We start from the raw sequence: 1,051,670 nt of genomic DNA, 5'->3' as shown, positions 1-1,051,670 counted from the left end.
AACCTAACCTAACCTAACCTAACCTAACCTAACCTAACCTAACCTAACCTAACCTAACCTAACCTAACCTAACCTAACCTAACCTAACCTAACCTAACCTAACCTAACCTAACCTAACCTAACCTAACCTAACCTAACCTAACCTAACCTAACCTAACCTAACCTAACCTAACCTAACCTAACCTAACCTAACCTAACCTAACCTAACCTAACCTAACCTAACCTAACCTAACCTAACCTAACCTAACCTAACCTAACCTAACCTAACCTAACCTAACCTAACCTAACCTAACCTAACCTAACCTAACCTAACCTAACCTAACCTAACCTAACCTAACCTAACCTAACCTAACCTAACCTAACCTAACCTAACCTAACCTAACCTAACCTAACCTAACCTAACCTAACCTAACCTAACCTAACCTAACCTAACCTAACCTAACCTAACCTAACCTAACCTAACCTAACCTAACCTAACCTAACCTAACCTAACCTAACCTAACCTAACCTAACCTAACCTAACCTAACCTAACCTAACCTAACCTAACCTAACCTAACCTAACCTAACCTAACCTAACCTAACCTAACCTAACCTAACCTAACCTAACCTAACCTAACCTAACCTAACCTAACCTAACCTAACCTAACCTAACCTAACCTAACCTAACCTAACCTAACCTAACCTAACCTAACCTAACCTAACCTAACCTAACCTAACCTAACCTAACCTAACCTAACCTAACCTAACCTAACCTAACCTAACCTAACCTAACCTAACCTAACCTAACCTAACCTAACCTAACCTAACCTAACCTAACCTAACCTAACCTAACCTAACCTAACCTAACCTAACCTAACCTAACCTAACCTAACCTAACCTAACCTAACCTAACCTAACCTAACCTAACCTAACCTAACCTAACCTAACCTAACCTAACCTAACCTAACCTAACCTAACCTAACCTAACCTAACCTAACCTAACCTAACCTAACCTAACCTAACCTAACCTAACCTAACCTAACCTAACCTAACCTAACCTAACCTAACCTAACCTAACCTAACCTAACCTAACCTAACCTAACCTAACCTAACCTAACCTAACCTAACCTAACCTAACCTAACCTAACCTAACCTAACCTAACCTAACCTAACCTAACCTAACCTAACCTAACCTAACCTAACCTAACCTAACCTAACCTAACCTAACCTAACCTAACCTAACCTAACCTAACCTAACCTAACCTAACCTAACCTAACCTAACCTAACCTAACCTAACCTAACCTAACCTAACCTAACCTAACCTAACCTAACCTAACCTAACCTAACCTAACCTAACCTAACCTAACCTAACCTAACCTAACCTAACCTAACCTAACCTAACCTAACCTAACCTAACCTAACCTAACCTAACCTAACCTAACCTAACCTAACCTAACCTAACCTAACCTAACCTAACCTAACCTAACCTAACCTAACCTAACCTAACCTAACCTAACCTAACCTAACCTAACCTAACCTAACCTAACCTAACCTAACCTAACCTAACCTAACCTAACCTAACCTAACCTAACCTAACCTAACCTAACCTAACCTAACCTAACCTAACCTAACCTAACCTAACCTAACCTAACCTAACCTAACCTAACCTAACCTAACCTAACCTAACCTAACCTAACCTAACCTAACCTAACCTAACCTAACCTAACCTAACCTAACCTAACCTAACCTAACCTAACCTAACCTAACCTAACCTAACCTAACCTAACCTAACCTAACCTAACCTAACCTAACCTAACCTAACCTAACCTAACCTAACCTAACCTAACCTAACCTAACCTAACCTAACCTAACCTAACCTAACCTAACCTAACCTAACCTAACCTAACCTAACCTAACCTAACCTAACCTAACCTAACCTAACCTAACCTAACCTAACCTAACCTAACCTAACCTAACCTAACCTAACCTAACCTAACCTAACCTAACCTAACCTAACCTAACCTAACCTAACCTAACCTAACCTAACCTAACCTAACCTAACCTAACCTAACCTAACCTAACCTAACCTAACCTAACCTAACCTAACCTAACCTAACCTAACCTAACCTAACCTAACCTAACCTAACCTAACCTAACCTAACCTAACCTAACCTAACCTAACCTAACCTAACCTAACCTAACCTAACCTAACCTAACCTAACCTAACCTAACCTAACCTAACCTAACCTAACCTAACCTAACCTAACCTAACCTAACCTAACCTAACCTAACCTAACCTAACCTAACCTAACCTAACCTAACCTAACCTAACCTAACCTAACCTAACCTAACCTAACCTAACCTAACCTAACCTAACCTAACCTAACCTAACCTAACCTAACCTAACCTAACCTAACCTAACCTAACCTAACCTAACCTAACCTAACCTAACCTAACCTAACCTAACCTAACCTAACCTAACCTAACCTAACCTAACCTAACCTAACCTAACCTAACCTAACCTAACCTAACCTAACCTAACCTAACCTAACCTAACCTAACCTAACCTAACCTAACCTAACCTAACCTAACCTAACCTAACCTAACCTAACCTAACCTAACCTAACCTAACCTAACCTAACCTAACCTAACCTAACCTAACCTAACCTAACCTAACCTAACCTAACCTAACCTAACCTAACCTAACCTAACCTAACCTAACCTAACCTAACCTAACCTAACCTAACCTAACCTAACCTAACCTAACCTAACCTAACCTAACCTAACCTAACCTAACCTAACCTAACCTAACCTAACCTAACCTAACCTAACCTAACCTAACCTAACCTAACCTAACCTAACCTAACCTAACCTAACCTAACCTAACCTAACCTAACCTAACCTAACCTAACCTAACCTAACCTAACCTAACCTAACCTAACCTAACCTAACCTAACCTAACCTAACCTAACCTAACCTAACCTAACCTAACCTAACCTAACCTAACCTAACCTAACCTAACCTAACCTAACCTAACCTAACCTAACCTAACCTAACCTAACCTAACCTAACCTAACCTAACCTAACCTAACCTAACCTAACCTAACCTAACCTAACCTAACCTAACCTAACCTAACCTAACCTAACCTAACCTAACCTAACCTAACCTAACCTAACCTAACCTAACCTAACCTAACCTAACCTAACCTAACCTAACCTAACCTAACCTAACCTAACCTAACCTAACCTAACCTAACCTAACCTAACCTAACCTAACCTAACCTAACCTAACCTAACCTAACCTAACCTAACCTAACCTAACCTAACCTAACCTAACCTAACCTAACCTAACCTAACCTAACCTAACCTAACCTAACCTAACCTAACCTAACCTAACCTAACCTAACCTAACCTAACCTAACCTAACCTAACCTAACCTAACCTAACCTAACCTAACCTAACCTAACCTAACCTAACCTAACCTAACCTAACCTAACCTAACCTAACCTAACCTAACCTAACCTAACCTAACCTAACCTAACCTAACCTAACCTAACCTAACCTAACCTAACCTAACCTAACCTAACCTAACCTAACCTAACCTAACCTAACCTAACCTAACCTAACCTAACCTAACCTAACCTAACCTAACCTAACCTAACCTAACCTAACCTAACCTAACCTAACCTAACCTAACCTAACCTAACCTAACCTAACCTAACCTAACCTAACCTAACCTAACCTAACCTAACCTAACCTAACCTAACCTAACCTAACCTAACCTAACCTAACCTAACCTAACCTAACCTAACCTAACCTAACCTAACCTAACCTAACCTAACCTAACCTAACCTAACCTAACCTAACCTAACCTAACCTAACCTAACCTAACCTAACCTAACCTAACCTAACCTAACCTAACCTAACCTAACCTAACCTAACCTAACCTAACCTAACCTAACCTAACCTAACCTAACCTAACCTAACCTAACCTAACCTAACCTAACCTAACCTAACCTAACCTAACCTAACCTAACCTAACCTAACCTAACCTAACCTAACCTAACCTAACCTAACCTAACCTAACCTAACCTAACCTAACCTAACCTAACCTAACCTAACCTAACCTAACCTAACCTAACCTAACCTAACCTAACCTAACCTAACCTAACCTAACCTAACCTAACCTAACCTAACCTAACCTAACCTAACCTAACCTAACCTAACCTAACCTAACCTAACCTAACCTAACCTAACCTAACCTAACCTAACCTAACCTAACCTAACCTAACCTAACCTAACCTAACCTAACCTAACCTAACCTAACCTAACCTAACCTAACCTAACCTAACCTAACCTAACCTAACCTAACCTAACCTAACCTAACCTAACCTAACCTAACCTAACCTAACCTAACCTAACCTAACCTAACCTAACCTAACCTAACCTAACCTAACCTAACCTAACCTAACCTAACCTAACCTAACCTAACCTAACCTAACCTAACCTAACCTAACCTAACCTAACCTAACCTAACCTAACCTAACCTAACCTAACCTAACCTAACCTAACCTAACCTAACCTAACCTAACCTAACCTAACCTAACCTAACCTAACCTAACCTAACCTAACCTAACCTAACCTAACCTAACCTAACCTAACCTAACCTAACCTAACCTAACCTAACCTAACCTAACCTAACCTAACCTAACCTAACCTAACCTAACCTAACCTAACCTAACCTAACCTAACCTAACCTAACCTAACCTAACCTAACCTAACCTAACCTAACCTAACCTAACCTAACCTAACCTAACCTAACCTAACCTAACCTAACCTAACCTAACCTAACCTAACCTAACCTAACCTAACCTAACCTAACCTAACCTAACCTAACCTAACCTAACCTAACCTAACCTAACCTAACCTAACCTAACCTAACCTAACCTAACCTAACCTAACCTAACCTAACCTAACCTAACCTAACCTAACCTAACCTAACCTAACCTAACCTAACCTAACCTAACCTAACCTAACCTAACCTAACCTAACCTAACCTAACCTAACCTAACCTAACCTAACCTAACCTAACCTAACCTAACCTAACCTAACCTAACCTAACCTAACCTAACCTAACCTAACCTAACCTAACCTAACCTAACCTAACCTAACCTAACCTAACCTAACCTAACCTAACCTAACCTAACCTAACCTAACCTAACCTAACCTAACCTAACCTAACCTAACCTAACCTAACCTAACCTAACCTAACCTAACCTAACCTAACCTAACCTAACCTAACCTAACCTAACCTAACCTAACCTAACCTAACCTAACCTAACCTAACCTAACCTAACCTAACCTAACCTAACCTAACCTAACCTAACCTAACCTAACCTAACCTAACCTAACCTAACCTAACCTAACCTAACCTAACCTAACCTAACCTAACCTAACCTAACCTAACCTAACCTAACCTAACCTAACCTAACCTAACCTAACCTACCTAACCTAACCTAACCTAACCTAACCTAACCTAACCTAACCTAACCTAACCTAACCTAACCTAACCTAACCTAACCTAACCTAACCTAACCTAACCTAACCTAACCTAACCTAACCTAACCTAACCTAACCTAACCTAACCTAACCTAACCTAACCTAACCTAACCTAACCTAACCTAACCTAACCTAACCTAACCTAACCTAACCTAACCTAACCTAACCTAACCTAACCTAACCTAACCTAACCTAACCTAACCTAACCTAACCTAACCTAACCTAACCTAACCTAACCTAACCTAACCTAACCTAACCTAACCTAACCTAACCTAACCTAACCTAACCTAACCTAACCTAACCTAACCTAACCTAACCTAACCTAACCTAACCTAACCTAACCTAACCTAACCTAACCTAACCTAACCTAACCTAACCTAACCCCAATCCAACCCTAACCCCAACCCTAACCCTAACCCTAACCCTAACCCCAACCCTAACCCTAACCTAACCTAACCTAACCTAACCTAACCTAACCTAACCTAACCCCAATCCAACCCTAACCCCAACCCTAACCCTAACCCTAACCCCAACCCTAACCCTAACCCTAACCCTAACCCTAACCCTAACCCTAACCTAACCTAACCTAACCCTAACCCTAACCCTAACCCCAACCCTAACCCTAACCCTAACCCTAACCCTAACCCTAACCCTAACCCTAACCCTAACCCTAACCTAACCCTAACCCTAACCCTAACCCTAACCCCAACCCTAACCCTAACCCTAACCCTAACCCTAACCCTAACCTAACCCTAACCCTAACCTAACCCTAACCCTAACCCTAACCCTAACCCTAACCCTAACCCTAACCCTAACCCTAACCCTAACCCTAACCCTAACCTAACCCTAACCCTAACCCTAACCCTAACCCTAACCCTAACCCTAACCCTAACCCTAACCTAACCCTAACCCTAACCCTAACCCTAACCCTAACCCTAACCCTAACCCTAACCTAACCTAACCCTAACCCTAACCTAACCTAACCTAACCTAACCTAACCTCACCTCACCTCACCTCACCTCACCTCACCTAACCTCGCCTCACCTAACCTAACCTCACCTCACCTCACCTCACCTCACCTCACCTCACCTAACCTCGCCTCACCTAACCTAACCTCACCTAACCTAACCTGACCTGACCTGTTAACGATTGATTCTTCACCGTGTCGTAATCCGGTATCTGCTAAGTTCTAAACTTTGAATTTGACTCTGATGTCCTTTTAAATTTGGTACAAGTTTCTCTAGTTTATTGTTATGGGGTAGCACATGGTAGAGACTTGTGAAGAACGTATGTCCTTGTGTGTGCTATGTGTGGAATAGTGTGGTTTTACCTCTCGATCTATTTGGGGTGTTTAGAGAAAAGGTTGTGTTCAAGATGTCAGTTGTAACCTTCATTTTGGGGGAAATATTATCGTTATTGTGAGATTCGTTCAGTTCTTTTAAAAATTAAATGGGATTTACTTTGAATTGTATGGTTTGTGATGTATTTTGACTGAATACGTGTCTCCTCCTGAAATCTTTTATGGAACCTAGCCCTATTGCCTTCCCACTTATCCTTTCGTTGCTGTGGTGTGTGTTTTGGTCTATTTCCTTTACTCTTGTGATGTTTTCCATTGTACTTGGTGAGATCCATACAGTGTGTACTTGTATGTAAAGCTATTTAAAATATTGTGGGGCTTAATTTAATTAGCTAAGCTGTGAAGGCTAAGACATACGTAGTTGTTGATTAATTACTCAGTGTATATTTTTATAACCTTCTCTCTCAGCCTTGATACCAACCAAAGCTAACTCCATGCTGATACGGTGTATAATTTCTAATTTCTCTCTGCGTTTGGTGTTTGAATCACCCTTTTACTATTAGAATGCACTTTCATAAGGTAATGCCCGTGTAACTTAAACTGTGTTCTAATGTATTGAAGTTTAATGAACCTCTTGCTATATATCATTATGTATTTACTTCTTGAGACCGTTTAGTTCAAGCTTATGACATCATGTATTTTTTTCATTTAATTTAATCATGACTAGACAAGTATTTTTGTTTCGTTATTTAATTTCTTACATTTTCTTGACCCTTCTCTTCTTATGTTAAGATTTACCTAATCTTTTCTTTAGGGCATACTGAGCGAATACATTGGGTTTTGTTTTGGTACTTCATTGTGTTGTAGTTGAAATCTTGGTCATGGTCAATAATATATGGCTGAAAGTCTTGAAAACATTGACGTTGGGTCTCAAGAAAGGTTTAAAAATATATATAGTCTGTACTGTATTCGTAGTTTTGGGTATTTAAATTTTGATCTGTCGGTTTATGGGACACTTAATTTACTAACATACCTTACTAATCTAATCTAGTTTATATCATTGTATTAAAAACTTCTCGTTCCCTTCTGTAACGTTTTCTTGAAAATGTTGGTATCAGTTCTGGAAACGTTGTTTAAAGAAATGGAGATGCAGGAAAACTTATTGATCTGAAGTATTATGGGACCGAATACTTGTGTGGATTTGGGTTCTGCTGTTCGTTGTACTCTTGTTACAGTTTGAGAAATGCTTCGCTGTTGGATTCGAGTGACTGGTGCTATAAACTGTTACGATTGCTGCCAGTCATGCTGTATTCTACACCTGTAAGGCTCATTATGAGGGACGCACTGGCTGTCCTTCTCATAGTAATACCTTAGCCCAAACAGAAGAGGATCTATGGATGGAGACCATTGGAACTGTCCACGGTTGCAACAGTTACGTCGAAGGTTATTGGTGTTAGGCATGTGTCATGTCTGTAACTTTATGGTTAAATGTAGTTCATTTGGGTACGCTATGTATCCTTTAACTTACTCGGGTTGACGTGTCAAGAGGCGCGGGTCATAACATTTGAGATATATGAATATTGTGTAACCAGCTGACCTTTTTTTTTACTTCGGGGGGGCCGCGAAGACCGCTCCCCCCCCCCCCCCCCCGCGTGACCAACGACTCAATCTACATGGCCTCCGACATGCTATTATTTCTAAGAAGAAGAAAGAGATAGCAGGGAAGAGTGGGAAGTGATACAAGGAGTATCTGCCGGTTTCCGAGTCAGACTCGCTACCACGGCAAAGTATGTGTTGGCTGGATAGTGTTAAGGTATGGTATTGAAGGGTCAGGGAAAAACCACATAGGCAGAAAGAAGAAAGAGCCTACATGTAAAACCTGACAACTTGTGATAGCACATGCAAGGATGTGGGCTGGAAAAAGACCAGAGCTTGTGTTAGTTAGGAACAGGTAACTAATTCCTCGCCATTCCATCGCCTGGGGATCAGTCCGTCTGGGCACTGCTGGGACTAGCGCGGTCCTTGCCGGCTGCGGAGCCATGCGTCGAGTACCACTAGGGCCTGTCGCACGGCTCCACCTCCTTGGGGTACCTCGTACCCAGTCTCCGATCCCGGAGAATGAGGCCAAGCCCGCCGAGACGGGGGCCTCCTGGAATGGGGTGGGTCATGGCGCCGGGCCTCCCTCCTCTCTGCCCGCGCCATGGCCCTGTAGACTGGGCCACTGCGGTGGGAGGCCGGGTGGCCCCCCGCGCAATTGGCGCACACCGGCGCCTCCTTAAGAGTTGCGCAGGCCGTGTAGTGGTGATCACCACCACAGCGGTTGCACTTCACTTGGAGTCCACAGCTAACTTGACGGTGGCCCCACCTCAGACAGCGGAAACACTGCAAGAGCTGCTGAGGGGGACGTTTTACTCTCACCTGAATGCCGCTACCCGCTGAGGTCCTCTCCTGATTGGCTCCTCGGTTGACTGCTGTCCTGGGAGCAGTCTTGGGTTGCGGCTGGGCGGCCCTCTCCTGGTGGGCCGGCGTCGCCTTCTGTTTCGTGGTCCGGCGTCGTCTTCTTCTTCTTCTTCTACCCGGCGTGTCTTCTCGGCAGGGGAAGAGGTCTCGTCCTGGTGACGCTCCTCCCGGCCTGGTGACCCCAGGGTAGCTGATGGCTCCGCTGCGTCGCCGTCTTCTTCCTTCTCCTGGCTGGCGGCGGCGGCGTCGGTCGGTGCTAACGCTTGACTGCGTTCCCTGTCCTGTGGGGCGCACATCGAGGTCTGCAGCTCGATAGACGTGCTGGCAGGCTGGGCCTGGACAACAGCCTCAGAACGCCAGGGGGCGTCCTCCTCCACTGAAGTCGCACAGTCGCGGCGCCATAGGGCGTCATGCCCCACCTCCGTTGTGGCGTCGCTGGTCGCCGGCTGGGTGGCCAGGACTAGGTCGGTGTTAACAGCCCTATTCCTTAGCCTCCTCGGCGTCTCCCTGGTCTCCGTCGCGGCCCTGACTGCGCCGGCGTTCATCCCTGGCACTCCGTCCCTCCCTGGTAGACGGATGACCTGGAACAGAGAAGAAAGCTCCCTCTCTGCGTCGCGCATCCGCTCCTGGTCGTGATGCCGGATAATGAGGCCTCCTGGTAGGAAGCTCTCGACGGCCATGGTTGTCGAGATGATCCTGCCTCCTCGGCGAGGGCGCCGCATTCTGTCCAGGACGAGGCCCCGTTCAGAAGTTACAGGGCGCCTCCTGTAACAAACTCTGAAAGAGAAAGAGCGAGCACTGAGAAGTGCTCAGCTCAGACAAATGCTCTTCCGAAGTCGTACTAATAAGTACAGCTGCCTGGTTAGCACTAGAAGTACTGAGCGCCTGGCAAGGAGAGAGAGAGCGCAGCGAGAGGCACGTACGTCCTTTCACTTCGGCAGTCACCTCGTCCTTTAACCAGCTGACCGTTCATATCGCTGTAAAGGAGGGCATAATCGCCTATTCATAATGTGTCATATGAGATTTAAATGCCCTATGTTGGCCAAGGATTAATTGCGCTGGAGATTGCACCACAGAATAATAATAATTGACAAGCCCGTGGTAGGCTGTAGCGATGTATTGTTGAATTGGTAATAGTATACATACGTTGGAAAGTAGCCCATGCATAGTAATGAGGGCAAGAAGAAGTCCAGATTCTTGGAGCTGCGGAGAGAGCGAAAGACTTCTGCAGTTTGTTTTTGTTCACCAGCTGGAAGCTATTTTAGCGACAGAAGAATGGCCGACACTTGTCACGTGCCTGTAGTAAGGGTAGAGGGAGTAGTATGACGTCACAACACAGGATCGCAGAAGAGAAATGCTTGTGAATGTCTGTTAAAAATGTGTAGAGAGACCAACGACCTTCTGTCACAGTACAAGTTGCGATTATATTCCCATTTGTAAATATTATCTCTATGCGACTTGCCCCAAATTATATGTTTATTGGACGATATATTAGAATTTCGGATATTTTCTCTCCTATGTTTGTGTCTTGCTCTTAGTAGGTCTTGTGGTCGATGCCTCATCGGAGCAATGTAATTTCGTACGTTATGTCTTATCAGTTAGGAGGTTCTGAGTTCTGTGGCATAGAGCTGTTTAGAGAGGAAAAGGGGGAAACTACTAGACTTGCATTTTATGCTGATGCACGTTTAAATATTCCGTTACTTATACTATTGTTGATGCTTGTTACAGCACGGACGTCATGTGAAGGTGTTTCCGCGACCCAATGTAGGATGGTTATCAACGGCTCCATGTTTAAAAGTCCCATGTATTATACTTCAGATTTTACTTATATAGACTTGTAAATCTTGATCTGATTGTAATAAATAATATTGTAAAAATTAGAATGCAGCTAAACTTTTTGTTATTTTGTTAAAATTGATCTTACTTTGCACTTTTGGTATCCTATTTATTTAATTATATTTATGCCCTGTTCTTTACCCACTATCTCTGATTCATGTTCTCCAGTGCTGCTGAGAGTGGATACGCATCGCAAGGTAAGCTATGTGTCACGAACATTCACTTGTGTGGATGTATTAGTCACTATGACGCACTTGGTTCGATCTCGGCGTTTGCCTGATAGGAACCAAGTCGTTATAGGGCACATAGTTTCATGGCACCGAGCAACGTGTGGCCTGACAAATTCCATAAACAGGGTCACAGGAACTTAGTTCGATGCTCGTATATTTTGGAGCCATAGTATGTTGGCGCTGGCCAAGTTTGGAGCCCTTTTTTCCCTTAAATATTGTTATAGATCGTAACTTATGTCGGTAAACGCAGGACCTGATATTTCTGTAAATAATGGTTGTGCAAGTGTTGATTGCAGACATATGTTATGAACAGCTGCATTCAATCATGTGTAGTACAGGAATACCAAAATTGGTCTTTGATCTGTACGGTTAGCTTCGCGATATATTATGTGAATCCAGTAGAAGTTTGGCATGATTACATGACTTCCTATTCGCAGAAGTATTTATTGTATTATATGTCCTTTAGGTCTCACAGTTAGGATGTGAATATAGCAGTTGGTGTTGTTTAGCGCTCATGTGCTGATTTGTTGATTACTGTGGAGCATAGGACGGTATTCTGATTTTGTGAGCGGTTACTTAACTTGTAGGATGCTCTGTGAATATGTATGTAGTCCATTGGTTTTCTTTGTTGTATGTTCGAGTTGATATCTCTTTGCTTTATGTCGTTTGTTGGAGAATTATATGCTTGTACTTCTGATGTTTTATATATTATTGTTGTGCGGAGAGTATTTCGAGTTAGAAAAATGTGAGTTTGCATAGGTGTAGGCTGTTGGAAGCTGTACATTTTCGGCAATTAGGAGCATTTATTGCTAAATTATAGTCAGATGAAATTCATAGAAATTGACTATAAATCGGTGACATGCGGAACGGCTCTTCGCCGGACTGTATGAGTATTCAGTGCATTATGTCGGTCGACATTGGAGAAGTGCTGCGGCACATAAGTGAACAATTAGGGGAACTGTTCAAAGAGCAGGCAGCGATAAACACGGAACAATTAAGGGAACAATTCAAGGAATTCGAAGAACGCATGACGGGGACGTTAGACGAACTGTATAAGGAATGGGAGGAACGGTTGGCGGAACAGTTTGATAAGTATAATGAACGTGTGGCGGAACTGTCTGCTAACCGTGGCAAAAATTTAACTGGTCTCAAGGAAGAAGTGCGTAGTGTGTAGGAACAATTTAGTGATTAAGGAAGATAAACTATCCAATGAATTGACGGAACAGGTAGTCCACACTGAGACACACGGGTCATATCAGTCCGATGAGCTGAGCGAACACACTGGCGTTCGTTTGGAACAATTAACCTCAGGTAATCAGATTATACAGAGAGCACAAGAAGAAACTATAGATATACAGGGAAACTCGAAGATTACCTCAGTTTCAGAAAATGTGGCGGAGGACGTGACAGGAAATGAAGTTAGGACAGATGCGAGCAAGGACGCTGGGAAAACAGGAGAAGAAGCTCGTCTGCAGGAAGAAGACTGGGATATTCTAAGGAATCGCAGTATGCATAGACAAGGCAATGTGGCACAAGATTTGGCAGATGAGGGTGACTTGAAGTGGAGCCAGGTGACGTGTGGACACATTGAACTCATAATGTTTCAGACGAAGGAAGAGAGTCGAGATGTTTTAAGCAATGGTCCGACATGACAATGCATACAACAAATACACAATCATAATAATATCGAGTGCCATGGTTCTTACGCAAAATAAAGAACATACGACATGCAACCTATTAACAACCTAACTGAGTTCGAGTCCTGGGCATAGACACTACATATATGACAATTTCCTACAATATTTAGATGTTGGCTTACGGCCAACCTTTCTCGTGTCAAGTGGCATCTATGACAGCATGCTTATTACAATTGGAAAGCTCTGACCTGTGATGGTGATCATTACGGAACGGCTCTTCTGTGGACAGCCTGATTTACTGCATCATGATGTGCTTAGATGGTGATAGCACACATAAGTTGGTAGCGGGAGACATCCTGGCTGGCGGTTGCATTTCCAGCAGCTTCTCTGGTGGTTGAATGGTCACAACTTCGGTATCGGGTTGAGTAGATGTGCTGGATGGTATTGGGTCGACTCCTAATGCCGTGACGACGCCTTGTCCGCTTCAGCTCCGGTTGCTTTCTCCCCCAACACAAATGAGCAGTATCTCGTTCCGGAATGATGTAGGGAAAACTGTAAAGAAATGTCCATTACACACTGTCCGTAGTTTGATGACCGTTTCCTCTACCACCGTATCTACTGTGGTCGGTTAATCAAGTCACTTTCAGAGTGTAGACCTGCTCCTCAAATTGTTCATCTCTCGAGACACAATAGCAGTTTCATTTGATACTTTTCACACTGACTGAACTTTCTAACCCAATCAATAACCTGAGCCTACACTAACATGTATCATTCGTTTGGTACAATTTGAACCTCAAGTAATGTGAAGCTACTAGCCAAACAGCATTATAATTAGCAGCATATATTTTCTCAAGGCAACAGATCAGCGTTTGTAATTTCAATTGTACAGCTTAATTATCCATGTCAGTTACTTACTTTCCCAAGGCATGTGTGAACTTGGCGTACGCAGCTCGAAGATAAAGACGCTCTTCTGTATGCCGACTTGTAGCGTGATGACCTCGTTCTGGCAGCAGTACAGTCGATGAATGAGACTGACGCACTTGGCGGCCGTGTATATATAATCATGCTTGCGTGCGCGTCATCAAGCTTCACTGTAGGAGGCCTATTAACGGGCGCGCGCGAATGGAATTTTCTACCGCGCGAAGAGTGATAAGTATCTCACTTAACGTATGCATTTATAATTGCAGCCGTGTCGCATATCAAAATTTACGGGAAAATATGCAGGTTGCAATTTTCCTGTCAGATCCAGTGCATCTCGTATGAAGCTGGAGATATTAAATTAACTTCCTCTTCCCGTCAAGCTACAATCACCCCGCGAGATTCGTGCAGAGATTAGCATCCAGAGCCACTTATGACGAAGCTTCGCTTGGGTAATAAATTCCCTTTATGAGTCTCTAGATTTTTCTTCACACTTCTGATGCTATGTTCCCACGAGGAACACTCAATCTCTTATCCTCTTACATAATAAAATGCTATACAAAGGGCTTGCATGGTGGTCTCATACAATTCCAATACATTAGGCTAAATTCCATATTACTTGACCATGAAAGTTTTGTGATTTTTTGTCCTCGCAATGGTCATAGTTGTTGTGGCTGTAATGATGGTGGAGCCCTGATTAATGCTTGGTAAATATTAAGCGAATTACTTCGCGGAAAGAAGGGACCAACATAAATCCGTGATGATTGTTTTCCTTTTATGAGATTTAAATGTGATAGAATTCATTCAAGTGGTGAGCACGTCGTAATTTATTCTTCATCTCAATGTTTGAGGTATGTCGTTCTCGATGACTTACGATTCTAGCTTCGATTAAGCTGAAGGACAAACGGATGTATCCCTTCAATTCTTTATTATTTAATTTTCATTGGTGGCTTCGTTTTATTTTATTTCTTTCCGATATGTTTATATAAATAATGCCTCATTTATATTTTTATTGGAATTTCATTACATTTATTTAGTTACTTCCTTGTCATGCATTATTAATGAGGGCCATCTTCAGTTCGGGGCCGTTATCTGCCTTATCCTGATCGGGATCCACGCCCTCGAACCTCCCGTCGTGTTTTATGTATTCCGTCATGTATCATTAGCGAGGGAGGGGTATGGTACAAGTCTTTGAAGACGAATACTTTCTCGTGATTATGGCGTGAGGCAGGAACAGGTCTTAGTTCGGCCATTACATTCCTTATGTGATTTAAAAGATCAGAAGGGTCAACTGGATTAGAAGAACTGGGCGAATAAGTAACCATGTCTCCAGGGAGGCGTAGAGGCTCCCCAAAAACTAATTCGGCGGGGGAAGCTTTCCGATCTTCCTTTAGAACCGCACGCATGCCAAGTATCACTAGGGGTAAGGCTTTAATCCATGTTGAACTGTGACACATCAGCGAAGCTTTTAACTGTCTATGAAGACGCTCCACCATACCGTTAACGGATGGGTGGTAACTGGTTGTACGGATTTTCGTTGCACCAAATTGTGTCATAAATCTGCGAAACAGTGTAGACTCGAATTGTCTTCCTTGGTCAGTAGTTATACAAGTAGGGAGACCAAATCGGGAGATCCAACCACTTATTAGGGTATCGGCTGTTTCTTCGGCAGTAATGCTGCGCATGGGCCATGCCTCTGGCCAGCGAGTAAATCTGTCAACAGCAGTGAGGAGGTAATTATAGCATTCACAGGCAGGCAGTGGGCCAACAATATCCAAGTGAATGTGACTGAAACGGCCTGTGGGTGCTCCGAAATTCCGCAAAGGAGATATATTATGCCTCGTCACTTTATTGCGTTGACACAGCAAATAAGCACGAGTTCAGGCACGAGTGTCTTTCTGAATAGATGGCCAAACAAATCTATCTGAGACTAGACGAGAGGTGGCTCGAATGCCTGGGTGGCTTAAGTTGTGGAGCTTGTCAAAGAACTTGCGTCGAAAAGGAAGTGTTAGGAACGGACGGGGTTTTCCTGTTGATGTATCGCATATAATGGTAGTCTTGGTGCCCGGGAGGGTTACTTTTTCTAATGTCAGCGACGTACCACCATGCAATAAGGTTTTGAGCTCGCCATCGTCCGCTTGGGATTGAGCCAGCACAGCGTAGTCATCTTCTAGTGAGATGGCTTCAACACGAGACATTGTATCAGCGACAACGTTATCTGCTCCCTTTATATGCTGAATATCAGTTGTGAACTGGGATATGAAGGACAGCTGATTAAGTTGGGCCGGGGGTAGTTTTTTTCTGCGTTGAGAAAATGCATAAAGCAGAGCCTTGTGGTCCGTATATATGGTGCAGTGTTGTGCTTCCAGTATATAGCGGAAATGCTGGACAGCCTCGTACACAGCTAACAGTTCCCTGTAATAGGCCAGCCATGTAGTTTGACGCGCTGAAAGCTTCTTACTGAAAAATACTAGGGGCTGCCAATGGTGTCCAACTTTCTGTTGCAAACATGCTCCAACTTGAGTATTTGATGCATCGGTAAAGAGACCTAGAGGCGCATCTGGCAATGGGTGACCGAGTTGAGTGGTTTGCGCTAGGCTTTCTTTGCATTCGTGGAAAGCACGTTGCAATTCCGGAGTCCAGGCGACAGGTTTAGAACCCTTAAGTTTAGAATTGGCTAGGACATTCACCAACGGCGCCTGCAATTCAGCCGCATGTGGTAGGAAACGTCTGTAGAAGTTGACCATGCCCAGGAACCGGCGGAGGTCCTGGACAGTCTTCAGTAGAGGGTATTCCAGAAGAGACTGGATTCTCCCTGGTGGAGGTTTTGTACCGTCCTTTGATAGCCGATAGCCCAAGAAGGTTACCTCACTTGCACCTAACACGCACTTGGATGGATTTACAACATAATCAGCTAATCTCTGGAAAAGTACGCTGAGATGGTGCATATGATCTTCAGCTTCCCGTGAAAACACCAAGATATCGTCAATATACGGGAAACATAGTTTAGATCCCTAGTGACCTCATCCATAAAACGCTGGAAGGTTTGTCCAGCATTTCGTAACCCAAATGTCATAGAGGGAAATTCAAACAACCAAAAGGTGTTGTTATGGCTGTTTTGCAAATGTCACTGGGGTGAACTGGGATCTGTTGGTAAGCCTTGATAAGGTCAAACGTACTGAAAATTGTTGACCCAGCCATATTATGGCAAAAATCTCCTATGTGTCGTACCGGGTAACGGTCGGGTATTGTCCTTGCGTTCAGTGCCCGGTAATCGCCACATGGACGCCATGAGTTGTCCCGCTTAGGTGCAAGGTGCAAGGGTGAGGACCAGGGACTATTAGAAGGTCTCGCTGTACCACAACTTACCATGTCCTCAAATTCTTTCTTCGCTATCTGCAATTTTTGAGGTCCTAGACGACGAGGTCGACAAGAGACCGGTGGGCCTTCGGTTGTCCTAATGTGATGTACAGTATTTATTTAATATCACGTTGGTTCCCAGGTGGGCGAGTAATGGACTGAAACTCAGCGAGCAACATGCTGAAAGGTGAGTCGGTGGATAATGCAGCAGTCTTTACGCTGGCCTGTTCGATAGAGGCTACAGATGCCTTAATGCGTAGGCCGGTGGTGCAGTCGAGGAGGCATCTGTCACGGCAGTCAGGGAGTAAGTTATAGTAAGCCAGAAAATCAGAACCAATGATGGCTGTGCAAACATCAGCAATGACAAATTGCCAGCGAAAGTCACGACGTAAACCAAGGTTGAGGTTCATAGGAAGGCTACCATATGTCCTGATTGTACTACCGTTTGCAGCGCTCAGCTCATACCCAGAAGGTTTATAAGTGCTTCCCAGAAGCTTACGCGGGAAACAGCAAAGGCCAGATCCGGTGTTAATCAAAAATTTTGCTTTGGTATTCGGCGGCGGCCCAATGTAGAACAGACAGTTGCCGTCTTCATTGGCTGTTCGTTCCGTTTTCCGCCTACCAGGAACAGGGACTAGTACATTTTACAGCTTTATCTTGGAACTTTTTGTGGTACCAACAAAGCCGGATCTGTGGCGGTCACGGCTTTTAGATGTCCTCTTACTGTGACTCCTGTCTCGGGACTGGTTACGGGCCAGGGCATCGACTTTACGTGTCAATTCCTCCATCTGGGCAGCTAAAGTGCTCGGCGTAGCTGTAGCATGTACGGCTAAGTGGCTATATGGTGGTTTGACAGTAGGTGAAAGTTCCAAGATCTTGTCTGCGAGCTCTGCTATATCAGCTAGAGGCATTAACTGGGCCACTAATATAGCCTGCAGGTGCTGTGGTAGTCGACGCATGAAAAGTTGTTTTAATATACTTTCGTCATGAAGTGAGCTACCGGCTAATGACTTTAAATGACGTAAAAACTGTGATGTTTCTTATCACAGAGTTCTTCGTCACCAAAAAGTTGGCGAACTCGTTGCTCTTCCGATACGGAAAGGCGACGGACTAGCTCAGATTTTAGATTTTCGTAACGTCCTGTGGCAGGGGTTTAATGACAATGTCTTCTACCTCGGCTATGACCTTGGTGTCAAGCTGTGAAATTACATTATCAAATTTAGTCTGGTCAGCCGTGATGCCTGCGAGCCTGAATTGAGTCTCAACCTGAGCGAACCAAACAGTTGGTCTGTCATACCAAAATGGTGGTAGCTTTGCAGAGATTTTGGCAACTTGGCCAACATTGCTAAATATAGCACGGTACCAGCATACTCACGCTCCTGGAGCCGGGGTAGTAATGCTTCGTTCTGCTCTTGCAAAGGTTTCGTCAAAGCAAGAAATTGTTGAAGTTGGTTCTGTAAGTTGTTATTTTGTTTCTCTAACGCTTTTAATCGATCCTACGCCATAATCAAGATGGGTGCACAACACAGAGGTAAAGAGAAAAAGAATTTTGAAGATACTGGACAAGATGACAAAGAAATAGTCAGAGGTACGATGTGTGGTTGTGTTGTGAAGATGTGTGAGGATGAGCAACACAAGCACAAATTTACAAATAACTTGAAACAATCTTATAAGTTAGATGGAAACTAAACATTATGCAGGAAGGCCTAGCAAATGATCGAGATTCACAAACATATAAACTATAAGTTGACAAAATCTTGCATATATTACACATTGATTTTGGTTATATATGAAAATATTAAGTATAAACTCTGGGTTCCACTGTCCATTTTAAGTCTTGAGGAATGTCCATGTAATACATTTGTATCTCATACCTGTAATGTAACAACTTAGAAACAACTAAAAGGTACGATTATGATTTATATATATATAATAAAAGTACAACAATTCAGTCAGTTGTAATGCATGAGTAAGTTGGCTCTGCCTCCTGTCCCAGCTTGCGACTGCTCCAGAGCCTTTTTTTTTAATACGGGGGGCCCCCGTAGCCCGCTCCCCCGCCGTGACCATCGACTCAATCTACATGGCCTCCGACATGCTATTAATTTCTAAGTAGAAAAGAGATAGCTGGGTAGAGTGGGAAGTGATACAAGGAGTATCTGCCTGTTTCCATGTCAGACACGTTACCAGGCGAGATTGTGTTAGGTATATGGTGTTGAAGTATGGTATTGAAGGGTCAGGGAAAAACCACATAGGCAGAAAGAAGAAAGAGCCTACATGTAAAACCTGACTTCTTTTGATAGCACATGCAAGGATGTGGGCTGGAGATAGACCAGAGGTTGTGTTAGTTAGGATTATGTGTCATGCAAACATAACCATTTCCTTGCCATTTTCTGTTATTGAGGGGATCAGTCCTTCTTGTCACTGCCTGGTGCGGCTCGGGTCTGGTAGCGTCTGGGCTCTGGGCCACAGGTTCGTCCCATTGCCCAGCAGCCAGCAGTCCCTGGTGCAAAGTCTCCTTTTGGAGAGGGGGGAATAAAGCCAAGCCTTACGTAATGCAAGGGGCTATCTTCTTCCGCCTGTCGATGTCCCTCTATGCGGTGTTATTGGAACACACTTGTCTCTGCAACAATTTGTACATATATACATTTAAAATTTAAAAAACTTTAGAGTGCGGGCCGCTCTCCTCCGCTCTCGTGTCCTGTGAAACAAGTACATCGTAAATTAAATGATATTATCAGGGGTGGGTTATCTGTCCACTCCCTTGTCGCTGGCTGGGGGCGGGGGTGGATTGGGTCGTCCCTTATTAAGGCTGAGTTGCCTTCGTCTTGATGTATTTCTTATCTCAATCCTCCCTCGCTTGATTACCGGTGGTGGCTAGGTCTGTAACATAACATAACAAAAACATAACATAGCATAGCAAATAATATTAGTATAGCTTAATCTAGGATATAGGTGATCAGGTATGTACATATATACAGGTGCTGCAGTGTGGTGTGTGGGCGTAGTGTTAAGTGGAGCGGCGTAGTGGGTAGGTGTCAGCTTAGGAGCGAGGGCGGCTTTGGCCCCCCGGCCTCCCAACCCTGTGGCTGAACAGAATGTGTTTCGGGGTGGGGTATTTTGTGTATAGGTCGACGTCATAGCGTCCGATTCCACTAACAAGTGGGTTGACCTTACTACCCCATGACTTCTTGTACATTCGGAGTGTTTGCTTTCGAATGTGTTGCCTTATCGAGCTGACTTTCGCAATGGAGCGAAGTTGGCGTATTGGCGTGTCGTACGGAAGTCTAGCCGCTGCTCGAATGCATTTGTTTTGTATTAGCTCCAGCTTATCCAGATTTGTCTTAGCAGTGTAGCCCCAGGCGGGGGCTGCGTACGTTATTATTGGCCTAATTAGGGCCTTGTACATGTTGATTGCTACTCTCTTGTTAATACTGGATCTTTTGTTCAGTATGGGATAGAGCTGTGACAGTCGTGCGTGTGTTTTCCGCTGGATCTCTTTAATGTGATATAGCATGGTTAGTTTTCTATCTAGGACTACACCTAGATATTTAACCTTGTCGTGCCATGCTATATCTCGATTGAACAGTTTGAGCGGTTTTATATTGGCTGGCATGTGTGTGCGTCTGTTCTTCCTCGTGAACATTACAGCTTGGCATTTGTCTACATTGACCTTGATACGCCATTTGGTTAGCCAGGGCTCGAGGGTTCGCAGTGCTACTTGTAGTCTCTTTCGGGTGCATGCTAGTTGAAAGTGTTGTACTGTGATAGCAGTGTCGTCCGCGTAGAGGTGCGTGGTAGTGAGTTCCGCTGTCGGCATGTCGTTCGTAAATAGAATGAACAGGATTGGTCCTATTAGTGACCCTTGGGCTACGCCCGCCCTGATCGGTCGCGTGCTTGACAGTGTGTTATGAACGTCTACTTGGAACTCTCGGCCTTCCAGGTATGATTTAATTAATCTTATGTACCCTGGGTGGAATTCGAGGTCTATTAATTTCGCTAATAGGCCTTCGTGCCAAACTTTATCGAATGCCTTCTGGATATCAAGGAATACCGTGCCTGTGTCCCTCCGCTTGTTTAGTCCGATGGTCGCTTGTTCTAGGACCCGGGTAAGCAGTTGCGGGGCGGAGTGGCCGTTCCTGAAACCGAATTGTTCGTTTCGAATGATTCCTCTTTCCTTGATATGTGCTATTAGCCTTTTCAGCAGTATTTTCTCGAATACTTTGCTGAGGGCGTCCAGGAGACTGATGGGCCTGTAGTTATTAGGGTTAGATTTGTCCTTGCCTGGTTTGCCAAATACAAGGATTCTCGCCTTTTTCCATTGTTCTGGATAATACTGCAATTGGAACATTGCGTTGTATATTTTAGTGAGTAGTGCGAGGACTTTCGGAGTTAGCTTTTTTTAAAATTATGTTCTGTATCTCGTCTGGGCCGGGTGCCTTCTTCGGGTTAAGGTGGTCTATTATCCACTTAATTTCGTGGATATTAGTCTTCTTAACCTCGGGCTTAGGTGCGTTTGCTAGGAATTCCGCTACCTTGGCCTCTGTTTGCCTAATGAAGGCGGGGTCTGACGGTTCGTCATTGGGCGAAAAGGCCTCTTCCAGTGAGTCGGCTATCACCTCGGCTTTATCTTGGTTTTCGTATACTGGTCCGTTAGGTCCCTTAATTGTTGGGATCACGTGTGGTTCTCGCGTGAAATATCTCGCTAAGTTCCACACCGGTCTGGTATTAGTGTCAAACGTACTCAGTTTGTTATTCCAGATCTGAGACCTATACTCCACTATTCCGGTTTCGATTTCGACCCTGAGTTCATTTTTGCGTATCCGGTCTTCATCGCGGTGGTACCGGGCCCAGTTGCGCTTGTGTCTGTTGCGCTGTCGTATTAGATCTTTAATGTGGGCCGGTAATTCAATGTTAGTGTTTTGTCTCGGTTTGTGAACCGGGATACTCGCAGTTGCGGCTGCCTGGATCGCATTTATGAGTGTTTTTAGGGATTCATCCGTTTGGGCTGGGTTTACTATTTGTATGTCCTCAGTCCCCTGTAGGAGTGTATCGAGTTTTCTTTCAAATTTACCCCATTTGGCTGCTTTATAGTTGAGTCGGCGCTTGGGGTTATTCTCATATTCCTCCGGGTTCGCTTCCAGTGTAAATATTACTGGTTGATGCCTCGACCCTAGGTCGTTAATGACCTTTATGGTCTTTGAGGAATATTTCGCAGTAGGGCTATGTCTAGAATATCATCGACCTGTTCGTTTGGCGCTAGGAACGTGGGTTCGCTGGGGGCTGTTACCACATAGTCCTGGGATAGCATGTGGTTATACAACCTTGTGCCGTCTGGGTTAGGTTTCAGGCATCCCCAGCTGGCGTGTTTCGAGTTTAGGTCGCCTCCTAGTATCGTGTTTCGATTTAGCCTTAATACCGATTCTATGTCTTGTGTGTTTAGATGTTTAGGTCTGGAGTATGCCGATACGACATTAACGAGTGTTCCTCGCACTGGCATGGCAATTCCGCATGCCTCCAGCTCGACCAGTTCTGGTAAGTCAATTTCCATATGTTTAATGTCCTTCCTTACCAGAACTGCCACTCCTCCGACTTTGTTTGCCTTGTCGCTACGGTGTATTTTATAGCCTCTTATGGTGAACTTCTTCCCCGGTGGGAGGAAGGTTTCAGTTAGCAGGGCTACGTGTATGGTGTTCGCGGCTAGGAATGCTTCGAGTTCATATTTCCTAGACCTGACGCCCTGGCAGTTCCATATTAGAACTCGAAGCTCCTGCGTGTTATTATTATTATTATTATTATCTTCGTTGGGTTCTTCAGCCATCCGGGGTTAGGAGTTCGGAGATTGCATTAGCCAGGTCCCTTAGCCAGGGGTAGGGGAGCATGTTGGCCATCATAACACCAGTGGTTATGGCTACCGAGAGGTTCAGGTTCGGAAAGAAGGTTTTCAGGATTTCTTCTATCCTTTCCCTGAACGCCTTCACTGCCATGTTCCCCGCTGGCTGTTGCGCTTGTAGCTGTGTAGTTGGTGAGATTGGTGTGGTGAGAGGGGGGGCGAGGGGGGTGGTGGTGCGGATGCCGGTTGACTATCGGCAGGTTCTCTGCGGGGGGTGGAGCTGGCTTGGGGCGGGCCCTCTAGCAGCTCGGGAGGTGCTGGCGTGGACTTAACCTGCCTTTGTTTATTTTCGTGGGGCTGGGCCTTCCTGTTATTGTTGTTGTTTGAGGTCTTAGTTCGGACGGTGGTGGAGGCTGGTTGGACTGAGGGCCCGGGGTTGTGTTTACCTACCGTCCGTACGGGCTTGAAATTTAAAATGCCTCCGCCTGATGGGCGCTGGTTGTCTGAAGGACCTAGTTTTCGGCCCTTTGTGCCTGACGGGCCTGCGGGACCTGAAGGGTCCTTTTTACCTGAGGGGCCTAGGTTCTTTTTGCGTGAAGCGCCTGAGCCTGAAGGGCCTGCTTGGGCCTTAGGGTTGCCACGCTTGTTACCCCTTGGTCCTTTGCCTTGATGGGCGGCTTCGTAGTCCTTGCGGCTAGGACAGTCTTTAAAATTGGCCGCGTGTTTTCCCCCGCAGTTAGCGCACTTGGAGTACGCGGGGTCGTTGCCGTGGGGGCAGTCGCGGGACAAGTGGGAGGCGGCGCATCTGCGGCATCTGGGCTCCAGTCGGCACGCCGCCCCTGGATGACCATGCCTCTGACACACTCCACATTGGGGGCCAGTGGCTGGGGGGCGGTATGGCTCGACCGACACCAGCATGTTCGCGAGCATCCGCATTTTCCGCAGATTGTCCGCGTCTGGGGTGTCCGCCACGGCAACTAGGAATAGGTTGCCCTTGGCTGGCCTATTCCCTGCTCTCATCCGCACAACGGAGAATGCGGGGATATCCTGAGCCTTCAAGGCTAGCTGGATTTCGTCCGCATTGCTTCCGTTAATGGGGGTCCTCACTACGAACCGCCTCATAGTGCTATTGGGCAATACTCTTACGAAGTTAATATTTAGCCGTCTTAGCACCTCGATAGCGGTTTCATAGCTCTCAAAGCTCGTCATATGTAGCCGGATCGCTTCATGTGCGTCTACTCTCGGCCTGGAGAAATAATATTTTCTCTCTTCATGCGGCAGCTTTTTGAGGAGCTCCATTTCAAGTGTCTTCGTGTCTTTGGTGTATACCGTAAGAGGTGGGGGGGTTGACCCCTTACGGGTGACCTGTTTCTTTTGTTGTGGTGGTGGAGGTGAGCTCTGACGAGTCTGCCTCTTGTGTGTGGAGTGCTGGGGTTGGGTTGAGCCGATAGATGTTTCGGTGCTACTATCGACTCGGGTACTTGGCTTATTTCTCCCACCTGCCTGGGCCTTGCGGCTCGGGGGCTGGGTTACTTTCCCTTTCCCTTTCCCCTTCCCCCTCTTCCTCCCCTTTGCCTCCCTGAAGCCGTCACCCTGGTTTCCCCGCTGGGTGGCTGGGACCTCGGGTTCGGTCACCCCGTGCTGGCTGGGTCTCTCTCCCTCGGAGCTCTCAGATTCGGCCTCCTGGGATGCGCCTGTAAGGTCGATCACCAGTGAGGCCTCGTCATACTCCGAGTCCGAGTTTCCCGCTCGCCCGGGTGGGGGTTGTACTTTAATTGGCGCCATTCGCCGAGTCCGCTTCTTCATCCTCCTCCCTCCCTTGTGCGCTGATGCCTCTGCGCTCAGGTTGGCGGAACTGGGTCCCGCTTTCCCGGCGTCCGGCTGGCTGACCACTGGGTTGGGTGTGAGGGTTCGGTTCTTGTTAGGGGGAGAGGTAGCCTCCAGTTTGTGTTGGTGTTGCTCCACAGTCACTGCCTCAGCGGAGGCATGTGACTGTTCCTTCCCGTGCTCGGGTTCCGGCACTTCGGGGCCTAGCTCCGGTTCCCGTTCAACCGAGCACAACGTCACGCACCCCAGCTCAGCTTCCAGGCTTCGCCTGCTCTTATTTCGGGGTTCAGCCCTGCGGCTGGCCGACCGAGTGGGGAGCGGCTGCACTGGTATGTGCGAGCTGGCCTGTACTGACGGGGTGGTTATTGGAGATGTCGTGGTGGTGGTGGTAGTGATGGTGGAGGTGGTGCACGCATAGTTGCGCATAGCTTGCCCCGTCAGGTAAACGTTTCCCGTCAGGTTTATTAGCTGAGAGTCAGGGGTAAAGTCTGCTCTCAGCTCCTGCACTTTTCGTTCCCTGCTCTCGGAGCACGCTAGGCGCTGAGTCATCCCCAGCTGTCGCTCGGCCGGGTCATTGACCGGAGCGAGGGCCGGTAGCGTGACGCTATGCGCGCTGGTAGTGTTGAACCCTAAGGACGTGTTCAATACATTGCTACTGAAAAATAATATATTGCCCGTGGGGGTTATTGGCGGGGGGCAGCGCTGTGAGAACTGCGATTTGCCCTCCGCTGATGAACTGTCGGCCGTAGAGTGAGAGCGCTGTGAGAACAGCACTTCGTTCACAACCGGCGAAATGACGCCCGCTGTTTGGGTAGAGTGCTGTGATAACAGCTGCTCCGCCTTAGCGGCCATCTCTGGACGTTCTCGGCGATCGATGAGTGTCTGTGTGGTCCCAGGCTCATCGACAAATTGCTCTTTCGAAAGATTGCTCTTTTGGAAAGAATGAACCTGGTCCCGTGTGTGTAGATGTGGGGAAGAGCTAATGCGAACTAGTGAACGCGGGGTGATCCGACACGAACGGGCCCCTGGCTCACGGCAATCCCTGACTAACCCTAGGCACCGAGAGGCGGTAGCCGGTTGGGGCGAGTGTGTGTCTATCTCGAAGTTCTTGACGGTCTCGATGTGGGGCGAGTAGTCTGCTCCAGAGCCATCTCCCCCTCGCCTTATATAGCCGATTGGCCGGGCGCGTGTAGGGGGAGACAGCACTGGCGCAGCCGCGCTGGGGCAAGAGGCTATAGAGCCGTGGAACCCCTGAGGGCTGGTTCCACCGTGCTGTCTTTATTTATTTATAAAATACAGTAAAAAGACGACAAACATTATACATAATTATCACCCAAAGGGTAAAAGCTAAAATGAAAAACACAATAAAGGCACTAATACAGGCTGCTTCACCTAGGGAACTTTGCGTTGTCCTGACAATTTCCGGGGACTGCGCTGACTCGGAGGACGTCCGCGCGCTGGTTGAGGCCGGCGTTTGGGAAGCCGGTGATGTGGTGAAGCTCGGTCGCTGGAGGTCGGTGATGGGATTGGACTCCGTCGGGCCCGGGGGATCCAGCCCGGTGGCGGAGTGATGGTCGCCTTGTCTACTGTTGAGGTGCTGCTGGTGCTGCCGCTGCTGCTGTCCCTCGTCCTCTTCCGCCCCGTCCGCCGCGGCCCCTCCCCCTGGTTGCTGTGGCGCGACTGACCGGTAACCTCGGAAGAGGTTGGAACTGGAAGCCCTGTGGTAGGAGTGCCACTTCGTCTCCGGTGGCCTGGTCGAGTTGTATTGCTGCTTGCCAACCGCGGGAGGGGGCTTTGTGTACTTTGTAAATTCATGATACAGTAGTGGACATGTTTTCATATCGTGGTTTAAGATAATCCAGGCAATTGCAGGAGAATGCATGCACACAGATTTTGCACTTATCGCAGAGCAACTGACAACAGTTCTCTAACAATTTTCTCTCAACATGGTACATGCCCACTTTCCCTTCATATTCATTTTCATGAATTATTTCTTCCTGCATTGTCAATGCAGTTTCATGCCTAATTTCTGTATTCTATCAAATTCCTTATCTCGCAATAACTGTAAGGGAGCATGTATACTCTTATCAAGTACTTTAATACGCACACCTCCCAATTATTCATAATTTATGGTTCTGTGAACTCTTTATAGATGCATGTTTATGCTTATATCACAAGATATTCTGAAGCATTTTACCAACTTCTGTGGAATACTTCTATAATATCTTTCAAAATACAAACAAGAGTTTTTGGTCTCGGACCTTGAGCATATTCTTCACAAAAACAAAGTGCCCATGAAAACTCCTTTTCATGAGGAAGGGACTGAAGAATCTTCAAGGAAGTCATGACCTTTTCTCGTTTTTGAGCATTTTTAATTTTGGAGGAATTCTCAGTCTATGCTTTAAACACATGCCATAAACATAACAATCTCTAACCTGGCTCTACCATGATACTATTCCATGCCATGTAATACGTTTCAGTTTTGTCACTCATAAAGAATTTTGTACATAGAGAACCAGTACTTTCCTTCATTTTAATGAAGAATGATTTATAAGTATAACAGACTCTTCGATTAGAAAACATGAAAATACAGGGAAATCGTTGTTGTTGTCATCTAATACTAATACAGTTGTTAGTTCAAAGTCATAACCATTTAGGCTATGTGTTCCATCTATACAGATGGCATTCATTGAACATTTTCTTAGCATATGCTTCTGTGATTCATTCATAAGCACAATGCAAAAGTCATTCCATGACAGCTCATGTGATTCATCCCGCTGTTTTTTCGTAAAAATCACAGGATTTTGTTCCCCAAGCTTCAGTGATTCCTACACAAAAATATCAACACTACAGGAATCGTTTACATGACGCTGCCCTGAAAGAATATTTAAATTGAACTCTTTTCTTACATTGTGCAGGTCGATTCTTGTCACAAGGTCAGATCTCTTCACTTCAGAGCCAACATTTTCCCGAACAGAATTTAGCATCGATTTGGCAGGCAAATCTAAACTCATCTGACCTACTAAACACTCTCTCTACCTTTTTAATTTGGAGATGTTTTATTTACTTCCCATGGCCATAATGAGTAACCAAAAACACTAAATTTGTTTTCCCCCACTGTCACTTTGCAATGGCTGGTGCAACCTGCATTGATCTTTGGAGATCCCTGTGATTTAGAAGCTCTCTGCCTTGGTGCTCTACATTCATAAGAATTTCCTGAGCGATTGCAGTCATAGTAAATAATTTTGGAACCATCAGTTCTTCTTCTTCTTCTTCTTCTTCTTCTTCTTGTCCTGCGATAATACTGTGAGTTGTTTTCCCATTGCTTCTGTCTCATCCACTCTTCAAAATTTGAAAAAGAAAGAGTTTCAATAACTATCACGTATCTGCAAGCTCATTAATTTTGCGTTACAAAATCATCTGGAATGGTTTGTGGTGTAGGTTACAGTAGTCACGTCCTAGTTCTTGAACTATGGGCAATGACTGAGTGGCCTAGTAAGTGCTTCTGAGAGTCAGGATACTAGTTTCTATAGAAAAGGAGTGGACATCTCGGACATATTTTGAGTCATGGGTCCACTTACGCTCAAGTGGCTAGGAGTATACAATCCACCGGTGGTCCCTAATCCGTTAGAGAAGAAATTATCACCGGGAATATATTTAAGTAGGGTAGCATCCTGCTTCACAGAATATTTACCTAGAGCGCCGAGAACATTTTAAGCAAGCATCAGACCTGTGGGTGTAACAGACTCCCACTTCCATTTAACAGGTGAAGGACTCCTTGGAAACAACATTGCTTAAGAAGTGGAATTCTATGGAGAGCTATCGATTTCAATAGGGCTTATGGAAGAGAGAAAATAGAACTGGCTGATTCAGCAAAAAGGATGTATCTGTATGGTTTATGAATTAATAATATTATGGTAAGTGTAGATAATGATAATGATTTAGTAAATTATATAGGGTTCTTAATAGGTGTTAAAAAGGAAACGGCAGAGTGTGGGTTTAAGACTTTTCCGCAGGAATAGTATTGCGTGCAACTTAGATTCTCTTAGGCATGTAAATGAGCAAATCATGTGGGTAGATTTAGCAGTTGGAGGATGTTATGACCATACGCGAATTACATTTTAATTAAGCATGAACATATTGCTTACAAAAATACTTGTATTGAAATTGTTTCATGATACACCTGAATAATCAATCTCAATACATCTGAATAATCAAACTCAACAGATGGGGAGAGTAAGAATAAAACAGTCTCTATATAAATGCTGTAGTCGGCATGCTCGCATTCTGCTGGGATATAAGTCTCCCACGCTTATTTTGAAGAAGAGAATTTGGTGATCATTTAAGTAACATAGTCATTAAGATAGTCTTTATTTGGTCGGCAGGTTAGGTTTGGGGGTGGAGGTGGAGGTCCGTTTTCATCTGCCTCGAGTCTTCGATTTCGCATGTCTTCTTCTTCTTCTTCCTCAAGTCCTCGATATATCCCAGGGATTGTTTCATTCTTCCTGTCAGTGTAGAAAAAAGGTTGTTTATATTCAGGATGTTCTTCTTGTTGACTTGGGGCACGTTTCTGATCAGTGAATGTTGCACCAGTCGGTAGCGTCCTTTGAGCTGGTACGAGTACACGACAAGGTAAATAAATACATAAAGATGAAATTAATCACTGGGCACATACCCCACACGAACATAATTACCAAAGTAAAGAAAGCTTACCTTTAATAACAAGGAGTTGCCGCGGATACTTAGAATTAAACTGGTACAGTATGCCCCACCAGCTAGGTAACCCGTGCCAACCCGGCTGATCGGCAGTAAAATCTGCACTACACAGGACAAAGGTCCAGTGCAAGAGAAACAAACTGGAAGCGTCACATGCACTACACACCCATAAAAAATGAAAAGAACATAGAAACGAAGTAAACTTACCTCCAGGTGGTAGAAAGCAACAACAAACGGGTGGATCAAGCTAACAAACTGACAGTGTGTCAAATAATTGTAGAGCAAAAAGCAAGACAAATCTTTCTTTTTTAGAAAAATAAATATAATTCATGAAACTCAAAGAAAATATAAAAGAACGAATTACAGGTCATCCTCGCAGTTAGTTTTACCAAGACAAAATTAGGTACCAGAAACTAAATAAAATCAGGTTGAAACAGAATAAGAATAAAGAGGTCATTAACATAACATCAAATTAGATTAAATTAAAGTAGCCTGAACTCAGCAAATCCACAGGAAAACTCCAATTAAATTCAAATTGAAAACCAAAGGTAAATTAACGGAAACATTATTTAGAAACCGCCGGTCGGTAAGAAATTAATTAAAGGAATAAAATGGTACCTTCAAGTAGAACATAAAACCTTAAATTACCGAAATTAAATCACAAACCGCCGGTCGGCAATAAATGATTTAAAAGAAAGAAATATTACAATCATATCTTCAGTTTACCTTCGCAACAAAACTCAAAATCCTTTTTCTTAACAGAGGAAATATTTCATGATTTAGGAAAATGACACTTTGTAAGAAATAGAATATACCAACTTTTACTACTTCTCCGATATACTTTGAGAGATGGATACTCTCTTTCCGATTTACATCAGTTATAGGGTAACCAAAATACAGTGGGAGGTCCAGCACAGGTTATCAAGTGCTTCTAGTTAAATTTTCAAAGGGAAAGGAAAACCACCACAACAAATCCCAACAGGAAAGGGAATGAGCGTAAATGAGGGCTGAAAGAAACAATCGCACTCAACACGGTTTCATAAAATTACAGAACAATGATACGACAGGGCTGTCACCCTATATAAAAATTATCACCACCATCACTTTACACCATCCTGAGGAGGTTTATTTCTTGCACCATATTGGGCGACCTATCATTTGCTCCGGCTATTTTCCCCTCAACCATCCATCACTTCTACAGATCATTAAATGGATGAATGCATATAATAAAAATGATGCTAAGTGTCGGTAGCTATGCTCGCTTCTAATATTCTTTATATAAACAGTAACCGCATCATAGATTTTAAGCGATATCGTAATCTTCATTTTTCCTATCACATTTATTGATATGATAATCCTTAAATTGCCACGCGACACCTCTCAGGGATAATTGAATTGCTTATGCGAACCATACTATATTTACGTGAGATCAACTGAGACACCACATTTCCTTTTTAATAAATTACCATCGATACCATTCATCATCCAGAATCAATATCAAGTTTTCCAAGTCCAATCATTCGAAGAAAAGAAAGAAAATAAGTAAAATATTTTTTAAATGAACAATTTCAAAATTATTTATATCATAATGATATTAGCCTATCTCCTAAAATAATAACATCTAAATTGGATAATCTATAATTTATTTCATGATTCTAGAATCATAAAAGAAAATCTGATAATATTTATCAATATCAATTATCTTCCTCCTCTCCAAAAAATAATAAATTTAATTTAATCTATCTTCGATCTGATTCAACTATTCTTCTTGCATCCATTATGCGCATCACAAAAATAAAAGATTAATTCTCTTAATTACATACATTGAAAGTACATATTCTAAATGTTGAAAACGTAGTATAACATTTTTGGGTTAAAAATAAATCTAAGTCCCTAAGCCTTATTAAACTTCATAATAATTATGCATAATCTGAGTCCATCAGTACTTGTTTCTTTCTTTTTTTAAAAAATTGCTTATTTTCATCATTATCAAATTGATATTCTGTCACTATCATGCGTTTCTTCTGATGTTATAACGTTAGCAATCGCAAGTAAGTTCCAAACATATATCAGCTCAAAACAGCTATTTCAAATATATATCGTTCACTAAATGAGAAATATTGGTCACCTTGACCATGTCATTTGGTTAAAATATTCAAATAACACCTTAAAATTAACTGTAGATATCGTGTAAAGAATAACTGTACTCGTAGTTCAAATAAAAATTATACCTAACATGATTTATGGTTTTATCAATATCCAATCAGATATCAAAAATTCCGTAGGAATGCATTTGGTAACCTATTTTATGTAATTCTGGTAGAGATTTAAATTATGGAATTGTTCTATGAATTAAATACATTCTCGACACCAAACTTCAAATAATATTCAGTTCAACGTTGATATATTATCTATGAAGACAACAAGTTTCCCTTCTTTTATTTCTTACTTTGATATTTAGTATGAAGACAGTTTACGGTAACCCATATACGAAATCTGCGATGTATTTCATTGTATTCGTGTACCACTAACCCAATATATCTCGCATTACCATACTAATATCTTGCCGCATATGTCAAACATCACCATTGGCCAGTAATACACCGTATTTACCGCCAAAATTAACCATAAGCAAACCTATCTCTCCATTTACCAATATTAATTACCATAATATATCATTATTCATTCCCACAAACATATCTCAGCGAATAATTATTCGTAAATCCACATCAACATGCCACTCAAATCATAACTTCCCTACGTAAACATTTATCATTTCCAACACGACGGCAAATCATCTTAACATCTCATTAATGTACTGCAACGGTACTCTTTTGGGTTAGATTTCATATCTAATACACATAAACACGTTATCCTGAAAATGAAACACATATATAAACCAAACAAGTTAATATTTACTCACATGTCATCGCGTCGTAACAGCAACCAGATATTAGTTACTCAGAAATCAATTATCTTCTTTAAAAATATTAAATTAGGAATACGTCTCTTTATATACGATGTTTCAATCCCATGATGGTTGAAAATCACATTCTAAATCTCTCCTTGTTCAATTATAAACATTCCTATATTATGACATTGATTGTAAACTCTGGAAGAAATACCTATTCCCATAAGAATAAGTCAACAAGGACAATCTCATTGCGAAGATGGTATCGTCTGAGATTTTACCACGAAGAACTACGTAAAAACAACATACCAATTGAATACTATATTTACTGCATATTAATTTCAAGATAATAAAGTAATTCTTTGGAACTTATCTTGCGATCACTGACGTTAGACGACTGGCTTTGGCTTCGATGTTGTCATCTTAGGACTGCGTAGATCGTCTCCATCCTCCGTTACGTCACCATCAGCTTGTAGTTTTGGGACCCGGGATAGTAGAAACAGCTGGGCGGTTTTCGTCGGAAAGTCGGCTCCATCTCCGATTTAGCCTCTCATGTTGTAGCCGTCAGTCATATGTGAAAGAAACATTTCCAAATTTGGAATTAATTTCAAGTCCATACTCTTGAGAATGAGAATCTAGTTTATATGTCTGATTCAGGTTATTAAGACAGTAATTCAATGTTAATTCCTTGCGGCAATTTAACAGGTAAAATCATCAAGTTAGCTTTCTAAAAATTTCGTTTTTCCAGCTAATCAACCTATAATGCGTTAAACTCGACTTGATTTCTCGTAACGGCCTTCGGTCTACCCTCCGACTACTGTTCGGATATTTTTCAACTTGCTCTGATTTCCCGTCACGATATTTCTTCAAATATAGGTGTGATTCAAATATTTCTTCGCTTTGCAGGTTCTTCAGCCCGTAATAACTGCAATATCTCCATTCTTCTTTATGCGAGGATTATTTTTTTCTCGTGGATAAATTTACGTAGTTTTGCGTAACAGATTTTTTTATTGTTCACCTACTTCTTTTTTAACAATTTTAAAAACCTTCTATGATTTTATCACGGCCGCATGGATCCTTTATAACTTTCCGTCTCACTCCGCGATCTAGGCATACTTATTTCGCCAAATAAACATCTTTGCCGTCACGTGCATGGCCTCCTTGATTTTATACGTTCGTATTATATATATTCTGAAATCACGGCCTATTTCACTTAATATATGCGTTCTTTTCAGATGTATGGCCCAATTACGTAATCTTGCGAGCTCATTACCGTGCATGGCAAAGTTTTAATGTCCTAAGACAACATTTATTCCATTATCAGGACGATGAAAACGGTACATTTATCCTCCTGCCATAGACAAATAAATATGCTGCTCGCAGTATATTTATTTCAATTTTTGTTGTTCTAAACTGATGTAGCTTTTCATCGGCCTGACTTCGTTCATTCGTATCATATGTTTTAGATTTTAGTTAGTACTCTATTCTTGATCTTCTTTATAATATGGTTTGATGTTTGATGCGTTGTATACGTCTTGATATGTTCCATCTAAATTTTCTATCATATAGGCGTTGTTCCCAAAAACCTTCTTTAATAAATATGGACCATCATATAAATGAACGAATTTGGCGAATATCCGCTCTGAAATATTAGAGATTGGTACTTTCTTTATCATTACCAGGTCATCAACCCGGAATGGTTGGTGGAACTTCTTGTTTCGGACTCTTCTTCGTCGTTTGTTTGCCTCTTCTTTTAACTTGGCACTTACTATTTGATTAATCTCCTCGCAACTAGGTTTTGGTTCTTCGTCTTTTCCTATGATTTCATCCCATGGCCGAGCTGGTCGTTCGTTCAAATGTACGAGTCTCGGTATATGGCCCGTTGATTCATGGACAGTATTGTTCATACATGCCTCGATTATTTTTATTACTTCAATCCATTTCCAATGACTTTGGGAGCAATATATCCTACAATATTTAGAGATCTCTCGCATGCAGCGCTCCACTGGATTGGCTGACGGATGTCTTACTGAACAATATATATGTTTGGTTCCTAAAATTTGCATTGCGTCCTGGAATCCACCCGATGTAAACTGTGTTCCTCTATCAGTCAAGATTTTTTTCGGTTTTCCCATCTGATGTATAACGTTTTTGTTTATAGCTCTCAATATTTGCTTTGTTGTTGCCCTCTGTATAGGCTGTAAGACCGTGAATTTTGGGAAGATGTCCATTGTAACAACTATGTATCTATTCCCTTTAACAGCCGTTGGTAATCTCCCATATATATCTGTTACAAAGATCTCACGAGGAGCTGTTGGTATTATTGCAATTGGTTCTTGCTTGGTCAGGAAAGGGCTATATTTTGTCCTTTGGCATGTATCACAGGTCTTGATCACATCTCTAATAGTTTGTCTCATTCCTGTCCATGTAAATCTTTCCATTATCGTCCTCACCACCTTTTCTATTCCCCCACGTACAATTATTCTATGGGAGTGCCAAATTATCCCTTTCTGCAAAGATCTGGGTACTACTATTTTGGTCCTTTTCAAATCCTTGCCGACATATTGCTTCAATATTCCATGTTCCGTTGTATATTTATCATCTCTATTACTTTCCCTCTTGCCACCAAAATTACTTTGTTCAATCCTTGTTATTTCTAGCATGAATTTCTCATCTGCTCTTTGCCACGCCGATATATCCCTTAGTTTTCTAAAAATTCTTCGTCTTGTCTTACTAATTCAATTTGATTTATAGTTTCTTCTTTTGCCACAGGATTTCTGCTTAATGCATCAGCGAGGACATTGTCTTTCCCACTACAATGCTCAATTTTGATATTAAACTGTTGGGCGAATAAAATCCATCGTGTAACTCTTTCACTTAGCATCGCTGCCTTAAGACCGAATTCCAAAGCTTTATGGTCCGTACGGATGGTAACTGGGAACCCATATACAATCTTTTTCCACTGTTGCAGAGCATAAATAATTGCTAGCAGCTCCTGCTCAATTGTTGTATAATTTATTTCATGGCTGCGTAACCTGCAGCTTGCAAATGCCAAGTATACTCGATCTCATCATTTTCTGGTGCCTCTTGGTATAAATATGCACCTATACCGACATTTGATGCACCCGTTTGTATGATAAATTCTCTAGTATAATCCGGATATCCTAACTTGATACTATTTGCCATTAATCTTTTCATTGCCAGGAAAGCTTCTTCCGTTCGACTATTCCATTTCCACTTGTTCAATTTTAATAAATCCTGCAATGGCGCTGCGATTTTTGTATATCCTTTACAGTGATTTGCAAAGAACTGGGTCATCCCCAAAAATTGTCTAACTTGCTTTATTCGCGTTGGCTTAGGAAAGTCGCAAATTGCTTGAATTTTAACTGGATTAGGTTTCACCCCATTTCCGTCAATCACATATCCGACAAATAATATTTCATCTTGACAAAATTTTGATTTGGCCAGGTTAATTTTGAATCCTGTAGTTTCCAAATTATCTAATAATTGCTTCAGCTTACTACAATGTTCGTCAAATGTCTCTGTTGCAAAAATCATGTCGTCCACATAACATGTCACATACTCTTTCACGTCAGGTAGCAAGTTCCTGTCTAATGCCCTTATTAATACTGCACAACTGTTCTTTAATCCAAAGGGCAACCTCCAATAAGCATATGTTTGGTTGTCAAACATAAATCCCGTTAGAAGTCTAGATTTTTCTTCTAAAAGTATATGATGAAACGAAGATGTAAAGTCTAAACTTGACAAATACTTCTTGCCCTTAAATTTCTTTATTATCTCCTTAATTTTTGGAACCTGGTTATACTCTGGTATTAATTTTTCATTTAGCTTTCTACAATCGAGGCAAATTCTTAGTTTTCCGTTACTTTTCTTTACAATGACTAATGGATTCAAATAAGGTGTAGTAGTCTTTATGATTATACCATCAGCTACCATCTCTTGGATGATCTTTCTCACTTCCTGGAAATAATTTTCAGGTATGTCATATAACCTTCCTTTGTATGGTGTCCAGTCATTTACGATGATTTTATATTGAAAATTCGGAATCTTTCCCGGTTTATCTTTAAATATTCCTGAATACTTTTCTATAATCGAATATAATTTCTGTTTCTCTTTAGGACCCAACTTCGTTTCTGCGATCCTTCTCCAAATGTCTGAATCTTCTTTTTCTTCATCTTTTGTCAAGATCTTCTCCAAGCTATGTATAATTTCTTCCATTTCCTCAGTCTCATTTAACGGTATTTCCTCTTCCATTAACTTTTGAGTCTCAATAGCTTCAAATTTCATATGCTCCGTGTCTTCTGCTTTTCCCTCTAACTTATTCCTTTCCTTGGTTATCTTTCCATTATCCTTAACGATTGGGAATCTTACTTCCTGATTTTTCAGGTCTATTATCATCTCCGTTGTTATTATAAAATCCACCCCAAGAATTACATTGTACTTGATTTTGTTCATAATTATGAATGGGTGCTCAAATATAAATCTACCAATCCTGACATTTAAATAAGTTTGTATTTTACATTCAACAGATTTATCTGGTATAATCCCTATTTTCATTTGTGCAACTGGTATAATTGGCAATTTTCCTTCCTGATTTACCTCCACAAATAACGCTTTTGATATAACACTTATACTCGCCCCTGAATCAATCAAACAATGTGTTTTCAGGCCATTTATTCGTGCGGTAATAATGGGTAAGTACGATTTATTTTCTTTGTTAATTTCTTGCGACTCATCTAGTAAATCATCCGGATCGATATCCCAAGCCTCAATTTGTAGTACATACCAACTTTTAATTTTTTACCCAATTTTCCAAAATAATATCTCTCTTGTTCTCTACATCGAAATTGGCGGGTTTTTTAACTCTGGGAATCTGTTTGATACGCTTGAGCTTCTGGATTCAGTTTTTGCCCTTCTCTGTCTTTTCTTTTATATTCCTGTAGCTCTAGACTCTCGGCTCCCTCTATGTCTCCATTGATGTCTCGATCCCTGATCGCTTCTTCCCATCTTTTCTTTTCTCTAGTTTCTTTTCTCAATTCCTGAATATAGTGTCTGTTCCTATTTTCCCTATTATTGTACCTGTTCATCGGTGCTCCATGATACATTGGCCTCCGTCTGTAACTTTCTCTTTCTCTCTCATTTCTAAATCGGCTAGGCGGTCAATGATATGGCAAAAATCGTCTCTCTTCATTCTGCCTTCCACCATCATGCCCATTTTGCCTGCATCTGCATCGGTTTCGATCACTTGTCCTCTCCTCATCATCATTAATTTCTCTTTTCCTTGAGCTTCTATCATTTTCTCTTTTCTCGGATACCGATTTCTTCTGAGTGTTTTCCAAATTTATTACGTTCACTTCTTCTTGATTGTTTGTGTTCCTATGGATTCTTGCTGCCGGATGACTCGACGTCATATCCAACTGCCTCAAAATGCTTTCCATTTCGATTGCGGAAGTCACATTTGCAGCAGCTAATAATCTTTGAGTTTCCGGAGGAAATTGCTTTTGTATTGTCTTTATCGCCTCTAATTCGCTGGGTGCGGAATCTAGATCCTGGAACCTATGGAACTGGTACGAAATGTAGTCACTATATCTCGTTGGTCCTACTGACGAATATCTTTTCGAATACAACTCCAATCTAAGGTTTTGTTGAATCTCAGGATTCCAAAATCGTTTGAGAAATGCGACCTTGAACTCATCGTAATCGTGGAAAGTATACTTGAATGCCTGATACCACAAATTCGGATTTGCATCTAAGTGTTTTTCTACTATCCTAAGTTTCTTTTCGTCAGGTATTCTATTCTCTTTAAAATATTCCTCCATTTCTCGCAAGAACCTCTTTGGTGACATTGCCGCAGTATTGCTAAAATTTTTGGGCCTGTCATCGTACGTTTTTACAATATTTATAATGACTGGGCTTCCATTTCCAATATTTCCAACTATAACGTCCTTAATGCTCTGATCGGTTTCGCCCGAAATTGTCGGTGTTCCTTCCCTGTCATTTATATTTATATCTACGATACTCTGTTCATTCAACTGTTTTGGCATTACAAGTTTTGTTGTTTGAATTTCACCTCTAATATTCTGAATTTCTTTCTTCATCTCATCGATTCCCTGCTCCGTTCTAATTATTCTTTTCTCCGTTTCATTTTTGTTCTTCTTCATCTCTTCATTTATAATTTTCATCTCATCTCCAATATGGTCACGTGCTAATATAAAATTATCTCCCAGCATTTTATTTGCTGTTATTACGTTCTCATTTATGTCTTTTAACTTCTGTTCATACTGATTCCATTTTTCTTGGGAATCTACCCTCATCGACTCCATAATTTCCGTTAGCTTCTTAATTCCATCCTCTTTCAATTCCTGGATATAATTTATATTTTCTGCTAATTCTCCTCTAATTTTATTCATGTCATTATGGATCTCTTTGTTTTATCCTCCATCTTTTCCATCATTTCAGTTCGGAGTTCGCTTATCCCGGTTTTCATCTGAGAAACTTCTTCTTCAATTTTGCCAATTCCTGCTCTAATCATCTCCTCTTGCCTCTTCTACATTTTTCTCATTTCCTCCATCTGGCGTCGTTGCCTTTCTTCTTGTTTTATTTGGTATTCCTCTTGTTTCTGATTACACTCTTCTTGTTTTTCTTTCATTTTTTCATTCCCTCCATCTGGTTTTTCTGGTTTTTCTCCATGTTTCTTATTTCCTCCATCATTTCTTGCTGTTTTTCTTCTTGTTTCTTTTGATACTCTTCTTGTTTCTTCATCATTTCTTTTAACATTTCTATTATTCCCTTCTGTTCTTCTTTCGTTATACTTAACTCCTCGGTTATCTTGTTCACCTGCTCATGATTCTGTTTCCGTTCTCCTTTTGCCTTCTCTACATCCTCTATTATTCTATTTATCTCCTCATCCTGTCCTTGTAATTTGTCTCCCTGCTCCTTCTGATATTCCTCAAATTGTAAACGAAGCTGGTTCAAACTCGTCATATTTGCATTTACTATTATCCAACCCTCTTAAAATTCCAATTTCTCTAAATTTATGACTTAAATTCACTAAAAACTATATCAATTGCTCAATCAATATGGAAACCGACTATCCGACTTCCCCCGCTAATCAGCCATCCTACCATCCCAGTCATATAAAACATGGAAAATCAGCATTTTTTACATTACTACCCTATTACCTATTCTTATCTTGACATAATACAATATAATGATTGAAAACAACATTATACATTATCTTAACCAATTAATTATTTAGTTATTATTGCAATCTATTTTAATAATTTTTATCCATCTCTTCTTCCGCTTTTCTTCCACAGCCCTGAATTGTTTATCTATCTCTCAACTTCTTCTTTCCTTCTTGGTATTTTCTGTAAATATCCGATCTCAAATAATCATCTATTCTTCGCCTTATCTCTGGTTATTATCTTTCTCAGCCATCCTTCTTCATTATTTTCTAAAATACTCCCACATCGAGTATCCTCAATTATGTTCCAACGGTGAATGCCAATTCAACGTTTGGGCTAAGGCATCTTCAATCTTACTTTACTGCTGGGCATCAATTTACTGTGTCCTACAATTATCCTGTCACTGCCCCTGAGTGTCCTCAGTCTAAATGTTATGACAACTTAATGTACACCACTTTAAGAATCCTCAGTTTTGTTTCACGATGAATCGATTTTTTAACATCTCATCATTTTTTGAACGTTCCCGCGGTATCTTCCCCTTTTGCACCACGTATGAACACCAATTTTAAATTGTACGCCCATTAATTATCTTGTCATTGGACTAGGTATCCTCAGTTTTTGCTCCAACGTTTGGCGTTATTTTATTTTTAATATGTGCGCCAGATTGGGTATCCTCAGTTTTGCTTCACATTGCGGCGTCATTTTTAAATGCGCGCCAAGAGTTATTTTGTAATTAGTCTGGGTGTCCTCAGATTTGTCCCGAAGTTGGGCGCCATTTTTAATATGCACCATCCTGAGGGGGTTTCTTTCTTGCACCATATTGGGCGACCTATCATTTGCTCCGGCTATTTTCCCCTCAACCATCCATCACTTCTACAGATCATTAAATGGATGAATGCATATAATAAAAATGATGCTAAGTGTCGGTAGCTATGCTCGCTTCTAATATTCTTTATATAAACAGTAACCGCATCATAGATTTTAAGCGATATCGTAATCTTCATTTTTCCTATCACATTTATTGATATGATAATCCTTAAATTGCCACGCGACACCTCTCAGGGATAATTGAATTGCTTATGCGAACCATACTATTTTTACGTGAGATCAACTGAGACACCACATTTCCTTTTTAATAAATTACCATCGATACCATTCATCATCCAGAATCAATATCAAGTTTTCCAAGTCCAATCATTCGAAGAAAAGAAAGAAAATAAGTAAAATATTTTTAAATGAACAAATTCAAAATTATTTATATCATAATGATATTAGCCTATCTCCTAAAATAATAACATCTAAATTGGATAATCTATAATTTATTTCATGATTCTAGAATTATAAAAGAAAATCTGATAATATTTATCAATATCAATTATCTTCCTCCTCTCCAAAAAATAATAAATTTAATTTAATCTATCTTCGATCTGATTCAACTATTCTTCTTGCATCCATTAGGCGCATCACAAAAATAAAAGATTAATTCTCTTAATTACATACATTGAAAGTACATATTCTAAATGTTGAAAACGTAGTATAACATTTTTGGGTTAAAATAAATCTAAATCCCTAAGCTTTATTAAACATCATAATAAATATGCATAATCTGAGTCCATCGGTTCTTGTTTCTTTCTTTTTTTAAAAAAAATTGCTTATTTTCATCATTATCAAATTGATATTCTGTCACTATCATGCGTTTCTTCTGATGTTATAATGTTAGCAATCGCAAGTAAGTTCCAAATATATATCAGCTCAAAACAGCTATTTCAAATATATATCGTTCACTAAATGAGAAATATTGGTCACCTTGACCATGTCATTTGGTTAAAATATTCAAATAACACCTTAAAATTAAATGTAGGTATCGTGTAAAGAATAATTATACTAGTAGTTCAAATAAAAATTATACCTAACATGATTTATGGTTTTATCAATATCCAATCAGATATCAAAAATTCCGTAGGAATGCATTTGGTAACCTATTTTATGTAATTCTGGTAGAGATTTAAATTATGGAATTGTTCTATGAATTAAATACATTCTCGACACCAAACTCCAAATAATATTCAGTTCAACGTTGATATATTATCTATGATGACAACAAGTTTCCCTTCTTTTATTTCTTACTTTGATATTTAATATGAAGACAGTTTACGGTAACCCATATACGAAATCTGCGATGTATTTCATTGTATTCGTGTACCACTAACCCAATATATCTCGCATTACCATACTAATATCTTGCCGCATATGTCAAACATCACCATTGGCCAGTAATACACCGTATTTACCGCCAAAATTAACCATAAGCATATCTATCTCTCCATTTACCAATATTAATTACCATAATATATCATTATTCATTCCCACAAACATATCTCAGCGAATAATTATTCGTAAATCCACATCAACATGCCACTCAAATCATAACTTCCCTACGTAAACATTTATCATTTCCAACACGACGGCAAATCATCTTAACATCTCATTAATGTACTGCAACGGTACTCTTTTGGGTTAGATTTCATATCTAATACACATAAACACGTTATCCTGAAAATGAAACACATATATAAACCAAACAAGTTAATATTTACTCACATGTCATCGCGTCGTAACAGCAACCAGATATTAGTTACTCAGAAATCAACTATCTTCTTTAAAAATATTAAATTAGGAATACGTCTCTTTGTATACGATGTTTCAATCCCATAATGGTTGAAAATCACATTCTAAATCTCTCCTTGTTCAATTATAAACATTCCTATATTATGACATTGATTGTAAACTCTGGAAGAAATACCTATTCCCATAATAATAAGTCAACAAGGACAATCTCATTGCGAAGATGGTATCGTCTGAGATTTTACCACGAAGAACTACGTAAAAACAACATACCAATTGAATACTATATTTACTGCATATTAATTTCAAGATAATAAAGTAATTCTTTGGAACTTATCTTGCGATCACTGACGTTAGACGACTGGCTTTGGCTTCGATGTTGTCATCTTAGGACTGCGTAGATCGTCTCCATCCTCCGTTACGTCACCATCAGCTTGTAGTTTTGGGACCCGGGATAGTAGAAATAGCTGGGCGGTTTTCGTCGGAAAGTCGGCTCCATCTCCGATTTAGCCTCTCATGTTGTCGCCGTCAGTCATATGTGAAAGAAACATTTCCAAATTGGGAATTAATTTCACGTCCATACTCTTGAGAATGAGAATCTAGTTTATATGTCTGATTCAGGTTATTAAGACAGTAATTCAATGTTAATTCCTTGCGGCAATTTAACAGGTAAAATCATGAAGTTAGCTTTCTAAGAATTTCTTTTGTCCAGCTAATCAACCTATAATGCGTTAAACTCGACTTGATTTCTCGTAACGGCCTTCGGTCTACCCTCCGACTACTGTTCGGATATTTTTCAACTTGCTCTGATTTCCCGTCACGATATTTCTTCAAATATAGGTGTGATTCAAATATTTCTTCGCTTTGCAGGTTCTTCAGCCCGTAATAACTGCAATATCTCCATTCTTCTTTATGCGAGGATTACTTTTTTCTCGTGGATAAATTTACGTAGTTTTGCGTAACAGATTTTTTTATTGTTCACCTACTTCTTCTTTTTAACAATTTTAAAAACCTTCTATTATTTTATCACGGCCGCATGGATCCTTTATAACTTTCCGTCTCACTCCGCGATCTAGGCATACTTATTTCGCCAAATAAACATCTTTGCCGTCACGTGCATGGCCTCCTTGATTTTATACGTTCGTATTATATATATATTCTGAAATCACGGCCTATTTCACGTAATATATGCGTTCTTTTCAGATGTATGGCCCAATTACGTAATCTTCGCGATCTCATTACCGTGCATGGCAAAGTTTTAATGTCGTATGACAACCTTTATTCCATTATCAGGACGATGTTTGTTTCTTTCAAAAAGCAATTATCATCACCAAGGGAACCATAATTAATTGTTAAACCAGGGGAGAACCAATCCCGTTAGTGGACCAACAATGGTAAGAAAAATGGAGGAAAAAGCAACAAACCATCCCTGGATACACGTAAAAACCAAAAATATACTATATTAAATTAAAGGCATAAGAAAGAATTTAGATCAACCGGCATCGCATAAATAATCCTTACTGGAACTCCCATGTATTACCCCACTTTTAAAGCACAGATTATTTCAAAGCAGCAGTCACATCATTACCTGGTAATAATAATAATAATAATAATAATAATAATAATAATAATAATAATAATAATAATAATAATAATAATAATAATAATAATAATCCCATTTCTTACCTTTCTTTACAATTTCGCCTAGTAACATTTAAATTCCATATCGTGAAAGATTACACACTAGGTGCACAAATAAACCAAATTAATACATTTTCAACCCGTTTGTTTGTTTGTTTGTTTGTTTGTTTGTTTGTTTGTTTGTTTGTTTCTTTCTTTCTTTCTTTCTTTCTTTGTTTGTTTGAAAAGGTACTTCAAATTTTACCTAACAATGGTCCACATAATTTTACGGCACACATCACTTATTTTGGTGTTTAAAGGGTTTCTTCGAAGATATCACAGAAGCAGTTCACCCCCGATGAAAATACCAATGTAAATAAGGAAGTTAACTAACAGTTTGGTTGCTCCAGCAATAGAAAGTTTTAACACTGTCAAGCCATGTTTTGCTTACCAGACGAAGATCACATTTTCAGGTAAATAATAAATCTTACACCGCGAGGATGAAAGTAGAATCTTCTGAGGGTGTGGAGCACAACCCTACATCATTTAAAACTACTATCCAAATTCCATGCCGCTACTCCAATACATAACTTGAAGACTGATACACCAACGTCTTCTTTCCATGTTGGGAAGACAGCGAATGCAGGGCTTCGCTTCCCTCTCACACTGGAGTCGAAAATTTCCAAAATGGCCGACTCAAGCGTTTTGATTTGCTGGAGCATGACTAAGAGGAAAGGCGGCAAATAGTTCCCACAGTAGCCGTAAGATAGCAGTAACAATCAGAGCTTACATGCCCTCGCAGAATTAAACATCCAAAACTGTTAGGACACCGTTTAAGCTGTAGGAAAATAAGTATACTGATTTCTATGCAGTAACAGGATATCCCAAAACGTAGATGGAGCGGAGACTAATACTGCACCCTTTAGTCGGTAGAGATGCGGAACATCTTCTTCTATCTTGCCTCAGCTGCTGTAAATAAATAAAAATACTCACCGCATTTTTGAGATTCTGTCTCAGGTGTGCTCAGTCCTTGGTCGCCTGGAGGGTGCCGCTGAGGGATTGCCTAGCTATAGGTTGCTATATGACTACTCACTAAATAACTGTCATGACACAGACTGAATTTAAATAAAATAAATTTTATAACCAAATGCGTAAAATCAATAATCCTGGATCAGGTTTTGACCAACAGTTGAATGTCCAAATTTATATATCTGCAAATTCACCATCGTAGATAACCACAATTAATTGTAATTAACATAAAAAATATTAATTAATTAATTGATTAATTAAATAACTAATAAAATAATTAGGATAAATTTATCCATTATAAATCTTAGTATAATTGTCTGATCATATTTCATCGTCAAGTACTCAAATTGGTTGAATTAAGTATTTATACCACAATGATCTCCAGTACAATCACCTGTTTTATTATAACACGAATTAAGTTGTGTGTGTCTGAATTAGAAAATCACACTATAGCAAACAAAGAACTTACGATGTTATTATCAATTTAAACCAACCTTTTATAACATTTAGAACATTCCATCATTTTCTTTTTGGGAGCATAATCTCCACATTCTACATAAATTATTTGACATTTAAATCTCCTCATTTAAATACAGAGGATCGATGCAATCTTTAACATAAATCACTGTGTAACGTGATGTAATTCGACTCAATAAGTCTGCAAATATAATTGTTGACTCTGGATATTACTGAACTTCAATTAAACCAAGTTTTACTTTTAAATAACACTCAAAATACGTAAACTCTCATTTGACAAAATTATTTCTTTCATAACATTCTCATGACTATTAAACATCAATATCATCGTATTATTTACTGTTGAAATACAATTTAGTAACCAAATTAATCGTTCAGTAATTTCTACAAATTTTGGTTGTGCGATGTTATGTGAGCGTATAATCAAATCTACCACTTCATGTACTTATTTTACGTGAGCTACTGTTCTATTTACAGTTAAATGAACACATTAATTATCACACAAATAGGCTTAGAACTACGGAAAATAGCTATATTACATCGTAGTCACAGAGGAATTACCTAATTCTACTCATAACATGATTAAAATATACCCGTCAGGGTTGAATGCTCTCTAACGCACGAATTGATGTCATATTTACACTATTTATATAACAATTATTCATTCACGCCTTTAGCCGTATATAAATCAAACATAATATTATTTAGATTGCATCATTATGGATAATATATTTTCCTACTCAGAGTCCAGTAATTCCAAATCTCTGATTAAGGATATCGTTCTACCATGACCATATTAGCTTCTCATGGCTTCCCTAATTTTATTCATTAATATATATACCGAGGAAGAATTTAGAGTAAAATAATTCAAAATCAGGTGGCGATAAAAATTAAGGAAAATGTGATAAAACACTGACTCACATCAAAAAATTACCAGAATACTCATTGTAATACGATCTTGGCATGTTAAGTGGGATTTTTGGCTATTCTCATGAGTCATTCACAATGGGTCAATCTGCTATGCTTACATATAATTTTTTAGTATAAGATGGTATGTCATGTTGCCTTCTCATGCATTCATCGTGATAATCGCCATTTTAATGCACTTCAGTTTCATTGCTAGACTGGTCCTCCCGCTCACTTTCATTCCTCGGCTCCTCATGCCCGGCACATATTTCCAACATCGCGATACGAGCTTTCACAGCTTGAATATCATCTCATTTATTTAGCCCCAACGGCTTGTTCATTCATCCTCAGCTCCCCGGCTGATAATATATCAATAACTTCTCATATTTTGAGATAATTGCCTGTAGTGCATATTCAATCATCGCATAATATTAACCTCTATTGTCGTGTGAGCATAATGACATAACATCCTTTCTTACTGGGTACAAATTCCCCATTATCGAAATATTCAATGATTATCTCCCAATTTAATGCCCCTACCACATCACAACAATATTAAATTATTCCCCAAAATCTATTATGATCAGTTGACAAATAAAATCGATTTTCACCTGTCCATATATTCGTTATTCAGGCGAACTGTATATGAAACTATTATAAATTATTTCAAAATAACCATGAATAAAATAAATTTACACTCCATTAAAATTCTGTCATGTGACTAAGCGAATCGAACCGTCATAATTTGCAATCTTACAAAAAATAACAATGATCCCTGATATCGTTTAAATGTAGGCCTATTCATTTAAAGAAATCAATCGAAATTGATAACAACAATGGAAGAAATATTAATAATAATAATAATAAGAATAAAATAAATGAAATTGAACACATCATGCGTGAATAAATCATCGTTATTAAATCTCCTCTGTGCTACACCCTGGGATGAAAATACAATACTTCACATCTAATTGGTAGCTCACGTAACTAACTAATTAAGTAGTACATTCCATGTTAGAGTCATATATCTGATTGGAATTTACTCACATGTTGCAATGAAGCTTCGCCCGCCATCGGGCGCCCGTCGAGTTGGAATTAGAACATGATCGTATAGATACTATACATCTTCACAAAATCGATGTATCCCTCCATGGTATTTGTTACACTATGCACGTGCATTTAATATTCTTGCTGCCTTAATTCTAACGCAATGACACTTAAAGATATATACACAAAATGAAGACAATTATTATACACTATTTCTCTTTTCACGGCACACGCGGACTTGGAGCTTTCTACGAGCTAATTATGTGCGCGCTGGGCTCGCTTCTCCTCAGTGAAAGTACTTCCCCGCACCTGGACTGACATCTCCGAGCTCCTTAAATCCCCTTACGACTTTCTTGCCCTTGTAGTGGTGTTAATGACCTGTTTGTAGTGGAATTACTCATCCATAGTCTCTCCCTTTACCTGGTATTTATGAATGAATCAAAATAGAAGTACTTCCAGGACAGCCTGTCTTTCATTGAAGGAAGTTCATTCGGTCACCCATGTAATGTTAAAATGTTACTAAGTGTTCTGGATCGCAAATATCAAGTGTGAATAGCTTATTTTCACCAAATTTTAGTATAAGGTTCTCGATGTAATAATGTAGTAAAGTGTACTGTAATGTCTTTCAGTAAACCTATAATTTCCTCAGGAGTTTAACTGTTAGCAGATATCTTACATTGTTCAAGTCAGAGAATTTAGATTACACGTCTAAACTTCAGAACTGTTGACGAACGAGTGATCTTCTTGTCCGACGGCTTGTGCCTCTTTTGGTGCGTCTGCGGAGTAATACTAACTGATTTCGGGAGCGACTTTTAATTCATGCATCCCTATCTGTAATTTCATTATTGTCCTAATTTATAAATACACTCCCGGTGGTTCCATTAATACACTGTGATCACTGAATTTATCACACAAATTCAAATAATTTAGATGGCTTCGGTGGGAATATTTCTTCAGTCGTACTACTGCATGTAAGACGGTAATGGCGCGAATATTTCTTCACTCTCGTTCACAGACACGTTTTCACTTAATTCAATATTTGCTGCATATTAACACGACATACCTCACTCACTCTTTACGATACACAAATTGAAGTGTTACTGCCGTCGAAAAGTTATTAATTACTGTCAGTTTCTGTCAAACGACTGAATATTCAAGAGCGCTCCATTCGAAATATTTCAAATACAGGTTTCTGATTGGTTAAGAGGGTTTAAGCGGGAGACGTTGGACTGTTCCCATTTCAATTTTGAGGGGTGGCTGGTAGGTGTTTTCTGTCTTACAAACAGCGGAAAAGTACATCGGGATGACCTGAATTCCTAGGTAGCTACGCGTCCTCTCGCTGTATTGTTCGGAGGTAATTACTTTATTGGGGGCAACAAAACGTGACTTAGAGAGGCTTCAGCAGCTTAAGCTTCTATTGTGTGTGGTCTTGCTTCCTGTAGTATTGTGAGAAACAGAGTTTCCACTGTGTGGAAATATTCCACCTATGATATTGATTACAATTTATTAATATAATGCAATTAAGCTCAATTCCATGGGTGCAATACGAAACCTCGGTTTGAGCCTCCCCCCTTTAAGGGTTTCATATTTTCATTCGTCAACCTTAGACGTAGTCCAGTGTATGAAATTAAGCTAGATTTAGAAGTTTTCAGTCCACAACAAATTAAAGTCACTGGTACCGAGTCCAACTACAGATATCCATAGCATGCAGAAGTCTTTGTCATACAGTTACATTTCCTACCATCACTGCGCACTAGAAAAACATATTTAGAACTTCACTCCCGCTTTTTGTGTCATTTATTCAGACAAGGAAGAGGTAGTTACCGCTCTCGGACCGACCGTGATTCCACCTCTGAAGCTCGTCTTCGACCACCGCCGTCCCCTAGGAAGTGCAACAACTTATAGCAAAGCCAGGGATAGGGGTGGCTAGCGGGCCTCGCCCCCACCCTTGACCTCTCCTGGATAAACCAGCCTGTTGAAATCAGCAATACGCTAGATTGTGTGACTCGGTTATTCATAAGTGCGCTATGCCATGCGGAATTGAATATGTTCGGCGGATCTGCAGTAATTAATTAATAAGATCGGAGGGGAAATGGGGAATCCCCAAAGGCATCTGGCTTCACCCGCCGCGTCAGTACGCCAAGTTGGTTACGTAAGCTGTTTTTAAGCGCCTTTACCTTGGAGAATCTCTTCTACTATAACTCCTGATTTTAAATTTTTGCCAATATTCTTTCTACCGCTCTGACGGATACATTTTTGTTAACCAAGCCTTATTTACGCCGAAAATATATTAAAATTGGCCCGATCGCTTTGGCATCGCTGTACGCTAGCATTTGTTTTCAATATGGAGTCGCTAAAATAGTGTTCTTCTGCTGCTTCTTCTATAACGTTTGCCTAGTTCGGGGGTTCTTTAAGCGACCCATTGGGTGTGTAAGGCGCCGCACTGGCGGGCGTCCTATTGCACAACCTGATGCTTCTCCCAACATCCACACAAAGAAATCTTGCTGCCTGCTTCCTTACCAAGCGTATAACTTAAAATAATTATCAATTGTGACGATACGGTCACACTACATAACATCAAAAACCACAATAACTTTCAGAAACATGTGTCAGCCCTTCAGGGTTTAAAAGATTACACAATCTTCAACAACATGCTAAGAAGTCATCATGCGACCTTAAATTTACAGCCAAATAACACATCGGTACCGAAATAACATCACCAGATACAGGCCCAGCACCAATCCGGTCTCGGCTAAAGAAGTAGAATTCTCAGGTTAAGGACCTTTCTTTGACAACACAGCACTACAACAACAGGTAGATATGGTAGGATACACTAGACACTACAACAACACACAACTCGAGTAGAGCGGCACAGAACAGGAAATTAAACCAAATATTTGAAATAAGGAACCTGGCGAATAAAGCTTCCAGCGGAGCACAGAACTGCATGTTTAACGTGAGACCAAAAAACAATAATGGAAAAGATCCTCTCAACAGTTATCAACAAATGAGTACGAAAATCATTAAGGTAGGACGAACTACAGACGAACAATTATCAAGAACAACTTACAACTCCCAAAGAAATGGGTATAGTTGAGATCAGGGCACTAGAAGAATTAGCAATAGAGGAGCACCTATTACCAACAGCCAGACAGTGGAGAACCAGAAAGACTCAAGTCCATGCACAAGGAAAACAGGTTACCACTCCCAACACTGATCGACAGAGCTCCCTCACAACTAATAACTGCCGCCAAAGATTTGACATAGAGAAGGCCTCACTAACAATTAGTAAGGTTTTCTCAAGCTTACACCAATTAATAAAATGATATTACAATGCGAAGAATATCCTGCGATGAGTGCACTATTGCCCTACTACCAGCACTAGTGAGCAATCATACAGTAGAAATGAAACCAACAGCCTCAGACAGGAGAACGGGGATGAAAATAGAGATAACAATAAAGCACAACATCTAGAAAGGGTGCATAACATAACAGAGCATTCTCAAATCATGATCAACTTCGATAACTTCAAATTATGCGGTTTTATAATTTTCTAGGAAGAACAGACCAGGGTCGTAGACAAACCAAACAACCATAGGATGGTAAGAAGAAATAGAACCTTGCAGGGCGCGGAAAGGTAGCACAGGCTGAACAAATTTAACCAACAAAATTTAAATCAATACGGGTGGATTGAATAGTAATTCACAGTACACCAAACTTCACATGCCAAATCCGCTTCAGCACGAAATGTCAGCAAGAGACCATTTACAGGGTAATTTTTCACACTTATCAAAGGAAAAGCTCGCGCAGAAAACGATCATAAGCCGTCATCATAAGCCAGGGAGTCAATACAGACATTTCAAATCAGAAAATATTACATGTTTTCTCTCAATCTTAGGACAACCATCACACCATGTTTTCCTAAGCGAAACCTTTTTAACAAGAATAATTACATTACACACTACATATGAATTAACCATAGTTAGCTCACTAAAAGGTAGGCACATTTTGAAGCAGTACACCACATCCTACCCAAGGTTGCACCAACACCTAAATATTTTTTAAAGGGAAACTGCACCTTATCCAGTTTAGATCTGAGACAGATGAACTCGCCTAATTCTCTTAGCGAGGGGATCACTAACTAACACAGATACAGGGGACAAGAACTGCAAAATGGTACAAGGTTCTTGATACCTACTGTAGGAGCCAGTTTAGCGGTAAATTTATTGATAGCTTTACTAATTGGGTTACATTTGATGAAGACTCGGTCTCCAACCTTCAACCTTGTTGATTTTCTACCTTTCTTGTACCGTTTCTTAGCCTTCTCGTACGATACAGACAAATTTCTCCTCGCTTCATCCCAAATTTTCTGAAGATCATTGGGTTTGGACAGGTCAGGAAGAAGGTCATCAATACCAAGTAGGTTGGACATGGGTGAATTCTATAAGATTACATTTTTGTCTTAATCAAATACAGAAGAAACAAAAGTTTCTAAAATAAAATTAGTATACAGTGCACTTTAAAAGAGAAAGTAGTACACTACATTGAATAAAAGAAACAGTGAGTGAAATGTTTATTTAGTTTGAAATTCTATAAGATCACATTTTTTCTTAATCAAATACAGAAGAGTTTCTAAAATAAAATGATTAAAAGTAAAAACAGAAGAAACAAAAGCTTCTCCTCCTATTACTTAATAATCACCTACAGAGTAAATTACATTATCTTTTACATACGGAAGGGTAAACTGATGAGGAAGTAAAGGAGGTGCTCACAAAAAATGCAAACCTACTATGCAAGATAGCTATACATTAGTTATACTTCTTTTCTCTGCAAGACTGTAATGTCCAAATGGTAATGTATTAATTTTGTTATCTGTGATGTACCTTTTGTCATCATTAGCTGTGAGTGCTAGTTTGTACTGGAGAACCGTGAACACAGAATGAGAAGTGGAAGTGATGCACACTTGTAGTTTAGTCACTCGCTCACCTTCGTACAGACAACGTCTATACTGATCAACTGTAAGGTGATCAACAACATTTTTGACACCCTTAGCTTTACGTGTTGGTTTCTCTTTTTCACACAACTTAATAGCATACATCTTTGGTCGCAAAGCTACAAATTCTTCAACAATACTTCCACCGATTTCATCCTTCATTAAACCTATTTCACCAGAATTTTTTCTTTCAATTTGGAAAGGATTATTTTCATCATAATTTTCTGTGTCAAACAAACCTGAATTTTCCTTCACAAACTCGTATATATCAAATGAAGAATTGTATATCAAACTATCGGTGTCAGTGTATAGTAGTTGTGAGTTTGAATCAGTGTTTCTCAAAATAACGTTGTAGTGAAAATCGTTCATTTTCATTTTTGACAAATCTAAAATTGTAGCACCGAGGTAAACCGGTTGATTGTGAAGAATCTGAAGTTTCTTCATTTCGATAATCATACACTGATCGTCTACTATAACACGACTTTTGAAGTTTGTTCTTGAGGTCAACGTACGTGCACCAGAACGACCCTCCCACAATGTGACCCATCTGACGTCGCGCAGCTTCCTTCGTTCATTAATGAACGACCAAAATTGCGTTATTCATTAATTTATAGAAACTCTTCTCGAACTCATTTTTTGCTAACTTTCGTTTCTCTGTGTTCAAATCAATGTAGCATTTTAACCATGCGCTCTGATTAAACTGAATCTCTCTGTAAATGCAAGCTACTTTCATACCTAATTCTACACACTGTTTTAACAGCCTATAATGAAGAACATACCGTTTCTTGTTGTAAAGAGTGCACATTAGTTTTGTAGATTTTTCAGGGCACAACGGATAATCGGCATGTTTATCAAGAAGTTCTTGAGGTTAGATTAAATCAACCTCCACCATAATCCCAACATCTGATTCATCTCCTACATACATAATGTCTAAATTCTCGACGTTCTCTACCCATTGAAAGTCGCCCGTTGGAAGAAACTGTTGCATAGCGAATCCATACAAATTGTTCACGTCAAAGTACATTATGTATGATTCCGGTTTGGACTCATCGTATGTTAACATGTACGTGTTATTTGCTACTGCATGCCGCGTAACGCATTGTACATTACCACCGCGTATGGAGCGTTCGAAGAACTGCAGCATGTCGACATCTTGAAGTAATTCTAGCTGGACAGCTGTTATTTTTTCATAGCACTCCATGCCATAGATGGTACCGTGTAGAAATGAGCGGCATCAATACCATATGCCTCTTTTCCACTCAATCTAAAGTTTTCAAATACATCGGCTAAGAGTAAAGTATTGATTTTCAAGTAAAGATCAGAACATTCACCCAACGATTTACAGTTAAACTTATTTCAAATAAGGTGAGCAAACGCGTAGTTTTCTTCCGAAACAGTTTCACCCTTTAAAGAGCTAAAGAATGAACTCCTTGGCGGTAAACTAGTGTCGTCTAACACCTTCATACTAGTAATATATTCGTATGGAAATATCCCTTTCCGAGAAGCGAGTTTAAACTGTAAATCATCGGTGAAATACCATCTCGTTACAAGCTTTGACTCATCACTAAGTAATACTGCCATTTTGTCCAGCGAAAAAGGAATGAAGTTGTAAGTGTTTTTAAATCTTAGTTCAACACATTGTCTTTGGTTATAATGTACGAAGTTTGAAAATCTTTCGTATCGCTCCGTGTTCACTGGTAACAGTTTAATGTTCGCTCTGAGATTTTTCACAACATCCCCTCCCTTCCTATGCAGTTCTCTAATTATAAAATGACAATCATAGGCTGTAAAATTATGGAATGCTACCGGCAAGATAGAAATTTTACTATACTGTAAGTTACACGATTGATGTGCTGATCCCCTGTAGACACCCGTTAAATGACAATGATCGCGAACTTTAATTTCATTATCTGCGATTTCCTTCTCACATATATGACATAATGTATACGAGAGAAATTTACTTTCTTGCTCAACAGTCAATGGTAACATCGGTTTCGTTTCAAAATAGTAGGGCGCAAGCTTGTCTACTAAGTTATACGTCTCATCTACGAACCATTTAACACAATCACTACCTCGATAGAGTTTGAAAGAGCACAAATCTCTGTCAAAACTACAGTGTAAATAATATGCTACGCTGTATGGCACATGTTCGTGAACTGGAGTTGAATGCGACGTGTTATCATTTGGAAAACAAGTAGACACATGTTTCAGTATGCATTCTGTGTCAGCATACACAATAAAAGGCACTGTCTCTTTAACCTTATACTCTGCAAAGTACACTAGCCATCCCCTATGCGAAGGCATTATACTTTTTGTTTGTTGCTAGTTGCTTTACGTCGCACCGACACAGATAGGTCTTATGGCGACGATGGGAGAGGAAGGGCCTAGGAGTTGGAAGGAAGCGGCCGTGGCCTTAATTAAGGTACAGCCCCAGCATTTGCCTGGTGTGAAAATGGAAAACCACGGAAAACCATCTTCAGGGCTGCCGACCGTGGGGCTCGAACCCACGGTCTCCCGGATGCAAGCTCACAGCCGCGCGCCTCTACGCGCACGGCCAACTCGCCCGGTCATTATACTTTTGCCCACCGGAAATTGTATACAGTCATTACTGTGCAAAGCTAATTTTTCCTCATTTTGGAAGTAAGACAAACAACGTCTGCAAATATAAATTCTATTCCGGTTCTTCGTAAGAGATGAGCGCACAAGACGTGGAAGATTTTTAATTAAACAGAAGTGATACTTCTCACTGTCGCCAATCTGAAGCATTAGAAGATCAACTTTCTTTTTGCACGTTTTATGTGAAATGTACAAAGGTACAAGAGTAAACTCTTTTTTGTCATCTTTCTGTCCTATGCACACCCAGTTGTTCTCGTCATACTGCGCTCCGAATACATTAACGGAGATTTCGTTTTGTTCTTCAAATTTTCTCATGTATCTCATTTCCATCGGGATTGGTATGTCTTTTAAATTTAGAATTAAATTATAATGTGTATATGAAGAAATGCGATCTACATGATGTTTAGCTGGAAATAAGCCAGCAAATACACTCCACGCAAAGCAACCATCCCGTGTGTTCTGCAGATTAATAACTGCTTTCTTGTTTCTAATTGCTGTAGGCAACGTTAAACTAGTTGGCGACTTGCCTACGTGAAAACCTACATTTTTATTAATGTTTATCCGCAATTCGCGAATTCGTAGCAGAGACCAAACCGAATCACGAGCCTCGAACTCTGATATTTTTTTTCAGAATCGGTTTAGTTACATGCTCGTTGTACCATTCTCTTAAATTAGTACCTTCGGTAATTTCAGCATTCTTTGAATGAAAATATTTGTTATCGATTTTATCGTGAGGAACATGTTGTGTGCAGAGAATGGTATTTACTTTCAATGCTTGTGTGATAAGTGTTTTCTTCTCATATTTATTAAACCACACGTAAGATTTATCTAGGAACTCTTCGGGAAGTAAGAAATCGTTGTTAACATTTACCACCGCTAGTGTGTACACTCTGCGCCGAAAAGCTTCCTCGATTTGTTTACACTGGAAAACAGACAAATCTTCTATCTGAAAAGTTAGCCCACTAACAGTGCGAGCGTGAAAATTAATTTCTAACATCCGATTACGCTTTTCCTCTAGCTCGTTAAGATTTTCAATCAGCTCGAACTGAGCTTCTTCTCGCTCCTCGCTAGGTTCGAACCGATATGAAATTAGTATTGATCCATTTACCTCCCTCATAAACTCACGAATGCGTTCAAACGCTCTATAAAAATGAGCTTGCATTCTTCCCTCATGTTCATCTGTCTGTAAATTAATGTCTAATTTTCTACGTTTGCTCGAAGGAAACTCCATGACTAAAAAAAATTAAGTCCTGGTGCTAAATTTTTCTGCGTTCTCAAGACAAGTCCAGCAGTTGCTGTAGCAACGATTTATCAAGAATGTACAATCCGTCATCACACAGTATAACCAACGAGCTAGCTCACTCCCTACGACATCGAGTGAACAGTGAACAGCTTCGCTTGGAAACTCATCCTGAAGCTTCCCTAACAATGTATTCCGGTAATAGGAAATTTTATTCGATTCTTGTGAAGAAAAGGAAAATTCAATCTTGTAAATTTCTTCGAATGTATTATACCCAACAAATAGTAAAAAATGTTCATTACCTGAAAATTCACTCAAAAGATATCGCACTACAGCAGCTGTCACCTCCTGCTGGCTTTCATATGCTTTACTCAGGTTCGTCACACATACTGTAAAATTAAAAAGTGCACACCCTCTGTTCCATAGTTCAATACAATTAGCACTCACTTCTTGTTGTTGTTGTTGTGCGCTCAGTTGTCCCGCTTCATCTTCAACAGGCTGTGCAGTAGCGACCAGTTCCTCCTCTCGATGTGCTTGTAGACGTCGACTCTGTATGCTTGGATATGGTTGATGTTCAGTTCCTGGTTTTATCTCAACTTTCTTCCACTTCATCATAGCAACACCACGGACCTGAAAAGAAGCAGCACATACTGTTTTCAATTAGCAAATCAATTATACAAATATGGTGAAAAAAGTTACATATAAGAACAAAAATACTATCTGCATACTTACTTAGTTAAAATAAGTGTCGTAACTGTTGGCATTCTACGGTAGGAAGCACACTTGATGGTAGCCCCTCTCCATGCCTTTGTACATAATTTTCAAGTTGTTTTTAATGAATTTATTTCTTCTATTTCTTCTGCTGAAAGTTTTGCGAATTGCGCCGGCAGGAAAACACTCACGGTCTCCTCATCTTCCCCTTCTATATCAACGATTATTTTCCTTCCGAAACGTGTTTCCACCGCTCTCAGCGCTTTAACCTTAAATGGATGGTTAATTTGCAACTCGCTTAGTTTTCTGTTATGAAATTGTGCTGCATTTGCAATTTTGTTTAATTTCTTTAGCATATCCATTCTGTTGAAACTGCTATGTCTTTTACAATTAACAAACTAAATAAACTTACACTTACTGAAGAGGAAAGAAAAGTAGTAGTAGTAGTAGTAGTAGTAGTAGTAGTAGTAGTAGTAGTAGTACTAGTAGTAGTAGTAGTAGTCGTTCTCTTCCAACTAGATGATAATTTTCATGTCGTGCTCTGCTCCTTAAATACTCCCTGCCACCACCTTCACGCCTCACCAGTAGGCTGGACTTGTTGCTGGTTCACCTTCACTCGAAATTACAACCTACCATAAACATCCTGTTCACCTTTCGTGATGGAGATAACCTTCAACAAGCTACAAAGCAGATCTTGCCTAGTCCCTGTACCACTCCTTAGTGTTTTCCCCTCACCCACAGTAAGGGAGGAGAGAGGGTACATTTTTACATAAACGAACATTCTGTTCAGCTTTCACCAGCAAGTGACCTTTTAAAGCAAATCCATTTGCCACATAGCCACTGTTCCTCGCCCACAACAGTAACCTTTCAGGAAATTAATTACCTCTTACATAAAGACCTCTGAATGTGTTGTTCTCATTCCATATGTGGTTGAGCCCCTTAGCCAGTGAAAGCCACTCCAGCAAGTGACCTTTTAAAGCAAATCCAGTCACAGCACCTTGCCCACACCTTTCAAGAAATAATTACCTCTTATATAAAGACCTCCGGGTATGTGTAGTTAATATTCCACACGCGCCTTGGCAAGTGAGAGGCACCCTCAGGGAGGGAAGCGCCTCGCGCGCGCGCAGAGGCAGCGGCTGGTCTAGACTCCTCATGGTCCAGTCTCCACATTTTGTATCTACTGTTAAATTTAATATATTGGGATATTGCTCGGTAAGGTTATGGTTCTTTAATATGGAAGTATGATATGTACCTATATATTTCTCGGAACTTACGGTATATTTAATTCAGATTCAATACTTAAAAATGAATGTACAGTAAAAGATCATTGCTGCTCCTTGAAGAAAATGCAGTTTATTTTCAAAATGAAGGAATATGTGGCTTATCTGTGTTTATCTTTGTATTATTTACAGATACTTGTTGGGGACCTGTGGTCACTGTCACAACCTACAGTATCGAGGGTGGTGGCCAAAATATCACGTATTCCTGCATTACACATAGGCCACCACATAAAGATGCCAAGCACACAGCAAGAGAAAGCAGCCAACCGCTTACTTTTTGAGGAAATAGCCAGAGGTCACAATCCCAACAACTCTTTCATTCCTGGAGTGGAGGGTGTTATTGACTGCACTCATATCCGTTTGTGCCACACGAAATTCGGGGCCCATGCAGAAGCGTTCCGAAACCGAAAACGATATTTTTCCTTGAACGTACAGGTATCTTCTGAGCTATAACGTGTTATTTGATCTATCTATAAAGCTATGTCCAACAAATATTTACTCTTGTTCTTTTTTTATTATTTAGGTTGTTTCTAGGCCCAAAGGCGAATTTCTAGGTATTGTGTCGAGCTGGGCTGGAAGTAAGCATGACAGCAGAATATTTCAGAGTTCGCGGCCATATACGCGTTATGTTCGAGGAGAATTCACTGGTTGTCTGCTAGGGGACTCAGGATATGCCTGCCAGAGAATTCTGCTTACTTTATTGAATCCTGTCACTCCAGCTGAACACAGGTAGTGTGTTTTAAGTTAATTACGTTTTCTTACGCAAGATTTATATTACATCCTATTATTTATACGAAACTAGTAAAATGCTTTTCATTCTATAGGTACAACAGGGGCCACAAAAGAACAAGAAATGTGGTGGAGAGACTGTTTGGGGTATGCAAGAAGCGGTTTCCTTGTCTCGCGGTTGGCTTGAGAAACAAGGTGGAGAATATCCCAAATAATGCAGTGCTTCACAATTTGAGCCTCGAAATAAATGATCACTTACCAGAAGAGGATCCTGATGTGGCTGTTCCCCTTTACTACCCTGTACCTGTTGGACCACCTGTACAGCAACCAGGAGGTTTGGCCTTCAGGAGAGAACTGATAAACAGAGTGTTCACAAGACTCGGTGATGATGTGTAAATCAGTACTGGTAACAAGATCAGACATCAGAAATAGCTTTCACTCTCATTTCAACAAGCCAGAGAAAAACAAAAATAATCCCCCTCGTACAGACTGTCTGAAACCAGTTCTGGCTCGTGTCACCTCCCTCGATCGACAAATAAATCAATAATATCTGTTCTGACCACGTCACAGCTAGTATTAAATAGAGCTTGGATCCAGGAATTCTATACAAATATCACGTAATAACCAAATATTTACACACGTTAAATAGCCAGTCGTAGTTCATAAGATTTTCCCATGGTAAAAATTCTACTCATATAATATGATAGAATTGTGATGGAATTGTAACAAATAGCTACGTTATGATTTTACTGAGGTAAAATAATACGGAAATATTTACTTACTGTACATATTGGGTGTTTCACTCATGCTGTGCTGATATGGCGGTTTCCAATTATACCTCATATCGGATGATTTTGTTGATGATTTGCGGCATGGCATTCCCCTTAAGCTCCTCCTCTATTGATATGACTGCTTCGTGTCCGTGCAGAGGTGTGGTGTTTGTTAATTATTTGGTCCCAGTGTTATCCCCAATGTTTGTTGGTTATGGGTTAAAGGAGAAACTTATTTATTTATTTATTTATTTATTTATTTATTTATTTATTTATTTATTTATTTATTTATTTATTTATTTATTTATTTATTTATTTATTTATTTATTTATTTATTTATTTATTTATTTATTTATTTATTTATTTATTTATTTTGTCTTATTTTATTTTACATTAACATCTTGTCCCATCCGTAACACATTTTGAAAATCCTCGAAAGTATATAGATTATTAAAAGCTTTTAACTAAATCTTCATTTACATCTGAAACATAGCTGGTATGTATGGGCACTTCAAGGCAGAAACAGGTTCCAGGAAAGACATTCCAGGGATCATTAATGACGAAGGGGAGTGTGTATGCGAGGACTTACAGAAGTATTCAGTCAGCTGTATGTAAAGACTGTTGGTTACAAGGAAAATGTGCACATCATATAAAGGAGGTTTCTAATAATAACAAAGTAATGGAATTTACCTACGATAACAAAGACATTACAGGAAAATCACAATATGGAGATAAAGTTGGAATTCAAGAAGACAAATTTAGGAAAATATTCGTTTATAGACCCTATAGGAAGAGGAGTTAGGTATTGGAATAATTTACCAAGGGATATGTTCAATACTTTTCCAAATTCTTTGCAACTATTTAAGGAAAGCCTTGCCGTCGCCACTGCTGCTGTGTTTGTGGTTGTTGGAGTTGGTGTCGGTACTTCGGCAGAGATTCCAGATGACCCAGCAGTTTCGGTAGACACGCCCTCATAATTAACTGTTGTGCTAGGTGCACCCTCTACTTCTTCTGAGTAAACCACTGTAATGTAAATCAAACATAAATTAAATACATTGCGCAAAATTGTCATACAGTAAATTATTTGGCCTTAACAATAACGTTCGTATGTTACCTTAATGTAAATTTGACAAGCGTGTAGTTGCTTTAATAAAATAACATTCTATTTTCAACGTTGTATCTGATTGCTGCATTTACAGTATCTTTTGCTATATTTTATCAAGGACTCTCTTTTTTAATACTGTTTCATTCTGTTTTTCAGAATTACAATAGAGATAAAATACGGAATACTATAGGTACCTTACCTTGTAATTCACTAATCGTCATGTCGGAATCCACTGCTCCCGGAACTTGCATCATTAAATGTGGTGTTAGTTGGGCAACAGTAGGATCAATGCTCTCGACATTTACTGCAGGACCACCCCCTGTGGCCCTCATAGACTGAAGTGCTTTGGTCAGAAAATCCCTGTGATGGCATTTCATATTTGCCCATAGCTTCCGCAATTGTTTGGCATCTCGCTAAAATAAATTATAACCAAATTAGTGCTAGGTATAATCCTTATATAATCTTCGCTTTTGTAATAGTATTTTTAACATTATAAGAATATTAATTACATTTTCTACAGTATGTATTGAGGAATTGAATTCTTCAGCAATACTTAACCAAGCATCTTCCTTTTGCTTAGAAGATACCGCGTCCGTCTTCTTATCTATATATATAAAATAAGAGTTTTGTCTGTACATTGCTTAGAATTTGAAAAGAATGGTATTTCTGTATCGATCATGTCCACAGTAACAAGAAAATGCAGTTTTTACTTTTCCGTAATGTCTGTCTGTCTGTCTGTCTGTCTGTCTGTCTGTCTGTCTGTCTGTCTGTCTGTCTGTATGTATGTATGTATGTACACGCATCACGAGAAAACGGCTGAAGAGAATTTAATAAAAACTGGTATGTAGAGTCGGGGTTGAGCCGCTACAATCTAGGCTATAAATTATTTTATTCACGCTGAGTGAAATGGTAGTTTAGAGGAACGCCTAAAATTCAATTCTCAAATATTTATATTATTAGTGGTATATCGATAAATACTACATAACTAAAGTTATATAGAATTAAATTTCTGATATTTACGTCTTATGCATTTTTAACGTACCGGCTATGATAACACAGATATTCATGAATTTGGATTTTTGTTGCTAAGTCCATATCAACGCCGACCCCCGACAAAATGGGTAAACATAATTTAATGAAAATGCGTATATAGAGGCGGGGAATAAGAAATTACAGCTTAAGCTATAAACAATGTTATTCACCTTGGGTGAAATGGTAGTTTAGGGGAAGGCACCAAAAATTTAATTTTTAAATACCTATTTTCTTGGTCCTATGGAAAAGTACTACATAAAAAAGTTATAGAGAATATAATTTCCGATCATTTATGTTTTATTCAGTTTTACCGTACCGACTATGATAAGAGTGGTATTTCAGAACCGGAAGACAATTAATAATGTGAAGGCCTACAATATCGAAAGCGCGTAACATAGATCAACAATAACATTACACTGACCGTTGTTTGTTGTGATATTCTTTGTCTCTTATGCTTGCATTCAACTCCGATTGATGGGATTACTGCTGCGTGCCGAGTATAACAGCCTAAGTGAATATTGGCGGGAAATAGCTTAGGAGTTAGATAACTTTCCTCTTTAGCATGCCAATTCTCTGGTTCATAGATTTTCTGGTACTGCTGGTACGTAACACACTGGTTCATCATAGTATGCCAGCTATTCGATACCTACTCTGACGCGCTGTTTTGAATGAGCAGTGTGCGCAGTTAAGTCAGAGGCTCAGTTAGTAGTAGTATGAACTGGTCTGGAATTACAATTTAGCCCTATTCCAAATTATACTACCACAATTCACTAAATAACTCAAAAATTCAACCCTGAAAAGAGCCGTTTCTTAGGAAAATCTTCTTCTTCTTCACTTTCATTAAATCTACATTAATTTTATTCCAAATTAGCAGCGAAGATGTGGTTTCTTCTCTGGCTTGGCCTCCACGTCAGATAGTTATTTCCCCCGCCAGTGTTGTGAATTGAGATTTTCCAACTCATCGGGTACTCCCAGGAAACAGATAAGTAAACGGGCATAGTTTGAAGGATGACTCGCGCATTCAACTGTTGTGTTGATGGCTTTGCTATTTCTCATACTATAAAGTTCGACTTAATTGTGCATAGCGTCTGCAAATAAGTAACGCTTTATAAAGTCTAGCTTAACAAAGTAGAACTTGACCTACGACTATGAATACGAGAAACGTTTAAGTCGACTTCACGAATAAGTACAGCTTTGTTAAGTCGTTCTTATTAGAGAAATAAGTCGCCGACTATGAATACCGGCCTAAGGCTACTTAGGCACGGTAGCCATGTTTATGATGTCATAGTTCACAGTCAATTTGTTGAAGGTCACCATCATTAAACAATGACATCACAAGCAAACATCTGGCATTTAAATTTGCGTAAAAGCACAAACACGCCATGGATTACAGCAGAAAATGATTACTTCACATCACAGACGACTAAGTTTACCACAGAAATCGCAATGTACCTTTTAAAGGACTTGGTCATGGAGGATAAAAGAAGTACAGGGAGACCAGCATAATGATGTATAGACTAATTTTCTAATGACTGAAAGTTAAGATGTACCTATGGAACTAAACATGGTCACAGAACTAGTTATAAATAGAGGATTGTAGAAGTGTATAGTAAGTTCACGGAGGTTTGCAGACTGAACGCTGAACAGTCTATAATGAAGATGTATGTAAATAAACTAGTGCATTGCACCATTGTGCAAATTTAAATCGCTAATGGATAGTAATTATTTTAAACGATAAATGAATAACATAATCTGAGAGAGTAAAAGAAATATTGAATATTTAAGTGGCATAGGGTATGTAGGGAAAGAAATATCTTACCTTGGAAGGAATCAAATACCAATCTTGCTTAGAGCTATGAATTTGACGTTGTTCCTCAAGGTGTGTTATTAAATCTACTTTGAAATGGAAGCTTGCAGTACACAGTGATTCCAAACAGCGATTCATTAGCGTAAAGCATACTTCCTCCTTCTATCCACGGACTAATTGCGTATGTCTCCCAATATTTTTAGAATTAATACTCATACCCTGCCAGAAAAAAATTAGTACACCTGGAAAGACGACGTCGATTTTGATCCGACGACGGCAGATGCCACCTGGGGGATAGTAGATGTACTGATAATGGTTTCAACGTCGTCCGCGAACAGACAGCGTATTGACACAGTTGCCAGGCCGCCATCTGCGTGTACCCTTTAACAGGGAATGTTTACAGCCATAATGCTCAGTGTGATGTAAACGTGTGAAGCAAACAGGCGCCATGCCACGGAGACGCACTCGTGCTTCCTACAGCCTACTGAGCCAGATGGGTCAAATTGTGGCCTTCCGAGTGGCAGAATTGTCCTTTCGGGGAATTGCCACACAACTCTGACGTGCTGCGTCAGTTGTGTAACGATGCTGGTTGCAATGGTCACGTGAACATTCTCATACCCATAGACGAGGTTCTGAATCTTCAAGCAGCACAGACGCCCCCATGATCGTCGTATTCTAACGGCAGCAGTGGTAGATCATAGAGCTAACACAGTACAGATAAGAGGATTTGTGAACACACAAGTGTCAAGACGAACGGTTGCCAATCAGTTACTAGCAGTGGGACTACGGACACGCACACCTCCAGCCCGTTTTCCACTCACGCCACAGCATCGATGTGCACGGCTCGACTGGTGCCGTCAGTAGATCACTTTAAAGATGGAATGGCTGGCCGTGGTCTTCAGCGATGAAAGCAGATTCTGCCTGCATGCAAGTGACGGCCGTTTGTGCGTACGACGTATACCTGGCGATCACTGTCTCGTAGAGTGCATTCGTCCAAGACACACTGGTCCCACGCCAGGCCTTCTGGTCTGGGGTACGATAAGCTACAACACTCATTCACCTTTAGTGTTTGTGGAGAGAACGCTGACCAACGCTCGGTATATGCAGAATCAATCAATCAATCAATCAATCAATCAATCAATCAATCAATCAATCAATCAATCAATCAATCAATCAATCAATCAATCAATCAATCAATATATCAATAAATCAATAAATCAATAAATCAATCAATCAGTACTATTCTGCATTTAGGGCAGTCGCCCAGGTGGCAGATTCCCTATCTGTTGCTTTCCTAGCCTTTTCATAAACGATTTCAGATAAATTGGAAATTAATTGAACGTCTCTCTTGGTAAGTTATTCCAAACATTAACTCCCCTTCCTATAAATGAATATTTGCCCCAGTGTGTCCTCTTGAATTCCAAATTTATCTTCATATTGTGATCTTTCCTACTTTTATAAACGCCACTCAAAATTATTCGTCTACTAATGTCATTCCACACCATCTCTCCGCTGACAGCTCGGAACATACCACTTAGTCGAGCAGCTCTTCTTCTTTCTCTCAATTCTTCCCAACCCAAACTTTGCAACATTTTTGTAACGCTACTCTTTTGTCGGAAATCACCCAGAACAAATCGAGCTGCTTTTCTTTGGATTTTCTCCAGTTCTTGAATCAGGTAATCCTGGTGAGGGTCCCATACACTGGAACCATACTCTAGTTGGGGTTCAACCAGAGATTTATACGCACTCTCCTTTACATTCTTACTACAACCCCTAAACACCCTCAGAACCATGTGCAGAGATCTGTACCCTTTATTTAAAATCCTATTTATGTGATTACCCCAATGAAGATCTTTCCTTATATTAACACCTAGATACTTACAATGATCCCCAAAAGGAACTTTAACCCCATCAACGCAGTAATTAAAACTGAGAGGACTTTTCCTATTTGTGAATCTCACAATCTGACTTTTAACGCCGTTTATCAACATACCATTGCCTGCTGTCCATCTCACAACATTTTCGAGATCACGTTGCAGTTGCTCACAATCTTGTAACTTATTTATCACTCTATAGAGAATAACATCATCCGTAAAAAGCCTTACCTCCGATTCCACTTCTTTACATATATCATTTATATATATATAAGAAAACATAAAGGTCCGATAATACTGCGTTGAGGAATTCCCCTCTTAATTATTACAGGGTCAGATAAAGCTTCACCTACTCTACTTCTATGAGATCTATTTTCTAGAAATATAGCAACCCATTCAGTCTCTTTTGTCTTGTCCAGTTGCATTCATTTTTGCCAGTAGTCTCCCATGATCCACCCTATCAAATGCTTTAGACAGGTCAATCGCGATACAGTCCATTTGACCTCCAGAATCCAAGATATCTGCTATATCTTGCTGGAATCCTACAAGTTGAACTTCAGTGGAATAACCTTTCCTAAAACCGAACTGCCTTCTATCGAACCAGTTATTAATTTCACAAACATGTCTAATATAATCAGAAAGAATGCCTTCCCAAAGCTTACATACAATGCATGTCAAACTTACTGGCCTGTAATTTTCAGCTTTATGTCTATCACCATTTCCTTTATAAACAGGGGCTACAATAGCAACTATACACTCATCTGGTATAGCACCTCCGACCAAACAATAATCAAATAAATACTTCAGATATGGTAGGGCCTACTATATCCCAACCCATTGTCTTCAGTATATCCCCAGAAATCTGATCAATTCCCGCCGCTTTTCTAGTTTTCAACTTTTGTATCTTATTGTAAATGTCATTGTTATCATATGTAAATTTTATTACTTCCTTGGCCTAAGTCTCCTCCTCTATCTCAACATTATCCTTGTAACCAACAATCTTTACATACTGCTGACTGAATACTTCTGCCTTTTGAAGATCCTCACACACACACTCCCCTTATTCATTAATTATTCTTGGAATGTCCTTCTTGGAACCTGTTTCTGCCTTAAAATACCTATACATACCCTTCCATTTTTCACTAAAATTTGTATGACTGCCAATTATGCTTGCCATCATGTTATCCTTAGCTGCCTTCTTTGCTAGATTCAATTTTCTAGTAAGTTCCTTCAGTTTCCCCTTACTTCCACAGCCATTTCTAACTCTATTTCTTTCCAGTCTGCACTTCCTTCTTAGTCTCTTAATTTCTCTATTATAATAAGGTGGGTCTTTACCATTCCTTACCACCCTTAAAGGTACAAACCTGTTTTTGCATTCCTCAACAATTTCTTTAAACCCATCCCAGAGTCTGTTTAGATTTTTATTTACCGTTTTCCACCGATCATATTTACTTTATAGGAACTGTCTCATGCTGCTTTATCAGCCATATGGTACTGCCTAGTAGTCCTACTTTTAAGACCTTCCTTTCTATCAGATTTATTTTTAGCTACCACAAAAACAGCTTTATGATCACAAAACCATCTATTACTTCAGTTTCCCTATAGGACTCGTCTGGTTTTATCAGCACGACATCCAGGATATTTTTCCCTCTGGTTGGTTCCATCACTTTCTGATTCAGCTGTCCTTCCCATATTAACTTATTTGCCATTTGCTGGTCATGCTTCCTGTCGTTCGCATTTCCTTCCCAATGGACATCTCTCAAATTCAGATCTCCCTCTACAATCACATTTCTTTCCATGCCGTTTCCCACATAGCTAACTAACCTATCAAATAATTCCGAATCCGCGTCAGTGCTACCCATTCCCGATCTGTACACTCCAAATATATCAAGTTGCCTATTATCTTTAGAAATGAGCCTTACACCTAGAATTTCATGTGTCTCATCTTTAACTTTTTCGTAGCTTACAAATTCTTCTTTCACCAGAATGAACACTCCCTCTCCCACCCTTCCTATCCTATCTCTACGATACACACTCCAGTGCCGTGAGAAAATTTCTGCATCCATTATATCATTTCTCAGCCATGATTCAACTCCTATTACAATATCTGGTAAATATATATCTATTAAATTACTTAATTCTATTCCCTTCTTTACAATACTTCTACAGTTCAACACTAACAATTTTATGTCATCCCTACTTGATTTCCAGTTCCCAGTTCCCTTATCACCGCTCCCTAGGCCATCCCGTTTCCCTGAATGTACCTCCCTATTACCCTTCCAAACAAATTTCCTAACTTATACGTACCACTGCGGTTTAAATGAAGGCCATCCGAGCGCAGATCCCTATCTCTTACCCACCCATCAGGATCTAGAAATTTCACTCCCAGTTTCCCACATACCCACTCCATAGTCTCATTTAAATCCTCAATCACCCTCCAGCCAGTATCCCTTCTACACAGTATTCCACTAATAACAATCTCCGCTTTCTTAAACTTCACTCGTGCTGCATTTGCCAGATCCCACACATCTCCAACTATATTGGTACTTATATCAGCTTGCCTTACGTTGTTGGTACCAACGTGAAACACTACCACCTTCTCCTTTCCCTCCTCCCTCTCTTCTACTTTCCTCAACATCTGCCTCAACCTAATTCCTGGATAACACTCTACCCTGGTACCCTTTCCTCCACACACTTTCCCCACGTGTCTAACGATGAAATCCCCCATGACCAGGGCCTCAACCCTACCCACCTCATTTGATCCCCTCCCCTCCTGGTCAGCCCTATCTTTCCTGATAGCTGCAGAAGCTACTTCCTCCTCCCTTTTCTCCTTCCCATGACCCTGTTCCACCTGTCTTTTCCTATCCTCTACTCTACATTTTCCTTTCCTACCTTCTCCCTTCCTCCTACTTCCACACATCTCAGCAACGGTTCCCTGTCCCTCATCTTCCCTCTGTTGTTCTACCTGGAGTGACTCGTACCGATTTCGCACAGACACTTGTCCTGAATTCTGATCCTGAATAGAGCCCTTAGCCTCCAATCTCCTTCCCCTTAGAACATTAGACCACCTGTCTTCTACAACTCCTCCCTTTCCTTCCCCTCCCTCTTGTACACCTACTGTAACCTGTACATTGTTTGAGGGAGTCCTATCTTCCTTCCTGTCTTCTGTGAGAATCCTAATTATCTCCCTCAAACTTTCCAACTCCTCCCTCATACCCCTCAATGCCTCACCACACCCACAATAAGTACACTCGCGCTCCTTAGCCATTCTTTACGGGGGGAAAATTTTAAATTAAAAAATAAAATAACTTATTTGCAAAAAAAATGAACGGAGGGATATATTGTCTGGGATAGTACACAACAATAAGGTAATTAATATACGACTACACTACAATACTACTTAGTCGTGCTCTATTTTTTTATCCTACAACCCTTAACAGGATAAAAACTGCTGTTAATTACTGAATACACAAGAACTACACAATTCCAAACTGCAATTAAGCCTATCCTAATCACAACAACGGCATTTTAGTACGAGTTTCTACGGATACCTCTACTACACCAGTACTACACAAATATTTTACAATAATAAAATAAGCACACTAAATTCTAATAAGATATTACTCGTATACTACTGTACAGTACATTACACTACAGTAATTTTTAAACTACTTTCAGACGTATCCTAATTACGATACCGGTACCGTATGTCACTACTAAGCACAAACAGAAATTAAATTTGCAAGAACTACTGTACTCAAAGATTACCAACGAAGCTAAATGCTTAGACAAATTATTATTAGTGTACCGGGCGGTACACCTCCACGCTGCTAATTCAAACATTGCGCCAGTGATACTCCTCTACTGGAGAAAGCCTGAACTTTAACAATCATATTAATTCTAAGGTTTCTCAGAAGATGTCTCTACTGTAAATTTTGAAGTGTTCTGATCTATGCCTGTTTCGATTGGTATTTGTTTGCTCTGTAGTGAGAAGTGTGAACATTCTCTTCTAGATAGCACTACGTAAGAACTACAATTGTGCACCCTAGTGCGAAGTGAAGGAACTTTTTTTGAATAAATTTGGTATTCATAAGTGTGTTCTTTGTTAAATTTCTTTCAGTCATTGTTTGGGTTGGCAGTATAACCCTTCTCTTTCCACCAGTTTTGAATTTGGCCAATGAGAAATTTCTGTAATTTATTTTCCACCAATCCTAGGTGTCTTCTTCAGTTTTGACTTGTAATCTTTAGCCGACCAATAAAATTTTGTGGGCGGGTTGTAATCATTCATGAAACGTCTCGAATTTTCCGCGAGGGTATATAAACTGCTGATTTTTAGGTCTCGGGGCCACTTCAGTAACATCTCTCCTAGTGTGATTATGTAGCAGGGGGCGGGAAGCGCCTCTTTCTTCGGGCAGCAGTTTATCTTAAGGTAATGGCCTTTAATAACTTCATTTCTGACTAGTTCAGCAGTTTAACCCTCGGGGCAGGTTCGAAACTTTTCTCATGTAACCTATCTTTAAAATGTAATAGACACTTGGTAAAACTTCGTCTCTTTAACTATAAATTGGGATAGAGAGTGCTAAACCCTCTCGAGCTCCCACTCCTATTGTTTTGAGGTGACTTTGTTTTCACAACCGTTTCTTCCTTTAATATGTACACTGACTGACAGAGCAAATGCAACACCAAGAAGGAGTGGTTAGAACTTTATGCCAATTGCAGGGTAGACTGGCGTCACTGAGGTATGCTCATGATGTGAAATGCGCCGCTGTGCTGCGCACGTAGCGAACGATAAATGGGACACGGCGTTGGCGAATGGCCCACTTCGTACCGTGATTTCTCAGCCGACAGTCATTGTAGAACGTGTTGTCGTGTGCCACAGGACACGTGTATAGCTAAGAATGCCAGGCCGCCGTCAACGGAGGCATTTCCAGCAGACAGACGACTTTACGAGGGGTATGGTGATCGGGCTGAGAAGGGCAGGTTGGTCCCTTCGTCAAATCGCAGCCGATACCCATAGGGATGTGTCCACGGTGCAGCGCCTGTGGCGAAGATGGTTGGCGCAGGGACATGTGGCACGTGCGAGGGGTCCAGGCGCAGTCCTAGTGACGTAAGTACGCGAGGATCGGCACATCCGCCGCCAACCGGTGGCAGCCCCGCACGCCACGTCAACCGCCATTCTTCAGCATGTGCAAGACACCCTGGCTGTTCCAATATCGACCAGAACAATTTCCCGTCGATTGGTTGAAGGAGGCCTGCACTCCCGGCGTCCGCTCAGAAGACTACGATTGACTCCACAGCATAGACGTGCACGCCTGGCATGGTGCCGGGCTAGAGCGACTTGGATGAGGGAATGGCGGAACATCGTGTTCTCCGATGAGTCACGCTTCTGTTCTGTCAGTGATAGTCACCGCAGACGAGTGTGGTGTCGGCGTGGAGAAAAGTCAAATCCGGCAGTAACTGTGGAGCGCCCTACCGCTAGACAACGCGGCATCATGGTTTGGGGCGCTATTGCGTATGATTCCACGTCACCTCTAGTGAGTATTCAAGGCACGTTAAATGCCCACCGCTACGTGCAGCATGTGCTGCGGCCGGTGGCACTCCCGTACCTTCAGGGGCTGCCCAATGCTCTGTTTCAGCAGGATAATGCCCGCCCACATACTGCTCGCATCTCCCAACAGGCTCTACGAGGTGTACAGATGCTTCCGTGACCAGCGTACTCTCCGGATCTCTCACCAATCGAACACGTGTGGGATCTCATTGGACGCCGTTTGCAAACTCTGCCCCAGCCTCGTACGGACGACCAACTGTGGCAAATGGTTGACAGAGAATGGAGAACCATCCCCCAGGACACCATCCGCACTCTTATTGACTCTGTACCTCGACGTGTTTCTGCGTGCATCGCCGCTCGCGGTGGTCCTACATCCTACTGAGTCGATGCCGTGCACATTGTGTAACCTGCATATCGGTTTGAAATAAACATCAATTATTCGTCCGTGCCGTCTCTGTTTTTCCCCCAACTTTCATCCCTTTCGAACCACTCCTTCTTGGTGTTGCATTTGCTCTGTCAGTCAGTGTAATTAAGTCTTCTTATACAAGTCACCTCTTTAGTATGGGATTAGCCCTTGTGTATGCGGCCTAGTGCCAAGTAGGTTTTAAAGGAGTATTAGGAGTGCAAGTTACGCCTCCAGTCAAGTTGGTATTTTGGGCCATGTAATTAACCTGCTTCTTTACTGAATAGGCCCAGTAGGTTGGGTATTTATTACCCCTGTTCTTGGTATGCCTTGAGGGCAGTTTGAAGTATAGTTTATTGTGGCCTTTGACGGGCTTGAATCTTGAGAGAGGGTTGGTTTTTCCTTAAATTTGGTTTCTATGTGCCTCGAGGAGGCTTAATATGGTAATCAGGAGCCAATGCTCCTTGGCATGATTGGGATTTTCTGCTCCTTTGTCTGAACTTGGTATATAGGTAAAGTTGGGCTTATAGCTCAAGGTTCGTGAGTGTCGGGCTCGAAGCCCAAATTTTGTAATGAACTAAAATTGTACTTTCTTAATTTGTTGATCTGCTACTTAGTACCTGTTATATTCTGTTATTTATTTATATTGAAAAGAAAATATAACCTTTGTTAAAGTTTTAAATTAACTTTAATTTCGTAAGTTGATACCTATTCCACCCAGCACCTTCTTTCACCTCTGCTGTTCCACAGATACCTCGGAACAATTAGTATTACGGTCTAATAGATACACACAAAAGATAACGCGAATATAGCAGGCAAGATACGGCACTATCTAAATGTGCTATATCTATACTACAATGTATCTGCACTACACTACACTGCGTTTGGTTAAATGCTTGAGTATCGAAAGGATTGTCGTACACGAAAAAAACCCACGAATATAACTGGAAAGATACTATCTAATATTGTTGTAAGACCCGTTCTTTTGCCATTCTTGCAACAAGAAGGTGATGTACACATGTATGAAGGATGAGTTCTCCACCTAATCGATACTTTATTTTACATAGTGTCAATATAATTTGCATAAAGTACAGTACCGGTTTCGACCTGTAAATAGATCATCTTCAGCTGTTGATGAACCTGCTTAATAGCGACTGTACAGAATAAATACTACTAGAATTAAAATTAATCATCCTTCATACTTGTGTACTTGAACTGTCAATACTGACTATGAAACTAATAGGTTATAGTAGGAAGGTGATGTGTTGTTCCAACAGGATAATGGTTGCCCAAACTCTGTGCGTGAAATCCAACGTGCTCTGCAAGATGTGCAGAATCTTCCCTGGCCAGCACGATCTCCGGGCTTGTCTCCCATCGAGCACGTGTGGGATATGACGGGACGACAATTGACACGTGTGACTTGTCAACACACAACTCTTGCAGAACTACATGAACAGATCGAACAGGCGTGGAATAATGTATCCCAAGACAGTATTCGCCATCTGTATGGTCGAACGGATGCCATGATAAGAGCCTGCATTGCCGCCGAACGACAAGACACCACGTACTAATATGGGTGTTTCAGCATGGATCGAAATCTGGTACCTCAGTACCGCTTGAGCTATAGCTCTGTACATGTAATCATTTCATGTACTCTGTACGTACCGTTTCAACACTAAATCTTGAGTGAATTGGGAAACTCTAAGAGGGTGTACTTTTTTTCGGCAGTATATTACACTGACAGCAAAAGATCTGATAAGTCGACAAAGTCCATACATAATCCAAGAGTGTACCAAAAGTCAAGGTTAGTTAAACGTAATAATGGATCAAGTGAAACACATCGAGCAAATTGATTACGGTAATTGTTATTAATTAAAAGACCAGAGAACAGTAAATCGTGCAAACTTCATCCAGAATCCAAGACGATGTACCAAAAACCAAGCAGAGTTGAACGAAATAATAGTAGAAAGCTCAGAATAATAACTGTAAATCGAGAATTTCATCCAGAATCCAAGACAATTTTTAACGTAATAATAGTAACGTAATAATACATCAAGTGAAACACATCGGACGCACAGAATGCTAATAAAAGTGGCAGTTTAGCGCTCAAAGCTTTAAAGTACGTCGCTCTAAAAATGCAAATCATCGACGCTTGCCGCCAAACGCTAGGAAGTAGAAGGGAGCAAAAATCCAAATTCGCTAGGAAGTAGTACGCGATAGAAATTCAAATCTCCGGCTATTACTGCCATTCTAATAATTTAGTTGAATGGTGACAGATGGTACATTAAAACACACCCTTAGCGCTCGCACGGCTATTTATGAAACCGAGACTCCTTACCGCTCCTTACAAGCATTCTCTGTGCTTAAAGGTTTGAGGCCCGCTCCCACCTAGTGTTCTGTTCTGTTCTGTTCGTGAAGTTGATTTGGGCTCGTTATTTCACCCAGACACAATACTGTATTATATTTGTACTAGTTCTACACGCGCACACAATTTCAATAAAGTAGTACACCAATGCAGTTTACAATGTTTTCTGAGTACGAAGTACTTGAAGATTGAGGGAAGTAGACCATGCAGCGGACTCACAAAAGGGGTTCAAAGCACTTGCAGTAGTTCAGGAAAAGACGTATCACCTAGACAACTGAGAGTGAGGAAATACGTATACAAGACCAGGAGATATAGGAAAAGCACAGGGACACAAGGTATACTAATTTTCACGCTGGAGTGGCCGTCTCAGTGACTTCTACAAAACATACACACCGGGCCAACATATAAGGGATAAGCAGGAGAGGGCAGTGGAACGACGGAGGGGTGGATATATGTGAGAGTGTAGGACTTTGGACAGATGGAAAGAAATATCTGAGCAACGTATATGGGGGATGTAGAGAGCGCAAAGTGTCAGTGAAATCGTAAACAAAAGATGAAGGGGGGCGACAGTGTGTTGATATGAACATCAATGAAAATGTACACGCGATCGGTGGAGGGGGAGATGAGAATAAACGGTAGCTATGTGTCTTGGTTGAAGAGGAGGCGTTAGGGAGGGCGGGAGGCAAATGAGAATACGATGAAATATGTAAGTAGTGTCAATGTATTGTGGGAAAGTGGGGTTAGAGTTGTAAATTAGAGTGATCTAAGAACTGATTTAAGATACGTATGATTGTGGGAGAGGGCTTGTATACGAGACATGCAATTGACGAGGGGAGTGGATAATTGTATTGTATTAAGCTGGAGTACAGGCATCGGCGAGGGGAGTTGTACAATGGGCATTGAAAAAAGAGATGATTGATATCAGAATCTACAGATCCACAATGACATGGGGGATGCGGTTGTAAGCGAAATCGAAATTTATAGAGAGGTGTAAGGGAATGATTAAAGCGAAGACGTATGATATTGATGATATGACGACGAGTGTAGGTGGCGTGTTGATACCAGAAAGTAGTAGGTAGTATGGGTTGGAGACTATGATAGAATTTTCCCTTCTGACATGCAGATGTTGTCCATGTGTTTTGCCATATTTGTCGTTGTTGTGATTTGAGGATAGATATGAAATCTGTGGCTGGAACAGAAAATGTAGCTGGGGTTGTAGATAAGAGGGAAGCCTCTTTCGCTAAGCGATCGGCTCGTTCATTGCCTGGTATGTTCTTATGTGCAGGTATCCAAATGAGGGTTATTTGGACACCTAATTGGTGTAAATTGAAGAGGATGTGTTTGACATTATAAACATACCAGTTCAGCGTAAACTTGTTAGATTTTAGTGTTTGGAGCACGGAGAGGGAGTCAGTGAATATATTAGCAGATTGTATGGATGAATGTTTGATGTACAGTAATGTTTGTCGTATGACAAGGAGTTCAGCCGAAAAAATAGAAAAGTGGGACGATAAGTGAAACAATTCAGCATACTGAGTCTGTTCGTAATAAAATGCAGCGCCGACACCACAAGAATTTTTGGATCCATCAGTATAAAAATTGAGACAGACATTAGTGGATGAAATGCGAACTTTTCTAGAATGTAAAGGAAAAAATGAAAGCCGGTAAGGGAGCATAGCAAAAGAAGATTCTTTAGAATGAATAATAGTAGGAGTATATTGAATCACGTCGTATGCCACAGAATAGTATGGTAGCACAAGACTACGAATAATAGTAGATTTAAAAGGGGAGACAGACTCAAATGCCCAAATTAAGGCAGGGGCTCGGTAAGGATGTGTGATAGGTGTTGAGAATGATTGAGCGTGTAATTGTATTTTGGGTAGAAGGTTATTGGAGAGCACTAGAAGTCGTTTGAGGAGATACTTAGATGCTAGAAATCTGCGTCGAAGGAGAAGAGGAGGGTCACCAGTTTCAACTAATAAGGCATTAGTAGGTGTGGTAGACAACGCACCAAAACAAACTCGTAGTGCTTGATTTTGAATTGTGTTGAGGGACTGAAGGGCAGATGGTGATGCAAGATCAATTATATGTGCACAGTAGTCGAAACGAGCACGGATGGTGGAGCAGTAGACTAATTTTGCGGTAGCAGGATCAACTCCCCACGAACGACGTGTAATGGCTTTTAGGAGGTTAATACACGTGGCAGTAAAGTTGCGTAGGTGTTGTATATGTTGGGAAAATTGTAATTTACGGTCAAGGATAATGCCAAGATATTTATGGTGCGAACGTATGGGGATTTCGTAAGTATCGAACAGTAAAGGCTCGGAGTTGTAAACCCGCTTGGTAGCAAAGATTACTGCAGAGCATTTATCGGGTGATAACGAGAACCCATGAATGTGTAACCAGGACTGAACTTGAATGAGCAGCCGTGTTATGCATTTGCGAGCAACATCTACGTCTTTATGGGAAAAGTAGAGAACTATGTCGTCGGCATACATAAGAATTCGGGCAGATTGGAGGGCAAGGTGCTTGAGGCCGGATAAATATAAAGCAAACAGTATTCCACTGAAGATATCACCTTGAGGGACGCCGACAGTAGCTTGACGAGGGGATGGCGTAGTGAGAGGAGGTTTGAAGATTAGAGTGCGAGACGTTAACAGATGATATAGAAGAGTTATGAAAGTGGTTGGGATGCCTTTCTGTGATAACACATCCCATAACATATTCAGAGGGACGGAATCAAAGGCACCTCGTATATCGAGGAAGACAGCAATAGTGTGTTCTTTTCGAGATTTAGCTAATAAGATGTCTATTATAAGCATATTGATCGCATCCTGAGCATTTTGACCTTTACAGTAAGCATACTGATACTTGGGAAGGAGGGAATAATATTCTAAGTACCAGAGAAACCTTTGGAGCAGGAGTTTAAGAAATAGTTTGCGTATACAAGGTGGCAAAATTATTCCCCTAATATTGCGAGGGGAGGTCATTGGACGTCGAGGCTTTGGAACCGGGACTAGGAAAAAAGTGTTCCACTCGGGAGGAGGAGTCGTAGTATGTAACACAAAATTAAAGTACTGAACAAGCACTTGTAGGGCTTTGGTCGGCAACTGTTGTAACATAGCATAAGAGATATAATCAGGACCGGGAGTGGATGATTTGCAGGAGTTAAGAACGGACGTGAGCTCAGGGAGAGTGATGGGACGAGAAAGGACTGAACACTGACGAGTGGAAGCAGAGATAGCTGGAGTATAAGGTGGAAGTGCATGATCTGGAGTGAGGGACCTTAGAAAGTCATTCAGAATAGTTGGCGGGATTTGAGGGCGTGGGACGTGAGTGGAAGCCCGGGTGAGAGCACGGATAGCATTCCATAATTGAGATGCAGAAATATGGTTATGGAAAGAGGATGTAAAAGTTTTCCAGGCCTGTCGTCGTTTTTGATTGAATACACGTCTGATATGAGCAATATGATGTTTGAGGTGAAAGTAGTGTGAAGGGATTAGAGTTTTACGATAAATTTTGAAGAGTCTCTTGCGTTTAAGGATTAATTGGTGACATTCACTGTCCCACCACTTTAATTTAGAGGCACCAGTTGTCATGGAGTTTGATGGTGGTGTAAAAGGATGGTATAGGTCCAGATACTGTGTTATTATTTTGAGCAGTGAGTGATAGGATAATTCTGTTACCGGGAAGGTCTCCAATTGGGTTACCATGTGGGAGTTAAAGCACGAAGCATTGAACTGTTTCATGGAACGTAGCGGAGCGATGTAATGGTCGTTAAGGGGTTTTTTAGTAATATACCCGTGGCCATAAGTAATGAGGATAGGAAAGTGATCACTTGTATGAGTGTCACTGAGTAGCCGCCACGTGGTTATAGAGGCAATAGAGTTGCGGCAAAGTGATAGATCGACTGCACTAGGCAACGAACCAGGAGGAGTGAGCCTGGTAGGGGACCATCGTTCAGAAGCAAGAGATTATGTTGAGTTACAGCATGTAAGGACTGTGTGCCTTTGGAGGTGTTGAGCGGGGCTCCCCACTGAGTATGATGAATATTGACATCTCCCAAAAACAACAGTTGGGTATCAGGTGGAAACTGATTAAAAATTTGAACCATTGGGCAAAAGAGATGTAGTTATCAGGGGGATTATACAAGTTTATAACATATGTGTTCTGATATATAAGACCTAGGGAATAGGTATTTGGTATTATGTATTGTAGATGTAATGGAGTGTACGATAACGAAGTATGTATCATAAGTGCGACACCATCAAATCCTGGTCCGTCATGGCGTTCGATAGAATATCCTGGAAAATAAAAGTTAGTTGTATGAGAAAACCAAGTTTCTTGCAAAGCGACTATATGAGGAGATGTTTCGTGCATGAGAATTTTGAATTCGTATTGTTTATTTTGTAGGCTCCTAGCATTCCATTGAAGGATGCGTACTACCATTATTAAAGATAAGGTGTAAACTTTCTCGAAGTTGACTAATAACTGGTAAGATATTGGGGTGATCTCCAATTAGTTAAGTAAGCTGCATGAGAAGATTGAGAACACACTGTTGAACATGTTCTCTCTGTGGGAGTGTAGTACCCGTTTGGGGATGCTGTGCGGGTTGCAGAGGCATTGACGGGCTCGATGTTGAGGGAGTTGGCTGACTGGGTTGAATGGGGTATTGATAACTCAGAGATTGAGAGGGGCGAGAAGATGTAGTGGATTGCACTAGCTGGAGATACCCAGCTCTATCATATCCGGGAGAAGGTTTAGGTGGCAAATCCTTAACAATCACTTGTGTGAATTTGCGTTTGCGAGGGGCGTCTGGTATTGGAGAAGGATGTTGAGAGGGTAGGGGAGGAAATTGTTGAATGTTATTATACTCAGAATAAGTAGGTGGAAATAGTCGAGCAGAAGCTTCTGAGAAGGAGATGTTATCAGTGCACATGAATTTTTTGATTTCCACTTGCTTCTGATGAACAGCACAATCGGATGAACCCGTTTCGTGTTCCCGATTGCAATGGACACATAATTTGACATTAGCAAGGCAGTCTGAGGTAGGATGATTCAAACCACAGTTGCGACAGCGAAAGTTAGTGGACTGGCAATTGCGTATGGTGTGTTCATAACGCTGGCATTTGGAACAAATAATGGGGTAAAATGTAAAGGGATTGACTTCTAACATTACATGATAGATTGAAACATATTTGGGCAACGTTGTGGAGCAAAAAAAAAAAAAAAAATCTTTACGGAGCCGGTAGGCAGATATATTGCCTGACCATCTTGGAGGGATTTACGGGGTAGGCGATGAACAGAATGAACTTTGACGTCACTCTGAAGTAAAGTAAGAATATCGGATTCAGTTAGATCTTTCTCAACACCGCGTATAATACCTACGCGGAAGATATTGGAGTGAGGAATAAAGGCATGCAACTTGTGTGTATCAAGGAACTTATTCTGCAAAAAGTCATTAGCATGATTAGGAGAGTGAAAGTTTACCTGAATCCTGTTACGGCCTTTATACTGGATGGATTTAACAGGAAAGTTCCTTTCATGGAGTAAACGCCCTATAGCCATAGGGTGTAGGTTGCCAATGTTATTACCTTGTTTGGATGAAAAAAAAAAAACAAGATATGGTCCTGGGTGGTTTAATGGGTATAAATTACATGCACTAGTATTAGGAGGTTGAGCAGAAAGGGGAGGGTTAGTATTGCATTGGGTCGAAGTTTGCAACGAAGGGGTAGGAGTAGAGCTATCATTCACGTTTGTATCCATTTTCACTTTTTCTTCCCGTTCAACATTACTATTTGACGCGGGATGAAAGTCCCGAGTACCTCCACTATCAGAACTCATGCTACCACTTCACAATCACACGCAAGCTAGCACTCGAACGCAGGAGTAAGTTCTAGAACCTTCAGACACCGAACACGAAACCTCGAACACAACGAACCGTACAGTACGATGTCGCGGACGAGACTACTCCCACCTAGTGGAATGGAATGGAATCGAACCGAACCGAATAGATTTTTTTTTTTTTTATGCATGGAGGCTAGGAATCCAGCTGGCCGAATGTTGGACTCTTATACGCTACTCCTGTATTTTGTCTATACTGCTTACTCGTCTGTATGCGGTCCATGACGTATGTGCTAATTATTAAATTGGTTTTGTAAATTCATCAAATGAAATAACTACTGATTTTTATTTTATTTTTATATTTATATACTTTTTATATTTTTATTTTATTTTCCTCATTTCGAGGATAGAGGATGGTTGCCCAGTTGTACATCCTCGTAAAACAGTAATCCAACCACTCCACTACCTCATTTCAAGGATTTCGTCGTTCAATATAATGACGTTTATCACTTTCTCCACCATAACGTGTGATATTATTCTACCATTTCTGAACAAGCAGGCAATGCATTAAGGGCTCTCCAAAGACTCACACTCGTGACGTCATGCAGTTTGCGATTGTGGGTTGTGGAGTTTGATAACTACCTGAAGGTATACACGCATTTAAGACAAATGTAAAGTGGATTTTTTGTTGTTCTTGGACGTATTGAAAATGGCCCACGTGCTGAGGGAAACAAAACTTAATTCGTAGTTGACATCATAATTTGATATTCGTGTGTGAGTAAATATTAGGCTGTCTTGTGATTGCTGTCTAATCATCCAAGTGATCGACGGAAAAGAGAAAAATGTCAAATTTGATGGACTTGTCACAGCGCTGCGGATCAGTAGATTGTCATCAAGATTGGAAATTTGTCTGAATTTTGAAGTGGCACGAAAATAATATGGAAATGTTTTTTAAGATATGACTGATCGTGAGTTAATCTTGATGAATATTGCATTTATTTCTGTGTAATAGACTGTGTAGTGCTCAAAAAATACACCTTTGAGATTTTTTCTTCCACGTTTTATTCATTGGTTGGTGTGGATAAGATATTCTCACATGCTCCACATGTTTGTTTAAGCATGACAAGAAGTAGGAAGGACGTTTCTCTAATTGCACAATTCTTGTAGGTCTATGTCTTCTAATGCATTGCAGTTTCTGGGCAATTCAAGTAGGTACTGGGTACCTAGTAGTGGGTATTGATTTGTGTACAGACAGCTTTAGTACATATACATATGAAAGATTGAAGTGATTCTTTCTATTTTATTTTGAAGAATTTTTCACTTCTTGGAAACTATTTTAGAAGAGACTAGATAAACAACTGACAGGGAATCTGTCACCCGGGCGACTGCCCTAAATTCGGACCATTGGTAATGATTGATTGATTGATTGATTGGTGGTTCCCACTGGGATGATGTTGTGGTACTTCCGATTCATTGAGTGTGGTGCATGACTCTATCATATTTGAAAAGTGCAAAATAGCACAATGGAAGGTGGTTGTTAATTTGGTAGATAGAATGGGGAACTACTTTGCACTGGGAAAAGGATGGCTGTAGAGTATGTAAGAATTGAGTGAGAAGAACAGATGAGTCCTATATATGGGAATCTATTCATTCTTGAAATAAAGTTTAGGTTTTTTTTTTTTTTGGTGTGGATTCTGCCTAAAACTGGTGGTCCTCTGGCTGCAACATTCCCATAAAGTAATAGCGGTATAACTCCCGAGAAGGCTCGCCAAGATAAGTAACATAGTAATCATGGCTGACGGTGGGCGAATGGACTCTGCCATTGGTTGAAGATTACGCCAATGAAATGTTGTTCCCATAATTAAGACAGCGAAAAGTTATGACCAACTTGCGCAGGATAAAGAGACCTTAGAGAATGAGGCAATGTAAAAGAATAAGCAAATGAAGTAAATAAGAATAACAATATCTCGCTGTCTTGAATTATGGGAGTGACGTTTCATAGGGCAAATCTTCAGGCAATCGTAGAGTCCATTCGTGCCACCGCCAGCCGTGATTATATATGAACACCAAAGAGAAATAAGAACAAGTTGAAATAGCTCAGACGTAGCATAGAATGCGCCACTTATGCTTTAATATGAATAGGAAATAGAGGCCTAAAGCCGCGCGACTTATGGTTGAATATTAATAAAAATTAGAAGCCTAAAGCAGCTTCGCGCCTTCTAACGTTTGCTTCTTGACAGACCAGTCGCTTTGTAAATAGAGATTAGAAGACGCTTCTAATGTTTGCTTGTTCACAGACCAATGGTTTTATCACTAGCCGGACCTAACGTACCCAGACCAATCGCTTTGTCATTATCCGTGTAGTAACTGCAGATCTGAACACTGTAAAGCATATATTCCCCCATTTACGTTTTAATAAGAAATAGAGGCCTAAAGCCACTTCGCAGCTTCTAATGTTTGCTTCTTCACAGACCAATAGTTTTGTTACTAATCGGACCGAACGAATCCAGACAATCGCGTTGTCACTAGGCATGCAATAATTACGGATCTGAACAATGTAAAGCTTATATTACGGCACTTATGATTTAATATTAATAAGAAATAGGGGCTTAAAGCCGCTTCGCGGCTTCTAACCTTTGCTTGTTCAGAGACCAATAGCTTTGAATAATGACATGTTTAAATGGTTCAGAGGTAGCGGTACATACTGGTCCAGGGAAAAGAAATGCTGGAAAATTATTTCATACACGCACATAAAGAAGGATATGGAAAAAAGGAACATTTATACCGACACTGAATGTATCGGTACCTTCATTGAGATAACCAGCTGCCGGAAAGAGATTGTGAACTCTGTTAGGTATACAGCGACATCCATTTTCAACAGTAACATGTTGATTACCATAGCAACGAAAAGAAACATTGCGTGCAATCTGTGCCCTCCCCTTCATCGCCCAAGTTGATACGTGGAAGAACTAAGTTTAGTTGTTGGTACGTCATACTAGAAACTAATTTAAGTTGGTAGCATGAACTAATTGAACTGACTTACATCCTGAATGACTAAACAGCTTGTCAACCTTTACGGGAGTTGTACCATAATAGGTTTCTCTTTGTCTTATTGCTTACATGGGAATATTTTGGTCAGACATTGTTGATAGTAGCAGCCTTGAGTTCTTATTATTAATTAAATGCAGTACCAGTGTAGGCTATATAAAGTGCCGGGATATAATTCCGAGAGAGGTACCAGTGTTAGTCTCTAAAATTCCTACACATGGTAATGTTTGTTTTCAAACATTTAGAGTTTTACAATGTTAAAGTTTATATTTATAATTGTATTTTTAATCCCACTGTGTTTGTTTATTAATTATTGGTGAGTGGTTCAATCTAATATATTTCATAACTTTTATTTTTTTGGGGAGGTTGCATTTTATCTGGAGATTTTAGTAACCTACATTATTATTTTGGATGTGATATTTTATTTTATCTTATGGACTTATTTTGCTAAGTTTTTGAATTTGTGCATTGATGATCATGGCGAGAGAGTTGATGCACTTCTGTACTCAGCGGGCAGAATTAGTAAGGAGAACCGTCATATAAAAATGATGTGCAATGATATCTTAAGTAGTAAAGAGGAGATATTCCTCCTTTATGCTTGCCAGAGACTCACCAGCGCACCCCTCAAAGTATTCTTGCTTATATAGAAGAATTAAAACTGAGACTGTAAATCAGCTGAATGAAATTATGTGCTTTGTGTCTATTGGCTGGCCAAGTTTTGTATTTCTCAGATAGAGCTCACATCATGTGAAAGTACAGGGCTGCCCTATTTGGAGAAGTAGAGAACTGGCAGTTTGAAAGTTGCTCAGTGCTTTTGTCACTAGCCGTACTTAACCAGTTCAGACCAATGGTTATGTCATTAGCCAGACCTAACTAATCCTGACCAATGGTGGTGTCAAGCAGAATACCAGAGGCCTAAGGGCTGCTTTATGCCTCAAACCTGGATGCTTACACCCTCAGACACCATTTGGTTGCCTCCAGTCCAATGGTTTTGTCACTAGCGAGACCTAACAAATCCTCACCAACAGTTTTGTCACACCTTGGATCTAATCAATCCATCCCAGTGGTCTTGTCACTCCCCGGACCTAACGAATCACTAACAATGCAGATGTAGCCAAACCTGCCGAGTTTTATGTGTTGTTGCCCAGGCCGTACCACGTTGGATCTCCAACCTAACTCTTGCCTGCTGGGTACCCTCTGCTTGACAAGGAAGGGGGGTATTAAATAAAATTGTAATCCCTGTTTGTAACCCTATTACTGCATGTTAATGTTGCAGTTTGAATAATCACCTTTATTTGCAAATGTGCGTGCATATTAATGGTATAATTGAATCTCTTATTGAACTCAATTTGCGCACAGATATGTGCTTCTGTTAAATGTGTGCAATTGTTCTGATAAATGTGGATGAAGTTGAGAGACTTTCCACTGTAAAATATAGCCTAAAAACATTCTTGGAGAAGCATTTTTATCGAGTGAGTTGGCTACACGGTTTGGTTCACATACCTGTTAGCTTACATTTGGGATAGTGTAGGTTTGTCAGCAGCCCTGAAGAAGATTGTTTTCCATGATTTCCTGTTTTCATGCCAGGGAAATGCTGGGTTTTTACCATGATTAAAGCGAGGTTGGTTTCCTTCTCACTTCTAAACCTTTCCTATCATCGCCGTAAGACGTATCTGTGTCAGTGTGATGTAAAACGGATAGTAAAGAAAAAAAGCCAAGAGGCATCTAATTCCTGATTTCAGGACTTTGTATAAATTCAGTATGCACAACATTAGTTTTATAGCATCATAAGGATTTAATATGTTACAAATCTTAAGTGTAGAGGAGAGATGTGTTCAGTCCGACAGCCAAGAACCCATTACAAGATATTAGAATCATTCCGTATTGACGGTTTTCACTTTACAATGGCGAAAAATGAAAGTATCCTCCAAATCAATACATCATATATTCCATCATTAGACGGAGTAAACAAGATCAGACATGTTTCGGCTCGTTTGAGCCATCTTCAGTGAAAAAAAATAGGGGGGGTTGGAATAATTTACATAATATGAGTTGAAAAAATGCTAAAAAACATAATGAAAGCGCAAATGAAAAAACAAACAAAAGAGAGCCTATACGGAAACAAAATTAGCACAAATATACAATATTTACATCAATATGCAGAGCAAAAAACAACTTATTGTGACAAAATTCAGTGAAACAGGTGTTAATTTGAAATAATAATAGATCTATTATTATAAGGCTTGAGGGCTGCTTCGCGGCTTCTGACTTGGTGGCTTACGCCCCCAGATCCCTTTTGCTTGGTCCAGACCAATGGCTTTGTCACTAACTGGACCTAACGAATCCAGACCAATGGCTTTGTCAGTAGCCGGACCTAATGCAACCGGACCAATAGCTTTGTCACTAGCCGGACCTAACATATCCAGACCAATGACTTTGTCACCGTACAAGATTTGTAAATTCAAAAGTAGTGCTGCTAGTTCTTTAGATGAACAGTTGGCAGCCCTGTCCACCACATGGTTACGACCATCACGAGAAGTGAGCGAGAGGCAAACAAATGACAGTGCAATCGCACCTAGATGCGTGTACTGAAAAATTGTTGTAGTTACTGAACTTTTGCCCAGGAATTAATCGTAAATGATTACATGTTACATAATTGGACAACATAAGTTTCTTACGGAAACCTCATTCGGCCGCAATATATTCTTTATAAGTTTTTTTTTTCAATATAAATCTCATAAATTAGAATGAAGCGTGGGGAATTTTCATTGCAAGTTAATTATTTACATAGCCTACATACATTATCATTATAGACTGTTATGCCTTTCAGCGTTCAGTCTGCAAGCCTCTGTGAACTTACTAAACGTTGCCACAATCCTCGATTCGCAACTAGTGTTGTGGCCTCATTTAGTTCTATACCTCTTATCTTTAAATCGTTAGAAACTGAGTCTAACCATCGTCGTCTTGGTCTACCTTTACTTCTCTTACCCTCTATAACAGAGTTCGTTATTCTCCTAGGTAACCTATCCTCCTCCATTCGCCTCACATGACCCCACCACCGAAGCCGGTTTATGCGTACAGCTTCATCCAATGAGTTCATTCTTAAATTAGCCTTTATCTCCTCATTCTGAGTACCCTCCTGCCATTGTTCCCACCTGTTTGTACCAGCAATCATTCTTGCTACTTTCATGTCTGTTACTTCTAACTTATAAATAAGATATCCTGAGTCCACCCAGCTTTCGCTCCCGTAAAGCAAAGTTGGTCTGAAAACAGACCGATGTAAAGATAGTTTCGTCTGGGAGCTGGCTTCCTTCTTACAGAATACTGTTGATCGCAACTGCGAGCTAACTGCATTAGCTTTACTACACCTTGATTCAATCTCTCTCACTATATTACCATCCTGGGAGAACACACAACCAAAATACTTGAAATTATCGACCTGTTCTAGCTTTGTATCACCAATCTGACATTCATTTCTGTTGAATTTCTTACCTACTGATATCAATTTATTCTTCGAGAGGCTAATTTTCATACCATACTCATTGCACCTATTTTCAAGTTGCAAGATATTAGACTGCAGCCTTTCGACACAATCTACCATTAAGACCAAGTCGTCAGCATAGGCCAGACTGCTTACTACATTTCCACCTAACTGCATCCCTCTCTGCTATTTTATACCTTTCAGCAGATGTTTCATGTAAACTATGAACAGCAAAGGTGAAAGATTACAGCCTTGTCCAACCCCTGTAAGTACCCTGAACCAAGAACTCCTCCTACCATTATTAATTATTTAATACGTAATTTACACAGTGTTACGTTAGCGTGCAATTTGGGGTTGCTGACGAAGTCCATATTGCACAAAGCTATCTAGGCCAGTGAAATCAAACATGATTGAATAGATTGGCAACTGGCATTTCCCTTCCAGTTATCCTAAAGTCCATTCCTATCATTGGCATTGTGCAGACAGTCCTTAATTTTCATGAAATTCTCCTTCAACATGTCATAGACTGCATCACACACAATATGAATTACTTTTGATATGAAGATTTGGGGACATGTATTACTCGCACACCTTTTAGTGATAGATGGACACCCTAGTGCTGAATCGGTCGACCTCGGCAATCTTGGTGATTCATATTGGCAACCTTTGAAACACAAACTATGAATCGCTTATGCATCGCTGTGCGACATCTGGCATACACTTTACGTACTAGTACAGTTGTTGTTTACACAGCAAAGCCAAACTATAGAATGCATGCTAGGAACAAGATTCGCATCGAGAAATGTTATATAATGTGTGTGTGTGACACAGTTGTTGGTTTAAGATAATAAAGGTTTAGAAAATTCATATCAATCGATCATATTATCGATTCAATTCAGATTTAATTTCCATTCAGTTGGCAGTATTGCCAGAACCGGGAGAGCTCCCTCCTTACTAAAAAATGTGCGAGTAATAAAAAAAAGTTGTTACCATTCGAAAATTGGTTCCTGAAGTTGGATCAATAATGGTGTAATCCCTAACTTTGCTTTTAGTGGCAGTGCATGTAATAATTGGTCTCATTCAAAACTTGGTTCCTGAATTTGCATACTAAACCTGCTGCAATCCTCATTACTGGACAGAACATAGATAACGGCAGTGGAGTAACTTACACAGTGCAGTGATCTTGTCTCATATTCTAGAACATTCATATTACGAGATTCTGCACTTTGCATCAGTACTTTCCTGGAAATTTCCAGTTACATATTAAAGCCATTCTTTCTCCTGTAGTCATTCAGATAAATCAGTGTGGTGATAGTGGTGATTATTATTGTTTTAAGAGGGAGTACAAATCTTAACATTAATTAGAGGGAAGTATGGAAGAGGACTGATCCTGAGCCATAGCTAAGGGGAGGGTCACAAAGGAGATGAAAAGAATAGACACCCTAGGGCTCACAGTCCTAATACCATTGGGGTTGGAAAAGAAGGTTGAGTTTATAATGTACCAGTATCTTATCTGTGTTGTGATTCAGAAAATTATCAGTGTAGTTAGATTTTAATATGAAAGTAATCGAGGAGATGAGGGAAGCGCTCGAAGCCAGAGACAAGGCAATATCAGATATCAGGGAACAGCTCGAAACTAAGACCGATGCTCTCGAACAATATAAGCGGCGGCAATCCCTGTGTGTGTTCGGGGTGCGGGAATCGAGTGGCGAGGACACGGACAAAATTGTCATCGAGCTAGCTGACAGTATTGGAGTACATTTAACGCATGAGGACATAGATAGAAGTAACAGGGTAGGCAAGATGAGTACAGATAAGCCGTGTCCGATAATAGTGAAGTTCGTGTCGTACCGCAAACGGAACAAACTATTCAAATCTAAAAAGAAACTGAAAGGAACGGGCGAAACAATTAGAGAAGACCTCATGTCAATCAGGTTGAAACTGTTGCAAGAAGCGATCACTAGATTTTCTGTGTCCAATTGTTGGACAATAGACAGTACAATTATTGTGAAACACAATGGTGTGAAATATCGTGTGTCGACCCGAGCGGAATTGGACAGGATTAAATAAACCGACAGACTGAAACTAACATGACACTACACATTTTACAGTTTTAACTAACTTAGACTCTAGACTTTTAATTACTAGACTATAATTACTATTCAAACTAATACTTTTAGATTTTATCTTCATTAGATTTACATATAATAACTAGGCAAGATAGTGTACAGGTTGGCAACTCAAAGTGAGAGTGCTGAACATGCTTCAATTTTCGGCAAGTTTCGGTTTGCAAGTAATCAGCTTCATTTTCAGTATCAAAATCTAATCACAGAGAGTTACAATAATCAAAAATCTTCCACCTTTTTATTTGCCTTTTAGCAAATTTTTATTTGTAAACAGTACATGTTTCGTTCTCACTTGGGAACATCTTCAGCTGTTGTTAAGCTTAGTTGAATCGCTAAGTTTTTGAACACGTTATTTGCAAGTACATTGATTCTCTTAAAGACTACTAGAATACAAATTAAATTAAAATGATGTTAAAACAATGTGGGGGTTAATGGGTTAATGAAATGAGACTGGATGATTACATAGTTGGTCAGCTTAAAAAAGGAGTGAAAGAAATAATATTCAACAACAATTTGAACAGTGTCATGAAGTCAATCATTTTTAAGACCTTTTAACCGGAAGACAGACATTTTTAATGTAACAAAGTGAAACTTTTAACAACTATTCCAATGAATATATATAGTTTTTAAGCTGACCAACTATGTAATCATCCAGTCTCATTTCATTAACCCCCACATTGTTTTAACATCATTTTAATTTAATTTGTATTCTAGTAGTCTTTAAGAGATTCAATGTACTTGGAAATAACGTGTTCAAAAACTTAGCGATTCACCTAAGCTTAACAACAACTGAAGATGTTCCCAAGTGAGAACGAAACATGTACTGTTTACAAATATAAATTTGCTAAAAGCAAATAAAAAGTATCAAAAAGGTGGAAGATTTTCAATTATTGTAACACTCTGTGAAGCTTACTGGTGGTCAGCTGAGCGGAATCTCCGCTCCCATACCTACACAGCCCCCTAATACTAATCCCCTTACAAATGCTTTTAACAACTTTCCAAATTCCTTACAGGTAGTACATGCTAACGTTCAGTCTAATTCCTCACTTCCACAAACTCCGTAACATAATTGCTAATGTCAACCCTCACGTCATGAACGGGGAAACCTGGATGAAACCTTGGTTGTCAGAACTTAGGGATGATAATGGATAAAAACCTTAGTTGGAACGATCACGTAACAGGTATATGTCAGCGAGTGTTTTATTCCTTACATTCCCTTAAAAAACTCAGATTTACTCCCCCAAAATGTAAGAAAACTGCTTGTCCAAAGTATGGTAGTACCAATATTCGACTACTGTGACATAGTAGGCTATACAGTAACCTGAACGCCTCACTTTCCATCAAGCTCCAAAAGGCACATAACGCATGCGTTCGATTTATTTCAGATGTACCAAGATTTAGCCATATTTCTCCCGCATTTGGTAGGGTTTCATGGCTATGCTTAAGAGAGCAACGAAATTTACACACTGTTTCCCTGTTACATTGTGTACTGAACCTTAACACACCTGAATACCTTGCCACACAATTCCATTACCTAGTATCACCGTCTAGTATTCCTACCAGATCATCATCCACCACACTACTAAGCATTCCCATTCACCGCTCAACTGGCTACAGTAGATCATTTATAGTCACCGCTAGCCGAATTTGGAATTCCCTACCTGCTGAAATTAGGAGCGTGTCAAACCACCTCCGCTTTAAGAAACTCTGTCAAACCTGGTTCATCATCATCAGTTTTCCAGTCCAGTTGCCCGGGTGTGGTTTACGAGCACTCTCCACTTCTGTCTGTCCATGTACCACTCTTCTCTCAAGACGACATCCCAGCTGATTCCTCTTGTTCCTATGTCCTCTTTCACTTGGTCCAGCCACCTCTTCCTAGGTCTTCCTAACGGTCGTTTTCTGGCCACGACTGTGTGTAGCCATTGTTTTGCTGTCCTTCCATCGTCCATTCGTTTGACATGGCCAAACCATTTCAAACGGGCCCTTGTCACTTTTTCATTCAGGGATGGGTACACACCAGCTTGCTCCCTTATTCTTTCATTCCTTACGCTGTCCCTTTTTGTCTTCTGTACCATAGTTCGTAGGAACTTCATTTCTGCGGCTTGTAGGTTGCTGTCCACTTGTTGGGTTGTTGTGCAGGTTTCTAGGCCATATGTTATTATGGGGGTGAAGTATGATTGGAATAGAATCTGCTTTGATCTTAAGGGAACTTGTTCGTTCCAGAAGAGGTTCCGAACTTGATGGTAAAACTGAGCTGATTTTTGAATGCGGTTGTTAATCTCATGCTGTATTCTGTTATCACTTGAAATGATGCACCCAAGATATTTATATTGGTCTACTGTTTCCAGTTGTGTACCTTCCAGCATTATTTTTCCTTTCTTCTTCTGCCTGTTGACAGACATAGTAACAGTTTTCGATTTATTTATTGTTAATCCGTGTGCTTTCAAATGTTCATTCCAGGTGTTCAGCCTCTCTTGGACTTCCTTCTCTGTATTTCCCCAAATTACTACATCATCTGCAAATGCATTGATGTCCATATTGTTCTTCTGCTTAATTTCTTTCATGACTTCATCCATGACAGTGATAAAAAGTAATGGTGAAAGGGTACTGCCTTGTTGCACTCCTTTAGTAGTTTGGAACCAATCAGAATTACCGTTTCCTATCTGTACGCAACTGCAGCAATCTTCGTAAAGCATTTTAACTTTCTGGATAAGCCCTTTGGGTACATTCTTCTTTCTTAAACATTCCCATATAGTCTTCCTTGGAACACTATCAAATGCTTTTTCGAGATCCAAAAACACTAGTGTTAAGTCTTTGCCCTTCTCCCAATGCTTTTCTAACAGTATTCTAAGTGCAAATATGAGATCGGTAGTTGGTGTTCTCTGAATCCATATTGTTCTTCCTGTAGTTGTGGTTCTATTATTTTCCTTAGCCTTTTTTCAAGTATTTTCTCAAATATTTTCAAACCATGAGACAATAAAGTGATCCCTCTATAATTGCTACATTTCTTCCGGCTTCCTTTTTTGAAGAGAGGTATTATTATTCCCTTTTTCCAATCATCTGGGACTTTCCTATCCTTCCATATTGCATTAATTACTCTATGAAGCCACTGTATTCCTATTGCACCAGTTGCTTTGAATATATCTGCACTGACTTCATCAAATCCTGTAGATCTTTCTTTGGGCATACTATTAAGGGCCGTCTCTACTTCCTTCCATGTTGGCGGACTCTCTTGGTCAGGCTCATCATTGCAGCTTAAACTGACCTGCGTGGTTACATCATTGGAGTCTTTCCCAGTACTGTTGTATAAATTATCAAAATAGGATTTCATGATCTTCCTTATTTCTGTCTCATCCCTAACTATGTTACCATCTGGTTCCTCTATTGCTATTATGTATTCATTGTCTCTTCTTATATTTCGTATTGTTCGGTAAAGTAGTTTAGAATTAGCTTTGCTGTCTTGCTCTAGTTTATCTGTGAAATCAGTCCAAGCTTTCTGTTTTCGGCCACAATTTTCTTTACTTGTCAAACCTGGTTAATAAATAATAATAATAATAATAATTATTCATAACATAGTAGAATTTGATCATAGCTAAGTTATTAGGTTAATTAAAACATTTAATTGATACCTTAAGATATTAAACTGTAGATAATTTAGTGTATATTTAACTCTTCATGTAGGTGTATGTATGGCCGGACAGAATAGCAGGCTTCATAGCCTGAGTCCCGCCATATAAAACAAGACAATAAATAAATAAAATAAATAAATAAATAAATAAATAAATATTCTTTGTGAGAATTTCTAATTGAAGTATGGATCATTAAAGTGAACTATTAAGAGCTCTGTCCTTGTACTTATTTTGGCTTGTTACTTTGTCCAAATATTGTCAGATGCATTTTTTTAGTTTACTTCTATTATCATACTTATTTAGTCACCTGATGTATCTTACAAAATTATTTTATACGATTTTGAAAGAAGTTCAACCGTCAATATGGATCTAACATGAGATTCATAGTCTGAAATCAGCTGACATTATAATTTTGCATATAATAATATACAAAGCATGTAAAGTAGGATGTTGATAAACGGTTTTAAAAATCAGGTTGTGAGTTTCACAAATAGGAAAAGTCCTCTCAGTTGTAATTACTGTGTTGATGGGGTGAAAGTTCCTTTTGGGGATCATTGTAAGTATCTAGGTGTTAATATAAGGAAAGATCTTCATTGGGGTAATCACATAAATGGCATTGTAAATAAAGGGTACAGATCTCTGCACATGGTTCTGAGGGTGTTTAGGGGTTGTAGTAAGGATGTAAAGGAGAGTGCATATAAGTCTCTGGTAAGACCCCAACTAGAATATGGTTCCAGTGTATGGGACCCTCATCAGGATTACCTGATTCAAGAACTGGAAAAAATCGAAAGAAAAGCAGCTCGATTTGTTCTGGGTGATTTCCGACAAAAGAGTAGCGTTACAAAAATGTTGCAAAGTTTGGGTTGGGAAGAATCGAGAAAAAGAAGAAGAGCTGCTCGACTAAGTGGTATGTTCCGAGCTGTCAGCGGAGAGATGGCGTGGAATGACATTAGTAGACGAATAAGTTTGAATGGTGGTTATAAAAGTAGGAAAGATCACAATATGAAGATAAAGTTGGAATTCAAGAGGACAAACTGGGGCAAATATTCATTTATAGGAAGGGGAGTTAAGGATTGGAATAACTTACCAAGGGAGATGTTCAATAAATTTCCAGTTTCTTTGAAATCATTTAGGAAAAGGCTAGGAAAGCAACAGATAGGGAATCTGCCACCTGGACGACTGCCCTAAATGCAGATCAGTATTGATTGATTGATTGATTGATTGATTGATTGATTGATTGATTGATCTAGGGTTCAAAACACACACAACAGTATGTGAAGTCAAATCAAAATCTCTTTATTTGTAAATGAGGTGTCTACCTCGGTGGCAAATGGTACACTAAAATACATTATTGTCAAGCACTAAATATTAAATTAACAAGAATAAATTTTTCCTATAATACAATATTATACAATTTACACTAACAATTTTTTCTATTAAACACACAGCTCATCCTTAATAAATTTATATTGTTTACAAAATTCTACTTATAATATCTCCTGTACAACTTACAAATATAGTCAACTGATATACAGTATGTGGAAATACTTCAAATGATACTATACAACTGGTATAAGATTAAAATTTACATTGCATTTATTTACTGTTTTTTTTTTAACCCATTCTGGAACCTAAGTAGCATAACGACCTGCTGTGTCTTAACCAGAGCCCCTTTTGCCACCACTTTTCAGAGTTTCTGAAGGGCCTTCACAGCTACCGTAGAGGTCCCAGGGCCCTCGGAAGTCCCCACTGTACTTCACCCCTACAGGCAGTCCCCTACTTTGGCTCTCCAAACTTCTTAGACCAGGGGATGGAATTAATTTATTCACACACATTTTTTATTTACATTAACCTGCACTGGTCGAATGCCCTCGAACATTTCATTTATTTTCTCTGTTGCTGTTTATTCTCTTCTTGAATATCTGTACAGATTTTGGAAAAGGATCAAACACTACCCCTGGTAAACTGTTCCACTTCTTCACACCCTTCCCAGTGAATGAAAATTTACCCCAATCGCTTCTGTGGTCAGTCCTGCCGATATAATTATTTTCCAACTAAAGCTTCTCATGGATATCTCCCCATGCTTCTCCTGTATAGGCTCTATATAATCCTATAAGTCTAGTTTTCTCCCTTCTCTTACTTTAAGTTTCCCACCCAAGTTCCTTTAACATTTTTGATACACTACTCTTTCTCCTGAAATCCCCTGTTACAAATCTTGCTGCTTTCCTCTGCACACTATCTATTTCTTTTATTCGGTATTCTTGGTGAGGGTCCCAAACACTGTTTGCATATTCCAATAATGGACGAACCATACTTAAGTAACTTTTCTCTTTTAATTCTTTGTTGCATCCTTTAAGTAGCCTCATTATGACATGTAACGATCTGTATGCTTTCCCAACAATATCATCAACATGACCCTTCCAGTGCAAATTACTTTCAAATCTCACACCTAAGTGTTTGCACTTGCCATCTTTTGGGATAACTACCTCATCCAAAGTATATTCAAATTCAGTTTTAAAGCTCATGTTTATAAATGTTGTAACAGTTGATTTGCCCCCATTAACCTTCATATTATTCCCTTCAACCCATTGTTGGATACTCTCAAGGTCCCTTTGTTATTCTGAACAATCCTCAGTGTTATTTATTTCCCTATAAACTATTATGTCATCTGCATACAATCTTATTTTTGATGTTATATTGTTCCCTAAATCATTTACGTATATTAAGAAAAGTAACGGACCGATTATACTGCCCTGTGCAATTCCCTTCCAGACTTTCTCTTCCTGTGATATATTATTTCCTACTTTGACTTTCTGAACCCTTGAATTTAGAAATGTTTTTATCCAACGTGTAACCCTTACGTCCAATCCTATTCCCTCCAATTTCTTTAATAATATTCCATGTTCCACTCTATCAAAGGCTTTGGAAAGATCTATGGCTATGCAATCTAACTGACCTCCTGAATCCAATTGATCTGATACGTCCTGCTGAAATCCCACCAGTTGTGCCTCACAAGAAAATTTCTTTCTAAATCCATACTGGCTGCTCATGAACCAATTTTTATCATCACATATCCCTCTGATGTACTTTGATATTAAACTCTCCAGTATTTTACAAACTATACTCGTCAGGCTGATTGGTCTGTAGTTCTCTGGTTTTCTTTTATCGCCCTTTCCTTTATAAATTGGTATTATAGATTCCTTCCATTCCTTTGGTATTACACTATTATTTATGACATAATCAAAGAGAAATTTTAAATAAGGCACTATGTACCACCCCATTGTCTTTAACACCTCCCCAGTAATTTGTTCACTTCCTGCGGCTTTTCCTTGCTGAAGCAGTTGGATTTCTCTGAAAATATCTTCTTTTGTGAATGAGAAGCTTCTTGTTTCTCTCTGTCTCTCTCCCTCTCTATCTTCTGTTTCGATTTCCAACTCCTGACAATAGTCTACTGAATCTCTGAATTCCCTGCTAAATAGGTTTGCTTTTTCAGTAACTGTTAAATAGTGTTCACCCCCTTCTCCCACCATTGTAGGAATTTGGATTTCTTTTCCTTTTTGATTCCTGATATATGAATACATTTTCCTTTTGTGGTCATTACCCTCTTGAAGTATGCCATTCATATAATTCTCTTTTGCTTCCTTGTTCACTCTATTCAGTTCCCTCATTAGCTGTTTTCTAGTTTCTCTACTCCCCTGACCCTCTTTGATTTTCCTGTTTACTATTCTACATTTTCTTTTTAATTTTCTTATTTCCCTTGTATAATAAACAGGGTCTGAAGTCATTTTACCCTTCTTACCAGGTACAAATCTCTTCTCTCCTTCCCAAATGATTCCGTTAAATTTAGCCCAAAGTGTATTCACACTCCCTTCACTTATCCAACAACTGAATTGTGATTTAAGGAAAGTCCCCAATTCATCAACTTTAGTTTTTCGGTACAGTTTCTTGTCTTGTGTGACCCTCTTATTAAGCCTTTTTGGTACCAGTCCCACATCCATTATTACAACCTTATGGTCACCTATTCCTTCAATTACCTGAGTTTTATCAACAATTTCCCATGGTTTAACCAAGAATACATCTAGTAAGTTTTTGAGACGAGTCGGTTCTTGTACTACCTGTGTAAATCCTCCCTCCCAAATTAACTTATTTGCCAGTTTCTGTTCATGGGCTTCACTTGCAGCTCCATTCCATTCAACTTCAGGCAAGTTTAGATCTCCCCCAATTATTACCATATCAGTATTATTATTTTTATGAGTATAATCTATTATTTTCTCAAATATTTCCATGTCTCTTTCCTCTCTTCCAGGCCTGTATGTTTCTATAATTGCCACCTCCTTCATATTATGACAAACTAATTTTATCCCTAATATTCCATCCCTTTCATCAGTAAACCATTCATGTGAACAATAAGTTTCCTTCACCAGAATAAACACCCCCTCCCTTTTTATATCCTCGGTCTCTACGATAGACTGTGTACCCTTCTGGAAATACTTCTCTATTACCCACCCCTTCTCTCAACCATGATTCCACTCCTATCACCACATCAGTCTCATAAGATTCCATCAATGTACCGAATTTTAATTGTTTATTTACTACACTCTGACAGTTTACCAAGAGCAATCTCAGACCCCCTTCCTCCCTAAAACTTGACTGTTGCAATTGGGTAACTTGATATTCGTTACTTTTCTGAGTTTCATTTTCTAGTTGACTGAGCCAGCTTGAAGTACCGCTGGCTCTTTCTACTAGTTATCCTGGTCAGAATTATAACTCAAGGAAGTTGCCTTTTTTACAGTACATATCTTAAGATTAATAAAATCTAGAACAATATTTGCTATCTTGCTTTGTGTAACAGTGTGTCTCGAAACTGCTGCTATCCATTACCTGTGTATTACGAAAATGTTTACAAATTTTAACCATATCTGTATTAACTTTGTCCACTTCAATGTTCACACACGAGTCTCTAATCAAATCATGCCTCTGGGGCACGTTCACTACAAAGATGTTAGTGTGAGTCAGCTTACCTAGTTTATATTTAAGTTGAGAAATGACATTCTTATAGCGTCGTTGTGAGCTACGTCGTTCGTCCTGCCGATGATCACTACTGTATCACGACTTCCGAGATTTCTTGCTGCCTGTTCATTGTTTTCCAATACCTTCTTGATTGGGGCTCCAGGATAGATGACGGCTGATGCTGCAATATCTTCATTGTTCATTTTCTCCGCAATTCCCCTCGCCTGGCTATCACCAAATATAAGAATGTTCGACACTTTCGCCGGTGCACTGTGTGGGATTTTAGGCCTAACTTTGCCGCTTCTCATAACGGATTTTGCGCTAGACTGCTTCCCATATGGATAAGTCCTTGCGTATCGCTTACTTCCCTCAGGGCTGAAAATCTATTTTTGGTGTCAATTACGAAGTTTTCCTGTAACTGTACACTTTTTCTCCTAGAATCTGAAGCAACTTGACACCATGCGCTAGAATTCACGGAGCCACCTGTGTTCTGAGTATTTACTGGTACCGGTACTTTTGATTCCAGTAAACGTACCTTCTCCTTTAAAATCTCATTCTCCACTTTTAATGCTTCTAAATCCTGTTGCAATAAAGAGAGAATTACAAGTAAATTATCATTACCTCCATCCTCCAAGGAATGAGACGCCAGCAATTCGTTGTCCGTTGTAGACCTAGGTTTGTTACCGCTATTCAAATTGCTCTTGCCACAGCTCACACAGGTCCAATTATCTTCATTCTTAGCGAAACCAGCACTGCATATACACTCAATGGTACCAAATTAAACACTTTTCACACTGGATACCATTCTTCACTCGCTTCTTATTTACACCACACTTATTCCCGATTATTTTGCAAGAGAACTGGGAGCTATCTTCACTTACATCCTTCGCTGACGCCATCATGAAATTAACATGTCTGTTTGTTAACACCATTTTCCAAAAATGAACACGGTGCCATGCTACCCAATACTCACTACATACAGTTACGTGTGGAATGTCTGTCATTTGTTTATTTCTTGCAGAGGACGTAGTTGGGTGGTCGACTATGCTGCCAACCTGTTTACTTAGGAACTAAGATCATTTTTGCAGCTGAAATAATTTATCATTCTGGCTAGTGACAAAACCATTGGAATGTGGCCAAGCAAACAAGGGCAATAACAGCGCTATTTCGCCTAGGGCAGTAGTAGAGCAGTCTATGTGGGCGAGTGCAGTGCGTTTGTTTTGGCACGTTCCCACGAATATTTTCTGTTCTGTATTCCACGTTGTTTCCTTTACGCATATTCTATTTATTTGTGCTTTTATTCTGCCAGGGTTGGTATCGCAATGTAATTATCAGCGTTGATGTCAATAATGTCGCATTCTTTTCACGTTGGCCAGTAGGATTGCAAGTAGCTACTTTAGCAGTGGACAACGGCGGGTGCTGCTCTTTAATAGCTTATAAAAGGAAATGTACTTCTGGGGGCAGAAAGGTGGGTTCCTAGACATCACAACAAACACATCTCTCCTCTGTAAGGCATTCCAAGTAAGATTTGCTTAATTTCGACTACCTTATAACGTTACAAGCGTTGGGTAGCATGCTGTCTACTTTTGCCACTTTTTCTGCCTTTATCAACAAAATAATGAGAAGAACTGCATTTGAATCCTTTGTAGTCACCGTAACACTGGAACTGGCATAGTTGCAACTCAGATGTCGTCTTTTCCTTCATGAAATTCACTGTTGGATTCATGATCACCGATTATCACAATATCCAGGTCAGCATCTGAATCGTGAAATTCATCATCGTATAACATTTCAATCAATCAGTCACTACTGATCTGCATTTAGGGCAGTCGCCCAGGTGACAGATTCCCTATTTGTTGTTTCCTAGCCTTCTCTTAAATGATTGCAAAGAAAGTGGAAATTTATTGAAAATCTTCCTTGGTAAGTTATTCCAATCCCTAACTCCCCTTTCTATAAACTAATGTTTACCCCAGTTTGTCCTCTTGAATTCCAGCTTTGTCTTCATATTGTGATCTTTCCTACTCGTAAAGACATCACTCAGACTTATTCGTCTACTGATGTCGTTCCACTCCATCTCTCCACCGACAGCTCGGAACATACCACTTACAAGTTATTATCCTCTTGATTTTTCCATATTGAATGTTATTATACAAGAATAACAAAGGTATTTTTATTGGTCCACCTATTCAATACTATCCACTGTTATGTGGGTACATTTATAAACATAAAGCTAAAACTAGTATACAAAGTCATGAAAATATGACAACACTAAATTAAAACTGTGATAACATATTAACTATCTCAACATCAGTCTAAAACCATGCATCTGAAACTAAAACTAGGTCTTCATCTTTCTAGAACATGTGAAACTTGTATATTCTCGAATATGTAATTCCAAGATAGTCTCAAAAGATCTTGCCCAAAGTTAAAGTTTGTGAAATCAAACTGAAAAAATTTGTACAAGAATATAAATTTTGAGAGAGTTGTGAAATACGTAGTTGGTGCTTCGTAAATAATAGAACGGGTGAGTATGCAAAGCTGGAATTACTGCTGAGAATGTCATAAAGGCGAACTGTAGATGACAATGTCTCTAATGACAAACTTTGCATACTCAGACAGTTGTTAATCTATTATGTTATCACAGTTTTAATTTAGTGTTGTCCATATTTTAATGACTTTGTATACTAGTTTTAGCTTTACAATGGTAATTATCCAGTTTCTTGTTTCATATTACTATTTAATATTTAAGTTTAACATTTTAAGATTGACTAAAGGCTGAAGATGCCCTCTAGAAAGGGCGAAACATGTACTGTCAAGCTCTATAGCTGTTTATAAATGTAACCACATAACAGCGAATAGTATTGAATAGGTGGACCAATAAAAATACCTTTGTTATCCTTGTACATACCACTTAGTCGAGCAGCAGTTCTTGTTTTAGCGACGTGCTTCCTTTAGTTTTATGTTACTGTATTTGATTTCGTCAAATGTCAATATGTATTATAATACTTGATTTCAACATATTTTTGTATTTTTAGTTAGCGTGAAAGCTTCTTTCTTCACTTTGTGTTGTAGGACATATATTGTATTGTAGATGTTGACACTTGATGTGTGCTATTCGGCAGCACGTCGAGCACAGTGCTCGACTTTCATATACCGTATTTTATGGTCAATTCAGTCTTAGCATAAACTATAAGCTTTGTGTATATATTGACGAAGTCCCGCACTAAACACCGGACAACTACCTGATTTCAACATAAGTGTTCATATTACTTCAAGAAATTCATACTATTATACCACCGGTAGACGAACACAGCTGATCATATAACATAGTCGCATATACAACATGCCGCAAGAATTAATCTGTACTTCAAAATGTTTTATTCATCTAGCCATAAGTTTTAATGTGGAACAGTGTACTTTTCACAGTTCAAGAATATTGTATATTCAACATATATATCACCTGTGCACATAATAGTAGTGCAGAGTTTTAACTCTCATACCGATTAACATAGACGAAGATAAGACGAAAAACATTTGATAACGTTTTTATCCATACTATGTGACACCTTTATAATTTAAAAAAAAGTATTTTAACATACATCATTCATGTACATACAGTAATGTTAACTTTTTAATTATTATATCAGTTATTGTAGACGATTATTTAAACTAGATCAATTGTAATGACTATGTTTTCACCCATATCATGTGACATTCTTATTGTGATGTTTTAATTGTATGTTATGATTGTCAGCTGAGGATGACCTTCACAAGGTCGAAACCGGTACTGTAGAACAATAATATATAAATATATGTATTGATTAGGTGGAAGCATCAAATCTTCATATTTACTTAATCCCATAATTGCTCAGTACTGCTAAAATCTTTTCCTTTGAATCCCATAATCGCTCTGTACTGCTAAAATCTTTGGTAATCTGTCATATGCCTTCTCTAGATCTGTGTAGCAGGACTTGAGGGAAATAAAATATCTCTTGTGGACCAAACACACACCCCCTATGGGTGGGGGAGGCAGACGAATTCACCCATGGTATCCCCTGCCTGTTGAAAGAGGCGACCAAAGGAAAGTCCCTGTGGTTAGTCCACTTATGTGAGGAGCGCCATAGGTTTGCGTTGCTTGCAAATAGTGTCGCAATGTGCGAAACACCATAGGTCTGTGTTACATGTGCGCATTACACTACCTGTAAATAGTACCATAATGTGTGGAATACCGCGAGTCTTCGCTACTTTTGATTAGTACCGGAACATTACACATAGCATGGTTCTACTTTCCTAGCTATAAATACCATTATGAGGGGCTGATGACCTGGATTTTGGACCCATTTTGACTATAAGCATAATCGATTCAGATCGTGCTATAGAAGCTATCCTATAGTCATTAATACTATTGTTTTGTGCCAGCTTCTGTGCATGTGAGGCACTTTGGGTCAGATCCATTGATCGTTTTAAATTCACATCCATCCATTCATGCTTCGTCCTTATGCTTTGAATTCTGGTCAGTCGAGGATTTTGGACTTTTAAGTTGTCGTTTCATTTCGTCTCATTTTGTACCATTAGGGGCCGATGACCTTGATGTTAGGCCCCTTTAAACAACAAACATCAATCATCAGTCTCTAGATGTATAAAAATTAACTATTACTGTTCCTCTCACAGCATTTTTCAGTTACTTGGTACATACTGAAAATTTGGTCTGAAACCACACTAGGGTAGTTTACATCCAACTTTCAACCACTGATCCTTTCCAAAACACCAGTGAACACCTGGCCTGGTGTACTGATCAATGAAATACCTCGATAGTTCCAATCCATCCTATACCCTTGCTTATAGATAGGTGCAATTACTGCTTTCATCCTCAAGAACATCCCATGATAATTTATTAATCTATGAAGCCATTTCATCCTTGATTTCCCTCTACATTTTACCATTTTAGGTCTAAATTCCGTCTATTCCTGCTCCTTTGACATTGTAGCTTAAATACCATCCTTTCCACTTCTTTGAGTGTAATGTTACTGCCATCATTGTTCTTCTCTCCATGAACAAGATTGTGCATGACTTCCCACAAATATTTCCTTTTACATTAAGAATATTTTCAAAATATTCCTTCCATCTGTCCAGTGATTCCTTGTGTTTTACAATGAGCTCATCTGATTTGCCCAAAACACTGTTTATTTCCTTTTTCCCTTCTTTTACTATTGTTTTCCTGCTTCTTGACCAGACCTTTCCAAGTTAATACTGAAATCTTGCCTTGACCACTGTTTCGATTCTACTATGCTTAGCTTTGCTCCCTTTCTTTCATCCACATACAGTATCCTATCTCCATCAGATTTGGTTTGGAGCCATTTTGATCTGCCTTCTTTTTAATTTTACATAATCATTCTACCAAGTTATTTACTTTTATTCACCTTTACACACAATTTTCCTAGGTATTGCCTTGCTGTTTGTATACAGCATCCCTGTATGCCACCCATTCTCTTTCTCTGTCATGAACCTGGGGACTGTCCATTTTTTGGAATGTTTCACTTACTGCTGTATGATTTCCTCATTCTCACGATTCTCTACCCTTATTCGTCTGCAGACAGATTTCACTTTCTCTATCCTAGGCCTAGAGATACTTTTCATTTTTACAGTAGGCCTGTGTGAAGGTGACGTCCCATCCCATAGTAATCTTCTCCAGAAGATCAGCTTTGACTAATTTCAATTCAGTAAAATATCCTGAATAATAAATTTTAATCTTATACCAGTTGTACAGTATCATTCGAAGTAATTCCACATACTGTGTATCAGATGACTATATTTGTAAGTAGTACAGGAGATATTATAAGTAGAATTTTGTAAACAATGTAAATTTATTAAGGATGAGCTGTGTGTTTAATATAAAAAATTGTTGGCGTAAATTATATAATATTGTATTATAGGAAAATTTTCTTCTCTTGTTAATTTAATATTTAGTGCTTGACAATAATGTATTTTAGTGTACCATTTGCCACCGAGGTAGACACCTCATTTGCAAATAAAAAGATTTTGATTTGATTTTGAATTGCGTTGTATTGACTAAACGTTACCGAAGTGACAAGCGAGCATGTGGTTTTTAGTGTGTAGCACTCCAGTATTAGTTCAAGTCCCATCTGTACATAGCTTTTTATTAATTTTGAGGAACATACAATACTGTGCACTCGTCCTTGTTTTTTAGTGACATGCAAATACTGTGTATGAAGCTTTTCTAAGCATGATCAGCTTTTAAGTTCAGTGTAATACATGTTCTTGTGTCATCATTTACAGAAATATTTTTGTGTTGTTCTCAGGTACCATGGTTTTCATATTCACTTAGTCACTACATGCCATCAAGGTATCTGCATTTCAGATTTATAAGATCAAATTGAGAATGTCTGAAGCAGCATCTCCTGGTTTCTATCAGTTAAGTGTAACAAGTAAGTACTTAAATAGAATTATAATTTTGTCTGTTCACTTCAAACTTTTGCCTCATACTTTGTGGAATTAGGTATACAAAAATTGAAAGTAAGTTCAGTTTTTATCAGTTTCTTTGTTACAAAATCACAGGAGAAGAACCTTAACAGTATTTCTGGGAACTTTATATTAAAGTTCAAGGATATAGGCCAATTATGTTATTTGATTAGTATACAGTGGTGTAGTTTGGTCTGGCCGGTCCATTCCACTACTGTAACAGAGTAGACCATACAGCAAGTTAGCCATGCGGTTACAGGTGCGCAACTGAGAACTAGCATTCGGGAGATAGTGGGTTCGAACTTCACTGTCGGCAACCCTGAAGATGGTTTTCCGTGGTTTCCCATTTTCACACCAGGCTGTACCTTATTAAGACCATGGCAACTTGTTTCCCAGTCCTAGTCTGTTCTATCTCATTGTCGCCATAAGACCTGTCTGTGTTATGGAGACAAAACCAATAATAAAAATATGTTGATGTACTACCAACTACATAAATAGAATTATAATTTTGTCTGTACACTTCAAATTTTTGCTTCATAGTTTGAAGGAAGCTTGTCCTTGATCCATTTCTTTTTTCTAATGATTGTTTTTACAAGACTGTAAAAGAGCCCATGTTCTCTCAGAAACAATTGAACCTGTGTATAATATTTGTTTCGGTATCCACAGTGTTTGTATGTAGAGGAGACGTTGTACAACATGGAATTTGTTCTGCCCATCTGACCACTTCCGCAGCTATCTTGGACACTACCACTGATCCACAGAGGGCATTAACAATGACATTGCATAGTAGCTGAATATTTTCTATTTTATTGTAATTATCACAAACAAGACATAACGGAGTAGTTTGAACTTCGGTGTTCATAATCATGAAACGCTAGTGCTTAGCACTTTGTTGCTGTGTAGTGCCATACAGGTTTGTGAAATTGTGCAGAAACGAGTGCTCAGACACGATTCCAGACACCGCTCGCGCACAACACAACGTGTGAGTCAAGCTAAACATTTAAACTCTGATGCAATTGTGCTGACAATAATGAAGACTTACCATTTAAATAAACAGGTCAATTACATCCTGCTACCGTATGAGACAGTAAACTGTACTACCTGCGACTGTCTGGCTGAGGGTTGGGTGGCTGTTCCAAACCTCACAAACTAAGGGAGAACCAATGGCTATGGGCAGAGGACTTCACCTTTAGGGGGCTTGTTGAAGCCATTGTGTAGGAAATGACACACAAATTTAACTGGAAGCTGCTGCCTTGCAGATGTGGCAGAGGACTGCTAAAGGATAAGGGAGATAACCCTGACAGAAAATCTTCTCTAACGTTAGGCCTAGCAAGTCAGTTGGAGAGTAATTGGAATTGCTTTGAACACTTATACGAGCCTTGGATCACAAACAAAGAACTTGGAGTAGACAACAGCACCTGCAGACCCACTCCAGGTATGATGGCTTACAGCCTGATGATAGGCCAAGCCTTGCGATTGTGCAACAACCCCAGGGAAGAAGACACGCTCGAATAGGAACAATCAATGTACTGAGTTTTACTGGAAAATGTGAAGAGTTAGTGGATAACATGGAGAGAAGGTAAATATCAGTCCTAGGACTGAGTGAAACTAAATGGAAAGGTAAAGGGAAGAAAGAGTTGAAGAAAAACTATACCCTCTACTGGAATGGTAACAACAGAGACATGACAAATGGAGTAGTATTGATATTGTCTAAAGAGTTAGATGGTACTACAGAGATCCAGTACATCAATGAGAGGATTATAAAGGATACAGTTCACCTTGGGAAAGAGAAGCTGACACTGGTGCAAGTGTATGCCCCTCAGACAGGTTGCAATCAAGATTAAAAGAACACGTTTCTCGAAGACCTAGAAGAGATCATCAGTGAAGAAAGGGCAATCATCATCGGGGACCTCAATGCACAGCTCAGCTGAGAAGGTGATGGGACCACATGGCTATGGGAGAAGGAATTCAGAAGGTGAACATCTCCTAGACTTCTGCATAAGAAACAGTTTGGTAGTAAAAAACAGTTGGTTCAACAAAAGAGTCAGTCACAAGATTACTCGTTACATCTGGGATGGAAAGAGCAAGACGGCCATCCACTATGTCATTACAGATAAAGAAAGAAGTAGACTTGTGACTGATGTCAAGGTGATTCTAAGTGAGAACCTCAATAGTGACCACCATTTATTACTAGCAGATCTGAAAGATATTAATGTACCAAAGATTACAACCAGGAAATTACCTAAGTTTAAGGTGTGGGAACTGCAACAGATTGGAAAAAGGACAGACTATCAGGACCGTATAAGAGGACAACTGCCTACGGAAGAAGTGGAGGTTGGTGAGGTAGAGTGGACAAGATTTAAAAACACCTTGATGAAAGAAGCAATAGAGGTTTGTGAGAAGACAAGTGCGAGAGTAAGGAAAAAAGACACCCTGGTGGAATGAGAGAGTAAGATCCTCAATAAAGGAAAGGAGCATGGCTTAGAAAGAATGAGATAGAGAGAAATCCAAGACAGAACAGGTAAGGGATGACGGGAAGATCAGATACCTTGAGCAAGTTTTCCAACCCAAAAAAATTGAGAGTTAAAAGATGGTTCATGTTTGTGGGTTACTGTAGTCACGTCCTAGTTCGTGAAACATGGGCAACGGCTGAGTGGCCTAGTAAGTGGTCCTTAGAGTCGGGATACCAGTTGCTATGGAATGGGAGTGGGCATCTCTGACATATTCTGAGTTATGGCCCTCCTTGTGCTCAGGCGGCTAGGACTATACAATTCACCGGTGGTCCATAACCCGATAGAGGAGAGATCCTCACTTGGATTATGTGCAAGTAGGGTAGCATCCTGCTTCATGAATTTACCGAGCTCAGAACATTTTAAGCAAGCCTCGGACCTATGGAAGTAATGGAGTCCCACTCCCATTTGACAGGCGAGGGACTCCTCGGAAACAACTTGGCGAACAAAATGGAATTCTATGGGAGCTATCAATATTAATGGGGCGTATGGGAGAAAGAAGGTAGAACTGGCTGAGTCAGCAAAGAGGATGCATCTGGATGTGCTAGGAGTAAGTGATATTCGGGTAAGGGAAGATAATGAGGAAGAGATAAGAGATTATAAAGCGTGCTTGACGGGTGTTAGAAAGGGAAGGGCAGAGTCTGGGGTAGGGCTCTTTATCAGGAATACCATTGCACGCAACATAGTTTATGTTAGGCACGTAAATGAGTAAATGATGTGGATAGATTTGTCAGTTGGAGGAATTAGGACTAGAATTGTGTCCGTGTATTCACCATGTGAGGGTGCAGATGAGGATGAAGTTGACAAGTTTTATGAAGCATTGAGTGACATCGTGGTCAGGGTCAACAGCAAGGATAGAATAGTGCTAATGGGCGATTTCAGTGTGAGAATTGGGAATAGAACTGAAGGATACGAAAAGGTGATTGGTAAATGTGGGGAAGATATGGAAGCTAATGGGAATGGGAAGCGTTTGCTGGACTTCTGTGCTAGTATGGGTTTAGCTGTTATGAATACATTCTTCAAGCATAAGGCTATTCACCGCTACACATGGGAGGCTAGGGGTACCAGATCCATAATAGACTATATCTTAACAGACTTTGAATTCAGGAAATCTGTTAGGAATGTACGAGTTTTTTGCGGATTTTTCGATGATACAGACCACTAAGTATCTGTAGGCCTAGGGTAGAGGAATTGAAATCTATCTGCAAACGAATAAGGGTAGAAAATCTCCAGGACGAGGAAATTAAACAGAAGTACATGGATATGATTAGTGAGAAGTTTCGAACTGTAGACAGTAAGCAGGTTCAGGATATAGAAAGTGAATGGGTGGCATACAGGGATGCTGTAGTAGAAACAGCAAGGGAATGCCTAGGAACAAGTGTGTGTAAAGACAGGAAAAGGCGAACATCTTGGTGGAATGATGAAGTGAGAGCAGCCTGTAAACGTAAAAAGAAGGCTTATCATAAATGGCTCCAAACAAGGGCCGAGGCAGGCGGGGATTTGTACGTAGATGAAAGAAACAGAGCAAAAGAAATAGTTGTTGAATCCAAAAAGAAGTCATGGGAAGATTTGGTAATAACCTGGAAAGGGTAGGTCAAGCAGCAGGAGAAACCTTTCTGGACAGTAATAAAGAATCTTAGGGAGGGAAAAAGGAAATGAACAGTGTTTTGAGTAATTCAGGTGAACTCATAATAGATCCCAGGGAATCACTCGAGAGGTGGAGGGAATATTTTGAACATCTTCTCAATGTAAAAGGAAATCATCCTGGTAGTGTTGCAAACAGCCAAGCTCATGGGGAGGAGGAAAATGATGTTGGTGAAATTATGCTTGAGGAAGTGGAAAGGATGGTAAATAAACTCCATTGTCATAAGGCAGCAGGAATAGATGAAATTAGACCTGAATTGGTGAAGTATAGTGGGAAGGCAGGGATGAAATAGCTTCATAGAGTAGTACAATTAGCATGCAGTGTTGGTAAGGTACCTTCAGATTGGACAAAAGCAGTAATTGCACCTATCTATAAGCAAGGGAACAGGAAGGTATCTCATTGATTAGTATACCAGGCAAAGTATTCACTGGCATCTTGGAAGGGAGTGTGCAATCAGTCGTTGAGAGGAGGTTGGATGAAAATCAGAGTGGTTTCAGACCACAGAGAGGCTGTCAGGATCAGATTTTTCAGTATGCACCAGGTAATTGAAAAATGCTACGAGAGAAATAGGCAGTTGTGTTTATGTTTCGTAGATCTAGAGAAAGCATATGACAGGGACCGAGGGGAAAAAATGTTCACTATACTGGGGGACTATATAATTAAAGGTAGATTATTAAAATCAATCAAAGGCATTTATGTTGACAATTGGGCTTCAGTGAGAATTGATGGTAGAATGAGTTCTTGGTTCAGGGTACTTACAAGGGTTCGACAAGGCTGTAATCTTTCACCTTTGCTGTTCGTAGTTTACATGGATCATCTGCTGAAAAGTATAAAAGTATAAAAAGACACCAGCAGTGCCAATGCACTATGAGAGCTATGTCTCATTTCCAAAAATAGATGCCTGCCTGGCCATCAAATGATGTGGATGTTGATTCCCATAGGTGGAAATGTAGTAAGCAGTTTGGCCTATGCTGACGACTTGGTCTTAATGGCAGACTGTGCCGAAAGCCTGCAGTCTAATATCTTGGAATTTGAAAATAGGTGCAATGAGTATGGTATGAAAATTAGCCTTTCGAAGACTAAATTGATGTCAGTAGGTAAGAAATTCAACAGAATTGAATGTCAGATTGGTGATACAAAGCTAGAACAGGTCGATAATTTCAAGTATTTAGGTTGTGTGTTTCCCCAGGATAGTAATATAGTGAGTGAGATTGAATCAAGGTGTAGTAAAGCTAATGCAGTGAGTTCGCAGTTGCGATCAGCAGTATTCTGTAAGAAGGAAGCCAGCTTCCAGACAAAACTATCTTTACATCGGTCTGTTTTCAGACCAACTTTGCTTTACAGGAGCGAAAGTTGGGTGGACTCAGGATATCTTATTCATAAGTTAGAAGTAGCAGACATGAAAGTAGCATGAATGATTGCTGGTACAAACAGGTGGGAACAATGGCAGGAGGGTACTCGGAATGAGGAGATAAAGACTAATTTGGGAATGATCTCGATGGATGAAGCTGTATGCATAAACCGGCTTCGGTGGTGGGGTCATGTGAGGCAACTGGAGGAGGATAGGTTACCTAGGAGAATAATGGACTCTGCTATGGAGGGTAAGAGAAGTAGAGGGAGACCAAGACGACGATGGTTAGACTCGGTTTCTAACGATTTAAAGATAAGAGGTATAGAAATAAATGAGGCCACAATACTAGTTAATACCAATATAATGGTCCGTTATTGGACATTACAAATTTTCCAGCTAACTCATTCCTGGTTTGCCTGCGTTTCGCCCTCGTGTGCTAAGTTAGGCTCATCAGTTGGGACTTAGCACACCACCCAAGACGCAAGGCTAGTGCATACCATGGAGGCCACTGCATAGGCTATTTGAAGCCACCAGCAGTGCCAATGCACTATGAGAGCTATGTCTCATTTCCAAAAATAGATGCCTGCCTGGCCATCAAATGATGTGGATGTTGATTCCCATAGGGAACCTAAAATATTTGTCCTGAATGAGTAAATTTATAATACCAATATAATGGTCCGTTATTGGACATTACAAATTTTCCAGCTAACTCATTCCTGGTTTGCCTGCGTTTCGCCCTCGTGTGCTAAGTTATGCTCATCAGTTGGGACTTAGCACACCACCCAAGACGCAAGGCACACGAGGGCGAAACGCAGGCAAACCAGGAATGAGTTAGCTGGAAAATTTGTAATGTCCAATAACGGACCATTATATTGGTATTATAAATTTACTCATTCAGGACAAATATTTTAGGTTCCCTATGGGAATCAACATCCACATCATTTGATGGCCAGGCAGGCATCTATTTTTGGAAATGAGACATAGCTCTCATAGTGCATTGGCACTGCTGGTGGCTTCAAATAGCCTATGCAGTGGCCTCCATGGTATGCACTAGCCTTGCGTCTTGGGTGGTGTGCTAAGTCCCAACTGATGAGCCTAACTTAGCACACGAGGGCGAAACGCAGGCAAACCAGGAATGAGTTAGCTGGAAAATTTGTAATGTCCAATAACGGACCATTATATTGGTATTATAAATTTACTCATTCAGGACAAATATTTTAGGTTCCCTATGGGAATCAACATCCACATCACAACACTAGTTGCAAATCGAGGATTGTGGCGACGTTTGGTAAATTCTCAGAGGCTTGCAGACTGAACGCTGAAAGGCATAACAGTCTATAATGATTATGTATGTATGTATGTATGTATGTATGTATGTATGTATGTATGTATGTATGTATGTATGTTAAAAGAGTAGTAGAAGAGAAGATAAAGTGCTGGGAGAAATTTACTGAAAAACTGAAGGAAGACAGCAGAGGCATAATGAAACTATTGTTCAGAGTGATCAAAAACAAAAGGAATTCAGTTGAAACCATCAAAGCAATTGAGGATCCTAATGGAAACCTGGCCAGGAAAGAAGACATCAGAGAGGTTCTGAGGAATCATTTTGATAACCTGTTGAACAGGACAGAGAACAAAAGTACCAGCTGTTGAAACCTGCACAGAGGTACCTCCCATTACATGGACAGAAACAGAAGCAGCCCTTAAGAAGATGCCACAAGGGAAATCCCCATGAATCGAAGTCAGCACAGACATAATTAAAGCAGCAGGAGTCCAGGGTTTACAGTGGCTACACAGAGTGCTCAATGCAGTTTGGAAAGATGGCAAGATACCTACCGATTGAAGCAAGGATATCATTATCCCCCTGTTTAAGAAAGGAAATTGCTCCAACTCAAGGGGAATAACACTCCTTTCTCATGGGCTTAAGGTTCTTGAGAAAATCTTAGAGAGCAGATTGAGATTCAGGCCTAACAGGTCCACAACAGACCTGATCTTCAGTGTCCGTATGTTATTGGGAAAAGGTAAAGATCTGTTTATGGTTTTCCTTCAGAAGGCATATGACTGCATTGCAAGAGAGAAGATATGGGAATGCCTGAGTAAAAGGAATGTGCCAGAGGGACTGGTGAGGAAAGTTCAGATGCTGTATAAGAACTGTACCAACTGTGTGTGATTGGGTGACGGACATTCATCCTGGTTCAAGACCGAAAGTGGAGTCCAGCAAGGCAGTGCACTATCCCCATTATTGTTTATCACCATCATGGATGACATAATGAAGAACATCAAGAAAACCTCTGAACTAAATGCAATGGCCTTTGCTGATGATGTTATGATCTGGGGAGAAAACTGAGGAACAAGTACAGTCAAGACTCAATGAATGGAAATTTAAGTTCAATCTCAAGATAAGCAAACTCAAAACAGAAGTGATGGCAATAAACAGAGAGGGACGACCAGTGAACATCATGCTAGGAAACCATCCACTAGAAAGTGTGGAAAGCTTTACATACCTCGGCAGTGTTATATCTCGAGATACACTAGCCACAAAGGAGGTGGCAAGTAGATTGCAAAAGAGTTCTCACTCTTACCAGCAAGTATGAACACTTCTCTGGGATCCCAAAGTACCAACAAAATCAAAGCTGGTGATGTTCAATCAGTACTTCATACCAATCTTAACCTATGGTATTGAAACCTGCACTATCACTAAGAAAGACTCATCAAGTTTGCAGGCATCTGAGATGAAGTTCCTTAGGTCCAGAATTCAAAAAACCAAACTGGACAAGTTGAGAAATGATGTGGTGAGGAAGGAGGCTGGGATTGTTAGATCGGATCAACATGGCCAGACTGAGGTGGTTGGGCATGGAATGTGGATGGACCCAACAAGGTGGAGTGACATGTGGCAGGGAAATGGATGGTGGGAAGACCAAGAACCCACTGGATGGACATCATAAAGATGGACATTGCAGATTAGAGAAGGACACTGGAGGACGTCATTAACAACAGAACATCTCAATAAGACGGAATGGAAGAGGCTCACCAGCAGTACCTGGGGAAACTGGAACTGTAAAATGATGATTACATTTTAATTTTGAGCATCCAATGACTCCAATACGCATTAATATTATGTAACTAAAACATATGTGGGTCATGTTAGCCGGTCGGTCTGTAAAATCAGCACGGCGGTGAACCTATTAGGAAGGTCCTAGAGAAAACACTTGCTGCCATACCCTTATGGGCCCAGAATCTCTTCTCTTCCCACTTGCACGTTTTCAAATTTCCCATTATAATTATTTCCTTGTCTTCTGTGTATTTCTCCATTTCTTGAAGGAATTGTTCTTTATATATGGAGGATAAAGAAAGTACCTGATGTTTGGTGTAGAGGTGTAATAAGAAAGGTGACAGGAAGGTATGTGTAGCAAAGGCTTTTCAGTCTATCAAACACATAGCAAATACAATGTAAATTAAAACACTAAAAGCATATCTGTAAAACACACACTAACATACAGATATGCTTTTAGTGTTTTAATTTACATTGTATTTGCTATGTGTTTGATAGACTGAAAAGCCTTTGCTACATTTAACTAAGTCAACACTGGAAAACATGGCTTCATTTTTAACAAACAAAGGAAGGTATGTGACAATTTTCGAGGAATTACACTGTTGATACAAGTGGCCAAGATATTGGAGAGAATAGTAGAAAGGAGGGTGAAGGGTGGAAAGAAATTCAAAAGAAGAGAGTATAGATTCGGACAGGGCAAGTCAGCAATACACCGTATACTGTATTTTCTCCCATAATTAACACCCTTGCATAATTTACTCATCCCAGTATTTTCAGGTTCAAAGTGGAGAAAAGAAATATATACATACTGTATTTGACGCACCCACTTCTTCGAACATCCATCACGCAGCTCCGGATGCATTTCAAAATAAAGATGTCAACTACTTAGGTAGCAGACTTCCTGTTGCAAAACCGGGCATTCCAAATAATGGACAACGTGCTGTTATCAGCCACCGGTAGGAATTACCACTGCACTAGTTCAGTGAGAGAATCAGTGCAGAAGTGAGTCATGCTCTATCCCACTCTGGTACAAACGTATTTTAAGAGTGTTTCGGGGACGGCACATGCATTTTCTGTGATCTCAGAATTGGTTTTTAGTCCACAGTGAGCAAGAATTTGAGTAATAAACTTGCGGTGATCGGTTACTTCGAAACATACGGAAGGCAGCGGGCCACAAGTATTCGGTGTCTGAATGCAATAGGCGCTACCGCGGTTACAGAGAAGTGCACTTCAAGCGACCAACAAGTCTCGCGAAGCATTTCACAGACCAAACAGTGACAAGTTTCCGAAAGTAGAGGAAGGTCTGCTTAAATATATGTTTTCGTTTTGCAACGTTGGATATGTCATTTCTCATGATATGCTGTATTTTAAAGGATGAGTAATAGCCGTTGCATGTGTCTCGGATTTGAAGGTTAGCCAAGGCTTGATAAATTTATGAAGAGAAATGGACTTTCTCTTCGACGAAGAAAAATATAACATTTGTGTCCAGGTTCTGCCTAGTCAATACAATTCAGAAATTATTATTATTTAAACTATCATTTACTTATATACACACTTACATACAAACACAAGTACATGTTTTGAGAAAACAAATTCTCTTCTTTAGCTTGTTAGTAAAATCACATGTATCAAAGGCCTTATTTATAATGAACTATGTGCCACCAGATTGCAGACAAAATGACAAAACACATTGTTAGAAAAAACGTACATGAAAACCCTTTCATATTACATCCCAAGTCTATGAAATGTCTGCGTATCAATGACCTTATTTAAAATTAACTATATGCCAACAGTTTGTGGACAAAATGACAGTACAACAATGTTAAAAATTACGATATGAGAGAATCTTTCATTTTATGTACTGAATCTATGAAATATCTGTACATGATATATTAAAATACACCTGGTTGACTGTTGATCCATTGTATTTAAATGTGGCATTATTATGGTCTTTCATAGTTCCACAGTTTGGGTGTCGAGATAGTCTGCTATCATTACAATATCTTAACGGAAAGTAAATCTGTTAAAATGTAGATCAATCATACCAGGTTAAAATGGACTTTTTCATTTGTCTGGAAGAAAAAAGAAAAGAAATAAAATATAATGGTATTAAAAGCAAACATGACGGCCTGAGAAACCAACGTTGAAATAGAAAATATCTATCAATCAATACTGATCTGCATTTAGGGCAGTCGCCCTGGTGGCAGATTCCCTATCTGTTGTTTTCCTAGCCTTTTCTTAAATTATTTCAAGGAAATTGGCAATTTATTGAACATTTCCCTTGGTAAGTTATTCCACTCCCTAACTCCCCTTCCTATAAATGAATATTTGCCCCAATTTGTCCTCTTGAATTCCAACTTTATCTTCATATTATGATCTTCCCTACTCTTAAAGACGCCACTCAAACTTATTCGTCATACCACTTATTGAGCAGCTCGTCTTCTTTCTCCCAATTCTTCCCAGCCCAAACTTTGCAACTTTGCTACTCTTTTGTCGGAAATCACCCAGAATAAATCGAGCTGCTTTTCTTTGGATTTTTTCGAGTTCTTGAATCAGGTATCCTGGTGAGGGTCCCATTCACTGGAACCATACTCTAGTTGGGGTCTTACCAGAGACTTATATGCCCACTCCTTTACATCCTTAATACAACCCCTAAACACCCTCATAACTATGTGCAGAGATCTGTACCCTTTATTTACAGTACCATTTATGTGATTATCCCAATTAAGATCTTTCCTTATATTAACACCTAGATACTTACAATGATCCCCGAAAGGAACTTTCGCCGGGCTGAGTGGTTCAGTCGGTTGAGGCGCTGGCCTTCTGACCTCAACATGGCAGGTTCGATCCTGGCTCAGTCCGGTGGTATTTGAAGGTGCTCAAATACGTCAGCCTCGTGTCAGTAGATTTATTGGCACGTAAAAACTCCTGCGGGACAAAATTCCGGCACCTCGGCGTCTCCGAAAACCGTGAAAGAGTAGTTAGTGGGACGTAAAGCAAATAGCATTATTATAAAAGGAACTTTCACCCCATCAACGCAGCAATTAAAACTGAGAGGACTTTTCCTATTTATGAAACTCGCAACCTGACTTTTAACCCTGTTTATCAACATACCATTGCCTGCTGTCCATCTCACAACATTATCTTACATAACATGCAGAGATCTTGTGGGTGTGTGGGCACTATGAGTTCAAGCAGCACACTGACTAGCTAAGGTATATGTTTTTGGCTATGATTCGTGGATGACACTTTTGTGGTTATTGACAAAAATATTACTAATAGCAATGAAGTTTTAGAGAGTTTAAATAAAATTGACCCTAATGTAAAATTCACTAAGGAAGACGAAGTTAAACAGTCCTTAAATTTTCTAGTCGAGGAGGTCCTTAAGCTTGCTCAAAGATATTTTGGGTGGACATGAATAAGCCTGTTCCAGAAGTAGTAAACTTGGACATACTCGTAGTTTTCCTGTAACGTGTATTATTTTGAAGTCCTGGTCTTCGTAGTCTATTTTGTAGAACAGAACATTGGGTGAATCCTTTCTTGTTTAGATGATTTTGAGGGAATTCCAATTCACTTTCTGGCCATCTTCGTTGACTGTGAAATTCTTATCCATATTCTTCACCAGTTGTTTAAAATCTTTAATGTCCTTCATCGCAAGCTATCTTTGAATGTAGGGCTTACCTTCATTTTTAGCTAACTGTATCAGAGGCACCCACTGCGTTGGTGTATAAATTGGCGCTGATTTCAAACTCCATGCTTTCTGCTTCTCGATTGTAGAATGTATACTATCTCCTTCGTTCTGTGTATGTCCAGTTATCAAATATTTAAGGGTAATTTGTGGAATACTAAGGGTCTGTACAGCAAAGACGTACAAAGATGCTATAAATTTATTCTTATTTTGTCCACTAACATTATCTGAATAAAATACAACACATTGATTCTGGCAATGTTCTTTTAGAAAAGTCAAAACACAAGTTCCATTTGCATTGACTCCACGATTAGCTACTGATTCGTTCCAAAAGAAACAGTACCCTTCCTTTTTTCCGATATCATAAACAGTAAAATTATAACAATTCAACTTTCTCTTATAGTACAAAACTGAATTATCACCACATGGTGCTTGAAGGACTGCCTGTAAATCAAAGAATGATACAGTCAGTGACCCTTCTTTGGCAAGAACACTTTCTTTGGACGTCTCTAATTAGAAGTTTGTTTCTGCAGTGATCTTTATACAATGCTCGTGTCTGTTCCTTTTCATCACTGGCATTTTTGTAAATTTCACAGAGCACATACTGATCTTTCTTTGTCACAAAAACAGAAAGATTGAAGTCTGTATTGAAAATTTCCCTGTATAAACTGAGCTTGACGGACGGCTGTTTGTCGCCAGCCTCCATTCAATTTCAGTCCAATGCAGGTAGCTATGTAAATTGCAGTCCAGCGGTATCTTGCACCAGATAAGCAGATGGGTGAGACACCATCCAGTCAGACTGTCTCCATTAGGACGTTCATCACAGGATTGTGGTGCTGAACGGTAGCGCCCAAGGCACAGAGTGCGCCTCCCAACTTGGCACTTCAGGTTGCTGTCAGAAGAAGCTGGTCACTGGAGCCACTGTAACATAAACAAACCGCAGCAGACAGGGGGATATATGAGGTAAAAGTATGCAGCTGGGTTCAAAGATCTTACGTAGAATCACCCAATGGGTGGCTTAATGAGTATGCAGTAGGCACTCTCCCTCGCACACCAGGGATATTAGGGCACTAGCCCCGGGGTAAGCACTGCTATCTATAATTCATTTGACAAGATTACAGTGGTGTGGAAGGAAACTATAGGAGTTTACCCTAAACCTGAAAGTAAGGGGAATAAATTCCAAGGAGTGACCCTAACAAAACCTACCTAACTTATAATACTAAATCCATTACACAAGATGATCCCTAATGTATTTACTTACACAATTACTTACAACTAACTTACAACAAAACTTATTATTACCTTATAACTAAAACCTTATAAATACCTTACAATAAACTTACCATTGTCTTATAACTAAATACTGTACTTACAAATAACTTGCAACTACATCTACGAGGTCACCAACAGTGGTATTTACCCTTCCCTACCAGACTTAAGGTACCTTGACCTGGGAGAGATGGACTCTGCTGATCCTTTTCCTTTCGGGATCGCTCACCAATAATGTTACCGGGGTAAAGAACTTTAAAGATGGTGCAGGGACCTCGAAATCTGGAGGCCAACTTACTGATAACATGGTCCGCAGCACTACTGACGGGATGCGTTTTAATAAACACCTGGTCACCCACAGAGTGCTCGTGCGGTCTTTGGCCGTGGTTGTAATTATGCTGGACCTTAGCGTAATAAACCTTCAAGTTCTTTCGTGCACGGTGCCAATTAGCTTGGATCTTTTCTGGGCTGGCGGGCAGAAGATCATTAATTGACCATAGGTTAGATAGAGGAGAATTTGGGGTAAAAGCCAACATTAACGAAGCAGGGGTTTGCTTGTGGCCTTCATGGACAGTAGTGTTGAATGCAAACGACAACCAATTTAGCAAGGAATTCCACTTGGAGTGGTCTGAGGAGTGATAAGCGATGAGGGCAGGTCGCAGGTTACGATTCACTCTCTCAGCATAATTTGGCTTTGAGTAATATGGGGTAGTGGTTACATGAGCAATGGATAGATCAAAATAGAAATTCCGGAACTGGACAGAAGTAAAGGCTCTTGCGTTATCACTTACCAAGTATTGACAGGGTCCAAATGAAGCAAATATCTGTTTCAAGCACGAGATGGTGGTGTTGGTGTTAGCCATCCGAGTGGGGAACAGCCACGTAAAACGTGAAAAGGCATCAACACACACAATTATGAAACAATAACCATTCCGAGATCTCGGGAAGGGCCCGATATAGTCTATGAATAGTCTTTCCATTGGGCGAGAAGCTTGCTCGGAAGACAAGAGACCTAGACGAGTATTCGGGGCGGGTTTACTGATGTTACAAGTCTTACAGGACTTGACAAGGGTATGAATCTCACTATCCATGGATTTCCAAATGAAGTGGTTACGAATCTTCTCTCTCGTTTTGAAAACGCCCAGATGACCGCTCACTGGGGATTCATGAAAATATTTGAAGAGAGCCGGGACCAGGTTAGTTGGGACTACAATTTTGGGGTCTCTGCGACCGCGAGCAGGACAACACAGGACACCATTCTTAAGGATGTAGGGCTTAACATGCTCACCGGATTTAATCCTGTTGATAATAGCTTTTAACTCAGCATCGTCCTCTTGATGTTTGGTTATATCCTTGAAAAGGAAGGGAGAGTCGGTGAGAACTACATTAACTAAAGCTGATACTTGTTCGGGAGATGGGTCTGCCGGCTCTGATTGAGGGTCAGAGCTGCCTGGATAGAACATCCTACTGAAGCCATCAGCCACAACGTTTTCCGTGCCACGAATGTGGCGGGCTTAAAATTGAAAGGCTGAGATGCGCACTGCCCAACGTGCTAGGCGACCGGTCCTTCGCGGCTTGGCCAGTACCCAACTCAACGCCTGATTATCACTTTCCAGATCGAAATGAAGATGTTCCAGGTACATTCTGAAGCGTTCTAACGAGAAGCCAACAGCTAAGGCTTCCAACTCATAAATGGAATAATTTTGCTCAGCAGGATTCAGGGCACGTGAAGCATAAAAAATAGGACAACGCCTTTCTTGAAATTCCTGAAGAAGAACACCGGATATGCCTGAGGAAGAAGCGTCAGTCTGAAGGATGAAGCGTTTAGAAATGTCTGGCATAGCCAGTACAGGAGCGTTACATAAGGCAGATTTCAAGTCCATGAAGGCTTCGCATTGGGCATCACCCCATACAAATTTGGCATCCTTTCTTCTCAAGCCATTTAATGGGGCTGCACGTTCAGCAAAATTGGGAATGAATTTGCGAAAAAGACTAACCATACCAATGAATCTGGCTGCAGCCTTGACATCCTTTGGAGGGGGAAAATTCTGGATGGCGGCTTTACGAGACTTATTGATTGAGATACCCCTCTCCGACACAATATGTCCCAAGAAGGACATCTGGGGTTGTGCGAAGGAAACCTTGGATGCCATGAGGGTTAGACCTGTGTTATGGAGTCTTTCAACCACTTCGTTGAGATGGAGTAGGTGTTCCTCGAAAGTTTCACTAAAAATTACGAGATCATCAAGGCAATTATAAACGAACTTGAACTTAATGTCCGATAAGAGATAATCTAGTAACCGTGTAAGGACAGCCGCTCCAGTCGCCAAGCCAAAAGGGACACGCTCAAATTCATATAGGTTCCAATCTGTCGCAAATGCTGTGAGATGCTTGGATTCTTCGGCTGGAAGTATCTGGTAATAGGCCTGATTTAAATTGAAGGTGGTGAAAATTTTTGCATTAGCGAACCAAGAGAAACAAGAGTGCAAATCAGGAAGTGGGACAGATTGGAGGACTACTGTACGGTTCAACATCCGATAGTCAACTACAGGCCGATAACCACCTTGCGGTTTAGGGACCAAAAACATGGGAGAAGAATAGCCTGATTTTGATGGGCGTATCACTCCGTCAGCGAGCATTTGATCAATGATAGCCTTCAGGGTTTTCATTTTGTGGAGGTGTCAACCGATACGGAGGAGAGCGAACAGGTATGTTATCCGTAACTTCAATTTTGTATTCTAAGACATTGGTGACACCTAACCCGTCGGTGAAGACTTCAGGGAACTTATCGCAGAGTTTCCTAAGTTGATTGGCCTGCTCTTCGGGTAAGTCATTAAAATCAAAAGCCTTGGGTTCATCAGAATCTTCACGAACAGCGTTAACGTGACAAGGCAGAATAGGGGAGCGATCACACAGCTGAAAGTTTCTTGCACAAAATTTAAAATGGAATTTGTTGAACTGGAGGTCCATAATCATGCCTGTTTTAACAATAAAATTGGCACCCAATATGAATTGGCAGGAAAAATCCTTTGCCACTAGTAGTGGCATTTTCCAGGTGAAATCACGGACTCTAATCTTGACCTCTAGTGATCCAACAATGTTCAACGAATTAGAATTAGCAGTATGGCAGGTTAAGGACACAGGTTGTAATGTAGGTAACTTACAAACAGTTTTCATAGAATCATACCAGGTCTCACTCATCAAGCTGACACTACTCCCAGAGTCTAGTAACGCACAGACAGGTTCATTATTTACCTCTATGCATGAATACGGTAGTTTACAAGAAGGTATGGCAGAAATCCTACAAGACTGCAAGAAATGAACACCAGAGTAAGACTGGTTGCAATCATTAGCCTCAAAATTAAGTAAAACATCCAAGGTACAGTCATGATCGACAAGACAAGAAGCCATGCTTTGGGGTTTACCATCAGAACTGGCGGTTACTCATCTAGCGCTACTATGGCCTGGGGGTCCAGAGCCAGAAGTGTTACGTGGGCACTGCCTAGAGAAGTGCCTAGTTGGTCCACAGTTACGGCAAGAAGAATTGGTGGAAGAGCCTCTACCCATGGCAGGTTTTGCATTGCCTAATGCCCCGGCCTTGGGACAATCTCGCTTGAGATGAGCCGTGGAGCCACAACTGAAGCACGAACGAGGATCACGCGAGTTGGAAGCAGGTGACGGGGTGGCTTTAGAATCCTGAGGAGAGGGCATGCTTATAGGAGGTGGGGCTAATGCAAGGCGTAACTGGTCAGCATATCGAATGCCTTCAGCAGACACTGAAATTGCTTCCAACTGGGCGAACGTTGCTGGTCGGGGTGAAAGAGCCAGATATGATCTACAGTTCGGGGCGAGACCTTCAATTATGTTGGCAACCATCTGGGCCTCTGAATAGTGGAGCCGGAAAATCTTAGCTTGGAGCTTAATATCTTGAACATATTCAGATAATGACTCGTTGAGATGTTGTACTCTGAAATAGTGCTTCTGCACTAATGCAGACAAGGCACGAGCAGGAATGAAATATTCAAGCACATGGGCATGAAATTGATCTACTGACCATCTTTCAGAAATGGCCCTGACAATATGCTCAGAAAGAGCCCGAGAGACATGCGTTTATAGAATTTGAAATACGTTGTCGTTACTGAGATTATGCACTATTGCCTGATCCTTGAACTCAGTTAGGAAGCGAAGGAAGGAAATAACTTCATCAACGGAGTTAGCTGAAAATTTAGAGACTCCCATAAAGAGAGTGGTCAACGGGTGAGGCAGATTGGAGAAAATCTGAGGAAAAACGGGTGTAGGGGTGCTTGGGAAGGCTTAGAATAATCCGGAGGGTTTACTGAGGCCTCATACCTTTGATTCGGGTGCCCTTGTGAAAAGGACGGAGTTCAGATTAGGTTAGGAACCAAAAGAATTGTTTTATGATCTTATACAATCTTAGATTAATGATAGTTTGGCTGATGATGCTCACGAAAAGGAGCGAAACATGTACCATATAAACATCATAAATCATAATAAATATGTAAGTTTGTAATATATTTTTATTGTATTGAAAAGGTGGCAATTGGCAAAACCAAAGGAATTGTATCACATACCACTTAAATGTAACAAAGGTTTTTCAGTCTGTCAAACACACAGCAAATACAATGTAAATTAAAACACTATAAACATATCTGTAAAACACACACTAACAAAGTCAACACAGGAAAACATGGCTTAGGTTGCAGTTTCTGAAATAATCAACCGTGATCCTTAATTTTCGAAATATTGTTTACAAATGGACTTAACAAATGAATTCCGAACAAATTCAGCCATGCAGAAGGTACCGACACATAACTTGTAAAATTTCAACTTACATGTTCTGTAAGACACACAGCTTAAACGATCTTTGATAATAGTTTCCTCCAAGTTCAATGATTCAAACAAAAGTATACATCTAGTTACAAACCCAGTAGTACAAGGCAATTTAATAGGTAAGAAGAAAAGTAATATGCTATTACAATTTACAGTGAAGTCAATGTGCTTTTCAAAAGTCTGGCGTACATGAAATGACACGGAACTACTAGAGGCAAAATCCCAAGATAAATATATAAATATATAACAGTAGCCTGCAAAAAAAACCTTTTTTTTTTTTTGTGCAGTAAAAATGAAAACAGGTGGGTTTTATGAATTTCTTAACGCAGAATTCGAGAAGATTAGTTTTGGCATATCACGTCTGGTTTAGTGGCAATTTTACAAAATATTATTTTGTTCTTACGTAAAATTTTTGATACTTAGTATTGATTAAATTTGATGTATTAATATAAATTTCAGCTTGCAAAACTTAATCATATTTTGGATACTTTGAACACACAAATGCTGCTTTGTAAGCAAGTAGATGGTTTGTATTACACTTTTTAATATATATTGAAATTCATGAAACTGAAGCATAAAACGCCTATTTAGTTTCGGCTGTACAGTTGCTTTTAAATTAATATAACCATACCTTGAATAAAAATTACATGGTTAATCATACATAGTTTTGTTACTTACATTAAATGCAGGTTAGATTCACACCTCCATCTTTTCCTGTTTTCCGTGGAATTTCCGGGTTTTTTAAGTTCTTGAATGATCTCTAGAAGGGTCGTCTCGTGCAATCGACCAGCAGTAATCGGCCATCATATTCACATCCCAACGTCCCTGATAGCATCGTTCTGTAACTTTGAGATCCTGGTGAAACCTTTCACCTTGTTCTTCACTGACAGTTCCTAAATTTGGAGGGAAATAATCCAGATGCGAAGCTAAGAAATGAAGCTCAAGGTTCATATTACAACTGAGTTCCTTAAACTTTACCAACATTTTCCTTACAATTTCTTTGTATTGAGGGTCCTTAATGTTGCCAAGGAATTTAGTCACTATATCTTTGAATGCGTTCCATGCCTCTTTCTCAATTTTGCTCATCGTGTCTGTGAAATTTTTATCCTTCATCAGTTTATAATCTGTGGTCCATCAAATACCCTTCTTTGATTTTTTCAACTGATAATGGGGAAAATTTAGTGGATAAATATTGGAAGCATAGGCTACTTTTATCTAATGCCTTAACATACAGTTTCATCAATCCTAATTTGATGTGCAAGGGTTGAAGTAGAATTTTTTCACGCTCAATAAGACTTACATTCAAGAAATTTTTGGATCCTGGTTGTAGTTGTTTCCTTTCTGGCCAATTCACTGTATCCCAATGTTTATACCGTGCCCTCCTCTCCCATTCGCATAGGATGCAGGGAAATTTTGTATAGCCGTTTTGTTGTCCCAGCAATAATCCAGTGATCTTCAAAACACCGCAAATTTGCCACCCATGCTCATGATATGTACATTTTTCAAGCACCAACTTTAAGGTCTCGTATGTTTCAGACATTTTTGTGGAGTGTGCAAGTGGACGGATGCCAGAACATTTGTATTATGAAGCAAAACAGCCTCTAAACTTATTTTGGAAGAGTCAATAAAAACACGCCAGTTACTAGGATCATACTCTTTCTCTCCCAATAGACGTAGAAGATTTGAAACATCCGTACAAAATACAAGTTCATCTTCTGAGTATAATATTTTCGGACTGTTATCTTTGAAAGGAAACTGCTTTATCAGTCCATCATAAATATTTCATAAGGGCTGGGGCTTTTAACACGTCTGTTTATTCAAGTGGTATAAGATGAAAGACAAACTCTCAACTGTCTTGTTTTCAATCCTACATACCTCGCGGTCTATTGCGTATCTGGGGGAGTTTTTAATTAATTTACCAGGAAACTCCAGACTACAAAATGAAAATTTAGACAAAATAAACTTATAATAAAATGCAAACAATAACAAATCAAATCACATAATTGTTTTCTAAAAATAGTTGCACGAGAACATCTCTCAACATTACACCTTACGAATTCATGCAGATACTAAAAAACCGAATTGCGTCAAAAATAGACGTGATAGGAAAAACATAGCATCATTTTCGGAATTAGGGCAGCGATTTCCATAAGAATTACATATTTTCTATTTTACCGTAAAATCATGTTGGCTAGTGTAATACTACAATTTACATGTTTAGTGAGACGAGGAACGGGGAATGCCTCGAAAACAAACAGGCAAGCCCAGCTGAAAAGCTAAGGCATCAGAAATAATTGAGTGGCGTACCTAGGTGAGGTTAGGGCAGACTCCTATATGCAAAAGCAAGCGAACATTACAGGAAATTTAAGGTGGAACGGAAATCGAGTGCTTACCCCGAAATGGCCCATCCCGGTAGCGAGGCGTCGCTGACGGCATCAAAACTTCAGACGGTCAAGAGATCGAAGACTGACAGACAGACCACTCACAGACTACAAAAAGCTGCCTCGTTCTCCTTAAAAAGGAAACCCTGGCCTTGGAGTAGCCAATCAGAATGCAGGGGCCCGCCTATCGCCACCCAGATTCACCAATCACAACTCTTACTTCCGTCGCGATGTTAAAATACTTTCTCGAATACGTACGATCGCGAATCTTCCATTTCCAGAATAGTCAGAAAATACTTTGTAGAATACATAAGCAAAAAAAGGCAACACACCCTGCTCAAAAATTCGTATGACAACTTTCAGGACAGTTCCAGTAAATACAGAAATGAAATCTACTATTTACAAATAACATATGTTACCAAATATTACACTGTACAGGTTAGGTCGTTACATGGAATACAGATAAAACATATCACCACACTTCAGATCATACAGTAAGTACTACTTAACAAGGTTTACAAATAAAATTTCCTATAAAGACATTCCACTTCCAATACATTCTACACCTGTGACATCTTCCTCCCCCCGAAAGTCGAGCCATGTTCGACCATTAACATAATTTTACTGGGGAGAAAGCGATAAATTTATAAAACGTTCTCGCCCAGTATAGATAGTAAAGATACATGACCCTAACAATCGTGATTTCTTTCTCGAAGTTGACTTTCTAACAATAAACAAACAAAACTGTTACTACACCAAAGGTCCTTTTAGTAGCCTGGAGTTTACGGTTTACCAATAATTTTCAAAAATAATAAAGGTTTTCATAGATCCACCTATTCAATAAATATCACACAAAAATCCACATGGATAGTCACAATACACTTCACAACGCCTTCTGAACCTTTTACAGTTGCTTTGACTGTTTCTACTCTGTCCACCAAATGATGTACTCATTCCTTCTACCCATTGTTAGTCATCCAGAACCATCTAGCTTTCTAGTCAGTGTTCAAGGCCTCCTTAGTCAAGTTATGGACTAAGTATTTTGCACCACATTTCACACCAGTCACAGCACAGCTAGGCCACAGGTTCTTGTTGATGATGCGGATGCCGACACGGCTGTTTGTCGCCAGCCTCCATTCAATTTCAGTCCAACCCAGGTAGCTATGTAAATTGCAGTCCAGCGGTATCTTGCACCAGATAAGCAGATGGGTGAGACACCGTCCAGTCAGACTGCCTCCATTAGGACGTTCATCACAGGATTGTGGTGCCGGACGGTAGCGCCCAAGGCACAGAGTGCGCCTCCCAACTTGGCACTTCAGGTTGCTGTCAGAAGAAGCTGGTCACTGGAGCCACTGTAACATAAACAAACCACAGCAGACAGGGGGATATATGAGGTAAAAGTATGCTGCTGGGTTCAAAGATCTTGCGTAGAATCACCCAATGGGTGGCTTAATGAGTATGCAGTAGGCACTCTCCCTCGCACACCAGGGATATTAGGGCACTAGCCCTGGGGTAAGCACTGCTATCTATAATCCATTGGACAAGATTACGGTGGTGTGGTAGGAAACTATAGGAGTTAACCCTAAACCTGAAAGTAAGGGGAATAAATTCCAAGGAGTGACCCTAACAAAACCTACCTAACTTATAATACTAAATCCATTACACAAGATGCTCCCTAATGTATTTACCTACACATTTACTTACAACTAACTTACAAAAAAACTTATTATTACCTTATAACTAAAACATTATAAATACCTTACAATAAGCTTATCATTATCTTATAACTAAACTCTTACAAATAGCTTACAACCAAATCTACATGGTCACCAACAATGGTATTTACCATTGCCCTCAGGCAACATACAACTTTTCACCTGTATAAATGGATACAGATTGTGGACAGAGGTATTTTTCCGGCACATCTTTAACTGTACAGTCATTTAAAGACATATACCAGTGATGCCTTGTTTTTTTTTTACATAACATAAGACAAAACAGCCCTACAACCAAAGGTACTCCTTCCACCCCGTCAGCATCCACGCGTACCAACTACCGTTTATTTTCCGTGGGCCCTCCCCATCACATTACCACAGGCTTCAGGAGTACCTCTGGCTCAGCCTCAAAGACGTTACCGACCTACGGTCGTGCAAGTATACTTGCGCCCTGCAATACGTACCCATGGCCAGTAGGCAGTAATGTTCGGTCTTTGAATGTTAAAAGCTTAGCGTGAAATCGTGAAAAATCGTATATATACCCCGTTATGGCAATCCACATCACATACGAGTGTTAAGCTATTAGCCCCAGTTAAGAATTGCTGGTAAATCTAAACCTGAAAGTATGGGGAATAAATTCCAAGGAGTGACCCTAACAAAACCTACCTAACTTATAATACTAAATCCATTACACAAGATGATCCCTAATGTATTTACCTACACAATTACTTACAACTAACTTACAACAAAACTTATTATTACCTTATAACTAAAACCTTATAAATACCTGACAATAAGCTTATCATTATCTTATAACTAAACTCTTACAAAGAGCTTACAACCAAATCTACATGGTCACCAACAATGGTATTTACCCCTCCCTACCTGACTTAAGGTACCTTGACCTGGAAGAGGTGGACTCTGCTGATCCTTTTCCTTTCGGAATCGCACACCAATAATGTCACCGGGGTAAGGAACTTTAAGATGGTGCAGGGACCTCTAAATGTGGGGGCCAACTTACTGATAACATGGTCCGCAGCACTACTGACGGGGTGCATTTTAATAAACACCTGGTCACCCACAGACAGATCGTGCGGTCTTCGCCCATGGTTGTAATTTTTTTTTATTTATTTATTTATTTATTTATTTATTTATTTATTTATTTATTTATTTATTTATTTATTTATTTATTGACTTGTGGCGTGGCTCAGGCTATGAAGCCTGCTGTTATGCCAAACCATCTCATATGTACTAATTACGCTGGACCTTAGCATAATAAACCTTCACGTTCTTTCTTGCACGGTGCCAATTAGTTCGGATCGTTTCTGGGCTGGCACCGTCGGACAGACAATCATTAATTCACCACAGATTATATAGAGGAGAATTTGGGGTAAAAGCCAACATTAACGAAGCAGGGGTTTGCTTGTGGCTTTCATGGACAGCAGTGTTAAATGCAAACGACAACCAGTTTAGTGAGGAATCCCACTTGGAGTGGTCTGAGGAGAGATAAGCGATGAGTGCAGATCGCAGGTTACAATTCACTCTCTCAGCATAATTTGGCTTCGGGTAATATGGGGTAGTGGTTACATGAGCAATGGATAGATCAAAACAGAAATTCCAGAACTGGACAGAAGTAAAGGTTCTTGCGTTATCACTTACCAAAAATTGACAGGGTCCAAATGAAGTGAATATCTGTTTCAGGCACGAGATGGCGTTGTTGGTGTTAGCCATACGAGTGGGGAACAACCACGTAAAAACGCGAAAAGGTGTCAAAACACACAAGTATGAAACGATGACCATTCCAAGATCTCGGGAAAGGACCGATATAGTCTACGAACAGTCTCTCCATTGGGCGAGAAGCTTGCTCGGAAGACAAGAGACCTAGATGAGTATTCGGGGCAGGTTTACCTATGTTACAAATCTTACAGGACTTGACAAGGGTATGGATCTCACTATCCATGGATTTCCAAATTAAGTGGTTACGAATTTTCTCTCTCATTTTGAAAACGCCCAGATGACTGCCCACTGGGGATTCATGAAAATATTTGAAGAGAGCCGGGACCAGGTTAGTTGGGACTACAATTTTGGGGTCTCTGCGACCGCGAGCAGGACAACACAGGACACCATTCTTAAGGATGTAGGGCTTAACATGCTCACCGGATTTAATCCTGTTGATAATAGCTTTTAACTCAGCATCGTCCTCTTGATGTTTGGTTATATCCTTGAAAAGGAAGGGAGAGTCAGTAAGAAGTACATTGACTAAAGCTGATACTTGTTTGGGAGAGGGGTCTGCAGGCTCTGATTGAGGGTCAGAGCTGCCTGGAAAGAACATCCTACTAAGGCCATCAACCACTACATTTTCCATGCCATGGATGTGGCGGGCTTCAAATTGGAAGGCTGAGTTGCGCACTGCCCAGTGTGATAGACGACCGGTCTTTCGCGGCTTAGCCAGTACCCAACTCAACGCCTGTTTATCAGTTTCCAGATCAAAAGGAAGATGTTCCAGGTACATTCTGAAGCGTTCTAAAGAGAAGGCAACAGCTTAGGCTTTCAACTCATAAATGGAATAATTTTGCTCAGCAGGATTCAGGGCAGGCGAAGCATAAGAAATAGGACGACGCCCTTCTTGAAATTCCTGAAGAAGAACACCGGAAATGCCCGAGGAAGAGGCGTCGGTCTGAAAGATGAAGCGTTTAGAAAAGTCTGGCATAAGCAGTACCGGAGCATTATGTAAGGCAGATTTCAAGTCCATGAAGGCTTCGCGTTGGGCATCACCCCACACAAATTTGGCATCCTTTCTTCTCAAGGCATTTAATGGGGTTGCACGTTCAGCAAAATTGGGAATGAATTTGCGAAAAATATTAACCTTGCCAATGAATCTGGCTACAGCCTTGACGTCGTTTGGAGTGGGAAAATTCTGGATGGCGGCAGTACGAGACTGATCGATTGAGACACCCCTCCCCGAGACAATATGGCCTAAGGACATCTGGAGTTGTACTAAGGAAACCTTGGTGGCCTTGAGGGTTAGACCTGCTTTACGCAGTCTTTCAAGCACTTCGTTGAGTTGGAGAAGGTGTTCCTCTAAGGTTTCACTAAAGATCACCAAATCGTCATAGTAATTATAAACGAACTTGAACTTCATGTCAGATAAAACATAATCCAACAACCAAGTAAGGACAGCCGCTCCAGTCGCCAAGTCAAATGGGACGCACTCAAATTCATATAGGTTCCAATCTGTCGCAAATGCTCTGAGATGCTTGGATTTTTCAGCAGGATGTATCTGGTAATAGGCCTGATTTAAATCGAAGGTGGTGAAAATTTTTGCATTAGCGAACCAAGAAAAACAAGAGTGCAAATCAGGAAGTGGGACAGATTGGAGGACTACTTTACAGTTCAATATCCAATAGTCAAATACAGGCCGATAACCACCTCGCGGCTTAGGGACCAGAAACATGGGAGAATAGGCTGACTTGGATGGGCGTATCACTCCGTCAGCGAGCATTTGATCAATAATAGCCTTCAGGGCTTTCATTTTGCGAGGTGACAACAGATATGGAGGAGAGGGAACAGGTATGTTATCCGTAACTTCAATTTTGTATTCTAATACATTGGTGAAACCTAACCTGACGGTAAAGACATCAGGGAACTTATCGCTGAGTTTCCTAAGTTGATTGGCCTGCTCTTCGGGTAAGTTATTAAAATCAAAAGCCTTGGGTTCATCAGAATCTCCAGGAACAGCGTTAACGTGACAAGGCAGAATAGGGGAGCGATCACACAGCTGAAAGGTTCTCGCACAAAATTTAAAATGGTATCTGTTGAACTGCAGGTCCAAAATCATGCCTTTTTTAACAATAAAATTGGCACCCAATATGAATTGGCAGGATAAATCTTTTGCCACTAGTAGTGGCATTTTCCAGGTGAAATCACGGACTCTAATCTTGACCATTAGTGATCCTACAATGTTCAATGAATTGGAATTAGCAGTATGGCAGGTTAAGGACATGGGTTCTAATGTAGGTAACTTGCAAACAGTTTTCATAGAATCGTACCAGGTCTCAGTCATCAGCTGACTCTACTCCCAGAGTCTAGTTATGCACAGACAGGTTCGTTATTTACCTCTATGCGTAAATACGGTAGTTTACAAGAAGATATGGCAGAAATCCTACAAGACTGCATGAAATGAACACCAGAGTCAGGCTGGGGGAAATCATTAGCTTCAAAATTAAGTAAATCATCCAAGGTACAGTCATGATTGACAAGACAAGAAACCATGCTTTGGGGTTTACTATTAGAACTGGCGGTTAGTCATGTCGAACTACTACTGCCTGGGGGTCCAGAGCCAGAGGTGTTACATGGGCACTGCTTAGAGAAGTGCCTAGTTGCTCATAGGAGGTGGGGCTAATGCAAGACGTAACTGGTCAGCATATCGAATGCCTTCAGCAGACACTGTAACGGCTTCCAACTGGGCGAATGTTGCTGGTCGGGGTGAAAGAGCCAGATATGATCTATAGTTCGGGGCGAGACCTTCAATTATGTTGGCAACCATCTGGGCCTCTGAATAGTGGAGCCAGAAAATTTTAGCTTGGAGCTTAATATCTTGAACATATTCAGATAATGACTCGTTGAGATGATGTACTCTGAAATAGTGCTTCTGCACTAATGCAGACAAGGCACGAGCAGGAATGAAATATTCAAGCACATGGGCATGAAATTGATCTACTGACCATCTTTCGGAAATGGCCCTGACAATAAGCTCTGAAAGAGCTCCAGATACATGCGGGTATAGAATTTGAAATACGTGGTGGAAACTGAGATTATACACTATTGCCTGATCCTTGAACTCAGTTAGGAACTAAAGGAAGGAAATAACCTCATCAACGGAGTTAGCTGAAAATGTAGCGACTCCCTTGAACACAGTGGTCAACGGGTGAGGCAGATTAGAGAAAATCGGGGGGAAAACAGGTGTAGGGGGTGCCTGGGAAAGCTTAGACTGGTCCAGGAGGGTTACTGAGGCATCGTACCTTTGATTCGGATGCCCTTGTGAAAAGGATGCAGTACAGGTTAGGTTAGGTCTAACGTTAGCCTGCATTGTTACGGGCGCAGACAACCTCATTTGTGAAAGGTTCTCACAAATCTGAGAGACCATCAGTTCAAACACCAGTTGTTAGGGGTTACGCAACCTAAAAAAGCACTTGATACTGGTTGCGCTAAGACAGGTGGGTGGTTTTGCACCATTGCATCAGAACCGGGCTGATTAACAATAGAGGGCAGACACTGAGCCACAAGAGAATTAGCAGTTACCACAGGAAAATTTGTACGGGTACCAACATGCAAAGGGGATAGATCATTTGAATGACTTACAGGTGTCCTAGTTCCAGACAACAAAACAGAAGATCGCAGGGCAGCATTAGTCACCTCAGACTCCTGAATAACACCAGCACTAGCTGTTAGATTGCACACTTGAGCAGCAACAGATGCATCACCAGAGTTAACACTTTCATACCCTTCAGATGGGATAGACACTTGAACTTCAGAAACTGTGTTATTTAACTTATTACCTTCAAGCAAACGTCTGATTCTGTCGAAAATTCTCGAAAACTGTAGTAGTAAGGCTTGACATTCCTGCGGCTCAACTTGCGGCAATTTGAGAGACAACAAATCCTTAATTCTGTCCAGGTAATGTAGTAACTGCCCCTTAACCCGCGCTAATTGTCCATGCGAGGGCTTAGAAGCACCAAAGGACACAAGAATGGCATTAAATTTCAGCTAACTTATCTTTAACCACGGCCAAGGACTCGCGCAACTCGTCCATAGTTAACTCAGGTATGGTTATAGGTAAGTTAAGAGACTGTTTCAACAGGTTAGTGTCATCTCTGACAATGCCTGGTGAATTAATTTTTCGTATACGAATTTCATAAACGAGTTCTGCTTCTCAAATGGAAAGCAATAGGAACAGCACAAACCATCCTGACAGGTAGAAACAAGATTTCAAGTGATACACAAGTCACAACTTTTACGGTGTTTTAGGTTAGGTATGATCATGGTTCACTTTTCTTCGTCTGCAACCTAGCACTTCCTTCTGCTACCAAAATGTAACCATTACTTCAGTGGCTACACTAAACACAGAAAGGGAGGAAAGAAAGTGCAATTACACAGTACCAAAAACCACTACACACTCAGTGAAACATCAGCTGAAACTACGCGGATCTCCCCCGACAAAAACATTAGCAAATATCAGTAGGGCCAACTAGATTACAATAAACCAGGAAGGTGGGAAGGAGCTGGGAACCTACCAAGGGCATGGAGATGGCTTAGGTTGCAGTTTCCAAAATAATCAACCGTGATCCTTAATTTTCGAAATGTTATTTACAAATGGACTTTACATATGAATTCCGAACAAATTCAGCCATGCAGAAGGTACCGACACATAACTTGTCAAATGTCAACTTAGATGTTCTGTGAGACGCACACATCTTAAACGTTCTTTGATAATAGTTTCCTTCAAGTTCAAAGATTCAAACAAAAGTATACATCTAGTTACAAACCCAGTAGTACAAGGCAATTTAGTAGGTAAGAAGAAAAGTAATATGCTATTACAATTTACAGTGAAGTCAACGTGCTTTTTAAAACTCTGGCGTACATCAAGTGACACGGAACTACTAGAAGCAAAACCCCAAGGTAAATATATAATCCTACAATTTACATGTTTAGCGAAACAAGGGACGGGGAATGCCTCGAAAACAAACAGGCAAGCCCAGCTGAAAAGCTAAGGCATCAGAAATAATTGAGTGGCGAATCTAGGTGAGGTTAGGGCAGACTCCTATATGCAAAAGCAAGCGAACATTACAGGAAATTTAAGGTGGAACGGAAATCAAGAGTGCTTACCCCTAAATGGCCCATCTCGGTAGTGAGGCGTCACTGGCGGCATCAAAACTTCAGACGGTCAAGAGATCGAAGACTGACAGACAGACCGCTCACAGACCACAGTCAGACCACGAAAAGCTGCCTCGTCCCCTTAAAAAGGAAACCCTGGCCTTGGAGTAGCCAATGAGAATGCAGGGGCCCGCCTATCGCCACCCAGATTCACCAATCACAACTCTTACTTCAGTCGCGATGTTAAAATACTTTCTCGGATACGTACAATCGCGAGAATCAACCAACTCAAACTCAATTGGACCAATTTATATCCAAATTCAATCATGTTATTTTTGGTTACAATCAAGATTAACTTATATCATGGGACATGTATTAAATTAATGATTAAGGTGATATTTAAACCACCATTTATGGCAATGTTTTAAATAATTTTCAAGATACTTAAATATTCATTTGAAGATTTATTGTTTTTGATTGAGTCAATGATAGACAGTACGAAATTTCACATCGACTAACGATTAAATATTTGTAAATGCAATTGTAATTACGGACATATTGTCATTTTAAAGGCCATTGTTTAGATATGTCATAGTTGTTACTAACGACCGCCATTCTTCTCGTGTTATCTTCAGCAATGTCCATTCTGTCCTCCTACAGTAGCACATCTTATGTAAATAAACCAGCCATCCTGTTTTTAAGTTTATTATTTGATAATTAGAAATCCTCCACATTCCTTCATAATAATTATTACCATTGCACGAGACGTTTGTCTGTCTCAGGTATATTTTATACTTTTACAATTATTTTAACATTGTGGTGAAACTGTAGTGAGAACCTTCTCATGAGTTAGGAATCTTATGGGTTGCTGGAGCTAAGCGAACTACAAAAATAAACATAAATGATACAATATGATAATAATATGATGATATGCGATATGATTAATACGAATATGCACCCAACCTACATATGAGATATCTATTATGACATCCAACCTAACGATCAAAATTTCAAAATTGTGTTCAATAGGATTGAGGTTCAGTCAATCACTACTGATCTGCATTTAGGGCAGTCACACAGGAGGCAGATTCCCTATCTGTTGTGTTCCTAGCCTTTTCTTAAATGATCGCAAAGAAATTGAAAATTTATTGAACATTTCCCGTGGTAAGTTATTCCAATACCTAACTCCCTTTCCTATAAACAAATATTTGCCCCAATTTGTCCTCTTGAATTCCAACTTTATCTTTCCTACTTTTAAAGACACCACTCAAACTTATTCATCTACTGATGTCCTTCCACGCCATCTCTCCACTGACAGCTCCGAACATACCACTTAATCGAGCAGCTTGTCTCCTTTCTCCCAAGTTTTCCCAGCCCAAACTTTGCAACATTTTTGTAACGCTACTCTTTTGTCAGAAATCACCCAGCACAAATCGACCTGCTTTCCTTTGGATTTTTTCCATTTCTTGAATCAGGTAATCCTGGTGAGGGTCCCATACTCTGGAACCATACTCTAGTTGGGGTCTTACCAGAGACTTATATGCCCTCTCCTTTACATCCTTACTACAACCCCTAAACACCCTCATAACCATGTGCAGAGATCTGTACCCTTTATTTACAATCCCATTTATGTGATTACCCCAATGAAGATCTTTCCTTATACTAACACCCAGATACTTACAATTACCCCAAAAGGAACTTTCACCCCAGCAATGCAGTAATTAAAACTGAGAGGACTTTTCCTATTTGTGAAACTCACAACCTGACGTTTAACCCCGTTTATCAACATACCATTGCCTACTGTCCATCTCACATCAAAATCAAATCAAAATCTCTTTATTTGCAAATGAGGTGTCTACCTCGGTGGCAAATTGTACACAAAAAGACATTATTGTCAAGCACTAAATATTAAATTAACAAGAGACTATAATACAATAACATTTACGCTAACAATTTTTTCTATTAAACACACAGCTCATCCTTAATAAATTTATATTGTTTACAAAATTCTACTTATATCTCCTGTACTACTTACAAATATAGTCAACTGATATACAGTATGAGGAATTACATCAAATGATACTATACAACTGGTATAAGATTAATATTTGCATTGCATTTTTTTTTTTAACCCATTCTGGAACCTAAGTAGCATAACAACCTGCTGCGTCTTAACCAGAGCCCCTTTTGCCACCACTTTTCAGAGTTCCTGAAGGGCCTTCACAGCTACCGTTGAGGTCCCAGGGCCCTCGAAGTCCCCACTGTACTTCACCCCTACAGGCAGTCCCCTACTTTGGCTGTCCAAACTCATTAGACCAGGGAATGGAATTAATTTATTTACACACATTTTTTTTATTTACAATAACCTACACTGGTCGAATGCCCTCTAACACTTCATTTATTTTCTCTGTTGCTGTTTATTCTCTTTTTGAATATCTATACAGATTTTGAAAAAGGATCAAACACAACCCCTGTTAAACTGTTCCACTCTTTCACACCCTTCCCAGTGAATGAAAATTTACCCCAATCGCTTCTGGTAAAATTCCTTCTAATTTTATATTTGTGGTCAGTCCTGCCGATATAATTATTTTCCAACTAAAGCCTCTCACGGATATCTCCCCATGCTTCTTCTCTTGTATAGGCTCTATATAATCCTATAAGTCTAGTTTTCTCCCTTCTCTTACTTAAAGTTTCCCACCCAAGTTCCTTTAACATTTCTGATACACTACTCTTTCTCCTGAAATCCCCTGTTACAAATCTTGCTGCTTTCTCTGCACACTATCTATTTCTTTTATTCGGTATTCTTGGTGAGGGTCCCAAACACTGTTTGCATATTCCAATAATGGACGAACCATACTCAAGTAACTTTTTTCTCTTAATTCTTTGTTGCATCCTTTAAGTAGCCTCATTATGACATGTAACGATTTGTATGCTTTCCCAACAATATCATCAACATGACCCTTCCAGTGCAAATTACTTTCAAATCTCACACCTAAGTATTTGCACTTGCCATCTTTTGGGATAACTACCTCGTCCAAAGTATATTCAAATTCAGTTTTAAAGCTCCTGTTTGTAAAAGTTGTAACAGTTGATTTGCCTCCATTAACCTTCAGATTATTTCTTCAACCCATTGTTGGAATCTTTCAAGGTCCCTTTGTAATTCTGAACAATCCTCAATGTTGTTTATTTCCCTATAAACTATTATGTCATCTGCATACAATCTTATTTTTGATGTTATATTGTTCCCTAAATAATTTGCGTATATTAAGAAAAGTAACGGACCGATTATACTACCCTGTGCAATTCCCTTCCAAACTTTCTCTTCCTGAGATACATTATTTCCTACTTTGACTTTCTGAACCCTTGAATTTAGAAATGTTTTTATCCAATGTGTAACCCTTATGTCCAATCCTATTCCCTCCAATTTCTTTAATAATATTCCATGTTCCACTCTATCGAAGGCTTTGGAAACATGTATGGCTATGCAATCTAACTGACCTCCTGAATCCAATTGATCTGATATGTCCTGCTGAAATCCCACCAGTTGTGCCTCACAAGAAAATTTCTTTCTAAATCCATACTGGCTCCTCATGAACCAATTTTTATCATCACATATCTCTCTGATGTACTTTGATATTAAACTCTCCAGTATTTTACAAACTATACTGGTCAGGCTGAGTGGTCTGTAGTTCTCTGGTTTCCTTTTATCACCCTTTCCTTTATAAATTGGTATTATTATAGATTCCTTCCATTCCTTTGGTATTACACTATTATTGATGACATAGTCAAAGAGAAATTTTAAATAAGGCACTATGTACCACCCCATTGTCTTTAATACTTCCCCAGTAATTTGATCACTTCCTGCTGCTTTTCCTTGCTGAAGCAGTTGGATTTCTCTGAAAATATCTTCATTTGTGAATGAGAAGCTTCTTGTTTCCCTCTGTGTCTCTCCCTCTCTATCTTCTGTTTCGGTTTCCAACTCCTGACAATCATCTACTGAATCTCTGAATTCGCTACTAAATAGGTTTGCTTTCTCAGTATCTGTTAAATAGAGTTCAGTATCGAGGTCATTTTGCTGTTGCTCACAATCTTAAAACTTATTTATTACTCTATAGAGAATAACATCACCTGCAGAAAGCCTTACCTCTGATTCCACTCCTTTACTCACATCATTTATATATTGTACCCGCTCAAAGCCTGAGTCCCAACCAGCATTTATCTCAGGGAGTGTTACGGTCCGAATCTATCGCAACTCGTAAACAAACAAAAATAAATAAATATTTTGAGATATAAGATCTCAAACTAAATGTAAGGGCGCCATCCAATCAGTACTACAGGGTTGAACGGGACACTCTAATCTTTAACTTTAAGGCTCGTCATAAAACACACAAATTATATATATATATATATATTCAGATCAAAGGGAAATTATGAAGGCTCCGTCCTAGGAATGGGACGGATATTTAAACGGTCACCAAGGGTTTACTATTCTACAAGAACAAGAACCTGGAACTGTTTCCTTGCAACTGCTAAAGGAGCATTTCATTTAAGTAAACAAATGAAATTTTACACACAATCAAAATCTGTTGACCCTTGATTTGCCGGTAATTTGGCAAATTATTCCTGAAAATGATTACATAATATTTGTCACTTTTGACCACCCTTCCATTTTGGTGGTAGAACCGTTGATATCTGAAGGTATCAGATTTACCTTCGTTAACACCATGACCATATTTGATCATGGACCAAATACCTGTTGGCTAAGTAGGCGCGATCACATGGACCATGTTATCGCCTCCACTTTGATTGAGATGAGACCAACCCGGGAAACTACAAACTCTCCCCGGGTTCCTAACCAAGATATGCTAATCGTTAGTTGAAGGAATACGACAAAGGGACTCTAACCTAATGGTCCAGATGTAGGGATTTGCCTTCATTTTACACATATTAACTTAACTTATTATTTACAACCAATTGACATTATTACGTTAATTCGCCAGCTGACTTCCCTAGTATCATCCATCATCATCATCCGAAATAATAAGAAAGATAAGTAAAATAAAAAATATTTTATTAAATATTATTATTATTATTATTATTATTATTATTATTATTATTATTATGTTTTGTGGAGATCATGATTATCGTAACCCGTAATCATCCTCGGAATAATATTTCAATTTTTTGCGATTTTTATTTTCATCTGAAATAAATAAAAGTAGCTTCTTTGATTATTCTTCTTCTCCTTCCTCAAATATTCTCATTATTATTATTATTATTATTATTAGTTAAAAATCTCAAATTTTTCATTTCAACTCCCAACATCATTATTATGTCCAAATTTAAAAAAAAAGTAAATTCTTCTTCAAAAAAAAAGGAGTTTTTTTAAAATATTTGTTATTATTAATTTGAAAAAAATTTAATTTCGCCTGTTACACGGTAGTCCACTCTTAATATGTTTAACGCATAACCCCTTTTACAATTCCGATTTATTTTGGCACTAATCAATCCAGATATGATTTACTTGGAATATTATTATTATTATTATTATTATTATTGTTAATTTTAAAAAAAATAATTTCGCCTGTTACACGGTAGTCCACTCTTAATATGTTTAACGCATAACCCCTTTTACAATTCCGATTTATTTTGGCACTAATCAATCCAGATATGATTTACTTGGAATATTATTATTATTATTTCGAGAATCTTTATTTTTATTCCCCATCTTTATAATTTAGTCACATACGTTCTCTCCCAAACAGAAATCACCAAGATCCGAATTCACATCGGTCGGGACATAATAGTGTTCGAATCCGCAACCTTATTTTCGTACTGCCGTTAATTCATGGAGACCATATGCTCCTAAGACAATTCTCAAATCCCATAACACCTCGCAGTTGGGCAAATACCTCCAATCTCTGCAAGTGTTAAATTATTCCTTCCTTTTCCATTTTGAAGTCCATTTATCCATTGGAACTCTTCGAAACATTTTCACAAATTAACCCTCGGTGTGTGGACTCTATTCTGCCACTCAATACACCGGTATATAAATACAACCTCTATGTGGGCCTTAAGATCCATCTATTTTTTCATCAACATCAGTACAATTCACTTTCATTTCGGGCCGGATTTCTGTCCCACAAACTCCAAATCTCAACTTTTAGCTCAAATCACTCTGGGCTTCAAACATAGCGTGACCATATTATCAAAATGCCTATCTCGTTTCTACCACATATTTATGATTATTATGGAGTCCAAAAACGTTAAATCAACAATTAGTGTTAAAACCGGATTCACTGCCCAAATTATAATTATTCACGGCACATGTGATCTCCACATTTAAATTACTTTAATTTGCAATCATTCTATCCAACTAGGCCCGTGCCTTTATTCTCAAAGATTATTATCAAACACGCCTTTACACATTACCAAATTCTATTGTACTACTTCGACACTTGTACAGATTATTATTATTTTGTCCACTGGCGAACTTCGCGATATTTACAAACAAATCAATGGACTTCATTCCGTCCCATAACAATTTAAATCACTTGGCAATCCTACCTCTGGATTATCTTAACAACATGCCTTAATATCTATACAAGTTCCGATAACGGAAAAACACTTTGGAAGCACTTCTAAATGAATATTAACATTATCTTTACGTGAAACGTGCTCCATATCATAGCAAACAACTCAAGCACTTGAATGAACAACTCAACCCTACTATACTCTATTTAATAATCAAAATTATGATGAGTGCTCGATCTAATCTACATATTAATTTGTCCCTTTGTCTATCTACTTTGAATTTATACGAGCCGAAAACGGCTCGTTTCACAATCAAGTTACCATGATAAATTAATATGATTTCCTCCCCCTAACGATAGCAATCTATAAATATGTTAAAAGGTACTCAACTCTGCCATTGTAGTCTGCTAAAACCAGACGAGAAGCCATAGCCCCTCCGGTTTTTAGCAGTGGATTCCACTGGTATTCATGCCAGCTTGAAGAATTAATCCTTGACCCTTTTCAACTTTACACATTTTGAATAAAAACAAATTAACTGTTGCACTTTGGAATAATTTCCACCCTAAATTCTATTCACAAATTTTCCACTCTCGGCCTTGTATCTAGCCCACTTAATGTAGATATACATTCTTCATTCCTTTCCCGGACACTAGGAACATGGGATACCTCGGGTTTCCCTTTACAACGGCCCGTGCGCGCACTTGAATTTCCCGTCTCACGTTCGTGTAGCTGACCAGGTATCAGTTTAGAATGGACTGTTTACTAGGTGACATAAACACTCGTGACCGTTCTCATGTAACGCACTTCCTAATCGGTTGGTAGAATCTTACACTCTGTAAGTTATACTTTACTGAGTCCTGTCTATTTGAAACACTTCATACTAGTAGACTGCTCAAGACTGTAATATGAGCTACATCACGTCATGAATCACTGTACTATGTAACAATATAATACTTCGAACCCTACTCCACGAGTCAGTACACACTCGCACCCCTGGCGTAGTCACGGCTCGAACGCTTTGTCAAAAGTAGTTACGCACCACTGGCGTGGTGACCGCCCGAACACTTTGTCAGAAGTACTTACGCACCACTGGCGTGGTGACCGCTCGAACACAATATCAGAAGTACTTCTAGTCCTTGTCTACGACCTCATATTTATACTTGTATCCCCTCTCTTCCGAGTTCAACGGAGGTCATCTTGGGACGCACAGTCCCGATATCTTCATACGACCCTTTGCGGTTTGGCCCGTGGCTTTAATATATGATCCAATGATGTAATTATGTTCTCAAATGCTCTATACCAATTCTCAACTATTATCGTTCGCTGGTAATGGATATATTCGCGAATTTAGCTGCCGTATCCCGGCTCGGGGTTTCGCGCTCTTTTGTGGCTTCCTTTGCCTTCAGCCAATCAGCGAATAGCGTCCATGAATTCTCAGAATTACACCATGCAATCTCCCGCAATTATTAACTTCATATGAGTTTTATGGTATAGTAAGGCTCCTAAATTCCACTTTATTCTGAATCGATATTTCACTTCTTTCTATCAGTTTAATCCACGGAGTTAGCCTCGCTAGTGCTTCTTACAATACGAAGTTGTCGCCTTGCTTTGGTCAAGTGAATTTTTCCATTGGTCCACCTTAACCACGTGACCGGGAAGGCTCATATTTTTTTCTTCCAGTGCCAACCCCACGTTCAACTCTCGCTAGTTACCTGGAGATACCCCTACGTCATTTCTCAGAAATTTGCACTCGGCTCTCTGCGCTGTTGCTACTACCAAGACTGCCCGGGGCTAGGAAAACTTTGGCAACAAGTGATCCTCTCTCTTTCCTCGTTGTTACAATTTCTGAGAAACCTAATTCTGTCACTCATTGTGTTTGTTAATCTCACTGGAGACAGCAGTCTGTGGTATGGTGAAACCTGCCCTCTCGGCCTGGCCTGTTCTTACTGTATATACAGTAAGATACTATTTATTCTGACAATGAAATATATATTCCTCAATAATTCATCATAATTACAATTGCATGACGCTTATCACACCCCCACCAGGGTGCAATATATATAAGAAAACGTAAAGGTCCGATAATACTGCCTTAAGGAATTCCCCCTTAATTATTACAGGGTCAGATAAAGCTTCACCTACTCTAATTCTGTGAGATCTGTTTTCTAGGAATATAGCAACCCATTCAGTCACTCTTTTGTCTAGTCCGATTGCACTCATTTTTGCCAGTAGTCTCCCATGATCCACCCTATCAAATGCTTTAGACATGTCAATCGTGATACAGTCCATTTCACCTGAATCCAAGATATCTGCTATATCTTGCTGGAATCCTACAAGTTGGGCTTTAGTGGAATAATCTTTCCTAAAACCAAACTGCCTTCTATCGAACCAGTTATGAATTTCTCAGACATGTCTAGTATAATCAGAAAGAATGCCTTCCCAAAGCTTACATACAATGCATGTCTAACTTACTGGCCTGTAATTTTCAGCTTTATATCTATCACCCTTTCCTTAATACACAGGGGCTACTATAGCAACTCTCCATTCATTCATTCATTCATTCATTCATTCATTCATTCATTCAGTCATTCATTCATTCATTCATTCATTCTTTCATTCATTCAACCAAACAATAATCAAATAAGTATTTCAGATATGGTACTATATCCCAGCCCATTGCCTTTAGTATATCCCCAGAAATCTTATCAATTCCAGCTGCTTTTCTAGTTTTCAACTTTTGTATCTTACTGTAAATGTCATTGTTATCATAGGTAAATTTTAATACTTCTTTAGTATACTCACCTCCCCTATCTGGACATTATCCTTGTAACCAACAATCTTTACATACTGCTGACTGAATACTTCTGCCTTTTGAAGATCCTCACATTCACACTCTCCTTGTTCATTAATGATTCCTGGAATGTCCTTCTTTGAACCTGTTTCTGATTTTGATGTAATTATGATTCATGATGTACATATCTGTTGTTTGTAATGGATTTATGATGAAGCCGTAGGATGAACAGTATTGACAGCGCATATTACAAATATTGTAACAGTTAGGCCCCATATATTTTCACCATGCTTAATTTACTTGTACACAATACGTCCCATTTCGTCACCCAACTGTGGGGCTGGACTCATATGTCCCACCAGGCATTCCCTTGCTGTTTCTACTACAGCATCCCTGTATGTCACCCATTCTCTTTCAGTATCCTGAACCTGCTTACTGTCCACTGTTCAGAACTTCTCACTAATTATATCCATGTACTTCTAATTTCCTCGTCCTGGAGATTTTCTACCCTTATTCGTTTGCAGACAGATTTCACTTTCTCTATCCTGGGCCTAGAGATACTTAGTTCACTACAAATCAGATAGTGGTGTGTATTCATTGAAAAATCCCTGAAAAACCCATACATTCCTAACAGATTTCCTGAAGCGGTCCTGATATAGTCTATTATGGATATGTTACCCCTACCCTCCCATGTGTAGTGGTGAATAGCCTTATGCTTAAAGAATGTATTTGTAACTGTTAAACCCATACTAGCACAGAAGTCCAGCATAAGCTTCCCATTCCTATTAACTTCCATATCTTCCCCACATTTACCAATCACCCTTTCGTATCCTTTTGTATCCTTCAGTTCTATTTCCAACTCTCACATTGATATCGCCCATTAGCACTATCCTATCCTTGCTGTTGACCCTGACTACGATGTCACTCAATGCTTCATAAAACTTGTCAACTTCATCCTCATCTGCACCTTCACATGGTGAATACTCTGAGACAGTTCTCATCCTAATTCCTCTGACTGCCAAATCTACCCACATTCTTTTTAACACCCTTCAAGTAGACATTATAATCTTTCTCGTTATCTCCCCTTACCTGAATATCATTTGCTTCTAGCACATCCTGATGCATCCTCTTTGCTGACTCAGCCAGTTCTACTTTCTTTCATCCATAAGCCCCATTAATATTGATAGCTCCCTATCAAATTCCATTTCATTTGCCAGTTTGTTTCTAAGGAGTCAAATGGGTGGGGGATTCGTTACTCACATAGGTCAAAGGCTTGCTTAAAATGTTCTGAGTTTGCTAAATTCTTGAAGCAGGATGCTACCCTACTTACCGAGCTCGATAGCTGAAGTCGCTTAAGTGCGGCCAGTATCCAGTATTCGGGAGATAGTAGATTCGAACCCCACTGTCGGCAGCCCTGAAAATGGTTTTCCGTGGTTTCCCATTTTCACACCAGGCAAATGCTGGGGCTGTACCTTAATTAAGGCCACGGCCGCTTCCTTCCCACTCCTAGCCCTTTCCTGTCCCATCGTCATCGCCATAAGACCTATCTGTGTCGGTGCGACGTAAAGCAACTAGCAAAAAATAGCTACCCTACTTACACATAGATCAAGTGAGGATCTCTCCTCTTAACGGGTTAGGGTCCACCGGTGGAATGTATATTCCTAGCCGCCTGAGCTCATATAGGGCCATGACTCGAATATGTGTGGGATGCCACTCCCATTCTGTAGCAACTCTCAGGACCACTTACTAGGCCACTCAACCGTTGCCCATGGTTCACGAACTACGATGTGACTACAGTAACCCACACCATGAACCTTGCAGCTTAAAATATATTGCACACATTAAAAAATAGTCAGATTCAAGATATTTTGTTCCTTTCATAAGACATGCAATTAAAAAAAAAAAATTCAGAATAAGCTGGTTTTCTGCTTCACCATAATCGTCATCACCACCATCATCATCATTTTCCAACTCCAGTTTCCCGGGTGTGGGGGTCCAAGCTCTTGCCATCTCCTCCTGTCCGCATATTTCTTCTGTTCCAGGACACCCTTCACATCTGATTTTACTGTGTTCACGCTGCGTTTCCTGGCCTTTCAATTAGTCTTTTTCCTCGGTGGTCTGGCAGGTCTCTCTCTCTCTCTCTTCATTCTTCTCATAATGTGCTCATACCACTGAAGTGTATGCTACTTTATTACACTAGTAAAGGGGACCTTAATGCCAGCTACCCTCCTGTTTACTTCATTCCTGATTTTGTAGTTCTAATGAATCTCATTTTTGGTGCCTGAATTCTGCTGTAGTCATTGTTTAGTGAGTACATGCCTCTAAACCAGAAGTGCTCACGCCAGGCATTTCATCCTGTAGTTACACAGCACTGTAAGCGGGCAGACGGGCAGGCATGCAGTGAGCGTATGCTTTTCAGCCAGTGGCGACATGGTTACATCACAGACCACAAAGGTTGGTCAAAGTTCTCCCAGTCACTCTCGATCACTGTGGTGATCCCACAGGCAGACTTGGAGGCAGAAAATACTGAAAGAAAGAGGGCAGAAATCCACATCAATTTCAATTTATATTGCAAGGAATAAGTTATGTTTTTCGCAGTTTGTGTTTTTTGACCAGATACAAAAAACCTATAACCTCAAACATTTTTGTACTGTACGTAATGAATTACAGTTTTTGCTATTATATTTTAAATTTTCTGATAAAACTCTCAAACAATCTAACCATGCTTACGGGGAATAACATCAGTTAGGTTATTTATTTGAAGGCATACTGTACTAATGTTGGGATATACCGGGCTGTTTGGCCGTGCTGTTAGAGGCACACTGCTGTGAGCTTGCATCTGGGAGATAGTGGGTTCGAATCCCACTGTCGGCAGCCCTGAAGATGGTTTTCTGTGGTTTCCCATTTTCACACCAGATAAATGCTGGGGCTGTACCGTAAGGACACAACCGCTTCCTTCCAACTCCTAGCCCTTCCGTATCCCATTGTCACTATAAAACCTATCTGTGTCAGTGCGACGTAAAGCCACTAGCAAAAAAAAAGAAAAAGTGTTGAGGTATTCAATTAATTTTACTGAATGATTCATTTGATTCCATTTACGTTACTGAATCAATAGAGTGATCTGATTCATGGCACATTAGTCAACCATATCTATTGCATCTTTGGTATATCAGTACTTTCTTATGAAGTTACAGTACAAAAATTACTTACCGATTAATAATAATAATAATAATAATAATAATAATAATAATAATAATAATAATAATAATGACGACGACGACAACAACAATAAAAAAATTACATAACTGAAATTTTATACACTAACTTAATGGTTTTGCACACTTCTCTGAAAGTCACAGCACTATTATATATACTGAAATAGATGTAAAAATACCTCTATTCATAATAAGTAGCCTATATATTAAATATAAATCGAATAAGTTGCTTTACGTTGCACTAACACGGATAAGTCTTATGGCAACGATAGGATAGGAAAGGGCCATGAGTGGGAGGGAAGCGACCATGGCCTTAATATAGGGTACAACAGCAGCATATGCCTAGTGTGAAAATCAGAAACCACGGAAAGCCATCTTAATGGCTGCCGACGGTAGGATTCAAACCCACCATCCCTTGAATTCAAGCTCATAGCTTTGCGATCCTAACCGTGCGGCTAACTTGCTCAGTCATCTTTGAAAATGTCTTGTTCTATCAGCAGAGGATTTTTTAAATCATCATGTTTCGTATAGGCTACCCGAGGTGTACAGTAGCTCACTGCTTTTCTGATTAAACATCATTTTATTTAAGCTTTTGTGTCAGTCGGCTCACTCACTCACTGTCAACATACACCGGTGATCTCGTGATTCGATTTTTGAAGTATTGTGCAGTGATGCGACATAAGAACTGAGAATACTGAGTGGTTCTTCCCAATATAAAATAGAAAATTTCTAGTGGCCATGAACATGACTCATAGTCATAAGGTAGGCTAGACAGCTGAGTTGAATTAATTGTCGAAAATCAACTAAGTTATAAAAATACTGATTCATTAAACTTGGCACTGGTGTAGAATATATTGGAAGTGGAAAGTGTTTATTGAAGATTTTATTTGTAAATCTTATTAAGTAGTACTTACTGTATGATCTAAACTGTGGTGGTAAAATATTTTATTTGTATTCCGTGTAACTACCTAACCTGTACAGTGTAAATAGTTTGGTAACATATGGTATTTGTAACAACTAGATTTCATTTCTATATTTACTGGAACTATCCAGAATGTTGTAACTTGAATTTTTGAACCGGGTGTATTGGACTTTGTTAGTTATGTATTCTAGAAAGTATGTTCTGACTGTTCTGGAAATGGAAGATTTGCGATCGTGCGTATTTGAGAAAATTATTTAAAGTTCGCGACTGAAGTAGGAGTTGTGATTGGGGAATCTGGGTGGCGATAGGCGGGCTCCTGCATTCTGATTGGCTACTCCAAGGCCAGGGTTTCCCTTTTAAAGAGAGCGAGGCAGCATTTCGCTGTCTGTCTTCTATCTCTTGACTGTCCGAAGTTTTGACGTCGTCTCGCGACGGGGATGGGCCACTTTGGGGTAAGCACTCTTGGTTTCTGTTCCACCTTACATTTCATCTAATGCTCGCTTGCTTTTTCATATAGGAGTTTGCTCTAACGTCACCCAGACTCGCCACTCAATTATTTTGGATGCCTTCGCTTTTCAGCTAGGCTTGCCTGTTTGTTTCACTAAACATGTAAATTGTAGTTTTATGTATTTACCTTGGGGTTTTGCGTTTAGTAGTTCCTTGTCACTTGATGTGTTCAATTATGTTGTTCAGATATTTTGAAAGGCACGTTATAACTTCACTCTAAATTGTATTGTACGACTTGGGTTGTAATGAGATGTATGGTATTTGCTAGACTCTTTGAACTTATAGAAGCTATTGTCAAGGAACATCCACTTTGTATGTCTCGAGGAACATGTAATTTGTAGTTCATAAGTTCGGTATGACTGAAATTGTTCAGAATTCGCTTCTAAAGTCCTTTGTAAATAATATTTTGGTAAATAATATATTTTGAAAATCAAGGATCAGGGTTGATTTTCTGGAATCTGCAACCTAATAAGCCATCTCCATGCCCTTGGTAGGTTCCCAGCACCTTTCACGCTCCTGAGTTTTTATCGTCAAGTTGCCCTTACTGATATTTACCCATGTTGTTATCGGCGGAGTTCTGCGTAGTTCTCAGCTGTTTTCTTGTGTGTGTAGTGTCTTAGGTACCGTGTAATTGCACTTACTTTCCTCCCTTGACTGTGTTTGTTGTAGCCGCTGAAGTAACGTTTACAAAACTAATAAATAGATTAATCTTAGCCTACCCATTCAGTAGGTAGGTACTTTGGAGTGATGTTTGGACTACGTTTTTAACACTCCTAGTAAGAAGAAGAAGAAGAAGAAGATAGTGACTGCAAGTGGGTATTGTTCTAAAATGAGCTGAGAGGGCGAGTCCATTATAGCCATTATAACATATGATTCTTTCAGTGTGCAGTGGCTCTGTATGTCTTGCTGCAGCAGAATTTTACGAAGGAAAAAGATTTATTGTGCCCTCCTATTCAGTACCTATATATCCATCTTTAGATGGAGAAATTCAGTCAGACATGTTTCGGCTCATTTTAGAGCTATCTTCAGTGAACATGTTAAAAGCTAGATAATCAAAATTAAAAGAATGTTATGAAAAAACACAATGAAAAAGAATATATAAAAAATGTGCAATATGATGTTGATAAAATATAAGATTGTAGGGAGGTTGAAACAGAAAGACTTCCAGCTCAAGACTTGATGTCTCCACAAGGACGCACACGAAATGCTGTCAGTTGGTACACTTATTTATTTCACCTTAACTTCACAGAAATACACACATAACTTAATCAGCTGCTGTCACTAGCAAAATACATGTATCACCAAAGGTGTCATTTTAACAATTGCCTACCACAGCACATGGAGGTTACTACAACCTTAAAACACAGTTAAAACAGTTGACCGCTGTCTGCTACAGCATGTCGGTTGAACACAACATGATGTCACAAATATATTCCTGTTAAACCATCACTCTACTAAACAATAACTTGTCTACCGTCAAGATCGCCTTCTTATATAGGTCGCCGGCCAGCTTCTAGACAGATACGTTACAACAAATGCCTATGGAAATTTCTAAATTCCCGTAGATGGGAATTATATATTTTTCACCCTTAGAGCATGTCAAAAACATATCAGATGTAAGGCTTTTCAGGCGTTTGCTCTATTAACCAGCGTTTTGTCTTAGGTCTGACACTAGACTCGTCAGAGTGGGATGTGTCAGACCCTACCCACAGACGCTGGGTGTATGCAGGTGAGCTTATCAGAAGCCTATATATGAGGCACAGTCTGATAACTAGTGTCAGACCTAAGACAAAACGCTGGTTAATAGAGCAAACGCCTGAAAAGCCTTACATCTGATATGTTTTTGACATGCTCTGTTGGTGAAAAATATCTAATTCCCTCTATGGGAATTTAGAATTTCCATTCGGAATTGCTAGGCGGGCAATAATTCCACTGTGGATATTTATCTCCCGTATACAGTTATCAGACTGTGCCTCATATATAGGCTTTTGATAAGCTCACCTGCATACACCCAGCGTCTGTGGGTAGGGTCTGACACATCCCACTCTGACGAGTCTAGTGTCAGACCTAAGACGAAACGCTGGTTAATAGAGCAAACACCTGAAAAGCCTTACATCTGATATGTTTTTAACAAATACCTTCTCGAAAATTCTCGAGTACCTGACAGCATGGTTATAATGTACAAAATATTCTACCATCATCTCGTCTGATCTAGTGCCATTCAGGATGTTACAGTGTGTTTCACAATTCTGTAGTGGATTACAAATCATATATACAGGTAATAATAAATTATATACAGGTTTTTACATTAATTGAAATCATATAAATGTGTATATACATTACATGTTTCATGACATAACCTCACAAACACTGCAATCATAAACTACGTAAATATTAATAATAATAATAATATATATATATATATATTCGTTTACGGCCATTAGAGACCACGTTAGATAACAATTACATGTTTCTGGAAGCCTTCCTCACAGCCCAGAACTTCAGCATCCTCTCTCTGGCAGCCTGTCTTCTTTCGTCCGTCCACCCACGGTTAAGTTTTGGTTCGTCATGGAATCCCTGAAATCTGTCGATCACTGACCTAAACTTTGTTCGGTTTGAGATGTCTTCCGAATTTAGTCCCACCTGTCTGAGATCCTTTCTCACCTCCCTGAACCATTTGTCCGACACTTTAGGTCTGCTGTCTAGTATTGTGAAAATCCTTTTCGTTAGTCTCTTCTCATCCATTCTAAATAAATGCCCATAGAATTTAAGTCTCCGTTTTCTCATGCACTCAGTTAGCCTTTCATTGTCTCGGTAAAGTTCTTCCCTTCCTCGCAGCCTATACTGTCCATCCACAATCTTTGGACCCATTATTTTGCGAAGGATCTTTCTTTCAAATTTCTCAGCTTCTCTCAGTCCCGCTTTTCCTGTCATTTGGAGGCACTCACTAGCATACAGACATTCCGTTTTAATCACTGTATTGTAGTGCCTTAGTTTAGCTCGTCTGGAGATGGTTTTCTTCTTGTATATAGGATATGTCCTACGAAAAGCGGCAGCCATTTTCTCCCGTCTGGTGTTGTTTGCTTCTCTTTCATTTGTTTTCAATTGCACTATTTCACCCAAATACTTAAAGCTATCAACTCTTTCTATTTTACCGTGTTCTGTCTTCAGGTACCGAGGGGCTGTTTTGATGTTTGTTATATATTTAGTTTTTTCGAAAGAAATCTGTAGTCCTGCTTTTTCTGCTTGTAGTTTTAGTACATTCAGCTGTTCTATTGCTGTGTCAGTATTCCTAGATAGCAGCGCAACGTCATCAGCAAAGGCAAGGCAATTAATCATGACACCACTTTTTGACCCTCCAATGTATACTTGGTTAAGTAATCCTTTTCTGTCCAGTTCTTTTTCCCACTCCCGGATAATCTTCTCCAACACACAGTTGAAAAGAATTGGTGACAATCCATCACCCTGCCTGACTCCTGTTTTAATTTCGAACTGCTTGGAGTTCTCTCCCATGAACTTAACTTTCGAATGTGTCCCAGTTAAAGTCTGCTTAATAATTGCTGTTGTTTTGGCGTCAATTCCAAATTCCACTAATATATTGAATAGCACTTCCCTGTCGACTGAATCATACGCCTTTTTGAAGTCTACAAAAACGACTACCAGATCCTTTGAGAGATGATTCTCTAGTACACGTTTCAGACTCCAGATTTGATCAACGCACGATCTTCCCTTCCTAAATCCCGCTTGATACTCGCCTAGTTGATGATCCACTTGTTCCACAAGTCTCCTCTGTAGTGCTTTAGAGAGTGTCTTATAAGTTACAGATGTGATGGAAATGCCGCGGTAGTTGTTAGGATCTGCTCTATCACCTTTTTTGTGTAGAGGATGAATGATAGCATTTTTCCAATCTTCAGGGATTACCTCCATTTCCCATATTTTTTCCATTTCTCGCCTTAAAATTGTTATTGCGATTTCTCCACCACTTTTCAGCATCTCTGCTGTGACAGAGTCTTCCCCTGCAGCTTTGTTGTTCTTTAAGTCTGTAATTATTTCACGGAGTTCTTTTTCGTCAGGGGGTATTGAGTTTTCATTCCGTTGTTTTGGATCCTCTTTTGGCCATTTATTTTTAGGTTTTTCACAGTTCAACAATTTCTCAAAATATGTAGCTAATATCTCACAATTTTCATTCTTATTCACTGCCAATTTTCCATCTTCCCTTCGAAATCCCATGGTAGATGGTTGATATCCATGTATGTGCTCTTTAAAGGTCCTATAAAAGATTCTAGTATTGTTCTTCTTAAATTCTGTGTCAATACTTCGAATTTCTTCAGATATTTGATTCCTTTTGGCTTGCCGGAGGATCTTTGCTGTCTGTTTGCGTACCTCCTTGTATGTCTCAAATTTATCTTCTGTTTTATCTGCGTACCATGCTTTATAGGCTGCAGCTCTCCTATCAATTGCTACATCACAGTCTGTAGTCCACCATCGGTGTCTGCGAGTTCGTCGCAGTGGTGCAACATCCTTAGCTATATTAGCCATATTCTCTCGAATATCCTCACAAGTCTCCATTTTCTTCTCCCGCATACGTCTTTGAAAGTCGTTTCTGTTTTCTTGAAGTTTTTCATGGTTTACTTTTATTGACGCATTCGGAGAGAGTCTCTTCTTGTTTAGCGGTAACGGCTTGAATTTTATGCGGGTGAAGAAGTGATCAGAGTCAAGATTGGCTCCTTTCCGTACTACCACATTCATAATTTCTTTAGTGTTTCTCCTTGAAATTGCAACATGGTCCAGTTGATATTCACCTAGGTCTTTCCGTGGAGCGCACCACGTTTTCTTTTTCCTTGGCAGTCTTTTGAAGTACGTGGACATTAATTTAAGATCGAATGTCTCACATAAGTCAATAAGTCTCTTCCCATTCGTATTTGTTCTGGTGTGAGCTGGATAACCACCTACTATTTTTCGGAACTGACGTTCTTTCCCAACCTGCGCGTTGAAGTCACCCATCAGAATTTTGACATGATTGCTTGGCGTCTTTAGCAATTCATTCTCCAATTGATCCCAGAATATTTTCACCTTATCAGGATTGTTTCTGTTGTCATCATTTATGGGGGCGTGTGCATTGAATAGTGTGTATCTCTTGTTTGCACATTTCAGTGTTAGAGTGGAGAGTCTATCAGAAGGAGAAGAGAAGTCCGTTACGGAGTCAATAACCCTATTGTTTACACAAAATGCTGTGCCAAGTTGCTGCAGATTTCTTCCAATTTTTCGTCCAGGTTTACCCTTAAAGATTCTATAATTTTCTGAATCAAACGTATTAATATCAGTAAAACGCGTCTCTTGCACTGCTAGTATTAGAATATTCTGATTTTCCATTTCATCCAAAGTCCGTTTTAATTTCCCCGTCCTAAGTAGAGTCTGTATGTTGATAGTTCCAAAATAGTGATGTTTCTTTGTCCTTAGATTTTGTTTTAGGTTAGTCGTGTTTGTCGTTAGTACGTCATCAGTCTGGCTACCAGATGGCTCCGACTCCATCTTGCATGTTGGTACAAGCTCCCCAGAATCCGAAGGCTTGTTTGCGCCGCCTGGTGCGACGGTGGATTTCCATTGCTGGGTACCACCTGGGGTAGTTTTCCTTGAAAGTGTTTCCATCATGCATAATGTTACCTCATGGTAATGCTTAATAATAATAATAATAATAACAACAATAATAATAATTGTTAAATAATAATAATTATTTGAGCTCAATACTTGCATTATTTACCCATGGATGAGAAAATATTGTTTTCAAGTTATATCAGTTTGTCACACTTGTGTCAGACTGTTTTAACGATCAACATTTCACAGTTTTTTAACTTTCATCATGCTTTCTAAAAAACGTTTTACCTAACTAACGTACTATTTTGTGTGTCTCCTATGTTTTTAATACAGTATACATGTCTTACTGAGGATGATCCAATGCCGGCTTGAAACATGTCTATTTATGTGTGAACTTCATCTTAATTGGACATAAAAAATATATAGTATTGACTAGGATGATTAAAATATTTTTTGTACAATTTGTGAAAAATGCAGTAGTTAATGTCTAATTTTTTTCCAGTTGAATGCGCACATTTACGAAGTGGTGGCAGTTTCTTGAAACCTAATCCATATGTGGAGCTGTCTGTGGATGACAAAGCTCCCAGGAAAACAGAAGTAGTCAAGTGTACATATCAACCAAAATGGAACGAAGAATTTACAGTGTAAGTATCTTTATCACTCAGCCATTCATTGTCAACTAATAAAATCTATAGCTTTCAGACTATACATCCTGCGTCAGCAACTAATAGTTCTCTGAATGTTCCTAGGGACCTTATGCTTTGTCCGATTTACTTGACTGTCTTACATTATCGGTAGCGACTTGCCTCAGCCTTGCAATGGTGATAGACTCTATAAGCTCTTCTCTTAGACAGTTGTTTTTCTCGTGATGTACGTAGATATCTTAGCTCAGTGCAAAGTTTTTCCAAGGCTCTTCTGGCTGCCTGCCTGTTAGCTTCTTCGTTTTCCCTCAAGTGAAATTTTAACCACTAGAACTCGTTTGGTAAAACAATGATAACTCCTAAAACATTTGTGCAAATTGAGATAATTTATTTTGATAAGAATTTTGTGATGAATCTCAAAATATTATTTCTGATTTAAAGTTTGATGTTTTTATTGCAAACTGTAACATGCCACTTATAGAAGGCTACCTTTTACAGTTACTTGTACCATCACAGACCTTTTTTAGAGCTTTATAGGCTGAACAATTCTTCCAAGAAAGGACTTGGATAGCATTTTTTCTCTTTGACTTCCTTGACTAGAATAAACACTGCTTGGTTCCCGGTTGTTGTAGTTTAATACGTCTAAGCCTTCCTCGATAAATGCTGTATACAAGTGTGGAAACTGCATCCAAATCTATAAACATGATACTGTGTAGTAATTTGGGCTTATGCTATGTCAAGAAAATCAGGTGAACCTGAAGAATCGCATCATGATGATTGTAATTAGGAATTAAAATGTTACTATTTTTGTCGTATGTCGCCTGGCGCAGGTCTTTCTATTTGACAGCCTTGTGCTTATGTGGATATAGGATAATGATGAGGTAGGCAGTGTGCTCATATAGCCTATGCTCATCACCATCACTCCACATGAACAATGGGGATAGTTTTGGCATGCAATGTACACCACCCTGCCAGCCAAAATTCTGATGCTGACATTTTTGTGATGGATTTGTAGGCCAGAGCAATGAAATCTGTCTCACCCATGGCTGTGCAGATATGGCAGCTGCTGAGTAACAACATTCAGGGCGTTACTCATAGGGTCAGCACTTTCTGGCCCAGTGAGGAAAGCAGTGGCAAACCACCTCACTCCTCATCTTGCCTAGTATGCCTCGTTTTGGCGCTGCCATCGGTTTTTCCCTATAACCACATAAACTTTGATTGCGCTATTTGAGGTTCCAACTGGCCTCTTGGCTAATAACACAGGTCTGCAAACAGGAATTTTTGGTCAGCTGTTTTGGTTTAGTTAACTGATTCTTATGTTTTGTGGTGCAATGAATCCAGGAATAACAACCATTTTGTCCGCGGACATCAGGTTTTCGAACAAACGGGTGGTCAGCGTTTTAAAAATGAACTCTTAATGCAAATATTTTATTTTATTTACATAAGAAGTTAACTTATTTGAGCACATGACTACAGAATCAACATCACACTCAGATTTACTTTTGAAATTGCCCTTTTTTAAATGCAAACTTCTTTTTGAGCTTTTCCTCATGTATCAATCAATCAATCAATCAATCAATACTGATCTGCATTTAGGGCAGTTGCCCAGGTGGCAGATTCCCTATCTGTTGTTTTCCTAGCCTTTTCTTAAATGATTTCAAAGAAATTGGAAATTTATTGAACATTTCCCTTGGTAAGTTATTCCAATCCCTAACTCCCCTTCCTATAAATGAATATTTGCCCCAGTTTGTCCTCTTGAATTCCAACTTTATCTTCATATTGTGATCTTTCCTACTTTTAAAGATGCCTCTCAAATTTATTCGTCTAGTAATGTCATTCCATGCCATATCTCCGCTGACAGCTCGGAACATACCACTTAAATACAAAGTATGTTACAAGTGTTATTTTTAATATCCACCTATTCAGTACAGAGAGATCTAGTAAATTAGGAATTAAATCTTATCATAAAAAGTTACACGGGGCATGTTTTGCCCATATTAGGGGCGTCATCAGCCTCAGACTCAAACCTGTAAGGTGAATAATCAGGATCCTGATTGTTCTTGCGAATCGTAAAAAGAGGATATCATTGTAGGTGTTCGTCTAACATATAAAATTATTAGAATGTCCTTGGTTAAAATCGTAGTATGAAGCTGCATGTCACAAGATTACACTTTCAGGAGCACTGAGTCAACGAACTCAAAACCTGTTGAGGGTAGAGCAATAAACAGCTCCATCTTTATAATGAAATGGAAATTTGTTTCCTTGAATACTCTTATTGGAGGATAAGAAAAGGTAAAGCTGATAGATTGTTAAAGATGTTAATTTTGTATGTTAAGGCAAGACAACAGTCTTCTTAAGTAGCTGTTCAGCTGTGTATAGTCTTATTTAACTGGCTTGAAGGAGTGAAAGTCAAATGTGTTAAGATAAGTCTTCTTAAGTAGTTGTGGGAGCAAAGAAAGTTATTCGGCTGTATATAGCCGTATTTATCTTGCTTGAAGGAGCGAAAGTCGAAGGTATTTGACATTGATTAGAGCTTTTTGGTGTGAAGTCTGTAACAAGAGAAGAGTGAATGCTTAGGAAAGGTATTTTTGAAGTGAATATGGGTTTAAAAAATAAAAATGGAGAATGTATAAGCACTTACCCTTTCATCAGTAAAGATGTAAATCAGTTATGGAAAGGCTAGTTGAAGAAAACAACTTTATGTGTGTGTTAATTTATTTTTTTGACTGTTATGGTATTAATCAGTTGCTATGGTAGTGTTGAATGACTGACACTTCTGCTTCTAGAATTGTATCGATGTAAGATTGGCAGAGGAGCATGTGGTGGAGGGGACGGGGTAGGCGGGGCATTAAGTTTGTGTTTTTGGTTGCAAGAGATTTGCGTGGTCGGACAGGGAGGGAGTCTTGTTTAGTTGCGGGAGATTTGCGGGGACGGACATGAAAGGAGTCATTAAAGTAAAAATTAGTGGAGGTTCTAGAAGATGTTTGTGGCCGTTGGTGAGCAGGAATCAGTGAAGCAACAGAAGTTCTTATTATGTATGTAATGTTATGTAAATTTTATCTTGTCATCATTTTGGATAAACAAAAACATTTAAAGAACTGAAGTGTTTATGTAAAGTAAATTATTGTGTGAAGCTCTCTTATTTAAAAATTATTACATATTTAGGCATATGAAGAAATAGACTATGAAGAAGATTTATGTTCTGTTACATTTCCTGATTTAAATTGTATTATTTTGTTAACTATGGAAAGGGATGTGAAAATTTTATACATGACTTGTGAGGCAGGGTGTGCCACGTGTAAGTGGCCTTTCCTGTCGTTTTGTAATATCCGCGAAGATGCAAATTCTGCAGAAAGCATAATTCTAAAATATCATTGTCATTGGTCAAAAGTACAAGTGTTTTTATTGATCAGTATATTAGGATTTTAATAGGTGAATGTGGCAAACTGGAGTGTTGCTATTGGTCATTTGTTGTCACTCTATTTCCTGTTTGTGGCTCCTCGCGTGTGCGAGTCACTTTGTCCGCGTCTTTGAATTTGGATCACTATAGCCGGCGGGCGTGTTTAGCGCCCGTCCCACAATGGGTCGTCGAGCGCCAAAGGTAAGCGCATTTGTGCCTTATGATATTTAATGCAGTCTTATGTTTTGGACTATTCTCACTTAATGTAAATTCAGTAATTATATAGAATTTCATCTCGCGTGCCGGAGTTTCCTCTAGTTTTCCACATTTTCCAAAATAGAGCATTTATATGACTTAGCATTTATGCTAGTCCGCAACTTTGTTTTATGAGGCAGACCTTCTTTTCTAACTCTAGTTGTAATTGTAGTTACTGTAACACTTTCTTGAATTGTGTAATTAATTTTGTTTCGTTCGAGGTTGCCTCCTTTCATTCTGTAAATTCTGAAACTCTTATGTCAAAGTTTGTTCGTGATCGAAGACCTTAATTGTTACACTTACACATCCTTTGTTTTGTATCTCAAGTATGTTAATCCGCAGTTCATTTATTTATTCATTTATGATTGTACGTTCATTTCCTTAATAATTATTTGTCTGTTGGGTGTATTGTAAGTCTTTTCTCCCCCATAACGTCATACGTTCCATGTACCTCATAAGGGCTTCCCGCACGTTCCACTATCCTTTTTTTTAGTTGTCATTTTTAGGCTTGTAAGTGTTCCCTATATTTGATGTAATTTTGCGTATCGTAGGATACTCGTCACTTTTCCATGTTCTGATGTCAATACTCCGCCACTGCGTTATTTACTATTTCCTTAGTCATATTATTAAGTATTATATTATTTACTACTGGTTTTACATTATTATTATTATTATTATTATTATTATTATTATTATTATTATTATTATTATTGTTACGGAGATTTCCGTGGTAGGCGGAGGTGAAAGAAGGTGCGGGCTGGAATAGGTCTCGACTACAAAATTAAAGTTAATTTAAAACTTTAACAAAGGTTATATTTTCTTTTAAAAATCAACCAATAACAAAGTATAACAGGTACCAAGTAGCAGATCAACAAATTAAGAAATTACAAATTACAGTTGATTACAAGATTTGGGCATCGAGCCCCACAATCACAATCCTTGAGCTATTAGCCCAACTTTACCAAGGTACAAAATTGAACAAAGGGGCAGAAAACCCCATCATGCCAAGGAGCACTTGCTCCAAATTACAATGTTAAGCCTCCAAGAGGCACACAGAAATCAAATTTAGGAAAGAGCAGACCCGCTCTCAAAGTTCAAGCCTATCAAAGGCCACAACGAATTTCACTTCTATCTGCCCTCAAGGCACACAAAGAAACAGGGGTATTTAATACCCAACCTACAGGGCCTTCGCAATGAAAATAAAATATCAGGTTAAGTTACTGGCCCAAAGTACAGAGAGAACTGGAGGCGTGAACTTGCACTCCAAATACACTTTTTTAAACCCAAATGGCTCTAGGCTGATACACAGGGGCTAATCCCAAGCTATGGAGGTGACCCGTATGAGAAAACTTTAATACATTAAGGAAGCGTAGAAACGGTTATGAAAACGTAGTCACCTCAATTTCAAAATGAAGGGGAGCTTGAGAGGGGAAAGCACTCTCTATCCCTGCTTTACAGTTAAAGAGATTTGTAGTTTTTACATAGACAGAAGAGGAATTTACATTTTAAAAGTGGTAGGTTACATATTAAAGGTTTCGAACCTTCCCCAAGAGTTAAACAGCTGAGCTAGCAAGAAATAAAGATGTTAAAAGGCCATTACCTTGTTGAAGATCTGCTGACTGAAGAACGAGGCGCTTCCTGCCCCCTGCTACATATTCACACACTGAGTTAGATGTTATACTAGTGGCCCGGAGACAAGAAAATCAGCAGTTTTTATACCCTCGTGGAAAATTCGAGACCTTTCAAGAATGAGTAGACACACCCCCTCAGCTTTATTGGAGAGCTTAGAGCTACATATCCATATCGAAGAAGACATACATGATTGGCTGAGAATTAATTAAAGAAATTTGGGATTGGCTAAGTTCAAACCTGGCGGCAGGAAGGATTAATATTGCAAACCCAAAGATAACAGAACAAAATATAGTAAAGACAAAACTTATGAATAAAAAATTTCTCCAGGAAAGTTCATTCCTTCGCACCAGAGTGCATAATCGTAGTTTTTATGTAGAGACATCTGGTAGAGAACGTCCACACTTCTTGATCAATGACAAACAAAAACTCTTCAAAATTCACACAGCCATCTTCTGAGAAACTGTTGAGTTAATACAGTTTTTTAAAGTTCAGGCTTTCTCCTGTAGAGGAGTTTCGATTGGCACAATATCTGAACTAGCGGCGTGGAGGTGTACCTCTCGGTACAATTATTATTATTATTATTATTATTATTATTATTATTATTATTATTATTATTATGTATAACTGTAATTGTCCCGACAACGGTTACATTTGGTAGCAGAGCGTGGTTATGGAAAAGATAAAAGGCTTGCAATGATCATTCTCGGCTAACTTTTCTAAAATTAATTTTAAATCTTTTAAGTTTGAATATAGGCCTAGGTTGTAAGTGTTCCGTGTGTGTTCTTAATTTCCGCTTTTTGTTTTTCATGATTCTTGCGCGAGTTTTACGCACCACGTGTTTTCGTTACGCGATGTGCAGTTTTGTGTTGTGTTTCATCTTTTAATTAATTAATGGTTGGAGGAAATGGTGCGTCACTATTTGTAACAAGTTTCTTTTGGTTTCGTTAATTTCAATAAATTTTCCTGTGTGGCAAGATTTCGCTTGACCACGTGTTTTGTAGTCTGCTGTGTTCGCTTTCTGAAAGTCTTCTTTGATAAATTTCAATATGTTTATGTCTAGTTTTCTTCCATTTGTGTTCCGATTGTAAAATTTGTGTAATTTCCGGTTGTTTTAAACTACGTCGTGATATCGTGCTAAGTATGTCTCGATACTGTATTTGGTACTGTACTCCCGTGTTTGAATTCATGTTTATCTCTTGAACAGCAGAAGTGTCTTGAAAACAGCTGAGCGTTTGACCCACTGCGAAGTGTACACACCCTACATCCTTAGTTATCGCATGTCCGTTCTCCTTGTTTTCCTTCTAGACCACGTAAATTGTAGCGTGAATTGTCAGTGATCATTGTGTTCTGGTTAAATTTTAGCACGGAGTTTCCTTAGTTTTTCTGTAATTTCTGTTTTGGTAAATTTTCGGCAACAATTTTGAGGGTATGTTGTGAATTTTCGTCTATTTCTTCGAGTGTTTTTCTATTCATAAATCTCGTGTTTCTGCAAATTATTTTCTAAATTTTGTTTCTTGTCACCTTGTAGTATTTTATTTGGCGGTATTCCACGTGTGTGATCTTCTAAAGTAATGTTTACGTCATGTTTTCGCTCGGTATGTGCTTAAATTTCCAGTCATGTTGTGGTGTTTGTGGTCATTTGCTGGATCTGGGTTCGTTTCCAAGTAGGTATGGGACTATTTTGGTGATTGTTTCCCAACTAGCTGCTAATTTCAAAAGTTTCCTAGTTTGTTTGGAGCTTTTCCATCATGTAAGTGTCTGTTTCCTTGTCTTGTATAATTATTAACCCGTGTGTTCCTATACTTGTTAGGATGGGTCTACATTTGACTGTGATAGTCTTGTAGGGTGAGTCGTGCTCACCATATTATTAGACGAGCATCAAGGCTGAGGCTCATTATGAGCAGATTTGACGGGTTACGGATCTGCACTTGTGCTCGTGACATTTTGGAAATCTAGTGTATTTTTTTTTTTTTTTTTTTTTTTTGCTATTAGGTGCCTAGATGGAGAATGATGTCCATTGTGATTATAAGAGTGATTACTAGGAAGATTTTCTGCAAATGTTCATTTTGGTGTTCTTATGCTGAGCTATAAATTGTTGTTAAATTCATAGTAGGTCTGCAGGTTGTCATGATTTTCCTTTGTTATTTTAAATTTGTCACTAGTGAAATTTTGAAGGTATCGTGATTTAGCTAAGCCACTCAGTTAATTTTTCTGGTTGTTTTGTCTTGTTCGATTTTATTGCTGTTAAAAATTTCTTTCATTATGGGTTTGTGTCTTCTAAATTTATGTACTCAATTTGTAGAAGTATGGGATTCTCTAGACTGAGTATGGTTCTAAATTTGTAGCTGTGCTGTATCTGTCCTATGATTTTCACATATAATTGTGTGTTTGTCTTGGGTGCCTTGGGTAGGCATAAGTGTGTGTGTGTGTGTTTTTTTTTTAGACTTAGAGCTTAAGGTGCTGAGAGGCTGTTCCTCTCGTGGGAGTATGATATTGGCCCTAAGAGTCTCATTGTCGTGTGATAAGTTCAAGTGTACTTGAGGTCATGTAGTATCTTTTTTCTATTGTGAGTACTTCTTGATGTGTCATCGCACGGGTGTTTATGTGTATGTGTACTGTGTTCTTGTGATGTGAGATGGAGCCGGTATTGAGGTCGTCCGTGCCTTTTACCATTCATTGGTTATGCTGATTCAGTGATTGTCGCACTTGTTTTGGTGGTTTGATGTTGCCTGTGTGCATGTCGGAGGACAGATAAGCTTGGTAGTCTTGTGTGTCGTGTGGTTATCTGGTAATCTCTGGTATGAAGGTTGTACTTGTACCTTTTTATTGATTATATCAGTGAGTTGGATGTCTGCATGTGCACTCTTGCATTGATTTAGTTTTTCATTTTTGAGTTCCTGTCGGTAAAGTAATGTGATTTTGATTTGATATTCCTGGCTTAATTGTGCCTTGATTTGACTGGTGTGACACGTAATACGTAATGCGAGTTTATCAATGCAAAAATTTTATGAGTACATGACATGGTAAATGAATAGTGACTTACTAACCTCGCTTCATTGAAGGTGGTTGCAAGCTAACGTAATTTAGTATTTGTTTCTTTGTTTTGTGTTCCCTTGCAACCTTTTAAATTCTTCCTTTTATTTGGTTGTTTTCTTAAGGTGGGGTAATTAAGAATGCACACCGTAACAAATTTATTTAGTTATAAGCAAATTTTCTTTTAAAAAAAATATGGCTGGCTGGCTGGCAATTTCCTGGATCTTATAGTTAAATTAAGAACATTAGTTGTAATTAGGAGGGTCCTTTGTGACCATATTAGATAGATTTTAATGTTATGTATTTTGGGGTAAGATTTAGATCTTCATTTAGGTGTATAACTTGGGATTATCTGTAAAAATTTTGGGGACTAGAGTAAACTCCGGCAAATTTTCTTTTAGTCTTTGAATTTTCCTTTTGAAATTTTAAATAGCGCTTGCCTAGGAGGCTGGGGAATCCCTGTGTTACTGTGGGAGAAAACTTCCATAAAAAGTCTCATGGAGTCACCAGTTTGGTGCTCATGATTTAGTTAGGTTAAGAAGAAAAATACAAAATCCACCCTTCAGCCGTTCATAATTTTAAAAACTCTTATGGATGGTCAGACGATGGCGTTTCCGATGTCTTCTGTTTTCTGCTGCCGATTGGTTTCTGTTGCAGTACCCGCGATACCATGGTCTTTCTTCAAATGGTGATGCCTGTTTGGAGGCTATTATGTGCCTGTTGACCACTAAGATCCGACGATGGAGTGGGCTGGTGTTCTTACGAGTGGCAGTTAGCATTCTAGCACCACATTCCCTGCCTGTTACAAGTCAGTTCACGGCTCGAGTGAGCTGAAAAGAAGCTTTACCGGTGACCTCAGTGGGACTGAACGTGTGTGGAGGTCGTGGGCATTGGCTACGGGGTAGGCGGAGTATTAAGTTTGTGTTTTTGGTTGCAAGAGATTTGCGTGGTCGGACAGGGAGGGAGTCTTGTTGAGTTGCGGGAGATTTGCGGGGGCGGACATGAAGGGAATCATTAAAGTAAAAATTAGTGGAGGTTCTAGATGATGATAATGTAAGATTTTTAAGAATGTTGTTATGTTTTGAATTTAGAATTTGTAATAATTTGGGTAAACTTTTGTATAATGGATTCTTGACTTCAATTAAATCATTACGGTTTAGATCTTTTTCAATAGTTTTGGTCCAAAAATATATAGATTTTTTTAAGTTCATTCATCAACTTTCCTTTGTCTACTCTTTTAATAATTGTGAGGTCTTGTTCTATCGTTGTGAAGTGATGTCCTGTTTCTTTCATATGGGAGCTCATAGCTGAACATTTGTTATGCTTATTGCCATTATAGTGTTCTAAGTACCTAGTTTGAAACCTCCGGCCTGTTTGACCATTATAAGAGACGTTGCATTGCGTGCAGGTGAGCCTGTATATGCCTGAGCCTGAGTAAATGGTTTAGCTTGAATTGACTGTGTTGTGATTTTTTAAAAAAATTTTGGTGAGTGTTTGTTGTCTTAAAAGCTATCCTGGTATTTTTGTTTTTTATTGGGTTCAAGACCTGGTGAAAATTTGGATTGCTGTAGGGGAAGGTAACAAATTTGGATTTTTTGAGTTTGTCAGGGATGAGGTTTGTTGTTAATTTGAATTTGATCTTATTTATTAAACAGTTAATCATTTCAGGTTTATATCCATTGATTTATGCTAAATCCTTTATATAATTTAGTTCTGTTACAAGGTTCTTGGGTGTTAGAGGGATTTTTATAGCTCTGTAAATTAAACTGTGAAAAGCGGCCAATTTATGGGAATTACAATGTAAAGAAGTATTTTGGATTGTTAGTGGGATGTAAGTAGGTTTTCTGTAAATTTGAAAATCGAAGTTGCCATTAATGTGAGTTACTGTGAGATCTAGGAAATTTAACCCTCTTAGTGCCAGCTCCCTTACTGCTGTGGTTGCTAAGAATGCCAGAGAGAAAATGCCTATTATGCAGCACCGAAGATAAAAGCATATCCTATCCTTGCTTTTCAAGATATCTCATTGTAGTTTACGTTTTCTTGTAGCTAAGTGATCCCTCTCTTCACTCATTATATTAACATCACGAAAATAATTCATACTTCCGAGCAAACAAATTAAATTTGTTCACACAATTTTTGAAAAATTTTAAAATTCAAATTTGGATCTCAGTACATCCTAGTCTTTTGATCGTACTCACATAAACTTGGTATTCCTGTGCACACTGATGCATTATTTACTAGTTTGTAAACTATCAGTGTTTTAAGAATAATAGTTCTTGTAAAAATGGATTAAAATACTGAATGGTCTAGCATCAGGAGGAGGTGCACATTTAGGGCCGGGCGTCTCAAGGAATGCAGGAGAGGGCTAAAGTTGCACGTTGTGATCGGACTGAATTTTACGGAAATCGGGAATCTGGTCATCATCGTCATTACTGTCTCCGTCAATTCCACATTATTCCCGTCACTATCATTACCGTCTTCATTGGAAATTTCATGCATCACTGTCATACGAGTAAGTCGGATAATATAACCACTATCGTCATCGTTTGAAACGTTACCGGCATTATTATTACTCGCAGTATCATCTGAATCATCGCCTGACTCTATATAATCAGTATCATCAGTCAATTAATCAATATATTGTACCAAGTTGTCATCAATTTCAAACACAATACGGGAACTAGTCGCCATTATTACGAACACACGGTCTACAGGTACGCGCCAAACAGCTGAAATAGAAAAAATCATAACATCAACACAACATGTCGCACGGAGATTCTGGTGGTAGATTTAGAAGTTCTGTAGTATCTATTACAGAGTGATTCCCTCTGGAGCTGCCATCTGTCAGATATGTGCAAACTATTACGACTTACATAGAGAGCTGCAACACAGAGCGCGATCGCGCTCCTGGCACTTTTCGCTAGGCTACAGAGTAGCGCAATCGCGCTACCCGGCACTCTAAGAGTTAAGGATGCATTGACTTCATCTTCCTTGGTAAATTTAACATTTTGTTCTAGGTTGTTTAAATAATTTAAAATATCGGTACTGTTATTGAGATCTTTATTGATTACAAATGTGTCATCTACATACCGAAGCCATAAGCTAAGGCCTTTTTTATTTATTTATTATTTAATGATGTTTGAAGGAATCCAAATAGATGTCGGCTAAGATGCCTGATAAGGGATTACCTATAGCTAGGCCATCTTGGTGGTAAATTTTACCATTAAAAGTGAAATAGTTGTTTTTTAGCATAAAGTTTGGGATTTTTATGACGTCTTCTAATTCAAGTTTGCTTCTTCAAGATTTACTTCTTAATTTACTAGATCTCTTTGTATTGAATAGGTGGATATTAAAAATAACACTTGTAACATACTTTGTATTTACGTACATTTCAAAACGGACCTAACATGAGAATTATAATGTGTAACATACCACTTAGTCGAGCAGCTTGTCTTTTTTCTCCCAGTTCTTCCCAGCCCAAACTTTGCAACATTTTTGTAACGCTACTCTTTTGTCGGAAATCACCCAGAACAAATCAAACTGCTTTTCTTTGGATTTTTTCCAGTTCTTGAATCAAGTAATCCTGGTGAGGGTCCCATACACTGGGACCATACTCTAGTTGGGGTCTCACCAGAGATTTATATGCCCTCTCCTTTAAATTCTTACTACAACCCCTAAACACCCTCATAACCATGTGCAGAGATCTGTACCCTTTATTTACAATCCCATTTAATGATTACCCCAATGAAGATCTTTCCTTATATTAACACCTGGATACTTACAATGAGCCTCAAAAGGAACTTTCACCCCATCAATGCAGTAATTAAAACTGAGAGGACTTTTCCTATTTGTGAAACTCACAACCTGATTTTTAACCCCGTTTATCAACATACCATTGCCTGCTGTCCATCTCACAACATTATCGAGGTCACGTTGCAGTTGCTCACAATCTTGTACAGTAAATTATTTTACTCTATAGAGAACATCATCATCCGCAAAAAGCCTTACCTCTGATTCCACTTGTTTACTCATATTATTTGTAAAGAGCATCCAACCTTAAATTGCAGTACAGCGTAGATGGAACACGCTGTTGCAAAATCAACTCGTGAAGATCGCGCTCGAGTGTGACTCAAACAGGGCGTCACAGTTCCACATTTTTTGTTTATAATTTTGTAATCCTAAGTTCATTCATTCATAAATTGATATTTGTTGGATGGTAAAATAAATACAACATACCTTAATCACTGTCGTTGCTCTCAGACAATGGACGTACACCTTCTGTCATTTCTGCAAGGTCTGATGTTTCCGCTTTGGATGAACCAGGTTTGGGAGATGAACTTGAGGATGATCCGGACAATGAAGAAAGTCTTACTAAAAACTGTTCATCGTCATCGTCCTGTAATTTGTCTGCTTTCCACAAATCTCTTTCATTTTTCTTTACTTTTTTCACGTAATTTTCTCAATTGTCCACCGTAATGTTCTTATCCGCAGCAGTTATTAAATTTTCCCTATCATTTTTCTTGAATGGTGTGTTATGATACCAGATGTAGTTTTTCACCTGGAACCACACCATCTCAATAGGGTTTAACTCTCAGTGATAAGATGGGAGACATAGAATCTGCCGACCTGCCTCTTTTGCCATTTCATCTATTCTCTGCTTATCATACAGAGCCCTATTCTGAGAAGCGATGTGCAACAATTCTCACTTGAGCATCCCGTCCTCAAAAGACATTTGCTTTTTACGTAACCAATGTACGATGTCATCTTTTCGCCAAGAAGCCACTGGCAAAGATTCCAACTTACGAGAATGATATGCGGCATTATCCAGCACGATCACAGCACCTTCGGGAGTGTTCGGCAACAGTTGTTCCAAAAACCACTTCTCATAAATTTCACCAGTCATTTCCTCGTGGGCGTCCGCCGTGTTTTCATGGCATAAAAATGTTAGTTCAGCATTTGGAACAAAACCATATACATTACCCACATGGACTAAGGCGAATCGCGGTCCTTGGCTTTTTGGTGGCCTAAGTCCCAAACTCACCCCTTAACCCTCGAGCCAGTAGCTGACGATAGATCGGCAGGTGTGCGCCTATCTCAACCGCCGCTGACAATAGATCGTCAGGTCAACTTTACCAGTAAATACAGCTAGAATAAGTTGTGAATATTTCCGTTAGATGGCAGCATTCACCAGGCATGTTTTCTCCTTGGAATGTGTAATTTTTTGTTGTTAAATACATCCATTTATGTGCAATATCTTTGAAACAAATGAAGGTGGCATTTCGCACAACAGCTTTGAAACACGTGTTGATTTTGTTGTGACTTACTTTCATTGTTTACTGTGTGGTATGCACAAACGATGGCTCATTTTCGGATTTAAATGATGAAGATATTGTAATAAAATTAAATGCATCTGTAAATTCAAGGCCTACTGCAGCAGAATGGATGTGTTGTGCCACCTGAGATAGGTTATGAACGCCCACCGATTAGAGCTCTCTCAACTACCGTACTTTTCATTGAATAATTCCTGAAGTATTAACACTATTCACTTAAACGTTGCATGCCTATCATCAGAATGAATTTCTCTACAAAATGTATATTTTAAAAAGTTTATGAATATGTGATTTGTCATTTATATTCAATGTGTAAGTAAAAAATATTTTTTTGAATTTTTGAGGGGAATTTAAAGGGGCGGAAAATAAAAAAATATTACATTGAGGGCGAATGCAAACCACTTTTCGCATTGTCCTGTTCATGCTGAATGTTATGGTATATTATATGTGCATAATCTGTGAATAATACATCTGTTAGAGTGACATACATCAGGTACTGCAAATGTGTAGTGCACACCCACCTGTTAGAGCTATTCCAATAACCGGTTCGAGGGTTAAGTGGCGGCCTGCCGTGCACTTTTCACTGTCGTATCCTTCCATTCTTTTGTAACTGTCTGCCCAGTATTTACCCACGATTCATCTGTGTAAATTATAGCTTTATTTTGTGCCCTCAGATGTTTTATCTCCCTGATATCTTTGCCTCCAATTAATAATATCATTGGTTTCAATGAAAGCTGCTTTATTACCCCATCTTAAATAACGGAAGCCTGTATCATGTAAGAAGTGATACAACGTAGTTTTGGAAAATCGTGGCAAAGAATCTTCTCCATTTACCCGACTCAAAACACGTTCAATGTCAGTGGTATGTTAGCAAATAAGAGAGTGAACCACCCAACGCACTCCACTTTGCACAATTTCATCATATTTAATTTTCCTTGCATTTTTCTGGGTGTTTTTTTTTTTTTTTTTTTTTTTTTTGCGGGAGTTTGTAAAGGACCATGTGTATGTTGCTTCCTTATAGCATAGATTGTTCTTTCAGAACATCCTGTAGCTTTAGCTGTTTCACTGACTGCGCTAGTCACATTCATAGTCTTAAAAAATAATCCAGGACATTCATTATGATATTGTGTTCTTTTCCCCTGAGTTTACCTACAGAACATTTCTTTTTAGTTTGACGATCCATTGTACATCCTTCTGCACTTTTTCTTCAAACTAAGAACCCCCCACACGACCACAAACTCACAACTACACAGACTACACATACACAACAAATACAATCCACTTGTCCTCAAGAACTATACATTTATGACTGACCTTTATTTTAATCAATCTTATATTACTGGCTAAATAAACACCACTGCACTCAGCTGTCAGTATATTTAAAAGCTCACTGTTTGGGAGATCATTACTGGCCAGCCAGCTGAGTCACTCATGAATGGTAAACAAACGAGATGTTCTCCCTGTCATAAATTAAGAGATAACAGTTAAGGATTTGAGGTATGGTTTAAAAATAACTTCCATATCCAAAGACTGTTTGCTTCGCTTTAACCATGCCATGATCCTTCTGCAGTTTTTCTTCGAACTAAGATCCCCACGCACGAGCACGAACTCGTGAACCTCATAAACGAAATATACTTGCCCTCAAGAATTGTACATATGTCACTGATATGTATTTAATCACTATTATACATGCTACTGACAAAATGAGCACTGCACTGCATACGACTGTCTGGAAATGTTGTAAGCGCATGGTTGGGAGATCACTACCGGTACTTTAGACAGCCAGCTGAGTCACGCGCAAAACCAAAATTCAAGGAGACATTCTTCCTGTCACAAATTAAGAACTAAGCAAGATAAGAATTCGGGATTGTTTTAAAAATAACTTCCATATCTGAAGTCCATTTGCTTCACTTTGACCCCCCATGCAAATTCAATAGGAAAGACGCTGGCCAGCAACTGACTTTTTCGTGCCTGCACATAAAAATCCCTGATCATGACTGAAAATAAATGCATATACTGCATTTTGTCATCATTTAAATTTAAAAATAAACTTATCTACATCGAGCTGAAATGTTTCTTTACAAGCAGTGAAAAAATTAGGAAAATAATGAATATAAAGTAGGAGTTATGACATGAGTTCTATGCAATGAAGATTTTGCATTTGGCATAACTTTCCATTATATTACCATTTTCACACAAATTTTTTTTTTTTTACTTTTTTTTTTTTTTGTTAAGGGCATCAAATGCGCCTTGAAATTCTGTACATAACACGATATTCACTTATCTTAACCGATAACAGTCTGATTTACGGATATTTGGCAAACCCGCTTCATTAGAGTAGGACAGCGCAAACCGCAAAACAATGGGAGAAGGAAAGAGACGGAATCATCCCATTACTGCTGTACTGCATTTTAAGGTTGGAACGGGTCTTTATTTATGCTCGACAGGGACTTTCTCGCTCGACCTTGGCCGCCAGAGACAGTTCAGTTACCGGCTACCACGCGTGGATATGTACGGTAGAATATGGTGCTTTAAAGTAGATCACAAATACCAATTTTTAGGTCTGTAATATCTTCAGGTTCTGAAATATAAGTAGCCTCATTAAAAGCATTCAACCCATTTTTCACCCTTTTACACCCTTCCTATTGGGATTTTCTGAAAACAAAAAAAATATTCTTTATTTTTAAAGGAGGTTCTAAATACCAATTTTTACATCTATAATCTTTAAAAGTTTTGAGATATAGATACACTCATCTTAAAATTTCACCCCCCCCCCCCCCATTATTTGGATTTTCCAAAAACAAAAAATACGTGTTTCTTTATTCCTAAAGGAGATCCCAAACACCAATTTTCAGGTCTGTAATTTTTTCAGTTTCTGAGATATAAGTATCCTCATTAAAGGCATTCAACCCCTTTTCCACCCCTTGTCACCCCTCCTATTGGGATTTTCCGAAAACAAAAAAAATACATGTTTCTTAATTTTTAATGAAGATCCTAAATACCAATTTTTACATCTGTAAACTTTAAACGTTTTGAGATATAGATGCACTCATTTTAAAAATTCCACCGCTTTTTCCCCCTCCCATTAATTGGTTTTTCCAAAAACAAAAAAATATGTGTTTCTTTATTTTTAAAAGAGATCAAAAGTACCAATTTTCAGGTCTGTAATATCTTCAGTTTCTGAGATATAAGAACCGGAATCCTGATTAAAGGCATTCTACCAATTTTTCACCCTTTTTCACCCCTCCTATTTGGATTTTCTGAAAACAAAAAAATACGTGTTTCCTTATTTTTAATGAAGATTCTAAATACCAAGTTTTACATCTGTAAACTTTTAAAGTTTTGAGATATATATACACTCATTTTAAAATTTCACCCCCCTTTTCATCCCCTTAGCGACGGAATATCCAAAAATCCTCTCTTAGCGAGCACCTACATCTTAATATGAATATATCCTCAAAATTTCATTTCTTTATGTCCAGTAGTTTTGGCTCGGCGATGATGAATCAGTCAGTCAGTCAGTCAGTCAGTCAGTCAGGACAAGCTATTTTATATATATAGATTATTTGTCAGCATGGTTCCCAAATACTCAAAACTTCGTACATTCTCAAAATTATGGCCGTTTATTGTCAGATTATCTTGACTTCTTCTGCCCTCTATAACAGTCACATGCATATACTTAGATTTACTGTCATTCACCTCCAATCCCATCCGTTTTCCTGCTTCCTCCATTTCAAGAAACATTTCCTTCAAATATCTATCATTCCTGGCCATTAACACTACATTATCTGCATATGCACAAATTTGTTTAGATTTATATACAATATTTCCTGTATCCATTATTTTTTCAAGGACTTGGTTAATTGCCAGATTAAACAAAGTAGCTGAGAGTGCATCACCTTGTCTGACTCCTGTGTTAAGAGCAAACTCATTTCCAATTCTTCCATCCACCATCACCTTTGCCCTTACTTCTCCAAAAGTGATTCTGAACATCCTAATCAGTTTCTGTGGTATTCCTATTGTCTCCATGTATTCATATAGCTTATCCTTGTATATACTGTCAAATGCTTGTCTAAAATCTACAAACAACATATGTAGATCTATATTATGCTCATAGCATTTTTCCATCGTTTGATGTACCACGAATATTTTATCTATTGTGCTCCTATTTCGCCTGAAGCCACACTGTACTTCAATCTTTCTTCAGCATATGGAGTCAGATATTGTAATAGGATATTGGAAAATACTTTATAGATGATATTCAGTAGTGTGATTCCCCTATAATTAGTGCATTCATATTTATTTCCCTTCTTATATATTGGAAAAATTATTCCTGTATTCCACTCATCAGGTATCCGTTCTTCCTCCCAAATCTTAATAATCAGTTCATGTATCTCTCCTAGCATTTCTTTGCTACTATTTTTAATCAGTTCACTTGTTATTCCGTCTTCTCCTGCTGCTTTATGGTTATTTAATTTTGCAATAGCATTTTCTACATCTTTCAATGTGGGGGCATTTATCCATTGTTCTGGTCCATTCTGCTCCATATGCCGTTCACTTTCTTCCACATCTTCTCTTTCCTTGTTAAGGAGCTCTCGGAAATATTCGGTCCATCTTTCACTTATTTCCTCTTCATTCTGTAATAGCTTACCTTCTTTATTCTTACAGCCATTCAATCTTGGCTTATACCCTTTCCTGAAATAATTAATTTCATTATAGAATTCCTTTGTCCTCTTCTGTAACCTTTGTGTCTCTATACTCTCTAGTTTCTTCTTAATCATCTCTCTTTTCTTCTTCTTACAGATGTTATTAGCTTCACGTCTGCTTTTCTCGTAATTTTCCCTATTTGACCTTGTATCTCTCTGTAACATTTTTGCTCTTGCTGCATTCTTCTTTCCAATCGCTTCCTCACACTCCATATCAAACCAAATATTTCTTTTCTTTTTGGCTATACCCAGTGTTTCTTGTGCCGCATTTTGTATGCACTTTTGAACTTTTGCCCACCTTTCCTCTATTCCAGAAACTTGTCCAATCGTCTGTAAAGTATTATTCATTTTTGACTGGAATTCTTGTTTTCCTTCTGGTTGTTGTAGTTTTTCCAAATTCCATTTCTTTCTTTCCGTAGGTTGTCTCCTCTGTCCTATTGCCAATTTTTGCCTCACTATTGCTTTTACTAAATAATGATCAGAATCACAGTTTGGCCCTCTGCATGTCCTTACGTCAATAATCGATGCTGCATGCCTCGTCACTAGTACATGATCTATTTGATTCACCACATTATTTCCTGGCATCTTCCACGTTCCTTTATGTATTTTCTTATGACCAAAACAGGTGCTTTTAATTATAAGACCACTCGTAGTTGCAAACTGTCCCAAGTAAAAACCATTCTCATTTGATTCTTCATGTAGTGTATATTTCCCGGCTGTTGGTCTCATACACTCTTCCTTTCCCACTTTGGCATTCAAATCTCCTAAAATAATAGTCATGTCATATCTTGGTCCCTCTTCAACGGTTTGTACTAACTCATCATAAAATTGTTCCTTCCTTTCCTCATCCGCATCTTCAATTGGTGCATGTGCTGATATAACAGTTATGTTCCTAAACTTCCCCTTAATACGAAGCTTACATATTCTATCTGAGATCAGTTCAAATCCTATTACACTCTTCTTCAATTTCCCATGTACTATAAATCCCGTACAGAACTGTCCTGTTCTTTCTTCCGGCCCACTGTAATAGAGGTTATAATCTTTCTTTTCAATACATCCTTGCCCTTTCCATCTTATTTCCTGAATCACTACTAAGTCGTATCCAAATCTTTCATTTACAGTTTCTTGCATTTTTCCCGGTTTCAACATTGTTCTTACATTCCATGTCGCCATGTTTATATCCGCTTTCCTTACTCGTGTCCTTTTCCTAAGCTTTTGTCATCTTCGATTTCCATTCGGTTTTCTCGTAGAAGTCTTCTGAACAGTGCTTTTTTTACAAGGTGAGGCCGTTAACCCCACACTCAACCCTATCCACTGGCTGGGGACATTGATTTTGGAGCATCCTACTCCTAGACAGGTTGTCTTCACCACGACTAAGGAGTCCCGTCTACCCCGTCTTACGTCCTCAACTAATTAACCCCAGTGAGGATAGGTTGCCTCATCCGCCTTTTCCACCATTCCGAAGGTCTCCTTCTCTGCTGGATCCGCCGTTAAGGTCTTCACCCGTAATCCTGGGCAAGGGTTCCACGTTATACCCCGTGGGACTGGGTCCCCACCTGAACTTAGCCATCCTTTTACACCGGCCTGCTGGAGTAGAGGATGCCCACCCCCGCAACGTGGATGCGCCAGGCAGGAGTTACTCAAGTGGAGAATAGGGAAGGTGGCCCTATCTCCCTTGAGTCGGGTTAATGGTTGTGTATGGTACCACAACCAAAGGCATTATTATTATTATTATTATTATTATTATTATTATTATTATTATTATTATTATTATTATTATTATTATTATTATTATTGATGTTCTGGACCCTGCAGCTACATGCAAGACCGCTACTTGGCGATAAATTACATCTGCTGCCATTGTCATTGCTGACAACGTGACCAGCACCATCGCCGCGCGTAGGCAAGTGCACGAGATTTCTGGCGACACGAATGATATACTTCCGTTATTATAGAGGTGAACAATTGCATGGTCAATTTCATTCCTATCGTTTATTTCAAATGTGTTTAAATTTTTATTTATATACCAGGGGAATCTACTGTATTCTAACTTTATGTTCTCCAAAGGAAAAGATGGCTCATGAAAACAAACCCAGGAAAGATAAAAATGATCAATTTGTGATCACAATAAGTACATTCTGAACAATAAAATCAATTGGTCTCAACTCCTTTTTCACCCTACCGTCGTTAAGTTGATTTACCACCCACCCCCCCTTTAAAAAAAGAAGGCATGTTTCTTTATGTTTAAAGGAGATTCCAAATGTCAATGTTCACGTCTGTTACATTCAGTTCTGAGATATAAGTATCCCCATAAAAGGAATTCATTTTTCTCACTTCCTTTCACACTACCTCCCCCCGCCCACCTTAAGTGAATTTTTCTCCAAAAGAACTTGTTTGCTTAATGATAAAGGATCTTCTAAAAACCCGTTATCACGACTCAGTTTTTGAGATATGTGTCCTCAGAACGGAACTCAACTCCTTTTCATCCCCGCCCCCCAAGATGATTTCCCCCCAAAAATGCTTTTTTCTTTGTTTTTGAAGGAGATCCAAATACCGATTTTCACGTCTGTAACAACTTAGTTTTTATTAAATGTAAGTATCCTCATACAATTAATTCAGTTTTTTTTTTTTTTTTTTTTTTTTTTTTTTTTCAATTCCTTCACCTCCCCCCACTTCATTGAATTTTCCAAGAATATGTGTGTCTTTAATTTTAAAGCAGATTCCAAATAGCAATTTTCATGTCTGCATTTGTTTTTGAGATAATGGTATCCTCATATAAATAATAAAACTAATTTTTCAATTCACCTCCCCCCATTTAGGTGGATTTCCTAAAAAAAAAATTTAAAAAATATTTCTTTATTTTTCAAGGAGATTCCAAATACCAAATTTCACGTCTGTAACATCTTCAGCTTTTGAGATATCAGTATCCCAATTAAAATAATCCAATCCCATTTTCTTCAATTTTACCCCTCCACCGAAGCGGTTTTTCAGAAAACAAAAAATACATGTTTCTTTATTTTTAGTAAAGAAAAAATACTCTTGGGTAACATGTTGAGTTTTTGAGATATACTGTAGAAATGCTCATTTTAAAATTTAACCCCCTTTTTAGTTCCCCTTAAGTGGAGTTTCCGAAAACAAATCGCCTATGTTTCTTTACTTCAAACAGGAGATAACAAATACCAATTTTTACATCTGTAACATTTTACGTTTCTGAGATGTACTATATATATAATCTTTCTAAAAATTCAGCCCAATTTGTCACTCCTGTTTAACCCCCATTAACTGGATTTTTCAAAAACAAAAACTAAAAATACTTGTTTCTTTATTTTCAAAGGATATCCCAAGTACCAATTTTCAGGTCTGTAATATCTCCTCTTTCTGAGATATAAGTATCCTCATTTAAGGCATTTAACACCTTTTTCACCCTATTTCACCCCTCTTATTGGGATTTTCCAAAAGCAAAAAAGTATGTGCTTCTTTTTAAAGTGGATTGTAAATAAACAATTTTTACAACTGTAAAGTTTAAAAGTTTTGAGATATAGATACTCATTTTAAAAATTCACCCCCTCTTCATCCTCCCCCCGCCCATTAATTGGATTTTCCAAAAAACAAAAAAAATATGTTTTTCTTTATTTTGAAAGGATATCCCAAATATAATATCTTCAGTTTCTGAGATATAAGTATCCTCATTAAAGGCATTCAACTCATTTTTCACCCTTTTTCACCCTTCCTATTGGGATTTTCCGAAAACAAAAAATACGTGTTTCCTTATCTTTAAAGGAGATTCTAAATACCAATTTTTACATCTGTAAACTTTAAAATTTTTGAGATATAGATACACTCATTTTAAAATTTCACTCCCTTAGTGATGAAATATCCAAAAATCCTCTCTTAGCGAGCACCTACATTGTTCTATAAATGTATCCTCAAAATTTCATTTCATTATGTCCAGTAGTTTTGGCTCGGCGATGATGAATCAGTCAGTCAGTCAGTCAGTCAGTCAGTCAGTCAGGACATCTTCTTTTATATATATAGATATACATTTTCGCAACCGAAACAATTACAGACTGGATCACTAAGCTATTCACAGAGTTCAGCCGGCATTTGAAAGCACAGTGCCGGACATTGAATATGTTGCGCTGATCTTCAGGAGCTAGCAATATGCTTCAATCAAGCGATTCGTCTTCGACTTGTACACAATTCTTGAGAGTGAAACAGTGGGCCTTAGAACATGGCTTTCGGTTTTCCACCACAAAGTCCTCTGTTGTCCACTTTTGTCGGCTCCATACTCTTCACCCACAACCTGAGCTTTATTTAGGCAATGTCGTTCTTCCAGTTGTTGACACTTACAGATTTCTTGGGCTCCTTTTCAATAGCAAATTATCGTGGGAGCCACACGTGAGGCAGTTAAAAGTGCAATGCACTAAGAAGCTGAATATCATGAAGTTTCTTGGCAGCACTATTGGGGTGCTGACCACACAATGCCTCTACGATTCTATAGGGCACATATTTTATCCCGGCTAGACTATGGCAGTGCAGCATATGGCTCAGCAAGACCAAGCGTCCTTGCGAAACTGAACAGCATCTACCACAGCAGGGTTAGGTTGGCGACGGGAGCTTTTCGTACAAGCCCCATTGCCAGCCTGCTCGCTGAGTCTGGTGTGCCGCCTTTACGCCTGAAACGCCAGCAGTTCCTACTTTCGTATGCTGCAAATTTGCGACAGATGCCACTTCATCCAAGCTATCCTTGCGTGTTCAACAATGGCAACCGTTTGCTGTACGCTGCTTGTCCTCGAGCAACGCAGCCAGTTGGAATATGCTGGGATAGCAGTTACAGATTGTTTCACGTACCTTCGGTTCCTTGCCTTGTCAGACAACCCAGTGGGGTACCTCTGTGGGTAGTACGATGACCTTAAATAATCCTGGATCTGCACACTGGCCCGAAGGAAAACCCAGACCCTTCGATTTATCGGAGGCTCTCCCTATCCGTAGTTGGCCACTATCCAGGTTCAGTCGCAGTCTGCACAGATGGTTCAAGGACAGAAACGAAGGTGGGCTGTGCATTCATTGTCGACAGTGATAGGTTTCTTTTTTCTCTCCCGGAAATTGTAGTGTGTACACAGCAGAGCTCTATGCCATCTGTGAAACTCTGCAGTACGCACTGTCCAATGAGCGCCGACACTTACTTCTTTGTACCGACTTCTTGATGAGCTCGCTACAGTCTATTGATACTCGTTTCCCTCAGCACCTTCTGGTGCAGCGGATCCAGGACCTGCTGACCGGGTGTTCGGATGCCGGCACCAGAATCACGTTTATATGGCTCCCAAGCCACATGGGTGTAGAGGGAAATGAATTAGCAGATAAAGCTGCTAAGAAAGAGGCAGTTACACTGCCCCTGTTGCCTTTCAAGGTTCCAGCAAGTGATATTCGCACTCAGCTGAGACATCTGGTTATGTCCCATTGGGAGATGGAGTGGCATGCCATTCCACTTCCAAATTAGCTGAGACCGATAAAAGGAACAATAAAGGTATGGAGGACTTCCCTTCGGGCTTCGCGGAGGAAAGCAGTGGTATTATGTCTTCTTCGGATCGGCCACGGTATCCTGACTCACTCCCATCTATTGAAAGGAGAACCCCATTCGGTGTGTACTTGCGGCGATCATCTGACCGTGGTACACGTCGTTACGGAGTGTGTGGACCTCGTCAATCTGCGGCATAGTCTTAACCTCCCGAGTACAATCTCCCTTATCTTGCGAGATGACTAGCAGTCAGCAGACCTCATCATCCACTTTATGAGGGATAGTGGTATGTTTTATCGTGTGTAATGATGTCCTTTGTGCTACTGTATTTGTGTCAATTACGCTTTTATCCTATTGACTTCATTTTAGTTTGTGTTGCATAATATAATGTGTTATTTTAACGTCTAACGTAAATTATGTATATATATCTGTACTACCAGGCTATGCCTTATTCCTTGGTCCCTGTATTTTCTCTTATTTTATTAGAAAATAAGCCATTGTGAATTAGATCCACTGATTGTTTTAATCTCATACTCATTTTTCTTCATCACCATTTCTTTAACCCTAGTCAGTGGATACTTTTTAAAATTTTAACTTCATATATCATGTCTTCCATCTCGTTCCATTAGGGGCAGATGACCTGCGATGTTAGGCCCCTTAAAACAACAAGCATCATTATCATCATCAGTTTTCAGCTTTATGTCTATCACCCTTTCCTTTATACACAGGGGCTACTATAGCAACTCTTCATTCATTTGGTATAGCTGCTTCGACCAAACATAATCAAATAAGAACTTAGATATAGTACTATATCCCATTGTCTTTAGAATATCCCCAGAAATCTTATCAATTCCAGCTGCTTTTCTAGTTTTCAACTTTTGTATCTTATTGTAAACTAGCTGATGTACCCGTGCTTCGCTCCGGGATTCTCAGAAAGACTGACTTGGTGGTTTTCCTAACTGAATTCAACATAGGTCATTACAAAAACGTCAGTAGGAATGTAGCGATTGAAAGCAATGTTATCATATAAAATACTCGATCAAATGAAAAACCGCACACTTTCTCACTTTCAACGAACAGTACTACGGTGCCGATCTAAGAGTCCAAAGTTCCAGAGCTGGAATAACCAGGTCGCAGACTGCCGTGAACACTCCTCTGTCATTATTCCATTAAATATGCACACTACTCATTCCAATCAGTGCCTCAGAGTAGGGATTGAATAGCTCGAATGCTATGATGAACCAGTGTGTTACGTACCAGTAATATCAGAAAATGTATGAACCAGAGGAATGGCATGCTAAAGAAGAAAGTTATCTTACTTCCCAGCTACTTCCCGCCAATATACAGGCAGGCTGTTACAGTCGGTACGACCAGGCGAGTTGCCCGTGTGGTTAGGGGCGCGCAGCTGTGAGCTTGCATCCGGGAGATAGTGGATTCGAACCCCACAGCCGGCAACTCTGAAGATGGTATTCCGTGGTTTCCCATTTTCACACCAGTCACACCAGGCTGTACCTTAGAGCCAAGGCCGCTTCCTTCACACCACTGTTCATTTCCTATCCCATCGTCGCAATAAGACCTACCTGTGTCGGTGCGACGTCAAGCAAATTAAAAAAACCTTGGTACGCTGCAGTAATCCTATCTATCGGGGATGAGAGGAAACAGAAGACAAAAAGCACATCACAACAAACAATGGTCAATGTAATGTTATTGTTGATAAAGTTTATGAGCTTTCTATATTGCAGGCCTTCACATTAGTTTTCTTTCGACTCTGTGATATTAGGGTGTCCTACAAAATTATTGATATCATAGACTGTAGTTCCTTATTCTCAGACTTTACATACCGATTTTCACTAAATTCTGTTTACCCATTTTCTCGTGACTCGGCGCTGATATGGACCTAGTAACAAAAATCCAAATTCATGAATATCTCTGATTGTATGAGGTACAGTAACAATGTATAAGACATAAGTGATCGGAAGTTTAATAACTTCTTACATAACTACTACGAACTTACGACATAACTAAAGTTATGTTAGTTATGTAGTATTTATCGTTACGACCACTAATAACATAAATAACTTATTTATTGAGAATTACATTTCAGGATTTCCCCTAAACTACCATTTCACTCAACGTGAATAAAATAATTTGTAGCCTAGATTGCAGTGGTTCATCACCCGACATTACATGCCGATTTTCATTAAATTCTCTTCAGTCCTTTTCTATAGATGCGTGTACAGACAGACAGACAGACATTACGGAAAAGTAAAGAAATGCATTTCCTTGTTACTGTGGACATGACAGATACAGAAATATCATTCATTTCAAATGCTGAGCAATGCACAGGCAAGACACTTATTTTATATATAGATTACATTTCCGGCCTTGCCCTAAACTACCATTTGACTCAGTTAGAATAACATTATTGATAGCCTAGATTATAGCGACCTATTCCCCGACTTCTCATACCAATTTTCGTGAAGATACGACCACTAATAAATTAAATATTTGACAATTAAATTTTAGGCCTTCCCCTAAACTACCATTTTTCTCAGCGTGTATAGCCTATATTGTAGCAAATTATTTCCCATCCTTGTCTAGCGATTTTCGTTAAGACACGACCGCTAATAACATAAATATTTGAGAATTAAATTTCAGGCCTTCCCCTAAACTACCATTTCACTCAGCGTGATTAAAATAATTTGTAGCCTAGATTGTAGCGGTTCATCACCCGACTTTACATTCCGATTTTCATTAAATTCTCTTGAGCCGTTTTCTCGTGATGCGTGTACATACATACATACATACAGACAGACAGACAGACAGAAATTACGGAAAAGTAAAAAATGCATTTCCTTGTTACTGTGGACATGACCGATACAGAAATACCATTATTTTCAAATTCTGAGCAATGTACAGACAAAACTCTTATTTTATATATATAGATAGATAGATAGATTACATTTCCGGCCTTGCCCTAAACTACCATTTGACTCAGTTAGAATAACATTATTGATAGCCTAGATTATAGCGACCTATTCCCCGACTTCTCATACCAATTTTCGTGAAGATACGACCACTAATAAATTAAATATTTGACAATTAAATTTTAGGCCTTCCCCTAAACTACCATTTTTCTCAGCGTGTATAGCCTATATTGTAGCGACATATTTCCCATCCTTGTCTAGCGATTTTTGTTAAGACACGACCGCTAATAACATAAATATTTGAGAATTAAATTTCAGGCCTTCCCCTAAACTACCATTTCACTCAGCGTGATTAAAATAATTTGTAGCCTAGATTGTAGCGGTTCATCACCCAACTTTACATTCCGATTTTCATTAAATTCTCTTGAGCCGTTTTCTCGTGATGCGTGTACATACAGACAGACAGACAGACAGACAGACAGAAATTACGGAAAAGTAAAAAATGCATTTCCTTGTTACTGTGGACATGATCGATACAGAAATACCATTATTTTCAAATTCTGAGCAATGTACAGACAAAACTCTTATTTTATATATATAGATAGATGTCATTGTTATCATATGTAAATTTTAATACTTCTTTGGCATTATTCTCCTTCTCTATCTGGACATACTGCTGACTGAATACTTCCGCCTTTTCAATCAATCAATACTGATCTGCATTTAGAGCAGTCGCCCAAGTGGCACATTCCCTATCTGTTGTTTTCCTAGCCTTTTCCTAAATGATTTAAAAGAAATTGGAAATGTATTGAACATCTCCCTTGGTAAGTTATTCCAATCCCAACTCCCCTTCCTATAAATGAATATTTGCCCCAGTTTGTCCTCTTGAATTCCAACTTTATCTTCATATTGTGATCTTTCCTACTTTTATAAACGCCACTCAAACTTATTCGTCTACTGTCACATACACACTCCCCTTGTTCAATAATTATTCCTGGAATGTCCTTCTTGGAATCTGTTTCTGCCTTAAAATACCTATACATACCCTTCCATTTTTAACTAAAATTTGTATGACTGCCAATTATGCTGCCCTTCATGTTATCCTTAGCTGCCTTCTTTGCTAGATTCAATTTCCTAGTAGTAATAATAATAATAATAATAATAATAATAATAATACTAATCGTATGGCCTCAGCTACCATGTGCAGACATTTCAATTTGACGCCATCTGGCTGTCTGCTCGTCAATTTCGACGTTCCATTTTACTCTAGGCCCACTAGATGGCAGACCGAGTAAACTGGAACTCTCTTGGGTGTCTATGGCTGAGTTTAATGAATTTTGTCAGGTAAACACCAAATGTGTCACCAGAGATCTTTTACATGCCGACATTGTACGACATGGAGTATCAAATGGACTTTTTCCCGCCCTTCACAAATCCAACCACTTCTGCCGGTTTTGAACTCGCTATCTTGGGATTCGTTGGCCGACAATCTACCACTGATCCACAGAGGCAGCTAATTTCCTATTAAGTTCCTTCAATTTCTCCTTACTTCCACAGCCATTTCTAACTCTATTTCTTTCCAATCTGCACCTCCTCCTTAGTCTCTTGATTTCTCTATTGTAATAAGGTTAGTCTTTACCATTCCTTACCACCTTTAAAGGTACAAACCTGTTTTCACATTCCTCAACAATTGCCTTAAACCCATCCCAGAGTCTGTTTACATTTTTATTTACTGTTTTCCACCGATCATAGTTACTTTTGAAAAAGTGCCTTATGCATGCTTTATCAGCCAGATGGTACTGCCTAATAGTCCTACTTTTAAGACCTTCCTTTCTATCACATTTAAAAATCAGTCACTACTGATCTGCATTTAGGGCAGTTGCCCAGGTGGCAGATTCCCTAGCTGTTGTTTTCCTAGCCTTTTCTTAAATGATAGCAAAGAAATTGGAAAATTATTGAACATTTCCCTTGGTAAGTTATTCTAATCCCTAACTCCCCTTCCTATAAACGAGTATTTGCCCCAATTTGTTCTCTTGGATTTCAACTTTATCTTCATATTGTGATCTTTCCTACTTTTAAAGATCTCTGCACATACTTTACTTTTAATTACGACAAAAACAGCTTCATGATCACTGATACGATATATTACTTTGGTTTCTCTATAGAACTGATCTGGTTTTACCAGCACCACATCCAGGATATTTTTCCCTCTAGTTGGTTCCATCACTTTCTGAATCAGCTGTCCTTCCCATATTAACTTATTTGCCATTTGTTAGTCATGCTTCCAATTGTACACCAAAATACCTAGGTGTAACATTAGACAGATCACTGACTTACCGAAGTCACATAGAAAAAACAGCCACCAAACTTAAGACTCGGAATAACCTGCTGAGCAAGTTAGCTGGAACTTCATGGGGAGCTGACGCCAATACTTTGCGAACTACCGCCTGGCCATGGTGTATTCTACAGCTGAGTATTGTGCCGGAATATGGTTAAATAGCTCTCACTGCAATCTAATTGATATCCAACATCGCCAGGCTATGCGTAGGATGTTAGGAAAAACTTAAAACGGTCCACCTTTTCAATACAAAAATGTTTTATTTATTTATAACATGTATTTGCACTTGGAACTAGTTTCGACACTGTGTTTGCGTCATCATCGGCCAAAATGTGGGAAATAGGCAAGATGTAGGCATTTATATTACACAAGGCGTTACATTAAACAATATACATCTTATAAGGAGATAAAGACAGGGACGAATATAGAAACAAGTGAATCGTTGAGAAAACAAAAGTTATACATATTAAAAATAACCTTAACCACATATCTTGCAGTGCGAAAGTGTTCTTCTTGAATGATTCCTGAATATAAAAACACACGCGCACACATTTCTGGAGAGCCAGCAGGCAGGACAAAGTAAAGTGTTTTCCTAACATCCTTTCTCAGTTCAATACGGACAAAATGAAATTCCTATGTTTAAATGAGGCTATGCATATTGTATCCGGCACGCTGTATTCAACTCCAGTGCAATGGTTACCTGTCCTTTGCAACATCTCTCCCCCTCATATAAGGAGACAACAAGCACTTAATAGCTTATGGTGCAGAATAGTGAAGAATGAGGCCCTTCCTATACATCAGGATATAAAGCAGCACACTACAACTAGGCTGAAATCAAGAAAACCAGCGTGGAAGACAGCTTTGGACCTCTCATGTCTTCGGTTCAATCGCAGGAATGCCTGGAGAGAAGAGTGGAGGATGTCATCACCCAGTGGCTTATGTGATTTCTCCGACCTCAGCATGAAAGTGACTGGTTTTAATCTGCCCCGTGCTGTTTGGTCAAGCCTGAACAGGATCTGATGTTGTGTCGGTAGGACTGGCGCAGCCTTACATCTGTGGGGATGGGTAGATTCTCCCTGCTGTGACTGTGGTGCTCAAGTGCAGTCTATCAAGCACATAGTTCAAGAGTGCCCCCTACGTGCATTTCCTGGCTCTGTGGAGGAATTTTTTGAAGTAACACCAGAAGTGATTACATGGATAAAAAATTTGGACATCAAAATATAAAAGTGAAGTCCTGATGCTGTCACCAACTTGTATATTTGTATATTTTGTATTATGTTTGTATATTTTGATTGTCATGTACACATCATTTAAAGATAAAAAATTCATTGTTCCGTATTGAAATTATTGATGTTAAAAATTAAATAATTGAAAAGGAGGTTCAACCTATTCAATACTTAAAAGAAAGAAATGCAGTAATCACATTCCTATTTAAATGGGACCGGTTTCGACCTTAGTCCAGGTCATCATCAGCCGTAAAAACATGTACAATGTTTATGAATATTGGAGGTCAGTTTCACACTCTGATAGGCACAAAGACACGACACCACATTCTGTCATGCACAAAGTCACAACACTATCAACTAATATACGAAGATCAAAAATAACTTGAAGTCGCAGACGAATAGATTTGTAGTAGAAAGCCGCCAGCTCCTGGTGATCAGCGCGGCGCATTCAAGGTCATGCGCTGCGGTCGAACGCCAAAGTAGAGTGGAGAATGTTTTGAAGGTCCAGAATTTGTCACGGTTGCGGGAAGTTAAGTACGTATATAAAAATATACGACGCAAATCAGTATAATTGAATGAGTACTTGTACTCCTGCTAAGTTCTTGGAAAACAGTTGACTTGAAAAAACAATTGTAGAGAGAAGAAAAAATGTAGTAAAAAGCGCAATATCGGAAAACAAATGAAAACTTATATGCACAGTGCGCTATTTTTTAAATGAAAAATTTTTAGGTTATGATTGAAGTAGTCGAAGTTGGCGCAAGACAAGAGTTAAAATTTGAAAGAGGAGAACCGAAATGAAGGTCGTGGGTTTTTTTTTTTAATAGAGAAGGAAGAATAAATTAAACGAGGAAGAGTGATAGTGAAATAAGAGAAAGAATAAAAGAAATTGAAGTTAGATGGTAATGAGGAAGGATAAGATAGGGAAATGAAGGAGGGGTAGGGGTAGTTTAGGGTGGGTTATTGGAGGTAGAAAATGTGGGTGGGAACTATGTAAGGCATGGAAAATAGAATTGGGGTTTTGGAATTTGGAATTTTTGAGAAGAAGAATTAGGAAGTCAAAAAGGATATTGGGTTTTTCAGAGATGTCGTTTAAATTGAAATTAGGGTTGAAGTACTGGTCAAGGTGGATAAAGCAATTTTCAGTAATGTTTAAGAGGGGGCCTTTGTTAATGATTTTAAGTATATTTATGTCATTGTCAATACTGGTGAAACTATGCTTGGAGTCTTGTATGTGCTGTCCTATGGCAGAGAATCTGTTGTATTTAATGGCGTTGACATGTTCAGAGTACCTGATATTGAAGTTGCGGCCAGTTTGTCCGACGTAGGAGGAATTGCAGTTGTTGCATTTAAATCTGTATACACCAGATTTAGAAAAAGCATTAGACTTATTTAGAGATTTAGAGTTGTGTAAGATATCAAGACTTCTGTTGTTAGTTCTAAAAGAAATTTTCATATTATGTTTTTTAAAAATATTAGTTATTTTATAAGCATCCTGAGTGAAAGTGAAGGTGGAAAAAGCAGTTGGTTTAATTGTGTCTTTAGATAAAGTGGTTTTTGGACGGTGTTTGAATTTGTTGATGATGCGGTTAATGAAGGAGTTGTTAAAGCCATTAAATTTAGCAATGTTGCGGATGGTGTTTAATTCATTATTTAAATCTTTTTTGGACATAGGGGTGTTGAAAGCACGAAAAATTAAGCTGTTATAAGTAGCACGTTTATGAGCTTGGGGGTGCGAAGAATCTTGTCTTATTGTAGTTGCTGTTTGGGTTGGTTTTCTGAAAATTTTGTAAGATAAAGAAGAAGGATGACACATTAGTAATATTAAACGAGGAATCAACCAACGCAGCCTCTACACTTCTTCATCTCAACAACTTAGACTCTAACATTAAATTCACCCTCGAATCAGAACACAACCAAACTCTTAATTTTCTAGACCTAACTATTACTAGACATCCTTCTTTTTTATCTTACAAAATTTTCAGAAAACCAACCCAAACAGCAACTACAATAAGACAAGATTCTTCGCACCCCCAAGCTCATAAACGTGCTACTTATAACAGCTTAATTTTTCGTGCTTTCAACACCCCTATGTCCAAAAAAGATTTAAATAATGAATTAAACACCATCCGCAACATTGCTAAATTTAATGGCTTTAACAACTCCTTCATTAACCGCATCATCAACAAATTCAAACACCGTCCAAAAACCACTTTATCTAAAGACACAATTAAACCAACTGCTTTTTCCACCTTCACTTTCACTCAGGATGCTTATAAAATAACTAATATTTTTAAAAAACATAATATGAAAATTTCTTTTAGAACTAACAATAGAAGTCTTGATATCTTACACAACTCTAAATCTCTAAATAAGTCCAATGCTTTTTCTAAATCTGGTGTATACAGATTTAAATGCAACAACTGCAATTCCTCCTATGTCGGACAAACTGGCCGCAACTTCAATATCAGGTACTCTGAACATGTCAACGCCATTAAATACAACAGATTCTCTGCCATAGGACAGCACATACAAGACTCCAAGCATAGTTTCACCAGTATTGACAATGACATAAATATACTTAAAATCATTAACAAAGGCCCCCTCTTAAACATTACTGAAAATTGCTTTATCCACCTTGACCAGTACTTCAACCCTAATTTCAATTTAAACGACATCTCTGAAAAACCCAATATCCTTTTTGACTTCCTAATTCTTCTTCTCAAAAATTCCAAATTCCAAAACCCCAATTCTATTTTCCATGCCTTACATAGTTCCCACCCACATTTTCTACCTCCAATAACCCACCCTAAACTACCCCTACCCCTCCTTCATTTCCCTATCTTATCCTTCCTCATTACCATCTAACTTCAATTTCTTTTATTCTTTCTCTTATTTCACTATCACTCTTCCTCGTTTAATTTATTCTTCCTTCTCTATTAAAAAAAAAACCCACGACCTTCATTTCGGTTCTCCTCTTTCAAATTTTAACTCTTGTCTTGCGCCAACTTCGACTACTTCAATCATAACCTAAAAATTTTTCATTTAAAAAATAGCGCACTGTGCATATAAGTTTTCATTTGTTTTCCGATATTGCGCTTTTTACTACATTTTTCTTCTCTCTACAATTGTTTTTTCAAGTCAACTGTTTTCCAAGAACTTAGCAGGAGTACAAGTACTCATTCAATTATACTGATTTGCGTCGTATATTTTTATATACGTACTTAACTTCTCGCAACCGTGACAAATTCTGGACCTTCAAAACATTCTCCACTCTACTTTGGCGTTCGACCGCAGCGCATGACCTTGAATGTGCCGCGCTGATCACCAGGAGCTGGCGGCTTTCTACTACAAATCTATTCGTCTGCGACTTCAAGTTATTTTTGATCTTCGTATATTAGTTGATAGTGTTGTGACTTTGTGCATGACAGAATGTGGTGTCGTGTCTTTGTGCCTATCAGAGTGTGAAACTGACCTCCAATATTCATAAACATTGTACATGTTTTTACGGCTGATGATGACCTGGACTAAGGTCGAAACCGGTCCCATTTAAATAGGAATGTGATTACTGCATTTCTTTCTTTTAAGTATTGAATAGGTTGAACCTCCTTTTCAATTCTTTAATTTTTAACATGTACACATCATACGCTAATAATAATAATCTACGATACACACTCCAGTTCCGTGAGAAAATTTCTGCATCCATTATATTTCTCAGCCATGATTCAACTCCTGTTACAATATCTGGTAAATATATATCTATTAACTTAATTCTATTCCTTTCTTTACAGTACTTCTGCAGTTCAACACTAACATTTTTATGTCATCCCTACTTGATTTCCAGTTCCGTGTTCTCTTCTGGAAGATCCTTGCACAGCATCCAGCAGTAGTGAACCATCATCGTAACACTCCATTTCCCTTGATACCTTCTTTCCATTTCTTTTTATTTTTGATGGAAACTTTCTCCCTACTCTTCACTCACTGCTACCAAATTTTCAGGAAAATAGTCAAGGTGTGAGTTTATAAAATGGACTTTTAAGCTCATAGAAGAACCAAGCTTTTGGAATGCTTTCAACATTGTTTCTACCATTTCCCTGTAATTTGGGTCCTTTTTGTTTCCCCAAGAAGATTTTTATGACTACAGTAAAGGCAGCCATGCTATTTTTTTTTTTTTTTTTTTTTAATTGGATTCATTGAACTGATGAAGTCTTTGTCAGATTCGATATCTGGGCCAACAGAGAGAGAGAGAGAGCAGAAAATTGAAACAAAATCCTCTGTTCTAATATGCTATTGAATTCACATTCTTGCTACCAAAATTCAGCAACTGGTCATTATTGACTTTCCCAAACAAAAAAGTGAAATTTAGTGATTTCCAGCTACCTGATTGACCAAGTTACATTTCAATAGTGAAAAAACCTGTCATCCCAGAAGGAAACGGTGGTCATTTTCAAATTTGGCACATCCAAAACCATAACAATCAGATAAAATTATGAAAACAGCTTTTTGGTTGCAGACCTGTGTAATCTAACCTGATGGACACAGCTCTCTTACATACCTTTTTAATCATAATTTGTTTTCTTTCTTTCCTACTCTTGTAAACCATGCAGGTCCGGGAAAAAAGGCATCTGGATCTGGATCCAGATTGGAGTCTGCCATTTGAAGATCCCTGCTATGGATATTTAATCCAAAAATGGAATATTATTTCCTACTTCCCGCAACCCAGGTTTGAAACAAAGTAAACATAACCTTCTGTGTAACCTGCAAAATGTAATCTATTGAACACCAACAGAACTACTCAATCATCATCATCAACGTCCCACCTTAAATAAATATCACTAATCTTAATTACTACCAACACACACTAAAACACTAATATTTATTGCACTAAATGGATCACATGCACAACTAGTCAACGTTTAAAGGTATTAACTACTTGATCACTACGGTAAGACATAGAATGTCCACCAGCACGTCTTATCTGCCACAGTAACATACACGGCAGATACCGCCCACCCTTCTCGGAGAGTGTATCTTATGAAGGCTGTACCAGATTAGGAACGAATGCACTTCACACTACATAAGATGCAGTCACATAAACACATACTCATAATGATAATCACTTTCGAGGCAACGAATTAACCAAGGCTGATCCTCATAAATAAATGAAGATCTCAGACCGCCTGTCATCACAGCCAATGGACTGGTATTAGGTGCGTGGTCAGCAGAACACACACAAAACATATTCCTGTTGGCACACTGTTCTAGAAAGATTATCTATGGTACTGACTGTGTAATGTAACTGAATTGTTCTTCCACATTGACTACTGATATTAACTGTTCTGTGTCAGTTTGTAGCTTATTATTGACAAGTTGTTTTAGTGTGTATTTTTAAAATAAGTGTTACTACCGAGACATGTGGTTCTTTGTTGTAGGTTGGTAACTCCCTACTCGCAGCTTCATTTTCGTTTGCTGGATCATAGTGCATTCCGTAAAGATGGTATCCTTGGAGAGAAAAGACTAAGCCTCTATGAGGTCCTCACTCATTACAACGGCAAGTGTGAGAATCTAGAACTCACCCTGGACTTAATGAGCGAGAGCAAACATGACAGCCAGCCTGTGAAGGTTTGTGAGCTCATCACTCTCCTTAACGGCATGAAGATCGAGATGAGTGCATTCCCTCCTCGACAGCCTCAAATGGACGGTCAGCCGAGAGTGACACCTTTAGGTAAGTATTTTATTGTGGCATACAACAAAGATTTACAAATAATAAAATCATATTTACTCGGGAGATAATGGGTTCAAAGACCACTGTTGGCAACCTTCCCATTTTCATACAAGTCAAATGCCGGGGCTGTACCTTAATTAAGGCCGTGGTCACACAAATGTGATAGTGCTGGTTTGTAACATTAATTATTTTCATTTTGGATGGCTATGGATAAACCGTGTTCCGCCTACAAAATAACCTAGTTCTAAGTGTAACTAATAACTCAGACATTCAGTAAACCAATCCCATGGTCAAATCACTGGTAAGGAAGCAGTTTATTGTAAAGAGAGTCACCACATTTAGCATAAAGCCTGATTTTGATTTTAGATTTATACTAAAATATCAAGTCAGTTGTTATTTTGAAGCGACAGAAACTAGTGTATTTCATGACCTACCACTTCTGCATACTGAATGAAGTGTGAAACTTTTTCCAGGTGGATTCTGCTTTTGATAACCATCCTCTTTGCCTCTTTTGTAAAAAGGAGTTTCTCTTGAGCAGGGAATCTCTCAACACTAGCAGTCTGAAGAAACATGTCAACTCAGTTCATAAAATTGTTTTTACTGAACAAGAACATCCCAACAAACAAAATTTGAAAGAGTTAAGTATAACAAATAAAGAACCTGTACTAGTTTGTTCCGTTCTGAACTCCTTGTTGTCACAATCATTAGTAGGTACTCAAATACCAGCCAGCCTACTTTCACATGTTTTCTGGATGGTAAATCCAAATTTAAACCGGGAGATAATCGATCAGAAGTAATTACCAGGAAAATAGCTTCCATGATATGCAAAGACAGCCAGGTATTTAGCATTGTAGAAGATAAAGGATTTAAGTAGTTGATTCAGCACCTTCCCTACTCTTAACCCTAGAATCAGCAACCGTCAATGAATCCCATTTCTGTAGAGACAGAGTCTGTTTTTCTACGTATTTTTATTTGTTCATTTAGTAGCACTATCCTCCTAACAGATTGTGTGACATGTCTTGTGATCCTAGAAGCTTACAGATACTTCTTAGTCATTTTCATCATACAATCAATCTCCTTGTATATGTTTCCTTGGAAACAAATGAGCAACTTGCTACTACAAGAACAAAAACATTGTGTAATGGTACTGTACTCGTTATCTCTACTGCTTTTATTTTGAGGCTGTAATTATATGTATTGGTGAGTTAAGAGTGTCGCCTTGTTGTTGTTATTTCCGTCTACAATACTGTATTTTCATTTTAGTTAGCTTGTGCTGTATATAGCATAGCAGCTGTAATAACATTTATTATAACAAGTTCATGCACCCATGCAGGTTATAGGCCTAAAATGGCTCATTCAAACAAATATTATTGCATAGACTTGGAACTTTCACACATACTATGTATATATAAGTACATCATTTTATATATCTTGGGTTTTGTGTTTTCATGTTTCATCTTGTATTTTACATTGTTAGAATTTTGATATTACTCATGAAAAAATAATTCCACCATTTTCAAGTCTCAATTTATTTTTTCTTATCAAGTCTTACATAGGCGTTAATGTTACCAACTGAATCTGTGGCATATTAGCTTTCCAACTATATGCAACAGTATTTTGGAACATCGTTCACAATGGGATGAAAATAAGAATCCACTTGGTAGGTAAATATCACACAAAATATCTGTCGGTACAGAATTTAACATTGCCTGTTCTAGTGTTAAAGTACATCTTCCGAGGGCTGTATCAAGAAATAAAAATCAGAGAAAAAGATGAGCTCAGAAATGCGGTAGCATACCTGTTATGACAGATTTATGGACAACAGCAACTGACGACTACTTACATTCAACATTAAAAACTTCATATCTGGTCCGTATTGAAAGGAGATTACATACAATAAAGGGAAATTTGATTGATCCACCTTTTTTTAAATACATAATATGTTGTTAATATAATCACAACATTTTTATTCAGTATCGGTTTTGGTGTCTATGGATACCATCACCAGCTGAAACAGGTTTTTCTTTGCCTGCAATATGATCCACTTCTTTCAGTACCTCATAAATGACGGCTTCGTTTTATGAGTTGATGTTACAACCCACCATCTAACCTACTTATGTTACTTTATTATCAGTACTCTGTGGAAGGACTGCATCCTATGTCAGTTTTTAGATGTCCGTTTTTTATTTTCACCTGGTGTTTAGCAGTGCTACGCTTGAGACCTTTTAACCATTACAAAGTGATCAAGTCTTTAAACATTTGTTAATATCTTCTCTTTCATTTTATACTTCGACCAACAAGCACATAACTTGTTTATATTCTTTTAAGCATTGTATCTTTACTTCATCCTGATAATGTAACTTATTACTAAGCGTCTATTATATGTACTACATACTTTAATATCTTTGTTCACGCAACCTGTTTCGGCTGATGATGGTGTCCATAGACACCAAAACTAGTACTGAATAAAAATGTTGTGATTATATTAACAACATATTATGTATTGAGAAAAGGTGGATCAATCAAATTTCCCTTTATTGTATGTTGACTACATATATACTACCATTCAATCAGTCATTACTGATCTGCATTTAGGGCAGTCACCCAGGTGGCAGATTCCCAACTTTATCTTAATATTGTAATCTTTCCTACTTTTGAAGACTCCACTCAAACTTATTCGTCTAATGATTTCATTCATGCCATCTCTCCTCTGACACCTCGGAACATACCACTTAGTGTTGATAAACTTAACCATAATACGGAATACCAATATAAGTGGTCCGTTATTGGACATTATAAGTTTTCCAGCTTACTCATTCCTGGTTGCCAGCGTTTTGCCCCAATGTGCTAGTTTGGCTCGTCAGTTGGTAAAAGCACATCCACCAAGACGCATGCCTAGTGCATACGGTGGAGGCCACTGCGTAGGCTACTTGGAGCCACTCGCAGTGCCATTTCGCTGTGACAGACTTTGTGTCATTACCAGAAATTGATGCCTGCCTGGCCATCAGATGATATAGATGTTGATTCCCATAGGGAACCTGAAAAATTTGTCCCAAATTAGTAAATTTATAATACCAATATAAATGGTCCGTTATTGGACATTATAAATTTTCCAGCTAACTCATTCCTGGTTGCCAGCATTTTGCACCAGTGTGCTAAGTTGGGCTCATCAGTTGGTCATAGACAAGTGTATTGACAAGGTGGATCCAACATAAACCATTTTAAATAGTTTCTTTAATAGATTTACATACCACTTACTCGAGCAGCTCGTCTCCTTTCTTCCAAGTCTTCCCAGCCGAAACTTTGCAATATTTTTGTAACGCTACTCTTTTGTCGGAAATCACACAGAACAAATTGAGCTGCTTTTCTTTGGATTTTTTCCAGTTCTTGAATCAAGTAATCCTGGTGAAGGTCCCATATTCTGAAACCATACTCTAATTGGGGTCTTTCAAGAGACTTATATGCCCTCTCCTTTACATCCTTACTACAATGCCTAAATACCCTCATTATCATGTGTAACGATTACCTTTTATTTACAGTCCCATCTTTATGTGATTACCCCAATGAAGATCTTTCCTTATATTAACACCTAGGTACTTACAGTGATCCCCATAAGGAACTTTCACCCCATCAATGCAGTAATTAACACTGAGAGGACTCTTCCTATTTATGAAACTCACAACCTTACTTTTAACCCTGTTACCGTCATATATTGCCTATTGTCCATCTCACAACATTATTAGAGTCATTTATCGGTTTCTCATAATCGCGTAACTAATTTATTACTCTATACAGAATAAAGTCTTCTGCAAAAGGCCTGATCTGTGATTCCACTTCATTGCTCATATCATTTATGTATATAAGAAAACATAAAGGTCCAATAATACTGCCTTGAGGAAATCCCCTCTTAATTATTACAGGGTCAGATGAAGCTTCGTCTGCTCTAATTCTCTGAGATCTATTTTCTTGAAATATAGCCACCCATTCAGTCACTCTTGTGTCTAATCCATTTGCACTCATTTTTGCCAGTAGTCTCCCATGAACTACCCTATCAAATGCATTAGATAGGTCAGTTGCGGTACAATCCATTTGACCTCCTGAATCCAAGATATCTGCTATATCTTACTGGAATCCTACAACTTCAGTGGAATAACCTTTCCTAAACCCAAACTGCCTTCTATCGAACCAGTTACTAATTTTGCAAACTTGTCTAATATAATCAGAAAGAATGCTTTCCGAAAGCTTACATGCTATGCATGTCAAACTGACTGGCCTGTAATTTTCAGCTTTATGTCTATCACCCTTTCCTTTATACACAGGGGCTAGTATAGCAACTCCCCATTCATTTTTTTTTTATAGCTCCTTCGACCAAACAATAATCAAATAAGTACTTCAGATATGGTACTATATCCCAACCAATTGCCTTTAGTATATCCCAGAAATCTTATCAATTTCAGCCGCTTTTCTAGTTTTCAACTTTTGTATCTTATTGTAAATGTCGTTATCATACGTAAGTTTTAATACTTCTTTAGTATTAGTCATCTCCCCTATCTGGACATTATCCTTGTGACCAACAATCTTTACATACTGCTGACTGAATACTTCTGCCTTTTGAAGATCCTTGCATACACACTCCCCTTGTTCATTAATGATTCCTGGAATTTCCTTCTTGGAATCTGTTTCTGCCTTAAAGTACCTATACATACCCTTCATTTTTCACTAAATTTTGTACTGCCAATTATGCTTGCCGTCATGTTATCCTTAGCTGACTTCTTTGCCAGATTCAGTTTTCTAGAAATTTCTTTAAATATCTCCTTACTTCAGAGCCATTCCTAGCTCTATTTCTTTCCAATCTGCATCTTAGTCTCTTTACTTCTCTGTTATAATATAGTGGATCTTTACCATTTGTTACCACTTTGAAAGTTAGAAACCTGTTTTCACATTTCTCAACAATTGCTTTAAACCCATCCCAGAGTTTGTTTACTTTTTTATTTACCATTTTCCACTGATTTGATTAATTACTTTTAAAAAACTTCCTCATGCCTGTTTTATCAGTAGGGCTCGGGAGTTCATGTATTTGCATGTTTTTTTTTTTTTTAGGGGTTAAGACTGTATGCTTGTGCATTATGTGCATGAATTATGGAATTTTCAGTCATTTGAACATGCTTTTATGGTGCTTATAACTGCATATTTTTGTGATTTTGATAAATGCATCATATTTTAATATTTCAGAACCTATATGGCATATTTTAATCAGTTTAATGTTTTTTACAGTATTTTTTATCAGCATTTTTCATCTGGTTGATGTTGGCAGTAATGTTGCTTGTGATGACGCTACTTGTCACGTGGTGAGGAGTTATGTCATGCAGTGAATCCCCCGTTTCATCATCTACCCGCACATTTTGTGCTTAGCTGTCGACTGGCTGTCCATTGAGTCTAACAGTGTTGTGAACTGGTTGGGATCAAACTATGTTTCGTGTATAAGGTGTCTGTTAAGAAGTTCCTTAAATGCCGAAAATAAGTGCAACATGTTATAAATCTCATATTATGTTCCGTATTGAAATGTACTTAAAATCAAATAATAATCATCATTATCATCATCATCATCATTTCCCTTTATCCATCTGTAGCCGGGTAGGGGCAAATATGGTTCCTCTCCACTTTCTTCGGTCTTTCCACCACTCCTCCTCCAACACTGTGTCCCAGTCCAAGTTTCTTTCTATAATGCTGCTTTGGATGGTATCCTTCCATCTCAATCGTGGTCGTCCACGGCCTCTCCTTCCTTGGATTTGCATTTCCATCACCTTTTTTGGCATTCTTTCGTCGCTCATTCGCTTTATGTGCCCAAACCATCTTAGTCGGCTCTTCTCTATTCTATCATTCATTTTTTCCACTCCAATTTCTTCCCGGATTTTCTCATTCCTTATTTTGTCTCATCTACTCTTCTGTATCATACTCCTCAAGAATTTGATTTCCGCTGCCTGTATTAGATTAAAAATTCCACCTGTTCAATACATAAGTGTTTTTTATTTAAATTTAATATATAGTTATTAAGATATTACATACAGGGACATGTTTCACCCATGTTGAGGGCATCAACTTACTACCACTAAGAGTGACTTTTATTCCTAATTTATTAAGCTATTATAAGCTACTTTTGCCATCTCCAGAATAAGGCACCATATTTTACCAAATTTTAATTCAGCGCAGCAATTTTACGTATTATTTTAAACTTCTAACTAACAACTTGTTACCACATTTTAAAAAACAAGACATTCGCAAAAATCTATACAAATTGTACCTCTTACTTAAGTATAAAAACGATCAGGATCCTGATCTATCTTTCTTTTAGGTTTGAGATTTTTAGGCTGATGATGCCCTCAACATGGGTGAAACATGTCCCTGTATGTAATATCTTAAGAACTATATCTTAAATTTAAATAAAAAACACTTATGTATTGAACAGGTGGAATTTTTAATCTAATATTATTATTTGATAATAAGTGCAACTTCGAGTTGTAGATTAACTAATTTACAGAAGGAGTTTTCAGGTGACTTAATATCTGTAGATGATAGGGTACTGTTCTGTGGAGCGTGTGAGAAAACTATAGGGAATGAGAAAAGATTTCAAATACAGTAGAAGTCCGTTATAGCGAGAATTCATAACAGTGAAAACTTTACTTGCTATATCGGATTGTCATTATATCCGATTTTTGTATGAAATGATGATGTAGATGTTGATTCCCATAGGGAACTTAAAATATTTCTCCTGAATGAGTAAATTTATAACATAGCTCTCATTCAAAATGGCGACTAGTGTGATGAGTGAGTAATTTTCGCTCTGTAAACATCCTACTCGATTCGCATAATAAGTTGCAGAAAGCGTTTAATCTGTGCATAGTTGTGGAACATAAATTGACAAGCGTCAGTTCTACACTCCCGTCATGGCTTTGAAAGAAGCAACTAGGAAAATAACTGAATTTGAAGAAGTGATGAAGGACTTTCAAGCTCGCTTGGACTCCGCTGTAAGTGCTGCCAACCCTCCGACTGTACTTCAAACGCTGGACGGCGAATTCCAGGCATTCAAGTCGCAAGTAACAACTGCAATTGGTGACCTGAAGAAACAACTAAGCGCGATAGAGGATAAAATTCAGAAACAGGATGAGGCATTAGATGAGGCAGAGCAATATAGTCGCCGAAATTGCCTACTGCTACACGGCGTCCCGGAAGAACCGTCTGAAGATGTATATAATAAGTCTTTGGATATAATAAAAACTAAATTTTCGATTGAGCTCTCAATGAGTGATGTTGACCGCTGTCACCGGCTGGGGCGCCGAAGCCGGACATCTGCACAAGTGGTTGCGCAAGGAAATCGCCCGATTATAATTAAATTCCTGTGCTATCATGATCGTGATCGTGTGTGGCGAGCCAAGCGTGCACTGAAGGGGACTGGACTTCTTATCACAGAGTCCCTCACAAGTGTGAGGAAAAGTATATTAAATCGTGCTAGGGACTTTTGGGGACCAAGAAACTGTTGGACTCAGGACGGGAGAATATGTGTTTTGAAAGATAACACAAAGTTTCAAATATGCACGATTGCGCAACTAAATGCCTTAGCTGTGTAGGATGAACGAGTGGACTGTTAAATTTTATTATGTGTGTTTTCAGTAGTTTACGTTTATGTGGGAGTGAGTGTGTGTATGTAATAGTCAGTGGATGTATTCAGTGCTGTTCTCAGGTAAGCTCATCTTATTTCATGTACCTACTATTAGTTTTCCTGTTATGTTGGTAGACGAATCTATCCCTTGTGTCAATGACCCGCATTCCTCGCCTCCCCTCTTAACCCTTTACTGCATACTGTTGCCCTCAGGCAACATACAACTTTTCACCTGTATAAATGGAAATAGATTGTGGACAGAGGTAGTTTTACGGCACACCTTCAACTGTACAGTCATTTAAAGACATATACCAGTGATGCCTTGTTTTTTTTAGATAACATAAGACAAAACAGCCCTACAACCAAAGGTACTCCTTCCACCCCGTCAGCATCCACGCGTACCAACCACCGTTTATTTTCCGTGGGCCCTCCCCATCACATTACCACAGGCTTCAGGAGTACCTCTGGCTCAACCTCAAAGACATTACCGACCTACGGTCGTGCAAGTATACTTGCGCCCTGCAATACGTACCCATGGCCAGTAGGCAGTAATGTTCGGTCTTTGAATGTTAAAAGCTTAGCGTGAAATTGTGAAAAATCGTATATATACCCCGTTATGGCAATCCACATCACATACGAGTGTTAAGCTATTAGCCCTAGTTAATAATTGCTGGTAGATCTAAAACACTGAACGTAAGTTGAACATTGAAGCTGGAAATTTTCTTCACCAAACGAAAACGAAAAATAATTCATGCAATAAAGGGTTAACTCAACCCTCACCCCTCCCATACTCTGAAGCAACGGGATCCATTCTGAGGCGACAGCTGATGAATCGCCCGAGAGCTCTCTCGTGTTGTCACCTAAATTCACTATCCATTGCAGCTCACCTAGAAGAACTACAGGCAATTTTCGAAAATAATAAGGTGCATTGTATTGGCATATCAGAAAGCTGGTTACGTGGAGATTTACCGTCATGTGCTGTAAATCTCGACGGATACTCGCTCTTACGACATGACCGTACTGACAGACGAGGTGGTGGAGTAGCCTTTTACTACAGGAATGATTTAAAATGCAAGATTATCTGCACCTCAGACCCAAGCCTTCCCCTGCGACCTGAGTATATGTTTGTTGAACTCGACTGTAATAAGAAAATATTAATAGGAATTGTATATAAGCCACCTAATATTAGACAAATGGGGGAATTCGAAGCAGCTTTAACTGATCTTATCTCGGTCTACGAAGATGTCATAGTCATGGGGGATTTTAATACTGACTTGTTAAAACAAACTAGTGAATCGGATAAGTTGTGTCACATATTCCATGCTCTGAACATGGAAATCCTACCACTTAACGCTACGAATCATGTCTACTACCCTGACCACTCGACTCACACTTTAATTGACCTTATAATTTCAAATCAACCCCAGAAAGTCGTTAAGCACGGACAGATCCCAGCTCCTGGGATTTCAACTCACGACTTATTGTACTTATGTTACTCTATCAGAGGACCGAAGTATAAAGCACGCTACGTTATTTTAAGAGACATAAAACATATTGAATTAGATGACCTACGTAATGACGCATATAACTTACCGTGGGATGACATATGTAATTTTCATGACATTGACTCAAAAGTCAACAGATTCAACTCATTAGTGCTGAACTTGTATGACAAACATGCTCCGCAGAGGCAGGTAAGATTTACCCGCCCCCCTTCTCCCTGGCTGGCGACCGAGATAAGATCTGTTATGGCCAGCCGTGACCGTTGGTACAGACAATTCAGACGAACACGTGACAAAGATGACTTTGAGCAATACAGGATACTTAGAAACAAAGTTAAACAGCTAATTAGAAACAGTAAATGCCGCTACTTTCAACAGTTAGCGAGAAATAATAATTTAAACCAAACCTGGAAGAAGTTACGATCTCTGGGCATAGGCAAAGCCGTAGAAGAGCACATTCCCACCATATCTCTAGATACCTTAAATGATTACTTTTCTCAGCCTAAAGTCGGACCAGTTCCATTACCAGCTAATCCCACAAACTTAGCACGCTCTTCCGAGTGCGACCAGTTCTCTTTCCACACCGTTAGCGCAAATGATGTTAAACGTGTGCTGTACTCTATCACTTCCGATGCGACAGGTAATGACGGTATCTCTATAAAATTAATTAAAAACATCATCGGGGCTGTACTACCAATACTGACTCACATATTCAACTACTGCCTGACCAATGGAGTATTCCCTAACGTTTGGAAAGATGCACTAATAAGGCCTATCCCGAAAAACAATACCTTGGATTCTCCATCAGATTACCGCCCTGTGTCCATCCTGCCACCCCTCGCAAAAGCACTCGAACGTCTGATTCATGCACAAATCACTGTATACCTGACCCAAAATTCCTTCCTTGACCCTTTTCAATCCGGCTTTAAAAAAGGACATAGTACCGCGACAGCATTACTGCGAGTTACGGACGACATCAGACAAGCGATAGACCAACGATATGTGACTGTAGCAACACTACTAGACCTAAGCAGCGCCTTTGACACAGTTAGCCCTGGGTTACTATTGCTGAAACTCCGTAGTCTCAACTTTAATATGACATCTCTTAAATTTTTTAGCTCCTACCTCACTGACCGTCGGCAACGAGTATCAGTAGGAACAATGTACTCAGGATGGCACAACAAATCCATAGGTGTCCCGCAGGGGTCGGTTTTGGGCCCACTTTTATTTGTTGTTAGTGTGAACGACATAGGGGACGCATTGAAATATAGCAAGTACCATATCTATGCAGATGATCTTCAGATTTATTATCACTCATATCCACAAGACATAGATGTAGCCATTGACAGAGTAAATTTTGACTTACGACGACTGAATGACTATGCAAAAAATAACAGCTTGTTAATAAATCCTAACAAAACTCAGGCTATTATATTTGGTACCAAAATAAACCTCAACTTGTTAAAAAGTAGACATGTACCCCCAATTATTTTAAATAACATTGTCGTGCCCTATTGTACGTCAGTAAGAAACTTAGGTGTTATAATGACTGAGACCCTCAACTGGACTGAACAAGTGACAAATACATGCCGTAAAGTGCAGAAATCCCTTTTTCCTATCAAACGCTACTCTACTATATTTCCAAAAAATCTTAAAATACAACTGGTAAAATCCCTAATCTTACCAATTCTAGACTACTGCGACACTGTACTTACGGACATATCTCAAGACAGTAACAAGATGCTTGAACGGAGTTTGAACACCTGTATTCGATTCATATTTAAGCTGCGATATGGTTCTCACATTTCACCTTATTACAGGGAGTTGTCATGGCTTCGTGTTCATGAGCATCGCAGTCTCCACATGTTGTCTCTTCTGCATGGAGTTCTAAACACAGGTGTACCGAATTATCTCTCTTCAAAATTTAATTACCTCTCCTCCTATCATAACCACGATACACGATCTGGCTCCTGTTTAACAATATCTCTCAGTCACTCCAGGACCTACAACCGCTCCTTTGTAGTCACTGCCGCGAGGCTGTGGAATACCCTACCTGCTACCATTAGGGATTTGCGTTCTCGTAGGAGATTTAAGATGGATTGCCGAAATCACTTTCTGAATACCTCTAGCTGACTTTTCGATGTGTGTAGTGTGAATGAGTGCGTGAATGAGCATATATTCATAATAATTAAAAATATATTTGCCAGTTATAGGTCTTTTTTTCTGTGTTTCCGTCTCTTATTATCACTAGTGTTTTATATTTATTATCATGTACACTTAGATTGTAGTGTTGTACATTCTATAATAGTTTTTTATTACAATCTCCAAATTTTCTATTAGTACCATATTATTTTAAAAGATCTGTTGCATTTAAATATTATATGTACGTTAATCATTTTAAATATTGTGGTTAAGTGTAAGAGAGGGCCTTGAGCCCTAACTTCGCCACGAATAAAGACGAATTACTTACTTACTTACTTACTTACTTACTTACTCATAGTGCATTGGCACTGCTGGTGGCTTCAAGTAGCCTATGCAATGGCCTCCACGGTATGCACTAGCCTTGCGTCCTGGGAGGTGTGCTAAGTCCCAACTGACGAGCCCAACTTAGCACACGAGGGCGAAACGCAGGCAACCAAGAATGAGTTAGCTGGAAAATTTATAATGTCCAATAACGGACCATTATATTGGTATTATTTTGTATGAAAGTCGGAAAAAACTCCCATACACATTAAAACGGCAATCAGTTTGTTCAAAACTTGCGTTTCTGCAGATGATATCCACGCTACGGCTTACTTGTTTGTTATTTTTCGAAATCCGATGGTGCGTGAAAGTGTATGTTTAATTTCATTCTGAAAAAATATAGTACTGTATATCTACAAATCCAAGACGTACCGCACTTTTTCCTTCAAAAAATTTAAATCAGGCTCAAAAAGTACTTTGAAAATTCCTCAGAATGCCTTTGGTTACACTTAGTAGGCCTATGCATTATAAGACTATTTTTAGACACCGAACATTGGCTTTCATCATGCCGTATCTTTTTTGCGGCTCCACAATTATTCTTTATTTCCACAAGTAAAAACTTAAAATTGGCATCATAATACCAAAGAGAACCCGTTGAAAATTTGCTGGCAATACCTATTCCTTGCGTCTCTACAATACGACGATCCATCAGGAAATTATTCATGCTGTCTATAAAACTGTTACTTTTACTCAGCGTTAGATATAACCGGCTACCACTACATGCACATCTCTCTTGCCGGTTTCAGCCAAATTCAGTGGCTAGCGATGTATAGGCCTAATCGCAGATGTTGAAAGTCAACGAACGAGTTTATTGCGCCACAGTACGGCCATTCCGCCCTTGCGTTTTTTGTTCACATACCTCACAATTTCATCTTTGATTTCTTTAAAGAGTTCTTGCTGTGGACCACTGAATGCATTTTTTTGTACAATACGCCTTTTTTAGCTCTTTGCCTTTACGATAACGCCAAATGTTGGCATTTTCTTGCGGCTGCACAGTTATTCCACATTTCTGACTGTTTAACAACCATTAACTGAAAATTGGCGTCATAAACAGACGAGAAACCGTTGAAAATTTGCCGGCAATACATGTCCCATGTATTTACAATACGACCAGCCATCACGAAAATATTCCTGGTGTCAATAAAACTGAATTTTACTAAGCGACAAATACAATAGACGCTTTATAAATCGGCCACTGAGTAGCGGGCCTTTCTAAGAATTCAAAGGTTCGCATGTTTTGATGCCATTCTGCAGTTTTGAGAAACGTTTTTGTAGAGGCTAATAGAACGTCATTCTCTCTTCACTATTTCCCGAGATCCAGTGATGTTACACACAGGCACTGTACAACCGGTTGTCGCAGCTAGCGATGTATAATAAAGAGATGGTCGTTTGTTGTCGCGAGTTTTGTGTGTGTGTGCACGTGCGGGGTTGAAAAGAAGTAGCTTGGTTAGCACGGTAGTTGCCAGTGGTATCCATTAACTTACTGTTAGGCTGTGAATGCAAGACAACCCTTGAGTTTTCGCATGAGATTCTGAGAGAAAAAAAAAAAGTCTTGAATTTGGAGAAATTCGGTTATCACTCCAGAGGTTTCTGTGGCAAACACTTCAGGTTTCTTCCCCAAACGGCATCACCTGACCTAACCGTATATGTACGATGCTAGTGGCTTTACGTCGCACTGACACAGATAGGTCTTATGGCGACGATGGGATGGGAAAGGCCTAGGAGTTGGGAGGAAGCGGCCGTGGCCTTAATTAAGGTAGAGCCCCAGCATTTGCCTGGTGTGAAAATGTGAAACCGTGGAAAACCATCTTCAGGGCTGCCGACAGTGGGATTCGAACCTACTATCTCCTGGATGCAAGCTCACAGCCGCACGCCCCTAACCGCACGACCAACTCGCCCGGTATATGTATCATGAAAACATATTTGGAATGAATGTAGAGAAATGATAACCTCCTCGCTAAAAATTTACATGTAAATAGCTTTTCCGAAATTTAACTAGATGTGAGATGATATGAACGATCCTCTGAAATCAGTGATGTACTCTATCATATCTTGAGGTGTATGACATTCTTACTTTATTTCTGTATATAACATTAAGAGATCGTTTACTTCAGTCTTTATTTTTAGCGAGTTAACAACTGCTGTCGGCTACCTTATTTATGCATTTATTAAGAAAACGTGTTGTCCTCTTTCATTTTTAATTTTTTCTTAGAACAGCAGTCGACGGGTATTACTAATCGACTCCAACATCGCCTTCGAAAGTTGACGAGAGAGCTTGCAAATGCACATAGTGAGAAAGCTATACCATACCGAAGATGATCAATCACATTTTGTGGCAAACGTTTCAGTTTTCTTATTCAAACAGTTTCACCTATCCTAACTTAATCGTACTATACATATGATGAAAGCACACTTGAAGCGCCAGTAGAGAAGTGATAACCTTCTCGCTATAAATTTTCCTAATAGCTTTTCCGTAATTTAACCACACGTGAGATAATATAAACTATCCTCTGAAATCAATTATGCACTCTGCCATATCTTGAGGTGTATCCCATTCTTACTTAATTGCAGTATTTAGCCTTAAAATTAAGCGGTCGTTTAGTCAGCCTTTACTTATCGGACACGTTATTTATGCATTTATTACGAAAATATGTTATCTTTTCATTTTGAATTTTCTTTATGGAACAGCAGTCGACGGGTATTACTCATCTACTCCGACATCGCCTTTGAATGTCGACGAAAGAACTCGCTAGCGGACATAGTGAGGAAACAATACCGAAGATAATCAATCGCATGCAATATGATCGTCGGGGTGCATAAATATCTGTAACGGAAAAATCGCATTCGCTTAATCGCTCATAATAATGGATGCGTCAGTGATAGGGCTCTCGCTGTAACCAAAGGACGATACACAGTTTAATATAGGAATTTTGAAGAGACAGAAAGAAATTGTCGCTATAACGGAGTTCTTGTTATATGCCGTACTCGATATAGCGGACATCTACTGTAGTTCAACACATAAACACAGCAAAACATAAGGAGAATTTAACTAGCAAACTCGCAAATAAAGATCTTGTTCAAAAACAACTATTAGAGTGTTTAGGAAGTAGGATTAGTGAATTTTCTTATGACTTGTGCCAAGCATTTTTAGCTGCTGATATTTCCTTGTATAAAATTAATAACCCCACATTAAAACATTTTCTTGCCAAATACACTCGACAGCATTTGCCTGAAGCAAGGTCATTGCGTAAGACTTGCGTAGGACGTTGTTACAATAATGTATTGTCAAATTTACAAATTGAATCAGCGGATCAGTTTGTGTGATTGTCTATTAATGAAACCACTGATTGTGAGGGCCGATTTATTGCTAATGTAATAGTGGGCGCCTTAAATAAGGAACAAAAGACGATACCATAATTTCTTAATGTGTGTGAATTGCCACAAACAATGTAACTGTAACGCAGTTTGTGATGGACTCGTTGAAATTATTATGGCCTACTGGAATCAAATACGACCGGCTACTTTTATTTGTTACCGATGTAGGTACTTATGTGATAAAATCAGGACAAACTCTGAAAGGCATTTTTCCTAACTTAATTCATACAACTTGTTTTTTGGCATATGATTTTAATTGCATTGCTGAGACAATATGCAATTCTTTCCCATTGGTAGATTGATTTGTGGCCTATTCAGAGAAAATTTTTGCTAAATCTCCTTCAAGAGTCAAGTTGTTAGGACCAACAGCACCTAGTATCCCACTTCCTCCTGCACCAGTGGATGCAGCTTTGTATTATGCTCAGCACATAGTATTCAAAGAGGTTGTTAATTCATTGGACTCAAATGAAGCTGCATCACTACAAACAGTGCAAAATATTCTGTCACGCATTGAGTTAGAAAAGAATATTGTTTTTATGAATGCCCATTTTTCTTTTTTGTCAACCTCCATAACGTCGCTTGAAGCTGTAGGATCTCCCTTAAAGGAGATGCTTACTGTTTTTGAAAAAACGATGTCCAAACTAAATTCTGTTCCTGGTAGTATGGGACAAAAAGTGAAAGAAAAAATAAATTATGTAACTTCAAAAAATCCTAGTTATAAACAGTTGTGCCTTATTCAAGACATTACCAATATAAATGGTCTCTATGGAATCAACATCTATATTTGAGACATCTCGAAGGAAAACCATCTGATGATAAAGATGTCGATTCCCATAGGAAACCTGAAATATTTGTTCCCAATGAGTAAATTTGTAATAATAATAATAATAATAACAACAGCAGCAACAACAACACAGTTAGAGCCCTGCGCGGATGTATGAAATAATATCCGCATGTGCTCCGCATTTGCACTTCCTTCATCTGCGAAATAGTTATCTGCAGATAATTTAAATATTTAACTACAGTATATTATATCCAAGGTATTGAAATGGATATATCTGTCAACAATTAATACAATAGCTCTGATGCCTGGCAACAGAACCCCTACATTCACATGTTTATGAGTGATTTTCTCTTGCGACAGCTACCAAACCAGTTAGGCTTAGGTCAGATTTACGGCTTTTTGGTTTGAAGACTTTATATATCACTATTCTCCCATACCAGTGTCAAGGGTCGCCTAACCACAAGCAAAAATAAGAGTATTTCTGAGTGAAAAACAATAAACGTCATTATTTAGGAATTATCCGCACTGCCATACAGTTTGTATCCGCGAAGACGCTGAATTTGCAGAAATCCGCGGATACCCGCATCCGTGCAGGGCTCTAACCACAGTATGTACTAGCCATGCGTCTTGATGGGTGTGCTATTTACCAACTGATAAGCCCGACTAAGCACACTGGGGTGAAACGCTGACAACCAGGTGAGTTAGCTGGAAAATTGATAATGTCCAATAACGGACCAACTATATTGGTTTTGGAAAATAGTCTGTCACACCAAAAGACTTGCCTCTTTCTGTGGAGCAGTTATTATCATTTAAATATGCCCCAATAACATCTTGTGATGTGGAAAGGAGTTTTTCACGTTACAAAAGTGTTTGGAAGATAGGAAACTTAAAAGGGTCCACCTTTTCAATACAATAAATGTTATAGTTTATTTACAACATATATTTACACTTGGAACTAGTTTTGACGCTGTTTGGCGTCACCTTCAGCCAAAATGTGGGAAATAGGCTAGCATGTAGACATTTATATTACACAAGGTATTACATCAGTGTGAATAAATGAGGGAACATGAAGATGCAAAGTACAATGTCAGTTTCAAAGTGGTCATGAAGGGTGAGTCAAAATTGTATAAACATGAGATAACATAATCACTTAAACAATAAACATATAAACATTTAAACTGTAACAAAACCATGCGGAAGTACGAGATGATTGATATTGGAGATTCAAATGATTTCAGACACTCTTCCATTGAATGTTGCCTGCCGCGAGTGTAGTACAAAACATCGGTTATATTTCAGTAAACACAATCTTCTCAAAAATGCACATAACATTATAAAATATTTGGGTTAAGATGAAATTTGGCAGTGAGGGATTGAAATCACTTTTTCAATAAGCGTCAATTCAAAAAACAGCTGTGAAGGGTTAGACAAGAATTGCACAAGCGTGAGTTTGGACTTGATAAATGCAAAAAACACATGAAACACACTCGAAAATGTAGGTTCGTGATGGATTTGGCACAAAAGGTCTGCGTTTAATCATTCATTGAATGGCACCGGTGCGAGTGTAGTTCAAATGTGAGGTTTTGCGAAGACAACAGACGATGTGTTTCAGTTGAACATTTGTGCAAACTGATAGTTGTGAACTGCAATTAATCACTCAGCATTGACAGCGCGGACCATCTCTGCTTCAACCTCCAAGGAATAAATGTAAGTTTATTATTATCAATACTAACCTGACTTGTCTTCTGCCATTTTTTCATTTTAATAGTGAATATTTATTGGCATATTTTCAAGTTTTTAAGAGCATATTTCTTGGTTTTCTAGGGCATTAGCTTCTGAGCCTTATTTGTCATACCCATTTTCAAGGAGGGGAATAGAAAAGAGTTTAAGAACTGTTGGGGAGTCACATTGATGTGCCACTGTGCAAAGGTGTTTGAGAAGATTCTGGAGAATAGAATCAGAAAGAGGGTGGAGGAAAAATTAAGAGCAGTACAGTTTCAGATCAGGAAGGTCCACAGTAGACCTTATATTTGCAGTAAGGCAACTACAAGAGCGTCATTATGAATGGGGTAAGGATCTTGTGATGGCCTTCCTGAACTTTGAGAAAGCTTAGACTGTGTGTGTAGAAACAAGATATGGGAAGCCGTACAGAGAAAAATTGTCAATGAACAGACCTAGAAAGAGTGAAGGAGATGTACAATGGGAGTGTCAGTTGTGCGAAAATAGGACAGAGAACCAGGCTGGTTTGAGCAAAAAGGTGGATTAAAACAGGGAAGTGCTCTGTCACCTTTGCTCTTCGTAGTAACAATGGACGAGATAATGACAAAGTGGCAAGGAAAATTAGAGAAAGAAAAATAAAAGTGATGATGTTTGCAGATGACCTGTTAGTCTGGGGAGAAAAGGAAAAGGATATCCAGGAACAGTTAGATGCTTGGGTAGATGATGTGGAACAATATGGAATGAAATTTAATGCCCAAAAGAGCGAGATAGTGATCACAACGAGAAAGGAGAGACCTACGAGGGGCATAATGCTTGGAGGGGAACAGCTTAGGAAGGTAGAGAGTTTCAAGTGCTTAGGAAGTATCATAGAGGAAAGTGGAAGAAATGATAAGGAAATAATCGAGTGTGGAAGACAAGCAGATGAGCATTCCTGAAAAGTGTCAGAAACCTGGTTTCGAGCAAGGATCCCTCAGAGAAACAAAAGGGTGATATACAGCATGTACTACATACCTATGCTGACGTATGCAACTGAGACTTGGGTAATGAGGCAGAGACCCGTGAATAGAATACAGGCAAGTGAAATGAAATTTCTGAGAAGCAGGATAGGAGTGACAAGTTGGGATAAAATGAGAAATGAGAAGGTTCAAGATAAGAGCCACTACAAATAGGATAGAAGCATCTAGACTTAGATGGTATGGACACATGAAGAGAATGACAGAGGAAAGGATACCGAGGAGGATGCACGAAATGGAGATAACAGGTAAACGGCCAAGAGGAAGACCCAGAGACAGGTGGATAAAAGGAGTGGAAGAGTGTGTACAGAGAAGAGGAGAGGACTGGGCAAGAGTGACTAGGAAGAAGTGGTGGGAAGACAAGAGGAGATGGAGAGGCTTATGTTCCAAGCAGACACGGCCAACAGCTGGAAAGTGCAGATGATGATGGTACCGCCTAATAGTCCTACTGTTAAGACCTTCCTTTCTATCATATTTATTTTTTACTACTACAAAAACAGCTTTGTGATCACTAACACCATATATTACTTAGGTTTCTCTATAGAGCTCATCAGGTTTTACCAGCACCACGTCGAGAATATTCTTCCTTCTAGTTGGTTCTGTCACTTTCTGAATCAGTTATCGTTCCCATATTAACTTATTTGCCATTTGTTGGTCATGCTTCCTGTCATTCGCATTACGTTCCGAATTGACATTTGGTAAATTGAGGTCACCCGCTACAGTCACGTTCCTTTCCATATAGTTTCCCACATAGCTGAATGTGTTATCAAATAATTCCGAATCAGTGTCTGCGCTATCCTTTCCCAGTCTGTACACTCGCAAGGCATCAAGTTGCCTATTATTTTTAGTGAGCCTTACACCTAGAATTTTATGTTTGTCATCTTTAACTTTTTCATAGCTTATAAATTCTTCTCTCACCAGAATGAATACTCCCCCTCCTATCTCTGTGATACACACTCCAGTTCCTAGAGATAATTTCTCCACCGGGCGAGTTGGCCGTATGGTTAGAGGCGCGCAACTGTGAGCTTGCATCCAGGAGATAGTGGGTTCGAGCCCCACTGTCGGCATCCCTGAAGATGGTTTTCCATGGTTTTCCATTTTTACACCAGGCAAATGCTGGGGCTGTACCTTAATTAAGGCCATGGCCACTTCCTTCCCACTCCTTTCCTATCATTTCTCACCCATGATTCAACTCTTATTACAATATCTGGTAAGTATATATCTATTAAATTACTTAATTCTATTCCTTTCTATACAACACTTCTACATTCCAACAGTAACATTTTTATGTTATCCCTACTTGACTTCCAGATCCTTGAAGCCTGATCACCGCTCCCTAGACCACCCTGTTTCCCTGAATGTACCTCCCTATAACCCTTGTAAACAAATTTCCTAACTTATATGTACCACTGCGGTTCAAGTGAAGGCCATCTGAGTGCAGATCCCTATCTCCTACCCTTCCATTAGGATCTAGAAATGTCACCCCCAGTTTCCCACATACCCACTTCATTGTTGCATTTAAATCCCCAATCACCTTCCAGTTAGTATCTCTCCTACACAGTATTCCACTGACAACAATCTCCACTTCCTTAAACTTCACCCTTGCTGCATTTACCAGATCACTATGTTGGTACTTGTACATACCTGCTTGCCTTACGTTGTTGGTACCAACGTGAAAAACTACCAGCTTCTCCTTCACCTCCTCCTTCTCTTTTAATTTCCTCAACATCTGCCTTAACCTAATTCTGGGACGACATTCTACCCTGGTTCCCTTTCCTCCACACACTTTCTTCACATGTCTAGCAGTGGAATCCCCCATGACCAGAGCCTCAACCCTACCCACCTCATTTGATCCACTCCCCTCCTGGTCAGTCCTTTCTTTCCTGATAGCTGCACAAGCTACTTCCTCCTCCTTTTCTCCTTCCTATGATCCTGTTACACCTGTCTTTTCCTATCCTCTACGTTTCCTTTTCCTACCTTTCCGTTTTCTCCTACTTCTACACTTCTCAGCAATAGTTCCCTGTTCCTCTTCTCCCCTCTGTTGTTCTACCTGCAGTGACTCGTATCGATTCCTCGCAGACACCTGTCCTGAATTCTGATCTTGAATAGAGCCCTTTGCCTGCAATCTCCTTCCCTGTTCGCTTCACTTTATAGACCAGGACTACGAACTTTAGCACATGAGGTACCATTTGAAGAAGTGAGACACACAGGTGAAAATATTCCACATTTCTTGAAGAAGACATTAGAAACTTGGGATTTAATAGCTGATATAGTGGCTATGATTCATGACAACAGTTGTAATATAGCAAGTGCCGTGACTTTGGAAAAATTTTCCTCAATTGCCATGTGTAGCTCATACACTATGGCTTGTTCTGAAAAAGGAACTTCTTTGTGATCGAATTCTACTTTTCACTTGTCACAGGTGTAAAATATATTGGAAGTGGAAAGTGTTTATAGAAGATTTTATTTGTAAACCTTGTTAAGTAGTACTTACTGTATGACCTGAAGTGTGGTGATAAAATATTTTATTTGCATTCCATGTACAGTAACTACCTAACCTGTACAGTGTAAATAGTTTGGTAACATATGGTATTTGTAACTAGATTTCAATTCTGTATTTACTGGAACTATCCAGAATGTTGTAACTTGATTTTTTGAACAGGGTGTATTGGACTTTGTTAGTTATGTATTCTAGAAAGTATGTTCTGACTGTTCTGGAAATGGAAGATTCGCGATCGTGCGTATTTGAGAAAATTATTTAAAGTTCGCGACTGAAGTATGAGTTGTGATTGGTGAATCTGGGTGGCGATAGGCGGGCTCCTGCATTCTGATTGGCTACTCCAAGGCCAAGATTTCCCTTTTAATGAGAGCAAGGCAGCATTTCGCTGGCTGGCTGGCTTGCTGGCTGTCCGTCTTCTCTCTTGACTGTCCAAAGTTTTGACGTCGTCTCACTACCGGGATGGACCACTTTGGGGTAAGCACTCTCGATTTCTGTTCCACCTTAAATTTCATTTAATGTTCGCTTGCTTTTTCATATAGAAGTTTGCTCTAACCTCACCCAGACTCGCCACTCAATTATTTCGGATGCCTTAGCTTTTCAGCTGGGCTTGCCTGTTTGTTTCCGAGGCATTCCCCTTTCCTTGTTTCACTAAACATGTAAATTGTAGTTTTATGTATTTACCTTGTGGTTTTGCCTCTAGTAGTTCCATGTCACTTGACGTGTTCAATAGGGAACATGCATGATCCGGGGTTTTAATTAAAAATATGCTAATCTGATTCAAAATTTCATGCAGAATTCAAAAATGTGATCAGAATGTACAAATAATAACTCCAAACGTGATAAAAATCTACGAAAATGTCACGTCACGCAAGCACGCGATCTCATTGGTCTGACGTCATCGTACAGGTTGACTGAATTAGCAGACGAAATAACACATAGTGTGCTGTGAGAAGCAGGATACACTTCGCGTATTTCTACTTTACGTTAGTGTCTAGTATGGTTAAATTCGAGGTCTATACATTGGATAATAATCTGAGTGGTATATTTTAGACTTAAAATGAATCCTGCGCAGACAGTGAGGCAGAAAACTTATAAATGGTGTAGAGTTCCGATGTGCAATAGCACATCGCATACCATACCAAACAAATTGTTTATAAATGTTCCAAAGACACAAACTAGGAAGAAATGGATTTTGGCGAGCCGGAGAAATGCTGGTGATATATCGGAAAAGTCTACAGTTTATTTTTTTGAATATTTTAACGTAAGATGAATTTGTTTGAATTTTCAAATCACTTTTCCATGTCAGCTGTTCTAGTGGTAAAACTTTAAATTTTAATGTATGATGTTTTATTTAAATGCTTCAATTACATCTTGGAATATGAAAGTAAAAAACAGTGCATTAAATAATGCTGATTATTAAAGTATTCTCCAAACCTAACCTATGTTTTGGGTGATCCATGTCAAGATAATAAATCAAAGGGGTTATGAACCATTTTGACAGCTCTAATTCTACCAATATATCTTGGCATGGGACAGTTATGTCTGTCTTTATTGAAGAGCTTAATTGGTAAAGAAATTTAGGCTATATCTAAATACTCTACAATGTAACAAAGAATAGGCGTGTACATTATGAAAGGAAACAACGTGAATTTAACAAATGTATAACTCTACACAAAACCAATGCTTGTCTGTTGGGGTCTTATAAGTTAACAATGCTCAATTATAATAATTATCATAATATTAATGAAATAAATAACATAATTGCACACAGGTGAAAATAGTGATGTAGGTGTTTAAAATATTATCCAACTTAGCCTAAGTTTTAGGTTATACAAGCCAAGTCAATAAACCGAAGGGTAAAAATACCGCGCGAGTTGGCCGTGCGGTTAGGAGCGCGCAGCTGTGAGCTCGCATCCGGGAGATAGTGGGTTTTGAACCCCACTGCCGGCATCCCTGAAGATGGTTTTCCGTGGTTTCCCATTTTCACACCGGGCAAATGCTGAGGCTGTACCTAAGGCCACGGCCGCTTTGTTCCCATTCCTAGGCCTTTCCTGTCCCATCGTTGCCATAAGACCTATACGTGACGGTGTGACGTAAAGCAAACAGAAAAAAAAAAAGTAAAAGTCACAGCACCCAAAGACATTCCTGTATTGAGCGACTAAAATGTCACCAGGACACTTTTCTTTCCTGATATGCTCAGCTTGTTAAAAGCCAAATGTAATTTATGTTACTGGCTTCACGCCCCGCTAACTACTTCTACGATTTTCGGAGACGCCGATGTGCAGGAATTTAGTCCTGCAGGAGTTCTTTTACGTGCCAGTAAATCTACCGACACGAGGCTGACGTATTTGAGCACCTTCAGTACCACCGGACTGAACCAAGTTGGGGTCAGAAGGCCAGCACCTCAACAGTCTGAACCACTCAGCCCGACTTGTGAAAACTAGATGAAGTCATATTTATCTTTATCATGTTTAACTTTTTCCCTCCACAAAGATATTTAATTCTCTTTCATGGGCCCCGGAAGTGGGTAGGCCAGTTGTCCCAACCATAAATATATATTTTTTGGGGAATGATAGATTATAGCCCTATAGTACTATGATCTTTCTTTCTTTCCTTCTTTCTTTCTTAATCAGTTTATCCTTCAAGGTTGGTTTTCTCTCGGACTCAGCGAGGGATTTCACCTTTACCACTTCAAGGGCAGTGTCCTGGAACGTTGAGACTTTGAGTATGGTGATGAAACTGGTGAGGAGGGCCATTACCTCGCTCAGGCGGCCTCACCTGTTATGCTCAACAGGGGCCTTGTTGGAGGATGGGAGGATCGGAAGGGATAGACAAGGAAGAGGGAAGGAAACGGCCGTGGCCTTAGGTGCCTGGAGGAGAAGTAGGAAAATACAAAAAACCACTTCGAGGATGGCTGAGGTGGGATTCGAAACCCTTCTACTCAGTTGACCTCCCGAGGCTGAGTAGACCCCGTTCCAGTCCTCGTACTATTTGTTTTCAACTTTCATGGCAGAGCCGGGAATCGAAACCGGGCCTCCGGGAGTGGCACACATTAACCACTACACCACAGAAGCGGACTAGTACTATAATGCTACCTATATGTTTATGTTAGTGCTGAAATCCGATTTCTTACTTTACTAATGCTGAAAGACCGAAAATGTAATGTTATTCTTTAATAGGGGAATCAGTCTAGAAGGAAATTTTGAAAGTGATGTGATATCTATCAAGGTTCGTTGTCATCCTAATACTATGGGTTACAGTACATTGCACGAATATAAAAGACGCCACTTACAAACTTGCTTGTTATCCGCGAATTTCTGCGGCCACAAAAATCACTATTTTTCAAGAATGATGACATCTACACATGGTAGATTGTCTGACTGTGCAGTTTCGAACCTTTCTTCTGTCATTTCGAAGTTACTCGCGATCATGAATAATAAACAATCGGCTTTTAGCAACGGCTGATGCACAACGGCTGGTAGAGCTCCATGCGGTACTGGATCGTGACGTCACAGCGCGCCGCTTACGTCAGAGGCCGTTTCACTCGCCTTGCGGAAAGGTACTATTAAACATTTTTTTAATGGTAGAAAACAAGGCAACATACCGCAATGTAATACGTTTACGTACTATTTCATTGGTGTACTTTTCAAAAAAAATATTTTTGAAAATTATGCATGTTCCCAATTATGTTGTTCAGATATTTTGAAAGGTACATTTAACTTTACTCTAAATTGTATTGTACGACTTGGGTTGTAATTAGAGGTATGGTATTTTCTTGACTCTTTGAACTTATAGAAGCTATTGTCAAGGAACGTGTAATTTTTGTGTCTCAAAGAACATGTAATTTGTTGTTCACATGTTCGGTATGACTGAAATTATTCGGAACTCATTTGTAAAGTCCTTTGTCAATGAACATTGAATTTTCACGACCGCATTGTAATCGTAACCGACTTTCAACCTATTAGGTCGTGTTACGTACATTTAGTACGTGTTGAAGAGATGTTAAGTACAGAACAGAAATGGCCAACCGGACACCAGTGGGATCCGAACCCACAACCTCCCGGGAGGTTAACATCTCTTCAACACGTACTAATTGTACGTAACACGACCGAATAGGTTGAAAGTCGGTTTCGATTCCTTTGTAAATAATATTTTGGTAAATAATATATTTGAAAATTAAGGATCAGGGTTGATTTTCCAGAATCTGCAAGCTAAGCTATCTCCATGCACTTGGTAGGTTCCCAGCTCCTTTCACGTTCCTGGATTTTTATCGTCAAGTTGCCCCTACTGATATTTACCAGTGTTGTTATCGGCGGAGTTCCGCGTAGTTCATCAGCTGTTTTCTTGTGTGTGTAGTGTCTTAGGTACCATGTAATTGCACTTACTTTCCTCCCTTGACTGTGTTTGTTGTAGCCGCTGAAATAACAGTTATATCAATTGAAAAAAAAAAAACTTCTAGAACAGATGAGAACCAATGTATTCTTATCTGCTGGTACCCTTCCAAAACATTGATTTATTGATCAGTACATTAAGCATTTTTGATCAAGCAACAATTGCCCTAAGTTGTTCTACGGCGACAATGTCCGAGACAATCCCCATTGTGAACAGTGTCATATCTCATCTTCAGAATTCATCACACTGTGAATCAGTAAGACAGTCTATTGCTGTCTGCAGTTAATTTGCAGTACAGTGATGAAGAAAACGAAATATATTCCAATGCAGTGGTGTTGCCCTCCCCTTCCCCCCTGCTTTAAAGGATAATTTTTCAGAGTTCTCAGTGCTCTTGCTGCCGCTACAGACAAACTGCTTGATTTTTTATGTGTAACTTGTAACCATAACTGCATACAACAGTATGTTTTAATTTACATTCATACAGATATTGAAATCTATATACAGTGGAACCTTGATGCATCGTTCCCGTATCCATCGTTCAATTTATTCGTTCCCAGCCCCCCCCTCTATTGTTCCTCGAACTATCGTTTTATTACATCAATCATTAAAAAGTATTTGTCCTCGGCCACAATTTTCCCGCATGGATCGATCGTACGTAAGAAAGTTATACGTGAAAGTTATTTGAATGTAAAGAGACAACTGAATACTCTAACCACCGCCGTCTAATCTCTATATACTGCCTGCTCTGTGCCGCGAGAATCGCGTTTACAGCGACATTGCAGATGGCAGCACTTACCGCACCCAGAGCACATGTTGGTTAAATGAGAGTTGGTCCGTATTATCAATATAAAATAAAAAATACCGAGCTCGATAGCTGCAGTCGCTTAAGTGCGGCCAGTATCCAGTATTCGGGAGATAGTAAGTTCGAACCCCACTGTCGGCAGCCCTGAAAAAGGTTTTCTGTGGTTTCCCATTTTCACACCAGGCAAATGCTGGGGCTGTACCTTAATTAAGGCCACGGCCGCTTCCTTCCCTTTCCTAGCCCTTCCCCGTCCCATCGTTGCCATAAGACCTATCTGTGTCGGTGCAACATAAAGCAACTTGCAAAAAAAAAAAAAAAAAAAAAAAAAATGAAAAATAATCCTTAACATGTTACTAATTGAGAAGATAATGCACATACAGAAACTAACCTTTTACATTTGAGCTTGTCTTAAGATATAGAAACGTAAAATATATAAAATTTTGTTTTATGTCGCACCGACACAGATAGGTGTTATTGCATATAAAATTTTACCAGTTACAGTAGATGTATTAGGGTCATCCCATGCTGCAAGGTACATACAAATTTCAGAATTTTCTCGACACGAGTAACGAAGCATCTTTTCCGTCCTTTTCTTACTGTTATTTGCCAGCAGTGGATGCAAAAAAATTCTATCACTATTTCGCTGACCCTTTGTTCATGAGCAGTTTTCAGGATACATTTTATAGCACATAATGCAGTGCGTGCATTTGTCATGTCATTAAATCCACCACCCACCCTTACTGAACTAAATAAGAGCTTCTATTGCGTCTACAGAAAATTAACTAATGAGAACATAACTGATTTTTTAACAGATAAGACACACATTCAACTATAGATTTCACAGTTAGCGAGGCAGTGCCTGCTGTTTCATTAGTCAGAGACTTCAGTTTTTTCACGTTTTGATTTCAACCGAATTATTTTAACGTACTCGATGAAATCATCATTCAACCATTGTACGTATTTTATCTGCTGGTGAATAGAAATGGACACAGTCTGGATTGTTTTGCCGAAAGGCCTTACAGTAATCATTTCTGAACTAAACGGGATAGATCGGAGACTTCTAAGCCTTTAACGAGGAAGTAGGCAGTAGGACTAGAGAACTTCTTTGAAAGTCGGATTACAAGAAAACACAACAGATTCGCGAGAGCAGGAGATTTTACAATATCTGTGCCACATACACCTTCAACATTGACCACGCAAACGAACTTGTCACTGGTTCGGTTGCAGAGGAGCCGTACCTAATTAGCCATTTAATCAGCGATCACTGTTACTCCTATCAGTTGGTGTGAGAGTTTTACATTCAGCTCTAAGTCTTTCCTTCACTAATTGGGAAAACCTGACAAATTCCATCAACATTTTCCATTTAGGTTAGCTGTCCAGAGTACTTTGTGATGGAGCTGACACTAGACCAGGAGTCCTGCCATATTCCTTAACCGTTTGGGATACTATTCTCCACGCCACATAGTACCACTTGATTTGTTCTGACTGCCCAGAATTTGTCTTGCGAAAATTATGGATTTCATTTGGCTGCTTCCTTTACTTTAATCAAAAGATCAATTTCTGGGTTGTCTTCGAATTGTCTCTGTTGTCTTTTAAATTCATTACGGTTTGTCATCAGCTGTTATCACAGTCTCAGAATTCTAGATCAAAGCCTCTAATGTCTGATTTTAGGATCACTGCAGTCATTCTTACTCGTTGGAATATTGACTTGGATTGATACTCAAATGAATTTTGTACTCGTCATCCAATGTTTTTCCTGTGGTTGAAGAGCTTGTTTCATCGCAGATTTTTTCGAAGAAATATCTTGTCGGTGTTTGGTTTTTCGTGGAGCTCTTTTTCTGGTTTGAAGGTAATGGGGATAATTCGAATACTGACGAGGCACGCTCTCTGGCCTCAATATATTTTTCTTTTAGTTTTATCTTTTATCTCCATCTCTAAAATTCAGGACACAAAAACGAGAATAATCGGATGGAATCCATTGATTACCCTTGGTTGATCCTTGCCTTGATATAGCGTTAAGCCAATTTTCCAAAAGTTCTTTACTTGGGGGGATAACAGGAATCCTCACACCTGAAGAATTTGGATTTCCTGCTTTGATATACAGAGAGGAACACAACAATTAATCATTTTACAACCAGACACACGCACACAAATGTTCGATGCAAACGCATTTAAACAAAATAATGTGGGTACGGAGATAAGTTGGGTGCGTTAGCTTGCGCACCTAGCGGAGGTTCGTGACACTAAGAGCTCACGCCGAGAAGCATGTTAATCTCATAGCATAGAGCAGACAGTATATAGGATTGAGACGGCAGTGACTCTAACATATAATAACGGCAACCAGTTATGGAAGAATGTACGAGTGATTACGAGTAGCTAGTCTTGAGCAAGGATCTGCTATGCGCAGGTTATTCACGCCCAACCTCACTACGAGTCTGCTGGCGCCAGCGCTTCTCCTCGATGCATTAACTGGCCCCTAGAAGTATTCTTATTTACAAGAATTAAAACGGAGGCACTGTAAAACTCAAATTTGCCACCATTTTCTGTGTTGCTATTGGCTGGCTTGGGCTGCCAGCTTCATTGAAAAACAGAAAATCGCACAGTTTAAAATAGTTACGGCTTGCACTAGGTAGATTTTAATTAGTCACAGGGTTATTAATTGCGTCATACCTAGCGATGTGTGTGGGATGCTAGAGGCCTGTGACCACTTTGTTGCCCTCTGCCCCTTGTTACAAGCCGAGCCTAAGCAATAATCTTTCCACTAGCCTGATCTTGAAACTAATTCCTAAGTTGGCAGCATCGCTTAGCCCGCTGTGACATCGTCCAAGGCGCGCCATGTTGCATTTCTGACTCCTATGACATCATCCGAGCCGCGCCATGTGGGTCTCTAACCCATCGTTCGCGTAGGGTCTACAGAATCTTTATGGAAATACAGGTTATCACAGTAATATCCACGTATATCATTAATAAGAGAACTGACCTTGAAGTTCTTCCCGTTACTACGAGATGTAAGGAAAAGTGAAATGAAACGCGTATATCATGATTGCAATATTTTGATACCGTAGGAAGAAATGCGATGGAATGTCACACTGAATTAGTGGAAGCCCTTGGGAATAATGCCCTACCATACTGTACATTAGCACGGTGGGTAGGAAAGTTTCAGCGAGGATGTGTGTCAACCAGTGATGAGCAACATTCGGGACAACCTGTCAGTGTGCACACCGACATGGCATGTGCCGTCATCGAGCAGCTCCTGGATGAAGACAGGACGATGGATCCTACTGGACTTAGACAGGGCAAGTGGCATTGAGAAACGCACCGTCCACAGGATATTGCGTAATGAGCTGCAACCACGCAAAATCGCATCACGGTGGGTACCGCGTGCACTGACGGAAGTTCAAAGGTGGGTGCGCTATGCAATATGCTCCGACCACCTTGCATACTGGCAACAGGATAGCGATCAATTGTCACGAATAATCGCCATCAATGAATTTTGGGCCAGGGTATACGAACCAGAACTGAAACATCAGTCCGTGGAGTGGCGACATGCTGGATCACCTAGGAGGCAGAAGGTCCGCGAGAATCCTTCCCCAGTCAAATTGATGGTGATCATCTCGTATGACATCAGGGGTATCATTGTTTGCCACTTTGTTCCACATGGCAGAACAGTGACCGCACAGTACTACAGGGACTTCCTGGTGCGACAAGTACGACGTGGCGTTCGGGAGAAACTTCCGGATCTTGTGGACAGTGCAATAATCCTGCACGACAATGCAAAACCACATAAAGCAGAGTATGTAGGGCAGCTACTGTGACGTTGGGGATGGGAAGAATTGGAGGAGACACTGTACTCTCCCGACATTTCGCCCTGTGACTTTGATCTCATTCGAAAGATTAAGGAACCACTACATGGTAGGCGGTTTGCAACACGAGAAGGCATTACTAATGCTGTACACCATCAGGTGACCTGATTCACACATGGTGCGCCAAATGCTGAGGCAGATGGTAGTCAGTGCCTCCCACAACGTTGGCAGCGTGTGGTGTTAGTAGCAGGGGACTACTTTGAGGGTCTTTAGACCCAGGTTTGTCATGTCAACTTTATGTGTACTGTGTTGTCATTCTTTTGCACTGGGAAGGTCATATTCCCCTGTATACTACCGTAATTAATTAGTGTGTTACAATATTTCAGTGCTATTCATTGTCCACACATGTAGTTAACACCTTATCCTTTCATCTGTATATGTCACATTTTCCAACCAGACTGGTATCTTCAAGAAAAAAAAAAGTTTCCATGACTTTTGCCCCAACCCTCGTATTTCCCGGATGAACCGTGCAGAAATTTCAATCCCATCCCATCATGCGTTTTTCAGCAAACTGTATCTCACGAAAGGATGGCTACGGCATACGGATCTTGGTGTTAACATCCCGACATTGCGATAATTAGAGGAAGTACTGTACTGGAAAAGCAATCGGCGGCGAACTTACACAAGGGACCATCTTAGCATCGCATTCGGATCGTATTGTTTAGAGAATCCTCAGAAATCACAAAGCAGAGATTGCCCACAACAATTGGAAGGAGACAGAGCGCAATTCAACAGCTCTACTTGAAGACGGGACGAATTTAGTCAAATGTTTGTAGTTGCAAAACGTCTACATTATGTTTATGGTTATATATATTTAACTTTTTTCGATTGTATCGCCAAACAGGTTTTCGGCACTTCCCTCAGTGTTGTATAGTCATTAGGCTTGCAAGCAGTAATCAGAACTGCTCCTTCTTAACAAAAAATTTGGCAGTTTAATATAATCGTACCAGGCAACTTGGTCATGCGGTTAGAGGCGCGCGGCTGTGAGCTCACATCCAGGAAATAGTGGGTTTGAATCCCACTGTCGGCAGCCCTGAAGAGGGTTTTCCATGGTTTCCTATTTTCACACCAGGCACATGCTGAGGCTGTACCTTAATTAAGGCCACGGCTGCATCCTTCCAACTCCTAGGCCTTTCCTATCCCATCGTCGCCATAAGACCTATCTGTATCAGTGCGACGTAAAGCCATTAGCTAAATATATATATAAAATCACATATGATTGTTATAGAGACCAGAACAGATGTTGCACCTAACATACATAAAGCTATAGGAGGTTTTGGGATTGCCTGTTACTGTTTTGGTCCTAATATAAGACTGGGAATTTCACGTTTTTGTGTTAAAATGTTATTTGCGCACATTACATTTTAAAAGTTTATATCATTTCGCACTCGTACCGACTTGTTCAGCAAGCGCGCTTTCCAACTGAGCTCATGGTCACGAATAACCGTAATATCTGAAGATTTTATGATATTCTTTCTCTTTTCAATTTGATTGTGATTAGTGATAGGCAGAATTGAATATAATGCATTCGAGAACGTTTGAGAATCAATACTTACAATTGAAACCATATTCTTCAGTTCAACATAACCTTTAAAAGTCGATGTAGGCTTAATTTACACAGTACAAGATTTCCATAAACTGACTACGGACACTATACCGCTGACCAAATTATAATGGAAGATTAAAAAGGGATTTCGCTATCATGTTGGGCGCTTTTGTATCTAATGTGATTTATTTTATTAGATGAGAGAATTAAAAACTACTTGTAGTGGATTGTTGTTTGGCTTGGTGTTACCAGTATTAGAATTTTCGAAGTGTTTGGCTGAACAAAGTTGCTGAACTGAAAGAAGTTTTCACGTAAAAATGAAGTTTCCCAGTAAAACTGAATGTAAAGCTTTCAGATTTTTATGTCATGTACCGGTAATTAATGTTTGAAGCTGGCCCCGCAGTCTAGCTTGCTGCCTTACACCCGGAAGGGCCCGGGTCATTTCCTGGGCAGGTCGGGCATTTTTACCTGGATATAAGGACTGGTTCCAGGTTAACTCAGCCTACATGATTACCTTTAATTGTGGAGCTATCTAATGGTGAGATGGCAACCCCACTCCAGAGAGCCACGATTAACAGCCAAGAGGATTCGTTTCAGTGACCATGTGTCACCTCGTAATCTGCTGGCCTTTGGGCTGAGCAGCGGTTGCTTGGAAGGTGAAAGGCCCATTGGGGCTGTAGTTTGGTTTGGTTAGGTTTAGAAGTGTTAATGAGATTATAATTATACACATTTTATTTTTGTGGTGTTTAGTCAAATTGTTGGTTTATTCGTTCCCAGATTTTCAGTTTTCCCTTGTTGTACGTTGTTTTGCCATGGTCCTTCCAAAAACGGAGAATCGAGGTTCCACTTTATCTCAACTTAACATGTTACAGAAGTGAAAATGAGTATTTTTAATCTTTTTAAACATAAAGAAACGTTTATTTTTGTCTCTGGAAAAAAGCACTTGAGGGGTAAAAAAGACTGAAAAGGGGGTTGAATTATTTTTATTGGGATACTGATATCTCAAAAACTGAAGATGTTACAGATGTGAGAATTGGGTATTTGGAATCTCCTTTAAAAATAAACAAACACGCATTTGGGGGGGAAAATCAAGTTTGCAGGGGGGTTAAAGGAGTTCAATTCCTTCTATGAGGAGACGAATATCTCAGAAACTGAAGATGTTAAAATTGTGAATATTGGTATTTGGCAACTCCTTTATAAATAAACTCTTTCTCGGTGGATCAACTTTAGAGTGGGGGCTGATAAAGGGGTTGAATTATTTTTATGGTTCATGTTTGTGGGTTACTGTAGTCACGTTCTAGTTCATGAACCATGGGCAACGGCTGAGTGGCCTAGTAAGTGGTCCTGAGATTCAGGATACCAGTTGCTACGGAATGGGAGTGGGCATCTCGGACATATTCTGAGTCGTGGCCCTCCTTGTGCTCAGGCGGCTAGGACTATACAATTCACCGGTGGTCCATAACCCGTTAGAGGAGAGATCCTCACTTGGACCATGTGCAAGTAGGCCAGCATCCTGCTTCGTGAATTTACCGAGCTCAGAACACTAAGCAAGCCTTGGACCTATGGGAGTAATGGAGTCCCACTCCCATTTGACAGGCGAGGGACTCCTTGGAAACAACTTGGCGAACAAAATGGAATTCGATGGGGAGCTATCAGTATTAATGGGGCTTATGGAAGAAAGAAGGTAGAACTGGCTGAGTCAGCAAAGAGGATGCATCTGGATGTGCTAGGAGTAAGTGATATTCGGGTAAGGGGAGATAATGAGGAAGAGATAGGAGATTATAAGGTGTACTTGACGGGTGTTAGAAAGGGAAGGGCAGAGTCTGGGGTAGGGCTCTTTATCAGGAATACCATTGCACGCAGCTTAGTTTCTCTTAGGCACGTAAATGAGCGAATGATGTGGGTAGATTTGTCAGTGGGAGGAATTAAGACAAGAATTGCGTCCATGTATTCACCATGTGAGGGTGCAGATGAGGATGAAGTTGACAAGTTTTATGAAGCATTGAGTGACTTCGTGGTCAGGGTCAACAGCAAGGATAGAATAGTGCTAATGGGCGATTTCAATGCGAGAGTTGGGAATAGAACTGAAGGATACGAAAGGGTGATTGGTAAATGTGGGGAAGATACGGAAGCTAATGGGAATGGGAAGCGTTTGCTGGACTTTTGTGCTAGTATGGGTTTAGCTGTTACGAATACATTCTTCAAGCATAAGGCTATTCACCACTACACATGGGAGGCTAGGGGTACCAGATCCATAATAGAATATATCTTAACAGACTTTGAATTCAGGAAATCTGTTAGGAATGTAAGAGTTTTTCGGGGATTTTTCGATGATACAGACCACTATCTGATCTGTAGTGAACTAAGTATCTCTAGGCCTAGGGTAGAGAAAGTGAAATCTGTCTGCAAACGAATAAGGGTAGAAAATCTCCAGGACGAGGAAATTAGACAGAAGTACATGGATATGATTAGTGAGAAGTTTCGAACAGTAGACAGTAAGCAGGTTCAGGATATAGAAAGTGAATGGGTGGCATACAGGGATGCTGTAGTAGAAACAGCAAGGGAATGCCTAGGAACAACTGTGTGTAAAGATGGGAAAAGGCGAACATCTTGGTGGAATGATGAAGTGAGAGCGGCCTGTAAACGTAAAAAGAAGGCTTATCAGAAATGGCTCCAAACAAGGGCCGAGGCAGACAGGGATTGGTACGTATATGAAAGAAACAGAGCGAAACAAATATTTGTTGAATCCAAAAAGAAGTCATGGGAAGATTTTGGTAATAACCTGGAAAGGCTAGGTCAAGCAGCAGGGAAACCTTTCTGGACAGTAATAAAATATCATAGGTAGGGAGGGAAAAAGGAAATGAAATGTGTTTTGAGTAATTCAGGTGAACTCATAATAGACCCCAGGGAATCACTCGAGAGGTGGAGGGAATATTTTGAACATCTTCTCAATGTAAAAGTAAATCATCATGGTGTTGCAAACAGCCAAGCTCATGGGGAGGAGGAAAATGGTGTTGGTGAAATTATGCTTGAGGAAGTGGAAAGGATAGTAAATAAACTCCATTGTCATAAGGCAGCAGGAATAGATGAAATTAGATCTGAAATGGTGAAGTATAGTGGGAACGCAGGGATGAAATGGCTTCATAGAGTAGTAAAATTAGCGTGGAGTGTTGGTAAGGTACCTTCAGATTGGACAAAAGCAGTAATTGCATCTATCTACAAGCAAGGAAACAGGAAGGATTGCAACAACTATCGAGGTATCTCATTGATTAGTATACCAGGCAAAGTATTCACTGGCATCTTGGAAGGGAGGGTGCGATCAGTCGTTGAGAGGAAGTTGGATGAAAACCAGTGTGGTTTCAGACCACAGAGAGGCTGTCAGGATCAGATTTTCAGTATGCGCCAGGTAATTGAAAAATGCTACGAGAGGAATAGGCAGTTGTGTTTATGTTTCGTAGATCTAGAGAAAGCATACGACAGGGTACCGAGGGAAAAGATGTTCGCCATGCTGGGGGACTATGGAATTAAGGTAGATTATTAAAATCAATCAAAGGCATTTATGTTGACAATTGGGCTTCAGTGAGAATTGATGGTAGAATGAGTTCTTGCTTCAGGGTACTTACAGGAGTTAGACAAGGCTGTAATCTTTCACCTTTGCTGTTCATAGTTTACATGGATCATCTGCTGAAAGGTATAAAATGGCAGGGAGGGATTCAGTTAGGTGAAAATGTAGTAAGCAGTTTGGCCTATGCTGACGACTTGGTCTTAATGGCAGACTGTGCCGAAAGCCTGCAGTCTAATATCTTGGAACTTGAAAAGACGTGCAATGAGTATGGTATGAAAATTAGCCTCTCGAAGACTAAATTGATGTCATTAGGTAAGAAATTCAACAGAATTGAATGTCAGATTGGTGATACAAAGCTAGAACAGGTCGATAATTTAAAGTATTTAGGTTGTGTGTTCTCCCAGGATGGTAATATAGTAAGTGAGATTGAATCAAGATGTAGTAAAGCTAATGCAGTGAGCTCGCAGTTGCGATCAGCAGTATTCTGTAAGAAGGAAGTCAGCTCCGAGACAAAACCATCTTTACATCAGTCTGTTTTCAGACCAACTTTGCTTTACGGGAGCAAAAGCTGGGTGGACTCAGGATATCTTATTCATAAGTTAGAAGTAACAGACATGAAAGTAGCAAGAATGATTGCTGGTACAAACAGGTGGGAACAATGGCAGGAGGATACTCGAAATGAGGAGATAAAGGGTAATTTAGGAATGAACTCGATGGATGAAGCTGTACGCATAAACCGGCTTCGGTGGTGGGGTCATGTGAGACGAATGGAGGAGGATAGGTTACCTAGGAGAATAATGGACTCTGTTATGGAGGGTAAGAGGAGTAGAGGGAGACCAACACGACGATGGTTAGACTCGGTTTCTAACGATTTAAAGATAAGAGGTATAGAACTAAATTTGGCCACAGCACTAGTTGCAAATCGAGGATTGTGGTGACGTTTAGTAAATTAAAAATAGGAGAGGATTTCCACCAATCAATACTTATTTATTGTATATATTAAACTACAGGACCGGTTTCGACCTCATATTCAAGGTCATCTTCAGCTGAACCATACATACATATTTATATAATGAAGCTTTGATTAAGATTGTGGTGTTGAAGGAATGCCATATGATGATGATGTACATTTAGTTACATACAAATGGGGCACGTCTTAGCATGAACTGGCGTGTATGTCATTCTGTACAATATTGCAACTGTATGTCTAAAATGTTGAAGGTCTTAAAACTAGTGTATAAAACACGTCTTTTCCTAAACTAACTTATATATATGTACAAGATAAAAACAATATATAAAAACACTTCATGCATATGAACATTCGTTCTTGCTTGGTGGTCAATACATCGACTAACTTCCGTATTTAAGTCTTATTCACAGTTGTACACTTCAGCTGCTATTCTTGGAGTTTGTAAAATTGCATTGATAAAAGTTTTGTCTTCCTGTGCGTATGTGAGATAAAACACTTTCAATTTTAAAAAGGTTGCCAAATGTATGGATGAAATTCAAGTAAAATATGTTCAGCTCTGCTGTGTGTGTTGCCCCTTTTTATTAGAACCAATTCATGTTGTCTTTTTGGCGTCCGTAAATTTGGATGACGTTGGTTTCAAAGTAGTGGCTCCTTTCCCATTGTAGCTGTACAATGATGTTATGTTTATCTGTGGAAGATAAGATTGAGTTATAAGTGATATTGTGTGGAGGAATGTCTAAGGGTTATGTGTGTGAATTGGAATATGTACTTACTGTTGTTGGTGTAGCTGAGTTGTGTTTGACATGCGAGCTTGTAATGTACTACTTCGTGTTCTTCTTGGGCTTATACTAGCTGCTGTGAGGGGAAGGGAAGGAGGGGTAGGGAGAGTTGTTGTTGTGGGGGTAGGGATGGAGCTGGGTGTGTTGTTTGGTGTTTTTCTGTTGCTTGTTGCGTTCTGTTTATCGATTAAGTTAAGGTAAGGGTTTTTTAGGGCGGGGATAACTGTATTGAAGATGATGTTAGTTTTTTCTGTGATTTCATTTATGTTGTAATTTGGATTGGTGTACTGATCTAGAGTGATGTAAAATTCTTCTGTTATGTTGAGCAGGGGGCCTTTGGGGTTTATGTTTAGGATTTGCATATCGTTATCGATGTTTGTAAAACTGTGTTTATAGTCTGCGACATGTTGTCCTATTGAGGAAAAATGATTGTGTTTCACTGTGTTTATGTGTTCGTTATATCGGGTTAGGAAGTTTCTACCGGTACGTCCAATGTAGCTGGTCTCGCAGTTATTACATTTGATACGGTATACCCCTGAGTGGTTGTATTTGTTGTTGCTGTTGATTGTCCTGACATTGTGTATGATGTTGGTACTATTGTGTGTAGTTCTGAATGGTATTCTTAGGTTATGTTTTTTTTAAATGTTAGTTATGGGGTATATGTGTACATTATTGAAAGTAAATAGTGCATAGTCTTTCTTGGGTTCGTTTACTTTTGTTAGTTTGGTTTTGGGTTGGGATTTTATTTTGTGAATGATTTTGTTAACCATTTCTTTCTTGAATCCATTGTTTTTAGCTATGTCATGAATTAATTGTAATTCTTTGTTTAGATCTTCTTTTGTTAACGGTATATTGAATGCTCTGTGTATCATGCTATAGTAGGCTGCTCTTTTGTGTATGTTGGGGTGAACGGAATCCATTTTAATTGTATTTGAGGTATGCATGGGGTTTCTGTATATTCTGTAAGAAAGGTGGTCATCATGTCTAGTTGTCGTTATGTCTAGGTAGTTCAGTTTGTGATTGTTTTCGGATTCCATGGTAAATTTTATATGGGAATCTGTTGTATTGTGTTTATCTAATATATCAGTTTCATTTGTGGACCTATTGTCGAGGATGATAAAGATATCATCAACAAATCTACACCAAAAAAAATATATGGTCTATTTTGTTGATGAATGTGTGCTCTATATAGTCTATGTAAATTTCGGCAATTATACCATAAGCGGGAGATCCCATTGGTAAACCCTGTTGCTGATAGATAGTATCATGGAATTTAAAGTAGTTGTTACTAATGGCAAAATTAAGTAATTTAATGAACTCTTCTATTTCCAAAGTGCTTAGATTGCTATGACTTTTTAGGTTAGATTCAATGATTTCTATTGTTCGTTTTGTGGGAATGTTTGGGTACATGTTTATTATGTCAAATGATGCGAGTTTGTGATATGGTTCAATCTTTAATCCTTTTGTCCTATTACAAAATTCTATTGAGTTCTGTACTGTTTTATTAGCTAAGAATACGTAGTGCTTTTTGAGAAATCGTTGAATAAATTGCGAAAGTTTATAGGTTGGGCTTGCTCTGTAGTTAATAATAGGTCTCATTGGAATATGTTCTTTGTGTGTTTTGGTATAAGCTTTAGCAGTAGGTATTTGAGGATTCATTGCTATAAGTTTAGAGGATTCTACTTCTGTTAAAAGAAAGTGTGTATTTTTTAATAAGGTTTTGAGGTTCCTTTGTATGTTATTGGTCGGGTCTTTACGTTTGATGAGGAAAGTGTTATCTTGAAAACATTCTTTGGTTTTCAGTATGTATTGGTCTTTGTCGATAATAACTGTGGTATTGCCCTTATCGGCTTTCGTTATTAGTAGATTATTCTGTTTTATCTTATCTTTGAGTTTGTTTATGTGTACTTTATTGGTTGATTTATTATTTTGGGAGTTACTGTGAATTTTGTCAATATATTGTGGGAGCCTTTTTTTAATATCATATCTGACTTCGTCTCGTAGCTCATGTGGGATTTTCTGTATGGCGTTTTCTATTTCGGTGATAGTAGTTGTAATGTTCTGGAAAGTTGATGTGTTACCCCAATTGTGCTTGGGTCCCTTGCTCAAGATAACAGTTTCCATTTCGTTAAAAGACGTATTTGTGAGATTTTTTACGGGTGGGTGGAATTTGTGTTCAGTGATTTCATTGGGAAAGGTAGGAGAGTTCGTGTTCGGAGTTTCGGTTTTTGGGTTTGATTTGGATGGTTGTTTAAGTGCTTCTAACTTCTTATTTAGTGTATTCTGTTTTTTGGTGGCTAAGTTCCTGATTTTTTCTGTCGTGATCTGCTGAAAATTATCTCAATAGCTATGTGGTAACTCGTTAGATGCCTTTAAATGTATTCGGTATAGTTCGTTGTTAAGATGTTGTTTTTTACGGTATAAAAACTTTATTTCTTCTTTCAGCCAGATTTTGTTTGTTCTTTTTTGCGTATTATGAGTTTGTTTGGTGTGCCTGTGTTTATTGTTATATTTTCTCAGGAATTTCGGTGTTAGGTCATTTTTTAGACATTCCTTCAGAAAAACAATGCTCTTAATTGCATTCGTTAGTTTGATCTTTAAGTTTCGAAATCTATATGCGTTCCATTTTGCCTGGTTGGCTACGATATCGTAATCTATAATCTTCATTTCCGTATTGACAATTGCACAATTAAAAATAGGAGAGCATTTCCACCAATCAATACTTATTTATTGTATATATTAAACTACAGGACCGGTTTTGACCTCATATTCAAGGTCATCTTCAGCTGAACCATACATACATATTTATATAATGAAGCTTTGATTAAGATTGTGGTGTTGAAGGAATGCCATATGATGATGATGTACATTTAGTTACATACAAATGGGGCACGTCTTAGCATGAACTGGCGTGTATGTCATTCTGTACAATATTGCAACTGTATGTCTAAAATGTTGAAGGTCTTAAAACTAGTGTATAAAACATGTCTTTTCCTAAACTAACTTATATATATATATGTACAAGATAAAAACAATATATAAAAACACTTCATGCATATGAACATTCGTTCTTGCTTGGTGGTCAATACATCGACTAACTTCCGTATTTAAGTCTTATTCACAGTTGTACACTTCAGCTGCTATTCTTGGAGTTTGTAAAATTGCATTGATAAAAGTTTTGTCTTCCTGTGCGTATGTGAGATAAAACACTTTCAATTTTAAAAAAGTTGCCAAATGTATGGATGAAATTCAAGTAAAATATGTTCAGCTCTGCTGTGTGTGTTGCCCCTTTTTATTAGAACCAATTCATGTTGTCTTTTTGGCATCCGTAAATTTGGATGACATTCGTTTCAAAGTAGTGGCTCCTTTCCCATTGTAGCTGTGCAATGATGTTATGTTTATCTGTGGAAGATAAGATTGAGTTATAAGTGATATTGTGTGGAGGAATGTCTAAGGGTTATGTGTGTGAATTGGAATATGTACTTACTGTTGTTGGTGTAGCTGAGTTGTGTTTGACATGCGAGCTTGTAATGTACTACTTCGTGTTCTTCTTGGGCTTATACTAGCTGCTGTGAGGGGAAGGGAAGGAGGGGTAGGGAGAGTTGTTGTTGTGGGGGTAGGGATGGAGCTGGGTGTGTTGTTTGGTGTTTTTCTGTTGCTTGTTGCGTTCTGTTTATCGATTAAGTTAAGGTAAGGGTTTTTTAGGGCGGGGATAACTGTATTGAAGATGATGATAGTTTTTTCTGTGATTTCATTTATGTTGTAATTTGGATTGGTGTACTGATCTAGAGTGATGTAAAATTCTTCTGTTATGTTGAGCAGGGGGCCTTTGGGGTTTATGTTTAGGATTTGCATATCGTTATCGATGTTTGTAAAACTGTGTTTATAGTCTGCGACATGTTGTCCTATTGAGGAAAAATGATTGTGTTTCACTGCGTTTATGTGTTCGTTATATCGGGTTAGGAAGTTTCTACCGGTACGTCCGATATAGCTGGTCTCGCAGTTATTACATTTGATACGGTATACCCCTGAGTGGTTGTATTTGTTGTTGCTGTTGATTGTCCTGACATTGTGTATGATGTTGGTACTATTGTGTGTAGTTCTGAATGCTATTCTTAGGTTATGTTTTTTTTAAAAACAATGGATTCAGGAAAGAAATGGTTAACAAAATCATTCACAAAATAAAATCCCAACCCAAAACCAAACTAACAAAAGTAAACGAACCCAAGAAAGACTATGCACTATTTACTTTCAATAATGTACACATATACCCCATAACTAACATTTTTAAAAAACATAACCTAAGAATAGCATTCAGAACTACACACAATAGTACCAACATCATACACAATATCAGGACAATCAACAGCAACAACAAATACAACCACTCAGGGGTATACCGTATCAAATGTAATAACTGCGAGACCAGCTATATCGGACGTACCGGTAGAAACTTCCTAACCCGATATAACGAACACATAAACACAGTGAAACACAATCATTTTTCCTCAATAGGACAACATGTCGAAGACTATAAACACAGCTTTACAAACATTGATAACGATATGCAAATCCTAAACATAAACCCCAAACGCCCCCTGCTCAACATAACAGAAGAATTTTACATCACTCTAGATCAGTACACCAATCCAAATTACAACATAAATGAAATCACAGAAAAAACTAACATCATCTTCAATACAGTTATCCCCGCCCTAAAAAACCCTTACCTTAACTTAATCGATAAACAGAACGCAACAAGCAACAGAAAAACACCAAACAACACACCCAGCTCCATCCCTACCCCCACAACAACAACTCTCCCTACCCCTCCTTCCCTTCCCCTCACAGCAGCTAGTATAAGCCCAAGAAGAACACGAAGTAGTACATTACAAGCTCGCATGTCAAACACAACTCAGCTACACCAACAACAGTAAGTACATATTCCAATTCACACACATAACCCTTAGACATTCCTCCACACAATATCACTTATAACTCAATCTTATCTTCCACAGATAAACATAACATCATTGCACAGCTACAAATGGGAAAGGAGCCACTACTTTGAAACCAATGTCATCCAAATTTACGGACGCCAAAAAGACAACATGAATTGCTTCTTATAAAAAGGGGCAACACACACAGCAGAGCTGAACATATTTTACTTAAATTTCATTCATACATTTGGCAATTTTTTAAAAATTGAAAGTGTTTTATCTCACATACGCACAGGAAGACAAAACTTTTATCAATGCAATTTTACAAACTCTAAGAATAGCAGCTGAAGTGTACAACTGTGAATAAGACTTAAATACGGAAGTTAGTCGATGTATTGACCACCAAGCAAGAACGATTGTTCATATGCATGAAGTGTTTTTATATATTGTTTTTATCTGTACATATATATAAGTTAGTTTAGGAAAAGACGTGTTTTATACACTAGTTTTAAGACCTTCAACATTTTAGACATACAGTTGCAATATTGTACAGAATGACATACACGCCAGTTCATGCTAAGACGTGCCCCATTTGTATGTAACTAAATGTACATCATCATCATATGGCATTCCTTCAACACCACAATCTTAATCAAAGCTTCATTATATAAATATGTATGTATGGTTCAGCTGAAGATGACCTTGAATACGAGGTCAAAACCGGTCCTGTAGTTTAATATATACAATAAATAAGTATTGATTGGTGGAAATGCTCTCCTATTTTTAATTGTGCAATTTTCAATATGGAAATGAAGATTATAGATTACGTTTAGTAAATTCTCAGAGGCTTGCAGACTGAACGCTGAAAGGCATAACAGTCTATAATGATAATGTATGTATGTATGTATGTATGTACTTATATCTCAAAAACTGAAGATGTTACAGATGTGGAAATAGGTATTTGGAATCTGTTTTAAAAATAGATGCTTGTTTTTACAGTTCTATGTTGCATGGACATCTTAGCCCCAAAAGGCAATAACACAAACAAACGTGGTTTACTAAGAGTTTCTGGGATAAATGAAGCTCAGTTTTTCGGTGGTTTTTTAATACTTTAAGGAATTTCAGATAATGTCTTTGTACAGTCCTGAGAAATGATTACTTTTATCAAATTACAACATCCACGCGAGCAACGCCGGGCGGGGGGGGGACTGGTAGTCTTAACATACAAATGCATATTTAATTAATGATGATGTATTCACATATTTGTAACCAAAATCGACTTTCAACCTATTTGGTCGTGTTGCGTACATTTAGTACATGTTTAAGAGATTTTTATTATTTTATTGTAACCTTTACTACAGTCGTTACACAAAAACAAAGCACTAAACACAATAAGGGGGGAAGTAAGAGCAGCTACACAATGTCAGAAAACACTACGCACTCAGCGAAACATCAGCTGGACTACGCGATTCTGTGCCAACAACATAATACGTAAATATCAGTAGGGCCAACTAGTGGACAATAAACCAGGAAGGTGGAATGAACTATGACCTACTGAGGGCATGGACATGGCTTAGGTTGCAGTTTCCGAAATAATTCGCCGTGATCCTTAAATTTGAAAAATATTATCTACAAGTGAAATTTTACAAATACATTCTGAAACAAAATCCACCAACTTACAACTTACGAACTAGAAGCTCCATGATCCACATATCTTAGAGGTTCTTTGATAATTGCTTCACTACAAGTTTCAAACTTCAAACCAACTATACATCTAGTTACAAATCCAGTTGTACAATGCAATTTAGTAGGTTAAAAGCAACGTAAAAAGCAATTACAATTTACAGTGAAGTGAACGTACTCTCCTAAACTCTAGCGTGCATCAAGTGACACTGAACTACTAGAGGCAACCCCCAAGGTAAATATATTAAATTAAAACCTACATATTTAGTGAAATAAAAAATGGGAATGCCTCGAAAACAAACAGGCAAGCCCAGCTGAAAAGCTGAGGCGTCATAAATAATTAATTTGGCGAATCTAGGTTAGGCTAGGGCAGACTCCGATACGAAATAGCAACCGAACATTACGGAAATTTTAGCCGGAATGGAATTCAAGAGCGCTTACCCGAAGGTGGCCCATCCCGGTAGCGAAGCGTCGCACACGACGTAAAACTTCAGACAGACCAAGACAGACTAAGGCAGACCAGGCCAAGACAAGACCAACCAAGTCCGAATTGTCACGAACGCAGCTTTGCTCTCTATATATAGGTAAACTCTGGCCTTGGAGTAGCCAATCAGAATGCACGAGCCCGCCCATCCCCACCTAGTTTCACCAATCACAATTCCTACTTCCAGTCGTGAATTTTAACTAAACTTCTCGAATACGCACGTTCGTGAATCTTCTATTTCCAGAATAGTTAGAAAATGCCTTCTAGAACACATAACCTACAAAAGGCAACACATCCTTTTCAAAAATTCATGTAACTTTCTGGATACTTCCATTAAGTACAGAACTGAAATCTACTTTTTACAAATACATGTTACAAATATTACACTGTACACGTTAGGCCATTTCTAATAAAACATGACCACACTTTACAAATAAAGGCTTCAATAAACATTTTCCACTTCCACTACATTGTTCACCTGTGACAATTATTTTATTTCAAGACTGAAAGCATCGAGTATCGACTAAAACTGTTACTGGTTTAGTAGTGTGACTGTACAAAATATAGTCTCAATTGAAATTATTAGAAAATATCAACAATGCCAGTGCAATCTAAAAGTCTCTGTGAGGATATGTACAGGTTTCATTATAGTGCCTACTGAACCTCCACGCTCATTCTGCAGTGCTCGTAGAGCTGTTGTACAGGTGGTTATGATTATTGTTTTCAGGGGAAGTACACCCAGCCAACCATCTCCTCTTCACTCTAATCAAGAGAGAGAAAAAAGGAGATCCAACCATTCAAAAAAGTACCGTGAATGGCTTGAAAATAAAATACTTTTATTTGTTCTCAAGTTGTCAACAAATGGGAGCTGTTACTATAGTTAATTATGTTAAGGTCTGTCTGCACCCTCCAAATATCCTTTAGAATTTGCTTACGACATGGGCAAAATGTTTTGGTGGTATGGTTATTATTCATGTCATATCAGCCAACTTTGGGCCATGTCATTTCTACTGGCTACTTCTGGCTTAACTTCCTCATGCATTCTCGGTGTCATTCTTTCTTCTCCTGCATCCGTGCCTTTCCTGTTATTAATTTTGGATTGTCTCGGAAACCCTGGAACGCTTGAAGTTTCTTCTTAAATGGGACACTCTCCTGGATGTCAGTGTGTGATTCCCACTTCAAGGTCTCTATCCACCTCAGTGAACCAAGCTCGTTTGATTTTCATTTGCTGAAAGAAAGTAATAATGCAGTTGGTTATTATTATTATTATTATTATTATTATTATTATTATTATTATTATTATTATTATTATTATTATTATTATTATTATTATTATTATATTTATTATTGAAGACTTACTCGTTTGATTATTTGAAATTGTCTTAAAATTATTTAAATTTCAAAAAGTTTTTCCTTGTCAAACTTGGGCAATTGTGTTGTCCGACTCCTTGGCTGAATGGTCAGCATACTGCCCTTCGGTTCAGAGGGTTCTGGGTTCAAACCCTGGCTGGTTTGTGTATTTTAATCACTTCTGATTAATTTATCTGGCTCGGGGACTCTTCCATATGGGGTTGATGTCAGCAAGGGCATCCAGCCATAAGACAGGGCCAAATCCACATTTGTGACACAGTTCGCACCCGCAGCCCCATACGTGTGGGAAACATGGTGGAAGGAGGAGGAAAAAGAAGAATTGGGCAATCCTGTGCATATTTTAAATGATGTAATCGATAAGAACAGGGCCATCCAGTCATTGCGCGGGCGCGTTCGGGGAGCACTGAGCAGTCAGACTAGTGCTCCTTCCGCTACCACCACTACAGTGTGGCAGCGAGGAGACCTGAGACTGACAGACGATGTTCAGACAGCGCTGTCTAGATAAGTACGTACCATCGTGCGGCCGACGGCTTGTTGTGGATTTCTTGAAATCATACTGATAAGGTCGTTTTGCTATAACAAATACACCGCATATACAAATCGAAAGGTACTCTGATGTATGGAATATGCAGGAAATGAAATCAAGTGTTAAGTAAAGAAGAATGTAATTTATTCAAAACTGAAATTTGAATATATCTGACAGGAAAATTCAGCAGAATTTTACCAATATGAACAGATAGTACGAATCTTGAGTGACTTTTGCTCAGTCGTTTTTACGAGCTTTTAGTTTTGGAGCAAACAATCTTCTCCAAACTGGGTATAGTATTTCCGGACACAGCTATTCTTAAACAGTTGCACAAGTTTCTATCGCTCATCGTTGCATGATGTTTACTTTTAGTAAGCTTAAGAACCGAAAAGAAACACTCACAAATGTACGTTGAGCCAAACATTAACAGAACGTTACATGCAAGTTTATACAAAAGGTGGTATTCTTCTTGCGGAAAGCCGCTGTAAAATTCTTCTAAACTTCGTGACCTTAGAAAGTGGTCTTTATGACAAACATCGCACTGCAGTTCAATCAACTCTGATTGAAATAGCTGTGCAGCACTGTCTGCAGTAAGAGAAAATGATTGAACAAATACATCTAATATTGCTTGGACTTCTGATAATTCTGAAATTCTCAACTCTTCTTGTAATCGGTGAATTAAGTACTCATCAAACTCGACACCTTCTTTCACTGTTTCAAGCAATGGAAAATATCCGGTGTTCCTTGCACGCTACTGGTTTTCTCACTAATTCAATTTTCCTTTGAACGCTTGAATTTTTTTTCTCCACCAATTCTCAGATATTGTGCTTTTCACCCTGAAGCGAAGTGTTAAAAGTTCAGTATTCAGATGGGCAGTAATGTCACTTAAAAATGCTAAGTCCGCCACCCACTTAGGATCACGTAAAAGAACTTTGAGCCACCCTTTCATGTCACAAAAGATATCAATTTCACTCTGCAAGTAAAAAACACGATGAAGCATCTTCTCCTTGTTCAGCCGTCTTTCTTCTGCATTGTATGGGATATTCGGATACTCCTCTTCGATGTCATCAAGAACTCTTTGAATTGACGGTGCGCGAGTCCATGGGAGCGAAGAAGATTTACCAAGTAACTAATCTCATTTTGGTCCGTATTGAAGATACAATAAGTAAAACACTTTCAAGATTAAAATTACTGTGTCGACCTTTTCAGTACAAATATATTTTTTATTGATTAAATTCTACATGAATTAAAAACACCAGTTAGGGACATGTTTCACCCTAGTTATGGGCATCTTCAGCTTAATACTAAATCTTAAGGTCAAGAACTAAAACTATAAACATCGGAACTTAATAGTAAACTTAACTTAATACTAAATACAATGGTCTTATGCTTTTTATATAGTTGTACAATATGTACATTAACTTTGCCAGAATTTATGAACAATGAATAAATTTATTTTATAATGACTAGACAGCCAAATTGTAGATTGGATTGATCACAGCGTGAATTGGGGTTTCTCAAATTGTATTGACTAGAGATTTATCACAGCGTGAGTTGGTGTTTCTTATATTGTTATGGTCGCCTGAGTCTTAAGAATTGTTGCAAAACCGGAACCTTGGTTGAAGTCATTCATGTTAGGGTATGAATCAGTTTGAATATTCCTTTAGAAAGAAACATGGTTATGTATTAAGGTTGAAGCATGTTGGAAACTATTGTTGATCGGATAAAATTTTGGAATATTACTATACCCTACAGGGCACATTAATACTGCAGGATGATACCTACCTGCTCTTCTGTTCTTGCATACGGGCACCAGCTCAGCTACCGTCGGCAGAAATGGTCGATAATTTGGGTTCTTATGACGAGAGGATCATGGGGAACTCATATACTACATTAAACTACGAAATGAGGAACACTTTCGCTGTGATCAAAATTTTGAGCATAAGTTTGTATTCACAACACAAGTTAATTACAAGGATTGCACCTGTAGTGCCAAAATAAGTGTGCCGAAGGCTCACATCTACAAATTGAAAAGGAAACAAAGCAAATACAATCTGGAGGATGACGTTATGCTGAAATTTGTCGATCTGTGAACCAAGAGGAAAAAAAACCGGATGTGTTCTCCCACATGGAAACTGCATCCCTATGTCTGCGACATAAAATGATATAATGGTAGAATTAAGGATACCTGCAGAGATTACCGCTATGATGAAAGTTTCCTCCCATACCGGGATATTTATATACACAAAAATTAGCAGCACAATATGTAAATGAAAATAAACTAAGATAACCTACTCTAGCGCCCTCAATTACATATTTACACGGACGTGAGCCCACGTCCACCAGGCAGAAACATGTGCCAACAGGGCAATCATACCAGTAGCATAGTGCAAATCACCGTAGTAGAATACACAACCCTAAGAACGCGAATCCAACAAGAAAGGAAATACAAGGTAAAATGGATAAAAATAAATGACGCACAGTTTTGCAAAAAAAAAAAAAAACTCCCTGCCAAAGGAGAATGACCGACCTCCAGAGCAATTTAAAAATGGCCGTGCTCACCCCAATACGGAGCAGGCGAACATTGACCTGAAGTCGGGTCTGGAGCCCCCTTCCACAACAAAAAAAAAACTTGTAAACAAACTCCCGCTAGACGTCTTACCCTACATTCTTTCACAAAGGGACTTTCAAGCTTCTACACATAGCAGCCAATGGCATAAAATAAGTGAGGAAAAACACATCTCACATCACGCTCCTGACTTCAATTAACCACCCACTCGTGTCACAGTCGAATCACATGAAGTGTTCTACAATTCAGTCATATCAAACCATCACCGCCAATATGCGGCGCGACAACAGTAACCTTGGGAGTCAGAGGTTCAAACCCCACGTTTGGCAGAGTAGCACAGAGTCGAATAGCGTTAAAACCTGCGCCTCCGCTATAGTTTACGCCCGTCTAACACACGTAAGTAGAGCCCCTTAACTAAATAAATATCATCAGCCTGCATACCTTACACAACTCAGGTATATCTGCCCTTCCCCTGGAATATAATGGGAATTACATATATTGCCAAATCCTACACGTAAAATGTGTTTCACGACCGACCCCAAAGGAAAATATCCGGTCTATAGTACGCAAACAAATATGTATCACAAGGCACACTACGTCTTGCCGCGATAACAAATATTATCTCATTGTCCGCTTTATATAAAGATACAAGAAAACAAATCTAACTACTCTTACCCTTAGATATATCAAACAATCTTAATATGCAGCCTGATGGGCCACCATCAAATCCTATATGAATATTTACACGTTTAATTCTACTATCTCTGCGTGATACCTTAACTCTACCATATGTCTAATAATTCATTGGTCCACTTATCTTAATTAATCTCCTCGTCTCTCCCTCCGGGTAGGCTAACATGATTTAGCCCATCATGATAGATGTCTCAGCCAGGTTCGATTCTTGGAGTCCATTCTTCCTGCCCCGCTGGTCCATAGTGCCGCCTTCTTCTTGAGGGATGCCTCGTTCAAAGTGGCGTCTTCGAAGCCACGTTCTGAAGTTCTAGCCGCTCACTCCCCTCGGAATACCTCGACTTCTTACTATAATGAAAGATTCACTTTAACCACTACGCCACATTCTGGACATTTACTTAGGTTGAGCTAGCACACAGCGCTAACACTTTGCAATGCACACTCCTCGTCCTCCCTTCACACATAGCTGCATACTCGCTAACTTGTGTACTGTACCACAAACTATTTTCTGCTCTAGAAACTACCCACTCAGTTATTGTTTTTATGCCCGCTTAATTTGGATTCAACAGTCTATCAGAGAATAAATATAGACCTCCTCAGCCTATTGTCCACACTTCCTCGGCACCTCGGGAGCTTCGCCCCTACCGCTATTTATTCGAGTCTGCAAGTACAGCTTTCTATTGTTACTGATAGCATTAGGCACACGCGATCTCATTGATAGGTATCTGAATATAGCGCCACTTACAGATCCACACCTGTCTCCGTAAGTCTCCTATCCACTGGATCAAAGTTATCGCACTGTAATAATTAATCGCACTGTAATAATTACACACTGTCTTTGTTCTGAACAAAGGGTTTCTGGAGCAATCTAAGCAGACGTGCGACGCAGGCCGGCAGCAAGATGATAGTCAACTGGATGATCTCCCCCCATATCACTTAGCTTTTATATGGGGCAGCACCCCAAAGGACGCCAGGGGAAGTCCCGAGAAACAACTTGAGTCTGGAATGTGGCCACTACAGAGCTTCCCACGGTGGTTCTGCTTGGAATATATTTATTGATCTAATCATATTTTAATAAACCTAGAGGTATCTACCGCTTCGTAAAATTCTAGTAACCATTTCCATCTTTTTATTTTCTTGAAAAACCTTCAATTACGGGAATTACGGCTCAATTTCTGTAATGTGGTGGGCCTGTCTGCTCCCGCTAAAAATCTCTGTTAAGATGGCAGGTCTCTCCCCCAGACAAAATCCCATCTCTCTTTCTCTCTTCCTCACATCTTCTTTCTTCGTCACACATGACCACGCCTTGCCTCGGGAAATCACCTTCTCGATTCCCGCGCTCTATATAGCATCACGCCCTCACAAACGGCGTCCTACTGAAAATTTTTTTTTTCTGCTTTAAATATCCATACTTGCGGTCAGATATAATGGTACATTTGCCTCCCTACACGCCAAACAAAAATATGAAAAAATCTTATTTTTTTGTATTTTTCTTTGCATCTGGTATTTAACGCTCGCGTGGCCTTTTCTTTCATTCCGAGCCATCCTGTGGTTCTTCCGGAACTTGCTCCAGTAGTTCCTCACGCTCCTTCCTCATTTCATAATAGGCATCCAATAAAGCCAAGAATTTTCTATGATTCCCCGAACATTCATTGCACTCCACAGCAGCCCTTCCTATTATTGCGCTGCTCTGCGGCGAAACCTCTTCTACCTTTCCTATATTTAGGGATACTTCATTCGGATTGTAGTCAAGTGTTTCACTTTCATCGTCGTGCGTCTCCGGTACTTCATCTGCGCCTGCCACGTCTTCTTCTTCTTCTTCATCTTCTACTCCATCGTCCTCTTCTCCCTCCATCTCTTCATTCTTGATGTTGTCCTCGATTGGCATTTGTCCTCTGGGAACATAAATTTTAAGATTGGCTGCATTGAATACCTTCTCAGTCCTACCGTCCAAGCTTCGTACCCTGTATGCATTGTTATCATAGCACTGAACTATACGATAAGGTCCCACATATAGTTCGGCAAACTTGTGATAAAATCTAGCTGACGGTTGACTGGGAGCAGGGCGACGAATGAGCACTAATTCATTCACTCGTAATGGGCGGTGGAAACGCCTCTTTCTGGTTCGCCTCATTCTACGTTCTGCCTGCGCCCTCAGCTGTTCGGCCGCCCTCCTCACACACATCTCTTGTGACATTCTTGTGTCGGTGGGGCACGGAATAACACTTTGCCACGGGCGACAGGGGTAGACGTTTTGATGTAAAACTGAAGGAATTTGTGACGTGGATTCGTGTCGTGTTGAATTGATGGACTCGGTGATGATAGGTATCACACTTAACCACTTATAATGTTCTCGCGGACAGTAGATACGACAGTACTTAGCGATCTCTCGCATTATTCTTTCACTCGGGTTTGCTTCAGGATGCCGTATGCTGGATAGCACGTGTTTGATTCCCAGGCGTTCCAGTTCCCTTTTAAAGGCCTCAGACGTAAACTGCGCCCCGTGGTCCGATAATAAATTCTAAGGTTTTCCCATGGACGGGATGATCTTGTTTTTCAACTGATTTAGCGCCGTCCGGGTATTCGCCTTCCGTACTGGACACAGTGTTACATATTTACTGAACACATCCATGTATACCAATATGTATTTCAAGCCTCTGCTCGCTGCGGGAATTGGCCCATACCAATCTATTGCGAAAAGTTTTCTTGGCTCTGTAGGGAGTAACGGTTTCGGTTTTTGCTTTAATAGGTAGGGGTTTGGTTTCACCCGCTGGCATATATCGCATGTCTTAAGTAACTGCTGAACCATCGTTCTCAACCTAGGCCACACGAAAGTTTCTTGTAGCGTCGCAGTAACCTTATCAATACCGGCATGTCCTGTGGCATGATGTGTAAGCCAAATTAGTCCTGTCTGTAAATTAGAAGGTACCATTATCCGTAACCGGGTGTGTTCTTCGTCCACAAATTTGTGTAACATTCCATTAAGGAAATGGTAGGACGCAGCCTTTTTCTCTGCCTCACTGTATTCTGGGGTTCCTTGTTGCAGTTCTTTCTTAAAATACTTCACCATGAGACTAGTGGCAGGGTCTTCTAATTGCTCATGCCCTATGTTTCGCAGCTGGTCTAAGACTTCCTGATCCTCCTGTCCCAGTGTTGTCAAGTTTATTGAGACTTCTTCTGGATTCGGATTACGGCTCAACGCATCTGCCAGTACATCCATTTTCCCCGGGCAGTGCTCAAAGGTTAAGTCAAATTGCTGGACATAAAGCGCCCATCTAGTAACGCGCCCACTCGCTAGATTTGTCTTTAATACAAACGTGAGAGCCTTATGGTCTGTTCGGATTGTGACAGGAAAACCATAAACATATTTCCTCCAATAATTCAGAGCAGTGACTATTGACAACATCTCCAACTCTGTCGTGGTGTACTTCATTTCATGAGACCGTAATTTTCGGCTCATGAAGGAGAGATACGTTATTGGGTTATCTTTCTCTGGGGTTTCTTGATATAGTACAGCACCTATCCCCACTTCTGATGCATCTGTCTGTATTACGAACTTGCAAGTGTAATCGGGATATCCTAACTTCACAGACTTTGCCAGCAGTCGTTTAGTATTCTGAAATGCTTGTTCATGTATCTTATCCCACTTCCAATGATTATTTACTTTCAATAGGTTTTGTAGTGGAGCGACCGTTTCCGTGTAACCTGGACAATGATTCGCGAAAAAGAGACATAAACCCAGGAACTGTCTAATATGCTTCACACGACTAGGTGTGGGAAAATTCTGTATCGCGGCTATCTTCGTAGGGTTAGGCCTTACACCTGTTCCATCCACTACATGGCCCAAGAATAAAACGCTCCTCTGACAGAAATGAGACTTCTCGAAGTTTATCTTAAAGTTGCTCTTATTGAGGTCTTCCAGTAACATGTCTACCTTCGTTAAGTGCTCATCCAGGGTCTTTGAACCTATTATTAAATCATCCACATATTTGAGAGTAAACGCCTTTACTTCCGGGCTTAGGTTCGCTTCCAGAGCACGGATAAGAGCAGAATTTGAGGTTTTCACCCCGAATGGAAGCCGATTAAAGCGATACGTCTGGTTATCGAACATGAAGCCTGTCAGCATGCTTGTTGCAGGGTCTAAGACGATATGGAAGAACGAAGAGGTCAAATCGAACGTACTAAAGTACTCCATATCACCGAATTTTGTCAATAAGTCCTTGATGGCCGGGGCACACTCATATTCGGGCACTAAGCGGCCATTTAATACACGCGCATCCAAGCACAAACGGATCGAACCGTTGGCCTTAGGAACCGTACAGATGGGGTTCAGGAACGGCGTGGCCGCCTTTGATATTATGCCGTTTCTCTCCATGTCCTCTATTATACCTTTGACTTGGGAAAAGAATTTTTCCGGTATGGGATATGGTTTCTGCTTATATGGTTCCCAATTTGTTACGTTCAAACGGTATTGAAAGTTAGGAATTCTTCCTGGCTTCGAACCAAAAACTGTCGCATGCCGCTCCAAGATATCTTGTAATCTCTTCTTGTCTTCCTCCCCAATTTTAGCTTCCGCGATTTTCTGTGGCTTTATCGCCTCGAAATTTTCTCTCTCTGCTTCGTCCTCTAAGTGGGCTACCATAATCTCACATTTCTGAAAAATCCCTTTATAATCCTCGAATTCGAACGCTGGCCTGTCCTCATATTCCCTCATGTTCCCGTCTTCTGCTGCAGTTAGCCAGATTCTTTCCTCCTGGTGGTAATCCTCATTCTGATTCAGCTTAACTTCTTCGGGTATCGGACTTAAGTGTAATCTAATAACGTTGTTACCCATGTCAATATTTGCCTGATGTTCACGAAGAAAATCTGCTCCTAAGATCATGTTATACTCCATTTTCGTGAGCACTACGCACGGGTGAGATATGACTGACCTGCCTATTTCAATGTCCACTAAGACTTGCTCCTTGCATACAGTTGTCTTATCTGGTACGATCCCTCTGACTTTCAATTTAGCGATAGGAATGGAAGGAACTCGTGTTCTAGTCTTTATTTCTGACAGCAACACTTGAGAAATAACGCTGATTGACGTGCCTGTGTCTACCAGGATACGTGTCTTTAAACCATGTATACGTGCATATATTATTGGTAATTCTTTAACCGTCTTGACATCAATTTTAATATGGTCGTCTAATAAGTCCTCAGGCCTTATTACCCAACTGTCTACTGTCACCGTCATCCATCCTTCTTCACTGCCCTCCCCTTCAGGGTTTAGGCTATCTCCATTTGTGGACCTTGTAGTTTTTTTTTAGCTCCCGCACTCCCCCGGCTATACTCAGGCGCGTGAGGGTTCAAGTTACACCCTCGGTTCTCGGTAATGTGTTGCTGCAGTTCCAGACTTTGTGCACCACACTGCATTGGATTCGCCTGCTGGATGGCATTCCTCCAATTCTCTGAATTATTACGTTCTTGTTCTAACTTATTCACATACTGCCTATGTTCTCTCTCATGTTCCGATTCACAAGGTCTGTAATCATTTCTGTGCTGTTGGTAGTCCCGCCTTCGATTCTGGTTCCAGTTGGAGTAAGGTTTTCTCGCCACGTTCCTCCCCTCGTACCGTGGGCGATATTGTCTACCTGGCGGTCCAGGGTTATGACCTTCCGGCGAAACCTCTCTCCTTTCTTTGTAATTTCTATACCTTTGCTGGTTATTCCTATACCAGGGTCCTCCATTCGATCCCCTTTGTTGCCGGTTTTGTCCTTCCTCTCTCATCCATCTTGATGTCTGGGTACCCGAGTCCTGAATTTCTTGCCGGCTATTTCTTCCCTGTGGGTGTTCTCCTGGCATCACCTCCAGCGTGTTTATCGCTTCAGTATGCCAAATACGAGGCTGATTCTGTACCGAAGTTTGATCTAATTGCCTTAAAATCGTTTCAACTTCACTAGCCGTATTGACGTTGGCGGCAATCAAAATTCTTTGCACCTCGACGGTAGCTGTTTCATGATGGTCGTAATAACTTCTTTCTCTGGAGGTGGGTGGTCTAGTTCCCGCATTTTAATTAGCTGTGAAATGAAAAAATCGTTAAAGCGCGTGGGCAGCGTGCTAGCATATTGTCTAGCATATAGCTCCAGCCTTAAATTCTGTTGGACCGAGAGGCTCCAATATCTCCTGAGAAAGGCTTCCTTAAAGTCCTCATAAGACTGGAAGGTGTTCTTGAAAGCAGTCATCCACTGAGACACAGTCCCTCCTAAAAACCTCTCTACTGTTCTAAGTCTTTTCTCCTTAGGTATCCGACAATCTTCCATATACTCTTCAATCTCCCTGAGAAATGAACGGGGAGTGCATTCGCCATTAGCTAAGAACTTCTTAGGTTTGTCCTCATTTGATCTCACTATATTATACACGGGAATGATATTACCATTCTCCGGCATTGAGCTCCGTGTCATTGGCTTCTGTATGTTTAAAGACTCGTTAACCGCCGCTGGCTCACTTAAGGGATTGCCCTCTACCTTAATTTCTACCGGCACCTTTATTTCGTTTGATGACGTCAGCACCCCTTCTCCTTTTCCTCCCTGAAACTCATAAGAATTTTTCTGTTCTAGTTGCTGCTTCATTTGTCCTACTTGAAGTTCTAAACCTGACATTCGGGCAGTCATTTTCGTCTCGGTTTGTTCTACTTGAGCTTCAAGACTAATCATTTTTGCCTTCGTCTTTTCTTCAATTCGTTCCATCCTGTCAGCTACCTTCTCATTTACTGCTCCTATCCTAGAATCCATCTTCTTTTCCAACAATACCAGGCCAGAGCTAGTTTCATCTATCTCCCTCTTTATTTCATCTATGTCCACAGTGTATGCCTTCAACTTCTTCTCTATCAGAACTTCATTGTTAAGGGTCCTTTCCTCTAGCGTCCCTACTACTTCTTTCAACGTGGTAATTTGTTCTCCTGTTTCCTTCTCCATGTTTGACACCTGCCTCCTCAATTCCTCTGTGGTTTCCAGGCAGCAAATGCGCACGCTTTCTATTTTCTCATCTAATTCCCCGAGCCGCGTCTGCGTCTGCTGATTGTCCGCCATTAACCGGTCTAATTTAGCATTCGTGTGCTCTTCTAAAGCCGTTAATTGTTCTTTAGTACGGGCTTCTAGTCCTATTAACTGCTCCTCAGTTTTATTTATCTGCTTTTCACTTACGTCAATAACCTGTGATTTTATCGCAGCTACCTGAGTCTCTAACTCGACTTTCTGCTCCTCAATTTTACTCATCTGTTTTTCACTTACATCATTAACCTGTGATTTTATCGCAGCTATCTGAGTTGTTAACTCCACCTTCTGCTCTTCCCTGACTTCAGCGATCTGCGCTTTGACTTGTCCTAACTCCTCCATCAATAACTCCCGAAAACTTTCAAATGTCAGCGACATATTATTACAATGAGAATACGCCAACCCGTCAAGAGAGACTTAGAGGTCTTACCCGCACACCGTCATCACCCTAGATTTCATTAAATTTCTACCTATCCACTTATGCTCTGTCTGATCATCTATGAACCACAAATGTCAGAAATTTTGACAAAAATGACATAACACACTATAGTTTAAATCTACATAACAGTGTGTTGCATAGCAATGGTTAATTACCAGATCACATTCCTGAAAGACATCATCCTCACCATGATTACGAAATATAAGACAGAATATCGACACCAAGACATGTACGATGTTCACTGTTAAAATAACGCACTAAACTTTGAACAGATTCAATGCCAAACTACTGGCTTCTCTGTTTCAGTTCCTCATTTATCAAAGAAAACTCCTAACTAATAATCCACCTTCATTCAGACACGTTTTTGTATCCTATCTTGGATATTCATAGCGTCTGCATCTATACTCACGTCACACACAATTAAAGGCAAATTACTACATTATGGTGGATATTATTATCCTTCCCCATGGACACTCTCGCCACGCGCTATTGGGCGACATTATTATATATACCCTACAGGGCACATTAATACTGCAGGATGATACCTACCTGCTCTTCTGTTCTTGCATACGGGCACCAGCTCAGCTACCGTCGGCAGAAATGGTCGATAATTTGGGTTCTTATGACGAGAGGATCATGGGGAACTCATATACTACATTAAACTACGAAATGAGGAACACTTTCGCTGTGATCAAAATTTTGAGCATAAGTTTGTATTCACAACACAAGTTAATTACAAGGATTGCACCTGTAGTGCCAAAATAAGTGCGCCGAAGGCTCACATCTACAAATTAAAAAGGAAACAAAGCAAATACAATCTGGAGGATGACGTTATGCTGAAATTTGTCGATCTGTGAACCAAGAGAAAAAAAAACCGGATGTGTTCTCCCACATGGAAACTGCATCCCTATGTCTGCGACATAAAATGATATAATGGTAGAATTAAGGATACCTGCAGAGATTACCGCTATGATGAAAGTTTCCTCCCATACCGGGATATTTATATACACAAAAATTAGCAGCACAATATGTAAATGAAAATAAACTAAGATAACCTACTCTAGCGCCCTCAATTACATATTTACACGGACGTGAGCCCACGTCCACCAGGCAGAAACATGTGCCAACAGGGCAATCATACCAGTAGCATAGTGCAAGATCACCGTAGTAGAATACACAACCCTAAGAACGCGAATCCAACAAGAAAGGAAATACAAGGTAAAATGGATAAAAATAAATGACGCACAGTTTTGCAAAAAAAAAAACTCCCTGCCAAAGGAGAATGACCGACCTCCAGAGCAATTTAAAAATGGCCGAGCTCACCCCAATACGGAGCAGGCGAACATTGACCTGAAGTCGGGTCTGGAGCCCCCTTCCACAACAAAAAAAAAACTTGTAAACAAACTCCCGCTAGACGTCTTACCCTACATTCTTTCACAAAGGGACTTTCAAGCTTCTACACATAGCAGCCAATGGCATAAAATAAGTGAGGAAAAACACATCTCACATCACGCTCCTGACTTCAATTAACCACCCACTCGTGTCGCAGTCGAATCACATGAAGTGTTCTACAATTCAGTCATATCAAACCATCACCGCCAATATGCGGCGCGACAACAGTAACCTTGGGAGTCAGAGGTTCAAACCCCACGTTTGGCAGAGTAGCACAGAGTCGAATAGCGTTAAAACCTGCGCCTCCGCTATAGTTTACGCCCGTCTAACACACGTAAGTAGAGCCCCTTAACTAAATAAATATCATCAGCCTGCATACCTTACACAACTCAGGTATATCTGCCCTTCCCCTGGAATATAATGGGAATTACATATATTGCCAAATCCTACACGTAAAATGTATTTCACGACCGACCCCAAAGGAAAATATCCTGTCTATAGTACGCAAACAAATATGTATCACAAGGCACACTACGTCTTGCCGCGATAACAAATATTATCTCATTGTCCGCTTTATATAAAGATACAAGAAAACAAATCTAACTACTCTTACCCTTAGATATATCAAACAATCTTAATATGCAGCCTGATGGGCCACCATCAAATCCTATATGAATATTTACACGTTTAATTCTACTATCTCTGCGTGATACCTTAACTCTACCATATGTCTAATAATTCATTGGTCCACTTATCTTAATTAATCTCTTCGTCTCTCCCTCCGGGTAGGCTAACATGATTTAGCCCATCATGATAGATGTCTCAGCCAGGTTCGATTCTTGGAGTCCATTCTTCCTGCCCCGCTGGTCCATAGTGCCGCCTTCTTCTTGAGGGATGCCTCGTTCAAAGTGGCGTCTTCGAAGCCACGTTCTGAAGTTCTAGCCGCTCACTCCCCTCGGAATACCTCGACTTCTTACTATAATGAAAGATTCACTTTAACCACAACGCCACATTCTGGACATTTACTTAGGTTGAGCTAGCACACAGCGCTAACACTTTGCAATGCACACTCCTCGTCCTCCCTTCACACATAGCTGCATACTCGCTAACTTGTGTACTGTACCACAAACTATTTTCTGCTCTAGAAACTACCCACTCAGTTATTGTTTTTATGCCCGCTTAATTTGGATTCAACAGTCTATCAGAGAATAAATATAGACCTCCTCAGCCTATTGTCCACACTTCCTCGGCACCTCGGGAGCTTCGCCCCTACCGCTATTTATTCGAGTCTGCAAGTACAGCTTTCTATTGTTACTGATAGCATTAGGCACACGCGATCTCATTGATAGGTATCTGAATATAGCGCCACTTACAGATCCACACCTGTCTCCGTAAGTCTCCTATCCACTGGATCAAAGTTATCGCACTGTAATAATTAATCGCATTGTAATAATTACACACTGTCTTTGTTCTGAACAAAGGGTTTCTGGAGCAATCTAAGCAGACGTGCGACGCAGGCCGGCAGCAAGATGATAGTCAACTGGATGATCTCCCCCCATATCACTTAGCTTTTATATGGGGCAGCACCCCAAAGGACGCCAGGGGAAGTCCCGAGAAACAACTTGAGTCTGGAATGTGGCCACTACAGAGCTTCCCACGGTGGTTCTGCTTGGAATATATTTATTGATCTAATCATATTTTAATAAACCTAGAGGTATCTACCGCTTCGTAAAATTCTAGTAACCATTTCCATCTTTTTATTTTCTTGAAAAACCTTCAATTACGGGAATTACGGCTCAATTTCCGTAATGTGGTGGGCCTGTCTGCTCCCGCTAAAAATCTCTGTTAAGATGGCAGGTCTCTCCCCCAGACAAAATCCCATCTCTCTTTCTCTCTTCCTCACATCTTCTTTCTTCGTCACACATGACCACGCCTTGCCTCGGGAAATCACCTTCTCGATTCCCGCGCTCTATATAGCATCACGCCCTCACAAACGGCGTCCTACTGAAATTTTTTTTTTTCTGCTTTAAATATCCATACTTGCGGTCAGATATAATGGTACATTACGTCACTCTTGTTGATTAACTTCCCATTGGTGCATTGTTCAACCTTGGGAGGAATATGAGTTGTCTGTAACTGGATAAGAGAAAAAACGGGGAATTAGAATGATGAATGTGGAACCCAGTATGATTATAATTGAAGAGTGAGTGTTTATCACATGAACTTACTTGTCTTGTCAACGTTAGCTGGGACCAGTTGTTCCGGTTGTGTCTGAACGACTAAGCTTGCTACTCCTAGTGTAGTATTGATGCTCTAACGGAGGGGTGGAGCGTGGAGGGGAAGGGGGAGTGAGTTTCAAATCGTGCGTCCGTGTTGCTTGAGAGGTGTTACTCGAATTAGATTGGGCGGGCCTGGTATTTGGCGTGGCTATTGGAGTGCATGCATTCTGTGATTTAAACATACTGGGAAATTTATTTTGATTTACGGCCTGGATTAACCTCGGAGTTGTCTCATATAACGGATTTTTGTTATCATTGACATCATTGAGATTATTATTTTTATTATAAGTTTTTCCAAATAAATGTACAAGTTCTCAGTTTCGTTCAATAATTTCCCTTTGCCTAGGCTTTTAACGATCGTCAAATCGTTCTCTATTGAGGTGAACTTATGGCCTGTTTCAGTCATATGCTGGCTCATGGCCGAGTACTTGTTATGCTTGGAAGCATTGTAATGTTCCAGCTACCTTGTGTAAAAGCTCCTCCCTGTTTGTCCAAAATATGTGAACTCACATTGGGCACATTTTAACCTATAAACACCAGATCCTAAGTAAATATTATTATTATTATTATTATTATTATTATTATTATTATTATTATTATTATTATTATTATTATTATCATCATCATCATGATAATTCGCTGGGGCCATCAAGGACCACGTTAAGTCTTGTTGCATTTGACACTGAACTTGGCCTTCTTTAGAGCCCAAATTTCCCTCATTCTTTGTGAGTGGGCCTGCTTACGCTCCTCTGTCCAAGGGGCACCGTGTCTTCTCTTCGGTTGCTCGTCTCGGTTTAGCCCGTTCGTCAATATTTTCTTGCGGAAGAGATCTCTGTTAAGGGCGTCTTCAGCTGAGATGTAGCATTTGCAGGTCTTCTTTGGTATTTCTAAACCAGGGAATTGTGGTTTTGGGGTTTGAATCAAAAAAGTGAAAGATTTCTTTAGTTAACTTTCTTCCGTCCATTCTTTTCAGATGACCGTAAAATCGTGCCCGTCTTTATCTGATTGTGTTGGTAATTTTCTCTATTTTGCTGTTGGATCTCTTTTGATGGATTCCATTTCTGTACTTTGATCCCAAGATTCCTCTCACAATTTTGCGTTCTATTTTCTCCAGTTCTTCAAGGAGTCCTTTGTTGGCATTTAGAGACAGGGTTTCGGCTGCATATAGAACTACTGGCTTCATAACTGTTTCATAGTGACGTATCTTGGTGTTTTGGAAAAGGCATTTTTTTGTGGTAGATTGTGCGGGATGTTTGGTAGGCTATTTCCAGTTTGTGTACTCGCTCCTGAAGTGCTTCCTTGTCCAGTCCATTTTTCATGATGATCTCACCCAGGTATTTGAATTTGTCTACTCGGGTGATGTCCCCGTATTTTGTATGGAGTTTTGGTGGAGCCTCTTTGATGTTAGTCATTACTTCTCAAATGATATCTGCAAACCAGTTTGTTCGGCAATTTCCTTTAAAATTTCAACTTGAGCTCTAGCGGTTTCTATGTCGTTTGAGAGAACAGCAATATCATCGGCAAATGCTAAGCAGTCTGTTGCGATCACCTTGGATTTGGTTCCTATTCTCAATGGACTGTAGTTGGTTTCCTGTAATCTCACCCGCCAGGTTCTGATGATCTTTTCAAGAACACAGTTGAAGAGTATCGGGGATAGCCCATCACCTTGTCGGACTCCTGTTTTGATGTCAAAGGAATGCGAGAGACATCCGTGCAACTTCACCTTGGATTTTGTATTGGTCAGGGTGGCTCTAATTAGTACCAGCAGTTTCAAATCAACTCAAATTCATTTAAGATGTTTAGCAGGACTTCCCGGTCAATGGAGTCGTACGCTTTCTTAAAGTCCACAAAGACAGACACATACTGCTTGGACCTTAGTGTACAATATATGATGATCGTTTTGAGATTTTGGATCTGTTCAGCTGTTGAGCGACCTTTTCTGCACCCTCCTTGGTATTCATCTATTTGATGTTCGACTTGTGCTTCCTAACGCTCCAGGATGGCAAGTGATAGAATTTTGTAAGTCACGGGTAGCAAAGATATTCCTCTGTAGTTGTTGATGTTCTTCATGCTGCTTTTTTTGTGTAATGGATGGATCAAAGCTATTTTCCAATCTTCGGGTAGGGTCTCCTTGTTCCAAATTTCTTCTCTTTGCTTTTGCAAGATATCAAGTGATTCCTCTGGGGCATATTTCCATAGTTCTGCTACTACTGAGTCTTCCCACGGCGCTTTGTTATTTTTGAGACGGGCAATGTGGTGCTTTATTTCATCTCTGTCGGGTGGTCTGGAATCTGGGTACCTGAGTAAGGGTTCCTTGGTCTCAATGGCGCTTTGCGGTTTAGAGCAATTAAGTAAATTCTTGAAGTAATCTGCCAGAATGTTGCAATTTTCTTCATTTGATGTCGCCAGTGTGGCGTCCTCTCGCTCAAAGCATAGAGATGGTGGTTTATAGCTAGTGAGTTTGCGTTTGAAGGCTCTGTAGTACTCTCTGCTTTCATTCTTCCTAAAGTTTTGTTCTATCTTTTCAATGAGAGATTTTTCGTATTTACGTTTCTCAGTTCTGAACACCCTAGCTGCTTGGGCACATTGGGTTTTGTAGGTTTCCCAATCATTTTCTGATTTCGTAGAGTAGTACTGTTTCCACGCATTGAGTCTTTCTTGGAGGACTGATTCGCAGGTACCATTCCACCAGGCATGCTTTTTGCTTCTCTTGATTTCTGCAACGTCTTTGGCGGCCTCAACAAGGAGACTTTTGGCGTGTTAAAGTCACAGTCATTTGGTCTAGCCTTCTCCTGGAACTCCTCGACCCTTTGCCGAAGTTTATCATTGTCGAAGCGTGTGATCTGTTTGGTTGTCTTCCTTGTGTTTGCGGGAATTGGTTTGAATTGATAAGAGACATATAATGATCTGAGGCCACATTGATGCCTTTCTTTACCTTGACATTCATAATCTCAGGGCTGTTTCTCCTGGAGATTGCAACATGATCAATTTGGAACTCTCCGAGTATTGGACGGGAGAACGCCAAGTCATTTGCTTTCTGGGTAGATAGCGAAAGTGGGTCGACATGACCTGCAGGTTGTGATTTTCACAAATGGACACCAGTCTTTTGCCGTTGGGATTGGTTCTTTTGTGAGCAGGGTAATTTCCTATAAATTTCTTGTACTTCTGTTCACGACCTAGTTGGGCATTGAAGTCACCCAAAAGAAGCTTGACATGGTGTTTGGGGATTTTGTTTAATTTTTCATCCAGTAGGTCCCAGAAATTATCAACTTTGTCTGGATCAGACTTGTTCTTATCGTTTGTAGGAGCATGTGCGTTAACTAGGGCGTAGGTTTTGTTCACGCATTTAATTGTGAGTATAGACAATCTGTCATTCACAGGTTCGAAATTTGCAACCGATTTAAAGACCTTGGTTCTAACAGCAAACGCGGTTCCAAGCATCACAGCTCCATTGAGGATTCCTCTTTGCGCTTTGCTCTTGAAAAATCGGTAGCCTTCGGATTCAAAAATCTCTTCATCTGGGTACCTTGTTTCCTGTAGGGTCATTATGGATATCTGATTTTCATGAAGAGCTTTGGTGAGGGTTTTCAGGTTGCCAGTTTGTGTAAGTGAATTTATGTTGAAAGTTGCTAGAAAGGTTTTAGATTTTGGCCTGAGTTTTTGACTCTTCGGGGTACACCGAGACGCTCCGACTCGTCTCTTGCATGATGTCGAGTCTCCCCCAGAATCCGAACGAGACTCGTGCGCCGTGGCGTTCACGACGAGGGATTTATCCGAAGATTTACCCCCTGGGGTATGTTTCTTGAAATGTTGTGCCATCATGCTTTTTGACTTGACTTGACTTTGCTTTGGACGGGTACCCATCCTTTTACAACTCGGGTTGTTAGCCCTAGAGGTTGCCTCAAGATGTTTTCTGGCTTCTGGTCATTTACCAGTCTTCGCCGTAACCCTGGCAAGGGACCAGTTTTTTTTCACGGTGGTATTTTATTTCCCTACTACCCTCTGACTCTGCTGGCGGCAGAGCCAGCAAGCTTCCCCAATTCCAATGGGAGGCGCCCGATGGAGGTAACCGGTAAATCCCCACACGGGATTATTATTATTATTATTATTATTATTCTTCCTTCGTTATGCCCATTCATAGAGCGCGTTTGAACTTGATAGTTGGTTTGATGGTTTGTGCCTTCTTATCCTCCCAAAATCTCTTCATGAATGCACTGTGTTGCATCTTGCGTTCTGTCGACCACTTCCTACCAGTTGTCTTTTTTGGTTTCTCCCTAAATTTATGATTAGCTACTTTGGTTCTAAAAGCTCCACGATTTTCCATGATGTCGTCTGTAATATTTATTTCTTGGAGGTCCGCCTTAGTTTCTTCTAGCCATTTTATTTTGACCTTCTTTGAGTTGATTACTTTGAATAATCTTTTAGTTAGTCTGTCGCTGTTCATTCTGTAGATATGGCCATAGAAATTAAGGCGCCTTTTCCGTACAGCATCAGTAAACCTGTCGGTGAAGGAGTAGAGGTCCGCTGTTTTCCTCTTAATCCACATTCCATTTTCTCTCGTAGGACCATAAATTTTCCTGAGAATTTTCCGCTCCTGCTTTTCAATTTCTGTAATTTTAGAGTGACCACCTAAGCATATGGTTTCTGAGGCATATAAAGCTTCGGGCAATACAACTGTCTTGTAGTGTCGTAATTTTGCATTACGCGATATGACTCTTTTGTTGTAGTAATTCCACGTCAGTCTGTATGCCTTATGTAGTTTGGTGTTTCTTTCTACATTGGCACTACTGTCTAATCCTGATGGTAGTATAATTTCTCCAAGGTATTTGAAGGAGGGCACCTGTGAAATTGTGCCGTTTTCCATCTCTAGCGGAGTTCTTTTGCTATTTTGACGTAGATTTTCCATGTACTTGGTTTTCTCGTAGGATATCTGGAGGCCTGCCTTTGATGCTATATTGTGTAGTCTCTGTATGGCATACCTTGTTTCATCCTTGGTCTTAGTAATGATTGCGAGATCATCAGCAAATGCTAAACATTTCACATTGACCTTGCTTCCCAAATTTCCGATGTTCACACCCTTGATATCCTTTTCTCACTCTCTAATAACTTTGTCTAGAACTAAGTTAAACAGAATAGGGGAGATGCTGTCACCTTGACGAACGCCCGTACATATTTCAAAAGGCTCAGAGATTTCTCCAAGGAATTTCACTTTAGAGGTCGTACTTGTGAGGGTCTGCTGGATAAGTGCTCTGGTCTTCTTGTCCACTCTGAGTTCTTCTAGGGTATCAAATACTGTCTGTCTGTCCACAGAGTCATACGCCTTCTTAAAATCCACAAAGGTGACGATCGTGCTGGCACTTCGGCGAATCCTTAATATCGTCTTCAAGTTCCATATTTGTTCTGCACATGATCGACCTTTCCTGAAACCCGCTTGGTACTCGCCAATCAGATGATCTGTCTGTTTTTCTAACCGGTTCAAGAGAGCTTTGGAAAGGATTTTGTATGCGATTGGCAGTAGAGATATGCCTCTATAGTTGTTTGGATCTGCCTTGTCACCTTTCTTGTGCAATGGGTGTATTAATGCACACTTCCAATCCTGTGGAATCATTTCCGTTTCCCATATTTCTACTAGGATTGCATGAATTTTGCTTACAAGATCATCTCCAAGTTTACACATCTCCGCAGTGATGCCGTCCTCTCCAGGAGCTTTATTATTTTTAAGCGATCGTATAATCTCTGCTGTTTCCTGTATTGTCGGTGGCTGTGAATCGGGGTTGGGCATGGGCTTTTCAAAGTTCAGTCTTTCCTTTGGAGGATCACAATTGAGGAGGTCTCGGAAGTAGTCAGCTAGAATAGTGCAGTTCTCTTTGGTGTTCGTTTCTAATGTTCCATTTGCTCGATGGAAACATAAAGATGGTGGTTGATAGCTAGATAAATTCTCACGGAAGGTCTTGTAGAAATTCCTGGAGTTGTTTCTAAGGAAATCTTGTTCGATTTCCATGAGTCTATTTTTGTCATAGGCTCGTTTCTCCCTGCGGATTATTTTTGAGGAGATTTTCTGAACTTTTAGGAAGGTCTCCCATCTCTTAGTTGTTTGATGTCCATTCCACTGATTCCATGCTTTCATCCGTTCACCAATGGCTTTATCACAGGTCGTGTTCCACCACCTATGTTTGCGTTTCCTTGGAGGCTGCCCTAATTTCATGGCTGATGTCTGAAGTGTTTTACGAAGGCCTGGCCAGTCCTTGGGGTCCTGCTCTCGTATGTCTTGTAGAAAGGTCGTGGCGTTCTGTCGAAGACATTCTGGATCAACTCTTAGAGATCTTTTGTGTTTAGGTCTGCATCTGTTGGGTTGGAATCTCACTTTGATTTGTGTTAGGTAGTGGTCCGAGTCGACAAATCCCTTCCGTACTCTAACATTTTGGATCTCACACATATTCTTTCTGGAGATTGCGACGTGATCGATCTGGAATTCGCCCAATAATGGGTTTGGTGATTTCCACGTTTTCTTCTTATGTGGGGGTCTCGCAAAATGCGTAGACATTAGTTTTAAGACAAATGTTTTACAGAAGTCTATAAGACGTTCTCTATTCTTGTTCGTTCTCCAATGTGCCGAGTGATGACCAACAATCCATTTGTGTTTCCTCTCTCTGCCAACCTGTGCATTAAAATCACCTACTAAGATTTTCACGTGGTGCTTTGGAATCTTGCTAGTGGTTTCTTCTAAGAGTTCCCAGAAGGCTTCCACTTTCTTTGGGTTTTTCTTATTGTCAGTGTTTGTGGGAGCGTGGGCATTGACCAAGGAGTAAGCTTTATTGCCAGATTTCACAGTAAGTACTGAGATTCTTTCAGATGGGGATGTAAAGTCAAGTACAGAACTGATGATAGTTTTTCATACTGCAAAAGCTGTTCCAAGTTGTGTTAAGTTCCCATGGATTCTTATGGCAGGTTTACCCTTAAATATCCTGTACTCTTCAGAGTCAAAATGGTTTTCATCCTGGTAGCGCGTTTCCTGGAGTGCTATGATTTGAATATCGAACTTATCCAGGGTGTCCGTTAGCTGTTTAAGCTTGCCTGTTTTCAGTAGGGTGTTGACATTAATTGTACCTAAGAAGGTCTTTTTCTTGGGACGAAGAGATTTTGAGAAGCTCCGACTCTTCTCTGCATGATGCTCCCGATCCCCCAGAATCCGATGATCGGGAGAAACCGGACTAGGTGTGTCCAGAGCCTGGGGTAGTTGCTGTGATAACGTGTTATCCATCATGCCAATGTTGCAAGTTGAAGATACATGCAGGGGGTGATCATACTGGTATGATCACAAGGTTACAACTCGATGGTTAAGATCGAGAGGTGCCTCTTGGTGTCTTCCGGCTAAATTATCATTTACGATTACTTAGGAGTCCGTGGTTAGAACTTCGGTTGTAAGCCGAAGAGCCAGTTCTTCCGCTCTCTCAGCCGTTGGGAAATATCCTCTTCCGCCGTCGAGACCGTTGACTGCAGTCCTTTTTGCCTCAGTTGATCCGCGGGTGCTTATTTGGCTTGGCCTTATTCACACCTGTCCTGCATATCTACAGGAGCATCCCCTATCAGCCATATGGGACGCGCCGTGTCGGGGTTGAGGCCCCCCACCCCAGTGTCTTCCGGGGAGTTATGTCTAGCGCTTACTCAATTCGGTGCCAGACCCCCACGAAAGCTGGCTGGGCACGGTATTATTATTATTATTATTATTATTATTATTATTATTATTATTATTATTATTATTATTATTATTATTGACTCTGTTGTGGTTGAGGAATATGTTCTGATTATTATTTATTGTCCTGAGGCTATATTGACGCTGTGTTTAAAAAAAAAATATTAGTGATATGATGGATAGCCGGGCTATTATACGTAAATGTGGAGTAACTGTTGATTATTGGTTTCTCTGGGACTAGGTTGGAAGATAGCTTAATTTTGATCTTATTAACAGATTGATTACATTTACCTTAAAGCCATTGAACCGAGCTAACTGTCTTATGTAATTCAGCTCTCTGTTTCCAAACTTTTTGGCGAAAGAGGAATTTTTAGTGCCCTATATATTTGACTATGATAGGCAGCTAGTTTTTGGGTCTTAGGATATAAGGACGAATCTTAAATAGTTATGGGTGAATGAGTAGGTTTCCTAAAAATTTGAAATTCAAAAGTGATATTCATGCGTGTAATTGTTAAATCTAAAAAATTTGAAGTATTATTGACCTCATCTTCTTTGGTGAATTTGACTTTAGGATCTATTTCGTTCAGTGAAAGTAATATATCGTGACTGTCGATAATGTCCTTATTGATGATCACGAAAGTATCATCAACAAACTTTAGCCACAAACTAATGCCCTTTATTTGTGAAATTTTTGTATGTTCTATATGGTCCATGTAAATATTTGCTACAATGCCAGATAGAGGGTCTCCCATAGCTAGGCCTTTCTGCTGATAATATTTACCATTAAAGGAGAAGTAATTATTGTTTAGAACAAAATTCAGTATCTTCATGAATTCCTCAATTTCCATTTTACTAAGGCCGCTGTGTTTATTGATGTTGTCATGGATAATTTTAATGGTTTCCTTAGTAGGAATGCTTGGAAACATGTTTGTGACATAGAAAGAACATAAAATATGGTTGGGTTGCAGTTCAAATTTCTTCAATATTTCGCAGAAATTAATTGAACTTCCATTTAAAAAGTACCGTAGTTAAAGAGATTACACGGTAATAGTTAACAGTCATTGTACTGTTATTGATTATTGTTGCTCCTCATATTAAAATATTGCATTGTTGGCTACAGTCGTGAACAAAGGGAGTAGTCAAGTAAATATAAATACAAATCAGCTGACCTTGTATTCCAATCAATTGTACTTCTGAGTAGGTAGTTAAAGTATCCGTAATTTATATTTTGCTCCCTCGATATTTCAGTATTAATGAGCGGTTAGCTAATAATAATAATAAAGTTCATATATCCCAGTAATTGCAGTTCAAGTCCCTGAAGTAGTAGGAGTAGTTTTGATACAAATATTTGAGAAATTATTGTAGACAACCTAGTATTTTTCAGTAGGCCTAATTAAGGACACTTTTATTCTCCGTCCTGTGGAGTAGGGAAAGTAATAGTAATCCACCAGCTGTAATAATCACATAACCACATTTCAGTAGAATTGTAGTGAAGATAAGGTATAAGATATTAGATAGTATCTAGCCAGTTATATTCGTGTTTATCTTCGTGTACAGCAATCCTTTCGCTACTTTAGCATTTAAATAAACTCAGTGTAGTCTACCGGTAGTGTAGATACATTGTAGTATAGATACAGTACATTTAGATAGTGCCGTATCTTGCCTGCTATATTTCATGTGTATTAGACCGTAATACTAATAATAATTTGTCTAAGCATTTAGCTTCGTTGGTAATCATTGAGTACAGTAGTTCATGCAAATTTCATTTCTGTTTGTGCTTAGTAGTGACATATGGTACCGGTATTGCAATTAGGATATGTCTGAAACTAGTTTAAAAATTACTGTAGTACTGTACAGTAGTATACGAGTAATATCCTATTAGAATTTAGTGTGCTTATTTCATTATTGTAAAATATTTGTGTAGTACTGGTGTAGTAGAGGTATCCGTAGAAACTCGTGCTAAAATACTGTTGTTGTAATTAGGATAGGCTTAATTGCAGTTTGGAATTGTGTAGTTCTTGTGTATTACTTTCGATATTCAGTAATTAACAGCAGTTTTTATCCTGTTAGGGGTTGTAGGATAAAAAATAGAGCACAACTAAGTAGTATTGTAGTGTAGTCATATATTAATTACCTCATTGTGTGATCTTTGAGTACTATCCCAGACAATATATCCCTCCGTTCAATTATTTTTTGCAAATAAGTTATTTTATTTTTAATTTCATTTTTTCCGTAAAGAATGGCTAAGGAGCGCGAGTGTACGAACTGTGGGTGTGGCGAGGCATTGAGGGGTATGAGGGAGGAGTTAGAAAGTTTTAGGGAGATAATTAGGATTCTCACAGAAGATAGGAAGGAAAATAGGACTCCCTCAAACAATGTACAGGTTACAGTAGGTGTACAAGAGGGAGGGGAAGGAAAGGGGGGAGTTGTAGAAGACAGGTGGTCTAATGTTCTAAGGGGAAGGAGATTGCAGGCTAAGGGCTCTATTCAGTATCAGAATTCAGGACAGGTGTCTGTGCGAAATCGGTACGAGTCACTCCAGGTAGAACAACAGAGGGAAGATCAGGGACAGGGAACTGTTGCTGAGATGTGTGGAAGTAGGAGGAAGGGAAAAGGTAGGAAAAGGAAATGTAGAGTAGAGGATAGGAAAAGACAGGTGGAACAGGGTCTTGGGAAGGAGAAAAGGAAGGAGGAAGTAGCTTCTGCAGCTATCAGGAAAGATAGGGCTGACCAGGAGGGGAGGGGATCAAATGAGGTGGGTAGGGTTGAGGCTCTGGTCATGGGGGATTCCATCATTAGACACGTGGGGAAAGTGTGTGGAGGAAAGGGAATCAGGGTAGAATGTTATCCAGGAATTAGGCTGAAGCAGATATTGAGGAAAGTAGAAGAGAGGGAGGAGGGGAAGGAGAAGGTGGTAGTGTTTCACGTTGGTACCAACAATGTAAGGCAAGCTGATATAAGTACCAACATAGTTGGAGATGTGCGGGATCTGGTAAATGCAACACGGGTGAAGTTTAAGAAAGCAGAGATTGTTATTAGTGGAATACTGTATAGGTGAGATACTGACTGGAGGGTGATTGGGAATTTAAATGAGATTATGGAGTGGGTATGTGGGAAACTGGGAGTGAAATTTCTAGATCCTAATGGGTGGGTAGGAGATAGGGATCTGCGCTCAAATGGCCTTCATTTAAACCACAGTGGTACGTATAAGTTAGGGAATTTGTTTGGAAGGGTAATAGGGAGGTACATTCAGGGAAACGGGATGGCCTAGGGAGTGATGATAAGGGAACAGGGGACTGGAAATCAAGTAGGGATGACATAAAATTGTTAGTGTTGAACTGTAGAAGTATTGTAAAGAAAGGAATAGAATTAAGTAATTTAATAGATATATATTTACCAGATTTTGTAATAGGAGTTGAATCATGGCTGAGAAATGATATAATGGATGCAGAAATTTTCTCACCGCACTGGAGTGTGTATCGTAGAGATAGGTTAGGAATGGTGGGAGAGAGGAGTGTTCATTCTGATGAAAGAAGAATTTGTAAGCTACGAAAAAGTTAAAGATGAGATGCATGAAATTCTAGGTGTAAGGCTCATTTCTAAAGATAATAGGCAACTTGATATATTTGGAATGTACAGATCGGTAAAGGGTAGCACTGATGCTGATTCGGATTTATTTGATAGGATAATCAGCTATGTGGGAAACGACACGGAAAGAAATGTGATTGTAGCGGGAGATCTGAATTTGCCAGATGTCAATTGGGAAGGAAATGCGAACAACAGGAAGCATGACCAAAAAATGGCAAATAAGTTGATATGGGAAGGACAGCTGATTCAGAAAGTGATGGAACCAACCAGAGGGAAAAATATCCGGGATGTTGTGCTGATAAAACCAGATGAGCTCTATAGGGAAACTGAAGTAATAGATGGTACTAGTGATCATGAAGCTGTTTTTGTGGTAGTTAAAAAAAAAAAATGCGATAGAAAGAAAGGTCTTAAAAGTAGGACTATTAGGCAGTACCATATGGCTGATAAAGCAGGCATGAGGCAGTTTCTAAAAAGTAACTATGATCGGTGGAAAACTGTAAATAAAAATGTAAACAGACTCTGGGATGGGTTTAAAGAAATTGTTGAGGAATGCGAAAGCAGGTTTCTACCTTTAAGTGTGGTAAGGAATGGTAAAGACACACCTTATTATAATAGAGAAATAAGGAGACTAAGAAGGGGGTGCAGACTGGAAAGAAATAGAGTTAGAAATGGCTGTGGAAGTAAGGAGAAATTGAAGGAACTTACTAGAAAATTGAATCTAGCAAAGAAGGCAGCTAAGGATAACATGATGGCAAGCATAATTGGCATTGATACAAATTTTAGTGAAAAATGGAAGGGTAAGTATAGGTATTTTAAGGCAGAAACAGGTTCCAAGAAGGACATTCCAGGAATAATTAATGAACAAGGGGAGTGTGTATGTGAGGATTTTCAAAAGGCAGAAACATTCAGTCAGCAGTATGTAAAGATTGTTGTTTACAAGGATAATGTCGAGATAGAGGAGGAGACTAAGGCCAAAGAAGTAATAAAATTTACATATGATAACAATGACATTTACAGTAAGATACAAAACTAGAAAAGCGGCTTGAATTGATCAGATTTTTGGGGACAAACTAAAGACAATGGGTTGGGATATAGTACCATATCTGAAGTACTTATTTGATTATTGTTTGGTCGGAGGTGCTATACCAGATGAATGGAGAGTTGCTATTGTAGCCCCTGTGTATAAAGGAAAGGGTGATAGACATAAAGCTGAAAATTACAGGCCAGTAAGTTTGACATGCATTGTATGTAAGCTTTGGGAAGGCATTCTTTCTGATTATATTAGACATGTTTGTGAAATTAATAACTGGTTCGATAGAAGGCAGTTCGGTTTTAGGAGAGGTTATTCCACTGAAGCTCAACTTGTAGGATTCCAGCAAGATATAGCAGATATCTTGGATTTTGGAGGTCAAATGGACTGTATCGCGATTGACCTGTCTAAAGCATTTGATAGGGTGGATCATGGGAGACTACTGGCAAAAATGAGTGCAATTGGACTAGACAAAAGAGTGACCGAATGGATTGGTATATTTCTAGAAAATAGGTCTCAGAGAATTAGAGTAGGTGAAGCTTTATCTGACCCTGTAATAATTAAGAGGGGAATTCCTCAAGGCAGTATTATCGGACCTTTATGTTTTCTTATATATATAAATGATATATGTAAAGGAGTGAAATAGGAGGTAAGGCTTTTTGCGGATGATGTTATTCTCTATAGAGTGTGATAAAGAAGTTACAAGATTGTGAGCAACTGCAACGTGACCTCGAAAATGTTGTGAGATGGACAGCAGGCAATGGTATGTTGATAAACGGGGTTAAAAGTCAGGTTGTGAGTTTCACAAATAGGAAAAGTCCTCTCAGTTTTAATTACTGCGTTGATGGGGTGAAAGTTCCTTTTGGGGATCATTGTAGGTAGGTATCTGGGTGTTAATATACGGAAAGATCTTCACTGGGGTAATCACATAAATGGGATTGTAAATAAACGGTACAGATCTCTGCACATGGTTATGAGGGTGTTAAGGGGTTGTAGTAAGGATGTAAAGGAGAGGGCATATAAGTCTCTGGTAAGACCCCAACTAGAGTATGGTTCCAGTGTATGGGACCCTCACCAGGATTACCTGATTCAAGAACTGGAAAAAATCCAAAGAAAAGCAGCTCAATTTGTTCTGGGTGAATTCCGACAAAAGAGTAGCATTACAAAAATGTTGCAAAGTTTGGGTTGGGAAGAATTGAGAGAAAGAAGAAGAGCTGCTCGACTAAGGGCCTGTACTACGACAGCCAGATAAAAGTGCGGTATAAATTTATTTGGCAGTTTGGACATTTATCTGGAAGTTTGGTTGAAACCGCGTACTACGACTTTCGTTTATATGCAATCTGGGAAAATATTCTCGATTATAGCTATGCCGAAGTTGGAGAGGCTGTTAACGCTATTATCTGGGACTTAGCTCTTATCGGGGACGCTGCTGTAAAGAATCAAGATGGATACTCATGAAGATGAATCTACATCTGCATGATGCTGTGCGAAATTAAGTTGTTACAATGTAATTTATGTATAGATTTATAAAGTATGTCATGCTTCCTGTCCAGCTATCACAGAATTCTTAAAAATTTCCCAAGCTGTTGCTACTGAGCATATCAGTAGTACACAAGCAGTCAACCGCAAGCTTCGTGAGTAGCCGTGGTCGTTAGGGCATCAAAGTTTGCTGTTAAGCAGTTTTTCGTGCGTTCGAGTCTCAATAGTCCAACATTTTTTTACCTTATAAATGGTAGTCTGTGGGGTACTAGAGGTTATAGTACACATTTCCTAATCATTAAAATGTGTGTCAAAAGCGTGGGTTCTATTCCAAATCATTCCGTGACGCACATATGGGGTTAAAGGTATACGATGTTGTTCATGGCGATTCGTCCGTCTAATGAGGATGTTAAGGAGGTTATATTTCTTACTTCATAACAACTTGCTACAAAATTATTTACGCTAAAGTGAGATAAATGCTTGCCAGCTTGCCAGTTACTATTCTCACATTGTATTGAAAAGAAAGAAACTAACTACTTATTCAATGAGCAAACAGTAAATTGAATTAATAATAAAATTAATGATCCCACGCTGCATCAGTGGGATTAATTACGAATAAAAACTTTATCGTAACGCGCAACCTCGTAAATAGTACTAGACAAAAAAGATACATAACCTGAATCTTAACTTTTGCGTCCAGGTTACATTTTCAGTCTTTTTATTTTCTATAACATTTTCAGTTTCGTTATACAGTTAATTAATTTTAACATTTCTTCGTATGTGTATATTTCAGTCCTAATTCTGTTTTTGACCTGGACTTCCACATTATAGCTTAATAAGAGTCTGATATTGGATTCTAGTAATACAATTTCAAAAGGAATAGAGCTAAACAAACGAAAACACCAGGGAACACGTATACCACCGTGCTAAATTTCACTATATTTTCAGTAACCTTATTACCAACCCAATAAAAATGTTACTATATCTTCCGCATTACAATCCCGCCGTTAAAATCCGTTGGTAGTACGCAAGAAAATATTTAACTTCCAGTTTGCAAAACTGCAGCCTACGTATCTGGCTGTTTATCTGACAGTCGTAGTACAGGCCCTAAGTGGTATGTTACACGTTATAATTCTCATGTTAGGTCCGTATTGAAATGTACGTAAATACAAAGTATGTTACAAGTGTTAATATTTTTATATCCACCTATTCAGTACAAAGAGATCTTTTTAGAAATTAAATATTATTATAAAATGTTAAGGGACATGTTTCGCCCATATTAAGGGCATCATCAGCCTCAAACTCAAACCTGTATGGTGAAAAATCAGGATCCTGATTGCTCTTACAAGTCATAAAAAGATGATATCATTGTAGGTGTCTGTCCAAACATACAAATTGTTAGAATGTCCTTGGCTAAAATTGCAGTATCAAGCTGCATGTCAAAAGTTCACACGATTATTCTTTCTGGAGCGTTGTAAAACTTGTTGGGGGTAGAGCAATAAACAGCTCAGTCTTTATAATGAAACAGAAATGTGCCTCCTTGAATACTCCTGTTCGAGGATAAGAAAAAGCAAAGCTGATAAACTGTCACAGATGTCAATTTCGTATGTTGTGAAAAGACAACAGCCTTCTTAAGTGGCTGTTCAGCTGCCTATAGTCTTTTTAACTGGCTGAAGGAGTGAAAGTCGAATGCGTTATGATAAGATAACTGTCTTCCTTAAGTAATTGTGGGAGCACAACCAACAACACATCAACTTAACGCTCCGCCTACCCCCTCCCCTTCACCACACCCTCCTCCGCCAATCTCACATCGATACAATACTAGAAGCACAAGTGTCAGGCATTCAAACGCTACCATAGCAACTGCATAACAGTCAAAGAAAATAAATGAACCTACACATAACGTTGTTTTTCTTCAACTAACCTTTCCATAACTAATTTACATCTTTACAGACGAAGGGTAAGTGTTTTATACATTTTCCATGTTTTACATTTTTAAACCCACATCTCTTCAAAAATACCTTCCTAAGCATTCACTCTCCTCTTGTTACAGACTTCACACCAAAGAGCTCCAACAGCGTCGATAAACCTTCGACTTTCGCTCCTTCAAACAAGATAAATACATCTATAGACAACCGAATGCTTTTTTCTTGCTCCCACAATTTGAATTTGAATGAAGCAGATTATGGCACAATTGGAGTTTGAAATCCTTGGGACTAGTGTGAGGTGTCCGCTAGTGTTAGCTGCGTAAAGTAAACTGCAAACTCCAATTGTGCCATAATCTGCTTCATTCATCTATGGATTGCCTGAACTCTCCCTTATTCAAGATCACAGTTACTCCTTAGTGAGTTCATCATTGATGTTCTACATTGTATACGTTTTTAATTTTATGCTAGCGCGTGAATGTGGACTAGTTCAACTTGTATTTCCTTCTGGCATTGTGATTCTCTCTCCTACGGAATTTGCAATTACCGGTGATCACGTCATATCATCCTTGGTTACATCGTCATGCGCCTTTTGACTGGTTCTATTTGACTCGTACTGTTCAATTAACTCTAATTCAACTTTTGTTTTCGCACAATTGTAAGAACTCCAACGTCAATAATTAATCCACGCTTCACACATTGACGTATAATTTGTCTACAATATCTATTTTTGTTTTTTACTTTAACAACCCCATGATTGTTTTTAACTCCACAGACTGCCATCGTTCAATGTATTTCACCATAAATTCTTGCTGTTGATCTGTACATACTGTTACTAATTAAGTCTAATGTTATCATATTACTTTTTATTACGACATTGTTATTCTTTTAACAATTATAATCACTTAAGTTCAGGGCCCTGACCTTACTCTTTGTACTATCGGCTGATGATGTTCGCAATGCCGAACGAAACATGTTCCGTTATTTAAGCCATTTTTTAAGACACCTCATGATTATTTTATAATTCAATGAGTGTATTATATTGTACTGAGTAGGTGGTTGTTAATAAAATAATTTTATAATTTTAATAATAATCACTAGACAATTGCGTAGAACCGAGCTTCCGCTGCAGCGATACATACAGTGAACCATGGTACACTGAAAGAATTGTATGCTATAATGGACTCTCGAGCTCAGCTCATTTCAAAATAATACCCATTTGCATTCACTGTCCTCTTCTTACAGGGAGGTTTAAATAATAGATGGATTTATTTGCAGTGTTAAAAAGGAAGTCGGAACATAATTCTGAAGTAACTAGTAAGTAGGTAGGCTATTAGGTTATACTATTTATTAGTTTAATGAATCTTAGTTGTATTTAGTTGACATTTGACAATTATATTCGAATCTAGCCTGCCCTATGACTATGAGTCATGCTAATGACCACTCAAAAGTACCTGTTTTATATTGGGAAGAACAGCTCAATATTCTCTCAAGTTCACATGTCGCATCGTTGCACAAGACTTCAATCATATGTGGACAGACGCAATAACTTACCAACAGTATGTTGAATCAGAAAACCAGCGGGCTACTGTGCATCGCGGGTAGCCTGTACAAAATATGACGATTTTAAAAAAATCCCCAGCTGATAGAAAAATACATATTTTCAAAAATGACTGAGCAAGTTGTCGTGCGGTTAGTATCGCGTAGCTATGCGCTTGCATTCGGGGGATGGTGGGTTCGAATCCCACCGTCGGCAGCCGTTAAGATGGTTTTCTGTAGTTTCCCCATTTTCACACCAGGAAATGCTGGGACTGTACCTTAATTCAGACCATGGCTGCTACCTTTCTAATCCTAACCTTTCCCACCCTGTGTCTCTAAAAATCTTCGATGTATTAGAGTGACTAGCATTTTTTTCTAAGAAGGGAGTTCATAGTATGAAGACCAGATGGCAGCTGTGAGCACTGAATGCTGTTGCTGCTGTCTTACCTGCACATACTACACAGATGCAGTAGGAGCGGTGACTAATGTGCCGTGAATCGGATCACTGTATCGATTTAGTAACGTGAATGGAATCAAATGAATCGATTCAGTAAAATGAATCGAATGTCCCATCACTAGTAAATACAGCTTAGTATTGAATAGGTGGAAAACTCTCTTGTGCATTATTTATATGTTATCTCAGTTCAATATGAACCAACAAGAAGAAGTTCATAACCCTTGTTTCTTAGGTTTGTCTGTTTTTGTCAATCTGGTTTTGGGTTGAGATTTGATTTTGTGAATAGTTGTATGGACCATTTCTTTCTTGTATCCATTATTTTTAGCTATTTCGTGGATTAGTTGTATTTCCTTTTTTAATTCTTCTTTTGTTAACGGTATATTAAAGGCTCTATAAATCATACTGTAATAAGGTGCTTTTTTATGTGTATTGGGATGGATGGAATCTATTTAAATTGTGTTTGAAGTATGTGTAGGTTTTCGGTATATTTTATAGGATAAGTGGTTTTCATGTCTGGTTATTGTTATGTCCAAATAGTTTAAAGTGCGGTTGTTTTCAGTTTCTTTAGTAAATTTTATGTAGGTGTGTATTGTATTAAGTTTGTCCAATATGATGTTTTCATCAGTGGATCTATTATCGATGATGACGAAGATATCGTCAACAAATCTGCACCAAAAGAATATATTGTCTATTTTGCTGATTGGTGTGTATTCTAAATAGTCTATGTAAATTTCGTCCAGTTTGCCAGAAGCAGGAGATCTCATTGGTAGGTCCTGTTGTTGGTAGATTGTGTCGTGGAATTTCAAATAGTTATTATTAGTGGCGAATTCAGGTAACTTCATAAATTCTTCAATTTCTAAAGTGCTCAGGTTACTGTGGTATATCTTTAGATCAGTCCGCCAATCCCAATTACAATATAAATGAAATCACAGAAAAAACTAATATTATTTTCAATAAAGCCATCCCCGCCCTAAAGAATGATTACCTCAAAATAATAAATAAACAGAACATAGCACGTGCCATAGAACTGTCGAACGACACATCCAGCTCTACCCCTACCCCCACAACAGCATCTCGCCGTACCCCTCAGCCCACTCCCCTCGCAGCAGCAGACACAAGCCCAAGGTGAACGTGAAGTAGTACATGGCAAGCTCTCAGATCAAACGTAACCCAGCCACAACAACAGCAGTAAGTACACATTCACATCAGCACACATATACATGCATTCCTTCAGCTTATAACTCTCCACTTACACTTTATTTTATCTTTCACAGACAACTATAACGCCAGCACACAAATATAGATGAGGAAGGAGCCACCACAATAGTCTAACATCAAGCAAAATACACAAATGACCAAGACCATATCATCTGCTTCCAACTTCACTCACAGCAGAACTGCACATACTTACCACTGTCTATACAGTCGGATTTGTTAACAACAAAAGCATTTTATCACATATACACATGAAGACATCGTTTAAGTAAATCATAAGACTTCTTAAGAGACCTACAACATTGCCTACGATCGCAAGCACCAAATTATGTACAACTATGGACTCTAAAATGGGAATGAAGATATACGCAACACACACACATTCAAATCCATGAAGTTGTGGTGTTCCTAACTCGCTGACTTATTTTACAAACCTTATAAAACTGCATTTAACTTGAAAAATCTGAATATCTGCATTTAACATGAAAATTATTAAAATTAACATTCATTAAATAAAATACACACTCGTTGGACCTTGTACTCACACTTACTTGTTACCTGCTTACTTACACATACGTTATTTGAAGGGCGCCAGCTGCCACTCATTGCAGCAATAATAGAATGAGACTCTTGACTGTCTCTAGGGTGTGGGGTAATAAGCTTACTTTTGACAACATACCATATAAGTTCTGGGAAAAGGAGATTGGCGTTCGGTTTCCCCATTAATTTTGAGGTTAAGATATTTTACTGTCAATGAAATGAAACTATGAATTCGTTTGATAGAACAATATATATTCTTTAAATAATATATCAAAAAATAGTGAGTCTTGTTGCGATAAAACAGATGAGAATATGAAATTATGACATTGCAACTGAAAGAAACTAGGCATGAATTTGAATTCTTCTTGACCGGACATTTAACAATTTATACGAAATATTTCCCTCACTGATTCACTTGACTGTACCTTCAACACTTTTAGTGTAATTACGACGTAATCCATTGCTCTGGTGTTTACTGTAGATGTGTCACACCTAACTTGGTGATACATCCTTGTGACTGCTTCTTCTCCATATCATCTGACTTCTTTGTGTCAATATGGTATTACCTCTTGGCAGGTCCAGGGTTGCCCTCTCTGACTCCATGGTAAGCCCTTGCGTCCGTGTCTTCAACTGAGTGAGCGACCAACCTTGGGCCTCACTCTCTCAATGACCAATAATTAATGGCTCACTGAGTCCTCTCCATCTCTCGTTCACACTTGTTGACTGACCGACTGAGGCCTCTTGATCTAGTAGACTTCTTCACTGTACTGCATCCGTATAACTAATGACTGACGCTACAATATGCACCCACCTTTTATAGACCTTGGTTGACACAGCTACGTAATCTCCAGAAATAACAATGACATACTCCCACCTACGCGACAGATATTACGTACTGTGACCGTTCGTGGACGCCGTGGTTTGTAGATAACCATGAACTATCAAATTATTTGCCGACTAGTATTCAGAAGGTTCGCATGATACTCCACTCAGGGCATGTCCCTTCGAAGAGTATTCGGTCACATTCAGATAACGACGACTGAGCTATAGATACTGCCAATCATAAAATGTAAATTCTACACTAAGGCAAAGTTTTCAAATAAATCGCAACAGAAATTGGAAGGATCACATTTTAATAAAAAAAAAAGAAAAAAAAAAAAAATCAATTGATTGAATATGAACAACTGAAATGAACAACGTAAAATAAATCATATGCATTCATTAACATTAAATAAGGACCGAGTCCATCTTGCATTGTCCATCATAAACCGGAAATAATTATTTAACACAAATTCACAGAAATGTAGAATCTTATGGATATACCAAAGTCTATCGGGTCATATTATGTCATTCACTCGCCGTCGCAAATGTTAATTGTACCTGTCTACTCCGCCTTGCCTTTCATAGTTATCATTGTTCCTATCTGACTAACTAAATATCGGTTAACTTGAACCCCCCCAACAGATTTCAGCATTTATAAATGATCACACATGGCAACACAATACACATAAATGAGTAAAATGCACGTCGTTTCCACCCATCGAGCTGCTGGGCTGCACCTGAAATGAATCTTTATCTACTGGCATGAAAATATAAGTTGGTGCCGTCTGGACTGCGTCGAGGTCTGCCTTCACCATCAGCTGAAATGCTACTACAGCATGAATCTACTATAAGCATCTACTACATGTACATCGATCGCAATAGGTGACTCTGATCTTAAACATAACTATCCCTGAATTGCATTTTAAGACCCTAATCGTGCGCATATTCCAACATTTCATTACTTGCAACTACGAATCTTAATTTATTAATTCATGTACTTGATGACTCTCTTCAATACCAATGCCTAACGCTGGACTAGCTTGTCAATCATCTCACAAAATATGCGGCGGAAATTCTATTAACAACACCATTAACAACTTAACACGTCTCGAAACTCAATATAATTCGACACGCAAACCATAAAAATCAACCTAAATTATCTCGTGTCCGCCACGCTTTATGACGACCCTACGCTCGTCATCTCATTGTATACCGCACAAAATCATCACATCCTAACTGCACAAGCAAAATTAAGGAAGAGTCTTATTAACATTATACATGAACATTACCTAATACACCTTAATGAACATCCATATCACATCATGGAATTATACCAAGATCACGCACCAATATTTCACACACACTGTCACACTGCAACTTACCTGTAGTAAATGATATTATTTTTGTTTCACAGCGATAAATAATACGGACACAACGCAGTAAAACGTCTCATCCACGGTAATTGACGGCATACAATATTTACCCACGTATGATCAATCGCAACCCGACAAATACAACCGAAAATCTGTTAGATCGTTCAAGTTAACACCCCCTTGTCACCTACGTGACATTGACAAAAGGACTAACGCTACTAAAGCATTCTAGGAAAGCAAAGATAGACAAGTACAATAACTTATCTGGCTTCTTCATGGTAATTCCGCAGCGGTTTAATCATCATTTTTGTAATTCCGTCCATTCCGGCAGAGGCCTGAGTCCGCCAGGGCACTATCTTGGTTTAGCACTTCATGTTGTTCATTTACATTCCCTGGTCAGATAGTGATTTAACATCTCCGGCCGCCACCTGAAACTTGTACAATATAATTAGGAATACAATTTCACACTAATTGTATCTTCACTATTCCAGTTTGATACTGGCCTGAGGAAACATATAATTCGAGGTTTGCAAATGATTTTGGCTATTATATAACTTATATCTGGGCTTATTCTTTATGTTTATCAATTACAGAACCAGATCTTTAAGCTTGCTTCAATTATCTTCCTTCATACAGTAATCAGTAAGTAAAACACGAACTCCTTCCATTATTATTTACAATAATAATAAGTTGCTTTCCATAAGCAGAGAAATCCTATGCTAGCTATACATGTGTTTTTGACATTTGAGGAACTGAATAACAACTCTAACCTTCATCATAGAAGTTGCTAAAGGAAAACACACACTATTGTTCTTCTTCTTACTATGAAACACGTTAGCACGGGCCCATTAGATGATTTGCCATATGAAGTTTCATGCTAATCCATGGCCCCCTTTACAACTTCAAACTAGATATCATGTCTAGCCACATTCTTCTCAGCTGATGCTGACATTGTACTGAGCTCTCGCTTGTAGATAAAGCTGATCTTGACGTAATTCGACATATACCACGGGGTCTTGAGTTCGATCCACCGGCTCTCATCCATTATGTCTATTCTACACTTACGAGTTGTATCGGTTCTTTTATAAATATGCGCGTAAGCCGCACATTGACACATTACACCTTTTTCCAAGTCATTGATACACATTTAATTTCACTTATGACTTTCAATGACCGGCCGACATATTGCTACAGGTCATTGAAAGGTCATATTCCCCCTCTACTTGGAGAAGAAATTTCGAACATGGGGAGAAATTTCTTATTATATCAGTCTTTGACTGGCTAAATCCTTCCTTTCTTAAAATATCAATACTTCCAAGCCTCATTTCCGAACAACTCGTGCTTATCACTCAGATCAAAACCCGTGTATTTCTTCGCTACGTCTCATCATTCATCTTCAGAAGTATGCATTGGTATCAGCTTTATGAACATCTACTTCCTCGCTCGTGAGATCGTTTCCACTCAAGGTATCGTCTGTTATATCGTCCTCAAAAACGAGATTGGCTTCTTCATCATCATCAGTAACAGGGAAATAATATTGTCTTAAATTTGCTGAATTGAATATTGACATATTTCTAGAATTCAAGCTCTGAATCTTATAAGCATTATTGCCCAGATCCTCTATAACCTTAAACGGACCAATATACAATGGAGCGAACTTTGAAAAGAACCTTGCTTTAGGGTCAGAAGAAACAGGTTTCTTAATCAACACATAAGTCCCAACTTCTAGCGGTTTCCGGAAGTTTCTGTATCTCATTTTCTTCGTTCTCTTCTCCGCCTGTTTCACCATGCATAGCCGCGCTCGTCGAACATTTTCTCCAGCCTGGGGTAATTCATCCATGGGTCTCTTAATAATCTCATTCCAAGGACGTTGAGGATAACGGTTCAGATGCAAAACGCTGGGGATATTATCAATCGATTCATGCCAAGTGTCATTAATACATTCCGCGATTGTTGGTAGAAACGTCGCCCATGCCCAATGACGTTCCGGACAGAAAATTCGGCAGTACTTTGCAATCTCGCGCATAATCCTCTCGGCGGCATTCGATTCCGGATGCCTGATTGAGCTATCTGTGCTGTATATTCAATCTTCCAATGGCTTCGGAAAACTCCTTTGAAGTAAATTGGGTTCCGTGACCAGTAATTATGCACCTTGGTTTTCCCATTTCGGGTATAATCTGCCTTTCTAAAGCCCTGATGATAGTCTTCGAATTAGCCTTCCTAATTGGTTGCAACGATACGAACTTTGACATCAGATCTAAAGTTACCAAAATGAACCGATTTCCTCGCATACTAACAGGTAACATTCCATACAAATCCATTGCGAAGATTTCCCGGGGACTTTCAGGTATTATAGGAATTGGCTGTTGGTAGAGCAAGGTCGAACTATGTTTCACGCGTTGACAAATGTCGCATGTTTTAATGATCTTTCTAACCGATCTTCTCAAACCAACCCACGTGAACGTCTCACTAATTGTTGCTGTTAATTTATCGACTCCTCCATGGGCAATCATGCGGTGGATATACCATATTAACTTGCATCTTAATTTCCGTGGAACGACCACTCTTAACTTCTTCTTTTCTTTATCTATAAATTTATACAGCAAGTTATCAGCATAAACATACTCATCCATTGGTGTATTTGCTCCCTGATTGTCTGGCGTGTTGTCGACCCTTTGACACTGTTCGATCAATAATCTTAAACATCTGTCATCCATCTGCAGTTCAGATAGGTGTTTCAATTCTTGCAGGCACTCTTCGTCCTCAGTTGTCATCTCTATCGCGTTTACTTCTCGTGCGTCTTCCGGAGGAGTTCTGTTAATAATACCTTTGAAATAATACTAATACTGGCGCCTGTATCCAACAACGAGTAAATTTTAATACCTAATATTGTGACCCATATGACCGGAAGTCCTCTTTTAATTTCAGATTCGCCCAATTGGCGGTCTTCCAACAACTCTTCGGGTTCAAATTCCCAAGATTCTATGTTTCCAATCACCCCTTTACGTTGCTCATTCAGTTGCTGCTTGAAATCTATCTTATTCTCCTTAAATTCTAATTTGGCGGGTTTTTTTTTCACCCCATTCCTCTCGTGGGAGTTATCATCAAATGAGGTTGCATTAGGATTGAGCATCCGGTCTGCAGCATCCTTTCTTTGTTGCCGCTGATACTCGAGACTCGACGCACCAATGCAATCTGCGTTCATCTCTTGACTCCTTATCGCTTCTTCCCAACGTTTAGTCTCTTGTTGGCGTTTTAATTCTTCTACATATTTCCTCTTTTCTTGGTCAACGTCTCCTTCTCGATTTTCACTTCTATATCCTATCCTTCCTTGACTTCTATTCCTCCGGTACGGCCATCTATCTCGTTGGTAACCCCAACGTGTTCCTCTTCTAAACCGTGGATATCTTCCATTACCATTCTGACATGATGTCCATCTCCGATCGCGTTGGTTGTCTTCTGAATTATCATGTCTCTCCTGCTTCTCTCTCCTCATGCAGTAGCATTGATTATTCCCCCGACATTCATTTTCCTGTTCCACTGTTGTTGCGACGTTTACCACTGGATCTACATGCCTTATTATTCTATTTCCGACTTGCGTGTTTGTGCTGTCAAGCTGCCTCAAAATTGCCTCTGCTTGCATCGCGGACTGTACGTTCGCTGTTGTCATCAACCGTTGAACATCAGATGGAAATTGTTTAATTATGGCTCGCACCATTTCGAGTTCCGTTGGGGGTGAATCAAGCTCTTTCAAACGGTGAAACTGCATGGTAAAATAGTCCGAGAAACAACTCGGTCCGCTGAGAGAATATTTTTTTGAATACAGCTCCAATCTGACATTTTGTTGAACGTCAATTCCCCCAAAACGTTCTAAGAACGCGCTCTTAAATCCGGCGTAGTCTTCAAAAATGTACCTGAACGCTTTGTACCATATCAGTGGTGCTCCGTCCAAATGTCGTTCCACTGCCTTTAATTGCCTCTCCGGCATTATTTTTGCCTCGCGGAAATACTCTTCGATTTCTCGAATGAACCCTCGAGGAGTCATCCCCGACTTTATATTTCCGGTGAACTTTTTTGGTCTATCTTCGTTTGTGCGTATTATATTTATTATTTGGGTTCCGTTCGCCGTATGCGCAACACTATTCTCACTACTGTCAGTGTTATATACCGGTATTTCAAACTGATAGTCTAGCTCAGTTTTCCTTTCATTATCGACCGATGACTGTTTCTCCAAAGTCGTCAACACAAGTTTCTTGGTTGTTTCAGAATCAATCCTCATATTCTGGATGTTCTTCTGTACATTTTCCAACTCTTCACTTAATTTCTTTATCTGCTGATCCGTTTGGGTCCTGTTTCTATCTGTCTCATCAATAATGGACTGAAATTTACTATTAATGTGTTCTTTCGCCGTATCCATCTCCTCATGAACTCCTCTATTGATTTCTTCAATATTTTCAGTCACTTTCCTAAACTTATCGTCCCAACTAGTATCCGATTCGATAATTTTCCCTTGCATAATAATTACTTCTTGTTTTAATTCATTAATATCACGGTCAACTTGTGTTTGAATATCGTTCACGTTGACCTTCAATTCAGCTTGAAGTTCGGTGAACCTCTCGTTAATCTCTTTTCTATTCTCATTTATTGCTACTGTCACCTCACTTCTCAAGCTTTTCATGTCCTCCTGTATGTCCGCCTGTATTTCGGCTATTCGCGACCCTAGTGCTGATATTTCTTCCTGCATCACCCTTGAGTTCTGCATGACTAATTCTGAAACAACACGCTGATTCTCTTTAATCTCTCTACTGGTCTCCTCCTGCCTTTCTCGTATTTCTCTTCGCATCTCATTTGCCACTGCTTCCTGTGACTCTCTAACCTCCTTTCGCATTTCAATAGCTGCAATTTCCTGTGACTCTCTAATTTCTTTTCGCATTTCGCTCGCCGACATTTCCTGCGATTCTCTAATTTCTTTTAATGCGACTCCCTGCGACTCTCTAATTTCTTTCCGCATTTCATTAACGGTCGTTTCCTGGGATTCCTGCACTTTCGTCAATCTACCCGCTAACTCTTCTAGCAGTAACTTTACTTGCGGTAATGACGCCATTACTAATAACACTGATATTCAAGCAGTAAATGTCTTTATCCTACGTTCCTCAAATATCACCTAACCTATCACTATTGCTTTAGCAGCCACAAAATTCACTGATTAAGCCCTGACGAACCCAAGCTCATACCGAAATGACCGAATAATTACCATACTCACATGAATGAACGAATAATCTGACCCTGATTAATTTATCCTTCCAACTTCCCATTGCCAAACTAAGTCTTTACCATCATCGCTCCGTTGCCTACTATACGCATCATCATCGAGCGGACAAAATACATCATTATTTTCGTTCAATGCCTCGCGATTGACAATCAAAATATATTAACCTGCTCACTCGTCAATACTCAGCCCAACGGTGGGCGACCAAAAACACTAATTCACTATGTGACCGTTCGTGGACGCCGTGGTTTGTAGATAACCATGAACTATCAAATTATTTGCCGACTAGTATTCAGAAGGTTCGCATGATACTCCACTCAGGGCATGTCCCTTCGAAGAGTATTCGGTCACATTCAGATAACGACGACTGAGCTATAGATACTGCCAATCATAAAATGTAAATTCTACACTAAGGCAAAGTTTTCAAATAAATCGCAACAGAAATTGGAAGGATCACATTTTAATAAAAAAAAAGAAAAAAAATAAAATCAATTGATTGAATATGAACAACTGAAATGAACAACGTAAAATAAATCATATGCATTCATTAACATTAAATAAGGACCGAGTCCATCTTGCATTGTCCATCATAAACCGGAAATAATTATTTAACACAAATTCACAGAAATGTAGAATCTTATGGATATACCAAAGTCTATCGGGTCATATTATGTCATTCACTCGCCGTCGCAAATGTTAATTGTACCTGTCTACTCCGCCTTGCCTTTCATAGTTATCATTGTTCCTATCTGACTAACTAAATATCGGTTAACTTGAACCCCCCCAACAGATTTCAGCATTTATAAATGATCACACATGGCAACACAATACACATAAATGAGTAAAATGCACGTCGTTTCCACCCATCGAGCTGCTGGGCTGCACCTGAAATGAATCTTTATCTACTGGCATGAAAATATAAGTTGGTGCCGTCTGGACTGCGTCGAGGTCTGCCTTCACCATCAGCTGAAATGCTACTACAGCATGAATCTACTATAAGCATCTACTACATGTACATCGATCGCAATAGGTGACTCTGATCTTAAACATAACTATCCCTGAATTGCATTTTAAGACCCTAATCGTGCGCATATTCCAACATTTCATTACTTGCAACTACGAATCTTAATTTATTAATTCATGTACTTGATGACTCTCTTCAATACCAATGCCTAACGCTGGACTAGCTTGTCAATCATCTCACAAAATATGCGGCGGAAATTCTATTAACAACACCATTAACAACTTAACACGTCTCGAAACTCAATATAATTCGACACGCAAACCATAAAAATCAACCTAAATTATCTCGTGTCCGCCACGCTTTATGACGACCCTACGCTCGTCATCTCATTGTATACCGCACAAAATCATCACATCCTAACTGCACAAGCAAAATTAAGGAAGAGTCTTATTAACATTATACATGAACATTACCTAATACACCTTAATGAACATCCATATCACATCATGGAATTATACCAAGATCACGCACCAATATTTCACACACACTGTCACACTGCAACTTACCTGTAGTAAATGATATTATTTTTGTTTCACAGCGATAAATAATACGGACACAACGCAGTAAAACGTCTCATCCACGGTAATTGACGGCATACAATATTTACCCACGTATGATCAATCGCAACCCGACAAATACAACCGAAAATCTGTTAGATCGTTCAAGTTAACACCCCCTTGTCACCTACGTGACATTGACAAAAGGACTAACGCTACTAAAGCATTCTAGGAAAGCAAAGATAGACAAGTACAATAACTTATCTGGCTTCTTCATGGTAATTCCGCAGCGGTTTAATCATCATTTTTGTAATTCCGTCCATTCCGGCAGAGGCCTGAGTCCGCCAGGGCACTATCTTGGTTTAGCACTTCATGTTGTTCATTTACATTCCCTGGTCAGATAGTGATTTAACATCTCCGGCCGCCACCTGAAACTTGTACAATATAATTAGGAATACAATTTCACACTAATTGTATCTTCACTATTCCAGTTTGATACTGGCCTGAGGAAACACATAATTCGAGGTTTGCAAATGATTTTGGCTATTATATAACTTATATCTGGGCTTATTCTTTATGTTTATCAATTACAGAACCAGATCTTTAAGCTTGCTTCAATTATCTTCCTTCATACAGTAATCAGTAAGTAAAACACGAACTCCTTCCATTATTATTTACAATAATAATAAGTTGCTTTCCATGAGCAGAGAAATCCTATGCTAGCTATACATGTGTTTTTGACATTTGAGGAACTGAATAACAACTCTAACCTTCATCATAGAAGTTGCTAAAGGAAAACACACACTATTGTTCTTCTTCTTACTATGAAACACGTTAGCACGGGCCCATTAGATGATTTGCCATATGAAGTTTCCTGCTAATCCATGGCCCCCTTTACAACTTCAAACTAGATATCATGTCTAGCCACATTCTTCTCAGCTGATGCTGACATTGTACTGAGCTCTCGCTTGTAGATAAAGCTGATCTTGACGTAATTCGACATATACCACGGGGTCTTGAGTTCGATCCACCGGCTCTCATCCATTATGTCTATTCTACACTTACGAGTTGTATCGGTTCTTTTATAAATATGCGCGTAAGCCGCACATTGACACGTTACACCTTTTTCCAAGTCATTGATACACATTTCATTTCACTTATGACTTTCAATGACCGGCCGACATATTGCTACAGGTCATTGAAAGGTCATAGTACAGTGGTGAAATAGCCCCGGAGCGGCCGACTCTCTGAGCGCATATTCTAAATAAATACGATGACGTAGCCATGGAGTGGCGATGACTTGGCAAAATCGCCAGTGGTATAGCAATATAACAACGTCACTTCCAATCTCTGATATATACAACAATTCTCACTGTACAGGTATTGAGTGTTATTCTACACATACGTATATACTGTATGCATACATCTAAGTACAATCTTGCAAGCAACAGGCAATTGCAAAATCGAATTGAATAAGACTGATAATTACAATAATAGTAATAATATCACAGATAACATAATAATAATACTGACATAATAATAATAATAATAATAATAATAATAATAATAATAATAATAATAATAATAATAATAAAAAATAAAATTACAGATATCATCTTGTAACGGGATTTGAACCGTTACAAAGTGTTTTATACTTTTTATTTTAATGTATTTTAATATGTTCTGTATATTTTAGTGTGTTTATTGTATTTGTACATACAACTTAAATTTAAGCTTAGGATAGATTTTACAGTCAAGTTTCTAGTCCTGAAGGAGATAGCCTTATACCCATGCACCTGAAAGTCTAATTCATAACACATAACCAATTCACTCTTAACATGCCCAATTTGGACACACTGAGATACAGTGTTTCTTTGCGGCATCTCCCTTTAGACAGGGTAATGTCAATTATTGCTTGATATATATGTAAAGGTCTAATTATGTTCCGCTGATGATGACCAATTAGGGCTGAAAGCGGTACTGTAAGCTAATTCTTACAATAAACAGTATTGATAGGGTGGAAATCCTTTATCTGTACATGTAATTCTTAATTCTTCTATTGGATGAAATTAGTACAGTCCAATCTTAAAAACCAAAGTTGCTACCAGTTTCTCGGTAATTACGTATGTGATGGAAAGGATAGGACCATATTTTATGATCCTCTTAATACAATTTAAGAATTTGAAAACAGAATGTCAATATCTTTTATGGATCAGAAGACATTTGGGGTGGACAAATTAGCTGTATATATACTGTATTAGGAATATTATTTAAGAGAAACTGAGGCTGAATTTTTTTTTTCCATCTATTTGGTTGTTTGTTAAGAAACAGTAGTTTTGCTGTGAGATGATGAATCTACATGTGCATTAAGTATAATACTTTGCATTGAAATTGTAATAATTATAATTAGGTTTGGTTAGAGTTCGTCTTGAATAAATTAGTGTTTATAGAACATATTTGACTTCTAATGGTTCAGCAACTGTTCTAGTCTTAAGATAAGCCATTAAAATAAAGATTTAGCTTGTTATGTAGATTAGTTGTCTCTTTTAAAATGTATTTTTATTTATACTTCTTGTGGTAATTTACACTTATAAGTAATTGAATTAGAGATACCTAGATAGTAGCCTGTACCGCCCACTTTCAACTGGATAATGGTGTCCAATTTGTTGGCTGAATGGTCAGCGTACTGGCCTTCGGTTCAGAGGGTCCCGGGTTCAATTCCCGGCCGGGTCGGGGATTTTAACCTTAATTGGTTAATTCCAATGGCACGGGGGCTGGGTGTATGTGTTGTCTTAATCATCATTTCATCCTCATCACGACACTCAGGTCGCCTACAGGTGTCAAACAGAAAGACCTGCACCTGGCGAGCCGAACCCGTCCTGGGATATCCCGGCATTAAAAGCCATACGACATTACATTACCGGATAATGGTGGCGATGCTACTTGATATACATTCCACAACTCTCCAGAAGCTTTTGGGGGACATGCTTGTCCATGACAACTGCACAGCCTCCCATAATGCACTGAGATTGGTCGAAATTGAGTCCAGGACGTGCACATTCCTCTCAAGAGTATCCTAGTGGTGCTCAATAGAATTGAGGCTTGATAACCCTGGGAGCGAGGCAAGTGTCCTTGTGTCCATGGAGTTTTCATCGAGTAAACTGCCCACAGTTCAGGAGTGATGGGCCGGTGCATCGTCTTTCTTGTAGGAACTGGACTCCTTCGGGGTAAGAGGCAAACGAATGATCTGTATTGTTCACCAGGGAGGGATGTTGGCAGGTGAATAGTCCCCATACGAGGATGTCATCACCACCTGGCTGAACTCTACCCTACTGGTAAGAGGGCTCCTTTGCCTCATATGCGTGGGGACACATTTATACCCTGTCATCGGTGTCTACCAACTGGTAGCTTGACTCGTATGTCCACGTGACCTTTTACCATGCTTTGAGAATCCTTTGCCCATGTGAATGTTTGTGACTTGTGACCTACGATTACCAGGATGTTCAAGATTGAATTAACAAGTGATCGGATGCACTGCGGCCCAACTGTCTGCTCTTACTGTCCAAGCTAGCCCAGTGCGACCCCTGCCATCAACACATACACCCTGACTGTTACACTGTCGGCAGTACACTCTTAACGCGTGATGTGGAAAGCCCTGTGCTTGCACGTCTTCGGAAATCAAATGGCCTAAACTAAAAAATCTGTCTGCGACAAGATGTGCTGAGATGTCGTGTCTGACCCATCCTCAGCTGTTATTCACACAGCTAGTACGAAGCCTGTACGATTACGTTCATGGGACTGACCACAGCGTCTGCAGCTATCTCAAATTCAGTTGCTTATCAGTGTATGAAAGAACATTCTTTGAAGTTGAAGGTAATGTATCTGTTACAGGACAAGCCAACAGCGATACTGTGCAGAACCGCAGCATTTTAAATGGTGGTGTACGGGCGCGTATGAGGCTACATGGGACCGAAAATACTGCTCCAGCTGCTCCTCGGAACAGCACGCATTTGTCCGGTGGCCCTTCGACAGGTACCAGCCTGCCCCCGCTCTGTCTTCCCTCTCGTTCATCCATCTCTCGGTATCCCTCAGAGTCATCTCTATCTTTACCCCACATTGCATCTACCAACGCTCTTTCTCCCCCAAGCCCTGGCAGAGAAGCACCTAGGACCCGCACCCTTCCTCCTATAGGTAGATATACTTTCAGCAGTTCACATTGTGCCTCATAGTTGTAGAATTTTTTTACTCCATTGTTCCCACAGGGTCAGTGTTTATTGATAAATTAATCCTAGTTTTATATTGTGGAAATAACTCAGTGAATATCAAAATCTTATTGGATAAATTGATGACTAAGACCAGCCTAATCAATACCTGTATTACTTGTGATGAGTTACAATTGGTTATTACATGTTTCAAGCTGTCCTCAGCTGACAGTGGTAAAGAATAATCATTCTCTTATAAAATATAAGACCTACATAATAATATACATTTAAAATTTATGAACCTCCATGAGGATCCTGAAAATTAATGTCTGTTGAAAAAAGTGGAATGTCATGTTAAAATCAATGCACAATAAAATAATATACCTTCTTAAGAATTCCTAAAATTTATGTCTTAAAAAAAAATGTCATGTTAAAACATTGCACATAAATTTGGTGATGAGTGTGTGAATCCTGTTGTATCATAAGCACTTGTTAGATTAATTAACTTTACGAGAGTTGTGTGCATTTCCATTTGGTTTAAGAATGTGTGTTGTTTAATGGAATAGGGCTAAAACATATTAAAACTGTTACGGAAATATTGTCGTCTGCAGAGGTGTAAGAAGGTGAGAGCGTGAATGGACAGAGAAAAGATGAAAGCATAATTTAAAACACTAAATTTTATTTGTTTCCTTTCTTTTTCTTTTCTCAGTTTAAAGTTTGATAGATAATCTGAGTGAACAACAACAAATAACAGTTAAATGGAATAATGACTTCAAGTCAGTAATCAGTTACAAAGAAGATGATTTTCGATAAAATAGTTTACAAATGAATGAGCATGGTAGCTCTAAAGGTATATCATTTCAAAGAGCATTTTTGCTCCACTCAATTTCACTTTAGGAGACTGAGCTCCAAAATTTACAACAGTCCAGCCTCTCAAAGGCGCAAGTTTCTTACCCGAATTTTACACTAGGTAGCTTCAAAAACAGTATTTACTGTCATTTCTGCTCGACAGCCTGATCCACACTTGTCTATAAATAACTAGAATTTAAACAAGAGGAATAAGTGCCCATTCTAAATGGCCTGAATGTACAAAGAAAAAAATTTAAGAAAATCGGCCGTGAACAAAATGTTAGGAGGCGAAAAGACTTGCACTCCTTTTGAAATACACTTATGGGCTTATGGCCTGAAGTTACTGAGGCTAAGCCTATACTACATAGGGTGACTAGATGGCTAAACATTAAGTTCCAAAATGGTTTGAAGAATTTAGAGTTTTATAAAATCATAGCAAGTTCAGTGGGAATTAATGGAGGGTGAACACTCTTTATTCTGTAAGTTACATATTTCCCAGCAGGGATTTGAATAGAGTTCTTAGACTTGCCTGAAAATTTACATTTGAAAAGTGATATTAAACTTTAGAAATTTAAAGGTGAATTTAACTTCAGAAATTTACATTAAGAAAGAATTTTTGAAACCTTCCCCTCAAATTAACGTTTTGGAGCTATCGCGTATTTAAAAGATGTCTTTATTACCTTGAGCTGGTGGGCCTTCCGATGACGGGCAAGGCTGCCCGTGCCTCCATTCACACCGTATGCCCTCAAAGACTGGAGCGACGAAGATGACTAAATGACCCACAAGCGTCCAACTTATATGGCAACTGAGGGGGAAGATTCCTGAACTCTCTTGACCTAGGGAGAATGCCCGTACACACCATACAAAAATTTCTGGTTGGTTCATAACTTAAGGAAGAAGGAAGCAGTAGTAGTGCTGACACCCTCAACACGTAAAAAAACTATCTACTAACACTTAAGATTTACCAATATAGAAAATACAAAATTCTGTCCTCCTGCCAGAGGTGGCACATAAGTTCATAGTAGAGACCTAACCTCTTCAGATACACAATTTCAGGTTCATACCACAGATGGCCTTCTAGAAGGGGCGCAGTTCAAATGAACGGAGGTACCTCCAGTACAAAAACATTAATGCCTCTTGATGAAGAGAAAGTCCTGTTTGAAAACACTGTGCATTGTTGGATGTGAAGAGCATATTCAATTTTAAAAAAGAACATATGCTGTAGTTGATTGGATCTTTCAAATATATTTGGCACATGGGTCAGGGACTGTAAAGTGTATATCCGTAAGTTCCAGGAGGGTCCTTCGAGGTTAGTGGCAAACCCTGAAGTTCGCATGAACTTGCTCACTTCAGCTGATCTGGAAACGAGATAAACTTTCCTATGTTGTACCCGCTTTAATTCCAAACTTAATTTTTGTCCTTACATAACCAAACCTGGATCCTGAAAACAAATTTCTTAAAGTAGACGAATTTAAATGTGAAACCCTAAATAATTATATTAAAGATAGAGTTTTAGAAAGTAGATCATGTGAATTGAAAGGCCTACACATAAATGCACAAAGCATAAAAAATAAATTTGATGATATCCAAATTATCTTAGATCAGATTAAAGAAGTAGATATTCTTGCAATCTCCAAAAATTGGTTAACCAACAAACTAACCCACGCTTTTGAAACAAAAAACTACACTTCTCATCATGTGGTAAGAGAGCAGATAGGTGGGGGTGTTTCGCTTTATGTTTCAAACAAATGGAAAAGCAATGTCATAAATGAAATAAATAAATCTCATAGCATACTGCAAGTCATACAAAAGGAAATCAAAGATATGAAATCATTACCATCTATAACCCACAGGAAAGTAACTTGCCAAGTTTTATGTTTGATCCAGAAAATATCCTAAATAGTAGTTCAGGGCATACTTCAATAATACTTGGAGATACAAATATAGACTTGCTTTCAACCTCCAGAAACAGAACTTTGTATGACAATTTAATAACTTACGACTATATAACATGTAATAACAAATACCCAACTAGAGTAACGAAAATAACCTCCACATTAATTGATCACATACTTGTCACAAATAGTAGTAAAAAATGTCATGTATTCAATATAACAAATAACTTAAGTGATCACTACCTAGTGGTATGTGAAATTTCTAGTGAAAAATCAGTTCCAGTAGTACCAATAATCAAAGATAGTCGTAAGCAATTTGTAAATTACAACAAATTAAATCAGTATATCCTACAAAATAAATTTAACTGCGAGGAAATGGATATAAACACTTGTTATAATAAATTTATTGAGTATATTAGCACAGGAATTGAAACCAGCTCAATTTCAATAAAAAGAAAGAACCTGAAAGATATTCCCCTAAAACCTTGGGTTACCCAAGAATTACTAACACGGATTCACATCAAAGACTCACTGTTTTCAAAAACTAAAGTTAAAAAACCCCTCTGCAGAAGTAATTGAAGAATACAGAAGAATCAGTAATAAAATAACCAAATTGAAAAGAGAGTTACAAAACAGGTATTATGAACACAGATTACAGAATTGCAAACACCAAAAAGAAACATGGTATGTAGTCAATGAAGTGTTAAATAGGAAGCTTGGACGTAAACATGAAATCAGCCATCTGGTGGTAAATGATGTCAGCATTACAAACACAGAGGACATATGCAATAATCTAAATGAACTATACGTTAACATAGCTGAAAATATAAGAAAAGGTCTTCCTGAAGATGAGCAAGTTCATGGCAGCACAACAGCTGAAAGTCAAACTAATAGTATTTTCATGTCTCCAACTGAAGAATGTGAAGTGCTCAAAATTATCACTTCTCTAAAAAATAAAAGTAATTTAACAGAAGATAAAATAACCAATGTCATGTTAAAAACCTGTGTTGAAAGTTTAGTGCAATATATTGTGGAAATTATTAACCGTTTAATTCTCAGTGGAGAAATACCCCAATTACTCAGATGTGCCAGAATTGTACCTATCTTTAAATCAGGAGATAACACAGATCCATCCAATTACAGGCCAATTAGTATATTATCTGCAATTGGAAAACTCATAGAAATGGTAGTAAAAATTAGATTGGTAAATTTTCTGTGTAAAACTAATTACTTTTCCAATAATCAATATGGGTTTCTCCCAAATAGAGGAACTGATATTGCTGTATTAGATGTTCAAAAGACCTTAGATGAAAATAAATTAGGAGCAGGGCTACTCATAGATCTTAAAGCATTTGACCTGGTTGACCACAAAATACTTCTGAACAAGTTAAAATTAGCAGGAATTAGGGGTTTAGCACACAAATGGTTCCAAAATTATTTATCAAACCGAACACAATAATCGATTATTAATGATACTAAAAGTTCTAAGTAGCAAACAAAAACGGGAGTACCGCAGGGCTCAGTACTAGGTCCTATTCTATTTTTTATTTATATTAATGACATACAATCTTTAACACTAAAGGGCAAATGTAAGGTATTTGCCGATGATTTCTTAATAACTTACAAAGGACTATGTGAAACGCAAATTATGGAAGATATAAATTGTGACTTGAACAAGTTATCGGGCTGGGCTTTATCTCAAAAAATGATCATAAATGTAACTAAAACAAAATACTTAATCTTTCATAAAACAGCCCATAAGATCACAGCGGCTAACACTGTTACCCTAAAGGACCAAGTAATAGAGCGAGTCAACTCAGCTAGGATGATAGGAAAACTTAAAACGGTCCACCTTTTCAATACAAAAATGTTATAGTTTATTTGTACAAATACATGTTATAAATAAACTATAACATTTTTGTATTGAAAAGGTGGACCGTTTTAAGTTTTCCTATCATCCTTTCTCAGTTCAATACGGACAAAAATGAAATTCCTAGGTTTAAATCAACTCAGCTAAGCGTCTTGGTATTAGACTCAACACGTTCCTGGAAAAGCCATATTGATTATGTAATCAGCAAAATTACCCCTTTGATAGGAATAATGCACAGATTAAGATACAGTAATTTTTCTCATCAACAGTTGAAGTGTATATATTATGCAATGATCCACCCACATCTAACATACACAAGCTTTATTTGGGGAAGATGTAGGAAAGATTACATTAATAATCTGGAAATCCTACAAAAAAAAAAGCCATCTTATGTATGGATTCCCCTTCCTCAAACTGTCACATGAAGTTTTTTCAGAGTCAAATATTCTGCCATTCCATAAACAAATCGCATTTTCATCAGCAGTCTTTATGTATAAGCTAGACAGGAAATTAACCCATTCTACTGTTTACTTCTCCCATTTTAGTGAAATTCATGGATATGAAACTAGAGGATCATTAACGATATATCCCTCTCACTCTAATTCAGTAAAGTATGGAGTGAAAGGCATAGAATCATCAATGTTTAGGGAAAATGTGTTGCCTCCTGTTATAAAGAACTCTAAATCGGTTATATGTTTTAAGAAAAACCTGAAGGAATATTACTCTTTTACAGATATTTTTAAATAATCTCTATATAACTTGCTTTAATTAATACAATAATATATATATTGTCCATATTTAATATATTACAGCCATACAATATCTGAATATACTTCTGAAAAACTATGATCCTAACATGTAAAAAAAAAAGTCTTAGTTATCCAAAAATGTACTTGTCACTTTACAGAAAAAGCTATTGTATATGAAATGTAATTATTGTGTCGCCTTAAGAAAAGTATATACTGTATTGTCCCTGTCACGAGGCCGCGGCTCGTGGGTCCTTTTGTCACCAATAAATAATAATAATAATAATAATAATAATAATTTATATATTTACAGAGTTTACGCCCACATTGGAGCACTTAAATCAGACTACAACAAATTTGTCTTCCTTTTCTTCTCCCAAAAAGTCTTGAGTCTGGTTGACCTGGCTGCCCTCTCCGCATCTGTTATAACATATTGTTTCCTCTGTACAGTGGTCAGAGGAAGCCTGATGCATTTATTCTTCAAAATACTTTTCTCGCCTCTGTTTTCTATGATTCACAATTAGATTATCAAGGAAGGTTCAACCTTTTCAATACAAAACGTGTTGTATAAGATGTTCACAACATATTATTTATTATATTATTAGAACCGGTTTCGACGCTTATTGCGTCATCATCAGCTACAAAAATCACAAATGGACAAAGTACATATCGTAAAAATTGCATTAATAACTCTTGCATGGCTGAATACAAATGATGGACTGCTTTTCTCCTTAAAAGCTAGAAGAAAATAAGTAAAATATGATGATGTGATGTGACACATAAAAGCGTAGTAGTTTGATGGGTAAGTATTGTGCATAAAATTGATCTGATGCTTTGAACATAAAAGTCTGAATGTAATAATAAAACGATGTAGTAAAAACAATGTAGTAAAATTGTCCACTCTTCTGTTGTTCAATTAAGACATAAGTCCAGGCCCGATGTTATATGAGGTTAGCAATACCAACAAAAAGAATTTTGTCGAGGCCGGGACACCTGATGTAGAGCGATTGAATAAGGTTGATCTTCAAATTAGTCTCAGCCCAACAAGGGTGGTGAACCTTAAAAGAAAAGAAAGAAAAACTAAGTTAGTGAAATGGGAGTCTAAATGGAGTCGTGGCCAAGGATGATAGGATATGAGACTCACCTTGTTCAATAGAGTAAAATAATATATTATTATTGGTCCACCTTTTCAATACAAAATGAAAATTACATAGGGACTAGTTTCGACCTAGTAATAGGTCATCATCAGCCTGAAGTATATTAAAGCGTAAATATCGAAGAAAACATAAACAATGTAAACACATGTACAGTCTTTTTAAAGGTACATACCATGTGGGAAGTTGAGTAGAGATATATTAAAAATAATAACTCTTCCAATTGACGAAGCACTGAGCGGAAGTTATGTAAAGTTCGGTGCTTCGTCAATTGGAAGAGTTATTATTTTTAATATATCTCTACTCAACTTCCCACATGGTATGTACCTTTACAAAGACTGTACTTGTGTTTACATTGTTTATGTTTTCTTCGATATTTACGCTTTAATTTACTTCAGGCTGATGATGACCTATTACTAGGTCGAAACTAGTCCCTATGTAATTTTCATTTTGTATTGAAAAGGTGGACCAATAATAATATATTATTTTACTCTATTGTAATCACAGTTCAATACGGATCTATCATTATGAAACTTATTTCTTTTAATCACCTTGTTCAGCGTGCTGTGTGTGTAGAGTGAGAAGAGTTGTGGACAAGTGAGATGTGTGTGACTGAGTAGCGAAGGTAGAGTGAGTGCGGTGGAAAGGGAGGGGGAAGGGAAGAGGAGAGGGGTAGGGAGGCGGAGTTTAAGGCGGGTCAGGAGGGCAGAGTGGTAGTGGTGTGGGACGTAACAGAGTGCTGTGGAGAGCGTGAAAGATCGATTTTCCTCCCGTGGTTTTTATACCTCTAAAGACTTTGATTAGGAAGTCGAAAAGGATATTAGATTTTTCTGAGATTTCGTTATGATTTAAGTTAGGGTTAAAAAATTGGTCTAGGTGAATGAAACAGTTCTCCGTGACGTCGAGTAAAGGGCCTTTGTTTATGTTTTTGAGAATTTCTAAGTCTTGTTCTATGGTAGTAAAATTATGCTTTAAGTCATGTATGTGTTGGCCTATTGCAGAAAATCTATTATATCTGATGGCATTGACGTGTTCTAAGTATCTAACTTTGAAGCTACGCCCGGTCTGTCCGATGTATGAGGAAAAACAGTTATTGCATTGAAAACGGTAAACACCTGACTTTGCGTAAATGTCGGATCTGTTAATTGATTTGGAATTGTGAACTATATCTATGTTTCTATTGCTGGTTCTGTACGAAATTCTAATATTATGTTTCTTGAAAACGTTTGTTACACTGTGTATGTTTTCGTTAAAAGTGAAGGTGGCGAATAGGGCAGGGTTAGGTCTTTCTTTGGTTAATGTTGTCTTTAGTCTATGTTTACATTTGTTAATGATGCGTTCTATGAATGAGGTGTTATAACCGTTGAATTTAGCAGTGGCAAAAATGGTGTTCAATTCCTTCTTTAGGTTTTCATTGGATAACGGTATTTTTAGTGCACGGTCTACCATACTATAGTAAGTGGCGCATTTATGTGCGTGTGGGTGTGTTGAGTCTCTTCTGATAGTAGTCGTTGTTTGGGTTGGTTTTCTGTAGATATTGTATTCTAAAGAAGAAGGAAGTCTCTTAATTGTAAGATCTAAAAAATTGATCGAATTATTGGACTCAGATTCTAATGTGAATTTTATATTAGAATCTATCTTGTGTAAGTTATTAAGGGTGGTAGCTGCATTAACCGTTCTGTCATCTAGAATAACCAGAGTATCATCGACATATCTAGACCAGAAGTGTATATTTGAAAAAATGTTATTGGTATTAATTGCAGTGTCTTCTAGGAATTCTATGTAAATTTCAGCCAAAATTCCTGAGGCTGGCGACCCCATAGCCAGTCCATCTTGTTGGTAAATGCATTTGTCAAATGCGAAATAATTGTTATGTATTATGAGTTTTAGGACCTGCATGAAATCTTGGATCTCTAGTTTACTTAGCCCACTATATGTTTTTAGGTTTTTTTGTATTATGGGAAGGAGTTTTTTGGTGTTGATACTGGGATACATGTTATTAATATCGAATGAGTGTAAAGTGTGAAATGGTTGTATTTCAAATTTATTCAGTTTTTCGATTAGTTCGATGGTGTTTTTTACGGATTTTTTCGACTGAAATTTATAGTTTTTACTAAGAAATTCTTGTATGAATTGGGCCAATTTATATAATGGGCTAGGTCTATAGTTGATGATGGGGCGTATGGGCACGCTGGTCTTATGGATTTTGGGGAGAGCTTTAGCGGTAGGTAGGCCGGGGTTCATATTAATTAATCTCGTTTTTTCTTGTTCTGTAAAAAGGAATGATGTGTTTTTTAAAGTTTGTTTTAGGAGACGTTGGATTTGCTGTGTCGGATCTTTTTTGACTATGGAGAAGGAACCATTATTGAAAAAACTTTTTGTTTTTTCGATATAATCGTTTTTATCCATGATGACCGTTGTATTGCCCTTATCGGCTTTTGTGATGATAAGGTTATGAACTTTAGTTTTCTTCGCGAGTTTTGTAATGTGCTCTCGTTCTGCGAAGGTTTTTTTATTTGAACTAATATTAGTGGGAGTTGTTTTGTTTTTTAGGTTATTGATTTTGTTTAAAGTTCGTTTGACATCCAATCTAACCTCGTCTTGTGCGTCTAAAGGCATTTTATTTATGGCTGTTTCGGATTCTATGACTAGTGTGGTAGCGATATTAACTTTATTTGGATTAGGCCAATTGTGTTTTGGTCCTTTTTCGAGGATCTCGTTTTCCTTGTCTGAAAGTGTTATTTTTGTTAAGTTAGCTACTGGGGGATGGAAATGTTCTATTAAAGACTCTAAGTAACAGGTACTCGATTCATTAGGAATTATTGTAGTTGGACTATTTAGCTTTGCGTTATTTTTAAGGTTATTAAGTTTCTTCTCATGTGTTGCTTGTTTTTGTTCAAGTATATTGAACAGTTTATCCACAGTTTTAGTTTGGAATATATCCCATTGAGCTTTGGAAAGTAAATGTGCTGTCTCAAGGTGCGTCTCATATAGTCTGTTATTTAAGAAGGATTTTTTCTTGTATAAGAATCTTATTTCATTCTTAAGCCAGATTTTATTTACCTTGGCTTGGGTTTTTGAGTGTTGAGGAGATTTTCATTGTATTTTTTTCGAGTTTTAAGAAAGTTCGGAGTTAAATTGTATAATAAACATTGTTTTAAGAAACGAATGTCCTTGCCCAGTTTTGCGATCTTTATTCTTAGGCCCCTGTATTGATGGGCTTTATATTTTGCTTGGTTAGCTTTGTCATTATAGGTTAAAAACTTCGGGCCTGGACTTATGTGTCTTAATTGAACAACAGAAGAGTGGACAATTTTACTACATTGTTTTTACTACATCGTTTTATTATTACATTCAGACTTTTATGTTCAAAGCATCAGATCAATTTTATGCACAATACTTACCCATCAAACTACTACGCTTTTTTGTGTCACATCACATCATCATATTTTACTTATTTTCTTCTAGCTTTTAAGGAGAAAAGCAGTCCATCATTTGTATTCAGCCATGCAAGAGTTATTAATGCAATTTTTATGATATGAACTTTGTCCATTTGTGATTTTTGTAGTTGATGATGACGCAATAAGCGTCGAAACCGGTTCTAATAATATAATAAATAATATGTTGTGAACATCTTATACAACACGTTTTGTATTGAAAAGGTTGAACCTTCCTTGATAATCTAATTGTGAATCTCAGTTCAATATGGGAAAATGAAGTTTTTAACCTATTATATCTGTTTTCTATGGTTTGCATGGTAATATTCAACTCCTCCAAATCACTTTGGACTTCTTTAAACCAATAATAATAATAATAATAATAATAAATAGAAGTGAACATGTCAAAATTGAGATGTTGAGAAATGTAGATATAATCAAATCAAATCAAAATCTCTTTATTTGCAAATGAGGTGTCTACCTCGGTGGCAAATGGTACACTAAAATACATTATTGTCAAGCACTAAATATTAAATTAACAAGAGAAGAAATTTTTTCCTATAATACAATATTATACAATTTATGCTAACAATGTTTTCTATTAAACACACAGCTCATCCTTAATAACTTTATATTGTTTGCAAAATTCTAATTATAATATCTCCTGTACTACTTACAAATATAGTCAACTGATATACAGTATGTGGAATTGCTTCAAATGATACTATAAAACTGGTATAACATTAATATTTACATTGCATTTATTTATTTACTTTTTTTTTTTTAACCGTTCTGGATCCTAAGTAGCATAACGACCTGCTGCGTCTTAACCAGAGCCCCTTTTGCCACCACTTTTCAGAGTTCCTGAAGGGCCTTCACAGCTACCGTAGCGGTCCCAGGGCCCTCGAAGTCCCCACTGTACTTCACCCCTACAGGCAGTCCCCTACTTTGGCTGTCCAAACTCCTTAGACCAGGGGATGGAATCAATTTATTCACACACATTTTTTTATTTACAATAACCTGCACCGGTCGAATGCCCTCTAACACTTCATTTATTTTCTCTGTTGCTGTTTATTCTCTTCTTGAATATCTGTACAGATTTTGGAAAAGGATCAAACACTACCCCTGGTAAACTGTTCCACTCCTTCACACCCTTCCCAATGAATGAAAATTTACCCCAATCGCTTCTGCTAAAATTCCTTCTAATTTTATATTTGTGGTCAGTCCTGCCGATATAATTATTTTCCAACTGAAGCCTCTCACGGATATCTCCCCATGCTTCTTCTCCTCTATAGGCTCTATATAATCCTGTAAGTCTAGTTTTCTCCCTTCTCTTACTTAAAGTTTCCCACCCAAGTTCCTTTAACATTTCTGATACACTACTCTTTCTCCTGAAATCCCCTGTTACAAATCTTGCTGCTTTCCTCTGCACACTATCTATTTCTTTTATTAGGTATTCTTGGTGAGGATCCCAAACACTGCTTGCATATTCCAATAATGGACGAACCATACTCAAGTAACTTTTTTCTTTTAATTCTTTGTTGCATCCTTTAAGTAGCCTCATTATGACATGTAATGATCTGTATGCTTTCCCAACAATGTCATCAATATGACCCTTCCAGTGCAAATTACTTTCAAATCTCACACCTAAGTATTTGCACTTGCCATCTTTTGGGATAACTACCTCATCCAAAGTATATTCAAATTCAGTTTTAAAGCTCCTGTTTGTAAAAGTTGTAACAGTTGATTTGCCTCCATTAACCTTCATATTATTTTCTTCAACCCATTGTTGGATACTTTCAAGGTCCCTTTGTAATTCTGAACAATCCTCAATGTTGTTTATTTCTCTATAAACAATTATGTCATCTGCATACAATCTTATTTTTGATGTTATATTGTTCCCTAAATCATTTGCGTATATTAAGAAAAGTAACGGACCGATTATACTACCCTGTGCAATTCCCTTCCAAACTTTCTCTTCCTGCGATACATTATTTCCTACTTTGACTTTCTGAACCCTTGAATTTAGAAATGCTTTTATCCAACGTGTAACCCTTACGTCCAATCCTATTCCCTCCAATTTCTTTAATAATATTCCATGTTCCACTCTATCAAAGGCTTTGGAAAGATCTATGGCTATGCAATCTAACTGACCTCCTGAATCCAACTGATCTGATATGTCCTGCTGAAATCCCACCAGTTGTGCCTCACAAGAAAATTTCTTTCTAAATCCATACTGGCTCCTCATGAACCAATTTTTATCATCACATATCCCTCTGATGTACTTCGATATTAAACTCTCCAGAATTTTACCAACTATACTGGTCAGGCTGATTGGTCTGTAGTTCTCTGGTTTCCTCTTATCACCCTTTCCTTTATAAATTGGTATTATTATAGATTCCTTCCATTCCTTTGGTATTACACTATTATTTATGACATAGTCAAAGAGAAATTTTAAATAAGGCACTATGTACCACCCCATTGTCTTTAAAACCTCCCCAGTAATTTGATCACTTCCTGCAGCTTTTCCTTGCTGAAGCAGTTGGATTTCTCTGAAAATATCTTCGTTTGTGAATGAGAAGCTTCTTGTTTCCCTCTGTCTCTCTCCCTCTCTATCTTCTGTTTCGGTTTCCAACTCTTGACAATCATCTACTGAATCTCTAAATTCCCTACTAAATAGGTTTGCTTTCTCAGTATCTGTTAAATAGTGTTCACCCCCTTCTCCCACCATTGTAGGAATTTGGACTCCTTTTCCTTTTTGATTCCTGATATATGAATACAGCTTTTTCCATTTCCCTTTGTGGTCATTACCCTCTTGAAGTATGCCATTCATATAATTCTCTTTTGCTTCCTTTTTCACTCTATTCAGTTCCCTCATTAGCTGTTTTCTAGTTTCTGTACTCTCCCTACCCTCTTTGATTTTCCTGTTTACTATTCTACATTTTCTTTTTAATTTTCTTATTTCCCTTGTATAATAAACAGGGTCTGAGGTCATTTTACCCTTCTTAACAGGTACAAATCTCTTCTCTCCTTCCCAAATAATTCCTTTAAATTTAGCCCAAAGTGTATCCACATTACTCCCTTCACTTATCCAACAACTGAATTGTGATTTAAGGTAAGTCCCAAATTCATCAACTTTAGTTTTTCTGTACAATTTCTTGTCTTGTGTAACCCTCTTATTAAGCCTTTTTGGTACGAGTCCTACATCCATTATTACAGCCTTATGGTCTCCTATTCCTTCAATTACCTCAGTTTTATCAACAATTTCCCATGGTTTAACCAAGAATACATCTAGCAAGTTATTGAGACGAGTCGGTTCTTGTACTACTTGTGTAAATCCTCCCTCCCAAATTAACTTATTTGCCAGTTTCTGTTCATGGGCTTCACTTGAAGCTCCTTTCCATTCAACTTCAGGCAAATTTAGATCTCCCCCAATTATTACTATATCATTATTATTGTTTTTATGAGTATAATCTATTATTTTTTCAAAGATTTCAATGTCTCTTTCCTCTCTTCCAGGCCTGTATGTTCCTATAATTTCCACCTCCTTCATATTATCACAAACTAATTTTATCCCTAATATTTCATCCCTTTCATCGGTAAACCATTCATGTGAACAGTAAGTTTCCTTCACCAGAATAAACACCCCCCCTCCCTTTTTATCTCCTCGGTCTCTACGATAGACTGTGTACCCTTCTGGAAATACTTCTCTATTACCCACCCCTTCTTTCAACCACGATTCCACTCCTATCACCACATCAGTCTCATAAGATTCCATCAATGTACCGAATTTTAATTGTTTATTTACTACACTTTGACAGTTTACCAAGAGCAATCTCAGACCCCCTTCCTCCCTAAAACTTGACTGTTGCAATTGGGTAACTTGAAATTCCTTACTATCCTGAGTTTCTTTTTCTAGTTGACTGAGCCAGCTTGAAGTACAGCTGGCTCTTTCTACTAGTTTTCCTGGTCAGTATTATAACTCAAGGGAGTTGCCTGTTTTACAGTACATATCTTAAGATTAATAAAATCTAGAACAATATTTGCTATCTTTCGTTTACCTGAATTGTTTAGATGGAGGCCATGTTTTGTATAACAGTATCTCTCAAAACTGCTGCATTCAATAACCTGAGTATTTGGAAAATGTTTACAAATTTTAACAATATCTGTATTGACCTTGTCCACTTCAATGTTCACACACGAGTCTCTACTCAAATCATGCCTGTGGGGCACGTTCACTACAAAAAACGTTAGTGTGGGTCAGCTTCCCTAGTGTATGTTTAAGTTGTGATCTTACATTCTTGGCGTCGTCGCGAGCTACGTCGTTCGTCCCACCGATGATAAGCACTGCATCGCCGCTCCCCAAGTTCCTAGTTGCTGCTTCTACGTTTTCCAGAACACTGCTGATAGAAGCTCCCGGATATATTTCTCCGGTTGCTGCTATATTCTCGTCGTTAATCACTCCCGCAATTCCCCTTCCTTGGCTATCACCAAACACAGCTACCTTCGCTGATTTAGGCCTAACTGGGTCTTGAATCTGAATTCTAGGCCTAAATTTTAAACTCGGCACGGCAACGGATCGCGATGATTTGGTTTCACGCGCGCGATCACTTTCTTCCAGGATTAAATTATTTAGGGCAGAAAACCTATTTCTAATGTTTATTTCCGGAAATTCAGTTGTAGATTTCTTCTTAGCCGGCCATCCACGAACTACTTGACACCACGTGCTCGAGTTTGTTACTTGTATCGGTATATCACTCGAAGAATGGTCAGTCCCAAATTCTAGCGATCGCAGTCTTTCTTTTAATTCTTGATTTTCAACTTTAAGAGTCTCATTGTCCTTTTTTAGAATGTTTATAATTTCTAATGCACTTTTATATTCCTCATCGACTGTTTTCGGTGCTTCGTCAACGCCGTCCCCAACAACAACATTCCGAACACACTGCTCACAAATCCAGTCAACATTTTCATTAGTTTTTACGTCTCTAGGGCAATTTCCGCACTTATAATGCCACCATCGATCACATGAATCACACAACATTCCATTTTTCACTAATTTTCGACATTTTCCGCACTTTTCGTTACATTTTACGGTCAATTTACTCGGAGAATAAAACACTACGTCGTCATTACCGGGCGCCATTTTGAAAAAAAAAGTATACTGTGTTGACTTAAAAAAACAGATTCTTGACTTGGATGATATATGTTTATGGAAGACGAACTGGATACTTTTCTATCTTCTGATGTTCTGTCAGTACAGCCCATATTGTTAAAACAGGTTTTGAAAGCAGAAGCACATCTGAAAGATGTAAAAGGTCTGAGAGCAAGAATAATTATAGATACTAGAGAATTTTACTTTAACGTGTTGAATGCCAAGCAACCCCACATACTGTTGTTGTTGTTGTTGTTGTTGTTATTGTTATTGTTATTATTTTTATTGTTATTATGATTGTTATTATTATTATTATTATTATTATTATTATTATTATTATTATTATTATTATTATTATTATTATTATTTACAACTTTCTTTACGTTGCCCGGTGTGAAAATGGAAAACCATGGAGAACCATCTTCAGAGTTACTGACAGTGCAGATGTAAGCTCACAGCTGCACGCCCCTAATCGCACGGCCAACTCGTCCAGTATTATTATTATTACTATTATTATGCGTGAATAGTCCCTTTCAGAACGCACAAAGCTTTCTTTATGATTTTGTTTGCGGAGGATCCAGGAGTTAGGTAGTGTTCTGTCATCAGACAATACCATATGTCAAGAGATTAGTAACAGAATACAGAAAGCTTCCAAATTCTATCATGCTGTACGTCAAATACTTTGGGATGAAACATTTCCGTTAGTTTCCAAGATGAGCTTGTACAGAATATATCTATTACCTATATTGACATATGGCCTGGAAGCAGCAACACTTACTGGACCAACGAAGAGTCGTCTTCAGGCAACAGAAATGAAGTTCCTCCTTTCTTGTCTACAAAAAGCAAAAATGGATAAAATAAGGAATATGGATATCCGACAACAGCTTGGATTGGAAAGAAGCTTGCTGGAGACTCTAGAAGTGAAGAGATTGTAATGGTATGGTCACATGAAAAGAATGAACCCTCACAGGACTCCTCAAACATACGAGGGGCGTTTGAAAAGTCTGTGCAAAAATAAAAACTACTTACGTGTTTGGCGTAAACTTTTTTATTTTTTGACATAGGCTCCTTTTAGGTTTATACACTTCGTCCAACGATGTTCTAGTTTGTTGATCCGTTCCAAATAATAGGATTTGTCCAAGTCTGCAAAATATCCATTAGTGTTTGCAATCACCTCCTCGTTTGAATAAAATCTTTGTCCCGCCAGCCATTTCTTCAAATTGGGGAACAAATAGTAGTCCGAGGGAGCCAAGTCTGGAGAATAGGGGGGATGTGAAACGAGTTGGAATCCTATTTCCATTAATTTTGCGACCACAACTGCTGAGGTGTGTGCTGTTGCGTTGTGATGGAAAAGGACTATCTTGTGGGCCAATCGCAGGCGTTTCTCTTGCAGCTCTGTTTTCAAACGGTCCAATAATGATGAATAATATGCACCTGTAATAGTTTTACCCTTTTCCAGATACTCGATGTTTTTTTTGCAGATTCCCCCTTGGTAACCCCATTGTTTAGATTGCTGTTTGGTCTCAGGAGTATAGTAATGTATCCATGTTTCATCCACAGTGACGAAACGACGCTTAAAGTCCTCCAGATCCTTCTGGAACAGCTGCAAAACCATCCTTGCAACACTTCATACGATTCCGTTTTTGGTCACGAGTGAGCAGTCGCGGCACCCATCTTGCGGATAGCTTTCTCATGTCCAAATATTTATGCAAAATATTATGCTTCTGTCATCCGTCATCATATCATGGATTTGATCAATGATTTCTGGATTCGTAACCTCACAGGCCGTCCAGAGCGTTCAGCGTCACTTGTGCCCATATGGCCAGTCCGAAAGTTTTGAAACCACTTATAAACTGTTCTAATCGAAGGTGCAGAGTCATCATAATGTTTATCAAACTTCTCTTTAGTCTCCTGAGGCGTTTTGCCTTTCATAAAGTGATGTTTATTCACCACATGAAATTCTTTTTCGTCCATTTCTTGAAAATTACTCGACTTCCTTGATTCACACGAATGCGAAACACAAAGAAATAGACCAATATGGCTGAAACTTGGTGTGCATTCATTCAAGAGATGCTACTAACTAAACATGACCTCGATTCACGCCGGTGGTGCCATCTCTCGGACTTTGCACAGATTTTGCAAACCACCTTCGTACTTTGACCACAATGTTCCTGGGAAGAGACCAAGAGGAAGACCTCGTGATGTTTGGCAAAAACAGATAATGAAGGACCTTGAAATTAGAAATATGAACTGGTGTCTCATATATGAGCGGCATCTGTGGATGGATAGAACAAACTGGAGGAGGCTCGTACACAACCACACCCGGCTTGCTGGAGCGAAGAAATGATGATGATGATGATGAGGAGGAGGATCCAGGATGCTTTCATCTGTTGACTAAAGATCCTCCTCCTTTCTTCCTTGCACTTGGTACCTGCTATTCATTCTCTGTAATAACTTCCCACTTCAAAATCAAAATCTCTTTATTTGCAAATGAGGTGTCTACCTCGGTGGCAAATGGTACACTAAAATACATTATTGTCAAGCACTAAATATTAAATTAACAAGAGAAGAAAATTTGCCCATAATACAATATTATACAATTTACGCTAACAATGTTTTCTATTAAACACACAGCTCATCCTTAATAAATTTATACTGTTTACAAAATTCTACTTATAATATCTCCTGTACTACTTACAAATATAGTCAACTGATATACAGTATGTGGAATTACTTCAAATGATACTATACAACTGATATAAGATTAATATTTACATTGCATTTATTTATTTACTTTTTTTTTTTTTTTTTACCCATTCTGGATCCTAAGTAGCATAATGACCTGCTGCGTCTTAACCAGAGCCCCTTTTGCCACCACTTTTCAGAGTTCCTGAAGGGCCTTCACAGCTACCGTAGCGGTCCCAGGGCCCTCGAAGTCCCCACTGTACTTCACCCCTACAGGCAGTCCCCTACTTTGGCTGTCCAAACTCCTTAGACCAGGGGATGGAATTAATTTATTCTCACACATTTTTTATTTATATTAACCTGCACTGGTCGAATGCCCTCTAACATTTAATTTATTTTCTCTGTTGCTGTTTATTCTCTTCTTGAATATCTGTACAGATATTGGAAAAGGATCAAACACTACCCCTGGTAAACTGTTCCACTCCTTCACACCCTTCCCAATGAATGAAAATTTACCCCAATCGCTTCTGCTAAAATTCCTTCTAATTTTATATTTGTGGTCAGTCCTGCCGATATAATTATTTTCCAACTGAAGCCTCTCATGGATATCTCCCCATGCTTCTTCTCCTGTATAGGCTCTATATAATCCTATAAGTCTAGTTTTCTCCCTTCTCTTACTTAAAGTTTCCCACCCAAGTTCCTTTAACATTTCTGATACACTACTCTTTCTCCTGAAATCCCCTGTTACAAATCTTGCTGCTTTCCTCTGCACACTATCTATTTCTTTTATTAGGTATTCTTGGTGAGGATCCCAAACACTGTTTGCATATTCCAATAATGGACGAACCATACTCAAGTAACTTTTTTCTTTTAATTCTTTGTTGCATCCTTTACGTAGCCTCATTATGACATGTAACGATCTGTATGCTTTCCCAACAATGTCATCAATATGACCCTTCCAGTGCAAATTACTTTCAAATCTCACACCTAAGTATTTGCACTTGCCATCTTTTGGGATAACTACCTCATCCAAAGTATATTCAAATTCAGTTTTAAAGCTCCTGTTTGTAAAAGTTGTAAAACCGGGCGAGTTGGCCGTGCGTGTAGAGGCGCGCGGCTGTGAGCTTGCATCCGGGAGATAGTAGGTTCGAATCCCACTATCGGCAGCCCTGAAAATGGTTTTCCGTGGTTTCCCATTTTCACACCAGGCAAATGCTGGGGCTATACCTTAATTAAGGCCACGGCCGCTTCCTTCCAACTCCTAGGCCTTTCCTATCCCATCGTCGCCGTAAGACCTATCTGTGTCGGTGCGACGTAAAGCCCCTAGCAAAAAAAAAAAAAGTTGTAACAGTTGATTTGCCTCCATTAACCTTCATGTTATTTTCTTCAACCCATTGTTGGATACTTTCAAGGTCCCTTTGTAATTCTGAACAATCCTCAATGTTGTTTATTTCCCTATAAACAATTATGTCATCTGCATACAATCTTATTTTCGATGTTATATTGTTCCCTAAATCATTTGCGTATATTAAGAAAAGTAACAGACCGATTATACTACCCTGTGCAATTCCCTTCCAAACTTTCTCTTCCTGAGATACATTATTTCCTACTTTGACTTTCTGAACCCTTGAATTTAGAAATGCTTTTACCCAACGTGTAACCCTTATGTCCAATCCTATTCCCTCCAATTTCTTTAATAATATTCCATGTTCCACTCTATCAAAGGCTTTGGAAAGATCTATGGCTATGCAATCTAACTGACCTCCTGAATCCAACTGATCTGATATGTCCTGCTGAAATCCCACCAGTTGTGCCTCACAAGAAAATTTCTTTCTAAATCCATACTGGCTCCTCATGAACCAATTTTTATCATCACATATCCTTCTGATGTACTTTGCTATTAAACTCTCCAGTATTTTACAAACTATACTGGTCAGGCTGATTGGCCTGTTGTTCTCTGGTTTCCTTTTATCACCCTTTCTTTTATAAATTAGTATTATTATAGATTCCTTCCATTCTTTTGGTATTACACTATTATTTATGACATAGTCAAGGAGAAATTTTAAATAAGGCACTATGTACCCCCCCATTGTCTTTAATACCTCCCCAGTAATTTGATCACTTCCTGCTGCTTTTCCTTGCTGAAGCAGTAGGATTTCTCTGAAAATATCTTCATTTGTGAGTGAGAAGCTTCTTGTTTCCCTCTGTCTCTCTCCCTCTCTATCTTCTGTTTCGGTTTCCAACTCTTGATAATCATCTACTGAATCTCTAAATTCCCTACTAAATAGGTTTGCTTTCTCAGTATCTGTTAAATAGTGTTCACCCCCTTCTCCCACCATTGTAGGAATTTGGATTCCTTTTCCTTTTTGATTCCTGATATATGAATACATCTTTTTCCACCCTCTTGAAGTATGCCATTCATATATTTCTCTTTTGCTTCCTTTTTCACTCTGTTCAGTTCCCTCATTAGCTGTTTTCTAGTTTCTCTACTCTCCCTACCCTCTTTGATTTTTCTGTTTACTATTCTACATTTTCTTTTTAATTTTCTTATTTCCCTTGTATAATAAACAGGGTCTGAGGTCATTTTACCCTTCTTAACAGGTACAAATCTCTTCTCTCCTTCCCAAATGATTCTTTTAAATTTAGCCCAAAGTGTATCCATTTGTCAGTTTTCTTTCTATATATATTTCGCTTCAAAATTTCTTCAGGTTGAATTTGTGCATTCTTCATGTCCGCTTTTGTTTGTTGCATCCAACGGAAATTCTTCAGTTTATCAGCTCTTTCATGAACTTGGTGGGTTAGTCTAGTTTCTGGAAGCCTCTTATGTCCATAATATTTTAGCCTTCTTTTCCTGAGGTCTGCTGCAATATTAGATCATTTTTCTGTGAATTTCCGGGTTTGGTCGCAGTACCCTCGTTCCGTGTGTCTTGGTCCTAAAATTTTCCTCATAATTTTTCCTATTAAAAGTCAAACATGATTCGTGAGCGTCCAGTATTATTACATACATACATACATACATACATACATACATACATTATCATCATAGACTGTTATGCATTTCAGCGTTCAGTCTGCAAGCCTCTGTGAATTTACTAAACGTCGCCACAATCCTCGATTTGCCGCTAGTGTTGTGGCCAAATTTAGTTCTATACCCCTTATCTTTAAATCGTTAGAAACAGAGTCTAACCATTGTCGTTTTGGTCCCCCTCTACTTCTCTTACCCTCCTTAGCAGAGTCCATTATTCTCCTAGGTAACCTATCCTTCTCCATTCGCCTCACATGACCTCACCACCGAGCCGGTTTATGCGTACAGCTTCGTCCTTGGAGTTCATTCCTAAATTAGCCTTTATCTCCTCATTCTGAGTACCCTGCTGCCATTGTTCCCACCTGTTTGTACCAGCAATCATTCTTGCTACTTTCATATCTGTTACTTCTAACTTACGAATAAGATATCCCTCGTCCACCCAGCTTTCGCTCCCGTAAAGCAAAGTTGGTCTGAAAACAGACCAATGTAAAGACAGTTTCGTCTGGGAGCTGACTTCCTTCTAACAGAATACTGATGATCGCAACTGCGAGCTCACTGCATTAGCTTTACTACATCTTGATTCAATCTCACTTACTATATTACCATCCTGGGAGAACACACAACCTGAATACTTGAAATTATCGACCTGTTCTAGCTTTGTATCACCAATCTGAGATTCAATTCTGGTGAATTTCTTACCTACTGACATCAGTTTAGTCTTTGAGAGGCTAATTTTCATACCATACTCATTGCACTTATTTTCATGTTCCAAGATATTAGACTGCAGGCTTTCGGCACAATCTGCCATTAAGACCAAGTCGTCAGCATAGGCCAAACTGCTTACTACATTTCCACCTAACTGAATCCCTCCCTGCCATTTTATACCTTTCAGCAGATGATCCATGTAAACTACGAACAGCAAAGGTGAAAGATTACAGCCTTGTCTAACCCCTGTAAGTACCCTGAACCAAGAAGTCATTCTACCATCAATTCTCACTGAAGCCCAATTGTCAACATAAATGCCTTCGATTGATTTTAGTAATCTACCTTCAATTCCATAGTCCCCCAGTATAGTGAACATCTTTTCCCTCGGTACCCTGTCATATGCTTTCTCTAGATCTCAGAAACATAAACACAACTGCCTATTCCTCTCGTAGCATTTTTCAATTACCTGGTGCATACTGAAAATCTGATGCTGACAGCCTCTCTGTGGTCTGAAACCACACTGGATTTCATCCGAAACCGCACTGGATTTCATCCAACTTCCTCTCAACAACTGATCACACCCTCCCTTCCAAGATGCCAGTGAATACTTTGCCTGGTATACTAATCAATGAGATACCTCGATAGTTGTTGCAATCCTTCCTGTTCCCTTGCTTATAGATAGGTGCAATTACTGATTTTGTCCAATCTGAAGGTACCTTACCAACACTCCATGCTAATTTTACTACTCTATGAAGCCATTTCATCCCTGCGTTCCTGCTATACTTCACAATTTCAGGTCTAATTTCATCTATACCTGCTGCCTTATGACAATGGAGTTTATTTACCATCCTTTCCACTTCCTCAAGCATAATTTCATCAACATCATTTTCCTCCTCCCCATGAGCTTGGCTGTTTGAAACACCACCAGTATGATTTCCTTTTACATCGAGAAGATGTTCAAAATATTCCCTCCACCTCTCCAGTGATTCCCTGGGATCTATTATGAGTTCTGTATTACTCAAAACACTGTTCATTTCCATTTACCCTCCCTTCCTAAGATTTTTTATTACTGTCCAGAAAGGTTTCCCTGCTGCTTGACCTAGCCTTTCCAGGTTATTACCAAAATCTTCCCATGACTTCTTTTTGGATTCAACAACTATTTGTTTCGTTCTGTTTCTTTCATCTACGTACAAATCCCTGTCTGTCTCGGCCCTTGTTTGGAGCCATTTCTGATAAGCCTTCTTTTTACATTTACAGGCTGCTCTCACTTCATCATTCCACCAAGATGTTCTCCTTTTCCCATCTTTACACACAGTTGTTCCTAGGCATTCCCTTGCTGTTTCTACTACAGCATCCCTGTATGCCACCCATTCACTTTCTATATCCTGAACCTGCTTACTGTCTACTGTTCGAAACTTCTCACTAATCATATCCATGTACTTCTGTCTAATTTCCTCGTCCTGGAGATTTTGTACCCTTATTCGTTTTCAGACAGATTTCACTTTCTCTACCCTAGGCCTAGAGATACTTAGTTCACTACAGATCAGATAGTGGTCTGTATCATCGAAAAATCCGCGAAAAACTCTTACATTCTAAACAGATTTCCTGAATTCAAAGTCTGTTAAGATATAGTCTATTATGGATCTGGTACCCCTAGCCTCCCATGTGTAGCGGTGAATAGCCTTATGCTTGAAGAATGTATTCGAACAGCTAAACCCATACTAGCACAGAAGTCCAGCAAACGCTTCCCATTCCCATTAGCTTCCATATCTTCCCCACATTTACCAATCACCCTTTCGTATCCTTCAGTTCTATTCCCAACTCTCGCATTGAAATCACCCATTAGCACTATTCTATCCTCGCTGTTGACCCTGACCACGATGTCACTCAATGCTTCATAAAACTTGTCAACTTCATCCTCTTCTGCACCCTCACATGGTGAATACACGGACACAATTCTAGTCCTAATTCCTCCAACTGACAAATCTTCGCTCATTTACGTGCCTAACAGAAACTATGTTGCGTGCAATGGTATTCCTGATAAAGAGCCCTAACCCAGGCTCTGCTCTTCCCTTTCTAACACCCGTCAAGTACACTTTATAATCTCCTATCTCTTCCTCGTTACCTCCCCTTACCTGAATATCACTTACTCCTAGCACTTCCAGATGCATCCTCTTTGCTGACTCAGCCAGTTCCACCTTCTTTCTTCCATAAGCCCCATTTTATTGATAGCTCCCCATCGAATACCATTTTTTTCGCCAAGTTGTTTCCATGAAGTCCCTCGCCTGTCAAATGCGAGTGGGATTCCATTACCCCATAGGTCCGAGGCTTGCTTAAAATGTTCTGAGCTCAGTAAATTCATGAAGCAGGATGCTACCCTACTTGCACATAGTCCATGTGAGGATTTCTCCTCTGACGGGTTATGGACCACCGGTGAATTGTATAGTCCTAGCCGCCTGAGCACAAAGGGAGCCATGACTCAGAATATGTCCAAGATGCCCACTCCCATTCCATAGCAACTGGTATCCCGACTCTCAGGACCACTTACTAGGCCCTCAGCCGTTGCCCATGGTTCACGAACTAGGACATGACTACAGTAACCCACAAACATGAACCTTTCCAGTATTATTATTATTAACAAATTAACAAATAATCCAGTATTATTATTATTATTAACAAATACATCGCAGTTGGGAAATATCCCAGTGGCAGTGGTCACTTACAGTACAGTACTGTGATAATAAAGTAAAGTTAAAACATACTTACCCAATAACAACAACAACATCAACAACAAGAGTACTACATTTTTTTTTTTTTTTTTGCTATGGGCTTTACGTCGCACCGACACAGATAGGTCTTATGGCGACGATGGGATAGGAAAGGCCTAGGAGTTGGAAGGAAGCGGCCGTGGCCTTAATTAAGGTACAGCCCCAGCATTTGCCTGGTGTGAAAATGGGAAACCACGGAAAACCATCTTCAGGGCTGCCGATAGTGGGATTCGAACCTACTATCTCCCGGATGCAAGCTCACAGCCGCACGCCTCTACGCGCACGGCCAACTCGCCCGGTAGTACTACATTTAACGTTAAGAATTTCATTCTTCGGGTTCCGTATTTAATCAAGATTCACAATAAAGAAATAAAAAGATAAGATCCACCTTTTCAGTACTATATATTACGTGAAAATTTCTACATTTCTGTTAAATCAACACGTTTATGAACTTTTGTACTGGTTTCGACAAAACTATGTCATCATCAGCCTAAGATAAATTATACAAAGACAATAAAATACATTGATCATGACTCTTACAGTAATATCACAACTTGCTTTATAAGATCCTTCTTTCAAGCACCATTTCAACAAGAACCTCAGCTATTTTACTGTGTTCAGCCCACTTCTTAATACGATATAAACTAACATATAAGGGTACAAGCCGATACAAAGAACTTTCCAATGAACACTTTGCTTGTCAATATCAACCTGCAGTGATATGTAAACTTAATTCATCTATTTAGGTACATCGGAAATTGTACTAAAATTCTTCATCTGTTAAGTCCAAGTTGAAGCCCCATTAGAATATTATTTACATTCTATTGTGAATATACTCATGTGGAACAACTTATGACTAAGTGTTTGTTTACTTCTTTTAGCATGTTAAACATGGCTATAAAGCCTCCTTAAAAATGATCCGGACTGTTCAACAGATAAAAATACGACAGATCAAAAGCTGATAATTATATTTTACTACAAATATATAGCATAGAAACCGAAATTTTCTTTTAAGAGGTCATTCTTTTTAATTATAAATACTAGTGTACACCTTATATTATTATACTATACTATTATATTAATGGCTATCAGCTTATATATGTAAATACTATTTTAGTTTTAACACGTATATTTTCTAAATTACTATTGTGATATTACTATAAGAGTCATGGTCAATGTATTTTATTGTCTTTGTATAATTTATCCTAGGCTAATAATGACATATAGTTTTGTTAGGCCAGACTGCTTACTACATTTCCACCTAACTGAATTCCTCCCTGCCATTTTATACCTTTCAGCAGATGATCCATGTAAACTACAAACAGCAAAGGTGAAAGATTGCAGCCTTGTCTAACCCCTGTAAGTACCCTGAACCAAGAACTCATTCTACCATCAATTCTCAATGAAGCCCAATTGTCAACATAAATGCCTTCGATTGCTTTTAATAATCTGCCTATAATTCCATAGTCCCCCAGTATGGCGAACATCTTTTCCCTCGGTACGCTGTCATATCCTTTTTTTAGATCTACGAAACTTAAACACCACTGCCTATTCCTCTCGTAGCATTTTTCAATTACCTGGCGCATACTGAAAATCTGATCCTGACAGCCTCTCTGTGGTCTGAAACCACACTGGTTTTCATCCAACTTCCTCTCAGCAACTGATCGCACCCTCCCTTCCAAGATGCCAGTGAATACTTTGCCTGGTATACTAATCAGTGAGATACCTCGATAGTTGTTGCAATCCTTCCTGTTCCCTTGCTTATAGATAGGTGCAATTACTGCTTTTGTCCAATCTGAAGGTACCTTACCAACACTCCATGCTAATTTTACTACTCTATGAAGCCATTTCATCCCTGCGTTCCCACTATACTTCAACATTTCAGGTCTAATTTCATCTATTCCTGCTGCCTTTTGACAATGGAGTTTATTTACCATCCTTTCCACTTCCTTATGCATAATTTCACCAACATAATTTTCCTCCTCGCCATGAGCTTGGCTGTTCACAACACCACCAGGATGATTTCCTTTTACATTGAGAAGATGTTCAAAATATTCCCTCCACCTCTCCAGTGATTCCCTGGGATCTGTTATGAGTTCACCTGAATTACTCAAAACACTGTTCATTTCCTTTTTCCCTCCCTTCCTAAGATTCTTTATTACTGTCCAGAAAGGTTTCCTAAAGTAAAGTTAAAACCATAATTGCCCAACTACTGCTGCTGCTGCTGCTGCTGCTACTACTACTACTACTACTACTACTACTACTACTACTACTACTACTACTGCTACTACAAGAGTACAACAAGCAATTCCATCAAAAGAGAATATTACAAGAAATACTACTAGTTTAACATTCTGATTCCAGAATGATTGTATACAATTTGGGTACGTGAGAGCACTATATTTCTTGACCTTCATATACTCTTATGGAGTTATAAGTTTGTTTGAAATCAAGAACTGTGCAAACCCAGTTGGGTGTGCAGTAAGTGTTGATAATCTTAACCATAATAGATATTTGTATTTGTTCCTGTATTAACTTGTTTAAAGCTATTAAAAAATAATTTAAATATCAACACCTCAATTTTGAGATGTTCTCTTATTTGAGGGATTTAATCAACTAAGGCATGCGTTCTTTTTTAAAAAATTGAATATGCCCTTCACATCCAACTATACACAGTGTGTTAAGACAGGACGTTCTCCTCATCAAAAGGCATTAATTTTTTAATATTTTAATATGGTTTAGCCCCATTCCATTAAACAATTTAAAATATTTAAAATAATTTTTAATAGAGTGTGTGTTTTGAAACTGTATAAAGCCTCTTCCTGCCATCTATTGACTGTTTTAAGTAAGTGTATAGTCCACCTTTCATTCGTCAATGCCTGTTTAGACACAACCCCGTATGGGTACATCAGGAGTGCTTTGTAAGTTGATAGTCATTACCTGTTTCACGGGTTGTTTATGTAAATGTGCAGTGTTGTCAATTTTCTTTTGTGTGTGTTAGTGTCTTTAAATCTCCATGAGTAAATTGAGCAGTAAAAGACCTAGTGCATATTATCTGGATGATTTATTGAACAAGCCGAACAATGATCATATCGATGAAGAATGTTGTTACTGTGAGTTTGAATGGTTTTCTGTGGTTTTCCATTTTTACATCAGGCTTTACCTTATTTAAGGCCAGGGCACTTCCAACTCCTAGCCCTTCCCTGTCCCATCATCACCATGAGACCTTTCTGTGTCGGTTCGACATAAACCAAATTGTAAAAACTAATTTAAAAATCAACACCTCAATTTTGAGATGTTCGCTTCTATTTGAAGAATTTAATCAACTAAGGCTTTTCTAAAATTTAATATGCTCTTCACATCCAACGATGCACAGTGTTTTCAGGCAGGACGTTCTCTTCATCTAGAGGCATTAAGATTTGCAGTATTTTAATATGTTTTAGCCCCGTTCCATTAAACAACACACATTTTTTAACTTCAAACTACATGAAAATGCACACCTCCCTTTATGTTAATTAATCTAACAATGCAACAAAGGATTCATACTCTCATCACCATATTTATGTGTGGTGTTTTAACGTGACATTCTCATTTAACACATTCACTGCCAGGCATTCTGAGGTGATTTAAATGCCCTGTGCAAGACCTTTCTAAGGGAGGTGAACTGGTTCGACATAGTTACAAATAAAAGTGCATATCAAGAAAAGTAGCACACATAATAGCATGAAAATTTCAGTTAACCTTCAGTAATGTTTAAAATGACCTGAAAGTGATTTCTAGGCATAACTTCATGAATATTGGAGTAGCAAACATGTTTGTTGTCCAATACATTTCTACCTTAGGCTTTTTAATGATACCAATCAACATCCAGGCTCCTAAAAAAAATTCTCATCGCATCCAGAGTAACAGGCCTTCAGTTATCATACATGCAGTATTTAGTAAATGGTCTTGCTACTGTGCTCAAAAATTGTTCCGCGTATTGCTTAGTTTCTAACCTATGCAACTGGATTGCGCGCTACAACAAAACGAGAGGAAAGTAGAATACAGGCAGCGGAGATGAAATTCCTAAGAGGTATCGAGGGCAAGACCAGAAAGGATAGAATAAAAATGAAGAGATACGGAAAAGGGCAGGAATCTTGAAACTTCAAGACAGGATAGAAACAACAAAGCTAAAGTGGTATGGGCATATGATGAGAATGGGAGAAGAGTGTGCCAAAAAAAGCTTTTTCAGAGAAGTTGACAGGAAAGACCATGAGGAAGACCCCGAAAGAGGTGAACGGATTCAGTGTGGGAGTGCATAGAGAAGAGGGGAGGAAAACCAGAAGATGTACTTTAAAAAGAAAAGAGTGGTGGAGAGATAGGCAGCGATAGAGGTCCTTGATTCACAACCCGACCCGGGAAGCTGAAAACAGGAAATGATGATGATGATGATCACTTAGTTTCTGTTACGAGAAATGACAGATGTGCCGGCGTGAAAAACAACATAAAGTCTGCCATGCAAGATTCATCACTAAGTAATTTATTCATACCTGCGTTCTTCGAGTAATTGGGCATGTGTCCAGGTTAATCGGTGTCTGACCAGCCATCTGGATCAACACCAGATATATCTTCCGAAAATAAATCATTAATATTGCTGGACCTACCTCATCAGGTTCGACATTCGCGACTTCATCAGATGAGTCGCTATCACTTTCCTGTACACAAGGCACTAAACGATTTTCCAACTTACAATCAGCACACACTTCTTCTATCATACCTTGTATATCTTTTTCCTGCAAGTAATCTGCATTTTTGTACTATTTACAGGCCATTTTAGAAGAGCGCAAAGACACTGAGAACAAATGTGCGGTTACTCAACAAGTGAAGATAGCACGTGTTTGGATTCAACAGGAAGTTACTTTTCTAAGGAATGTGGTTCGCATGTTTATCGATCGATACATTGACCCTTCATTTTGATTCTGTAAAAGTTAGACTGCATTTGGGTGACATCAGTAGGAGCTACAATCAACTATTTGAACATATGCACTTAAACGTCAATTGACGTGTTTGGCACTGCTGGTTCGCTAGTTTTAAAACTTCCATCGGCATGCTTGGCGCTGAGTGAGTTAAGGTAGGTAATCAGGAAGTGCAAAAATGGCCAAAATGCATTTATTTACTTTTTTGGCTTAAAAAATATCTGTATTCCTTTACGAACAATTTGATATGTCAAACGTAGCAAAATGATTTTTTTATCTTATTCAAAAAAAGCTTTGAATGTATAGGTAGAAGGTGCCACACCCACTTTCAACTTGACTATCAGTTTTCGTATAAAGGATGGATATCCACTTCACTATCATTGTCCGAAGGGGCTGACTCATGGTGTCATGGTATAAGTACCAAAAAATCTGTAACAGTTGGTAGAACCTACAGACATCAGCATGCCTTACCACTGCCAATAATGGAAGGTAAAAAACAAATTTATCAAGACCTCAGGGAACCCTCTCTTCTGGGGGGGAAAAAAAATGTGTTCATGGAAAACCGCAGAATGTAAATGAAAGTCTGAACAACTGTATCTGGGTATTCAGACACTTAGGATAGGTGCACATGATGCTGTGCTGACATTTAATTTTGGTGTTGTATCAAGAGTTAAAGTCTTAAAAACAACGAGAATATTACCTGTAAGTAACTGTAATAAGGCTCTTCACTCCATTGACATTGCTCAGATATTCTATGCCAGTCATGCAACTGAGGCCGTGATAAAGGAATCTGGGATAGAAGAAAGATTGCAGAAGAAGAAAAAAGAGGGAGATGAGGATGGTCAGGAGAATTATTGCCAGATTTCCCACAAAAAAAATATTTTGAATCTAAATGTACCATTTTCTCCGGACTGGTTGCACCAATCTTAATGAATTTTTTTTACAAATACAATCTAGTCTATGATAATGCCTGGGAATTATAATCATTTAACTAGTCATTATTTTCAGAACTGTATGAAATTACACACTGCAAAAAGCTAGAAAAAATTTACAAAATGTTTAAAAAAATTCTTATTACTGGAGTAGGGTAGACAATTTATTGTAGTTACCAGAAATTAGCAACAATTGATGAACTTATAATAGAAAATTCATTTTAATTCATCAATTGGTAATGAGAAAAAGGTACAAATATATGTCGAAAATTTTTTCAATGTATTCCCCCATAAAAATATCCACAAAAACTTTTGTGTTCAACTTGTGATAACAAAAGTGAAAGATACCTTATACTAAGGATTCCTAAACATCTCCAGAAAATATCAAGAAATTACCTTGAAAACTTCAGAAAGATATAAGAGGAAAGGGTGAATGGTTGCATTTTATGACGATTCGTACTTTCTGGTTACCTTAAGACATTAATTTTAAGAATTCCTAAGAAGGGTGAATTGTTGTAATGTGCATTGATTTTAACATGATATTCCACTTTTTTTCATGAAGTTCATAAGTTTTTAAGGTATGTTTGTATGTATGTCTTTTAGTTTTTAAGTGAATAATTATTCTTTACCATTGTTTGTCAGCTGATAATAGCTTAAAACAAGCTGAAACATGTAACTCATCATGAATAATATAAGTGTTCATTAGGTTAACAAAGTATTTTGTAATTGATAACTTCAGTAAGAATCACAATGAAATTTGTAACGATTAAATTGATGAAGCTGATTTTTTTTTTTTTTTTTTTTTTTTTTTCTGTCAGTCTGGCCATTTTGTATCTGATCTATTCTTCTATGGCTGTACAGTTCATTGTAAACCTTGGTCTCTTTAACAATCTTCCACCATTTATCTCAATCCAACACTGAAGCTTTTCAATTTCTATATCCCTTTTCCTGAAGATCTTCAATGACTCCATCCCTCCATCCATCTTGTTCTTGGTAGACCTCATCCTCTCTGTTGGGCTGGATTTACATTTAATATCCTTTTAAGTACTTCTGTATCACTTATCCGTGTTACGTGGCCGGTCCACCTCAGTCTGGCTAATTTCACTATTTTTCTAATAGGTGGATATTTATAAATGGTGTACAATTCATGATTGTTCCTTCTCCTCCATGTTCCTCTTTCATAGATTATGCCGGTGATTCTTCAAAGTATCTTTCATCCAAGCATCCAGCTATTCTTGTATCTTGCTGTTAACGGCCAAGTTTCCGAGGCATATGTAGTGTTTTGTCAATGGTTAATTTGGTGGTACGAGTCGAGAGCCTTGAGGAGAGAAGTCGTGTTGGAGCAAAATGGGCTCTGTTGGTTACTATTAATCTCTGTTTAATTTCATAGCAGATATCATTTGAGCAATTGTTACTAGCCCAAGTCAAGGCTTGGAATTAGAGGCCTCGCCCACACATGCTAGAGAGGCATCCATGGTTCCTCCACATGGGTGATACGGTGGTTCAGGTGAAGTGGGGCTGGTGATAAAGTGAAGGCTCACTGCGGGGTGCTGGAACCAACACATCACTTTGCTCTACGTAGCCTGTACGAGCCGCGGGTTGGGAAAGGGGCGATCCCAACCTAGGGGGAAAGTTATGGCTGTGAACTCAGTCATGTTAATGCCAAGTGGAGACCACGTGAGTAGCCCTACTGAAGGGGGAACAAACCTGGCTAGGTTCAGACCAGGGGCGGACCGCTGGATGGACAACTGAGGGGCGTGGTCTCTGCTACGGAGAGCCTGCATGCCTCACCACGGATGGTGAGAACGACACTCGGGACCGTAGAAGGGGCAAAAACCCTATGATTGAAATATGGATGCTTATAAAGAATCAATTTCAAAAATTTTGACATCAAGGGAAGCCAAGGAAGCTCCAGTAGAGCAGATCCGTGAGCAAGCCCAAGATGAAAAAATGGGTGCAGAAGTGCCAATTGGACAGGCTGTCGCCGACTCAAAACAAGAAATGGCAACAGAAGCTCCAGTAGAGCAGACAACTGTCAGAATCAATCGGCACAATACCAAACTTCTAACACAACTGTGTGTTAAGGTTGCAATCTCCATGTGCAGTGATTGGAATTTTTTTAAATGGCGGCTTTGTGATGTGTTTTGTTTGTGATACTGTGCTGAAGATTATGTGTGTGTTCAATGTGTAAATAGATGTGAATAAAATAATTGTACCAACTGACAGCATCTCATGTGCGTCTTTGTGGATACGTTAACTGGCGACCGCGACACAATTATTAGAATCTATTGGACCCAAAAACGAAGAATGACCAGAGGACGCTGGTGATGTTTAACCAGTTAATTTCTTTGGCTAAAAACATCGAGGCCCAGTTTGGAAAACCCGATGGGAACATCGAGAACAAGTTTGGAAAACTCAAGGAGAAAATCGGGGCCCAGTTCAAGACTGGATTGACGTCAGAAGAGGGATCTGAATACCCGATCGCTGGACTTTGTGGGCAAGCGATGGAAGTATGACGCAGCCCGCAGTCATGTTCGACCTGCAAGGAAGCTGTGGGAGAGTTCAGCGGGCGCGGCAGTGTCCACCAACCGAGAGCCGATTACAGAGTCCAATTGCGGGAGAGGACTCAGCACACCGATAGAACGCCACGGGTATTCGACGCTGAGGCCGAACAACCAGATGACGCAATGGTGAATGGGCCGCACCCGTATGACACCAAGAGCGAGGTGCTCGATAGCCGCATTAAGCTCCACGGCACCGTGAAATGTCCAGGGAGGATGTTCAGCGTGGAGCAGAACTATGGGGAGACTCAGACGTCCCAGGAGATGGAGGCAGCGATGGCAATGACACAGCCAGTGAGGTGATGGAGAACCAATGGAGTCCAAACCGACAACCACCAAACGAGGGTGCCACCTGACAGAACACAAAGCTACAGACGAGGGGAAAGCCAGCGGAGCTTCGAATGCCATGCGAGGACCTGTGGATCACCATCACCAGGAACGAAGACATCGTCGACCGGACCCACCATGGAAAGGTGGTGGTCACCGATGGAACCGCCGGGCTGCGGACTGTGGACTTTGACAGCGCCAACAGGAGGGCTGTGTGACTGAGGTAGTCCGTTTGTAGTTAAATGGTGAGGACCAAGAGAGTGTAACAAAGTGTGGACATTGTTTCAAGTTATAGGGGGGATATTGACACAAGGGTAATAAACAGATATAACTTGAAAACCATATTCTCTCACCCATGGGTAACTAATATGCTAATATCGAGCTCGAATTATTATTATTATTATTATTATTATTATTATTATTATTATTATTATTATTATTACTATTATTATTACTACTACTACTTGTGTGTATGGCTATGAAGTGATGTACATCCATTAGGTATTATTATTATTTACGTACCGTAGTTGAATGATTGTATTCTGTGTGAGGTTATGTCATGAAAGTATTAGCGTTATTATTATTTGTGTAGTCAAATGATTGTATTGTGTGTGAGCTTATCTCATGAAACCTGTGCTTTATATAGACATGTATACCAGTTCAATTAATGTTATAACCTGTATACAATTCATTCTTACTCGTATATATAATTTGTAATCCATAATTGTGAAACACTCACTAACTTCCAGAATGGTAATATGCATTAGAATGATTGAGAATATTCTCTACATTATAATCTATGTATTAGGCACTCTAGAATTTTCAAGAAGATATTTTTTTGTAACTTATCTTTTTGGAAGCCTGGCCAGGATGTATATAAGGAGACTATCTTGATGGTGACTGAGAGTTATTGGTTGACGAATAATTGTTCAGTCGAGTTATGGTGTAGCAAGGTTATACTTGTGACCACGTGTTGTGACATGCTTTTAAGCAGTGAACTGTTTCAACCAAAGAGAATGGGTTTCAACTGTGTGTTAAGGTTGCAATCTCCATGTGCAGCGATTGGTACTTTCTTAAATGGCGGCTTTGTGATGTGAGTGTTTTGTTTGCGATACAGTGATGGTTATGTGTGTGTTTAATTTGTGAACAGATGTGAATAAAATAATTGTACCAACTGACAGCATCTCGTGTGCGTCTTTGTGGATACGTTAAAACTTCGGCATTTACAGCAAGAAATGAGAGTAAAATTAAGGCCAGTGAGATAACATTCCTGAGGAGTTTGGTAGGGAAGACTAGGAGGGACTGAGTAAGAAATGTTGGGGTTAGAAAAGAAATAGGGGTAGAAAAACTGGGTGGTAGGATGGGGAAGATTTTTTTTTTTTTTTTTGCTAGGGGCTTTACGTCGCACCAAGAATAAATTGAGATGGTTTGGACATGTTATAAGGATATGAGGATGAAGGAGGGAGGAATACCAAAACATGTGTTGGAGGCTAAACTAGAAGGAAAGAGGGCAAGGTGGATGTACTCTGTCAAGTACAGTATAAGAATACAGTTACAGAAGAGGAGTGGTGGAAGGAGAGGCTACAAACTGACCTGGCAGGAACTAGAAAAGGGGAAATGATGATGATGAATAGCTGAGGTGTGCTCCGTGCTATGCATTGTTTAATTAGTATACAGTGACATAGCAGTATTATGATATAGATGTTGATTCCCATAGGGAATCTGAAATATCTGAGTAAATTTATAATACCAATATAAATGGTCCGTTATTGGACATTATAAATTTTCCAGCTAACTCATTCCTGGTTGCCAGCGTTTCGCCCTCGTGTGCCAGGTTGGGCTCATCAGTTGGTACCTAGCACACCTACCAAGACACGGGCTAGTGCATACTGTGGAGGCCACTGTGTAGGCTACTTGGAGTCACCAAGACCAAGTGGGAATCAACATCTATATCATCTGATAGCCAAGCAGGCATCAATTATTGGTGGAGAGACAGTCTCTCATAGTGCATTGGCACTGCCGGTGGCTCCAAGTAGCCTACGCAGTGGCCTTCACGGTATGCACTAGCCAGCGTCTTGGTAGGTGCGCTAGGTACCAATTGATGAGCCCAACCTAGCACAGGAGGGCGAAGTGCTGGCAACCAGGAATGAGTTGGCTGGAAAACTTATAATGTCCAATAACAAACCATTTATATTGGTATTATAGCAGTATTAACCCTACAAAGATGTAATTTTGTATATTACTGTAGTAGTGGATTTTCTCTGAAAAATTATATATTGTCACCCACATCCTACGTCAATAGTGTTTATAATCAGATTTAGTTTTTATTGATTTTTCCTTAAAAAGTAATGATAAAATTGCTGTGGTATGCAGCTAAGTACTAGTATCTCTTCTTGTATATTGGGTTCATTTTTATTCCCAGTATTTTCATTTTAGGCCCCAACAATGGATCAATACATCAATAGTAACAACAATGCCAACTATTGGACTAGGCAAAAGTGTGGCTAAATTTCTAGAAAAGAGAACTGGAAGATTTAGAGCAGGTGAAGCATTATTTGACCCGGTAATGGGGGGTCCTGAAAAGCAGTATTATTGGACCTTTGTGTTTTCATTTATAAACTAACTGTAGTAACAATCACTTAACGCTTTGGCTGCCACCTGACGTGCATGTATATGATCCAGTATTTTTTGTCTTTACTAGTCAGCACAGCGATGAGGTTCGTGACCTGACTTGGTGATCTGGATAAATAAAGACGCCTGTGGCGTTATTTGCCGACATTTTTGCCTTGACTTGTTGTATTTAAACACTACCATACTTAGTTCTACAGCTGTTAACATCCCGCAGGTAAAAGGAGCATAAACATGTATCATATTATTCATGTTATGTTTCTGCAGTTCGCCATATGCCCGGCCCCGCAGTGAGCATGTCAAGGCCTAATGTGAACCAACCCCAAGCTTCAGTCGCACACATCCCTAACTGAACCACCCTTCAACCCTACACTGCGTTTTCTCTTTGTCCATTAAATGTTCACATAGAGCATCACAGATGTATGAAAGATGTACTGAAGTTCAGTACATTTTAAAAAAATGAGCTTCTGTACGTGAACATCAATTCACCAAGAGCTTATTGTAAAGTAGAAGGGGAAAATGTTGAATTGTTAAAATCTCATATTTTGAGGAGAGTTCCTCCATGAGAGTTCACAACGAAAGTAAGAAAAATATGAAGCCTTGTGTTCTGCAGCTGTCCAGAAATACTTTTTTAGTTCACACAGCATTTGACCGATTACAGTATATTAAATTAGAGATGAAGTTCTGCACACTTATATATGACTAAACTGACACAAAAGTTCTACATATTTTAATGTAACTTCTAAATTGTGGGGTTTCTAAAACACATGTTAAAAATTTTCATTTGTAATTAATTTTTAATTAATCAGTGAAGTAGTCAGTACTTATAAAACATAAAAATTCTAGAATTTTGTATAGGTGTGAAAGTATTTAATATGTGGCAAAAATTTCAAAGCAATAGGATGTGCACCTATGCAGTTAACTTTAATTAATTGGAATCAGTAAACCTTTGTCTTCACAGTAGAGTTTGTGCATTTCTGTAATATTGTGACAGATAAACTGAGAAATGGTATTGTTGTTTCAGGATGACTTTACTGTGTGCTTATAGTTATTCGTCTATCACCATGATTAAACGAATCTATGAAACTATCTAATTGCCATATATCCCTTCAGTAATTATAATAATATGTGTAATTATCATATTTAATTTTTTTGGAAAATGTATGCTTCACACAATATTACAGTGACGTATCGTTGATATTATGCTTGGATTGTGCTGTTTTAGGTACCTCTTATTCTTTTCCGAACTTTTTTGATGATGGAATAATGTTCTTCTGAATCTGCAGTCACAGTCATTTTGATATTCATCATAACACTTGACTGTGATTACTTATGATTTCCAAATCTTTCTGTATTAAACTCAGTCTTTGTTGGATGTAGATGAACAATGATCTTATTACCTGGGTAACTTTGGCAAACTCATTTGGTTCTCTAAATTTGATTTCTCTTCCTTCTCTATGTTTGAATTTTGTTCGACTTCAAAATATAGGGGTTGAAATGAGCTGTCAATCATGTATGTGTATTCGTCATGCTGGTTAAATCGTGCAGTAATGTGTTCTAGGAGTGTACCTTTGACAAATGGTAAATGTAGAGAATAAAAAGCTATGGACAGTAAGTGCATATGTTCGTTATATGATTTACACATTTCATAAATGGAGATGTAAATCTTCTAGAAAGTCATAGGTAATCAAATTTCAGTCTATGAGGTAATTTTGTGGGGAAATAAGAGAGCAGCACATGTGTTTATCTGACCATTTTCATAGTCTTGTTTCTGGTAAACCTGTTGCTACTCAACAAGAAAATAATGGTGTGACTTTATTGTAAACAATGAACATAGTATAACTTGTTGAGCTAACTGGAGCTAGATATTCATTTTTGTTCAGAAAATCTCTTAACCATCTTGCACTAAGAGGTTATGGCGAGAAGCATCAGTGATTGTATTTATCTGTTTGTCATTTATGGGGCTGTTAGATGGCAATAGAGGATCATGACTGTAACATAGAGTATTAGTTTACATTTTACTCAGCAGATTGATCCACTAGTCCTGCAAAAAAAAAAACAAAAAAAAAAAAAAAACGTTCAACTATGAAATTTGTTGACTGTGAATGTTTGTTTTGGTGGTGGTTCAAAGTGTTTTTTGCTTGGTTCTGTGGTTCCTTATGTTTACACTAATTTGGTTTTGTTATAAGTTTAGAATTTATTTTCTTTAGTTTATATTTTGTGTACTTGCTGTTTTTTCGTAAATCATAGTTGGGTATATCTTATTCGTGCTTTTGCTTGTGTTAAGTTTGAGTGTGTCACTGGCTGGGCCAAGTTCATTGCTGAATAATCTTGAAATGCTGGAATATTTAGATGCTTTAGACAGCAATAGTGACTCGGTTGCTGAAAGTGATTCCAATTATTTCGGAAGTAATTACCACAAAGAGGGGTAAAACCAACTAATTTTCAGTGTTCATTGTTAAAAAAATATATGAATATGAATTTTTAAAAATTTCAAATGCAAGGTAAAACTGATCACCCACACATCACTGAATAATGGTTTCTCTCTCTTTATTTCTAAATCCACTCAGTTCTTATCCTAATTTAAAGGATGGTTGCCTAGTTGTACTTCCTCTTAAAACACTAATCACCTCCACTGCTGCCACATACCTCTTTGGCACCAATTAATAAAATTTGGAGTTTTTAAACTTCTTTTCTAAGAGAAAATATTTTCTCTCTCTTTTCTTCAGTATGATATTGCTTACAAAGCTGGTACAGTTTTAGACATCTAAAATACCCCGTGTGGATGGGGGACGCAGACAAAGAATTCACCCATGGTATATCCTGCCTGTTATAAGAGGCAATTAGAAAGAACAACCAAGGGCTGATTATATTAGAACGATTACTAACCCCTGCGAGTGGGGGACGCACATGCAGAATCCTCCCACGGTATCCCCTGCCCGTTGTAAGAGGCGGCTAAAAGGGGCGACCTAGGCGCGGACATGGATTGCGGTTCGATATCATGTGTTGGACCTCCTGTGGATGGGAGGGGTTGAATACATTCACAAGTAATCCTTGCCTGTCTTAGAAGGCGACTAAAAGGGTCATGTGGCCATGGTCCCCTCTTTATTTTTTATTGCTTTTTTAAAATTAGTTGTAGACAGATTCCAAACTTTTGATATGCAGTCATGCTGCTCGGGGATGAGCCTCTTACGTGTGCGTTTACGCCCTAAAGCCCGTGCAGTAACCACCAAGAAAGCAGCTGGTGGGAGCGTCATGTACCCTTGCAGTAGTATCCGCCTGACAACACAGGTCTCCGCACAGCCAAATACCAGGACATATTATTTTTTATTTTTTTCGCTGTACTTAGTGCTCTGTATATGCTATGGGGTACGTGCTATTGTGGGCTACTGTAGGAATGGAGTCCGAGTGCTCATTGCCTCAGTCACCCCGTATTAGGCTTCGTCCAACATCGGACCCCAGGCAGTACCGGCTATGACCAGGCGGTATTGCCTTTGCAGCTTGGTCGGCTACAGAGATCCCTGATCGGAGTGGGTGGCATTCAGGAAGGATGATTTTTGGGCATGGCTTCGAAACGTCATCGACCTGCCTAAGGTGGTCCCCCACCGAAGTCTTTAACTTTTGCTTCCCTGAGAGATTCAACTCCCTGGGAACATGCGCAGTTTGAAGGAATGGGATCCAGCTTCCCTACGTTTCTGGTTGCTGCCAGAACTGATGGGCACAATTTTAAGCTGGTAAAATCTATCCTGTTTAGTAGACACATTGAAGGCGTCTACGGCAAACTTGAGGATCTCAAAAAAATGAGCAACGGTAGTTTGCTTTTGAAGACTCGTACAGCACTGCAAGCCGATCAGTTGCTTTAGTGCCACCACTTTGGCAAAATACCTGTCAAAGTGGTGGAGCACAAATCCTTGAATCTGGTTTGCGGAGTCATCTTTCACCGCAATCCTATCTTGAACACTGACGAAGAGTTGATGGAAGACATGAAGAACCGTGGCGTGACACACGTCCGGCGCATTACGTGCAAGGTCAGCATTGAAGACGTTGCCACTGGTGCCTTCATTCTCTCTTTCAAGTTGTCGGTGTTGCCAGTCAGAGTCAAGGTAACAACTTATCGTTGCGATATGAGGCTGTACATCCCGCCTTGTATGCGATGCTATCAATGCCAAAGATTTAGACATACGGTATCTTGTTGTTTGAATCAGTCTGTGTGATACATGTGGAAGAGTGGCTCACGGCGCGGAGGAGTGCACAACATTACAAGTACTAAATCTCATTGTAGACCGTATTGGACTTCAGATTATGAACATTAAAATTAAAATAATAATTTACACCACCTTTCCAATACTTATCTTTCCTTATATTTAGGATATAAACATTACAACTGGTGTTGTAAGTTGGGACATGTTTCGCTTAACTGTCATAAGCATCATCAGCCGAAATAAATCTTAGCCTAAATTTAGGTCAGGGCCACGAACCTAGTGTGCACAACTGCGTACAGGTGAGCTAACTGCTCTGGTATTCATTCTCCTTGGGATTGGAACTGTCCGACATATCTGAGTGAGAAGAAGATCCAGGAAGCATGCTGTAAGTTTAATTCCATGAATAAACCTGCCAGTACACTAGACTACAACATGATAGCTCAGAGTCTTCCAGGTTTGTCTTTCACGACATCGTTACCCGTTTAAAGATAAAAATTTCATTGTTCCGTATTGAAATTATTGATTTTAAAAATTAAATAATTGAAAAGGAGGTTCAACCTGTTCAATACTTAAAAGAAAGAAATGCAGTAATCACATTCCTATTTAAATGGGACCGGTTTCGACCTTAGTCCAGGTCATCATCAGCCGTAAAAACATGTACAATGTTTATGAATATTGGAGGTCGGTTTCACACTCTGATAGGCACAAAGACACGACACCACATTCTGTCATGCACAAAGTCACAACACTATCAAATAATATACGAAGGTCAAAAATAACTTGAAGTCGCAGACGAATAGATTTGTAGTAGAAAGCCGCCAGCTCCTGGTGATCAGCGCGTTGATCGCTGTGCCCAAGGCAACGCTTGCTCCTGAGAGCAAAGTCACAAAGAGTAAAAGCTCGAAGGGGGAGCCACCCAAACCTTCGACCACAAAGAAGTCTGTGCCGGTTGATAGTCTTAAGCCGGCACAGTAGGGGAGTGGCTAAAGTCATTTCCCCCCCCGCGTTAGAGGTCGGTGAAAGCTGTGCCCAGGGTTGGGAAATTATCTCCCAGCCCATCTAAACTCGAAAAGAAGGGGAAATCATGCTTTCCACCCAGAGGGTATGAGTTTGTGCCAGCAGGTATGCCAGTTCTAAAGCCTTGCTCTCACCTCGTAGGTGAACTTCCTGCCCCCGGAAAGCATCGCAGTTCTGGTCGTCAACCCCGCTGTCTGTCGATGACGGGATGGACGTCAAGCTGTCATCTACATACGGATGTAGAGGTTGATATTGATAGTGTTTAAGTTTAAGAGCATCTCGTTGCTCATGACCTAACACACTTTTTATAGTCCACACTATGGCACTGTTACAGTGGAATTGTAACAGTTATGACAGGCATCTTGCTGAGCTGCGTCAGCTCATTAGTGAGTACGCGGCGAATATAGTCTGTATTCAGGAGAGCAAACTTAAAACCAGATCATCATACAGTCTTGAGAAATTTCAGACTATACTCGATAGAACGATATTATGCTCACCAGGCGTCTCATGGAGTGGGTATTTTTGTTCGTTCTGATACCTATAGCGAAAAGGTTCCTTTAAGGACTCCACTGGAAGCAGTTGCAGTGCAGGTACCACTGCCTGTCATAGCAACAGTGTGTAACATTTATTTTCCACTAGGCCAGTCTCTTAACATAAATGATGTCGCTGATCTTATAGATCAGTTTCCACCTCTCTTCCTCTTATTTGGCGATTTTAACGCCCATCACCCCATATGGGGCTCTGAGATTCCTTGCCCCAGGGGAGGAGAGCTGGAAACATTAGTAACAGAGCTGGATTTATGTATTTTGAACACCACAAACCTACTATGCTGGCGTAGCAGGGGAAGAGGTGATACTCCCACGTGGCACGTCCCTAGTGGTGGTTAGGGGTGTCCTAACCGGCTTGCCAGCGGACTTGAGGGAAATAAAATACCTCTCGTGGACCGAACACACAACCGCCTGTGGGTGGGGGGCGCAGACGAAGAATACACCCACGGTATCCCCTCCCTGCCATAAGAGGCTACTAAAAGGGGCGACCAAGGGATGATTGTATTAGAACCATGAAACTACTTGTGACAGTACCACCACGCGGGAAACACCATGGGTCGCTTTTACTTGCGCGTAGTACCGCTATGTTAGGTACGAAATAGGTTTGTGATTAGTAGCACGCAGGAGCACCATGTGCTCAGGCTTTTACAGTACCTGTGATTAGTACCACTTTAGGAGCGACACCATGGTTCTGGATTGCCTATGATTAGTTACCCACTACATAAGAAACACCACAGGATAGTTCGAGTTCCTGTGGCTAGTACACTTGTGTGATGAAAACCATAGTTTAGTGTTGCCTGTAAATAGCACCGCAATGTGCGAAACACCATAGGACTGTATTACATGTGAGAATTTCATTACCTGTGAGTAGTAAGTACCATAATGTGTGGAATACCGCGAATCTACACTACTTTTGATTAGTACTGCACCATGACAAATTCTGTGGTTCTACTTTCCTACCTATAAGTACCATTATGAGGGGCCAATGACCTGGATTTTGGACCCCTTTAGACTGTAAGCATCATCAGTTCAGTATTGTGCTATAGAAGCAGTCCCTTGGCCAGTAATACTATTGTTTTCTGTGAGTTTCTGTGACTGAGGCATTGCAAGTCGGCTCCACTGATTGTTTTAAATTCATATCCATCCATTCATTCTTCATCCTCACGTTTTGAATTCTTGTCAGTGGAGGATTTTGGACTTTAATTTTGTCATTGCATTTCGTCTCATTGCGTACCATTAGGAGCTGATGACCTAGATGTTAGGCCCCTTTAAACAACAAGCATCATCATGTATTTTCAACACAGGGGAACCAACTCACTTTAGTGTAGGTTATGGTACATATTCTCGCATAGACTTAAGTCTATGCAGCCGAACATTGGTTCTGTTGTTTCGGTGGAATACACACGATGATCTCTGTGAGAGTGACCATTTTCCCATCATTCTTACTTTGTTGAAACAAAAATCTGAGGCTCCTTCTCGATGGATTCTTAACCTCTTCAGTGGCACGCCCAAGAAATTCTCGGGTGGCACACGCTTGCCCATAACGTTACCGCCCAAGAAATTCTCGTTTAGCTGCTGTGTTCACTTCACGATTGCCCAATAATTTCTTGGGTACATCCCCTTCCCCGACATTACCTTAGAGGGGCCTAACCTCAGAGTATTATAGTTTTAAGGCTAGCTGCCCTTCTCGATATACACCCTTCCCGACACCATCTTGGAGGGGGCCTAAGAGGTCAGGTCATTGCATTATGTCTCCATCTGTCTCTTTAGAAAATGTTTTCCAGCATTCTCAACAGATAGCAGGAGGCTTTCCAGCTGTACTGTATTCGTGAAGTCTCTGGCCTAAAATACGCTGTATCTTCTCTACTTGATATATACAACCTCTGCCCAGCTGACGAGGTAAACAGAAATGACGAGGATGAAACGGAAGAGATGTTTGTCTGAAAGCAAAATAAGAAACTCCATCAAAGATGAATCTCTAAGTGACATAAGTATTTCTGATAGTAGTGATAATGGTAGTGATTCTTCGGATGATGACCTTAGTATTTCTAGTGAAAGTGAAGAAGATATTACCTCGGAACCTAAGGTGATGTTAGGAGATGTTGAATATACATTTGTGTGGAAAAAGTGTAACCTTGGGATAGTGTGCTACCTAATATAATTCCATTTATGGGAATTCCTGGTGTGAGGGTTGGATTATTACCAGAGGTGAGTACAATTGACTATTTTGAACTGTTTTTAACGGATGAAGTTGTAAAATTGACAGAAACCAAAAAAAATTTGTATGCTTAAAGTGCATTGAAAAACTTGTAAAAATAAATCTTCGCATGCAAGGGCACAATTTTGGAAAGAAAGAAACTTATGAAATTCAGCAGTTTATTGTGTTGGTGTTGTTGATGGGAATAATACAAAAGCCTGAAATAAAAATGTATTGCTCTCAGGACAGTATTCTCAAAACACCAAAATTTTATGAAACCATGTCACAGACCTACTGTAAAAAAAAGTGTAAATAGAGTGTAAAGGAAGTTTTTATGAACTTTGAACAATATATGAATGTGTTCCCTTAATAATTGTTACTCAGTCTTTGCTTCGTAAAAGTAAATAATTTCCTCCGAAAAAACTCACTTTTCTGGCACAGGAGGTCTGCCAGAACCTGCCACTGAAGGGGTTAAACATGCTGATTGGCCAAAGTACACATCACTATCTGTCTTTAACGACGATACCAGGCGGACCGTCAGCGAGTAAATAACTTACATCTCACAAGTTATTCTTGCTGCTGCTTAAGAGTCCATTTCCTCCTTCTCAGGGACTCCTCACTGAAAAAATGTTCCTTCATGGAACGCCGAAATTGTACCAGCTATCAAGGAACGCTGCCACGCTTATCATCGTTATCATAGGCAGCCTACTGTGGTCAACTTGAACATTGAAAAAACTCTGCACATTCTCCAAAGTAAGAAGCTTCGTGGGAGAGATGTGTCATCTATGACATCACATACTCCATTCCCTCAAGAATTAAGAATCATTTTGCCATTGACCATATACAATGAAATAGGCTTCGTTAACTGATAATAATTTAGTACTTAATATTACTAGGGCTAAATGAACATACACCTTTTATTAAAATATTATTATTATTATTATTATTATTATTATTATTATTATTATTATTATTATTATTATTATTATTATTATTATTATTATTATTATTAGGCATTTCTAAGAATTCAGCAGTATTATAAAATGTATTTTCTGTTAACCAATCATACATTTTTCTTTCAAAATTACTTAAATAAGTGAACTGTGCAGAATATGGTAATTTATTAAATAATCTTAAACAACTGATTTTATGTGAGTGAGCAGTTTTCGACAGCCTGTGAATTGGGATGTCGATGTCTGCTTTGCCCCGAGTGTCATGAAGGTGAATGTTTTCTCTAGTACTGAATTCATTTATGTTGTTTTTAAAATATGTCAGAGATATTTAAATATACAAATTTATAATTGTCAGTATTTTAAGCTTAATGAAGAGAGGTCGACAATGGTCAATTGCACCAGGCCTACACATTGTTTGGACAACCTTTTTCTGTATTGGAAGAATATTACATGCATAAAAAGAATGCCCTCATAATAACAGTCCATAATATGTCCTTCTTTGAACCTGTTTCTGCCGTAAAGTACCTATACATACATAATTTATGTGTGACTGGAAGAGACCAAAATATGCCATCCTTAGGTGGTCACTGCTAACTAAATCCCTCAATTTCCATATCAAACAGGCCACTCGTGATATTTTTTTACAAACATGATCAATGTGTGTTTCCCGGTTCAATTTGGCATCAATATGAAATCCCAAAAGTTTGACTGACTGACTATCAATATCTTTGGATAATCCTAGTGTGAGAAATTGAGTTTTATCCTGATTGCACAACAGCCTATTGGATGAAATCCAATGCATGGCAGTTACAAGAGCTTTCTGCTGATGCAAACCTGAGATGCTCTGGCGTTTTGTAATTGTCGTATCGTCCGCATACGATATTAGAGCATGACATTTGACATTTTTTGGTAAATCATTGACTGCCAGAATGAATAAAAACGGACTGACGACAGAGCCCTGTGGCACACCAGTTGTAACTTTTTTCAAAGTGAAATACCTATTTTTAATTGAGACTGTTACCTCTATTACAGTGGTAACACAAAACAAGGCACAAACACAGTAAAGGGGGAAGGTAAGAACAACTACACAATATCAGAAATCACTACACACTTGGAAAAACATTAGCTGGCATTACGCGGATCTCCAACAAAAACATGTACGTAAATATCAGTAGGGCCAACTAGTGGACAACAAACCAGGAAGGTGGAAAAGGCTGGGAACCTACCAAAGGCATAGACATGGCTTAGATTGCGGATTCCGAAATATATCGCCGTGATCCTTAGATTTGAAAAATATTATTTACAAAAGAATTTTACAAATACATTCCAAATACAATTCCAAGTTACGAACTATAAGTTCTGTGATATACATAGCTTAGAGGTTCTTTGATAATACTTTTGTAGCAGTGTAAATTCAAATTTCAAATCAACTATACAGCTAGTTACCAATGCAGTTGTACAATGCAGTTTACAGTGAAGTGAAACAGGTTCTCCAAAATCCAGCGTACCTCAAGTGATACAGAACTACCAGAGGCAAACCCCAAGGGAAATAATATTAAACTACAATCTACCTATATTTTAGTGAAACAAGAAATGGGAATGCCTCGGAAACGAACAGGTAAGCCCAGCTGAAAAACTAAGGCGACATAAGTAACTAATAAGGCGAATCTAGGCGAGGTTAGGGCCGACTCCTGTATGAAAAGCAAATCGGAACATTACGGAAATTTTAGCAAGAACGGAATTCAAGAGTGCTTACCCAAGGAGTGCCATCCCAGAAACCGGGCGACGTCAACCAGATAGGCTGCTCACAGACAGATAGACCAAGACCGACAGAATTCAGAATACTGAATTAATTCGGACACTGCCTCGCTCTCTATATATAGGAAACTCCGGCCTTGGAGCAGCCAATCAGCGTGCAAGAGTTCCCTATCGCCACCTAGACTCACCAATCACAACCCTACTTTCGGTCGCGAACTTCGACTAACATTCTAGAATACGCCTGATCGCGAATGTCGTATTTCCAGAACAGTCAGAAATATTTTCTAGAATACATTACCCACAAAACAATACACCCTGTTCCATAATTCATGTAACTTTCTGGATCCTTCCAAGAAATATAGAACAGAATTCTGCTATTTACAAATGCACGTCACCAATCTTACACAGTACAGGTTAGGTCATTACATTATATCATGCTTTACAAATAACAGTACAGGTTAGGTCATAATAAATAAAACATCATATTGTACTTCACAAATAAAGTCTTAAAAAGAACACTTTCCACTTGCACTACATAGTTCACTTGTGACAGAGACTAACTGATACTTGTTAAAGTATGACTTAATTATGTTCAGTGAGGGATACTCGGCACCATATGTCTCAAGCTTTGCAAGTAAAATTTCATGATTAATACAATCAAAAGCTTTACTTAGATCACATAACACCAAAGAGATGGCCTGCTTGTTTTGAAAAGCTGTTAATATCTGATTAACATTTTCAAGAACTGCAGTAGAAGTACATTTACCTTGTTGAAACCCAAATTGACTGTCAGATAGGAGATTGTAAGTTTCAAAATAGTTGCTAAGTTGACTGTACGAAAGTGATTCAAATATTTTAGAAATTTTTGGAACAATTGAGACTGTACGATAGTTCTGAAGAAATTCTTTGTCCCCACTTTTAAATACTAGAATAACTTTAGAAATTTTAAGTAGATCAGGAAAAACTTCAAACTCTAAACACTAGTTTGATAATTTTAAGCTAACTTTAATTACTTCATCAGATGTAATTTCAACCCAATGGAAAGTGTTTCGGCAGGGAGGATGATTGTGAAGAAAGTCACTTGCAGCTGTCCCTGTTGCCTTAATTTTATCTCCAATTTCTTTTACAGAGTTTAAGAAATAATTATTCAGTTCTTCTGAATCGAGAAATGTGTCCTGAGTACGAGTAGGGATGTTTTGTTGTACTATAACATTCCATGCTGCCTTGCATTTGTTGGGTGCATTCTCAATAGTTTTTTTCACAAGCTAAAGTTTTGGCATGGATAAGTTTTCTTTTATATAACTTTATATATTGCTTTATACACGCCATTCTGCTCGGTTCCTCCTTGACAAGAGTTTTTATAAATTCTATACAGCAAAAGCATTCTTTATCTATACTGAGTCAATTCATTAGTATACCAGTTCAACTTCTTGCTTTTAAGTACCATTACGACTAACTTTTACCAGTGGTGAACATAAATGCCACAATTCAACCAATTTATCTAAACAGTTTCTAAATACAGTTTCAATATCATTTTCTCCCATTTGAAATTCAAATACAAAGCCCCAGTTAATTTGTTTCAGATTTTCAGTAAATATGTTAATATAATCATCACGCTGACTTCTTACCCACATCAGAACAGGTTCGTGATTGTAAATTATGTCAGGCTGGTTAAGATATAATGATATAAACAAGGGGTCATGATCTGCATAACCCCCACCAACAAGTCTATGTTAATGCAAATCTCTTGAAGAATTTGCAATATTATTATCCAGGCATGCATTATTACTTGTAGGTAGCTTGTTTGTGCAAGTTAAATTTAGAGTTTTTAGTAAATTCAGAAAATTTCTAGAAATCTGCCCATCTGAATATGCCATCTCTATATTAAAATCCCCACAAACAGCAACTTTGGCCTTAAACTTCAAAATTTTTCCACTACTAATTCAAAATTCTTAAGAAATACATAAGCATCGGCATTTGGAGAGCTGTACAAACTTACATTCTGATCATCCAGCTTCACACAACTAAATTATCCCTCTAATTCCACACAATATTGACTTTAAATCAATCTTTACAAATTTAAAACACACTCTAACTAAAATCCCAGCTCCCCCATTTTTCTTTTTACTCCTACAAAATATATCTGCAACAGTATATCCACAGGGCACAAAATATTCTGCTTGATTTTCCTTAGTGAGCATAGTCTACTATATCTCCTTCATGTCTTCAACCAAATCTGGATAGAGGGTGAGTTTCCGTCTCAGTGGCGAGAGGACGTAGTCATTCCAGTCCTCAAGCCTAACAAAAATCCTAAGTATGCAGGAAGTTACAGACGTATTTGTCTTACAAACTGCCTGTGTAAGCTCTTTGAGAGGATGGTAAATTGCAGACTTGCATGGTTTCTGGAGAAACAAGGACTCTTGTCTGAATACCAGTGTGGTTTTCGAGCCACACGCTCGACCACTGACCACTTGGTACACCTGGAGAGCTCTATCCAGGATGCGTTTCTCCGCAAACAGCATTTGGTAGCTGTTTTCTTAGACTTAGAAAAAGCCTATGACACCACATGGCAATATGGTATCCTTTCAGTCCTGCATCAATGGAGATTCCAAGGTCACTTGCCGGTATTTATTTCGTACTTTTTGTCCCTCCATCTATTCCATCTCTGAGTAGGGAGGGCATATTCACAATACCACGTTCAAGAAAATGGCATCCCACGAGGACCGCTTCTTAGTGTCACTCTGTTCGCGATTGCCATAAATGGTATTCCAGTTAACCAATGAAAAAGGTTCCACCTGATCGATACTTTCCTTTTTTATTATTTAGCCTTCGGCTAAATTTTTGTCATTAAAACTTACAGTACATGTTTCGATTGCTTAGCAATCATCATCAGCTGTTTCACATAATGCTTAGGTAAAAAGCATAAAACACTGCTACTACACAAGGTCGAGGACAGCTGAGATAGATACAAACTCGTAAACATCGGAACAAGAACAAATTGGACAGGGTTACAGGTCGCACACCAAACATCCCAACTTAACGATTTCCGAATAGAATTTGTATAACCGAACAATTGGATAGGGGTCGTACTCCAAACTATCCAACTTAACGAAACCTGAATAATTCGACCAACAATAAACATAATCTTCTCCACTGGACAGTAACGAGATACAAACAAGAAAGGCCTAGCAAAAGAAGGAACATTATACAACCAAGACAAGTTTGCAAGAGCATCATGCTAAAAACCGTTGAATTTAATAAATAACCAGTGCAGTGACATAGAATGAAACCAAAGACTTTTTAATTCAAAAAATAGTTTTTTAATTTGTATAAGTTTTTAATCTTTAACTAACAACTGCCCCCCCCCCCTCCCCCACCACCTAATTGTTCCTTACTAACATAATTTTTAATCTTAATTATGGAATTGTTTTATGCTATTTTTTTCCTAAGCATTATGTGAAACATCTGATGATGATTGCTAAGCAATCGAAACATGTTCTGTAAGTTTTAATGACAAAAATTTAGCCGAAGGCTAAATAATAAAAAAGGAAAGCATCGACCAGGTGGAACCTTTTTCATTAGTTAACTTGATTACAATATCGATACGGAATGAAGTGGATAGTATGTAATATAAACGGTATTGTCGCTGCTGCTGGTTCAGCAGTAATACTGTCGCTATATGTGGACGATTTTGCTTTGTACTATAGCTCGCGTAATATGGCAGTCGCAGAGCGACAATTACGACGAATTGTTCAGAGAGTGGAGCAGTGGATCTTAAGAACATGGCCTTCGGTTTTCCTATTACACGTTATAAGTCTCATTATGATAGCCGTATTGGAGTACAGAATGTAAAAGTTTCAAACAAATTTATTTAAAAACCACCATTCCAATATTTTAAAATCTCTTAAGTCTAAGATTAAAATACTACATACATGTTAAAATGGGACATGTTTTGCTTAGGCTTTGTAAGCATCTTCAGCCATACTTAATCTAAAGCTAAGTCAGGGCCCTGAACTGGATTTCTCATTAAAGTATAATAATACAAGATAAAACAGTCATAAAATCTAGTTTGTGGAAAAAGCAATACTTAAATGCAAATAAAATTAAATAATGAACTTGTCATAGTATTATATGTACATGGAATGAATACTAGTGTTCATATAAAAAAGTACACGTTAGTTCCAAAAAACTGAAGAGCCTTTCCAACATCCATGTGTTTTGACGTCTATGAATACCTTGAAAAATGATGTAACTTATTAGAATATACAACAGCAAACTCAAGAAGCCAGCATTCAACTGATAATTCTTCTTTATAACATCTTTTAGTGCACACTGGACTTTTAATGCTATACGGCGCACTGAACTTTATTCATAAATAAACAACATAACTTCCGCTCAGTTCTTCGTCAATTGGAAGAGTTATTATTTTTAATATATTGCTGCTCAATATCCCACATGGTATGTACTTTTAAAAAGACTGTACTTTTGTTTACATTGTTTATTTTTTCTTCGATATTTACGCTTTAATTTACTTCAGGCTGATGATGACCTATTACTAGGTCGAAACTAGTCCCTATGTAATTTAAACTATTTACATTTTGTATTGAAAAGGTGGACCCAAAATAATATATTAATTTACTCTATTGTACACGTTAGTTATTCGTAGAACGGGACAGTCATAATGATCTGATATACATTTGGATAGTACAGATTGTTTGACATTAAAAAAGTCAAAAAATAAATCTTTGAGCGTTGTTGACTGAGAATCAGGTACGTAGAATACAGCAGAGTTGTTGACTCCAAGTGGTTGCGTAATAAGGTCAAAAAATTCACAATTAAGTATTTATTTATTTATTTTCCACCTAGTCGATACAATGATTGCTTAAGGCAACTTTTAATGGTCAAAAGTGGTACATGTTTCGTATATTTTCTCTTGAGTTATTTGTTTGTTTTAATCTTGTCAATCTTATGTTAATTTTAAGGACACTTCATCTAAAGCATTACTTTGTCAATTTTATATATTTTTCATCTAAACAGTGTTATGTGGCTGAAGATGTTGATAATATACGAAACATGTACCACTTTTGACCATTAAAAGTTGCCTTAAGCAATCATTGTATCGACTAGGTGGAAAATAAATAAATAAATACTTAATTGTGAATCTATTGAAGTGCGATACGGACCATGAAGCTGATTTTATGTAATAAGGTCAAAAGGCGCTTGAAGCATCAGTATAGAAGTGTTGTGTCTCCTTCTAGAATAATCTTTGTAATAGATTGTAGTCGCGAGCTGTCTAGCATAAATTCAACAAATAGGGTGTTCAATAAAGCCTTATATGTGGGAGAATTCGCAATGTAGCGCGTGTTGAAAACTGAAATGTGTAAGAAAATAAATGTAAGTTTTGAAGCATAGAGAACATTCTATTAATGAGTGGAAGTTTAACAACGCTTACCCCTAGTGTTTACAGAGAGGTGATTAGTCTTGTTGGTTGTTTGAGACGATCTGGCAGTTGTTATGAGACGTCTCGATATACCGGTCGCGTTTCAAATATTTCAAATATTTCAAAGGGCTACCGATAGTGGGATTCGAACCTACTATCTCCCGGATGCAAGCTCTCAGCCGCGTGCTCTACGCGCACGACCAACTTGCCCGGTCATTTAAGGTTTATTAGCACTGGTATTATTACTCAAAATTATTAAATCCACAAAAATTATTATTATTATTATTATTATTATTATTATTATTATTATTATTATTATTATTATTATTATTATTATTATTATTATTTTGACCACTATGATTTATCACCATCCTAACATTATTATTATTATTATTATTATTATTATTATTATTATTATTATTATTATTATTATTATTATTATTATTATCAGTTTCACATCATTAGTTATATTCCTCTTTAACACATTTATCATCATTCCTTCATTTAACACTGTCCAACTTTAGATCTGCAATACTTATTATCATCATGATTATCAGCACTCGTCATTCTAAACCATCACACGCTACGATCATTTATGTGGAATCTTAACCCCTTTTCATCTTTGGGTCCATAGTCTTTCAAACGACTCTCTGCGCAGTCCATTTATTTCGTACGTACTATCATCGGTTCGAATCCTGCCCTCTACGTAATTCAATTTTACTCTGTTACATTGCCCGTATTTATACACTCATTTTCTCTGTGTATATCATTAATGTCATACATTTCTTCGTATCACATTATCTTTCAACACAGCTTCATTATACGGTAAGTGTCCCCATACGGAATTTATCTCTCTTTATATCTGAACATCATTTTATTCAATTATTAATCACAGAGTTTTCAAGTGACTTATTTCTCATCAACGACATCGTACATACGACATATTTATATTCTGACTGCATGATCTTTACTACATCTCTCTTCATATCTGATTTACTTCTGAGGTCACTTTCCACAAATAATCACAACAGCCTGAAATTATTTTTGCCGAAATTCGATAATCATGATCACGTACTTAATAGTCCTACGTGGTCCGGCTAATACTTGCAAATTAAATATCTGACATAAATTGGACTGTAATTTAAACAACACACTTATTAGCATTTAAGGTTTTTTTTTTTTTTTTTTTTTGCTAGGGGGCTTTACGTCGCACCGACACAGATAGGTCTTATGGCGACGATGGGATAGGTAAGGCCTAGGAGTTGGAAGGAAGCGGCCGTGGCCTTAATTAAGGTACAGCCCCAGCATTTGCCTGGTGTGAAAATGGGAAACCACGGAAAACCATTTTCAGGGCTACCGATAGTGGGATTCGAACCTACTATCTCCCGGATGCAAGCTCTCAGCCGCGTGCTCTACGCGCACGGCCAACTTGCCCGGTCATTTCAGGTTTATTAGCACTGGTATTATTACTCATAATTATTAATTCACAAATTTTAATTATCACATATTTTAATTCCGAATGACAAACTATTCTGTCATCAACGATTCCCGATTATCTTAACATTTTATCCATTCAAACTTTAATGTTGCTCACTGTTCATATTGAAAGATGATATCTCATGAATTATTATTATTATTATTATTATTATTATTATTATTATTATTATTATTATTATTATTATTAGTTCGTGACATTCCCTACAAGTTTTGTCAACATTAATAAAAAGTTTTAACACGAGGGAAAATGCTGGCATCGCACGTGGCTGGATTTTCCATAACAGTATCATACAAATCGTTGTCAATTGACTGACATAAAAAGCAAATTCTCGGTCAGTTTGAACATTAAACACAAAATCAAATGTCGAAAGAAAACTTGACTAGATTAATATTTTAATCCATGCATGACTTAAATCTCTACCCTACACCTACGGAATTACATGTACAACAAATTAAATACTTTATAGGACCCATCATTTACAATACAACAATTTAATTCCGTCCGTGTATACTAAATTTAGAATGGACTCGGGATGCGATCCATTTTGTTACATGAAGTAACCCAGTCAAAAATAAAATTGTTTCCCTTCCCAGTCATGGTAACATCTCCAAATAAATTTACATATCAGTACTCATCTGTAGTTGAAATCCTTGGCAGGCTTTCCGGACGAGAGGCCCATTTGGCCCCTTTTCCAGCTTACGCTCCCATAATGGCTGGCTTCATATTACCTTTATATTTTATTCCACAGTGTTCCGCCATTATAACACTGATTTAATAATTATAACATATTAACACTGACACACTGAAATTAAATTTTACCATATAATACCACAACGGTACCATAGACCCAATTTTATCTATGTACACTATTTTATCTTCGTCCTTTTCCCGCACAAAGGACTAGACACAACACGACGGAGTGTCGATGAAATCGCCCGGCGCGTTCGCGGTCTCCGACACAGCACGTCCAAATTAATATCAAGTCGCACTCTTGATGTGTTCATTATTATGGTGTTTTTATTTCAGCTACCTACAATACAGGCTCAATTAGTAAGATTTTCATTTACTGTCCGTCACACAGTTTGGTACACCTACTTTCACTGTTACTTTAAAAGAAGCTTTTTTATCACTCTTTGCTACTATTACATCTTTACTTGAATTCACAATCTACAACTCGTAGGCTCAGATCGTAGCATGATCTGGCGTGATCTAACTTTACTCGGCCCACGGGTGACTGGAACACAACATCGCCCGAGCTCTGAATACAGTACGTAAGTGCGGTTGTAAGTACCTGCGGTCATCCCTAAAAATGAGTTTAACGCGTAACATGAGTTAGTCCGTACAAAATGAGATAGTGAATGTTCCTTCCACTCGTATTTATTGATGGAGGACCTTACTGGTGGATTAGCTGACGTCATGCCTTGGAGAGGGGGGGTGGGGGGTGGATTTCTCGAATCGGCACTCACAGTCGGAACTGGAAGTTATAATTGATACCAACTTAATCCCCTCATCTGGAACATACATCGGGTTTAATATGATCTCCTAATGATGGCAGATTTCTGAGATATGAACAGATATCGCTCCACGATAAATCGCGGGTTTCGTAGCGTCTCTCATGGCGTGGTCATCTTTCGGCCAATAGCATTTGAGATGCCCTGTTTCCAGGAAATTCAGCCTTCAATTTATTTAATTTGGAGCTTATTATTTATTATTCTTCTACACATGACATCTAAAAATTTCCTTAATTTGATTCATATAATTGCAATAATTGATTTACCTTCGAAAATAATTGACACTTTATTTCATATCTTTCAAGATGGCACTCCTGGCTGGCTAAATGAATTTTGTGATTGGACTAGAACAAGCGGTTCATTTGAATTTTCCTTTGTAACAACTGGACTGCAAATGCCCTGAGGCTTTGGTCATTCCCATTCTGCAATTCCGAGAATACGAGACATCACGGAAAGTTTCTGCTTGACACAAATATATCTTTGCAGCGCTAATGCTGCAACTATTTCATTGTTCATGGCTCACCTTTCTCTTCTTGTACGAAACATATTTGTGTACATTCGTATCTCCTGGTTGGTAAATTAATAGGCCCCCTACCGAGAATAGCACTCTAGCCATTGTGACAGGCTTAATCCTCACGGCTCCGCTATGTTGTGTACTCAGCTCATATTTCCACATTACGTAGGTCTGAATATTGTCAACCAATTTTCTTCATTTCAATACGCGTACCATATTCTGTATAGGATATTGAATCATGATTAAATTAAGATCCCTATCACTCGGGTTCAATAAGTTAAACACAGTTAACCATTCATATTAAAAATAACTTGTCCTTGACAAGATGAAAGGTCAAAATATCTAAAGTCTTTGGTTTTTTCTTCATTGGCCGGTTCATGTTTGTGGGTTACTGTAGTCACGTCCTAGTTCGTGAACCATGGGTAACGGCTGAGTGGTCCCAAGAGTCGGGATACCAGTTGCTATGGAACGGGAGTGGGCATCTCGGACATATTCTGAGTCATGACCCTCCTTGTGCTCAGGCGGCTAGGACTACACAATTCACCGTTGGTCCATAACCCGTTAGAGGAGAGATCCTCATGTACAAGGAGGGTAGTATCCTGCTTCATGAATTTACTGAGCTCAGAACATTTTAAGCAAGCCTTGGACCTATGGGAGTAACGGAGTCCCACTCACATTTGACAGGCGAGGGACTCCTTGGAAACAACTTGGCAAACAAAATGGAATTCAATGGGGAGCTATCAATATTAATGGGGCTTATGGAAGAAAGAAAGTAGAACTGGCTGAGTCAGCAAAGAGGATGCATCTGGATGTGCTAGGAGTAAGTGATATTCGGGTAAGGGGAGATAACTAGGAAGAGATAGGAGATTATAAAGTGTACTTGACGGATGTTAGAAAGGGAAGGGCAGAGTCTGGGGTAGGGCTCTTTATCAGGAATACCATTGCACGCAACATAGTTTATGTTAGGCACGTAAATGAGCAAATGATGTGGGTAGATTTGTCAGTTGGAGGAATTAGGACTAGAATTGTGTCCATGTATTCACCATGTAAGGGTGCAGATGAGGATGAAGTTGACAAGTTTTATAAAGAATTGAGTGACATTGTGTTCAGGGTCAACAACGAGGATAGAATAGTGCTAATAGGCGATTTCAGTGCGAGAGTTGGGAATAAAACTGAAGGATATGAAAGGGTGATTGGTAAATGTGGGGAAGATATGGAAGCTAATGGGAATGGGAAGCCTTTGCTGGACTTCTGTGCTAGTATGGGTTTAGCTGTTACGAATACATTCTTCAAGCATAAGGCTATTCATCGCTATACATGGGAGGCTAGGGGTACCAGATCGATAATAGACTATATCTTAACAGACTTCAAATTTAGGAAATCTGTTAGGAATATACGAGTTTTCCGCAGATTTTTCGATGATACAGACCACTATCTGTTCTGTAGTGAATTAAGTATCTCTAGGCCTAGGGTAGAGAAAGTGAAATCTGTCTGCAAACGAATAAGGGTGGAAAATCTCCAGGACGAGGAAATTAGACAGAAGTACATGGATATGATTAATGAGAAGTTTTGAACAGTAGACAGTAAGCAGATTCAGCATATAGAAAGTGAATGGGTAGCACACAGTGATGCTGTAGTAGAAACAGCAAGGGAATGCCTAGGAACAGCTGTGTGTAAAGATGGATAAAGGCGAACATCTTGGTGTAATGATGAAGTGAAAGCAGCTAATAAACGTAAAAAGAAGGCTTATCAGAAATGGCTCCAAACAAGGGCCGAGGCAGACAGGGATTTGTACATAGATGAAAGAAACAGAGCAAAACAAATAGTTGTTGAATCCAAAAAGAGGTCATGGGAAGATTTTGGTAATAACCTGGAAAGGCTAGGTCAAACCGCAGGGAAACCTTTCTGGACAGTAATAAAGAATCTCAGTAAGGGAGGGAAAAAGGAAATGAACAGTGTTTTGAGTAATTCAGGTGAAGTCATAATTGATCCCAGGGAATCACTGGACAGGTGGAGGGAATATTTTGAACATCTTCTCAGTGTAAAAGGAAATCATCATGGTGGTGTTGCAAATAGCCAAGCTCATGAGGAGGAGGAAAATGATGTTGGTGAAATTATACTTGAGGAAGTGGAAAGGATGGTAAACTCCATTGTAATAAGGCAGCAGGAATAGGTGAAATTAGACCTGAAACGGTGAAGTATAGTGGGACGAAATGGCTTCATAGAGTAGTAAAATTAGTATGGAGTGTTGGTAAGGTACCTTCAGATTGGACCAAAGCAGTAATTGCACCTATCTATAAGCAAGGAACAGGAAGGATTGCAACAGCTATCAAGGTATCTCATTGATTAGTATACCAGGCAAAGTATTCACTGGCATCTTGGAAGGGAGTGTGCGATCAGTCGTTGAGAGGAAGTTGGATGAAAGCCAGTGTGGTTTCAGACCACAGAGAGGCTGTCAGGATCAGATTTTCAGTATGCACCAGGTAATTGAAAAATGCTACGAGAGGAATAGGCAGTTGTGTTTATGTTTCATAGATCTATTGAAAGCATATGACAGGGTACCTAGGGAAAAGATGTTCACTATACTGGGGGATTATGGAATTAAAAGTAGATTATTAAATTCAATCGAAGGCATTTATGTTGACAATTGGGCTTCAGTGAGAATTGATGGTAGAATGACTTCTTGGTTCAGGGTACTTACAGGGGTTAGACAAGGCTGTAATCTTTCACCTTTGCTGTTCGTAGTTTACATGGATCATCTGCTGAAAGGTATAAAATGGCAGGGAAGGATTCAGTAAAGTGGAAATGTAGTAAGCAGTCTGGCCTATGCTGACGACTTGGTCCTAATGGCAGACTGTGCCGAAAAACTGCAGTGTAATATCTTGGAACTTGAAACTAGGTGCAATGAGTATGGTATGAAAATTAGCCTCTCGAAGACTAAATTGATGTTGCTAGGTAAGAAATTCACCAGAATTGAATCTCAGATTGGTGATACAAAGCTAGAACAGGTCGATAATTTCAAGTATTCAGGTTGTGTGTTCTCCCAGGATGGTAATATAGTAAGTGAGATTGAATCAAGTTGTCGTAAAGCTAATGCATTAAGCTCGCAGTTGCGATCAGCAGTATTCTGTAAGAAGGAAGTCGGCTCCGAGACTAAACTATCTTTAGATCGGTCTATTTTCAAACCAACTTTGCTTTATGGGAGCGAAAGCTGGGTGAACTCAGGATATCTTATTCATATGTTAGAAGTAACAGACATGTAAGTAGCAAGAATGATTGCTGGTACAAACAGGTGGGAACAATGGCAGGAAGGTACTCAGAATGAGGAGAGAAAAGCTAATTTAGGAATGAACTTGATGGATGAAGCTGTACGCATAAACCGGTTTTGGTGGTGGGGTCATGTGAGGCCAATGGAGGAGGAGAATAATGGAATCTGCTATGGAGGGTAGGAGAAGTAGAGGTAGACCAAGAAGACAATGGTTAGACTCAGTTTCTAACAATTTGAAGATATGAGGTATAGAACTAAATGAGGCCACAACACTAGTTGCAAATCGAGGAATGTGGCGATGTTTAGTAAATTCAGAGGCTTGCAGACTGAACGCTGAAAGGCATAAGTCTATAATGATAATGTATGTATGTATGTATGTATGTATGTATGTATGTATGTATGTATGTATGTATGTATGTCATTGTTTGACGTCTCTTGATGTGAAAGACAAAGGGATCTTAAAGTTTCTGGATAAATAAATTATGCAGCAATGTACAACTGTGCACATTTTTGTGACGTTAAACACTTGATATGAATGAAAAGGGAGAATTTTCTTGTCCATTTCATCATTGCCATCAGTTTCTGACAAACTCTTTGATGTTTTTTAGCACCGCCTCTATCTCAACTTCCAGACCAATGGCCGTGTAACTGCACTGATATTACCATAATTACCCTGTTTGAGAGTTTGTTGTAGCACATCAGTATTTTTGTTTATTATGGCTCCTTTGTCAGGGTGTGAGACAAACTTGCCTTTACTGTATTCAGTGATGCCCCTTTCTTTGCTTCTGCTGTCCAAATTACGGAGACAGACTCCGCCAGTTCGGTGGCAGAGGCCTATTGGCCGAGTTATACTGGAAGTATTTGGAGGGAACCATGCAAGCTGTATTGCTGGATGGCATGTAGCATTGTCTAGAAATAGAATGATGTTGCTTCATTCTCGACTTAAATGACACCAGTGACACCAACCATGCATTGTCCATGCCCTCTTACTGGATCTCCAATCAACAGGTAGACTCTTTAAATAAATGTTTATTGAAGCATTGGGGTTTTGCTGCTCTTCCTATAACTAATGACGTTTCAAGCTTCCCAGAAAGAAAACCTCATAAAAAATTGTCAACCTCTCTTTGGAAAGTTTCTCTTCTTTACATCTTTCCCCTTTTAGAGATAATGTTTTGCTACGTAGTGCTCAGAAAAATAGTCTGGTTTCATCACCATTAGCTATGTTTTGGATTTCATAGCCTTTAATTAGAGTCCAATCTGCCTTTGTTTCTTCAGTGATGTCTCCAGCCTCTCCGCAGACCACCCCCTCTAGGGCCACCATGACCTTGATGTCCGTTTTGGGACTTGTGTTTTGTGCTTGTTGATCCCAAGGGCTGTGCCAACTCAGGGTTACCCATGCTCGATTGGCCTTGACGTTATAATAGAAGTGGAAAATGGTACGTTCATTCGCCACCAGGTGGTCCCCAGGATGTGGCAATGCTAACGTTCGAAGCGGAAGCTGACCGAACCATCGCAATCAGTGTAAGCGATTTACATACTGTGTTTGCGTAACGCATGACATTGGCAGGTGTATGACATAGACACAAGCCTGGAATGAAACATCTGGTGACGAGGATCGTACGAATTTGGAAAACACTGAGACGAAATAATAATAGTGAAGGGACCGGGAAGAGAACTACCAAGTTATAAATCTCATTGTAAAACCGTATTGGATTTCAGAATAAGAAGTTATTATATTAATAAAACCACCTTTCCAATACACAATATGCCGTGTATTGGAAATGTGGTTTTATTAATATAATAACTTCTTAAGGGAACTACCTACATAAATTCTTAATGGCTGGCAACCAGGTATTACTTCATTGATAGCTGGTGTCCCTGTTGAAATTGTTAGGATTTCTACGTATTTCCACAGCTTCCCTTTCAATCCTGGACCTGTAGTGTCTAGTGGGTAAGAGCTCGAGCATCTTGGAACATGACATCATGACCTGATGATAGAGCGTGCTCAGCTATGGCCGATTTGTCTGGTTGGTTGAGACAAATATTACGTTCATGTTCTTTGATACGGGTACCAATGGACCGGCATGTTTGGCCGATGTATATCTTACCGCAAGTACAGGGAATTTCGTATACCCCAGGATGTAAAAGTGGGGACAATTTGTCCTTGGTTTTGCTCAGACTGAGAGCAATTTTAGTGGCGGTGCCAAACACGGTTCTTATATTGTGTTTGCGGAGGACCTTGGCAATTCGATCTGTGGTGTTGTGAATGTAAGGCAAGTAGGCAGTTCCCTTCACTTCTTCCTTGTGTGAGCTTTGCTTGGTTGTTTCTCTGGGATGTAGGGCTCTATGAATCTGCAAATCGCTGTAACCATTACCCTTGAACATGACTTTGAGCATGTCCGTCTCCACCTGGATATGTGATGGCTCACAGATTCGTCTTGCCCTCTTGGCGAGTGATACAAATTCTTATAATTTTGTTAATTACCACGAGTGCCGTGAGAATGCCTTGTTTTTGTGAGAATCTGCATGAAGGTAGCAATTCGTGAAAACTGGACGGCTCCCTAGGACACACTGTCTACCGTAAGCCTACCCACACAAATTGCTGTCTTCATGCAGATTCTCACCACCATCCAGCACAAAAACAAGGCATTCTCACGACACTCACCAAGAGGGCGAGACGAATCTGTGAGCCATCACATATCCAGGTGGAGATGGACATGCTCAGTCGCGTTCAAGGGTAATGGTTACAGCGATTTGCAGATTCATAGAGCCCTACATCCCAGAGAAACAACCAAGCAAAGCTCACACAAGGAAGAAGTGAAGGGAACTGCCTACTTGCCTTACATTCACAACACCACAGATCGAATTGCCAAGGTCCTCCGCAAACACAATATAAGAACCGTGTTTGGCACCACCACTAAAATTGCTCTCAGTCTGAGCAAAACCAAGGACAAATTGTCCCCACTTTTACATCCTGGGGTATACGAAATTCCCTGTACTTGAGGTAAGGTATACATCGGCCAAACATGCCGGTCCATTGGTATCCGTATCAAAGAACATGAACGTAATATTCATCTCAACCAACCAGACAAATTGGCCATAGCTGAGCACGCTCTTACCCACACTAGACACTACAGGTCCAGGATTATATGGGAAGCTGTGAATACACGTAGAAATCCTAACAATTTCAACAGGTAATCAATTAAGTAATACCTGGTTGCCAGCCATTAAGAATTTACGTAGGTAGTTCCCTTCCCGGTCCCTTCACTATTGTTATTTCGTCTCGGTGTTTTCCAAATTCGTACATTCCTCGTCGCTAGATGTTTCATTCCAGGCTTGTGTCTGTGCCATACACCTGCCAATGTCATGGGTTACGCAAACACATTATGTGAATCACTTAGACTGATTGTGATGGTTCGGTCAGCTTCCGCTTCCAACTCTAGCATTGCCACGTCCTGGGGACCACCTGGGGCCTATTCCACAAAAGTATGGTCTTGTACATTACAAGTTACTAGTGTGGGTTCTTGTAATGTATAGAGTTGTACATTTCTGTTCCACAAAAGATTGATAGTCTCTTGTATATTACCAGTGAATTGTTACAAGTTTTACAAGTGACGACATATCAATAAACATACTACGTCATAGCATGAATCAGCTGTTTATCTTCGTATTCCATTCGTTGAATTAGGTTATGCTTGCCTCATTTATCGTAATATCGTATTTTACTGTAACTTATGCAGCAAAGATTGAAAGAATTAATATTCCTGTGAATTTTTTAATGCTACGATGTTATTTTTCAGTTTATTTCTTTGATGATAGGAAATTACTCCGTTATTATCACCCATTCTGTTCTTCCGCGATCCTCGCGTATGTTCTACGAGAGTCTAACATACCTACCTTGGTCTGTCATTAGGAATCAGATGCCGCTAATACCGATATTCGGCCGCCAAACTTAATTGTTACGAAATTGCAAACTCTGCATGAATTGTTAAAATGATGTCAAGAGAAACAAAGTTATTCATTTTGAAGGAAATAGAAGGTAGGAAAGATATTTGTTTCGGTGGATTCAGCGAGAGTCTGAAAAAACAAGACAAAATAAATGGTTGGATGGAAATATTTGACTTGGGAAAAGCTCATGGAGCTTTTGAGGGGAAAAGTTGGACGTATGTAAGAGATATTCTGCTCATTAATGATTCCAGGAATGTCCTTCTTGGAATATGTTTTTTTCAGTATTTTCAGGCCAACAAACAATTTGAGGAAATTTTATATCATTTATTGCAGCTACCACAGACCGAAGATTTTGCCATCCCAAGCCAATGTAATGTTGTTAGTAAATGTTGTTTAGCAGAGAGAGATTTATTTCTGTTCGTAGGATATTTTAAGCTATAGCCAATATCTATCAAAAGTTCTTCCACTTGTACTGTGCTTAACCTAAAACGTTCATTTTATTCAAATACAGTGTTAAACTGGAAGTTTATTCTTTCCCTGTACAGACGATAGTTTTCATTTTCATCACCATCACTATCACTACTGCTAGACCACATATTTATCAAAATGTATCCAAAATAAGCGTATTTAAATAGCACTAGTACATTTATATATTATTGTCCTTTCACTGGTAGAGAATTCTTCTCAATTCGCTAGTAAGTTACAAGTACTAGTACTTTTGTGGAACACGCCTATAAAAATTCACTAGTAATTTGTAAGTATGGAGTAGTAAAGTACAACTGTAGAGAATTCTTTTGTGGAACAGAAACTCTGGTATTTGTACAAGTTACTAGAGAATTTACTTGTAATGTACAAGACCATACTTTTGTGGAACAGGCCCCTGGTGACTAATGAACGTACCATTTTCCACTTCTATTATAACGTTCCAAATTTAAAGTGTCATTCTTTAAGAAGCCTTTCTCATGGACAGTCAAGATTTCTTCTGAGAACGTAGGACACGGTTCTCTGCGAAACGTTTAGAATTTCACCTTATTTTCTTGACACGGCATAAGCCCAAAAGCCTATACAGTATCATGTCTTTATGTAAAGTATTGACCATGCGGGAAAGTATTTTATAGAAATTTAACTTAACAGGTGTTATTTATTTATTTATTTATTCATTCATTCATTCATTCATTCATTCATTCATTCATTCATTCATTTCAAGTGTCTTGTTAAATGAGAAAGTAAATGTAAATTTAGACACAAAGAAACATGTTATTTCTTTTTCGATGGAAAATGAGGATGTAAGTCTCCAAAGCAGAGTAGATTTAAAATTTTAGCGTATAGTGACTTTAATAGATTTTATTCTTTTATGATTTGAAAAACTCTATTTTAAAGTCTGTAATAAATGACATAGTAAGTAAGTAAGTAAGAGTGGAAACATAAGGAAATATTTCAACAATTTCAAAATTGGTATATAATTGTTCTGTTGATAAGTACATATGTACTAATGTACCAAGTCCAAAATTTATTGATGTTTTGGCACCGCTGAAGAAGAGAGTAGTTAGCTCTCGAAACATGTACGGTAATTAAGTATAATAAAATATGTAAAGTTTTGACAAGGCAGGAAAGTGTTCTATAGAAATTTACTCTGTGATAGTGACCACTTTCCGATAATTCTATCTATCTTGAATCAAAGACAGTCCGAAATACCCAAGCGCTGGTTACTTTGGCTGGCAAATTGGCCAGAAGTTTCCAAACGCGCGGTGATGGCCAATGATATGCTGGAGTCTATTGACAACCATGTTTCTTTCATTACTACTGGAATTTTGGCTGCTGCGGAGAAAACAATTCCTTCCTCGTCCGGTATTCGTCGCCAGAAACAGGTCCGACAGTAGACGGACAAAATTGCAGCAGCCATACGTGATTGCCGACGGGATTTTAAGCATTATCGTCGGAATCATACGATGCCCAGTCGTATCGCATTTAAGCATCTGTGCACGAAGGCCTTTTTTTTTCTTTTTTTTCTCGAGAATGTAAGAAAGCTACATGGAAAAAGTATTTACTTTCCATGAGCACATACTCCGTCATCACAAGTGTGGAAAAACTCCACCATATTGTAGGAGTACAGAATGTACCCTCAGTCCCCGGTATGTCCATTAATGGAGATATTGTTACGATTCCTTCAGTCATTGCAGACCCCATGCTTAAGCATTTGAGTGACAGATGTCTCAAGGATATCCTCACCCCATTCAACAAAATATGGAGGGAGGGAGTGTTTCTATCTCAGTGGCGTGAGGGAATTGTGATACCAATTCCCAAGCCAGGTAAGGATCCAAAACTCCTGGATAGTTATAGGCCAGAATGCCTTACAGATGGCCTTTGAAAGCTATTTGAAAGGATGGTTAACCGGCATCTTGTGTGGGCCATGGAAAAGGAAGGTCTCTTGTCCAACTACCTGTGTGGTTTCCACTTTCATCAGTCTGCCACTGATTATCTGGTCAGACTGGAGAGTGCCATCCAGGAGGCTTTTCTCCGGAAGGAACACCTAGTCGCCGTGTTTTTTGACCTGGAGAAAGCTTACGATACTACCTGGCAATATGGAATTCTCTCCACACTACACCAGTAGAGATTTCAGGGAAATTTGCCAACATTTTTTAAAAACTTCATGTCCTTCTGGCTCTTTTGAGTCCAAGTAGGGAATGCTTTTTCTCAATATTACATACAGGAAAATGGGGTCCCTGAGGGATCGGTACTGAGTGTCACGCTGTTCGCAATCGCTATGAATGGCATAGTTGCTGCTGCTGGGTCCGGAGTCATTCCATCGCTGTATGTAGATGATTTAGCTCTACATTAGAGCTCCAGAAGGGTGGCGTTTGCTCAGAGACAGCTACACCAAGTTATTAACAGAATCGACAGATGGGCCCTGTAACATGGTATTTGATTTTCAGCAGCGAAAACCACAGTTGTACACTTCTGTTGACATCGGCTTGTGCATCCTGAACCAGAGCTCTGCTTGCGAAACAGTGTCATACCAGTGGTAGACACCTGCAGATTCCTGGGTCTCCATTTTGATAAGAGACTAACATGGCAGCCCCACATCCGTCAGTTAAAGGTTGCCTGCATGAAGAGACTTAACATTACAAGATATTAGAATCATTCCGTATTGACGGTTTTCACTTTACAAAGGAAAAATTAAATGTATCCTCCTACCTACATGCTTACGTTTCTCAGCAGCACATCATGGGGGAGCTGACCGTGCGGTGCTGCTACATTTTTATACAGCAACGGTCCTCTCCCGAATTGACTATGGAAGTGTGGCTTATGGCTCAGCATCAAGATCAACGCTGAGCCTTTTAGACAGTATTCACCATAGTGGAGTTAGGCTGGCAACGGGCGCTTTCCTTACTAGTCCTATCCCCAGCCTGCTCGCTGAAGAGCGAGTTCCATCTTTATGAATGAGGAAGTAGCAGTTACTGCTCATGTGTGCTGCCAAAATTCATGAAATGCTGCTACATCTAAGCTATCAGTGTATATTTAATACCCAATACCACCAGAGGTACCAAGACCGGTCGATTGCCATGCGGCCGGTTGGGTTTCAAATTGATAGCTTGTGTCCTGATTTAAATATAGAAATCGGTGGTTGCCTCGAACAAACTCTTAGCAAAGTACCTCCATAGTTAGTTCGGCGACCAGATATATGCCTAGATCTATTCCGTGGACCCAAGGTGAACACGGATTCCTCTATTCAACAGAAGTATTTCCAGGACTTCGTTCACCAATATCCGGCCGGGAAACATAACGGATAGGTCTAAAATCAGAGAAAATGTTGTTTGCTCTTTCATCACCAATGATATGAGCTTGGAAGATCTCGCTTCCTAGCATATGTGGCGTGTATACTGCGGAGCTTTACGCCATCTTAGACGCTCTGCAGTTTGCATTGGGTATCAGAAGAAACCACTTTCTTATGTGTACTGACTCGTTAAGCTCTCTGCAGTCCATTGAAACCTGTTTCTCGCAACACCCATTGGTACAGCAGATTGATGACCCTCTAGCCAGGTTAACCTGGAATCGCCCAGTGTGCCATAAATGGCACGGCAAACTACACCGTCTTCTTGGACTCTTATTATTGAAACTGCGTGCACTGTATTGTTTACTATGGTATTGTCGTGTTCAGAGAAATCTTGCCGAACATCTTATGTAGTTTATTTTAGTATATCGTGCTCATTGGTACGATACAGCAACATAAAAAAGGAAGTCTTGTTTTCACGAGTGCCAGTAATGTCTGCACGTTTGAAGTAAGTAATTCCTGCTTTACTTCTATAGTTATTTATATGGACCCAGTTGTGCTATATTTTTCTCTAAGGTCCTTATATGTATGAGGATTAGGTAAGATATGTCTTGGTGATGATAGGCGTCCTTTCATTTGAAGTAGAAGTTTGGTGGTACTTATGTGGCACGCTGGGCGGAAGTGCTGTCTTTCTGTCCGGCACAACTCGGCGTATAATTGTTATCGTTCCGATGTTCCTTTCCGTTCATTTCATTTTTCTTTATCAACCTAGCAACGCATAATAGTGTAGGCAGTAAATTATATGTTTTAATTTAACAATTTTTAATCACACAGAGTAAATATTTCACATAAAATTGACAGTACATTGCGGTTTTCTTGTTGTAATGTATCTTTTATGCAGTTATTCATCCTGTCTTTTCGTATGCTTCACATTTATGGGTTCATACATTTTTCTAAGAGAATTTCATTGCATAGAAGTACTCGACGTGTTGGAAAATTATGAACTTTCCAATGTAGAAAAGGTATTCATGGAGCCTCCAGATACTGCAGTTTTGTCGGTTGATGACAGCGGGGATGAAACTAGAGGTGGCTTCGCCGATAATTTACCTGGTAGCCAGCTTCAGCGAATGCAGGAAAAAGTGGTGGTGGGCAATATTTGCCTGGCTTGGCGGTGTGGGAATGCATAATGCATGGCAGCTGAAACACATGTCTCTAGAATGCATTTCTCACCTTGATTTTTGGCGAGCAATTGTCCAAGACTTATCTTACATGCTAAAAGCTGCTCCCTTGTTCAGCAGATCTCATTGTTTTGGACATAATGCAGTACAGGAAATTTGGTACAATGGAATGCATTACTGGCTTTCTATAATTCCAGGAGCAAAGAGAAAATTGCCGTGCTAGGCCTAGAACCCAGTGTACCAAGTGCAATGGAGGTTTATGTGTAGACTGTTTTACTTATCATCGCACAAAGGTAATAAATAGTCTGTACTTGCCTTTCAGAACATCGCCGTTAGTGTAGTGCTCACATAAACATGTGACTTTTCTCTGTACATACCGCTGCTATAATTCCTTATACAGGCTGATTGTCTCAAGATGTAATAAGTGATATGGGTAGCTTGTGATATTTTAGCATTATTATTTAAAGTATAAGTTCATTTACTCATACAATTAACAACTTGGGTCATTTACAACCTGAATAAAATCATCCCTGGCACCAAAAATCAAACATCTAGGTATTTTTAATAGTTCTGGAACATAATTTTTGTAATATATGCAAATATTGAAGAAACATTTGTATACTGATGATTTACAAAAGAAAGTGTTGGATAAAAGCATATCTGTAAGCCAAATGCGGAATAACATCCAAATTCCCGTATTGAAACAAAAGACAGCACTACCGCCCAGCGTGCCATATATAGCACGAGCTTTTTCTCGGAAGTTACATGTCGAATAAATAAAATTAAAGCATTTCTGGGATCTTCATATGCACATTATCCAACGCTAAAAGTTGCAAATGATTCTCAAAAATTAAAATCTTGGGCGGATCCAGGTTAAGTGATGCTGGCACCAGAATTACTTTCGCGTGGCTTCGAAGCCACGTTGGGATTGCTGGGAATGAACTTGCAGATCAAATGAAATCAAAATCAAAATCTCTTTATTTGCAAATGAGGTGTCTACCTCGGTGGCAAATGGTACACTAAAATACATTATTGTCAAGCATTAAATTTTAAATTAACAAGAGAAGAAGAAAATTTTTCTAGAATACAGTAATATACAATTTACGCCAACAATTTTTTCTATTAAACAAACAGATCATCCTTAATATTGTGTTTACAAATATCTACTATACTTACAATCATAGTCAACTCATATACAGTATGTGGAATTACTTCAAATAATACTGTGCAACTTGTATAAGATTAAAATTTACATTTCATTTATTTCCTTTTTTTTTTTTACCCATTTTGGAACTTATGTAGCATAACGATCTGCTGCGTCTTAACCAGAGCCCCTTTTGCCACCACTTTTCAGAGTTTCTGAAGGGTCTTCACAGCTACCGTAGTGGTCCCAGGGCCCCCGAAGTCCTTACTGTACTTCACCCCTACAGGCAGTCCCCTACTTTGGCTGTCCAAACTCCTTAGACCAGGGGATGGAATTAATTTTTTCACACACATTTTTTATTTACAATAGCCTGCACTGGTCAAATGCCCTCTAACATTTCATTTATTTTCTCTGTTGCTGTTTATTCTCTTCTTGAATATCTGTACAGATATCGGAAAAGGATCAAACACTACCCCTGGTAAACTGTTCCACTCTTTCACGCCCTTCCCAATGAATGAAAATTTACCCCAATCGCTTCTGCTAAAATTCCTTCTAATTTTATACTTTTGGTCAGTTCTGCTGATATAATTATTTTCCAACTGAAGCCTCTCACGGTTATCTCCCCATGCTTCTTCTCCTGTATAGGCTCTATATAATCCTATAAGTCTAGTTTTCTCCCTTCTCTTACTTTAAGATTCCCACCCAACTTCCTCTAACATTTCTGATTCACTACTTTTTCTCCTGAAAACCCCTGTTACAAATCTTGCTGCTTTCCTCTGCACACTATCTATTTCTTTTATTAGGTATTCTTGGTGAGGACCCCAAACACTGTTTGCGTATTCCAATAATGGACGAACCATTCTTAAGTAACTTTTTTCTTTTAATTCTTTGTTGCATCCTTTAAGTAGCCTCATTATGACATGTAACGATCTGTATGCTTTCCCAACAATGTCATCAACATGACCCTTCCAGTGCAAATCAAATCTCACTCCTAAGTGTTTGCACTTGCCATCTTTTGGGATAACTACCTCATCCAAAGTATATTCAAATTCAGTTTTAAAGCTCCTGTTTGTAAATGTTGTAACAGTTGATTTGCCTCCATTAACCTTCATATTATTTTCTTCAACCCATTGTTGGATACTCTCAAGGTCCCTTTGTAATTCTGAACAATCCTCAATGTTATTTATTTCCCTATAATCAATTGAAATCATTTAGGAAAAGGCTAGGAAAGCAACAGATAGGGAATCTGCCACCTGGGTGACTGCCCTAAATGCAGATCAGGATTGATTGATTGATTGATTGATTGATTGATTGATTGATTGATTGATTGATTGATTGATTGATTGATTGATTGATTGTCATGTGCATACAATCTTATTTTTGATGTTATATTGTTCCCTAAATCATTTGCGTATATTAAGAAAAGTAACGGACCGATTATACTACCCTGTGCAATTCCCTTCCAAACTTTCTCTTCCTGTGATATATTATTTCCTATTTTGACTTTCTGAACCCTTGAATTTAGAAATGTTCTTATCCAACATATAAACCTTATGTCCAATTCTATTCCCTCCTGTTTCTTTAATAATATTCCTTGTTCCACTCTATCAAATGCTTTGTAAAGATTTATGGCTATGCAATCTAACTGGCCTCTTGAATCCAACTGATCTGATGTGTCCTGCTGAAATCCCCCCAGTTGTGCCTCACAAGAAAATTTCTTTCTAAATCCATACTGGCTCCTCATGAACCAATTTTTATCATCACATATCCCTCTGATGTATTTTGCTATTAAGCTCTCCAGTATTTTACCCTTTTCTTTATAAATTGGTATTGTTATAGATTCCTTCCATTCTTTTGGTATTACACTATTATTTATGACATAGTCAGAGAGAAATTTTAAATAAGGCACTATGTACCACCCCATTGTCTTTAATACCTCCCCAGTAATTTGATCACTTCCTGCTGCTTTTCCTTGCTGAAGCAGTTGGATTTCTCTGAAAATATCTTCATTTGTGAATGAGAAGCTTCTTGTTTCCCTCTGTGTCTCCCCCTCTCTATCCTCTGTTACTGTTTCCAACTCCTGACAATCTTCTACTGAATCTCTGAATTCCCTACTAAATAGATTTGCTTTCTCAGTATCTGTTAAATAGTGTTCACCCCCCTCTCCCACCATTGTAGGAATTTGGATTCCTTTTCCTTTTTGATTCCTAATATATGACTACAGCCTTTTCCATTTCCCTTTGTAGTCATTAGCCTCTTGAAGTATGCCATTCATATAATTCTCTTTTGCTTTCTTTTTACTCTGTTCAGTTCCCTCATTAGCTGTTTTCTACTTTCTCTGTTCTCCCTATCCTCTTTGATTTTCCTGTTTACTATTCTACATTTTCTTTTTAATTTTCTTATTTCCCTTGTATAATAAACAGGGTCTCAGTCATTTTACCCTTCTTAACAGGTACAAATCTCTTCTCTCCATTCAACTTCCGGCAAGTTTAGATCTCCCCCAGTTATTACCATATCATTATTATTGTTTTTATGAGTATAATCTATTATTTTCTCAAATATTTCCATGTCTCTTTCCTCTCTTCCAGGCCTATATGTTCCTATAATTCCCACCTTCTTCATATTATCACAGACTAATTTTATCCCTCCTTCCCAAATGATTCCTTTAAATTTAGCCCAAAGTGTATCCACATTAGTCCCTTCACTTATCCAACAACTGAAATGTGATTTAAGGTAAGTCCCAAATTCATCAACTTTAGTTTTTCTGTATAATTTCTTGTCTTGTGTGACCCTCTTATTAAGCATTTTTGATACGAGTCCTACATCCATTATTAAGGTTTAACCAAGAATACATCTAGCAAGTTATTGAGACGAGCGGTTCTTGTACTACTTGTGTAAATCCTCCCTCCCAAATTATTTGCCAGTTTCTGTTCATGGGCTTCACTTGCAGCTCCATTCCATTAAACTTCAGGCAAGTTTAGATCTCCCCCAGTTATTACCATATCATTATTAGTGTTTTTATGAGTATAATCTATTATTTTCTCAAATATTTCCATGTCTCTTTCCTCTCTTCCAGGCCTGTATGTTCCTATAATTCCCACCTTCTTCATATTATCACAAACTAATTTTATCCCTAATATTTCGCCCCTTTCATCGGTAAACCATTCATGTGAACAATAAGTTTCCTTCACCAGAATTTAAAAAAAACTCTCTCTCCCAAATTAACTCATTTCTGGCAGACTACTTCGCATAACTCCTCTATTGTGAACCACCGTCTTAGAAATTCGACTAGAGTCGCAAGGAACCAAACTCAGGCTCGAACCCTCCGGCTATGGACAAAGTCACAAGAATCATCATGACCTTAAAGAACAACAAAGCACGTGGAGAAGACGGGATTATTGCAGAACTTTGGAAATATGCTGACAACAGAGCGATCGTTGAACTGACTAGAATCCTACACAATATCTGGGAAGAAGAGACGCTGCCAGATGGATAGACATCAGCGTTAATACACCCTCTTCACAAAAAAGGAGACAAGGTAGACGTCAAAGTCAATTACAAGGGAATATTGCTACTACCAGAGACATATAAGATCTTTTCAAAGGCACTGCTAGATAGATCAGAAAAACAATTGGAACTGCATATTGGTGAGTATCAAGGAGGTTTTAGAAAGGGCAGGTCATGTGCAGAACATATCCTGAACCTGAAGTTGATCACAGCATACCAGAAACAGGGGAACAAGAAATTCGTACTCGCATTTGGGAACTTCAAGAAGGCCTACAATTTGGTAGATAGAGAAACACTGATCTGTATCCTAGAAGAAATGGTTCTAGATAGGAAGATCAGGGGGATATTATCAGAATCCTTAAAGATTAAAACGGGTGTCAGACAGGAAGATGGGCTTTCTCCCCTTCTATTCAACTGTGTTCTTGACAAGGTCATTAGAGTGTGGCGCAAGACAATGCAAGGAATAGGTGGTATTCGAATGGGATATAAGAATAGAGGGACTAGTCGACTGCCTAGCCTTTGCGGATGACATTGTGATTCTGTCAGCGTCAATAGAGGAAGCACAGAACCGGATTGCCCAGCTCCAGGAACAAGCAAGGCAGGCTTACGGATCTCCTTCGAGAAGACACAGTAGGCCTACATGACCAACATCGAAACAGCACCCAGAGGGATGACAGTGGAGGGAGGGAGGTAGGGAGGATTCGGAAAGTAGAGAATTTTAAGTACCTGGGAGAGTGGATAGATAACAACCTGTCAGAGAAAGAGGCACTGATATCGAGAATCAACAAAATGAACTTGGCATGTTAGCTAAGTATGAACACCTATAACAAGATGATGATCTCAATCAATGCAAAACTCAGATATTACCAGACAGTGATCCGTCCAGAAGCCTTATATGCAGCTGAATTGGTCAAGAAGTTAGAACTGGTGGAGTGAAAAATTCTGAGGAAGATACTGGGAGCCCAAAGAACAGAGGATGTCATACAGAAAGAAAGTAAACAAAGAACAGTAACACAAGATAGAAAAGATGTCAGACACCATCCAGAAATGGAGAGCCATGTTCTTTGGACACATATGCAGAATGGACTCGGGAAGACTGACCAACCAGATAGTAGGGTTTTTTGAGACCAGGAAAACTGTGGTACGCTGGCATCAAGAAGTGAAGAAAGACCTCACAGAAATGGGAACACAAGGATTGGAAATAAGTAACAGGGAAACTTACAAGTCGAAAATAAAGAACACAAAGAGTTTCCAAGAAAAAGTTAATTTGCAGACCCAAACACCATGGACGGGAGAGAGAAGAAGGTTGCAGAGTGAAAGAATGAAGGATTACTGGGCGCAGATCAAAGCCCAGAAGCAGCTGAAATTGAATTAACATGGTCCACAGTTGGCCAAAACGAAAGAAAGAAAGAAAGAAAGAAAGAAAGAAAGAAAGAAAGAAGAAAATGTTCAAAATTATTTCCCTACTACTTCTGTTATGTATAATTTTTTTGACAGGATTAATAACAGAAATTTTTGAAAATTAATTCAAACACCTTCCTTTAATCATTATCGCCAGCTGTTACTTGTTTCCATGTACAGTAAAGCCTACCTATAGCGGAACCTTTATGAACCGGAAAACTGTCAATATCGGAAAATTTTGCTGGTTCCGTGAATTATGGTTTAATATTAATGCAAGTTTACCTGTATGTAGCGGAACCTGTCTGACACGGAAACAAGAAGAAATTTTATGACTGTGATGGGGAAAAAAAATGTGTAACTTCCTGTCCTAACCCTATTCAGTACATGTATATATGGCCAAGAAATGAATTCAGACTGCCTGGTTGAGGCTTGGTAGATCATATCTACTCAAAGTGTTCTTGAATGTTTTGTTAAAGTCCCGAGTGTTATTTTTTAAAAAATTCTGTTCGATCTGAATCACGCGTTCCTTTTCATTCTTTCTCTTCAGATTCCTGATGGTCTTGGATGTTCTTTTCCTTGTTTCCTGGATATCTTTAACTACTCTTTTTCATGCAAATATTGGTATGGTAACAGTTATATTATGATTTAAATCTTTTATGATGATATAAACTTTAGATTTCTCTTGGTATTTAATGGTAATTATGTCGCCACACCGAGATGAACTTCAAACAGCAATCATCCACCTGTCAAAATGGTCTAAAGAAAATAATTTAGAAATTAATGAACAGAAAACAGTAGTCATGGTTTTTATAAGGGGAGGAATGCGAGCAGCAACAGACATACTCAGTTACGAAGGCTCACCTCTAAGAATTGTAAATATGTCCATATATCTTGGAAAGACTCTCCAGACAACTGGGGCTACATTTACAGCTCACATTCTGGTAGCAATAATAATAGTAATAAACGACATAGATAATCTTAGTCAACTATCGATCAAAACACCCTTGAAACTTTTCCGTATAAAAATTACACCAATTGTGACCTACGGCATTGAAATCATATGGAATTTCCTGAAAAGGAAAGACCTAAGAGAGAGAAAAAGGGTGAAAGCAATATTCCTCAAAAGAGTGCTGTGTGTATCTAAAAACACACCCTCAAGACTTGTATATGAACTGACTCAAGAACTTTTCTTCATTGAGGACTTACGACATACTATGACTCTACAATCTATAAAGGAATATCAAGACCTGTGACATGAATTAAAATCAAAGAAGACAGAAATTTGGAGTGATTGTTGTATAACAAATGCAATGACAACAGACAATTGGTGCTAAAGTTGCTTCGATCTCAGGCATACAGTGACTCGTGCATTGGTCCATGGTTTCCATCGTAAAGCTTGTGTTGTACATAGTTTTCACAAACCAAACCATGATTGTGTGTGCTGACGATGTGAACAATTTTGTGGTCATTACCATGCCCTGGAGTGCCTGAAGATGCAAAGCTCTGTAGCAATAAGTTTATATTCTTACACATTGTGTGCTTTTCCATTTAATAAATTCTCTTGGTATTAACTTATTTTTAAACAATAATTGGTGGAATGCACTGAAACAGCCGTGGATGGTGTCAGAATCTTGGACATTCAAATGTGTGGTCCATTAATGAAAGGGACCCTGTAGTCTCTGCTAAAGGAGCTTGTATCTTGTGTATATCACAAAAGTAATTTAATATAATAGAATCCACCTTTTCAATACATAACTGTTACACATAGGTTATGTTACAACATTTTAATTATAACGGTACTGGTTTCAACACGTATACAATGTCATCATCAGCCATATATAAAACCAAGCAAGTGAATAGATTTGCATATAGCAACAAGACACACAGACTAGATAAAATTTGTAAAATGTCACATTGAAATGAAATGAAATGGCGTATGGCTTTTAGTGCCGGGAGTGTTCGAGGACAAATGTCACGTTTAAAATAGTTCATGTAAAATGTCTAGAGATGCGTACGTGTTAGCGGCGTATTAGTCTTGTACATGAGCTGAGGCACTTTCTGTGAATTTTTGCTTTCATGTGATAAAAAAAAAAAAATTGTGAATAAAACGTGTTCACAAATAGTTTTTATCATATCAAAGCAAAAATTCACAGAAAGTGCCTCACCTCATGAACAAGACTAATACACCGCCAACGCATAGCTATCTCTAGACATTTTACATGAACTATTTTAAATGTGACATTTTACGAACTTTATCTAGTCTGTGTTTCTTGTTGCTATATGCAAATCTATTCACTTGCTTGGTTTTATATATGGATGATGATGACATTGTATACGTGTCGAAATCGGTACCATTATAATTAAAATGTTCTAACATAACCTATGTGCAACAGTTATGTATTGAAAAGGTGGATTCTATTAAATTAAATTACTTTTGTGATTCTCGGTACAATACGGAATGGCCATGAAGTTTAGAACTTCTTGTGTATATAGCATACCCATTGCTATAGGTTTTGCTAGGAGTGGGAAACAAGAGTGCATGGTTCTAGATGCTCAAGAACTTATCGAAATTGTGCAGAGGAGGCTAATTGCAAACAATACTTTATCTGTTCTTTGAAGAATTTCTAAACTGGATTTTGTTCTATTTCATTCTTTTCTTGGAAATAAGCAATTATGTAAATATTAACAACGAAGATCTGTTATACGGTTCTCTGGAGGCAAGGAATTTTAAGAAAGATGTTCTTTTACAACAGATTAAACGAAAATATGATGCTTTAAAATGGCTCGAGTCACTTCAAGAGAGAAATGTTTACAACACATTGTGATTCACATATGCATGCCTCGTCTCGAGAGAGTTTATGAGCTACTGGTCTCCAGACTCTTTAGCGAGAAGAATTCCCATCTCTGTACCTGTCATTTTATTGTTATTTGGTTGACCAGGACTGATATAGCATTATTGAATTGGTTTGTACTGACCAGGATTATTTATTGTATTCAGTATGGACATCTCTCTGTTTAGATAATTGATCTTAATAGTGCCTGTTTCAATCTTGAGCTGGGACTGTTTAATGCAGATGATCCCTGTCTCATTTAATAGACAACAGCTAGTGTCAATATAATGTAATGGTTTGCAACACAATGTAAATGTACAATACATTTTCATGATTGACTATGATATCTTGAGAAATCTTCATACTTGATGTGTGAGATTTGTCATTGACCTTGTACCCCTGTTCATCTTTTTATTTCCTTTCTGTTGCTTCCTATTCCCTCACCATTCACCTGTATATTTAGCCTTTGCGTGTGTTCTTTTCTTCCTTCCTCCCTTGATGTTTTTATTATTTTTAACTGTGTACAAGTTCTGTAGTATACAAAGTGGAATAATTGGGCCTTTTTGACTTGATTCAGAATATATTTTTTATTTTGTAGTGTGAAACCTATTCTCTGTATATTCCTGTAATTATCATTTGATATTAATGGTTAGGTCTGTGTTATTACAGCTCCCATGCTGTCGCCGTCTCTGACAGGCATGACTGGGACTTCAAGTGGAAGTGGTCTTGTTCAGGCAGCTACTCCTTCTGTATCAGCATCATCTCCCATGGTAAATGGGACTGCAGCCCCTCCTCCCACCAACCTTCAAAGTCCGCCGGATGCGGGACACCCGCGGAACCAATCTTCAAATGCAGCGGAGGATCCCCTTCCAGCTGGGTTAGTTATGTCATTTTACCTGTTCAACAAAAGACTGCCATTCTCTGATCAGACGCTAGTCCCAGTAGGATGGTATACAACGTCTAATCACTAGATTCATGGATTCATTTGCAGTCCTTTTTCTGGTGTTCATATGGAGTGAGGGCACATGATATTACCAATTGTGGTTCGTCCCTCAGATGGGGACGTTTACGTTGAAGTTATTCAAGAAGAGTAGGCAACTCTGGGTTTCACCCTCACTACATCATTATTATCATGCAGGTTACATATCAACTTGTACAGCCATATGCTACATAAAAACTGAATCAAAAACACGTCAACTAACTTGAATTTTTTAGTAGATTAACAAAGTCACTTGCTAAGCTGTTGATTAACCCGATTAATGCTACACCTGCCTACAGACGGGCTGATGTGGCTGGTCCAGCACTGCTACGCCAGTCTGTAGACGGTGCATGAGAACTTTAATTTTTTTAGTTTTCCGGTTCACTCTCAAGTGCCGATTCGATCTCTTGCATGTTCTGCCATCTGTTGGGCATTACATAGAACTAATTGATCACAGCTTATTGCTTCAGGAAGTAACTTACAGAGCTTCTTGTATGTGTCTGTAGAGCTCTTCTGTGATGTAAACAAGCATAGTGGAACAACAAGCTAGTTGCTCCCGCAACAACGGTATTTGGGATCAAGGAATCTCTCAGTTATTAACCCCAGCAGAAAGTGATGATGAAGATGATGAATTTAATGAATTCTTAAGCAATTTTGAAAGTAAGAGTGATATAGAGAGTGCTGAAAATATTGTAAGTGAGAAAGAAACAGAGCCTCCTTCTAAATGAAACAGTGAGACCAAAAGCTATTTGATCACTATTTTCATGGCTGATAAAGGATTTCCTGGCATCAGAACTAACTTATCAGGCCGCGGTGTCATAATCTTGACTCCACCATTCTTACATGACGGGAGATTAACAGCTGAGAAAGTTGAGAGTACTTACAATATTGCGAGTGTTAGAATTCACGTCTATTCAAAGAATCAAAATCTATATATATAAAATAAGAGTTTTGTCTGTACATTGCTCAGAATTTGAAAATAATAGTATTTCTATATCAGTCATGTCCACAGTGACAAGGAAATGCACTTTTTTCTTTTCCGTAATTTCTGTCTGTATGTATGTACATCCATCACTAGAAAACGGCTTAAGAGAATTTAATGAGAATCGGTATGCGAAGTCGGGGAATAAGTCGCTACAATCTAAGCCATAAATAATTTTATTCACACTAATAGAAATGGTAGTTTAGTGGAAGGCCTAAAATTTAATTTTCAAATAATTTATGTTATTAGTGGTCCTATCTTAATAAACATTGGTATGCGAAGTCAGGGAATAAGTCGCTACAATCTAGGCTATAGATAATTTTATTCACGCTGAGCGAAATCATAGTTTAGGGGAAGGCTTAAAATTTAATTCTTAAATATTTAAGTTATTAGTGGTCCTATCTCATTGAAAACTGGTATACAAAGTCGGATAATGAGTCGCTATGATCTAGGCTACAAATCATTTTATTCACCATAAATGAAATGGTAGTTTAGGGGAAGGCTTAAAATTTAATTCTCAAATATTTATATTATTAGTGGTCGTATCGATAAATACTACATAACCAAAGTTATACAGAATTAAACATCCGACCATTTATGTCATACATTTTTATCGTACCGGCTATGATAACATAGATATTCATGAATTTGCATTTTGATTGCTAAGTCCATATCGACACCAAGCCACGAGAAAATGGGTTAACAGGTTTTAATGAAAATCAGTATATACAGTCTGGGAATAAGAAACTACAGTCTAAGATATAAACAATTTTATTCACCCGGGAAGAAATTGTAGTTTAGGGAAAGGTGCGTAAAATTATATTTTTAAATACTATGTATTTGGTCCTATCGAAAAGTACTACATAAAAGTTACAGAGAATGCAATTTCCAATCCTTTGTGTCTTATTCAGTTTTACCGTACCAACTATGATAAGAGCGGTATTTCTGAGTTGGAAGAAAACTAAATGTGAAGGCCTACAATATCGAAAGCGCATAACATTGATCAACAATAACATTACATTGACCATTGTTTGTTGCAATGTTATTTGTCTCTTATGCTGCCTCTCGACTCTGACAGATGGGATTACTGCTGTGTACCAAGTATAATAGCCTGACTGAATTAATGAACGTAAGTTTTCGTGGCTCATTGTATTAACACAAAGAAGTAAATGAGCTGGATTAAAGCCACTATATATATATTTATTAATAATAAAGCCAAGCTTTCTGCCAAATTACATTGGCCTTCATCAGGGCATGTGAAGTTTTGCCTCCGACAGTGAGCAAAGAAATTATCTGAAGGAACATTGGAAGTCATGCCCGTACCATCCACGGCCTACCCTACTAACTGGACTCAAGGATCGTGGCGCTGTGCTGTGGTGGTTGGGAGGGAAGTTACTGATGCACCCCCCTCTGTCGACAGTTTGAGTGCGTCCCGCTGTGCCATGGTGGTGTTATGCATCTACTGTATTTATGCAGTAAAGGTCTCCATGTATTTGATAACTTGAAGCCGTCTTTCCTGTTGATGTTATTTGGGCGCAGCTCTATCTCTATGGCTTCCCTCACAAGACGAGCATAGAAGTCTTTTACAGGCACGATGACCTTCGCCTGGTCAATACAATGAGCCACGAAAACTTACGTTCATTAATTAGTAACCTCTATGGAGAGGATATGTACTTGAAGGTTAGAAAGTTCGGTGAATTGAGAAAGAAAATATCTAAGTCAATCACCAGACTAGCCTTCGTGAAGAGATGCCGTGACAGTGACATGATGCCCTCATGGATCAAGATTAAACATCATATGAAAACAACTGGAGCCAAGAAGATTCTGGCGGAAGCCAGCAGACGTTTGCTGCGAAATCAAATTCAACAAACTAGGAGGGATTTGGATAAGTACAATAAAATTACACTCAGTTTATTCATGGAGATTAGCATTAACTTTCAAACTGAACATTGGGCCTTGATAGACAGGATAACGTATGAGCAGGCCAAACGTGTAAAAGAGTATAGTAGAGACAATCAAGAAAGGAAATTTCAGAAAATGGTCCAACGCAAACCACTGGAATGAGATTATAACAAGGTCATAGTAAATCTGTCTGATAAAGTGCTGAACCAGAACTCAATATCAGTGCTAAAGAAAGGTTTTAACTTCGCTGTAGCACCAAGAAGAATCCCAGTAGAGAAGATTGTCTGTGGGGTAGTGTGTGCCATCAGAGATTTACCGTTAAATAAGGCGGAAGAAATTCATCAAGATGTATCTTACGTGCTTAGAAAAGCGAAGCCACCACGTCAAAACCTGACCAAAGGTGAACTTGAAGAAGCTAATGTGTTTCACAAAGACAAGAGTATAATTGTAATTCCAGCTGACAAAGGTAATGTTTCAGTCATCATGAATACAACTGATTACGAAACAAAAATGAACAACCTACTGGAAGAAGAAACGTATAAGAAAGTTAGGAATCCCACTAAGAAAATTAATACACAAGTCACTCGACTAGTGAAGAGCTCAACACTTCCAGAACATTTGCAGAAGTCCTTACTAAATTCAGACCCGGTACCTCCAGTCATTTATGGCCTCCCAAAAGTACACAAGGATGGCGTGCCACTAAGACCAATCGTGAGTGCCATTGGTTCTGCGACCCATGAGTTAGCCCGCTATATTTCATCACTGCTACAGCCAGAAACAGGGAAGACAGAACATCACATTAAAGATTCGAAACTTTTCTTGCAGAAGTTACGTGAACTACGGGTGGACGAAGGTGACATCCTGGTAAGCTTTGATGTTACGTCACTTTTCACTAATATACCTGTAGAAGAAACACTTGCTTACATCGGAGAATACCTGTCTGAGGACTTGACCAATCTGGCAGCAGTTTGTTTAAAATCCACTTCTACTACAAAGGGGATTATTACGAACAGGCAGAAGGAGCAGCAATGGGTTCACCTTTGTCACCAGTGGCTGCTAATATTTTTATGGAACACTTTGAGTCTACTGCATTAACAACAGCACCATTGAAACCTAAGTGCTTCTATCATTACGTGGATGACACATTTTCGGTCTGGCCACATGGAAGGGAAACTTTAAATTAATTTTTAGAGCACCTAAATTCCATTAACAGTAAGATCAAGTTCACAATGGAAGTAGAAAATGAAGGCAAATTACCTTTTCTTGATGTGTTAGTATACAAGAAGAACGATGGTACACTAGGCCATGCAATGTACAAGAAACCTACACATTCTGAAAGATACCTTCATAAGTCTTCACATCACCACCCCTCCCAAAAAGCAGCTCTCCTTCGAATGTTATATACTAGGGTGAATAATGTTGCAGACGATGATAACCACTCAAGTGCAATGAGAGAACTGACAACATCCATGAAGAAAAAACGGCTATACATCTGGAGACATAACACGAGCTGTGAAGATCAAGGAGCCTAACTTGAATAGCACCAACCAGGACTACAGCAAAAAGAAAAAAGTATTCCTTCCTTACGTGGCAGGTATAACTGACAGAATAGGGCGCATTCTTAAGAAGTACAATATAATTCCAGTTTTCACCGCAGACCGGAAGCTCAAATTCCTGTTTCGACCAGTCAAAGGGAAGCCACGTCTTGAAACACCGGGCGTATAAAAATTCCATGTGGTTGTGGTTGTTCATATGTTGGCATGACAAAAAGGCTTGTTAGAACCAGGGTGAAAGAGCACATCAGATCAGTAAAGAATGTCGCTCTTTCATCCTCCACGGAGAACGCTATAAGCCAGTCTGCCATAGCAGAACATTTCTACAGTACAGACCATGAAATCCTCTTTGACCAGGCGAAGGTCATCGCGCCTGTAAAAGATTTCTATGCTCGTCTTGTGAGGGAAGCCATAGAGATAGAGCTGCGCCCAAATAACATCAACAGGGAAGACGGCTTCGAGTTATCAAATACATGGAGACCTGTACTGCAGAAATACAGTAGATGCATAACACCACCATGGCACAGCGGAACGCACTCAAACTGTTGACAGAGGGCGGTGCATCAGTAACTTCCCTCCCAACCACCACAGCACAGCGCCACGATCCTTGAGTACAGTTAGTGGGGGTAGGCTGTGGATAGTACGGGCATGACTTCCATGTTCCTTCAGATAATTTCTTTGCTCACTGTCGGAGGCAAAACTTCACATGCCCTGATGAAGGCCAATGTAATTTGGCAGAAAGCTTAGCTTTATTATTAATAAATATATATATAGTGGCTTTAATCCAGTTCATTTACTTCTTTGAGCCTGACTGAATATTGACGGGAAATAGCCGGGGAGTTAGAAAACTTTCTTCTTTAGCATGCAATTCCTCTGGTTCATACAATTTCTGATACAGCTGGTACATAACACACTGGTTCTTCATATTATTCCAGTTATTCGATCCCTATTCTGATGCGCTGTTTTTAATGAGCAGTGTACATACTTAAGGCAGAAGCTGATGTAGTAGTGGTAGTATGGCCTGGTGTAGAATGACAATTTAGGCGTATTCCGAATTATAGCAGCACAATTCACTAAATGACTCAAAATTCAACTGAGAAAAGAGCCATTTCTTAAGAAAAGCTTCTTCATCTTCACTTTTATTCAATTCTGCATTCATTTTATTCCAAATTATCAGTGAAGAGGGGGTTTCTCCTCTGGCTTGGAGGAAAAATTTGCCTCCAAGCCAGATAGATTTTCCGCCACCAGTATAGTGAATTGATATTTTCCTACTCATCGGGTACTCCTAAGAAACAGATTAGTAAAAGGGCATAGTTTATGCCCTGGGAGTCTCCATTTTTCGACCCTCTCCCCGCCGAAAAAAGACGAAGAGTGTTCACAAATCACGGCTGTCTGCGGCTTGGTCATTCCAGCTCTGGAACTTTGGACTGTTAGATCGGCAGTGTAGTCCTGTTCTTTAAAAGTGAGAAACTATGTGGTGTTTCATTTGATCGCGTATTTCATATGAAAGCATTGCTTTTAATCGCGCCATTCCTACTGACGTCATTGTAATGTATATTCATTTCAGTTCTGAAAACCACTAAGACAGTCTAAGAATGTAAAAAGGCAGGTGGAGAGTGAGTGTCTACCATTATAACTAAACTCTCCGACCCGATTGTGATTGATGGTATGCAAGTGGGTCTACCATTACAGTGAAAATTCCCTCACTCAGTCTTCGTATGAGAAAAGATGATTACATACAATTTTAAAAAATTATTTGTTTAATGTCAACCTAGTCAATACTTACAATTACCACTATTGTGGTTAAATGATCATAAATAATTGAAAAATCGTGAACATGTTTCGCCCTTCTTAACGGGCATCATCAGCACTATGAACAACTTTAAAAATAATAGTTACATTTAAGACTGTTTTACAATAATCAATCATATAAGATTGCAATAAAATGTGACATTAAAAGTTGTTTTTGATACCATTATTAAAAAGTTATAAGTAAATCTTATAAACAACAAGTTAAAACAATTGTAGGTCAATCTCATAATCTAGTCTAAAAAATATATATGTTAATGTTGGTGGGAAGATTGTCAAATGGCATTCGTCTGAAATTGAAATGGATCCATTTTCTTTAACATTTGGTGAAGGTCAATTACAATAAATAATTCTTCGCTACATCCTGGAACACAAAAACAGACATCTTTTTACAGCCTAATATATCGAGCCTTGAGAATCCCCTTATCTCCCACGAAATTTGAGAACTGAATTGAATTACATAAGAAACCTTGCAGTAACCAATGGATACAAAATTGAAATGATAAACCGTCTGATATATAAGATAAAAAACAAACTGTCCACTAACCTCAAACCGGATAAACCTAGCAAAAATAAATATGCCGTTTTCACTTATAATAGCCCAATGATCCACCAAATTACCAATAATTTCAACAAACATAATGTAAACATAGCTTACAGAACAACCAATACTATGCAGAGCATATTTTTTAATTATAATAAAATACTTGCTCTTTTACCTGAATAAACAATCAAAGACTGACAGACTTCAGAAAATTGAAAGGAGGATTGGAAGAACCTGCATCAACAAAAAATACCAGAAAGATGGACAGCGGCGGTTAATACCTAACAAAGTCGTGTACAAAGAGCTAGAACCCATTACAGATACTATGCGTAAGAGGAGACTGGGATTCCTTGGACATATCCTGAGGGTGCAGGACTCGAGACTTCTGAAACAACTACTACAACACAATCTCGTCTCAAAAAATACCACAACAGGATGTAAATGGATCAGAGAAGTAAGAGAGGATCTGAAGGAAATAGGCCTTACAACAGAAGACACCACAAATAAGATAAAATTCAATACAAAACTCAAGAATACAAACCTCCACTTTACCCTTACACAAAACAAACCAACAACACGCACATTTTCAACTGAGGAAAGGGCACGAAGATCGGAGCGTCTGAAGAAGTACTGAGAGGACCGCAAAGCCCGAACAATCCCTTCAACGAGACCTGAATGACGGACTGACTAAAGTGATCCTATGTGGTCATAAAAGAAGAAGAAGAAGAAAATAAATAATAATAATAATAATAATAATAATAACAGCAAATATCAGAATTCAGGAGTTTATAGGTTGACTTGTTCACAGTGTGGTTATTCATACGTTGGTCAAACTGGGCGAAGTTTTATTACAAGGTATTTGGAACATTTCAGTGCCGAAAAACATAACAAATATTCCGCTATGAGTACACACATGAAGGAAACAGGCCACCATTTTACCACAATAGAAAAAGGTCTAACAATAATAAAGAATACTAACAAGGGAAAACTGCTAAACGAATTTGAAAATATCTATATTTATTTGGACAAAACGTTTAATAATGATTATAACCTTAATGACAACACGGAAATTAAGAGTCCTTTGTACATATTAATACCTAAATTGTTGAAAACAGTTATCCCAAATCAAAAGAGAATCCCGCATATTTTAAAAATTACCAATACATCAACTCCAAACACGCCCCCAGATACTATACCTATAATTCCCCCTCCGAATAATCCCCCTCTGAATAATCCCCCTCCCATATCGACACCAGTATGTACCAATCCGCCCAGTTCTTCCCTCCCTCAACTCGTCCCCCTCCCTCCGCCACACCCATACAATACACGTAATAGAAACGCCAGTCAGATTACTGCTAGCAACAGAACAAGTTAGACACACTACGGCATTCGAGTAAGTACGCATTTTTACGTAACCCATAACCGTATACAACCACAACTGTTATTTTTGCACATACACTAAATGCATTTTTAAATATTTTTCTTTACAGTCTATCCAACATTCTAATCATTGAAAATTTACACAACAGAGGGGATACTACAATTATATTGATAAATATCTTCAATCCAGTGCATTGTCGTGAATTTACGACGTGTATTTTTAATTCAACGTATTCTTATTCGACTGGTTACATAACAAATTCAACTCAAGAAGAATTACCATGATCATCCCTGACCTAATCTTCCACTACATGATTAATTAGAGCCCTTGTTTTATATATATTTTGTTCTTCGAATTTCTACTTGCTGATGAATACAGCTTAATATGGACCTTCACCAAATGTTAAAGAAAATGGATCCATTTCAATTTCAGACGAATGCCGTTTGACAATCTTCCTACCAACATTAACATATATATTTTTTAGACTAGATTATGAGATTGACCTACAATTGTTTTAACTTGTTGTTTATAAGATTTACTTATAACTTTTTAATAATGGTATCAAAAACAACTTTTAATGTCACATTTTATTGCAATCTTATATGATTGATTATTGTAAGACAGTCTTAAATGTAACTATTATTTTTAAAGTTGTTCATAGTGCTGATGATGCCCGTTAAGAAGGGCGAAACATGTTCACGATTTTTCAATTATTTATGATCATTTAACCACAATAGTGGTAATTGTAAGTATTGACTAGGTTGACATTAAACAAATATTTTTTAAAAATTATATGTAATCACTGTCGTCAATACGGACCAAATACGAGATTAATGACTTGTAAACTAAGTGAGAAAAGATGTTCGGGGACTTCCCGGTCGCGTTCCTAGGGTAATGTTAAGAGCTATGCAATTTAATACAATCTTACTCACAACGTGTACACTAGAATTTCGTATGCAATGCAGAATTCTGTCGCACGGGTACATCAGCTAGTATACAATATACAGTTGAACCTGCTTTATACGCAACTCCATTCTGCGTAATTCGTATTTGTACATAATTTCCTTTAGGTCCCAACAAAATGAAATTTAAAAGTGTGTTAATTAAACCTTATTTATACTTAATCCGTCTATACGTAATTTGCTGTTATAAGTATTAAGTTTCACTGAAATATAACTGAGTTTTGCTTAATTGTAATGAGCAGGTGCTTTTTTAAAAGAAACTACTGTATTTATGAAGTTTCCTCTTTGTCGGCATAAGCGGAAGTAGAGTGGTCTGGTTTCGGTGCTGAAACAGTACAAAACATTTCGCCGAGTGACATGGTTGACCCTTACTTACTGGTGGCTTAACAAAGGCCAACCGAGAGTGTCCCCTTCACTCTCTATCTTGCTCCTCCTCTACCTTTGTCGTTTTTTACCTTCACAGTGCCGCCAAAGATTAAGATACATTACAAGCAAAGTGGGCGGATGGATGACTTTCCTCCACCAGACTTTTAAGTAACTGTGACAGACTCTGGTAGCCAAGTAGTGTTAGATGACAACCCCAAAATCATTGATTTTTTTTTAAAACTTTTGTGCCAGTGGAATTCATGCAGATGATTGTTGATGAAACAAACCAGTATCACAAACAACTGGTGGAAAACATTGAGCTGTCACCACATTCCAGGTGTAGAAAGTATTTTAAAATAGCAGCTTATGTACTTGTAAGTAATTACATGCATTATTTGCCTCTTTACTTTGTATAAAGATGATGTACGCGTGGGCACAATAAGTGTAATTTTATTTCCTCTCAAAATAATGTTGAAAATAAGCGTAGGATTTACCACTCACTTTTATATTTATAAAGAACCAACATTTATAAACATTTTAAGCTAATCACCCCACTGCGTAGGTCAGACACGAAATTATTCACCTATTTTTACATCATCAGAGCTGCAGTAGGCCTACACTATAGAGGCGACATTTCTTAACTACCAAACACAATGACTTTTACGAATGTTTGCGCGGTTCATATGGACAAAACTATTCACAAATTTATGCGATGTCATCGGAGCTGCAGTAAGGCTTGTACCCGCTTCGAAGCGGAATCGTTGTTCTTCTCTGATGAATTATGTTGGGAGATCTTGTATGTGAAATTTATTTTTTTTCTTTTCTTTGTCCCAAAAAGCCTGGGGAGTCTAATACACGAGTAAATACGGTACTTAACCATGCATTGTCTAGTTATAGGTTTAGGGCATCATCACACAGTAAAGCCTTCATTTTCTTGAACTTGGTGACAGCCAGGATGTTAGTTATGAACTATTGTCGCGGCCACCAAATTAGGTGGGTGAGGAAAACTGAGCTGTCGACAGATATGGGAACGGCAAAGCGACAGATGGTCGAGAGTTGCTTACCTCCGAGCACGGATTGGCAACGCTGATTGTGCAGTGCTGTCTAGTTGAAGCCCATCCGCTCCAGGCCACCCTGTCATGCAGCTGTTGAGCTCGCATCATAAGTGCAGTTAAAATGGATAGTGAATATGAATTGATTTGAGCTCAAGTCAAGAGGGAAGTGGCAGAGAGGACCAAGACATTCAAAATAAAGGACGTAGAAAAATTCACATCAGAAGCCATCGACCGTGTGACTGCTGCAGATTGGGAAAAGTGCTTCAATTGCGCAGAAAATCTTCAAACAGACGATTGGGCCAAGGAAATAGTAAGGGACGAAAGAATGGAGCCATTCATCATCAGTGTAAATGACGACTCGACAGATAGTGAGATGTACACTATAAATTGAGGATAATTATATCCACCTTTTCAATACAAATACAATGTGACGTCATTAACTCATCACGAATTTTTTACCTTTCAAAAAATTGGGAAGAAAACACAATTACCGTAAAGACCAGCCTACTATCAATCATTAGCATGTATGTTCAACCACATATGTCAACAGAGGACACAATCGAAAGAATAACAGAGGCCTTGTCACAAACGCAAACAGATGATAGTGTAATCTTCGCAGGCGACCTAAATGCAAGAATAGACAAACCAACCGTCAGAACAGAATTGATTAAAGAGGCTCTGGAAGAAGCCGGCCATGTCCTTGTTAACAGTCCCTACATGAAAACGTACATAGCCTCGAATGGAAGCAGCGCCATAGATTTAGTCTTTTACAGAGGTGCAGACATTAAAATATTCAGTCAGAAAGCATTATGGACTTCAGCCATAGCTCCGATTAGGAAACATATACCAATCTCGACAGTCTTTGAAATTACTCATAAAGATCAATTGCCAATACAACCAAGTAAGAAAATATCCAGGAAATTAGATCCAGAGAAACTAAGACATATCGGAGATGAGATAGATAAAGCAAGGCTATCAGTTCAACGACATGAACTAACTGAAGCAGTGGAAATGTGTACAAGAACCCTTCAATCATGCCAAAGTCACACGAAAGTAAGATGATCACAACCATGGTTCAATAAAGACTGTTACAATGAACGGAAAAAGACCCTCCTGGCACTACATCGAGCGAAGAACACATCGAACCCGAGTCACCTGGCCCAATACGCCGAACAAAGAAGGAAATATAAATCACTAATCAAGAAAACAAGAACGGAGTACATTGAGGAAGACTCCAGGAGACGTGCTGCAAACGCCCAAAATGACCCATTCCTAGTGCTTAGGAAACCAAAAACTTCAGTAACAAATAATATCTCAATGGAGTCATGGGAAAACCATTTCAAAAGCATTCTCAACCTCAAACACCGATCAACAGCTTTTGTATTAACTCCAGTAACAATGACGGGAAATCATATCCCCATAACGAGGCAGGAAATATATAATACAATAACAGCAGCAAAAAATGGAAAGGCCCCCGGCCCAGACAGCATTTGCACAGAACACCTGAAAGACTCTCTACCTGTCATGCTAGACTACTGGGTAGAACTATTCAACACATGCATGCACACTGGGGAAATTCCAGAGCAATGGAGATTGTCAACAATCAAAATGATATTTAATAAAGGAGAAACTGACAATCCTAATTCATATCGAGGTATAGCCCTCGAAAATAGATCATTCAAAATCTTCATGAAAATCTTAACAACCAGGCTTGCAGAAGAAATAGACTCCCAGATACCAGAAAATCAATTCGGCTTCCGAAAGGGAAGAAGCACACTACATGCCGTAAAATATCTAATAGAACAGGTCCAAGATATATTGAGGCATCCAGGAAAGAAATATTTTGTAGTCTTCGTAGACTATCATAAGGCCTTTGACCTTGTTGATAGAGCAACACTCATCCGGAAACTCAATTACCTAATAGGAGCTACACATCCGATAGCAATCATAATCTCGAATATCCTCAAATATAACTATGTCCAAATATCAGACAACATAACCCTATCCAAAAACGTAACCCAAACAAACGGAGTCCTACAAGGCGACCCAATCAGCCCAATTTTATTCAACATCATGACAGCAGACATCACAGAAATAATCACAGATACCTCAGCATTGCTTATAGTTTACGCAGATGATATGGCAATAGGCTCAGAAAACATAGAAGAGCTCCAAGAGGTCCTCAATAGGCTCACATCATGGGCAGAAAGAAACGGTTTGCAAAGAAACCACAACAAAACTAAACAAATGACCTTTAGGAAAGGAGGAAAACATGCACCTAAAAATACAATAACCATGCACAACAAACCTCTGGAAGTAGTGCCAAAATTCAAGTACCTTGGAGTCACCCTCCAAACTACTCTAACATCCTACAATATCCACGTCAAAGAAAAAGCAGCCGCAGCAATAAAAGCCATCTACAACATTCAACAACCTCAACAAATATCATTGGGTACAGCAATGCTACTGTTCAGGACAGCCATATCACCAATAGCAACCTATGGGATTAGCATCACCTGGGAAAAACTCGCACTCAGCGACCTGATGACAATAGAAAAAGTCAAGGCTCGATATCTCAAGAGAATACTAGGCATTGGGAAGTCAGCCCCTTCAAGGTTAACGTATGTTCTAACCAAGGAGGACTACTTCATTGACGATATCAAAACACAGTTTTGTCTACCAAACACCAAGCCCTACGAGAATGCACGCCAAATTTTAAACGAGAAAAGGAATGCTATTTGGTCCGACTTCTATTCCACGGACGCTATAATGACGGAAGAATGGAAGCAAGCAAATTGCGAGCTACGGCATGTAATTACACATTACGCCACTCATGGATTTCACCACAGATTCTGCCAAACCAAAAACTTCCACCAGCCGAACGAAGACTGTATATGTAACCTGTGCAACGATCATTGTGAAAGATACCATGCACAAAACTGCAAAATGAGGACAACCTCAATAATAAGAATGGCATTAGCATAGTTGACCATCTGTATAAAAACTGTTTTTGCACATTGTGCGCTTTTCATTTAATAATAATAATAAAAAATTGGGACCGGTTTCGGCATTATTTGTATGCCATCATCAGCCATAGGAAACTTTGTGACAAGGCTTAAGTACAATATTAACATGACATACAACATAAATATATATAAAAATTGACCATATTCTTACATAACTATTAAACATTTTTGGTGTACTCCTTAATACTCAAGATTAAAATTGGTAGCATATTATATGCAACATATTATTGCCTTATTACTTCTATACAATTTTTGACTAAAGTTAAAGCTTTTGTCAAGTTCTTTGAATATTACAAAATGCTGATTTAGCATCCAGTTTAAAAAAAAAAAAAAATTCAATCTTAGAAAAATTTTTATAACTACTAGGCGTTTAAAGGCAAGTGTGGATTTTGGTCAAAAATACCTAAAACTGACATGTATTAAAATGAGTTCACCTATTATCAAATTAGAAACAGTAACCTATTTGTACTAGGTGTAGAGATATGTTACAGTATGTCTTTGATAACTCAATGTCTTGCGTTAATGCAGTTTGATTATTTAACAACAAATGAAGTAAAATGATAAGTTTGGCTGATATTATTTTAGGTTTTAAAACATTATTTGTCCATTATAGAGGTCCCCTGCAGTAAAGATTTTTAGTGAGCAAGTAGTCTGTTATCTGCCTTTCCAGTAGACAGTTCCTCTCTGGCTTTATTCTCGACAACGTAGTGCTTGGGGTCCGTCGTGGATCGAGATAATTCTAGAACCTCAAAGACTTTGAATGTAATGCTCCAAGAAATTCCTGTTCACCAGTCCACTCCTATTAAGTCGATCTATATTTTAAGAACACTAGCAAAGACGGAACTTTATGTATATGAATATTGCTCAACAACATTATATAATGAAATAAGAATTTCATTCTATTCAAACCCCAAAACAGAGTGAACCTGTAATCAATTCTAAAAGGAACTGTTTTGCTCACTAAAAATCTTTACTGCAAGGGACCTCTATAATGTACAAATAATGTTTTAAACTCTAAAATAATATCAGCCGAACTTATCATTTTACTTCATTTGTTGTTAAATAACCAAACTGCATTAATACAAGACATTGAGTTACCAAAGACTTATACTGTAACATATCTCTACACCTAGTACAAATAGGTTACTGTTTCTAATTTGATAATAGGTGAACTCATTTTAATACATGTCAATTGCTTTAAACGCCTAGTAGTTATAAAAAAATTTCAAAGATTGAAAAAAAAGTTTTTTTAACTGGATGCTAAATCAGCATTTTGTAATATTTAAAGAACTTGACAAAAGCTTTAACTTTAGTCAAAAATTGTATAGAAGTAATAAGTCATAATATGTTGCATATAATATGCTACCAATTTTAATCTTAAGTTTTAAGGAGTACACCAAAAATGTTTAGTAGTTATGTAAGAATATGGTCAATTTTTATATATATTTATGTTGTATGTCATGTTAATATTGTACTTAAACCTTGTCACAAAGTTTCCTATGGCTGATGATGGCATACAAATAATGCCGAAACCGGTCCCAATTTTTTGAAAGGTAATAAATTCGTGATGTGTTAATGACGTCACATTGTATTTGTATTGACGAGGTGGACATAATTATCCTCAATTTATAGTGTAAATCTAGATTCAATACGGACCAAAGTGAAGTTCTTAACTTTAAATAGATAGTGAGATGTGTGATGACAGTGACTAAGAAATCTTAGACTGCCTTGAAGCTAGAAACTGATTTTTAATTCATTGTAAATTAATGTGAACCTATTCTTTAAAGTAGTTCTTTTTCCATATTACTCAGTAGAATATACAGTATTCAAATATTTAAAGTTATAATGTAATAAAACTGATACGGATTAATATGTAATCCGAAAGTATTTACGGCATTCTGCAGCCTTTGATGGCGCGCGCGCGCCCCAAACTGCCTCAGCCAGCGATATTTACATGATCGCTTTCCAGGACATTTTCCAGGAAAACTACAAAACTCACAGAAATATGTTTCAGATAAAAAATATAAGTCAGGCATTTTTTTACATTTTTCCCGCAGACAAAATTTTATTGGCTGAAGAAATAAAAACTTGGCCGCTTACTGAAATTTTCAATACATGATTCTACGGATTTAAATTTACTTGTTCAAGATTTTATTTTTAATAGTTATTTGAAGTGGTTTATATGGAAAATAGTTATACCACTGAAATCTTTTCTGAAGCTTCTAGTATAATTTGTTTTGAAACATTGTATGAAGTAACATCAGGAGCAAGAGAGAGAACAACTTGCCTCGCGCACCCAAATGATGTGTTCAGTTAGACATTTCTTCGCCAGTTGCTACATGACCTTGGCAACAGCGTAATTCCTCTGACCCGCCTAATTTGGTAGCCGCGACAATAGGCTATTTATTATTTGATTAGTATATGGCAAAGTAGCAATTAAGTGGGTCAAACAGTATTCTTCATTGTCATATGAGTTCTGGTGTTTGTCATGATTGTTTTTATAATGTGCAAAAGCCACTTTAACAGTAACATTGCACTGTTTATTGTTAGTTGAAGATGTGCTCTGTCGCTCATCTCAGATAGGTGGCACTAGCCCGTCAGTGACACACAATGTCGCAACTGTGATAACAGGTATAACTTGAAAACAGTATTCTCTCACCCATGGGTAACTAATGCACATATCGAGCTCGAATTATTAGGGTTATTATTTTACGATGATTGTTTGTTTGTTTGTTTGTTTATTTATTTATTTATTTATTTATTTATTTATTTATTTATTTATTTATTTATTTTCTGGCTGCCCTTTCTTCATCAGATATGACATATTGTTTGTGTTGTACAGTTTTTAATGACAATCTTATTTGTTTGTTATTGAGAATCCTTTTTTCTTTATTTTCAATTTGCTTCATTGTAATATTCAGCTCTTCTAAATCATTCTGAACTTCTTTAAACCAGTTATTTTTTGTTTTACTTTTCCAAAAGTAATTAAATAGTTGTTTTATCCTATTATCATTTAATCTAGAAAGATGAGAGAAAAATACAATTCTTCTTTTTCTCATCGTATCTATTATAGATTCACTTTCCCTATAAACCACTGCATTAGGCAGTAATCTCCATTGTCCATCCACCTGATGTTTTTTTATTAATGATTGTTCTGAGTATCCTTCTGTCAACCTTTTGCAGTGTATCAGTTGTTGCTTTGGTGTTCAATTTAAATAGTGTTTCACAAGCATAAGTCGCTTCAGGTTTAATGACAGAACAGTAATGTTGAAGTTTAGCATTTATTAAAAGAGATTTTTTTCTTGTACGTTGGCCATGTAATTTGTTGTGCTTTCTTTTAACTTAAATGTTCTGCTTTGTATTGATAATTTTTCATTGGAGTTCCAAGTTATAATTTCACCAAGAAATTTCAACTTATTCACAATTTTAATTTGTTTGTACAATCAATACTGATCTGCATTTAGGGCAGTCGCCCAGGTGGCAGATTCCCTATCTGTTGCTTTCCTAGCCTTTTCCTAAATGATTTCAAAGAAATTGGAAATTTATTGAACATCTCCCTTGGTAAGTTATTCCAATCCCTAACTCCCCTTCCTATAAATGAATATTTGCCCCAGTTTGTCCTCTTGAATTCCAACTTTATCTTCATATTGTGATCTTTCCTACTTTTATAAGCGCCATTCAAACTTATTCGTCTGCTAATGTCATTCCACGCCAACTCTCCGCTGACAGCTCAGAACGTACCACTTAGTCGAGCAGCTCTTCTTCTTTCTCTCAATTCTTCCCAACCCAAACATTGCAACATTTATGTAACGCTACTCTTTTGTCGGAAATCACTCAGAACAAATCGAGCTGCTTTTCTTTGGATTTTTCCAGTTCTTGAATCAGGTAATCCTGGTGAGGGTCCCATACACTGGAACCATACTCTAGTTGGGGTCTTACCAGAGACTTATATGCACTCTCCTTTAGATCATTAATACAATCCCTAAACACCCTCATTACCATGTGCAGAGATCGGTACCCTTTATTTACAATCCCATTTATGGGATTACCCCAATGAAGATCTTTCCTTATATTAACACCTAGATACTTACAATGATCCCCAAAAGGAACTTTCACCCCATCTACGCAGTAATTAAAACTGAGAGGGCTTTTCCTATTTGTGAAACTCACAACCTGACTTTTAACCCCGTTTATCAACATACCATTGCCTGCTGTCCATCTCACAATTTCGAGGTCACGTTGCAGTTGCTCACAATCTTGTAACTTATTTATCACTCTATAGAGAATAACATCATCCGCAAAAATCCTTACCTCCAATTCCACTCCTTTACTCATATCATTTATACAAATAAGAAAACATAAAGGTCTGATAACACTGCCCTGAGGAACTCCCCACTCAACTATTACAGGGTCAGACAAAGCTTCACCTACTCTAACTCTCTGAGATCTATTTTCTAGAAATATAGCAACCCATTCAGTCGCTCTTTTGTCTAGTCCAATTGCACTCATTTTTGCCAGTAGTCTCCCATGATCCACCCTATCAAATGCTTTAGACAGGTCAATCGCGATACAGTCCATTTGACCTCCAGAATCCAAGATATCTGCTATATCTTGCTGGAATCCTACAAGTTGAGCTTCAGTGGAATAACCTTTCCTAAAACCGAATTGCCTTCTATCGAACCAGTTAATAATTTCACAAACATGTCTAATATAATCAGAAAGAATGCCTTCCCAAAGCTTACATACAATGCATGTCAAACTGGCCTGTAATTTTCAGCTTTATGTCTATCACCCTTTCCTTTATACACAGGGGCAACTATAGCAACTCTCCATTCATCTGGTATAGCTCCTCCGACCAAACAATAATCAAATAAGTACTTCAGATATGGTACTATATCCCAACCCATTGTCTTTAGTTTGTCCCCAAAAATCTGATCAATTCAAGCCGCTTTTCTAGTTTTGTATCTTACTGTAAATGTCATTGTTATCATATGTAAATTTTATTACTTCTTTGGCCTTAGTCTCCTCCTCTATCTCGACATTATCCTTGTAACCAACAATCTTTACATACTGCTGACTGAATACTTCTGCCTTTTGAAGATCCTCACATACACACTCCCCTTGTTCATTAATTATTCCTGGAATGTCCTTCTTGGAACCTGTTTCTGCCTTAAAATACCTATAGATACCCTTCCATTTTTCACTAAAATTTGTATGACTGCCAATTATGCTTTCCATCATGTTACCCTTGGCTGCCTTCTTTGCTTGATTCAATTTCCTAGTAAGTTCCTTCAATTTCTCCGTACTTCCACAGCCATTTCTAACTCTATTTCTTTCCAGTCTTCACCTCCTTCTTCTTAGTCTCTTTATTTCTCTATTATAATAAGGTGGGTCTTTACCATTCCTTACCACCCTTAAAAGTACAAACCTGTTTTCGCATTTCTCAACAATTTCTGTAAACCCATCCCAGAGTCTGTTTACATTTTTATTTACCGTTTTCCACCGATCATAGTTACTTTTTAGAAACTGCCTCATGCCTGCTTTATCAGCCATATGGTACTGCCTAACAGTCCTACTTTTAAGACCTTCCTTTCTATCACATTTATTTTTAACTACCACAAAAACAGCTTCATGATCACTAATACCATCTATTCAGTTTCCCTATAGAGCTCATCTGGTTTTATCAGCACCATATCCAGGATATTTTTCCCTCTGGTTGGTTCCGTCACTTTCTGAATCAGCTGTCCTTCCCATATTAACTTATTTGCCATTTGTTGGTCATGCTTCCTGTCGTTCGCATTTCCTTCCCAATTTACATCCGGCAAATTCAGTTCTGAACATTAAAACAAGAATAATAGTTAACACCGCCTTTCCAATACTTATCTTTCCTATATTTAGGAAATTAACATTACAACAGGCGTTGTAAGATGGGACATGTTTCGCTTAACAGTCGTAAGCATCATCAGTAAGTAATAGTATTGTAATTTACGTAATTGAACGATCGAATTGTGTGTGAGGTTATGTCATGAACATGTGTTGTACATAGACATTGATATCAGTTCTGTTAATGTAAATACCTGTAAAATATTATTATAATCTATTCTTACCTCCATATATATAAAAATTGTAACCCATAATTGTGACACACACTGTAACTTCCAGAATGGTATAGACACTAGAACATTTGACAATATTCTATACATTGTAATCTATGTATTGGACACCCTGGAATATTCAAAACGGTAGTTTATTTTTTTGTAACGTACCTTTCTGGAAGATTGGCCAGCATATATATAAAGACAATCTTGACAGTGAACTGAGTGAAAGTTGTTGGACGAGTTGTGGTTTGGAGGTTATTGGAAGACAGTTATTGTTTAGTAACATGTGGCTGACATGCCGATTCAGGCAATCTCCATGTTGAATTGATCAGTGCTCATCTGTTTTCAGCTGTGTTTCAAAGTGTAACCTCTGTGGTATTCGGTGTCAGTTGTCAACTGTTTAAAGATGGCAGCTTTGTTGATATCCTACAAGTGAAGTGGTTTTGTTTTGTGATACAGTGATTAAGGTTATGTGTGTATTCATTTGTGAATATATGTAAATAAAAATATTGTACCAACTGACAGCATCTCGTGTGCGTCTGTGTGGATATGTTAACTGGCAACCGTGACAGGACTGTTGAATCTATTGGACTCGAAAATTAAGAACAACCAGAGGACTGTGGTGATGCTTAAACAGTTAACTTCCTTCATTCAGGCCCAGTTTGGAAAACTCGAGGAGAACATTGGGGCCCAGTTGAGAAAACTCCTGAAGAATATCGGGGCCCAGTTGGGAAAACTCCTGGAGAAAATCAGGGCCCAGTTCAAGACCGTATCGACGTCAGAAGAGGGAACCAAATACCCGATCGTTGGACTTCGTGGACAGGAGATGGAAGTACGACGCAGCCCGCAGTCATGCAAAAAAGTTGTGGGAGAGTTCGGCAGGCACGGCGATGTCCACCATCCGGGAGCCGACTCCTGAGTCCAACTACGGGCGGGGGCGCAGCGCGGCAATCGCGTGCCGTGGGTATTCGACGCCAAGATGAACAACCAGACGAAGCGATGAATGGGTCGTACCAGCATGAAACCAAGAGCAAGGTGCTCGACAGCCACAGTAAGCTCCACAGCACTGTGAACTGTCCAGGGAGGATGTTCAGCGTGGAGCAGAACCATGGGGAGGCCCAGACAATATCCCAGGAGATGGAGACAGCGATGGCAAGGGGACAGCCAGTGGGGCCGTCTCTACGAGATGAAGAACCTTTGGGGTCCGAACCGACAACCGCCAAACGAGGGTGCCACCTGACAGAACACCAAGGTACGAACGAGGGGAAAGCCAGCGGAGCTTCGAATGCCGCGTGATGACCTGTGGATTGTTGAGGGTCGATGTTCCCTCATATTGTATACTCTATGGTTGAGGCATTTACTCACTGAGAATGTATAGACTCCTTGGATCAGCTGTGTACCTATATTAATATGTGTCAGTAGTAGGAGGCACCAGTTGCAGTAGTAGATGTACAGTTGTTGAATATGTATACAGTTGGATATGTGAACAGTTGGATGGTACTCATGCATGAGTTACGACGTAGTAAGCTTTGTACTAGAAGACTGAACGTGTACAGAGATGTTGGGATGTTGAATAAACCATTCTTTTAACTAACATGTGGTATCGTGGTTATGTTACTCCTCGCATAGCCCGATAGTTAGTTCACCTACAAGATTATGGGCCCAGAGATCCAGTTCGACATTCTGCTCCATGTGTTCCAGAGGGTTCCAGAAGATCGACAGAGCTTCAAGGTTCCAGAAAGTTCCAGTGAGTTGTTTTTTCAGTGTGCTTGCATAAATAGTGAATGAAGGCTATCCAGTGACAATGGCGATTAATGAAATGTATCACTTTCAGCAGTTTTCGGGCTCAGATTTTGGGAACTGGTCATTTAGGATGCAGAATGTATTACATCAAACTCAAGTGTTAGAAGCGATTGAAGTTGCTGATTTTGCTATGAAACCCAAAAATACCAGTAAGGAAGCAAGAGCTCAGACGTTACTCGTTGCTGCTGTAAGTGATAGTCATCTCAATTTTCTGAAACAGCATAATTCAGCTTATGCTATGTTCAGGAGTTTAGAAGATAATTTTAAAGGTAAAGGGGCAAAAAGTCATTTATGTTTGAGGAGACTTTTGAATGAAACTACATATGATGGTATGGCAGAACATATTGTGAAATTGGAGGACTATTTCTCACAATTGAAGGACACTTATAGTGAGTTATCTAAGGATGACAAAACTAATTATTTGTGTAAACCCCCCCTGCCTTTTTACAGAAGAGAGCACATAATACAAGGTACATATAAAACAGGTAATGATTTAATAATCCAAAATAACAAACCTGAAAGAATGTCATCCGATGATACACTCGGAAAAACATCTTGAATTTCAACAACACATGGCAATGCAGGATAACCAACATGACAACTAGAGAAAGGATGTATGGAAAGCAGGCTGGGAAACCCTACAGAGAACGAGATCTTATATGACGTTGTAGGGAAAGAAACGTGAGAGCATTATCCCCTTAGTCTAATTTACTCAACATATAGAATTTAAACAAGGTATAAAGAACACAAAGCAAAAGGATAACATCATCAATTAAAAACTTAAATCGAACCACGAGGTTCCTATCAGTATTTCTTCAGAAAAGTGAATATTTACACAAAATTACCATTACATATAAATAAGTGAGCATAATTTCGATGTTGAAATTTACAATGAAAATTTAACGGGGAATAGGACATAATTACAAACATCATACAAGTCAAGTTGAAAAATGTTACAAGGAAAGGAAACAACGGAAATTAAATTTAGCGCAGAGGCCTATAGAGGGGCAGTCCTCTCCTAATACACATCAGTTAGGGACGCATAACTCAACAGGTGTGCACCAAATTGACGCGGAATTACTGGAGGCAACTCGGAAAAAAAAATTAAAGTTTACATTTACACAAAAGGTTAATAAAAGGAATTGCCTCCAAAACAAAGGATATGCCTAACTGACGAATTAAGGCATTACAAAATCAAAAAGGTGAAAACCAGGGTCTAAGGTAAACTCCGAACAAATGAATTTACATTTTAATTTAACACTTGAGAAAAGAAAACATGCTTACCCCGGGATGGTTGGAGCCGGTGAGCGGACCACCTAACAAGGTGTGTCCAATCGTTAAGACGTATGAATACCAAAGACGCTGAACAGAGCCTTGCTCCTGCTGAGGAGCCAAAAGGCCGGAAATTGGGAAATACTCAAACAGCCAGTCAGGGAAGCTACCTATGATTCGACCCGAAGTTTCACCAATACAAATTAATATTATTTTCTCCAATGGCATTACAGCACCATATATGGTAATGTGGGAAATTTATTCTAGAGGTTTTTATTGCGAAACTCCGCGACTTTGTGATCGAAGCCTCCACGTGGCAACTACAGGGTGATACAAAAAATGTGTTACAACAAACATACTACTGGAGATCTCCAACATCAATGTCTTCCAACACTCATAAAGATTACTAAATATCAAAAATTCAGTCTTTCCTATAAGTCCTGAAATTTCTTTAAATACACAAATTTTCACCAGAAATAAAACACACAAAATTGTACATAAATTTACAGCAACAAAAAAAAAAATATTCAATTGACTTCTTCAAAAATCTCAGTTCCTTATTTTCTTTCAATGACTGTTTCATGACAAATCCAGAATTAAATGATTGCACCGATTCTATCAACTCACCACTGGCGACAGTTTGTTAGTTTCAATGCCTCGTAGTTATGATTCAGTGGTGACAGCTCTAGAAACTCAACCAGTCTTAACATTAGATTTTGTGAAAAATCATCTGTTAGGAGAAGAAGAAAAACAAAAGAAACTTCAAAATTCTGTTACCAGGAGTGATCACGTTTTTTTGTGCTTTCGATGTAGAAAACCAGGTCATAAACAATATCAGTGTAAAGAACATTCCAATTCTTCATCTAGAAGCTTCTACAGAGGAAGAGGAAAGTTCACTCCAGACAGAGGAAGAGGATCTTCAAGGTCAAGAGGACATGGTCGAGTATAGTCTCGTACTCCAGTTTTCACAAACCATGGAAATACTTCATGGAAAATGGACAGGAGGGGAAATAATTTCAACACTGAAGAAGATGGCAAAGTGTCATTTTATGCAGAAGATGAAAATTAAGTTCAAAGTGAAAGTGAGTCAGGGAAAAATTTAAATTCATGTAACTCTGATAACATTGTGTGTAATGTAGAGAAAAATAAGCAAGGTAATACTGAGAGTGATCTTGTTTATCAGCACTACATCCAGGATATTTTTCCCTCTGGTTGGTTCCGTCACTTTCTGAATCAGCTGTCCTTCCCATATTAACTTATTTGCCATTTGTTGGTATGTATGTATGAAATGTATGAAAATGGGACAATTGTTTCTTGTACTATTAAAAATGTATATTATGTACCAGAACTCAGAAAAAATCTATTGTCAGTGTCAAAGTTGGAGCAGGTTGGCTGCAAGGTGATATTTCATAGGAGTAGTGTCAAAGCATTCTTGAATAATAGATTAATACTTTCAGGGCAGAAAGATGGTTCGCTGTACACTGTTAAGATGAAAGTTGAAAAATCTAATGCTAGCTATTGTAATTCTTTGAAGAATTGTAAACCCAACAAAGAATTAGAGTTATGGCACAGAAGGTAAGGTTACTTGAATTACAAAGGTATAAGTACTTTAGCAAGGAAAGAGTTAGTTAATGGATTAAGTAACATACAAGATGTTAGATTTGAAAATTATGGTTGTGAAAATTGCATTTTTGAAAAGATGACTAGACAACCATTTGGTGGTAAAAGAGAAAAGTCTAGTAAGCCCTGAGAGCTTGTTCATACTGGTGTGTGTGGTCCAATTAAACCTTTAACATGGGATGGATATGAATACTTTGTAACATTTACTGATGACTTCACACATTTTACTGCAGTATATCTATTGAGAAATAAGCAGTTAAGTATATGACAAATTTGTTGAATATTATAATGCAACATATCATTTCTCTAAAAGAAAAATATAAAACTTAGAGCAGACAATGGTGGTGAATATATTATTAATAATATGAAATGTTTTTGCAGAAGTAAGGGTATAAAGCTAGAATATACTGCTCCATACAATCCAGAAATGAATCCAGTGTCAGAAAGAATGAATAGAACCTTAATGGAATAGGCTAGAACTTTATTGATTGAATCTGATTTACCCAAAGAAATGTGGGGAGAAGCTATTTATTTTTCAACTTATTTAACAAATAGAAATCCAACTAATGCTTTCATGGCCCGTACTTATAGACTTATAGCCCAAAAGCCTATACAGAATCATGTGTCTAGAAGTCCAACTGTTTCTTGTAACAAAACTCCTAGCAAACTGTGGGAAGGTAGAAAACCCTTAGTTTTTGGTAGTATTGCTTTTAAGCATGTGCCTAGATAGTTCAGAAGAAAACTAGACCCAAACAGTGAAAAGCTAGTTATGGTAGGCTATGCTCCAGCAGGAAGTTGGAGATTGTGGGATGCTAAAAAGAGAAAGATTGTTCTAGGTTGCAATGTGTTTTTTGATGAACATAAATTAGGGAACAAGAATGTAGTAACTGTATCAGTCCAGTCTCAACCTCAAAATGTTCGATCAGTTAAAGTCAAGTTGAAGATAATGCAGGGAATTCAGATCAAATTGTACAAGGGAAAAGAATTAGGGGAAAACCAGTGTGGCATGATGATGTCATAGATGTGGATAAGGTGGTTGAAGAAGCAGAAGAAGAGATGCTTTTTGCATTATTTGTTCACTCAGAGGTTGATGTTAACGTAGCCACATAGACGCACACAAGATGCTGCCAGTTGGTACAATACTTTTATTTACATATTAACAATTTTATACACACATAACCTTAATCACCGTATCACAAAACAAATCCATTTCACTTGTAGGATATCAACAAAGCCGCCATCTTTAAACAGATGACAACTGACAATGAATACTACAGAGGTTACACTTTGAAACACAGATAAGACAGATGAGTACCGATCAATTCAACATGGAAACTGCCTGGCCCAGCATGTCAGCCATGTGCTACTAAACAATAACTCTCTTCCAACAACTGTCCAAACCACAACTATCTTTTACCATCAAGATTGTCCCCTTACATATATGTGTCTGGCCAGACTTCTAGTCTGCTACATTACAAAAAATATCTTCATGAAAATTCTACAGTAGAGTGCATGAATACACAGAATACAATGTACAGAATATTCTCCACTGTTCTCATGCCTATACCATTCTGGAAGTTACAGGGTGTCTCAGAAATATGGATTACAATTTATATATACATGTGAGAATAAATTATAATATTAATTTACAGGTATTTACATTAACAGAACTGATATCAATGTCTATGTACAATATTTGTTCCATGACATAACCTCACACATAATACGATCGTTCAACTACATAAATAGTAAGGACACTAATACTAAATGGATGTACACTTCATAGCTATACATACAAATAATAATAATAATTATTATTATTATTTATTTACTTACTTATTTACTCGTGTCAGAAGCATACTTAATCATACAGTTAAAATAAAGTGATAATAGACTATTTACAAAACTTACAAAAAATGGACAAACAAAGGAAAAATTGGCCAAATTTACTATACATCTAGATGGTGTTTTTCCAAAACTGAGCCACACCTGTGGCATTGTCTTCAGCAAGCTTTAAATCTTGCTCTGAACATGAAAATGGACAGAGAGGACATTTATACATGTGGATTACTGTTTGTTCTTCACCGCAGTCGCACTTGCTGTCCTCTGATGTGAAGCCCCATAACTTAAGTGAGGACTTAACCCTGCTGACACCCGTTCTTAATCGGTTGAGGGACCTCCAAACACTCCAGTCTTCATTGTAACCAGCCAGAAGATGTTCACGCGGCTCCATCCATTCTTACTGGTTAGATTTCCACAAGGAAAGTCTTGCCTTATCTGGTGGTATCTACATTAGTTACCCATGTGTGCGACAACATTGTTTTCAAGTTACCGTATTTCACGGCATAATCGTCGCACTTTTTATACCAAAATTTTCGAAAAAAATTGTAGGGTGCGACCATTATACGATGAATATTTAATACCAGTATTTGTATTACTCAAAAAATGTATTTATAACTAAATTGTATTTGATAGAAATTTAAGATGCACGTAATACTCGCGTTTATACATCAAAATAATTACAATAGTCTAAAACAAAATTCATAATTTTTCGCAACAATTCGGTGAACGATTTTCCAACCTGAAAATAAAAATGAACGTATTAAGTTAATTTGTCATTAATTTGAGTATTAAAGTTAAAATATTACACTTGCAAAAAATTATCGCTTTGTTGTGAAATGCGGACTTACCGGTACGCAATTTATTCCAAATCTTCGGTGTCGCTATCGCAGGTTTCACTATCTGATGCGCCGTCCTCGCCTCTGTTAATACCAGTATCAGATTCTTCGTCTCCCTGCCACACTGCGTCATCTTCGGAACCGTCTAGTGCATTCGAAATCCCAGTCCTTTTGAAGCTCTTGGAGACTAGTTCAGGTGGTATAAGATCCCAACTCTTCTTCACCCACGAGCATAACAAGTCCAAGGGTGGACGCCTGATATTTCCGGCGGGCGTCAATTGCTGATCGCCGCTCATCATCCACTCGTTGTAAAATCGACGTAAGTGGTCTTTAAAGGGTTTATTAACACATACGTCTAGTGGCTGCAAAGCAGATGTTAGGCCACCAGGAATGACTATCTGTCGTGTCTTATTTGTAGTGAGAATTTGCTTCACTTCGTTCACGAGATGACCTCGGAAACTATCTAAAACAAGCAGAGCTGGTTGTTTTAGTAGTGCACCAGGTCTTCTATTCCACACAGTTTTAACCCAGTCCAGCATGAGTTCTACGTCCATCCAACCCTTTGGTTGCACTCGTACATGAATTCCACGGGGAAACTGTATATTCTTAGGCATCGTTTTCCTCTTGAAAATGATGTAAGGCGGCAACTTTCTCCCGTCAGCTGTAATGGCTAGCATTGCCGTGCATCGCAACTTCTCACTACCGCTGGTTTTCATTAATACACTCCGTGATCCTTTTAGCGCAATAGTGCTGTTGCGAGGCATATCAAAAAAGATTGGAGTCTGATCGGCATTACCGATTTGAGAAAGCAAGTACGAAGTTTCCTTGCGCAAACGTATGACAAATCGGTGAAAATTTACAATCTTGTCCGTGTAATCAGCAGGCAACTTTTGGCTTAGTGTTGTTCTCCTTCGCACTGACAGATTGTGTCGTCGCATGAACCCCTTAATCCACCCACGAGTCGCCTTAAACTGAGTTACCGGTATGTTGTGTTTGCGCGCTACCTCCTGTCCCTTAATTTGTAACATTTCATATGATACACTGCAGCCATTGTTACGTATTTCACTGACGTACCTAAACACTTCTTCGTCAATTATAGGAAACTTCCCTGTTTTAGGACCTCTAAACGCGCGTCTAGAAGGGTTTGTGCTTTTTAGCTTGTTTTTTACTTTCCGCCAGTCACGCACCAACTTTTCACTCACAGAAAATTTTCTTTCTGCAGCTCTGTTCCCGTGCTGTTCAGCGAAGGCAATTACGCTTAGCTTGAAGCCCGCAGAATAGTTTCTATATTTACCCATAATCGCTTATAAATGCTTCACACGTTAATGTTTTGCGATATAAATGACTTTCCGTAATTGTTCACTATTAAAACAAATTATTTCTGCAAACACCCAAAACACAAATTAAAAACTTGAATTCTCACGCACACATGTCTACAGTAAGCACGTAAATCTGAAACAAATAAATGCATCTGTGATCTGTCCATTCCAGAGCAGCCAATACTGTTAGGCAGCAAGGAAGCATGCAACAATTTATCAGTTTAGCTCATTGGTTGCGACACACTACTGCGCTTGCGCAAAGCTTGCAAACCGGAGCTCTAGCTAGCGCGGTGTAGATCTACTGTATAGTTGACTGTATTCCGAAACGTCAGTAACAAACATTAATTTTTTTCAATTTCTTTTAAACATACGGTAATTAGGTTAATATTTCTTCCCAGTTATTGATGATTTTACATTACAAGACTGACGAGTTTATAAAATAAAACTTTAATAGCATTGGCTAATAATTATCTTGACTGCTTGGATAAAAGTTTTCATCCCATGCCCGGACACGTATGACGTAGTAGTAGGTAAGATAAGAGTCTAGCGATGACAACTGAGACATCGTAAATAATTCGGCTGAATAATTCCGTGGAAATCTGCGTTATCGTCTTGGATTTCACTTCGTGCGCAATAACACAGGAGCCGGCCCCATGGTGTAGGGGTAGCGTGCTTGCCTCTTACACGGAGGCCTCGGGTTCAATTCACGGCCGGGTCAGGGAATTTTACCTGTATCTGAGGGCTGGTTCGAGGTCCATTCAACCTACCTAGCCAGTATTTCCTGGCGACGTTGCCGATAAGCGATAACTTACAGCCTTACGTATTTCAAATGGGAACTCATATGTAGGTGGTGAATAAATAGTACACTGTCTCGCGACCACGTTGTCAAACTGCCGATAGTCTACCGGTAAGCCATGCGTCGTACATATACTGGTATTATTTATTTATACGTTGTGCAACATGTCGCAAACGTGACTGTGTTGCCAAATTGCCCGTAAACCATACACGTATTTAAACTGCGCATTCATGTGCAACTTACGTTGCAGTTCCATTTACCTTTTAACCAGATTAGTGAACAAAATTTGGACGTGCGACGATTATGTAATTAAAGGTTTAAAGTCCGATTTTTGTATTGAAAATAAAGGATGCGACGATTACGCGGTGGCGACGATTATGCCGTGAAATACGGTATACCTGTTATCTCACTTGCATCAATATCCCCCTATAACTTGAGACAATTTCCATACTTGGTCACACTCGTCGACGCTGCCTTGGATGTAGGTTGTATCTTCTTAATTCCTCGATGTCGCTGGCTGTGCTCTCCTCCTCCTCTTGACCAGCATGTGCCGTGTCAGGGGTCAGAGTTGCCTCTCCTCAGGCTTATTCTGTATGCACAGCGGTTGGGTGACTCGCTGCTACTCCAATGCGTGGACCTTGACAGGAGGGTTGGTCTTCAGTAAGACCCCATGACCCAACTCCTCCCGATATTCGCCGTGAAGTGGCAGCCAAGAAAGAAAAGAGAAAGGTGTTGACATCAGAAGCCCACCCTTTGTTTGGATATGAGCCACCACACCAGCGGCTTAAGTCTAGGAAAAGCTTCTTGAGAGTAACCAAAACACTTGCAGGAACAGCGCAGCAAGCAAGAATTCAAGAATGGTGCGTCAGGAGTCAACATACGAGGATCAGTCAATGGATGACCCCAAAAGAGGAACTCCCTCCTGGCCATGTCACAGATTGGGTGAATTGGAGAGCACTGAACAGACTGCGCTCTGGTGTTACGCGGTGCAGGGTAAACCAGAAGAAATGGAGTTTTGAAGTGGACAGTACCTTGTGTGTATGTGGAGAAGAGCAGACCACAGCCCATTTGCTGCAATGCAGTTCATGCCCATTCAGCTGCACAACAGAAGACCTGGTTAAAGCGAAGCCCAATGCACTTGATGTTGCAAGGTTTTGGGCTCACGTAGTTTAATGTGGCTCTTCGCCATTGGAGTATTTATATTATGTTTTATGTTTTTCCTTATCTTTAAAATTCAGCTTATGTATGCTTCTGATACGATATAAATAAATAACCCAGCTGTTTATCTACCTCGTTGGGACCAACCCACTTAGGTGCGTGACCTGCATGAAACCCTCCAATCTTATTACTGACTGGCGATTACTTCGCAGTACTTGTTGGCCTGGTAGGAAGATCTGCATCTCTTCAACATCACCTTTGTCCTCACTATTTAACCACATACAGGCTATCTCACTCACACAGCCCTCCTGTTGGCGCTGTTAAAGTCCACAGTTTGCAGCCTGGTAGTTCCATTGGGGACCACGACCTTCCCATGGTGGGTCCGCTGGGTCCTGTCGACGTTGTCTTCATTCCTGGTGATGTTGATCCGCAGGTCCTCGCGTGGCATTCGAAACTCCGTTGGCTTTCCCCTCATTCATACCCTAGTGTTCTGTCAGGTGGCACCCTCGTTTGGTGGTTGTCGGTTCGGACCACATTGGTTCTTCGTCTCGTAGAGGGGGTCCCACTGGCTGTGTCGTTGCCATCACTGCCTCCATTTTCTAGGACATCATCTGAGCCTCCCCATGGTTCTGCTCCACCCTGATCATCCTCCCTGGATAATTCACAGTGCCGTGGAGCTTACTGCGGCTGTCGAGCGCCTTGCTCTTGGTTTCATGCTGGTACGGCCCATTCACGGTCGTGTCGTCTGGTTGTTCGGTCTCAGCGTCGAACACCCGCAGCGCTCTATCAACATGCTGCGCCCCCTCCCGCAGCCAGACTCGGCAGTCAGCTCCCGGCTGGTGGACATCGCCGCGCCCGCCGAACTCTCCTACAGCTTCTTCGCAGGTCAAACATGACTGTGGGCTCCATCATACTTCCATCTCCTGTCCAGTGATCAGGCATTCGGCTCCCTCTTCCGACGTCAGTCCGGTCTTGAACTGGGCCCCGATTTCTCCTCGAGTTTTCCCATCTGGGCCCCGATGTCCTTAGTCTGGGCCTGAATGAAAACTATTTGAGCATCACCACGGTCCTCTGGTTCTTTGTTTTCGAGTCCAATAGATTCCTGTCCACGGTCACCAGTTAACATAGCCACACAGATGTACACGAAATGCTGTCAGTTGGTACAATACTTTTGTTTACATATTCACAAATTAATACACACGTAATCTTAATCACAGTATCACAAAACAAAAACACTTCACTTGTAGGATGTCAACAAAACTGCCATCTGTAAATAGTTGACAACTGACCCCGAATACCACAGAGGTTACACTTTGAAACACAGATAAAACAGATGACTACCGATCAATTCAACATGGAGACTGCCTGGCTCAGCATGTCAGCCACGTTCTACTAAACAATAACTCTCTTCCTACAACTGTCCAAACCATAACTAACTTTTACCGTCAAGATCGTCCCCTTATATATGTTTCTGGCCAGACTTCTAGTCTGCTACATTACAAAAAATATCTTCATGAAAATTCTACAATAGAGTGCATGAATACACAGAATACAATGTACAGAATATTCTCCACTGTTCTCATGCCTATACCATTCTGGAAGTTACAGTGTGTGTCACAATTATGGATTACAATTTATATGTACAGGTAAGAATAAATTATAATATTAATTTACAGGTATTTACATTAACTGAACTGATATCAATGCCCATGTACAGCATATGTTCCATGACATAACCTCACACATAATACGATCATTCAGCTATGTAAATAGTAAGAACACTAATACTAAATGAATGTATACTTCATAGATATACATACTAGTAGTAGTAATAATAATAATAATAATAATAATAATAATAATAATAATAATAATAATAATAATAATAATAATAATAATAACAAGAATAGCCCGTGTGGGGATTTACCGGTTACCTCCATCAGGCGCGTCCCATTGGAATTGGGGAAGCTCGCTGGCTCTGCCACCAGCAGAGTCAGAGGATAATAGGGAAATAAAATACCACTGTGAAAAAAAAAAACTGGTCCCTTGCCAGGGTTACGGCGAAGACTGGTATATGACCAGGATTCAGAAAACATCTTGAGGCAACCTCTAGGGCTAACAACCCGAGTTGTAAAAGGATGGGTACCCGTCCAAAGCAAAGTCAAGTCAAAAAGCATGATGGCACAACATTTCAAGACACATACCCCAGGGGGTAAATCTTCGGATAAATCCCTCGTCGTGAACACCACGGCGCACGAGTCTCGTTCGGATTCTGGGGGAGACTCGACATCATGCAAGAGACGAGTCGGAGCGTCTCGTGTACCCCGAAGAGTCAAAAACTCAGGCCCAAATCTAAAACCTTTCTAGCAACTTTCAACATAAATTCACTTACACAAACTGGCAAGCTGAAAACCCTCACCAAAGCTCTTCACAAAAATCAGATATCCATAATGGCCCTACAGGAAACAAGGTACCCAGATGAAGAGATTTTTGAATCCGAAGGCTACCGATTTTTCAAGAGCAAAGCACAAAGAGGAATCCTCAATGGAGCTGTTATGCTTGGAACCGCGTTTGCTGTTAGAACCAAGATCCTTAAATCGGTTGCAAATTTTGAACCTGTGAATGACAGATTGTCTATACTCACAATTAAATGCGCGAGCAAAACCTAAGCCCTAGTTAACGCACATGCTCCTACAAACGATAAGAACAAGTCTGATCCAGACGAAGTTAATAATTTCTGAGACCTACTGGATGAAAAATTAAACAAAATCCCCAAACACCATGTCAAGCTTCTTTTGGGTGACTTCAATGCCCAACTAGGTCGTGAACAGAAGTACAAGAAAGTTATAGGAAATTACCCTGCTCACAAAAGAACCAATCCCAACGGCAAAAGACTGGTGTCCATTTGCGAAAATCACAACCTGCAGGTCATGTCGACCCACTTTCGCCATCTACCCAGAAAGCAAATGACTTGGCGTTCTCCCGTCCAAGCTCTCGGAGAGTTCCAAATTGATCATGTTGCAATCTCCAGGAGAAACAGCCCTGAGATTATGCATGTCAAGGTAAAGAAAGGCATCAATGTGGCCTCAGATCATTATATGTCTCTTATCAAATTCAAACCAATTCCCGCAAACACAAGGAAGACAACCAAACAGATTATACGCTTCGACAATGATAAACTTCGGCAAAGGGTTAAGGAGTTCCAGGAGAAGGCTAGACCAAATGACTGTGACTTTAACAACGCCAAAAGTCTCCTTGTTGAGGCCGCCAAAGACGTTGCAGAAATCAAGAGAAGCAAAAAGCATGCCTGGTGGAATAGTACCTTCGAATCAGTCCTCCAAGAAAGACTCAATGCGTGGAAACAGTACTACTCTATGAAATCAGAAAATGATTTGGAAACCTACAAAACCCAACGTGCCCAAGCAGCTAGGGTGTTCAGAACTGAGAAACGTAAATACGAAAAATCTCTCATTGAAAAGATAGAACAAAACTTTAGGAAAAATGAAAGCAGAGAGTACTACAGAGGCTTCAAACGCAAACTCACTGGCTATAAACCACCATCTCTATGCTTTGAGCGAAAGGACGGCACACTGGCGGCGTCAAATGAAGAAAATTGCAGCATTCTGGCAGATTACTTCAAGAATTTACTTAATTGCTCTAAACCGCAAAGCGCCATTGAGACCAAGGAACCCTTACTCAGGTACCCAGATTCCAGACCACCCTACAGAGATGAAATCAAGCGCCACATTGCCCGTCTCAAAAATAACAAAGCTCCGGGGGAAGACTCAGTAGTAGCAGAACTATGGAAATATGCCCCAGAGGAATCGCTTGATATCTTGCAAAAGCAAATAGAAGAAATTTGGAACAAGGAGACCCTACCCAAAGATTGGAAAATAGCTTTGATCCATCCATTACACAAAAAAGGCAGCATGAAGAACATCAACAACTACAGAGGAATATCTTTGCTACCCGTGACTTACAAAATTCTATCACTTGCTATCCTGGAGCGTTTGGAAGCACAAGTCGAACATCAAATAGGTGAATACCAAGGAGGGTTCAGAAAAGGTCGCTCAACAGCTGAACAGATCCAAAATCTCAAAGCGATCATCAGATATTGTACGCTAAGGTCCAAGCAGTATGTGTCTGTCTTTGTGGACTTTAAGAAAGCGTACTACTCCATTGACCGGGAAGTCCTGCTAAACATCTTAAATGAATTTGGAGTTGATTTGAAACTGCTGGCATTAATTAGAGCCACCCTGACCGATACAAAATCCATGGTGAAGTTCCACGAATGTCTCTCACATTCCTTTGACATCAAAACAGGAGTGCGACAGGGTGATGGGCTATCCCCGATACTCTTCAACTGTGTTCTTGAAAAGATCATCAGAACCTGGCGGGTGAGATTACAGGAAATCAACTACAGTCCATTGAGAATAGGAACCAAATCCAAGGGGATCGCAACAGACTGCTTAGCATTTGCCGATGATATTGCTGTTCTCTCAAACGACATAGAAACCGCTAGAGCTCAAGTTGAAATTTTAAAGGAAATTGATGAACAAACTGGTTTTCAGATATCGTTTGAGAAAACAGAAGTAATGATGAACATCAAAGAGGCTCCACCAAAACTCCATACAAAATACGGAGACATCACCCGAGTAGACAAATTCAAATACCTGGGTGAGATCATCATGAAAAATGAACTGGGCAAAGAAGCACTTCAGGAGCGAGTACGCAAACTGGAAATAGCCTACCAAACATCCTGCACAATCTACAAAAAAAAATGCCTTTCCCAAAACACCAAGATACGTCACTATGAAACAGTTCTGAAGCCAGTGGTTCTATATGCAGCCGAAACCCTGTCTCTAAATGCCAACAAAGGACTCCTTGAAGAACTGGAGAAAAGAGAACGCAAAATTGTGAGAAGAATCTTGGGATCAAAGTGCAGAAATGGAATCCATCAAAAGAGATCCAACAAGGAAGTCTACAGCAAAATAGAGAAAATTACCGACACAGTCAGAAAAAGACGGGCACGATTTTACGGGCATCTGAAAAGAATGGACGGAAGAAAGTTAACTAAGGAAATTTTTCACTTTTTTGATTCAAACCCCAAAACCACAATTCCCTGGTTTAGAAATACCAAAGAAGACCTGCAAATGCTACATATCTCAGCTGAGGACGCCCTTAACAGAGATCTCTTCCGCAAGAAAATATTGACGAACGGGCTAAACCGAGATGAGCAACCGAAGAGAAGACACGGTGCCCCTTGGACAGAGGAGCGTAAGCAGGCCCACTCACAAAGAATGAGGGAAATTTGGGCTCTAGAGAAGGCCAAGTTCAGTGTCAAATGCAAAAAGACTTAACCTGGTCCTTGATGACCCCAGCGAATTATATATATATATATATATAACAAGAATAATAATATTAGAGCTCAATATCTACATTAATTACCCATGGGTGGGAGAATATTGCTTTCAAGTTATACCTGTTATTGCACTTTCGTCAATGTCCCATCAAGTTACAGTGATGTTAAGTTTTGTAGCGATAGATTACAATGGGAAAGGGTCTTGAGGAAGAGCTACATTCATTTGAAGAAAATGATACATGGGTAGAAGTAAAGAAACCAAGTGATGAAATTGTCATAGATACTAAGTCTGTATTTGCTAAGAAAGAAGTAGGCAATTCCATAGTGTACAAAGCAAGATTAGTTGCACATGGTTTATTACAGAGTAACATAATGAGGATACTTATTCACCTGTTGCAAAATTAAAAACTTGAGAATATTGTTATCAGTGTCTGTTCAAAATAATTTGGAAATTCATCAGATGGATGTAAAAAGTGCTTCTTGTATGGAGAGATTTTTAAAAAAATGCCTTTTTGAAACCCTCACCAGGTGTGGAAGTTCAGTCTGGTTCTGTACTCAAATTGAAAAAGGTCACTATGTGGAGTCTGTAAATCAACAAAATATTGGTATGGAAATATTAGGGAGAAAAAGGAAGAGTATGGGTTTTATAGGTCAGAGAATGATTATTGTTTATACATCAAAAATAAATTGTATGTGTTGGTTTATGTGGACGATTTGTTAATTTTTTGTAATGATTTGGCAGAAATTAACAAACTGAAAAACTTCTTAAGCCTGAACTTTAAGATGAAGGATTTAGGATCCAATAAACTTAAATACCTAGGTATGTTCATTGAACAAAGTTAACAACTGTCTGTACATTGATCAAACAAGCTATTTGACGAGTGTCTTGCACAGTTTTGATATGTTTAAGTGTAGATCAGTAAGAACACCTATGGACAATAATTTCAGAATCAGTGAAGATTGTGTAAATACTCCTGGTAAGGAAAAATTATGTAGATCATGTATTGGTTCAGTGATGTATGCAACAAATGGTTTAAGACCTGAGGTAGCTTTTGCAATGTCCTATCTTAGTAGATTTCAAAACAAGCGATCTCATGAGCTATGGTTAGCTCTAAAAAGTGAGCTATGGTTAGCTCTAAAAAGAGTAATTAGATATGTAACCAAACTTTGAACATAACACTGAAGTATTGTAAATCAAACAACTGTGATGTTATTATTATTATTATTATTATTATTATTATTATTATTATTATTATTATTATTATTATTATTATTATTATTATTATTATTACAACTTCCCCCATGCGGAGGCTGCCACAAGGACAAAGTATGTCGACTACACAGTATTTTGTCTTCTAAGTTACTGTTGACTTTGCTAGTGTGCCAGGTAGAAGATTCCCCACTGGTTATGCAGATGCAGACTTTGCTGGAGACTTTGATCGTAAGTCAACTTCAGGATGTGTATTTAAGGTGTTTAATAACACGGAAGTATGGAAATGTAAGAAGCAAAGTGTTGTGGCATTAAGCACTGCAGAAGCAGAATTAATCTCATTGTGTCAAGCTACCAAAAAGGCAATGTTCTTGAAAAAAGTGTTGGTAGACTTAAATATTGATACAGGGTGTATAACAATATTTGAAGACAATCTGAGTACAATAAAGGTTGTAAATAATCCAGATCAGAGGCGAATGAAACACATAGACATTAAGTATAACTTTGTAAAACATCAAGTTGAAAAGATACATGTACATATAGAATATATTGAAACAGACAAGCAACTAGCCGATATGTTAACTAAGCCCGTAAACTATGTAATTCTTGACAATTGTATCAAAGGTCTTGGTTTGGTAAACTGTTAAGATATTGAGATATTAAGGTTATGTAAAAATGTAAATATGAGTTTAACATTGAGGGGGGGGGGGGGGGATTTTGAGGGTCAATTTTCCCTCATATTGTATACTCTTTGGTGGAGGCATTTACTCACCAGTTGCGGTAGTAGAGATCCAGTAGTAGATGTACAGTTGTTGAATGTGTATACAGTTGGATATGTGAACAGTTGGATGGTACTTGGACATGAGTTCAAAATCAAATCAAAATCTTTTTATTTGCAAATAAGGTGTCTACCTCAGTGGCAAATGGTACACTAAAATACATTATTGTCAAGCACTAAATATTAAATTAACAAGAGAAGACCGGGCGAGTTGGCCGTGCGTGTAGAGGCGCACGGCTGTGAGCTTGCATCCGGGAGATAGTAGGTTCGAATCCCACTATCGGCAGCCCTGAAGATGGTTTTCCGTGGTTTCCCATTTTCACACCAGGCAAATGCTGGGGCTGTACCTTAATTAAGGCCACGGCCGCTTCCTTCCAACTCCTAGGCCTTTCCTATCCCTTCGTCGCCATAAGACCTATCTGTGTCGTAAAGCAACTAGCAAAAAAAAAAAAAAAAAAAAAAAACAAGAGAAGAAAATTTTCCTATAATACAATATTATATTGTTTACAAAATTCTACTTATAATTTACAAATATAGTCAACTGATATACAGTATGTGGAATTACTTCAAATGATGCTATACAATTTGTATAAGATTAAACTTTACATTGCATTTATTTACTTTTTTTTTTTTTTAACCCATTCTGGAACCTAAGTAGCATAACGACCTGCTGCGTCTTAACCAGAGCCCCTTTTGCCACCACTTTTCAGAGTTCCTGAAGGGCCTTCACAGCTACCGTAGCAGTCCCAGGGCCCTCTAATTCCCCACTGTACTTCACCCCTACAGGCAGTCCCCTACTTTGGCTGTCCAAACTCCTTAGACAAGGGGATGGAATTAATTTATTCACACACATTTTTTTATTTACAATCTGCACTGGTCGAATGCCCTCTAACACTTCATTTATTTTCTCTGTTGCTGTTTATTCTCTTCTTGAATATCTGTACAGATTTTGGAAAAGGATCAAACACTACCTTTGGTAAACAGTTCCACTCCTTCACACCCTTCCCAATGAATGAAAATTTACCCCAATCGCTTCTGCTAAAATTCCTTCTAATTTTATATTTATGGTCTGTCCTGCCGATATAATTATTTTCCAATTGAAGCCTCTCACGGATATCTCTCCCCTTGCTTCTTCTCTTGTATAGGCTCTATATAATCCTATAAGTCTAGTTTTCTCCCTTCTCTTACTTAAAGTTTCCCACCCAAGTTCCTTTAACATTTTTGATACACTACTCTTTCTCCCGAAATCACCTGTTACAAATCTTGCTGCTTTCCTCTGCACACTATCAATTTCTTTTATTAGGTATTCTTGGTGAGGATCCCAAACACTCTTTGCATATTCCAATAATGGACAAACGATACTTAAGTATCGACGTAGTAAGCTGTGTACTAGAAGACTGAATGTGTACAGAGATGTTGGGATGTTGAATAAACCATTCTTTTAACTAACATGTGGTATCGTGGTTACGTTACTCCTTGCATAGCCCGATAGTTAGTTCACCTACATGGATCACCATCACCAGGAACGAAGACACTGTCGACCGGACCCAGCAGACCCACCATTGGAAGGTGGTGGTCCCCAATGGAACCGCCGGGCTGCGAACTGTGTATGAAAATAAAATAAGGAACTACATCGAAGATGGATCTCTAAGTGACATTAGTATTTCTGATAATAGTGATAGTGATTTATATTGATTCTTTGGATGATGACTTTCTTAGTATTTCTAGTGAAAGTGAAGAAGATATTTTGTCAGGAGCTACAGTGATGGTAGCAGATGTTCAACATACATTTGTGTGGAAAAAGTGTAACCCTGGGGATAGTGTGCACACTAATATAATTCTATTTACGGGAAATCCTGGTGTTACCAGAGGCGAGTGCTATTGACTGTTTTGAACTGTTTCTAACAGATTAAGTTGTAAATTTAGTAGTGACCAAAACAAGTTTATTATGCTAAAAGTGCATTGAAAAACTTGCAAATAAATCTCTGCATACAAGGGCAGAGGTTTGAAAAGAAACAAACTCTTATGAAATTCGGCAGTTAATTGCATTAGTGTTGTTGGTGGGAGTAATACAAAAGCCTGAAATAAGAATGTATTGGTCACAGGACAGTATTCTCTATGCACCAATATTTTATGAAACCATGTCACAGGCTTACTGGATAAAGAAGTGTAAATAGAGTGTAAGGTTAAATTTTATTAACCTTGAATAATATATGAATGTGTTCCCTTAATAATTGATACTCATTCCTTGCTTCCTAAAATATATAATTTCCTCCAATAAAACCTCACCTTTCTGGTACAGGAGGTCTGCCAGAACCTGCCAATGAAGGGGTTAACATTAACACTACACTGTCTGTTGTTAGTTGAAAATGTGCTTTGTCGCTCACCTTAGGTAGGTGGCACTAGCCCGTCAATGATACGTACACAAGAGCTAGGATGTTAGTTGTGAACTAGGCAATGTATTAACTGATTAGTATATGGCAGAGTAGCTATTAAGTGGGCCAAACAGTATTCTTCACTTGTCATATGAGTTCTGGTGTTTATAGTCATGATTGTTTTTACAATGTGTGAAAGCCTCTTTAACAGTAACACTGCACTGTCTGTTGTTAGTTGAAGATGTGCTCTGTCGCTCGTCTTAGGTAGGTGGCACTCGCCTGTCAGTGACACGTACACAACAGCTAGGATGTTAGTTGTGAACTAGGCTATATATTATTTGGTTTGTATATGGCGGAGTAGCAGTTAAGTTGTCCAAACAGTATTCTACACTTGCCATATGAGTTCTGGTATCATGATTGTTTATATAATGTGCAAAAGCCTTTTTAACAATAACACTACACCGTCTGTTGTAAGTTGAAGATGTGCTCTGACGCTCATCTTAGGTAGGTGGCACTAACCTGTCAATGGGAGTTACACAACAGCGAGGATGTTATAGGATAAATTGTATTAACATCGATCAAAACATAAAAGGGAGTCAAATACACAAATATGTAAGAATATCTGGCTCAATTGATTTCTGTTAAACAAGGAATGAGTTAATGGCTTGTTCATGTTTAGTTATTTGAAGACAATTTTCTTACTGCGATAATTAGATCGTTGCAAATTAGAATGAACGATAAGAAGTATTTTTTGAATTTGGTCCACATATTTTGGATTGATGAGTATTTTTCATTTACATAAGTTACACTTCTTGAAAGGATGGCATTTCCAGATGACAGGAGACACTTACAGGACCTGTGAGCCGTTCTACTATCCTCATTCCAGAAATTTACGCGGTGGAAGAAACACTGTTCTATGCTGTTTTAACAGTGGAGGATAAGTAGGGTAATTTTTTACAAAGCTAAGTTTCTAAAGAACAAACCTAATGCAGTCATCTATGGTAGAAACTCTTGGTAATGGGAACAGCAGAATTTGGTTATAATGACATCCAGCAGACCTGAAAAATTTCTGTCGTAACAGAGATTTCTGCTATCAGTCAAGTAAGGTGGAAAGTAATATAGAAACATTTTGGGTGCTATAGACTACTGAAGTTACACCTGACTACTGACACACAGTCTACAGATAATCCTATTGTATTGTTGCCAAGCTTTGCATTACACGTATAAGCATGCACAAAGTACAGATCATAGCATTTTTGAGATGTCTGCAACAACTCGTACTTGTTTTCTATTAACTGTGACTCGCAAACGCTGATTGACTGTAATTTTTTTTTTAAATTGGGAAGCTAAATGGAGCCAATCGGTATTCATAGTGTGTAAAGACAACTGAAGTTTCCCTTCTGGCATCCAAAATTACGTTCCTCAACATTGCAGGTATTCCTTTATGTATATATATTGAACCCTTTTGGTCCATATTGAGGGATACCTACCTTTCTTATCTATCAGCAAAGTCATGAGATCTGTCTCTTGGGTCGTATCGGGTCCTTCGTCACTTGCTGAGGTGAAGGTAGGGTTCAGTAATTCTAATCTATCTGCTTGAATGAAAGGTCTGTTTAAAAGATTTTTATTTATTCAGGAAATTTTGAAGCATTCTGATATGTCAACAGTATCATAGAAGTCAATTGTGTCCACTGAACACCACAATCATTTTTACATAAAGGTCAGAACACTGGTGTGAGACTTTGACGTAACTGCCTGATGGGCTTCTTACTAGAAACCATTGTCTCAATTATTAATTATTTAAGAAAGGAAAGTGAGGAAATCCTTAAATTCGGCTTCCATGTGAGACCACATGTACCATCATAGTGATTCGTTATGGTCCAACCCTCGTAACACCAACTCTGGACTCTGGGTATAATTAAGGCCGTCCAATCGGTGTGTGCCACACAGTGGTTATACAACATGGACCCTTAATTGAATCGATGTGACCTGCGTCTATGTCATGGACTGACATCTAAACTTCTAAGTTACTTTAAAGTCATTGTGGATGATGACCGCAAGGAAAATGATGCTACAGTAGCATATGGCCCTAATCTGAGTCACTGAGGTTAATGACCCCCTGACCATCCAAGTTTCTAGGCTGAAGGCTAAACACAATTAAGTTACATCGGTTGATGACCAAAGTTTCCACTTTACTATCCCCAGCACATTCACTGCTTAATCAGTCAGAGTTCAATAATTACAACAATAGCAATGCTCACAAACTTTGTGGCAGTAAAATCAATTTCCTTCGGATATGTCCCCTTAATCATTACTTTACCATTTAAATATTCCCCAGAAAACAAACTAAGATTTCCAGAATGCATCTCCAAGTTATTCGCTTGATTAAAGTTATTTCAAAATACAGTTTCACTGAATTTAATAATTAAATAAATTTAAATGATTTAACAAAATGTTAAAGAACAACAATTTCTATCTCTGCAGACTCTGATTTCTTCACAAATTCCTATGCAGCTGTGATGTAAATTCAATCACGTGATGTTTATCTGGCTGGAAAAGAATTGTTACATATTTCATGTCCAGTTATATATCTTGCCTCATGATCTCACACTTTAAATCTAATCTAATCCTAGCCATTATTAACACTTGGATATCCTAATAATCTACGTACAAACCAAACAACTCGCCATATAATTACGATGTCATATCTTGTCATACCATTTACAAATTTTGCGCACCCCTCACAGACAAACCATAATCACAACCATCGCTCTATATTTTGGACAACCCTGAATTTGGTTACTCTGTTCCTTATACTCGAAGTTCGTGGTTTCAAATGTTCATTATGTCCCCAATTAAACAAATTCACAGTATTCCACAATACACAGGTTATTACCAGCTATGAATTTCAACGAAATTCAACTTTTAAAGTTCTCCCCGGCCGAGAATACAATCTCAATTCCACGTGTGTCCCGTTATCTTACGGTGAAACCCTCTCCGCTGAGGCCTCTCGTCCCCAAGTTCGCTTGGCAGTAACATGAAACACCTGGTTTGTTCTACTTGACTGGCTTCTCAAAATGCTCCCTTTTAAACTCTGCCGACATAATTAAACAAATACGATATTCTAACCAACAAAATGCACAGATTATGCTTCAAGATGCCCACAATAAATATACGCGTCGCAAATTAATACCGCCATGGATTTCTATATATTTCTTTCCATTCCCAACATTATAAAATATTCCTCGGGCTTCCATGTCCCGGCTTCAATGACAGGTCTAACCTGATTCACAAATCTCATTTCGACTCACACGACAACCAACCTCAGTTCCCTACTCACAACTATCACCAACAAAAGAACTGGAATAAAATCCTTACTAGAAATCTCGACGTCTAATATCGCACAATGCATTAATCATGAATAACTTCGCATAACATGATATCATATTTTTAATAACTTGATTTTTACGAAAAAAATGACTGAAACATTCTACTAGATCTTTTTATTGTCAGTCATACACAGTTTAAAATGGGCCTAGAAAAACGTTTCACTCCGTGACCAAATTCATCACACTAGACTCTCACCCGACAGCGCGCTTCCACTCGATTGAAAATGAGTAACCATGGATTTCTAAATTATTTACGTCAAAATTACAGACAGAAAAATTTTACGTCGAATGAACATCTTAATTTGACATCACAAAATATAGGCAGTACACCCACATGGGAATGGCGATCTACATTGGACATGATATCACTTTGAAACCCTATTCAATAACTTTTTTACAACATTATACGGCACTCGCAAGACTTCAAAATTTTATCCAAGTGGAAAATAAAACAAATGACTCTTTTAGTCGTATTCTCACATTTACAAAACTTAATAGGGGTGAGCACTGCGTCGTATATCCCCATTCAAATACACTTTTAGAGATCATGAAACAAGATATAATAGGTAGTAAGATGGAAAGTCACCTACCTCATGTAGTCACACCATTGTTCGTCATAGGGCTCACCTGCGACCCTGGCATTTTATTTAGCCATTTTTACATTCATGGCTTTACAGATCATTATTATATTGCTTCAAGTTTCCTGGAATAAAGCATATAAAAGAAAGAAATACCCTTCATTTGTTTGCTGAGCGCACACGATGGACTATAATTACTTCCGCACACGAATTACTTTATCACATTAGAATTTATTCAGTACTTTGACCGTCCTATCTGGTACAATTATTTCACTCAAGAAAACTATCTCCTCATGGAGTCAAGACCCCAGCCACAATGGCTAAAATCTGCAGTTGAATTCAGTCTACTTTTGTTGTTTGATTTCGCAGAGCAGCTCAACAGTTTTTCGTCCGCTTTGTATCACAAATGCCGGAGAAGGGGACTTCGTCATGGCGTCCCTTCATATTTATAGCAGTTACCCCCTCTCTTTGGGCATCTCCCTTTGTCGCCAAGAAAATTTCTATAAATTTTCTGATTTAACTACACTGTAATTACAAGAGTTTTGAAAGTGACTACATACTTGCTACATTTCTGGCGGTAGTGTTCATGGACATTTAAAATTTATACGGGTTCGATTTGTGGGATAATTGACCTCCTTTGATAGGCACTAAATTTTTTTTACTTGGCTTGGGTCACGCCATGTACACGCACTTTGAAATAGTTTGCAAAACTGACTTAAGATTCTTCCGCCGTTAACACGTGCGGCTGACGTCACGTATCCCAGAGCGTGGGACCAAAGGTAATCACCCCCTCGTCACGTGTCAAATCCATGCTATCAAGAATCCAACTTTTAATTTACTTGTCAATTTATGCATAATGTTCTTAGGGCACAAAGGTCATGGGTTCAATATTTCTTTCTTTCTTTCTTTCTTTCTTTCTTTCTTTCTTTCTTTCTTTCAGGTGTGATCCTGTTGTGTTACAGGGTTTCTTAATGGTGATACTGAACTACATATTGACCATGCTGCAAAAGGATACAATGCCAAAAATTCTCTGTTTTCTAACCCATTTCTTGTACTACTCTCATTAACAGGGCCAAGATTTTTATGACCTAATAAATGCTGGAAAATGACCTAAAAATCTTCAAAAATGTCTTAAAATGAAAGTATATTAAATATGTGCATTATTCACATTACCTTTAACTCGCTATGGAGTAAATACAATTAATAAGTGTCATCAAATAATAATACTAATAGTAGGCACAGAAACTACTAAGAGAATAATTTTTTAAATACAGTTCTTACAAGCAAAGTAACCGAGCGTCTATATATCACAATTATTGGGATATTATAATTCACTAATATTCTGTATACCACTTGTTTATCGTTCAATGGTATCTGCTGCTCCTTTCAATTCGCTTATTGCTCAGAGAGGTATCTACCTACAAAGAAGGTAGTCTTGCCGAATTGTGATCCTTCAATGGATAGCGTTAGACACATTCAAAGCTGAGGTTTACAGAAGTAAAGGATTGTGTTTAATTTGTAAAAAACAATAATTATTTCTCTCAAATGGTCTCGGGCCCATAAAGGCATAAAAAGGGCGGCAAAGAAAATGGTCTGTGTAAGTAACAAGAAGCTCCAGCTGATAGAAATTAGCAGTAGTGTAATTGTTGATTGTGGACCCTAAGAATATTGTAGGAAAGGTCGTCGATTTCAGGAATGGAGTGTATCGAGTTGGTACCACTTTGGGAATTATTAAAAACTGGTTGCCACGCCACGAAATACAGTATTCGGCTGCACTGAACTTGGGTACTATGTATTACACATACCTATTTCTTTAAAAGAGGCGATATCAAAGCAGTCATCATTCGGAGGACAAGGTTTTCAAAAGTGTTGCTGTAAACCTGCTAAAAATCAGTGCTGAACAAATCGATTGCTTGTTTCAAAAATAATATCCAGTGCAACTCAAAATGCCATGTCAGTTTAACATGTGTTAATAAGTACAGTAAAACCTCATTAAGACTTTTTTGCAGGGGTCAACAAAAATGAACGTGTTACGTGAGAAAACATACTACTGAATATACGAATAAAAACTATCCAACGAGGATATGGAAACGTTAGATACTATTTTTACTGACATGAAGGCATTAAATGTCTTGCATCCGCGGGGGCTCGGTGAAAACTAGTGATGGACAACGCTCTCGCTCGAGACTCTCGAGACTGACGTCGCAGATCTTGAGACTCTCGCGAGAATCTCGAGACTGATCCTCCTGTAGTGCAAGCTGTGCGACTTACCAGTAAGTACGACTGTAAACTTGATAGTATATCGTTCTCATATGAAAACGTGTGAGCCAATACATTTTGTCAAAAGCCTGGAAAAGTACTGCATGTTCAGCTGTGAACCCCTTAATACCATTAATACCCCAGTGATAACCGAATGTCAATATCTTAAACTGTTCACGGCTCATTTGAGGTGGACATCTTAGCTGAATAACCCTACATAATTTGTGAATAACTGTATATAGGATGTACACCTACTTGGATACAGGAGGCGTGCATTATTCAAACTGGAGATGGGGAAGGTGTGGTTTGCTACGTATGCAACCCCCATTACACGAGTGGAACGTGTAATCTAAAATGCCCGACTTTGCTCCAATTCTTTCAGCAGGGGTGATGGGCAACGCTCTCGAGACGGATTCTCGTGTGTTGCGAGCTTTGCGACGCGACGTCCCAGTACTACAAGTGTAAGCTTGGTAGTTATCATTAGCAGTTCTAATATGGAAACGTGTGTGATGATAAGTTTTGTCAAAAGCCTAGGAAAGCACTGCATGTTGATCTATGAGCTTATTAATACCAATAATGAAAGTGAAGACAGAATGCCAGTGTCTTAAACTGTTCACGAGTTATTTTAGATGGACTTCTTAGCTGAATAACCCTGTAATTTGTTAATAACTGTTACGAATTAGGATGTAAACCTACCTGGATGCCTCACAATCGTTGTCTGCAGGGTAGCTTCTTGTGATTCAGACCGGGCCGGAGGTGTTCTGTGACTATTCCTCTTCATTTATATTATGTGTTTTTAAGTGTCGGATCATCCCAGAAGTATTTCTGCCGATGTATTTTATTTCTTTTGAATAAACAACACAGCGGGCTGTGCTATGTGGCATCTCTTCAAAATAACCGATATCCACTACTTACGTTGCATTTCGTACATAGTCTTCAAGTTGTCGCGTACAACTAGTACAATTTCACATTGCACCATCATATATCGAAGTACCTAATTATGCCGGGAATATTCTATAACATTGTAACATTGTAAAGAATTACATCCTTCGTCACCAAAATATCGGTAAACAGAAGCAGTGGTCATATGTTATTGAATGTGGGGTCTGATAACGATGTACACCTATCTGTCGAAAGAATTCGAACAAACTGAAGCACTTTAGATTACACATTCCACTCATAAGTAATGGTGGTTGCATACACAGCAAGGCGCATCTTGCCTCGTCTCGAGTTTGAATAATGCACGCCTCTAGTATCCAGGTTTGTGTACCTGCCAGTGCATACAGTGCCAGAATGCCTATCCTTTATAATTATGTTATACTGCGTCAAAATAGAACTCGGTTAAAATGAACGCCCTAGTTGCTTGTTGACACGTATTTACGAAATGGAGAAGGCCCGTGGTTGGCTATTCGCATACTCGGCACAAACAACATTCAGCTCCAACTACCTGTAGGCTTACGACACACTGCTCGCCACACAATGCGGGGACAACGCTCTCGAGATCTCTCGAAATTTCTCGCGAGAAACAGTGCTTGCGCTAGTCTCGAGAAATCTCGAGACCTAGTCTCAGACTGCCCATCACTAGTGAAAACTATATCTACCATTTCTCAAGATGAGAGGAAAGTATTAAAAGGTGTAAAAACACTAGAGAACAAATATGACAACCTTTTCTGCTGTGGCTTATAAAATAAAAAGTGCACTGAAAAAACGGTGTGAAAAGCCCCAAACAACAAATATAAAATCATATGCCTGGGGTCCAATAAAAATATCCAAGTATTATTGCAGATCACACACTTTCTAAAACAAATGTTAGTAGAAACCTTTTATGTTGGAGCGGTGGGTTATAAAACTTTCGTAATCACACTACTGTGGCAACAGCTCTTACCCGAGTTGTAAATCACGTTTGTTTCACAAGGAATGGCAAATAACATTTTCAGGGCTAGGTTAAATGTAAACGTACTCGTAAGTGGTAATAGCGAAAATTCATGATGCGATATGTTCCTAATCCTGATATAGGCTACCGTATCACACGACAAACTTTTGCTACACTTCACTGTACCACTCAACACACAATAAATTTCTATCTTCTGAATGGAATGCGAAATACAAGCACAAATAGACTCACTGTGTTATTCAGCAATCTTGCTGCTAACCAGGAAGCAAAATTGAACATTCTTGAGGCTAACAACTTGCTCTCCAAACGTGCAACTTATCCTGTGAAGTTCAGGAATTTAAGGCCTTTTTCCGTAATCACATAACTGTGGCGACGGATCCTACCCGAATTGGAAATTGCGTTTGTTTCACAAGGACAAATAAATTTTTCAGGGATAGGAAATATGTGATCATACTAAGCAGTAATAGCAAAAATTCGTGATGCGATAAATGAGGTATTTTTATATAGATTTAATATGATGAGAATCAGGACTTCGAATTTACAACATGCTAAGCGGGAAAACGTGTTAATGAGGAATACACTAACGAGGTTTCACTGTAGTCTTTCAGAAAATAATTCCTCAATTCACTATTAGTACTATAAATGTCTGTAACTGCTAAGGATTACACAGCATCAAAATAGTAAAAGTAGTAATAATAATAAACATAATAAAGAAAAATTAAACTTCATGAGATTTGATAAAGTTAAATAAAACATTCACACACATGATAAAGACTGCATGAACAACATCAAAATATAAATACCAGGTTAACCAACATGACAACTTTAAAAAGCAAGGAGATGGGAAGCAGGGTGGGAACCCATACGAGGTCCTTGAAAGGTAGTTCTTTGTGAGGAAAACGAGATTAACGGTGATCCTTTTCTGAACACTCAAATTTACTGATAAAGGTACAAACAAATTCAAAATAGCATATTACAATGTATGTGCTAACACACAAACATTACGAAAAACATTTCTACCTAGGTTTTTCTAGAAACAGTATTTACAGTTATTGAATTATAGACAATGGCAGGGTATTTACATTTAAAAAAATAAAATCAACATTAAAATAACCTGAAAATAAGGAAGGGTCCTTTTTGAAACATTTGCAATGACAGAAAGCAGCAAAATAAAATTTAACACAGAGGTCAGTTCATTTGCAGCCTTTCCTAAAACTCTTCAGTAAAAGGCGCATATTTTCAAACTGGCATATGTTAAATTGCTACAGAATTACTGGAGGCATCCCCAAGGAAAAACACATTACATACTACTTGAGAGACGTGAAAACAAAGCGACATTTACATCAGATTAGAATGTTCAAATCAAGAAAAGGGATTACGTCCTAAAACAAAGGGGGTATGATTAGCTGCAAGGGCTAAGTCATTTGAAGTTAAAATTTGGTGAATGGAAGATTCCTCAGACAAACTCCAGCGCACAAAATATTTAAATTGAGAATTTACATGCAATGAGTTGTTGGGAGGAAGTTGGATGAAAACCAGTGTGTTTCGGACCACACAGGATCAGATTTTCAGTATGTGCCATGTAATTGAAAGTACTACGAGAGGAATAGGCAGTTGTGTTTATGTTTCGTAGATCTAGAGAAGGCATATGACAGCGTACCTAGGGAAAAGATATTTGCCATACTGGGGGACTATGGAATTAAAGGTAGATTATTAAAATCAATCAAAGGCATTTATGTTGAAAATTGGGCTTCAATGAGAATTTATGGTAGAATGAGTTCTTGGTTCAGGGTACTTACAGGGGTTAGACAAGGCTGTAATCTTTCACCTTTGCTGTTCGTAGTTTACATGGATCATCTGCTGAAAGGTATAAACTGGCAGGGAGGGATTCAGTTAGGTGGAAATGTAGTAAGCAGCCTGGCCTATACTGACGACTTGGTCTTAAGGGTAGATTGTGCCGAAAACCTGCAGTCTAATATCTTGCAACTTGAAAATGGGTGCAATGAGTATGGTATAAATATTAACCTTTTGAAGACTAAATTGATATCAGTAGGTAAGAAATTCAAGAGAATTGAATGTCACATTGGTGATACAAAGCTAAAATAGGTAGATAATTTCAAGTATTTAGGATGTGTGTTCTCCCAGGATTTAAAGTTAAAAACTTCATGATTGTTCCGTATTGAATAGAGAAATAAGAAGATGTACAATATTATAGGGAAGGATCCACCTTTCAATACTCCGTAGTAAAAAGTAGTTACAACCTGTTGAAACCGGTCCCAATAAACAGGTTGTAACTACTTTTTACTACGGAGTATTGAAAGGTGGATCCTTCCCTATAATATTGTACATCTTCTTATTTCTCCCAGGATGGTATTATAGTAAGTGAGATTGAATCAACGTATAGTAAAGCTAATGCAGTGAGCTCGCAATTGCGATCAGCAGTATTCTGTAAGAAGGAAATCAGCTCCCAGACGAAACTATCTTTAAATCGGTCTGTTTTCAGACCAACTTTGCTTTACGGGAGCGAAAGCTGGGTGGACTCAGGATATCTTATTCATAAGTTAGAAGTAACAGAAATGAAAGTAGCAAGAATGATTGCTGGTACAAACAGGTGGGAACAATGGCAAGAGGGTACTTGGAATCGGGAGATAAAGGCTAATTTAGGAATGAACTCGATGGATGGAGCTCTACGCATAAACCGGCGTCTGTTGTGGGGTCATGTGAGGCGAATGGAGGAGGTTACCTAGGAGAATAATGGACTCTGTTATGGAGGGTAGGAGAAGTAGAGGGAGACCAAGACAACGATGGTTAGACTCAGTTTCCAACGATTTAAAGATAAGAGGTATAGAACTAAATTAGGCCACAGCATTAGTTGCAAATAGAGGATTGTGGCGATGTTTAGTAAATTCACAGAGGCTTGCAGACTGAACGCTGAAAGGCATAACAGTTTATAATGATAATGTATGTATGTAATGTAATGTATGTATGTATGTATGTATGTATGTATGTATGTATGTATGTATGTATGTATGTATGTATGTATTTACATTTAAAAGATAAAATCCAAAACATGAACCAAACAGTGCTCACCTCGAGGGCTATTAGTTCCATCACAGGACAGTTGGAGGAGACCTCTGCTCCCTTCACTGGTCACAAATCAAAGATAACAGAAGCAAGCTTGGCGCTGGTCAAGTCTCCAGAAGCCGGAAGTGGGGCAATGAAGAGATAAGCAATTAGCGCACAGAATTACCCTCGTGGCTCTTATATCCACCAATATGAAACTCCATTATTTTAGCCAGTCAGGGATCTGAAATTTTTGATGAGGAAAGATCTTTACGACTTCCAGGAACTTCCTTTGTGATGCAACAGGAAATCACGTGAAGCATCTTACCAACACAGGCATGTGCAGCTACACCCTGCCACAGAAGTTATTACCTTTCTGATTACACTGTTATTTACATTATGAAATTTTACGGAATAACCATATTACTTTAGTGGAGTTGCAGAATAATTCAATAACCCTAAATATCTTCACATTCCCAAATTTAAGGCACTGTTCTTGACGTACAGAAAATAAAGTAAGACAAATTTTACAGTGTAAAACAATTTTCCAGAAGTTCTTCTTCTTGGTCGTCATTCAAAATTATGTGTTTTAAATATCACACACCAGTCAGTTTTTTTAAGGCAAAACAAATTAACATATTTTACAAAATCAAACAGAACAAAATCAAAATGAAAACGATGACTCTTGTCCTTCTGTAACATAATGTAACGTCTCTTCTTCAGTTCTTCGGAAATAAAATAAAGTTCTACACAACATGTTTCAAAATACCTTTTAAACAGAGCTGCTTTAACACTGTAACAATATCTTTTTAGAACCTTGTGCCAGAGTACTGTTCTTCATTCAAATTGTGTTATATTCAACTTCTTTTTCATGTGTAACGTGTTTCAAAATATGTGATGATTGTTGAATGGTTGACGTGACCCTTAATTAATAAGAATGTAATATTCTGGATTAGTTTTTATAGAAGCCTATCGTTTGGTACTCATTTTGTTGTTTTAATTTGATTTTTCTTAACTAAGTTATTTACTGAATATTTTACAAAACCTGTAAAAGGGATACAAGAAGTTAACAAGTGAAATTAGTTGTTCATCATATTATTAAATTGTTGCAGTGCCCGTGACTTGTTATGTATGGAATTTAAGTCTGACTTATTAACTTTCTTTGCATACAACGTTTGATGTATCATTGGAGACATGAACAAAGAGTGGCATTAAACAATTTCAGTGGTCTTAAATTTCAGAACAGAATAAGTAAATATATCATATGAATGCTTCTCTGTAGACAATGTTTGTTATATTATTTTCTGCCATATAGATGTATTGTCTTTTGGGTGATCCAACTCGAGATGAAATTATGTATACTTTAAGGTTAAGTCAATATTCCACCTTTACAATACTAAAAGTTTATTGTTTAATTATTTAAACAACATTATTTAAAATATGACAGGACATGTTTTGTCTAACATGTTTTGTCTAGCTAAGAAGATATCGGCTTTTGAAGATTCCATGAAAGACTTTCAAGATCGCCTAGACTCAGCAGTCAGTGCCGCCAACCCACCGAACGTGCTCCAAGCGCTTGGCGGCGAGTTCCAGGCATTCAAGAAACAGGCCAACGAAGACATCTCTAAACTTAAAGGGGAGTTGAAGGCTCTGGAAAATCGGCTTCAGACACAAGATGACGTTTTGGATGAGGCCGAACAGTACAGTCGCCGGAACTGCCTTTTATTACATGGTGTGCCGGAACAGCCGTCCGAGGACGTTTACATAAAAATGCTAGAGACACTAAAAAATAAACTATCAATAGAACTTTCAATTCTGGATGTGGATCGCTGCCACAGGCTGGGCCGCCGTAATCGAACGTCTGCTGAGGTGGTCTCACATGGAAATCGACCGATCATTATCAAGTTCCTTCGATACCATGATCGTGATCGTGTGTGGCGCGCGAAGCGAGCTTTGAAGGGCAGTGGACTCATGCTAACTGAGTCTCTCACAAGTGTGAGAAAAAACATCCTTAATAAGGCAAGAGATTTATGGGGAATGCAGAAATGCTGGACTCAAGATGGGCGCATTTGTGTTTTACGGGAAGATGGAAGTAAAATTCAAATATGCACGATGGCTCAATTAAAAAATGTTGCAGGGAGTAGGTTGAACATATGAACTTAGTGAAAGAAATTATGTGTATACTAATTAGTTTTTATTTGTGTGTGTTGTGTGTGTGTGTGTAAGTGTGCTTGTGAAAGTCAGTGGATCTACTTGCCAAGCTGCTCGGGTAAGCTCATTTTACCTCTTGTTTAATTGTATGTCCTACTGCTTGGTTTCAAATGTTCGTTGACCAGTACAACGGTAATACCATTGACCTGCATTCCTCTCCTCAGCCCTCACCCCCTTCTCTTTTGTCCCTACCACCTTCAACAGGACTTGTGTTGCAAGAGCAGCTCAGTAGCCACCCGCGATCGTTACATTGTTGCCACCTAAATGGCCAGTCATTATTAGCTCATATGGAGGAGGTACAGGCTATTTTTGAAGTAAACAATGTACATATTGGAATCAGTGAAAGCTGGATGCGTACAGACATGCCGTCATCGGCAGCAAACCTTGACAGATACTCAATATTACGCCATGACCGCACTGACAAAATAGGTGGTGGGCTTCTACTTTATTACAGAAATGACCTGAAATGTAAGATAATTTCCACTTCTGACCCAAGACTTACACTATGACCAGAATTTATGTTTGTAGAATTAAGACTGCCATAAAAAGATATTAATAGGGATTGTATACAAGCCACCTAAAATAAGACAGACTGATGATTTTGAAGAGGCATTAGCAAATCTTATATCGGCATATGATGACATTATAATCATGGGTGATTTTAACACTGACCTTTTAAAGCAGACTAGTGAAGCGAATAACCTACTGAATTTATTTCTCGCCACAAACATGACTGTTCTACCCCTCAACGCTACTAATCACGTTCATTACTCTGACCACACAAGTCATACCTTAATTGGCCTTCTTGTGACAAATCAACCTCAGAAAGTAATTAAACACGGACAGATGCCTGCTCCTGGCATTTCTTCACATGACCTATTGTACGTGTGTTATTCTACTCGAATACCTAAGTACAAACCACGCTACATTACAATACGAGACTTACGACATATGGACCGGAATAAACTGCGCCACGATGCATATAACTTGCCTTGGGACAGTATACGTAATTTTCAGAACATAAACTCTAAAGTAAACAAATTCAATTCAATGGTAGTGGAAATATTTGATAAGCACGCACCAAAGAAACAGGTAAGAATCACTCGCCATTCATCCGGGTGGCTAACGGCCGAGATAAGATCTGCTATGGCCAGTCGTGACAAACTGTACAGACAATACAAACTGACGCATGACACAGATGATTTTGACCGGTACAGGATTCTGAGAAACAGGACAAAGCAACTAATTAGGAACTCTAAATATAAATACTTTCAGAAACTGATGAACACTAACAGCCCGAGACAAAAATGGAGTAAATTACGTACGTTAGGTATAGGTAAAACCGTAGAACAACATGTACCAAGCATATCACTAGAGGCTTTAAATGATTATTTCGCACGGCCAAGAATAGCCTCTACCTCCTTCCCTAAAAGTTCACTACCCTTGTTTCAACAGCATTCTGTGCATGAGCAATTCTCTTTTAGAAATATCACTTCGAATGAAGTTAAAGGTGCTATATACTCTATTACATCTAATGCCACAGGTAATGATGACATTCCTATATCGCTGATTAAAGATATCTTGGGAGCTGCTCTGCCAATACTAACACATATATTTAACTACTGCCTGACAAACGGAGTGTTCCCAGATGTTTGGAAAGATGCACTAATTAGACCCATCCCGAAGAGCTCCAAGTTAGATTCTCCTTCAGATTATCGTCCAGTATCCATCCTACCACCCCTATCCAAGGTACTTGAACGCCTAGTTCACACACAAGTTACTGAATACCTTACCAAGCATTCCCTCCTCAATCCCTTCCAATCCGGCTTCAGGAAAGGACATAGCACTGCGACAGCTTTACTACGAGTGACAGATGATGTTAGACGTGCAATGGACCAACGGGACGTGACTGTACTGACATTATTAGACCTCAGTAGTGCCTTTGACACTGTCAACCCTCAGTTACTACTGCACAAACTTCGAGAACTAAATTTTAATAGTGTGTCGCTTCGGTTCTTTTCCTCTTACCTTGAAAATCGCCGGCAACGTGTGACAGTGGGAAATATGACTTCAGGGTGGCAAAGTAAGACCCTCGGTGTCCCTCAGGGGTCGGTCCTGGGACCACTGTTATTTATCATCCAAATTAATGATATATCGAAAGCTCTTAAATTCTGCAAAGTGCAAGTGTACGCAGATGATGTACAAATTTACTGTCATTCAAAACCGAGTAATATTGATACTGCAATTACTAAAATAAATACCGACCTAAAACATCTTAGTGACTATGCAAATGAAAACAGTTTACTAATAAACCTGAATAAAACTCAAGTTATTATTATTGGTACCAGTAAAAACCTATATTCCCTTAAGCAACGGGACATCTCTCCAATAATTTTAAACAATGAAATCATACCCTACTCTACTTCAGTGACTAACTTAGGAATTATTATGACTGAGACCCTAAATTGGACTCAACAGGTGATAAGCACATGTAATAAAGTACACAAATGCTTATATCCTCTGAAGCGATTCTGCAATGCATTCTCGGTTCGACTTAAAGTACAACTAATTCACTCTCTTATACTACCTATACTTGACTATTGTGACACTGTGTTGACTGAAATTACCTGCGACAGTAACAAGAAACTCGACCGGAGCCTCAGTAGCTGCGTAAGATATATATTTAATGTGCGATATGATGCTCACATATCACCATATTATAAGGAATTGTCATGGCTTCGAGTGCACCAGCGCCGTGAATTTCACATGTTATCACTTCTGCACAAAATACTTTCTACTAATACTCCCAACTATCTTTCTTCACCTTTTTCTTACCTCTCTTCATATCATGACCACAATACTAGATCTGGCTCCTCTCTTACCATACCTGTAAACCGCACTGCTGCTTACAACTGCTCCTTTATAATCTCTGCGTCCAGGGCATGGAATTTGCTACCTGTGAACATTAGGGACAATCCCTCTCATCGCAAATTTAAAGTGGCGTGCCGCGAGTATTTGTTGAGTAGATCCTGCTGACTTGCTGGATAATTGTTGAGTGAATGAAAGAATGAATGGGATGAATGAACGGATTATTACAGTGGATTTTACTTTGTGTATTTTAAAATTAAGGATTCTTTTGTTGTCATTTTCAATATTATTACTATTGTTTTTGCTATTAATATTATTTGTTTTATTTGTATTTGTAAGTACTGTATAAGTTATGTACATGTATACTCATCTAGTGGTTAAGTGTAAGAGAGGGCCTTGAGCCCTAACTTCGCCACCAATAAAGGCATTATCTATCTATCTATCTATCTATATATCTAACTTGTAGACATCATCAGCTGTAAAATATTCAAGAAAAAGCACAAAAAAGACAAGGCTCTTATATCCACCAATAAGAAACTCCATTATTTTAGCCAGTCAAGGATCCAAAATTAATTATGAGGAAAGATCTTTACGACTCGGGAGACTTGAAGTTTCACGACCCAATTGTAAATCTTTCAGATACCCAACTTAGCGCTTCAGATATCGACATCTTGAAGAAGGGCCCTAAATTTAATTGGCCTACTGTCTTTAAATTGAAAGATGCCGTTGCCATTACCGCTGAAACTGAAAGTGCTATACAAAAATTGCCAATTGACAATCGAACAGAAATTAGACTCAATATTCGTAAAAATCTTTCTAATTGAAGTTAACAAATCTACAGCTCCCTTATTTCCTAAAAAAAAAGCCATTGACTTGTTTAAACAAAAAATAAATGAGAATGATCTGATAGTCACAAAAGCAGATAAAGGCAATGCCGCAGTTAACATGAACAAAGAAACTTATGTGCAAAAAACCGAAACTTTCTTTTCCGATAATTCATTTAAACTGATGAAAAAAGATCCTACTAGCAACATTCAAAAGAGCTTAAAACAATTATTAAAACAAACGTCCTTTATTTTAACTGAATATGAATCTCAGAAACTTATTAATATGAATCCTAGTATTCCCACAGCCAAAGCATTGCCAAAAGTCCACAAAACAGATATCCCCATAAGACCCATAGTCAACTATAGGAACAGTCCGACTTACAAAACTTCTAAATTTATCTACAACTTCTTGAAGAAATACTACAAGTTTGAAAATCCCAGTTCTATTAAGAATTCCATAGAATTTTGTAATTTGACTAAAAACCTAGAGTTGCAACCACAACTAAAAATGTACTCCTTTGACATAAAAAACATGTATTCTAATATACCGGTCAAAAAAACTTTAAAGATCATCAAGGACAATTTTCTAAAACACAGAAAATTAAGCATACAACAAATAGAAGAATTCTTAAATATTTTAGAATTTGTAACCTCCAATAATTATTTTCAAAATCAAATCAAATCAAAATCTCTTTATTTGCAAATGAGGTGTCTACCTCGGTGGCAAATGGTACTCTAAAATACATTATTGTCAAGCACTAAATATTAAATTAACAAGAGAAGAACATTTTTCCTAAAATACAATATTATACAATTTACGCTAACAATGTTTTCTATTAAACACACAGCTCGTCCTTAATAAATTTATATTGTTTACAAAATTCTACTTATAATATCTCCTGTACTACTTACATATATAGTCAACTGATATACAGTATGTGGAATTACTTCAAATGATACTATACAACTGGTATAAGATTAATATTTACATTGCATTTATTTATTTACTTTTTTTTTTTTACCCGTTCTGGATCCTAAGTAGCATAACGACCAGCTGCGTCTTAACCAGAGCCCCTTTTGCCACCACTTTTCAGAGTTCCTGAAGGGCCTTCACAGCTACCGTAGCGGTCCCAGGGCCCTCGAAGTCCCCACTGTACTTCACCCCTACAGCCAGTCCCCTACTTTGGCTGTCCAAACTCCTTAGACCAGGGGATGGAATTAATTTCTTCTCACACATTTTTTAAAATTTACAATAACATGCACTGGTCGAATGCCCTCTAACCCTTCATTTATTTTCTCTGTTGCTGTTTATTCTCTTCTTGAATATCTGTACAGATTTTGGAAAAGGATCAAACACTACCCCTGGTAAACTGTTCCACTCCTTCACACCCTTCCCAATGAATGAAAATTTACCCCAATCGCTTCTGCTAAAATTCCTTCTAATTTTATATTTGTGGTCAGTCCTGCCGATATAATTATTTTCCAACTGAAGCCTCTCACGGATATCTCCCCATGCTTCTTCTCCTGTATAGGCTCTATATAATCCTATAAGTCTAGTTTTCTCCCTTCTCTTACTTAAAGTTTCCCACCCAAGTTCCTTTAACATTTCTGATACACTACTCTTTCTCCTGAAATCCCCTGTTACAAATCTTGCTGCTTTCCTCTGCACACTATCTATTTCTTTTATTAGGTATTCATGGTGAGGATCCCAAACACTGTTTGCATATTCCAATAATGGACGAACCATACCCAAGTAACTTTTTTCTTTTAATTCTTTGTTGCATCCTGTAAGTAGCCTCATTATGACATGTAATGATCTGTATGCTTTCCCAACAATGTCATCAATATGATCCTTCCAGTGCAAATTACTTTCAAATCTCACACCTAAGTATTTGCACTTGCCATCTTTTGGGATAACTACCTCATCCAAAGTATATTCAAATTCAGTTTTAAAGCTCCTGTTTGTAAAAGTTGTAACAGTTGATTTGCCTCCATTAACCTTCATATTATTTTCTTCAACCCATTGTTGGATACTTTCAAGGTCCCTTTGCAATTCTGAACAATCCTCAATGTTATTTATTTCTCTATAAACAATTATGTCATCTGCATACAATCTTATTTTTGATGTTATATTGTTCCCTAAATCATTTGCGTATATTAAGAAAAGTAACGGACCGATTATACTACCCTGTGCAATTCCCTTCCAAACTTTCTCTTCCTGAGATACATTATTTCCTACTTTGACTTTCTGAACCCTTGAATTTAGAAATGCTTTTATCCAACGTGTAACCCTTACGTCCAATCCTATTCAATCCAATTTCTTTAATAATATTCCATGTTCCACTCTATCAAAGGCTTTGGAAAGATCTATGGCTATGCAATCTAACTGACCTCCTGAATCCAACTGATCTGATATGTCCTGCTGAAATCCCACCAGTTGTGCCTCACAAGAAAATTTCTTTCTAAATCCATACTGGCTCCTCATGAACCAATTTTTATCATCACATATCCCTCTGATGTACTTCGATATTAAACTCTCCAGAATTTTACAAACTATACTGGTCAGGCTGATTGGTCTGTAGTTCTCTGGTTTCCTTTTATCACCCTTTCCTTTATAAATTGGTATTATTATAGATTCCTTCCATTCCTTTGGTATTACACTATTATTTATGACATAGTCAAAGAGAAATTTTAAATAAGGCACTATGTACCACCCCATTGTCTTTAATACCTCCCCAGTAATTTGATCACTTCCTGCTGCTTTTCCTTGCTGAAGCAGTTGGATTTCTCTGAAAATATCTTCGTTTGTGAATGAGAAGCTTCTTGTTTCCCTCTGTCTCTCTCCCTCTCTATCTTCTGTTTCGGTTTCCAACTCTTGACAATCATCTACTGAATCTCGAAATTCCCTACTAAATAGGTTTGCTTTCTCAGTATCTGTTAAATAGTGTTCACCCCCTTCTCCCACCATTGTAGGAATTTGGATTCCTTTTCCTTTTTGATTCCTGATATATGAATACAGCTTTTTCCATTTCCCTTTGTGGTCATTACCCTCTTGAAGTATGCCATTCATATAATTCTCTTTTGCTTCCTTTTTCACTCTATTCAGTTCCCTCATTAGCTGTTTTCTAGTTTTTCTACTCTCCCTACCCTCTTTGATTTTCCTGTTTACTATTCTACATTTTCTTTTTAATTTTCTTATTTCCCTTGTATAATAAACAGGGTCTGAGGTCATTTTACCCTTCTTAACAGGTACAAATCTCTTCTCTCCTTCCCAAATAATTCCTTTAAATTTAGCCCAAAGTGTATCCACGTTACTCCCTTCACTTATCCAACAACTGAATTGTGATTTAAGGTAAGTCCCAAATTCATCAACTTTAGTTTTTCTGTACAATTTCTTGTCTTGTGTAACCCTCTTATTAAGCCTTTTTGGTACGAGTCCTACATCCATTATTACAGCCTTATGGTCTCCTATTCCTTCAATTACCTCAGTTTTATCAACAATTTCCCATGGTTTAACCAAGAATACATCTAGTAAGTTATTGAGACGAGTCGGTTCTTGTACTACTTGTGTAAATCCTCCCTTCCAAATTAACTTATTTGCCAGTTTCTGTTCATGGGCTTCACTTGCAGCTCCTTTCCATTCAACTTCAGGCAAATTTAGATCTCCCCCAATTATTACCATATCATTATTATTGTTTTTACGAGTATAATCTGTTATTTTTTCAAAGATTTCCATGTCTCTTTCCTCTCTTCCAGGCCTGTATGTTCCTATAATTCCCACCTCCTTCATATTATCACAAACTAATTTTATCCCTAATATTTCATCCCTTTCATCGGTAAACCATTCATGTGAACAGTAAGTTTCCTTCACCAGAATAAACACACCCCCTCCCTTTTTATCTCCTCGGTCTCTACGATAGACTGTGTACCCTTCTGGAAATACTTCTCTATTACCCACCCCTTCTTTCAACCACGATTCCACTCCTATCACCACATCAGTCTCATAAGATTCCATCAATGTACCGAATTTTAATTGTTTATTTACTACACTTTGACATTTTACCAAGAGCAATCTCAGACCCCCTTCCTCCCTAAAACTTGACTGTTGCAATTGGGTAACTTGAAATTCCTTACTATCCTGAGTTTCTTTTTCTAGTTGACTGAGCCAGCTTGAAGTACAGCTGGCTCTTTCTACTAGTTTTCCTGGTCAGTATTATAACTCAAGGGAGTTGCCTGTTTTACAGTACATATCTTAAGATTAATAAAATCTAGAACAATATTTGCTATCTTTCGTTTACCTGAATTGTTTAGATGGAGGCCATGTTTTGTATAACAGTATCTCTCAAAACTGCTGCATTCTATAACCTGAGTATTCCGAAAATGTTTACAAATTTTAACAATATCTGTATTGACCTTGTCCACTTCAATGTTCACACACGAGTCTCTACTCAAATCATGCCTGTGGGGCACGTTCACTACAAAAACGTTAGTGTGGGTCAGCTTCCCTAGTGTATGTTTAAGTTGTGATCTTACATTCTTGGCGTCGTCGCAAGCTACGTCGTTCGTCCCACCGATGATAAGCACTGCATCGCCGCTCCCGAAGTTCCTAGTTGTTGCTTCTACGTTTTCCACAACACTGCTGATAGAAGCTCCTGGATATATTTCTCCGGTTGCTGCTATATTCTCGTCGTTAATCACTCCCGCAATTCCCCTTCCTTGGCTATCACCAAACACAGCTACCTTCGCTGATTTAGGCCTAATTGGGTCTTGAGTCTGAATTCTAGGCCTAAATTTTAAACTCGGCACGGCAACGGATCGCGATGATTTGGTTTCACGCGCGCGATCACTTTCTTCCAGGATTAAATTATTTAGGGCAGAAAACCTATTTCTAATGTTTATTTCCGGAAATTCAGTTGTAGATTTCTTCTTAGCCGGCCATCCACGAACTACTTGACACCACGTGCTCGAGTTTGTTACTTGTACCGGTATATCACTCGAAGAATGGTCAGTCCCAAATTCTAGCGATCGCAGTCTTTCTTTTAATTCTTGATTTTCAACTTTAAGAGTCTCATTGTCCTTTTTTAGAATGTTTATAATTTCTAATGCACTTTTATATTCCTCATCGACTGTTTTCGGTGCTTCGTCAACGCCGTCCCCAACAACAACATTCCGAACACACTGCTCACAAATCCAGTCAACATTTTCATTAGTTTTTACGTCTCTAGGGCAATTTCCGCACTTATAATGCCACCATCGATCACATGAATCACACAACATTCCATTTTTCACTAATTTTCGACATTTTCCGCACTTTTCGTCACATTTTACGGTTAATTTACTCGGAGAATAAAACACTACGTCGTCATTACCGGGCGCCATTTTGAAAATGGAAAAAATTTACAAGCAGGACAATCTTCCTATGGGAAATAAGGGATGAATTATAACTATTATAGCAACAATGAATGGTAGAACAAAATGGAAGGTAGTGAAAAAGTAATTAAAATAGATTTAGTTGATAAAGATTAGTAACAATTTTGAAATTTCAGAAATTTTGAAAATTTCTAATATGGCAGAATAGTGCGTAGAAAGTTTTATTCTTGCTTAATTGTTTACTTTTTATATGTTTTACATGTGAATTTTTGTGATTATAGATTTAACCCCAGCTTCAGGAATAATGGCAGAAATTTATTTAGACCATTCGGAAAATTCCAAAATTCACAGTAAAATTGAAGGTATTGTATTCTGGACGCGCTATGTCGAAGATATATTTGCCATAATAGATCATAACATCTCCAACGGTGACATTGTTCTCGAACAGTTAAATGCGGTCGATCCCTGGATCAAGTTTACTCCCGAAGTTGCAGTTAATAATTCTTTAAACTTCTTAGATATCACTATCAACAGCTCCAATAAATTCTCTTACACTATTTTCAGGAAGCCCACCCAAACTGTTAATACCATTCGGCAAGATTCAATACATCCGGAATCTCAAAAAAGAGCAACCTCTTGTAGTTTGATCCATAGAGCCTTCCATGTCCCTTTATCTTATGCAGATCGTAAAAAAGAACTTGACTACATTAACTTAATAGCGAGGAAAAACTGTTTTAGTAAGCATTTCATTGACAGGATAGTTAACAAAATTGTCAACAAACCCAGTTCAACCCTTCTTAGAGAAACAAAAAGAAAAACAGACAACAATGCCTCTTTAACCTATACCAATAATATTTACAAAATCGCCAACATTTTTAAGAAGCATAAGGTCAACATTGCCTTTAAAACAGTTAACAATAACATTAATCTCTTTTACAACCATCATAAAATCAACAACACTATGAACAAATACAATAAATCGGGTGTATATAAGTTGAATTGCAATCAGTGTTCCTCAAGCTATATTGGGCAAACTGGGAGAGGCTTTTTGATCAGATATAAGGAACATGTCAACGCCGCTAAACATAGAAGATACTCTGCCATGAGCACTCATATGACAGAGTCCAATCATTTCTTCACTTCCATAGAACAGGACCTAAAATTTCTTTATTTTCATAATAAGGACAGTTTACTCAACGTTTTAGAAAACATTTATATCAACATAGATCAAAAACGCAACCCCACTCTTAATTTGAATGAGATTTCTGAAACTACGAACGTAATTTTTGAGGCATTGCTCAACAGTTCCTATTTCGACAAACATTCAAACAAGCTTCCACGTGATTGCTCCCCGCCTATTGATTCCAACCTTCCCCTAATTTCCTCTCACTCCAGCTCCCATCACACACGACCTCCATAGTTCGTCTTCAGTCAGCCACAATCATCCATGCTAAGCTAATTACTCTTAAGAGGCAAGATCGCAAGTTTCAATAATTACAGTAGTCCTTATTCTTATTCTAGGGCCATCCACTGTATTTACACATACGTCATACGATCAGATATTCCACCTAATTTTTAATAAGAAATGTCAACTTTGCACCAATTAGACGATCTTTATATCATCTCACTGGATTCCCTACACATGCTCGTTGATTGTCTTTTTTCTACTAGAAATAACATTGTGCACCTAATTATCAGCTTTTACCGACGGACCTGAATACTGCATGTCAACAGCACCCTCAAGAAGAATTTTAATACCAAGTTTTAGTGTATCATCTCATGTGTATAATTTTAAGTTTGTTCATCAACAACTTTTGAATGTTTGTGCTCGGAACAATCTGGAACAGCCTCACTATTTTAATTGACGTATTCGGCAACCCGATTTATTTCAATGTGTTATTCTGTCCTTGTCATTTTTGTGCTTTTTCTTGAATATTTTACGGCTGATGATGTCTACAAGTTAGACGAAACATGTCCGGTCATATTTTAAATAATGTTGTTTAAATAATTAAACAATAAACTTTTGGTATTGTAAAGGTGGAATATTGAAACTTAACCTTAAAGTATACGTACGACAATACGGACTTTACAATGAAATTTATTTTATGTAATGAAATTATGTATCGCTTAGATTGTAGTGCCTCATTCCCCATCTTAACATACTGATTTTCATTAAATTCTCTTCAGTCATCACTCCCTCTTGTCTTATTCTTCAAGAGTTAATTCCTTTACGATTTTTCTCATTTTCATAATCATCTTCATAGTTTTCCTTGTCGATATGGAGCGATGACCATGTTTTTTTTACACCTTAAAACAATCATGACGAAAACCATTGCCAGTGAATATGACTTAACCATATTTCCATGTTAGCAATGCTCGGCGTTGATATGGACTAAGCAACAGAAGTCTGAATTCATGAATTCTATTATCATAGTCAGTACGGTAAAACTGTATAAGACATAAATGATCAGAAATTGTTTTCTCTATAACTTTTGTTATATAATACTGCCCCCATTATTGCCTGGCTAAGCCCAGCCAGTAAGCGAGAGATCCCGAGGTGGACCGTTCGTTCCTGGCTTTCCGTTTTCTAGAGGGATTTAAGGGTAAAGGGGTTGACGTCCAAACAAAATTAAATAAATTTTTAAAACACAACACTCTTACACTTATTAACACAAGCATTTATAACATAAAACATCCTTGCTGGATTTCTTTTACAGCAAACTTTCATAATATCTCATTCTCCGGTAGCATTTTCTAACCAAATGTACTTCTCGTCCTCCAGCATTACTGGTCTGGAATGGAAATTAACAAACAAAATTAGGCTTCTACTGCCTTTAAAAATTAAAGTATTTAACTGAAAGTGTCCAAAGACTTCAATAAAGGTTTGTACAAAATTAATAGACAGCTGTCTCGCTTATTATTCCACAGAAAAATTTGCTAAAGGCTCCATGAATTTTTATTAATCTCAACACGTGGCCAATGTTGAATTCTGATGAATCTCAGTCGTTAAAATGTATCCCACTCATCAATAACACCAGTAGAAGCTTTAGTGAAAATCAAAATTAATTCCAAAATTTTATAATTAATTAATTATTATTATTGTTGTTAATAATCTCTAACCTTGTCTGTGTAATATTTTTCTTTATCATCACATGATTGTGTTTTCCAACTAGTGTGTCTCACTAAATAATTCTCATGGCAATTATAATTCACATTTTTAAATAATTATTCTTTAATTAATTATTATTACTCATTATCACAGAATCCAAGTTGATTATGCCATTTGTGAACATTCTATTCTTACATTTGCATAGCATTCAAAATTTCAAATTAATTTGAAAATATTTCAGAATTTAAATATATTGGAAAATTTCTTATCCACGTGTGAGTTAATTGGAAATTAATTTACAAATCGCTTGCCTTTGCGGAAAAATAACAAGACGATCTTTCCCTTAAATCTTAATAAACAGCAATTAAAATCCTAGTCTAGTCTTACTTGACACTAATCTTACTAAACTTTTCTTTAAGGTGCGCTACATAAATCCTCATGGTGGCAAACAACGTTGAACACAATCTGTGCCGTTGCCATAAATGCATGACCAGATTAAATCACATTGAACAATCAAAAGACATGGAAAATATTCATATTTACAATACACACACACACCACATTCACACAAGGTAACACGTACTTTTTATATACATTATTTACAGCGAATCCTGCCCTTATAAATTTATTCTTTATTTTTAAGCATGGTCACATCGATAGTCTACAGAGGATAAACTCGTGTAAGAAAATACTCTTTCTCCAATAGTGGCTAGTGATCGAAATTCATGATATCACTTGGATTGAAATATTCCACAAGCAACGATGGAGATTCATCTAACCTTCCGAAAATGTATTTGAAGATTCCAATAAGATTCCATAATCATCACCATCACATGGGTTACGAGTCGCAACTATCGCGTTCGTGAGCCTCAATAGCATTATTATTACTCCATATTCGTGAAATATATACACAACATGTGCTCCACTTATAGTAAATTATTGTGCTCCCAAAGACACAACAACAAGTCATTCATCAATAATAAATTTTCCAGTTAATAAGTTACTCAGTTAACATCCCGCAGGATAGCCATATTCCAGGCACATCATGAACTGAGCACATTAAATCTCACATATAAAGAATCTAAGATAAGTTATAGCTCACGACCGTTTAATTCCATTTTAACCCGATCTTTACTTGATTTTATTATTATTCAAATGATTATTATATCTATCAATCCTCTTGAAATATAGTGAAATTAGATTACTCAATCCTAAAGAATACAAGTGATCTTAAAATGACACTAGGTTCGATCCTATCTTACAAATTTTGTACATGACTCCAATCCAGATTAATTCCAATATCACAGGCAAATAAATAATGTTTATCGCGTGGTCAGTGATTTTTAGATATATCTAACTCATATGCATGGGAACTCACTCAAAGACAAACTACACATCTAATCTAATAGGTTCCAAATTTCAGTCACACACATGTAACTTGACTACCATGACACCTCAAGAAATGGAAAATGAAATACTTCTATCTACAACAAGAACTGATAGATCTACGATTTAGAGAAGAAAGATCTTCTAGTTTTACAAAGATGAGAAAGAAAATAAACTTTAAATGGTACTCAAGTTTTAGATGAGGTTCGATCCCAGGTTGCAGTCAGTCATTCCGGCATTTCCCCAGTCAGTCACCTTCTCTGTCCAGAAGCGCCTCACATACTTAGAAGATCATGGAGACACGGCAGTAGACGTCCCACGATGAGATTAAGATGCACGTTGTAGAGGAGTAATCCATCTTGATGTACGCAGCAATCACTGGGATGAATGAAATCACGTTCCAGAAGTGTAGGCTGTAACTGAGACTACAAATGTTAAGATATGCTCACACACGCAGAATTACTGAATGTTCTCCTGGATAAATACACTTAACTTAGATCTCCTATGTTGGAATTCACTCCATAAGAGTTGTTGATAACTTCACTAAATTCGGCAGAACGGATGTCTCCTTCCACGTGGTTACGATGAACAGCAAACCAGAAGACCGTAGATCAGAGTAGCGCAGAGTAGACCAGAGTAGAGTAGAGAAGAGAATGATTTACTTTGAACATGGCGTTTTATAGCCTGGACTCGGGAGGTGTGTATTTTTTGAAGACGATCATTGATTCACGGGGTCTCTTATAATTGGCTACGACTGTTCTCGAAGCTGGCTCACAGTCAAGGTCGTCCGTGCGTGGCAGGCTAGAAACACAGGCTCGTCACGTGATCTACCTTGCATTTAGTCGAACGTGGATCAATACATCGCCCCTCTGAATGACAAAAAACAAGTTTGGAGCTCGCTAACTGCTTCCCAAATGACAAATACAGCTCCTGGTGAACAATAAAACTTTCAATGTTAACTTGTCGTAAATGTTCTAAAGATTGCCAAATTTGAAGGGGACAGTACTTTCCGTCAGGACCAATACCGATTTTTTTGCATGTCATCCCCTCCCCGGAGAGTATGTTGTATGTGTAGCAAGTTTGCTTGAGAGCTATGCTTGAGCGTACACACATACATCCATAACCTTGGGTCATATTGGACATTCCAACTGGGGTTGAACCATGACTTAAGCGGCATCCAGATTGTTACAGTTCCTTTTGGGGACCTTGAAAACCATGGATTCAACATTAATATCTTGCCCTCACCGACTTTTTTTGTTTTTCAGATAGTAAATCGTATGTGTACCATGTTTGGTTGAGAGGTATGCTGGAACATTCATACTTACATCCATAATCTCGATCATTTTAGACATATTCTTTTCCTCCCCTTCTCACTGCCATGCCAATGGGGCTGATCTTGGACTTAAATTGTATCTGTACTGTGACTATTCACCTTAGTGACTCCAAAAACTATGGATTCTACATGAAGATAGGTTGTTTTCTATTATTTTTATACTTCACCCCCTTTTCATCCCTGCCCAAAGGAACCCTATGAGTGCCTTACACAACAGTATACTTTTTCCAGATAGTAAGTCATATGTGTACCAGTTTTGGTTAGCAGCTATGCCCAAACGTACATATAATCTTGCTGCTGTAGAATCCTGGAGCTGATATTGCCATGGTTTCGGCAGTTCATTTCTTTATCCGATTCCTAGAGCAGGGGTAGTGTGGTGCCAATATCTCCATAACAGTTGGTTTTAGTGCCTTAAAACATGGTTTTCGGGCCCATAGGTCTTACTGATACCACTGAAAACTGTTACATATACATCTTGATCAGTTTTTTAACCCCAATTTATACTTAAATGACATATCAGAGAAATCCAACATCCTCTTTGACATTCCCATTATGGTTTTCAGAAACATCAAGTTTTCAAGTCAGGGCTCGATCTTTCATGCCATACACAATAAATACCTCCTCGCGCTATTTGCCCCCACCACATCGCCCCCTCCACGATCCATCTTAAATACCTTCCCCTCATCCCTATCCCCTACTTCCCTCTCCTCTTCCCCCTACTCCTGCCTTAGCTCCTTCCTTGCTTCCACACATACTTCGATTCTCAGTTCCTCTCCATACATCAAGCTTCAAGGCAAGCAGAACAAGATGAGCCTCATATCATAGTAAGTCCTTCTTCTGTCTTTCTTTTCTCCTTTGTCTTGCCTTTTTACATCTTTTGCATACTTATGTAGGGCTCCTTCTTTCTTTAGGCTTCATGCTCCTCATCAGACCGAGAAACCTTGGTCCTATACAATATCAAAAGGACCTTCGTGCATATATATTTCCACCTCTTGATGTGCCGGAACAACAAAGGCTCAGAAGTCTCTGCTAAACAACAACACTATACAGTTCCTTCTCTCCTTTGAGACATATATTACAATAAGACAATCATCAATATTTTAATATGTTATTCAATTTTTTAACTTTAAAAAACTCAGCATTAGAATGAGTGACTTTAATCTTCACATCAAGATTAATCATTAACCCATTACAACTAGAAGTTTCATGTTTTTAAACTGTGTTGCCTATTTTTTATCTAGAACTTTTTTTAAGTGGAATACTATATATATATATGTAGCCCGCCTGGTGGCCATGATCGTTAAGGCGCTGAAGTCTAAAACGGTCTAACACCGAGGTTAGCCGGTTCGAGTCCCGTTGGTCGAAAAAATTTTCACCATCAGAATGTTGGCCGGCAGGGTAGGGGAGGTGGTGGTATACAATTTCTAATCACTAGATTGCGTCCCAGAAGCCTGGATTAAATTCCAAACCTCTCCGCAGTGCTCATATGGAGTGAGGGCATATGACGCTGTTGATGGTGATTCGTCCGTCGGATGGGGACGTTAAGCCTTGAGCAGACCCCTTGGTGCTATTCGACAGGAGTAGGCTATGTGCCGGCACCGGGTTTCACCCTCTCCCTACTATCATATATCACGTCATTCATTTCATCTCCCATTAACTCCTCTGATGAGGTTGACGTCAGGAAGGGCATCCGGTCATAAAAAAACCGCCACGACAAATTCATCTCACCTCATACCCGACCCCGTAGGGAAACGGGACAAGGGTTGGACAAACAAACAAACAAACAAACTATATATATATATGTTCTTGTACCATGTGTATGGTTTTTTTTGTCGGCTTTTTTTTTTTCTCGCTTTATCAGATTGGCTGATGATGACACTATGAATGTGTTGAAACAGGTACTGTAATAAATATGTTGTGACATAATTTTGCACAACAGAATTGTATTGTATTGTATTGAAAAGTTAGAACCTTTAAACTTAATATATTTCATTGTGATTCTCAGTTCAGTACGGAACAATCATAAAGTTTTTTAACTTTGATTGTTATATGTCGTGAGAAATATTTTCCCTCATTTGTCTTTTCTGTACCTATAATCTGTAAGCGAGTGAAACTACGGTGGAAATTCCACTAAACTTGAATTTTGTGGTAGTAAAATACTTGCTAAATTTTGTTCATTCAGTTTAGGTTAGGCTTTTCAAGTTAAGAAACAAAAAGTTAGCCCCAGTATATTTCTGTGAAAACCAGGACTGTACTATTGTTTAAAATCTGCTGTAGCTTAAGCTATGATTGTGTCGTCACTGCCGTGAATATCAGTTTGGAAATATTGTGTAGTTGAATATATTCTTATTCAAGTCGGTTACAAGTTCTTTAATACCCAAATTGTCTTATTTATTTATTTTATTTTATATTTTATTTTATTCATCAAATTCCCACTGGTATGCCCTATGTGTGGCTGACTGATTTCATTATCTAGTAGTATCTATCCAAATTCCCACTGATATGCCCTTTGTGTGGCTGACTAATTTCATTATCCAGTAGTTTGTAAGAAAAATACCTGTTGGTGTAACTTGGACTGCATCTTAACCGACAATAACAAAGCAATAATGGTGCCTAACTTGATCAAACAAGGGCAACGAACTACTGCAAGTTGCAACTCCTACTGTGCTATCTGTTGGCAAATGCCTAAAGCTCCCACACATCATGCAGTCAAAACTCCAAGACCTCCCGCGTCTTCCGACAGGTAAAGGAAACATTTCGGCATATTGCTCTTGAAATAATGGACAACAGATAATCATGGGTTTTATATGACACCCTTTATTATTTAAAGATGAACAACTGAAGGCTGTGTTGACAGTACATTCCAGTGTGAAAATGTTTGCTTCTTATCCGTAGAATGTTTTTATGCATACTACCTGAAGCTGCAGAATTGTTTCATGCACGTTATGCATGCTTACGTCTTAAAGCCTCAGTGAAGTAATGTGCTGAGAATTGCTTCTTACACAGTACATGTGCAGAATATATCCTGAAGCCACAGTCCAGTGCAGAATTGCTTCTTACACATTACACATGCTGCCTGTAGTATGACGGTAGGTGGTATAAGCCGAGGGGCAAACGATGCTACTACCTACAATACCATCTTGACAACATTAAAACTTTACAAGCTAGAACAAAATAAAGTTAGACTTACATAGGTCTGTACCACATATGGAGGTCAACAGACTGTGAAGAAACAGGTCTTTGATCTGTCATGTGGATCACAAAATTACATTAAGTATTTCCATTACAAGTTATAAATCTCATTTTCCAACCGTATTGGAGTTCAAAGTATCAAATTATTATAATTAATGAACCACCTTTCCAATACACAAAATCCTTATATTTAGGATGAAACCATTTAATCACAAATTGGACATGTTTCACTCAACTTTGTGAGCATCATCAGCAATAGTTAACATAAATCATTGGTGGGTCAGGGCCCTGATCCTGGTGTATATCACAAAAGAATGTCTAATATACATTGATAAAAATATATAAATTTAACACTTTAAAAATAATCAATAAGATTATTTATGTCTATTAAAACAAAAATATTAATCATTCAAATTGTTTAAAATGTAAAACGGAATGGATGGCTTAAATGTTAAAAATAGTATATGGTAATTAGATGTTCTTACAAATTGTTGTCCAACATATCTACGCTCGATTATATTGGACTGTTTATGATAAAATCAGTTTTTCATATCAGGGTGAGTTCTTATTATAGACTATGTTGCTGTTTTTTAAGAATAAACATGATGAGAAACGCTAAAATCGCACATGATGGTTGAAAAACGAGTTCACTGGTGGTAAAATGTCGTCTAGATCGGCGTAATTTAGCCTTTATGGGACTCCTTGCGTTGTAATTTCTGCCATTATTTTATGCATCATGTGCAATTTTAGCGTTTCTCATCATGTTTATTCTTAAAAAACAGCAGCATAGTCTATAATAAGAACTCACCCTGATATGAAAAACTGATTTTATCATAAACAGTCCAATATAATCGAGCGTAGATATGTTGGACAACGATTTTTAAGAACATCTAATTACCATATACTATTTTTAACATTTAAGCCATCCATTCCGTTTTACATTTTAAACAATTTGAATGATTAATATTTTTGTTTTAATAGACATAAATAATCTTATTGATTATTTTTAAAGTGTTAAATTTATATATTTTTATCAATGTATATTAGACATTCTTTTGTGATGTACACCAGGATCAGGGCCCTGACCCACCAATGATTTATGTTAACTATTGCTGATGATGCTCACAAAGTTGAGTGAAACATGTCCAATTTGTGATTAAATGGTTTCATCCTAAATATAAGGATTTTGTGTATTGGAAAGGTGGTTCATTAATTATAATAATTTGATATTAAGTATTTCCACATTCATCAGCATATTTCATTCAGATTTTTGTTGTTGTTTTGAGTTAATGTTGGCAGTAGTCCTGAAATAAACTCTGTGATAGATAAGTTCCCACACAATTTATCACTATAGAACCTTGTTCTTGACTAAGTACTGTCTTATGTGTTTCTTTAAAGGTGGGAGATGCGGTATGACATGTACGGAAGGCGCTATTATGTGGACCATAACACTCGTAGTACATCGTGGGAGCGACCTCAGCCTTTGCCACCTGGCTGGGAGATCCGTAGAGATCCTCGTGGTCGGATCTATTATGTGGATCACAATACGCGAACTACAACGTGGCAGAGGCCTAACTCGGAGAGGTTGCAACACTACCAACACTGGCAAGGCGAGCGGGCCCATGTTGTGCAACAAGGAAACCAGAGGTTCCTCTACCCTCAGGTTAGTGTCTGTACTTTCTTTATTGTGCAATATCATCAGCTTTATTTTTTAAATTCTTTAATAGGAACATTAAAACCCCTGTTGCGTAGTTCTATGTTGCTTGATCTGACTTAACTAGTGTACATAAGATGTTTTTCAGCATGCTTTTGTGTGAATTGCTGCTTAGTTTTGATATTGTGCTTTAAATAGGGTTTGTTTTTTTATCTTCAGTCTAGAAAGTTAGTTGAGTTTCTGAACAACGATATTTGCAGTGTATCAACTACAAAAGAATTGTTGTTCCTGTGAGTCTAATTATCATCTGAGCAAGGAACCTAACTTGGCAAGATGATGGTAAATACTGTATGTAAGGACTTTTATGTGAATTGATAGAGTGGGCTTTGAATGGGAACAGGAAGGTGGCCACACATTCATGGTGTTGGTACGGTGGAAATTGGGCACAGTTTACATTGAAGCTGGATGAAATGCAGTGGTGATGCTACCAGGAAAGTTGTGCCGGGTATATTCAGATGGTTGTGTTCATAACCTTTGCTCTTAGAGATTCTGAAGTTGGGCATCACCTAGGAGAGCATCAGGCCTTAACATTAGATAACTGCTCCTTTTATCCATTCTCTTGTCTTGCCATCTCCTTGTCCCTTTACCTCACAACGGTGTCTATTCTATCCTCCACTGATGAATTCTGCAACCTGTGCACGAGTGCTTGGCGCTCTTCATCTGTTTATATATATATATATATATATTGCTGCTGATAACTTAGGCTTGCAGGACTTGACGTCAGATCGAGCTGCTCCAACTGTGTGTTGCATGCTCCCAGTGCTTAGGGAAACAGAACAACGAATATGGTGTACAAAGGGGCATTAGATAACTACCCGTCCTTCTTAGGTATTCAGGAACAAGGTCAAAATCAGAAGTATCCTTTGCGTGACTTGGGATTTCAGGCTATATCCTTGCAGCTGAATTGGTCCAATATTTTTGTGCCTATCCGAAACAAACAAATCTCCTGCTGGTGCTAGCACATTGCCCATTGGTTTCATTCTGTGCATTTCATTGGAGAGCACTTCATTTCTTCAGTCATTTTTATGAAACTAAAACAACAGTGATTGTGAATCTTTCCTCTATATACTTAGAAAGTTAGACATATTACATCAATTTTGAGGTATTATATTTATAGTTTTATATCAGAAGTTTAAAATTTTCCTCTTTAGTTAGTTACAAGAAAATGTGAACAGTAGTTAAAACTTTGTGTTCAGACTGTACAATCTGCACAGCCAGATACCTCGTGCTCCGAATTACGAACATAGGCAGATCTCATTTCTTAATAAAGATACAGACCTAATAAATAGCCCATGAGATTTGAATATTTAGGTAACTATGGCTTCAACAAGTCTCTTACAACAAAATTCAGTACATGTATTAAGATGGAGTTACTTCACCCAAACATGTTTCTGCTTATCTTGAGCCATCTGCAGTGGGTTATCGATAAAATTACAATGAACAGTACACTTAAAATATCACAATAAAATGCAATATGAGTTTCTAAAAACAGACTCTTTTTGATGTTGTCATGGTTCATGTTAAAACAAATAATGTTGTGGGGTGTTATACAAAAACATCATTTATGAAATGTAATACACCACGAACCTGCTACGCAGGCGTAGCAGGGGGAGAGGTGATACTCCCACGTGGCGCGTCCCAGGTGGCGGATAGGGGGGTCCTAACCAGCTTGCCGGCAGACTTGAGGGAAATAAAATACCTCTCGCGGACCAAACACACTACCCCCTGCGGGTGGGAGACGCACATGTAGAATACACCCGCGGTATCCCCTGCGTGTCGTAAGAGGCGACTAAAAGGGGCGACCAAGGGCTGACTGAATTCGAACCATGAAACTAATTTTGAATTGTACCATCACGCGGGGAACACCATAGGTTGCCTGTACTTGCGAGTAGTACCACTAAATTCAGTACGAAATAGGTTTGTGATTAGTAGCAGTAAAAGCCTGGCCTGGTGGATTCCAGTACCCGTGCGTCATACCCATGTGTGCAACACCGCGGGTCTGGGCGTAGCCTGTGAGTTGTACCACTATATGAGCAGCACCGTGGGTCTGTGTTGCCTGTGTTTAGTACCCACTATGTGAGGAACACCACGGGAATACCGGCGCCCGTGTTTAGTACACCTAGGTGGGGAACCTTCTCAGTTTGGGTTGGCTCTGAGTTGGGCCATTGTGTGAGACACACCATAGGTCTGCGTAACTTGTACGTATTGCAATACTTGTGAGTAGTACCATCTTTTGTGGAACACCGTGAGTCTTCGCTACTTCTGATTAATACCCCAACATGACACATACCATGGTTCTATTTTACTCGCGACATGTACCATTCTGTGGGGCCTTAGACGTGGATTTTGCACCCCCTTTAGACACCAAACATCATTGTGCTTTGTAAGTGGTTCCTTGGTCGGTAATAATGTTATTTTCGATCTGTATTGAGTCCGATCCACTGGTTTTTGTTTGTTTGTTTTGTGTTTTGTTGAGTTCCTGTCCCTCCATTCATTCTTCATGCCATATTTTATTTTTATTTTGGTCAGTGGATGCCTTTGCAATTTTTGTTCTTTCATTTCGTACCATTAGGAGCCGATGACCTTCGATGTTAGGCCCCTTTAAAAAAAAAAAATGTAATATGAGCTCTAAAACAGTGTGTTTTGATGTTGTCACGGTTTGATGTAGTTGTTGAAACATATAAATGTTGTGAGGTGGGGAAAAGCAAATTTTCAAAGTCCTTGCCAAACGTGATGTAAATTGGCGGCAAACAGCTGTGGATGGACAGGATGAACTGGAAGAAGCTCGTAAACACCCGCACCCGGCTTGCTGTAGTGGAAAATCGATGATGGGCCTCTTGTCTAAAAATTCTAAAATTACATTTTAGTGTCTAACATCAAATTGGAATGTTCATCTTCAATATGTGAACAGTTGGCATGTTGATTCATTGGGCTACGTGTATTGGTAAGAATAGGCCATCGTGTGATGTGATAGTCACCAGTCCTATTTTCGAAGCTGTTTGCGTGCAGCTGCTTTTTGAAGTGACTGAGCATGCAGAGCCAAGTGAAAGGTGAGCTGTCAATCAGGTTTATTGCCTTCGAGCTGGACACCTACTGTAGGAGGATAGAGACTTTCTAAATATGCACTAATTAGGGAACTGTTGCCATTCATTCTCAAATATCATTGTGTAGTGTAATTGGTTCCTCATAAATTGGATTGATGACACAGTGTTTCATTCATAACAGCGTGTGTATGTCACATTAAGGAAGGAGTTAATTATTTGAACTATTCTAGAGTTAGAATTAATTATTTGAACTATTCTAGAGTTAGAATAACCCCATCTCATATTTATTTTTTTCTGCTACATTTGGTCACTATGGTACTGAATATAATTTGTTTTCCAGCATACAGCAGCCACAACCAGCTCTGTACCAGAACAAGAAGAGGATTCGTTAGGTGCACTTCCAGCTGGTTGGGAGAAGAGAGTTCAACCAGATGGCAGAGTTTACTTTGTTAATCACAAGAACAGAACCACTCAGTGGGAAGATCCTAGGACTCAAGGGTGAGTTATCTGGCTCATGTATATGAACATTCCAGAGTGATTGACAAAATATCTCAGACAGCAACTTATGTGCTTGAACATGATTTGGTTCATTGTTAACTTCCAACAAACACAATATATTTATTCTGCTAACTCAATCACTCACACCAAATTTTTCTACTATGGTAAGTAATAACTAGAGCCCGGAATTTCATGCAATATCAAATCTCAAAATATGCATGCATTCATGCACTATAATATGGCAAAACATGCACAATAAACTGGAAAATATGCACTATCAAAATTCAGTTCCTTTTGAAACACTGTACAATGACTACCGTAATTTCTCCAAATTGTCTTGATTTAAACTTATTCGTTAATCTTTCTGCATATTCTTAAACACAGAAAGTGATCTTTCTACGTCACAAGACAAAAGAGTGACTGAATGGGTTGCTCTGTTTCTAGAAAATATAACTCAGAGAATTAGAGTAGGTGAAGCTTTATCTGACCCTGTAAAAATTAAGAGGGGAATTCCTCTAGGCAGTATTATTGGACCTTTATGTTTTCTTATATATATCAATGATATGTGTAAAGATGTTGAATCAGAGATAAGGCTTTTCGCAGATGATGTTATTCTGTAGAGAGTAATAAATAAGTTACAAGATTGTGAGCAACTGCAAAATGACCTCGATAATGTTGTGAGATGGACAGTAGGCAATGGTATGATGATACGGAGATAAAAGTCAGGTTGTGAGTTTCACAAATAGGAAAAGTCCTCTCAGTTTTAATTACTGCGTTGATGGGTTGAAAGTTCCTTTTGGGGATCATTGTAAGTATCTAGGTGTTAATATAAAGAAAGATCTTCACTGGGGTAATCACATAAATGGAATTGTAAATAAAGGGTACATCTCTGCACATGGTTATGGGAGTATTTAGGGGTTGTAGTAAGGATGTAAAGGAGAGAGCATATTTGTCTCTGGTGAGACCCCAACTAGAGTATGGTTCCAGTGTATGGGACCCTTACCAGGATTACTTGATTCAGGAACTGGAAAAAATCCAAAGAAAAGCAGCTCGATTTGTTCTGGGCGATTTCCGACAAAAGAGTAGCGTTACAAAAATGATGCAAAGTTTGGGCTGGGAAGACTTGGGAGAAAGGAGACGAGCTGCTCACGTAAGTGGTATGTGATTGGAATAATAACAATAAGTTAATTTATTAATTTCACCACCTAATCAATACAATAAGTCTTGTCTTAGTTGATTTACTTTGGCATATTAACTAAAATGGTGCAAATAATTGCTGGTCACTTGACCATCTTTCATCATTATTTTATTCTACATTATTTTTTATTAAATACGATTTTTATCGTCATTTTCGTTGTGACCGGTGGTCAGCCAACATAATTTTTTAGCAATCCTATCACTTGTTCATAACAGACTGTTGCTTTGTTCGTTTTAATTATAATAGAAGCTTTCTAATGTCAATATCACTACTACTTTCACCAATTGTATATTTCCTCACTCGTAATATCTTTAAAACCAACTTCATTACAAGTCTTTTACCATATGTTAATTTTAGTTCAAGTCTCTCCAAGGTTCTTTAAAAATTCGTTGTTTTTTTTTTTCATGTATATGTAAATCAGGTGCCTGATTCTATTTTAAGGTTACGATAATGGCGCATGATGCCTAAATACAAGGCAAAACATGTACCATTTTAGTTAACATGCCAAAGTAAATCAACTAAGACGAGACTTATTGTATTGATTAGGTGGTGAAATTAATAAATTAACTTATTGTTACTATTCCAATCAAATATCATCATTACGGATCAAGAATTATATTTATCACATGTAATAAGTGGTATGTTCTGAGCTGTCAGTGGACAGATGGCGTGGGAGGACATCAGTAGACGAATAAGTTTGGATGGTGTCTTTAAAAGTAGGAAAGATCACAATATGAAGATAAAGTTGGAATTCAGGAGGACAAATTGGGGCAAATATTAATTTATAGGAAGGGGAGTTAGGGTCTGGAATAACTTACCAAGGGAGATGTTCAATAAATTTCCAATTTCATTGCAATCATTTAAGAAAAGGCTAGGAAAACAACAGGTAGGGCAGTCACCCAGGTGGCAGATTCCCTAAATGCAGATCAGTAGTGAGTGGTAGTGATTGATTGAATAACCATTCCTTTTCCCTGCATGTTTGGATGTTTTAGCCTTTTCAAGAGAAAATTCATGCATAAAGTATATTTTGAAAATTCTGGATTTAATAGCGAACATTTGGACGTTTAATATTGCATAATATGACTTTTCTTCTGACTTTGGCACATATATAATGTTAACTTGGCATGATAATGCCTTTTATGGAATGTTGGTATGTAGAACTTGGGACGATTTTTCCACGTTATACAGGTTGTCTATTACTGAGGGATGGAGATAATGTATTCCTGGCATCCTATGTTACAACCAAAGTTAGTACATATGGTAGAGGTCCTATAATCCAATTAAAGTAGCACTTTCTTATCTGTTGCTTCAGTAAACATTGATGTAAGCCGGAAGTCCCCACGTCGATCTCTGTAATTCTTAGGAATAAGGTGTCCCAGTTATACACTGCTATAAATTGATCCTTAAATTGTGCATTACTCATTGATGGCTCATTTGTTCGTCTATGTTAGACGAACATAACAGAACTTGTATCACACTTTTGTGACACCGCGTTAATGACGTAGCAGCTTACAAACTTTGGTTCTGCACCGAACCCTCTTCCATTGTTTTCCTGGGATTTCGTACCCGAAACTTTAACTCATCACACATCGTTGTTATCGCAGCAGTCAATCGTTACCAGTTATTGAGGACATTCAAAAGTGTCTGCAATCATCGCATGGAGAAGTAGCTGCGGCAGCTAGAGATGGGTCGAATAAAGTGATCCGTTCACATCCTGACTATGAATTCGTCAAACTTATATAAGACACGTTGTGGTGAAAATGTAAAAGACATAGAATTTCACCTCGCTTTGCCTCAAATGTCTTCATTTAAGTATGCTCCTGGCCCTTCTTGTGATGTAGAAAGATCACTTTCTGTGTTTAAAAATATGCAGAAAGATTAACAAATAAATTTAAATCAAGACAATTTGGAGAAATTACGGTAGTCATTGTACAGTGTTTCAAAAGGAACGGAATTTTGGTAGTGCATATTTTCCAGTTTATTGTGCATGTTGTGCCATATGTTAGTGCATGAATGCATGCATATTTTGAGATTTGATATTGCATGAAATTCCGGACTCTAGTCATTACTTACCATAGTAGAAAAATTTGGTGTGAGTGATCGAGTTAGCAGAATAAATATATTGTATTTGTTGGAAGTTCGCAAGTTTATTCAACAAAATCATTGAACTTAAAAATGCCAGCTGAATGGATGTATAGCACAACAGTTCCAATTTGTAAATAGAAAGGCAGCCCAGCTGAATGTTCTACTTACTGCCCGATACACCTCCTCTCACATACTATGAAGATTTTCAAACGTGTCATTGAAAGCAGGTTAAGGGAAATTGTCATGCTCCTATCTGGATTGCTGCTTCTTTTTCTCAGTCCTCAGTTCTTATCACTCAGACTGATTTTTGTAAAGATTGTAGGTAATCCTTCTTCTTTGTAACTGATCACCTTTAGAATCTCAAATAACTTGGCCAAACAACATTATCGAATGCCTTTTCGAGATCTACGAATGCCATGTACCGTCAAACAGGGCGATTCGGACACAGAGGTTATTTCGGACAGTATGGTAGATTTGCCATATTTTGTCGCATAGCAACGAGCCGCCGGTGCTTTGCACATCTGCGCGAGTTTTAGCTTGACCTTGAGGTTATGTTTCCCGCGTTCTATGCTTTTTATTACGAATCGACTTCATACTTTGGAAATTTTCCTGTGGACACTGGCATTGTTGAAAGTTCATGCATTAACATTAAGTGGATACTTTAGATTGTCGTGGCCGGAATGCATTATAATTATGGTTCTTAGTGAGATCAACTGACTGAAGTGTTTATAAACGATTACTGTGGACTTTTGGTGTGATTTAGTAAAAAATAGTGTTTTACGCACATTTTACTGAAAATTGAACGCAGTCTGGGTGATTTCGGACAATGCCTAGAAATCATTAGAGGCAGAAAGAATCTGCTTCGAGGTGTAATTACGAACCAAAATTATTAGAAAAAGCCATACGTGATATTAAAAAAAATGGCAAGTTGTCTTATAGGAAAATATTTGATTTCTATGGTGTGCCTTGGTCCACCCTACAAAAAGTGCGGAATGTACATCCAGAAAATGGGAAGACAACCAATGCTAACTGAGGAAGAAGGAAATGCTCAAGGAAGCTCGTCACCCTCTGGCCATGCTCCAACCCAACACAACCTGCTACTTCCCGCTGCCGCAAATAAAATATTCTTCCTGGGAAGTCTATTTTTGGCCGTGACTTCCACCGAGATGAAAGCAGGAAGCCGTGCAGAAACAAGTGATGGCGCTGGCAGCAGCAGTGAAAATGAATGCGACAAAGCACACTATGAATGTAATGACGTTCTGGTGTTGCAAGAAGAGGCTTTCCTTGTTGCAGATTATAAATACAAGTTGAGGAACAAAGAGCATACAGGCAGTGTTTTGGCCTGGCCTGAAATATTCGTTCAAGGGATGTGGATGTCAAATAGTTGTGCCCATATAAAAACAGCAAAAAAGTGTTTGTGTTACCTAACATCCCTGCTGAGGATGCAATAGCTAAAGAACAAAGTTTGAAAATACTTCCAGTCCAAGTTGAGAAGAGAGGAATGTTTATTTTCAAAGAAAACTTATTTTAGATTTATAGGCCGTGGCAACTACATTGTATCAACCTTTTCTTGCTCTGAGATTTGTATCATTCGTAAGAAAAATTATTAAGATTTCTCAGTAGGACCTCTGTGCAGTTTCGAACTGTTTATATTTCAATTTAGACCGGAAAACTTTGCATTTACCTTTGTCAGAAAATAAAGATCGATCAGTAACACATTCCATTTATCATTACAATGATATTAACCAGCTAGTCATATTTTGGACCCCTCAGCACATTTTAAATATCACAAAAATATATCAAAAAGAATGAAGAATTGAAATAAAGGACTATTTAAGTCCAAAATCACCTAATACGCTTTGAAACTTCGGACAGTGGTTTAAAATGCATGTGTGTCCGAAATCACCCCGAAATACGGGGTGAATTCGGACACTACTGTTTGTTTTCTCAGGAAAACCTGTGTTGACGTATATTGTTTGTTTGTAGGGTATTGCATTAATTGGATATATTCCTTATTATTAGGATGATAAACAATACAATTTAAGATTCCCTTCGTGAGTTAAGACGAAAATAACCTCAAAACCGTCCAAAATCACCCCGTTTGGCGGTACATGAGCTTATCCTTCTTAATTCGATCCTCTAAGTTCAGACATAGTCAGTATTGCTTCACAAATTCGTACATTTCTTCTGCAGCCAAACTGATCTTCTTCCAACTTGGCTTTAACTTGTCTTGTCTCTATAACGGTGTTAAATGGGAGAGTTAGCCATGGATTAGGGTCGTGTAATTGTGAGATTACAATCACAAAATTGTGGGTTCCACTGTTTTCAGCCCTGAAGATGGTTTTCCAGTGGTTTCCCATGTTCACAAGAGGCAAATGAAAGGGCTGTACCTTAATTAAGGTTATACCCCACCCCTTTCACATACTCCATCACCAAAATCTCTTGAAGTGTGACGTTACAGCATGAGCAAATACCTTATTTATTCATGTATTAGACCCCTATTTTTCCCACTTTTACAGCCAAGAAAAGTAAAGGGGGATCTGATATGTGATAACCTAATATTTTGTGCAATGAACATATGACTTCTAGGCTATAATGTGCTACACTATTCTTTAACAAACTTATGAATGTATTTGAGTTATACTGGCTACTTTTTTTGGAAGGTAGTATTTCTAAATGTAAAAAAACAATAAATGATGAACACAACTTTTAGGCCTACATATAAAATAAATATAATCAGTTTAATTACTCATATCACGTCATTCATTTCATCTCATTATTTCCTCTGATGAGTTTGACGCCAGGAAGGGAATACAATCGTAAAAACTTGCTACGAAAATTCCTCTCGCTTCATACTCGACCCTGTAGAGAAGAGATACGGGTATCGTATTATACAATATTGATACAAAAGAACTTAATGACCAGTCATTTGTCGCTGTCAGTTGAGCAGTAGGCCTACCACACAGTAAACCTGAGTAAATCTGATCACTGCTTTCATTTGAATTATCGTCTTGCGCCACCATCTTCACTGTCATCACGACGGCTGTGTGTCGAGAGCACTAAGATCCCGTCTTTCTAAAACTTTAATGCATAGTGACTCGAAGCATTCTTTAAGTATATTTCATGCTTGTTCTCTACATTTATCACATCAGGATTTACCTAAACAGCTGTAATGAGATAAGAGAGGTTTAGGTTAGTTATGCGTATCAAGTGCCCGGATAGAGCCAAAAGTTCCACGATGGAAAAAATAAAAATAAATAACAAGAAAGTTTGCCGCATTTATGGATATTTGCAGCTGTGGCAGTAATGCGTTTTATTATCATAATGTTTAATTTTGTATGTTCGTTGTCTCCATTTTTTTATGAACGCATAAGCTAGTATGTTTTGTTTGGCATCTCCGAAAATTGTTAAAAGTAAGTGGGGACATAAAATCAATATTATTATTATTATTATTTGTTAGGTACGTTGGCGAGTAAAATCATTGTTATGATTGGATTGCTTTTATCACATTTTAAACTTACTTTTCTCCTAAAATACCTATATTGGCCCAAGTTACGAGATAGTAAACAATCACTTTGTTAATGATCTTGCTTGCTATATTAATAGCAACAACCATGAATATTGCTGAACTAAAGTAAACTCGTTTCCTCATCCCGAGGTGGTGCAGCTCATTGTTAGACACATCCCCAGTGGAGGAGAGGTACATTTACCAGTTGTACCGCATATCAGTCTTCCTGCCACTCGTAAATCTCTGGCAGTACAGTACCGGGAATCTAACTCAGACTCCCGAGAACAGCAGCTAAGTGTGCTAACTATTACGCTGGCGGACATTCTTAACTACAAAACACAGACATATAGCATGACTGATGCTTACTTGCATTGCACAGGTCGGACACATGTGATGTTTTTAAAAAACGCAATGAGGAAATAAAATAAAATATTAGATTTTTCAGAAATCTCATTTAAATTAAGGTTTGGTTTAAAATACTGTTCCAGGTGTATATAGCAACACTCCCTGACATCCAGCAAACTTCCTTTTCCTAAGTTCTCCAAGACCTCAATGTCCTGTTCTATAGATGTAAATTTATGCTTTAGATCGTGCGTATGCTAGCTTACCGCGGAAGTTTCTTCTGAACTTCAGCTTGTCTCTCCCCATAAAAGCACATCATCAGTACAATTCAAAATGTTAACGTATGAGTTAAAACATTGTTAAAATATAAGTTGAGACAAGTTTTGCCTCTTCTTTTGGGGCATCCTCAGTTAATAACAAAACCTCAATTTTACCAGGTAGCTGGTTAAAAATTATTCTAATATATGTTGCAAAATGACGTATGTTAAAGCAAAATTTACAGTTCATCACAAACAATGTTTCCAAATTAATTAAAAACTCTAATATGGTAATGAATACTTGTACAAAAATTCACTTGAAGAAAGTAGGTGCCATGTGATTAAAGATAACAGCATTGATGGCTTGAAGACGTAGTCGATGTTTGATATGGATGAAGATTTACATGTTAATACAAAATGGTAGAGAGGGTAAAAAACAAATGCGGTGTTAAGTACGAAATGGTGAGGAAAAGCATTCCAATACTGTGCCAATATCGTAATATTTGACTTTGGCGCATTTTACTCTATACAATCTATGTAAGATTAGTCAACATGTTCTAAAGTTTGTTTGAACTTAATGAATGGAACAGCACATATAAAAATTTTGGACTGAAGATGAGCAAAATAAAGACAGTGGAAATGACCATTGTTCGTAGTTAATGTCTAGCCCAGAAAAATGTTACATTCACGTTACATTTCAACAGATTACTTGTAGTTGGACTAATCTATTGTACGTCGAAACTGTGTGAGTTTGCTTAAGTAACATTAGACCATCCCTCGCCGTTGTGCACTTTCTTGATTAATGGTGTAATTTGACGTGAAGGGAGCGATAATATCTATTGCTACAAATTGGATACTATGTTGATAAATGGAATTGATGTCTTAAAGAGGACTGTTGAATAGTTATTAACTTCTTCATTTGACTGACAAATTTATATTGATTGTAAGCTTCTGTTGTTGAGGAATATTGTTGATGGTTAATGGTTGAATGGGGGCTGTCGAACTCTGGTACGATATCTTGTCAGTGTTAAGTTCTGAAATGAAGTAGAAAACCATAATTAATTTGTTTATGAAAGAATGAAAGATAATTGGATGAGGTTTTTTGCCTAAGTGTTGCAGGATATGTGATGTTAGCGCTTACCTTTAATGTTGCTGGGCTGTTGGCTTGTTGCGTGGGAAGTTTTAGGAACACTAACGTTTTGCTCCTTGAGTTACATCTTGGTGGAGGGGAGTGAACCGAAGAAGGCGGAGTTACTCGCTTATGATTGGCGCATGGGAGGGAGTCGTATGCGTTGGGAGGGGAAGGAGGGCGTGATATGTTTGTTGACTTGGTAGGGGTATTTTTGACATTGTTTCAAAGATTTTAAAGAATTTTTTGTCTTGGAGATTTGTCTTATTGAACAAAATTACGATTTGGTCATATAAAGGGCTTTTGTTGTCGATTGGGTCATTTAAGTTTTTATTTACATTGTACTTTTGGTCCAAGAAAATGTATAAATTCTCGAACTCAGTCATGACTCTGCCTTTTTTATTCAATTAAATTAAGAAACTTCATTGTTTGTCCATATTGAACCAAGATTACAACTTTTATTATAATTTGCGTCCACCTTATTCAATGCAGAAAAATTGTTCCGTAGATTTAATTACAACATATATTTCAGTCGGTACTAGTTTCGACGCCTCTCTGCGTCATCACCTGATAGAAGTTTGTAGAAAAATTGACAATCATATAAGTTTATCAACATCGAATTGATCACAGTTTAAAACCATATTAACAACATGAAACTGTGTTAAAAATATACTGTCTCTAATTTCATATTTTCTACAAGTCCAAAACTTGCGAGTCTTATGCCATAAACTGGTAAAAACATATGCAAACCGGTTTGCTCACCTATGATATAAAGTGGATTTAAAAGAACAACAAATTAAAATAGAATAGTCTTGAAACACTATGTGCTGAATTTATCGCACTTCTTGAAACTAGACATAGTATCGTAGTAGAAATAATTCAATAAAAACTACAGTGTCCTTTTAATGGAACAATCCTAATGAGGTGGAAACGAGCAACAAGTCCTTTGAGATGTTATCAAGAACAACGTTCCCAGTTCAATGCAGACCTGTAATAATAAGAATGTACCTGATAAACTATCACTTCACCGAAGAGACAAGATATAAAATTGCGTCATATAGCATAATTGTTTTTACGTGACTCACCTCAAAAGATCGCTGTCCATGCGAAGCACAGTGAAGCACAGCAAGCAGTGTTATGATAAAAATCAAGTGTCCAAGGTTGGTTGGGATTGAAGAGGAGAAGTAGGGGAAAGTGGGAGGAGCAACTGAGGAACGGCAATTTGCTGGAGCTCTGGAGGGCATGGTCATAAGAAGCAGTTAGCAAAGCTATTACGCATAATATGAAACACTGAACTATTGACCGGGACAAATACGTTTTTAAAAAACCCAAGAAATTTAAAATGTGATAAAAGCAATCCAATCAAATAGAATATTAGATTTTTCAGAAATCACATTTAAATTAAGGTTTGGATTAAAATACTGTTCCAATGTATATAGCAACACTCCCGTAACATCCAACAAGCGTCCTTTTCCTAAGTTCTCCAAGACCTCAATGTCCTGTTCTACAGATGTAAATTTATGCTTTAGATCGTGCATATGCTGGCCTACTGCGGAAAACCTGTTATATTTTATGGCATTAGTATTTTCTGCATATATCTAATTTTAAAGTTTCGTAAAGTCTTTACATTTAAATCTATACACACCGAATTTGGCATATGGGTTCGATCTATTGACTGAGGCTGAATTATGCAATACAACTGTATTATTATTATTATTATTATCAATACAAAATGAAACCCTGACATTATGCTTCTTTAAAATATTAGTAAACATATATATATGTCCTTAGACAAACCTAATCAAAGGGCATTCGCAGTATTTACTTATAAGTAGGGACCTGAAAAAATCGCATTTGCGATAAATGCAAATTTTTTAATCTTGTACTGAATCCAAGCCTACAGTAATTCTAATGTGGAATAAAATCATTTTTGCGCATAAATGGAAGTGCGACAAAATGCAAATTGTGATCCAAAATGCGAAATTAGTATGAATATGCTATTTTGGTGCAGATTCTGCGAAAATGTGCTATTTTATTGGCAAAAACAACATATTTCGGCAAAATCCTCAGAAATACTCAAAATATGATACATAAATCTTTCGACTGTTCCGATCGATGAAGAAAAGTAGCCGATCGATTGCTGCTTGCTGACTTTAATCGATATTTACAATGGGAATAGCAAGGAGAATAAGATTTGTATTGATTATTATCGAAATGTAAATCGAGTGTCACAGTAATAACGAGATAGACACAGCGTTGATTTCCTGTTGTTCAAAATTATTTATTCATTTATTTAGTGTATGACATTAACAATAAAAACACACAGTCGCAAATTAAATATACAATACATTATGTAGATTACAATTTCATATTCAAGCTCTGCAAATAGTCTATACAAGAAGGATTTGGGTCAAGAAAGTTTTTTGGGTTACCCTGATAAACACTCAGGGGGCACTGTTCCACTGTATGACGAACTGTTTGCTTAGGAGCACCGCATCTACATTCCGGGGAGGGAAGTTTGCCTCATTTATAGAGGAAGTCAGCGCACTTTCCATGGCCTGTCCAGATACGATTGAAACTAGTGAAGAGTAGAAAGTCGAGCGACCGTTTAGGTTATGGGGCGCACGACAAAAACTGCGCACGAAAGGGCTCAGCAATATTCAAAGGATGGTTTATATGCCACAGATTCAGCGACAGCGTTTTGCAATTATTGTAATTGCCCAGTTGGGTGGAAAAAAAATAGCATTGTGAAACATGTTAAATCTGAAAAACACGTGGGTAAGCAACGCGATAACGAACGACAAAAAAATGTCCAGAGATAACTTCTCGAAACGCACAGTTGAAGTATCTGCCAACGCAAATATACCTCTAGAAAAGCTGGAAAGCAAAGAGCTAAGAGCCTGGATTACTGAGTTTTCAAATGAAGTGCTGCCATGTGTGAGAACTTTACATGAAGTATATTTACCGGGTAAGTTTCGATTTCATTGATCGGGTACGGTTTAGGTATTACGACATCGAAACCACGCGCAAAATTGAAGGATATCAAATTTGGGTACGATTTCCATATTGAATTATCTTACCCGTACCCAATTGTTCCAGTAATTTTAAATTATTTTGTTATTATTTGAGGTCTTCCTTCCTTTCTAGAAGTTGCATCTGACCACCAGAAAAGAACACCAGAGGCTCTAGTGGAGAAGAACAACAAAATACTCTGTGATGAAACCACGGGTAGAATGGGCCGTTGTGTTTTTATCATAATATTCCAAGGCCCAGCCGGATCGAAAAGAGAGCTGCACGTTGTTTCTGTGAACTATCTTCATGCAGGAAGTGCTACAAACTGCTCTCGTGCTGTTTTAGAAGCTCTGCGCAGTTATAGTGTACCATATGATGCAGTTAAAGCGTTTGTTAGTGATAGTGCCCCGTACATGACCCGGTGTTATGAAACATTAAGTGTGATCATAGGGGATCACTTAATGCATGTATAAGTGATGGGCACATAAGATCAGCTTGGTTGGTAATAGTTGGGTCGCAGTGATGGCAGATTTAAATCATGTGGTTGCGATGGTAAAGTCTGCATTTTTGAACACAAGAAAGCGAAAATATAATTATTTACAATTCTTAACATCAAAGTATGGTGCTTCAAAGGAAGCAAAGCTTTTTCCTGCACCTGTCATAACCCAATGGAATAGCTGGTTTCAGGCTTTCTTCTATGTGAGTGCTTACTTTACTGATGTTGGTACATTTTTCAAGATGTCCGACTTGTAAGACACCAACAACTGTGGTATTAAGTACCTGACTGTTCTGAGTGACCGAGAAGTGAATAGGCTTCACTCCCACATGGTTTTTGTCACAGATCATGCAGCTGGATTGGTTGACCTCCTTACTGAACTTGAAAGGTCTCTGTATCCTACCTTCCATCTCCATTACCCAAAACTGTATAACCTTGCCGCCAGTTTTACCTTAATTTGTGAGGGCAATTTATCTGCAGCAACTAATGATGCATTGATTAAGCTCACTCTTCTACAGCAGGCTGCATGTAGAGACACATTTTTCAAAGCTGCTCATTCTTCACAGTGCAAGCTAGCCACATTAACAGCTAAAAACCCCAACCATAAGCATTCCGTGTCAATTTCTCAAGCTTTGTATCCTAAAAATATAATTTTGAATAACACTGATAAATTAGATGAGCTTGAGATTGTTTGGAGTAACAGATCTCTCACGAAACGATATCTGGTCTGGTTACTGTTCTCTGAAACATGCAATTCAAACCCAGATGAAAGAAAGTGAAAAATGTGATATCATGCTTGCATTAACTGCAGTTCAGACAGAGTTCAGCATATTTGCTAAATACTGTCTTGAGTTGTTGTGGACGTCAATGAACATTGTAGATAGCGAGCGCGTGTTGTCTCATTACAACACAGTGGTTGCATACAGACAGTCCAATTTGAAAAAAGTATTGCCGAAGTACTGACAATGCTTTCGTTTGAACAATGAATTTGTATTGTATGTGAACCAAAGACAATAATTGCACTTCAAAAACTTGGAATCGTTAAAATTAATAATAAATAATAATAAAAAATTAATAATAAATAAAATAAATAAAATTTAACTTTGTAAATAGATGCTAATTTTTCAGGTCTTTACTTACAAGTATACACAATAACACGAGTGACCTATTTGATATGGAAATTGAGGGATTTAGTTAGCAGTGACTACCTAACGATGGCATATTTTGGTCTCTTCCATTCACACATTACTTATGGACTGTTATTATGGGGGTATTCTTCTTATGTATATAATATTCTTCTAATACAGAAAAAGGTTGTTCGAACAATGTGTAGGGCTGCTGCAATTGACCATTGTCGACCTCTCTTCATTCAGCTTAAAATACTGACAATTATAAATTTGTATATTTATATATCTTTGACATATGTTAAAAACAACATAAATGAATTCAGTATTAGGGAAAACATTCACCTTCATGATACTCGGGGCAAAGCAGCATTGACATCCCAATTCACAGGCTGTCAAAAACTGCTCACTCACATAAAATCAGTTGTTTAAGATTATTTAATAAATTACCACATTCTGCACAGTCCACTCCTTTAAGTAATTTTAAAAGAAAAATGTATGATTGGTTAATAGAAAATCCATTTTCTATTCTCTGAATTCTTAGAAATGCATAATGTTAGTATCAAGTTTTAATAAATGGTGTATGTTCATGTAGCCGTAGTAATATTAAGTACTAAATTATTATCAGTTGACGAAGCCTATTTCATTGTATATGGTCAATGGCAAATAAAGATTTTTGATTCTTGCTCTTGCTGTCGTGCTGGTACGGCCCATTCACCGTCGCGTCATCTAGTTGTTTGGTCTCGGCGTCGAACACCCCCGGCGTTCCCTCGGCGCGCTGTGCCCCCTCCTGCAGCCAGACTCAGCAGTCGGTTCCCGGCTGGGCCTCGATTTTCTCCTTGAGTTTTCCGAACTGGGCCCCGATGTCGTCCTCGAGTTTTCCGAACTGGGCCCAGATGTCCTCCACGAGTTTTCCAAACTGGGCCTCGATGTTTTTCTCGAATTCTCCAAACTGGGCTTCGTTGTTCTTCTCGAGTTTTCCGAGTTGAATAGATTCAATAAAATCCTGTCACGGTCACCAGTTAACATATCCACAAAGACACACAAAATGCTGTCAGTTGGTACAATACTTTTACTTACATATATTCACAAAGTAATACACATATAATCTTAATCACCATGTAACAAAACAAAAACACTTCATTGTAGGATGCCAACAAAGCCGCCATCTTTAAACAGTTGACAATTGACACCGAATACCACAGAGGTTACACTTTGAAACACAGCTGAAAACAGATGACTACCGATCAATTTAACATGGAGAATGCTTGGCTCGGCATGTCAGCCACGTGCTACAATAACTCTCTTCCAATAACTTTCAAACCACAACTAACTATAAACTAACTTCACTGTCAAGATAGTCCCTTTGTATATATCCTGGCCAGGTTTCCAGAAAGATACATTACAAAAAAAACACCTTTATGAATATTCTAGAGTGTGTGATACATCGGTCATAATATACAGAATAATCTCAATTGTTCTAGCGCCTATACCATTCTGAAAGTTACAGTGTGTTTCACGAATATGGATTACAATTTATACAGGTAAGAATAAATTAATTTACAGGTATTTACATTAACTGAACTCATAAGTACAACACTTGTTTAATGATATCCCTTACAAGCAGCGCGATCATAACGTTGTAACCATACGAATGTGCGATCCCCTAATTTTTAGGTTAGGAAATTTTCGTAATATAGTTCGTAATGTTGAAGTCATGTAAATCATGTAATTTTGTTTATTTATATGTAAAAACATAAGATGTTTTTGGTAGTTGCTTTACAACGCACCGACACAGATAGGTCTTATGGCGACAATGGGACAGGGAAGGGCTGGGAGTGGGAAGGAAGCGGCCGTGGCCTTAATTAAGGTACAGTCCCAGCATTTGCCTGGTGTAAAAATGGGAAACCACGCAAAACCATCTTCAGGGCTGCCGACAGTGGGGTTCGAACCTACTATCTCCCGAATCCTGGATACTGGCCACACTTTAGCGACTGCAGCTATCGAGCTCGGTAAAACATAAGATTAGAAGAAGAATTTGTAGTAGGGAATTTTGTATATATATATATATATATATGTAACTTTAATTTGTGTAAGTGTCTGCACATGGCATGGCAGTGTAGGTTGCTCAAGACGGTTAAAGTCAGTTGAAAGTGTTGCAACAAAGTGGCTTGGAAACCCGGGGTATGACAGGTAGTATAGGCTGAAGATTGGAGTGGATCAGTGTGGATATACGTGAGTGGACGTTCTATGTCACATCAGACACTCGATAGCCAATACGAGGGCTTTGTTTTAAGCGAGATTGGGTTGACTGAGTGACGCGTCAAGAAGTGCCTATGAGAGCGTTGCTACCAGTTAACTTTTCGGGACGCTATAACCACGTATAGCAAGCCTACATAAGTATGTACACGTGTGCGGCAAGTCGTTCTGATTCTAATTCTGATTCTGTGTTTTCTCATTCGGACCGGTATGTGGGAGCTACATATTTTGCGCAGTTTCCTATGCGACCTTCTATTGTTCGTGAGTATCTTTTACGGAGTGAACATGGTATAATCACAGATGCTAACGAGTTTCCGGCTTTGCGGTGGACATTCTGTAAAAGACGTTACTAAGTGTTTGATACTCAAACTCTGTCTAATAATTAGGCCTATACTACAATTCTTCTGTAAGATAATGTACAGTGGATGTGGTGATGCATACGGAATCTACATCATAATTGTATGCCCTCGCAGACCAATTTTGTAGAGCTTGAACAGCTCTACATTTCTTGAGAAAGGAATTCATCGTCGGCCGAGCATGCAGTTTCAGTTGGAGAAACGTGAGGTGTCACACTTAACCTGTGCGGCAATCGGGAAGGATTCAAGAAGTCGATGAAGAAGTGTGTAAATAAGGTTAGGGATGCTCTTCATAAAGAAGGTTGCATCCATCCGTAGAGAAAGTCGTCGTACTTTTCTTTACCAGATTAGGATTTTCTTCGGTAACAGTAGAGTGCAGTGGGACTCTTACCTGAAGTTATGTTAAATGTATATAGTGAAAATAGTTTTTTGGTGATTAGTAGATGTTTGTAATTTACCTTTGTAAGCGGCAAACACGAGTTGGTCCCGTTAAGTGATGTTTTTTTGTTTGTTTTTTTTTATGGCAAACACAAGTAGGTCTTCTCAAGTAATGATTTTGTTGGTCGTAGTTGTTAGTAATTTGCCTTTGTAAATGGCAAACACAACTTGGTCTCGTCAAGTGATTTTTTTTTTTTTTGTTGTTGTTGGTGGTAGTTGTTTGTAATTTGCCTTTTGTAAACGGCGAACAGAAGTTGGTCTCATGAAGTGGTGATTATTTGTTATATATTTTTATTTATTTTGGGAGTAAAGTCATGGAATGAAACTTGCAGTAAATCTTTTATCAGTAGAGTATGGATGAACCTGGCATGTTACCCAAATTTAATTTAAGGGGTTAAACAGCAACAGGTAAGGTTATAAAGTAAGTCTGGAGCTTTGTCACCCTGATGACCGTAGCCTTGGGAGAGGGAGTTGCTCGTTGCTCTACAGAATTAATTATTCCTGCAATTGTTTTGCAGGTGGCGCCCATTCTTGTTATTTTCACTTATTTTAGTCACCTTTTATTCATTCGATAATTTCAATAACTTGCAGTAGTTACAATTGGCACCGCCAACGTGAGGCAGAATGATATCCAGACTTGCTATATGACCTTAATAGGCACATTTGGTCCAGTGTTTTAGTGAGCTGTCAGGAGTTACGTATCGGTGTTGTCATGTTGTGAGTTCACTATTTTATCTGTGGAATATGAATAATAGTAAGAGTATTAGTAGTGTAATGAATTTGAGAAGGAGAAAAGTGCATAAAGGAAGTATGTCGGTTAATGATGAGGAGAGCAGCTTTGACACAAGCACACAAAGTTTGATGAAAGTAGTTTTCAGAGTGATAATATGTCTATGGAAAAAGTGTATGGAATTGTAATGGGGGGTGCAGGGGTAGGTAGTGAGCAAAATCAAAGTAACGTGGGGGGTAATAATGAGTTTATGAAGTTTGTATTGGAGCAGTTGGCCAAATTGATTGATCAAGGGAATAATTTGAGTAGTCAAATTAGTAATCAGGGGAAGGAATTAAGTGATAAAATTAGTAATGTAGGGGACGAGGTAAGTAATTTAATTGATAAGCATTGCACGGCAGCTAATGATTGGGCTAGTAGTGTGGAGAAAGCAATTGATAATGTAGGGAGGGAAGGTGATGATGTGAGAGATTTTGGGGGCAAGGGGTGTGAAGAAAAGGAGGATGATTTGTCGGAGGACCTACTATGTGCTAAAATTGATGGTGATAACACTGTGGTAATTGATACTCTTTGGGAAGTTGCAGAAATTGAAAAGGAAGTTGTTGTGAAGGTGATGAAGATTATTTTGTGGAGGAGGAGTCTTTGAGGAAGACATATCATGTTGTAGATGTTAGTGTAAGTGAGGAGATTAATGTTACGTTGAGAATTGTTTCAGAGTAGTAATGATTGTGAGATTAATGAAACTTCCGTTAAGAGGGTTGAGAGCAACAGTGTTGATGGCATGAATGATGTGCGAGTGGGAACAACGATGAAAGATTGAAAGGAATTGTGGGAGAATTTAGTAGTAATGGTGGGGATCTTGAGGTCAGTGATAGTAATGATTTCAGGTAGAGAGAGATTGTGAATGAAGGAAAATGTGAGGAGGGTTGTGTGAATGAGATTGAGGTGATTGAAGCTGGTATGTCCGATAAGGCTGAGTGGATGAAAACTGTCGATGCTGTGGATGTAGGTCTTCGTGAAGTGGAGGTTAGGTCACATTTTGTGCATAATGAGATTCATAAGGGGAGTTGTGAATATTATGGGGATTCAGGAGTAATTGTGTTGGAAAGATTTTTGGTATTTGGAGAAAGTTCAAGGAAAGTGAGAGTGACAATGTGTATGAGAGAACAGGAAGTCGATTGAAACGTATGTTGAGTGGAATATCTGATGCTGAAATTAGTACGAATGATTTCAATGAAGTGTTGAAGAGTATTGATGCAAGATGTGCGACTGTGGTGTGTTTTCAGAACAGGAGGGATGTTTTGATTGTGAAATGTATATGTGTTCCGAATGAAAGTCTGTGTAAGTTGTGTGTGAAAGAATGGGAAGAGAGTTTTTATGTGAGATTGGCAACTATGGTAGATCTATCCTCAGCAGAAGTGGTATCTTCAAAGGTGATCGAATTAGCAAAGCAGTATTTAAGGAAGGCAGCTGATAGGAGGATGATGCAACAGGGGAGGCATCATGGAGATAGTTTTGAAGTAGGGGAGGAGGTGTTACTAAAGGTTCCACACATTTCATCTGCAGACAATAAGGAAATTCATAAGTTTTTTTTAATTGTGTCGGGGACCATATGCAATAGGTAAGAAAGTTGGCAAGTGTGCTTATCACCTGTTGAATAACAAAGGTGACATGATTGATACACACAATATTCACAATCTTAAGAGCTATGTAAGGTGAAGTATTTTAAGTTGAGATGTTCTGTGTATGTTAAGAAGAATGTGTGAATTTTCTTTAAATCTTAAGTGAATTTGACAGACTGTGTAGACTTCTGTACTGAAAAGACTGTGATTTGCTCAGATGTATTGCATATGAATCTTCACAAATCAAGGGGAGGTATTGCAACCGTACGAATGTGCGATCCCCAAATTTTTAGGTTAGGAAATTTTCATAATATAGTTCGTAATATTGAAGTCATGTAAATCATGTAATTTTGTTTATTTTGGGAGTAAAGTCATGGAATGAAACTTGCAGTAAATCTTTTATCAGTAGAGTATGGATGAACCTGGCATGTTACCCAAATTTAATTTAAGGGGTTAAACAGCAACAGGTAAGGTTATAAAGTAAGTCTGGAGCTTCGTCAGCCTGATGACCGTCGCCTTGGGAGAGGGAGTTGCTCGTTGCTCTACAGAATTAATTATTCGTACAATTGTTTTGCGGTTGGCGCCCATTCTTGTTATTTACACTTATTTTAGTCACCGTTTATTCATTCGATAATTTCATTATCTTGCAGTAGTTAAAACGTCTGTACATATAACTTAACTAAGTGAATAATACTAAATGGATGTAACACTTCCCTGCTATACGTACAATAATAATAATCGTAAAATAATAATAATAATAATAATAATAATAATAATAATAATAATAATAATTGTAAAATAATTATTAGAGCTCGATATCTACATTAGTTACCCATGGGTAAGAGAATATTGTTTTCAAGTTTTACCTGTTACCGCACTTGTGTCAGCACAAATAGGTGAATAGTTTAGTGTCTGACCCACGCATTGCAAGCATGCATCAGTCATGCTATAAGTCCGTGTTTTGTAGTTAAGAATGTCCACCAGCGTAATGATCAGCACAATTAGCTGCTGTTCTTGGGAGCCTGAGAGTTTGATTCTTGCTACCGTAATGCCAGAGATGTACAAATGACAGAAAGGTTGATATGCTGTAAAAATGATGCATCCAACTCCCCTCCATTGGGGCTTGTCTAAAAAGAGCTGCAACACATCGGGATGAGGAAACAAGTTTCCGTTATTTGAGAAATGTTAATGATTGTTGCTATTAATATAGCAGGTGAGATCATTAACAAAGAAATCATTTAATATCTTGTAACTCAGGTCAATATAGGTATTCTTTGGAGAGAGGTAAGTTTAAAACATAATAAAAACGATCCAGTCATAATGAATGTTTTACTCGCCAACGTACCTAACAAATAATAATAAAAATAATATTATGTCCCCACTTACTTTTAACAATTTTTGGAGACACCAAACGAAACGTACTATGCGTTAGTAAGGGAAAAAAAATTGGAGACAACGAATGTACGAAATTAAACATTATGATAATAAAACGCATTACCGCTACGGCTGTAGATATTCATAATGTGTCAAACTTCCCTGTTATTTATTTTTATTCTTTCCATCGTGGAACTTCTAACAATATCCGGGCACTTGATACACATACCTAACATAAACAATGCGGCTTCTCTTATCTCATTTACAGCTGTTTAGGTAAATCCTGATGTGATGAATGTAGAGCACAAGCATGAAATACATTTGAAAATAAGGGTCTGGCTTTCAACAGCTGCAGTTATCCAAAAAATGCTTCGAGTCGCTATGTATTACATTCGGAGGTACTACTTGTAACATACGCTAGTTATCAAATGGTGGTTTAGTACGCTTTCTATTGCACGGCTTTATTCGGAAGGAGTGGCTTGTGCTACACATACACCAACTGGGAATATAAGAGATTATCTTCAGAAACCATATGGAAATAGATTCTCACCGTTTGGAATCTGTATTTGGGAACAAAATTATTTTTAAAAGTTTTAGAAAGACTGGATCTCGAAAGCTCTCGATGCATAGCTGACGAGATGGCAGTGAAGATGACATCATTTGGAAAGTTGACATGCCAGTAGTAGGGAAGTTGGGGGGCACAAGACGATAATTCAAAAGAAAGCAGTGATTAGGTTTACTCAGGTTTACTGTGTGGTAGGCCTACTGCTCAACTGACAGAGACAAATAACTGGCCATTAAGTTCTTTTGTATCAGTATTGCATAATATGTTACGTTTATCCCTTTTCTCTATGAGATCGAGCAGGAAATGAGATGAATCTTCATAGCAAGTTTTTACGAGCATATGCCCTTTCTGACGTCAACCTAATCAGACGAATAAATGAGATGAAACAAATGATGTGATATGAGTATTTAAAACTGACTATATTTTCTTTATATTTAGGCCTAAAAGTCGTGTTCACCATTTGTCTTTTTACATTTAGAAATACTGCCTTCCAATGAAAACAGCCAGTATAATTCAAATACACTGATAAGTTTGTTAAAGAATAATGTAGAATGTTTACATGTAAAATTTATAGCCAAAATTTGAGGGTTCTAGTACGCAAGGAAATATGGTATAGGTAAATAATAAAGTGATTTAGGGCCGGTTCTACCATCTGCTGGTAAAGTGGCTGGCAGCTGCCCGGGAGGTAAACTACCTGGAGGTGTAAATCGGCTGGTACTTTGGCTTGCGTCCAACCACCTCCGCGCAAGCGCTAGGTAGCTACCCGGAGCTAGACACCGATATACGAAGTTGGCTAGACTGATTTTCAGCGATTTCTCGCTTTCGAGTGTGGTGCTATCTATTTAAAGATAAAAATTTCAGTGTTCCGTATTGAAATTATTGATGTTAAAAATTAAATAACTGGAAAGGAGGTTCAACCTATTCAATACTCAAAGGAAAGAAACGTAGCAATCACATTTCTATTTAAATGGGACCGGTTTCGACCTTAGTCTAGGTCATCATCAGCCATAAAAACATATAAAATGTTTATGAATGTTGGAGGTCAGTTCCACACTCTGTTAGGCACAAAGACACGACACCACTTTCTGTCCTGCATAAAGTCACAACACTACTAATCAACATACGAAGATCAAAAAGGCTTGAATTCGCAGACGAACAGATCTGTAGTAGAAAGCCGCCAGCTCCCGGTGACCAGCGCGGCACACTCAAGGTCACGCGCTGCGGCCAAACACCAAAGTAGAGTGGAGAACGTTTCGAAGGTCCAGAACCTGTCACGGCTGCGGGAAGCCAATTACGTATATAAAAATATACGACGCCAATTAGTACAACTGAATGAGCACCCGTACTCCAGATAAGTTCTTGGTAAACAGTTGACTTGAAAAAACAATTGTAGAGAGAAGAAAAAAATGTAGTAAAAAGCGCAATATTGGAAAACAAATGAAAACTTATATGCACAGTGCGCTATTTTTTAAGAAGAAAAAATTTTTTTAGGTTATGATTGAAGTAGTCGAAGTTGGCGCAAGACAAAAATTTGAAAGAGGAGAAAAAATTTGAAAGAGGAGAATAAATTTTAATTTATTCTCCTCTTTCAAATTTTTGTCTTGCGCCAACTTCGACTACTTCAATCATAACCTAAAAAAATTTTTTTCTTCTTAAAAAATAGCGCACTGTGCATATAAGTTTTCATTTGTTTTCCAATATTGCGCTTTTTACTACATTTTTTTCTTCTCTCTACAATTGTTTTTTCAAGTCAACTGTTTACCAAGAACGTATCTGGAGTACGGGTGCTCATTCAGTTGTACTAATTGGCGTCGTATATTTTTATATACGTAATTGGCTTCCCGCAGCCGTGACAGGTTCTGGACCTTCGAAACGTTCTCCACTCTACTTTGGTGTTTGGCCGCAGCGCGTGACCTTGAGTGTGCCGCGCTGGTCACCGGGAGCTGGCGGCTTTCTACTACAGATCTGTTCGTCTGCGAATTCAAGCCTTTTTGATCTTCGTATGTTGATTAGTAGTGTTGTGACTTTATGCAGGACAGAAAGTGGTGTCGTGTCTTTGTGCCTAACAGAGTGTGGAACTGACCTCCAACATTCATAAACATTTTATATGTTTTTATGGCTGATGATGACCTAGACTAAGGTCGAAACCGGTCCCATTTAAATAGAAATGTGATTGCTACGTTTCTTTCCTTTGAGTATTGAATAGGTTGAACCTCCTTTCCAGTTATTGTGGTGCTATCTATCATCAGATGCATGAAACCCATTTCGATTGTCTTATTTTCCTGTGCTTGCGTCTGCTGATTATCACCAAAAAGCCTAATAAGGGGAGTCTTAAGAGTTATGGACAACGATTCATGTCAAGCTTTCGTGATTTTAATCTATGATCTTCAATATCAATACCTAATTGGGATTAAAATCTCAAGATTACATTTTCTTACGCCAGTTATAACCTGTCATGCAAGGCAGCGTTTTTGAAAGGTATTCTCGTAGTAGACTGGTCAAGTCGCTCGCTCCGTAATAGAAGGTACGCAGGTTTTCATCGTATTTCTAATTTACATTTTAAAGTGTATTTTCGTTCCCTGCCGTAGTTCTTAAGTCTCTTTTACGCGCTTCCATATACGTATATACACACACATCTTCTTTACGGACTCATTGCCTTTGAGCATTCTATCTGCAGGCTTCTGTGAATTGATTAAGTATCTCCGCGATGCTCTATTTGCAACTAGTTCTGTGACCTCGTTTAGTTCCAGATGTTTCCATTTATTGATAAAGCATTTCATTTTAATTTTTAACTTTATGAAGATAAAGTTGGATGGTACTGTAAATGTAAAGAACTAATCGGGATAAATATCCATTTATAGGAAGAGGAATTCGGGAATGGAATAATTTCCAATTTCTTCGAAATAATTTACAAGCCTATGTAAACAACTAATAGGGAATCTGCTACCTGGGCGACAGTCCTATGTGCTATTAATCATAACATCACTTGCTATAGGTAGCATACATATAAAGCAATTTTCCTAGTAGACATAATATTGTGATAAGAACGTATGAAAAGAGGCATACAGATTAACACAACGCTAATAATGGAAATAAAAAAGATTCGTCATAATAAAGACTCGAACCTGCACACTTAGTATTACGAAGCGAACGTGTTAACGATTACGCTACGAAAACGCTTTGGTTAGGTAGGATACATACAGTAATATATATCTCGTGTCCGAAAACTGAAAAAGTAGAAAATTAAAGCCCATTTCAAATGATTTCCAAATAGATTTTGATTTTACATCCTTTTAGAGTTTCTTTACGAAAGCTTGACGTATAAAATGTGTTCCCTGCACTACCGATGCGAGAGGCTGGTGTGACCGTTGCAACTAAAGGGAAGCATTAATGTTCAAAATCCTGCAATACAATATCGATCACTGTTACATTATACTGTTTTTTTCAGTATACTAAGCTAATTTGAGTTTCATATCACCAGAAATACAGCTAATAATGTTCAGCTCTCAGAACTTGCCCGACAGGTAAAGTCTTATCGGGCCCTCGAAGTGGCCGAGAAATTACGCGCCGGGTAACAACGATTTATGCTGCCGATAGCGCTACCTGGGAGTGGTCGGACGGAAACATCCTTTTACGTGGAGGGCAAATTACGCGCTACTTTACCAGTAGGTGGTAAAACCGGCCCTTAGTAAACAAATTTGAACTGATTAGGAAGATCTAAACCCGTATCACAGTTGTCGTTTTATATGCATAGCTGAACATTCAAAAAGTTATTTCCCACCTGCACTGGCTTGTGCAGCAGTTGTCTTGACGTGCTTCGCAGCTGAGCTTAAGTTCACGAATAAATCAGGGTTTCTCGAGTTTCAATGATTTTCTTTTCAATAAATTTTGTGGTTTGTGATTGGTGACTGACAGAATTGAATATAATGCATTTGAGAATTGTACTTGCTTTCAAAACCATAGAAAAATGAGCTCAATAGTTGCAGTCGCTTGAGTGCAGCCAGTATCCAATATTCGGGAGACGGTGGGTTTGAACCCCACTGTCGTCAGCCCTGAAGACGGTATTCCATTTTTTCCCATTTTCAACCAGGCAAATGATGGGGCTGTACCTTAACTAAGGCCATGGCCGCTTCCTTCCTATTCCTAGGCCTTTCCTATCCCAATGTCGCCATAAGACCTATCTGTGTTGGTGCGACGTAAAACAAATAGCAGAAAACCATAGAAATAGAAAGGATTTTGCCATAATATATCAGATCATCATCATCTTCTTTCTCCAATTTTGGCCTACTTTGGACCACGGGAAACAACTAGTTTACTGGTTTTTCTTCTCGTCTCCTTCAGGAATTTTTTCACCCTCGACTGTTGTGTTCTTTTTTATTAGATCAGAGACTAAAGAACTACTTGTGATCGATAAGTACTTGGCTTGGTACGGTTTAATAGCATACTTTTCGACGAACTTGGCTGGTCAATGTTACTTACCTGAATGAAGTTTTCAGGGGAAAGTGTCGTAGCTTCTGTGATAAAACTGAATTTGAAGTAACAAAATTTTTAACTCAAGTAATTTATTTTTATAAGATTACAATTATACTTATTTCATTATTATAATGTTCAGCCTAATTGTATATGGTTCTAATTTGTTCTCAGATTCTCCGTTTTCCTGTACTGTATGTTTCTTTTTTTTGGGGTCCCTCCAAAAATGGAAAATTGAGTTCCCGCTGTACTGCCATTCTGCAAGTCAGAGTGTGGAATACTAGAATTTTAAATCATTGTGGTAGGTTAGAGAATCTGAACAAGGAAATGGATAGACTTAAGTTAGATTTAGTTGGTATAAGAGAAGTACAATGACTGGAAGACCAGGATAGTTGGTCAGGCAACTATAGGATTATCTACAAAAATCAAATGAGGAAATGAAGGAGTTGGTTTAATTGTGAATGAGAAAATAGGGCAATGAGTAAACTATGACCAGCATAATGAATACCAGAGCCCACCACAATAGCACATGCCTCCTAGTTCAGCAGATTAACACATTGCAGACCGGCTGCCCTTCACCCAATGCACAGTCCTGTTCCCGGCCACTTTCTAACTACCTCCAAGCTGGAGTGCATGCATTTATATAAACTGTTAGAACTTAACTAGCTTGTGAAGGACTACTGTGTTTTTTTTTCTGGTGGCCTTCCTGAATAGTTGTTGAAATGCAGGTAGGTAAGTATTTGTTGAAATATATTTCGACTCATAGTTTTCGGAAATATGGGCTTTTCTATTACTTTCTATACTTTTCAAGTATATTTCATGCTTGTTCTCTACATTTATCACATCAGGATTTACCTAAACAGCTGTAAATGAGATAAGAGAGGCCGCATTGTTTAGGTTAGGTATGTGTATCAAGTGCACAGATAGTGCCAAAAGTTCCGCGACGGAAAGAATAAAAATAAATAACAAGAAAGTTTGCCGCATTTATGGAAGCCTGCAGCTGTGGCAGTAATGTGTTTTATTATCATAATGTTTAATTTTGTACGTTCATTGTCTCCATTTTTTTATTGATTCATAAGCGAGGTGTTCGACAGCCGCGATAAGCTCCATGACACGGTGAATGGCCCAGGAAGGATGTTCAGCGTGGAGTAGAGCTATGGGGAGGCTCAGACGATGTCCTAGGAGATGGAAGCAGCGATGGCAACGACACAGCCAGTGGGACCCCCTCTAGGTGACAGTGAAACAATGGGGTCCGAACCGACAACCACCAACGAGGGTGCTACCTGACACAACACCAAGGTACGAACGAGGGGAAAGCTATGAGCTTCGAATGCCACGCGAGGACCTGCAGGTACACATCACCAGGAACGAAGACACCGTCGACCGGACCCACTATGGGAAGGTGGGGGTCCCCGATGGAACCACCGGGCTGCGAACCGTGGACTTCAACAGTGCCAACAGGAGAGCTGTGTGAGTGAGGTAGCCTGTGTATGGTTAAATAGTGAGGACAAAGTCAAAGAGTGTGACAGTGTGTGGAAATTGTTTCCAGTTATAGGGGGGATATTGATGCAATTGCGATATCAGGTATAACTTGAAAACAGTATTCTCTCACCCATGGGTAACTAACACAAATATCAAGCTCAAATAGTAATTATTATTATTATTATTATTATTATTATTATTATTATTATTATTATTATTATTATTATTATTATTATTATTATCATGTATGGTTTTGAAGTGTTACATCATGTTAGTATTTGTATTATTATTACGATCCAATCGTGTTATGTGTGATCTTATGTCATTAAGAATTAGTGTTATAATTATTTACGTTGTCGAATGATCGTATTGTGTGCGAGGTTATGAAACGTGTTGTACGTAGAGATTGATATCAGTCCCGTTAATGTAAATACCTGTAAATTAATATAATTTATTCTTACCTGTATATATAAATTGTAATCCATAATTGAGGAGCATTGTTTCAAAATGCATTAAATGCAGTGGAGGTTAGAATATGTTTTGACGCGGTTTCCCCCCAATTAGGATATGCTCTTTAACGCTCTTGAGTTAGATCGGGTCATTTCGTATTCTTTCCCATAGGAATTCAGTGCTAAAAACATGATTCAGAACAAATCGTATTAAGTGCACCACGGCGAACGGTTCAAAACGTGTTATGTCACAATAATGTTTCCCATCCTGCATTTATCCCGCTCCTTTGTTGGCTATTCCTGCCATTTTTATATCGTACTTGACAGTGTGGTATTGCTTGCATACCCGTTCACTTTAGATCACCATGGAGGGCTACTTACCCGTAGGAGAGCGTTTGAAAGGAAGTACAAAGCGAATAAGGGTTGCAATTCTGAGGCAAGGAAAAAGTTGATATAATTGCACAGTTAGAATTAAAGAAGGTTCAACCTATTCAATACAAAGTGTATTGTACAAGGTGTTCACAACATGTTATTTATTATTACTAGTATCGGTTTCCACGCTTAATGGCGTCATCATCAGCTAGAAATCACAAAGTGGGCAGGGTACATAACATAAAATTGTATACATGATACTTGCATTGCAAAGTACAAATGATTGACAGTTTTTACATTAAGAGCTAGATGAATAATGAGTAAAATATGATGGCATAATATAACGCATGAAATCTAACTCGAGATCCAGGATTTCATGCAGGTCCTAAAACTAGTGATTCACAACATCTATTTCACATTTGACAAATGTATATACCAACAAGATGGACTGGCTATGGGGTCGCCGGCCTCAGGAATTTTGGCGGGGATATACATAGATTCCCTAGAATACACGGCAATTAATAACAATAATATCTTCTCAAACATACTTTTCTGGTCCAGATATGTCGATGACACTCTGGTTATTCTAGATGACAGAACGGTAAATGCAGCTACCACCCTCAACAATTTAAAAAATATAGATTCTAATATAAAATTTACATTGGAGTCTGAGTCCAATAACTCAATAAATTTTTTAGACCTTACAATTAAGAGACTGCCTTTTTCACTAGAATATAATATCTACAGAAAACCAACACAAACAGCGACAACTATCAGAAGAGACTCCACACTCCCATACACACATAAGTGTGCCACTTTCTACAGTATGGTAGACCGAGCATTAAAAATACAGTTATCTAAGGAAAATCTAAAGAAAGAACTGAATACCATACGTGCTATCGCTAAATATAATGGATATAATTCCTCATTCATAGAACGCATATCAACAAATGTAAACACAGACTAAAGTCAAGATTAACCAAAGAAAGACCTAACTCCGCCCTTTACGCCACCTTCACTTTCAATGAAAACATACACAGTGTAACTAACATCTTCAAGAAACATAATATTAAAATTTCGTACAGAACCAACAATAGAAATATAGAAATAGTGCACAATTCCAAGTCAGTAAACAAATCCGACATTCACGCAAAGTCAGGTGTTTATTGTTTCAAATGCAATAACTGTTTTTCCTCATACATCGGACAGACCGGAAGAAGTTTCAAAGTTAGATACCTAGAACATGTCAATGCCATTAAGTATAATAGGTTTTCTGCAATAGGCCAACACATACATGACTCAAAGCATAATTTCACTACCATAGAACAAGACCTAGAAATTCTCAAGAACATAAACAAAGGCCCTGTACTCGATGTTACGGAAAACTGTTTTATTCATTTAGACCAATTTTTTTAATCCTAATCTAAACCTCAATGAAATTTCAGAAAAACCTAATATTCTTTTCGACTTCCTAATCAAAGTCTTTAGAGGCATCAAATCCACGGAGAAGAAATCGATCTTTTACGCTCTGCACAACACTCTCCTATGTCGCACACTACCACCACTCCATTCCCCTGACCCGCCTTAAACTCCGCCTTCCCATCCCTTCCAATCCCCTCCTCTCTCCTTCCCCCCTCTCCTTTTCCTGCCCCTCCCATCTCTCCTCCACTCACACTCAACTTACTCATATTCATCTCACTCGTCCACAACCCTTCTCACAACACACAACCAGCACGCTGAACAAGGTGAGTCCCATATTCCATCACATTCGGCCGCGAACCCATCTTTACCTATCCATTTCATTAACTTAGTTTTTCTTCCTTTTAAGCTTCATCACCTATGTTTAGCTGAGACGACCTCAAATTTCAACCTTATTCAACCACTCAACGTCGGGCGTACCGGCCTTAAACAAATATTTGATGGTCTTGCCAACCACATACAACACTGGACCTGGACTTATTGATAACAACAGAAGAGTGGACAATTTTACTGCATCGTTTTATTATTATACTAAGACTTTTACTCTCATTCATCAGACCAATTTTATTGTACAATACCTACCTACCTCATTAGACTATAACGCCATATGCGTTATATTATGCCATCATATTTTACTCATTATTCATCTAGCTGTTAATGTAAAAACTGTCAATCATTTGTACTTTGCAATGCATTATCATGTATACAATTTTATGTTATGTACCCTGGCCACTTTGTGATTTCTAGCTGATGATGACGCCATTAAGTGTCGAAACCGGTACTAGTAATAATAAATAACATGTTGTGAACACCTTGTACAACACACTTTGTATTGAATAGGTTGAACCTCCTTTAATTCTAATTGTGAATCTCAGTTCAATACGGGAAAATGGAAGTTCTTAACTTATAATAATTGCACAGTACAACTGAACTTACAAGAACGGAATACAGCTTATGGGTGTAGCTATACTAGTCGTTTATTCTTCTTTTGTATGCGAATACTGGTGATCAAGCAAAAGTGGTCTGCTCAAAATTCTTTCAGAAATTTTTCGGGATAAGCCAAACCAGGATTAATAATATATCCAAAGCTGTTAAAAATGGTGAAGGTGTTCGAGAGAAGAGAGGCAGGAATAGGAAGAGTGCTCCTTTGTTGCAAAGAAAGAAAAGGTGTTTGCGTTTAATTCTCAGTTATTAGGAAGGGAATGGCATTACAACAGGAATAAAAGTCAGAGCTTTATCTACCAGCAGAGTTAAACATAAACAGATTCCACAAAATGTTTAATGCAAGTGTTTCTGCGGACCTAAAAGTGAAAAAAGTGGTTCTTCCAGAATATTTTCCATACGCAGTTCAACATTGGGTTTGGGACACCATCCACGGATGTTTGTATTTACTGCGCTCGAGTGCTCTTTCAGATTAAATCTGAAAAGGGTGTTAAAAAAAAACGTTTACTAGCTGATTTGGGAGCACATAAAATTCGCTTACAGGCTTTTCACAAACTTATGAGGGAACGACCTGCTGACACAATGTCCTTCTGCTTTGATTTGCAACAGGTACAACCATTGCCTAAATAATCAATTGGCAAAGTGTTCTATTCGCCCCAAATATCATTTTATTACACACTGTGTGTTACTGATGTCAGTATTCAGAATTCAGAATTTTATGTATGTAATGAGACTGAGGCTGGAAGAGGGCCAAACGAGGCATCATCATCTGTTACTTCGTTTTTAGATGAGGTACATTTCGATAAATCGATCACCTGTATCAGGCTGTTCGAGACAGATGTGGAGGCCAAAACAAGAACATGCATGTTATCCATGCTCTAGTTTACTGGCTACAAACCAAAGCACCTGTTTCCATGATTGTTGTCATCCTTCCTGTCAGAGGACATTCCTTTTTACCCGCAGACAGGGTTTTTGGTGTTGTAGAAAAGTTTCTTTGTAAGTGCTCTAACATCGTTACTCCCAAGGAATACCGAGAGATCTATTAGTCTGTGGGGACTGTAAAACATCTAGGAAATGAATGGGTTATAAGGGACTACAAGGTCCTCACCAAGCATTTTAAGAAATTGGATGGGATAAAAGAAATGAAGAAGGTGATTCTGAAGAAAAGCGAGAAAAGTGGTCAGAACCACGTTACAGTAAAGATGGAACCGACGTACAGGTTTGATGACCCCTCAGAGCGATTCGTAACCCTTCTGAAACGAGGCATAAGATTGGGCCAGGTACATGAATCTCTCATAATCAATACACCGAGAGCATTTATCTGACGCTAAAAACTGGATGTCGAGAACCTGCTGAAAGCCAGATTTGGAGACAACTGGAAGGCGTTCGATAGTTTCAATTTAATGTTTCAGCACTAAACATTGGTTCAACGCCAGATACTGGTAAGCCGGCTCATGATGACAACTGTGACTGTTTGCATGAGGAAGAAGGATTACTTACAAGACTGTAAACATCCATATAGTATTAACAATGTATTAATAATAACTTAATTTACTGTACATGATGCGCTGTAGCTAACAATAAAGTCAATAAAAATCTTTGGAATCAAATGAACGTTTCAAACTGTATTATGTGAATAAAAGGTTTATCAAAGCGTATTTTGTTCATGAATTGGTTCAAAACATATTAAGTGAAATGTTATCATTAGAATGATGCCTTCATATACTGGGAAATGATTTGAATCATAACTGATTCTGGAACATAACCGCAATACCTAGATTTTGTCGTTTAGAATTTTGACATATCTTATTTGGTTAGAAAGTAAAATTTTTTTTAACTTCCTGTAAAATTATAATCTGTGCACTTGATTTGATATGATGCTCCTCAATTGTGAAACACACTGTAACTTCCAGAATGGTATAGGCGCTAGAACAATTGGGAATATTCTGTACAATTGCGCACTTGAGAATATTGAAAAAGTAGGGTTTTTGTAACGTATCTTTCTGGAAGCCAGGCACATATATAGAAAGAAATGGTCGTGACAGTGAAGTGAGTTACTGAAGTTAGTCCTTGGTAGTTGTTGGAAGAGAGTTGTTGGTTTGACATGCCGTAAAACGTAGTATCTATATTTAAGTGACATACTTGTACGCAGTCAACTGTTTTATTTGTGTTCCAAGACTGTAACCTCTATGTGCTGTATTGGCAGTTGTTTTTAATAATGGCAAGTTTGTTGATAGTTACATAAAATAAATTTCATTGTAAAGTCTGTATTGTCGTACATATACTTTAAGGTTAAGTTTCAATATTCCACCTTTACAATACCATAAGTTTATTGTTTACTTATTTAAACAACATTATTAAATAATACAGGACATGTTTCGTCTAACTTGTAGACATCATCAGCCGTAAGATATTCAAGAAAAAGCTTTAAAAAGGACAAGGACAGAACAAACACAATAAAATAAATTGGTTGTCGAACACGTCAATCAAAATAGCGAGGATGTTCCAGATTGTTCCAAGTACAAACATTCAAATCCTGTTGATGAAAAAAACTTAAATTCACACACATGAGAACGATATAGTAAAGCTTGTTGTTAAAATTCTTCTTGAGTGTGCCATTGATATGCAGCAATCAGGTGTGTCGACAAAAGCTGATAATGAAGTGTACACTTTACTATACTTTACTATATCGTTCTCATGTGTGTGAATTTAAGTTTTTTTCATCAACAGAATTTGAATGTTTGTACTTGGAACAATCTGGAACATCCTCGCTATTTTGATTGACGTGTTCGACAACCGATTTATTTTATTATGTTTGTTCTGTCTTTGTCCTTTTTAAAGCTTTTTCTTGAATATCTTACGGCTGATGATGTCTACAAGTTAGACTAAACATGTCCCGTATTATTTAATAATGTTGTTTAAATAAGTAAACAATAAACTTATGGTTTTGTAAAGGTGGAATATTGAAACTTAACCTTAAAGTTTGTTGATAGTCTCGAAGGTTTATATGTGTATTAATTTGTGAATATCTGTAAATAAAAGTATTGTACCAACTGACAGCATCTCGTGTGCATCTTTGCGGATACGTTAATGTGACGTCATCAGAGCTGCAGTAGGCCCTTGCTACGGAGACAAACATTTCTTAACTACAAAACAGAGGTACGCATTACTTTGACGCGCGTTCTCATTGAATGGGTCATACGGACAAAACTATTCATAAATTTGTGTGATGTCATTGGGCTTGTACCCGCTTCGAAGCAGAATCGTTGTTCTTCTCTGGGGAATTACGTTGGGGCCTTGTATGCGAGATTTACTTTTTTCCTTTTCTTTGTCTCGAAAAGCCAGGAGGGGGATGGTCTAATACACGAGGTGGGTCTAATGCACAAGTACGTACGGTGTGTGTGTGTGTGGGGGGGGGGGAGAGACTATTTCCGATCCAAGCTGAAGTCATCATCAGCCTTATGAGTTAACCTAGAAATGAAATCGTTGTAGTACATAATAAGATGTATTTACATTCTGATGTTTAGTGTTGGCCAACTTTGAACATGCTAGCATATCTAACATATAGTAATACAAAACACAATGGTGAATTATAAGTTGTGTTTAGCTGTGAAATATGGAGTGGAAATATACATTGGTAATGTGTACAATTATGAATGCTATTTGACAGTTATGCAAAGTTTGGGCTGGGAAGATTTGGGGGAAAGGAGATGAGCTGCTCGATTAAATGGTATGTAAAAAACATATCAGATGTAAGGCTTTTCAGGCGTTTGTTCTATTAACCAGCGTTTCATCTTAGGTCTGACACGACTCGTCAGAATGGGATGTGTCGCACCCTACCCACTGACGCTGGGTGTATACAGGTGATTTTTTTTTTTTACGGGGGAGCCCCCGTAGCCCGCTCCCCCGCCATGACCATCGACTCAATGTACATGGCCTCCGACATGCTATTAATTTCTAAGAAGAAAATAGATAGCTGGGTAGAGTGGGAAGTGATACAAGGAGTATCTGCCAGTTTCCGAGTCAGACTCGCTACCATGGCAAAGTTTGTGTTGGTTGGATAGTGTTAAGGTGTGGTATTGAAGGGTCAGGTAAAAACCACATAGGCAGAAAGAAGAAAGAGCCTACATGTAAAACCTGACATCTTGTGATAGCACATGCAAGGATGTGGGCTGGAAAAAGACCAGAGGTTGTGTTAGTTAGGAACAGGTAACATGCACGAAACAAAAACCCGTTCCTCGCCATTCCATCGCCTGGGAATCAGTCCGTCTGGGCACTGCTGGGACTAGCGCGGTCCTTGCCAGCTGTGGAGCCATGCGACTCAATGCATTTATTGTATAAGTTTGTCCGTGTAGGCAGTAGGAGATGAGCAGTGTCTTTTATGTACTCACTGTATATGTCTGATAACTGCATACGGGAGATAAAACTCCACAATGGAATTATTGCCTACCTAGCAATTCTGAATGGAAATTCTAATTTCCCAAGGAGGGAATTAGATATTTTTCCACCAATAGAGCACTTTAAAAAAAAAAGATCAGTTGTAAGGTTTTTTAGGCTTTTGCTCTATTAACCAGCGTTTTGTCTTAGGTCTGACACTAGACTCATCAGAGTGGGATGTGTCAGACCCTACCCACTGATGCTGGGTGTATGCAGGTGAGCTTATCAGAAGCCTATATATGAGGCACAGTCTGAAAACTACATGTGGGAGATAAATCTCGACAATGGAATTATTGCCCACCTAGCAATTCCAAATGGAAAATTCTAAATTCCCATGGAGGGAATTAGATATTTTTCACCAATAGAACATGTCAAAAACATATCAGATGTAAGGCTTTTCAGGCGTTTGCTCTATTAACCAGCGTTTCATTGTAGGTCTGACACTAGACTCGTCAAAGTGGTATGTGGCAGACCCTACCCACTGACGCTGGGTGCATGCAGGTGAGCTTATCAGAAGCCTATATATGAGGCACAGTCTGATAACTGCATACGGGAGATAAATCTCCACAATGGAATTATTGCCTGCCTAGCAATTCCGAATGAAAAATTCTAAATTCCCATGGAGGGAATTAGATATTTTTCACCAATAGAGCAAATTTTCCATTTTCCACTCGGAATTGCTAGGCGGGCAATAATTCCATTGTGGAGATTTATCTCCCGTATGCAGTTATCAGACTGTGCCTCATATATAGGCTTCTGATAAGCTCACCTGCATACACCCAGTGTCGGTGGGTAGGGTCTGACACATCCCACTCTGACGAGTCTAGTGTCAGACCTAAGACGAAACGCTGGTTAATAGAACAAATGCCTGAAAAGCCTTACATCTGATATGTTTTTGACATGATCTATTGGTGAAAAATATCTAATTCCCTCCATGGGAATTTAGAATTTCCATTCTAAATGGTATGTTCCGAGCTGTCAGAGGAGAGATGGCGTGGGAGGACATCAGTAGACGAATAAGTTTGAGTGGTGTCTTTAAAGGTAGGAAAGATCACAATATGAAGATAAAGTTGGAATTCAAGAGGACAAATTGGGGCAAATATTCGTTTTTAGGAAGGGGAGTTAGGGATTGGAATAACTTATCAAGGGAAATGTTCAATAATTTTCCAATTTCTTTGCAATCATTTAAGAAAAGGCTAGGAAAACAACAGATAGGGAATCTGCCACCTGGGCGACTGCCCTAAATGCAGATCAGTAGTGATTGATTGATTTGATTATCTACTTTGATATAAGATGACTGTGGTTTTTATGAGATCATTTTAATATAAAAACCTAAACATAAAATTCCCATGTTATGTTTGGACCAATATGGTGATATCCCACAACCACCCATGGCTTTAACCCATTGCCATGCAATTGTTTTCCTTGAAAAATGTACCTTGGAATGCGATTTTTTTTTACACATGATGTTATGGATGCTAAAATGGTTACAATAGCATACTGCATCAAACTGACAACATTTTGGGTTACAGTTTAACTTCCTACAATTAATTGAAGTCTTTTAAGGTGTGGTACACCTCCACGTGGAGGGCAACTTTTCATTTGTTGCACTCGAAGTAAGATTCCTGAATTCCATGCTCAAAACAGACTGTAGATCTCCTTAATGGGGCTGATTTACTTGCTGTAGGAGCCATCTTCTCAGGAAAATAACCCCAGTGCTTTCCCTGTAGTCTCACTGGTGTGCTATCTGAGATGAATATCCTCTAGTGGCGTAATCAGGAACGGTGACATCTTTCAGAATTTGCTCTGCAATGCCGACTCAGAATAATGAGAAACTCATTCTCTCTTTTTCCTCTTGCTCAGCATGTCATGTATGTAGCTAGAAATCTGCAATGTCTCATCCAGCAAGTAGAAGTAGAATTTCTTGTACCCTTTTACATACCTGCATTGCCTTTCAGAACATTACTGGACAAATTCCAGTTCCAGTTGTTCGATTTGGTGAGGTTGTCTTCATCCTCAGTATCGTTTTCATGAGCGGAGTCACAATTTTCAGACGCACTATCATCAGATAATTCTGAGTTATCATCACCACTGTCAAGAAGAAATTGCAGAAGTCTTTCCTGCTCCTCCTCACGATGTTTACACATTTCATTTCATTTCATGAATAAGATGACCAACTTTAGAAGAAAAATATACATTGATGAAATGGCCTTTGGATAATAACATTGGTATGTAAACATGCTAGCACTATCCAGGAACATAATTCTAAAGTATATCATCACAGTCAAAAGAAATCAATGGTCAGACAGACGTATTTCTGACTTGAGTACATAGTGACAGTTGTACCTGTCATTGCCTGTTGATGAATGCGGAACTCTTGACAGTTGTACTTGCCACTGTAGTGGAATGGGTTAAAGGTGCAGCATCTTTTCAGGTCACGAAAACACAATTGTATATAATGCTGGATGGCACTAGAAGATTAAGTGAATCATTGAAAACTGCAGCAACTGTGAATGGTTCCCTTTAGGTAACACATCAGAATGAGTGCAGAGAAACTACATTTTGTAAAGACTTTGTCCTACTTACTCAGAAGTGAGCCATGACCAATGACAGCTGTAAAAATATCACAAGTCATGAGACATGAGAAATCTTCCAAGCTTATTGCCAACTCTCAAGACTTGATTTCTGTCTGAAAGCCCATTAACTAGTGCCCTGAGAGCAGTACCAGAAACCTGCTCGGTGATACAATCGTAAAACGTCTGTCGGAAATTAATATCTAAACCTGGACAAAACTTAGATTATGAACATATGATTAAACTCGTTCCATCAAGTAGAGCTGTCAGAAAATGCTTTGTTGCCTTCCAATTGTTATGGCCACTCGGCTTTACAACTTCTGTGGTTTTCCCTACAATACCAGGCAAATGCAATGCGATGATTATCCTTCAAGCAAATTCACTGCCAATGTCTTTTCCAGTATTTGCTTTAATTACAAGGAAAACAACTATAATTAACTATAATGGTCCACCTATTCAATACATTTTTACTGTGTAAATATTACATCTGTCTTATAAATGTCCAATAACGGACCATTATATTGGTATTATAAATTTACTCATTCAGGACAAATATTTTAGGTTCCCTATGGGAATCAACATCTACATTATTTGATGGCCAGGCAGGCATCAATTTTTGGAAATGAGACATAGCTCTCATAGTGCATTGGCACTGCTGGTGGCTTCAAGTAGCCTATGCAGTGGCCTCCACGGTATGCACTAGCCTTGCGTCTTGGGTGGTGTGCTAAGTCCCAACTGACGAGCCTAGCTTAGCACACGAGGGCGAAACGCAGGCAACCAAGAATGAGTTAGCTGGAAAATTTATAATGTCCAATAACGGACCATTATATTGGTATTATAAATTTACTCATTCAGGACAAATATTTTAGGTTCCCTATGGGAATCAACATCTACATTATTACCTGGGAATCCTTTGTCGGCTAATATAACATCCCCTTCACTCAAAAGATTTAGGAAGCCTGAATTGTTAACAATAAAAATATCACTAGTTCTTCCACCGTAACACGGGGAAACAAAAACAATAGTTCCGTTTGGGGCCACAGCTAATAAAAATTTAAATGTATAACATGACTTTTACGAAGAATACATGTAACATCTCTCATCTATTCTTGCTAGTGTTTCTGATTTCATTTCTGTGCAATCTATTATAACTCGTGCGTCAGGATAAAATGTTTTAAAAGCGCAAGGCAAAGTATTTTGCACGGATAGTTTGCTAGGCTAGAAAATAAAATTATAAGTGCGTTTCTTGACTACTACGCACAGCAGTAGTCTGATGTACATCAAATATGGCTGCCAAGGCAGCAAAGGTTATACCCAATTTAATTTTCATTAAAAAGGGTAAACATCGTTATTACATATTGTACCAGGAAAAGTTCTTGGGTAAAGGGCATGAGTAGGACCTCAGGGAGTGGAACTTAGTTTTGGAGCCGATACAGAGTAGGATAGACTCGCAAAGCGAATTGTTAGCTCTACTACAGTGGTAACACCAAACAAGGCACAAACAGAGTTAAAAGGGGAAGGTAAGAGTACAATACACAATATAAGAAAACACTACACACTCGGAAAAACAGTAGCTAGCATTACGCGGATCTCCAACAAAACATGTATGTAAACATCAGTAGGGCCAACTAGTGAACAACAAACCGGGAAGATGAAAAGGGCTGGAACCTACCAAAGGCATAGACATGGCTTAGATAGCGGATTCCGAAATAAATGGCCGTGATCCTTAGATTCGAAGAATATTATTTACCAAATAATTTTACAAATACATTTCACCATACAATTCCGAGTTGCGAGCTATAAGTTCAGTGATGTACATAGCTTATTTCGTAGCAGTGTAAATTCAAATCTCAAATCAACTATACATCTATTTACCAATGTAGTTGTACAATGCAATATACAGTGATGTGAAAAAAAGGTTATCCAAAACTTAGTGTACCTAAGGTGATACAGAACTACCAGAGGCAAACCCCAAGGGAAATAATATTAAACTACACTCTACATATTTTAGTGAAACAAGAAATGGGAATGCCTCGGAAACGAACAGGTAAGCCTAGCTGAAAAACTAAAGCGTCTTAAGTAACTAATTTGGTGAATCTAGGCGAGGTTAGGGCAGAGTCCTGTATGAAGAGCATATCGGAACATTACCGAAATTTTAGCAGGAACGGAATTCAAGAGTGCTTACCCAAGGAGAGTGCCATCCCGGAAGCCGAGGGACGTCAACCAGATAGGCTTCTCGCAGACTGATAAACCGAGACCGACAGAATTCAGGATACAGAATTCCTTCTAACACTGCCTCGCTCAATATATATAGGAATTTCCGGCCTTGGAGGCAGCCAATCAGCGTGCCCGAGTTCCCTATCGCCACCTAGACTCACCAATCACAACCTTACTTTCGATCGCGAACTTTGACAAACATTCTAGAATACGCCTGATCGCGAATGTTGTATTTCCAGAACAGTCAGAAATATTTTCTAGAATACATTACAAACAAAGTAACACAGCCTGTACAAAAGTTATGTAACTTTCTGGATCTTTCCTGGAACTATAGAACAGAATTCTACTATTAACAAATGCCTATGTTACCATATTATACAGTACAGGTTAGGTCATTAAATTATCTTATGCTCTACAAATAACAGTACAGGTTAGGTCATAATAAATAAAACATTATATAGTACTTCGCCAATAAAGTCTTTAAAAAAATTACATTCCACTCACGCTACATAGTTTACTTGTAACACGAATAATAGATGGTTAAAATTTTTTTTTTTAAACAATTTATTGATTCTTCATCCTGCAATATGATTATTGGACTCAAATCTGGCATTGAAATTAAAAATTTAAACGTAATCTTCTTGAATACTGTTCATGAAAATTAAATGAATGTCACTGATTCCAAAGTCTTTCATATGTGAGAATACGAGGTATTAGATTTCCACCTAAAGTCTTGTAATTGCAAATTGACATGAGAATTTAAATTTCTGTTGAAAGTTTTTCAGTTTTTCAGTTTGTAAACCTTAATGTATAGCACACTTGAAAAGCCTAAAGTTCTTCTATGAGATATGAAAATTAAATTTGAAAATTAAATTAATCACAAAAGATGAACTTCTGAGAAATTATGAGAACTCTGAAATATTTGTTCACACGAGGCACTGAAGTTTCCACTGTTCAGAATTAATGAGAAAATTTTAGTCAGTTTGTTACTACTCACTTAATGAAAGAAATGTTGCTACAAATGTTGAAGACCGAGCTCGATAGCTGCAGTCGCTTAAGTGCGGCCAGTATCCAGTATTCGGGAGATAGTAGGTTCGAACCCCACTATCGACAGCCCTGAGGATGGTTTTCCGTGGTTTCCCATTTTCACACCAGGCGAATGCTGGGGCTGTACCTTAATTAAGGCCACGGCCGCCTCCTTCCCACTCCTAGCTCTTTCCTGTCCCATCGTCGCCATAAGACCTATCTGTGTCGGTGCGACGTAAAGCAACTAGCCACAAATGTTGAAGGACGGATGTCTGGAATGTTCCATGGAGAATCAGGATCGGCGATGTTCCACGAACACACCATGTTGACATCCCTCGATGAGGTGATGATTGCTGGAACTGGATCGTGTAGAATTGCAGCTCGTTAAGGTGATTTTTCGCACACGGAAAATTCACTTAGTGCGAGTAGTTATCACTGACACTGTCATTTACTGTCGAACACGGTTTATGGCGTAATTGAACTTTAAGACGTTAAATGAATAATCACAGTCCTTTCTGTATGAAATACTATTTAAAGTCGTTACTAAGAACGTCCATAATTACACAGTTCACACTTGAAAAAGGCAAATCACAGTCTATAATCACAGTCTTTGAACACGGTCATTAAGTCGCTAAGGATTATTTTCTGATTATCTGGTTATTATAACGTCATATTACCTCAGAAAAAGTTCTAAGTATTCACCCAGTTTACTATTGTAAGTCGTATACTAATATGGCATGAACACTACGTGAATAAATAAATTTAAAAAAAAAACAGTTCAGTGCTCGAAAAGAAATGAGTCCTGGTAATTCTACACATTAGTTTCTGTTCATTGTAGAAGTTCAATATTATGTAAAGTAAACTAAGCCCACACGTAATGATATACTCTGTGAACGTTAAATATTTGGTATTTGCACTTCAATAACTTCACTCGTATTATATTGTCAAATGTCTTTAGAATTAGACCGTAGACACGATATACTAAATAATTTTGTCGGCGATATAACTTCGTATTCCGGAAACGCGGCGGCAAGTACTTTCACCGTGACTGCGCGGACATACTGTATGAGGGTCGGTCTCCCCTCTGTCTCACTCACACACACATCTGTGTACTCGTCCTTGTACTGCTCTGCTCTGCTCTGCTTGTTCGCCTTGACATATATACCGGCGCTGGGAGGGGTGGTTCTCTTGGTCATGTGACCGTGAGTGCATAATCTTCTTAGACTTTAAATTATTGTAACTCAACAACCATGGGATGGATTAACTTTTATGACGTCCGCTACAATTCAGCGTTTGTTCCGTTGAAATTGGTTAAGGCGTTGAAAAGCTTGCGAAAAGAAAGTTCTTTCATAGTCTATCAGCTTCATTTCCGTATTGATTGGTACTCTGATATAAAGAAAGTTTAAAATCTCCACCTTATCAATACATTAGTTTATTTACTCTAAATTAGTAAATTGGTCAATACCGGTTTCAATCCCTCGGGGATCATCTTCAGTTGACACATAAAAAAAAAGAATTTATAAAAACATCACATATGAAAGGTTACATTTGGTGACTATTTCAATTAAATCAAGTGTTGAATGTTATGTCATTAAAGTACTAGTGGGTACATCTTAGTTTTTTAAAGTGCTATTGTATGAGGTATATTGGCTCACTGTGTCTAAGCTTTTTGGACATATAATGGGTTCTACACTTATTCACATCTGGTATTGATAATATTACATTCAGTATGATTGATTCATATGATTAAAACATTAACAAATATCTTACTAAAATGGTAAAAAATATACATCATTTGTTTAAAAAGTACTTGTTGTTAGAGTCTTTTTGATCATACTACACTTGTATTACAAAATATGGAATAAGATTTTTCACTCATACACATTAGTGATAATGAGTCCATTATAGAGTCTTAAAAGTATTTTGTTGTAAAGGTATATCACAGCTTATTGGTTGTTGTGATGTCAGTAAGACGTAATTTCACTTTGTATTAATGTTTGAGGTATTCCACTTTAAAAAAAAAAAAAAAAAGTCTATTGGAGTAAGCGTAGGAAAAGCTTAATTAAAGGGTTAATTAAAATATATCCTATATTACTAAAAATACTAGTATGTGATACCTTATTAAAATGGATCCTTCATTTCTAAAGTATTGATATATGATACCTCATGTGTTTGTTTTATCATGTATAAAATGGGGTTTACATTTCTAAACAGTAGTACTGTAGGTTGTTACCATCTATAATACATATGTAATATTACGATCTGACATAGCAGCCAACTGAAAATGTTTAAAGTATAATCTAATGGAATGGGACCAATTCCTTCTTTTTACTGTTTGTTTTTCACTTTCAACTGGTGGAGTGCATAACATGCACGTATTGTGTTAGATCTGTATTATTGTTGAATTTGTTGCAATTTGTAAACTGCTGCTTTTGGTGAAGTATCTGAGTCTATGAATGTCAATAGGTAATTGTTAGTGTGTCGTTGCTGGTTGAATGGTGACTGGTGCATAATGAAGCTCGTTCGAGGTGCCGTGCGTCTTGATGGAATTTAAATTTGCACTTTATGGTAATGGCATGAAGGCTTCTGTGTGTTGTAGATTAATTATCTGCAAGCAGAAATAGTAGGTGTGTAAGTTGGTGTATAATAAAGGTGTAGAAGGTAAGTTATATGTTGTGTTACTTACGTTGAATGTTGAAACTGTATGCTTTGCGTGGCTGCCTGTCGAGATCTGTTGCATGTTATCCTGGGATTGTATTTAGTGGCGGCGGAGGGGAGGTTTGGAGGGATGGGTGGAGCGTTTTTGACGGAAGCGGGGTTGGAGGAGGGGAGATCTTTGAGCGGTTCATTTGTATGTGTAGGTTGTTGTTTGTTGATTCTTTTTAAATAATGATCTTTTAGGAGGGGAATGTTTGTGTTGAAAAGAACATTATTTTTGTCAGTATTTTCATTTAAGTTGAAGTTTGGGTTTGTGTATTGGTCTAGGTTTATGTAGAATTCTTCTTTATATCAAGAAAGTTCTTTTCGAGAAATATCTCTAGGGGAGGTAAGCTTCGAGCGACAGGTGACGTCACTTGACTTCGCCTAGTGCACTCGTGGAGTCTGGCACATGCTGGAACATTCCTTTGCTCAGTTGTTCGTACGTCGGACGGATATTTTATGCTGGAATAACGTTTCTTTCGATTGATATGGGCCAGGACCTAGGCTTTCCTGGTACAATATATTTATAGACACTTTAGAAACACAGAAAGTAAAAAAATTGAATGTTTTAGATGAAACACTTGTTGAATCCTTCAACTGTGTCTCACTTTTTTTATGCTCTGGTATCCATGAAATCCTCTGCTTATGTCCAGGGGGGTGTTGGAACCACAACTTTTATCAATCTTCTCCGAAATACTTGGAGGTATTGTGCTTGAGTTGCACTGTGTGCCTACATCATTCCCACTAAAACACAAGCAAATTCGAAAGTCGTTGCTTCAATCTCAAATGCTGCTTGCACGACTTATGTAGTTTTTCACACTCGTTTTTCACAATAAATTCATGATTTTCCTGATTATAAGACGTATGCATATTTGAGCATTTCATTTGTTTACTCGCTCTTTCAAACCAGGATACATCACATCTCTTTTCGGTTTCTTCTTATAGCTCTCACGAAACACAGATGGTATATATGATGGATGATTTTCAATATTACTTGGCTTTCCTCCAAAAGAATGTTCACTGCAAATGACGGAGCATTTGGTGGGTTCCCATGGAGTTCCATCTGCACTGAAATGCAGGAAAACATTATTATTATTATTATTATTATTATTATTATTATTATTATTATTATTATTATTATTATTATTATTATAAATATTCAGCATTGTGAAGACACGTGCACATGGAAGGACATTGTGTTCTTGACTTGGCATACCTGGTATGATTTCAGTTGTGTGATATGAAATGTGTGATTTACTTCATTAATGAAATAAGGTACTGTACTTACTTTATTTTTCCTACAGCCGAAATCCACTTCCTGCGTCTGTCCAATTCCCATGGACGACCAGGAAATGTGTGAAATGTAATTCCTTTTCCAAGCGCGTTTCTTTGTGTGTTGTGGCACTTAACTGCACAACAGTTTGTATTTCATTTAGGCATTTTGATACACCACACTACTACTACTACTACTACTACTACTACTACTACTACTACTACTACTACTACTACTACTACTACCACAATTTCTCACCCACAGTTACATAGCCTGGACTGACCGCTCAAGACAAGATCACCAAAACGTTATAGATTTCTTTCGCTAGAGGCGCTAAGAACGGCCGTGCACACTCTCTGTACATATAAAATGCAAAGTTTATTCCACCTACTCAATACTATACAATACTATACACTGCCTATAGGCTCAAGTTGACATTATAAAAGTGCATAATCAGATTGACTGTGATAACACTGTACAAACACTCCTATAGTACCTGATCCAAATTCAAGTTGCAGTATTAAAATTGTAGACAATTAAAATTTAAAATTTTTCTCATGAGAGTTCAAGAAATTATACAAAAATATTTTCCATATAACAACATGCTAAAGACATCATTATAACTTCCATACATGAGGTTAAATAGTGCTCAAATGGAGCAACCAAAGGTTTTAGAAATAAGATACATCAGATTGTGAGTATAGTCCTTATAAGGTTCCTCTGTTACCACTTTTTAGAGTTACTTTTAATTTCCTGATACTTAATATTACTTCATTCTTTCCTATCTCTATTCCATTCTTGCCATGCTTTCTTCTTTTGTTTAACCACCTCCTTCACCTTTTCATGTGGAAATTCTAAGTTCCCATAGAGGGAATTAGATTCTTTTCCACCAATAGAGCATATCAAAAATCAGATCAAAAATTAGATGGATGGCTTTTCCGGCGTTTGCTCTATTAACCAGCGTTTCGTCTTAGGTCTGACACTAGACTCTTCAGAGTGGGATGTGTCAGACCCTACCCACTGACGCTGGGGTGTATGCAGGTGAACTTATCAGAAGCTTATTTATTGAAGCACAGTCTGATAACTGCATAAGGGAGATAAAACTCCACAATGGAATTAATGCCCGCCTAGCAATTCCAAATGGAAATTCTAAGTTCCCATAGAGGGAATTAGATTCTTTTCCACCAATAGAGCATATCAAAAATCAGATCAAAAATTAGATGGATGGCTTTTCCGGCGTTTGCTCTATTAACCAGCGTTTCGTCTTAGGTCTGACACTAGACTCTTCAGAGTGGGATGTGTCAGAACCTACCCACTGACGCTGGGGTGTATGCAGGTGAACTTATCAGAAGCTTATTTATTGAAGCACAGTCTGATAACTGCATACGGGAGATAAAACTCCACAATGGAATTATTGCCGCTTCTGTGGTGTATTAGCTAGCGTGATTAGCCGCCACCCACGGAGGCCCAGGTTCGATTCCCGTCTTTGCTACGAAATTTGAAAATAGGCACGAGGGCTTGGAACTGGGTCCACTCAGCCTTGTGAGGTCAACTGAGTAGATTCGGGTTCGACTCCCACCTCAGCCACCGTCGAAGTGTTTTTCCGTGGTTTCCCACTTCTCCTCCAGGAAAATGCCGGGATGGTACCTAACTTAAAGGCGCGGCCACTTCCTTCCCTCTTCTTAGCCTGTCCCTTCCTATCTTCCCATGCCTTCACGAGGTCCCTGTTCAGCATAGAAGGTGAGGCTGTCTGGGTGAGGTACTTGTCATCCTCCCCAGTTGTATCCCCGACCCAAAGTATCACGCTCCAGGACACTGCCCTTGAGACGATAGAGGTGGGATCCTTCGCTGAGTCCATGGGAAAAATCTACCCTGGAGGGTAAACAGATTAAGAAAGAAGGAAAGAAAGAAAGAAAGAAAGAAAATATTTCAGTTGTAAATCTCTATTTTCACAGGAAATGAATCAGAGTTCAAAAACCGATTTTTAATTTTCACCCACTTTGTGACAAGAGGCCACCAGCGTTCTAACTCCTCGTTCAGTAATTAAATGATTACTTACATTTTAGCAATATAAATTATTGAAAGTTGACGGCTAATACTGCATTACAACAGATCAACTTTCCACAATACGTAAATTAATAGGGCTATGAATGCTAGAGTTAAATGCGATCGGCAATCGTAGTTCAGTCAAAAAAAAAAAAAGGAACTAACGAACTTACCACCTTACAGCAAGCTTGGAAGAAGATTACCCTTCCATCCGTAGTGAAAATGGGATCCCCTGTGATCCACCGCTTCAGCCAGTAGGACTTCGAAGATTTTTCTTTGCAATTACAATTTTCTTTACGTCACGCCGACGCAGATACAATAGGTCTTATGGTGACGATGGGATGGGAAAGGCTTAGGAGTGGGAAGGAAGCAACCGTGGCCTTAATTAAGGTACAGCCCCAGCATTTTCCTGGTGTGAAGATGGGAAACCATGGAAAACCATCTTCAGTGGTGCCAGCAGTAGGGCTTAAACTCACTATCTCCCGGATGCAAGCTCACAGCTGCGCACTCCTGAGCGCACAGCCAACTCGCCCGGTGATTTTCTTTGGGCATTGCCACAGACACGCTTCTTCTTCACAAGAAATCACAACACGTTCTGAAGATAAAGCGTAAGCGTACAACAGTGTATATCGAGAAGGAGGTATAAGGGATATGGGTTGTGCAAGGTAGTTCGACGTTGATTGGTTTTTGCATATGTCTTAGAAGGATGGAGGGGTTGTAGGCTTCGAGGTCAAATTGTTCCTTGTTTCTCCGGATGAAATTTCCCAAGAACTATTTCTGGTGACTTCCGAGAATTCCCATTTTTGTTCGTGGGGTAAACAGATCTTGAGAATTGAGAAGATAATTCTGTCGAGCACATCAGTTACAATACAATGCCCTAGGAGAAAATCGGGTTCTTTAAAATAGATTTAAAGGGAATTAAATAGGCAATTATACTCAGATAGGCACAAACCCCTGAAATAGGCATTTATAGGCACAATAAAACCAACGAAATCTAGGTTAAAGGACCCTAAAACGGATTTAAATCTCAAAAGCGTACGTTTCTGAACACAGGAATAAAATAGGCAAATAGGCAAATTCCCGTCTCTAGTCATCAATATAAAATAGAGCCCAGATATAAGTAAACTGTAAAAATGAAGAAAGACATAGTTTATGAAACTGAACACTATAAAACATATCAATGCAAGGCCCTTAAGGTTATGCTAGTACTGACCTGATGTTCAGCTTCGAAGGCAGTGTATGCTTAGTGGCACATGACATTACCTCATCTCAAGGCTTCGAACAGTATGTCATTAGTAGCAGTTTCATTTAAAATCTTGTCTGGTTCTTTTTTTCTGTGCCATAAATATTTCAGTATTTTCACAGGTATTTAACTATACGGCATAATTACCTTTAAAAATTAATTTAATATCTTTCTTAGTGCCTTGTTATTATGAATATGTTCTGCAAAAGCTGAATATCTGTTGTATTTTATTGCCCTAAAATGTTCTTGCTATTGTTGAGTTAATGTCCGTCCAGTCCTTCCTATATAAAGCATATTACAGTCGTTGCAAGTGAGCCTATATACTCCCGAATTGATATAAACATCTTTTTTGTTGACAGAATTTGCATTATAGATATTTCCTCATATTTTATTTTTGGTTCTGAAAGCTGTTTTTAACTTGAATTTCTTTAAGTTGTTTGCAATTTTAAAGATTTCATTTCTGAAATGTATAAATGTTACATAGTAATTACAGACTGTTTTTCTTGTTTTCATTATTTTTCTTTTTAAACTGAAGGCCTTCATTGCATATCATCTCTCCACTGCCAGTGGAGAACATACCACGTAGTCTAGTAGCTCGTCTCCTTACTCCTAAATCTTTCCCAGTCCGAAGGTAACACAACTCGTTTGTGCTGCTTTCCTTTTGATCTTTTCCAGTTGTCAATCAAATAATCCTGGTGAGGGTCCCATCACTGAAGCCATGCTGTAATAGAGGACCTACCTTCCTTTACATCCTTACCACAACTCTTAAATATCCTCGTAACCATATGAGGAGATCTGTAACTCTTAGTATAACTTCATTAATGTGATTACCCCAATAAAGATTTTTCCTTTTATTAACACCTAGGATCATTGGGATCACCTTCCAAAGAGCCAGGTAGTTTTCTAATATCTGTCAGTTTGCTTCAGTCTTGGTAGTTTTGTCTTTAATGACACCTTCCCCAGTCTCTCCGCTCTTCTTCAATTTGGTTTTCCTTCTTATAGGACATAAATATTTGTTCTTTGTACTAACTCATTCCTTTCCATGTATGAGCATGAAAATCTTGTTTCTCTTCAAATGGCCAAGTCACTTCAGCCTTTCCTCTAGGGTCAGTTATAATAAATTAGGTAGATTATTGGCTTATAGCTGTGGAGTTATGCAAGTATGTCATTGGTTTGTTACTGTGTTAGTTTCATACATTTTACCTTACGACATGTTCAGTGCTATGCAACTAGTACACTGTATGGTCTTTGTGATTGTAACATACTTGCAGAATTGTAATATTATTATTTCATATTTTACTTCTGTGGAAATAGGCAAGAGATTGGAGCTGATGAGGCTGCATTACCTCCGGGTTGGGAAATTCGCCTAACAGAAGATGGTGTACGATACTTTGTGGATCATAACACACGAAGTACTACATTCCAAGACCCTCGTCCAGGAGCTCCCAAAGGGTGAGTCTTAATAATTATGATCTGTGTATAGGTAAACTAAATCCATCAAGATAGCAACCATCAATGTAGTGACACTAAAAGGAAAGTGGAAGAAATTGTAGATTTTATGGTTGACAAAGATATTTAAAGATAAAAATTTCATTGTTCCGTATTGAAAAGTATCACGGTTAAAATTGAAATAATAAATAAAGAGGTTCAACCTATTCAATACAAAAGAGTAAGAAATGCAGTGATTACATTCTTATTTAATAATAAGTAGAAGTGGTACCGGTTTCGACTCCTGTCCAGGTCATCATCAGCTGATTAAAACATGAAAAACAATGCATAGGAAAAAGAAAAGAAAAGATCAAGTTCACTCCGGATCAGTAGAAGAGGCGATATAAAAATGACGGGGGCAGACACTGTAAAATTCGGAAGTAGTAAAATGTAAGTCACTTAAAAGAAACAGTGCGTAATTTTCTGAACAGCAGTAAGGCACACGCAGTGTTAGGCAAAGTCTTATAATGTTTATGAAAAGCGGAGAACGGTTAAATGAGCTAGCTTGTATACACTGTCAGGGACAAAGTCATAACACAATCGAACACGCATGAAGATCGATAATCATGCTGAAGCTGAAGATGAGTAGATCAATTGAAGTAACTTGCCAGCTCCAGGTGATCAGCGCGATATATTCATCATCAGGCACTGTGGTTTCAAATGCCAACGTAAAATGAAGAATAGCTTAATGATCCAGTATTTGCTTCAGTCGCGGGAATGTAAGTATATATAGATACATATAATATAATTTAATATAATTGAATAAGTAATTATGATCCTGTAGAATTTTTGGAACAGTTGACGTGAAAAAAAAAAGCAATTGTGAAGAGAAAAAAATATAGTAAAAAGCGTAATACCGGAAACAAATGAAAACATATATGCACAGTGTGCTATTTTTTAAAATGTAAAAAATTTAGGTCGTGATTGAAGTAGTCGAAGTCGGCGCAAGACAAGAGTTAAATTTGAATGAGAAGAACTGAAATGAAGGTGGCATTGTAGTTTGTTTTTTGTTTTTTTGAGGTGAAAAGAAAAGATAGGGTAAATTAATAGAAGAAGAGGAATAGTGGAATAAGAGAAGAATAAAAGAGATTGAAATTAAACGGTGTTAAGGAAGGATAAGATAGGGAGATCAAGGAAGGGTAGTTTAGGGTGGGTTATTGGAGGTAGAAAATGTGGGTAGGAACTTTGTTAGGCATGGAAAATAGAATTGGGGTTTTGAAATTTAGAATTTTTGAGAAGAAGAATTAGGAATTACAAGTAACAACTCTCATTATTGTTCCGTATTGAAGATGACGCTTGGCATAGATAACTAGGATAATTTAATAAAAAACCACCTATTCAGTACTTCCCACGTTTAATGTGGTTATTATCTACATGATTTTATGTAGACTTATTTAGGTCAGGTACATGTTTCACCCATTATTTTGGGCATCTTCAGCCTGTATATAACCTTTAGGTCAAGGTTTGGGACCTTTTTAACCAATATAAACATACCAATATATACAATATACACAAACATTAATGAACTCTTAAGACGGGTAACATACGTTAATACAGTTAAGTTTTTTGGTCCAAATCTATCTAATTTGAAAAATGTCCAAAACTAAAATGGATCTTCTTTTTGGTAAAGAGGATTACATACCGGGGTTTATGTGACCCCTGTATCATATGTTCTTGACGTACTGTGTCTGTTGACAGGATGTGTCGTCAACAACAAGTGGAGATTTGAACTGATTGTTGATTGTAGGTTGGTCAAGATTGAAAAAATAAATTTAAATTAAATGTGTTTTAACTTGGCAGTTCTATTCTGGTTAACTTAAAATGTTTAAAAATAAAATGAAATGGATCTTCTTTTTTATCATAAGTCTTGAGAAAGGACGATATTAAAACTGGGGCTTATTTGACCCACGATTTTCATTTTCATGTTCTTGACGTAACTAATATTTAAATGTGTCATGCAGAAGTGGAGATTTAAAAAAACGATTGTTATAGGTAGACTGGTCAAGAACGTTGTTGCGAATGAAACTGTTAGCATCTTGACTTTGGGTCTCATGTAACGTCAAGGAATTGACGAGTACAATATTAAGCTGTTTCTTAGTTAGTTCTATGCCAAGAATTAGGAAGTCGAAAAGGATGTTGTGTTATTCAGAAATGTCGTTTAAATTGAAATTAGGTTTGAAGTATTGGTTAAGGTGAATAAAGCAATTTTCAGTAGTGTTTAAGAGGGGGCCTTTGTTAATGATTTTAAGTATTTTCATGTCTTTTTCAATATTGGTGAAATTATGCTTGGAGTCGTGTATGTGTTGTCCTATAGCAGGGAATCTGTTGTATTTAATGGCGTTGATATGTTCGGAGTATCTGATATTGAAATTGTGACCAGTTTGTCCGATGTAGGAGGAGCTGCAGTTGTTACACTTCAATCTGTATACTCCAGATTTAGAAAAAGCATTAGTTTCATTTAGTGATTTAAAGTTGTGTATAATATCAAAATTTCTATTGTTAGTTCTAAAAGAAATTTTCATGTTGTTTTTTAAAAACATTAGTTATTTTATAAGCTTCTTGAGTGAAAGCGAAAGTGGAAAATGCAGTTGGTTTTGTTATGTATTTAGAAAATGTGGTTTTAGGACGGTGTTTGAATTTGTTGATGATACGGTTTATGAAGGAGTTGTTTAAGCCATTGAATTTAGCGATGTTACGGATGGTGTCCAATTCATTATTTAAATCTTTTTTAGACATAGGGGTGTTGAAGGTACGAAAAATGAAGCTGTTATAAGAAGCGTGTTTATATGCTTGAGGGTGCGAAGAATCTTGTCGTATTGTGGTTGCTGTTTGGGTTGGTTTTCTGAATATTTTGTAAGATAAAGAAGAAGGATGTCTAGTGATAGTTAAGTCTAGAAAATTAAGAGTTTGGTTGTGTTCTGATTCGAGGGTGAATTTAATGTTAGTCTATGTTGTTGAGATGAAGAAGTGTAGAGGCTGCGTTGGTTGATTCTTCATTTAAAATTACTAATGTGTCATCGACATATCTGGCCCCAAAGAGGATGTTAGAGAAATTATTTTTATTATTATTATTATTATTATTATTATTATTATTATTATTATTATTATTAATTTTTGTGTTTTCCAAGAAGTCAAGGTAAATTTCAGCGAGAATGCCTAAAGCTGGTGAGCCCATAGCCAAGCCATCTTGTTGATAAATGGTGTTATCAAAGGTAAAATAATTATTGTCGAGAACCAATTTTAAAATAGACATGAAGTCTTGAATTTCAAGTTCACTCAGGTTACTGAATTTGTTTAGGTTGTTGTTTATTATGGGGAATAATTTTGAAGTTGGAATACTAGGGTACATGTTTACAATGTCAAAAGAATGAAAGAAAAAATTGGTTGGATATCAAAGTTCTTTAATTTGTTGATTAGTTCAGAAGTGTTTTTGATAGATTTGTTGGATAAAAATCGATAGTTTTTTAGTAAAAATGTTTGGATGAATTTAGAAGTATTGTATAGGGGACTGGGTCTGCAATTGATTATTGGACGGTTGGGAATGTTAGTTTTGTGAATTTTTGGGAGGGCTTTGGCAGTGGGTATGCCTGGGTTCATGTTTATTAATGTAGTTTTTTCTTGATCTGTGGGGAGAAAGGAAGTGTTTTTTAAAGTTTGTTTGGATTTTCGTGGTTGGGTCTTTTTTTACTATAGAAAAAGAAGAGTCACTGAAAAAATTTTAGTATTATCTAAGTAGTCAGTTTTTACCATTATGACAGCAGTGTTGCCATTATCAGATTTGGTGAAGATGAGATTATTGTCATTGATTTTCTTTTTAAGATCTAAAATGTGTTAATTATCATTAATTAAATTATTAAGAGAAGTGTTTTTGTTATTGTTAATGACGATTTTTTCGAGTTTTCTTTTTACTTCATATCTGATTTCATCTTGTTCATCTGTTGGCATTTTGTTAATGGCTATTTCAGATTCAGTAATTAAATTGGTGGCTACATTGCAAGTGTTGAGGTTGGGCCAATTGTGTTTGAGGCCCTTCGAAAGAATTAAGTTTTCATAATCACTCAGTTGTTTTAGATAAATTTACAATGGGATGATGGAATTGTTCAATGGTTTCGGAGGGTGTGTTAATGATCTTAATCTGAAATTTATGTGAAGAAGAGTTGTTCTTAAGAATGTTGAGTTTTTTCCTCCAGGGTTTGTTGCTTAATTGACAATTCATGAAATAATTTATTATCTACTTGAGTTAGAAAGAGGTTCCATTGTGCACTCTGGAGAAGATTAGCAATTTCTAGATGTGTTTCATATAATCTGTTGTTTAAAAATGATTTTTTTTGTATAAGAAATGAATTTCGTTTTTTAACCAAATTTTGTTGGTTATTCCTTGGGTTTTTAACATGTGAGGAGAAGAATGGGTTTTTCTGATACAACTTTGAAGTAATTTTGGGGTAAGATTATAGGAAATGCATTGTTTTAGGAAGTCGATATCTTTTCCTAATTTAGTGATCTTGATCTTAAGGCCCATGTAAGAGAAGGCTTTTTGTTTAGCTTGGTTAGCTTGTGCATTTAAAGATAAAAATTTCATTGTTCCGTATTGAAAAGTATCATAGTTATAATTGAAATAATAAGTAAAGAGGTTCAACCTATTCAATACAAAAGAATAAGAAATGCAGTGATTACATTCTTATTTAATAATAAGTAGAAGTGGTACCAGTTTCGACCCTATTCCAGGTTATCATCAGCCGATTAAAACATGAAAAACAATGCATAGGAAAAAGAAAATAAAAGATCAAGTTCACTCCGGATCAGTAGAATAATTTCTCTAACATCCTCTTTTGGGCCAGATGTGTCGATGACACATTAGTAATTTTAAATGAAGAATCAACCAACGCAGCCTCTACACTTCTTCATCTCAACAACATAGACTCTAACATTAAATTCACCCTCGAATCAGAACACATCCAAACTCTTAATTTTCTAGACTTAACTATCACTAGACATCCTTCTTCTTTATCTTACAAAATATTCAGAAAACCAACCCAAACAGCAACCACAATACAACAAGATTCTTCGCACCCTCAAGCACATAAACGCTACTTATAACAGCTTAATTTTTCGTACCTTCAACTCCCCTATGTCTAAAAAAATTCAAATAATGAACTGAACACCATCCGTAACATCGCTAAATTCAGTGGCTTTAACATCTCCTTCATAAACCGTATCATCAACAAATTCAAACACCGTCCTAAAACCACGTTATCTAAAGACATAACAAAACCAACTGCATTTTCCACTTTCACTTTCACTCAAGATGCTTATAAAATAACTAATGTTTTTAAAAAACACAACATGAAAATTTCTTTTAGAACTAACAATAGAAATTTTGATGTTTTACACAACTTTAAATCACTAAATAAAACTAATGCATTTTCTAAATCTGGAGTATACAGATTCAAATGTAACAACTGCAGCTCCTCCTACATCGGACAAACTGGTCGTAATTTCAATATCAGATACTCCGAACATATCAACGCCATTAAATACAACAGATTCTCCGCCATAGGACAACACATACAACACTCCAAGCATAATTTCATCAATATTGAAAAAAGACATGAAAATACTTAAAATCATTAAACACTACTGAAAATTGCTTTATTCACCTTGACCAATACTTCAAACCTAATTTCAATTTAAATGACATTTCTGAAAAACCCAACATCCTTTTCGACTTCCTAATTCTTCTTCTCAAAAATTCTACATTTCAAAACCCCAATTCTATTTTCCATGCCTTACAAAGTTCCTACCCACACATCTACCTCCAATAACCCACCCTAAACTACCCCTCTTTCATCTCCCTACCTTATCCTTCCTCAACACCGTTTAACTTCAATCTTTTTTATTCTTCTCTTATTCCACTATTCCTCTTCCTCTATTAATTTATCCTATCTTTTCTTTTTACCTCAAAAAAAAACTAGAATGCCACCGTCATTTCGGTTCTTCTCATTCAAATTTAACTCTTGTCTTGCGCCGACTTCGACTACTTCAATAAAAAAAAATATATTCCATTGACTTCTGCGAAAAATTAACACAATTTAAACTACAACCCAACCACATAATGGTCTCATATGACATCACTAATATGTATTCAAGCATCCCTATTAATGATACTATAAATATTATCAAAATGAACCTTACCAAACACAGTAAATTAAGCAAATTTGAAATAAATGACTTTATCAAATTGTTGAGCTTTGTTTTGAACAACAACTACTTCACTTTCAACAACAAAATCTACCATCAAAAAGGACTGGCAATGGGAGATCCCGTTTCAGGCATTTTAGCTAACATTTTCATGGATAATCTAGAGGCTAACAAAATTGTAAACAAAATCAACGGTCTCCACCTATCGATAAGATTTGTTGATGACACGTTTGCCATCATTGATAAACAACAAAACAACAGCAACAACATTTTAAAATTTCTTAATGGACTCAATAATAACATTACCTTCACAAAAGAAGATGAAACCAACAACTCTTTAAATTTCCTTATGTAACCATAAATAGAACACATGATAAATTCAAATTCCAAATCTATAGAAAACCCACTTTACCCCTCTGACTATAAAAAAAGTATCTATGCACCCACATTCCTACAAATTAGCAACCTTCTACAGCTTAATCTATAGAGCGTTCAAAACTCCTCTTTCCAACCATAACCGAAAAAAAGAACTACAGTATATTAAAGAACTAGCAAAACTTAATGGCTACAAACCAAACACAGTCAATAAAATTATAAACAAAATCAAATTAAAAACTGCTACTAACCTAACCCCTGAAAGACCTAAAAAAATAATTTTGCCTCCTTCACCTACACAAATCCGGCTCTTTACCAAATCACTAACCCAATCAAGAAACAGGACATAAATATTGCATTCAAAACCCGCAACACGAACAGAAATATATTCTTTAACTCCCATACAGTAAATTCAACACACGACTGATACTCCAATTCAGGAGTTTTTAGACTCAAATGCGCCCAATGTGAATTTTCTTATGTTGGGCAAACTGGACACAGCTTTCATACAAGATATTTAGAACATTACAACGCATCTAAGCACAACAAACACTCCGCTGTGAGTATCCATATGAAAGAAACGGGACATAACTTCACCACCATAGACCAGGACCTTCAAATCTTAAAGATCATCAATAAAGGTAGTCTAATGAATGAATTTGAAAACACCTACATCCTTTTAGACCAACACTTCAATAAAAACAAAAATCTAAATGACACCGTTGAAACAAAGAACCCGGTCATAGATCAAATCCCTAATTTATTGTCATCTCTTAACATAAACAGTAAAATTTTTTTTTAAATCTTCAACTATAAATCCAACAATAACCCAACTCACTCCCTGCCAACAATGACACATACCTACAATACAAGAAGCAGAGATAAAGCAACTGTTCAGACCACCTCACACAAGCAACACAACAGGACCTCCTCCTAACATCTAAAGGGTAAATTTCAAGAACATTAAATCTACTAACTAATAAATCATCCTAATATAGCACTCACACACTTTTATTGTTTTATTCCACAGACTTCAACACACCCACCAGCCACACACTACATCTTGAATCCAATGACTGCTCTTCAACCTGACACTGAATAACCTCAAAAAGCTCCACAACGAAATAACATACAACAAGTTTATACGGTCATGTATTAATCCGTTATCTAACAAATCTTGATCAAACTCTCTAACAGCATTCTCGCCTTTCCACTTTAAGACACCTAAATATTGATGCTCATTCTTCTAATGAGTGATACTGATCTATAGAATATTTAGACCTCCAAAAAAAAAAACATACAAGCTGAACATGTTTCAATGTCCTACAAATATAAGAAGTTATATTTAAATGCTATGACTTCAATAGACTATAATGCCATCCCAGCATCAGCATTTTCTCCATTTGACAGGATATGAATAAGACATTCCATTGAAACTTCAAGACAAGTTCAACCAGTTCAGTTCCAAAAATGTACCATAAGTTTGTATATATATTATGTAAATTGTTGTAAAAAATAATGTTTAAGAATAGTTCTAGCATACGTTAATCTCCAATAAGTTGTAAAAATGTACAGATGATTTAATTCCACTTGCAGCAAGCCGTTCTCATTACCGACATTATGAAAGTTAACAGTCAATATATTCCATTAAATGTGAACATGAGTAGAATGTCACTTTAGAACTTTAAAACATGGACGGCTTAACCACTCCTTTGCAATGTTATATAAATAATATTGACTATGATTAATCCTAAAATAGCACCCACTCAGAGCTCTGACTTGGAGATAGAATTAATAGCTGATGATGCCTGCTATGCCAGGCGAAACATGTACCATACTCAAAGTTAATGTAATGACATTGTTATAGTCATAAAGACTTAACCGGTATTGAATAGGTGGTTTCAATAAATTAATGTTCAACATTTAATAATTGATTTTCAATACGGTCAAAATGAAAATAATCACTTGTAATACTTCAATCACGACCTGAATTTTTTACATTTTAAAAAATAGCGCACTGTGCATATATGTTTTCATTTGTTTCCGGTATTGCGCTTTTTACTAATTTTTTTTTTTTCTTCACAATTCTTTTTTTCACGTCAACTGTTCTAAAAATTCTACAGGTTCATAATTACTTATTCAGTTATATAGAATTATATTATATGTATCTATATATACTTTCATTCCTGCGACCGAAGCAAATACTGGATCATTAAGCTATTCTTCATTTTACGTTGGCATTTGAAACCACAGTGCCTGATGTTGAATATATCGCGCTGATCACCGGGAGCTGGCAAGTTACTTCAGTTGATCTACTCATCTTCAGCTTCAGCACGATTATGGATCTTCATGCGTGTTCGATTGTGTTATGACTTTGTGCCTGACAGTGTATACAAGCTAGCTCATTTAACCGTTCTCCGCTTTTCATAAACATTATAAGACTTTGCCTAACACTGCGTGTGCCTTACTGCTGTTCAGAAAATTACGTACTGTTTCTTTTAAATTGCTTACATTTTACTTCTTCTGAATTTTACAGTGTCTACCCCCGTCATTTTTATATCGCCTCTTCTACTGATCCAGAGTGAACTTGATCTTTTATTTTATTTTTCCTATGTATTTTTCATGTTTTAATCGGCTCACGATGACCTGGACTAGGGTTGAAACCAGTACCACTTCTACTTATTATTAAATAAGAATGTAATCACTGCATTTCTTATTCTTTTGTATTGAATAGGTTGAACCTCTTTATTTATTACTTCAATTTTAACTGTGACAAAGATATAGCATTGCTGGGAATCGGTGAGACCAAATGGAAACGAAAAGATGAAGGGAAACTAAAGAAAGGATGCACCTTATACTATAGTGGTGTAACTACCGCAAGCTATTGAAATACTGAACAGATAAACGTTGACTCAAATAAGTGTAAATAACATGGATAATGGGCGCCACCTGCCAAACAATTGCAGGAATATTTAATTATGTAGAGCCACGAGCCACTCCCTCTACCAAGGCGACGGTCATCAGGCTGACGAGGCTCCAGACTTGCTTTATAACCTTACCTGTTGCTATATAACCCCTGAAATTAAATTTGGGTAACAGGCCAGGTTCAGCCTCACTCCACTGACTAAAGACTCACTTTAAGTTTGATTCTATGACTTTACTCCCAGAATAAGAACTCATATGTGACAAACACTAACAAAAATAAACACTTATGCAACCCACTTAGTGCTTGCTGTTTACATAGAGCTAATATACACAATACTACCCAATAAAATCATCTCTTCACGAGATTTACTCGTTTGCCGTCTACAAAGGCAAATTACACATCATTAAAATCACTAATAAAAATACAACATCGAATAAGAACTAATATGTGACAAACACCAACAAAATCAACACTAATGCAACCCACTTAGTGCTGGCCGTTTACATAGAGCTAATATACACAATACTACCCAACAAAATCATCTCTTCACGAGATTTACTCGTTTGCCGTCTACAAAGGCAAATTACACATCATTAAAATCATCACTAAAAAAAAAATAGAACATCATTATACTTTTAACATACCTCCAGGTAAGAGCCCCACTGCACTCCACTGTTACCGTGAATCCTAATCTGGTAGAGAAAAGTACGACGACTATTTCTCTACATATGGATGCAACCTTCTTTAAGACGAGCATCCCTAACCTTATTTACACTTCTTCGTCGACGTCTTGAATTCTTTCCAATTGCTGGCTGGACAGAAAGAGTTACATGTCCGGAGGCAAGCAAACAGCAACATTCTCCACCAATTGAAGCTGCATACTCGGGTGACAAGTTCCAAACAAACACTTTCTTTTACAGTAAGTCCACTGCAAAGCCGGTAAGTCGTTGAGATTATACCATGATCACTCCGTAACAGATACTCACGTACAATAGCAGATCGTATAGCAAACTGCGCAAATACGTCGCTCCCGCAGACCAGTACAAATGAAAAACACACAGTATCAGCATCAGAGTCAGAAACAGAATGAGAATCAGAATCAGAATCAGAATAACTCGCTGCACACGCGTACACACTTATATATGCTTGCTACACGTGGTTATAGCGTCCTGAAAAGTTCACTGGTAGCAACGCTCACACCGGCACTTCTTCCCGCGTCACTCTGTCAACCCAAACCTCGCTCAAAACAAAGCCCTCGCATTGGCTATCGAGTATATGATGTGACATAGACCGTCCACTCATGTATGTCCACATTGATTCACTCCAATTCTTCAACCGATACAACCTGCCGTACCCCGTGTTTTCAAGCCACTTGTTGCAACACATCCAACTGACTTCAACCGTCCTTCCCGATATAGTCGCAGTTTTCCCGGTTGCACAATCCTTACGGCTAGGCCATATTTACAGACTCTTACCCAAACGGAAATTTATACAAAATATAATGATGAACATATGCAATATTCCCTAACTATACATTCTTCTTATAATATTACGTTTTTACATGGTAAATAAACAAAATTACAGGATTTTAACCTTACAAACTATATACGAAAATTTCCTAACCTAAAAACTCGGGGATCGTACATACGTACGGTTACAGTGGAGAAAGAGAAGCCAAAAATGGTGTAGGTCTCATAATTAGCAAAAACCTAAGGAATACCTAGAATTGTTGGAAAACATGAATGACAGGTTGATTAAGATCAGTTTGAGACTTGAAACTGGTGTTACAGATATACCGTATTCAGGCGAATAATCCCCGCACCCTAACCTTAGGAAGGCTGTTTTTGAAAAAAAATGGCAACAGAGACTCAAATAAAACCAGCATCCCAATTTTGTACCTCATGGGAGACAGGAATGCCCAAGTACATCAGGAAAGAAAAGGAAGAGATTATAGGTCCATTTGGATATGGGAAGAGAATTAAGGCTGGAGATATTATAGTAGATTTTTGTCGAAGAAATGAGCTGATCATTGGTAAGACATGGTTTTGAAAGAAAAACAGTTAGAAGATAACAAGATACAGCCGGGAGAACACTATCAAAACTATGATAGATTACATTTTTGTCGAGAAAGGTAACAGGAAAATGTTGGTTGATGTAACTGCCCTCCCAAGTGAATCTTCTGAAGGAGATCACAGAGTTGCGATAGCTAAGTTAAAGGTGGGAAAGATACAAAAGATGACTGAGATTAGGCAGAGAAAGCTAAAGGTGTGGAAATTGCAGGAGAAGGAAATAAATTAAGAGTTCCAGACACACATTAAAACAAGTATACGTAAGGAAGACATTGGCAGGGTTGAAGAAGAATGGGCATACTTAAAAACAGTCATGGTTGAGTCTGCAGAAAAGACCTGTGAAAGAGTATCAGGAAGAACGAAAGATCAAGAAACACTCTGGTGGAATGACAGGGTAAAAAATACCGTTAAACGGAAGAAACAGGCTTGAAAAAAATGGCTGAGAAACAGAACAACAGAGTGCAAAACAGAACACAGGCACTGCAAGAAGGAGTGCTCCAAGGTGGTTCAAGGAGAGAAAAAGAAATGCTGGCAAAAACTCACTGAATCTCTGCAAGAAGATACACCCGGAAGCAAAAAGATCTTATTCCAAGTGGGAAACAAGGAAGAAAAACCCAGGTGAAGGTGCTAACTTCATTAAAAATGAACAGGAGGAAATGATGACACAGAAGCAGGATATTTTGCAGAGGTGGGGAAAATACTTTGAACAGCTTTACAACGTGCAGAATGCCTCGGTAAAAGGAGAAATCGAAGAACCAGATTTAGTGCAGATGGAATATAAGGAAAACGAGGTGTCCATGTCAGAGATTGAGCGGGCCACTAAAAGAATGAAATGAGGCAAGGCAGCTGGAATTGACAAGGTCACCATAGAAATGATAATAGCAGCTGGAGCAATTGGTCTGTAGTGGTTGTACAGGCTCTTCAGAGTGATATAGAGAGAAAAGATTGTTCCAAACGAGTGAATGAAAGGGGTCATTATACCAATTTTCAAGAAAGGAAGCAATGTGAAAATTACAGACGAGTGACGCTGATACCTTATAGAGCTAAGATCCTTGAAAGTATCTTGGATAAATGAATAAGAGGTAGAGTAGAGGGAAAATTGGCAGAACACCAGAGGCAGGTCCACATTTGACCCAATATTTACATTGCGTCAAATGATGGAAAGGTATTGGGAGTATGGAAAAGACATGGTAGTAATGTTTCTAGATATTGAAAAGGTATATGATAGTGTCCCAAGGAATTTGGTATGGAAAACATTGACAGAGGCACAGATTGGGAATGAAACAATGCAGATGGTAATAGCATTGTATCAAAATTGTGAAAGCTGTGTTAGAACCAAAGTGAGTCAAACTGAATGGTTCAGAGATGAGACAGGCTTAAGACATGGAAGTGTATTGTCTCCCTTACTCTTCATTATCATCATGGATAGATATTCTACATAATGTCAAGGAGAAGATGATGGGCGAGCAAGTAAAGTCTATGCTATTTGCCGATGACATTGTAGTTTGGGGAGAGAATGAAGAGGAAGTACAGACACAAGTTGACTTATGGAATGGAGGAGATAAGAAATTTTGGAATGAAGATTAGTTCTATGAAAAGCAAGACTTTGATCATAACGAGAGGTAACAGAAAATCCAGGAGTGTGATAAGAATAGGAAATGAACCTTCTGAAGTAGGAAAAATTTTAAATATTTGGGCAGCATGATGTCACAAGATGGAAATTTAGATGGAGAAATTTATTTAAGAACACAGCAGTCTGCAAGTTTCTACCAGTGTGCGATAGACATTGTGTGGAATAAAGATGTGCCAATTAAGTGCAAGAAGGTTTTATATTCATTCTATTATAAACCTATACTGACCTATGCTTCAGCAGCCTGGACATTGACTAAGCAGAACCAAAGTAAGATACAAGCAGGTGAAATGAGGTTCTTGAGGAGCATACAGGGAAAGACAAGATGAGGTAGAATACGAACTGAGGAGAAGCGTGGGAGTGTTAAACTTCAAGAAGAGATTGATATAGCAATGCTGAAATGATTTGGACACATGAGAATGCCAGGAGAGAGAATACTAAAGAGAACATTCATGGATACATAGACTGCAAAGAGGCCTAGAAGACGGCCTATAGAGCGTTCCAACCTTAAATTGCAGTACAGCGTAGATAGAGCGGGCTGTTGCAAAATCGACTTGTGAAGATCATGCTTGAGTGGGACTCAAACAGGGCGTTACAGTTCCACATTTTTCTTTTGTAATTTTAACTTCATTCGTTCATAAATTGCTGTTTGTAGGATGGTAAAATAAATACAACATACCTTAATCACTGTCATTGCTCTCAGACATTGGACGTACACCTTCTATCATATCTGCAAGGCCAGATGTTCCCGCTTTGGATGAACCAGGTTCGGGAGATGAACTTGAGGATGATTCGGACGATGAAGAAAGTCTTATTAAAAACTGTTCATCGTCAACATCGTCCTGTAATTCATCTGCTTTCCACAAATCTTTCTTCTTTACTTCATTCACGTAATTTGCCCAATTGTCCACCGTATTGATTTTATACGCAGTGGTTATTAAATTTTCCATATCTTTTTTTTTGAATGAAACGTTATGATACCGGATGTAATTTTTCACCTGGGACCACACCATCTCAATAGGGTTTAACTTGCAGTGATAAGGCGGAAGACGTAGAATCTGCCTACCTGCTGCTTTTGCCATTTCATCTATTCTCTGCTTAATCATACAGATCCCTGTGCTGAGAAGCGATGTGCAAAAATTCTCGTTTGAGCATCCCGTCCTCAAAAGATATTTGCTTTTTACGTAACCACTGTACGATGTCATCTTTTCGCCAAGAAGCCACCGGCAAAGGTTCCAACTTACGGGAATGATAAGCGGCATTACCCAGCACGATCACGGCACCTTCGGGAGTGTTCGGCAACAGTTGTTCCGAAAACCACTTCTCATAAATTTCACCACTCATTTCCTCGTGGGCGTCCGCCGTGTTTTTATGGCATAAAAATGTTAGTTCAGCATTTGGAACAAAACCATGTTCATTACCCACATGGACTAAGGCGAATCGCCGTCCTCGGCTTTTCGGTGGTCTAAGTTCCGAACTCACCCTTTCAATGGCGGCCTGGCGTGCACTTTTCACTGTCATATCCTTCCATTCTTTTGTCACTGTCTGCCCAATATTTACCCACGATTCATCTGTGTAAATTATAGCTTTATTTTATCCCCTCAAACATTTTATCGCCCTAAGATATCTGTGTCCCCTATTAATAATTTAATCGGTTTCAATGAAAGCTGCTTTATTACCCCGTCTGAAATGACGGAAGCGTATATCATGTAAGAAGCGATACAACGTAGTTTTGGAAAATCGTGGCAAAGAATCTTCTCCATTTACCTGACTCAAAATCACGTTCAGTGTCGGTGGTATATTAGCAAATAAAAGAGAATGAACCACCCGACGCACTCCACTTTTCACAATTTCATGTTATTTAATTTTCCTTGCATTTTTCTGCCGTACTTCTCTTTTTTTTTTTCTTTTTTTTTCTTTTTTATTTTTTTTTTATTTTTTTATTTTTTTTTTCGGGAGTTTGCAAAGGACCCTGTGTGTGTTTTTTCCTTATAGCATAGATTGTTCTTTCGGAACAACCTGTAGCTTTAGCTGTTTCACTGACTGCGTTACTCACATTCATAGTCTTTAAAAAATAATCCAGGGGACTCATTATAATATTGCGTTCTTTTCCCCTGAGTGTACCTATGGAACTTTTTTTATTTTTTTATTTGACGATCCATTGTACATCCTTCTGCACTTTTTGTTTGAACTAAGAACCCCCCACACAAGCATGAACTCACAACTACACAGACTACACAAATCAACAAACACAATCCACTTGTCCGCAAGAACTGTACATTTATCACTGATCTTACTTTAATCAATCTTATAATACTGTTTAAATGATCACCACTGCACACGGCTGTCAGTATATTTAAAAGCTCACTGTTTGGGAGATCCGTACTGGCCAGCCAGCCGAGTCACTCGTAAAACACAAACAAACGCGACATTCTTCCTGTCATAAATGGGTATAATTTAAAAATAACTTCCATATCCCAAGACCGTTTGCTTCGCTTTAACCACTCCATGATCCTTCTGCACTTTTTCTTCGAACTAAGATCCCCACGCACGAGCACGAACTCCCGAACCACACAAACGAAATACACTTGCCCTCAAGAATTGTACATGTCACTGATATGTATTTAATCACTATTGTACATACTACTGACGAAATGAGCACTGTACTGCATGCGACTGTCTGAAAATGTTAAAAGTGCATGTTTGGGAGATCACTACCTGTACTTCAGCCAGCCAGACAGCAAGCCAGCCGAGACATGCACGAAATCAAAATTCAAGGAGACATTCTTCCTGTCACAAATTAAGAACTAAGCAAGATAAGAACTTCGGGTTTGTTTTAAAAATAACTTCCATATCTGAAGTCCATTTGCCTTACTTTGACCCCCCATGCAAATTGAATAGGAAAGACGCTGGCCAGCGACTGACTTTTTCGTGCCTGCACATAAAATTCCCTAAACATGACTGAAAATAAATGCATATATTGCATTTTATTACAAGTTGTCCATTTCATGACCGTATCGATGTTTAATCAAGAAGTAAATATTAATAACCACCTAATCGATACTTTATTAATGCCTCAGGCAAAATTGAATAAAATTAAAACTTACAGGACGACATGTTTCGACCACTTAGTGGTCCTCTTCAGCTGTATAAATAAAGAACTGAAAAGAAAAAACATTATGACAATAAGCACAAATAAAAGTTCTTTGGAGACTCCTTTGATAAAAATGGAGGTCATCAGAATAGGTCATCTTGCCTCTCGTTCTTGTTTGGAAAAGATGTTTATTCTGCGCTGTCTAGAGGGTCTGTTTTTGAGCGCGACCAGGTGAAGTAACGATGTGATACAGTTTGACAGTTCATGGAAAGCTCTGGAGAGAAGGGAAGTAGAGTTTTATCGTCATCTAAAATAACATGTGAGGGAGGAGGGAGATTGGGCTGTGCTTCTGCGATGTCGTGTTTGATTATATCTCTTGTTCGTCTAGTCTGTTTCATGTCTACCCATTCTAAGTATTTGCTAATATTCTCATATAAGATGTTTTTATGCTCGTTTTCGTTGAGATTCTCTTCACCGTTTTCCAATTTATCAAGAACGATGTGGATGTTTTCCAGGTTGTTCATAAGATTACCTTTATTAATCAATCAGATAATTTGAAGGTCCTGTTTTATATTGGTGAATTTGTGGTTGGACTCTTTCATATGGGGTCCCATGGCAGAGAATCTTTTGTATCTTTCAGCATTGATGTGTTCTTAATATCTAATTGAGAAGTTCCTTCCAGATTGTCCCACGTAAGTTTTTTTACATTGAGCACAAGTCAGTTTATAAATACCCGATTCCTTGAATTCGTCATCTTTAAGTTTATTAGCTTTATTATGACTAAAGAATCTATGTTTCGTGTTGTTGTTTGTAGAGAAGGCTACCTTGGTATTGTGTTTCTTGAATAAGTTGGTGATTTTGTAAATCTTCGGGTTATTAAAGGTGAATTTTACATATCCTTTTTCTTTTTCTGAATGCTGTTTAAGTTTAATTTGTTATTGGTATTTGCATTTAGTGATGATTTTATTGATGAATTTCAAACTGAAACCATTATGTAGAGCCTGTTGACGAATGAAAGAAAGTTCCTTTTTTCTGTCTGTTTCTGTTAGCGGAATTTCAAAGGCTCTGTTGACGAAACTATAATAAGCTGATTTCTTTTGCGAGATGGGATGTAAAGAATCACTTTTGATTGTAGTCGGGGTAAAAGTGGGTTTCCTGTATATTTTAAATTGGAAATGGTTGTCTTTACGAATTGTTTGGATATCCAGAAAATTGAGTATGCCTTTCTCTTCTTCTTCAGCTGTAAATTTTATGTTTGGGTCTAAATTATTCAAAGTGTTAAGGATACTGTGACTATCATTTATTTCCTTGTTAATTATGGCATAGGTATAATCAACATATCGAAGCCAGAGATCGAGTCCTTTAATGTGACCTACTATCTGAGTGTGTTCCAAAAAGTCGAGGTAAATGTTAGCTAAAATTCCAGAAGCCGGCGCTCCCATTGGAAGTCCATCTTGCTGATATATTTTATTCAAGAAACACAATACCAAGGTAGCCTTCTCTACAAACAACAACACGAAACATAGATTCTTTAGTCATAATAAAGCTAATAAACTTAAAGATGACGAATTCCAGGAATCGGGTATTTATAAGCTGACTTGTGCTCAATGTAAAAAAACTTACGTGGGACAATCTGGAAGGAACTTCTCAATTAGATAACAAGAACACGTCAGTGCTGAAAGATACAAAAGATTCTCTGCCATGGGATCCCATATGAAAGAGTCCAACCACAATTTCACCAATATAAAACAGGACCTTCAAATTATCTGTATGATTAATAAAGGTAATCTTATGAACAACCTGGAAAACATCCACATCGTTCTTGATAAATTGGAAAACGGTGAAGAGAATCTCAACGAAAACAACGAGCATAAAAACATCTTATATGAGAATATTAGCAAATACTTAGAAAGGGTAGACATGAAACAGACTAGACGAACAAGAGATATAATCAAACACGACATCGCAGAAGCACAGCCCAATCTCCCTCCTCCCTCACATGTTATTTTAGATGACGATAAAACTCTACTTCCCTTCTCTCCAGAGCTTTCCATGAACTGTCAAACTGTATCACATCGTTACTTCACCAGGTCACGCTCAAAAACAGACCCTCTAGACAGCACAGAATAAACATCTTTTCCAAACAAGAACGAGAGGCAGGATGACCTATTCTGATGACCTCCATTTTTATCAAAGGAGTCTCCAAAGAACTTTTATTTGTGCTTATTGTCATAATGTTTTTTCTTTTCAGTTCTTTATTTATACAGCTGAAGAGGACCACTAAGTGGTCGAAACATGTCGTCCTGTAAGTTTTAATTTTATTCAATTTTGCCTGAGGCATTAATAAAGTATCGATTAGGTGGTTATTAATACTTACTTCTTTTATATTGCATTTTGTCATCATGTAAATTTAAAAATAAACTTATCTTCATTGAACTGAAATGTTTCTTTACCAGCAGTGAAAAGTTTGGAAAATAATGAATATAAAATAGGAGTTATGACATGATAAGTTCTATGCAGTGAAGATTTTGTGTTTGGCATAACTTTCCATTATATTACCAGTTTTGCACTTTTTTTTTTTTTTTTGTTAACGGCATCAAATGCACCTTGAAATTCTGTACATAAGATGATATTCACCCATTTTAACCGATAACATTCTGATTTACGGATATTTGGCAAACCCGCTGCGTTAGAGTAGGACAGCGCTACCCGCAAAACATGGGAGAAGGAAAGAGACGGAATTATCCCATTACTGCTGTACTGCATTTTAAGGTTGGAACACACTATAGAATGAGATGGAGGAGCTCTCTTGTGGACTGTATTGCAAATAGAGGAGTCGATAGCAATAGAAGAGGAGTGGTGGTAAGATGGAGTAAGGTGGGTTTTGGTATACTACCCTACCCAGAGAGAATCTGGAAAAGGGAATGGATGAAGAGGAGGAGGAGGAGAAGAAGAAGAAGAAGAAGAAGAGAGTATAGGTAAAGTTTGGAAGATTGTAGAAGTGATATTAAGTTAGAAAATTAATAGAACAGAATATTGAGGATCTTAGTATGTACATTTCTCAGTCTCTTGGTAATATGCTGTCATAACTACGAAGACGCAAGTACAGGGCATCTAAAATGCATACAGTACATTAATGCAATGAATAAAGCACTTATACAGGGGAGCCAGCATAATTTCTCCTCGCCTTTGAATCGTGCTTTCTTTTTCCTTCGTTGCATGAGGTTGTGTTTGTCAGTGAGTTATCCATGTGATTATTTGGATAATGTAAATGCACCTTGTTGGATACATTATGGAAGTAGCTTTTTTACCATGGCATTTGAAAAGTTTAAACTGTGAATCAAGGTTAACTGCATGCAGTAATGGGTCTTAGAATATTTTTAGACACGGCAAGGGTTGGTATTTCTGAATTACAAGTTAGTGGTTAATTCAAAGTCTGATTTTTGCATCCCAGAAGCTTAGAATTAATGAGGTTTTACTGTAATAAATTATATACTATTAATTGCATGTTCTTACATCAGATAAAATCTTAATATGCATACAGCAGATGTCATGACATAACCTCACAGCTTTTGTTACACAAGGCAGATCATACTGTACAACACACTAATAACAACTGATACGACCACGATTTATACCAAATAATATTAGTATCAATCAATCACTACTGATCTGCATTTAAGGCAGTCACCCAGGTGGCAGATTTCCTATCTGTTGTTTTCCTAGCCTTTTCTTAAATGATTGCAAAGAAATTGGAAATGTATTGAACATCTCCCGTGGTAAGTTATTCCAAAACCTAACTCCCCGTCCTATAAACAAATATTTGCCCCAATTTGTCTTCTTAAATTCCAACTTTATCTTCATATTGTGAATTTTCTTACTTTTTAAAGACACTATGTAAATATTAATAATACATAAACGGTACTAATATGTGCGAACAACTTCATAGCCACACCTCCAAAGTCATAATAAAAATAACAATAACAACAACAACAACAACGCTGTAACCGGAAATTCAGGCGGTTACACGATGCATAGTTAAAAGGAAGAGAGGAAAATAAATCAAGTTACATGGTAACTTAAACTTTTTTTTTTGGCTAGGGGCTTTACGTCGCAACTTAAACCCTAGACATGCATTAAATATCAAATGAACTGTGCCTAATACAACACAAACAATTATCAGGTTGGACCACTTGACAACTATAAACAAGGAAAGTGGAACGGGGACTGGGAACCTACCAAAGGTCATAGGAAAGCGAAGGTTGCGGGTTTCGAGAAAAATTAAAGGTGATGTCTCGTTTCCAAAAATTTTCAAAATGAACATTTACAGGGTGGATTCTGCACAAAATTCATCTATCGAACAATCCAGATACACAATTTTCGAACACAAGATTAGATGTTGTTTAACAAGAGCTTTGCTATTAAGCAAAGAAGTTAACTAAAAACCTAAGTTCTACAATACGATACTGAAGGTAACAAGGCACGTTACAAATTACAATGAAAGGGAAACGTGCTTTCTAAAACATCTGAGAAACATAATTGAGTGGCGAGTCTGGGTGGAGTTAGGGGAAACTCCTATATGAAAATGTAAGCGAACATTAAATATAATTTAAGGTGGAACTGAAATCACGAGTGCTTACCGCGAAGGACCGAGGAGTCGCCGGCGACGTCAAACTACAGACGGACCAAAGACAAACCACGAAATGCTGCCTCGCTCACTTTAAAAAGGGAAGTTTGGCCTTGGAGTGGCCAATCAGAGCACAGGAGTTTGCCTATCGCCACGAGATTCACCAATCGCAACTCTTTATCTGGTCGCGATGTAAATACAATCTTCTTGAACATATACAGACACAAATCGCGAACCTTCCATTTTCCAGAATATGTAAGGACATATTTCTACAATCCACAACTGACAAAGGCCCACACACCCTGTTCTGTAAGTCCGCATCACAACCTTTCTGGACTGTTCTAGCTGTTACAGAAAAATCATTTACAAATCTAGTAGTTACGAAGTGGATAAAGTGAATAAAAAAATAAAACATACTACAAAAGTATTTTACATCATACAGGTTAGGTAGCTAAATGGAATGTGAATAAAATATTTTATCTCAACACTCCACTTCATACAGTAAGTCGTCGTCATCATCATCATCATCATCATCATCATTTCCCTTTATCCAGCTGTAGCCGGGTAGGGGCAAATATGGTTCCTCTCCACTTCCTTCGGTCTTTCCACCACTCCTCCTCCAACACTGTGTCCCAGTCCAGGTTCCTTTCTATAATGCTGCGTTGGATGGTATCCTTCCATCTCAATCGTGGTTGTCCACGGCCTCTCCTTCCTTGGATTTGCATTTCCATCACCTTTTTTGGCATTCTTTCGTCGCTCATTCGTTTTATGTGCCCAAACCATCTTAGTCGGCTCTTCTCTATTCTATCGTTCATTTTTTCCACTACAATTTCTTCCCGGATTTTCTCATTCCTTATTTTGTCTCTTCTACTCTTCTGTATCATACTCCTCAAGAACTTCATTTCGGCTGCCTGTATTCGACTCTCATCCTTCTTTGTCATTGTCCAAGTTTCTGCTCCGTAAGTTGTTATGGGTACGTAATACATCTTGTACATAGTATCCTTTGCTTCCGTTGGCACATCTTTGTCCCATAACATGTTTCTTACATTATGATAGAAACAACTTCCAGCTTGAATCCTTTTACTAATCTCAGCATCCAGTCGAGCATTCTCCATTAATTCACTCCCCAGGTATTTAAACGTTTCCACTACTTCCAGGGGCTTGTCTGCAAGTCTAATCTGACCTTTCCCTTCTTTCTCCCCTCTAGTCATAACAAGAGTTTTACTCTTTTCTACACTTATTTTCAATCCACATTCTTCGATCTTCCCATTCACCACATTCAACTGTTCTTGAACCTTCCTGTCGTCTTCTCCCCAAATCACAATACCATCTGCAAATAACATCATGTTCATTTCTCTTCCTCCATATGCTGCTTTTGCTGTTCTCATGATGTCATCCATTACTATTGTAAACAGGATTGGTGGTAGAACACTTCCCTGTCTCAGCCCACTAGTTATTTTGAACCAACTTGTCCTGTCAACTTGTGTTTGCACGCAACTACAACATTCCTTATACAATGCCATGATCATTTTTATTAATCCCTGTCCAATTCCTTTTTGCACTAGACTGTCCCAAACTTTCGTCCTGGGGACACTGTCATATGCCTTTTCAATGTCAATGAATGTCATCAACCATATCATTCCCATACTCCCAATGCTTTTCAATTAGTTGTCTCATAATGAAAATGGGCTCTATTGTTGACCTTCCACTTCTGAAACCAAACTGATTTTCCTGTATCTGATTCTCAACCCTCAACCTTATTCTACTTTCCAGTATCCTTTCCATTATCTTAGCAACATGAGATATTAGAGTAATTCCCCTGTAGTTCTTCAAAACTTTCTTATCACCTTTCTTTAAAATTGGGATGATTATTCCTTTTTGCCAATCCTCAGGGACCTCCTTATTCTCCCAGACATTCCTGAGAACCCTATATATCCACTGCAGGCCTACAGCACCAGCTTCCTTTATCATCTCCACTGAAATTTCATCTATTCCAGCAGTTTTTCCATTCTTCATCTTTCTTACTGCCATTTCAATTTCATTCAGTGTAATTTCTTTATCCATTTCTTCATCAACTAATTGCCTTTCCTGGTCGTTCATTGAATGACTGTCATCCGTTCTTATGTTCAGCAGCTTCTGAAAATACTCTCTCCATTTATTTCTTATTTCTTCTGGCTTTGTTAAAATTATGCCACTTTCATCCTTCACAAATCTGGTGTTTACTTGATCTCTCTTTTTGTTTCTTAAGATACCATACAGCAATTTCTTGCTGCCCTGCGTATCATCTCTCAATTTCTGTGTGAATAAGGCCCAGCTTTTCCTCTTTTCTTCCTCCACTACTTTCTTGGCCAAATTCTTTGCCTCCACATATTTTCTTCTACTTTCTTCAGTCTTAGATGTTTTCCATGCTTTCCATGCCATTTTCTTTTCCTTCACTTTAATCTTTACCCTATCATTCTACCAGTGTGTTTCTTTGTCTTTCACATTTCCTGATGTTCTACCACACACCTTTTCTGCACATCCAACCAGTGCTTCCTTAAATCTTTTCCATTCCTCTTCAACATTCCCCACCTCTGTCCTGGGTGCCAAGGGTATTATTTCCCTTTGAAATTCTTCTTGTATGTTTTCTCCTTCATCTTCCATACTTTAATTCTTTTCTCTCTTCTTAATTGGGGTTTTTCAATCTTTCCATCTTTCAATTTTCCTATCACAACTCTATGATCTCCACCAAAGACTTCTTCAGGCATGGCTGTTACATCTACAAGGTTCTTCCGGTGTTCTTTCTCTACGATTATATAATCAATCGTGGTATTTGTTCGTCTGTCTCCCCAACCTTGTAATCTTCTGACTGTTCTTCTTCCTAAACCAGGTGTTTCCAACAATCATTTGATTCCTCATGCAAAAATCCACCAACAACTCGCCTTCTGGATTTACATTTCCATATCCAAAGGGCCCTATAACATCTTCCTTTCCTTGTCTTTCCATTCCAACTTGTGTATTTAGATCTCCCATCAATAGTACTTCCTTATCTTCTATCTCTCTCTCCACTTCCTGTAAGAAGTCCTCTAGATGTTCATCTATGCAATCAGTTTGTGGGGCATACAACTGAAATAGATCTTTCACGCCATTTTCAAACTGGAGTCTCATCACCATCATCCTATCGCTGACGTACTTTGTATATTCGACATATTCTTGGATTTCTCTTCTAAGTATGATGGCCACTCCATTTTTTGCTCCAGGTCCTCCGCTGTAATACAGCCTGTATCCTTCTCTCAGAGAGATCTCCCCTGTACCCCTCTTCTTGGTGTCGCACAGTCCAAGTATGGCTATATCTTTTTCTATCATGAAGTCAACCAGTTCTTCTGTCTTTCCTGTCAGTGTCAGTACATTCACTGTTGCAATTTTGATGTAGTTTGGTGCTGGTTGCCCATTTTTCACAGTTCCCCCAGCACCTGAAGAGCTGCGCGTCGCTTTTAGCTGGGGACGCCCTAACCTTTTCCGAGGCACTATATCTGCTTTGTCCATATAGGCTATTGTTACGATAGGCTCGCCACACCCAAAGGCATTTTATACCTACTGCCAGGTTCAAAATTAGGCCGCCCCTAATATGGAGACAGACACCTTTCGTAGCCGCTCCTCTGGAGTACGGACGCTACGGGTATGCCCTTTCCGCCATCTCCGCCATACCGAAATCCGCCATCTCCGCCGTACCGAAGTCCACCTTCTACGCCGTAGATGCCGTTGAGGTCTTCACTCGTAACCCTGAGCTGGGACCCATACCAGATGTTACACACCGGGTCGGTGTGCTCTGGGACTCACATAGGCAGGGGCGCCACTGCCTGGGTAGGGCTGCCTCCGAAGAGGGTCCCTACCTGCTACCTAGCATACAGTAAGTATTACTTTAAAAAAGATTTACAAATAAAATACTCCACAACAACTTTCCACATCATAGAAATTCTACACAGGTCTCAATGCCTACTAATCGAGCTCGATATTTCCAATATTTACCCATGGGTTTAGAGAATTGTTTCTCAGTTATACTACTCCATTACACTTGCATCAGTGTTATGCAATTTTTAAACTCATGTTGTTAATACACTGACTGACAGAGCAAATGCAACACCAAGAAGGAGTGGTCAGAACTTTATGCCAATTGCAGGGTAGACTGACGTCACTGAGGTATGCTCATGATGTGAAATGCGCCGCTGTGCTGCGCACGTAGCGAACGATAAATGGGACTCGGCGTTGGCGAATGGCCCACTTCGTACCGTGATTTCTCAGCCGACAGTCATTGTAGAACGTGTTGTCGTGTGCCACAGGACACGTGTATAGCTAAGAATGCCAGGCCGCCGTCAACGGAGGCATTTCCAGCAGACAGACGACTTTACGAGGGGTATGGTGATCGGGCTGAGAAGGGCAGGTTGGTCGCTTCGTCAAATCGCAGCCGATACCCATAGGGATGTGTCCACGGTGCAGCGCCTGTGGCGAAGATGGTTGGCGCAGGGACATGTGGCACGTGCGAGGGGTCCAGGCGCAGCCCGCGTGACGTCAGCACGCGAGGATCGGCGCATCCGCCGCCAAGCGGTGGCAGCCCCGCACGCCACGTCAACCGCCATTCTTCAGCATGTGCAAGACACCCTGGCTGTTCCAATATCGACCAGAACAATTTCCCGTCGATTGGTTGAAGGAGGGCTGCACTCCCGGCGTCTGCTCAGAAGACTACCATTGACTCCACAGCATAGACGTGCACGCCTGGCATGGTGCCGGGCTAGAGCGACTTGGATGAGGGAATGGCGGAACGTCGTGTTCTCCGATGAGTCACGCTTCTGTTCTGTCAGTGATAGTCACCGCAGACGAGTGTGGCGTCGGCGTGGAGAAGGGTCAAATCCGGCTGTAACTGTGGAGCGCCCTACCGCTAGACAACGCGGCATCATGGTTTGGGGCGCTATTGCGTATGATTCCACGTCACCTCTAGTGCGTATTCAAGGCACGTTAAATGCCCACCGCTACGTGCAGCATGTGCTGCGGCCGGTGGCACTCCCGTACCTTCAGGGGCTGCCCAATGCTCTGTTTCAGCAGGATAATGCCCGCCCACACACTGCTCGCATCTCCCAGCAGGCTCTACGAGGTGTACAGATGCTTCCGTGGCCAGCGTACTCTCCGGATCTCTCACCAATCGAACACGTGTGGGATCTCATTGGACGCCGTTTGCAAACTCTGCCCCAGCCTCGTACGGACGACCAACTGTGGCAAATGGTTGACAGAGAATGGAGAACCATCCCTCAGGACACCATCCGCACTCTTATTGACTCTGTACCTCGACATGTTTCTGGCGTGCATCGCCGCTCGCGGTGCTCCTACATCCTACTGAGTCGATGCCGTGCGCATTGTGTAACCTGCATATCGGTTTGAAATAAACATCAATTATTCGTCCGTGCCGTCTCTGTTTTTTCCCCAACTTTCATCCCTTTCGAACCACTCCTTCTTGGTGTTGCATTTGCTCTGTCAGTCAGTGTAATAAGCACTTGTGGCTGTAAGTGAAACAGCATTCAGTACCAGTATATAAACTCCGTGAATGTGTACAATCCCATTTTGTTAGTGCTTGGATTTGTTTTCTGTTGTATGTGAACCCAACCACCCATACACATGCAAATTATCAGGTCTGGATACATTGATAGACAGAGCAATTTCCATACCAGTGAGCACAACAGATTTCAACACTGAAATACAAATAATAAAACAAATTGCAAAAGAAAACCACTCTCCTGACACAGTAGGTAAATTATTGAATAAACAAATGAAAAACAGCAGAAAAACCACACACGAATTAGAAAAATAGATTATCTTCCACTACTTTTTTTTTCAAAATGGCGCCCGGTAATGACGACGTTGTGTTTTATTCTCCGAGTAAATTAACCGTAAAATGTGACGAAAAGTGCGGAAAATGTCGAAAATTAGTGAAAAATGAATGTTGTGTGATTCATGTGATCGATGGTGGCATTATAAGTGCGGAAATTGCCCTAGAGATATAAAAACTAATGAAAATGTTGACTGGATTTGTGAGCAGTGTGTTCGGAATGTTGTTGTTGGGGACGGCGTTGACGAAGCACCGAAAACAGTCGATGAGGAATATAAAAGTGCATTAGAAATTATAAACATTCTAAAAAAAGGACAATAAGACTCTTAAAGTTGAAAATCAAGAATTAAAAGAATGACTGCGATCGCTAGAATTTGGGACTGACCATTCTTCGAGTGATATACCGGTACAAGTAACAAACTCGAGCACGTAGTGTCAAGTAGTTCGTGGATGGCTGGCTAAGAAGAAATCTACAACTGAATTTCCGGAAATAAACATCGGAAATAGGTTTTCTGCCTTAAATAATTTAATTCTGGAAGAAAGTGATCGCGCGCGTGAAATCAAATCATCGCGATCCGTTGCCGTGCCGAGTTTAAAATTTAGGCCTAGAATTCAGATTCAAGACCCAGTTAGGCCTAAATCAGCGAAGGTAGCTGTGTTTGGTGATAGCCAAGGAAGGGGAATAGCGGGAGTGATTAACGATGAGAATATAGCAGCAACAGGAGAAATATATCCAGGAGCTTCTATCACAGTGTTGTGGAAAACGTAGAAGCAGCAACTAGGAACTTCGGGAGCGGCGATGCAGTGCTTATCATCAGTGGGACGAACGACGTAGCTCGCGACGACGCCAAGAATGTAAGATCACAACTTAAACATACACTAGGGAAGCTGACCCACACTAACGTTTTTGTAGTGAACTTGCCCCACAGGCATGATTTGAGTAGAGACTCGTGTGTGAACATTGAAGTGGACGAGGTCAATACAGATATTGTTAAAATTTGTAAACATTTTCGGAATACTCAGGTTATTGAATGCAGCAGTTTTGAGAGATACTGTTATACAAAACATGGCCTACATCTAAACAATTCAGGTAAACGAAAGATAGCAAATATTGTTCTAGATTTTATTAATCTTAAGATATGTACTGTAAAACAGGCAACTCCCTTGAGTTATAATACTGACCAGGAAAACTAGTCAACTAGAAAAAAAACTCAGGATAGTAAGTTTTAGGGAGGAAGGGGGTCTGAGATTGCTCTTGGTAAACTGTCAAAGTGTAGTAAATAAACAATTAAAATTTGGTACATTGATGGAATCTTATGAGACTGATGTGGTGATAGGAGTGGAATCGTGGTTGAAAGAAGGGGTGGGTAATAGAGAAGTATTTCCAGAAGGGTACACAGTCTATCGTAGAGACCGAGGAGATAAAAAGGGAGGGGGGGGGTGTTTATTCTGGTGAAGGAAACTTACTGTTCACATGAATGGTTTACTGATGAAAGGGATGAAATATTAGGGATAAAATTAGTTTGTGATAATATGAAGGAGGTGGGAATTATAGGAACATACAGGCCTGGAAGAGAGGAAAGAGACATGGAAATCTTTGAAGAAATAATAGAGTGTACTCGTAAAAACAATAATAATGATATGGTAATAATTGGGGGAGATCTAAATTTGCCTGAAGTTGAATGGAAAGGAGCTGCAAGTGAAGCCCATGAACAGAAACTGGCAAATAAGTTAATTTGGGAGGGAGGATTTACACAAGTAGTACAAGAACCGACTTGTCTCAATAACTTACTAGATGTATTCTTGGTTAAACCATGGGAAATTGTTGATAAAACTGAGGTAATTGAAGGAATAGGAGACCATAAGGCTGTAATAATGGATGTAGGACTCATACCAAAAAGGCTTAATAAGAGGGTTACACAAGACAAGAAATTGTACAGAAAAACTAAAGTTGATGAATTTGGGACTTACCTTAAATCACAATTCAGTTGTTGGATAAGTGAAGGGAGTAACGTGGATACACTTTGGGCTAAATTTAAAGGAATTATTTGGGAAGGAGAGAAGAGATTTGTACCTGTTAAGAAGCGTAAAATGACCTCAGACCCTGTTTATTATACAAGGGAAATAAGAAAATTAAAAAGAAAATGTAGAATAGTAAACAGGAAAATCAAAGAGGGTAGGGAGAGTAGAGAAACTAGAAAACAGCTAATGAGGAAACTGAATAGAGTGAAAAAGGAAGCAAAAGAGAATTATATGAATGGCATACTTCAAGAGGGTAATGACCACAAAGGGAAATGGAAAAAGCTGTATTCATATTTCAGGAATCAAAAAGGAAAAGGAATCCAAATTCCTACAATGGTGGGAGAAGGGGGTGAACACTATTTAACAGATACTGAGAAAGCAAACCTATTTAGTAGGGAATTTAGAGATTCAGTAGATGATTGTCAAGAGTTGGAAACCGAAACAGAAGATGGAGAGAGACAGAGGGAAACAAGAAGCTTCTCAGTCACAAATGAAGATATTTTCAGAGAAATCCAACTGCTTCAGCAAGGAAAAGCAGCAGGAAGTGATCAAATTACTGGGGAGGTATTAAAGACAATGGGGTGGTACATAGTGCCTTATTTAAAATTTCTCTTTGAATATGTCATAAATAATAGTGTAATACCAAAGGAATGGAAGGAATCTATAATAATACCAATTTATAAAGGAAAGGGTGATAAAAGGAAACCAGAGAACTACAGACCAATCAGCGTGACCAGTATAGTTTGTAAAATTCTGGAGAGTTTAATATCGAAGTACATCAGAGGGATATGTGATGATAAAAATTGGTTCATGAGGAGCCAGTATGGATTTAGAAAGAAATTTTCTTGTGAGGCACAACTGGTGGGATTTCAGCAGGACATAGCAGATCAGTTGGATTCAGGAGGTCAGTTAGATTGCATAGCCATAGATCTTTCCAAAGCCTTTGATAGAGTGGAACATGGAATATTATTAAAGAAATTGGAGGGAATAGGATTGGACGTAAGGGTTACACATTGGATAAAAGCATTTCTAAATTCAAGGGTTCAGAAAGTCAAAGTAGGAAATAATGTATCTCAGGAAGAGAAAGTTTGGAAGGGAATTGCACAGGGTAGTATAATCGGTCCGTTACTTTTCTTAATATACGCAAATGATTTAGGGAACAATATAACATCAAAAATAAGATTGTATGCAGATGACATAATTGTTTATAGAGAAATAAATAACATTGAGGATTGTTCAGAATTGCAAAGGGACCTTGAAAGTATCCAACAATGGGTTGAAGAAAATAATATGAAGGTTAATGGAGGCAAATCAACTGTTACAACTTTTACAAACAGGAGCTTTAAAACTGAATTTGAATATACTTTGGATGAGGTAGTTATCCCAAAAGATGGCAAGTGCAAATACTTAGGTGTGAGATTTGAAAGTAATTTGCACTGTTAGGATCATATTGATGACATTGTTGGGAAAGCATACAGATCATTACATGTCATAATGAGGCTACTTACAGGATGCAACAAAGAATTAAAAGAAAAAAGTTACTTGGGTATGGTTCGTCCATTATTGGAATATGCAAACAGTGTTTGGGATCCTCACCATGAATACCTAATAAAAGAAATAGATAGTGTGCAGAGGAAAGCAGCAAGATTTGTAACAGGGGATTTCAGGAGAAACAATAGTGTATCAGAAATGTTAAAGGAACTTAGGTGGGAAACTTTAAGTAAGAGAAGGGAGAAAACTAGACTTATAGGATTATATCGAGCCTATACAGGAGAAGAAGCATGGGGAGATATCTGTGAGAGGCTTCAGTTAGAAAATAATTATATCGCCAGGACTGACCACAAATATAAAATTAGAAGGAATTTTAGCAGAAGCAATTGGGGTAAATTTTCATTCATTGGGAAGGGTGTGAAGGAGTGGAACAGTTTACCAGGGGTAGTGTTTGATCCTTTTCCAAAATCTGTACAGATATTCAAGAAGAGAATAAACAGCAACAGAGAAAATAAATGAAGTGTTAGAGGGCATTCGACCAGTGCAGGTTATTGTAAATAAAAAAATGTGTGTGAATAAATTAATTCCATCCCCTGGTCTAAGGAGTTTGGACAGCCAAAGTAGGGGTCTGCCTGTAGGGGTGAAGTACAGTGGGGACTTCGAGGGCCCTGGGACCACTACGGTAGCTGTGAAGGCCCTTCGGGAACTCTGAAAAGTGGTGGCAAAAGGGGCTCTGGTTAAGACGCAGCAGGTCGTTATGCTACTTAGGATCCAGAACGGGTAAAAAAAAAAAAAAAGTAAATAAATAAATGCAATGTAAATATTAATGTTATACCAGTTGTATAGTATCATTTGAAGTAATTCCACATACTGTATATCAGTTGACTATATTTGTAAGTAGTACAGGAGATATTATAAGTAGAATTTTGTAAACAATATAAATTTATTAAGGATGAGCTGTGTGTTTAATAGAAAACATTGTTAGCATAAATTGTATAATATTGTATTATAGGAAAAATTTTCTTCTCTTGTTAATTTAATATTTAGTGCTTGACAATAATGCATTTTAGTGTACCATTTGCCACCAAGGTAGACACCTCATTTGCAAAAAAAGAGATTTTGATTTTTTGATTTTGAACAAGAACACTTACAAAATAGCTATGTTTTCAAAAAAGCAAGATCTTAAAGTAGCCTTTAGAATGAATAACACATTGCAAAGACACGTCATTAACCCAGGAGAACTCGCACTGATATTTTTTCGCCAGAACTCGCAGTCTTTTCGACCGCACAGAATCCATGGGCCATTATTTAATGCACAAATTATTTTTTCGAACACAATACACCGAAATGTCATATCATAGCTTTATTACACAAATGTATGTCTAATCAGCTGAGAAAATATTCTACAAGACACAAAATAAAGACATATTCATTTCAGTTGACTACTTTGAACATCTGTCCGTCAGAACTTATGGCTACCGATATTTAAAAATTGAACTCTTGAAATGTAAAATGCAAACAATAATAAACATTAAAGAATGAAAACCCACTCAAGTCCCAATGCACCAGTCATTAGCAATTTTCATCACCTATGGCTGCTTCAAAACAAATCTCGGAACTAAACACTGAGTGCAATACAGGAAAACCGTTCAGGACTTGCCAGATCTCACAAATGCTGGAGAATTTAGTCATAATCCCCCTCCTCCTGTACGATTTCAACACTTTTCTCCGCGCACTGGACACATGATGGCCATGTGTGCTCTTTACATATGAAACGTGAACATGAAACGCATTTAGTTTTGGTTTTCCGATTCTTCTTTCTGTCACAATAAGCACAGCGACCATTGTCTGTCTGATTTTCAGTTTGGTGACGTTGATCCTCTTTTTGAATACCCAAAATCCTGCGCAAACGTATCTTTACTGAACACAAACAGCGTGGTGGAAAAGACCGCAATTTCCGTCGAGGTCAGAGTTTCGTCCTCCCGGTAACAATGGACAACAAATTTAGATTAATTGTTACTGCACTAGCGTTGTCAACTCTCCAGCGAAGGATAAGAGAAGCAAGAGCAAGACGAGATGTAAGTTCATTGCAGATTACAAGTGAATAAATGAATATGCGGTCGAAAAGACCGCGCGGCGAGTCCTCTCTGGTTAAATGCAACCTTTAAAAAAAAGGACCTTTTCTCCAAATCAGGATTTTATGATCTCAAATGCCAAGAACCAAACCGCAGCACTACATATATAGACCAAACAAAACGTAATTTCCACATCAGATACAATATTATCATCATCAGAATCATCATCAATTCCTTCCAGTGAGATGGGTAGGATGTTTAGTAGAGTCCTGGTATGCTTCTTTTCTCTCTAGGGCATCCCATGTTTCTCCTCTCTTCCAAGGCCGCACTAGATAGACAGGCCGCAAGGCTCTGACCATGACGTCATGAAAGTGGCTGGCGTTGAGCATGGCAGTGTACGGCCCGTTCTCACTGTCTCCATGATATTGTTCATTTATTGAACCTTAACAATATAATTGAACACTTCTTCAATTATTTGCGGTCTTATTTAGGCTTGTATACTACACGTGTTTTATGCCGCTGGTGGGGGGGGGGGGGGGGGGGGAATGGCGAGGCAGTTTATGTACATTTCTTTATGTAAAATTAAGCTGACATCTGTCATTTGCAACAGAACACGGTTTCATGTAAAAGATTAAAACCCATAATACGTAAAACATAACAATTTAAAACGCTATTCCTACTGTTTGAAAATGTGCTTGCCTATCTGTCTAAAAATCTTTCAACAGCAAGGAAAACTCCTATTCAAAGACAAGAATAAATTGAGAAATGGGAAGAAGAAAGAAGGAAAGAAAGCTACGGGCGTCAAATAGAAAGACCTGCACCTGGCGAGCCGAACCCGTTCTGGGATATCCCGGCACTAAAAGCCATACGACATTTCATTTTTTTCACCCTACCTAATTCCCTATTTCTCCCCCCCCCCCCCTCCCAACCCTGCCTCTAACTCAAACTCCTCTCATCTCCTCCTTTCCCCATCCCCACCTATCCTACTACTCCCTCCCATCATCTCCCCTGATTAACTTCTACCCCTTTCCCTCCCAACACAAAGTACGCACTGGTCATGGTGCCATACGACTCTCGGTGTCTTCTATAACTCCCGATGATACCCGTCACGCACACCGCCACAGGTGAGTCTCATATTAACTCAATTTTTTACGACAAGACCTCATTCTTTCCAAAAGTTTTTCTAAATTTCCCCTTTCCTATATCTGCTTCAGGTCCCACTTTGAACTGAGAACATCTTTTAGCACCCAGGGGCAAATACGGTGTCCACCTCATTTTCACATAAAATATAATAATTAAAAATCCACAGCAGACCTACTCCAGCCATAGCTTTGTTAAGGGTTATTTTTATTTAGAGAAGACCTGTATTGTACGAAGCGTGTTTTTTAAGTAAGGTCCGTTTTGTTGTAGACACTAGTAGTTCGCACGCATATTGCAACAGAGCGCATGCGTCGTGTACCAGCGTGCCTTGGGAACAACTGTGCTCAGTTTCAGCTCTGTACGGTTCTGTTCTGTGCTTTCAAAATGTTTAAGACTATCAACTCACCCGCCGTGTGTGAGGTTCGGTCAGTGGTACGGTTTTTGTCAGCAAGGAACCTGCCTGCTACAGAAATTCATCAACAGATTTGCGAAGTGTATGGTGATACTGTTATGAGTGAAAGCAAAGTGCGTAAGTGGGTACGACAATTCAATGATGGCCATGACAACGTCCACGATGAGGACCGCTACGGTCACCCTTCTTTGTTTGCAGATGATTTGATGGCTTCAGTTTAAGCAAAGATTCGTGAGAACAGGCGCTTCACAATAACAGGTCTCTCAAACGAATTTCCTGACGTGTCAAGATCAGTGTTTTACAACATTGTTTCTGAACACCTAAAGTTTAGGAAACTGTGCTCCCATTGGGTCCTGAAACTCCTAACAGAGGACCACAAAAACCAAAGATTTGAGTGTGCGATGAAGTTCTTGACTCATTATAACAAAGAAGGTGACGGCTTCTTGAGTCAGATCGTAACTGGAGACGAAACGTGGGTTTCGCGTATCACGCCCGAATCGAAGCAACAAAGCATGGAATGGACACACACTCGCCTGTAAAGGTGAAGGCCAAACAGACTCTGTCCCAGCGCAAAATCACTTCGTCGATGTTTTGGGGTAGGCATGGTGTTTTGTTGGTCGACCTCATGCAACGAGGAACCATTATCAATGCAGAAGCATACTGCCAAACCCTGAGAAAGCTACGCAAAGCAATTCAAAACAAAAGACGCGGCATGCTGACAAAGGGAATTGTCCTTCTCCATGACAATGCAAGACCTCACACTGCAGGTCAGACCCGCAATTTATTGGACAGTTTTGGCTGGGAAGTTTTAGACCACCCACCCTACAGTTCTGATTTTACGCCGAACTATTATCATCTGTTCCTCCACCTCAAACATCACCTCAGTGGCAACCATTACAATGATGATGACGACGTGGAAACAGCAGTGAACTCTTGGTTATCGGAGCAGGCGGCAAGTTTCTATCAAGAGGGTATTTTAAAATTGGTTAAGAGGTATGATAAGTGTTTGAACAAACTTGGCAACTATGTCGAAAAATAGAGTGAAGTATGTACTTTCTGAAAATAAATTTACTTTTTGAAATAACCTGTAAGATGATGCAGACACGCATCGAAACCGGTCTCATTATTAATAAAATTATATAATTCATCTTATAACATAGATGGACCCCACTATTTTGTTCTTATTATATTCTCGGTTCAATACGGATTTAATATGAAGTTCTTGAACTTGAAATTCCTAATTCTGCCCTTCCTTGTTTTCTGTACAGCTGATCTAAGGAACTTCATTCCAACAGCTTGCAGGTGACTTACTTCTCTTTTATGTATGATGCAACTCTCCAGACTATATGTCATGATGGGCAGGAGATAAGTCTTAAACAGGGTCTGCTTAGCCCTCTGCTTAACTCCCTTGTCCCATACTATGTTCTGTACTTGATGGAGGAATTTGGATCCTTTTTGCACCCTGTTCAGCACTTTGTTCTTGGCATTTCTGTTATTTGATATTGTACTCCCCAGATATTTAAAGCTATTCACACATTCAATCTTCTCTTCCTCGAGGGTGAGGTTACAATGTGTTTTTGTCCTGTTAACTTTCATTACCACTGTTTTGCTCTTGCTCACAGTTAACTTATATTTTTTTTTAACTTGGTGTTCCAAAGATGCAGTCTCCTCTGAACATCTCTCTCACTTTCTCCCCAGATGACATCATCAGCAAAAACAAATGTACTAAGATCTTCCTTATCTATTTCTTTGAGTTCCTTTATAACAGTATCCATGAGTGAAATGAAGAGCAATGGGAAAAGAGAACTCCCTTGCTGGACACCTTTCTTCATTTAAATTACTGAGATCTTCCATCTCCTACTTGCACACTACTTTCACAATCATCATACAACATCTGAACTTTTTTTTAAATTAGTGCTTCTGGGATGTTATGTCTTTCTAAACATTCCCATATTTTTCCTCTCTCCACTCTGTCGTATGCTTTTTCCAAATCCAGAAACACTATTATCAAGTTCTTCCTTTTTTCCCAAAATTTTTCCATTAGCTGCCTGAGCGAAAAAATTAGGTCTGTAGTTCCTCTATTTCTTCTAAATCCATGTTGTTCCTCTTCAAATTGATCTTCCATTATTCCATTCTCTGTTCTATAATATTCTCCATTATCTTAAGGCGATGTGACAAAAGATGAATGCCTCTTTAATTGGTGCACTTCCTTCTACTTTCTTTTTTAAACAATGGTATTACATCGTATTTACGCGAATAATCCCCCACCGCCGAATAATCCCCGCACCATGATTTTAAGAAGGCTCGTTTTGAAAAAATGAAATGAACTAAAATTCCTTCCATCGAAAGAGTAACATAGGTATAATTAAACATTTCATATCACTCCGCGAGGTGAAGATGTTCTTTACGCAAATATGAACATGTTAATTTGCGGATATAGCTGCTTTGCCTGAGATAATAAAAATACATTATCACTGCTATCAAATGCCATGAAAATTAGCAAGTAGGCCTACTTACGTGACAGGTATTTCATTACTCTGTTGCAGTAGGCTCGATTCCCTGTAGATCGGAAAATTTGTTGTCTTGCATCACTAGAATCTTCTCCTAAATTACAAATTCGCCACACTCCACGTCTAAACACTTCTCACACATGGTCACTTTTTACGCAGATAGTAACACAACCGGTGGTGGATAATTCTTTTTGTGCAATGTAAACACTTGTAACAGACACACCGGCGAATTCGGATGTTAGTTTTTTGATACAGTAAGACCACATTATTACGTGATTTCAAATTAACCCCCAGCTCGTAACTCAGAAATACCAACTCTTGCTATGTCACAAAATATTCTGATACTCACTACTGAATGCAGTTAACATCGATTCACAGTTTAAACCTTTCAAATGCCCTGGAAAAAAATCTATTTCCGAAATGTATCCAACAAGGTGCATTAACATTATTCAAATAATGCACTGCGTTTAAATATGACATATTGGGACAGTTTTATTCCATCTGCGGTTACACAAAGCATAACTGTATTCACAACATCAAAAACTAGGTGTGCCAGGAGCTTGTTGCCAACCTTGACGCAAATAAAATTGGCACCCCAATTTCATGCCTCAATTTAAGAGATATGTGGGGATTATTTGCATAAATATGGTAATTCTTTTTTTCCAGTCATCTGACAACTTGTTCTCTTTCCATATAACTCCCATTGTTCTATGTAGTCACTGTATTCCAGGAATTCCAGCTGCCTTAATCATGTCTCCTGTTAGTTTATCTGCTCCCGCTGACTTTCCACTTTTTATTTTCTTCAGGGCATTTTCCGTCTCTTTCGAAGTAATTGGAGGTTGTTCCTTCTGTAATTCATTATTGATTTGATGTATCCACAAAGACGAACACACAATGCTGTCAGTTGTGTACACTTACTTATTTACAAGCTGTTATTTTCACATTATATTATAACCTAATCAACTGCCATCATAAACAAAACACGACTACGGAGAATAAGAAAATTCGACTGCCATCTTGAAAAACACTTTATTGTTACAGTAACATGTTCACACCATGAGCTCACAAAAACAATTCCCACTAAACAATAACTCCACTGCACCATCAAGACCACCTCCTTATATATGTGCCTGGCCAGGCTTCTAGAATGATATGTCACAACATATTTTCTTGTGAATTCCAGTGTGACCAATAGCATAGTTACAATATAAGGAAGGTTCTACATAGTTCTTGTTGAACAGTCTGGATATTACGGTGTGTCGCACAATATTGTATACTACATATACATGCAGGTAATAAATTATATACTATTAATTATAGATTATTACATTAACTAAACTCAGATTAATATATATACAACGCATGTTCCATGGCATAACCTTACAAATAATATGATCGTCTGCACCTTACTATGTAAATATAATAATAATAATAATAATAATAATAATAATAATAATAATAATAATAATAATAATAATAATGATCATGCCCGTGGGGGTTTTGCCTGTTCCCCTATCGGGCGCGTCCCAGGTGGCGGATCGGGGGGCTCGCCGGACTTGTCCGGAGGGCTTGAGGGAAATAAAATACCTCTCGCGGACCAAAAACAGGCACAGCCAGAAAACATCTTGAGGCAACCTCTGAGGCTCAATACCTTAGTTGTAACTATGAGATTGACAAAGATCAATCTCCCCATTATCTTCAACTTACTAGCATGATGGCAACGTCAGTTAATGATACTACTACCCCAGGCCCTAGTATTCATACTAGGTTTTCTCGGTCATCGGATTCTGGGGGACCGAGAACATCATGCGGGAATGTATCGGAGCTTCCCAAATCTCTTCGCCCAAAGGAAAAACATTTTATTGGCACTTTAAACATCAACACGCTTCGCAAAATTGGAAAGTTGAAGCACTTAACAGACACATTAGACCAACTCAACATCCAAATTCTGGCACTCCAAGAAACTAGGTACAGTGACGAAAATCATTTTGAATCAGGAAACTATAGAATTTATAAAGGTAAACCAGCTACCCTCCTCCCTAACAAAATATTACAATTTGGCACTGGTTTTGCAGTGAGAAAAAATATCACGAATTCGGTATTATACTTTGCATCTCCTTCTGAAAGAATTTCGCTAATGACAATCAAATCAGGAAACAAAGCTTATACACTAATCAATGCACATGCACCTACAAACAATTACAATCAAAAAGACCCACAGAAGGTAGATGACTTCTGGGAATTACTAGAAGAAACTACAGCCAAAGTTCCAAAACATCATGTCAAAATTCTGCTGGGGGACTTCAATGCACAAATTGGCAAAGAGAAGAAATTTAGGACCACTGTAGGACTTTACCCTGCTCACAAAAGAACCAATAAAAATGGAGAACGTTTAATTGGCTTCTGCGAGAATTTCGATCTAAAATTGATGTCAACTCATTTCCTGGCACTTCCACAAAAGAAAATGACATGGAGATCCCCGAACATGCATTTAGGAGAATTTCAACTAGACCATGTGGCTATTTCCAAGAAAAACCAAAAAGAAATTATGAACGTTAAAGTCAAAAAGGGAATTATTGACTCCGACCACCACCTATCTCTTGTTAAAGTAAAGTTTCAACCCAACAGGAAGAAAACCAAAACAATCAGAAACCCAAGAATCGACCCTGAATTTCTGAGACAGAACTCAGACAATTTCCTTGCGAATATCTCCAACGATGCTCCTTCAAACTGGCTAGAACTCAAGGACACACTCTTGAAAGCTTCACAAAACATCAGCAATCCCCCAAGGAAACGCAAACACAGGTGGTGGAATGACACCTGTGACAAGGCCATAGAAGTCAGAATTAGGTCCTGGCTAAACTGGAGTTCCCATAAAACTGATCAAAATCGTGATGAATTCTTCAAAACACAGAAACAAACCTCAAAAATCATCAGATCTGAAAAACGAAAATATGATCAAAACAGACTGGTAGAAATAGAAGAAGATTTCAAGAAAAACAATACACGGAACTTCTACAGAACATTCAGAGAAGAATTATCCAATTACCAGGCACCTAGTCTCTGTTTCAAACGTACAGATGGGACTTTAGAAACAAGTAATAAGGGAAATTGTGAACTCCTAGCAAACCATTTCATGGACCTTTTAAACTGTGAATCTCCAAAGGAACAATTCACCTATGAAAAACCAACACCTAATCCAGATTCAGAACCCCCCACATTACAAGAAGTCAAACAAATAATCAAAGATTTAAAAGACAACAAAGCACCAGGAGAAGATGGAATAATCGCTGAAATGTTGAAAATTGGTGGTGACAAACTGGCCCAGAGTATTCAAAAAATCTTACAGGACATTTGGTTTTCTGAAGAAATTCCGGAGGATTGGAAATGTGCATTGATTCACCCACTTCACAAGAAAGGAGACAAATCAGATATTAATAACTACAGAGGAATTTCTCTCCTCTCACTCGTATATAAAATCTTCTCTAAAGCTCTACTTAATAGATTAGAGAAACAAACAGACCACCTGATCGGAGATTATCAGGCTGGATTCCGAAAAGGGAGATCCTGCGCAGAACAAATCCTAAACCTAAAAACCATACTACAGATTCGCAAAACCAAACAAACAGTAATCACCTTTGTTGACTTCAAAAAAGCGTATGATTCCATAGATCGGCAGACCCTGTTCAACATACTAGAGGAATTTCAAGTCGACAGGAAAACGAGGGAATTGATTAAACAAACTCTGACCAACACAACATCAAAAGTTAAGTTCTTGGGAGAAATTTCTGAACCGTTCGAAATCAGAACTGGCGTCCGACAGGGAGATGGACTATCCCCACTACTATTCAATTTAGTTTTGGAAAAAGTGATTCGTGAATGGAGAAAAGAAACTAAAGGTATAAACATTGGCAGACTTCTTAAAGACAAAATTCACCTTGACTGCTTAGCTTTCGCAGATGACCTTGCGATCCTTTCGAACAACAGACAAGAAGCAATCCAATCCATAGAAAAATTGAATGAAATAGCCGCAAAAACCGGACTTCAAATTTCATTTGAAAAGACGCAGTTTATGGAAGGAACTAAATCAAGATTCGACAATCAACCATTAATCACCAATTGTGGAATAATTTCCCAAGTAGACAAATTCAAGTATCTAGGTGAAATTATTCAGCCAGCAGGGTTAAATCAGGAAGCTAACAAAGAAAGAACTGCTAAACTGCAAAGGGCTTACAAAATCACATGGAACAGATACAACAAAAGATGTATATCCAAAAATTCAAAATTACGACACTACAATACAGTCATCAAACCAGAGGCACTTTATGCATCTGAAACACTGATCATTGGCGGCAGGTCACAAATGAAAAGCATTGAGAAACAAGAGAGGAAAATTCTCAGAAAAATCCTAGGACCAAAGTTCGAAAATGGAATTTGGATGAAAAAGAAACCACACGAAATTTTTCAATTCACAGAAAAAATCACAGATACCATCAGAAAGAGACGACTAAAATTCTACGGACACCTACACAGAATGGATAACAACAGGCTGACAAAGAAAATTCTAAACCTAGCTCTAACTCTGAAAATCCGCAACAATTGGTTAGCAGAAATACATGAAGATCTACAAGAAATGGGTATCGAGGACGAAACCATTCAAGATAGAATGAAATTTAGAAGCTTAGTAAACAAACATAAATTTGCAGAGAAACCAACAAGAAAAAATACAGGCTGGACAGAAACACGCAGAAAGGAACACAGTGAAAAAATGAAGAGATATTGGGAAGAAAAGAAGAAGAAACATTGTGCAAAATAAGTTCAAACGCGCTCCACAGCTGGGTACAACGAATCAAAAAAAAATAATAATAATGATCATGATGATTCGAGCTCGATACTTGCATTATTTACCCATGGGTTACAGAATATTGTTTTCAAGTTATATCAGTCTATTACACTTGCATCAGGCTTTGGTAACTTGTTCTTGTTCACACTCTCCAGTCAATAATTTTTCAAAGTAACTCCATCTATTATCTGATTCCTACCATGTCTCTGATAATGATCCTGTCCTCTGTGTCAATAGCTTTAATTTCTTCCCTGTTTATTGTTTTACTTTTCATTAACCTGTTTAACATTGTCTGATTTCCTTGAATATCTTCCTCAATTCTTTGGGTGAACAGTTCCCAGCTCTTCTCCTTTTACTACTCTTTTTACCAGGAATTCCTTATTCCTGTATGCCTGTTCCGGTCTTCCCATTTTTTCATCGTCCTTTGGTACAATTCCCTAAGCCTGATTTTGTTTCTCAACATCTTTGTTTTTCTTTGCCATGTTTCTTTCTTCAGTTGTAAATTGTATGCTCTACTCTATCATTCCACCAACTTGTTTCTTTCTCCTTGACTTTACCTTTCATTTTACCACATAACTCTATAGCACAGATAACTATTGTTGTTTACATTCCACTCTTCATCAACACTACCTGTCTCATATTTTGGCAATTTAGTCGCTGTCAAATTTTGAAAATCCTTTTTGATTGTCATTTTTCAATTTCCATTCTTTAATCTTTGGCAATTTCTTTACTGCAGGTGTAGCTTTAAGTGTGCAATTTAGGCCCACTACTAGAAGTCTCTCCAAGCTTTCACTTGGGATAACTTTCATATCCCTCATTTTTTCTCCAATTAATTTATCAGTTATCACAATATCAATAACTGTGTATGATTTCCCATCCCAGCCATATCTGGTAATCTTAAGACTATTCTGTTTTTTTGAAGAATGTAATTTTTTATTAAAAGATTGTTTCTTACACACAAATTTAGAATATGTTCGTCCTCTATTTTTGTTGTTTCATATCAAAAAGGGCCCATCATCAACTTGTACCCAGATCTATTGGCCCCAACTTGGGCATTCAGATCCCCAATTCATAACATCAGATACAAAGAACACGAAAAAGCGATTAGATACAATCAGCATTCAGCCTTCATAGAGCACATATATGACAACTCATACCATTTCACAGACATCAAAACAGATCTAAATATTTTACAAATCAAAAATAAAATCTAATCTGAACTTTGAAGAAGCTATAGAAATTTACTTTGCAAAAGCGACAAGATAAGAAATGAAGCAAACAGGAAAAGGCTGGCGTCAAAATACCTGTTACCGAGCTTTTAGGGAGACACAGGACACAGGATACGATGATTTGGACATGTTATGAGAATGGAGAGAACAAGAACAGCCAGGAATTACTTTTGACAGAGAAGTTAAAGGAGAGTGGCCAGTGTGCAGGCCAAGGAATCGATGCATAGACACAGTGAAATCTGAGATCAGCAAGAGGAATTCTCAAGAACTCCCCACAGATCAATCATTTCCACCTATATCTCACAACATGATCAACATTTCTGCTCCTCTTCTTCCTCCCCTCTCCCCCACTGAAAAAAAGAAGACAATAACAGCATTAACAATTACAGTGAAACCTCGTTAATGCATTCCTCATTAACACATTTTCTCGCTTAGCACGTCGTAAATTTGAAGTCCCGATTCTCATCGTATTAAATCTATATAAAAATTCCTCACTTATCGCGTCACAAATTTTTGCTATTATAGCTTAGTACAATCACATTCTTCCTAGACCTGAAAATTTTACTGTATTTGTCATCCCTTCTGAAATGTGATTTCCAACTTGGATAAGAACCATCATCACAGTTGCTTGATTACCGGAAATGGCCTTCCTGAACTTCAAAGGATAAATTGCACTTTCGGGGAGCAAGCCATTAGCCTCAGGAATGTTTAGTTTTGCTTGCCGGTTAGCAGCGAGATTGCTGAATAGCAGAGTAAGCTGTTTGTGCTTGTATTTCGCATTCCATTCGGAATGTATTTTGTGTTGTGCGAAGCTATATCTGGAACTGGAAAATAATTGTGTGAAATTGACTAGCGTGGTACATATTTTTCGTGTTATGCTTTTGCTGGCAAAATGTAGTGTTTACAGTGCACTATGTCCTCTGGTATGGGCTAGAATAAATTTGTTGCTTTCATTGATCTGTCTCGGTCTTATCCTTTGGCTTTGACAATATGAAAGTGCCCGAGGTATGAGCGATGTTACTAATACCCTTCCTTATGCAGCCAGACCCTGTTATGAATGATGTGAAAATATCGCTTATGGGGTCGATTGGTAAGTGCATTTCAGTGGTCTTGGCAGACTGATATGTAATAGCAACTGGCTCAGTGAAGAAAGCAATGGGGAACTAACTACCTCACTCCTTATTTCCCTAGTATGCCTCTTCAGTGATGCCTAGGCTATCATTACAGCTATTGGCAGAGCTATGAGGATCAAGCCAGCCTTCAGCTGAATACCCAACATACATTCTCCTAGTTATGGATACAGAAAATGTTGTAAAATTCCTTAATGTTGAAGACAAAATTAAAATCTATCAGAAAGTGGACTGGCTAATAAAGCATGCAGAGGTCGCGAATGTTGAAACTCTCACCTTCGAGTTTGAACTCGATTGCTCAAGTTGGTTGAAGTTTCATTCGATTCAAAATGGTGGCCAAAGTCATTCCTCGCAGTTGCACATATTCGAATGTAACCTCCAATTTATTGTCTTTAAGTGTGACCAGAAAATAATGTTTAATAACCCACTGCTTCGAAATAAAAGGCTTCTACAAACATTTGTTTTAGAAAGAGTGTGATCTGCGATAATACTTCGATGTTTTTGTTGGCCCTTGTGCATATATTTTCATATTTGTTGTCAGGTGTTTTTCAGAACTTTCAGTGTACTGGTACTTGTTATTTTATAATCCTTAGCAGAAAGGGTTTTTGTATTTGTTGTCTCGTGTTTTTCACACCTTTCAATACTCTTCTCTCATCTTTAGAAATGGTACCTACGGATACACAACGTAAAATTGATGTATCCACAAAGGCGCACACAAAATGCTGTCAGCTGTGTACACTTATTTATTTTCACATTATACATGCATAACCTAATCAACTACCATCATAAACAAAACATCACTAAGAAGAAAGCGACTGCATCTTGAAAAACATTTCACTGTTACAGTAACATGTCATCAGAATCACACCACGAGCTCATAAAAGCAACTCCACCTAAACAATAACTCTGTTCCACCATCGAGACTGTCTCTTTATATATTGCCAGGCCAGGCTTCTAGAAGGATATGTCAGAACATATCTTCTCATGAATTCTAGAGTGTCCAATAGCATAGTTACAAAGTGAGGAAGGCTCTACATAGTTCTCGTCGTACATTGTGTATATTACGGTCTGTTGCACAATATTGTAGTGAATTATACATCATATATTCAGGTAATAATAATTTATTACGAGTTCTTACATTAACTAAACTCATGTTTTATATATATACAGCACATTTCATGGCATAACCTCACAAATAATAATAATAATAATAATAATAATAATAATAATAATAATAATATAAATTACTATTACTAAATGTATGTAAACACTTGTAAACACTTCATAGCTATACCTCACAAGTCATAATAGTAATAATTGAGCTCGGATTTCCATGCAAATGCTTGTTTTTAAATAAGCTGGTTACACTTTTCAGACTTTCTATATATTTGTTTTATGACTTAACGGTTCCAAATAATCGTTATTTTTCCCTGCATATTTGCATGTTTTGGTCTTTTTACGAGAAAATTCATGCCTAATGCATATTTTGAAGATTTTGGATTTAATAGCAAATATTTGGATGTTCAATATTGCAACAAGGGGGACAAGTTGGTGGAGGAAGAATGGTACAAGGACAGGATGAGATGGAGGAGGCTCATATACCACACCCGGGAAACTGAAGATGGTTTAGGAGGAGGAGGATGATGAATATTGCATAATATGACTTTTCTTCTGACTTTGGCGCATATATAATGTTAACTTGCGTGATAGTACCTTTTATGAATGTTGGATTGGGGAATTTGGGACTGTGTTTCCACGCTATACAGTATGTCTATTATTGAGAGACGGAGATAATGTATTCCTGGCATCTGATGCGACAATTAACAATAGTACAAAAGGAAAAGGTCCTATTAAACCAAACGGCCCCATGTCGATGTTTGTAATTTTTAGGAATAAGGTGTCCGAGTTATACATTGCTGTACATTGAACCTAAATTGTGCATTACTCATCGACGGCTCATTTCTTTGTCTCTGTATCTCTTGTATCACACTTCTGTGATGTCACGTTACTGAGAGAGCAGCTTACAAAGTTACAAACCATGGTTTTGCACTGAGCTCTCTTCTGTTGTTATCCTGGACTTTCCTACCCGGAACTCTCACTCGTCACACATCTTTATTATCGCAGGAGGAAATCATTACGAGTTATTGAGGACATTCAAATGTGTCTGCAATCATTGCGCAGAGAAGTAGCTGTGGCAGCTAGAGATAGGGTGAACACAGTGATCCGTTCAAATCCCGATTTTGAATTCATCAAGCTTATGAAATACGTATTGTGGTGAAAATACAAAAGACGTACAATGTGACCTCACTTTGCCCCAAATGTCTTCATTTAACTATACATTTGTCATTTTGTGTGACGTAGAAAGGATCATTTTCTGTGCTTAAGAATATGCTGACACACAAACGGATGACAGTTTGGAGAAATTTGTTGTACAGTGTTTCAAAAGGAACTGGATTTTGGTAGTGCATATTTTCTAGTTTATTGTGCATGTTTTGCTGTATGATAGTGTATGAATGCAAGCATATTTTGATATTTGATAGAGCATGGAAATCTGGGCTCTAGTAATAATAATAATGATAATAATAATAATAATGATGGGTACTTGCATTATTTACCCATGGGTTAAAGAATATTGTTTTCAAGTTATCTCAGTCTATTACACTTGCATCAATATCCCCCGTATAACTTGAAACAACTTCAACAGTCTATAACACTTGTCAACTTTGCCTTGATCGTATATCGTATCTTCTTTCTTCCTCAACGTCACTGGATGTGCTCTCCTCCTCTTGACCAGATCGTGCCGTGTTGGGAATCGGAGTTGCCTTGCTGCCAGCCTCTTCCTCGATGATAGTCGCATTCTCCTCATGACCAGGCTGTGCTGTCTCATTAGTAGCCTCTCCCCCAAGTGGACCCGTGATAGTACCTGGCTTACTCTGTATGCTACCTGGCTTACTCTGTATGCGTAGCGGTTGGGTGACTCGCCGCAACTCCAATGCATGGACCTTGAAAAGAGGCTTGGTCTTCAGTAAGTAAATCCCATGGCCCAGCTGTTTATCCACCTCAATGGGACCAACCCACTTAGGAGCGAGACCTGCGTGAAACCCTCCAATCTTATTACTGACTCGGTGGTTACTTCACAGTACTTGTTGGCCTGGTAGGAAGGTCTGGGTCTATTCGACGTCTTGAGCCTTGGCCTGGGTAAGGGATCTCTTCTCGGCCAAAGCTTAGTTCTCCTTGATGTTCTGCTGCTGCCACTCTGCAAAGAAACAGCTGCATCATCTTGACCAGGAGTGGGTGGTAGACGAATCTTCCGATCCCCGGTGCCGTATAGTTGTAGACCAAGGAACAGCTCCGCTGGGGAATAGCTGGTGAAATATTGATGCGGCATCGCAGGGCAAAGAGTGATTGCGGTATCTGATGGTCCCACACTTGATGTTCTTTGTCTATTAGGTGGACCTGTAGCATCTTTTTCAGCTCTTGGTTCTGTTGGATTGGCCCTTGGGTTGTAGATAGGGCATCTTGTAAAAGGCTGTTCATGCGTCCTGTCATGGCTTCTGGTATCAGAAATGCCTCAATCCATCTTGTGAAGAGGTCTGTGATCACTAGAAGTGCTGTCTTACCACGTGGAGTTCTAGGGTAAGGACCTGTCAAGTCCAGGGCTACGATCTCCCAAGGGTGTTGCGGCCGTCTTCCTTACTGACTGGAATCTGCCTTCCTGTTGCTCGCCATGGTGCAGACACAGATGTTGCACCCTTTCACGTAGTCCAGGATATCTTTCCGCATGTTGATCCAGAAGAATCTTCGTCGGACAGATTGATACGTCTCTTCACCTGCTGGATGTCCAGCTTCTGTGCTGTCGTGGAACTTCTCAAGGATGTCCGTCGTGTGTTTTCTGGGGATAACCACTACTGCAGGCATGTTGGAGAGGTGCGACTTTGTAACATCTACAAGCTATTGAAAATATGAAATGAATAAACGGTGACTAAAATAAGTATAAATAACAAGAATGGGCACCTCCCGCAAAAACAATTGCAGGAATAATTAACTATGTAGAGAAACGAACAACTCCCTCTCCCAATGCGACCGAAAAAGATAAAAAAGACTATGTACTATTCACCTATAATAATAGCCACATACATGCCATAACTAACATTTTTTTTAAACGAGGCCTGAAAATAGCCTACAAAACCACACGTAGCAGTACTAACATCTTACACAATTCCAAATCAGTCAACAATATAAATCAATACAACCACTCAGGTGTCTACCGCCTGAAATGTAATGACTGCGAGGCCAGCTACATAGGGCATACCGGGAGAAACTTTCAGATACGATATAACGAACACATAAATGTAGTTAAACATAGACATTTTTCAGCCATGGGACAACATATTAATGACCAAAAACATAGATTCACAAATGTTAACAATGACATGCAAATTCTGAATACCAACCCTAAGAGCACCTTGCTCAGTATATTGGAAGAATTCTACATAAATTTAGACCAATACATCAACCCAAATTTCAACTTAAATGAAATCACAGAAAAAACCAACATTCTTTTCGATACAGTCATTCCCCTTCTAAAAAATTATTTGAAAAGAATTAAGAAACAACAACTCACACATACAAATGAACCGCTTAAAGACTTCCCCTACTCTAGCCCCGCTCCCTCCACAGGCGCTCCACCCATCCCTCCAAACCTCTCCGCTGGGGCCGATGACCTTCGATGTTAGGCCCCTTAAAACAACAAGCATCATCATCAGCAACCAAACCTCTCCTCCGCAGCCGCGAACTACAGCCCCAGAATAACACGTAACAGATCTCGACGTGCAGCCGTGCAGCACACACAGTGCCAACACTCAACGTAAGTACTTTAACACACAACTCACTTTTCACAGCCTATTACATGCCGTTTCTTATACAAACTATTTCTACTTACAGATATCATATTCTACAACATAAAAGAACCCCTCACGCTATCACCAGAACAAATGTACATTGGCTAACATCGATATAATGTAAACCTTACTTCAAGATGTACAGCATATCAAATGAAATTCATTTCATAATAGGCACTATTTAACTTAACAATGACACATGCAATTCTTCACAACAACATCTGTATACCAAGATAATTTCATCACCTGCATACTAGCAGTAGTCAAGGAAAATTGGAACGAATGAAAAACAACTATAAGCCTCAACTTTAGCATATATACACCGTGTACTTGCCAATCTACAAGTACAATGCAGCAATAACAAACAGTACAAATTAGAACAAAAAAATTGTACCCATTTTAATTGTTTTTACCATTTCATCCATTTTTAACCGGCCTGTTACATCGGGTCTAAAACTTTTTATGTATACATATTTTTAAAGACAATAAATGCTGTAAATATGTAACAATATTACAAACACTAGTGTAAACAAGTGTAAACTTCATTTGATGTTCAATAGATTAGGCACAATGAGGTGATATGCCTCACATAACAAGTACTTTTTAAGCCAAAGAAAAAGATCCATTTTACTATTATAACAAGCAACTTTTTAATGTTTGGTTTAATTGGGTCAGTTGTATGAAGGTGTAATGTCTTACATGTGATGTTTTTGAAACCAATTTAATGTGTGTCAGCTGAGGATGACCCCATAGGGGTTGAAACCAGTACTGAATTTACTGCATTAGTAAATAAATATTGTATTGATAAGGTGGAGGCTTCTAAACTATTTTTATGTTGTAGTAGCTATCAGTGCAGAAATGAAGCTAATAGATTATGGTCATCAGGCTGACGAAGCTCCAGACTTACTCTATAACCTTACCTGTTGCTATTTACCCCTAAAATTGAAGTTGGGTAGCATGCCAGGTTCATCCTTTCTCCACTGATAAAAGATTTTGTGCAAGTTTCATTTCATGACTTTACTCCCAAAATAATAAAAAACATATAACAAATAATCACCACTTGATGAGACCAACACATGTTCGCCGTTTACAAAGGGCAAGTATACATACATACATACATACATACATACATACATACATACATACATACATACATACATTATCATTATAGACTGTTATGCCTTTCAGCGTTCAGTCTGCAAGCCTCTGAGAATTTACTAAACGTTGCCACAATCCTCGATTTGCAACTAGTGTTGTGGCCTCATTTAGTTCTATACCTCTTATCTTTAAATCGTTAGAAACAGAGTCTAACCATCGTCGTCTTGGTCTCCCTCTACTTCTCTTACCCTCCATAACAAGAGTCCATTATTCTCCTAGGTAACCTATCCTCCTCCATTTGCCTCACATGACCCCACCACCGAAGCCGGTTTATGCGTACAGCTTCATCCATCGAGTTCATTCCTAAATTAGCCTTTATCTCCTCATTCCGTGTTCCCTCCTGCCATTGTTCCCACCTGTTTGTACCAGCAATCATTCTTGCTACTTTCATGTCTGTTACTTCTAACTTATGAATAAGATATCCTGAGTCCACCCAGCTTTCGCTCCCATAAAGCAAAGTTGGTCTGAAAACTGACCGATGTAAAGATAGTTTCGTCTGGGAGCTGACTTCCTTCTTACAGAATATTGCTGATCGCAACTGCAAGCTCACTGCATTAGCTTTACTACACCTTGATTCAATCTCACTATATTACCATCCTGGGAAAACACACAACCTAAATACTTGAAATTATCGACCTGTTCTAGCTTTGTATCACCAATCTGACATTCAATTCTGTTGGATTTCTTACCTACTGACATCAATTTAGTCTTCGAGAGGCTAATTTTCATACCATACTCATTGCACCCATTTTCAAGTTCCAAGATGTTAGACTGCAGGCTTTCGGCACAGTCTGCCACTAAGACCAAGTCGTCAGCATAGGCCAGGCTGCTTACTACATTTCCACCTAACTGAATCACTCCCTGCCATTTTATACCTTTCAGCATATGATCCATGTAAACTACAAACAGCAAAGGTGAAAGATTACAGCCTTGTCTAACTCCTGTAAATACCCTGAACCAAGAACTCATTCTACCATCAATTCTCACTGAAGCCCAATTGTCAACATAAATGCCTTTGATTGATTTTAATAATCTACCTTTAATTCCATAGTCCCCCAGTATAGCGAACATCTTTTCCCTCGGTACCCTGTCATATGCTTTCTCTACATCTACGAAACATAAACACAACTGCCTATTCCTCTCGTAGCATTTTTCAATTACCTGGCGCATACTGAAAATCTGATCCTGACAGCCTCTCTGTGGTCTGAAACCACACTGGTTTTCATTCAACTTCCTCTCAACGACTGATCGCACCCTCCCTTCCAAGATGCCTGTGAATACTTTGCCTGGTATACTAATCAGTGAGATACCTCGATAGTTGTTGCAATCCTTCCTGTTCCCTTGCTTATAGATAGGTGCAATTACTGCTTTTGTCCAATCTGAAGGTACCTTACCAACACTCCACGCTAATTTTACTACTCTATGAAGCCATTTCATCCCTGCCTTCCCACTATACTTCACCATTTCAGGTCTAATTTTATCTATTCCTGCTGCCTTATGACAATGGAGTTTATTTACTATCCTTTCCACTTCCTCAAGCATAATTTCACCAACATCATTTTCCTCCTCCTTATGAGCTTGACTGTTTGCAACACCACCATGATGATTTCCTTTTACATTGAGAAGATGTTCAAAATATTCCCTCCACCTCTCCAGTGATTCCCTGGGATCTGTTATGAGTTCACCTGAATTACTCAAAACACTGTTCATTTCCTTTTTCCCTCCCTTCCTAAGATTCTTTATTACTGTCCAGAAAGGTTTCCCTGCTGCTTGACCTAGCCTTTCCAGGTTATTACCAAAATCTTCCCATGACTTCTTTTTGGATTCAACAACTATTTGTTTCGCTCTGTTTCTTTCATCTACGTACAAATCCCTGTCTGCCTCGGCCCTTGTTTGGAGCCATTTCTGATAAGCCTTCTTTTTACGTTTACAGGCTGCTCTCACTTCATCATTCCACGATGGCATACAATTATAATGTAGATTCAGTATGCACCACCACATCCACTGTACATTATCTTATAGAAGAATTGTAATATAGGCCTAATTATTATATCGAGTTTGAGTATCAAATACTTAGTAGTGTCTTTTACAGAACGTCCACCGCAAAGCCGGAAACTTGTTGGCATCTGTGATTATACCATGTTCACTCCGTAAAAGATACTCACGAACAATTGAAGATCACATAGGAAATCGCGCAAAATACATAGCTCCCGCGCAGCGGTCCGAATGAGAAACGCACACAATCAGAATCAGAGTGACTTGCCTCACACACGTACACACTTATATAGGCTTGCTATACGTGGTTATAGCGTCCTGAAAAGTTTACTGGTAGCAACGCTCTCCTAGGCACATCTTCACGCGTCACTCAGTCAACCCAGCCTCGCTTAAAACAAAGCCCTCGTATTGGCTATCGTGCGTCTGATGTGACATAGAACATCCACTCGTGTATATTCACATTGATCCACTCCAATCTTCAGCTTATACTACCTGCCGTACCCCGGGTTTCCAAGTCACTTTGTTACAACCCTTTCAACTGACTTTAACCGTCTTTCCCAATATAACCACTGTTTTCCATATTGCACAATTCTTGAGCAACCTACACTGCCATGGCATGTGCAGACACTTACACAAATTAAAGTTACATATATATATACAAAATTCCCTACTACAAATTCTTCTTCTAATCTTATGTTTTTACATATAAATGAACAAAATTACATGATTTACAGGACTTCAATATTACGAGCTATTACGAAAATTTCCTACCTAAAAATTTGGGGATCCTACATTCGTACGGTTACAATACCTCCCATTGTTTTGTGAAGATTTATATGCAATACATCTGAGCAAATCACAGTCTTTTCAGTACAGAAGTCTACACAGTCTGTCAAATTCACTTAAGATTTAAAGAAAATTCACACATTCTTCTTAACATACACAGAACATCTGAACTTAAAATACTTCACCTTACATAGCTCTTAAGATTGTGAATATTGTGTGTACCAATCATGTCACCTTTGTTATTCAACAGGTTATAAGCACACTTGCCAACTTTCTTACCTATTGTGTAAGTTCCCTGATACAATTTAAAAAAACTTATGAATTTGTTATTGTCTGCAGATGAAATGTGTGGAACCTTTAGTAACACCTCCTCCCCTACTTCAAAACTATCTCCATGATGCCTCCTCTGCTGCCTCATCCTCCTATCAGCTGCCTTCTTTAAATCCTTTCTCGCTAAATCAATCACTTTTGAAGATACCACTTCTGCTGAGGATAGATCTACCATAGTTGCCAAACTCACATAAAAACTCTCTTCCCATTCGTTCACACACAACTTACACAGACTTTCGTTCAGAACACACATACATTTGACAATCAAAACATCCCTTCTCTTCTGAAAACACACCACAATCGCACATCTTACATCAATACTCTTCCACGCTTCATTGAAATCATTCGTACTAATTTCACCATCAGATATTCCACTCAACATCCCTCAACATACGTTTCAATCGACTTCCTGTTCTCTCATACACATTGTCACTCTCGCTTTCCTTGAACTTTCTCCAAATACCAAAAATCTTTCCAACACAATTACTCCTGAATCCCCATAATATTCACAACTCCCCTTATGAATCTCATTATGCACAAAATGTGACCTAACCTCCACTTCACCAAGACCTACATCCACAGCATCGACAGTTTTCATCCACTCAGCCTTATCGGACATACCAGCTTCAATCACCTCAATCTCATTCACACAACCCTCCTCACATTTTCCTTCATTCACAATCTCTGTCTTCCTGAAATCATTACTATCACTGACCTCGAGATCCCCACCATTACTACTAAATTCTCCCACAATTCCTTGCAATCTTTCATCGTTGTTCCCACTCGCACACCATTCATGCCATCAACATTGTTGCACTTGACCCTCTTAACGGAAGTTTCATTAATCTCACAATCATCACTACTCTGACACATTATCGATGTAACATTAATCTCCTCAATTACACCAACATCTACTACATTATATGTCTTCCTCAAAGACTCCTCCACAAAACATTCATCACCACCTTCACAACTAACTACCTTTTCAATTTCTGAAACTTCCCAAAGAGCATCAATTACCACAGTGCTTTCACCATCAATTTTAGCACATAGTAGGTCCTCCGACAAATCCTCCTCCTTTTCTTCACACCCCTTGCCCCCAAAATATCTCAGATCATCACCTTACCTTCCTACATTATCAATTGCTTTCTCCACACTACTACCCCAATCATTCAAAATCAAAAATCAAATGAAAATCTCTTTATTTGCAAATGAGGTGTCTACCTCGGTGGCAAATGGTACACTAAAATACATTATTGTCAACACTAAATTTTAAATTGACAGGAGACGAAGAAAATTTTCCTAGAATACCATATTATACAATTTACGCTAATAATTTTTTCTATTAAACACACACATCATCCTTAATAAATTTATATTGTTTACAAAATTCTACTTATAATATCTTACAAACATAGTCAACTCATATACAGTACGGTATGTGAAATTACTTCTAATAATACTACAACTGGTATAAGGTTAAAATTAACATTGAATTTATTTACATATTTATATTTTACCCATTTTGGAACCTAAGTAGCATTAGCTGCCGTGCAATGTTTATCAATTAAATTACTTACCTCCTCCCCTACATTACTAATTTTATCACTTAATTTCTTCCCCTGATTACTAATTTGACTACTCAAATTATTCCCTTGATCAATCAATTTGGCCAACTGCTCCATTACTAACTTCATAAACTCATTATTACCCCCCATGTTACTTTGGTTTTGCTCACTACCTTCCCCTGCACCCCCCATTACAATTCCATATACTTTTTCCATAGACATATTATCACTCTGGAAACTACTTTCATCAAACTTAGTGTGCTTGTGTCAAAGCTACTTCCTCATCATTAACCAACATACTTTCTTTATGTACTTTTCTCTTTCTCAAATTCGTTCCACTACTATTACTCTTACTATTATTCATATTCCACTGAGAAAATACAGAACTCAAAACATGACAACACCGATACATAACTCCTAACACAAGCTCACAAAAACACTGAACCAAATGTGCCTATCGAGGTTATATAGCAAGTCTGGATATCATTCTGCCCCACGTTGGGCGCCAATTGTAACGTCTACAAGCTATTGAAAATATGAAATGAATAAACGGTGACTAAAATAAGTATAAATAACAAGAATGGGCGCCACCCGCAAAAACAGTTGCAGGAATAATTAACTCTGTAGAGCAACGAGCAACTCCCTCTCCCACGGCGACGGTCATCTGTTTGCCGCTTACAAAGGCAAATTACAAACATGTACAAACCATCAATAAAGTTATTTTCACTATATACATTCCGTAACATACCTCTAGGTAAGAGTCCCACTGCACTCTCTACTGCTACAGGAGAAAATCCTAATCTGGTAAAGTAAAGTACGACGACTTTCTCTACGTACAGATGCAACCTTCTTTACGAAGAGCATCCCTAACCTTATTTACACACTTTTTCATCGACGTCTTGAGTCCTTCCCGATTGCCGCACAGGTTAGTGTGACGCCTCACGACTCTCCAAATGAAACTGCATGCTCGGCCGACGATGAATTCCTTTCTCAAGAAATATAGAGCTGTTCAAGCTCTACAAAATGGTCCGCGAGGGCATACAATTATAATGTAGATTCAGTATGCACCACCACATCCACTGTACATTATCTTATAGAAGAATTGTAATATAGGCCTAATTATTATATCGAGTTTGAGTATCAAACTCTTAGTAGCGTCTTTTACAGAACGTCCACCGCAAAGCCGGAGACTCATTAGCATCTGTGATTATACCATATTCTCTCCGTAAAAGATACTCACGAACAATTGAAGATCACATAGGAAACCGCGCAAAATACATAGTTCCCGCGCTCCGGTCCGATTGAGAAACACAGAATCAGAATGACTTGCCTCACACGCGTACATACTTATATAGGCTTGCTATATGTGGTTATAGCATCCTGAAAAGTTTACTGGTAGCAACGCTCTCCTAGGCACATCTTCATGCGTCACTCAGTCGACCCAACCTTGCTTAAAACAAAGCCCTGGTATTGGTTATCGTGCGTCTGATGTGACATAGAACGTCCACTCACGTACATTCACATTGATCCACTCCAATCTTCAGCCTATACTACCTGCCGTACCCCGGGTTTCCAAGCCACTTTGTTACAACCCTTTCAACTGACTTTAACCGTCTTTCCCGATATGTCCACTGTTTTCCATGTTGCACAATTCTTGAGCAACCTACACTGCCATGGCATGTGCAGACACTTACACAAATTAAAGTTACATATATATATACAAAATTCCCTACTACAAATTCTTCTTCTAATCTTATGTTTTTACATATAATTGAACAAAATTACATGATTTACATGACTTCAGTATTACAAACTATTATGAAAATTTCCTACCTAAAAATTTGGGGATCATACATTCGTACGATTACAACTTGTACATTAAGATTCGTCTGTCAACTGGGAAGTTCTTGTAGGACATCTTGAATTCCCTCGGGACAAGTTGACTGTTGGTGTTCTGTCTCCTAATCCACTGTGTCATGGTCCTACAGGGCTTGTCTTGTTCTTGCCATTGTTTAATTACTTCCAGATCAAGTTCCTTCTTGATGGTCATAAGGATAGTTTCCTTGGGCTCACTCTGGTGTTTTTGTAGGATCTCCCTTTTGACAGGAGTGCTCCTAGCTTCATGTTTCATCACCGGGTACCTAGATAAACTGTCTGCTCGTATGTTCGTTGATCCTGGGACGTGTGACACACATTGAAATCAAATTCTGTGATTAACAGAGCCCATCGCATCAATTTAGATTTTGAACGGAGACCGAATTCAACCATTTCAGAGCGGCGTTATCTGTGTAGACCTGAAACTTCCTTCCCTCCAAGTAGCCTCCGAATTTGCCCATGGCACACGCCCCGGCTAAGGCTTCCTTCTCAGCAGTGCAGTAGGATTGTTCGGTGGGAGATAGCTTTTTGCTGGCATACTCGATGTCCCTTCTGCTGTCACTCCTATCCTAGAACAACACTGCTCCTAGGCCGGAGTTGTTGGCATCCATCTACAGGCACATCTTCTGTTGAGGGTCGGGATATGATAGTCCGGGAGCGTTGCATATCGCAGCCTTAAAGCTTTGGAACGCTGCCTCTTCCTTGCTGGTCCATCGGAACTGGCGGTTGTTATGGAGTAGATCGGTAAATGGTATTGCCTTCTCTTCAAAGTTTGGCACGAAGCTGCTATGCCATCCACACAAGCCAAGGAACTGACGTACTTGTCGCTTGGTCCGCAGGCGCTCAGCTTCTTCGATAGCTCGATTCTTCTCCAGTTAAGTTAAAAATGAGTACAAAATTTTTTATTGTTCCACCTTCTCAATACTTAAAAGTCTTCAAAAACATCTTTCTAATTCCGATATCTATGTTTGAAGTGAGCAAATTTCTTTTCTTGAGAAAGCTCTTCCTTGCTTGTGCTAGTCTGCATTTTATGTCCTCCTTACTTCTGCCATCGTTGGTTATTTTACTACCCAAGTAACAATATTCATCTACTTCCTTTAAGACTTCGTTCCCTAATCTAATATTTCCTACATCACCTGCCTTCGTTCGACTGCACTCCATTACTTTTGTTTTGGACTTATTTATTTTCATCTTGTACTCCTTACCTAAGACTTCATCCATACCATTCAGCAACTTCTCAAGATCTTCTGCAGTCTCAGATAAAATAACAATATCATCAGCAAATCTCAAGGTTTTGATTTCCTCTCCTTGGACTGTGATTCCCTTTCCAAATTTCTCTTTGATTTCCTTTACTGCCTGTTCTATGTAAACATTGAAAAGGAGAGGGGACAAACTGCAGCCTTGCCTCACTCCTTTCTGGATTGCTGCTTCTTTTTCAAAGCCCTCGATTCTTATCACTGCAGACTGATTTTTATACAGGTTGTAGATAATTCTTCGTTCTCGGTATCTGATCCCTATCATCTTCAGAATCATAAATAGCCTGGTCCAATCAACATTATCGAATGCCTTTTCTAGATCTACGAATGCCATGTACGTGGGCTTGTCCTTCTTGATTCGATCCTCTAAGATCAGACGTAAAGTCAGGATTGCGTCACGTGTTCCTACATATCTTCTGAAGCCAAATTGATCTTCCCCCAACTCAGCTTCAACTTGTTTTTCCATTCTTCTGTAAATAATACGTGTTAAAATTTTGCAGGCATGAGATACTAAACTAATAGTATGGTAGTTTTCACACCTGTCAGCACCGGCTTTCTTGGGAATAGGAAAAACAACATTCTGCCGAAAATCGGATGGGACTTCTCCTGTCTCATACATCTTGCACACTAAATGAAATAACTTTACCATGCTGGTTTCTCCTAAGGCAGTCAGTAATTCAGAGGGAATATCATCAATTCCAGGTGCCTTGTTCCTATTTAGGTCACTCACAGCTCTGTCAAACTCTGACCTCAAAATTGGGTCTCCCATTTCATCAGCATCAACAGCCTCTTCATGTTCCAGAACGAAATTATCTACATCGTTACCTTGATACAACTGTTGGATATGCTCCTGCCATCTTTCTGCTTTGTCTTCTTTCCCTAGAAGTGGCTTTCCATCTGAGCTCTTAATATTCATGCACCTAGATTTCCTTTCTCCAAAGGTTTCCTTGATTTTCCTGTATGCAGCATCTATCTTTCCCAGGACCATACAGCTTTCGACATCCTTGCACTTCTCCTTCAGCCATTCTTCCTTAGCTACCTTGCACTTTCTATCCACTTCATTCTTTAATCGCCTGTATTCTTTTCTGCCCTCTTCATTTCTAGCATTCTTGTATTTTCGTCGTTCATCAATCAGGTCTAGTATCTCCTGAGTTATCCACTGATTCTTAGTTGATCTTTTCTTCCTTCCTAACATTTCTTCAGCAGCCCTACTGACTTCATTTTTCATGACTCTCCACTCTTCCTCTACTGTGTTTCCTTCGGCCTTTTCATTTAGTCCTTGTGCAACATGTTCCTTGAAACAATCCATCACACTCTTTTCTTTCAACTTGTCTAGATCCCATCTTTTTGCATTCTTTCCTTTCTTCAATTTCTTCAACTTCAGATGGCATTTCAAAACCAACAAGTTGTGGTCAGAGTCCACGTCTGCTCCTGGGAAAGTTTTGCAATCCAACACCTGCTTTCTGAATCTCTGCCTAATCATAATGAAGTCTATTCGATACCTTCCAGTGTCTCCAGGTCTCGTGCACGTATACAGCCGTCGTTTGTGGTGTTTGAACCAAGTATTGGCGAGGACTAAATTATGGTCAGTGCAGAATTCAACCAGCCGACTTCCTCTTTCGTTCCTTTGTCCCTATCCAAATTCTCCTACTGTGCTACCTTCTCTTCCTTGGCCTACCACTGCGTTCCAGTCTCCCATCACAATTAGATTCTCGTCACCTTTGACATATTGTATTAAATCTTCTATCTCCTCATATATTCTTTCAATTTCTTCATCATCCGCTGAACTAGTAGGCATATAGACCTGCACTATTGTGGTGGGCATTGGTTTGGTGTCTATCTTGGCGACAATAATTTTTTCACTATGCTGGTCGTAGTAGCTTATCCGCTGCCCTATTTTCTTATTCATTATTAAACCAACTCCTGCATTACCCCTGTTTGATTTCGTGTTGATAATTCGGTAGTCGCCTGACCAAAAATCCTGTTCTTCCTGCCAACGTACTTCACTTATACCAACTACATCTAACTTTAGCCTATCCATCTTCCTTTTCAGATTCTCTAACCTACCACAACGATTCAAACTTCTAACATTCCACGCTCCGACTTGCAGAATGTCAGTATCCATCTTCCTGATGATCGCCCCCTCTCGTGTAGTCCCCACCCGGAGATCCGAATTGGGGACTAGTTTACCTCCGGAATATTTTACCCGGGAGGAAGCCATCATCAGTACATCATTCATACAGAGAGAGCTGCATGTCCTCGGGAGGTGGTTACGGCTGTAGTTTCCCGTTGCTTTCAGCCGTGTAGCAGTATCAACACAGCTAAGCCATGTTGAGTATTATTACAAGGCCGTATCAGTCAATCATCTAGACTGCCGCCCTTGCAACTACCGAAAGGCTGCTACCCCCCTTTCGATGAACCATTCGTTAGTCTGGTCTCTCAACAGATACCCATCCGATATGGTTGCACCTGCGGCTCGGCTATCTGCATCATTGGGACACGCAAGCCTCCCCACCACGGCAAGGTCACATGGTTCGCAGAGGAGGTCGGATTGCCTATACCAACAATAGGTAGACGACAAGACCTTGTACGGATACCAATACTCTTGACAAGATCAGAAGTCACAAAGGATAATTGACTCGCAGAGTCTAACAAAGCTTTAACTAGTACAATCTCTCTTGAGCTAGCTTTTACTACTACACACGCTGTGCTCAGCAAAACATTAGAACCTAGTCCTGAAACAACCTTCATAGCAGTGGGTGAAACAATTGCAGAACTTGTAGCATTCATATTATTATTGTTATTATTGGGACTTGCTTGTTCCTTGTGAACCAGTAAGTTGTGGGGCCCATTACAGTAGGGGCACTTGTTTTGCTTACACTGTTTAGAAACTTGAGAAGCAGAAAAACAAAGATAACAAAGTTTATTTTCTCTCACAAACTTGCGACGATGATCAATGTTTGCTTGTTTGAACTTTCTACAATCAGAAATGCTGTGATTATCAAGTTAGCAAAACCTACAATTCAAGGAAGTGCTGTTGTTGGTAATGTGAAGGGCTCTTAGGTTGGATTTTAAGTCTCGTTTTTGCTCAATAACAAGCTTCTTGCATTCTGTTAGCTCTAATGGTTGACATTTTCTTTCCAAGAAATCAATCAAATTATTTAGTGTGGGAATATCAGTGGAGGCAAATTTGTTTTCCCATTCACTTCTATGGTTGGGCTTGATCTTATTTAGGATCTGTTCCTGTAGCAAAACTTGACCCTCCAAACTGTCAACAGCACTAAGGTTTGATTTTACTTGGTTAATCAATTTGTGATAATCAACGGAAGATCCACTAGTACAATTATGGAGATTGAGCAAATGCTTTACATGTTGTGAAACAATCAAGCGTTTATTATTGTACCTTTCATCAATTAAATTCCAAGCAACAGTAAAGTTCTCAGCGCATATGGCTAGGTTATCCAACAAATCCCTAGGTTCGCCTTGAAGAGACGGCAATAGGTAGTGTAGTCTTTGCACATTGTCAGTGCGGATATTGTTAATGACTAAGCTTTGAAAGGTGTTCCTGAAACTCAAGTATTTTGTCAAATCTCCTTTTAAAACAGGCAATTCAATGGGAGGGAGCTTCAAGCTACAGTTGGATCGAGTAGAGTTATCAGAGACGATGGATGTGTTACTAGGACTCCTGGGTCTTTCAAGTGAACAAAGCAATTCTTGAATCCTACCAACTATTGTATCATACCTGTTTTCAAATTCATCATGCTCTCTGAAGTGAATTTCGCTAGATTTTGAGTCTAATTCACATTCTAAATACTCCCTAACTGCACTGAATTCCTTCCAAATTTCTGGCAACCTATTCTGTTTGGAAATCATTTCATAGTGGTTAATGTTGCTTCAAGTAATTTTCAAGGTGAGTTAGTGACCTTTTAAGTAGACCACGTTTTTGAACAGCCTTTGCTTCGGATTCAAACACCATGTTGAATAGTTTGGGTAATCAGTTATTGACAAGATAATAATAGAAATCAATCTTACAATTATGGTGACTATACAAACAATAAGCTCTATAATCAGTGCACTGCATTCATTTTGCATTGTTAGAATGAGTGACAGACTTTGAATGGAACCAGCAATTAGTCTTATTTTGTATTTTTCCAGTCATTGAGTATCTGTAAAAGGCAAGGCCTTTTCTCATTAGGTGACTGACATAGGATAGCTGCCCTACTATTTAGGTCGATGCTTTCACAGCCTGTTAGTTTCTTTGTTACTTCCCTTCATCATATAAATCATCTGTTGTCATGTCATTCAAGCAGTTCTAATGATCAAACCAGTGATTTTCATCAGGATACGAGGGGGTATCAAATATAAACGGGATTTTATTTTTTATTTAAATTCACTTATTGAGAAACACAATGCAATTACAATATTTTTCCACATAGTTTCCTGCTTTTGAAATGCATTTTTCCCAGCATATGGGCAGATTTTTTATGCCCTCATCATATAAAGAGCGGTCATGTCACCAGCCAATTGCACACAAAGTCTGCCCCACACTCATCATTTTCAAATCATTGCCCTCCTAGGGCTTCTTTAAGCAGTCCAAACAAATGGAAATCATAGGGTGATTTGTCCTGGTTGTGTATGGGATACCTCGTGCTTATGAACTTTGTTAAATTCATGTGGCATTATGTTTCAGGCCAAAAGGCGTGTATGGGGTACCTCGTGCTTATGAACGTTCTTTTCGATGGAAATTAGGTCAGTTTCGGTACCTGTGTCAAAGTAATGCTCTTCCAAGCCACATCAAGATCACCGTAACTCGTCAGACATTATTTGAGGACTCCTACCATCAAATCATGCGGCTTCCTGCTTATGAAATGAGGAGACGGCTATACATCATTTTCAGAGGAGAGGAAGGCTTGGATTATGGTGGAGTTTCAAGGTAATTTTTAGTTGTATTATGCTACCAACTACCTTAAGTTGTATGTTATGTCCTGTACTTAATGGGATGGATACATTGTTTCAGAGAATGGTTCTTCCTACTGTCACATGAGGTGCTCAATCCAATGTACTGCCTTTTTGAGTATGCCAACAAAAATAATTACAGTTTGCAAATAAACCCTGCATCATATGTTAACCCTGATCACCTTTTATACTTCAAGTTCATTGGAAGGTTCATCGCCATGGTATGTACTACTTTCTATATTACAGTAATATACATCAGCAAAAAGAAGCTGATTTATATAGTGAGATTCATCATATTATTTTGGGATATTTAATTTATTGTAAGGTAGAACCCTATTATCAGCAGCCCTGAAGATGGTTTTCCACAGTTTTCCATGGTTTTCCATTTCCACACCAGTCAAATGCTGGCCGAAAGACATGTCTGAGCTGCTGCAACATTAAACTAATAGCAAAAAGAATGGATGTAGTTAATTTTAGGGGCTTGGATCTTTTTGGTCAACTGCTACTTAAGTAGTTTGTACAAAGTTACAGTAGAGCCTCGATAATTCGAAATCTGTTAATTCAAAATCCCGCCAAATTCGAGGAAGGTCTCGTTCCCAGAAACATGAGATACAGTTTTGCATGTTATTTAAATTGTTTAATTCGAAATACGGATAATTCTAATTCGAAGTACAATGTCGGCCCCATTACCGAAATTTAGACTTTTAATTCGAAACTGCCTTTACATTTTAAAACAGTAGTATGTTACAGAGTAATTTCAATTCACCGCGTCATAATAGAACGCGTGTTCCGGAACGTGGAGTGGTACCGTAGCTTTCCGCATTTACACTCACTTTGGTGGATCTACAGTGCGCTTCATGATTACTAAGTTGAATGAAATCGGAATTCTTTTGTATTCAAACTTTTAAGGAACGCCGTAATATCACGCAACGGGCATTGTGCGGGAAAACAGAATCCGCGAACACTGGCGATGCCGACAGTTGACGAAAAAAAAAACGTGGCTCATATAATAAATTCGTAGGCACCGAACAATATTGTCATTGCCGATGAAACTGCATTACTTTATTTTAATGCGAGCCCAAACGATCATATGGTTTTAAAGGAGAAAGTGCCAGCCGGTGAATCGTACAAGTGTGAGGGATGGGGGTCATTGTAGTGCGTTGCAATGCACGTGGAAGCGAGAAACTTTATCCTCTCGTCATAGGAAAGTTCGATAAGCCTCAATGTCATGGGCGTCAGGCGCTTTCCAGTACAAAGCATCTAAAAATGCAAACAGTACAGAAATCCAAAAAATAATGCATTTGCACAGGGGAACCAGCATAATTTATCCTCGTCTTTGAATTGTGTGATATTTTTCTTTCGTTGCGTGAGGTTATATTTGTAAGTTATTTACCCAAGTGCATTATTTGAACATTGTATATGCACCTTGTTGGATACATGTTGGAAATAGTTTTTTCCCATGGCATTTGAAAGGTTTAAACCGCAAATCGAGGTGATTGCATGTATTAATGAGTCTTAGAATACTTTGTGACGCGGCAAGTGTTTACATTTCTGAAGTACACGAGAAGTGCCATGGCGGGAAATCGTACAAGGATAGCCATAGGAAAGTTCAATTTTAAGGACATCGGGCACTTTCTGTGTAAATACAAGGCATCTAAAACATTTACAGTATAGTAATTTAATGAATAAAGTACTTGCACATGGGAGCCAGCATAGATTTCTCGTCTTTGAATCGTGCTTTTTTTTTCTTTCTTCTTTCTTTCTTTCATTGCGTGAGGTTATGTTTGCCAGTGAGATATTCAAGTGCATTATTTGAATACTGTAAATGCACCTTCTTGGATACATTTTGGAAATAGTTCTTTTTTCATGGCATTTGAAAGGTATAAACTGTGAATCAAGGTTAACTGCATGCAGTAACGGGCCTTAAAATATTTTGTAACACAGCGAGGGTCGGTACTTCTGAATAGCGAATTGGCGGTTAATTCGAAATCACGTAATTCAAAGTCCGATTTTTGAGTCCCAACGACTTCGAATTAACAAGGTATTACTGTATATGTGCTGACTTTCATGGATGATGCATTTGTCCTGGGGTGTGTATTTGTAATAATCTAGGCTGGAATTGGCAGACACACACAGTTCTGTCTCCTGAAGGTGGAAACTGTGGAAAACCACTTCTGAAATAACCAGTCTCTTCTCAGCTGTGCCCGCAGTGCACAGTCTTGGAGGGGAGGGTGACCGTGATGACTTCTCAGCTGTCCTTGCTTATTGTGTGCCCGCAATGCACTGACAGATCTACAGTTGTACAGCCTTGGAGGAGATTTCTCAGAAACACTTAATGAAGTTGTGATTTATTTTCTCCTACACTAAGATACAAGTAAATTTTCTGAAGATCTTTTAACACTTGTTGCAAGCAGAAGAGTATCATCTGGATATCGCAGATTATTTACTTCGATCCCATTAACAATGATGCCCTCGTGTTTCCCTTCCAGTGCTTCAAAAACATACCCATTCAGAGTAGTGGAGATAGAACACAGCCTTGTCTCACTCCTTGCTTTATTTTAATAACGCAGACGTTTGTGTTGTCAACACTTAAGTGATGCAGTCAGATTTCAATACAGAATGGCAATAACATAGGATATGCAGCAGTGTTTCATGTTTCACAAAGTTAAAAGTACTAGGGGACTAAATATTGCAATCCTTTATGTGAGGTGGTTTCAAGACAAGCACCACTACCGTATAATCTCAAATACCACCCTCACTTTTTTCCCCAAAATATTGGTCCTAAATCTTGGGTGCAGGTCGTATTCAAGCCGTTCATTCTTGTAAATATTTACTACGTTTACATGGAGTATTGAAATAAATGTAAATGGGCATTCAGGTCTTATTGTGTTTTAGTTGCGAGAAAATAAGTTTGATTTTTCTCAATACGGTTATAGTGGCATGAAAACACAAAATGTAAGGAAATACAGTAAATCGAAGAATATGGGTAAATATGCGGTAAATATGAAAGCCACTGCTGCGTATGCTCGATCATCATTTGTTTCACAAATGATGCTGGGTGTGCGAATAGCTGATCTCGCGGGATATCGTACTTTGCGCGAGTTGAGACTGTTTGTTACAGAGGTCTACCTCGCTCACATTCGAGTTCCGTATCTTTCCCGTGAAAGTGCTGTCTCGATAGTAAGCGATGGATTCAAAACGGCGTCTGTGGTCATTTACTGTGCATGAGAAACTTAAAGTTGTAATCGAAGCTGAAATATACGGAAATCGTGCTGTTGGCAGAAAGTACGATATTGATGAATCGTGTATTCATGATTGGTGGAAGAAGAAGGAAAAACTTCTAAAAAGTAACGGCGATCACAGAGCGTTCCACGGGCAGAGTGCAGTGTTTCAGGAAATTGAAGAACAACTCCACAAATTTGTGATAGAAAAACGTGAGTTAGGATATGGTGTTTCTAGTGAAACGTATCAATTGAAAGCACTAGAGATCTCAAAAGAACTCAAAAAACAGGGTTTTACTGCAAGCCGCTGATAGATCTGAAACTTTTATCAGAGAAAGGGATTGTGTGTTCGGAGATGTACGTCTATTTCACGTCGTCTCCCTGGGGCATATGAAGAAAAATTAACGACCTTTCAGCGTCGCATTATTCATTTGAGGAAGCAAAATTCTTATGTTGACCAGACACCTGTCTATTTTGAAATGTAGTTGGAAAAGACAATAGACACGAAGGGTTCTAAAAGTGTAACCATCAGAACAGGTGGTAACGGTAATGTTGTGCGTATTAGCGGTTGGAACCAAACTCCCTCCATATGTGGTTTTTGGTTTTTTTGCCTCCCTGGAAGAAAAATTTCATGCTGGGATTATGCCAGACTGCTGGGGAAAAAAGTCAAAATAGGGAGAGAAGAAGAAAAAAGCCACTAACAGCTAATTCAAAAACGATTACTACAAATTTAAACAGTAAAAATATGGTGCATATTATATAGAGACATTCTGAAGTCCAGTGGTATGTATATATTAACATTTACTTTCTTACATTTTGATATCAAATATGAGTTCAAGCAGTGAATAATACGCTTGGTGTCTCTTTGAATCACACTATCTGTCATAAGTAACGAGAGGATTTATTGGTTCTAAACATCCCCAAAATAGGGAGGCAAATATACCAAAAATAAACCCTAAAGCTAAAGTGGTTCTGAAAAGGAAAACTCTTCCGAAAGGAAACTTGCCATCCGGTGGTATTGTTAGAACACATGAGTCCAGCTGGATGGACTGTGCATTAGTTGAGGACTGGGTGAAGTGCGTTTGACAACGTCGCCCAGGAGCTTTGTTACAAAAACGAAACATGCTTGTGTTGGACAGTTAACCAAGGACATACGTACAACTGACGCCATAAAAGATATGAAGAGGAAAGGAAAAACTGATCTTGCAATAATTCCCGGAGGACTCACTTCTATTCTACAGCCGATGGATGTGTACGTTAACCGGCCTTTCAAAACTGCAATGAAATAGATATCTGATGGTGATCACGCGTTAACACCAACCAGACGAGTGAAGAGGCCTGACGTGGGACTAATATGCAGCTGGATCAAGACCGCATGGGCGCACATTCCCAACGATCTAGTGTCCAAAAGTTTTAAGAAATGTGGAATTACAAATTCAGTGGATGGTAGTGAGGACGACTATTTGTGGAAAGATGCCAGCGGCGAAAGTTCCTGTGGTGAAACTTCAGATGATGACGGTGAATTGTGAATGATCCGAGTATTGGACCGATTTTATTTACTTTTTTTTGTGATGATTTTATTAATTGTAAGCTGTTTAAATTTATATTTGTGGTATATTTGAAGAAAATTAAATAGGTATGTAAGTTACTTGATTTTTTTTTCTTTCCCCGTATTTTGTCGTCAAAACTTTAGGGTGCACGTCTTATTCGGTAGCGGGTGGTATTCAGGCCGATTTTCTTATCAGCGGACTCTTTCCCCTACTTACCCGTACTAACAGGCAAAGTGATGCTTGCCCTGACCTCACTTCACCCCAACTCCCTCTAGCTACAGCAGACTCAGTTTCCCACTGTTGCCTGAAGAGTTACTGAGAACCTAAAAACATTGGCTTTTTAATATTTAATTCTACATTTAAAGATAGCTGACAATTTCTTTGCATAGGTCACATGCTGTATAAATAGAAACAGTATTGATAATCATTATTTATGTATTTCAGTCCTAATTAAGATTATGTAATAGATTACATGATAACAATTGCACCACTGTATTCATTCTTTACTATGGGGACGATCATTTAAAGTTAAAAACTTCATGATCGTTGCGTATTGAATAGAGAAATAAGATGTACAATATTAGAAGGATCCACCTTTCAATACTTCGTTGTAAGTTGAACTAAAAAGAAGTCACAACTTGTTTATTGGGACCGGTTTCGACACATTACAAGTGTCATCATCAGCCAAATAGTAAAGTAGGGCAAGATATAAAGATCTTAAAACAACTAATAATACATTGAACACAGGCAAAAAATTAACATTGATTCATATCGTAGCAATTCAGTTAATGTCCAAAACACAGTGATCGCAGTCAAGAGAGTAAACAGAACATCATTGTCTTGCGCCGAAAACAAATATAGTTGAAGTTCACAAGCAGGTCAAGTATGCACTTATGTAGAGTCGTTGCTAGGCAGGTCTTGTAGGCATTTGTTTCTCAGGCCAAAGAGTAAAAGGTGACGTAATTGAAGTCTTAGGAAAACAGTGTAGGATTTAATTTCGTCAAATTCAAAGTAGATATATAAGTTTGAGAATAATTTAAAACATTAAAAAGAATAAAGCCAAATAAAAATGTATTAAAAATAGGAAGAAATAATAAAAGAAAATTGCAATGTGAGGTTCAACTCGAAACAACTTGCCGTAGTAATTTATAGATGAATGGGAGATGATAAATAGAGGAAAGGTTGGGGAACGTTTATTAGAGGGTGGTGGTGGTGGTGGAGGTGATTATTGCTATTAGAGGAAGTACAAATTGGGTAAATATCTTCTATATAACACTAAACCGAGGAAAAAAGAGGAAGAGGTCCGACACTTTGAAAAATGAAGATATCGGTAAAGGGAGACAAGGGCCACGAAGGGCGTGAAAATGAAAGACTCCCTAGCCCTCGCAAACCTAATAGCATCGGGGTTGGAAAAGAACAAGAGTTGACCAAGGGAGGTTGGACAGGATAGAAGAAAGTGAGGAGCCTGGCACAAGTAAGTGGAAGCAATGCCAGGACTCAGCTAAGGGCCCCGTGGTCGCCAACATTTATTTTTGTTTTAAACCTGTGATATTAGGGCATCTTACAAAATTATTTACAGCGTAGACTGTAGTTCCTTATTCTCTGACTTCACATACTGATTTTCAATAAATTCTGTTTACCCATGTTCTCTTGACTTGGCGCTGATATGGACTTAGTAACAAAAATCAAAATTCATGAATATCTCTATGATCATAGCCGGTACGCTAACAATGCATAAGTTATAAATTATCGGATATTTAAAACTGTATAACTTTAGTTATGTAGGCCTAGTATTTATCGATACGACCACCAATAACATAAATATTTGAGAATTACATTTTAGGCCTTCCCCTAAACTACCATTTCACTCAGCGTGAATAAAATTAATTATAGCCTAGATTATAGAGACTTATTTCCCGACTTTTCATACCGATTTTCATTAAGATAGGACCACTAATAACAAATAGTTGAGAATTTAATTTTTGGCTTTCCCCTAAACTACCATTTTTGTCAGTGTGAATACAATTATTTATGGCCTAGATTGTAGTGACTTATTCCTCGACTTCCCATACCGATTTTTGTTAAGATACGGCTATTAATAACAAAAATTTGAGGATTAAATTTTAGGCCTTCCCCTAAGCTACCATTTCACTCAGCGTGAGTATAATTATTTATGGCCTAGGTTATAGCGACTTATTCCCCAACTTTGTATACCGATTTTCATTAAGATATGGCCACTAATAACTTAAATATTTGAGAATTAAATTTTAGGCCTTCCCCTAAGCTACCATTTCAGTCAGCGTGAGTATAATTATTTATGGTCTAGATTATAGCGACATATTACCTGACTTCGTATACCGATTTTCATTAAATTCTCTTCTGCCGTTTTCTCGTGATGCGTGTACATACATACATACAGACAGACAGACAGAAATTACGGAAAAGTAAAAAATGCATTTCCTTGTTACTCTGGGCACGACTGATACAGAAATACCATCTTTTTTTAAATTCTGAGCAATGTACAGACAAAACTCTAATTTTATATATATAGATGAGCTGTGTGTTTAATAGAAAAAATTGTTAGCGTAAATTGTATAATATTGTATTATAGGAAAATATTCTTCTCTTGTTAATTTAATATTTAGTGCTTGACAATAATGTATTTTAGTGTACCATTTGCCACTGAGGTAGACACCTCATTTGCAAATAAAGAGATTTTGATTTGATTTGATCTGACCCGCCGGAGAGTAACACAATAATAACTCGGGTGATGACAAAGTTATAACATGTGAACTTTCTAAGGATTAAGGATTTCGTTCAAGGCCAGGAAGGAAGGTACTGAAGGCGACAGGAAATGAGGGGTGACCAAATCAGAATTATAGGCTAATATTTAAGTCTCGGGTCAAAAACACCCATGCGCCAGTCCTCACGGGTTAAGGGTACTAAATTTCATTCTGGTTGGTCTGTATTGAACTGAGATTACATATGATTTATTCAGGTAAAATTTTTCCACCTATTCAATATAGTAAGCTTTTCGCAATGCAGTTTTTTACAATACAGTATAAAGTTTGGTACCAGTTTCGACCCTACTTGGGGTCATCATCAGCCATAAACATTCAAATACACAATTTAGTCAAAATATCCTTAAATAATACATTTTAGTTAAAATAAGCAATACTACATTATTCAGCTTAAAAGTTAATGATGAAGAAATACAAAGATAATAAAACAAACGTGGCTGATAGTGTATAGCTGGTATGTGAGAACGTGACTGAGGGAAATATGAAATGTAGGGGAGGGGCGAGGAAGAGCGGGTTAGATGGGATGGATGTGACGTGAGAGAGGAGGGGAGGGAGGAGGAAGGATTACCTTTAGGGCGGGGCTGAAGGGTGTGGAACGAGGATAATTGCCTCGGAAAAGTACCTTTAATTAAAGTTAAAATCAGTTTCTGATTTGTTCAATTAGTGTTTCTGAGAAAAGTAATAATTAAATAAAATAAAATGTTGGGTTTCTCTGAGGTATCATTAAGGTTATAATTAGAATAAAGTACTGATCTAAGTGTATAAAGCAGTTTTCCATTATATTAAATAAAGCACATTTTTTTACTATTTCAAGGATATCCATATCTTGCTCAATACTGGTGAATTTAGGATTGTAGTCAGGCATATGCTGGCCAACTGCTGAGAATTTATTGTATCTTATGGCGTTGTTATGTTCTAAATATCTTATATTGAAATTCCTGCTGGTCTCTACCACATACGAAATATTACGGGGATTACATTTTTTTGCTATTTGATTTACATCGCACCGACACAAGTATGTCTTAAGGTGACGATGGGATGGGAAAGGCCTAGGAATGGGAAGGCAGCGGCCGTGGCCTTAATTAAGGTACAGCCCCAGCATTTGCCTGGTGTGAAAATGGGAAACCACGGAAAACCATCTTCAGGGCTGCCGACAGTGGGGTTCAAACCCACCATCTCCCGATTACTGGATACTGGCCGCACTTAAGCGTCTCCAGCTATCCAGCTCGGTGGCATTACATTTAATCCTATAGAGTCCCAATTTCAAAAATCTGTCGATCCTATTGATAGATGAAGTATTACGTAAAATATCTGCATTTTTGTTGTTGGTTTTAAAAGCTATTTTTATGCTAGGTTTCTTAAACTTTGTTGATTTCCTTATTAAATGTGAAGGTGGAAAATGTAGGGGATTTGTGTGTTTCTCAAGTGTGGTTTTTGGGCGATGTTTGTATTCATTGATTATTCTTTCTATAAAGTGACTACTGAACCCATTGAATTTTGCGATGCCATGGATGGTGTTCAGTTCGTTTTTTTAATCTTTCTTGGACATAGGTATGTTGAAAGCCCATGAACTAAGCTATTGTATGTCGCTCGTTTGTGGGTCTGCGGATGTGTTGAATCTTGACGAATAGTGGAAGCAGTTTGAGTTGGTTTCTTGAAGATTTTATAAGTTAAAGCATTTGGATGTCTGTTAATAGTTAAATCTAAAAACTTTATTATTTTGGTCTGTTTCAGTTTCTAGTGTAAATCTGATGTGAGAATCGATATTGTTAAGTCTAAGAAGAATAGTGGTAGCGTTAACTGATTTTTCATACATAATTAACTTAAAAAAAACATCGTCAACATACCTAGCCCAAAAGTGAATATTGTCAAATTTTTTGTTATTTTCAATTTTGTTTTGTTCAACAAAGTCTAGGTAAATTTCTGCTAAAATACCCGAGGCCGGTGATCCCATAACCAAACCTTTCTGTTGGTATATAATGCCATCGAAAGTAAAAAAGTTATTATTTACGACTAGTTTTAAAACAGTTATGAAATCTTGGATTGCTAGTTTACTCAAGTGGCTGTATTTGTTTAAGTTATTCTCAATAATGTGTATACGTTGTGAGCAAGAGTTATTAAATTGCATAGCTCTTAACGTTACCCTAAAAGTGTGACGGGGAAGTCACCAAACGTCTTTTCTTATGTGAAGACTGGGTTAGGAAATTTTCACTGAAATGGTAGGCCCTCTTGCCTACTATCAGTCACGATCAAGTTGGGGATTTTTCATTATAATGGCAGACACACTCTTTCCACGTGCCTGTTTTTACATCCTCAGAAAGACTGTCTTAGTGGTTTTCGCAACTGAAATCAACATAGGTCATTACAATGATGCCAGTAAGAATGTCACAATTGAAAGCAATACTGCAATATGAAGTACTCGATCAAATGAAAAACCACACATTTTCCCACTTTTAACCAACAATACTACGCTTCCAATCTACCAGCCCAAAGTTCCAGAGCTGGAATGACCAGACCGCAGACAGCCGTGAGCCGTGAACACTCCTCAGCTATTATTCCATTAAGTGTGGACGCTGATCATTCCAAACAGTGCCTCAGAGTAGTCATCGAATAACTGGAATACTATGATGAACCAGTGCGTTACGTACCAGCAGTATCAGGAAATGCATGAACCAGAGGAATGGCATGCTAAAGAAGAAAGTTGCCTAATTTCCCAGCTATTTCCCACCAATATTCAGGCAGGCTGTTGTACTCGGTACGCAGCAGTATTCCCATCTATCAAAGATGAGTGGTAGCATAAGAGAAAAAGAATCATAACAATGATCAATGTAATGTTATTGTTGATGATCAATTTTATGAGCTTCCTATGGCCTTCCCATTTCGTTTTCTTCCGACTCTGAAATGCCACTATTATTATAATCAGTACGGTAAAACTGAATAAAACATAAATGATCGTATATTGTCTTCTCTATAACTTTAGTTATGTAGTACTTTTCTATAGGATCGATAACATAGGAATTTAAAAATTAAATTTTAGGCACCTTCCCCTAAACTACCATTTCATTCAGGGTGAATAAATTTGTTTATAGCTTAGACTGTAGTTTCTCATTTCCCAACTATGTACCGATTTTCATAAAATTTTGTTTACCCATTTTCTCGTGGCTCGGCGTTAATGTGGACTTGGCAACAAAAATACTAATTCATGAATATATCTTAATGATCAGAAATGTAATTCTATGTAACTTTAGTTATGTAATATTTATCGATAGGATCACTAATAAAATAAATTTTTGAGAACTAAATTTTAGGCCTTTCCCTAAACTACCATTTCACTCAGTGTGAATAAAATGATTTATAGCCAAGATTGTAGTGGCTCATTCATAGACTTTAGTACCAATTTTCATTAAATTCTCTTCAGCCGTTTTCTCGTGATGTGCATACATACACACAGGCAGAACTAACGGGAAGGTAAAATGTACATTTCCTTGTTGCTGTGGACATGACCAATAAAGAAATACCATTCTTCTTAAATTCTGAGCAATGTACAGACAAAACTCTTATTTTATATACCAGGGCTGGCCACAACGAGGCTCGCGAGCCGCATGCGGCTCTTGAGTCCATCTTGTGCGGCTCTTGACACCAACCTTAGAGTTAAATTAAATGATATAATTAATGGAATCTAACGACATCTCGCGGCTGGCGTCAATCAGTAGCAGTGATGTGCGGCTTAATGTTATTAGCGCTGTAGGTCAGTGGCAAGACATGAGAGGTGAAGATAGTTCCGGCGCCTTCCATTTGATAGTGCTTTGAGCGGGAGAGTGTGTCAGTGAGCCAGTGTCGTGAGGTGAAGCCAGTCGCGTTCACGTATAGGCAGTCGTGTGCTGTGCTGAAGAAATCAATGGCAGATTTAATGATTTGAGATCATTCCTAGAAAATCCTTTTTCTGTTGATGTTGTGAGCGATGGCAGTACTGTTTCATCACCAATAACAAAGGATACAGCAGCTGTAGAGTTGGAGCTACAAGAACTGCAAGAGGACGAAGGATTAAAAGACTCAAACGAAGTGGCATTTCTACCATAGAATTTTGGAAGAATGTTCCAGAAGAAAAATACACACAAACAAAACAGTGTGTCAAAAGACTAATCTCAATCTTTGGGACTACTTTTGTGTGTGTGTGTGTGTGTGTGTGTGTGTGTGTGTGTGTGTGTGTGTGTGTGTGTGTGTGTGTGTGTGTGTGTGTGTGTGTGTGTGTGTGTGTGTGTGTGTGTGTGTGTGTGTGTGTGTGTGTGTGTGTGTGTGTGTGTGTGTGTGTGTGTGTGTGTGTGTGTGTGTGTGTCAATCACTGTACTCAACGATTAAATTCATTAAATCTACATATTGATCTGAATGAAGTGATGAACATTTAAGTGAAATTGTGCGAACTGCGCTTACCAATTATCGGCCAGATTTAAAAAAACTAACAGCAAAAATGAACACTCAGAAAAAGCAATTCTCAAAAGTAAAATCTCATTCCTTGATGTGTACCTGAAAAATAATGTTCTGTGTAGTGTAGAAAATAAATATTCCTTAATTTGTTATAAAATGAAAAACGTGTCTTCATTTTATAAACCATTTTCTAAACATGCTCCCAATTTTTTGTATCCTAAATTTGCGGCTCCCAGAAGTAACGTTAGTGGCCACCCCTGTTATATACAATGAAACCTCGTTAGCACATTCCCCATTAACATGTTTTCCCGCTTAGCACGTCATAAATTCGAAGTCCCGATTCTCATCGTGTTAAATCTACATAAAAATACCTCGCTTATCACGTCACGAATTTTCGCTAATACTGCTTAGTACAATCACATTTTTCCGAGCCCTGAAAATGTTATTTGTCATCCCTTGTGAAATGAACGTAATTTTCAACTTGAGTAAGATCCGTTGCTACAATTGCATGATGCGGTAGCCTATATCTGGATTAGGAATGTAATCGTGTGAAATTGACCAGCGTGGTGCATATTTGTCTTGTGATAGCCTAGGTATGGATACGGAAAATGTGAAATTCCTTTCTAAGGAAGACAACATTAAAATCTTTCAGAAAGTGGACTGGTGTCCCCATCTTTATGCGCGCAGAGGTAGCGAATGTTGAACTCGCACCTTCGAGTTTCGACTCGATCGATCGACTTGGTCGAAGCTTTTCAAAATGGTGGCCAAAGTCATTATGTCACTGTCGCACATGGCTGAGTATAACCTCCAATTCACTGTCTAAGAGTGTTTTATAACCCACTACTCCGAAATAAAAGGCTTCCACTAACATTTGCTTTAGAAAGAGCATGATCTGCAATTATACTTGGATATATTTACTGGTCCCCGTACATACGTTTTCAAATTCGTTGTTTGGTTCAGCACACTTGTTATTTTGTAAGCCCCAGCAGGAGAAAGGTTTTCATATTGTGCTCTCGTGTTCTTTCACTCCTTTTCCTCTTATCTTGAGAAATGGAGATATACGTAGTTTTCACTGTATTCACAGATACATGACGTAAAATGCCTTCATGTCGGAAAAAATCGTATCTAGTGTTTCCATGTCCCTCTGGGATAGTTTTTATTCGTATATTCATTAGTACGTTTTCTCGCTTAACACATTCATTTTTCTTGTCCCTTGTAGAAACGTCTTAGCAAGGTTTTACGGATACTCCTAGATACAACCACGATGTTGTATGCCCAGTTGAAAAGCACATGTCCCCAGATGATGCTAAAATATTATAATTCAATAAAGTTAGAGAAAGGTTTTGAATACGAGTGAAAAAGCACAAACATTGCCAGCCTTTAAAATGTTGCAAACAGTCTGACATTACTGCTGGTTATCTTGCTTTTAAAAATTAATTCTGCAACAAACCTCAATCAATTTTAAATAATTCAATCAGTGAAAACAATGAAATTAATGTACCTTATTTTGCAAATGCTGTATTGAAATACATTCAAGTTCTCTGTTCCTTCTTTGATGCAAAGGATTTTTTCAATGCAGAATTTGATTGTCAGACGACTACTGAGAGAGAGCTCTACTTTAACATGTGCCATGCTATCGTCCCCATAAGAAGATGTACAATATTAGAAGGATCCACCTTTCAATACTTCGTTGTAAGTTGAACTAAAAAGAAGTCACAACTTGTTTATTGGGACCGGTTTCGACACATTACAAGTGTCATCATCAGCCAAATAGTAAAGTAGGGCAAGATATAAAAATCTTAAAACAACTAATACATTGAACACAGGCAAAAAATTAACATTGATTCATATCGTAGCAATTCAGTTAATGTCCAAAACACAATGATCGCAGTCAAGAGAGTAAACAGAACATCATTGTCTTGCGCCGAAAACAAATATAGTTGAAGTTCACAAGCAGGTCAAGTATGCACTTATGTAGAGTCGTTGCTAGGCAGGTCTTGTAGGCATTTGTTTCTCAGGCCAAAGAGTAAAAGGTGACGTAATTGAAGTCTTAGGAAAACAGTGTAGGATTTAATTTCGTCAAATTCAGGGGCTCTGAATGAAGCGACATATTACCCGACTTCGTATACCGATTTTCATTAAATTCTCTTCTGCCGTTTTCTCGTGATGCGTGTACATACATACAGACAGACAGAAATTACGGAAAAGTAAAAAGTGCATTTCCTTGTTACTCTGGGCACGACTGATACAGAAATACCATCCCTTTTAAATTCTGAGCAATTTACAGACAAAACTCTTATTTTATATATATAGATTCTTGGTGAGGATCCCAAACACTGTTTGCATATTCCAATAATGGACAAACCATACTTAAGTAACTTTTTTCTTTTAATTATTTATTGCATCCTTTAAGTAGCCTCATTATGACATGTAACGATCTGTATGCTTTCCCAACAATGTCATCCACATGACCCTTCCAGTGCAAATTACTTTCAAATCTCACACCTAAGTATTTGCACTTGCCATCTTTTGGAATAACTACCTCATCCAAAGTAAATTCAAATTCAGTTTTAGAGCTCCTGTTTGTAAAAGTTGTAACAGTTGATTTGCCTCCATTAACCTTCATATTATTTTCTTCAACCCATTCTTGGATACTCTCAATGTCCCTTTGTAATTCTGAGCAATCCTCAATGTTATTTATTTCCCTATAAACAATTATGTCATCTGCATACAATCTTATTTTTGATGTTATATTGTTCCCTAAATCATTTGTGTATATTAAGAAAAGTAACGGACCAATTTTACTACCCTGTGCAATTCCCTTCCAAACTTTCTCTTCCTGAGATACATTATTTCCTACTTTGACTTTCTGAACCCTTGAATTTAGAAATGTTTTTATCCAACGTGTAACCCTTAACGTCCAATACTATTCCCTCCAATTTCTTTAATAATATTCTATGTTCCACTCTATCAAAGGCTTTGGAAAGATCTATGGCTATGCAATCTAACTGACCTCCTGAATCCAATTGATCTGATATGTCCTGCTGAAATCCCACTAGTTGTGCCTCACAAGAAAATTTCTTTCTAAATCCATACTGGCTCCTCATGAACCAATTTTTATCATCACATATCTCTCTGATGTACTTTGATATTAAACTCTCCAGTATTTTACAAACTATACTCATCAGGCTGATTGGTCTGTAGTTCTCTGGTTTCCTTTTATCACCCTTTCCTTTATAAATTGGTATTATTATAGATTCCTTCCATTCCTTTGGTATTACACTATTATTTATGACATATTCAAAGAGAAATTTTAAATAAGGCACTATGTACCACCCCATTGTCTTTAATACCTCCCCAGTAATTTGATCACTTCCTGCTGCTTTTCCTTGCAGAAGCAGTTGGATTTCTCTGAAAATATCTTCATTTGTGAATGAGAAGCTTCTTGTTTCCCTTTGTGTCTCTCCCTCTCTATCTTCTGTTTTGGTTTCCAACTCCTGACAATCATCTACTGAATCTCTGAATTCCCTAAATAGGTTTGCTTTTTCAGTATCTGTTAAATAGTGTTCACCCCCTTCTCCCACCATGATAGGAATTTGGATTCCTTTTCCTTTTTGATTCCTGATATATGAATACAGCTTTTTCCATTACCTTTGTGGTCACACCCTCTTGAAGTATGTCATTCATGTAATTCTCTTTTGCTTCCTTTTCCACTCTATTCAGTTTCCTCATTAGCTGTTTTCTAGTTTCTCTACTCTCCCTACCCTCTTTGATTTTCCTGTTTACTATTCTACATTTTCTTTTTAATTTTCTTATTTCCCTTGTATAATAAACAGGGTCTGAGGTCATTTTACCCTTCTTAACAGGTACAAATCTCTTCTCTCCTTCCCAAATGATTCCTTTAAATTTAGCTCAAAGTGTATCCACATTACTCCCTTCACTTATCCAACAACTGAATTGTGATTTAAGATAAGTCCCAAATTCATCAACTTTAGTTATTCTGTACAATTTCTTGTCTTGTGTAACCCTCTTATTAAGCCTTTTTGGTACGAGTCCTACATCCATTATTACAGCCTTATGGTCTCCTGTTCCTTCAATTACCTCAGTTTTATCAACAATTTCCCATGATTTAACCAAGAATACCTCTAGTAAGTTATTGAGACGAGTCGGTTTTTGTACTACTTGTGTAAATCCTCCCTCCCAAATTAACTTATTTGCCAGTTTCTGTTCATGGGCTACACTTGCAGCTCCATTCCATTCAACTTCAGGCAAGTTTAGATCTCCCCCAATTATTACCATATCATTATTATTGTTTTTATGAGAATAATCTGTTATTTTCTCAAATATTTCCATGTCTCTTTCCTCTCTTCCAGGCCTGTATGTTCCTATAATTCCCACCTCCTTCATATTATCACAAACTAATTTTATCCCTAATATTTCATCCTTTTCATCAGTAAACCATTCATGTGAACAGTAAGTTTCCTTCACCAGAATAAACACCCCCCCTCCCTTTTTATCTCCTCTGTCTCTACGATAGACTGTGTACCCTTCTGGAAATACTTCTCTATTACCCACCCTTTCTCTCAACTACGATTCCACTCCTATCACCACATCAGTCTCATAAGATTCCATCAATGTACCGAATTTTAATTGTTTATTTACTACACTTTGACAGTTTACCAAGAGCAATCTCAGACCCCCTCCTCCCTAAAACTTGACTGTTGCAATTGGGTAACTTGAAATTCCTTACTTTCCTGAGTTTCATTTTCTAGTAGACTGAGCCAGCTTGAAGTACAGCTGGCTTTTTCTACTAGTTTTCCTGGTCAGAATTATAACTCAAGGGAGTTGCCTGTTTTACAGTGCATATCTTCATACAATGCTGTCCGCTCACTTATCAATACGTGTTTCCAAGCACGGTGCTCTGCAACCGATCACGTATGAATACGTGTTGGTGCAGCTCTGTCTTCTGATGCCATCTAACGGTTATTGAGGAAGTACTTGGACATTATCGTTGATGTACCTCAATTGTAGAAAATCTACGCATCTATTAGTACTGGTTTTTCCCGTTTTAGTGCGCAAATGGCATTTATTTTTGCCTTCGAATATCTCCCGTGTATCCATCGATGCTAGCAAACAAAAATGGCAGTGCCGGTAAACATTGGATTGACTCTTAATGATATTATACGTGAATTATACGCTGATAATGTGTCATATGTATCCCGTGATTGTGAGGAGACTGAAGATGAATTGCCTAATGATAATTCTAGTGCTAGTGCCATGCATTTATGTCGAAGTGATGCGGTGAATGACACGTTTATTACACCATGCGAGGAATGACCTGTTGCCTCATATAGAAAAAATGGTCTAGATGTAAGTACTGTTGATAATATTCTCCCTATTTCTGGCAGTGAGTGGACTAAGCAGGATATTATACTGTTTTTGGAGTCTTTCTCGGACTCGCCTGCCGTTAAAATTTCGCCAATTGAATCTGAAAATATAGGTTATGATGTCAAGTTGTTCATTTGTAATGACTTGTTGGAGGATATGATGGAGGAATCAAACAGATATAATTACCAGAATGCACTGAAATATAAAATCTCACCACAACTGTAAAGTGGACAGATATAAGTGTTAATGAACCCAAAATGACTAAATTATGATACCCTGCAATAACTCCATGTCTCTGCCAAAATCTTCCAGCCGCAGGGGCCAATTATACGTCAGATGGGCCGGACAGCATTGTGTTAAGATTAATAAAATCTAGAACAATATTTGCTATCTTTCGTTTACCTGAATTGTTTAGATGGAGGCCATGTTTTGTATAACAGTATCTCTCAAAACTGCTGCATTCAATAACCTTAGTATTCCAAAAATGTTTACAAATTTTAACAATATCTGTATTGACCTTGTCCACTTCAATGTTCACACACAAGTCTCTACTCAGATCATGCCTGTGGGGCACGTTCACTACAAAGACGTTAGTGTGGGTCAGCTTCCCTAGTGTATGTTTAAGTTGTGATCTTACATTCTTGGCGTCGTCGTGAACTACGTCGTTCATCCCACCGATAATAAGCACTGCATTGCCGCTCCCGAAGTTCCTAGTTGCTTCTTCTACGTTTTCCAGGACACTGCTGATAGAAGCTCCTGGATATATTTTTCCGGTTGCTGCTATATTCTCGTCGTTTATCACTCCCGCAATTCCCCTTCCTTGGCTATCACCAAGCACAGCTACCTTTGCTGATTTAGGCCTAACTGGGTCTTGAATCTGAAATCTAGGTCTAAATTTTAACCTCGGCACGGCAATGGCAGCGGTTCGCGATGATTTGGTTTCACGCTCGCGATCACTTTCTTCCAGAATTAAATTATTTAGATCAGAAAACCTATTTCTGATGTTTATATCCAGAAATTCAGTTGTAGATTTCTTCTTAGCCGGCCATCCATGAACTACTTGACACCACGTGCTTGAGTTTATTACTGGTACCGGAATATCACTCGAAGAATGGTCAGTCCCAAATTCTAGCAATCGCAGTCTTTCTTTTAATTCTTGATTTTGAACTTTAAGAGCCTAATTGTCCTTTTGTAGAATGTTTATAATTTCTAATGCACTTTTGTATTGCTCATCGATTATTTTCGGTGCTTCATCGTCAACGCCGTCGCCAACTACAACATTCTGAACACACTGCTCACAAATCCAGTGAACATTTTCATTAGTTTTTACGTCTCTAGGGCAAATTCCGCACTTGTAATGCCACCATCGATCACATGAATCACACAACATTCCATTTTTCACTAATCATCGACATTTTCCGCACTTTTAATCACATTTTACGGTTAATTTACTCGGAGGATAAAACGCTACCTCATCATTAGCGGGCGCCATTTTGGAAAAAACTTACCCAATTTACCCAAGGCGCCAGTCCTCACGTGACTGTTCGGTCAAATCGGTGCTTATCTTGATAGTTGTGTCGATGGATTGGAAGAAGGAACAAGAAAGTTTAAAATGTCTAATTGACTAAGTATTTCAAGAAGATGAAGAGGCGTAAGTAATCGGTGGACAGGCAAGTCAAAGTGAAGATGACTGTGTGTCAGAAAGTGAGCTTAACATAATATTTGCTGAACAATCATTGGCTTACTTTAGTTGGAACGATACGCAAGAATGAAAAAGAAATTTTTCCTAGTTTTTTACAACACAAAAACAGACCACAGCATTCAAGTAAATTTGCATTTGATAATCAAGTGACTCTGGTATCACATGTCCCGAGGAAAGGGATGACCGTGCTGCTCCTATCAACAATGCACCATGACGCAGCCATTGATGGGGAAACCGGTGACAAATATAAGACGGAGATGAACACATTTTACAACTGCATAAAGTCTAGCATTGATGTTGACGAGCACTGTGCAACAGACAACGTTGGACGTGTAAGTAACCGCTGGCCACTAATGGTATTTTATGCCAAGCTGAACGTAGCTGGCATAAATATTCTCATTGTCTACCAATCAGAGACCTTAGAAGGTAGTTAGACGAGCTTTTTTTCTCAAGCAACTGTATCAGGAAATGGTCCACGAACACATGAAAAGCCCAGCGTAATGGAGAACCTTCTTCGTTCACTGAGGTCGAAGACAGCTGGATATGTAGGCATTGAAACTCCGATTACAGGACCTCCAGCTATGAAGGGTCGAACAGGATGTGTGTCTTGCCCTTCCAGTGCTGACAGGAAGACGAAAACTGAGTGCAAAAATTGTGGAATAATTATTTGTGGTCAACACACCACTCCCATGTGCAGGGGTAGAAGAAAATAGAAATAATTCAGTAGCCAGCCCCTTTTTATCAGGAGCCAGCAAATTTTTTGCAAATATACATTATGAACACCACAGGTTAGACTAGGATCAAGCTACGTATTATTTTTGAAATGTGGCCTTAAGTCGTATAGTCTCAGTTCATATAAGAACGGAAATTTATATTTTAAAGAGATACTAACCCAAATAATCACCAGTCCCCTTCAAGGTCAGCGTTTTTTAAAATTACACTACATGTGCCTGTTTGATTTCCCACCAGTAACATTCAGCTTGCTTAACAATGTAAACCAACCTTCAAAATCAGTGTAGGGTCTGTTTTTTTGCGGTATGATAAGATGCCATGAACAATGCATTGATATGCTGTAACATATTAGCATTCATTTTCTTGACGCACCTCACTAAAAGTGCACATTCGGGATTTTTCATGAAACTTTCAGCCTCCTGCCGGCCCCGTGGTGCAGTGATAGCATGTCTGCCTCTTACTCGGAGGCCCCGGGTTCGATTCCCGGCCAGGTTACGGATTTTGACCTGGATCTGAAGGCTGGTTTGAGGTCCACTCTCTCTACATGATTACAATTGAGGAGGTATCTCATGGTGAGATGGCGGCCCCGGTCAAGAAAGCCAAGGATAACGGCCGAGTGGATTCGTCGTGCTGACCGCACGACACCTCATAATCTGCAGGCCTCCGGGCTGAGCAGCGGTCGCTTGGTAGGCCAAGGCCCTTTGGGACTGTTACGCCATTTTTTCAGCCTCCTGACACTTCGATTTTATAGGATAGTATCTTTTAATATTTCCAGTTTAAATGGTCCTGAAAATCCGGATACACCTTTAGAATGTTTGTCGGCAATACTTCGAAAGTTACTGCATAATTTACACTTCGCAATTCCTTCTTCATAGCACAGCCACGGTAGTCATTCAAGCTACGATTCTCTGCATTGTGTATCATTATCATACTTCTCTGAATCGGTAACATTCAGCTTGCTTAACAATGTAACCAAACCTTCAAAATCAGTGTAGGGTCTGTTATTTTTTGCAATATGATAAGATGCCATGAACAATGCATTCATATGCTGTGACATATTAGCATTCATTTTCTTTACGCACTTTGCTGAAAGTGCTGAAATTTCGTTTGCCTGAAAATTGAAATTTCTACGTATTTTTGATGCTTGACCTATCATTGTCTTGAACACCATAAATTTCACGCTGGTCATTGTCATCCTGAACTCTATACAGTCGGCACTTCCATCAAGTGTTTTCTCACATTCACTCCCATCTCCATCTGTATCACTTTGTGTTACGTTTACGGGCCCTACTTACGAAGAAATCTGAAAGAGTACACTGTTTGTTACTCGCATCAGTCAATTTGTGCGGTTTTGTTCGTTTCAGTTTGCCGATTTTCTCCAGTATAGCACAGAAACGAGAAATACACCAGCGTTAAATGGCTTCCGAGTTCGCGGGGTTCGATGTCTGACGCTACGTTGCCAATTTTCCATACACGCACAGGAATAAAAACAATCGAATTTATAAAGTGCAAACTGTTCAATACCAAAATGCTGTAATTAAATTAAAAGTATAAATATTGTTCGGTGAAAATACAAGAATTGATAAACACGTCATTCCGTATGTTCTAAATGCAAAGAATGAATTCGACGGGAATTTACAGTAACTTATCAGCACTGCTTTGGCGGCAATAGTTGAGGAACGGCTAGTCACGGGAAGGATGGCGGTAAATTAGTGTTTGTGGAATTATTTAACGTAGTAGTTTTCTGAATTTCTCCACAACTCTGGTCTGATCTTTGTACTCGGCTACCGATAGCTGATCATCTGTAATAGAACTCGATGTGTTACGATATGTCCACATGAAAGGATACTTGTTTGACGGGTTACAACGATATCTCCCATGACTGCTAGGCAGCTCCCGCGCATAACTGAAACGTCCAGTTCCAAGGTACGAAGAGCAATTACAGAATTCAAGACTCTGCCAAAAGCACAGAAAATGTTTATTGCACATATTAGAATATATGAGCTACAGGAAAAAACGTGAAACACCACACGACTTGTTACTTTGTAAAGTAATGGGAAAGTACCTGTAAGGGAACTCCGGATTTCAAAAAATAAATTTTCCAAACCGAATTTTTGAAAATTCAGGCGCCAAGTAAAAATTTTCAGGCGCCATGGCGACTGGGCGCCCGGTATTTTTCGACCCCTGCCCATGTGTCTCCAGTGTGCGAGTATCGCTGCCAGCCAGTGTGAATAAAAGGGCACATTTTGGACAGCCGTGAATTCTTCAGGAATACTGGTAACTATTTGTGAGTGATTGAAAACGTTTATTGAGACTTGCGCTATATATTAATGTGAATATTTCTTTGAATTGTTGATCCTAAGTGACTGAAATTTAAGATAAATACTTCCCTGCCGATATTAAGGCTATTTTACTATTCATTAAATTATTGTACTTATTTCGCATGCTATATTGATACATTTTTAAAAATCACATTAAACGATACAGAATAGTTCATTAGAATAGTCCGGGTGCAAATGCATTTCATATGTAGTGCGTGATGGCTAAAATAAATTTGTAATATCCGGGTCAAATACACCCATACGCTAGTCTTCGTGCTATATTTCTTCGCGCCAGTCCTCAAGGGTTAATGACCGAAGATATTCCATTAGTTCTAGAAAATATAAAATGAAAACGGTAATCTTTTTGGTAAATGCAAACATTTCTTTTTCATTATCTTTCCTAACTGATTTGTCTTCAGATTTGAAAACTGCTTTGAATATAGGCCTAGACTAATTGGAATTCTTTATATTTTCACCTACATTAGAAACAAAAGTTAATTGCTTTTTATCTTAAGAGTGCTTTAAATCCACATGAAATAGTATTAGATTGCTGTGGTAAAATAATTTTATTTTCATATTTGAATTACTCTATTAATAAGTTAGTTGTACTTTGTTCCTTGGAAATTTATAAGATAAAGGTTCTGTATATGTAACATATCCACAAAGACGCACACGAGATGCTGTCAGTTGGTACAATTATTTTATTTACCTATATTTACAAATTAAACCCATACATAACCTTGATCATTGCTGTCACAACAAAACACTCGCATCACAAACTGCCATTTAAAGACAACTGCCCATCACTGCACATCGAGAATACAACCTTCGAACACAAATAAAACAGTTGACTGCTTAAAAGCGTGTCCGCACCTTGCTACACAATAACTCTCTTCCAACAACTCACTTAACAGTAACTCTCAATAACTAACTTCCAATAACTAAGTTTCCCATCAAGATCGTCTCCTTATATAGACTGTATATCCTGGCCAGGCTTCCATAAAGGTACGTTACAAGAAATGCCTTTGTGAAAATTCCAGAGTGCTCAATACATAGAAATAGTGTACAGAATATTCTCAATCATTCTTGTCTACGTATTACCATTCTGGAAGTACAGTGTGTTTCACAATTATGAATTACTAAAATACAGGTAAGAATAAATTATATAATATTAATTTACAGGTATTTACATTACTGAACTCATATGAATATTTACGTATAGCACATGTTTCATGATATAACCTTGCAAACAGCGCGATCATATAGTTTGTACATATGATGTAATAATAATACTAAATGGATGTAGCACTTCATAGCTATACATTACAAGTAATAACAATAACCATAATTGTAAAATTATAATAATTCAAGCTCGATATTTGCATTAGTTACCCATGGGTGAGAGGACATTGTTATACCCGTTATCTCACTTGCGTCATATGTTAGGCCTACATGTTACCTTTAAACAATTAGTTTATACTGTATGTAATGTGCCATCAGTGAAATTGTTTTTCCACAAATAATCGAGAAAAAAAAGGAAGTGGAGAGGGAAATAGGCCGGCTATGGGAATAGTGGAGGCTGGAATTTTTTTGTAAAACATGCTGTTCTGCAAATTTAGTTGTCACTCAGATTTCGTTAGTGTTTGGGCAAAGCTCTCGCTCGAGACTCTCGACACTGACGTCAAAGATCTTGAGACTCTTGCGAGATCTCGAGACCGATTCTGCTGTGCTGTGATCTGAGCGACATCCCAGTGACTAAGAGTGTAAACTTGATAGTGTACTCTAAGCAGTTACTGCATGAAATAACATTCTCATATGGATACGTGTGAGCCAATAAATTTTGTCAAATGTCTAGGAAAGCAATGCATGTTCAACTATGAGCTCCTTTGATACCAGTAACGAAAGTGAAAACAGAATGTCAGGATCTTAAAGAGTTCACGAGTTATTTCAGGTGGATATCTTAGCTGAATAACCCTTATAATTTGTTAAGAACTGTTGATAGGATGTACACCTACGTAGATACCTCGCAGTTGTTGTCGACAGGGTAGCTTCTTGTGATGCAGGTCGAGCCGGATGAGTTCTTTGACCATTCCCCTTCATTGATATTGTGTGTTTTTAAGTGCCAGATCATCCCAGAAGTATTTCTGCTGATGTATTTTACTTGTTTGGAACAAACAACACAGTGGGATATGCTATGTGGTGTGTATGTATATTCGGTCCTCAGCCCTAAGGCTGGTTGGATCCTCAACAGCTCCACCATCAGCTGTTGTAGATGGCCTAGGCATCACTGAAGAGGTGTACTAGGGAAATGAGGAAGTTTCCCGTTGCTTTCCTCACCGAGCCAGAAGTTGCTATTACATATCAGTCTGCCAAACCCACTGAAATGCGTCATCCAACCCCATGAGCAACATTTTCACACCATTCGTAGTGGGGACTGGCTGCATAAGAAATGGCATTGCTCATACGGCAGTCACACTCGTATTGTCAAAGCCAAGGATAAGACTGGGACACTGGGGCCGATGACCTTTGATGTTAGGCCCCTTTAAACAACAAGCATCATCATCATCAAGACTGGGACAGATCAATGAAAGTAACAAAACTGCTCTAGGCTATACCAGAAGACACTAGGTCCCACCAGCAAAGGCATTGCTATGCGGTATCTCTTGAAAATAAGAGATATCCATGATTTACATTGCGTTCCGGACATTGTCTTGAAGTTGTCATGTACAGTTAGACACAATTACACATTGCACCGTCATATACCGAAGTACCTAATTATGACGCAAATACTCTATAACATATTAAGGAATTATTTCCTCTGTCACCAAAATATTGGTAAACACAAGCAGTGGTAATGTGATATTGAATGTGGGGTCTGATAACAATGTATACCTACCTAGCTATCAAAATAATTTGGCAAACTCAGGCATTGTAGATAACGCGTTCCACTCGTGTAATGGTGGTTGCATATGCAACAGGGTGCATTTTACCTCGCCGCGAGTTCGAATAATGCACGCCTCTAGTATCCAGGTAGGTGTACCTACAGAAGCTGTCAGTTTCTGTACTTAGCCTGTTCATTTGTGTACTTACCAGAATGCATATCCTTTATAATTATGTTATACTGCAACAAAACAGACCTCGGTAGAAATGAAAGAAATGAAAACCCTAGTCACTTGTTGACACGTATTTATGGAATGGAGAAGGCGCGTGGTTTCCTATTCACATACTTGGCATAAACAACATTCAGCTCCGTCTACCTGTAGGCCTACGAGACACTGCTCGCCACACAATGGGGGACAACCCTTTCGAGATCTTTCAAAATTTCTCACAAGAAATAGTGCCTGCACTTGTCTCGAGACCTTGTGTCAGACTGCCCATCACTAGTTTTTGTGAGTCTGGGAAATTTTTCTTAGTAGGTCAGGGAAAGTCGGGGAAACTTGAGAGATACTATGTCAGTGTAAAACCATCAATATTCAATCAAATATAACACGGCATGTCATTTGGCAAAGTTTTTTGAAACAAAAAATAGTAACTACTGTACATCAAATGATTGGGGAGAATGTTATAATTTAGATGAAATATTTTAGATGTGTTTGCTACTTCACAAACTACAGCTCTTCTTGGTGCGAGTCAGTTGGAATGCTGAATACTGTAAGAGGCCACTTGATAGTACAGTAGTCTGAGTACAATTCTGTTTCTGTCGCTAACCACTGGAAAATATGAAAGCATGGTTCGGTGAAACCACTGGGAAGCAAAGAGTTAAGTTGTTTACCGTGTCTCAGAACCATGTGTGAAAACACAAGTGTCTGTTATTTTCATCTTGATATTAAGCAGATAGCATTCTTGAGAAAATGACCAGTATTTCTTCTGTTCTTAGGGTTGATAGTATTCTTTTAGGGCAAGCTGGATAAAGAGATCAGGAGAAGAACATATTCCTTGAGGCTATCATTAACATGGTCTTTGTTTCACTGATCAGATGTCCCATTCATTTTCTGTGTTAATACAGGTTATCAACTGCACATCACTTGTACTGTTAAAAATATGGTGCCTGGTGAGGTCTTTTAGTCTTATAGTTGTTTATTTCTAAAAATGCTATGCAAAGTTAGTGGACACACAAAAAGGAGACTGATTCATTATGGTTGACCATTCTAAAGCACAAGAGAATTGTTGTAATGGAGTCTATAAAATACCTCCCAACTTTTGACTGTTACTGTAGGAGCCAATCAATTTTTTTTATGTCCACAAAGTTTTGCTATGAATTTTATGACCAAGAGAAGACAGCACACTTGTGTTGCGTTGTGAGTTTGGTAGAAGCAAACTTCCTGATTAAGTTGTTCTGTTTTCAGGCACTGTACCACGGCCGATTCATCTACTCGGGATTCACCATGCCTTTCTATAAAAGAATGTTAAATAAGAAACTGACCATGAAAGATATTGAGTCCATTGATCCAGAGTTCTACAACTCTCTTGTGTGGATTAAGGATAACAACATTGACGAATGTGGACTGGAGTTGTTCTTTAGTGTTGACTTTGAAATTCTGGGTCAGGTGATTCATCATGAGCTGAAGGAAAGTGGTGATAAAGTCAAAGTGACAGAGGAGAACAAGGAAGAGTACATGAGGTATGTAGTTGAATGTACACATAAAAAAAACAATACGAGTCAAGCCACCATTGTAGACACTGCTCCAAAGTAATGGAAAGGAACAAACTAGCTCAACCTAGGGGACTGGCTGTGAAAATGTCATTTAGTATTTTCACTCTTTCCTGAAATGAAAAATATATAATAATCCACAAGCATATTTTAATATGGCGGCACACATGCCTCTCCCCTTCACAAGTCATAGGTTTTAGTCTCGTCGAAATTTCTCTACTTGGTAAGTTTTTTCCTCTATTGGTTATTCTGTATCAAGGGTTATGAATTTCATGTTGTTGGTCCGTATTGAACTGAGAATAACTTATGAGTAGTAACACAGTAAAGGTTTCCACCTATTCAATACTAATATGTATTTACAATACTATAAATTACATGGAACTAGTTTTGATCCACCTAGGGGTCATCATCAGCCATATTAAAGCATACATAAGTTTTTTGTCGAATCCTAAAACGTGTTATTTTTAACTGTAATAATTTATAAAGTGAAGTGTGGTAATGAGGTGAGAAATGTTAGTATGGTACAGGTGATTAGTGATTAATACTTCACTTTATAAATTATAAATTATTACAGTTAAAAATAACATGTTTTAGGATTCGACAAAAAACTTATGTATGCTTTAATATGGCTGATGATGACCCCTAGGTGGGTCGAAACTAGTTCCATGTAATTTATAATATTGTAAATACATATTAGTATTGAATAGGTGGAAACCTTTACTGTGTTACTACTCATATGTTATTCTGTATGCTCTAGTGTACAATTCTTGTTACATGATACCGCAGAAGTTAGTTGAAAGCCTTTTGTTTCAAACCTTGTGTGTGTTTTGTATATTTTGGTGCTTCTTTCTATCTGTGTTTTCTCAGAATGTCACGTCATCGGAATTTTAACCAGAAACGTAAGTTTTACTGGAACCAATTCCAAAAATTCCCAGCTAATAGTGAATGCAGCTCAGGTGAGAAAGATAAAGTATTGCTAGAACTGAGGTTATGTCAGGCAAAAATAAAACTGGAATATTGTGTGAATAGTAGTGGTAATGATAACTTTACCAACAATGTATGAATGGGTTAATTGTTATAGATATAGGTTTGATTTTATAAACAGAAGTGCTTTGTGTAAATATTGCAAGAATTAAAATAGTGTAAATATTTGTGAGGATACAACTGGAAGGATAGGACTAGCTTACCTTCAGTGTTCAATTTGTGGCCTCTTAGATGACCTCTACTCTGACAGATACTAGGCATGAGGCTCTCATATGCAATGTGATACATTGGGAAAGGGAAGGGCAGACTTTTTGTTCTGTGATGGGCCTTTCTCCTCCACCTGCTAATATTGAAAGATACAAGCGTATAATCTTCAATGCCCTAAGCCGTGTGTTTTGAAGGTCCCAGCAATTGCTGCTAATGACAAAAATTCAGATATTGTGGGAGCGATTTATGGCTCTTGGCAGAAACGTGGGCAGTTACATTAACTTCAGTGGACAGTGTCTCACAAAATATTGCCAATGTTGTGTTACTAAATCAGTTCATGAGTGTGCGAGAAACTTTTAGGAATTTAGTGGTGGTATGGAGAGTGAAGGAGCTGTGAAACACAGGCTACCTTGGTGATGGAGACTCGAAGGGATTCTTGAAGGTAACTGCAGACAAACCATATGGGAATGATGTACAGATTACTAAGATGAAATGCATAGGACGTGTACAGGAGCACGTGCGGTCAAGGTTAAACAAGTTGTGTAAGAAAACCTCACTAAAACTGAAATAATATGTCTTACAGAGTACCAGTTAGGAGGAATACAGATTATCTTCATAAAGGCAGTATGGGCTCCATTTTTTTTAAAGGATCAATTAATGAAAACCTTGACCATTTAATTTGCCCCAAAGGTGAGAATCCATTGTGTAAGTGCCAAAAATCTGTGGCCACAGTATAGTCACAAACATTCCCTTCCCTATGAGGTTCGAGGCTGTGATCCAAAGTTGCTTTTTAGGTATTTGCATGGTAAGACGTGAAACCCCAGTGAGAGTTTTTATAACTGTATATGGGAACATGTTCCAAAAACTGTGTTTTTTGGCTACTAGACTAAAAGTTGGGGTGATGGATGCTGTCATCTGTTTCAATGATGGAGCTTCCAATAGGGTTAAGTAATGATATTTTTTAGATATTTTAGATATTTTATTCTTCCACCATCAAGTACAGAAAATGTACACTAGGTATTGTCAGTATTAATAAAAATAATCTATATACAATATCTTAGTCATAATGCGTGCGTCATTAGAAAAATTATTTTAGCTACCTATATTAGGTCAGTTTTTGAAATACCACATTCTAGATATTCTTCTACACTATAAAATGCCTTTTTTCCTTAAAAATTGTGACAGTACCCTGTTAAATCACTATTGTCTAATGTTCAAATAGGTAGTGGAAGCTTATTGTACATCTTAAGCTGTTGATAACAGTGGCTGTTTGTGCTTTTACTAAGCCTGGAGTAAGGAGTATCCGGACCTTTCTTGTATCTTGTGTTGTGCATGTGAACTGTAGATCTTTAAATTCGGAAAGATTATCTTTCACATGCATAATATTTGTAAGAATATATAAACAGGGAACTGTCATAATTTTTAGGCTCACAAAGGAAGTTTTACAGGAGTCTCTAAATTCTAATCCAGCAATTAGATGGACTGCCTTTTTCTGCCATATAAATACATTATTTGATGCAGGACAATTGCCCCATAACCTGATCCCATACAGTATATGAGGGTGAAAGAAAGCATGATAGGATGCAAGTACCATATATCAACTGATGCAGGCTTTCAGTTTCCATAACAGATACCACACCCTGGCTAATCTCTTACAGAGTTCTGATGTATGTATTTCCCTGGTAAGTCTTGTATCTACATGTAGGCCTAATAATTTAACAGAATTACGGCAGCCATTATTTACAGTGTGATCCAAGGTAAATAGGATATTTTCTGTTTTAGTGACATTAATAGTTAATTTATTGTGATGAAACCATTTTTCAGCAATTTTACCAGATGTGTTGACTTGGTTTTGTAGTGTTGTGATATCAACATTACTGTTTAGGAAAGTTGTATCATCGGCATATAGAAATGATGTGCAGGGAACATTATGTGCTAGGTCATTGATATAGACCAAAAACAGGAAAGGTCCCAAAACAGACCCTTGTGGGACACCTGCTTTAACCATTTCCATACCAGATTTTTTTATCGTTTATTACCACCATCTGTTTCCTTTGATGAAGATAGGATGCCATTAATTTCAGTTCATGACCCCTTACTCCATAATAACTCAGCTTATGAATTAAGATTTCATGCGAGAGACAATCAAAAGCTTTTGTCAGGTCAATTAATGTAGCACCTGTGACTGTTTTATTCTCAAAATTATTTAATATGTCTTTGATGATACATTCAATCAATCAGTCAATACTGATCTGCATTTAGGGCGGTCGCCCAGGTGGCAGATTCCCTATCTGTTGCTTTCCTAGCCTTTTCCTAAATGATTTCAAAGAAATTGGAAATTTATTGAACGTCTCCCTTGGTAAGTTATTCCAATCCCTAACTCCCCTTCCTATAAATTAATATTTGCCCCAGTTTGTCCTCTTGAATTCCAACTTTATCTTCATATTGTGATCTTTCCTACTTTTATAAACAGCATTCAAACTTATTCGTCTACTAATGTCATTCCACGCCAACTCTCCGCTGACAGCTCGGAACATACCACTTAGCCGAGCAGCTCTTCTTCTTTCTCAATTCTTCCCAACCCAAACTTTGCAACATTTTTGTAACGCTACTCTTTTGTCGGAAATCACCCAGAACAAATTGAGCTGCTTTTCTTTGGATTTTTTCCAGTTCTTGAATCAGGTAATCCTGGTGAGGGTCCCATACACTGGAACCATACTCTAGTTGTGGTCTTACCAGAGACTTATATGCTCTCTCCTTTACATCCTTACTACAACCCCTAAACACCCTCATAACCATGTGCAGAGATCTGTACCCTTTATTTACAATCCCATTTATGTGATTACCCCAATGAATAATAAGGGAAGTCTTAAGAGTTATGGACAACGATTTATGTCAAGCTTTCATGATATTAATCTATGAGCTTCAAAATCAATACCTAATTGGGATTAAAATCTCGAGATTACATTTTCTTTAGGCATAGCTGTCAAGGATAATTTAATAAAAAAACCACCTATTCAATACTTTCCACGTTTAATGTGGTTATTATCTACATGATTTTATGTAGGCTTATTTAGGTCAGGTACATATTTCACCCATTATTTTGGGCATCTTCAGCATGTATACAACCTTTAGGTCAAGGTTTGGGACCTTTTTAACCAATATAAACATACCACTATATACAATATATACAATATATACAAACATTAATGAACTCTTAAGACGGGTAACATAAGTTAATACAGTTAAGTTTTTTGGTCCTAATCTATCTAATTTGAAAAATGTCCAAAACTAAAATGGATCTTCTTTTTGGTAAAGAGGATTACATACCGGGGTTTATGTGACCCCTGTATCATATATTCTTGACGTACTGTGTCTGTTGACAGGATGTGTCGTCAACAACAAGTGGAGATTTGAACTGATTGTTGATTGTAGGTTGGTCAAGATTGAAAAAATAAATTTAAATTAAATGTGTTTTAACTTGGCAGTTCTATTCTGGTTAACTTAAAATGTTCAAAAATAAAATGAAATGGATCTTCTTTTTTATCATAAGTCTTGAGAAAGTATGATATTAAAACTGGGGCTTATTTGACCCACGATTTTCATTTTCATGTTCTTGACGTAACTAATATTTAAATGTGTTGTCATGCACAAGTGGAGATTTAAAAAACCGATTGTTATAGGTAGACTGGTCAAGAACGTTGTTGTGAATTAAACTGTTAGCGTCTTTATTTTGGGTCTCATGTAACGTCAAGGAATTGACGAGTACAATATTAAGCTGTTTCTTAGTTTTAGGCTGCTGCTTAATTGAGAAGGAACATCCTAGACACTTGATACAATCTTGTATGAATATTGTTCCCGTTGATGTGTTGCTTGGTCTTTGGGAGGGATCTTAAGAATATCTGTAATGAAGTAGAAAAGTAATATTGAATTAAAAATTTAGTGCACGCGTTGTGATAAAATGTATTAAATTAACACCTCTTAACAGTAAAATGACTTACTTGTTCAATTCATACTAGATGGACCTGTCTGTTCCGGCAGCGCGTGTCTTATCAACATTTCTACTCCTGGTGTTGTACTGGTGCGGTAATGGAGGGGCGGGGCATGGAGGAAGAGTGGGGGTAGGCTGGTCTATGGGCGTATGTGCTATTGCTGGAGGGGAGTTTCTAGAAGCGATATGGGCGGGATTAACTTCTGGCATGGTGGATGAAGCATTTTAGTGTGGAGATTAAAAAAATTGAGGGATTTTGTTTTGATTTGAATTCACAATATTAATTAATCTAGGTGTTAATTCGTACAAAGTATTTTTAATTTCATTGACATCGTTGAGATTTTTATTTTTATTGTACGTTTGGTCTAAAAAGATGTGTAGATTTTCCAGTTCATTCATTAATTTCCCTTTACCTATGCTTCTAATGATGGTAAGAGCTTTCTCTATGGATGTAAAGTGATGGCCCGTTTCTCTCATATGTTGGCTCATCGCTGAGTACTTTTTGTGTTTTTGAGCGTTATAATGTTCCAGATATCTCGTGTTAAAGCTCCGGCCAGTTTGACCGATATAAGAAAAATCACATTGTGTACATGTTAGTTTATATATGCCGGACCTTGAATAATGGTTGCTATTGTGATTGACCTTGTTGTGGTTAAAAAATATGTTTCGATTGGTGTTAACTGTCCTGAAGGCTATATTAATATTGTGCTTCTTTAAAGTATTTGCGATCTGATGGACGGCTGGGTTGTGATGTAAATGTGGCGAAATTAGTTTTTTTAGGTTTTTCTGGGACGAGATTAGTGGACAATTTCATTTTGATTTTATTAAGATAAGATCAGGTTGGAAGGTACTGTTAAAGAACCAATTGGGGTAAATATCCATCATAGGAAGAGGAATTCGGGAATGGAATAGTTTCCAATTTCTTCAGAATCATTTACAAGAAGACAATGTAAACAACTGATAGGGAATCTGCTACCTGGGCGACAATCCTATATGCTATATTAATCATAACATCACTTACTATAAGTACCACATATATAAAGCATTTTCCTAATAGACATAATATTGTGATTAAACATTTCAATGAAATATATTATTAACAAAAGAATGTATGTAAAGAGGCATACAGATTAATACAACTCTAATAATGAAAATAAAAAAGGTGCATCATAATGTAGACTCGAACCTGCAAACCTCGTGTTATGAACTGAGCGCATTAGCCATTACGCTATGCGGAAACTTGGGGTAAGTGGCATACATAGGTCTAAGTTATACCTGGTGTCTGAAAACTGAAAAAGTAGAAAATTAAATCCTGTTTGAAATTCTTTCCAAATAGGTTTTGATTTTATATCCTTTTAGAGTTTCTTTGCGAAAGCTTGACGTATAAAATGTGTTCCCTAAGCTATCATTGCAAGAGGCTGGTATGACCGTTGCAAATGACAGGAAGCATTAATGTTCAAAATCCTGCAATACAAAATCAATCACTGTTACAGTATAATGCTTTTTTCAGTATACTAAGCTAATTTGAATTGTATGCCTCCAGAAATACAGCTAATAATGTTCATCTCTCAAAACTTGCCCGGCAGGTAAAGTCTTATCGGGCCCTCGAAGTGGCCGATAAATTGCGCGCCGGGTAACAACAATTTATGCTGCCGATAGCGCTACTTGGGAGTGGTCGAACGGAAACATCCTTTTACGCGGCGGGCAAGTTACGTGCTACTTTACCAGTAGGTGGTAGAAGCGGCCCATAATTGTAGGCCTTAAGAATTGTCTGATAACACAAAATTTGCTTTGAAAATTGTACCTCAGTTTCATCCAAAACTTTGAATTTTCAATTTGTTTGTTACTTTTCATGTCATTTTTGTAACCGGTTTTAGCGATTACACGATACACAGTAGAAAGGGAGGAAAATAAATCAAATTACGCAGTATCTTAAGCCCTAGACACACGATAAACATCAGATGAGCTGTGCCTAATACAAACAAATATCAGGTTGGGCAACTACACGACTATAAACAAGGAACGTGGAACGGGGCTGGGAAAGCTACCAAAGGCCATAGAGATGCAAAGGTTGCTGGTTTCCAGAAAAATCAACGGTGATCTCTTGTTTTCAAAATATTATTTTCAAAATGAACATTACAAAGTGAGTTTCGAACAAAATTCATCTATCTAAACAATCCAGTCACATAATTTACGAATGCAAGATTAGATGTTGTTTGACAAGACCAGGCCAAGAAGTTAACCATAAATATTTTAGCATAATCCAAGTTCTACAATATGATTTCTGAAAGTAAGAAGGCACACAAAATACAAATACAGTTTAGAATGAAAGTAAACGTACTTTCTAAAACATCTGAGCAATAGAGTGGCGATTAGGGCAAACTCCTATGTGATAACACCAGCGAACGTTAAATGTAAATTAAAACGGGACACATCAACTGTGCTTACCCCAAGGTAGCCCATCCTGGGAGCGAGAATATGCTGACGTGCGTCAAAACGGCAGGACTGATGAGAGAACCAAAGACCACGAAATCTTGCCTTGCTCACTTAAAAAGGGAAGTCTGGCCTTGGTGCGATTACCGAGTGACCAGTCAGAGCACAGGAAATTGCCTATCGCCACCCAGATCCACCAATCATAACTCTTTACCCAGTCATGATGTTTATACAATATTCCTGAACATATACAGACACTAATCACGAACTTTCCATTTTCCAGAATTAGTAAGGACATAGTTCTAGAGAATCCACAACCGACAGGAGCCAACACATCCTGTTCTAAAAGTCCGCGTCACAACCTTTTCTGGACTGTTCTAGTAGTTACTTAAGTAGATAAAGGGAATACAAATAAATCATAATACAATATATTTTACGCCATACAGGTTAGATAGCTAAATGGAATGCGAATAAAATATTCTACCACAATACCCCACATCATACATTAAGTATACAAAAAACAATGGTTTACAAATAAAATATTCTACAAACACTTTCCACAACATAGAGATTCTATACAGGTCTCATTCTTCCTCCCCCCACCGCCCCACCCCTCCCCACCATGAAAATCGACCTACGCTCGACAATTAACATAAGATTGCTGTGGGGGGGGGGGGGGGGGGGTTGATCACTTCTGGAAACTTGCACGCCATAGCACAGATTAGTAAACATATATAATGGTATTCACAACTGTAGTTCTCGGAAAGTTCGACAGTCATCCTACTAACCACATTGATTTTCTTAAAGATGAACTTCCAACAATGAAAAACAAACTGTCACTACACCAAAAGTCCTTTCTATATAGTGTAAAATGCATTTACCAATATTCCAAAATGCTTTGCCCATCTTACCTCTGTCCGCAGAAAGGATGTACACTCTTTCCTTCTGCTAAATGTTAGTCATTCGGAGCTCTTTCACTTTCTTGTAAGAAAGCGTCCAATGTCTCCTTCTTAGCAAAGTTACGGAATAAGTCGATCTTGCACCACTTTTCACACCAATCATAAGGTCGAAGTTGCACAACTAGACCACAGGTTCTTGCTGGCTCAATGAATTTCACGTAGAGAACCTCTCCCACACCAGGGACACTATGGCACCTAGCCCTGGGGTAAGCACTATTCACTATCCATACATTTTAGAGAAGATTATGGTGGGGAGTGAAAAAAAAACTACAGGAGCTTACCCTAAGCCCGAAATGTTCGGGGAATAAATTCCAATCAGTGACCCTAAACTAAAACCTACCTAACTTATCATACTAAACCCATTACACTAAGGGAGATAAATGCTAGGGGATTCCTAATGTATTTACCCACACAATTATAGTCATGACTAATAAACACAAATTACTGATGATTAGGGTATAGATATAACTACCACTTCCTGGCCAGCATCTAAAATCTTACAACTACCTTACAACAAAACTTATCATTACCTTACAACTAAAATCTTACAAATACCTTACAACTAAATCTGCATGGTCAGCAACAATGGTATTTACCCCTCCCTATACGACTTAAGGTACTTTTATCTGAAAGAGGTGTACTCCGCTGATCCTTTTCCTTTCGGGATCGCTCACTAATAATGACACCGGGGTAAGGAACTTTAAGATGATGCAGGGACCTCAAAATCTGGGGGCCAACTTACTGATAACATGGTCCGCAGCACTGCTGACGGGGTGTGTTTTAATAAACACCTGGTCACCCACAGGCAGATCGTGCGGCCTTCGCCCATGGTTGTAATTACGCTGGACTTTAGCATAATAAACCTTTAAGTTTTTTGTGCACGATGCCAATTAGCTGGGATCTTTTCTGGGGTGGCATCGTCAGGGAGAAGATCATTAATTGACCACAGATTTGATGGTGGAGAATTTGAAGTAAAGGCCAACATTAACGAAGCAGGAGTTTGCTTGTGGCTTTTATGGACGCGGCAGTGGTAAAGGCAAATGACAACCAATTTAGTGATGAATCCCACTTAGAGTGGTCAGCAGAGTGATAAGCGATGAGGGCAGATCGCAGGTTACGATTCACTCCTTCAGCATAATTTGGCCTCGGTAATACAGGGTAGTGGTTACATGAACAATGGATAGATCAAAACAGAAATTCCGGAACTGGACAGAAGTAAAAGCTCTTGCATTATCGCTCACCAAAAATTGACAGGGTCCAAAAGAAGCAAGTATCTGTTTTAAGCACAAGATGGTGGTGTTGGCGTTAGCGATACGAGTTGGGAACGGCCACGTAAAACGCAAAAAGGCGTCAACACACAAGTATGAAACGATGGCCGGTCCGTGATCTTGGGAAAGGACCAATGTAGTCTATGAACAATCTCGCCATTGGACAAGAAGCTTGCTCGGAAGACAACAGACCTAGACGAGTATTAGGGATGGGTTTACTGCTGTTACAAGTTTTACAAGATTTGACGAGGGTGCGGATCTCACCATCCATGGATTTCCAAATGAATTGCTTACAAATTTTCTCTCTGGATTTGAAAGCGCCCAGATGATCCCCACTGGGGATTCATGAAAATACTTGAAGAGAGCCAGAACCAAGTTAGTTGGGACTATAATTTTGGAGTCTCTGCAACCGCGAGCTGGACAACACAAGACACCATTCTTAAGGATATAAGGCTTAACATGTTCACCAGATTTAATCCTGTCGATAATAGCTTTTAACTCAACGTCGTCGTCCTCCTGATGTTTAGTTATGTCTTTGAAAAGGAAAGGAGAGTCAGTGAGAACTACATTCACAAAGGCTGATACTTGTTCAGGAGATGGGTCTGCAGGCTCTGATTGAGGGCAGAGCTGCCTGGATAGAACATCGTACTGAGGCTATCAGCCACAACATTTTCCGTGCCACGAATGTGGCGAGCTTCGAATTTGAAGGCTGAGAGGCACACTGCCCAATGCGCAAGATGACCGGTCCTTCTCAGTTTGGCCAGTACCCAACTCAATGTCTGATTATCAGTCTCAAGATCGAAAAGGAAATGCTCCAGGTACATTCTGAACCGTTGTAAAGAGAAGACAACAGTTAAGGCTTCCAAGTCATAAATGGAATAATTTTGTTCAGCAGGATTCAGGGCACTAGAAGCATAAGAAATAGGACGACACCCCTCATTAAATTCCTGAAGGGGAACACCGGATATGCCTGTGGAGGAGGCATCAGTCTGAAGGATGAAGCATTTAAAAAAACTGGCATAGCCAGTACAGGAGCATTACACAAGGCAGATTTCAAGTCGCAAAAGGCTTCACGTTGGGCATCACCCCACACAAATTTGGCATCCTTTCTTCTCAAGTCATTTAATGTGGCTGCCCGTTCAGCAAAATTGGGAATAAATTTACGAAAAAATTAACCATGCCATTAAATCGGGTTACAGCCTTGACATCTTTTGACGTGGGAAAATTTGGATGGTGGCAGTACGAGACTGATCGATTGAGACACCCTTCCCCGCCACAATATGGCCTAAGAAGGACATCTGGGGTTGTGCGAAAGAAACCTTGGTAGCCTTAAGGGTTAGACGTGCTTTACACAGTCTTTCAAGGAATTCATTGAGAAGGACAAGGTGTTCCTCGAAGGTTTCACTAAAGTTTACCAAATCGTCAAGGTAATTATAGACAAACTTGAATTTAACGTCAGACAAAACATAAGTTATCGACGAGAAAGGTTCCACCTTATCAATACAAATTTATGTATGCAAATATCTACAGTACTGGTTTCGACTCTTTACATGTAGTCATCCTCAGCTGTACACCGTTACCTTCACATAAATCAAATTAGTTGATTTGCCTTGTCCGTAATAATAGTCATAATGTTAGGATATGTCTTACTTCTAATTGAGCATGCACCAGGGTAAATTCGACTATGTACAATCTAAAATGTGTAGGTGAATTTTTTAGGCCTAAAATCATGTAAATGGGCTGTTATTAAAAGTACAATTACGTAAACACTTTTTTAAAAATATATGTGAAATATGTAAAATGTTGTCTTAAAATATACAGTTCAAGTAAAATCCGTTATAATAAATAAATAGGAAACATTTTGTTGGGATAAGTTTTCGTTTTGGTACGTTGATTTTCTTCAGTATGATGTGAAAATCGTATAAATGGACTATTATTAAAAGTACAGTTACATAAACACTCTTAAAAATATATATAGTAACTGTAGAATGTCATCTTAAAAAGTGCAAATTCATGTAAGATCCATTACAGTAAATAGGAAACAATTTTTTAGAGTAAGTTTCCGGTCTTGCATTCGTTGATTTACTTCAATACGATATGGAGAATGTCTATGCTTTTTTATAAGTGGTGCTCTTCTTTCTGCTGTATATTATGCTTATTCATTAGTTTATGGTTGACTTATCAATCATTAATAACAAGTCTGATGTATTGTCCGAGGTAGATGTGTGCAGCTGCGGTTGAATATGGCTGGAGTATTGAATATAATTTCTATTCTGTGAGTGTCAAATGCAGGAAGGTGGGTCTTCTCTGGTCTATAAATGCCGATGTGTGCCTGTAAGAAACGAAAAATGAAATTAAGAATTTGTAGTCTGAGGAATGCCTGTTTGTGTGTGTGTTTAATATAGAGTACTTACGATTGCTATTTAACCAGCTTTAGTGATTACACAATACACAGTTGAAAGGGGGGACCGAGCTCGATACTGCAGTCGTTTAAGTGCGGCCAGTATCCAGTATTCGGGAGATAGTAGGTTCGAATCCCACTGTCGGCAGCCCTGAAAATGGTTTTCCGTGGTTTTCCATTTTCACACCAGGCAAATGCTGGGGCTGTACCTTAATTAAGGCCACGGCCGCTTCCTTCCCACTCCTAGCCCTTCCCTGTCCCATCGTCGCCATAAGACCTATCTGTGTCGGTGCGACGTAAAGCAACTAGCAAAAAAAAAAGAAAGGAAGGGAGGAAAATTAATCAAATTACACGGTACTTTAAGCCCTAGACACGCGATAAACATCAGATGAACTGTGCCTAATACAAACAAATATCAGGTTGGGCATCTACACGACTATAAACAAGGAACGTGGAACGGGGCTGGGAAAGCTACCAAAGGCTATAGAGATGCAAAGGTTGCTGGTTTCCAGAAAAATCAACGGTGATCTCTTGTTTTCAAAATATTATTTTCAAAATGAACATTACAAAGTGAGTTTTGAACAAAATTCATCTATCCAAACAATCCAGTTACATAATTTACGATTGCAAGATTAGATGTTGTTTGACAAGAGCTTTGCTTATAGGTCAAAAAGTTAGCCACAAATATTTTAGCATAATCCGAGTTCTGCAATACGATTTCTGATGGTAAGAAGGCACACAAGATACAAATACAGTTTAGAATGAAAGTAAACGTGCTTTCTAAAACATCTGAGCAATAGAGTGGCGATTAGGGCAAACTCCTATATGATAACACCACCGAACACTAAATGTAAATTAAAATTAAATTCGCCAAGATTCAGTGCACCTCCAGTCCCACAAACGAGCCACATACAACAGCCTAGTTCACCGAGCCTTCAGCATACCTATGTCCAATAAAGATCTAAAAAACTAACTCAACACAATCCGCGGAATCGCAAAATTCAACGGCTTCTGCAATCATTTTATAGAAAGGATAATCAATAAACACAAACATCGCCCAAAAACTACCCTCAAAAAAGAAATAACCAAACCTCTAACATTTTCCACCTTCACGTTCAACAATGATATCTACAAGTTAACCAACATCTTTAAGAAACAAGGCGTTAAAATAGCCTTCGAAACCAACAATAAGAACATGAACGTTTTATACAATACTTCACACATCAACAAGACCAGCAGTTTTTTAAAATCAGGAGTTTATAGGATCAAATGTACCACCTGTAAAAAAACCTACATCGGGCAAACCGGGAGAAACTTCATTATCAGATACCACGAGCACACTAACGCAATAAAATACAACAGGTTTTCAGCCATCGGCCAACACATGCAAGATTATAACCATAATTTCACCAATATTGAACAAGACATGGACATCCTCGTATGAGCAAACAAGGGCCCTTTACTCAACATAATGGAAAATTACTACATACACCTAGACCAATACTTTAATGCCAGTCACAATCTCAATGAAATCTCAGAGAAACCCAACATACTCTTCGATCTATTTATCACTTTCCTCAGAAACAATAATGCAGCCAACCTAAACTCAATCCTAAATTTAATCAAAGGTACTTTTCCAAGACAATTACACTTTCTCCCGCACCCTTCAGCCCCACCTTAAGCCCTCTTCCTAAGCCGTATATAATTTTATATATGTCATTTCAATACAAGAACTTACTGATTTCCATGATTATAATTTTTACAACACCCCATTTATACTTTATTCTTTGTTAAAAACCTCTTTCCTTGTATTATTAACTATTACCATAATAACATCTCATTTCACTTGTTATTCTTCAAAATAACATTTTCTTTGGATTTCGCCAAAAGTGATCTTTGCTCCAATACGGCTGATGATGACCCCTAGATGGGTCGAAACTAGTACCGTGTAATTTATAATTTTGTGAATATATTTTAGTATTGAAAATGTGGAAACGTTTACGTTGTTATTATTATTACTTATATATTATTCTCAGTTCAATATGGACTAAAAACATGAAATTCATAACCATTAATGATGTAGCTTACCAGGCAAAACAGAAAGCCTTTCAATATCTAGGCCTAAAATTAAAGATAGCCAAATTACGCAAAGACATCGATTTCCTAAAGCAATGTATATCACTTAACTTGACACCTAATTTTCTAAGAAGAAATAAAAAGAAACATCAGACTTCACCTCAAACCATCAAAACTCAAAACAAAACAAACAAAATATGGTTAAGAGACGAAATTAAATTCTTGTACAGGAAGAAATCTTTTTTGAATCAGAAATTATACGACACTCACCTCGCAGCAACTAAACTACTTTCAAACGCACAATGGACACTATTCTGTCAAGAAGTAGAGAACAAATTATTCTACGAACTAGCCAAAAAACAGTCAAATTTGGAGAATAAACTCAACAGGCTAAAAGCTGTTGTAAATCTATCTAACACGCCCTTAAGTGAAAGTGAACACTTAACTTTATCCAAAGGACCGAAACACAACTGGCCAAACTTGAACAGCCTCAACATAGCCGCTACTATGATCACAGAATCAGAGCTAGCCATCAGCAAAATGCCGGAAGACACGCAAAATGAGGTTAGAACCGATGTTAAAAGGAAACTGACTGATATCCTCCCCAATTTAACCAACCCCGCAAATAACCTCAATAATAGAGAAAAAATTGCTGAACAAAAGCGCATATACGCCCTCAAGAAGTAAATTAAAGACAACGAACTCATCGTAACCAAAGCTAACAAAGGCAATGCAACAGTTATCATGGATAAAAAAGTATATATTGAAAAAACAAAAAACTTTTTCACAGACAGCTCATTTTCCATAATCAAAAAAGACCCCACCCAAAAATTCAAAAACTACTTAAACAAACTCTTAAAAACACTTCATTTTTATTTACCGAACAGGAAAAATCCAAACTCATACATATGAACCCAGGACTCCCCACTGCTAAAGCTCTTCCCAAAATTCACAAAACCGGAATTCCCATCTGGCCAATTATCAACTATAGACCGAGCCCCTTATACAAAATATCACAATTCATCCAATGTTTCTTAAGAAAAAATTATCAATTCTTATCCAAAAAGTCTATTAAAAACACATCTGAGCTAGTAGAAAAACTAAACAAGTTCAATTTGCCACCGGATCACTCCATCCACTCTTTCGATATTGTAAACGTGTGCCCAAGCATACAAGTATCAAAATTAATTCCAATAATTATAAACAATTTAAACAAAAACAGCCACTTAAGCAAACTAGAGATACAAGACTTTATCACAATATTAAAACTTACCATCGACAATAACTTCTTCACTTTTGACAATGTCATATATCAACAAAATGGTTTGGCAATGGAGTCACCGGCCTCAGGTATCTTAGCAGAAATATACCTGGACTTCCTCGAATACACCAAAATTGACAACGAATTCGAAAACATTCTCTTTTGGGCCAGATATGTCGACGATGTCTTTGTAATCATGAATGAGAAATCAATTAACGCACCCACCACCCTCTTAAGACTCAACAATATTGATCCTCATATCAAATTCACACAAGAATCTGAATCAAATCAAAAAATCAACTTTCTAGATTTAACCATCACTAGAAACTCAGATTCTTTCAGTTATAAAATTTTCAGAAAACCCACTCAAACAGCCTCCACCATTCGCCAAGATTCAGTGCACCGCCAGTCCCACAAACGAGCCACATACAACAGCCTAGTTCACCGAGCCTTCAGCATACCTATGTCCAATAAAGATCTAAAAAACTAACTCAACACAATCCGCGGAATCGCAAAATTCAACGGCTTCAGCAATCATTTTATAGAAAGGATAATCAATAAACACAAACATCGCCCAAAAACTACCCTCAAAAAAGAAATAACCAAACCTCTAACATTTTCCACCTTCACGTTCAACAATGATATCTACAAGTTAACCAACATCTTTAAGAAACAAGGCGTTAAAATAGCCTTCAAAACCAACAATAAGAACATGAACGTTTTATACAATACTTCACACATCAACAAGACCAGCAGTTTTTTAAAATCAGGAGTTTATAGGATCAAATGTACCACCTGTAAAAAAACCTACATCGGGCAAACCGGGAGAAACTTCATTATCAGATACTACGAGCACACTAACGCAATAAAATACAACAGGTTTTCAGCCATCGGCCAACACATGCAAGATTATAACCATAATTTCACCAATATTGAACAAGACATGGACATCCTCGTATGAGCAAACAAGGGCCCTTTACTCAACATAATGGAAAATTACTACATACACCTAGACCAATACTTTAATGCCAGTCACAATCTCAATGAAATCTCAGAGAAACCCAACATACTCTTCGATCTATTTATCACTTTCCTCAGAAACAATAATGCAGCCAACCTAAACTCAATCCTAAATTTAATCAAAGGTACTTTTCCAAGACAATTACACTTTCTCCCGCACCCTTCAGCCCCACCTTAAGCCCTCTTCCTAAGCCATATATAATTTTATATATGTCATTTCAATACAAGAACTTACTGATTTCCATGATTATAATTTTTACAACACCCCATTTATACTTTATTCTTTGTTAAAAACCTCTTTCCTTGTATTATTAACTATTACCATAATAACATCTCATTTCACTTGTTATTCTTTAAAATAACATTTTCTTTGGATTTCGCCAAAAGTGATCTTTGCTCCAATACGGCTGATGATGACCCCTAGATGGGTCGAAACTAGTACCGTGTAATTTATAATTTTGTGAATATATTTTAGTATTGAAAATGTGGAAACGTTTACGTTGTTATTATTATTACTTATATATTATACAGACACTAATCGTGAACTTTCCATTTTCCAGAATTAGTAAGTGTAACCGTTACTTCAGTGGTTACACTAAACACAGAAAGGGAGGAAAGGAAGTGCAATTACACAGTACCAAAAACCAGTACACACTTAGTGAAACATCGGCTGAAACTACGCGGAGCTCCCCGGATAACAAAATTAGTAAATGTCAGTAGGGCCAACTAGATGAAAATAAACCAGGAAGGTGGGAAGGAGCTGGGACCTACCAAGGGCATGGAGATGGCTTAGGTTGCAGTTTCCGAAATAATCAACCGTGATCCTTAATTTTCAAAATATTATTTACAAATGTACTTTACAAATGAATTCCGAACAAATTCAGTCAATAGATTCACAATTAAGTATTTATTTATTTTCCATCTAGTCGATACAATGATTGCTTAAGGCAATTTAATGGTTAAAAGTGGTACATGTTTCGTATATTATCAACATCTTCAGCCACATAACACTGTTTAGATGAAAAATATATAAATTGACAAAGTAATGCTTAGAAGAAGTGTCCTTAAAATTAACATAAGATTGACAACATTAAAACAAACAAATAACTCAAGAGAAAATATATAAATTATTTCTACAATTAAAAGCAGTCGTCAAGAAAACACTCGTACAATATTCCATAGAGAATATGTCCTAATGAATATTCTTTTCTTAATAATTCATGAAAAAAGGTCAATTTATAAATGAAAAATTATACAATTTATAAGTAATTGTCAAAATGAAGAAATCCAGATATCACAGTGTGGCTCTTATTATTAATGCAGATGAAATATAACTAATTCCTAGTTGTCAATTCTTTTTAAGCCTGCTTTCATTTGGAACAGTAACTCCTGTCATTCGTTCACAGTTTTGTGTCTGGTGTACTATTGATGATGCGTTCTTCCTTGCTCTTGCACCTGAGGTGGAGGAGCAGGGGATATAGGTGTGTCAAGAATCTCCTTGCTGTCACCTATAGCTTCAACTGAGGAGGAATAAGTTGTAGGGCTATCTGTAGGTGGAGAAATTCCAATTCTGTTTTCGTGATCTTTCTCAAGCATTTTCAAATATACTAGAATTTGATAATATAATGGATTCTTATATTCTACAGCCTCATTTAGGTTATCATTTTTCTTTACAAGTTGGTCTAGATCAGGGATGGCGAACCTATGCCACGCGTGTCACTAGGTGACATGCGAACACGATTTCTGTGGCACGCCACATGAACATAATAATAGATGTGTGTAGTCTGTGGAACAAGACATATATTAAGTCTTGTACCACAGACAATACACATCTTATAGTGTTTCGCGTGTAAGAAATAAGTATCGAAAATCTAAATACTAGTTCCATCCGGACGTGCAGTATGACAACACTGCTACACTGATAGGTCCGAAAGTCAAGTGAGATAACAGTGTCGTTTTCTGGTGGTTTTGTATACGGACCTCGCAAACATGATTTCGGTGCCGAAAAGAACAGAAACTAACAAAGGTAGTGACCGGATTTTTCAAAAACAGTGGACAAGGAAATTCGGACTGATAGAAAGATGTGTTGCCTGCGTTCGAAGATATATTCCTCACATTTAATGTAAAGCGCCATTTCGAGACTAATCATTCAAAGGTTTGTTCCGTGCCAGATGAAGAAAGAAGAGAGTTCGAGTCACAAAATATCGAACATTACACGAAACAACCTAGTTCTTTTGTATCATCTTTCCGATCAAGGAATAATATCAGTGCAGCTGTTTCCATCTGTCTGACTGCATATTACAGCATGCATGGGAAACCGCTTTCTGAAGGTGAGTTCTTGAAATAAACTTCCTTATTGATGTCCAATACATTATTTGAACAAACATAACAAACATCAAATAATTTACACAATGAAAGGAAAGCCAGCCAGCTGAACTGCTGTCAGGGATAGAATAACAAGAATGAGTGAAGAAGTTTCGGAGCAATTGAAAGCCAATTTGGATAACTTCCAGATGTATGCTGTATGTTTTGATGAAAGCATAGATGTGACCTTACAAGCTAGGATAGCTGTTTTGTCTGATTTCCTTGTAGAAATGTGATGAGGTAGAAATTAGTTAAATTGTTGAGCATACGAACTACGACAATATGGAAAAATAATGAAGCTAATGGTGGAAGTAAAGTCCTTTGGCAATATTAGTATTTTTTAATTTTTATATCTAATAATATATGTCTTTTAATAATTTGTGTTACGTCGCACCGACACAGATATAGGTCTCATGGCAACGATGGGATAGGAAAGGCTTACGAGTGAGAAGGAAACCGCCGTGTCCTTAATTGAGATACAACCCCAGCATTTGCCTGGTGTGGAAATGGGAAGCACGCAAAACCATCTTCCAGGCTGCCGAACGTGGGGCTCGAACACATTAGCTCCCGGATGCAAGCTCACAGCTGCGCACCCATAACCGCACAGCCAACTCACCCGGTAGTAATATTTAACGACGAAGTGTGTTACAATGGGAGCTTATTATTTATTTACAAATAATAATAATAATAGGTATTCTCAAAACTTACATGTTTAAAATGTATTTTTTGCAGTTTTTTGCAAAATACGATCACGGAACATGCAATCAGATGTATTTACAAAATATATATCAAACAAATAAATATGCCAGTAAATAAAATAAATAACATATTATGAAACATAATTGGGAATTTGGGAAGGAAGTCGGGTTGGGGGTGGGGGTTTGTAGGTTGTAACCACTCCTTAAAGGAAAATAATAAGTGGCACAGTCAACAGTTGAGAATAATAAACCAGACTTAAAATGGCACACTTGTTGGGAAAGGTTCGCCATCCCTGGTCTAGATGAATGTATAGATCTTCATATGTGTTCATTAAGCTGCCCTTTTTAAATTTTTTTATGAGGTCAGGTCTTGTTCTATGTTGGTAAATTTATGACCTGTGGCAGTCATGTGTGATCCCATAGCTGAGAATCTTCTATGTTTTTCAGCATTCACATGTTCCAAATATCTAACTTTAAAATTGCGGCCAGATTGTCCTATGTATGTATTCTTGCATTCAGAGCATGTGAGTTTATATATTCCCGAATCAAAAAATTTATCTTTTTCCGAGAAATTTATTGTATCATGGTTGAAAATACTATGTTTCATGTTGTTATTGGTGGAAAATGCAATTCTGAAATTTTTTCTCTTAAATAAATTTGTTATTACGTGTATGTGTGGATTATTATATGTGAACTTGATGTATTTTTCAGTTTTACTAGGTTCGATTGTTAATTTAGATTGTTGCTTCTCCGAAAATGTATTAATTATTTTATCAATCATGTTATTGTTGAAACCATTCAAGAGGGCTTGTTGTCGGATAAACAACAGTTCTTTATTCCTTTCAGATTTGGATAAAGGAATACTAAACGCTCTGTTAACGTAATTATAATATGCTGATCTTTTCTGTGCCTCAGGGTGTAACGTTCCAATTTCTTTGAAATCATTTAGGAAAAGGCTAGGGAAGCAACAGATAGGGAATCTGCCACCTGGGCGACTGCCCTAAATGCAGATCAGTATTGATTGATTGATTGATTGATTGATTGATTGATTGATTGATTGATTGATTGATTGATTGATTGATTGATTGATTGATTGATTGAGTTGTTCTTGATAGTGGTCAGTGTGAAAGTGGATTTTCTGTGTATTTTGAATGAAAATCCTTTTTCTTCTCTCGTTGTGACTATGTCCAGCATTACTTTGTCAATTTATATATTTTTCATCTAAACAGTGTTATGTAGCTGAAGATGTTGATAATATACGAAACGTACCACTTTTAACCATTAAATTGCCTTAAGCAATCATTGTATCGACTAGGTGGAAAATAAATAAATACTTAATTGTGAATCTATTGAAGTGCGATACGGACCATGAAGCTGATTTTATGTAATCAAATTCAGTCATGCGGAAGGTACCGACACATAACTATAGTAAAATACAACTTACTTGTTCTGTGAGACACAAACTTAAAATTTCCTTGATAATAGCTTCCTACAAGTTCAAAGATTCAAACAAACTATACATCTAGTTACAATTTACAGTGAAGTTAAACGTACTTTTCAAAAACTGTCGTACATCAAGTGACACAGAACTACTAGAGGCAAAACCCCAAGGTAAATACATAAAACTACAATTTACATTTTTAGCGAAACAAGGAATGGGGAATGCCTCGAAAACAAACAGACAAGTCCAGCTGAAAAGCTAAGGCATCAGAAATAATTGATTGGCGAATCTAGGTGAGGTTAGGGCAGACTCCTATATGAAAAAGCAAGCGAACATTACAGGAAATTTAAGGTGGAATGGAAATCAAGAATGCTTACCCCAAAATGGCCCATCCCGGTAGCGAGGCATCACTGGCGACGTCGAAACTTCTGACAATCAAGTGATAAAGGATAGGCAGACAGACCGCTCACAGACCACGAAATGCTGCCTCGCTCTCTTTAAAAGGGGAATTCTGGCCTTGGAGTAGCCAATCAGAACGCAGGGGCCTGCCTATCGCCACCCAGATTCACCAATCACAACTCTTACTTCAGTCGCGATGTTAACATACTTTCTCGAATACGCACGATCGCAAATCTTCCATTTCCAGAATAGTCACAAAATACTTTCTAGAATACATAACCAACGAAAGGCAACACACCCTATTCAAAAATTCATGTGACAACTCTCTGGACAGTTCCAGTAAATATAGAAATAAAATCTACTATTTACAAATACCATATGTTACCAAAATATTACACTGTACAGGTTAGGTCGTTACATGGAATACAAATAAAACATATCACCACACTTCAGATCATACAGTAAGTAACTACTTAACAAGGTTTACAAATAAAATTCTTCAAATAAACACTTTCCACTTCCAATACATTCTACGCCTGTGACAGTAAGGACATATTTCTGGAACATATCAGATGTAAGGCTTTTCAGGCGTTTGCTCTGTTAACCAGCATTTCGTCTTAGGTCTGACACTAGACTCGTCAGAGTGGGATGTGTCAGACCACAGTCTAATACACACAGTCACGAAGCTCCTTAGTGATGAAATGAAATGTTGACAAGCGGAACGACACCAGTGCACTAGCGGCCAGCAAGCCGGTACTGTTCTCTACCCAACAGCTGATTGTACCTCCCCATAAATTATAAGTATTGCAGCCACCTGAACAACTATTTTAATAGTAAATTTCACAAAACATGCTGATAGACTAGACTATTTATTGATATAGCATGGAAAGCCTTGTTAAGGTTAGCCATTTTCAAAGACCTTTATTGAACTGAATTTGGTTAAGATCTCAGCAACCTAAATGACTGAATTTTAGGTACTTCGTATTTTTTCTATGGCACTGAAAACTTTCATTACAAAATTTGATGATGTAATATAATCTTAGTTTCACAAATAATTTCAGTAGCAACAGCTTAGTACCTTCACAGCATTCCTGTGGAAAATTAGGTATTTCCATTAGGGAGTTAATGAACAGTGTACCACACAGAAGCTTGTGAGCATTCTCCTCAAACATACAGGAAAGCCTTTCCTAAAAACGAATATAACATATCGTTACACATAGTCAGGCCACCAAAAGCACTATTATGTTCATAATTTTTTAAATGACAATAAATCTTAACACTATCATCTAGAGAATCTGTCTTATCTTCTAGAAACTGTCTGCATGTACTACAATCGTGAACAGACAGAAACTGTTTTAACAAGTAACCGAACACACATTTCATGCTATTTAACTCACCAAAATCTTTTGACAGTTCGACATTCGGAACATCAATAACTGACTGAACATTAACACTATTTAATAATGTTGACAATTTAAGTTTATGAGCACTTTTTATGTCCAACATTAATTGGTCCCAACTGAATACCTCACAGTTGCTACTCTCTTTTGAAGTGTTATTAAATAGTTGACTGAATGTAGCACTGTTGAATGCAGAAATGAACTGCTTTGGAGATGGATTGAAACAAAACCCTCCTTTCTGCCTTATTATAGAGAAGAAATGTTCCAGGCGATCCTGGTTTATTTTTCGCGTTAATAGGTATCTATTATCACTATCCAGCAATTCATTTTTCAACACCCCTAATGCAACAGTATTCATTCTCAACCCCTTTATACACTTTATCCTATTTGTTACATCTTTATTGTATGCATCCACAAATCTCCAAGATTCTACAAATCCTCTAAGACCAAGATGCACTTCAAAATGCTCAGAATGACATGACTTAACAGGACCTTTAAGACTATAACAATTAAAAATATCAAATCATTCGACTTCTGGCAAAACTCTGCAGTAAGCAAGGCTGCTGGACACATACTGCCACCTGCCACAAGTGTTTCAGTAGCTGTTGCCACAGAGTGGCTTAACACACGACAAGCAGTACTAACTTTCATTCTTGGAAAAGGTGGCAGCTCTACAGATTTTTTTGTAAGCTTTGGTGCAAGTTTATATTTTTCCTTTTAGTGTCACTTTCATACAAGTCTTTGACATATTGCCAAGATGCAGTTCCTACTTCACCACTTTCTAAGCTGTACACTACATTATATTTAAATAAATTGTTCCTAACACTTTTTATTAAATGAGGTGTGTCATAAAAGAAATAAATATTGTTATCACCACTGTTATGTATGGCTTTGATTCAGTAATGCCCAAATACTTTCTCCACTCCATAAAATCAGGGCATTGATCACATACACAAGTCTTAACAGTCAATCCTATTTCTTTCAGTTTATCTACAACAGTAAAAATAAGTTTTTCAAATGCTTGGCACTTATTCCGTCCTGAGTAATACAACATAATAACGGCTGCCTGAACTTGCTAAAAAACCCATTTATCATAATGAATGCACTATTTGCAACTTTTGGTGTACGTTCATCACCTAAATATTCAAACCCTATAATACTGTCACTAGAAGGATCATATGCCATGTTGCACATTAATGATATTTCATCCATTGAAATATTCACTAATCTTTCATGTTCTGGAAAAGATTTTACTTTTTCTTTCAGTAGTTAAAAAAATACCCTCATTTAATCCACATTTAAGCCGAACACCCTCCATGTACTTCTGCAGTGTTCGTACTGAGGGGAGATCAAAGTACTGACCCAGAAATCGGTAGCCTTGCGGACTACAGTATAACAAGTTTAGAGCGAATAACTTAATTTCCTGATTCCATCTAACTCCACACTTATTTTTTAGGGGTTTCCTACTTTGGTGTAACAATACATTAAGTGCCTCCTTCGTCAGGTATTTAGAACCTATACATTTCAGTTTTTCTCTGTGCAAGAGAACACTTTTCCTAGCTACTTTATGCTTTCTACCTTGACATTTGCATGTGTATGTACACCTCTTTACCTCCCTACACTTCCACCGCAAACAAACCACTTCAGATGACTTATATTTGCACTTCTTCTTCAGGCTATCAATAATTTCATTCAATTTGTGTATATCTTCTGCCGCTGACACTTCCACTGGATTACTCGATACAGATGGTGCGATGTCTGAAGCAGTCTCTGTCCCAATAGCAGCTCCTGTTCTCTCAACACCTCTTGACTGCCTACAAGATAATTTCTTCTTCTTTGACATGGGTCCATCATCTCTAATCAGTAACGTTCGCTTTAAGGAAATCCGTGGAGGTTTATTTGGAATCTCGAATACAGTTGGAACATCATTTCACACTAATTTCTTCTTCTCGACTGACATAAACTGGCTGTCTTCAAAATGATTCGAGCACAACTTTATGTTATTGTACAAATAATTCATATCTTTCTTCATTAAATCAGCCCTCCTACTATTTACAAGCTATTTACTACACCTGAAAATTAAAATATCGCTACGTTTTAGAGGAAAAGATTGGGTTAAAACGTTATTTAACCCGCCAATGCACGGGTTGGGTCTGTGAGACCCATGCGCTGGTATTTCCAACATTTTCTGATAGACGGTGATAGCTGCATACTTCCGCCTTCTGCTACATTCCTTTTATCACCGGTGTAGTATTCCTGCAGACGAACATGGAAGTGATTGCTTTAGTACGTGAGCAGTGGTAAGTTAAAGTGCTCTGTGGGCCTGTGAGACCCAACCCGTGCAGTCGTGTAAGTTTTTTTTTTTTTTTTTTTTTTTTTTTTTTTTTTTTTTTTTTTTTTTTTTTTTTTTTTATCATAAGCATTTTAGTCTTTCCATATTAACCGTGTACGTAAAGAAGATTATAGGGTGATTATTACTTAGCGTCTTGTCCAAATCCGCGGTTTAGCTAGCCTGGCTGTCTTCCACCTTAGTTCCTTGGGTTTTAAGTACAGAGGTGACACTGAAAATGGGTTGACCTAGGCTAATGAGTTGGTTTCTTCGTAGGTCTAAGAAAAAGGAGTGTTATGATGTCAGCAATCCACGTGATATGGAACGAGTTGCCGCATTATTGGAGGAATCATTATCAGATGATGAAATTTACTGTGGTTTTCCTCTCGTCGATGCACAGCGATGATAAAACTGAGGAAAGTATAGAAGGAAAGAGCAAGCTTGTAACAGTCACATTCTATAATTCAGGTAAGAGTGGTGTAGCCTGTGTAGACGAAAGGACGGCTCGAAACACCATAAGTTGGACAATGGTTGTCTTCTATGCATTGCTGAATATTACAGGCTTTAACGAATATTTAATATTCAGAGCCAACAACCCTAACTCTCCAGACGCAAGGAACAGAAAATTTTTTTTGAAGAAACTCTTGTTTCTTCTAACTGAAGAACAAATAAGAGAAAGAACTGTCTCAAGATATCTTCCTAAGAGCATTCGCGATACGGCAAGAAGGATATCTGGCTTGACGGCAGAAGCAGGGCGTGAAAATACAGAAAATAAAAGAGGACGTCGTGCATACTGTAGAGTCAGAAAAGACCCGCTACTCGTGCTGTTTGTGCAGAAAGTAAATGTATCTTGAACCCTCCGTATTTGTATGCAGTGAATGTAAAGCTGAAATTTGAATGTTCCAGTGAACATTCTGGATCGTGAAGATTAGGTTATGACGATTTCATAAATTTTGTCTTGATAAGTTCTGAATTTTGTGATCAAAAAAAATATTGTGTATAAATTTGCAGTGGTTAGAGAATTGCTTTGTAAAATGTTAAGTAAGTGTTAATCATCAAAGGTTTTGTGACAGCAATGTGTCTATGATGTTATCGGAATAGGAGGGAATGAATACTGAAAATAAAAATATATTAGCATACTATAAAAAAGAAATATGATGATGGGTCTGTGAGACCCAACCCGTTTACTCATGTAACTTTTTGTGACCCGTGCACTGTCGGGTTAATTTCATAATTGGGTGGGTTTCCCCCACTGAGTTATACTTCTGGATAACTGACAAACCAAAACGTACTTATTTGAACTTCTATTTATACATCTTCACAATATTGGTCTATTATACGAAAATGTAAACCGCAGCCAATAAGGCTTGCCTTACCTTTCAGCATCTTTAGGAAACCTAAAAAATGATAGCTCTGGTGTCTTCTTCTTGTTATTGGAACAGTTAACTGCACTACACACATCTCCTTTTGTGAACACCATCTTAATTTAACAGAAAATGAATCACTTGTAATGGAACTACCCCACACTAACCTTGCAAATTATACACAACTTACACATCTCAGTAGACCAGAAGCTTGCTTGCCACGTGGAGCGCTGGGGTCGCATGGATGAATAAAATGGGCCGAGCTTCGCGACTGTGTATATTGGAAGATAGGAAAACTGTGTATATTAGAAGATAGGAAACTTAAAAGGGTCCACCTTTTCAATACAAATAAATGTTATAGTTTATTTACAACATATATTTACACTTGGAACTAGTTTCGACGCTGTTTGGCGTCATCTTCAGCCAAAATGTGGGAAATAGCCTATTGAAAAGGTGGACCCTTTTAAGTTTCCTATCTTCCATTCTCAGTTCAATACGGACAAAAATGAAATTCTTAGATTTAAATGTGTATATTAGACTGTGGGTCAGACCCTACCCACTGACGCTGGGTGTATGCAGGTGCTGCTGCTGATGAGGTTATTTCATTCCTTTCCTTTGGCCTTTTATTGTTGATTTATTGATACCTTGATTTTAAATGTGGTTGTATGTGTTGTACATACGTCATTAGTTATTGTTGACTCTGGCGCAGAGATCGCCGGACCACCAAGGGGAACCAACCCAGGGAGAGGACCCGCACCCCCCCCGCCCCCATAGTTTTCCCCTGCTAGACCCCGTTTATTGAATGAGTTCATCAGAAGCCTATAAGAGGCACAGTCTGATAACTGCATACGGGAGATAAATCTCCACAATGGAATTATTTCCCGCCTAGCAATTCCGAATGGAAAATTCTAAATTCCCATGGAGGGAATTAGATATTTTTCACCAATATTTCTAGAATCCACAACCGACAGGAGCCAACACACCCTGTTTTGAAAGTCCACGTCACAACCTTTTCTGGACTGTTCTAGTAGTTACTTAAGTAGATAAAGGGAGAACAAATAAAACATACTACAAAATATTTTACGCCATACAGGTTAGATAGCTAAATGGAATGCGAATAAAATATTCTACCACAAAACTCCACATCATACAGTAAGTATACCAACAACAAAAAATGGTTCGCAAATAAAATATTCTACAAACACTTTCCACATCATAGAGATTCTATACAGGTCTCATTGTTAATAAACTATGTCAGATGTTGTTACAAGCCAAGTTTGGTTATTGTGGGAATAGCGGTATTAGCCTTAAAACATACTGATTCATGTCCAGGTCCCTTCAGCTGTTGTGGATAGTTAGGAACTTGAGGGCAAATCAGAATTGGAAGGGGAGCAGTGGAAAAGGCGACAGGGACAATCTCCATTTCCTCTGTCCCCGACAAGCTGATTTCTGCTTGTCATCTAGAGGGTACTCATCAAAGGGAGGCTGGTCTATCTATACAGATGTCACTGTGGGAAGTTAAGACAGGAGAAACAAAGAGACACTGCTGGTGGTAAAGGCTAGACCCACAGAAAGGGCAGTGTAAGTTATGGCAAGGAACAAATAAGTGACTAATCAGGTCATGTATAGAATAGTATAAACACAAAACAGGACAGCGCCGTTTTCAGGTACATCCATTCCAGGATATACAGATGGACGGACAGAAACTTAACCTCATACTCTGAGCACATCTGAAACCTCTTTGCAAGTCTTTATTCCCTCCCACATTGCACGTGGTTCCCAAGATACATAAGACCAACCACATTACCGTGTTTCCTACCAAGGATCTTTTCATGGATGAATGTAAAATGCAATGTATCAAAATTTGGGTTCCATTGTATATACCTTCAGTAGTTCATTGAACTATTTTCATTTTATTTTGTGAAATAATATATGAGCTCTAAGTCTTATCTGGACCAAGAACTCCAGTTTATTTTATGTAATTGCTAGAATAATTTCCATATGTATTTTATTTTTTCAGACTGATGACAGAGTGGCGTATGACTCGTGGAATTGAGGACCAAACCAAAGCATTCTTAGATGGCTTTAATGAGGTTGTTCCCTTAGAATGGCTCAAGTACTTTGACGAGAGAGAACTTGAGCTCATGCTCTGCGGTATGCAAGAAATAGATGTGGATGATTGGCAGAGAAATGCCATCTATCGTCATTATACACGGAACAGTAAACAAGTAGCTTGGTTTTGGCAGGTATGTTCATTATGTCAGTTTGTCATGTTTGATGATGATAATCAGGTGACTCCTGGTGACTGACTGCCTCCACATGTTTCATGTTGGATTTGATGGAGTCTATCCATCCTCCACCTTCCCAAGCATAATCTGTTTTTCCAATGAATCAGAGCGTCTCATAATGTTTCCAAAATATGACAGCTATAATCTTGTAATGAGTGCTCTCGTCTTCTTGGCTGTCCAAGGGATACGCAATATTTAGAGCTATCTCGCTTTCTTATGGTCCAGCTTGCACATTATATCATCCTAATGAAGCCCTGTAACACATACCTTGGCCTGCTGAGGTAATTGCTCGCTAGCACATGACATGCAGACATTGGAGGGTCCTTGACCGTACGAAGGTTATGCCGAAAGTTTTTGGCAGCGCGTAAACTGTAATTCTGAGGACAATGGGATTATTTTCATTCGAAAGAGCGATGTTTTTCGACCTTGGAACATGTGCACGCAACCTCTCCTAGCGGTAGTTCCTCCACAGCGAGGGAAGAAAGCACAGGCAGTGCTAGGTCAGACACGGTGCAAGATGGATCTGTCGCGCCACGATTTTCAAGCAATGAATTTTTATGATTATAAAAAGAAATTAAGTGCCGAAGAATGCCATTCTTCTTTGCTGTGCATTTTTTTGTGAGGCTGCCCCTTCTAGAGCCACAGTTGAAATTGGTTTCGCGAGTTTTCAATTGGTCGGCAGTCAATTGAAGATGAACCTCGTCCCGGTCGCCCAGCAACAGCTGTGACTCAAGAAAACATTGATGCTGTGAGGGATATGATCAAAGCAGATCCACATCTTACATTTTGTGACACTGAAGGGACCTTAAATATTGGGTCAAGAGCAGCGCAGACCATTGTTCATGATTATTTAGGCCTTACCAAGAGATGTGCCCATTGGGTGCCACATTTCCTGACAGAAAGCCAAAAGGAGGAGAGAGTGGACTGGCGTCATTTCATGCTAGAAAACTTCAATGGAGGGCTGTCCGAAGACACCTACGTTATCGTCACAGGTGATGAAACATGGGTCTACCGTTATGACCCTGAAATGAAGAGACAGTCTTCTGTGTGGTGCTTTCCAGGGGAGGAACCCCCCACAAAAGTTCGACGAAGTCGGAGCTCCAGAAAGATGGTGGCAACTTTCTTTTTACGAAAATGGGGCCTTTCACCTCTGTGACCTTGGACACAGTCAATGCTGAATGGTATGTGAATGACTGTCTCCCCGAAGTCCTCGCCACTTGGAGGTCACAGCACCCAAAGTCTAAGAGTGGGCACCTTCTGCTGCATCACAACAATGCATCTGAACACAGGGCTGCCAGAACAATGGACTTTTTGGAAAGGGAAAAAGTGCGAGTGTTACCTCATCCCCCCCATTCACCTGACCTGGCCTCGTGATTTCTTTCTGTTCCCTAAGACCAAGGAAAAAATACGTGGGCAGCAGTTTTCATTAGATGAAGAGGCCATTGCATTGAACGAGAGTGCACTGAGTGACATCCCGAAAGAAGCTTGGACTGAAACGTTTTCTAAGTGGTTTCAGAAAATGGAAAAATGTATACGTGCTAATGGAAAGTATTTTGAAAAGTTGTAATTGTTGTTTCGCAAATAAAAAATTTTTCTCACACTCTGCTAACAACTTTCGGCATAGCCCTCGTATTGGACTTCTTTCCCACTGCCTCGTATCTGATAACCATCATCAGATATGACATTTTATTCAATAACTCAGTTGCTTATGGTTCATTTGTTGTTCATGTCTCGCTGGATCCATGAGAAGATTCTTCATGACCTGAGTTTTAGACATTTTCTGTACAAGGCTCGTGAAAGTAAAAATAGTTGTGATGAGCTGCCAGTGCTATATAGCAGAGGTTCTCAAACTTCTCCTTCATGACTAAAAGTTCAGTGTAACCCCCACAAAAACATCCTTAAATTATAGGTTTAAAGAATATGAGTACAGTATTTGCCCAATTATTTAGGCAGTTTTAATTGATTGAACATCATTCTTTTAAATGAGCAGAATAAATATGTCAAGATCTTCAAGACCGGGCGAGTTGGCCGTGCGCGTAGAGGCGCGCGGCTGTGAGCTTGCATCCGGGAGAAAGTAGGTTCGAATCCCACTATCGGCAGCCCTGAAGATGGTTCTCCGTGGTTTCCCATTTTCACACCAGGAAAATGCTGGGGCTGTACCTTAATTAAGGCCACGGCCGCTTCCTTCCAACTCCTAGGCCTTTCCTATCCCATCGTCGCCATAAGACCTATCTGTGTCAGTGCGACGTAAAGCCCTTAGCAAAAAAAAAATCTTCAAGTGAAATGCAGTTTTTATAACAAATCGAAAGAAACGTAATAGTTTGTGTCTGCATCAAGTATTATGCAATGATAATTACTAGCATAACAGAAGTCGAAGACATGGCAACTTCAAATTTATTTGGATCAGCTGACAGTAAATAGAAGATTAATACACATACAATCACATTTGTCATTGGAGGAATGAGAAAGGTAATGACCCAGTTTGGAGGTTGTTCAACTGGCTTGTAGTGTTGGTTGCTGAATGCATGATTCGAAGCAGTATATCGATTCATTGAAGTGTCCAAGTGAATCGATTCACAGAAACAGCGAGCTCACGGCACACGATTCAGCTTACTCCCAGCGGACAGTGCTGAGTGGTGCACTCACTGGACGGTGACGGGTAGCCGAGCTTCCGCTGCAGCGAGACAGTGAATCATGGCACATCGAAAGAATCGTGAACGAGCACAGTTCAGTGAGACACAAGATACACACGGCTCCTTATCGGCACACTGGGCACTGGCGGAGAGCCGAGCTTCCACTGCAGCGAGACATACAGTGACCCATGGCACACCGAAAGAATCGTGAAGGAGCACGGCTTAGTGAGACACAAGATACACACGGTTCCTTACCGGCACACTGGACACTGGTGAAGAGCCGAGCTTCCGTTGCAGCAAGACATACAGTGAGTCATGGTACACTGAAAGAATTGTATGCTATAATGGACTCCCGAGCTCAGCTCATTTGAAAATAATACCCACTTGCATTCACTGTCCTCTTCTTACGGGGAAGTTTAAATAATAGATGGATTTATATCCAGTGTTAAAAAGGTAGTCAGAACATAATTGTGAAGTAGCCAGTAAGTAGGTAGGCTATTAGGTTATACTATTCATTAGTTTAATGAATCTTAGTATTATAACTTAGTTGACATTTGACAATTAAACTTGACTCTAGCCTGCCCTATGACTATGAGTCATGCTCATGACCACTCAAAAGTTTTATATTGGGAAGAACGGCTCAGTATTCTCTCAGTTCATATGTCACATCATTGCACAAGACTTCAGTCATGTGGACAGTAAGTGAGCCGACTGATGCAATAACTTAACCAACAGTACGTTGAATCAGAAAACCAGCGGGCTACTGTACGTCTCGGGTAGTCTATACAAAATATGACGATTTAAAAAAATCCTCAGCTGATAGAAAAATACATATTTTCAAAAATGGCTGAGCGAGTTGGACGTGCGGTTAGTATCGTGTAGCTATGCGCTTGCATTCAGGGGACGGTGGGTTTGAATCCCACCGTCGGTAGCCGTTAAGATGGTTTTCCGTAGTTTCCCCATTTTCACGCCAGGAAATGCTGGGACTGTACCTTAATTAAGGCCATGGCTGCTACCTTCCTAATCCTAGACCTTTCCCATCCTGCATCGCCGGAAACCTTCGATGTATTAGAGTGACTAGCATTTTTTTCTAAGAAAGGAGTTCATAGTATGAAGACCAGATGGCAGCTGCGAGCACTGAATGCTGTTGCTGCTGTCTTACCAGTACATACTACACAAATGCAGCAGGGGCGGTGACTAATGTGCCGTGAATCGGATCACTGTATCGATTCAGTAACGTGAACGGAATCAAATTAATCGATTCAGTAAAATGAATAGAATGTCCCATCACTACTGGCTTGCATATTGCCCTACTTTACAAAGGAAAAGTTAAATGTATCCTCCTAATTCAATACAAACCACAATTCCATCATTAGATGGAGCAATAAAATTCAAACATGTTTCGACTCGTTTGAGCCATCTTCAGTGAAATAAGGGGGTTTAAAGTAATCTACATAATACAAGCTAAAAATGTGCTAAAAATATAATGAAGGAACAAAAGAAAAAGCAAAAGAGACATGACTGAAATAAAAACAATAACAATGTACAATATTTACATCACTAAATGGAGCAATAAATAACTCTCTGAGGCAAATTCAGTAAAAAAAAAGTTAATATAAAACATAATTGAATCCAAAAAGTGTGCTAAAACTAGTAAGAAAAGAAAATAAATGATACAGGCAAAAACGAAACATAAGTGCTAATGATGAGGTTGCAGACGTCTTAGTCTAAAAATTTTAGTTTGATAACAATTCAAAAACAAGACAAAATCACTGTGTTGGAAACTCGGGCTGACAGTCTGTCTTTGTAGAAACACCATCACCACGAATGGCTAGGAGGGGAGCGAAAAAGCTTGAGAAACCAAGTTTGAGAGGAGACAACATGCCAGTTGAAATGTATGTGGTAGGTGATGGAAAAATGCCAGTGAATTTAAAATTTCAGAATACCAGCATTCTCAATTTAGCGGTCCTGTTCTCGAAGATTCTTTCCCATGTTGGCTAGGTGTATTTGCCTTATTTTAAATGGTCAGGAGGGCAGCGACAAAATTGAGAAGCTGCGTTAGAGAAGTAACAGGTGCATGGTAAACTGTATGTGACCATAGTGGAAACCGTCAATGAAGTTCCAATCTGTAATGGAAAAAACAAATTGTGTGAGAAACTTGAGCTGATAAGTAAAAAATGTGAAATGGGTGTGAAGAAATCTTTAAACTTACATTGTGAGAAAAGTTCATAAACTGATCTAAATTGACGCGGGTGCTCAATTTTGTCGCTGCCCTCCCGACTATTTAAAATAAGGCAAATACACTTAGCCAACATTGCAAACAATCTTCGAGAGCGGGACTGCTAAATTGAGAAGAAATTGAGAATGCCGCTATTCTAGAATTTTAAATTCATCAACGTTTTTCCATCACATATCACATACATTTCACCTGGCATGTTGTCTCCTCTCAAACTTGATTTCTCAAGCTTTCTCCCTCCCCTCCTAGCCATTCGTGGTGATGGTGTTTCTACAAAGACAGACTGTCAGCCTGAATTTTCAACACAGTGATTTCGTCCTGTTTTTGAATTATCAAACTAAAAATTTTAGACTAAGCGGTCCGCAATCTCACCATAAGCACTTCTGTTTCGTTTCTGTCTATATCATTCATTTTCTTTTCTTTTCTTCTTAGTTTTAGCACACTTTTTGGATTCAATTATGTTTTGTACTAACCTTTTTTTCACTGAATTTGTCTCAGCAAATTATTTATTGCTCCATCTAATGATGTAAATATTGTATATTGATATTGTTTTTATTCCGGTTATGTCTCTTTTGTTTTTAGCACATTTTTAGCTTGTATTATGTAGATTACTTTAACCCTCTTATTTCACTGAAGGTGGCTCAAAAAAGCAGAAATATGTTTGAATTTTATTGCTCCATCTAATGATGGAATTATGTTTAGTATTGAATTACGAGAATACATTTATTTTTTCCTTTGTAAAGTGAAAACTGTCAGTACGGAATGATTCTAATACCTTGTAATGTTGCTCTACGACACTAACAGAAGGCAAGGTCAATTGTGTTTATATGTGTACAGCTGACAGTGAATAGAAGATGAATACACATACAATCACATTTATTTAATTTATTTTCCGGGTTGAACCGTGTTGTACTTGTACGCATATCACGTACAGTTTGCCGACGTTTCGAATACATTGCAGTATTCATTGTCAAGGCGACTGAAATACCCCTACTCGATCCGAGGTAATCAGTCTCCCAGGCAGAGTTACACTACTAGAGTGGCCTTGATCTTGGCCTTTTATATCCTAGCCTATCTGGCTGGCGTAAGCCCTGGCTGTCTCGCGAGGCTTCTGGAAAGTTTATGTCACAGCCAGGTAGTGGGGGCTTGCCCGCGCTGTTATGTAATGGGGTTGCGGCCCGTGTGTTTATGTTGTGGTCTGTATGTCTTAAACTATGAATGATGGGCATCCAAGAATTACTGATTTTGTATCCTTCTTCTAAATTTATGTTATTCGGATGTTTCTTGATTTCGATAGCCTCGCGGATTTTTCTTTCCAAATTCCAAGGGATAGCTGCTAGGATCTTGGTCTTGTCAAATGATATTCCGTGCCTAGTTTCGTAGGAATGCTTGGCTATTGCTGAAATATCTGTGTTTTGGTTCTTGGTGTGACGGATATGTTCTTTTAGGCGGGTGGAGATCAGACGTTTTGTCTCACCTACATAACAAGCTCCGCAGCTACATTCAATGTGATACACTCCAGGGGCCTGTAATTCTATTGTGTCTTTTACTGGTGGTAGATAACGGGCTAGCTTACGGTGAGGTTTATAGATAGTTTTTATGTTGTATTTGTCCAGTATCTTGCCGATCCTGTCTGTAGTGTTTTTAATGTATGGCAGTATCGCTGTTTTCTGGCGGGTCAGTTCTTCTTTCCCGTTGTTTTCTCCTGCGGCGGTCTTTTCTTTCTTCTCTTCTGATTTTTTAAGGACTCGTCGGATGTTATTGAGCGAGTAGCCATTTTTCCTAAGGGTTTCCGTGAGGTGTTCTTTTTCTTCCTCGAGGTGCTCTGCGTCCGATATCGCTATGGCCCTGTTTACTAGTGATGTTAGGACAGCCTGCTTTTGTGATGGGTGATGATGAGACGAGGCGTGTAGGTACCTGTCTGTGTGAGTGGGTTTCCTGTATACTGCGCGACTCAGCGTCCCATTGGGGTTACGTATTACTAGCACATCCAGGAACGGTAGTTTTCCGTCTACTTCTATTTCCATGGTGAACTGAATATTTACGTGTATGGAGTTGAGATGGTCGAGAAATAGCTGTAGGTTATTGCTCCCGTGAGGCCAGATTACAAAAGTGTCGTCTACAAAACGGAGAAAACATTTCGGTTTCAGGGCAGATGTAGCTAAGGCTTTCTGTTCGAAGTGTTCCATATACATGTTTGCTATTATTGGAGAGAGTGGCGACCCCATCGCGGCCCCTTCAGTCTGTTCGTAGAACTCCCCGTTGAAATAGAAGTAAGTGGCGCTAAGGCATTCTTTAGCTAGTCTTGACAGGTCTTCTGGAAGTTTCTGATCTAATAGCGGAAATACTTCTGTTAGCGGCACCTTGGTGAAAAGTGACGTGACGTCAAAGCTTACTAATAGGTCCGTACTTTCAATTGATTGGTCCTTAAGGAGCTGGATGAAATGTCGGGAGTCCTTCACGTAGGTTTCAGTGTTTCCTGTATGTGGCTGAAGTAGTCCAGCTAGGTAGCGGGCGATCTCGTGCGTGGGAGAGCCTATAGCGCTCACGATAGGTCGCAGAGGTATGCCTTCTTTGTGGATTTTAGGCAGGCCGTACAATTTTGGAGGTATCGGGTCCGAGGATATCAGTTTCTTCTGTATTTCGGCTGGGATACTGGAATTTTTTACTAGTGTGTGGAGTTTGTTCTTAATGCGGTTGGTAGGGTTCCTAATTTTCCTGTATGTAGAATCGGTGAGTAATTGTTCTATTTTCCAAGTGTAGTCTGTGCGTGTCATTATCACCGTAGCGTTGCCTTTGTCTGCGGGTAGGATAATTGTTTCCGTATCTTGACGTAGTGTTTTTAGGGCATGAATTTCTTCTTTAGTCAAATTGGATGGCGGCGGCTTAGCGGATCTCAGTAGACATGATACATCCTGTCTGATCTCCTCTGCAGATTCGGTAGGAAGGTGCCGGATTGCAATTTCTACTTTGCTAATTATTTCTTCTACCGGTATACTATTCGGAGCTACTGCGTAGTTGAGTCCTTTTCTCAAGACCGAGGTAGTGGGTTCACTGAGTGGCTTATCTGTGAGGTTTACTATTACATTCTTCTTCAGTGGAGCAGGTGGTTTCGGTTTCTGTTTTTGTAAGAGGCGGTTGAATTTCTTGTTTTGCTTGGCAGTGGCTAGTTCCAGTGTACGCTGGGATTGTGTGTTGCTAATGCTGTCTAACGTGGTCCAATCATTGAGCGACAGAGTGCTAGCAAGTTGCAGGTGGAGATGAAATAATTTATTGTTGAGGTAGTCCAGAGTCTGTCTTGTGTCACTGATCCGTTCTCTGAGGAGTTTTATGCTGGTTTCATGAAGAATACGGTCAGTCCGTCGGTTCTTGGTGTGATATTTCAGTCTCACACATGCTGGTATAATGCTGTTGTCCCTACAGCGTTTCAGAAAGGCGAGTCGAGCCAGGTAGTTACTCATTTTCTTCCGAAGGTTGTCGAACTGCCTAGTAGCTTTGAGAATATCCTCCCCGTAAAGGTTTCGTATCTTAGAAGTGAAGCTTCCACGGTGTGAAGAATTATTTAATTTATTTTCCGGGTTGAACCGTGTTGTACTTGTACGCATATCACGTACAGTTTGCCGACGTTTCGAATACATTGCAGTATTCATTGTCAAGGCGACTGAAATACCCCTACTCGATCCGAGGTAATCAGTCTCCCAGGCAGAGTTACACTACTAGAGTGGCCTTGATCTTGGCCTTTTATATCCTAGCCTATCTGGCTGGCGTAAGCCCTGGCTGTCTCGCGAGGCTTCTGGAAAGTTTATGTCACAGCCAGGTAGTGGGGGCTTGCCCGCGCTGTTATGTAATGGGGTTGCGGCCCGTGTAACTCGGAAAATAGAACAATTACTCACCGATTCTACATACAGGAAAATTAGGAACCCTACCAACCGCATTAAGAACAAACTCCACACACTAGTAAAAAATTCCAGTATCCCAGCCGAAATACAGAAGAAACTGATATCCTCGGACCCGATACCTCCAAAATTGTACGGCCTGCCTAAAATCCACAAAGAAGGCATACCTCTGCGACCTATCGTGAGCGCTATAGGCTCTCCCACGCACGAGATCGCCCGCTACCTAGCTGGACTACTTCAGCCACATACAGGAAACACTGAAACCTACGTGAAGGACTCCCGACATTTCATCCAGCTCCTTAAGGACCAATCAATTGAAAGTACGGACCTATTAGTAAGCTTTGACGTCACGTCACTTTTCACCAAGGTGCCGCTAACAGAAGTATTTCCGCTATTAGATCAGAAACTTCCAGAAGACCTGTCAAGACTAGCTAAAGAATGCCTTAGCGCCACTTACTTCTATTTCAACGGGGAGTTCTACGAACAGACTGAAGGGGCCGCGATGGGGTCGCCACTCTCTCCAATAATAGCAAACATGTATATGGAACACTTCGAACAGAAAGCCTTAGCTACATCTGCCCTGAAACCGAAATGTTTTCTCCGTTTTGTAGACGACACTTTTGTAATCTGGCCTCACGGGAGCAATAACCTACAGCTATTTCTCGACCATCTCAACTCCATACACGTAAATATTCAGTTCACCATGGAAATAGAAGTAGACGGAAAACTACCGTTCCTGGATGTGCTAGTAATACGTAACCCCAATGGGACGCTGAGTCGCGCAGTATACAGGAAACCCACTCACACAGACAGGTACCTACACGCCTCGTCTCATCATCACCCATCACAAAAGCAGGCTGTCCTAACATCACTAGTAAACAGGGCCATAGCGATATCGGACGCAGAGCACCTCGAGGAAGAAAAAGAACACCTCACGGAAACCCTTAGGAAAAATGGCTACTCGCTCAATAACATCCGACGAGTCCTTAAAAAATCAGAAGAGAAGAAAGAAAAGACCGCCGCAGGAGAAAACAACGGGAAAGAAGAACTGACCCGCCAGAAAACAGCGATACTGCCATACATTAAAAACACTACAGACAGGATCGGCAAGATACTGGACAAATACAACATAAAAACTATCTATAAACCTCACCGTAAGCTAGCCCGTTATCTACCACCAGTAAAAGACACAATAGAATTACAGGCCCCTGGAGTGTATCACATTGAATGTAGCTGCGGAGCTTGTTATGTAGGTGAGACAAAACGTCTGATCTCCACCCGCCTAAAAGAACATATCCGTCACACCAAGAACCAAAACACAGATATTTCAGCAGTAGCCAAGCATTCCTACGAAACTAGGCACGGAATATCATTTGACAAGACCAAGATCCTAGCAGCTATCCCTTGGAATCTGGAAAGAAAAATCCGCGAGGCTATCGAAATCAAGAAACATCCGAATAACATAAATTTAGAAGAAGGATACAAAATCAGTAATTCTTGGATGCCCATCATTCATAGTTTAAGACATACAGACCACAACATAAACACACGGGCCGCAAACCCATTACATAACAGCGCGGGCAAGCCCCCACTACCTGGCTGTGACATAAACTTTCCAGAAGCCTCGCGAGACAGCCAGGGCTTACGCCAGCCAGATAGGCTAGGATATAAAAGGCCAAGATCAAGGCCACTCTAGTAGTGTAACTCTGCCTGGGAGACTGATTACCTCGGATCGAGTAGGGGTATTTCAGTCGCCTTGACAATGAATACTGCAATGTATTCGAAACGTCGGCAAACTGTACGTGATATGCGTACAAGTACAACACGGTTCAACCCGGAAAATAAATTAAATAATTCTTCACACCGTGGAAGCTTCACTTCTAAGATACAATCACATTTGTTGTTGGAGGAATGTTAAGGGTAATGACCTGGTTTGGAATTTGTTCAACTGGCTTGCATGTTGCCCTACGACAATAACAGAAGACAAAGTTGAATGTGTTTACATGTGTACAGCTGAGAGTGAATAGAAGATGAATATACATACAATCACATTTGTCGTTGCATGTTGCCCGACAATAACAGAAGGCAAGGTCGATTGTGTTTACATGTGTACAGCTGACAGTGAATAGAAGATGAATACACATACAATCACATTTTTCGTTGGAGGAATGATTAGGGTAATGACCTGGTTTGGAATTTGTTCAACTGGCTTCCATGTTGTCGAACGACAATAACAGAAAGCAAGGTTGATTGTGTTTACATGTGTACAGCTGACATTGTATAGATGATGAATACACATACAGTCACACTTGTCATTGGAGGAATGATTACAGTAATGACCCGGTTTGAAGGTTGTTCAACTGACTTGCATGTTGTCGTATGACAATAACAGAAAGCAAGGTTGATTGTGTTTACATGTGTACAGCTGACAGTGAATAGAAGATGAATACACATACAATCACACTTGTCATTGGAGGAATGATTACGGTAATGACCCAGTTTGAAGGTTGTTCAACTGACTTGCATGTTGTCGTACAACAATAACAGAAAGCAAGGTTGATTGTGTTTACATATGTACAGCTGACATTGTATAGATGATGAATACACATACAATCACATTTGTCATTGGAGGAATGATTACGGTAATGACCCATTTTGGAGGATGTTCAACTGCCTTGTCTGTTGCACTATGACAATAACAGAAGGCAACGTCAATTATGTTTACATGTGTACAGCTGACTGTCGTGAATAGAAATGAAATGGCGTATGGCTTTTAGTGCCGGGAGTGTCCGAGGACATGTTCGGCTCGCCAGGTTCAGGTATTTTGATTTGACACCCGTAGGTGACCTGCGCATCGTGATGAGGATGAAATGATGATGGAAGACGACACATACACCCAGCCCCAGTGCCAGTGAAATTAACCAATGATGTTAAAATTCTCGACCCTGCTGGGAATCGAACCCGGGACCCCTGTGACCAAAGGCCAGCACGCTAACCATTTAGCCATGGAGCCGGACTCGTAAATAGAAGATGAATACACATACAATCATGTATTAAATGTTGAACATTAATTTATTGAAACCACCTATTCAATACTGGTTAAGTCTTTATGACAATGTCAAACTCAAAGTTAATGTAACGTTAATGTAATGACATTGTTATAGTTAAATTAATGTTCAACATTTAATAATTGATTTTCAATACGGTCAAAATGAAAATAATCGCTTGTAATACAATCATGTAACCGCTACGAATTACACAACACGAGAAACAGTAAAATTAATAATGAAAGGGATTTATTAAACTTCATGAGATTTGAACACTTTGAGTAAAACAAAACACCCACACTATGTTAAGTACAATTTTGGAAAATGTCATGAAGTTACACACTAGAGGCCTGAGCTTACCAATCCCCTTTTTGGAGAGATCAAAAATGAAAGGTCGATTCCACTATATCGCCGAGCGTTAATAGAAATGGTTTTCGCAAGTATCAACTCAATATCAATGCGTAAGAGGCAGAATGCTCCAGTAGACAAGTTTTGACTCACAAGGCAATAAACTCAGCAGAGCGGAGCGCAAAGGAAGGTAATATACACAAAGCCGTACTTCGGAACATTAAAAAAAAAATAATAAAAAAAAACATTAATGGTGGGCCATACCCAAGAGGAGTTATCGTGGTAAGTGCATGTTAAATCGTAGGAAAGGAATACCACAAAAGAGAACTCCCAAAAAACAGAATTCTTTTTTTTTTTTTTTAGATAACACATATATTGAATAAAGTTTTCAAAACAACAAGATATAGATCCACAAAAGACAAAAGAGAGAGAAACAAATCACGGGGACTATTTCAGTGCTCAATAATCTAGTTTAGATAGGGACACACAGTTACAACAAAGGGTAAAAATGACCCGTAAAAATCAACATAATCTTTGGTTACAATAAGGGATAAAAGCCCCGAGAATTACAACTGTCTTTGAGGTACAACCAAAGGGGTAAATGCCCCGTGAATTATAAATATCTTGACTCATACAAATTCGAGTGAAAAGGTTAAACCTGAGCAAATCAATGTTCTTGTTTACATACAAGCTCCCATGAGAGGCCCATTTGATGAACCGGAATAAGATGGTTCAAAAAAACAATTGGCAGTAATATTAATTGAAAAGAGATTTACAATACAAAAAAAAAAGTACTTTGCAAGATACTACCACAATCCCCCAAATTCGTGGCTCAGCTTAGACAATATAGGGAAACATATGAACATCGAACATACCCAGTGTAGATACATCATAAAAGGGTTAGCAGACCGCGATACACCATCATAAATAACAAAGGTAGACAAAAGGATAAAAATAATAAAGGAAGGGAAAGGCAAAGGAGGGCAATGAGGCGAAGAGAGAAGAAAAATCAGGAGAGATAAGGAGACAAAGTGCTGATCAGGCCGCGAAGCTCCCACATCACATGAATGGAAGGCAAAATTCACACATTACACATCGCGAGTCCAGTCCACATTCTCGATTCACCTTTCAATCTCGAGTTCGGAGTTTGAATTTTACCACAGTGTCAATTTCGTAATGCCCTTTAAAAAAAAGGACTAAAGTTCGGATTCCAATTAACAAGCTGAAGAAAAAGAGCAAAATAGAATGAATGTTAATATGAGGAGATATATGAAGTCTGCTCACCCAGTACGTAGAACGGAGAAATTTAAAACCAGTATGTACACGGGCCAGCCGTGCACACTTCCTGAGCTTCCACTGCCTATTACAACATTTGATCCATACCTGAACATCAAACAAGCACACAGAGACCGTATATATACGGAACCGACGTCGCCGTGGAACATGCTAGAAGCGATGACGTCACAGGGCCTTGCGTGGAGCGATGAAACAGTCCAAGCAGTCAAGCGGCAGGCGTGAAGGCAGACAGTTCGTGTAGCGAGACGGTGCGTTGGGTTTGAGCGTAGAAGAAAAATTAGGTAAGCGATTTGAACACGTTACAACTATAAATACTTAAGAAACAGTGAAGAGAAATAAATACCAGGTTAACCAACATGACGAATATAAGAAAGTAAATGGGAAACAGGCTGGAAAATCCTACAAGGTCCATGAGAAGGTAGTGCGTCACGGGGAAAATTAAATCAACAGTGATCCCTTTGAGAACACTTAAATTTACTGAATAAAACAAAGTACAGTAGAAGTCTGTTATAGCGAGAATTCACAACAGGGGAAAATTTACTCGCTATAGCGGATTGTTATATCCAATTTTTGTATAAACGTCAGAAAACCCCCATACACATTAAAATCGGTATGTATGGCAATCAGTTTGTTCAAAACTGGCATTACCATGGATGAATTCCAAACTATAATACCAATATAAATGATCCGTTATTGGACATTGTAAATTTTCCAGCTAACTCATTCCTAGTTGCCAGCGTTTCGCCCCAGTGTGCTACGTTGGGCTCATCAGTTGGTAAATAGCACACCCACCAAGACGCATGGCTAGTGCATATCACGGGAGCCACTGCGTAGGCTACCTGGAGCCACCGGCACTGCCAATGCACTATGAGAGACTATGTCTCATTACCAAAAATTGATGCCTGCCTGGCCATCAGATGATATAGATGTTGATTCCCATAGGGAACCTGAATATTTGTCCTGAATGAGTAAATTTATAATACCAATATACAAATGTCCAATAACGGACCATGGCTGGCAGCCAGGAATGAGTTCGCTGGAAAATTTATAATGTCCAAATATTTCAGGTTCCCTATGGCAATCAACATCTATATCATGATATCTACTCTACGGCTTACTTGTTTGTTATTTTTTGAAATCCGATACTACGTGAAAGTGTATGGTTAATTTCTTTCTGGAAAAATTACAGTACCGTATTTCTCCAAATCCAAGACGAACCCTACTTTTTCCTTCAAAAAATTTTACTCTGGCTTGAAAAGTGCTTAGTAAAAATCATATGAATACCTTTGTTGTGCAGTACTCATTTTTAGACTATTTTTAGATGCCGAACATTGGCTTTTGTTATGCTGCTCTTTTTTTTTCCTGGCTATAAAACTGTTACGGTACTTTTACTCAGTGTCAGATATAACCGGCTACCGCTACACGCACGTCTCGCTTGCTGCGTTCGGCCAACTTCAGCGGCTAGCAATGTATAAGCCCTTCAGCGGCTAGCAATGTATAAGCCTAATCGTGGACGTTGAAGGTCAACGAACGAGTTTATTGCGCCACGGTACGGCCATTCTGCCCTTGCGTTTTTCGTACACATACCTCACAATTTCATTTTCGACTTCTTTAAAGCGTCCTTGTTGAGGACCGATGAATGCATTTTTTTGTACAGTACACATTTTTTAAAACTTATCTTTGTCTTCACGCTGACGCCAAATATTGGCTTTAGTTAGGCCTTTGCCATATTTTCTTGCGGCTGCACAATTATTCTACATTTCCGAGTGTTTAATAACCATTATCTTAAAATTGGCATCATAATATCGACAAGAACCCATTGAAAATTTGCCTGCAATACCTGTTACACATATCTTTATAACTATCCATCACGAAAATATTCCTGCTGTCTATAAAACTTAGTTTTGCTAAGAGTCAGGTACAGTAGATGCATTATAACTCTGCCACTGAATAGCCATGGTCTTTCTAAGAATTTGAAGGCTCTCATGTATTGATGTCATTCTGCAGATTTGAGAAACGTTTTTGTAGAGGCTAATAGAATGTCATTCTCCACTATTTCCTGAGATCTAGTGACATTACACACAGGCATTGTACAACCGTTTGTCATGGCTAGCGATGAATAATAAAGAGCCGCTCTATTATTGTCAAATAATTTTGTGTGTGCATGCGGGAGTGAAAAGAAGCAGCGTGGTTACCGCGGTAGTTGCCAGTGGTATTCATTACTGTTAGGCCGCGAATGCAAGACAACCCTTGATTTTTTGCGTGAGATTCTGAGGAAGAAAAACGTCTTAGATTCTGAGAAATACAGTATTACTCCAGAGATTTCTTCTTCAAATGGCGTCACCTAACCTAAACTTATATGTATCATGAAATTATTATCTGAAACGCATGTAGAGAAATGAGTTATCCTTGCTAAAAATTTACATTTTGAATAGCTTTTCGGAAATTTAACTAGACGCGAGAAAAATATGAACTATCCTCTGAAATCAGTGATGTTCACTGCCATATCTTGAGGTGTATCATATTCTTACTTAATTTCAGTATATGACATTAAAATTAAGTGATCGTTTACTTCAGCCATTATTTTTAACGAATTAACAACTGCTATCGCCCACAGTATTTATGCATTCATTACGAAAACTTGTTATCCTCTTTCATTTCGAATTTTCTTTAGAGTACAAGAGTCGTTGGGTATTACTAATCGACTCCAACTTCGCCTTCGAGTGTCGACGAGAGAACTCGAAAATGCACATAATGAGAAAATTATACCGTTCCAAAGATGATCGATTGCATTTTGTGACAAACGTTTGTTTCCTTACTCAAACAAAGTCGCCTATCCTAACTTATTACAAGTAATGAAAATCATTTTATTTTCCGTATTGAAAGAATCTCAATAATAATATAAGAGAATTTATTGGACTCCAACCTATTCAATACATTACAGGATGTTAACATTTTAGTTAAACATCGTTAAAATGGAGACATGTTTCGCCCTCATGTGGGGCATCATCAGTCATATCGAAGCACCTCAAAATTAAACCAGACGTCTGGTTGGAAATTATGAACATAATATGTAAGAAAGAATACATTAAAAACACGTACAAAGTCCTATCCAAAACGAAATAACAATAGACTAGTTACACATAGTAAAATACGTTAGTGGTTTCTTAATATTAAAATGAGGCCATCATATACACTGTATAAAAATGGAAGTAATCAGAGTCCATATGATATTGAGTTCGATGGTAGTTCTACGTAGTATATACAAAAGTTGGCCAAATAAAACATAATTTATAATTACTGTACACTTATTTATAATTGTTAAAATTGATGAGGTAAAACATTCCAATTTGTCTATTTGTAATTTGGCTCCAACCAAAATAATTCGCCCTGGGATTCATGAGGTAGTCAACTCCGTTGGTCACATTCTATTTGAATGGAGTGCACAGTGCAAGTGAACAGCTTTTGTTGATTATAAACTGAGGCTGTGCTAAGACAGAGTTAAAACAACACTATCTTCATTTGAAGCCGGTGTTGTTTTAACTCTGTCTTAGCACAGCCTCAGTTTATAATCAACAAAAGCTGTTCACTTGCACTGTGCACTCCATTCAAATAGAATGTGACCAACGGAGTTGACTACCTCATGAATCCCAGGGCGAATTATTTTGGTTGGAGCCAAATTACAAATAGACAAATTGGAATGTTTTACCTCATCAATTTTAACAATTATAAATAAGTGTACAGTAATTATAAATTATGTTTTATTTGGCCAACTTTAGTATATACTACGTAGAACTACCATCGAACTCAATATCATATGGACTTTGATTACTTCCATTTTTATACTGTGCATATGATGGCCTCATTTTAATATTAAGAAACCACTAACGTATTTTACTATGTGTAACTAGTCTATTGTTATTTCGTTTTGGATAGGACTTTGTACGTGTTTTTAATGTATTCTTTCTTACATATTATGTTCATAATTTCCAACCAGACGTCTGGTTTAATTTTGAGGTGCTTTGATATGACTGATGATGCCCCACATGAGGGCGAAACATGTCTCCATTTTAACGATGTTTAACTAAAATGTTAACATCCTGTAATGTATTGAATAGGTTGGAGTCCAATAAATTCTCTTATATTATTATTATATCCTAACTTAACCGTACTATACATATGCAGTCCCCGATTTCAAGTAGTTAGCGCCCTGGGCAAACAATCTTTAGACGCCCCCCCTCCCCCACCAGTCTGCTCGTTTTTCTGTCCCTATGGAAAAATAATTGTTTAAAAATTAAAGTTTTCAAGATTATGAGTTTTACAACAATATCAAAGGAAACGCTATGTAACTAACACTACTTGAGTTAGAATAATGAAACTTCGCACACTTATTTTAAATACATTATTCTTAGCTATAAACATTATTCAGTTAATTTACATAAACGTTTTTGAAATTTTTTTTCCATACATAATACTTTCCCAATTGACTGTGAATACAATAACGAATCTCTTAAAACAACGCTTCAATTCGGAAGAGTACTCTTTAAAATGTTTTGAGACAATGTTCTTTTACCATCATTGTAAGTTCGCAGAGATTTCAAAAAGTCCACCATTACGTTTTTGTTTTGGACGATGTTTAATAATATTCTCAACTAATGAATTTAACTTAACATTCCAAGTAGCAGGATCATCGATAGAAGATGAATTAGGCACTTTAAGTAGTTCAAGTTCGTCACTCTGCTTTTTAGCAGCGCGTTTGTTTTATTTTTGCTTTTTTATGTATTCAGCACCTCTTAACTTTTTACTCTTGGATTAATACTGAAAAACATGTAGGAATTACACGAGACAATGAGTTGGCTAAGTGAGGTTATCAGGTTGATGGTGAGCGGATGTAAACAATAATACGCACACGAACCGTCACGAGCCAATGACAGACAGAGCTGTCTGGACTAACAGAGTTGCGAAGCTACCAATTACAACTGCCCACCCAGCACCCGCACGAGTTAAATAATACCTTTCTTACTGTTTGCAGTTATTAATTTTCCTTCATAAAATTTAAATATATAGAATAAATTCCGGTTTTAAAGCTAGAATAGTTTAAATTGATTTATACAGGCTAATAAAAGAATTGAAATGATTTGTGGAAAGTAAAAGTAATTTGAGTGTAATGAATTTAATACGTAATTCACGCAGGCCATAATTACTCGATCCGCCAGCCGCCGCCCCTCAAAAACTGGCGCCCTGGGCAAATGCCCAGTCCGCCCATTTGTAAATCGGGGCCTGTACATATGATGAAAACATACTTCAAGCGCCAGTAGAGAAATAACCTTCTAGCTATAAATTTACATGATAATAACCTTTCCATAATTTAACCAAGCACGAGAAAATATAAACTAACCTCTGAAATCAATTATGCACTCAACCATATATCAAGGTATATCCCATCCTTACTTCAGTATTTAGCATTAAACTTACGCGATAGTTTAGTCAGCCTTTATTTTTAACAATTTAAGAACTGTTATCGGACACGTTATTTACGCACTTATTACAGAAAAATGTTCTCTTTCAATTCGAAATTTCTTTACGAAGCAGCAATCGGCGGGTATTACTAATCGACTCCAATATGGGCTTCGAATGTCGACGAGAGAACTCGCTAGTGGACATAGCGAGGAAACTATACCGAAGATAATTGATTGCATGCAACATAATCGCTGGGATGCATAAATATCGGTAACGGAAGAAATTACGCCCGCTTAATCGCTCATAATTACGGATGCGTCACTGATAGGCCCTCGCTGTAACCGAAGAATTATACACAATTTATTTAAGGAATTTTGAAAGGACAGCAAAACATTATTGGTATAACAGGGTTCTCGTTATATGCCGTAGTCACTATAGCAGACTTCTACTGTAGATTAAGGTACAAAACAAATTAGCAAAACAGCCAAAATAACACATCGAATCAAAATCATGTAAAATAGTTCCAATTTTTTACAATAAATCGTGACAGTCAGTGATCAGAATTACAGATGATGGCCTTTTACAATTATATTTAAGAAAATGAAATCAACGTGAAAATTATACCGTTTATGAACGGTTTAATCTCGTAATACAAGTAACAACCCTCATTATTGTTCCATATTGAAGATGACGTTAGGCATTGAATCTCAAGGATAATTTAATAAAAACCACCTATTCAATACTTTTCACGTTTAATGTTGTTTGAATCTACATGAATTTGTGTAGACTTATCAGGTCAGGTACATGTTTCACCTATTATTTTGGGCATCTTCAGCCTGTAGACAACCTTTAGGTCAAGGTTTGGGACCTTTATAACCAACTAGCTGATGTACCCGTGCTTCGCTACGGGATTCTCAGAAAGACTGACTTTGTGGTTTTCCTAACCTGAAATCAACATAGGTCATTACAAAAACGTAAGTATGAACGTAGCGATTAAAAGCAATATCATATAAAATACTCGATCAAATGGAAAGCCGCACGTTTTATCACTTTTAACGAACAGTGCTGCGGTTAGATTGCGGTGCCAATCTAATAGTCCAAAGTTCCAGAGCTGGGATGACCAGGCCGCAGATTGCCATGAACACTCATCTGCCATTATTCCGCTAAATATGCACACTGTTCATTCCAATCAGTGCCTCAGAGTAGGGATTGAATAGCCCGAATGCTATGATGATCCAGTGTGTTACGTACCAGTAGTATCAGAAAATTTATGAACCAGGGGAATGGCATGCTAAAGAAGAAAGTTATCTAACTCCCCAGCTACTTCCCATCAATATTCAGACAGGCTGTTACACTCTATACGACTGGGCGAGTTGACCGTGTGGTTAGCGGTGCGCAACTGTGAGCTTGCATCCGAAAGATAATGGATTCGAACCCCATTGTCGGCAGTGCTGAAGATGGTATTCCATGGTTTCCCACTTTCACCCCAGTCAAGTGCTGGGCCTGTACCTTAATGAAGGCTTAAGGCACTCCTAGCCCTTTCCTATCCCATCGTCGCCATAAAACTTATCTATGTCGGTGCAACGTAAATCAAATAAAAAATACTCTGTACGCAGCAGTAATCCTATCTACCGGAGATGACGGGCAACAGAAGACACAAAGCACATCACGACAAACAATGGTCAATGTAATGTTATTGTTGATCAATGTTATGAACTTTCTATATTGTAGGCCTTCACATTTAGTTTTCTTTCGACTCTGTGATTTGTACAATATTTTATACCATAAACTGTAGTTTCTTATTCTCCGACTTTACATACCGATTTTCATTAAATACTGTTTACCCATTTTCTCGTTACTCGGCGCTGATATGGACTTAGTAACAAAAATCCAAATTCATGAATATCTTTGTGATCACAGCCAGTACGGAAACAATGTATAAGACATGAATAATAGGAAATTTAATATTATATAACCTTAATTATGTAGTATTCATCGATTACACCTCTATTAAGAAATATTTGAGAATTACATTTTAGGCCTTCCCCTAAACTACCATTTCACTCAGTGTGAATAAAATAATTTACAGCCTAGACTATAGCAACTTATTTCCCGACTTTGCATACCGATTTTCACCAAGATAGGACTACGAATAACAACAATATTTGAGAATTAAATTTTAGGCCTTCCCCTAAACTACCATTTTTCTTAGCGTGAATACAATTATTGATAGCCTAGATTATAGCAACTTATTCCCCAACTTTGCATACCCATTTTCTTTAAAATACGACCACTAATAACATAAATAGTTGAGAATTCAATTTTAGGCCTTCCCCTAAACTACCATTTCACTCAGCGTGAGTAAAATGATTTATAGCCTAGATTGTAGAGGCTCATCCCCCGACTTCACATACCGATTTTCATTAGACCACTAATAACATAAATAGTTGAGAATTCAATTTTAGGCCTTCCCCTAAACTACCATTTCACTCAGCGTGAGTAAAATGATTTATAGCCTAGATTGTAGAGGCTCATCCCCCGACTTCACATACCGATTTTCATTAGACCACTAATAACATAAATAGTTGAGAATTCAATTTTAGGCCTTCCCCTAAACTACCATTTCACTCAGCGTGAGCAAAATGATTTATAGCCTAGATTGTAGAGGCTCATCCCCCGACTTCACATACCGATTTTCATTAAATTCTCTTCAACCGTTTTCTCGTGATGCGTGTACGTACATACAGACAGACAGACAGACAGACAGAAATTACGGAAAAGTAAAAAGTGCATTTTCCTGTTACTATGGACATGACCGATACAGAAATACCATTATTTTCAAATTCTGAGCAATGTACAGACAAAACTCTTATTTTATATATATAGATATATAGTATAATATACAAACATTAATAATCTCTTCAGACTCACCTGCCAGGATAATAATTTAAAAAGTGTGAACTGAACTGAACTGTGGGTAACGTAAGTTAATGGTGTTTTAACAACTTAAAGCTTGTCGGTCGTATTCTATCTAACTTAAAAATATGTCCAAAACTAAAATGGATCTTCTTCCTCTGTCATAAGTCTTGGGTAAAGATATTACATACCGGGGTTCATTTGACCCCTATATCATTTCATGTTCTTGACGTACCGTAATTAATGTCAGAATGTGTTGTCAACAACAAGTGGAGATTTGAACTGATTGTTAATTGTAGGCTGGTCAAGATTGAAAATATGAATTTAAATTAAATGTGTTTTTACACAGTTTAAACTTCGCAGTTCTATTCTATTTAACTTAATATGTTCAAAACTAAAATGGATCTTCTTCTCTCTCATAAGTCTTGTGAAAGGAGGATATTGATACTGGGGCTTATTTGACCCACGTATTTCATTTTCCTGTTCTTGGCGGAACTAATATTGAAATGTGTTGTCAAACACTAGTGGAGATTTAAAACAGATTGTTATAAATAGACTGGTCAAGAATGTTGTTGTGAATGAAACTGTAAGCGTCCTGACTTCGGGTCTCGTGTAACATCAAGGAATTGAGGACCGTTTTTTCAAAACTCGCTCCTTGCAAAATCGTAATTTTTCAGGAGAGACAAGAAACTGGTTAGACAATAGAGTAAAAAGGATAATTTGACAAAGTACATCTTAAACAGTTTATTTGTTAGTTACAATCTGATATAAGTATGGCCAAAAGCACAAATTTGAATAGTTTTTACAAAATAGGTAGGGGAAAATGTTCGGTTTTTTCAAAACTCGCTCATTGCATAATCCTGTTGAGTAAAAATTTCCTCCACAGCATATATAAAACAAATTTAAAAATATAAAATGTCAGAATTTACACACAGACATTATCACAATATTATAAATGAAGAATGGTAGTGGTAATAGTATATACGATACCAGTGTTTCAAAATTGAACAGATATAAAATGAATTAATCTGTGTCTTTATTGACTAGACCACTTTATTTCTCAATCAGTTTCCCCAACTTCTGTATCCTCCATCATAACACTTACATTCAGCTTGTTCTTGGTATGTTTTCCCTTAAGAACCACTTCATAGAACTCCTTAGCTTCCCCAGGTATTTGTATGAATTTCATTAACTTTGCCATATCTTGGCTCTTTTCCTTACTAACGTGATTTACTATTTCCATTTTTGGAGCCAAGTCCATTTCTTTGAAGAAAATCTTTCCTTTATTGAGTATTTCTACAATGGTTGATTCACCACTGTAAGTGTATCGACAGCGACTTGTACCTTGAAGTTTTCATATTTCCTGTATTGAATGATGCGGATTTTCGTGATGTTGAAAGGTAGTTTCCCTTTCAAAATCTTCCTTGATTTAGCCTTCAGATCATAGATGTTCCGATCTCACGTGTCCGTGATCACTATACTCCATAGGTGATACAATCTCTTCTTTCTCTCTGTATTTTTTCTCTACGTTCCCAAACACTCGATCTGGCGGCAAATAGCTATGACCTCGAATGAGAAAATAGTGTTCAACTGATGTGAAAACTTTAGACTTTTAGAGGAAATGTGCCACAGATGCTAATAAAATACTATTCTTATTTTGGGATACACAAGAGTCTGAAAATATCCTGAGTTTTTTATATCTAGCCCCTTCCTTGCGAAGATTATTTTCTAAGTGCTCAAGATAATCTTTTACACCTGAAGCTATTTCATTCGCTTCACGACCCCCTTCTGTCTCCAACCATGTATAAAAGAAAACTTTACTTTTGTCCAGTCGCTTTTCATTTGTCATGACACAAAGATTATATAACCATGCTTGTCTCAGGTAAAATGCTTCCCCTATAGATACTTTAGGAATGGGTTGATTTTGTTGCATGTCAAATATAACATCAACATGACTACCATCCTTTTCTTCAAGTATGGCAAAAATATTATTAGCTCGTACTTTGTATAATTTATAATCAATACGAGCCTTGTTCCTTACAACGTCGTTTTTCGTATCTTTAATTATCAATAAAAGTTCTTTACACATCGAACATGTATTGTACCCTGATGAGATAGGCCCTAGTTTCATGATTTGGTTTTTTTGAAGATGAATACAGATATAAAGGAATATTAAATTGAATACAGTGTCAGTTTTGTGTGGACGGTAGGATTTCAACATGAGCTAGACATATCGCGACTGTCCGTCGCCACAGTAAGCTTGTCATTAGGGGGAGAATGTTTCTTGGCCAGAAGATAAGAGGATTAAAGCTAGAGCTCACAACAACGAAGTAATGACTTCGAGGAAGTGAAAGAGTATATATTTCGGACCAAGGGCGAGCAGATGTATCACCAATACCGAGAATGTGACGTACCAGTTTTCCCACGCCCGAGGCATTTGGTGTTGTCACGTTTCAAGGAAGAGATTTCAAACTAACCGAAGCGGTGTTGACCAATGAGAAAATTTATCATAGGCCCGCAGATAAACCAACATAAGAAAAACTCAGAGGGAACTCCAGTTAGCTTCTCCGATAACAATAATTAAATTATTCCAACCACATAATTGAATAGAGGGGATTTTTGTGATATCATTCCCATGTTGATTAAATGTAATCGTAATAAATTCAAGTAATGAATTCGTGGAAATGACCCACGCTATCTCGCCATTGGTCGAGATGAGCACGTCATCAGGGACGCCGAGTTAGCGCGCGAAAGGTGGAGGACAGAAATTAAGTGATATTTCCATGATCACGGAACGATATGAGTTCAGAATACGACACATGAATGTGTATCGCCAGTGTATCAAGTGGGATAAAGCAAGAAATCCAAATCCACCTGCATATGCCGATTTAGGATAACCAACCCCCCTCTCCAGGAGATGACCGCGGATGACCCCGGCGGGAAACCATATCGTCCATAAAAGTCCAGTAGTGGAACCTCACATCACCCAGTCGTTTGAAGTCACCAGTTGTGACCGGTCACCAGTCGTATGAAGTAGTTGAGACTCTGACACGTTGACTCTGTAAGTCAGTACCTCGGGACGCATTCGAAGTCAGTTAAAGCTGAAAGTACGTGAGTTATTAGGAGAATGAATACGAACAGTGAAATTATCCATAGTACCGAGTGTAAATAATCAGTACAACTGTATGTTGAATTTAATAAATGTCATGTGATTGAATAATAAATAATTAACGGAACGCCGATAATACCTTTGGAAGGCAGTGTGCGGAGCCCGAAGTAAACACCTCAAGATAGACGGTGAATAACTATCCGAGCAGGGAACCATAGGAGCTAGGCGATTATCAAGACAGCTTAGAAATAAACCAGGAAGTGCCGGTTGAAGACGCGATACGCGCCGGTTCAAATGAACGACATTTTGTCGTAATGTGTCACGACGTGTGTTTCGGGCGTATATGAAGAGTATATTGTGCGAGTGTCAGGGGTCTAGGAGCACCTATAAGTGTTTTTTTTTTTTTTTTTTTTTTTTTTTTTGTTATTAGTATTCTTGTGTAAAATAGTGTAATAAGGTATTAATCATGGGTAGTCACCCAGAAGTGTTTTATGGTGTTAAATTTGTATTGTGCGACATGATGGACGAGTAGATCACCATGGGGCCAAAAGGCCTATATCTCATCCGCTACGAGACAATGGAATTCTACATAGGAATGAGTACACAATTTTGATATTTGGGGGATGTTATCGCGACTAAACGGGGTTCAGTGTAAATTAATTATGGTTACTTAACATGGTCCGCCTCCCGAGTCCATGATTTTATTTTTTTGTTAGACGGACAAATTTATATTAACGTAATAATGGGTTAGATTAATTAATTTGAGTATATGTTTGTTGTATATAATGTAAATATGGGATATATTTCTTTCAATTAATGCATGCTGTTCGTAATTCTTTGACTTAAGTTCATTTCAAGTGTTAAATTCCTTTTTTGTGCTAACCCATTTATTTGATTTCATTCACTGCGGTGATCATTGGTATTTTAATTAGGAATAATTTCTATTAGACAGCCAGATTATGAAAGAGCCAGAGTATGTAAGATTTGTGTTGCGTACGGAAGGTCATTAAAATACTAATAATAATAATAATGTTTGTGAGTTGACAAAGGAAAGTAAATTAATAATAATAATAATAATAATAATATTTGTGCGTTTGCGAGTTAAAGTATAATAATAATAATGACAGTGCCTCGTGAGTTAGCCAGTGCAAATATAATAATCAATGTGGAGATGACATGTAGCGTTAAAGACTTTCATTCGCGTAATCAGTTTGATTTTACGTAAATTTTTGATTTTACGTTTTTGGACTTTATTTTAACCATTAAAAATTTGTTTAAAAGCGATAAAGGCACGTGAATTAGAATGGTCACGATATGTTAAAAGCCCAGAATGATTTGAGCCCATATTTAGAGTTGGAAGTCATGAGGGACGAATATCCGTCGTGAAATAAATTGAGCCGTATTGTTTGTAATGATGAAATAAATGAATCTCAAGGCCTAAGATGATATAAATGCATATGCCGGTGTTATTAGTGGTAGAATCCACGCACCGAGGATTAATTTATAAATTAAATGTTTGAAGAGTTCCGATGAAAGGAAATGGACTTCAAATTGGAAGGAATAGTTTAGCAATCGCCGGCATTGGAGGTATTTGCCCAGCCGCGATGTGCCATAGGTTGTGAGATGTGTCTTGGGAGGACATGTGTCCCCATATAAAATTAACGGCAGTACGAAATTGAAGGTCCGGTCCCGGATACCGTGTTGTCCCGACCAATATAAAGCAGATCTTAGTGGTTCATAACGGGATTTAACATATGTGACTAAATTCTAAAGAGTGGAAATTAAAATATCATCTTTCCATTTTTAATAATAATAATAATAATAATAATCATACTCCAAGTGAATCTTGTCTTAAATCAAGTGCTTAGTGCCAAGATAAATCGGAATTGTAAAAGGGGTTATGCATTAAACATATTAAGAGCGGACTACCGTGTAACAGGCGAAATTAATTTTTTTTAAATTAATAATAATAATAAATTTTTAAAAAACTACTTTTTTTTAGAAGAATTTTTTTAATATATTTGGACATTATAATGATGTTGGGAGTTGAAATGAAAAATTTGAGATTTTTAACTAATAATAATAATAAATAAAATATTTGAAGAAGGAGAAGAAGAATAACCAATGAAGCTACTTTTTTTTAATTTTATTTTTTTGATGAAAATAATAAGAGCGAGAAGTTGAAGTATTATAGCGAGGATGATTACGGGTTACGATAATCACGATTTCCACTGTTAATAATAATAATAATAATAATAATAATAATAATAATAATAATAATAATAATGAAAAGTTGAAGAAGCAAAAGATGAAGAACTTGCAATAGTAATTTGAGAATAATAATTATGATGAAAGGAAATTAAGATATTTAATGGGCGATGATTCATTGTTACGAATATAATAATAATAATAATAATAATAATAATAATTTATGAGGAAGCTGATCATTATATTGTGCGGATAAATTAGGAGGAAGAACGACCCTTCGTTTGAAACGTCGGCAAGGGTTGGCATATAATCATCCCGGTTGACAAATGATAATAATCAAAAATAGGATTATAATTGAAATTAATGATAAATTAATTGACGGTAGTCACAGAATATGATAATGATCAGATAAAGAATGGTAATGATATTATTTAATAATCATAGGAGGATATGCTAGGGACAGTCATCCTGTGTCGAACTGCTCCGAACCAGATGTTGGGTTTTCACGGGGAGATTGTTAGCGGTAGATACGTAAATAACCCACGGACGGCACATGTTTTCATGGTCAGAGCATAGTAATGAACCTTTCCGTACGTCTTGTCGTATTGACAAGTGTAAATATTGAAATAGGCTTTGAGTTAATGAACTCTACCTGGCGTGTTTGTGAATCTGGAAATAATAGGCTAGAGTTTGTCCGTATTATAAATTCCCGTTTTTTCGAGGCGATAACATTTTCCACGGTGGGTGTCCGGCTTACCAGAATGTACATACCGGAAGTGTCTCATGTCCAAACGGAACAAGGAGACGACAGTAAAAAGTTACTGTCGTGCCTTCGTCTCCGAAAGAAGATCTCCAGCGGTGAAACGTCCAATCATACGGATGTGAATTCGATCCCCAGTAACCAATTGGGGCGAATTCACCAGATGTTTTACACTACCAGAGTAGTGAGGTAAAATCCAAGTATTATGTCATTTATTTTTCAGGATGAAAGTGTCCCAATGTAAAATTGTCATCATGTGTAGTATGCAAAATAAGTGAATAAATTGCTCCTCATTGCAATTTCAATAGGAAACAGTTTCCATATCTTTTCATTGTAGTTAGTCCAGTTTGCCCATGGAATTTAAGTTGTCACTTCCCAGTCCTATTGTGGAGTCAAAAATTTTTATCCATGAATGAGTCGTCCCCCGTAACCTTAATTTGCATGCCCCGTTCATCCCTGTGTTCATTTGATGCGCCGATATATATTTTTTTGATTTTCTTTATATAAATTTTTTTATCGTTTTCGAACTGATCACCCCTGAGATAAATGCTAGTCTGGGACTCAGGAGGTGAGCGGGTGCAGTATCTGAGTGTGGATTTCCAAAACCTAAATTGAATTTCGTAGAGAAAATTTGCTTGTACTTTGAGATTGAACATTTTGATTTGCCTCCTAATCTCTTTCTTTGCAGAACTGAACGTACATTTTATTGATATTAAGGTCCGGATACTAACATTCATATATTTAAAAAACAATGGAATCTTACATGTCAGCAAAATATCCAGCAGTCTGGCGACGTTTGCTGTTATGAGCGAGTTTTGGTATACCGCATATCGTAGTAATGAGCAAGTTTTGGGAAAACGACCCATATTCAGCGGCTTGTTGTGATGACAATAAACAACTTTTGCTAAAACCAGTTTAAGGACATGAAAGCCAAGTGACCTAACATCCACATCCCGTATATAACTCAATTCACCCCATTTTTGCAATGAGTGAGTTTTGAAAAAACTGTCCTCAATTGTAAAGAGTACACAATATTAAGCTGTTTCTTAGTTTTAGTTTGCTGCTTAATTGAGAAGGAACATCCTAGGCACTTGATACAGTCTTGTATGAATATCATTCCTGTTGATGTGTTGCTTGGTCTTTGGGACTTCAACCAGACAACTTCCAGTATGACTACGCCTATAGAACCCCATTCGACATTCTTGATAAAATGGTGGAATATTTTTCCCTGCCCCCTGTGGTTATAAACTAAAGTTGGACCACTCTGCATATTACTGATGTGTTAATGCTGCAATCGTCAACCAACGACTAAAACAACAGGACGCACTTGATGCCAGACATTTTATATCCTTTCTCACCAAGCTGCTCTCTTGTAAATATGTATATAAGCTTGTAATTTCTCAACTGTTCAATTGGATTTTGTAAATTTACTGTATGGTTACCCTGTCAACCTGTGTCCTGAACATTGACGCCAGATACTTTATACCCTTTCTCCCCTAACTGTTTAAATGTAAATATATGTATAAACTTTATAATTTCCTATAATTTTCTAATGAGTAGCGTCAATTATTCTTCGGACCACCACTGCTGGACTCTGCTAAAATACCCAGTGATTTTACGCATTGGTGCCAACTACTGTGTCTATAAACTTATACTGTTTAACTGTAACTTTCCCATTGTAATGTATCTTAATGTTTACAATTTATTTACTAATCAGGTACCTGATTTAAGCCTTGAGGAGGTACTATAACTGATGATGCCCTCAATGAAGGGCGAAACAAGTCTCAAATGGCTTTAATAATGAATTCTTAAGTGTTTAAAATATATAATGTATTGAATAGGTGACACAATAAACCCTTTAGCGTCCTACATTCAGTATCTTTAATACAGATTAACAATGATATTTATCACCTGCAAAACTAATACAGCCATCCGAACACAGAGCCAATAGATTGGCACGCTAAGTGTTCTGAGCAATACCACTCGAGCCGATAGATCGGCTTGCTGAGCGTTTGAGAGTTAATAATAAAATATTTAAATACTATTGTAATATTAGATCAGCTAACTTACTTGGAATAGGCAGGGATTTTAGTATCTTTCAAAAATGTACAAGTCATGTCCTACATTGTGAATGCTTATCTTATATGTAAGAATACAATCCTACCATTGTGTGTCAGCTAGAATCAAGCAGAGAATAGATGTATTGATGAGGGTTCCTGGAGAACCTAAAGTGCCTGTCCAGCAGTCTCTCAACAGTTCTCCACACAATAGAACTGCCAATGTCTCCTTAGTTTGTGAACAAGCACGGTCTTAGTTGTTTTGTATATACCCAATTTCAAGCATTTTTGACTCATTGAGAGTAATTGTTTCTAATACAGTCTCATCTTTATATGTCCTCTAGTAGCTATGCTGGCTGTCACCAGTGAGACCTCATGTTTGGGACTAACTTGAGCCTTTCTGCTTCTGTTAAAGTTCATGTTGTAAACTGTTATTTACATTTGAAAAGTGTGAAGAGTAAGTGTTGTGCAGTAGGTGGGTTTTTATCTGGGTCAATTACTGACCTTTGATTGTAATGTGTAGGTTGGTATTTGGCTTTTCTCGGTCTGTCTTTGTTGCTCTTGGTGGATTAGACCTAGTTTAATATTTCACTGAATGTTTACATTTCATTGATTTTGCTGTGCTTCATAATATATAATAGCTGGATGCTTAGGACTGGGAAGAACAGTGAGAAGTATCAGAAGATCGTTTATACCTTGTTCGAATTGAGTGACAACTTGAGATCATCATGCTTATATTTTGAAAGATATGCTATGGAACTTGGTACATCGACTTTCAAGTCAGTAGCATTAGTATTTACCTCGTTCATGATCCATGGATTTGGAATTGCCTCTCAACAAGAATGTTTCAGTGAATATCAAGGTCGGATCGTCTAATGTGAATGAATACCTCACGAATACTGACAAAGAATCTCTCACAATATAGACATGGACTTGGTTAAAGATCGACTTGAGCAGTCAGTGTTGTAATTTTTCATTGAGCACCATCGGTTAACAGCATCATCTTCTAAGGCCCATCATATTAGCTGCCATGGCACTCCCGGGCATGTTTACAGTTAGTAATGGTATATGCTATAACTGATGTGGTAAGTCATTGAGAACTTTGTATCTAAGCCTCCTCAAGTAGATATTTTCTTACTTTTTTGTAGTTGAGTATGTTGGACAACACTCCTTCGTCTGTAATAACACATGGGTAACTATTGGTTCCTTGCCTTTGTAGTTACAGCATCCAATCGAACTTGCTGTATTTTCAATTTTCCACTATTTGATTGGTAGGAGTGATTAAGTATTCAGTTCTTTTAGTACTTTTTGTTGGTTAATGATTGCCATGAAAGAAAAATATTAAATTATAGAAAAATCCCATCCATACAAGTTTATGAGGTTTATTTTATATAAGTACATGTTCCGTTCTTTGTAAAGAACACAATCAGCTCAGTTATTGTTAAAATTGAAATCAAGATACCATTATTGGTAAAATATAGAAAATTTAACTATTCTAAAAGTGTATTTATTCTAATAGATTAAATATTTAAAATACATTCACCTCTTACAAGATTAGATATGTGACATTATTTTGTAAGTACACAAACACAAAATAATAGAATAGTATTAATAATAATAATAGTTGTGAATATAATATAGACACTTAATAATATGAATAAGGAAATAGTACGATGACGCCGGAGCGGAAAATTCACATCAGAACATGGAAACGTGACGAGTATCTTTCGATACGCAATATTAAATCAAATACAAGGGAACGCTTACAGACCTAAAAATGACAACTAAGAGAGGAGAGTGGAAGGTGCAAGGGCCCTATGAGGTCCATGGCAACGTATGACGTTATGGGGGAGAAAAGACTTACAATAATACACCCAACAGACAAATAATTATTGAGAAAATGAACATCCAATTATAAATGAACAAATAAATGAACTGCGGATTAACCGATACTTGAGATACAAAACAAAAGAAGTGTAAGGGAAACAATTAAGTTCTTCGGTCATGAACAAACTTTGACATAGAGATTCACATTAAAAGTTAAATTTACGGAATGAAAACTTTGACATAGAGGTTCACATTAAAGTTAAATTTATAGATTGAAAAGAGGCAACCTCGAACGAAACAAAATTAATTACACTATTCAAGAAAGTGTTACAGTTACTTACAATTACAACTAGATTTAGAAAAAAGGGTCTGCCTCTGAAAACAACACGTTGCAGACTAGCATAATCGCTAAGTCATATAAATGCTCTATTTTGGAAAATGTGGAAAACTGGAGGAAACTCCGGCACACAAAATGAACTTCTACATAATTACTGAACTTACATTAAGTGGGAATAGTCCGAAATATAAGAATGCATTTAAATAACATACGGCAAAAACAGCGCTTACCTTTGGCCGGCTGAAGACCCATTTCGGAACGAACACAAAACGCGTCCGCCCGCTCTAGTGCTCCAAATTCAAAGATGCGGACAAATTAACTCGCACACGCGAGGAGCCGCAAACAGGAAATCAAGTGATTACAAATAACCAATAGCAACACTCCAGTTTGCCACATTCACCAATTAAAAATCCTAATATACTGGCCAATAAAAACACTTGTACTTTGGTCAATGACAATGACCTAGAATAATCCTTTCTGCTGAATTCGCATACTAGTTGATATTACAAAACGACATAAAATTGTTAGTGTTGAACTGTAGAAGTATTGTAAGGAAAGGAATAGAATTAAGTAATTTAATAGATATATATTTACCAGATATTGTAATAGGAGTTGAATCATGGCTGAGAAATGATATAATGGATGCAGAAATTTTCTCATAGCACTGGAGTGTGTATCGTAGAGATAGGGTAGGAAGGGTGGGAGGGGGAGTGTTCATTCTGGTGAAAGAAGAATTCGTAAGCTACGGAAAAGTTAAAGATGAGACGCATGAAATTCTAGGTGTAAGGCTCATTTCTAAAGATAATAGGCAACTTGATATATTTGGCGTGTACAGATCGGGAAAGGGTAGCACTGACGCGAATTCAGAATTATTTGATAGGATAGTCAGCTATGTGGGAAACGACATGGAAAGAAATGTGATTGTAGCGGGAGATCTGAATTTGCCAGATGTCAATTGGGAAGGAAATGCGAACGACAGGAAGCATGACCAACAAATGGCAAATAAGTTAATATGGGTAGGACAGCTGATTCAGAAAGTGATGGAACCAACCAGAGGGGAAAATATCCTGGATGTGGTGCTGATAAAACCAGATGAGCTCTATAGGGAAACTGAAGTAATAGATGGTATTAGTGATCGTGAAGCTGTTTTTGTGGTAGTTAAAAATAAATGTGATAGAAAGGAAGGTCTTAAAAGTAGGACTGTTAGGCAGTACCATATGGCTGATAAAGCGGGCATGAGGCAGTTTCTAAAAAGTAACTATGATCGGTGGAAAACGGTAAATAAAAATGTAAACAAACTCTGGGATGGGTTTAAAGAAATTGTTGAGGAATGCGAAAACAGGTTTGTACCATTAAGGGTGGTAAGGAATGGTAAAGACCCACCTTATTATAATAGAGAAATAAAGAGACTAAGAAGGAGGTGCAGACTGGAAAGAGAGTTAGAAATGGCTGTGGAAGTAAGGAGAAATTGAAGGAACTTACTAGAAAATTGAATCTAGCAAAGAAGGCAGCTAAGGATAACATGATGGCAAGCATAATTGGCAGTCATACGAATTTTAGTGAAAAATGGAAGGGTATGTATAGGTATTTTAAGGCAGAAACAGGTTCCAAGAAGGACATTCCAGGAATAATTAATGAACAAGGGAAGTGTGTATGTGAGGATCTTCAAAAGGCAGAAGTATTCAGTCAGCAGTATGTAAAGATTGTTGGTTACAAGGAAAATGTTGAGATAGAAGAGGAGACTAAGGCCAAAGAAGTAATAAAATTTACATATGATAACAATGACATTTACAATAAGATACAAAAGTTGAAAACTAGAAAAGCGGCTGGAATTGATCAGATTTCTGGGGATATACTAAAGACAATGGGTTGGGATATAGTACCATATCTGAAGTACTTATTTGATTATTGTTTGGTCGGAGGAGCTATACCAGATGAATGGAGAGTTGCTATAGTAGCCCCTGTGTATAAAGGAAAGGATGATAGACATAAAGCTGAAAATTACAGACCAGTAAGTTTGACATGCATTGTATGTAAGCTTTGGGAAGGCATTCTTTCTGATTATATTAGACATGTTTGTGAAATTAATAACTGGTTCGATAGAAGGCAATTCGGTTTTAGGAAAGGTTTTTCCACTGAAGCTCAACTTGTAGGATTCCAGCAAGATATAGCAGATATCTTGGATTCTGGAGGTCAAATGGACTGTATCGCGATTGACCTGTCTAAAGCATTTGATAGGGTGGATCATGGGAGACTACTGGCAAAAATGAGTGCAATTGGACTAGACAAAAGAGTGACTGAATGGGTTGCTATATTTCTAGAAAATAGATCTCAGAGAATTAGAGTAGGTGAAGCTTTATCTGACCCTGTAATAATTAAGAGGGAAATTCCTCAAGGCAGTATTATTGGACCTTTATGTTTTCTTATATATATATAAATGATATGAGTAAAGGAGTGGAATCGGAGGTAAGACATTTTGCGGATGATGTTATTCTCTATAGAGTGATAAATAAGTTACAAGATTGTGAGCAACTGCAACGTGTCCTCGAAAATGTTGTGAGATGGACAGCAGGCAATGGTATGTTGATAAACAGGGTTAAAAGTCAGGTTGTGAGTTTCACAAATAGGAAAAGTCCTCTCAGTTTTAATTACTGCGTTGATGGGGTGAAAGTTCCTTTTAGGGATCATTGTAAGTATCTAGGTGTTAATATAAGGAAAGATCTTCATTGGGGTAATCACATAAATGGGATTGTAAATAAAGGGTACAGATCTCTGCACATGGTTATGAGGGTGTTTAGGGGTTGTAGTAAGGATGTAAAGGAGAGTGCATATAAGTCTCTGGTAAGACCCCAACTAGAGTATGGTTCCAGTGTATGGGACCCTCACCAGGATTACCTGATTCAAGAACTGGAAAAAAATCCAAAGAAAAGCAGCTCGATTTGTTCTGGGTGATTTCCGACAAAAGAGTAGCGTTACAAAAATGTTGCAATGTTTGGGTTGGGAAGAATTGAAAGAAGAAGAGCTGCTCGACTAAGTGGTATGTTCCGAGCTGTCAGCGGAGAGATGGCGTGGAATGACATTAGTAGACGAATAAGTTTGAATGGCGTTTATAAAAGTAGGAAAGATCACAATATGAAGATAAAGTTGGAATTCAAGAGGACAAACTGGGGCAAATATTCATTTATAGGAAGGGTACTTAGGGATTGGATTAACTTACCAAGGGAGATGTTCAATAAATTTCCAATTTCTTTGAAATCATTTAGGAAAAGGCTAGGAAAGCAACAGATAGGGAATCTGCCACCTGGGCGACTGCCCTAAATGCAGATCAGTATTGATTGATTGATTGATTGATTGATTGATTGATTGATTGATTGATTGATTGATTGACAGGAAAGGGCCACTTACACGTGGCACACCCTGCCGCACAAGTCGTGTAAAAATCTCTTTGAACATACATCTTCTTCATAGTCCATTTCTTCATAGGCCTAAATATGTAATAATTTTTAATAAGAAAGCTTCATACAATAATTTGCTTTGCATAAACACTTCAGTTCTTTAAATGTTTTTGTTTACCGAAAATGATGACAAGACAAAAATGTACACAATAAGGACTTCTGTTGCTTGAGTGATTTCTGTTCATTGCTGTCCAACAACGGCCACAAGATATGTTATATTTCAAAGACAGGTGATATATGAAGGAAGTTCAGGACTATAAAAACTTGCACAGGTACATAGTGAACTAGGGTAAAGTTCATGCTCCATAATTTATAAATAAGAGAATTGAAGTTTGAGTTAGGATTGACACTTTATCAGTTATTATTGAAATAATTCTTGATGTGGGGCTTTTTATTTAGTCACAAATTAAGGCCATACTGACCGGGCGAGTTGGCCGTGCGGTTAGGAGCACACAGCTGTGAGCTCGCATCCGGGAGAGAGGGGGTTTGAACCCCACTATCGGCATCCCTGAAGATGGTTTTTTGTGGTTTCCCATTTTCACACCAGGAAATGCTGGAGCTGTACCTTAATTAAGACTACGGCCGCTTCTTTCCCATTCCTAGGCCTTTCCTGTCCCATCGTCGCCATAAGACCTATCTGTGTCAGTGCGAATAAAGCAACTAGCAAAGGAAAAAAAAAAAAAGTCGTACTGGTAAATGTTATGATGAAAAAGAAAGAGCCCTAATGAATAATTTACAAATTTGCAAGAAGAAGAAGAAGAAGAAGAAGAAGAATTTGAGCAGAAATAAAAATTGAACAGTTACAGCTTTACCGGATTTAGGTTACTTGATGTGTATCAAGTTGCTGTAAGCCTGACACTGACTGTTGCTGGATGTGGTACAAGTTCAGAGAAGAGGTTGGAGGGGAAGCGGGGACTGTACTTGTAGGGTGGATAGGAATGTGTCTGGCATGAGCTGAAGAGGGGAGTTTGTCTGTTTGGTTGATGGGAATATTCACATTTTTGGTGTTCTTAAAGAGCCTTTTAATTATATCTTCTATTAGTATATTGACGTTTTCAGATAGCTTATTCAAATTTCCGACAGGGTTGTATCTTTGATCCATATATTCAAAAGAAATCTTTTATTGGTTAGATGGAGGATAGATATGTCTTTTTTTATTGTAGAAAAAGAATGCTGGTTGCTGAAGGCTGAACATCTGTTCAGTTGTTCTGCTTTTACACGTTCCTGACACTGCGTGTGAAAATTCTGGCCAGTCACTTAACATTGAATACGTCTTAGCTTGTATACGCCTGATTAATTAATTAATTCATTCATTTTATCTTTGACACATTGGTAATTGAAAACCATTCTAGATGTGTAATTGGTAGTTTTAAAAGCTATGTTGATATGTTTTTTAAATATTCGTAACTTGTCAATTTTGCATAGTTAAGTGAACAAGACATACTTACTTTGTTTCTTATGCTCTCGGGTTAGGGTGGGTCATGGTTTATTCTTCACTTTATGAATGATTTTTTCTACAAAATTTCTGTTGTTGTTGAGTCATCAGTCCTTAAACTGGTTTAATGCAGCGCTCCATGCCACCCTACCCTTTGCTAACTTTTTCATTGACAGTACGGGCCAAATATGAAGTTCACAACTTGTAATAAAAAGATGTATGTTAATACTAGTGCTGAATCTCGTGATAATATTACAGAATTGTTGTTATCTTAAGATTTATGATTCACTTAGCCAACTTGCCCTGTATAATATTATATTTTATTGAATTATTTGTATACTTTTAAATTTAAAATCCTCTTTTGGAAGGACAAGGAATCGACGCTCCTTGGTATCTTCTATATGTCTTTTAAGTTTCTAGATTACATGTAATGGAGAGGGGAACATATTTTTCTGGGCCCTCTTAAAACTGATCATCCCACTGTTTAATTTCAGTTTGTAAGATCAGCAGACAGTGAGAAGAGAGCGCGCCTGCTTCAGTTCGTCACAGGAACATGTCGAGTTCCAGTTGGGGGATTTGCAGAGCTGATGGGTAGGTTTAAAAATATTTATACTGAGTTTTCATATATTTAAATTTTTAATTTTTGATTTATAATGTCCTGTATTCTTTTTAGGGAGCAATGGACCCCAGAGGTTTTGTATAGAGAAAGTAGGAAAAGACACATGGCTGCCGAGATCCCACACCTGTTTCAACCGATTAGATCTCCCTCCTTACAAGAGCTACGATCAGTTAGTTGAGAAGCTTAATTATGCCATTGAGGAAACTGAAGGCTTTGGTCAAGAGTAATGCGAGTGTGCATTGGTTCTGTGTTCAAAACTACTCACAGGGGATGGTACAGAAATATGTGTTTTAGCACAATGCCATGAGTGTTTGTTTTCAACCCATCCTAATGCAGGAAAGAAGAAGAAAATATGTACCTGTTTGTTTTGTGTATATAGGAATTTATATCATTCAGAATTATTTCATTGCTTTCTGTTTTTATCATCAAGAACAACTCATTACATCATTGTCTTTTTAGTTATATATAGAAAGACATTTCATTGTCTTTTTATTGCACTAAAATAAGGAGACATGAATTTGGCTTGTTTTACTGATGTATCGTACATCATGCTCAAGGAATTAACTAATGTGTATTATGTATGTGTGGAGGGGAAACAGAATGTTTCAAATCAAGTGGTATGAAATTTTACCTCGTGTGTTGGCTGGAGACATTTGTGATTGGTATGAATGTTTGAGTATTCAATTCTTTTATTACTTTTGGTTGTTTAATTATTGTTAATACAGTACTACTTAAGCTTTGAAATTCCCTAAGATAGACAGGGGGAACAAAGGCAGACTTTTTCTCCATGAAATTGCTGTTGTGTGTGAAGAAACTCTTCCTGGCAAGAGTGTGTTCATTTCCATGATTGAAGGGAGGCAGAATATACTGATATTGTAATGTAGATGTAGATGTGCTTCCACAGTCTCAAATTTCTACATAACTATTTTGATTGAAACATATATTTCATTAGTATGAAAACTCTTTATAAAATTTTAGCTACTAATACTTAATTGAAGAAAAATGCAGTGAAATTGGGAGCAAACTCATTCATTAAATTGAAAATATCAGTGACAATAAGAGCTGTTACACAATTCCAAATGTTGTTTTGAACCTTGTGCATATTGTGTTGGAATTTAGGCTTTCAGTGATTCTGAGTGTTCTACTGTACAACACTGTACTGGATGTTGTATAGATCCTGTTACACCAATCTAAGGAAGCTAGGTAGTTTCTTAAAGAGAAACGTCAGTGACATACGAAAAGAAAATCTCCTTATTATATTGAGAAGTTATGTTGCTTTGAAGTAGCCCATCTTTTCCAAAAAATGTGCAGTAAATGTGTGTCAAAATTTCATTTGTTACTTTCTATTTGAGCTAGAGAATTGAACATGGTATTGTTATAAACCTCTTTTAAACTTCTTTTACTTGATTCAAAAACTGGAAAAAAAAGTCCAAAGAAAAGCAGCTCAATTTGTTTCTGGGTGATTTCCAACAAAAGAGTAGCGTTACAAAAATGTTGCCAAGTTTGAGCTGAGAAGACTTGGGAGAAAGGAGATTTGCTACTCGACTAAGTGGTATGTACCAATATAAATGGTCCATTATTGGACTATGGAAATCAACATCTATATCATAAGTGGTATGTTCCGAACTTTAAAGTAGAAAGGATCGTAATATGAAGATAAAGCTGGAACTCAAGAGGACAAACTTGGGCAAATATTTGTGTATAGGAAGGCGAGTTAGGGATTGGAATAACTCACCAAGGGAGATGTTCAATAAATTTTCAATTTCTTTGCAATCATTTAAGAAAAGGGTAGGAAAACAGTGGATAGGGATTCTGCCACCTGGGCGACTGCCCTAAATGCAGATCAGTAGTGATTGATTGATTGATTGATTGATTGATTGATTGATTGATTGATTGATTGATTGATTGATTGATTGATTGATTGATTGATTGATTGATGTTTAAGTCTTTCATGTGATCCACAACATTGCTGGGATTTCTTATAATTCTCTCAAAGTTTACTCCCAATTTTGATATTTTCTGAAAATTTTGAAAATTTCATAGTAATCTTAATAAATTTCTAAAGTTTTATCATGGAATCATGATTTGTTCATGCTCTGTAACTTTGGAATGTTTGTTGCTCTGGGAAGGGAATGAGCTCTATTTACTACTTTTTTCATTTCTTAAATTTATCTTCACTTGTAATTTGCTTTGATGTCCTCAATGCACATTTAGATTACAACAGTATATATGAACAAGGAGTTTATGTTCTGCTTGCTCCTAATTCTGTAAGAAAGCTCTCAAGTCATTGTTGCTTGATGATTTGCAAATAGCTTCATTGATCTTGTAGATTCCCTGCCACTTTGTTGGGGTTGTTGGATTCACGGACAAGTCCACAGCTACAATTCACCCATGTGTGGTGTATTACAAGGAGGAACAGACTATGTTATTTCAGACCTCCTTGAACACTCACACCAGACAAAATTCAGAAATGTCTTGACAGCTGCATTTGAAATTGAAAGCAATCCGAACAAATGGTTATTTCTCGCATGCGCCAGCTATACAAACTAAGATTTTTTTAAAGTTTATGCTGTCATTAAGATGATTTTGTTCTGTATGCAGAGTAGCGTTTTCTGGCACAGACATTAGCTGCATCATCTATTTGTAAATCATATTCCCAGTAGCTTTAAGAACAGTAGTATCTGTAAAAGATAGATCGCTTCTGAATCTCAGTTACAGTTCTTGAACTAACCCTCTCCTATGCATTGAAACAGCACCTACACCATGAAAAGTTGCCATTTACAATCATTGGAGCATATACAGTATACCAATGGTGGCAGCTTGGATTTGTTTTGGAGAACATTGATGGAGAAAAATTAAAATTCTTTCATCCAGGTAATCAGTCATACTCCGGAAGAGAGATATTTTTTAAATCCCTACAGTATATTGTGTACAGTAAACTTGACAAATCCAAAAGGCCAATTAAAACATCACTTGTGATGAGGAAACCTGCAACAATATTTCTGATTGAAAAACATACAACACCATGAAGTCGGCCACTTCGTACTCACCAAGTAGCAATGACTTGCAAGTAAACTCTTACAATATTTTTAAAAGAAATGAATATAAAACATACATCTTCATTATACTGGGCAAGTTAGCCTTGCGGTTAGGGGCGCGCAGCTGTGAGCTTGCATCCGGAAGATAAGGCCACGGCTGCTTCCTTCCCACTCCTAGCTCTTTCCTGCTCCATCGCTGCCATAAGACCTATCTGTGTCGGTGCAACGTAAAACAAGTTGTGTGTGTATGTGTAATATATACAGAGTCTTGGCGGAGGTATTTTCATATCATACTCATTGCACCTATTTTCAAGTTAAAGACATTAGACCAGCGCCTCTCAGGGTGCATGCACTGTGCACGGTGCAAAAGACGACTTTGCTTAGTTGACTAGAGTGCAGACCCCCACTCCTCGATTTGGAGCAATAGTGCAGTCTCTCTTTGTCCCCATGCCTATCTCGCTCGCTCCTCCTGTCTCCCTCTTCCTCACTTTCTCCGTAGCGCTCCAAATCTGAGCTGAGTTGAGCCGAACTTAGCTGAGTAGCCCAGAGACGAAGCGTTGGTCCGAATCGAGCGGGACTGATGCACAGTGCACGGAACTCTTGCGCCTCGATTTGCACGCATGAGATTTTGGGCGTTTGAGAGGCCCTGCATTATACTGTAGGCTTTCAGAACAATCTGCTGTCAGCATAGGCCAGGCTGCTTACTTTCACCTAACTGAATACCTTTCTTTAGATGATGTATATAAACTATGAACAACAAAGGCACGTTGTACCAAGAACTCATATTGGAAGTTGTAATATAAAAATGAATGAAGACATCAGAAGCACTGTTGTACAAAGGCAAATTAAAAATGAGACAAGCCTAAATATAGAATGAAGTTCTCAGCACGAAAGAGTGAAGTGCTAGTAACGACACGAAACAAGAACAGAACATATAATGGTATGACGTTAGGAGGGGAGCAGTTAAAAAGCGCAGGAAAGTGTAATTGAAGAAAATGGTGGAAACAGGATGGAAAACAATGAAAGAGGAAGGTGTGCAAATGGATTCTTTAAGAGAGTGGGAGAATTTATATGGAACAAGGATGTACCACAGAGATTTAAAGGAATTATCTATGAGATTTTTGTACCAGTTTTGATGTATGGATCAGAAACGTGGCTGATGAAGCAGCGGGATAAAAGTAGAATACAAGCCGTGGAAATGACGTTTCAGAGGTGTCGAGTAGGTTTAACAAGAATGGACAAAAGTAAGAAATGAGAGAGTTTGGGAGATGATAAATGAGGTACCCCTGCAGGAAAAGATAGAAAAATCAAGGCTGCAGTGGTATGGACATGTTAAGAGAGAGGAGAGGATACCAAGAAAGATGTTAGAAATGGAGTTGAAAGGAAGGAGACCTGCCAAGTGACAGATGGCTGAAAGGTGTAAAGAAGAGGAGGGAACTGGAAGACAGTGAGAGAAGAGAATTGGTGGGTGGAGAGGCTTATGTTCCAAGCAGACGCAGCCTGTGCTTGAAAACTGCTCCAGATGATGATGACAAACCTAAACAGGTCTTGTTTTTTCCTCAGACAACAAATATTCCAAAGATATTCTTGTAGTTCCCAAGATAAAAGTTTCAGAATTTATTAGCAACAGTATGAACCGTTTCTGAAATGTCTTTAATTTTCAACATATGGCTTTTCGAGAAAATCAAAATGTTGACTTGATTAATAAAAGAATATGCATTATAAGAAATCTCTGTTGTGTTCTATACCGCTATGGAACTCCCTAATGAGGCGTGGTAGCTAAGTGGCATCTCACCAAGGTGACTGTGGTTTGAATCTTGGCCAGTACTTGTAAAAATTACATCCCCGCAGAACAGGTTCCACGTCAGACAAGGAGTTCTCATATCAACAGCCATGTAAAACTAGCTAATGATTTTCTTGCCTAACTCTATTAGGCATGTATAAAATGGATTTTTTAAACTTGCAGTTCACTCGTCTTTGGAAAAAGTTATTGGCAACTTTAAACCATACTGAGATTAATGAATTTCCTTTTTACTCAATATACTAAAATTCATTACAGTCTGAGATGGTGCAGCAGCTTTGCCTCTTTAGAGGACATAGAAAAGCATCAGTTACATACAAAATGCGTACTATTTTACAAGTATTGTTACTTTTTCTGTCGTACTATGTAATATAAACACCTAAAAAACTTTGGCTTGCAAGGGAAACATTGAAAGTAAAATTGAGAACCACTGAAATATTTTTAAAGCAGGTGTGGAACACATCAGCGACTCATTTTAGAGGTCATTAAAGTAAACTCGTGTCCTCATCCCGAGGTGAGCAACTCTTTAGAGGTGCACCTCCAGTGGTGCATACCAGCCCTCGTGCCATTCTTAAATTTCTGGCAGTACCAGGAATCGAACCCGGGCCCCCTAGGACAACAGCTAATAACACTAACCGTTATGCTACGGAGGCATTAAAGCTTAGTTCATATCTTTGAACAGTGGATTCTGGCAACATATCAAGCTGATGATATAGATGTTGATTCCCATATATTGGTATTGATATTATATTATATTATATTATATTATATTATATTATATTATATTATATTATATTATATTATATTATAGTATATCAAGCTGAGTTGAACAATTGAAGATGCAAGTAAACACAAAGGAATTAGGACTTGCCAACAGAAGTGCACATAGTTATGCCGGGAAGTTTCACAAAACACAAGAAAGCATCCTTCAGAAAGGACATGTTACGGCAGCAGAGCTGCCAGAGTGAATCAAGCAGGTTATTGTCACTGGTAATAATAATTATGTATGGAAAAATATTATGTTCCTAAAAATGATCTAAATGATTGCACTCTAACAGCTGGATGAATAGGCTGGAGAACAAAAGTACGAAGTTTATCAGCTATATGAATGGAAAAGGTCCCTTGTTCTCCCGGAGAGCAAACAGAACACTGGAACCCAAAGAAAGGTTGCTTCTTCGGCTGTCTAATGTTGAGTCTTTGGTTCATTTTTTTTATAAATCATGTGCATATTAAGGTTCTTTTGAACTACATAATGATTTTGAGGTGTATATTCTTACTGTACAGCAAAACATTGTCATATGCTTGTATATTGTTTCTTACACTGGTTGAAAGTCTGCAGCAGAGTTTGATTCTGTTTCATTTTGTACGCTATGTAATATAGTAATAGAGTAAGTTGCTAATTTCATGAAATATTCCCTTTTAAAAGTTAATGCAGTTGACGTCCTCTTAACTGACCAGTGTGGTGAATAATGTTTCCAGATTCCTCACACATTGCATAGGCAAAATGCAACTTGTTTCATGTTACTTATCGCTTGCAATAACGGATGCTTTTTTTGCTGATTTATTCAGTGCAGGAAGCAGGTGAACTATTATAGTGATTGCCAGGAAAAGAAAACAGATCGTTTGAACAATCCAGCAAAAACTTAATGTGCTAGAACTTGTAGATAAATGTTAGTCCGTGCAGTTAATTTGTAATTAATTAGGAGTCGAGAAATGAATTCTACAGGACTATTTCATATTATGGCAGTCACGGTTTGTACATACTACACTTATTCTTTCATGTTTAAATAATGTATAATACTGTGGATTACTGTAATTAATATGCTGAGTGTCGCAGTGGACACTGGTATCTAATCTAAATGTTCCTGTTAGGCCACGTCTCAAAATTGGTTACATACAAACTTGTTTACCTGTATACAGCAACCATCAACACCCCTTGCTTATAATTCATGCAACAGGCTCTGTTGTTATATCTGTAGTACCAAGGCAGAACCCAGTGTGTCAGAAAAAATCAAATTTTCGGTTTTAATGCCAGTTTGGTAGAATATGATGGCAAAGCCCGGTGTGATTCTGGTGCCCATAGAATACGCTGTTCCCAAAATAAATATTCCGATATGTTCAGTACAATTGAGTGATTTGTTCCCCGAACTTGCTGAATAAAACTTATTCCTTCTTTTCATTACATTCACATACGTATGCCACTTCAGTTTAGAGGTCATTGAAATACAATAAGAGTTTCAGTGAGCTTGCAAACTTTTCCAAAGCATCTCCTGAAAATAAACTTCATTAAGTTATCGGGTTCTGTAATATCAGTATACTGTAGTTGGTCCATTATTGGACAATTTTCCAGCTAACTTATTCCTGGTTGTCAGCATTTTGCCCCAGTATGCTAAATTGGGCACATCAGTTGGTTAAATAATAGCACACTTACCAAGACGCATGGCTAGTGCATACCATGGAGGCCACTGTGTAGGCTGCTTGGAGCCACCTGCAGTGCCAATGCACTATGAGAGACTTTGCTCATTTTCATAAATTGATGAGCCCAACTTAGCACACTGGGGCAAAACGCTGGCAACGAGGAATAAGTTAGCTGGAAAAGTTATAATGTCCAACAATGGACCAACTATATTGGTATTATAAATTTACTTATTCAGGACAAATATTTCACATTCCCTATGGGAATCAACATATTATGGGGTTGCCTTAGTACTACAGATATATTGTGCATTTGGATACCAGAAAATGTATTTTCTTTTGTTTGCAGCTTGCCTTTCATTTCATTTCATTTCATTTCATTTCATTTCATTTCATTCACTCTCTGACAAATTAGGCAGTGGAACTTAGTAAATATACAAATGCAGGAAATTGTCACAAGGAAGGGGATACCACTACAGCTGTTCAGAATAATCATTTAACTTAGTGGTTGGATGTCAGCATGCAAACTGAACAGAGAGAAGTTGCTGATCATTTAACTTGTCACTTACCTCGCACGTCTTGCTCTGTTCTCTCCTCTTGTTGCGAAGGTCACAAGGACAGCGTGCACATCCTCAGTTAGTGTCCACTTGCCTGACCACCCCGGTTTCAGCGGTCACAAGTTTCCCAACAGACTGCAGTGGACAGTTACTTTCTAGTTAAGTGCCCGGTGGAATATTGCTACAGAAATGCCAGAAGGTAAAGGTAAATTTCAAATTTTTAACTTGGCACTCAACATGTTAAACTTTATAAGCCTAATACATTTCAAAATGTTGTTGAAAACTTGGTGAAATACCTTAAATCAAAGTGTAGTATTATAAATTGCTGCCGGGCTGAGTGGCTCAGACGGTTAAGGCGCTGGCCTTCTGACCCCAACGTGGCAGGTTCGATCCTGGCTCAGTCCGGTGGTATTTGAAGGTGCTCAAATACGTCAGCCTCGTGTCGGTAGATTTACTGGCACGTAAAAGAACTCCCGCGGGACTAAATTCCGGCACCTCGGCGTCTCCGAAGACCGAAAAAGTAGTTAGTGGGACGTAAAGGAAATATTATTTTTTAAAAAAAATTATTATTATAAATTGCTGGATAATCGGTGTAACTGATCAATTCATCCCAAGCTGCCCGGTTAAGAGGGCGACCACTGTAATATCAATTATGTAAACAGAGTGGTGTATAACTGTATTATAATGTATATACTCGAGGATATCCAAAGATAATATGTAGATATGGTATGAACAATTTTGAGAGAAAGTTTCTGTTTTGGCAGGACCTCTTGGCTGTCTATTACTTTTATAATGCAAGGATAATAAACCAATATTTGGTACCTGTGATGCATTTGTAACAAATCACTTTTTTTTTTACAATCCTCTCTACCTTCCAAATGCTACATGCAGTTCTAAGATGAGGATAGTACTTGTATGATTTGTTTGAAATAATCTAACAAAAAGCCTTTATTTTTATGAAATATATATGTGATTTTGTGTATACAGTTCATTAAGTCTGTTCACACAAATAAATGATCATTCTATAAGTTCATGGGTAAAATAATGCTAGTTTTCACATTGATTGTGTAAGTTGCAGTCTGTTTCAGATTATATATGCCGTTGACAATAGGGGCCATAACTGAATGTGTAAAACAGTCTTGTGCATGCTAATTTAAGAAGTATGTAAGATGGAATGTGCAAACTTGTCTTTACCTTTGTTTTTTTCCTTTTTTTGAAATTGATATATTTGCTTAGGAAATCATCTCTGTTGTATAGTTTTTTTTTTTAATACTTAAATACCTATACCATATATAAGTGAATAATCTGCACACCGTAATTTTGGGAGGGGAAGTCCCAAAAACGTATAAAAATTAACCTTAATTTGTATTTTATTTAGAGGAAATGAATCCTACATAAAATATCAATTTGTTTTGAAACAACGCACCTTACTCTTTGTACTTTGGTGCAGCAGGAAGCAGGATTCCACAAAAACAAAAAACATGCAGCTTTAAGCCGGTACTTTCGATGTCCGGATGCTTCATTTCTTTACCGCAAATCATCCAGCGATTTACTATTTGTTTCGCTGATATTGTATTTTCTTCCTGCTATTTGCATCTTCAGTAACACTAAGTCTAAGAATACCTAATAGCACTTGCAGCAAAACTTCACATGTGCGGCACCTTATCTCGAATAATTCATGTATGACAAACTTTGTACAGAGTATTCTTGTATGTACATTATTTGTGCTGTATTGATCATATTTTTAAGAGATAAAATTTCCAACTGTTGGTATCTGTTATTAGTGTATGCGGTGTACTGATGAACAGAAGAAAATCGGGTGACAATTTTTGTAAGCAGGTGCAAGATTTGGTTAATGTTGTTACTAAAGAAGCATTTTTAAGTTTTGATAAAATAATTTATCTTTCTTTTCTTCTTCGTTTCTAGCCTATTTCAATCCATAGCTGGATATAGGCCTCTTCCATATGCTTCCATCGTCTTCGGTCTTGAGCCACTTGGAACCAGCGTGTTCCAGCCAACAGCTTTATGTCATCGAGCCATCTCGTCTGGGGTCTTCCAATACCTCTCTTGTGTTCCCATGGTCTCCAGTGAACAACCCTAGAGGTCCACCTGTTGTAGTCTTGTCGATTTTCACTTATGAGCACGTCATCAGCAAAACGCAGGTGGTTCAAATATAACCCGTTGATCCCAATGAAGGGTTTTGAATACATCTTCCAAGGCAAGGGTAAACAGCTTTGGAGAGATTGTGTCACCTTGTCAAACTCCTTTGCCAACTGCGATTTTATTGGTGATGTGTTCTTCGTCCACTCTGACTACCATTGTTGCTTGATCATAAATGTTTTCCAGGACCTTTATATACCTTGAGTTTATCGTGGCATTTTGAAGTGCCTTCACTAAGTCAAAAGCTTTTTCATAATCAATGAAGGCCAGATGAATCTTGATGTTTTACTCAGTGGTTTTTTCAAGAAGACGACGAATAGTCTGGATGTGTTCAATAGTTGAGAAACCTTTACGAAATCCTGCTTGCTCGGCAGGTTGATAAAAATCCAGTTCTCTTGTGAGGCGGTTGATTACAATTTTAGTCAGGAGCTTGTAAAGGTGTGATAACAAACTTACAGGACGATAGTTCTCTACAATTTTCCTTATCACCTTTCTTGAAGAGAAGTATCACTTGAGCATTTTCCCAATTTTCCTTATCACCTTTCTTGAAGAGAAGTATCACTTGAGCATTTTCCCAATTTTCTGGTATTCTTCCAGAGTTAATATACTTGTTGAGGAGTATTCTCACGGCTTCTAGCAGATCTCTTCCACCTAATTTCAGTATTTCATTCATTATTTTATCCTCCCCAGGGGATTTTTTATTTCTTAGTTGTTTAAGTGGATTTTCAATCTCAGCAGTGTTACTTCGTGTGTATAATTCTGGGCTAGTTGTTCATCACTGGGTGGTTTATTAATGGTTGATGTATACAACTTGTAGTAGAAATCTCTAATAACTTCAGTAATGTTTTGCCTATCTGTGACTATTTCTCCATTTTGGTTCTTAAGTTTTGTAATTTTTGATCTTCCTGTAGACATGTTGTTCTTTAAACTAATGTATCTTGCTGGTATATAACAGCCAGCAAATGATGGAAACAAAGTTCTTAGAGACTGATCATTCTGATTGTGTACTTGCAGAGAGTACCATTCTCAAGAAGAATATATAAAATTTTGTTGTTTTTCATCAGATTGAATTCTTAAGGCTCTTATCAAAATATAATTTTTACATCATGTTTTCTGTTGTTTGGATGTTTTGATGCAGTAGTCCATGCCACCTTCTCCCTGTCTATGTGAATGTGACACCATACATCTGGTCTTGTTTTGGTCTCCCCCTATCATTCTTACCCACTCCAAACCCTCACCCCTTACCCTTCCTTCAGAACCCAACTGAACAAATCTTAGGATTCTCAACATGTGTCCCATTAGTTTATCTTTTCATCTAGTCAAGTTTTGCTGAACCATTCTCTTCTCACCAATTTGATTATCTCGCCAACATTCTTCTTTAACACCACTTTTCAAAGAACTTCATACAAGAGGAGAAACCATCTTATTATGCATAATAATATTATTATCCACTTGTAGAAAAACATTGAGGATGCTGGCTTATGGCATGTATGGTAATATATCTGGATGTACTTCTCTTTGTAAAATTAATATGCAAAGGTATAAATATAGGTCTTGCTTGACCTATTCTTTCTTAGAAGTAAATATATGACTGACTCATTCACAGTTATTTAATTGACGGCATTTAATATTTTTACTTTAAAAGTTGCACCCGCTTAACCCTTTTGATGCCAGGCTGTAATATAGTGGTTCCGCTAAGAATGCCAAGATAATTTTAATGAAAATGTACACACTAAAGAAAAATGTTCTCCTGTTTACATTTTTGGAGATAAATTCCTGTTCTTTTCTCCATAGCACACAGGTGAATAGAGAACATGAGAGTGTGACTGTAATTGCATTATCATCTTCCATATACAGTGCTTATCCAGCCTTACACTATTGGAATTAAATAAACGAGATAACAAACAAGTGACACAAAATGGCAGAGTGTAGGGCTACCACGTGCAAAATATGCAATGCGTTGAAAGAATGCTTTTATAAAACTTCACCGATATGTTATCGATATATTTGGAGAGTAAATGCTTCAGTCTTTCCAGCGGTATTACTTATGCTGCCATCGTGCAACAGAAATTGAAGATACAGGCGAAAGAAAAATGTAGCCATCAGATCGGCCCCCGGCATTTTTAGCAGCAGCTCCCATGGCCAATAGATCGGCTGCCTGGCACTGTAAGAGTTAATCCTCTGGCTTCTCATCATGAGTCCAAATGAAACTGATGTAATCTATACTAGTTAAAATTTTCATACAACTCATTTTCCTTCAATCTATTGACATACCCATTTTCTAGCTCTTCGATGCACACAGTTAGTTAAGTCACAGTTTATGAGAACTTTAATTTATTAGCTACAGGTGTCTCATGCAAACTTGAATTTGTGAAATAAAAAAATGATAAATCTAACTTTTGGATTATTTTGGCATGTCAGTAGTTTTTCATGGTGTGGAAAATTCTGAAACAGTCAGCGATGTGCAATGCTATGAGACATTTACCGCATTCATAATGGCTATTAAAGAAACTATTTAAATTGGTTTATCAGGGTGTCCACCCACATGGAAAACCTGGGAAACAGGGAAATGTCAGGGAATTCGATAAATAACGGGAAAACCTGGAAATGTCAGGGAATTCAGGAAAAATTCTGGAAATTCATTCTTCTGCCAGATAAAATTGACATACCGTATTTATCCATGTAATATAAACACATTTTTCAGTTTTTATAACTTTACTCTAGGGCATGTCTTTTATGCCAGGAATAAATCGTAATGAACATTTAATAAGGTGTGATCTCGAATGTGAAGTAACCAATAATATCAATAGCTATATGATAGATTGATCGAATTTTCAATGTTTTGATCTGCTTGCTTTTGAATATTCTGTGTTGTTGAGGAATGGCGAGCTTGATGAATTTGGCCTATATTGTGTTCTCAATTTTTTCTAATCGCTTAAATGCATGGCTTCCACAACAATATATGCATCTAGACAAAATTCCACAACCCAACGGATGACTGTGTTTGTTTACTGTGTAATGACTTGTGCGATTGTTTACTACCTCGAAAAATGTAAAAACAGACACAAAACACTGACTGAATGCAGAAAAGTGTGAAAAACTTAATACTCATTCAAGTGCTCATAATTATTATTATTATTATTATTATTATTATTATTATTATTATTATTATTATTATTATTATTATTATTAAATGCGCTGACGTAGGTAAGCCTTGTGTAAATGTGTAGTGCATCGTAACACCATTTGGGCTGCGCCACGTTGAGTTTCCAACCTATCTTTCATGTGAGGGGTTCGGAAGTTTTGAGGCACGACTAGTAGTTTGTAATATCATGTGTAATTTTGTGAATACAGAACAAGATTTAAAATAGTGACATCACATTGTAAGATGAAGGTTACCGGGCGAGTTGGCCGTGCGGTTAGAAGCGCGCAGCTGTGAGCTCGCATTCAGGATATAGTGGGTTCGAATCCCACTGTCGGCAGCCCTGAAGATGGTTTTCTGTGGTTTCTCATTTTCACTCCAGGCATATGCTGGGGCTGTGCCTTAATTAAGACCACAGCCGCTTCCTTCCCATTCCTAGGACTTTCCTGTCCCATCGTCGCCATAAAACCTATCTTGTCGGTGCGACGTAAGGATGAAGGTTGTTTGTTGGTTAAGAGGTTGTGAGTTTGTGAAGTATGTTTGGATGTATTCAGTCTTGATCCAGCCAATCCCAAGCTGCCATTCATATCGATTTATATCGGTTGAGTGCAATTTCAAAACCTGGATGACAATTGTATTGTCTACATCACCATGTGGTTAAGCTACCTCACTCCGTGTGTGGTATAGGTTTAATAATGTTCAATGTAGATGGAATTGTATTTACATCCGTGTGTTGGTCAGTATATAGTTAGTCTGTGTATCGTACCTCAGTATAGTTCATGAAAGACAAGTGGCAAGAATGTGACTCAGCAAAAATTGCACCGTGGTCTCGATCAGCCATATAACATCCTTCCTATGCCAGTCATTAGTCACGAACAATTTATTTCTTTTATTCGTATTAATAATGAACCTATTCTTGTTTGTGTCGGATATTGTTAGGAAGTGCATGCACTATCTTAGAAGAATTTGCGAAATTGTTTTCACTTGTGATTCGCGTGTGATTTTTGTAGTACGGTACTTTATTTTACGAGGGCTGTGTGCCGCAGTTATATTGCATCAGCTGTTACTGAAGCAGAAGAGTGCTGGCAGCATAGATAAGGCAATGCTCACAGGTTTTATGAACTGTTAATTTAGAAGAAAGCTGTGCAGAATTTAGGACTATTTAAAAGATTTTTTTACAATATCCTTATCTTTCTTCTTTTTTCAGCTAACAATATCTTCATCAAAGCCAAGGAAAACTTTGTTTAATGTGAGGTGGCTGCTTGATGGTACTTTGAGAACATGGTTGAAACCCATGCCTCAAGACAAATATTCAGCATATTGCGTAATATTGTAATCTGCATAACATGTAAAACATCATTTACTGTTAGCAACATGGGGAAGCAGGCATTAAAAAGTCACATGGGAGGAAAGATGCATGCCAGTAGTGTAAAGTTCAGCCAGTTCTCATCATCCCTTTCAAGTTATTTTAAAAAGGAACATTCGAATAGTGAAGTAACAAGAGACTTAAACTCAGCAGATAAAACCTGGCCGCGCACAAGTTGCCCTCTGCCTGCCACTGCTACCACAACGAACCTTATCACACATGACTCCACTTCTTCTTTCATTAAAGAAGGTTCACCAGAGACGAGACGTCTACAGAATTATCTTTCAAGAGAGGAAGTAACCAAAGCTGAGATTATATGGTGCATGCATACTGTCATGCAACACCATTCTTTACATGCCAGTGAAGCTAGTGTACGTTTGTTTCCAGTAATGTTTCCAGACTCTGAAACAACTTCGAAAGTTCAACTGCACAGAACAAAAGTTGCTATAGAATCACTCATGGTTTAGCTCTCTATTTCCATAAACAAGTTCTTGAGTAAGCGCACACATTTCACCGTTGGGTTTGACGAGTCACTGAATAAAGTTTCTCAGATGGACCAAATGGATCTTGTAGTTCATTGTTCCAATCCTGATACTAATGAAGTATGCACTTCTTATTTTTATTCCATGTTTTTTGGTCTCACTACCTCCTCAGATTTGTTAAATGGTTGTTTTGCAAGCACATCAAGGACTCTATCTAAAAAAAACTTACAAATTTCAATGGATGGTCCAAATGTTAATAAAAAGTTCCTTCAGAATTTTGGTAATTTATTAAATGATGATCTAGATGCTCCTATTTTGTTGAACATTGGATCTTGTGGCTTCCATACTGTGAACAATTCATATAAAATGGCAGTAAAAGAAATCCTAAAAGTTTCAGACAGATCTTCCATTTGCATCACTCCTTTATGAATCTTTTATTGATGATAAATGTCATGACAAGGTTTGTTAAGTCTGAGTTGCTGCAGTCTTCAGAAAATGTCCTAAAACGAATTTAGACAGTAAAGAAAATCTTCTGCCTGCATCTAAAATTGACATCGGTTCTGCTGCTAAAGCAGTACTTCATGGCAATCCTGGATTAAATGATAGAGATATGTTAGTGTTTCACACAGATTGTCTAAGAGGAATGGTAGCTTTATGCAAGAAGTTACTGGAAAGGTCAGCGCTGGCATATCATAGTCATCATCATCTGCAGTTTCCAGCTGTTGGCCGGGTCTGCTCACCGCTGGCATATAGACTGACTAAATTAATTTCTTGTTTCGATCTAAGTGTAGCCAAGTAGCCTCTAAGCAGCAGGCTGCTAAGGATAGCTTTAAATGCCTTTGTTGAAAACAAATGGATCTCGGGTAATGAAGCCGATCATATACAAAAGGGGTTCACTTCTGTTTGTGAGAATGATACTTTGAAAGAAGTGAATTCTTTGACTTCTAAAGATGAGAGGTTAGATCACTTTTGGCTTCGCACTGTTTTTCCAACAGTAAATTTGAAAACAGTAAAGTTGGCTTCATTTCTCAAAATGATACTAATATTGTTTCATGGAAATGCTTCACTTGAACGTGGTTTTCCTTTTAATAAAGAAATTATAGTCGAGAACATGCTACAAGTATCCCTTGTAGCACAAAGAATAATATATGATGGTTTCCCAAACCCTGGTGGAATTGAAAAGGTCTCCATTAATAACATGCTGCATGCTGCAAGGAGTGCTCATGCTTTGTATGTTCAAAATCTAAAGGAGAAATGTGAAGCATTGGAAGTAGAAGATTCGTTGCAAAATAATAATAAGAAGAAGAAGAAGAAGAAGAAGAGAAAGGCCGCTTTGTTGCTGAAAGAATTAGAAGAAAAGAAGCGGAGGGTGATGGCAGAAGCTCGACAGTCGTTGGTGGCTATGAAGAAATTTCTTCGCTGAAGCAGTAATGGTAGTACATTTTAAAAAACACTTAAAGTGAATTTAATTAGACTAAATTAAACTTCCAAGTTTTGAAATTTAATATGCACATTAATTGCTTTTTTTAAAATGTATTTTAATATTACTGATACTTCCTTTATAAGTTTGTTTTTTGTCATTTTGTGTCAGGGAAAGAACTGGTTTTTATGTCTGGAAAACAGGGAAATGTCAGGGAATTTTAAAATCTGGATTTGGTGGACACCCTGTTTATGTTGGGTCCACCTTGTCTCTACACTTTTAATGATTGAAAATTTTTTATTCTATCATACATGTTTCACGAACAATATGCATCAGTAAAGTCAAATCGAGGAATAAAAACCAATACAACACTATCTTTTGTTTTGCCCACAATTTAAAACCTAATTCACCATGTATGTTGGATATTCAGCCTGAAGGTTGGTTTGATCCTCCATAGTTCCACCAACAGGTGTCATAAATAGCCTAGGTGTACTAGGGAAATGAGGAGTGAGGTAGTTTCCCATTGCTTTCCTCACCGAGCCAGAAGTTGCTGTTATATATCAGTCTGCCAAGCCCACTGAAATGCATGCACCAACCAACCCTATGAGCGATATTTTCACACCATTCATAGCGGGGACTGGCTGCATAAGGAATGGTATTACTAGCATCACTCATACCTCAGTCACTTTGATATTGTCAAAGCCAAGGATGAGACTGAGACAGGTCAATGAAAGTAACAAATTTGATATAGCCCATGCCAGAAGACATAGTGGACTGTAAACACTACATCTTGCCAGCAAAGGCATTAATTCACCATATCAATGAATAAACAAACTAGTGAAATATTATGAAAATTACCATTACATAAAATGTTAATATTTTGATGAATTGAATGAAAATACCTAAATAAATTTTAGGTCTTCCTAAATGATCAAACGCTAGCTTATATAATGGGTTCTTTTCTGTACTTTTTCATTTAAACTTGATTCAAAGTAATTTTTTTGAGCAAGATAAATTTCTAAACTTTCTAAAACATTCATGAATTTTCCCTTTTTGGCCAAATGTATTAACTCCATGTCATTAGAAATGTCTGTAAATTTATGATTCTTTTCAATGATATGTTCTGCCTTTGCTGAATATCTTTTATGTTTGACTATATTAACATGTTCTTTGTACCTTATAGCCAAACTTCTTCCAGACTATCCTATGGAAGATAGTGTTATCTCAACGCAGCAATTTACATATTTTTTTGAACTTTTAACTAACTGCTTGTTACCACATTTAAAAAACAAGACATTCGTAAAGATCTACAATAAGGATGGTACACCAGCAAGTTGCTGCCTGGGCTGCAAGATCTGTCTCCGATGCCTTGCTCTCGGAAATACGTGTGGCGTTTTTCCTCATTGCTTTGTAAATGGCATAATGTGTCAGATGCTTACATTATAATGTTCTTTATATTCCTATCATTCTCATTTGAGGTTTGGGCTGCACCGATAGCCTCGGTGCCCTCTTATGGTCTACCTCACCTCGGATAGTCAAAAGTTATACTTTCTATTATCAAGGGGTGTGGGGTTCCGGAGGGAGTTGCCTAAGAAACATTGGAGGTACACAACTAGTCGCAGTAAATGAACTTTTTTTTGTGGTGTTCAGTCCTTTTAGCACTTTTTTTTTTTTTTTTTTTTTTTTTTTGCTATTTGCTTTACGTCGCACCGACACAGATAGGTCTTATGGCGACGGTAGGATAGGCCGAGGAATGGGAAGAAAACGGCCGTGGCCTTAATTAAGGTACAGCCCCAGCATTTGCCTGGTGTGAAAATGGGAAACCACGGAAAACCATCTTCAGGGCTGCCGACAGTGGGATTCGAACCCACAATCTCCCGATTACTGGATACTGGCCGCATTTAAGCGACTACAGCTATCGAGCTCGGTCCTTTTAGCACTAATAGCACCTCCGACAGCAACAATATACTCATCACTATCAGCAATTTCAGATTCACTGTCACCTTTCTCAGATCCGCCACTGACACTAATGTGAAGTTCCTGACTCGCTTCTGTTCAGAATATCTGAAACATCACCGCTAACTAACAACGGGCTTATTGCTCTACTCACCTTCAATGGAGACACATGACTTTTCAAGGTCAAATAATCTATCTCAATCACCATTCTGAGAAAAAGCAGCTCTTCCTCTTTCTGATGGTATATAACATGATACAGGTACTGATTCCCATAGAGAATATGAAATATTTGTCCTGAATGAGTAAATCCATAATTCCAATATAAATGACCCCCAATATATTGGTATCTAGCAAGTCGGTAACATCTCTTGGTGGAAGCACCACAGCTGTTGGGAGCTGTGAGTGTATGCCAATGTTTTACTTCAACTAGGTAACAAAACCAATTTATATGAGTTGAAATAAAGTAGAAGACAACCAACTGTACCAGCTAAAATCTTTGTGTTTCCCGTGTTGTACTTTCCTCCACTGCACCTAATAACACAATCACAATTCTTTATTATTGTTCTTAACCCAGTCCCAATTGTGGAAAATAAATTGTCATTGAGCAGAAAATGCCTGCCACCCACTATGGACGTAGATTTATTGCAAGTTATTTTGATCAAGTGTGCATTGTATTTTACTAAATGATTTGAAAAAGAATACTTTTTTTGAAATACTAATAAAATGTATTTGTATCTTACCTCTTCATGTTAAGTTTGGTATGGATAGTTGAGGTCTTATCAGAGACTGATCTGAACTTCAACTTTGGATTTAAATTTAACTGCCACTAAGAGTGACTTTTATCCTAAATATTAAGCTATTATAAGCTCCTTACGCCATCTCCAGAATAAGGCACTATACTTACAAAATTTTATTTCAATGCAGCAATTTACTTTTTTTTTTTTTTTTTTTAACTTTTAACTAACTGCGTGTTACCACATTTTTAAAAAACAAGACATTCGTAAAGATCTACAATAACGATTGATTATAAGACTTTGTCATAAGAGTACTTATAGGCCTAACTAATGTGTTCTAATTGATAGTCATTTTATTCACAGTATCATCTTATTTACGTATAAGAACAATCAGGATCCTGGTCTATCTTTCTTCCAGGCGTGAGATTTTTAGGCTAATGATGCCCTCAATATGGGTGAAACATGTCCCTATTTCTAATATGTTAAGAACTATTTCTTAAATTTAAATAAAATACTCTTTATGTATTGAACAGGTGGAATTTATAATCTTGTATTATTATTTGCCTTTAAGTACATTTCAATATGGACCATAACATGAGATTTATAACATGTAATGTAAGTGGTATGTTCCGAGCTGTCAGTGGAGAGATGGCGTGGAATGACATCAGTAGACGAATAAGTTTGAGTGGTGCCTTTAAAAGTAGGAAGATCATAATATGAAGCTAAAGTTGGAATTCAAGAGGACAAATGGGGGCAAATATTCGTTTATCAAATCAAATCAAATCAAAATCTCTTTATTTGCAAATGAGGTGTCTACCTCGGTGGCAAATGGTACACTAAAATACATTATTGTCAAGCACTAAATATTAAATTAACAAGAGAAGAAAATTTTTTCTATAATACAATATTATACAATTTACGCTAACTTGTTTTCTATTAAACACACAGCTCATCCTTAATAAATTTATATTGTTTACAAAATTCTAATTATAATATCTCCTGTACTACTTACAAATATAGTCAACTGATATACAGTATGTGGAATTGCTTCAAATGATACTATAAAACTGGTATTACATTAATATTTACATTGCATTTATTTATTTACTTTTTTTTTTTTTTTTTTACCCGTTCTGGATCCTAAGTAGCATAACGACCTGCTGCGTCTTAACCAGAGCCCCTTTTGCCACCACTTTTCAGAGTTCCTGAAGGGCCTTCACAGCTACCGTAGCGGTCCCAGGGCCCTCGAAGTCCCCACTTGTACTTCACCCGTACAGGCAGTCCCCTACTTTGGCTGTCCAAACTCCTTAGACCAGGGGATGGAATGGAATTTATTCACACACATTTTTTTAATTTACAATAACCTGCACCGGTCGAATGCCCTCTAACACTTCATTTATTTTCTCTGTTGCTGTTTATTCTCTTCTTGAATATCTGTACAGATTTTGGAAAAGGATCAAACACTACCCCTGGTAAACTGTTCCACTCCTTCATACCCTTCCCAATGAATGAAAATTTACCCCAATCGCTTCTGCTAAAATTCCTTCTAATTTTATATTTGTGGTCAGTCCTGCCGATATAATTATTTTCCAACTGAAGCCTCTCACGGATATCTCCCCATGCTTCTTCTCCTGTATAGGCTCTATATAATCCTGTAAGTCTAGTTTTCTCCCTTCTCTTACTTAAAGTTTCCCACCCAAGTTTCTTTAACATTTCTGATACACTACTCTTTCTCCTGAAATCCCCTGTTACAAATCTTGCTGCTTTCCTCTGCACACTATCTATTTCTTTTATTAGGTATTCTTGGTGAGGATCCCAAACACTGTTTGCATATTCCAATAATGGACGAACCATACTCAAGTAACTTTTTTCTTTTAATTCTTTGTTGCATCCTTTAAGTAGCCTCATTATGACATGTAATGATCTGTATGCTTTCCCAACAATATCATCAATATGACCCTTCCAGTGCAAATTACTTTCAAATCTCACACCTAAGTATTTGCACTTGCCATCTTTTGGGATAACTACCTCATCCAAAGTATATTCAAATTCACTTTTAAAGCTCCTGTTTGTAAAAGTTGTAACAGTTGATTTGCCTCCATTAACCTTCATATTATTTTCTTCAACCCATTGTTGGATACTTTCAAGGTCCCTTTGTAATTCTGAACAATCCTCAATGTTGTTTATTTCTCTATAAACAATTATGTCATCTGCATACAATCTTATTTTTGATGTTATATTGTTCCCTAAATCATTTGCGTATATTAAGAAAAGTAACGGACCGATTATACTACCCTGTGCAATTCCCTTCCAAACTTTCTCTTCCTGCGATACATTATTTCCTACTTTGACTTTCTGAACCCTTGAATTTAGAAATGCTTTTATCCAACGTGTAACCCTTACGTCCAATCCTATTCCCTCCAATTTCTTTAATAATATTCCATGTTCCAGTCTATCAAAGGCTTTGGAAAGATCTATGGCTATGCAATCTAACTGACCTCCTGAATCCAACTGATCTGATATGTCCTGCTGAAATCCCACCAGTTGTGCCTCACAAGAAAATTTCTTTCTAAATCCATACTGGCTCCTCATGAACCAATTTTTATCATCACATATCCCTCTGATGTACTTCGATATTAAACTTTCCAGAATTTTACAAACTATACTGGTCAGGCTGATTGGTCTGTAGTTCTCTGGTTTCCTTTTATCACCCTTTCCTTTATAAATTGGTATTATTATTATTATTATTAATCGATACGGCCACCTGTGGGCCACGTTTACACAATCTTCCTTCTGTCACGCAGACTGATACCCTTCTCTTTACACTCTCGCCAAAGATTCTTGAGTCTTTGACTTCTTCTTGCTCGTTCTTCCACCGAGATGTTCCGTGGCTTCGCATGTTGCTCTTCAGACGCATCCCTCAATCCCGCAACCTTCTTCCTAAATGATGTCCTTTCTTTTATATCCTCCTCCTTGATACCTATTTCTGCCAAGTCATTGTGCACGTGTGTAAGCCATCCCGGTTGTTTTTTCCACCTTTCCTGCAGAAGAAGTATCCTGTTGGTCAATCTCTCAGGGTTCATTCTTTTGATATGTCCATAAAACGTCAGTCTCCTTTTTCTCATCACAGTCGTGATTCTTTCTACTGTCTTGTAGAGCTCCAAATTCGATCTTAACCGGAATGTGTTTGGGTCACTCGTCGACTTTCTAGGGCCTAAGATTTTTCGCAAGAATCTTCTTTCTCTTTTTTCAAGGACTGGGTCAGCCAAATTGGTATTATTATAGATTCCTTCCATTCCTTTGGTATTACACTATTATTTATGACATAGTCAAAGAGAAATTTTAAATAAGGCACTATGTACCACCCTATTGTCTTTAATACTTCCCCAGTAATTTGATCACTTCCTGCAGCTTTTCCTTGCTGAAGCAGTTGGATTTCTCTGAAAATATCTTCGTTTGTGAATGAGAAGCTTCTTGTTTCCCTCTGTCTCTCTCCCTCTCTATCTTCTGTTTCGGTTTCCAACTCTTGACAATCATCTACTGAATCTCTAAATTCCCTACTAAATAGGTTTGCTTTCTCAGTATCTGTTAAATAGTGTTCACCCCCTTCTAGTCTAGGAAGAGGAGTTAGGTATTGGAATAACTTACCAAGGGAGATGTTCAATAAATTTCCAGTTTCTTCGCAATAATTTAAGAAAAGGCTAGGAAAACAACAGATAGGGAATCTGCCACCTGGGTGACTGCCCTAAATGCAGATCAGTAGTGATCGGTCAGTCGGGAAACTCACAACCTGACTTTTAATCCCGTCTATCACCATAACATTGCCCGCTGTCCATCTCACAACATTATCAAGGTCATTTTTCAGTTGCTCACAATCTTGTAACTCTCTACAGAATGAAATCATCTGCAAATGCCTTACCTCTGATTCCACTTCTTTATTCGTATCATTTATCTATATATATATAAATACGAGTTTTGTCTGTACATTGCTCAGAATCTGAAAATAATGATATTTCTGTATCGGCCATGTCCATAGTAACAAGAAAATGCACTTTTTACTTTTCCGTAATTTCTGTCTGTCTGTCTGTCTGTCTGTCTGTATGTATGTATGTATGTATGGATGTATGTATGTATGTACACGCATCACGAGAAAATGGTTGAAGAGAATTTAATGAAAATCGGTATGTGAAGTCGGGGGATGAGCCTCTACAATCTAGGCTATAAATCATTTTACTCATGCTGAGTGAAATGGTAGTTTAGGGGAAGGCCTAAAATTGAATTCTCAACTATTTGTTATTAGTGGTCTAATGAAAATCGGTATGTGAAGTTGGGGGTTGAGCCTCTACAATCTAGGCTATAAATCATTTTACTCACGCTGAGTGAAATGGTAGTTTAGGGGACGGCCTAAAATTGAATTCTCAACTATTTATGTTATTAGTGGTCGTATTTTAAAGAAAATGGGTTTGCAAAGTTGGGGAATAAGTTGCTACAATCTAGGCTATCAATAATTGTATTCACGCTGAGAAAAATGGTAGTTTAGGGGAGGGCCTAAAATTTAATTCTCAAATATTGTTGTTATTAGTAGTCCTATCTTGATGAAAATTGGTATTCAAAGTCAGGAAATAAGTCGCTATAGTCTAGGCTGTAAATTATTTTATTCACGCTGAGTGAAATGGTAGTTTAGGGGAAGGCCTAAAATGTAATTCTCAAATATTTCTTATTGGAGGTATAATCGATGAATGCTACATAACTAAGGTTATATAGTATTAAATTTCCTATTATTCATGTCCTATACATTGTTACCGTACTGGCTATGATCACAAAGATATTCATGAACTTGGATTTTTGTTACTAAGTCCATATCAGCGCTGAGTTACGAGAAAATGGGTGAACAGTATTTAATAAAAATCGGTGTGTAAAGTCGGAGAATAAGAAACTACAGTTTACGGCATAAAATATGTTACAAATCACAGTGTCGAAAGAAAACTAAATGCGAAGGCCTACAATATAGAAAGATCATAACATTGATCAACAATAACATTACATTGACCATTGTTTGTCGTGATGTGCTTTGTGTCTTCTGTTGCCCCTCTTCTCCGGTAGATAGGATTACTGCTGCGTACAGAGTATTTTTTATTTGATTTACGTCGCACCGACATAGATAGGTTTTATGGCGACGATGGAATAGGAAAGGGCTAGGAGTGCCTTAGGCCTTAATTAAGGTACAGGCCCAGCATTTGACTGGTGTGAAAGTGGGAAACCATGGAATACCATCTTCAGCGCTGCCGACAATGTGGTTCGAATCCACTATCTCTCGGATGCAAGCTCACAGCTGCGCACCGCTAACCACACGGTCAACTCGCCCAGTCGTACAGAGTGTAACAGCCTGCCTGAATATTGATGGGAAGTAGCTGGGGAGTTAGGTAACTTTCTTCTTTAGCATGCCATTCCCCTGGTTTATAAATTTTCTGGTACTACTGGTACGTAACACACTGGATCATCATAGCATTCGGGCTGTTCAATCCCTACTCTGAGGCACTGATTGGAATGAACAGTGTGCATATTTAGCGGAATAATGGCAGATGAGTGTTCATGGCAATCTGCGGCCTGTCATGCCAGCTCTGGAAGTTTGTACTATTAGATTGGCATCGCAATCTGACCGCAGCACTGTTCGTTAAAAGTGATAAAACGTGCGGCTTTCCATTTGGTCAAGTATTTTATATGATAGCATTGCTTTTAATCGCTACATTCATACTTACGTTTTTGTAATGACCTATGGAATTTCAGTTAGGAAAACCACAAAGTCAGTCTTTCTGAGAATCCCGTAGCGAAGCACGGGTACATCAGCTAGTATATATATAAGAAAACATAAAGATCCAATAATACTGCCTGGAGGAGTTCCCCTCTTAATTATTACAGGGTCAGATTAAGCCTCACCTACTCTAATTCTCTGAGATCTGTTTTCTAGAAATATAGCAACCCATTCTGTCACTCTTTTGTCTAGTCCAATTGCACTCATTTTTGCCAGTAGTCTCCCATAATCCACCGTATCAAATGCTTTAGACAGGTCAATCGCGATACAGTCCATTTGACCTCCTGAATCCAAACTGCCTTCTATCGAAACAGGTATTAATTTTGCAAACATGTCTAATATAATCAGCAAGAATGCTTTCCCAAAGCTTACATGCAATGCATTTCAAACTTACTGGCCTGTAATTTTCAGCTTTATGTCTATCACCCTTTCCTTTCTACACAGGGGCTACTATAACAGCTCTCCATTCAGTTGGTATAGCTCCTTGATGTAAACAATAATCATATAAGTACTTCAAATATGGTTCTACTGTATATCCTGTACTGTATATCTTATCAATTCCAGCCGATTTTCTAGTTTTCAACTTTTCTATCTTATTGTAAATGTCATTGTTATCATATGTAAATTTTAATACTACTTTAGCATTAGTCACCTCCTCTATCTGGACATTATCCTTGTAATCAACAAGTAAAGGGTGGAATACTTTCCAGATTGGTGACCCTAGTGAGAACAAGTATTGAAAATTTAAATTTTCTTCTAAGCATCCCTTAAAATTAATTGAAAATATTCCATGAATAAGCAGTATTCAGGGTAAATTTTGTAAGCACTGTGTATGAGATGTGCAGATCTGAGTAAAAACTTATATTATTAGAGTGTCGCTGCAATGAATTCACACCATCAGAAAACAAAAGGCAGTCAAATGCTTTGACTTCTGCAGTCCTTTCTTATAATGATGATGTCGACATCAAAGTGAGGCATCTCCCATCATCCGATTTTCTGACTGTACTTGAATGTAAAGCAACATACTCAACATAAACATCTAACAGTTTGTACAACCATGCAGTTTACAACAGAAATTTCTTGCTGTTCCTTTTCTGCTTTTTTTTCTTTTTTCAATTAAGTTTCTTATGAAAATTAAGAAAGTTATACCTCTCTTTCAGGGAGAAAATATTAACTTGTTCCTGTAACACATGTAATAATCATTGCAGTGAAAATCTTTGCACCCACGTAAAACTACAACCCAGGCCATGTCCTGGTGCCATAAGGGACTGACTTTCTTGCCAACAGGTTGAGTAAAAACCAGCTTAATAACTTAAAAATCCTACTAAACATCAGTCAAATGCCTTTCTAGAAATGACTAGAAACTCAACCAAAATATAAAATTACATTCACAGCTAACTGAAGCAAGATGTGATCGGAGAGAGAGGAATGTTTCATTAAACATTCGTAAGTGGATATATGGTGCAGTAATGAAGATGGGAATTTCCTCTTTCTCGTAGTAGAGCTTGGGAATGTGACTGTCATTGTAGATATTTTTCTTACTAGAAAGTTAAAAAACATAGCAGCTCTTTCCCACCAGTCTTAAAACTGCGCAACCAAGTGAGATGGCTATGTGGTTAGGATCATACAGGTGTGAGCTTTCGAACCCCACTGACGGCGGCCCTGAATATGGTTTTCCGTGGTTTCCCATTTTTACACCTGGCTGTACCTTAATTATGGCCATGGCCGCTTCCTTCCTAATCCTAGAGCTTTCCTATCCTTTCGTCACTATGAGACCTATCTGTGTCGGTGTGATGTAAAGTAAATTTTAGAAAAATGTACTGGTAAAACTGCAGAAATAAAGGACAGAAATTGTGTGTCCTTTTCCTTACCTTGCGATTAACTATTTTCTCTAAATAAACTTTCTGCTCCATCTGTCCACAGTAAGAGAAGTAAACATAATGCCAGACTTGAAAATTCAAGGAAAGGATTTTCTCCACTAGAATCTTTATATTCTTTCACTTCGGACGAGAAGCTTTTTTCTGCAATCTACCAATGTCTGTTAACTCCACTGATTTTCAGTTTTTTCTTGAAAAATGCATATGATCTGTCAGAGGAGCAATATTGATTCTTTGAGAACCCTCAAACAGTTCTCTGGTGCTAGCAATTAAATTTTCCTCGACACTTCTACATTATCTGGCAGACATTGAGACATCTTTACAAGTGCTGCCAAAAAATGTAGACATCTCTGTGTAAATGTCAATTTTGATTTCTGCTGAAGTTTTTTGGTCTGCTAGCTTTTTCTGTGCTTTATAATCTAAATAAGGCTTTGGACCAAGTGAATTACAAATATCAGCAGATTAGCCTTATAGGTGGGTGGAAGAACTACTCATTTTGACCACCCTTCAATCAGGAACACAATATCCTAAAGTAATTTTGTAGGATCCGCAGTATTTGATTGAAAAGATATTTGTTGATGCTGTACTTCAAGAACAGCATATCACTTCATTGGTCTCATCATTGTACATGCAGAAAAGAAGTTCTGCTATATCTAATAATTTGGAAACAAGTTTTGAGGAAGTTAACTTGACACAGGTTTCAATTGAAAGTTTTGTCAGAATGGTTAAGTGTGGAACTTACTCCAGAGAGTTTTATTTTTTTGCACATCATTGTTTATGTCTACATCGACACTCGTAACCCTCACAGTTTCTTAATATTGGGTCCATAATGTGATACAATTGTCAACAGATTCCACCTCTTACTTGGTCAGGAAGGTTGAAACAACTACTTCGAGTGTGCATGCTCCATGCTCCTTGCCTTGTTGATACTATGCATATGAGAGCTAGAGAATCTGGAACTCAAGTTTTAATTATTTTGACTATTTTATTGTCATAATAATTTAAGTACATAACTAGAAAACAAAATAAAGTACACATGTACTTGCAACCTATTATCATAGTCATGTACCAGGCAGGTTAGCCATGCGGTTCGGGACGTGCAGCTGTGAGCTTTCAAACCCCACTGTCAGCAGCCCTGAATATGTTTTTCCATGGTTTCCCATTTTCACACCAGGCAAATGCTGGGACTGAAACTTACTTAAGACCACAGCCACTTCCTTCCAACTCCTAGCCCTTTCGTATCCCATCATTGCCATAAGACCTATCTGTGTCGGTGCAACGTGAAGCAAAATGCAAAAAAAAATGCAGTCATATATTCAGACTCACAACTGGTTTGTCCCTACGATAATTCTTCGGCTGTTTGTTTACCTTCTTCATAATTTATTAGGCCAGTACAACTGAAGAATGTCTTCACAAATGAAGGGTGCAAGGGAAAAAAGATCAGGGTCCACCAAAAGTACAAGAGATATTATCATCAGTAGGTAACTAGTATGAAAGTCTTTCATTGTGTTAAATATAACTAAGCATAAACAAATAGTGTCCGAGAAACACACAGTTGAAATTTTTGCATCGTATGAAAGAACGATCAGCGTCTCACTGGAACCACGGAAGAGTGATCACAGTTTGTAGGCAGCACTAGAGCAGGTGTGTTAACAGCTGCTATTCTTTCCGTATTGTTTGTCCACTGTGACCATGCAGGCATACTTAAAAATTTTGTTGTTTTGTTTATTGCTTGTTCCTTCAAGTGTATTAAAATTACTACAGATGTGTAGTAGTAATGATGAGGTACATATCAGAGGTAAATTGTCTACTAAAAGAATTATTATAATAATAATAATAATAATAATAATAATAATAAAAGATCCATATATTGTGAATGAACTGAAGAGAGTATATTTGCTAGAAGAACTTAATGCTAATAAACTGCATGAAATGTATTGAGAAACATTTCCAGCAAATAGTGTTAGGGACATTTTTGTTATAAAATTCAATATATCATTTGGGATACGTGTAGTACATGACTAACATAAAGCAAATGAAAAGAAATCTGAGGCTAAGAAATTGAAACTATCATCACATTCTGCTGAGGAAATGGAACAGCTGCTAGAGGAAGAGAAGGTCCCTTTGATGAATATGAAGCTGCACAAACTGAGAGCTAATACTTTAAATTGTACCTTTTCAGTACAATATACTCAAGTAAATAATATACATCAGTCTGATGTAAGTTTATATTGTATTGAAAATGTGGACCCTCTTGTCAATTTATTTCTTACAATTGCACTTCAATATGGAACAAAAATGAAATTTATAGCTTATAAAGCTAATACTTCTATCGGAGGAAAAGTTAAGTCAGGGCGGAAGCACAGAAGTCAGAAGAATGTGAGGCAATTGCAATGGATTTTGGACTTCTTAATTTCAGTATCAATAATGTTTTTTACCTCTCTCAATTGTACTTTAATGCATTTTATTGTTAAATAGTATTTTGCAGCACTCAGGGAACGTAGTCGTTAGTTTTGAATTGCAAGAAAGAAGCAAACTATTATTATTAGTGAAATGTAAAAATGAGACACTTTTATAGTAGTTAGTAGTCTGAAGAAGTACTGGGAAGACCGCAAAGCCAGAACAATTCCTTCAAAGAGACCTGAATGACGGACTGACTAAAGTGATCCTATGTGGTCATAAAAGAAGAAGAAGACGAAGTTAGTGTTCATTTTCATCGTTAACTAAGCATTTTCTATTAATGTATTATGAAAACAATATGCCTGCAATACAGACTGTTCTATTTTGGTCACAGAATAACAATTTTTTGTATTTCATTTATAACAATTACTGGAAAAATGGTGACATTAATGAGCATGTTTGCTTCAAATATATGGTTCTTTGATATTATCAAGACATAAATTTTCTACTTCTGAAATTCTGTTCGATGTGGGTCTTCGCTCTCCTGAAAACTTTGCTTTATGTGACCCTGATCTTTTTTCCCCTGTACCCTTCAAAAGTGTTTCTTGGCCTCCCATTAGGGCTTTTTCTAGGTATTTTGCCCTCAAGTATTTCAATGATTAAACCACCATGTACCCCAAATTAGATAGCGCTTCTCATTTACTTGCTCGAGTACATCCTTCACCCGGCTTATATCACCAGTAGCACATCTCCTTTCTTCAGTATCCAGGTGTCTCCACACCTCAGGGACTTGTTGTCACAAAATGCCCATTTCGTCATGGCTATGCAGCCTTGCAACAAAGATCATCTTGTTGTATTACTCCTCCAACATGCAGTATACAGAGAACAAAAGTCTTCTGGTGTGTAACGGAACAGGTTCCTGCACATAGATGCAATAATATGAAAACTATAATACTGTGACTGCTGTCGATTGCTCAGGATTGCCAATTTGCTTATACTGGATTGAGCTAAATAGTCAAAAATATTTTTACCTTATCTTATCTTCAAAGAAAGGATCACACTACATTTTGTATGATACAGTTTTAATGTCTGCCTGACGGAGGTGATTAATGCATTTAATTGTCAATGACTTGCTGTGAACAAGCCAGTAGTTTGGAAGTTTCTTTTTTTATCTCCCAGTAACTTCTTTTACAGTTTTCCGAGATGTTGAGCTGCCGGAATTTAGCCCCACAGGAGTTCTTTTACATGCCAGTAAATCTACTGACATTAGACTAACGTATTTGAGCACCTTCAAATACCACTGGACTGAGCCAGGATCAAACCTGCCAAGTTGGGGTCGGAAGGCCAGCACCTCGACCATCTGAGCCACTCAGCCTGGTTCAATTGGGAACTGAAAGGCTATGGAAAACATAAATGTTTTTCTATTTTTTTTATGGTCAACAAGATCACATCTGCAATAATGACAGCATCGTCTCCAGGGCACTTCCATTAATTGATCTTTAAATTCAATTCAGGGTTTTCTTTTTAGCCATTCTGGTCTAAACTTCCATATTCACTAAACTTTAGATTTTCAGAAAAATCTAATGAAAAATGAAACACTATTAAATCACAATAGGGACTTTCTCAAAACGTGTAATTTTCCTATTGGATAAGTGATGCAGTGTGGTAGCCTGTGTGTAGTTCCCATGGCTCTTTATCTATCTTAATAGGGACACACAGCAATATGTACCGAGCAAGTAAGTCGCGCAGCAGTGAACTTTCATTCAGATAATAGTTGGTTCAAATCCCACTGTCGGCAGCCCTGAAGATGGTTTTCTGAGGTTTCCCATTTTCACACCAGGTGGGGCTGTACCTTAATTAAGGCCACGGACACTTCCTTTCCACTCTTAACCCTTTCCTATCCCATCGTCGCCATAAGATCTGTCTGTGTCGGTGCGACATAAAGCAACTTTTAAATAAGCTTATAGTAGGTTCCACCTTTTCAATACATTTACAATGTTGTTATCTGATGTTTACAACATTATTTATTACAAATTACAGGACATGTTTCGGTGTACAATTTTTAACACCATCATCAGCTGCATGAAAAGTGTATAGAAACTTGGCGGTCAAAACAATGAACAGCATATTATCATACTTAACTCCTTATATACAGGCAATAGAATGTTGTTATAATTAAATTTAACTTATTATGCTAGGTTAAAACTAATTTGTGTAACAAGGTGATTCTTGCATGTCAAAATATAAAATTCTTCATTCGGTATATGATGGTCTTCGGTTCCTTAATGTCTATAATATTATACACTCATAATATTGGTTTCACATGCGATCTTAAATTAGAGGATTGAAGTTGAATGCAGTAGTTTGACATTAAGATATTCATTTTTTGTATATGTTATTTCGTTGAATTAAAAGTTTGTTGCATATAAAAGAATTATTAAAGCTGAGCCATCTTCTTATTTTTGTTGAGTAAAAATGTAGTATGTTTGATGCTACATATGTAGTGGTTGAACTGTGATATTAATTTGCCCTATAGTTGTTAAGCGGGCTACGATTCTCAGTTCAATAGGCACCTGTAATGATGAAACCTTAAGTTAAAAGCAAAGCGAGAAAATTGATAGAGAAACTGATTGAATTATTGAAACGCCTGACTCACCGCTAAAGCTGTGTACCTCGCTTGACGGCTGCAGCAAAACGAGTGTGTCTGCTTGTGTCTTGTACTGTGTGATGAAGCGTTTCAGAAGGAGAAGTAGGGGTGGTGAAGGGGGTGTTTCTAGAACATTGGCTGTTTAGGAAGAGGTCCGGGAGGGCGTTGTGGACGTAGACTGTAATACGCAAAGTTGTTACGTAGAGTATGGAAGATGGTCGAATTTTCTGGAATTTTTAAGTTGTTAAGTAATAGAATCAGACAATCAAATAATATCTTAGGTTTTTCCGAGATTTCGTTCAGATTAAGGTTGGCGTTATAATATTGATCTAGATGTATTAAACATGCTTCCGTAATGTCAAGCCTCTGTCCTTTAGCCAGTGTTTCCATGATCTCAAGGTCTTCATTTATATCTGTAAATTTATGTTTATACTCGTGGATACCACTGGGAATCTACGACATTTTACAGCGTTGAGGTGTTCGTGATACCTGACATAAAAGCTACGTCCAGTTTGCCCTATGTATCCGCTTCCACAGTCTCTACATTCGAATCTATATACGCCTGATTTAGAATAGGGGTCGACTTTATTAACAATTGAAGCATTATGTAGAGCTGCTGCACTTTTATTATCTGTTTTAAATGCAATACTAATGTTACGCTTTTTGAAAATATTTGTGATTCTATACACGTCTTTATTATATGTGAAAGTTGCGATTTCTTTTGCTTCTGTTCTCTCTTTCATCAGGTTCGTATGTGGGCAATATTTGAATTTGCTTATTATTCGTTCTATAAAATTTACTTTAAAACCGTTAGCTTTAGGCATAGCTCGAACGATGTTCAATTCCTTGTCCAAATTTCGTTTGGACATTGGTATGCTAAAAGCGCAATTCACTAAGCTGTTATAGGTTGCGGATTTGTGAGTTAAGGGGTGGGTTGAATTATTTCTTATTGTAACTGAAATTTGTGTGGGTTTTCTGTAAATACTAAAAGAAAATGAAGAAGCGTGTCTATTAATCTTTAGGTCCAAATAATTAATAGATTTTTCTATTTCAGATTCTAAAGTAAATTTTATATCCGTATCTTTAGTGTTAAGGTTATTAAGAGTTGTAGATGCGTTCATCTAGGATAACAAATACATCGCCTACAAACCTAGACCAGAATAGAACATTCTTGAATTTTTCATTATCAATTATTTGTGTGTCCTCAATAATCTATATAAATTTCGACCAAAATTCCTGAGGCTGGAGACCCCATTGCAAGGCCATTCTGTTTATATATAACCTGGTCGAAAATAAAATAGTTATTATTAATCAGCAATTTTAAAACGGCCATGAATTCATCGATTTCTAGCTTGCTTAAACAAATATATTCTTTCAGATTATTGGCAATGATGGGAAGCAATTTATTGGTTTTGATGTTAGGGAACATATTTACTATATCAAAAGAATGGATAGTGTGGTAGTCCTGTAGTCGGAATTTAATTAATTCTTTAGTGAAGTCTATGGAATTCTTTATGGATTTATTTGCCATGAATCTGTAATGTTGTTTAAGGAATTTTTGTATATACTGCACTAATTTGTAAAGGGGGCTAGGTCTGTAATTAATAATTGGCCTGCCGGGCTGAGTGGCTCAGAGGGTTAAGGCGCTGGCCTTCTAACCTCAACTTGGCAGGTTCGATCCTGGCTCAGTCCGATGGTATTTGAAGGTGCTCAAATACGACAGCCTTGTGTCAGTAGATTTACTGGCACGTAAAAGAACTCCTGCGGGACTAAATTCCGGCACCTCGGCGTCTCCGAAGACCGTAAAAGTAGTTAGTGGGACGTAAAGCAAGTAACATTATTATTATTATTATTATTATTATTATTATTATTATTATTATTATTATTATTATTAATTGGCCTAATGGGGACACCGGCCTTGTGGATTTTTGGCATCGCTTTAGCGGTAGGAAGTCCGGGGTTCATGCTAATTAATTTCTGCTTTTCGTATTCATTAAAGAAGAAGGAAGATGTTTTCAATGTTTGTTTCAATTGCTTCTGTAAAGGCTGAGTAGGGTCTTTCTTTATAATAGAAAAAGAATCATCATTGAAGTTTTTTAGTTTTTTGGATGTAATCATCTTTATGCATAATGGCGGTTACATTGCCCTTATCAGCCTTAGTGACAATAAGCTCTTCGTTTTTTATTTTCTTTTTTATTTCCAGTATTTGTTTCCTATCCTTGAAAGAATCTTTGGGGATGAATAACTTCTTCTTCTTATTCTTTTTCTTCTTATTCTTCTTCTTATTATTAATCATTTTATTCAGCTGTTTCTTTACTTCTATTCTGACCTCATCCTGCAAGTCGAGTGGTAATTTTCCGAGCGCGATTTCTGTTTCTATGATCAGATCTTTAGTTGCTTTAACTTGATTGAAAGTCGGCCAGTTATGTTTAGGACCTTTCTCAAGTATAAGTTTTTCCTCTTCATTAAAGTTGACATTGGAAAGGTTAATAACTGGAGTATGAAAGTGTCCCAGTGGATTTTCGTTACGTGTGAAATTGGACCTTTGAATCGGGGATACAGATTGGGTTCGGCTTTTTTCCACCTCTTTCTTTAACCTTTCTAACTTATTTTCCAATGTTGATTGTTTACTTTCAAGCGCATTAGATAATTTAAATTGAACTTTATTTTGAAAAAGGTTCCATTGTGAAGTGGAAAGCATGAATGTAGCTTTGAGGTGAGTCTCATATACTTGTTGATTCAAAAAAGACTTCTTTCTATGGAGGAATTTTAATTCGTTTTTAAGCTATAGTTTTTTGGTCTTTAACCAGTTTTTACTTCTATGCAGCACACCTGGGTCCTTTTTTAAAACACTTTTAAAAAAATTTGAAGTCAAACATGTCCTGTAATTTGTAATAAATAATGTTGTAAACATCAGATAACAACATTGTAAATGTACTGAAAAGGTGGAACCTACTATAAGCTTATTTAATTGTGATCTCAGTTCAATACGGATAAAAACATGAAATTCCTTACGCTTAATCAATCAACTTGTAAAAAAAAAAAAAAAACACCTGAAGATGGTTTTCCATGGTTTTCCACTTTCACACCAGGCAAATTGCTGGGCTGTACCTTAATTAAGACCACAGGCACAATCTTGCCAATCCTAGCCTTTTCCCATCACTCCATCGTCGAAAAGCTTTGATGTGTTAATGTGACGTTTAGCAAATACAAAAGAATGTATTATACATATTTACCCTTATCTAAGTGGGTAACCTTTCCTATTAGATGATTAACACAATAGGAGCCTGTGTCAGACAGAATGGTGCTCATTTTCAGTCCCGTGCTGTGGTGCACACTCACTGAGAATCTTTCATTTTCGGATGACTGGTGTAGTGTCTGATTAAAAAAATTGTAGCCTATGTCAGTCCCCTTCCACTCCCCCCGACACGACACATCCAGTTACAGATATCATATTATTCTCTCTCTCCATCCATCCCGTCTACAGAAATGAAAATCCACAACCTGTTTCCAGTCATTTGAGCGGGTCAGAAATGGAATGAATGAAAAGCTTTGATGTGTTAATGTGACGTTAAGCAAATACAAAAGAATGTACTATACATATTTTACCTTACTTAGCGATGAGGATGGGAATTGTGCCAGCTGCCGAAGCCTGTCACAATCCTCTGGGGCAATGATTGACTGGCAGGTGAAATGAAATGATATTGGAGTGTGTTGCTGGAAGGAAAGATGACAGGGAAAACCGGAGTACCCGGAAAAAGACCTGACCCACCTCCGCTTTGTCCAGGACAAATCTCGCATGGAGTGACCAGGATATGAACCACGGAGGCTCCACCTGTCTACAGAACAGTGTGTAAAACACCCCAACTTGATTGAAAATAATACATTAATAACTCTGTATGGATAAAGAGCATTAAAGGACACGTTGCACAGGCATTGTTGTTTCATCTAAGTTTAACCTCAAAATTCTTCGAACACTTTTTTTTAAAATTATTATTAATAAAATCTTCCCCCATGAGGAGGCTGCCACAAGGACAAAGTATGCTGACTACACAGTATTTTGTCTTCTAAGTTACTGGACATGGTAAATCTAGGAGTTGTTTTCAACAGTTACAGTACTATCACCAGAAGGGTACCTTTGGAAGTGCCAATCCAAACAAACAGTAGCTCAAATTTTCTGTTGTCAATTACATGCTATCAAAAGAAACTGTTTGTTAAGATACCTCAGTCCCTGCCAGTTTATTGTTTCTTAGACAATGTTTTTAACTCTGTAATATTCTTATACAGTGTTTTGTTCAACAAATGTATCCTTTAATATTATATTGTTATAAACAATAAACATAACATACTTTTAGGTAAAATAGGGCTACCTTCCTTGGAGAATTAATAATAATGGCTAAATCTTAAACAAATCTCCAGCTGAACATTCACAAACCTCTAGTTTTTCCACTTTTGATGGATAAATATTTTGCTATGGCCCTCTTCAAGAAAGCTAGATTTACCAGGAAATTGCTGATGTGGCAGAGTTTCTAAATGAATGCAAGGCTATTAACATGTTTCTTACTATAATGCTTCTTTTCAAATAGAATTCAAATCAAAATCTCTTTATTTGCAAATGAGGTGTCTACCTCGGTGGCAAATGGTACACTAAAATGCATTATTGTCAAGCACTAAATTTTAAATTAACAAGAGAAGAATATTTTCCTATAATACAATATTATACAATTTACGCTAACAATTTTTTCTATTAAACACACAGCTCATCCTCAATAAATTTATATTGTTTACAAAATTCTAGTTATAATATCTCCTGTACTACTTACAAATATAGTCAACTCATATACAGTATGTGGAATTACTTCAAATAATACTATGCAACTGGTATAAGATTAAAATTTACATTGCATTTATTTACTTTTTTTTTTTTTTTTTAACCCATTTTGGAACCTAAGTAGCATAACGACCTGCTGCGTCTTAACCAGAGCCCCCTTTTGCCACCACTTTTCAGAGTTCCTGAAGGGCCTTCACAGCTACCGTAGCGGTCCCAGGGCCCTCGAAGTCCCCACTGTACTTCACCCCTACAGGCAGCCCCCTACTTTGGCTGTCCAAACTCCATGGACCAGGGGATGGAATTAATTTTTTTTTTTAACACACATTTTTTATTACAATAGCCTGCACTGGTCGAATGCCCTCTAACATTTCATTTATTTTCCCTGTTGCTGTTTATTCTCTTCTTGAATACCTGTACAGATTTTGGAAAAGGATCAAACACTACCCCTGGTAAACTATTCCACTCCTTCACGCCCTTCCCAATGAATGAAAATTTACCCCAGTCGCTTCTGCTAAAATTCCTTCTAATTTTATACTTGTGGTCAGTTCTGCCAATATAATTATTTTCCAACTGAAGCCTCTCACGGATTTCTCCCCATGCTTCTCCTGTATAGGCTCTATATAATCCTATAAGTCTAGTTTTCTCCCTTCTCTTACTTAAAGTTTCCCACCCAAGTTCCTCTAACATTTCTGATACACTACTGTTTCTCCTGAAAACCCCTGTTACAAATCTTGCTGCTTTCCTCTGCACACTATCTATTTCTTTTATTAGGTAATCTTGGTGAGGATCCCAAACACTGTTTGCATATTCCAATAATGGATGAACCATACTTAAGTAACTTTTTTCTTTTAATTCTTTGTTGCATCCTTTAAGTAGCCTCATTATGACACGTAACGATCTGTATGCTTTCCCAACAATGTCATCAACATGACCCTTCCAGTGCAAATTACTTTCAAATCTCATACCTAACTATGTGCACTTACCATCTTTTGGGATAACTACCTCATCCAAAGTATATTCAAATTCACTTTTAAAGCTCCTGTTTGTAAATGTTGTAACAGTTGATTTGCCTCCATTAACCTTCATATTATTTTCTTCAACCCATTGTTGGATACTTTCAAGGTCCCTTTGTAATTCTGAACAATCCTCAATGTTATTTATTTCCGTATAAACAATTATATCCTCTGCATACAATCTTATTTTTGATGTTATATTGTTCCCTAAATCATTTGCGTATATTAAGAAAAGTAACGGACCGATTATACTACCCTGTGCGATTCCCTTCCAAACTTTCTCTTCCTGTGATATATTATTTCCTACTTTGACTTTCTGAACCCTTGAATTTAGAAATGTTCTTATCCAACGTATAACCCTTACGTCCAATCCTATTCCCTCCAATTTCTTTAATAATATTCCATGTTCCAGTCTATCAAAGGCTTTGGAAAGATCTATGGCTATGCAATCTAACTGGCCTCCTGAATCCAGCTGATCTGATATGTCCTGCCGAAATCCCACCAGTTGTGCCTCACAAGAAAATTTCTTTCTAAATCCATACTGGCTCCTCATGAACCAATTTTTGTCATTACATATCCCTCTGATGTACTTTGCTATTAAACTCTCCAGTATTTTACAAACTATACTGGTCAGGCTGATTGGTGTGTAGTTCTCTGGTTTCCTTTTATCACCCTTTCCTTTATAAATTGGTATTATTATAGATTCCTTCCATTCTTTTGGTATTACACTATTATTTATGACATAGTCAAAGAGACATTTTAAATAAGGCACTATGTACCACCCCATTGTCTTTAATACCTCCCAAGTAATTTGATCACTTCCTGCTGCTTTTCCTTGCTGAAGCAGTTGGATTTCTCTGAAAATATCTTCATTTGTGAATGAGAAGGTTCTTGTTTCTCTCTGTCTCTCTCCCTCTCTATCTTCTGATACTGTTTCCAACTCCTGACAATCTTCTACTGAATCTCTGAATTCCCTACTAAATAGATTTGCTTTCTCAGTATTTGTTGAATAGTGTTCACCCCCTTCTCCCACCATTGTAGGAATTTGGATTCCTTTTCCTTTTTGATTCCTAATATAGGAATACACCTTTTCCCATTTCCCCATTGTGGTCATTACCCTCTTGAAATATGCCGTTCATATATTTCTCTTTTGCTTCCTTTTTCACTCTATTCGGTTCCCTCATTAGCTGTTTTCTAGTTTCTCAATTCTCCCTACCCTCTTTGATTTTCCTGTTTACTATTCTACATTTTCTTTTTAGTTTCCTTATTTCCCTTGTATAATAAACAGGGTCTGAGGTCATTTTACCCTTCTTAACAGGTACAAATCTCTTCTCTCCTTCCCAAATGATTCCTTTAAATTTAGCCCAAAGTGTATCCACATTGCTCCCTTCACTTATCCAACAACTGAATTGTGATTTAAGGTAAGTCCCAAATTCATCAACTTTAGTTTTTTGTATAATTTCTTGTCTTGTATGACCCTCTTATTAAGCATTTTTGGTACAAGTCCTACATCCATTATTACAGCCTTATGGTCACCTATTCCTTCAGTTACCTCAGTTTTATCAACAATTTCCCATGGTTTAACCAAGAATACATCTAGCAAGTTGTTGAGATGAGTCGGTTCTTGTACTACTTGTGTAAATCCTCCCTCCCAAATTAACTTATTTGCCAGTTTCTGTTCATGGGCTTCACTTGCAGCTCCATTCCATTCAACTTCAGGCAAGTTTAGATCTCCCCCAATTATTACCATATCATTATTATTGTTTTTATGAGTATAATCTATTATTTTCTCAAATATTTCCATGACTCTTTCCTCTCTTCCAGGCCTATATGTTCCTATAATTCCCACCTCCTTCATATTGTCACAAACTAATTTTATCCCTATTATTTCATCCATTTCATCGGTAAACCATTCATGTGAACATTAAGTTTCCTTCACCAGAATAAACACCCCCCACCCTTTTTATCTCCTCGGTCTCTACGATAGACTGTATACCCTTCTGGAAATACTTCTCTATTACCCACCCCTTCTCTCAACCATGATTCTACTCCTGTCACCACATCGGTCAATTCCCTGGGATTGGCTTACATCTTATTATACTGATCGTCCATCTCCTAGTATTCTTATTGATTTTGTTATATCCATTGTTTTTAAACAGACGTAATACTTCTTCTGAACGATAATGGAAAAACATCTGGAAAGGAACAAGGAAATCTTCATATTTTTGGATTTGGAAAAAGCTTATGATACAGTTAAGAGAAAACATGTATGGGAATGCTTACTGAAAAGGAATGTACCAAAATCATTAACAAGATAAAAAATGTTGTATCATGAGAGTAAAGGCAGTGTACAAGTAGGGAGTGGTGACTGAAACATTTTATACAAAAAAAGGTCTCAAGTAAGGAAGTGCACTGTCGCCATTATTGTTTATTATATTGATGGATGAAATCATAAAACGTGTAAAACAGAGTATCAGTTGTGATGAAGTGAATGCTTTGGTGTGTGCAGATGATGTGGTGATTTGGGGAAAGGGAGAAAAGGAAGTACAAAGGAGACTGGACACTTGGAATGAAAATCTGAAGGAGTTTGGAATGGTAATTAGTAAAAAGGAAACTATAGTCATGCACTGTGGAAAAGAGAAAAAGAGAAGCCAAGTGAACATAGACGGAGAACGGTTAGAGAATGTAGAACAGTTTACATATCTGGGTAGCATTATTAATGGAAGTAATGAAATCAACCCTGAAATTAATAACAGACTAAGTAAAGGTACAACATTTTATCATCAAGTCAGAGAGCTTTTATGGGATGACAAAGTACCCAAGTGAATAAAATTAACATATAAACAGTATTTCAGACCAGTTGTAACATACGGACTAGAAATGCTGGTAACTACGAGGGGTGTGTCATAAGTCATGGCAACTTTTTTTTTCTCGCAAACAGGAGACAAGACAGAAAACCTAAGATATGCATTTGGAAATATAGGGCATGTACTTATTCATAGTGCCGGCAGACAAATTCTGACTTCAGGAGATTCTCGTAGGAAAGTGACAGAGCACAGGCCATTGGTAAACATTGTTTTATTATGGTATAGACAGCAAATACACAAGACTACTTACAAAGGACAGATCTCCACTGTTACAGACCTTCGAAATAATCAGCCAAGGTTTCCACTGTGTGTTGCCAGCGGTGGGACAGGTGCTGAATACCATTTGCTGCATGTGTATCGCTAACGTGTGACACCTCTTTCTGAAATGCTGTTACGATGTCCTCTTTGTTAGCAAACCATTGTCCACGTAATGGCTTCTTGACTTTGGGGATTAGCCATAGTCACATGGGCTCAGATCAGGTGAATAAGGCGGGTGTGGAAGAACCTCCCATCCCTACTGTTGTAAGCGAGTCTGAACGATGGCTGCTGTGTGAACTGTTGCGTTATCATGTAGGATTATGGCATTGTCCAAAAGATCCAGATGTTTGGTTTGCACTGCACGGCGCAGTTGGTACAACAAAAAGGAATTGTAATAAATTGCATTGACAGCGAGCCCCTCATGCACTGCCGCAGAGAACTGCTATTTAAATATACGATCAGTGCTCCTGCTTGTTGACTTCCATTTTGTGACGCTCTCTCTCGCACACCGAACTTGGGGGCATGCTTAGACCCACAGTGTTGTTTACATACACAATCTAGTGGCATCATACGCAAGTACATACCGTATGTTTCCAAATGCATATCTTAGATTTTCCGTGTTGTATCCTGTTTGCTAGGAAACAAAAATTGTTGCCATGACTTATGACTTGACCTACGTAATAAGAGAGAAGATAGTAAGATCCAAGCACTAGAAATGAAATTTTTAAGAAAATTTGTTAAAAAGGCAAGCAGAGATAGAATTCAGAATATTAAAATCAGAGAAGAGCTAAATATACAGAGTCTTTTCTTTAGTATTCTCGGCAGCACCACTCAGAGCACGGCATGGCTGGCGCAATGACACCCGGTCGCTAGCCAGTATAATGCGCGCTTTTCCTCCCCACTACTCACGGCAATTCACACTTACTAAAACCTACCTGGCATTTACATTTGATGTTCAAAATGTTATCCCTCAGCTGTCAAACATGCCTGTCACCTCGTAAATAGGTTTGCAGACACTCGACGAATCTCAGCTTGTGTGATGTTCAAAATAACTTGTGTAATGCTCTCTTGTAGTTCTTCTCTTGTGTGAGGATTGTTTACATACACTTTTCCCTTCAGCATCCCCCCACAGATAATAATCACAGGGATTTAAATTAGGAGATCTTTGTAAACTTCCCATATTACCTCCACAGACCGATCAGCAGTGTGTGCCGTCGCATTATCTTGCATAAAGTAACCATTACTCCTTTCTTCTTCTGTCAGCTCTTGAAAGAATGGTCAGAGAATGAGATCTATATATCGATCAGCATTTATTGTTTCGCAGAAAAGTATAGGCCCTATAATTCTCCGAGCACTTATTGCGCACCATACTCCTATGTTTACATCACAAAGTGGACGGACATGCAGCCGGTGGAGATTTCTTGCACACCAGTATCAATTGTTTGGACTATTTACATAGCCACTTGAGTGTAGCCATGCTTCATCACTATAAAATAAAAGTACCGTACTCTTATGGGGAGGGAGGATTCCAGGAAATTGCGAATGAATCGAAAGCGGCATTCTGTATAAGAAGAATACTTCACATAGCACAACACAATCAATACACTCTGTTCTACTGTATACATCACTCGTTAAACACACAATTAGTATTCCTACAGAAACTATGCTATTTTAAAGCGAACACATTGAACACGCTACCAATGCCGCAGATGAACTGAACTGAACTATTGCCGTGTGTCAAGCAATGGTTATCGCTACTGTACTGCATTAGATCATCTTAGCCGGTCATGAAGCAATATATATCTCGGCAAATGAGTCACCCGGCCGCGCTATCGCCTTCCGTGCGTGTTCTCCTGACACACGGAGCAGGCCATAAAAAAGACCCTGTAGAACCATTAGTACAGAAGATTCAGAAAGCAAGACTGAGATGGTTCGGACGTGTAAAAAGAATGGGAAAGGAACGGGTAGCAAGGAGGGAATTGGAAAGAGAAGTTTACGGAAAGAGACCAGTTGGAAAACCGAGAAGAAGGTGGATGGATCAGATCTGGAAGGACATTAGAGAAGCTGGATGGGATGTGGCGTAAGTAATGGAACAGGAAAAGTAGAAGGACAGAAAGGCGAAGAGGAGGCTTGTTAACCACACCCGGGTGACTGGAGTGAGACATTGATTATGACTTCGTCCAAGTGCACTTTTGGGTCATCTACGTATGGCATACTTTTTGTTCAGAAATGAATAACTCCCACGTTTATGCCTCGAGGATGTCACATTACTTCCATGTTTAGAAATAACCACTTTCAGAAAAGCTATTTTTAACTTCTTAAAATGTGTAGTCAGGATTGTGACATCAGCTGACCAAGTATGCTAACATAGTTGAGGAAATCGTAGGATTGTCCAATTAGTTATTCTGTTATAAGTAGTCTTACTTAGTTACTTACTTGACTTAATTCCTGTTGTTCCTCATAGAACATAGGGCATCAGCAAAGCATCTCCATCTGGTCCTGTTGACAGCCAGACTCTTTATCTTGTTACCTTTTTCAAGCCAATCAGTCCAGTGTCTCTTTGTTGATATTTCTGTAATGACTTAATTTAAAATTGTGCGAGTTATTAGCTCACAGCACCTGAGCCTGGTGGTGGGACTGCCGCCAGCAGCCTCCAGGCATACTGTTTTCTGTTGGGGTTGTTCCTTTCACCTTTGAAGATCCCTCTTCACCGCAAGACAGTGGTTTCCCCTCCTCATTTAACCCCAAGAGGGAGGGTTGCCTCCTCCGCCAACTTTGCTGTACATAGGGTCTCCTCCGCCTCAGTTGCTGTTAAGAAATAAGTAGTCTAACAGTGCGAAAACACCTTCTGTTCTGATGTAAAATACATTTTTGTAGAATGGGAGGTTTTGCAGTCGTGTTCAGGATAACCAAAATGACCACTTCAAGATATCCTCCAAAGCTTTCTCATCTATAAAACTAGGCTGTTTGTTCAAGTAGCTAACAGATTATAGAAAAATGGTTTCCAAAGTTTCTTGAGAGACTTGTTCAATTACATTCTTCATTGTGCACCTCTAAAAGGTGAATACACTGTATACATAGCACGTACTTAATATTTTTACTGAAGATTTTTATTTATAAGCAGGTACTAGTTCTTTACTTTTGTTTAAAACGTATGCTTTGTTTCAGTGTGATTTATTATATTAAAACAATACTGCCAGTGTCCTTGTATTTGGAACATTTTCATGATTGCACTTGTATATATGTATGTATGTCTTGTAAGTGTTCTTGGAGATAAGTATGCATATCCATCTTATTTTTCTTCGTTATTTTATACATAATTTGAGATAAGTGTGTACAGAATTCTTCATATGTATAAAATAGAGCAAATGGTGTACATATTTAAAGTGGTTTTAAGTACTCGCACACAATGTAGTCACAATGTATAGTGTATATAAATGTGCTATTTGTAAAGGAAAAGGAAATGCATGTAGGCAGTATATTAATAATATAATGTTTATGATGAGAAATTGCTCTTCTCTCTTTATTTATTGAGTGCTTTCGTGTGTCCTTTTTAAAGATTATTGTACACTCATATTTTCATCAAAAATTATTTTTCACAGTTGTAACTAGTGAGTGGTTATGCCAAACAACAGATTCAGATACAAAATGTTGGAATACAATACAATGGATTTATTTTGTCTGGAAATACTAAAACCATCTAACCAGAAAAATACATAATAATATACTACAGTTGAAACACCTTACAGCTACGAAAAATTACAGTATTATAATAAAGAATAAGAAGTAAATGATGATTGATGATTTACACAGTTATGACATGTTTATAATATTCAAAGTTTGAGAAAAGTATAATCTGCAATATTAACTTAGCATGCAAATAACAATTTAGGACTTCATATGACAAAAGCTTTCCAGTCTGCCAAACACACAAAATTGTCAATATAAATTATAACACTATAAACATACCTGTAAAAAAAATACACATTATTATACAAAGAATGATGTTTCATTCTACAAAAACATCCTCAGATTCTATCAAATCGCTTATGAGTATGTTGTGTAAACTTGTCAATGATGAGAGTTTTTGATAATATGAACAAGTATTAACAAATAATGATTGTACAAGTATTCAGCAGTCTAAATATGTACAGAAGTATTCATTATGTTAATATGGTGATGGCTGAATACTTATACAATCATTATTTGTTTATGTTAACACCTAACTCTCTAATAAGACAGAGTTTGAGGGAGGTTCCACCATTCAACACATGTAAAATATATTCATTTATAAGAAGACCGGTTTCGACTCCCTTGGAATCATCATCAGTTCTTGTTGAAAATCAAATCAAGGGGAATCTGATAACAATCATCATAATAAAAAGGCGATTGCCTGAAAACACATCAGTGGGTTGCAAAACATTACCTTAAAATGTAACGTACACATGGTAAGCAGTACTTGGAACTTAAAAAGTTCTTAGTTCTGGCTTAAACTTTCGTTTGTTTAAGGAACATGGAACATTAGAAACATATGCACTGGTTGAAAATATACATAAACACGACAAGAACACTTATAATGATATGAAACACATGGCGCTTTAAGAGTGGTCTTGAATTTGGTAGTCTTGTTTCTATCTGAATAAACTGGTTGAAATATATATACACATTGAAATGAAATGTACAAAGACATAGTTCTGGCTTAAACTGCCGTATGTTCATGGAATACGGAACACTGGAAATATATGCACTGGTTGAAAATATACACAAATACGACATGAAACACTTATAAGGATATGAAACACATGGCGCTTCAAGAATGTTCGTGGGCTTGATAGTCTTGTTTCTATCTGATTAAACTGGATGAAATATATATACATGGTAATACTAAATTCCCATGAAGGGAATTAGATATTTTTCCACCAATAGAGCATATCAAAAATCAGATCAAAAACTGGATGTATGGCTTTTCAGGCGTTTGCTCTATTAACCAGCATTTCGTCTTAGGTCTGACACTAGACTCATCAGAGTGGGATGTGTCAGACCCTACCCACTGATGCTGGGGTGTATGCAGGTGAACTTATCAGAAGCTTCTTATGTAGCACAGTCTGATAACTGCATACGGGAGATAAAACTCCACAATGGAATTAATGCCCGCCTAGCAATTCCAAATGGTAATACTAAATTCCCATGAAGGGAATTAGATATTTTTCCACCAATAGAGCATATCAAAAATCAGATCAAAAACTGGATGTATGGCTTTTCAGGCGTTTGCTCTATTAACCAGCATTTCGTCTTAGGTCTGACACTAGACTCATCAGAGTGGGATGTGTCAGACCCTACCCACTGATGCTGGGGTGTATGCAGGTGAACTTATCAGAAGCTTCTTATGTAGCACAGTCTGATAACTGCATACGGGAGATAAAACTCCACAATGGAATTAATGCCCGCCTAGCAATTCCAAATGGTAATACTAAATTCCCATGAAGGGAATTAGACATTTTTCCACCAATAGAGCATATCAAAAATCAGATCAAAAACTGGATGTATGGCTTTTCAGGCGTTTGCTCTATTAACCAGCATTTCGTCTTAGGTCTGACACTAGACTCATCAGAGTGGGATGTGTCAGACCCTACCCACTGATGCTGGGGTGTATGCAGGTGAACTTATCAGAAGCTTCTTATGTAGCACAGTCTGATAACTGCATACGGGAGATAAAACTCCACAATGGAATTAATGCCCGCCTAGCAATTCCAAATGGTAATACTAAATTCCCATGAAGGGAATTAGATATTTTTCCACCAATAGAGCATATCAAAAATCAGATCAAAAACTGGATGTATGGCTTTTCAGGCGTTTGCTCTATTAACCAGCATTTCGTCTTAGGTCTGACACTAGACTCATCAGAGTGGGATGTGTCAGACCCTACCCACTGATGCTGGGGTGTATGCAGGTGAACTTATCAGAAGCTTCTTATGTAGCACAGTCTGATAACTGCATACGGGAGATAAAACTCCACAATGGAATTAATGCCCGCCTAGCAATTCCAAATGGTAATACTAAATTCCCATGAAGGGAATTAGATATTTTTCCACCAATAGAGCATATCAAAAATCAGATCAAAAACTGGATGTATGGCTTTTCAGGCGTTTGCTCTATTAACCAGCATTTCGTCTTAGGTCTGACACTAGACTCATCAGAGTGGGATGTGTCAGACCCTACCCACTGATGCTGGGGTGTATGCAGGTGAACTTATCAGAAGCTTCTTATGTAGCACAGTCTGATAACTGCATACGGGAGATAAAACTCCACAATGGAATTAATGCCCGCCTAGCAATTCCAAATGGTAATACTAAATTCCCATGAAGGGAATTAGATATTTTTCCACCAATAGAGCATATCAAAAATCAGATCAAAAACTGGATGTATGGCTTTTCAGGCGTTTGCTCTATTAACCAGCATTTCGTCTTAGGTCTGACACTAGACTCATCAGAGTGGGATGTGTCAGACCCTACCCACTGATGCTGGGGTGTATGCAGGTGACCAAGGACCAAGGGGGATGTTTTCATTCCCCTTCCCGAAGGGAAGGGGCGGGCCACCTAGAAGGTAACGCCTTCTCTCTGGCCAGGAGATTCGGCGGGTTTGGGGGATTGCTGGAGTTGGAAAAAGAGGGACGGAGCTTTGTGATTGTTGAAGGAGTTGGGGGGGGGTCTCGACCTCTCAGCTAAGTATTTATTGTTCTTCCAGTGTATATACAGTATTTTACAATATTTTACATTTTACATTTGCTTGATACTTTGGATTATACAAAATTGTTTGTTTGTTCTCGTTCTTCTTCCCTGTCTGATTGTGTGTTGTGTTCTGAAGGATATCCTTAACCCCCGGTTTTTTATGTTTGTTTTTGTTTTTATTGGGGGGTTATAAGGATATTTACAAAGTGTTCTTAACTTGTTCGTTCTGTACAAATATTTTATAATATTTGGCTATTTACAATTATTTACAATTATTTACAATTATTTACATGTTCTGACTACATTATCTATACAGAATTATTGAGGTTTTTACAATTGCAGTATTATGTTGTTTACATTATTACAACTTGTTATTGTGGTTTTTACAGGATATGCTTCTTTACATTATGTACAGCTGATTATTGAAGTTCTGCAATCTTCACATATTTGTTGTGTTATACCTCTCGTCCTTACGAGCAATGGGGCCTCGTGTTGTTGGCATGCCCTGCTTCTGTAACAGAATTGATACAGGTTAGTCACATTGCTTGGGTATAGTTGATAAGGGGGGGGGGAAGCTCGGTGGGGACTCTTGGGTTGTTTGGTGTTGTAGGTGTGTGGGGGTTCGGGTTTGGAGAAGTTAGGGTGATTTGTCTGCTGGATTAGACGTCACAGCCTGTTCCTCTATGCATCGTCCCCATCGGGTGGGGGGAGGGATCGGTGGAGGTGATATGGGGTTTGGACGAAGTGGGGGTTGGGGGGAGGGTCTCCGCGGAGTAGTAGGTTGAGGGATGGGTTATCCCGTTCAAGGGCTCGGCGGTAGGATCTGTGGAATTGGGTGAGGACGTAGGTGTCAAGTGGTGGGAAGGGGAATATTTCAAGTAGGTCGGCCGTGGGGTATCGGAAGGGGAGTCGGAGTGCATGGCGGACAGTACGGCGTTCTATGGAAAGTAGGGGTTGGTACAGGTTCGGGTGAGATTTGGCAACAGCTGCCCAGGTGATGAGGCCATAAGTGATTTGGGGTCGGACAAAGGATTTATAGGTATGCAGGAGTAGTGAGGTTTTAAGGCCCCACCGGGTCCCGGCCAGGCGGCGCACTAACCGAGCTCGGGTGGCGGTCTTGGATTTTAGGTATTGGAAGTGTGGGCGGAACGTTAGATGTTGGTCAAAGAGGATGCCGAGGTATTTGAGGGTGGGTTGGGTTTGGATGGGGGATCTCCGGATCTGAAGTTGGAGGTTGTCCGGGTTACGGGATATACTGGTTTTTCCCCGTCTTCGTCGGAATAGGATGGATTGGGTCTTTTCAGGGTTGAGTTTTAGGTGCCACCGGTCGCACCATGTGAGGAAGGAGTTGAGGTAAGGTTGGGCTGCGCGGTTTATAGCTTGGACTGAGTGTAGGGGGGCTAAGATGGCGGTGTCATCTGCGAACTGTAGGAGTTGGATGGGGGGGGGAGGTTGAGGAATGTCGGCCACAAATAGGATAAATAGTAGTGGGGAGAGGGGTGAGCCTTGCGGGACGCCTAGTGTGAGGGGAAACGTGGATGATAGTTGGTTCCTGATGGAGATTTGGGTTGAGCGGTTTGTGAGGTAGGAGGAGATGAATCGGACATAGGAAGTGGGGATGGCGAAGTATCTGAGTTTGAAAAGGAGGGCGGGGTGCCAGACGGAGTCGAATGCGAGCTGGAAGTCGAAAGTGATTAATAGGGTGGGGCGTGCTCGGTTGAAGTTGTTGGCAGTTGTTTGGACAAGTCTGAGGAGTTGGTCTTCGGTGGATAGTTTTGGGCGGAATCCGAATTGGGATATGGGTAGGAGGTGGTGGGATTGTAGATGAGGGTGGAGGCGGCGGACTAGGATTTTGTCTAGGATTTTTGCTAAAACTGTGATAAGGATGATGGGGCGGTAGGAGCCTAGTTCGGAGGGTGGTTTGCCTGGTTTGGGAAAAAGGAGCATTGTGGTGTGTTTCCAGGGTGTGGGGTAGAACCCAGTGCGGAGGATATAGGTGTATAGGTCAGCCAGTAGGGATAGTAGGTTATGGGGTGCGTGACGGATATGAAGGTACCGGGTTTTGTCTGGTCCTGGAGCTGTGTTCCGGGATTTGGAGAGGACTGATTGAATTTCTGCCGGAGAGATAGGAACGTCTAGGGCGTGGTTCGAGAGGGTATGGTTGTTGGAAGGTGTGAGTTGTGGGGAGGAGGCATGGTTTAGGTATAGATCGGTGTTGGTTCTGTCGAAGTGAGGGTCTCCGTGGGTGTTGAAGCGTTGTATGCAGGTGAACTTATCAGAAGCTTCTTATGTAGCACAGTCTGATAACTGCATACGGGAGATAAAACTCCACAATGGAATTAATGCCCGCCTAGCAATTCCAAATGGTAATACTAAATTCCCATGAAGGGAATTAGATATTTTTCCACCAATAGAGCATATCAAAAATCAGATCAAAAACTGGATGTATGGCTTTTCAGGCGTTTGCTCTATTAACCAGCATTTCGTCTTAGGTCTGACACTAGACTCATCAGAGTGGGATGTGTCAGACCCTACCCACTGATGCTGGGGTGTATGCAGGTGAACTTATCAGAAGCTTCTTATGTAGCACAGTCTGATAACTGCATACGGGAGATAAAACTCCACAATGGAATTAATGCCCGCCTAGCAATTCCAAATGGTAATACTAAATTCCCATGAAGGGAATTAGATATTTTATCTCCCGTATGCAGTTATCAGACTGTGCTACATAAGAAGCTTCTGATAAGTTCACCTGCATGATCTCCTCGCCAGCCAGCGATTCTCACCAGCCAGCGCTTCCTAGCGACCCGGAGAAGAACCGCCAGCCAGCGAAAACCACCCGGCAGAGCAACCTAGCGGACCAGCAGGTATCACCTCTCCAGCACACCGGTAAGCTGCCTCTTTCTTTTCTCTCCGTCCAGCGAGGGCCCCTACACCGTAAGCCGGTGCGACTCCCCAGTGGAGTTTAAAAAAGCATACGGACAGGTGGACGAAGCGGCACTCGAGGGGTTTCACCCCAGGACTGTTTGGTTTGGTGTAGGGGCCCACGGAGGGCAGCTAGAGGTGTCTCCCGGCTCGACTGGGAGCACCCACCGACCTCCAGGAGTGCCAACACCTAGTAGCACTAACAAGTGACAGACATTTAGATCTAGAGATAAGAAGCGCAAATAGCAGTGCTGAGAATAGTGCATAGTGCTAGTGCCATACAGTGCTAAGTGAACTAATTAACATCAGTGTACAGTGCACTGTGACTGAATAACTATTTTTACTGAGTGGACAAGATGGATATAAGCACGGCAGTTACTTCCACCACTACCTACACCACTACGACCACCACCATCTCCCAAGCCGGCATGGACCAGCTTTTATACAGCCAAGCACATAACTCAGTAATGTGCCCAACCAGCTCAAGCACTAGATACCACCAACTACCCATAAACCCAGCTCCTACCCGTGAGTCCTCCCACCCAGTATCCAAGCGACACCTCACCAGCCCCTCAGACAACAGTGAACCTAGAACCAAAATTCAAGCGACAGAACAGGAAATCATCAGGAACAACCCCCCCCCTCCCCCACCCATTACCTTTACCAACCAAGAACCCTCCGCCCCCCTCTCCGGTGCAAGACGACCCATTTCCAACTCCCGGACCCTTCAAAAACCCCCCACTGGAACCCACGCCTTTCTTATCAAGGAACCAGCTCCAGAATTTAAAAACCCCCAAAAAATCTTTGCCAAACTTCTACATTTTAACTTCCAACGAGAAGAAATCGCTGATATTCGTCCAACAAACAACGGGGTCATCCTCAAGCTCATAGGGGAGGACGCCGCACGACGGCTCATGGGCTCAGTGGGTGCAGCCCAATTCGGCTCATCCGAACCCCTGAAACCCCTATCCCCACCCACAATAAAAAACCCACCCGCACCACCTCGTCACAGCTTACTAAGCTGCGTAATCCGTGGGGTGGACCCCGACATCCCAGACGATGTGATAGTCCAAGAACTAAACGAAGAAGGTATCCCCGTCCAAAAAGCATTCAGAATAAAAAACAACACGGGGCCCACCTACATGGTAAGAATCTTGCTCCCAACCTCCCAGGATGTCGACCGAGTACTAACTAATGGAGTATCTATTTTTAGACACCACCATCGGGTGGAACCCTCCCGAGCACCAGCGCCCCAACCCATCCGATGTGAGCGCTGCCTGTCATATAATAAGCATGACACAGCACACTGCAACTCCGTAAAACCAGTGTGCAGCCACTGCTCACAGCAGCACACCACCTCCCGATGCCCAAACACCCAGCTCCCCCCGAAATGTAACACCTGCGGAGAACCCCACCCCACCTACTCCCTCAAGTGCAAATCCCGCCCTCAACCACCCGAAAACCGCCCAGAATTAGTAGCCCCATTCCGCACCATAGACCCCCCTACCCCATCAAACCAGTCCCTCTTCCCTCCCCCATCCCTCGAGGACATAATCCGTTTTGTAGCTCTATCCCTCATGAACATCCACCCATACCACAGACCACTGGTCATAGCCCAACTCCAGGCAGCAGCCAATCAAACCCTTAACGCCCACTTCCAACCCACCCACTCCGGACTGAATACCCACTTCCACTTCACCCGGCTTGAAACATTAGTATAAGAAGCACCCACAAACTACCCGAGTAAAAATCTTCCCACTACACCAACCCTAGGCTAGCACTCCCACCCATCATCGCTCCCACACCCCCACCCGATGGCGGCAACACGTAACGAAGATAAGCTGTGACACCCCACCCGCCACAGAATTACCGTCACCCCAACCCTTGTAACCCCTAATCCTACCCAAACCACAACCCAACCAACCTCTCCCCAATTAAAGCCCCACGAGCCCTCGTCGGACCCCTCCCCCTCATAACAGAAGTATACAATACATGTACTAATACTTTTCTCATATGTTTCAGAAGGAGAGCACCCCCAACAAAAAGCAAGAAGATATTATTGTAAAATTTAAATTAAAACCAGAAAATGTAATTAAGACAAAACATGTAAATATCTATGTCAACAACCATGTAAATATCCATGTAAATATCCATGTAAATATCAAGAATCTGTAAATAATGTAAATCATGTAAAATAAGTAAAGCATCTATTGTAAATATCCTGACAGCCCCCCAATAAACTTAAACAATCAAACCGGGGGCAAGGGATATATTTCCATTTTTTAACTGTAAAAACAATACACTGGAAACAAATCTCTTACCCAACAGCAAGAAGACCGGAAGCATCCAAACAAGACTTATAATGTTCAAAAAGCAAATGTAAAAACACCAAAATTGTAAATTGTAATTATTCTGTACAAAATGGAAAATCAATAAATACTTAGCCAAGAGGTCGAAACCCCCTCCCAACTCCTTCACAGAATCAAACCTATCCCCCCCGCCCACAAACCTAATCAATCCTCCAAACCCGCCAAATCTCCTGGCCAGAGAGAAGGCGTTACCTTCTAGGTGGCCCGCCCCTCCCCTTCGGGGAGGGGAATGAAAACTTTCCCCTAGCCCTAGTCACCTGCATACACCCCAGCATCAGTGGGTAGGGTCTGACACATCCCACTCTGATGAGTCTAGTGTCAGACCTAAGACGAAATGCTGGTTAATAGAGCAAACGCCTGAAAAGCCATACATCCAGTTTTTGATCTGATTTTTGATATGCTCTATTGGTGGAAAAATATCTAATTCCCTTCATGGGAATTTAGTATTACCATTTGGAATTGCTAGGCGGGCATTAATTCCATTGTGGAGTTTTATCTCCCGTATGCAGTTATCAGACTGTGCTACATAAGAAGCTTCTGATAAGTTCACCTGCATCCCCCCACTTCGTCCAAACCCCATATCACCTCCACCGATCCCTCCCCCCACCCGATGGGGACGATGCATAGAGGAACAGGCTGTGACGTCTAATCCAGCAGACAAATCACCCTAACTTCTCCAAACCCGAACCCCCACACACCTACAACACCAAACAACCCAAGAGTCCCCACCGAGCTTCCCCCCCCCCCCCTTATCAACTATACCCAAGCAATGTGACTAACCTGTATCAATTCTGTTACAGAAGCAGGGCATGCCAACAACACGAGGCCCCATTGCTCGTAAGGACGAGAGGTATAACACAACAAATATGTGAAGATTGCAGAACTTCAATAATCAGCTGTACATAATGTAAAGAAGCATATCCTGTAAAAACCACAATAACAAGTTGTAATAATGTAAACAACATAATACTGCAATTGTAAAAACCTCAATAATTCTGTATAGATAATGTAGTCAGAACATGCAAATAATTGTAAATAATTGTAAATAATTGTAAATAGCCAAACATTATAAAATATTTGTACAGAACGAACAAGTTAAGAACACTTTGTAAATATCCTTATAACCCCCCAATAAAAACAAAAACAAACATAAAAAACCGGGGGTTAAGGATATCCTTCAGAACACAACACACAATCAGACAGGGAAGAAGAACGAGAACAAACAATTTTGTATAATCCAAAGTATCAAGCAAATGTAAAATGTAAAATATTGTAAAATACTGTATATACACTGGAAGAACAATAAATACTTAGCTGAGAGGTCGAGACCCCCCCCCAACTCCTTCAACAATCACAAAGCTCCGTCCCTCTTTTTCCAACTCCAGCAATCCCCCAAACCCGCCGAATCTCCTGGCCAGAGAGAAGGCGTTACCTTCTAGGTGGCCCGCCCCTTCCCTTCGGGAAGGGGAATGAAAACATCCCCCTTGGTCCTTGGTCACCTGCATACTCGAGATCAACTCAACACCTGTATTTTTTTCGGCTGGGGTGCCCTCAACTCAAAAATCGCAACCCAGTCGGCCCACACAAGCAGAAATAGGCAGACTCCTAGTTGGTTGTCGCCTCCCCACAAAATCATGTATTATCTCTCACTCATCACAGGTGTGGAAACCAGCCTATCAGAACATGTCATCAGGACCCAACTACGGAAAGCCGGCCTCCGAGTCTACGATGTCCGCAGACTCCTGGACAGCGCAACCTCTCAACCGTCCACGCAAGTCTTGGTCTACCTCAGGAATGACGTTGACGCTTCAGTTTTGGAGGTCGACGGAGCAAAAATAAACAACAGGATATACACAGTGGTACCAACCCCTGACTATATAATGCAGCAACTGGATGAAAACCCCAACACTCTTCCCACTGTCATGGAAAATCAACCCGCAACCCAGGAACCCCCACCACCTCCCTCCGCCATTTCGTCCATATCAATAACCACTACCACTACTACCATCACTACCTCGGCCATCACTCCTACCCACACCTCCATCATTACTACCACCACTTCTATGCACCCCTCTCCCATAATGTCAATACCCATCACCCCCCTCAGCCCCTCACAACCTAGCACCCAGCAATCCCCTATCAACAGAGTAGACGCAACCATCACACCTCAAGAAGAAGCAACGCCCAACCTAGTAGAACCAACCAGCACAGCTCAGCCAGCCATACAACAAGAAGAAGCAACTGCCACTCCACCAGCACCCCAGCAGCCAGCACCGAGTTGTGTCATCCGGGGCATCGACCCTACAATAACCACAAGCGACATCCTCGAGCAACTCAAAACAGCAGGCATCCCAGCCCTCAGAGCATTCAGAATATTCAACAGGAACGGCCCGACATACATGGTCCGCATCCATCTCCCCGCTGAAGAAGATGTACACCACCTCGTCACCACCGGCGTCCGAGTCAACTCTCAGTACCACCGAGTAGAGCAGTCCCGCTCCCCACCCCCACCCACCCGTAACAACTCCCACCGCCGCCCACGCCCACCGCCACCCCCAACCCCTCCACCAGTCATCCATCCACCCATTCCTCAAACCAACTACTTTATACCACCCCTCCCAATACTAGACCTTCTCCGACTATTAGCCACCTCCATCACAAACATCACAACAACCCTCCACTTCCTAACATCCCAAACCTACCTTAACACCACGTCCAACCCGCAACCATACCACCACTTTATGTAAAACCTCATTGTAATCTCTATATGTAATTGTAATCTCATTTGTATTGTAAACCAAACATGTATTGTAACAAAATGTATCTTTAGTAAAAACTCAATAAAAAGCACAAGAGCAGGTACTGCACCCTTAGCCAGGAGGCCAAACACCCCCACCTCACAAAAACCTAACACCGCCCCCCTCTAACTTCAAACCACTCCAAATCCCCGAACCCCGCCAAATCTCCTGGCCAGAGAGAAGGCGTTACCTTCTAGGTGGCCCGCCCCTCCCCTTCGGGGAGGGGAATGAAAACATCCCCCTTGGTCCTTGGTCACCTGCATACACCCCAGCATCAGTGGGTAGGGTCTGACACATCCCACTCTGATGAGTCTAGTGTCAGACCTAAGACGAAATGCTGGTTAATAGAGCAAACGCCTGAAAAGCCATACATCCAGTTTTTGATCTGATATATATACATTGAAATGAAACGTACAAAATGTACTTGGCATTTAAAAAGTTCTTAGTTTTGGTTTAAAAATTGTCATGTGTTCGTGGAACACAGAATAGACTTGTTGGTCTTGTTTCAGTTTATTGGAAACATGCACTATTGTAGTTGAGAATATACACATTGACTGAAAATTTATACTCTGATATGAAACACGTGCAGACGTGCCAAGTCTCCCGATTTTTCATCGTTCCTCCCGATCTCCCGATTTTCAGAGCAATATCCGCAATTTTCGTATTATTTTAAACTCCCGCGGATTTCCTCGTTCTATCGATATATGGCTGAGTATGGCTGGTCTATAATACAGTCATTCTCTTTGCAAGCGAGTCAAGCGAGTAACATTCTCTTTGAAGTAACCTGACCTCAGAAATAGCACACCATAGTTGTTTTACCCGTAGAAGTGCTCGTGTTGTGCCTTAATATTTGTTTTGGCCAAAGTGCCAAAAAAAAAAAAAAAAAAAGAAATATGATGCAGTGTTTAAAAGTACTCATAGGGAAGAGTTTCCGTGTTTGAGTGAATCCAGAAAGGGACCAACGTTCACATTCTGTACTATATGTAGGTGTGATTTTTCAGCTGCACATGGTAGGAAATGCGATATACTCAAGCATATGCAAACAAAAAAACATAAAGAGAGTGTCCAGTGTGTAGAAAGAAACCAGAAACTGAACTTTCCTCCTGTGACGAATGCCGAGGCGTTATTTACGTCAGTTATAGTAGAACATAACCTCCCTGTAAATTGTGCCGATCACGCCGGACCTTTGTTTCTCAAAATGTTTCCTGATTCGGAAATCGCTAAACGATATGGGTGTGCTAGAACGAAAACAGCGGCTATCATTACAGAAATGTGCATGGAAGAAAGGGCGAAAATTGTATCACATTTGCAGGTGAGTGCATTTTCTGTTGCTACTGATGGTAACAATAAAAGCGATTTGAAGATATATCCCATTGTTGTAACATTTTTTAGGCCTGAACTTAATGAAATTCAGAGTTGTCTAGTCTCTGTGCCTAATTTAGAAGGGGATGCTACTGGAGATAACATTGCCAATCTTTTGCTCTCAACTTTTCGGGAATTCTGCATTCCATTAAAAAACTGCCTAACTCTTGATGCTGATAATGATCCAGTAATGGTAGGATTAAAGAATGGTATGGCAGGATGTTTGAAGCGGGAAAATAGTAACATAATCGTCGTAGGCTGCTGTTGTCACCTAATTAATCTTGCTGCCGAGAAGGGTGCGGCGTGCTTGCCCGTAAATGTAGATGAAAGTATAATTGATATATTTTATTATCTAGAAAGGAGTGCAAAGAGGAAAGAAAAGTTCAGAGAATTTCAGACTTTACACAACACTGAGATCTGGAAAATTCTGAAGCATGTGCCTACTCGATGGTTATCACTAAGAAGGTGTTTACAGTCCAGCCGCTGGCTGTCCGGCCCTGACAGATTGTGATGAAAAGAAAAAAATAAGAGTAGAGAATAGTATTGCCAACCTGCGGCGATTTAAAACTATACATATAACCTTGAAAACACTATTATAAATTTACAATGTGCCGTATGATTTTAATATTAAATCATTGAAACCTACACCCCTCGTCGATTTGATATTATTGTTTTAATTAAAGTTATGTTACCATAAAGAATACTAAGAGTTCTGCTAGTGGTAGAATAATCGTCACGGTTTGCAATGTCTGACGTCACTGGCGCGCCAGATTTAAGATTTAACAGCAAGCACCATTCACCGTTCATGTCGCCATGACTCTCTTGTACTGCTAGTGCGGTGATGCCACTTCTTTGAAGAGAAACACGTGGCCTCAGTTGCTCGCTAGCCTGCATGAAGTGTATGCGTTCACTGTGTGTGTAAGCCGTTTGTTTTTGTTATTGTGACATGGCCAGTGGATCATCGGAAACGACTAAGAAAAAAATCAGTTGTTATAAAAGCCAAAGCCGTGAATTTATATACCGGCTTCGTGAATATTTTGAGAAAGAGCGCGATAACGGTGGGCCTCTTCTTCCTGTTACAAAAGTGGTGGATCGAGTTTGTGACGCTTTAAAAGTAGGTAGGACAACCGTGAAAAGTGTTACGAAAGAAAAGTGTCCAGTGGATCTTAATACACCTTCTGAAGTGCTGCGTACTCCTGAAAAACGAAGACCAAGACATTGTCCCAAGACATCACTAAATGCATTTCAAAAGGATGCGATAAGGCAACATATTTATAGTTATTACAAGAGGAGGGAATTTCCCACGCGTGATAAATTACTTGACTCTTTGAAAGAATCTTGCTTATTCAGTGGAGGAAAGACCAGTTTAAGTAAAATACTGAGAGAACTTGGCTTTCGTTGGAAGAAATTTTCAGGGAGAAAAGCTGCGATGGAGAGAAGTGAAATTGTAGCATGGCGAGGCAGATTTTTGAGGGAAATTCTGAAGATTAGTCCTGATAGAGTGGTGTGGTTAGATGAAACGTGGGTAAATGCCGGACATTCTAAAACGGTGGCCTGGACAGATGAAACTGTAGCAGGGACTTTCAAAGCACCTATTGGGAAGGGAAGTAGGCTTATTTTGCTTCATGCAGGTGGCATTAATGGATTTGTTCCGGGAGCTATGCTTCTTTTCAGATCAAAGAGCACTCGTGATTATCACGAAGAAATGAATGGGATAACTTTCACAACGTGGTTTAAAAATTATTTGCTACCAAACATAAGTCCCAATTCCGTAATTGTTATGGACAATGCCCCCTATCACTCTGTGCAACTAAACAAAGCACCGACAATGAAAGACAGAAAAGATATCATTCTTCAGTGGTTGGTGGGAAATAATGTACCGGGGATATCTGCAGAAATGACAAAGGCGGTGCTGCTACAAAGTGTAAAACTCCATAAGCCTAGATTTTGCACCTACGAAGTGGACTCCATCGCTACGGCTCAGGGTCATAGGGTAATTAGGCTTCCTCCTTACCACTGCCACTTTAATCCAATCGAGTTAATTTGGGCACAAGTTAAAGGATATGTTGCCGAAAATGACAAATCTTTCCGTCTGACTGATGTTGAACGCTTAGTGTACGAGGCAGTCAAACTTGTTACAGCGGATAAGTGGAAAAGTGTTGTGAGTCACACCTGGGAAGATTTACACAAGGTAAAAGAAGCTGATGGAATTGTTGAATGTTGAGTGGAAGAACTTATTATTTCCCTGGATGAGGATGATAGCAGTGACTCCAGTAATATTAGTGACAAGGACGAAGACACCGATATTTTCGGAGAGTGTGGCGTATTCCCTTTGGATTAGTCCCTGTGAGTACATAATTTGTTTCATTTCATTACAATATTTTATTATTTCGACACTACTATTCTATGAGCATGTTGAAGTTTTATTGTAACAGTGACGTTTTTATTGCCACGTTGATACTATTTTCAGGTTTTTTAATTCTGACTTATTAAAATTACGGTGATACTATTCACACAGTTCGGTTTTCATGTTGTTATTTTATATTACGTCTATAGCCCACTGTTTCTGAGTTACAGTTATTATATTCTCTGAGTGTGCTTAATTTTGACTGCAGTGTTTTGTTATTATCTTTACGCTGTTCTTGGAATGTGCATAACTTCGACTGGAATGTTTTGTTATATTTACGCTGTTTTGGAGTGCAGTTAATTTTAATTGGAACGTTTTATTATTATGATTACACTAGTGTGGGTTTTCAATATATTAGAGGTAATTTTCGCACATTTCCGTACGCATTTCCGTCGCATTAACACAGAATCTGATCTACGTATACGTGAAATATTTTAGGTGTGTGTGTTTGTTTATGTCGTATGGTTCAAAATCGGCAACACTGTCTGAGAAACGTCAGGGCCGGACAGCCAGCGGCTCGGCTGTAGATAGGATTTTGCTTCAGTGGGACCCTTTGGTTACATTATTCAGGAGCGAAATTGTGAGTAAGGATTCTCAGATGGGAACTTTGAAGACTTACAAAATTCCTAAGCACAGTTTAAGTGCAGATGTGTCTTGTTTGTCTGAAAACGTTAAGGAATGTCATTACATTTCACCTCACTCCTCAGTTAAAAGAAAAACCGAGTCATCAGTTTCACTAAAAAAAATGAAACTACTGATCACACTAAGAGCCATGCATTGTCACGTGAAGAACGACTTTTCATGTACCTTTCATCAAATTTACATAAATGTTTTTGCCTTTTTTCCTCTCGTTTTATGGAAATTTTTGAGAATCCAAACGTAGCTCTTCAGTCAAGTATGCCGCTCATCCACTTATTGAGGTCAGTTTTGGAGGAGCTATTGAAGAATATGATGACAAGGTTTGTGAAACCAGACGTTATTAAAAGATCCTCCTCTCTCCTTGATGTAGATTATCATACTCCAGCAAATCAAAAGGATGACTGTTTTAGTGAACACCTTGAAGTCTGAGGAAAAGTGCATATTCTTTAAGTCTGTTCGAAAGTGTTTCTCTTCATCGTGTGACTACATGGTACAAAAGTTTATTTTCAAATATGTTTTAATTAATGCAGAAGTTGCAAATATTTCTGCTATAAGTAAGGCATCATTTTCTAGCCTTAGATTTTTCATTAACAAGTGTCCGAACATTTTGACTAGTGAAACGGAACATTTGGATAAAGAAACTCATATTCTGCACCCCCAGTTCTGTAACATTCAGCTCGAAGAAACAGACCTGGCAAAAGGAAGAATTGATGTTCAATGGGCATTGGTAGGTCAGATGAAATCAGCTGATGGTGTACTTAAATATGACAGACTCTCTTAAGGTAATGCTTGCTATTTTATCAATTCCACATCGCAATGCAGAATGTGAAAGGATTTTTAGCAGAGTCACAAAGACAAAAACACAGTTCAGATCCTTGCTGTCTGAATAAACTTTGGAGAAACTTTTAACCTTGAAATCAGTTCAGCAAGGCAAGTGCTTTGAGCAAAAATTTAGTTCCGAGTTTCTAAAGAGGACTAAGTCAGCTACTGGTGTTTTGAACAGCAATTAGTCGTAATGTGATCACCATGTTGAAGGATGAGAAGTCACATGTTTCTACTGTTCAGTTATGTCCAGTATTTAGTATTCACATGTAAATGATGAAAAAATATATATGGGCAAATAGAATTGATAATGCATTGAATTATAATGAATTTGTACATGTTCTGCCATCAGTGATGTTTCGTAATAGGTCTCAATTCACTGCGAAATTTCTCCTGATTTTTCACTTTTGAAAGTTGGCATGTCTGCACATGACACTGTAATGTTCTTGGATATGAGTAAAAATGTTGTTGTATGTTTGTATAACTCGGCATAGACTTATCAATCGGTCTTGCCACAATCACCTGGAATATGTGAACCTTTTGAAACAAAACTTGATGACTATTAAACCACACTATCACATCAAACGTTTGGTAATTTATGAAAGTTCTTGGATCTGGGCTAAAACACTGCACGTGTGTTTGAATATGTGGAATAGACTTGTTGGACTTTTCATCTATAGTACGCGCACATTTTCTTGAGCCCTGGTTCCCATTCGTTGCTATGGAGATTCGGGCTCAAGAAAAGGTGCGCGTACTATACATGGATACATGAAACAGCTGAAATTAAAATTGGCTTTAAATGCTTAGAATGTTAAGAAAGTTCTTGGATCTAATTTTAAAATATTACAGCGTGTTTGTGGAATACGGAACAAAATTCTTGGTCCTGTTTCAATCAACTTGAATATGTGACATAGTTGAAATGAAAATACGTTTGACAATGAAAACATTTAGAACTTGTTGGTTTTAGTTTATGTAATCTTGCAGTGTTTTAGTATAGTATGGAATAAACTTATCAGTAGGTTTAAATTGGTTGAAGAGCTGGGGGATCATCCTTCATTATGGAACGCTTGCTTATGCAGTTGTAACCGTCGTCTGCTACTGTTGATGTAGAATGGTGATGGTGTGGCCTTGGCTTATGGAAACGTTCATTGAAGGTGGGTGTCTGAGGAAAAAGAAAAAGAAAGAAAGAATGAGAAACTGTTTTGTGTGTGTTTGAGTTAAACTGAAATGATATTTGTATTATTTATTCACTCTGTTTCCGCTCACGCTGACATGCCGTGCGTGTGTGGGTGGGGGGTGGGGGCTATAGTTGGCTAGAAGAGGTGGGAGAAGGGCGTGTGTGAGAGAGGGGAAGTGCTTTGTTGTCGATCCGTTGTGTCTGGATATGTCTTGATGATGAGGGGATGAATGGCCTTGTGAAAAAATGTTTGTTTTTTCAGTGGATTCGTTCAGATTAAAGATTAAAATTAACTTATTGGTCTAACGAAATGTAAAACATTTCTTTGATATTGAGTAGGGTCCCTTTTCCGTGGTTTCAATAATATGCTGGTCTTTGTCGGGAAATTTATGATTGGAATTGTGCATGTGTAGTCCCATGGCTAACTGCATTAATGTGATATCAATCAATCAATCAATCAATCAATCAATCAATCAATCATTCACTACTGATCTGCATTAAGTCAGTCGCCCAAGTGGCAGATTCCATATCTGTTGTTTTTCTAGCCTTTCCTTAAATGATCGCAAAGAAATTGGAAAATTATTGAACATTTCCCTTGGTAAGTTATTCCAATCCCTAACTCCCCTTCCTATAAATGAATATTTGCCCCAATTTGTCCTCTTGAATTCCAACTTTATCTTCATATTGTGATCTTTCTTACTTTTAAAGACACCAGTTAAACTTAATCGTCCATTGATGTCCTCCCACGCCATCTCTACACTGACAGTTCTGAACATACCACTTAATCGAGCAGCTCGTCTCCTTTCTCCCAAATCTTCCCAGCCCAAACTTTGCATAATTTTTGTAACGCTACTCTTTTGTCGGAAATCATCCAGAACAAATCGAGCTGCTTTTCTTTGGATTTTATCCAGTTCTTGAATCAAGTAATCCTGGTGAGGGTCCCATAGACTGGAACCATACTCTAGTTGGGGTCTTACCAGAGCCTTATATGCCCTCTCGTTTACATCCTTACTGCAACCCCTAAATACCTTCATAACCATGTGCAGAGATCTGTACCCTTTATTAACAATCATATTTATGTGATTACCCCAATGAAGGTCTTTTCTTATATTAACAACTAGATATTTACAATGATCTCCAAAAGGAACTTTCGCCCCAGCAACGCAGTAATTAAAACTGAGAGGACTTCTCCTATTTGTGAAACTCACAACCTGACTTTTATCCCCGTATATCATCATACCATTGCCCACCGTCCATCTCACAACACTATCGAGGTCACCCTGCAGCCGCTTACAATCTTGTAACTTATTTATTACTCTGTACAGAATAACATCATCTGCAAACAGCCTTATCTCTGATTCCACTTCTTTACACATATCATTGATATATATAAGAAAACATAAAGGTCCAATAATACTGCCTTGAGGAATTCTCCTCTTAATTATTACAGGGTCAGATAAAGCTTCGCCTTCTCTACTTCTCTGAGTTCTATTTTCTAGAAATATAGCCACCCATTCAGTCACTATTTTTTCTAGTCCAATTGCACTCATTTTTGCCAGTAGTCTACCATGATCTACCCTATCAAATGCCTTACATAGGCCAATCCCAATACAGACCATTAGGCCTCCTGAATCCAGGATATCTGCTATATCTTGCTAAAATCGTACAAGCTGAGCTACAGTCCAATAACCTTTCCAAAACCCAAAGTGCCTTCTGTCAAACCAGTTATTAATTTTGCAAACATGTCTAATATAATCAGAAAGAATGCTTTCCCAAAGCTTACATGCTTTGCTTTACGGCGCACCGACACGGATAGGTCTTCAAAGCTTACATGCAATGCGTGACAAACTGACTGGCCTGTAATTTTCAGCTTTATGTCTATCACCCTTTCCTTTATACACAGCGGCTACTATAGCAACTCTCCATTCATTTGGTATAGATCCTTCAACCAAACAATAATCAAATAAGTATTTCAGATATGGTACTATATCTCAACCCATTGTCTTTAGTATATCCCCAGAAATCTTATCAGTTCCAGCTGCTTTTCTAGTTTTCAACTTTTGTATCCTACTGTAAATGTCATTGTTATCATAGGTAAATTTTAATACTTCTTTACTATTACTCACATCCCCTATCTGGACACTATCCATGTAGCCAACAATCTTTACATACTGCTAACTGAATACTTCTGACTTTTGCAGATCCTCGCATACATACTCCCCTTGTTCATTAATGATTCCTGGAAAGTCCATCTTTGATCCTGTTTCTGCCTTAAAGTACCTATACATACCCTTACACTTTTCACTAAAATTTGTATGACCACCAATTATGCTTGCCATCATGTTATCTTTAGCTGCCTTCTTTGCTAGATTCAATTTCCTAGTAAGTTCTTTCAATTTACTTCCATAACCATTTCTAACTCTATTTCTTTCCAACCTGCACCTCCTTCTTAGTCTCTTTACTGCTCTGTTATAATATAGTGGATCCTTACCATACCTTACCACCTTTAAAGGAACAAACCTATTTTCACATTCCTCAGCAATTGCTTTAAACCCATCCCAGAGTTTGTTTACATTTTCATTTGCCATTTTCCAGCGATCAGAGTTACTTTTTAAGAACTCCCTCATGCCTGTTTTATCGGCCATATGGTACTGCCTAATAGTCCTAATTTTAATACCTTCCTTTCTTTCACATTTATTTTTAACTACGACAAAAACAGCTTCGTGATCAATAATACCATCTATTACTTCCGTTTCTCTATAGAGCTCATCTGGTTTTATCAGCACCACATCCAGAATATTCTTCCCTCTATTTGGTTCCATCACTTTCTGAATCAGCTGTCCTTCCCATATTAACTTATTTGCCATTTGTTGGTCATGTTTCCTGTCATCCACATTACCTTCCCAATTGACATTTTGTAAATTGAGATCACCTTCTACTATCACATTCCTTTCCATATCATTTCCAACATAGTTGATTATCTTATCAAATAATTCTGAATCAGCGTTAGTGCTATCCTTTTCCGGTCTTTACAGGCCAAAGACATCAAGTTGCCTATTATCTTTAGAGAGCCTTACACACAGAATTTCATGTTTTTCATCCTTAACTTTTTCGTAGCTTACAAATTCTTTTTGCACCAGAATGAATACTCCCCCTCCTACCATTCCTATCCTATCTCTACGATACATACTCCAGTTCCGTGAGAATATTTTTGCATCCATTATATCATTTCTCAGCCATGATTCAACTCCTATTACAATATCTGGTAAGTATATATCTATTAAATTACTTAATTATATTCCTTTGTTTACAATGCTTCTACAGTTGAGCACTAACATTTTTATGTCATCCCTACTTGATTTCCAGTTCACTGTTCGCTTAACACCCCTCCCTAGGCCACCCCTTTTCCCTGAATGTACCTGTCTATAACCCCTCTAAACAAGTTTCCTAACTTATATGTATCAGTGCGGTTTAAGTGACGGCCATCTGGGCGCAGATCCCTGTCTCCTACCCACCCATTAGGATCTCGAAATCTCACTCCCAGTTTCCCACATACCCACTCCATAGTCACTTAAATCCCCAGTTACCTTCCAGTCAGTATCCCTCCTACACAGTATTCCACTGATAACAATCTCTGCTTCCTTAAACTTTATCCGTGCTGCATTTACCAGATCCCACACATCCCCAACTATGTTGGTACTTATACCTGCTTGCCTTAGGTTGTTTGTACCAACGTGAAACACTACCACCTTCTCCTTTCCCTCTTCCTTCTCTTCTATTTGCCTCAACATCTGCCTCAACCTAATTCCTGGTTAACACTCTACCCTGGTTCCCTTTCCTCCACACACTTTCCGCACATGTCTAACGATGGAATCCCCCATGACCAGAGGCTCAACCCTACCCACCTCATTTGATCCCCTCCCCTCCTGGTCAGCCCTATCTTCTCTCACTGCTGCAGAAGCTACTTCCTCCTCCCTTTTCTCCCTCGCATGACCCTGTTCCACCTGTCGTTTCCTTTCCACTACACTACATTTCCCTTTCCTACCTTTTCCCTTCCTCCTACTTCCACACACCTTAGCAACAGTTCCCTGTTCCTCATCTTCCCTCGATTGTTCTAGCTGCAGTGACTCGTACCAATTTCTAACAGACACCTGTCCTGAATTCTGATCCTGAACAGAGCCCTTAGCCTGCAATCTCCTTCCCCTTAAAACATTAGACCACCTGTCTTCTACAATTCCCCCATTTCCTTCCCCTCTCTCCTTTACACCTACTGTATCCTGTACATTATTTGAAGGAGGGCTACTTTCCTTCCTGTCCTCTGAGAGAATCCTAATTATCTTCCTCAAACTCTCCAACTCCTCCCTCATACTCCTTAATGTCTGGCCGCCCCCTTCAGTTCCTACAGTTGCACTGCTAAGCCATTATTTACGGAATAATGGGAAGAAAAGGAAAAATAAAATAACTTATTCTGTGCAAATAAAAATGAAAGGAAAGAAACATTGTCTAAGATAGTTCACAAAAATCACACAAAAACAAGGTAATTAATCTAAGCTACTACTACACTACAATACTACTTAGTTGTACGAATATTTGTTCGGTGTACCTAGTGTTAAAGCTCCATCCTGTCTGTCCAATGTAGCTTGCTAAACAAGTCTGGCACTGTAGATGCCTGATTTGCCAAATTTGTCCGAGTTATTCACGCTCCCTGGATTGTGGAAATGAAAACGAATGTTGTTGGTTGTTTTGAATGCTATTTTTACAATGAATTTACTTGATATTGATACTAAATATATAAAAATATATTTTAAATATGATGTAATTGAATAATAGCATTATAATTGTATTGAATAGGTGGAAATATCAAGTTTATTTATTGTAATTTTTGGTTCAATACGGAAAAATGTAATTTCTTATGTTAACTGCTATTTTTACCCTGTGTTTTAAATAGGTTTTTTATTTGGTAAACAGAATCGTTTTGAAGGGAAAAACTGAAAAACTGTCCTTTTGTTTCTTTTCTTTAATAAGAGTAGATTTAGGTTTGTTTTGGATTTTGGATATAGTTTGGTCGATGAACATTCTGTTGTACCCATTAGAAAGAGTTATTGTCCTGATGGTGTCTAGTTATATTTTTTAGGTTGGAACGCGATAATGGAATATTAAAAGGCCTGTGGACTAAGCTATAAAAGGCTGCCTTTTTGTGGGAGCTAGAGTGGAGTGAGTGTTTTTTTTATCGTGTTGGTAGTTTGTATAGGTTTCCTGTAAATGTCGTAAGTGAGGGATTGTTGATCTCTTGTGACTGTTAAGTCCAGAAAATTTAGAGAATGGTTGGACTCTGTTTCCAATGTGAACTGTATATGGGAATTCATTTTGTTCAACTCCTCGAGAATGGTTAGGCTGTTGGTGTGTCTACCATCTAAAATTGTGAAGGTGTCATCGACAAACCTGGTCCAGAAAAAAATGTGTTTTATTTTGCTGGTGTGTGTATGTTCTAGGTGGTCTAGGTAAATGTCTGCCATGATGCCTGACGCGGGGGATCCCATTGGAAGGCCGTTTTGTTGATGTATAATTCCGTTGAAAACAAAGTAATTATTGTTAAATGTAAACTTAACCAGACTGATGAATTCTTCTATTTCAAGCTTACTATATTGGTGCAAGTTACGTTGTATGATGGAAATGGTCTCGTCTAAAAGAATGCTCGGGAACATATTCTTTATGTCGAAAGATGCTAGTGAATACTAAGAATGAATTTTGAGGTTTTTGGTGTTATTGCAAAATTCTATTGTGTTTTTAATGGAAGTTCTTGCTTGAAGGATATAGTGCTTTTTAAGGAATTTTTGGATGAACTGGGCTTGTTTGTAGGTAGGGCTGGGTCTGAAATTAATTATTGGTCTTACTAGGGTGTTTTCTTTATGGATTTTGGGGAGTGCTCTTGCTGTTGGAAGTTTGGGGTTCATGTTAATTAATTTACTGGCATCTTGTTCCCTGAGGACAAATGAAGTGTTCTTAAGTAAGAGTTTCCGATTTTTCTGAATTCTTTGGGTGGGGTCTTTTTTGATTGTTTTGTAATTTCCTTCTTGAAAGAAGTTGGTGGTTTTTTGAATGTAGTCTTCTTTGTCTAATATGACGTTGGTATTTCTTTGTCAACTTGTGTAACTATGAGATTGTTAGATTTTATTTTCTCTTTTAATTGGTTGATTTGTTGACGATGGTTAGCACTTTCTAATCGGTATAACAAAAGTTTCATCAACCAAATTATATCTAAAAGCCAAAACAAAGCTAAATCTACTCTTATTAAAAAAGAAACAAAAGGACAGCTTTTCAGTTTTTACCTTCAACAACTATTCTGTTTACCAAATAACAAACCTATTTAAAAACACAGAGTAAATATAGCATACGAAACAACCAACAACAACCGTTTTCATTTCCACAAACCAGGGTCCGTGAAAAAATCGGACAAATTTGGCAAACCGGGCATCTACAGATTACAATGCCAGACTTGTTTAGCAAGCTACATTGGACAGACAGTACGGAGCTTTAACACCGAACACATTAATGCAGTTAAACATAACAGACATTCAGCCATGGGACTACACATGGTCGAATCCATTCATTAATTTTCTGACAAAGACCTCCAAATTATTGAAACCATGGAAAAGCGACCCCTACTCAATATAAAAAAAATGATTTACATATCATTAAACCAAAAGTTAATTTTAATAATAATCTGAGTGAATCCACCGAAAAAAACAAATATTCTTTACAAGGCCATTGATCCCCTCATCATCAAGACATATCTAGACACAACGGCTCGACAACAAAGCACTTCCCCTCTCTCACACACCCCCTCCACACCTCAACCAACCCAAAGCAATCCACACCCCTTCCCCCACCTCTCCCCGCTCCCTCTCCTAGCCAACAATAGCACCACACACACAGTTGGACAGATCGCACCCCACTCTTCTAACGGCAGGTCAGCACGAGCGAGAACAGAGTGTGTAAGTAACTCAAATATCATTTCAATTTAACTCGAACACACACACACAACAGTTTCTCATTCTTTCTTTCTTTTTCTTTTTCCTCAGACACCCACCTTCAATGCACGTTTCCATAAGCGAAGGCCATACCATCACCATTCTACATCAACAGTAGTTGACGACAGTTACAACTGCATAAGCAAGCGTTCCATAATGAAGGATGTTCCCCCAGCTCTTCAACCAATTTAAACCTACTGATAAGTTTATTCCATGCTATACTAAAACACTGCAAGATTACATAAACTAAAACCAACAAGTTCTAAATGTTTTCATTGTCAAACGTATTTTCATTTCAACTATGTCATATATTCAAGTTGATTGAAACAGGACTAAGAATTTTGTTCTGTACTCCACAAACACGCTGTAATATTTTAAAATTAGATCCAAGAACTTTCTTAATATTCTAAGCATTTAAAGCCAATTTTAATTTCAGCTGTTTCATGTATCCATGTAGATGAATGGTCCAACAAGTCTATTCCGCATATTCAAACACACATGCAGTGTTTTAGCCCAGATTCAAGAACTTTCATAAATTACCAAACGTTTGATGTGATTGTGTGGTTTAATAGTCATCAAGTTTTGTTTCAAAAGATTCACATATTCCAGGTGATTGTGGTAAGACCGATTGATAAGTCTATGCCAAGTTATACAAACATACAACAAAACATTTTTACTCATATCCAAGAACATTAAAGTGCCATGTGTTTCATATCAGGGTATAAATTTTCAGTCAATGTGTATATTCTCAACTACAATAGTGCATTTGTTTCCAATAAATTGAAACAAGACCAACAAGTCTATTCTGTGTTCCACGAACACATGACAATTTTTAACCCAAAACTAAGAACTTTTTAAATGCCAAGTAGTTTATGTCTTTGTACATTTCACTTCAATGTATATATATTTCATCCAGTTTAATCAGATAGAAACAAGACTATCAAGCCCACGAACATTCTTGAAGCGCCATGTGTTTCATATCGTTATAAGTGTTTCATGTATTTGTGTATATTTTCAACCAGTGCATATACACTGACTGACAGAGCAAATGCAACACCAAGAAGGAGTGGTCAGAACTTTATGCCAATTGCAGGGTAGACAGACGTCACTGAGGTTTGCTCATGATGTGAAATGCGCCGCTGTGCTGAGCACGTAGCGAACGATAAATGGGACACGGCGTTGGCGAATGGTCCACTTCGTACCGTGATTTCTCAGCCGACAGTCATTGTAGAACGTGTTGTCGTGTGCCACAGGACACGTGTATAGCTAAGAATGCCAGGCCGCCGTCAACGGAGGCATTTCCAGCAGACAGACGACTTTACGAGGGGTATGGTGATCGGGCTGAGAAGGACAGGTTGGTCGCTTCGTCAAATCGCAGCCGATACCCATAGGGATGTGTCCACGGTGCAGCGCCTGTGGCGAAGATGGTTGGCGCAGGGACATGTAGCACGTGCGAGGGGTCCAGGCGCAGCCCGAGTGACGTCAGCACGCGAGGATCGGCGCATCCGCCGCCAAGCGGTGGCAGCCCCGCACGCCACGTCAACCGCCATTCTTCAGCATGTGCAAGACACTCTGGCTGTTCAATATCGACCAGAACAATTTCCCGTCGATTGGTTGAAGGAGGCCTGCACTCCCGGCGTCCGCTCAGAAGACTACCATTGACTCCACAGCATAGACGTGCACGCCTGGCATGGTGCCGGGCTAGAGCGACTTGGATGAGGGAATGGCGGAACGTCGTGTTCTCCGATGAGTCACGCTTCTGTTCTGTCAGTGATAGTCACCGCAGACGAGTGTGGCGTCGGCGTGGAGAAAGGTCAAATCCGGCAGTAACTGTGGAGCGCCCTACCGCTAGACAACGCGGCATCATGGTTTGGGGTGCTATTGTGTATGATTCCACGTCACCTCTAGTGCGTATTCAAGGCACGTTAAATGCCCACCGCTACGTGCAGCATGTGCTGCGGCCGGTGGCACTCCCGTACCTTCAGGGGCTGCCCAATGCTCTGTTTCAGCAGGATAATGCCCGCCCACACACTGCTCGCATCTCCCAACAGGCTCTACGAGGTGTACAGATGCTTCCGTGGCCAGCGTACTCTCCGGATCTCTCACCAATCGAACACGTGTGGGATCTCATTGGACGCCGTTTGCAAACTCTGCCCCAGCCTCGTACGGACGACCAACTGTGGCAAATGGTTGACAGAGAATGGAGAACCATCCCTCAGGACACCATCCGCACTCTTATTGACTCTGTACCTCGACGTGTTTCTGCGTGCATCGCCGCTCGCGGTGGTCCTACATCCTACTGAGTCGATGCCGTGCGCATTGTGTAACCTGCATATCGGTTTGAAATAAACATCAATTATTCGTCCGTGCCGTCTCTGTTTTTTCCCCAACTTTCATCCCTTTCGAACCACTCCTCCTTGGTGTTGCATTGTCACTGTCAGTCAGTGTATTTCCAGTGTTCCGTGTTCCATGAACACACGACAGTTTAAGCTAGAACTATGTCTTTGTAAATTTCATTTCAATGTGTATATATATTTCAACCAGTTTATTCAGATAGAAACATGACTACCAAGTCCAAGACCACTCTTAAAGCGCCATGTGTTTCATATCATTATAAGTGTTCTTGTCGTGTTTATGTATATTTTCAACTAGTGCATATGTTTCCAGTGTTCAGTGTTCCATGAACACACGACAGTTTAAGCCAGAACTATGTCTTTGTAAATTTCATTTCAATGTGTATATATATTTCAACCAGTTTATTCAGATAGAAACATGACTACCAAGTCCAAGAACACTCTTAAAGCGCCATGTGTTTCATATCATTATAAGTGTTCTTGTCGTGTTTATGTATATTTTCAACCAGTGCATATGTTTCCAGTGTTCAGTGTTCCATGAACACACGACAGTTTAAGCCAGAACTAAGAACTTTTAAAGTTCCAAGTACTGCTTACCATGTGTACGTTCCATTTTAAGGTAATGTATTGCAACCCATTGATGTGTTTTCAGGAAATCACCTTTTTATTATGATGATTGTTATCAGATTCCCCTTGATTTGATTTTCAACAAGAACTGATGATGATTCTAAGGGAGTTAAACCAGTCTTCTTATAATTTAATATATTTTACAATGTGTTGAATGGTGGAACATCCCTCAAACTCTATCTTATTAGTTAAACGTCAACACGGAAATGAAGATCATAACCTACGACCTAACTGTCTATCATTGACAAGTTTATGCAACATAAACAATACTGTGCATATATAAGCATGATTTAAGCAATATGATAGAACCTGAGGATGTTCTTGTAGAACAAAACATGTTATTCTTTGTATAACAGTGTGTATTTTTTACACGTATGATTGTAGCGTTAAAATTTATATTGACATTTTTTGTGTTTGACAGACTCGAAAGTATTTGTTACATATAATAGGAATTCATTGAGGGAATGTTCCATCATTCAACATAATATATAATACATAACATTTATTAAATGAAAACCAGTTTCGATTCTCTTGGAATCATCATCATTTCACAGTAAATAAATAAATCAAAGGATCTTAACAACAATCAACGTGAAATCTGCTTTTAAATACATTTAAAATGGTAGACCTGGGTTATATGACACAAAAAACACATTGAATTTTAAAGAACTTCCTAGGATCCAGGTCACAGATAACTGCAGTGCATTTGTTCAACATGTATCAAAATAAGCTCCACGCGGACACACACGAACGAGCATTGTACCTCCTACTTTTCTAGCGGCAGGTTAATGAGAGCAAGGAATAAGGGACATGTACGAGCAGTGTACCTCCCACTATGGTGTCGGCCATGGAGGTTGATTCCGTTGGCAATGAGGCGTTCTGTGTCTTCCAGCTTAGGGAGATGAATCCGTAGTAGATAGGTTGGACGGTTGGTAGTTGGGAGAAGCCGAAGAGCAGAAGAAACAGAGGGCGTAAGTACTATCAAACCACTTTCCATTACTTTAATCCGAATACAGACATTAGTTCTCATTTCTTTTCTTTCTTCTTCTTCCTCAGACATCCACCTTTCACGATACTGTGCCACACAACCAAGGCCATACCATCATTCAACTTTTTCTTCAACAACAATGATAGCGACATTTTCAACAACAAAGCTGATGTTATAAAACAACGAAGGGTGTTCCCCCAACTTCTCAGCTAATAATTTTAACTACAAATTGTCTTAACATCGGCACTTTACAAGATCGTCAATTTCGATACTTGTTTTTATCCTTCAATCGACGATTCAACTACGAATATTTTAACATTTCTAATGTATGTTTTTATATCCACAGTAACAAATAAAAATCTTACAGTATCCCTCAACTTCAAGTTTTTATATATTATCTTAAAGCTCTGTTCACCATCGTACAAATGCTCTGCATTTATCTCTGACCTGGATCCTAGGACGTTCTTTAAAATTTAATGTGTTTTTATTGTGTCATATTGTGGATACAATTCTAAGAGTTTATCAAGAATCACTGACATTCTGGTGTCAAGTTCGAATAACTATGTTAAATGCCAATTCTATGTCCAACGGTTTTATGAGATATTTCAAAGTACATTGCTGGGCAGCAAATATGCGGGACGTCGTATTTATTAGAATAAGAGGTTCAGTAACCTGTTTGCAGATACATAGCTTGTTCTCAGTGTATATCAGTGCTGAAAAAAATGTTAGTGAATGCCACTATACTAAAGAAAAAAAATACTTAACATTAAGATATATACATATTGTAACAGTAAATATGGTACTTCGGTAGACATGAGACGCAGGGCGTGTACCATTCGTTGAAGTGCGTACAGAGGGAGAGGGTTTGTTTAGAAATAAATCTTAAAATTTTTCCTCTGAGTTTATTAATAAATTCAAAGTCATGTCACCTCTGTACAGTAGATACAGTAGAAAATGTTCCTCGTCCTAGGGCTGGCGATGTCCTTGGATTCCGGCAGCTCATTTTCCCATACCAGTGAAATACCATTCCCCCCCCCCGATGAAAGTTCTAGAAGATCCATTCGACGTCTTGAAGATCCATACGGTGCTAATGGAGGGCGTTGAGGTAGTCCTCGTGAACGATGAACGTGAATGAACATCGTTAAGCCTTGGGGCGAGTTAATGCAAAACTGCTTCTGCACAGATGAGAGGAAAGTTTATCAATGTTTTTAACAAGGTTCAAACACGAAAAAAATGTATCTTTGAAAGTTTATCACACGGTGAAATGTCGCTAAATTTTGTCCCGTGTTAAATGAAAAGAAGGCCACTAAACTCGAATGAGCATGTAAGTTTAATACTCATAAAATAAAAGTCCACTCGAAACTTATCGTCGAATTTTAACAGTCACTTGAAGTTTGTGGCACTTGGCATAATGTAAAGTAATGCCGCACGACTTAGTTCTTAGTTTGAAGCACTGTTCAACGTAATTTAATTGGATTAGAAAATAAAGATGTTTCACTCGTGAATTCGAACTCATTTACGTATTGATAATAACATGAAATTAAAAGACGAAATTAATCATGTATTGACAGTCCTCGGTTCGACTGTTCGTAAAATCGAAACGCACAACTGAATGTTCGTAGAATTGAAACGTGCTGTTTAGTATAATTGAAATGCACAGTTCACACATGCACAGTTTACAGTTCATGACCTACAAATATTTACACAGTTCATGAAATGGCAAATTAGTGACGTAGTCATGCTTGCAACCGAGTAAATCTGGATTAAAACACAGTCTCATAAACTTGAAGTATTTAGTTCTCTGTAAGGAGCAAACTGTTCTAAGTCCTGTCCAGAACATTAAACTTCAAATTACGAGCACTCGAAAACATTCGCAAGTCTTAGACACTCGTGTAGAATAAACAGTCACTTGATAATGTTCAGACGAAGCACAATTTATATCACGTCCCGTCGGAGTAAAAGTTTATCACTCACAGTATAAAGAAATCCGTACAAGTCCATATTCGACGCGATTGGGTTAAAGTCCACGGACTCGAAGATTGATAGCCGCTTCACGCTAGATCACGGTCCTCGCGAACCGACTGTATGAACTCCACTGCCTAGTGTGCACATACACACTCTGGCCACACACTGCTCTGCTGAGCGAAGCAGTACTGTATTTATATCTGATCCGGGCCTTCACATCTCGTTCCATAACTTCATCGCCTCATATCAGATGTACGTGAAACTCTGCAGGAACGTAGATAAGGGATCGGGTTACACGATGATGTTGTTAAATTTGTTTAATTATTATTGTAGGGGAAAGTTATTGCCCATAGAAACTCGAAGAACATTCCACATCAGTCTAGGCTCTGTGTCGCGGCGAGGCATGCTGTGACGTCACCCGCTCTCTACGTCAAACGCACACAGCTGTTGCTCGCCGTCCAGTCAGTCTTTCGTAGCCGGCCCGGAGCGTAACGCGTAAGTTTTTTTAAGATTTCTATTACGGGGACTTAGTTTTGTACCGCCGTTACCGGTACAATATGGTACAGTTTGGGGGGTTAAAGGGTTTTTATCCTGGTCCCATGATTTCTACATATTTCAAATGTCAACCGTTTTAAATGAATTTAAGGGCAGATTTCATGTTGATTGTCATTAAGATCCTTTGATTTATTTATTTACTGTGAACTGATGATGATTCCAAGGGAATCAAAACCGTTTTCACTTAATAAATGTTATGTATTATATATTGTGTTGAATGGTGGAACATCCCTCAATTCCTATTATATAAGTTATACATCAACACGGAAATGAAAATTATGACATTCTACTAAATCGACGCTGGAAAGTATGGCTTCATCTATTACTAGAAGGTGAGGTGCAGTGAGGTGAAATATACAAGAATGTAGCAGATTTCGACCGTGTTTGTGATTGGATGAGAGGTGGTGAAATTAATCGTATCACATAAAGCATGAAGACTGAGTTGGACCATCCTCGTTGAATATCCGGAAGACGCGTTGCACGGGAATCCCTGTCCGGTGAAGGTCCTGGATGATGGTAGCTGGAGTTATGCTGGGGTACACACCACAGACTACACAGCTGTAGGTAGAAGTACCGTTAGATGGTGGTGTGTCCAAGTTCTCAACCGGAGCTGGAGATATACGTCCCTCAGTGGATGGTGGAAGAGCAGTATTCAAAGTTGGGGTAAGATGAGTGGAGGGAGGGAAAGAAGAGATGACGTCATGAGAGAGGAGGGATGAGTGATAGTTGTAGTAACTAGGGACGGGGAGGAGGTATGGGCGAAAGTGGTGACGGCAGTGGTAAGAGTAGTAGTAATAGTAGGTGTGCAGGACACGATTAGCGGGGGTGAAGCGTAGGGAAGTGGTGGAGTCGCGGTGTGGCGAACGGTGGTGATAGGCAAAGGGGATTCGCCATCCAGAAGCTGTGCACGAAGACTCTCCGAAGTGGGTTCTAGGTAGTAGTCGAAATCACCGATACGGGCGCCATGTTGCAGAAGGGTAGAGACATCAGAAGATGTGTGGGATCACAGTTGGTTGAAGAAATAAGTGAAATTATAAAACAATTGAAGTGCAGTACAGCCCCAGGGAATGACTTCATAACTGCAGAAATGGTAAAACTGGAGAAGTGTGGGTGAGGAAAATACATGAGATAATGAAAAAGGTATGTGAAACAGGTAAAATGCCAGAGGACTTGACACTATCAAATATATGCCCTATTCACAAGAAGGGGTCACGGATGCAATTCAAGAATTATCAAGGTATATCGTTACTGATCCTCCTCTGCGAACCATGTGACCTTGCCGCGGTGGGGAGGCTTGCGTGTCCCAATGATGCAGATAGACGAGCCGCAGGTGCAACCATATCGGATGGGTATCTGTTGAGAGACCAGACTAACGAATGGTTCATCGAAAGGGGGTAGCAGCCTTTCGGTAGTTGCAAGGGCGGCAGTCTGGATGATTGACTGATACGGCCTTGTAATAATTCTCAACATGGCTTAGCTGTGTTGATACTGCTACACGGCTGAAAGCAACGGGAAACTACAGCCGTAACTAACTCCCGAGGACATGCAGCTCTCTCTGTATGAATGATGTACTGATGATGGCTTACTCCCGGGTAAAATATTCCGGAGGTAAACTAGTCCCCCATTCGGATCTCCGGGTGGGGACTACACGAGAGGGGGCGATCATCAGGAAGATGGATACTGACATTCTGCGAGTCGGAGCGTGGAATGTTAGAAGTTTGAATCGTTGTGGTAGGTTAGAGAATCTGAAAAGGGAGATGGATAGGCTAAAGTTAGATGTAGTTGGCATAAGTGAAGTACGTTGGCAGGAAGAACAAGATTTTTGGTCAGGCGACTACCGAATTATCAACACAAAATCAAACAGAGGAAATGCAGGAGTTGGTTTAATAATGAGTAAGAAAATAGGGCAGTGGGTAAGCTACTACGACCAGCATAGTGAAAGAATTATTGTCGTCAAGATAGACACCAAACCAATGCCCACCACAATAGTGCAGGTCTATATGCCTACTAGTTCAGCGGATGATGAAGAAATCGAAAGAATATATGAGGAGATAGAAGATTTAATACAAATTGTAAAAGGTGACGAGAATCTAATTGTGATGGGACACTGGAATGCAGTGGTAGGCCAAGGAAGAGAAGGTAGTACAGTAGGAGAATTTGGATTGGGACAAAGGAACGAAAGAGGAAGTCGGCTGGTTGAATTCTGCACTGATCATAATTTAGTCCTTACCAATACTTGGTTCAAACACCAAAAACGACGGCTGTATACGTGGACGAGACCTGGAGACACCGGAAGGTATCAAATATACTTCATTATGATTATGCAGAGATTCAGAAACCAGGTATTGGATTGCAAAACTTTCCCAGGAGCAGGCGTGAACTCTGACCACAACTTGTTGGTCATGAAATGCCATCTGAAGTTGAAGAAATTGAAGAAAGGAAAGAATGCAAAAAGATGGGATCTAGACAAGTTGAAAGAAAAGAGTGTGAGGGATTGTTTCAAGGAACATGTTGCACAAGGACTAAATGAAAAGGCTAAAGGAAACACTATAGAGGAAGAGTGGAAAGTCATGAAAAATGAGGTCAGTAAGGCTGCTGAAGAAATGTTAGGAAGGAAGAAAAGATCAACTAAGAATCAGTGGATAACTCAGGAGATACTAGACCTGATTGATGAACGACGAAAATACAAGAATGCTAGAAATAAAGAGGGCAGAAAGGAATACAGGCGATTAAAGAATGAAGTGGATAGAAAGTGCAAGGTAGCTAAGGAAGAATGGGTGAAGGAGAAATGCAAGGATGTCGAAGGCTGTATGGTCCTGGGAAAGGTAGATGCTGCATACAGGAAAATCAAGGAAACCTTTGGAGAAAGGAAATCTAGGTGTATGAATATTAAGAGCTCAGATGGAAAACCACTTCTAGGGAAAGAAGACAAAGCAGAAAGATGGCAGGAGCATATCCAACAGTTGTATCAAGGTAAAGATGTAGATAATTTGGTTCTGGAACATGAAGAGGCTGTTGATGCTCATGAAATGGGAGACCCAATTTAGAAGTCAGAGTTTGACAGAGCTGTGAGAGACCTCAATAGGAACAAGGCACCTGGAATTGATGACATTCCCTCTGAATTACTGACTACCTTAGGCGAAACCAGCATGGCAAGGTTATTTCATTTAGTGTGCAAGATGTATGAGACAGGAGAAGTCCCATCCGATTTTCGGAAGAATGTTGTTATACCTATTCCCAAGAAAGCCGGTGCTGACAGGTGTGAAAACTACCGCACCATTAGTTTAGTATCTCATGCTTGCAAACTTTTAACACGTATTATTTACAGAAGAATGGAAAAACAAGTTGAAGCTGAGTTGGGAGAAGATCAATTTGGCTTCAGAAGAAATGTAGGAACACGTGAAGCAATCCTGACTTTACGTCTGATCTTAGAGGATCGAATCAAGAAGGACAAGCCCACGTACATGGCATTCGTAGATCTAGAAAAGGCATTCGATAATGTTGATTGGACCAAGCTATTTATGATTCTGAATATGATAGGGATCAGATACCGAGAACGAAGAATTATCTACAATCTGTATAAAAATCAGTCTGCAGTGATAAGAATCGAGGGCTTTGAAGAAGAAGCAGCAATCCAGAAAGGAGTGAGGCAAGGCTGCAGTTTGTCCCCTCTCCTTTTCAATGTTTACATAGAACAGGCAGTAAAGGAAATCAAAGAGAAATTTGGAAAGGGAATCACAGTCCAAGGAGAAGAAATCAAAACCTTGAGATTTGCCGATGATATTGTTATTTTATCTGAGACTGCAGAAGATCTCGAGAAGTTGATGAATGGTATGGATGAAGTCTTGGGTAAGGAGTACAAGATGAAAATAAATAAGTCCAAAACAAATGTAATGGAGTGCAGTCGAACGAAGGCAGGTGATGCAGGAAATATTAGATTAGGAAATGAAATCTTAAAGGAAGTAGATGAATATTGTTACTTGGGTAGTAAAATAACTAACGATGGCAGAAGTAAGGAGGACATAAAATACAGACTAGCACAAGCAAGGAAGAGCTTTCTTAAGAAAAGAAATTTGCTCACTTCAAACATTGATATCGGAATTAGAAAGATGTTTTTGAAGACAGCAGAAGTCAGGTAAAAGTACAGGGAAGTCTGTGAAGATTTTTCAGACCTGATGAAGGCCTAAGGCAAGGAGATCCCTTACCACCAATGTTATTTAATATAGTGCTGGAGAAAGCTGCAAGATCAATAACTACTAATCCGGGTGGTAATATTTATAATAGACTGATCCAAGTTTTGGCTTATGGAGATGGTGTGGTGATAACTGCTAGGAGTAACGAGGCACTTACAACTGCCTTAAGGGAGCTGAAAGATATGGCTGGATCTTTAGGTTTAGAGATAAGTGAGGCTAAATCTAAATAGCCTATATGGTAATGAAGAGAAGTGGTAGGAACACATTTGAAGCAGTATATCTAGGCTCAGTAATAACATCAGAAAATAAAGTTGAGGCAGATATTGTAAATCGTATTAAGGCTGCCAACAGATCCTACAGAGCATTGTACCCTCTTCTGATAAGTAAAAATTTTAAAACTGACTCTCTACAAAACAATAATTAAACCAGTACTTATGTGTGGGAGTGAGGCATGGGTATTGACTGAGGCCACAGAGAGGAGATTAAATGTGTGGAAAAGAAAAGTACTGAGGAAGATATTTGGACCGGTGAAGGAGGGAGATATCTGGAGAATGAGAACAAATGAAGAAATAAGATTATTTTATAAGGAGCCGGACTTGGTGACCTCAGTCAAAATGAGAATAAATTGGATGGTTGGGGCTTGTGCAATGGATGGAGGAGGGAAGACTTCCACGGAAGGCACTGATAGGGCACCCTGGGGGCAGAAGGAGAAGTCGTCCCCGAATGAGATGGCTGGAGGATGTGGAGATTGATCTGAAGACCACTGGAGTCAGGAGGTGGCGTAGGCATGCTGAAGATCGGGACGACTAGAGGCCTTTCCTGTCCCATCGTCGCCATAAGACCTATCTGTGTCGGTGCGAAGTAAAGCAACTAGCAAAAAAAAAAGCATTTGATAGGATGTATCATGGGAGACTAGTAGCAAAACTGAGTGCAATTGGACTACAGATAGGGAATCTGCCACCTGGGTGACTGCCCTAAATGCAGATCAGTAGTGATTTGATTCGAGAAAAGCACTGAGGTTGCTAAGGAACGAGTTATTTATGCGGTATTGACTGTGTAGTTGTGCGGCCAGTATCCACTATTTGGTAGATAGTGGGTTCGAACCCCAATGTTGGCAGCCCTGAAAGTGGCTTTCCGTGGTTTCCCATTTTAATACCAGGAAAATGCTGGGGCTGTACCTTAATTAAGGCATGGCCACTTCCTTCCCACTCCTAGCCCTTTCCTGTCCCATCATACCATAAAGCCTATTTGTATCGGTGTAACGTAAAGCAACTTGTACAAAGAAAAACTAGATGCATGCGTAATAATGCAATAAATTTTGATCAGAGCACATAGACAGAACCAGATACCTAGAATATTCAGTGTCTCTCAAAGTTGAATTATATCTTGTTCTCTTTTCCTTTTCTTTTCTTTTCTTTTCTTTTTGCTATTTTGCTTTACGTTGCACCGACACAAATAGGTCTTACGGCGACGATGGGACGGGAAAGGGCTACGAATGGGAAGGAAGCAGCCTGAAAACCATCTTCAGGGTTGCCGACAGTAGGGTTCGAACCCATTATCTCCCAGATGCAAGCTCACATCTGCGCGCTCCTAACCGCACAGCCAACTCGCCCGGTTCTTTTCCTTTTGTATGAACTTTGATGGCTGAAGATTTTCTCCAATGAGGGCGAAACATTATTTAATGTTATTCTGAAAGGAATAAAGTTAATTTGTATTGTAACTGTGGAAATCTCGTAAAAGTACCGTAACACTTAATAAGAACCAGACATAGTACACCTTGACTGGGGTACCAGCATAAAATAGCTTTGTTTATCAAAAAAAGATAACATTTCCCTACAATTTTCAAATGTAACGCTGTTACATCCGAAAGGACAGGGCAATTAGAAATGTATTATTTCCCAGCAAAGTTGGAAAACCCTTAATCTCATGGAATAGCTCTTACAATGGTACAGCTAATTCCTCAGCTGCTCCTCTTCTTTCTTTTTCTTCCTTCTCTGATTCACAGTATGGCCTTCATTGTGCAGAATATCATCAACAATATGCCTGGTTTAAAAAAAGGAAAAAAAAATATTGTTATGCATACATGAAAGTAAACAACCTAAAGTTATGTTTAGATGCTACTGTACCTCTTTAAGTGACTTTGATTCATATGACACAATCTTTGCAGCTCATCTTTTGTTAAGTTTTGTGGTAGAGCCACCCCAATTCTGCCTCACCCATTACTATAAATTAAAGGAAAAATAAAAATAATAGTCTGTAACATCATTAATATAAATATAATTAAATATAATTCAGTAGTAGAAAATATTCAATCTATTATAATTACCACTAATTGATCCTTCCTCCATTTTGTTGTCGGCTGATGCTCCACAAGCTTACAATGATATGCTACATTATCCATCACAATACACAGGGTCCTGTATTTCTTACTCCTATGATTGTGTTTCCACCCACATCTGAGATTTCTCACTGTTCATAGCACCATGATAATCTTGACTTCTCTTCAAATATTTTGTGGAAAATACCAAATCAGACCTGTAAGAATTTTGAGTTTTAGCATGAGTTATTTCTTCTTTTCCCTAAAAATATGAAACCACCTTCTTCAGGGATTTTAACAGACAAAAATTGTTATTTCTGTCGAACGATTGATTTTAAGTGAAAGAAATTACAATGTAACAGTTACCTGGTGATAAAGTTAATGAATTGCTACTTACACTACTCTATGCTAAAATTGATCATGTATTAGTATATCTAGTATATTGATAGTGGTTCAACATCAATATGGTATATCTAGACTAGAAGTCCATGATCACTTGTATTACTGATATTACTATAACCACTAAAGTTTAATACTTTAGATGAAATGTAACTGCTACGAACACCAAACCTATATCAAGCACTAAAAAATAGAAATCTTAGAAGGTGTGCAATAGTCAGCTATACACTGATTCAGGTGGAGATTGTCAATACAGAATGAACCTAATAAATAGGCCTATAGTACAAGTTATTTGCTGTTACCAATATCCAGTAATATTACATGAAAATACACTGGAGAAGTTTTAATTAAAGTGCATCTCTAAAGTTAATCGTTGGCCTAAAGTGAATAACGACAGGTCTTTTTCATAACCAACAGACCCCTTAACAGTGGAGAAGTCAAATTCAAGAACCACTGATAGAAACAACAGATAGGGAATCTGCCACTGCCCTAAATGCAGATTGTAGCTGTAAGTTAAAATGCCACTTCCTACATCATGCCAGTCGATTTCAATCAATCAATCAATCAATCAATCAATCAATCAATCAGTCAGTCAGTCAGTCAGTCAGTCAGTCAGTCAGTCAGTCAGTCAGTCAGTCAGTCAGTCAGTCAGTCAGTCAGTCAGTCAGTCAGTCAGTCAGTCAGTCAGTCAGTCAGTCAGTCAGTCAGTCAGTCAGTCAGTCAGTCAGTCAGTCAGTCAGTCAGTCAGTCAGTCAGTCAGTCAGTCAGTCAGTCAGTCAGTCAGTCAGTCAGTCAGTCAGTCAGTCAGTCAGTCAGTCAGTCAGTCAGTCAGTCAGTCAGTCAGTCAGTCAGTCAGTCAGTCAGTCAGTCAGTCAGTCAGTCAGTCAGTCAGTCAGTCAGTCAGTCAGTCAGTCAGTCAGTCAGTCAGTCAGTCAGTCAGTCAGTCAGTCAGTCAGTCAGTCAGTCAGTCAGTCAGTCAGTCAGTCAGTCAGTCAGTCAGTCAGTCAGTCAGTCAGTCAGTCAGTCAGTCAGTCAGTCAGTCAGTCAGTCAGTCAGTCAGTCAGTCAGTCAGTCAGTCAGTCAGTCAGTCAGTCAGTCAGTCAGTCAGTCAGTCAGTCAGTCAGTCAGTCAGTCAGTCAGTCAGTCAGTCAGTCAGTCAGTCAGTCAGTCAGTCAGTCAGTCAGTCAGTCAGTCAGTCAGTCAGTCAGTCAGTCAGTCAGTCAGTCAGTCATCACTGTTCTGCATTTAGGACAGTCGCCCAGGTGGCAGATATTACCTAGTAAACAGAATAGAAATCTGAAATGAAACCACATTGTAATAATACACAAGAGCAAATATATTACGTACACATATGCCGTAAGTCAATAAGAATACACGAAGGCTGGGTCTGTAAACCGTATCGACATGTTTAGGTAAGGTTAGGTTCATAACAATATATATATATTGTCCATTTCAACTGATTCTCACTGTCAGAATCTTATCATAGAAACAACATTTAAATTTAAATGAACACTTACCCCAATTAATTGTGAAACTCTTGTCATAAGGTCCATATCACTACGAGTGATAGGTAACTTATTGTCTTCCTTTTTCAATACCTCGTAGCAATCTCTGAATTGATTTTTGTAAAGGACGTAACATTGCTTTCCTTTTCGGAGGAGTTCTTGCAGATTTTCCTTCCATCTTAGACATCCCAGACGAATTCTGTACGTAAGTATGGGACGAAATAGGAACGTAATTAATAAAATGATGTGTTCATCATTTCACACAAACTATGTTATTAAATGCATTATCCGAATATGCCACAATTCTACTTTCCTGGTATTAGCCAAATAGATCTACAATCCCACAGAAAAATAAAATATGCTTTAAATATACTCGCAAATGTATCACTAGTGACTTTAACATGAATGCAGTGGCAATACGCAATTCAAGCTAGAACAGTGATTGAACGTTGCCAACGTGCCAGATTAACGGTAAATGTTTTTTTTTTGCTAGTTGCTTTACGTCGCACCGACACAGATAGGTCTTATGGCGACGATAACGGTAAATGTAAGACGATGTATCGGCAAGTAGGGTCCCTAAACTGCATGGTTATCGACACTGAAAAAATAACTGCAAAATACCCAACAACAAGAAAAGTAACTATAAACCACTACCTTAACATTCACCACAGGATTTGTCTTTAATACATGGCACTGTCTGGATGATTGTTTCTCTCTCCCGAACCACGGCACGTGTTCACATCCCGATCCTGTGGTATAATTCGACGACACAGTCTCATAATATTTTCAGCACGTCGCGGTCGTCCCGTGAATCGAATTTTCACCACCGTCTACAATGTTTCCGCACTTATCTATGCACTTTATAGATTCTTTAGCACAGAATTACCGTTAACTTGTGCATTACATGTCCAAATAAAAGCCAAGTCAGAACACTCGCCGGCCGTGTTACTGCCTCGAAAACTTCACGTCAAGTGTTTTTCTCCCATCACAGGCAGGTTCATTTATAATTTCTCCTTGGTTCAAAGATGAGTTGAGGAGCCGTCCCCACTCAAATTTCTATTTCTCGTGTTCTACAAGTTCTACAGTAGAGGTGATGCGACTGATTGTGTGGCCCATCACTCAATATCACTTGCTGTAATGCGGAAACCAAATTGATCGGTAGATTAATTATTATCCGTGATCAAAGTTTAGCACCATACCAGGGATCCCCCATGGGCACGCTACTACCGATTACATCATCCTTGGCGGCATAATTTCACTCACAGTGTTGTATTAAGCTCACTTATAATTTTGTTGAAGGTCTAATATTCACAATTTTGACATGGCATCTTTTCTTTATATAATTTAGGCAATGTTCTTATAATGTATCATCTAAAATCACACTCTCATGTTGGCATTACTGTGATCTGGCATTTGGTTTTGGGGCAGAGTTATCCACATCTATCTTCCTTCCATGTCCTTCCTTGGCTTACGCTCTCACTTTGGGGGTTTTTCAAGCCATGAAACTCTTGACTTCGGCACCACCCAGTCAGGTATGTTGCGCAATATGATGCAACCTCTCTTCCATACAGACAAAGAAGCTCGAAACATTTCTTCTTCCCATACATTAATTTCTAAATAAATATCCACATATCTGATATGGTTACATCATAGCTCAGTAACTTTCATGAACACTACTGAAGTTTAATTTTCATGCAGTCTTTATTCATATTCTGTTTATTATGCACTTATCGTTTATCTAAATTTCAGATCTTGGTTCATTACTATGGAACAGGCTTCGATGACGTGCATTGGTGGTTTTATAATCTGTCAAGTGCAAAAGGAAACTTAGTGTAAATTGTACATTCAGCTGACCGGCAAGACTACTGACAGATATTAACACCAGAATCGCTTCAAATAAGCTGAAGAATTAGTGTGGGTAATGACGATAGTTTTCTCATTTATGTGTAAATCTGCGAAATTTGTGTCTAACCAGACTGTGTGGTAGTGTGAGTGAATTGCACTGAAAAAGAGAAAAATCTCCTTTACTAATGTGCACTTCACCTTCTGACGGTGGTCATAATGAGCAGTTATGTACACTGACTTGTCAATTCCAATCTTTCTCGACAAAATTGCCAGCAAAACAACAGAACAATTTGAAAATGTTAGGTGCCTGATCAGAAAACTTTTTAAGTCAGAAGATGTGAAGAGGGTGAGCTGCGAAGCAGAGGACGGTAGCATTGCTGAGCTTGCGTGCTTCAGGCTGAAGTGGCGAGGCTTTATAAGCTTAGTAACCAACACCACATCTAAATCTTACACACATGATTTCTGGTTCATCATAGGAAAATAGGACACAATGCATTTCACACAGCATGTAACAGCGTTGTAATGCTGAATAAAGTCTCCTCCAATGTTCTTTGGTTTCTTTTTACTGAAACATTTACAAGAATACAGCGTAAATAGTGCTGTCACAGAACTCAAGAAGAGTAAAGAATCAAAATACATATAGCAATTGAAACTTTCACAGCCAGTGCTACAGATCTAGTCAGTGTTTTCCGGACTTGTAGGTCACGATTCAGGAGCATGTGACCGTCCTGACGTTTCGTCGAAGACTGCGATCGGCATTGTCAACGGTTCTGACTGACTTCGATAGCAGCAAAGCTCTCAGTGGAATTAAGTGGTGTCTACAAGATCCCGTGCAGCTGCAGCCAGGTGCCCATAGGCACTACAAAACGCAGCATCGCCACACGAGTGAAGAAGCATAACAGACATAGCCAGCTGGGACAAGCAGAATGATCATCGCAAGAATTATTATTAAATTAATGTTGTATGGTCCACCTATTTCAATACTATATTATGCACTACAATTGAATTACATTACTAAACTAGGGACTAGTTTTGGCCTTGGCTGGCCATCTTCAGCCTTAATGTAATACATCTAATAACTAAACAAATGTAACAACACACAATTGACATGAAAACAAATGTACAAACACATAATTAACATTAAAATCTGGGATGAACTAAGTGTAAAATCTGAAAAATAAATTAGGCTCTAAATTCTCAACATCTGGAGTATGCTCATCATCCAGACTCTTTCTTGTATTGATATTCATAGAATTGTTAGTTCCATCACTGCTAATCGTTACAATATCAACTGGAAAACAGGAACTGGTAAATGTTGATTCTGCAGTCAGATCATCAATCACCAAATCTACTTGAGTGGTGTTAGCAGTATACAAGCCACTGTAAATAACCACCAGCTGATGCAGAACTGCTAGATGGTGTTTCCACATCAACCAACATAAATAAAATGAAGTGGTCCCGTAATGCTTGTTAAAAAACATGCTGAAATGCTGTTGGACATTGTCAGGACGGCACATGAAGATATGGTTAAAACTGACACATTCTTAATTTGTGGCTGGTATAAATTTGCAATTCATTGCGGTGTCCATGAAGTTAACCTGAATAAATGATAGATTAACTTAGATAAAATTAATGAACAGAAGGAGAGAGAGCGCGTGTTAGCCGAATGGCATAGGTTATATGATCAGATGTAAGGCTTTTCAGGCGTTTGGTCTATTAACCAGCGTTTTGTCTTAGGTCTGACACTAGACTCATCAGAGTGGGATGTGTCAGACCCTACCCACTGACGCTGGGGTGTATGCAGGTGAACTTATCAGAAGCCCATTATGAGAGGCATAGGTTATTATGAGACTTACCTCTTGTTGCGGCATGTGGTGTGTGGTATATTGTTCTGTGCCTCATACTAACGGTTGTGAGATTCAAGGGAAAAAGAAGGGGTGGGGAAAGGAGAGAGAGGTGGGACAAGGGACGAGGGGGTGGGACAAGGGGAGAGGTCGGGAAAGGAGGGGGTGGAGCGGAAGGGGGTATTAAGGCGGGGCCGAAGGATGTGGGGAAACGATATGGCTGCTGAGGAAAGGTGCTGTGAAAAACTTAATTATGACTTGTTGGTTTGACATATCTAAAAACGGGAATTAGAAGTTCAAATAGGATATTTGGCTTTTCCTGAAATGTCATTAAAGATTATGACTTGGGTTAAAATATTGATCTATATGTATGAAGCAGCTTTCAGTAATGTTAAGGAGGGGTCCTTTGTTGATGATTTTGAGAATTTCTATATCTTGTTTTATGTCTGTGAATTTGTGATTCTAGTCATGCATCTGCTGTCCTACAGCTGAAAATTTATTGTACTTTGGGGCATTGGCGTGTTCTGAGTACCTTATATTAAAATTCCTCCCGGTCTGTTCAACGTTAGAAGAATTACAACTGTTGTAAATAATCCTGTATAGTCCTGATTTTGAAAAACTATTGAACTTGGATGTGGCATTATGTAAGACTTGTGCATTCCTTTCGTTGTTTTGAAAACTACTTTTACATCGTGCTTTTTAAGATGATGGTGACTTTGTAAATTTGTTCGTTGAACGTTAAGATAGAAGGGGAGGAGTTGTTTTGTTTATCTTTTTCAAAGTGGTTGAGGGGCAATATTTATATTTATTGATTTTTTTTTTTTCAATAAAGAAACTGTTAAAGGAGAATATTAAGGAGGATTTACGGCTCAAGGGTGGTAGAGAGAAACTACAGATTACGATCAAATAAGGAGATATACAAAAGAACAGAAGACCTGGAAACAACAATAAGGAAAAAACGGCTGCGATTCTATGGACACATGGTCAGAATGGATCCAGCAAGGTTAAATAAATACATTTTTAATAAAACATACTACTCGAAGAGCCAGGGGGAATATGCCAAGCAGATGAAGGAGGAACTCAAGAGGTTAGGAATTGCAGATGAAGAATGTCGTGATAGAGACCAATTTAGGAGAAGACTTTCCAACATAACAGTTCTTGTTGAAGAAAAGAAAGAGTGCAGAGGGGGAAGATGGACTGAAGAGAGAAGAGCGCAAGATTCTGAAAGAATGAAGGCATTATGGAGAAAGAGGAAGGAAGAAGGAATGATAAGAAAGAAGTGAAGTGGTATTGGTGTGGTTCTAACTTTGGCCGGTTCGCAAGAAAGAAAGAAAGAAAGAAAGAAAGAAAGAAAGAAAGAAAGAAAGACAGAAACTGTTGTATCCATTAGTTTTAGCTATATTACGAATGGTGATCAAATCATTTTTGAGGTCTCCTTTAGACATTAGAACATTGAAGGCTCAGTACACTATGTTGTTGGACACTGCTCATTTGTGAATTTGGGGGTGTGAAGAATCTGGACGGATTGTAGTGACTGTTTGGGTGGGTTTTCTGAAATAACTTGGGTGCCTGATAATAGTTAAGACTAAAAAATTAATATTCCGTTCAATTTTGGATTCAAGTGTGAATTTTATCTGCGGGTCAATGTTATTTAGAATAATGAGGCTGGTAGCAGCGTCTGTGGTGCTCTCATGCATAATTACTATGGTGTCATCTACATATCTTGCCCAGAAAAGGATATTGTCAAAGTTATTATCAATTTTGGTGTGTTCCAAAAAATCTAAGTAAATCTCAGCTAAGATACCCGAGGCCGGCGATCCCATAGCCAATCCTTGTTCATAAATAACATTATCTAAAGTGAAATAATTTTGTTGCTTATAAGTAATTTAAGCAGACATGATATCCTGTATTTCTAACATACTTAGGGCACTATATTTGCTTAAATTGTTTTGAATGATGGGGTATATCTTGGAGAATTGTATGCCAGGATAGATGTTTACATTATCAAATAAGTGGAGAGAATGATTGGATTAAATGTTAAACTTTTCTAATTTATCCATCAATTCTTTAGTGTTTTGACGGATTTGTTCGACAAAAAATGATAGTTCCATCTTAAAAATGTTTGAATGAATTGCGATGCTTTATATAACAGACTCTGTCTATAGTTAATGATCAGGTGAATGGGAACGCCGATTTTGTGTGTCTTGGGGAAGGCTTTGGCAGTGGGTAAACCTGGGTTCATATTAATTAATTTGGTTTTTTCTTGATCTGTCAAAAGATATGAAGTATTCTTGAGGGTCTGCTTAAGCTGATGTTGGATTCTCGGGGTAGGGTCCTTCTTTACTGTAGAGAATGAGCTACCTTTGTTGTTGTTGTTCAAGTCATCAGTCCATAGACTGGTTTGTTGCAGCCGTCCATGCCATCCTATCCTGTGCTAACCTTTTCATTTCTACGTAACTACTGCATCCTACATCTGCTCTAATCTGCTTGTCATATTCATACCTTGGTCTACCCCTACCGTTCTTACCACCTACACTTCCTTCAAAAACCAACTACACCAGTCCTGGGTGTCTTAAGATGTGTTCTCCTTGTCAAATTTAGCCAAATCGATCTCCTCTCACCTATTCGATTCAGTATCTCTTCCTTTATAAAATTGATATGTTTTTCTTACATATTCGTTTTTGTCCATTATGACGGTAGTGTTACCTTTTTCTGCTTTCGTAATTATAAGATTATTATCATTGATTTTCTTTTTGAGAGCATGTATTTGCTTTTGTATGAGAATGAAACCCTTGTAGCTATTGTTGATGAACTTAACCCTGATAGGTTAATATGGTTGTTTGATCTGTATTGACAAGTCTGAATGTATTACAGAACTATTTAAAATAGTTTTATTTGAATCCGCCTTGTCAGTACACTTATTAATGAAAGAAAACTATTTAACCATACATGTTTCAGGAAGTGAACATTCCCTTCATCAGTTAACACAATCTGCATTGACTTCCCGAAACAGTGTGGTTATTGTGTTATATTTTTTTATTCTTTGAACAGACCACTGATGAAGGTAATGTTCACTTCCCGAAACATGAATGGTTAAATAAATAGTTTTCTTTCATTAATAAGTGTACTGACAAGGCGGATTCAAATAAAACTACTTTAAATAGATCTGTAATACATTTCTTGTAGCTATTGTCATCATCAAAATCAAAAATCAAAATCTCTTTATTTGCAAATGAGGTGTCTACCTCGGGGGCAAATGGTACACTAAAATATATTATTGTCAAGCACTAAATATTAAATTAACAAGAGAAGAAAATTTTTCCTATAATACAATATTATACAATTTACGCTAACAATGTTTTCTATTAAACACACAGCTCATCCTTAATAAATTTATAATGTTTACAAAATTCTACTTATAATATCTCCTGTACTACTTACAAATATAGTCAACTGATATACAGTATGTGGAAATACTTCAAATGATACTATACAACTGGTAATAACATTAATATTTACATTGCATTTATTTATTTACTATTTTTTTAACCATTCTGGATCCTAAGTAGCATAACGACCTGCTGCGTCTTAACCAGAGCCCCTTTTGTCACCACTTTTCAGAGTTCCTGAAGGGCCTTCATAGCTACCGTAGCGGTCCCAGGGCCCTCGGAAGTCCCCACTGTACTTCACCCCTACAGGCAGTCCCCTACTTTGGCTGTCCAAACTCCTTAGACCAGGGGATGGAATTAATTTATTCACACACATTTGTTTATTTACAATAACCTGCACTGGTCGAATGCCCTCTAACACTTCATTTATTTTCTCTGTTGTTGTTTATTCTCTTCTTGAATATCTGTACAGATTTTGGAAAAGGATCAAACACTACCTCTGGTAAACTGTTCCACTCCTTCACACCCTTCCCAATAAATGAAAATTTACCCCAATCGCTTCTGCTAAAATTCCTTCTAATTTTATATTTGTGGTCAGTCCTGCCGATATAATTATTTTCCAACTGAAGCCTCTCACGGATATCTCCCCATGCTTCTTCTCCTGTATAGGCTCTATATAATCCTGTAAGTCTAGTTTTCTCCCTTCTCTTACTTAAAGTTTCCCACCCAAGTTCCTTTAATATTTCTGATACACTACTCTTTCTCTTGAAATCCCCTGTTACAAATCTTGCTGCTTTCCTCTGCACACTATCTATTTCTTTTATTAGGTATTCTTGGTGAGGATCCCAAACACTGTTTGCATATTCCAATAATGGACGAACCATACTCAAGTAACTTTTTTCGTTTAATTCTTTGTTGCATCCTTTAAGTAGCCTCATTATTACATGTAATGATCTGTATGCTTTCCCAACAATGTCATCAATATGACCCTTCCAGTGCAAATTACTTTCAAATCTCACACCTAAGTATTTGCACTTGCCATCTTTTGGGATAACTACCTCATCCAAAGTATATTCAAATTCAGTTTTAAAGCTCCTGTTTGTAAAAGTTGTAACAGTTGATTTGCCTCCATTAACCTTCATATTATTTTCTTCAATCCATTGTTGGATAATTTCAAGGTCCCTTTGTAATTCTGAACAATCCTCAATGTTGTTTATTTCTCTATAAACAATGATGTCATCTGCATACAATCTTATTTTTGAAGACATTTTGTTCCCTAAATCATTTGTGTGTATTAAGAAAAGTAACGGACCGATTTTACTACCCTGTGCAATTCCCTTCCAAACTTTCTCTTCCTGAGATAAATTATTTCCTACTTTGACTTTCTGAACCCTTTAATTTAGAAATGCTTTTATCCAACGTGTAAGGCTTTGGAAAGATCTATGGCTATGCAATCTAACTGGCCTCCTGAATCCAACTGATCTAATATATCCTGCTGAAATCCCACCAGTTGTGCCTCAAAAGAAAATTTCTTTCTAAATCCATACTGGCTCCTCATGAACCAATTTTTATCATCACATATCCCTCTGATGTACTTCGATATTAAACTCCCCAGAATTTTACAACTATACTGGTCAGGCTGATTGGTCTGTAGTTCTCTGGTTTCCTTTTGTCACCCTTTCCTTTATAAATTGGTATTATTATAGATTCCTTCCATTCCTTTGGTATTACACTATTATTTATGACATACTCAAAGAGAAATTTTAAATAAGGCACTATTACCACCCCATTGTCTTCAATACCTCCCCAGTAATTTGATCACTTCCTGCTGCTTTTCCTTGCTGAAGCAGTTGGATTTCTCTGAAAATATCTTCATTTGTGAATGAGAAGCTTCTTGTTTCCCTCTGTCTCTCTCCATCTTCTGTTCCGGTTTCCAACTCTTGACAATCATCTACTGAATCTCTAAATTCCCTACTAAATAGGTTTGCTTTCTCAGTATCTGTTAAAAATGTTCACCCCCTTCTCCCACCATTGTAGGAATTTGGATTCCTTTTCCTTTTTGATTGCTGATATATGAATACAGCTTTTTCCATTTCCCTTTGTGGTCATTACCCTCTTGAAGTATGCCATTCATATAATTCTCTTTTGCTTCCTTTTTCACTCTATTCAGTTCCCTCATTAGCTGTTTTCTAGTTTCTCTACTCTCCCTGCCCTCTTTGATTTTCCTGTTTACTATTCTACATTTTCTTTTTAATTTTCTTATTTCCCTTGTATAATAAACAGGGTCTGAGGTCATTTTACCCTTCTTAACAGGTACAAATCTCTTCTCTCCTTCCCAAATAATTCCTTTAAATTTAGCCCAAAGTGTATCCACGTTACTCCCTTCACTTACCCAACAACTGAATTGTGATTTAAGGTAAGTCCCAAATTCATCAACTTTAGTTTTTCTGTACAATTTCTTGTCTTGTGTAACCCTCTTATTAAGCCTTTTTGGTACGAGTCCTACATCCGTTATTACAGCCTTATGGTCTCCTATTCCTTCAATTACCTCAGTTTTATCAACAATTTCCCATGGTTTAACCAAGAATACATCTAGTAAGTTATTGAGACGAGTCGGTTCTTGTACTACTTGTGTAAATCCTCCCTCCCAAATTAACTTATTGGCCAGTTTCTGTTCGTGGGCTTCACTTGCAGCTCCTTTCCATTCAACTTCAGGCAAATTTAGATCTCCCCCAATTATTACCATATCATTATTATTGTTTTTACGAGTATAATCTATTATTTTTTCAAAGATTTCCATGTCTCTTTCCTCTCTTCCAGGCCTGTATGTTCCTATAATTCCCACCTCCTTCATATTATCACAAACTAATTTTATCCCTAATATTTCATCCCTTTCATCGGTAAAGTATTCATGTGAAGAGTAAGTTTCCTTCACCAGAATAAACACCCCCCTCCCTTTTTATCTCCTCGGTCTCTACGATAGACTGTGTACCCTTCTGGAAATACTTCTCTATTACCCACCCCTTCTTTCAACCACGATTCCACTCCTATCACCACATCAGTCTCATAAGATTCCATCAATGTACCGAATTTTAATTGTTTATTTACTACACTTTGGCAGTTTACCAAGAGCAATCTCAGACCCCCTTCCTAAAACTTGACTGTTGCAATTGGGTAACTTGAAATTCCTTACTATCCCTAGTTTCTTTTTCTAGTTGACTGAGCCAGCTTGAAGTACAGCTGGCTCTTTCTACTAGTTTTCCTGGTCAGTATTATAACTCAAGGGAGTTGCCTGTTTTACAGTACATATCTTAAGATTAATAAAATCTAGAACAATATTTGCTATCTTTCGCGTACCTGAATTGTTTAGATGGAGGCCATGTTTTGTATAACAGTATCTCTCAAAACTGCTGCATTCAATAACCTGAGTATTCCGAAAATGTTTACAAATTTTAACAATATCTGTATTGACCTTGTCCACTTCAATGTTCACACACGAGTCTCTACTCAAATCATGCCTGTGGGGCACGTTCACTACAAAAACGTTAGTGTGGGTCAGCTTCCCTAGTGTATGTTGAAGTTGTGATCTTACATTCTTGGCGTCGTCGCGAGCTACGTCGTTCGTCCCACCGATGATAAGCTCTGCATCGCCGCTCCCGAAGTTCCTAGTTGCTGCTTCTACGTTTTCCACAACACTGCTGATAGAAGCTCCTGGATATATTTCTCCGGTTGCTGCTATATTCTCGTCGCTAATCACTCCCGCAATTCCCCTTCCTTAGCTATCACCAAACACAGCTACCTTCGCTGATTTAGGCCTGAGTAGTAAGGGGTGAATTATGGGAGTTAATATTGTTTTTGGGTTAAGAATGGAGTTTAATTTTCTTTTTACTTCAGTTCTTATTTCATCTTGTTTATCTGCTGGCAATTTGCTAATGGCTAATTCTGCTTCTATTGCTGTAGTGATGGCTGTATTAAAATTAGGCCAACTGTGTTTAGGGCCCTTGGCTAAAATGGAACTTTCATCTTCATTCAATGGTACCTTGGACAAATTTATGATCGGAGGGTGAAATTGGTTGGGCACGTTAGGCCTAGTGTTTCTGATGGTTTCTTTAGCACAGTTATTGTTGAGTTTAGAGTTCATTAACGTACGCAGCTTTTTCTCTAAGGTTTGTCATTTCTTTGACAATACAATAAATAATCTATTGTCAACTTGGGCTTGAAATAGGTTCCAGTGAGCATCCGAAAGTAAACTTGTAGTTTCGAGGTGAGTCTCATATAATCTATGGTTAAAATGACTTTCTTTTGTACAAAAATTTGATCTCCTCTCTCAGACAAATCTTATTTGTTCTAGTTTTGGTATTAGTAATTTACAAAGAAGAACAATGATTCTTAAACTTGCTTTTGAGAAAGTTGGGGGCCAAATTGTGAGCGATACACTGCTTGAGAAATTCGATGTCTTTGCCGAAGTTGGCAATTTTGACTTTAAGACCTAAACATAAATAGACTTACTGTTTTTCCTGGTTGGCTATGTAATCATAGAATATAAACTTCATGGTTTTTATCCGTATTGAATTGTAATCACAGTAATAATTATTAAATTAATATTGTATGGTCTACCGTTTTCAATACAATATTATGCACTACTATTGAATTACATTACTAAACTAGGAATTAGTTTTGGCTTCGGCTGGCCATCTTCAGCCTTAATGTAACACATCTAGTAACTAAACTAATATAAAACACACAACTGACATGAAAACTAATTGACAACACACAAGTAACATTAAAATCTGGGATGAACTAAGTGTAAAATCTGAGAAATAAATTAGACTCTAAATTCTTAGCATCTGGAGTATGCTCATCATCCAGACTTTTTCTTGCATTGATATTCATAGAACTGTTAGTTCCATCACTGCTAATCATTACAATTTCAATTGCAAAACGGGAACTGGCCGCTAGCAGGCCATGATATACAGTACAGGGACACCAAAGTACTGTCAACTACTGTGTCTTATCAAGCTCGGCTATAGAGGGAAGCCATTGAAATCCTGAAGCAGACCAACAGCTTCAACCGTAAGGAGGAATCTGAATGAGTAAACAAAGCCTAGTTTCCAGTCCTGAAAGACTTAAATCCTGGAGGACACAGTGGCCGAGGGAGAACAGAAAAAGCAACGGGTGATCAGTTGCTTGTCTCCGCCAAAGCAGGTCGATGTACCATCGGGCACCTTAATGCTTCAATCATTAGCCGAAAAACATCCGATCAGCGACCGTCCCACCAGCATGGTGGACCAATAGGCGAGCCGCGTTCCGTAGCCTGCACTATATAATGAAGTGGAATTACAACACCACTTCATTCCACTGAGAGCTTCGCTGCTATCAAAGTCAGTCGGAACCCTTGACAGTTAAGTACAATTATTTGTACTAAGATCAACCCAATCAATACAATGTTGGGACCATCACATGCTCCTGGACCAGGGCCTACAAGCCCGGAAAACACTTATATGAATCAAAATACACATCAAAATGAATGCAGAATGAATTATTGGAATACAAGCTTGAAGTCTGCAAAGTCATTTTTAATGTTGGTCGTATTTGAAGCATTTCCTTTATCTTTGGACTCGATCAATTTATAAATGATAGGTTCTTTAGTTTGTCGAAACCAATATATGAATTAAATGTAAAAAGCAACCTGAAAAAGAATACATATTGAACCATTCAATTCATGGTCAAGTAATATGGATTTTGGCCTAATGTATTGGAATTGTATGAGACCACCATGCAAGCCCTTTGTATAGCATTTTATTATGTAAGAGGATAAGAGATTGAGTGTTCCTCATGGGAACATAGCATCAGAAGCGTGAAGAAAATTCCAGAGACTCATAAAAGGAATTTATTACCCAAGCGAAGCCTCTTCATAAGTGGCGTTGGACGTTAAACACTGCATGAATCTCGCGGGTTGATTGTAACTTGGAGGGAAGAGGAAGTTAATTTAATATCTCTAGCTATATACGAGATGCACTGGATCTGATAGGAGAATTGCAACATGCATAATTTCCCGTAAATTTTGATATGCGACACGGCTATAATTATAAATGCATACGTTAAGTGAGATACTTGTCACACTTTGCGCGGTAGAAATGTCCACTCACGGGCGCACTTAAATTGGAAACCTCCCACATTGGAGCTTGGTAACGCGGGTGCGAGCCTGATTATATATACACGGCCGCCAAGGGCGTCAGTTTCATTCATCGACTGTACTGCTGCCAGAACGAGGTCATCACGCTACAAGTCGGCATACAGAAGAGCGTCTTTATCTTCGAGGTGCGTACGCCAAGTTCAAGCAAGCCTTGGGGAAAAGTAAGTAATTGATATGGATAATTAAGCTGTACAATTGATATTACAAGCGTTGATCTGTTGCCTAGAGGAAATATGCTGCTAATTATATGTTGTTTGGCTAGTAGCTTCACATTACTTGAGGTTCAAATTGTACCAAACGAACGATACTTATTAGTGCAGGCTGAGGTTATCGATTGGATTAGAAAGTTCGGTCAGTGTGAAAAGCATGATATGAAACTGCTATTATGTCTTGGGAGATGAAAAATTTGAAGAGCAGGTCTACACTCTGAAAGTGACTTGATTAACCGACCACATTAGATACGGCGGTAGAGGAAACGGGCATCAAACTACGGACAGTGTGTAATGGGCATTTTTTTACAGTTTTCCCAACATAATCCCGGAACGAGATACTGCTCATTTGTGTTGGGGGAGCGGTAACCAGAGCTGAAGCAGACGAGGTGTCGTCACGGCATCAGGAGTCGACCCAGAACCATCCAGCACGTCTACTCAACACGATACCGAAGTGGCAACCATCCAACCCCCAGAGAAACTGCAGGAAATGCAACCGCCAGCCAGGATGTCTCCCGCTACCAGCTTGTGTGTGCCGTCACCGTCTAAGCCCGTCATGATGCAGTAAATCAGGCTGTCCACTGAGGGGCCGTTCCGTAATGATCACCATCTCAGGTCAGAGCTTTCCAATTGTAATAAACATGCTGTCATAAATTCTACTTGACAGGAGAATGTTGGCTGTCAGCCAACATGTAAATATCGTAGGAAATTGTCATGCCTTTAGTGTCTATGCCCAGGACTCGAACTCAGTTAGGTTAATAGTAGGTTGCTTGTCGTGGGTTCTTTATTTAGTGTGATAACCATGGTACTCGGTATTATTAGGATTGTGTATTTGTTGTATACATTTTCATGTCGGACCAGCACGGTCACAACAGTTAGGTCGACAGCTATTGTTGATATGGATGTGTCATGTATGTAACTTTTTGGTTTAATGTAGTTCATTTAAGTACTTTACTTATCCCTTAACTTACTCGGGTTGACGTGTCAAGAGGTGCCGGTCATAACATTTGAGATATATGAATAATGTGTAATCAACTGACTGTGCATATCGAGGTAAAGGAAACCCTCTCGCCTATTCATAATGTGTCATATGAGGTGTAAATGCCCTGTGTTGGCCAAGGACTAATTGCGCTGGAGATTGCGCCAGTGAATAGTAATAGACAAGCCCGTTGTAGGCAGCTGCGATGTGTTGTTGAATTGGTAATGATATAAACACGGTGGCAAGTAGCCCATGCATAGTAATGAGGACGAGAAGAAAGCCAGATATCTGAAGCTGCGGTGAGAGCGAAAGACTTCCGCAGTTTGTTTACTGTTCACCAGCTGGAAGCTATTTTTAGAGACAGAATAATGGCCGACCCTTGTCACGTGCCTGTAATAAGGGGAGGAGGGGATTGTATGACGTCACGACACAGGATCGCAGAAGGGAAATGCTAGTGAATGTCTGTTAAATGTTTAGGGAGACCAACGACCTTCCGTTACGGAACAAGTTGTGAATGTATTTCCATTTGTAAAGATTATTTCTATGCAACCAGGCCCCAATTATATGATTATTGGATGATATATTAGTATTCCTAATGATTTATCTTATATGTTTGTGGCTTGCTCTTGGTAGGTCTTTTGTTCGATGCCTCATCGGAGCAATGTAATTTCGGATGTTTAGGTTTTGCCAGTTAGGATATTCTGAGTACTGTGGCATAGAGCTGCTTAGAGAGGAACAGGAAGAAATTACTAGCCTTGCGTTTTATGCTGATGCACGTTTAAATATTCCTTTACTCATATCATTGTTGATATGCTTGTTACATCACGGAAGTCATGTGATGGTGTTTTCGCGACCAAATGTAGGATGGTTATCGACGGCTCCATGTTTAATAGTCCCATGCATTATACCTTATATCTGACTTGTATATTTGTATGTCTTCATTATCGATCTGATTGTAATGAATATTGTAAAAATTTGAATGCAGCTAAAAATTTTAATTTTGTTATTTCGTTAGGATCGCTCTTACCTTGCACTTTTGGTATCCTCTTTAGTTAAGTAATATCGATGCCCTGTTCTTTACCCTTTACCCCTGATTCATGTTTCTCTAGAGCTGCTGAAAGAGGAGACCCATCGTAAGGTAAGCTATATGCCAGAAATACTCACTCTGGTGGACGTATTGGTAACTATGATGCACTTGGTTCGATTTCGACGTTCGCCTCATGTGAACTAAGTCATTATAGGGCACAATATGATAACAGAATTATATCTGGTATTTCTGTTGAATCACACTGAGATATGAAGTAAATGGTAATGACAGGCAGTCTGATACGGGATCTAGTGACTTCTCCAGACTAGCGCAACAATGGATCTGGGAGATTCACTCCTGTGATTTTGGTTATGTACTCAACAAAATTTAAACAAGATTCACAAGAGAAGTTACAATGACTATTATGCAACAATGCCAATATTTTTCCAGTTACACTAAAACTTGCTCAGAGCGGAATCACAAGGGACCAAACATATTTTCCAAATTAGATGAGTTTCAGCATTACATAAAACATCATTCTTTTGCCTTAAAAGAGTAATTTTAAATATTATTTAGAGCTTACCTGTACCTGCCTACGCATGTCAGTCGGCTATCCAGATTGATGATATAGATATTGATTCCCATAGGGAGTCTGAAATATTTGTCCCGAATAAGTAAATTTATAATACCAATATAGATGGTCAGTAATGGGACATTATAAATTTTCGAGCCAACTCATTCATGGTTTCCAGCGTTTCGCCGTCGTGTGCTAGGTTGGGCTCATAAGTTGGTACCTAGCACACCTACCAAGACGCATGACTAGTGCATACCGTGGAGGCCACTGCATAAGCCACTTGAAGCCACCGGCAGTGCCAATGCACTATGAGAGAATGTGTCTCGCTACTAAAAATCGATGCCTGCTTGGCCATCAGTCTTGGTAGGTGTGCTAGGTACCAACTTATGAGCCCAACCTAGCACACGAGGGCGAAATGCTGGCAACCAGGAATGAGTTAGCTGGAAAATTTATAATGTCCAATAACGGACCATTTATATTGGTATTATCCAGATTGATGTTTGTAGTACTTTAGTTCACTGTTTTGTTAATTATTATTATAACTGCACTTTATTACTAAATACAGAATGAAACACAGTAAATCATTTTTACACTATCACAACACTACATTATACTATTTCAAAACACTGGGTAATACGCTCCTTAAAATTATTTCCATCACAAAACTCTATTCAGTACTTCACAACAGTAAGCTTCATTCCACAGATCAAACAGAGAGACATATTTCCTCTTCTTTCTGAATGCAGTCCTGTGCTCAGTTCAAGAAGAGTTATATGTAATGGCAAATTGCACTGTGGGCCTGTTCTGCTCATCTCCGTAATCTTCCATCTTCTCCTCATTCTCTACATCTATCACTGCTAGAAGTTGGTTATTGCCAACACATTTTCAAGCACTTCATTCGTTCCACCATCCATACTAATACGTGCGCCAGTTGACGTTGATCACGCCAGCACCAGATACTATACGTAGGACCACATCAGTTTCTGCATTGTATACCTCGATTTTAAAGAATTCTTTCGTATTTCGTTTCTATTTCCGTGTTGAGGAGATTCCGCATTATACACAAGTAAGCATTATAGCGCCATAAGCTTCGCCGAGACTGAAAAAATGTGATGATGATGCTTGTTGTTTAAAGGGGCTTGACACAATCAGGGGCCGATGACCTAGATAAGAAATGAGAAAAATGTAATGACAATTTAAAAGTATGAAATTCATTCATTGACCAGAATTCAAAACATGATAAAGACTGAATGGATGAATATTAATTTAAAATAATCAGAGAATCCATTTCACAAGACTGTAAGTTAAAAATAATTCCAAAATTGATCCACTGACTAGAATTCAAAAACATGACGATGAACAATGATTATGAACTTAAAACAATAAGTGAATCCGACCTGCAATGCCCCACCTTCCCAGAAACTATCTCAAACAAGGGGCTGCTTCCAAAGCACAATCCTGAATCAGTGTTGCTTGTTGAATAAAGGGGTCTAAATTCCAGGTCAACGGCCCCTCATAATGGAACTTACCGCTCGTAAAGTAAAACCATGGTATTTCTCATATTGCGGTACGAATCAAAAGTGGTGTCACGGTGTTCCACACATTACGGTACTACTCACAAGTATTGTACGTCGCACAGGTAACGCAGACTTATGGTATTCCTCACATAATAGTGCCACTCACAGGCAACACAAACTCATTGTGTTCCTCACATAGGTGCACTAATCACGGGCGCCAGTATTCCCGTTGTAATCCTCACATAGTGGGTACTAATCACAGGCAACGGTGACCCATGGTGTCACTTATATAGTGGTACTAATCACAAGCAACGCCCAGACCCGTGGTGTTTCTCACATAATGGTACTAATCACAGGCAACGTAAGCCCGTGGTGTTCAGCATATAGTGGTAATAATCACGAGTAGTGTACACCTACAGTGAACCACTCTCTGCTGTGTTCCTAACAGAGTGGTACTACTCACAAGTACAGGCGACCCATGGTGTTCCTCGCATGATGGTACTAATCACAAGAAGTCTCATGGTTCTAATTCAATCATCCCTTAGTCGCCCCTTATGACAGGCGACACCCACATGGGATCCAAGTTTCTCCTTTGAGCACATTTTACTGTATAGAAAGTGCTTTCTGTGTACAGTCTACTAAAACCACAAGCACGGACTTCTGAAGAAAAACCATATACAGTGGAACCTTGGATTGTGAGCATAATTCGTTCCGGTGACATGATTGTAATCCAAAGCGCTCGTGTATCAAAGCAAGTTTTCCCATAAGAAACAATTGAAACGCGGATGATTCGTCCACAACACAAAAATATTTATTCACATACCATTTCTGAAACAAAATAGAACTTAAAACAAATTAAAATGCATTTTACATTACAATAGATTCATTGTTGATGTGAGAGGAGATGAGAGATGACATGAGAAGTGTTACTGTGTAGCACGAATTTCACTAACGGAATCACTGCTATCTGTTGGCTCACTGGAATTTTTTTCCTTTTCGTTTAACTTTAACGAGGAACCTGTCCAATCACTGTTGCTTTTGCCTCTTTTTGAGGATTTCATGAAAATGTGTCTTTGCATTGTCATTGAACTGATTCATCGCTCGGACTGCTACAGCCTTATTCGGATGGTGTTTCTCTACAAAATTTTGCACCGTTTCTCACATTTTACACTTCTCCCTAATCTCAGTTGAAATGAGAGATTCCATCGACTTTTCCCCGCACGAGATCTCATCCATAACATCCTCCTTTTGTTCGCGATGCAGGTCCATCAGTTCGTTGGTGGACAGTTCCTGGCTATGTTCTTCTACCAGCTCTCGAATGTCGACGTCATTCACCTCCAACCCCATGGTCTTCCCTAAGAACACAGTTTCATCAACAATCGGCGGCTCATTTTCACCAACAATCCCCTCAAAGTCACGTCCAAGAACACAGTCAGGCCACAGGTTTGCCCAAGCGGAAGTGAGAGTTCTCTTGGTGACTGCATCCCAGGCTTTACCGATGATCTTCAGGCAGTTCACGATGGGGAGGCTATTTCTCCCAAACTCTCGGAGGGTAAGGTTTGTTCCTTCGGTCACTTGATGCATCGCTGAAATAGTGGTTTGGTGTATAGCTTCTTGAAGTTCGAAATGACTTGCTGATCCATAGACTGGAGTAGTGTTGGGAGGAAAGAACTTAACCTTAACGAACTTGAATTCCTCCAGTAAGTCGTCCTCGAGGCATCAAGGCCTGGAGGATGAGCAGGAGCATTGTCCATAACCAACAAGGCTTTGAGCGGCAGATTATTTTCTGAAAGGTATTTCTTCACTACAGGACCAAAGACCTCCTTCATCTATTCAACAAACTCACAGGGGAGGGGAAAACCTAGGCACACGTGACGCTCGTATTGCGGAACCTCACTCGTTTACCAAGTTACAATTTATTTAAAATGTTTGCTCGTCTTGCAAAACACTCGTAGACCATGTTACTCGCATTCCGAGGTTTCACTGTATAACATTGGAAGATTTCAAAAGCTATGAAAACTTACAAAGACAAAAGTGCCGTTGCTAATCTTAAGAAGAAACTCAACAGATTAATCAATGAAGAGTCGTGGGAATGCGACGACCTGACTGAAAATGTTTATGGCATGGTTGCCGAAGTTGTAGAATGCATACAATTATGTTTCAGGATTTGTAGCCAGGCACTGTAGCAGATTTGGTTCATTGTAAAGTGCAGTACAAATATTCATCATCATCATCATCATCACCAATGTCCCACTCCAGTCGCCCAGGTGTGGTTAACAAACCTCCTCCACTCCTTTCTGTCCTTCCACTTTTCCTGCTCCATTACTTCCGCTACATCCAATCCAACTCTTCTAATGTCCTTCCAAATCTCATCCATCCACCTTCTCCGTCTTCCAACTGGCCTCTTTCCCTTAACTTCCCTTTCCAATTCCCTTCTTGCTACCCATTCCTTTCCCATTCTTTTTTACATGCCCAAACCACCTTTATGTTTTCTTATATATATAAATGCTGTGAGTAAACAAGTGGAATCAGAGGTAAGGCTTTTTCCGGATGATGTTATTCTGTATAGAGTAATAAATAAGTTACAAGATTTTGAGCAATTGTTATTCTGTATAGAGTAATAAATAAGTTACAAGATTGTGAGCAATGGTGTTATTCTGTATAGAGTAATAAATAAGTTACAAGATCGTGAGCAAATGCAACGTGACCTCGATAATATTGTGAGATGGGGTTAAAAGTAAGTTTGTGAGTTTCACAAATAGGAAAAGTCCTCTCAGTTTTAATTACTGCGTTCCCTTTGGGGCTCATTGTAAGTATCTAGATGTTAATATAAGGAAAGAGCTTCATTGGGGTAATCACATAAATGGGATTGTAAATAAAGGGTACAGATCCCTGCTCATAGTTACGAGGGTGTTTAGGGGTTGTAGAAAGGATGTAAAGGAGAAGGCTTGTAAGTCTCTGGTAAGACCCCAACTAGAGTATGGTTCCAGTGTATGGGACCTTCACCAGGATTACCTGATTCAAGAACTGGAAAAAATCCAAAGAAAAGCAGCTCGATTTGTTCTGGGTGATTTCCGACAAAAGAGTAGCGTTACAAAAATGTTGCAAAGTTTGGGCTAGGAAGACTTGGGAAAAAGAAGATGAGCTGCATGACTAAGTGATATGTCAAAATGAGATAAAAAATTAGATGTATGGCTTTTCAGGCGTTTGCTCTATTAACCGGCGTTTCGTCTTAGGTCTGACACTAGACTCATCAGAGTGGGACTATGCTCTATTGGTGGAAAAATATCTAATTCCCTCCATGGAACTTAGAATTTCCATTTTTAATATTTTGAATTCTATCTCGTCTTGTCTTTTTGACTGGTGTTCTTAAGAATTTCGTTTCTACTGCTTGGATCTTACTGTCTGTCTGTTAGGTCATCAGCCCAGAGGCTGGTTGGATCCTCAAATAGCACCACCAAAGGCTATGCAGTTATAGGGAAATCGCAATAACCAATGGCAGCACCAAACTGAGGCGTACTAGGCAAGATGAGGAGTGAGATTGTTTGTCATTGCTTTCCTCACTGGACTAGAAGGTGCTACTGCAGCACGACTGATCCTATGAGCAACACCTGTCATAACACTCGAACATTAGTCGTGCTCCAAATGTCATTACTCAGCACCACCCATACCCCAGCAGCCTCCATATTGTCACAGCCATGGATGAGACTGGTACTTCGGTGGAAGCAACAGTTTGCTCTGGCCTGTGCCAAGAGACGGATAAAAAATACTGCATCCATCAATAAATGGCCTGTTTTTAATTTCAGGGTTGATTTCATTACTTCCATAATAATGCTACCCAGATATGTAAACTGTTCTACATTCCCTAACTGTTCTTTCTCTATGTTCACTTGGCTTCTCTTTTTCTCTTTTCCACAATGCATGACTACAGTTTTCTTTTTACTAATTACCATTCCAGACTCCTTCCGATTTTCATTCCAAACGACCAGTCTCCTTTGTACTTCCTTTTCTCCCTTTCCCCAAATAACCCCATCATCTGCAGGTACCAAAGCATTCACTTCATCACTACTGATACTCTGTTTTACACGTTTTATGATTTCATCCATCAATATAATAAACAATAATGGCGACAGTGCACTTCCTTACTTAAGAGTTTTTTTTTTGTGTATAAAATGTTTCAGAGTCACCACTCCGCACTTGTGCACTGTTTTTGCTCTCATGATATAACATTTTATGTTGTTAATTAATGATTTTGGTACATTCCTTTGCAGTAGGCATTCCCATACATGTTTTCTCTTAACTGTATCATAAGCTTTTTCCAAATCCAAAAATACTAATATGATTTCCTTGTTCCTTTCCAGATGTTTTTTCATTATTGTTCGCACTGTAAATATCAAGTCTATTGTTGATCTATTTGGTCTAAAGCCAGATTGTTCTTCCTCTAACTGTGTTTCTATTATATCCCTCAGTCTTTTGTCTATGACGGTCCCCATTATTTTTAGCCCATGTGATAATAGAGTTATACCTCTATAATTTTTACATTTCTTCCTATTTCGTTTTTTGAACAGTGCTACAATGCTTCCTTGTTGCCAATCTTCAGGTATCCTTTCATCCTTCCACATGGCATTGAGGGCTCGGTATAGCCACTGTAGTCCAATGCTTCCTGCTGCCTTAATCACATCAGCATTTAATTAATCTTTTCCACTTGTTTTACCTTTGGTCATTGCTTTCAGTGCCCTTTCAAGTTCCAACCATGTAATCAGGATCTCTTCTTTTTCTCCATATATTTCCATTTTCTTATCTCCTTCTTCCTCCAAGCAGTCATCCTCATTAAAAAGTTTTTCAAAATACTTTGCCATCACCTTCTGAAGACCCTTTTCATCATGTACTATGGATCCATCTTCTCTCTCTAATACATTGAATTTTTCTTTTCGATTTTATTACTCTGTATAATAGTTTCTGATTTCCTTGACTATCTTACTCAATTTTGTTGGTAAACTCTCCCCAACATTTCTCCTTTTCTTCCTTGATACTCCTCTTTACTTTTAGTTTCAATCTTTTCTATTCAACATGTAACCTTTCTATCTTATTCTCACCCCTCTGATACTTTTTTTTTTTTGCTTTTCCTTATTAATTTCTTTCGTCACCTTGTTCCTTTCCTTTATTTCTTTTTTATTTTGTCTGTCCACCACCGTGTCTCCTTTTCCTTAACCCTTTGGGGTCCAATGTCGGACTCAGTCCGACATCGTTAATTTTCAGTTCCGGTCCTATGTCGGACCTAGTCCGACACAACTTTAAGGTTATATATTTCGTATGCTGGAGCAGAAATGGCGCCGAGCTTTACGCAGTATACAGCCTTGGCATTTCTCTCTTGCCTCCTGCCATCTGCTGTTCATTCCTTTAAGCTGAATTGTGATTTCTTTGGAGATAGTTCCTCACTGTCACAGCGTCACAGCTGTGTTTACTTTCGTTATCAACATGGCGTCCACCAGCCGCGGCATGGAGCCTGATGATATTTACGAACAGTTATGTGATAGTGGAGATATTGACGATGATTTGTTGACGGATTCTGATGGTGACATTAGTATTTCTGAATCTGAGTATGATATTTCGAGTGAGGAGGAAAATGACATGGAAGATAGTGGCGAAAGCGCTGATGTAGTGGGTGACGAATGGAAAGTTTATGAAGAAGGCGACCGTATTTTTTCCAAGTATTCTCACAACAGTGCTATGGGATACAAATTGTACTTCTGGGTGTTGTAGGTAGCTTTGGTGAACAGTTCTCACCTATATAACTTGCAACAAAAGGCAGAAAATAAGCCCGAGGTGAATCACAAGACTTTCAGGGACCGAGTTATTATGGGGCTTGTTGGGGACGTTAGGAACAAAAAACCCGTAAACGCGGCCGACGGAGCAGCTGTGACGAAGAACTTCGACTGAACGGGAAGTTACACATCATAGATGCTCGTCAGGACAAAAAAAAACCAAGGACTGTGCCGTGTGTTCCGACAGGAAAGTGAAAGGGGGCAGAAAGGAGACATCATTTTTTGTGAGACCTGTCCAGGGAACCCAGGACTACACCCGAACAAATGCTTCCGGAAGTACCATACATTGAAAAAATATCGCTGATAATGTGGTTAACTTGACTGATAATAAATAAATTTGAAGTTCGTATTATTAATGTAAAAATTCACCTTTTTACCTATGTGAGAACTTCCTTCCCATATTTGCCTAATGTCAAATTGGACCTGTGCAGGATGCAGGTAGAAAATCAATTGGACCCCAAAGGGTTAACCTTTCCTTTTGTTTTTCCGCATACCTCAATTGCAGCTTCCACAAATGTCTGTCTTAAATTGTCCCACTCTTCTTCTCCACTTCATATTTCCGCGTTAGGCAACTTCCTTTTTATAAAATCTTGGAATGCCACTCTTTTATCCTCCTCCTCCAATTCCCAAATCCTAATCTTTGGTTTCAGTCGTCGTGATAAGAAGACAAGTGGCAATAGTGGACGTCATTACAAAAGACCCCCTAGACCTCAGATTCACTCATATCATTGAGTCCAAAGAAAGCAAAAATTCACCAAGGCGTATTGTACCCATAATGAAATAAATATTCATTTATACAAATTATAACTTCCCCATGTGTTTTTGAAGACAGCTTGTACGATGTTATTATGCTGGTAGCAAAAATGGTGCATTAATATATTCTCCTAATGAGGCAGAATGGGACAATAAGGTATAATATATTAGATAGTATCTTACCAGTTATATTTGTGTTTTTCTTCGTGTACGGCAATCCTTTTGATACTTAAGCATTTAACCAAACGCAGTGTAGTGTAGTGTAGTGTAGATACATTGTAGTATAGATACAGTACATTTAGATAGTGCCGTATCTTGCCTGCTATATTCGTGTGTTATCTTTCGTGTATATCTATTAGACCGTAATACTAATAATAATTTGTCTAAGCATTTAGCTTCGTTGGTAATCTTTGAGTACAGTAGTTCTTGCAAATTTCATTTCTGTTGTGCTTAGTAGTGACATACGGTACGGTACCGGTATCGTAATTAGGATACGTCTGAAAGTAGTTTAAAAATTACTGTAGTGTACTGTACAGTAGTATACGAGTAATATCCTATTAGAATTTAGTGTGCTTATTTTATTATTGTAAAATATTTGTGTAGTACTGGTGTAGTAGAAGTATCCGTAGAAACTCTTACTAAAATATTGTTGAAATTACGATAGGCTTAATTGCAGTTTGGAATTGTGTATTTCTTGTGTATTACTTTCGATATTCAATAATTAACAGCAGTGTTTATCCTGATAGGGGTTGTAGGATAAAAAAATAGAGCACGACTAAGTAGTATTGTAGTGTAGTCGTATATTAATTACCTTATTGTTGTGTACTATCCCAGACAATATATCCCTCCGTTCATTTATTTTTTTGCAAATAAGTTATTTTATTTTTTAATTTAACATTTTCCCCCCGTAAAGAATGGCTAAGGAGCGCGAGTGTACTTATTGTGGGTGTGGTGATGCATTGAGGGGTAAGAGGGAGGAGTTGGAAAGTTTGAGAGAGATAATTAGGATTCTCACAGAAGACAGGAAGGAAGATAGGACTCCCTCAAACAATGTACAGGTTACAGTAGGTGTACAAGAGGGAGGGGAAGGAAAGGGAGGAGTTGTAGAAGACAGGTGGTCTAGTGATCTAAGGGGAAGGAGATTGCAGGCCAAGGGCTCTATTCAGGATCAGAATTCAGGACAGGTGTCTGTGCGAAATCGGTACGAGTCACTCCAGGTAGAACAACAGAGGGAAGATGAGGGACAGGAAACTGTTGCTGAGATGCGTGGGAGTAGGAGGAAGGGAAAGGTAGGAAAGGGAAATGTAGAGTAGAGGATAGGAAAAGACAGGTGGAACAGGGTCATGGGAAGGAGAAAAGGGAGGAGAAAGTAGCTTCTGCAGCTATCAGGAAAGATAGGGCTGACCAGGACGGGAGGGGATCAAATGAGGTGGGTAGGGATGAGGCTATGGTCATGGGGGATTCCATCGTTAGACACGTGGGGAAAGTGTGTGGAGGAAAGGGAACCAGGGTAGAATGTTATCCAGGAAATAGGTTGAGGCAGATGTTGAGGAGAGTAGAAGAGAGGGAGGAGGGGAAAGAGAAGGTGGTAGTGTTTCACGTTGGTACCAACAACGTAAGGCAAGCTGATATAAGTACCAACATAGTGTGAGATGTGTGGGATCTGGTAAATGCAGCACGGGTGAAGTTTAAGAAAGCGGAGATTGTTGTTAGTGGAATACTGTGTAGGAGGGATACTGACTGGAGGGTGATTGGGGATTTAAATGAGACTATGGAGTGGGTATCTGGGAAACTGGGAGTGAAATTTCTAGATCCTAATGGGTGGGTAGGAGATAGGGATCTGCGCTCGGATGGCCTTCATTTAAACCGCAGTGGTACGTATAAGTTAGGATATTTGTTTGGAAGCGTAATAGGGAGGTACATTCAGGGAAACGGGATGGCCTAGGGAGCGGTGATAAGGGAACAGGGAACTGGAAATCAAGTAGGGATGACATAAAATTGTTAGTGTTGAACTGTAGAAGTATTGTAAAGAAAGAATAGAATTAAGTAATTTAATAGATATATATTTACCAGATATTGTAATAGGAGTTGAATCATGGCTGAGAAATGATATAATGGATGCAGAAATTTTCTCACGGCACTGGAGTGTGTATCGTAGAGATAGGGTAGGAAAGGTGGGAGGGGGATTTTTCATTCTGGTGAAAGAAGAATTTGTAAGCTACGAAAAAGTTAAAGATGAGACACATGAAATTCTAGGTGTAAGGCTCATTTCTAAAGATAATAGGCAACTTGATATATTTGGAGTGTACAGATCGGAAAAGGGTAGCACTGATGCGGATTCGGAATTATTTGATAGGATAGTCAGCTATGTGGGAAACGACATGGAAAGAAATGTGATTGTAGCGGGAGATCTGAATTTGCCAGATGTCAATTGGGAAGGAAATGCGAACGACAGGAAGCATGACCAACAAATGGCAAATAAGTTAATATGGGAAGGACAGCTGATTCAGAAAGTGATGGAACCAACCAGAGGGAAAAGTATTTTGGATGTGGTGCTGATAAAACCAGATGAGCTCTCTAGGGAAACCGAAGTAATAGTTGGTATTAGTGATCATGAAGCTGTTTTTGTGGTAGTTAAAAATAAATGTGATAGAAAGGAAGGTCTTAAAAGTAGGACTGTTAGGCAGTACCATATGGCTGACAAAGCAGGTATGAGGCAGTTTCTAAAAAGTAACTATGATCGGTGGAAGACAGTAAATAAAAATGTAATCAGACTCTGGGATGGGTTTAAAGAAATTGTTGAGGAATGCGAAAAGAGGTTTGTACCTTTAAGGGTGGTAAGGAATGGTAAAGACCCACCTTATTATAATAGAGAAATAAAGAGACTAAGAAGGAGGTGCAGACTGGAAAGAAATAGAGTTAGAAATGGATGTGGAAGCAAGGAGAAATTGAAGGAACTTACTAGAAAATTGAATCTAGCAAAGAAGGCAGCTAAGGATAACATGATGGCAAGCATAATTGGCAGTCATACAAATTTTAGTGAAAAATGGAAGGGTGTGTATACGTATTTTAAGGCAGAAACAAGTTCCATGAAGGACATTCCAGGAATAATTAATGAACAAGGGGAGTGTGTATGTGAGGATCTTCAAAAGGCAGAAGTATTCAGTCAGCAGTATGTAAAGATTGTTGGTTACAAGGATAATGTCAAGATAGAGGAAGAGACTAAGGCCAAAGAAGTAATAAAATTTACATATGATAACAATGACATTTACAATAAGATACAAAAGTTGAAAACTAGAAAAGCGGCTGGAATTGATCAGATTTCTGGGGATATACTAAAGACAATGGGTTGGGATATAGTACCATATCTGAAGTACTTATTTGATTATTGTTTGGCCGAAGGAGCTATACCAGATGAATGGAGAGTTGCTATAGTAGCCCTTGTGTATAAAGGAAAGGGTGATAGACATAAAGCTGAAAATTACAGGCCAGTAAGTTTGACATGCATTGTATGTAAGCTTTGGGAAGGCATTCTTTCTGATTATATTAGACATGTTTGTGAAATTAATAACTGGTTCGATAGAAGGCAATTCGGTTTTAGGAAAGGTTATTCCACGGAAGCTCAACTTGTAGGATTCCAGCAAGATATAGCAGATATCTTGGATTCTGGAGGTCAAATGGACTGTATCGCGATTGACATGTCTAAAGCATTTGATAGGGTGGATCATGGGAGACTACTGGCACAAATGAGTGCAATTGGACTAGACAAAAGAGTGACTGAATGGGTTGCAATATTTCTAGAAAATAGATCTCAGAGAGTTAGAGTAGGTGAAGCTTTGTCTGACCCTGTAATAGTTGAGAGCGGAGTTCCTCAGGGCAGTGTTATCGGACCTTTATGTTTTCTTATATATATAAATGATATGAGTAAAGGAGTGGAATCGGAGGTAAGGCGTTTTGCGGATGATGTTATTCTCTATAGAGTGATAAATAAGTTACAAGATTGTGAGCAACTGCAACGTGACCTCGAAAATATTGTGAGATGGACAGCAGGCAATGGTATGTTGATAAACGGGGCTAAAAGTCAGGTTGTGAGTTTCACAAATAGGAAAAGTCCTCTCAGTTTTAATTACTGCGTTGATGGGGTGAAAGTTCCTTTTGAGGATCATTGTACGTATCTAGGTGTTAATATAAGGAAAGATCTTCACTGGGGTAATCACATAAATGGGATTGTAAATAAAGGGTACCGATCTCTGCACATGGTTATGAGGGTGTTCAGGGGTTGTAGTAAGGATGTAAAGGAGAGTGCATATAAGTCTCTGGTAAGACCCCAACTAGAGTATGGTTCCAGTGTATGGGACCCTCACCAGGATTACCTGATTCAAGAACTGGAAAAAAATCCAAAGAAAAGCAGCTCGATTTGTTCTGGGTGATTTCCGACAAAAGAGTAGCGTTACAAAAATTTTGCAATGTTTGGGTTGGGAAGAATTGAAAGAAGAAGAGCTGCTCGACTAAGTGGTATGTTCCGAGCTGTCAGCGGAGAGATGGCGTGGAATGACATTAGTAGACGAATAGGTTTGAATGGCGTTTATAAAAGTAGGAAAGATCACAATATGAAGATAAAGTTGGAATTCAAGAGGACGAACTGGGGCAAATATTCATTTATAGGAAGGGGAGTTAGGGATTGGAATAACTTACCAAGGGAGATGTTCAATAAATTTCCAATTTCTTTGAAATCATTTCGGAAAAGGCTAGGAAAGCAACAGATAGGGAATCTGCCACCTGGGCGACTGCCCTAAATGCAGATCAGTATTGATTGATTGATTGATTGATTGATTGATTGATTGATTGATTGATTGATTGATGATTGACAATCAAAGCTGTATATGGATTGACTGAGAAGAGGTATGTTGGCTTAATTGCCTAATTCATATATTTTAATTTTCTAGTATTGTAGTTATGATTTGTTAGTGTGAACCGGACATTACAATATGCATTTTATTTTAGTGTTTTTAAAAGCAATGTTTTTCCCTGTGGCCTGTTCTCTTGGTCCACACTTTGCACCACGCAGAGCAGTGAACTGTTGAACCAACGTGACACAAATAACAAGACTGCTTCCACAACAGTCTGTCCTATACCATGGTTTTAACAACTGAAGATGTTCAATCTTATTGAAAATCATTTTCTCTCTTTTCCTCGTGCTGAGCACAAAGAAGATATGGTTGCAAAATTTGTGGATTGTCATATTCTCTTGTAGATAAGGCAGTACTTCAAGCAGAAAAAGTCTTGTCTTTCCTCTCCCATAAATTTGTTCTATTAGTTTTATGTTAGAGCCTCCGTGGCTCAGGCAGCTGCACACTGGCTTCTCACTGCTCAGTTCCGTGGTTTAAATCCCGGTCACTCCATGTGAGATTTGTGCTGGACAAAGCGGAGGCGGGACAGGTTTTTCTCCGGGTACTCCAGTTTTCCCTGTTATATTTCATTCCAGCAACGCTCTCCAATATCATTTCAATTGCCCACCATTAATCAGTGCCCCAGAGGAGTGCGACAGGAATCGGCAGCCGGCACAATTCCTATCCTCGCCGCTAGATGGGGCTTCATTCATTCCATTCCTGACCCGCTTGAATGACTGAAAACAGGCTGTGGATTTTTATTTTTAGTTTTGTTACCGAATTTTGATTAAGTATATGAACAGCCAGTATCACAGTCCTCGTGATAACAAGACAAGCGGCGATAGTGGCAGTTGCTACAAAGGACAATGTCTTAAAGTATATGGATAACCATAAATGGTTTTGAGGTACATAAACGACATTTAAATGAAACTAAAAATTAGGACTGCAACTAAAATTAAATATTTATTTATAATTCAGAATATCACCATCCTTAAGATGGTCACGATTGTAGTGATGATCACTAATGCTGAGGCACAATATTATCAGTGCATTAAAAATCCATTGGTCTAGCACTTGAGGTAAGCAACTCAATGTTGAAAACATCCTAGGGGTATGAGCTACGATTTTCAGGTAAATATGAGAACACGTTCTGTATTTATCCCTCAAAATTACAATCCTTTTCTTAATCATCGTTATCCAGTCAATTAGATTAGCACTTCGCATTATTCTGCCACTACGAGCGCTAATATCAGTCAATGCAGAGTATCACTTGAGCCCTTATAATAGGGAACATGCATGATCCGGGGTTTTAATTAAAAATATGCTAATCTGGTTCAAATTTTCATGCAGAATTTAAAAATGTGATCAGTATGTACAAATAATAACCCGAATCATAATGAAAATCTAAATTAAACCACGAAAATGTCACGTGACGCAAATACGTGATCTCATTGGTCTGACGTCATCGTACAGGTTGACTGAATTAGCAGACGAAATAACACACAGTGTGCTGTGAGAAGCAGGATACACTTTGCGTATTTCTACTTTATGTTAGTGTCTGGTATAGTTAAATTCAAGGTCTATACATTGGATAATAATCTGAGTGGTATATTTTAGACTTAAAAAGAATCCTGCGCAGACAGTGGGGCAGAAAACTAATAAATGGTGTACAGTTCCGATGTGCAATAGCACATCGCATACCAACCCAAACAAATGGTTTATAAATGTTCCAAAGACGCTAAAACTAGGGAGAAATGGATTTTGGCGAGCCGGAGAAATGCTGGTGATATATCGGAAAAGTCTACAGTTTATTTTTTTGAAGATTTTAACGTAAGTTGAATTTGTTTGAATTTTCAATCACGTTTCCATGTCAGCTGTTCTAGTAGTAAAACTTTAAATTTTAATGTATGATGCTTTAATTAAATGCTTCAATTACACCTTGGAATATGAAAGTAATAAGCAGTGCATTAATTAATGCTGATTATTAAAGTATTCTCCAAACCTAACCTATGTTTTGGGTGATCCATGTCAAGGTAATAAATCAAAGGGATTATAAACCATATTGACAGCTCTAATTATACCAATTTATCTTGGCATGCGAGTTATTTATGTCTTTATTGAAGAGCTTACATTTGTAAAGAAATTTAGGCTATAGTTAAATACTCTATAATATAACAAAAATAGGCGTGTACATCATGAAAGAAAACAACGTAAATTTAACAAGTGTGTGACTCTACACTAAACCAATGCTTGCCTGTTGGGGTCTTATAAGGTAATAATGCTCGATTATAATAATTATAAGATTAATGAAATAAATAATATAATTGCACACAGGTGAAAATAGTGATGTTGGTGTTTAAAATATTATCTAACTTAGCCTAAGTTTTATGTTATACAAGCCAAGTCAATAAACCGAAGGGTAAAAATACCGGTCGAGTTGGCCGTGCGGTTAGGAGCGCGCAGCTGTGAGCTCGCAACCGGGAGATAGTGGGTTCGAACACCGCTGTCGGCAGCCCTGAAGATGTTTTTTCCGTGGATTCCCATTTTTACACGAGGCAGATATTGGGGTTCTACCTTACTTAAGGCCACGGCCGCTTCCTTTCCATTCCTAGGCTTTTCCTGGCCAATCGTCGCCATAAGACCTATCTGTGACGGTGCGACGTAAAGCAAAAAAAGTGAAAGTCACAGTACCCAAAGACATTGCTGTATTGAACGACTAAAATGTCACAAAGACACTTTTCTTGCGTGATATATTCAGCTTGTTAAAAGCCAAATGTAATTAATGTTATTGGCTTTATGCCCCGCTAACTACGTCTACGGCTTTCGGAGACGTGAATGTGCAGGAATTTATTCCTGCAGGAGTTCTTTTACGTGCCAGTAAATCTACCGACACGAGGCTGACGTATTTGAGCACCTTTAACTACCACCGGACTGAACCAGGGTCGAGCCTGCCAAGTTGGGGTCAGAAGGCCAGCAACTCAAACCCCAGAACCACTCAGCCCGACTTGTGAAAGCTAGATGAAGTCATATTTATCTTTATCATGTTTAACTTTTTCCCTCCACCAAGATATTTAATGTTTCTCTTTCATGGGCCCCGGAAGTGGGTAGGCCAGTTGCCCCAACCGTAAATATATACATTTTCGGAAATGATGGGTTATAGACCTAAAGTACTATGATAGTACCTAAATATACACTAGGGAAGCTGACCCACACTACCGTCTTTGTAGTGAACGTGCCCCACAGGCATGATTTGCGTAGAGACTCGTGTGTGAACATTGAAGTGGACAAGGTCTATACAGATATTGTTAAAATTTGTAAACATTTTCGGAATACTCAGGTTATTGAATGCAGCAGTTTTGAGAGATACTGTTATACAAAACATGGCCTCCATCTAAACAATTCAGGTAAACGAAAGATAGCAAATATTGTTCTAGATTTTATTAATCTGTACTTTAAAACAGGCAACTCCCATGAGTTATAATACTGACCAGGAAAACTAGTAGAAAGAGCCAGATGTACTTCAAGCTGACTCAGTCAACTAGAAAATGAAGCTCAGGATAGTAAGGAATTTCAAGTTACCCAACTGCAACAGTCAAGTTTTAGGGAGGAAGGGGGTCTGAGATTGCTCTTGGTAAACTGTCAAAGTGTAGTAAATAAACAATTAAAATTCGGTACATTAATGGAATCTTATGGGACTGATGTGGTGATAGGAGTGGAATCGTGGTTGAGAGAAGGGGTTGGTAATAGAGAAGTATTTCCAGAAGGGTACACAGTCTATCGTAGAGACCGAGGAGATAAAAAGGGAGGGGGGTGTTTATTCTGGTGAAGGAAACTTACTGTTCACATGAATGGTTTACTGATGAAAGGGATGAAATATTAGGGATAAAATTAGTTTGTGATAATATGAAGGAGGTGGGAATTATAGGAACATACAGGCCTAGAAGAGAGGAAAGAGACATGGAAATATTTGAGAAATTAATAGATTATACTCATAAAAACAATAATAATGATATGGTAAAAATTGGGGGGTATCTAAATTTGCCTGAAGTTGAATGGAATGGAGCTGCTAGTGAAGCCCATGAACAGAAACTGACAAATAAGTTAATTTGGGAGGGAGGATTTACACAAGTAGTACAAGAACCGACTCGTCTCAATAACTTACTAGATGTATTCTTGGTTAAACCATGGGAAATTGTTGATAAAACTGAGGTAATTGAAGGAATAGGAGACCATAAGGCTGTAATAATGGATGTAGGACTCGTACCAAAAAGGCTTAATAAGAGGGTTACACAAGACAAGAAATTGTACAGAAAAACTAAAGTTGATGAATTTGGGACTTATCTTAAATCACAACTCAGTTGTTGAATAAGTGAAGGGAGTAACGTGGATGCACTTTGGGCTAAATTTAAAGGAATCATTTGGGAAGGAGAGAAAAGATTTGTACCTGTTAAGAAGGGTAAAATGACCTCAGACCCTGTTTATTATACAAGGGAAATAAGAAAATTAAAAAGAAAATGTAGTATAGTAAACAGGAAAATTAAAGAGGGCAGGGAGAGTAGAGAAACTAGAAAACAGCTAATGAGGGAACTGAATAGAGTGAAAAAGGAAGCAAAAGAGAATTATATGAATGGCATAATTCAAGAGGGCAACGACCACAAAGGGAAATGGAAAAGCTGTATTCATATATCAGCAATCAAAAAGGAAAAGGAATCCAAATTCCTACAAGGGTGGGAGAAGGGGGTGAACACTATTTAACAGATACTGAGAAAGCAAACCTATTTAGTAGGGAATTCAGAGATTCAGTAGATGATTGTCAGGAGTTGGAAACCGAAACTCAAGATAGAGAGGGAGAGACACAAAGGAAAACAAGAAGCTTCTTATTCACAAATGAAGATATTTTCAGAGAAATCCAACTGCTTCGGCAAGGAAAAGGAGCAGGAAGTGATCAAATTACTGGGGAGGTATTAAAGGCAATGGGGTGGTACATAGTGTCTTATTTAAAATTTCTCTTTAACTATGTCATAAATAATAGTGTAATACCAAAGGAATGGTAGGAATCTATAATAATACCAATTTATAAAGGAAAGGGTGATAAAAGGAAACCAGAGAACTACAGACCAATCAGCCTGACCAGTATAGTTTGTAAAATACTGGAAAGTTTAATATCGAAGTACATCAGAGGGATATGTGATGATAAAAATTGGTTCATGAGGAGCCAGTATGGATTTAGAAAGGAATTTTCTTGTGAGGCACAACTGGTGGGATTTCAGCAGGACATATCAGATCAACTGGATTCAGAAGGTCAGTTATTTTGCATAGCCATAGACCTTTCCAAAGCCTTTGATACAGTGGAACATGGAATATTATTAAAGGAATTGGAGGGAATAGGATTGGACGTAAGGGTTACACGTTGGATAAAACATTTCTAAATTCAAGGGTTCATAAAGTCAAAGTAGGAAATAATGTATCTCAGGAAGAGAAAGTTTGGAAGGGAATTGCACAGGGTAGTATAATCGGTCCGTTACTTTTCTTATTATACGCAAATGATTTAGGGAACAATATAACATCAAAAATAAGATTGTATGCAGATGACATAATTGTTCATAGGGAAATAAACAACATTGAGGATTGTTCAGAATTACAAAGGGAACTTGAAAGTATCCAAAAATGGGTTGAAGAAAGTAATATGAAGGTTAATGGAGGCAAATCAACTGTTACAACTTTTACAAACAGGAGCTTTAAAACTGAATTTGAATATACTTCGGATGAGGTCTTCTTCTTCTTCTTGAGGCGCCTTCTCCTAGCGGAGGTTTGCGGTCCACATAGCCAGCTCTGGGCGTGATGTTGCAGCATGGAAAGCATCTTCTGAAGTGCAGTTGTGCCATCTTCGGATGTCCTTCAGCCATGAATTCTTCCTCCTGTCAACAGACTTTTTCCCCTGTATTTTACCTTTAATGATGAGTTGTAATAGCTGGTACTTCTCGCCTCTCATGTGCCCTAGATATTGGGTTTTTCTTTTTTTAACAGTAAGTAATAGTTCTTTTTGTTTCTTCATGCGATGAAGGACTGCGTCATTTGAAATTTTCAGCACCCTCAGTATTCGGAGTAGGCGGCGATATAGATACATTTCAAAAGCATCAACTCTTTTTTTTAGATTTTGGTCAATGGTCCAGCTTTCATATCCAAAGAGAAATATGAGAATACATAGAACCGAATCATACGCATTCTTAATTGCACATTTAGGTCCGATTTTGTAAATAGTAGTTTCATGCTAAAAAATTGCCTCCTGGCCTGTTCTATTCTAGATTTTATCTCCCACTTGGAATCCCAAAAGATGGCAAGTGCAAATACTTAGGTGTGAGATTGGAAAGTAATTTGCACTGGAAGGGTCATGTTGATGATATTGTTGGGAAAGCATACAGATCGTTACATGTCATAATGAGGCTACTTAAGGATGCAATAAAGAATTTAAAGAAAAAAGTTACTTAAGTATGGTTCGTCTATTATTGGAATATGCAAACAGTGTTTGGTATCCTCACCAAGAATACCTAATAAAAGAAATAGATAGTGTGCAGAGGAAAGCAGCAAGATTTGTAACAGGGGATTTCAGGAGAAAGAGTAGTGTATCAGAAATGTTAAAGGGACTTGGGTGGGAAACTTTAAGTAAGAGAAGGGAGAAAACTAGACTTATAGGATTATATAGAGCGTATACAAGAGAAGAAGCATGGGGAGATATCCGTGAAAGGCTTCGGTTGGAAAATAATTATATCGGCAGGACTGACCACAAATATAAAATTAGAAGGAATTTCAGCAGAAGCAATTGGGGTAAATTTTCATTCATTGGGAAGGATGTGAACGAGTGGAACAGTTTACCAGGGGTAGTGTTTGATCCTTTTCCAAAATCTGTACAGATATTCAAGAAGAGAATATACAGGAACAGAGAAAATGAAAGAAGTGTTAGAGGGCATTCGACCAGTGCAGGTTATTGTAAATAAAAAAATGTGTGTGAATAAATTAATTCCATCCCCTGGTCTAAGTACTTTGGACAGCCAAAGTAGGGGACTGCATGTAGGGGTGAAGTACAGTGGGGACTTCCGAGGGCCCTGGGACCGCTACGGTAGCTGTGAAGGCCCTTCAGAAACTCTGAAAGGTGGTGGCAAAAGGGGCTCTGGTTAAGACGCAGCAGGTCGTTATGCTACTTAGGTTCCAGAACGGGTAAAAAATAGTAAATAAATAAATAAATGCAATGTAAATATTAATCTTATACCAGTTGTATAGTATCATTTGAAGTAATTACTGTATATCAGTTGACTATATTTGTAAGTAGTACAGGAGATATTATAAGTAGAATTTTGTAAACAATATAAATTTATTAAGGATGAGCTGTGTGTTTAATAGAAAACATTGTTAGCGTAAATTGTATAATATTGCATTATAGGAAAATTTTCTTCTCTTGTTAATTTAATATTTAGTGCTTGACAATAATGTATTTTAGTGTACCATTTGCCACCAAGGTAGACACCTCATTTGCAGATAAAGAGATTTTGATTTCAGCTCTACCGCTTCAAGGGCAGTGTCCCGGAGCGTGAGACTTTGGGTATGGTGATACAACTGGTGAGGAGGGCCATTACCTCGCCAGGGGCCTCACCTACTATGCTCAACAGGGGCCTTGTTGGAGGATGGGAAGATCGGAAGGGATAGACAAGGGTACTGATGTGAGTTTACATACATAGAACATACTAGAATTACATGCTGTGGCTATTGAACTCGACATAACCACCTGATGATGCAATTAACACATCAGGATTAATAGTCCTTTCAGTTCATTAAATTAAATTAAGTTTCATTTACAACTAACTCTGCATTACAAGTACATGATTTGTACTCAGTATCTAACTTAAACATAATGATATGCTTATGACATTTACTCAAATTCTTGTAGCTAAAACTCAATTATTTCTCAACAGAAAAGTATTCGGACAACCGTGGCTATCGCGAGGAGGTGCCCTAAGATGCGTGAAGACAGGAATATAGCGGTTTAGAAATTACATTTTCTGTCCACTGACATCTGCATTTATTCATACGTAGCAAAAAAGTACAAACACAGCAGTAACAATGATTTGTAAATCATATAACCGACATCATCCTCCAGGCCACCGAGCCAGCCTTTTGGATAATGGGTAGAAAAACCTTACACTCCTAACAGGAAAGCTCCCAGGAGAGAGGTTGGTAGCGTTTTCGACCAGCTCTATCAAAGTCCCTTAAATGCCCTTTGGTGCACGTTACGCACTAACAAAACCATACCTTGAGTTGCAATGAGAATTTTGCTTAAGGTATTCTTGTGCTACATCAAATATTCTATGTAAATACAGTTAAAATGCATATTAATTTTAATTCGGTAGAAAGAAGCAACTTCCAAAAGAATAGCACACAAACACTACAAACATGTGAAGGAACTATGGAGACAGAATACTTAATGATCACCGTCACAATTTTATCTTGAGAACATTTTGTCCTCCAATCTATATTTTTGCTGCCACTTACAAATAATCTCGGAATTGTACCTGTCATGATAAGTTTATATGACCGAATGGAAAAGGGGATGAAGGGTTCATTTATAATCTTTTCTTTCTCACTATAAATAGACTGAAACAAAGTATAGGTGGATCAATGATCTCAGTTTCACACTTTGCTGTGTTGACTGCAATGATATCCATCCTGTGATTGCTGCCTTCTTCATGTACTTCAAGAAGTTTGAGACGAAGGGCTTCTGATGATGTTGAGGCATTTAATCTGAAGTAGCTCTGCCTGAGGTCAATTCTTCAGCACATGTGGCAAACTGCAATGGCCTGTGCCCATTCCAGTAGAGTACTAATACAGTAATTTTTAATAATAATAATAATAATAATAATAATAATAATAATAATAATAATAATAATAATAATAATAATAATAATAATAATAATAATAATAATGCTACTTGCTTTACGTCCCAGTAACAACCGACGTGCCGGAATTTTGTCCCGCAGGAGTTCTTTTACGTGCCAGTAAATCTACCAACACGAGGCTGACATATTTGAGCACCTTCAAATATCACCGGACTGAGCCAGGATCGAACCTGCCAAGTTGGGGTCAGAGGACCAGCGCCTCAACCGTCTGAGCCACTCAGCCCGGCACAGTAATTTTTAACATCTCTCTCCATTTAGAACTCGTTAATCCATCCCTTTTCATAATTCATTAGGAAGCAGATGGAATATGCACGCCAAGCTTCTTACTGGCTCCCCCAGTTGCCTTACAGTTCTAGCACATTCTGCTAGGCAAAGCATCTTATTAACTACTGAACAACTTGTAATGTTGAGCTGCAGTAAATATGCCTCCCAGATTGCACATACTTGTAGGAGTGCTGTTCAGTAACTGTAATATTTCCATAACTACACTAAGAAGTTTTTCCACTGAAACAGCGTGGTAGGGATATATAACAGTCAAGTGAGTGCCTAGTAAGACACCTTTCAATTCTTCCATTTTCATTAAAAACCACAAAGTTGCACACAAATATTTAATGTCTTCATTTTTGCTGATGTCTACTTGTAATTGTACCACTGACTGTCCAGATACTGCCAGATTCAAGTCTTCCATTTTTGTAGAATAATAGCTCTCCATTTGCTTGAACGAGGTCGTCTTCATTAGTTCGTAGAATACCAGTCACCTCCTGAAAGCCCTTGGAGGGGTTGAAGGTAAAAGCTTCCACTATCCCTAACCTCAGCTTTACGTCCGGCCAACTTTGTCCCTAGGAATTACCTTGGTACTCATTTTTGGTGTAGGCTGAGTCAACCTCAGGACCATATGCACCTCCAGAAGTGGAAATCTCGTTTCTTAAATTTTTCAACTTCCTAATGAGGAATCAAACTCACGTCCTTCTGGGTGAACCGAGCACGCCTTTACTGACTTGGCCAGGCAGCTCCTGTAGAATTATATTAAAGATTCTGAAAGAGTCTAGGGTCATCACAAATCTCCTAACAATTTTGTTTCGTGGTTTAGCAATTATGCTTATTCAAATTGTGGTTCAACTGAAAACAGACTTAAAACATCAGGTACAGATAATATCTGCAGCAATTGAATCTCTCTCAGCATCAGGCTATTTAACTCCTCCCAGTGCTGTGCTGTAATTGAAATAGTGGCAATATTACAAGTATCCAACACGATAGGGCGATTCTCTCGCAATAAACATCGATTTTTGCCGGGCGCAGATCATCAATATTTTAAATCAAAATGATATTAAAGAATCCATGCAACAGTAGTCACTGTTGCCAGTTTGTTCCTCAGGCACAACGTGCGTAGTCGTATGCCACAATCAGGATAAGCTTCACCCAGCTGGGTTCCTGTCAAACTTTCTGTGGATGTTGTGAATCAGAGTGATGCCATTCATTCGATTGACGTTTTAATTAAGGCTCGTAGCCTCATGTGCACGTGTCATCCATAGCGATAATATGCTGCAGAAATGAGTCTCTTTTGTGGTATCTGTCTAGGTGGATACCAGCCAGTGCATACTGGAACCCATCAGGATGCAATTTTCCTCATGTTGAGACACTTCTTTAAGGTGTGTGATGAGACTGAGACAGACAGACAGACAGACAGACAGACAGACAGACAGACAGACAGACAGACAGACAGACAGACAGACAGACAGACAGACAGACAGACAGACAGACAGACAGACAGACAGACCTCTACGGACAATTTCTGGACATGATCTACGGATACAAGACCACTCACAATGTCAATCTGATCTTGATGGCCGACCCGAGCAGTGAAAATCCGCAGTCTGACCCGCATGAAACTTGCATCGTGCAACCATCCTATTCAGTAATGAATTCTCAATCCTCAATAACATTCTCATGCATTTTTTGCCACAGGCAACCTCAATTTTAATCCACGAATGCTGACACCTTTTGAAAATATGCTTTAGAACGATGAAATTGACACTCTTCACTTCAATGCCACACAGTAACAACACTCCCAAGTGGATACCCAACAAATGCATACTCCACATCGGCAACAGTGTCACCTGACTGTACCTGTATCCTATTTGCGCATGCCCGATCTCCTGCAAGTGTCTGGACTACGTTGCTACGACTTTGTTTATAGTCCAATCGATGAAGTGAGAAAGAAGTTTCTTATCTTTTAGTTATACCATACTACATCAACATTCAAGTTCCAAATTGTCCACCTCCAAGGAGTTGGTCTTAGCCAAGCAACACAATAACAGCACACCACTATAAATATTAACGGTTCATTGGGAAGTTACTTATCTGTTTAAAGGTACTCAGTGTTTACTTATTCATGCACTGTAACTTTCTAGGATATTTTTTATGTAAGACTAAATATATTTTTAACATGTACAACACACACGTTATGTATGAATTCTGGATTGATTTAGTGCCTGATGATTGCTTAAACTGTCCCGGGTATAATGTTAAACTGCGTCTGACCGAGTGACTACTGGTGTAAGTGGTCCCCCTCTTTCAAGCGTGGAGGAGGTACAGAACACACTCTTGTCCTTGGGGTGAGAAATCACCCCTAAAGGGGGATGAACGAAAAAGGAATCTTCAACGGCATAGAATACAGAAGGCAATGGGAAACCAGTGCATTAAGGATCCTCTCCATACCCCAAGGAATAGCGGTTCGTCATGAAACCTGTACTCGTAAAATTGTCCGGATTACCCACGCAATTCGATCTCCGGGCAGAGTGTGTTTGTACAAGTGCTCAGTGTGGGAGACACATTGCAACATGGAACGTTCGATCACTTCCACAATGTGGAAAGCTGGAAAACTGAAGCTTGAGATTAACCAAGCGAAAATAGCGTTCAACAAAAAAGGAAAGCTCTTTACATGCGAAAACATTAGTACGAACCTCAGAAAACATCTTGTGAAGATACATGTGTGGAGCACACTGTTGTATGCTAGTAAAACCTGGACTCGTAGCTTGGCTGATAAGAAACATATAGCAGCCTTTGAAATGTGGTTCTACAAAATTCCATGGATGGTCAAAATAACTAATGAAGAAATGCTGGAAAGGAATGGAGAGAAGCGATGTTTATGGAATATGCTTACTCACCGAAGAGACAATTGGGTTGGACATATCTTGAGGCATGAAAGTCTTCTGAACACAATACTGGAGGGCAATGTGGAAGGAAAGAACTGTAGAACCATAGAGGTAGGCCACGGGTAGGATATACGAGAGCAAATACAGTATTTAAATTTCTTAATGTGAAATCTTCTTCTTTGTATACTTTATCCCAAAAAGTGTCAATTGTCTTACTGCTAAAGATTAAGAGGAGAATTATGGTTTATATTGTTAGGTGGTAGATAAAGACTCCCACTGTAACGTTGCAAATGAATAATACAGTAACGTGGTAGGTAAATTAACACCCTCACTGTGCACTGAGACGGGGGTTATAAATGCACCGAAAGTGACACTCAGAATAAATCAAACAATAAATTGTAACGTAGTGTCACTAACACCCAAATCAGCAAACATATAAAAGAACTGAAATGGAATGGTACACACAAGGAGAAGCAACAAGAAGAGGTCAATATATGGAAGGCAAAGACCTTCGAGTTGGTGAATCTCTTTTTAAATTATCATTTAAGTAATTTTCAGATTAAATTAATTATCAATTCTGAACAGGTATCATGGAAGGATAACACCTAGTTTTGTAATGATAAAATTTAATAAACGACAGATTAAATAATACATTTCATTAAGATCAATAGCCAAACTGAATAAGGAAAGAAGGTGCTTGTTTTAATAATTTAAAGATAATTGACAGGGAAAAATGTAGAAAAATAGAACTAAAATTCCAGTTACGGTGTTAACAGTAGGGTGGGAATAATTTAAAGTTCCCAGAGAGCAGAACCTAGAAGCAAATACTTTCCATAAATACGATTCACATGAAAATCAACAGCACAAGCGTACTCGAATAGAGTCCATAAAAATCCACAAGATTAATAGAAGGGAAGACTATATTATTAACTTAATGTTCCAGAGAGCATGGTACTATACGCACCAGATTCAAACAAATAAGATCACTTTAAACCAAGAAGCAAATACTTTCAATAAATAATATTTGCATGGAAATCAACTGCATAAGGGTACATACAAAATCCACAAGATTAATTAGAAAGAATTAATTATTAAATTTCCAGAGAGCAAGGTCATAGGATATAAACTTCATGGTTTTGAACCATACTGAATTGTGATCACAATAATAATAATTACATTGTCGCAATGGTCCACCTTTTCAATACTATAATATGCAGTATATTTGAATTACATTACTAAACTAGGGACTAGCTTTAGCTTTGGCTATCCATCTTCAGTCTTGATGTAATACATCTAATAACTAAACAAATGTACAAAAGCACAATTGACACAAAAACAAATGTACAAACACACAATTGACACAAAGAACAAATTACAAACACACAATCGACATTAAAATTTGGGGTGAACTAAGAGTAAAATTTGAAAAATAATTTCCCACATTTTTCGGCCCCACCTTAATTCCCCCTTCCCCTCCGCCCCGCTCTCCTTTCCACGACCTCTCTCCTTGTCCCGTTCCTTTCTATTTCCTTTGAATCTCACAACTATTAGTATGAGGCACATAACAGTAGGCTATGCACCACATGCCGCAACGAGAGGTAAGTCTCATATAACCTATGTCATTTGACTAATACGCTCTCTCCTTCAATTCATTAATTTTATCTATAATTTATTCAGGTTAACTTCATGGACACAGCAATGAATTGTGAATGTATACCAGCCACAAATTAAGAATGTGTCAGTTTTAACCATATCTACATGTGCCGTCCTGACAATGTCCAACAGCATTTCAGCATGATTTTAACAAGCACTACGGGAACATTTAATTTTATTCATGTTGGAAACACCATCTAGCAGTTCTGCGTGAGCTGGTGGTTACGTAGGTCGAGTCATAAGTCAAGGCAACTATTTTTTCTCTCGCAAACAGGAGGCAAGACGGAAAATCTAAGATATGAATTTGGAAACATATGGTATGTACTTGCGTATGATGCCACTAGATGGTGTATGTAAACAACAGTGTGCCCTCAAATTCAGTGTGTGAGTGAGAGAATCACAAAAATGAAGTCAACAAGCAGGAGCAACGATTGTATATTAAAATAGCAGTTGTACACGGCAGCAATGCACGCCAATTGCATGCAGAGCTGCGGGAAGCCTTAGGTGTGCATGCCATGCCCTACAGAATAGTGGCGAGGTGGGTGGAGAAGTTCAAACGGGGTAGAGTATCAACTGCTGATTTTCCTCGCCCAGGCAGTCCAGTGCCCATGGACACAGATGTGTGGATAATGGTGATCGATCAGTGTTTACAGGAGGACAGGCGCTGGACTCCAGCGGAATCGTAACCAGTGGAGAACTGTCCTTTGTACGTAGTCTTGTGTATTTGCTGTCTATACCATAATAACACAATGTTTACCAATGGCCTGTGTTCTGTCACTTTCCTACGGGAATTTCCTGAAGTCAGGATTTGTCTTCAGGCACCATGCATAAGTACATGCCCTATATTTCCAAATGCATATCTTAGATTTCCCGTGTTGTCTCCTGTTCGCGTAAACAAATAGATGCCATGACTTATGACTTGACCCTCGTATTTACAGTGGCGTCCAGTGGCTTGCATACTGCTAACACCACTCAAGTAGATTTGGTTATTGATGATCTGACTACAGAATCAATACTTACCAGTTCCTGTTTTCCAATTGAAATTGTAATGATTAGCAGTGATGGAACTAACAATTCTACGAATATTAATGCAAGAAAGAGTCTGGATGATGAGCATACTCCAGGTGCTAAGAATGTATAGCCTAATTTATTTTTCAAATTTTACTCTTAATTCATCCCAGATTTTAATGTCAATTGTGTGTTTGTACATTTGTTTTTGTGTCAACTGTGTGTTTGTACATTTGTTTAGTTATTAGATGTATTACATTAAGGCTGAAGATGGCAGGCAAGGCCGAAGTTAGTCCCTAGTTTAGTAATGTAATTCAAATATATTGCATATTATAGTATTTTAAAGGTGGACTATAACGGCATTAATTTAATAATTATTATTGAGAAAGATCCATGCGTACCAGATTCAAAGAGATAAGATCACTTGGACTAAACCCTTTCATCAGCACTTACCATCAAAGGAAAAGGTAAATGAAAGGTATCATCAATCTCCCTTAATGAAGTAGTAAATATTCCCATGACCAAACGTGGAGTAGTTATCGCCACCAACACTTTAAAACAACAGTCTATTCAATAATAAATAACCCCTTAATATGTCAGCTCAGGTACAAGTCTCTAGCTGAAATCGCAATACGAAGTCTCCAGACAAAACAAAACAACAATGCCTCAATAAAGTTAACTAAGTCGACGAGAAAAATAAAACCAGGCAATGAAAACATGACAAATTACCGTAACAAAACATATGTGTTTCATTTTTCTCAATACATAATTTACGATAATTGGTGATTAAGTAATACTTGGACATGAAATTATCACACAAAAGTGAATAATACAGAACTATGAGTGGTTACAGGCCTCAGAACTGACAGGCATATTTAAGGTTATTGGCCACTGGTAATTAAATACAACAAGGTCAAATAATAGGTCTTAGAAAAACAGCCAATAACGTACTTGAAAAGGATTTTCCCGTTCTGTACATAATATCTGACTTGTCAGATAGAAGAAATTAATAACATACTGGAATAATAACTTAGATGTTGAAAAATACCAACGGACACAGAACTACGAGTGGTTACATACAAAGTGATAGCCTTCAAATCAGAAGAATTGAGATAAGATTACTGACAACCAGGAATAAAGTAAACCGAAACAAGGAAGTATAATAGGATTTAGAAAAAAAAGTAATATAGAGCCTTACGTCTCATGTGTGTGTATAGCACGAAATCCAGATAAAAACTACAAGATCCATGAAATAGCCAAACAGAACAAATTCAAAAAAAGAAATGATCAATACAATCATCCAAAAGATAAAATACCAGCCTAAATCGAAGCTAATCAGAACAGACAAATCCAAGAAAGACTACGTACTTTTCACATTCAGTAACACCCATATTTTCCCCATAAGCAACATTAAAAAAAAACACAACCTGAAAATTGCTTACAAAACTACACATAACAACGCCAACATTCTACATAATCGATCAGTAACAACAATAACTATAGTCATTCGGGAGTGTATTGCATGAAATGCAACAACTGTGAAGCCAGCTACATCGGACGTACCGATAGACGTTTTTTAACCTGCTACAACGAGCACTTCAATGCAATAAAACACAATCGCTTTTCTTCCATAGGTCAGCATATAGAGGATTACAATCATAAATTTACAAGTATCGAAAACGACATGTAGATCCTAAGTATAAACCCCAAGGGCCCCCTGGGTCCATTCAAGGTAAGTAGACTATTATAAGGTAGGCCACTCCCACCCGTTCAGCGGAGAATTTACCCACACTGCTTTGCACGCTGTGACGTCATGTGGCGGATAACTGAGACCCCGGCAGACTTACGAGTGAGTGAAAAACGAGGTAACTCATGAGTGTGTGCGTGAGGAACCAGTAAAAAGGAAGCGTTGTGAGAGAAGCTGTCATCCATGAGAAAAAATAACAGTAATTGTGCAACAATTATGGCCGTAAGACGAGTGGTATAATGTATCATCATTTCCCTAAAGATGCAATGACATATAGAGAATGGTTATCGCGGTGTAAAGCGTGCCGATGAAATCAACGTGAACAATGCACTTATATGCTCAACTCATTTCCTTCCGGAGGATTACGAGCGTGATTTAAAGAATGAGCTCCTCGGTTTACCGCTAAATAAGAAACTAAAAGTAAATGCAGTTCCATCACAGCATTTACCAAATTGGCACGGAGAAGTACGTACAGCTGAATGTGGCACGAATAGCGAAGCAGTCGAAGAGGTAAGGATGCTAATGATGTTTCCACATAAGTACTGTTGAACTGATTAACCTTGATTTACAGTATTCATCTGTTGACTTTTATCTTCTCGAATAACTTTTGTTTTGTTCATAGGTAGTTATGATTCCTCATTTGTTAGAAATAAAACAGCCGACCTCGTTGGTGTAGTAGTAGCGTTATTGACTACTATCCCCGAGGTTCCGGGTACGATCCCCGATCCCGCCAAGTAATTTAATCCGGCATGGGGGTTTGGTACAGGGTTCCACCAGCCTCGTGAGGTCAGTCGGTGGATTAGGACACGTAGAACATCATCGGCGTCCAACTATAAGACCCACGGGATTACATGTGTTACGTTACTTAGAAATAGGACAGGAAACCTGGAACTGTGGCAATTATCTACCTTATTTCTTACAAGTTGCTCTCTTTTTCTTTTAGGCTGTACGTGATCGTGTTCAACGGCATCAAAGTAGAGAATTGCGAAAGAGAGCCATTGCAACCTTGGAGTCTATATCCCCGAAGAAAAGGAAACTGGACCAAGTCACAAATACAGAGCCCATCTGTGATATGAGACCAAAGGACGAAGAAATTAAAAGACTGAAAACCGAAATATAAGTCCTAAAGAAGAAAAATGCAGTCCAAGAAATTGCCTTTAAAAAGTGTAATACAGCCCTGAAAAAGGCCAAAGCTGTAAGGCACATGTTGCCAAACAAGAGAAAATTATCCAGAACTCTGAAAGAACGTGTCATGAGGAAGAAAGTGTGCTGTCTAAGTGTTTCACTCCCGGACAAATTCGCTGCTTGTTACGAGGCAACATACGAGTGAGATGGAGCTCCGAGGATTTTGCCAACGCACTGACTTTAAAGGCCCTTTCTCGAAAGGCTTATATCTATTTAAGAAAGCGCAACATTCCTTTGCCGTGTCGTGCTATGCTTCAGAATTGGACTAGGAATTTTAAGTGCAGTCCGGGTGTTTCGGAAGAAGTTCTGTCAATTTTGAAAGTGAAGGCCCTTACATTTAGCTAGTTAGAGAAGAAAACTGTGTTGTGCTTTGACGAAATGAACATTGATGGCCGTATGTGCTATGATGCCTCGGAAGACAGGGTTTTAGGAACTCACAGCAATGTTCAAGTTGTGATGATTCGCGGTTTGTGTAAATCTTGGAAGCAACCACGTTATTAAGATTTTGATGTGACAATGAACAGCAAATTGCTCCAAGATATAATAATGAAAGTTAAAGATTTAGGGCTACATGTCGTGGCGGTAACGTGTGATACGGTGGGGGGGGGGGAAATTTAAAAGTGTGGACCGAACTCTGCGTCAACACATCCAAACCTTTTCTCATAAATCCAGCGGACAAGGAAAGAAAGATCTGGGTTTTTTTATGTGACGTGCGTCACTTACTGAAGCACCTTCGAAACCACTTTTTAGATGAGGGGTAGTTTTGCCTGATGGAACTGAGATAACGAGGAAGATAATTGAGGACGTATTAGATAGCCAGAAAGGCGATTTATCTATTACGCATCACGAATCAGAAGCTCACATCAGTGCCACAGGTCGAGCGCGACAGAATGTTAGAATGGCTGCGCGCTTGTTTTCACACCGTACAGCAAAAGCATTGAAGTATGTTCCAGGAAAGGAACGCGAGAGCATTTTCTTTAAATTAGTGAATGATGTTTTCGATGTTCTGAATTCTCGAGTTCCCTTTGACCATGGTACTCCTCTCCGTAGCGGATTGGGTCTCAATCTTCCGAGCCAGGAGAATACATTAAGAAGGTTCGTGGACGTTTGCCGTGGCATGCGCTTTGGAAGTAGAAAAGGTTTGTTGCCGTTTCAGAAGGAATTTCTCATCTCCATCACATCACTCCTGGGACTGTTTCAAGAAATCAGAGAAGAGAATGGAAGATACATCCTAACATCTTGACTAAATCAAGGCTGTCTAGAAAGTTATTTTTGGAGAATTCGAGGTCTTGGTGCCTTTTATAACAACCCTGCAGCACTTGGGGGTGAAACACAGGATTCGGCTTCTTATCTTAACAGAAAATTCAAATGACATACCCTTATCAGGAAGTTCATCGGTTGCTGAAGAAGGAAACAGTACAGCTGTGGCAGACGTTGAAACACGGGACGAGGAAACGGATGAGGAATTCTTCAAATTCATAAGTAGTGAAATGTGCGTTGAAGTAACAGAAGAAAGCCCAGCGAATATTATACGTAGTTCTGACATTGAAGACATTAAAGAAGACGAAGAAGAGTTACTGAGTAAAGTTCATGAGTTAGGGCAGAACTATTATTTGCTACTTGCTTTACGTCGCACCGACACAGATAGGTCTTATGGCGACGATGGGACAGGAATAGTCTAGGAGTGGGAAGGAAACGGCCGTGGCCTTAATTAAGGTACAGCCCCAGCATTTGCCTGGTGTGAAAATGGGAAACCACGGAAAACCATCTTCAGGGCTGCCGACAGTGGGGTTCGAACTACTACTATCTCCCACTATCTCCCGAATACTGGATATTGGCGGCACTTAAGCGACTGCAGCTATCGAGCTCGGTCAGAACTATTCTAATAATGAGGACGTTTCTCCCGATACTGTCCAATACATGGCGGGCTACCTCGCATTTAAATGCCGAGCGATTGATAAATCCTTGGGATCACGAACTGAAATGTGTCCGATTCCTGGGGCAAGTTCTAATTCCTGGATATCTACTGTTTCTCGAGGGGGCCTTTTTACTCCGAAAAAAGATTGGGCGAACACAGTCAAACAGTTCGAAATTATATTTGCTGGTTTTCATGGACATGACAGTTCGAAGTGTGACAAAGTGATTAAAACTTTGTCTTCAATTAATAAATCGAAGTTTCCTCAGGTGCATGAAAATATAATTCATTTGTATACAAGGACGAGGACATTTATTCGCATCAGGCATTTGAATAAGGAAAGGCAGTTGCAAGCAGCAAAGAAATATGCCGCAAAGAAGAATCTGATGTGGACTGCATCTCAGCCAGTAAAATAATGTGGATACCGGTACCCTTCACTCTCCTGCATATAGGTATGTTCGGTTCACGACAAATTAAATTAAATTAATGCATCGTGGCCGTGGAACTCGTTCAATTGTATATAGTACCGTATTAATTTTGCATGCTATGTATTTGTGTTTATTTTACACATTTTCAAAACGTGTGAATTACGAAACACCTACACGGCATGCGCTGTCTCAAGGCTATCCGCCTGTTGACGTCACGACCAATGGCAGCTTCCATTGCCGGACTGCCCCCCCCCCCCCGGGGTCCATTGTTGGATGCGCTAGCGAGTGGTTGACTGTTCCAAGAGCTCTGTGTTATTTCAGTGAGAAAGTACCGGTAGTTAATAGTTAATAATTGTAAAAATTTACCGGTACCAAATTGTGTGTGTGTGTGTGTGTGTGTGTGTGTGTGTGTGTGTGTGTGTGTGTGTGTGTGTGTGAATTAGTGATGGGTCGAACTAGCTCTTTCGAGGGAGCTAGCTCATTCGCTTCCGCTCACAGCTGAGAGTCGTTCAAAGGAGTCGACTCTTGGGAGCGGGAAGGTTGGAGCTAGCCGAGGAAGTCGGCGCTCTCCGCCTCCAGGGGCCTGTTTCATAAAGCTACAAGTCTACAAGTGTACAAGTTGTAGTTACAAGTGCATGTTCCTACACTTGTAAGAAATTTTTGTTTCATAAACAAAATGTCTACAATTGTAAGGTTGGTACTTTTCACTACAAGTCTTACAAGTCAGCTGATTTCTGCGAGATAGACAAGTGGAGTTAAAGGAGTCAAAGATGAGTAGTAAACAGCAACAAATTGCCAACAAACTTTTAATCCTGAATAAAATCAGGGATGCAAAAGAAATTTTGTTTGGAGCCTTCTCTTCTTCACTCACAAAAGAAGATAAAGTTAGATAGTGGAGGAATATCCAAAATATTGCCTTATCTGTGGGTCTTATCCCTGATACTAAAGATTTTACCTATGTTAGAGATGTCTTGTGGCAGAATCTAAAGAAGACCACTGTTGTAAGTATTAAAAATATTGTCACATAGGCCTATATTCTTATCTCTTAAATTTTAAGGTTAGGTTATCATTGTATACAACTTTGTACATAATAATTTTTATAATATTCTGAATTTCAGACAAATAGTATTCATATACTTATATTTATTACACAGTCAGAATATGAATTTGTTATACATGTACATTTCCATTATTTCACAGGCAAAATTGGACAATGCCAAAAAAAACAGGTTCTGCTGGTGGCAAAACATCAAAGCTGACAGATATAGATAATATAGTAATTGATATAATTGGCAAAGAATCCCCCATTGTAACAAGTTTAGGGCTTGTGAAAACAATGCAGAAGCAACACCAGTAGTATTTGGTGATGAAAAACCATGTTCAAGCAAAGGCAAGTTAATGTTTCTTATTTGTTTATAAATTTCAGATACATTCTAATATTTTAACCATATTTAACCATTTTAACAATATGTTAACCTTTAACCATAATATTCTAACCATTTATGAACATTTCAGGTCAGGAAAGGAAGAAAATTTCCTCTGAGTCTTCACTTCACCACACAGATTACCAGGAAATTCAGAGGAGAAAGAAGATAACCCTTCAGAATGAGCTATTAGAAATACAAATATATAAATCAGAAATAGAAATATATAAATCAAAATTGGAGGCTTTAAAACTTGAGAGAGACTTTGGCCTACCCATGTCTCATTATACAAAGGACTTTACAAAGTGTGATGATAATGTAGAAGAGGGTGTTTATTATTTATTAACAAATGGAGCGGCCGAAGAAGCTAATGAATGATTTTACATCTATGTTTGATTATTTTTCACATGTAAATTAAACAATAACATTAAAATAGTTTGTCTGTGTAAATAACTGTCTTTTATCACATTATTTCACTATATATTTTATAAGACATTATTTCACTGAATATTTTAGGTAAGCCTTAATCTTAAGCAAAATGGTTAATGAGTTGTTGTAGGTGCCTATGTGCTGCCGGAAGTGGTACAAACTCAAAATCTGGTTCATTGTTTTCATTTTCATTTTCAACAGGTTCTATGTTCATCACATTCTGATCTTGAAGTTCTCTTGAAATGTTACAAAGTGTAACACAACAAATAAAAATATTAGCTGCAAAAGTAGGGTTAACTCTAAGATGATTGAGACATGGAAATGTCTCTTTCAAGATCCCAATAGCATTTTCAATTATACGTCTTGTTGAATTATGAGCTTTATTAAAGCGCATAACTGCAGGGTCGTTTATATTATTCAAGACAGGTGTAATGAGCCATTCCTTAAGTGGGTACCCTGAATCACCAAGAAGAATAGCACCTGGAAATGGACGCCACCCAACATCAAAGCGTTGAGAAAGAGTGCTGTTTCTTAGTACACGTGCATCATGCACACTTCCAGGCCAGTTAGCACTTGCATAGTAAAACTTAAGATTTGGTCCACACACAACCATGCAATTTATGGAATGGTTCCCACGCCTATCAATGAAGTCATTCTCATGTCCTACTGCAGGAGCATCAATGTTTATTAGTGTTCCATCAATACATCCACGTACTTGAGGCATGCGAGCAATAGCATGGAACTCCCGAACATTGTGGCCAGTTTCCTCTGGCCAGTCAACAACTGTGGGAAACTTGACAATATTCACTGCATTCACAACTGAATGAACTGCTCTGCACACACTAGATTTTGATACACCATGATATCACCTACTGCATGATATTGCTATAAGTAACTGTTGTTTTGGGGAGAGCACAGTTTCTGTTAGTTGCATGTTGAAGTTGATTACCTACATCTTGAAGGAGTGACTCCAGTTTCACTGAACTCATTCTAAACCTTTCATTGTATTCATAAAAGCTTGTGAAAGCCATGTTAATCTTCATCACTATCACTACTGCTATATAACAAATCTATATTCCACACAAAAATGAACACAAAGCTTGAAAACTAATTGATTATTGGGTATTTAACAGCAAATTACACAGACTTGTAATCAACCTTACATGTCTCAAACAACTTGTAAGAAAACCTGTATTTTCTACAAGTTCTTGTACTCTACAAGTATCTTTATGAAACAAAACATGAATTTTGACTTGTTGACAAGTCTTGTAACTTGTATAAATTCACTTGTACCTACAAGTGCTTTTATGAGACAGGAATTCATTTTTCCCTGCAACTTGTATGAAAAATTATTTGTAACTTGTAGATTTATAGCTTTATGAAACAGGCCCCAGGTTCGTTCGTTCATTCGTTCTTCCGGTTTAGAACAGACGGCTCTGTATGACTTCCGTTCGCTCTTCATGACTTCCGGCCGCTCTTTATGAATTCCGGGAACGAACGAGATAGCGCAAATAGTTTACATTTCCCACAACAGATAGCAAAACAATATCCAATTTGGCACGCTACTTTTGGAATAAAACAAACGAAGAAATAAATTATGCACTGCTAGCAATATTGACAATTAATCCAACGATAAAGCTTTATATATATATATATATTGTGCCGTTTCACAATTCTTTATAAGAGCTAGAGCAACAAAGATGGAGTCTCTGCGGTCATAATCTCGAATAAAATACATTTAACGTCAGTACGGGCCAAATTATAAGTCTTTTCGTCAGTCGGTTACAGTAATAGCCGCGTTTAGAAGGCGCAGAAAAAAATGACAGATGGACATTATTTGAAACCATTATTTAAGAAAAAAGATGCTCATCTTTGACTATCAAAACTGACTTCGGTGTATTAACAGGACGCAAAACTCATTTTAAAGGAATTATTCAGCGGAGCGATATATTGGAGATTTGGAAACGAAGATTAGTTCCCGACTACACTCTATTTGGCAGAGATCAAGATTTAAACGCCGCGCGAGAGATTTAATACGAGAAACAATAAGAGATAAGATAAGATATACTACTGTGGAACTACGTCACGCAGTGACGCAAGCCCTTGATGAAATTTGCCCGACACCGGTTAACATTGAAAGACACTTACGGACCAGTAAATTAAATGCATTTAAGCTGATAAAAGACGGCGAAAAGAAATTTATTTTCGAATCACAATATACTGAATATAAGTCTTAGACAATTCTGGACTATTTATTGATCTAACTGTTTTCCAGTAAAAACCTGTACAATCTGAGCAACGCAAGAGCTATAGTACTTGAAAAATGTCAGCAATGAGTCAAACATTCTATCATTGTTCTGTTCCATACGCACGAGTCTTCATCATGGGTCTGTAAGGAAGCAAGGCGATGCTGCTTGGATCCTGACGAGGCGAGACGATGTTGGCTATCCCGGATGACCAGTGAGCGATGATGAGAAGCCACGATGTACCCAACCACTTGTGGAGGAACCAAATGACCAGTTCATAGTCTCAGATGACCGGAGAGGAGGAAACGCCGAGACCATCTTGAGCAAAGTTAAGTCCAATATCCAAGTCGTTTTCGTAAGTAAGAAGATATTGTTTTCTTTATTTTGCTTAGTAATATTTATTGGTGCGAACACAGTGCGTAAACAAACATCTAGCTAAATTGATTGGAAGTAGGTACTCATCCGTACGAAACGTCAATTCCATTTGTAGGCGTGGTCACCAAGTGATGTTCGTTCGTAATGTTTTCTAGAGACATGCGTGAAGAGATCGCTAAGATTATTATTATTATTATTACCAGTGATGTGTAAGAATGAAGTAGGCATTTATATCTGCGTGTCATAAACTTAAGCAACGTCAAATTGTACGAGATCATGCATAGGATTTGTGTTATGAGGGAATGGCTGTAGACTATTCCAAGTTACGTTAAATTTGGTACTATGACTGTAGCAAATAAAGTAGGCATTTTTGTAATGTCGCGGCACGTTCATGTGCAAGCCAAGGTAATGAATTACATGATAAAGTGATAGTGTGGTTATATGAAATAAGAGTAATAATTATCGCGTCATGAATATGATATAGAGTTGTTGATGATGTATAATGGTTGTAGTTATTGTTTCTTCGAGAGAGAGTCATAGTTGCATGAAATAAGGTCTCGTGATTTCAAATGTTATAATTGAGAAGATCACTGATTTCTCGCCAATTCCACGCAATGATTTTTAGCCTACGCATTTTATCTAGCTCAGGACATGATCTCAGGACGTCGAGTGCAATGTTTCTTTTATCCATATTAAGTTACTTGGAGCAGCAAATGTTTACTCTGGATAGTTTGGAGCCTTCACTGATTCGCTTAGGAAGATCTCGAGAACTCACTGAATGATTACATTTCTGTATGAATTTCAATCTATAGGCCGATCACTGGTGACCTAGGGTTTCGACGGTGAATCATTTTCTTTTAGCTGGAGATATTGTCATCCGATTAAGTAGATTTTCCGTTGGTAGCATGTGTTATTATAACCTTGTAGAACCAGAGTGATGACGTTTCTTGCCATTTCGTACGCACCTAGTCTATGTCAATAAGATAAGGTCATATTACCTTAAATTCATGAATTAAATCTTGCGAAGATGTTACTTATTGGATGATTACGACTTACAATGGACGTAGCTTAGCTCATGATGTGTAACATAAGGAAATATGAGTGTCTAAAAAAAAGCAACAAAATAGGCAGAGAGCAATATTTAAGACGTAAAACGTATATGTGTGTACTTGTCAGAACAACGCAAGAAGAGTTTAGAATATCTTCATAGATGGTCTTAAAGCTACGGACAGTCAATCAGTCAGTTGAATTTTAAGTACTGTGATAGTTTTTAGAATAAATATCAAGTGTTAGTTAACATAATCTGATGCGATGTCCAAGGACGGTTGATTTAAACAAATAGAACTCCATTTCTTGACTGAAGAATGGCTCAGAAAGTCCACATGTGTTTCTTTATTTCTCAAAATAATACAACTAGAAGGACTATAAATAATAGTTGATAGGAGTTTTCTTTTCTTTTCTGTGGATGCATCCTATATTTTTAATGTAAATAATTTTCATGTTTTATTTTCTTGCCAAGAAGGCACTTGTAAATACTAGTAGCTGTATCCAATTTAATTTATTTAATCATCACCCAACTCGCTAGGTGAATTGAAAGAGAAGGATAGGGCAGTTTATTTTTAAGAATCTTCCCACATGTGTCATGTCGTTTACAATATTAATTGATGATTTCGGAGATGAATGAGTACTGTACTAAGAAAGGAAGCTATTTAAGCCGAGAAGACATTCAATCACTTAGGGTGAAGTGAAAGGACGTGATTTTTCCAACGTTATCGACGGATATGGATTACTAGGTCGACGATGAATCAGTCAATACTAAGGCTACTTCATTAGTAAAATTTTGAACTAATTTCTTGAATATCTGATTTAATGTTTAAATAAATTTTGTATGGTGAAACCTAAAAACTCTTTCTCTGTGTTCTTAGCGTAAGGTTTAGTTATAAGATTGTAGTAGTAGCGATCGACGACGATTTTCTTAAGAATTAATGAGTATGGTACCTAGCTAAATACGAGTAAGAGACGTCTTTCTGCGTTAGTTAGGGAATACCGTTGTTTGACCTGGTCGTTTTTCCGTTGCGGAACTCACACCCGTAGAACTCAGTCACCTGATTTATTGAAGTTAGAGCTAGTCTGGATCTCTTGTGTCCTTGCCTGGACGCGGGAACGGCGCAAGTAGAAAATGGCGCCCAACGAGGGGCAAATCGAGAAAGACACCGTGGTCAAGAACCGTTGGTCGCCATAGAAAATGGCGCCTCAACGTGATGCGAATGGAGGAAAACGCCATGGGAACTGTTGGTTGCAAACCAAACAGAATTTCTTTTTGAGATACTCATGTATGTGGAAATTCAAGAGAAAGTCGTCGTGGGAAGTCAAGAGAAAGAATACGACACAGAACTGTGAAGAGGTCGATTCCCATATGTAACAATAAGAATGAGGAAAACATCGGGAAACCTAGTAAGAAGATGACAGAGATGATAGTCGAATAACGGGTCTTCGGTGCAATATTAGAGTAAAATGGGAGAATTTACTCAAGAGAAGTGGGTAAGACGAAGGAGATATTTTAGAAACTTATGGATGAGGAATTGTTGATGGTAACAGCAGATTGATTGCATGGAAATGAAGATGTTGTACGGTAATTTCTTTACTGGACTGTTAGGCGTTATTATCTTATGGGATCGAAGTGGACACAGCAAGATATTAGACTGTGAGAACAAGTAGATGCCCAGTATAGATAATGGAACAGGAGAAAGAAGAAATGGATGGTTGCTCTGAAGAGGATAGCAGCAAATGGCTGATAGCAGTCAGAAATAGGAAAGAAGGATAGATTATTGCTAATATGTCAATTTATTTAGATGTAACTTAGATGTAAGAGATAGATTGTAAGAGGTTGTTTGAGTTATTTTCAGTTAAGAATTGGAGTCATAAGTACATGAACAAGTACCTCATATTTCCTAGTGTGATTGGGTCAACATCGTGAGCTGAATCGGATCCAAGTAGTGAAGCCTGCCTGTGTATTTGCTGAATATATATATTGTTGATTGGAGTAGTGGGAGAGACATTGTCGGAAAACTTGAGTTGTGGAGAATTTAGGTAAAACCATAGAGTTTATTAGGATTTTTAGAATTTAGAATACTAATTGAATATCGATATGACGACGTTAAGCCATTTGAAAGCTCAATTTGAGGAGTATCAAAGGGAACAACGAGAAGAACAAGAACAGTATCGGAAAGACCAAGAAGAGAAACAAGAGAAATATCAAAAAGAGCAGGAAGAGAAAGAAAGAAGACAGAAAGAAGAGCGCCAGGGATTGTTGCAGGCTATAAAGGAAATGATGGAAGAAAATAGAAAGCGCGATGAAGAAGCTAAAAAATAGAGATTAGAAGAGAATAGAAAGCGTGATGAAGAAGCTAGAAAGCGCGATGAAGAAGCTAAAAAGGAGAGATTAGAAGAGAACAGAAAGCGCGATGAAGAAGCTAGAAAGGAGAGGTTGGAAGAGAACAGGAAGCGCGATGAAGAAGCTAGAATGCGTGATGAAAAACGCGAGGAAGAAGCCAGAAGACGCGACGAGGAAGCTAAGAAAGAGAGGCAGGAAGAGATGAGAAAGCAGGAAGAAACGTTGAAGAAGATGATGGAAGAAATGAATAAGAAGCAGATGGCAGAAATGGTTAAGAAGCAGGAAGAAGAGAGGAAGAGAGAGAAGCAAGAACACGAGGAACGATATCAGAGATTCATGGAAAATTTGGAGAGAAAAATGGGGGAGATACAAGAAGCAAAACATAGAGAAATGATGGAGGAGATGAAGAACAATATAGATGAATGGAAAGCCGAAATCAGAGGAAATATGGAAGAGAAAAACCGAGAGATGCGAGAAGAAATAAACGAAATTAGGAGAGAGATGACAGGAAACAATAACTATCTCCAATCTTTGAAGGAGAATGTAATAAAGGATTTATCGGATAATATGGAAAAGTTAAGCCTAGATTCCCAAGAAAAATGGAGATTATGTGAGGAAAGTATAGGAAAACTAGGTGAGGACGTGCTAACCACGAGTACAAGTCTGGAAAAGAAGTACGACCAGGCTGCAAACCAAATTGGAAGCAGAATAACGGAGATAAGAGAGGAAATAGAACAACATAAGGATGAATTAAACCAAAGAATAACGAAATCTGAAGAAGGGCTTAGACAAATGCAAGCTCAGTTACAAGAAATTCGGGAGGAAGGAACAGGAAAGACTGTTATGATGTCTAGTAGCGAGCGGAACAGAGGAGTGGAGTTTCAAATAAATGAAAGAGAAGTGACACCCATACCAGCCACACGTTCTAACCACAGTATGGGGGAGACAAATGTGGATAACGGAAACAGTGGTTATCCTACGATTATTAATGTCATAAAGACCTTCGATGATAGACCGAAGCACTTTAATAATTCCACCAGTATTTCGCCCAAACGTTTCCTTAGGGAAATGGAGGATTACTTCAAGGAACATGGCATCGCTGAGGAGAAGAAATTGAAAATAGTGGAAAAGCATTTAGATGCTAATCCAAGCTTATGGTTCCAAGCATTTAAATATACTTTCCATGAGTATAGTGACTTTAAAACGGCGTTCTTACAGAAATTTTGGAGTCCGGAATTGCAGCAGAATTTACGCTTAGAGTTGTACTCTCGCAAGTATGCTACGAACGGTCAAACAGGGTTTAGTGATTATTTCGCTTTCCAGTTTCATCGTTTTCAAGACCTTGATTCGCCACCCAGTGAGCTTGAAGCGATCAAGACGATACAACGACAATTTCCTTCCGATATACAAAGGTTGCTGGCTACTGCTAACCCAACTACAGCAGTACAAATGGAAACGACACTCAGACAGATCGATATGACTACAGCACCACACCCTCAAAGAATGATTAGGAACGCTTACAGTGAAGAAACGGTTAATGTGCTCACACAGGAAAACGTCGATGGAAATACCCCTGAAGAAAGAGTAAAAATGAACAGGAAGAGACAATGGGGAAACCAGGAGAATGGAAGGAGAGATGAAGAAAAATGCTATTGCAGGAAAGGGTCCTACAACCAAGAAGCATATAGGGAAAATAGAGCATATAGACCCAACATGCGGTACAGGAACCCGTACAGAGAAAACAGAGGAAGAAATAATTTTAGAGGAAGATATGGTTACGGAAGAAGAAATACGAGAGCTGACCAAGGAAGGGAAACTTATAATCGGAGACCTACACGCGATGTAAATGAGGACCGAAACGAAAAGGTCAAGTGGGAAAAAGCAATTAGAGAACAGGACGTCAACGCTGATGTAGAGGGAGCGGAGAGTCTGGAGTTGCAAAGGTACAAAAGGAAGAAACAGGAAGAACAGATCCTCGATCCGAACGTGAGAGAATTCGAATGTAGAAGAGAAAGTGAAAAGATAACAAGCAAAAAAAACGCCGATTTTGAATTAGAAGGTGAGGTTGAGAATATAAAGAACGCATTGGATTCCAAAATTTATAGTTATTTCATAACACAGGTGGATTCGTGGGAAATCGATTCGGAAGAACTGATGAAGGATTTGACAGTACATCACATAAAGAGAAAGTATGAATTGCCTATTATCGTAGCAAGAGTTGGAGAGATGAAAGTACGTTGTTTAGTTGATTCTGGAGCTAGCATCAGTGTGCTTTCGAAGGAATTATTCCAAGATATGAGTAGAAGAATGAAATTATTAACCATCCCAGTTTCGAAAATTAAAATAAGAGGGATAATTCCAGATAAAACAGTGGAATGCAATATACAAACATATTTGGAAATAAATATTGGAAACCGGCACTTTGAGCATCCATTCATAGTCATGAACAAGATTAAATATAATATTATACTAGGGATAGACTTCATGACGGTAACTGGAATGACGATCGATATGGAGAAACAAGAAATAAGGTTCCCTATATCTGACGAACACACCAGGGAAAACCAAGAACGGATTAAGATCAATGACAACATTAGGATCATAGGTAACAAGGAGGTATCGGAAGAAGAAAACGTACCATCCGAAGAACATCCGAACTTTCACTTAGAGGAAGGAGAGATGTCTCTGGCGGACGAAAACATTGTTGCGAGCATAGAAAGGGTAATGGCTATGGAGGAGGAAGAAGACATGCCGAACATAGCGGAAGCAGTGGCGAATGCTAAAATTTCCACGAGCGAAAAATCAAAACTTCATGGAATCTTACAGGAATACTCGGATTTATTTAAGAATAAACCAGGACAGATTCCAAATTTTAAATATAAATTAATAGTGAACGATTGGACGCCCTATAAAGGCAAACTCTATGGAATTCCGGAGAAACACTTCCCAGAAGTGAAGAAGATCATAAAGGAAATGGAAGACGATGGCATTATAATGAAGACATCAAGTCCGTATTTGAATCCCTTGGTAATTGTCGTAAAAAGCAACGGGAAACTCCGTTTGTGCCTTGACGCTCGTTTTTTGAACGGTCGATTGATTCCAGAGTATAATCAAACTCCAAAAATAAAGGATATTATTCAGAAATTCCGTGACATGAGGTATTTTTCAACCATGGATTTTACATCCTCATATCATCACATCGTTCTGGAGGAAAAATCCCGATTATTAACAGGATTTATGTTTGATAATCAGACGTATATCTACTGTCGTCTCCCATTCGGATTAAGAAATAGTTGTGCTGTTTTGGTGAGAGCATTAGACAGAAATTTAACGCCGGAGGTAAAGGAGTTTTTAACTTACTATGTGGACGATCTAATTCTCGCAACTAAAACATTTACGGAGCATTGTGACAAGCTCGAGAAGTTGTTTCGAAACTTAAGAGCCACGGGATTTAAGATCAACCTTTCAAAATCGAAATTCTGTCAAGAAGAGGTCCTATTCGTCGGTCACATGATAGACGGTACAGGAGTACGGCCTACCCCAGTTAAGATCCAAGCCATATGCGATTTTCCCCGACCGAAGCGTATAAAGCACGTCAGACAGTTTCTTGGGATGGCGCAGTTTTTCTCTAACCATTGTCAAGGATATACCCAGACCGCCGCGCCTTTGCAGGATTTGTTAAAGATCAACAACAGGTGGAAATGGGACGAAAAGGCAGAAAGGGCATTCCAAGAACTAAAGACCTTGTTAACAAAAAGCATTAAATTAGGCTATCCTAACTATGAAAAGGAATTTATAATACAGTCAGACGCATCTAATGTTGGCATCGGAGCTTGTTTATACCAAGAAGAAGAAGGAACACCTCCCAAAAGGATATATCTAGCATTCACTAGCCGAAAATTAAGGAGCCACGAGGTTAACTATACTACGACAGAACAGGAGCTATTAGCAATCATTTACGCCGTACAGCAATGGAGAAAAACTATTTATGGATACCCAATAACGGTCAGATCAGACCATAAGGCATTAACATTTGGACTGAAAGCTGCAATGACCAATGAGCGGATAACAAGGTGGATGTTGTTCACGCAGCAGTTCCAGATAAAAATAGAGTATTGTAAGGGAAAGGAAAACATCCTTGCTGACGCCCTAAGTCGTAACCCTGTGGAGAAAGAGGAAGTAATTCATAGAATTGAATTGATCCCGGACGATGAAGAAACATTAGAGAAACTACAGAACCTAGTACACTTGCAGCGTCTAGACGAAAGGTTGAAACAAATCATAGATAAATTGGAAGATGAAAACTGTGAAAGTGAAACAAAATTGAGAATTACGAAAATCTACAGCTTTGAGCAAGGCATACTAATGGCTAGATCAGGTAAAGGTCATAAGAGGATACGAATAGTACTACCTTCGATGTTATACAAGGAAGTAATCTGGCACATACACAGAATTACAGGTCACGGTGGCGTGGAAAAGGTAACACAAGTAATACTCGAAAAATTTACTTGGAAAGGTATTCGAAGAACGGTGAGGAATACCGTGAGAACATGCGACATATGCCAAAAGGTTAAACATGGCAGTGGTACAGTAAGACACGAACCCAGAGCTATATTGCCTCATAAAGCTCGAGAACTATATGCTATAGATATCTTTGGTAGACTCCCAACTGCCAGAAGGGGACACAAGTACATAGTTGTAGTGATGGATGTGTTCTCTAAATATGTGTCGTTGCAACCAATTCAACGCGCCAACACAAAGCAGGTATTACAACGTCTAATCAAAAACACCTTACCTAACATGGGAAAGCCTGAGAAATTACTGTCAGACAGAGGGACACAATTTACGTCACTTCAATTCAGAGAAACCATGGAAGAGTTAGGAATTAAACACATTCTTTGCTCGGTGAGACATCCAGCGTCCAATCCTGTTGAAAGATGCATGAAAGAAATAGCGAAATTTTGTCGAATCTATTGTCCAAACCAACACTGGAAGTGGTTAGAGGTAATAGGAATAATAGAAGACAGCATGAATAACACAATACATGAATCCAGCGGACAGATACCTAAAATCATTCATCATAGTATTAAACCTGAAAGACCTTGGGACGCAGTTGTTCACCTACCTGCTGAACCTGACTTAGATATCGACGAAATTAACAAACTGGTTCGCGAGAGGCTGTACAGACAAGCACAGAGAAGGTTAAGGAGGGTACAGCATAAGAAATTCAAACCTGAATTGAAGAAAGGCGACCTGGTATTAATAAAGAAACCCGCAATTTCCAGTGTAACGAACAAAGTCTTTGCGAAATTCCTACATTTATTTGAAGGACCATTTAGGATTAACTGTTCATTCAGAAATAATGCATACGAAATTCACGACTTAAATGGAAACAGTAAAGGAGTACATAACAGTGCAAACATCAAGTTATATTTCAAAGAATAGGAAAGGGGCAAACCATCTCAAGTGATGACGAGTCAAAGAAGTACAGATTGAAGTCACTTACAGCATGAATAAACAAATTGTTCCGAAGAAAGGAGTAATAATGCAAGAAAAGAACTCATAAAGAATAGTGAAAAGTCCCATTATAAAAAGGAAGACGAATATAATAAATATATAGCAAGCCATATATTTCTTTCAACGTAGGGGAAGTTAATGTGCCGTTTCACAATTCTTTATAAGAGCTAGAGCAACAAAGATGGAGTCTCTGCGGTCATAATCTCGAATAAAATACATTTAACGTCAGTACGGGCCAAATTATAAGTCTTTTCGTCAGTCGGTTACAGTAATAGCCGCGTTTAGAAGGCGCAGAAAAAAATGACAGATGGACATTATTTGAAACCATTATTTAAGAAAAAAGATGCTCATCTTTGACTATCAAAACTGACTTCGGTGTATTAACAGGACGCAAAACTCATTTTAAAGGAATTATTCAGCGGAGCGATATATTGGAGATTTGGAAACGAAGATTAGTTCCCGACTACACTCTATTTGGCAGAGATCAAGATTTAAACGCCGCGCGAGAGATTTAATACGAGAAACAATAAGAGATAAGATAAGATATACTACTGTGGAACTACGTCACGCAGTGACGCAAGCCCTTGATGAAATTTGCCCGACACCGGTTAACATTGAAAGACACTTACGGACCAGTAAATTAAATGCATTTAAGCTGATAAAAGACGGCGAAAAGAAATTTATTTTCGAATCACAATATACTGAATATAAGTCTTAGACAATTCTGGACTATTTATTGATCTAACTGTTTTCCAGTAAAAACCTGTACAATCTGAGCAACGCAAGAGCTATAGTACTTGAAAAATGTCAGCAATGAGTCAAACATTCTATCATTGTTCTGTTCCATACGCACGAGTCTTCATCATGGGTCTGTAAGGAAGCAAGGCGATGCTGCTTGGATCCTGACGAGGCGAGACGATGTTGGCTATCCCGGATGACCAGTGAGCGATGATGAGAAGCCACGATGTACCCAACCACTTGTGGAGGAACCAAATGACCAGTTCATAGTCTCAGATGACCGGAGAGGAGGAAACGCCGAGACCATCTTGAGCAAAGTTAAGTCCAATATCCAAGTCGTTTTCGTAAGTAAGAAGATATTGTTTTCTTTATTTTGCTTAGTAATATTTATTGGTGCGAACACAGTGCGTAAACAAACATCTAGCTAAATTGATTGGAAGTAGGTACTCATCCGTACGAAACGTCAATTCCATTTGTAGGCGTGGTCACCAAGTGATGTTCGTTCGTAATGTTTTCTAGAGACATGCGTGAAGAGATCGCTAAGATTATTATTATTATTATTACCAGTGATGTGTAAGAATGAAGTAGGCATTTATATCTGCGTGTCATAAACTTAAGCAACGTCAAATTGTACGAGATCATGCATAGGATTTGTGTTATGAGGGAATGGCTGTAGACTATTCCAAGTTACGTTAAATTTGGTACTATGACTGTAGCAAATAAAGTAGGCATTTTTGTAATGTCGCGGCACGTTCATGTGCAAGCCAAGGTAATGAATTACATGATAAAGTGATAGTGTGGTTATATGAAATAAGAGTAATAATTATCGCGTCATGAATATGATATAGAGTTGTTGATGATGTATAATGGTTGTAGTTATTGTTTCTTCGAGAGAGAGTCATAGTTGCATGAAATAAGGTCTCGTGATTTCAAATGTTATAATTGAGAAGATCACTGATTTCTCGCCAATTCCACGCAATGATTTTTAGCCTACGCATTTTATCTAGCTCAGGACATGATCTCAGGACGTCGAGTGCAATGTTTCTTTTATCCATATTAAGTTACTTGGAGCAGCAAATGTTTACTCTGGATAGTTTGGAGCCTTCACTGATTCGCTTAGGAAGATCTCGAGAACTCACTGAATGATTACATTTCTGTATGAATTTCAATCTATAGGCCGATCACTGGTGACCTAGGGTTTCGACGGTGAATCATTTTCTTTTAGCTGGAGATATTGTCATCCGATTAAGTAGATTTTCCGTTGGTAGCATGTGTTATTATAACCTTGTAGAACCAGAGTGATGACGTTTCTTGCCATTTCGTACGCACCTAGTCTATGTCAATAAGATAAGGTCATATTACCTTAAATTCATGAATTAAATCTTGCGAAGATGTTACTTATTGGATGATTACGACTTACAATGGACGTAGCTTAGCTCATGATGTGTAACATAAGGAAATATGAGTGTCTAAAAAAAAGCAACAAAATAGGCAGAGAGCAATATTTAAGACGTAAAACGTATATGTGTGTACTTGTCAGAACAACGCAAGAAGAGTTTAGAATATCTTCATAGATGGTCTTAAAGCTACGGACAGTCAATCAGTCAGTTGAATTTTAAGTACTGTGATAGTTTTTAGAATAAATATCAAGTGTTAGTTAACATAATCTGATGCGATGTCCAAGGACGGTTGATTTAAACAAATAGAACTCCATTTCTTGACTGAAGAATGGCTCAGAAAGTCCACATGTGTTTCTTTATTTCTCAAAATAATACAACTAGAAGGACTATAAATAATAGTTGATAGGAGTTTTCTTTTCTTTTCTGTGGATGCATCCTATATTTTTAATGTAAATAATTTTCATGTTTTATTTTCTTGCCAAGAAGGCACTTGTAAATACTAGTAGCTGTATCCAATTTAATTTATTTAATCATCACCCAACTCGCTAGGTGAATTGAAAGAGAAGGATAGGGCAGTTTATTTTTAAGAATCTTCCCACATGTGTCATGTCGTTTACAATATTAATTGATGATTTCGGAGATGAATGAGTACTGTACTAAGAAAGGAAGCTATTTAAGCCGAGAAGACATTCAATCACTTAGGGTGAAGTGAAAGGACGTGATTTTTCCAACGTTATCGACGGATATGGATTACTAGGTCGACGATGAATCAGTCAATACTAAGGCTACTTCATTAGTAAAATTTTGAACTAATTTCTTGAATATCTGATTTAATGTTTAAATAAATTTTGTATGGTGAAACCTAAAAACTCTTTCTCTGTGTTCTTAGCGTAAGGTTTAGTTATAAGATTGTAGTAGTAGCGATCGACGACGATTTTCTTAAGAATTAATGAGTATGGTACCTAGCTAAATACGAGTAAGAGACGTCTTTCTGCGTTAGTTAGGGAATACCGTTGTTTGACCTGGTCGTTTTTCCGTTGCGGAACTCACACCCGTAGAACTCAGTCACCTGATTTATTGAAGTTAGAGCTAGTCTGGATCTCTTGTGTCCTTGCCTGGACGCGGGAACGGCGCAATATATATATTGTTACGGAACCACATTTATTCCATGGACTGCCGTGTCATATCTTACTGGCATATCTATGAACATTACAAGTGACACAACACTGTTTATCTTGTTTGTGTAATCTTTGGTTGTGGTGTAGATCATGGCGTACAATGTATCTCTTGGTCAGTGCAGTGAATTGTAAACTTGTTTTATGTAAATAAATTGGAGCATTTGTGTTAAATTGTGTTAACGTTACATTATAAGCACTTTTCTCAACATCTGGCGACCGTGACAGGACTAGTTTCCGCGTAAATATGACAGAAATTACGAAATTGGAAAGTGAACGAACACAATTGCGCCAATTGTTTACACGTGCTGGCAATGACTTTGAACAGAAGTTAAATGCAGAACAACCAACAAGAGAAGAGGTCTCCGCAGGATTCAAGATCTTCGAGGACAAAGCTGAACGATTATTCGTGCTCGATGAAAAAATTCGTGATGTTTGGTACGCCGGAGAGCACGAAGAAGAAGAAGAGATCGCTGCCGAATACGAAATCTGGAGGGATACCGAGAAATGTGGTTAACCTTAAAGACCAGGTATGAGAATTTTTGCATGATGACACACTCAGTGACAATGGGGCAAATAGTATTGCTAGTACTAGTTCTAGTAAATCCAGGAGTAAAAGAAATTTAAGATTGCCGAAATTAGAACTTAAACAGTTCGATGGAGATGTGCGCAACTGGATAGCCTTCTGGGGGCAGTTCAGAAAGATACATGATGACGAAATCGAGGAAGAGGATAAATTCCAATACCTTTGCCAGGCTACTGTACCCGGGACGTCAGCTAGAGAACTCGTGGAAAGTTTCCCACCCTCAGCTTCAAATTATCAGAAAGCTATAGAGCAATTAAAATCGAGGTTTGCAAGACATGAACTTCTGATCGAGATTTACGTTCGTGAACTCTTGCAATTAGTACTTCAAAAGAGTAGCATGCTAAATGATATAAGTCTACGGAGTCTTTTTGATAAACTGGAGACCCAGTTAAGGGCACTAGAGTCACTAGGGGTTACTAGCGATAAATATGCGGCAATGCTCTACCCGCTTGTAGAATCAGCACTACCAGATGACATTTTGAAAGCATGGGAGCGGTCTCGTATGTCGCAGGCATGTAAGAAGGGTGACCAAACTAATTATCTCGAGACACTTTTGAGATTTTTGAGACAAGTGGTAGAAAGTGAAGAACGTCTCCTTCTGGCTCGTTCTAATTTCCTAGGTGGCTGTGGGAGTGCATCGCAAAATAACAAAGAAAAGCTACCGACAGCAGCAGTAATTTTCTCGAGTGAAGAAAAAAGAGGTGATAGGGCATGTATTTGGTGCAATAAAGGGAACCACATGTCTCAGGACTGTTTTAAAGCTAGAGGTCTGACTACAGAGAAAAAACAAGAAGTTTTGAAAAAGAAAGGAGCATGTTTTCATTGCCTCAAGGTGGGCCATAGTGCAAAAAAGTGCAAAGTTGTACTCAAGTGCTTGATTTGTTGCAAGGGGCATCACACTATTATGTGCAATGGTTTAAAGGATATAATTCCAGTCGATAGCAGCAAGAAAAGTTCAGTTGAGAAAGGAAACGAACCAGGTAGAACAGAGAACTTACTGTCTCATCAAAAGGGTCAGACATTGTTGCAAACTTTGGTGGTTAAAGTGTCGATGGACAAGGTTGTTAAGTTGGCAAGAGTATTACTAGACTCGGGATCTCAAAGATCATACATCACGAAGGACAGTGATCACAAGCTTGGGCTGAAGAAGATAGGGGAAGAGACGTTAATACATAATCTGTTTGGTGGAGTAGAGACAGGGCGAGAAGTGCATGGTATTTATGAAGTTACTCTCAGAAGTTTAGATGAAAAATTTGAGTGCACCATTCCTATGTTGGACCAACAGAAAATTTGTGATTTTGTACCCCGGCTTGAGACACAGCGGTATTACCCAGTGCTTCGAAACCACAACATAATCTTATCAGATGTAGGCTATAATGTTCCTGAGGTAAAGATATTACTTGGGGCAGACGTAATGGGGCAACTGCTAACAGGCTGCAGATTAGTTTTAGATGACACGATGGTTGCTCTCGAAACTAAGCTGGGCTGGACGGTGATGGGGCAGTGTAGAATATTCAGCAACTGCAATACAGTAACTGACCTCTTTTGTATGGCAGGTTTTAATGTAGCTGATTTGTGGCATCTGGAAGCCATAGGCATTAGCGACCCGGCAGATGTCAAAACCAAAGAATTTCTAGAAGCAGAGGCACTTGAATTCTTCGAGAAGACAGTGAAAGTTGACCAAGAAGGAGGATACGAGGTTTGCCTTCCCTGGAAAGAGGGGCACCCGCAGCTGAGGGACAACTACGATTTAGCGGAGAAGAGATTGTTGAGTGTAAACAAAAGACTAGAAACCATTGGCAAGTTGAAAGAGTATGATGAAATCTTTCGTGAATGGTTGCGGGAGGGCATAGTGGAAATGATACCCTCTGCCAGCAAGAGTGATGGTCACTACCTCCCTCACCAGCCAGTAATAAAGGAATCTAGTATGACCACCAAAATTAGGCCTGTGTTCGACGCCTCAGCCCAAGATAAAAGAGGCAACTCACTTAACAGCTGTCTGGAAAAAGGGCCCAATTTGGTGTAATTAATACCCAAGCTGTTGATACAATTCAGAAAACATGCTATTGGAGTGACAGCTGATATCAGAAAGGCATTTTTACAAATCAAGCTAGCCCAAGGTGACAAGGATTTTTTAAGATTTCTTTGGTGGAAGGACTGTCGTAACAAAGAGGTGGCAATCCTCAGGCACTGCAGACTTGTCTTTGGAGTGTCGTCTAGTCCATTTCTACTGGGTGCGACTATATCACATCACTTGAGACATGCGCCTAAGGAACTGAATAGTACTGCAGAGCGACTCAGAGACTCTTTCTACGTGGACAACTGTGTTACCAGTGTAGCCAATGAAGAACAGTTGCAGAAATTTGTGAGGGAAGCTACTGCACTGATGTCTACAGCACAATTTGATCTTCGCGGATGGATCAGCAGCCCCGTTCATCAAGAAGACAGAGCTGCGATGCAAGATGGAGTTGTTCCAGTCCTGGGTCTCTTATGGGATGTCACTACAGATGAGCTTCTCTGTGATGTCAAAACCATTGCGATGACCACTTGTCGAGTTACCAAGAGGAATCTGTTGTCTGTGGCTCAGCGTGTTTTCGACCCAATTGGCTTCACATGTCCGTCTACCTTACTACCAAAGCTGATGCTGCAAGAAACATGGAAACACAAATTTCGATGGGATGAAGAGCTTTCGGATAGCATTACAAGTAAATTCAAGAACTGGGTGGAGCAGATGCAATGGTTAGCTAGATGTCGCCTTCCAAGGAGAATGGTACAAATGGACTGGGGAGCGGAAGATATCAGTCTTCATGTATTTTGTGATGCGAGCAAACTTACTTATGCAGCTTGTGTATTCTTAAGGGCAAGGAGAGGCGCAAGGGTATCGGTCCAGTTGGTCCAGGCTAAGGCGAGGATTGCTCCTGTCAAACATGTCACTATACCACGTTTGTAACTGTTGGCAGCAGTCATTGGTACCAGAATTTCTACCCAAGTGAAAGAGGCGTTGGGACTACAACGGTGCAGAACATTCTTTTGGAGCGACTCGTCAGTAGCCTTGACTTGGATAAAGCGGGCGGACAACTGGAGTACATTCGTGGGTAACCGTTGTCATGAAATACGACAGTACACCAATACTGATGATGGGCGCCACCTACCGGGGACTCTGAACGCAGCAGATCTTCCATCAAGGGGATGCAGTCCAAAGGCACTCTTTGAGAGCAAATGGTGGGAAGGACCACGGTGGCTAAAGGATAATCCAGAGCAGTGGCCTTTTTATGAAATTGGCGCACCTGAAGACGAAGTCAATATTGAGAAACGGAAGACAGTTATATCGAGTGTGGCGTGTAGTTCACCTGACTTTTGCTCGCGTCTCTTGTATTTCTCAAGTTATGTCAAGATAGTCAGAATGATTGGTTGGATCATCAGATTTTTCCGCAACCTTACTAAGGCAGAACAAACAAGAAGAGGTGAACTCACTGGTGAAGAAATGCAACAAGCCGAGAACACCTTGTTGAGAGTTGTGCAGCAGGAATGCTTTCGAGATCACGAGCAGGAACTTGAGAAGAAAGTCAGGGTATTCAAGGACGAAATGGGAGTTCTGAGGGTTGAAACAAAACTTACCTTTGGGGAAGAAAGTGAAGCATTCACGAAACCCATCTTGTTGCCGTCAAACCATGCCATCGTGACCAGATTGGTTTGGGACGAACATCATCGCTCACAGCATGCAGGGCTACTGATGCTGTTAGCTAGACTCAGGGAAAGATTCTAGATTCTTGGAGTTAGGAAAGTGGCAAAAAGAGTTATTGCAAGATGTGTCAAATGTAAAAGGTGCAAGGCTAGTCCTACAGCACCAGCTTTTGCTCCTTTGCCCAAGGATAGAGTGGGCTCAACAGCAGCTTTCGAGGTCTCGGGAGTGGATTATGCTGGACCGCTGTACCTAAAGTCTGGAGAAAAGGCGTGGGTTGTATTATTTACTTGTGCGGTGTATCGTGCGATACATCTAGAGCTGGTGCAGTCTTTGACAACTGATGCTTTCATTCTGGCGTTAAGAAGATTCATTGCCCGGCGTGGGAGAATTTCTGTGCTGTACTCAGAAAACGGGACCAATTTCATAGGACTTAATAATGCCCTATCGTCGCCAAAAGACCTGTCTGTGTCGGTGCGACGTAAAGCCCCTAGCAAAAAAATAATGCCCTGAAAGCGTTGGATTGGGATGAGATTGTCACCCACTCGGCTGTGAGAAAGATTACTTGGTAATTTATCCCACCTACAACAGCCTGGTGGGGAGGATGGTGGGTGAGACTAATCAGAACAGTGAAAGAACTACTGCGTCGAATCTTGGGACGAGCCTCTGTGTACTATGAAGAGTTATATACTGTGTTGTGTGATTGCGAGGCGACGATCAACTCTAGACCACTTACATACATTGCGGACCATTCTTCTGAACTAAAGCCTTTGACACCAGCAACATTTCTGCAGGGTATTGCTACAAATGAGACTCCAGATTTGGATGCAGTTGACAAGGTTGACTATTTAAACCTAAGAATTTCATTTTTTGTCCGTATTGAACTGAGAAGGATGATAGGAAAAACTTAAAACGGTCCACCTTTTCAATACAAAAAGTTATATTTTATTTATAACATGTATTTGTACTTGGAACTAGTTTCGACGCTGTGTTTGCGTCATCATCAGCCAAAATGGGAAACAGGCAAGCATGTAGGCATTTATGTTACACAAGGCGTTACATTAAACAATACACATCTTACAAGGAGATAAAAACAGGGACGAATATAGGAAACAAATGAATCGTTGAGAAAACAAAAGTTATACAAATTAAAAATAACCTTAACCACACATCTTGCAGTGCAAAAGTGTTCTTCTTGAATGATTCCTGAATGTAAAACACACGCGCACACATTTCTGAGGAGCCAGCAGGCAGGACAAAGTAAAGTGAAACCTTAAGAGTTCTTCTGAGAAGAGTTCATCATTTTTCTATGTTCCGACTAACTAATGAAGTCTCCCTTGAGTTCCTGATAAACATATACAACAGGAAATTCTCCTTCACTCTCCACACTAGCTATAAAGAACAACGGTAAAATTTTAAATATTGCGTAGAGACGTGAAAGCATGATTTTGAACATGATATAACTCCTTCAGATAACCCAGTTTTTACACAAGGTGTTACATTAATTAATACACGTCTTACGAGGAGACAAAAACAGGGACGAATGTGGAAACACATGCATCGTTGAGAAAGCAAAGTTATACATATTAAAAATAAGCTTAACCACACAACTTGCAGTGCGAAAATATTTGCCTTGAATGATTCCTGAATACAAAACGCACGCGCACACACTTCTAAAGAGCCAGCAGGCAGGAAAAAGTAAGGTGAAACCTTGAGAGTTCTTCTGAGAAGAGTTCATCATTCTTTCTATGATCTGACTAACTAATGAAGTCTCCCTTGAGTTCCTGATAAACATACACAACAGGAAAATTAAACAATACACATCTTACAAGGAGATAAAAAACAGGGAAAGTTATACATATTAAAAATAACCTTAACCACATATCTTGTAGTGCGAAAATATTCGTCTTGAATGATTCCTGAATACAAAACACACGCGCATACATTTCTGAAGAGCCAGGAGGCAGGAAAAAGTAAAGTGAAACCTTAAGAGTTCTTCTGAGAAGAGTTCATCATTTTTTCTATGTTCCGACTAACTAATGAAGTCTCCCTTGAGTTCCTGATAAACATACACAACAGGAAATTCTTCTTCACTCTCAACAATAGCTATAAAGATCAACGGTAAATTTCATTTTAAATATTGTGTAGAGACGTGAAGCATGATCTTGAATATAATATAACTCCTTCATTTAACCCAATTTTTTACACAAGGTGTTATATTAAACAATCCACATCTTACGAGGAGATAAAAACAGGGACGAATGTAGAAACAAATGCATTTTTGAGAAAGCAAAAATTATACATATTAAAATAAGCTTAACCACACAACTTGCAGTGCGAAAATATTTGTCTTGAATGAATCCTGAATACAAGATGCACGCACACACTTTCTAAAGAGCCAGCAGGCAGGAAAAGGTAAGGTGAAACCTTAAGAGTTCTTCTGAGAAGAGTTCATCATTCTTTCTATGTTCCAACTAACTAAAGAAGTCTCCCTTGAGTTCCTGATAAACATACACAACAGGAAATTCTCTTTAACTCTCAACAATAGCTATAAAAGAGCAACGGTAAATTGTATTTTAAATACTGTGCAGAGATGTGGAAGCATGATCTTGAACATGATATAACTTCTTCATTTAACCACCTTTGAAAATTTCTCTCTATATTACATAGCTTCATTAACAACCATTCTGTAGATGCACAAATTAATCTTGTAATCTTCATAGGTCCGGTATTCAGCTTGACAAGAATATAAAATAGGTATTAAGGAATACATTGTTGAGAGTTTGGAGGTTGACTGTGCCAGTATTGGTGATGTATTGTTGCAGCGTTACGTGTAGGGTGGGGGCAGGTTTCTATGATGTTTATTGCGGGACATAAGGCGGTAAAGCTATGGCGTGAGATGAAGAGGAACAGAGCGTGTTGGATAGTTTAGGTCTGGGCAGCGGCCGTTGTTGGATTAGGAGGGGAGAGGGGAGGAGGGGTGGAAGGGGGGGAAGTATGGAGGGTGATGTGGTGAAAGTGTGTGGCGTGACAAAGTATTATGCATGATTTGAAAGACAGATCTGTTTTTCGGGATATTCATGTTTTTGAAAAATTCAATGAGAAAGTCGAATAGGATCTTTGGTTTCTCTGAGATATCATTTAAGTTTAGGTTGGGATTGAAATATTGGTCTAAATGAATATAGAGGTTTTCAGTGACGTCTAGGAAAGAACCTTTGTTTAGAATATCTAATACTTCAAGATCTTGATTTATTTCAGTAAAGTTGTGCTTAAATTCTTTTATATGTAGGCCGACCGCGGAAAAACGGTTGTGTTTTATGGCATTGACATGTTCTGCATATCTGATTTTAAAGCTGCGTCCTGTTTGCCCTAGGTAAGAACTTTTGCAGTCTTGGCAAGAAAACCTATATACACCTGATTTAGAAAAAGGACTACTTTTATTTATTGATGAAGAGTTGTGTAGGATCTCTGTGCTTCTATTGTTAGTATGAAAGGCTATTTTAACGTTGTGTTTTTTAAAAACGTTAGTGACGTTGTAAATTTCTTTATTGAAGGTAAATGTGGAAAGCGTGGCAGTGCTAGTATTGTCTTTTATTAGGGTGGTTTTTGGGCGGTGTCTGAATTTATTGATTATTCTTTCAATAAAGGATTCATTATATCCATTGAATTTTGCTATAGAGCGAATGGTGTTCAATTCTTTATTTAAGTTTTTTCTTGACATTGGAATTTTGAATGCTCGGTCTACTAAGCTATTATATGTAGCCGCTTTGTGTGTTTGGGGGTGTAGTGAGTCATTTCTTATAGTAGTGGCCGTTTGAGTGGGCTTTCTATAGATACTATATGTGAACGAAGAGGGGTGCCTGTTGATTGTTAGGTCTAGGAAGTTGATGGAGTTGTTTGTCTCTGATTCTAAGGTAAATTTAATGTCATGATCAATATTATTAAGGTTTTTGAGGGTGGAAGGCGCGTCTATGGAGCGTTCATCTAGGATTATAAATGTGTCATCGACGTACCTAGCCCAAAATTGGATATTAGCAAATTTGATGTTATTGTCGATGGCGGTGTGCTCTAGGAAATCAAGGTAGATCTCTGCTAAAATTCCTGAGGCTGGTGAACCCATAGCCAAACCATCTTGTTTGTAAATGATCTTATCGAATGTGAAGTAGTTATTGTTAATTAGTAATCTTAATATGGTCATAAAGTCTTGAACTTCTAGTTTACTTAGTTGATTGTTAGCAAGTAAGTTCTTTTCGATGATCGGGAATAGTGAGTTGGTGTTTATACTGGGATACATGTTGACTATATCAAAGGAGTGCATTGAATGATATGGTTGAAGCTTGAAACTGTTTAGTTTGTTCACTAATTCTACAGTGTTCCTGATGGATTTATTTGATGAGAATTTATAATGTTTATTAAGAAATTGTTGGATAAATTGAGATAATTTATACAAGGGGCTTGGTCTGTAGTTTATTATGGGTCGAATAGGGACACCGGTTTTGTGGATTTTGGGTAGTGCTTTAGCTGTTGGTAGGCCTGGGTTCATAGTAATTAACTTTTGTTTTTCTTGTTCAGTGAGGAGAAAAGATGTGCTCTTTAGAATTTGTTTCAGTTGCCTTTGAATTGATTGTGTTGGGTCCTTCTTAACTATTGAAAAGGATTCATTATCTAAGAAAGTTTTGGTTTTTTGAATGTAATCTGTTTTATCCATAATGACTGTTGTGTTGCCTTTGTCGGCCTTGGTAATGATGAGGTGGTTGTCTTTGACTTTCTTTTTAAGATTGAGAATTTGTTTTCTTTCAGTAAGAGAGTCTTTGTTGATTTTGGTGATAGGGGTCGCAGTACGGTTTTTTGAGAAAAAACTTTTGTTTAATTGTTTTTTTACGTCCATTCTGAGTTCGTCTTGTAGTTCGTATGGCATTTTGCTGATAGCAACTTCTGATTCAACTACGAGTTTGGAGGCTGTAAGGGCCGAGTTGAAACAAGGCCAGTTGTGCTTTGGACCTTTCGAAAGAATTCTTATATCGTCCTCATTTAAGTTGGTGGTGGAGAGATTAATTACTGGAGGGTGGAATTGTTGTAGATTGTCATTAACGAGGTTAGGTTTGCTGTTAGGTTTTGGAGGGGAGTTGCTGTGTTTTTCCTTATTTTTAAGTGCTACAAGTTTTTTCTCTAGTGTTATCTGTTTTTTGGACAAAATATTGAACAACTTGATTTGGACTTCATCTTGAAAAAGATTCCACTGAGCATTTGAAAGTAAGGTGGCTGCCTCTAAGTGAGTTTCATATAAGCGATGATTTAAAAACGACTTTTTCTTATAGAGAAATTTTAGTTCATTTTCTAACCAAAGTTTGTTTGTCCTAACCTGAACATCTTGTTGATGGGGAGGAACAAAACGTTGTTTCGTGACGCTTTTTAAAAAATTAGGGGTTAAATTCTGTGTAATGCACTGTTTGATAAATGCTATATCCTTGCCTATTTTCCCAATTTTGATTTTTAAGCCCAAGTAATGATAGGCTAACGACTTTGCCTGGTTGGCTGCTTCATTTAAACCTAAGAATTTCATTTTTTGTCCGTATTGAACTGAGAAGGATGATAGGAAAAACTTAAAACGGTCCACCTTTTCAATACAAAAAGTTATATTTTATTTATAACATGTATTTGTACTTGGAACTAGTTTCGACGCTGTGTTTGCGTCATCATCAGCCAAAATGGGAAACAGGCAAGCATGTAGGCATTTATGTTACACAAGGCGTTACATTAAACAATACACATCTTACAAGGAGATAAAAACAGGGACGAATATAGGAAACAAATGAATCGTTGAGAAAACAAAAGTTATACAAATTAAAAATAACCTTAACCACACATCTTGCAGTGCAAAAGTGTTCTTCTTGAATGATTCCTGAATGTAAAACACACGCGCACACATTTCTGAGGAGCCAGCAGGCAGGACAAAGTAAAGTGAAACCTTAAGAGTTCTTCTGAGAAGAGTTCATCATTTTTCTATGTTCCGACTAACTAATGAAGTCTCCCTTGAGTTCCTGATAAACATATACAACAGGAAATTCTCCTTCACTCTCCACACTAGCTATAAAGAACAACGGTAAAATTTTAAATATTGCGTAGAGACGTGAAAGCATGATTTTGAACATGATATAACTCCTTCAGATAACCCAGTTTTTACACAAGGTGTTACATTAATTAATACACGTCTTACGAGGAGACAAAAACAGGGACGAATGTGGAAACACATGCATCGTTGAGAAAGCAAAGTTATACATATTAAAAATAAGCTTAACCACACAACTTGCAGTGCGAAAATATTTGCCTTGAATGATTCCTGAATACAAAACGCACGCGCACACACTTCTAAAGAGCCAGCAGGCAGGAAAAAGTAAGGTGAAACCTTGAGAGTTCTTCTGAGAAGAGTTCATCATTCTTTCTATGATCTGACTAACTAATGAAGTCTCCCTTGAGTTCCTGATAAACATACACAACAGGAAAATTAAACAATACACATCTTACAAGGAGATAAAAAACAGGGAAAGTTATACATATTAAAAATAACCTTAACCACATATCTTGTAGTGCGAAAATATTCGTCTTGAATGATTCCTGAATACAAAACACACGCGCATACATTTCTGAAGAGCCAGGAGGCAGGAAAAAGTAAAGTGAAACCTTAAGAGTTCTTCTGAGAAGAGTTCATCATTTTTTCTATGTTCCGACTAACTAATGAAGTCTCCCTTGAGTTCCTGATAAACATACACAACAGGAAATTCTTCTTCACTCTCAACAATAGCTATAAAGATCAACGGTAAATTTCATTTTAAATATTGTGTAGAGACGTGAAGCATGATCTTGAATATAATATAACTCCTTCATTTAACCCAATTTTTTACACAAGGTGTTATATTAAACAATCCACATCTTACGAGGAGATAAAAACAGGGACGAATGTAGAAACAAATGCATTTTTGAGAAAGCAAAAATTATACATATTAAAATAAGCTTAACCACACAACTTGCAGTGCGAAAATATTTGTCTTGAATGAATCCTGAATACAAGATGCACGCACACACTTTCTAAAGAGCCAGCAGGCAGGAAAAGGTAAGGTGAAACCTTAAGAGTTCTTCTGAGAAGAGTTCATCATTCTTTCTATGTTCCAACTAACTAAAGAAGTCTCCCTTGAGTTCCTGATAAACATACACAACAGGAAATTCTCTTTAACTCTCAACAATAGCTATAAAAGAGCAACGGTAAATTGTATTTTAAATACTGTGCAGAGATGTGGAAGCATGATCTTGAACATGATATAACTTCTTCATTTAACCACCTTTGAAAATTTCTCTCTATATTACATAGCTTCATTAACAACCATTCTGTAGATGCACAAATTAATCTTGTAATCTTCATAGGTCCGGTATTCAGCTTGACAAGAATATAAAATAGGTATTAAGGAATACATTGTTGAGAGTTTGGAGGTTGACTGTGCCAGTATTGGTGATGTATTGTTGCAGCGTTACGTGTAGGGTGGGGGCAGGTTTCTATGATGTTTATTGCGGGACATAAGGCGGTAAAGCTATGGCGTGAGATGAAGAGGAACAGAGCGTGTTGGATAGTTTAGGTCTGGGCAGCGGCCGTTGTTGGATTAGGAGGGGAGAGGGGAGGAGGGGTGGAAGGGGGGGAAGTATGGAGGGTGATGTGGTGAAAGTGTGTGGCGTGACAAAGTATTATGCATGATTTGAAAGACAGATCTGTTTTTCGGGATATTCATGTTTTTGAAAAATTCAATGAGAAAGTCGAATAGGATCTTTGGTTTCTCTGAGATATCATTTAAGTTTAGGTTGGGATTGAAATATTGGTCTAAATGAATATAGAGGTTTTCAGTGACGTCTAGGAAAGAACCTTTGTTTAGAATATCTAATACTTCAAGATCTTGATTTATTTCAGTAAAGTTGTGCTTAAATTCTTTTATATGTAGGCCGACCGCGGAAAAACGGTTGTGTTTTATGGCATTGACATGTTCTGCATATCTGATTTTAAAGCTGCGTCCTGTTTGCCCTAGGTAAGAACTTTTGCAGTCTTGGCAAGAAAACCTATATACACCTGATTTAGAAAAAGGACTACTTTTATTTATTGATGAAGAGTTGTGTAGGATCTCTGTGCTTCTATTGTTAGTATGAAAGGCTATTTTAACGTTGTGTTTTTTAAAAACGTTAGTGACGTTGTAAATTTCTTTATTGAAGGTAAATGTGGAAAGCGTGGCAGTGCTAGTATTGTCTTTTATTAGGGTGGTTTTTGGGCGGTGTCTGAATTTATTGATTATTCTTTCAATAAAGGATTCATTATATCCATTGAATTTTGCTATAGAGCGAATGGTGTTCAATTCTTTATTTAAGTTTTTTCTTGACATTGGAATTTTGAATGCTCGGTCTACTAAGCTATTATATGTAGCCGCTTTGTGTGTTTGGGGGTGTAGTGAGTCATTTCTTATAGTAGTGGCCGTTTGAGTGGGCTTTCTATAGATACTATATGTGAACGAAGAGGGGTGCCTGTTGATTGTTAGGTCTAGGAAGTTGATGGAGTTGTTTGTCTCTGATTCTAAGGTAAATTTAATGTCATGATCAATATTATTAAGGTTTTTGAGGGTGGAAGGCGCGTCTATGGAGCGTTCATCTAGGATTATAAATGTGTCATCGACGTACCTAGCCCAAAATTGGATATTAGCAAATTTGATGTTATTGTCGATGGCGGTGTGCTCTAGGAAATCAAGGTAGATCTCTGCTAAAATTCCTGAGGCTGGTGAACCCATAGCCAAACCATCTTGTTTGTAAATGATCTTATCGAATGTGAAGTAGTTATTGTTAATTAGTAATCTTAATATGGTCATAAAGTCTTGAACTTCTAGTTTACTTAGTTGATTGTTAGCAAGTAAGTTCTTTTCGATGATCGGGAATAGTGAGTTGGTGTTTATACTGGGATACATGTTGACTATATCAAAGGAGTGCATTGAATGATATGGTTGAAGCTTGAAACTGTTTAGTTTGTTCACTAATTCTACAGTGTTCCTGATGGATTTATTTGATGAGAATTTATAATGTTTATTAAGAAATTGTTGGATAAATTGAGATAATTTATACAAGGGGCTTGGTCTGTAGTTTATTATGGGTCGAATAGGGACACCGGTTTTGTGGATTTTGGGTAGTGCTTTAGCTGTTGGTAGGCCTGGGTTCATAGTAATTAACTTTTGTTTTTCTTGTTCAGTGAGGAGAAAAGATGTGCTCTTTAGAATTTGTTTCAGTTGCCTTTGAATTGATTGTGTTGGGTCCTTCTTAACTATTGAAAAGGATTCATTATCTAAGAAAGTTTTGGTTTTTTGAATGTAATCTGTTTTATCCATAATGACTGTTGTGTTGCCTTTGTCGGCCTTGGTAATGATGAGGTGGTTGTCTTTGACTTTCTTTTTAAGATTGAGAATTTGTTTTCTTTCAGTAAGAGAGTCTTTGTTGATTTTGGTGATAGGGGTCGCAGTACGGTTTTTTGAGAAAAAACTTTTGTTTAATTGTTTTTTTACGTCCATTCTGAGTTCGTCTTGTAGTTCGTATGGCATTTTGCTGATAGCAACTTCTGATTCAACTACGAGTTTGGAGGCTGTAAGGGCCGAGTTGAAACAAGGCCAGTTGTGCTTTGGACCTTTCGAAAGAATTCTTATATCGTCCTCATTTAAGTTGGTGGTGGAGAGATTAATTACTGGAGGGTGGAATTGTTGTAGATTGTCATTAACGAGGTTAGGTTTGCTGTTAGGTTTTGGAGGGGAGTTGCTGTGTTTTTCCTTATTTTTAAGTGCTACAAGTTTTTTCTCTAGTGTTATCTGTTTTTTGGACAAAATATTGAACAACTTGATTTGGACTTCATCTTGAAAAAGATTCCACTGAGCATTTGAAAGTAAGGTGGCTGCCTCTAAGTGAGTTTCATATAAGCGATGATTTAAAAACGACTTTTTCTTATAGAGAAATTTTAGTTCATTTTCTAACCAAAGTTTGTTTGTCCTAACCTGAACATCTTGTTGATGGGGAGGAACAAAACGTTGTTTCGTGACGCTTTTTAAAAAATTAGGGGTTAAATTCTGTGTAATGCACTGTTTGATAAATGCTATATCCTTGCCTATTTTCCCAATTTTGATTTTTAAGCCCAAGTAATGATAGGCTAACGACTTTGCCTGGTTGGCTGCTTCATTTAAACCTAAGAATTTCATTTTTTGTGCGTATTGAACTGAGAAGGATGATAGGAAAAACTTAAAACGGTCCACCTTTTCAATACAAAAAGTTATATTTTATTTATAACATGTATTTGTACTTGGAACTAGTTTCGACGCTGTGTTTGCGTCATCATCAGCCAAAATGGGAAACAGGCAAGCATGTAGGCATTTATGTTACACAAGGCGTTACATTAAACAATACACATCTTACAAGGAGATAAAAACAGGGACGAATATAGGAAACAAATGAATCGTTGAGAAAACAAAAGTTATACAAATTAAAAATAACCTTAACCACACATCTTGCAGTGCAAAAGTGTTCTTCTTGAATGATTCCTGAATGTAAAACACACGCGCACACATTTCTGAGGAGCCAGCAGGCAGGACAAAGTAAAGTGAAACCTTAAGAGTTCTTCTGAGAAGAGTTCATCATTTTTCTATGTTCCGACTAACTAATGAAGTCTCCCTTGAGTTCCTGATAAACATATACAACAGGAAATTCTCCTTCACTCTCCACACTAGCTATAAAGAACAACGGTAAAATTTTAAATATTGCGTAGACACGTGAAAGCATGATTTTGAACATGATATAACTCCTTCAGATAACCCAGTTTTTACACAAGGTGTTACATTAATTAATACACGTCTTACGAGGAGACAAAAACAGGGACGAATGTGGAAACACATGCATCGTTGAGAAAGCAAAGTTATACATATTAAAAATAAGCTTAACCACACAACTTGCAGTGCGATTGTTTTCTCAACGATTCATTTGTTTCCTATATTCGTCCCTGTTTTTATCTCCTTGTAAGATGTGTATTGTTTAATGTAACGCCTTGTGTAACATAAATGCCTACATGCTTGCCTGTTTCCCATTTTGGCTGATGATGACGCAAACACAGCGTCGAAACTAGTTCCAAGTACAAATACATGTTATAAATAAAATATAACTTTTTGTATTGAAAAGGTGGACCGTTTTAAGTTTTTCCTATCATCCTTCTCAGTTCAATACGGACAAAAAATGAAATTCTTAGGTTTAAATGAAGCAGCCAACCAGGCAAAGTCGTTAGCCTATCATTACTTGGGCTTAAAAATCAAAATTGGGAAAATAGGCAAGGATATAGCATTTATCAAACAGTGCATTACACAGAATTTAACCCCTAATTTTTTAAAAAGCGTCACGAAACAACGTTTTGTTCCTCCCCATCAACAAGATGTTCAGGTTAGGACAAACAAACTTTGGTTAGAAAATGAACTAAAATTTCTCTATAAGAAAAAGTCGTTTTTAAATCATCGCTTATATGAAACTCACTTAGAGGCAGCCACCTTACTTTCAAATGCTCAGTGGAATCTTTTTCAAGATGAAGTCCAAATCAAGTTGTTCAATATTTTGTCCAAAAAACAGATAACACTAGAGAAAAAACTTGTAGCACTTAAAAATAAGGAAAAACACAGCAACTCCCCTCCAAAACCTAACAGCAAACCTAACCTCGTTAATGACAATCTACAACAATTCCACCCTCCAGTAATTAATCTCTCCACCACCAACTTAAATGAGGACGATATAAGAATTCTTTCGAAAGGTCCAAAGCACAACTGGCCTTGTTTCAACTCGGCCCTTACAGCCTCCAAACTCGTAGTTGAATCAGAAGTTGCTATCAGCAAAATGCCATACGAACTACAAGACGAACTCAGAATGGACGTAAAAAAACAATTAAACAAAAGTTTTTTCTCAAAAAACCGTACTGCGACCCCTATCACCAAAATCAACAAAGACTCTCTTACTGAAAGAAAACAAATTCTCAATCTTAAAAAGAAAGTCAAAGACAACCACCTCATCATTACCAAGGCCGACAAAGGCAACACAACAGTCATTATGGATAAAACAGATTACATTCAAAAAACCAAAACTTTCTTAGATAATGAATCCTTTTCAATAGTTAAGAAGGACCCAACACAATCAATTCAAAGGCAACTGAAACAAATTCTAAAGAGCACATCTTTTCTCCTCACTGAACAAGAAAAACAAAAGTTAATTACTATGAACCCAGGCCTACCAACAGCTAAAGCACTACCCAAAATCCACAAAACCGGTGTCCCTATTCGACCCATAATAAACTACAGACCAAGCCCCTTGTATAAATTATCTCAATTTATCCAACAATTTCTTAATAAACATTATAAATTCTCATCAAATAAATCCATCAGGAACACTGTAGAATTAGTGAACAAACTAAACAGTTTCAAGCTTCAACCATATCATTCAATGCACTCCTTTGATATAGTCAACATGTATCCCAGTATAAACACCAACTCACTATTCCCGATCATCGAAAAGAACTTACTTGCTAACAATCAACTAAGTAAACTAGAAGTTCAAGACTTTATGACCATATTAAGATTACTAATTAACAATAACTACTTCACATTCGATAAGATCATTTACAAACAAGATGGTTTGGCTATGGGTTCACCAGCCTCAGGAATTTTAGCAGAGATCTACCTTGATTTCCTAGAGCACACCGCCATCGACAATAACATCAAATTTGCTAATATCCAATTTTGGGCTAGGTACGTCGATGACACATTTATAATCCTAGATGAACGCTCCATAGACGCGCCTTCCACCCTCAAAAACCTTAATAATATTGATCATGACATTAAATTTACCTTAGAATCAGAGACAAACAACTCCATCAACTTCCTAGACCTAACAATCAACAGGCACCCCTCTTCGTTCACATATAGTATCTATAGAAAGCCCACTCAAACGGCCACTACTATAAGAAATGACTCACTACACCCCCAAACACACAAAGCGGCTACATATAATAGCTTAGTAGACCGAGCATTCAAAATTCCAATGTCAAGAAAAAACTTAAATAAAGAATTGAACACCATTCGCTCTATAGCAAAATTCAATGGATATAATGAATCCTTTATTGAAAGAATAATCAATAAATTCAGACACCGCCCAAAAACCACCCTAATAAAAGACAATACTAGCACTGCCACGCTTTCCACATTTACCTTCAATAAAGAAATTTACAACGTCACTAACGTTTTTAAAAAACACAACGTTAAAATAGCCTTTCATACTAACAATAGAAGCACAGAGATCCTACACAACTCTTCATCAATAAATAAAAGTAGTCCTTTTTCTAAATCAGGTGTATATAGGTTTTCTTGCCAAGACTGCAAAAGTTCTTACCTAGGGCAAACAGGACGCAGCTTTAAAATCAGATATGCAGAACATGTCAATGCCATAAAACACAACCGTTTTTCCGCGGTCGGCCTACATATAAAAGAATTTAAGCACAACTTTACTGAAATAAATCAAGATCTTGAAGTATTAGATATTCTAAACAAAGGTTCTTTCCTAGACGTCACTGAAAACCTCTATATTCATTTAGACCAATATTTCAATCCCAACCTAAACTTAAATGATATCTCAGAGAAACCAAAGATCCTATTCGACTTTCTCATTGAATTTTTCAAAAACATGAATATCCCGAAAAACAGATCTGTCTTTCAAATCATGCATAATACTTTGTCACGCCACACACTTTCACCACATCACCCTCCATACTTCCCCCCCTTCCACCCCTCCTCCCCTCTCCCCTCCTAATCCAACAACGGCCGCTGCCCAGACCTAAACTATCCAACACGCTCTGTTCCTCTTCATCTCACGCCATAGCTTTACCGCCTTATGTCCCGCAATAAACATCATAGAAACCTGCCCCCACCCTACACGTAACGCTGCAACAATACATCACCAATACTGGCACAGTCAACCTCCAAACTCTCAACAATGTATTCCTTAATACCTATTTTATATTCTTGTCAAGCTGAATACCGGACCTATGAAGATTACAAGATTAATTTGTGCATCTACAGAATGGTTGTTAATGAAGCTATGTAATATAGAGAGAAATTTTCAAAGGTGGTTAAATGAAGAAGTTATATCATGTTCAAGATCATGCTTCCACATCTCTGCACAGTATTTAAAATACAATTTACCGTTGCTCTTTTATAGCTATTGTTGAGAGTTAAAGAGAATTTCCTGTTGTGTATGTTTATCAGGAACTCAAGGGAGACTTCTTTAGTTAGTTGGAACATAGAAAGAATGATGAACTCTTCTCAGAAGAACTCTTAAGGTTTCACCTTACCTTTTCCTGCCTGCTGGCTCTTTAGAAAGTGTGTGCGTGCATCTTGTATTCAGGATTCATTCAAGACAAATATTTTCGCACTGCAAGTTGTGTGGTTAAGCTTATTTTAATATGTATAATTTTTGCTTTCTCAAAAATGCATTTGTTTCTACATTCGTCCCTGTTTTTATCTCCTCGTAAGATGTGGATTGTTTAATATAACACCTTGTGTAAAAAATTGGGTTAAATGAAGGAGTTATATTATATTCAAGATCATGCTTCACGTCTCTACACAATATTTAAAATGAAATTTACCGTTGATCTTTATAGCTATTGTTGAGAGTGAAGAAGAATTTCCTGTTGTGTATGTTTATCAGGAACTCAAGGGAGACTTCATTAGTTAGTCGGAACATAGAAAAAATGATGAACTCTTCTCAGAAGAACTCTTAAGGTTTCACTTTACTTTTTCCTGCCTCCTGGCTCTTCAGAAATGTATGCGCGTGTGTTTTGTATTCAGGAATCATTCAAGACGAATATTTTCGCACTACAAGATATGTGGTTAAGGTTATTTTTAATATGTATAACTTTCCCTGTTTTTTATCTCCTTGTAAGATGTGTATTGTTTAATTTTCCTGTTGTGTATGTTTATCAGGAACTCAAGGGAGACTTCATTAGTTAGTCAGATCATAGAAAGAATGATGAACTCTTCTCAGAAGAACTCTCAAGGTTTCACCTTACTTTTTCCTGCCTGCTGGCTCTTTAGAAGTGTGTGCGCGTGCGTTTTGTATTCAGGAATCATTCAAGGCAAATATTTTCGCACTGCAAGTTGTGTGGTTAAGCTTATTTTTAATATGTATAACTTTGCTTTCTCAACGATGCATGTGTTTCCACATTCGTCCCTGTTTTTGTCTCCTCGTAAGACGTGTATTAATTAATGTAACACCTTGTGTAAAAACTGGGTTATCTGAAGGAGTTATATCATGTTCAAAATCATGCTTTCACGTCTCTACGCAATATTTAAAATTTTACCGTTGTTCTTTATAGCTAGTGTGGAGAGTGAAGGAGAATTTCCTGTTGTATATGTTTATCAGGAACTCAAGGGAGACTTCATTAGTTAGTCGGAACATAGAAAAATGATGAACTCTTCTCAGAAGAACTCTTAAGGTTTCACTTTACTTTGTCCTGCCTGCTGGCTCCTCAGAAATGTGTGCGCGTGTGTTTTACATTCAGGAATCATTCAAGAAGAACACTTTTGCACTGCAAGATGTGTGGTTAAGGTTATTTTTAATTTGTATAACTTTTGTTTTCTCAACGATTCATTTGTTTCCTATATTCGTCCCTGTTTTTATCTCCTTGTAAGATGTGTATTGTTTAATGTAACGCCTTGTGTAACATAAATGCCTACATGCTTGCCTGTTTCCCATTTTGGCTGATGATGACGCAAACACAGCGTCGAAACTAGTTCCAAGTACAAATACATGTTATAAATAAAATATAACTTTTTGTATTGAAAAGGTTGACTATGTTAAACGATGTAGGTACCTCCAGAAACTACGTGAGGACCTACGACAAAGATTCAGGAATGAATATTTGGCGCTCCTAGTTCACCACGGCCAGAGGAAGACCAACAGCATCAAGGTGGGAGATGTGGTATTGATAGGAGCAGATTCCAAAAAACGCATCAACTGGTCCCTCGCGGTCGTCGTGGAAGTGTATCCAGGGAAGGATGAAGTAGCAAGAGTAGCCAAACTGAAGACATCTGAGGGAGAGCTGATCAGACCACTCCAGCGTCTCTATCCATTGGAGGTGCACACAACTCCAGAGGATTGGAACTAGTCTGAGACTGTGACTATCACTTCGCCTGAGACAAAGCCTCCACATGAAGAATTCAAATTATCAAAAGGGGGGCGGAGAATTAAAGTGCCATCAAGACTTGATTTGTGAATACTCTTGATGTGACCTTGCTTTTGTGTTCATTTATTTATTGTGTTATGTGTTTGTGTTTCAGTTGTGGTACGGAGTATTTTGCAATTGAAAATAACAATTGCAAGGTGGGAGGATGTTACGGAACCACATTTATTCCATGGACTGCCGGTCATATCTTACTGGCATATCTATGAACATTACAAGTGACACAACACTGTTTATCTTGTTTGTGTAATCTTCGGTTGTGGTGTAGATCATGGCGTACAATGTATCTCTTGGTCAGTGCAGTGAATTGTAAACTTGTTTTATGTAAATAAATTGGAGCATTTGTGTTAAATTGTGTTAACGTTACATTATAAGCACTTTTCTCAACATATATAGTAACGAAGAGATATATCACAAGTATACAGTATTAATGGATGACATCCGTGTTTGATGACATCTAATATTACTTTGCCTAAGTTCCATTCTTCTTAAATGATATCTTTCAAGGCTGAATGCGCCGTGCGAGACGTATATTCGAGATATTGGCACTACTTACATATTAATAAATTATTATTTAAATGTAATGCCATGTAAGTTACTGTGATAGATATTAAGGCATGAGTTATTTATTAATTACAGCCCAAAATAGTGTTATTTTACATTTTATAGACTACTCATGACTCCAGTTTTTATTTGAAAGAACGAAGTAGCGCGAGATAGTTCAGGTTTCTCACAACAGATAGCAACACAATTTCCAGTTTGGCACAAGGTCTGTATAGGGAGGTCAAGTCACGAATGCTACTTATGGAGCCGCCATATTGGGTCTTTAAGTGAACGTAACCAAAGGCAAGTGAATTCGAATTTAGAGGATTTAGGCACCGAATATTGAACAAAAAGAAAACAAACGAACAACTATTTCTCATGCAGAATTTAACTGGGCATCTATTGTTCATGTAAATATAACTGTACAACTCGTAAATGACATGAATGCATTCACAGCTATTTGAATAGGAAGATAATTAATAGAACCTAAATTTCATTCTTTTGAGAAACAAGAATCAGGAAAAGTGCTCGTGTATACTCTTTCACGTATATATTACTTTATCTGACCCTGTTTCTAATCAATATCGTCCGTCAAATTACGTAATCTCAATGACGGAAACATAGAAATCTGTAAAGTGGCTCTGTTATATAATGAATATATATATTGAACTTAAAAGTATTTAAAGACAATTGTAGTAAATTTCCTTGAGCATTTCCTTTATTAAGTAGTAACGGGTACTGCGTTTCTAAGTGGTTACTTCAGCATGTTGACAAAGACTGAATGCCACTTGAGTTGAGTGCATTAAATTGTGTTCGCTGTTATCTTTTTTTTCCTTTTTACTAGTTGCTTTACGTCGCACCGACACAGATAGGTCTTATGGCAACGATGCGACAGGAAAGGGCTAGGAGTGGGAAGGAAGCGGCCGTGGCCTTAATTAAGGTACAGCCCCAGCATTTTCCTGGGTGTGAAAATGGAAAACCATTTTCAGGACTGCCGACACTGGAGTTCGAACAAATTATCTCCCGAATACTGGATACTGGCCGTACGCTGTTGTTATCCATTGAGATGGTAAATTCTTTGGGTTCTGGGGCAAAAATACTCTTCTCGTGTATAACAAGAATGGTGTTTTTAGCTACTCTAACTAGTTTATGGATAACCCGTGCAGCTGAGTAGTACAAAGTGGTGATGGTGATTATTGTTTTAAGAGGAAGTACTATTGGGCAACCATCCACTTTTAACACTAATCAGAGGGGAAATTTTGAAACATCCGACACTTCGAAAAATTGTGGTATTGGCCAAAGAAAGACAAAGGTCACGAAGTTCGTGAAAATGAAAGACTCCCAAAGTTTCGACTCTTCTAATACCGTCGGGGTCGGAAAAAAACAAGATTTGATCAAGGAAGGTCGAATGCGATAGAAAAAGTGAGGAATCTGGCACAAGTAAGTAGAAAGAATGTCAAGACTCAGCTAAGAGCCCCGTGGTCGCAAACCCACGCTCTCAAGTTAAGAGTCTTTGGGGTCCCTTTTGTCGCCTCTTACGACACGAAGAGGATACCCTGGATGTATTCTACTGTCCCCACAAAATGGTTCAAACCCGACATCTGTATTACGTTTCGGTCAACTTCATTTGAAAATCTCACAACAAGAAATACTAAGGTAGAGCGTATAGCACGACCAGGGATTGTATCAAGAAAACAAGAATAATAGGTACCACATCACTTACCGTGCAATCCCAATTCAAAGGTCGTCGCAATGTGTAGAAGCAACAAGGCCAAGAGGTCAGGCGAATCAATTAAACAAATTAAACTAGCTAAAGGCTGGAATAATAACTACGGAATAAATTTGAAAGAAAAGAAAACTTTAATTAACAAATCTTCAAAAGAAAAATAACCGACCTCTCAAACTACAATTGATTAAAAATTTAAATGTTGCAACTGGATCAATTAAAAGGGAAAATTAACTGAAAATTAAACCATCAAGGTCGATGCATTAATTAAAGAGAATCAAATGACAATTAAAAGCTATAAATTCTCAGTTACAGTCTTGAAGATGAAAACTTCTCCAATGACAATCTCGGTCATACTCTACCAACCCCATATTACTTCAGTAATCTTCAAGAAATAATCCAAATGAAGGTACATAATCCACAAGAAGGATTAACTAAGAGAACATTACCTCAGAAACCGAAACTTAAATCACTTGAATATCACCAAACAGCAACCGGGCCACCACAAGGCGACAAAATCAAGACCATTACATCACACGGTTCTAGCCGTCAATAATCAACTCAGATCCTCGCCTGTCACAGGCAACAGGACAACGCCCACCCACGTGTGCATTCTATTACATCGTACAGAAACAAAACAGAGTCACCGTAATTCAAAATGGCTACGCCAGTACCGAGTAGCCCAAAGAAAAGTTTTCATCTTAACAATATTCAAACATTACCTAACACCCTCGAATAGGTTTGAAAAATTTAGTAATCAGAAAATTATATTATTATTATTATTAAAAGGGAAATAAGAAAAATGAATTAGGTTGCATCGATACTACATACATATTTAGTTTAGCGAGGAGCTCCCCAAATATAAAAACTTGCTTCATGCGCATGAAATCTTAAGTAACAGAACCAAAAGTTAAAATTAATATCATAGTTACCATAGAACCTTGAAACCCCAAATCTAGATTGAATTTTACAAGCTCATAACCAGACCAGTAGGAAAAGTCCTTCACTTTAAATACTCAAAACAAATGTCCGAAACATTAAATATTCCATTTCACAGATATCATAGCCATAAATTTTCTCCATGTCTTCAAACGTCATGATTAGTAGTTTCTTCGGCGATATCAACCCAGTTCAGAAGTACATATGAATCTACTTACGAGGTCGGCTAGTTAGAAGTGAATAATCTTTTCAAATGACAAACCAAACTACGAGCCTAAGGCTCAGGTGGAAATCCTTTAACCCGGATCGAAATTCACCAACATCTTCTTTTCTTGAATAATTAACTTGTCGTTAAACCACAACCAAGAGCTTAGCTTCAGAGCGTCTCTTCAATTCAGTCCCAAGAATTAAAAAAAACAAAAACGCTCAGACATCATTGTCGAGCACGGTGCCTCGCCAGGTAAACTTCACGTTTCGCAGACAGATCGCAGCACACACTAGCCACCTCGTGTTTCTATAACCAAGTCCACCGCAAGATGGCTCCCCATGCGCAAATCCGAGAAGGGACCAAGGTATCTCGAACTCTTAATTCGTGGACACGCACAACATAATATTAAACTATATAAATGGAATCCAATATATGTAGTTCTAAGGTAATGGAGTAATACAACTCCATTACAGCCTCCCCCTCGAAAAGATCTACAAGGGGTGGGGCATGACGAGCAGGCCCGATGAAAATTACAATTATATATAAGAAAATTTGATTTCCTCCAACAACCAACACTCACATGTCACGAAGCGAGTAGAGGCACATGAACACACATGCCAAACCAAGTGCTACAGCTCCCCCACAGTTCGTTAAGATTCCTTTAAGTTCTTTTTTTTTACATTACAATCTTCCTTGAAATGTTCACTTAATTCCGAAGCGATTGACCTAATACGAGTAGTACATGAGTACTCAAGTTCTTTGTAACACAATTAAACCTCAGGAACACACTACGCTGAGAAGACAGGTCTTACAATAATTTTAAGAGTAGCATAAAAAATTCTCTGGAACTTGTTTTGGGGTTTTCTCTTACGTAGGAAAAAGGCATGACTTTCTGAATAGTAAGGTATTAACACATTAATTAATAAGATAAAATACAAGGAGAAGAAAGGAAAAGATTAAATAAGATAACTAGGAAACACAAACATCTTCAAGAGATAAGTCAGTGCACCGAATTCTACATAATCCTTAAGTGACGTTTCCACACTAATCTCCTTATCATCAGTTTCCTTTACCATAGAGGCATGAACTCCAGATCAAGGAATATTACATAAATAACTAGACAACACCCAATCAATAATCATGCCAACAGCAAGAATAAGGAGGAAATAACATTACAATACAGTTAAATTTAACACACATATACATCTCGGTGAAATCAAGGGCCAGCAAACAAGTAGAATTACATAGTCCCCCACCAAAATTTCTTTTGAACTCATTTCTAGTTCAGAAATCAACAATTACTCAACACTTACTCAGGATCAACTTCCATACCCCAGTACACATAATCTCATTCCAAAGAGAGGGTGAATGACTAGAACAAGAATAAATAGAAGGACACGGAACAAACATGCTTAGTATAGAAAAATAAACTAGAGTAGAAGATATCAATGTTCAGAGCCATGGTAAAAGGTTAATTACAGTTGGAGACATATGTATAATTCAGATGTAGGGTACGCGTAAGGTGGGTCATCAACAACCGAACTATCAGCGATTACCAGACAATTAACATACAATATGAACACCTACACCGGGACAGAAAATGACCAGGAGAAGGACGGGAGACAACACTATTCTGAAATCACATACTCCTTCTACAAGCCCCCATATGCAGGTAGAGGATCGATGACTGCAGTACCGAGTGCATGAGCAGAATAATCCCATACTTATTCTTCTTCATAACAGAACGATAACTTACCATACCAACGACATCATTCAGATGAGACTCCCATTATAGAAGGCCTTAGATAGGCAGGTTACTTAAAATGAACGCTTAAATCCACAAGCATAAGGAAGATGTCCACAGGTGAACAGGATATGGCAGAGAATATAAGAAGTTGAACCACAAGTGAGGTGACAGACCCGAAATAAACACATAGTTAAGAATTTTTCCCAAAATGAGTTGTAGATACATAAAATGAGTTTTCACCAAATCCACCTTTGACACCAAGAGAAAAATAAAAAGGCAATGTACAACCTCCTCCAGATGTCCATACTACAACAACCCACATAATAAGTAACTCAAATAACAACAATACATCACTACTCAAATGACCACCAGTGCCGATGTGTCAGCCACGAAGGTAAAGGACATACAAATCCTCGACAGCATCTCACAAATCACAGAGTGCCCACCCCAATATCATCACAACAACCGCAATAACACCATCATGACTTCAGAGGAACACAGTCACCTCTCAACGAAACCATAATGCCACCCCAACATAATTCTCAAAATCAAACCCATAATTCAAAACTTCACCAATACACAAGGATCAGAAACCATACCATAAGGTCAAAAGGAGGTACACTCCTTAGGTCATGAATCCTTTAACTATCTCAACATCACTTCACCATAACGGACGGAAGAAGTAAAACTCTAAGTACATTACATGAATCTACAACTCTCATAAACACTATACCGGAAAATAAGTAATAATTTCCCTCCAGACTCCTTAGAAAATGATGATAGCAGCAATGAATAGGCAGGGTACCAGAGCACCTTACAACGTGAAGTCCACACGAATATTCAATACTTCCACAGGATGAAATCACTTAACACAACTACCCTTATACTTCCCCTTTTCAAGATGGCAAGAACACCTAACAGTAGACTATACCACAACTTCAAAACACTAGAACATAATTGACACACCCGAACATTAAATAATTTTTCAACTAACACAGGTTCAACTTTCCTCCACAACTACATCACCTAGTTGAATAAGAATAAGGACAAGAAATCAATCCACAATTAATAATTATGTTTCATGTATCCTAGAACAGGATATCAAACAAGTAAAATCCAAGATAGAAATGGTAAACAATTCATAGCGAGGCAAATAGGCACGATCAGTTGGAGACCACTAGTACTAATAGATGAAGAGAGCTCAATAAGTTTGTCATCACAACAGATCAACAATTAACGCCAAGCTATCAAACATCAGATCAAACAGGATAGAAATAGGGATAGCAGAAACTCAGGAGGGAACACAATCTGGAATCAGGTAACTAGCCTACTTCACCGAATCAGAGATACAATTCATCCCACCATGGAACATCCAACCAATTTTAAAAAAGGCAAATAAAATCCTTCGATTAGAAGAACCAACAGGGAAATAACGAGCAAGGACCCAAACTACATATACCACAGTTGTCCTTTGCAGAACCTCGGCATTACCCGGTCTATAAATAGGTGATGTCAAGATCACACTGTCGCTCCACAGCAAAACAGGCACCTCCCCCAATATTCCCCAGGGGACGAGGTAAATAAAATATAAGTAGCGGAATAGAAGTCGAGTCGATGGAAATGCCCAAGAGTCCTTGAAGAAGACAGTTACACCGCAAATGGCCCCCATAAACCATCATTAGTAGGATTCCAGTACCAGCTAGAGGATTTGCTATTTAGTCCCATACCTAAGTATCAAATCCAATAACACGGCAAGATGACATCAACCATGTCAAGAGACATTATAAGAACCACTGAGAGAAAATGCCTTTGAGTGGCAGGTAAACATAACATGGGCTTTACAGACAAAGGTTAAACACTAGAGGACGTCGGATCAACAGGCAATGCATGAAGAGAGGAAGAAAGGAACCAGATCACATGAATCAGATACATAATTACCACGAGGGTGCACAATAACAATGCCAGTGACAGTCAGGCATGAGAAACATCAAACACTAAATAATGTTCACCCCAGGATGACATCAAAACAGAAATTAATAAAATGCCAGCTAAATTAATCAATACACAACAAAACAAAGTATGATTAGAGAAACTTGAAGTGTCCCAGACACCTGATAAATACCTCACAACCAATCGACACCTTCCAATAAGTAAGTGGGCTTCAACACATCAGAAATAGCAGAACACATGCAAGCAATAATTAAGACAGGGAAAACCAGTAAAAACACTAAGGCTTAGGTACGAGACCAATAAGTCATCCCAATCAAATACTGATCCACATGACTCAACCAAGATGGTAATTGCCCAATAAACAGTTGACACAAGGAATAAAACAAAACATTAACCAGGTCAGTAACGATAGAGTCATACAAGGTAAATGGTATTCATATCCAATTCCACACGAGGGCGAAAACATATCACTAATTAATTGTGACATAACCCAGACCTGATGACACAAGAGTGGATGCGTATAACGGCACACATCAAGCTCACTACACATTAGAAGTTGGCAAATTAAACCAAATTTAAGAAATCGCAATAATAAGTCAGATAATATTAATTAATTTCAAATTAAAAAACACACCAAAACGCACAGCTACATCACAGATTAAATAAATTTTCAAGAAATCATGATGTGCACACCCCATCATCAAATATCAACAATCAAGGTACAGTTACCCACATGAAAATAACAGTGGTTAGTAAAAGGTAATAAGGCCAAATAAATATATACTATCAACAATGTCAAGGTAACAGACCTCAGCTAATAATAATGAAAGAGCCCAACACATCACAGCACACAATTCCACACCTAACGTTTTACACAAGTAAATAGAGATAGAAGGCCATGCTCAGAGGTTAGGTTGAACATTTCCTCAGTAGATCCCTAGATGCATAAGCATACCCCTTATTTGATGAAGAAGAGATGACACGATCAGTAGTAAAATTATTAGCCCTACTTGAAACAGAGGGAGGAGGATACCTGGAGTGCCTAGACTCCTCTCCATGTTTTACATCCTCAGAGAGATCTTTAATAGAGTTTGGGGCCGAACATGACCTAACCAACAAATTCTCTAGCACAGGACTTAGCCCACAGCAATGAGATGAGCACGGATTAGTTACGTTTTGGGGAGAAATATTCTCATTAGCTTGACCAAAGCAATTACCTTCATTATTCTCAATTTCATCATTCAACGACAATTGACCAACCTTTTTGGTACTAATCATTAAATCAAGTTCCACAGAAATGTTGATGACAGAAGTCAACAAGGGAGTACACTGGGATATCAACTCTCCTTCAGGCCCAAGGGAAATTAAATCCTGAACCCTGTTGATAAGGTGATTAGTTCGAGCCTTTAGCCTTCTCAACTGATAGTCAGATGGATTGCATTCTTTAAGCTGATTTAAAAAAGACTAACAATTCACTAACTGAAACTGAAAGGTAATTCACTGACTCACCCACTTGGATGTTCATGTCACCTGGTTTTACAGCAGAATCCAGGGAAGCCTGAAGCAAGGCAACGTCACCCTCCATGGAACCGGTTGATACCAAGCCGCGGACTTGCAGTTCGTACTGCAGCTCCCCTTTTCGTAACATTCGCGGCAACAACACAGCACGTGCAGGCATAATGATATGAAACAGAAAACACAGAAGTTACCACCCAATGTAAGTCTGCCTTTCCCTTCACAACCTTGAATTTTTGTCTCAATCTCCTTATTATTCCAGCCAATAGACCTTTGTGACTTGACTAAATTAGCCAATAAATCACAAGAAAAATGAAAAGAAAAGGTGATACACCAGGTATCAATTAGTAGTTCAATAAATTACACGTGCTCAGATACTAAGCACAAATAACGTGAATAACAGAACGTAGTTGCTATGGCAACCACGCAATCTGCTACCAAATACACTCTCACGACATGAAATACTAAGGTAGAGCGTATAGCACGACCAGGGATTGTATCAAGAAAACAAGAATAATAGGTACCACATCACTTACCGTGCAATCCCAATTCAAAGGTCGTCGCAATGTGTAGAAGCAACAAGGCCAAGAGGTCAGGCGAATCAATTAAACAAATTAAACTAGCTAAAGGCTGGAATAATAACTACGGAATAAATTTGAAAGAAAAGAAAACTTTAATTAACAAATCTTCAAAAGAAAAATAACCGACCTCTTAAACTACAATTGATTAAAAATTTAAATGTTGCAACTGGATCAATTAAAAGGGAAAATTAACTGAAAATTAAACCATCAAGGTCGATGCATTAATTAAAGAGAATCAAATGACAATTAAAAGCTATAAATTCTCAGTTACAGTCTTGAAGATGAAAACTTCTCCAATGACAATCTCGGTCATACTCTACCAACCCCATATTACTTCAGTAATCTTCAAGAAATAATCCAAATGAAGGTACATAATCCACAAGAAGGATTAACTAAGAGAACATTACCTCAGAAACCGAAACTTAAATCACTTGAATATCACCAAACAGCAACCGGGCCACCACAAGGCGACAAAATCAAGACCATTACATCACACGGTTCTAGCCGTCAATAATCAACTCAGATCCTCGCCTGTCACAGGCAACAGGACAACGCCCACCCACGTGTGCATTCTATTACATCGTACAGAAACAAAACAGAGTCACCGTAATTCAAAATGGCTACGCCAGTACCGAGTAGCCCAAAGAAAAGTTTTCATCTTAACAATATTCAAACATTACCTAACACCCTCGAATAGGTTTGAAAAATTTAGTAATCAGAAAATTATATTATTATTATTATTAAAAGGGAAATAAGAAAAATGAATTAGGTTGCATCGATACTACATACATATTTAGTTTAGCGAGGAGCTCCCCAAATATAAAAACTTGCTTCATGCGCATGAAATCTTAAGTAACAGAACCAAAAGTTAAAATTAATATCATAGTTACCATAGAACCTTGAAACCCCAAATCTAGATTGAATTTTACAAGCTCATAACCAGACCAGTAGGAAAAGTCCTTCGCTTTAAATACTCAAAACAAATGTCCGAAACATTAAATATTCCATTTCTCAGATATCATAGCCATAAATTTTCTCCATGTCTTCAAACGTCATGATTAGTAGTTTCTTCGGCGATATCAACCCAGTTCAGAAGTACATATGAATCTACTTACGAGGTCGGCTAGTTAGAAGTGAATAATCTTTTCAAATGACAAACCAAACTACGAGCCTAAGGCTCAGGTGGAAATCCTTTAACCCGGATCGAAATTCACCAACATCTTCTTTTCTTGAATAATTAACTTGTCGTTAAACCACAACCAAGAGCTTAGCTTCAGAGCGTCTCTTCAATTCAGTCCCAAGAATTAAAAAAACAAAAACGCTCAGACATCATTGTCGAGCACGGTGCCTCGCCAGGTAAACTTCACGTTTCGCAGACAGATCGCAGCACACACTAGCCACCTCGTGTTTCTATAACCAAGTCCACCGCAAGATGGCTCCCCATGCGCAAATCCGAGAAGGGACCAAGGTATCTCGAACTCTTAATTCGTGGACACGCACAACATAATATTAAACTATATAAATGGAATCCAATATATGTAGTTCTAAGGTAATGGAGTAATACAACTCCATTACAGAAAACCGGTGATAATAATATATTTGTAGGGCTGCAGTCTTCAGTGTCTTTTGGCAAAAAATTCGAGGTAATACTCATCATCATCATCATCAGAAGGAGAAGAAGAAGAAGACCGAGCCAGTGGCTGTGAGGTTTCGGTCACGTAGCTATCAACTTGCATTCGAAAGATAATGTGTTCGAACTCCACTGTTGGCAACCCTGAAGATGACTTTCCGTGGTTTCCCCATTGTTCACACCAGGGAAATGCCGGGGCCGTTCCTTAATTACGAGGCCATGGTCGCTTCCTTCCCACTGCTAGCCCTTTCCTATCCCATCGTCACCATAAGGCCTATGTGTGTCGATGCGACGTCAACCATATTGTAAAAAAGAAGAATACTTAGGCATTATGTGAATATTCGGCTACACTTATCATTCGAATCGCATGTATCACTGTTATAGGAGTGGTATAGCACTTGCGGTAGATAACTGCGAACCTGTTTGTATAGGCTTTCATAATCTTTACCCATCCCCCCGTGGGTGGGGGTGGTGGAATAACACCCACGCTATCCCCTTGCCTGTCGTATTAGGTGACTAAAAAGAGGCCTCATTGTCTCTTAACTTGGAAGCCCGGATTGGCGACTACGGGGCCTTATCTGAGTCCTGGCTTTTTTCTGTCACTTAGCTTACTTATGCCAGGCTCCATACTTCAGTTTTTCCTAAACGGCCTCCCTTGTGCAGTTAAATCGAAAAAAGAAAACACGAATAATATTATTATACAGTTCATATTACATTTGCTGCTTCTTTAAAAAACATCTTTGTTTAGAAGCTTTCGCATAACATTTTAAAGACTTGGGTGGATTAGAAACATTTGAGTGTTACCGCCCATCTATACTCTTCTGTTCAAATTGCGGTTCATCGAAATTATATCAGAAGAAAATATATAATGGAACCCATAAATACAAACATCGTTAATATAAACATATGATTATTCAGTAATAATTTCATTGTAATAAGTAATATAAGTAATAAGTAACTAACCTCGAACAAGACGGAATTATAAGTGGGTTGCCATTTATACCGCCTGTAATTTTTTACCGTATCCACTGAGCTCTCCATTGCTATTCACTGGAATGTGAAACACTAAAATCCCGCCAGTTGACTTATTCTGACAATTAGGTGTAGCGCAGTATCACATTTTCCTTAAATGCAAATATATTTCATATTATCACGTCAGGCCCGCCCACATCATAACGATGCCTAAGACCCAATATGGCCGTCACCGCAAGGGATTGTGGTAACGTGACCAGACCTTTCTACACTGACCTTGGTTTGGCACACTACTCTTGGAATAAAACAAATGAATAATTAATATAAACATTATTGGCAACATTGGCAAATAATCCAATGATAAAGCTTTATATTCAATAACGAAGAAACGTATCACAAATATACAGTATTAATGGATGACATATAATATTACTTTAGCTAGGTTCCATTCTTCTTAAAATGATGTCTTTCAAGATTACATGCACCGTACGAGACGTATGTTCGAGTAGTGGCACTACTGCCGTTCGGTCGCATTAATCCACTGGAATTTCCTGTTCACGTAGTTCACATTTCACTCAACATATGTCATCAGAATATTCTTGGTTTCGACTGGTGATACAGAAAGTTTTCCGTTCCACTCTGCACGTTGGAACAACAGATTCTTTCATTCAATAGTGCAGTGTAAGAAACATACTGATTAAATGCGATCTTTAACGAAAATAATGGAAAGTACTATCTGCACAAAAGTAGCCTACATATAACCACGTATAGCATCTATTACTACGTTCTGTATTTTTTCCTTTTTTCGCGTACAGTACGTTACACACTCATCCAATATTTTTTCATGAACGAGTACACCGTAGGAGACGTATATGTTTGACATACAGTATTGACACTCCTTACACGATTAAACTACTACTTCTACCGTTTTTCCCACACCTGTGGGGTCGTGGGTGTGAACTGCTTCGCACATATGGAGTTGGCCCTATTTTACGGCCGGATGTCCTTCCTGACGCTAACCCTATGTGGAGGGATGTAATCACTATTGCGTGTTTCTGTGGTGATTGGCAGTGTGGTGTGATGTCTGAATATGAAGAAGAGAGTGTTGGGAAAAACACAAACATCCAGTTCCCGAGCCAGAAGGATAATCAGAAGAGATTAAAATCTCCGACTTTGCCGGGAATCGAATCCGGGACCCTCTGCACTGAAGGCCTCAACGCTGACCATCCAGCTAAGGGGTCGGACTCCTTACAGGACTACACGTTAATAAATAATTAATTCAAAATATACTGCGGTATATACTTTGGTATGAGTTATTTAGCCTATATTTTAAAGCCAAAACTAGCGTTATTTTATATTTTCCTTAATTCGATTTAAAACTGCGATATATCATTTTATCCACTTCACCGTGAAACCAAATGATGTTGGCAATATGTTGATTCATAGCTATGACCGCATTTAAGAGATAGGTGAGGAATTGCCAGAGTATTTCTTAATTATGTAGACAGAATAAAACTACGCCCTTTCTACTTGCCGGATGGTATATTCAGTATTCTGGATAGTGACTGTTGTTCGTGCTTAGTTTAAGATAGTTAACTCGAACTTGGTGTCGTTCATTTGCTCTTAACCTACTGGATCTACGGTACATCCTTCATAGATTATGAATGACTAGTAAGTATTGCTCAATGATATGTTTACTTCATTTTCTTGTTTCGTTAGGTAGCAGGCTGCCAGAACTATGGCATAAATAACATACATGGCCGACAGACCACAACCACTGGCGCACTGAGTGCGGGAAGAGGCTAGTCTGGGCAAATACAGTAGAGACAATACACGACACTTACGGATTTCGCGTTGCTAAAATGGGAGACAATTCGATGGTGGCGCTCCTAGTGACTTGACCTGAACAAATCGCGCTAATACGGAAATGGATAAATAAATTACGTCTAGAAAGAAAGTGGTATTGAGGTATTAACTTCGAAGTTGCTAAAGCAATTCTGGATAAATGAATGAGGAATTATTTAAAAGGTTATTATTCAAAGACTGAAATTAGACATATAAACAAGGTGTGAAATGGACTGCTGTGAAATGGCTTGATCTTTCATTTATGCATTACTTTTTTAGCTTTAGCATACCTGCCTGAAATCTTACGGTTGGATTTGTCTTTTTTCCTCATTTAAAAACATTGTATCATCACATTAAGACATTTGTCAATAAAAATATCGGCACATTCCTTACACATATGATGCAATGAATTAACATGTAATAGCTGGACAATTTTCCTCTGAACATGAAGCCTACTAACAGACAGAAAATTCTATAAAAACCCGGCTTTAATCTGAGAAGAGGGATAAAAGAAAGAAAAGTTTGAAAATGTTGTCGATAGTGATGCTTTGAGGAATATTTACGTACAATTAGAGTAAAAATGTAACATACCCTTGGCTGTATAGTCGAGGATTTTTAAAGTCGCGGGCCTGGAAATGATCTGAACAGATCTTATAATTCTTATACAAGCGTAACGTCCCTTCTTTCTTGTACACTTTATCCAAATCGCTTCTGTGACATTTCAAAACCCACAGATCACACCTACAACAACACATCGGTATTGAAGGTTAACTGCCGCACTATACAATAAAATATGCGTATTATATTTTAAGCCCGTTAAAACATGGGTCGAGCAGGTCAGACGATTATGAAGTACTATATAAATCTCTGTCACTGGAAGAATATATATGCAAACACAATATTACTTACATGTTCTTGTCACGAGGGAACCTGAAGAACGACCGCGCATTTTTCTCTACTTCGTAATTACTGCAGCCAAACACAGCACATACCTTTCCCCTCATGTTGAGAGGAGATATCAAGGAATGACACACGCTACTATTTAATTATGTCAACTCACTGAGAACGCATAAATAACACGAAAAACTTCACACAAAAATACACGTGCTCTTATCACAGAATCAGTACCGTTCAGGTCTATCCGCTAGAGTGAGCTCCAATAGCTGTCCCTCGATATCTCGCTCAGTGTCGCGTATTGTCTCTAGTGTATTTGTCTATACTGAGAGTCAACTCAAGACCTTAGCGGTCCCTTTGATGTTAGTCAGACTTCTGGTCGGTGAAAAGGCTTCCGCAGCGCCAAATAGTTCCCTATGTTTGTTACTTGTTTCTGAAGTCAGGAGCATCCTTCAGTTTGGTTAGATATTCTGGTGAACTGACTTGACGAATTACAAATTTTGCCCTGTATAAATGTGGAAAATACATCACAGGTTGTATGTTATTCGGGTTCGTTACCAACTCTTATATTTCATACGTAGGTGGCTACGAATAGTTATTGTTCTCAGTGATGTTTGCAGCAAAATAATAATAATTTAATATGATATTGATATCTTATTGCACTGTGTACTTAGTAAAGCTTTCTTCGAGTTCATTCCATTGCTGATTAGTTCGCATAATATGTGCGACGTTGATGATGGATCCAAGAAAACTGTTGGCAATGCTGGCTGCAACAGCATGTTCAGAATTCATAATGGCTGCCAGCTGTGAGCAAGACGTGTGTGATGCAGTGACGCTTGAGACCCCTATGAAATACTTTAAAGCTAACAAAAGTGGAGAAAAATTAAGTAGGAAATCTAAACCAAATTGTTTTAAACGTTTACAGTAGCCTACGAGATGAGAATACGCTGTGGACTGTGGAAGACGTGGTGAAACATACCGCGCAGCTGACCGGCGTTGTGTACACTGTACAGTAGTGATGTGCGCGAGTGATGCCTGGAATCGCGGTACTCGATTCTTTCGAGTCCAGGCTCGGACTCGCTTCGCTTGCGAAGGCTCGATGATAGCATGACGTCACACGTTCGCTCACTCGCCGGCTCGTAGATGGATGAAGCATGCGTACAAGCGGTCGCTGAGGGTTTATCGGATTGCGACAGCGCGGTACGATATGAAAAAACTGAATGAATGCGGAAAAGGAATAACCTAAATTTGATAATTACTTGAGAACGATAATAATGCCACTTAATACGCATAATAAGATATGAAAATATCCGTTTACGGCGTCTCGCACACACTTCACTGAATATGCCATCTATTCTAATATTGATAATATAGCTTATCTGGCCTTCATAGCCCAACTTGGCCGGTTCGATACTGGTTTATTCCGGTAGTATTTGAAGGTGCTCAAATACGTCAACCTAGTGTCGGTAGAATTATTGGGACGTAAAAAATCTCCCGGGGGACTAAATGCGGTACCTCGGCATCCCCGAAAACCATACAAATGTACGTACTTGGACGTAAAAGTTATAACATTATTATTATTACTATTATTATTATTATTATTATTTCAAATCCCTGTCACGGTATGTATGTTGTAATTAGTGTATTTTAAACATGTGCTATTTTTTTTTTGCTAGGGGTTTACGTCGCAGATAGGTCTTATGGCGACGATGGGATAGGAAAGGCCTAGGAGTTGGAAGGAAGCGGCCGTGGCCTTAATTAAGGTACAGCCCCAGCATTTGCCTGGTGTGAAAATGGGAAACCACGGAAAACCATCTTCAGGGCTGCCGATAGTGGGATTCGAACCTACTATCTCCCGGATGCAAGCTCACAGCCGCGCGCCTCTACGCGCACGGCCAACTCGCCCGGTAACATGTGCTATTTGTAGACTATAGACGGTATTTCTGCACACATTGTATTGCTTCGCTACTGGTAAATTATATCTCATGTAGCCATTATGCATATACACGGGCGTAGATGTGCTAATATGTTCGGTAGTATGGCAGATTTATTGTAACCATAGCCTATTGCTAACCGTGCCAAAGCCTACAATCGTCCGGGGGAACAGGTGAATTACAGCAGTTTATATGTACATCTTACTTTCGGCAGATATAATGTCGGGTGTTAAGACGAGGCGTCCAGAATGTGACGTACGTTCACGCAGCAAATCAGCTGACAGTTTGTTAGTAAGTCACAACCTTAAGTGCCTATGATGATGATAATAATAATCATAACAATCGAATTATTGACGACCGATGACTGAACAACATCAATCATCAGCAGCAAACATATTGCACTCCACACCACAAAAATATTCTGTGGGTGACCCTGAATGCCGTGCACTCCAGTACAGTAGATTTTAGTTCTAAGGCATGTCCACAGATAGCGACACCAGTATGCTTGGACTCGAGTCTGGAGTCGAGTAATACCGATTCTAAGAGCACATTACTCGATTCTACTCGATTCCGTCGCTAGCCCATCACTACTGTACAGTGATTACGCCGCTCACGTGGAATTTAAACTGCACGGAAAATCCAAGTCTCCTGCGTAAGGTCGATGTGTCAGCTCAGCACTGAGGCATGTCCACAGATAGCGACACCAGTATGCTTGGACTCGAGTCTGGAGTCGAGTAATACCGATGTAAATAAAACAGGAAGGGCCTTAACACGGTATGGGAATAGGATCCTTGGCGTATTCGATAATAATAATAATAATAATAATAATAATAATAATAATAATAATATAATTTCATGTGGCTATTTCTAGCCGAGTGCAGCCCTTGTACGGCAGACCCTCCGATGAGGGTGGGCGGCATCTGCCATGTGTAGGTAACTGCGTGTTATTGTAGTGGAAGATAGTGTTATGTGTGGTGTGTGAGTTGCAGGGATGTTGGGGACAGCACAAACACCTAGCCCCCGGGCCAATGGAGTTAACCAATGAAGGTTAAAATCCCCGACCCGGCCGGGAATCGAACCCGGGACCCTCTGAACCGAAGGCCAGTACGCTGACCATTCAGCCAACGAGTCGGACTATAATAATAATAATAATAATAATAATAATAATAATAATAATTTTTACTTTGCTTTATATTTGTAACCGCCCTCTCTCTACCTGCAGAAGTGTTGGTGGTGGTGGTGATTATTGTTTTAAGAGGAAGGACAACTAGGCAACCATCCTCTACTGTATATAACACTAATCAGAGGGAAAAATGGAAGGGATCCGACACTTCGAAAAATGAAGATATCGGTCAAAGGAAGACAAGGGCCACGAAGGGCGTGAAAAATGAAAGACTCCCTAGCCCTCGCAAACCTAATAGCGTCGGGGTCGGAAAAGAACAAGAGTTGACCAAGAGAGGTCGGATAGGATAGATGAAAGTGAGGAGCCTGACATAAGTGGAAGCAATGCCAGGACTCAGCTAAGGGCCCCGTGGTCGCCAACCCACGCTCCAAAGTTCAGAGCCCCTGGGGCCCCTATTAGTCGCCTCTTACGACAGGCAGGTGATACCGTGGGTGTTATTCTACCGCCCCCACCCACAAGGGGAGCAGATGTGTTGTCACGAGGGGATTATGAGTTCGTTTTTACCTTCCGAATGACGAGACTACAATATTTACAACATTCTTGGGAACATCGTAGTTTGCAATCCCAATCACGTGTGTTTTATTCAGCTTTATGAATTGTGAGAAACTGCCACGGACAGTCGTTGCACGAGAGCGGAATCGTATATTTATGTTGTAAGTCTCCATGTGCCTCACACAAATTACATCTATATATATAAAATAAGAGTTTTGTCTGTACATTGCTCAGAATTTGAAAAGAATGGTATTTCTGTATCGATCATGTCCACAGTTACAAGAAAATGCAGTTTTTACTTTTCAGTAATTTCTGTCTGTCTGTCTGTCTGTATGTACACGCATCACAAGAAAACGGCTGAACAGAATTTAATAAAAATCGGTATGTAGAGTCGGGGGTTGAACCGCTACAATCTAGGCTATAAATTATTTTATTCACGCTGAGTGAAATGGTAGTTTAGGGGAAGGCCTAAAATTCAATTCTCAAATATTTATATTATTAGTGGCCATATTGATAAATACTACATTACTAAAGTTATATAGAATTAAATTTCTGATCATTTACGTCTTATGCATTTTTACCGTACCGGCTATGATAACACAGATACTCATGAATTTGGATTTTTGTAAGTCCATATCAACGCCGAGCCCCGACAAAATGGGTAAACAGTATTTAATGAAAATAGGTATATAGAGTCGGGGAATAAGAAACTACAGTTTAAGGTATAGACAATGTTATTCACCCTGGGTGAAATGGTAGTTTAGGGGAAGGCACCTAAAATTTAATTTTTAAATACCTGTGTTCTTAGTCCTATGGAAAAGTACTACATAACAAAAGTTACAGAGAATATAATTTCCTATCATTTATGTTCTATTCAGTTTTACCGTACCGACTATAATAAGAGTGGAATTTCAGAACCGGAAGACAGTAAATAATGTGATGGCCTACAATATCGAAAGCGCGTAACATAGATAAACAATAACATTGCACTGACCGTTGTTTGTTGTGATGTTCTTTGTCTCTTATGCTGCCGCTCAACTCCGATAGATGGAATTACTGCTGCGTACCGAGTATAACAGCCTAACTGAATATAGGCAGGAAATAGTTGAGGAGTTAGAAAACTTTCTTCTTTAGCATGCCAATCCTCTGGTTCATACATTTTCTGATACTGCTGGTACGTAACACACTGGTTCAACATAGTTTGCCAGCTATTCGATACCTACTCTGACGCGCTGTTTTGAATGAGCAGTGTGCGCACTTAAGTCATCAGAGGTTAAGTTCAGTGTTGCAAACACAATTCTCGTTTTATAAGCTAGACCATCATCCAATATAAGCTAGAAAAAGCTAAATCATAACTAGAAAAAGTTAAAAAATAAGTCAAACTTCTGTAGCACTGGTTACCGGATAGGGAATTAAATTGTTCTTTGTTCTGTTCAATTAGCAAATTACTATAACTGTAAATCATACACTTTTAATTGTGTACACTGAGCTAGTCTTGGCAGACTGGTTTTAGACAACAACAACAAAAAAAACGGAAGATAAATATCTTCCTTTCTTCTTCTCTCCACGAAAAGATGGGAAAGACAGTCTATACAATTTTTTGCAGAGTACAGACCCAACGATTGCGTGAAAGTAGAGATGGGCACTATCGACTGAAAACCGCTATCGACTAGTCGGGCGATAGTCCCTTCGAACTATCGACTAAATAGTCGAATGTTTTCAGTCGAACAAAAGTATTCATTGCTTCCTGTTGAGAAGACTGAACAGTCGAATGATTTCAGTCGAATGAAAGTATTCATATAACGCAACTAGTCAGTCCATGAAAAACATTCGAATGTTTCCAGTCGAAACTCTCCGTATCAAAAGTGGAGAGTCGTACTTTTACGAATTCGGCTCATTTTAACGCAATTTACCAATAATTAGAAATCACTTGTATAGACACGCATTAAAATCCGATTTACGCACTCGTTCGTACACGGGGCTAATAGATAGAGAGATGCCCTTAATACGAACCAACATCATACGAATGGCCTTTCTTGGTGCTAAATGGACAGTGAAACGTAGAAAGACGACAATGAGACTCTATTCCCGAACAATGTTAATAATAATAATATGTAAAACGCGTTGCTGTAGAACACAATCAAGATATACTGTAGATGAGAACAGCCAAACACAATACTACCGTATTTTCTAGATTATTATTATTATAGTTATTCAGATGATGATGATGATGATTATTATTATTATTAATATTATACCATAGCGATACGCTATGGTTATACCTTATGTATGAATAGGGCTTAACGTAATTAACATAAACAAATATGCAACGAAATAATAATAATGTTATTTGTTTTACGTCCCACTAACTATTTTTTTACGGTTTTCGGAGACGCCGAGGTGCCGTAATTTAGTCCCGCACGTGCCAGTAAATCTACCGACACGAGGCTGGTGTATTTGAGCACCTTCAAATACCACCGGACTGATCCAGGATTGAACCTGCCAAGTTGGGGTCAGAAGGCCAGAGCCTTAACCGTCTGAGCCACTCAGCCCGGCGCAACGAAATAAAGAGCATATAAACGACAAGAGAAAATCGCCATATATCGCAGGTACATATGAAGTTAACATAGGCCTAATTATATATTACATATCCGAAGTGACCATAAACCGATAGTTCCATTCGCTTCCATGTCGCTGTCAACTTGTTTTGTGCTGACTGGACAATGAAACGTGGAGAAATGCGTGGCGGGAATGCGACTGAATTCAGTCGACTTGTTTTGTGCTGACTGGACAGTGAAACGTGGAGAGATGCGTGGCGGAATGCGACTGAATTCAGTCGACTTGTTTTTAAAGTAGTCGACTGTTACGATAGTTTAAACTATCGACTAGTTCGATAGTTATCAGTCGATAGTGCCCATCTCTACGTGAAAGGTTTATCACTAGTCTGACTAAGAATATGTAAATACAAAGTACCATTTAAGTTACCGTATAGCATTAACGTTTATTGAACCTCTAATTTTCAATTCATTAATTGCATTTTGCCAAGCAACGGAATTCTTAATATTGGAAAGTTAAAATGAATATGTTTATAAATGAGTACATTTCTGTGATGGAAACTAAAGGTAATATTTGCAATAAATTAAAGAACTTGCTGATAAGTCAGTGTACTGTATAATTTGGAATGCCGTAAATCGAGATATTAATTACTCCTAGAAAACGTAGATGGGATCATAAATAATGCAAGATGTATTTTAAGGTCAAAAACCTAAAAATATGGGGAGGACCTACAATCTGGTAATTCTACACTGAAGACTAGGAATAACACAAGTTCAGTTATATTTTAACGACATTATTTGTATTACAATTACCTGATTTATAAGTGAAGTTCTAGGGGATCTTCAGGATCACTGTCTGAATTTGCGGGAAACAGAAGGACCAAATCAGCATCTTCCTCACTTGCTTCTGCAGAACTTTGCTGTGAAGTACCAGCACGAGGTTTAATGCCACTTGGATCACCCCTATAAGCAACTGCTGTTCCTACTTTACGTAACACCTCCGGGGGAAACTGGTAGTTTTTTCAACACTTCCCAATGCGACGAATGCAGTGAATGCAGTGAATAGCATACGCAACGTATCATTACAAGCCCTGAACATTCCTTGTGCAATTTGGCATAAACCCCGTTATTGACGCCGGTCATGACGGAGGCATTATCGACACCAATCCCCTTTAAATTGCCTATGTTTAACAGTTAATCTCTCAATGTTTTCAGCACACAAGCGGTGATAGGTTCAGAATCGCAGCCGTGTAGTTCGGAAAAAGATAGAAATCTGGATGTCGGTCCTCCAGTCTTAACACCAAAATACAGAATTGCTATCCCCAAGATTTTAGTAACACTGATGTCGTTAGACTCATCGATAATTATACTAAAAGGCCCACTGCCTATATCTTCTAGCAAAAGCTAATCCTTATCGCCCGATGATCTCACAAAACTTAAATATATCTGACCAATATCTACTGCTCCGGCTGGGCCGGAGGTGATTCACGTACTATGTCCAAGCGATGATAGCTAGTTCCGCTGTTGCTATCAAATCAGTGGCATAACCCAAGAAACAAACACAAGGAGAGAGAGGGGGGGAGAGAGAGAGGGGGGGAGAGAGAGAGAGATAGTAAACCTTCCTCCATAATTGGGGGAATACCACCACCACGTCACATGAGGCACGTTGGATGAAATAAGCTAGATTTAGCGGGGAAAAGGCTACAGCGGGAATATTGATTTTTTGCCGCTAAACGTTGGTTTAAATACGCTAGATTTAGCTCGAAAAAAGCTAAATTGGCAACACTGGTTAAGTTAGTAGTAGTAGGAGTAGTAGTATGAACTGGTCTGGAATTACAATTTAGCCCTATTCCAAATTATAGTACCACAATTCACTAAATAACTCCAAATTCAACCCTGAAAAGATCCGTTTCTTATGAAAAGCTTCTTCCTCTTCACTTTCATTAAATCTACATTAATTTTCTTCCAAATTAGCAGCGAAGATGTGGTTTCTTCTCTGGCTTGGAGGAAAAATTGCCTCCACGTCAAACAGTTCTTTCCCCCGCCAGTGTAGTGAATTGAGATTTTCCGACTCATCGGGTACTCCCAGGAAACAGATAAGTAAACGGGCATAGTTTTTGCCCTGGTACTATCCACTGTTTGAAACCCCCTCCCCCCCCCCCCGCCGAAAAAAGGACGAAGATTGTTCACGGATCACGGATGTCTGCGTCTTGGTCATTTCAGCTCTGTAGCTTTGGACTGTTAGTTCGGCAGCATAGTACTGTTCATTAAAAGTGAGAAAATGTGTGGTTTTTCATTTGATCGAGTATTTCATATGAAGGCATTGCTTTTAATCGCGCCATTCCTACTCACGTCATTGTAATGACCCATGTTCATTTCAGTTGGGAAAACCACTGAGAGTCTTTCTGAGAATCTATACAGGCAGGCGGAGAGTGAGTGTCTGCCATTATAATGAAAACTCCCCAACCTGATTGTGACTGACGGTAGGCAAGCTGGCCTACCATTACAATGAAAATTCCCTAACCCAGTCTTCATATGTGAAAAGACGTTGGTGACTTGCCCGTCGTGCTTCTAGGGCAACGTTAAGAGCTATGCAACTTAATACAATCTTGCTCACAACGTTTACACTACCTAACCTAGAATTCTGTATAAAATTTAGAATTCCGTAGCGAAGCACGGGTACATCAGCTAGTTATGAAATAAAAATAAACCTTGCTTCTCTTGCCTCGGTATTCGTCAGTAATCTGTAGGTTTTATATGGTCAATAAAGGAATAAATAGGTATGATACGTAATCAAAGTACAGCTATGTGAAAGGATGTGATTTCGTTTGATGCTTCACTATTTCAGAATGAAGTACTTGTCAGATAGACTCACGGCGTTAATAATAAGCTGGTGGTGGTGGAGATGGAGAACGGAGACGGGAAGGGGGAACAGGGGACGTGCTCACGTGCGGAAGTATACTTTTCCTAAGCTCTTGATTTGAATTTTAGTATATAAGAAAGAAAGCGGCATCTGTATGTCACGTGATTATCTGAAGCATGGTATTGGCTAGAAATGAATGAGAGTCGATGTGACGAGCTAGCTCTTTCGTGGAGTTGCATTTGATAAATAATAATGTAACAAATGTGCACATTTGTGCATTTTTAATAGTTAGTTCTCCTTACTGTACTCTATGAGAGATTTCACTCTTTTTGCACGACTGAGTAGATGGTATCTTGTACATGTTTTGTTGCAAAGTTCACATTTACACTTATCACCTGGCGTATGGAATGACTTGATCACGCATATTTTATGATGGAGGCCATTGACTGCGTAACGGGTTACCATATGCCTGAGCTCATAGTTTGCCATTGTCCAAGCTCTGTTCATCATGGCTTCAGTGCTGTAAAAATCTTCCCAAATACTTGATCTCTTTTCATATCTCTCTTTTATATGTTTCTCTGATGCAATCGTGTATGGAAGTCCTAGTTTGGATTTGATGTCCTCTATATAGAAAGACTCCTTTGCCAGTTCATATACCAGCCACGTTTGCGTGAATTTTGGCATGCACAGAGTGCGTTTGAGGAAGCTTGCTTTCACTCTTTCTATGACTGCCAGGTCTGCAGTTGTTAGATTATTCCATATTAATTGAATCCCGTATGTGATTATGGGCGTTATCTTAGTATTGAAAAGAAATAATGCCGTCTTGAGATCTAATAGTTCTGGATGTGAGATGTCCTGAAAGGCTCCGATTGCTGCTATCGCTTTCTCTTTTACATGCATTTTGAACAATGTTCTTGTTGATTGTAGTCGTATTCCTAGGTAGTTATAGTGGTTGCATTTGATAAAAGAGTCGGCTCGTACTAGCTCTCAAGGAGCAAGGAGGGAGCTAGCTCATACAAGAGTTGGCTTGTAATTGAACGACTAGCTCTCTAGGAGTGAGGGGAGCTAGCTCTTACAAGAGTCGACTCTCAATGAGAGAGCTAGCTCTCTCCAATGAGTCGTTCAAAAGAGTCAGTTCGTTCATGAACGACCATCACTATGTGAGATCATTTAGCTCCACAAAATATTGTGTTTGTTTGTAGTAATCTGCGATTGTATGTGTATATTTAGTCCTCAGCCCGAAGGCTGGTTGGATCCTCAACAGTTCTGCCATCAGCTGTCATAGATGGCCTAGGCATCACTGAAGAGGCGTACTAGGGAAATGAGGAGTGAGGTGGTTTCCTGTTGCTTTCCTCGCCGAGCCAGAAGTTGCTATTACATATCAGTCTGGCAAGCCCACTGAAATGCATGCACTAACTGACCCTATGAGCAATATTTTCGCACCATTCATAGCAGGGACTGGCTGCAAAAGGAATGGCATTACTAGCATCACTCATACCTCAGTCACTTTCATTTTGTCCAAGCCAAGGATAAAGCTGAGACAGATCAATGAAAGTAACAAAAGTGCTCTAGCCTATACCAGAAGACATAGTGCACTGTAAACACTAGGTCCTGCCAGCAAAGCGATTAGTGGCATTTATTTACAGTTTTCACACTGAGTAGTTCCGTAGGCGTTCGCTAGATTATAACCTGTAATTTAGGTCTGCGAAAGTCAGAGGCATCTCAAAATTTGAAGATGGTCCATAGAGATCTTATTTGAAACTGTTCTTCAACTTCTATTCCACAACTTCATATCCTCAACGTGTTCTACAACTTCACCATATGCCACTGACTTTCGTCTTTTATCTTCAAGATTATGATTAACTTCGGATCTCTTGACCAACCTTTGACTTTATTCTCTCTGCTTTACTTTGATTATATACGATTTTTCGCCATCGTCTAATTATAACCGCCAGACTATCAACTTTATTTTTATGCAATCTTACTACTTGTTGTATAACAATCTGTTGTTTTATCCATTGTACTTATTTTAGCAGCCTTCTAATGTTAATTTTGTTAATACTTCCACTATTATATCTCATCACATTGTATTTTTTAAACCATCATTGTTATTTTTAATGTTATTTTACTTCAAATCTCCTCAAGATTTTAAAATTCATTTCATTATTACATGTTATTTAGACGCTTATTTTTAATTTAAGGTTAAGACTATGGCTGATGATCCCTTCAGAGAAGGCGAAACATGTAGCACTATTAGTTAACAAATTTATGTAAATCATCCAAGACTTTTTTTTTTTGCTAGGGGCTTTACGTCGCACCGACACAGATAGGTCTTACGGCGACGATGGGATAGGAAAGGCCTAGGAGTTGGAAGGAAGCGGCCGTGGCCTTAATTAAGGTACAGCCCCAGCATTTGCCTGGTGTGAAAATGGGAAACCACGGAAAACCATCTTCAGGGCTGCCGATAGTGGGATTCGAACCTACTATCTCCCGGATGCAAGCTCACAGCCGCACGCCTCTACGCGCACGGCCAACTCGCCAGGTAATCATCCAAGACTAGACTTTGTATTGATTAGGTGGTCTAATAAATAACTTAATGTTGTTATTTCAATTGCCAAGGGTTCTGACTGACTTCAATAGCAGCGAAGCTCTCAGTGGAATGAAGTGCTGTTGTAATACCACCTATTTATATAGTGCAGGATACGGTACGCTGCTCGCCTGTTGGCCGCCATGGTGGGGGGCGGTCGCTGATTGGCTGTTCTTCGGCCAATGGTTGAATGATAGGGAGCCCGGTATACATTGACCAGCCTTGGCGGAGACAGGCAGCTGATCACCCGTTGCTTTCTTCTGGCCTGCCACGGCTATCGTGTCCTTCAGGATTTAGAGCTTTCAGGACTGGAAACGAGGCTTTGTTTACCTGTTCAGATTCCTCCTTACGGTTGAAGCTGTTGGTGTGCTTTAGGATTTCAATGGCTTTCCTCTGTAGCCGGCGTGATAAGACACAATAGTTGAGAGTACTTCAGTGTTGCTGTACTGTATGTCATGGCCTGCTAGCAGCGAGTGTTCAGCGACTGATGATCTATCTGTCTGTCCCAGCCGGCTATGTCTGTTATGCTCCTTCAGTCGTGTGGCGATGCTGCGTTTGGTAGTGCCTATGTATACCTGGCCGCAGCTGGATGGGATCTTGTAGACACCTGCTGTGAAGGGAGGATGGCGCTTGTCTTTGGCAAACCTAAGCAGTTCCTGGATTTTCTTCGTCGGCCTGTATATGTTTTTAACCCCATGGGACTCCAGTAGCCTCCCTATTCTGTCAGTTACTTTCTCGATATACGGCAGAAAGGCTTTAGCTGCTGGCCACTCCTCTTCTTTTTTTCTTGGTTGTTGGACGTCTGGGATGGAGTGCTCGCTGAATATCTTTAGGGCTGTACCCGTTAGTGAGTAGGGCAATGTTGAGGTGGCCGAGTTCTTCGTTTAAATGCCGAGGTTGACGAATTCTCTTAGCATGGTTGGTAGCGTCTTAATCACTCCGTATTTTTGTTGTGGGTGGTGGTTGTAAGTCTTCTGAAGATAGCGGTCTGTGTGGGTCGACTTGCGGTATACTGTGTGTCCCAAGTTTAAATCTACAGTCTTCATTACCAGAACATCGAGGAAAGGGAGCTTGCACTCGTTTTCTGTGTCAAAAATGGAAAAAGGCCCTAGAACATTTTTTCCTTTTTTTCCATTTTTCAGATCACGCACTTGGCATCTGATTTTTTCCTTTTTAATCTTGAACCCACAGTAAAAATGAAGACGCCTATTATTCAGCTTTAACCATTGTTTTGGATGAAGTGGATATTCGCCTCTATCTTATAAGCGGCTTCAGGCGTGATCAATCCTGTTTGAAGTGTTACTACTCCATGTCTGCTACAATATGTGATTTCTCTTGCCCGTCTCACATATCTATACAAGAGTGAGATTTAATTATTTCCTCATTCAAAAGAATATAATCATTTTTTTTGTTATGTATGAACATTCTTATTAACTGACTGGTAGCTATGAGTCTGATTATTACACTGCCAGCTCTGTGTTGTACCTTATGTTTTTAACCTCTGGCAACACAATTACGTGTTTTTTTTCACTTAGCCATGATGAACACTCATATATTTTCACTCTTGTTTTATGTTTGAACATTCTGATTGACTGACTGTAGCAATGATATCCTAATGATTTTAATTATTTCACTACCAGCTCTGTATTGTACTTTCTGTTTTTATCCTCTGTTTCAACACAATTGTGTGTTTTTGTCTTAGTGATGTTGTAACATTTTTTTTTTTCTTTCTTCAAACTAGTTTTAAGCCTATTTGATTTTCTAAATGTAAATGTTGATTCTTAGGGTACCATATATTTTAAGGACACTAGGTTCGGGGCCCTGACCTAACTTTAGGCTAAGATTTATTTCGGCTGATGATGCTTACGACAGTTAAGCGAAACTTCCCATCAACAATGCCTGTTGTAATGTTTGTTTCCTAAATATAAGGAAAGATAAGTATTGGAAAGGTGGTGTTAACTATTATTCTTATTTTAATGTTCATAATCTGATGTCCAATATGGTCTACAACGAGATTTATTACTTGTAAGTGGTATGTTCCGAGCTGTCCGTGGAGAGATGGCGTGGAAGGACATCAGTAGACGAATAAGTTTGGGTGGTGTCTTTAAAAGTAGGAAAGATCACAATATGAAGATAAAGTTGGAATTCAAGAGGACAAATTGGGGCAAATATTCGTTTATAGGAAAGGGAGTTAGGGATTGGAGTAAGTTACCAAGGGAGTTGTTCAATAAATTTTCAATTTCTTTGCAATCATTTAAGAAAGGGCTAGGGAAACAACAGATAGGGAATCTGCCACCTGGGCGACTGCCCTAAATGCAGATCAGTAGTGATTGATTTGATTTGATTGATTGATTACTCAACATAATGGAGGAATTTTATATCACCATGGACCAATATGCCAACCCTAACTTTAATTTAAATGAAATTACAACACGATACACGTCCAGGAACCACCTAAAGACACGCCGAGCTCCACCCCTACCCCTCATTAGCCCCAGACGAACACGGAGCAGTGCATGACGTGCTCCCAAGCAACACACACTGCTAAGTCAACTACATATATACACCTTCACTCCACATGTTTAATAGACATTCCCAATTGCTAAAATGAAATCACTTACCTTCCATTTTCTTTTTATCTTTCACAGATAATTGTCATATCCATACACAACTGTGCCACATGGTGTATCTTAAAACTGGACAAGATGTTACGATTCTTCTTTGAACACAAATAGCACGGGCATTATAGAGTGCACGCTTCAAGAATCTACACTATAATTTCCTCTTAAATTTTAACTGAGTTAACACAATCTCGTATATTGCTTCCCAGCACTGACATGTGTTTTAATGTTTTTTGCCTGTATGTTATGGCACAAAATCCATATTTAAGAATTTGCACCTGACATTTTAAACATTACATGTAAAATAGTGAAGCTGTTTCATGTCCACAATGCAGGTCCTTGAACTTCAACATATGTTTTGACTTTACATGTACCACTAAGTGTTCATACCAATGTCTATTTTATCAAGATTTCATGAACAGATCTAATTTTACCTCATAATCATAGTTAAGTTAACTTTAGACATTACGATTTTATTACAAGTGTGTAACTAAATGACTTATGAAAGAAGGAGTGCTAGCCACAAGTCCAACATCCCATACGACTAAGGATATGTGAACATTATATACGCTCATCTGTGTAATCACGCATGTCCGAGCCTAGTTTTAGAGTAAACCAAGAAATGTAACAAACTTTTCAAGTTTAAGAACACTCCAAACTTTTTATATATGTTATCTATGAGAAGTTAGTGAATTTAAATATCAAATTTCCAATTCAATGATTGTCCCTACCCATGAGAAATAACAAATTTGATGGTGTTATTGTCATATGACATGCCTTGTTAGATTTGGTATTGTTTATAATTGCATGTATGTTAATATCAGATTGTGTGACCAGCTGAGGATGGCCTAAGAAAGGTCGGAACCGGTCCTGTAGATCAAATATGATAAAATAAAGTATTGATTAGGTGGAAGCTTCCTTTTCATTGTAATTGTATATAATATCAATAAGGAGATGAAACTATTAGATTACGATTCATATTATCAATCAATCACTAGTGATCTGCATTCATGGCAGTTGCCCAGATGGCTGATTCCCTATCTGTTGTTTTCTCAAATGATTTCAAAGAAATTGGAAATATCTTGAACATCTCCCTTGGTGAGTTATTTCAATCCCTAACTCCCCTTCCTTGTATGTTGTCTTCAGCCCTAAGGCTGGTTGGATCCTCAACAGCTCTGCCATCAGCTGTCATAGATGACAAGGTGGAAAAGTGTTTTCATAAATTGAATAGAGACAAAATTGAAAATCATTGTTAAAATAATCAATTCTCTTAACTCTTATCAGAAGAGTGTTTGAAACCTTGATAGGGAGAAAGGTAGTTTGCCAATTTGAATGACGAGTCAACTTTTCTTCTGCAGAAATATTATTCAAATATAAGTCACCACCACCTTTTTGCAACGAGTAGTGGTTATACCAGGTGATTTACCTGCCATCTAGTTTACTGACAAACAGTTGAACTGGCCCTCCATTTACAGTAACTGAGGCATGCTCTCTCTGCTCTGCTGCCACTTGATCTCCATTAGATGGCTGCAGTTGTCAATGACAAGTTCAACAGTTGTTGGCAATAATTATTTCAAGGTAAGAGGTACAAGAGTAAAAGAAGGCATGGAAGACTAACAAAGTGTTTAGTTTATTCATAGTGTCTTGCAGACTGAATGCTGAAAGGGATAAAAATAATTAATGGAATATTACTTCCAATACCTCAATTAATCATATTTAATTAATGTACTATATCAGCATCACTTGACATGAAAAAATAAATATACTGACTGTTATACTGTCAAATTATGCACACGGTTTAGCTGGCTGAAGCACCACTGTGTATGTTTAACTCTAGTTATTTTCAAAATTACTAGAGAGAGATAGTGACTGTTGAAGAGGGAGCAATAGAAACACAAGACAAAGTGCACAAAATGCCATCTTCTCTCACAGTTCTTCTTCTCATCCTTCGACTAGCTCGTTTACACTGCCTAGCTTTGTCAGGAGGGTGGGCATCAACCTTCACACATGAAATGTAGGATGAATACAGGAAATGAAGCATAACGAGATTACAAACGCATTCTGACTTGATTTGACACATGTTTGTTTCATAAAGAACTCTGTTTAAGTCACTGATTTACAGGGGGTAGATATCTGACATGATGTTTACCATTTCTAGTGCAGATTTCAAAATCTAAAAACTGTTTTGTTTTATAACGTCAAGTTTTGAAGATGTTGACAAAGATTTTATTTTTCATGGAAGAGCGTTAATCGAGAATTTTTGGTTATTTTTCATACAAAGTCAAACATTTTCATTTGCTTCTTTTTATTGCGAGTGGCAGTGGACATTATGGCGTCCAGAGGTTGCATAAATTGAAGAAATATGTTTTGCTATGTGTGCGGCTATGTAACACACAAATCCAATATGTGCTGCATTTGCACTAATTTTAGCTAAAGCCATGTTCATTAGTTCTCCATGTAGCAATCAGTGCTCTAGTGAAACTTCTGTCTGCAAGTGGTTTTCCTTGGTACAATGTTAAACATGTTATCTCTCAAAAACGGTGGGTGATAAAACAAATGATTTCATATTTTGAATCAACATGTTTCATTTGTCTTACAACACACGTTGGATGCCAGGATATCTATCAAAAGTCATTATTGTTGATTATTAATAATATTGGTTAATACAGGGTGTCGCAACAGGAATGGTCAATATTCAGAGATATGACAGGAACTATCATTTGAAGCAAAAAACTTCATATGGACACGTGCCCTGTTGTGAATGGTTTCAATTTACATTTGTTTTTGGGCTAGTGGTGTGCACCCACCCAACTGCTTTGACGTTTTGAAATAGGTACAAGTTTTCCAATGTTCGCCAAACACGTGTTCACAGGACGTGCAGAAAGTCGCCGTGTGCTCCACCATTTCAACAATGTGTAGTTGTTCCTGCACAGGTTGTTCAACTACACGTTCAGAAGAAAAATGGGAACTTCGAAGAATACCCGTTTCTGGCAAACTCTCTATGATCGTGTAATTAATCTCATAATAGAACCGTATTGAGGATAATATATTAAAATTATAAAATTCTTTTATTAACAACCACCTACTCAATACAATATAATACACTCATTGAATTATAAAATAATCATGAGGTGTCTTAACGAATGGCTTAAATAATGGAACATGTTTCGTTCGGCATTGCGAACATCATCAGCCGTTAATGTACAAAGACTAGGTCAGGGCCCTGAACTTAAGTGATCAAAATTGTTAAAAGAATAACAATGTCGTAATAAAAAGTAATATGATAACATTAGACTTAATTAGTAACAGTATGTACAGATCAACAGCGAGAATTTGTGGTGAAATACATTGAACGATGGCAGTCTGTGAAGTTAAAAACAATCATGGGGTTGTTAAAGTAAAAGAAACAAAAATAGATATTGTAGACATTTAAAATATACGTCAATGCGTGAAGCGTAGATTAATTATTGACGGAGTTCTTACAATTGTGCAAAAACAAAAGTTGAATTAGAGTTAATTGAATAGTACGAGTCAAATAGAACCAGTCAAAAGGCGCATGACGACGTAACCAAGGTTGATATGACGTGATCTCCGGTAACTGCGAATTCTGTAGGAGAGAGAATCACAATGCCAGAAGGAAATACAAGTTGAACTAGTCCACATTCACGCGCTAGCAATAAAATTAAAAACGTATACAACGTAGAACATCAATGATGAACTCATTAAAGAGTAACTGCGATCTTGAATATAGGGAGAGTTCAGGCAATCTGTAGATGAATGAAGCAGATTATGGAACAATTGGAGTTTGAAATCCTTGGGACTAGTGTGAGGTGTCCACTAGCGTTGGCTGCGTGAAGCAGCAGGAGCACTACCATCGCAGAAACCGTAAACAGTTAGTGTACAATGTTTCTCTCTGATACACTCCGAGTCCCTCCCACTACTTCACTCAGAACACACAATGCTAGTTTAATGGTAGAAAGACATCCCGAGAAAGAGTCTGAAAACAACGAAGCAGGTTGGGCCAGAATAAAACTTCAAAGTTGTTGGGTGGATAAAACATACCACAGCACATCACAGAAACACACTACAGGAATGCAGAGAACAGATAAACAAACAGTTCAAAGTAATGAAACTGATCTACCACGAAGGCGGATCAACGGGAATTTGGATGTTGCCAGGATGTTCGTGGGGGTGTCTAACCGCGAACCATGGTGGAGAGCTGGTATGCCACGAGTGAGCAAGAGGTGCACAACGCATCATTATCAAATTTCTCACAATAGACGACACCAAACCTGAAAGTTTGAAACGGCTCTGCCCAAGGTTTGGGGAATAAACACTTTCGCAGACAAGAGTAAATGAGTGGGCTAAACTATTTGTGGCAGGAGGAGAAGTTGTGGAAAATGAACCTCATTAAAGGAGACCGCAGACAAACATCGCTGCAGACAACATTGTTGCCATTCGTGGCATTATTGGTGAAGATCGGCGAATAAAAATTTTGTAAATTATTTTAGTTTCGGAAGTTCAAATCATTATTTGAGAGGAACTCTATTCCCGAAAATTGTCAGGCAGGTGGATTCCTCGTCTCCTCAACCAGGAAGAAAAATCTTTACGCCAGGAAATTTGTCAGAGAGTCCTGAGTCGCTACGAGGAAGAAGGAGAGGATTTCTTGTGTCGTATTGTGACTTGTGATCAAACATGGGTGCATCATTACACCCCAGAGTCGAAGCAAGCAAGCCTGGGGTGGCAGAGAAGAGACTAAGCAGGTCCGGTCAAGGCCAAAACAGGCCCATCTGCTGGAAAGGTGCTTGCAACAGTTTTCTGGGACTCCGCGGGCGTTTTGCTGGTGGATTTTCTTCACGAACAAAGGATAAAGCCTGTTACTCTCACCTTTCGGATGAAGCTAAAGCTAAATATCGCAACAAGCGATGCCGGCAACTGCTCTGAAACGTCATTCTTCTCTATGACAATGCAAGGCCGCATATAACGCTTTAACACGAGAAAAACTGGAGGAAATTCACTGGACACCTCTGGAACACTCTCCATACAGTCCAGATTTATCACCCAGTGACTACCATTTGTTTCGACCACTCAAACAAGACCTAGCAGGACAGTGGTTCGATGATGATGCATTTGCAGGAGAGTTCGTGCGCAACTGGCTCCGCACATGTTCCCTCTTCTTTCTATCAGGATGGCATCTAAAACTTACCAATCTGATGGAGAAAATGTATATCGAAGGCAGGACACTATACAGAAAAGTGATCTCTATATGTGTATTGTTTTTGCTTGATGCATTAAATCAAAAAAATAATTCCTGTTTTTATTTGATCTGCCCTCGTACCTACTCTGCCTCCAGGGTACCTAAAAGTACACACTTCTCACTAAAATACTGAGATGTAGCAATAAAACAACAGATATGTTATGGATGTTTTATTGACATTTAACTCAAGATTTATAACCGACAATATTGATGAACAGACACACTGTCTTTCAAGAACAGAATGTATCAGAAGTTATCTAACATGTAACAAATAAATAATCAAAACCTTTTCATTTTCAGGAAAAGTTTCTTTCTTTTCAAAATCAAGCTGCATTGTGTTTACAAAGTATCACTTCTAAAAGCTCTATAACTGGCAATGTAGAAAATTAGTACCTATTTACTACGAGTGTTTTGGAAAACATAGACAAAGTCTGAAAGCAAATAAAATAGTCATAGATTTAATCAGAACTGGGAGTATATTTGCCTACATTTCTTATACCATAACAAATTATAATAATTTTAGGCACAAGGAAGTTTCAACAAAAACACCTGTTGCATGAGAATTAGAGATAAAGAGTAGTTTGAATCCTTTCACTTTTAGTGGAAGTTTGTATCTGATGTACATATGTATAAAAATTATATACAATAAGAAGATGATGACGCCCAACATGCTTATCAACACAACTAATTATTATGCATCTTTTTCTTTATTTTTTACAATCTGCTTTATCGTAAGTAATAAATTTCATATTATTCAGTATTGAAGAGCAATATAACGTAAAACAAGAACTAAAGGCTTCCACCTATTGACTACGTAACCTAAAAATGTTGCATATATTTGAAACTAGTAATGGTTTGCTAGAGACCATTATCAGTCAAAATCATAAAGTTAAGTCAATAATCCATAGATACACCTGATCTCTAAATTTTCAAAAAACATGATATAAAAATAACTTCTAAAACAGACAATAATATTGCATCAATTCTACACAACACAATCTCAATTAATAATAATAACAATAATAATAATAATAATAATAATAATAATAATAATAATAATAATAATAATAATAATAATAATAATAGAAAATTCAGCTTAAATGTAGTAGCTGTCTGTACACCTATATCGGCCAAACAGGTAGAGGTACTTAGAACATGCAAATATAATAGATTTTCAGCTATGGGAAAACATATGGACTCAAACCATAAATTCACGAATACTGATCAAGATCTGCAAATCTTAAAAATAGTTAATAAGGGCTCTCTGCTCAATATGTTTATAAATTGTTTCATCCACTGTGACCAATACTTTAATCACAACTTCAACCTTAATGAGATATCAGAAAATCCAAACCCTTTATTTGATCTATTAATTCCTATTTTCAAGGAAATTAAGTACTCTAAACACCTTTCTTTGTTTTTCTCCAAATTCCCTCCAGCAGTCACCCACCATTCCACCTCCCCTCTAGCACTCAGCTGTATTCTATTTCTTTGCTTTTGCTCTTTCAACTTTTTCAAGGTTCCATAGTGAAAACAAATGAACATCAACATTCACACTTGTTTCAGCTGAACTGAATTCAGAAAGATTCTTCAAGTGTTTGACCTGGTTTTTTTTGGGAGGTACGTTGGAAGAAAACGTTGAGAACTTACACTTGCACTGAACGTCAACACACTGTTATTTCATAAATTACCGGTATATTTCAGTGAGACCAAAACTAGTTTTAGGCTATGTATTCAACAGGTGGAAACTCTTTGCTTTACAGACACACTTTTCCTTTGAAATGGAGCAGTTTTGAAATAAAACATTCATTCTGATACATTCTGTAATATATAAAAAACATACATACAAATGCACATATATAAAAATCACTTTCAGTCATGACCTAATTAATTAGCACCTTGCAAGATCTTCACCCAAGCTATTCCTAGGTAATAATTACACGTATGTATATCGAGGAAATCACGTATGTGACATTTAATTAACATTAAGTGGAGCATGACAGTATCACATAAAAGGTAACAAAGTGGACTTAGTATTCTAAATTATACAACTAAGTTCTCATCAATATTCAGACCATCTCTTTGGAACTGTCAGCAAACGCAGATTTTATGAAAATAGTTTGTGGCTACACATTAGGTTTAGCAGAAAATATGGTAAGGTTAGTTTTTGGCTTAACTCCTTCTATTTTCTGCTCTATTTTTATTAACTGATCTCCGTAAATAACTTTGCAATCCTCAGCCAGGCTTGCATAGGAAGATCAATGAAGAAATGAAATGGCGTATGGCTTTTAGTGCCGGAAGTGTCCGAGGACATGTTCGGCTCGTGAGGTGGTCTTTTGATTCGACAACCGTAGGCGACCTGCGCATCATGATCAGGATGAAATGATGAAGACAACACATACTCCCGGCCCGCGTGCCGGCAAAATTAACCAATGATGGTTAAAATTCCCAACCCAGCCAGGAATTGAACCCGCGACCCCTGTGACCAAAGGCCAGCACACTTGCACTCCATTTAGCCATGGAGCCGGGCGGAAAGCAATATGTGTATGCAAAGACGCGAGAGATCCAAACAGGCTGGAATGAGATAGGAGTAAGAAAACCTTCGCTAGTCTCGGACTGATTCTACACGACAGAAGTTAATTATCACTATGTAACACTAGATATTCCGAACTGCGTTTGAACTAAGAACCAGCCTCCCCATGCTTTTCAAAAGCTTTCTGCTGAATGCATAGGGCATCTAACCTAGCCTCTGATCCACAGCAAAGTTTTTATTTTTTGGCACTGTTTTACGTCCCACAGCAATGATGGGGTACATCGGGATGGAAGCGACCATTTGCCTGGTGTAACCACAGAGAACCATTTTCAGGACCGTCCACCATCTGCCACAGCTAAGAGACCCACAGGCGAAGTGGTGACTGAGTGAGCTGTGTGTGCATTATGGCTCATTATAGTTCACATTTGTTACTTGCTCAGCCTGTCAACTCCAAGCATGATTTCAAGAAAGATTCCTGGATGTAAAAGCTTCAGATCATTAAAGAATCCAACCTTAGAGTAACTTTTAGGTTATGGTAAGAGTTCAGCATAAGAAATTGGACAGCGAAAATTTTTCACCGATGAAAAATGAGATGATTATGCCGTGAAAAATGCGTAAGAACAGTTGCATCACCACTGCTGACTCAGGTGACACATGGCAATGAATGTCATGCTGGCTGATAGGACGAACACTGCACGTTTGGTTCTTAGTTCGAATGCACTCCCGGTATATCTGATACTGTTGGCAGATTGACTGGTTCTTCCGTTCTGCCCCAGGCAAGCCATTCTTCCGAATGCTTTCTCCTTACCCAGCTTAGGTGTATTTCCCATTTTCTGCATTTGTTTAATAATTTTGTAAGTTCTATGAGATGGTAATTGTGAGAACATGTGACATGCCTAAGGAATGGCTTCATTAATCAGAATATCTTAAGAGACAACTAATACACTGATAGATATGAACAACAGGCTTGGCAAAACAAGTTCTTCATTTCCAAGTAAAGATAACAAATTCAACATAGAAACACACAAAACAAATACAGCAGAAGTCCGTTATAGCAAGAATTCATAACTGCAAAAAAAGTTATATCCAATTTTTCTTAAAAGTCGTGAAAAACCCTATACACATTAAAATCTATATGAAACGACAATCAGTTCGTTCAAAACTTGCATTTTTGAGCATGATACCCACACTACAGCTTACTTGTTTGTTATTTTTTGAAATCCGATGCTAAGTGAAAGTGGATGTTTAATTTCGTTCTGAAAAAAAAATTACAGTATCACTCCAGAGGCCTCTGTGGCAGTTTCCTTCTTCATACAAATTTACATGGGAATAGCCTATTCAAAATTTAACTAAATGTGAGAAAATATAAACCATCCTCTGCAATCAGTGATGTACTCTGCCATACCTTACTTAATTTCAGTGTAGAGTATTAAAATTAAGCTATTCGTTACTTCAGCTTTTATTTCTAACGAGTTGCATATCATTTACACATTTATAACGAAAACTTGTTATCCTCTTTCATTCTGAATTTTCTTTTACACAACAGCAGTCGACAGGTTTTACTAATCAAGTCCGACATTGCCTTCGAATGTCGACGAGAGAGCTTGCAAGTGCACACAGGGAGAAAACAATACCGTACCAAAGATGATTGATCACTTTTTGTGCCAAACGTTTCAGTTTTCTTATTCGAATAGCGTCACCTATCCTTACTTAACCGTAATATTTCAACTGCCAGTAGAGAAATGATAACCTCCTCTCTCCAAAAATATAAATTTACCGCTGAAATCAATGATGCACTCTGCCTTAGCTTGAGATGTAACCCAATATTTAGTTATCGTTTACTTCAGCCATTATTTTTAACAACTACTATCGGAGAAGTTATTTATTACGAAAACATGTTCTCTATCACTTCCATTTTTCTTTACAGAACACGAGTCGATGGGTATTTCGAATCGACTCCAACACCGCCTTCGAGAGAGCTCGCTAGTAGACATGGCGACAAAATGATACCGAAGATTATAATGGTTGGGTGCATAAATATGGGTAACTGAAAAATCGCATACGTTTATTCTCTCGTAATAATGGATGCGTCAGTGATAGATCTGTTGCTGTAACCAAAGGACAATACAGTTTAATATAGGAATTTTGAAGGGACAGACAAAATCTGACATATGCTGTACTCGCTATAGTGGACTTCTACCATACCAATATTCAAAATATGGATTTTTTATCTTAATGCCTTGAATACTGACCAAGAGTTAGAATTTATACATACTCTGGATGTTACTATCAAGCTCCTATCACCTTTGGGTAAGGCATTCAGAAAAATAAACATTTAACTTGCCATAACCACATTTTTTGTACCTGTTTACAAGCTAGAAAACTTCATATGGAGAAAACAATAACAAAGACATGTAAAAGAAACTCTACAAACTTCTTAATGTCACTCACTCTTAGGCCTTGAACTGTGTGATTAATGTGGCAGTATCATCAGCGAACTCACAGATGACTGGAAGAAACAGAAACTGTTCAGGGACATTAATACTGAACATGGCTCTATTTCTCCTCACCCTTAACTTGATCTAGCACCCAACTTTTTTAGCACTCCCACTCCCTTTTCCTGGTATTCTTCTTTCGTCATCCAAAATGTGTCACGATCCTTCATCACTTCAGCTAAGACGGCACCTCCAATAAACACCATATCCTTACGTCGTGGTGGATCTTCTATGCGAATTTTAAATTTCTGAAAAGAAACAATATAATATTTGATGTATGGGTGAACTCAGGATATATTATGAAGAAATAACAGACATGAAAGTAACAACGATTGCTGGTTTATAATTTTCATGTTCCGTATTGATGACAATATAATTATTCTAGACTAATCCACCTAATCAATACAGTATGAAATTAGTACTCCAAATTTATTTTAAACATGGTACTACTTTTAACATCAATCAGTTCTATCTTAATTTTTCACCAACTGTTTTAATTTTATGCAAGTGTTCGACAAATTATTTATAGATCTTCAGGACAGTGATTTATATTTATTGAAGTATACCAACAGATCATAAGAATTTTCAAGTATTGTGTTGTACCCTCAAGACAGCGACTTATTTAATATACACTGAATATTAGATCAGAACTATTTTGAAGTGTTATGCTATCTGTTTTTGTTATAAGTATGGCCAATTAGTTTTTTGTGTGTTTTAAGATTGATTTTGGCTTAATACCAATAGCCCGAAACTAGAACCATGATTAAAATAAACTCAAGTACTAATTTTATATTGTATTGATTAGGTGGATTACCTCATTTATCTACAATGACTGCTGGTACAAACAAGTGGGAACAATGGCAGGAGGAAGCCTAAGTAAAGTAAGTGGTAGAGTCATGCGAGTGAAAGTTTCCTAGGTGAATAATTATGGTGAGGTGCTTAACATCTAGGTCATCGGCCCACAGAGTAATAATGGAAGGTAAAGGAAGTAGAGGGAGATCAAGGAGACTCAGTTTTTAATGACAAGGGATGTAGGAATGAACAAGCTTAGAAAGCTAGTTGCAATCAGACTGAATGCTGGAACATGTACCTACTTTACAACAACTTGAAAAATCTTTATAAACAAAATCATACATGTGTAAGCTTCTAAGAAGGAAAACTTTGCCAAGCCCATTACAAAATTGCCATGTGTTTTGTAAAACACACAGGTCAAACCACTAAAGGCAGCATTAGAGTAAGGAGCTCGTACGAGTATCATGCGATTGTGACAGCCAAATGGGCATCAGTCAGTCATTTCCCCTACATGAATGCAGTTTGTGGTATTTGTTGTTGACGTTCTTTCTTGAGTTCCCAGTAAGAATTACGATTATGGGCATCAGTCAGTCATTTCCCCTACATGAATGCAGTTTGTGGTATTTGTTGTTGACGTTCTTTCTTGAGTTCCCAGTAAGAATTACGATTATTTGTTATATTTCTGTTCAATACGGGTGACAGAGAGAAAACACGTTTAGTGTTACACATAAGATAGGAATCTTAAAAGGGTCCACCTTTTCAATACAAATAAATGTTATAATTTTATTTACAACATATATTTACACTTGGAACTAGTTTCGACGTTGTTTGGAGTCATCAGCCAAAATGTGGGAAATAGGCATAGGCGTAAGCATCCAGAAATTTACATTATACAAGATGTTAAATCAGTGTGATTAAATGAGAGACATGAAATAGTGAAATACAATGTCAATTTACAAAATGGTCATGAAGGGTGAGTCTAAATTGTATAAACATGAGTTAGGGCTCAAAAATATAATCACTTAAAAAACATACAAACCGCAACAAAACCATGCGGAAGTTCGAGATGAAATTGGCAGACACTCTTCCACTGAATGTTGCCTGCCGCGAGTGTAGTACAAAACATAGTTAGATTTCAAACAAACACAATCGTCTCAAAAATGCACATAACATTTTAAAATATTTTTGGGTTGAGATGAAACTTGGCAGTTAGGGATTGAAATCACTTGTTCACTAAGCGTCAATTCAAAACCAGCTGTGAAAGGCGAGACAAAATTGCACAAGCGTGAGTTTGGACTCGATAAATGCAAAACCTGAAATACATGCAACACACTCGAAACTGTAGGTTCGCGATGAATTTGGCAAATAAAGGTCTGCGTTCACTCATTTATTGAATGTCACTGGTGCGAGTGTAGTTCAAATACGAGTTAGGATTTAACAGAATCAAGCCTCTTAAAATTGCACAAGACATCTGAACCCATGGTGCGAGATGAAATTGGCAGTAAAGGTTCGAATTAGTAGATATTCAGTAATGACACTTCAAAAACAGTCCATGAAGGGTGAAACAAAAGCTATAACTCACACGAATTAGGACTCATTAAATACCAATTTTCAAATACATATTACATATTCAAATTTTTCGTAAGTGCAAGGTGAAATTGGCAGTTAAAGAATTAAAATTTGTAGACACTTCTTCGTCAGATGGCATATAGGTCAAGCGCTCAACATATCCAAACTGTACAAATGCATATAACATATCTAAATCCAAGTGTGAGATGACCATGGTAGTTAAAGAATCACATTTGTTGAGGGTGTAGTAAACATATTCAGCTCGACAAGAATACAAAATTTGAATTATGTAAGACGTTCATCTGAGAGCTTAGAAGTTGACTGTGCTAATATTTGTGGTCTATTGTTGCAACGTTACGTGTAGGGTGGGGGCAGTTTCTATGATGTTCACAGTTCACTGCGGGACCTAAGGCGGTAAAGCTATGGCGCGAGATGAAGAGGAACAGAGCACGGTGGATAGTTTAGGTCGGGGGAACGGCCATTGTTGGATTAGGAGGGGAGAGGGGAGGAGCAGTGGAAGGAGGGGTACTATGGAGGGTGATGCGGTGAAAGTGTATGGCGTGACAAAGTATTATGCATAATGTGAAAGACAGATCTGTTTTTCGGAATATTAATATTTTTGAAAAATTCAATGAGAAAGTCAAACAGGATCTTTGGTTTCTCTGAGATATCATTAAAGTTTAGGTTTGGATTGAAATACTGATCTAAATGAATATAGAGGTTTTCAGTGACGTCTAGTAAAGAACCTTTGTTTACAATTTTTAATACTTCAAGATTTTGATCTATATCAGTAAAGTTGTGTTTAAATTCTTTTATATGTAGCCCGACTGCAGACTTTATGGCACTGATATGTTCTGCATACTTATGCTGCGCTTGACCTATATGGCATCTGACGAAGAAGTGTCTACAAATTTTAATTCTTTAACTGCCAATTTCACCTTGCACTTACGAAAAATATGAATATGTAATATGTATTTGAAAATTGGTATTTAATGAGTCCTAACTCGTGTGAGTTATAGCTTTTGTTTCACCCTTCATGGACTGTTTTTGAAGTGTCATTACTGAATATCTACTAATTCGAACCTTTACTGCCAATTTCATCTCGCACCATGGGTTCAGATGTCTTGTGCAACTTTAAGAGGCTTGATTCTGTTAAATCCTAACTCGTATTTGAACTACACTCGCACCAGTGACATTCAATAAATGAGTGAACGCAGACCTTTATTTGCCAAATTCATCGCGAACCTACAGTTTCGAGTGTGTTGCATGTATTTCAGGTTTTGCATTTATCGAGTCCAAACTCACGCTTGTGCAATTTTGTCTCATCTTTTTTTTTTTTTTTTTTTTTTGCTAGGGGCTTTACGTCGCACCGACACAGATAGGTCTTATGGCGACGATGGGACAGGAAAGGCCTAGGAGTTGGAAGGAAGCGGCCGTGGCCTTAATTGAGGTACAGCCCCAGCATTTGCCTGGTGTGAAAATGGGAAACCACGGAAAACCATTTTCAAGGCTGCCGATAGTGGGATTCGAACCTACTATCTCCCGGATGCAAGCTCACAGCTGCGCGCCTCTACGCGCACGGCCAACTCGCCCGGTGTGTCTCATCTTTCACAGCTGGTTTTGAATTGACGCTCAGTGAATAAGTGATTTCAATCCCTAACTGCCAAATTTCATCTGAACCCAAAAATATTTTAAAATGTTATGTGCATTTTTGAGACGATTGTGTTTGTTTGAAATCTAACCTATGTTTTGTACTACACTCGCGGCAGGCAACATTCAATGGAAGAGTGTCTGCCAATTTCATCTCGAACTTCCGCATGGTTTTGTTGAGGTTTATATGTTTTTTAAGTGATTATATTTTTGAGCCCTAACTCATGTTTATACAATTTAGACTCACCCTTCATGACCATTTTGTAAACTGACCTTGTATTTCACTATTTCATGTCTCTCATTTAATCACACTGATTTAACATCTTGTATAATGTAAATTTCTGGATGCTTACGCCTATGCCTATTTCCCACATTTTGGCTGATGATGACACCAAACAGCGTCGAAACTAGTTCCAAGTGTAAACATATGTTGTAAATAAAATTATAACATTTATTTGTATTGAAAAGGTGGACCCTTTTAAGATTCCTATCTTACGTTCTCAGTTCAATACGGATAAAAAACGAAATTCTTAGATTTAAATAGTGTTACACAAACAAGCTAGAGACATAGTGTTCCCTGTGTATGATTTCTTCAAGCGCGAGTCAGACACAGCACGAGAAGTATATCCCAGCATTGTGAAATGTCACGAGAGAACAGCCGAGGCATGCAGTGTAGGTCTGACAACTGTACAGAGGATTGAGAGTGAAGCAAATCTTTCTATTAAAGCCAGCTATTCTGAAGTCACCAGGAAAGAAACGTAATCATGCTTCATGCCGAATCACCAGACACTGCTGAGTGTAAATTAATTTTCAAATGATCGAAGTCTAAGAAATCTGACTATTACCATTCAGACATGATTTAAGTTCATTTCAAACAGTGGTTTATTGAACAATTACTGCCATACCTCCATCCACATTCAGTTATTGTTATGGACAATGTGAGCATTCAACAAAACTCCTCAAAGGCTGACATATTGTCTTCTAATGACATCCCCACAATCCATCACAAACCAGACCTCAACTGCTCACAAGCCCACATACCATAGGTACGAAACAGATAAAACATGGACATCGTGTAGTTACACTGCAAATGTATAATTGCCAGTACAATCCAACTGAGCTTGTGTGGGTGCAGGTGAAATCGTATATTTGAGAAAGAATAGCAGATGTTGAAAGATCGACAGCATTACAACTGGAAATTCTAAGTTCCCATGGAGGGAATTAGATTCTTTTCCACCAATAGAGCATATAAAAAAATCAGATCAAAAATTAGATGGATGGCTTTTCCGGCGTTTGCTCTATTAACCAGCGTTTCGTCTTAGGTCTGACACTAGACTCTTCAGAGTGGGATGTGTCAGACCCTACCCACTGACGCTGGGGTGTATGCAGGTGAACTTATCAGAAGCTTATTTATAAAGCACAGTCTGATAACTGCATATGGGAGATAAAACTCCACAATGGAATTAATGCCCGCCTAGCAATTCCAAATGGAAATTCTAAGTTCCCATGGAGGGAATTAGATTCTTTTCCACCAATGGAGCATATCAAAAATCAGATCAAAAATTAGATGGATGGCTTTTCCGGCGTTTGCTCTATTAACCAGCGTTTCGTCTTAGGTCTGACACTAGACTCTTCAGAGTGGGATGTGTCAGACCCTACCCACTGACGCTGGGGTGTATGCAGGTGAACTTATCAGAAGCTTATTTATAAAGCACAGTCTGATAACTGCATACGGGAGATAAAACTCCACAATGGAATTAATGCCCGCCTAGCAATTCCAAAGGAATCTAATCTAATTCCCTCCATGGGAACTTAGAATTTCCATTTGGAATTGCTAGGCGGGCATTAATTCCATTGTGGAGTTTTATCTCCCGTATGCAGTTATCAGACTGTGCTTTATAAATAAGCTTCTGATAAGTTCACCTGCATACACCCCAGCGTCAGTGGGTAGGGTCTGACACATCCCACTCTGAAGAGTCTAGTGTCAGACCTAAGACGAAACGCTGGTTAATAGAGCAAACGCCGGAAAGCCATCCATCTAATTTTTGATCTAATTTTTGATATGCTCTATTGGTGGAAAAGAATCTAATTCCCTCCATGGGAACTTAGAAATTCCATTTGGAATTGCTAGGCGGGGATTAATTCCATTGTGGAGTTTTATCTCCCGTATGCAGTTATCAGACTGTGCTTTATAAATAAGCTTCTGATAAGTTCACCTGCATACACCCCAGCGTCAGTGGGTAGGGTCTGACACATCCCACTCTGAAGAGTCTAGTGTCAGACCTAAGACGAAACGCTGGTTAATAGAGCAAACGCCGGAAAAGCCATCCATCTAATTTTTGATCTGAGCATTACAACTTCCGCTTGGGCAGATTGTGTCATGCAGGAAGGTTGTGACAGAGTAATCGGCAGGGACGTTGTTACGGAGCCTTTCATTATCAATCTTTGTGAATCTGATTCCCCCGAGTCAGACAGCTATGATGACAGCATGCAGGCCTTGGTTGTGAACTATGCAAGTATGTTATACTGTATTATAATATTCTCTGAGAAAATTTCAGGGTGCTCACTGATTAACTTGCTATGAATACACCTTATTTCATCATTCCACATGCGTCAGACTGGCTTAGCCATTAATGCACGATACATTTTTGATATCGAATATGTGGTCCAATTTCTGCGTTAATTGTAGGTACCGTACTTCTGCTAAGATTTTAAATGGCGTAAAACTACACACTTCCTCCTCTGAAGAGCGTAGCACCAGAAGAAAGAGACAAATGACTATCTCACACTACACAGAACATTCTCATTCACCTGCGTTCACATGTGCTCTTTACTCTAAGACATATGGAGTCATTCTATATGCTTAAGTTGAAGGAAGAGATATTTAAGAAAATTCACAGCTCTAATAAATACAGCCAGTTCTGAGATAATCATCTATAACTGGGGTTGGGATACAGTCACCTTATAACAGCACATGTATGATGGACATTCCCAAGAACCTAAAGAGCATAACCCACACGTCATATAAACCCGATATTTTTTATTAGCAAAGTTATATTAATGGTCAAAATTCAACAGAACTTTGAGAGACCTAAATAGGAACAATGAATTAATGACATACCCTCAGAAGTACTGACTGCCTTACAAGAAACCAGCATGGCAAGGTCATTCCATTTAGTGTGCGATGGAATATACAATACAGGAGAAGTGCCATCCAATTTTAGACAATGTTGTTATACCTAGAAATCAGGTGCTGACAAGTGTGAAAACTACCACATCATTAGTTAAGTGGTATTTACAGAAGAATGAAAACGAGTTTGGCTTCAGAACAAACACGTGAAACAATCCTGATCGTAGAGGATACGTGGCATTCGATAATGTCGACTGGAAGATGTTTGAGATTCTGAAGGTGATCGGGAACAGATACCGAAAAACAAGAATTATCTACAATCTGTATAAAAATCATTCTGCAGTGATAAAAATCGAGAGCTATGAAAAAGAAGCAGCATTCCAGGAAGGAGTGAAGCAAGGCTGTTGTATGTCCCATCTCCTTTTCAGGAGGAACTTGGAAAGCAATCAGAATCCAAGGAAAGATATATCTTATCTGAGTCTGCAGTCTTCTAGGAGTAGATGACCAAATCAAAAGTAATGGAGTGCAGTTGAAGAAAGTGAGGTGATGCAGGAAGCAGATGGGTAGTAGAATAACTAATGATGGCAGAAGTTCGCCTGGAGTGTCAGCTCACAAAGAAAGTGAGGTGATGCAGGAAGCAGATGGGTAGTAGAATAACTAATGATGGCAGAAGTTCGCCTGGAGTGTCAGCTCACAAAGAAAGTGAGGTGATGCAGGAAGCAGATGGGTAGTAGAATAACTAATGATGGCAGAAGTTCGCCTGGAGTGTCAGCTCACAAAGAAAGTGAGGTGATGCAGGAAGCAGATGGGTAGTAGAATAACTAATGATGGCAGAAGTTCGCCTGGAGTGTCAGCTCACAAAGAAAGTGAGGTGATGCAGGAAGCAGATGGGTAGTAGAATAACTAATGATGGCAGAAGTTCGCCTGGAGTGTCAGCTCACAAAGAAAGTGAGGTGATGCAGGAAGCAGATGGGTAGTAGAATAACTAATGATGGCAGAAGTTCGCCTGGAGTGTCAGCTCACAAAGAAAGTGAGGTGATGCAGGAAGCAGATGGGTAGTAGAATAACTAATGATGGCAGAAGTTCGCCTGGAGTGTCAGCTCACAAAGAAAGTGAGGTGATGCAGGAAGCAGATGGGTAGTAGAATAACTAATGATGGCAGAAGTTCACCTGGAGTGTCAGCTCACAAAGAAAGTGAGGTGATGCAGGAAGCAGATGGGTAGTAGAATAACTAATGATGGCAGAAGTTCACCTGGAGTGTCAGCTCACAAAGAAAGTGAGGTGATGCAGGAAGCAGATGGGTAGTAGAATAACTAATGATGGCAGAAGTTCGCCTGGAGTGTCAGCTCACAAAGAAAGTGAGGTGATGCAGGAAGCAGATGGGTAGTAGAATAACTAATGATGGCAGAAGTTCCCCTGGACTGTCAGCTCACAAAGAAAGTGAGGTGATGCAGGAAGCAGATGGGTAGTAGAATAACTAATGATGGCAGAAGTTCGCCTGGAGTGTCAGCTCACAAAGAAAGTGAGGTGATGCAGGAAGCAGATGGGTAGTAGAATAACTAATGATGGCAGAAGTTCACCTGGAGTGTCAGCTCACAAAGAAAGTGAGGTGATGCAGGAAGCAGATGAGTAGTAGAATAACTAATGATGGCAGAAGTTCACCTGGAGTGTCAGCTCACAAAGAAAGTGAGGTGATGCAGGAAGCAGATGGGTAGTAGAATAACTAATGATGGCAGAAGTTCACCTGGAGTGTCAGCTCACAAAGAAAGTGAGGTGATGCAGGAAGCAGATGGGTAGTAGAATAACTAATGATGGCAGAAGTTCGCCTGGAGTGTCAGCTCACAAAGAAAGTGAGGTGATGCAGGAAGCAGATGGGTAGTAGAATAACTAATGATAGCAGAAGTTCACCTGGAGTGTCAGCTCACAAAGAAAGTGAGGTGATGCAGGAAGCAGATGGGTAGTAGAATAACTAATGATGGCAGAAGTTCGCCTGGAGTGTCAGCTCACAAAGAAAGTGAGGTGATGCAGGAAGCAGATGGGTAGTAGAATAACTAATGATGGCAGAAGTTCGCCTGGAGTGTCAGCTCACAAAGAAAGTGAGGTGATGCAGGAAGCAGATGGGTAGTAGAATAACTAATGATGGCAGAAGTTCGCCTGGAGTGTCAGCTCACAAAGAAAGTGAGGTGATGCAGGAAGCAGATGGGTAGTAGAATAACTAATGATGGCAGAAGTTCGCCTGGAGTGTCAGCTCACAAAGAAAGTGAGGTGATGCAGGAAGCAGATGGGTAGTAGAATAACTAATGATGGCAGAAGTTCACCTGGAGTGTCAGCTCACAAAGAAAGTGAGGTGATGCAGGAAGCAGATGGGTAGTAGAATAACTAATGATGGCAGAAGTTCACCTGGAGTGTCAGCTCACAAAGAAAGTGAGGTGATGCAGGAAGCAGATGGGTAGTAGAATAACTAATGATGGCAGAAGTTCGCCTGGAGTGTCAGCTCACAAAGAAAGTGAGGTGATGCAGGAAGCAGATGGGTAGTAGAATAACTAATGATGGCAGAAGTTCACCTGGAGTGTCAGCTCACAAAGAAAGTGAGGTGATGCAGGAAGCAGATGGGTAGTAGAATAACTAATGATGGCAGAAGTTCGCCTGGAGTGTCAGCTCACAAAGAAAGTGAGGTGATGCAGGAAGCAGATGGGTAGTAGAATAACTAATGATGGCAGAAGTTCGCCTGGAGTGTCAGCTCACAAAGAAATGTCGTATTATAAGGATGCTGAAGGAGAACGGCACGAATGAACAGATACTGAATCAAACTGGTGAGAGAACAATTTGGCAAAATTTAATCACAAGAATGATGGGACACCGAGGACTTCATCAATTGTTTATGAGGAAAGTGTAGGGGTAGACCAAGCAGATTAGAGCAGAAGTAGGATGTAGTGGTTACGTAGAAATTAAAAGGTCAGGACATGATAGGGTGACAGTCTACGTACCGACAACCCAAACAACATCATTGTCAGTGCTCTCATACTTACCGATAATTTATCGATATCATTCTTCAACACCCGCTCAAGATACAGTTGCTTAATTTCTCGCTCTAGCCTACTGGGTAGTCCAGGGTACATGGTAGATCCTCCGGAGAGCACAATGTGTTTGTACAGCTCTGTCCTCATATCAATATCGGCAGCCTGAATAGTATTGAACACCAACTCCGCAATCCCTGGAATAAAACGTTCTTTCTAGTCTTACTGAAGAAACCGTAGCATTTGCAATAAATATTTGGTAAAGGAAAATTTACAGCGAATTAGGTATTTTAACAAGAACAGAAACACAAACATACATTTCTAAACTATGGTGCACAGTTTCATATTCGGACACACTTCCCAGAATTGTGGCCAAGAAATTTCTTACCATATCTCTAACTGTCTCTGCAGGAATGACAACTTGTTTACGTCAAATGCTGAAGCCACAGTAGTACACTGAGGGCACAGAGTTCTAATATATCCCAATGGTGCTCTACATTATGGGTAGTCAAACACAGACCTTGCTTTATGGCATGCTAATACTCTTTTACCATACATAATATGCTTCTTTCATATTTCCTGATATCCTGTTCTCCAATCAGACGGCTACAAGCTATAGAGCAATTCAATATTACACAGCACAGGTTTTCTATTGTCCTAACAGGAGAAATGAGCAGCTTCGTAACTGTCAAGAACAATTAGTAGTACTACAGAACTCATTCGTGCAACCACCAGAGGGTGAGGAGGTGTGTATAGTGCTGCATCTTACATCCGCCTATACAGAAAACCTGCGCTTCTTTCGTAGCTTCTGAGGAATATTTGTGGCTTATTTTGGGTGCTGAGTTTGTGTTAGTGTTGTCCAAAGAATATACTCTCTTAATACTGCTTTTAGTGTAATATTTATTATAGATTTTGTGCAGTAAGTGTCAGCCATCTTGTTAACTGCTACAATAGTTCCTTAGATAACACTACCTAGGTAGGCACTCGTTATGTTCGGCTAACACCTTTGCCCTCATTTTCACCCATTTTGTTTCTTTTGTCTTTGCTACCATATGATGAAGATTGGCACTCTGTTTAGCATTCTTAGCGTTGCCTAGGTCACACAGCCGGCCCATATTGTCGGCCATCTTTAAGATGAGTAAAGTGAGGCTTCTGTACTGAACAGCATATTACACATTACCTTGGTCAGCTTGCGTGGAGGTTTGGCTCTGAAATGAATAGGAGCTAAACATAACCCTGCGTGAGACACTGGGGTGGGGGGGCCTCAACCCCGACACGGCGCGCCCCAATGGCTGATAGGGGACATCCTGTAAATATGCAGGACAGGTGCGAATAAGACATGGTCAAATAAGCACCCATGCATCAAATGAGGCTAAAAAGAAAATGGTCAACGGTCTCTAAGGCAGAATAGGAAGTCTCCCAACGGCTTGGAGGGTGGAAGAACTAACTCCAAGTCTTACCAAGTTGGTTTTATTCTTCGATAGAAGATATGGACCGAATACCCCCTGGGATAAGGGAGCCCCCTTTACCAAGTGCCAACGGCCTCCAAGGAGGGCGGATGAGCGGGTATAGGGTTGGGCACTCTCTTGCCTTTGGAGTGGGAAACTGCTCCTAAAGGCCGATGAACCAGTATGGTCAACTGCATAGAATGGAGAAGGCTAGAGGGAAACCACTCCATTAAAGATCCACTGGATATTCCTTGTTACGCAGCAATGATGGTGGGCTTTGGAACTAAATGTATTCCGGAGGTAAAATAGTCCCCAATTCGGATCTCCAGCTGGGGTCAGGGACAAAGCGTTGAAGAAACACAAGAAATATTATCTTAGGAACATGGAATAAACGATCTCTCAACATCTGTGGTAAGCTAGAGAACTTAAAAAAGGAGATGGCTAAACATGACATAGACATATTAGGAGTGAGTAAAGTGCCCTGAGAAGGGAGACGTTTGGAGTGATAACTTTAGAATTATATTCTCTGGAGAAAAAGGAAGCTATGCAGGTGTAGGAATAGTATTAAGTAAAAAGGTAGGTGTACGAGTTCAGAGCTATGTACAATACAGTGATACAATAATTATGGTGAGAATAGAAAATGAACCAGTTGACACGATATTACAGGTGTACATACCAACAATGAATCATTCAGATGAACAAGTAGACCAGGTACATGATCAGTTAGAGGAGTTGATGGATACAATTAAGGACAACGAGAACCTCATTCTTCTTGGAGACTGGAACGCTTCTGTTGAAGGAGAAGATGGGAAGACTGTAGGTCAGTACGGTCTTGGAGTAAGAAATGACAGAGGACAACAACCAATAGACTTTTGTAAAACAAAAGGACTAAATTACAAACACCTTGTTCAAACAGCCCAAGCAAAGAAGGCACATCTGGACTGCACCTGGAGATAAAGCGAGATATCAAATAGATTATATTATGGTAAGGGAAAGGTACTGTAACCAAGTCAAACAATGCAAAAGTTACCCAGGGGCTGATGTAGCGAGTGACCACAACCTAGTATTGTTAAAATCTGATATAAGACTATGAAAGAAGAGGAAGAACGTGGAAAAATATTGCAGATATGTCAGGAAACTAAAACAAGACAGAATCAAGGAAAAATACTAAACACTGGTAAAACAGAACGTCGCGGAAATACCCAATGGTACAATAAATGAGAAATGGATAGGCCTTAAACACTATCATAGAAGCCGCAAATCAGGTAATAGGGAAAACGACGAAACAAGCACGAGAACCATGGGTTACAGATTACGTGCTTGAACTTATAGAGGAAAGGAAGAAATTTAAAAACTCAAAGAGAGAAGGAATCAGAAACTATAAAAGACTCCAAAACCTAGTCAACAGAGAAGCAAAGAAGGCTAAGGAAGAATACATAATGAGACAATGCAAAGAAATAGAAGAAAGAATGGAGAAAGGAAACATGGAAACTGCTTATGAATTAATTAAGAAACAATTCAGAACAGTCACTGGCCGTAGTAACAGCATATTAAGTGAAAATGGGAAACTGTTGTCTGAGAGCAAAAAAGTGGAAGAAAGATGGAAGCGATATATAGAAACATTATATAAAGATCCTACTGACAAAAATGACCTTGAAAATGAAGACAACATTACAAGTGATCACCTGGGACCCTCTTTAACAAAAGAAGAATACCTTAAGGCTGTGAAAGAACTAAAACCTAATAAAGCGCCAGGATGCGATGAACTAACTGGAGAAATGATACAGAGACTGGATAATGAAACACACGGCTATATTTTTAAACTGATCACGGAAATATATGAAACCGGAGAAATTCCAGAAGATTTTAAAAAGTCTCTTATAATCCTTGTACCAAAGAAACCTGGAACTCTAAAATGTGAAGAACATCACACCTTGACTCTATTGTCGCACATGTCAAAACTATTGAAAAGAATAATATATAACCGAATAAGCAATAAAACTGAACCACATTTGGCTGAAGATCAGTTTGGATTCAGACAAAATAGAGGCATTTCTAACGTTACGACAGGTTATGGACAAAATGCTAGACGTAAGAAAACCTTTGCTTATTGCATTCGTGGATTTAGAAAAAGCTTTTGATAATGTGAACTGGAATATGTTAATGAAGATTACGACTAGTGTTGGTGAACTCTATGACAACCAAAGATGCATCATAAACATAAATGGTGAAGTATAGGAGGCTTATATAAAGAAAGGAGTATGACAGGGATGTAATTTGTCACGAGTGCTGTTCAACCTGTATATTGAGAAAGGCATTGAGGAATGTAAAGAGAATGAGGAAGGGACAAAGATAAATGGAGTAGAAATCAAAATGATAAGATTTGCTGATGACACAGCTGTCATAGAGGTGAACGAAGAGAAACTACAAAGTGCATGAATAAGATACTGAGAGATAAATATAACATGAAAATTAATACAATCAGAATTAGTGATATACCACTAAGGCAAGTAAATGTCTTTACCTACTTAGGAAGTAAATCACTCCAGATGGCAAAAGTTCAGTCGACATAAAGAGCAGAATTGCCCAAGCAAACACTGCTTATTACAAGAAAAGGTACTAATTACATCAAGGAATTAAAAATGTGGAGACTAAGAAGACATTTATTAAGTGCTAGGTCTGGAGTGTGGCCTTGTATGGCTCAAAAACATGGATTACCAGTGCATATGATAAGACACGTCTGGAGGCATTTGAGATGTGGTGCTGGAGGAGGATCGAAAAGATCTCATGGACAGCAAAACTCACAAATGAAGAAGTTCTTCGATGAATAGGTGAAAAAAGATCCTTTTTAGCAACAAAAAGAAAGAGAAGAGACCAATTAATTGGCCATCTCTATAGGCACAATGGTTTCATAGTTAATGTCATGGAAGAAATGATTCAAGGTAAAAGAGGAAGAGGAAGACCTTGACTGCAATATTCAAGACAGATCAGAGATGACGTAGGAGCAGGCTCATATGTGGGAATGAAGAGATCAGTGGAATACAGAGAAGAGTGGAGAAGACAAATTGCTGCCAACCAATCTTAGGATTGAGAATTAAGAAGATAGAACTCATGGGTGACGCTTGCAACGCGCAAATTTTCCACTTTACTATTATCACTAAAATTTCACTTGAGAATGGTTAACAGATTTATTATTGATGTGTAACCATTCATTGGGCTGCACATATTGCTGTACGCTTCAGTTCACTATTACATGGAAGCATTTAGATACAGACAGAGAGGTGGACATTTGAAAGTTCATCAATATTTCAACTCAACAGAATTTGGGACAAATGACGGGACACTTCCTTGATAGCATTAATGATGCAGAAGAGAAATGCTAAGAATTTGACTTCCATACACTACTGGCATGTTACCACCACGATTTATATTTTGCTACTGGCTTAACGTCGTTTCCTCAATGCAAGGATAGAAAATTGCTATGATTGGGAATGTCTTCATTAAGATTCAGCTTCAAATCTTGCTTGTTGTGAAAGTGGAAGCCAGCGCTGAATCCACCATCTACCAAATGCAAGCTCATATATACATGACCCAACTCGCATTACAATTTTAAAATGTAGACTGGTTACAGGTAGTGCACAATGTACTACCACAGTGCTGACATGCGCGGATTTGCCATTATGTTTCGTATGACCACCCAGGTTTTGACTTTTGTGCAATGATATGAATTTCCAACTCCAGAATTTGTTTCAAGATAAACATATGCATCTTTTTTCTATATCTCTTTTTCAGTTTTGGTCAGCACGGATACAGTCTGGCCTAAATAGTTGTAGGCTGTCATATACTCCGAGTGTTTTGTTCCTACGTGTAATTTTGTTTTAGCAGGATTCATACTGAAGCTAACACGTTTATGACACAGACTGAAATGTTATCTCCATTCTTTTCCAGTTTTTGTAAGAAGTAGAATGTCTGCACAGTGTAAGACACAAATGTAGCCAGGGAAAGAAGAGAAAGGAACAACCAGAGACAGACGCACATACTGGAATTCTGCAGAACTTCAAGAACTCCCAACGACTTAACGGAGAATGCAAGAGCTGCAAAGGAAATAAGCAAGAGAGCATTTCCTGTGAAATAATGTACAGCATTGATGATCTTGAAAGAGAAGCTCAAGTGTTGATATCATCTCCCTATCATGTGGTAATCCTCTTCCAGTATTATCACTCTTGGACCCTATCCTTAGACACATTGTATGGTTTCATGTTTTTTGAAACACAATCAGTCAATCAATCAAAGTTTTCCTTCACATGTTTGGTTGTTCCATGGCTGGATTTCTCTCATCTTCTATAGCCAATCGACTCAATGTTTGACATCTTTCAAGATGCGCATACTACTTAATTAGCTTTTGTTGAAGCTTTTCCTGAATGGGAGTTACCCATTGAGCCTATCTTAACATTTGCACTCCTGTGACATGGAGTTTCTGCTTATCTCTTCTTTCAGAGCTATATAATATGGCTAGCTGCACTACCATTTTATATATAATGCCTTTAAGGTGGAGAGGAATTTTCCTATCACACTTGAACCATCCACCAAGGACCACAGATCCAAATTAACTGAAGGTGTTGGTATGAAAGTCTTATTGTCAAGAAGCAGTCCTCCACTTAACTGGCCATCTGTCTTAGCTCTGCTGATCTTTAACACTACAACGCCCGATGGACTCGTTTTGATTCCTCAACCATCATAGTAGTTTGTTATAGCTCTTAATTTTCCGAATTAAAAAAATCTGTTCGGTGACTTTTCATCATTTAACCCAATGAGCAGTATTGCCATCTATTTATGGCAGTGTTGCGCGTGGCCAACAGGAGTATTTACTTTCTCGAAGTTTGCGCCTGAATAGTACCGCTGTCTATTCAGGTTTCATGTTGAATGTTTGAAATAGTTCCCTGACATCGTACTGGTGGGTTTTTAGAACAATGTTGGGGGATGTTTGATATGTTCAGCGAACTTTATTCCGTGTTTTATCACAGCTCATACGTTCTGTGATGAAGTTTTGTCCCAGCATCTCTGGTTACAAAACCTAACTTCTTATGTGATTTTGCTATGAATTACGACAATACCCGGGAACTGTTTTCTACTGTTGTTTCCTGCGAGTTCATTGCATGACTATTCCTTGACAATACACATTACTTTTCTCTTCCTTCATCTCTGGTTTCTGTAGAAACAAACTCTGTCTGATAGTAAACAAATACACGTGGTGATGGCAGAATCGAGTCAAGAATGCGGGCTTGCTCTGCAAGATATAAGTAATATTTTGACTAACGAGGAGTCTATGAAATATATTTACGATGGTGATAGTGATTGTATTGTGTCCGAAGAGAGTGAAATTGGTAATTCCTCAGAAGATTGAGGATGAAGTGCAGTGCTGTGCTATTGCAAGACGACTAAGCTGTTCAAACCGAAGGAAGAAAGTGGAGTTGTGTAGGCAGGATTCTTCCAACCCATTCTGCTCATTTTCGTCCATCAAATTCAGGGGTTACTGATAAATTTCATTTGAATGATAATGACAGTGATTCAAGACTTGAAGAGTGGATCGTTGTTGACTGTAATATTATGAACTCCATAGTGTCAGAAATTAAGTACTAATTTGTTACGGGAAATACAGACGTAAAGGAAAAGTCGAAGTTACATAAGTGGCAAGGCATAACTCTGTGTTTTCCTGGCAACTGTTTTGTTGATGGGCCATGTGAAGAAAAACAGAATGAAAGACTATTAAGTTGATCGAAACCCCGATGTTCGGTAAAGTGACCTCTGATATAGATGTTGATTCCCATAGGGAACATGAAATATTTGTCCTGAATGAGTAAATTTATAATACCAATATAATGGTCCGTTATTGGACATTATAAATTTTCCAGCTAACTCATTCTTGGTTTACTCATTCAGGACAAATATTTCATGTTCCCTATGGGAATCAACATCTATATCATCTGATGGCCAGGCAGGCATCAATTTTTGGAAGTGAGACATAGTCTCTCATAGTGCATTGGCACTGTTGGTGGCTTCAAGTAGTCTGTTATGAAGAGACTTCTAATTTTTGCAAATGTATTTCATTAATTGAAGTTGGCACTTTCCAAGCCTATTACCGATTGGTCAGATGATTTTGTATTGTTGAAAATGGTTACGCAAGCAACAGTCATGTCCATCATCAAGTTGTGATATCGCATCATTAAGACATATCAAATGCAATAAAGTATAGAAGGCACCAAGTTCCTTTACTTCAAAATCAAAAACAAAGAGCCTATGCAGTGGCCTCCACGGTACACACTAGTCTTGCGTCTTGGTAGGTGTGCTAAGTACCAACTGATGAGTAACTTAGCACATGAGGGCGAAATGCAGGCAACCAAGAATGAGGTAGCTGGAAAATTTATAATGTCCAATAACGGACCATTATACTGGTATTATAAAGTGACCTCTCTCGACAATTTCTACCTCATTCTAAGACCGCTTTACTTTTCTGACAACAATCTACAATACCCAGGTGACAGACTCTACAAAATTAGGCCTATAATAAAAAATTTCAAGGTCAATTTTTGATCTATATTATAAATTTCACAGACAATTTCTGATCTATATTCTATCTCTTCCAAAGTATCTGTATCGGTGAGAGCCTAGTTGCTTGGAAAGTTTGCCTAAAATGGAAACAATCTATTTCATCAAAGCGACAGGTTTGGTATAAAGGTGTTTATACTTTGCGATTATGAAACTGGGTTCATCCTTGATTTTATGTTTATTCTGGAAAGGAAACGAAAATTAAACATGGTGAAAATTTCATAGTGCCTGGGCCAGTACCATACCATACCCTAAAGACATTTTGGTAGGTATAACTGTTGTAAAGTCAAGTCTGTGTGTTGTAACGGATATAAACTTGATCACATATAGAGTAATTATGTTTTTGTCCATTTTTATATTCTTTTCATTATTTTGAGAAAAATATTGTCTACGCCACTGATTTCAATTGAATTAAAGGTATCAATTATGTACCATAAGTGTAAATTATGTAACTTTATTAATAGAGACAAGTTAGAATGAAAATAACTTAAAATTAAGAATTCAAAGTTTTCAAGACAAAACTCACTCTTGGTGACCTGTAAGTCACTGATCAAAAGGTTAAGGGGAGGATAACAACACTTGCATATTTCCCTTCATTAAAAATTATGCTTGTATTCTTTGAATTTACCCTAGACTCTTACAGAGATATGCATACAGCTGACATTGTAGATGATGTTTAAAAAGCACGAGAGATAAACTCAACACAACAAAAGTCTGCAAGAATGGCAATATGGCCCTTATTGTGTACCAAGTAACCAGAGCACACTCTACCCAGACAATGAGAAGAGTGACATGCTATAACGAGACAAATTATGGTGTCAATCTACCAGAACAGGGACAAGGGGTGGCCAGTTCACTCTTTTCAGAACATGTTAGATGTGGCTGCAATAAATCCTATACAGTAGAACTTTGATGCATCGTTCCCAGAAATGTTGTTTTCCTGTATTCATCGTTCAATTTATTCATTCCCAAAAATATTTCATATAAACTAATGTTAAATTTCCCCTCATCTATTGTTCCTCAAACTATTATTTTATTGCATCGATCGTCAAAAAAATATTTGTCCTCGGCCATGTTTTTCCTGCATTGATTGATCTCGTATTTAAGAAACATATACGCCAATTTTAAAAAAAAATTAGAGCAACAGCATCATACTCTTAGCATAGAATAGTTGCAATCTGCTATGCGAGAATGCACGAGAGATTCCGAGTTGCTAGCCTTGAGCAAGGATCTTGTGAGCAGGAGTGCTGTTCACAGGTTATTCATATTGGTATTATAAACTTAATCAGTCGGGACAAATATTTCAGGTTCCCTATGGGAATTAACATCTATATCATCTGATGGCCAGGCGGGCATCAATTTTTGGTAATGAGACAAACTCTCTCATAGTGCACTGGCACAGCCGGAGGCTCCAAGTAGCCTACGCAGTGGCCTCCACGGTATGCACTAGCCATGCGTCTTGGTGGGTGTGCTATTTACCAACTGATGAGCCCAACTTAGCACACTGGGACGAAATGCTGGCAAACAGGAATGAGTTAGCTGGATAATTTATAATGTCCAATAACGGACCATTTATATTGGTATTACAGGTTATTGACGCGCGACCTCACAATGGTGCCGATGCTTCGCTGCGACCCCTAACAGACCCTTAGAAGTATTCTTATTTATAGGAATTAAAACGGAGGCACTGTATAAACTCTATGTTGCTATTGGCCGGCTAGGGCTGCCACCTTCGTCGAAATTAAATTGCGCAGTTTAAAATCGGCATGGCGTGCGCTGGGTATTTCTTAATTAGTCATGAGCATGGCTAAATGGTTAGCGCATGTTGGCCTTTGGCCCTAGGGGTCCCAATTGGGTCAGAGATTAATTCCGACGGTTCAGAGGCTGTGTGTTTGCCAAAATTAAGCAACAGAATTCATGACAGGTAGGGCCGTATTTTCACAGGCGCGTACGTCGCCTATCACACGACAAATCGAAAGACCTGCACCAGGCCTCTTCGGAGGCCACACACCATTGTTGTTATTGTTATAATAATAATAATAATAATAATAATAATAATAATAATAATAATAATAATTTTGTGATGAAGAATGTCTAAATAGAGTACCTGAATATTATTTTGCTTCCCCCCTATTTTTGATGTTTCCTTTATTTATCGTTTTCCCACATCCATTGTCATTTACCCCCTCCCCCTTGAAAAACGATGCATCAAGGTTTTACTGTACAATGAAATAACATTAGAGTAAGATCACGATTTGTGGAAAAGCTAGCTGAAGTGTTGGCAAGTGCTTATATGAACATCAGAACAGCTGTTCTTATATTAAACGAATACTCTTGATGGTCGTTCACTGACAAAGTACTGTCATGTCAAGGAAAGTTGCAAGAAGAATAGGACGTAGAAAAACAGTCTATAGGTCTTGCACTGCCATCTGTACTAGCAAGTGCAAGGAATGCAATGGCCTCTAGTTGTGTGTTGAACTGTTCATACATATCTACAGTACAATGAAAAGTACAATGTACGTAATAATGTTTACAACTACAGTAGTACTCTTTCTACCCTAGTGTCCAAAAGTTAAGCATAAGTTACGAGTAAGCAGGGCAAAAGGAAATAGACCGCAAATCGTACGACATATCCACCTACCAACCATAAGTGTTCGCTCTGTGTAGGAAAGGAGTGTTCCCTGCTTTGACTAGTGCCGTAACCGCAAGGTAAACACAGCCAGTGCCTGTGCCCCATGTTCCCTCAGTCGTGTTTGGCCTGTTATAGTGTGCGGAGTGTAGCCTCGTGGTGAAAGTGACAACATAATGGCACAACGACGCCATTAGGACCCCGTTTTGCAGGGTAAAATACTCGGCCGCCTGGAAGCAGGCCGGACGCAGACCAAAGTGGCCGTATCCTGCTTCCAGGCGGCCGAGTATTTTACCCTGCAAAACGGGGTCCTAATGGCGTCGTTGTGCCATTATGTTGTCACTTTCACCACGAGGCTACACTCCGCACACTATAACAGGCCAAACACGACTGAGGGAACATGGGGCACAGGCACTGGCTGTGTTTACCTTGCGGTTACGGCACTAGTCAAAGCAGGGAACACTCCTTTCCTACACAGAGACGGACCCTTTTACTCTGAAGCCGTCAACATCAAAACTGGACCATGAATGAATGGAGGCATGTGCTCTTCACAGATGAATCCCGCTTCAGTTTGCAGAATGATTTCAGTCGCACATTAATCTGGAGAGAACCTGGTAGCCAATACAACCACAGGAACATCATGGAACGGGACCAGTATAGTAGTGGTGGCGTCATGGTGTGGGGCGGCATCATGTTGAATGGCCATACGGACCTGCACATCTTCGTGGGTGGTCCGTGGAACACTTAACGCTCGGAGATACAAGGATGAGGTACTGAGACCACATGTTCGACTCTTCAGAGGTGCGGTTGGTCCAGACTTCCTTAACTCTCATACGCTTAGCGAGCCGATCTATCAGCTCGAGTGGTATTGCTTAGAACACTCAGCATGCCGATCTATCGGCTCTGTGTTCGGATGGCTGTATTAGTACCATAATGGATTCCCAGCTGTCAGAAAAGCACAGCAATAGTACCTTTTGGATTTAGTTTACACTTTCCAGACACATTAAGCTCATCTGTCTGGAACAAATGAAGTTATCAAACCGCGTATGTTTACCGCATGGCGAGTTGAAGTGTGCTGCTTGCGAGTACAATCTCCTTTAAGCTTCAAAATACATGTTTTCCTTTGTTTTATTTTTCCATTTTAATAGTAGTTTACTGATTAATATATTTTGTTTATATTAAACATTTATCAGTGTTCTCAAGTGAAGTTTAGTTTAACATTTAGTGTTATTAGTTTTCCGTGCTACGAGTAGGCCTAATAATTCCGATGTTTTGCATTATTTAGATGCTTTAGATGATAACAGTGACTTTATAGCAGATAGTGATTTGGATTTTAGTCCGACTCATTGGCTGAATGGTTAGCGTTGAGGCCTTCGGTTCAGAGGGCCCGGGTTTGATTCACGGCCAGGTCGGAGATTTTAATCGCCTTTGATTAATTCTTTTGACCCGGGGACTGGGTGTTTGTGTTTGTCCCAACATTTTCCTCTTCATATTCAGACAACACACTACACTACAAACCACCACATAAGCACGCGATAGTGATTACATCCCTCCATAAAGTGTTAGTGTCAGCAAGGGCACCCGGCCATAAAAGAGAGCCAAATCAACATGTGCGACACAGTTCGCATCTGTGACCCCACGGGTGTGGGAAAAGCTGTAGATAAAGAAGAAGAGTAATCCGGATTTTACTGGTAGTGATGATAGAAGAATGTTTTCCAAAGCACAAATGCTGACCCCGTAAGGTACATGTACAGTTTTTTACGTCAGGTGCTATAACTCATGACTAAATAAGAATACAAAAACCAAAATTATATCATGTTATACAGAATTAAACGCTCTTTTTTTCAGAATGACTGAACAACAATATCACTAAAGAACAATTACTGTTTTAGTACTTGAAAACTGATTTTTATTTTTTGTAATATATTTTCTAATTTTCAATTTTTTTGTAGTAAAATATAATAATATAACAAATGCGCACATTTGTGCATTTTTAAATAGTTAGTTCTCCTTACTGTACTCTATGAGAGATTTCACTCTTTTTGCACGACTGAGTAGATGGTATCTTGTACATGTTTTGTTGCAAAGTTCACATTTACACTTATCACCTGGCGTATGGAATGACTTGATCACGCATATTTTATGATGGAGGCCATTGACTGCGTAACGGGTTACCATATGCCTGAGCTTATGGTTTGCCATTGTCCAAGCTCTGTTCATCATGGCTTCAGTGCTGTAAAAATCTTCCCAAATACTTGATCTCTTTTCATATCTCTCTTTTATATGTTTCTCTGATGCAATCGTGTATGGAAGTCCTAGTTTGGATTTGATGTCCTCTATATAGAAAGACTCCTTTGCCAGTTCATATACCAGCCACGTTTGCGTGAATTTTGGCACGCACAGAGTGCGTTTGAGGAAGCTTGCTTTCACTCTTTCTATGACTGCCAGGTCTGCAGTTGTTAGATTATTCCACATTAATTGAATCCCGTATGTGATTATGGGTGTTATCTTAGTATTGAAAAGAAATAATGCCGTCTTGAGATCTAATAGTTCTGGATGTGAGATGTCCTGAAAGGCTCCGATTGCTGCTATCGCTTTCTCTTTTACATGCATTTTGAACGATGTTCTTGTTGATTGTAGTCGTATTCCTAGGTAGTTATAGTGGTTGAGTACCATGAGTTCTTCTTTTCCATATTGTATGATATCCTTTTTGGCTATTTTGCCACCCTTTCTGAATATCATTTGCATGGTTTTGCTTCTGTTTATATTGAAGTCATTCTGCTTAGCCCAGTCTTGTAGTCTGTCAAATGATTTTTGTAGTTCTTTGTTACTGGAGCCGATGACCATGTCATCTGCATACATGTATATTACTACTGGTACATTGTCAGCTATGACCATCTCCATAATATCTGCAGTTGCCACGTTGAATAGTATTGGGCTTATTGGGTCTCCTTGTAGGACTCCATTTGTTTGTATAATACTGTCTGAGATACTGGTTCCATCATCTATGGTTATTGTGTTTACTGTGAGAATGTTGTTTATTATGGTGACTAATCTGTGATTTCCTCCTAAGATCGCTTCTAGTTTCTTGATTAATTTCTGCCTATTTAGGAAGTCAAATGCCTTGTTGTAATCAATGAAGATTGCGAAGAATTTCTGTTTTGGGTGTCTTAACGTGTTGTCGATACTATCTAGTAGATTCTGCACTGCATGCAGAGTCGATCTTCCTCGACGAAAGCCGAACTGGTTGTCCGGAATCTTTTCATCTATTTCTTTTGTCAGTCGTTGTGTGAGGAGTCTGGTGAAAACTTTGAATATATTGCTCTCCAGAGCTATGCCTCTATATGAGTCTGGTGCGCTTGTATTACCTTTGCCTTTGTGTAAGATTTTTACTGTAGATTCTCTCCATATTTGAGGTATATCTCCTTTCTCAATGCATTTATTGAATGGTGAGGTCCATACTTCAATAAAGGATCCCATTGAGGTCTTTATAGGTTCGTTGTATATTCCATCGGGGCCCGCTGCTTCATTAGATGCTAGGTGTTTTATAGTTGTTTCCACTTCCTCTTTAGTGAAATTCTGGAATGTCTGATCTTGTTCAATGACTATCTTCTTCTCTGTTGCATGCATCCTACCTTCTCTATTTAAGACACCAGAAAAATGGGTCTTCCATGTATCCATTGTTATGTCATGAGGGAATCGCGGTTTCCGTGGGTTTTGGGCTTGGAACGGTCTTTCTCTTGCTATTTCTGCCAATTGTTTTGCCTTATTCTCAAGGTATGATTGTTTCTTTTCTTTTATCATCATCTTAAATGCTTTGCGTTTAGTGGCGTATTCTGCCAGGTTGGTGGTTGTATTATCAGCTTTAATTTTGTGTAGTGCTTGTAATACTAGTCTCCTGTGTGCATAACATTCAGCATCAAACCATTCTTGTGCTTTCCTTGCGTTTTGCTTGACTGGAATGAGAGCCTGCCTTAGTCTGTCTGTGATGTCTCTTGCTGCTTCCTCAATCGTATTCTGTTCTACTTTTTGTATTAGTTCTAGTGTTTCTTCTGTTGATGGTAGTTTCTCTTCGTTCAGTTTCCTTGAGAATTTTGGTCTTTCGTGTGATATGGAGAGTCCGACTTATGATAGTGTAAAGGTTATGATCACCGGAAGGTGTTTCCTCAATGGATAGTCCTCAATCTTGCACGAGTGTAAATGTATGTTCTTGTTTATGAATATTAAATCAATCGTACTGGTGCCACTGTAGCAGATATAAGTTGGTTGTGTTTTTGTATTCACCAACTGGGAACATGCATCATTTTCAAAAATTTTTTTTTTTGAAAAGTACACCAATGAAATAGTACGTAAACGTATTACATTGTGGTATGTTGCCTTGTTTTCTACCATTAAAAAAATATTTAATAGTGCCTTTCCGCAAGGCGAGTGAAACGGCCTCTGACGTAAGCGGCGCGCTGTGACGTCACGATCCAGTACCGCATGCAGCTCTACCAGCCGTTGTGCATCAGCCGTTTGTTTATTATTCATGATCGCGAATAACTTCGAAATGACAGAAGAAACGTTCAAAACAGCACAGTCAGACAATCTACCATGTGTAGATGTCATCATTCTTGAAAAACGTGACTTTTGTAGCCGCAGAAATTCGCGGATAACAAGCAAGTTTGTAAGTGGCGTCTTTTATATACGTGCAATGTACTGTAACCCATAGTATTAGGATAACAACGAACCTGGATAGATATCACATCACTTTCAACATTTCCTTCTAGACTGATTCCCCTATTAAAGAATAACATTACATTTTCGGGCTTTCAGCATTAGTAAAGTAAGAAATCGGATTTCAGCACTAACATAAACATATAGGTAGCATTATAGTACTAGTCCGCTTCTGTGTTGTAGTGGTTAATGTGTGCCACTCCCGGAGGCCCGGTTTCGATTCCCGGCTCTGCCATGAAAGTTGAAAACAAATAGTACGAGGGCTGGAACAGGCTCTACTCAGCCTCGGGAGGTCAACTGAGTAGAACGGTTTCGAATCCCACCTCAGCCATCCTCGAAGTGGTTTTTCGTATTTTCCTACTTCTCCTCCAGGCACCTAAGGCCACGGCCGTTTCCTTCCCTCTTCCTCGTCTATCCCTTCTGATCCTCCCATCCTCCAACAAGGCCCCTGTTGAGCATAACAGGTGAGGCCGCCTGGGCGACGTAATGGCCCTCCTCATCAGTTTCATCACCATACTCAAAGTCTCGCGTTCTGGGACACTGCCCTTGAAGTGGTAGAGGTGAAATCCCTCGCCGAGTCCAAGAGAAAAACAACCCTGAAGGATAAACTGATTAAGAAAGAAAGATCATAGTACTATAGGGCTATAATCTATCATTTCCCAAAAAAAAAAAAAAATGGTTGGGACAACTGGCCTACCCACTTCCGGGGCCCATGAAAGAGAATTAAATATCTTTGTGGAGGGAAAAAATTAAACATGATAAAGATAAATATGACTTCATCTAGTTTTCACAAGTCGGGCTGAGTGGTTCAGACGGTTGAGGTGCTGGCCTTCTGACCCCAACTTGGCAGGTTCGATCCTGGTTCAGTCCGGTGGTAGTTGAAGGTGCTCAAATATGTCAGCCTCGTGTCGGTAGATTTACTGTCACGTAAAAGAACTCCTGCAGGACTAAATTCCTGCACATCGGCGTCTCCCAAAAATCGTAGAAGTAGTTGGCGGGGCGTGAAGCCAATAACATTAATTACATTTGGCTTTTAACAAGCTGAGCATATCAGGCAAGAAAAGTGTCCTGATGACATTTTAGTCGTTCAATACCGGAATGTCTTTGGGTGCTGTGACTTTTACTTTATTTATTTATTTCTATTTTTTTTGCTGTTTGCTTTACGTCACACCGTCACATATAGGTCTTATGGCGACGATGGGACAGGAAAGTCCTAGGAATGGGAACAAAGCGGCCGTAGTCTTAGGTACAGCCTCAGCATTTGCCTGGTGTGAAAATGGGAAACCACAGAAAACCATCTTCAGCGGATGCGAGCTCACAGCTGCGCGCTCCTAACCGCACGGCCAACTCACGCGGTATTTTTACCCTTCGGTTTATTGACTTGGCTTGTATAACCTAAAACTTGGTTAAGTTGGATAATATTTTAAACACCTACATCACTATTTTCACCTGTGTGCAATTATGTTATTTATTTCATTAATATTATAATTGAGCATTGTTAACTTATAAGACCCCAACAGACAAGCATTGGTTTTGTGTAGAGTTATACATTTGTTAAATTCACGTTGTTTCCTTTCATGATGTACACGCCTGTTCTTTGTTACATTATAGAGTATTTAGATATAGCCTAAATTTCTTTACCAATTAAGCTCTTCAAAAAAGACATACATAACTGTCCCGTGCCAAGATATACTGGTAGAATTAGAGCTGTCAAAATGGTTCATAACCCCTCTGATTTATTATCTTGACATGGATCACCCAAAACATAGGTTAGGTTTGGAGAATACTTTAATAATCAGCATTATCTAATGCACTGTTTATTACTTTCATATTCCAAGATGTAATTGAAGCATTTAAATAAAGCATCAGACATTAAAATTTAAAGTTTTACCACTAGAACAGCTGACATGGAAAAGTGATTTGAAAATTCAAACAAATTCATCTTACGTTAAAATCTTCAAAAAAATAAACTGTAGACTTTTCCGATGTATCACCAGCATTTCTCCGGCTCGCCAAAATCCATTTCTCCCTAGTTTTAGCGTCTTTGGAACATTTATAAACAATGTGTTTGGGATGGTATGCGATGTGCTATTGCACATCGGAACTATACACCATTTATAAGTTTTCAGCCTCACTGTCTGTGCAGGATTCATTTTAAGTCTAAAATATACCACTCAGATTATTATCCAATGTATAGACCTCGAATTTAACCATACCAGACACTAACATAAAGTAGAAATACGCGAAGTGTATCCTGCTTCTCACAGCACACTATGTGTTATTTCGTCTGCTAATTCAGTCAACCTGTACGATGACGTCAGACCAATGAGATCGCGTACTTGCGTGACGTGACATTTTCGTAGATTTTTATAATGTTAGGAGTTATTATTTGTACATTCTGATCACATTTTTGAATTCTGCATGAAATTTTGAATCAGATTAGCATATTTTTAATTAAAACCCCGGATCATGCATGTTCCCTATTGGAAGCCTTCTTCTTCAAGGAACGAGAACACCATATCACTTTTCTTGTTTTGGATATCAAATCAAAATCTCTTTATTTCCAAATGAGGTGTTTACCTCGGTGGCAAATGGTACACTAAAATACATTATTGTCAAGCACTAAATATTAAATTAACAAGAGAAGAAAATTTTCCTATAATACAATATTATACAATTTACGCTAACGATGTTTTCTATTAAACACACAGCGCATCCTTAATAAATTTATATTGTTTACAAAATTCTACTTATAATATCTCCTGTACTACTTACAAATATAGTCAACTGATATACAGTATGTGGAATTACTTCAAATGATACTATACAACTGATATAACATTAATATTTACATTGCATTTATTTATTTATTTACTTTTTTTTTCTTTTCTTTTTTTACCCGTTCTGGATCCTAAGTAGCATAACGACCTGCTGCGTCTTAACCAGAGCCCCTTTTGCCACCACTTTTCAGAGTTCCTGAAGGGCCTTCACAGCTACCGTAGCGGTCCCAGGGCTCTCGAAGTCCCCACTGTACTTCACCCCTACAGGCAGTCCCCTACTTTGGCTGTCCAAACTCCTTAGACCAGGGGATGGAATTAATTTATTCACACACACATTTTTTTATTTACAATAACCTGCACTGGTCGAATGCCCCCTAACACTTCATTTATTTTCTCTGTTGCTGTTTATTCTCTTCTTGAATATCTGTACAGATTTTGGAAAAGGATCAAACACTACCCCTGGTAAACTGTTCCACTCCTTCACACCCTTCCCAATGAATGAAAATTTACCCCAATCGCTTCTGCTAAAATTCCTTCTAATTTTATATTTGTGGTCAGTCCTGCCGATATAATTACTTTCCAACTGAAGCCTCTCACGGATATCTCTCCATGCTTCTTCTCCTGTATAGGCTCTATATAATCCTATAAGTCTAGTTTTCTCCCTTCTCTTACTTAAAGTTTCCCACCCAAGTTCCTTTAGCATTTCTGATACACTACTCTTTCTCCTGAAATCCCCTGTTACAAATATTGCTGCTTTCCTCTGCACACTATCTATTTCTTTTATTAGGTATTCTTGGTGAGGATCCCAAACACTGTTTGCATATTCCAATAATGGACGAACCATACTCAAGTAACTTTTTTCTTTTAATTCTTTGTTGCATCCTTTAAGTAGCCTCATTATGACATGTAATGATCTGTATGCTTTCCCAACTATGTCATCAATATGACCCTTCCAGTGCAAATTACTTTCAAATCTCACACCTAAGTATTTGCACTTGCCATCTTTTGGGATAACTACCTCATCCAAAGTATATTCAAATTCAGTTTTAAAGCTCCTGTTTGTAAAAGTTGTAACAGTTGATTTGCCTCCATTAACCTTCATATTATTTTCTTCAATCCATTCTTGGATACTTTCAAGGTCCCTTTGTAATTCTGAACAATCCTCAATGTTGTTTATTTCTCTATAAACAATTATGTCATCTGGATACAATCTTATTTTTGATGTTATATTGTTCCCTAAATCATTTGCGTATATTAAGAAAAGTAACGGACCGATTATACTACCCTGTGCAATTCCCTTCCAAACTTTCTCTTCCTGAGATACATTATTTCCTACTTTGACTTTCTGAACCCTTGAATTTAGAAATGCTTTTATCCAACGTGTAACCCTTACGTCCAATCCTATTCCCTCCAATTTCTTTAATAATATTCCATGTTCCACTCTATCAAAGGCTTTGGAAAGATCTATGGCTATGCAATCTAACTGACCTCCTGAATCCAACTGATCTGCTATGTCCTGCTGAAATCCCACCAGTTGTGCCTCACAAGAAAATTTCTTTCTAAATCCATACTGGCTCCTCATGAACCAATCACATATCCCTCTGATGTACTTCGATATTAAACTCTCCAGTATTTTACAAACTATACTGGTCAGGCTGATTGGTCTGTAGTTCTCTGGTTTCCTTTTATCACCCTTTCCTTTATAAATTGGTATTATTATAGATTCCTTTCATTCCTTTGGTATTACACTATTATTTATGACATAGTCAAAGAGAAATTTAAAATAAGGCACTATGTACCACCCCATTGTCTTTAATACCTCCCCAGTAATTTGATCACTTCCTGCTGTTTTTCCTTGCTGGAGCAGTTGGATTTCTCTGAACATATCTTCATTTGTGAATGAGAAGCTTCTTATTTCCCTCTGTCTCTCTCCCTCTCTATCTTCTGTTTCGGTTTCCAACTCATGACAATCGTCTACTGAATCTCTAAATTCCCTACTAAATAGGTTTGCTTTCTCAGTATCTGTTAAATAGTGTTCACCCCCTTCTCCCACCATTGTAGGAATTTGGATTCCTTTTCCTTTTTGATTCCTGATATATGAATACAGCTTTTTCCATTTTCCTTTGTGGTCATTACCCTCTTGAAGTATGCCATTCATATAATTCTCTTTTGCTTCCTTTTTCACTCTATTCAGTTCCCTCATTAGCTGTTTTCTAGTTTCTCTACTCTCCCTACCCTCTTTGATTTTCCTCTTTACTATTCTACATTTTCTTTTTAATTTTCTTATTTCCCTTGTATAATAAACAGGGTCTGAGGTCATTTTACCCTTCTTAACAGGTACAAATCTCTTCTCTCCTTCCCAAATGATTCCTTTAAATTTAGCCCAAAGTGTATCCACGTTACTCCCTTCACTTATCCAACAACTGAATTGTGATTTAAGGTAAGTCCCAAATTCATCAACTTTAGTTTTTCTGTACAATTTCTTGTTTTGTGTAACCCTCTTATTAAGCCTTTTTAGTACGAGTCCTACATCCATTATTACAGCCTTATGGTCTCCTATTCCTTCAATTACCTCAGTTTTATCAACAATTTCCCAAGGTTTAACCAAGAATACATCTAGTAAGTTATTGAGACGAGTCGGTTCTTGTACTACTTGTGTAAATCCTCCCTCCCAAATTAACTTATTTGCCAGTTTCTGTTCATGGGCTTCACTTGCAGCTCCATTCCATTCAACTTCAGGCAAATTTAGATACCCCCAATTATTACCATATCATTATTATTGTTTTTACGAGTATAATCTATTATTTTCTCAAAGATTTTCATGTCTCTTTCCTCTCTTCCAGGCCTGTATGTTCCTATAATTCCCACCTCCTTCATATTATCACAAACTAATTTTATCCCTAATATTTCATCCCTTTCATCGGTAAACCATTCATGTGAACAATAAGTTTCCTTCACCAGAATAAACACCCCCCCCTCCCTTTTTATCTCCTCGGTCTCTACGATAGACTGTGTACCCTTCTGGAAATACTTCTCTATTACCCACCCCTTCTTTCAATCACGATTCCACTCCTATCACCACATCAGTCTCATAAGATTCCATCAATGTACCGAATTTTAATTATTTACTACACTTTGACAGTTTACCAAGAGCAATCTCAGACCCCTTTCCTCCCAAAAACTTGACTGTTGCAATTGGGTAACTTGAAATTCCTTACTATCCTGAGTTTCTTTTTCTAGTTGACTGAGCCAGCTTGAAGTACAGCTGGCTCTTTCTACTAGTTTTCCTGGTCAGTATTATAACTCAAGGGAGTTGCCTGTTTTACAGTACATATCTTAAGATTAATAAAATCTAGAACAATATTTGCTATCTTTCGTTTACCTGAATTGTTTAGATGTAGGCCATGTTTTGTATAACAGTATCTCCCAAAACTGCTGCATTCAATAACCTGAGTATTCCGAAAATGTTTACAATTTTTAACAATATCTGTATTGACCTTGTCCACTTCAATGTTCACACACGAGTCTCTACTCAAATCATGCCTGTGGGGCACGTTCACTACAAAAACGTTAGTGTGGGTCAGCTTCCCTAGTGTATGTTGAAGTTGTGATCTTACATTCTTGGCGTCGTTGTGAGCATCGTCGTTTGTCCCACCGATGATAAGCACTGCATTGCCGCTCCCGAAGTTTCTAGTTGCTGCTTCTACATTTTCCACAACACTGCTGATAGAAGCTCCTGGATATATTTCTCTGGTTGCTGCTATATTCTCGTCGTTAATCACTCCCGCTATTCCCCTTCCTTGGCTATCATCAAACACAGCTACCTTCTCTAATTTAGGCCTAACTGGGTCTTGAATCTGAATTCTAGGCCTAAATTTTAAACTCGGCACGGCAACGGATCGCGATTATTTGGTTTCATGCGCGCGATCTCTTTCTTCCAGAATTAAATTATTTAGGGCAGAAAACCTATTTCTGATGTTTATTTCCGGAAATTCAGTTGTAGATTTCTTCTTGGCCAGCCATCCACGAACTACTTGACACCGCATGCTCGAGTTTTTTACTTGTACCGGTATATCACTCGAAGAATGGTCAGTCCCAAATTCTAGCGATCGCAGTCTTTCTTTTAATTCTTGATTTTCAACTTTAAGAGTCGCATTGTCCTTTTTTAGAATGTTTATAATTTTTAATGTACTTTTATATTCCTCATCGACTGTTTACGGTGCTTCGTCAACGCCGTCCCCAACAACAACATTCCGAACACACTGCTCACAAATCCAGTCAATATTTTCATTAGTTTTTACGTCTCTAGGGCAATTTCCGCACTTATAATGCCACCATCGATCACATGAATCACACAACATTCCATTTTTCACTAATCTTCGACATTTTCCGCACTTTTCGTCACATTTTACGGTTAATTTACTCGGAGAATAAAACACTACGTCGTTATTACCGGGCGCCATTTTGGAAAAAAAAAAAAGCACTCTTCAATCCTTCGATGTTCCATAGAAGCAGCGATATAGTCTTCCTGCTAGTAGTCTGCAGTTAAGGTCTCCCGCTATTATAACTGGATCGTTTTCATTTGTCTTACTTATGGCCTCTATCACTCCTTCCGGTGCAAATTCTGGCTGCATGTATATTCCAATGATTGTTAAGTATTTAGCCTTGGTGATCAATGTATTTTCCCCTCTGTATAAAACTTCTATTGGTGCCAGATGTGGTTTGGACATACATGTGGGTCTGCCTCATTGAACCTGTTGTGCCAGGTTGTGCGTGCTGTAATATCCATTTGTATGAATATGTTCTGTGAAAAAGGTCTCTGTTAATATCATAATATCCTCTTTCAGTATATTTTCATTAAGTTTATAGCACTCTTCAATCCTTCGATGTTCCATAGAAGCAGCGATATAGTCTTCCTGCTAGTAGTTTCCTGTTTCTTCATTATTTCGGTCTTCCTGTCTGCGATGAAACCTGAATCCAGTTTTCCTTTAACTTCTAAAATTAAATTGTCTTATTGTTATCCCCATTGGCCAAAATTCTGGTTTGTTTACTAACTGGAAAATTTATAATGTCCAATAACGGACCATTTATATTGGTATTATAAATTTACTCATTTGGAACAAATATTTCAGATTCCCTATGGGAATCAAACATCTATATCATATTAACTGGAGGTTGTCGACTGGTAGGCCAATTTTTATAGGATTTGTTGTACCCTTTGGTTTCAAGTTGTTCACTCCCTATTTTCCCTAGCACACAATTGTCCTTCAGATAATCAATTAGATCATCATTTTTCATCGATGGGTGGACCTTACCTACATACAGCCATCCCATCCTCTCTGCAGCCTTCAGTTTATTTTCTAGGTCTTTCCGAATCCTCTTATTCCTGAATTACGACGTCGCCTCACTATTTCCGTCCGTAAGGGTTGGTCTCCTTCCTCCAGTCCCTCCTGTAAGCTGGTTTGACAGTCAGTCACTGTGTCTTTTATGCCATCTCCTCTTTTTTGTGATCTATCTTCTCTATCTGGGTCTGAGACTAATGAATGGTGATATACTTGCAATTCAGTATCTTGGGATGAGTTGTTTCGTTCTGTTGGTGGTTTTGGTGCTTTGTTCTTACCCTGTTTCCTGACGGTTGGTCCTTGAAGGTGTTTTCCCATTTCCTTTTGTAGAGATGTCACAATTTCTTCTCTGATTCTCTCTTGTAATTTAATTTCCATATCTGCAAGCATTTCTTTAATTTTATCTACTATTCCTTCCATTGGATTCTCTTGCCCTCTTAATTTTGTTTGTAATTGCGGTTTGCATTCGTTGCAGAGCCATAAGAGTCTGCAATTTTTTCTCTTTATACATTCCAATTCTCCTTTCGTTAGGCCACTGCAATTGATGTGCTGCCATCTATTACATCCATCACATTCGATGGCCAGCTCGTCATTACCTACTGTTTTCTTACATATGTCACATTTGTCAGATCCTTGGTCAATATTGTCTTTGGTACTCGGCATTTTTGTACTCCGTGACTTCTTGTTTGATCTAATCTTTGTTGTTGCGTTTTCACTACTCCAGAATGTTATTTATTCCGAGACTGTTCCTTGCAATACCGGTATGTATAGCCTATGTCTATATTAACTCTGCTCACTCGCCAAATTAGTATTCGATTAGTATTCAATCGTACAATAATATCAAAGTTCACTGCACTCTTTATATCACATTACACATTACACTAAAAACAAACAACACTTCATATAGCCTATGTACAGTAAAACAATTTTGTCAACGTCGGTAGAGTAACAAAAATTTGACACCTCGCGAAAAATTTCCACTGCACACTGCGATGCTAGAACGTCTTGTTGCACTTGTGGCATGTGCTGGGAGCTCCTCCTCTGTGGGTTCTAGGATGTCTAACTGCATCTGTTACATGAGATGGGAGATCCCCGTGTGTGTTGCGCTAGAAAGTCTTGTCGCATTTGTGACAAGAGATGGGAATTTGTCTTCTCTGCAGCCTGCGTTGGCAGCGTTGCGATCTAGTGGTTTCACTGTTCAACACACCGGCATGTAGCTCCAGCGTACAACTTACATGTTTGAGGTTAGAATTCCGCCAGTTTTACGAGTATTGATCTCGATTTTTGCATACTTACGGGATTTTCGTGTTACTAACTAAGTACTAAAACAACACATTTACACACGCAGAATAATCAAGCTCACTACACTTACACAATTATACAATTAGCTCTCTCTCACTCTCTCTCTCTTATTTACACTCTATATCCACAGCTCCCAATAAATATCCTGGAAAAAACACGACCTCCTTTAAAGCACTTTCTTCCGATTTCTTAATGTTCTGACAATTCTCAGATTATATCACTCAGCATTCACTTTTCATCACTACTAATTATTACCCTCAATACCAAAGCCGGCACTTTACTACTACTACTACTAAAATATTTTTAAGTAGTAAAATATGCCATGAATAATTTTGGGATATTTTTTTCCTAAAACTGTATTGAATAGTGTACCATTGTGATTTTTTTCAATTTTGTATCTGAGGATTTCTTTACACGGCAATTTTTTACTTTCTAACATGCATAATCATGAAAAATGATCTGAGTGTTTTGGGCTTGACGTGAAAATAGCCTGAGAGCAAAAGGGATAATGGATGATAATGCCCGACCACACCGCGCTGCTATGGTGGATGAATTTCTGGTTGGGGAAGATATTTATCGCATGGACTGGCTAGCGAGATCTGCGAATCTGAAGCCTATAGAACATACCTGGGATGCATTGGGGGAGCAAATTGCATCCCATCAGCCTCCAACAACGACCCTCCAAGACCTTCGCATTGCCCTTTTGGAGGAATGGGATTGACTGCCACGAGAACTCTTGGACTATCTGATAGAGAGCATGCCACGTCGCTGAGAAGCATGTGTGGCCATTAGAGGTAACCATACACCCTATTAACAGCATATTTTGTTGTGGAAGACATTGCCATGTTTTGTTAGTTGTTGTCAAAGGTGTACCTTAGCTATCAGAACCTTTCTGACACTGTTTTCTTGGGCAAGTTGTGCGACATATGGTGTGTAAGTCAGCTTCCATTTGTTCTGCAATCCGTCTCACATTCCTATCAGGCGGTATGGCCTCGTTTAGTAATTATGCTTAACGTTTGGACACTAGTGTTGTTGCGATACAATTGGTATAATTAAATACGAGTATGTATTTCCAAGTACTTGCAGCAATCGCTTGACAAATATCAACGAAAGTTCGATATGAAGGAAGCAAAAGACTCCCATAAATATGTGCTGGTATGCCGCACAGAGAACTTAGCAAGCAGAGCGCAGGGAAACGTGAAGTACGGGGTAATGGCACTATTCAAATGTCATGCTTCAAGTAACCACAATCAGTGCAGATAACATCCCAAGCCGTGTGCCGATTAAAATTATGGGCCTTTTCCCAAGAGGAATTTCCGCGGTAGGTACATACTAAGAAAAATGAAAGGGAACACAGAAATGAGAACTCCCAAAAGCACAGGTTTAAAAAAATGAACAGATATATTGAAATAATTTCAAAAGAGATAACAAATGTTTTCACAACAGAGAGTAAAATGGACCATTTGATAGACCACAGAAAAAGGGAATCATACAAGTTATTGATAGGTCTTATTTTGGTTCATACCGACACAAAAAAAGGTAACCACACATATTACAATAAATCTTTGGTATACTCAGGTACGAGATAAGGGCTATAGGAATAAATTAATATTCTCATTACATTCAAGTTCCAACATGACAACGTTTACATGAATGACGTGCGAAAACAGCAATAAATTTTGAAAAGGAACAAGTAAAAATTATACAAGTTAAAAGGAACTTTCCAGTACCTAAAAGAGTACGCAATAAAACGACATCATATCCCCCACAATCTAACACACACTTGTTTGAGACAGGAAGATACTAGAACATTCAAAATGTAAATAGCAGACGCAGTGCGAAATTGGCAGACCACAATATTACCAAATTTCATTAGTAAATTATGAGAAATTACGAACTGGAGATGAAAAGGAGAGTGGAAAGAGGAGCAGGAAAAGAAAACCAAGAAACAAACAGCAGGGAAAGGGAAATTAAGTAATGATCAGGCTGTCAAGTCCCACTTCAAAACGAGGGAAGGCAAAGTTTATGCACAACACTTTAAAAGTTGAAGGTGACTGTAATATCGCTAGTCCAGAACACTTCTTCCTTCACATTTCCACCACAAGTCTAAAGTCAATAGTTTGGCACAGCGTAATTTCGTAGAGTCCTGAAGGGACTAGAGTTCGAAATCCAGGCAATAGCAAAGCCCATGTAGAGAGAGAGAGGGCAAAATTGAATGGATGATAATAATAATAAAAGTCTGCTCACCCAGTACGTAGAGAAGAATGAAGTAAAATTGAAATGCACACGGTCCAGCCGTGTACACTGTTCAAGCTCCCACTGCCGATTACAACATATCAATCACACCTGACCGCCGGACAAGAGAAAGAGGCGAGTATATATACGGAAGCGAAGCAAGCTCAAGAAAATACTGGAACCGGGTGACGTCATGGTGATTGCGCGTGGAGAGGCAACAGTCCAAACAGTGGTGAGACAGACTTGTAAGCTGACAGTTCGTGAAGCAGCGCAATATAATGTGCACTGAATCGGAGCGGAGAAGTATGCATAAGGTAAGCGAAGTTGAGCTCGTAACAGTGTATACAGTGGAACCTCGATTGTCCGTTTCTCAAAGGACGACAGGAAAAAGAACGTACAACACGGGAAAACGGAAAATCCGGGAATGAATGAACCATAAATAATTTGGCTAAACATAACAAAAATAAAATATGCATACTTATAATCTTACAAACACCCTTAAACTAAACCAAACTACAGCCCCAATGGGCCTTCCGCCCTCATATCCAGGTAAAAATGCCTGACCTGGCCAGGAATCGAACCCGGGCCCTCCGGGTGAGAGGCAGGCAAGTTAGACCGCGGGGCCGGCTTCAAAGATCAATTACCGGTACGCGACTTAAAAATCTCGATACTTTACATTCAGTTTTACCAGGAAAACTTCTGTCAGTCTCCTCTGAAAACTTCTTTCAGTTCAGCAACTTCGATCAGCCAAACTCTTCGAAAAATCTAATACTCTTAACGCCAAGCCAAACAACAATCGACCACAAGTAGTTTTTAATTCTCTAATATAATAAAATAAATCACATTAGATACAAAAGCTCCCAAAATGATGGCGAAATCCACCCCCCTTTTTTCTTAAATCTTCCATTATAATTTGGTCACTGGTATACTGTTCGTAGTCAGTTTATGGAAATCTTGCGCCGTATAAAGTAGGCCTACATCGACTTTTAAAAGTTATGTTGAACTCAAGAACATGGTTTCGAATGCAAGCATCGTTCCTCAAGTTCTCGAATGCATTATATTCAATTCTGCCCGTCACTAATCAGAATCAAATTGGAAAGAGAAAAATTCATTAACACTTCCAAAATTACAGTTATTCGCGACCTTGAGCTCAGCTGGAGAGTGCGCTCGCTGTACAAATCGGCACGACTGTGAAATGATACCAGTATAAGTCTTCTGAATGTAACGTGCGCAAATAAAACGACTGCAGTTTTTATAACATTTTAACACAAAAATGTGGAATTCCCAGTCTTATATTAGGACCAAAACAGTAATAGGCAATCCCAAAACCCCCCCCAAGGCGTTATGTATGTAAGGTGCAACATCTGTTCTGGTCTAGATAACATAATCGTATGTAAGAAGTTCCAAACAAATTTATTAAAAACCACCATTCTACAATCTTTTAGTTTAAGACTGTGACAGGATTAAAGTGAAAAACCCCTCCTGTATTATCCTTTGACTCGGTACTTCTACCTTAGAAATTTGTGAAACTGAACTTTCGCCAAAGCATTGACTAAATATATTTTATCAATGTTTGTGGGGTCAAATCGCCTCTGCTCGGTCTCAGAGCAGTTATGAACTTGCCGTCAGATCGCTTATTCTAGGCCCGGTATGTGCGCGCATCTTCCCTGACAGGGCCAGGTGATTTAAGCGTGGCTTGGTAAAAGGAGAGTTGTTGATCGCCGACTGAAAAAGATGGAGGTTGGTTGTGCTTTGTACTCTCGCTTTGTCGTGAACTCAAGAACCACGATGAACAAAGGATAGAAGGAACTATCCTCCCGGGGTATTTTCTGGAGAATTTGTTTTTTTTCTTCTGGAATATATTGGTAACTGATACATCCTCCAAAATTTATTTTATTATACTTTGAAAAGTGTGATAATCACATAGCCTCGTGGTCACCTGCATTGGATACCTCATCTGAAACTTCTGCATTATTTGTTACTCTGGGAGTTGCTTTGAGCTGGGAACCTTGTATCTTCAACTGCAATTGATCTCGCTGTTAAAAAGATGGATTTATGTTTGGTGTTCAAGAAGTACTAAAACAGCGTTTTTGATTTTTCGGAGAAATGACTTTTGTTTAATCACTAATGTTTATGGCGTTCTAGAAGCTACGTCTAACATGTTTCCAACCTGTTAATGGTTTTCTAAAAGTTAATGAATTTTCATGTTATACTTCGGGTGTATCTTAACTACATTATGATTATTTTGGGCATTTGAAATTCAAATAATAATAATAATAATAATAATAATAATAATAATAATAATAATAATAATAATAATAATAATAATAATATTAATAATAATAATAATTTTGCTGTGAGGTAAAATAGCGAGGAAGTTTTCACAAGGACTTAAGTAATTGCACTCTTCCTTGTTCATTTTGGGGTTTTAAAGTATTTATTTCCTTATTTTTGTCCATTTTTGGTTTCTCATCCAGTTTTCTTTTGCTTCTACTTTATTTGCATTGTCGTGCTCGTGACTTACGATTGGGTTATCCTAGTAGGCCTAGTTATGGTGCTGACCTGTCTCCTTGGTGATGATTATTGTTTTGGTGTTGCGTTTTGCTTTGTTTTGACTGGATACCCTGATAGGAGTTCTTTAATTTTTCTGTTCGATACCATGGGTGTCGTCATCACCTACCTTGCGCCTTTTTGCTATTTCTGTAGTGTCACTCATTTATTTTAAACTACCCTTGTGTTATTTGGGACGAGTTCCCTTGTGAAAACTCCTCGAGAGGTAAGTCTCTCATCTAGTAAATTTCAATTTATTGTGAAATATTAAACTGGTATACCAAGAATAGGGGAGACCTTCAAAAGGTATTAAATGTTCAAGACCGAGGTCTGTGAATTTGAGCAAATTGTTAAAAAGGGTTGTAAACTTTAAAATTTTTCTTTTTAAATCTTGTAGGGGTATCAGTCCATTCCTGCGCATGCTTGTTAACTGTTTTGAAAAAACTAGTTTGTTCTGAGGATGTTCAGTTTTAAATTTTACTTAACTATTTTCCTAAATAAAAATTCGTTATTTATTTAAATGGTATTGTGTTTGTTCTTGGAGTAGTTAATCAAGTTTTAATACGGTAACCACGTTCCACGGTTTGTTATCCTGCACTGTTCATGGTAAGTTCTTATTTATTTATATTTTTCCTGCTGGTTGTGCTGTTATGGCGATATGTGCTTCCACATTTGTTGTACTTATTTGCTGACCGGTCTGGGCAATTTGGGGAGATCGTGGGACTGGCTCAAGATACTGGTGTTAAAATGGGATATGTTTCGCTTAAGCTTTGTAAGCATCTTCAGCCACACGTAATCTATAGCTAAGTCAGGGCCCTGAACTGGGTTCCTCATTAAAGTATAATACAAGCATTAATACAAGATTAAAACAGTCATAAAAATCTAGTCTGTGGAGAAAGCGATGCTTAAATGTAACTAGAATTTAATAATAAACTGTTCTCTGTGTTTCCAAAACTTACATTTACTTTTCCTACACATTTCAGTTTTCAACACGCGTCACATTGCGAATTCTCCCACATCGTGATTATTTTGTAGAATGAGACATCATAATGATCCAACACACAATGAATTGTACAAATTTGTTGATATTAATGAAGCATGGATTAATTAAAATATCGAACAGTAGCCACTTCCAATTCACTGATTCACGCTACACCCCCTGCGTCTATTAATGTTCTCAATTCTCTGCCTGCCTCCCCTCTCACAGACACTCCCCTACAATACACATAGTAGCAACAAGGCTAGTCACCTCTCTGTCAACACTAGGGGGTAAGCGTTGTTAAACTTTCACTCATTAGTAGAATGTTCTCTCTGTTTCCAAAACTTACCTTTATTTTTCCTATACCTTTCAGTTTTCAACACGCGTCACTTTGCAAATTCTCCCACATCTAAAGCTTTATTGAACACCCTATTTGTTGAATCTACTCAAGACAGCTCATGACTACAATCTACTACAAAGATTATTCCAAGAAAGAAACACAACACTTCTCCACACTGATGCTTCAAGCGCCTTTTGACCTTATTACGCAACTACTTGGAGTCAACAACTCTATCATAATTCTACGTACCTGATTCTCATTCAATAACGTTCGAAGATTTATTTTTCAATATTTTCTCATTCAATAACGTTCGAAGATTTATTTTTCAATATTTTAATTAATCCACGCTCCATTAATATCAACAAATTTGTACAATTCACTGTATGGTGGATCATTATTTGTAGAATGAGACATAATCATAATCAACTTATACTACTTTTAGACAAACACTAATATTCATTCCATGTACATATAATTCTATGACAAGTTTATTATTGAATTCTAGTTACATTTAAGCATCTCTTTCTCCACAGACTAGATTTTTATCTTGTATTAATGCTTGTATTATACTTTAATGAGGAAGCCAGTTCAGTTATAGATTAAGTGTGGCTGAAGATGCTTACAACATGCTAACATCAATGTCACATTTGTATCTTAAACTTAAAGACTGTAAAGTATTGGAATGGTGGTTTTTAATAAATTTGTTTGAAACTTTTTACATTCTGTACTCCAACACGGTTATCATAATGAGATTCATAGCATGTAACAATCGTATACGATATTAAAATACTAAATTTGTGTTACCGGTACTTAAGAGGAGCAGTTTCGATTCCTATCTGAAAGCCCAGTGACTATACAGTGCCCTGAGAGAAGTGTCGAAAAACTGTTCGGCGATACACTCGAAAAAAGAGGGAAAAAATGTAACCATGGACATAATGTAGACGTTTTGCAAGTACAAACATTTGACGACACCCGTTCCGTTTTCAAGTAGAGCTGTCGAAATGCGCTCTGTCTCCTTCCAATTGTTGTGGACATACTCTGCTATATCATTTCCGAGGATTCTCTAAACAATACCACCCGAATGCGATGCTAAGACAGTCCCTTATGCAAGTTCACCGCTGATATCTTTTCCAGTACGATATAGTACTTCCTCAAATTACCGCATTGACGGGATGTTGATGCCGTAGCCATCCTTTCGTGAAATACAATTTCTTCAAAAATGTGTGATCGAGGATTTAGCATTGATGGCTTGAAATTTCTGGACGGTTGATCCGGGAAATCGTTTCTTCGAGGAACGGATAATGCAGGATTTTTACAACTTGATTTAATTAGGATGCTCGCGGGACCACATAATTTGAACGAATAATACGGGAAAACGTAGTTTCTAGGAATGTATAATCGAGGTTCTGTAGTTATTGATGTAACTCATATTTTAACACTTACATTTTTTATGTAAATTGTTGCTCATTATTTCATTTCTTGCACTTATCATTTACCAGACCATAGTTTAATACAATACAATGTCCTGAGAAACTCCGCCAGAACTACCAAAAATATAATTACACGTCTTATAATTCCAGTTACTGTTCCCACAATTATCTTCAAGACTGTACCCATGGAATTTTCAGCTTATGGAAAAATCAGACAAAAAACACACACACTAAATAAATAAATAAATAAATAAATAAATAAATAAATAAATAAATAAATAAATAAATAAATAAATAAATAAATAAATAAATATATTCATACAGATAAACTGGGTTGAAATCAACTATGGAGTTTTGTAGGAAGGTTGTTTTAACCTAATTGTTTCAATACATTCTTCCAGTTGTTAAATACCACATACTCCACGGGGCTTCTTTCTGGATGGTTCAACAGACCTACACGCATGGACATCATACAGGATGGCGCACGAAATGTCATACATCGGAAATGTTTTATAAAATGTGTAAACCTGGGTTCACAACCATGTCCTTTCGTGAACAGAAACCTTATTTCATGCGTGATCCGACAGGCAGCACCACATCTCGCGCATGCCAGTTATACACCATGGCGGACAAAGGGAGATTGACTCGTGATGATAGTGTTGTTTTATGCTGAAACAAGAGCATAGCTCGGACCCAGGAAAGGTTTCGTGTTCATTTCCGTACTCGGTGGTCTCCTTGCCGGCAGACAGTATACAGACTGGCCAAGCAATTTGAAACAGAAGGCAACATACTGGAGAATAAAAGGCCCCGCCTAAAGCCGGTCCGCTCACTGGAGAATGTTGCTGCTGTGAGAGCGGCTGTGGATCGGAGCCCCTCCAAATCCACCAGAACTGCATGTGTTCAGCTGGGCATCTGTCAATTCAGAGAATACTGCAGCCTGACCTTGACATGTTTCCATACAAAATGACAAATGTTCTGGACTTCCTGAATGAACATTTCGGGCCCCGTGTGATGTCCCATCGATATCACGAGCGTTTTCAGAGCGGCTCAATCTGGCCACCGCATAGCCCCGATCTGAATCCCTGTGACTTCTCTCTGTGTAGATATTTGAAGGAGTAGATCTACCGCCATAAACCAGAAAATGTACAGCAATTGCAAGCGGCCATAGTGACTTCTTTTCCTAGGGTTGAGTGAGGACTTGTATCGTAGAGCGATCGCAAACATGCAAGTTCGTCCCAAGGCTGTTGTAACACCGAGAAGGTGGACATATTGAACATGTCCCTCAAACGGACTAACCATTCACATGTCAGTGAATGTTTGTAATGCCATTTTGTATTCAATATGTTGTATACTACATTTTCTATAAACAATTTCCAGTGAGTGACATTTCGTGCGCCACCCTGTACTTATCTTGAACGATGGTGATGTATGAATGCACAACATTTAAAGAGCCCACCAAATTAGACCCCGTGGCACTCGATCGTAAGCCTTTTCATATGCAGGTAAACTGTTGATCTATCAGGCATAAATCCAAACTGATTTTCTGAGATGCAAGACATATGGACAGAATACATTTGACACGAGGCTGATCCTCGCAACATTGCGAGCCAGAACACACAACATAACATGCCCATTTGTACCTTCCATTTTACTTTATCGTGAACTTTAAGCAATATTTTAAAGTATATTCCATAATTTTAATCTTAATGTTATTTTAATTCAAGATGTTTTATTGAATATGACTCGTACTGAGTTGAAAGGTGTAATTAACAGTCGCATTATTAGATGATAATGTATTGACATAGGAGGATAATAAATACTGTTTTGGTATTAATGTACGAGTACAACCATCAGTTCGGATAAAACGAAGTTTATAGTCTGTAATAATAAGAAAGAAAGGTGAAGAGAAACTCACTTCATCTTCGAAATTTTCGCGATGAAACTAGGCCCTCATCAAGATGCGCTGCAGAAAGGGTAAAAAGTAAACAAGGAAAGCATACTTACAAATTCTTATTTCCAGATTTACATGATCATATAACAAAATTCATTTCAGTTTTAGACATAAGAACAGACAGCACTACACCCAAACTTTTCCAGAAAAATAAATACGATTAGAGTTGTGTAACCAGACAAACTTATTCGCGTGCTAAGGGTTAAAGTTTTGGTCAAACACGATGACAGTTCCCATGTATATTCCCTATGTCTTTTCATCTTGAACCTTTCCATCTGGTCTCCTGAATACAAGCAACATTGATTTCCCTTCTTGCTAGAGTTTCTGAAAGCTCACGAGTTTTTACTGTTTCACGTTTCATTCCTGATGTTCTGAACTTGCTTCTTTAGCCTCACAAATGCATAACTGTGACATAGCCCGGAAGGGGGGGGAGGGAGGGTTTAAGCCGTAGCATTTACACTTTATTAGATTTAATAAGATTTTATAGCTTGCTGCATGTGCGCTTGGGAGCCAGCAACAGCAGCTCCTGACTTCTCTAGTGCTGAAATGAGTTCAATATGTACTAAAAAAGTATCTTACATTCAGATTCTCTTAACAGTTAGCCTCTGTAAGTAAATTCAACATTACAATTTCCTAAAAATCATTCTCAATCAACAGTATTAATAATAATTAACGCCTCACCTTGACCTTCAACATTGATTAGGTGGGGCTGGAACAGTGCCTCTGGTGCTTCAAATCTCTCTCCACCAACTTTGATAACTCGTCCATCCGGTAACTGAAATAAAATATTCTGCATGAAGACAATACATTTTGACATGTGGCAGTCTCCAAGAAAACATTTCTTAAGTCGTGCGGTAAGATTTTAGAGGACACGCAGAAAAACATGCCATTAGTGAAGAACAGAATTTTTGTTATTTCAGCGCCATCAGTTAACCTGATCCTTAAACTATATCACAGCTCTATCGAAGTCCCTTAAATGCCCTTTGGTGCACGTTACGCACTAACAAAACCAAACCTTAAGTTGCAATGAGAATTTTGCTTAAGGTATTCTTGTGCTACATCAAATATTCTATGTAAATACAGTTAAAATGCATATTCATTTTAACTCGGTAGAGAGAAGCAACTTCCAAAAGAATAGCACACAAACACTACAAACATGTGAAGGAACTATGGAGACAGAATACTTAATGATCACCGTCACAATTTTATCTTGAGAACATTTTGTCCTCCAATCTATATTTTTGCTGCCACTTACAAATAATCTCGGAATTGTACCTGTCATGATAAGTTTATATGACCGAATGAAAAAGGGGATGGAGGGTTCATTTATAATCTTTTCTTTCTCACTATAAATAGACTGAAACAAAGTATAGGTGGATCAATGATCTCAGTTTCACACTTTGCTGTGTTGACTGCAATGATATCCATCCTGTGATTGCTGCCTTCTTCATGTACTTCAAGAAGTTTGAGACGAAGGGCTTCTGGTGTTGTTGAGGCATTTAATCTGAAGTAGCTCTGCCTGAGGTCAATTCTTCAGCACATGTGGCAAACTGCAATGGCGTGTGCCTATTCCAGTAGAGTACTAATACAGTAATTTTTAATAATAATAATAATAATAATAATAATAATAATAATAATAATAATAATAATAATAATAATAATAATAATAATGCTACTTGCTTTACGTCCCACTAACAACCGACGTGCTGGAATTTTGTCCTGCAGGAGTTCTTTTATGTGCCACTAAATCTACCAACACGAGGCTGACATATTTGAGCACCTTCAAATATCACCGGACTGAGCCAGGATCGAACCTGCCAAGTTAGGGTCAGAGGACCAGCGCCTCAACCGTCTGAGCCACTCAGCCCGGCACAGTAATTTTTAACATCTCTCTCCATTTGGAACTCGTTAATCCATCCCTTTTCATAATTCATTAGGAAGCAGATGGAATATGCACGCCAAGCTTCTTACTGGCTCCCCCAGTTGCCTTACAGTTCTAGCTCATTCTGCTATGCAAAGCATCTTATTAACTACTGAACAACTTGTAATGTTGAGCTGCAGTAAATATGCCTCCCAGATTGCACATACTTGTAGGAGTACGGTTCAGTAACTGTAATATTTCCATAACTACACTAAGAAGTTTTTCCACTGAAACAGCGTGGTAGGGATATATAACAGTCAAGTGAGTGCCTAGTAAGGCACCTTTCAATTCTTCCATTTTCATTAATAACCACAAAGTTGCACACAAATATTTAATGTCTTCATTTTTGCTGATGTCTACTTGTAATTGTACCACTGACTGTCCAGATACTGCCAGATTCAAGTCTTCCATTTTTGTAGAATAATAGCTCTCCATTTGCTTGAACGAGGTCGTCTTCATTAGTTCGTAGAATACCAGTCACCTCCTGAAAGCCCTTGGAGGGGTTGAAGGTAAAAGCTTCCACTATCCCTAACCTCAGCTTTACGTCCGGCCAACTTTGTCCCTAGGAATTACCTTGGTACTCATTTTTGGTGTAGGCTGAGTCAACCTCAGGACCATATGCACCTCCAGAAGTGGAAATCTCGTTTCTTAAATTTTTCAACTTCCTAATGAGGAATCAAACTCACGTCCTTCTGGGTGAACCGAGCATGCCTTTACTGACTTGGCCAGGCAGCTCCTGTAGAATTATATTAAAGATTCTGAAAGAGTCTAGGGTCATCACAAATCTCCTAACAATTTTGTTTCGTGGTTTAGCAATTATGCTTATTCAAATTGTGGTTCAACTGAAAACAGACTTAAAACATCAGGTACAGATAATATCTGCAGCAATTGAATCTCTCTCAGCATCAGGCTATTTAACTCCTCCCAGTGCTGTGCTGTAATTGAAATAGTGGCAATATTACAAGTATCCAACACGATAGGGCGATTCTCTCGCAATAAACATCGATTTTTGCCGGACGCAGATCATCAATATTTTAAATCAAAATGATATTAAAGAATCCATGCAACAGTAGTCACTGTTACCAGTTTGTCCCTCAGGCACAACGTGCGTAGTCGTATGCCACAATCAGGATAAGCTTCACCCAGCTGGGTTCCTGTCAAACTTTCTGTGGATGTTGTGAATCAGAGTGATGCCATTCATTCGATTGACGTTTTAATTAAGGCTCGTAGCCTCATGTGCACGTGTCATCCATAGCGATAATATGCTGCAGAAATGAGTCTCTTTTGTGGTATCTGTCTAGGTGGATACCAGCCAGTGCATACTGGAACCCATCAGGATGCAATTTTCCTCATGTTGAGACACTTCTTTAAGGTGTGTGATGAGACAGACAGACAGACAGACAGACAGACAGACAGACAGACAGACAGACAGACAGACAGACAGACAGACAGACAGACAGACCGACAGACAGACAGACAGACCGACAGACAGACAGACCTCTACGGACAATTTCTGGACATGATCTACGGATACAAGACCACTCACAATGTCAATCTGATCTTGATGGCCGACCCGAGCAGTGAAAATCCGCAGTCTGACCCGCATGAAACTTGCATCGTGCAACCATCCTATTCAGTAATGAATTCTCAATCCTCAATAACATTCTCATGCATTTTTGCCACAGGCAACCTCAATTTTAATCCACGAATGCTGACACCTTTTGAAAATATGCTTTAGAACGATGAAATTGACACTCTTCACTTCAATGCCACACAGTAACAACACTCCCAAGTGGATACCCAACAAATGCATACTCCACATCGGCAACAGTGTCACCTGACTGTACCTGTATCCTATTTGCGCATGCCCGATCTCCTGCAAGTGTCTGGACTACGTTGCTACGACTTTGTTTATAGTCCAATCGATGAAGTGAGAAAGAAGTTTCTTATCTTTTAGTTATACCATACTACATCAACATTCAAGTTCCAAATTGTCCACCTCCAAGGAGTTGGTCTTAGCCAAGCAACACAATAACAGCACACCACTATAAATATTAACGGTTCATTGGGAAGTTACTTATCTGTTTAAAGGTACTCAGTGTTTACTTATTCATGCACTGTAACTTTCTAGGATATTTTTTATGTAAGACTAAATATATTTTTAACATGTACAACACACACGTTATGTATGAATTCTGGATTGATTTAGTGCCTGATGATTGCTTAAACTGTCCCGGGTATAATGTTAAACTGCGTCTGACCGAGTGACTACTGGTGTAAGTGGTCCCCCTCTTTCAAGCGTGGAGGAGGTACAGAACACACTCTTGTCCTTGGGGTGAGAAATCACCCCTAAAGGGGGATGAACGAAAAAGGAATCTTCAACGGCATAGAATACAGAAGGCAATGGGAAACCAGTGCATTAAGGATCCTCTCCATACCCCAAGGAATAGCGGTTCGTCATGAAACCTGTACTCGTAAAATTGTCCGGATTACCCACGCAATTCGATCTCCGGGCAGAGTGTGCTTGTACAAGTGCTCAATGTGGGAGACACATTGCAACATGGAACGTTCGATCACTTTCACAATGTGGAAAGCTGGAAAACCTAAAGCTTGAGATTAACCAAGCGAAAATAGTGTTCAACAAAAAAGGAAACATATTGTGAAGATACATGTGTGGAGCACACTGTTGTATGCTAGTAAAACCTGGACTCGTAGCTTGGCTGATAAGAAACATAGAGTAGCCTTCGAAATGTGGTGCTACAAAATTCCATGGATGGCCAAAATAACTAATGAAGAAATGCTTGAAAGGAATGGAAAGAAGCCATGTTTATGGAATATGCTTACTCACCAAAGAGACAATTGGGTTGGACATATCTTGAGGCATGAAAGTCTTCTGAACACAATACTGGAGGGCAATGTGGAAGGAAAGAACTGTAGAGGCTTAGAGGTAGGCCACGGATAGGATATACAGGGTAAACTGAAATTCGCGCACTCGGGCGTCGCAATGAGACTGCTTACATGCCAGCAATAAAAAGAAGGCTCTCACAAAAGTTCGTCCTGCCAGTATATCTGTCAGAAAAAGGACATTGAAGAGTTGCAATCTGGCAACAGTGTAACCACATGTAGGGTAACTACCTCTGTCATCAGATGTAAGTCATGCTGCACAGTTGGTGCAGTGGATAGAATTTTGGGTTAGCATGCAGGAGGTCGAGGGGTCGATCCTGGGTTGAGGCGTATGTTTTTTATTTCGAAATGTAGTCCAGGTGGTATGGTATTTGGCATCTTAATCGTCAACAGCGGATAAATTCACGCCCACGACGTGGAAAGTGTGTCTTTCAAAGCTGACCAATGAAAACTATTGTTTGTCCATTTCTAGGATCGTAGTACGTAAGTGCAAATGGTTTCTAGAGGACCCGCTGCAATCACTGTTGATGATTAATATGCCAGATACCATACCACCTGGACTACATTTATGAAATAAAAAACATACACTTCAACCCAGGATCGACCCCTCGACCTCCTGCATGCTAACTCAAAACTCTATCCACTGCACCCACTGTATAGCACGACTGCTATGTGCTGACAGAGGAAGTTACCCTATATGTGGAGCTGCGACGCCCGAGTGCACGAAGTTCGCTTCACCCTGTATAAAGCAAATCATTCATGACAAGGGTTGTGATAATTACTTGGACTTGAAGAGATTAGCCACAGACTGGAGTTCATGGAAAGCCGCTACAAACCAATCTTCGGATTGAACACCACAGAAGAAGGAGATTGCTCAAAAGAACTAAAACATGTACCAGTATCCCTGTAAAATAATCTTTAAAAAATTATTAAATATATAAAAGTATTGAACAGGTGGCCAAATAGTTATTTACTTGTCAGAATACTCACGGCTCTGTTACGAGTGACTCATGTTTTTTCTACTTGTATGATACTTCCACTTGGGAGCTATCCCTATCTTTACTTGCAATCCTCACACCTTTCTACCTCAAATGTCTTTCGAGTTTTATGGTACCTTGCATTTGCCATGTTGTCATCCATTCCCATTTCTAAAGCTCTACACTGCTGATATAGCAAGGTCGATGCTGCTACCTTGTGGTCCGCTTGGTCAGCCCTGGAGCTGACCTCCACACTCACTGCTGACATATCCAAGATCTGCTCCATGAATCTCCTTCTAAAGGCTTACGTGATCTGCCTAAGCGAAAGTCATATCTTCCATCTCTTACAAATCCAGTTCCTTCCCTTGCAAGTTCCTTGCACTTTCTAAACCTGTGCACGCCTTTAGACGTTTGCCATACATACTTTTACAGGTCTCTTTTCAAGTGTTCTTTCGTATTCTAAAAGCCTTGTCAACATTGCTCTCACTACAGTCTACTTTTATTTTTTCCCTAATCAGCGAGGTTACTTTCTTCATTGTCTTATTGAAATTCTCCTTACTGTAGTCTTCCAAATATTACTACCGTTATAAATAAAACAGTCTGTTTCATCTCTCTAATTTATTTCAGGATGATCCAGTAAATGCGTGCACGTGCACACACACACACTCTCTCTCTCTAATTGCTGCCTCTCACAGCACAACTCCTGCTGGACAGTCTTCACCTAAACAAGGCTATAATCCTGATTGACACGCACGCACGCACGCGCACACAAACAGACACAGGTTTGAACACAGGGCTACTGATGTCCAGAGAAAGTCCAGTAATTCACACAGTCAAACACACTGACAACCGAACAACAACAAATCAACAGTGGTAACCAACAGGACAATACTCCTCACAACACTCTCCCAATTACAGTCACAACTGCTAGCTGACTAGTTCATGACTACGCTCTTAACTCTGCCAGCACGTACTCCACTCAGATGCTCCGACACCGGCGCCAGCCCACACTGCTCCAACACAACAACTCCTCCTCCTCACTCGTTCAGTATATTTTGAAGGAGCGAAGAATGCACGGAAAGAGAGGCCATGCGGTCCCAGTTTACTCACTACTTCCAAAGATCTTCATGTCTTGTGACTGAATAGCCCTTTCTTCTCAATGCAGTACGAGATTCCTAATTTCCTCCAAGAAGGGCTTATCTTGAGTCAACTCTGACTGTAGACAACTTTTCATATCCTTACTCTGGTCTAGTAATATTTGCCTGGTATTATCTACTTGGTACACGTCCGTCATTACCTCATTTAAATTTTCGATGTCCTCCCAAGATAATCCAGGGCCAAAGTTCATTTTCAATCAATCACTACTGATCTGAATTTAGGGCAGTCGCCCATGTGGCAGATTCCCTATCTGTTGTTTTCCTGGCTTTTTCTTAAATAATTGCAAAGAAAATGAACATTTATTGAACATCTCCCTTGGTAACTTATTCCAGTCCCTAACTCCCCTCCCTATAAACGAATATTTGTCCCAATTTGTCCTCTTGAATTCCAGCTTTATCTACATATTGTGATCTTTCCTAATTTTTTTTTTTTTTTTTTGCTAGTTGCTTTATGTCGCATCAACACAGATAGGTTTTATGGCGACGATGGGACAGGGAAGGGCTAGGAGTGGGAAGGAATCGGCCGTGGCCTTAATTAAGGAACAGCCCCAGCATTTGCCTGGTGTGAAAATGGGAAACCATGGAAAACCATCTTCAGGGCTGCCGACAGTGGGGTTCGAACCTACTATCTCCCGAATACCGGATACTGGCCGCACTTAAGCGACTTTTCCTATTTTTAAAGACACCACTTAAACTTATTCGTCTACTAATGTCCGCCCACGCCATCTCTCGATTGAAAGCTCGGAACATACCACTTAAAAGGAGAACAATAAAACTTTGATCTCCACCTATTCGATACATTAAAAGAAATTATAAAATTAGGATCTCATCCCTATTTTATTGCTTAATTGTTAAAACATAGGACATGTTTCGTGTGCACAGATCTGTACCCTTTATTTACAAACACATTTACGTGATTTCATTGTTTAAAGGTTCTAACACCTAGGTCATTGGCCCCTGATGGTACGAGGTGCAACAAAACAAAACGTTAATTAAAACTTCGAAATGTATCCAGCAAATAAAATATAAAACAAATGATGATGAAAAAATGGCCATGAATCCAAAACAATCAGTGGATCTAATTCACAATGCCTTTTCTGAGATGATAGTTGTTATAAAAGGGGTCCAAAATCCAGCTCATAATACTGGTAAAGCAGAACCATGGTGTTCCCCTTATAGTGGTATTAATCACAGGTAACGTAGACCGATGCTGTTCCTCACATGGTGGTACTAATTACAGGTAACGTCACCACTCACAGGCAACACAGAACCGTGGTGTTCCTCACACAGTGGTACTAATCATGGTCAACACTCGTGGTGTTCCTCACATAGTGGTACTAATCATGGTCAACACTTGTGGTGTTCCTCACACAGTGGTACTAATCATGGTCAACATTCGTGGTGTTCCTCACACAGTGGTACTAATCATGGTCAACACTTGTGGTATTCCCCCTATAGTGATACTAATCATGGTCAACACTTGTGGTGTTCCCCCTATAGTGGTACTAATCATGGTCAACACTTGCGGTGTTCCTCACATAGTGGTACTAATCATGGTCAACACTCATGGTGTTCCTCACATAGTGGTACTAATCATGGTCAACACTCGTGGTGTTCCTCACGCAGTGGTACTAATCATAGTCAACACTTGTGGTGTTCCCCCTATAGTGGTACTAATCATGGTCAACACTTGCGGTGTTCCCCCTATAGTGGTACTAATCATGGTCAACACTTGCGGTGTTTCCCCTATAGTGGTACTAATCATGGTCAACACTTGCGGTGTTTCCCCTATAGTGGTACTAATCATGGTCAACACATGCGGTGTTTCCCCTATAGTGGTACTAATCATGGTCAACACTTGCGGTGTTTCCCCTATAGTGGTACTAATCATGGTCAACACTTGCGGTGTTCCTCACATAGTGGTACTAATCATGGTCAACACTCGTGGTGTTCCCCCTATAGTGGTACTAATCATGGTCAACACTCGTGGTGTTCCCCCTATAGTGGTACTAATCATGGTCAACACTCGTGGTGTTCCCCCTATAGTGGTACTAATCATGGTCAACACTCGTGGTGTTCCCCCTATAGTGGTACTAATCATGGTCAACACTCGTGGTGTTCCTCACACAGTGGTACTAATCATGGTCAACACTCGTGGTGTTCCTCACACAGTGGTACTAATCAAGGTCAACACTCGTGGTGTTCCTCACACAGTGGTACTAATCAAGGTCAACACTCGTGGTGTTCCTCATACAGTGGGTCTAATCATGGTCAACACTCGTGGTGTTCCCCCTATAGTGGTACTAATCATGGTCAACACTCGTGGTGTTCCTCACACAGTGGTACTAATCAAGGTCAACACTCGTGGTGTTCCTCACACAGTGGTACTAATCATGGTCTACACTCGTGGTGTTCCCCCTATAGTGGTACTAATCATGGTCAACACTCATGGTGTTCCCGCTATAGTGGTACTAATCATGGTCAACACTTGCGGTGTTTCCCCTATAGTGGTACTAATCATGGTCAACACTCGTGGTGTTCCTCACATAGTGGTACTAATCAAGGTCAACACTCGTGGTGTTCCTCACACAGTGGGTCTTATCATGGTCAACACTCATGGTGTTCCCCCTATAGTGGTACTAATCATGGTCAACACTCGTGGTGTTCCTCACACAGTGGTACTAATCATGGTGAACACTCGTGGTGTTCCTCACACAGTGGGTCTTATCATGGTCAACACTCATGGTGTTCCCCCTATAGTGGTACTAATCATGGTCAACACTCGTGGTGTTCCTCACACAGTGGTACTAATCATGGTGAACACTCGTGGTGTTCCTCACACAGTGGGTCTAATCATGGTCAACACTCGTGGTGTTCCTCACACAGTGGGTCTAATCATGGTCAACACTCGTGGTGTTCAACACATAGTGGTACTAATCATGGTCAACACTCGTGGTGTTCCCCCTATAGTGGTACTAATCATGGTCAACACTCGTGGTGTTCCTCATGCAGTGGTACTAATCATGGTCAACACTCGTGGTGTTCCTCACGCAGTGGTACTAATCATGGTCAACACTCGTGGTGTTCCTCACACAGTGGTACTAATCATGGTCAACACTCGTGGTGTTCCTCACACAGTGGTACTAATCATGGTCAACACTCGTGGTGTTCCTCACACAGTGGTACTAATCATGGTCAACACTCGTGGTGTTCCTCACACAGTGGTACTAATCATGGTCAACACTTGTGGTGTTCCTCACATAGTGGTACTAATCATGGTCAACACTTGCGGTGTTCCTCACATAGTGGTACTAATCATGGTCAACACTTGTGGTGTTCCCCCTATAGTGGTACTAATCATGGTCAACACTCGTGGTGTTTCTCACACAGTGGTACTAATCATAGTCAACACTCGTGGTGTTCCTCACACAGTGGTACTAATCAGTCCCATGGTGTTCAGATAGTGATACTGCTCATACGTAACGCAGACCCATTCTGAACAGAGTGGATTCGACTCGTTCCAGAGCAGCGTACGGCACCTTTCCTCACACGGGCATTAGTCCGCGCAGCCGAGTGCCGCCCCCCTCCCCACCTCTGTGGGATATACACGATGTTACTAACCACAGGCAACGCCCAGACCCGTGGTGTTCCTCACGTAATGGTACTAATCAGAAGCATTCTCATGGTTCTAATTTCATCATCCCTTGGTCGTACCTTTTAGTTGCCTCTTACGACAGACAGGGGATACCGTGGGGGTATTCGTCTGCGTCTTCCACCACAAAGGGACTGTTTTTTATCCCGCAATGCCACCTGCCTATAGCGCACCAAGATAGTTTTAGACGCACACCATCTTAGCTTACTATCAGTGTTCATCTTGCCGGCCAGATTACAACTCTATTTAAATACCTTGTACTGGTATACCCAATGAAACAGTATTAACTACAGTATGTTGTTACATCAGACTCGTGGTTATGTACTACTATCAAAATGTAAGATAAAATTAAGATGTACATATACATTAATATCAACAATAAATACCGTATAGGGTTCCACCAGAACAGTTGTTTCCAAGGCCAGCTTCTGCTCAGTCTCGATGTTATAGCCTATGTAACAGAGCTTCTCTTTCATTATCCTCACAGTTTCAAAGTCAGCTGAGTGGTTGAATGCATAACCTCTCAGAAGAAGAAGCTGAAACAAAAACCATCCAAGTACTAGTGACTTTAATTTCAACAAACAGTAAGAAGACTCACCAACACCATGCACCAATCTCCAGACATAATGGAGGATAGTCTTCAGGAGACCCCAATTCTGAATATTTTGTACAAGAGTTTTTCTTTCTCTCTACTGATTGCCATGTCTAAAAATTCGATTTTCCCACTTGTTTCTGGAACCAGTACAGTACCGCAAAAGGCAATGTCACCATAACATGATGTAACGGAACAGCCAGCTCATTAAACAAACCCTAAATAATTTCCATAAAGAATTATTTAAAACATGACGATGATGATGATTACAGACATTGAGCGAGTGGCTGCAGGGTGCCACCATGAATCACAACAGAACAGTCAATTACGTAACTTCCTTATGGCAGATTCTCCATTTTTTAAAACAAAAACCAGCAGAGTACTACTGTGAAACTACAATCATGATTTTAATTTCAACAAACAGTAAGCTGACGTAGCTATCACTTTGCATTCAAACCCCACTGTCAGCAGCCCTGGAGATGGTTTTCCACGATTTCCCATTTTCACCCCAGGCAAATGATAGAGCTGTATGGCTGCTTGTAGCCCTTTCCCATCCCATCACTGCATATCTGTGTCGGTGCGATGTAACTAGTCAATGACCGACCTCTTGGTGGACGAGGAAGCACACTTCATTAAGGTAAGTTCTAACATTCAAATACGGTATTAGAAGGATATAAACAGAATTTAAAGACAAATGTTTTATATTCACTACTTCCTTCAAGAAGAAAACCTAGCATTCTGTTTTAATGTTATCTCTATACTGATAATCTGTTAATAAATGTTCCCTGTTTCAGGTCTTTCCTAAATTTATTTTACAGTGAATTATTTTGACACACTGAAAAACCTCACTGTTAACTGTCAAAATGGCATCCATTATAGTAATAAAAACTTAAGAAAAACACATCTCTAATCATCATCAGTCCCATGCACTGACCTATCTGTCTCAAGGGTCTCCGTCTAAGGCAATCAATTCAGCTATTTTCCACAGATCTCCAACAAAATAACTCTGGTCCAGTTGTTTTCAAGATCAACTTCAGCTACTGAATTTGTCAATACTTTCTGAAGCATACAGCTGGAGTTTCAATTTTATTACAAATAATCTGAAATTTAAGAAGACAGAACACCGCCATCTTCTTTCATAACTTCAACAGTTGTGAAATCATGACAGGATCCAAGTTCAAAAAGTGTTGAATTTATACAAAAGTTAAACGTGCATGACAATTGCTCACCTTGATGAGATATCTAGTGATATCTCGGCCAGCAATATCCAATCTTCTTGTGAGATGTGGCAAAGCAAACTCTTCGTACACAGGGCAGATGTGAGTTACACCATCTCCAGAATCTACGACTACTCCACTCAATAAACCTTGTGCGTATAAAGTGAGGACAGCCTGGATCGCAATGTAGGCACCAGCAAATTGGTACTTCTCGAACATCACCTACAAATAATGGTAAATTATTCACTATAACTAAACTTAGGAATTAACACTTTAACAAGATTAATTTCATACTAACATTTAATTGTTAAAAATAATCATCCTGAACTTTTTTCTTTTTACAATTTGCACCAACACAGATAAGTCTTATGGTGATTATGTGATAGGAAGGGTACAGCCTCAGCATTTGCCTGATGTGAAAATGGGAACCCACAGAAAACCATCTTCAGGGCTGTTGGTAGTGGGGTTTGAATCCAATATCTCCCAAATGCAAGCTTACAGCTGCACGCCCCTAACCACACAGCCAACTCATCCAGTCATTCCTACAAAAACAAGTGTTCATGTTTCATCTTGCTTAGGCAGCCAGAACAGAGCCGGGTAGGATGTGCCTCCCCTGGTATGCTTCTTTTCCCCCTAGGGTCTGTAACATGCTCCCCTACGTCAACTGCTCTACTTCTGCTCTTACCTCTGCGTGTGTTCTGTTCGCTCACTCAGCCCGCTGTGTGCTTCACAACTGCTCGCCCTCCGTTCCCTCCCCTCTGCCGCTGCTTGTCTGCGTCACCTTGCGTTCTGGTACTTTCTGGACTCTACTTTTACGATATAAAAGGCTCGCTCTGGCCTCGAACAGGCAGTCGGACTTTTTTGCAACGAACTGTGTGGATGGAGGAGTCCGTCATTCGCATATACGGCTGGTCCGTATGCGATGTTTTACTTTGTCTGCAACTCAAGATCTGAACCTACGACCGCTGGCCGGGTGAGCGATATTAATCTCTTTGTGCTTTCTACTTCTCAATTCTGGAAAACTATTTGCTTTCTCTAATATGTCATTCCAGCTGAAAATGTAACACTACTCTTGTTGTGGCTACAAGACAACATTATATATTCATTATATTCATTATATATTCATTCTCAAGTTCATATTTGAATTTTCCTAATTTTATTCTCCATCTAAAAATTGGTAACTAACTTGGTGAACAGACGCAAGAACTGACAGTCGTATCTGTGACATACTTGGAACTCTCTTCTACGCCTCGTTTTTGGGAGTGAGTCATATTCTTTGACAATCAACTGTCTATGCGACATATATTTAAACTGTGTCTCTCATCGGCACTTGTAATTTGGTGAATTATTTCATTCCACTATGGACCTCGTGTTCACGGCCTAGTTATTATACGGAGCTGTGATATACCACGATTATATGAGACTGGAATTCTACTATATTTGTATTAAATTAATAAAAACTTTGTATCTCGTGGACTCTGATAAATTGTGCCTTAGCACCTTGAACTCTTAGCCTACTGGTCATCTACTCTGTCTATACAAGGAGAAGTGAACCTTTCGTTACATAGTTATACTGTGTGTTATTATTTCTTAGAGTATAATTGCACCGCGTTCAGCTACACGTACTCTTACACCATCTATGAGACTATATTGGCTACTACAGTGTGTGTTTTGACAGCGTCCACCAAGGCGAGTATCCGGGTTATTCCGTGTCACTCCTACCGGGGAACTTGGAAGCGAGTTATTCTGCGCTTGAAGGTTTAGTGAGCAGACGCCGTCTTGAACACGGCTTACGTTCCCGCTGGAAAAAAAGTGCATTCGCAGAGTGGTATCGGGTGATGCCCTTATCCCTTCCCATCTGGGGAATTATATTTTTGTTTAGGTGTAAATTTGTTCTACAGTACTTATTGTGTAAATATGTAGTTATAACAATGTGAATATCTTAAGTTTATTTTTTACTGGTGAGTTGTAGTGATTGTTGGAACACTGTTGCCTAACCTAGGCATATATGGATTAAGGTATGTACGCCGTTATCATTTCCTTGAGCTCAAATTTTTGTGTAAGTATTATATGATCGTGCGTGTGTCCTTTGTGATTTTAAAATATATCTTACTTTGGTGGTAAGGTGTCATGTTTCAGTGTGTTCTGTGTTTGTAACGTAGTTTGCCATTATTGCCTAGGTAATTTCTAAATTCTCCTCCGCCTTTATTGAAAAGTTGATTTTCCCTTGGGTTTAATTGTTTCTGTATTTTGCAAGCGATTATGGCCTTTGTTTGTTGTGTGTGCCGTTCCTTTGGTGAATACTTTTAAAATTTTGCTGTCGTGGTGCGTGTGATTTTGTCGTTATTCTCATTAAAAAATTTGGTATATCTTTCTGTGTGTTTTGGCATTTCATTTGCCCGTGTTCGAACTAACACTACGCTTATACTAGATTCTAAAATTTTTTAAAAGTTCATTATTATTATTATTATTATTATTATTATTATTATTATTTTCGTCAATTTAAAAAAAATCTTTTCTCTCTCTCTCTTGGAATATTTATTAGAGTTTAGTTAGTTAATTTTCATCGCTATTGCGGATTTTAAATGAGATCCATGTTCTAATTATTTTGTAAACCCGAATTTACGTTAACGTTTGTCAACAATGACATTGTAACGTTCATTTTAATCGAGGGCTTAGACAACCCGAGTGCGAAAGATATGGAGCCTGGCCCTTACCTTATCGCTCCTGATTATTATTGTTGTTTTATCTCTTCGTGCCTGACGGTTACGTAACTTATTATTGTCATTATTGGGGATATTGTGAATTGTCGTCGGTGCGATATGTGCATCTTGTGGATTGCTCCGTGAATTTTATTATGACTGTTTCCTTCTGAACCTGTGATTTTTTTTTTTTTTGGTCTCGGTGACGTTATGTGAACTGCAAATTATGTGTCGGTATTTTAATTTATTGTCTTTCCTTAACATGACGCTGTGGTCTTAAATTTTGTTTTATCTGGGTTGTATTTTTATTTTCTGGGCGTGTCTGCTGTGGGGACATTATGTCTGTATTTGCTGTGTTCTGTGTTAATTGTGATACGTCGGGTTTCTTAATTAATATGTCGTTTGGTGGGATCTTATTTTCCATTGGGGTGCTGTCAAAAGCTCTCGATTTACATCCAAATGCTTCCCTTTTCTGTATTAAATTTTAAATTAATTTAATATTAACATACTTCAGACATGGGTCTATTAATAATAATTATTAAGTTGAGCTGATGCATCAGTATGTATATATTTTTTTTGGGGGGGGGAATAGAAAGGTACTATTTATTAGGAATTTTATTTTATTTACATGAATTTTCATTTTACTTCTTATGCTGTGTATTTTTTTTGCAAGTTTAATTATTACTCTGAGTTATTTAATTTTTTCAAAATTGATGTATAATGGGAAGCATTATTTATTAATTATATTTTTATTTTTATTTTATGAAAATTTTGGTGACATTTTGATGTTGTATAGCCTTGTAGTTCCTTGATTCCCTCCTATCCCCTTCCATTCTGGGTTGGTTCCAGTACTCTTCCTTGTGTTTGTTTTGAATTATTGCTCTTTATATTTTTCTTGTGTGCACACGTCCCTATGTCGCACATTATTTTGTTCAATTGTTTGGGGCGTTGCACCCTCACTGAACATAATTAAGTTTACTTAAATAACAGATATCAGTTTGTCTCAATTAAAAATAGGTATTCCACTTAGAAGAAAGTTACAACTGGTGTGCCACAGGGCTCTGTCCTCGGTCCATTTTTATTCACTCTGGCAGTCAATGATTTACCGCAAAATGTCAAATGTCATGCTCTTATATCGTATGCAGATGATACAACGTTAATTACAAAACACCGAGCATCTCCAGTTTGAATCAGATGTCACAGGAAGCTCTTGCAAGCGCAATGCATTGGTTTTCATCCAATAGGCTGTTGTGCAATCAGGATAAAACTCAAATTTCTCACACTAGGATTATCCAAAGATATTGAAAGTCAGTCAGTCAAACTTTTGGGTTTTCATATTGGTGCCAAATTGAACTGGGAAACACACATTGATCATGTTTGTAAAAAAATATCACGAGTGGCCTATTTGATATGGAAATTGAGGGATTTAGTTAGCAGTGACTACCTAAGGATGGCATATTTTGGTCTCTTCCAGTCGCACATTACTTATGGACTGTTACTATGGGGGCATTCTTCTTATGTATATAATATTCTTCTAATACAGAAAAAGGTTGTCTGAACAATGTGTAGGGCTGGTGCAATTGACCATTGTCAACCTCTCTTCATTAAGCTTAAAATACTGAGTTATAAATTTGTATATTTATATATCTTTGACTTATGTTAAAAACAACACAAATGAATTCAGTACTAGGGAAAACATTCACCTTCATGATACTCGGGGCAAAGCAGACATTGACATCCCAATTCACAGACTGTCAAAAACTGCTCACTCACATAAAATCAGTTGTTTAAGATTATTTAATAAATTACCACATTCTGCACGGCCCACTCCTTTAAGTAATTTTAAAAGAAAAATGTATGATTGGTTGATACAAAATCCATTTTTTAATACCTCTGAATTCTTAGAAATGCCTAATGTTAGTATTATGTTTTAATAAAAGGTGTATATTCATTTAGCCTTAGTAATATTAAGTACTAAATTATTATCAATTGACGAAGCCTATTTCATTGTATATGGTCAATGGCAAATAAAGATTATTGATTCTTGATGGCTGTGGTGCAGCGGACTGAGTCTGCAGCAGCAATTCGGACAGCAGTTGACATCACAGTGATGCAATGAACTGTTCAAAATCGGTTACTTGAAGGACAGCTCGAGCCAGGTGCCCTGTGGCGTGCATTCTACTTACTCCACACCACCACCGTCTGAGACTTTAGTGGTGTCAAGCGAGAGCTCACTGGAGGATGGACTGTAGGTCCATTGTGTTTTCCGATGAAAGTAGATTCTGCCTTGGTGCCAGTAACGACCATGTGTTGGTTAGGAGGAGGCCAGGCGAGCACCTGCATTTCACCTGTCTGCGGTATTACTGGACCTACACCGGAAGTTCTGGTGTGAGAAGCAATTTCCTATGACAGTAGGAGAACTTTCGTGGTTATTTCACACACCCTGAGTGCAGATGTATATGTCCATCTGGTGATTCGACGTTGTGCTGGTATTCATGAACAGCATTCCCAGGAGGGGCAGGGTTTTCCATGCCACTGTTGTAACTCAACGCGCTCTACTATGTGCCGACATGTTGCCTTGGGCTGCTCAATCCTGTCCCTAATTGGATGAGAACTCCAGCGTCATCCACAACTGGCATTATCCATCCCTGTGTTGACTGAGCAAGTGCAATAGGCATGGAACTCCATCGCACAAGCTAACATCCGGCACCTGTACGACACAATTTGTGTACGTCTGCATGCCTGCATTCAACAGTAAGGCGATTACACCAGTTATTAATGGAGCAGTATGGCACATATGCGATGGCTTTTCTCGCGCGGATATTAAGCTGTAGTCTTGTACGTTTAATCAATCAAATATGTTACCAAAATTTCCATATTCTATATTCCTTATTTCATGGTGTTTGGATATTTTTTATTAAAAGTTAGCAAAATGATGCAGACAATTGTTATTAATAAAATGTTTTAAGGTATATACAGCATTAGGGTTTTCTTAACATAATAATTTTGACAGACTTAAAAAGTTATACATTTACTAAATTGAAACTGGGAAAAAATGGCTTCACTCTAGTTCTCTAGCCTCTGTGGGAGTAGAACTGAAGCACTACAGACCTGATATTTGCTGTCAGAGAAGCACTGGGAATATGGTAAGAACTTAGTGATGGTTTTTATGGAAATCGAGAAGGCCTACGATAGTGTGCCAAGAGAGAGAATCTGGGAATGCTTAGAAGATATGGGCGTGCCAAACTTCCTTATTGATAAAGTAAAGACGCTCTATCAAAAGTTCTTAAGCTGTGTCCAGTAAGAGATGGAAGATCAGATTGGTTTGAAACCCAGCAGGGAAGTGCCTTGTCATCACTCCTGCTCCGGATCACAAAATCCATTAGAAACATTGCAAAGAGCCTAACACACTAATATTTGCAGATGATGTTCCAATCTAAAGAGAAAAGGAAGCAGAAGAACAGAAGCAGCAAGTTTAAGGATGTGGACTAAACATCAGTAAAACAAAAACTGTTGAAATGACTATAAACATGACAGGCACAGATTCAAACACTTTCCTGGAGGGAACTCTATTGCAGTCTAACTCCAAATACCTTGGAAGTATCATTTCAAAGGATAACACAGTAAGCCACTAGGAATCAGAAAGCTTCTCCATTTTATTTTCAAGTGAGAAATCTACTCTGGGATGATAAAACACACCAGAAAGCAAACCTGACCATGTTTCATACCTACTTCATTCTAATTCTCACCCATGGACTCAAAACATGTACCCTGCATAACAAGGCAAATAGTAAAATCCAGTCAAATGAAATGAAATTCATTAGAACCACTGCCATCTCAATCTCTATATACTGCCTGCTCTATACGATGCGGTTAACATGTAGCTCAGCGTGAGCTCTCAGTATCATAAACCTCCACTAGGGGAGCCAGCTACCGCACCCAGCTCATCTCTGTACCCACGTTATTGTCGAGTTCCTGCACGTTTAGTTCCAGTGTTTGTGTGTGTGTGTGTTTCTGGCTGTAAAATGGTGAATTGTTGTGTTCCTCTCTGTAAATCAAAGCAAGGGAATCCAAATTCTTCAGGTGTGAGGTTTAACGAAATCCCCTCAAGTAAAGAACTTCGGAGAAAGTGGCTTAACACTATATCAAGGTAAGGATCAAACAAGGGTAGTGAATGGATTCCATCCGATTATTCTCGTGTTTGTGGCCTGCATTACAGAGAAAACTGTAAGAGAAAGATACTGAAGCCAAATGTTGTACCTAGCCAGTTTACGAATTATCCCCATTACCTTCAAACGAGAAAAATAGCTCCACGAAAGACCAGAAAGCGACAAGATATTTCTTCGGAACAAATCTGTGAGGAAAAAATGCTTTTCAACCGCCGGAAATACCTTGGATATCGAACACGAAATTCATGTGAACAATGCTGTCTCAATCCAAGTGAATATCCAAACGTGTGATCGAGAATTCTGAGATTGCGAGAAAAACTGATGAAGAAGGATAGTGAACTTAAACGACTGCAGAGGAAATTCAAAGACAACCCAGAAATTGATCATCTGAAGAGAATAAAGGAAGCAGCTAAAGATAATGATAAAAAGGCAGTTTTTCTTTTAGATCAAATCAATAATTTCCGCAGGACAAAACCTGTGTGGTCAGAACAAACCATAAGGTACTGTGCGGCGTGGAGAATAGTATCCCCAAAAGGTTACGAATATAGTCTAGTGTCCGCTCCATCACTAAGTACTCTGGACCGGTACATAGGAAATGTTGAATGTGGTGTCGGGATTTTGCAGTTAGTGAAGGAAATATGAATAAGAATATGAAACTCTCCAACTAACAGAAAGGATCGTAACAGTGATTGCCGATGAAATGACTATTAAGGAACGGCTCCTCTACGACCGAACCAGTGACAAGTTCATAGGCGTGGTCAATGCTGATGGTGTATACGGCACAGGTATTGGAAAATCTCCAGCTCTTGCGAATAAACTGTTGTGTTTTCTTGTAAACGGACTTTCAAAAAAGTTCACTGTTCTTGGTGCTTACTTCCTTATTAAAGGCTTACAATGCTCTGATCTATTCCGTTTGGTCCAGAAAGTGATTAACGCACTTGAAGAAACAGGTTTTTATGTGCTTAGATTAGTGACGTCTATGTCTAAACTTTTTGGAGACGGAACACAGAGAACCTGTATAACTCATCCTTGTGATCCCAGTCATAAACTTTTTTTCAGTTTTGACTATTGCCATTTGATAAAAAATGTGAGGTCTCAGTTTCTAGACAGAGAAATGACAGACGGCAATGGCATCATAACATCCAAAAACGTGAAAGAAGTTTATCGCCTCCAGAGACTGTCAAGCCTGTTTGGTATTTGACGAGAAAACACATTGAACTGAGTAATTTGGAAAAGATGAATGTTCTTTCTGCTGTACAGTGGTTACTGCTAATATTTGCTACATGAAAGATGATGCTCATTTAAATACAAGTTTAGACATGGAATTGATAGTGCACTTTATGGAATCAATTTACAAATTTTTCACATTTTCAGTGACAGAACTCAGCACATTTGGCAAAATAATCCAGACTGTATGCATTTCTATTCACCAACAGATAAAACACTACAATGGCTGAATAATGATTTCATCGAGCACATTAAAACAATCCAATTGGAATTAAAATGTGCAAAGCTGAAGGGTCTATCTAACTAATGAGACGACAGATGCTCTCTTGCTAACTGTAAAATCAACAGTGGAATGGCCTAGGAATGGGAAGGAAGCGGCCGTGGCCTCATATAATGTGCAGCCCCAGTATTTCCCTGGTGTGAAAATGGGTTTTCAGGGCTGCCGACAGTGAGGTTCAAACCCTTTATCTCCCGGATGCGAGATCACAGCTGAGCGCTCCTAACCGCATGGCTAACTCACCCGGTCTTTCCTGTCCCATCGTCGCCATAAGACCTGCCTGTGTCGGTGCGACGTAAAGCAAATAGCAAAAAAACAAAAAAACAAAAAAAACAAAAAAAAAACCAGTGGATTGTGCAACTTATCTGTTACAGAATGGGTTCTTTTATGTTCTCACTAGAAGATTTTCTGGGGATGCAGTAGAAGCTCTGTTTACTGCAGTGAGATTAGATGGTGAATCTAATGACATGACGGAAGCATGCACTGCAGTATGTGCTATAAAACGTATCCTTAAATCTGGGCTTATGATATCTTCCCGTAGTGTGAATGTTGCTATTGCAGACGCTAGTGCCTGCGGTGAAACCTTGACGACTGAATACTTCAATCAACCTCCAAGACGAAATTGCTCTTCCCAATGATGTCACCGTCCTTCTGTAAAAAATTTGTGTGTCAGATGCTACGGTAGAAATAAATTTATAAACAGCCTCCCAAGCTTTGGTCTGTGGGTATTTAGTGCATGTGGTTGAAGAAAGGCTAGGATGTGATGTGTGTAAGCAATATAACCACGCCTGTCTCATCATCAGCGCTATTGCAGGTCATTCGAAATCAAGACAGGGGAGACCTTCGATACCCTAAACAGTGTTTTGTGGGACTTGTAAAGTGTTTGCAAGACTTTGAAGGTTCTGTTCCGTATTTAAAAAATCAAGTCCTGTTTTGAAAACAATACAAGATATTGTAATATCATCCCTCTCACAGTGCGCTTTGTTGCGTTCCAGGTCACGAGCAAATGGTCAGCGAAATCGTGATAGAAAAATTTGTACGTCCACTGCTAGTAAACATTGGCAAGAAAAGGACTAAAAAGGTGCCCCGTTTACTCGTGTCATTCCAAGCCCCTGTCGAGAAATATTCTGAAATTGTGATGCACCAAGCAGCAGTGGGGTGATCCTTACATACCTACTGTAATTGGTAATATATTTTATATATTTTATATTTCTTTATCTTAAATCAGGTTCAAAAGTGAAATGTTAGTTTATGTATGTGCATTATCTTCTCAATTAGTAGCATGTTAAGGATTATTTCTAATTTCATATTGGTCTTACGGACAAACTCTCATGCAACTAACATACGTTCTGGGTGCGCTAAGTGCTGCCATCTGCAATGTCGCAGCACAGAGCAGGCAGTATATAGGGATTGAGATGGCGCTGATTAGAACAATTAACCAAAAGACTAGGACAGACAAGATTAGAAATGAAGCAAACAGGAAGGAAGCTGGCATCAATATACCTGTTACCGAGCTTTTAAAAAGACGCAGACTACAATGGTTTGGGCATGTTATGAGGATGGACAGAACGAGAACAGCAGAGAAGTGAAAGGGGAGAGGCCAGTTGGGAAGTGGGAGCACATAGAGGAACAGAAGTGGCGAGCGCTTGTACATCACACCCAGGAAAATGGAGCTAGAAAATGATGTGGAAGAGATTAGTTCTATACATATAAAGATGTGTACCATTCAGAAGCAAGATGGCTTAACCAGGAAATCTTTTTAACACAGTTCTTTAGCTTTCAAAGGGAAATAGCCGCATTTTTGTAGGGTGAAGTTCATAATGCTAATCTAACAGATCTTACAACTGTGAGGGAAGAACAGCAATGTTGTTCAACTTCACAGTTCCCTTAAATCTTTTCAGATGCAACTCTGTGTGAGGACACAGCTTTGTAACATGAACATTTCCCTTCACTGTGGGGAAATTCACACACTGCAACCTGTATTGCACATTGTTGTGGTGAACGACAGAACATCGTCGGCTATCCGAGTATATTGACCAGTTCAACTCAGTTTATGGATGTGTTTACGATGATTAAACAGACCAATCCTGGCATAAAGCCTACGCCGACACAAGTCACACCGAACGGATGGAGGAAGGCGGGCTTGTATTTGACGGAGTTTTCTTGCTTGTCGCTTGGCCTCTTGATGTCTACGACGTTCTCTTTCAAACAAGTTTGACAGTGGTGGATGTAGTGTTCCGCCACAGTGAGCGGTCTACAGCACATTCTTCCCATGTCTGTATACCTATACCAGTTGTCTTCATGATGTGTTTCAGCTGGTCCTTAAAATGCGCAAGAGGGGCTCCATGAGGTCTACTGCCGGAGCAAAGTTCACCATAAAGAATTTGGCAGGGAAGCGGGCATCACCCACGCGGTGAACATGTCCTAACCATCTCACCTGATGACCGATGACTGTTGCCTCAATGTTATTTAGCTGCGCTTTGTTGAGAAATGCCATGTTGGTCACATAGTCTTCCCATGTAATATTCAAGATGAATCTCATTTTCTGTTGGTGGAGGCGCTCAAGTTTTTTGATATCACGGCGATAGTGTGTCCAAGTTTCACAGCCATATAACAGCTTTGTACAACATGAGTTTGGTATGCAGTTTTAGGTCGTTATTCATGAAGACTCTGTGCATTAACCGTCTGAACGCTGCATGAGCAGCACCAATTCTTTTATCAATGTCTTGTTCGCAGGTACACCGTTTAGACAAGATGCTTCCAAGATATGAAAAGTGATCAACCTGTCCGGTGTTGTGTCTAAGATGGAGATACTGAACTCAGGAAGAGTTAATCCTGGGGCAGACTGTGCAAGTACCTTTGTTTTTTTCACATTAATGGCAAGACCAAAGCGATCACAAGTAGTTGACTGACTGTTGTAGTTCTGCAGGTGTTACAGCAGAAGTTGCGGTGTCATTGGCATACTGCAGTTCTGTCACCCGGGTAACCAGAGTAGTCTTTGTGAACGAAGTCTTGCCAGATTGAAAAGGCCTCCATCAAAATGAATTCCTTTTTTTTGCTAGTGGCTTTATGTTGCACCAACACAGATAGGTCTTATGGTGATGATGGGATAGGAAAGGCCTAGAAGTTGGAAGGAAGCGGCCGTGGCCTTAATTAAAGTACAGCCCTAGCATTTGCCTGGTGTGGAGATGGGAAAGCATGGAAAACTATCTTCAGGGCTGCCGACAGTGGGATTCAAACCCACGCTCACAGCCGCGCACCTCTAACTGCACGGCCAACTCGCCCGGTAAAACGAAATTTAATCTCAATGCCTAAGTTGTTTGCAGATGATTCATACAGCATGATAGCCATGTACAATGCAAAGAGTGTAGGAGCAAGCACACAGTCTTGTTTCAATCCATGAGTGATTGGGACCGAATCTGATACCGAGTTACCACAAGTAACCTGTCCAGACATGCCATCATGAAGAGCTTTAACCAATTCCACATAACGTTCAGGACATCCAAAATGTCTCAATACTTTCCACATAGCAGATCTTGGTACTGAATCAAAGGCTTTTTCCAGATCATAGAAAACTAAATACGGAGGCTGCTGCTGTTCTCTGCATTTTTTTCTGGAGTTGTCTAGAACAGAAGATCATATCTGTTGTGCCTCTGGAGGTAAATGAAATAGCGTATGGCTTTTAGAGCCGGGAGTGTCCAAGGACAAGTTCGGCTCACGAGACGCAGGTCTTTTGATCTGACGCCCGTAGGGGACCTGCACGTCGTAATGAAGATGAAATGATGAAGATGACACATACACCCTGCCCCCATTCCAGCAAAATTAACCAATTATGGTTAAAATTCCCGACCCTGCCGGGAATCGAACCCGGGACCCCTGTGACCAAAGGCCAGCACGCTAACCATTTAGCCATGGAGCCGGACGCCTCTGGAGGTTCGGAAACCACATTGAGACTCAGGCAAAATCCTCTCTGAGATAACTCGTTGCCGGTTTAATAGAATTCTTGCGAGAATTTTACCTGCAATTGACAAAAGCGATATACCACAGTAGTTCCAACATACACTACGATCTTCTTTCTTGAAGATAGTCATGATGGTAGCATTCTTCAAGTCGTCAGGTACTTCGAATTTCCCAAATCGGGAGGATGAGTGTGAAAAGTCTAGTCGTCTTCAAGCGTATACCTCCATTTTGTATCAGTTCCAGAGGGATGTTATGAGGACCAGGAGCCTTCCTTGGATTTAGTTGATTGAGTGCTTTGGTGAAGTCTCTGTATGTAGGTGGAACTACCATCCATGGTGAGGGACATTACGAAGAAAGTCCTCAGCAACATTGGAGACACGATTTAGAAGCACAGAGAAATGTTCCTTCCAATGCTCTAAAATTTCTCCATTATCAGTTAAAATGATGGAGTTGTCAGCAGTCTTCAATGACCCAGATGAAGATCGAATTGGACCATATATCTCCTTTATGCCAGCATAGAAGTTTTGCAGGTCACGGGTATCAGATGGTCTTTGCAGTTCTTCAGCTTTTTTGTTGCCACCAGTTATTCTTAATTTCCCTAATTTGTGCCTGACATTTTCCTTTAAGTTCCAAGAAATGTGATTTCTTCACAATGGAAGGTGGATCTTGAAGATAGGATAGCTGGGCTTCCCGTTTGGCATTGATCAAACACTTAATTTCTTTATTATTTTCATCAAACCAGTCCTGTTTCTATTTCCTTACAAAATCAATTGTTTCCTCAGCTGACTCGGTGATGACCTTCTGAAGTGTGGGCCATTTCTGATTTGTACTATCACTGCTGACTGGATGACTAGCCAGTTTGTTTGAGATGGCATTTCTGTAATCTGTAGCAATGGATTCAATTTGAAGTTTAAGAGTATCAAATTTCTTTCTGGGCAGGTTGTGGATGGATCCTTTTGGTTTGTAACAGATTGAGATTCTCGACCAGCAAAAAAGGAGCTTATGATCTGTCCAGCAGTCATCGACATTTCTTGCGGTCCTTGTAACAAGGCCATCTTTTTTTAATCATATTGCCTGGTGATGACATAATCAAGGATGTGCCAGTGCTTTGAGTGAGGATGCATCCAAGTGGTCTAGTAGCGATTAGGCAGGCAGAACTGAGTATTAGTAATGAAGAGTTCATGTTCAGCACATAAACCAAGGAGTAGCAGACCATTGGCATTACAGTTGCCAAGTCCATGTTTTCCCATCACACTGCCCCATAACTGGTGATCTTTACCAACTCTGGCATTGAAATTGCCAAGTAGTAAGGGTTTGTCTCTTGGTGGTACTTTGGTGATGGTAATGCTCAGCAGGTTGTAGAATTGGTCTTTAGCTTCTACATCAGCATCCAAAGTGGGAGCACATGTGGAGATCAGCGTCATAGATTTGGCTCCAGAGAGTGGGATTCGGAGAGCCATAATTCTTTCACTGACAGCGGTTGGAATTAACTGATAATCGTTCACCAATGTGGTCTTCACAGCGAATCCCACACCATGAATGCAGTATTCTCCCTCATCTTTCCCCTTCCAGAAGGTTGTGTAGCCTAAGCTGAACTCTGCAAGTTTACATTCGCTGGACAGTCTGGTTTCACTTAAGGCAGCAACATCAATGTTCATTCGTCCTAGGTCATGGGTGACAAGCGCTGTTCTTCTGTCAGGTCTGTTATTGTCTTTCAAATCAAGTAGGGTTCGAACACTCCATGTTCCTACAATCAAAGTTTTGGTAATCTTCGTTTTTCGACCACATAAGGGGTGACCCGCTGGGTGCGGCCTCCCAGCTGACTGAGAAGTCACTGGGTCTCAGAAAGATGACCATTACAAATCTGCTGCCAATGTGCAGGTCCGAACTAGAGGCTTCCAGTTTCACCTGAAAACCTGCCTCCACCAATCTTATCCCAACATCGTTGAACTTGAGTTGAAGGGCGTGACATCGGGAAAAACTGCCACAAGCGGGATTTTGTTTAAGGTGGATCGCAGCTTGCAAGGAAGTAACCCACACACTATGATCTCGGAACTATACCCTGCAGCACAAATGAAATGCTTCATGCATTTTCTAGTACCACGACTGCAACAGACCGCTGCACACTCGAAATACCATTGAGTTGCACCTTCACAGCCAGTCCGTCTGGCATGACCTCATCCGTCTCCACGACCAATGAGAACCACAAAAAGGAGGTTCCTCCGTCCGTTTTGCTGTTGGGCCAAGGACACAGATGATTGGTTCCAGCGTCATTTCCCACACTGAGGGGACCATTACCCCACCCGCAGGGGCTCATCTGCCCGAAGACGTTGGCCTCTATGGGGGGGGGGGGGGGTCGAGTTATTTACTGCCACTCGACACTTGGTGTTAGCTGTTTTTACAACTGGTTGCCAAGCCAGCTAACCCTCCTCCTTTCCCATTCTGGACTTGGGACCGGACAATGGTGGAGTTGAATTATGGTCTGCTTTTGTCAGCATAGGGAGTTGGGATTTTCACTTAGGTACTGTATATGCATTATATTTTCAACATTGCAGTGGTTACAACCGAGTCTAGTATACGCTACTGCGTTTCATTACTAGCATCCACCATCTGAGAATTTTACCAACTCAGACCTGTAACTAAGATCTGGCGCCCTCTTTCTATTGTTCGCTTCTTGACACCTTGTTTCCGTACGGCTTCCCATACTTTGTTTCTGCACGCACACGCACACACACACACACACAAAATCCAAGAAGGCCATCAGAAGATCTTTACCCCACTCATAATGATGCTCTTGTGTTTTCTCACTGCAAATATAAGGTCTACTGTGGACCTTCCTGATCCTTCTCTTTTCTCCCACCTTCTTTCTGATTCTATTCTCCAGAATCTGCTCAAACACCTTTGCACGGTGACATATCAATGTTTTCAAAACCTTTCCAATTCCCCTTCTTCCAGTCTTCCTCTCCTTCCATAGTACTTTCCTGCTGCCTTCACCATCTCAATACACACTTCATCTAAAGCTGGGGCTTTCCCTATCTTGTCCAGTACTACCTCCACTTCTCGCTTTTTTTTTCCCTTCATGTTTCTTCTTTCTGCCATGCTTATACTTTCCTCACCAATGCATCCTTCTGGGTTCAGTAAATCTTCAAAATACTCCTCTCACATTCCTTTAAGTTTCTTTTTTCCTGCACTTCATTTCCATTTTTTATCTATCATTATAACACCTTCCTTTATGCCTTTCCTCTTACTCTTCACTATTCCATACAGTACTTTTTTATTTCCTTTGCTATTTTCTTCCATCATGATATAAATGCTATATTGAAATGTTTAATAAAGCTTAAGTCAGAACAAATTATGAAGTATGTTCAATGGTCCAGGATATTATCAACTGTGAAGTCTGAGAATATGAATGTGTGTCAAGACACAAAACAGCTTACTTGCCTACGACACTACTTTTCCTTATTTTCAACGTCAAAAATAGGGGGAAATGTTATGTAATATAGGTTAGGTTTAACTTTTAGCATTATTTAAATCTACGTTTTATTTATGCAAAAAATTATTAGCAGATTTTATATCATCTCTCTTCTGCAACTGCGTGAAATACTACATATAATGTTTATAACTTTTGTCTCTGCTTATGCCGATACATGGCTGCACTTTGTATTTAAGATTCTCACAAATTCAACATTTAGGATGTTCCCTTGCCCTGAGGGTCATGGATTTTGGAAGCTTGAAGGGCACTGTAGCCAAGGCCAATGCACAGGTGGGCTTTACCGTTATCTGAAATCTTGCAATTGCTGCCTGGTCACATGAAAGATTTTTTAACAAACTCTACCCCCCCACCACCAATAATTTAATAGCTGAAAGTTAAGTGGTGAGTATGTACATGTATACTGTATTTACTCGCGTATTAGACCCCCCTTTTCCCCCCACTTTACAGCCAAAAATAGTAAAGGGGGGTCCAATATGCGACAACCTCAAAATTTTGTGCAGCGAACACATGACTTCTAGGCTATAAAAAGCTATAAATTGTACGTGTAAATATTCTATACTATTATTTAAGAAACTTAAATACATTCTAAGTTATACTGGCTATTTTCGTCGGAAGGCAGCATTTCTAAATGTAAAGAGACAATAAATGGTGAACACGACTTTTAGGCCTACGGTACATATAAAAGTTCGTTTTAGTTACTCATATCACGTCATTCGTTACATCTCATTAATTCCTCTGGTGAGGTTGCCGTCACGAAGGGCATACGGCCGTAAAAACTCGCTACGAAGATTCGTTACATGTTACAAACTTCATATTTGGTCCGTATTGAAAATGTACATCAATTTAAGATTATTAAAATTTTATTAGTCAACCTATTCAATACAAATGATATTTGCAAAGTTAGGACTTACATCCTATTAAACTAAGGTCTAAAGGGACATGTTTCGCCCTTTAAAAGGGCATCATCAGCCTTTTTACACTCATGCTAAAGATAAAAATCAGGATCCTGATTGTCGATATAAGAAAAAAATATAAAATGAGAATAAAAATTAGAATGAATATTATACAATATGTGCAATTATGAGTTCTTAAATGACAATTGACAATTAAAATATCATTTAAAATGTTTGCGAAGAAATGGGAGTTGGAACGATAATTACATTAGCAATCTTAAAATGATCTTATAAAACTGAATAAACTGGGCCTTAACCAAATAAATAATAAGAAAGTCTATGGCTAAAGTTGCCGTATCAAGGTTCATGAAATTCGGCTGGAAGCAACCTGATTTTAAATGTAGAGCAAATGGTTAATAGAATCCAATAGCCACTCAAGACAACATAAAACCTCTCTCGTTGAAAAGTCGTAATGAAACTGTGGTATGGCACATGTAGATTATAAAGTTATGTCCAATCAATCCATTAATCTCATATTTTACGAAGTGAGATCGCGGTCTCAATATTTTTGTTGAAGGAGCTGTGAGAAGTTAACTAATAAGTGCCGCTGTACAGATTTCGTCAGCTCGTATACCGATGGTTAAATGGGAACATTCTTACGTGTTGGCTGTAGTTTTGAATGTGGATTGACTATTGAAGAAATATAGTGCAGAATCTGTAATGAAAAGGAGAATAAACAGGTAAGAAGTTTAGAGGAAAAACGGTTAAATTAGGGGAATTGATATAAATTCAATTACTTACGTTCTCGGTTTTTGAGGTATGAACTAGTTGCCTGTATGGTCTCGGAACGAGTGAGGTTTGAATGGCGTGTGTTGTATCTGTGTGGAACTGAGGGAAGGGGGTGTCATGGATGAACGGAAATAGGCGGAGCGTTGAGCTTGCGCGCTATTGGCTGTTGAAGATGTGGAGTTAGGGAAGAGGAGTGTAATGGAGAAGAGGAGGTGGACGTAGGGTTAAACCTACATGCCGTTGGCTGTGGAACATTAGCAGGGGCGGGGATGGAGGGAGTTACTTTTAAGGGGAAGTGGGAATCTTTATTGGAAGTTAGTTTAAGGTTTTTAAGGATTTTATTTAAATTTGGATTTAAAGATTGTAATAAATTGGGTCAAGTCTCGTGTAGGAGATTTTTTATTTCAACGGGATCATTGAGATTTAGGTCTTTGTTGTAATGTTGATCCAGATATATGTAAATGTTTTCTAATTCGTTCATTAATTTTCCTTTGTCTACTATTTTAATGATTGTTAGGTTCTGTTCGATAGTTGTGAAATGATGACCTGTATCTTTCATATGTGAGCTCATGGCTGAAAATTTATTATGTCTATTGGCATTATAGTGTTCCTGATATCTAGTAAGGAAGCTCCGGCCTGTTTGCCCAATGTATGATTTTTCACATTGCGTGCATTTGAGCCTGTATATGCCTGAGTTTGAGTAAATACTATTGTTCATGTTGAGTGTATTGTGGTTGAAAAACAGGCTGTGATTGGTGTTTGTCGTCTTAAAGGCAATGTTAATGTTTTGTTTCTTCAGAGGGTTTGTTGCTTGGTAAATGCCTGAATTATTGTATGTAAAGGTTTCGAATTTAGATTTTTTAGGTTTTTCAGGGACGAGGTTTGTTGCTAGTTTATATTAGATTTTCTTAATTATTCGGTTGATTATTTCTATTTTAAAGCCATTGAATTTTGCTAAGTTTTTAATATAATGAATTTCTGTTTTTAGATTCTTGGGTGATAATGGGATTTTTAAAGCTCTGTAAATTAAAGTATAGAAAGTAGCTTGTTTGTGGGAGTTGGAGTGTATAGATTAATTTTTGATTGTTATTGGAGTGTGGGTGGGTTTTCTGTAAATTTGGAAATCAAATGTGTTCTTGTCGCGTGTTAGTTAAGTCTAAAAAGTTAATGGATCTGTTGACCTCGTTCTCCTTAGTAAACTTGATATTTTGATCTCGCTTCATACTCTACCTCGTAGAAAAAAAAAAAAAAAAGATAAGGGTATCGTGTTATCATATAATTAAATATTGATACAAAAGAACTTAACGGCTAGTTATTTGTCTCTGTCAGTTCAGCAGTAGGCCTACCACACAATAAACATGATTACTGCTTTCATTTGAATTATCGCGGTGTGCCGCTAACTTCCCTGCCTTCCTTCCGGCATGTCAGCAATTCAAGTGACGTCATCTTCACTTCCATCTCGTCAGTCGCGTCAGCCATGCACTACAATCATGAGCATACGAGGAACCTTTTAAACATAATTTTGTTCCCGACTATAGAGTCTAAACAGTGTGAATCTATTCCCAAATGGTTTCTGGAGAATGTGCCTGATATTCTCTGTTGGTGTATTGCATCCGCTCACCTCCTGAGTCCCAGACTAGCCTTAATCTCAGGGGCGATCAGTTTGTAAAAGATGTTAAATATTTTAATCAATAAAATTAAATTAAAAAATATAGACGCACAAATGAACACAGGGATGAACAGGGCATGCAAATTAAGGTAGGGGGACAGCTCATTCATAGATACTAATTGAAGGACTCCACAAGAGGACTGAGAAGTGACAACTTAAATTCCATGGGCATACTGGACTAATTACAATAAAAGATATGAAAACTGTTTCCTATTGAAATTGCAATAAGGAGCAATTTATTAACTTAATTCGCAAACTGCAAGTGATGACAATTATTACACTTAGAAATTTCCATCCTGAAAAACAATACATAAATTTGGATTCACCTCACTAATCTGGTATTTGGTGAATTCGCCCCATTGGTCACTGGGGATCGAATCCACGTCCGTATGAGTGGAGGTTTCACCGCTGGAAATCTTTTCTCGGAGACGTGGGCACGAGAGTAAATTATTTACCGTCATCTCCATGTTTCGTTGGATATGAGTCACTACCGGGTAATTACATTCTAGTAGGCCAGATTCCCACTGTGGAAATGTTATCGTATCTAAAACGGGAACTAACTGTACGGACAAACTCTAGCCTAATATAACCAGATTTTCAAACATGCCCGTCAACTCAAAGCTTATCTCAATATTTACATTCGTCAATCAGACAAGACGTACGGAAAGGTTCCTTATTATGCTCGCACAAATAGACGTGCCATCCGTGGGTTATTTCACACATACTGCCAACTATCTCCCATGTGAAAAACCAACATTTGGTTCCGACCAATTCGACACGACTGTCCCTATCGTATCTTCCTATGATTATTATATAATTATCATTATTTATCTGATCATTATCATATATTGTGATTACCATTAATTATTTTATTATTATCATTTATTTCAATTATCATCCTATATTGGATTATCATTTATCATCCGGGGTGATTATATGCTAACCTTTGCCGCCGTTTCAAACGAGGGGTCGCGTTTCCTAGTTATTAGTCCACACAAATTAATGATCAGTTTCATAATAAATTATTATTATTATTATTATTATTTTTATTATTATTATTTTCATCAGTGGAGATTATCATTATCGTACCTCTTCAATATATATATATATACACACACATTCGTTTGGCCCCTTAAGGAGCACGTGGAACCATTAAATAGCACTGGTATTCTTCATCTTCTTCTTCTTATCTTCCCAAAACTTCCTCATCCTTTCACTATGGGCCTTCACATGCTACACTGCCAGTAAGTATATTTATGGTTAATGCATAAGCTTTTACAATTTCGGTCTGGTCTGGCACTAAGCAGTCAATAAATACAAGATTTACTTGGATTATCATTATCATTATTATTATTATTATTATTATTATTATTATTTTGAAAGTTATATATTTTAATTTTCACTCTTTATAATTTAGTCACATATGTTAAATCCCACTATGAACCACCAAGATCCGATTTACATCCGGTATTCGGAACCGCAACCTTCATTTTCATACTGCCGTTAATTTTATGGGAACACCGCTTCCTCCCAAGACAAATCTCAAATCCCATGGCAACTCGCATCTGGAAAAATATACCCAATACCTGCGATTGCTAAATTATTCCTTCCTTTTCATTTGAAGTCCATTTATTCCACTGGAACTCTTCAAACATTTAATTCACTAATTAATCCTCGGTGCGTGGATTCTGCCACTCATTACACCGGAATCGGCATATTATATCGTCTTAGGCCTCAAGATTTATCTATTTCTCCATCAAAATCAGTATGACTCAATTTTCACCTCATGCCGGAGTTTTGTCCCGCACGAATTCCAACATCAAGATTGGGCTCAAACCACTCTGGGCTTTCAACATATTGTGACCATCCTACACACGTGCCTCTATTGCTTCTAAACAAACTTTTATGGTTATTACAGAGTCCAAAAACGTTAAATCAATAATTTATGTAAAGATTAAGTTTACTGCCCGAATTAAAGTCTTCTACGCCACATGTTATCTCCACATTGATTATTACTTTAACCAGCAAAGTCTCAAAAAATTATTATTATTATTATTATTATTATTATTATTATTATTATTATTATTATTATTATTATTATTATTATTATACTTTAACTTGCGAACTCACAAAGCATTATTCTTATTATTATTTCTCATGACCTTCCGTATGCAAACACACAATTTACACACCCTGGCACTTTCATATATCTGGAGATCTGGTAACAAATATGCCTAACTAAGGTACAAATAACACAACCCAGCATTTTCAAACTTTTTTCTTGCGGCAAGAGGTGCGATAGGTGATCTTAACTAATTTTGGGTCGCTGAACATGATCCGCTGTCCCTTTCTACGTATCACGTCACGTTTTCTCGCAATACGTATATCAAAATAAGACACAGACCTGAATATTGGATTTTGGAAATATTTATATTCCTTTGTATTATTATATATATTTTGAAATAGTTGAATATTGTCTTGAATTATTATATACAATGAATAATTATCGAGTATAAAATTAGAATGAAATACTTAGCATTTATTGTAATATAATACTGATTTACACAAATACACATAAACAAAGAACTCTGAGGCAATGAGAGCATTTTATTTTGACAATTAAATGTGATTTACAAGCAAACATTGTAACTTTTATTTAGTATCTTTATGAATTCATAAATGTGAACAAAATAAACTTTAACAGTCCTAGATGTCTCTTTGGAATGAACGCTTAGCTCCCCAGCGTCTGTCTGCATCAAGTTTGTCTTCTCTTTTCAAATACCAACAGCAGTCAGCCATCATTGGTTCATCCCACCTCCCCTGGTATCTTCTTTCTGCCTCCTTGATGTCCTGATGTAACCTCTCTCCCATCTCTTCATGAACAGCCCCAAGATTTTCCGAAAATTGATCGAGATGAGAACGAAGGAAGTGCAGTTTCACACTCATTTGGCGCAACTCTTTCATATCACCCAACATCGTTTTCACAATTGTTTCGTATTGTTCATCCTTTACATTTCCTAGGAACTTCATTATTGAATTCCATACATCAAATTCCACGACATTCATCGTCTGTTCAAAGTTTCTGTCTTTCAGAAGCTTTCTAATTTGTGGTCCATTAAAACTGCCTTCCTTGACTTTTGCATCAGATAAATGTGGAAATTTGTTTGCAATGTACTTGAAACAGGGGCTACTTTTGTCCAAGGCCTTAATGAACTGCTTCATGATTCCCAGTTTGATGTGTAGCAGTGGCAAACTATTTTTTTGTGGATCAACTAATGAAGCAGTTGTAACATTTGTAGCATTTTTCACACCAGGTGTCAAAACTTGTCTCTTGGGCCAGGAAGGTGTAGACCAGTGTTTGTCCCTAGGTCTGCTGTCCCATTCACATTTAGTGTAGCCTGCTTGTTGTCCTAATACAATACCACACACATCCCACCGGTGCTCATGATACTTGATTTTATCTACAGTCTGCATTGTGATATATTGTAATTTTCTTTTAGTGAAACCGAATGTACCACAGGAATCAAAGCTAGAATTTTTCCGTTATGAAGTAGTACAGCCTTTAAGCTCCTCTTGTAGGAATCCACAAACAGCCGATTCACTGTTATCACAAAGCAGCACTGTGCCGCAATGACACATTTTCAGACAGTAAACGGCAAATAACATGAAGACTAGATGTGATACAATAGAACCAATGACATTTCTGAAATCAGGGGACCTTATTTAGTTAAAAATCACGTAACAAATACTTTGCCGCAAAAATTATGCTGGGTAGTGAAATCACCGCAGTGATTGAGAAATCAAAATAAACGGGATTAGCATAAAAGAAAAACCTGACACTTGAAATGAACTTCAATGAAAGTATTTACAAACAGCATGCATTAATTGAAAAATATAACCCATATTTACATTATATACAACAAACAAATAATCAATTAATTAGTCTAACCCATAATTATGTTAATGTAAATTAGTTCGTCCGTCTATCTTAAATAAAGCATGGATTTGGGAAGTGATCCATGCGTTACGTTACCATGACCATGATTAATTTACACTTATCCCATCTTATCGCGATAACATCCTCAAATATATCAATTTTGTGTACTCATTCCTGTGTAGAATTCCACTGTCTCGCGGCGGTTGAGAAGCATCATGGCCCCATATTGGTTTACTCGTTCATCTTGTGGAACTTGATAACACTAACAAAAAAAACCCACTCCTGGGCGATTACCCATTATTAATACCTTGATTATGAATTTACAATGATTTATACAATAAAACACTTATAGGTGCCTAAAGACCCACGACACTTTCACAATTCTTTTCTTCACTTGTGCCCGAACCACAAGCCGTGACACTTTACGATGATGTCGTTTTATTCGACCCGGCGCGTATCGCGGTAGTCAACCGGCACTTCCTGACATGTTCCTAGGCCGCCTACTGATCGCCACACTCCTACAGTTCCCTGCTCCGGATAATTGTTTCACCGTCTATCTTGAACTTATTACTTCAGGCTCCGCACACTGCCTTCATAAAGTACTGTCGGTGTTCCGTTAATTATTTATTTTCAATCATATGAAACCTTCATAAATGTATTAATTTCAACATACAGTTATACTGATTATTAACAATCGATACTATAAATAATCTCACTGTCCGTCTTCACTTTCATAACGACTCACGTACTTTCAGCTCTAACTGACTTAGAATGAGTCCCGTGGTACTGACTTGCAGTGTCAATGTATCAGAGTATCAAACTATTTCAAACAACTGTCTCTTGTGAGGTTCCCCTTCTAGTATTTATGGATAATATGGTTTCCTGGGTCATCCGCAGTTATACCAGAGGGAGGGGGCTTGGTTATCCTAAATCAGCACTTGCAGGTGGATTTGGATCTCTTATTTTAACCCACTTAATAAACTGGTGATACACATTCATGTGTCGTATTCTGATCTCATATCGTTTGAAGATCACAAAGATATTACTTGATTTCTGTCTTCCACTTTTTTGCGCGCTAAGTCGGCGTCTATGCTGGTGTGATCTTTCTGACCAACAGCGATACAGCATGGGTCAATTCCTAGAATTCTCTATTTTAATTCATCAAACTTACAATTAATCAACATGGGGATGATATCTAAAAAATTCCATCTGTTCAATTCGGTGGTTGGAATATTTTAATTATTATTATCTGGGAAGATAACTGGAGTTCATATTGTATTCTGTCATGTTCGTGCATCTGTGAGCCCTTTAGAAATTGTATCATTGGCAACGGTTAGTTTAAATATCTCCCCCTGAAAACTTGACAACAATATGCCTGGAGGCACGGGAAACTTTATTGCGACATTTTCTCCCAATTAGTGACGCACTGGTTGCACCCTTGTTCAGGAATAAACGCTCCCGCACTTCCTTGTAGCAATCAGCACTGTTGTTCTGTATGCTCAATTTAATCCTCTTAGCTTTCAACAAGGAAATACATCACCCATTATAACAGGCTTAAAACTTGGTGACAGCTAGTCGCAGCCTGTCTGACAATGTTGAAATCTTTCCATCCACACAAGACTGACAATGTGTATATTTCAATATTCTCATATGCCTGAATTTATTTTATAATATCAAATCATGATACCTATGGTCCATCTCATCCGGGTACAGTATATGTAGCAGAAACCACTCCTTCCGAATAAAGCTGTGTGTAGAAGGTGTGCCATACCATCAGCTGATAACTAGCATATGTTACGAGTTGTACTTCCGAATGTAATACATAGTAACTGGAAACATTCTTTTGATAACTGTGGCTGTTGAAACACAGACCCCATTTTTAAGTACATTACATGCTTGTTCTCTACATTTATCACATCAGGATTTACGTAAACAGCCGTCCATGAGATAAGATAGACCACATTGTTTAGGTTAGGTATATTATCGCACTGATAGTGCCAAAAGTTCCTCGACGGAAAGAATAAAAATAAACAACAGGAAAATATACCGCATTTATGGATATGTACAGGTGTGGCAGTAATGCGTTTTATTATCATAATGTTTAATTCCGTACGTTTGTTGTCTTTTTTGTATTAACGTGTGGCCTAGTATGTTTTGTTTGGCATCTCCGAGAATCGTTTAAAGTACGTGGGGACATAAAATTATTATTATTATTTGTTAGGTATGTTGACGAGTAAAACAATCGTGTTAATTGGATAGCTTTTATCAAGTTTTAAACTTACTTCTCTCCAAATATATACTTATATTGACCCGAGTTACGAGATATTAAACGACCACTTTGTTAATGATCTTGCCTGCTATATAAACAGCAACAACCACGAATATTTCTCAACTAAAGTAAACTCATTTCCTCATCCCAAGGTGGTACAGCTCTTTTTAGACACACCCCCAGTGGATGGTGAGTTTCATGTAGGCCTGCCGCTTTTACCGCATATCACCCTTCCTGCCATTCGTAAATCTCTGGCAGTACGGTACCGGGAATCAAAATCAGACTCCTGAGAACAGCAACTAATTGTGCTAACCATTACGCTGGCTGACATTATTAACTACTAAACAGACACATAGCATGACTGAATGCGCGGGTCGAACACCTATTTGTGCGACGTCATCAGAGCTGCAGTAGACCTACGCTACGGAGGCGGACATTTCCTAACTACGAAACACAGATGTACCGCATGGATTCGACACGTTTTCATTGCGTAGGTCGTACGGACGAAACTATTCACAAATTTGTGCGATATCAGAGCTGCAGTAAGACTTGTACCCGCTTTGAAGCAGAATTGCTGTTCTTCTCTGACTAATTACGTTGGGGGGGTCTTATATGCGAGATTTATTTTTTTCATTTTCTTCGTCTCGGAAAGCCGGGGGGGGATCTAATACGCAAGGAGGTCTAATACACGAGTAAATACGGTATTTTCACTTGCAATTTGCTTTAATCTTCACTCTGAGATATCAAGAAACACAAATATACCTATTAATATTCAATTTACATAAAAACCATACTTAGCATACTTTCCACAGTTTCCATTCACTCTTCATCAGTGTTTAAAGCATGTTTCATGTTAAACAACTCCTGACATACATAACATATCTCTGCATTATTACTGCAACTTTTGAATATGGTACAGTTTAGATTTATTGCAATTCATGTAAATGTTGAGGAAAACACTTTAATATCCTGCGTGACAGATGCTCTGATTTTCCCAACCTTTCTTTGGGGAATCGTGCATTTTTATGAAGAATGTTCCTAACGAGACCAACGTCACTCATGTGGTCAAAAAACAAAGGCGTATTTTGAAGCTCTCCTTTTGATAAATCCCTAACATATCGCTGCTTAAAAAAACAATACCGTACATCTGACAATGCTCTTCCTATCCGCTATTTTTCTTAAGTCTGGTTACGCCTCCAAGCTATATATGGATATGGACATTTAACGTGCTGCCTAACAAATGCTTTGGATTTTTTTTCATTGATTCTTAAAAGCCTGAATTAAATAGCCCCTCAAAAATGTACAAATCAACAGTGGTATCCTTCTAGATTAGTATTTTGCATGTGTTCATTTTCCTATAGAAAAGTATAAAGGAAAATGAACCTTATCGTTAAATCTTGATCATTAGCAAATAGTGGCCGGAAATATTCATTTCAGTCAAGTAAATCTGTAGAGTACTGGCTTACACTCTCCCTCCCTCTCTCACCCCACACACTGGTCAGAGTAACACAATGCACACAACTGAAGCTCATGCCAGCTCACTGAAAGACAAATTCTCCTTTCTCCTTGACAGCCTTCCCAAACAGGACACAATAGGCCACTTGAGAGGATCGTCTTGTAAAATGTCCACTAATGAAAATGTTGCTTATGAACAATTTTCACACACAAAATCACTATGCCACAACACACGTTTTAATTATGCTTTCTTCTTTCTATAATATGTTGTGGAGAAGCACACACTATACTCCAAAGCGACAAGATGCCTGCGCGTTTTCTTATTTTAGCGCTCAATTGCATTGCCGTTCTGTATTCAGTCTATTAAGTTTGTCGCATCATCCTTGTGGTTACTAGTCACTTCCACAAGGTCCTTTCCTATTTCCCTTGAGTTCCGGAACTGCGGAATTATTTAATTAAACCTTGGGGAACCCTGTCAGCCTAACAGACATTGTAACCTAGGGCAAAATATAAAATACTGTTGTACAGAAAGTGAGTCAATTTGCTATAAGTATTATATTCAATAGTCACAAGGAGATTTCATGAAATAGGGCTTTATGTCAACCCAACAAAATCTACGGCAATCTCCATCGAACACGGAAAGTTAATCAAAGACCCAGCTGAATTTAAGAGCTATGATATATCGAGTTTGCGACGTGGGGAAACAATCCGCTATCTGGGAGTTAACTTTTCAAATGAAATAATTTTTCAACTTACACAGGAGCTTAAAAAATTACAGAATAAAATGGAGAAATTGGATTCTTCTCTACTATTACAGGCTGACCAGAAATTTAAAGTAATAAACACTGTTATATGCCCATCTCTCATATACCCATTCCAAACTATTAAACCAGAGAAGATTCTGAAAAAGTTCCTTGCTGATACAGACATACTAATTCAAAGTGCTCTTAAGGAAATTCTTCAAATACCTGCAGACATTCCCAATGGAATGGTCTACACTGAGAAAAAATATAAGGGGTTGGGACTCCTCTGCGCCAGTTGGGAAGCTCATCTTCAGCACATTAACATCTGTAAGGTATATTAAGCTCAGGTGATGAATACATCCGTGCTACAAGAAATCTGAAAGAAGAAATAACTCTCTCACTACAATCCCTCAATGTCCCTCCATCTGACAATTTGCTACATCCACGCCTAGAAGTAACAGATGCCAGGAAAGTGAGAAGAGTACTGAGAGAAAGTGCATTCAGTGAGTGGAGTAACTTGCAGCAGAAAGGAAGAGGTGTATGTTTGTTCAATGAATATACTCCTGCCAACTCCTGGATTCGAGACCATCAAGGCTTATCATGTAGTGAATGGCGAGAAGCAATTAAGATGACAGCAAACATTTCAGCAGTTAGATCGGTACCAGGAAGATCTCAGAACGATTCCCTTTGTAGGCGCCGCCTGAAGGAGATTGAAACTCTTGCACATGTTCTGGGATCTTGTCCTCATGGTGAACTTTTAAGGAATACACGTCATCATAACATCCGCTCTTTAATTGCAGCAACACTAAAAGACCATGGTTTCCAAGTATTTGAAGAGGTTCATCGCTGAGCGGACAACGGAAGCCACAGAAGGACTGACATCATTGCTTTCAAGAATAAGAAGAGAAGTTACATCATCGACCCCACAATTCGCTTTGAAAGCCATGTCGCAGCCCTCTGATGTTAACCTAGAGAAAAGGAATATTTACTTACCAACAATTCCTTAGTACAGGGAGAAATACCAGATAGAGGAAATCGACATAGTAGGTCTGATGATTGGAGCAAGGGGAACGATTCCCGCTTTTGGCGCTAATTTCTGGAAACAGATGTCTCTGCCAGGTACAACATTATGGGAGATTACCATCATAGCCTTAAGGGGCTCACTGATAATTCTAAGAAATCACTGTTACAATTAGGTTACTTTCAACATTTCTCAAGTACAGTATATCTATTTCTCTTCTAAATATAAATGCACAAGTATACTTTACAAACATAACAAATATTCTGCTATGAGTACACACATGAAGGAAACGGGCCACCATTTTACCTCAATAGAAAAAGATCTGACATTAATAATACTAACAAGGGAAAACTACTAAATAAATTAGAAAATATTTATATTTATCTGGACAAAACATTTAATAAAGATCCCAACCTTAATGACGACACGGAGATTAAGAGTTCTTTATACATATTAATACGTAAGTTATTGAAAACAGTTATCCCAAATCAATAGAAAATTCTGCATACATTAAAAGTTGTCAATTGAACAACTCTACTTATCCCCCCGAATACTAAACCTACAATTCCCCCTCCAAATAATCCCCCTCCTGTACCAATACATATTACTCCACCCAATTCTTCCCTCCCTCCGCCACACCCATACATACGCGTAGCAGGAACGCCAGTCAGACTAACGCTAATAACAGAACAAGATAGACACCCCATGGCACTCGAGTAAGTATCCATTTTTACGTAACCCATAACACTGTACAATCACATACATTATTTATACATACACATTAAATATGTTTTTATATTTCTTTGCAGTTTTAACCATTGAGATTTACACAACAATCTGGAAGACGACTGTTATAGCGTTAACCATTCCAACTTGTACATTGGATAAATTTTCAACGTATATTCCATCTCAACATATTTTCACCTGAAAGTGTTTTAACCAATTTAACTCAAGAAATAACACCAACTGTTCATTCCTGACCTAATTTCTACAATAGGAACGTATGTTTTATACATATCTTATTCTTCAAATCTACTTGGTGGTGAACACGACAATAACATTGACTTTCATCAAAAATTAAAACAAGAGGATCCATTTCAATTCCAGACGAATGCCGATATATATATATATTTTTAGACAATATTGTAAAATTGTACTACAATAGTTTTAACTTGTGTTTGTAACATTCGCGTCAAACTTTTTAATAATGATATCAAAAATAACTTTCAACATCACAACATCTCATTCCAATTTTATATGACCAATAATTGTAAACGTTCTTAATTGTAATTATTTGTTTTAAGGTTATCCATTGTGCTGATGATGCCCATTAAGAAGGGCGAAACATGTTCACAACCTTTCTATGTTTTATAATTATTTAACCACAGAATGTGGTATTGTAAGTACTGACTAGGTTAACATTGAATGTATATTTTGTAAATTGTATGTAATCACTATCATCAATACGGACCAAAAGTGAGATTAATGACTTGTAACAAGTATACCTTGTCGCAAGGCAGCCTCTGCATGAGAGGAAGTATTTCATAAAATAAAATACTATTTAATACTCTTCACTAGATATATTTCACAACAATCAATCCCTCAATCACTACTGATCTGCATTTAGGGGTCGCCCAGATGGCAGATTCCCTATCTGTTGTTTTCCTAGCCTTTTCTTAAATGATTGCAAAGAAATTGGAAATTTATTGAACATCTCCCTTGGTAAGTTATTCCAATCCCTAACTCCCCTTACTATAAATGAATATTTGCCCCAATTTGTCCTCTTGAATTCCAACTTTATCTTCATATTGTGATCTTTCCTACTTTTAAAGACACCACTCAGACTTATTCGTCTACTGATGTCCTCCCACGCCATCTCTCCACTGACAGCTCGGAACATACCACTTACAAGTGATAAAAATCATTGTTATCCGTATTGAAGATACTGAATTTGACTGATGATGCCCTCAATGAAGGGCGAAACATGTCTCAAATGGAATTAACAATAAATTCCTAAATGTAAAATTGATATGTATTGAATAGGTGACAAAATAAACCTTTTAGCATCCTACATTCAGTATCTTCAACACGGATAACAATGATTTTTATCACTTGCAATGTCAAAGCCAACCAGGCTACAGTGAAAACCAACAAATACCTACCTCAAGGTAAAAATCGGCAAAATTTCCAAAGATATTCCTTGTGCAGGTTAAATACTAATCAGGTACCTGATTTTTGCCTTGAGGAGGTAATTTGACTGATGATGCCCTCAATGAAGGGCGAAACATGTCTCAAATGGAATTAACAATTAATTCCTAAATGTAAAATTTGTATGTATTGAATAGGTGACAAAATAAACCTCTTAGCATCCTACATACCACTTAGTCAAGCAGCTCATCTCCTTTCTCCCAAGTCTTCCCAGCCCAAACTTCGCAACATTTTTGTAACGCTACTCTTTTGTCGGAAATCGCCCAGAACAAATCGAGCTGCTTTTCTTTGGATTTTTTCCAGTTCCTGAATCAAGTAATCCTGGTAAGAGTCCCATTCACTGGAACCATACTCAAGTTGAGGTCTCACCAGAGACAAATATGCTCTCTCCTTTACATCCTTACTACAACCCCTAAATACTCTCATAACCATGTACAGAGATCTGTATCCTTTATTTACAATCATACAACGTACAAAGTCTGTTATTTAGAGAAGCAATACATTTATGGGAGGGGATATAGTGCCATATCTGAAGTACTTATTTGATTATTGTTGGCATGAAGGAACTATACCAAATGAATGCAGATTTGCTATGGTAGCCGGAGTATATAAGGAAAGGTGATAGACACAAACCTGAACATTATAGAACACTCACTTTGACATGGATTACATGTAAATTTTAGGAAAGCATTCTTTCTGATTATACTAGACATGTTTGCGAAATGAATAACTGGTTCGATAGAAGGCAGTTCAGTTATTCCACTGAAGCTCAACTTGTAGGATTCCAGCAACATATAGCAGATATCTTGGATTCAGGAGGTCAAATGGACTGTATCGCAATTGACCTGTCTAAGGCATTTGATAGGGTAGATCATGGGAGATTTATGGCAAAAATGAGTGCAATTGGACTAGACAAAAAAGTGACCGAATGGGTTGCTATATTCCTACAAAATAGATCTCTGAGACTTAGAGTATACAAAGCTTTATCTGACCCTGTAATATTTGATGATGATGATGATGATGATGATGATGATGATGCTTGTTTAAAGGGGCCTAACATTGAGGTCATCGGCCCTTAACGGTACGAAATGAGACAAAACAGAATGACAAATTAAAAGTCCAAAATTCTCCACTGACCAGAATTCAAAATGTGAGAATGAAGAATGAATGGAGATGAATTTGAAATAATCAGTGGATGCGACCCGCAATGCCTTACATTCACAGAAACTGACGTAAAATAATATGATTACTGACCAAGGGTCTGCTGCTATAGCATAACACTGAATCTATGATGCTTGCTGTCTAAAGGGGGTCCCACCGGGCGAGTTGGCCGTGTGCGTAGAGGCGCGCGGCTGTGAGCTTGCATCCGGGAGATAGTAGGTTCGAATCCCACTATCGGCAGCCCTGAAGATGGTTTTCCATGTTTTCCCATTTTCACACCAGGCAAATACTGGGGCTGTACCTTAATTAAGGCCACGGCTGCTTCCTTCCAACTCCTAGGCCTTTCCCATCCCATCGTCGCCATAAGACCTATCTGTGTCGGTGCGACGTAAAGCCCCTAGCAAAAAAAAAAAAAGGGGGGGTCCAAAATCCAAGTTATCGGCCCTTCATAACAGTACTTATCGCTAGGAAAGTAGAACCATGGTATTTGCCATGTTGCGGTACTAATCAAAAGCAGCAGAGACTCGCGGTATTCCACACATTACGGTACTACTCGCAGGTTAGGAAATTCGACAGATAATACAGACCTATGGTTTTTCTCACATTGCGGTGCCATTTACAGGTAACGCAACTCTATGGTGTTCAGCACATAAGAGTACTAACCACAGGGACCTGCACTATCCCGTGGTGTTCCTCATATAGTGGGTACTAATCATAGGCAAGGCAGAACCATGGTAGCCATCATCCCACGGTCTTGCTCATATGGTGGTACTAATCACAGGTACTGTAAAAGCCGACCGCACGGTGCTGCTGTGTGCTACTAATCACAAACCTATTTGGTACCTAATATAGTGGTACTACCCGCAAGTAAAAGCGACCCATGATGTTTTCTGCGTGGTGGTACTAATCACAAGTAGTTTCATGGTTGCAAGACAATCATCTCTTGGTTGCCCCTTTTAGTCACCTCTTACAATGGGCAGGGGATACCGTGGGTGTATTCTTCATCTGCGTCCCCCACCCACTGAGGGTAGTGTGTGTGGTCCGCGAGAGGTATTTTATTTCGCTCAAGTCCACTGGCAAGCTGGTTAGGACCCCCCTATCCGCCACCTGGGACGCACCACGTGGGAGTATCACCTCTCCCACTGCTACGCCAGCATAGCAGGTTCGTGGCCTGTAATATTTAAGAGGGGAATTCCTCAAGACAGCATTATTGGATCTTTATGTTTTCTTATACACAGGGTGAAGCGAAATTCACGCACTTGGACTTCGCAGCGCGACTCCTCACATGCCAGTAATTTAAAAAATGTCTCTCACAAAAGTTCATCCAGCGAGTATATCCGGCAGAAAAAGGATGTTCAAGAATGGCAATCTGGCAACACTGTGACCTCATGTAGGGTAACTACCTCTGTCAGCACGCAATTGTGCTGTACAGTTGGTGCAGTGGATAGAGCTTAGGGTTAGCAAGGAGGAGGTCGAGGGGTCGATCCTAGGTTAAGGCGTATGTTTTTTATTTCGTAAATGTAGTCCAGGTGGTATGATATCTGGCATCTTAACCGTCAACAGCGAATAAATTCATGCCCACGACATGGAAAGGGCGTCTTTCAAAGCTGACCAATGAAACCGATTGTTCATCCATTCCTAGGATCGTAGTACGTAGTGCAAATGGTTTCTAGAGGACCCGCTGCAATCGCTGTTGACGATTAAGATGCCAGATACCATACCACCTAGACTACATTTACGAAATAAAAAAAACATACGCCTCAACCCAGGATCGACCCCTCAACCTCCTGCATGCTAACCCAAAACTCTATCCGCTGCACTAACTGTACAGAACGACTAATATGTGCTGACAGAGGTAGTTACTCTACATGTGGTTACAGTGTTGCCAGATTGCCACTCTTGAACGTCCTTTTTCTGCCGGATATACTCGCAGGACGAACTTTTGTGAGAGACATTTTTTATTGCTGGCATATAAGGAGTCGCACTGCGACGCCCGAGTGCGCGAATTTCGCTTCACCCTGTATATAAATGATATGAGTAAATTTTTTTGTTATTTGCTTCATGTCGCACCGACACAGATAGGTCTTATGACGACGATGAGGCAGGAAGGGGCTAGGAGTGGGAAGGAAGCATCCGTGGCCTTAATTAAGGTACAGCCCCGCATTTGGCTGGTGTGAAAATGGGAAACCACGGAAAACTATCTTCAGGGCTGCCGACGATGGGGTTCGAACTCGCGATCTCCCGAATACTGGATACTGGCCGCATTTAAGCGAATGTAGCTATTGAGATCTGTGATATGAGTAAAGAAGTGAAATCAGAGATAAGGCTTTTTGCGGATGATGTTATTCTGTATAGAGCAATGAATAAGTTACAAGATTGCGAGCAACTGCAAAATGACCTTGATAATGTTGTGAGAGGGACAGCAGGCAATGGTATGATGATACACGGGATTAAAAGTCAGGTTGTTTCACAAATAGGAAAAGTCCTTTCAGTTTTAATTACTGCGTTGATGGGGTGAAAGCTCCTAATGTGGATCATTGTAAGTATCTAGGTGTTAATATAAGGAATGATCTTCATTGGGATAATCACATAAATGGGATTGTAAATTAAGGGTACAGATCTCTGCACATGGTTTTGAGGGTATTTAGGGGCTGTAGTAAGGATGTAAAGGAGAGGGCATATAAGTCTCTGGTAAGACCCCAACTAGAGTATGGTTTAGTGTATAGGACCCTCACCAGGATTACTTGATTCAAGAACTGGAAAAAATCCTAAGAAAAACAGCTCGATTTGTTCTGGGCGATTTCCAGTCAGTCAAAACACAACAATTTCGATATAACAGTAGCCTTAGGTATGGTTGATGCTCTTGTCTGTTCCCCAGACGTCTTTCCAACGAGCAATGCCAGAAACTATTCACTTTTAAAACTACAAGTTTTGTTTGTAATGTTGCACTTCCTTACCTCTATCATTTTTTCCCTGTTCTTTGTTGGATTCATTGGAGGTTCTGTAAGTAATATTTTACAGTCTGGTGGACTGATGTTCATTTTTTCAGGACCGAATGTATAATCCCAAACATGGCACATATCTTCCCAGTTCCTGCGTATAACAAGAGAGATAACATATTACAAAAATGAGATAATAATACTAGCTTCTTCAAATGAATAAAAATGAAGCAATAATTTACCTGACTATTCCATTTTCCATAGGATAGTTTACTTCCAACATGGATCTAAGTTTGCTTGCCTCATCACCCACCATCAAGTCCTACAACACACAAAAAAAGAACAATATTCATTACTGTATATGTAAATGCAGGAAGGATCAAATGTATGGAACGCAACACATCTATGAAACTCCTTCCAAATTTTACTTTTCTATCATAAATGTGTCTGCCACAAACTATAACAAGAAATACAAGCGGTTCACAATCAAACTGGGGAAAGAACTTAAGATCAATGAAATCAACACTGATATTTGGGCATCAGTTTTAGTCAATGGCATTAAATGCTATCAGATTCAGAATAATTAAGCTTTTGTTGTTTTAGTTGAAAGTAGCTTTATACCATTATGAGTAATACACTGAGTGGCCAAAAGTCACAGGAAGGGATGGAGCATTGCGGCTAACTGCAGCGCAGCTGAGCAGTCTGTCACAGATGGCAGTGTTGTCAAGATGGCGACACGTCGCGAGTTAACCGACTTTGGAAACATGGAATGGTCATCGGTGCATGGCCCATGGGTCATAGCATTGTGGAGATTAAACGCGAATTTCAGTTTCTGAGTCAACAGTGTCCAGGGTGGATCTTCAATACCGCATAAACTGCCGCAAGGGACGACCACAAGTGTTTAACGAACGGACATCACATCGCCTACGCAGAACCATACTGGACGCTTGACGTGTTACTGTGTGTCAGATCACCGCCCAGTTGAATACTGGGAGTTAGAAACCCATTTCTACCAGGACTGTAAGGAGGCAAATGCACCACATAGGCTTCACCAGCCAAAGACCAACTCTTGTCCCTTTGCCGACACCTCGACACACAGCTCAACAACGTGCATAGGCCCGTGGACCATGGAACAGTGGCGGCGTGTCGTATGGTCCGATGAATCCCGGTTCCAGTTATATCGAGCTGATGAACATGTGAGCGTGTAGCATATGCCGCATGAAGCTATGGATCCTGCATGTCAACAAGCTCGTGTCCAGGCGGGAGGTGGCTTAGTTCTGGTCTAGGCAGAGGTCTCATGGTCACAATTAGGCCCCACCGTCCAGCTCCAGGGAGCGCTGACAGGTGCACATTATGTGGACATTCTTTCAGACCATCTGCATCCCTTTCTGGACCTGGAGTACCCTGATGGAGATGCCATGTTTCAACAGCACAATGCGCCATGTAACCGCTCTGTGGTAGCACGCAAGTGGTTGGAGGAGCACTTCAGTGAAGTAACGACCATGGATTGGCCCTCCAGATCCCCAATCTTAATCCAATCGAGCATTTATGGCGTGCTGTCAACGCTGTTGTATGCTCCATGAACGCCGCACCGACTACATAAGACGAATGGAAGATAGGAAACTTAAAAGGGTCCACCTTTTCAATACAAAAATGTTATAGAGTTGTCTGTAGCAGTGCAAGATGTGTGGGTCCAGAACGATTCCAACATCTTGTTGAGTCGATGCCTCGCCATATTGCTGCCGTTATGGGGGCTCTCAGAAGAACAACTCGTTATTAACATCATATTCAGTATCTTCGCATGGCCATTCAGTGTACTTTAACTCTAACAATCCACATGAGCAAGTTATTAGTAAGCACAGAAAACAGATTTTCTGTGTATTGTAGTTTAACACTGCACTATCTCATACATGTCTTTGACAAAGTTGAGGACTGAGAAGGTAGCAGCTATGCCCTTCATTCATTATCCCGCAATGGTGCAGGAGTGCTGCTGAGGACTTGAGGCTGGTCACTTACATGTCGTCCTTGATTCTGTCCAGCCACTGTTTCTTCAGGCAGCCCTTTTGGCTCATAGCAGACACTGAATTTTCCTCGTTTTTAGTGATATGACCATACCACCTGAATTTTTCCCATCTTTCTTACCTGGTTATCCTTGACGTGGTCCATGCTGGCCAGCTGTGAGCCATGGACTTGTAAACTTTCCCGTTCAGATGGTTAGATACTTTTTTTTGTCGCACAGCACTCTGCTGATTTGACATTTTAGCCATTCATTTTTAAGTCACATTTTCTTTGTTCTGTGTTGTACATGCATTTCAGTCATGAGAGGCGACCATGGGCGTACAAACAAGAGCTCAAACGCCAACCTGCAGAATGGCAACATGCAGGATCACCATGAAGGGAGGACCCTTTCCCTGTGAAGCAGAAGGTCATTATCCCTTACAACGTCCGAGGCATGATTGCGTCTCGCTTCATTGTATATGCATTTCAGTCATGTAATCAACATATATAATCAGTGTTTAGAATGAATCATCACAAGTTTCAGAAATCAGTCTGGAGTTTTTCAAAGAACAAGAACGTGCTGACAGACAACATTCTTTTCCATTCGAGAATGTGAATATTATGACCATATTCTAGTGCAATGAAGAGGGACGATTCACTTTATTTTTGATGTGTTCTGTCTATGAACACATTTGATTAGCTACCAGCAAACTTCTTTTTCTTTTCTTTTCTTTTCTTATCGCATAACATCCTGATAAGAACGACATACAGCAGGGTTAGGCCATAAGTCATGGCAACTTTTTCTTTCCACTCACAGTTGTACGGTGCTTCCACGCGATAGTCACAGTACAGGGACCAGCCCGCACAGGGCCACGGGACTGCAGTAGTGAGTCAGGCTAAGTGGATCCGTGGTAGAGTGTCGGCTTCCGGATCCCAAGATAGCGAGTTCAAACCCGGCAGAGGTAGTCGGATTTTTGAAGGGCGGAAAAAAGTCCATTCCACACTCCATGTCGTACGATGTCGGCATGTAAAAGATCTCTGGTGATACATTTGGTATTTACCCGACAAAATTAATTAAATCTCAGCCATAGACGCCCAAGAGAGATCCGGTTTACTCTGTCTGCCATCTAGCGGACCTAGAGTAAAACGGAACGTCGAAATTGACGAGCAGACAGCCAGATGGCGTCAAATCGAAATGTCTGCACACGGTAGCTGAGGCCATACGATTATTATTATTATTATTATTATTATTATTATTATTATTATTATTATTATTATTATTAGTGCATAATGGATGTGACGAGGCAAGAACTGCATGTACATCAAACTGGCCGTTCTCTGGAGTTGCATTGTACCGAACTGTTGCGAGATGGGCAGCAGCATTTCGGAAATGACATGAAACAAGCAACAGTCTGCAAAATCTGTTAGTGTCCAAACCGATGGGTCATGCGTAATAATTACACAATGCATGGAAGTGGACAGAAGATGGACACTTCATGTTACAAGCCAAAACAAGTATTGAAAAATAATCTATCCACAGAATTTCATGAGAAGATCATCTGCATAAAACTGTATCATGGTGGGTGCCACGTGCACTCACTGACATGCAGAAATGGACACTGTGTGCCATATGCACACCTGCAATCAGCAGGAAAGCGAGAAAATGCTGGTGAGAGGCGACCATGGGCATACAAACAAGAGGTCAAACGCCAATCTGCAGAATGGCAACATGCAGGATCACCATGACGGGAGGACCCTTTCCCCGTGAAGCCGACGGTCATTATCGCTTACAACGTCCGAGGCATGATTGCGTCTCGCTTCATTCTACATGACAAAATGGTGACGACAACTTACTAAAGAACCTTTGTACAGAGAGAATTATGTCGTGCTATTAGGGACAAACAATATCATCTTTCTCCATGACAATGCCAGACAGCGGATGCTATACGGCGGCAACTTCAGCACTGGTAGCAGAAAAACCACCACACTCACCAGACCCACCTGATGACCACAAGAACCACTGCATGCTGTGAGACAAGAGTACACTGTCAACACTGCGAAATATGAGCCTGCAAAATTCACACGTGGCGAGGCGATTGGTATCGCGTTGTGGACTTTGAGGGTTTACCGTAATGGTTACTGTATTATATAGTACAAGGATTTCATGGCTGACAGTTTCATTACATTGCATATTTCCATTTGTTTGCTGTAGTCATACAAAAAAATAAATTGTCATGACACATGCCCCAACCCTCGTATATTAAAAAAAAAAGAAACAAATATTACTGAAATATTTTTGTAATCATTATCTGGTGACATTTGCCAATCTACAGTTCACAATGATATATCCTAATACTAGTTCCTCCTAATGGTGTGTGTGTGTGAGACCTGTTTCTCTCTCAGGATGCACTGCGCGGCGTAGCGTGCAAAAGACGCCTTTGCTAGGTTGACCACTCCTCGATATGAACAGCTGTCAGTCAACAGACAAAAGTCAAGAGCAAATATCACAGTAGATGGACAGAAATTGCAAGAAGTTAACCACTTCCAACACCTTGGTAGTGCCCTGACTGAAGATAACCGATCAAATGCTGAAATCACAAACAAAGTCGTTTACTATCAGGTTAGAAGCCTTCTCTGGGACTGCCAGACTCCAATACTAGCCAAACGAACACTTTATCAAGCTTACTTCTTGCCCATACCAACCTATGGCCTGTCACAACCACGTGACGCAACGCACCCCCTTCCATGTCTCAGTGCCGAGTGAATGGACTCGAGCGAATCTTGAATCCACGACCTCCGAGACCAAGGATTTTGAGTACTGATCCAGAGTTTATATGATCATGAAACAGTGGCAAGAAGTTATGGTGTTTCAAATGTTGAGTGATAATTTTATTAAGTGGAAGAGAGTTATAGGTATTCAAAGCATAAGACTTCATACAAGTTTTACTTGAAGCAAGCTGGTGCAACGCAAAGTGAGTGCATGCATAATGTTGCGCAATAGTCAGCTGCTGAATCCTTAGCATCACGACAGGTGGACTGAAAATTTGTGGTGTGCAGAAGTGGGGTAAATTTGCATAATTAATTGTGGGGAAATGGTAAAAATCGTTGGTGTCAGATCAAGATATTATTTGGAACTGTAAATGAACATTGCGAGATGCGAGAATTATTTTTGAAGTGATCTTTGTATTTAAATTTCATGTAGTTGTGTTTGATTGAATTGGGGAAAAGAGGTTATGTATCATTTAAATTAATTTCAAGAAGATTCAAGAAAGACCTTCTGGACTTGAAGAAAATTAATATTGTGTTTTGGTAAAATGCATGCAGTACATAATTTTTGAACCAACAGGTATTGGCACGTGGAGGAAGTAAGTGATGCAATTCTACTTGCATCAGCAGTTTAGGAACTGGCCATATATGGTCATGCAATTGGATTGGTCAAAATAACGGCCTTTCCAATTGGCAAAAAAAAAAAAAAAAAAAAGGAATCTAGAGAAATTCGGTGTCCTATTGGTTACTTGTGATCTGTCCATTTCCGGCCTTCTGCCGGCTTCGTGTGTGTGTGATGTGTGTTGTCCGCGACTTTTCCATCCGACCGTCCTCGTGAGCACTTGCCCTCCTGGGGTCCTCAGCCTATCTTGGTAAGTGCTATTACTATGCTTTTTCTATCATGTTTGATTTTATTTAATTCCTTCCAGTGTTTCGGTATTTTCTCGTTAATTTAACTTTCAATGATTTAAATTCAACGCGTTCAAGTTTACTCTAGATTCCCATATTCACCAGTTTTGTTTTTCGGAATGACTGCGTTTTTGACAGACCTGTACCTTGTTCGAGGTCCACTCAGCCTACGTGATTAGAATTGAGGAGCTATCTGACGGTGAGATCGCAGCCCCGGTCTAGAAAGCCAAGAATAACGGCCGAGAGGATTCGTCGTGTTGACCACACGACACCTCGTAATCTGCAGGCCTTTGGGCTGAGCAGCGGTCGCTTGGTAGGCCAAGGTCCTTCAAGGGCAGTAGTGCCATGGGGTTTGGTTTGGTTTGTACCTTGTTATTAGCTACTTGCTGTAATTCTGCAACCATGTTAAACCTCGTGTTTTATAAATTTACTTAAATACCTTGATTATGTCTTTGTTTTGGTTCATTTGACTTTGTAGCTTTGTTAATTATAATATATATGAGCTAAAGGGTGATCGATGTGAGTTTCCCTTTCCCCACAATTAGATACGATCCTATGGCCTTATTAGGGTTCCCAACACGTTCCACAATCCTTCCTTAGTTGTAGTTTATTAGACCTGTAAGTTATACTTACCTCGAGTATCACTGGATATTAATAATAATAAACACTTTATTAATCATCATAACTAATAAAGATACAGCACACAAACTGTGCATTGTATAAACAAAGTCTGTCATATGTACTGTCACTTCTCACTATTACAAAAGTTCACAATAGATAATCCCCGGTTTTTGCATGTGATTACGTGATATCGACTGCAATGCTCATGCTCATTGCACAGCTTGCAAACACAGGTTTTGTCGGGGTCATGAAAGTACTCAGTGTTGCACAGTTTATAGTGATACCCATGGACCGACATCGAGTTAACGAAATGTTGCATGTCTTGATTGGTCTTTGTCCATGTTCTATTCATCATCGCCTCTGGGATGGCCTAGGGAGCGGTGATAAGGGAACAGGGAACTGGAAATCAAGTAGGGATGACATAAAATTGTTAGTGTTGAACTGTAGAAGTATTGTAAAGAAAGGAATAGAATTAAGTAATTTAATAGATATATATTTACCAGATATTGTAATAGGAGTTGAATCATGGCTGAGAAATGATATACAGTAAAACCTGTCTTAACGGACACCTCTCATCGGCGGACACCCCTCATTGGCGGACGATTTTCTAGGTCCGTAATTAAATGCCATGTTTTGTATGAGTAATTTACCCCTCTTATACGGACACCCTTTATTACGGACACGGACACACCATAGCCACGAGAAACTCCAATTAAACCTCTCCTAACGGACACTTTCTTTTTCAAAAAATTCTGTATTTGTGTCCTGTACAGTATGTATTCGCTTACTTTTTGCACAGCCGGTACTTCCAAGAATCACAGGCACCGTAACTTTTGATCCTGACTGTACACATTCTTGGAAGGCAACACTATGCTACGCTATCACTTCCGGAAGTTGTGTGATCTGACATGCTCGACAGCCCTGGAATTCGTACCTTCACTGTCAGGTTACTTTTCGTTGACTCGTGGGCTTTTGATGTGTTCAATTTTACGTTAGTAAGTGTGTGTAAACATGGCTCCGAGGAAGTTTTTAACTTTAAAAGAAAAGGTAGGCATAATAGACTATCATAAACGTGAGAAGTGTGGTGTGCGTAAACTGTCAGAAGTGTTTAAGGTTGGAAAGACACAGGCAGCTGAAATTGTGAAAAAGCAAGAGGAACTAGTGAAAAAATGGCATTTAAATGGCAACGAACAGTGCATTAAACTGTTTCAAAGTGGTAGTGGAGCTCTCATTGACAAGGCAACGCTAGAGTGGTTCGCTAAAGTAAGAAGTCAGAATGTCCCTGTCTCAGGACCAATGCTACAAGCAAAAGCGTTAGAATTCGCGACAGAATTAGGTATTGGAGATTTCAAAGCCTCGAATGGCTGGCTAGAAAGATTCAGAAAGCGACATGGTATCAACTTCAGAGTGATTTGCGGAGAATCATCCAGTGTTAATATGGAGGTTGTTGACAACTGGAAAGAAAAAATACCTTCAATCATAGACGGGTATGCTCCGGAAAATATTTTGAATGCCGATGAAACTGGATTATTTTTCCGTGCTTTACCCGACAAAACTTTGTGTTTCAAAGGAAATCGTCGTACTGGTGGAAAAGTTGCAAAAGAACGTCTTACTGTCTTGTTATGTGCAAGTATGAGTGGAGAACGGGAGGAGCCCCTTGTGACAGGAAAAACTGCAAAACCAAGGTGTTTTAAAAATATGGACGTTACGAAGTTTGGCATTGAATGGAAAGCGAATAGGAAAGCATGGATGACCAGAGAAATAATGACAGAGTGGCTAGGACAATTGGACAGAAAAATGATACGCCAGGGGCGAAAAGTGTTATTATTCCTCGATAATGCAGCATCGCATCCGGATACAATTAAGTTGCAAAGTGTGAAGATCGTCCTTCTCCCACCTAATGTAACATCAGTTTCTCAGCCGCTTGACCAGGGAGTGATCCAGAACTTCAAGGTTATGAACAGACAGTTAGTGATGAAGCACATAGTATCAGAACTTAACGGGAATGAAGTAACCCTTCAAGCACTGACAAAGGGGCTGAATGTTCTCCAAGCAATTTCATGGATGACCAATGCATGGAAAAACGTCATGGCCTTAGTATCAGAACTTAACGGGAATGAAGTAACCCTTCAAACACTGACAAAGGGGCTGAATGTTCTCCAAGCAATTTCATGGATAACCAATGCATGGAAAAACGTCACGGCCTCAACAATTCGTAACTGCTTTCTGAAAGCTGGGTTTCCCGCTAGTGGTGGACATCCCGAAATAGAATCGGATACCCTTCCTGACAGCATGGAAACAACACAAGAGTTGATTAATGCAGCAGGTTACAGTGTACAAGTGAACACCTATATCGAAATTGATTCAGATATTCCAACAGAGTGTGAGAGTGGAGACACGAAAACTATTCTTCAGTCAATCCAAGGGAAGAGGGACAAAAATGAAGATTCTGACGAAAGCGGGAGTGAAGATGATGCTAATGACGACTTTGAAGAAAATACGGAAATGAATGTGCTGCCAATAACCTCGTACAGTGAGGCTCTCGGCATTGTTAAGCGACTGAAAGAATTTTATTGTAAACAAAACGATGAAAAAGGTGTGAATTTGACCCAGGATTTAATTGCACATAGTGAAAACATCATTGCTAAACCGAAATGGACAAAACAAACGAACAATAAGGATTTTTTCAAGTGCTAATGTTTTACTGTACTGTGCTAGATATTGCTACATCTACATACTGATTTGACGTTTCAAAAACTCATACGTTCTTTTTAATTTTAACATGGTGAACGGTAATAGTGTACAGTGTGCTCAATAGAGGTTTCCATAGAAGTGTTTTTGTCTCTTTAATACAGTGCGTCGCAGTTGCAGCAGCCCATCTACAACTTTCTCATGTGAGTACAGTGCAGTATATTGTACAATACTGTATACAGTTTACAATTAAAGGTACATTTGCGAGAATTGTTAACACATACTATACATGGGTTATTGTGTTCCAACTTATGTTTAATGGTACCGGTTTCATAACCTCTCGCGGGCGGACACCCCTTCATAACGGACATTTTTTTCGGTCCCGAAGGTGTCCGTTATAGGGAGGTTTTACTGTAATGGATGCAGAAATTTTTTCACCGCACTGGAGTGTGTATCGTAGAGATAGGATAGGAATGGTGGGAGGGGGAGTGTTCATTCTGGTGAAAGAAGAATTTGTAAGCTATGAAAAAGTTAAAGATGAGACACATGAAATTCTAGGTGTAAGGCTCATTTCTAAAGATAATAGGCAACTTGATATATTTGGAGTGTACAGATCGGAAAAGGGTAGCACTGATGCGGATTCGGAATTATTTGATAGGATAGTCAGCTATGTGGGAAACGACATGGAAAGAAATGTAATTGTAGCGGGAGATCTGAATTTGCCAGATGTCAATTGGGAAGGAAATGCGAACGACAGGAAGCATGACCAACAAATGGCAAATAAGTTAATATGGAAAGGACAGCTCATTCAGAAAGTGATGGAACCAACCAGAGGGAAAAATATCCTGGATGTTGTGCTGATAAAACCAGATGAGCTCTATAGGGAAACTGAAGTAATAGATGGTGTTAGTGATCATGAAGCTGTTTTTGAAGTAGTTAAAAATAAATGTGATAGAAAGGAAGGTCTTAAAAGTAGGACTGTTAGGCAGTACCATATGGCTGATAAAGCAGGTATGAGGCAGTTTCTAAAAAGTAACTATGATCGGTGGAAAACAGTAAATAAAAATGTAAACAGACTCTGGGATGGGAATGCGAAAACAGGTTTGTACCTTTAAGGGTGGTAAGGAATGGTAAAGACCCACCTTATTATAATAGAGAAATAAAGAGACTAAGGAGGTGGTGCAGACATGAAAGAAATAGAGTTATAAATGGCTGTGGAAGTAAGGAGAAATTGAAGGAACTTATTAGAAAATTGAATCATGCAAAGAAGGCAGCTAAGGATAGCATGATGGCAAGCATAACTGGCAGTCATACAACTTTTAGTGAAAAATGGAAGGGTATGTATAGGTATTTTAAGGCAGAAACAGGTTCCAAGAAGGACATTCCAGGAATAATTAATGAACAAGGGGAGTGTGTATGTGAGGATCTTCAAAAGGCAGAAGTATTCAGTCAGCAGTATGTAAAGATTGTTGGTTACAAGGATAATGTCAAGATAGAGGAGGAGACTAAGGCCAAAGAAGTAATAAAATTTACATATGATAACAATGACATTTACAATAAGATACAAAAGTTGAAAACTAGAAAAGCGGCTGGAATTGATCAGATTTCTGGGGATATACTAAAGACAATGGGTTGGGATATAGTACCATATCTGAAGTACTTATTTGATTATTGTTTGGTCAGAGGAGCTATACCAGATGAATGGAGAGTTGCTATAGTAGCCCCTGTGTATAAAGGAAAGGGTGATAGACATAAAGCTGAAAATTACAGGCCAGTCAGTTTGACATGCATTGTATGTAAGCTTTGGGAAGGCATTCTTTCTGATTATATTAGACATGTTTGTGAAATTAATAACTGGTTCGATAGAAGGCAATTCGGTTTTAGGAAAGGTTATTGCACTGAAGCTCAACTTGTAGGATTCCAGCAAGATATAGCAGATATCTTGGATTCTGGAGGTCAAATGGACTGTATCGCGATTGACCTGTCTAAAGCATTTGATAGGGTGGATCATGGGAGACTACTGGCAAAAATGAGTGCAATTGGACTAGACAAACGAGTGACTGAATGGGTTGCTATATTTCTAGAAAATAGATCTCAGAGAGTTAGAGCAGGTGAAGCTTTGTCTGACCCTGTAATCGTTGAGAGGGGAGTTCCTCAGGGCAGTGCTATCGGACCTTTATGTTTTCTTATATATATAAATGATATGAGTAAAGGAGTGGAATCGGAGGTAAGGCTTTTTGCGCATGATGTTATTCTCTATAGAGTGATAAATAAGTTACAAGATTGTAAGCAACTGCAATGTGACCTTGAAAATGTTGTGAGATGGACAGCAGGCAATGGTATGTTGATAAACGGGGTTAAAAGTCAGGTTGTGAGTTTCACAAATAGGAAAAGTCCTCTCAGTTTTAATTACTGCGCTGATGGGGTGAAAGTTCCTTTTGGGGATCATTGTAAGTATCTAGGTGTTAATATAAGGAAATCATCACATAAATGGGATTGTAAATAAAGGGTAGGCCTACAGATCTCTGCACATGGTTATGAGGGTGTTCAGGGGTTGTAGTACGGATGTAAAGGAGAGTGCATATAAGTCTCTGGTAAGACCCCAACTAGAGTATGGTTCCAGTGTATGGGACCCTCACAAGGATTACCTGATTCAAGAACTGGAAAAAATCCAAAGAAAAGCAGCTCGATTTGTTCTGAGTGATTTCCGACAAAGGAGTAGCGTTACAAAAATGTTGCAATGTTTGGGTTGGGAAGAATTGAGAGAAAGAAGAAGAGCTGCTCGACTAAGTGGTATGTTCTGAGCTGCCAGCGGAGAGGTGGCGTGGAATGATATTAGTAGACGAATAAGTTTGAATGGCGTTTATAAAAGTAGGAAAGATCACAATATGAACATAAAGTTGGAATTCAAGAGGACAAACTGGGGCAAATATTCATTTATAGGAAGGGGAGTTAGGGATTGGAATAACTTACCAAGGGAGATGTTCAGTAAATTTCCAGTTTCTTTGAAATCATTTAGGAAAAGGCTAGGAAAACAACAGATAGGGAATCTGCCACCTGGGCGACTGCCCTAAATGCAGATCAGTATTGACTGATTGATTGAGTAGAAATCGAGTCAGATTTCTTCACTCTGTCTTGCATTAATTTTTCCCTAGCATCTGTGGATGGAAACCCTCGCTTCATTCGGAGGTCCTCGATGAAGGTTTCCTTTGCAAGCTCATATGCAAGCCTTGATTTTGTGTATTTTGATATTCCCAGTGTAGCTTTCAGGAAGCGCGACTTGACTGCTTCAATTTTCTTCAGCTCAGCCAGACCCAATTTATTCCATATAATGTCCAGTCTATATGTGGCAATTGGCGCAATTTTCGCATCAAATAGTTTCATAGCAGTTTCTAGGGAAAGCTTGGTAATTGTTTTAATATCATATATAGCTTTGGTGGCCGCCATTGCTCTATACTTTAAGTGAATCCTATAGGTTGTTGCTGTTGTTTGCATGGTCAGTCCTAGATACTTAAATGTATTGACAGTCTTGAGGACTGTAGATTCTAGGTATATCCTGTCACTTGCGGCCTCTCGGAATATTCAAATTAAAATGCCAATCATGTCTTTCAATGTATATTGGGCAAACAGGCCGCAGTTTCAATGTAAGATACTCTGAACATCTTAATGCCCTAAAGTATAATCGCTACTCAACCAAGAGCGAACATTGTACAGAGAAAAATCATAAATACACAACAATTGATCAATTGCAAGTTATGAATCTCATTCCGTATTGACGGTTATCACTTTACAAAAGAAAATATTTATAAAATCCTCCTATCAATACAATTCAAGTCATCTGTTAGATGAAACAAAGTCTATACATGTTTCAGCCTAATCTCAAGGCCATCTTCAGTAGTAAAACAATTGTTACATAATATACAAACAAATTAAAAAACGTAATGATGTGAAGTGACAGTGATCATGATAAGTGAGTTAAAAACACATTGAGGTGCAAAGTCCTCTCGTCTAATAGATCTTGCTGGCTGTTAAATAAAACATTATGCTGAGGAGTGTAGTGAGACCGTCAATACTACGAATAAAACGTGTAACATCTGTAATGAGAAAAAAGGAATGTATGAGTGGATGAAGAACAAGTTAAAAATGATGTATGAAAAGAAAACTCATATGACTTACTTGTAACTAAAAGTTGTCGTCTCGAATGGAGATGACCTTGTCGGTCTCAAGTCACATTGACAACTAAGCCTGTGTGTGGCTTACTGTGTATCTGTGTCGATGTGGTTTGGAGGGGTAATGGAGGGGGAGGGGCAGGGAGGGAGGGACGTTGTGATTCATGGAAGGAGGGTGGAAGGGCGGGTCTTGTTCTAGAATGTCGGTAGTGAAACTCTTTTTTATTAATGAACTGTTTGCAGATGAGCGGGACAAAGGTTTCCAATAAAATATTTTTCTTTTTGTTGATTTCATTTAAGTTATAGACGGGATTTTTATATTGGTCGATATCTATACATATATTCTCTAGTATTGTAAGTAAGGGACCTTTCTGTTCGTAATGCAGGATCTTTAAATCTTGATCAATTGTTGTGTATTTATGATTTTTCTCTCTACAATGTTCGCTCATGGCTGAGTAGCGATTATACTTTAGGGCATTAAGATGTTCGGAGTATCTTACATTGAAACTGCGGCCTGTTTGCCCAATATACGTTGAAAGACATGATTGGCATTTTAATTTGTATATTCCAGAGTTAGAAAATTTTTTGCTGTTGACAGTATGAGAATTAAAAAACATTTTTGTATTGGTGTGAACGGTCTTGAAAGCTACTTTTAACTTGTGCTTTTTAAAGATGTTTGAAATAGGATATACATTATTATTATTATTATTATTAAAGGTAAATGTGGTGAACTTCTCTTTATGGGAAGATTGTTTTTCTAAGGTGGTCTTGGGTCTATTTCTAAATTTATTGAGAATTTTATTCACGAAAGCTTTACTGAAACCATTACCTTCGGCTATTGCATAAATGGTGTTGATTTCCTTTCTAAAATTCTTACGGGATAAAGGAACATTAAGAGCTCTGAAAATCATACTATTGTAAGCTGTCTTCTTCTGTGTCCCTGGGTGTAGAGAAATTTGATGGATTGTGTTTACTGTGTGAGTGGGCTTCCTGTAAATATTAAAAGAAATGGTTTTATTCTGATTGCGAGTAATAGTTAAATCGAGATAATTAAGGGAATTGTTGTTCTCGGATTCTATCGTAAACTTTATGTGTGGATCCAGGTTATTAAGTAATTCAAGAACGGTGTTGCTGTCAGTAATGTGAGAATCCAGGATAATAAAAGTATCATCCACATACCGAGTCCAATGTTTGATCCCATTAATTTTACCTATAATGTGAGTGTATTCGAGGAAATCTACGTAAATATCAGCGAGGATTCCCGAGGCCGGTGACCCCATAGGAAGCCCCTTCTGTTGGTATATGATGTTGTTAAAAGTGAAGAAGCCATTATTTAATGTAAACTTGAGAATCTGAATAAACTCTTCTATCTCCCCTATAGTCAATTTACTGAATTTGGAAAGATTGTTTTTTACTATTTCGATGGTTTTATTGACAGGTACATTCGCGTACATATTTTCTATGTCAAAAGAGTGAAGGGTGTAATGTTTCGGTAACGTGAGATTTTTTATTCTATTGCAGAATTCCAGGGAATTTTTAACTGACGTGTAGAGAGAAAAATCATAAATACACAACAATTGATCAAGATTTAAAGATCCTGCATTACGAACAGAAAGGTCCCATACTTAATATACTAGAGAATATATATATAGATATCGACCAATATAACAATCCCGTCTATAACTTAAATGAAATCAACGAAAAGAAAAATATTTTATTGGAAACCTTTGTCCCGCTCATCTGCAAACAGTTCATTAATAAAAAAGAGTTTCACTACCGACATTCTAGAACAAGACCCGCCCTTCCACCCTCCTTCCATGAATCACAACGTCCCTCCATCCCTGCCCCTCCCCCTCCATTACCCCTCCCAACCACATCGACACAGATACACAGTAAGCCACACACAGGCTTAGTTGTCAATGTGACTTGAGACCGACAAGGTCATCTCCATTCGAGACGACAACTTTTAGTTACAAGTAAGTCATATGAGTTTTCTTTTCGTACATCATTTTTAACTTGTTCTTCATCCACTCATACATTCCTTTTTTCTCATTACAGATGTTACACGTTTTATTCGTAGTATTGACGGTCTCACTACACTCCTCAGCATAATGTTTTATTTAACAGCCAGCAAGATCTATTAGACGAGAGGACTTTGCACCTCAATGTGTTTTTAACTCACTTATCATGATCACTGTCACTTCACATCATTACGTTTTTTAATTTGTTTGTATATTATGTAACAATTGTTTTACTACTGAAGATGGCCTTGAGATTAGGCTGAAACATGTATAGACTTTGTTTCATCTAACAGATAACTTGAATTGTATTGATAGGAGGATTTTATAAATATTTTCTTTTGTAAACAATTGATCAAGACTTAAAGATCCTGCATTACGAACAGAAAGGTCCCTTACTTAATATACTAGAGAATATATATATAGATATCGACCAATATAACAATCCCGTCTATAACTTAAATGAAATCAATGAAAAGAAAAATATTTTATTGGAAACCTTTGTCCCGCTCATCTGCGAACAGTTCATTAATAAAAAAGAGTTTCACTACCGACATTCTAGAACAAGACCCGCCCTTCCATCAACACCCTCCTTCCGCGAATCACAATGTCCCTCCCTCCCTGCCCCTCCCCCTCCATTACCCCTCCCAACCACATCGACACAGATACACAGTAAGCCAAACACAGGCTTAGTTATCAATGTGACTTGAGACCGACAAGGTCATCTCCATTCGAGACGACAACTTTTAGTTACAAGTAAGTCATATGAGTTTTCTTTTCGTACATCATTTTAACTTGTTTCTTCATCCACTCATATATTCTTTTTTTCTCATTACAGATGTTATACACATTTTATTCGTAGTATTGACAGTCTCACTACACTCCTCAGCATAGTGTTTTTATTTAACAGTCAGCAAGATCTATTCGACGAGAGGACTTTGTACCTCAACGTGTTTTTAACTCACCAATCATGATCACTGTCACTTCACATCATTACGATGTTTAATTTGTTTGTATATTATGTAATCATTGTTTTACTACTGAAGATGGCCTTGAGATTAGGCTGAAACATGTATAGACTTTGCTTCAACTAACAGATGACTTGACTTGTATTGATAGGAGGATTTTATAAATATTTTCTTTTGTAAAGTGAAAAAAAAAAACAACCACATGTTATTCAATACATTAAAATGTTGTTAAGATGAAATTACAACATATATATTTCAGAACTAGTTTCGATGCTTTATATTGCGCCATCATCAGCTGATATGCATTGGAAATATTGGCAAACATATGTAAGTTTATCTACGTCACACAAATTATAAAAATCATAATGAAGATTTAAAACCATGTTATGTTGTTTGAGTCATCAGTCCATAGACTGGTTTGATGCAGCACTCCATGCCACCCTATCCTGCGCTAACCTTTTCATTTCTACGTAACTATTGCATCCTACATCTGCTCTAATCTGCTTGTCATATTCATACCTTGGTCTACCCCTACCATTCTTACCACCTACACTTCCTTCAAAAACCAACTGAACAAGTCCTCGGTGTCTTAAGATGTGTCCTATCATTTTATCTCTTCTTCTCGTCAAATTTAGCCAAATCGATCTCCTCTCACCAATTCGATTCAGTATCTCTTCATTCGTGATTCGATCTATCCATCTCACCTTCAGCATTCTTCTGTAACACCACATTTCAAAAGGTTCTATTCTCTTTCTTTCTGAACTAGTTATCGTCCATGTTTCACTTCCATACAATGCTACGCTCCACACGAAAGTCTTCAAAAACATCTTTCTAATTCCTATATCAATGTTTGAAGTGAGCAAATTTCTTTTCTTAAGAAAGCTTTTTCTTGCTTGTGCTACTCTGCATTTTATGTCCTCCTTACTTCTGCCATTGTTAGTTATTTTACTACCCAAGTAACAATATTCATCTACTTCCTTTAAGACTTCATTTCCTAATCTAATATTTCCTACATCACCTGCCTTCGTTCGACTGCAGTCCATTACTTTTGTTTTGGACTTATTTATTTTCATCTTGTACTCCTTACCCAAGACTTCATCCATACCATTCAGCAACTTCTCGAGATCTTCTGCAGTCTCAGATAAAATAACAATATCATCGGCAAATCTCAAGGTTTTGATTTCCTCTCCTTGGACTGTGATTCCCTTTCCAAATTTCTCTTTGATTTCCTTTACTGCCTGTTCTATATAAACACTGAAAAGGAGAGGGGACAAACTGCAGCCTTGCCTCACTCCTTTCTGGATTGCTGCTTCTTTTTCGAAGCCCTCGATTCTTATCACTGCAGACTGATTTTTATACAGATTGTAGATGACTCTTCGTTCTCGGTACCTGATCCCTATCATCTTCAGAATCATAAATAGCTTGGTCCAATCAACGTTATCGAATGCTTTTCTAGATCTACGAATGCCGTGCACGTGGGCTTGTCCTTCTTGATTCGATTCTCTACGATCAGACGTAAAGTCAGGATTGCTTCACGTGTTCCTACATTTCTTCTGAAGCCAAATTGATCTTCTCCCAACTCAGCTTCAACTTGTTTTTCCATTCTTCTGTAAATAATACGTGTTAAAATTTTGCAGGCATGAGATACTAAACTAATGGTGCGGTAGTTTTCACACCTGTCAGCACCGGCTTTCTTGGGAATAGGTATAACAACATTCTGCCGAAAATCGGATGGGACTTCACCTGACTCATACATCTTGCACACTAAATGAAATAACCTTGCCATGCTGGTTTCTCCTAAGGCAGTCAGTAATTCAGAGGGAATGTCATCAATTCCAGGTGCCTTGTTCTTATTTAGGTCACTCACAGCTCTGTCAAACTCTGACCCTCAAAATTGGGTCTCACATTTCATCAGCATCAACACCCTCTTCATGTTCCAGAACCAAATTATCTACATCTTTACCTTGATACAACTGTTGGATATGTTCCTGCCATCTTTCTGTTTTGTCTTCTTTCCCTAGAAGTGGCTTTCCATCTGAGCTCTTAATGTTCATACTCCTAGATTTCTTTCTGCAAAGGTTTCCTCGATTTTCCTGTATGCAGCATCTACCTTTCCCAGGACCATACAGCCTTCGAGATCCTTGAACTTCTCCTTCAGCCATTCTTCCTGAGCTACCTTGCACTTTCTATCCACTTGATTCTTTAATCGCCTGTATTCTTTTCTGCCCTCTTTATTTCTAGCATTCTTGTATTTTCGTTGTTCATCAATCACGTCTAGTATTTCCTGAGTTATCCACTGATTTTTAGTTGATCTTTTCTTCCCCCCTAACATTTCTTCAGCAGCCCTACTGACTTCATTTTTCATGACTCTCCACTCTTCTTCTATAGTGTTTCATTCAGCCTTTTCATTTAGCCCTTGTGCAACATGTTCCTTGAAACAATCCCTCACACTCTTTTCTTTCAACTTGTCTAGATCCCATCTTTTTACATTCTTTCCTTTCTTCAATTTCTTCAACTTCAGATGGCATTTCATGACCAACAAGTTGTGGTCAGAGTCCACGTCTGCTCCTGGGAAAGTTTTGCAATCCAACACCTGGTTTCTGAATCTCTGCCTAATCATAATGAAGTCTATTCGATACCTTCCAGTGTCTCCAGGTCTCGTCCACGTATACAGCCGTCGTTTGTGTGTTTGAACCAAGTATTGGCAAGGACTAAATTATGATCAGTGCAGAATTCAACCAGCCGACTTCCTCTTTCGTTCCTTTGTCCCAATCCAAATTCTCCTACTGTACTACCTTCTCTTCCTTGGCCTACCACTGCATTCCAGTCTCCCATCACAATTAGATTCTCTTCACCTTTTACATATTGTATTACATCTTCTATCTCCTCATATATTCTTTCGATTTCTTCATCATCCGCTGAACTAGTAGGCATATAGACCTGCACTATTGTGGTGGGCATTGGTTTGGTGTATCTTGACGACAATAATTCTTTCACTATTCTGGTCATAGTAGCTTACCCGCTGCCCTATTTTCTTATTCATTATTAAACCAACTCCTGCATTTCCCCTGTTTGATTTTGTGTTGATAATTCGGTAGTCGCCTGACCAAAAATCTTGTTCTTCCTGCCAACATACTTCACTAATACCAACTACATCTAACTTTAGCCTATCCATCTCCCTTTTCAGATTCTCTAACCTACCACAACGATTCAAACTTCTAACATTCCACGCTCCGACTCGCAGAATGTCAGTATCCAACTTCCTGATGATCGCCCCCTCTCGTGTAGTCCCCACCCGGAGATCCGAATGGGGGACTAGTTTACCTCTGGAATATTTTAACCGGGAGGAAGCCATCATCAGTACATCATTCATACAGAGAGAGCTGCATGTCCTCGGGAGGTAGTTACGGCTGTAGTTTCCCGTTGCTTTCAGCCGTGTAGCAGTATCAACACAGCTAAGCCATGTTGAGTATTATTACAAGGCCGTATCAGTCAATCATCTAGACTGCCGCCCTTGCAACTACCGAAAGGCTGCTACCCCCCTTTTGATGAACCATTCGTTAGTCTGGTCTCTCAACAGATACCCATCCGATATGGTTGCACCTGTGGCTCGGCTATCTGCATCATTGGGACACACAAGCCTCCACACCGCGGCAAGGTCACACTATTTCCAAGTCCATATTGTCCAAGACTTGCAAGTGTTAAACTTCGAATTGATAAAATCTGACGTAATTTGGTTTAAATAATCATAATTTAAACCAAAATAAACTGAAACCACAATCTACTTAAAAACATAAGCTCTGTTTGACACATTTAAAAAATGTTTATGTAGAACCGGATTAAAACTATTCAATAAAGTCTTCAGGCTGTTGTAATGTAGTGATCATAAAGAATCTGAATAAGGTTAAACAACAAACACTGAAGGCACAATCTTCTTAAAAGCATTATCTCTGTTTGACACTTAAAATTTTGTAAAACCATATTGAAACTATTCCATAAAATCTTCAAATTGTTGTAATGTAGCAATCGTTAAGAGGCGGATTGCGAAGCCGGTGCTTAAGGAAGTTAACAATTATCTCATTCCCAGTTCAATGCGGACCTGAAATAACATGAAACTAGTAAACCATCGCATTTAACTGATAAAGTGGAAGTTTACGTCTTATAACAAACATTTATGTGACTCACCTCGTGAGATCACTGTCCTTGCAAAGCACCGAGTAGCTAAGCGAACCTTGTTGTATTAGCAATCCAGTGTCCAAGGTTGGATTAAGTCGAAGAGGGGAACTAGAGGAACTAGGGGAAGGAGGGAGGAGCAACTGAGGGGCGGCAACCTGTTGGAGCTCCGGAGGGCTTGATCGTAGAAGGCTGTATGTAAAGCTACTGCGCATAATATGAAATACTGTCCTATTGTCCGGTATATGTACATTTTTAAAAAAACTCAATAAGAAAATCAAGGAGAATATTTGGTTTTTCGGAAATTTTGTTTAAATTAAAATTTGGATTAAAATACTGATCTAAATGTATATAACAGCTCTCCATAACATCCAGCAAATTACCTTTCCCTAAGCTCTCCAAAATTTCAATGTCTTGTTCTATAGATGTGAACTTATGTTTTAGGTCATGTACATGCTGGCCTACCGCTGAAAATCTCTTATATTTTATTGCATTGACATGTTCTGTGTATCTAATTTTAAAACTACGTCCTGTTTGGCCTAGATATGTGCAATTACAGTCATTGCATTTAAATCTATATATTCCTGATTTGGTATATGGGTTCGACCTATTAACCGAAGTTGCATTGTGCAAAACTACAGTATTATCATTAACAGTATGAATTGAAATTTTCATGTTATGCTTTTTGAAAATATTAGTAAATTTATAAATATCTTTGTTATAAGTAAAATTTGCAAATGCCTTATGATTGGGTTTGTCCTTGACCAAAGTAGTATGCAAACGGAATCTAAACTTGTTAATAATACGTTCAATAAAGCAATCACTAAAACCATTAGCCTTAGCTATTGAATGTATTATATTAAGTTCTTTTTTCAAATTAGCTTTTGTCATGGGGATCTTAAAGGCCCGTTCTACTAAACTATTGTATGTAGATCTTTTTTGACACTGTAGGTGTTCTCAATCCTGTCTAATAGTGACTGCCGTTTGTGTAGGCTTTGTAAAAATACTATACTCAAAAGTAGAACCCAATCTGTTGATTTTTAGGTCGAGGAAATTAATTGATTTATTACTTTCTGACTCCAGCGTAAACTTAATCTGTGGGTCAATATTATTAAGTAAATCAAGAATAGTCCTTGCATCTCTAACACTTTCGTCCAAAATTACTAAAATATCGTCTACAAATCTAGCCCAAAACAAAATATTATCAAAAACTTTGTCATTCTCCACCATGTAAGTTTCCAAAGAATCCAAATAAATTTCGGCCAAGATTCCCGAGGCCGGAGATCCCATTTCCAAACAATCTTGTTTATAAATGACATTGTCAAAGATGAAGTAATTATTGTTTACAAGTAACTTAACCAATTTCATGAAATCCTGTATTTCAAGTTCACTTAGCTGACTGTAGGATCTTAGATTCTTAAGAACAACAGGAAGTAACTTATTCGTATTAATACTCGGAAACATGTTGACAACATCAAATGAATCTAAGGTATGGTGATAAGTTACTTCCTGGAAGGCTGTATGTAAAGCTACTGCGCATAATATGAAATTCATGAAATTTATTTACTTAACTTTAGGCCACGCTTCTGGAGCGTACACCTTTCCCATTTCATGTAAAGGTATAACTACTCTTAGTGCTTTAAGTGAATTATTAGTTTGTAATTCTTCACATTCAATAATATTTGTCACATTTAACTTGGTTAGGTGTCGCTTTACCATTTCTACAGTGGTATTATGGTGCAGTCGCCCTATGTATATCCAAGCTCTGGGTTCCGATGCTTGTAATTCTGTTTCATTCATCGTGAGGTCCTTTTCGGAGTTGATTAATCGTGCATCTGCTGTTCTCAAGATTGTCGGCTGTATGTTGGAAGGCGTTGGTGTCTTTTGTGTGGATCGTGACTCTTCTATGATTTCTTTGTATGTGCGGCTGAGGTGCGTTTTGATTTCCATGGATGATATGTTTGAGGAAGTTGCTAGATCCGCTTCTGTGTTCGTTAGGAACGAATTATTACCTCGAATATCGTTCAAACTATTTTGATTGCTGAGTTCACCCTTATGGATTGTAATTCTCATGTTAATTTCCTCACGGAGCATACTCGTTAATTTGGCAGTTAAAGTATCCATCATGGCATGTAAGTCCTGTGTAATTTTTCTTGTGATTCCTTCTTCCATTTCATGTTCTGAGGAACTGACTATGTTGCCCTGCTTGAGGTTGTCCTGCTGACCTCTAGATGGCATCTGGCCCAGTTGGCGCTGTTCTGAATTCGATATCAAATCTCTCTGATCATAGGTTGTTCTCCCTGTGCCATCGCTGCTGTCCCTAAAGCTGTTCCGCGGATGTCCGCTAGATAGAACCTGTCCCTCATCATGTTCGTAATTATTCATAACTTCGACTCGTTGCTCGGAGAATGATATCTTTGCGTTATCTCCGTTATTCTCTTGACTGCTCTGTGGCCAATTGCGATATTGCGTGCTACTAGTTGTTTCTTGGGAGTTCCAAAGAGATGGCGCCACCTGCCCTGCAGTTAAACTATCTGACGCTGTCATAACATTCTGTTCAAAAATCAAATCAAAAACCAAAATCTCTTTATTTGCAAATAAGGTATCTACCTCGGTGGCAAATGGTATACTAAAATACATTATTGTCAAGCACTAAATATTAAATTAACAAGAGAAGAAAATTTTCCTATAATACAATATACAATTTACGCTAACAATGTTTTCTATTAAACACACAGCTCATCCTTAATAAATTTATATTGTTTACAAAATTCTACTTATAATATCTCCTGTACTACTTACAAATATAGTCAACTGATATACAGTATGTGGAATTACTTCAAATGATACTATACAACTGGTATAAGATTAATATTTACATTGAATTTATTTATTTATTTACTATTTTTTTTACCCGTTCTGGAACCTAAATAGCATAACGACCTGCTGCGTCTTAACCAGAGCCCCTTTTGCCACCACTTTTCAGAGTTCCTGAGGGCCTTCATAGCTACCGTAGCGGTCCCAGGGCCCTCGAATTCCCCACTGTACTTCACCCCTACAGGCAGTCCCCTACTTTGGCTGTCCAAACTCCTTACACCAGGGGATGGAATTAATTTATTCACACACACATTTTTTTATTTACAATAACCTGCACTGGTCGAATGCCCCCTAACACTTCATTTATTTTCTCTGTTGCTGTTTATTCACTTCTTGAATATCTGTACAGATTTTGGAAAAAGATCAAACACTACCACTTGTAAACCGTTCCACTCCTTCACACGCTTCCCAATGAATGAAACTTTACCCCAATCGCTTCTGCTAAAATTCCTTCTAATTTTATATTTGTGGTCAGTCCTGCCGATATAATTATTTTCCAACTGAAGCCTCTCACGGATATCTCCCCATGCTGCTTCTCCTGTATAGGCTCTATATAATCCTATAAGTCTAGTTTTCTCCCTTCTCTTACTTAAAGTTTCCCACCCAAGTTCCTTTAACATTTCTGATACACTACTCTTTCTCCTGAAATCCCCTGTTACAAATCTTGCTGCTTTCCTCTGCACACTATCTATTTCTTTTATTAGGTATTCTTGGTGAGGATCCCAAACACTGTTTGCATATTCCAATAATGGACGAATCATACTCAAGTAACTTTTTTCTTTTAATTCTTTGTTTCATCCTTTAAGTAGCCTCATTATGACATGTAACGATCTGTATGCTTTCCCAACAATGTCATCAACATGACCCTTCCAGTGCAAATTACTTTCAAATCTCACACCTAAGTATTTGCACTTGCCATCTTTTCGGATAACTACCTCATCCAAAGTATATTCAAATTCAGTTTTAAAGCTCCTGTTTGTAAAAGTTGTAACAGTTGATTTGCCTCCATTAACCTTCATATTATTTTCTTCAACCCATTGTTGGATACTTTCAAGGTTCCTTTGTAATTCTGAACAATCCTCAATGTTGTTTATTTCCCTATAAACAATTATGTCATCTGCATACAATCTTATTTTTGATGTTATATTGTTCCCTAAATCATTTGCGTATATTAAGAAAAGTAACGGACCGATTATACTACCCTGTGCAATTCCCTTCCAAACTTTCTCTTCCTGAGATACATTATTTCCTACTTTGACTTTCTGAACCCTTGAATTTAGAAATGTTTTTATCCAACGTGTAACCCTTACGTCCAATCCCATTCCCTCCAATTTCTTTAATAATATTCCATGTTCCACTCTATCAAACCTCATTGTCATCATATCGAGGAGTCTGTTTTCTTGCACTGTTATTTTCAAGCATAGTTTTCATTTCATCAAAACAGCTTATGATAACACTCACCATTTTATGAATATCTTCTTTAATTTCTTTCTTCATATTTCCTCCTGCATCTGCAATATTCTGTATGAACCTTAGAGCAATGTGTAACCGGCTTTCGATCTCGTCCACAATAATAATAATAATAATAATAATAATAATAATAATAATAATAATAATAATAATAATACGTATTTAGTTAGTCAACTGTCTCATTTTCTGGCCTAGATGTGCAACGCCGCTACATTCATACTTTTCTATTTTCCCTATTTATCTCATTATTTTCATTAAGTGTTTATGCTCATTTTCCTCATTTTTTTATTCATATTATGATTATTATTCATTCCTATTTCGTTTTTATTAGTCTTATTTTGTAGACATGCTAACCGAATGCTGCTACATTGTTAGCAGAGCGTGAGTTGTGGAAGAAACGAGACTCTTAGCTAAATTTCAAAATTTGAGGTGTACTTTAATTAACGGCATGTTTTTTATAGGTTCTAATTGTTACGCATGCATTCTTAATCCCTGTTTATTTGTTTTTCATGATTCTTGCTCAAGTTCTATACATCACGAGGCAGCTGCTTATTATTTCCGGACGAGGCAGTCGAAAGAGTTCCTCGTTCCACGATGTGCAGTTTGTGTTGCTGCGTTTCACCTTGTAATTAATGGTAAGTCACTATCTGTAACAAAGTTTTTTCTGTTTCGTTGTTAATTTTCATTAAATTTTCTTTGGTGGCAAGCCTTCTGCTGACGTGATTTTTTTGGTAATAATTTTGGTAATAATTTAATTTTGGTTATTATTTAAGTCAATCAATCAATCAATCAATCAATCAATCAATACTGATCTGCATTTAGGGCAGTCGCCCAGGTGGCAGATTCCCTATCTGTTGCTTTCCTAGCCTTTTCCGAGATAAATTTCAATGTGTGTTAAGTTTCTTCGATCCGTGTTCCGATTGTAACATCTGTGTAATTGCCGGTTGCTTTAAACTACATCATTAAATTATGTTTGATGCTGTACTTCCTTGTCTGAATTCACGTTCATCTCTTGAACAGCTGAAGTGTCTGTTGAAGACAGCCGAGTGCTTGATCCACTGCGAGTCGTGCACACCTTACATCCTTAAGTTATCTCGTGTCGCGTTCTGCTTGTTGTTCTTCCAGACAACATAAGCGGCTTCCTTAGCACTCCTAGCCCTTCCCTACCCCAACATCGCCATAACACCTGTGCCGGTGCAATGTAAAGATGACAAAAATAAACATTTTGATCGTGTACAATTTTTACAGTTTTGTTAACTTTTAATTTAACAGTAAAATGTTGTTTTATATATCAAATTTGAAATGGACCCGTGTTGTATATACTGTATGTGTACTTCCGTCTTAACAGCAAATACTAATGTGATGAAAATACCGCTTTCCTGAACACAAATATTTCTTGAGAGATCATAATTACTGCAAAATTAACCTTTAAATGAAATTCATGTTTTTCAATAGAAGTGTGACTTTATATAGTAAACACCTTTCCTATATCACGGCTACCAAGTACAATCAATCACTCAGTAATGATCTGCGTTTATGGCAGTCACCCAGGTGGCAGATTCCCTACTGTTGTTTTCCTAGCCTTTTCTTAAATGATTGCAAAGAAATTGGAAATTTATTGAACATCTCCCTTGGTAGGTTTTTCATATTGTGATCTCTCCTAATTTTAAAGACACCACTAAAACTTATTCGTCTACTGATGTCAATCCTCGCCATCTCTCTGCTGACAGCTCGGCACATACCACTTAGTCCATCAGCTCATCTCCTTTCTCCCAAGTCTTCCCAGCCCAAACTTTGTAACATATTTGTAATGCTACTCTTTTGTTGGAAATCACCCAGAACAAATCGAGCTGCTTTACTTGGTATTTTTTCCGGTTCTTGAATCAAGTAATCTTGGTGAGGGTCCCATAGACTGGAACCATACTCTAGTTGGCATCTTACCAGAGACTCATACGCCCTCTCCTTTACATCCTAACTACAACCCCTAAATACTCCCATAACCATATCCAAAGACCTGTACCCTTTATTTACAATCACATTTATGTGATTACCCCTTAACACTTAGGTACTTACATTTGATCCCCAAAAGGAACTTCACCCTATCAACGCAGTAATTAAAACTGAGAGGACTTTCCCTATTTTTGAAACTCACAACCTGACTTTTAACCCTGTTTATCATACCATTGCCTACTGTCCATCTTGCAACGTTATCGAGGTCATTTTGCAGTTGCTCACAATCTTGTAACTTATTTATTACTATGTACAGAATAAAATCATGTGCAAAAAGCCTTATATCAGATTCCACTTCTTTACACGTAACATTGATGTATATATAAGAAAACAAAGGTCCAATAATACTGACTTGAGGAATTCCCCTCCTAATTATTACAGGGACAGATAAAGCTTCACCTACTCTAACTATCCGAGTTCTATTTTCTATAAACATAGCAACCCATTCAGTCACTCTTTTGTCTAGTCCAATTGCACTCCTTTTTGCCAGAAGTCTTCCATGATCCACCCTATCAAATGCCTTAGACAGGTCAATCACGACACAGTCCATTTGACCTCCTGAATCCAGGATATTTGCTATATTGTGACTTCAAAGTAATGTAACAATAATAGAATGAAATTAAATAAAATATTAAAATGAAAAACAATATTCATGAAATAAAATACTCAATCGTACTCACATTTAGTACTTACTTACACGTACAATTGTTGATAGGCGCCAGCTACAAATAGATGTAGCGATAATAGAATGCTATCTCTAGGGTGTGACGCTTTGACAGCATAACATATAGGTTCTTGGAAAAGGAGATTGGCGTTCGGTTTCCCCATTAAAATGTGAGGTTATCCGATCTACTTATTGAAATGTAACAATTAATTAATTAATTTGATAAAAACAAAATATATTCTTTAAATGCTGATTTTAATAAGCGAGATTTTCTGCGATAATTCAAAAGATAATATCGAACTCTGACATTATAGCTGAAGGAAACTGTAGGTATTAAATTGAAATCCTCTTGACTGGGCATGTAAAAGTTGTACAAGAAATTTATCCCTCACTGGTTCACTTAATTGTACCTTGAACGCAATGAGTGTTATTATGACGTATTCCTTTGAATTGGTATCAGCTTGTAGGTATCTCAAGCATAATTTGGTGATATATCCTTTTAGTTTCAGAAACGAGATATAGGATGCCTTGAAATAATATTCACACTTCACAATCAACTTTACAAGTAATTCACTGATAACTGTTAGTCTGCATTACGATGACTCAATATTCAGCTGTCACTGAACTGACACAAGAACTCGACCGAACAGATGCACGAAACACACTCCGAACATATAATCCATTTGGTCACTGATAATTACGTATCCACATCACTGTTCCCCATTCGTCTCCTTCCAAATGACTTCATGGTAAGTCTCTCCATTGATCTCCTTCCAACCAACTGCCACTAAAGGATACAGCCCACATATATATATATATATATATATATATACATATATACATACCTGCCTGCTGTCATTTCTTGATGGATACAGTACTTTTGCATCCATCTCTTGGCACAGGCCAGAGTAAAGTGTAGCTTCCACCGAAGTCCCAGTCTCATCCATGGCTGTGACAATTTGGAAGTTGCTGGGGTATGGGTAGTGCCGAGTAATGACATTCAGAGCACGACTAGTGCATCTGAGTGTTATGAAAGGTGCTGCTCATAGGGTCAGTCGTGCTGCAATAGTACTTTCTGACCCAGTGAGGAAAGCAATGGCAAACTACCTCACTCCTCATCTTGCCTAGTACGCCTCATTTTGGTGCTGCCATTGGTTTTTGGGGTTTTCTTATAACCGTATAACCTTTGGTGGTGCTATTTGAGGATCCAACCAGCCTCTGGGCTGATGACCTAACAGACACAGACAGACATACATACATACATACATACATACATACATAAGTTGTCACATGGTATAACACCCACGTCAGAGCTCAAAATAGATATGATGTCACTCGCAGCCAGCTACAAATGTTACATATTGTGTTAAAATAGCCTTAAACGAACTAGGAGTTCCCTAAATATGATATCATCGCCAAATGCATACAATGGCAGAGCAATGACTCGACAGTTACTGTAACAGTAATACACCATATGTTGCAATGTCAAAAGGTTTCGCAAAACATATCCATATCTGATATTAGGCAGTCTGACTCTACATGATCTTAAACACACGCACACATATACATAATAAATTAAATACAAGAAAGCAAGCGATAATTAATACATAGCAAAATCAGATTATAGAATTGAATAAAATAATAATAATACAGACGCTATAACAACAATAACAACAACAACAACAACAACAACACAGATGAATGCTGGTAACGGGATTTGAACCATTACAATATCTTTCTGGAATCCCACAAGATGAGTTTCAGTGGAATAACCTTTCCTAAACCCAAACTGCCTTCTATCAAACCAGTTATTAATATCACAAACATGTCTAATATAATCAGAAAGAATGCTTTCTGAAAGCTTACATGCAATGCATGTCAAACTGACTGGCCTGTAATTTTGAGCTTTATGTCTATTACCCTTTCCTTTATACACAGGGACTACTATAGCAATTCTCCATTCATCTGTTATAGCTCCTTCATTGAAACAATAATCAAAAGTACTTCAGATAAGGCACTATATCCCAACCCATTGTCTTTAGTATATCCCCCAAAACCTTATCAATTCCAGCTGCTTTTCTAGTTTTCAATTTTTGTATCTTATTGTAAATGTCACTGCTGTCGTAGGTAATTTTAGTACTTCTTTAGTATTAGTCTCCTCCTCTATCTGGATATTATCCTTGTAACCAACAATCTTTACATACTGCTGACTGAATACTTCTGTTACCAGGCGAGTTGGCCATGCGGTTAGGAGCACGTGGCTGTGAGCTTGCATCCGGGAGATTGTGGGTTTGAATCCCATTTTCGGCAACCCTGAAGATGGTTTTCCGTGGTTTCCCATTTTCACACCAGGCAAATGTTGGGCTGTACCTTAATTAAGTCCACGACCGCTTCCTTCCAACTCCTAGGCCTTTCCTCTCCCATCGTCGCCATTAAGACCTATCTGTGTCAGTGCGACGTAAAGCCACTAGCAAAAAAACAAAAAAGGATACTTCCACCTTTTGAAGATCCTTGCATACAAACTCCCCTTGTTCATTAACGATTCCTGGAATGTCCTTCTTGGAACCTGTTTCTGCCTTAATGTTCCTACATATACTCTTCCATTTTTCACTAAAATTTGTATGACTGCCAATTATGCTTGCCATTATGTTATCCTTAGCTGAAAATCGCTCCTGCAGATATCACTGTGTACACCATTACATCATATAAAAATGAACGTATAGGGTCACAGTAAAGGCCGTTTCATCCAACCAACACTGAAGTGGTGCTTAACATTGTCATCTCTGACATCAGTGGTAATGACAAAGCCAAGATACATTATGCGAAGGCGCATCAAATATAAACGGGAATTTGAATGTATCGTTGCTGTTGGTAATAATTCTCAGGCGGGGTTTGCCAGGATGTTGGTTGGGTGTCTGGAGATGGTGCACGCGAACGACTGTGTAGAGCTTGGCTGCTTCAGTACGCCATGAGTGAGCAAGAGGTACACACGTCTGTTGCACAATGCATCACTATCACATTTCTCGCTAAACAGGGCAGCAAACCGTCCGAAATGTTGAGACGGCTCCGCGCACAGTTTGGGGAAGAAACCGTTTTTCAGACTCGAGTGTATGAGTGGGTTAAAAGATTTGGGGCAGGAAGAGAAGCTGTGGAAAATGAACCTCATGAAAGGAGATGGTGGATGGCAACATTGTTGCCATTCAGGACATTATTGGTGAAGATCGGCAAATAAAAATTTTGCAAATTGTTTTAGCCGTAGGACTAAGTTACAGGAGTGTTCAAACCATCACCCAAGATGAACTCCATTTCAGAAAATTGTCTGCCTGGTGGGTTCCTCGTCTCCTCAACCAGGAACAAAAATCTATACGCCAGGAAGTTTGTCAGACAACACAGACTTCTGCCACATTCACGACGCAACTAGCTGTCAAAGGACTTCGCCCCATTGCCACCAACACAAGCTAAAAATAGACTCCGTTATCAGATGGATTCAATGGAGGGGACGAATTCGGTGGGGCAGATTTGGACTGATAAATGCATGCAACAATAACAAACATGAAATTCATAACCATTAATAGAGACTCCTGTGTCGCTACAAGGAGGAAAGAGAGGATTTCTTGCATTGTATTGTAACTTGTGATCAAACTTGGGTGCATCATTACACCCCAGAGTCAAAGCAAGGAAGCATGGAGCGGCGGCGAAGAGATGAAGCAGGTCTGGTCAAGGCCAAAACAGGCCCTGGAAAGGTGCTTGCAACCATTTTATGGGACATTGCGGGCGATTTGCTGGTGGGTTTTCTTCACGAACAAAGGACAATTAATGCAGCCTATTACCGTCGCCTTTTGGATGAAGCAAAAGCTGCGTATTGCAACAAGCGATCCGACAACTGATTGGAAACGTCATTCTTCTCCATGACAATGCAAGGCTGCGTACTGCTGCTCTAACGCGGGAAAAACTGAAGGAAATTCACTCGACACCTCTGGAACACTTCAGATTTATCACCCTGTGACTACCATTTGTTTGTACCACTCAAACAAGACCTAGGAAGACAGCGGATTGATGATGATGCAAGTGTAGAAGAGTTCGTCCGCAACTAGCTGCACACACACCTCTTCTTTCTATCAGGATGGCATCTAAAACTTACCAATCTGATGGAGAAAATGTGTATCAAAGGCAGGACACTATACAGAAAAGTGATCTCTACGTGTGCATTTTTTTTATTAATGCAATAATTTTTTAAAAATAATTCTCGTTTATATTTGATCCACCCTCGTAGTTTATTTCTTGAACACTTGGCTGCCCAACGTCTTGACTGCATCATGTTTGTCTCCTCTTTTCAAACACCAGCATTTTCTTTCTGCCTCCGTGATGTCCTGGTGGAACCTCTCCCCAAGGTTTTCCAGAAAGTGATAGGAAGTGCACTTTCAGGCTCATTCTACACCCCAACTGTTTCATGTGATGCAACATCATTGTTTCGTACCATTTCCTAGGAACATCATGACATCCCTGCAGCAAATTCCACAGCATTTATTGTCTGTTCCGTCTTTCAGAAGCTTTCTAATATGTGGTCCATTAAAAATGATTTCCTTGACCTTTGAATCTGATAAATGTGGAAAATTGCTTGCAATGTACTTGAAATAGGGGCTACTTTTGTCCAAGGCCTTAACAAACTGCTTCATGATTCCAAGTTTGATGTGTAGTGGTGGCAAAATCATTTTTGTGTGTCAACTAAGGCAGAATCTGTAACATTTTTTACACCAGGTGTCAAGTGGGCCAGAAAGGTGTTTGTCTCTAGCTGTGCTGTCCCGTTCACATAAATAACAAGTGAATTTAGTAGAAGCCTGCTTGTTGTCCTAACAGAAAACTACACACCTTCATCCCACCTGTGCTCATGATATACTGTATGATTTTGTCTAAAACAGTTTGCACTGTGATATAATTTTCTTTCAGTGGAACAGTGTGCCACAGGTATTGAAGCTAGAATGTTTCCATTATGAAGTAGTACAGCTCCTGTTAGGGGAATCCACAAGCAATTGCCATTCTTCCAAATTGTAATCCCTCCCTAGACATTCTATCAATCCCAGAATGTCACATCATCTTCCTTCTTGAAATACTTCTTGAACTCCTTATCGCTATGTCTATATCAAGAAAAGGTAGTTCCAGGCAAAAGAAGATATTTTTCTTTCAATCGTGACCCTAGCAAGTGCACTTTTTTCCCTTGTGAGACCAAGGTTTCATATCAGATCACTCAAATCTGACTGTTGAAACAATTGTGGACTTACTGCAATTGTGGATGGTGAAAAATCCATATCAATATCCTCGTCACCAGAATATGAGAAACCCTCAGTCAGAGAAACTGGTAGGAGGTGAAGGTTTGGAATTTCCGGTCCATGAGGATGAAACGCTGGTTAATAAAGCAAACGCCTGAAAAGCCTTACATTTGATATGTTTTTGACATTTTTGACATGCTCTATTGGTGAAAAATATCTAATTCCCTCCATGGAAATTTAGAATTTTCCATTCGGAATTGCTAGGCGGGCAATAATTCCATTGTGGAGATTTATCTCCCGTATGCAGTTATCAGACTGTGCCTCTTACAAGGGCTTCTGATTAGTTCACCTGCTTACACCCCAGGGTCAGTGGGTACGGTCTGACACATCCCACTCTGATGAGTCTAGTGTCAGACCTAGGATGAAACGCTGGTTAATAGAGCAAACACCTGAAAAGCCTTACATGTGATATGTTTTGGAACATGTCTTATCGCAGACTTTAAATTCCCGTACACAATACTATTCTTGTTTCTCTTATTGAATCCTGCTACTTTACACAGTCACTGCTGAGGTCCTGGGGCTCACGCCAAACCACCCCTATCCCAAATGGAAGGGCCTTAAGTTTCCCAATGCTCCACTGTTTTACAGGCACGTTTTGCAAATTACCTGGGGAGCCCACAACTTTTCCAAGTCTCCTAATTTTACCTTAAAATATGCATAATATAATTGTTTCACCGATGCAGTTACTGGCCTACTCTGTTCCACGCACATAATAGAATGAGTCTGGCTTATCACATATTTTTTAATTCCTGACATACTTGCCAACACAATACAGACTTCCGCCACATTCACGACGCAACTAGCTGTCAAAGGACTTCGCCCCATTGCCACCAACACAAGCTAAAAATAGACTCCGTTATCAGATGGATTCAATGGAGGGGACGAATTCGGTGGGGCAGATTTGGACTGATAAATGCATGCAACAATAACAAAGCAAACGGTGTCCATACTAACAACAGCAATGACATGTTCAGACAGTAAATGGCAATTAACATGAAAACTAGATGTGTCCTGATATCAGGAGATCCTAATTAGTTAAAATCACTTATCAGATGCTTAGCCGCAAAAATCATGCTCGGTTATGTAATCAGTATGTTCCCATCCAAAAGTCTAACAGCAGTGTGTAGTCTAATATAGTTAGGAAGAAACATAAAAAGTTCCATCTTCTGTTTTGGATCACAAGGATGTAATTTCCTAATCATCTCATACTACAATGTAGCCAGACCCCTATTTTATTTTGCAATAAAAGTGTTTAGTATTAAAAACTTCATTTTTTGTCTGTATTGACTCAAGATTTTACAATGCTTTACTAAGCATTGTAAAATAAAAGTGTTGGTAACAGTGTAACATGCAGTAGTATACATAGCCAATCAAAAGTCAGAATGGGTCTGCGTTATCTATGAGTAGTACCACTGTATGAAGAACACCACGGGTCTAAATTCAAAATTTGTGAGAGCAGTTTGGCTTCAAGAAAGACCAGATACGGGTAACACAGAGAGTATTGTGAATTTGAGACTGCTCAACTGCCAAGGATAACAACAATGTTGCATGCATTCACAAAGGGAAGTGAGAGAGACCACTTCCAAAGTGGCAGGCCAGTGGTTAAAGTCCTCAGAATGCCACGTTTGACCACGATGAAGCACGTGAAATGAGGTCTAGAATTAATAGAGCATTGTCAATTGTTGATTTCGGCCTGCTTTTGCCTGCAAGCAACAAAATGTGTTTTTAGCTATTTGACTAAATCATGTGTATGATATTGTTTTCAGAATTGAGGGAACTTGGCCTTCGTCTGCTGTGTGCTTAGCCTTCCTGTTATGGAACTTGTGACTATCTGCTGTTTGTGCGAGTTAGTGCTGTACTGAGTGGGGGGGCATGTGGGGAAAGCGGGAGAGAGCTGAAGTTGGGAGGAGCAAGATTTGAGGGAAGGGTCACTGGTCTTCTATGTTGCAGGTGGAGTGTATTAGTGTTTTGTTTACATATGATCGGACCATACGTGTCTAATAACACTTTTTTTTTCTTCATTAATCTCATTTAAATTTTGGGAAGGACTTTTAAATGGATGTATACCAATGTTGAGGAGGCGGCCCTTTTGTTCTCGTCTTACTATTGTTATATGTTAGTGTAATTGTGATTAGTACTTGCATGATGTTCAGTCATAGTGGAAAATCTTTTGTATTTAGCAACATTATAAAGTTAAATTTCTTGGACCTCACATTAACAAAAACCAACAATAGGATAGATTTTGATATTTTTAGGAAACCCACACAGGCCATCACCACCATCAATAAAAATTCCAACCACCCAGTAACTCACAAACAAGCAGCTTACAACAGCTATATTAATAGATTATTAAAACTTCCCCTGAGTACTGAAAACAGACTAAAAGAAATTAGAATAAAAAAACAAATTGCTAAAGCAAATGGCTACAACCCAGAAATGATAGACAATATTATACGTAAGAAAGAAAACGGAGAAAAAGAGAAAAACCGTGAGAAAAGAAAGAAAATCAATGAACGTAATCAATTTGTAAGATTTACATATTTTGGAAGTCACGTTTTTAAAATTGCGAATATATTAATGAAATTTAAGCTTAAAACAGCTTTTCGAACCAGAAATAAAATATCAGAACATATATATAATGCACACAGTGTCAATAAACAAGATATATATAGGAAGAACTGGGCGAATCTTAAATCAAAGATATCAAGAACATTTCAAGGCAGTAAAGTACAACAGATATTCAGCTTTTGCGGAACACATTTACAACAATAACCACAACTTTTTACGGATCGAAAAGGACATGAAGTTAATCCTGAAGGGTAATTATGGATTTGAATTAAATACATGTGAAAACATTGAGATATTTTTGGCACAGACAAGGGAACCTGATAAAATTTTAAATGAAACAGACTCAAGCAACATTTTGTTTACAATCTTGAGTTGACGTAATATCAGGTGCTTCCAACGAAACCTTGAGGTGACATAACATCATGTGCTTGCAGCGCGGTTCCGTACTTAAGGCTGAACGTTTCAGCCTGAGCACGAGGAAAAGCCACCCTTCCTATGGTATGTCCATACCTATTACAACAACATTGTAAGTTTAAATGTATTATTTTCATATTTTTACACTTGATTTTTCTTTTTCTTATTTTACAGTTGATGTCAACAGGGCTACATTTTAAACTCATTTTAAACAACTTTGACGACACACTCATGTGAAATTAAATTTAAATTTTACACTGACGATGGACCTTAGTGTCCGAAAACCGGTTATGTTTTAATAAAGGGTGTGCTGATACGACTGTAAATAATAATAATAATAATAATAATAATAATAATAATAATAATAATAATAATAATAATAATAATAATAATAATAATAACAACATTACATTACATACATTATCATTATAGACTGTTATGCCTTTCAGCGTTCAGTCTGCAAGCCTCTGTGAATTTATTAAATGTTGCCACAATCCTCGATTTGCAACTAGTGTTGTGGCCTCATTTAGTTCTATACATCAATTCTTTAAATCATTAGAAACCGAGTCTAACCATCGTCGTCTTGGTCTACCTCTACTTCTCTTACCCTCCATAGCAGAGTCCATTATTCTCCTAGGTAAGCTATCCTCCTCCATTCGCCTTACATGACCCCACCACCGAAGCCGGTTTATGCGTACAGCTTCATCCATCGAGTTCATTCCTAACTTAACCTTTATCTCCTCATTCCGAATACCATCATGCCATTGTTCCCACCTGTTTGTACCAGCAATCATTCTCGCTACTTTCATGTCTGTTACTTCTAACTTATGAATAAGATATCCTGAGTCCACCCAGCTTTCGCTCCCGCAAAGCAAAGTTGGTCTGAAAACAGACCAATGTACAGATAGTTTCGTCTGAGAGCTCACTTCCTTCTTACAGAATACTGCTGATCGCAACTGCGAGCTCACTGCATTAGCTTTACGACACCTTGATTCAATCTCACTATATTACCATCCTGGGAGAACACAGAACTTGAAATTATCGACCTGTTCTAGCTTTGTATCACCAATCTGACATTCAAATCTGTTGAATTTCTTACCTACTGACATCAATTTAGTCTTCGACAGGCTAATTTTCATATCATACTCATTGCACCTACTTTCAAGTTCCGAGATATTACACTGCAGGCTTTCGGAACAATCTGCCATTAAGACCAAATCATCAGCATAGGCAGACTGCTTACTACATTTACACCTTTCAGCAGATGATCCATGTAAACTACAAACAGCAAAGGTGAAAGATTACAGCCTTGTCTAACTCCTATAAGTACCCTGAACCAAGAACTCATTCTACCATCAATTCTCACTGAAGCCCAATTGTCAACATAAATGCCTTTAATTTATTTTAATAAACTACCTTTAATTCCAAAGTCCCCCAGTATGGCGAACATCTTTTCCCTCTGTACCCTGTCATATGCTTTCTCTAGATCTATGAAACAAACAACTGCCTATTCCTCTCGTAGCATTTTTCAATTACCTGACGCATACTGAAAATCTGATCCTGACAGCCTCTCTGTGGTCTGAAACCACACTGGGTTTCATCCAACTTCCTCTCAACGACTGATCGCACCCTCCCTTCCAAGATGCCAGTGAATACTTTGCCTGGTATACTAATCAATGAGATACCTTGATAGTTGTTGCAATCCTTCCTGTTCCCTTGCTTATAGATAGGTGCAATTACTGCTTTTGTCCAATCTGAAGGTACCTTACCAACACTCCATGCTAATCTTACTACTCTATGAAGCCATTTCATCCCTGCCTTCCCACTATACTTCACCATTTCAGGTCTAATTTCATCTATTCCTGCTGCCTTATGACAATGGAGTTTATATACCATCCTTTCCACTTCCTCAAGCATAATTTCACCAACATCATTTTCCTCCTCCCCATGAGCTTGGCTGTTTGCAACCACCAGGATGATTTCCTTTTACATTGAGAAGATGTTTAAAATATTCCCTCCACCTCTCCAGTGATTCCCTGGGATCTATTATGAGTTCACCTGAATTACTCAAAACACTGTTCATTTCCTTTTTCCCTCCCTTCCTAAGATTCTTTATTACTGTCCAGAAAGGTTTCCCTGCTGCTTGACCTAGCCTTTCCAGGTTGTTACCAAAATCTTCCCATGACTTCTTTTTGGATTCAACAACTATTTGTTTCGCTCTGTTTCTTTCATCTGTGTGACTCTGCCCTTGTTTGGAGCCATTTCTGATAAGCCTTCTTTTTACGTTTACAAGCTCCCCTCACTTCACCATTCCACCAAGATGTTCGCCTTTCCCCATCTTTACACACAGTTGTTCCTAGGCGTTCCCTTGCCGTTTCTACTACAGCCATTCACTTTCTATATCCTGAACCTGCTTACCGTCTACTGTTTGAAACTTCTTACTGATCACATCCATGTACTTCTGTCTAATTTCCTCATCCTGGAGATTTTCTACCCGTATTCGTTTGCAGACAGATTTCACTTTCTCTACCCTGGGCCTTAGAGATACTTAGTTCACTACAGATCAGATAGTGGTCTGTATCATCGAAAAATCCGCGGAAAAACTCGTACATTCTTAACAGATTTCCTGAATTCAAAGTCTGTTAAGATATAGTCTATTATAGATCTGGTACCCCTAGCCTCCCATGTGAAGCGATGAATAGCTTTATGCTTGAAGAATGTATTCGTAACAGCTAAACCCATACTAGCACAGAAGTCCAGCAAATGCTTCCCATTCCCATTAGCTTCTATATTTTCCCCACATTTACCAATCACCATTTCGTATCCTTCAGTTCTATTCCCAACTCTCGCATTGAAATCGCCCATTAGCACTATTCTATCCTTGCTGTTGACCCTGACCACAATGTCACTCAATGCTTCATAAAACGTGTCAACTCCATCCTCGTCTGCACCCTCACATGGTGAATACACGGACACAATTCTAGTTCTAATTCCTCCAACTGACAAATCTACCCACATCATTCTCTCATTTACGTGCCTAACAGAAACTATGTTGTGTGCAGTGGTATTCCTGATAAAGAGCCCTACCCCAGACTCTGCCCTTCCCTTTCTAACACCCGTCAAGTACACTTTATAATCTCCTATCTCTTCCTCGTTATCTCCCCTTACGCGAATATCACTTACTCCTAGCACATCCAGATGCATCCTCTTTGCTGACTTAGCCAGTTCTACTTTCTTTCTTCCATAAGCCCCATTAATATTGATAGCTCCCCATCGAATTCCATTTCGTTCGCCAAGTTGTTTCCAAGGAGTCCCTCGCCTGTCAAATGGGAGTGGGACTCCGTTACTCCCATAGCTCCGAGGCTTGCTTAAAATGTTCTGAGCTCGGTAAATTCATGAAGCAGGATGCTACCCTACTTGCACATAGTCCAAGTGAGGATCTCTCCTCTAGCGGGTTATGGACCACCGGTGAATTGTATAGTCCTAGCCACCTGAGCACAAGGAGGGCCATGACTCAGAATATGTCCGAGATGCCCACTCCCATTCCATAGCAACTGGTATCCCGACTCTCAGGACCACTTACTAGGCCACTCAGCCGTTGCCCATGGTTCACAAACTAGGACGTGACTACAGTAACCCATAAACATGAACCATTAATAATAATAATAATAATAATAATAATAATAATTTTAAAAAATTGTATATTGGTGTCACTATTTCTGTGGCAGACAGATCACTTTTCTCTATCAGACTTTCAAGTAACTGTGATAGACTCCGGTAGCCAAGAAGTGTGATGGCAACCCCAAAATCATTGTTTTTTTTTACTTTTGTGCCGGTGGTGTTAGTGCAGATCGTTGTTGATGAAACAAATCGGTATCATAAACAACTGGTCGAAAACATTGAGGTGTCACCACATTCCAGGTTCAGAAAGTATTTTAAAATAGCAACTTGATGCAAGTTTAATAGACTAATATAATTAGGAAACAATATTCTTTAACCCTTGGGTCATCATCATCATCATCATCATCTGCAGTTTCCAGCTGTTGGTTGGGTCTGCTTTATTTAATCCATGGGTAAATACCTTCATGGGACTTACCTTAAATCACAATTCAGTTGTTGGATAAGTGAAGGGAGTAATGTGGATACACTTTGGGCTAAATTTAAAGGAATCATTTGGGAAGGAGAAGAGATTTGTACCTGTTAAGAAGGGTAAAATGACCTCAGACCCTGTTTATTATACAAGGGAAATAAGAAATTAAAAAGAAAATGTAGAATAGTAAACAGGAAAATCAAAGAGGGTAGGGAGAGTAGAGAAACTAGAAAACAGCTAATGAGGGAACTGAATAGAGTGAAAAAGGAAGCAAAAGAGAATTATATGAATGGCATACTTCAAGAGGGTAATGACCACAAAGGGAAATGGAAAAAAGCTGTATTCATATATTAGGAATCAAAAAGGGAAAGGAATCCAAATTCCTACAATGGTGGGAGAAGGGGGTGAACACTATTCAACAGATACTGAAAACAATGTAATTATTAAATTATTGTAGTAATGGTCCACCTGTCAATACTATAATATGTAATATTCTAAATTACATTAATTAGGGACTAGTTTCGGCCGGGGCTGGCCATCTGCAGCCTTAATGTAAAACACCTAATAACTAAACAAATGTACATGCACACAATTGACATAAAACAAATGAAAACAAATATATACCAAGTGACATTAAAAACTGGGATGGAATTATGAATAAATCTGAAAATGAACTAGGATCTAACATCTTGAGTATGGTCATTTCAAGTATTAATTTATATACACAGAACTGTTAGTTCTAATACTGCTGGGAACTGGTAAATGTTGATCCTGTAGTTTGTCATCAAATCAATTTGTGTGGTGTTTTAGAACACTAAAATTGATGATGATAATAACCTTAACAACATCCTTTTCTGGGCAAGATTCGTAGATGACACCATAGTAATTATGGAAAGAGCATTACAAATGCAGCTACCACTCTCATTAATCTAAATAACATTGACCCACATATAAAATTCATACTTGAATCCGAAATTGAACAGAAAATAAATTTTCTTGACCTAACTATTACCAGACACCCAAGTTACTTAAGATATAAGATTTTCAGAAAACCCACCCAGTCAGTCACCACAATCCGTCAAGATTCTTCACACCCCCAAATTCACAAACGAGCAGCATACAACAGCATGGTATACTGAGCCTTCAATGTTCCAATGTCTAAAAGAGACCTCAAAAATGAGTTGAACACTTTTCGCCATACAGCTAAATCCAATGGATACAGCAGGTTCTTTATAGATAAAATAAGCAATAAATATAAATACCGCCCTTCTACCACCTTGAAAAAAGATAAGAAAAACAACTCCTCTCTTTCTATCTTTACCTTCAACGAACAAATCTACCAAGTCACCAACATCTTTAAAAAGCATGATGTAAAAGTAGCTTTCAAAACTAAGAATAGGAATGCACAAATCTTACATAATGCCACATCCATAAACAAGTTCAATAGTTATTCAAAATCAGGAGTATACAGGATCACTTGCAACAGTTGTAATTCTTCTTACATCGGACAGACCGGGAGAAATTTTAAGATAAGGTACTCAGAACACGTCAATGCCCTGAAATACAATAAATTTTCGGCTGTAGGACAGCATATGCATGACTATAAGCACAAATTCACAGACATAAAACAAGATATGGAAATTCTCAAAATCATCAATAAAGGACCCATCCTTAACATTACCGAAAGCTGCTTCATACATTTAGATCAATATTTCAACCCAAATCATAATCTTAATGAAATTTCAGAAAAACCTGATATCCTTTTTGACCTTCTAATTCCCATTTTCAGCAATGTCAAACCAACAAGTCATAATTCAGTTTTTCATAATATTCACAGCACATTTCCTCAACAGCCATCCTTTTCCCCACATCCTTCAGCCCCATCTTAATCCCCCCTCCCCACCCCCACCCCCTCTCCTTCTGACCTTCCCCTCCCCGCTCCTTCCTTTTCATTTGAATCTCACAACAGTTAGTCTGAAGCACACTCAACAATAGACCACACACCTCATGCTGTATTGAGAGGTAAGTCTCATGTAACCTATGCCATGTAATTAACACATTCTCTCATTCAATTCATTAATATAATTTTATCCAATTTATCAGGTTAACTTCATGGGCACCGCAATGAATCGCAAAAAAATTATACCAGACACAATGTATCTGTGTTAACCACATCTTCATGTGCTGTCCTGACAATGTCCAACAACATTTTCAGCAAGATTTAACAAGCACCATGAGAGCATCTCATTTATTATTTTGATTGAGGATGAAACAACATCTAACAGTTCCCCGTCAGCTAGTGGTTATTAACAGCAGTGTCCAATGGATTACATATAGCTAACACCACACAAATAGATTTGATGACAAACTACAGGATCAACATTTACCAGTTTCCAGCAGTATTAGAACTAACAGTTCTGTGTATATAAATTAATACTTGAAATGAACATACTCAAGATGTTAGAACCTAGTTCATTTTCAGATTTATTCATAATTCCATCCCAGTTTTTAATGTCACTTTGTATATATTTGTTTTCATTTGTTTTATGTCAATTGTGTGCATGTACATTTGTTTAGTTATTAGGTGTTTTACATTAAGGCTGAAGATGGCCAGCCCTGGCCGAAACTAGTCCCTAATTAATGTAATTTAGAATATTACATATTATAGTATTGAAAGGTGGACCATTACTACTTTAATTTAATAATTACATTGTACTTGCAATACAATACGGATCAGAACCATTAAGTTTATAACCTATAAGATAATGAGAAAGCAAATCTATTTAGTAGGGAATTCAGAGATTCAGTAGAAGATTGTCAGGAGTTGGAAACAGTAACAGAAGATAGAGAGGGAGAGGCACAGAGGGGAAACAAGAAGCTTCTCATTCACAAATTAAGATATTTTCAGAGAAATCCAACTGCTTCAGCAAGGAAAAGCAGCAGGAAGTAATCAAATTACTGGGGAGGTATTAAAGACAATAGGATGGTACATAGTGCCTTATTTAAAATTTCTCTTTGACTATGTCATAAATAATAGTGTAATACCAAAAAGAATGGAAGGAATCTATAATAATAGCAATTTATAAAGGAAAGGATGATAAAAAGAAACCAGAGAACTACAGACCAATACTGGAGAGTTTAATAGCAAAGTACATCAGAGGGATATGTGATGATAAAAATTGGTTCATGAGGAGCCAGTATGGATTTAGAAAGAAATTTTCTTGCAAGGCACAACTGGTAGGATTTCAGTGGGACATATCAGATCAGTTGGATTTAGGAGGCCAGTTAGATTGCATAGCTTTCCAAAGCCTTTGATAGAGTGGAACATGGAATATTATTAAAGAAACTGGAGTGAATAGGATTGGACGTAAGGGTTATACGTTGGATAAGAACATTTCTAAATTCAAGGGTTCAGAAAGTCAAAGTAGGAAATAATATATCACAGGAAGAGAACGTTTGAAAGGGAATTGCACAGGGTAGTATAATCGGTCCGTTACTTTTCTCAATATACGCAATTTATATAATTTTTTTTTTTTTGCTAGTTGCTTTACGTCGCACCGGCACAGATAGGTCTTATGGTGACGATGGGACAGGAAAGGGCTAGGAGTGGGAAGGAAGCGGCCGTGGCCTTAATTTAAGGTACAGCCCCAGCATTTTCCTGGTGTGAAAATGGGAAACCACGGAAAACCATTTTCAGGGCTGCCGACAGTGGGGTTCGAACCTACTATCTGCCGAATACTGGATACTGGCCGCACTTAAGCGACTGCAGCTATCGAGCTCGGTATTTATATAATTTAAATATAGATACAGAAAAAGAGAAAACTGCAATCAAATTGTCATTACTAACATCTATTTGTACTGAAGATTTAATGTGATCTTCATACCGATTGACCCAACTCATCTCTTACTAAACACATGTATTTCATGCCTTACTTTTCATGATTTTCTTTTTATATGTCAGTTGCTTTAACTGGTGTCAGTTTAAGATTGGAGTTATTTCTTTTGTAGATACTAATTCTTAATTTATTTTTTTATTTCTATATTTCTGCTTTTTTATTCATTTTTAGATATTAAGTATTTTTGGCCATTAGTCCACTTCGAATCTGAAAAAGTCTACTTTTTCATTCATTTTTAGATATTAAGTATATTCAAACTTGAAAAAGTATTAATGTGCTGTAAATTCCGTTTGCTATTTTACTTGTTAATAATGTTGTATATTTTTATTTTTAGATATTAAGTTCTTTCTGACATTTGTTATTTTTAATAATTAATGCATAGTGACTAAGCCACCTGTAATTGGAGAAACATCTCTATTGGTGGTATGAAATAAATAAAATGATTTAGGGAACAATATAACATCAAAAATAAGATTGTATGCAGATGACATAATTCTTTATAGGGAAATAAATAACAATGAGGATTGTTCAGAATTACAAAGAGACCTTGAAAGTATCCAACAATGGGTTGAAGAAAATAATATGAAGGTTAATGGAGGCAAATCAACTGTCACAACTTTTACAAACAGGAGCTTTAAAACTGAATTTGAATATACTTTGGATGAGGTAATTATCCCAAGAGATGGCAAGTGCAAATACTTAAGTGTGAGATTTGAAAGTAATTTGCACTGAAAGGGTCATGTTGATGACATTGTTGGGAAAGCATACAGATCGTTACATGTCATAATGAGGCTACTTAAAGGATGCAACAAAGAATTAAAAGAAAAAAGTTACTTGAGTATGGTTCGTCCATTATTGGAATATGCAAACAGTGTTTGGGATCCTCACCAAGAATACCTAATAAAAGAAATAGATAGTGTGCAGAGGAAAGCAGCAAGATTTGTAACAGGGGTTTTCAGGAGAAAGAGTAGTGTATCAGAAATGTTTAAGGAACTTGGGTGGGAAACTTTAAGTAAGAGAAGGGAGAAAACTAGACTTATAGGATTATATAGAGCCTATACAAGAGAAGAAGCATGGAGAGATATCCGTGAGAGGCTTCAGTTGGAAAATAATGATATTGGTAGAACTGACCACAAGTACAAAATTAGAAGGAATTTTAGCAGAAGCGATTGGGGTAAATTTTCATTCATTGGGAAGGGCGTGAAGGAGTGGAACAGTTTATCAGGGGTAGTGTTTGATCCTTTTCCAAAATCTGAACAGATATTCAAGAAGGGAATAAACAGCAACAGAGAAAATAAATGAAACGTTAGAAGGCATGCAACCAATGCAGGCTATTGTAAATAAATAAATAAAAATGTGTGTGAATAAATTAATTCCATCCCCTGGTGTAAGGAGTTTGGACAGCCAAAGTAGGGGACTGCCTGTAGGGGTGAAGTACAGTGGGGACTTCGAGGGCCCTGGGACCGCTACAGTAACTGTGAAGGCCCTTCAGGAACTCAAAAAATTGGTGGCAAAAGGGGCTCTGGTGAAGACGCAGCAGGTCATTATGCTACTTAGGTTCCAGAATGGGTAAAAAATTAATGAGTAAATAAATGCAATGTTAATTTTAATCTTATACCAGTTGTATAGTATTATTAGAAGTAATTCCACATACTGCATACGAGTTGACAATGTAAGTACAGGAGATATGAGTAGAATTTTGTAAACAATATAAATTTATTAAGGATGTGCCGTGTGTTTAATAGGGAAAAAAATGGTTAGTGTAAATTGTATAATACTGTAGTCTAGGAAAATTTTCTTCTTCTCTTGTTAAAATTTAGTGCTTGACAATAATGTATTATAGACATGATATAGGCTTTTGCCATATCAAGAAAATAAGGTGAAATGCTTTACGTTTCGCAGAAAACTTTGCTCTGACAAGGAAACATCGGCAATGGGTAAGTCGCCGATCGCGATGAAACTTGGAAAACACATTGAGATACATGTAAAAATGATGTCGGCATCAATTTTGGGTGCCAACATTCATTAGAGCGTTAACTACGGGGCCTAAAATTTGCGACATTTCAAATTCCGCGCGAACAGCAATGAATACCTGCTGGCCAATGCTAAGCTGGCACACTGCGTACTTGGAGACACGCCTCTGCACCTCCTCCCCTCCCACTCCAATTGGTTCGGCACCGCAGCCGTCAAGCGCGGGGAGAAGGGAAACGTGCCAATATGAAGGTATGACATTGACACTAGCCTTCAATGAAACATCTGGCCATGAGGAATGTACAAATTGGGAAAACACCGAAAAGAAATAATAGTGAAGGGACAGGGAAGGGAACTACCTACGTAAATCCTTGATGGCTGGCAACCAGGTATTGCTTAATTTGTTAGGATTTCTACGTATTTTCACAGCTTCCTGTATAATCCTGGACCTGTAGTGTCTAGTGTGAGTAAGAGGTCGAGCATCTTGAAACACATCATCATGACCCGACGATAGAGCGTGCTCAGCTACTGCTGATTTGTCTGTCTGGTTGAGGCTAATATTACGTTCATGTTCCTTAACACGAGTACCAATGGACCGGCATGTTTGGCCAATGTATACCTTACCACAAGTACAGGGAATTTTGTATATACCAGGATGTAAAAGAAGGGACAAATTGTCCTTGATTTTACCCAGAGAGGTGAGCAATTTTAGTGACGGTGCCAAACACTGTTTTTATATTGTGTTTGCGGAGGAACTTGGAAATTCGATCTGTGGTGTTAAGAATGTAAGGCAGGTAGGCAGTTCCCTTCAATTCTTCCTTCTGTGAGCTCTGCTTGGTCGTTTCTCTGGGATGCAGGGCTCTATGGATCTGCAAATTGCTGTAACCATTACCCTTGAACGTGACTGAGTGTGTCCATCTCCACCTGGATATTTGATGGCTCACAAATTTGTCTCGCCCTCTTGGGAGTGTCATGAGAATGCCTTGTTTTTGTGCTGGATGGTGGTGAGAATCTGTATGAACATAGCGATTTGTGTGGGAAGGCTTATGATAGACGGTATGTCCCAAGGATTGCAGGTTATAAATTTCATCATCTTTCTCCGTACTGAAGATCTACTTGTGATACAAATTCTTATAATTTTGTTAATTACCACCTATTCAATACAATAAAAACGTAGTACAAACTTACATATTTATTAATATGTTTATATGGTACATGTTTCGCTCCTTTTTCGTGAGCATCATCAACCAACTATTATTCACATAAGGTTGTATAAGATCATGAAACAATTCCTTTGGATTAAGATTATTCCTATACAACTAATTGGCAAATCTTATAATATTTTACAAGTCATATAACAATAAAATTATGTCTAAGTTAAAACTTTTTGTCTAAAATCTATCTAAGTCTAACATTTTATTGACGAAACTCATCTGTTGAACATCTTTTAAATTGTTTAAAAAATAAAAAACTTTTGAGATCTGGCTAATTGTATTGATTCATGTTGCTTAACTTGTATGATTGTCGTTAAAACTTTCATAAACTATATTGACAATTTTCTGCAGTTGACAATTGTCTACGTTATGGACATTTGACTTGTTCTCGTTGCTGGAGTAACATTTACACAAATGTATTGCATTAATTTTATATTGTCAATAGGATAATACTGTTCGTGAACAAACTTGTTGATGAAACACTTTCTAATGTGATATTGTATTTAAAATGTTCTCGTATGTTCCAAAATGGCTTGTTGGTATATTTTTCTTTCTGCTGCGTAATTGTTTAGTGTTACTCCTAGCCTCTTGAGAACTACTTGTTGTTCTGACAGCTCGGAACATACCACTTAGTCTAGCAACTTTTCTCCTTTCTCCCAAGTCTTTCCAGCCTAGACTTTGCAACATTTTTGTAATACTACACTTTTAAAAACATATCAGATGTAAGGCTTTTCAGGCGTTTGCTCTATTAACCAGCGTTTCGTCTTAGGTTTGACACTAGACTCGTCAGAGTGGTATGTGTCAGACCCTACCCACTGACGCTGGGTGTATGCAGGCGAGCTCATCAGAAGCCTATATATGAGGCACAGTCTGATAACTGCATACGGGAGATAAATCTCCACAATGGAATTATTGCCCGCCTAGCAATTCCGAATGGAAAATTCTAAATTCCCATGGAGGGAATTCGATATTTTTCACCAATCAAACCTGCATACACCCAGCGTCAGTGGGTAGGGTCTGACACATACCACTCTGATGAGTCTAGTGACAAACCTAAGACGAAACGCTGGTTAATAGAGCAAACGCCTGAAAAGCCTTACATCTGATATGTTTTTGACATGCTCTATTGGTGAAAAATATCTAATTCCCTATATGGGAATTTAGAATTTTCCATTTGGAATTGCTAGGCGGGCAATAATTCCATTGTGGAGATTTATCTCCCGTATGCAGTTATCAGACTGTGCCTCATATATAGGCTTCTGATAAGCCCACCTGCATACACCCAACGTCAGTGGGTAGGGTCTGACACATACCACTCTGACGAGTCTAGTGTCAAACCTAAGACGAAACGCTGGTTAATAGAGCAAACGCCTGAAAAGCCCTACATCTGATATGTTTTTGACGTGCTCTATTGGTGAAAAATATCTAATTCCCTCCATGGGAATTTAGAATTTTCCACACTACAATTTTGTCGGAAATCACCCAGAACAAATCAAGCTTCTTTTCTTTAACTAATAAGTTAAAAGAAAGTATAACATCGTTCAACCTTTCAATACTATTAAAATAAGAAATGTAAGTTTACATTCCTATTTAATGAAAATTGGTACCGGTTTCAAGCAGTATTTTTGGTCATCATCAGCCGATCACAAATAGGCATAAAACAATGCAGAGATAAATAAAATGCGAAATATAAAGAATTCTGTAGGTTGCTGATAGTGAAGCACTAAAATCTTTAGGGAGTACTGTGCGTTAAAAGATGCACAGGTAAAAATATGAAATCAAGATGATACTGTAGTTTAAGAAGCACTATAACATACGTATTTATCAGCTGCAGTTTATAAGGCACTATACAATTTTAAGGATACTGCGTGTCAATCATGAACGTTAGTAAGACATACTGTAAGCGTTAGAGAGCACTGTACGGGAAGAAGTCCATAATCAAATACATATCCAAATATAGTACTGAGCAAATTCTTGAAGAGTTCAATTGCAGTTTATGAGACACTGTATAATTTTAGGGAATAGCACTTCCTGTCGATAGATCCAAAAATTATGAAGAAGTCGCCGATCAAATATGCAAATGTACTATGGAGCAAGTCCCCAAAGTGTAGATCAGCACTCTGCTTCTAAAAGTCTCTTAAGTTAGATATGTTAGAGAGCACTGTGTATGAAGAAGTTCCAAATCAAATCCGTACCTGAGAAGCAAAACGGCTTATGTCCGTTTTGTTAATTTTACAGTATAAGCTAAAAACAGTAACTGGCTGCACATTTATGCCAATTGCTTGTTATACAAATGCAATAGAATTGTAAATGTGTAATATATATTTATTCTGCATATCATATAATTATGTAGATGTGAAATAAATTCATATATTCCAATCTAAATTTTCTTGGGAAAACCATGAAAATGGACATACACCCTTTTTCTTAATTCCTTATTACACTTCTGGATGCTGTAAAAGTAAGTTAAAACGCGAATAACTGTGTGTAATGTAAATTTATACCTGTTCTGTAGCTAAATGAACAAGAAAAACATAATACAGCACACACAAAATGTTATAATTATCACATTAAGACAATTTTCACAACTTTCTTTTCACAATTTTGTCACTGAAGTTCTGCGTACGATAATTATTGTAAATTACTTTCTGCCGAATGAAATGTTCTTCAGAGAATTTCAATTTCAATTTGATAGGGTGGGTCATGGGAGACTACTGGCAAAAATGAGTGCAACTGGACTAGACAAAAGAGTGACTGAATGGGTTGCTATATTTCTAGAAAATAGATCTCAGAGAGTTAGAGTAGGTGAAGCTTTATCCGACCCTGTAATAATTAAGAGGGGAATTCCTCAAGGCAGTATTATCGGACCTTTATGTTTTCTTATATATATAAATGATATGAGTAAAGGAGTGGAATCGGAGGTAAGGCTTTTTGCGGATGATGTTATCCTCTACAGCAACGTGACCTCGAAAATGTGAGATAGACAGCAGGCAATGGTATGTTGATAAACTGGGTTAAAAGTCAGGTTGTGAGTTTCACAAATAGGAAAAGTCCTCTCAGTTTTAATTACTGCGTTGTTGGGGTGAGAGTTCCTTTTGGGGATCATTGTAAGTATCTAGGTGTTAATATAAGGAAAGATCTTCACTGGGGTAATAATCACATAAATGGGATTGTAAATAAAGGGTACAGATCTCTGCACATGGTTATGAGGGTGTTTAGGGGTTGTAGTAAGGATGTAAAGGAGAGTGCATATAAGTCTCTGGTAAGACCCCAACTAGAGTATGGTTCCAGTGTATGGGACCCTCACCAGGATTACCTGATTCAAGAACTGGAAAAAATCCAAAGAAAAGCAGCTCGATTTGTTCTGGGTGATTTCCGACAAAAGAGTAGCGTTACCAAAATGTTGCAATGTTTGGGTTGGGAAGAATTGAAAGAAGAAGAGCTGCTCGACTAAGTGGTATGTTACAAGTCATTAATCTCATATTTGGTCCATATTGACGACAGTGATTACATATAATTTTAAAAAGATATTTGTTTAATGTCAATCTAGTCAATACTTACAATTACCACTATTGTGGTTAAATGATCATAAATAATTGAAAAATCATGAACATGTTTCGCCCTTCTTAACGGGCATCATCAGCACTATGAACAACTTTAAAAATAATAGTTACATTTAAGACTGTCTTACAATAATCAATCATATAAGATTGGAATAAACTGTGACATTAAAAGTTGTTTTTGATACCATTATTAAAAAGTTATAAGTAAATCTTATAAACAACAAGTTAAAACAATTGTAGGTCAATCTCATAATCTAGTCTAAAAAATATATATGTTAGTGTTGGTAGGAAGATTGTCAAACGGCATTCGTCTGAAATTGAAATGGATCCATTTTCTTTAACATTTGGTGAAGGTCCATATTAAGCTGTATTCATCAGCAAGTAGAAATTCGAGAAACAAAATATATACAAAACAAGGGCTCTAATTAATCATGTAGTAGAAGATTAGGTCAGGGATGATCATGGTAATTCTTCTTGAGTTGAATTGGTTATGTAACCAGTCGAATAAGAATACGTTGAATTAAAAATACACTGTTGTTTATAAGTTTCATTTCCGTATTGATAGATATCACTTTACAAAAAACAATATAAATATAAGTCACCACCTTATCAATACAAAATTTATTCACATTCAGCTAGTAAATATGGTCAAGACCGGTTTCGACCCCTAGGGGGTCATCTTCAGTTGACATGCATAAAAGATATATTTTACAAAAATATAATGATTAAAACTTAAATTAAATGGAACTAATCATAAATGTTGGTATGTATGTCTTGGTACATTTGAGCTATTGTATGTGTCAATTCTATGTTTTCCAGCATACAGTGTCAAGGTAAGTAGTTAGCTAATATACATCATCCATGAAATTACATGCTATTTTTCATGTTATCACTATCTAATTTGAGTTGTACAATGTGGAATGAGATATACATACATTTGTGTAAATTAATAGTAGTAAGTTCAGTAATATACATTAAAAATTGGTTCTTAAATTACATTAATTGATTATTGATCAGTCATATGAAAATGTAGAATTATTGGTTTGGACACCTGTGATTAAAATATTAGTATGCAATACCTTGTTGGCATATATCTTAAATACTAAAGTATCATTTTATAAAGCCTATTATTCTTATTTTATGTCTTGGAATAGGGTTAAACTTTTTAAAAAACTATTTGTTTTGTTTAGCATAGGCATTGGATAATCTTGTTAAATTGGACACATAACTAAAACAGTGGTATATATATGCCTGGTTAAAAATACATTGCATTAATATTATTGATATGTGGTGCTACATATACATTGTTTGGGGTAAAATGGGGTTAACGAGGTTTTCACAACAGTATACAATTCCAAATCAGTTAATAACATAAATAAATACAATCACTCAGGAGTCTATCGCCTCAAATGCAACGACTGCCAAGCCAGCTATGTAGGGCTTACTGGTAGAAGTTTTTTAATACGATATAATGAACATGTAAATGCCGTCAAACACAGACACTTCTCAGCTATGGGTCAGCACATTGACGATCAAAAACACAATTTCACGGACATTAATAGTGACATGCAAATCCTCAATATGAATCCAAAAAGTCCCTTGCTCAGTATAATAGAAGAATTTTACATAAATTTAGACAAATACGTCAATCCGAACTCCAACTTAAATGAAAGCATAGACAGAAACAATATTCTTTTTCATGCAGTAATTCCCTTACTAAAAGATTTCTACCTTAAAAGAATTAATAAACAAAAATCCATATGTTCAAATCAACCGCCCCAAGACCTCCTCCCCTCCAACCCCACTCCCGTTACTAACACTCCACCCATTCCCCCAAACCTCCCCTCTACCGTCGCCAACTACAATCTCAGAGCAACACGTATCAGATCTCAACAGGCAGCTACACAGAATGCATGGTTCCAACACCTAACGTAAGTGAAACGACATACGATTTACTATTACACTTTCATACCACACCATTTTCACACTCATTATTTCTATTTCCAGATACTTTGTTTTCACAACATATATGCTTCTACGATAAAATCAACGTGCACCCTACCAGGACGCATAACATTCAACGCGTTCTTACAAATGTCACCAACTCAACATATTACGGCACACGAAAAGAAGAACATGCTCCATCAATATATTCAAGACTCTTAATAGCTCTAACAACAGTAGCTGCCTAAAATATCTCCAGACATACAACCAAATATTACCTAAATTGCAAGCAGATTATACAAATACTTACCTAACCGCATTTTTGTATATAGTTATATATTTTTACGGACCCATTTTATCGGAACATTAGAACTAATCAAATACTGTTGTGAAAACCTCGTTAACCCCATTTTACCCCAAACAATGTATATGTAGCACCACATATCAATAATATTAATGCAATGTATTTTTAACCAGGCATATATATACCACTGTTTTAGTTATGTGTCCAATTTAACAAGATTATCCAATGCCTATGCTAAACAAAACAAATAGTTTTTAACAAAGTTTAACCCTATTCCAAGACATAAAATAAGAATAATAGGCTTTATAAAATAATACTTTAGTATTTAAGATTTATGCCAACAAGGTATTGCATACTAATATTTTAATCACAAGTGTCCAAACCAATAATTCTACATTTTCATATGACTGATCAATAATCAATTAATGTAATTTAAGAACCAATTTTTAATGTATATTACTGAACTTACTACTATTAATTTACACAAATGTATGTATATCTCATTCCACATTGTACAACCCAAATTAGATAGTGATAACATGAAAAATAGCATGTAATTTCATGGATGATGTATATTAGCTAACTACTTACCTTGACACTCTATGCTGGAAAACTTAGAATTGACACATACAATAGCCTAATGTACCAAGACAAACATACCAACATTTATGATCAGTTCGATTTAATTTAAGTTTTAATCATTATATGTGATGTTTTTGTAAAATATATCTTTTCTGCATGTCAACTGAAGATGACCCCCTAGGGGTCGAAACCGGTCTTGACCATATTTACTAGCTGAATGTGAATAAATTTTGTATTGATAAGGTGGTGACTTACATTTATATTGTTTTTTGGAAAGTTAAAAATACACGTCGTAAATTCACGACAATGCACTGGATTGAAGATATTTATCAATATAATTGTAGTATCCCTTCTGTTGTGTAAATTTCCAATGAATAGAATGTTGGATAGACTGTAAAGAAAAATATAAAAAATGCATTTAAAGTGTATGTACAAAAATAACAGTTGTGGTTGTATACGGTTATGGGTTACGTAAAAATGCGTACTTACTCGAATGCCGTAGAGTGTCTAACTAGTTCTGTTGCTAGCGGTAATCTGACTGGCGTTTCTACTACGTGTATTGTATGGGTGTGGCGGAGGGAGGGGGACTAGTTGAGGGAGGGAAGAACTGGGCGGATTGGTACATACTGGTGTCGATATGGGAGCGGGATTGATCAGAGGGGGTATTATAGGTATGGTATCTGGGGGCGTTTGGAGTTGTTGTATTGGTAATTTTTAAAATATGTGGGATTCTATTTTGATTTGGGATAACTGTTTTCAACAATCTAGGTATTAATGTGTACAAAGGACTCTTAATTTCCGTGTCGTCATTAAGGTTATACTCCTTATTAAACGTTTTGTCCAAATAAATATAGATATTTTCAAATTCGTTTAGCAGTTTTCCCTTGTTAGTATTCTTTATTATTGTTAGATCTTTTTCTATTGTGGTAAAATGGTGGCCTGTTTCCTTCATGTGTGTACTCACAGCGGAATATTTGTTATGTTTTTCGGCATTGAAATGTTCCAAATACCTTGTTATAAAATTTCGCCCAGTTTGACCAACGTATGAATAACCACACTGTGAATAAGTCAAAAAATCAAAATCTCTTTATTTGCAAATGAGGTGTCTACCTCGGTGGCAAATGGTACACTAAAATACATTATTGTTAAGCACTAAATTTTAAATTAACAGGAGACGAAGAAAATTTTCCTAGAATACAATATTATACAATTTACGCTAATAATTTTTTCTATTAAAGACACATCATCCTTAATAAATTTATATTGTTTACAAAATTCTACTTATAATATCTTACAAACATAGTCAACTCATATACAGTACGGTATGTGAAATTACTTCTAATAATACTGTACAACTGGTATAAGATTAAAATTAACACTGAATTTATTTACATATTTATATTTTACCCATTTTGGAACCTAAGTAGCATAATGACCTGCTGCGTCTTAATCAGAGCCCCTTTTGCCACCACTTTTCAGAGTTCCTGAAGGGCCTTCACAGCTACCGTAGCGGTCCCAGGGCCCTCGAAGTCCCCACTGTACTTCACCCCTACAGGCAGTCCCCTACTTGGGCTGTCCAAACTCCTCAGACCAGGGGATGGAATTAATTTAATCACACACATTTATTATTTACAATATCCTGCACTGGTCGAATGCCCTCTAACATTTAATTTATTATTTCTGTTGTTGTTTATTCTCTTCTTGAATATCTGTACAGATTTTGGAAAAGGATCAAACACTACCCCTGGTAAACTGTTCCACTCCTTCACGCCCTTCCCAATGAAAGAAAATTTACCCCAATCGCTTCTGCTAAAATTCCTTCTAATTTTGTACTTGTGGTCAGTTCTACCAATATAATTATTTTCCAACCGAAGCCTCTCACGGATATCTCCCCATGCTGCTTCTCCTGTATAGGCTCTATATAATCCTATAAGTCTAGTTTTCACCCTTCTCTTACTTAAAGTTTCCCACCCAAGTTCCTTTAACATTTCTGATACACTACTCTTTCTCCTGAAATCCCCTGTTACAAACCTTGCTGCTTTCCTCTGCACACCATCTAGTTCTTTTATTAGGTATTCTTGGTGAGGATCCCAAACACTGTTTGCATATTCCAATAATGGACGAACCATACTTAAGTAACTTTTTTCTTTGAATTCTTTGTTGCATCCTTTAAGTAGTCTCATGATGACATGTAACGATCTGTATGCTTTCCCAACAATGTCATCAACATGACCCTTCCAGTGCAAATTACTTTTAAATCTCACACCTAAGTATTTGCACTTGCCATCTTTTGGGATAACTACCTCATCCAAAGTATATTCAAATTCAGTTTTAAAGCTCCTGTTTGTAAATGTAACAGTTGATTTGCCTCCATTAATCTTCATATTATTTTCTTCAACCCATTCTTGGATATTGTCAAGGTCCCTTTGTAATTCTGAACAATCCTCAATGTTATTTATTTCCCTATAAACAATTATGTCATCTGCATACAGTCTTATTTTCGATGTTATATTGTTCCCTAAATCATTTGCGTATATTAAGAAAAGTAACGGACCGATTATACTACCCTGTGCAATTCCCTTCCAGACTTTCTCTTCCTGTGATATATTATTTCCTACTTTGACTTTCTGAACCCTTGAATTTAGAAATGTTCTTATCCAACGTATAACCCTTACATCCAATCCTATTCCCTCCAATTTCTTTAATAATATTACATGTTTCACTCTATCAAAGGCTTTGGAAAGATCTATGGCTATGCAATCTAACTGGCCTCCTGAATCTAACTGATCTGATATGTCCTGCTGAAATCCCACCAGTTGTGCCTCGCAAGAAAATTTCTTTCTAAATCCATACTGGCTCCTCATGAACCAATTTTTATCATCACATATCCCTCTGATGTACTTTGCTATTAAACTCTCCGGTATTTTACAAACTATACTGGTCAGGCTGAGTGGTCTGTAGTTCTCTGGTTTCCTTTTATCACCCTTTCCTTTATAAATTGGTATTATTATAGATTCCTTCCATTCCTTTGGTATCACACTATTATTTATGACATAGTCAAAGAGAAATTTTAAATAAGGCACTATATACCAACCTATAAACTCCTGAATTCTGATATTTGCTGTTATTATTATTATTTATTTTATTATAATTAAAAATTTGTCTGCGTAGTATTGGTTGTTCTGTAAGCTATGTTTACATTATGTTTGTTGAAATAATTGGTAATTTGGTGGATCATTGGGCTATTATAAGTGAAAACGGCATATTTATTTTTGCTAGATTTATCCGGTTTTGAGGTTAGTGGACAGTTTGTTTTTTTATCTTATATATCAGACGGTTTATCATTTCAATTTTGTATCCATTGGTTACTGCAAGGTTTCTTCGTAATTCAATTCAGTTCTCAAATTTTTGGGAGATAAGGGGATTCTTAAGGCTGGATATATTAGGCTGTAAAAAGATGTCTGTTTTTGCGTTCCAGGATGTAGCAAAGAATTATTTATTGTAATTGACGAGTGTGTAGGTTTTCTGTGAATTTGATATTCGAAGGAGTTATTAGATCGTGTAACTTTTATATCCAAAAAGTTTAAAGAGTTTTCATCTTCATCCTCTTTCGTAAATTTTACATTGGGGTTAATCTTGTTTAATTCGTCCAATATATCATTACTATTGGTGGTATTCTTGTCAATTATGACAAATGTGTCATCCACAAACCTCAACCATAAAGTAATTCCTTTTATGTAGGTTTTAATTTTCGTGTGTTCTATCGTATCCATATAGATATCGGCTAGGATACCTGAAATGGGATCTCCCATCGCCAATCCATTCTGTTTGCAGATTTTACCATTAAAGGTGAAATAATTATTATCCAATGTAAATTTTAGTCTAGTCATGATCCACCAAATTACCAATAATTTCAACAAACATAATGTAAACAGTTTACAGAACAACCAATACTACGCTGAACATATTTTTTAATTATAATAAAATAAATAATATTATAACCTTAATGACGACACGGAAATTAAGAGTCCTTTGTACACATTAATACATAAGTTGTTGAAAACAGTTATCCCAAATCAAAAGAGAATCCCGCATATTTTAAAAATTACCAATACAACAACTCCAAACACGCCCCCAGATACCATACCTATAATTCCCCCTCCGAATAATCCCCCTCCCATATCGACACCAGTATGTACCAATCCGCCCAGTTCTTCCCTCCCTCAACTAGTCCCCCTCCCTCCGCCACACCCATACAATACACGTAGTAGAAACGCCAGTCAGATTACCGCTAGCAACAGAACTAGTTAGACTCTCTACGGCATTCGAGTAAGTACGCATTTTTACGTAACCCATAACCGTATACAACCACAACTGTTATTTTTGTACATACACTTTAAATGCATTTTTTATATTTTTCTTTACAGTCTATCCAACATTCTAATCATTGGAAATTTACACAACAGAAGGGATACTACAATTATATTGATAAATATCTTCAATCCAGTGCATTGTCGTGAATTTACGACGTGTATTTTTAATTCAACGTATTCTTATTCGACTGGTTACATAACAAATTCAACTCAAGAAGAATTACCATGATCATCCCTGACCTAATCTTCCACTACATGATTAATTAGAGCCCTTGTTTTGTATATATTTTGTTCTTCGAATTTCTACTTGCTGATGAATACAGCTTAATATGGACCTTCACCAAATGTTAAAGAAAATGGATCCATTTCAATTTCAGACGAATGCCGTTTGACAATCTTCCTACCAACATTAACATATATATTTTTTAGACTAGATTATGAGATTGACCTACAATTGTTTTAACTTGTTGTTTATAAGATTTACTTATAACTTTTTAATAATGGTATCAAAAACAACTTTTAATGTCACATTTTATTCCAATCTTATATGATTCATTATTGTAAGACAGTCTTAAATGTAACTATTATTTTTAAAGTTGTTCACAGTGCTGATGATGCCCGTTAAGAAGGGCGAAACATGTTCACGATTTTTCAATTATTTATGATCATTTAACCACAATAGTGGTAATTGTAAGTATTGACTAGGTTGACATTAAACAAATATTTTTTTAAAATTATATGTAATAAGTGGTATGTTCCGAGCTGTCAGCGGAGAGATGGCGTGGAATGACATTAGTAGACGAATAAGTTTGAATGGCGTTTATAAAAGTAGGAAAGATCACAATATGAAGATAAAGTTGGAATTCAAGAGGACAAACTGGGGCAAATATTCATTTATAGGAAGGGGAGTTAGGGATTGGAATAACTTACCAAGGGAGATGTTTAATAAATTTCCAATTTCTTTGAAATCATTTAGGAAAAGGCTAGGAAAGCTCGTCTTCTCCATGAGGGAGGTCACTGTAAAATGCACTGTACTGCTGTGGAATCCACTGAGTTAATGTTTGCAGGTCCGTGTATTTTGCTGAACTAATGGGTTTGGGTCTGCTTCGTACGGTCGGAATTTCCTTTCATAACATTTCTAACATGTCTTTTGATATCAAGTTTTTGAAAACAGGTGTCATTGAAGGATGTCTTGTAGGCAATAATTCCAGGTTTGTCAGCTGAAATTTTAAGCCATACAATTTTTAAGATTAGGAACATTTCACCAGTAGTGGATTTCTTGTGATTTGTGAAAGGGGATCCATATGTTTCAGTTAAAGATGTGAAATTTTTGAAATCGCTACATCACATTTCATGGACTTCTAGTGGCATGTTCTAATGAACTGAGCCCAATCTCCAAGTTGTTGAGTTTCGACTTTTTCCTTTCAATGGTTGAATGAATACTGTCCACTTCCATGTGTGTGATATTTACAGTGTGTAGTTTTTTTCCCCTCTGTAGAACTACCCATTTTATCATCTGACATTTCTGGTCTCAAGAAATAGACTCCTTCCAAAAGGCGTCAAATATGTTTTTCCATTCCTCTTTAGTTAATTTCTTGGCATATTTCATTCTACACTTATATGAAGGCTTAAGTGTGCATCTGGGACTTCCTTCCAGCCCTTCACTGGTATATAAGGTGCCCCAATCAACCTGCTTCTTTTAGCACTATCTCTTTTCCAACTTGAGATGTCTTGGATCCTTTTCCTCCCACGATATACTACTCCTTTTACTTTTCCATTAGTTGCAGGTAATTCACATGTCTCTTGAGTTATTTTGACACACTGAAATTGAAAGAAACTTTATGATAATAATTGTTATAATTATGATAATTATAATTGGCATAACGTTATCAGTACAAAAAAATCAGACTGACTGTCTTTTCACTGCCTCAGGTTCGTAATTTGGGTCCAAGTCAGAGAAGTCTGATGCAATGTCATCCTGCAAGTCTTCCATATGCTCTTCATCCACAGGTTTCCCATGTGAACGCTTGCCGTCCAGTGTCTCCTCACGTGAGAATATTTTTTTAAGTTAGCAATGTGCGATATTTTTAGTGGAAGTTTAGGAGTTAAGTTTAATGTTAATAAATAGCACTAAAACAGTAATAATAATGATGATTAAGATATAACTAAGAATACAGCATACGTTAATAGGATCCAATTTTAATCAGTTGAAGTTAGTACGACTTCAATCTATACATCAAAGTTGGTGATTAAAGCGTAACCCCACAAAGCATAGTCAGTAACAAAATGTAGGCTATTACGGAACTCTTCAGTAAGAAACATAAATATATTTACCTCTCACTTCATGTGCTTGCTTCAGAGCAAGTTGCAATATCATCTTCCTTCTTGAAAAACTATACATTTTGCGTACGTTCAAATACTGAAGTCTCACGTAATTTTTAACTTCTTGTGGCTTACAATATTTCACTGTTGTTTTCACGCTAATTTGCATGTGATAATGCAGGTCTCTTATATTCCTGTAACACAGGAAACTATAATAACCTTCACAATAACAAGCACATTTCATAATCGTACTCCAATAACGTAGGCAAAATGCGAATGTCTATTGACTCTTTCTTCCCGTGGAGAAATTGCTTAGAAGAAAAAAAGATGGATGTCCCACATGCAACCTTGCAGCACTAAAACGTTTCCTGCAAAAGGCGGATGTCCCACGTGCGCCCTTTCCATCATAAAAGCACTCTGGACTACCGCCTTTATGTCACACACTAAATCCACAGTGAATGGCAACAGGACAACCGCCTTTACTCCACAGATGCGGTCGATTATGCCGAACATAAAAATGGCCGTAACTCAGAATCACAAAAAGTGGACATACGCCCTTTTGCCTCTCAGGTACGGAAATACGTATCTAAATGTAGCACGGAGTAAATTCTTTAAGAGTTCAGCTGCAGTCCTTGAGGCACTGAATAATTTTAGGAATTAGCACTGCTTGTTGATAGGTCCAAAAATTATGAAGTAAGTCGCAGATCAAATATATAAATGTAATACGTAGCAAGTTCTTGAAGAGTAGATCAGCACTGTGCTTCCAAAAATTTCATAAGTTAGATCAACTTTCGGAAGCACAGTGCTGATTTACTCTTCAGGAACTTGCTCCACATTTATATATATGATCTGCGACTTTCTTCATAATTTTTGGACCTATCGACAAGCAGCGCTAATTCCTAAAATTATACAGTGCTTCGTGGACTGCAGCTGAAGTCTTCAAGAATTTACTCCGTGCTACATTGAGATACGTATTTGATTCTGGACTTCTTCACACACAGTGCTCTCTAACACATCTAACTTAAGAGACTTTTAGAAGCACAGTGCTGATCTACACTTTAGGAACTTGCTCCATAGTACATTTGCGTATTTGATCCGAGACTTCTTCGTAATTTTTGGATCTATCGACAGGAAGTGCTATTCCCTAAAATTATACAGCGTCTCAAACTGCAATTGAACTCTTCAAGAATTTGCTCAGTACTATATTTGGATAGTATTTGATTATGGACTTCTTCACGTACAGTGCTCTCTAAAGCTTACAGTATGTCTTATTAATGTTCATGATTGGCACGCAGTATCCTTAAAATTGTACAGTGACTTAGAAAATGCGGAGTGATCCGCACATTCGCGACCATTTCAGCGAAGGAGATGGAGAACTCCGGAGCAGCGATGGATTTGAGCTTCTTCCGGGCGTCTGAATAAGACAACTTATCCTGGATCTTTTTCTCCTGCTTGAATGTGGGGCATTCCATTGAGATTGGAGAATGCGCACCCGGGCAGTTGACGCACACAGGTGGTGGTGTGCAGTCAACCCCAACATGATCACACTTCCTGCACATTTTACAGGTCGTACCTATACATCGCAATGAGGTGTGGCCAAAAGTATGACAGTTAGAGCACCTCATTGGTGCTGGAATATAAGGTCTAACAGTCAGACGATACATTGCCAGTTTTATCCGTACAGGCATGGTCTTGGTGTCGAAGGTAGGGATGAAAGCACCTGTATCGAGCAGCTTATCCCCCACACGCCTCTTCAACCTCTTCATGTTGGTTACACCCCGACGTGCTAGGTACCGGATCATAGTATCATTGGAAGACTTAACCAAATCGCTGTGGAATGTAACTTACTTACAGGAGTTCAGGTTTGGTGCTTCTCGATTTTCACCTCTACCTTTCCGAATAACTTTGCTTTAAGTAGCCGCCTGGACTGTTCACCTGTAGATGTCTTAAGTACAGATCCATCGCAGAGCTTGCGCATCTCGTCGACTTCACCAGCAACAATTTCTTCGATTGGATTACTGATCATGAAAGGACATTCGTCAAGGAAACTTTAATCATCGACCCTGGAAGCAACGAGGAATAGGGAAGACATTCGTTACTTATATAATCCACTGGAACTGGAGTATACCACTTACATTTGTTTCCAATCTTGGATGCAGTTTTCTGAAGGGTGCCACCCTTTTAAAAAAAGTTAGAAAAAGAAGAGAGAGGTTTCGTTTTTGGTCCCATGAGTACTCAGGAAATATGAAGTCGACCTTCGGCAGAGCCCATGAGTAGTGCCAAAGGCAAGGCTGTATACTCCAGAGGGCGCCCGGTATCTGGAGGGGGTTGCTAACAACTACTCTCCCAGCAGCCATGCATCACCTCGCCACGATCCGAAACTTGTGATTGGGGGAGGATAAAACCTCCGTACTAACCTATTCTACCCTACACGAGGGTGGCTAGTCAGGAAGAGGGATGAAATTTAAGAAGGTGAGAATAGAAGGGTAGAAATAGTTATGAAGAATAAAGAGCACAGATATCTCTCAGGAAGCTTGGGGGACACCCTGTTAGTGTGGCTCTACACCGAGGCTAATGCAGCATGGGTAACGCTGAGCTGGCACAACAGCCCTCAAGCACACAAGTCCCCCGTACCGATGACAAGATCATGGTGTCCCTAGAGGGGGCTAGAACAAAAAACTGGAGAACATCAGGAATAAATCAGACCGGGCCGATCATGTCCAGAGCAAATGCTGAGCCTAAAGATAATCCTAATGCAGAGATGACAACTTTCAAGAAAGGCAATTGATAATGTAGCCGTTCGGGCAACCGGGAAGGCGGGGGGGGGAGCGTGGCGGCCATAGAATTTTCTTTTTTCGAGATCTTACTAACGTACATATCATTGAAAAATTAATGAACAACATACAATTCAACCAGATATTCAAAGACTGGCATATAAAGAGAGTATGATTTTTACCCGCTAAAGTAACAGGTGATCTGCAGTACATATCTGAGGTAGGCTGAAGGATCATTTCTTTTGTTGAGTACTGTAGTTGCTGCCCTTAGCAGCTTGTAGTTGCTGTTTGGTAAACGTACAATGGTGACATGCTATTCCGTTTAATATCGTGTGCTTCCTCTGCACTAACAGAGCACTTAACAGTTCGGTGTTCAGGTTATGTAGCGCATACCTATCTACGAAATGCCACAAATGAAGTGAAAAATCTGAGGTAAATTAAGCAATACCGTCGTTACAAGTGAAATATGTATACGTTCTTACGGGCTTTAGACAGGACTCACTTATGTTATATTCCGCTGCTCATGCCGTCTTTTGTTTCCTTCTTGAGGTCCAGGGCTAGCACTGACAAATGGAAGTGCTATGTCTGAATTCTCATTATCTTTGTCCATGACTAGCGCGGGCAGTTCAAACAGCAAAATAAATATATAACTTTTTTGTTGAAAAGAAAATACCATGATCCCTGGACCAATACATATATCATTTATGAATGAGTTAGGCCTCAAAACGAATGAGCAACATGAAGAAAATGACACTTAATTAATGTAAACAACTTCAGTGAGCAAGGACATCACACACGAAAGTGTTAGACAAACAAAACACATACGGAAGCGCTGCAACGTAGCAGAAAAAAATATTTGTAAGGTAGTAAAGTACTGTATGTATCGATATCATTCTCTTCCAGTAAAACATTTCATACTATTTCTTAATTTACTGCATATTTTCGAGTGTATTTGTGTAAAAGCAATTATTATGTTCCAATTGGGACAAATATTACAGTAAAATTTCGTAGATAGGTATACGCTACGCAACCCGGGGTTCATATTAGCACAGAACTCAGTCTTGTTCTTCGTCACCATACGCAACTGAAAATTCGAGGCTACACACACTACAAAAACATGCGTGAATGAAATTTTGAGGAACGCAATAAACAGGGCCATTCTTTCGAGTATTCCTCCCTAAATTTTTGAACTACTTTTGGTTTATTACTAGTGTCACCAATCACTGTAACGTCACCACACGTATTTTCCTGCACAATAAATCGCTTCATTATTTCAAACCTTTCGCATTTTGTAACACACGATTAGCATATATCCTACAAGAGCAATATATGTAAATTTGGCAACCAAAATTGCAATAAGTACTTCAACAGTCACGCACGCAGTATCCACAATGAAACAGAGTTTCTCACCACTTTGCCGCCTAAACAAAGACAAAACAACTCGCATACTTGAATGGAAATCTGGTCATGTGACGAAGACAACAGCTCCGCAAGATATACCACTTCACAGGTGCCGATTTCTCCGGTAATGGAAGCACACACTGAGTTCGGCGCGAGAAAACTTGAAATATTCTCAAATGAGGGACAGGAAAGGGGTATAAATGATTACCGAGAAATCCGAAAATAATATTCTGAGAATTAAAGCTGTAATGGCATTCCTGGTCTATACTTTTGAACACTTCATACACTTAGATTTGAAAATCAACAAAGATCGTAATTTGAGGTGTGTGATTCGTAAAGGCGTAATTGTGATGGGAAATTTGTAATTATTACGATTGAATTGTAATAGTTGGCATCTCTGCTAATGCACTACAGAATTTGAATCAAAAATTTAGTCTGCACATTTGTTGATTTCAAAAATGTCTATGACTTAGTTGACCGCAAATCACTCTTCCAAATATTGAAAGAACAAAGTTTAGACATGAAAACACTTGCAATCATAAAACAGACACTGACAGACATGAAGTCCGAGGTTAAACTGTTGAGGGAAATCTGAGATCCCTTTGAAATCAAAACAGGAGTAAGACAAGGAAATGGATTCTCTCATGAAATAGTGATACAAGAGTGGTGCAAACAGAAATTTTTCCTCAAAAATTCACCAAGCAATCCAGCAGAAAATAAGCAATAGATTGCCTAGCATTTGCAAATGATGTAGCTCAGATTGAACTCCTGAAAGAAACTACAGAGAAAGTCAGCCTTCAGACATATTTAAAAAAAAATAGAATACACGACGTGCAACAAAGAAGTATCAAAGCTTATGGAGACAAAATATGGCAAAATTAAACGAGTATCACAATTTACATATCTTGGTGAACCAATTCTTAGATGCCAAAAGATGGATACTGCAAACTGACTAACCCAAAATATTACAAAAAACAGTTTCTCCAAATAGCCTACAGTACTGAAAACGAAGACGAGATAATACAGTGATCAAACCAGAATGTCTTTATGGATCAGAAATGCTAATTTTGAACAGGAAAGGAGACATTGAAAACATTCAGAAAAAGAAATGCAAAATCATAAGAAAAATTTTACGCCCAAAACTCACAGATGGACAATACCAACTCAGAGGCAGGCAGGAAATCAAACAATACACAAATATGACACTGATTTTAGAAAACAGGTGAAGATTCTATGGATGCATCCAGACAGACTTAGAAAACAAACAGTCTAACTCTATGAAAACATGAGTAAAGCCAAAAGAGGGACAATGAAATGGATTGGAGAAATCAAAACCAATATAAAACAGGCAGGATTTACACCAGTCGATGTCCAAAGTCAAGTAACCTCCAGATCCAAAATTCACACATGGCAAGTAGACCAAGAGGAAAGACGAAAGACAAAAAGGAAGAAGAATGAAAGAAATACGGGCACAAAGGAAGGCAAAAGCACACCTCTAAGTACTTTACATAGTCTTAACAAGCTTATTTGCTAACAATAAGTGAGAACAGTGATATTACACAATTCATGAGAAAGAAGCAAAGCTGTGAACAGTTTCTCCAGACTGCTTTCATGACCCATTTTGATAGGCATAATAAGTAAGTTTCTGGGCTTTTGTCATGTCAAGGAAAGACTCGTCTGTCTAGAAGGAAGATTCCTCCAATAATAATAATTCTAGAGAATATTCACATTACATTCGATCCGAGGCTCGTTTGATTGTTTAAAGCAATACGATACAACAAAAGTCATCAACAAAGATGGAAAACCTGTGTGGGAAGAAAAAGAAGTTTTGAAAGTATGGAAAGAATACTTCCAACATCTATATGAAGGACAAAATGAAACAAATTAACCCAAGGAAATAGATGAAGATAAAAAAATATCACCATTACAGTGGAAGGGACAAATAAACGATCAGATGAAATATGAAGAGAAGATCTACAAATATCGGATGTAAAAAAAGCTTTATTAGAAATGAAAAATAGAATAGATGACATCACAGTGGAAATGCAGGACCTATTGGAATGCAGTGGCTGTATAGTGTAATCTGTGGGGGGATAGAGAACTGGAACTAAGCATTGTGTCAACTTGTGAAAATTTAGATTTTATAATTCCACCTTTACAATACTGTAATTGTCTTTATTACAAAGACTACATTAAATTACACTCGTGAAACATGTTTCGTCCTCTTATAGGACATCTTTAGTCACAAATACAAATACATAACATTAAAAATAAGGCGAGGACACATTAAAATAAATAAATGCAAAGTCTTTGTATACTGTGACGCGACGTGATAGCGTCGTGTCAATCTTCAATGTTAAAATGGTGCGGTGTGAACATGATATGAAGCATGAAGTCCAATTAAAATCATATGTTAAAACTGTTGTTCAAAACAACGAATTGTCAATTATAAAACTCAGCAAGTGGCTATGCAAATAAAATTATGTGCATATTGTACATAAAACAGTGTTCTGGTGATGCCACATTGTAATAGATTTCTTGATTAGGAGGTGGAGTTATACTGATGCAAGTTGAACCTGATTGTGTGTTGACAATAGGGGCCTAAAAAGAAAAAGAAGAATTTTCAGTTCATATTTTCTTTTTCTTTTTAGGCCCCTATTGTCAACACACAATCAGGTTCAACTTGCATCAGTATAACTCCACCTCCTAATCAAGAAATCTATCACAATGTGGCATCACCAGAACACTGTTTTATGTACAATATGCACATAATTTTATTTGCATAGCCACTTGCTGAGTTTTATAATTGACAATTCGTTGTTTTGAACAACAGTTTTAACATATGATTTTAATTGGACTTCATGCTTCATATCATGTTCATACCGCGCCATTTTAACATTGAAGATTGACACGACGCTATCACGCCGCGTCACAGTATACAAAGACTTTGCATTTATTTATTTTAATGTGTCCTCGCCTTATTTTTAATGTTATGTATTTGTGACTGAAGATGTCCTATAAGAGGACGAAACATGTTTCACGAGTGTAATTTAATGTAGTCTTTGTAATAAAGACAATTACAGTATTGTAAAGGTGGAATTATAAAATCTAAATTTTCACAAGTTGATACTTTGACAATACGGGCTCTAATATGAAATTTATAATGTGCAATAAGCATTGTGTGTTGTGAAAGTAATTACCGAGTCTGGAAATGTAAATTACTATTTACCCTTTATTTGAAAATCATTGATTATAGTGTTTCTTAATATGTGTACCATTTTATTTTTGGACAGAATGAACATTGCAAGATGCAAGAAGTATTTTGGAGTGAGTTTTGTATTCAAATTTTATGTAACTAGTAAAAAATATAATTTAGGGAAACCTCAAGAATGGGACTTATGAACTTTATTTTTAACATTGGAAGGGTTTAGTGATCTGTATATCAAGAATTATAATTTGGAAACATTTGAGAAATTTTGTAAGGCGCTTTAATTTTGAGGCATCCTATACCGCATGTGCGGTTAGCGCTGTTGAAACAGGTGCCGCAATAGGAATATTTGAGAAATTGCTGTCTTAATATGACCATATATGGTCATGCAATTGGAAAGGCCACAATAACGGGTTTTACAATTGGCGAAAAGAACGGGAATCTAGTGGAATTTGTATCTTATTGGTTGTTTGTAATCTGGCCATTTCCGGTCTTCTGCTAGCTTTGTGAGTATGATGCGAGTTCTTGGCGTCTTTTACATCTGACCACCCTAGCGAGCGCTTGCGCTCGAGGGCTCCCCTCGGGAACCCTTCCCCTTCTTGGCAAGTGCTATTTCCATGTTTTCTGATTACGTCTGATTTTATTTCATTCTTTTGTGTGTTTCGGTTTGTTCTCGTTTAATGTAATTTTTTAATTCAACGTGTCTGAGTTTGGCCTAGATTCCCGTTGTTTGTAATTTCAATTCTTTCACCTGCACACATTGTAATTCTGCATAATTCTATGATGTTAAACCTTGTGTTTTTCTAAGTTAATTAAGTATCCTGATTATGTCTTGATTTCAGTCCTGTGGATCTGTATCTTTTGTTAAAATCTATTTGAACATCCTGGGTTTTAATATGTTAAGTATCTGCTAATTTGCAATTCTTTTATTTGTACCTTTTGAAGTTGAATTTTGTTAATTTTAATATACTTGAGCTTGAGGGTGATTCTAGTGAACCTTTTCTTCCCCATAACGTCATACCGTCCTGCGAACCTCAATAGGGCTCCTGCACGTTCCACACTCCTCTCCGTAGCTGTCGTTTATTAGGCCTGTAAGTTTTCCTTCGCGTATGGTTTGATTTTGAGTATTTATTATCTACCGTTGTATTTCCATGTTTTTGATGTGTAACCACCACCACTGCGTTATTTTACTATTTCCCCATTCATATTATTAAGTGTCAGTATTATTATTTCCACATTCATGTTTATCAATATTATCTTATTAGTTTTGGGGTTTAGTTCTATTGTTATTATTTTCGTATTATTTTATTTTTATTTGTGTAGGCGTTATTTTCTCCAACCGCGGCTACATATAGAATAATGAAGATAGTATCGACTGACGGAGAGTTTCCTGATGATTGGACAAGGGCAATTATTGTACCAATTTTTTAAAAAGGTAATAAGGCCCTTTGTGAGAACTAAAGAGGAACAGCATTACTGTGTCACTGCATGAAAATTTATGAAAAGAAAATTTTACAAAAAAAAAAATATCAAAAAATAGATTCACAATTAGGAGAAGAACAACAAGGATTTAGTCCTGGAAGATCAACTATTGATGCCATATTTACAGCTAGACAAATAGTAGAAAAGAAATGGGAATTTGGGAAAGACATCGCAGTTGCATTCATAGATATACAAAAGGCTTATTACACGGTTAGAAGAGAAGAGATATGGCAAGGGCTGAATAGAATGGAATTGTCAAGAGAAATGCAATTCAGAATTAGAAACATGTATAACAAATGTCTGAACTGTGTTGTTATAGATGGCAAAAAATCAGAATGGTTTAGAACAGACAGAGGAGTTCAACAATGAAGTGTATTTTCACCAGTGCTCTTTAATATAGTGATGAACAACATTACGAGGAAAGTTCACCAAGGGTCAACAGCAAATGATATGAAAGTCATAGCATATGCAGATGATGTAATGATATGGGAATAAAATGAACAAAAATTGGAAGAACAACTAAATACCTGGCAGAGGGCAATTGAAGAAGCAGGCATGGAAACAAGTTTAGCGAAAAGTAGGTAATGGTAATGAAAATCAGTAGAGAAAACAAAAAATGAAGGATGTTAGGTGTAATGGAAAAAATTCTTGGAAGTAAGCTAATTGGGAAAGGAAACATCAAGGAAGAAATTTTGGAGAGGATAGGAAATTGATCAAATTTTAGTACTGTGTATCAAGCATAATTAGAAATTTAGAAGTACCTATCAAAGCAAAAATCATGATATATAAATCATATTATTTGCCAATACTGACCTATGGATCAGAATGTTGGACCTCAAAAGATCTGAGTAGATGTGCTTTCTGCGAGGGATCTTGGGTAAAAGGAGGGACAAGATAAGAAATTAAACTATACGAAACACGCTACAGATTAACCCTCTAAAAGAAACTATGGAGAGAAATAGGCTGAAATGGTTCAGCCACGTCAAAAGAATGAGACAAGAAAAATCACCAAGAAGAGCTCTGGAATGGACAGAATCTGGAAGAAGACCAACTGGAAGACCACGAACAAGATGGAGGGATCAGGTGGAGGATGACTTAAATTGGAGAGGACTACAGTGGCCGAGAGTGATGAACAATAGAATGTGGGGGAAAAAAGAGAACATTGGAAGAGGCTCTGTGAACGAGCTGCATAAGCCCAAACGTATCAGGAAGAAAAAAAGGGACGATTCACATTAACATGACCAATACAGCAGCCTCTCCAATAACCTATAGTGCTATTAAAACAATGTGCGTGTTCTGACAGTTCGCAGCACGTGGCGCCGAACAAAGGAGTGGGAGAGCTGTGTTGCCACATGATCCGGCAGGAGTTACTACATCACAGTTAACATCTCTCATTCTGCGCTAGGCTCTGCGGAAAATAATATCCATTAACAGCGATCATGAAAGCGTTAGAAAAACATTAAATACCGTTGCTATTATTCCAGGCTCAGCAGTAATTTTATCAGCTCAAATATCGCAAGACAAACTCCTCATTCCCCTTCCTCATAGGCTTTGATCAATCTATCTCCGGAAGATTGATTTTAATTTTAGGTTGATTTCAGTATCAGAATAGCATTTTGACAGGCCTGCTCAACATTCGGAGTTCAGATCTCATTTTATTTCTTTTCTTTTTCTTTCCCTATTCTAATTACTGTAGCTTGAGAAATTTTTAAACCTGCTGCTGTTCTTTCTACAACTTTGTTAACTTCTATCAGTGAGCCTCCATTTTCCCCTTCAGCCTCAAAATATTCCCGTAAGGCACATACCATATCGCGAGCTTGACCACGAATAGCGAAGCCATGCCTCCCCATTACCCTTGCCTTTTTTCTAGGTGAATGAATTCTAGGTCGCCCTCGTCGTTTAGCGGCGCTCTGAACGGGTTGCAACATTTGGAGTTCTGTAAATGAGATGGTGTTAAAATGACACTATACTACACCATACTATATAAAATTTACACTACACTAGAATTCCAGCCTCGATAACGATACACTAAAGTAAAGTAAACTCGTGTCCTCATCCTGAGGTGGTGCAGCTCTTTTCAGGCACACCCCCGTTGGAGGTGAGCTGCATGTACCATTTGAACCACATACCAGCCCTCCTGTCATTCTTAAATTTCTGGCAGTACCGGGAATCGAACCCGGGCCCCCGAGGACGGCAGCTAATAACACTAACCGTTACGCTACGGAGGCGGACAACGATACACTTATTAACACGAACACAAAAGCACTATAATATTTAGCTGACTTCAAAAACACACTATAGCCTACAGATAATGATATCACTCAAAGTAGACATTGTTATATAGCCCAGCCACACGTGCTACGGTATACTATATTGGCAACGTGGAACTCGGACCGACCGCCTCTAGAAGCTGTCTTACAGCGGGGGTAGGAAAAGGGAGAGTGCATGTCGAGCTGGGATTGGCTGAAACGGGAGGCGTGTACTGGTTGTCATAGTAACTGCCACCTCCTACTACCACGCTGAGAACTGTCGGAACACGCACATTGTTTTAATAGCACTATAATAGAAATTAACAAAGAAAGGAGACCTTGTCTCCACTTACTTGTAAACTATCTCACAATAAGCCCCTCCCCCAGCATACAAAAACTATACTTACACCTCCCACTTAGTCACATCAATAATACCTTACCAGTTAGAAACACGTCAAGACTTTCAAACGAACAAGATCAGGCCGTTCGAGGGGGCAATATTTATCCAGTTACAGACCTCTTATACATCATCCTCCTTTCCATTACAGATTATACAAAAAACCACTAGGTTTAACGAATTGGCAGTTCTCCTCACCTGAATCATACCACAACATTACTGGCAACCTGGTGTAACATTACAGCCCCATTAGACCAAACAATCAACTGACCAAACTTACTCGACGGATATTTTATGCATACACTAAGCAATAAAGTGTTATTTTTAGAACTTAGACAAGAGGACTTACAACCTCACAACAATTTTATCTGTTAGTTCAACTAAAATAACATCAAGATGGGCTCTTTTAGATAACAGATTAAGAGGAATGGTTTTTTTTTTGCTAGTGGCTTTACGTCGCACCGACACAGATAGGTCTTATGGCGACGATGGGATAGGAAAGGCCTAGGAGTTGGAAGGAAGCGGCCGTGGCCTTAATTAAGGTACAGCCCCAGCATTTGCCTGGTGTGAAAATGGGAAACCACGGAAAACCATCTTCAGGGCTGCCGATAGTGGGATTCGAACCTAGTATCTCCCAGATGCAAGCTCACAGCCGCGCGCCTCTACGCGCACGGCCAACTCGCCCGGTAGGAATGGGTTTTATCAATGACATTTGAATCATAGTACACTTTTAACATATGTTTGCATAATTTTTATAATAACTATTGAATATGACTCAATAGACTTGAAACATATTTGGACATTAACTTCAACTTATTAGATGATAACCTGTATTGAATAGAAGGATTGTTAATAAATTATTTTTAAGAAGTTTTTTTCAGACACATACTAACACAGAATATCTCACAGACTACCAAAATGCAGCATCTTGCTTTGCAATTCACAACATCAAAACTAATGCAGATATTTACAAACTTCCTTCACCAGAATGTACTGCTATCGTTGGGCTACAAATAAGAAAATTGTTTGAAAAATCTATTTTTTTCATAGTTGTGACATATACCAGAAGTGATCCACAAATGTTCCACTAAGTGGGCTGCTCTGGATCTAACAGCAAACTGAAAAGCCCAATCATCAAGGCATTTTAGAACAAGGAGGAATAAAGGGAATTCACAGAGTAATTTTGGGCTGGATTATAATATCTACAATATATTACAAGAGGCAAAATCATAATTAATAGAAATTTTGTAGAAATATACAAAGGTGAAGTACAAAGGTTCATGCTGAAAATCATGCATACTTACTGGTACATGAGCAAACTCCTATAGGAGCAGCACAACAAGAAGCAAAATACATTAGACATTACAAGGGAAGTATTCACAAAGGATTTAATATTTCTTTAGTCTACAAGAGGAATCAGGAAAACAATTCATGGTTAAAAAAGAAAATAAAACAACAGGATATCTCTGAACCACTGACCTAGTCTCACCAAGGTGCACAGAGATTTGGCAGACTTGTCTGTAACAACACAGAATAATAGCCACATATCATTTGTAGAGGTTATTTAACATCAAATACCACAACTTAATAAGTTGTACTGGTAGTGTATGGGTTCATCATAACTCAGCACTTGGTGCTTTGTGTTAAAGACACACACGTACAAGGTGTTCTATGAAGTGTCTCCAAATTTTCAGGAAGAGGTTCTCCAAAAAGTCACCTTCCTTCTTGTTTAATATTCAAGGACAAGTAATTAAAAATGTACAGGCAGGAAATATTGAACGATGTATGTATACAATAAAACAGTGTTTTAAGGGGACAAATGATAGAAAATGGATTGTCGATTTGTTAAGATTTAACAAACAATTTCAATAAGTTTCTGTGTGAAAGTTTGTTGTGTGAATATTGCAAATAAATTACTAATTACATTTTGTTTAATAAATTTGCAATACCATTACTCAAAAGAACAAAACCTGATGATTGTTAAAGTGAAGAAGACCTTTTGAATTTTGCACAGAAGCATGGTGGGTTAAATCTGGCACGATAAAGCAACAAATTTTTAAAAAAACTCCATACATACCGTACTTATATTAAAATATTTGAAAGAAATTTACTAGAATCGGCTTTACAATATCAGTAAGACAGAATGTTGTTTGAGAATGTAAATTTTTAGTATTGATATACTTCTTTTCAGTAAAGTAGTTCACATTATGAAGCCTGTGACAGTGCACAGTGCAGTCCTCAATGGGGCTTCATGGCTATAGCTCAACCACAGGCGCACATAGTTCTCTGAATTGGAAAATTAACTGCAGAGATTATACCAAATCTGAAAATCTTCCAGTAGAGCCTTTTCTGACAGTTTAGAGCTCCATATGCCAGGCTGAGTGGCTCTAATGGTTGGCAGGTTTCATCCTGTGTCGGTAAAAGAACTACCGCGGCACCTCGGCGTCTCTAAACACCGCAAAAGTAGTTAGTGGGATATAGACCTCCATATGTAGTATAATTAACAAGGCAGGTATTATTGATGCTATTACATCAAACAAAAAATTGTATTAATCTAATATTCATGCAATTATAGAAGAACACTTCATGTGGGCTTACAGCACTGTTGACTTCTTACTTTGACATAAATCTCTTCCTGTAATAAAAGAAAAGTTGCATTACAAGAGAGCTGTGCCATTGGACACATGGATCAAACACTTCGTATTGGATTCTCATGTTTGTTTCAACAATACAGAATGGAAAGCAGCTTCACTACCAACACTCTTGGTAGGTAAGATGGGTCCACCTTACTACATGGGACCGGTTGCAGCCGCTTGGGCCATCATGAGCCATAAAGATTTTTTAAAATTAGCACAACTAAAACATAAAAGACCATGAAACAAACAAAGACATCTGAAAAAGTTACACATTAAAATCAATCTACTTGGTGGTAATTATGTCCATGCACCACAAATATTGTACAATGAATTAACCAAGGCGTAATAAATATGGTTAAATCAATCTCCAACAGAAAGTTTAGTGACATTTGTGTCCATACATCATAAAATGTTGTTTAAAATCTTGTGGAGTCTATTCTTGACTTGCTTGATAACTTGCGTACACTTGCGAGTGATTGAGGGGGATATCAATAGTTACTGCAGTAGGTGTTCTGTCGATATGATCAGAGAAATATAGTAGAACGGAAAAGATGTAACCAGAACTCTCCTTCCAGTTTCAACAGAGTCAGAGTACAGTACCTGATTTCTGATTTATTAGTGTGGTATTGAATAGGTGGAGCCATTTTACCTACTGTCAATACACATCATACGATACCAACACTCTAGCCAAACAAACAGTACCTGCAAAACCTGTCACATTCCATTCACCATCAAACTACATCTGATGACTGCTTCAAACATTCCTCCTCATCTTATCTCACCTCACCACTGTTTATATACAAATATAAATAAAAATATATATAAATTCTATCTCATTTTCCCTTCATTCATGATATCCAATCATTCACAACATCACCTTTCCTATAATTTTGTCTTCAAGAATATTTACTAGAATTTTCTTATTTCTTCCTTTTATAAATTGTGACCATGTCCTTTAAAATTACTTCATTACTTGTACTTCCCACCCAGCTGATTAATTTTCTAAACATTTCCACTGTTTCCAAATGCTATTCATCTTTCTGTCACATTCAAACAACTCTCCTTTGTTTTATGTTGCATCAACACCTGGCGATGATGGTACAGGAACCAACTGTGGCTTACCCAGGCTCATTTTGGTTCGATGCCACATGATTTTTTAACTGAAAATCTCAATGAGCTAAACTCCATATGCCTAGCATGAAAATGGGAAACTAGGAAAAACCATCTTCAGGGCTGCCAATAGTAGGGTTCGAAGCCACAATCTGCCAAATGCAACCTCACAGCTGTGGTCAAAGTGTTCATTTAGCCACTGCTCAGAAACACATTTCTTCTTTTTCTTTCTTTATTTCTTTCTACGGACCACAATGTTTCTGCTTTGTGAGAGACTTGATATTTGCCTAATACCTGCGCAATCTCTGGCTATGTTTCTCCCTTCTTTCCTTTGTCCATGACTGTCTGTCCCGAAACCTCTTTTGTTTGATTATTCTTCCGAGAGGTGCTCTCCCAGTTCCTGCATGTCTGGTATCCCTATCTTTCTGTTTGCCCAGTAGTTGAGAATCTCGTAGGTCATCCAAGTTGGGTTCATCCTCATGACATGTCCATAAAAGGTCAGACTCCTCTTCTTGGCTACGCCTATCATTTTTTCAGTATAACCGTATAGCTCCTAGTTTGGTCGCCTTCTGTACTTGCCATCTACTTTGATCGGTCCTAGTATCTTCAAGATCTTCCTCTCCTGGACCTCCAGTTGGTCCAACAATCCTTTCCTGTTCATCATCAAGCATTCTGTGGCGTAATTGTCTGCTAGAGCCTCAATTTGGTGTTACTAGAGAGACATTTCTTGTTATCAATATGCTTTGTTTGTTAATCTGACATTGGGTTCCAGCCATTCTAGCCATTCTCCCAGGTACTTAAATCTGTTGACTTTCTCAATCTGGCCGCGTTCCAACTGTAGTAGTATCACTGATATTGGTGAAGTATTTTGTCTTTTCTAGAGATACCTATAAACCCACCTTGGCAGCCTAGTGTTTAAGTGCATTGAGTTTAATGTAGATTATTTATATTTTTAATTTGTTTATTTAACTTATTCATTCATGAAGTATGAGATACAGCTCAAGGTTGTAAGATAGAATCCTGACAATCATTTGTTATTTAAAAGTGCTTAAATCTGAGAGACCTGTGTCAGCAGGTTCACCAGCACATTAAAGAAGTCCTTTTACCACAAAATTCTGACTCCCTTGTCATCTCTTTAAATCTATCACAAATGACGAGACCTTTTTCAATTTTTTTTTACGATGCACTGACACAGATAGGTCTTACAGTGAGGATGGGAGAGGAAAGTTCTGGGAGTAGGAATGAAATGGCCATCCCCATTTGCCTGAGGCTACCAACAGTGGGGTTCGAACCCACTATCTCACAGATGCAAGCTCAAAGCTGCACACCACTAACCGCATGGCCACCTCACCTGGTGAAGGAACTTCGAACATTTTTTATCTTTTTTACAAGTTGCTGTACGTTGCACCAACACAGACAGGTCTTACAGCGATGCTGGGATAGGAAAGGCTTAGGAGTGGGAAAGAAAAGGCCATGGCCTTAATTAAGGTACAGCCCCAGCATTTGCCTGGTGTGAAAATGGGAAACCCCAGAAAACGATCTTCAGGGCTGGTGACAGTGGGGTTCAAACCCACTATCTCCCGGATGCAAGTTCACAGCTGCACGCCCCTAACCACATGGCCAAACATTATTATCATCATCATCATCATCATCATCACCATCCTCCTCCTCCTCCTCCATCATCTACTCACCCCCCATCCTTCTTGGAGGAAGAATTTCACTTAATATCTGTGATTTAGACACTTCAGTTTACAAGAATCCTACATTACCTAAATTGTTTTGCTACAAGGAAATTGAGAGATCATGGTCAATAGTTCCATATACCGAGTATGCATGAGACAGGTAAAAAGCTCCTGTCAATTACTTGACACTTGTATCAAAAAGAAGAACAATAGGCTGCTTAGGTATGTCAAAGTTAAGCGATTACAACCCTGCTTATCTTCCATATCAGTAAGTAAATGTTACAGTGGTACTCTGGTTACATCACAACATAAAGTATACAACAAAATATTTAACAGTGTAAGACATATTCTACATAAGGTACGTACACTGCAAGCAAGCAATAACGCATGGAACTTAATATTCTGGTTCACTGCATGTACTCAGCATTAGCATGCGAACAACTCTTTTAAAGAAGAGACACTGAAGACAGTTAGAAATCTTCCTGAAATTCTGATTGCATTACTTAATCACTTCCTCAGTTTATCTTTAAATGCTACCATGGGCAAGGAGACAAAATTTCTATTTCCTTCAGCCACTTGTCCACAACACTGTTTTCGTTATCTTCCAACCCTACAGAATATTCCACACACCTTGTCTCTTCGCCCCTCTTAATTTGAAATAACTACTGTACCATCAACCACTCAGTGAGGGGGAACATCTGAGTGAGCACTAACAGAATGTAGCAATCTCATTAAAAATTCACTGTTACAACAGTCTAGCTCTGACTATTTTCAAATGTTTACAGTAGAGAATCATGATGTAGAGACCTTACACTTTGTGCTGTATCAAAGCGCCTCAGGAGCTTTAAGAACCAGGAACAATAGCAGACGATTAGGTACACCCGCCCCGCGCATTTAAAACTAGCGCTTTGTAGAAGGCCCTCTAGAACTCATTTCGGAAATAGTGTGAACATTTCTCAACAGATGTCCATACTATCAACTTATGTTGTGCCCTATGGGGTGAAGATGAACTATTAAAATTGAAGATAAATTTTGTGTGTTAAGGTTTCCCAAACTGGAATGTTTAGCGTTTGTTTTTGATGTTCAAAATTTATCAACACTTCTATCTCTTCCCGCCAACTTGAGGCGTTGGCCAATAAGAAATTTTGAATATTTATTTATCTACTAATAAAAAATTTCTGATATTTATTAAATTAACCGATAAGAATTCGGGGGGTGTCAGGGCTTTGGTCCAGAGTTTTCTGAAACTTTCCTCACCGGTATAAAAGCTGAGGGCCGGTGAGCAACGCCGTCTTAGCGATCGCTCCAGTCTACAGTGCGTACGCAACAGAGGTAGGGGGAAAGGTTCCCTCGTCCATCTTCGGGAGGTCCATCCTCTCGAGGTAATGGCAATTTTGCCTTAACTATGCGAGCGTCTTTGAAAGCTAACTCGAGAGGAAGGTCTCAAATCTTTAGTAATGTAACTTTTATTTTCTCAAATGTAAATTTCAAAACAAGTCGAAATCAGGGAATAGAGAGTGAGGTGACTATCATTTTGTACCCTTTAAAATCTATTTCTGTAACTTAAAATATTTTTCTCTATCTAGTCACCTCTGTAACGTCGGGCCATAAGCGCAACAATGGGTCATTCTAAGGAGCGCAAAAGTTCGCCTCCTCACCATTTTGATTTTCGCCCAGTAATTTTAACTTATTTTAAGGCAATCAGACTGTTGAGACAGTGAATACTGTTTAATTTTGTTAAATGTAGATTGTGCCTCTGATAGACCTGGCTGGAACTTGCAAATAGTCTCCTAAAATGTAAATTTGTAGAAATTGGGAGTTCCGTCTCCTGGATTGCGCAAGTAACATAATTTGTAATTAGGGATCTTCAAGCTGATATTGTTAAGTTATTATTATCTGAGACCCCTCTAAAGGTGTTTTTCAAGCTTACGAGCTAAATTTTGGTATCTGATTGTTATTTGCTTGGCAAAGTATTTTTTTTTAAAGGAAATGTTAAGAAAGGAAATAAAACTGCCAATTTTAAAGTTTTAACCTTTTAAGCGCTGACTTACCAGTTGACTGTTTGGTACCTCAGTGCTGAGTTTTTCATTCGTACATAAAAAAAAAATTGTAGAAGCCTCAATTTTTAACTTATCAGTGGGCTGATTAGCTCAAAATGTTTATAAATGTTGATTGTTTATAAATATAAATGCAAGTGGAAAATCCTACACTTATGTTCAATATTATTTTGAGAGAAAACAAAATTACACTTATGTGCCCACGCGTGCATTATCTTTATACAAAGTAAAGAGCCCGAAATTATATTATTTCCTAAAATCTGTAGGCAACCAATACATGTAACTTCTTAGGAGTATATAAGTTGATATTTTAAAATTTTCCAAACCTGGAATGTGGTGATAGTTCTACTGGTTGTTTGTGATGCCGATTTGTTCAACTATCTGCACCAACTCCACTGGCACAAAAGTTTCTAAAAAATCAATGATTTTCGGGTTGTCATCAAACACTACTTGGCTCTCAGAGCCTGTCACAGTTACCTAAAACTCTGGTGAAGAAAAGTAATCCATCCGCCACAAAATTAGCGATAAAATAGCTTTTGTACTCACAGTGTTCTTCTTCTTTCGTTTAGAAGGAGGTTCTGTTTCTCTCTCTCATACAATATTTTCGGCACTCTATCACTCTCACTTTCAAAATCGCTTAACAATTCCTTAAAATGATTATCTTCATCATCACTTTCCGCTGTGGTTAATAACAGAAAGATTCTTTGATCTGAAATAACATCACTGCAAGAGCAACTAAACTGTTGTTCTGCCGTGTTTGTTTACATCACAGATGAACTCCACAGACATCTACAAAAAGCTCTGTAAGTTACTTCCCGAAGCTATAACCTCTGATCAGTTGGTTCTACATAATGCCCAACAGATGGCAGAACCTGTCAGAGATCAAATTCGCACTCGAAAGTGAACCGGAAAACTCAAGTAAATTAAAATTCTCGCACACCGTCTATAGACGGGCGTAGCACTGCTAGACCGGCCGCATCAGCCCGTCTATAGGCGGGTGTAGGACTCACCGAGTTAAATCAATCTTTCGTTTTTCGTAAAACCACCCATTCATGCCCACACCTTTCACCTCTGTAAACCACAACACCCTCCCTCACTTTGTTCAGTTCACTGTGGTGTAGTGCCGTTATTGTCTAATTTATTAAATTTAATTACTTCAAACTACAACATACCATCCTTCTGTGCCACGCAATATCGTATGACAGCGAGTTAAGTAAATATGATTTGTAAGAGGTTTCAAGGCCTTGAAAGAATTGTCACCTGATGGTGTCAACAGTCAGGTCAGGGAAGAGATGGCAATCTACATAAGGAAACGTCCTGTAATGAAACATATATCCGCTAGAATTTAGCAGAATTTTAAACCTACATGATCTCAACCGGGAAGACGTCAGACTAGTTAGAAAAGAAGCGCTGATTTGGGCTGATTCATACATACAAGGAACATCTCGACAACTTTAAAACTAGAACAAAATAAAGCGTGGAGGTCGGCGGTGTGTGAAGAATAGGAGGTGGACAGGTTATAACTCTGCTCTGCCGCTGAGTAGCTGTGTGTGGCCTTTCTAAGAATATGAATGGTGGAGCATTTGTCATCGCTGCTATTCCAATTCACATGACACTTCCTGCACACTTGCAGCTTAGGAGTATGGTACAACATTTCCGTTCCTCATTTAACAACGCCTCCCGTCTTTGGAATCTCTATACGCCCGTTCAGAGTGTAACTGTCTGTTCGGTCTTCAGCATCAGTTCTTCAAATGACGGTTCCTCGTATTTCTAAGTCGCGTCTGTAAATAAAGTATAACCGCTGACGTCTTAATTTGTGTGCTGTATGAGTAAATAATGTGTGTTCGAGTGTAAATACTGTAGATTCTTAACCAATGTATGCATTGTAAATGTCCAGCATACAGGACTATAAACTTTCAGAGGGTACCAATGTGCGAGTAGAGTACATCCAATGCGATAAAATTAATGACATCATAAGTAGCGATGTTAGGGATTAAGAAGTCCAGAAGGGATTAAGAGGTCCATTAAATAGAATGAAGCTAAAGGGAACAAAATTATAAAGAAATTGCTGAAGGTAGATGCACAGTCTGATAGGGAAAGAACTAGCAGTATGGAACCAGATGTGCTTGAAGAGAGATTGCATGAGTTACGCCCGTGTGAAGACAATTCTCCAAATATATTCATCAACGTTGATAGAATTTTCAAGGGTGTATTAGAGAGTACTTCGACAAATCCAACGGATCGAGGATATGTTAGTCTGGACATTAAGGATAATAGTATGAAATAAAACATTTTGAAACTCTATCCCTCTAGACCCAAAGGTCCATTTGTTCGCTATGACAGAAACAGAGTTTCTCTTGCATTTATTTTAATTCTACATGGAGAAATGTTCCAAGCAAATGGTTGTGTTATCCATAAAATGGATTGTGTGAACCATACAGGGATGACCTGTCACTTAAGTCCAGCAATAAATTGGCAAGGACTGTGACCAAGAAGATACAAATCTGCTCAATACTTACTTGATGTGGAAACAGAATGAAGTTAGTTTTCGTGTGTAACATGGCATTTAGAGGTCATCGGGAGAAGCTGGGCTAGAGTCCCTTACCATCACTGACCTTTTAGATAGTTATGATCGAATTTCATCCTGTTTAATTTGCAAGGAAGATTAAAAAAAAAGGAAAACAACTAATTTAAGCCCAGCAATACAGAATGAATTAATTGGTATATTATCACAGATTGAAAAAGAAATAATTTCAGGTATCAAAAAATCCTATTCGTATTCTCTTATATTGGACACCACTCAAGACTTGTCATAACATGACCAATTAAGTTCTGATATTCAGTTGAAAAGTCTCATATTCCAATGGAAGTGATAGTAGAAGAAAGTTCTGGAAGTGCCAAGGGAATGGTAAATGAAGTGCTCAACTTCACAGAAGATAAAGCTACAACGCTACAATGAGCAAACGTGATGGGCGATGTCTATTTCGAGATCCAAGAAAGAACTAAATGACTGGAGAAAAATGCTCGTTCTCTATGAAGCTAACAATTTAAACTAGGCCTCAAGCTGCCTTGAGAGACTAAGTCTTTTTCAGTTTGAGTATTAATATGCAAAAATCTCCAACACTAGAAAGACTGTCCTGCAAGGTGGTCACTATCACCCATAATGGAAGCCTGAAGTATGAAATGCTTCACATCTAAGAAACGGGATCAACTTTACTTACACAGCATCTGAATTTGTTATTCAATGGATACAGAACATTATACCAGGTGTCCACAATTAAAGTTATGATATTCAGCACGGCTGTAATGATCGTTAAGAGCAATGCGCTTGCGAGTTATGCTACAAAAAGTATTAGTTCCAAATTCTGTCACCAGGCAAAAATATGATAGGGGTCACAGAAAAAAGGGAGGTAACAATAATGGTGGTTCTGGCAGGTTTATTGGCATTTACGGTTACAAACACTGTTCAAGATGGCCTCAAAACTCAGCAACATGCTGCATCCGTAACACGGCATGGTCGACAGTTGCCCGCAGCACATCGGGTGAAATCAGAGCGACGTGTCATCGAATGCTAGCTTTTAGATCAGGCAGAGACTGGACATGTCCCTCATACCCACGATTTTTCAAATATCCCCACAACCAGAAGTCACATGGATTTAGGTCGGATGACCTCGTAGGTCACGCATCTAGAAAATGCGGTCGTTACTGAAGGTTTCTCGAAGCAATTCTTTCACCTGCCGAGCGATATGTGGTGTTGCCCCATCTTCCATGAAAATAACGGTGTGGTCACAGTTGCATTCGCCGGGCTGAGTGGCTCAGACGGTTAAGGCGCTGGCCTTCTGACCCCAACTTGGCAGGTTCGATCCTGGCTCAGTCCGGTGGTATTTGAAGAGGCTCAAATACATCAGCCTTGTGTCGGTAGATTTACTGGCACATAAAAGAACTCCTGCGGGACTAAATTCTGGCACCTCGGCGTCTCCGAAAACCGTAAAAGAGTAGTTAGTGGGACGTAAAACAAATAACATTATTATTATTACAGTAGCATTCCTGCAAAGCTGGAATCACGCGTTGCACAACGAGATCCCTAAAACGGACCGAGAATAAAGGAGCTTGTAAAACCACACCAAACAGTCACGCCAGCTGAATGGAATGGTTGTTCCTGCACAACATTTGGAGGAGTCGAACCCGGTCATGGCAGCATTCCAAACACAGCCATTTGTGTTGTGGTGTTAACGGCAGCACTGTGCCGTCCAGCTGCTGCTAGTGTCCGACCAATGTTGCGAGGTGACATAGAATGTTGCAGGGAGTCCATTACTTGTTCTTAGATGACAGGCACAGATGTGAAGGGGGTCGACCGGAACCTTGGCGAAGAGTATGCCTGCCCTCAAGTTCCCATGCAGTCAGACATCGGGCCACTGTCACATTTGAATGACACACAAATCTGGATATTGCACAATTCGACCAGCTGCCCTAATGGAAACCCACAATGAGGCCCCTGTCAATATTATACGCGTATGTGTCGTTCACAGTGATCACTCAACATCTGATGCAGTTATGTACCCTCCCAGGCCTGATAACACTAAACACGAACAACACTAATGCACTCTGGTGGCCATTCTGGCATGCAGCATAGCAACTCTACCCTCATTTACATACCCACCAAAGGTGTGTACGTGTACAAAATTACTAAAAATAATATCTTACAAGGTACTTAATAATTTATGCATTTTTATTCAAAATCATTACGACTAACACACATAATACACACTTCCCTTGCCCTCTCCACCGAAGATATTTATTGCCTAGCGCCTTCCACTCATCCCCTACATAGCAAACCTCAACCAGAGCAAGGGAGCTGGCTTCAGTCCCGTTATCACTGGAGGTAGCAGACATTAGACATTAAGTACAGAAAACTTTCTCAAAGTTACTAAGGTGACAGCGGAGGACTTAAAGCATTAATAATTTTAAATATTTCCAATTCACAATCATTGATAAGTTTATAAAAGATAAATAATATTGTATTGTGGATGTTTGGAAGTGATCTGATAGATAACCTTGTAGAATGACACCTGTCGTTTTTTATTAGTGTGTTATTTCTTACAGGTATGTTACAGGGTTATGCGTGTCATAATTAGAGTTTCAACGGACTGAAAAGTGTTATATTAACTGAATCAAGAATGAAAAAAAAATATGGCTTCCTTCTTCACAAAGTAATAGATGAGGGAGATTTGCAAGTACAAGTAGCCGAGCCAATGTAAGAAGGCCGAGCAGAGAAGAATGAAGACAGATAGTGGTTCTATGCAACTGCTGATCATAGCGAGTGATTTCAGTGAAATCCAAACCACAAGGATGTGACTCTCCATTTAAAAACTGCCAAGCGCATGAGAACCCAATAACCTCCCAGGCGAAGCATGTGACCTTGCCGAGCTGAGAAGAATGAAGTAGATAGTGGTTCTATGCGACTGCTGATCATAGCCAGTGATTTCAGTGAGATCAAACCACAAGGATGTGACTCTCTATTTAAAAACTGCCAAGCGCATGAGAACCCAATAACCTCCCAGGCGAAGCATGTGACCTTGCCGAGCTGAGAAGAATGAAGTAGATAGTGGTTCTATGCGACTGCTGATCACAGCCAGTGATTTCAGTGAGATCAAACCATAAGGATGACTCTCCATTTAAAAACTGCCACGTGCATGAGAACCAATGACCTTGCCGTGGTGGGGAGGATTGCGCATCTGAATGAAGCAGATAGCAGAGCTGCAAGTGCAAAATTATCAGGTGGGTCTCTGTCAAGAGACCAGACTAACGAATCTTCATTGAAAGGGGGGTAGCAGCCTTTTGGAAGTTGCAAGAGTGACAGTCTAGACAATTGACTGACATTGCCTTGTGATAATAGTCAACACAGCGCTGTGTTGATACTGGAAACTGCAGCTGTAACTAACTCTGGAGGACATGCAGCTCTCTCTGTATGAATGACTTACTGATGATGGCCTCCTCCCAGGTAAAACGGTCCCCCATTCGGATCTCCGGATCATCAGAAAGATGAATACCGACATTCTGAGTTGGAGCATGGAATGTTAAAAGTTTGAATCGTCGTCGTAGGCTAGACAATTCTGAAAAGGAAAATGGATAGACTAAAGTTACATGTATTTGGTATAGTGAAGTACGATGGCATGAAGAGCAGGATCTTTGGTCATGCAACTACAGAGTTATAAACACAAAATCAAACCGGGGAAACGCAGGAGTAGGTTTAATAATAAGACAATAGGGCAGCGGGTAAGTTACGACCAGCATAGTGAAAGGATTATTTTTATCCAGATAGACACCAAACCAATGCCCACCACAATAGGCATATAGATGCCTACTAGTTCAACGAATGATGATGAAATCGAAGGAATATACAAAGAGATAGAGATTTAATACAATATGTAAAAGGTGACGAGTAGAGCCCAGATTTCCATGCACTATCAAATCTCAAAATATGCATGCATTCACGACTATAAACTGGAAAATATGCAATATCAAAATTCAATTTCTCTTGAAACACTGTGCAACTACCGTAATTTCTCCAAATTGTCTTAATTTAAGCTCATTCATTTATCTGTCAACATATTCTTAAACACAGAAAATGATCTTTCTACGCCACAAGAAGTGACAGGTGTACACTTAAATGAAAACATTTGGGACCAATTGAGGTCAAATTGTACGTCTTCTGCATTTTTACCACAATACGTCTTATACTGAGGAAAGCAACGGTAAACTACCTCACTCCTCATTTCCCTCGTATGCCTCTTCAGTGACACCTAGGCTATCTATGACAGCTGTTGGTGGAGCTGTAGAGGATCAAACCAGCCTTTGGGATGAATACCTAACATACACACGCCTTATATAAGCTTGACGAATTCAAAGTCAGGATTTGATCGGATCACTCTGTTCGACCTCAATAACTAGTAATGACTGCCTGCTGCGATAACAAAGATGTGTGACGAGTGAGAATTCTGCGTAGGAAATTCCAGAATAACAACAGATGAGGGTTCAGTGCAAAACCAATGTTTGTGAGCTATCTTAGTAAATGAAACGGCGTACGGCTTTTAGTGCCGGGAGTGTCCAAGGACATGTTCGGCTCGCCAGGTGCAGATCTTTTGATTTGACGCCCGTAGACGACCTGCACATCGTGATGAGGATGAAATGATGAAGACGACACATACAACCCGGCCCCCGTGCCAGCAAAATTAACCAATTATGGTTGAAATTCCCCACCCTGCCGGGAATCGAACCTGGGAACCCTCTGAGCAAAGACCAGCATGCTAAGCATTTAGCCATGGAGCCGGACTGCTATCTCAGTAACGTGGCGTCACAGAAGTGTGATACAAGACACAACAAATGAGCCATCAATGAGTAATGCACAATTTAAAGTTCAATTTATAGCAATATATAACTGAGACACCTTAATCCTAAGAATTACAGCTTACGTCAATGTTTATTCAAGCAACAGATAAGAAAGTGCTTGGAAATTGGATTACAGGACCTCTGGCATATGTACTAACATTGTCACAAAAGATGCCCGGAATACATTCTCTCCGTCTCTCAGTAATAGACATACCGCATAATGAGGAAAAATAGTCCCAAATTCTGCACACCAACATTCATAAAAAGCACTATCATGTAAGTTAACATTATATATATGCCAAAATCAGAAGAAAATTCATGTTCAATATAAATGTCAAAATATTCGCTATTAAATCCAAAATCTTCAAAATATGCATTATGCATAAATTTTCTCCTAGAAAGGCCAAAACATGCAAACATGCAGGAAAAAAGAACGGTTATCTAAAATCGTTAAGCCATAAGTGTAACTAGCTTATTTAAAAACATGCATTTGCATGGAAATCTAGGCTCTAGTGATGAGAATCTAATTATGATGGGAGATGAATGCAGTGGTAGGCCAAGGAAGAGAAGGTAATACAGTAGGAGAATTCGGATTGGGACAAAGGAATGAAAGATGAAGTCTGCTGGTTGAACTCTGCACCGATTGTAATTTAGCACTTGCTAGGCCTAATACTTGGTTCAAACACCACAAACGATGGCTGTATACATGGATGAGACCTGGAGACACTGAAAAGTATCCAATAGACTTCAATGTAAGGCAAAGATTCAGAAACCAGGTGTTGTATTTCAAAACTTTCCCAGGAGCAGATGTCGACTCTGAGCACAATTTGTTGGTCATGAAATGCCATCTGAAGTTGAAAAACTTGAATTTAAAAAAAAAAAAAAGGAGATGGGATCGAGAGAAGTTGAAAGAAGAGAGAGTGAGCAATTGTTTCAAGGAACATGTTGCACAAGGACTAAATGAAAAGGCTGAAGGAAACACAATAGAAGAAGAATGGACAGCCATGAAGAATGTCAGTAGCGCTGCTAAAGAAATGTTAAGAAGAAAGGAAAGAACATCTAAGAAGCAATGGATAACTCAAGAGATACTAGACCTAACTGATGAACGACAAAAATACAAGAATGCAAAAAATGAAGAGGGGAAAAAAAAACCCAGGCGATTAAAGAATGAAGTGGATAGAAAGCGCAGGACAACTAAGGAAGAATGGCTGAAGAAGTGCAAGGATGTGGAAGGTTGTATGGTCCTAGAAAAGGTAGATGCTGCATACAGGAAAATCAAGGAAACCTTTCGAGAAAGGAAAACTTCTCGATATACTAAAGACAATGGGTTGGGATATAGTACCATATCTGAAGTACATGTTTGATTTTTGTTTGCATGAAGGAACTTTACCAACTGAATGGAGAGTTGCAATAGTAGCCCCTGTATATCAAGGAAAGGGTGATAGGCATAAAGCTGAAAATTACAGGCCAGTCAGTTTGACATGGAAAACTCAGATGGAAAACTACTTCTAGGGAAAGAAGACAAGGCAGAAAGATGGCAGGAGCATATCCAACTGTTGTATCAAGGCAAAGGTGTACATGATATGGTTTTGGAACAAGAAAAGCTGTTGATGCTGATGAAATGACAGACAAAATTTTGAAGTCAGAAATTGGCAGAGCCTTGAGCGACCTAAATAGGATGTGGTGCTGGTAAAACCAGATGAGCTCTATAGAGAAACCGAAGTAATAGATGGTATTAGTGATCACGAAGCTGTTTTTGTGGTAATTAAAAATAAATGTGAAAGAAAGGAAGAGATTAAAATTAGGACTGTTGGGCAGTACCATATGGCTGATAAAACAGGCATGAGGGAGCTTTTAATAAGCAACTATGATCAGTGGAAAACGGTAAATAAAAATGTAAACAGACTCTGGGATGGGTTTAAAGCAATTGTTGAGGAATGTGAAAATAGGTTTGTACCTTTAAAGGTGGTAAGGAATGGTAAAGATCCACTATATTATAACAGGGAAGTAGAGAGAGACTAAGAAGGAGGTGCAGATTGGAAAGAAATAGTTAGAAATGGCTGTGGAAGTAAGGAGAAATTGAAGGAACTTACTAGAAAATTGAATCTAGCAAAGAAGTCAGCTAAGGATAACATGATGGCAAACATAATTGGTGGCCACACTAATTTTAGTGAAAAATGGAAGAGTACGTATAGGTACTTTAAGGCAGAAACAGGTTACAAGGAGGACATTCCAGGAATAATTAATGAACAAGGGGAGTGTGTATGTGAGGATATTCAAAAGGCAGAAGTATTCAGTCAGCGTGGCCACACTAATTTTAGTGAAAAATGGAAGAGTACGTATAGGTACTTTAAGGCAGAAACAGGTTACAAGGAGGACATTCCAGGAATAATTAATGAACAAGGGGAGTGTGTATGTGAGGATATTCAAAAGGCAGAAGTATTCAGTCAGCAGTATGCAAAGACTGTTGGTTACAAGGATAATGTCCAGAAATGAAATGGCGTATGGCTTTTAGTGCTGGGATATCCCAGGACGGGTTCGGCTCGCCAGGTGCAGGTCTTTCTAGTTGACTCCCGTAGGCGACCTGCGCATCGTGATGAAGATGAAATGATGATGAAGACAACACATACACCTAACTCCCGAGCCGTAAGAATTAACCAATTAAGGTTAAAATCCCCGACCTAGCCGGGAATCGAACCCGGGACCCTCTGAACCGAAGGCAAGTACACTGACCGTTCAGCCAATAATGTCCAGATAGAGAAGGTGACTAATACTAAAGAAGTATTAAAATTTACCTATGACAGCAATGACATTTACAGTACGATACAAAAGTTGAAAACTAGAAAAGCAGCTGGAATTGATAAGGTTTCAGGGGATATACTAAAGACAATGGGTTGGGATATAGTACCATATCTGAAGTACATGTTTGATTTTTGTTTGCATGAAGGAACTTTACCAACTGAATGGAGAGTTGCAATAGTAGCCCCTGTATATCAAGGAAAGGGTGATAGGCATAAAGCTGAAAATTACAGGCCAGTCAGTTTGACATGCATTGTATGTAAGCTTTGGGAAAGCATTATTTCTGATTATATTAGGCATGTTTACAAAATTAATAAATGGTTTGACAGAAGGCAGTTTGGGTTTAAGGAAAGGTTATTCCACTGAAGCCCAACTTGTAGGATTCCAGCAAAATATAGCAGATATCCTGGATTCAGGAGGTCAATTGGACTGTATTGCGATTGACTTATCTAAGGCATATAATAGGGTACATCATGGGAGACTACTGGCAAAAAATGAGTGCAATTGGACTTGACAAAAGAGTGACTGAATGGGTGGCTCTGTTTCTAGAGAATAGAACTCTGAGAATTAGAGTAGGTGAAGCTTTATCTGTCTCTGTAAAAATTAAGAGGGGAATTCCTCAAGGCAGTATTATTGGACCTTTATGTTTTCTTATATATATCAATGATATGTGTAAAGAAGTGGAATCAGAGATAAGGCTTTTCGCAGATGATGTTATTCTGTACAGAGTAATAAATAAGTTACAAGATTGTGAGCAACTGCAAAATGACCTCAATGTTGTGAGATGAACAGTAGGCAATGGTATGATGATAAACGGGGATAAAAGTCAGGTTGTGAGTTTCACAAATAGGAAAAGTCCTCTCAGTTTTAATTACTGCGTTGATGGGGTGAAAGTTCCCTTTGGGGATCATTGTAAATACCTAGGTATAAATATAAGGAAAGATCTTCATTGGGATAATCACATAAATATGATTGTAAATAAAGGGTACAGATCTCTGCACATGGTTATGAGAGTATTTAGGGGTTGTAGTAAGGATGTAAAGGAGAGAGCATATTTGTCTCTGGTGAGACCTCAACTTGAGTATGGTTCCAGTGTATGGGACCCTTACCAGGATTACTTGATTCAGGAACTGGAAAATATCCAAAGAAAAGCAGCCTGATTTGTTCTTGGCGATTTCCGACAAAAGAGTAGCGTTACGAAAAATGTTGCAAAGTTTGGGCTCGGAAGACTTGGGAGAAAGGAGACGAGCTGCTCGACTAAGTGGTATGTTACATGTTATAATTCTCATGTTAGGTCCGTATTGAAATGTACGTAAATACAAAGTTTGTTACAAGTGTATATTTATATATCCACCTATTCAATACAAAGAGATCTTTTCAGAAATTAAATATTATAAAATGTTAAGGGACATGTTTCGCCCATATTAAGGGCATCATCAGCCTCAAATTCAAACCTGTATGGTGAAAAATCAGGATCCTGATTGCTCTTACAAGCCATAAAAAGAGGATATCATTATAGGTGTCAGTCTAAACATACAAAATATTAGAATGTCCTTGGCTAAAATTGCAGTATCAAGCTGCATGTCATAAGTTCACATGAATATACTTTCCGGAGCATTGAAAAACTTGTTGGGATAGGGCAGTAAACAGCTCAGTCTTTATAACGAAACAGAAATGTGCCTCCTTGAAGATGATAAGAAAAAGCAAAGCTGATACACTGTTACAAACGTCAATATCGTATGTTGTGATAAGACAACAGATCTCTTAAATGGCTGTTCAGCTGCCTATAGTCTATTTAACTGGCTGAAGGAGTGAAAGTCGAATGTGTTATGATAAGATAAATCTTCCTTACGTAATTGTGGGAGCAAGGAAAAAGCATTCGGTTGTCTATAGATGTATTTATCTTATTTGAAGGACGAAAGTCGAAGGTTTATCGACGTTGATAGAACTCTTTGGAGTGAAGTCTGTAACAAGAGGAGAGTGAATGCTTAGGAAAGTATTTTTGAAGAGCTCTACCACCCTCTCCTTTCCCTCCTCCCTCTCTTCTACTTTCCTCAACATCCGCCTTAACCTAATTCCTGGATAACACTCTACACTGGTACCCTTTCCTCCACACACTTTCCCATGTCTAACTATAGAATCCCCCATGACCAGAGCCTCAACCCTACCCACTTCATTTGATCCCCTCCTGGTCAGCATTTCCCTTTGCTACCTCTTCCCTTTCTCCTACTTCCACACTTCTCGGCAACAGTTCCCTGTACCTCATCTTCCCTCGGTTGATCTACCTGCAGTGACTCGTACAGATTTCTCACCGACACCTGTCCTGAATTTTGATCCTGAATGGAGCCCTTAGCCTGCAATCTCCTTCCCCTTAAAACATTAGACTACCTGTCTTCCACAATTCCCCCCTTTCCTTCCCATCCCTCTATTACACCTACTGTAGCCTGTACATTGTTTGGAGGCCTACTTTCCTTCCTGTCCTCTGAAAGAATCCTAATTATCTCCCTCAAGCTCTCATATTCCTTAATGCCTGGCCACACCCACATTTCCTACACTCGCACTGCTTAGCCATTTTTTGCTAAATAATAAAAAGAAAAGGAGAAATAAGATAACTTATTCTGTGCAAAATAAAAATGAAAGGAAATAAATATTGTCTAGGTTAGTTCACAAAGATAACACGACAGTAAGATAATTAATATAGACTACTACTACCTACAATACTACTTTTATTCCTACAACACGATGAAAATTGCTGTTAATTACTGGAAACAATGAATAATACACAAGAATTACACAATTCTTAACTGCAGTTAAGTCTACCCTAATTACAACAACAGAATTTTAGTAAGAGAGTTACTACAGATACCACAGAAACGGTACTATATTACACAAATATTTCACAGTAATAGAACAAACACACAACTTTCTAATAATATGCTATAAAAACTACAATAATTTTAAACTATGTTCAGACTAAGTACAGATACTACAATACACTACAATAATTTTAAACTACGTTCAGACGTATTCTAATTACAACAGGTTATTACCAAGCAAAAACAGAAAAGAAAATTACCATTAAAGTTCGAAATTCACAGAACTACTCAAATTTATAGAATAGGCACTCTAATTTCTAATAAGTTACTATACTACACTACATCAATGTTAAAACTACGTTCAGACGTATCCTCGCTTCTTACTAAGCACAGATAGAAATGAAAATTCCAATTAGGCCTAAATTTAGATATTCGCACTAGGTCATCGGCCCCAATGTATAGAACAGGCAGTAAAGGAAATCAAGGAGGAATTTGGAAAGGCAATCACAATCCAAGGAGAAGAAATCAAAGCCGTGAGATTTGCTGATGATAATATTTTATCCGAGACTGCAGAAGATCTAGATAAATTGCTGAATGGTATGGCCAGAGTCGTGGATAAGAAGTACAAGATGAAAATAATTAAGTCCAAAACAAAAGTAATGGAGTGCAGTCAAACGAGTTAGGTTATGCAGGAATTATTGGATTAGAAAATGAAGTCTTAAATGAAATACAGTAGATGAATATTGGATAATAAAATAACTAATGATGGCAGAAGTGATGACGATGATGATGCTTGTAGTTTAAAGGGGCCTAACATCGAGGTCATCGTCCACTAATGGTACGAAATGAAAAGGCAACAAAGAGTTCAAAATCATCCACTGACCAAAATAAGACAATGTCATGAAGAATGAATGGATGGACATGAACAAAAAAAAACAAAAAAAAAAATAACAAACAAAAAAACAGTGGATCCAAAGCAAAAAAAAGGTCATAAATAATAGTATTACTGACCAAGGGACCATAAAGCATATCCTGATCGAGGATGCTTGATGTCTAAAGGGGTCCAAAATCCATATCTAAGGCCCCACAGAATGGTACATGTGGCGAGTAAAGTTGGGGTACTAATCAAAAGTAGCGAAGGATCACGGTGTTCCACACAAGATGGTACTACTCACAAGTATTGATGATGATGCTTGTTATTTAAAGGGGCCTAACATCGAGGTCATCGGCCCCTAATGGTACGAAATGAAACAACAAAAAAGTACAAATGCATCCAATGACCAAAATAAAATAAAAAATGTCATGAAGAATGAATAGATGGACATTTACTCAACAAAAAACAAAAACAGTGGATCAGACTAAGAAAAAAGATCGTAAATAATAGTATTACTGACCAAGGGACCACTTATAAAGCACAATGCTTGATGTCTAAAAGGGTGCAAAATCCATGTCTAAGGCCCCACAGAATGGTACATGTCGCGAGTAAAGTAGAACCATGGTATTTGTCATGTTGGGGTACTAATCAAAAGTAGCGAAGACTCACGGTGTTCCACACAATATGGTACTTCTCACAAGTATTGTACTTCGTACAGGGAACACAGACCTATGGTGTTTCTCACACAATGGTGCCACTCCCAGCCAACGCAAACCGATGAGTCTCCTAACCTAGGTGTACTAATCACGGGCACCGGTATTCCCGTGTGTTCTTCACATAGTGGGCACCAATCACAGGCAACGCAGACCGACGGTGTCGCTCATAATGCGGTACAACACACAGGCTACGCCCAGACCCGCGGTGTTGCTCACATGGGTACGACGCACGGGTACTGGAAACCCCCAGGCCAGCCTCTTTACTGCTACGAATCACAAACCTATTTCATACGTAATTTAGTGGAACTACTCGCAAGTACAGGCAACCCATGGTGTTCCCCGCATGATGGTACGAATCAAAAGTAGTTTCATGGTTCTAATTCAATCATCCCTTGGTCGCCCCTTTTAGTCGCCTCTTACGACAGGCAGGGAATACCGCGGGTGTGTTCTACATGTGCGTCCCCCACCCGCAGGGGGTAGTGTGTTTGGTCCACGAGAGGTATTTTATTTCCCTCAAGTCCATTGGCAAGCCACATGGGAGTATCGCCTCTCACCCTGCTACGCCAGCGTAGTAGGTTTGTGGGGCAGAAGTGAGGACATAAAATGCAAGCAAGGAAGGCCTTTCTTAAGAAAAATTTGCTCACTTCAAACACTGATATGGGAATTAAAAAGATGGTTTTGAAGACTTTTGTCTGGAGCGTGGTATTGTATGCATAGCTACCAACTTTTATAAATCAAAAACAAAGATTTTTTAATTATTGGATTTCATCACATATATTTTGCCACGGTCTAAGTGAAGAAAGGACAGGATAAAAGGCATACATATCTACAGTTACAATGTGAATCGACCACAAATTTAAAATCTTAAACTAAGAAACACATAAAAATGTTACATATAATTTGCTTATGGCAAAATACACTGTTACATGTTATAAATCTTGACAGATACATACAAATAATAATATTTATATCACAATGACACACGCAACAAAATGCACAATACTGTATTTTCCTTTATTAGACTGTAAAATGAACGGAAATTTAATTTTATAGGTTTCTCTGAACACTTGGATATAATGTGAAGAGAAAATGCCACCGAGCTCGATAGCTGCAGTCGCTTAAGTGCGGCCAGTATCCAGTATTCAGAAGATAGTAGGTTCGATTCCCACTGTGGGCAGCCGTGAAAATGGTTTTCCGTGGTTTCCCATTTTCACACCAGGCAAATGCTGGGGCTGTACCTTAATTAAGGCCACGGCTGCTTCCTTCCCACTCCTAACCCCTTCCTGTCCCATCGTCGCCATAAGACATATCTGTGTCGGTGCGACGTAAAGCAACTAGCAAAAAAAAGAGAAAATGCCAGAAATTGTCACCAACAGAACTCCCTGGAATACATTCAAGTCAATAAAATTATGAAGTAAGAATGAATACAAATGTAGGGAAGTATGCGAAACTATAACATACAAAACAGATCAATATGTCTCATACATTATTAACACACGACTTTGCCAGGGGAAAAGCACAGAACCGAAAAAGAAAAAAAAAGTGACCTACAACTCCAACGAAATAACTGAGTCACTAGCGCGCGCTAGCCTCTCTTCCTTGCAGGAAGATTGCCATCCCGAACACAAAGGATATACATAGTGACACAAGAGGATGCTTTATATGCCTTACTTTTTAACAATCTGAGATTACAAGATCATTTTTAATGAACATTCCAACAATTTGGTAAGTTTAGTTTTTATGGAACAAAACATTTTTTGATCAGTAGATAGATATAGAGGGTCTCTGTTATAAATCCAAATCGTCCAGCAGTGTTCCTACTCTACGAAACCTAAACAGCTGTACGGGAGCACGTAGCATCAATAGCCAGTTTGAATCTAACATGGTGAGACAGTTATTGCAACACTATATTTTCGAATGGAAAAGTTATTTTAAGTATGAGTCAGCTCAACGGGGATGCAATTTCCTTTATGAGCACAGATTCACATAATTGTAAATAAATTTGAAACTACTGCCTCAGTGCTCAATAAGAAACAACGAACTGTTTAAAACCTGCTGATCCAGCCACAAGAGTGAGTGATCATTTACTTGACCCACAGCTCAGGCCTGGTTTCATCTTAATAGTCGTGTGAACAGTTATAACTCTCGCTATTGGTGTAAAGAAAATCCTAATGGTGTTTATGAAAAATGGCACTTCCAGCATCTTTTATAAGGTATGATTTCATTTAAGATTGTACATACACTTTCTGCTGAGGCGCAGAGTACAAACACTGCATGCTCGTTCTGGGTTTACAAGAGAGACCATGTAGTCACCCGTCCTAACCTCTTCCTTGCTCATCACATATTCAATGTTTTAAGTACTGTACTAGAGAATGTTTTACGACCATGTATGAAGACAATGTCCTTACACCTCTTTAAGATTTTCACCCAAGCATATTTGTAGCTGATGATGTACTACTAACTTATAATTTGCTTATGGCATAATATACTGTTACAAGTTATAAATAAACTGTATTGGATATAGGCCTAGATTGTAACAGTCGTAAATAAAAACAATAAGACAAACCACCTTTCCAATACTTACCAATCATTACAACTGGTGGTATAACCCTTTCAGACCGAGTACGCACAATTGTGCGGGTTCGTATTTTAGTTATCCCTGACCGTATTTGATGTTTTTTCGGCGCTACACCGGACTGCAGTGATTGTGCAGGACATGTGGCGTGTATTTCAATTGATTTTAGAATGCGCTTGACCGCCAGGGCGAAGGAAGAAGAGTTTAAAAAGCACAGTTGATCGGCGAGATGGCAGGAAGCAGTAGTGCCGAAAGTAAGTATTTATTTACTGCGTTTATATTAATCTAGAAGCTTTACTGAATACCGGAATATATTCAATGAAGTGTGTACATTGGTTAGTGAACGTAAATTTTGAAGCTACACCATCGTACGTGATACGAGGTTTTGAATTTTGATACGCACAATTGTGTGGGTCCTGTTTTTCGGATGTTAGTTTTTATTTTGTAAAATAAACAATTAATATGTGTATTGAGGAGCATTTTAGTCAGTTCTTGACGTACAAACAAAAATTCACACCTCCAGTTTTCTTTCAGGTCTGAAAGGGATAAGTTGGGACATGTCATAAGCATCTTAACCTAAAGTTTGGTCAGGGCCCCGAACCTACTGACTTAAAAGTATAATAGTTCTCTAAGAACTAATGTTCTCATTGGTGACAATCAATAACCGTATAATTAGTGTATAAGCTTCTAACAATTTCACATAGGCTAATTAAGATAACAATACATTCATATTGATGGAGGTTAAAATACATCAAATTACATAAGCTGATAAAGTAAATAATCATATTAGATTTTACACTGCTATCAGTCAATCACTAAAAAAACTGTTTAACAATACTTCTAAAATTCATTTTAATTTTTCGTTGAATGAAGTATAAAGTAAAATAAAAATAGTCACAAGTTAAATCTCATTCTATTTGCATAGAAAATGAGTCAGGTACAAAAAAATCACATAATAGTTAGTTGACCAGTGTAATACTTCACATCACAGAATTAATAACACATGAAACTGCATATGTGTGTAGAGGCAGGTATCCAAATTTCCTTTAATAATACGTTAAAGCCAAAATAGGTGTCCTCGAGTTTCTACTGGGAGTTCAACAAAGTCTTAGGTGGAGAATAAAATGCAATGAGTGTGAACTGAAGTCTGAAAATATAAAGGAGAAAAGATATACGTCAGTTCTAGAAAAATTAAAGTATCTAATGAAGTGAGAGTCTAAGACTGCTTACCCCTTATGTTGGAAGAGAGGCGACTAGTCACCTTAGCCACTCAAGGAGGTCTGGCCACTACTATGTGTGTAGTAGGGGTATGCTAGCACGGGCAGAGAGCAAGCTGGGAGGGGAGGGGTAGGCGTAACCTTGAGAGCGCTAGAAGTTGGCGGCGAAGTTGTGGCGTAAGGAGCAGATAAGACGGAAGCTGCTGATAAGACCGGAGGGATATTTACAGATTTATAATTGAAAATTCTTGTATAATTATTATGATTTATATAAAAATTAATAAGTAACTTGGGGACTTGTTCATTATCATTGGAGACATCATTATCAATTGGAGACATCATTCAAATTTTATCAAAGTGTTGATCCAAAAAATGTAGGTATTTTTGAATTCGGTGATTAAGTTGCTTTTATTTACATATTTAATAATGTGAAGGTGCTGATCAATTGGTTCCGACTACTCCCATCGTGAGGTTGGCGTAAGAAAATAGTACCTGCCATGTAATTGGTTGAAATGGTATGAAAAGAACATTTCTTTAAAGGTTCCCAAGAAATGGCTAACAATCGCCAAACTCAAAGGGGATATACCACAAAAATTATCAAATGAGAACTTTTATACATCCAGTCTCTGATCCACAATTCCAATACCTCTTCAGCCCATAATATTCAAGCTCATACAAGGTTAGCTGTCACCGTATAAACTGCCTAGCTGACACACCAGTCATTGGTGTGCTTCAATATCTGGAATTCCCAATCATACAGAAAATAAGAACAAGAATAGCACAGCCTACAAAATACCACATTTTAAAGAAGAGAAAAAACCTTGTGGATGTACAATGGTACGGTGTCGAAAAACATTCAAAATGCCAACTGTATAACACACAGTCAGCTGAAGGCATAAGGGAAGAAAGCACAACATTTAGTGTTGAATCCATACTGTTCAGGGTGACTGAGATGAATTGAGACAGACCTCAGCCTCCATCGGCATGCGGGTCAGACGGGGTGAGAAAGGAAATGTCCAAAATGACAGATAAGCATTGAATTCAGAGTTTTCTAGTTTCTGACAGTCCCAATCTATAGCATAGAGTAATCACTTATTTTTATTATTTGAAAGGATCCAGACAATGTGGGCTGCCACAAGCACAAACCTTACACAAGAGGGTCAAGCTTGCATTCAGGAAACAGCAGGTTCAAACCCTCAATTGAGGCCACTCCTATCCAAGTGTCGGTGCGACGTAAAACAAATTTTAAAAAGTTCGTAAAATATCAATCAACAAGAGTTCACTTCACAGCCAAATGTTCAGAAAGTGCATGAAGCACAAGACAGGTTACTTGATTTAGTTATAACAAAAAACTCCCTGAGACTTCATTGCTATTGTGATCACTGTCATGTTCAGAGTGCACAGTTTGAAACAGACACTGTGGCTCTACCCCATCCCCCATCCTAATAAAGGTAGGTCCAGTGTCCCCAGTCTGTCACAAAATACACTCCCTTCGAGGGGCTTTTTGCAACTGTCCACACAACACGTAATAAAACAGACCTTTTGTAGCTCTAACTTTTCATGTTTCTCATTTATCCTTTCAACTGTCCTTAATGTACCGACATTCAGTGCATTGTGAGGTTGTCAGAGCTGCCTATATTTCATGAACTGGCAACAAAAAAATTAACAACATCTCCTCGTGGTTTTTACAAACATACCATCCTCCATACCTACCAGGTTGCCACCATTCCTCTTCCATCATTTTGCCCAAGTTGTTTCTTCTTGTATTCGTTCTACTGAATCAATCCACTTTGTTCTCGGTCTCCCTCCCACTCTCTTTCCCTCAAATTTCATCTCCAGTACCTGTTTTGATAATCTATTCTCTTTACATGTCCAAACCACCTTGGTTTATTCCTACCAATTGTCTCATTTAGGTTTTCTATTCAAACACCTTCATTTCTCAATCTGTCTTTCCTATCATACTTCTTAGGTATGTCATTTCTCTGGCTTGAATTTTACTCTACTCCCTACTTATCATTGTCCAGCTATCAGCCAAATATGGGTGCATATTTTGTACATTATCACTTTACACTTCGTTATTCCAGACAAAGGTTTCTTACACTCCAGTAGAATGCACCCTCTTGCTAATACTACATGTCCAGCCTTGTATTCACTCCCTAGGGATTTGAAACTGTCCAGAATTCCAAGGCTTTGACCATCAATTTTCACAATGCCTTTTTCCTCTTGATATAACCATGGTCTTGCTTTTCTCTGCACCCATTTTTATACTCTACTTCGCAATTTCCCCATTCACTGCACAAGCTGTTCTCATACTTCTTTGTTGTTCATTCCCCAGACCACAATAGTAGTAACTTCATCTCCCTATTTGTATTGGGTCAAATTCACTTCTGCACAAAATGTGTGCTCCTAAAATGCCTGTCCCTACATTATCAATGAAGAGTGCTGATCTCGTACTCTGCTCCAGACCTTCCTGTAATGTTGGAAGATGCATACTGCTGCAAGATGCAAGAGACATCCATGAACCTAATATGTTAGGTGTAGTGCAGAGGCACTTGTAACTAAGTTTTTCTTTTCATAGCTAACTGCGCTGATGGCAGTGAGCACCACATGATAAACTATACCATTTCAAAAGGCAAGTCTTAGCTCATATTACACAGGCAAGTCCATAAATATCTGTAATTTTGCTCTAATTGTCTTTAGGTTAGCTCTATGGCGTTGTGTGCTCACCAGCTGTTAGATGACACCGTTGTCTAAGTCTGCGGTAGGTTTTAGGGTTATCAGATCAGTGCAGCTTGCGCTGTTGCAACGTAAAGATGGCTGCGCCACTCTGTTTGCACCAAGGAAGAACAGCATTCCGCAATCCGTTTTTTTGTGGTCTAGGGTGTACCAGGAGCGGAAATTCATAGAAGACTTTCAACACAATACGGGGACAAAGTTTTGCCACAGAGAAATGTTTACCAGTGAACTGAACAGTTCAAAAGGGGTTGCACGACCAGGAAGGATGAGGAAAGATCCGGGCATCCATCTGCAGCCGTAACTGACGCCAATATTGAACAAGTGCGTGATATGATCCTCAATAACAGACGAGCGAATGTTGATGACGTGGCAAACCCCATGAAATCATGCATAACAGGCTTAACTTTCACAAAGTCTGTTTAAGATGGGTTCCAAAACAACTCAATGAAGAGCAGAAGCACAATCTGTCAGCACTTACCCTACTGGACCGTCATGCAAATGAAGGTGAAACGTTTCTGAAACTAATCATCACTCGAGATGAAACATGGGTTCACCACTTTGAACCAGAGAGCAAATGTCAGAGCATGGAATGGAAGCATCCCAGACCCCAACCAAACAAGAAATTCAAGAGTCAACCTTCTGCAGGAAAAGCGATGCTCATGGTGTTTCGGGACTCTCAAGGGACAATTCTGGAACATTATCAGGAAAAGGGGGAAAATAGTAAACAATGAACGTTAGTTACAGTGATATACTGGTAAACAAGTTGAAGCCTGCAATTGGCAACAAACGCAGAGGTCGATTGTCAGAAGGAATTCTTTCGTTCTTTCCTTGTACTGCCGCCCACACTGCTCAAACTCTTCATATACTGCATTTCGAGGTGTTGAAGCATCCTGTGTACAGTTCCGATCTCGCCCCGTCGGATTACGATCTGTTTGGTCCATTTACAAATGCTCTAAGAGGCCGTCGATTCAGTTCCAATCAAGAGGTGAAGGAAGTGGTGCATATGTGGCTTGCTGTGCAGAAACCTTTTTTGCAGAGGGTGCCAGAAACCTTGTGAAACAGTGGACCATGTGCAGTGAAAAGCAGGGTGGCTATGTTGAAAAATGATATCAATAAAAAATTGCAGTCTTTCTGTAATAATTATAAAACTTGATTGCAATTACAATCAATCAATACTGATCTGCATTTAGGGCAGTCGCCCAGGTGGCAGATTCCCTATCTGTTGCTTTCCTAGCCTTTTCCGAAATGATTTCAAAGAAATTGGAAATTTATTGAACATCTCCCTTGGTAAGTTATTCCAATCCCTAACTCCCCTTCCTATAAATGAATATTTGCCCCAGTTTGTCCTCTTGAATTCCAACTTTATCTTCATATTGTGATCTTTCCTACTTTTATAGACGCCATTCAAACCTATTCGTCTACTAATGTCATTCCACGCCATCTCTCCGCTGACAGCTCGGAACATACCACTTAGTCGAGCAGCTCTTCTTCTTTCTCTCAATTCTTCCCAACCCAAACATTGCAACATTTTTGTAACGCTACTCTTTTGTCGGAAATCACCCAGAACAAATCGAGCTGCTTTTCTTTGGATTTTTTCCAGTTCTTGAATCAGGTAATCCTGGTGAGGGTCCCATACACTGGAACCATACTCTAGATGGGGTCTTACCAGAGACTTATATGCACTCTCCTTTACATCCTTACTACAACCCCTAAACACCCTCATAACCATGTGCAGAGATCGGTACCCTTTATTTACAATCCCATTTATGTGATTACCCCAGTGAAGATCTTTCCTTATATTAACACCTAGATACTTACAATGATCCCTAAAAGGAACTTTCACCCCATCAACGCAGTAATTAAAATAGAGAGGACTTTTCCTATTTGTAAAACTCACAACCTGACTTTTAGCCCCGTTTATCAACATACCATTGCCTGCTGTCCATCTCACAATATTTTCGAGGTCACGTTGCAGTTGCTCACAATCTTGTAACTTATTTATCACTCTATAGAGAATAACATCATCCGCAAAAAGCCTTACCTCCGATTCCACTCCTTTACTCATATCATATCATATCATATCATATAAGAAAACATAAAGGTCCGATAACACTGCCCTGAGGAACTCCCCTCTCAACTATTACAGGGTCAGACAAAGCTTCACCTACTCTAACTCTCTGAGATCTATTTTCTAGAAATATAGCAACCCATTCAGTCACTCTTTTGTCTAGTCCAATTGCACTCATTTTTGCCAGTAGTCTCCCATGATCCACCCTATCAAATGCTTTAGACATGTCAATCGCGATACAGTCCATTTGACCTCCAGAATCCAAGATATCTGCTATATCTTGCTGGAATCCTACAAGTTGAGCTTCAGTGGAATAACCTTTCCTAAAACCGAATTGCCTTCTATCGAACCAGTTATTAATTTTGCAAACATGTCTAATATAATCAGAAAGAATGCCTTCCCAAAGCTTACATACAATGCATGTCAAACTTACTGGCCTGTAATTTTCAGCTTTATGTCTATCACCCTTTCCTTTATACACAGGGGCTACTATAGCAACTCTCCATTCATCTGGTATAGCTCCTTCGGCCAAACAATAATCAAATAAGTACTTCAGAATTACTTACTGACTTGCCCTCATACTTCTAGGAGAGTGCATTAAGGCTCAATTAACTTTGTATATCTGCTGCAAACAACCCAACAGGGACAACTTAATGTACACTCACACACCTAAATAAAGTCTAACACCATATGCTTAACTTCGCTTGGCACATAAGTGTAGCAAGTAACTAAGCTGAGCTAGCAAGAAAAGAACATCGTCCTGCAGCAAGCTGCAGCAGAGCAGCTAGGAACGGTGTGTTTAAGCAAGTTCTACAATTTTTAGCTCTTCAATGACAGCAGCCAACGGCTGTAGCCGTGTTGAAACACCGGATCCCGTGAGATCTCCGAAGTTAAGCAACATTGGGTGTGGTCAAGATTTGGATGGGTTGCCACCACGCGCTGTAGGTGGGGAGTAAGAGAATCGAGGAGAGGAAAGGAAATGGCCACCCTACCGTACGTAAACTCTGGCTCGGGCACACCTCTGCAGAGGTTCAGACCTGCCTTCGGGAAGAATACACCCTTAATGACAACACACACAAACATATTTAGCTCTAACCAGGGGGCTGACGCCTCCCAAACACCTTTGCTCACCCCGACCCTAACTAGTTCTTAACTAGTTCGAGCCACTGCAAAGCAGCGTTAGGCCTCTACTTTCCTGTTGAAACACCCTTGGTCTGGATAGATTAGGGTAGGGGAGGATTAGAGTAGTGATTTGGGGACAGGAAAGGGGGTCTGGGAGGCATAAGCCCCTAAGTTTGAGCTGCCGCAAAGCGGCGTTAGGCCTCTAGTTTCCTGTTGAAACACCATTGGTCTGGACTGAATAGGGTAAGGGTGGACGAAACCATTGGTCTGGATAGATTAGGGTAGGGTGAATAAGAGCAGTGATTTGGGGACAAGCAAACGGGTGTGGGCACATAAACCCACAGTTTAGGCCTCTAGTTTCCCTTGTGCAGACACCATTGGTCTGCACTGGTAATACTTTCTTAATAATAATAATAATAATAATAATAATAATAATAATAATAATAATAATAATAATAATAATAATAATAATAATAATGTTATATACTTTATGTCCCACTAACTACTTTTATGGGTTTTGGAAACACCAAGGTGCAAGAATTTTGTCCAACAGGAGTTTTTACATGCCGGTAAATCTACCGACACAATGCTGACATATTTGAGCACCTTCAAATACCACTGGCCTGAGCCAGAATCGAACCTGCCAAGTTGGGGTCAGAAGGCCAGCGCCTCAACCATCTGAGCCACTCAGCCTGGCCTTATTTCTTCATAATTGAGATTGACGTGGGGAGATTACAGAGAAATAAATAATTCTGTTCCAAATATGACCCCCACATTTACAGCTCGAGATCCTAAATACAAACAATATTCCACATTTAATTCTGTTCTTTAATCACGCCCAACCGGACGAGTTGGCCGTGCGTTTAGCGGCGCTTGCATCCGGGATGTAGTGGGTTCGAACCACACTGTCTACAGCCCTGAAGATGGTTTTCCGTGGTTTCCCCATTTTCTCACCAGGCAAATGCTGGAGCTGTAACTTAATTAAGGTCATGGCCGCTTCTTTCCCATTTCTAGGCCTTTCCTATCCCATCATCGCCATAACACCTATCTGTGTCGTACTTGGCTCACAATCTCAGTGTTATTATGGGGCGAGTTATTACTCAACTACTAATTACATTCATTGGCAATAAAGGTCTCGAGTCCAATAACCTACAATCAAAGGGTAGAGAAAGGTATCGAATAGTTGGACCTTTCTCTAACCTATGATAGTGATCAATTATCAATACGGACCATAATAACCATCATCATCATCATCATCATCATCATTTGCCAACTCCAGTTTCTCGGGTGTGGTGTACAAGTGCTCGCCATCTCCTTCTCCAAACATCTTCTGTTCCAGCACATAACTTATGATCCAATAACCTAGGCAGAAAATGCCAAGTTATTTCCATTACAGGCCATTGAGATATTTCTGAAACCTTGGCACTCAATGTGATGCGATTGTAATCGTAGAAGATTAATTCTGTTGTTTCGGGGACTGTGTGTTTGTACCATAGTCAACAGTCTTGCAACTCGCACGCCACAAATAACACACACTTTCCAACACAAGGCAGACGCTGTTCACCCACATTGGAGGGTCTTTAAGAGTTAGCAATAGCCACAGAAAATAGAAGAAGGCAACCTCTTTTCCAAAATGCTTCGTCCCTAAGAATTACAGTGTTATTCCTGCAGACTGGGTGTGCTTGCCGTAAGGCTGCAAGATTGAATAATGGTGTAGTTCACCGGCATTTAACAGTTCAAAGATAAATTTACAGGCACAATAAAGAGTTCTTTTGCACAGCAAACCTTCAGCACTCTAGTTTCTCTTTACATCTTTAGCAATTGAAGGGACATTCAACATATAATATTGATGATGATGACGTTGTTTAAAGGTGCCTAACAGCTAGGCAATCAGCCCCTGATGGTATGAGGTACAACAAAATAATAATTAAAACTTCAAAAGGTATTCACTGACTCAAATCTAAAATGAATGATGATGAAAAAATGATCATGAAACAAAAACAATCAATGGATCCAATTCAGAATGCCTTAAAAACTGGGATGATGCTTTTCATCTAAAGTTGTCCAAAATCCAGGTCACCGGCCTCTCACAATGGTACTAATTACTGGTAATGCAGAATAATGGTGTCCTATACCTAATCACAGGTAACGTAGACTCATGGTATTTCTCGCATGGAGGTACTATTCACAGGTAATGTAGACCCATGGTATATCATACACATTGGCACCACTCACAACACAAACCCATGGTGTTTCGCACATAAGGGTACTGTGTGTTTGAGTCATCAGTCCATAGACTGGTTTGATGCAGCCCTCCATGCCACCCTATCCTGTGCTAACCTTTTCATTTCTACGTAACTATTGCATCCTACATCTGCTCTAATCTGCTTGTCATATTCATACCTTGGTCTACCCCTACCGTTCTTACCACCTACACTTCCTTCAAAAACTAACTGAACAAGTCCTGGGTGTCTTAAGATGTGTCCTATCATTCTATCTCTTCTTCTCGTCAAATTTAGCCAAATCGATCTCCTCTCGCCAATTTGATTCAGTATCTCTTCATTCGTGATTCGATCTATCCATCTCACCTTCAGCATTCTTCTGTAACACCACATTTCAAAAGCTTCTATTCTCTTCCTTTCTGAGCTAGTTATCGTCCATGTTTCACTTCCATACAATGCCACGCTCCACACAAAAGTCTTCAAAAACATCTAATTCCAATATCAATGTTTGAAGTGAGCAAATTTCTTTTCTTAAGAAAGCTCTTCCTTGCTTGTGCTAGTCTACAGTTTATGTCCTTCTTACTTCTGCCATCGTTAGTTATTTTACTACCTAAGTAACAATATTCATCTACTTCCTTTAAGCATTTCCTAATCTAATATTTCCTGCATCACCTGCCTTCGTTCGACTGCACTCCATTACTTTTGTTTTGGACTTATTTATTTTCATCTTGTACTCCTTACCCAAGACTTCGTCCATACCATTCAGCAGCTTCTCGAGATCTTCTGCAGTCTCAGATAAAATAACAATATCATCGGCAAATCTCAAGGTTTTGATTTCCTCTCCTTGGACTATGATTCCCTTTCCAAATTTCTCTTTGATTTCCTTTACTGCCTGTTCTATGTAAACATTGAAAAGGAGAGGGGACAAACTGCAGCCTTGCCAGACTCCTTTCTGGATTGCTGCTTCTTTTTCAAAGCCCTCGATTCTTATCACTGCAGACTGATTTTTATACAGATTGTAGATAATTCTTCGTTCTCGGTATCTGATCCCTACCGTCTTCAGAATCATAAATAGCTTGGTCCAATCAACATTATCGAATGCCTTTTCTAGATCTACGAATGCCATGTAAGGGTACTACTCACAAGCAATGCAGACCCATAGTGCTCCTCTCACAGTAGGACTAATCACGGTGCCGGTATTCCTGTGGTGTTTCTCACTAATTGGAACTAACCACAGGCCACGTATACTCATGCCGTCGCTCACAAAGTGGTACTAATCATAGGCAATGTAGACCCACGTAGTATCACCCATTATGGTAATGTCCACACGCAACAAAAACCCATGGTGTTCCGTACATAAGAGTACTACTCCAAGGCAACACAGACCCATGGTGTTCCTATCATAGGGTTACTAATCACGGGTGATGCACAAACCCATGGTGTTCCTCGCACAGTGGTACTAATCACAGGCAACGTAGACCCAGGGTGTTCTTCATATAGTGGTGTAATGCAGACCCATTATGAACACAGTGGAACTAACACATCCAAGCGGAGCGCTCTCCACTTACTCTTGCTAGATGCTAGTCTATGCAACCGAGCACCCACTCCCCCCCGTCACAGTGGAATGCACACGATGGTACTAATGACAGGCAATGCCCAGATCCGTGGTGTGCCGCATATAATGGTATTCCTCCTAGGTAACGTAGCCCCATAGTGGTACTGATCGTAAGTAACATCGACCCATGGTGTTCCTCACATAATGGTACTTATAACAAGTAGTCCCATGGTTCAAATTTCATCATCCCTTGATCATCACTTTAGTTACCTCTTAAGACAGGCAGGGAATACCATGGGTGTATTCTTCATCTGCATCCCCACCCACAGGGGGTAGGTAGGGCTGGTATACCACAGAATTATTCTCCTCTCCTCAGCAAGAGTATAATTTCTTCAGCTTTACGTGGGAAGGGATGCAATACTTCAGCGACATCAGTAATTTCTCACCAAAACAACTACATTTCAAATCCCAGTCAATACATGTGGGATACTTTAATGAAAAGTCGCATCACACAATTTGTATATCATGTAAAACTTAAGGTCCCAAGGTTATGATAACCTAATCAATAGTCACACAGGCAAGTATGTTTTATATTCTCTTTCTTTCAGTATGAACCATGAATGTAGTTACTGCTACTTCAGCTACATAACCCGAAAATGTTCTACTCGGGAAACTTTTTAATTTTCAGTCACACTTATGGTTTTTATACAAGTTCAAAACTTCCACAGTATGACTTACATTCCTAAATTAAATACCAGTATGAAAAAAAAAAAATCCAACATTACTGTTAAGCATGCATTTACTCCTTCACCCCTTAGCATAAAACAAAAAGACAAATTAGCTTGCAATCTGAGAGCCTTACCTCAATGCCATAAATCCATGCATTAGCATGCTACATAACATACCTTGACTTCTATGTCCCCAATTTTATTAACAGCTCTAATGATGGGTCTTCCAACCATCGAAGGAAAAATATGAGCTGGAAAGTTGGATCCAGCATAACCGCACTTAACAAACTGAAAGGTAAGAACAAAGTGTAAGGAAATGGAATACCAATACACATGGGAAGACTTTGTATACACATATGCAAAAATTGTTATTTACCAACAAAACAAACAAAGAAAAACCAGTCTCTACGAAGCTGTCAAACAGTATATTAGATAAACACATTTAGATTTATATCTAACGAAAAACAGCTTAGATCACAAACACAAAATATAAATAAGAGTATTGCCATTAAAAATACCTTTATTAAAATAAACAACACAAAATTTAAACAATAACATGATTTCCTCTAGCAGAAATTCCCCCTTCAGGTGCAGGCATAATATATTTCGAAATTTTTAATCACAAAATGAATGATTACATATTTTAATGACATTTATCTTGAAGTACTGTCATGTGAATCATCGCATCGTCCCTGTTGTTGTCACATTCAAATTCGTAACACCTCGCATATAATTATTAAATGATAATTTGCTACCTACCCCAGTTCCATTATCGCACACAATTACTTTTCTACCTTGACTGTCCATCAGCGACGAACAGAACGGAAAACAACTTAATTAACTCTTCCTATCCAACTTCGCCGGCACCTCCCACAGCTGTGTGTGAAATCACAACCGGTTCCGCTAACAGGTGCCTAAAGCAGAAACAACGAATAAGCTCATTCGTAGACATATCACTGTAATCAACCTATCAAATAATACGTAACACTGGGAAATAAAATGTAGATCGGATAAACAGAGAAAATACGCCATTCGTTTGAATAATCCGTTTCGATGATTCCACGTTGTTATTTATAAATATTTAGTTATACTTTAAGAGATCTTCCGTTATCCTTGCAATTGGATGGTCCTTTCCAGTCGTTCCTTTATTTTTTTCCTCGATAAGCTTCCTCCTGTTTACGAGGTCGAATACTTTCCCGTAGTCTACAAACACCGGTAATACTCACCCGGGGTATCTAAGGGAGTCCCCTATTTGCTCTAATAGGTAGGAAATTGCTCGTAATGCACTCCTGCTTTTCCTGAATCCAAATTGACATTCCGGTATTTGATTGTTGATAATTTCCAGTAGTCTTTCATTTAGAACTTTCGTGAACATATTGAACGTAGCGCTTTCCAAGCTTGTACTACTAGTGGTAGGCAGCTCAGCTTGTAGAATTCCAGCAAAATATAGCAGATATCTTGGATTCAGGAGGTCAGATGGACAGTATTGCGAGTGACCTGTCTAAAGCATTATAGAGTGGATCATGGAAGACTACTGGCAAAAATGGGTGCAATTGGACTAGACAAAAGAGAGACTTAAAGTGGTTTCCATATTTCTAGAAAATAGATCTAAGAGAATTAGTAGGCGAAGCTTTATCTGACCCTGTAATAATTAAGAGGGGAATTCAATCCAGTATTATTGGACCTCCGTGTTTTTTTATATACATAAATGATATGAGTAAGGAAGTGGAATCAGATCCATATTTGTATTAATTTCCATAAAAAGAAAAAAATCGAGCTCACTATTGCGGTCCTGGTGCAGTCTAATCAGAAATGGTTTCAAGATGTGAAATTTTGTATGAGATTTATGACCAGCTCATGTTAAAATGTTGCATTACGTCGCAGTGGCGGCGCGTGACTTTCATCACTGGGGGTTCAAAAGAAGAAAAAATTGCCTTC

At 38.6% G+C, this 1,051,670-nt stretch overlaps 2 protein-coding genes and 1 long non-coding RNA gene across 6 annotated transcripts; 1 reads left to right on the top strand and 2 right to left on the bottom strand.

Annotated features, from left to right (window-relative positions):
* Positions 1 to 80,354: 80,354 nt before the first annotated feature.
* On the top strand, positions 80,355 to 649,478 carry Su(dx) (Suppressor of deltex). Of its 3 annotated transcripts, none has more exons than XM_067138560.2 (15): positions 80,355 to 80,439; positions 103,406 to 103,531; positions 152,967 to 153,108; positions 188,900 to 189,192; positions 281,932 to 282,231; positions 359,288 to 359,495; positions 432,524 to 432,788; positions 436,224 to 436,381; positions 484,900 to 485,037; positions 547,261 to 547,503; positions 547,588 to 547,747; positions 574,013 to 574,287; positions 602,933 to 603,158; positions 640,715 to 640,811; positions 640,894 to 649,478. In XM_067138560.2, exons 2-15 carry the CDS (start codon positions 103,486 to 103,488, stop codon positions 641,064 to 641,066), a joined length of 2,724 nt encoding a protein of 907 aa, XP_066994661.1. In that variant the 5' UTR covers positions 80,355 to 80,439; positions 103,406 to 103,485; the 3' UTR covers positions 641,067 to 649,478. The 3 variants fall into 3 exon arrangements, with proteins under 3 accessions (XP_066994661.1, XP_066994662.1, XP_066994660.1); XM_067138561.2 differs by having other exon boundaries at positions 80,377 to 80,759; positions 281,932 to 282,072; XM_067138559.2 differs by having other exon boundaries at positions 80,377 to 80,759.
* Positions 649,211 to 652,599, bottom strand: LOC137497067 (uncharacterized). Its single transcript, XR_011017631.1, has 2 exons — positions 651,351 to 652,599; positions 649,211 to 651,299 (listed from the first exon to the last, which is right to left on the bottom strand). It is a non-coding gene; the product is annotated as an uncharacterized lncRNA (long non-coding RNA).
* Positions 652,600 to 845,346: 192,747 nt separating this feature from the next.
* Arp2 (Actin-related protein 2) lies at positions 845,347 to 1,050,619 on the bottom strand. 2 transcript variants are annotated; one of them, XM_067138557.2, is made up of 10 exons: positions 1,050,492 to 1,050,619; positions 1,049,910 to 1,050,020; positions 1,016,048 to 1,016,065; positions 942,260 to 942,339; positions 942,036 to 942,171; positions 907,118 to 907,327; positions 905,683 to 905,832; positions 895,367 to 895,460; positions 860,390 to 860,574; positions 845,347 to 850,467 (listed from the first exon to the last, which is right to left on the bottom strand). In XM_067138557.2, exons 1-10 carry the CDS (start codon positions 1,050,537 to 1,050,539, stop codon positions 850,297 to 850,299), a joined length of 1,203 nt encoding a protein of 400 aa, XP_066994658.1. In that variant the 5' UTR covers positions 1,050,540 to 1,050,619; the 3' UTR covers positions 845,347 to 850,296. The 2 variants fall into 2 exon arrangements, with proteins under 2 accessions (XP_066994658.1, XP_066994659.1); XM_067138558.2 differs by lacking the exon at positions 1,016,048 to 1,016,065.
* Positions 1,050,620 to 1,051,670: the final 1,051 nt, after the last annotated feature.

Source organism: Anabrus simplex, chromosome 1, assembly GCF_040414725.1.
Source record: "Anabrus simplex isolate iqAnaSimp1 chromosome 1, ASM4041472v1, whole genome shotgun sequence".
In the NCBI taxonomy this organism is placed as follows: domain Eukaryota; kingdom Metazoa; phylum Arthropoda; class Insecta; order Orthoptera; family Tettigoniidae; genus Anabrus; species Anabrus simplex.
This window is presented reverse-complemented; position numbering and strand designations above follow the sequence as displayed.

Coding starts and splice junctions, on each gene's coding strand:
- Arp2 (XM_067138557.2), bottom strand. CDS start 1,050,539: ATGGACAGTCAAGGTAGAAAAGTAATTGTGTGCGATAATGGAACTGGG. Junction 895,461..905,682: donor TTCTGGTGGAACCCTATACG/GTATTTATTGTT, acceptor ATTTTATTTCAG/TTACCGGATGGACGAGTTAT. Junction 860,575..895,366: donor AATCAATGTTGAAGGTCAAG/GTGAGGCGTTAA, acceptor GTTTTATTCCAG/GGATTGCGGAGTTGGTGTTC.